Below are 1,153,433 nucleotides of genomic sequence, written 5' to 3' on the forward strand. Positions count from 1 at the left end.
AGTTAGGGGGAGAATGGGGAGAGAGGGACCTGGGAAGAGAAGCAGGGGTGATATAAGATGTTTGGATTTTACTAAAATATGATGGAAAACTCCAGGAGGAGTTTTGAGCAAGGCAGTGTGATACGATACATGTTACAAAACACAGACTATGACTGCTGAAGGTGGAGGTGACTGAATTATACGGGGCAAGAATGGAGGCAGAGAGAAGCATTGAGAGTCTATAGCTGTAGCCTATGGGAGAGATAATGATGGGTTGGAGGAAGGTGGGAGGAGACCTGGTGAGAAGAGAAATTTGACTGGGGATTTTTCTTTAAGGTATACTGACAGGGCTTGATGCCTTGTGTGTGGGGGCTAAGGGAAAGCAAGTCAAGGATGACCCTGGGTTATACAGTTGGAGCACTTGGTGAAGGCTCATGCCATGTCCTTAGAAGTCAGCAGTGAGAAATTTAAGAGAAGGGAAAAGTCAAAAGTCCCCATTTGGCCATATTACAATTTTTTGTCATGATTAAAATATTTTAAAAAACAGCTTGAGATATAATTCACATATCATACAATCCACCCATTTAAAGTATACAATTCAATGGTTTTTAATATATGGTGAATGTCTGTGAGAGTTTTACATCCATCATCACAATCAAATTTAGAGCCTTTTGATTACCTCAAAAATAGCCCCTACACTTTTTAGCCATTACCCCCTAATCCTACCTCCTTAACCCCAAGCCCTAGACAACAACTAATCAGATGTTTTGTCTCTATAGATTTGCCTATTCCTGACTTTTCATAGAAATGAAATTGTATAATATATGGTCCTTTGTGACAGGCTTTTTTCACTTCATATGAGGTTTTCAAGGTCAGTGTTGTAGTATTGTGCCAATGCTTCATGTCTTTTTATTGCTGAATAATATTCCATTATATAGGCATACTACATTTTATTTATCCACTTATTTGTCAGTGGACATTTAGGTTGTTTCTACTTTTTGGCTATTTTGAATAATGCTCTAAATATTTATGTACAAGGTAGTATATGGACATATGTTTTCATTTACCTTGTGTGGATATTAGGGATAGAGCTGCTGTACAGCAACTCTATGTTTAACTGTTTAAATAACACTTTACATTCTAACTAGCAGTATACGAGTTCCAATTTCTCCACATCCTCACCAACATTTATTATCTATTTTATTCTGGCCATCCTAGTGGATGTGAAGTGATATCTCACTGTAGTTTTGACTTGCATTTCCCAGATGGCTAATGATGTTGAACATCTTCTCATGTCTTTATTGGCCGCTTGTATATATACTTTGGAGTAATATCTATTCAGATACTTTGCCCATTTGCAAATTGGACCTTTTATTGTCTTGTATCATCTAGTTGTAATAGTTTTTTAGTAGATACAAGTTCCAATCAGATATGTCTTGCAAAGATACTTTTTCATCCGTTGTTTTTTTACTTCATTGATAGTGTACTTTGAAGTGCAAATGTTTTTAATTTTGATGATGTGGCCATATTATATTCAAGATGTCTAATAGGTAGTTAGATATGTAGGCCTGGGGTTCAAAATAGAGGCTGGGGATAGAGATGCGTATTTGAGAGTCATCCCTGTATAGATATTATTTAAATCCATGAGGTGGGATGAGCTTAATAGGGAGGGAGTGTGGCTGGAAGGGAAGGGTTGAGGAGTGAGTCCTGGGGCTCTCCAACATTTAGGGGTCAGGAAGAAGAGGCAGAGGGATAATGAAAGACAACTACTGGCTCCTGAAGAACCCATGGAGGTAGGCCATCCTGAAGGGGAGGGTGGGCTCGGGATCTGGCATCAGGTAAGATGTTTCAGTGTGGCTTCCACTGAACACAGGTCTCACTGTAACATTCCACCATCAAGTACATACATAGCCATGTGTCCCCTCATTGTCACCACAGAAACTTGCTGAGCCCATTCTATGAAGGTCACCTTAGCTTAACAGGCCTACACACTCAAAATCCCCACTCAAGGGTTGCACTTATAGGAGGAGATTGCAGTACTTAGTTATCTAGAAAAGATTTATGACCTTGTTGAGATTAACTCTTGTTACTGTTAATGGAAGTTATGCTGCAAAGCTATGACAGAACATATGTCTTGCTTTATTTTTTTAATGGAACAAGCTAAAAGTCCTATCCCACAGGACCAGGTAATTACACAGAGACTTTAAAGATAGAGAGCTCTGCAGATCTTACCCAGACCACCTTTTCCCCTTGCTGGGGTCACTGTACTTTTAAGGATTCTGGGCTTTCTGAAATCAATAAAAGGGCCTTGGAAACAACAGTCCAAAGCAACTCAAGGCTGTTCCTGCTGAGGTGTACTTAAAGACTGCAGAGGAGAGACAGGAAACGGCTCTTATAATACAACACGGTGTATGGTGTCCTTGTCCACAAGGCCCATCAAGACTCGGGAAATCCTGTTCTCTTGCAAGATGTGATTTTAACGTTAGCTTTAAATGCAACACGCTCCAGGTGGAAGGAAAAACACGTGGACTCTGTTAGTGAAAATACAGAGTCAAGGCAGACAGATTTCCTTTGGGCCTTAGCCGAATCTGAGTTGGAGTCAGCTGACATCAGTTTACCTCTTAATCATTCAGCTCAACTTCTGGATTGCACAGTAAACTTCTTGAGCTGGAATTTACCTGCTTGTTCACTTTCTTTTCCATCTGCCAAAGGACCACAACATAAAGGGCCAAATGGGACAATGGCTTGCACACAGAAATATCCAGAAAAATAGGGCAGAGACCAGAAGAGCATGCTAGTAAAGCCTTCTCTCTTAATAAGCTGCGCTAAGTTGGTGAACTTCACTGGGGTTCCTGGGGTCAAAGTTGTGTAGGGGTTAAGGATATAGGAAGTGAAAGTGGGTGCAAGAAGTGAGAAGGGCACGTTCTTATTAGTGAAGAGGATTCTGAAACGTTGGAATTGGTTTCCAGGAAATGAGGGACGGCTGTTGTGAGGTTTCCTTGGACTCCTCTGGGATCCCTGTTGTGAGTATCAAAGGGGTACTGGCGGTGAGGGGCAGCGGGGGGTTCAGAGAGAGTGGGAAGACTGAGCAAGCTAGGTGGAGTTCATTTGGTATAAATCAGAGGCTGTCATTTCAGATTTCATGACTGTACATATCCAGTTATAAATAATATTCGTAGGTGTTAGTAGGACAAATAGGAAGTGGGACAGAAGTCTCAAATTTGGGGGATCTTCACAGGGAAGGTCAGGTCCTGAAAGGGTCGCATAGAGGGGAGAGAACCCATTCTCTTCTTGCCGGCAAGTAGAAAACAAAGCCCAGCCCAGCTTTTCTCTCCAGAGAATGTTGTGGTGGTGGGGGAGGGAAAAGAAGGTGGAGGTCCCGGAGGAATTGCAAATGGGGCCAAAATGTGACTATGAAAGAAAAGTGGGCTTTTGATAATACCATTAAGAAAATCACGCAAGAAAAAAAAAGATGGTTAGGAATTACCCCTATGTGGCAGCATCTGCCCTGCAGAATGAGAAGGTTTGCAAATAGACTTCCCAAAGCCCAACCACAGCTCGCTCCGCGTCGAGGACCCCTTTTCTGCACCCCCCCCACCTCAGCGCTCTCTTTCTGCACCCACAAAGAGCGTACTCAGTCATAGGGGTTCACCAGGAGAGAGGAGACAGAAGGTACAGGCGGTGAGCAGGGACTCAGCCATCAGCCCCCTCAAGTCCCTCCCCACCTAGTTGACAGAGCGAATCCCGAGTAATTGTTTTCCGAGGGGGTCCGTGCGCGCTCGGTGGCGCCGCCTTGGTCTGGGTTCCCCCGAGGAAAAATACCCACCAGCGAGGGCTCGGAGGCTTTTCGACTCGGCGGTGATGAACTGTGGCAACTTCGGCAGCCCCCACCGCGGTGCGGAAGCAGAGAGGGCAGCATTGGCGACTGCGGCTCGGAGGGGCTAGAGCGCGTGAAGCCGTGGGGGCGCCGTGCACCTCCCGCTCTCTGGTTTCGGCCGCGGGTCCTGGGACTCCGACTTCGGTGCTCCGGGTGGTAGCGGCGCCTGCAGTCCAGATCCTCGCAGTTCTGCGGGCGAAGGAGGCGAACGGAATCGGCCCCCAGTGGGGAGCGCAACAAGCCACAGCAGCCAAGCCCCGCGCTCCTGCCCGGGCTCCCAGGCGAACGCAGCCGCAGCGGGGGCCAGGCCCCGAGCCCCACGCCGCCGCCCGCGGTGGGGGTGGGCTGGGGGCGGGGCGGCCGGGGCTGCCTTCCCTGGCGCATATCCCAGCGCAGCACCCGGCGCTGCCGAGCCACCTCCCCCGCCACCCGCTAGCAAGTTTGGCGGCTCCAAGCCAGGCGCGCCTCAGGATCCAGGCTCATTTGCTTCCACCTAGCTTCGGTGCGCCCTGCTAGGCGGGGACCCTCGGGAGCGATGCCGATGGATGTGATTTTAGTTGTGTGGTTCTGTGTGTGCACTGCCAGGACAGGTAAGCATGACTGGCGGTTAGAGGGATCTGGAAATGGGGGTGCCCACAGCCCACGGCGGCGTGGGGAGACCTGGAGCCGAGCTTTGCGCTGGTCTGGGGGACGGCGGTAGCGTGGATCGGTTCCTGGGATCTCTTTGCCCTGCTCGGAGTGACAGGGTGAAAAGAGAGACTCACGGGCTTGAAGATGTCCCCGTTGAGTGCCCCCTTCTCAGGGGACCCGGCCTCAGGGGCGCAGGAGTGAGGGGCGCGGCCGAGCGGGCGCACCCTCTTGCTGCTAGTAACCAGCTTTCGGTCCCAGGGAGTCGAAACCCGCAGCAGGGCGGGCCCGCGTGCCCCGTGTTCCCGAACTTGAAAGGTGTTGTGGAAACCACTCTCGCCGACCCCCGCCAGGCTGGGAAGGGGTAGCTGCGGGAGTCGCACCCGCAGAGGGAGCGCTTCCGGCTGGCGGGCGCCGCCGGGGCCCGGGAGGGCCAGGTGCGGCGAGGTGAGAGAGCTGCGGGAGAAGCCTGGGATCCCGCGATCTCCTCCTGTCCCTTCCTGACTACCCAGGAGAACTCCAGGAGTATTCGCCGCCCGTCTTTGCTCCCAAGGGCTGGGCGAACAATTATCTGAGGGAAATATAGCAGTGGAGACAATCTGGGGAAATTTTCTCAGGCTCAAACCAGTTTTCTCTTGCCATAATCGCAGGGTTCGGGGTGGAGAGGGGGAGCAAGGATGACGCGTGATTGTCTGAAGTCCCCACTTCGTTCTGCCTCCGGAGACGCAGTTGTGAGGACTCTCAGCGCATCTTCTTCCTTCTGCTTCCACCGGCTCCCTTGCCCAAAAGTCCCCTGGGGTTCGGAGACTGGCTTGCAGCCTCCTTCTTCAAAGAGCTAGCAGTGGATGCGGGGAGACTGGGGTGAGGTGAGGTGGGATGAGATGTAGGAAACTGGCAAAAATAGGGCCTGCCAGCTGGGGGGAGTGTCGGAGGTTTGCAATCCTACCCAGCCATCCTCCGTACGCGCTGCACCCCAGAATCTGTGTGGTCATTCCCTTTCCCTTTATTCTCCCCCCTTTACCATCCTTATTTCCTTCTCTAGAGGCGTGGCCTTCTCTCTAGGCCAAAGAGCAAGTTCATCTGGAGAGGGCTAAGAAGGGGCGTCTGCCCTTGGTTGGCTCAAAAGTTCCTTCCGCTTACGCCCAGGCGCCCCTCTTTGGCAGTTAGCCCGCTAGAAGAGCTAGCGTCTAGGAGCTTTCAGAGCGCCCTTCCTACTTCCTCAGGACTGAGCAGGCAGCGGCTTTCGTCTGGTTAAGAACGTTGAGTATGGATTTCTCCAGGGACAATAGAAACCTCCCATTCCGTTCCTTGCCTCTATCCGAGCTTCCCAGGCTGCGGAGACGCCAAGGCTCAGTCTAGCTTAGAATAGTTGCTTCTTGAATTCAGCATCCGGATGGGTTAGTCTTTTAAAACCAGAACACGCTGAAGGAGTGCGCGCATCCTAGGAAGATCAGGACAGGCAAGACTAGTGCAGAGCGTGGGCTACGGGCTCTGAGCGCGAGAGTCTGGTGCTCGTGGACATCTTTCAGAGGAACCGCAGACAGGAAGAAGCTAGATAGGGAGGGGGCAACCCGTTAGTGAGTTCACATCCCTAAGTGCACATCACTACGGAATATGCCTAAATCCTTTGTTCTCATTACTCCTTTGAAAAGTCGCCAAAGTACCCTTATCACGGAATGGAAGGTGTTTCGGTGTTCATTGCTTGTGGAGGGGATCTTTAAGAACAGGTATTTTCCCTCTTTCCACTTCCAATCCCCTTTAAATCTTGTAAAAATTTCGTTGTAGGGGAAGATTCATTCATGTATTTATTCATTCAACAAACGATGTCTTGCTGGGTGCCAGGATTTCTTATGAAAAGAGGAAATGACTTAGTCCTTGACTTCTAGGAACTTACAGCTTAGCTGGGAATCTAGATAGAAACTGGCAGGCATTTTAATTTTACAGATTGATGGGGGGTGGTGGAGAGGTAGGAGTATAAGTTTGTATTAAGGAAATGTGGAGGAGGGACAGTTTGAATTAGTTCTAGGGAGGAGTGGTGGTCAGGGATTTGAGAGTTGTGCCTTCAAGGCTTTCTGGGGAGTTTTCCAGGTGGACAAAGTGGGAAGTCATTCTTGGCAGAGGGAGCAGATTGAGCAAAGACAGGGAAGCATGGGAGGATCTGACCCATTGGTTGTGGCTGTTGCCTAGGGAGCTTGGGTTCTCAATGTCACTTGGCACTATTTGAACACTAGAGGCCACATATTTCTTCTACACACATTATCAGAAGAATCAGAGAGACGGGGGGGAATTACCTCTCAATTTGTACACTTAAAATATCTTGTAGCTTGAGAGGGTATACGAGTAGCTTTCTGGAGGCAGCCCTCTGATTCTGTGCAGGAATCACCATTTCCACATCATCCATCCACCCTCTTCTTAGTAACAAAGGCTGGCTTGTGATTAGTTTATCAGCATCCAAACAGCTGCGTTGAAAGTTTCTTTGTCAAGGGGGAGAATTGTTGTCTGGGCTGTTAACAGTCCTAAATGAAATAAACATGTGGTTCACTTAGTGAGCTGCTCAGATATCACCGGCTTTCAATGGAACTGAGTAGATGATATCAGGCACATTTTAATTAAAGCAAGACTGTAGTGCAGACACAGTAGCATATGAAAAGATCTAATGATAGGTGTCATGAGGAGCTGCTTAAATCTGCCTTGTTCAGAGAACTTGTTTTAGAGTGCAAAGTGGAGTCAAGACGGGAGGTGCCATTCTCCAGTTCTTATTATTTCTGGTTGAGAAATAATTCGGAGATTTTCAGGTACATCACTAATAATGAAAATTTAGAAGGCTACAATAATAGCAGTAATAACACACTGTCTCTATGAGTTTTCACCAATGCTTAGGCAGTGTGAATAATTGAAAACTCAATAATTATTCCCACATTGCTTTCCAGTTTGTTTTGGTCACCAAGGTAGAAGGTGAAGGGAGTACCTATACCTTCAAGCCCTACTTGCTAAGTGAGTGAATGTCTTTTGCTGCCACCTGCTGGAAAGGAGAGATTTTTTTTTTTTTTTTGAGATGGAGTTTTGCTCTTGTTGCCCAGGCTGGAGTGCAACGACATGGTCTCGGCTCACCACAACCTCCGCCTCCTGGGTTTAAGTGATTCTCCTGCCTCAGCCTCTCCCCCCACCCCGAGTAGCTGGGATTACAGGCATGCACCACTACGCCTGGCTAATTTTGTATTTTTAGTAGAGATGGAGTTTCTTCCTGTCGGTCAGGCTGGTCTCGAACTCCTGACCTCAGGTGATCTGTCCGCCTCGGCTTCCCAAAGTGCTGAGATTACAGGTGTGAGCCACTGCGTCTGGCCGATAGATTTTCTTTTGGAAAGAACTCTCAGGTGGATCATTAATTATGAATTGAATAATGGAACTGTGAACATGAGCCCCCAGCCTCCAAGGATCATGGAAAATACTGGCCAGCTTGGAACAGGCGTAGAGCATCTTCTTCAAGAAAATTGCTTTTGGGGTATTAAGGACCTTTGTAGGGGCCCAGGGGCCCAAACCTGATTAAGTGGTTGTGAAATTCTGTGGTTAAATGAGCTCTTGGAGCATCATTCTAGCATTATTTTAGTCTGCATGGTCCAGAGGAAAACAGCTTCCACCATGGACAATGCGCAGGAGTGAATTTGAAGTCAGCAAGACCCAGGAGGATTTGCTGGAAAGCCTATGTCTGGGACCCCAAAGGTGAATTGAGTGGGCTGTGGGCCCGAGCATTCCCTGGGTGGGGGTGAGGCACAGCCAATAGCAGCAGCAGGTATCTTTGTTAGGGTGGAGGTTCTGAATCCTAGTCAGGCCTCAAGTGCCTCTGTGACATTGACATGCTGCCTTCCAGGTTTTTAAAATATTTCTTCCCCAGGAGCTTTTTATCTTGCTTAATTGTAATTCCCAATTTCAGTCATTTGTAGAGCCGTTATGTCCAAAGTAGAGAACTTTAATAGAGTTTCCTAGGAAAGGGCAAGAGCTCCATGCTTGGACAAGAAGCAGAAATGTTAATTTTTTTTTTATGAGACCACACTCACACTACATAAGGTTCAAGAGAGCCCATGTAAATGCTGCCTTATTAATAGGTTTTCTGATTCCCTAGGCAGTATGCAAAGTGCTATCGTTTACACATCCTGCTATGGGCAGGAGGCATTTTCATCCTGGTGGGGACCAATTAAAGGGAGAGAAGAAAACTATCCAGAAGCCTAACTGATTTCTGTTTTTTGGCTCTGTTTTTATGAGGTGTTTTCATAATAAAAAGCAATACATTTATCTTAAAGCCAGAGAAGCTCCTTCTGAGTTGTGGGCAGGGAGTTGGGGAGTGAATATAGATTTCATATATGGATTTTACAAGCAAACCCAGGGTGAGAGGCCCTTCTAGGTCAACTGGGCAACTGGGCATGGAGAGGGGCTGGGAGGAAAGGGGCCATCTGTACCTTTTGTATGATTCCAGTGGAGTTGAGGACCAGGGAGCTGGAGTGGTTTGGAGAACTGGTCTTATTAAAGACAGATGAAACAACCCCCAGCTGGGTACCACCTATGTGCCAGATTGAGCTGTTGAAGTGTGAATATAGTTTCCCCTGAGGCCTCATGAGTCTGGTGTAACAGGTACCAGTATCTTTTTACACATGGTAACCCAAAACATGAAATTTCCTGTAGCAGAAGATATGAAGCCACCTGTGTTATCGCTGATATGGAGTACTAGAGTTCTGAAGTCTCTGCTTCAGCAATCCCTTCAGGGAGGCAGGTATTAACATTCCTATTTTATGGATGAGGAAACTGAAGCTTAATAAATGAATGCTTTTTTTAAGGGTACAGAGTTAGTAGAGGGAAGAGACTGGACTGAAACTGGCTCTCAGTTTAGTGTTGCTTCCACAGTACTTTCTGGATTGAGGGCACTGTGTTCTCATTTGGGGGTGGGGATTCAAGGACACCACTGGGGTATTCTGCTAGTACTACAGAGTTTGTTTGGGTATTTGAAGGCTTGCCCAATTAATTGCAGGGCTCTTAGTCTGGGAGATTTGAGCATCTTAAGGATGCCATTATAGAAGATCTTTAGTCCCTGCATCGGTCAATATTGTCATAATACTTTAGTATAACAAATAACCCCAAACTCAGTGGCTTGAAGCAAACCATTGATTTTGGTTCACATATCTGTGAATTGTGTTTGGGGTTGGCTTATCTAGGCTGCATTTGGCTGGGCTTGGTTTCAAACTCAGGTAGGCTGCCCACTCCACACATCTAGGTCTCCTTGGACCAGTGGACCAGCAGGGACATGTTCTTATCATGATGTGGAAGTAGATGAGAACAAACCCCACTGCACAAGTCTCTGCCTGCCTAATGTTACTAACATCCCAGTGGCCAAAACAAGTTACATGGCTGGCCTCAAAGTCAAGAAATGGGGAGGTTTACTCCCATTGTAGTGGAAGGAACTGCAAAGCCACACAGTAAAGGCTGTGGATATGAGAGGGGTAAATATTTGAGGCCAATGTTCAGTCAACCACTGTCCTTTTAGAAAGTTTCCTTGGCTTGCATGTCATCCATCATCTCATACTATCCCCAGATATGCGTATTGCTCAGAGGTCATTGCACCCAAAGTATTGATCATGTATCAACTCATTAGATAATTAATCAGGTCTTAAGTTGAGACCCTGTCTGCCATCTGTCCAGGCTTGTGAAAGGCACTTGGGCAACAGGGGTGCTTCCTTCTTCTTGCGTCTGGTGAAGGGCACATTCCCCAGACCACTTTCCAAATTCCTGGCCAGAGAAACACCAACTTGGAGGTCCCCTGAAATTTAATTTCTGCCCTTAAACATAAACCTTAGAACCCTCCAATTACATCTCAGAAATAGAATAACATCCAAGCTCCTTTTGGGTCACAGGGCTTATATGATCTGGCCCTTCTCTCTCTCCCCCTTTGGCCTCTCTTCTTTTTTCTTTTCTTTTCTTTTCTTTTTTTTTGATACAGAGTTTCACTCTGGCACCCAGGCTGGAGTGCAGTGGTGCTGCAGAATCTGCTTCCTGGGTGCAGGCGATCCTCCTAAGTAGCTGGGACCATAGGTGTATGCCACCATGCCCGGCTAATTTTTTGATCTTTTTGTAGAGACATGGTCTCCCTATGTTGCCCAGGCTGGCCTCAGACTCCTGAGCTCAAACAATCCTCCTGCCTCAGCCTCCCAAAGTGTTAGAATTACAGGTGTGAGCCACCATGCCTGGTTGGCCTCATTTTCTACTTCTCTACCCCTGGCCCATTCAGTTTCAGCCATGCTGGCCTTTCTTCTGTTCTTAGGACACTCCCAGTTTGTTCCTCGTTTGCATGCACCCTTCTCTGCATGTGGAAAGCTTCGTCCCATCTTGCCTTTTCTAGTCATTCAAGTTTCAGCTCAAAAGAACCTTTTCAACCCCCCTTTCTAACTTAGGACCCCCATCCAAGTTGCTTTCTATCCCATTACTCTATTTTCTTCATGGCATTTATTGCCATCTCAGATTATCTTATTCATTTGTTTATTTTTTGCCCTCCCCCACCTAACCCACAGGAATGCCAGCTCCATGAGCACATCACCAGTGCCTAGCAATGTGTGTGCTATATAGTAAGCACTCAGTAATACCTGTTGAAAAAATTATGAAATGAATGAATGCAGAGTGAATGGAAGGAAGACATCTTTGGGTCAACTGGAAGGGGAAAACTTAAATCTTCAGTCCAGGGGACAAGGGGAAGCCTGATAGAAACTGAGAAGGCAGTTATAGACACTTTGTCTGCCTTGGCAATAACAGGTTTCAGCTCTAAAGAGGCCTTCCTGACCAACCGTCTGTTGACAGAAGCCTAGCAGGTCCTGTTTCCTAACAGGAAAAGAGTAAGGAAAGAGTAGATTTCCTTCTCCAAGGCTGTAGGACCAGGGGTTAAGGTGGGAGGACAGGTGAGGTGGTGATAGCTTATGATGTCCCAGTGAACACTCACGCAGTGGGTGCAAGCCCTCCAAATCTTGTCTCAGTGACTGCATTACCATCAGATGAGAGTTGACAGCTGTTGCTGATTAAAACATTTCCAACAGCACAGTCAAAATTGCACTGTTGAGATGATAAGTGTAGATAGACACAGCCTTTATGAATGGCTTAAACACAGCCCCTTAAAGTGATCACTATCCTTATTAATACATATATTTGGAAATCACTTTGCAATCATGAATGAATCATTGCTCAGAGCACCCCCTGGGTGAGAGGCATCTTTAGGGATTTGTCTTTCTCAGACAAGGGAAGAGGAGGCTCAGGGCTGTATTTCTCTGCATTAAGGTTCTCTAAAAAGAGTTATCAGGGTATCTGGCTTTCCATCCAGGAATCCCCTTGGATGGAAATATATATCCATTATTCCGGGGATTCTCCTTCCTGGCCAGTCCCTCTGCCACCCTTCTTCAACAGAGACAGGGTCCTTTTCCACTTTTTTCCTCCTTAGCACAGGTGATTGTGCCTGATTAATTAGGGAACACTTTATGGAGGTGTTTACTCGTGGTGGTGGGTCAGATTTTGCTACTGCATCTGTCTCTGAGGCAGGTGGATCAGGGCCACAATCTTGTATCCGCAGTCACCACCTCTATAAAGCTTGGAAACCCCGTTTCTTCATAACTCACCTGACAGCAAAACCTATCCTGAGTTGAACTCATTTCATGGCAAGACTTTATCTAAACTGATATCAACCTATTTATAATCTTTATTTATTCCAATTAGAGAAGTATGTCATACTTTTTGCTTCAGAAATGTTGTATTTGATTATGGGGTTCTGAGTTAGACTTTGCTAAAAACGTTACATAAAATGTAGTATATAGGCCATATTACCTTTCTAACATATGGCACCTTCTGAATTCTGAACTATATTTAACCCCAGGAGTTTTGGATAAGAAATTCTCACTCTATAACTGGGGGTGGGGTTGGGGGAAGGAATAAAGAAACTACAGTATTAGCGGGGTAAGGGAGCAAAGATTTGCTTTTCTTTTCCCTCCATAGACAAAGACTCTCCAAGCACTCATCATTGGCTTCCTTGTATTCCCTGCCACTCCCTGACTCTAACCTCTGCTCTATAATGCTACTCACACTCTGCATTTTAAGCCCAAACAACTCTTTGTTCCTTTCCAGTGGTGGGCTTTGGGATGGACCCTGACCTTCAGATGGATATCATCACCGAGCTTGACCTTGTGAACACTACCCTTGGAGTTGCTCAGGTGTCTGGAATGCACAATGCCAGCAAAGCATTTTTATTTCAAGGTAAAGGTACCTCCTTTCTTGCACGGTGGCAGAGGTGGGGGAGGAGGGTCTGTCTGGGGAGTGCTCATTTGTTGTGTGTTTGTCTGGAGATCGCCTTTGCTATTTCTCTTGTGTTGCTGTCCTGAGTGTTTAGATATGCAGGGGATATTATTATGAGGGCAGGAGGGAGGCATTAGAGATCATGATGGTGAAATATTTGGTTTGGCAGTAAAATATTTCCTTGATATTGGTGAGGATCTAAAGTGGGATGAATTCATAAAATACTTGAAAGACATTGACCAGCCATATTATTGTTACAGGATATTTCTCTAGCTGTTATCAATATCTTTGCCTGTACTTATACCTACACCTATATTTACATCTTTCATCTAGTGGATAGGCCATAAGAACAGAGGAAAACTTATGGCTGCATTCTCCTTGGGGTAGAGCTTACTCACTTCTGCCCACTATAAGCTGGACTACAATTCATTAAAACATTCAGCAAGTATTTATAGAGAAAACATGGTGTGGTTCTTAGAAGCATGGTGTTTTTCACAATTTTGGAGGCTGTGAAGTCCAAGAATAAGGCATCAGCAGATTTGGTACTTAGTGGGGGCTGGCTCTGTCTGCTTCCAAGATGATGCCTTGTTACTGTGTCCTGTGGAGTGCTGTGTCCTCAAATGGTGGAAGGGATGGCAAGGCAGAAAAATAACTAGCTAGTTTCCTTCCCAAAGACACTAATCCGTTCATGAGGGCAAAGACCTCATAATTTAATCACTGCCTGAAGGCCCCACCTCTTAATACTAATGCACTAGGGATTAAATTTTAATATGAATTTTGGTGGGACACAAATATTCAAATCAGCAAAGTGATATGTCAACAGATACTTAAAAAATGGATAGAAAGCCTGGTAGAAGAAGGGGTGGGGTCTCAGAGCATTCTGAATAGAGGAAATAGTATGTATAAAGGTAAGGCAAAAGCCAACAAAAAGACTTTTGCATGGTGGAAGGGTGGTGAATGTCTGGAGGGTTAGACAGAGACTAGGTTACATGGGACCCTGTTGGCAGAGCTGATATTCTGCTGATATGTGTGGGTTTGGGTGTACTGATGATTTATGGCTGGTGTCCATTTTGATAGGTGGGACGCCATGTACTTTTTGTTACCTGTTTTAAGTATTACCCTTGCCCGTAGGCCAGTTAACAGCTTTGTGCTTTACTTTCAGAGAAGTGGGGCCTTTGTAGAGGTTTAAACAGGGAAATGAACTGACCAGGTACCATAGTAAGGCAGCCTGGATATTGCTCTACGAATATGTCTGGCAGGGTTCTTTTAACTCGGCCTTTTATGATGATAACAAAAGGATTGTTATAGCATGGCTGAACCAACATAATAGAATGAGATTTACATATTTACAGTGCAGATAACTTAAGACTTGTTAATGATATATAGCAAATCTACAGTTATTATGTAATGATATATAACAAGACTATGGACATACTAATTTTCACTTACTCCTTACTAATGAATTGGTGAAGCATGTAAGCCGGGTATGGTTAAAAGACTAGACTGAATTACTTTGTTGTTGCATTTTGTGAGATCTGCCCAGTTACTGTTGAGAGTCCATACCTTTCTTGATCTGAGCAAGGCTGTTGACACTTTATAAACAAAGTTGCTATGAAAACCTGGCTGGTCTGTAAGCTTCAAGAGGGCAGGAGTCCTGCTGATCTAGATACTCCTAGATCCTCAGGGCCAACTATTGTGCATTAAACATAGTAGGTGATTAATAAACATTTTGAAGGAATTAAAATTTCTTTTGTACTATGTACCTTATAGAAAGCTTACTGCTTGCTTTAGTCACTACTATTCATTCCACAAGCGTAGGTCCCCTGGGCTGGGGCTCTACTCTCTAATCTGTGTATTCTCTGTTTTGGCAACCGTCTCTGTGATGTCTGCCCAGCCACAACAACTGGGAGGGATTTTCAGCTTCTTTGGTGGGAAGAGTAACTTCTTTATGGAACTTTGACTGAGAAGGCCTTTCTCTTATAGCCCCTGTGATTATATTCGGCTTACCTAGAAAATTCAGGATAGTCTCCCCCATCTCAAGATCAGTAACTTAATCACATTTGCAAATCCCTTCTGTCATGTCAGGTAACATAATCATAGATTCTGTCAATTAGCACCTGGACATTTTTGGGGAGCCATTATTTTGTTTACCACAAAGTCTGCCCTCTAGATCCCAAAGATTCATGTCTGTCCCACATGCAAAATACATTCACCCCATCCCAGTATCTCAAAAAGTCTTAATCCATCTTAGCAACAACTCAAAGATTGAAATCTCCCCTAATCTCAGCTGAAAAATTCTACATCTCATTAAGTAATCTAAATCAGATATGGGTGAGAAAGTTGGTATAATCCATTTTGGGGGAAAAATTTCTCTCTATTGTGGTCTTATGAAACTGGAAAACAGGTAATCTGCTTCCAAAATACAATGGCGGGACAGGCATAAGATACCAGTTATAGATATTTCTGTTCCAAAGGAAGGAAATGGAAAGAAGAAAGGAGTCACTGGTCCCAGACAATTGTGAAATTCAGCATTGCAAACTTCATTGGGTTCAAGTCTTAGAAATAATCCTCTTTGGTTTTCGCTCTGTCTTCTGGCTTGTGGCTCATTCCTCTGAGACATCGTTCATTTTTCATGAAGGATAGCATTTGTTTGCAGTTGAGTAGTTTTATCAGCTTGTTTCCTGCCTGTAAAGTTTTGGGGGTTTGTCAGACATCTTTCATTGTGTCCTCTCTCAGTCTTCTTCAGTCCAAATTGGCAGGGTTTCTGTTGGTATAATATTCTCAAGAACCTTGAAGGTCTCCTGTCCACTAGACAAGCAGCTTATCCACAGATCTGTCCTAGATAATGCTGTCTCTATTCCTGACTACTTCTGAGATGGCTGAAGGGAATCCTTGACTCACATACTGATCTCTACAAAGAGGCCTGTAGGTGATTGAATACTTTGATCTTTTGATCCTTCCAAGGCACTATCAAAAAGTTGTTTAGCCACAAATTGGCTCTAGAGCAGAATTTCCTGATAGTGTGTCTCCTTTTATCGTGTTTTGCAATCTGGATAGGCTGAGAACTCCCTGAATTATCAAGTCCTGACTCCTTTTTGTTTAATGGCTCTTCTCTCAATCCCTTACTTTTCTCTCACATTTTGCCATAAACAGCAAGAAGAAATCAGACTGTATCTTCAACACTTTGCTTGGAAATCTCCTTACCTAAATATCCAAGTTTATTTTACTTTCCACATAACTACAGGACAAAATGCAGATAAGCTTTCTGGCATCATGTAACAAGGATCCCCCATCTTTGGGTATTCATTCAGTAATATGTCCCGCATTTCCTTTTAAGCCTTCGCTGGGATCACTTTTAACATCTATAGTTATTTTTAACTCCCTGTTGAAGGCAATTGGCCTTTTCTACCACGCTCCTTAAAAATTTTCCAAGCTCTACCTATTACCTAATGCCAAAGCCTCTTCCACATTTTTAGGTATTTGTTACAGCAGCACCCCACTTCCAGTTACCTAACGTTTGCAGTGGTTTCTTACTGGTGCTATAACAAATTACTACAAATTTAGTGACTTAAAATAAATTTATTATCTTATACTTCTAGAGGTCATAAGTTCACAAAGAGATTTATGGGGCTAAAACCAAGGTGTTAGTAGAGCTGTGTTCTTTCTGGAAGCTCTACTGAATATTCATTCAGTTCATTGCCTGTTGCAGTTTCCAGAAATTGCCACATTCCTTGGCTCACGGCTGCATCAGTCCAAGGTTGACTTCTGTTGTCACATTTCCTTCTCTCTGATTCTGTCATCATATTTTCTTCTCTGATACTGACCTTCTGCCTTCCATTTTCCCTTCTAAGAAATCTTGTGATTATGTTGGAACCACCCAGGTAATCTAAGTATTCTCATCTCAAGATTCGTAATTTAATCACATCTGCAAAATCTTTTTTTGCCATGAAAGATGACATATTTACAGGTTCTGGGTATTAAAATATGAATATCTTTTGGGGCCCATTATTCTGTCATAGAATGGCTAAGCATTGTTGGGCATAAATGTGAACATAATGATGTTTCCTGAGTACTACAATTAAATCTTCCTTTTTCTAGTGCAGTACTGTCCAATCAAAATGTATTGTGAGCTGCATCTTTAATTTTAAAATCTGTAAAAGCCACATTAAAAAAGTAAAAAGAAACAGGTAAAATTAATTATATATTTTATTTAGCCCAACATATAAAAAATATTATTTCAACATATGGTCCACCCAAAAATATATTAATAAGATATTTTACTTTTTTTTTAAAAAACAAAGCCTTCAAAATTAATTGGTATTTTACACTTAAAACACATTCTGATTTGCATGCTAAATTTTTAATCTGTAGTAATTGATATGTATTTTGATTTCATAAAATTTAAAGTTAAAAAAGTAGATTCATCAAATTATTCTGTACAGACAATTATTAGATTAAAAAATTAAGCAGGTTTATTGAGGTATAATTATATTATAATAAACTGTATATTCAAAACATACAACTCGGTAATTTTAATATACAAATATAACTGTGCAACCATCAGCACAATCAAGAAAAATGAACATAGTTATCACCCAAAAAGTTTACCTTTTTTCTTTTATAATTCCTCCCACCTACCTCTCCCAACCTCCACTTCTAGACAATTATTGATCTGATTTCTGTCACTATACACTAATTTGCATTTTCTAGAATTTTATATAAATCGAATCATACAATATGTGCTTTTTTGGTCTGGATTCTTTTACTCATTATGGGTATTTTGAGATTTATACATATTGCAATGTGTAAAGTGCTTTTCTTACAGGCAATATCTAGTTGGGGGCTTAACTTTTTTTTTAAACCAATAAAATAATTTGTGTTTTTTCATCAGGGCATTTAGACTATTTACATTTAATGTGATTATTGACATGATTATATTTAAATTTATCTTCTCGTTATTTGTTTCCTACCTGTTCCATGTATTCTTTGTTCCCTTTCCCCTCTTTATGTCTTCTTTCAGATTAATTGAATATTTTTTACAACTTTGTTTTATCTTCTTTGTTGGCTTATTAGCTATAACTCGTTGTTTTGCTATGTAGTTTATAAACTCCTGAGTACGTTGTTATTTTTATTTAATGAGTCAATTATCTTTTAAACAGATTTAGATAATAGAATCAATTATACATTTAACTCACGTAGTTTCTTTTTTTCCCCAACTTTTGTTTTAGGTTCAGGGGGTACCTGCCCAGATTTGTTATATGGGTAAATTACGTGTTGCTGAGGGGTTTGGTATACAAATGATCCCATCACCCAGGTAGTGAGCGTAATTCCCTATACGTAGTGTTTCAGCCCACAAACTCCCTCCCACTGTCTCACTCAAAGTAGTCCCCAGTTTCTATTTTTCCCATCTGTGTCTGTACTCTTGCAGTTTCTGTTTTCTGTGTTCTTCATTCTTTTGTATAACTTTATATTTCCACCTGATATTATTTTTATCCTGCCTGAAGGACTTTCTTTAACATTTAACATTTCCTTCTTCACTAATATTTCTTATAGTGCAGGTCTGCTGGTGATGAATTCTTTTAGATTTTGTATGTCTGCAAAAGTCTTTATTTTGCTTTTATATTTGAAATATGTCTTTGCTAAGTATAAAATTCTGGGTCGATAGGTTTTTGTCCCCATTCTTTAAAGATGTCTTTTCACTTATATTGTTTCCAATGAGAAGTCTGTTGTTATCATATTTTTGTTCCTCTGGAGACAAGTATTCCCTGCTTTTAAGACTTTCTCTTTGTCACTGATTTTGAGCAATTTTATTATGATGTCCCTGATGTGGTTTTTGTCATGTTTCTTGCATATGAGATCTATTTTTTTTTTTTTTTTTTTTTTTGAGACGGAGTCTCACTTTGTCACCCAGGCTGGAGTGCAGTGGTGCAATCTCAGCTCACTGCAAGCTCCGCCTCCCGGGTTCACGCCATTCTCCTGTCTCAGCCTCCCGAGTAGCTGAGACTACAGGCGCCTGCCACCATGCCTGGCTAATTTTTTTGTATTTTTAGTAGAGACGGGGTTTCACCATGTTAGCTGGGATGGTCTCGATTTCCTGACCTCATGATCCGCCCGCCTTGGCCTCCCAATGTGCTGGGATTACAGGCGTGAGCCACCGTGCCCTGCCGCATATGAGATCTATTGAACTTGGGAAAAATTTGGCCATTATGTCTTCAAATATTTTTTCTGTTCCTTTTTTTTTTTCTGTAGGGACTACAATTACATGTATATATCTGACCGCTTAAAGTTGTTCCATAACTAATTGATATTATATTTATTTAAAATATTTACTTAAGCCAGGTATGAGGGCTCACACCTGTAGTCCCAACACTTCGGGAGGTTGAGGCAGGAGGATTGCTTAAGCCCAGGAATTCAAGACCAGCCTGGGCAACATAGTGAGACCCCCATCTCTACAAAAAATAAAACAAAAATTATTTTAAAAAGACTATAAATTAAAAAATTTAAAACATTATTTTTTCTCTCTGTGTATAATTTTTGATCATTTCCATTGTTATGCCTTCAAGGTTACTAAACTTCTGTATTATCTGTCATTAGTATCACTCAGTGTATTTTTTACCTCATATATTGTAGTTTTAACTCTAAGTTCAGTTTGACTGTGTAAAAAATCTTCCATGTCTCTACCTAACTCTTTGAATATATGAAATACAGTTGTAATAACTGTTTTAATGTTGTTAATTGAAAATTCTAATAATTGTATCAGTGCTGGGCCAATTTTGATTGACTGATTTTTCTCCTCATTACTTCTTCCTTGCATGCCTCTTAATTTTTGATTAACGGCCAGTCATTGTGAATTTTACCTTCTTTGGTACTGAGCTTTTGTGTATTCTTATAAATACCTTTGAGTTTTGTTCTAGTTACTGGGAAACAATTCAATTCTTTTAGATCCTACTTTAAAAGTTTGTTAGATGGGCCCAGAGAAGTGCTAGTGCTAATAGCTGGGGTAGAACTAATTATTTACCATCACTGAGGCAAGATCCTTCAGCGTACTCTACCCAATGACTCATAAGTCATGGGATTTTCCAGTTTGACGGCTGGAAATAGGTACTATTTCTGTCCCTTGTGTATGCTGGATACTGTTGCCTTTTGGTTGGGTCTTTACTGTCCTTGGGTAATTTTCTAACATGCATGAACAGGTTAGTACTCAGCTGAGTGCTGATTTTGGGTAGATCTGTGTTTCTGTCTTTGTGCTGCTATCTTCTCTTGTGTATACTGTCCTGTGAAATCTAGGTGTCTCGGTCTCCCCAGACTCTCAGCTTTCTCTCCTCAACTCAAAGATTGCCTGAGTTCTGCCTTCCTATGCTCCGCCTGGAAACTCCCTCAGAGCAGTCAGCTATGGTAATTATAGGGCTCATCTCTTTTGTATCCCGTCTCTGAAGGATCACTGCCCTTCATTGACTGATGGCTAGTGTCTTGAAAAGTGTAGTTTCATCAAATATTCACTATAAATCTAAATTAAAATTAATTAAAATTATGCAAAATTGAAAATTCATTTCCTCAGCCACACTAGCCATATTTCGTGTGCTCAATTGCTTTTTGTGGCTAGGGGTTACCATATTAGACACTACAGATCTGGAGATGCTCAGAAATTTTACTGTTTCACCACAGCTCTGTTAATATAGGTAGGCTTCAAAAATCCTGTATTTTAAGGTTAATGTATAATAGCAACTATCAAGCTACTTAAGTTCTCTATCTCAAAATACTTCCATTTACTCACTGATAACGTGGAGGTAATAATAGCACCTACTATATATGGCTGTAGTGAGGGTGAAATAATACATATAAGGGGCTCGAACAGTACTTGGTGGTGAGCTCTCATTAAACTTGAGTCTATACATTTTAAAGTAATAGGGTATAGCTTTGGCTTTTTTTCCTTCATGTGTATCATCTGCCTTATGTGTTATTGATGTCAGATTTTAACCCAGAGGTAGATTAGGATAGTGGAAAAAGCAGAAGATTGGGGAAGGGCAGAAGATTAAAATTAGCATTTTTTGTTTTAATTTATTTCATCCTCACTACGATGATATAAAATAGTTACTATTATTACCCCCTTTTATCAGTGAGTAAATGGAAGTATTTTGGGGCAGTATTTAAAGGTGCCAGTGGATATGTCTTGTCTTCAAGCCTCAGTTTCCTTGTCTGGAAATGGGATGAATAAAGAGACTGATAAGAATTTAATGACTGCATATGGGAAAGCACTTTCAAAAGTGCAAAAGTGTAAAAAAAAACAGTTCATTATCCTTTCCTTCATTTATTTTTATTTCTCCTAATATTTCGCCATCTAATGTCCAGCTGTGAATTGTGTGTTCAGAGAATGAAAACCTTCATTTCAATGCTAGCCTATTAATAATATCGATACATTTAAATAGAAACCTCACTTAACTGGGAACATTTCTACAGTACCAATTCCAAAGCCTGGTAGGATTTATTTTGGGGCTAGCCAGCTTTTGTGTTATCTTTGTTACTGCTGTCTTTGTAGAGCGCAAAGAATTGAGTAAGTTTTTTATTTTCTTCTTGCTTGAAATAAAATTTTTTTAGGGTGTTAAAAGAAAAACTTAAGACGAATTAAATTTAACAGAATTTAATTGAGCAAAGAATGATTCGTGAATCAGGCAGCCCCCGGAACCAGAATAGGTTCAGAGAGACTGTCACTGCCGCGTGGTTGGAGAGGATTTATGGACAGAAAAGGGAAAGTGATGTACAAAAAAATGGAAGGAAGTGTGGTACAGAAACAACTGAATTTGTTATAGCTTGGCATTTGCCTTGTTCGAACATTTGGCCACTGTGGCTGAAACTCAGTGATCAATATGAGTAGGTTACAGTCTGTTTACACACCCAGTTAGGTTACAGTTCACTATGTATGGAGAAACTTTCAGGTGGAATTTACAAGGAGGAAGCTTTAGGCTAAACTTAATTTAACAATTCTCCCCTTTCAGTGCCCTCTCCAAATTGAGAAGCTGACCAAAACTCTAGGCATTGAAGTGACTGTCATTATTGTAAATATATTTAGTTGGTCTCAAATATCACTGGGAAATAGTAGAACATGTGGGCGTAGGGGCTTCAGTTTTTTTTTTTTTTTTTTTTTTAATAGAGGTTAGAGTACAGGGGTCCCTTTTATGTTGGAATCTCTTGTTTTCAGGAGAGAAAAAAACACCTGGTCTGTTTTGGGATCTCTCTCTCTCCCTCTCTCTTTTTTTTTTTTTTTTAAATTTTTAGCTTGATTATGTTATATTTAGTATGAGTGACTTCATTTTGGTTTGATCTGATCTGGTCTGTTGGGGACTAGTATATGAGTTTTGTCTAAAAGAAGGGCTCTCATAATTTTGTTTAATTCTTTTAGTAAGATTTTTTCTTACTATTTAATTCTTATGAGTACATTATTACATATGGTATTGAATATTTTGATACAGGCATACAATGTGTAATAATCGTCAGATATTAATGTAGATGAGTGTGACCGAAACTTAAGACTTTAGTGCTATTTTTAGTTATTATTTTGAATTTTTGGTCTCAGTATGTCATTTGTAGGTTATGGTGTCTTTATGACTGTATTTTTGTTTTTTGATTTTTTGTAGTTTCAGTAGAAGACAGACTATTTGACATTTTATGAATGGCTATGTATAAATATTTACAATTTTTGGGAGAATGTAGTATGCCAGGGAGACTAGTATTATGAATATTAGGAAGATAATGTTAAGAATATGGAGTATGTTTTTTAGTTAGGGTCTTTATGAACTAAATTTTATTTTATTTTATTTTTTTGAGACAGTCTCGCTCTGTCATCCAGGTTGTAGTGCAGTGGCACAGTCTCTGCTAACTGCAACCTCCGCCTCCTGGGTTCAAGCGATTCTCCCACCTCAGCCTCTCACCACGCCCAGCTAATTTTTTGTGTTTTTAGTAGGGACGGGGTTTCACCATGTTGGCCAGGCTGGTCTCGAACTCCTCACCTCAACTGATCTGTCCACTTTGGCCTCCCAAAGTGCTGGGATTACAGGCATGAGCCACCATGCCTGACCTACTGTAACTAAAAGTTAAATAGGTCAAAGAATGAGTTAGACAGACTATTTGTTTTAACTAAGTAGTCTATTAATCTCGTATAATTGAATCTCTATAATGCTCAATGTATTTTTTGATGTGTAACAAGAAGTGTCACTAACCATATAGATTTTTTCCTGTTTAATTAGTATGCAATTTAAAGTAAATTATTTGTTTTATTTAGTATACTTTTAGTAAGAGAATTTAAAGAAGTCTGTTGCATAACCATAGTTTTCATAGTAGAATTTGTTATAGAGGCTATTATGAGAGACAACATTTTTTAATTTTTTAAATTAAAAAAGTTTTGTCTTTGCTTTTAAAAATAATTTCAACTTTTAGTTTAGATTCAGAGGGTACATGTGCAAATTTGTTACTTGGGTATATTGTGTGATGCCGAGGTTTGGTGTATAATTGATCTGGTTACCTGGGTAGTAAGCATAGTACCCAGTGGTTTTTCAACCCTTACCCATCAGTCGCTTCCCCCTCTAGTAGTCCCCAGTGTCTGTAGCTGCCATCCTTATGTTCATGTTTATCCAATGTTTAGCTCCCACTTATAAGTGAGAACAAGCAGTATTTGATTTTGTTTCTGCATTAATTTGTTTAGGATAATGGCCTCCAGCTGCATCTACGTTGCTGCAAAGAACATGATTTCATTCTTTTTTATGGCTGTGTGATATTCCATGGTATATACACGTATACCACATTTTCTTTATCCAATCCAACATTAATGGGCACCTAGATTGATTCCATGTCTTTGCTATTGTGAATAGTGCTGCAACAAACATATGAGTGCATGTGCTTTTTGGTAGAATGATTTATTTGCTTTTGGATATATATGTTATATACCCAGTGATGGGATTGGTGAGTCAATGGTAGTTCTGTTTCAGTTCTTTGAGAAATCTCCAAACTGCTTTCCAGAGCTGCACTCATTTACATTCCCACCAACAGTGTATAAGTGTTTCCTTTTCTCTGCAGCCTCACGAACATCTGTTGTATTTTGACTGTTTTGAACATCTGTTGTATTTTGACTCTTTAGTAGTAGCCTTTCTGACAGGTGTGGGATGGTATCTCTTTGTGGTTTGGATTTGCATCTCTCTAATGATGAGTGATGTGGAGTGTTTTTTCATATGCTTATTGGCTGCTTATGTGTCTTCTTTCTTTTTTTGAAAAGTGTTTGTTCATGTCCTTTGCTCACTTTTTAATATTGTTATTTGGTTTTTGCTTGTTCAGTTGTTTAAGTTCCTTATAGATTCTGGATCTTAGACCTTTGTTGGATGCATAGTTTGCAAATATTTTCTCTCATTGTATATGCTGTCTGTTTACTCTGTTGATAGTTTTTTTTTTGCTATGCAGAAGCTCTTTAATTAAGTCCCACTTATTAATTTTTGTTTTTGTTGTGATTGCTTTTGAAGTATTAGCCATAAATTCTTTGTCAAGGCTGATGTCCAGAATGGTATTTTCTAGGTTTTCTTCTAGGATTTTTATAGTTCGAGGTCTTAAATTTAAATCTTTAATCCATCTTGAGTTAATTTTTGTATATGGTGAAAGATAGGAGTCTATTTTCATTTTTCTATATATGGCTAATCAGTTATCCCAGCACCATTTATTGAATAGGGAGTCCTTTCCCCATCACTTATCTTTGTCCACTTAGTAAAGATCAGATGGTTGTAGGTGTGTGGTTTTATTTCTGGATTCTCTATTCTGTTCTATTGATCTATGTGCTTGTTTTTGTACTAATACCATGCTGTTTACTGTAGGTTACTGTAGTCTTATAGTATAGTTTGGTAACAGAAAATATAGAAGTGGGGTAATGTGATGTTTCTGTGGGGTAATGCTCTTTCTGCTTAAGATTGTTTTGGTTATGTCAGCTCTTTTTTGGATCCATACACATTTTAGTGTAGGTTTTTTTAAATTCTGTGAAAAATGATCTTGGTGGTTTTATAGGAATTTTATTGAATCCACAGATTGCTTTGGATTGTGTGGTCATTTTAATGATAGTGATTCTTCTAATCCATGAACATGGAATGTTTTTTCATTTGTTTGTGTCACCTATAATTTCTTTAGCAGTGTTTTATAGTTCTTGTGGAGAGCTTTCACCTCCATTGTTAGGTGTATTTCTAGGTATTTTATTTTTGTGTGTGTATATTATAAATGAGAATGTGTTCTTGACTTGGCTCTCAGCTTGAACGTTATTGTTATATAAAAATGTTACTGATTTTTATACATTGATTTTCTATCCTGAAAGTTTACTGAAGTCGTTTATCAGTTCCAGGAACCTTTTGGCATAGTCTTCAGGGTTTTCTAGGTATAGAATCATATCATCAGTGAAGAGGGATATTTTGACTTTTTCTTTTCCTGTTTGGATGCCTTTAATGTCTTTCTCTTGCCTAATTGGTCTGACTAGCACTTCCAGTACCGTGTTGAATAGGAGTGGTGAAAGTAGACATCTTTGCCTGTTCCAGTGCTCAAGGGGAATGCTCCCAGCTTTTGCCTGTCCAGTATGATGGTGGCTGTGGGTTTGCATAGATGGCGTTTATTATTTTGAGGTATGGTCCTTTGATGTCTAGTTTCTTGAGGGTTTTTATCATAAAGAGATGTTGGATTTTATCAAGCTTTTTCTGTGCCTATTTGGATGATCATATGGTTTCTGTTTTAGTTTATGTGGTGAATCACATTTATTGATTTGTGTATGTTGATTGCATCCCTACTTGATCATGAGGAATTAACTTTTTGATGTGCTACTGGATTCTGTTTGCCAGTATTTTGTGGAAGAATTTTGTGTCTATGTTCATTAGGGTAGGGATATTAGCCTATAGTTTCAGTTTTTCATTGTGTCTGTTTTTGATAACAGAGTGATGCTGACTTCATAGAATGAGTTAGGAAGGAGTCCTCCCTCGATTTTTTGGAATAGTTTCAGTGGAATTGGTACCAGCTTTTCTTTGTACATGCGGTAGAATTTGGCTGTGAATCCATCTGGCCTGGGCTTTTTTGTGGTAGACAGGATTTTTTAAAATCACTTATTCAATCTCAGAACTTGATATTGGTTTGTTCAGGGGTTCAATTCCTTCTTGGTTCAATCATGAGAAGTTACGTGTTTCCAGGAATTGATCCATTTCTGGATAGATTTTCTGGTTGGTGTGTATAGAGATGCGTATAGTAGTCTCTGAGGATCTTTTGTATTTCTGGGGGATTTGTTGAAATGTCACCTTTGTTTTTTCTGATTGTGCTTTTTTGGATATTCTTTTTTCTTTGTTAATCTAGCTAGTACTCTATTGATCTTGTTTATACTTTCAAATACCCAACTTCTGGTTTCATTGATTCTTTGGGTGGACTTTTGGGTCTTAATTTCTTTCAGTTCTGCTCTTATTTTAGTTATTTATTTTCTTCTGCTAGCTTTGGGGTTAGTTTTTTCTTGTTTTTCTAGGTGTGAAAAACACTAGCTTTGGGGTCATTTTTTTTCTTGTTTCTCTGGGTGTGATGTTAGATCATTGATGTGAGATCTTTCTAACTTTTTGAGGTAGGCCTTTAGTGCTATAAACCTTCCTCTTAACACTGCTTTTGCTGCAGAGGGATATATTTAACATTATTGCCATATTTATTTTAAGCTATGCCAAAAGGGACCTAATAAATGATGTCTATCTAGAAGAGGGAAAGCCTTTGGTAACGTTTTTCATTTTTTAACCTATTATAGGTTGTAAAGAGTGGACTAATGTTTTGTTTGTGCCTGATTATGAAGTAATAAAAACACTATTCAGTTTTTTTGGTCCACATCTCACCATTTATTTTTTATTGTCTGACACTGTCACAATAACTTCAGAAAAACTACATTTAACAAAGTTTAAGCAAAGAATAATTTGTGAATTGAACAGCCACCCTCCCCAACTCCAAACAACCAGAATAAGTGTAGTACTGTCACGTGGTTGGAGAGGATTTACAGACAGAAAAAAGAAAGTGACCAACATAAAACAAAAGTGTGGTATGGAAATATCTGAATTGTTTATAGCTTGGCATTTGCTTTATTTAAACACTGTTTAAACAGTTGACTGCCTTTGGTTGGCTAAAACTCAATGATTGGTGTAAGAGTATGTTACAGTCTGTTTACACATCCAGTTAGGTTTCAGTTCACTATGTATAGAAAATCCTCTAGGCCAAACTTACAAGGAGGCAACTTTAGACCAAATTTAGCAACAAATTGGCGATGGTGCCGGGAAAAGAATGAGTGTCTATGGGTAAGGCTGGCACAGATATTTAAGCTGAAAACCATCCTAAATACCAGCATTAGATTTTCAAAAATCATTTTGTAATACCTCTGCTTTGCTTTGAGTGGTACTCGGAGGAGATCTGAGAGTTTGAAACTATTCTTCTCCTTGACTGACAGTGTCTTAGTGTTAAGTAGTTGGGAGGATGTGTCATTGGTGGTTCATTTATAAAAGTGAATTAGAATATGCATGAGTGCAAATTCTTTAATATGTTGCTTTTTTTTTTTTTCTGCCAGGAAAGTGCTACCTTTCAGGAGTTCTGCTTCAAAAGAGTTTCTAAAGGAAGAATAGATTGTATCTTTCAAGTAGCTTGTTTTATGTGACAAGATGGAACAAAGGCTAATGTAGCTGCTTCCAGGGGAAGATTCAGGAATTTAGCACCTATTTGCATTCTGGGCTTTGAGCTACATGTTGTGGAAGACCTAGATGAATAAGGTAAAGATCTCAGCCTCAACTAGGTTACAGTTGAGAAGGGCAAATATGACCTCTGGCACCCTAATTCAGAATAAAAGAGAACTGGCTTGCCATCAAGTGTGGATAAAGTCTTAAGAATGTTCAAGAAAGAAACTTCTTACTGGATAACCTGGGAAATGGTCTTTGGGGGAGGTGGCACCTGAACAGACCTTGGAAGATGAACAGGAGTTAAATATGTGGTTTCTTTTTCATAGGAACATTGCCCATGTGTAATCATTTTCACAAAACGGTGCTTGATGCTTGAGCTATAGCTGTTAATGCTCAGAAAATCTGAGTAAGATGGAATTACCCAAAGGGTTTGTTTAATACCCATCTCCAGATTTCCTCCCACCCACTGTTGCCCAAATCTGAATTGTTTTTTCTGTTGATTGGATGAGCCTAGTCACTAATTACCTCAGGGAGCATTTACTAGTCAACCTCACTTTGAGTGGAGTGATTTAGTATAAGTTTGCATTTAATCAATTAGCCGAGTGATTCAATTCACATACCAGTGTCTCCCAAATATAGGTGTTTTTGCTCTTGCCAAATAAAAGCTCAAGCTAGCTGTGAGAGTGGAGTGGTTTTTCAAATCCCTCTCTGGGGCAAATTAACACCTGCACTGGCTTATTCTGGAAGATCATTAAATGGCTTTGTGATTATCGTAGAGCAAATAAACTGTGTTTATTCTCCAAATCTGTCCACTTCTACCGTCTGCACTAAAATCTATTCTCTCAGTCATGCTCCTTCTGCCATCAAATAGTACATTAAGGAAAGCAAAGATGGAGAGAGACAGCAGAGAATGCAAAATCATAAGAATTAGTTTAGAAACTATTTAGCTATATGGGCCAATTTCATCTGAACAAATTAACCTTGGGCAAATTGCTTTATCTCTTAAATGTGTTGCCTCTTCAGACATTGAATAATAATGATAATGTCCAAGGTAGAAGATATTTTTAAGGATTAATTTAGATAACTTAAATTCATGGTGTGAGAAAAAGACATTTATATTAAAATTTCTTTCAATAGTTTTTGGGGAACAGGTGGTTTTTGGTTACATCAATAAGTTATTTAGTGGTGCTTTCTGAGATTTTGGTGCACTCATGACCTGGGCAGTGCACACTGTACCTAATGTGTAGTTTTTTTATCCCTCACCCCATTCCTACCCTTCCCCACAAGTCTCCAAAGTCCATTATATTATTCTTTTCCTTTGCATTCTCATAGCGTAGCTCCCACTTATAAGTTATACAATATTTGGTTTTCCATTCCTGAGTTACTTCATTTAGAATAATGGTTTCCAAGCTGGGCGTGGTGGCTAATGCCTGTAATCCCAGTACTTTGGGAGGCCAAGGTGGGCAGATCACCTGAGGTCAGGAGTTTGAGACCAGCCTGGCCAACATGGTGAAACCCTGTCTCTACTAAAAATACAAAAATTAGCTGGGCATGGTGGTGCACATCTGTAGCCCTAGCTACTCGGGAGGTTGAGGCAGGAGAATTGCTTGAAACCAGGAGGTGGAGGTTGTAGTTAGTGGAGATCGTACCACTGTACTCCAGCCTGGGAAACAGAGCAAGACTCTGTCTCAAAAACAAAACAAAACAAAAAACAAAAAAGAATAATGGTCTCCAACTCCATCCATGTTGCTGTGAATGCCATTATTTCTTTCTTCTTTATGGTTGAGAAATATTCCGTGGTATGTATATATGTATATATATATATATATATACCACATTTTCTTTTTCTTTTTTTTTAAATTTTATTATTATTATACTTTAAGTTTTAGGGTACATGTGCACAACATGCAGGTTTGTTACATATGTATACACTTGCCACGTTGGTGTGCTGCACCCATTAACTTGTCATTTAGCATTAGGTATATCTCCTAATGCTATCCCTCCCCACTCCCCCCACCCCACAACAGTCCCCAGTGTGTGATATTCCCCTTCCTGTGTCCATGTGTTCTCATTGTTCAGTTCCCACCTCTGAGAACATGTGCTGTTTGGTTTTTTGTCCTTGTGATAGTTTGCTAAGAATGATGGTTTTCAGTTTCATCCATGTCCCTACAAAGGACATGAACTCACCATTTTTTATGGCTGCATAGTATTCCATGGTATATATGTGCCACATTTTCTTAATCCAGTCTATCGTTGTTGGACATTTAGGTCACTTCCAAGTCTTTGCTATTGTGAATAGTGCCGCTATAAACATGTGTGTGCATGTGTCTTTATAGCAGCATGATTTATAATCCTTTGGGTATATACCCAGTAATGGGATGGCTGGGTCAAATGGTATTTCTAGTTCTAGATCCCTGAGGAATCACCACACTGACTTCCACAATGGTTGAACTAGTTGACAGTCCCACCAACAGTGTAAAAGTGTTCCTATTTCTCCACATCCTCTCCAGCATCTGTTGTTTCCTGACTTTTTAATGATGGCCATTCTAACTGGTGTGAGATGGTATCTCATTGTGATTTTGATTTGCATTTCTCTGGCCAGTGATGATAAGCATTTTTTCATGTGTCTTTTGGCTGCATACATGTCTTCTTTTGAGAAGTGTCTGTTCATATCCTTTGCCCACTTTTTGATGGGGTTGTTTGTTTTTTTCTTGTAAATTTGTTTGCGTTCATTGTAGATTCTGGATATTAGCCCTTTGTCAGATGAGTAGGTTGCAAAAATTTTCTGCCATTCTGTAGGTTGCCTGCTCACTCTGATGGTAGTTTCTTTTGCTGTGCAGAAGCTCTTTAGTTTAATTAGATCCCATTTGTCAATTTTGGCTTTTGTTGCCATTGCTTTTGGTGTTTTAGTCATGAAGTCCTTGCCCATGCGTATGTCCTTAATGGTATTGCCTAGGTTTTCTTCTAGGGTTTTTATGGTTTTAGGTCTAACATTTAAGTCTTTAATCCATCTTGAATTAATTTTTGTATAAGGTGTAAGGAAGGGATCCAGTTTGAGCTTTCTACATATGGCTAGCCAGTTTTCCCAGCACCATTTATTAAATAGGGAATCTTTTCCCCATTTCTTGTTTCTGTCAGGTTTGTCAAAGATCAGATGGTTGTAGATGTGTGGTATTATTTCTGAGGGCTCTGTTCTGTTCCATTTGTCTATATCTCTGTTTTGGTACCAGTACCATGCTGTTTTGGTTACTGTAGCCTTGTAGTATAGTTTGAAGTGAAGTAGTGTGATGCCTCCAGTTTTGTTCTTTTGGCTTAGAATTGTCTTGGCAATGCGGGCTCTATTTTGGTTCCATATGAACTCGAAAGTAGTTTTTTCCAATTCTGTGAAGAAAGTCATTGGTAGCTTGATGGGGATGGCACTGAATCTATAAATTACCTTGGGCAATATGGCCATTTTCATATTATTGAGTTTCCTATCCATGAGCATGGAATGTTCTTCCATTTGTTTGTGTCCTCTTTTGTTTCATTGAGCAGTGGTTTGTAGTTCTCCTTGAAGAGGTCCTTCACATCTCTTGTAGGTTGGATTCTTAGGTATTTTATTCTCTTTGAAGCAATTGTGAATGGGAGTTCACTCATGATTTGGCTGTCTGTTTGTCTGTTATTGGTGTATAAGAATGCTTGTGATTTTTGTACATTGATTTTGTATCCTGAGACTTTGCTGAAGTTGCTTATCAGCTTAAGGAGATTTTGGGCTGAGATGATGGGGTTTTCTAGATATACAATCATGTCATCTGCAAACAGGGACAATTTGACTTCCTCTTTTCCTAATTGAATACCCTTTATTTCTTTCTCCTGCCTGATTGCCCTGGCCAGAACTTCCAACACTATGTTGAATAGGAATGGTGAGAGAGGGCATCCCTGTCTTGTGCCAGTTTTCAGAGGGAATGCTTCCAGTTTTTGCCCATTCAGTATGATATTGGTTGTGGGTTTGTCATAAATACCTCTTATTATTTTGAGATACATCCCATCAATACCTAGTTTATTAAGAGTTTTTAGTATGAAGGGCTGTTGAATTTTGTCAAAGGCCTCTTCTGCATCTATTGAGAAATCATGTGGTTTTTGTCTTTCGTTCTGTTTATATGATGGATGACGTTTATTGATTTGTGTATGTTGAACCAGCCTTGCATCCCAGGGATGAAGCCCACTTGATTGTGGTGGATAAGCTTTTTGATGTGCTGCTGGATTTGGTTTGCCAGCATTTTATTGAGGATTTTTGCATCGATGTTCATCAGGGATATTGGTCTAAAATTCTCTTTTTTGGTTGTGTCTCTGCCAGGCTTTGGTATCAGGATGATGCTGGCCTCATAAAATGAGTTAGGGAGGATTCCCTCTTTTTCTATTGATTGGAATAGTTTCAGAAGGAATGGTACTAGCTCTTCCTTGTACCTCTGGTAGAATTCGGCTGTGAATCTGTCTGGTCCTGGACTTTTTTTGGCTGGTAGGCTATTACTTATTGCCTCAAGTTCAGAGCCTGATATTGGTCTCTTCAGGGGTTCAGCTTCTTCCTGGTTTAGTCTTGGGAGGGTGTATGTGTCAAGGAATTTATCCATTTCTTCTAGATTTTCTAGTTTATTTGCTTAGAGGTGTTTATAGTATTCTCTGATGGTAGTTTGTATTTCTGTGGGATTGGTGGTGATATCCCCTTTATCATTTTTTATTGTGTCTATTTGATTCTTCTCTCTTTTCTTCTTAGTCTTGCTAGTGGTCTGTCGATTTTGTTGATCTTTTCAAAAAACCAGCTCCTGGATTCATTGATTTTTTGAAGGGTTTTTTGTGTCTCTATCTCCTTCAGTTGTGCTCTGAGCTTAGTTATTTCTTGTTTTCTGCTAGCTTTTGAATGTGTTTGCTCTTGCTTCTCTAGTTCTTTTAATTGTGATGTTAGGGTGTCAATTTTGGATCTTTCCTGCTTTCTCTTATAGGTATTTAGTGCTATAAATTTCTCTCTACACGCTGCTTTAAATGTTTCCCAGAGATTCTGGTATGTTGCGTCTTTGTTCTCATTGGTTTCAAAGAACATCTTTATTTCTGCCTTCATTTCATTATGTACCCAAAAGTCATTCAGGAGCAAGTTGTTCAGTTTCCATGTAGTTGAGCGGTTTTGAGTGAGTTTCTAAATCCTGAGTTCTAGTTTGATTGCACTGTGGTCTGAGAGACAGTTTGTTATAATTTCTGTTCTTTTACATTTGCCAAGGAGTGCTTTACTTCCAACTATGTGGTCAATTTTGGAATAAGTGCGGTGTGGTGCTGAGAAGCATGTATATTCTGTTGATTTGGTGTGGTGAGTTCTGTAGATGCCTATTAGGTCTGCTTGGTGCAGAGCTGAGTTCAAGTCCTGGATATCCTTTTTAACCTTCTGTCTCATTGATCTGTCTAATATTGACAGTGGGGTGTTAAAGTCTCCCATTATTATTAAGCGAGAGTCTAAGTCTCTTTGTAGGTCTCTAAGGACTTGCTTTATGAATCTGGATGCTTTTGTATTGGGTGCATATGTATTTAGGATCATTAGCTCTTCTTGTTGAATTGATCCCTTTACTATTATGTAATGGCCTTCTTTGTCTTTTTTGATCTTTGCTGGTTTAAAGTCTGTTTTATCAGAGACTAGGATTGTAACCCCTTCTTTTTTTTTTGTTTTCCATTTGCTTGGTAGATCTTCCTCCATCCCTTTATTTTGAGCCTATGTGTTTCTCTGCTGGTGAGATGGGTCTCCTGAATACAGCACACTGATGGGTCTTGACTCTTTGTCTAATTGCTGGTCTGTGCCTTTTAACTGGAGCATTTAGCCCATTTAGATTTAAGGTTAATATTGTTATGTGTGAATTTCATCCTGTCATTATGATGTTAGCTGGCTGTTTTGCTTGTTAGTTGATGCAGTTTCTTCCTAGCATCGATGGTCTTTACAATTTGGCATGTTTTTGCAGTGGCTGGTACCAGTTATTCCTTTCCATGTTTAGTGCTTCCTTCAGGAGCTCTTGTAAGGCAGGCCTGGTGGTGACAAAATTTCTCAGCATTTACTTGTCTGTAAAGGATTTTATTTCTCCTTCACTTATGAAGCTTAGTTTGGCTGGATATGAAATTCTGGGTTGAAAATTCTTTTCTTTAAGAATGTCGAGATACAAAACCAATGTGCAAAAATCACAAGCATTCTTATACGCCAATAACAGACAAACAGCCAAATCATGAGTGAACTCCCATTCACAACTGATTCAAAGAGAATAAAATACCTAGGAATCCAACTTACAAGGGATGTGAAGGACCTCTTCAAGGAGAACTACAAACCACTGCTCAATGTAATAAAAGAGGATACAAACAAATGGAAGAACATTCCATGCTCATGGGTAGGAAGAATCAATATCATGAAAATGGCCATACTGCCCAAGGTAATTTATAGATTCAATGCCATCCCCATCAAGCTACCAATGACTTTCTTCACAGAATTGGAAAAAACTACTTTCAAGTTCATATGGAACCAAAAAAGAGCCTGCATCACCAAGTCAATCCTAAGCAAAAAGAACAAAGCTGGAGGCATCACACTACCTGACTTCAAACTATACTACAAGGCTACAGTAACCAAAACAGCATGGTACTGGTACCAAAACAGAGATATAGATCAATGGAACAGAACAAAGCCCTCAGAAATAATGCCGCATATCTACAACTATCTGATCTTTGACAAACCTCACAGAAACAAGCAATGGGGAAAAGATTTCCTATTTAATAAATGGTGCTGGGAAAACTGGCTAGCCATATGTAGAAAGCTGAAACTGGATCCCTTCCTTATACCTTATACAAAAATTAATTCAAGATGGATTAAAGACTTAAATGTTAGACCTAAAACCATTAAAACGCTAGAAGAAAACCTAGGCAATACCATTCAGGACATATGTATGGGCAAGGACTTCATGTTTAAAACACCAAAAGCAATGGCAACAAAAGCCAAAATTGACAAATGGGATCTAATTAAACTAAAGAGCTTCTGCACAGCAAAAGAAACTACCATCAGAGTGAGCAGGCAACCTACAGAATGGCAGTAAATGTTTACAATCTACCCATCTGACAAAGGGATAATATGCAGAATCTACAAATAACTTAAACAAATTTACAAGAAAAAATCAAACAACCCCATCAAAAAGTGGGCCAAGGATACGAACAGACACTTCTCAAAAGAAGACATGTATGCAGCCAAAAGACACATGAAAAAATGCTTATCATCACTGGCCATCAGAGAAATGCAAATCAAAACCACAATGAGATACCATCTCACACCAGTTAGAATGGCCATCATTAAAAAGTCAGGAAACAACAGGTGCTGGAGAGGATGTGGAGAAATAGGAACACTTTTACACTGTTGGTGGGACTGTCAACTAGTTCAACCATTGTAGAAGTCAGTGTGGCGATTCCTTAGGGATCTAGAACTAGAAATACCATTTGACCCAGCCATCCCATTACTGGGTATATACCCAAAGGATTATAAATCATGCTGCTATAAAGACACATGCAGACACATGTTTATAGCGGCACTATTCACAACAGCAAAGACTTGGAACCAATCCAAATGTCCAACAACGATAGACTGGATTAAGAAAATGTGGCACATATACACCATGGAATACTATGCAGCCATAAAAATGATGAGTTCATGTCCTTTGTAGGGACATGGATGAAGCTGAAAACCATCATTCTTAGCAAACTATCACAAGGACAAAAAAACCAAACACCGCATGTTCTCACTCATAGGTGGGAATTGAACAATGAGAACACATGAACACAGGAAGGGGAACATCACACACCAGGGACTGTTGTGGGGTGTGGGGAGGGGAGAGGCATAGCATTAGGAGATATACCTAGCATTAGGTATAACTCCTAATGCTAAATGACGAGTTAATGGGTACAGCACACCAATATGGCACATGTATACATATGTAACAAACCTGCACGTTGTGCACATGTACCCTAAAACTTAAAGTATAGTAATAATAAAATAAAAAAAAAAGAATGTCGAATATTGGCCCCCACTCTCTTCTGGCTTGTAGAGTTTCTGCCGAGAGAGATCCGCTCTTAGTCTGATGGGCTTCCCTTTGTGGGTAACCCAACCTTTCTCTCTGGCTGCCCTTAGTATTTTTTCCTTCATTTCTACTTCGGTGAATCTGACAATTATGTGTCTTGGAGTTGCTCTTCTCGAGGAGTATCTTTGTGGCGTTCTCTGTATTTCCTGAATTTGAATGTTGGCCTGCCTTGCTAGGTTGGGGAAGTTCTCCTGGATAATATCCTGAAGAGTATTTTCCAACTTGGTTCCATTCTCCCTGTCATTTTCAGGTACACCAATCAGATGTAGACTTGGTCTTTTCTCATAATCCCATATTTCTTGGAGGCTTTGTTCATTTCTTTTTACTCTTTTTTTCTCTAAACTTTTCTTCTTGCTTCATTTCATTCATATGATCTTCAATCACTGATACTCTTTCTTCCACTTGGTCGAATCGGCTACTGAAACTTGTGCGTTTGTCATGTAGTTCTCGTGCCATGGTTTTCAGCTCCATCAGGTCATTTAAGGTCTTCTCTGTGCTGTTTATTCTAGTTAGCCATTTGTCTAATCTTTTTTCAAGGTTTTTAGCTTCTTTGTGATGGGTTCAAACTTCCTCCTTTAGCTTGGATAAGTTTGTTATTACCAATCGTCTGAAGTCTTCTTCCCTCAACTCGTCAAAGTCATTCTCTGTCCAGTTTTGTTCCATTGCCATTGAGGAGCTGCATTCCTTTGGAGGAGAAGAGGCGCTCTGATTTTGAGAATTTTCAGCTTTTCTGCTCTGGTTTCTCCCCATCTTTGTGGTTTTATCTACCTTTGGTCTTTGATGATGGTGATGTACAGATTGGGTTTTGGTGTGGATGTCCTTTCTCTTTGTTAGTTTTCCTTCTAACAATCAGGACCCTCAGCTGCAGGTCTGTTGGAGTTTGCTGGAGGTCCACTCCATACCCTTTTTCCCTGGGTATCACCAGTAGAGGCTGCAGAATAGCAAATATTGCAGAACGGCAGATGTTGCTGCCTGATCCTTCCTCTGGAAGCTTTGTCTCAGGGGCACCTGGCTGTATGAGGTGTCAGTTGGTTAGGCTACTCAGGGGTCAGGGACCCACTTGAGGAGGCAGTCTGTCCGTTCTCAGATCTCAAACTCCATGCTGGGAGAACCAATGCTTTCTTCAAAGCTGTCAGGGACATTTAAGTCTGCAGAACTTTCTGCTGCCTTTTGTTCAGCTATGCCCTGCCCCCAGAGGTGGAGTATACGGAGGCAGGCAGGCCTCCCTGAGCCGCAGTGGGCTCCACTCAGTTTGAGCTTCCCAGCTGCTTTGTTTACCTACTCAAGCCTCAGCAATGGTGGGCGCCCTTTCTCAGCCTTGCTGCCACCTTGCAGTTCGATCTCAGACTGCTGCCCTAGCAGTGAGTAAGGCTGTGTGGGCATGGGACCCTGCAAGCCAGGCACAGGATGTAATCTCCTAGTGCGCCATTTGCTAAGATCGTTGGAAAGCACAGTATTAGGGTGGGAGTGTCCTGATTTTCCAGGTACCATCTGTCACGTCTTCCCTTGGCTAGGAAAGGGAATTCCCTGATCCCTTGTGCTTCCTGGGTGAGGCAATACCCCGCCCTGCTTTGGCTCATGCTCCATGGGTTACACCCACTGTCTGACAAGCCCCAGTGAGATGAACCTGGTACCACAGTTGGAAATGCAGAATTCACCTGTCTTCTGTGTCGCTCATGCTGGGAGCTGTGGATTGGAGCTCTTCCTATTCAGCCGTCTTGGAACCTCCCGGAACATTTTTTTTTATGTTTGTTGGCCATTTGTATATCTTCTTTTGAGAATTGTCTATTCATGTCCTTTGCTTACTTTTTGATGGTATTATTTGCTTTCTTTCTTGCTGATTTGCTTGAGTTCCTTGTAGAGTCTGGATATTAGTCCTTTGTCAGATGCATAATTTGTGAATATTTTCTCCCACTCTTTTGGTTGTCTGTTTACTCTGCTGGTTATTTCTTTTGCTGTGCAGAAGTTTTTTAGTTTAATTAGGTCCCATCCATTTATTTTTTGTTGCATTTGCTTTCAGGTTCTTGGTCATGAAGTCTATGTCTAAGTGAATGTCTAGAACAGTGGTCCCCAGACTTTTTGGCCCCAGGGACCAGTTGCATGTAAGACGATATTTCCACGGACTGTGGTGGGGGCAGGCGATGGTTTCAGGATGAAGCTGTTTCACCTCAGATCATCAGGCATTAGAGTCTCATAAGGAGCATGTAACCTAGATTCCTTGCATGCACAGTTCACAATAGGGGTCATGCTCCTATGAGAATCTAATGCTGCTGGTGATCTGATAGGTGGCAGAACTCAGGTGGTAATGCTTGCTTCTTCACTGCTCACCTGCTGCTGTGTGGCCCCGTTCCTGACAAGGGGTTGGAGACCCCTTATCTAGAAGAGTTTTTCTGATGTTATCTTCTAGAATTTTTATGGTTTCTGGTCTTAGATTTAAGTCTGACCCATCTTGAGTTGATATTTGTATAAGGAGAGAGATGAGGATCCAGTTTCATTATTCAACATGGGGCTTGCCAATTATCCCAGCACCATTTATTTAATAGGGTGTCTTTTCCCTACTTTGTATTTTTGTTTGCTTTGTTGAAGATTAGTTGGCTGTAAGTATTTGGCTTTAATTTCTGGGTTCTCTATTCTGTTCCATTGGTCTATGTGACTATTTTTATACCAGTACCATGCTGTTTTGTTAACTATAGCCTTGTAGTACAATTTTAAGTTGGGTAATGTGATGCGTCCAAATTTGTTCTTTTTGTTTAGCCTTGCTCTGGCTGCATGGAGTATTTCTTGGTTCCATAGGAATTTTAGGATTCTTTTTTCTAGTTCTGTGAAGAATTATGATGGTATTTTGATGGGAATTGCATTGAATCTGTAGATTGCTTTTGGCACCATGGTCATTTTCACAATATTGATTCTACCCATCCATAAGTCTGGGATGTATTTCCACTTGTTTGTGTCATCAATAATTTCTTTCAATAGTGTTTTCTAGTTTTCCACATATAGATCTTTCATGCCCTTGGTTAGGTATATTAAGTATTTTATTATTATTATTTTTTCAGCTGATGTAAAAGGGATTGAGTTCTTGATTTGATTCTTGGCTTTGTCATTGTTGGTGTATGTCAGTGCTACTGATTTGTGTACATTGATTTTGTATCCTGAATCTTTACTGAATTCATTTGTCAGATTTAGGAGCTTTTTGGATGAGTATTTAGGGTTCCCTAGATATATGATCATATCGTCAGTGAACAGCAACAGTTTGTCTTCCTCTTTACAGATTTGGGTGCCCTTTATTTCTTTCTCTTGTCTGATTGCTCTGGCTAGGTCTTCCAGTACTATGTTGCATAGACATGGTGAAAGTGAGTATCTTTGTCTTGTTCCAGATCTTAGGGGAAATGCTTTCAACTTTTCCCCCATTCAGCATAATGTAGGTGGTGGGTTTGTCATAGAAGGCTTTTATTACCTTGAGGTATATCCCTTCTATGCCAATTTCACTGAGGGTTTTTAATCATAAAGAGATGCTAGATTTTGTCAAATGCTTTTTCTGCATGTATTCAGATGATCATATATTTGTTTTTAATTGTCTATGTGATGTAGCACATTTGTTGACTTGCGTATGTTAAACCATCCCTCCATCCCTGGTATGAAACCCACTTGAACATGGTGCGATATCTTTTTGATATGCTGTTGGATTCAGTTAGCTAGTATTTTGTTGAGGATTTTTGCATCTGTGTTCATCAGGGATATTGGTCTGTAGTTTTCTTTTTTGTTATGTCCTTTCCTGGTTTTGGTGTTAGGGTGACACTGGTTTCACAGAATGATTTAGGGAGAATGCCCTCCTTTGGAATAGTTTTAGTAAGATTAATATTAATTCTTCTTTGAATGTTTGATAGAATTTAGCTGTGAATACATCTGGTCCTGGAGTGTTTTTTGTTGGCAGTTTTTTTTAAATTACTGTTTCAATCTTGCTACTTGTTATTGGTCTCTTCAGAGTTTCTATTTCTTCCTGATTTAATCTAGCAGGGTTGGATTTCATCCATCTCCTCTAGATTTTCTAGTTTGTGTGAGCAAAGGTGTTCACAGTAGCCTTGAATGATCTTTTGAATTTCTTTGGTATCAGTTGTAATATCTCCTGTTTCATTTCTAATTGAGCTTATTTGGATCTTCTCCCTTCTTTTCTTGGTTAACCTTACTAATGGTTTATTTATTGTGTTTATCTTCTCAAATAATCAGATTTTTGTTTTATTTATTTTTTTTGTATTTTTTTGTTTCAATTTCTTTCAGTTCTACTCTGATCTTTGTTATTTATTTTGTTTTTCTGAGTTTAGGTTTGGTTTGTTCTTGTTTCTCTAGTTCCTTGGGGTGTGACCTTAGATAATCTATTTGTGCTCTTTCAGACTTTTTGTTGTAGGCATTTAATGCTATGAACTTTCCTCCTAGCACCACTTTTGCAGTATCCCAGAGGTTTTGATAAGTTGTGTCCCTATTATGAGCTTTTCCCACCCCTTTACCTTAAATTAATGTGAGTCCTTAGGTGTTAGATGAGTCTCTCAAACAGTGGATACTTGATAGGTGGATACTTGGATAGGTTACTTGATGCTTTTGTCTCACAGCTCTTAAGATTCTTTCCTTCATCTTGACTTTAGATAACCTGATGACTGTGTGCCTAGGTGAAGATCTTTTTGCAATAAATTTCCCAAGTGTTCTTTGAGCTTCTTGTCTAGATGTCTAGATCTTTAGTACGATGCCTAGATCTAGATGTCTAGATCTTTAGTTCTTTGAGCTTCTTGTCTAGCTGTCTAGATCTTTAGTAAGGCCAGTGAGGTTTTCCTCAATTATTCCCTCAAATATGTTTTCCAAACTTTTAGATTTTTCTTCTTCCTCTGGAGCACCAATTATTCTTAGATTTGGTCATATAACATATTCTCACATATTTTGGAGGCTTTGTTAATTTTTAAAAAATTCTTTTTTCTTTGTTTTTGTCTGATTGAGTTAATTCAAAAGCCTTGTCTTTGAGCTCTGAAGTTCTTTCTTTTACTTGTTCTAGTCTATTGTTGAAACTTTCTCGTGTGTTTTGTATTTCTTTAAGTGTGTCTTTCATTTCCAGAAATTATTATTTTTTTTGTGGCATCTATTTCTCTGGATAATTTTTCATCCATAGCCTGCATTGTTTTTTAAACTTTCTTTAACTTGGTTTTCACCTTTCTCTGGCATCTCCTTGAGTAGCTTAATAATCAACGTTTTGAACTTTCAGTAGCTTAATAATCAACCTTCTGAATTTATCTGACAATTCAGATTTCTTCTTGGTTTGGATCCATTGCTGGGGAGCTAGTGTGATCTTTTGGGGCTGTTATAGAACCTGTTTTGTCATGTTATCAGAATTACTTTGTTGGTTCCTTCTCTTTTGGATAGAGTAATCCAGTGGAGAAGTCTGCAACTAAAGACCTGCTGTTCAGATTCTCTTGTCCCATGGGGTGATCCCTTGATGTGGTGCTCTCCCACTTTCACTACGGATGGGGCTTACTGAGAGCTAGACTACAGGGATTGTTATTGCTCTTCGGGATTTAGCCACCCAATGGGGCTACCAGGCTCTAAGCTGGTGCTGGAGAATGTTTGCAACGAGTCCTGTGATGTGATCCGTCTTCAGGTCTCCCAGCTGTGGATACCAGCACCTGCTCTGGTGGAGGTGGCAGGGGAGTAAAATAGACTCTATGAGAGTCCTTGGTTGTAGATATGTTTAGTGTGCTTACTTTCTTGAATGCTAGTTATGTTAACAGTGAAGCCGTCACATGGACAGACAGGACCTCTGGTTAGCTAGGATGTTGCAGGCAGTGGAATTACCTGTTGTTTTCTCTTTCCTGGGAGCAGGATTATTCCATCATGAGTTGCTTTAATGGCCTGAGTTGGTTGGCCTCTGGCCAGGAGGTGGCGCTTTCAAGAGAGCATCAGCTGTGGTAGTAGGGGGATCTGAGCTTGCCCTAAGTTGGCCAGGGAAAGTATTCTGGTTTCTCAGGTGATGGGTGGGTCTACAAAGCTCCAGAGTTTCTGTCTTTTGTGTTCAGCTACCAGGGTTGTTAGAGAAATACCATCAGGTGGGGGAAGATTTAGGCAGGTCTGGGCTCAGACTCTCCTTGGGTGGGGCTTGCTGCAGCCACTGTGAGGGCTGGTAGAGGGGCGGTGGTTCTCAGGCCAATGGGGTTATGTTTCAGAGGGGATTATGGCTGCCTCTTCTGTGTCATATGGGAGTTCGCCAGGGAAGTGGGGGATAGCTGGTAGTGAAAGGTCTCACCCAGCTCCCATGCAGTTGGTGAGGCTGGCCTTGCTCCTGCAGTGCTCCCTGTTCAGATCTTGCCCAGGTCATAAACTTCCCACTGAGAAAGAAAACATGGCTTTCAGGCCTCGCCCTCTCCCTATCTGTCCACATTGTGGTCAGCAGCTCCTGTGCTCCTATCTGCAGCAGTTCCTGGCCACCCCCCAGATTTTACTCAAGAAAATTTGTGTCCAGTTGAAATTATTACAGATTTCATTTGGAGGCTTGGTTCACCTTGTGACCCCTCCTCAGTTCTACTCATTGCCTTCTTTGAGGATGCCTATGAGTATAGTAAGGGATGGCTTCCCTGTACTGGAGCTGGAGATTGGGAGTGCCTAGAAGGCTCTCCCCACTGCTGCTTCTATTTTTTATTTTGTGCAGCTCCCTAAATTTGTTTCAGCTCTAGGTAAGGTTAAATCTTTCTGCTGAGATCTGGATATTCAGATTCCTCAGTTTGCATGTGTATTTGGAGGCCAGTTTTTCCCCTCTCACCCTTTGGGAACTCAGTTTTTTGTCTGTCTCCCAGAGTTTGCTTCAGTGTGCCACTTCTTTAAAAAGATAAATGAATTCTTTTGTTTTTTTCTGGTATGTTTCTGTGGCAGTTCTTCAAGCAAAAGTTCATGGTGTGAGTCTCCACACACTGTTCTGTCAGTCGAAGTGGGAGCTACCTCCCCTATCTCCTATCTGCTATCTCCCCGATTTTTTTTTTTTTTTTTTGAGATGGAGTTTTGCTCTTGTCACCCAGGCTGGAGTTCAGTGGTGCCTTCTCAGCTCACTGCAACCTCTACCTCCCAGGCTCGAGCAGTTCTCCTGCCTCAGCCTCCTGAGTAGCTGGAACTACAGGATCACACCACTATGCCCAGCTTTTTTTTTTTTTTTGTAGTTTTAGTAGAGACAGAGTTTCACCATGTTGGACAGGCTGGTCTCAAACTCCTGACCTCAGGTGACCTGCCCGCCTCAGCCTCCCTAAGTGCTGGGATTACAGGCGTGAACCATCATGCCTGGCCCTGATGTGTTTTTTTTATTTATTATTATTATTTTTTTGAGGCAGAGTCTCACTCTCTCACCCAGGCTGGAGTGCCGTGGCATGTTCCCAGCTCACTGCAGCCTTGACCTCCCAGGCTCAGGTGATCCTTCCACGTCAGTCTCCTGAGTAGTTAGGACCCACAGGCGTGTGCCACCACACCTGGCTAATGAGAAAAAGAAAATTAAATGTTAATTAATGTTGTTATTAAGATTATTTGTTAGAAAATATACTTTTTAAATTAAATAAATACCTAGCAATTTCCTACCATGTGCTAGGCACTTTTTAAAGCATTAGGGATATAACAGTGAACAAATCAAAGACAAAAGGCAAATAAGTAAGTGTAGAGTATGTTCACCTTATATAACTTAAGAAAATTCGTGCATTTAAATCAGGAAAATATTTCCACTTTGTTTTCTCTCAGAAGTATATATTTGAAATTATAGGCCAGGCGCGGTGGCTCACGCCTGTAATCCCAGTACTTTGGGAGGCCGAGGCGGGCGGATCACAAGGTCAGGAGATCGAGACCATCCTGGCTAACATGGTGAAACCCCGTCTCTACGAAAAATACAAAAAAAATTAGCTGGGCGTGGTGGCGGGTGCCTGTAGTCCCAGCTACTCGGGAGGCTGAGGCAGCAGAATGGCGTGAACCCAGGAAGCGGAGCTTGCAGTGAGTCGAGATCATGCCAGTACACGCCAGCCTGGGGACAGAGTGAGACTCTGTCTTAAAAAAAAAAAAAAAAAAAAAATCATGCTTAATTCCTAGTGAGGATGGATAAGTGTCATTTGAGCTGAGTTTTTTTTTTTTTTTCAAAGAATGATTTCAAATACCTAAAATTTATAATTTAATCCTTCTGTCAGCCTTCCTATACAGGTACTATTTTTATATTTTTTATCCAGATGAGGAAATTGAGACCCAGGAGGTTCTAGTAACTCATTTGTGATCACAGATTAGCTGTTATGGCAGACATAGGATTTGAACTCAGGGGACTATGCCTGCGGAGCCTGTGGCTTAGACTCACTCCACCTTATGCATGTTTCCCCTACTTCATGAAAGTGGAAAGGAATAAATAAGTGCAACCTGATAGAAATACAGCTTCTCTTAAGAGACACCAAAGGACATCTAGCCAATGTGTCTTTTGACAGGTATTTTAAATTAACCAGGACAGATGGTTGTCTTGTCAGCTGGTGAATTCCATTTAATGGAATTTTGATGATCCTTTCACTCAGAGGAGCCTGCTGAATACCTAGAGTTGAGTATCTGGTAGTCTTTTTGGCTGCTTAAAGAGAATGTTCAAGAACATCTGAATTAACCATGGGGCCACAATTTAATAGGCAGCTATTTCAATGTAGCCTTTGTGGATATTTGACATGGGCTTTCTTGAGAAAGCATTGTGGGAGAATTAGATCTCTATTGACTACACTGTCTTTTCATGAATGTTCTGATTCTAATTAAGATTTATTTTTACATATTGGGGCTAAATTATTTTCTGTGGGAACACATCTCTAAAATTAAAATGTAAGTGAAAAAAAGATTCGATATGCAAATATTTTACTTAAATACAACTTTCTGTGAATGCAGCCAATGTATGAAATAAAGCACATGTAGTGATAAGCTAGGCTGGCTCCAGTCTCATGCTTACAGTCTGTTAAAAAATAAGGCACACAAACTGCTTAGCAGCATGGGCTAGCAGAGCAAGTATGGGTCCACGTGCCTGGGGACCCAAGCTCCAGCCTTCACTATTGACCCCTGGGTATATCACTTAACTTTTCCTGGCCTTAGCTCTCAGTCAAATGGCTATATAGCTTGACAAGGAACTAGTTTACAAAACAAAATAAAAATACACACAAGCACAAAGGATGCTGTTAGCAACAACCCTGTAGCTGTCTCTCAGAATCAACACATCTTCACATTTTGTCATATTTGCCTCGATCTTTAACAAAAAATAATTGCAAAATAAATGGAAGTTCCCCTCCTGGTTCCTTTCCTTTATCAACCTTGCCAGAGGTCACTACTAATGTGATTGAAAGCATTCAATCCATGTCCATGTACATGTGCCTGTATGTGTGCATGCTTACATATTACTACGTTTACATGTGTCCATATACAAGATAGACAGTAGAGCGGGCTTATGTCTAGTGGCAAAATGTGATTCCTTTGGGGACAGACTGCCTAAATTCAAATCCTAGCTATGACTCTTACTAGCTGGGTAATCTTGGGCAATTTCCTTAACTTCTTCACTTCATTTTTACCGTTTGTAAATAGAGTGTCTATTTCATAATATTGTTCTGTGGATTAAGTAAATTAGTTAATATAATGTATTAGAACATCTGGGTATGTAGCAAACATTCAGTGAGTGTTAACTGTTGCCTTATGCGGTTTACAAAATTATCTAAATGGCATAATACAATATGGATTCCTCTGAAACTTATCATTTCGCTCTCCATTATTCTTTTGAACACATTTAGATCTAGTTCATTAGTTTGAACTACTGCATAATACCACAATGTATTCATCCATTTGCTATTGATGAAAACTTGGCTTCGTTCAGATTTTTGACAAACAGTGCTGCAACATACATCTTCATGCATACCTGCTTGTTCATGGCTTTTAAATTCTCATGGCACATACGTCACCATAGAGAGAATTCTTTAGGAAATCCTTAATTATCCAACAACTTACTAGTCCAATCCTATGCGTGGTCATTCCAATGATGGAGTTAATACTACATTGTGAGGCAGCAAATAATGTTTTTGGACTACTCTGTTAGAAGTAATTTGAAGGAAGACTAAATTTGGTTTAATGCAGTGGTCTTACGTTTGTCCCCCCTAAATCACTTCAGTCATGCTGGTCACATTTTGGTTCCTTGAATACTCCAAGATTTTCCCTGACTCATGCCACCATTTCTACTTGCCTTTTGCCTGGAAGACCTCTTTGTCTTTACACAGTTGCTTTACACAAGGAACTTTACAACAATAGTTTCTGTTCCTTGTCAACAGAGGTTCTATTTACAAATGGGAAAAATGAAGTGAGGAAGTTAAACACCTTGCCCAAGATTACACAGCTAGTCAGAGTCTTAACTGGGGTTTGAACTTAGGCAGCTTGGTTGTTTTTCTGTATCTGGCTCTTACTCATCGTCTCTTTTTAACTTAAATGTTACTTTCTTAAGGACTGTCTTACCTTTGAGGGTTCCCCATTTTGTTATCAATCACTACTTCCTGTTTAGTCCTTCAGACTTGTTTTCATAAATTGAAATTACATATTTTTTTGGTCTCCTTTAATTTTCGTCCCCCAGTAAATAATAAATAACTCCATAAACTCTACTTGTTTTGTTTTCCATCATAAATCAGTACCCAGCACAATGTGTGACACTCAGTGCAATTGCATATGTTGGTGTTAGTGTAGCCCCTGTCACAATATTAATTTGTAGTAAACATATTGTGGGCCCAAACCCCAAAGAGGTTTGTTTGTTTTTCACTTGCTCCTGCTAATCTCTGACTTCTCCCTTCTTGAGCTCATGCAGTTAGTTTTTTGGACTCACATTTATATCCTTATGTTCATTACCATTAAATTTCATTACTATCTATAAAAGGAGAGGGTTGAATTAAATAACCAAGGTCACTTTCTGCTTCTAAAAATGAAATTGGTTGTTCCAAAGCAGTATTATCCAATAGAACTTTCTGTGATGATGGAAAAGATCTATAGCTACACTACTCAATCCTATAGTCACAAGCCACACGTGGCTATTGAATAGTTAAAATGTGACTAGTGCAACTGAGAAGCTGGATTTTAAATTTAAATTTAAGTAGCCACATGTGGCCAGTGGCTGCTCTATTGGGCAGTGCCATTCTAGAAAAACAGTATCAGAATTTTAAAAGATGAAGTGGCATGTATAGCATATGTGGAGAAACCAGCAAGCAGATAGGATGGCCTGTTTAGGGTCAGGGTTTGTTTATTCATTGTTCTTTTATTTATTTAATAGATTAAAATATTTTTTCTTTCACTGAGCATCTGCTATGTGCTAGGCACAGTACTGGGTACTGGGATATAGCTTTGAAGAAGGCAGTCATGACCCTTGCTCTCAAGGGTCTTTCTGTTTTGGGTGTCAAACCTAAAGCATTTCTTCAAGGTAAGCTATGAGCTCCTGGCTGTTCTTCAGACTGGATTTCTGTGCATAGTGTTTTCATATCTGTAATCTTGGTTAGTCTGGATTCTAGAACTTAAAGCTCTAGAACTCAGCCCCAGTACTATGAGGGGAATGAGGAGCCAAATGTTTATGAGGCAGAAGGAATATCGGCTTGGATCTTTCAAAGAGGAGGGAATTTATGGTTGTATCATTCAATATAGGCTGGATTGCACTGTAGCTAGTACCAAGGGCTGATTTCTTGACATGTTCATTATGGGACATCTGGGACTCCTGGAGCAAGCTGACAGGGTAGCCTTTATGTAGAACCTTGCTGGTGTTCTGACAGAAGGAAAAGAGAGCATGATGAAGCAGGAGCCGGCCTCGAAAGCATCTTTTAGAAGTGTATCCCTTTTGCTCAAAGCAAATTCCATGGCTAAGCAAGGAAGTGGCCTCCCCTAGGAAAAGGCAACAAATGTTTGTGAATGATAATAAAGTTTATTGTAGTCTTTTCTTCTCATCACAAGTATTTGGTTCAATCTCTTTTTGATTGAAAAAATACACTCTTCCAGCCTTTCTCTAGGGAGGCCAAACAAATGTCCCATCTAATCATGGCAATAGGATCATAGCCCAGGATCTTGTTGATGTGTCTTTCTCTAGGTATTTATTTGATTCTCTTGCTTCAGGTATCCATGTGAAGGAGAAAAGCAAATTATCTGCTTCTCATATTAAATACTCATTGTTAGAACAAGGCCAGAATATTTAAATATACTGTTACACACACACACACACACACACACACACACCCACACACAGTTTTGGAAAAAGGAAGAATGGAGGATACACAATAGTTACTTCTAGAAAAAATTTGGGATTTAATGGAACAGACATTACAAGGATCCTTACCTTAGAAGTTGAGCATGTTCTTTAGCTCCCTGGAAACAGATCTCTAGTTCCTTGTTTTCCACGGCTTATGGTTTCACTTTCTTGGGGTCCTTCTTTTTCCATTATAGTCTTGAAAAACTCTGTCAGTCCACTCTTTACCCATAGAGGTTGGAAGCATGAGGATTATTTTATTTCCTAAACAATCATAGACTCTTTTAGTCTAAGATAGTGTGACTCTTTGGCTATGAAATAAGAGTGAAACTTGGTCATTTTTATCATCTATTTAATTCCAATCAGCCACGGTATGTACCAGGAACCATACTCACAATTAATTTTGAGTACCACAAACCTATCAGGATTTCATGGAAAAACCAGACTGTTAGTCACTTTTCTTTATCTCATCCAACTGAAAAGATTCACTGGTACTACCTTAATTTGTTCAGATGCTTTAACAATGGGTGGGACATCTATTTTCTTGACTTAATCCTTGCCTCAAGGCTGAGTTTTTTTGTTTTCTTTTCAAGGCTGAGATTTAATTGGCCTGCCCAAAGCCTTTTTCAGGTTTATCTTTTATTGTTGGAGATAAGAAAAAGTTGTTGCTTTCAATACTACAAGCTCTGGAATTTCTGGACTCTATTTCCTTTCATTCTCATTTATAAGGTGGCCAGTTCGTTCCTGTTTTTTTTTTCTTTTTCCTTTTGAGATGGAGTCTTGCTCTGTCATCCAGGCTGGAGTGAGTGCAGTGGTGTGATCTCAGCTCACTGCAATCTCCGCCTGCAGGGTTCAAGCGATTCTCCTGCCTCAGCCTCCCGAGTAGCTGGGACTACAGGCGTGCACCACCATACACGTCAATTTTTTTGTATTTTTAGTAAAGACGGGGTTTCACCATGCTGGCCAGGCTGGTCTCGAACTCCTGACCTTGTGATCTGCCTGCCTCAGCCTCCCAAAGTGCTGGGATTACAGGCATGACCCACCGCGCCCAGCCTCTTTTCTGTTCTTATCTTGTATTAGTTTGCAAGGGCTGCTGTAGCAAAGTACTATTGACTAGGTGGCTTAGAAAACAGAATTTTTTCTCTTCATTTTTGGATGCTAGAAGTCCAAAATCAAGGTATTGGTAGAGTTGGTTCCTTCTGAGAGCTGTGAGGGAAGGATCTGTTATGGGGCTGTCTCCCTGACTTGTAGATGGCTATCTTCTCTCTATGTCTCTTCAAATCATTTTCCCTCTAAGTGGATCTCTATGTTCAAATTTCTTCTTTTTATAAGGATACCAGTCATACTGGATTAGAGCTCATCCTACCAACCTCATTTTAGCTTCATTACCTCTGTAAGGCCCTACCTCTAAACAAAGTAACATTCTGAGGAATTGGAGATTAGGACTTCAACATATGAATTTTGGGGGGGACACAGTTCAATGCGTAACACATCTTTTTCTTCTGGTCTTTGTCTGATGCAGCCAATAGTAACCAAGACACACTACTGACTTTCTGTTTTCCAAGCTCATCAGGTACATTTTTCTCTTCCAATTTATTTTGGATGACAGCTTTAGCAAACGTTTCATCCTTGTAAAGTATGAATCAAAATCAGTCTATCTTCCAACAATACAGTCTCCTTTCTGCCCACTGCATGGCTCCAGAAACCAAAGATATATATATATATATGTATTTGTTTATTTGTTGTTGTTGTGTTGTTAGGGTAGCACCTCGCACTTCCTGTACCAATTTTGTATCAACAGGAAGACTGGATGTTGTTGCAACAACCCTCAAATCCTGGTGACATACAATATCAAGAGTTTATTTCTTGCTTGTAATACATGTTCATCATGAATTGCCTACCTTTCTCCTTCACATTTTTCACCCCCTGGGATTCATGCAACTGCTATTAGGAGGCTTGCTGTTGCTGTGGCCAATTGTGGGAAAATAAGAAAGGTGAAGCATCCACTGGCATTTAAAGCTACTGCTCAGAAATGATGTGTCAATTCTGCTCAAATTTCATTGGCTAAAGTAAGTCTTATCGCCAAGGCTTAAGTTAAAGGAGATGGAAAGTACAATTCTCCTCTAGGGAGGGGCAGCAAATATTTGTGAGCACTGTTGGTCACAGTCTAGCATAATATAATATTTTAATGTTTTTAGAAAAGCTCAGGGAGATAGTAGACAGAGTTTAACGACTTGACTCTAGGTGAGTGGGAAGACCAGGGCAAAGGGTAAAGAGAAGGACTTTGGCTTTGGTACAGAGATCTAACTGTAGTTAACACCAGAAGAATATATCCTTTATCAGATGCTTAATGGGTTAATATGTCAGGGCTTGAAGAGTTCTTGGCAGTGGGGGAGGGCAGATAGTTGGTGCAGGCTTTGTATTCCAGGACTTCAAGTTGCAGCTCTGCCACTTAGTAGCTGTGTAAATTTTGTCATGTTACTTGACCTTTCTGAGTCTCTTTTTTTTTTTTTTTTTTTGAGACAAAGTCTTGCTCCATCACCCAGGCTGGAGTGCAGTGGTGTGGATCTCAACTCACTGCACCTGCATCTCCCAGGTTGAAGCTATCCTTCTGCCTCAGCCTCCCAAGTAGCTGAGATTACAGGTGTGTGCCAGGACACCCAACTAATTTTTGTATTTTTAGTAGAGATGTGATTTTGCCGTGTTGGCCAGGCTGGTCTTGAAGTCCTGACCTCAAGTGATCTGCTTGCCTCAGCCTTCCAAAGTGCTGGGATTACAGGCATGAGCCACTGTGCCCAGCCCTGAGTCTCCATTCCTCACCTCTCAAAGGGAACAGCAGTATCATCCACCTTACAGTAATATTTTGAGTAATACCTCTTTACACAGTAGTTGTATGACCTTGGGCAAGTTGGTTAATGTATACTTCAGTTTCCTCATCTGTCACATTGAGATAATACTAGTACACATTTCGTAGGGTTATTACAGGATTTAGTGATTTAAAACATTTAAGCCAGTGCTTGTGGTAAATCCTCAATAAATGGTAATTATTCTCATTGTAGTTAGCTAAGGTGATATATATATAAAGCTTTTAGTACAGTGCTAGGCTCACAGTGAGAACACAATAAATATGAGACAATCATTTTCTGTACTAACCCTTATTAAGAAGTGCAAGCCTAAGTAGCCAGAGTCAGAGAAATGAAGCAGGGAAGGAGGGAGAACAAATACAAGAGAGTTCATTACCAAGCAAGCCATAGTTGCCTGGCAAGTTGATTACTCACTCTCTGTATCGGTCTGTTCTCACACTGCTGTAAAGATACTACCTGAGACTGGGTAATTTATAAAGAAAGGAGGTTTAATTGACTCACAGTTTTGCATGGCTGGGGTGGCCTCAGGAAACTTACAATTATGGTGGAAGGTGAAGGGGAAGCAAGGCACATCTTACATGACAGCAGGAGAGAGAGAGAATGAGGAAATGCCACACTTTAAAACTATCAGCTCTCATAAGAACTCACTCATTATCATGAGAACAGCATGAGGGAAACTGCCCCCATGATCCAATCACCTCCCCTGACATGTGGGGATTACAATTCAAGATGAGATTTGGGTGGAAAACAGAACCAAACCATATCATTCTGCCCCTGCTCCCTCCCAAATCTCATGTCCTTTTCACATTTCAAAATCATCCCTTCCCAACTGTTCTGTAAAGTCTTAACTCAGTCCAGCATTAACTCAAAATTCTAAGTCCAAAGTATTATCTGAGATAAGGCAAGTCCCTTCTCCCTATGAGCCTATAAAATAAAAAATTAGTTACTTCCAAGATACAGTGGGGGTGCAGGCATTGGGTAAATGTTCCCATTCCAAATGGGAGAAATTGGCCAAAACACAGGGGCCACAGGCCTCCTCCAAGTCCAGAATCCTAAAGGGCACTCAGTAAATCTTAAAGCTCCAAAGTAATCTCCTTTGACTTCATGTCTCACATTCAGGGCATGCTGATGCAAGAGGTGGGTTCCCAAGGCCTTAGGCAGCTGCACCCCTGAAGCTCTGGAGGGTACAGCCCCCAGAGCTGCTTTCATAGGTTGGTGTTGAGCACCTGTGGCTTTTCCAAGCACACAGTAGTAAGCTGTTGCTGGATCTATCATTCTGGGGTCTACAGAATGGTGGCCCTTTTCTCATAGCTCTGTTAGGCAGTGCCCCAGTGGGGACTCTGCGGGGGGCTCCAACCCCACATTTTCCTTTCACACTGGCCTAGCAGAGGTTTTCCATGAGGGCTCTGCCCCTGCAGTAGAATTCTACCTGGATAGCTAGGCATTTCCATACATCCCCTGAAATCTAGGTGGAGGTTCCCAAGCCTCAGCTCTTGACTTCTGCACACCCACATGCCCAACACCACATGGAAACTGCCAAGGCTTGGGGCTTGCACCCTCTGAAGTCACAGCCCAAGCTGTACCTTGGTCCCTTTTAGCCATTGCTGGAGCTGGAGCAGCTGGAAGACAGGGTGCCGTGTCCTGAGGCTGCACAGAGCAGCTGGGCCCTGGGCCTGGCCAATGAAGCCATTTTTCCCTCCTAGGCCTTGGGCCTGTGATGGGAGGGGTTGCCTTGAAGATCTCTGAAATGCCATGGAGATGTTTTCCCCATTGTCTTGACAGTTAACATTCAGCTCCTTGTAACTTATGCAAATTTCTGCAGCCAGCTTGAACTTCTCCCCAGAAAATGGGTTTTTCTTTTCTACCACATGGTCAGGCTGCAAATTTTCCAAACTTATATAGTCTGCTTCCCTTTTAAACCTAAGTTCCAATTTCAGACCATCTCTTTGTGAACATATATAACTGAATGCTTTCAGAATAAGCCAGGTCACCTCTTAAGTGCTTTGCTGGTTAGAAATTTCTTCCACCAGGTACCCTAAATCATCTCTCTCAAGCTGAAAGTCCCGCAGATTCCTAGGGCAGGGGAAAATGCCACCAGTCTCTTTGCTAAAGCATAGCATGAGTGACCTTTATTCCAGTTCACAGCAAGTTCTTCATCTCCATCTGAGACCACCTTGGCCTGGACTTCATTGTCCATATCATTATCAGCATTTTGGTCAAAACCATTCAATGAGTCTCTAGGGTATTCCAAACTTTCCCACATCGTCTTTTTTTCTTCTGAACCTTCTAAACTGTTTTAACCTCTTCCCATTCCCCAGTTCCAAAGTCACTTCCACATTTTCAGTTTATCTTTATAGCAGTACCCCACTCTGCCGGTACCAATTATTTGTATTAGTCCATTCTCACACTGTTACAAAGATACTACCTGACACTGGGTAATTTATAAAGAAAGGTTTAATTGGCTCACAGTTCTGAATGGCTGGGGAAGACTCAGGAAACTTACAATCATGGCAGAAGGCAAAGGGGAAGCAAGGCACGTCTTACATGGTGGAAGGAGAGAGAGAGAATGAGGAAGTGCCATACTTTAAAACCATCATCTCTCATAAGAACTCACTCACTCTCATGAGAACAGCATGGGGAAACTGCCCACATGATCCAATCACTTCCCTCAGCATGTGGGGATTATAATTTGAGATGAGATTTGGGTGGGGACACAGAGCCAAATTATATCTGTCTCCAGGATGTTTTTAAAGACACCATATATAGTCACAGCATCTCCAACCAGTTCATGCAGTAAGGGAGGAAGGGAAAAAAATTCATCTGTTGACTCCCAACTACTGTTGTTCCAAATTCCCTACATGAAACATCCACTTCCCCAGACTTCCAGGTTGCATGTGCCTGGATGCCGTATGAGTTCTGAGATATTTCCTGTGTCAGTGGCATCATGGAAGCCCCAGAGATGGCATGAAGGTAGGTAAGGAACCATTGCAGCAGGTATGTGAGCAACAGGAGTATCTGAGTACAGTCTCCAAGGCAGGCTGTAAGTCTGTGGTGATGTGGTGGCAGCAGCAATCTGCTGGATCACCGTGGGAATTGTGTGAGCTAATGAGAGGGTCCTCTCTGGCTTGAAAGCAAAGAAAATGCATGAATCTGGGGTTTTATAGAAACATACTCACCTTTTAAGCCCCATTTTCTCATTTTATATGTGAGGAAATAGGTGCTAATTTGGAAAAAGATTCATTTAGATTTATACAGCTTGTTAATTGCAGAATAAAAATTAGAATCCAGGTCGTACTAAGAGTTAGTTTTGATGTTTTCTGATCTCTAGGTTGCTAGTTTTTATTTAGTTTTCAACTTTTATTTTAGATTCAGGGGGTACATGTGCAGGTTTGTTACCTGGGTATATTGTGTGATGTTGAGGTTTGGAGTATGAATGATCCCATCATCCAAGTAGTGAGCATAGTACCCAAAAGTTAGTTTTTCAACTCTTTCTTCCTCCTTCCCCACTCTAGTAGTCCTCAGTGTCTATTGTTGCCATCTTTATGTCCATATTTCCCAATGTTTAGCTCCCAGTTGTGAGAACATGCAGTATTTTGTTTTCTGTTCCTTTGTTAATACACATAGGATAGTGGCCTCTAGCTGCATCCATGTTGCTGCAAAGGACATGATTTCAGTCTTTTTTATGACTACATGATATTCCATGGCACAAACATACCACACTTTCCTTATCTAATTCACCATTGATGGGCACCTAGGTTTAGTCCATGTTTTTGCCATTGGGAATAGCACTGTGATGAATATGCGAGCACATGTGCCTTTTGGTAGAATGATTTTTTTTGGGAAATATACCTAGCAATGGGATTGTTGCATCAAATGGTAGTTTTTTTATTAAAAATATTTTACTGAGGCATAATCATAAAGAAATGTGTACAAATTATAACTTTACAACTTGCTGGGTTTTTGCAAAGTGAATACACCTGTATAGTCAGTCTCAGGACTAAGAAATAGAATATACCAGCACCCTAGTCACTTGCACCTGAAAAAAGATAACCACAATCTGACTTCTATCATCATTGATTAGATTAGTTTTGCATAGTATTGAACTTTACATAAGTTGAACCCCACAGTAGAAAAATATTTGTTCCTGCTTTAAAAAAAAACCACTCAATATTATGTTAATACATAAACCAATATTTTTTTCTTTTTTTAAAAATTATAGTTTAAGTTCTAGGGTACATGTGCACAATGTGCAGGTTTGTTACATAGGTATACATGTGCCATGTTGGTTAGCTGCACCTATTAACTCGTCATTTACATTAGGTATTTCTCCTAATGCTATCCCTCCCCCCTCCCCCCACCCCATGACAGGCCCCCACGTATGATGTTCCCTGTCCCGTGTCCAAGTGTTCTCATTCTTCAGTTCCCACCTATGAGTGAGAACATGCAGTGTTTGGTTTTCTGTCCTTGTGATAGTTTGCTCAGAATGATGGTTTCCAGCTTCATCCATGTCCCTGCAAAGGACATGAACTCATCTTTTTTTTATGGCTGCGTAGTATTCCATGGTGTATATGTGCCACATTTTCTTAATCCAGTCTATCATTGATGGACATTTGGGTCAGTTCCAAGTTTTTGCTATTGTGAATAGTGCTGCAATAAACATACGTGTGCATGTGTCTTTATAGTAGAATGATTTATAATCCTTTGGGTATATACCCAGTAATGGGATCGCTGGGTCAAATGGTACTTCTAGTTCTAGATCCTTGAGGAATCCCCACACTGTCTTCCACAATGGTTGAACTAGTTTACACTCCCAACAGTGTAAAAGTGTTCTTATTTCTCCACATCCTCTCCAGCACCTCTTGTTTCCTGACTTTTTAATGATCGCTATTCTAACTGGTGCGAGATGGTATCTCACTGTGGTTTTGATCTGCATTTCTCTGATGGCCAGTGATGATGAGCATTTTTTTCATGTGTCTGTTGGCTGCATAAATGTCTTCTTTTGAGAAGTGTCTGTTCATATCCTTTGCCCACTTTTTGATGGGGTTGTTTGATTTTTTCTTGTAAATTTGTTTAAGTTATTTGTAGATTCTGGGTATTATCCCTTTGTCAGATGGGTAGATTGTAAAAATTTTCTCCCATTCTGTAGGTTGCCTGCTCACTCTGATGGTAGTTTCTTTTGCTGTGCAGAAGCTCTTTAGCTTAATTAGATCACCGGGCGTGGTGGCTCACGCTTGTAATCCCAGCATTTTGGGAGGCCCAGGCGGGCGGATCACGAGGTCAGGAGATTGAGACCACAGTGAACCCCGTCTCTACTAAAAAATACAAAAAATTAGCTGGGCGTGGTGGCGGGCGCCTGTAGTCCCAGCTACTCGGAGAGGCTGAGGCAGGAGAATGGCGTGAACCCGGGAGGCGGAGCTTGCAGTGAGCCGAGATTGCGCCACTGCACTCCAGCCTGGGCGACAGAGCGAGACTCTGTCTCACAAAAAAAAAAAAAAAAAAAAAAAAAAAAGTTTAATTAGATCCCATTTGTCAATTTTGGCTTTTGTTGCCATTGCTTTTGGTGTTTTAGTCATGAAGTCCTTGCCCATGCCTATGTCCTGAATGGTGTTACCTAGGTTTTCTTCTAGGGTTTTTATGGTTTTAGGTCTAACATGTAAGTATTTAATCCATCTTGAATTAATTTCTGTATAAGGTGTAAGGAAGGGATCCAGTTTCAGCTTTCTACATATGGCTAGCCAGTTTTCCCAGCACCTGAAATGGTAGTTTTGTTTTAAGTTCTTTGAGAAATCTCCTAACTGCTTTCCACAGTGGTTGTACTAATTTACATTCCCACCAACAGTGTGTAAGTGTTCCGTTTTTCTCCACAGCCTAACTAGCATCCTTTGTTGTTTTTTGGCTGTTTAGTAATAGTTATTCTAACTGGTATGAGGTGGTATTTTATTGTGGTTTTGATTTGCGTTTCTTTAATGATTAGTCATGCTGAGCATTTTTTCATATGTTTGTTGGCCGCTTGTATGTATCTTTTCGAGGAGTGTTTGTTCACGTCTTTTATGCATTTTTTAATGGGGTTATTTGTTTTTTGCCTGTTCAGTTGTTTAAGTTCTTTATAGATTCTGGATCTTAGACCTTTGTTGGATGCATATGTTGTGAATATTGTCTCCTATTCTATACATTGTCTATTTACTCTGTTGATAGTTTCTTTTGCTGTGCAGAAGCTCTTTAGTTTAATTAGGTTCTACTTGTCAATTTTTGTTTTTATCATAATTGCATTTTAGGACTTAGTCATAAATTCTTTTTCAAGGTCAATGTCAAGAATGGTGTTTCCTAGGTTTTCTTCTATGATTCGTGTAGTTTGAGGTCTTACATTTAAATCTTTAATCAATATTGAGTTAATTTTTGTAAATGGTGAAAGGTAGGTGTCTAATTTCATTCTGCATATGGCTAGTCAGCTATCTCAGCATCATTTATTGAATAGGAAATCCTTTCTTCATTGCTTATTTTTTTTTCAACTTTGTTAATGATTAGATGGCTGTAGATTTCTCTATTCTGTTCTCTTGGTCTATGTGTCTGTTTTTGTACCAGTATCATGCTGTTTTGGTTACTGTAGTCTTATGGTTTGAAGTGAGGTAATGTGATATTTCTGGCTTTGTTCTTTTTGCTTAGGATTGCTTTGACTATTGGGCTCTATTTTTGGTTCCATGTGAATTTTATCATAGTTTTTACTAATTCTTTGAGAAATGACATTGGTTATTTGATATGAATAGTGTTGAATCTGTAGATTGCTCTGGGCAGTATGGCCATGTTAATGATGTTGATTCTTCCAATCCAAAAGTAGGGAATGCTTTTTCAAATCTTTGTGTCATCTATGATTTCCTTTAACTGTTTTGCAGTTGTCCTTGTAGAAATCTTTCACCTCTTTGGCTAGCTGTATTCCTAGGTATTTTATTTTTTTATGGCTATTATAAGTGGGATTATATTCTTGAATTGGCTCTCAGCTTGAACGTTGTTGGTATATAAAAATGCTACTGATTTTTTTAAACATTGATTTTGTGTCATGAAACCTTGCTGAAATAGTTTATTAGCTCTCATATCCTTTTGGCAGTGTTCTTAGAGTTTCCAAGATATAGAATTGTATTGTCAGTGACGAGATAGTTTAACTTCTTTTTTGACCTATTTAGATGCCTCTTATTTTTTTCTCTTGTCTGATTGCTCTGGCTAGCACTTCCAGTACTATGTTGAATAGGAGTGGTGAGAGTGAGCATCATTATCTTGTGACAGTTCTCAAGGGGAATGCTTCTAGTTTTTGTCCATTCAGTATGATGTTGGCTATGGGTTTGTCATAGATGGCTCTTATTATTTTGAGGTATGTCCCTTTGATGCCTAGTTTCTTGAGGGTTTTTATCATAAAGCGATGTTGGATTTTATGGAAAGCTTTTTCTGTATATATTGAGATGATATTATGGTTTTAAAAATTCTGTTTATGTGGTGAATTACATTTATTGATTTGAATATGTTGATAGATTGCTAGTTTAATTGTATCTCATCTTCATCCATCCATCCTTTCATCTATCCATTCATTCATCCACTCACCTATTTCCATGCTTAAAGACCTCTCTTATATCTAGTGCTGGGCAGGTATTTCCCACACAGTAATGGAGCACTAGAAGAGAATAACTGTGAGTCACTTTGCCTGACTTTATGCTCTCTTCTGCTGTGGCGGTTGGGAAGGCAAGCTGTCTGTGGAGCTGAGCCAATGGGGAGGAAATTGGATGCACTCAGGATGTCTGATAGATGGAATGACTGAGTTTGTCTGGGCCAAGGGAAAGGGAAAGCAGCTGTTCCATCTCTGGCTTGAGCTCCAGTGGATTGGCTGTAGCTTCAAAATGTAGAGAGAAGATGAATTTCCAAGGAGGACACTTGGCTTTGCTTAATCATATAGGACCTTAGACACAGCTTCCCCATTGAAACAAATCATCAGAGAGGACTGGTGGCTCACTAACTGCAAGGTACCGTGTAGGAACTGTGAATTACAGGCAGATCCAAGTTTGATTCCTGTCCTTTAAGAAATGAAAGTATAGTTGGAAGATAAGCAAATATGTAAAAGATTATTAATATTATACCATTAAATTAGCAGCTAACAGTATTGTGTTTGTCTAAGAGAGACCTGTTGTATCTTAGAGATCTTAACAGTCCATGGAGAAGCACCAGTGAGCCTGCGAACTGCCTGAAATTGCATGTAAATTTTGTGTGTGTATGCATTTTACTGGGGAAAGGGTCTATTTTTGCATCATATTCCCAAAGATGTGTGCAGTCTGTCACAAATTTAAGTCCATTGTATTTCATTCTCATAGCAGTCTTCTTTTTCACATGAGAAAGCCAATAGCTAGAGAGGTTAAATGGCAGAATCGGTACTTGAACCTAGACTTCTTTGACACCACAGTTTGGGCTTGGCTCATCTTGCTATGGTGCACTCCTACCATAGTAGAGGAAACAGAGGCAAGCAGTGATTGGTCCATTCCCCCAGCTTTGATTTGTACCTGTGAATGGTGTATGGCTGTGACTGCTGCTTTGAACAGAAGTCTGTGCTTCAGGGTGAAAGCCAGCAAGGTTTGGGATCATTTAACCTTGAGAGCAGCAGACTGAGGATGGCATGCTTCCTAGTGGATACTTGAATGTGTAAGATGAAGATGATGGCAGGCAGTTTTCCCTGACCTCACAGAGGCTGGATGAGGAGTATAGTTTATACCCAAGGAAGAACTTCCTGACTTCAAAGTGGCTACTGAGGGAGGAATTACATTTTCAAAGCAGCCAGATTTGGATATGTCTTGAATAGTTTTGTCTAAGATTAGGGGATGGATACATAGATCTCTGAAGATTTCCTTTGGTCATTGTTCTTTTCTGTGATTCTAAATGCACTTTATTTTCCTGGTGTCCAGAAGCCAGTGGAGAGTTAATCAGTATATGTGAGTTGGGAATCTATGATAACTCCAGCTGCAGCCTCAGAAGGGGCATTTGACATCTACACTACTTAACATTGCTGTTCACCTTGAGAAACAGTTCTGCAGAAACCTGAGGAGATCTGCAGTTACATGAGGCACCCAGGGCTTCAGATACTCTGTGAATGCCTTGACACCTTGACAAGCTGCAAGGCTTTAATGGGCTTAAAGCACTTTGGAAATTACCTGCTGAGGTTCTGTTGCACAAATTAAGACCACATGGGAAATTATTATGTTGGGTTTACTTGGCTGATGCCTGTGGCTGAATGAAAGAAGGGGAGAGAGTAGGAAGCTTTGTTTCTAGCAATACAGAACTTGGAGCTAGGTTAGGTAGGTTAGGTTAGAGGGGGCGTCACTGTGAGTGTGTGCATAAAAGGTGGAATTGTGTGTGTGAGTGCATGCCTGTGGCTCTGTGAGTGTGAATGTGCAGATACCCAATACCCATGTGTCTGCATGGGCATGAGTGTGGGGATGTGCCCAAGTATGAGGCTGTTGGGATATGTGTGGATAGTAATTAAGACCTGGGTTTGAATTCCAGACAGCATTTACAAGCCGGGTAGGTTAGGTAACTTACCTCTCTGCATATCAGTTTTCTTATCTGTCAAGTAAGAATAATAATAACCATCTCACAGGGTTACTATAAGGATGAAAATAAAAACCATGTATAAAAAAATGCTAAGCATATGTCCAGGATTAGCAAGTGTTGAGTAAATGGCAGCTGTTGTCATTTGTAGTGGGAGCAGGTGTGCACAGATACATGTGGTAAGGATGTGCATATGTGTGTGTACACACGTTGGCTTTGTCCTCAGCTGTCTTAGAAGACTCTCTGGGTAAAGGGCTTCCCTTCATGCAAAATCGCTGGTGTGCTCTCTAAACCAACTTTTCTAGAGAAGCATTTCACAGTGAGGCTCCTTTAATGGAGTCCTCTGGGACCCATCCCTTCTAGGACTTGCCTAGCTTTCTGCTGGGCTTGTTCACAGTTTTGGAGTCTTTTTTTCTCACTAGTCATCATTTTCTGAGTCCTTCCCCTCGGTGGAAGGAGGAGGTATCCTGGAGGAATGGGTGATCTGATTTACACTGGGCCCACTTGCTACCACCTGAGACCTAGATAGAACTTTGCCCTTTCTTCCTGCCCATTCCCTCTTTGTTCTTATGCTTCATGAATCTGAATAAATGGGAGAGAATATTTGAATTCCTCCTGTGTTAAGCTCCATCTTTAATCCTCACTTCAGCTTTTCATGGCCTCAGTTGCCTCTTTTACTGCATGGATTTTTGTCTTTTTGTTCTGCACTAATAGTTTGGGGTCTTACTGTTGTTTTTAGATAAGGTAACTACCAGCAGAGTCTAGCTGGGAAGGAAATACAGATATATGTGTAAAGATAATGAGCATTAATGGTGTACCTGAATGACTCCCAGGTGGTGAGTGCTGTTGGAGGTCTGAGGATTCGGAGATCATTTGGGGCTGGCAGGATCCTGGAGGATTTGCAGCAAGAGGGGAAAAGTGAGTATGGCTGGGAAAGGCTGTGAAGTGGGGGAAGGCATATGAGGCAGCAGGGGATATACTGTCAAGGGACAGTGTAGATGCCAGTTTGACATGAGTAATGAGTTCATGTGGCAAGACAGAGAAAATCCTGGAAAGTTAGGTTAGAGCTTAGCTGTACAAAGTTTTAAGTACCCAGCTTTGGAGCTTATTGTCCTGGGAAGGCATGGGCTTTTGTATCATTTAGACTTGAGTTCATTCATTAATTCTTTTGTAAGTCATTTATTGAAATGCCAGGTACCATTCCAGGTTCTGGTGATACAGTGGGGAACACAAAGGCCAGTCTCTACATTTACAGAACTTACATTCTAGTGTATTCAAACCCTTGCTTTGTTATTTTCCAGCTGGGTAAACTTAAACAGGATATTTAAACTTTCTAAGTCTCAGTTTCTTCAATTGTAAAATAGGGATAGTTGGACCTAAATGAAATAATGTAAATCAAAGGGACTGATATATGGCTGCTATCCAAGTGTGTTAGCTCCCCCGTTCCTCTTCCTCCCTGCCATCTCTCTTCCTCTACCTCCCTTCCATAGATTTTGAGAGTCTTGGCTCTCTTCTACATCTGTTGCTCTGACAGAAGAGCACTGCACCTTCTAACATTCAGTTACAATTTAGCAGTCTCCTAAGGTACTTGGCCTAATGTATTTGCTTCCTAGAAGTGACATCAAATTGATGTAGATCAAGGTAGTTCATCAGTAGTAGAAATTAACCTGTAAGTGCTTGGAAAGTTCTCCAGGACAACTGCAAATTCAGAGGATAGTCTGAGCTCAAGCTGGACCATGCCTAAAGAGAACCTAGATTAGGAGCCTAGGCTGGGAGAAGCAGGAACAGATGAGGATAGGAGGCAGAATCAGAAGAGGAGAGGATGGGGACAAGAAGAAATAAAAAAGGCCCCAGGTCTAGTGGGAAATTCTAATGGGTAAGAGTGGTCCCTATGTAGAGGTTTATTTTTTCCTTATGTATTTGTTGAGTACCTACCACTGTGCATTTTTTGAGGCTACAGCAATGACCAAGAGAACAAATTCTCTTATGAAGGTTATATAAAATCAGAAGAGAGAGAAAACAAACACATGAACAAATAAATTACAAGATAATGTTGAATAGAGACAAAGGCTATTCATTCATTTATTCAATCAACAAAATTTTGAGTGTCTACTCTTTACTAGTTATTGTTTTAGGTAATGGTACTATAACAAGAAAAGGGACAGTCTTTACCCTCATGGACTTTGCATTCTAGCATAGACACAGTCAATTAACCAGTAGACAAATAAATATATAATAAGACTCTGTTAGTGACAAGTGCTATGAAGTAAAATAAAGGAAAGCAACAGAGTACAGGTGATAGGGATGTTTTTAGATGAAATGCTTAGAAAAGTCCTCGAGAAGGAGTTAATATTAGGGGAGAGACCTACCTGAGGTGATGGAAGAAGCCATTTCCTACCCCAGGGGAAGGACATCCTGGGTAGATGGAACAGCAAGTATGAAGGCTCCAAGCTTGATGAGTTTGAGGAAAATGTAGAAGATCACGGTGACTAAAGTAGGGAAGGTGAGAAGGGGGAGTAGCAGGAGTTAATGTCAGAGAGGTAAGCAGGAGACAGATCATATTGGGCCTTGGAGGATATGGAGAGAAGTTTAGATTTTGTTTTCCATGGGTGGGAAGCAGTTGGAGGATTTTGAGCAGGGCAATGATCTATGATTAGTGTTTTTGAAATATGACTGGCTGCTTTTGTGTAGAGGATGAAGAATGTAACTAGAGAGACTGGATAGGAGGAGAGGTGCAGGAATCCAGGTGAGATGATAGCTCTGATGAGGATCATCATGAAGGTTATGGTGAGAAGCATTCAGATTTGGGATATATATATATTTTGGAGGTAGAGACAACAGGATTTATGATGGATTGGATATGGTGTATGAGGGATCCTGAGGAATCAAGGCTGCATTTGTGGTATTACCATTGGAAAGACTAGGGGAGGTGCTGATATCATTAAGTCATCTAAGGTCATGTTAGATTTGAGAAATCCATTAGATGTCCACAGGGAGATGTCAGGAAGGCATTAGGTCAAACAAATCCAGGGTTCAGAGGAGAGATTGGGCTGGAGGTGTATTTCTGGAGTTCATCAGCACAAGTGTGATATTTGAGGCCAAGGTGTTGATGAGATTATTTACGGCAGCATCTCTCAAAGTGTGGTTCTTCAAGCAACAACAGCAGCAGTGGCCCCTGGGGATTTGTTAGAAATCCAATTTCTCAGGCTTCTCCCTAGAATTGCTGAATTAGAAACTTTGGGGGTGGGGTCTAGATAAGTTTTAATAATTCCTCCAACCAATTCTGGTACTAACTCAAATTAAGTATTGGGGAGTGAGATAGAGAGGAGGCCTAGACTGATCCCAGGATCTCTAGCAATTAGTATCAGGAAGAGAAGAAGGAGCCAGCAAAGGTTACTAAGAAGAACCAACTTGGAATTTCAAAGTAAAACTCAGAAAGTGTTTTGCAATGGATGCTAAGAGTTTAAGGTGGTGAGCAGTCGGGTCAAATGCTGCTGAGGGTTGAGGGAGATAAGGACTAAAAATTGTCCAATGGCTTTGGAAAGATGAGGATTTTATTAGTCCATTCTCATGCTACTATAAAGAACTACCCAAGACTGGGTAATTTATAAAGGAAAGAGGTTTAATTGACTCATGGTTTTGCATGGCTGGGAGGCCTCAGGAAACTTACAGTCATGACAGAAGGAGAAGCAAACATGTCCTTCTTCACATGATGGCAGGAAGGAGAAGTGCCAAGCAGAGGGGGTAAAGCCCCTTATAAAACCATCAGGTCTTGTGAGAAGTTACTATCATGAGAACAGCAGCATGGGGATAACTGCCCCCATGATTAAATTACCTCCAACTAGGTCCCTCCTACAATATGTGAGGATTATGGGAACTACAATTCAACATGAGATTTGGGTGGGGACACAGCCAAACCATATCAAGGATCTTTTTGTAGCCTTGACTGGAACAGTTTCAATGGAGTGGCCAGCATGAAAGCTTGTTTGAAGTAGGGTTAAAAGAGAAAGGATGGTAAAGAAACAGAGACAAGTATAGCCAGCTGTTTATGGGGTTAGATAAAAAGGTATGGTGACAAAGAGCAGTAGCTGAATGTTGACTTTGGGTCTAAGGAGTTTTTGTTTTGGAAGGGGAGTTTTTTTCTTAAGGTCAGAGATATTATAACATATTTGAAAGTGGGCAGGGATCCTGTAGTAGAGTCTGTAAAGTATGATGCAGTAGAGGGGTTGCTAATTGCAGGAAGGAAATCCTTGAATAGGAGAGAGGGGCTGGGATGCCATATGTGAGTGAGGGGACTCATCTTAGGAGCAGGGTAAGCTGATCTTTGGCATCAGGAGGAAAGGGAGAGGATAATGAATGTGGATTTATGAGGTTAGTATACTTGAAGATGCAAAGATGAGCTAGTTCTGCCTCTATTCTCAGTGAAATAAGAAGTGAGGTCATCCACTGAAGGCAAGTGAGGGGTGAAGGTTTGAGTGAGAAGAATGTGTGAAAAGAGGAAAATAAATGAGGCCGTGTGATTTGCTAGAGCATGCCTCCTCACATGCTCTCCAAACACTCACGGTGGGCAGGTGAGAGGGCAGGGCAGGAGGCAGTTAGAGCTTCTCCTATATGGGCTACTCCTCTTGCCCCAGCAGCCCCAGGAAGCCCCTGGCTGAGCGGAGCAACCTGTCAGTGCACAAGTGGGGCAAGCAGAGATGCCCACACTACCCTCACTGGGGTAAAAATTTAGGCACTTAGCCCACCGTCAAAACTGGCCCCTTCATCAAGGTTTAGGATAATCTGTAAGTTCAAGAATCATCTTGGAGTTTCTCGTTCAGAGAAGATTGTGGTTTGCTTCGTCTCTGGAATTTCTCAGGCCTGCTCTTGATTGTCCATTGTCTAAAATACGGCATCACTTTATTTACTTCATCAAACATTCTGTGCTTATTTTTTAAATCATGAAGTTATTTTCACCATAACAAGGGATATATTTCTAAAATGTTTAAAGGAAAAGTTGATAATTTCTGGACCCCTTCTCTCCTCCCCTCCCCTCCCTTCCTCTCTCCTTTCCTTTCATTTTTTTGAGACAGAGTCTTGCTCTGTCACTCAGGCTGGAGTGCAGTGGTGTGATCTCGGCTCACTGCAACCTCTGCCTCTCTGGTTCATGCAATTCTCCTGCCTCAGCCTCCCAAGTAGCTGGGGATTACAGGCATGTGCCACCATGCCCGGCTAATTTTTGTGTTTTTAATAGAGACGGGGTTTTACCATGTTGTCCAGGCTGGTCTCAAACTCCTGACCTCATGATCTGCCTGCCTTGGCCTCCCAAAGTGCTGGGATTACAGATGTGAGCCACCATGCCTGCCCCGCTTTCCCCTTTTCTACACCTCTACTATCCAGTCCTGTACAGCCTTCTTCCCTACAGTTTTTTTGTTTTGTTTTTTTTTTTACTTTTCTGCTCTTATTTTTATCATTTCTCCTCATTCTAGAACTCACATAGGCTCTGGAGTCTGATAGCCTGGTGTGAATCCTGGCCCCCAGTTTGTTATTGTTATTCTCCTTTAAAAAGAAGTAGAGCTCCCTGGATAGAACTGATTACAAAATTTGGGACAGGGTACATCAAGATGGCTCTGGGGTGTCTGTTTTCAGATATATCTGAGTTAGAGCAAAAAAGGGCCAAGAGGTAAACCGAAGGGGCTCCCATTGGTCAATGTGGAGCAATTTAATTATAAGAAAGCAACAATTATTGTAATTGATAAAAATAACTAGCTACAAAAAAATCCAGGAATACATGATAATGCTCAAAAAGAATGTGACCCTGAGTCAGTTTTTTAATGTGTTGTGCCTCAGTTTACATGTGTAAAACAGGTAGATAATAGTAGTGTGTGCCTCATAGTACTGTGGTAAGGATTAAGGAATACAGTGCCTGCAGAGAGATTAGCAAGCGATTGAAACATCATGCTTAAGTGTCAGCCATAGTTAGCATTATTATTATTATACATCTTCTACTACTAGCGTTATTATTAGTAATATTATTCCATAATGGTAATATTATTGGTTACAGTCTCTACTATTAACATTATTATTATTTCCAAGGAATATTTTACAAGATTCTATGATAAATATTCCAAGTACAAAAATTTAAAGTGGAGAAAAAATCAAATTTACTGAGAGCTACTATTACCTAGGCACTGTGCAATGCTCAGAGTTGGAACGATCAGGAATTATAGTTCATGTTTATATGTGGATTTGTTTAATGTTGTTCTTCCATACTAGATATAAGTGCCCTGAGTTTAGCTTCCTTTAAGTTGTGGTGTTCACTGCTATATCCCAGTTATTGGTATAGTGTTCGTTAAGTAAATGAAGTAGTGAAAAGCACCCACAATCATCTATGACGCAGTGTGAGAAAATGTAGTATAGAAAATTGTAAGATCACAGCAAATATTTCTGCTGAGAGTTAGAGGGTGTGTGCGTGTGCATATCTGTGCATGTGTGTTTTCCAGGCAAGTGTCCCAGAAGAGGATGCCCCAAGCCCTGGTGGGTGGGGGCATTTTCATCAGGTTGAGAGGCAGGCAGGAGGCATTCTGAGCAGAGATGCAGTGCTTTACAGAGAGCCTGGCACACAGGAGTGCTCAGTGCTGAGGGACTGAGTGGATGAATGGAACAGGCATTGAGGTGCTGTCAGGTCACTGGGTTTGCTGGCTTGCTGGGGCACAGGGAGTGCAGATGATGGGGAATCACTGATGGTTTTAAGCAGGAGTGCTTCAGCTTAGATGCAGGGTCCTGGGAGAGACTGGTTTGAGCTACTGTGGATCAAAATCTGGGTCACTTTGCTGTTTGTGTTCATGCTAGAAAATTTGATGTTTTCAAAAAGACTTTTTCTTTCTTTTCTTCATTCTTTTCCGATGAAATTGAATAATAGCCCAGGCTGTGGACTTGGACCTGGATTCAAGTCCCAGCTTAGGCAGGACTAGCTTCATGACCTTGGATCATGTCCCCACATGTAAAGTGTGAGGGGAAATACCTATTTCCCAGGGTATTGTGAATCACCAATGAGGTAATGCCTGGGGAAGAACTTTTACTGCTAGAGGATGAGAAGCCGGATTTGAAAGATGGGACCTATTTCTTTATTCCTCAGAAGTGGCAGTGTACTTGGTCTTTAACCCCAGGAAGTAGAGGCAGACTTTGCTTAATGTATTTCTTAAAGGTGTGTTTCCTATTGGAGGAGCAAGCATGTCACTGAGGTATTAGAACTGGGAGCAGAGATACAAGTAGGGCTCTTTTAGCACCTTAGAGCTGAGTTGTCCTATGTGATCGCCACAAGCTACATGTGGCTATTTAAATTTATTTATTTTTATTTTTATTTTTTATTTTTTTGAGACGGAGTCTCGCTCTGTCACCTAGGCTGGAGTGCAGTGGCGCAATCTCGGCTCACTGCAAGCTCCGCCTCCCAGGTTCACGCCATTCTCCTGCCTCAGCCTCTCCGAGTAGCTGGGACTACAGGTGCCCGCCACCATGCCTGGCTAATTTTTTGTATTTTTAGTAGAGACGGGGTTTCACCGTGGTCTCAATCTCCTGACCTCGTGATTGAAATTGATTAAAATAAAAGTTAAAAATTCAGGTCCTCATTTGCAGTAGCTACATTTCAAGTGCTCAGTAATCATGCTGTATTGGCTACTGTGTTGGACAGCACAGCTGTCCTTGTAGAAAGCTCTGTTGGACCCACTGCCTGACAAAGAGCAGGGAACACGGCAACGTTGATCAGCAGAGCTCTGCCAAAATCATGATGCTTTGGCAGCACCTTCCAGGGCCCGTTGACGTTGTCCAGTGAGGCCTACAGAGAACAGAGCCCTTGAGTGAAAGTGAAATGATGAACCGACAATGTTACTATGTTCTTTGTGCTGTATTTGCAGATGGGCAGGATGCACACCACGTTGTCAAGTTGCATCTTGGGAGCCAAATGCTCAACAGAAATGAATACTGTCTCTTGCTTTCCTGCTGTGCTTTGTTGCTCTTTAAATGTTCCCAGCAGACAATAATCCAGCCTCTGTCTGCCTGTATTTACATTTTCTGTCACGATAGAGAGAGTGGGAGCTGTGGCATGGTAAAAGCACTTCACCATTTCTGTCATTTCCTTGACAGTGTCTTCTGAGAAACCCCGGAAAGTGAAAGGGATGGAGGTCCTTGCTCAAGTGACTGCAATGGGATTTGGGTGGGATTCAGCTGGATAAATTGCCAGTCATGTTAATGAACATGTTCCCGCACTGCCATTCCCTGGGCACAGAGAGAAAGAGACCTCTTCTCACTTTCTGCAGGGTTCACAAGAGGGTGTGCTTAATATACTGTAGGGGGTAGCATGAGAAAGGAAGGAGTGACATGGCCTAGAAAACTCAAGTGCTCTGGAAGCCCGGTTTTTAAAGGAGTCACTCAGAGACATGCAACAAAACAAAGAGACAATAACCGAGAAACTTTACCCTCAAGTGCCATCATTATACCAGGAGGAAGATTCAGAGAGGGAACTATTTATTCACTCAACAAATATTTATTGAGTCACCGCCATTTGCCATGTACTATTCTTGTGCCTAAGTTACAGCAGTAACAAATAATCAGTCTCTGTTCTGGTGGAATTTACATTTCAGTGAGGGAAGAATAGCCAACACTTACTGAGTGCAGACCACATGCTGGGCCCTTTTCTAGCCCACTCAATCTTCATAACAACCCCCTGAGATGTACACTATTACTGTCCTCATTTTTCAAAGGGTCACTTGCTTGGAATTGGCAGAACTGGTCGTGGCTACCTGGCTTCCTAGTCCACACTCTTGATCGTACCCTGCCCTTTGCTGTCACTCCTCAAACTGGAAAAGGAGAAGGTCTTCCTGGATGAAGACAGACTGAGCAGTCCCTGCCATCTCTGGGAGCAGGAACCCCATGTTTAGGACAGGGGACTTTGTAATTGGCCTTGCATTTCCCTGGTCCCAGGCTCTTGCTCCTCTCCTTTGGGGCATTTTCCAGACCCGAAGAATCCTGAAGCTTTCTCAGCCTTGTAATACCATTGAGGGCACTGCAACTTCCATGGTTGCCCCTGGCCCTGGAGTCCCTTAGATCTAGGAATCCTTCCCTCCTTGATCCTCAGTGGAGAATCCCCTTAACAGATTCCTGCTGATGCTGATGTCCCAAGTTGCAGCATTTGATTTCTTTAGCCTTAAATAACTTTTCTTAATGTCGTCATGATGACAGGAATATCAGTGATGTCAGAAATATTCTTTTTCTAGTACCTGCTTGGTTGCAAAAAAGAAATTCAAATCTACTTTTTCTAATATTTTATTTTCATTTTATTTTATCTTAATTTTATTTTTTGTAGAGACAGGATCTTGCTATGTTGGCTAGGCTGGATTCAAACTCCTGGGTCCAAGTGATCCTCCTGCCTCAGCCTCCTGAGTAGCTGGTACTACAGCTGTGCACCACCGTGTCCAGCTCTAATGTTTTATTTTCTGTTCCTTCTGATGTTCCCTTCCTGCTTTCTGCAGATTTAACTTTTTTAAAAGGGCTTGAAACCTGCTGCTTCAGTTCCTTCTCTGAATTGACACGTTTTCTGGTTCTGAGTTCTCTCCTTTACTTCTTTCTTGCCCCCACCCCCCCACTGCCGTTTTAACTTTAAGAACAAAACCAATTTTTAAGCTGATTCTAATCCTCCCTGGGTTTCTGATGTTCTCATTCTAAAGTTCAAATAGTAGCTTTCTGTGCACATGTGAATTCCTGGAGCCTTCTTGCCCCTCATGGTGTTTTTCTCTCTGCCTTGATGCATGTCTGATTCTTAATCCATGTTCCAAATACAGACCTTTTAGCTTTCCCTCCTAGACCCTGGGCTTATGCTATTGCCATTTGTCTTTTCTCCTATCTCAACTTAAGAAAGTGTCATATTGTGTCACCTGGCAGAAGGGCTTCTATTCATCCCTAACTGCTCACAGATGATAACATTTTTCCATTGTGATTAAACTGACCTCCAGGTCTCTGAAGCCTACAAGCATAATCAGGACTTATTTAATATTCCTGATTAGGATAAAAAGGGCAGAGACATTTTAGAATCTTCCCTGTCAAGCCACCAAGAACATAACGGTGTTTCTTTTCATCTCTGTGAATAATCCTAAGAACTTTTCAGAGATTAGAGCTTCCTTCCTTAAAGAGGGATTGCTAGTGGTAGTGGGTACTTCAAAGAAAATGTAGATGAGTTGCCCAAACCCACCAAGGTTAATTCTACAGTGGAACACTCCAAGTCTTTATAAATTTCTCTCAATTTTCAGAATTCTGGTACCGTGTTTCCACAGAGATTAGATGGTGTATTTGTCAGGGGAACTGATGAATATGTAATTCTTTGCTCAGTCAGCCACCCCTTCCTGCAAAGTCCTAAGGGAAATACATGACAGAGTCATGCTTCTTAAACTTTAATGTGTATATGAACCTTCTGGGGATCTTGATAACACATGGATTCTAATTCAGGAGATTAGGCATTCTGCATTTCTAACAAGTTCCCAGAAGACACTGATGCTGCAGGTCTGTGGACCATACTTTGAGCAACAAAGCGCTAGAGGACGAGAAACCAGGAAAGGAGCATTGTTATTACTAGCTGGGGCTTTTCTCCATGCTTTGGTGCATTCCTCTATTGAGGGGGACTTTGCAGTAAGAAGGACTTCTTTTTCCAAGAGGAGACTGTTGTTTACACCTAGGCATCAGCCAGGCTCTTGCTTGGCTCTGTTGGGAATGAAGTGCTGTGGTGGACACATCCTCCCAAGCTGGAGAAAGTGCTGGGCTATGTCTTACTTTAACGGTTATAGGTAAGGAGGAGAGTTCAAAGAGGTAGTAGGGGGAAACCAAGAAGAAAATGACTGAAATCTTTCCAAGCAAGAGCAAAAACTATAATACCTTTCCTCCAGACTCAGGGATCTTGGCTCCCATGGGTCTACTCATTACCTCCCCTTATGGCACACTGAAAACTCCATCTGTAGTAGTCTGTTCTCAGACTGCTAATAAACACACATATGAGACTGGGTAATTTATAATGAAAAGGGGTTTAATGGACTCACAGTTCCACGTTGCTGGGAGGCCTCACAATCATGGCGGAAGGTGAATGAGAAGCAAAGTCATGTCTTACGTGACAGCAGGCAAGAGAGTGTGTGCAGGGGAACTCCTCTTTGTAAAACCATCAGATCTCATGAGACTTATTCACTATCACAAGAACAGCATGGGAAAGACCCAGCCCCATGATTCAATGACCTCCTACTGGGTCCCTCCCATGACGTGTGGGAATTATGGGAGCTACAATTCAAGATGAGATTTGAGTGAGGACACAGCCAAACCATATCACCACCTTCTGCCCCTTGATATCCCTAACCCATAGCAGTGCTTTTTGGAGGTGGAAGAGCTGTGGCAGGTGGGGGAGGGAAGAGCTCTTCCTTTGTATTGTATTCTTTTCACCTAGAATGTCTCTGTGTGCACATTTTCAATAGATATATACATCAGGTAATCTACACTGAGCTAATGTAGCTTCTAACCAATCTATATTCAAAAATTCTAGAAAGCTCAAAGGGCTTGTAGAAACTATTAAATCCAGTGACTCTGGCTGGGCATGGGAGCTCATACCTGTAATCCCAGCACTTTGGGAGGCCTAGGCAGGTGTATCACTTAAGGTCAGGGGTTCGAGATCATCCTGGCCAACATGGTGATCTCATCATCTCCACTAAAAATACAAAGATTAGCCAGGTGTGATGGCACACACCTGTAATCCTAGCTACTCAGGAGACTGACGTGGGAGAATCCTTGAACCCCAGGGGCAGTGGCTGCAGTGAGCCAAGATCGTGCCACTGTACTCTAGCCTGTGTGATAGAGTGAGACTCTGTCTTAAAAAAAAAAATCCAGTGACTCTGAAACTTTTCTGACTAAAACCTATTTGTGCAGGGAACAAGACTCATGGCTTATCTGCCAAACCCAACCCTACTTTCTAGACATGAGTTGTTGTAACAATGAGATTACTGTTTACTTTTCCTGGTCTTTTCTTTATTTTCTTTTGTAATTAGTTGTATATCTTCTTTAGCCATCACCTAAAGCTAGGAATGAATCAAATTTGAGCCTTGAATCTTCTCTAGGTATCCTGCTTCAGTCCTTGCCTGCTTTCCTCTTACCCCACAGACCCTTATTTCCCTGTAACCTTTGCTGGCTTATCCTCAGCTTCTATATCTTCAAATATTGTGCTGAGCTCTGTCTCATCTTCTCCACCTCTTCAGGTGCTCTCTGGTCACATGGCTCCAAATATCATCTGTACACTGATGACACTCAGATTTATATTTCTAACTCATACCACTTCCCTGAAAGGCAGAGTTAAATATCTAACTGCCAAACTAGCATCTCAAACATGGTATGCCAAAACTATCCACTCTCCTCACCACTCTGGACATCTTCTTTCCCCAATCCCAAGCCTTTTCTATCTCACTAAACAGCTCCATCATCTACTCAGTTACTCAGGCCCAAGATTTAGGGGGCATTCTTGAACACGGTTATCTTTATGTTCCTCATCTAGTCTATTGATTAGTACCATCTCCTCTACCTCCAAAAATATATCTTCAATTAGATCACATCTCACCATGTCCATAGCCACAATCTTATTCCAAGCTACTATTGTTTCTTGCTTAGAAAAATCACAATAGCCTCCTAACTGGTATCCTGTCCTCTACTTACGCTCTGCTGTAGTCCATCCTACAGGCACTCTTATGCTGAAAACTCTCCAGTGACTTACTGCTATGATTAAAATGAAGCCCAAACTAAAGACTTCTCTTGTAAAGTTTTACCTTATCTGACTCCTTTCTATCTTATCCATATTATTATACTATTTATCCTCCTTGCTTGTCATAATCAGACCAATCTTCTCATTGTCTAAACATGCTGTATCAGTTGGCTCTTGCTGTATAACAAACTACTCTAAAACTCAGGAGCATACATTGGTAAGCATTTATTCTCTCTTTTATAGGACTGCAAGTTGATGGAATCAGCTAATCTAGGCTGAGTTTGATTGGGATTTCAGCTTCAAGTTGAAAATACAGTTGGGCTTGGCTCTTTACAGTAGTTTAAGCTCAAATCTGCTCCATAGGTGGTCCTTCTGGAGCCCAGAATGATGGGGCAGCACATACTCAGGGCAGACTCTTTTCTTTGCAAGGCAGTAGCCCAGGAGGGCAAGCCTATTGCAAAGCATGTTTTAAGCCTTTGCATATATCACATCTATTTATGCTCCATTGGCCACAGCAAATTCATATGGTCAAACTCAACATCAGGGGCCATGGTAATATGTTCTGTCCACAGTGGGAGTAGGGAGGGAATATATTTGCTGAATGACAGTCCAGACCATGATACTCCAAGCTTGTTCCTGCCTCAGAAGCTCTTTTCCTTACTGTTCCCTCTCCCTGGAATACAGTTGCCCAGATCTTCACAAGTCTGCCACTCATTATTTAGTTTATGACTTATGTGTTACCTCCTCAGAGACATCTTTGAGGACCTTTGCCTTGGCTAAAGAAGCCTTCTCACTACCACATTACCCTGTTTTATCTTTTCCATCACACTTTTTTGAAACCAGGTATCACTTCATTTACTTGTTTTGTTCATGTGTTTATTGTCTGTAACCTTCTGCTAGAATGTACAATTTTGAACGACAGGACATTATCTTGTTCACAGAAGTGTTCCAGTGCCTAGAACAGAACTTGTCACATAATAGGTGATCAGTAAATATTTGTCTTTTGGCCAGCCATCTAATTTTTATATGCCTTAAAGCCCAACTATTGAAAATTATAGGTCCCACACATTGATCCAAGTATGTATCACCACACATGGTAGAATTAACCAAATGACCCATTATAATCTAAATGGATAATTATGGAGCTTATTAACATCAATTTATAAGCAGTCATAACAGCAATTGAAAGCCATGATCAACTGAAGATAGCAGTGACATTAGTGTGTTCTTCCTCAAAATTGCGGGCTTTACAACCATTTGCACATGTTCGTACACAGTATGAACTTTGAATGTTGCTAAGTAGTTGAGTCCTGAATAAACTGAAAGCACATTAATTTTAGTTGACTGTTAACAAATTACAGTAACCTACTTAGTAGGTTACTAGTAAGTAATCTTTGGCTGTATACAAAATAACACCTTGAAATGGGATGCCATTTACTCATGCAATTAATAAAAGAAGCTTTGTTTTTCCATCCAGTTTAGACCCATCAAGGCAACCCTTATGGTCTACCACTGGGTGTGGGCCACATTTGAAGGGTGATTGATCTGGTGCAATGCCATAATCTTCTAGATGAGGACATTGAGGCTCAAAGCAGGGAAATGGCTTGTCCAAGAACACATGGGAAGTAATGGCTGAACTATGAAATATTTTATTCTTGTCCTCTGACTCTGAGCTTAGTGTTCCTTCTGCTTCTCTGTGCTGGACCTCCATGTAAAGTGAAAATATCTTTGCAAGGAAAAAGAATTTCTTACCTGTCTAAAGTCTGTTACCTCTAATTATTTAACTAATAAAGAGATTGTGAGGTGAGCAAGGAGAGAAATTATCCTATTTAAAAGGGAGGAAACTGAGACACTGAGGAGCCAGTCAGTGACAGAGCCCCACTAGAATCCATGTCTTTTGGGTGAGGGAACACTTCTGTAGTCACCTGGACTGTGGTTACAGGTAGGGAGTATCTTTTGACGGTGTCTGTTGGCAGAGGGAGAAGCACAGGGTCTGCTGGACCTTTGACCTTACTTCTTACTATAGTTCATAGAATGAAGTTCTATGGAATCATTACACAAAAATCTCCAAGTTTTTCAAGAACTCTAAGGTGACATGGACGAGTGGAAATATGTGATTTGGAGTCAGACAGATTTGGGTTCAAATCCTTCTCCCCACTTACTAGGTCAGTAATCTTAGGCAAGTAACTTAACTGCTCTAACGTCAGACTTCTAATCTGTAAGACTGAGATATTAGTATTGTCCTCCCTTCACATATGTAGAAAAGCACTGAAGTATGTGGCATACAGAGGCACTTAATAGATAGTGGTTATGATTATTTAAAAGCGGAATAGTGACAGATTTCACACACACACACAGACACACACACACACACACACACACACACGGAATTGAACATTGCCCTTTTCTCATCCTATCGTTTTTGCCAAGTGTGATTTTCAGATAAAGGACATTGAAGGTGAAATCTTATTTACAAGACATATTCTAGATCATTTTTAGACTGTTTTCTCAGTACACTCACCAGTTTTGACATTGTTTATTTCTCTGTAGTGGTTTTGGTAAGTGGAAATCCAGGATGTGTACAATACACAGCTTGCCAGGTAGTTTGTTCCTGGTTCTACACCATTATATCCTGAAGGCTGGAAACAACCTTGAAAAGACTTTTGTGCCATCCCCATGGCTGAAGTTAACACCTTGTGCACACTATTCCAGGCTGATAAAACCCTTTCATTTTCTTTGCCCTCAAAATGAGAAGTCTCCGGTGGTGACTCCAGTTAGCTGATTATTGATCTGCTACCCTGGCTTACGGATATGTCTTGTTCACAATTACATGCCTGACTTCCTTTTTATAGAACACCTGGCACATATAATAATTTTTGAGTATTGCCTCAGAGTGATGGATTGTGCTGACCAGGAAGGCAATTGAATGTATTTAAATAGTGAGAAAATGTTAAGTAGTCTGTGTGGGCAATGTATCTGTGTATAAAGATATATCAATGTATGGTTTTGCATGTTTGGGAATATTTTGTATGATACATTTTATTAGTGGAAACAGAATGTGCTGAATCTTTTGAAATATGCATCTAAACATGATTTCTTCAGCAAGAGGAACATGTCTTGGTCAGCAAGATACTAGGTCATCTAGGCGTGATGAAAAGGAAGAGCTATTCAGTTTGGCACCCTTTCATTCAAAAGAGAGAAGGAACTGAGATGGAATTCAGATGTCTTAGTCCATTTTCTGTTGATTATAACAGAATTTCTGAAACTGAGTAAATTATAAAGACAAATAATTTATTTCTTCAATCATGGAGGCTGAGAAGTCCAAGGTTGAAGGCTGCGTCTATACACCCATAAATGGATTAATCTATTCATGAAAGCAGAACCCTCATCACCCAGTCACTTCCTAAAGGCCCCACCTCTCAATATGTCAATCTTGGAAACTAAATTTCAACATGTGTTTTGGAGGTGACAAATGTTCACATCATAGCAGAAGGCATTTATTGCAGAGGGTAGCACTTGAGGTCATGGGATTATATGGGGATATAAGTGATCTGAGTATCGGAAGGAAAACCTGAGTTTGTGAGTTTTAGGCCTTCTTGAGCATGGCAGCTGTGTATGGTTTCCCTTGCTTGAGCTATAGTTGGGAACTGCATGTCCTCAAGTGATGTGTCTTCATTTGTTCTGTCTGTTGGCATCACTGCATGAATGAAAAGCTGGCTGGGGAGGTGGGGAAATTTGTATTCTTAGTGGCTTTCTGATGGGTTGGATTGCAAAGCTCCAATTACTTTCCTTACCCTTGCCATAGCTAAAGAGAGTTGAGCTTCTACTCAGAGTTAGCCCTCCAACATGTCAGTTCAGATGCAAAACTTTCATTCTATAGCCAACATTTTTGTCCTCTTGCTCCATCTGCAGTGGATTTAGGAAACCCAGTATTCCCTCAGTGACTTAGTGTTGCCCCTAGGATAGAATCACTGATGACTTACTGTTGCACCTAGGATAGACCGCCTAAAAATCATTAGGTGGTCTTCGTGGTATGGTTTCTGTCTACATGTCCAACAGTGTCTTACCACTTACCTCCCTGCTCCCTGTACTCCAGCCACATTGAGGTCCTTTTGATTCCTTGAATACCTCGTATTTCCTCAGGCCTCTTGGGTACATTTTAGATATTTTGTCTGCAAGTAACTGCCAACACTCAATTAGCTTAAATATATATAAAATTTATTTATTTCAGTAGCTTTTGGGATACAAAGTAGTTTTTGGTTACGTGACTTAATTGTACAGTGGTAAAGTCTGAGATTTTAGTGTACCCATTGTCTTAGTAGTGTACATTGTACCCAGTATGTAGTTTTTTTTATTCCTTATTCCCCTTCCTACCCTCCTGCCTTCTCAGTCTCCAAAATTTATTATAAATTTTGTATGCCTTTGCATACCCATAGCTCATCTCTCACTTATAAGTAAGAATTCATGGTATTTGATTTTCCATTCTTGAGTTACTTCACTTAGAACACCGGCCTCCAGCTCCATTCAAGTTGCTGTAGAAGACATTATTTTGTTCTTTTTATGGCTAAATAGTATTCCATAGTATATGTGTATATATATAATTTTCTTTATCCACTCATCAGTTGATGGGCACTTAGGTTGGTTCCATGTCTTTGCAATTGCGTATTGGAGCATATTCTATCATCCATCCATCCATCTATCCACCCATCCACCCAGCCACCCACCCATCCACCTACCCATCCACCCACCCATCCATCTATCCATCCATCCATATTTTGACATATATTTACTGAGGGGCTGTTATACCCCAGGAATTGTTCTAGGCAATAGGGTTAGAATAGAGAACAAAGCAGACAAAACCTCTACTCTCATGGGATTTATAATCCAGTGATAGAGATAGACGTTGAATAATTATAAGTAATGCAGCTATTCTAGGGCTGTTTGGTCTTGGTTGAGTGGTGATTCTTTGTACAGTTAGCTTTTAGGGCAGGGATGGAAGAAAGCAGGGGATGTCACACACTATAGTGAACAGCTGGGACTATGGCAGGTGAGAGATTACTAGCATGTTTTGTAAAAGAGCAAAAACGTTCAATGTTTTCATATTTTTTCTCTTTTAAAAATTAAGGTATAGGTTGTGTACTGTGTCTCACGCCTATAATCCCAGCACTTTGGGGGGTCAAGGTGGGTGGATGCTTGAGCCCAGGAATTCAAGACAAGCCTGGGTAACACAATGAGACCTCATCTCTACAAAACATTAAAAAATTTATCCAGGCATAGTGGCACATGCTTGTGGACCAAGCTACTCGGGAGGCTGAGGTAGGAGGAATGCTTGAGCCTAGGAGGTTGAGGCTGCAGTAAGCTGTGTTCATGCCACCACGCTTCAGCTTGGGTGACAGAGCAAGACCCTTTCTCAAAAATAACTAACTGAATAAATAAAATACATAAAATTAAGTTGTAATTAACATACAATAAAACAAGTAGATATTAACTGTTATTGATGAGTTTTTATAACTTTATACTCCCATAAAACCATCACCCTCTAAATAAAAGTATTTTTATTATCCCTTCCTGACACCTCATCTACCCCCAGCTATTTAGCTTTGCCTGTCCTTGAACTTCAGATGAATAGAATACTACTATTCACTATACTTTTTGTATTTGGCTTCATTTTTCTCAACATAAAATTTTTAGATTTAGCCATGTTGCATGTATCAGTGGCTTATTTTTATTGTCAGCTAGTTTTCCATTGTATGAAAATATTATTTATTTTGGGTAAATATCTAGGAGTGGAATTGCTGGGACAGAGAGTAGATGTAACTTTACAAGAAACTGCCAACGAGTTCTCCAAAGTGGTTATTTATTTTACAATCCTATCATTAATGTATGAGAGTTGCAGTTGCTATACATTCTCCAACATTCAGTATTGTCAGTCCCTTTGATTTTAGCCATTCAAATGTATATTTAGTATTATCTCATTGTGGTTTAAATTTGTATTTCCCTGATGACTAATGATGTTTAGCATCTTTTCACGTGTGTTTTGTTTTTATCCCTATGTCTCTGTGCAGGGTCCATTAAAGTCTTTTCTTCATTATTATTATTTAAAAAATTGACTTGTAGGAGTAATTGACTTGTAAGGGTTCTTTATTCTGGCTACAAGTTCTTTTTCAGATAGATGCATGCAGGTACTTTTCTTACAGTCTCTGGCTTATCTATTCATAGTCTTGCTGGTGTTTCTCATGAACAGAAATGTTAAATTTTGATGAAGCCCAGTATATATACTTTTTCTTTTGTGGATTTTTTTTTTGACATTCTCTTTTTTTCTTTTTTTATTTTTATTATTATTATTTTTTATTATTATACTTTAGGTTTTAGGGTACATGTGCACAATGTGCAGGTTTGTTACATATGTATCCATGTGCCATGTTGTTTTGCTGCACCCATTAACTCATCATTTAGCATTAGGTATATCTCCCAATGCTGTCCCTCCCCCCCCCTCCCCCCACCCCACAACAGTCCCCAGAGTGTGATGTTCCCCTTCCTGTGTCCATGAGTTCTCATTGTCCAGTTCCCACCTATGAGTGAGAACATGCGGTGTTTGGTTTTTTGTCCTTGCGATAGTTTACTGAGAATGATGATTTCCAGTTTCATCCATGTCCCTACAAAGGACATGAACTCATCCTTTTTTATGGCTGCATAGTATTCCATGGTGTATATGTGCCACATTTTCTTAATCCAGTCTATCGCTGTTGGACATTTGGGTTGGTTCCAAGTCTTTACTATTGTGAGTAGTGCTGCAATAAACATATGTGTGCATGTGTCTTTATAGCAGCATGATTTATAGTCCTTTGGGTATATACCCAGTAATGGGATGGCTGGGTCAAATGGTATTTCTAGTTCTAGATCCCTGAGGAATCGCCACACTGACTTCCACAATGGTTGAACTAGTTTACAGTCCCACCAACAGTGTAAAAGTGTTCCTATTTCTCCACATCCTCTCCAGCACCTGTTGTTTCCTGACTTTTTAATGATGGCCATTCTAGCTGGTGTGAGATGGTATCTCATTGTGGTTTTGATTTGCATTTCTCTGATGGCCAGTGATGATGAGCATTTTTTCATGTGTTTTTTGGCTGCATAAATGTCTTCTTTTGAGAAGTGTCTGTTCATGTCCTTCGCCCACTTTTTGATGGGGTTGTTTGTTTTTTTCTTGTAAATTTGTTTGAGTTCATTGTAGATTCTGGATATTAGCCCTTTGTCAGATGAGTAGGTTGCAAAAATTTTCTCCCATTCTGTAGGTTGTCTGTTCACTCTGATGGTAGTTTCTTTTGCTGTGCAGAAGCTCTTTAGTTTAATTAGATCTCATTTGTCAATTTTGGCTTTTGTTGCCATTGCTTTTGGTGTTTTAGACATGAAGTCCTTGCCCACGCCTATGTCCTGAATGGTATTGCCTAGGTTTTCTTGTAGGATTTTAATGGTTTTAGGTCTAACATTTAAGTCTTTAATCCATCTTGAATTAATTTTTGTATAAGGTGTAAGGAAGGGATCCAGTTTCAGCTTTCTACATAGGGCTAGCCAGTTTTCCCTGCACCATTTATTAAATAGGGAATCCTTTCCCCATTTCTTGTTTTTGTCAGGTTTGTCAAAGATCAGATAGTTGTAGATATGCGGCATGATTTCTGAGGGCTCTGTTCTGTTCCATTAATCTATGTCTCTGTTGTGGTACCAGTACCATGCTGTTTTGGTTACTGTAGCCTTGTAGTATAGTTTGAAGTCAGGTAGCGTGATGCCTCCAGCTTTGTTCTTGTGGCTTAGGATTGACTTGGTGATGCGGGCTCTTTTTTGGTTCCATATGAACTTGAAAGTAGTTTTTTCCAATTCTGTGAAGAAAGTCATTGGTAGCTTGATGGGGATGGCATTGAATCTATAAATTGTCTTGGGCAGTATGGTCATTTTCACGATATTGATTCTTCCTACCCATGAGCATGGAATGTTCTTCCATTTGTTTGTATCCTCTTTTATTTCATTGAGCAGTGGTTTGTAGTTCTCCTTGAAGAGGTCCTTCACATCCCTTGTAAGTTGGATTCCTAGGTATTTTATTGTCTTGGAAGCAATTGTGAATGGGAGTTCACTCATGATTTGGCTCTCTGTTTGTCTGTTATTGGTGTATAAGAATGCTTGTGATTTTTGTACATTGATTTTGTATCCTGAGACTTTGCTGAAGTTGCTAATCAGCTTAAGGAGATTTTGGGCTGAGACAGTGGGGTTTTCTAGATATACAATCATGTCATCTGCCAACAGGGACCATTTGACTTCCTCTTTTCCTAATTGAATACCCTTTATTTCCTTCTCCTGCCTGATTGCCCTGGCCAGAACTTCCAACACTATGTCGAATAGGAATGGTGAGAGAGGGCATACCTGTCTTGTGCCAGTTTTCAAAGGGAATGCTTCCAGTTTTTGCCCATTCAGTATGCTATCATACTTTCGTGGATTTTTGTGTCTTTTCTAAGAAATCGTTTCCTGCTTTAAAGCCATGAAGAAATTTTATCATGTAGAAATGTATGGCTTTTATGTTTAGTATATAATGTACCTTGGAATTAGTATTATTATTTTATCATTTTGAGACAGGGTTCTCATTCTGTCACTCAGACTGGTTGCAGTGGCATGATCATTGCTCACTGTACCCTTGAATTCTTGGGATCAGGTGATCCTCCTGTCTCAACCTCCCCAGTAGCTAGGAATACAGGTGCACGCCACCACACCTGGCTAATTTTTTGTATTTTTTGTAGAGATGGGGTTTCACAATGTTGCTCAGGCTGGTCTTTAACTCCTGATCTCAAGGAATCCACCTACTTCAGCCTCCCAAAGTGTTGGGATTACAGGCGTGAGACACCATGCCCAGCCTGGAATTAATTTTTGCGTGTGATATAAAATAATGGTTGGGGTTCAGTTTTTAAAACACAGCTCCCCAGATGTTCTGGCACTATGTGTTGAAAAGACTTTTCCTATTTCATTGACTTTGTCAAAAATTGTTTGTCTATATATATGTGTGTGTGTATATATATGTGTGTGTGTGTGTATATATATATATATATATATATGAGTCTATTTCTGTTCCACTGATCTATAGCTTATCCTTATGCTAATACCACACTTTGCTGATTACTGCAGTTTTATGGCAAATATTGAAATCAGGCAGTATAAGAATTCCAAATTTTTTTTTTTTATGATTGCTTTTCTGTTCTAGGTTCTTTTCATTTTAATTTACATTTTAGAATAAGTTGTCAATTTATTAAAAAAAATCCTGCTGGTATTTTGATTTGGATTGCATTAAATCTATGCATCAATTTTGGATAATGCACATCTTAAAAATATTTTTAATATTAATAAAATATTGAGTTTTCCATGACTCAATCCATCAACATTGCCTATCACTCCATCAGTTTAGGTTTCTTTAATATCTCTCAGCATTGTCTTGTAGTTTTTAGTATACAGATGTTGCATATTTTCTGTTGGATTTATTCTTTTTCTTTTGGAGTTGGGGTCTCACTCTGTTTCCCAGGCTGGAGTGTGATGACATGACCATGGCTTACTGCAGCCTTGAACTCCTAGGCTCAAGTGATTCTACCACTCCAGCCTTCTTAGTAGCCGGGACTACAGACACATGCCACCATACCTGGCTAAGTTAAAAAAAAACTTTTTTTAGAGATGAAGTCTTGCTGTGTTGCTCAGGCTGGTTTTGAGCTCCTGGCCTCAAGCATTCCTCCTGCCTCAGCCTCCTGAGTCATTGGGATTACAGACGTTAATCACCATGGCCAGCTTTTTGTTGGATTTATTTTTTAATATTAGATTTTTAATGGTAATTTAAATGGTATTATACTTTCATTTTTATTGTTTATTACTATTTCATAGAATTGTAATTAACTTTTATATAGTGGCCATTCATCTTGAGATTTTGCTAAATCCACTGATTTTGGTATTTTTTTTTTAAAATGTGGCAGATTCCGTAAGCTTTTCTCCATTTACAATGTTGTCATCTGTATACAATGGCAGTCTTACTTTTCTCATCTTTTATCTTTTATTTCTTTTCTTGCCTTATTGCATTGATTAGTACTTATAGTACAATGGTGAATAGAAATGATGCTGAATATTTCTGTTCCAATTTTAGTTGAAAGCATTCAATATTTCATCATTAAGTCTGATGTTACCTGTAGATTTTTTTTGTAGATGCCCTGTATCAGAATGAGTTGTCATGTATTCCTAGTTTGCTGAGAGATTTAAAAAATAAAATCCTTGGCTGTGTGTGGTGGCTCACACCTATAATCCCAGCAGTTTGGGAGGCCGAGGCAGGCGCATCACCTGAGGTTGGGAGTTCAAGACCAGCCTGACCAACATGGAGAAACCCCATCTCTACTAAAAATACAAAATTAGCTGGGCGTGGTGGTGCATGCCTGTAATCCAAGCTACTTGGGAGGCTGAGGCAGGAGAATCACTTGAACCCAGGAGGCGGAGGTTGCAGTGAGCCAAGATCACACCATTGCACTCCAGCCTTGGCAACAAAAGTGAAACTCCATCTCTAAATAAATAAATAAATAAAATCCTTAAGAATGATGCATTTTGTCAAGTACCTTTTTTGCATCTGTTGAGAAAACCTGGCACCAACTCTAGTTTAAGTCAGCTTTGGAAGTAGTCATTTCAACAGTAGGAGCTGTAAGAGGGCAAAAATTTATAAACATCTTTTGTAAAGATGGCAAAGAAAAACTGACTTTTCTTTGAGAATTTTCTCGGTTAAATAAAGTTATAACTGGGGAGACGACAACATTACTTTTCACTCAAATTATTGTCCTTGAAGCAGAAAATTTTGTATATGGCCCATGTACCAGAAATTACCATAATTTTAAGATCTTATCATTAACTATGTCTGGGTGAAGTAGAAGAAAAAGGAAAAAATGGGCACCATGCTTGAAATAGAAGCTATAACATTAACAGATGACACACACACACACACACACACACACACACACACACACACACACTTTTTCTCATTTGATTCCATTTTTCCTTCCAGAAGAATGATCTTAATACAGTACGGTATAAAGCAAGCAGGAGAAAGAAAAAATTCAGCCCTAATTTGGTTATAACAGGAAGAGGGCCTCAATGTGCTTTAAACAGCTTCTAATCCTGAGCCCAGATGAATCTCATCCAAAGAAATAGAACAAATTTAGTTTTGGTCATCCAACTTCTATGCTATAATCTTAGAAAAATCAAGGAGAGTGAGGGATGTGCTAATGGCTCCTACGCTATCTGTCCTTATTATTTTTAATGGAGAAATTTTGTATTCCAAAAAGCATAGGATAGCAGAGCCTAGTGATATTAATATATCTTCTTGGTAAAATTCTGAATTAAAGAAATTAAACAGTTGGGAACATTAGAAATGACTGACTCTGCTGGAGCAAGTTCAAGCATACACTCATATGTCACTTTTTTTCTCATCGCTTCTTCAACCCTGGAAGGTAGAATCAGTTCAGTTTGGTCTTTGTGCCTCTACATTAATCATATTTTACTCTAGCTCTAACTACTTATTTTCTTGTAATTTGTATTTTTAGATGCCAGTCTCCTTCATTAGGCCACCATCTCTTTAAAAACCAGGGCCAAGTCTAAAAGATCAATAGCCAATTCAAAATGGCTTAAGTAAAAAGGAGAAATTAATTAGCTTTTGTAGCCAAAGTTAGTATTGGATGTAACCTGTGTCCTCCTGGAATAAGGTGCTCCAATGATGTCATCATGGCTTAATCTCACTTTCTCTCCATCTTTTTGCTCCACTCTGTTTTGGGCTGGTTATTGTCCTCACTGAAGCAGAAAATTTTGTATATGGCCCATGTACCAGAAATTACCATAATTTTAAGATCTTATCATTAACTATGTCTGGGTGAAGTAGGCTGTCCCCATAGGAGCAAAGTGGTCTCTTGGATCCCAGGCTAATATCATATTTTCTCAGGAATCCCAGTTGGAAGATGCCACTCAAATTGTTTTGTTTTGTTTTCATCAATAAGCAGAACAAAACTTCTGGAACTGTGTCTCATTGGTTTGTCATGGGGCATATACACATCCTTAAGCCAAATATACGATCAAGAGGATGGACGGTGTTGATGGACCAGACCTGGACCTCATGCCTACCCATAGAGTTGCAGGGTGGAGTGAACACCTGCATCATATGGGCTGGAAGTGGGTGAGTGGTAGATCTCCAGAGGAAAATCACTGTGTAGCTACTGAAAAAGAGGGGGTACATGACAAGCAGGAAAAATAAATTCAAGTACCTCCAGGTTCTGGACCAGGTTATCTGTTGCTATCTCACAGACAAGTTGACTTTGATTTCAGTAGGGCCTTTAACAGTCTCTCAGAAATAAGATGGTTAAATGTGAGCGTGTTGATAATATAGTTAGGCAGATCTATAGTTTACTGAACAAACATATCCTAAGAGTGTTGATTCATGAATTGATGTTGACCTGAAGGATGAACCCTAGGGCCATGCTGTGTGGTTTTGTATATAATAACTTCTGGGCTGACATTTCTCATCAGCAACTTGCACGAACACATCACAGGTGTATTTGTTAAATGTTTAGGTCACCTGCTCCTAGAATTTTGGGTTTCGCAGTCTCGGAATGTTGTAGAAAAAATTATTTAGGAAATGATGCAGAGTCTCCAAATTTTATTTTTGCAAAGGAAGGATGTACATATATTAACTGTCATCTCTTCATTTCACTAACATTTTACTAAGATATGACATTTTAATATTTAAAAAAGGATATGATGTCATAAGAAAAGACAGTGAGTTCCAAGAAAGGAAAATTGGCTGCCTTATACTGACATTAAAATAAAATAATGTAATGGATATAACACAAACAATCGTAACATAATTCAATTTTCAAAATTACAATGAATCTAATTTCTGTAATTTTCTCTCTGAAGATTTGTCATTTGGAGATCGTAGACTGGAGCCTTAATGTTAGCCTGTGGATTTGATTGTCTTTTAGACTTAGTGAAAAGTTCAGGTCCATATAGCTCTGCTGACAAAAATAGGAGAACCATACTCTTAATGCTGTTTTATTCAATTCAAATATTTTGCATTATACAGAGAGTGGTTGAGAAACAACTCCCTCAACCCCAAGCCACATACACGTACATCTCTGGCCTGACTCATCTCAGCCATTTCTGCTCCCTACAGGGGAGGGAAGAGCTGTGGTACCTGGCAGTGAGATGTGCAGGAAGTATGATAGGGGGCGCTGTTACTTAGAGGGCTGCTCTCACCTGAGTGCTCAGGTAAAAAGCCAGCTCATTTTGACTGAAGCAGGCAGAAAACTAGCTGAGAGAATGCTGCCAATCACCAGCATCCTGGAACCAGTTTGTAGTCCCCTATTTGGGAGCTGCTGCTGGAAGTGATGAAGTGCTGAGAGAAACTGCTCCTTCACTGAATGTTAGAACCAAGCCTCTCATTTCATTATCTCCATGGACTGTAACCAGAAACCAAAACTGAAAGGATAGAATTTCATAGGGGTTAATATAAAGTTCTTCCAAGGGTTCTAGCACCTCAGCTGTACAAGAAGTCTGACTTGAGAGCATTTCATGTAAAAAAGACCTGCGTGTTTTGTTTTTGCTTTTGTTTTTTTTTGGGACAGAGTCTGGCTCTGTTACCCAGGCTGGAGTGCAGTGGTGAGATCTCAGCTCACTGCAACCTCTGCCTCCTGGGTTCAAGCAATTCTCCTGCCTCAGCCTCCTGAGTAGCCGAGATTACAGGCATGAGCCACCATGCCTGGCTAATTTTTCTATTTTTAGTAGAGACGGGGTTTCACCATGTTGGCCAGGCTGGTCTTGAACTCCTGACCTCAGGTGATCCACCCACCTTGGCATCCCAAAGTGCTAGAATTATAGGCATTAGGCATGAGCCACCATGCCCAGCCAGACCTGCGTTTTTTGTTTTTTGTTTTTTGTTTTTTTTTTGAAATGGAGTCTCTCTGTGTCGCCCAGGCTGGAGTGCGGTGGCGTGATCTCAGCTCAGTGCAAGCTCCGCCTCCCGGGTTCACACCATTCTCCTGCCTCAGCCTCCCAAGTAGCTGGGACTACAGGCGCCCACCACCATGCCTGGCTAATTTTTTGTATTTTTAGTAGAGACGAGATTTCACCGTGGTCTCGATCTCCTGACATCGTGATCGGCCTGCCTCGGCCTCCCAAAGTGCTGGGATTACAAGCGTGAGCCACCGTGCCCAGACAGACCTGCATTTTTTAATTGAGTCAAGTTCAATATGATCCAGAAGAGCCTATGTCATCTATCTTAGGCCACCTTAATAGGGACATAATGTCCAGATCATAGGAGATGATAGTTGCACTAGAGCAGAGTTATTGACATTTTAGGTCAGATAATTCTTTTTTGATGCGGTCTTTTTTTTTTTTTTTTTTTTTTTGAGACGGAGTCTCGCTCTGTCGCCCAGGCTGGAGTGCAGTGGCGCGATCTCGGCTCACTGCAAGCTCCGCCTCCCGGGTTCATGCCATTCTCCTGCCTCAGCCTCCCGAGTAGCTGGGACTACAGGCGCCCACCATGACGCCCGGCTTATTTTTTTTATTTTTATTTATTTATTTTTTTGTATTTTTAGTAGAGACAGGATTTCACCATGTTAGCCAGAATGGTCTCCATCTCCTGACCTCGTGATCCGCCTGCCTTGGCCTCCCAAGGTGCTGGGATTACAGGCGTGAGCCACCGTGCCCAGCATTGATGAGGTCTTCTTATGCTTTGGGCATTAGCAGCATCCCGGGCTTCCACCCACTCACTGCCGGTAGGTTCCTCCAGATGTGGAAACCAAAATATCTCCAGATACTGCCAAATATCCCTGAGTCGGGGGGAAATGCCTCTAGTTAAGAACCATTGCACTAGACTCCATAGTGGAGCTCGTATTCAGTTCTGGGCAATGCATTTTACGAGGAAAATTCACAAACTGGTAAAGCCCAGAGAAATTGCATGGACCAGGGTGAGATGTGTGAACACCGTATCACTAGTATATTGGAGGAACTAAGACTGTTCAGACTGGAAGAGAACAGACTCTGGTGGTGGTGATAAAGCTAGATGTTGGGGAAGGATATCCAAGCTTTACATCCATCCTTCCTTCTCTTTCTTCTTTCTCTCCCAACATTTTTTCTCTATAACTCTTTCCTTTGTTTCTTTCTTCCCCTTTCTCTTCTCTCTGGCTTCATTTTCCTTTACACTTAGTTTTGTTTAAATATAATTTTAAAATTGTGATACTATATATATATATGTACAATTCAGTGACATTAATTACAGTCACAATGTTGTGCCATCATCACCACTATTTCCAAAATTTTTTATTACCCCTAAGGGAATTCACTCAGTTTTATCTTCCCACCCCATCACTGGGTATAGAGAGACTTCTCCTGGCTGCCTTTCTATAATCCCCCACCTTGGGTAAATTCCACCATCCATGCTCAGTAGGAGTGGTGAGACTCGGCTGCTTACAGCCTTTCAAATTTCTATTAGCTGGACTCTTATTACCTTCCTTTGGTGCTTATATATCCCAAATGCTTTCTGACCCTATATACATACCAGAGCAGCTGTTTCAAACCTTTCCATTTTTGTTATCTGGCTCACTCTTACACTACCCATAACCTTGCCTTTATCTCACTAAAAACTTAGATTACGTGAAATGAGTTTCCTTAACTCTTTTTTCCTCTGGAATTCCGCCCTGTCATCACCTCTCTTCTCATCCTTTAGGCTCAGCCTCTGAGAGCCATGTGATTGTCTTTCTTTCTAAACCGATTTTACCTGAGCCGGTGGAATCTCCTGCCTCCAAAACCTGATTTGAGAGCCATGTTCTCCTTCTTTTGCAATTTTGGTATGTTCCTTCTATTTCCTCTTAACATGCCGTCTTAGTCAGCTCAGGCTGCCATAACAAATCGTAGAACTTGATGGCTTAAACCACAGAAATTTAACAGTTTTGGAGGCTGAGAAGTCCCAGATCAGGGTTTCAGCATGGTCAGGTTCTGGTGAGAACCTTGCCCCTGGTTTGTGGATATCCTCCTCCTTGCTCTATCTTCACATGGCAGAGAGAGAGGGGCCAAGCTCTCTGGTCTCTTCTTGTAAGAGCACTTATTCCATGATAAGGTCCTTGTCTAACCTAATTACCTTCCAAAGGCCTCGTCTCCAAATACCATCACATTGAGGGCTTCAACATACGAATTTTGGGGTGATGGAATTCTGTCTCTAGCACATACTCATGTTTCTGCCTCCTAAAATTGAAAACATCCCTTCACCCTGACATCCCCTTATACTGTCACTAATCTCCCTCTTCTCCGGTTGATACTCTAAACTGTGGCAGGCATTGTCCTCCCATGAGACCCATCATGGTGTTGCCCGACTCAGAATGTGGCCTGTAGCCTAATAAATCCAAACTTCTCAGCATGACATTTCAGACCTTCCAAGAATCTGGCTCCAAACCACTTTTCTCATTTTCCACTACATCACCCTCCTGATTCTAAGCTCTTCCTATCCTACTGACCCTTAGTGTATGCTGCACTTTTATGATGGCAGTCTTCGCTTTCAGTGTCTTGTCATCCAAAGATGTCTTTGTTTCCATATCAATCCCTTTAACTTTCTTCATATGTATCGCATTTTTTCTTGACCCACCCTGGATGACTTCAGTTAGAATTAAATGGGTTTTTTCTCTTGGAGGATGCAGCATATTTTTAAAAATTCTATTTGATGTACATTTATTCTGCTTTGTTTTGCAGTTTCTTTTTCTCTTTCTTGTTTCTGTTAGAGTGTAAGCTTCCTGAGGGCAGGAATTCTTTTTATGTTTGATTCTCCTCTAGGGCCTTGAACATGCAAGAATCTATGATGCGTCTGCTGCTTGATGAACTCAGGTGGTTTTATATTTATTTTGTGGAGACGAAGAGGGCAAAAGTAGGACCAACAGCTTAAAGTTCTTGATTTTGATTTAAGCTAAGGAGAGGCATTTTGAGTTAGAACCAATTGACAATAGAGAGAGGGTGTATCGGGTAGTGAGTGCCTGTCCCTGAAAATGTTCAAACCAAAGCCAGGAAAACAATTCCTCAGAGTTATTATAGAGAGAATTCCCAAAGTAATGGGAAGATGGTTAGCGGTCCTCTCAGGCCAGATTTCTTAGTGTTCGTACTTGACATTTGGGGCTAGATAATTCTTTGTTGTGGGGAGATATCCTGTGCATTGCAGATGTTTAGCAGTATTCTTTACCACTACTCACTAGATTACAGTGTGCCCCTAAGTGGTGGGAATGATAAATGTCTCAAGACATTGCCAAATGTCCCCTGGGGGCAAAACCCAGTTGAGGATGACTGTTTTAGGGTCTCTTCTATTAATAAGAATATGTAACATTTTGTTCTTCTATTTTCTAAGTAATAAGTACTTAAAAAATCAGTGGAAGTACCTAAGGTTGGGAGAATGAAGGGAAGGATGGGAAGGAACTGATCTTCATTGAGCCTACCATATACCACAAAAATCTGTGAGACAGAGAATTTTATCCCATCTTACAGATGAGGAACTTGAGGCTCAGAAAAATTATGCAGCTGGTAAGTAGTGTAGCTAAGTCCCAAATGTGGACCTGCCTGACAAACTGTCTTCCTCTACTTTCCTCTTGCTTTTATCTAAATGTATCTCCATTGCTTTTAACTCAACTCTTACATTAACCTGCCTCCCTTTATGAACTACACATTTAAAATTTGGGAGTATTCTGTTATTTGCTTCTTGTAATTAACTTTTCCATAGAGCCTTGGCTCAACACTCTCCTATAGGGCTGACCTGGAGTCTCAGACATTGAAAGGATCCATGGTCCACGTGGAGGAAGATCACATTGAAATGCTGTACACTTCTACTTAATGCTGCTAATGGCTTGTTGTGAGACTCAGTGTCACCAGGATTCACAAACCTGTGAATACCAATGGAACTACAGTATTGCTAATAACCATAAAACATCTATTCTTGCATCATTCTGTCCAAGCATAACCTCTCGTGTTTTGTGCATCATCTCAGGAATCTGTCTTTCTGAGGTTCCTTCTGGGGCACCTCACCACTCAGTCCGACAGCTTCATCTACCACTGGGCAGGTTGTTCTCTTTTCTCAACTCTGGCCAGTTCAAAAAGCTGCTGGAGGAGGTTTGTCATTGCCAGGGCTGATAGAATCCCCTCTAAATCACCACCTCTGTCCAGGGTGCCGTGCCTGATTGGCCTCCAGAGATGCAGGTCTTTAGAGATACAGCTGGAGACAGAAGTGTCCTCCCCACTTTGACCAGAATCCAGCCCTCTGGGGGAGCAGAGTATTCCTGGGTCCAGAAGGACTCTTACTCCAATTACACCACACTTTGTTTCCTGGACTCTATCCCTGCTTTGCCCAGAATCCACAGAATCTCTTAAGGAACTCTCCTGTCTCCTGTGTGTTCTTATACCTCTAAACACAGTGGCTCCAACCCTGCCCAAAGGCCTGGGGAGGAGAGAGAGATACTTCATTCTCTCCCTACAGGCTACCATCATAATGAAAAAAGAGAAACACTCCCTTTCCTCTCCCCAGATGCCAAACAAAGGTCTCAGAACATATAGCGGCTATATGGTGTGGGGTGGGAGGTAGGTTGCTTACAGCTATAGCACCGGGCCTCAACTTAGCTGGCCACTATGCCCTCTTAGACAAATGAAAAGAGGAGATTGACACGTGATTGGAGAAATGCCAACATTTTTGCACCATCAGTGAAAGATTTCAGCTGGAGTGTATGTAGCCGTAATGTTGTTGTCAAGTGTGTTTAACTCATCCTTTTGGTTGACTTAACTAGTGTGGCTGGTCCAATTCCCTGCTACTCAGTCTGTGTCCAGGATGCCACTGATCAGCCAGCTTTAGAGTTGTGAAAAGAGAGCCCCAGAGACATTTGGGTACACATTGGTACTGGCACAAATGCAGATTACTAATAGTTTTATGTTCCACACCATGAGTCCCTAGACTTTTTCTGGGAAAAGTGAATCTAATGACTGTTGTAGTTTCTCTGTCCTCAAGGGCATGGGTAGAAGAAGGCACATGGAGTGCGTCCAGCCAGTGGAGGACAGAGAGGGAATGATTGATTAGGGCTTATGGTGATGGATGTCAGCTCCTAGATCTATTAGGCAAGACCTTGAGATTTCTATCTGGGATTCTTTGAAAGAAAAACAAGATTTCTTAGGATTTCAAGCAAGATTGGTATAGGCGTATATTCAGCTAGTTTGGAAATCTTTTTATCTTTCTACTTTATTTTTACCACTAAATCTGAAGTATGGTGCCAAATCCCATTTGACCGTGTCTGTTAAAGATTTAAATGCCACTGCCAAATTCCCAGGTCTCATTTGGACCCTTTGGAAAATCGGGTCTGATGGAAGTAAAACTCGGCCCAACATCTCTAAATGCGCAGCTCCTCAGAGTGCCAAAAGCTGCTATTGTGTGCTGTCCTGCAGGTATAAAAATTAGCTCTTTTTCATGAGTCTTCAAGCTGCTGCCTTATTTATCTGCCAAAGATTCAGACTCATCTTGCTGTCCAAACTGCAGGCATGTCTGGCATGAGAATGTGTTTGAGGGTGTGAGGTGGTAGAGGAGGAAGAATTTTATTTTGCATCTGCACATAACCACTGTTGGGTTGCCTGGTGTCATGAGGTGTCAGTGGTAAGGTGCAGTTTAACATAACATGACATTAGGTTAGACAATGTGACTAAACTCACCCCCTCAGGAGCTATAGCCTCAATATAGTAGCCATTTACTTGGGCTTAAGACTTGTTTTAGTGGATAGAAGCAGTTACAGTTCAAGGCTACCTGGCTTCTTGGAGCACCTGCAGTACCTGGGTGAAGAGAAAAAAAATGTGGAGTTGCAGTCTTCAAAAATAGTTATCACCGTGCCTCTGCATAGTAAACATATGAAAATACAACATACGCTTCAAGCTTTTTGCATTCTGCTTTTCCTGAGAATACCAGGGTTCATTTTCTTGAGGAATGTCAGAAATATTTTGTAGTCTCAGCTTAATCTTAGATTTGTTTGTAAAGCTCCACAAACAAACCCACAACTTTGGAAGTTTGGCAAATGCTCAGTCCAGGAGATCTAAATCTTGACTCAGTTCTTCAAGTTTTAGGCAAGGAATGACTTTAAAATATCTTCTTGCTTTTACATACTTTGAAACAAACTCTGGGAGAAAGTGTATTTGGAAGGAATCTTGGAAGCTGGCTGGTTTTGTATGTGTGATAGAACAAGATGCTTATAGGTTTGCTTTAAAAAAATAAAACCTCAAAACTTGAAGTCTGATATCCCTGGGGCCATTTGATAAATGTTGACGGTTTTGCAGAGCCACACATTACTTCCCTTTCCTTTTCACATTTATTTCTTTGAAAGACATACCAGAGTCTGAACTTTGAAGGGACCTGGCAGCCTTTGCTAAGAAAAGGAAACTTCTCAGAAGAAAACCTTGTGAGTGCCTTAAATATCTTTCCAGGTGGGCACCATCACACGAGTGATTTTTCCGATGTAAAGTTGCCCACTTTGTGGATTAGTCTGTGGTCTGACCATGTCTTTTAGAGTCAATTGTTTGATGTGTTGTTTCAAGCCAGGTTCATATGGAGCAGAGTGCCCTTTGATTTTTTATTTGTTCCCTAATTGTTTAGAAATGTGCTCATTAAAAGACAAAGTAAACACGGTTCAGGTGTTGTGCTGAAGGCAGGGATTGTGGGGTATTGGGAGGGAGACAGGAGAGATGAGAGAACACACGTGGTCCTTCTTTTCGATAAAAGCCTGTCCCAGAAACAAAGGCTGTTGGAATACAAAAGCTCTTTGTACACTGAGCACGTCTGCGGTTACGGATGAACCCTCTCCAATGGCTGCTATCAAACTTGTCATATTTTATTCATGAGTTGTGGTGTGCCTGGATGAAATAAGAAAAGCAGAGCTTCAAATCATAATTAGGGCATAAAAAAGATAAAATAGTTATTATTTTGACATTTTTGAAGAATTTTTAAATCTCCCCGATAATTCATTTGAAAAAGTTGCATGGAACGACTGGGTGTGTGGCATGTATTTATGCTGGTTGGAGTCTCAGTTACACCCAGACCCACAGTGACAGACTCCATGTGTACGGTGAATAAGAGCGTAATTAAGGAGAGGGCTACAGCCATCGTTACCCATAAATAGAAACGTTGACAGGCATCTTTGCATTTCTCATGCTCACATTATTATTCTGTGGTTGATCAAAATATTGCTTTCCTGTTTACGTTTTTGTCTTTTTTATAGAACATGGGGTCTGGATCATTTGGTATGCCCGGTATGGGGGGACTTGAGGGAATAGTGGCAGGAAAAACTTAAAAGGATAGCTGCACCTACAGATGTTGTGGGACAGCAGCACGGGGTTGAAGAAAGATACTTGTCCTGTTGGTTTACATCATGAATTTGAAAAAGTAAGCCGAAACACTTTAAAAAAAGATATGCTAACCTTACTGGAAAGACAAAAAAGGCCAACTGTTGTTCCATGGCTTTCTCTGTGGATGCAGGGCTTAGTGACTCCTCATTTATTGACTAACTTACCCAGAGACATCTATCACCCACACCATCCGTATGCTCATGGCCTCTCTCCTCCCTGGGGATTCAGCGTGAGGTATTTATTTACTCAGGGTTTATCTTTGTCATGCTGGGGTCTATCCACCCATTCTCACTGCTGGGTTGTAAGCTATTTGAGAAGGGTAGTAAGAGCAAGCCCTCCCACTGTAGCCACCACATGTACCCAGCCTGCATAGGGTTGTCCTACCCTGGCACTCAGGCATGGAGGAAAGTGAGAGTGGCATTTTCAAAACTGGTCATGTGCATGATCACATGTATTAATGTTTGTTGTGTGGATTCTTGGATAGAAGAATTATACTCATTAGTCACCGTTCTATGAAGGAGACACCAAGATTCAGAGGGATTAAATGACCGCCCAGATATTAGTGTTGGAGTATTAAATATCACCCAGATACTAAGTGGCAGGACTGATGGTGCATCCCAGATCCTCTGATCCCCAAACACTGGGCCGCATTCTGTGACCTTTTTCATATCACGGCACATAAGGAAAATGGCTGTATTTGTACATTACACGCAAGGAAAGAGAAGGGACTATTTTTATGCCAAAAGTACTCTGCCGAGCCACCATGAGGGCTGAGGGACTCATACTACAGTGACATCTGTAACTCAGGCCCTGGCAGGCCAGCTGAGAAGCACCAGAGTGAGGCTGGAGAACCTAGAGGGACTGGGAAGAACCTGGAAGGGCAGGAATGGAGGGGGTTTGTGTGGGGCCTGGGTGAGTGTGTGTAGTATTAGCATAAGTTAGAGATGTGCTGGGGAGGGGCTTCAATTCCAGGTGCATAAGGGGCCAGCCAGGTAACAGCTGAGTGATGTGCACTGGCAAGGGAATGCAGCCATCTGGCAACATTGTGCCATGAGCTGCATTTCTTCAACTTTGCATTCACTGCACTGTTGCCTGTGGGAATGTGGGCTCTGTGTTGCCAGGTCATCTAATTTTTTAATGGAGATTTGAATTTTTATATGAAATGTTTCAATTTTAATACTGTATTTCACTGATTCCAAGGCACACACACTTATTCACATAACAGCTATCCAGAACTTTTTTATTTTGCAAATTGAAATGCTATATCCATTAAATAATAACTCTATATTTTAGGGTAGGATTGGATTTTGCCTTACAGGCAATTGGTATAATTATGTAATAAATTACATATGTGTTACAATTATGGTGTCTGTTATAATCAACAGCTTTTTGTTTATTTCTTAGGGTATGTCAAATGATGGTGTATTTTATAATCTGTGGCACCATGGACTTGATGAAATATGGTGGGTTGGGTGAGTAACACTGGGAGCTACACCAACATGCTGAGGCTGCATCTGGTCGGAGGCTGGTCAGTATGCTACTTTTGACCTGGAGCCAGGACAGTCACCAAGACACCAAGACCTGAGGCTGGGACACCAGTTCTCAGCTGTGACTGCCCATCATGTTTATTTGAAACAAATAAATATTGACACCTGGCCTACACTCCAGACCTTTTTTTTTTTTTTTTTTTTTTTTTTTTTTTTTGAGTCTCTCAGGGTGCAGACTGGAAATCACATTTAAAAAATGTTACCCAGGTGATTCTGATGCACAGTGAGTGCTGAGAACTGCTCAGCTGGAGGGAGTTGGGAGGAGGAAAAGGTGAGATGTTGAGTCTGTGTTCACAAAAAGCTGAGGGGAAGGAAACTACACATGAGAGTCAGATATTTGTTGATCTTGTTGACCAAAATCTCCAATCAAGGAATGAGAACTGGGGGCTGCTGTTTAAATTGGAATGAGGGCTGGGAAGGATGACTCACGCCTATAATCCCAGCTCTTTGGGAAGCCAAGGCTGGAGGATCACTTGAGGCCAGGGGTTCAACACCAGACTAAGCAACATAGCAAGATATCTCTACAAAATTTAAAAAATTAGCCAGGCAGGATGACAGATGACTGTAGTCCCAGCTACTTCAGAGGCTGAGGTAGGAGGATTGCTTGAGCCCAGGAGGTCAAGGCTGCAGTGAGCTATGATCATGCTATTGCACTCTAGCCTGGGTGACAGAGCAAGACCCTGTCTCTGTTAAAAAAAAAAAAATAGGCAGATACAGGGGAAATTCTAATGCTACTGTATACTGTAGGCATTGTACTTGCATGGTGGGTTTAGGGACAACGTACAGATAGCTTCAGAAAGGCTTAACTTTCTAGGTTCATACAGGTTCAGAAGGGATTACCAAGGATTACCAATGGATTACCAGTCATCCATCCATCCATTTGTCCAATGTCCTTCAGTACCTGATCTTTGTGCTATGTGTGGCACCAGACACCACAGCACAGTGGTGAGCTTCCATGCAGCCTCACACTAGGATGAGCACAAAGAAGGAAAAGCTATGGTATGGTAATTAACGTAGATGAGGAGGCCTACTTTAGCTGGGGGCTGGGGTCTAGGGAAATGATGTTTCAGCGAAGCCTGAATGATGAATGGCAGGTAACCAGGTATGGAGTGGGCCAAAGTGTGTTTCAGGCAAAATAATGGCCTGACTGGAGACCCTAAGGTGGGACGGAGCTTGTGTATTAGTTGGTGGAACCTGAAGAAGGAGGCCAAGAAGGAGGGAAGAGGTGGGAGTTGGGCCTGGTGAGGTCTATAGGAGTCCACTGTGTAGAGTTTTGTTGGTCATATTAAGGAGATTCAATTTTTATTAAATTTGCATTTTTAATTGTGGATAAAAAAACACACAACATAAAATTGACCACAGTTACCATTTCCAAGTGTGCATTCCAGCAGTGTTAAGTATATTCATGGTGTATAACAGCTCTCCAGAACTTTTTTATTTTGCAAAACTGAAATGCTATATCCATTAAATAATAACTCCATATTTTAGGAGGATTGGATTTTGTCTTAGAGGCAATTAGAGTCATTGAAGGGCTTTGAGCAAGGCAGTGGCATATGTAATCAGTTGTGACACAAGTATGTACCAGGAGCAGTAAGCACAGGGAAGCTGCACCTAAGCTATTCAAGGGAGTGAGGAAGGTGTAGGTAGACATCTCCATACTTCAGGATTGATGTTAAGAATGACCCTTTCCTGGGCCCCCTGTCAAAGCCCAAACACTGGGCTAGATGGCAGTAATAGCACAGCACTTTATGGCAGTGAGAGGAGCAACCGTTTTCATGTGAAGTCATGTCATTTCTACTCTAAACTGCAGGCAGTGCGAAAGCAGGGAGTGCAACCAGGTGGTCCCTCAAAGAGGAAGGTCCTCATCTGACTGGGCGTGAGCTGCTTGTTTTATTGGAAAGAAGAGACGCAAGGTGGTTGGCATTCAGGGCATGGCAAGGTTTTCCCCACCAACTGGCTTTTAGCCACATATTTTATGTATAATTTAGCCACAGCATCCTTTTTGGTATTTCATTTAAACAGAAGATCTCACCATGATTAAAGAACTATCTAAACACTCTAGTGTGTATTGGGGACAGGGCAAGGTTGAGAGGGCAACTTCCTGGGGTCCTGCTTGAATCTCTCTTTTGTCAACATGTGACTTTGGCATCCCTTCTCTCTCAATCTTTGACTGGATGGAGAAAAATCATTTCTTATTTTGAGCACTTACCTTTAAAGGAGGCTTTAAATCCTGTTTCCTATTGACATGTTTATTTTTTTTTTTTGTTTCAGACAGAGCCTCATTCTGTTGCCCAGGCTGAAGTGCAGTGGCATGATTTTGACTTACTGCTGCCTCTGCCTCCTGGGTTCAAGTGATTCTCCTGCCTCAGCCTCCCAAGTAGCTGGGATTACAGGCATGCACCACCATGCCCAGTTAATTTTTTGTATTTTTAGTAAAGATGGGGTTTCACTATGTTGGTCAGGCTGCTCTTGAACTCCTGGCCTCAATTGATCTGCCTGCCTTGGCCTCCCAGACTGTTGGGATTACAGGTGTGAGCCACTGGGCATGGCCGCTATTGACATATTGATCAATCACGATAGTCTGTTATGCTGCTGTGTGCCAGCCACTGTCCTGGTGTGTCCGGAGTTGGTTACTTCCAGTGGGTTCTTGGTCTTGCTGACTTCAAGAATGAAGCTGTGGACCTTCGCAGTGAGTGTTACAGCTCTTAAAGGTGGCACGGACCCAAAGAGTGAGCAGCAGCAAGATTTATTGTGAAGAGCGAAAGAACAAAGCTTCCACAGCGTGGAAGGGGACCCAAGCAGGTTGCTGCTGCTGGCTGGGGTGGCCAGCTTTTATTTCCTTATTTGTCCCCACCCATGTCCTGCTGATTAGTTCATTTTACAGAGTGCTCATTGGTCCATTTTACAGAGTGCTGATTGGTGTGTTTACAATCCTTTAGCTGGACACAGAGCGCTGATTGGGACGTTTTTACAGGGTGCTGATTGGTGCATTTACAATCCTTTAGCTAGACACAGAGTGCTGATTGGTGCATTTTTACAGAGTGCTGATTGGTGCATTCACAATCCTTTAGCTAGACAGAAAAATTCTCCAAGTCCCCACTCGACCCAGGAAGTCTAGCTGGCTTCACCTCTCACTGGGTCTTGATTATATAAGAGTATGACAGACACCCTGTCCTTGAGGGGCTATTGGCCTAGGTACAGTGAAGAGAGAACCAGCAATATATCATATTCATTCATTCATTCATTCATTCACTCAACAAATATTTATTGTACATCACGTGACAGGCACTGTTTTGAGTGTTAAGGATGCAGCAGAGAAAAGACAGTCCCTGTCTACATGAAGCCTATATTCTAGCAAAGATGGCCAATGGCCAATCACAGTAAACAAGTATAGTAATAAATGAGTAACTTTAGATTGTAATATATACTATGAAGGAAAATATAAGAGCTATACTGGAGAAAGAAAGAGAGAGAGAGAGACTTAGGGGGAGAGTTGACTTTACATTGGGGAAGGCTTCCCCGCAGAGGTGACGTTTGAGCTGATGCCTAAATGAAGAAGCCAGCCATGCAAAGGTAATATTATTATTAATAATCACTCACATTATTAATGATGAACACTTCATATGCTAGATACTATTCTAAATTCTTTATATTCATGAGCTCATTTAATCCTTATAACAATTGTACGAAGGAGATAGGTATTATGAGCCACAGAAAGGAAAACAGAGGCAGAGAAAGGAAAATTTGAGGTTAAATCACTTGGCCAAGGTTATGTATAGGTCCAGTAAGCTGAGAGTTGAATCCACGCTGTTGTGCTCCAGAGCCTTTGTTCTTGAAACAGCTAGCCAAAAGGCCCCTTGGATCAAATAAGTTTAAAGGGCACAAGGATGGCACATGTAGGTGAAGGTACCAAAGGAGGCTAGAGAGCATAGCCAGGGCCTTTCAGGCCATGGCAAGGAGTTAGGGTTTTATTCAAATCATAATGGGCAGTGTCGAGAGCTGGATAACGCTGCCCTCCTCCCCAGTGATGGCCACGTTCTCATCTCCATAACCTGTGACTATATTACTTCAAATGGTAAAAGGGACTTTGCAGATGTGATTAAGTTAAGGGTCTTGAGGTGAGAAGATTATCCTGGATTCCAGGTGGGGCCTGTGTAATCACAAGTGTTCTCATAAGAGAAAGGCATGAGGATCGGATAGAAAAGTGATGTGAAGATGGAAGCAGAGAGAGATCATAAGATTCTATGCTGCTTGTGTTGAAGATGGGGGAAGACACGACCCAAGGGAAGCTGAAAAAGGCAAGGAAACAGTCTCCCCTAGAGCTTCCAGAGGGATTATGGCCATGCCCCCGTCTTGGTTTTGTCCTGTGAAACCTGTTTCAGACATCTGACCTCCAGAACTATAATATAATAAAACTGTGTTGCCTTAAGCCTCTAGGTTTGCTGTAATTTGTTACAATAGCCATAAGAAACTAATAAAGCAGCTCTTTGAGGACTTTAAGTAAGGGATTGAGGTAATGTGATTTAAGTTTCAAAAGGATCTTCCTGATTTCCTGATTGCTACATGGGATAGAGAGAAACTGACAAGGAGTAAGAGGAAAGGGGAAATGAGGAGAGGGGACGGGACGGGAGGGGAGGGGAGGAGAGACAAGTGGAGGCAAGCTGACAGCGAGGGGCTGATGCAATATTCTAGTCAAGAGGATTGGGGGTCATAGCGGAAATGGAGCTCAGGGCTTGCTGATGGATGAATGTTCTTTGAGGCATTCTGACAAATAAGACAGCAGGCAGAGGAGTGCACAATGAAGAAGCCTCTAGACAGCCCTGGAGGTAGGAGGACAACAAGAAGAATGCAGTGTCAAAAGGGCAGAATGTTTCAAAAGGAGGGAGAGCACGACTGTTTGGGAGGTTGTCAAGGGTTCACTTAGTGGTCAGGCCACCGTCTGGCCATTGACTTTGGCACAATGTAGAGAATAAGATTTGTAAGAGTGTGTGGTATTGGTCGGTGTAGCTAAAAATACTGGCCAGATGTTTCTCTCCAGACTGAGTCCATCTTAATCACCACAGTACGGAGCCTGGCACAGAGAACGTACTCCACAAATTCATCTTTGAATGGGTGAGTGATTGAATTTTGGATTAGAGGAGGAAAATCACCCTCAGCTGGGGTGCTAGAGCTTCATGGAGTTAGAGGAATTGGGTTGGGCCTTGAGAGATGCGCAGGGCTTGGATAGGCACGGAGGTGGCTGGAACTCTGGGAGGGAGAAGGGTTGAGATGTTGTCCCCATGCAGCCCCCCACTTGTGCCTGGCTGTGCTTCAGACCCTTCCCATGTCTTGTGCTCTGAGATCTGACAAGTACTCTAATTGGGGATGCACAAGGATGAACTTACAACTACTCTTGGTATGGGTAGTTCAGGGAGCTGAAAAGAATATCTGTTGTCTAAGTTAGATGATACCCAAGTAGAAAGACTGCTTGGGAGCCTACCAGGCATCCTTTGAAATGAATTATCACAAAGGCTCTATTTAATACACTGAAGGAATAATTTATTGAAACAGATTCAATGTTCTTACCCTAGGACACGCAAGAGCCAAATTATTTGCAACAATGATCAAAGACCAATTTTCCCCCAAATTGACATTTTCATTTCTTTTAAAAAAGCTTCAGTAAATGAGGATTATAATTTTAGCCCTCAGTTATAGCTCTTGTTTGGAAGGGTTTGAGGTGGGAAATTGGTTGAGAAAGATCCTGCAGCCAGATAGCAACAGGCCGTGACCTCAAGGAGCAAGTGGCATTTCCAGTGATTCATTTTAAGGGGGGACATTAATGTTTAATACAGTCAGAATAACATCTCTAAAGAGGAGGTCCGTTTTCAAAGAAAAACAGCAAGTCTGCCAAAGGAAAAAAATCCACCACATCCATAGCCCCTTTTCTGGACAGATACACACATTTCTTGGAGCTTCTGTTCAAAGCCTGGAGTTTCAGGTGACCCGTTTCCTGTCCAGAAAGCCTCACTGTCCTTCCTGAGCACAAGGTTGAAGGCTGATAATTGCATAATTTCCCCAGGAACCTGAATGCACAAACACCCTGTGGCCAACACAGATAGATAAATAGTGAGGGAGACCTCCTCAGCAGTGACTCTGGAACTAATTAGCTAACAAGTCATGTAATTAGATTAATGCATGTGATCTAAGAGCTGATGATGTGCTTTTTAGGACGGTGGAAATAAAGGAGCTGAAAAGAAAGCATTATATTGAGCTCCGAATTATTATTCCTGTCAGAAATACCAGCTGGGAGGGTGGGGTGGTGGTGAGCATGAGGGTACATATTCATCACTTAGTTCCTGCTGGTTCACCAGGGACTGACATTGCTTCATGACTCCTGGTTGCTGTGGAAAAGAATTTTTCCCCTCCTTCTGATAGCAAGGTGAGAGGCTCCTGTACTATTTATTTGGCACACATTGTAGCCAGATCTGCACTGGACAGAGGGGTCTTTCCAGAAAGAACCTGCACAGTTGTTTCTGGAAAGACCCCTCTAGCTTGCCCCGGCTCTCTCCTTTGGTTCAATTGGAGAGAAGAAATTACATATTTGAAGCTTACTAAGGCCCCTCCATCTCCCCAAGTGCAGGCTTCTGCAATGCAGAGGGTTCCCCTCCCCAAGTACTGAGTCATGTCCCTCACCACTGACCTCTAGGACCCCAATAAAGCCAACTTTACCTCTCACTCTCCACTCCTTTCCTACTTCTCATTAATTCCTTTGCCTCCATCTGAGGTAATGCTGCCCTGTTGGTCCCTGAGTGTCAAATCTGTGCAGTTTCCGGGGTGAAATATTGCTGAGGCCACCAAAGTCATTTCTCATTAAGCCTCTGACGGTTTGCTAATTAATAAGATTTTGGTCATTGCATCCTATGCTGAAGTTGGACCAATTTCCCAGGGGTGGGAAGTCAGACATTAATCCACTAAACCAACTAAATTACTTGTGTGTGAGAGAGAAGACAATTTCGTCAGGAGTATTTTCCTGTGGTTTGACATATCGCTTTGCAGGCTATGGACTTTTAAGAGCACTTTCTAGTCTGATGACAGGGAAGCGTAGATTCCTGATAGAAAAGTCATATGATTAAGATACCCCAAGATACCTCTAAGTTCTAAAGATACTCTTAGAGCTGTTTGCGCATCACAGAGAGGGGATGCCAGCTGTATTTTGAAGCTGGGGAAAAATCTATCCGGTGCTGTTTTCTGTCAGGCTGAATACAAGCTTATTCAGAAGAGTGTGTCTTTCTGCTTCTCTATGCCACAACTGTCTTTTTGCCCACGGAGCCACAGGAGCTTACCTTTGAAACATGAGCTGTTCACCCTAGTAATTGCTCCATCCTCTAATTTAATGAAAACCCATTAAACCGAAACAATAATTAAAATGAGACATCATCTCTGTAGGAGGTTTGCATATTAAAATCACTGTGCATTTCAATGCGGGCAGATTTTTATTCTTGAAAAACAGCATTTGAAGTAACATGTAAAAGTGATCTATAATGAATAATCATAAATTACAGAGCTTGGCAGTTGAACATGATGCCCTACTGTTTACTATTGAATCTGAGTAGATGTGGCAAGGTCAGGGCCAATACGGCATTTAAAAATGTCTCTTTCATGCCTGAGAATTAGGACTGTGCACAAAAGGGAATGAATTATAATTAGATCAGCCCACCAAACTTTTAAAGCAGGCTAGAGATGACACCCTTAATATACGGAGTAGTTTAGGCTGTGGGAGGAGGAGTGCTGCTACGTAGGGGAGGCATAGCATTGGAGTAGAGAAGTGTAATGATGCTCTCATGTTGGGGACTAGGGAAGCCAAACAAATACACACAATAAGCTACAAAGTGGGAGTCACAGACACATCTCTGCTACTTGCTAGAGGTGAGATCTTGGATAAGTCACTTATTTTCTATAAACCACAGATTCTTCATCTTTAAAGTGAGGCTATTAATGCCCATTTAATTGGTTTTATGAATTTGAAATATTATCATGTATATGAATATGCTTAGAAAATGTTAAAGCCCTGACTTTAGTGTCTAGATATCTGAGCATTTTTTTAAAGCATCTCAGAAATGTCATAAGGTGCCTATTACCTAAATATTAGGGACTTTTCATTCATTCATTCGTTCATTCATTCATTCATTCTTCATTCATTCCTGAACCCTGGAAGGTGAGTGTTACAGATGAGGCAACTCAAGGATGAAGGAAGGAAAACAGCTACCTAAGGTCTTACAGCAGGTACTTGGCAGAGCTGGGATTCAAACACTGGTTTGTCTGAGCCAATAGATGGTGCTGAGGGACAGTGGTGCCTTATGATTGGCTTTAGACAGATCTGGGTTTGAATTCCAGCTAGACTACTTAGTAGAACACGTTTTAACTTTTCGTATTTCATCTGTAAAATGGAGATAGCAATGCTGACACCACTAGGCTGCTATGAGGATTAAATTAGCATATATAAAGTTCTTAGCTTGACATCTAGTAAAAATAAAAAATTCAGAACTGTTTGGAAATTGGCTGGCTGGACTTAGATTGGAGTGGTTGGAAGTCCCATAGTCTCTGCCCAATTTTCAATTTTTGTTTTAACAGAAGAGTTAGAACTGACCACTAACCACGCCTCCAACCCTGGCTGGCAACCCCTGCTCACCTGCTCAATGCTCTCCTGCTGGGCCACAGCCATAACCAACCATCAGTGTGACCTTTACTTCAGCCCAGCTGCAGCACCAAGGCTCTTTTGGCATGGTGGCTGCTGCCATAGCTTGGTACCCCACCCATCCTACAGGACCCAGGGCCTGTCCTGGCTGTATACCAAATAAGCTAACAGTTGTCATGTGCTTCTTATGTGGAAGACAGTTTTGAGAGTTTAACATGTACTTATTGATTTAATCTTTATACTATCCCCATGGGTAGATGTGCTTTTATTCTCATTTGTAAAAATGAGGAAGCTGAGGCACAGAGAGATTAACTTATCCAAGGTTACATACGTGATAAGATGTGAAATTGGATTTTTTTTTTTTCTTTTTTTTTTTAAGATGGAGTCTGGCTCTCTGTCGCCCAGGCTGGAGTGCAGTGGCGCCATCTTGGCTCACTACAACTTCCTCCTCCCAGGTTCAAGCGATTCTCCTGCCTTAGCCTCCCAAGTTGCTGGGATTACAGGCACATGCCACCAGGCCTGACTAATTTTTGTATTTTTAGTAGAGATGGGGTTTTGCCATGTGGGCCAGGCTGGTCTTGAACTCCTGACCTTAAGTGATCTGCCTGCCTCAGCCTCCCAAAGTGCTGGGATTACATGTGTGAGCCACCATGCCTGGCTTGAAACTGGAATCTTAACCAAACAGTGAGGCTTCAGAGCCTGAGCTCTTAACCACTACCCTACATTGCCTCTTACCTGGAAGATTAAGTCCCTGATGAGGGACTCACGCTCTGGTCCTGCTCCAGATGATTTCAGACCTATGATGACATGACCCAAACATGACCTTTTTTTCCCCTCTCTCTTTCTTCTCTTCTGTCTCTCCTTTCTTTCCCTCCGTTCCTTTTTTCCTCCCTCCCTTCCCCTCCCGTCCCCTTCCCTCCCTCCCTCCCTCCCTCCCTCCCTCCCTCCCTCCCTCCCTTCCTTCCTTCCTTCCTTCCTCCCTCCCTCCCTTCCTTTTTCCCTCCCTCCCTTCCTCCCTCCCTCCTTCCCTCCCCCTCCCCTCCCATCCCCTCCCCTCCCATCCAGTCTACTTACCTTCCCTCCCTCCCTCCTTCCCTTCCTTCCTTCCCTCCCCCTCTCCCCTCTTCTCTCCCTCCTTTCTTTCTTTCCCTCCCTTCCTTTTTTCCTCCCTCCCTTCCTCTCCTTTTTTTCTTTCCTTCTCTCCTCTCTCTCCTTTCTTTCTCTTTCTTCCTTCCTCCTCCTCTTTCTTTTTTTTTTTTTCTTTCTTTCTTCTTAGAGATAGGGTCTTCTCACTATGTTCCTCAGGATAGACTAGAATCCCTGGGCTCAATTTATCCTCCGTCTCAGCTTCCTGAGTAGCTGAGATTACAGGCATATGCTACCGTGCTTGGCTCTACTTTTCTTATATCCCTGAACTGAAAAGCTGAGCAGGATCCATTCACTTTTGTTTGTGTCTTTATTACTAGACTTTCAGCTCCTCATGAATAGAAGGTGTGTCTTAGTTTTTTGTCCACAGTGCTGGTTCAGGGAGTGCTCAGTAAAGGTTTTTAAAGTTAAGGATGAATGAACAAATGAATAAATAAGTGGATGGGTAGGTAGCAGAGGGCAGGGCAAGGACTGCCCTCATGTCTTTATAAGAACATCAAGAGCATCTCTTGCTGGAACTGATGTTCTTGCTTGCACCCAGCAACCTTTGGTGCTTAGAGTTTTGTACACTATGTGATGAGTACACCCTTGGGGTTCTCAGACTCTCGACAATCAGTGTGTATTAAAATGGCATCTGAGGAGGGTTGCTGGTCAGTTATTGCCAAAAAAAAAAAAAAAAAAAAAAAAAACAAACCCTGTTGTCTTCACTGATTTAAGGATACACAATTGTGGGACTGAAAGCAAGGTGATTGGTGCTTATTTTCTTCTTTTGTAGGATGTCCTTCTTGATTCTCCCATTTCTATGATGAGCTCATATATTTTAGCATAAACGTTGTTTTTCTTGCAATAACTCTCAGAGAAGATTTGGAAAGTTCAGACATGTGGAAAGAAGAAAAATTTCACCCATGTTAGCTCCCAATTGCTGACAAAATTGAAGGTCATGCCTATCTATCTGCTATGCATCACAAAATAAATTTTATGTTACCATAGACTTGATATGACGCTGTATGTACTATTGTATACCTGTTTCAGAGTATTGGCTGGACATTTCCTATGTTATTTCAACGCCTTTCATATCATTATATTACCATACATAATTTTCCATGGGGTGTGTGTATATATCCTAACTTACTTAGCCATTCTCTACTGTTGGATAGCTTCTTGACTATATAATGCACTCTTAATCGTATTATAAAAGTCTTTTCACCACTCTTTTGCTTTTTGTTCTCCTGTCTTGTGATTCAGATGGAGCTGGCATTCATACTTTAACTCTCTCTTTATTCCTCTGTTTCTCACTGAGATGCGGTGGGAGGTATGGGGATGAGGGGGATGGATAAGGGGACTTGATTGCTGGTGGGTGGCAGTGTGGAGAGGCAGCCTAAAGAGGAGTGGCTACATGTTGTTAATTTCTTAGCAACAGGGGATGCATTGATTTTCCTTAGTAGTATTGTCAAATGTTTTTAAGAAGAGCTCATCTGCCTTATAGTACCTATCTAATTAGCAAAATTAGGGGGGTACCAGAATCTCTTTTGATCGAATGGCACAGTAATTACAAAAAATTGGTTAATACCGTGTGTCACAAGATGCCTTAGGTTTAGTGCCCTAATGGAAGAGTTGGGGACATTGAACTGGCTTAATTATTCCTTAGGCAGCTCATTACTTGAATGTACTTTTTCTCAACAGGTTTGGGTTATATTTGCGTGTATTTGGTAAGCCTTTTTTCTTATGTTGTGTTCCAGACTTTGGAGCCAAGATATAATTTATTAATGTGACAAAGATTTGAGGCTTAACCATGTACCAGGTACTGTGCTAGGTGTAGTGTACATATTGGTAGGCAATTCTTCATGGGACTTACAGTCTATTGGGGAATAAATATAGCACTTGGCCGGGGGCCGTGGCTCATGCTTGCAATCCTGGCACTTTGGGAGGCCAAGGTGGGTGGATCACTTGAGCCCACGAGTTTGAGACCAGCCTGAGCAACATGGCGAAACCCCATCTTCTACCAAAAATACAGAAATTAGCCGGGCGTGGTGGCAGGTGCCTGTAGTCCCAGCTACTCAGGAGGCTGAGGCAGGAGAATCGCTTGAACCCGGGAGGTGGAGGTTGCAGTGAGCCAAGATCGCACCATGATCCAGCCTGGGCAACAGCCTGGGTGACAGAGTGAGATCCTGTCTCAAAAAAATAAATAAAAATAAAATAAAATAAAATATATATGTATATATTGCACTTAATAAAATGATTACACATGTAAATGATTATATGCATAATCTCTGACAATTGTGATAAGTACAATGAAGATAAATAAAGACAGGAACCTGAGCTGGCCTGGGGTGGTCAGAGAAAGCTGGCCTGAGGAGTAACAATTAACCTGTTATCAGAAAAGGAGGGAGAGAAGACAGAGGTTGCTGCAGATGGGAGTGTACCAAAATGGGGAGGAACATGGCCCTGGGAAGAAGGGATGTGAGGCTTGTGGTGCTGGAATGTGGGAGTGTGGGCTGTGGGGGAGAGGAAAGGGAGGAGGATGAAAAATAAGCAGAAGCATCAGTTGAATGCCATGGAATATCACAGTTGACTCTGCTGGGGCAAGAGTCAGCTTTGTCTCCACTCGTCGTGTGACCGTGGGCAAGTCATGAAACCTCTCTGTGCCTTAGTTCCTTCACCTGTAAAATGGAGATGTGTTGGTATTTACCTCATAAGGGATGTACAAATAGACTGTTCGTTCATTTATTCAATGAATATTTCCTGAGTGAACACAAAAGTGCCAGGCACTGGATGTATCGTGGTGATTTACCCTTGATTAATATCAAGCACTGAGATCACACATATTGGCGAATAGCAGGTATAGCACAGTTAAGAGTGTAGCTCATGGAACCAGCCTGCCGGGTTGAAATCTCAGCACCAAGCCTTCCTAGCCCAGTGTCCTTTAGAACATTATTTAAATTCTGTAAGCTTTAGTTTGGTCATCTGTAAAGTAGGAATGATAACAATGTCTTCTCCTAAAGTTACTGTGAGATGACGTGTGCAGAACATTAGCCCTGCCCTTGGCACAGTAATAAGACATACACGTTTGATTTTTCTCATTCCAGCTTCTGGAACAAATGGAGGTTTAATGCAATATTATTGTGAACTTGTTAGTGGAGATGAACATCCCTTACACGTTAACTGGGAGTCTTCTAGTGATTTCTGTTTTTTTGAAAGTTGCTTGGATGAATAACATCTGACATCCTTAAGGGTCACAAGACCAAGTAGTGGGACACATGCCTCCTATCCTCTAAAACCAGAAATTGCCTCACTGATGGTTGGCAGTTCTGAATTGACAAATTTCCTCTATATTCAGAAATGAAAAGCCAATTGTCATTTCAAATTAAGAAACGTTGCTTTACCTTTTGGGGCCATTCTTACCATGAGCCTATGTGGCACTCAGGCTAGAAGGATGTGGCCTGTCTACATCAGGAGTTTGCTATATTTTGAGGTTCTCAGTGTAGTTACTGAAATGTTGCTTGCATTCTCTACCATCAAGGCTGAGGCGGGCTGCCTTGGTGCATTTGTGTTTATGTGTTTCTGGCTGCTGCTGCTTTTCCCACCTTGATTTGCTGATTCTTAGCTGTGCACTGGTGGGGATTTTGCCTCTTGGTCTGCTTTGTGCTAATATGGTACCGGTTGGCCAATCAGGGGCCTGAGAATTTGCTCCAATATTAGGTTAAGTAGCTGCTTTCTCTTCTGAACTTGTAGTAAGAGATACACTTGCAAAAAAAGAAAAATGCCAGGATAATGTAAAACACGTGAGTTCACAGCCATACAATGCTGCTGCAGTGAGTGCCCTCTTCTCCCTCTCTCCTGTCTAGTCAATGCTTATTCGTGTTTCTAGAGTCACGTTCAATGATATCTCCTCCATGATGTCATCCCCAATCTCTATGGGCCTCCTCTGTTTTTTTTGTGTACTGTCCTATTCTGTAACTATTGTCATAAGGAAACTGTCTTTCTTATGTGTCTATCCTCCAGGGCAGAAACTGTATTTTTACTTTTATTCCCCCAGTGCCAACCACAGTGCGTGGCACAGGGGAAGCAAGGTATATGTTTGTTGACAATGAAATTCACCACCATCCTCACTCTATACATCAGGGAAGAGGGAAATGAAGTTGCTTCTATTTGAGGCAGAGAAGAGTGTGTGAATAACTCATTTAATTTCTTTCCTTCTCCCATCTCCTCCCTTCACCCAGCACTTTTTTTTTTTTTTTTGCTGATGTTTAATCATCATATTAGCATTTTTAGTCTTTCTTTAAAAATGACTAGGTATAGCCGTTTTATCCTGGGAAAGAAAAAGCACTTAACTCTTGCTGCTGAGTTAGCACTTGTTAACTAGGACATGTAAAACCTGAGTATTCGGAACGCCATTTTCCCCCATTTTAGAAATGTGAAATATTCACTTTAAGTGGTTGTTGTATGCAAAACTACCTTTATGCAATGGTAGCCTCCAAGGACACCCCCAGAGGTTACAAAATGGAAAGCCTCACGGAGAGACTAAATTCAAATACTTGAATCATGTTTAAAATATCTAGGAGGAAGCAGGGGAAAGAGATGGAGTAGGTTAACACATGTAGGATTGAATGTGAGCAGCGGGAAGCACCAGCCCACCCAGTTCCTGTGTTATTCATTGCTCATATATTCTGGTTTTTTTTTTTTCCCTCTCTCTCTCTGCTGCATCAGCTTCTTTGATGATGGTGTGATTATGAGGACTGGAGCTGAGGTTAACGAAAAGGGAGGGGGCTCAGCAAATGGGAGGTTTCCGGAGCCCACATGCTTCCTCTATTGGAAATACTCAGGAGCAAGTAATCCTGGCTACAACTGTAATTCACCAGTTAATTTGGTGAGCAGTGATGGGTTTTATTAGCATTTCTCAAGGATAGTACATGTCGGGCCAGAATGGAAATGAAATGGATGTCAATGATGGGTGTTGTTTTAGGGATGACATGACTGTCATTCTGAAGGTGGCATGATATGCACATTATGACTTGGTCCTCCCATCCCATTGTACTTGTAAGTAACACTCTTATTCAATCCTTTTTATCTGTGTTCAACACACTTATGTTCCACGTATTCAATCTATGTTTAGCATGTTTCACAGGTTTCTAACTTGCTCTCTATATTTAGCACTTCTTATGGGCTTTATCTGTCCCATTTGTTTTTCTTGTTATCTCTAGCAGAATTGAATATTCTTAAGTAATATAGCAAACACATATTGTAGTGGTTGAGTATGGAAGTACAATATTCACTATAGGTTCCCATTAATTGGGTTTCATTCATTGCTCTTTTAACTCCAGGAAAAAAGCAGGCTGCTGCAAAGTAGGTGACATATCACTATTTTTAATAGTTGACAACTTTATGTTTTATGTTAATTTGGAAAATCAGCAGAGGAGAAAAATTGTAGTAGAATCTAGGTTTCTTAATAGATGGAATTTGCTCTCAGTGCTCTCTTTTGCTATGCAGCTATGAGCAGGATCAAGTGATTAACTGAAATGAAATGTCAAGACTAAGAAAGAACTTGGAGATCATGGAATTTAGTGGTCTTAATTTTCAGATGTAGAGTGTGAAGTTCAGAGAGGTAAGGTACTTTATCCAAAGTCACACAGCTAGTCATCTGCAAAACTCAGAGTGATCTCAGTCCTTTGAATCCTGTCCAGTGTTTCTGCCTGCATATTGTAAGAAATAGAATTACTCTTGTTGGTGTTTTTTTAACATCTGAATCATGGTCAAAATTTACTTGAAAGGGCTTCTCTGAAAGTGAGAATGCACATAAAACCTCAATGTATCAAAACAGATGTTTCTTACATTTCACTCTAGTGAGTGCTAATGGGGGTCTCTTTACTTCCGTGTGCCAATCATTTATAAAAAGAAATAAGAAAAGTCAGCATAAGAAATGTTCCATTTTCTTGGAGGATTGAGTGAGCAGAAGGTTGGCAGGACTAGATCAGACTATTAAGTGGGGGTGTTCTGAAAAGACATGGGGCTTATTTAGCACCAAACATGATTAAAATAAATTTTCATGGCCATGAGCATTTGAGAAGGACCCATTTATCTCCTGGTTTTCCAAAAGATACATTATTTTCTGACCATAATATATGTGGTTACTTGAAGTAACAATATAAATGAGAAAAATAAATGGAAAATACATTAATTAATTCAGTAAACCTTTATTGGATGCCTGTTTTGTGTCAGGCACTAAGAACTGTGGATAAAACACTGGATAAATAAGTATGCCTGCCCTCGTGGAACTTACAGTCTAGTGGGAAAAGAAAGGAAATAATATGAGGTAACAAACTTGAAACAAGACTGTGATAAATGATATCAGCAAATAATACATGGATTGCAATACATATATTATGACAAGTCAAATGAAGAAAATACCCAGACTGGAGCATTAGAGGGACATTAATGCAGAACCTGCCTTGGAGAGGCCAGAAGATTGCATTTACAGTGAAAGCTGAAGGAGAAGGAGTCAGGGACGTGAAAAGGAGAGAGAAGAGCACTGTGGGCAGAGGGACAGGCATGAAGATCTGAGGTGGGAGTGGGCCTGGTGTGCTCCTCTAGCAACCAAGGAGAAGAGTGTGAATGGGGTAGGAGAGGCAGGCAAGAATCAGTTTGTGTGCAACTTTGCAGGCATGCTGAAGGGACTGGATTTTATCCTATGAGCAATCCTATGAGCAATGGGAAGCCATTGGAGGATTTTAAGCAGGAGGCTGAAATGACTCGGACTTAGGGTTTAAAAAGAGCATGTTAACGACACAGTGTGAAGAATGATGAAAAGAAGGCAGTATGGAAGCGGGAAGGAGATCATTGGAAGTGCCCTAGGGAGCAATGATAGTGGCTTGGGCAAGAGTTTTAAGAGTGAAGTTGGGAAGAAGTGGACAGATTCCAGACATGGGAGCCCACTTGATTTGTTTTTAGATTGGATATGGAGAGCGGAGAAAAGGGAAAAATCAAGGGCAATTTCTAGTTTTTTGACTTGAGGAACAGGGTGTGAGCGTTTACTAAGACTGGGACCTCTGTGAGAAAATTGAGAGTGGAGGGAAGAGAACAGGCTTCACTGTAGGTACATTACAATTTGAAATGCTTGAAGGTGAACATTTGAATTTTCTGCTTAAGGGAGAGGTTAGGGCTGCAGATATAAAGTGGGAGGCCATTGGCCATGGGGTTGGATCATATCACTCAGGGAGAACTGAGTGAGAGATGACGATACCCATAGCTGATAGGATATTCATATCCATTTCCTCCAGCAGGCATTGCTGATCGCTTATGGCTCTCTTTTCTTCGGGCCCAAGCTTTACAATCCTGAAATTCAGGCATCTGCTACCAATCAGTTGATTTCTAATTGATGAGTAAAGAAGAAAAAAGTAAAAAGTAAACATATAACTTAATTGTAAGAGTTGAATTTTTTTTTGACATTACTTGTAGATGAATTTATTAAGATGATCTTTGCTTAGAAGTAATGATAATAGGGTGCAGTGGCTCACATTTGTAATCCCAGCACTTCGGAAGGCCAAGGTGGGTGGATCCCCTGAGCTCAGGAGTTCAAGACCAGCCTGGGCGACATGGGGAAATCCTGTCTCTACCAAAAATACAAAAAAAAAACAAAAAAAAACAAAGGTGGGCATGGTGGCACACACCTGTGGTCCCAACTACTTGGGAGGCTGAAGTGGGAGATTGCTTGAGCCTGGGAGGTGGAGGCTGCAGTGAGCCAAGATCATGCCACTGCACTTCAACCTGGTGACAGAGTAAGACCCTCATCTCAAAAAAAAAAAAGATAATAAAAATAATATTAGCAAACATTTTCTAATACTCTCTAGTTTACAGAGTGATTTGCTCACACATTTAATAGGTTTTAAATGTCATCTGGAATGTCTTTGGCTGGGATTTTGTAGAAGGTATAGAAGCATTTTTCAAGTGGCTATCTCTTATCTCAATGCTTGATAAAAGCTGACAGCATGCCACTTAAGAATTAAGTAGTGAAGGCTTTGCTACTATTGTGCAGGTAGGTTTTATACTGGTAGACTGGTCTGCCTGGTTTGGGTGTCTCCATGGTGGAGGACAAACATTGCTTTCTGCCATTCATAGCCTAGATACTTACAGGTGGGAAAGACTGTGTTGTTCTTTTCTGTGTTATAAAATTGAAGCAGCAATTCAAAAAATTATAGAAGGCTAAGGTGGGAAGGCTCTAAGGGATCACCTAATCCACCCCCTCATTTTGCAGATGAGAGGACTGAGGCCCGAGGTCAAGAATTGAAGGATATCTTATTCAGAAGCCATTCTTTAGGATGAGATTCTTCAAGGTCCATATACCAGTCTGTGATATTGCTTGGGCAGTGCAGCCTTTGAAGTTCTAGGTTTTTCAAGGGCTTCCCATGTAGTCCTGGAGAAATAACCAAGTAGTTATCTTGCAGTCAGAGGAGATGGTCAGGATGTGAGAGGAGGCCACCAAACACACTTCTAATGTTCATTTATCATCCTCTGAATAATCTTCTCTAACTTTGCTCCCTTAGTGCCCCTTTCTGATGCCAGAAAAATGTAGTGTAAAATAATGAGTAACACCCAGTTTATCATGACAAGGGTGAGTCTGGGTATGAAGTGATGGATGTCTCTCATTATGCTGATGTTGGAGAAAGAAACATTCTTGTCTAGGAGCAGGATTAGCTGGAATCACACACCTCTAGGCCTGCTGAATCGGCCTCAACTTCAATAAATATTTCATGAGGAAAGTCATCCATTGCATGCTTATGGAGAAATTCCAGGCATGGGCGTGGAGCATGAGCATGCCTTGTATTTATTCTTTAAGCAAAGGCAGAGTTGTCTGACATTATTAGTGCTAGTAAATATCTGCTAGGTACAAGGCAAGGACAGGTTTCCTATACACATTGTGGGGAGAAGGAAGCTGTGTCCATGGAAAAAGTGAAATTGGAGGATGCTAAGTGGCATTTGGGTCTTATTATCCCAAGATGCTCTGAATTTAGGACCACATTTATCTGACTACCTCTCACCTTATTTACAGCAACCTAATCTGTTTGCAGCAAACTGAATTGCTCAGTGTCCCATCAAAATTCCTGCCAGAAAATCACTGTCTGGCCAATTGTGAACTTGTCAAAGTGACAAGTGGGCATGGTGACAGAGATAGCATTTCTGGGATTTGTATTGAATGAATGCAGCTGTAGGGAGTGGGGAATGGTGCCTGAAAATGAAAACTATTGACAGGAGAGGAAAATGAAAAATGCAATCTGGATTCTTTGGACATGACATTTTTAACCATGGATCTTTCTCCTCTTCCTTCTCATCTCCCCTCTCCTCTTTCTCCTGTATTTCTTCTCTATCCTTCTCCTTCTCCTTCCTCTTCTCCTCTCCTTCTTCACTCTTGTTTCCTCTTGCTTTTCTTCTTGATTCCTAGACATAGAAAGAGAGATCCATGCAGCTCCTCATGTGAGTGAGAAATTAATTCAGCTGTTCCGGAACAAGAGTGAATTCACCTTTTTGGCCACTGTACAGCAGAAGCCATCCACTTCAGGAGTGATACTGTCCATTCGAGAACTGGAGCACAGGTAAGAAAGCTCTTTCTGCTTTTGAAAATCTCCTTAGAGTTAATGGGTTATGTTCCAACCCCTTACCTATCCATGCGTTGCTTCTTAAAATCACAGCAACCTCTTTCTGAAATGTTATTCTTCCATCCCTTACTCCTTCCCAAGACAAAATGTCTTGGGATTTAGAGTTTGTAGCCCCATGAAAACTTTCATCTAACTGAGGCTTTGTTTCTGTTGAACACATTCATGAATTTACTTTGCATTAAGAATTTACTTTGGTCAAAGTGGCTTTCTTGTTTGCTCTCCAAGGACTAATCATGAGTATCTTTCTCGCCTGTCTTCTGGTAGACTTTGAATAAAATCACATTCTATCGTATTTAGTCATCAGGCGAGTTAATTAGTTATGTTTAACAACCTTCAATAAACATTTACAGTGTGTTTATGCAGGGATTATACTTGACACTGGGAATATTAAGGTGAATAGTGTGTGATTTTCATCTCAAAGATCACATAAGCTAGTAGGGAAGATAGACAAATAAATATAATAAAGTATTGAAGATGCAGTGCCAGAAGGTTGTAATCAGGAAATAAAGGTAAGAGTAGTCATTTTGCTAAATGTTGTGGCAGCCAAGAAAGGCTTTGGAAAAGATGATAACTGTATAAGGAAAAAAATATGAGTATTTTACATGCTGAATGCGAAGGAGTAAGGGATGGAAGAATAACATTTCAGAAAGAGGTTGCTGTGATTTTAAGAAGCAACACATGGGTAGGTAAGTGGTTAGAACATAAAATGTGTGTGGGGAAGGGATGAGAGTTTGGAGTGGGTGATGAGGGCTGGTGTTATAGAGGTAGGTAGAAGCCAGATCATTGTAAAGCTTCAATGCCATGTTAAAAACTTGGAGTAAAGTCCCCTAGGCAATGGGTTTTAAGTTTAAGAGAGATCACTCTATCATTGAATTCAAATTAATAATCATCAGGTAACCTAAACAATTTTAATTTTTAATACTGGGTTCCTCAGTATTAGTCCACTGAAAATATTTATGAAGCACCTACTCTGTTCTAGGTGCCATGCAAGGTTTTGTGGAGAAATCAAAGGAACAAAATCTTCTAAGCATGTATGGTGGAGTTTGGCAATGCAGGAAACAAGTCATAACCACACAAAAAGAATAAAAAAGAGCCAATAATAAAGAAATAGTGGATTGGTGTTACAATGAAGTATGGAGCTAATTTCAAAATTATGTAAATGTGTTAAGTTCACCGAATTAAATGCATTAGGTTAGTGGTTGAGGAAGACCACATAGAGAGAGTGCTCTTGAAGCACAGGCAGAATTCCAGCAGGTAAGGGAAGAAGGGTGTTATATCAAACAGAAGGAACAGTGTGCACAGTCACAGAGGTGAAGAAATATAGAGAAATGCAATTTTCGGAGTGGGAGCAGTGAACAGACCAATTTGGCTGGAACAGAGACTCTTTCTATGCAGACTTTTGGCAGTTGTAAGGATCAACAGTTCTGTCTTTAATGGTTGTTTGCTTTCAGCCTCAAAGCGTGGTGATGGACCCTGATCATATTGTGGGGGTGTTGTCATTACAGTCTGGCTGTTCTGGGTCAGCCCAGAGAAAGCAAGGTAATATACATGTCTGTGAGAGATATGGGTTTGTTCAAAGGTGTTCTGTATGCTGGAGAAAGGTATAGGTTCTCATTTTCCAAGGATTGAGTGTCAAGGCAAGTCTCAGCTTCACAACCCTACTTTGCCCTATTGGCCTTGTGCGGTTGGGTGTGAATGCCTCTTTGGTATGATGAGGATTATACAAATGCCCAAAGTAGGAGGTAGATCTTGAGATATTTCTCAATGAATGCAGAGGAGAGCTTCCCAAAGCAGATGAGAAGCATGCAAAACAGTTGCTATTACATTAGAAAGAGCACAGGTTTCAGAGTCAGACTGATGGAGATCTGGAGTTCCAGTTCTAGCTTTGTGACACCAGCTCTTCAATGTCTTGGAACCTCAATTTCCTTGTCTATAAAATGTGTGTAATCTATTTTCATGGGCTGCTGTAAGGAAGAAAAAGGATTGTGCATGGTGACTGGCCATCCCTTAACACATACACATTTATTCTCCTGGTCAAAGTGTGTTTTGAAACTGTATTTGCTGGGTTTCTCTTTTGGATTTTTTTTTCAATAGGAAAGGTTTTAAAAAAACTTTTTTGTTGCCATGTGAGGCTGTCTTCTTTTATATCCCTAGTAGGTTTCTAATAGAGCCTGAGGATGATTGATAGGAGAGTCATTTGATCATTTTTCATTGTAATAGAAAAACTTCAGATTTTTTTTTTTTTTTTTTTTTTTTTGAGAAAGGGAGGAGAGGCTGGGCACCGTGGCTCACGCCTGTAACCCCAGCACTTTGGGAGGCCAAGAAGGGCGGATCACCTGAGGTCAGGAGTTCAAGACCAGCTGACCAACATGGTGAAACCCTGTCTCCACTAAAAATACAAAAATTAGCCGGGTGTGGTGGTGCATGCCTGTAATCCCAGCTACTCAGGAGGCTGAGGCAGGAGAATCGCTTGAACTTGGGAGGCTGAGGTTGCAGTGAGCCAAGATTGCACCATTGCGCACCAGCCTGGGCAACAAGAGCGAAACCCCATCTCAAAAAAAAAAAAAGGTGGGAGAAGAAAACCGTGTACGGGGGTTGAATGCCTTTAGCCAAAGAAGGTGAGGCATAGAGGTCTCTTACCACTAGGGAACATATCTGAGTCACACAGCACCAAAGTATATTAGCAGTAGAAATTATCTGAGTCACAAGGCACCAAAGTATGTTGGCAGTGGAGGGTATCTAAGTTACATGCCACCAAAATATGTTACTGGCGGCAAATCCATATGGGTCTACAGCAACCTCAATTCTTGTGTCCTCAGAAGAAAAATTTATCTGAGGGGCATAAGGCAGAAGGAGAGACTGAGGCAAGTTTTAAAGCAGGAGTGAAAGTTTATTAAAAAGCTTTAGAGGCCGGGTGCGGTGGCTCACGCCTGTAATCCCAGCACTTTGGGAGGCCAAGGCAGGTGTATCACGAGGTCAGGAGATCGAGACTATCCTGGCTAACACGGTGAAACCCCGTCTCTACTAAAAATACAAAAAATTAGCCGGGAATGGTGGCAGGTGCCTGTAGTCCCAGCTACTTGGGAGGCTGAGGCAGGAGAATGGTATGAACCCGGGAGGTGGAGCTTGCAGTGAGCCGAGATAGCGCCACTGCACTCCAGCCTAGGCGAAAGAGCGAGACTCCGTTTCAAAATAAAAAAAAAGAAATGAAAGGAAGGAAAGTACACTTGCAAGAGAGCCAAGCAGGCACCATGAAAGACAAGTGTGAAAAATCTCAAACCTCAGATCTTGACTGCTAAACAAAATAAATATGAAGAAGTAGATACTAGATCCCCTCTCCCTCTGGACTTTATGATGCCCTGTTCTGTGTGTGTGGTCTGACAAGGCAAGGTATGAAAGACTGTGAATTTGTAATACATTGGCTGTGGGTAATACAGAAAACCTGGTTTCTACTCTAGTAGAGAAGATCTAGTTAAGGAGACCTGGAATGCAAGAAAATAGAGAAGAATATATAATGGCATATATTTAGAAATTAGTCTATTCATTATAACCCTCCTCCCCTGGCCAAATGTTCCCATCTGCAATAAGTGAGAATCTTTCATAATTTTCAGGTTACTTTTATTATTTATCAGGATAATAGTATCTAGAGGAGCAAATTATCCTGTAGAAATTTGGCATGGACATTTGACCAGGTATGTAAGTTGACCAAGGATTTGGGGCTTTTCTTTATTCAATAGCAGAAGATCCAGGTATGTGGTAGATAGATTGTTGGCTTAAAAGTCAGATGCCCAGGTTCTTTTTGTGATTCTCCCTTATGTGATTCTGATTGTATTACTAATGATGAAGACAAATAAGTATTTGAAACAATTGGGATATGATGGGCATTGTTAGATTCCTAGATAATTTTTTGTTTTTATAATTCAGTAGCTTTTAGTATAATCACAGAATTGTGCATTCATCACCACAATCAATTTTAGATTTAGAAATGCTCATTACCTCAAAAGAAATTCCATACCTTTTAGCTGTCACCCATAATTTCCCCGTAAGCTCCCAAGCCTTAGGCAACCACTAATCTACTTTCTCTCTGTAGATTTGCCTATTTTGGTTATTTCATATAAGTGAAATCATATACTTTGTATCCCTTTTTGACTGGCTTCTCTAACTTAGAATAACGCTTTCAAGGTTCATTCATATTGTAGCTTATGTCAGTAGTTCACTTCTTTTTATTGCAGAATAATGTTACATTGTGTGGATATAATACATTATAGATATCCATTTATCAGTTGGTGGACATTTGAATTGTTTCCACTCTTGGCTATTATGAATAATGCTGCTATGAACATTCATGTACAAGCTATTGTGTGGACATGTTTTTATTTCCTTGGGTATATGACTAGGAGTGGAATTGCTGGATCAGATGGAAACTCTGTTTAACTGTCTGAGGAACTGCCAGACTTGTCCAAAGTGACTACACTGTTTTATATTCCCCGAAGCAGTGTTTGAGGGTTTCAATTTTTCCACATCCTTGTCAACACTAGTTATTATCCTTCTTTTTGATGGTAGACGTTCTAATGGGTATGGAGTGATACCTCATTGTGGTTTTGAGTTGCATTTGCTTGATGGTTAAATGATGTTGAGTATATTTTCATAAGCTTATTGACCATTTGTGTATCTTTGGAGAAATGTGTATTCAGATAATTTGCCTACATTTAATTGGATTCTTTGTCTTTCTATCATTGATTTGTAATAATCATGTATGTTTTAGATGCAGTCACTTATCAGAGGTATAATTTACAGTTTTTTCCCCCATTCTGTGGGTGATCTTTTCATTTTCTTGGTGGTGTCCTTTAAGCACAAAGGCTTTAAACTTTGATGATGTCCAATTTTTTTTATTTTTATTTTTTTGTGATTCTGATGTCATATTTTTGCCTAATTCAAAGTAATGAAGATTTACTCCTATGTTTTCTTCTGAAAGTTTTATAGATTTAGCTCTTACATTTATCTCTTAGATATATTTTGAGTTATTTTCTTCTAAAAGTTTTATAGGCTTAGCTCTCACATTTATCTCTTAGATATATTTTGAGTTAATTTTTATATATCATGTGAGGTAGGGGTCCAACTTTATTCTTTTGCATATGAATATCCAATTGTTTCTTCACCATTTGTTGAAGACTGCTTTTCTTCCAGTGAATTGTATTGGCACCCTGTTGAAGATCAATTGACCATAAATGTAAGGGCTTATTTCTGGTCTTTTACTGTTACAGAATCTTTGGGGTGTCGCTTTTCTGACCAGAAACCTGTGGCTGGTGATGCCTTTGCCTGAGTTTTGCTAGGGTCCACTGGGCTTGTTCCACCCACTCGGCCTGGCAGGCTGCACTCAGCTCATGGTACTGGCCTAGGTGCCATGCCTCCAAGGGAGATGGGAGTCAGGCATGGAGCAGCAAGGGGTGTGTGAGTGAGCATGGGGTCTGGCCACTGCACAGTCAGATACGCTGGCTGCTGCCACGGGGTGGGCAGCTCCAGGTACCAGCAGGGTTACCGAATCTCTGTGAGGTTGTGGCTGGACCAGGTACATGGCAAGCAGCTTCCACCAGCACCGGGGAACACGGTGGCACCTGGAAGCTTGCAGACACCAGGAACTGCAAGGCCCCAAAGAGGGAGTCACAGTCCTGGCTTGGGGAGCCCAGGTCTGAGCTCCCCAAAGAGCTGTAGCTCTTCTCTTCTCTCCTCTTTGCCCCCAACGTGGCAAGCAAGGGGAATGTTTCAGATGTGTTTGTGTTACATCTTTTTTAGCCTCATTCAGTGAGTCCCAAGTTCTTGTCCTGCAACCAGGAAGAATGAGGTACACAGACAAGTGGAGAGTGAGCAAGATGAAGAGAAGCTTTATTGAGCAATAGAACAGTTCAGTCTTCCACAGGGGTAGCTCCTTTCCTCAGCCAGGGTGTCCTGACAAGTGTTCAGCTCCTAATAGAGAGAAGACCCTGGAGTGGGAATTTCCTCTCTGAAGGCAGGTCCTGCTGTCGTCTCTGCAGCTCTCAGCAGAGAGGAGGCCCTAGAGTGGGTGGCTTCTCTCTGCAGCTGGTTATCCTGATGTCTGCTTGAGTTGCAGCAGAGAGGAGGCCCTGGATTGGGTAGCTCCTCTCTGCAGCTGGTTCTCCTGATGTCTGCTCAGCTCTGGCTGAGCCTGGGGCTTGTATGGGCCTCAGAGGGGAGGAAGGGCATGCCAGATGGCCCATGGGCAGCCATGGATAGGCCTGGAAAAGGCACTACAAGTTCCCACTCCAGTCTGTGGAACTGGCAGCCATCAGGCCCTCCCTGGCCTGAAAGTGAAGCCTCACTGGGGACCCACCCACTTCCACCCAGGAACCTGTCTGCCTCCTGCTGACATTCATGGAGTCCAGACTGCAGGTACCAAGGGATACCTGCGGGCCAATGCTGAGCTGACTTCAGCCCCACCTCAGGTTCCCTCCTATGCTCATTGGTGCCCAAAATCCAGGGAGGGCTAAGGTGGCAGAGGGCTGGTGTGTTAGCACTGCCCTGAGCATGTGCACACCCGGCCAGGCTGTGACAGTGCCGGAACTCGGCCCCGACTTTGCTCAAAGATTGGAGCAGGTGCTTATATCAGAGAGAAGCCAGGCAGTGGGAGCAGGCATTTCTGAGCTTACAAGTGCAGTGGGGTCCTTCCCAGGTCTCCAAGAGTGCAGGGATGCCTGGGCCCACAGCTGCAGCTGTGAAGGGAAGGGCTGGGCCTCCTTCCTGCTTGGTGAAACAGGAAGCCTGGGTCTGCAGCCACAGTTTGGGCAGCTGCAGCTGAGCCCAGCGGGGCAGGCCTCCTGCCTGCTCTGTGGAGTGGGAGGTCTAGATCTACAGCCATGACTTGGGCACCACTCCTGCCTGTTCTACGGAGCAGGAGGCCTGGGTCTGTAGCTGCAGTTGTGCCTGGGGTACTTCTACCCCAACTTGGAAGGGGCAGGGCTCCTGCTTTTTCACGGCTCCCAGTGGCTCCACGGAGCCTGCAGGCCTGGCCACGCCTCCCTGCTGCACCTGGTGTGATGGTAGCGGCTGCTCCAGACAGCCTGCCACTACCATCATTACTTCTATTTCATTGATCTATATGGAAGTGTTCTTTGATTATTGCAGTTTTGTAGTAAGTTTGGAAATTGGGAAATATGAATCTTCCAAGTTTGTTCTTCTTTTCAAGATTGTTTTGGTTATTCTAGTTCCCTTGGATTTTCATATGAATTTTAGGACCAGCTTGTCAGTTTCCACAAATAAGTCAGTTGAGATTTTAATGGAGATTGCATTGAATCTGTAGGTAGCCAGTCTGAGGAAGTATTGCCATCAAAACAATGTCAAATAATTTGATTCATGAACATGGGGTGTCTTTCTGCTTTCTCAGGTCATCTTTCATTTCAATTTTTTTTTATTTGTTTTTCAAAATCTAAGATTTTTGTGGCTTTTGTTAATTTATTCCTAGGTGTATTTTTTTATGCTATCATACATGAAATAATTTTCTTAATTTCAATTTTTGGTTGCTCATTGCTACTGTATAGAAAGGAGATTAATTTTTGCATATTACTTTGCATCCTGCAGCCTTGGCAAACTTATTGATTAGTTCTTTTTTTTTTTTGAGATGGAGTCTCGCTCTGTCACCCAGGCTGGAGTGCAGTGGCGCAATCTCGGCTCACTGCAAGCTCCGCCTCCCCGGTTCACGCCATTCTCCTGCCTCAGCCTCTCCGAGTAGCTGGGACTACAGGCGCCTGCCACCATGCCCGGCTAATTTTTTTTGGTATTTTTAGTAGAGACGGGGTTTCACCGTGGTCTCGATTTCCTGACCTCGTGATCGGCCCGCCTCGGCCTCCCAAAGTGCTGGGATTATAAGCGTGAGCCACCGCGCCCGGCCTATTGATTAGTTCTAATAGTTTCTAGTGAATTCCTTAGAATTTTTCCATATAAGATTATGTCATCTCCAAATAGAAATAGTTTTATTTCTTCCTGTCCTACCTGGCTTCCTGTTTTAACATCTTTGTACTGAATTTCCCTGGCCAGAACTTCCACTACAATGTTGAATAGAAATGGTGGGCAGATATCTTTGTATTGTTTCTGATTTTAAAGGGAAAGCTTTCAGTTTTCACCTTGAAGTATGTTAGCTGTGGATTTTCACAGATACTCTTCACCAGTCTGGAGGTTTTTTTTTTTTTTCTATTTGTAGGTGTTCTTTGTCATATTGGAGAAGTTTCTATTTCTAGTTTGGTTAGTGTTTCTATTATGAAGGGTGTTGAATTTCTTCACATGCTATTTCTATATCTACTGAGATGATAACATAGTTTTATCTTTTATTCTATTGATGTAGTATATTATACTAACTAATTTTCAGAAGCTATACCAAACTTCCATTCCTGGGATAAATTCTACTTGGTTATGTTCTATAATCCTTTTTCTATTTTATGGATTTGATTTGATAGTATATTGTTGAGGACTTTTGTATCTATATCCATAAGTGAGATATTGATCTGCAGCTTGCTTTCTTTTGATGTTTTAATATGGTTCTGATATCTTTCTTTTAAGTTTTAGCTAATTTTTAAGCTATATTGAATAGTTTTTTAAGCTAACATTTGCTGATTGCATACCACGTGCCAAACATTAATTTTTTTTAGATGATCTCCTTTGACTTGTTAGGTATATAATTTTGTAATTTGAAAATATTGAAAATTTTTCTTCCTTAAATTTCAATATTTATATTAGCTATTTCTTTTTCTTGTTTTATGATATCGGCTAGAATCTCCATGATAGTGGTAAATAATATATGAAGAAATCAAAGGTGTTCATTAAAGTCAGGAGGAGGGCAACAGATAATCCTTTTTTCTTTCCAACTTTAATAAGGTCCTCTGTTTAATAAACTGTCTAGTAGTACTTTCTAATATCTATCTCTATTTCTATCTGTTTTTATCTATCTAGTCATCATGTAAAAGAAATCTAATTTTATTCCTATTTTACTGAAAGATTAAAAGAGAATAGCTGTTATATTTTATTAAATCTTTTAAGTGTGCATTTTGAGATACTTTTGTGTCTGTCCCCTTTTATCTATTAACATAAGTAATTACATTAATAGAATCCATAAAGTTGAGCTATTTCTGAAATCCTTGAATAAACTTACATTAACTAATGCTTTAGTTAGGATTTTTTGCATCATTAAATAATGATAGCAATAGCAATATTAATAAAAGCAGTAGTAGTAACTACATTAGTTTAAGCACTGAAGAATTATAGGCATTGTTTTAAATACTTTAAACTTATTAAACATTTAAATGTTTTAATTCATTAATAAGTGAGATGCCATAGATTTTTTGTGTATTTGAATACACAGAAAACTGTGTGTATTTGAGTTAATTCAAGGCTTTTTGAATTTTTTTATGCTCTAGACTAGTTTAAAAATATACATTGTATCTTTTCTACAAGTGTTTCTGATAGAATGAGCCTGAAAATAGATGCAAATGTAATTAGATGTAAATAATTACATGTAAATATAATTAGAAAAGGACAGAAAATATTTTGTATAGAAAATATTTGGGCTGAAAAGTACAAAAAATGTTTAGGCTGATAATTTGGTTTTGGGGAAGCTGGAAAATCTTTTATTATTGAAATGTTCATTTCCCACTTTTTTTTTTATTGTTGTTGTTGTTGTTTTTTTGAGACGGAGTCTCGCTCTGTCGCCCAGGCTGGAGTGCAGTGGCGGGCTAATTTTTTTGTATTTTTAGTAGAGACGGGGTTTCACCGTGGTCTCGATCTCCTGACCTTGTGATCCACCCGCCTCGGCCTCCCAAAGTGCTGGGATTACAAGCATGAGCCACCGCGCCCGGCCTCCACTTCTTTTATGGTATGGTTTCTATCTAATTACTTTTGAGCTCTTCTTGGTATCAATTTATGTTCTTAAGAAAATCCTATATTTCATTGAGATTGGGATTTTTTTAGCAAATAGTTGGACATTATAGTCTCTTTTACTTAATAAAATTTTTATATTTATGATTTTTATCTCCTTTTATTTCTAATGTGTGAAATGTGTGTTTTCTTCTTCTTTTCTTGGCCAGGCTCATCATGGGATTGTGTAACTTACTGATCTTTTAAATGAAACAGTTCTTAGTTTTATTGATCAAGTCGACTGTTTTTCATTTCAAATTCATTGATTCCTACTTCTTACCTTATTTTGGATCATCTTGTTCGTATTTTTACTAGCTTCTTCAATGTTTAGTTCATTTGTCTTCAGTATTTTCTATTTGCTGGTAAAATCACTGATGGTTTTATCTTTTCTTGTGAATATTACTTTGAATACAGCCCATTGATATTGCTATATAGTGTTTTTATTTTCTATTCTTTTCTATAATTCTTAATTTCAGTTTGAATTCCTCTTTAACTCTGGTTAAAGGGGTGTTTAAATATTCCAAAGTGATTAAATTAAAAAATGTTTAATGGGTAATTTCTGGCTTTATTGTTAATTGAGGGCATAAAATATGTGCTGTCAGATTTTTAGATTTTTGAGTTTGCAGATTTTTTTTTTTCCTGGTGATCTTTTACATACTCAATATTTTTGATTTGCGGGGTACATTTAAAAATAATGGGTAGTTTTTGAAAATGTGTAGATATATACAGACATATGACTTTATATGTAGCACCTTTGAGTTTTGCTTTTTAACTTCTATGTGTATTGATTAACTGATTGATTGCTCAATCCACGACACTCTGAGAGAAGTAGGTTAATGGCTCCTATTGTAATTATGTAAGCATTGTAGGTATTGTAATTATCATTTTTTCATAGTCTCCTTGGATAGGTTTAAGGGTCAGGCTGAAAATGTCATGTATAATCTGTATCCCATTTCATTGACCAGTACTGGGAAATTCAGCCTAGCATTGTGCCAAGGATGAGAGAACAAGGGTATTGGAAACACTAGGCAGTCTCTGTCTTGATTGGTTGGGGTGTTTCCTATTGAGTCTGCACCCAGATACATGGAAGTAGCATAGGTAACAGACGGCCTCACATAGGGGTTTCTCCAAGTAATAATCTCAAGCACATAGTATGCACTCAATAAATACATTTTTAAATGAAAAAAGGATTTGTCTTCTTCATCTCCAGTTAGAGCTGCTCAGAATTTTCATGACTAGTTTCAAAGGTTCACGTGGAATACATTGTACCAGACACAGGTATTGCCCTGGGTGTGCTACATGTGGGAGGCTGTGCAGGATAGTGAAGGGGGCAAAGGTTTTGGTATCTGGAGGCTAAATTGATAATACCTGGTGATTTTTCTGTGGATTAGTATTTGTAAGATACCTAGCATAGTGCTTGGCATGCAAAAGAAACTCAATAAAGAAGCCATAATGATGATGATGTTGATGATACTGATAATGACGATGTTATCGAGATGGAAATTTGATGCTGAGGGGAGACGGGGTGCTGAGGAGTGGCCAGATGAGAAAATAGTCATCCCACCCACCCCCAGTTCAATGATTAAAGGAAAATAATGACTATCACCCAAACCTTCTGTTAATGTTCAATTTCCAGTTAAAAGTCATCTTTGCTGATGAAGCACAATGGGGGAACAGCATTCTGGATCTGATCACCTTCCCTAGTCATCATGAGCACCACAGGAAGTAATCATGCCCCTGCCTTTTCGAAAGCTGTCAACCAGAGAAACTTCATTTACTGTTTTGGAAATCACTGTTTCCAATTTCTGCTAGGCTTCCGGCTACTCTCAGGCATGGCCATTATTGAATTAGAAGACTTCATTCAGTGGCTGAGTTCCCTTCTGGCCAAAGGCAGGCATCTCTCTCACCTGGTGGGAACCCAGTAGCCAGAGTTAGAACTCTTGGGGATTTGTGTTTCTTTAAACGAGGAGTGAACTTCTTGGCAAAGCAGTATCTGGAAACTCCTTAGGTAACTGAGCCAATTGAGTTCCCATGGATATCTTAAGTGGGCAGATAAAATGAAACAGAAAACTGAAATATAAAGACTATTAAAAATGTACCTGGAGGTAGTAATTGAAATAGCTTTTTTATGTAATGGAATGGGTACTCTGTTATTAATTCCAATATATATTTCTAATGTGATAAAGTTATTTTTTACAGTAGCAATAGAGTGCATTAGCAGAGCAACAAAGATGAATCTGTCTTGCTGAACTATTGTAATGACATTGCAGATTTAATGTTTATTTTTTCGGATTCAAATGTGTTAATATAGAGCTTTGTTAAAATGGAAAGCTTAATTAATGCAGATGAAATCTAATTGAATACTCTGCCAGTATATGTAACTCTATAAGATATAATGGTAAATCTTGTTTTTTTTAAAATTTTATTTCTAAATTATAGATAAAATTAAGTTGAAGCATAATTAGATGGGAAGCTGAAAGCTAGGGCTCTAAGAAAAAGCTTCCTCCTTCTCTGAGGAGATGAAGAAGACATTTTTGGCTTCCTAAGAAGACATCTCCTTTTTTTTTTTCTTAAACAAAAATATTGTATTTCAAAAGATATTCTTCAGTTTTCTGAGCTCTCATGGTGGAAAGAACTTTCTACTGTGATGCCAAGTAGACTTGGGTTCATTTCCTGGATCTGTCAATTGCTAGATGTTTGAGCTTTTTCAGTTATCTTTAATTTACCTCAGACTCAGGGTTCTCCTAGGTAAAGTGAAGGTATCGATTGATTACCACATCATAGAGTTATTGGGAGGATTAAACAAGAGCAGTTCCTCATACATCTCATATATCAAGGCTCTCCGTAAATGTTATTTTTCTTCCTGTCCTCGTGGCTGCTTTAGATATTTCCTAATTCTTCCTAAAATTCTTCATAAGGGAAGAAGGTAGATGTTGGGACCTTCCCACCATTTGAAATAGTAATTAGCTTTTCACATCAAGAGATTGTTATAGATAATCTAAAACAATGAATTGCCCAAATGGAATGCATTCTGTAATTCCTAAAAAAGCATGTTTACCTTGTTAATTATAGATGACTTAAGCTCATATTTAAATTATTTTGCACTTTTATAAAATTGATTGAAGAATATCAGAATGTAGGGTAGGAGGAAAGGGGAGAAAATTCCAGAAGTATGTTACATGGTTTGTTGAAGCCAACCCAAGAACCCAAGAAAAAACTTTCTCCTTGGGTAATTCTTTCCTCAATGAGATACAACATTGGTTTATATTATTACAAAGTAGATATTTTCAATTATTAAATTACTTTCATTTGGGAAGGAAGGGAGCAAATTGGAGTCTTGCCCTAAAAAAATCTATCTATATTGCTTTTGAAGTGTGCAAGCAAGTCTCCACACTTCAAACAAATATTGGGTGTCTGTAATTAGAGAGTCTTTAGAGGTAGGACTATGATCCAAGTAGACTGTAAGCTGTCTTTTCAGCAGCATTCAGGAAATAACAATGCAAACCTATCAAATACCATGTGGTCATAGATGCTGGGCTACGGCTGTGAGGCATACAGGAGTGGAGACAGTCAAAGAAATGCTGCCAAGTATTGTTAGTGACCTGATAGGAGGAATACAGGGAGCAAGGCACCCTACCTCGACCAAAAGGAGTCAGAAATTCTTTCCACCGAGAGTTATGCTTAATATGTTAAATAGAAGGATAAGCAGATATCAGCCAAGATGAATGGAAGAGGGTTCTGAATGCAGCATGAGCAAAGAGGTGCGAGATGAGGGATCACAGTGCATTAAAAGAACTGAAGAAAAATTTATTGTTGAAGAGTGGCGAAAGCATAGGTAAGGAAGAGGCAAGGTGTGTCAAGAAATAAACCTGGGGAGGCAGACAAGAGGCCACATTGTGAATAGGTTTGTAAGCAATGCATAATGGTTTAGCCTTTAGGCCCAGGGCATTGGGAGCCATGGAAAGGATGTAAGTGCAGGTTTGGTGGCATGATTAGGTTGGTGCTTTAGAAAGACCACACTGGCTGCTTAGTGGAGAATGGCATGGAGGGGGCAAAATTGGAGACATAAAGACAGGAGATTGCTGGCTGGGTGCGGTGGCTCACGCCTGTAATCCCAGCACTTTGGGAGGCCAAGGTGGGTGGATCACGAGATCAGGAGATCGAGACCATCCTGGCTAACACGGTGACATCCGATCTCTACTAAAAATACAAAAAAAATTAGCCGGGCGTGGTGGCGGGCACCTGTAGTCCCAGCTACTCGGGAGGCTGAGGCAGAAGAATGGTGTGAACCTGGGAGGCAGAGCTTACAGTGAGCCCAGATCATACCACTGCACTCCAGCCTGGGCGACAGAGCGAGACTCTGTCTCAAAAAAAAAAAAAAAAAAAAAAAAAAACAGACAGAAGGTTGCTGCAGTATTCTAGAATCAAGATCCTAGATAAGAGGACAGAATCCTGGACTATTTCAGATAATGGTGGTGCCAATTGAGGGAAGTTAATTCTGGAGTAGACTGGATGTAGTTCTATGTTAGGGGATAGAGAAAGAGGAGTCAAGGGTGATGCCCAGGGTTCTGGCTTGTACTACTGCAAGTTAGTGTGCCCTGGGCAGATAGAGTGGGGTGGTGAATAGCTTTTTTCTTTAATCATTGTGCTGTGGGTCATCTGGCCCAATTCCTTGCATTTACTTTGTCCAAGTTTTCAGTTGAATAAATTAACACAAATATAGAAAAGTAGAAAAGAGTAATAATGGATGGGATGTATTTTCCAGTAAATGGTTAAAAGCTGAAAATGTGGGCCATCTAGAGATGCTGCCAAATGCTAGGAGACAAGACATCTGGATTCTGAGATTCCATCATTTTTATCTTTATGCCTAGCACAGCGTAGACAGAGCTTCAAGGGAAGGTTTAAAGGATGTATACTTGAGGACGGACAGTTAGGATGTGGTGTGCACTGGGAAGTAGTAATTTTCAGGCAAAAATGAAAATGAGCGGAAGGATCTGATGTCAAGAAAATGAGGATGTTTTCAGGAACACACTAATTAAGTAAAATTTAAATCTTTGTCAGAAGAAATGAAGCTGTTCAGATGACTTTTGACCTTAATTGAAGACAAGAAGTATCATAGCAATAGAGTATAATACTTTGGGCAAATTGCTCATGCTTGTATATGTGCATATTAGATTTTGGATTGCCTAGTGTTTGAGAAATGAAAAAACAGATAATGTAGCCATTAACCTTTACTTTTTTAGTATAAAAGTCACAATTTCATTAATATTTATGCATAAAGTCATTTAAGTTCAATGGAATTCTCCTAGAGAATTTAAAAAAACTGTCTTCTTTGGCATCCTTTGGAATTAGTTGTGAAACACTTGCATTTCTGGGTAACATGCATTCATTCATTTGGTTCTGTGGTGAGAAATGTGGACAGAATCTTGTTGCTGATGAAAGATAGATTTAACTCTTGACTTGCTGATTTCTGGGTGAAAGGCACCTCAGGCTGTCAGAACACTGATGAGGGTGGTGCAATGACAGTGATGCTGGGCCAGGAGTCAGAAGACCTGGACTCAAGGCTCTGCTTTGCCAATGAATTTCCATGAGACCAGACAGGTCCTCCCTGGACCTCAGTTTACTTCTCTGTCAAATTATAGTTCATTCATTATTCATCAGATACTAATCTGCTTTGGGCACTTATCTGTGGGCTAGGAGCATTGGTGGATTCTTCAGTGGTGAAGGTGTGTAAGCGGCCTGTCCTCAGGGAGCTTTTATTCTAGTGGGATGAGTCAGATGATAAATATGGGCAAAATTAAACCTAATGATAAATGTCACAGAAGAAAATAAAACAGAGGGATGAGAGATATGTTAGTAGAGAGGAGAAGCTGGAGAGGGCTTTATGAAGATAGGACATTTGTGCTGAATCTAAAAAAGAGGCAGCTATGAAAAAATCAGAAAGATGAGTGTCCCAGATAGCTGAGACAGTAAGTACAAAGACTCTGTGAAGGAGCCAGTTTGGTATGTTTAGGGGACAGAGAAAGAGCTAGTGCATTTAAAACTTTGTTAGTTGAGGGTGATGAAAGGGAGTGGTTTTAGATGAGGAGATGCTGACAGCAATAGCTTCCTTGATGATTTCACAGTGTTAGAGAGAGCATATCATGACAAAGTGTGATATTTATACGAGGCCATATTATTTCAGGACAATAGTCCTCATTAAGTGCAGGCAATGTGCAAGGGAAGTCTACCCATCCATCCATAGTGTTCTTTGGAAATCCAAATTTCATAATTTATAAAACTACAACAATTACATCTTTTAGAGCAAATGCACACACTTTTTTTCTAAAGGACATTTTAGCTCTCCTTTCTCGCTTCTTATCGATTGACTTGATTACAAATAATAATAATACTTTGGTAGGAGTGAACTGGTAGTTCACCATTTGAAGCATTATCAGTTCATCTGGAGACAGCCAGAAGTATGTACGTGTGTATGTATGTATCATTACTATTATTTTTAGATTCAGGGGGTACATGCACAGAGTTGTTACATTGGTATACTGCATGATGCTGAAGGATATGGAGATATGAATGACTTTGGGATACGGATGGTCCCATCACCCATGTGGTGAGCATACGATCCAATACGTAGTATTTTTAGCCCATGTCCCCCTCTCTCCCTCCTCCTTCTAGTAGTCCCCAGTGTCTATTACGCTCATCTTTATGTCTGTGTATTCAATGTTTAGTTCTCACTTATAAGTAAGAATATGCAATGTTTGGTTTTCTGTTCTTGTGTTAATTCACTTAGGATCATGGCCCCCAGCTGTATTCATGGTGCTGCCAAGGACATGATTTTGTTCTTTTCTGTGGCTGCGTAGTATCCCGTGGTGTATATGTACTACATTTTCTTTATCCAATCCACCATTGATGGGGACCTAGGTTGATTCCATGTCTTTGTTATTGTGAATGGCACTGTGATGAACATACTAGAGTATGTGTCCTTTCGATAGAATGAATTCTTTTCCTTTGAGTAGTAGTGGGATTGCTGGGTCAAATGGTAGTTCTGTTTTAAGTTCTTTGAGAAATCTCCAAAATGCTTTCCAAAGTGATTAAACTAATGTACATTCCCACTAACAGCATATAAACATGTCCTTTTCTCCACAGTCTCACCAGCATCTATTATTTTTGACGTTTAAAAAATAATAGGCATTCTGAAGGATATGAGAAGGTATTTCATTGTGGTTTTGATTTTTACTTCTCTGATGATTAGTGATGTTGAGTTTTTTTAAAAATATGTATTTGTTGGCTGCTTGTATGTCTTCTTTTGGGATTGTCTATTCCTGTCCTTTGTCAATTTTTTAATTGGATTATTTGTTTTTTGCTTGTTGATGTATTTAAGTTCCTTGTAGATTCTGGATATTAGACCTCTGTTAGATGCAGAGTTTGTGAATATTTTCTCCTGTTTTGTAGGCTGTCTAGCCAATAATAGCCTATCCTGAGAGGTGGAAAGCCTCATCTCTAAGAAGATGGGTACAGCACAAAAGTGGGGGAAGTAGGTGGTGTGTGGGAATGGGAAACAATGAGGATGTGCCCGTGGCTAGAAAATGCAGCCTGCAGGGCAGGAACTGCAAAGAGATGGGGCTGATGATATTGAGAGTGATAGGCATCCTGTCTGGATTTGTTAATAAGCAGTGACTAAATGTTGAAACTGTAGGCTATAGTTGGCTTGTAGAAAGGCTTTCCTTGTTTCTGATGGCTTCTGCAGTATCCTTCCATAATTAAAAAAAAAAAAACAAAAAACCATGAGTTAGTTTCCAACATTTGAAAATTGAGTGATTTGGTCTAAAAAATCCAGCTTTCTACCTTCTCATCAAAAATCAGTATGTATTTTTCAGATTACCACAGTCCCTAGTTCTCTCAGTTGTCTTCCCATCACCATAAGGTCATGTGCCAATTGCTGCTGTGTGGTTTCCTTTTTAATGAATGTAAAGTTAGGAGAAAAGTGAAATTCTTAAACTCATTTCTTTATTCAAAGAAGAAAACTAAAGGGACTTTGGAAGGAGCTTGTTTTTTAAAAATACATTAGACCTCTAGCCTACTTCTGTCAGGTAAGTTGCTGCCCTGTAGCCACTGAAGATTTTGACTCTCTCTCAAGGTTATACAGATACCAAATGGCAGAGCCAGAATGCAAAGCCCCCTCTGAAGATTTTGCCCTTTCAGACCTTTTGCCCATTTTTAAATCAAATTATTAGATTTTTTCCCCATAGAGTTGTTGAGCTCCTTACATATTCTGGTTATTCATTCTTTGTCAGATGGGTAGTTTGCAAATATTTTCTCCCTTTATGTGGGTTGTCTCTTCACTTTGTTGATTGTTTCCCTTTTCTGTAAAGAAGCTTTTTAACTTTATGTAATCCCATTTATCCGTTTTTACTTTGGTTGCCTATGCTTGTGGGGTAGTACTCAAGAAATCTTTGCTCAGTCTAATGTCCCTAGAGAGTTTCCCCAATGTTTTCTTTTAGTAGTTTAATAGTTTGAGGTTTTAGGCTTAAGTCTTTAATGCATTTTGATTTGATTCTTGTATATGGCAAGAGATAGAGGTCTAGTTTCATTCTTCTGCATCTGCTGGTCCAGTTTTCCCAGCACCATTTATTGAAGAAACTGTCCTTTCTTTCCCAAATGCATGTTTCTGGCACCTCCATAGAAAATGAGTTTCCTATAGATGTATGAATTTGTTTTTGTGTTCTCTATTCTGTTCCATTGGTCTATGTGTCTGTTTTTATGCCAGTGCCATGCTGTTTGGGTTACTATAGCTCTGTAGTATAATTTGAAGTCAGGTAATGTGATTCCTCCAGTTTTCTTCTTTTTGCTCAGGATAGCTTTGGCTATTCTGGGTCTTTTGTAATTCCATATAAATTTTAGGATTTTTTTTCTATTTCTGTGAAGAGTGGTATTTTTATAGGAATTACATTGAATTTGCAGATTGCTTTGGGAAGTCTGGACATTTTAACAGTATTAATTCTTCCAATCCATCAATGTGGAAAGTCTTTCCATTTTTGTGTGTGTGTCCTCTTCACATTCTTTCATCAATGTTTTCAAGTTTTCTGTATAGAGATCTTTCACATTTTGGGTTAATTCCTAAGTATTTTCTTTTTGTATCTAATGTAAATGAAATTATTTTTTTTAAGAGTTATGTACATGATTAACATCCAGTGGTCTCAAAACTCTGCTGTGCTCTTTTCTTTTTTTTTTAATTTAATTATATTATTATTTTACTTTAAGTTTTAGGGTACATGTGCACAATGTGCAGGTTTGTTACATATGTATCCATGTGCGATGTTGGTGTGGTGTGCTGCACCCAATAAGTCATCATTTAGCATTAGGTATATCTCCAAATGCTATCCCTCCCCCCACCCCACAACAGTCCCCGGAGTGTGATGTTCCCCTTCCTGTGTCCATGTGTTCTCATTGTTCAATTCTCACCTATGAGTGAGAACATGCAGTGTTTGGTTGGTTGTCCTTGCGATAGTTTGCTGAGAATGATGGTTTCCAGCTTCATCCATGTCCCTACAAAGGACATGAACTCATCCTTTTTTATGGCTGCATAGTATTCCATGGTGTATATGTGCCACATTTTCTTAATCCAGTCTATCGTTGTTGGACATTTGGGTTGGTTCCAAGTCTTTGCTATTGTGAATAGTGCCGCAATAAACATACGTGTGCATGTGTCTTTATAGCAGCATGATTTATAGTCCTTTGGGTATATACCCAGTAATGGGATGGCTGGGTCAAATGGTATTTCTAGTTCTAGATCCCTGAGGAATCACCACACTGACTTCCACAATGGTTGAACTAGTTTATGGTCCCACCAACAGTGTAAAAGTGTTCCTGTTTCTCCACACCCTCTCCAGCACCTGTTGTTTCCTGACTTTTTAATGATCGCCATTCTAACTGGTGTGAGATGGTATCTCATTGTGGTTTTGATTTGCATTTCTCTGATGGCCAGTGATGATGAGCATTTTTTCATGTGTTTTTTGGCTGCATAAATGTCTTCTTTTGAGAAGTGTCTGTTCATGTCCTTCGCCCACTTTTTGATGGGGTTGTTTGTTTTTTTCTTGTAAATTTGTTTGAGTTCATTGTAGATTCTGGATATTAACCCTTTGTCAGATGAGTAGGTTGCAAAAATTTTCTCCCGTTTTGTAGGTTGCTGTTCACTCTGATGGTAGTTTCTTTTGCTGTGCAGAAGCTCTTTAGTTTAATTAGATCCCATTTGTCAATTCTGGCTTTTGTTGCCATTGCTTTTGGTGTTTTAGACATGAAGTCCTTGCCCATGCCTATGTCCTGAATGGTAATGCCTAGGTTTTCTTCTAGGGTTTTTATGGTTTTAGGTCTAACATTTAAGTCTTTAATCCATCTTGAATTAATTTTTGTATAAGCTGTAAGGAAGGGATCCAGTTTCAGCTTTCTACATATGGCTAGCCAGTTTTCCCAGCACCATTTATTTAATAGGGAATCCTTTCCCCATTGCTTGTTTTTGTGAGGTTTGTCAAAGATCAGATAGTTGTAGATATGTGGCATTATTTCTGAGGGCTCTGTTCTGTTCCATTGCTCTATATCTCTGTTTTGGTACCAGTATCAAAACTAGTTACTGTAGCCTTGTAGTATAGTTCGAAGTCAGGTAGCGTGATGCCTCCAGCTTTGTTCTTTTGGCTTAGGATTGACTTGGTGATGCGGGCTCTTTTTTGGTTCCATATGAACTTTAAAGTAGTTTTTTCCAATTCTGTGAAGAAAGTCATTGGTAGCTTGATGGGGTTGGCATTGAATCTATAAATTACCTTGGGCAGTATGGCTTCCAGTTTTTGCCCATTCAGTATGATATTGGCTGTGGGTTTGTCATAGATAGCTCTTATTATTTTGAGATACATCCCATCAATACCTAATTTATTGAGAGTTTTTAGCATGAAGGGTTGTTGAATTTTGTCAAAGGCCTTTTCTGCATCTATTGAGATAATCATGTGGTTTTTGTCTTTGGTTCTGTTTATATGCTGGATTACATTTATTGATTTGCATATGTTGAACCAGCCTTGCATCCCAGGAATGAAGCCCACTTGATCATGGTGGATAAGCTTTTTGATGTGCTGCTGGGTTCGGTATGCCAGTATTTTATTGAGGATTTTTGCATCAATGTTCAGCAAGGATATTGGTGGAAAATTCTCTTTTTTGGTTATGTCTCTGCCAGGCTTTGGTATGAGGATGATGCTGGCCTCATAAAATGTTTAGGGAGGATTCCCTCTTTTTCTATTGATTGGAATAGTTTCAGAAGGAATGGTATCAGCTCCTCCTTGTACCTCTGGTAGAATTCGGCTGTGAATCCATCTGGTCCTGGACTCTTTTTGGTTGGTAAGCTATGGATTATTGCCACAATTTCAGAGCCTGTTATTGGTCTATTCAGAGATTCAACTTCTTCCTGGTTTAGTCTTGGGAGGATGTATGTGTCGAGGAATTTTTCCATTTCTTCTAGATTTTCTAGTTTATTTGCATAGAGGTGTTTGTAGTATTCTCTGATGGTAGTTTGTATTTCTGTGGGATCGGTGGTGATATCATTTTTTATTGCATCTATTTGATTCTTCTCTCTTTTCTTCTTTATTAGTCTTGCTAGTGGTCTATCGATTTTGTTGATCTTTTCAAAAAACCAGCTCCTGGATTCATTAATTTTTTGAAGGGTTTTTTGTGTCTCTATTTCCTTCAGTTCTGCCCTGATTTTAGTTATTTCTTGCCTTCTGCTAGCTTTTGAATGTATTTGCTCTTGCTTTTCTAGTTCTTTTAATTGTGATGTTAGGGTGTCAATTTTAGATCTTTCCTGCTTTCTCTTGTGGGCATTTAGTGCTATAAATTTCCCTCTACACACTGCTTTGAATGTGTCCCAGAGATTCTGGTATGTTGTGTCTTTGTTCTCATTGATTTCAAAGAACATCTTTATTTCTGCCTTCATTTCATTATGTACCCAGTAGTAATTCAGGAGCGGGTTGTTCAGTTTCCATGTGGTTGAGTGGTTTTGAGTGAGTTTCTTAATCCTGAGGTCTATTTGATTGCACTGTGGTCTGAGAGACAGTTTATTATAATTTCTGTCCTTTTACATTTGCTGAGGAGTGCTTTACTTCCAACTACTTAGAATAGGTGTGGTGTGGTGCTGAAAAAAAATGTATATTCTGTTGATTTGGGGTGGAGAGCTCTGTAGACGTCTATTAGGTCTGCTTGGTGCAGAGCTGAGTTCAATTCCTGGATATCCTTGTTAACTTTCTGTCTCGTTGATCTGTCTAATGTTGACAGTGGGGTGTTAAAGTCTCCCATTATTATTGTGTGGGAGTCTAAGTCTCTTTGTAGGTCACTCAGAACTTGCTTTATGAATCTGGGTGCTCCTGTGTTGGGTGCATATATATTTAGGATAGTTAGCTCTTCTTGTTGAATTGATCCCTTTACCATTATGTAATGGCCTTCTTTGTCTCTTTTGATCTTTGTTGGTTTAAAGTCTGTTTTATCAGGGACTAGGATTGCAACCCCTGCCTTTTTTTGTTTTCCATTTGCTTGGTACATCTTCCTCCATCCTTTTATTTTGAGCCTATGTGTGTCTCTGCACGTGAGATGGGTTTCCTGAATACAGCACACTGATGGGTCTTGACTCTTTATCCAATTTGCCAGTCTGTGTCTTTTAATTGGAGCATTTAGTCCATTTACATTTAAAGGTAATATTGTTATGTGTGAATTTGGCCGTGTCATTATGATGTTAGCTGGTTGTTTTGCTCCTTAGTTGATGTAGTTTCTTCCTAGCCTTGATGGTCTTTACATTTTGGCTTGTTTTTGCAGTGGCTGGTGCCAGCCGTTCCTTTCCATGTTTAGTACTTCCTTCAGGAGCTCTTGTAGGGCAGGCCTGGTGGTGACAAAATATCTCAGCATTTGCTTGTCTGTAATGTATTTTATTTCTCCTTCACTTATGAAGCTTAGTTTGGCTGGATATGAAATTCTGGGTTGACAATTCTTTTCTTTAAGAATGTTGAATATTGGCCCCCACTCTCTTGTGGCTTGTAAAGTTTCTGCCGAGAGATCCGCTGTTAGTCTGATGGGTTTCCCTTTGTTAGTAACCCAACCTTTGTCTCTGGCTGCCGTTAACATTTTTTCCTTCATTTCCACTTTGGTGAATCTGACAGTTATGTGTCTTGGAGTTGCTCTTCTCGAGGAGTATCTTTGTGGTGTTCTCTGTATTTCCTGAATTTGAATGTTGGCCTGTCTTGCTAGATTGGGGAAGTTCTCCTGGATAATATCCTGCAGAGTGTTTTTGAACTTGGTTCCATTCTCCCCGTCACTTTCAGGTACATCAATCAGATGTGTATTTGGTCTTTTCACATAGTGCCGTATTTCTTGGAGGCTTTGTTCGTTTCTTTTTATTCTTTATTCTCTAAACTTCCCTTCTTGCTTCATGTCATTCATTTTGTCTTCCATCACTGATACCCTTTCTTCCAGTTGATCGCATCGGCTCCTGAGGCTTCTGTATTCTTCATGTAGTTCTCGCGCCTTGGCTTTCAGCTCCATCTTCTCCTTTACTGACTTCTCTGCGTTGGTTATTCTAGTTATCCATTTGTCTAATTTTTTTTCACAGTTTTTAACTTCTTTGCCATTGGTTTGAATTTCTTCCTGTAGCTCAGAGTAGTTTGATTGTCTGAAGCCTTCTTCTCTCAACTTGTCAAAGTCATTCTCCGTCCAGCTTTGTTACATTGCTGGTGAGGAGCTGCATTCCTTTGGAGGAGGAGAGGTGCTCTGCTTTTTAGAGTTTCCAGTTTTTCTGCTCTCTTTTCTCCCCATCTTTGTGGTTTTATCTACTTTTGGTCTTTGACTATGGTATCGTACAGAAGGGTTTTTGGTGTGGATGTCCCTTCTGTTTGTTAGTTTTCCTTCTAACAGACAGGACCCTCAGCTGCAGGTCTGTTGGAGTTTGCTAGAGGTCCACTCCAGACCCTGTTTGCCTGGGTATCAGCAGCAGTGGCTGCAGAACAGCGGTGGCTGTAGAACTGCGGATCTTGGTGAACTACAAATGCTGCTGTCTGATCATTCCTCTGAAAGTTTTGTCTCAGAGGAGTACCCGGCAGTGTGAGGTGTCAGTCTGCCCCTACTGGGGGTGCCTCCCAGTTAGGCTGCTTGGGTGTCAGGGACCCAATTGAGGAGGCAATCTGCCCGTTCTTAGATCTCCATCTGCATGCTGGGAGAACCACTGCTCTCTTCAAAGCTGTCAGACAGGGACATTTAAGTCTGCAGAGGTTACTGCTGTCTTTTTGTTTGTCTGTGCCCTGCCCCCAGAGGTGGAGCCTACAGAGGCAGGCAGGCCTCCTTGAGTTGAGGTGGGCTCCAGCCAGTTCAAGCTTCCCGGCTGCTTTGTTTACCTAAGCAAGCCTGGGCAAAGGTGGGCGCCCCTCCCTCAGCCTTGCTGCCACCTTGCAGTTTGATCTCAGACTGCTGTGCTAGCAATCAGCGAGACTCTTTGGGTGTAGGACCCTCCGAGCCAGGTGCAGGATATAATCTCCTGGTGTGCCGTTTTTTAATCCTGTTGGAAAAGCGCAGCATTAGGGTGGGAGTGACCCAATTTTCCCGGTGCTATCTCTCACCCCTTTCTTTGACTAGGAAAGGGAACTACCTGACCCCTTGCATTTCCCGAGTGAGGCAATGCCTCACCCTACTTTGGCTCGCACGTGGTGCGCTGCACCCACTGACCTGCGCCCACTATCTGGCACTCCCTAGTGAGATGAACCCGGTACCTCAGATGGAAATGCAGAAATCACTCGTCTTCGTTGTCACTCACGCTGGGGGCTTTAGACTGCAGCTGCTCCTATTGGGCCATCTTGGCTCCCTCTCAACGTTTATAATTTCTTTGTGATGAGAACATTCAAGAGCCTCTTCTAGCTATTTTGAAATATACAATACATTGTTGTTAAGTGTAGTTATCCAACTGTACAATAGAACACCAGAACTTGTTCTTCGTATCTAGTTGTAGCTTTGTAAAAGTTGACCAATCTCTTTCCCCCTCTCCTTGCTTCCTCCTTTTCCCATAATCTGGTAACCACTCTTCTACTCTCTACTTCTCTGTGAACAGCTTTTTAGATTCTACATGTAAGTGAGATTATGCTGTATTTGTCTCTGTCTATCAGGCTTATTTCACTTAATGTCTTTCAGGTTCATCTAAGTTGCCACAAATGACAGAATTTTATTCTTTTTTTATGGTTGAATAGTATTCCATTGTGTATATATACCACATATTTTAAACACATGTATTCATTGATGGACATTTACAGTGATTCAATATCTTGGCTATTGTGAATAATGCTGCAATAACATGGGAGTGCATATATCTCTTTGACATACTGATTTCATTTCCTTTGTATATGTACTCAGTAGTGGGATTGCTGGATCATATGGTAGTTCTATTTTTAGTTTTTTGAGGAACCTCCATACTGTGTTCCATGATGGCTGTACTAATTTGCATTCCCACCAGCAGTGTGTGAGGATTCCTTTTTCTCCACATCCTTGCCAGCACTTGCTATCTTTTAATTTTTTGAGAGTATCCATTGTAGCTCATTGTAGTTTTAATTTGTGTTTCCCTGATGATTAGTGATGTCAAGCTTTTTTTTTCTCATATATCTGTTAGCCATTTGTATGCAAATTTGAGAAATGTCTACTCAGGTCTTTTGCCTATTTGTTAATTGGGCTTTAAAACGTTTTTCATTTATTTTATTTATTTTTATTTTTCCATAAGTTATTGGGGTACAGGTGGTATTTGGTTACATGAGTAAGTTCTTTAGTGGTGATTTGTGAGATTTTGGTGCACCCATTACCTAAGCAATATACACTGCACCATATTTGCAGTCTTTTATCCCTCACCCCCTCTCACTCATCTTCCCAAGTCTGCAAAGTCCATTGTATTATTCTTATGCCTTTGCATCCTCATACCTTAGCTCCCACATATCAGTGAGAACGTATGATGTTTGGTTTTCCATTCTGAGTTACTTTACTTAGAATAATAGTCTCCAGTCTCATCCAGATCACTGCAAATGCTGTTAATTCATTCCTTTTTATGGCTGAGTAATATTCCATAATATATATACCATAGTTTCTTTATCCATTTGTTGATTGATGTGCATTTGGGTTGGTTCCATGATTTTGCAATTGCTAATTGTGCTGCTATAAACATGCATGTGCAAGTTTCTTTTTTGTATAATGACCTCTTTTCCTCTGGGTAGATACCTAGTAGTGGGATTGCTGGATCAAATGGTAGTTCTACTTTTAGTTCTTTAAGGAATCTTCACACTCTTTTCCATAGTAGCGTTTCTAGTTTCCATTCCCACCAACACTGTAGAAGTAACTGTGTTTTTTTTTTTAAATGAGTTTTTTTAGTTTCTTATATATTTTTTGTATTAACCCCTTATCAGATGTATAGTTTGCAAATATATTCTTTCATTTTATAGGCTGTCTCTTTGCTCTGTTGACTGTTTCCTTTGATGTACAGAAGCCTTTAGTTTGATACAATCCTATTTGTCTATGTTTGCTTTTATTGATTATGCTTTTGAGCTTTTATCCAAAAAATCCTTGCCTTGACCACCATCATGGAGCTTTCGCACATGTTTTCTTTTGGTAGTTTCATAGTTTTGGGTCTTATGTCTTTGGCCCATTTTGAGTTAATTATTATATATGTTAAGAAATAAGGGTCTAATTTTATTATTTTGCATTTGGGTATCCAGTTTTTCCAGCATCATTTATTGAAGAGACTGTCCTGTCTCCATTGTGTTTACTCAACACCTTTGTTTCAAATCCCTTTCCATTGTTGCATGTCTGTTTTTATGCCAGTATCATGTTGTTTTGGTTATCATATCTTTGTAGTATGTTTTGAAGTGAGGTAGTGTGATGCCTCTAGCTTTCTTTTTGCTCAAGGTTGTTTTGGCTATTTGAGACTCTTTGAGGTTCCATATTAATTTTAGGATTTTTTTTTCTATGTCTATGAAGAATGTCCTTAGTATTTTGATAGGGATTGCATGGAATCTGTAGATTAAGTAGTATGGACATTTAAACAATATTAAGTCTTCCAATTAATGAAATTTGACTGTCTTTCCATTTTTTGTGTCCTCTTCAATTTCTGTCATCAATGTTTTATAGTTTTCATTGTAGAGGTCTTTCACCCCCTTGGTTAACTTTTCTCCTGGGTAATATTTTTGATAGTTACTGTAAATTGGATTGCTTTCTTGATTTTTTTCAAATAATCAATTATTGGCATATGGAAATGTTACTAATTTTGCCTGTTGATTTTGTAGCCTGAGACCTTATCAAATTTATTAGTTCTTACAGTTTTTGTGGTGATGTCTCTGAGGTTTTATATAATATATATAAAATTTTGTTGTCTGCAAACAAGGACAATTTAATTTTCTCTGTTTTAGCTTGGATGCTCTTTATTTCTTTATTTTGCCTTATTATTTAGGCTAGGACTTCCAGTAATATGTTCAACAAAAGTGGTGATAGATTGTCCAGATTATCTTTTTCCAGATTGTAGAGAGAAAGCGTTCTGCTTTTCCTCATTGTGTATGATATTAGCTGTGAATTTGTTATATATGACCTTTATTATGTTGAAGTATGTACCTTCTATACCTAATTTGTTGAGAATTTTCAACATAAAGGAGTGTTAAATGTTATAAAACACTTTTTCTGCATCTATTGAGATGATCATATTTTTTTTCCTCCATTCTGTTCATGTGCTGCATCATGCTTATTGTGTTGCATATGGTGAACCATCCTTGCATCCCTGGGATGAATCCTACTTGATAATGGTGAAGGATCTTTTTTGATGTACTCTTGCACTCACTTTGATAGTATTTTCTTGAGAATTTTTGCATCTATATTCATCAGGGATATGGGTCTGTAGTTTATGTTATTGTTTTTGCTTTTGTTATTTTGTATATGTGTATCCTTTTCTGGCTTTGTCAGTGTGATGCTGGCCTTATAGAATGAGTTTGGAAGAATTCCGTCTAATTCAGTTTTTTTTTTAATATTTTGACATGAATTAGTATTAATTCTTCTTTATACAGTAAAGCAACAAGCTAAGATGGTTATTTTTAGAGAGAGCTCTTAGGTAGTTGTGCAAAGAGTTTATTTAGTATGCTGGCATTTATGTTGTTAAAGGAGGAGGTCAGTTCAGAAATCCTGGTTTGGATTAGGTACTCTTCAGATTGAGAAAGGATGAAAGAACTAGAGGAAAGAGATGGAACTAGCTGAAAGCTAAATTGATTCCATATATCATACCTTCAAAACAGAGCTTATTTTTGAAGCTTCATTATATTGTTTCCCACAGGTTACTCCAAGGACATTTCATTTTTCTTATGACCATGGGTGACCATATTTTCTAAAGTCAGAGTCTAGGGAACATATACTCTGATAAATAATTTTAGGCTGACTTTAGAGATAATTCTTAATCCAGAAGATTGGGTTTAGTTTCTGAAATCATGGAATCCTTGGAATGTGTTGTTGACTAACTGGGAAATAGGACAATAAATTATCCTAGAATAACTTTCCTTGAAAGTCTGTATAGTCATTGTAGGTTTAGCAGAATTGGCTCTATAGAAGTAGTTAGTAGATATACATGGTGAGTTTGAAGAGGATATGATAAAAAAAACCATTGCTGGCTCATTTGTCTCTTTTAGTTCTGCTCTGATTTGATTCTGGGTACTCAGCTCTCAGCTTTGGGAATATGGAATAATTTATTTATTTCTGAATATTATATATTCAGTGTCTTGAGTTTATCTTGATTCAAACCAACAAGAGGTGGGGATGCTCCGTAGCTATTTCCAGCATTCAAAACATGATTATGTATTTGTTAAAAAGAGAAAATGAATTCATTTTGTGCTTTTTTACTCCAGCATTGTTCACAGATGAATCTTGAGCTAAAAACTGGAGCTGTTGGTCTGTCTACCCTTAAGTGGTATCAGCTTTCAGGCTGAATTTGCACTTCTCTTGAGACATAATGAAAAGGGAAGTGAATTTGATTGATCCTTAGTATATATTAATTATTTTACCTTCATTATCTAATTTTGTCTTTATCACAACTAAGATATGATAGGTATTTTTTTAATCTCAATTTTTATTTTTTATTTATTATTATTATTTTTTTGTAGAGACAGTGTCTTGCTCTGTCGCCCAGGCTGGAGTGCAGTGGCACAATCTTGGCTCACTGCAAGCTCTGCCTCCCCAGTTCACGCCGTTCTCCTGCCTCAGCCTCCGAGTAGTTGGGACTACAAGTGCCTGCCACCACTCCTGGCTAATTTTTGTATTTTTAGTAGAGACGGGGTTTCACTGTGTTAGCCAGGATGGTCTCAATCTCCTGACCTCGTGATCTGCCCGTCTTGGCCTCCCAAAGTGCTGGGATTACAGGCGTGAACCACCACGCCCGGCCTAAAATTTTCAACTTTTATTTTAGGTTTATGTTGTATATGTGCAGGTGTGCTACAGCGGCATATTGTGTGATGCTGAGGTTTGGAGTACAACTGATCCTGTCACCCAGGTGCTGAGCACAGTACCTACTAGGAAGTTTTTCAGCTCTTGCCTCCACCCTCCCACCACTCTAAATAGTCGCCCCTGTCTATTTTTCTCATCTTTGTGTCCATATGTACCCAATGTTCAGCTCCCACTTATAAGTGAGAACATGTGACGTTTGGTTTTCTGTTCTTGTGTTAATTCACTTAGGATAATGTCCTTCAGCTACATCCATGTTGCTATAACGGATATAATTTCATTCTTTTTTTTTTTTATGTCTGCATAGTATTCCGTGGCGTTTATGTACCACATTTTCTTTATCTAGTCCACTGTTTGTGGGCACCTAGATTGATTCTATGTCTTTGCTCTTGTGACTAGTGCTGTAATAAACGTGCGAGCTCATGTGTCTTTTTGTTAGAAAGATTTGTTTTCATTTGGATATATACCTAGTAAAGGGATTGCTGAGTCAAATGGTAGTTCTGTTTTAGGTTTTTGGAGAAATTGCCAAACTGCTTTACACAGTGGCTGAACTAATTTACATTCTTTAAATTCTTACCAACAGTGTGTAAATGTTCTCTTTTCTCTACAACCTTGCCAGCATCTATTATTTTTTTGACTTTTTAATAGTGGCCATTCTGATTAGTGTGAGACGGGCCCGTTGTGGTTTTGGTTTGCATTTCCCTGTTTTTTTTTGTTTGTTTGTTTGTTTGTTTGTTTGAGACAAAGTCTCTCTCTGTTGTCCAGGCTGGAGTGCAGTGGCGTAATCTCGGCTCACTGCAACCCCCACCTCCAAGGTTCAAATGATTCTCCTGCCTCAGCCTCCTGAGTAGCTGAAAATTAGCCTGCCACCACACCTGGCTAATTTTTGTATTTTTAGTAGAGACAGGGTTTTGTATTTTTAGTAGAGACAGATTTGATGTTGGTCAGGCTGGCCTCAAACTCCTGACCTCAGGTGATCCACCCGTCTCAGCCTCCCAAAGTGCTGGGATTACAAGCATGAGCCACCGTGCCTGGCTGTGGTTTGCATTTCTCTAATGATTAGTGATGTGGAGCACTTTTTCTTATGTTTTTTGGCCACTCGCATGTCTTCTTTTAAGAAGTATCTGTACATGTCCTTTGCCCATTTTTTAAATGGGGCTGTTTTTGGCTTGTTGATTTAAGTCCCTTGTAGATTGTAGTTATTAGACCATTGTTAGATACATAGCTTGCAAATATTTTCTCCTATTCTGTAGGTTGTCTTTTACTCTGTTAATAGTTTCTCTTGCTGTGCAGATGCTCTTTAGTTTAATCAGGTCCCACTTGTTAATTTTTGTTTTTGTTACAATTGCATTTGGGGTCTTAGCCATAAGTTATTTGCCAAATTCGATGTCCAGAATGGTATTTCCTAGATTTTCTTCTAGGAATTTTATAATTTGAGGTCCTACATTTAAGTCCTTAATCCATCTTAAGTTAATTTTTATATATGGTAAAAGGTAGGGGTCCTGTGTCATTCTTCAGCATATGCCTAGTCAGTTATCCTGGCAACATTTATTGAATGGGGATCCCTTTCCCCATTGCTTATTTTTGTCAACTTTATCAAAGATCAGATGATCGTAGGTGTGTAATTTTATTTTCAGGGTCTCCATTCTATTCCATTAGTTTATGTGTCTGTTTTTGTACCAGTACCTTGTTGTTTTTATTACTATAGTGTTATAGCATAGTTTGAAGTCACGTAATGTGATGCCTTCAGCTTTGTTCTTTTTGCTTAGTATTGTTTTGGCTATTTGGGCTCTTTTTGGTTCCATATGAATTTTAGTAATTTTTTACAATTCTGTGAAACATGACATTGGTAGTTTGTCAGGAATAGCATTGAATCTATAGATTGCTTTGGGCAATGTGGCCATTTAAACAATGTTGATTCTTCCAATCCATGAGCATGGAATGTTTTTCCATTTGTTTGTGTCATCTGTAATTTCTTTTAACAGTGTTTTATAGTTGTCCATGTAGAGATCTTTCATTTTGGTTAGATTTGTTCCTAGGTATTTTATTTTTTTTGTGGCTATTGTAAATGAGATTTAGTTCTTGATTTGGCTCTCAGTTTGAACATTATTGGTATATAGAAATGCTGCTGATTTTTGTACATTGATTTTATATCCTGAAAGTTTACTGAAGTCATTTGTCAGTTACAGGAGTCTTTTAGTGGAGTCTTTAGGGTTTTCTAGGTATGGAATCATGTTGTCAACAAAGAATTTAAATCCTTTTCATATTTGGATGCCTTTTATTTATTTCTGTTGCTACATTGCTCTGGCTAGAACTTCCAGTCTTATGTTGAATAGGAGTGGTGAGCATGGGCATCCTTGTCTTATTCCAATTCTTAAAGGGAATACCTCCAGTGTTTACCGGTTAAGAATGTTGTTGGCTGTTGGTTTGTCATAGATGGCTCTTATTACTTTGATGTTTCTCCATGTCTAGCTTGTTAAAGGTTTTTATCATGAAGGGATATTGGAGTTTACCAAAAGCCTTTTCTACATCTATTGAGATGATCATATGATTTTTGTTTTTAGTTTTGTTTATTGTAGATTTGCATACATTGAAACAACTGCATCTCAGGATTAAAGCTCACTCAATCATGAAGAATCAAGTTTTTGATGTGCTTCTCGTTTCAGTTTGCTAGTTTTTTGTTGAGAATTTTTACATCTATGTTCATCAGTGATATTGGCCTGTAGTTTTCATTTTTTGTTGTGTCTTTGCCAGATGTTGGTATCAGGGTGATGTTGGCTTCTTAGAATGAAATAGGGAGGAGTCCTTCCTACTCTAGTTTTTGGAATAGTTTCAGTAGAATTGGTACCAACTCTTCTTTGTATGTTTGGTAGAATTTGGCAGTAAGTCTGTCTGGTCTAGGGCTTTTTTTTTGCTTGGTAATTTTTTTAGTGACTAAATTTCAGATCTTGATGTTGGTCTGTTCAGGATTTCAATTTCTTCCTAATTCAATCTTGGGAAGTTGTGTGTGTCCAGGAATTTATCCATTTCCTCTAGATTTTCGAGTTTGTGTGCATAAAGGTGTTCATAATAGTCTCTGAGGATCTTTTGTATTTCTTTGATATCAGTTGTAATGTCACCCTTGTGAGTTCTGTTTGTGCTTATTTGGATCTTCTCTTTGTTTTCTTTGTTAGTGTAGCTAGCAGTCTATCAATCTTCTTTATCCTTTCAAAAATCCAATCTTTGCTTTTGTTGATCCTTTGTATGGATTCCTGGATCTCAATTTCCTTTAGTTTTCTCCTGATTTTAGTTACTTATTTCCTTCTGCTTACTTTGGGGTTAGTTTGTTGTTGGCCTTTCTATTCCTCTAGCTGTTATGTTAATTGTTGATTTGAGATCTTTCTAACTTCTTGATGTAGGCATTTCCTCTTTATACTGCTTTTGCTTCCTCCCAGATATTTTGATATGTTGTGTCTCTGTTTTAAAGATTTTTTTTTCTGCCTTATTTTCATTGTTTATTCAAAAGTCATTCAGGAACTAGTTCTTTAATTTCCATGTAGTTGTGTGATTTTTAGAGATCTTCTTGGTATTGAGTTCCATTTTTATTCCACTGTGGTCTGAGAGTATCATTGGTATGACTTGCTTTATGGAAAAACAGGTGGTTGATCTTAGAGAATGTCTCACGTTCAGATGAGAAAAATGTATATGCTGTGTTTGATGGATGGAGTATTCTATAGATGTGTATTAGCTTCAAATAGTCAAGTGTTGAATTTAAGTCTAGAATTTCTTTGTTAGTTTTCTTTTTCAGTGATCTAATACTATCAGTGGGGTGCTGAAGTCCCCAACTATTATGTGTGGCTTTCTACATCTTTTTGTCGATCTAAAAGCACTTGTTTTATGAATCTGGGTGCTCCATTTTTGGGTGCATATCTATTTATGATAAGTAAGTCTTCCTGTTGAATTGAACTTTTCAGCATATGTAATGTCTTTCTTTGTCCTTTTTTAATGTCGTTGGTTTGAAGTCTGTTTCATCCCATATAAGAGAAGCAACCTCTGCTATTATTTTTTTTTTGTCTTTGGAATTGGGAAACTGCTGTTCAGAGAAATTGAGTAATGTGTCCAAAGTCGTACATATAGAAAATGGCAGAGCCACAATGCAAAACCAAATTTGAAGAATTTGAAATCAGATTGGGAAGACATCTAATGATTTTAACTGGTGAGTTATCTTTAAATATCCTTTCTCATCTCTTACCTTTAGTATTACTTCATGGTAGTAATTACAGTTTTGCTGAGCTGGATATGTTGAGATTGATGTAATTCTAGCCTGACTTAGGGCACATATCATTGTCTGGCTTGGGGAGTTTCCCAAATGGGTCCCAAGGGCCACTGGGCATGTAAGTCGCCCTTAGAAAAGAAGAGTTACAAGATTAAATACATTTGGGAAGCATGACTCTCTTTCTTGGAAAATCACAATAAATATTAGCATATTGAGAGCTCTTCAAATCATGTCATAAAGTACTAGGCCCTGTGCTAGGTACTTCAAATGTGTGGTGGCATTTAATCTGTACAAAACGGTAAGGTATTATTACCCTTGCATCACAGATGAGGAAACTGAAGCATAGATTGTTGGCTGCTTTGCCAAGAGTCACTCAGCTAGTAAAGTGATGGATCTCAGAGTCAAACCCAGGTATCTGGCTCCTCAGCATATTTGCTTAACCAGCATATTTTACTGGCTCTTTAAACTTACTTACCCAGCATTTCCCAACTTACTTTTATCATGCAGTGCTTTGGAGGTATTTTTAATGCCATTTAGTTGACGTAGTGTGCTAACAAACATTGGAAAATGCTGCATGTACAGCATTGATTCAAGGCCATGATGGACTTTCAGTCTAGATAAAAGCAGCAGAGTCTTGGACCCCTGAACATAGTGGAACAGGTGAGGTTGTCAGAGAACAGGCAGTGAGAGGAAAGGCTTGGCGGGGTTTAACCCAATTACAGTGTTGCATTCATGATTGGTACCTGTAGTTTGTCTTTCTGAGGTCAGTCATAAAACAGCTCCTGAAAAAGGCCATTGTTTAAATGCTGCAAAGATGTCCAGTGCCCACTTGGGCCTGTGGTCCACTGAGGGCAATGTGTAGGAGCTCTCTACTTGTCACGATTCAGAGGCAGAAAGGGGGGCTGGACAATTGCAATGTCTGTTTCTAAATTGTTACATGAGACTTTTAAAATTGTCTGAAAGTTTCAGATGAGGGTAAGATAAATAACCTCTGAGCTGTCCAGTAAATGAAAAATATAACATTAAGCCTTTAATGATAAGTTCCCCTTCTTTAAGCCAGTGTAGACCCCAGAAGTGGGTGGGCTATATCTGGTTGAAATTCAGACACCTTAAAACTTGAAGAAAGCTGTGAGAATTTGTCAATATCTTTTCCCACTTTTTTTGCAAAGGATTTGAAATACAGTAAGTACAGCAACTCCAGGGGTTAAAAATAGTTTCATTTTTCATCTTTCAGAGGACTCTGGGGACATAAAGAGTTATTAACTATAGTTGTGTGGTGCCTAAGGGACAAAGAGATGATCTGCTTGATTCCTTGAGCTCCTTTCAGGCAGACTTCAAGAGGATCTTTAGTAAGTCTTACTGGAGAGTGACATAAGGTTCTCAATCTAGACTGTAGTGACAATGGAACTTGGACCCTATATCAGTTTTGAAGGCTGATTTTATGGCCCCAAATTTCTGGTTACAGGAACATTGAGCAACCTTTTTCAGTGACATCTCTTAATGCATTGTTGTTTCTGGGAGACTAGAATAGTTGCTTATTCTCGTGCTTGGAGAACAGTGATGTTTTGAAAGCCTGACATGAGGTAACCACAGGTATATACGGAATTTATGAGGCTAATCCTTCCCTGACAAATATTAGTGGAAGGCAGACAGTCCTGTATGCTCTGGAGGCCTGTGGCAGTTTACGGTCTTTTATTCATTCTGCTCTTTTCTTCTCTAAAATGTTATTAAATACCTATTATAAACTAGGTGCTGTGCTAGGAGCTGGGGAGATTGAGATGTACCCTTGTGAGAGGCAGATCACTCAACAGTTACAGCACACCATAATATGTATTACAAAAGAAACGAGTGATATCATGTCACTCCTTTGGTTAGCACTCTTAAATTTCTTCTCCACTAATTCATAATAAAATCCAAAGTCCTTACCAAGGCTGTGTTTCTGTGGGATCTGGCTCCTTCCTGCCCTTCTGACTTCATCTCCTGCCCCTACTACATTGTCACTCAGCTCAGCCACAGTGGCCTCCCTGTTGTTCACAGGCATGTCCAGCTTCCTCTTACCCCTGCCCCAAGCCCTTTGTACCTATTTCTCTTGTCAAAGAATAGAATACCCTTTTCCTCATAGGACTCTCCGATTACTTATTCGGATCTCCTTTCACAGATTTACACCTTATTAGAGAAGCCTTCCTTGATAGCTGTCTCTAGCATAGCCCCTTCTCTGCCCCTGCCATGCTGTATCCCCATTATTCTGATTTATGTTTTATAAACTTGTCACCTAACACAATATATATTTATTTTGTTTCTCTCTCTTTTCTGTTAGATAAACAACTTGAGTGCAGAAATTCTATTTGGTTTGTTCACTGCTATATCCCAAGCACTTTGAACAATGCATGGCACCTTGTAGATGCCCCATCAATATTTGCCCTATTGAGAAGCAGGAAGAGAAGGGAGACATTAACCCTTCCAGGGAAAGTCAAGGGAGGCTTTATAGAGGAGATGGCATTTAAACTGGGACTTGAAGCATGAGTCAGAGTTTACCAGGTGGAGAAGTTGTGGGTTGCAGAGGTAGGTGGAGGAAGGGAATGATTATGGGCATGACATCAAAGACAAAGGCATGATGCATTACTCCTTTCCCTCCTCCACCCTTCTCCTTCCTCCACCTGTCTCTAGAATACAAATTACTAGCCAGCCTCATTTCTGGGAGAGTTTACCACTGAGCAACTTGCTCTCAGGCTCCCACACTACAGTAAGATGTGTCAAGTGCCTGACTGAGCTTAAGTATGATTATGATGAGGTTGGGGAAGGTGAGGATGTATTCATTCTTCTGCAGTGAGTATTATCAACTCATAACCAGCTCCTTATATGAAGTACATAAGGGTTTCACATGCTGGCAGAGGGATTGTAAAACATCTTGAATTGATTGTAGGGTAATAATGTCCGTCTCCAAAAGGACTTGTTATGATTATAAAATGTCCAGCTGTTTTCATATGTTTAAAACTCAGGATGAAGTTACATCTCCACTTGGGGCTTTTTCTCACTCTGACACGTTGGAATTTTAATTGAGCCTCAGCAGCTAGATCTTTAAAGTGAGATAACCTTCAAACACTTTAATGAAATTTTTAAAAAGGGCAGCAATAACTTACATACCAACAGGCTCAGCCTGGGTTGTGTAGTGATTCACATATTGCTTAATCTGAATACCAGGGCTGCTGTCTTGTTCATTTGTATGTTACTGGGGAACGCTTGCTTAGCAAATGAAGAAGAGCCATCAGAAAGCTCTTATTTAATACCCTCAAAGAGATTAGCTGAGGGCCTCTCTCTAGTTCCCACTGGGTAGGCAGTAGTACTATGTCCAGTTCTTTTCCATTTTTCCCTTTTCTTCTAAGAGGCTTCTACCAAGGATATTAAAGTGCTTAATCAGGCCACTGTGTTTAGTTAAGTTCATACTGGGTCCCTGAGTGTCCCCAAGTCAGTCTAGGAGTGGACGGGAGCAGATGATAACTAGCAGTGAAGAGTAGACTGAGGGTCAGGGAGCATATACGAGAATGACTCATGGGCAAAATAGTAGGTTGGAAACCAGGCAGACAGACTCCAGGAGACATGCAGAAGTTGAAGAGGTAAGCTCAAGGGAATGGCTTGGTAAACTGGCATAGTCAGAACTCAGAGAGCACTTGAGTAACAGACATTAAGTCCTCACAGAAAGAAATCAAATCGATGGTATAGCAGATGGAAGCCATTAGCAATCAGATGATTAAATTTTCTACCTTCATTCCCTGGCAGGGCATGATATAGCATAAATGCCTAGTGTATTTTGGTTGAATGACTGCAACAAACTTTTTTTTCTTCTGAGACAGGAAGCCTTTGAGCAAGAGTCATTCTTGGGGCAGGTATGCCCAGGGCCTACAGGTGTGGCCCACTGTGAAACACCTCAGATATATTTTAATAGATTCATCTGTTTAAAATGAAAATTGTGGAGCTTGATTTTTGGCAGATTTTGACAGTTCACCAGTGTCAGGAGTAGCAAGGTAGTTCTTACAGTCCTTCATGTGGATGATGTAGGTGAGTCTTGAAGACTGGGTATGATTTGCCAGGTATCCAGGAGTAGAAGAACATTCCAGTCACCAGGAACAGTGGTTACCAGTGCAGGGTGGGAAGATAAAGATTGGAGATGAAGCTGGAAAATTGGAAGTGGTAAGATCATTGGAAGTCTTCTGTGCTCAGCTTTGCTTAAAGACCTTGGTCTTGTAGTAATATAGACTGAATGAATGAATGATGCAGTGGGGAGTAAAGAGGTCTAAAGTAGGTCCAGTTTGCAGTGGGGAGCATGAGCTCTGGTCATACACCTAAGAGCTTGGCCTGGAAAGCTGAAGAGAACAGTTCTGCCAGTGACAGGGTCATAAACGAACCATGAAGGAAAATAGTACAGTAAACAGCAGAAAATACAAGGTCTGTGTATTAGTCTGTTTTCAAGCTGCTGATAAAGGCATACCTGAGACTGGGCAATTTACAAAAGAAAGAAGTTTAATTGGACTTGCAGTTCCACATGGCTGGGGAAGCCTCTCATCATGGTGGAAGGCAAGGAGGATCGAGTTGCGTCTTACATGAACGGCAGCAGGCAAAGAGAGAATGGGGAAGATGCAAAAGCATAAACCCCTGATAAAACCATCAGATCTCGTGAGACTTATATTTACTACTACTAGAACAATATGGTTCAATTATCTCCCACTGGGTCCTTCCCACAACATGTGGTAAATATGGGAGTACAATTCAAGGTGAAGTTTGGGTGGGGACACAGGGTCAAACCATATCAGTCTGGAAAGGGCAGCAGTAGTAGGACTGCAGGGAGGGTCACATGGAAACATTGAGTCTTTTTCCACACGTACAGCCAAATCCCCTTGGATTTCAGAAGGCACAGAAGACATGGCTGAATATTTTAATTGCTTGGAGAGCTTTTAAATATATAATTTGGAAATTGTTATAAATCTCCTGAATCTGAGTGCCTGGGAATTTGGTCTGGGAATGTCAGTTTTAAATAAATTTCCAGGTGATTCTAATGCAAATACTCTGCCAAGTATGTGGGAATCACTGGAGGCCAGCTATACTGTATGCCCTCTCTCAAAAAAGCCATAGAGAGAAGACAGCCGCACAACCAGAGGTGGAAGTCAAGCCAAGGCTCATGGAAATCCTTCAGAAATGTCCCTGCACCTGCCCCTAAGAAAGCCTCACACAATCTATATTGGTTAGGATACAGGAGTGACTACTGAAGCAAGTACTCAAACAACAATGATTTAAACAAGATGGAAGGGTAATACTCTTTCATGCAGCAGTTTGAATGTAGGTAGTTAATATGGCCTGGCTCTGCATCCTCACCCAAATCTCATCCTGAGCTGTAATACAAATTGTAATCCCATGTGTTGGGAGAGGGACCTCGTGGGAGGTGATTAGATCATGGAGGTGATTCCCCCCATGCTGTTCTCATGATAGTGAATGTGTTCTCATGAGATCTGATGGCTTTATAAGGGGCTTTCCTCTGCTTTGCTCTGCACTTCTTCTTCCTGCTGCCATGTGAAGAAGGACATATTTGCTTCTCCTTCTGCCATGAATGCAAGTTTCCTGGGGACTCCCCAGCCAAGCTGAACTGTGAATTAATTAAACCTCTTCCCTTTATAAATTACGCAGTCTCAAGTATGTCTTCATTAGCAGTGTGAGAACAAACTACTACAGTAAATTGGTGCCAGGAGTGGGTTGCTGCCATAAGGATACCTGAAAATGTGGAAGCAACTTTGAAACTGAGTAACAGGCAGGGGTTGGAACAGTTTGGAGGGCTCAGAAGAAGGTAGGAAAATGTGGTAAAGTTTGGAACTTCCTGGTCACTTGGAGGGCCCAGAAGACGGGAAGATGTAGGAAAGTTTAGAACTTCCTAGAGAATTGTTGAATGGCTTTGCCCAAAATGCTGATAGTAATATGGACAATGAAGTCCAGGCTGGGATGGTCTCAAATGGAGATGAGGAACTTGTTGGGAAATAGAGCAAACATGACTCTTGTTATGCTTTAGCAAGTAGACTGTTGGTATTTTGCCTCTGCCCTAGAGATCTGTGAAACTTTGAATTTGAAAGAGATAATTTAGGATATCTGGCAGAAGAAATTTCTAAGCAGCAAAGAATTCAAGAGGAAGCAGAGCATAAAAGTTTGGAAAGTTTGTAGACTGACAATGCGATAGAAAAAATCCATTTTGGGGAGAAATTCAAACCAGCTGCAGAAATTTGCATAACTAACAAGCAGCCCAATGTTAATCACTAAGACAATATGGAAAATGTCTCCAGGGCATGTCAGAGACCTCAGTGGCAGCCACTCCCATCACACGTCCAGAGGCCTAGGAAAGAAAAATGGTTTCCTGAGCCAGGCCATTGCTTCAGAGGGTGCAAGCCCCAAGTCTTGGCAGCCTTTATGTGGTGTTGAGCCTGCAGGTCCACAGAGGTCAAAAATTGAGGTTTGGGAACCTCTGCCTAGATTTCAGAGGCTGTATGGCAATGCCTGCATATCCAAGCAAAGTTTGCTTTAGGGACAGAGCCCTCATGGAGAACCTCTGCTAGGGCAGTACAGAAGGGAAATGTAGAGTCAGAGCCCCCACACACAGTCCCCACTGGGTCACTGCCTAGTAGAGCTGTGAGAAGAGGGCAACTGTCCTTCAGACCCCAGAATGGTAGATCTACCGACAGCTTGCGCCATGAACCTGGAAAAGTTGCAGACACTCAGTGCCAGCCCATTGAAGCAGCTGGGAAGGGAACTGTACCCTGAAAAGCCACAGGGGCAGAGTTGCCCAAGGCCATGGGAGTCCACCTCTTGTATCTGCGTGACCTGGTTGTAAGACATGGGGTCAAAGGAGATTATTTTGCAGCTTTAAGATTTAATTATTGCCTCACTGGATTTCGAACTTGCATGGGCCTGCAGCCTCTTTGTTTTTGCTAATTTCTTCCATTTGGAATGGGTGTATTAAGCCAATACCTGTACGGCCATTGTATCTAGGAAGTAACTAACTTGCTTTTCATTTTACAGGCTCATAGGTGGAAGGAACTTGCATTATCTCAGATAAGAATATGGACTTGGACTTTTGGGCAAATGCTGAAATAAGTTAAGACTTTGGGGAACTGTTGGGAAGGCATATTTATGTTTTGAAATGTGAGAAAGACAAAACTTGGGAGGGGCCAGGGGTGGAATGATATGGTCCGGCTCTATGTCCTCACCCAAATCTCATCTTGAATTGTAATTCCCATGTGTTTGGAGAGGGACCTTGTGGGAGGTGATTAGATAATGGAGGTGGTCCCCCATGCTGTTCTTGTGATAGTGAGTGAGTCCTCACAAGATCTGATGGTTTTATAAGGGGCTTTCCCCACTTTGCTCTGCACTTCTTCTTCCTACCACCATGTGAAGAAGGATGTGTTGGCTTCTTTTTCCATCATGATCATAAGTTTCCTGATTCCTCCCAGCCATGCTGAACTGTGTGTCAATTAAACCTCTTTCCTTTATAAATTACCCAGTCTCGGGTATGTCTTTATTAGCAGCATGAGAATGGACTAATATAGTAGTCCAGGGTTTATGTGACAACTTTACAGGGTTGAGAAACTAGTTTCTTCTATATTATGGCCCTCTGCCTGTGGTTCTTGACAGTTCAGTCCCATTCCCTCACTATGCCAGCATGAAAAACAAGAAGTTGAGAGCATTCTCCTTACACACATTACTTTCACTCGTGTCCCACTGGTGAGAGCTTGATCACGTGACCACACCTAGCTGTAAGGAAGGTGGTGAATGTAGCCTTTATTCTAGATGGCCGTGTGCTTCACTAAGATTCAGTTACTAAAGGAAAGGGGAGAGTGCACACCAGGGGACAGCTGGCGTTCTCTGCCTCCAACATTCTTCAGATTTTCACTGACAGGGTCCTGGACTCCTCTCTGGGCACTCCTCTCTGGTTAATTATTTTTTATTGCACAATTCTGGATTAGGAACTGGTTGGGGGATTGACACCCCTTCAGGAAAATCACCCAAAGGCTGACCTATAGAAGCTGGCCTTCCCTGAAGTTATTGCCATAAAAACCCCTCCAAGCAAGAATGAGCTTTGGTGGAACCAATCTGGGTATTTGCCTGATACATCTTAAATTTGCTTGTTCATGTGAACAAGACCTTTGCATGGAAGAGTGAGACAGACTGGATGTCAGTAGAGAGATTATATTTAGCTGAGTTGAAGGGAACTAACATTTGCTGAAGGTATACTTTTGTGTGTTAAATGTTTTTGATATGCGATAACACATTCACCCAGAAGACCTGAGTGTCAGATCTGGCTCTATTACTCACTGGCAGTTAGTTTAACTATAATACCTTTGAGAGATTTATGCTGGAATTGCCAAGACACAGCCCTGGTTTTGCAATGGGAGTGCAGAAAGAACCATGGCTTGGTTTATCTGAGTCTAAATGTTTTCATGTGTTAAGATGGGGATTCTAATAGTGCCTGCCAAGACAAGGACATTAATGTCTAATTTCCAATTCCATGGACCCCCCTGTACTATGATCAGAAAAGCCTGGGTGACCAGTGTCAAAATAAACTTATGTTTTTATTCTTGTGCCAAAGCTCTGTAGATACTGTCAGTGCTCATTATTGTGTTATCAAATGAAGCAGGAGAAAGTAAGTCTTTCTTTTTCCATATGGCTTGGAGGGATTTTTGAGGCTTATAATTAGGAAGTATTTCTCATTGATGGTTTTAGCTAGGGATGTACCATATTTATATGTTGCTCACATGAAAGACCAATTCAGGTATTTCTGGCTAGGTGTCTGTCCTGGGAAGCTCTTCTTCTAGTGGAAAGTTAGAGGCCCAGACTCTGTCCACTTTGTCATTCTTCCGTCTTCAACATGTGGTATTCCAGGTGTTTCTGAGGGTTGTCTTTATTCCAGCAACCAGAAAGAGGATTGCATGTAGGAGGTTTAGGGTCAGCCTTGGAAGCAGTACACACGTATCAATTACTTCTGCTGACATTTCATTGTCCGGAACTCAAGCATATGGCCACACCTAGTATGATTAGCAAGAAAGGCTGGGAAATGAGTCTTAGCTCTGTGCCAAGAAGAAAAGTAAATTGGTTATGATTTTCTTCCATCCTAAGTTAATATGTACTGTCTTTCTTATTTTTAACAACACAATATTCTCTGTGGGGAGTGATGAGGTTGTGCAAAACTGTTTAAGTGACTTCCCTCTGTTGTGATGGGCACCATAGATTAAAAATATCTTAGTCCCAAAGGGAGACTGCTAACTGCTCTTGCCTCTATGCTACCTACTCTCAAGAGCTTCAGCATCTCTTTATTGGTGCTAGAAACTTCATTTCCTTTACAATATCCTAGACATAGTGTCATGGAGCAGAAAGGGCATCTTTAGTGTTATATAAACTTGGGTTTCTATCTTGGATCTACCACTTACTGGTTGTGTTTTCTTGGATAACTTTATATCTTTGAACTTCAGCTTCTTCATCTGTAAACTAGGTATAATCATATCTGCCCAATGGGCATATTTTAAGGATTTAAGACAATGTCTGGCACGTAGACACTCAATAATTGTCAAATGTTATTATTGTTTAGATCCCACGCTTTCTGTCCTAAGTTTAAAGGGCATGATTTAAACGAGATATTCTGAATATCTTGTTTATCTTGCATGTTCTACTCTTGGAATAGCTATTAAAATCAGCCATATTTGAAATGTAGTCTCCACATATAACTTGCAAACACTAGAAACCCAGAAGAGAGTTAATAATTGAAAAAACCCTCAAGTTTGTCATTACCTTAATGACTGGTATGAGGAGCCATTTTCCTAGCACTTTTCTAAAATTTAACCTAGGGACCTTGTTCATGCTCAATTCTTGTTTGGGATCGCTGCAGGTAAGGGCTTTGTGGAACTGCCTTGGGGTTCCTCTTACCCAGTAATTCATGATCATCTATATTCTCACTTCTGCCTGCCTTCTGGCCTTCCCACTCTGAGATGTCCACCCAATGTCATGTAGGACAGGAGAACTCTTAATATTTTTAATGCTGTTTTATGCTCATCATTTTTTTTCTTTCCAGTCAGTTTCTTTGAGTCAGTTTTAGTGTCTCACTTTCTATTTGTTCTTAAGGTTTCATTTTTCTTCAACTGTGACAGGTAGAATGTGGATTTCACAATTCTAACCTGGGTGAATGGATGGCTTCTGTTGATTTATTATAAGAATAACTCAATCCCTGAGGAAGATGAGAAGGAGAACCATGAGCCAAGATTTTATTGGGAAAAAACTATGATTCAAAAGAGAATGTCCAGAGGATCTAGTCTTTCCTTTTTTGCAAGTACAAAAGATAAAATACCCTTTCCCATTGGGATGTCAATCACTGGTTTGGCTTCCTTGGCTAGGCCTCTTAGGAGAGAAGACAGTGATTTATTTTTTAACTTTTTCTTTGACATTAATTTTAGGAAGTTGCAAAAATGATACAGCAAGTCTTGTGTATCTCTCACCCAGTTTCCTCTAATATTAACATCTTACATAACCATGATAAAATTTATGGAAATGAGGAAATTAACATTGCTGCAGGACTATTTTTTTTGAGAGAGAGTCTCGTTCTGTCACCCATGCTAGGGAACAGTGGTGCAATCACGGCTCACTGCAACCTCCGCCTCTTGGGTTCAAGCAATTCAGCTTCAGCCTCCTGAGTAGCTGAGATTACAGGCGCCCGCCACCACACCCGGCTAATTTTTGTATTTTTAGTAGAGACAAGGTTTCACTATCTTGGCCAGGCTGGTCTCCAACTCCTGACCTCATGATCTACCTGCCTAGGCCTCTCAAAGTGTTTGGATTACAGATGTGAGCCACCGCGCCTGGCCTGCTGCAGGACTATTAATCAAATTCCACACCTTGTTTGAAGTTTACCAGGTTTTTTTTTTTTAAATGAATATAGGACTTTTTCTGTTTCAGAATCTCATCCAGCCCACATTTCATTTAGTTGCTATTTCTTCTTAATCTCAAAAATGTTACAATTTGTCAGACTTTCCTATCTTCATGACTTTGACACTTTTGAAGAGTATGGCCAGTTATTTTGTACAATGGCCCTTAGTTTGAGTTTCTGACATTTACTCATGATTATTATTATTTTTTTTGGCAAGGATACGATAGAAATGATGTTGCCTTTTCTTTGTGCATCATGTCAAAGGATTCCTTATATTGATATATCTTATTACTGGTGATGTTATCCTTGATTGCTTGGTTAAGGTGGAGCCTGCCAGGATTCTTCACTGTGAAGTTTTTATTTTTCATTTTGTAATTAAAGTAATAATAAAGGATTTTGGCTGGGCGCAGTGGCTCACGCCTGTAATCCCCCCACTTTGGGAGGCTAAGGCAGGTGGATCACGAGGTCAAGAGATCGACACCATCCTGGGGAACATGGTGAAACCCTGTCTCTACTAAAAATACAAAAATTAGCTGGGTATGGTGGCGCGTGCCTGTAATCTCAGCTACTCGGGAGGCTGAGGCAGGAGAATTGCTCGAACTTCGGAGGTGGAGGTTGTAGTGAGCCAAGACCCAGCCTGGTGACAGAGTGAGACTCCGTCTCAAAAAAAAAAAAAAAATTTTTTTTTTCCAGCCCTCAGCTGAGAAACTGCTTTTGAATCACTGAAGTGAGAAGGTGTGTTCCTGTGGGTCTATTTATGGAAAAAGGAGAAAGAATGGAGAGGAACACCTCAGTAATACCTGCTCTTCTTTTTGCTCTCTCTTCCGCTCTCTGCCTCCTGGGTTCAAGCAACTCTCGTGCCTCAACCTCCCAAGTAGCTGGGATTACAGGTGTGTGCCAACACGCCTGGCTAACTTTTTGTATTTTTAGTAGAGACAGGGTTTCACCATGTTGGCCAGGCTGGTCTTGAAGTCGTGACCTCAGGTGATCTGCCTGCCTCAGACTCCCAAACTGCTGGGATTACAGGCATGAGCCACCACACTTGACTCCTGAAATAGCTTTTGTGTAGACTCTTGGTGTAATCAAAGGGGAGAACTCTTTTCTTAAGAATGCATTTCCAAGGTAGGCAGGGATATATTTTATGTGATTTGTAAAATTCCTTATGTGGAAAACAATTATTCTATCACAAATCCATCACTAATCTGTTCCTGTGAGAACTTTTCCAGTCTCAGGATAGCGAGAACTCACTACTGTGTGAAAGGTACCCATTCATTTATGAGAGATACACCCATGTGATCCAAACACTTCCCACTAGGCCCCACCCCCCAAAAACCACCACACTGGGGATCAAATTTCAACATGAGTTTTGGTGGGGACAAACCATATCCAATCATAGCAATCACCTTTTTTAGGGAACTTGACTTTTGAAGCTTTCTTAATGTTTGAGAGTCATTGTTTGGCAAACTCAGAGAAAGTTTGCCTCACTGTTTCAAACTCCACGAACATGTGAGTAAGTTTCTGAATCTTCTTGCATTCTTATGTCCAAGATCAGAGAAGAATGCCTTCTAATATCTAGAAAATTTCATCTCCAGTTCAACCTGCACATCTTAACAATCATACTCATCTTGTAAGACGTTGCTGCTCATAGTGTGGCCTGCAAACCAGCAGCAAAACCATCACCTGGGGCTTATTAGAAATGCCATATCTCAGACCCCAGCAGACTTTCTGAATCAGAGCCTGCATTTTGACAAGTTGACTCATGTGCACCTTCACGTTTGAGGAACACTTTTAAAGTGTTTACAGTGGCTCTGCCTCCTTGATACCTGAATGAATTGAGCTTATCAAAAATTTGATAAAGGCAGCTTCATGGTGATGGTGGCCAGTAAGCTCTTTCAGCCCTTAGTGGGCATTGTGGAGATGAAGAACATTACAGGAATTATGGTAGCACAGGATAAGTTGATTAATTTTGAAGCCCACTAGTTGTTTTGGAAGGTGGGGGGGACCCTGGGTATATTAGCTTTCTAGGGTTTTATTGACAGTGAGAGAAAGCCCTATGACACAGCCATCTCATCTACCTTTTTGAACTGCTGCAGATTGGGCTTAGGTGTTTCAAGTTTGCCCAAAATAAATGATTCTAAAATCAATTTACCTAATGGCCAGTTTACTTAATGGTAATTTCCCCTAATAGTACCATTAATATAAAAATTCATGTTTGTGAAATTTATAAGAATTCACATGTGATAGGAAGGTAAATTGGTTTTTGTCAAATTTGGTTTCAGATAGAGCTGCTTTAGGCAAATGTTAACTTACATATATTAGCTCTAGGCAAATAGATTTTATAGATGAATTCACCTGATCCAGGTGTCCTCTCCTGAGGAGGGAACAGGGAATTCAGGGTAGGGGGTGGGAATGTTTAGTCATTATTTCCACTAGTGGTACTGGGTGTGGAGGAGGCTCCTGTAATAGCAAGTGGGCTGGGTGGGAGCTTGCTACACTGGTCTTACTAATGGCCCTCTGAGAGATTTACTACATAGCCCTCATCTGTTTCAGTGTCTCACTATGAATGACTGCTACCACTTAGGCCCATCTGGGCTCCATCTTCTAAGCTCATTCCTAAGCACTGTTCTTCTTAGTGACCATACACTTTTATGAGACTCTTCACAATGCTCATGTTTAGCCTGGGCTTTTCATGCTGGGTGGCTTTATCCCATTGTGACTTAAACTGATCCAGGCTTTGTCACAGAACCATGTTCTCTTGCAGTACTTATCCGTTTTCAATTTTACATTTATTAGTGTGATTATTTTGTTAACATCTGTCTCCCACTGGATTGTAAGCTCTGTGAACACAGGGATCATATCTGTTTTTGTTCATCATTGTGTCTTTAGAACCTAGCAAAGCACCTAGCAAATTGTAGAGACTTAATATTTTTGAAATAAATGAATGAATACCTTAATGAACCTCTGGCTTTTATTAGCAGTAATAAATTACATATGGCACATCTCAAAGATGATGGTGATACATCCAACTGCCTTGACATTGAAGCTGAGAATCACTGTAGAAAATAAAAGGTTCTTATCAAGTAGGCAATTCAGGAAAATTAACATTTAAATAATGATGAGAATAATAATAGCTGACATTTATTGAGTTCTTATAGCATGCCAGTTATGATAAGTACTTTACCATAAAATTTATCTCACTATATTTATTGAGAGCTCATCTTCCTAACAGAAGCAGCCACTAGAACATGTTTCCTACAACCCCCACTCATCCTCCAGTACTGTGGAGCCATCAGCACCAGGAACAGAGGAGGGTTCCACGTTGGTTCTGTTAAGGGTAGTTCATTTCCAGCTTATGGTGGCTGGCCTCATATCCCACTGAACGCTCTGCTCATGATGTCAGCCTTCCCAGTGACTCTTATGGATAGTGGAAATTTCAATTATGGGCCAGATTGGTCTGTGTTGATTCTCATAGTTCTTTCTTTCAAGAGGGCCTGGCTTAGGCATCATTTTCCTAGTTTTGTGTCTTTGGTCATCATTTCACTTCTCTCTGACTTGCTTTCTTCACTATTTAAATGAAGATGATAATAGTACCTCCTTCTAGAGGGTTGTTCCAAGAATTTACTTCAATATTGTATATAAAGTAATTACTAAAGTGGTATGTGGTAAGACTTGATAAATGTTAGCCATTATTATTATTATTATTTAAATGGTGCTTTTACTGAATTACCTCCTTGATGAGTAACTTATTTTCTGTAACGGTGATTGTCAACTGCAGTGTCACAACCCTTTGTTGTATCACAGTCAGCACTAAGGCATGCCACCTGTAATTTGTTACTGTTACTACAAACCAGATATTTATTACTGTATTTATTCATTTAATCCAAAAATATTTATTAAGTCACTACAATTATGCTAAGTGTTATGCTAGGCTCTGAAGAGACCATGGTGAGAAAAACAGATATAGTCCATGTGTTCATAAAGCTTATCCAGTGGGAGACAGATGTTAACAAAATAATGAGAAAAATATGTAAGTACAAACAGAGATAGCTGTGAAGGAAAGGAGCATATTCTCATTAAAAAAAACCCTAGGTGGTGGTGGGGAGTGCATGTCAGTGGACTTCCTGGGGAGGTGACATTAAAAGCGAGAGCTGAATGAGTAGAAGTTAGCTAGAGAAAGAATGGCATAAGACCCTTCCAGGTAGTTGGAGCAAGTACATTGTAGTGGGAGGGATCATGATATGTCTGAAGACTTGAAAGAACGTTGGTGTGTAGAGGGCAAGATAGAGAGTGAGAAAGCTGACACTGGAAAGATAGGCAGGGGCTAGAGCATGTAGGTTCCTGAAGCCCATGCCTAAGACTTCTAGGCTTGAGCCCAATAGGAATGAGAAGACATTTATGGATTTTAAGCTTGGAAGTGGGGGTGCTTGGAAGAAGTTGATAATATGATTGGATTCTTGTTTTAAAAAGATAACTTTGGCTGTAGAATAGATTGGAATGGGCCGGCGTGGATTCAGTGAGACCTGATAGGAATCTATATAGTTGCTAGTAGTAGATGTTAGTGGATAAGATAAGGATGATAGCTGTGAAGGAGATTTGGAATGGATAAATGTGGTAGATACTTTGGAACAGAAGCGATAGAACTTGCTGATGGTGTGCACATCAGGTTCTGCGGAGAGAAAGGTGTCAAAGACAATGCTTAGGTTTTTAGCTTCTGTTCTGGTATAAGATATAACGGATGAGGCCCAGGTTTTGGGGAAAGAATTAGGAGTTATGTCTTGTGAGTACTGAGTCTGGGGTATTCAGGGAGAGATGTTGAGTAGGTAGTTGTTTATGCAAGTAAGCAGTTCAGAAGACAGGTCTAGAATGGAGATATAAATTTGTGATTTATTTATGTAAAAAAGCACTCTCCTGGCTAACACAGTGAAACCCCATCTCTACTAAAAATACAAAAAAATTAGCTGGATGTGGTGGCAGGCACCTGTAGTCCCAGCTACTAGGGAGGCTGAGGCAGGAGAATGGTGTGAACCTCGGAGGCAGAGCTTGCAGTGAGCCGAGACCATGCCACTGAACTCCAGCCTGGGCAACAGAGAGACTCCGTCTCAAAAAAAAAGGACCCTAACTTATTAGAGTGGAGTCAGGGTCCATAGAGCCACTGATATGATGCACTTTCTGAGAGGTGGAGAAAGGACTGGAGTTAGAGGTAAGAAAACAAATTTTGCATAACTGGTGACACCCGTGGGAGTGTTTGAACAATACCTGCCTATCAGTCCTAACATAAAATGGTTTGAGAACTGCTAGGCTGTAGGAAAAGGGCCATATGTCAGTGGTTGGTTCTATGAATCTAGCCCCAACTTACCTTTCTGTTGCTTCACACCTCCTCTGATCTGTTTGTGTACATTGTCAGTGCTGTTCATACCTCTTCTTTCTTTGTTGCCTGAGCATGCCAGACACATTTCTTTCTCCATGTTTTTACATTTTCCCCACTCCTGAAGCACTTCTCTTACCCATCTCACTCCATTCTAGGTCATTCTTCTACATCTAGCTTCTTTTTGAAATGTTCTCACATCACCATTCAAGAGTGGATCTCCTCTCCTTGTTTTAAAGGTCAAGGTTGTATTGTTGTCTATCTTTCTATAAGTTTTTATTTTATCGAGTGACATGTAAATTCTTTGACAAGAGGCATACTTTGTATTAAGTAAGCGCTTGTTACTTACTTATCTTTACACTTAGTGCCTTCTTTGCATATATGATTTTCAATCTTGCTTTCACACTATGTAAGCCCGGCTTAGCCTTGAGAAAATGGGCCTTTACCTAGTTGTAATTTGAAATTGTGTTGTAGATAAGTGAGTGATTTTAATTTTGAGTGGGAGAATATGTATCAAATTGAAAACAGTAAAAATAAAGAAAATGCTCTGTGTATAAGAAAGCTTTCTTATTACATTAATTGAAAAAAGTATAGAACAGTGAGAATACCATGCTACCATTTGTGTTAAAGAGGTGGGACAAAATAGTATATTTATACTTGCTTTCATAGCACAAGGAACCTTTGGAAAAAATGTTCTTTTCTTCCTAGCAAATGATGCTTGCACAATGGGACATTTGTATTCAAAAGAATTAACTGGACAAAGACCCTATGCCTTTTACAAAAATTAACTCAAAATAGATTATGTACTTTAATGTAAAATGCAAAACTATAAAACTCCTAAAAGAAAACATAGGAGAAAATCTGCATAACCTTCGGTTCAGTGATGAGCTTTTAGGTACAACATGAATAGCATGAGCCATGAAAGAAAAAGTTGTTAAGTTAGATTTTTATTAAACCTTAAGCCTTCTGCTCTACCAGAAAGATTATTAAGAGATTAAAAAAACAAGTTATAGATTGGGAGAAATATTTGAAAAACACACATTTGAGGAAGGATTTATATCCAACATATATAAAGAACACTTGAAACTCAACAATAAGTAAACTCAACAATAAGTAAACCAATTTTTTAAAATAGGCAAAATATCTGAATAGATATCTTACTAAAGAAGATATGTAAATGGGAAATAAGCATATTACAGTGCTCAATATCATTTATCATTAGAGAAATGCTAATTAAAACAATGAGATACCATTACACACCAATTAGAATGGGTAAAATCCAAAAAAAAAAAAAAAACCCCAACAATACCAATTGCTGGTGGGAATGAATAGCAACAGGAATTCTTGTTTATTGCTGGTCTGAGTGTAATGTAGTACAGCCACTTTGGAAGACAGTTTGGCAGTTTCTTACAAAGCTAAACATAGTCTTATCACAAAAGCCAGGAATTGCACTTCTAGGTATTTACTGAATTGATTTGAAAACTTATTTTCACAAAATATCCTGCATACAAACAGGAAGCAACCAAGTCCTTCAATAAGTAAATGGATAAATAAACTGTGGTACATCTATATGATGGAGTATTACTTAGCTATAAAAAGAAATGCATGATTAAGCCATGCAAAGACACAGGTGAAACTTTTTTTTTTATGGTTGATCCTATTTGGATGGATCTTTAATGCATATTACTAAGTGAAAGAACCCAATTTGAAAAGGCTGAATACTGTATCATTCCATTTATATGACATTCTGGAAAAAGCCAAAAAAAAAAAAAAAAAGATAAGAAAAAGATAACAGGCTGGGCACGGTGGCTCACACTTGTAATCCCAGTACTTTGGGAGGCCGAAGCGGGTGGATCACGAGGTCAGGAGATCGAGACCACGGTGAAAGCCCATATCTACTAAAAAAAAAAAAAAAAAAAAGAAAAAAAAAATTAGCCGGGTGTGGTGGCGGGCGCCTGTAGTCCCAGCTACTTGGAGAGGCTGAGGCAGGAGAATGGTGGAACCCGGGAGGCGGAGCTTGCAGTGAGCCGAGATTGCGCCACTGCACTCCAGCCTGGGCGACAGAGTGAGACTCCGTCTCAAAAAAAAAAAAGATAACAAACAGATTAATGATTTCCAGGGCTTTGGGAGTTGGGGGAGTGTTAAATAGGTGAAGAGCAGAGGAATTTTTTAGGCAGTGGAACTATTGGGTGTAATTCTGTAATGGTGGACACAGGACACTATGCATATGTCAAAAGCCACAGAACCTTACAGCACTGAGAGTAAACCTCAATGTGTGCATATTTAAAAAAATCATTTAGGAAGTTAAGAGATCCCAGCATGGAATTCAGAATGTAACCGAATTATCTGACTGTATTACAAATGTGTGAAATAACCTTAACAATGGGGATTGGGGAAATAGGAGCTGACTTCTGGAACTTTGGAAATGAATGGAGTATGCAGGGCTAAAGGCTGAAGGAACTGTATATAGACACTTCATTTGAGTTGATACAGTTGTTTACCTGAGGGTATTGGTTAATGATATTAAAACCATTATACATGTATACAGAAAGTGAATAATTATGTAAATGGATAGTAGATTATGGGAGATTACAGATAAGCATGGGACAGAGACTAGAATTATCTATGTGATAACGGATTAGAGTTTAAGACATCAGTATGAATTCATGCTTAACTTACTTTAGATACAAATGGATACATATAGAAATATTTATAGATATGTGTATATATGCTGATTGTTATACACACACATATATTTCTTTGCTCTGTTGGCTGAGAGAGCTCAGAAGCAACAATACCTTGTAGCCATGAGCACACATAGTGGGCAAATCTTGATTTCGAATACCATTCTCCAGTAAAAGGAACAAGGCTTCCTTGGAGAGACGGTTGATTTTAGGATTGGGTAGGGAAATATATAAGATGAGCCTTGAGCATCTTGAACTACTAGAAAGTAAGGAAATGATCAAAACAAAATAAAACAAAACAAGAAACACGATGGGAGTAAGTCAAAGAAACCAGCTGAAAAACGTCCAACAGCTAAAGCTGGAACAATTTGAGCAACAAAATAAACAGTGTTGGATTATAACCCAAAGTAAAACATGGTAACCTAGGAGTCCACACTGATATAATAAGTGTTTGAATAAATAAATAAATGAGAATAGATAAATCTCCCATGCAGTAAAATTCTAAGTAATTTATGTAAAATGAATATTTGCATTTCAATATTCCATCCTCAAGGAGGTGGAATATAACTCCTCACTCCTTAAGTGTGAGCTCCACAGAATGTCTTCCTTCCAAAGAGGACAGTATAAAACTGGGAGGGGGAAGAGTATTTTTATAATGGAGAAAACTGACAAACATTTATCCAGGGAGATGAACCCTGACGGTAACATCAATAGTGATGTCATGTAGTAGAATGCGTTCTTAGATATGATACTGTGAAAATTGCACATTACTTCTATGGTATTCCTCCCCAAAAGTCACAACCCTAGTATAATTATGAGAAAAGTTAGACAAATCCCGATTGTCAGATATTTTACCAAATACCTGGCCAGTACTCCTCAAAAGTGTCAAGGTCATAAAAAAAGGCAAGTCTGAACTGGCACAGCTCTAAGGTGCCTGAGGAGGCATGACAAACAAATGTATTATAGCATCCTAGATAGGAATGTGGAACCTAGAAAGGGTACTAGGTAAAAACTAAGAAAATCTAAATAAAATATAGGCTTGGCTAATAATCTATTAATATTGGTTCATTAATAGGGCAGACTGGGTGTGGGCTATGTGGAAACTCTATTTTTGTAATTTTCTGCAAATATAAAACTATTCTAAAAGAGTTTATCATAAAAAACTTTGTACAAATACATGGGACATGAACACTAGTTGCCTATGAGGGTTGTTGGATACTGGGAAGACTGGGTACAGGATGGGAGGGAAATTTTTCACTGAGTACCTTTATAGATGTATCAGTTTATTTCTGAACAACGGAAATAAAAAAATTTAGAAAACTGAAGATTATATTTCTCGTTTGGGAACAATAATATTTCTTCTTTAAGCATTTTAGATAAAATTTAGAAACAAGTATAGAAAGTGCTACATATGTTTTGGTCGTTAGTACAATTACCATTACCACTACAACTACAACCACCATACTACATTTAGTGCCTATTTCCTAAATCTTGCTATTCATAAACATCTTAATTTTGAGTTCCTGGAGATCCGAAGTTATACCTTAGTCTTAAGATGCAGTTGTGCAATTCCAAGCTTAGTGCCTTCGGCTTGGTTGCTTAATAAATGTTTTCATTTGACTTTATTCGCAGGCCTTGACAATCAAAACCAAATGATTCCTCTCCCCTTGTCCTGCTAAATTAGCTAATTTTTTTTAAGTGTATTCTGCCACTAATTTTATTTTTCTATCTTAACTTGCCTGAAGTTTCATGTATTTTTCCTGGTTCTCTAGGGAAGTTAGAAGCCAGCCTTTACTTTGTTAAATACAGCATGGCTAATTCCATGTGGATTTTTAAAGAGTGTAATAGAACAGTTTTGAATGGGCATAAAGAGCCTGAGTTTTACATTTCATTTAACAGTGAGTGTTTTATTTTCAATAACAAAGGCAGTTTGTAATTGCTGTCACGATTAATCTCTTGCTATATGTTTGCTAAGAGGATTGAGTACAGAACTAATATGTAACCTTACAACTACAAGTAAAAATCACCAGATCTAGTCTAAACAAGAGAAAGGGGGAGGCAGAAAAGCACTTCTTTATGAGAAAAGGCAGAATGAGTATGCTTTCAGCAGCATCACACCTTTGTAAGGCTGTTTATTTTCATGTATATAGAAAGATGAAGGGAAATCATAATCAGTATTGGATACTAGGCAGTTTACAAGGCGATTTACAAACATATGTCATTTTATTCTCAAAATAAATCTGTGAAGTAGATGTTTATTTTCAACTAGATGAAGAAAAGAAGGCTTAGGGAAATGGTGTGTCCTGCCCACATTCACACATGGATTGAATGGCAGAGGGGAGGGATTGATCACAAGATGTCTGGGTTCGGAAGCCTCTTTACACCTGGCATATTTTTTTCTGGTATATATTCTGTTTCCATATTGCTCTGAATAAAGGAAACAGAAGTTGAGAGTACCAGAAGTTTGTCTGGGAAAATCAGGACTTTAGTTTAGTCAAATAGCTCTGTAGCCTTAAAGGGCACATGGACCTGGAACCCAAAGATACCTGATTCGCGAAAGAACCACCAATGGAGCCACTTCCATTTGTGTAAACAAGAAACTTGAGGCCAAAATGTTTGGGTTTGATATAAGAAAAATAATAGATTAATGAGAAAGATATTGAAGTAGTCCTAAGGTATTTATTTCTTTAAGTAGCCTCTGAAAACCATGTATTTTAAAACATGTAATGGTTTATATTAAATTACATTTTTGGTAGAATTCCATTTTTATAAATTAAAAGAAAATGTATAGCTATATATCTGTGGTGCTATTTATAAGCAGAAAATCAACATTTTGAGATTTGGTTATCTGGCCAATGACCCAGGCATTTAGTAGAAACATACTTAAGTGAATAGTTTTAATTTTTAAAGGTATAATAAAAATCTGTATACCTGAAGTTAGAGTGTTCCAGTTTCTATTGATGTATAAAAAAACTACCCCAAAACTTTTGCTAATAGTTTCTGTGGATCAGGAATTTGGACAGAGCCCAGAAAGGATGGCTTATCTCTATTCCACCACTTTTGTGGCTTCAGTGAGAAGAGTGGACAGCTGGGCAGGCCAGCTGGAGGTGTCTTCACTCATAAAGCTGGTGTTTATAATGGCTTTTGGCTGGGATCCCAGTTGGGATGGTCAACTAGAGCACCTACATGCCACCTCCCCAGTACGGTCTGGACTTCCTCACAGCAAGGTGGCCTCAGGGTAGTTGGACTTCTTACAAGGTGACTTAGGGATTAAAGCACAAGTGTTCTGGTAAACAAGATAGAAACTGCGTTTTGACATTTATGGAAGTCACCAAGCATTACTTTTGCCCTTAAAATACTTACAAGTCCATCCAGGTTCAAGGGGAGGAGACACAGTTCCCACCTTTCAAGGTAAGGAATGTGAAGTTCACATTGTAGAAGAGTATGCAAGATGGGAGATGCTGTGACTGAAAATACAGTTTTCCCAACAGAATATTAAGCCATTTAATTCAGGTTGTCTGTGATATACAGGACAGGAGATGACTGTGTTCACGCCTGCTGCCATTTCTTTTTACTTATAGACTAGCAATAACTTGTGCCCGTTGTTACTTTTCAGCGTTTTTTCTTTTTGCCTTTCTTCGGTTTCATGTTTCTGTACCTCTCTTTACTGACTCAAGGTAGACTAGTAATCTCTAAATTTCGTTGGTTATTATCAGTAAAAGTTTATTTTTGTTTACTTCCCAGTTCAATGTTAATCTGCATGAGGAAAGGTATCTCTGCTCCATGAAGTCATTTATAGACCCAGACTTTTTCCACCATATGGTGCCACCACCCAATAAGGCCTCAGAATTCTCCACTGGATGTCCGCTACTGGTGTGGATAAGGCACATCCTCTGTTAACTCTTTTGGCCTGGACATAATACACAGCACCTCTGCTCATGTTTTTTTTTTTTTTTTTTTTTTTTTTGGTGACAGCTACTCATGTGGTCCCTCCTAGATTCAAGGGAACTGGGGAATATACTTTAGTGTGTGCCCAGTGTGCAGGGAGAAGGCGGGGTATAGATATTGGCTACATCTGCTACACTTACCTCTCCTTCCTCTCTCCTCCAGGCTGATAAGGAGTCAGGAGCCTGAATGTTGACATAATATCAAGAATAGAATGAGACTAATTGACCAACCAATCAGATGCAAATTAGCATAAGAATTCTAGTAATTTAGACCTGAGCTGGACTTTAAAAACTATTTAGTTCAATAGTTTAAAACTATTTTTGGAGGTGGATCTCTTTTATCCAGATGAAATCTTACGGGAAACTCCAATTTATGTAATAGATGGCAGTGAAGTTGCTCTGGTTAAAAAAGTTTATAGGCCTCGTCTTTTCCCTCTGCCATAGACTCTAAGAGCATTTTGAGGAATCCTAGGGCTTTGCGGATCAGATATAATTACTTTATTTAAGACACATTAAAAAAACTGAGGCACAGAGGGGCGGGGACGTGATATGCCAAAAATTACATGGTTTGTCTGGCAGGTTTAAGGTTGCAACTCAAGCTTCAGTAGTCCCACTCTATTTACTTAAAAATGGTGGTACTGCCTCTTTTTCAGGACACATAGTCATTGAGACCCCTGGTCTAAGGGGGAGCACGGTATACCTGCCTTGTGTTGTTGGCTTAATCTCTTTATTAGCCAAATAGTGGACTTAGGACCAGGAAAGAGACAGGAGCTTCAGCATGGGCTGGGCGCTGTGGCTCACGCCTCTAATCCCAGCAGTTTGGGAGGCCGAGGTGGGAGGATCACTTGAGATTAGAAGTTCGAGACCAGCCTGGCCAACATGGTGAAACCCTGTCTCTACTAAAAATACAAAAATTAACCAGGCATGGTGGCGGGGTGCCTGTAGTCCCAGCTACTCAGGAGGCTGAGCCAGAAGAATGGCTTGAATGTGGGAGGTGGAGGTTGCAGTGAGCCAAGATCGTGCCACTGCAGCCTGGGCAACAGAGTGAGACTCTGTTTAAAAAAAAAAAGAGCTTCAGCATGAACAGCTGTGGCATTTTTTTCCAGAGTGATAAGATAGCATAAAGAATGAGGGCTGGCACCTGGGTCTGCAATAGTCTGACTTGGCAGCATACCTTGACTGAGGGCATCATGAGAACCATGGATGGAGGCTGCCTGAGTTCACTTGAACTGTTTTGTCCTCTGACCCTGATGTGATCATGCCACTGTACCCAGTGAGCCTGGAACTAGATTGCTTTTGTTTAAATCCCAGATCTGTTCTTATCTACCCATACAGACTTGGGCAAGTTATTTAATCTTTCTGTACTTTGGTTTCATCTTCTATAAAATAGGGATGATAATAGTTGGTAATTTTTAAGGTTGTTATGAGGATTACATGAGGAAATATTTGCAGACTAGTGCCTGGCCCATAATCACTACTATAGAAATATTTGTTAAAACAAGTAAAATATCTTAAAGGTTTGTGGTAGGAATTATTTTGATATGAAAAAGACAGACCTAAAGGCAGTTCTCCTAGTAATGATTAGTACTCAGTAGGTATTGGCTATTATTACATAAATAATGTTAGCTATATTGTTTTTGTTATCATTGTTATTATTATTGCCCATAAAAATAGAGTTACCCTTTATTGAGGTCCTACAAAATTGTAGGCACTATGCTGGGAAACTTATTTTTTTCATCATCTTTAGGATTTTCCAGGATTTGTGGAAATGATCTACCCAGGTACTCTCTCTCTGTATGTAGTGGCTTATTCCTTTTATAGAAAGTAGCTGGACACCTGCCTGGGTTTCTGTCTATCTGGAGAGTCCTGCTAGGGGTATACACACTGGGAAAGGGTGTCATCTTGTTTCCCAAATCCATTTTGCTTTGACCTCCCCACCCAGACTCCTAGGAAGCAATGGTTTATTCAGGGCCACAGAAAAATCATTGTTGGAATGTAAGCAGGTACTGCACTAACTCTGGAGCCCTTTGGGTGTGATATATTTCTCTAAATAGCTAGTATATATCCTTGTAGAATAACTGGAAAAGAGACCTTTTCTAAGAAATATTTTACCTTTACTTGTGATTTAGTGCTGGATGCCATCTAAAATTAACTTTCACTGTTTTCACTCTTGTACACAGAAGCCACATAATTCATACAGCAATAATCACTTTAACATTTTGAATATATCTAGCCCTTCTATTATATATATAAAATATATTTTATATATTATATAAATATAAAATTTTATATAAATATATGAAGATAAAATTTTATTATAAATATATCAATATAAAATTATATTATATTATATATTATATATTTTAATATTATGTATGTAATCAAAATAGGATACCTTTGGTATCAATTTTGGGGAAAGTGATAAAAATTTTAATAAAAATAACTTGATTGATCTTTTAGAATTATTGTTCCTGAATTTATTTCCAGATCTACTAAGGAATTCAGATAGTCTTATGAAAATTGACTTCAGTTCATGGTAATACTGACTGTACCTGATACCCAAGGGTGGACCTTTGGGGAATTATGCATGTTGATTCTGGGTAGGGTCTACCTTGCACTTAAGCAAAGGCCTGGGCTTAAAAAATTCAGCTAAGTAAATACAGGTTGGAAAAGATTTGCCTTCATAACATTTTGTGTGAAAGGTCTTGGGGTGTTAGTTGATGGGAAAGTCAGTGTAGGCATAGTTGTGCACAGCTCAGAGCAAAGCAGGTGACAGTGTCACTGTACTTTGCATTAGACCACATCTGTACGAGTGCCTTTATTCCTGAATGCTGTATTTAAGTGGAAAATTGATTCATTTGACCATGCCTAGTGCATGGTGACCAACATGGGGAAGGCTGCAAAGAGGACGAAGGCAGAATCCTTGTCCAGGAGGGGCTCATAGTTCAGATGGAGATGGGAGTATAAAGGAAGGAGCCAGGGATGCTTGGCTTGAAAAAGAAGAGGGAGTATCACTGATGTTTTCAAATATTTGCAGGATGAGCAGACTTTTCTGGGAGCGAAGGCAGTTTGTTGGAACAACACACTTGGCTGAGGTCCAAGGCTAAGGGCTCGCAAAATCTTTTGCTTACAAAATCTGGCTTATAGTTTTATCATTTATACGGCTGCCCTCCCCAGAGACTCTTGAAAAGACCCCAATACACCTGAGTCCTGAAGAATGAAGACTGGTGAGGGGTAGATTGCTCACTAGATACCAGCCTACTGTCACTTCCAGTGTCCTCCTTCTACGTGGCAGCACCACATGGCTCCTATTCACTTGCTCGTAGCGTCAAACTTCTGCTCCCCTCATCATGACCAGCTGGCCAGGAAGTAAGGCAACACCTGGCGTACTACTATAGTGCTTCTTAAACACAGATGTAAACATAGAACATGAATCATCTGGGAGTTTTGTTGAAATGCAGATTCTGCTGCAGTAGACCTTGGGGTTATCCCAAGAATCTGAATTTCCACAGGCGATACTACTATTGGTGGTCTATAGACCACCCTGAGTCACAAGATTCTACTAGAAAACATGAGTCTTCCCTCCAGGCCACAGCCAAATTCCAACAGGCCAAATGACTTTCTGCTCAGAGTTGCCTCACATCTTTATTTGTAGAGCATTACTGCCTGGAAATATTGCCTTATTTTCCTCCCAGCCCTCATGAAAGAATTTTATCCAGATGTCGCTTAGCCATACAGTGTTTTTATTATTGCTAAGGCCGCTTCAGCAGTTATCTGACATGTTTTTTCAAAAATATATCATCTTGACTTTCATCCAAGTTGCATGAGATGCAGCACTTTTTGAATATGTGCAGGATGTGGCCAGAAACTTTAGTCTAAAATACAAGTATCATTTGCCTGACATTAGGACAGACTTCTTTTCTCATAGCTATATATTTGTGATTACCCCAACGTAATCACTGATACCAGTGCTTTACAAAGTGATCTTTAAGAGATCCGTTTATAATACACTGAACACTTGCTCAATGAGGCCACAACCCCAAGAATAATGATGAAATCTGGTTAAATGTGTTTGCCTCCCTGTTTAATGATTCCATCAGGTGACTTCTGTGAGTATTTCTAATTGTCATTGATTGAAGCCCTTTCAAGTTCATGTCCCTTCCCCCAGTAGTTGATTATTGGTCAAAGTAAAGTAATTGAGAGATTTCTCATGATGTGTGAATCCTGGTAAGATCTCAAATGTAAGCTCGTGGTGCATTTCTATACAGGTGCTAAAGGGTCTTAGGCAAGATACTTAATATCTTTGATCATCTATAAAATAGGGATAGTGAAATCTACCTTAAAGAAATTAAAAAGATGATGTCTATGAAAGCACTTGCTGTATTCCTGGCACATGACAATCATTCATTAAATGACTTTTCTTGCCTCCTCGTTTGTTCCTTTTAGGCCATTTTCCACCTTTTTTGGGGGGGTGGGGGAGGGACATATTTTACTTCCTTCTTCACTAGTCACAAAGCACCTTCAGAAGTGGGATATATATTTTAAACCCCTTTTTAGTTTTTCATTATGTGTTCAGTAAAGACATGTTGAATGAATTAATGAATGGCCCATAGTCTGTAACATCTTCTTGACCTCGAAGTTCTCTGATTGTTTGATTCTTCAGTGTTCTAACAACTTAGAAGAAACTGGAGAATTCCCTTAAAATAAATGTCTTCTTTGTTAAAGCATTTCCTTTTGTGCAGTCTTATAAAGTACGTATTACATAAATTATTACTAATAAGTATGAACCTGGGCCTAGAAGCTGGCTGCTATGGTATAAATAATCTCGTTTAGTTTATGACCTTGGGCATGATTCTTTGTACTGGTGCAAATGAGGTGGGTCAGAGGCTGGTCTTGACTCTCTGCTTGCCCTTCACTGTTTACTTTGGAAAGATCTGTGAAAGGTGAGCAAGAAATATGTATTTGTTCTTTGGCACGACTTTTGGGATTCAGGCACAACAGAGGCTGAGTTTCCTGATATATTCATTTTAGAATGAATGGTCTTATGAGTAGAATATACTCATAGAAGATGCATTTTGTCTTTTAGATTAAATACAGTTTGGCTCGTGGGGTTAGCCAGCTCAGTGGATTAGAATAGAAGCAGCAGGCCCTTCCAAATCTAGGGATTAAGCCTAGTTACCTGTCTAGGCGAATCGCTCTGGAGTTGCCCGTATGAATGAGTTGTTGGAGTTAGTGCCTGGTGAGGCTATCCTCACCACTTTGTCATCATGCCTCTGGGATGGGCAACAAACTGGCAGAAAGTGCACACATTGTCAAATTTAGATCTAAGTTTAAATCTGGTTTGGGTATGTTTAATCCTTAATCTCAGTTTTTAAGTTTTTTAAAAAAGATAACACCAGTCTCATAGGTTTTCTGAGTGATAAATTAGTATATGTGAAATACCTAGTGCAAGCTCTGGCAGTGAGATCAGGCCCAATGTTGATGACAATGACACATTTCAGAAGAGAGGCATAGGAAACAAAATAGTTTTGGCACCTGTGAAAGTACCAGCCCTGTTGTGTGCCTGAGGAGTGTCCCAAAATTGCTTATGGCATTTTATGACTGAAGTGCAGACCACAGTGGTAAGGCTAAGAATTTCTTATGGGTTTGAAAAACAGGATCATAATCTTGGAAAAGAAAAAACTTAATTGCATATTTCATTCTCTGATAATTTGAAACACTAATTCTTATGTGACTAGCTTCAACATTTTCTCCCCTACTGATTATCTAGGAATTGTTATTCAATTATATCTTTTTGTTTACAGAGAAGAAAAAAGACTAATCTTTTCATTCTGACAACGTATTTCAATCTCTGATGTCCAACATGACTTCTATTTCCCTTTAATTATTGAAAAAGTAAAGATAATAGTTCTAAAAATAACCATCAATAGATCCATTCCACATGAATGGCCTGTTTTAGACATTCATGGAATGAGGGTTCTGATTTGTACTTTGAAGTATTTAAGAAACACTGCACTGAGTTTTGCTAATTAGCTGTGGCTTGTTACCTCACGGTGGATCAATTGATCTCTGTTTCAGAGGCTCAAGATGTTGCCATGAGGGTTCTCAGATAATAGATTCATTGGGTGTCCTACAGTGAATTGATTTTAGGTCTTGGCTCTTTGTGCCATGTTTAGCTAATTTTAGATTGTGAGAGACCTGGTAGTAAGGGGTTGAGGGATTGATGATGGCTGTGATATCCAGAACTAAAATAAAACAAATGTTTGTTCCTTTACATACAGCTATTTTGAACTGGAGAGCAGCGGCCTGAGGGATGAGATTCGGTATCATTACATACACAATGGGAAGCCAAGGACAGAGGCACTTCCTTACCGGATGGCAGATGGACGATGGCACAAGGTTGCACTGTCAGTTAGCGCCTCTCATCTCCTGCTCCATGTCGACTGTAACAGGTATTTTTTTGTCTTTGAGCATTGCTGATTCTGCCCTTGAAATCAAGCAATGGAAAAGGGGAAAAAATATCAAATTCCTTCAAGACTTGCCAGGAAACAAACACCAAGGGACCCTAATTGTAATTTAACCTACCAAATAGGGACATTAGGCATGCTGAAATGACCAACTGTGATATGATAAGAAAACAGTTCATTAAGATGAAACTGTATCCCGTGATTAGGAGCAAATGTACAAAAGGTTGATTGCAGATTGGGGAATAGTAAGTGCACCTCAGTGTGCTCCAGGCACTGGCTGGAATTTCATGGAGCTGTGATCACAGTTAACGGTGATATATTGTTGTTGCGTTCATTCCACTTGGAAGCGAATAGGCTTGTCTACCTTGGAATGAATCTGAGAAGCCTGTGCCACTGAAGCAGCTAATTCTATTTCACTTCATCAAGCTCACCTTTGCTTAAATATCTTTTCCAAATGGAGGCTTCTTAAAGAGGCTGTTCTTTGAGCCTTTTGGAATTGATGCCATGTATTTTCTCCAGAGGAATGAGCCTTCCAGCTTGTCAGGGGATGGTGGGACTAGGGGGTTTCACAGGAGGTTTTGGGTTGGGGTGGGATGGAAATGTTGTCTCCCTTGTCTGTCACTGGAGCCAGGTTTAATGAAAATTGAAGAATGAGGGAGACCACTGGTTTCTATTGGATCATTTATGGCTGGACAGCTGGATAATGGTGTTCAAGGGGAACGTTTCTATCTCTCCATAACCCACTGAAAATCCTTATGGATGGTGACCCAAGTCCAATTACAGAGATTTTTTTGCATTCTGAGCAGTGCCCATGCATTGTTGATTCTCAGTAATGATGCCATCAAAGTTAAAATGACTTTTCAGCCACACAAGGCTTGCTCCCTTGAACCCAGGATAAAGAACAGGCATATTGGGGATAGCCTCCCTTCCAAAAACCATCAAGAGGAGAGATGTTCCAAGGTCAGTAAGCTTCAGACCGCATTTCTCCATGAGGAGATGCTTGAATGTGCCTGCCACTCTGGCTCTGCAGTCTCTTTTAGAAGAGTTGGAAGGGCAGGGAACTGTTGTCAGGCTCAAGGGAGGGTTTGCCATCTTGAGGTGAGTCTTGGTCCATTTTGATGTGACCTATTTAAGGTGCTTTTTAGACTTCTGAAGAATTGTGGTTTCCACCAGATATAATAAGTATGTCTGGACAGAGTTTCCATAGAAACCACTAGCTCCTTTGTACCCTGCAGACTGGGGCTCGGCAGCCTGGATAAAGCCAATGCTTAGCTGCTATATCCATTTTCACTTTCAAGAGCTCATTGCCCCCTTCAATTCTCTAGAATTAAAGTGGCCTGTCAGGCAGCACTCCTATGACCCACTGTGACCTACCACCCACATGCTGTCCAAATGGGATTGCAGAGGAAGAGCCCTGCTTGTCCTTCTAAGCCACAGGACAGAAAGAGGCCACAAAACCCTAGTTTAGTAATTTCCAACTTAAGAGTCCTGGAGATACTGCTGTTTTCTTGCTATGCAGTTTTTTGTTTCTTCCTTCCAAAAATTTTACTCTGTTTTCTGACATTCTTCTCTCTGGAGAAGTTCTTAGGTGGTGCTTGGCCTTTAGTGCTCAGTCCATATTTGTGGTGGTGGTTGTTATTTACGCTGCATATCAATGGCACCTCTTTGACCCTGCCTTCAGACTTTCATACTCTGTACGTCCTTCATGGCAACCATGACCTCTCTACCAGGAGAGTGAGAAGAGGATGGGAGATCTGTAGTTCACAGTATTCTTTAGAGTCATTGCCATTTATAAAGAATTGACTGAGGGTATTCCAAATATTCCTTCTGTTTTCTTAATATTTTTCATACTTTGGCTTGTGGCATAACATGTCCCTTATGTAAGATCTTGGAGGGAAAACTTACGAAGTTGCTGCTAGTTAATGATTCTTAGACTCTAAACACAAATGCATTTTTCAGGTAGGTCAGGAGAAAAAATGGCCCCAAAAGACTGAGTCATAAGAAAAGTAAATTTTGATTTTCATGTAGGAAAAGTCTAGAAACATGGTTCCAAAATCTGACTATACCTAAGAATTACCTGGGGAACATATTAAAAAAATGGATAACCAGGCTTTGCCTCTGACCTACTGGATTAGATTCCATGAGGGTGGAACCTGAGAAGCAATATTTTTAATAAGCCCTCCATATAGGTTCCATGCGGGCAGTCTACCCTTGGTGCATGGCCTGGCATTTCAAAACCACTGGTTTAGAAAGAGGGGAAGGAATTTGGTGGAGAGGCTGGGCTACAACAAATAAATGAAGTCTTGGAAGACCAGTTACCTGAAGGAGGGTAAGAAGGAGAAAAGGATTAAGGAGAGGGTAGTGTCTAATGCATGAAACAAACTTTACCTTCTTCACAAGTTTCTTCCCAGCCAGAACTTGCCAACTTTACAGTAGCAGAAGCTCTGTCCCATATATCAAGATGCTGGTTCTATCATTTTTCGTCTCAGCCACCCTCATAGAGAGTGAATTTCAGCTATCCATTACTACTTTGTGATTCTTATTTTTTGATCCCTGTTACTCTTAGAGTTTTTCTCAACCTTTCACCCAGTAGTGTTCTGCTGATTAGAGCATGAAAGGAGATGATGTTAGATAACAATTGAATGTTGATTGTGCTAGGCACAGTGCTGTGTACTTTACATAGATTAACTTATTCCATATTCATTCTATTAGTTTTTCCTCTAAGATGAGGAAACTGAGGTTATATATTTGTCTGTAATCCTGCTACTAATAAATGGCAGCACCAGGATTTGAACCCAAGTTTGACCTATGAGAGTCTGCATCTAGCTACTATTAAGCTATTTAGCCCAATAGTGGGGACCATCGAGACACTTTATTTGGTACATGAGGGAAGGCCAAGATTCAATGTGAGTTTGTTCCTTTCTAGTATTTCTCTGTCACATGTCTTATATTGCTAATCCTGGGAGCTGCTTGGAAAGATGTGAAATCTAATTGATGGAACCCTTTGCATTGGTGCTGGAGAAGAGATATACATTTATTGAGCCTCTACTATAGGCCAGGTAATGTTCTAGTAATAGTATTCCTTAGGATAACCCTATGGGGACAGTTTTACTAGACCCATTTTCATATTTGCAAATAGAAAAGCTCAAGATAAATAACTAGGTGTCAATCACATAATACAATAAGCATATAACCAAAACTTTGAGTCTGAATCTATCTCCAAAACCTTAGTCTAACCCACCCTCCAGGTCACCTCCATAGTGTGCTAATGACATGTACTGCCAAAGACAAGGTCACAACCACACCAGGGAGTCTTCCCACGGGAGAGATATTACGGAAGGTTCAGGGACCATGAAAACATCTAAAATCAAGAAGAGATTTCCCAGATAATTCCATTGCTCTGAGGAATATTAATGTGGCAGGATTTTGCACATTATTTTTTAAGGTCAGAATTGAGAAACAGCTTTTTCAGACCTAATTGTACAAATTGTCACAAGAAAAGCAACTGCTATTTTAGTTGGTAGTTCAACACTTTCTGCTTGCTACTGAGACACTTTTCTCCTTGCTTCAGCTGTTTAGCTGGGCCTAGTTAGAAGTTCCTGATGTGTGGATAGCAGATTACCTGAAGCTAGAAACATAAAAGGAACCATTCAGTTGGGTGGGCAGACTGATTATCTCCATTGCCTTGGGTTTTTCTCTGGCTGACTTTTATAATAAGAGTTGCCAACAAAGCCTAGAATGAAACCTGAACAAACCTTTCTTAGATTCACCCTCTCCCTTCTCAGCTCACTTTACAGCCTGTCTCTATTACTCAAAGGACAGAATCCACCGACATCTGGGATTCAGTGCATAAGCAACCTTTCCCTTTCACAACAAAATGAATTTTATTTCCTTCTCTTTATTTGTAACTTTTAATTTTCATTCAGCCCATCAAATTTATTTATTGGGCACACTATCTCTGCCAGGCTGTGTAGGATACAAGGAAATAAGAGTCCTTGCCGTCAGGAAGTTCTTGTCTTATTCATTTAGTCATTTTAAATTCGTTCTGAAACCACCAGAGCCCCTCACAGTGATTGGGCCTAGTCCTTGGGTATCAGAGGAAGCCTGGATGCAGACAAGAGCCCTGTAAGCAGGCTGATTTGGTAACTCGCAATGGCAGCTGAACAATGGAAAGAACTGGAAACAGTGAACTCCCAGGATCTTGATCTTGAAGTGACAGTGGAGCTGAGCTCCTCAGCAGCTAAGAGATGGATGGCTTTTAATTCACCCAGCCTTTGGCCACCACTTTGTGTAATATGCAGGCATCCCTACCCTGTGTTAACCTCCTTATGCCTCATTGCTGGAAAAATTCAGCTCTTAAGTGCAGTCTATCACATTTCAACTTAGCTCTTATATTTTCAGACTTGTTCAAATGTGTATGGCACATACACACACATCTGCAGCCCGATTGTCACCTTGACAGGGAGTTAACAAGTGATTAGACTAGACTAAACATATTTAGCTTTTACTTTTTAACACATGCTATTTATTATCCACAGAGCACATCCAATTTTTGCATACAACTGATCTTGAAAAGCATGCAGAATCCAACACTAAACTTGCTACAAATCACTGAATGAGTCAGTAATTCAAGGTTTCTATCTAAAATTTCAGAGTAATTTCAGAATGTGAGCATCTGTTTATATGTGTAGACTTTTCATAATGAAATCTGTTGATATGGCATCTTCCTTCCAGAAAGCTCTGCAACTACTTACCAACATATTATTTAACCTTGTACTTTTTGAGGTGGTTAAATCACAAGTGTAATGCATGACATTGGTTTTATACAAGCATTTCTGCTGTAGTATGCAGAGGGAAATTAAGAGATGACTATCAAAGGTCTCGGCTTTCAAGAGAGCCAGGCTGAGACTCTCAATCTCCTGGTTCTCCAATTGATGTGCTCTTCACTTCATAAACAGAAATACAAGAGCACAGGTCATTATCAAAATTAATTAAAATAAAATTGGAAGCTAGCATATGCCTCATGTCAAACTAACAAAGCAGCTTCAGGTTGTCTAGGAAGAGATGGGAAGCAAGCTAGGAAGATAGGACATACTCCTGTGTAAATTTAAGTAACAGTACAAGGCAAGAGATGTGGTAAGGCAGTCAGTATATGATGTATTGCTGGATTCCTGGTAGAGGCAATCAGTTCTGGGAGATCACAGTAGGGGAAGCTCCTGGGGGGGACTTGGAGTAACCTCTCAATTTCTTACCAGCCTAGGTGAAAATGCATGACAATCTCTACAGCTTTATCGTTTCACCATTATGTGATCTGATTCTGTACCAGTCACCATGAGTCAGGCTTAGAACAAGGTTTATCTCACAGGCGTAACAGTGCTAAATCTAGTGTGGTGAGAGAAAAGCATGTATGGGTAAGTAGTATTGAGTTGGTAGTGAGGGAAGGTCTGTAGGGAGAGACAGAGAAGGAAGTGTGGGGGAGGGGAGGAAAAGGAAAGATTTGTCTTCCATGTTTCATATTTGAGGCATTTGCGCCCCGTAGTTTAATCTAAATGGAAACACATTTTGGACCCTAGTCTTGGTTTTGCCATTTATAAAATGTGATTTTTATGTAATGATGCAGGAGTGTGAAAGCAAGAAATCTATGTCTAATTTTCTCATTCATTCATTCATTCACTCATTTATATGTCAGAAACTGCGCTTGCATCTGTAAAATGGCGGTAATATGAATTCTTCTACCATAGGGTTGTGGTAGGAATTTCGCTAGAGGGTATATGCCAAATCCTCTGAAAATGTTAAGCTTCTGTATGAACATATAACATCATTAAGCACAACAAACATGTAGCATCATATAGAGAAGGTTTTAATATGTTGTACTGAAAATGAGTAACATTTAGTCAAATTTTTACCTCTGTAAAAATAGTGGCTTATATCCCATGGATTCAGGACATAATGTGTAATGTAGATTCACTGAAAAATGTGAGGTTTCTGAGGTTATTCTGCTTTCCAGATCCTAAGCAAGGTTCGCCAGTAGTTTGTCTTTGAGTTCTCTGGTCTGTAGTGCAGCACAGTATTGCATGCTTTTTACACCAATAGAATCACTTTAAAAATTTGTAACTGAGGCAGAGTGGGGAAGGAAATACCTCCTCCTATGTAAAAATTTTTTGTTGATCCTGGCAGGGCTTTGAGAAAGTGACATGCCCTCTTTCCCTTTTTATTCCCGTGAGGAGTGGTTCAGAAATTTACTCCCCACCACTCATGAGGCAAAATTATCATGGCTTTTATGAAAGGATGTAAAGTTTTGACTTTACAAATGAGGGAACTCATTTGCTCTAATTTTCTGGATGTTCTAAAGCCCACATGGGTGAACAAAATGTGTACTATTTGCTTCTCCACTTTGAAAGTCTGGCTTTTTAGCACAAAAATGCTCTTGACTGAAAACTTGAACTGAAAGAAATTGGTATCACCCTGGGCAAGTCCAAGTCCTTTACTGTCTCTGGGCTTTAGCTCCCTAAGTATATAATGTGGGGCTAGGACTAGGTGACTTTTAAGTCTTCTTCCAACTCTAGACTTCTGGGTGTATCTCCTTCTGATTCTATCTCATCACAAGTCTTATTTCAGGGCTTGCATTCCCCTCCCCCTTTAGCACCATGGAGAACAACTTAGCTTGTCCATTTCAAAGTGCCACTTCTGTAGTGGACCTGCAGGGGTTTGCAATCATCTGAATTTATATGTGAGTCGGCAGTGCAACATGCTGCTGATGAGCAAAGACCAAAGCCCACTTCTCCTGGATGCTCACTCTCTCTTTTTTTAATCACTTGCTGGAGTAGATACTGAATATGTACTTTTGGATGCCAATGGATGCTGGCCCTTTCTTCTCTGCACCTTGTGCTCTTTCTTCCTGAGTTCTCTGCCTCAGACATGTGACAGTGCACAGCCTGTGTGGGATGCAGGCTTTTCTGGCCATGGAGGCCTTGGTAGCTCGGTGACCTACAAGACAGAGGGCAGTGCACAGTAGCAAGCAGATGATGGATAGTTGTGCTGTGAAAGACATACATCCTCTGAATGCTGAAGTAAAAGAAGCCTTGGATGCTGCTAAGTCACAGAGATTTAAATAACAGGAAATAGAGCTAATGTTAAAGATATAGATGGCCAATATAATACTTTCAAAATGAGATTTTCAGGCAAAATAGAGAGTGTCTGCTTAATTGCTAAGGCAGCCTGACCATTACAGTGTTGGATATCTCATTCTGACTGAGGCCCCACATTTCTACTCATGCTATGTACCGTGTGGTGTATTCATGTCAACCTCATTAGGTGGATTCCAAGTTTAACCTTGCCCTATGTTCTATGAACATCAGTAGCAGACCTATTTCTAATTTTAAGAACCTTCAACTTTTTCTTTTTTTTTTTTCTGGTAGGTTTAAATATGCCTTTCGTTAATGATTGCCTCAATGGCAAAGAGAGTTAGGAGGTGAAAGGATTAATTGAAGCGGAAGATGAGAGAGTGACCTGCATTTTTCTCCATCCACTTGCACTCCTGGGCTTTCAAGTTTGCAAATAGAAAGAACTGGGAAAAAATACAATAGACTCTTTCCTTTACCTGATGGTTTGTTGGCTACCTGAGGCAACAAGTGGATTAAAAAGAAAGCATCTTGTTGCATACATGAGGCCTGAGATGTAGTAGAATAGAGGAAAATAAGACTTCATTTCCAGCTCATAGTGATTTCATCTACCTGCCTTCAGTCACATCTCACATTGTCATTGTATTACATGGACATGGGTCTATATAGATGAATGGAGGGGGAAAATAGGCTGCAAGAGAAAAATATATTTTCTGATAGGAAAAAATATTGATGCTTGCGTCTTTATTGTTGTAATTTTGCTCTATTTTTGACGGATATGCATGGTTATTTTTTAAAAAGAAAAGCAAGGAAAGAAAATAAACCAGAACAATACACCTGGTGAAACTCTGTTTGAAAAAACATATACACATTCATATATTAGTTTTCTCTGTTCCTTTTATGCTTCACTTGTTTGAAAAGAGCATTGGGGATAAAAAGTGCATGATCCATGAGGACGTTTTAATTGAAAAAACAAAAACAAAAAGAATTCCAAACAGTGCATTAGTTTTCCAGGTAGATCAGGGATGCTGATGTCGTTGAAAAGAACTGATTTTCTGTACTACTGTAACAAGATTCATCTATCTCCTTGGAAACTTTAATTAAACTAATATTATAAATAATAGCAGCCAGAGCTGTTGGACACAAGAAAACAGATTTATAGCTGCATCTGCTCAGCTATTCCTCTTTTAGGTAGTATATTGGGGTTAGAATGTGAGGATGAAGAGGCTTGCACAGAAAATGTTTCTGTGCACTGTTTTTCCTGCACAAACCCCAAATCCAGGTGACTTTTCTCTCCAGATTATCCTTTTTAGTTTGTTGTGAGTGTTTCTCCCAGCAAGGGTCCTAGAGTTGCAGAGCCAGCCAGCTAATGTGCCTGGACCCACACCTGAGGGTTTTCATTGGCAATTAGAGTGGAAATAATTTCTCTTCTCCTTTAAAGGGCTTGTGTGATGGTGTCTCTAACTCTCCCTCAGGAATGCCATGTCGCGTCCCTACTCATTAGAGTCTATTAGTCTGAGGATATCACTTTTCTGACAGCAAATTTCACACAGTTGAACTTACAGGCTTCAAGTTGTGGCCATCAGCTGGCTTCTTTGGGACACTTAGAACGCCTGTATTACCCAGAATGGAATTTTATTTTCATTGGAGGTAAACAGCCCCAGGCTGTGATTAGTCCTGGTATATCCTCAGCAAAGCAGTTGACTAATCCTTCAATGTACTTTTGCTAATATCTGCTTTCCAGGTCTGATGCTGTTTTTGGCTGAAGTGCAAGCAAGAAAGGGGCTGGGGAAATGCTGATTCAAGTTTCTTGTATTCTTTGGCATTTTAGCCTCAGCGGCATAACACCACGCTGAGGAAAATGTAGAATTTTTGCTTAATCATTAGTGAGTTGAGGTTAGTGTCTTATATTTCTCTAGAGATGATTAATACATTCACTTGATCTTCTTTATAGCACTGTGAGATGGATGTGATTGCATCTTATAGATGGGAGGTTTTGAGATGCTAAGTGTAAGGTACATGGATGTGCTTTGGTCAAGAATAGGCTGAGGCAGACATCTGGGCCAGAGTGACTCAGTGAGTTTGGAGTGCTGGTGTGTAACTCCACTTGTTATATAATCGCAGCTATAACATGGGAGGGCTCATCACCTGGCTCAGAGCCACTATTGTTTGTAAAAGGTATAACTGCCCTGCCAATGCTGTGCATATAGCATGCATCCAGAGGTAGAGAGGGAAGCTGTTGACCCTGTAAGGGAGAGCCAGCCTTGCAGGCCAGGGAATGCAGCTGTAAGCATGGGAGCGGCAGGAGCCGCACAGCCAGAGCAGGCAGCCAAGATAAAGGCAAACTGTGTGAAAGAGCTGCTGATGAGAGAGTTGCTGAATAAAACCATGTTTCACCTGCCTATAGCCCCCCGAGTGTTCTTTCAGCCATTCGCCACCCATCCACTCACTCCCCTCGAACCGCAGCATGGGCTGCAACCTAGTATCTGGCGTGACATTTGGCATAGCTGGCAGGAGAAGGTGAGTGGTTCTTCAGCCACGAGGCTCCCAGCTCGGCTATGTGACCTCAGCATGGGCTGTGGTACCCAGTGGCAGTGGTGCTGCTTTGATTAGCCCCAGTGGGAATGCGAGAGGCAGTGGACGGGTCTCCTGTGTGTGTGGAGAAAGCACTGAAGCAGCTGAAAGCGCACAGCACCAAGAAGGAACACATCTTCACCGGCAGAGTTGGATGGGTGTTTCTGACTGCACTGTGGGAAGTACATGCTCAGTCCCTGCAGGACGCCGCCCAGGTTTAGAAATGACAGTGCTCCTTATGCCTGGGATTGAGATGGTGCTGTTGAGAGAGTCTTTCTGGCAGCCAGCAGGCAATTCAGCAGACACAAGCCCTACGGGGTAGTTAGCCAGGGGTGTCCATTTAAACTTGGGGTGTCCATTTAAACTTGATGTGCATGTGACCACAGATAGTTTCAGATAGGGCCTATAGCAGTGCATGGAGCACTGAATGTAGCAGTAGACTTTGGGTCTCAACTATGGAAGGGAGCTGAGCTCCAGTATTCCTTGATAAAGATGCAGTTAGTAACTGCATATGCTGCCCTTCAGGCTCATAAGAAAGTAACAGGACGGGCTACAGTTGTCATGTGCACAGCTTGCCCAATAGCAGCGTGGGTGCGTTCATGGTTAATGACCCCACAGACTTGGACAGCACAGACATCCACTTTAGCAAAGTGGAACACCTACTTAGAGCAGTGGAGTACTCTACAGGTTCCTTAGCAGCCGAGTTACAAGAGTTATTGAAGCCTATAGTCCTAATGCAAGATAAAGCCACGGGGCCTGAAGTACCCCTAGACCTGGAGCAATCACTGTTTAAGGAAGGGCACCCCCCTATTTCTGATGAGGCATTGTATACAGATAGGTCTGGCCAGAGTACTGCTGCTACCTGGACTGCTGTCACAGTCCAGCCTAGTACTGACACTATAAAGTTTGATACCAAGTGTGGGCAAAGTAGCTAATGAGCTGAACTCAGGGCAATATGGATGATGATCAGCAAGGAAGTAAAACCTATGGTAATCTGCACCAATAGCTCAGCAGTTTATCAAGGCTTAACCTTTTGGTTAATCACCTAAGAGTTACAGAATTAGCTAGTTAGTCACCAACCCATGTAGGACCAGGCCATATGGCTGGATCTATGAGAGGAAGGATGACCTTCTCCAACCAGGTATGAGGACAATGATAACCTGTTGTTGCCTGCTCCAACACCCCTGAAGGCAGGGGGAACAGAAAACCTAGTGTTAGCCATAAACTCTCCAAGCCGCCGTTTGCAGATGGTTGGCTATCGTAGCCCCCCTGGGGGTGGGGAGGGACTGCAGTATAACTTACATGGTATTCTTTGGGTATTTAATGTGTGGCCTCCACAATTAACCGTTTGTAGGGGAATGGCCAAGGAAGGGATCCTCCTCCAGGGGACATGTGTACTGTTTGGGTGGCCTATTAGAAGCTCCCCTTTGACTTTGGCACAGGTACAGGATCCAAAAGAACCATGGGGAATTGGTAAGGTGTGGTACCACTGCCCAGGGCAGAAGCCCTTGGCGGCTGCATTGTTATCCAGAGATGAAAAATTAGCCTGCTTTTTGCCTGAGGGACGTGATTTACCCCTGTTAGTACCTGTGCCTGCTTCGTCATTTCGGCTGTAGGTTGACATGCTCTAACAGCATTGTGGACTAGGCCCACACCTACACTGAGGTGACCAATGTCTCAAGCTATTGGATCTGCACCACCCTTCCAACAGCAGCTGTGGACAGCTTGCCCTGGCATCCACATCCAGCTTCCGTGAAGAACTGGACATAGCTAGAGACTTGGGGTTCCATGGACATTGGTTGAGATACAACACAGGAGCTTTTAAGGGGTGTCATGGGAGATTAAGCCGATTGAATGCCTTACTGATGACCCCCTACGGAGGTGGTCGGCATCTCTGGGCTCTACCCTACGTTGGGCCCTAATAATCATAGGTAGTATAGTGGGGATATTAGGAATAGGTTGTTACTCCCTATATTGTTGCTGTAACCTGTAGGTTCAGGGGGCTGCCGTATGGGGTCCCCACTAAGAAAACGCCCTCAGCCTAGGGGGTGGAATGTAAGACCTGTGTGCCAAGGCTGTATATCAAACCTATGTTCCCCAAACTTATATATAAAGCTTGTATGTGTATATTGAGCCTGTGTACCCAAAGCTTATGTGTATAACCTGTATATCCAAAGCCTATGTTTCCCTCAGCCTAGGGGGTGGATTGCAAGGTACATGGATGTGCTTTGGTCAAAAATAGGCTGAGGCAGACATCCGGTTCAGAGTGACTCAGTGAGTTTGGAGTACAGGTGCATAACTGCACTTGTTATATAATCACAGCTATGTAGCCATAACACGGGAAGCTGGCTCAGAGCCACTATTGTTTGTAAAAGGTATAACTGCCCTGCTGACGCTGTACATATGGCATGTGCCCACAGGGAGAGAGGGAAGCTGTTGACCTTGTAAGGGAGAGCCAGCCTTGCAGGCCGGGGAATGCAGCTGTAAGTGAGGAATGGAAGGAGCTACAGAGCTGGAGCAGGCAGCCGAGACAAAGGCAAACAGTGTGAGAGAGCTGCTGCTGAGAGAGCAGCTGAATAAAACCATATTTCACCTGCCTACGGTGCTCTCCCCCAACCCTGCCGTGTTCTTTCAGCCATTCGCCACCCATCCACTCACTCCCTTCAAACCTTAGCATGGGCTGGAACCTAATATTTGGCATGACACTAAGAAAAGAGGTAACTTGTCCAGGGATACAACATAAGTCAGTGGCACACTAGAGCCAGTGCCCAGGGGTCCTTCTTTATTCCTTTTTTTTGGGGGAGCTTATTCTTTACCACTCCCTCCACCCCTTGCTCCATCTGTAGCCACTCAAGAGAGTCAAATAGCGTTCTCTGGGCTAGCACCCAGGGCTTGGATTTTCTTATTCTCTGCCTCCTTCCGTCTGTTTGGTGACAGAATACTTTTATCATGCAAGAAGTACAAAGTATCCAACTTAAAAACTGAAGAAAAACACACAGGCTAAGTTTTATATATCACTTTCTGAGACTGGGTATGCTGGTCGCCTCACAAGGCCACTTCCCTGTTGGGCCAAAATCCACCTTGTTATAAATTCCAAGTATAGCTGATCAGTTGGTCTTTAGACGCTAGAAGGCTTATGTGTATTAGTTTTAGATTCAAAGACTCCCTCTTTCCTGGAATTTGAAGTATTGATAGGTTCACGACTTCAACACCACAGAGATATGGCCCATTGTCCTTGTAAGATTTGTATGCCTTGCGTGTGTCTTGGTGCTGATGTAGTAATGGCCAGGGACATAATCTTACATCATGACTGACTGCAAATGAGCCATTCGGCCATTTCTTCAAATGTGGAGTAGACGTTACACTAATCTCCAGTGTTACGTATGTGGTTTTACACTGCTCCAATATAAATTTTGATATTTGCTGCCTCAAGGTGACAAATTCTCCGTATTCTTTAAGGGGACTTTGCAATTGAAGGTCTCATTATAAACTACTAGTGGTGAAATCAAGGGTTGGGCAGTAGGAGACCCCCATTTAGGAGGGCATTTGTCGTTATTGTTTCCTTTATTGGCACCTAATTAGATATGTACTAGAGCCTGCAGGGACTAATAAGAGAGCACAGGAGGTAGGCGAACACATTGAATTCTGAGTAATTTTCATGGATGGCAATTTTTCATGGACATTCGGTTGATACATAATGACTTAACACTGCAAACCTGGTCATCCTATTCCCTACCCACTCCAACACACAATTACGCTTGTTTAATAGCCTCTGATAAGCTTTAGGATAAAGGTCACAATCCTTAATATAGCTTACAAAAATTGTGTATTAGTCTAGTCCATGTTTCCTTCTGTAGTTTCTCCTTGCATTGGTTTCTGCCTTTTTCTGATTTTGAGTTCTTTAGAGGTATCATATTCACTTAAGCCACAGAACCTCTCTGCACAATGCTGTTTCTAGGATGTCAAGTTCACTCCTACACATCCTTAATTTTCAGGCCAGAAGAAAGGGCCTCTTGTGTTTTACACTTTTACCATAAGATAGTGTTTGCTTTTCAACACAGTAATTTTTGATCATTTGATTGATGTCTGCCTTTCCTATGGGCTGTAAGCACCCTATGAGCTCACCATTGTTTCACAAATGCGGATCATAGAGCTGCCACCTAATAGGTAATCAGCAAATATTTGCAAACACCTGAATGAATGAATAAATGGCAAAACTTCTCTAGGAGTCTGGATTCCTAGCTTGTGGCCACTGATCCTCGCATTTTCGATGGCTTCATTAGTGAATTGTTTTTTCTTTGCCTCAGTCTCCTCATCTGTGTAGGCATCATTTCTACTCAGTCCACGTGTACAGGGGGTATCCTGAGGTTCAAATGAGGGCCTGCACGTGAATGTGTGCTGTAACTTTCAGTGTGCTTTGTGAATATCAGGCATGAGGAAAGGTGAAGATGAAGTAATCCTAGCAGTTTTTGCTTTGAACTTTTGAGTATTGTTCTCTTTCTCAGGGAGGCAGTTAATTTATATAAGGCTTTTGGTGATTTCCTGGTCTGATTAACAGCACAAGGTGAACTGTGCCTTGCTCTCAAGTTGAATTTACATGTGGCCTGTGTCAGCGGGAGCTCTGGCAGGCACGAAGGAGAGGAGGAGAAGGTGATTTACAGATAGAGTATGAACATAAACTGATCACAGGTGGGGTAAAGGGATGTGTGCCCCTGCTGGATAACAAACACAGTTGGGTACTTGTATTTTGCCTGCACAGGACATATCTCCATCTTTAAATTCTGTGGATCTGTTTCATAAAATTTGAAGCTTACAGTAAGGGCCTCATTCAAGCCCATTAGACTAGCCTCTTTGGGCAAAGTTTCATGACTCCCAGGCTATATTGGTGTAGCCTTAGTGTGAAGATCAACGGATATGTTTTTCTTTTTTTTTGAGACGGAGTGTCACTCTGTCGCCCAGGTTGGAGTGCAGTGGCGCGATCTTGGCTCACTGCAAGCTCCGCCTCCCGGGTTCACGCCATTCTCCTGCCTCAGCCTCTCCGAGTAGCTGGGACTACAGGCGCCCGCCACCACGCCCGGCTAATTTTTTTTTGTTGTTTTTTTAGTAGAGACGGGGTTTCACCGTGGTCTCGATCTCCTGACCTTGTGATCTGCCCGCCTCGGCCTCCCAAAGTGCTGGGATTACAAGCGTGAGCCACCGCGCCCGGCCGTATTTTTCTTTAGTTATTAAAAATTATGTAAGGTGCAAAGTATTTAAAGATATACAATACCCATTGCCCTGCCCTCAATCCTATTGCGCAGAAGTGGTCATTATTAGCAGTTTTATTTCTGTTCTTCAGATTTTTTCTTTGCATACACAAACGTTTTTTTTTCTCCATAATGATATAGCATTATACATATTATTCTTCAACTTGCGTTTTCATTTAACAGAATATCAGCCTGATCCACTATTGATCTGCAGCGGGAACATATTCAGGAGGAATGAGGGCTGCTTGTTTCTTGCAGGGTAGCCTGGGACTGCTTTGCCCCTTGGTAATGTGTGGGTGGAGCAGTACTCACCTGCAAGCCTCTAGCCTCCTGCTTTGGGCTACAATACATCTCTCTTTCCTGTCACACACAGCAGTGACTATAGAAACAGGGCAGGGAGCCAAGAGCCCCTGCCCTTGGATCAGCATGTCCTGTCTCAGCTGCATAGCTAGGTGAGACCATGGCAACTATCCTGCACTGAGATGGGAGTAACAAGATTGAACTGGGTTTGTGATGAGGGTCAGGTGCTCCGAGCAGGGTCATAATGCTAAATCTTATTTTGTGTGGCTGAAATGGAGCTAGTGCTGGCCAGGGTCAGACATCAGGTGAGCACAATGAGAGACAGTGTAGTTTAGTGGTTACGAGCATGAGCGTTTGGAGTTGGACAGAACTGAATTTCAAGTCTGGCTCTGCCACTAGATGTGCTACCTTTGCCAAGTTACTTAGCTTTTCTAAGTCTCAATCATAAGATGGGGACAGAGTACCTCCCTCAAGTGATTGTGAGAATTAAATGTGACAGTGCATTTAGATCAAATAGGACACTCCTGGTTGCTAATAACAGTGGCTGAAACTATAAGGATATATAATGTTTACTTTAGAAGTTTAGATAAAGCCGTGCTTGGGATGAGTCAGTAGCTCAGAAGTGACATGCAGGAGGGACACCCTATGTGTCCTTTGAGTCTGCCTTCCTTGGCATTGTTTCTAGATGCTTTTCTCTGGAAAATTAGCACTGTGTCTGGTATGTAAGTGTTTAATACGTGCCATCATGATGATTCGGATGCTAAATCTGACTATGATTCATTCTCATCTGAGAAAAGCAGAAGTGAACCGAAGGACAAAATACAGGAGCTAATACCAGTATCTGGTTATTCAAGAGTCATTTTTTAACAATTAAAAACATTTTTTAAATCGACAGAAAATTGTATGTATTTATTGTGTAGAGCAGGCTGTTTGAAATATACATACATTGTGGAATCGTTAGAACTAGCTAATTAACAGATGCATTCTCTCACATAGTAATAAATTTTATGGTAAGAACACAACATCTCTTCTCTTTGCATTTTTCGAAGACTACAAGATACTTCATTAATTCTAGTCAACATGCCATATTATAGATCTTGTGAACTTATTCCTGTGGTCTAACTGTAATTATATATCCTCTGACCAACATCTCCTTATCATTTTGATACATGGCTGTTCCTGCCATCAGGGCATCTTGAAAAGACCCAGGGCCATGATCAAAGAGGGGAAAGAATATGAGTGGGTCTGAGAGGCCAGAGTGCCTCCTGCCTCCAGAGGCCATCGTCCCAGTTGGCAGGGGTCAGTCTTGTTGGCCTTCACTTTGGGACACCTGGCCTCTACCTGTCTGCCTGTTGCTGCTGCCTTCTCAAAGGCCCTTTCAACACAGGTGTTTCTTATGCATAAAGGGCCATGGCAGGCCCAGCTAAGCCAGTGCCTGATTGCAGCTTTTACCCACGCCTGACTTCACACTTACTTTTATCTCCTGATCCTGTCAGCTCTTGCCTTTTTAGTTCACCAATCCCTAGATTTTGATACTTACTCAGTTTGGCAACTTGCTTGGATTCTTTCCCTGTTTACTGACTTCAGAACTTCCTGGCTCCTCCTGCCAGTCCTCCTGTACAACATCCTCATTGGCAGGAAAGCCCTTCCTGACCTCAGGGGAGATTCTGACCTTTGCTTTACTAGTCTCCCTGACCTTGACTTTTTGATACACACTGATATTTTTATTTTCCTGCCCTCCTTTAACTGCAAGTTGGATCCATGACAGTTTGGGAGGTTGCTCTGGACCTCTCTGGAGTTAGAGCTATGCAGCAGTGGAAATCTCTATCTGCAGTTGAGCTTAAGGCTTCACTTGGAGGAGCTCTGAAATCTAGATTTCAGATTCTAGAGATGAAAACGAATACAACTTTTATAGGATCCATGAAGCTGTTAAATGCACAAATTATATGACTGAGGCTTGCTCTAAAGCTCATCCCTGCTAAACACCACGTGAAAAAGTGACCCAGTATTTGTAAGATGAAGAATCACTAGGATTAACCAAAATGTCTCCTCCTTCATAAGAGGGTATGCTCAGGTATCACCTGCAATAATCCCTCAAGTGGGAGGCCGGGTGGAATGCTGGAAAGGCCTTGGAGTCTGAGCTGAGTATCTTCTGTTGCCTTCTCGGGAAACATTCTCTCCCCTCCCTTCACTCTACTGTGTCTGAGCAGGCTGACCTGCATGGGCTGCATCTGTGGGCTTCTTTGCCATCTGGATTTTTTTGAATTTTATTAGCAGGAAGAACAGGCAGGGGAAGGGAGGAGGAGAAGCTATCTATTCCCCTGTCTTCTTCACTGTGGGGTCACCTTGGGCTGGCTGTGACCTTTGACTGAAAGCCACAGGCCCTATTAGGTGGTCCTTTTTGGCTTCCTTGCCCTTTTATGCCAGAAAGGGTAGAGCTTTTCCCATCTTCTTTTTACAAACTGTGAGGTGCCACCACCCCTCACAGTTTATGTACTCCTTGCCTGTACTTCTGTAAACAATCCCTTTTAATCTATTCTTCTCTTTGCAAATGACCAAAGTACAGTATACTGACTTTCCCACCAGGACCCTGACTGTTACAGATCCTAAGTCAGAAACCTGGCTCACTCTCTGGCTTCACCACTTCCTAGCTGTGTGCTCTTGGTGTATTTCTTAACTCCCTTGAATCTTGGGTTTCTTTTCAGCAAAATGGGGATGGCAGTCACTCTTGCTTCTGTCTATACCACCCTCCCACCCCCTGCCTTCAAGGAAGAAGACAAAGAGTGTACAAATGTTACGTAAACTGTAATGTACTGTGCACAAAGGAGGAGTTACCATCTCTGTGATGCGTGAGGAGCTTGAAGTGGGAATTGGGGAAAGCAGAAGGCTTTGAGGCTAGAGCATTCAGGTCTCCAGATGGGATTCTGCATCCTCACCTGCTCCTCAGCACAGCCAACGAGAAGCACATCCGGCAGGAGAACAGGACCTAACAAAATACCCTCCAAAGCTGAGGCCACAGGACCGCCTGTTCCATTCACCTTAGCCGACAGGTCCAACTCATCTGGAATACAGAAGAGAGCTCCTCTAATTACAGACAAATTATGTAGGGATGACATTAGCCTCTGGTAAGATGGACTCTATGGTAAGGCCTTTGGAAAATATAGTTATGTGGTTCAAAGGAGGAAGCTGTCAAAATGGTGCTGAGAAACAGATGGAAAGGCCAATTTCTGGCCTTTTGTTTTTCAACATTCAGAGAATACAGTATTGGCAAGAGTAAATCCTGTTATTTGTGTCTGGATAATCTGACACTTGTTGCTAAAAGGAAATGGCCATGGCATTTATATTGGAAATTTCCTTGGACAGCCTTGTGCATGAGCTTCTGGAGGGAGCTGGCACCCCCTCTAGCAGATCACTCTTTGTCATGTCAATCACCTCATCTTCTTTTATTGTCTTTGAAAGACTATTCATTGTGTAAAATTATCTTGATCAGTTATCTGTTTACAATTTTATGATGTCTCTCATTCTTTCCTACCTGTAACCCTTGTCTCCAATAAGGAAATCGGCTCCTTGAACTTATTTTAATGCTGAGTTCCAAGCACTTGGCTAAATGCCTGGCACAGAGTGGACATTGAACGATATTTGTTGAATGAATAAATGAGGGAAGGATTACTATGCATAGCTGGCTATGTTGGGCACAAGACAGAATTCTGGGTCTTTAAGGAGCTCACATCTAATGTCTGATATCTTTCCACAACTTTGAGGCAATGGGCTTAAACCCACAACTCCAAGACATTAAATACTCAGGGCCCTAAAAGAAGCAAAGGCACAGATTAACTGTTACTGGATTAGAAAATGGGAGACTTGACTTCCAGTGGAAATGAGGGGAAAGTAGAATGAACAGAGGTTTAAAAGAAAGGCAGGCTGTGTTTATATTCAGATCCCTAATTTCTCAATGGTTTCCTTTTGCCTAAGTTATTTGGGCCACAGTTTTCTCATTAAAAAAAGATGATGATTGACTCTACGTCATGGGTTTAACTGAAGTAATGCATGGAAAGCAGTTGGGCACATAGTAAGCAGTCAGCAAATGTTAATTATTATTATTGTTAGCAGCAGTAGTAGGATAAGGAGGAGGAGAAAGAGGAGGAAACATTTATGAATGAAAATTCAGTGAATCCTGGCCAGTGGATGAGAAGACTTGGGTTCCAGCTTTTGTCTTGCTAGTCAACTCTGTGGTGATGTTTGAAAGAACTTCCCTTTTCTGGGCATCATTTGCAAAATGAGAAGTTTGAACTTGCTGATCTCTGGGTATCCTCAAATTATTATTAGTTTGCATAGAGTTGGGCTTGAAGGATGCATAGTATTTGTGTTTAAGAGAGTACGGTGTGCATATGGAGGAATAACTCTCCTTCTTATTTTTATTTTTTTCTGCCTATGCCAAAAGGTTAATTAAGAGAAAATAATCACGTGTCTCTTGAGATCCTTCTACCCCACTACCTGCACACTTTGGATACAGAGGAGCAACCAATCAAATATTCGTTGGTTGCTTGGCTGACTTATTTTGTTGGATATTAGAATTAGAAAGAGTCCCAAAATTCCATTTTTAAAATTTCTAAATTGTGAATGAGACGTTTATTTTACTCTCACTCATATATACTTCAGTAAACACAGAGAAATAGAGGGAGGGTGGAAGAGAAGAAAGAGAATGTCGAAAAGGACCGAATAATATTTATCAGTTGTTTACAGTGTGTCAGGGGTTTACATATAGCATCTCATTTGACCTTCAGAACAATCCTGTGTGATGTGACAGCAGATGTTTTTAAGGCATCTTCATTTCCATTTTGACTTTGAGACAGTAGGATCAGGGAGGTTTAACCTGTTTAAGGTCCCAGAAGCAGGAGGCACATTAGAGGTGGGATTGAAACCCAGACCTCCATGACTATCAAGACATCATATTCTCATACTTCTCCAGTATGACTATTACACGCTGCCTCCTCTCTTCTCACACCCTCAACAATCCTCCCCTCTCCTCACACTCAGTTTATAAACTTGTTTCCTGCCTCACCCAGAAAATAGAAACAATTAGAAAAGTAGCTTACTGGCTTCTGTCACCATCTCCATGCACCTGTCTGCTTCTGTACTCTGCATTTTCCGTCACTATAGGCACTGTCCATGCTCCAGTTCAGGCCACCCCTTTCCCTTGTGCCCTCTTTCCAGTATCATCAGTTTTCACTCATCAGAACCATCTCAAGCAGTATTATATACATTATATAAATCCATCCGATGTAAATAAAAATCTTTCTTCAATCCCATATTTCTCTCTAGCCAATACTCCCATTTCTCTGCTTCTCTTTATAGTAAAAGTCCCCAGAAGAGCCGGTAAATGCTCTGCCTTCACTTCTGCACATTCCATTTTCTCTTGAATTAACCCTAATCAGGTTTTGATCCCTATCATACCAAAGCAACTTTATTAAGGTCACCAGAAACCTCCATAGTACCATTTCCAGGGGTTAATTCTCCATCTTCATCTTATTTGACCTGTCGGCTGCATTTGACGTAATGAATCACCCCATCCTTGAAAACTATTCTTCACTGGATTACTGGGCCACCCAAAACTTGCAGTAGTTCTTTTCACTCTTTACTTTTTCTCACATGCTAAATATAATTATCAGTAAATTCTATTAATTCTATCTTCATAATATATCAAGAATCTGACTACTTTTCACTACTTCTACAACCACTAGCCTGGTCCACAGCTAATAAACTTGTTGTAGACTATTGCAACAAGTTTCCCTGCTTTCACCTTTGCTGTGTCCCAACCTGTTCTTAACCCATCAACCAGAGTAATGTATTTAAATTAGATAATGTCAGTTCTCTACTCAAAACTCTTGAAACTTTGTATCTCAAAATAAAAGATGGAGCCATTGGATGACGTATAAGTCTAAAGTGATCTAGCCCCTTGCTGTTTACCCAACTTCATCTCCCGTGACTCTCTTTCCTGCTTACTCTGCTCCAGCCACATCTGATTCCTTGAACTTTGTTGTTCCTTGAACATTCCCTACTCACTCCTTCCTTATGTCTTTTGCATTTGCTGTTTGTTCTGCCTCTAATACTTTTCTTTTAGATATTCTCATATCTTGCTTCCTTTCTTCTATGAAGTCTCTTTTCAAATGCCATCTCATCCATAAAACTTTCTAAAGTAGAAACTCCCGTTCCGTGTAGCTCACCATTCCACTTATTCTGTTTTATTTTCTTCTTCGCATTTTTTGATTCCTGTATTTATTTGATTATTTTGTATTTTCACCTTCTCCTTTTATACCTTCCCAAAAGAGGGCAAAGATTCTTCAGAATTTAGCACAATGCATAAACCATAGTGGGTAATAAATAGCTGTTGAAGGAAAGAATTAATGGCAACGCTATGTTGCTTCCTTTGTGTCTTATATTACTAATTATTGAGCACTTTGAATTATATATGCTATTGGTACAAAACCAAACAAGACCAAATCCAAATAAAAAATGAAGCAGATGGCCTTGATTTTCTGAGAGTCACCAAGGGGCCAAGCAGTGGAGTCACTTGTTCAGACAAGTTTACAGGCTTGAAGAATATGTGTGAGATTGTTTTCAATAGGCAGATAACAGGGATATCTGCTGGGCCTTTTTCTCATTTGGGATCTGGTCAATGATGTAGACTCAGTCAGATGAAGCAAGTGGGATGAAGTGGAAGGCAGAGTTGAGGAAAAGGACTAAGAGCTACCATTTCTTGAGCAGCTACTACAAGCTAGGCTTCCTGATTTACAAACATTATTTTATATCTGTATTTCGTAAGACCTGGGAGGCATCGATCACCTCCCAATTTCATAAAGAGGTTAAATGACTATGTCAAACTCTCTTAGCTTGGAAGAGTTAGACTTGGATGTTGTTGTACTGAAATCTTATTGATGGGGAGGAGATGGTGAGGCATAAGAAAGTAGCGATAGGTTTCCCTCTAGGTCTTATGTTCTAACACATAAGAGATCTGTCCAGAATGTAAGTGAGGATCCAAATACTATGTCTTTCTTTTTTTTTTTAAATTAATACTGTATCTTTCAAGAAAGCATTTGTTTGTCAGGTTTTTTTTTTTTCCAGTGGAATGCTATAGGGCATATAGAATTAATATATATTCTTATATCTTCTAATAAGCTGTGGTCTTATTTGGAACATAAAAGCAATGCATTGATTAGTAGATTGTAATATACAATACTGCCTGGTGCAATGCTAAATTGTATATCAGCTGTATTGTAATTGCTATTACAATTGAGAAGACACAAAAATCTATACCATTTTTCAGTTAAACATTTATTGAGTTTTTTTTATGTGTTAGTCCTTTACTAGTTCCTGAGAATAAAGGGATGATGATGTTAAATACTATATGCTGAACGCTGGTCTATGCACTTTAAATGTGCCCTCTCTCTTAATTCTCAAAAGAACTATATAAGGTAGGTACTACTATTGTTCATGTTTTCCAGATGAGAAAACTAGAAAAAAATGGTGAAATAGCTCATTTCCCCAAGGTTATTGTTGCTAGTCAGTGGCAGAGTAATGATATAAAGCCAGTTGAGCGTCCAGTCCTAACCACATATACTGAAGAAAAGGTCCAAGTTTTTTTTTTTTTTCTCCAACTTTTATTTTCAGTTCCAGGGTACATGTGCAGGATGCACAGGTTTGTTACATAAGTAGAGGTGTGCCATGGTGGTTTGCTGCCCAGATCATCCCATTACCTAGGTGTTAAGCCCAGCACCCATTATCTATTCTTCCTGACACCCTCTTCTCCCATGCCCACCCCTTGATAGGCCCCAGTGTGGGTCGTTCCCCTGCCATTTTTCCATGTATTCTCATCTTTCAGCTCCCACTTATAAATGAGAATATGTGGTGGTTGGTGTTTTGTTCCTGCATTCATTTGCTGAGGATAACAGCTTCCAGATGCACACATGTCCCTGCAAAGGACATGATCTCGTTCCTTTTTATGGCTGCATAGTATTCCATGGTATATATGTACCACATTTTCTTTATCCAGTCTATCATTGATAGGCATTTGGGTTGACTCCATGTCTTTGCTATTGTGAATAGTGCCAAGTTTTTAAGGAGTCCAGGATGTAGATAAATAAAAAAAGATTTCTGTATCAGTGCAGTAGGTGCTACCCATAGTGTGATAGGAATGCTATAAGAATACAGAGGTGCTGCTATTCACCTAGCTTGGAGTATCATGAAGGATGATAAAGGAAAGTTTCCCTTATGTCCAGATTGTTCTATGAAAATGCCATTTGCCTGCATCTGAATCACTCCACAATATTTCCAAAACACTTATAGATCAACAAGGATAACAAATAAAAGTATACATACCCACATTTTCAGCATAACTGGAGGCAGACAATACTGTACACTTTAATGTACCTGAAAATGAAACTTTATGAAATGAAAATAAAAGAGCAGAAACATGTATAGTAAACTACTATAAAATAAAATGAGAAAATATTTCAGCTGTTACAAATTCTTTAAAAAATAAAACCCAAAGTAGAAAACGACTGTGATAAGATGTTATCAATCTGAATGAAACATCATTTAACAAACCTTTAGAGATAAGAAAACCCATCCTTTATCAAAAATTAAGAAACTCGGAGGAAGAGTGTATATAAAATAGTAATATGTAAAATGTGAATTGATTGAATAGAAATTTTAAAATTTTAAAAAGAAATTTAAAAAAAGAAATTTAAAAAAAACACAAAATCATTTTAGGAATGAAGAAAAAAAATCATAAAACCCCCAAAGGAGAATACGCTCAACTGAAAGAATTATAGGGGACATTAAAAAAGAGGCATTAAAATAACCAGGAGAATGAAAATAAAGAAAAAGAATCAGAAAGAAAATAGGCAGCAAAGAAGATAGATAAAGATTATCCAAAATACATATAATTGAAGTCCCTGAAGAAGCAAAATGAAATAACTGAATAGAACTTATATTTAAAATTTTAATGGAAGATAGACAAAACAATCTTGAAAAAGAGGAATACATTTGAAGAACTCACATTTCCCAATTTCAAAATGTACTACACAGCTATAACAATTACTGTGATACTGGCATAAAGATAGACATGTAGACCAATAGAACAGAATAGAGAACACAGAACCTTCAAATATAGGGTCAATTGACTTTAGGAAGGATGTCAATATTGTTAAATGGGAAAAAGACAGTCTTTTCAACAAATGATGGTGGGAAACTGGATATCCACTTGCAAACAGATGAAATTGGAGCTTTACTTGACACCATGTACAAGAATTAACTCAAAAATCTATCAAGGTAAGTGCCAAAACTATCAAACTCTTCAAAGAAAACATAAAGTCTTCATGACATTGAATTTGGCAATGATTTCTTAAATATGACACCAAAATCAAAGGCAATAAAGTAAAAAAAATTAGACATCATCAAAATTAAATATTTTATGCATTAAAGGACACTATTCATGAGAGTAAAAAGATGTCCCACAAAATGAGAGAAAATATTTGCAGATTGTATATCTGATAAGGTATTAATATCCAGAATATGTAAAGAATTCACACAACTCAATAACAAACAACCCAATTCAAAAATGGGTAAAGGACTTGCAAAGACATTTCTCCAAAAAAGATATACAAATGGCCAATAAGTACATGAAAAGATGTTCAACATCCTTAGTCACTAAGAAAATGATAATCAAAATTACAATGAGATAGACATCCACTAAGATGTCTATAATTTTTTTAAAAAGAGGAAGATAACAATTGTTGATAATGATGTGGAAAAATGAGCTCCCTTGTGTATTGCTAGTGGAAATGAAAAATGGTACAGCTGTCATGAAAAACAGTTTGGTAGTTCCTCCGAAAGCTAAACAAATTATCATATGACCCAGCACTTCCATTCCCCAGTATATACCAAAAGAAATTGAAAGCATAGGCTTGAACAGATACTTGCATGCCAATGTTCATTGCAGCATTATTTATAGTAGCCAAAAAGTGGAATCAAGAACCATGTAAGGTAGGTACTATTATTGTACCTACCAAGTGTCTGTCCATGAATGAATGAACAAAATGTGGTATATACATACAATGGAATATTATTTAACCATAAAAAAGAATGAAGTTCCGATACATATTACAACATGGGTGAGCCTTGAAAACATTATACTAAGTGAAATAAGCCAGACACAAAAGGACAAATATTACAAGATTTCACCTATATGAAATATCTAGAATAGGAACATTCATAGAGACAGAAAGTAAATTAGAGGTTTTCAAGTGCTGGGGAGAGGGTGAATGGAGAGCTATTGCTTATTGGTTACAGAGTTTCTGTTTGGGATGATAAAAAGTTAAGGAAATAGATAGTGGCGATAATTGCATAACATTGTGAATGTAATTAATGTTACTGAATTGTACAATTAAAAATGGTTAAATGGTAATTTTTTGTTATAAACATCACAATTTAAAAAATTAATGTTATATATCAAAAATATTGAAATATGTAGCTTAAATGGGTGAACTGTATGTGAATTATATGAATGAGTAAATGAAAGAATTGTATTTCAATAAAGCTATTAAAAATTGCAATGCAAGAAAATAAAAGAAAACCCAAATGTACATATTGAGCAGGTCCATTATAAATCTGGGAAAATCGATCTGTAAAATAAACTCTGAGATATATCCTAGTAAAAGTTTTAAATTTTATACAAAAGAGAAGAAATTTCATGATCTTAAGGCAAAAAGACCTCACAAAAGAAAAAAATTCAGGTTGCCATCAGACATTTTGATAGCAATGTACGAAACACGGCAAAAGTAGCATTTTCAAGAAAACTTGAGGAAAGATTGAGTGGGAAACACTTCCCAGTTTGGCAGCTGAGTTAACTGTTGGTGTATTATATAGCCAGTGAAGTGCTAGGAAGGTGTCTGGAACCAAGGGTCCAGCGGGTGGAAGCAAAAGAGTATATGAAACTTTTGGGAATTGCAAATAATTAACAATTCAGTCTCTGTAAAGTGAAGCGGAGAGGCTCATAAGGCCTTAGATTTCGAGTAGTTCATTTATTCATTCATTTACTTAATTGATGTTTCCTGAGTGTTAGTATTAAGTGCCTAGTAATTCCCAGTCAGTTACATGTTACTGAGAGAGACAGAACATTGTTTATGAGATCTATATAAAGGGATGAGGAGAGGTTAAAGAGACTAGGGGAATGTGCATAGAAATTTTCATTTATGCATGGAAATGTAGTATGGCATTTACTTGAGTAAGTCTTCAGCTATTCCAAACATCCTTTTTCAAATGAAAATTTGCATTTCAACCTTTTCATCAACCTAGTATTGAAAGTGCTGATGGACAATCTATGTAAGAAGCAGAGAGAACTGAACCAGTTCATCCATTTGATCAACATTATACAGTTGTAGGGAGATGGCTGTGTACAGGAACTGATCAGATGGATACAATTTGAGTGCATAAGTGCAAAAATACGTGAAAGGAAAACCACTATTCTTGAGCATATGTTTTGTGCCATGAACTGCTTTAGGTACTGGGGATGCCAAGGCAAATAAGAGCTGGTTTCTGCTTTTCAGTTGCCCTAAATCTATAAAATGCTGATTACATCACAGGGTGTAAGTAAGGTAAGTACCAGGTATGGTGAGAAGAACAGAATTCTTATCTTTATGTGTATGGGTGGGTCGTCATGCCAAGACTTATCATAGAGCTTCATCTGAGTTTAGAATTGCTTGCCTTACAGCATATCTTCCTGCATACTTTTGTGTTAGTTAGGATGCTCTAGTTGTAAGTAACAGAAATCAACTTGAATACCTAGAGCAAAGAAGGTGAGGTTATTAAAAGCTTACCAGATTATCTCATGGAATGGACATAAGGAAAAGGATGTAGCTGGATCAATGGTAGGATGTGGAAAATCAGTAAGCATTCAGGTGACTCAGTATCACTTCACTTATGCCCCTTTACATTTGCATAGGTGACATTTTCGAAGCAATTACTGTTCATGGCCTCATTGAGCCTCAACATAAATAGGTAAGTAGGGCAGGCAACATTTTCTTTATGTAAGAGGTAAGGAAATAATCCAGGAAATGGAAATGATTTGTCTAAGGCTACATCCCAAGTTTAGTGGTTAAGTCCAGAATTTAGAATAGAGGCCTGTAATTCTTGGGTTTATTCTTTTTTTTTTTTCTTTTTCTTTATTATTATACTTTAGGTTTTAGGGTACATGTGCACAATGTGCAGGTTTGTTACCTATGTATCCATGTGCCATGTTGATTTCCTGCACCCATTAACTCGTCATTTAGCATTAGGTATATCTCCTAATGCTGTCCCTCCCCCATCCCTCCACCCCACAACAGTCCCTGGAGTGTGATGTTCCCCTTCCTGTGTCCATGAGTTTTCATTGTTCAATTCCCACCTATGATTGACAACATGCGGTGTTTGTTTTTTTGTCCTTGCGATAGTTTACTGAGAATGATGTTTTCCAGTTTCATCCATGTCCCTACAAAGGACATGAACTCATCAGTTTTTATGGCTGCATAGTATTCCATGGTGTATATGTGCCATATTTTCTTAATCCAGTCTATCGTTGTTGGACATTTGGGTTGGTTCCAACTCTTTGCTATTGTGAATAGTGCCACAATAAACATACGTGTGCATGTGTCTTTATAGCAGCATGATTTATAGTCCTTTGGGTATATACCCAGTAATGAGATGGCTGGGTCAAATGGTATTTCTAGTTCTAGATCCCTGAGGAATTGCCACACTGACTTCCACAATGGTTGAACTAGTTGACAGTCCCACCAACAGTGTAAAAGTGTTCCTATTTCTCCACATCCTCTCCAGCACCTGTTGTTTCCTGATTTTTTAATGATGGCCATTCTAACTGGTGTGAGATGGTATCTCACTGTGGTTTTGATTTGCATTTCTCTGATGGCCAGTGATGATGAGCATTTCTTCATGTGTTTTCTGGCTGCATAAATGTCTTCTTTTGAGAAGTGTCTGTTCATGTCCTTTGCCCACTTTTTGATGGGGTTGTTTGTTTTTTTCTTGTAAATTTGTTTGAGTTCATTGTAGATTCTGGATATTAGCCCTTTGTCAGATGAGTAGGTTGCAAAAATTTTCTCCCATTCTGTAGGTTGCCTGTTCACTCTGATGGTAGTTTCTTTTGCTGTGCAGAAGCTCTTGAGTTTAATTAGATCCCATTTGTCAATTTTGGCTTTTGTTGCCATTGCTTTTGGTGTTTTAGACATGAAGTCCTTGCCTATGCCTATGTCCTGAATGGTATTGCCTAGGTTTTCTTGTAGGATTTTAATGGTTTTAGGTCTAACATGTAAGTCTTTAATCCATCTTGAATTAATTTTTGTATAAGGTGTAAGGAAGGGATCCAGTTTCAGCTTTCTACATATGGCTAGCCAGTTTTCCCAGCACCATTGATTAAATAGGGAATCCTTTCCCCATTTCTTGTTTTTGTCAGGTTTATCAAAGATCAGATAGTTGTAGATATGTGGCATCATTTCTGAGGGCTCTGTTCTGATCCATTGATCTATGTCTCTGTTGTGGTACAAGTACCATGCTGTTTTGGTTACTGTAGCCTTGTAGTATAGTTTGAAGTCAGGTAGCGTGATGCCTCCAGCTTTGTTCTTGTGGCTTAGGATTGACTTGGCGATGCGGGCTCTTTTTTGGTTCCATATGAACTTTAAAGTAGTTTTTTCCAATTCTGTGAAGAAAGTCATTGGTAGCTTGATGGGGATGGCATTGAATCTATAAATTAGCTTGGGCAGTATGGCCATTTTCACGATATTGATTCTTCTAACCCATGAGCATGGAATGTTCTTCCATTTGTTTGTATCCTCTTTTATTTCATTGAGCAGTGGTTTGTAGTTCTCCTTGAAGAGGTCCTTCACATCCCTTGTAAGTTGGATTCCTAGGTATTTGATTCTCTTTGAAGCAATTGTGAATGGGAGTTCACTCATGATTTGGCTCTCTGTTTGTCTGTGATTGGTGTACAAGAATGCTTGTGATTTTTGTACATTGATTTTGTATCCTGAGACTTTGCTGAAGTTGCTGATCAGCTTAAGGAGATTTTGGGCTGAGACAATGGGTTTTCTAGATATACAATCATGTCATCTGCAAACAGGGACAATTTGACTTCCTCTTTCCCTAATTGAATACTCTTTATTTCCTTCTCCTGCCTGATTGCTCTGGCCAGAACTTCCAGCACTATGTTGAATAGGAGTGGTGAGAGAGGGCATCCCTGTCTTGTGCCAGTTTTCAGAGGGAATGCTTCCAGTTTTTGCCCATTCAGTATGATATTGGCTGTGGGTTTGTCATAGATAGCTCTTATTATTTTGAGATACGTCCCATCAATACCTAATTTATTGAGAGTTTTTAGCATGAAGGGTTGTTGAATTTTGTCAAAGGCCTTTTCTGCATCTATTGAGATAATCATGTGGTTTTTGTCTTTGGTTCTGTTTATATGCTGGATTACATTTATTGATTTCTGTATGTTGAACCAGCCTTGCATCCCAGGGATGAAGCCCACTTGATTATGGTGGATAAGCTTTTTGATGTGCTGCTGGGTTCGGTATGCCAGTATTTTATTGAGGATTTTTGCATCAATGTTCATCAAGGATATTGGTCTGAAATTCTCTTTTTTGGTTATGTCTCTGCCAGGCTTTGGTATCACGACGATGCTGGCTTCATAAAATGTGTTAGGGAGGATTCCCTCTTTTTCTATCGATTGGAATAGTTTCAGAAGGAATGGTACTAGTTCCTCCTTATACCTCTGGTAGCATTCGGCTGTGAATCCATCAGGTCCTGGACTCTTTTTGGTTGGTAAGCTATTGATTATTGCCACAATTTCAGAACCTGTTATTGGTCTATTCAGAGATTCAACTTCTTCCTGGTTTAGTCTTGGGAGGGTGTATTTGTCGAGGAATTTATCCATTTCTTCTAGATTTTCTAGTTTATTTGCATAGAGGTGTTTGTAGTATTCTCTGATGGTAGATTGTATTTCTGTGGGATCGGTGGTGATATCCCCTTTTTCATTTTTTATTGCATCTATTTGATTCTTCTCTCTTTTTTTCTTTATTAGTCTTGCTAGTGGTCTATCAATTTTGTTGATCTTTTCAAAAAACCAGCTTCTGGATTCATTAATTTTTTGAAGGGTTTTTTGTGTCTCTATTTCCTTCAGTTCTGCTCTGATTTTAGTTATTTCTTGCCTTCTGCTAGCTTTTGAATGTGTTTGCTCTTGCTTCTCTAGTTCTTTTAATTGTGATGTTAGCATGTCAATTTTAGATCTTTCCTGCTTTCTCTTGTGGGCATTTAGTGCTATAAATTTCCCTCTACACACTACTTTGAATGTGTCCCAGAGATTCTGGTATGTTGTGTCTTTGTTCTCATTGGTTTCAAAGAACATATTTATTTCTGCCTTCATTTTGTTATGTACCCAGCAGTCATTCAGGAGCAGGTTGTTCAGTTTCCCTGTAGTTGAGCGTTTTTGAGTGAGTTTCTTAATCCTGAGTTCTAGTTTGATTGCACTGTGGTCTGAGAGACAGTTTGTTATAATTTCTGTTCTTTTACATTTGCCGAGGAGTGCTTTACTTCCAACTATGTGGTCAATTTTGGAATAAGTGCGGTGCGGTGTGGTGCTGAGAAGAATGTATATTCTGTTGATTTGGGGTGGAGAGTTCTGTAGATGTCTATTAGGTCCGCTTGGTGCAGAGCTGAGTTCAATTCCTGGATATGCTTGTTAACTTTCTGACTCATTGATCTGTCTAATGTTGACAGTGGGGTGTTAAAGTCTCTCATTATTATTGTGTGGGAGTCTGTCTCTTTCTAGGTCTCTAAGGACTTGCTTTATGAATCTGGGTGCTCCCATATTGGGTGCATATGTATTTAGGATAGTTAGCTCTTCTTGTTGAATTGATCCCTTTACCATTATGTAATGGCCTTCTTTGTCTCTTTTGATCTTTGTTAGTTTAAAGACTGTTTTATCAGAGACTGTGATTGCAACCCCTGCCTTTTTTTGTTTTCCATTTGCTTGGTAGATCTTCCTCCATCCCTTTATATTGAGTCTATGTGTGTCTCTGCACATGAGATGGGTTTCCTGAATAGAGCACACTGATGGTTCTTGAGTCTTTATCCAACTTGCCAGTCTGTGTCTTTTAATTGGAGCATTTAGCCCATTTACATTTAAGGTTAATATTATGTGTGAATTTGATCCTGTCATTATGATGTTAGCTGGCTATTTTGCTCGTTAGTTGATGCAGTTTTTTCCTAGCCTCGATGGTCTTTACAATTTGTCATGTTTTTGCAGTGGCTGGTACTGGTTGTTCCTTTCTATGTTTAGTACTTCCTTCAGGAGCTCTTTTAGGGCAGGCCTGGTGATGACAAAATCTCTCAGCATTTGCTTGTCTGTAAAGTATTTTATTTCTCCTTCACTTATGAAGCTTAGTTTGGCGGGATATGAAATTCTGGGTTGAAAATTCTTTTCTTTAAGAATGTTCAATATTGTCCCCCACTCTCTTCTGGCTTGTAGAGTTTCTGCTGAGAGATCAGCTGTTCGTCTGATGGGCTTCCCTTTGTGGGTAACCCGACCTTTCTCTCTGGCTGCCCTTAACATTTTTTCCTTCATTTCCACTTTGGCGAATCTGACAATTACGTGTCTTGGAGTTGCTCTTCTCGAGGAGTATCTTTGTGGTGTTCTCTGTATTTCCTGAATCTGAATGTTGGCCTGCCTTGCTAGATTGGGGAAGTTCTCCTGGATAATATCCCACAGAGTGTTTTCCAACTTGGTTCCTTTCTCCCGGTCACTTTCAGGTACACCAGTCAGACGTAGATTTGGTCTTTTCACGTAGTCCCATGTTTCTTGGAGGCTTTGTTTCTTTCTTTTCTTTTTTCTCTAAACTTCTCTTCTGGCTTCATTTCATTCATTTGATCTTCCATCACTGATATCCTTTCTTCCAGTCGATCGAATCAGCTACTGAGGCATGTGCATTTGTCATGTAGTTCTCGTGCCTTGGTTTTCAGCTCCATCAGGTCCTTTAAGGACTTCTGTGCATTGGTTATTCTAGTTAGCCATTTGTCTAATTTTTTTCAAGGTTTTTAACTTTGCCGTGGGCTTGAACTTCCTCCTTTAGCTCAGAGTGGTTTGATCATCTGAAGCCTTCTTTTCTCAACTTGTCAAAGTCATTCTCCATCCAGCTTTGTTCCATTGCTGGTGAGGAGCTGTGTTCCTTTGGAGGAGGAGAGGCACTCTGAATTTTTAGTTTCCAGTTTTTCTGCTCTATTTTTTCCCCCATCTTTGTGGTTTTATCTACCTTTGGTCTTTGATGATGGTGACGTACAGATGGGGTTTTGGTGTGGATGTCCTTTCTGTTTGTTAGTTTTCCTTCTAACAGTCAGGACCCTCAGCTGCAGGTCTGTTGGAGTTTGCTGGAGGTCCACTCCAGACCCTGTTTGCCTGGGTATCAGCAGGGGAGGCTGCAGAACAGCGGATGTTGGTGAACAGCAAATGGTGCTGCCTGTCATTCCTCTGGAAGTTTTGTCTCAGAGGAGTACCTGGCCGTGTCAGGTGTCAGTCTGCCCCTACTTAGGGGTGACTCCCAGTTAGGCTACTTGGGTGTCTGGGACCCACTTGAGGAGGCAGTCTGTCCGTTGTCAGATCTCCAGCTGTGTGCTGGGAGAACCACTACTCTCTTCAAAGCTGTCAGACAGGGACATTTAAGTCTGCAGAGGATTCTGCTGCCTTTTGTTTGGCAATGCCCTGCCCCCGGAGGTGGAGTTTACAGAGGCAGGCAGGCCTCCTTGAGCTGTGGTGGGCTCTACCCAGTTCGAGCTTCCCGGCCACTTTGTTTACCTACTCAAGCCTGGGCAGTGGTGGGGGCCCCTCCCCCAGCCTCGCCACCACCTTGCAGTTTGATCTCAGACTGCTGTGCTAGCAATGAATGAGGCTCCATGGGTGTAGGACCCTGCGAGCCAGGCATGGGATATAATCTCCTGGTGTGCCGTTTGCTAAGACCGTTGGAAAAGTGCATTATTGGGGTGGGAATGATCTGATTTTCCAGGTGCCGTCTGTCACCCCTTTCTTTGACTAGGAAAGGGAATTCCCTGACCCCTTGCACTTCCCAGGTGAGGCAGTGCCTTGCCCTGCTTTGGCTCATGCTCGGTGCACTGCACCCACTGTCCTGCACCCACTTTCCAGCACTCCCCAGTGAGATGAACCCAGTACCTCAGTTGGAAATGCAGAAATCACCCATCTTCTGCATTGCTCATGCTGAGAGCTGTAGACTGGAGCCGTTCCTGTTTGGCCATCTTGGCTCCACCCCCTCTCTCACCTTTTTAATTTTTATTTTATCATTCATTTGGTCTTTGAAATTAAAGGAGTCACTTGTGTGTCCTTAATAATAGGCTTATTTGAGACATCTCTGGCTACTATCTTTAATTTATATCCTGTAACCTGAACATGAAGGGGCCACCAAGAAAGGAGATAATTAAAGAGATGACTGGAGATCTCAGTTGTCTCAGTGATTTTATTATCATCCATGAAGTACCGTACCAGACATGGGCCATTATAGTTTAAATGATGAGTTGGAGTTTGAAAAGAATTTGGAACTTCATCAGATACTTTCCGAGCTTGTAGCCCATTGTTTTCCAAACTTCAATTTTTCTTCCACAATGAACAATAACTTTTTGATTAAACAGCTGGCAGTTACTATTAAATGCCTCACATTTAATAACAAAAGTCTTCCTTCAGAACAGGAAATTTTATCTAAATTGCTTTGCTCTTCTTCCATGATTGTGAACTTCTAAAGTCTGACAGGACTGATAGCCTGAAAAAATAAAAATTTCTTTACAAGAAGATGATGATTACTTTTTAAAAGAAAGAGCTCCAAACTAAATGAATAATTCAGTGTGCTTGCTACAAAGCAGAAGTCAAGGCACACAAGTTGTCCTCTCTGTAAACATTATTAAAAAACAATCAAGTTTGTATTGGCACATTTATATTGGGAAGATTGTAGACAGCAGCTGAGAGAAAGAGGAAAAGAATTAAAGCCCCGCTTGGTAGTTAGGGACCTTCTTCACTTTTTGTTTTTGTTCTTAATAGAAGTAACTACCATTATTCAGGTAATACTGTGCTATGCCCTTAATATATTAATTTATTAGTACTCCAACCTCAATCCCTTCCTGCCCTCCTGCTAGTACTTCCCTTTGACTGAAACCAAGTGGAACCAAAAGGAGAGGAACTTTTGATACAGGTCAGTCTCCTGTGGCCCAAAGCCAGGCAAAGAGGGGTGGAGGGTGTATCTGGCTGGGACACATGGAGAATATTCAGCTCGCCTTAATTTTATAATAAATAAAGTTATTTATTTGTTTTGCTATTCATCTGCCCTATAATACAGTCTCTAAGAGGACAGGAATATAATATTATTGTTAAATTAAATTTACTGGTGCCTGCCTATATATTATCTACCTATGTATCTATCTGTCTAATCTATCTAATCTGTCTATTCATCCATCATCCAAACAACTATTATTAATGGGCATAGTCAGGAGAACTCTTTCTTTATAATGCTTCGCAAAATGGTGGGAATTTTTCTTTTCTTTGTACTACTTTCCCATTTTTTTTTTTATTCATGTAGAAAAACCTCTAGAAATGGTCCTGCAGAGGAAAATCCCCTCCCTATGCCTCTTACTTTGCCTCGGAGATGGTTTAAGAAGAGGCCTGGCTGGGCGTGGTGGCTAACACCTGTAATCCCAGCACTTTGGGAGGCCGAGGCGGGCAGATCATGAGGTCAGGAGATCAAAACCATCCTGGCTAACGTGGTGAAACCCCGTCTCTACTAAAAATACAAAAAATTAGCCAGGCTTGGTGGCAGGCGCCTGTAGTCCCAGCTACTCAGGAGGCTGAGGCGGGAGAATGGCATGAACCCGGGAGGCGGAGCTTGCAGTGAGCTGAGATCGTGCCACTGCATTCCAGCCTGGGTGACAGAGCAGTACTCTGTCTCAAAAAAAAAAAAAAAAAAGAAGAGGCCCAAGTACTTCCATCATAAGCTTGCTTGGCTGTAGTGGAGCTATATCCTGTGGCTGGGGCAGGAGCTCCCAGCCAAGCCTGACTGCTGCTCAAGGGCAGATAATGCCAAATGAGGCCTCTATCAGAGATTTTTTTTTTTTTTTTTTTGAGACATGGTCTCACTCTGCTGCCTAGGCTGGAGTGCAGTGGCACAATCTGTGCTCACTGAAGCCTCATCCTCCCTGGGCTCAGGTGATTCTCCCGCTGCCACCTCAGCCTCCTGGGTTACTGGGACCACAGGTCCCTGCCACCGTGCCTAGCTAATTTTTATATTTCTTATAGAGATGGTGTTTTGCCATGTTGCTCAGGCTGGTCTGGAATGCCTGGGCTCAAGTGATCTGCCCACCTTGGCTTCCCAAAGTGCTGGGATTATAGGTATGAGCCACATGGGGCCAGGCTGGCACCTATAAGTCTGATTTTGTGAGGGGCCTATGAATTTGTATTTTTGAAAAGCTTATGAGGCTATCCTACTGCCTAGTAAAGTTTGGGAATTGCCAAGGGACCTTTGGTGGTTTTCAAAGTCCTGAAAAAGTCAGAAAGTCAAAGAGTACTAATCCCTGCTTGAATGTGGAGATGCCAGTGTTTGAGGGGTGTGTGTGTGTGTGTGTGTGTGTGTGTGTGTGTGTGTGTGTAGTCTATGCTGTACAAAGACTTCATGGAGAGGGAGCAAAATAATTCCCAAGTTCCTTACCATAACTGCTAGTCCCTGATATATTTTGTATGGGTTGTTTGGGAATGGTCAATCATCAGGCCTTTAGGGAGACATTCATTTGCTCTGGGAAGCTTTAAACTATTACATGAGGATGTCACACATACTCACTGAATGACAGATGGCTTTTGGATTCTTATATATTAATATAACAAGTAGCAGATAGAGGTTGGATCCGAAGACCTTCAATGTTCTTTCCAACCGTGAGAGTCCTGGTTACCAATGTCTGCTTTATGTGAGCAGTAGGCTTTTGATTTATTATCACTGGAACCTAACACCTAAGTCTTCATCTAGGTGAATAATAATATGGGTTTGCACTAAATTATCACCCACTTGTGAGCATCAGCAAATATTTTGGAGGCAGCTAGCCTGGGGTATAATTGAGCACTAGAACAGCACATTTTGCTCTGAACCCCTGGAAAAGATGGAACCGATAACTGTGGTCTTGATGTACCCTCAATGGCACCATCTAGGGAGTGATTTCAGAGGTTAATGCTCCCTTCTTTTTCCTATCAGATTGTAGCTTTTAAGCTCCTCTTTTATAGAAATTGTGAAGCTAACACTAGATACTATGTTCTAACCGGTTGAGCCAAGTGGCTTCAATGAGGTTTTTGGTATTTTGTCTGAAAATATTTCAAACTAAAATATCTTTTAGATTATTCCATGAAGATAAAGGCATTGATCTCACCTAAAAACATTAATAATGTTCCATTTGTGAAAAGCATTTTAGACTTTACAAAGTACTTTTACAGAGCAAATGATCTGTTTTGTGCTTACGGAAAATCCTCTGTGGTAGATGTTGTTATTAAAGGTTTATGGATGAAGAGACCAAGGACTCAGAGAGGTTTAGTAACTTGTCCCAAGTCACAAAACATGAAAGTAAAGGTAAGACCCAGGTCACAAAACATGAAAGTAAAGGTAAGACGCAAATGAGAATTTTCTGGCTCTTGTCTAATGATCTTTCCCTGGCTAATGCTGTTTGTGTAACCCACTGGTTGAATATTTGACTTTTTTTTTTTTTTTGAGACAGGGTCTCACTCTGTTGCCCAGGCTGGAGTGCAGTGGTGCAATCACAGCTCACTGCAGCCTCGACCTCCCAGGCTCAAGGGATCTTCCTGCTTCAGCCTCCCGAGTAGCTTGGACTACAGGCACATACCACCATGCCCGGCTAACTTTTTTATTTTTTGTAGAGATGAGGGTCTTGCTATGTTACCCAGGCTGATCTTGAACTCCTGGGTTCGAGCAATCCTCCCCACTTGGCCTCCCAAAGTGCTGGGACTGCAGGCATGAGCCATTGTACCTGGCCTGAGTTTAGACTAGACTTTTTTTTTTTTTTGAGACAGAGTTTTGCTCTTGTTGCCCAGGCTGGAGTGCAGTGGCACGATCGCAGCTCACTGCAATCTCCGTCTCCCAGGTTCAAGTGATTCTCCTGCCTCAGACTCCTGAGTAGCTGGGATTACAGGCGTGTGCCAACACACCCAGCTAATTTTTGTATTTTTATTAGAGACGAGGTTTCATCATATTGGTCAGGCTGGTCTTCAACTCCTGACCTCAGGTGACCCACCCACCTCAGCCTCCCAAAGTGGTGGGATTACAGGTGTGAGCCACCTTGCCCGGCCTAGACTTTTTAATAGCAGAATTGATTGAGGGTTTTAAGCCAGTATGGCGTGGAAGAAGTTTACACCTGGATTTGAATTTAGAATTCACTATTTACTGAATAGTATTAGGCAAGTCATTTAATCTCTGTGAACATCTGTCAATTGAGTATAGCAATGCTTGTCTTTTAGGGTTATTGAAAGGCTGATAAAGTCTGTAAACTTTTGGCCTATAGGAGGTGCTCATTCAAAGGCAGCTCTTACAAATTTTGAGGCAGTGCCTCTCCATCTCTCTGAGTTTGAGGCTTGCTAATTGTCCTTCATCATCTGCTGAAACACCCTTCAGAGACTGGAATTTCACTGCCTTCCAGGAATGCCCATTCCCTCTGTATACTATAGCTCTGACTGCTAGAAAATTTTCTCTATCTTGAGCTCAAAGTGCCTCCTTATAGCTTCCACCTGTTGGTATCAATTTTCCCTCTTGGTGCTACACAGAGCAAGTTCAATTCCTCTTCTACAGGACGGTCCTCCAAATATTTGAAGACCTTATTATGGCCTCCTTAATCTTTACTTCTTTGGACAGAACATCTCTGTTCCTTCACCTGTTCATCATTTGATTTGGCTCACAATGCCCTCACAATCTTTTCTGATTCCTTCTGAAGTATATCTGTTTATTATCTGAGAAGTTCCTAGAACTAAATATAATTATCTCCGGACAGATTGACTCAGAATAAAATGAGATGATTACTTTCTTCTCATGGTACACTTTAAGATCACAACATCCTTTTTGACAGCTGATCTTAGCTCACTATTGACCAAAAAGGTGGGGTTTTTTTTTTGTTTTTAATATGTATTTCTGTTTACTCTTAGATCTCACATTCTGTCTTTAAGCAGCATATTTACCCTAAGTTTGGACCGTTTTCATTTTTCCATGTGAAATTTCATCTGATTTGGCCTTAATTCCTGCCTATTAATATCTCTTTTAATCCTGAGGGTGTTGTGCTAAATCTGTCATGATTGAAACCATCACACCAGCTTCAAATTTTCCAGCATGTTTAAAAAGCCTATATTCTAGCCAGTTATAGTAGCATGCACCTATAGTCCCAGCTACTTTGGAGGCTGAGGTGGGAGCATTGCTTGAACCCAAGAATTTGAGACCCTGTCTCTTTGCATGCCTATATCAAAACATCTCATGTATCCCACAGATATATACACCTACTATGTACTCACAAAAATTTTAAAAAATTAAAAATAAACAATGAAGCATACTTTCTATTATTTTGTCAAATCACAGATACAAATACTAGTTAGGACAGACTTATATGATCTGGTTATTTTACCCTGGTACATAATCACAATCATCTCAGAATGATATCTGGATCATGAATTTTAAGCAGAGAGAAGGGTTGGTAAGAAGTAGTGAAAGAGTGATATTAGGGACATAAAATATGGTTAAGAAGAGAAAGCACCCTTATTATCATTAGCGATCCAGATGAGGAGAGAAAAAGAAAACAGTGAAATTCAGTTGCCAGGCAAGAAAAAGCATGAACATGACAAGGGTTTCCTAAGGGGATGAAGCAGGTCACACGCAGGCTTGATCTCTGAGAAGACCTCTCTCCACTCTGTGGAGGGTGTCCACACCCTGCTCTCAAACTCCCTCCCACGGTGTTTGCTGATCTCATTTGAACACTTCTGCCTTCTCATTTAACACAGCAAAGGCATCTCCTTGCAGATTTCAACTTTGTGTGTTCTCTTTTTTGTTTGCATTTGTATTTACAGACAGCTGTTAAGGAATCTGCTGGGCCTTGTTATAGCCCTTCTTCCCATGCTCTGTGTGGATTTAGCTTGGAATTCAATCCTTACCTGTTAGGGGCATACTATATTCATCCCTGTAGTCCCTCTTCCCATTACAGTCTGTGTTTTCTGATGTAATGCCTGAGGTGCATTTTTTAATTTTGTCATTTTTTGAGTGTCATCTGGATTTGTTAAACAGATTGGCAGGAGGAGACTACAGAGTTCCTCTTTGGGCCATTCCTTTCATGTCCTTCTGCTTTCAGCCCTGTGTGCTGTGTGTTCCATGTGAGCAGATAATTAACAACATCCAGGCAGCCTGATATGGAATTCAACAGATAGCTCATCGCCGGGCACGGTGGCTCACGCCTGTAATCCCAGCACTTTGGGAGGCTGAGGCCGGCGGATCACGAGGTCAGGAGATCGAGACCATCCTGGCTAACACGGTGAAACCCCGTCTCTACTAAAAATACAAAAAATTAGCTGCGCTCAGTGGCGGGTGCCTGTAGTCCCAGCTACTCGGGAGGCTGAGGCAGGAGAATGGCGTGAACCCGGAAGACGGAGCTTGTAGAGAGCCGAGATCGGGCCACTGCACTCCAGCCTGGGGGACAGAGGGAGACTCTGTCTCAAAAAACAAATGAACAAGAAAAACAGATAGCTCATCAGTGTACACAATTGGTAAAACCCCCTGTCACAGTGAGTAAGCTTTGAGGACCTGCTCTGAAGAGTATAACAACCTATGGACTGAATGCTCAATATTTGTTGGTGCCAAAAATAATGCTGATGACATCATGACTTTTGCTTTTCTAGTAGGGCTCAAGAAAGTTATAATTCTCACATTTTTCTTATGAGGCTAAGAGGGGAAAGGGTCTGTTGTGTCCCTTTAGCATAAGGCCAAAAAGAGGGGCTTAGCTTCATGTGCAAGGTCACCCATTACCATATTGGGGAGGGAAAATTGGATTGGAATGAACTTATGTTCTGTTTAGGAAAATTTCTCCAAGGAGCACCTTGATATTCACTAATGCCAGCTAAAAGGCAGTAAAGATGAGGCTCTATGTAACTAAGGAAGGTCATTCCAACTTTTCTCTTCAGCAAGAGCATGAGAGCTTCTCTTCAATTCTTGGCAAAGCCCAAGATAAATCTCTTCATTTACTGTCTCATTTGGGCTTCATATTGTCTTATTGAACAGTGGCGTAATACATGTCAACTCACATGATTTACATTGGAAATTTGTTCTTTTATATAATTAGGAAAGGTACTGTGGAGTCCCTTCAAAAACCTTCCTTCATCCAGGTAAATAAAAATCCAATATTTCTTCATAAGTAGTGTTGTTGAACCACCACATTGCTTTGTGTTCAGCTCTGAGGGTTTTATATGTTAATGAGAAAATCAAGTTCTTCACAGAATATCGACTAGTCTTTTAAGTAGACAGTACACTTGTTAGGGAGAGTGTTTTAAACCAAAGTCATGAATTAAGAGAGGTTGCACCTTGGGAAGAAAATTCCTAATGTGAGCCCTTGATTCAATGACTGACTTTGACAAGGAGTGTGGCAGTTCCTCTTTGCCTTGTCCTCTCAAGCAGGTTTTATGTTTGACTAGATGTTTAATTTTACATGGTATTATATTAGAAATGAGATACTTACACTTTAAAATATTGATCGATACTAATGGCATGCAAAATTTCTATAATTCTCCCCATACAGCTTAATAGGCAGCACCTTGTAAAGACTCAAGTGAATACAAAGCCTGAGACTCATGTGTAATGGGAAGTGGGTGTTCTTCAGCCCAAAGAAAGGGTAAATTTTTGATGGTTGGAGAGTAAATGCATTGTTTGCATCTGATAGCCTATAGGAATGTGATACATTTAGACTAATTACAATGTAATCAGATTAAGCAGTAAATCATGTGCTTTTCAAAAAAGATGCCATTTGGGCGAAGCGCAGTGGCTCACCCCTGTAATCCCAGCCCTTTGGGAGGCCGAGGCGGGTGGATCACGAGGTCAGGAGATCGAGACCATCCTGGCTAACACGGTGAAATCCCGTCTCTACTAAAAATACAAAAAATTTGCAGGGCGCAGTGATGGGCACCTGTAGTCCCAGCTACTCGGGAGGCTGAGGCAGGAAAATGGCGTGAACCCGGGAGGCCGAGTTTGCAGTGAGCCGAGATCGCGCCACTGCACTTCAGCCTGGGGGACAGAGAGAGACCCCGTCTCAAAAAAAAAAAAAAAAAAAAGATGCCATTTGATCTAATTAATTTTCAAGTTGCCGACTGCTTTTCCTGTTCTTTCTGAAATACATCTCTCTGATTTCTCTGTTAGTGAGTTGTCTGCCTGATAGATTCAAATTTGCTATCTCTATCTCTTTTCTGGATGAGAAACAGTGAGAGGAGTTTATCTTGTTCTTTCTTTTGTGCTTCTTGTATAAATCTCAAAAGGTATTGATGGTGGAGGAGGACACTTGAAAAGGATTATTACATTTCACTCGTCTTCACTGAATTAATGGATCTCATGATTATCAGCATAATGTAAAGTGTCACGTTTGACTATTTTTCTCAGTCTGGATTATTAGTTTTTGCAAATTGCTCCTCATAAAGCTTTGCCATAGTAGGACTTTTATAGCTATCTGACTGTAGTTCTCCTATTCTGAATATAGTCAGGGAACTTTCATTCATTTATTCATTCAGTATGTGAATTTGGCTAGGTTCTTTTCCAGATACTAGAAATGCTGACTTGAAAAAGACAGACGAGGCTCCTTATCTTAAGGTGCTTACAGTGTGCTGGGTAAAACAAGCTAAGTGATGGAGACTGACCAGGTGGTTAGGAGTTACTTTATATAGGGTGCTTAGGGAAGGTGTCTAGTGCAGGAGATATCTAAGCAGGTACAGGAATGCTGTGGTCAGTGTTCCATTTCCTCCAGACCCAGAAGATAATTGGTCTTGGTAGCAGTCAGGAAGTACACACACAACTTCAGGATGGATATGATGGGCCCAAGGGTACCAGGAAGGCTATTTCCTATTTCCTTAGCCAGGTGGTCTAGGAAGGCAGGCCCAGCCACGACCAGAGTCTTAGAGACCCCTTTGGGTCATGGAAGCTACCGTGTCACATGCTGAAGAGCAGGAGAATGCATCTGAATGGATCATCCAAATGGGGAGGTTCTGAGAGATCAGGAAATAATCAACATATAGAGTGGTTAGAATGCATAAAAATAATATATAAAGAAAGAATGTGTAATGTAAGGGTAGTCCTGGATGAGAACTTAAAAATAGGGCCTCTGCTTACTGCTGTTTTCATTTTCCCAGAAACATTTTTCATAAATTGGCCAAATCCAATTAAATGTCCCAAATTGACTAGGGAAAATGCTTACTACTGGACTGGGTGAAAGTGTTAAGAATAGTGTGCTGCCGTATTTTACTCAGAAAAGCTAATCGATGCCCAGGTGTGTGTGTGGGTGTCAGGTGGGACGGGGGTTTGGTGATAGTGTGTTTAAGCACACAATCTTATAAAATGTTTCTTCCATCTCTTCCTGTTGCCTGAGCCTATTTCCAATCTTCTGTGAGTTTATGATTAACTTTCCACAAAAATAAAACTTTTATAAATGTCAAAGAATTACATTTTTGGAAGAATGTAAAAGAAATAAGATATTTGCTTAGAATTTTGAGTAATTTACATAGAAAAGTTTACAACTTATGGCCAAAAGAGTTGAAGAAAGCTGAAAAAAATGATACTTTAAAACAACAGTAATAAAAATACTGTGGTTTTAGGATTCATAGAAAGTATACTTTATCAAAAAATTCTGTTTTAATGCAAAGTTTAGTATCTAAATAGATCATCAGTTTTCTCCATAATATCAGATTAAACAGCAACAGAAATGAATGGTTTTTTTTCTGTTACGTATTAGCTTGTTCTAGCTTTAAAGTTTATAAAGGGAAAAAAGAAACCTAAGACTTAAATTTTGATGATTGTGGAAATGTATGGCAAAATAGACAATGAGTTCTTGCATTTTAACGTTGAAATATCAAACCCTTAATTCCCTGTGACGGTGATGTCATTTCTTTTAACTGTAAATTCAAAGCATAAGTAAGCATCTAAGATATTGAGACTTCCCATCTCAGTGGGTCCATTTGGTGAGAGCTACAGCAAGTAGGCTGGACTGGGTCACATGACCTGTGCAGCTCCACATTCTTAGGTACTCATGAGACTTACACAATGTCAGTACAGACTAAGTGCCAAGGCCATGTAATGTATTTTGTTTAATCCTCATGACAATCCATACAGTCAACAGTAATATCCTTATTTTTTAAATGAGGAAATTGGAGTAGAGAGAAATTAAATTACTTGATTAAAGTCATGCATTTAGTAGACTGTGGAACTGCAATACGAACCCAAACATGTTTAATCCCAAATTTATGTTATTTTTGCTACACCAGACTATCTAAGATACTTCTTGGCTTTGTGGGCGTGAAAAAGGCAACAGTAACCTTTTTATTTTTCAGTGTGGTATATTTTTTAGGGTAAATTATACTAGCCACAACTTCAGAATATCCTCTGCATTTCGGTGGCTTAAGATAGCAGAATTTTATTTCTCATTTAAATAGAGTCCAGTTGGGTGTGTCTAGTTGACAGGTAGCCTTTTATGTCATCCTTTAGGGATTCAAGATTCTCTTTCTTGTAGCTCTGTCCACCCCTTAGCCCTCAGAGTTTTCTCCAGGCAGCTGAAAGGGTGCAAGAGAAAAGAGATAAAGGGAAAGAGACAGCATGGAAGATACCTGAGGGAGTTTTTAAATTATTTTTTGGTGGGGTGGAGGGGCAGGCTTAGAAGTGGGGCACAACCTTTCCACTCCCATTCCATAGCCACACTCAACTTCAAGGGAGGCTGGGAAGTGTAGTAGAGCTGTGAATCTAGGAGGAAAACAAAGTGGGTTCCAGGAGAGCTGACCAGTCTTGCCTTCAAGCTTTGACACATGAACTTGTTTCCCCTTTTCCTTCTGATAAGTAAGCCTAGTTAGGAATTTTACTTTATTTGAATGAGTTAGGTTTTCATGTTGCTCTATTAGGAAATAAAAAACCTGTCTGTGACAGCAGGACATTCCAGGATATATTAATCATGTCCTCTCTTGCTCAGAGTTGATTTAAAAGTTCTACCAAATTATTTACTGTTTTTGTTTTCCTGTATTTTAACTCTTTGATAAATAGTACCTTGGATGGGGCTTTTGTGGCTGAAACTGCCCTTCATTGCTTGTCTAGAGAGGCAGTAGAGCAAGGTGGTCAATAGTACAGACTATAGGATCTGATTTCAAATCCCAGCTGTGTCACTCACAAGCCGCTTAACCAAGGACGAGTTATTTGACCTTGCTAAGCCAAGAACACCGACCTGAGGGTGTTGTTATGAGGATTTAGTAAATTAACATATTGAAAGACCTCAATACACAATGTCGGCACACATTAAGTGTTGTATAAGTGCTGGCTGTTATGTCTGCTCTTTCAGCTCCACTTTATTCTTCATTCAAAACTCAGTGTAGTGTCTCCTTTGGAAAGTTTTCTCTGACTATGGCAGGCAGAATTCTGGTTTTTGTTTTTTTTTTTCCCTTTCTGCTTCCAGGAAACATTGAATTTAATGCATTGAATTATAAGACGTGTCCATGCATGTGTCTGTCTCAGGCATTAGATCTAAAGACAAGAAATTGGCCATTCTAAATTTGCCTGTATGTATCCCCATAGCCAGCATAGCACAGTGTCATACACGCTGTAGGCAATCAGCTAGTTGCTGATGTGAAGGAAACCTCATTAACCAGAATACCCTATATATCAGAAAGCTCCGTTTCCTTACTACACTGGAGAGCAAGGAGTTCACTATATTAGCTTTGACTTTCATTTTAGTTGACTTGAGTGACACCAGATTTAAGTGACAGATCATTGTGCCCTACCTGCCTTTTTACATGATCCAGTCCACCCAAACTGTCCCTCAGGGACCAGCAGCCTTTGTGCTAAGATTCTGATTTTACTTTGGCTGGCATGTATACTCCCCTTCTATCGGGGTACATGTAGGAATGTGATAATTCAATTTCTTAGTTTGTGTTATCAGCATTAGTCTGTGCCGCGTACCTTTCTTGTTTCATTCATTCACTTTTTTTCTTGCCTCACCATTCCCACCAGGCCTGTGATAGGAAAATTCTGTGCGTATCCTTAGCTAATCGATAATATTGTTTCGCATGTGTGAATTTTTAGTTTACATACATTATGGACCTTGTTGGTTTTTTCTCTTTTTTTTAAACTGTTAATGTTAACATAACTTTAAGCTCACAGAAAACTTATAGGAGTGATATAAGGAACCATCATATTTGTCCAGATTCTGTATTATTTGGAAGGAAGAGAAAATGTGTATTCATAGATGCGTATACTTATATATACAAACAGTATTGTTATTTTGAACCCTTTGAGAGTTAAGTTGTAAACATCATGACCCTCTACCCCTAAATACTTCAGTGCCTATTTCCTAAGAACAAGACATTCACTTAAGTATATACTGCCCAGTTAGCAAAATCAGGAAATTGAGTATCAATAAAATACTATTACATAATTTACAGATCTTTTTCAAATTTTCCCAGTTTTCCCACTAATGTCCTTTATGGGAATTTTTCCCCCTGCCCTAGCATCTAATCCAGGATCTCATCTTGCATATAGCTTTTATGTCTTTTTAAAATCTCTCTTTTAATCTCCAACTGTTGTTTAGCCTTTCTTTATTTTTCATGACATTGACATTTTAAAGACCACAAGCAGTTATTTTGTGGACTGTCTTTCAACTGAGGTTTATCTGATGTTTCTTCATGATTAGATTTCCTCCTCCCTCCTCAGCAAGTTTTCTTTAAAAAAAAAAATGCTGGTTTTAAACTCTCTTCATGTTGATACATCTGTATCCAGTTTGTTGATTCTACCTGCTGCACAGAATTCCCTAATGCAGACTGCCTCTTGGAAGAGACTGGCAGGGCTGCCAGGATGGCAGCATCTGGCAGACCTTCCTTGGCATCGGGATGGTGTCTTTGCAGGGGCTGTATGACATGGGAAATGAGAACACCACTTTGACACATGTGCCCTGGGTCACCCTGCTTTAGCTGATGGTAGTGGGCCTCAGATGTTTGCTTCTTCAACTCTTTCTAAGTCACACAGAGCTATTATGCTTTGCAAGATAAGGTAGGATAGGAAGTTGATCTGTTTGATTGTTTCTTCCTTCATTAATTCATGCATTTAATAAATATTGATTAAGGGCCTACTCTGCTCATTGGAGCTTGTCTTCTAGCATATTGAATACATAAAAGAAACTTTTGAATCGAAAGCTCGTCTAACTGTGACAGAGGCAAAGTTTTTAAAATTGAGGTTGAGGTAAATGGTTCAACATTTTCAATTTATTAGTAAAATAGCCTTATAGAAATCGTGCTTCTGCCTCGTCACCCAAATACAGTGATTTCCATTTCTCTCTGGCCTCTTCTGGTATTTACCAACATTGAACATTGTTTGTGCCTCATTATCTTTATAGGGCATAAATAATTTTGCATTCCCTTTTTTCCAGTGAAAAATATTTTGTATATACTTTCCCTTGTTTCATAACTTGCATATTCATCACACTTAGTGACTGCAGTAAATTCTTTCACTCTGATCTATAACTTATACATATCTCTTATGTTGTAAATTTGCCTTGTTTCTAGTTTTTCCACTAATTTTAGGAGAAAAAATTTTAAAGAAATTGTGTATCATGCTCCTGTGTTAAGGCAGTTTTGACAAATGGTTTCATCTAAAATCATTCATTCTAAGATACAAAAAAGGTTAGATTCCTGTGAAGAAAACACATTCTGTCGTTTTTTTAGGAAAACTTATTTTTTCCTGATTATGTTTTGAGCATCCACTTACAATGGAAAGATAATTAGTAGAGAAAGACCTGATGTGCCTGGAGCTTTGCCAGCTGAAAACCTTGTATGTATTAGGAAACAGCAGGTTTCCAGTGGGGAATAGTAGAGTAATGGACTGTGCAGCTAAGATATAAGACTGCAGCGTGACAGCTCCCAACTGCAGCAGCCTCACAATCACTCACTTTCCTTGACACAAGTGGGCAGTCTTTCAGTTCTTCTGCACTTTCCTTGTGAGAACCACCGGAGGAATACATCACCCTCTGGCAGGAGGCAGTCAGCTCCATCACAGCAGGGAGGACTGATGAGCTGTCCATACCTCTGGACACACCTAGGAATGATTCCGCAGCAGTTGCTCAGTCCTCAGCAAGGACTCAGGAAAGCAAGAAATGGACATAGTTCTCATTTACAGATCGCTGTGTTTCACCCTACCCAGAATCTTCTGAGCATCCGGTGCTGAGAGGTACTTGCCTGGGGATGAGGTGGAAGCTCACGATCAGCAGGTGGTTGCAGGGACTATTTCTAAAGAGGGCACGAATAAAAAGATTTGTGACCAACTAACCGGACCTTGGTAGGGTGGAATAACTGAGACATTAATTGTTCAGTAGGCTTCGTTAGAAACTTCAAAGATCCTAGATAGGGCCCTGACCTCTTCTGTATTAGTTATGTGCCTATATGGATCAGATGAGGATTTTCTTCATATATAGAATTTTTATCTTACTTTTCATCCGTGAGAGTGGGACCTTGTGTGTTTGGTTTCTTGCTCTATTTTCTGTTGCTCAGTGTGGAACTTAGAGCATAAAAAGTGTTCAATAAATATTTGTTGGTTGGACAATGACTTAAGCTGCGTAGTTCTGTGGACTAAAAACATGATTGTCTAGGCAGCTACAATCTACTTGTTTAAAGGGTTCTCTCAGGTTACCGCAGAAATGAGTAGGAGCTAAAGAAACCAAAGTCGGAGAATAGCAGGGTGCAAAGGAAAGTACGGTGGCTTTAGAGCCAGGCAGATAAGAGTTCTTAACCCAACTCTACTACTCACTGCTGTCTTCACTTGTTTGACACATTTATGATTCCTAAATCTGAGCTTTCGCACCTATAACATGTGTATCAAACCACTTTCCCCACAGAGTTTGTGGGCAGTTCATTGCTCAGAGTGGACACTCAAAAATGTCACCTTCTTCCTCCCTCCCCTGCCAAAAGGGAGACAAAAGCAGGAGGGGCCCAGATGATGTGTCCAAGTGTTAGATCTCTACATTCATGTTATCTGTCATTTAAAGTGTGCCACATATTGGCTTCTCTTCATACAGCAGCTAATGGCACACATACTTCAAACAGCATATGTACCTTTTGGTTCTGCTTTGAGCCTCTCTATTAGTAACTGTGTTCTTTGCCTTTACAGGATTTATGAGCGTGTGATAGACCCTCCAGATACCAACCTTCCCCCAGGAATCAATTTATGGCTTGGCCAGCGCAACCAAAAGCATGGCTTATTCAAAGTAAGCACTAACATTCTTTTTATTGAAGTATATATATAGGCAATGCTTAATTTTCTGTGTTATTGGAGATGTGTTTATAATTACATTAGTGGGAAGGGCATGGCATAATAACTACTAATGTTTATTGAACGCTTACTTTGTGACACATGCTTTTCTATGTGCTTGACATGAATAAACTGGTTTACTTGTCACAGTAATTTGTGAAGTAGGTGCTTTGAAACCAGGTAGAGAGTTAAGTGACTTGCCCAAGGTTATCCAGTTCACTCTGCTACGAGGGATGGATGATCCAGAATGCAAATGATCCTCAAAATGTTGACCTCCCAATTGTGAAGGATTTAGGATAATCTTCAAACTGGTTTCCCTTCTCAGATTATATATTAATTCAGTTTAGAGTAGATATCTAGATATGAAAAATACATCTCTGCTTCCTTGAGCTTTGGTTTAATTGCATTACTGGGAACAGAAAACCAAATACTGCATATTCTCACTTATAAGTGGGAGCTAAACATTGAATACACATGGACACAAAGATGGGAGCAGTAAACACTGTGGACTACTAGAGGTGGGAGGGAGAGAGGGAGCCATGGGCTGAAAAACTATTTGGTACCATGCTCACTACCTGAGTGACTGGACCATCCATACCCTAAACCTCAGCATCATGCAGTATACCCATGTAATAAACCTGCATGTGTACCCTCTACATCCAAAATTTAAAAAAAAAACCGCATTATTATACTTCACGGAAACATACGGATACAGTGATAAAATGAATTAAAAGACTTAAAAATACCATGAAATTTTAAGACAATCTTGTTCTTTGAAAGAATGACACACTTTTGCTTCTGGCAATATGGCAGACTAGATATTCTAAAAATCCTTCTGCTTCAAAATGCCTATAATGCTTGATAAAATACCACAAAAATATTTTAAAATTCAGTGTTGTAATTGTATGAAAAGAATTCCTTGGGGACCAAATATATGGAGGGGAGAGAAGGCCAGAGGGGTATCAGTACCAGGAACTTAGAGCCTTAGATTCCTTCCTTTTTATTTTTAAAAAATTAAGGTGTAATTCCACATGTTCTCACTCACAGGTGGGAGTTGAACAATGAGAACACATGGACACAGGGTGGGGAACATCATACACAGGGGCTGGGGGAGAGATAGCATTAGGAGAAATAACTAATGTAAATGATGGCTTGATGGGTGCAGCAAACCAATATGGCACATACCAAGGTAATAAACCTGCACGTTGTGCACATGTACCCTAGAACTTAAAATATAATAAAAAAGTAAGAGGTAATTTACATGCAGGAAAATTCATTCCATTTTATGTACAGTGTTACAAGTTTTGGAAAATCTACACTATATTATAATCATCATTATAATTGAGACAAAGAACCATTTCTTTATCTCCAAAAATTTCCATCCCCCTTTGTATTAAACCCTTCTCCTCACCCGAAGCCTTTAGCAACCACTGGTCTGTTTTCTGACCCTGTAGTTTTGTCTTTACCAGAATGTTATATAAATGGAATCATTTGTGTGTGTGTGTGTGTGTGTGTGTGTTTACATAAGTTTGTATGTTGAGATTCACCAGGTTGTTGTGTGTTTCAGTGTTTCATTGTTTTCTATTGCCGAGTAGTATTCCAGTTCTGTTGTATGAATGTATCATACTTTGTTTATCCATTCTTCAGTTGATGGACATCTGGGTTTTTTCCAGTTTGGAACAGTTATGAATAGAACCACTATAAACATTTGCATACAGGTTTTTGTGTGAACAGCGGTTTTGATTTCACTTAGGTAAGTGTGTAGGTATGGAATTACTGGGTTGTATATTAAGTGTATGTTTAAATTCACAGGCAACTGCTAAACCGTTTTTCAAAGTAGCTGTGCCGGTTTTTGCATTCCTACCAGCAATCTATGAAAATTTCAGTTAGAGCCTTGAATTTCAACCGTCTGTATAGGATGGGAGGAATTACTTAGATCCCATGTGTGACTGAGTGTTGGAATGGAAATTTTTAAAGTAAAGCCAGTCCACTATCTAGCAGAGGGAGGCAATCCAGAAACTATCCTGTCTGCATCTCATCTCCAGATGAGAAAAAATAATACTTCCCAGAGAACTAGTAAACCACAGCACTTGGAGGGTTGCAGACTTGACACCCAGATTTACTTTACCCATGAAACTCAATAAAGTATATTAAAGTGGCCCTGGATTAGGTACCATGGGAGTCCTGATGAAGAAAATACAAATTATCTTTGGAGAAACTCAATTTTGATGTAGACCTCAAAGGATGCCCGCAGATTAAGTCCATAAAATAGGAGCTCTAAAGCCATCATGAATGACAGTGGAAAGAAACAAAAAAATGCTCAGTTAGTCCTCACAGGGCTACAGAAAATGAAATTAGCAGATAAATAATGTTTTTTTTTAATTTTTTTAAAAAAACTTCTGTTTAAAATGTTTGAAGAATCAAAATAATAAAGAATGTATGATGACTAGAGATAATAAATAGGCCCAGAGATAGCTGAACTATAAAAAGCACTTCCAAAAATGAAAGATATAGTTGTTGAAGTTAAAAAAAAAAAACAAAAAAACCTCAGTGAACCTGCTAAACAGATTAGACACAGGTAGGAAGAGCATTTGTGAAATGGAAAATATTGTTAAAGTAATTAAACTAATTGTAGTGCTTCAGAGATAAAGAGAAGAAAATAGGAAAGAGGTTAAAATATAGAAAAGATACATGTATATAAAAAAAGTTTACATATCTATTTAATATGTGTGTATATGTATGCATATCTGTATAAAACGGCTGTTCTGATGCCTCTATGTTTTCTAAGTGGCTTCTTAGATAGCTTAGATAGATAGCTTCTAAGATATGTATATTATTATAATATACATATATTTAAAAATTAAGGAAGATAATAAAGAATATATATATATGCATATATATTTGAAAATTCCAGATAATAAACAGAGATAAAGGTTATGGGCACTATTACAAGTATAACGGGTAAGAATTTTCTAAACTCGATAAGAGACATTAATTCTCATTACTGAAAGAACAATGAAATAAAAGTATATGTTGTTGATTGCTATCTAAGAAGCCACTTAGAAAACATAGAGGCATCCTAACAGCCATTTTATTTAGCTCAAAAACCAATTTTTTTCTGCTTTGACCTGGCTAAGCTGATACTTGCTAGGCTCTCTCCCATGTCTGTGGTTAATTGGCATGCTAGCAGATGGCAGGATGATCTGAGAGCCTCTTCACCTCTCTGGGGGTTGGCTGGCTGTTGACTCTTGTTCCTCAGTTGTCCTCCACATGGTCTCTCATCTCCAATGGCCTAGCTCAGCTTATTTACATGTCAGCCCTGGGATTCCAAGTATAGGAAGAGTGCAATCCCTAGAGTACTAATATTTTCAAGGCTTTGCTTGATCACATTTGCTAATGTTTTATTGCCCAAAGCAAGTCATATGGCCAAATCCAGAGTCAAAATGTAAATAAATAGACTTCATCTCTCGCAGGGCTGCTCCATGATATCACATTGGAAAGATATGGATGCAAGGAGGGAAGAATTTTTTTTGGCCACATCAACAACCTATTATACAAATCAAGATAAATAGACAGTCACACTTAGGTATATCAGCAGAATAGCAGAACTTCAAAGACACAGAGAAGATCTTAAAAATAGCCAGTGACAAAACACAAATTTTTTACAAAAGGATAGCAAATTGAACAGCTGGCTTTTAAACAGTAAAAGCAGAAGTCAAAAGACAATAGAAGTGTTTTCCAAGTTTTGAGAGAAAATAACTCTCAAATATAGTAGCATATACCAAGCTTAATTGTCATTTGAGAATGTGTGTGACAAAGACATTAGTAGAGAAATAAAACTCTCAGTTTGTAACCAATAGATCTTCATTTAAAAAAATTTCCTGGAAGGAAGACATACAGTGCAAGAAGAATTGGAGAGCAAACAAATGTTGACAGTATGCACAAATCTCAGTGATTATTATTCTGAATGATTGCCATTATCCTTGTTTGATTGAAATATAATAGTAATGCTTAATTTTAGAAAAATAAAATTAAAAATATTGACAGTGGAATCCTTCACCATCAACCAAGATATCCAGGTTCTCTCATCAAAATTGACTAGAAGGCTGGCGTGACTCGTGGAAAGAAGGAAGAACAGTGCGGTGCGATGGCCCATCTGAGAGCCACACGGGAAAGGGGAGCCCCCTCTCTGCAGCCAAGGGAGGCAGATTTCCAGTAACTCCAGCCAGAGACTCAGGGACAGAATTTGGATTTCCCTGGGCCTGAGCCCCTAGGGGGAGAGGTGGCCACAGTCTGTGTGGACCAGCAGACTTAGCCTCTTCTCTTGGTAATTCTGAAGAATCCGAGCAGCCTAGATGAGTAGGTTTCCCCCCAGCAAAGCACACCCGCTCTACCAATGGACAAAATGCCTCATTAAACAGGTCCTGGTCCCTGTGCCACCCAACTGAGTGAGACCCTTCAACAGGGGTTGTCAGACACCCTATACAGGAGCGATCCTACTGGTATCAGTTTGGTGTCTTTCGAGGTCAGAGGTCCCAGAAGGAGCAGGAATCCATCTTTGCTGTTCTCCAGCCTCCTTAAGTGACATCTCCAGGCATGGGAGTGAATCAGGTGAACAGGGCCTGAAGTGAATCCCTAGCAAACTGCAGCAGCCCTACAGAAGAGGGACCTGACTATTGAAATAAAAACAAGCAGAAAGTGACAGCAACAGCATCGTCAACGACAACAAAAGACCCCCACAAAAACCCCATCCAAAGGTCAGCAGCCTCAAAGACTGAAACTAGACAAACTCACGAAGATGAGAAAGAATCAAAGAAAAAATTCTGAAAACCCAAAAGGCCAGAGGGCCTCTTCTCCAAATGATTTCAGTGTCTCTCCAGCAAGGGCACATAACTGGATGGAGAATCAGATGGACAAATTGACAGAAGCAGGCTTCAGAAGGTGGGTAATAACAAACTCCTCTGAGTTAAAGGAGCATGTTCTAACCCAATGCAAGGAAGCTAAGGTTAAAGGAACTGCTAACTAGAATAACCAGCTTAGAGAGGAATATGAACAACCTGATGGAACTGAAAAACACGGCACAAGCTTTGTGAAGCATATGCAAGTATCAATAGCTGAATTGACCAAGCAGAGAAAAGGACATTAGAGTTTGAAGACCACCTTACTGAAAAAAGCCATGCAGAAAAGAATAAAGAAAAAAGAATGAAAAGGAATGAACAAAGCCTCCAAGAAATATGGAACTTCATAAAAAGACCGAACCTACCATTGACTGGAGTACCAGAAGGAGACAGGGAGAATGGAAACAAGCTGGAAAACACACTTCAGGATATTATCCAGGAGAACCTCCCCAACCTAGCAAGACAGGCCAACATGCAAATTCAGGAAATACAAAGAACACCATTAAGATACTCTATGAGAATATCAACCCCAAGACACATAATCATCAGCTTCACGAAGGTTGAAATGCAGGAAAAAACTGTTAAGGGCAGTCAGAGAGAAAGACCAAGTCACCTACAAAGGGAAGCCCATCAGACTAACAGTGGACCTCTTAGCAGAAACTCTGTAAGCCAGAAGAGATTGGGGGCCAATATTCAACATTCTTAAAGAAAAGAATTTTCAACCCAGAATTTCACATCCAGCCAAAGTAAGCTTCATAAGCGAAGGAGAAATAAAATTCTTTCCAGACAAGCAAATGCTGAGGGATTTTGTTACCACCAGGCCTGCCCTGCAAGAGCTGCTGAAAGAAACACTAAATATGGAAAGGAAAAACTGGTACCAGCCACTGCAAAAACACCAAAATATAAAGACCAATGACACTACAAAGAAACTGCATCAACTAGTGTGTAAAATAACCAAATAACATCATGATGACAGGATCAAATTCACACATAACAATACTAACCTTAAATGTAAATGAGCTAAGTGCCCCAATTAAAAGACACAGACTGGCAAATTGGATAAGGAGTCAAGACCAACTGGTATGCTGTATTCAGGAGATCCATCTTACATACAAAGACGCACACAGGCTCAAAATAAAGGGATGGAGGAAAATTTACCAAGCAAATGGAAGGCAAAAAAAGGCAGAGGTTGGAATCCTAGTCTCTGACAAAACAGACTTTAAACCAACAAAGATAAAAAAAGACAAAGAAGGGCATTACATAATGGTAAAGGGATAAATTCAACAAGAAGAGCTAACTATCCTAAATATATATATGCACCCGATACAGGAGCACCCAGATTCATAAAGCAAGTTCTTAGAGACCTACAAAGAGACTTAGACTCCCACATAATAATAGTGAGAGACTTTAACACCCCACTGTCAATATTAGACAGATCAACACGACAGAAAATTAACAAGGGTATTCAGGACTTGAACTCCGCTTTGCATCAAGTGGACCTAGTAGATATCTACAGAACTCTTCACCCAAATCAACAGAATATACATTCTTCTCAGTGCCACGTGACACTTATTCTAAAATCAACCACATAATTGGACATAAAACACTCCTCAGCAAATGCAAAAGAACTGAAATCATAACAAACAGTCTCTCAGACCACGGTGCAATCAAATTAGAACTCAGGATTAAGAAACTCGCTCAAACCCGTACAATTTCATGAAATCTGAACAATATGCTCCTGAATGACTCCTGAGTAAATAATGAAATTAAGGCAGAAATCAAGAAGTTCTTTGAGACCAATGAGAACAAGGAGACAATGTACCAGAACTGATTATCAGAGAAATGCAAACCAAAACCACAATGAGATACCATCTCATACAAGTCAGAATGGTGATTATTGAAAAGGCAAAAAACAATAGATCCTATGTGAGGCTGTGGAGAAATAGGAATGCTTTTACACGTCGGTGGGAATGCAAATTAGTTCAACCATTGTGGAAGACAGTATGGTGATTCCTTAAGGATCTGTGACCAGAAATACCATTTGACCCAGCAGTCCCATTACTGAGTGTATACACAAAGGAATATAAATCATTCTACTGTGAAGACACATGTGGCCGGGCGCAGTGGCTCAGGCCGGGCACGGTGGCTCACACCTGTAATCTCAGCACTTTGGGAGGCCCAGGTGGGTGGATCACGAGGTCAGGAGTTCGAGACCAGCCTGACCAACATGGTGAAAGCCCGTCTCTACTAAAAATACAAAACTTAGCCGGGTGTGGCAGCACGCGCCAGTAATCTCAGCTACTTAGGAGACTGAGGCAGGAGAATCGCTTGAACCCATGAGGTGGAGATTGCAGTGAGCTGAGATTGTACCATTGTACTCCAGCCTGGGTGACAGAGCGAGACTGTTTCAAAAAAAAAAAAAAATAGACACATGCACATGTATGTTTATTGCAGCACTATTCACAATAGCAAAGACATGGAACCAATCCAAATGCTCATCAATGTTAGACTAAAGAAAATGTGGTACATATACACCATGGCATACTACGCAGCCATAAAAAGGAATGAGTTAATGTCCTTTGCAGAGACATGGGTGAAGCTGGAAGCCATCGTCCTCAGCAAACTAACACAGGAACAGAAAACCAAACAACAATGCATGTTCTTACTCATAAGTGGGAGTTTAACATTAAGAACACATGGATACAGAGAGAGGAACAACACACCCCAGGGCCTGTTGGGGGGTGAGGGGTGAGGGGAGGGAATTTAGAGGATAGATCAATAGGTGCAGCAAACCACTGTGGCACATGTCCTATGTCACAAACCTGCACAATCTGCACATGTATCCAGTGTTTTTTTTTTTAGAATAAATAAAAAAATAAATCAATTAAAATTAAAATTAAAAAAATATTGACAGCAATAAAATGATAGTAAAGGTGATCTGATTTAAAGTGTTCTAAGGCCTGATTTAAATCAAGTGTTCTAAGTGGTCAGAAAAAGAATGGAGAAACTGATTAGACTTTAAGTCTGCATGTTAGAATTAAAACAATATCAAAATAATAGAAATCATGTTTAACTCCCAAACTCTGAGATTTAAGTATGAGAGAAAAGGGGATTTTTTTAAGCCTTGTCAACCCAAAATAAGGTAAGAAGAGAAATATTTAATATAAGATACCAGATATAATTCCACTTCACAATTGTTATTACTAATTTAAGTGATTTACAGTTAGAATGAAAAATAAGAGTATTATATTGAATTCATAAAACCCAAAGCCTGTTGTATATTGCTTACAGTGAAACAATAAAAAATATGGACTCATAAATGTTGATAGTGAGGTAGTTAAAAAAAAAAAAAAGAAAAGAAAAATAGGCCCAACTAAACATGAGAATGCTGGAGAAACTGCTGATATCAAACTGCAAGGCCAAAAAGGTCACCACATAATAATAAGCTATTTTAAAGATGTATGTACTGAATAACATCTCAAACTGTATGTTGTAGCCTGGCAGGATAGCAGGGATGGATGGCCTACTCACTACAGTGTGCTGGGGTCAACTGAATATCCCCATGGGGAAAGCACTAATCTTGACCCTGTTTCACACAACTGATAATGCAAAATCAATTCCAAGTGGGCTATAGATCAAAATCTAAAAGTTAAACTGACAAAGCTTATAAAACATAACATAGGAGAATACTTTATGACCTTGATGTAGGAAAAATACTTTTTAAATAAGACATAAGAAATAATAGCTATAAAGGAAAAGACTGATCCATTGGAATAAATTAAAATTTGGAACTTTTCTCATCATAGATGACTAAGAGAGTAAAAAGGCATGTCAAGGAATAGGACGAGCTATTCAAAGTAGTTGTGTCCCACAAAGGCCTTTTATCCAAGCTGTATAAAGGACCCCTTCACATCAATAACAAAAAGCTATCCAATAAAAACATTTGAGAAAAATGCTACCAGGCACTTCACAAAAGGGAATGTCCAAAAGGCCAGTAAACATAGGGGATGGTATCAATATGATTAGTCATCAGGGAAAGTAAAGCCAAACTGAGATGCTACTGAATATCCATCAGAATGGATCAAATTAAAAACACAGACCATACCATGTATTTGCAAGGATGTGGAACAATTAGAGCCTTCATTCACTGCTGGTGGGAATGAAATTGATTTAAGTACTAAGGAAAGCTGTTTGTTACTATAGTTAATAAAATGGACATATGTATGCCCTATGACCAAGAAAGAATACTCTAGGTACCTAATGTCTAATACAGATATGCATTTGTATACGTTAAAAGGCATGCACAGAATTTTTAAGATTTGCATAAATCTGTGGGTTACATGTAAATGTTGTTATATGTGTATAACGTACAGTGATCAAGTCAAGGTATTTAGGGTGTCCATTGCCTAAGTATAATACTTTTTTGTTAAGCATAGTCAACCTACTCTGCTACCAAACATTGAAATTATTCCTTCTATCTTACTGTGTGTATGTACCCTTTAACCAGCTTCTCTTCATTCTTGCTCCATGTACCCCATTCACCCTTCCCAGTCTCTGTTATCTGTCATTCCAATCTCTTTCTTTCCACACTCTAGCTGCATATTCAAATTTATTAGCTCCCACTTAAAAGTGAGAACATGTAATATTTGCCTTTTTTTTTTTTTTTTTTTTTTTTGAGATGGAGTCTCGCTCTGTCGCCCAGGCTGGAGTGCAGTGGCATGATCTTGGCTCACTGCAACCTCCGCCTCTCCAGGTTTAAGCAGTTCTCTGCCTCAGCCTCCAGAGTAGCTGGGATTACGGGTGTGTGCCACCACGCCCGGCTAATTTTTTGGTATTTTTTAGTAGAGACAGGGTTTCATCGTTTTGGCCAGGCTGGTCTTGAACTCCTGACCTCATGATCCACCCGCCTCGGCCTCCCAAAGTGCTGGGATTACAGGCGTGAGCCACCGCACCCGGCCAGTACTTGCCTTTTTTATGCCTGGCTTATTTCACTTAAGATAATGACCTCCGGTTTCATCCATGTTGCTGAAAATGACATGACTTCATTTTCTTTTTTTGGCTGAATAGTATTTCATTGTGTATATAGGCCACATTTTCTTTTTTAAAAATTCTATGATTTGGTGTTTTTTTATATATATTTTTTAATTTCACTAGTTTTTGGGGAACAGGTGGTTTTTTGTTATATAGATAAGTTCTTTAGTGGTGATTTCTGAGATTTTTGGTGCACCCATCACCTGAGCATTGTACACAGTACCCAACGTGTAGTCTTTTATCCCTCACCCTCTCTCACCCTTTCCCCTAAGTCCCCAGAATCCATTCTGCCATTCTTATGCCTTTGTGCCCTCATAGCTTAGCTCCCACTTATAAGAGAGAACATACGATATTTGGTTTTCCATTCCTGAGTTACTTCACTTAGAATAATGGTCTCCAGTTTCATTCAGGTTGCTGTGAATGCTATTATTTCACTTCCTTTTATGGCTGAGTAGTATTTATATCTATATGCCACAATTTCTTTATCCATTCATTGGTTGATGGACATTTAGGCTGGTTCCATGTCTTTGCAATTGTGAATTGTGCTGCTATAACCGTGTGTACAAGTGTCTTTTTCATATAATGACTTCTTTTCTTCTGGGTAGATAGCCAGTAGTGGGATTGCTGGATCAAATGGTATTTCCACTTTTGATTCTTTAAAGAATCTCCATACTGTTTTCCATAGTGGTTAATGGTGTACATTCACACCAGCAGTGTAAAAGTTTTCCCTTTTCACCACATCCATGCCAACATCTATTTTTTTTTATTTTTAAATTATGACCATTCTTGCAGGGCTAAGGTGGTATTTCACTGTGGTTTTAATTTTCATTTCCCTGATAATTAGTGATGTGAGCATTTTTTCATATGTTTGTCGACTATTTGTATATACCACATTTTCTTTATTCATTCATTCATTGATGAACACTTAGGGTGATTCCATATTTTTGCTTTCACAAATAAATAATATTTGCTTTTACAAATCTATAAATAAAACTAGGGAAGTCTCCTAGTTTTATTTATAGATCTAGGTGGCAATTGCACAAAGTGTTTACATCAAGTTAATTCATCAATATGTACTTTTATGATTTGTGTAACTCTGTATATCTTATTGTTTAATAAAAATGTTTACTAAACATATATGCATATATGCATAGTATGTAATTAGAGGGAAAATGGATACATTTGCCATCAGACTGAGTGATATTTAACATACTTCTTGCAGTAACTTATAGATCAAGCAAGTAGAAAAGTTAGTAAGCATATGGATTCAAACATACTTAACAAGTTTAATGGCTATATATATATATATATATACACATACACACACACATACACACTCTACCAACAACGAACACATCTAGCACATGGAATCTTTGTGAAAATTAACTACATAAAAGGCCATAAAAAGGAAGTCTCCACAAATTACAAAAAAGATACATAGACCATATTCTCTGATGAAAATGCAGTTACGTTAGAAATAGTGAAAAGATAACTAAACTCCCACCTTTATATGTTTGGAAATATAAACAGTATCATTTAAAGTAACTAATTAGTCTGGGGGAAAATAATAGTATAAATTAATAACTAACTCAGAAAGATAATATCACAATTTGTGAGATGCAGCTAAAGCAATTCTTAGCAGTATTTATCTTTAAATGCTTGTATTAGAAAAGGTAGATATTTAACGAGTTAAACATCCAAATAGGGAAGTTAGAAAAAGAACAACAGAATGTATACAAAATAAGTAAAAGGAATGAAATAGTAAGCATTTAGAACAGAAATTCATAAAATAATGAATAGGGTACAATAGGCAAGATCAAGAAAGCCAAAATTTGGTCATTTGAAAATACACTGGGAAGTTTGAGCAAGAAGAAGATGAGAGAAGGCATAAATGTAGTAGAAATAAAAAAAGCATATAACAATAAATGCTGCAAAAATTAAAACAGTAGTAACCATTTATTAATAACTTTTTGCCAATAAAATGGAAAATTAGAGAAAAATGGACAATTTTCTAAAGCTACATGAATGACCAAAATGGACTTGAAATAAACAACTATGGTAGTCTTACCTTCATTAAAGTAATTGAGTTTATGATTCAAAGTCTATTGTACCAGTTAGCTTTTGATATACAGCAAATCAAAACAAAGCTTGATGGCTTAAAACAACAGCCTTTATTTACCTCACAATTTTGTGGGTTAGCAATTTGAGCTGGGCTTACTTTGCTGGATTTTATTCTCAATGGGTTCATTTGTGCATCTTTGATCAGCTGCTGGGGTTTCTGGGGCCTGGCTGTACTAGAATGGCCTTAGCTGGTATGGCTCATCTCTGCTTCATGTGGCCTCTCGATTTCCAGAAGTCTAGCTCAAACTAGTTTACATGATCATGGAACAAAGTTTCAAGAGTCAGAGCAGAAATGCACATGGTCTTTTGAGGCTTAGGCTTGAAACTTGCACTAGATTACTTTGCTGCATTATATTGGCCAAAGCAAGTTACAAGCCCAGCTTAGATTCAAGTGTATTGGAAATAGATTTGACCTTTTGATGGGATATGCTACAAATGTACATTGCACAAGGTATGGACACAGTGAGGATCAAAGGACTGAGACCATTCTGGCAGTCTACCATGTCCCTCTACCAAATAACCACGAGGCTCACACAGTTTTACAGGGGAGTTCTAGCACACATTCAAGGAAATAATTCCAATCTTATATACACTCTTCCAGAGAGGAGAATAAATGAGAATACCACTCATCTAATTTTATGAGGATAGTGTCACCTTGATTTGCAGACTAGACAAGGACTGTATGAGAAGGGAATTGCTTAAGCCAATTTACTTTTGAACAGATTAGATTAAAAAATTTAAACAAAATATTATTAGCAAACTGTTTATTAGCGGTGCGTATGTATGCATGTGTGTCTGGGTGTGTGAGAGAGAACAAATTGATTATTTCAACAGTGAAAATTTGTTTTTATCTTCAGAAAATTTCTTAATGAAATTCATTATGTTGAACAGACAAAATGAGAAAAAAATCCAATGGTCTTCTCAAGAGGCAGAAAAGGCACTAGAAGAAATTCAATACTGACTCATTAAAAATTCTCAGCAAACTAGAAATAGAAGGAAACTTCATTAAATTGATAAAAGTACATAAACATACATCAAATATAATACTTATGGTTTAAATATTAAGAGAATTCCTGTTAAAATCAGGAACCACACAAGAATGACTATTATCAATGTTTCTATTCAACATTGTAGTGGAGGTTCTTACCAGCAAAATAAGTAAAAATCTTAAGGATTATAATAAAGAAAAATGTAGTTATTAACTTACATAGATGCCTATATAGAAAAAATGATCACCAAATTATTAGAATTAGCAAGAGAGTTCAGAAAGAGTGCTAGACGTAAAGCCAAAGATAAGATCAATTGCATTGCTGAACAAAAGCAGCACAGTAGCAGCTGCAACAGCAATAATAACAAAAACTGTAATTAAATATTTTATTTATAATATTAAAAGGTGAATAAAATACTTAGGAACAAATCAAATAAAATATATACATGACACCTATAAAGAAAATTATAAAATTTTATTAAAAACCACTAAAGAAGACCTAATTGGGGAGAAGTACACTATGTTCTTGGAGAAGAAGGCATAAAATAATAAAAACATCTGATTCTTCCACATTGGTCTCTAGGGTTAATGAGCTTGTAATCAGTTCCAAAGAGGATTTTTTTTTTTTTTTTCCTGATGGACTCTGTAAACTGATGCTAAAATTTTTAGGGAAGACCAGAGGCCAAGAATAACTAAGACATTTTCTGAGGGAGAAAAAGGAAGGGACTTAGCTATCCAGATGTGAAGGCTTATTGTAAAGTTATAGCAATCAACAGAGTGTGATATCACTACACTGATCAGCACATGAACCAAGAGATCAGAATGGAGAGGCCAGAAATGATCCTTTCGTCTTATGTGGAAACTTGGAAACTTGATACATAACTGATGTGGCATTCCTGACCAATGAGGAAAGGATGGATTCATCAATACATGGTTAGGAAAATCAGTTATTTAAAAACATTATATATATATTATAGACACAGACATTGAGTGATGTAATTGATTTTTGTGTACAGTATAAGGAAAAGCTTCAAATATATACCTGGACCCCATACATAAAAATCATTTACAAGTACAATTGAATTAAATACCTAACTGTGAAAGCTCCATGTTGAAAGGTTTAGAAGACAACATAAGAACATATCTTCACGATCTCAGTCAGGATAGAGAAGTTCTTAGACAAGATAAAAAAAATGCACAAGTCCTTAAAGAAAATATTGATGGGTTTACTGCATACAATTCTAAAAATTGTGACAATACATCAAAGAAGATCTTGACAACAATTAGCAAAAAAAAGTATTCATTGAAGGAATGCTTTAAATCAATAAGAAAGCTTTTTTAACTCAATAGGAAGTCAGGCAAAAGATATAGAAGGATGGTTTTGCAAAGTAGAAAACATAAATAGCCAGTGAACATATTGAAAGTAATTCAAGTTCACTAGTTATCTTGGAAATGCAAATTAAAACCACTATGGGAAACCATTTCTTCACCCATTAGCCTGGCAAAAGTGAAAAACCATCTGACAATGCTGTGTGTAGGGGAAGTCATTGAGCAATGGATTCTTACCCATTGTGCTGGAAACTTGAATTGGTGGAATAAATAGAGAGGGAAATTTGGGGATCCTTGTAATGTGCATACATTTTGACATAGGAGCCCAACTCTTTGGTATAAACATTGAAGAAACTCTTGGTCATATACCCAGGTATATATGTATAAGCATCATCACAGGAGTTTTTTTTTTTTTTTTTTTTTTTTTTGGTAATTTCAAAAACTTGGAAAAAACCTAATTGTCCATCAATAGGAGAATGTTTAAATGCATTGTAGTAGAGACATAGAAACATAAAAATCAGTGAAATTGAACAAAACTTGATGAATTGCTGAAGTACTTTTAAATGAAAAAACTAGTAGCAGGAGAAAATTACAGTATTAAATCATTTATATATTTCAAAATGCAAGATAATTCAATATACAGCTTATTAATACATCCCTATATATACAAAGACAAATGCATAGGAATGATAAACATTAAATTTAGAAGTTTACTTCTGAGAGGAGGAAATGGGAGTTTTATTAGGGTTGTGAACCCAGAAGTCTTCAACTATATTGAGGATATTTCATTTCTCAAGTGTTTGCTATATTTTGTTTTGTACATCATAAATATTCAAAATGTTTAAAATGGCATACTTTTTAAGGGTGATAATCCACATATATATGTGAATATATGTATATATGTGTGTGTGTATATATGTATATGTATATAATTTTGCCATGTTTCCAAGAATGAACAGAAATTCATCCAAGTGTCTCAGTTTAAAACTGAACTCACATTCAATGCAATGGTGTTTCTTGTTCTGTAGCTAGTTACTTCCTGGCGAAGCTCTCCTTTTCTTGTGGGCCCTGGATCTGTAATGAAGGGCAATGACTGGTTCTCAATCCTGAAAAGACATTAAAATCACATTAGAAGACTTTACAAATCAAATTATTGTGTATACTTAGACCTCCTCATTGAGAATCTGAACAGTAGGGTCTAAGAACTGACATATTTTTTTCACAACCTTCTTATTGGTTTTGATTTATTCAGTTTGAAGGCTCAAATTTGAGTGCACTGACATATGGGAAATATGTGTTGATGGCCTAGATTATGGTTTTGCCTTATCTCTATAAGGACTCCACAAATCTAACATATGGTCAGTAATTAGCTTCTAATTAGTGACTTTTTAGATTAGTGGTTCTCTAACTTTAGATTGCATACAAATATCCTGGAAGGCTTGTTAAAACACAAGTAGCTGGATGTCAACAAAATGTTAGAGTAGAAAACCCGAAGCTGCTGTTTCTCGACAGAAATGCTGAAAAACAAGCAGAAATTGTCAGAACCAACTTTGTTGGAACTTAGGAAAATAATCAGAGGTTTATAGCAACTGAGTGAATGCTGAATTAAGAAAAAGGCAACCTTAAAGGAGTAGGAAAGCTGTGAGGCATGTTTACTTGCCTTTTGCACCATACCATTTATAACCCAGTGGCAGTCTTGAAAGATTTCAGCCCATGTTCCTAGTGTAGGACAACTGTCTCTGGTTGTGGAGTGAGCAGAGCAGACCTTATTCACAAATTATTTCGCATATCTATTCTAACTATCTGAGACTATGTGAAAAACTGATAAAAGGTACTTGTAACTCAGAACTCTTCCATGCTAGAAAAAAGTGGCAGGCATTGATTTATTGCATATTTCAAAATAGCTACAAGAGAAGATTTGGAATGTTCCCAACATGAATAAATAACTAATGTTCGAAGTGATAGTTATCCCAATTATCCTGATTTGATCATTATATATTGTATGCATGTACCAAATATCAAATGTACCCAGTACATAGGTACAATTATTATGTGTTAATTTAGGAAAACATTTCAAATCTAACAAACACCATGTGGCTGCCTGGGGCCAAAGAGTATGGTTGAGACATATAGTAGATCACGTAAAGCAAAGAGAAAATGCTGGAAAGAGTGTTTCTTTGGACAATTAGGACATTCAAAATCACCTGTGTGTTCAAGGAATTTAGAAAGCCATATGCATGCCTAGGGCAAGAGGTAAGGTCAGAAAAGACTTGAGAACACCCAAGGCTTTCATCTTGGGCTGATCCCTAGGATCAGTGCAAGCCTGGCTAAGTGTTGAAGGAGGGTCCCAGCATGGAGATAATCTGCAAAGGTTGGAGGAGTGTCTCTCTCTTTCTTGTTTTTGGCTGCTGACATTCAAGGAAATCCCTGTCAAAATAATTTTTTTCTTTTAAGTTTTTTTTTCTTTTTTCTTCTTTTGAGACAGGGTCTCATTCTGTTGCCCAAGCTGGAGGGCAATGATATGATCAGGGCTCACTGCAGCCTTGACCTCCTGGGCTCATGTGATCATCCCATTTTAGCTTCCTAAGAAGCTAGGACTACAGGCACATGTGACCATGCCTGGCCAATTTTTAATTTTTTTTTTTCACAGAGACAAGGTCTCACTATGTTGCCCAGGCAGGTCTCAAACTCCTGGCCTCCAGCAATCCTCTTTCCACAGCCTATCAGAGTATTGGGATTACAGGTGTGAGCCACCTTGCCTGGCCCAAAATACTTTATAACGTAAGATTAGGAACAGAAATTTCAGTTACTACACATGACTAGAAATACAGTCTCTGCAAAAATAGTTTGGTAAGCCACTAAAGAAATGGACTGCTGTAGTATTCAACAATCAAAAACAAAGAAAAACAAAACTCAGCAAACCCCAGTAAAGGGGCAGATCTGTTCTCCAATGTTAATACATTATAACATCCAAATGTTCAGTGTTCAAATAAAGTCACAGGCAAACAAAGAAAGAGGAAAGTATTGTCATTCAAAGGAACAAAATAAATGAACGGAAACCATTCCTGAGGAAGCACAGATGTTGAGCTTACTGTACAGACTTTAAAATAACTGTCTTTAATGTGCTTAAAGAGCTAGATGAAAACATGGATAAAGAAGTAAGTCAGGAAAATGACATATAAACAAAATATCAACGAAGAGATATAAAGTATTAAAAGGAACCAAACAGATACTCTGCAGCTGAGAAGTGCAACTGGAATAAAACACTTACTAGAGGGATGCAAGAGAAGATTTGAGCAGGCTGAAAAATGAGTAATGGAACTTAAAGATAAGATCATTGAAGTCAACAAGGCTGTGGAGCAAAAAGAAAAATGAATAAAGAAAAATGAACAAGGCCTGAGGGATCTATCTGTAGGACATTATCAAATAGACTAATGTTTGCACCAGGGGTGTCTCAGATGGAGAAGATAGAAAGTACTGGAAAGAAAATTTGGAACAATAATGGTTAAAACTTTTCACATTTGATGAAATATATGAATCTACATATCCAAGAAGTTTAGCAAACTGTAAGTAAGATAAACTCAAAGGTATCCACACTGAGACACATTATGATAAAACCATCAAAAGACAAACACAAAGAGAATCTTGAGAGCAGAAAGCAAGACATGACTGTCAAATACAAGGACTTCTTCATCAAATTAGCAGCCAATTTATCATCAGAAACCATGGAGACCAGAAGGCAATGGGTTGTCATATTTAAAGTAGGGTCATTACTACTGACCTTACAGAAATTAAAAGGATTAAAATAGAAGACTATGAATAATTATATGAAAACAAATTAGATAACCTAGATGAAATGGACAAATTCCTAGAAACACATAACCAACCAGGACTGGATCATGAAGAAGACTGGATCATGAAGAATGAGAAAATCTGAAGAGACTTATAAGAAGTAAAGTGTCTGAACTGGTAACAAAAATCTCTCAACCAAGTAAAGTCTGGGACCACATGGCTTCACTGGTGAATTGCAACAAACATTTAAAGAAGAATGAACATCAATCCTTCTCAAACTCTTCCAAAAAATTAAAGTGGAGAAACATTTCCTAACTCATTCTATGAGGTCAGAATTACTATAATACCAAAGCCAGATAAGGACATCATAAGCAAAGAAAATTACAGACCAATATCTCTTATGAATGTAGATGCAACATTTCTCAACAAAATACAAATGAATTGAATCCAACAGTGTATTAAAAGGATTATACACTATGCCCAAGTGGGATTTATCCCAGGAGAATGGTTTAACATAAGAAAAATCAATCAATATTATATGCCACATTAATAGAATAAAGGAAAAAAAAACCCCACAGGATTATCTCAATTGACACAGAAAATGCATCTGACGAAATCCAATATCTTGTCATGATAAAAACACTCAGAAAATGAGCAACATATGGGAACTTTCTTAACACAATAAAGGGCATTAATGAAAAAACTCAGAGCTAGCATTATACTCAATAGTGAAAGACTCAAAGTTTTCCTTTCAAGATCAGGAACAAGGCAAAGATATCACCACTGCTATTTAACACTGTACTGGAATTTCTAGCCAGTGCAAATGGGCAAGAAAAATAAGTAAATGCATTCAAATTGGAAAAGAAGTAAAACTAAATCTACTCACAGTTGCCATGATTCTATGTATAGAAGTTAGACCCCCTACTTCACACCATATATAAAAATGATCTCAAAATCAACTAACATTCTAAATATAGCTACAACCATTAAATCTTAGAATAAAAACTAGAGGTAAATCTCTATGGCCTTGCATTTCACAATGGATTCTGTTGGTCACAAAAAGCATGACCAACAAAAGAAAAAATAGATAAATTGGATTTCAAAATTTTAAAAAATTTCTTCATCAACCAGGTGTGGTGGCTCACACCTGTAATCCCAGCACTTTGGGAGGCCGAAGTGGGCAGATTACGAGGTCAGGAGATCGAGACCATCCTGGCTAACACGGTGAAACCCCGTCTCTACTGAAAAATACAAAAAATTAGCCAGGCATGGTGGCGGGTGCCTGTAGTCCCAGCTGCTTGGGAGGCGGAGGCAGGAGAATGGCGTGAACCCGGGATGCAAAGCTTGCAGTGAGCCGAGATTGCACCACTGTACCCTAGCCTGGGCAACAGAGCGAGACTCCATCTCAAAAAAAAAAAAGAAAAATTTCTTCATCAAAAGAGATTATTAAAGATGTGAAAACAAAACCATAAAAAGGAAGAAAATATTTTTAAATTATGTATCTTGTAAAAATTTAATGTCCAGAGTATACAAAGTACTCCTATAACTGAACAAAATGACAACCCAACTGAAAAATGGGCAAATGATCTTAATACACATTTCTCCAAAGAAGATATACAAATGGCCAATAAACACATGAAAAGATACTCAACATCTTTAGTCATTAGGAAAATTCAAATTAAACCTCCAATAATATATCACTTCATACCCCACTGGTTATAATTTTTAAATAAAATTCCCATCCTATTAGAAAATAAGGGGAAAATAAGTGTTGGTGAGGTTGTGGAAAATTTGGAACTCTTGTATATTGCTGGTGGAAATATAAAATCATTCAGCTTGACGAAAATGCCAAAAGCAATTGCAACAGAAGCCAAAATTGACAAAAGGGATCTAATTAAACTAAAGAGCTTCTGTATAGCAAAAGAAATTATCATCAGAGTGAACAGGCATCCAACAGAGTGGGAGAAAATGTTTGCAATCTACTTATCTGACAAAGGTCTAATATCCAGAATTTACAAGAAACTTAAACATATTTATGAGAAAAAACTTCATCAAAAAGTGGGCAAAAGAGATGAACAGACACTTCTCAAAGGAAGACATTTACACAACCAAAAAACATATGAAAAAAAGTTAAACATCACTGATCATCAGAGAAATGCAAATCAAAATGATAATGAGATACCATCTTACGCCAGTCAGAATGGCGATTATTAAAAAGGCAACAAACAATAGATCCTGGTGAGGCTGTGGAGAAATACGAACATTTTTACACTATTGGTGGAAATGTGAATTAGTTCAACCATTGTGGAAGACAGTATGGCAATTCCTCGAAGATCTAAAACCAGAAATATCATTTGACCCAGGAATCCCATTGCTGGGTATATAGCCAAAGGAATGTAAGTCATTCTACTGAAAAGACACATGCACATGTATGTTTATTACAGCACTATTCACAATAGCAAAGACATGGAACTAACCCAAATTCCCAACAATGACAGACTATTTGATAAAGAAAATGTACATATACACCAGGGAGTACTACACAGCCATAAAAAGGGACATGATCATGTTTTTTGCAGGGACGTGGATGAAGCTGGAAGCCATCATCTTCAGCAAACTAACACAGGAAGAGAAAACCAAACACCACATGTTCTCACTCATAAGTGGGAGCTGAACAATGAGAACACATGGGCACAGAGAGGGGAACATCACACACTGGGGCCTGTTGGGGGGGTGAGGGCAAGGGGAGGGAATTTAGAGGACAGGTCAATAGTACATCAAGCCCCCATGGCACATGTATACCTATGTAACAAACCTGTACATTCTGCACATGTATCCCGGAACTTAAAGTAAAATTTAAAACTGAAATTTTGATTAAAAAAATTAAAAAATAAAATCATGCAGCTGCTGTGGAAAACAGTTTGTTGGTTCCTCAAAAATTTAAACACAGAATTACATGTAATCCAGCAATTCCTCTCCTTGGTTTATAGATAACAGAATTGAAAACAGGGACTCAAACAGACACTTGTATGTCAGTGTTCACTGCAGCCTTATTCAAAATACCCAAAAGATGGAATGAAGCCAAATGTCTACTCATGTATGAATGGATAAAGAAAAGTTGGTATATGTATCTAGTGGGATATTATTCATCCATAAGAAAGGAATGAAGTTCTGATACATATTACAATGTGGATGAGCCCTAAAAACATATGCTATGTGAAGGAACCATGCACAAAAGGACAACTATTCTATAATTCCACTCATATGAAATATCAAAAATAGACAAATTTATTGAGACAGAAAGTAAATCAATGGTTAACAGGGGATGGCGGCAGGAGTCATGGGAGTTATTGCTTAATGGTTACAGAGTTTTTGTTGAGGCAATAGAAAAGTTTGATTAATAGCAGTGATGGTTGCATAACACTGTGAATGTATTTAATGCCACTGAATTGTGCACTTAAAATGTTTATAATGGAAAATTTTAAAAAACAAAACAAACCTGGTAGCTTGGTCCTATTTCCAAAGTCTGATTCAGTGGGCCTAGGTTGGGACCCAAATCTTTTCGTTTCTAACAAGCTGCCAGGTGATGGTGATGCTGCTGGTTCTGGGACATGCTTTAGATAGAAACATAACAAGAACTCCAGGGCCGGGAAGAATCTTGGTCTCAAGGGATGGAGATCTGAGTTTGAATCCTGAACATATCTCTTTATTATAGCTGTTGAACTTGTGTTACTTTGCTTTTTGAAGCTCATGAAGTTACTCTCTTGCTTAAACTCTTTCAGTGACTCTCTACTGCGTGTCAAACCAGTGTAAGATCTGGTCCTTGCTGTCCTCTGCAACCTTCTCTCATGCCATTTTCTCTTCTGCCCACCATGCCTCAGCCACACTACTCTTTTTGTAGTTCCTTGAACATAGCAGGGCCTTTTCACCTGCTTGTGCCCAGGACAGTTTTCATTCGGTTGCTTGAAATGCTGTCTTTTTTTTTTTAATTAATTATAATTTGTATTTTAAGTTCTAGGGTACATATGCAGGATATTTTCCTGGAGCACCCTCCCTTTGCAGGTCCTTCACCATTACTGCATGTATTGGTTAACTATTGCTGCACAACAAACCCCTAAAACTCAGGGGCTTATGTCAATAAGCTCACAGGTCTGCTGAAAAATTGTGTTGATAAGGATCAGTCTTGGTTGATCCCCTCTAGATTTACTCATATGCCTGTAGCTGGCTGGTGGAGTTGGCCAAAGGCTGGCTTAACTGGGATAGTCTCGGTGCCATGGTGATTAACTCCTGGCTGGGGCAATGTTGGTGACTGGACCATGTGTCTTTCATTATCTAACAGGCCAGCCCGTGGTGCTCGGCAATGTTTCAAGGTAGAGTAGATGCTCACAAGGCCCTTGAGGCCTAGGCTGGGAACTGGCACACCATCACTTCCACAGTGCTTTACTGATCAAAGCAAGTCACAAGACTAGCCCCAGGCTTACGGGGTGGGGAAACAGACTCCCCGTCTCGATGTGAGGGTGTACAAAGTCACTGTTCAAGATATGTGAGTACAAATGGGGAATCAGTTTGCAATCATTCTATCACATACTTTCCAACTGAAACATCTCCATTTCCTTCCTCACACTCACCACAGTTTGAGAGTATAGGCAGGGCTGGCTTCATAGGTCATCAACCTGTGCAGTCCCACGGGGGCCGTGCTTAGAAAGGTCCTGTGATTAGATTAATGTCCTGCTGTTGCCCTCTTCAATTGTTTAGTAAATTTTGAACAAGGGACTCTGCAAATTATGTAGCAGGTTCTGAGTACAGTTTATGTGGGTGTTTATTTGTTCATCATTGGTCTTTCTAGATTATAAGCTTCACCAGGGTTAGAACTAGCTCTCATTCAGCAAGTGCTTAGAAGTACCAGGTACATAACTGGCAGACAATATACTATTAATGAATGAGTGTACCAGTTATGAATCTATCTTCTTATTTGTAAAGTTCCAGGGATGTCTTTCCTGAAGGTAATGCAGATTATATAAGAATATGTATTAAAAGCAACTTGCACATAGTACGTTTGCAACACATGTCCCCATCCCTTTTTAGTATTTAAGCACATAAAAATGCATTTCTAGGCATTTAATGCTCCCTGTATGTTTAACTGTATAGTGTAGAAATGAAGGCACTCTTCCTGTCTTTTAGGAATTTCTGTTTTAGTTATGAGGATATGATTAAGAGAGACAGAACAGTTCTTCCTATTATCTATTCCAGCTTGATGAGTGTATAATTCTCTGTAGATATAAAAAACCTTGTGCTTGAGCTCAAATACCTGGTACAGACAGATAACACAAAGAGCGTTCAGAGACTTGGACAATCATTTTACTGCACAGGTGGGTTATGGGAACGTAGAGGACAGAACCAACAGTTATTGAATGCTTCCTATGTTACAGACTTTGGCCCTGCATATATTATCTCAGTTAATTACATTTCACCTTCAGAGAAATCCTACTAAGTTAGTGATTTTTATCCCCATTGTATAGGTCAGGCAATTGGACTCAGAGATTAAGGAAGTTGCCAACCTTATATAGCCCAGAAGTGATGGAAATGGGATTTAGACTCAGGTCTTTATGATTTCAAAGTCTTTGCTCATTCATTCAACAAATATTTATTAAGGGCGTACCCTGTGTTTCCACAGTTACCAGTGTTGATTAAGGAGACATGATATTTAACTACACCAGGTACCACCAGGAGACAGAATTTGTCTTTTTCTGGGTTTCCAGCTTCAAAGAATAGGTGATCCCAGTGGAAATGTCAGAAGGCGATGGCAATTTCACACAGCCCATCTTCCTAGAGAGCAAGGTGGTTCTTCTTGCTTTCTAATAGGAGTGGCCTCATGGAATGGCTTATTACAAAGATACTTCCATGGGGCAGCTTTCAAAACTCATCTTCTCCTTAGAATCCTGGATGCCAGGCAGTGCTTCTGGCCATCCTTTTATGAAAAGAAATGGCTGGAGTAGGGGAAATGTCAGTGTCTCATTACAAAAATTACCTCTTGATCAATTCAACACTACAAAAATCGCCCTAAAAAAGAGGCAGCCACTTCTCAGGTGAGAGTCAGCATAGCTCCAGGCTTTTAATATTTATCTTGTAGATGCTGCCTCATGGATTCAACAACCACATCTGCTGAATTGCCCCAGAACTAAAAATGCTTATGATGTGCTTTCAGGTTGAAATAACATGATTCTCTATTTTAAATATTATTATGTTGCTTTATAGGCAAAGTAAAAGCAAAAGCTCCTCACTCGTCAAACCTAATTTCTGGACCCTGGTGGATCCTTGTGGATAGTGCAAAAAAAAGTGCTGCTGATTAAATAGCAGAGGATGGAATCACTCGCTTGGTGCCTGGTACATAAGCCTCTAGCATTAGGTAATTCCTGTCTGAGACACAGAACACAAGCTGGGAATTTCTTCACTTTAAAACAGCATCCAGTTGAGAAAAGCTGGCCAGTAGTGAATCTTCTGATTGTCATAGATTTTCATTATCAAGATGGTTGACTACCCACTCAATTTCCCTTTGATGCATTCTAAGCTGATTATGCTGTTACAATTTCAGAGGGTGAAAAATAAAAAAATGAGCCCACGTGAACCGAAATAAGTTATAAGGATGCTTCAGGGGTTGAGTGTTCTGACAGTTTCTAAATAGTTGAGGCCTCAGGGAGACTTTTCATTCCAAAGCCTTTCACAGAGGCCAAGGCTTTCCTGTCTTTGTTTCTCTGTGTCTGTGTCTGTCTGGTGAACTTGGGTCTGAAACCTTTCCCTTACCTGGACATCACTGTCTCCCCTAACAGCTGAGGTGTCACTGGGAAGTGAAATTGATTACAACGTTTTAAAAATTCCACAGCTGTTGTTTTTACCTCAGCTGCTTCCCATAATTCCACAGATGGTAAACATATGTTTATAGACACATTGAAAAAGAAGCTATATTGGATTCCTCCCATCTTTAATTCCTATTTTTCCTTTCATGCAGAAAGTCAAAGTCACAGAACCGGGGAATCTTACACATTTGAAGATTAATATTTCTGTGCATTAAGACTTTGGAAACAGCAGGACAGCTAATGATATGCTAATGAGCTGACAGTTTTTATTGATCATAATGAAAGTCGACAAGTGTCTTTCTTGGCTGTTTTGCATGCTGGAATATTTTATTAACGTCTTCAGGGCAGAAGTACATGATTGGTTGCATTTTGAAAACCCTCCTGTGAGTTTCCCAGGTCCTACTTTTTGTTAGCCTGTTTCCAAAGCTTGAGTCCCTGCCCGTTTATAAACAGAACACATCTTCATCCATATATTTACATGCCCAGCAGGAAACTCTCCCACCCCTTTTTCCTCTCTCTTTCAAAGCAATTTGTTTCAGTATTTTAGCATACAAAAAAATAGAACCATTTTCTTCAGTGTAAACAGAGATCTGCAGGGAAATAAGAGCGTTAAAAAAGAATTAGCATTTGTTTGGTGGTGAAGCTGCTTTCATTTGTATCAGAAAGCTCTGCATGTTTAGAAGAGTTTGCTTAATCTTAGTTATTCCATACACAAGAGGGGCCTAATTGGATAATTTTCTAATTTTTTAATTGCATCTTTCTATATTTCTTAATGCAAAATAAGAAACATTCTAGGAATAATAGAAATAATGGGCATTAGTTCCCTAAACATTAAAAATCTATAATATACAATGTAGCTGGTGCAAATTTATTTTTCAGTGCATGGTGAGCTGACAGCAGGAGGTACAGGGTGGCAACAGGTGGATTAAACAAAAGGAAAAAAAATCAATTTTTCTGCCGTCCATCCGTTCTAATAGTAAAAGCTTATTAATTTTGGGCTCTGCACCTTAGGGATTTATTTAGGGCCTCAGATCAGCTGAGGTTCATCATTACACTAACAATAAGAAAATGGATTGTTTAGCAAATTAATAGTATAAATAAGATTATGGGGGCTGGGGGCGGGGGAGGAATATTAGGCTACCTAAAAAGAGTTCTGTTTTCTAGCACTGAAAAACTGTCTTAACAAATTATTAGCATCTAATACAAATAGTTTTACATGTTTGATTAGTATCTATCTATTAAGGCAATTAAGATAAAATCTCATTTTGATAACAAGACCTCTTTGTAGCAACATGTTGTTAGTTCATGTTAAGGGGATCCCTTAAATGGTATATTTTTACCTACAGCATATTGTAGTGACCCAGCACGGGTTTTAGAGTGTTAATGAAAAAGTGTCTGGATCTGTCTCTAGCTATTGATAAACAAGTCTCAATCAATTTAGAAAAGTTTATTTTGCCAAGGTTAAGGATGCTCCCATGACACAACTTCAGGAGGTCCTGAGGACATGTGCCCAAGGTGGTCCTCATGTATACCTTACTTTATACATCTTAGGGAGACATAATACATCCATCAGCACATGTAAGATTTACATTGGTTTGATCTGGAAGGGGAGGACAACCAGAAGGGTGGGGGCTTCCAGGTCATAGGTAGATTTAAAATTTTTCTGATCGGCTATTGGTTGAAAGCATTATCAGTAGTAAGGAATGTCTGAGTTCTGAAAAGGGGTTGTGGAGAAGAAGCTTTTATCATGCAGATGAAGCCTCTAAGTAGCAGGCTTCAGGGAGAATATATTATAAATGTGTATCATTAGACCTAAGGTCTGTGTTGATGTAAATGCTGGAGGGGTATAATGAAGCATGTTCAATTCCTTTTCCATCATGGCCTGAACTAGATTTCCGGGTTAACTCTGGAATGCCCTTGGCGGAGAGAAGGGGGTTCATTCAGATGGCTGGGGGCCTTAGAACTTTATTTTTGGTTTTCAAAAGTTAGTAGCCCTGTAGTATATAGCCTAGGATTAAGGTATCCTTTAGAAAAGCTACTTAGAATATCAAAGCCTTAAATTTCTCATAGGTCATATGACCTGGTGATCTGGTCCTAGAGAAGTAATTCTTAAGGAAAGTATCAAAATAACCTCAGACAGTTTTCAAAATAGTCAGGACTGTTCTTTCAACCTCTTCCAAAATTCTGATATATACCCTAAATTAAAAACTAATGCCCTACGTGATCTTCATAGATCCTAACTGTGCTCAAAATTATGTGATTCAGTATTGTGTAATTCATAGTTTTCAATAATTGGATGCTTTAGAATATTTATTGTGTTTACTATGTGAAATCTACTACAGTAGGAACTTCAGGGGATACTAAGATGAAAATCTATTATCTTTGCATTCATGGTGTTTATAATACAATCTAGTAATTCTGTTGGGTTTTATTCAGTTCCAAATCAGTGAGATTTTACTCTATTTATATATGAGTTGGATGCAATAATTTTAACCTTTGTGAACTTTTAATGAGTAAACCCTCTTGCTCCAAAAGAAGCAAATGGTTGACAATAGAGCAGAATTTTTCAAAGTGAGGTCCTTTTACCACTCATCAGAATCATCTGGAAGAGGTTTTTTTTAAAAAATGAATATTCCTGGGCCCACTCCAATCCTACTGAAACAGGATCCTTTGGGTTGACACAAGAATCTGAATGTTAAGCGGATACTCAAGGTGATTCTCAGGAACTTGAAGTTTGAGACACATTGCCAAAATGAATAATATGAAATAAAGCGTAGGTCTGAAAAAAGGAGATCAAATGAGGTCAGCTAATACAGGCCTAGATAGAGTTGCATTTTTCAGTTAAATGTAGATACATTTAGAGTTAAATGAGGAGAAATAATAAAAATTTTGTCTTTTTATCTCTTATCTCCTTTGGGAGAAGTTGTAGTGCTGAAAGGCACATTTTCATCTGTGGAAATCCTCATAGATGATATATATATATATATATATTTTTTTTGAGAGGAATAAGGCTGATTGAGCTCCTTTGTAGTTTTATACATTATAAAATCCCTTTTGTAGTTTTATGAAGAAAACTACATGCTTAGCAAATGCTTCTTTTATCAGCAAATGTCCTGGCAGTAAATTGTCCATATAGCAATTTAATACCAGACCTTCTGATTTTTATTCTGGGGAAGGTGCTGGGATATACATAAATGTGTGTAGTCACATGCATACACACACATGCACTCAGACATCTTTAGATTATAAGTGGTATCTGTAGGGTATCGCCACTTTTCTTTTAATCCAGCATTGACTTACAACCATTCAAATAAATTAACTTTCCCATCTTGATTCATTTGGTAAGAACAAATTTTCATGCCAGTATGTGGGCTCACCTCTATGACCTTTCCTCATAAAAAATACCAAGTGCTTTGGGTTTTTGTGTTAATGAGCATTGGGAAGCTGTCAGCTTTTATTTCTGTTTTTTGTTCAAGTCAACATCATTGACCTTCACCTAATGGTCTATGTAACATACACACACAGGTACCAGCGATTAAAAGTGGAAAGACAGGGAAGTAAGGAGAGACGCACACAGAGGAAAGGTGTGAGGGCAGGCGATTTGTAATTCATAATGTCACCAAAATGAGTAAAGTCACTTGAAAAGGAAAAGGAAAACTGCTGTGTGCTGTATTTTCTTGCTTTAGGATTAGTGGGATGGGGTATTATTTTAAAATGAGTTTTCAATTTGGTTTTGGAAAGGTATTTAAAACCATGACACGTGCTCCAGGATTCTGAGTACCCTTTTCCATGGATGATAAAAATAAAAATAATCTAGGGTCTTCTGATGAACAGGTATGGATCCGATCCTTTTCTGTACATATACTTCCACCAATTTCGCATCACCTTGGGTAACCAGCTGTCCTGGTTTGCCTAGGAGCCTCTGTTTTAGTGCTGAATTTTTCCATGTTCCAGGAAATACATAAGATGGAAATCAATAGTTTTGTCTGTTCACATTCTTTTATTATTATTATTATGTGAAAAGTAATGAAAGCATAGATGTCTAAAATGTGACAATTTCAGTTTGGAGGCCTGTTTCATTGACCTAGAACATGAGTGCTGGGTGGATCTTTTTTCATCTAGCACTTCTTTTCCAGATGAAGCAACTGGGGCTCAAAGAAGGTGGCTAACTTATTGCCTAAGTCTGCACAGTTAGCTAGAGACAGATCCAGAACTTGAACCCAGGTTCTCTGACTTCTAATCCATGCTTGTCTCAAATTGTCACATATGCTTGAAAGTGTGATAGCCTCTCAAAGGAGTTAATTTGCTTTGAAAGACTGAGTAATTTCATCCCAGAGAGAAGTTAATTCATTTAGATTGTGCTCCATTAATTGCTCCCTGGTATTCCTCTGCAAGAGATTATGAATTAATACTGAGGAGCAGTGGCAGAAACTTCTTCCCCATGGGTAGGCTGTCTTCTCTTGTAATCACAAACAATGCATCATCCTTGAAGAGGAAGAGGTTAATCAACATATAATTCTGTGGAAGAGGTGCTGTGATCCTGTTATTTCTATTAATATTTCTAATTAATATTTTTTCTTGAAATAATAAGCCAAAAACAGCATTTGCTAATTGCCTTCTGCTATTTAGAAGATGAGCACATATATGTTAAATGTTAATCCCTCTGAAAGACTTGCAGCACTCTCTTAAGCATTATTTTATTTATAGAATAAGCTCAGTATTCTGAACCAGCTTCTACATCTTCCATCTGTTCTGTAATATCTCTGCCATCAAATCAGAAAAAAACCCTAACAACAGAATTTTGAAATTCAACTTGAAAAATTCAAAAGCCAAGTCAATATTTTCATTGAGAGATGACAGCCCTGATGACTTTCTTAAATTTGAGCTATTCTTCCAGATTGAATTACAGAATTAAAAGACCACCTTTTACTCTTAAGACTCATCAACAAAGACTCATGTTACTCAATTAGTTGAGGAGCAAGTATTGTTATGGAATTTTCCCAGTGTCTAATTTTATTTCCATGGCTAAATGAATCAGTAGAAAAATTTTAGCCTAATATGTTTCTATTATATTTCTTCCCACTTTAAAAAAATCCTGTAAATCAGCAATATTTAATATTCCAGGATGATTAGGGCATTAAGGAGAATTTTTATTGAATGAATGCTTTTTACTGATGTATCTTTGCTGTTATAATCTATAATTGGCATTGACTAGTGGTAACTAATTGTAGCTTTCTCTACATAAATGTACAATTCAAGATTCCTAAAGTAGGATGCTTTAGAATAATTCAGTATATACTAAGGCCAGCTCACCCTTTGAATGAATCAATTTTGTTGAAAAATAATCTGACCTGCCAAGAGTATGTGATTGCATAGGGGCCATTTGAGCTGGTGACTGTAATCTTGATTGCCACCTGTCTCTTCTATTATCAAGGGGATCATCCAAGATGGGAAGATCATCTTTATGCCGAATGGATATATAACACAGTGTCCAAATCTAAATCGCAGTAAGTAGCCACTTAAAGCATTGTGATGTATTATATAACTTGTTGATCGTATCAGAGAAACACATCTGGAAAGATAGACCCAAATTGTTTACAGCGTTGACTTCTGAGGTGCTGGGGATAATGAAAGAGAACTTATTTTCTACATTATATAATTCTGTGTCTTTAAAAAAATATGTATCATTTATTGTATAAATCTGTTTTCTTACTGCTGATAAAGACATACCCGAGACTGGGTAATTTATAAAGGAAAGAGGTTTAATTGACTCACAGTTCCACATGGCTGGGGAGGCCTCACAATCATAGTGGAAGGCAAAACAGGAGCAAAGTCACATCTTACATGGTGGCAGGCAAAGAGAACGAGAGCCAAGTGAAAGGCGAAACCCCTTATAAAACCATCAGATCTCCTGAGACTTATTCACTACCATGAGAATAGTATGGGAGTAGCTGCCTTCATGATTCAATTATTTCCACCCGGGTCCCTCCCACATGTGGGAATTATAGGAGCTACAATTCAAGATGAGATTTGAGTGGGGATGCAGCCAACCCATATCATTTGTTGAATTGAAATTTGAAAAGGAGAGGGTTACATTAGCAGGTTCTATAGGTGGATATAGAAAGATATGTTTAATATATATTTTTAAAAACTATTCCTTAAGATTCTTGACCTGGATGAGAGTTTACTTTTTCTTCTTCTATGATACTTCACATTTTTTAAGTTACCTCCCTATAAAAATGAGAGTTTAATTTTAACTTTAAAATGTCATGTTGCCTTTCCTTTTAGTTAACAGTGCCTTTCTCCTGTTCCTTTCTTTTTGCTTATTAAAATAGGAAAAGATCCAGACTTGAAATCCTCTGTGATTTCACTCAAATTTCAAAGCAGTATTAACCAAAAAAACCCCCAAAACTCTTCTACATAGTCACATATCTACTGTTTTAAAATTTTATTTCTTATATTAGCACAGTATAAATATATATATTTTATATTTTCTTTATTGAGCTTGCCCAACCTGCAGTGATTTCTTAAGCCTGGTGCAAGGAATAATGGATTTACAAGAGCTTTTGGCCAAGATGACTGCAAAAGTAGGTATCTAAATTTCATTTGTGATGTTTCATTTCTTTTTCTGTCCTATCTGGAATTTGCAGTGATATGTTATAATGGAAACATTTTTAGCCTTGGCATCTGCTATATGTTACTACAAAAATATTTTATTCTTACTCAGAATAGGACTAACAATAGTAAACATAACCATTTCTGTCTTTGCTGCTATTAAGCTGTATCATAATGTTTACTTGAAAAATGTTTGGAAGCAAGAGGCAATATGTATCACTGTAGATTCTGTGGGAGTGGGAAAGGAATTTGCCTATTGGCTATTAAAGTAGTAACACTGTAAGATGATCTATGGTCAGAGTCACTGCTCTTATCAGCTAATGCATTTTGGATGTAAGAATAATTGCCAGTAATCAGAAGGGGCAAAATAGCTATTGTTAGGAACAGATTACTTTCAAAGGAAGGCATTATATTACATTTTTAATGTATAATTTATTTCAAGGCTGGTCCTGAGTTAAATAGCAAAGGAGGCAAAGTTTGCCTTTCAACACCTTCAGTTTTATAATTCTGCACCTTTTCCTCCTTTCCATTCCATCATCCACTTAACAAGCATCTTTTGAGGACCTGCCATTTGCTGGGCACTGTGTTAGGCACAAAGAGGCAATAGTGAAAAAGACATACTTTCTACCCTAGATGTGTTCATACTGAGTGGCAGAGCCAAATGTGTAAACAACTAAGGGCTTTAATATATATTCATAAAGTGTATATTCATAATGAAAAGCCCTGAGCCTTGTTGAAAAAGACACTGAAAAAATAGAAAATGTGGCTAATGCTGTTGTTATGATACCAATCAGTCGTGGACATGAGTTCCAGCCTAGGGCGAAGAAAGAATTAGGTTGGGCCTAAGAGACATTATACTCTGCAAAAGGAAGAATTTTAATAACAGTGAAAATGATACATTAATCCTATTGTACCTGCAGCTAAGACTGCTCCCTACCATCAGCCATGGCACGTGCAAAAAAATTGGTGGGTAGGTAGTGTTTGCGAGATAAGGCTATAGTTTGGACCCATGGATTGTGCTGCTGAAGACAATGTTTCTATTTCAAACTGGGTTTTTGGCTAAGCCAAGCCCCTTTTTGTCCGGAAAGGAGAGATGGAAAACTTTTGTAAGAAAATGATTGAGACTGAGGCTCAGATCTGAAGCATTAGCTTTTCATTTCAGAGTATAGTGGGAATGTGAAATGCAGGTGATTATTTACCTTCCCAGCTTGTGTTATAGAGAGGCTTTTATTTCATATTGTCTGGAGCAGCTTGATCTCAATACTGTTAATTATATTTTAGCATGCTACCAAATTTCTGGAATAAGAAACACGCCACTCTGTCTCAGGTGATTGTGGTTCTTCATTCTCCAGCTTCGAGGACGTCGTTTGCTTTCTCATTCTTTCCCATTGCAGAGAATGTCATTTTTCTCTTTTTAGCCACACATCATCTAGGAGCCACACTGAGCTCTATTCTCAAAACATTATTATGTAAAATGGCATTTGTGAGGCAGGTATTTAATTGTGTGCAATTGCAAGCAGCAAATGGTTTAATCCACCTTCTAAACCTCCCTTTGGCACTTTGGCAGATTTTTAAGTCTGTTCCTTCCAAACCGTATATAGAATTACAATTTGAAAACTGAGTACTTCCATCTTTGCTGCGTAATTTGAAATCTATGATCATCTAGAATAAGCATTGGCAAAGTTTTTCTGTAGAGGACCAGCTAGTAAATTTTGGGCCTTGCAAGCCACGAGGCAAAATCAAGGATATTATGTGTAGACTTAGTTCATTTAGGTATAATAATTTAAATTATAACTATTGAAAATTATAAGAACCATTCTTAGCTTATAGGACATACAAAAGTAAGTAGAGCGCCAGATTTGGTCCACTGGCCTTAGTTTGTCAACCGTTGATCTAAAAGAAATGGAAAAGTCAGTAATACAAGCATTTACTATGTATTAGTTAAAATGCTTAAGCTTTTATATCCACTGTCACCTTAATCTTTACCACAATCCTTTGAGCTTACTTTATTAGTCTGCTTTACAGATGAGATGACTGAGGTTCAGGAAGGTCTGATAACTTTTCCTAAGAGAGTAGATGGCAGAGCAGGGACCTAAACTCAGGTAGTTAGATCCTGAAAGTTGAATCATGGTGAGAAACTTTATGGTTTGACAAGAGAGGGTTAAGAAGAGAGATAAAAGATATAAATAGGGAGTAATATTACTCTTTCTAACCCTCACCATCCACTGGCAGGAAGATGGAGATATTACCAAGAAAGAGCAAATAAAAAGAAAGGAAAAGAGAAACGAATGTTTGATCATTTTATTGAGCTGAACTAAAGTTTTCAGATCATACCTGTTTGGAATGAAATGTGTGAACATAGAGCTTGTAGTAACTTTTCAAAGAAGAAGGTTATGGAAAGAGCAAGGTCTCTTTTTTATTGTGTTATTTTATTATATTTTTAAGAACAATGTCTCTTAATGCACACTTTTGGCTATGAGCTGCTTGTTTTCCTTGGAAATAGTGAAAATTATTTGACATTATTTACTTAAGTATTTTCAATCCAGATTGCTCAGAATCAGACTGCTACACCTAGGATAGGCCAGGTGAAGTCTCAGGAAAGGATTCTTTAAGGATTTTCAAGGAAGATTTTTTTTTCCTTCTAGCTGGTGCCAAGGTCTGAACATGAAAGTTTTCTTTCTGTGCCTTGAGCAAGCCTCCTTCTTTTTGTTCACTCTAACACTGAGGGTATCACATATTAGGCCAAATCTTTATATAGGGGTTTGCTTTAATGTACCCATCTTGGGAAGATACTTTTCCTCAACTCTGTCCCCCCTATACCCTGTGCAACCATCAGGGTGGAAGCTCAAGGGCTCTGCATTTCATCAGAAATCTTCAGGATGTTGTTGTCTTTGGTGCTCACTTATTTCCTGGGATCCCTGCAGTCATTTTGTTTTGGCCTCTGTGACTTTCTTTCTTCCTTTTGTATTAGCTCTGTGACAATTTTCAAAAGTTTTTATTTATATATTGAATACAGCAGTTTAGTTGGCTCAGTTGGTGAAGTCCTTCAGGGTATGTAGTCTGCCATCTTGGTGGAGGCGGAAATGTAACTCGCTCTTTTGGCAGATGGAAGGAGATGGAGTCTGGAGATGTCAGGCAAACTTGAAGTTGAATGTGGTTCCCAGATGCAAAAAGAATTCTATGGCACTAAATTTATCTGGGCCCAGTCTTTATTTTTAATTAAATAGGCCGATTGTGGCAGAATTTAGTTAACAGGGCTGGAGGTAATTTTTGGAGTTTTGATTTGAGTTGTCCAGCAGTTCTGATTAAGATGAGTAGACAGTCATATAGGTCATAGTGGAGATAGAGAATGGGCTTTAAAGTCAGGCTGATATGATTCTGAGTCTCTATTTTATAATTTCCTTGGATATTTGTAGCTTTGAATAAGTTATTCGACTTGTTTCAGCATCTGTTTCCCCATATGTAAAATGGTGACAATTATTCCTGCTCTTGTAAAGATTCAGTGAGCCCAGGCAAATGAGGTTTGTTGCATGGCCCACAAATGTCATTCAATAGGTGGTGGCTGCTGCTATTTATACTCTTAAACCTAGAAAATATAGACAACCATGGTGGGATGATGGTTCCTTAGAGAAAATGGTCCTTAAGAAAATGCACATCTTCCCCAGTGACTTGAAATCACAAAGTCTGGTAGAGCCTGTGCATTGCTATCAAGACCCTAGTCTAGGAGTCCTGGAAAACAGCAGGAAGTCCTTCCTCTTGGGTCAAGGTGGAAACCCTGGAGCCCTTCCAGAGAGGAAGCTCCGTGTATAAGCTGGAGAGGAATTGGTAGTCAAAGTCAGAACCAAACAGATGTAGATACCAGATCAGCCCAGAGGTCTGTGTGGGAGAGCTCATTGTTCCTTTTCTCCTTTTAGGGTTAAGCATGCTGGCAAATGACTGTGCCCTTGCTTGATACAGGACAGATCGTGGGAGCAGCCTGCACTCACATTCAGGTGACAGAGGTCAGGGTAGATAAGAGCTCTCTTGAGGAATTCTGGCATTTTGGCAAAACTATACTTTTTTTAAGGCAGAGAAGAGATGGGGCTGCTACCTCAAGTAATAACCCTTTTTTGTCCTCCTACATTTCCCTTAGTGATCTACGAGCATCAGCCACTCCCCTGGCTTACTCTGAAGGTTCTCTCAGGTGGTTTTGACATTGTGGGAACTACCTACCTGCTGGGAACATTGTGATAGGGTCAGGCTCTGTCCTGCTATCAGATCCCAACTGCACTGTAATCCCATTCTGACTTCAAGCTCAGAAAGAGGAGATACGGAAGACTGGGACTTTCTTGATTACTTCTGTTTAAATATTTGACAAATCTATGCATGCAAATCAAGCAACACTTGGAGTGGCATTTAAGCTTGTGACATCTTTAATTTTGAGACTTTCGTTGTTTTGAGGAATTCAATAATGATTTTTCAATTAAGCTTGAATATTTAACAATAGAAGCTTCTTTTTTCCTTTCATATAGCAAATGCCAAATAATTGGTATTTCGAAGAAAAGAAGCAATCCACCACACAACTAATGTACTTAGATCTGTTCATTGACCTCCGACGATAAAAAAGGCCTCTGTTGTCAATCTTTCATTGTGTAGAGTTCAGAATAAATGATTTGGTCCATGGTTGCTTAGATAAATGCATAAACAAAAGGAAGACAGAATAGAAATGTAGATGTGATACCATATCTATTTTGAATCTGCAGACAATCTTAGAGAAAGTGGCAGGTAGTATAGAAATAGCTTTCGAAAACGAATGTGTATAAATTCAGCCTGCTAATACCAATGACAGAAAATGTAATTCATTTTTTGATTCACAGTTGTTTGTCTCCTTTATTGCTGTTTTAGGATTTAGCAGGAGTAAAAGGGAAGGCAAGAGGTTACATGAAGTATCTTTGAAAAATTAGCTTTTTGCCTTAACATCCCTTTGCCTTTGGGTCTATTTGATATGCTCTTATTATTACAGATAATAGGACTTTTCAATGTTGTCAGAAAAGGCTACAAATATTAAAAATAAAAACCACATTCAGAAGGGAAACAAAATCAGCCTTGAGAATAGCATTCATTATATTAAAACTGACATTTTCTTTGGAATTGAGTTTTATAGGTGAGCGTAGCTCAGCTTTGTGGGACAGTGCTAGAAATCGCCACTATTACCCTTAGGCAAGCTCCTGGATTTTAAGAAAGCTCAGATAGATATAGAGTTGCCTTTTGGGCCATTTAGTCTTTAAGAAGTTCCCTTCTTGGAGTGATATAGACACCAGAATTGTTCCAGATTTTCAGAGTAAGGCAGGTATGGGTCCTCTCACAAAGGTACACAATCCTGAGACCCTTTTAGGAGGAATGCAGATCTGGTTCAACTCTGTTGTTCAATCCAAGGTCGTATATCTGTTACTGCCTTGTGTAGGAACTACTGGGGCTATAGAAATGAAGTAAAGATAAGTGATAAGTTGTTACTTTCTTTTTATTGAGGTTCCACATCTGTAGATTCAACCAACCATGGACCAACAGTATTCAGAGAAAAATTCCAAAAAGTTACAGAGAGTAAAGCTTGAATTTTCCATGTACCGAGTACTGCATTGAATCCATGTGAATGAATTGATGTTTAGACATTGTATTAGTTATTATAAGTTATCTGGAGATGACTTAAAGTATATACGAGGATGTGCATATGTTATATGCAAACTATACTATTTTATATAAAGGACTTGAACGTTTTCAGATTTTGGTATCTGCAAGTGGCCAAACCATATGCCATCATCCCTCAGTGTCCAAGAGTATCACCAAACTCAGAAGTGTATTTTATCTGTTTCCTAAAGCATTGCCAAATAACTTAATTATCATAGATTCTATAAACTCTATGATTAGGCTGGAGTTTTCTTGTATTAATTTATTTATTTACTGAGATGGAGTATCGCTCTGTTGCCCAGGCTGGAGTGCACTGGCATGATCTTGGCCTGCTGCAACCTCTGCCTCCCAGGTTCAAGAGATTCTCATGTCTCAGCCTCCAGAGTAGCTGGTGGTGCCCGCCACCACACCCGGCTTTTTTTTTTTTTTGCATTTGTAGTAGAGACAGGGTTTCGCCATGTTGGCCGGGCTCGTCTCAAACTCCTAAACTTGGGTCATCTGCTCGTCTTGGCCTCCCAAAGTGCTGGGATTGTAGGTGTGAGTCACTGCACCTGACCTAGGCTGGAGTTTTAAATGAAACATAGATTTTTAGAAGATCATGCATATTAGAAGGAGTGACAGGAAGCTAATATTTCAGGCAGCGTCAACTCTTAGTTCTTTAGGGGCTGCTCATGGTGCATGATGGTTGGTCTAAGATCCTATTTGTTGTTTTTTCTACCCTTTGCTACCACCCACAAAAGGCAGACAAGGGGTAAGTTTTCTTGAGAAATTCCAAAAGCTTGGAGGAAGAGGATGAAATAAATGACAAAAACAAAGGTTAGAATTACATGTGGATTCCATTTCCAGAGAGTAGTTCTGGTATGAGTAAGTCAGAGGAATGTGTATGAAATGGAACCATAGTTAATGTAGAAAGATGGTGGAAGTCATTCCCTAGGTTTATCTATTATATCTAAAATAGTGGCTCAAGATAATCTTAGTTAGATCAAAGGTTGAATTGATCTCCTGTATGGGGAAAAGACATGAAAGGATAAACATGATTGAGAAGGAAAAGAGAAACTCAGATAATTTTCCAGGAAATGATACTTGTTTTTCAATCATGGTGGTCTGTATGTAAGGGAAAGGAAAGGGAGAGTAATATCACTACTAGGTTGAGTTACTCTTTCATGTGGATGTGACAGTAGACAGATCATATCAAAGTGCTGTATTTAAGGTTTTTTTGCACCATATTTTTGAAGGTAAACTGGAGTAGGCTGTATGAAAATTGATCAGAAGAGAGGCTTGGAATCATATCATGAGAAGCCGTTAAGGGAACCCGGTGGTGCCAAGTGTGGTCAAGATGGCAGGATAACCTCAAATGCATGAAGCTTAGGTTTGCTCAGGATGGATTACAATGAAAACCTAGGTATGGCAGGAAAAAAAGAAAAGATTTCACAGCCAAAACCATGAAAAATGTTTCAAACATTGAGAGCTAACTGAGAAAAGTGGCTTTCCTTGGAAGATAACACATGTTTCTCCACTGGAGATGAGCAAAGGCTAGATAATCACTTGAGGTTTCTTGTGAGGATATTCAAGCTTTATAATCCCTTTCCAGCGGGACAGTCTAAGACTCTGTGATTATTGGCAATGACTGGGTGGCCTAGAAAAATAAAAAAGGTTATTTTACAAAATTCTGATCTTACCTGGGGGTTTGGTTACTTTTCCTGACCTTCTTCTAAGCACAAAAGTGAATTTCTGGGGCATTCTGTTTGGGGGATCCACTTATGACTTTTCTTTTTCTCTGGCCCCAGCTCTCCAGAATTTTTCATCAGACAGAAGGCAGTGACTTCGTAGTTTGTAAACCACGACATTCTAGTTAGTGTGTGAAGAACATAGAGGGGATAGTGGGAGATAAATGTAAGTGCCTCAGAGTTCCTAATTAGATCGCCTGTAAACATCATAATGAGTCCTTGAGAACACATTCATTACGAGTGTTTTTGTGTGGGCTTGAATGGAAAGCACACACATTTATAAACACCCATGAGGTTCCTGAGATACAGTTTAATGTCTCATTTGGTATTCATTAGACCATGATAGCCAATATGTCTTCAGTTTAGAGTGATTCCACCTTGTGTAAAAAAAATTTAAAAAGACAAAAAACAGATAATGCTAAGAATCAATGAACTGCTCTGAGCATTTTTTTCTCTTCTCAGAAGGATTTTTTTTTTCTTGTTGCTATCAGCTTTGTTAGGATGATGCAATTGAATTACAGAAATTACGTTCAGTAACTCTTGTTTGCAGCTAAATTATGCAGAGACAAGACTTAGTCAATTGGAAAACTGTCACTGTGAGAAGACCTGTCAAGTGAGTGGACTGCTCTATCGAGACCAAGACTCTTGGGTAGATGGTGACCATTGCAGGAACTGCACTTGCAAAGTAAGCCTCTTCGTAAATAAATACAGTAAAAACAGTTTTAAGGGGACAGGTTTGATAATTAGAGTGTAACCTGGTTCTTTAATAAATAATGTTAACTCTAAGAATTGTTAGGTTTTTACCTAGCACCCACTAGCCATACGAGCAATTGTGAAGCAATGCTGGAAAAGTGTCATGTCTTATATGAATACTTGGAAATTAAAATCTGCTTTGCCTTGCCAACACACTCTAATTTGATTTACTATGCAATGTTTGGAGTTCGAAGGTTGGGATATAGTGGAAAGAAGGGACTCATTTGATTTTCAAACAACCTAATGGTTATCCTTATTCACAACCAGAATAACTTAAAAAGGGGAGTTTAATTATTCTCTACATGTTTTTATTGTCTTTTACAAAGTGTATCCATCACCTGTTTCAAATAATTGCAAGGCATTTCCTCCCTGACTCACTGTCACTGTCAGGATATCCATTATTTGTATATCCTTTCATCTGTTTCAGTGAATTATAACGTCCCCCTCCAAAAATTAGTATGTAAACCCTATCCAGTTGAAATTACTTGATAAATATCTGAGAATGCCATTGTTTGTCTAGGAAAATACAAAACAGATTGTTAGAGCCTCAGAAATGATTGACAGGGTCTGCAAATGTGTTATTTATGTTCTTATAAAAATAGACTTTTTGTTTTTCTGCATAATCTGGTTAGCACACATGGGCAGGTAGGATGAAACCAGTGATGTATTTCAGAAAAGTAATTGAGGTGGTACGGGTCATTCGGGCTGGAGAAAACACTTTATTTGTGGTCCTGGAGTGGACTGGGAATTCTAATACTGTTTCTGTTTCCCTGATGAGGTTTCTGGGATGAGATTTGAATGATCTCCACAACAGGAGCTATCAAAGGATACTTCTGAGATTATGTTCCCTGTCCTTCCTTCCTCAGAGTGGTGCTGTGGAATGCCGAAGGATGTCCTGTCCCCCTCTCAGTTGCTCCCCAGACTCCCTCCCAGTGCACATTGCTGGCCAGTGCTGTAAGGTCTGCCGACGTAAGTACTGACTGAGGGTGAGACTGGCTCTCTGTGTTTTGAGATTTATTTATTTTCCCTGTTTTTCTGGACTCAACTGATTGACATTGATGAAATGAAACATTGGCAGTTGATGTAACATTAAATATACGGTAAGAAGAGCCACAATATTTTAATCACTTGCAATGTGGCAGACACAACGTGGGCTATTTTTTTTTTTTTAACTCCTCACATCAACTGTAATTACTATTCTTCTTTCATTCTATGTGGAAGGAACGTGTGTTCACAGGGATTAAGTCACTTGTCCAACAAGTGGGTGAGGCTGATCTGTGAATTCATAACTCCAAAGCTCCATGGGCTTTAGTCCCCTCATTCTAAATGATCAAGTTAAAGGCCAAATTCTCTGTTTTGGCTTTCTGAGGTTTTGGCTAGATTCTCCTCTTGTTAAGGGGCCTTTGTTAGGAACTTCAGGATGAAATTCAGGTAAAATACTGAAGCCGTCATTTAGAACACGTGGTATGTGCCATATACGGTGCTGGATGCTTTAAATCTACTAGCTTAGTGAATTCTCACAGCAACTCTTCAGGGAGGTATTATTATTATCCCTATTTTACAGGAAGCTGAGGCTTAGGGATGTTAGCTTACCAAGATCATGAGGCTGGTGAGTGGCGGAGGTGAGACAGAAAACTAGTTCTGTTGACTACAAAGCCCATAGCCTTTTTATCAATCCATATGGTCCTCTACAGAAAAGGAGAGTTCTGGTCAGAAATGTATGCTATGGATAATTTTCAGGGTCATTTATTTACCAAAAGAAACACACCAATGTCAGTAACCTTCAAAGCACAGTGGTCTATTATTCTGTCGGGAACAGCATGTCACCTATTATGACACTGAAAGTGGGAATAGCAGTGAAAGTGGGTTGCAGCAACCAACTAACTGTTGAACTTTTCAAAAAGGAATTTTGTAATCTTCCTTTTTTTAATGGTGGGCACACTGCACCCATTGCTCTGGGGGATGTACTTGGAGTTGCTCTAAAGAGGAGAACTTTCTTATTTCTGTTCCAAGAGCTTTTGGAAGTCATGTCTGGCAATATAGGCAGCTCAAGTGTCTGGATGTTGAATTATGGTTTGATCCTATGATGGAGAGAGTTGTTAGTAGGTACAGATTATTTGTTTTCATTCTTGATATTCTTCAGCAGAAGAAGTTGAAAAACTATTAGGGGCCAAGCACGGTGGCTCACGCTTCTAATCCCAGCACTTTGGGAGGCCAAGGCGGTTGGATCACCTGAGGTCAGGAGTTTGAGGCCAGCCTGGCCAACATGGTGAAATCCCGTCTCTACTAAAAATACAAAAATTAGCTGGGTGTGGTGGTGGGCACCTGTAATTCCAGCTGTTCTGGTGGCTGAGGCGGGAGAATTGCTTGAACCCGGGAGGCGGAGGTTGCAGTGAGCTGAGATCACACCACTGCACTCCAGCCTGGGCAACAGAGTGAGTCTGTCTCCAAAAAAAAAATAAATAAATAAAATAAAATAAAAGGGAAAGGCTATTAGAGATGTATTAGAAAACGTGAGATGTTTTAGTCTATTGTTTAGAGTTCTTGCTCAGATCTCTGAATACCATCTCTTGAAAGTTGTTGTTTAAACATCGAAGTAATGAGCCCTTCAGCAGGTTTGTGTCTTAACTTTTTGACATTTTTTTAAAATTATAAAAGTACTGTGCTTTTGGCTTAACATTTTGAAAACACAGAGAATGATAAAGATCAAGATGGAAAATTCACCCATAATACCTCTACTTAGAAACACTCTTGAAATTTTAGTGGATGTGTCTTTTTTTTAAAAAAAAAAACTAATTATATTTTGTGTGCAGTTGAGGTTGTACTGTGCGGGCAATTTTATATTCTGGTCTGTTAACTTGCCATTATCACTTAAATATATTATTATGTTTTAAAAACTGCATAAATGTCATTTTCGTGAGCTTCATTGTTTCCCATTGTTTGGCTGTTGTATAACTTTTTTTTAACCAGTCCCAGGTCATTGATATCTAGATTGTTTCCCACTTTTCACTATTATAAAGTACTCCTAAATACCATGTTTTGTATAGAAAACACATTTTTGTATATTTTTGTATTTTATATTTCCTGAAGATAGAATTCTTCAGGCTAGAATTACTAGGCCAAAGATGAACATTTTCAAGGCCCTGGATACATATAGTTAAATTGCCCTCTCACTAGATGTGTGTGAGACAGTCATTTTTCTTTATGCTAATTTGTTTGATAGTTTTAAGTTTTTAAAATTATTTCAGAAAATAACTCAATTTTATTAAAATGTTGATACACACACTAAAACATCGGTGTTTTTTGTTTTTTTTCCTTTGCATGAAATTCATAGCAATTTAGTTAGGTAGCACTAATTTTCTCACAGCTCTGATTGGTAGTTTGATGTGTTCAGAGTTTAATAAAGTGGGAATACAAATAAATTATTAAAACACTATTCTAGACAAACAAAAAGAAATGATACAAGGCACCTCTGGTAATTAAAAGGTTGAGAACCTCTGGGCTGGAGGGCTTTCACTTCTTACTAGTTTTTAATAGAAATATAGAAATATGCATTAGGTGATTACTGAGTACTGGTGCCTGGAATAATGATGAGGGATCCTTCCCTGCTTTAGGGGAGCTCACTTTCAAGGTAGAGACGTGGTTTACAGTGTCTGGAACTGTAAGTGCACTAACATTAGGCATGTATATGGGGCACTGTTGGAGTACAGAAGAATGGCCTGGGAGGGAGGGGTAGAATACTGGGGGAAGGCCTGGCATGCTTCTTGGAGGACATGGAGCCAAGTTAAATATTTTGAACCTTCTAGAAGTTGACTTTTGTGGGTTAAGCAGTGGGGTGGAGAAGAAGAGAATGAGGATTGCTAGAGCAGAGTTCTAACACGAATCAGTGGAATTTCTAGATGTTTTCAATGTCTTCATATCAGAAACATGATAGAGAATATTTACTTTGGTTGTACCTTTTAAATATAAGTATGTGAGGTAATGCATATGTTAGTTCTTAGCCATACCACAGTGCCTACGTATTTCAAAACATCATGCCGTAGACCATAAATATGCATACCTTTTGTCAGTTAAAAAATAATAATAAAATATAAAAAAAGACAAAGAAAAAATAAAGTGTATCTTGTCTGAATAACTCATAGTCAAATCTTGTTTTTTAATCCAGTCTGACAGTCTGGATTGTATTGTTTGGACTGGATCATTTAATCCATTCACATTTAATGTTGTGAGGGATATAATTGAAACTACTGTTTCCTGAATACCATGTTTTACCTTGGTGTGGTTCCTTATTTTGATTTTTTTCATTTTTCTGTGGAGCTGCCTGAAGTAAATTTCTTATATGTGAGTTTAAAGAAAAATGCCCAAGCTTCTCTCTGACTTTAGGTGGGGTAGTATTCTAGGGACACCAGGTAAAGGTAGGGATATGACAAAGGCAAAATGAGCCAATATATAAAAGCAGACTGTGTTGTCTCCTCACTCACTGAGTGTTCACAGACTTCTCTTGGCCTTGGGAACTGCAGCACTTACAGATGAGGGCATCTGTTTGGAAACAGGAAAGAAGTTTGTCTAAGCATCCATGGCGGTACCGAAAATAGTGAGGAGTTTCATTCCTCAAACACTTGTTGGGTGTCTGTGCTATTCAAGGCATATTTAATATACCTGTTTGCACATTCAAATCCTTTGGTGAACTTCTTAAACTTGGAGGTTTCCAGGGCTCCACCTAGACCTACATAATCACAATCTCCAGGCATCAACGTTCTGAAATCTGTATTATTTTGGTAGACAGATTTGAGATCTACCAGAGATAGGAAGGAGGGAGGAAGATGGAGAAAAAATATTTCTTCTATGCAAAACAGTATGTGTGAAGGAATAAGAGTGAAAGAGGGAAAGGGAAATAGTGTGTTTGATGATAACACAGGATTTATGTAGGTGAGAGGTTGAAATAGAGCTGCAAACGTGAGTTGCGGATAGATGATGAAGATTGTATGCCAGTGAAGCCTCAGTAATCCTTACTGAGGTCCTTCTGCCAAACACTGTTGTCAGTTCTGGGGGCAACAGTGGACACATATGGATCATTTACTCTGACTGGCATATATATAAAATGTTTAACCATTTTATATATATTAATTCATTTAATTCTTCCAATAACTCTAAGTAGTAGGCTCCACAATAATCCCCATTTTACACACGAGGAGGTGAAACACAGAGAGGAGAAGTAACTTGTCCAAGGTCTCTCAGTTTTGGGGGAGCCAAAATAAAGCCCTGGCAGTCTGGCTTCAGAACCCAGTGGGATGCTCTTGACCTGTTGGCTCTACCCATTGTTCTCCAGAGAGATCTCTGTTACAATAAAGAGTATTATTTCACATGAACACTATGGAAGACACAGAAGTCACACAGAGAAGGGAGTGATTAACTCCATCTGAAACGTACATATGTATGTGTGTGTTAGGAAAATATCATAGGTAACAGCTGAGCAGAGTATTGACAAATGAAGAGGAGTTTTCCAGGTGTACAAAGTAGGTAAGAACATAACTGCCAGAGGGAATTGCACACAGAAAATCATGGAAATAAACCAATGTTGGTTTTGGTACTCCAATCAAGGTTTTAATGCAGAGTTGTGGCATAATCAAAGATGTGCTTTTAAAAAGGCTACTGCATCAAGAGAGCTGGAGGTGGTGTGGGATATGGAACTTGGGCATATTCCAGGTGGAGGTGTTGAGGCTGGCAGGCAGGCACAGCCTGGGAAGATGCAAAGGAAGGGAAGGATGTGAGTGACAGCCAAAGGAACTGGCACATTAGAGATACTCCACAGGTATTGTTTTGCATGAGACAAATGGATCAGGGACAGAGTGTCTGTGAGGGAGAGATTGCCAGGTTTTGAACAAGAGCCTGTGGGAGACTCATGGTGTGATTAACAGAAATAAGACAGGTGGAGGAAGCAGTTTGGGGAACAATACATTCCGTTTGACATGTTTGAGTTAGAGATGCCTGAGGGACAACTAGTTTGATGTGGGTTTCTTGCTCATAGAGGTTGTATCTGAAGCCAAGGCTGTGAATTAGCTCACTGAGGGAGGAAGGATCCTTGGGTGTTCAGTCTCTCTGATCTGCCACTCTCCTTTAAAGTGTAAAACAGTGTGCTGATTTTGACATTCTAGGCCGCTGAGTACCAAGGGATGGCTGGAGTGTGTGCAGGGTACAAATACCTAAATAAAGATAGGGAAACCTTACATCCACATCTGACAGGGATGTCAAGCTGTACCTGTCAATTGTTTATTCAGTGTGCACCCGAATGGCAAAATTGTCCAATCATTGCACCAGAAAAATCAAGGTCAAAATTGAAGGGCCAGGTGTCTGTCGGTGCAAAAAGACACACTGCATAACTCTTTATATCCTCAGTACATTTGTTTCTGACATAATGGAGAAGTGTGTGTCGGTGCTAGGTTTCAATTTTGTGTTTGGGCACTGCGAAATATTCTAGTTTGCATGTCAACAGTGTGATATAAAGAGCTTTAGGTATCCATTTACATTTCTAATCACACTGAAAGCTGTTGGAATGGAGTCCCAAATGCCCCAGCCAAACGCACCAGAGCCTGACTCACCTTATGCTTGAATTTCCTCAGACATAAAAAATAAGCCTTTTGGCTATAGATCAAGAGGTTGGACAATAAGGGCTGATGTTAGGCATAAGGAATGCAGTGGCAGAGAAGGAGGGCTGTTGTCAGAGAAGTGAGGATGAGTATGAGAAAGCAGGAGAAATTCTTGTGACCTCCAGTGGTGATCCTGAAAGTCGTCCTAAGATAATTTCATAGATACATACATTCTGCACCAGTGCCAAATTGCAGATGGTTGAGGCCTGCAGTAATATGTTGATCTCATTCACCAGCACCAAAGCAGCCTGCTATGTGAGGACATAAAGTTCAGTGGACATTTAATTTTTATAAGAGACTGGTGGATTCAAGGGGTGGATGTGTCTCCATGTGTGGTGTGAATGTAAACAATGGGGCATTTTTATCTCCAGATTAGGAGTTCTGGGATGAGCCTGTCAAAGGGGAAGAGAGGATTTGGACAAGTGCCCTAAGGCAGGGGATCAAATGTGTTAATACCAATGGTATTGTTAATACCATTGTGTTAATACCAAATGTGTTAATACCATTGAGTGGCAAGGGGCAAAGGAAGAAAAAATGTCTATTTCTTTGCTTCACAGCTTGGGCCAAGAAGCAGATGGCAGATTTGACAACAGTGCACTTAGCAGAACTGTCACTCTGGAACAAGCTGCCTTGCCAAGTTGGCGGCAGCCACATTTGGAAGTGTGAGAATTTATTAGATCGGAATTCCAGACCTTGGAGGTGTGGTCTCCCCATTCAAGTACAATGGGAAATCCAGCTCTCATTAGGACCAACGAGTCATGGTCAACTGATTTATCTACAAAATTGAGGCATAAAAGATGATCAGGGATAGATTTTTGTTTAGTGAAGGGAGGAAAGGTCCTATCCAGACAATTATATTCTCCATTTTTTTGGTATCTACTTTTAATGTTTGAAGTTGTGTTGAATGCCAGAAATAACTCTTATCTGGGATTCAAGAAATTTGACTGTTTTTTGCTACCTACTAGAGGCTCATTAATATGAAAATGATTTATTATTACTCACAATAAGTCCTGAGGCATGGGGCTTGCGGCTGGAGATAAAATTATAGACATCGTTCCTACCCTCATGGGGGTTGCAATTATTAGCAGGGACATGGTGGGGTGTACAATTAAATGGGAAATTAGGATGTCATGTGATATATATTCTGTTGGGATTAGGTCCAAAGTACAATAGAATAAAAAAGTGAGGACAATTAACCAGTGTTAAAGGGTAAGAACAAGTTCTGAGGGAAGTCAGCCCTAAGCGGAAGCTCATGGGTGTACAGGGTGGGAGGTTGCCAGTGGAAGGTGGATGGGGTGCTCTGCAGGTGTTTCCGGAAGTGAGAAAGAAAGCGTGGCTAGAACATATGTGGAGGTGTGAATGTTTGGGAGGGTGAATGAAATCACAGGAGATGGTGGGCTATGAACCTTGGGAGATAAGAAGCCTCATGAATGGCCTCGTTTGCTAAACTAAGGATTTTGGACTTTATTCTGAGAGCTTTAGGGACCCTGATTTTAGGCAGGGCCTCATGTTTGCACTTAAAAAATACGTGTCTGACTGTTATATGGGGAGGGACTGGTGAAGACTGAGACTAGAACATGGGAGAACTAGGAGGTTGTGCTGGTACTGAAGAAGAGGGATGATGACAGCCTGAACAAAGACAGTGTCTGGGGGCAGAGGGTGAGGAATGGAGAGGAGGAGGGTGACTTGAGAAACTTAAAAAGGGGACATTGATAGGATTTGGACACTGATTGGACATGGAGTTGTGTAAGAGGGAGAGGTTAGAAGGATGCCAGGCACTGGGGTGTGGGAGCTGGGATGGATACCCATGCCATTGCCATTCACTGAGAGGAGAATACAGGAGTGGAACATATTTGGATGGGCAGTGAGGTTGCTGCAGGTCAGGTTCTGAGGGGAAACAGACTCTGAAATAGAGATTTACATGTACTTTATTAGGAAGTGCTCTCAGGATCAATTCTGGGACAGGAGTGAAGTGGTGAAGGAAGAAGAATTGGGCAGAAGGAGAAGTTGAGCTGCAGTGGTTACAACAAATACCGAACTCATTCCTACAGGGAGCTTTGGAGCTGGAATGGCCCTTCAGAATTGTCCTCAGTTGGAGAAACGGGGCCAGGACTGTGTACCATGTTCATCCACCAAGGGAACTTCACCTTGGGCAAGGTGGCTCTCTACAGCCCTATACAAGTCTTAGATCTCCATTCAGGGGAGAGCTGTTAGTTGCCAACTGTCACGGCAGTTGTAAGAATGCATCCTTTGCTCATGGAAGTAGATCTCCGTATACCACAGCATCCACTACAGGGTATGATGTTAAGTAAAGCATGTCCCTGGACTTTCTTCTTCCTGTGGCTAAAATGGACTAGATGACTATTATTTTTTTTTTAATTTATTGGAAGGGAGGAATGAAAGCCCCATTTCTCACCTGGTCGTCCTCTTTGCCTTTCAGATCTTGCCCCTCAACATCGAAAGGGGTCTAGGTTCTTTATCTGCAAACATAGCACTTGCCTCACTTAGTAATTATACATTCACTGATGTCATTACATAATTACTCTCTATTTCCCTGATTGTAAGCTCCATGAGAGAAGAGCTTTGGTTCTCGCAACATTATATTACCAGTTAGCATGTTGCCTGCCCTTTAGTAACACTAAAATATTATTTGAATGAAGAATAACTGAGCATCCCATGAGAATCAGAGGATTTTACAACTAGGAAACCACCAGATTTAATCAGCCCGTTTTTAGCAGATACAGATATAGAGGCTCTGAAAGGTGAGCTGGTTCTATAAGACCAACACTGAATTAGTGGGAGAGAGCTCTTAGAGTGCATATCATTGCTTCTGTTCCTCCTAGAGCTGGGGCTAGAAGGGTCCTCATCAGGGCAGGAGAGGGAGTTACCAGATACTTGCTTCTTTTTTCCTGTTGAAGTGGATGGAGAATTTGGTGGTGTTATATTAGGATCATATCAAATTGACATATGCTGTACTTGCTTAAAAGTGAGTCAGCCAGTTAAGTCAAGAAATGAGTTTCAGTGCAATCTAAATTGAGTGGTAGGAGCTCCATTTATGTTTCTCTTTGAAATTTTCTACAAGTTCACCCCCCTGCCCTTCCTGGCAGCCTTTTAAACTCACCTTTCCAAAGGCATTCTCTCTAGTGCATTGATCTAGCACTTTACAGGCTTTCCTTGTATTTCTGACTTGTCTCACATGTATATTTCTCACGCCCACTCCCATGATCACAAGGAAGGAGAAATGGTGTCCTCCTTCATTGTGGCTGAGGTTCTGAGGAATGGAATATATGTGAGTCCCCTTTCACCCAGTTGTTTGTTTTAGCTGGAGTGTCTGAATCAAAGCTACTGCTAATTGTACTCCACAGCGACTGCCACCAGTTCTTTCTTGTTTTAGCTTCTTACTACATCAATTCATTCTCTAGTTCCTTTGGCAACTGTAACTTTGAAATAATTGTATATCCTGGCTGTAAAGGCCAGGCAAACACAATCATGATGAGGCCTGCTTGGGAGATTTAAGGGTTATCCTCCACATAATTCCTTTCACTTTAGACAAAGAGATTTGTATTGCTCAGAAGCAGAGAATCTAGGTTTCTGTGGAATCTGTTGGAGTTGGAAGGTACTTCTGAGGTCATTTTGTGACACAGCAGGACTGTCTGACCCATTTTTATGTTTTATTACAGCAAAATGTATCTATGGAGGAAAAGTTCTTGCGGAAGGCCAGCGGATCTTAACCAAGAGCTGTCGGGAATGCCGAGTAAGTGTTAATTTTGTGGTCCCTGTCACTTCTGGAAAATGAATAAATAGATGTGTGGGCTTTAGATAAGGTTCTTGAGTGGAGAATATTGGCCTGGATAGGGCCCTGAGGGGTGGAACTCTGTGCAGTGGGCTGGAGTACAGGATGGGGAGGATCCAGCCAGGTCATTTATGTGGTTTGCTTGTGGTCAGCTGTGGATCAGGTAGCCTTGGAAGAAGCTGTTAAGGCAAGGATGTGAGAGGAGAAAGAACTAACAGCTACTATTGGTTAGGGAGGCTGGTGGGTGGCCCTGGGAAAGGGTTTTGAGTAGGTATTAGGGGAATCAATCTGTAATGCTAGTTGTGATAATACTAACACTACTCCCAGAGGGCTGATATACTGTTAAAAATGCCTCTTTCTCCTGCCTGCCCCTCCCATGCATTACTTGAAATAAGATGTATAAAATCATAGGTCTCATTCAATAATCATTTGACAAATATGCATTAAGCAAATGCTATATGACAGCATTATAGTAGGTTCTGGATATACAACAGTGAACAAAACAAAGTCACTGTCTTTACAGAACTTGCAGTCTAGTGAGGGAGATAGACAGTAAGAATTAAACAAACATATAATATAATGCCAAATTCTATAAAAGTATGAAGTAGGCTGAAGGAACAGAGAGGTCTGAGGTGGGGGTGGGTGGACTGAGGAGACCGCTCTGAGATGCAATTTTGGAACAAAGCCCTGGGTAAGGTGTGGGAACCAGCCATTCAGGTATCCCTAGGTAGATGAAGGAGAAGGCACGTTCCAAACAGAAGGAATTGCACTTATAAATGACTAAAGCAATAAAGGGAGCAGGTTTTACTTAGGGACCTGCAAATAATTTGACTTGGGTGAAGTTCTAGAGCTCATGTGGGAGGGTGATGAGAGATGAACCTGGACAGTTAGACAGAACAGGTGAGAGTGGACCTAGTTTGGACTTGATCTTAATGGAGATGAGAGTTCATTGAAGCTCTCTCCTCTCTCTCTGCCTCTCTGTCTCTCTGTGTGTGTGTGTGTGTGCGCACACGTGTGTGTGTCATGAGCAGCTGTGCATTTCCAAAGGTCACTGTGATTGCAATGGGAGGAGTGATTGGAGGAGCACCAGATTAATTTGAATAATTGTAAGAAATGACCTAAGGTTATGATTGAAGGCAGTGATAGTGAAGATGTACAGGAAAAGAGATTCGAGAGCTATTGGAAAAATGCAATTGAAAGGACTCGAGTGATTGGGTTTGGGGAAGGCTAATATGATGGGGAGGAGAAACCCAGATGATGTCCAGGTTCCTGGTAGAGTTGCAGGGAATACCAGTTTCTGTTTTCCTAAGTAGCCAAAACCTCCCCTGGCTAACGTAGGTAAAAATGACAATGTTATTGAAATGATATTGGGGGACTTGCAGAATCCCCAAAAGGCCAGACCAGGCTTGATACTAGATAGAGACCAAAGAGTCCCAGAAGTTAGAAAGCAGAAACCGTAGCAATGGCCTAGTAGCCAGGATCCTGGCAAGCACATTGCTGCTGTGATGAGTGACTTTCAATCATTTCTACTGTCCTGGGGTCACTTATACAAGATTTAAAGTCCGGAGAAAGGACATATGATTAGCAAAGTTTGGATCATATGTCCAAGCTCTGATTGTTCAGGATGGGGAAGAATTTGACCCCTTTATCCTCTGTGTAAGGAGCCAGTTACCTGGAATTATCACCCCATTAAGACAGCACGCAATGGAGAAAACATCCCCCAAGAGAACACTGTGGTACTCGTGGGAAGGGAGACTGGATCAGAAGAAGCCAAAATATGATAAATGCTGTCTTCATTAGGTGATGATGAGATACTGATGCAGGAAGAGGAACATTTAGGAGGAGGAACATGTTTTGTGGGTGAGGAGGGAGTGAAGAGCAAATGGGGCCAGGTTTAGGCACGTTGAGTTTGATTGTATTTTGGCTATCTACACAAACTCTCTAAAACTTAGTATTTTAGGATTATTTCTGTATTTTATGATTATTTCTCATGGTTGCATGGGTTGAATGGGCTCAGCTTAATGATTCTCACTTGGGTTCTCACATGCAATTGCAATCTGGTGGCTGCTGGAGCTAGAATCCTATGAAGACTTGACATGGCTGGCTATCAAGGATGGCTTCTTTACTTTTGTGTCTAGCACCTCAACAAAGATGAATAGAAAGAGACTTCTCTCTGTGTCTGTGTCTGGTGTGCTTACTCTCTCTCCCTCCCTTCCTCCCTCCCTCCCTCCCTCTCTCTCTCTCTCTCTGTATGTGTGTGAGTGTACCTTGTTCTCTGCATGTTCTCTGCAGCCCCTAGACATGGCTACCTTGGGCTTCTTTTTTTTTTTTTTGAGACTGGGTCTTGCTCTGTCTCCCAGGCTGGAGTGCAGTAGCACAATCTTGGCTCACTGCAACCTCTGCCTCCCAGATTCAAGCAATTCTTCTGCCTTAGCCTCCTGAGTAGCTGAATTACAGCTGCGCCACCACACCCAGCTAATTTTTGTATTTTTAGTAGAGACGGGTTGTTGGCCAGGCTGGTCTTGAACTCCTAATCTCGTGATCCACCTGCCTCGGCCTCCCAAAGTGGTGGGATTACAGGTGCGAGCCACTGTACCTGGCCCCTTGGGCTTTTTTATACCATGGTGGTCTCAGGGATTTCTCACATGCTGGCCAGCTTCTCCCAGAATAAGCTTTCCAAATACCAAGGTGAAAGCGCCAGTATTTCTTATAACCTGGTCTCCAAAACTGGAACATCATTTCTTCTACATTCTAAAGGCTATATAGGCCCAGGCCAGATTTATTGTAGAGGCAGACAATACAAGGGCATGAATACCAGGAGGCATGATTCATTAGGTAGACAGGCATCTTTGGAGACCAGCTGTCATAATAAGACTTTGTGATATAATTTTCTACTTAAAAATACCCACCTCCAGCCAGGCGTGGTGGCTTATGCCTGTAATCCCAGCACTTTGAGAGGCTGAGGTGGGCAGATCACCTGAGGTCAGGAGTTCAAGACCATTCTGGGCAACATGGTGAAACTCTGTCTCTCCCAAAAATACAAAAATTAGCTGGGCATGGTGGTGCATGCCTGTAATCCCAGCTACTCGGGAGGCAGAGGCAGGAGAATTGCTTGAACCCGGGAGGCGGGGGTTGCAGTAAGCTGAGATTGTGCCACTGTGCTACAGCCTGGGCGACAGAGTGAGACGCCATCTCAAAAAACAGTAAAACAAAACAAAACAAAACCTACCTCCAACATATCATAATGGGAAATTACTAAGCTAATAGGTTAGTAGATTTCCATGGCTGGAAAACATTAGGAATCAGAGAATTCCTTTAATTGGGTGAAAATCTAACCCCCTGTAACTTCTGTCCAGTGGCTTTACTTCTTTCCTGTGGAGGATAAGAGGGTGAGTCTAATTACTCTTACAATATAGCATTGTGGTTGAAAGGTCAAAATCTGCAGTCAGGTGGATCTCGGTTTAAATCCTGAAATTTGACCTAGTTGTTAGTGAAGTTCAGAGTTCCTTGTGTTCTTTTCCCCCATTGGGTTCTAGTAAGAGCTGAGTTGGAGAACATAACTTTAGATTATTACTTCCTCCTGCATGATATTTTTTCTCTCCTCACCATTCCCACTGCAACATAACGGAAGACAATTACAGGCATAATCACCAGCCCTGGAGGAATGTGGAATATTTTGCCTAGTGCCTTGTGCTGAACTGTCAAACCTATTCCTTTTCTGCCTAACATTAGCTGGGACACACTAGTCAGAATAGTAACACTTCTTACCTATCTGATCCTGATTTCTAGAAAATAGAACGCGAGGCCTAGGTATTTGTGTTGATGCTTTATTTATTTATTCTTTTGTGGTCATGGGAGTGGACAGAGGAAGGGGAAGGGTATAGTCCTAGGAATGCAAGAGTGAGGCACAGACAGAAGGAAGTATGGAAGGAAAGGCAGGAGAGTAAGTGCAAGACGGTGCATCACAGAAAAGTCAGAACCCCACAACAAAGCACAGCTGGCTTTGTGAGGCATCTCCTGAGAAGGTGACAGAAATCAGTGTGTCTCAGAAAAGACCATCCTCGCAAGTGCTCTTACTTACATTGTTTCATTTTCTTTTCATCACACCTCTGGGAAAAAAGGCAGGAATGTGTTTTAAAGATTGAAAAGAATGAGGCATTTAGAGACTTGCAGAAGCACTCAAGGAGATACTAATAAACGAAGAGCTTGAATTTTGTTCTTTACGGAGAGCTGGGAAGGAAAGACATTCCCTATATTCTGTCTGTCATTGGCCAGACTGTACGCTAAAGGTTAGCTTCCTTGAACCTCCCTACTTTGATTCCCATTCTTGCCCTCTTGGCTGCTGCTGGGAATGCCAGATATTCCATGAGTCCAGGTGGTCTGGTGGGCATGCAGGTGTGGTGGTCTCTCTGCATCAGTGGGTACTGGGTGTAGGGGCTCTCCACTCTGTGGCAGGGGCAAGGATGGTGTGATAACAAGGGCTTTAATGATCTCTTGACTGACAAGGAAGCTCCCAGCGTTGGGAGTAGGGGAGTAGGGGAGTAGGGGAGCAGGTGGGGTGGTCAATAACCTATAGCAGGCACATTATCACACAAGGATGTTGTGTGTATTAAATGAGATAAAACACATGGACAACTTAGTAGAGTGCATACCACAAAGACCATCCTCAATAAATGTGAGCTATTTTTGTTATTCCATATGACGATACATGTCCTTCTTGAATTTAAGACAGATACCATGCTCTCTGAACATTGTTTTACTTCTAGGAAGGGAAAACAGTTGGATTCTAAAATCGTTGCTTTTGTCTTCGACTTCAGGGAAAGCTGGGATGATTAAAGGCAAATTTTGCTCACTGTGGTGATGGTCCCAGAATCAGCCATAACACTTAAAATTAGCAAATCCTTTTCCATTTTGAATGGAAGCTGTGGGTGACTCTAGCAAGGGTCACTGTAATGATTCAATGTCCATTATCAAAGAGGAGCCAGGCAGACACCATTTGAGACCTTTAGAAGATATGGGCATGGATTTGAATGCCAGCTTATTTAAGTATCACTTACTACTATTACTGGCACGTTGCAGTTGCTCTACATACTTGAGTTCATCTTTTACTGTTTTTTTTTAATAATTTAGAAAGAAGTTGGGGCAGACAGATTATTCTCTTGCACAAGTAGTGTGTGTGTGCATGTGTGAGTGTATGTGAATAATTTTATTCTGTGCAAAAAAGTTATTTTTCCATTTATTGTCTTTCTATAGTTATTTACTAGTTACTTTGTATATAAGAGTTATTGACAATAATTTTTAATATTTCTTGAGCACTTACTATTTTCCAGGCACAATTTAAAGCATCTGAAACGTATTTATCTCGGCCAGGCACGGGGGTCAGCACTTTGGGAGGCCGAGGCGGGTGGATCACGAGGTCAGGAGATTGAGACCAACTTGGCCAACATGGTGAAACTCTGTCTCTACTAAAATACAAAAAATTAGCCGGGCATGGTGGCACATGCCTGTAATCCCAGCTACCTGGGAGGCTGAGGCAGGGGAATTGCTTGAACCTGGGAGGCAGAGGTGGCAGTGAGCTGAGATCGCACCACTGCACTCCAGCCTAGTGACACAACAAGACCCCATTTCAAAAAAAAAAACCCAAAAAACAAAAAAACATATTTATTTCACTGAAACCTCATAATAATTCTGTGCAGAAGGTAATACCCAGATGTGAAAATCGAGGCACAGAAGAACAAGGCCACATAGGTAGTGAGTGAGCCAGCTGGGATCAGAACCTGTGTGGTTTGGCCCCACAGCCTCCTCTCTTCGCCTCTCTACTGTGACTCCTGATATTGTTAGACTGACTTGGAAATAATTCTCAATTCTGAATTTTAGAGGGGTAGATTGAGAAGGATTGATTGATCACTTTTCAGTCTATCTGAGAATATCAGATTGGTCAGGCTATGGCCCATCGATTCCCTTGATAAAAGTAGCATTTATAAAAGGCCATGGAAGAGCTTTGGGACATATTTAATGGATATTGTTAGCAGAGTGAGGGTAATGGGTAGGATCAAAGGGCCTCTTATTTCTCCTAGGCAGCTTTTCTCAAGATGTAAGCACTAATGCTCTATGGAATCTGTTGTATGCAATGAATTAAACTTTCTCTTAGGCATCTAAAATGGTATTATGAAAGTATTATCCTTGGGAGGATTGAGGAAATAATTGCTAAAATTTTTGATATTCTGTCATTCAGTTGACAAAAGGATGCCTGGAGATCCATCCATTTTCATTTTCCTGGGATCATTTTAAAGCTTCAGCAACACCAATTAGTCAAAAAACAAACTCTTGTTTCAAATATTTTCACCAAGTGTTTCCAGGAGTTAACATAATTTTTTTAAAAAATCAACATGAATAAACTCTCCTAGCAGTCTTATTAATTTTGCCCAATTATTGCTTTTCTGCAGAATTTCTTTATCCTAGCAACAATTTTTGACTTGAAGTTGTAAGTTTTATATGTTGTTAGAAATTCAGGTTAGTGCACAATGATTAGTACAGAACTTGAAAGTGTATATATTTGGCCAATGACATGGAGACAGCCACTCTAAATGAGAAAGAAAAAAGGAATTGTATTTTTCCACCAACGCAGAACTCCAGGGGTCATAAAATAACATACCATAATCAGAAAGACTTAAAATGTTAATTATCAGGTACTTCTTACTAGAGATAGTTTTGAAAATAAAGCTATAAAAGGTTTGTGCCTAATTATGTAGCTGGCCTAAATGGATTTGGTGGCACTTATGCAATGGTAATCACAGTTCATATTATTTTCAAATTCATGCAAAAAGGTTTGTCTCTATTTAAATATTTGGGATTATGATCTTACTCATTAAATATGTTAAAGGTTGATTAGAATTGTTGACTGATTTAAGCAGCGAAGCAAACCCTTTTTATAAAAATAGAAGATTTGTGAATGATTATTTTTAAAAAATCTTCTGTAGCATTTTTAATATTTTGTTTTTACAAAAATATGTACTTAACACAATTTGGAATATAGAGGGAAAAATGTAAGGGAGAAAATGGGAATCACTCCCGAATCTCACCACCTAGAGATAATCTTTTGACAGTTTGATTTTTGACAGCAAGAGTGAAATTTATTTTAATTGTCTTAGTTTGGGTTCTCCCAGAAGCAGACCCTGAGCTAAGGATTTCAGTACAAGCGATTTATTAAGGTAGTGCCCCCAGGAGAAACCAGTGAGGGTGTGGGGGATGCCAGATGGAGAAGGGGAAGAAACTGAGCAGAGGTACAATTTTAGATGAAAGGTCAGACATATTGTGATCCCATCATGGGCTCTGGAGCAAACATTCTACCCTAGAGATTGTCTCTCTTCGAGGTAAAGAATATCCCATACCATTCATTCACTGGCTTTGGGTCATGTGCATGGGAGTTGTAGAACTTGCATGTAACTTCTGGCTCTCTGCATGGGCAAAATGGCTCCAGTGCCCAAGGGCAGCGCTCTGAGAGTGACAGAGGTGAGCCAGTTGCAGCAAAGCATTGATAAATCTAGAGGTGTGTACATAGAACTGACAAAAGAGTTCAACAGTGTCAGCTACTCTTATTTATGCCAGGAGGCAGCAGATTGTGAATAAATATATTAATATTGAAGAATAGACTTAGAGGCAATAATGGTAAGTAATTCAGCATTGTGATTTCCTCTACATTTAGCTGCTGATAGTAAGGTTACTAACTTCCATTGATTGGTAATAACTGGTTTGATTCCCATTGTAGAAAGTAAGGCACATCAGGTGGGGGACACTTGCCTTAGGACTGGAGCTAATTTTTGAGGTTAGATACCACCCATCATGGTCTGGATTGAGGAGTAAAAATGAAGTGCAGTTGCAAAGTGGGGCAGAGTGAGTAGCAGGATCAATTCTCAGGCCTTAGGGACAATTCTAAGATAGTCAGGAGAAAATTAAGAGTTACCTTGGGAAAGATTGGGAATAAAGATAAAAGGAGAAGACAAGACAAGACTAAGAATGCCAGAGGCTGGCCTGTCTGGACTAGAAATTCTGAGAAAGGAGAGGAAGCCATGGTGCATGTAATCCAAAAGATGAGCAGTTGGAAATTTATATTTGATGTATACAATTGTGTTACTGTTCCAATTTAAGAATGAGTATTCCTGATATAGTGGGAGTTCTTGCCAAACCAGAGAAATGTGGAACCACTGGGATGACGGTCTCATGAAGATGGAAAACCCAGTCTCTCCTGCACCCTTCCTGACTATACACCTTCATCCTATTCTTCCACTTGTGTTGGGAACTACCTTTTGGCCTTAAATGAGACGCTTTTTCTTGAGCTTGCTTCTTGGTTGATTTAAGCATCCCCTTAAAAATGGGAAAGAAAAAGTAAATGTTTTAGATAAAATAAGGAACTCTCAGCATTTTTTAAAAAAATAGTAATTAACGGAATAATTTTTACAAATTGGCATCAAACTAAATACAGATGTTAGTAATGTCAACCAAAAAGACCTTGGATGAAGTCAGGTCATAAAGATTCACCTTCTGAATATTACACACGTTATTGTAAGTGATTTTATATCTAGGGAAAATCTAATGCTCAGCTAACTGATCCTTTTTCAGTTCATTCCTGCCTACATGCCTTGGCTCTTTTCTGCTCTTTGCCAGGAAAGTCCCTTCTTTATTCCACTAATCAAGTTCCCCCAAATGTGGCATCTTCATAATTTCTCCCCACCTAAGCAGAATTAATTATTATTCTATGACACATTATAATACTTTTATTAGAGCACATTTTTAGACTTACTGTGCTGTATGTTTTATGGTTTCTAGTTTATGAGGCTTTATTCCCCCCTCCATCCAAACTGAGAACTCATTAAGAGCAAGGAAGATATGCTCTCTATCATTGGGTTCACAATGCCTGTTATCCAGGGGCATGCCAGAGCTCACGTAAGCTCAATTGTACATAACTTCCCAACATTGCTTTCAGTGATATCATGTTAGTAGCTCAAAATGAGCCATCACTGGAGTATTTACATCATAGAAGTTAGGAAATGTTATAAATTAGGCCCCACCTGAGCAAGAGTTGATTGTTAAACTTTTATCAGTGCATTTCTGTTAGAATCCTTCTGCTCCATAGAAGATACTTCAAAAGTGTTGAATTTGAGGCTTTTAGGATATAGAAAGGGAAATTTACCTTATATTCCAGGGGTCTCATTAATTTAATTTGTGGCATTATCATTTTTAGTGGAATCCCTGGGAGTATTAATTATTGTATGTTGTTATCACCACAGGCCATTAACAAAGAACATTACAAGTTTGTTCCATTGACTAAAAATGTGAACATCTTTTTCTTTCCTTAATATTTGGCTTTCAGGGTGGAGTTTTAGTAAAAATTACAGAAATGTGTCCTCCTTTGAACTGCTCAGAAAAGGATCACATTCTTCCTGAGAATCAGTGCTGCCGTGTCTGTAGAGGTAAGTGGGCTTGGTGGTGGGCCAGGCTTGGGGTGAGGCTGGGGCTGGCCTTGGGGGGCATGAGAGTTTAATGAATAGTATGATGGTAATAACATGGGTCCAAAATTCTGTGCACTGCTCCTTAAAAAGTTGCATATCCTATTTACCTCTCAGTCATAGTCTCATTTGTAAAATGAGGATAATAATAGTATCTGCTTTGTAAGACTGCTGTGAAGATTGAATGGGATAATGCGTAAGCACCTACCATCATGCCTAGTATGTGACAAATGTTCCATAAATGATAGTTCCTATAATAATGCTAATGATAGTTCTTATAATAACCATTATCATCATTATTACATTTTTCTCATGAGTGAGATTAGGAAGCATTCTTTTCAGCTCCATCTGTTGGGCCAGTTCCCATACTCTGGTAGAGAATGACGTATGGTGAATCCTTACTCATAGGTTAGATTGTTATGCAACATTTTTACTCCCTGCAAGGAAAAATACATAGGATAAATAACACTTGGTTGCTAATTAATTATTGGGCAGAAATGGTTTTGCTTCATCTTTCTGGAATTTCCTTCATCCCTAAATTTATTCCTTGTTTAAATTTTTTTTATTATTGTTATTAGTTTAGAGTTAGAGTCTCACTCTGTCACTCAGGCTGGAGTGCAGTGGTATGATCATAGCTCACTGTAACCTTGAACTCCTGGGCCCAAGCAATCCTCCTGCCTAAGCCTCCCAAGTAGCTGGGACTACAGGCATGCACCATCACACCCAACTAATTTTTATTTTTATTTTTATTTTTAGATACTGGGTCTTGCTATGTTGCCCAGGCTGGCCTTGAACTCCTGGCCTCAAGCAATTCTCCTGTCTTGGCCTCCCAAGGTGTTGGGAGTACAGGCATGAGCCACCATGCCCAGCCTATTTTTATTTTTCAATTGTTATATAATAGTTATGCATATTTTGGGTGTACATGTGATCTTTTGATACATTTATACAATGTGTAATAATCAAATCAGGGTAATTGAGATATCCATCACCTCAAAATTGATCTTTGTGTTGGGAACATTACAATTCTTCTATTTTGAAAATGACAATAGTTTATTGTTAAGTATAATTACCTTACTGTACTATCCAATAAATTCCATTTATCTAACTGCATTTTTGTACCCATTAACCAAATTATCTTCATGTTCCCTCCCCCTTTCCCTTCACGGCCTCTTAAATTGATTCTTATGTCTTAAAACCCAGCTCAAGTATCACTTCCTCTCTGCAGCTTCTCACCCAAGCAGAATTAGATGAATTACGAGAACCTAGGATTTGTTCAAAATCTTAAAAAAAAAAAAAGCAGTTAAACTAATAGGTATTATTTTAAAACTATACCTACCATAAATACTTCAGATTCTCAAATACCCAGTAAGTGATATCCTTTTAATCTGAGCTTTGAAGCTTCCAAAGTTAAGGAGGTCCTGGCAGCATAGCAGTTTAGCTCAGGTAACCTCATATTTTCCTTTTTTTTCCTATCTTTTCTGTAGCAGAGGGGTGGCAAAAATTCTTTATAAAGGGTTACAAAATAAATATTTTTGGCTTTGTTGACAAGAGGTTTCTGTTACAACTAACAGAAGAAAGTAAGCAAGAAAGCGACACAGATCATAGGTATATAAATGGGTGTGACCATGTTCCAATGAAACTTTATTTACAAAAACAGGTGGCAGCCTGTAATTGTTGACCCCTCCCTTAGTACCTTCTGGTATATGAAAATGTTGTATGTTTCACCATTGCATGTTTTCAGCTTAGGCTTTCTGTGTTTGGTCATGAGAGCTCTGGGCTTTGATAAAATTCTTAGGAAAATTTAGTATGTTGATAGCCAGAAATGGCCACTAGAATTAGTGATTGGTTAACTATGACATCAGAATATCTTCCTTGATTTATCTGCTTTCATGGCTATAAGATTATCTGCAGCTGGTATGCTTTAGAAATACCCAAAGATTGAGTGGAATTTTCAGAGTGACGCATTTATTGGTTAGATAGAATGGTTAGGTAGGTCTTATAATTTAATGCAAAATCCATCACTTGCTATTTGTTGGGGTGCCAAGTGAGACTCAGTTTATGTAAATCCTTTCTGGTTTATGGTTTCATTAGAGCAGAATCATTGATTAGGCCACAGAAAATCCGGAGGGATTTCATTGCCCTGACCCAATTTGCAATAGAACAGGTGCCACTGCTTCTGTTAGCACTTGTCTGGAATGTTTCCATTACCAATGAAGATGCTGAGAGATGTGACATCTTATTGACAAGAAGCAGACATACAAGGTTCCTGTTGCTAGCAAGCAATGGCATTTACCAAACCTGACTCAGCTTTGAAGGAAGAGTGGGAGGCAGGAGGAAGACTTCACAGATTTGATCTTAGGTAGGGCCCATCTATGAAATCAAGGGCTTTCTTTTTTCATACCGAGTTCCTTCTCAGCCAGGAAACAGCCAGCTCTTTTACTTGGAAGCTAATTGTTTTCTTCGGAGGTATGTGTGTGTGAGAAAGTTATTTTATGCTCTTTGACTGCTCTACATTTGGACAGGAACTAGAGCATGTCTTCAGAAAAGAGGTGGTGGGAGGGTCTTTTCCCGGGAGGTAGGTGAATTAACCATTTGTATTTCTTCTGTACTACTCCCATCTCAGAATCAGACCCTGAAATAAAGGAGGCAGCCTTGTTGACTGAGGCCCTTTTCAGACACAGCTACTATCATAACCTTCTTCCTTCTTGCTAACCCATAGCAGAGAGAATCCCAGAACATCCAGCCCACTTGTCCACATGCTGGGGCCTGCTCTTCCCATCAGGCAATCAGGAAATGAAAGGCATATTTATCTGGATAGTGAGATGTCTCTTTTTCATGAAACCCTACAATTTAAATGACAATTAACGAAGAGCAATACAGATGAGTTCAAAAGTCTGTCATCTTGAACTAAGCCCCCCATGAATTTTGCTCCATATCTCTTAATTCCATCTTTAAAAGTAACATATTTGTTTCTCACAATTTTGTGAGAAATACTTTTCCTCTTTTTCTTCTGTTTGATTTTTGCCTTTTCCTCTGCATTTCTGAGCGGACTCACAAGAGGAGAAGGGGGTTGGACAGTTACTATTCTGACAAGACCTGGAAAGCCCAGTGGACTTCTAAAGCAAATTATTCAGTTCTTCTTGCCTCCTCCCCTTCTCCCCTTCTCTGAAACAGAAAGTAATGAAAAGGTGAGAAACACTCAATTTCTATGTAAAGTAATTTGTATCCTGCATATGGAAAGGCAGCATCGTTTGCTTTGTGGACTGATTGTCCACAGACTGGCTGGCAGCAAGGAAGCAGAGAGGTGGGACCGAGAGGAGCTGAAGTGCGTATTTGAGGGAATGAGCACTGTGGTATGCTATAGCTGTACTGCTTCTGCCACCCTGATGTTATTGATTACAAAAACCAAAGCGGCTGTGGCCTTTCAATACCTGCACTGAAGGCCTTTCGATTAGCATATTTATCATCTGTCTCTTACTGTGACCATCCGGTCATTAGTCTGAGAGAAATTACCCTATGACAGTATCATTCCTCAGAAGTCTAAGTCAAAACCTTTCTCATGTCTGCCTGGAGAATTTGAAGTTTTCCAAGGTTTATTTTCTTTAGGACTCTGATGAGCCACCTTACCTGGGGAGGCCTAGACTGGGACTTTGAGAAAACTTCCAGAGTGTGGATTTTGCTTCTGATCTCAACTGCTTAATTATGTAATATCCATAGGGCTCTCCAGTCTTTTTAAAAATAACATTTATTTTAATGATCACATTTTGTGAATTGGTTATTTAAATACAGGAGACAAGGTAGGGGTGAAGATATGTTCCAACCACATAGAATGTTTCTGTCATTGTCATTTTAATGAATGAATGACATTATTTCCAGCACTAGCTGATAGGCTTTATATATTTTACATATGAAATAAGGTTAAAACCCATTTTTCTGAGTTATAACTTATTTCCTCAAGTTATAGCTTGCTAGCTTGATTATGAAGTTAATTTTTTTTTTAACTGAGTCTTACCCAATTTTCTTATATGGTTACTGTCCCCCTCCCCACCCTTTATTGACTAATCAAGATGAAAGATACAGGCTACATCTTTACATTTGATTTTTTCTTTGTTTGAATTAAACCTAAGACTTTAAAGTTAATAAGAACAGGTTCTGACTGACTTATGGTGTTCACTGTATCAACAAACTGGTCTCCAAGCTAGGGGCTCAGATACCTTGTCTCTTCAAATTTTGTGTCATGTCAAATGTTGTAACTAATTCCCTTGTCCTTTAGGGAAAAATGAACATAACCAAGTAAACAGGCGGTTTAATCCACAGGGCTGTTGGAGCAGCTGGGACACCCATAGGAGAAGAACTATAGAATTGCTAGGGAAGAAACATGCAAAGGGAATCAAGGTGATAGATACTGGCAGGGAGAGGCCACTTTGTGGTTCGGGGGGCTCACGGTCTCAGTCACACAACAGCACCACCCAGAACAGCCTTAATCACCACTGCATCTTTTCTCTGATACCTCAGGATAGTTTGTGCTGGCAACATGAAATTCGTTTACCCTCCTCTTTACCTTGAGGTAATGGCCGTAGCAGGAGCCTGCCCACTTGAAGTGTGAGGCCATTAGGTGGAGAAGGGGAGTGTGCACTGGAATAACATCTGGGCTCCTGCCTGGGAAGAAGTAATAAAAACATCCATATAGACCCAGCAGAAAAAGATTGCTCATGAATTTCTGGTGCTCTCAGTTAAAGGATGAAAAAAAAAAAAGTCAACAATATTGACCATGCATTCTCAGGACCACTCTGGGAAAACAGACCCATCATTTGACCCATCCTGAAATTCTTAACATATTCCTCAGGGTTTTATTCCCCTCGTAATCAGCTCTAATTGTATCTTCAATGTCGCCAATGACGTTGGAGGATTTTGCTGCATGTTTATGACTTCTAGTGTTGGGAAAAATTTCCTTCCGACATCTGTTCCAAACGCGTTTATCTGTAATTTTAATTCAGGCTCACTTGCCTTGTCATCTGGCCTGGACGGAAATTAGTTGAGATTATTTGTACTGTTTAAGATTTTATGCCCTTCGATTAAACCGTCCCTAAGAGTCTTGGCATCAAATGATTTTCCCCCCACCCAGTCTTCCTCATTGTTTTGGGTGAATTTATAATTGAAATGGTTTTAGAGAAAGGATTTCAGGGAATTTGAGAAGAAAAGAGACCTGAGAAAAAAGCACTTAATGAGAGTGTAAACTAGTGCCTAAATAGAGGAACTGGCAGTTCACAGATAGACCAGTTCCTCTGCATATTGATAGATGAGATCTGATCAAAATCCCAGCCACCGTGAGCTAAAGCGGACTGGAAAGACAGGGCCGTATGCTCAACTGTTGGGGCTGGGAACAGAGGACAGTCTTAGTGAGTACATGAATTCATGGCCCTAAAAGTGCTACAGTGGATCGAGGTCTATGAAGCTTACAGAAGGAAGCACATTTTCCCAGAGAGGAAACCTGACACTAAGGCTAGGCTGCCTCAGACCTTAAGGGAAGACCCTTAAATGTTGACTACTGTAGAAGAAACCAATTGCTTTCTAAGCTAGAACCTGTGAGAGTTGGGAGTTCAGTCTCTATTAGGCCTGTCCTGATGGCCCTACCTTCTGTCCACAAAAGCTTAAGGAATGCTCTCACTTTCAAGGGCCCAGGCTTCTCCTGTGTTATGTGTATTGGTTGTGGAGTACATAAAGGCATCCAGCTCTCATAAAAGACCTTTTGGCCATATCCTTCTTAACCAGTCCATGGGTGGACCTGACTGTACATCTGAGGCACATGGAATATTCTGCCCTCACTATACCATTGCTCCTTATATGAATTTCAAGGTTGGGTAAGCAGTAGTGAATATGAGAGGTATTGACATTCTAAGATTTTAGAATAGAGGACTCTGGAGTGCACTTTTAGATTGTCCAGGTATATAATTTCAAAGGTAACCTGCCTGACCTGCTGGGGTATACTTTAGGGGCAGGAGATTGAGGAACTATTAGTGACCCATTTATTCCTTGCTGTGGAAGAAGTTACAGGAGTGAATCATAACGATGTATGTCTATCATTGGCTGCAATACCAAGAGATTAAGCAGAATCAGTGATGATTCCTCGATAATTATAAACAACATAGAGTGGGATTTGGAGAGTGGCAGTGTGGGGGGCCTCAGTGTAATAGGCAGAGCTTATTATGTACAGATTAGGCTAATGAATTTAATGAAAGTAAATCATTTTACTAGTGTTACTGGTCATTCATGGCAACAGAATTCGATACAAGACCACCATGGCATCCAAATGTTAGGCTGCTTCCAACCAGAGGAGAAAGTGTGACCCCAAAATTTACATTTTCTTTCATTAATTTCTTTGTACATATCATGAGCTCATGTTGCTCTAAGCATTTGGAACTCTTATTCTTTGTCCAGCTAACCTCAATCATCTTTCAAATGTCTTCCTTTTTTTTTTTTTTTTTTGAGACAGGGTCTCGCTCTGTCACCCAGGCTGGAGTGCAGTGGTGCGATCTCGGCTCACTGCAAGCTCCGCCTCCTGGGTTCACGCCATTCTCCTGCCTCAGCCTCTCCAAGTAGCTGGGACTACAGGCGCCCGCCACCACACCCGGCTAATTTTTTGTATTTTTAGTAGAGACGGGGTTTCACCGTGGTCTCGATCTCCTGACCTCGTGATCCGCCCGCCTCGGCCTCCCAAAGTGCTAGGATTACAAGCGTGAGCCACCGCGTCCGGCCTCAAATCTCTTCTTTAAAACATTGTGTTAGGTTTCTTCTCTGCATACATTCCTAGAGCACCTTGCCACTCTCCGTCATGATATCCCCTTGTAACCCAATGCTCAAAGACAGTCACCCCTGCTAGAATGTAGGATGAAGGAGGACATGTTTATGGTATTTTTTGCTATATTCCTATTGTCTGGTATAATGCCTGCACATGTGCTAGGTGCTTAAAATTTGTTGTTCTTAGGAGGACAGTGAAAGAGGACAGTGATTAAAAACTCCAGCCTCAGTCGGACTATGGCTCCGTGTACCTTCCACAAGTTCACTACCTTCCTGTAACTTCAGTTGCCACATCTGTAAAATGGGGATAATAATTCAGCTTCATATAATTGTTATAAGATTAAATGGGATAATGCATGTAAAACACTTAGCCAAGTGCCTAGCTCATAGTATGTGTTCAATAAATGTTAATTATTGCTGTTATTACATCTGTAGCAGATTATTTGGGGTTCTCCAAACTTACTCCTTCTTCTTCTTCTTTGATTGGCATTCCATTTCTCCCACTAGGATCTGTGTCCTGCTCCTCTCAAGTTTCTACCTATTATAGTTTTTTGTTATCTTGAAATGATTTATCCTTCTTTGAAACACTATAACATTTTTTCCTGCTCACATCTGACTTAACAAAGATTGCCTTGATTGAGGCGATATGTGGTTTATTGCCCCTTAGGGATTGTAATTTCCCTGTGGGCACAGACTATTTTAAACATCTTTGAAGTGTCTCCAGATAATTATGTGGTGCTGCAGCCCACAGAGTAGAGGCCCCATAAATATTGAGTGAATGATTATTCACTCACTTGTGTAGAAAGGTAAGTGGGCACGGAATGAATATTGCTTGAATAAAGGCCTCCATTAATTTAAAAAACACATTTTTGAGAAGAATGGTTAGGCATAATCAAAGTGGATTTGACATGAAGGTCAGTTTGTTTCACTGGCCCTTCACTGTCCTTGAAATACAATTTACTCAACTCCTGGCATCGTGATTTGACATGGTACATGCTTAATAGAAACATATGCACTGGAAAATCAACACTGTGTTTGAAGGGCTTTGTTCTAGGCTGTCAGATGCATGTGGAAAGAAAAGGACAGTTAAAGTCTCCTGGAAAGAAAGAGAAAAGAAACACAGACAAGGAATACATGTGATAAAGGATGCACATGTGCCATCGAGTCAGGCTTCCTAATGAAGGAAAATGTGACCATTTAATCTAATTAGTGATCAATTCAGACATGGGAAGTGAAGTCCAGGCTCTTCCGTTGGAAGAGAGACACGTGATGCCTAAAATCACCCCTTTGGTAGGAAAAATGTCAGGCACTGCTAGTTTTAATGATTATTGTAAGCCTCTCAAGCCCTTATAGAAGGGTTGTCAACTGTCAGAGGTTTCAGATTTCCAGCCAGTTAGACTCTTGCTCTGAATTTTTACTGAGGCAATCACCAGTTAATAGGTCATAAGTAGTGAGGTTGGATTTAACTCAACTAGTTATGATGCATCTACTCTCTAATGTCCCAAGGAGTGGCTACCTCTTTCACTTTTCATCACCAGGTTTTGCTGTCTGAGAGGATATGTGACATAGGGAGAAGCACATGGGCTTTGGAGTTAGCCAGACCTAATTTAGAACCCTGGCATCTCCACTTACTACCTAGAGGTTTGTGAATTTGTACTTTTTGTCTTGAAGTTGAGGATAACAGCATTAAGTTATTTTGAACTTTAGTCATCATTGCTGAAAATATCATCATCATTATTAGTGGCCACCATTGATTGACCTCTTTAATAGGTCTAAGGAACTGTTTCAAGTGCCTTACATGGATTAGCCCATTTAACTTTCTCAACAACATATTAAAAGGTATATATTATTATTCCCATTTAAAATATCTAGCATGCCAGGCATATTATAGGTGCATGAAATTTATCATTGTTACTTAATAACAATATTATTATCTTTCAGAATAAGAATTCTCCAAGTATTGTTGGTTTTAAATTTTATTTCAAAGAAAAATAGTTCTAGAATGTTATCACTGAAAGGAATTAACTTGACTTTATCTAGTGGAGTGATTTCCATATTTTTAAGCCAGAAACTGTAATTAACATGATCAATATGGGCCAGGCGCAGTGACTCATTCTTATAATCCCAGCACTTTGGGAGGCCCAGGCGGGTGGATCATGAGGTCAGGAGTTAGAGACCAGCCTGGCCAACATAGTGAAACCCCGTCTCTACTAAAAAATACAAAAGTTAGCCGGGCATGGTGGTACACGCCTGTAGTCCCAGCTACTTGGGAGGCTGAGGCAGGAGAATTGCTTGAACCCGGGAGGTGGGATTTGCAGTGAGCTGAGATCACGCCACTGCACTCCAGCTTGGATGACAGAGTGAGACTTTGTCTCAAAACAAAACAACCATGATCAATATGTCAAAAATATAAAAGCATAACTATTCTATTTGAATCAGAGGCAGAGGACTTGAACCCTGTATAACAACTCATCTGTGCCTAGGGCCCTGATGAACACAGTTTAAAAATTACTAATTTCAGGCTGGGTGCGGTGGCTCACACCTGTAATCCCAGCACTTTGGGAGGTGAGGCGGGTGGATCATGAGGTCAGGAGATTGAGACCATCCTGGCTAACATGGTGAAACCCCGTCTTTACTAAAAATACAAAAATTTAGCCGGGTGTCGTGGCAGGTACCTGTAGTCCCGGCTACTTGGGAGGCTGAGGCAGGAGAATGGCGTGAATCCAGGAGGCGGAGCTTGCAGTGAGTTGAGATCTAGCCACTGCACTCCAACCTGGGCAACAGAACGAGACTCTGTCTCAAAAAAAAAAAAAAAAAAAAAAAAATTACTAATTTCATCCGTTCCCCATATACATACCTAGAAAACAAAGTGATTTATACTGTTTGTTAGCTGCAGACCCTAAATTATAAATTAGATCTCCTGACTTCTAGATCCATTGTTTTCTATGTGATCACAGTATGTGATATAGCATAATTATTGTTTACTAAAATTACTGATTTAAAGATGATAAAGCATCTTTATATACTTTATCATATTTGAACTTCGCAAATTTTATGGTAGATGTTACTATTCCTTCTAGTTCACCTAAAATGCTGCATAATATAGAAACAACTTTCTGGAATATTTGGTGGAGATGGCAGTAAGGGGGGGGCGTAAAAAAACAACTGGAGACCAGAATATAGAAAGAGGGTGATTCATTGAAATAAGCAAGTACAGTGGAGTTGGCATTTGCCCTGAGTGCAATCTCTAGTCTCTGGTGGTTTAAAATATGGCTTCTAATGGACATTGTGTAAGCAGACAGGAGACAGCCTGGGGCTAGTATGAGAAACATAAATCAAGAACCTTAAAGGGTGAATCCCTCCATGGGTGAACTAGGAAAAATCCACTCTGCCCAAGGAGACTTGCCTGTCGGTCTTGACTCTAGATGGAGGTCTAGAGGAGGAAATCTTGCATTCCTAAAAGCTTAGGGCTAGACTTTATTCCACCTGTGTGGCTCAACCTTCAAGCACTAAGACAAAAATGTAGTTGAAAGTCATCTTGGGTTGATAATTCCCTCAGACCGCTGACAGAAGGAAACACAAATCCTCTCTGAAGAAATGCAGTTTAAAAACCAAAACCTCAAATCTCACACATTAAATTCCAAAAAATATGAGCTTACAGATAAAAGAATAACTCAAAACACAAGAGAATAAGCTATCATGCATGCTACTCAGCATAAACAACAAATGGCAAATTAGATGTGCAAAGCCTGAAGATATTAGAATTATCAATATAAAATATTTATATGTAACATGTTTAAAGAAATTTTTTAAAAAGGAAATTTAAAAATGAAAGAATAAGAGACTATCAAATTTGACTAAGCAGATTGAAAAAGAATCAAATAGGATTCTAAAAATAAAAATACAGTAAGTGAAATTAAAAATGATGTGGGTGACTGAAAGAGAATATAACACAGCTCAAGACAGAATTAATAAACTGAAAGATACATCTTGAAATGATACAGAATTCACCATAAAGGAAAATAAACAGAAGATATGAAAGCAAGTCTAAATAACACAGATGAGTGTTGAGAAGAAAGAACATTTATCTAATTGGAATTTCACAAAGACAAAATAGAGAAAAATGTGGAAATGAAATGTTTGAAGAGAGAATATCTAAGAATTTTCCAAAATGATGAAAGATTTCATCATCTTTCAGATTCAAGAATCCCCCCAAATCCTAAATACAAATACATTTATACCTACACATCTTAGATTAAAACTGAAAAATATAAAACAAACAAACCCCAACCAGGTTGGGTGTGGTGGCTCATGCCTGTAATCCCAGGACTTTGGGAGGCCGAGGTGGTGGGGAAATCGCTTGAACTTAGGAGTTTGAGACAAGCCTGGGCAACATAGTGAGACTTCATCTCTCCAAAAAAAAAAGAAAAAAAGAAAAAGATAAAAAGAAAGAAAATTAGCTGGGCCTTGTGGCACACACCTGTAATCCCAGCTACTCAGTTGCTGAGGTGGGAGGATCACTTTAGCCCATGAGGCCAAGGCTGCAAAGAGCAATGGTTGTGCCACTGCACTCCATCCTGGGCGACAGAGTGAGACTCTGTCTCAAAATAACAACCAAACCCAACCTAACACACAAATAAAAAAGATCTTGAAAGCATCCACAGAGAAAGGGGTTCCACATATAAAGGAATGACTATTAGATTAATAAGTGACTCAGCAGCAATAATAGAAGCCAGAAAACATGGAATGACATTTTCAAAATATTGAGATAAAATAACTGTATGCCCAGTAAAACTATTTTTTAAGTATGAAGATAGTCTAAAGACACATTTAGACAAATTGAAATTGAGCACAGTCACTATCAAAAGATACTGAAGGAACTTCTAAAGGCTATATTAGGAAGAAAAATTTCTTGGAAGAAGTAGCAGGGAACAAGAATGTTAAGCAAAGAAAATTTTGAACATGTGGCTAAAGAATATGCCCCAGGAAGCATGTTTAAGAATGTTTTTTAGCAGCTTTGTTTGTCACTGAAAACCTGCAAATAGCTCAAATGTCCATCCATGGTATAGGCACACCCTGGAGATATTGTGGGTTCAGTTCCAGATTATGGCCATTAAGCGAATATTGCAATAAGTGAGTCACGCAAATTATTTTTGTTTCCCAGTATGTTTAAAAGCACAGTCCGATGGCATTTTACTCACTGGAATGTCTTTCAAAATTGGTGCTGATCCTCCTACTTTGTCAACTAAGTTTATATAATATTCTAAATCCTTTGTTGAATGAATGAACCCATAGCTAAAGGCATTCACATGGATGAATAGAGAAAAGCACACCATAGTATACTAAAAATAAAATGGATGTTGGCGTGGATGTGGTGAACAGGGAGCACTTCTACACTGCTGGTGGGAATGTAAACTAGCACAACCACCATGGAAAACAGTGTGGAGATTCCTGAAAGAAGTAAAAGTAGAACTAAAAGTAGAATTTGATCCAGCATTCCCACTACCGGGTATCTACCCAGAGGAAAAGAACTCATTATACGAAAAAGACACTTGCACATGCATGTTGATAGCAGCACAATTCACAATTGCAAAAATGTGGAACCAACCCAAATGCCCATCAATGAGTGAGTGGATAAAGAAACTGTGATATAGATGATGAAATACTACTCAGCAATAAAAAGGAATGAATTAATGGCATTCACAGCAACCTGGATGAGATTGGAGACTATTATTCTAAGTGAAGTAACCCAGAAATAGAAAACCAACCATCATATGTTCACATTCATAAGTGGGAGTTAGGCTATGAGGATGCAAAGGCATAAGAATGACATAATGGACTTTAGTAATTTAGGGGGAAAGGGGCACGGGGTTGAGAGCTAAAAGACTACAAATTGGATGCAGAGTATACTACTTGGGTGATGTGTGCACCAAAATCTCACAAATCACCACTAAAGAACTTATGTAATAAGACAGCACCTGTTCCCCAAAAACCTATGGATATAAAATATTTTAAAAAAAGCATACCATGGAAGATATGTACAGTATGATTTCCCTCATATGAAATTTAAAATGGGCAAAGCTAAATGGTATATTGTTTAGGCATAAACACAAATATGCAGTAAAGCTATAAAAAGCTGCAAGGGAGTGATTAACTCAAAATTGAGGATAGTTTTCTCTAGTGGCTGGGAGGGAGATTCATTGGGGAGGTACAATTAAGGAGTTTTGATAATCTGGTTGCATTCATTTTATTTTATATATTCATATATATTAATTTTGTGTACTCTTTGTATTATAAATTTTACAAGAAAACAATTATAAAAAGAGTAGTCATGTAAGAATGTAGTGAGAAGAGGATGCAGGATCAGCATGGATAAAAGCATTCAGGTAGGAACAGCCTCAGCCAATTTGAGTTTGGATGGGGGAAAGCCTCTTGCGCCTGGGACAGCCCAAAGTTTCCTATATCTATTCTGCCACTTTCCTATCCAGTTTATCCTTGCATACTGCCAAAGTGTATTTTCCTGCATAGTGACATATAATAAAAAATGTTATATACTTTATTTTGGGGAGTTACTTTATTTCCTCCTTTTCTGATGTACAATTTTATTTGTTTTTTCTAGGTCATAACTTTTGTGCAGAAGGACCTAAATGTGGTGAAAACTCAGAGTGCAAAAACTGGAATACAAAAGCTACTTGTGAGTGCAAGAGTGGTTACATCTCTGTCCAGGGAGACTCTGCCTACTGTGAAGGTAAGTAAGCTGTTTAATGAAGTCACTTGTGAGAGGTTGACTGAGAAGTGTATTCCTGGTAGATGTGGTTAAAGAGTGAAAACTATCGCTTGGCTGTGGTCCTATGCAATCCCATAAGAAATCATATCAGTTGCTGAGAGTTCTCTGTTCTCCTGGTTTATCCATGCTGCTCAGTAGAATGAGAAAGCAAGACCTTTGAAGGTCGTTATGAAGCACGGCAAAGAAACAAAGGCAACAGGGACATATCAAATCCCATGTTCTGCTGCCGTGCACAAAACAATCACTAGATCAACCATAGACACATCATATTCTGTTTTCTTATTTGATGAGATTGCCATCTTCATATTTAATTAAATGTACATGGTGGATTCTGTTTTCAAATGATACTTTGACATTAACTCATACTAGGCTGCTATCTCCTTGACCTGACAAGATCAGGTTTTTATTCTTTTTAGTGGGTTTCTTAGTGACTGATTCATGTCAATTCCCAATCTCTACTAAAAGTCACAGTAATGGAGGGACTCATAACTTTGGCACATGGACTGATGCCATTACAGTGGGATGGTGGCCTCAGGCATCAATGACCCACATTTCTGCTCTAGAGAAAACAACTCCTCTGTCTTAAGAGAGCACCATTTTTTCAGGTTCAGTACTGCAACCTACTAGTGGTGAGTATTGCACATCTCTATTACCTTAACATGCCAGAGGAGTGGGAGGTAGTTTGACCTGGTCTATATGTATATTACCATAATATCTGAGCCCATCCATTTCCAACATGCTCATGGCTCCCTTCCATCAGTTTGCAAAAGCTTTAATAAGCAAAGTGATGGCTGGGCTTTTTTTCTGTTTGTTCTGATTCCAATTATTCCTGCTGTCTTCATTAATAATATATTGCACCATGATGATTTGGGTAGTTGTCTTCAATGAGTGCTGCAAAATCCTGGTCACTTTCCTCTAAGTGGTCTGGCTCTCAAATAGGTCAGGTATTCTAAATATTCTAAAGGTAAAGACAGTATTAACTGATGATAGTAATGGTAAATTCTTTCTATTCTCTGTCTCATAGTTGACCCTCGAACAACACGGGTTTAAACTTTGCATGCTGACTTATACATGGATTTTTTTTCAACCAGACACAAGTCAAAAATACAGAATTCATGGGATGCAAAACCTGCCTATATGGGAGGGCCAACTTTTCCTATAGAGTGGATTCTGCAGAGCCTACTTTGGGATTTGAGTGTGTGTAGATTTGGGTATACACAGGGGCCTAGAACCAATTCCCTGCATATACCCAGGAATGACTATATATTGTTAATCCCTGCTTAATTTTTTGGCTTTGACTAAAGACCTCTAGTTGTCAAGAGGTTAAGATATATTTGCCTAGTAATATGTCTTATTACTACTAGAGACCAGTACCTTGTAGGAACCCTCTGTTTTTTTCATTTCTTCTGAAAGACTTTCTTTGTTACTACTATAATTTTTATTAACAATATATTCTAATAATATATAATAATTTTGTCTTCTTATTTTTCACTGTTTTTTTGGCTGGTTTTATGGATTTGAAGTTTTAAGTAGACATGCCACTTGGGAGAATGAAACTGCCCCTTTGCTTATGAACCTTTTCATCTGCCCTTTAATACATCTTAGTTATTTGTTAATTTGGGGTGATGGGAGTATCAATTTCAATACTTCATATTAATATTTATGTTAGATCTTCCCTTATGCTATTTTCTATCAGAAAATTTAAGTAATTTTAAAAATTAAAAATGTGAATATTCCCACTATTTACCATGGAAAAATCCTGTAAGCCACATAATGGTCTAAAATATTTACCTTCTTACCTTTTCCTATATGCAGGAATAGACTTCGAACAATTATAAAAATGATAGAAGAAACCTCAAAAACAATGTGAATCCTGATTACGCCACTGGCAGACCTTTTAGTTGTTTGTTGAAATCAGCATAGCCACCATTCCTGGCCCCACTTCCCTATTGAGACCCGGCAGAATATGGGAGAAAACTGCTGGTGCTAATGCTGGTTGGGACTCTTTGATTCATTTCTCATTGGTATCATTTTTTATTACAAAAGATTGGCTCCATGAGGAGCTATCTGCAATATCAACCTGCTCTTTCTCTGTGAGGCCTTATTTTATAATGTTGAGTGGTTTTTAGGTCTGAATCACTGTTTTCTTGGACATGCTCCTGTTTAGCTCAATGTACGAGCCTGGCCTTAGGCCAGTTTGCATTGTGGTGCTATTGCTGTTGGGTAATGGCAATGTGACTGGGCTTCAGTCATTTCCCTGGTGTATGGAGACTTTCCATAAGCTCCAGGGGATGTGTTCTTGGAGAGAAGGATAGCACCTAAGGAGAAATGGCTAAACATTGGACCCCTCCTAGCATGTAGGAACAGAGCTCATGGGTTAAAGCAGGGGTCAAATACTGGGCATCCGCCTGGGAGGCACAGAGAACCCAGTAGAGTGAATGCCAACATTTAGAGCAGATGCCTTGCTCTCATTCCTTCTGCCATCTTCAGCATTTGAACTTTGATCTTTGGGCTTATGTTTCCGTGATTGCATGATGACTTCCATAGCTCTAAGCATGGTACACTCACAGCAGCATCCTAAGCAAGGAAGAGAGAAAGGGACAGGGCGTAAAAACCTTGTCTGTGTGAGGTTCTGTCATTTTATGCTCAAAGAAAGTCCTTCGTAGAAAGTCATTCCCCCACTCTACCCCTATTAACACCATAACCACATGCAGACGACTTCCCCTGTGTTATTTTTCAGACCCAGGTTACACCACTTCTATCCTTACCACAAACACACTTCTGGACCAATGTTTGAGAAAAGAGAATGAGATGGCCGTCACTGGTTTGGGCTAATTGTGTTTATTCCCTGGAGCTGGAGGAGAGGTTTGTCTTCCTGAAACCAAATGAGCTTTGCCGGTTACCTCAACAAAATAGGGTTTTAGCAACCATTCTTTTATGATTACATTTAGATGAATTAAACGAGATAAATGGTCATGGAGGCGATTTCCCCAGTTCTCTCCTAAGAATTGCCCTTTGAAGTGATTGGATAGACAAGCTTACAGGTGGCCAAGTGCCCTCCGAGGAACAGAGACTCTCTGAGGCTGCATTCATTGTCTCTCCACAGCCTAGAAAGAAGTAAATACTTATGAGCTGCCTGAAGCAACTTATTTTTACTCTGAGTAAATGGGATGAAAATGACTCATACGATAAAAGTCACAGTGAACAAGACTGGCTTGCAAATTAAAACAAAATATTACACACATTGTCCAGGCCATCTTGAAAAGCCTATTCAGCCTCTCAGTGGAAAAGGAAGCACAAAAGGCTTTCAATTTCCTTAACTTCCTAAGGTAGAAGCAGAGAGGTGGTGTATTAGGGGCTCCTGCTCTGTAGAGATTGTCGTAGAAACTGCCATAGAGAAGATAGCTGAACTCCTGGCCAATCAATAGAAGATTATAAGGACTTTTGTCAGGTATGATACGATTCACAGGAAGCTGTTTCATTTTGTCTTTTCTGACTCCAGCAGGAACATTCCCCATTTTGAAAACTGCTCTAGTTGGATTTTAATGTTTTAGGAATCTTTTCGGCTGAGGCTTTTTCCTTTTGTAATGACATTTTCAACAGGTTGGTCTTAAGTAGTTTCTGATGCATTAGGAGTAGTGTCTGAGGAAAGTATAGCAATAGGGGTCCTACTCATAATCTTAATTCTTGAATTTGGAGTCTACCTAGATAGAGTCTCATAAACTTTTTCTTCCTGTAATAAAAAGTTACTTAGAAGCATAAAGAACAATGTAATATCATACACATCATGCCATCTGTCAGGTGTGGAAAGCACTACAATTAACATTAAATGATAATACCTTTTACTTGCAGAGTGTTTTGAATTTTTCAGACTCCTTTTATATATGTTACACTTTTTGAATGTTATAATAAATCTGTGAGAAAGTTGCAGCATTGCCCACATTAACTCTGTCTTATGAGTACAGACACGAGGACTCAGAGAAATGAAGTAAAAAGATCATCCTCAACTCATTTCTACTCCAGAGCTTTCTGTCTGACTTACGCTGCTCCCTCTCCTTCCACTACCCACACTGTTCCAATACTGTGCTAGTGTTCAAAATGTTGGTTGCCCTCCCGATTTTGCCAACATCAGTTTTGGCTAATGAAATGTGAGTGGACATGACATGTAGTTTCACAGTAGAACCTCAAGGAGCTTTTGCAGAATTCCACATCATTCTCTTTTCGCTCTGAAACAAAAACTGGCAACGTTCCAGGTCAGGGCTTCTCCTTTAGCTGATGTCCCAGAATGAAGATGACATGGAACTGTGTGACAACTGACAGTTGATGGATATGTGGCATGAGTGAGAAATAATCTTGTATGCCACTGACATTTGTAGGATTTGGGGGTGGGGAGTCATATTACCTTGTGCATAATAGCATAAGCCTACTGATATGTCTCCCTGAATTAACGAATCCAACTCTTGTGGGTTCAGAAGGATACCAAAAGTTCAGAGCTCACAACTGAAAGCAGTTTTTAATAGAGCAAGCATTGAGATTTACCAAAGTACAAATTGTTGAGTCATCAAGAGTTTGCTCTGGCACTGCTGCCAAGCAACAGATTTTTTACAGACCACAAGTTATAAAGTAGTGTTTTGTCATGCCAAATTCAACATGGTAAATGGATTTCCCAATTAAGATGATAATGAAACAGTGCATGTCAAAAATTTAGCAAATTGTCTGGTATTCACTAAATATTGAATAGACCACAGTTATTATTACCATTACTATTTACTTAAATCATTAATGTTTATGAGGCTCTTTCCTGGAATTGCAGGTGTGCTCACTGAGACCAATACTTTGAGAAAGAGAAAGAGACCAAATTGGCAGGTAGCAGGGGAGAATACATTTAGATGAAAGGACTAGGGTTCATCAATTCTTCCAGGTGCATATTGTTAGCAGTGGGGCACCAAGCATAATAATGTATAGGTGAACTCATTCCTTCCTTGGAAAAACACAAGTGGAATTGCGTTCAAGGAAATATTTTGGAAAAAAATGACCTGAATTGGTATGAATTTAATAATTTCATGTAACAAAACTGACATGTCTGAAACAGAGCAGCTGATTAGCAAGGTGATTTATAACTTCTTTCAGATGACTAGAGGTGGTGGTGAAGAGTCTGACCCTTAGAATGGTAAGAGGGTGGAAAGTGGTAGATCAGAGTTCAAACAGAATGCAGCCCACAGAATAGCTAAGTGGGTAGATATTTACTAGACACAGAGACTAATGTGAATGCACTTCTATAGAAACAAGATTCTGCAAATTCTTAATTAAGAGATTGTGTAGCGGAAATGGGCTAGTTAATTATACTTCTAATTATCCAATAGTTAGGTAATTTTTTTACATTTAAATATTTTGCATTTTATAAAATGTGTGAACATCATGATCTACATAGCCCAGTTTCTTCTCAAGTGTGGGCTTCAGTCTCCTAAAGCTCCACTTTGAACAACAAAGCATTGCTTTAGTTCGTTCGTGCCACTGTAACAGAACACCTGAGGCTGGGTAATTTACGAAGAATGGAAATTTATTTTCTCATGGTGCTAGAGGCTAAGAAGTCCAAAATCAAGGCACTGGCATCTGGTGAGGGCCCTTTTGATTCATCATCAGGTGGAAGGCAGAAGAGCAAGAAGTGGGCAAGAGGGGGCCAGAACTGGCCTTTTTATATGAGGGCAGAGCCATCATGGCCTAATCACCTCTTAAAAGTTCCACTTCTTAATAGTGATACAGTGGTGACTAAATTTCAACATGAAATTTGGAGGGGACAAACATTCAAACCACAGTAGAGATCAAAAGCCTCTTCTGATTGGTCATTGTCGGCAAAACCTTAATTCTTAGCTCCTGCTCCCATTTATTTCCAGGTATTCAGAGTGTTTGAGATAAGAATACCTTGAGGTATCTTTTTTTTCTGTTTTCTCATTAGCCTGCCTCACTAATGGAGAGATCTTCCAGTACCCAGGTATCTGTCAATCCCCACCTCTCCTTTCCAAGGCACAGAGGTTCCTAGCCTTTGCTTTGTTCAGGATAACTAACATGTCACCTTCCTCCCAGCAGCGGATACAGCTGAGCCTTGTTCCTGGGCCTGGCTTTTCTTTGCCTCGGCTTTGTTATTTCCTAGGCTACTTAGCCAAAGTGCATCTATTCCTGCTCTCCCACCCACTTCAAATCTTCTTAACCACCACCTCCCCACCCCCTGCTGCCCCCCTGCCCTGATACACACACGATTTTCTTCTTGAAAGTATATCACAAGAAAAATAAAGTTCAAATTCAAATCCTGGTTATTCCACCTAGGTTAAAAGAAGGGGAAAATTCCTAAGCTCTTTCCTTAGGAATGAACCCCAGTCAAACCAGCTGGGGCAATGGTCAGGATGGAAGTTCAAATAGCACTGTTTTGTTTTTATTTTGTTTTATTTATTTATTTTTTACCATGCTTCATGCTTCAAAAATTTATTTGCAAGATATGTGCAGAATTTTTAGTTATTTCTTTGTGACAGAAGTGGTATAGGCATTGATTAGGTTTTCCGGCCAGTTCATAGAAGCCCAGGGGGTAGATATTTACTAGACGCAGAGACTCATGTGAATGAACTTCTACGGAAATAAGACCCTGCAAATTCTTAATTAAGAAATTGTATAGGGGAAATGGGCTAGTTTCCTTAATTATGCTTCTAATTATCCAATATTTAGGTAACTTTTTTTTTTTTACATTTTTTGCATTTAAATATTTTGCATTTTATAAAATGTGTGAACATCATGATCTATGTAGCATCATGATCTTCATGTAGCTGAAGTATTGTACTACAAAGATATCCTGAGTTCCAGGGTCTTGAAAACAGAGAACCAGGTGCTTTTCTCCCAATTTTGGATAAGGGTACATCCACTTAGTTGCTCAGGTCATAAGACATAGACATCATCCTGATTCCACTCTTTTCTTTATCCCCAACATGTGCTACATCAGAAAGTCTTGTTAGCTTTACCTCCAAAATTAATCACAAATTCACTCATGTCTTGCTCTCTTCACCACTACCACCCTAGACCAAGCTTTCTTTATCTTTTGGCTAGTGATCCCAGTAGCATCCACTCTTGCCCACCATAGTCCATCTTCAGACATATTTAAAGTGAGCTTTTTAAGGTGTAAGCAGATTATGCTATTCTCCTGTTGAAATTTGTCTCATAGCTCCCATGCCTCTCAGAATAATACCCAAACTTGGTCCTGTGTCAGGCCCTATGTGACCTGGAACCTGCCTACTTCTCCAAATTCATCTTGTTTCACTCTCTGCAGTGTTCACTCTTTTCCCATCACTGGAATTCTTTGCGTCCCTCCAATAGGCCTGTGCAGTAGTTCTTTCCTCAACCTGGGAGGCCCTTCACTCAGATCTTTCCATATCTGCTTTCTAGGCTTTGTTCAATATATAGTTCAAATGTCACTTCTTTAGAAAGATCTCTCCTAACCACGCTGGCTAAATTAGCTCTGCTGCTATCATCAGTTACTCCCTATACCATTTGAATTTGATTAAATGTATTTTTTTTGTAGTACTTATTCTCTGAAATTGTGTTGTTTTCTTATTTGTGTTTTTTTGTTTAAAGGTTTATTATCTGACCCTTTGGAATACAAACTGCGTGAGGGCAGCAATTTTATTTTATTTACTATCTCTAGCACCTAAAATAGTGCATGGTACATTATAGACACACAAACGTATTTGCTTAAAGAAAGAAAGGAAGGAAGGAAGGAAGGAAGAAAGTGCTTTTCTGTATCTGACACTGTTTTCTTATGTCAGGTTCATCTTACTAGCATTGCTCAAGGGCTGCTTTTTAAAGTGCAGAGTCTGTAGGTCAGGGGCTACTTCTGCTCACTTTTGCTAATACTCAGTTCATGTAATGCTGAAACACTGCCTATTAACTTTATTCCATATGAACGTCACTGCCTTTATTTGCTATGGAATGCCTTTCCTTCACTACATGACAAGAGGGTAGCTGTCCTTTCATTTTGATAAAAAGATAATGGTTTTCCAAAAAATCATTTTATCAGCTGCTTATAGAAAATAGGTTTTCTATAGATTTTCAAATGGATGTTCCTGCTTAACACGTGGCTCCCCTCAAAACCGTGATGCAGGGACCCTGGCTCCTTTCCTCCTGTGGTTCTAGCATTGGCAGTATGTGCCTCCCAAGGTCACCAGGGAAGGGGAAAAGAATGGAAAGTTACCAGTGGGAGTTTTTTATGGGCCAGGGCTGATTACATTTCACTGGCCAGAACTCAGATGGTGGCTATATCTAACTGCAAGAGAGGTTGGTAAATTTCATCTAGCTGTGTGCCCAGGAGGAAAGAAAAATCTGTTTTGGTGAGTGGCTTTTTGATCTTGCCAGCTTCTCCAGTTATTTAATGAAAAAAATCTCCTCATTAATTATAAGCTTTTTACTTTTTATTTATTTCCTTTTTCCCATAAATGAGTTCTGACTTCAGTTGATGGTACTGAAGCTTGCTCACTTGGAGATCAGACAGGATTTAACTACTTAACCATGCCCCTTTCGCTTTGCCGTTGCGTTATCTCCAGGCTTCCCTGTGGCACCCACTGTATGACCTCATTCGGGTTTGTTCTATCCTCAGTATTCCTCATGTCTCAAGGTTACCCATCTCCTTTCTTTCCAAGCAAAATTCACAGTTTCCCATGTGCTACAGTTCTGAGTTTTATGCTCGAAAGAAAGCAATTCATGGAACAAGCTTACACACATTTGTAAATGATTGATAGCCAGCTAACATTACCAGAGGTAAATGTATTCTTTAAAGAGGATGCTTGTTAATTAAGAAAGTCTTCAAACCATTAAATTCCAAGCAACAAAGCAAAAGAAAGTAAAAATTAAAGTAATGTGAACATGGAAGAGAGAACTGCTTAGAGGACTAAGCAGATTGTCTCTGCCTGGGAGTTTGTCTTGGTGGTCAGCTATCCTCAAATATTTCTGCTTTCTAACATTTTTCTTCCCTCTATTTTTTTTCCCTGACAACTCCCAGGGGAGTGATGTAGTAAAAAGCAAAGCAAAAAACACTGAAATAGGGACAAGAATATCTTGATGGATCCTGACTCTATCATTTAGCAGCCGGGTAACATTGGAGAGTCACCCAATTCTTGTGTGTTTTGGTTTCTTTCATGATCTAAACAGGACTTTTCAACAAGGCCAAAATAAAGGCCTTACTTTACCAATTGGTTGTGGAAGCTAAATACGATATCGAACGTGAAAGCATTTTGCAAAGGCTAAAGCAGCATAGCTATGTACTGTAACATTATTTATAATTATATTATCATGCATTATTATACCAACAATAAATATTATTTTAATCATTGGCAGTATTTGTCCTAGAACACTAGAACACAGGTCTTTAGATCTTCATGGTGTCTATAAATATCTAATCTATCTCTCTGTCCGTCCGTCCGTCCATCCATCCATCCATCCATCCATCCATCCATCCATCCGTACTCTGAACATAGAGATGTATCTACCAACCTGTATATTGAGCTGTAGTTTGTGTAAAGCCATTGTGGGCTTTATAAAAGTGGGGCTTCTGTGTTGTACAACTCCACGGGGCATCATTTTTGTAGTTGTCTAGGCGAGTGGCAGCTGCTGGAATTATGCAGTATAAAGTCTGCAAGGTTGTACACTGCAGCCCTGCCAAAGGCATAAAGGAAAGGGTCAGGCCCAGAGTCTTGTCTCAATCTTTAAGTGAAAATTAATTGACCATCTATTGTGGCTGGGTCTTGTGTTGGCTTCCAGGAATCCAAAGATGATTCAGCCATAGATCATATCCTCAAGGAGCTTAACAGTTTAAAGGGAGGAAAAGAGCCTTGTGTCAGATAAGAAAATTACAATAGGATTTGTTCCATCCTAGGATTTAAATAGTGTTGTAGGAATACGATGGTGAGAGCAATACATTCTGCCAATGGAAGTCAGCACAGGCTGCCCAGAGGAAGTGACATTTGAACTGAGTCCTTAAGAATAAGATGTTCTGCAAGAAGAGGTATGCAGGAAGGCCATTCTCAGTAGGGGGATCAGCAGATACAAAAGCTCAAAGTGAGAAGTTTGACATGGCTGGACCAAAGGATTTTGTTGGGAGATGAGAGTAAAGATATGGTTGATAGTTGGATGGGGAAAAGCATTGTGAATGTGCTAAGAAGTTTCAATTTTTGTTTTGTAGGCCAATATATACGCATATTGGATGCTGGTATCACAGTGGGTGCAAAACTGGATCCACTGGGTTATGGAAAAAAAATCAGAACTTTTATTTATGCTTTTTTTTTTTTTTTTTTTTTTTTTTTTGTATTTTTAGTAGAGATGGGGTTTCACCATGGTCTCGATCTCCTGACCTCGTGATCCGCCCGCCTCGGCCTCCCAAAGTGCTGGGATTACAAGCGTGAGCCACCGCGCCCGGCCTATGCTTATTTTCATCTCATCCTCTTAATGAAATAGTTGTTGTCTCGATGAGTTTTCAAACATGGCTATGATGGGTAAGAAGGAGATAAAGCATCATTGAGGTCATAAGGATGAACTTGCATGGCCTTGCTTGGTGTCTGTCCCCAAACTCTCGCAGTCAGGCTGCATCTGATTCTTGATCATGACTTCCCTCTGATAACTCAGATACCTGGCATTTTTCCAGGTGAATCTATCTTGCTCTGCTTGTGGCTGGGTGGTGCCCAGAAGCCACGCCTCTGTGTATGGCCTTACATTATTTTTTAGTGATGTACCTTCACCTTAAGAAATCACGCTGAGACATTTTTTGGCCCACTTAATAACATTTTAGGACTTTAGCGTATCTCCTTGAAAGACATTATGCATAAATTATGTTATTTATAGTACTTAGAATTTTTATGTAGCAAAAAGAAGGAAGAGAAGAAGAAAAAAACAGAAGGGAAAAACGTCCCTGCTTTTCAGGGACAAGTCCAAGTTTTAGAGCTTTAAATGGAAATAGAAATGTAGTCGCTTTAAACTTTTTTGGTTATTTAAAAATAATACCTTCCAACTATCTCCAAGAAACCTAATATCCAGACAGAAATGAGAATTGAACTCACTCAGTTTTTATTGTACTCTTGTTATTGCAGCTGGTATGTTAGTGCCTGCTATGACTCAGCTTCCTGGTGAAGCTTGCCTGGATAAACAATTAGAGAAGAATAACACAGGTTTAGTGGAAAGTTTAGATTTAGATTTGGGGTACCTGGCTTAGAAATCCTGGCTTTATCATTGTTCTGTGAACTTAAGCAGGGAACTTCATCTCTCATCATTTTCCCTTTGTAAAATTAGTGTGCTAATACTTATCTCAGTTGTCTTTTTAAAGAATTGCTATGAAGAAAATGTAGCACATATACCCCATGGAATACTATGCAGCCATATAAAAGAATGAGAGCATGTCCTTTGCAGGGACATGGATGAAGCTGGAAGCCATCATCCTCAACAAACTAACACAGGGACAGAAAACCAAACACCACATGTTCTCACTCATAAGTGGGAGTTGAACAATGAGAACACATGGACACAGGGAGGGGAACAACACACACTGGGGCCTATTTGGGGGTGCGGGGGGCAAGGAGAGGGAGAGCATTAGGACAAATACCTAATGCATGCAGGGCTTAAAACCTAGATGATGGGTTGATAGGTGCAGCAAACCACCATGGCATATGTATACCTATGTAACCAACCTGCACGACCTGTACATATATCCCAGAACTTACAGTAAAATAAAAAATTAAAATAAAAATAAATTGCTATAAGAACTAAGGGGAATGAAAAGATTTAAGGCAGAATCCAGCACACAATAGGTGTTAGTTAAATTTGAATATAATAAAGTTCAATAAGATATAAGTAAGTCCTAAAATATACGGTTCAGGGTGTGTGTCAACGAGTAGTGAGGAAGAGGAAGGCTAATTCTTGGAGTTAGCAGGAAAGATACCAGTCAAGAGGGGGTAGGTTGAAAGATCAGGACTATAGTGACTATGATGAATGCTGAATGTCTGATGGAGAAGTGTGGGGTGGTATAGGAAATTCACACTGAGACCGTAGGATAAGATAGAATTAGAAACTAGAGGGAGGCTGAGAAGAGAGGAGGTTGATGTACGAGTTTGGAGCAGTGTGACTGAAAACCTGGAGGTACCAAAAAGCAAAAGAGCATTTAGTGTGTTTGGAGCTCAGTGTGGGAGATTGAGAGTGTTGAGTGCAGAGAGAAAAAGAATTGGGAGGCATTGTAGGCCTTGTGAAATCTGGATTCAGTAGGAAATGAAACGTTGATGAGATTTTAAAAGAGGTGATAAGATCCAGTTTGTATTTCTGAAAAATCATTCTGGCTTCAGTGGAGGACAGAAGGTAGCAGCAAATCAGGGACATCAGTTGTTAGTCTGCTGCTGTAGTCCAGACAAGATGCAATGGTGGACATGGAGAATGTGGACAGGAGGTGAAACTCACAGGATCCATTGATTGGGTGTGAGGAGTAGATTAGATGTTGTATGAAAAGTGAATTTAGAATCAATTCTCTGGCTGCTTCATCTTTATTAAATCAAACTCTAATGGCTTATTTTGAGGCTTCTTCCTCTGGGTTCTAGTAGCACTTTGTCAAAACTTATTAGAGTGCCTATCAAACAGGATCTTCATTACTGTTTTTTTTTTTTTTTTTGAGACGGAGTTTTGCTCTTGTTGCCCAGGCTGGAGTGCAATGGCACGATCTCGGCTCACTGCAACCTCCGCCTCCCGAGTTCAAATGATTCTCCTGCCTCAGCCTCCTGAGTAGCTGGGATTACAGGCATGCACCACCACCCCTGGCTAATTTTGTATTTTTAGGAGAGATGGGGTTTCTCCATTTTGGCCAGGCTGGTCTCAAACTCCTGACCTCAAGTGATCTGCCCGTCTCGACCTCCCAAAGTGTTGGGATTACAGGCATGAGCCACCACGCCCAGCCTCTTCATTACTTTTTCTTAACATGTTTTTTAGGTTAAGAGCTATTCAAAGGCCAGAGCTGTTTCTGATTCATTTTTATATCCCCAGCCTAGCACCTGGAATATACTAGTTACTTTCTGAATGAACTGATGAATAAATGAAGGTAGAAGAATGTGATTCCATGGATAAACTTTAGTGCTCTATGGATTCTTTCCACTGACATTTGGCATCTCATAGATAGATCTTGTTAATTTCTTTCCAATTTTAAGGTGGAAAAAGCCACCTTGAAATGTGTTCCGGTTACAGCTTGCACGTCTTTATAAGAAACCTCTTGTCCTCCTTTTAGGATTGAAAGGATTTACAGAAAGCCCAGTGCTAGCTAACAGTTTCTAAGGAGCTGCTATAGAGATTCAGGGACTTTTTCCCATTCATTTCTGGATGTTTATCACTTTTCCTGCTACTGCTGAATGCTGAATTTTGTCTTTTGATGCTGACACCTGGCTCTCAAAACTCTAATGGGAACTTTCTGAGCCCAGCTAAAGAAACTTGGTTTGTCAGATAGATTATAGTTCACATGTTGATGCTTCCAGCATTGTGTGAAGTCATGTGTTGCATTTGACTGAAAAAGGAATAAGTTTACTTGTTTAGGCTCGGGAGGAAGGAATGGAAATGAGCATTCTCTTTACAAGTGCCAGAATGTAAGCCTTATGAAGACTGGGATTGTTGCCTGTTTTGCAGATTGTTTTTCCCTAGCACCTCGGACAGTTCCTGGAACAGAGTGGGTGCTCAGTAAGTATTCGTTGAATAAATGAACAGCTGGTGGTATGATGTGGGACATTCCCAGGTGTTTGATAAGTTTTTCTCGGTAAAAAAGGAAAACTAACATTTGTGTCAGGCATTGTGCTAATCAGGTCTTAACACCTGTCATCTTGCTCAGTCCTGTCTATAATTGGTCAGTAAATAAACCAAGGCTTGTCACACAGCATATGACCGAGTCAGGATTTAATCTCAGACCCATCTGACATCAGAAATAATTCATGGCCCTATATAATGATCCAGAGGAAAAATAACTCCAATTGATTCCTGTTATCCTTTTTTTTTCCCCAGGATACATTTGGTTAGTTGTCCATTTTCTCCAGTTCTAGACTTTTGCAAATTTCTTTCACAGAAATAATATTTTCTCTGAATTTGTTTTTCTGATACACCAACTCAGCATTTTTTGGTGAGGACGGTAAACTGAGCATCCTTTCACAATTTCTCACAAGCTATGATGAATAGCAATTCTCAGGATTGTCAAAAATCTTTAGTTAGCTCTCCCTTCTGGGCTGCTCTTCTGGGAATCTATAGCAGACTGGGCAATTTCTCTTACATCAAAGGCTTCAGTATCTCTATTAGTCTGGGGTATAGGCAGTCAAAGGGAATCTGCTTAATGTAAAGTTGGAAATGCTTACATTTTAAAAAGATATATGGTTTTAATACTTTCTACTACCTGATGCCTCAATCTACTTTCAGAAAGTGGATTTTTTTCCTAAATCAACTTTGACAAATTGCAACTCATTTTTAGTGAATGGTTATTCACTGTTATTCATTAACATTACTTCCATAGATGATAAAAGTCAGGGCCTTTTTTTTTTTCTCTTTTCAGATGGAGTCTTGCTCTGTCACTCATGCTGGAGTGCAGTGGTGTGCTCTCAGCTCACTGCAAACTCCACCTCCCAGGTTCAAGCGATTCTCCTGCCGCAGCTTCCGAAGTAGCTGGGATTATAGGTGCCCGCCACCATGCCTGGCTAATTTTTTTTTTAGTAGAGATGGGGTTTCACCATGTTGACCAGGCTGGTCTCACACTCCTGACCTCAAGTGATCCACCCTCCTCGGCCTCCCAAAGTGCTGGGATTACAGGCATGAACCACCGCACCTGGCTGGGGCTTCCTTTTTGTGTTCTTGAACACATCTAAATGTATATCATCCATTCTTCTCCAGTCCAGTGGTAACAGCTTGCCCCTCACGGAGAATGCCATTGAAATCCACTGTTTATTGTATGATTAGTTCTGGTATAGCTTCAAAATAGATATTTCTTATTCTTCATGGATATAGCTATATATTCAATATATTATTATTATATACACATATATGTACAGATATATGTGTATTATATACACATATATGTACATATGTGTATTATATGTATATTACATAGTACATATATGTGTATTATATATACGTTGTACATATACATATACACATCTGAACATATATATGTATAGATAAGTACATATATATGTACAGATATAATGTGTGTATATATGTACATGTAATATTCAGATTGATTTTTTACTTTGACTTTTGAACATAATTTGTAATTTTAGTATAGACAATGAATGCCCATGACATGTAGTAATTGGCCAAAACACAATCAGAATTTAACTGGCTGCCGAGTGACAAGCAGACAATTTGATATCTAGATCCCAACCCAACTTTGGGCTTTGTGGTTCTCCACTGTCAGTGAGTATTGAATGCCTCTTGTTGAAAATTCAAAGGGGTAACTTAAATGTTTCAGCCGTGTTTACTTAAAGTTTCTTAAAGTTTATTCCATTTTTCCTAAGAAGAGAGGGAAAATGTTTCCTTGTTCAAATATGTTTAGAACATTTTACATACCAGATATCAAACTTGCATATAATGGTTTTGAAAAGCTCACTGCAAACTGTGTTTAACATAGCATCTGTTTAACTTACTTGTACATGGAATTATTGTAATTCACACATGAAACTTATTATCGTTCCATAAAACCAGAATTCTGTGGATCATATTTTCAAAAATGCTCCTTAATGGCTTTTACTACATAATTATAAGCTTTAGTAATATTTACAAATCTGGGAATTCCTAAAAATCTCTGTATATTTATAAGTGGCAGGATTTTTTTATGGTAACTATAGGGAGTTATAAAGGTTTGTTTTCTTTAACGCAAACTCCTACAAAACCTGTTGTTTCTCTTCCGTAATTTACTGAACCTATGCACAAATTTATTTTTTTTTGAATCATAATTAAGAAGAGAATGGTTCGTCATTTTGCTTTCCTCTTTGGGTAAAGTTTGGGTATGATGTTCCTGAATATGTGGCCATTAAGCACGTGTATAGCTAGAATAAATATGACAATAACAAATATTTGTATAAGGCATTTTAATTTATGAAGTGCTTTAATATATATTTTCTTAGTATCCTATAAACTGTCATGATTTAGGGATTTTTTTTTCTTGGGGTATTTTATAGTTGAGGAAACTAAGGTCCAGAGAGGTGAAGTGACATGTCCAAGAGTCAGGCAAATTACATCTTTTTTTTTTTTCTTTTTTTGAGATGGAGTCTCGCTCTGTCACCCAGGCTGGAGGGAAGTGGCGCCATCTCAGCTCACTGCAAGCTCCGCCTCTCGGTTTCATGCGATTCTCCTGCCTCAGTCTCCCAAGTAGCTGGGACTACAGGCACCTGCCACCACGCCCTGCTAATTTTTTTGTATTTTACTAGAAACAGGGTATCACTGTGTTAGCCAGGATGGTCTCTATCTCCTGACCTCGTGATCCACTCGCCTGGGCCTCCCAAAATGCTGGGATTACAGGCATGAGCCACTGCGCCCGGCTAGCAGATTAAATCTTAATCCAGGTTAGGACTTTTTTCATGCTGTCCTTTCTTAAAAAATACTCAAATTATTAAATAAATACTTAAGTGCACCAGACACTCTTATTAGCATGGAGAGCAGGCTCCAAGATGTCAGAGATTTTTGTCTGCTTCATTCACTGTTGACTCTCTAATAACCAGCCTTGCCTGGCACATAGCAGCTGCTTGGTAAATAATTGTTGAGTGCATAAATGAATAAATAAATCCTAGTTGTTGTTGCTGCTAATATTTATTAGTACATTTTCTATGTTTATATTCTAAGTACCTTACACGGTTTTTCCTATTATACTCCAGTAAAATATTGTTATTCTCATTCTACATGTGAGGAAACTGAGACTAAGAAAAGTTGAGAGACTTGCCTGAGGTCATCTAGCTAGTTAAGTAGTGGAGTTAGAGCTCCGATTCTGCGATCCTATTTCTCATCTTTGTAAGAGGGAATTGAGACTCACCCTAAGGTTACCTAGGAAGTTAAGTAGTGGAGTTAGAGCTTTGATTCCACAATCCTACTTCGCATCTTTGTAAGAGGGAATTGAGGCTCACACGTACTTAAACTTGTATCTTTTTATACTGAATACAGTTGTTTCTGTACGAAACCATCTCATTTCTCTTGTTCTGATTCAGTCGTAGTTGACGAAAGATGACAAGGTTGCTGCTGTTGTTGACAGCGAATATTTCCTCAGCATGTACTCTATGATAGTCACTGTGAAGCTAGGTATTACTGTTATCCTCATAAAACCAAAGATCCAAGAGAATTAATGATTTACTCAAGTTTATGCTGTTAATAAATAAATGACATGCCTTCAATCCTAATCCAATATTATATTTGTCTTCATGAAAAAAACACAACAACGAAGACCAAATATCAGAGTCTAAATGAGGGATTTTGCCTGTTTATATTTACTCTATGGGTCCTGAGGGAACATAATTTGTGTATCTTAGATAGAAGACAGTTTGGGCAACTCTTATTTTACAGTTTTAGGTCAGCATAGATAAGGAATTAGTCTCCCATAGATTCAGGCATGCTTCCACAATCCCATTCCAAATTTCTCCCCTATGGAGAACTTCAGGATAGAATTTAGCAGAATACTTGACCCGGCCCTTTCTATAATAAATCTGTCCTTAGCAACCTTCAGATTCTCATCCCCTTCCTTCTCCCTTCAAGATGCAGGAGTCCTCTCCCTCAGCCTCTTTTCTTTCTTTTTAGGTTATCCTGCAAAATCAGCTTCTCCCACATAACTGCTCTAGTTCTCCTCTCTTTCTAATCGCCCAATTCCCTCCTTTTCCAATTATTAACATTATTGATGCTTACTGCTTAATGTGATGGGACAGGCTGCTTGCAATGGCCACAGGTAGTTACACTTGAAAATGAGTGGATAGGATTTTGCAGGCCCCCCAGCATATTTACTGGAGAAAGGCAAAGGGTTTAAATTAAAGGATTAATTGGAAAGCTCTTAGGTGCCCTTAGTTTTTGGTCGACTGAACCAAGTTCTTCTCTTGAAAGGTCAATGAGCTTTTCCATAATTTTTAGCTGCTGTGAGGAAGAAACTGTAAATCTTTCAATTTATTTGCTTTATAAATCTCCCTTCAGCTCATTTAGTAAAGAGCTGAACATAATAAATCTGTGGCTTTCTTTTAGAAATGAAAAAACAAAGCATATTGGGTAACCATGCTACCATAAAAGGAAACCTGAACTGCTAAAACCTTAAAAAACTATAAATTAAACTTTCAGTGAATGGAAGATGTGTCAGTGTGTGTGTGTTTGTGTGTGCACACGTGTGTGTTTTATGTTAGAACAAATCATGCTACTGGGCCTACCCATGTTATCTTCCATGTAAATAGCATGTTTTATGATGTTCCCAAAAGAATGAAATAATCTTTGCTCTGAAATAATACCTGCTTTAAACCAGGCACCGTAAACTTGGAAATAATGGAAAACACTTTCAAACTGATTAATAATGTACTCAGAGAATGGCGTGTTCTGGCTAATTGTAATTTTTGAGTATCTGAGGAGAAAATCTTGGAACTCTTAAATTCCCCCTTTGTTGTTGACATCTTTAAATTCTTGAATCCTCTTTCTGGTCTTAGAGTGATAGGCCGTGTTCATTGTTGAATTTCTTCTTGGTGACTAAGAATACTCATGGGGCCACCAGGCTAACAGTAGGCATTGCTTCTGAGCCTCTTCATTTACGATGTTAGATTTGCATGGCCGGGTTGAGGCTTCTTGCCTGTAGTTGTGTGTGCTCCAGGGCACAGTTTTGGAGGTTATTTCTGTACCCCATTTATCATTTTGGCTTTTTTTGTTGAAGTGACACACAACAAAGGAAGAATGGGATCTTCTTAAGGTCAGGGATGAAATCTTATTCACTGTTGCATCTCTAGCAGTTAGTATTGTACATGGTACATTGGTCAGAATGCATTTTTCTAAATATTCAGTGACTTAAAGTAGACATATTTGAATCACTAAAGTTTTTTAAAGTTTGAAAAATTGATTTTTCTTCCCTTTTCCTTTTATTCTCTGAATTTGTTGATCATCTCTTGTTCTCAGATACTGTGCTAGGTACTAAGACTACAAAGGAGGAAGTAGGTTAATGTTTCCTGAATCCCTCTTACACAGCAGACACTGTGTTGGGTGCGTTTACTTATATCATTTTATTTAACGGTCATAGTGGACTATACAGTAGATTTCACAGTCTTTCAGTTTTAAAGATGAAGCTATAGTTTCCAGAAGAATTAGGACTGAGATTGGAATTTAGATTGGCCCATTATACCTATTCTTTTGTCCCTGTGGTTCTTGAATGTGGTGACCTGCAGTTTCCTGATAAATTCTGCAAAGATTCGCTCTTCCCTAAGACCTTTCCTGGACCTAGAGTCAGAGTTGAATCTTTAGAGACCTGAACCACTGAAAGGTTTGTGGTGTATCTCTCCCATAGGTAATTCAACATTTTTGAAAATAAAATGTAGAAATAAGCCTAAAGAAGTCCTATACAGTTCTGAATTTTTTAAGGTGAGAACTCGACAATATTGCATATCAATTTATCTCTAAAATTCTGTCTGTTTCCTCTCTCTCTCTCTCTCTCTTTGCTTTGCTAATGCCCTATCCCATACTCTGACCATTGGGTAACCCAGTGAGTCCAAGGCCCTGGGATTCTGATGTGCAGCTATTAAGCAGTGCACCAAATATTTTTGATTCTACCCCCTTCTGGGCGCTAATGTGTTTGCCAGGGGACTTGTAGTTCTGGCCAAGGAGTTGTGAACAGAAGCAATGTGTGTTGCTTCCAAGCCAGAGCACTGAATTAGTGAGCAACACCTCCAAAATTCCTTCCAGCCAGCAATCTGAGAAAAGGACTGTTTTGTCAGCCTAGGTTCCTGAGGCTTTCAGTAATCTGAGCCCACCTGCTGACCTGTAATCATCATATAACATGAATTAAATGGACTTTTGTTGTTTTAAACTACTGAAATGTTGAGATTGTTTGTTATCACAGCTAAACTGTGATAGCTGTATGTGGAATCCACCATGCAAGGCACTTAAAACTGAATTTTAATGAATTTTGCCAGACAGATAGGGAGAAAAAAGGATGCCAGACAGAAGGAAAGGCATATGTATTTTGACAACTTTATTTATCAAATTCTTAATTTTTTTCATTTTAAAAGTGCTTTTAGAAGAGTTTGTAGAAGTTGGCTAAATAATTTTAGTAGGAATCATAAGTCTGTTGGTATCTCAGGGCCCATCAAAGTCATGTGGGTATGACAGAAAACAGTTTCTAGACTGAGCAGGAGATGATATGATGGCAAAATACAGTTGAAAAGTTGACTATATCTAGAACATAAATTACATGTGGGACAGTGGTAGGATACGAAGTGATGTAAAGTTCTTACTTTAACTATGATTATTAACAGTGCCCACTACGCACTCCTAATCTTCTGAGCAGAGCAGAGCCATATTGGGGGTTGTTTTCTCAATTTTGTGAATAGTTTGCAAAAATCATTAGATCTTTGACAAGTGCAGTTAAGCCTAAAACATTTGCCTTGGCCCTATTTCTATTTGTCACCTTCTGATTTCTCTTATATCAATAAGCTAAGAAAGTGTAGATGTGTGGTAGATTCATTAAAATAAGGAACTCGTGTTGGTATATTAAAGGGCCAATTGTGCTGATCAGGATTCTTTGATATGCAAATGGTAGAAAATCAAACTCAACATGGCTTAAGCAGAGAAAATGTATGGCTTCAAGTAACTGAAAGTTCAGGAGTAGCCTTCAGGAAAAGCTGGATTCAGGGCTCAAACAATGTCACCAGGGCTCTCTCTCTTTGTCTCTCTCTCTCTCTTTCTCTTTCTCTCTCTCTCTCTCTTTCTCTCTTTCTGTCTCTTTCTCCTCCTGACTTTTGTTGATTTTATTCACAGGCAGATTGGTTCAACTGCTACCATCATCTTCAAGCTTGTCTTCTTAACTAAGTAATCCCAGTGGTTCTAGCAAGTGTCAGAGAATTGATGAGTCCATGGGGGTCCAAGGCTTGGCCCCAAACAACTTAGGTATCCAAGAATCTGTAACATAGTGAGTAGCTAGTCCTGAAACACAGTCCCATGCCTGGAAAGTGAGGATGAGAATTCACCTTCACTCAAACAATGTGGCTGAGAGCAGGGCAGAGATGCCCGCTCAAAGGAAACTGAGGGTATTGTATTAGAAGTGAGGGGATAGTTTCTGGATAGGAAAAACCAATTGCTATTTTTTACTCTGATGTCTTTCAATTTTGCAGATGAGGGACCTGCAAAATGATGATATGATTGAGAATGATTATGTGGAGCAAACACTGAACTGAGATTTAGGAGACCCAATTTAAGTCCCTATTTGCTGCTATCTGGCTATGTGATCAAAACCCCAGGTACCTTAGTTGCCTCACCTGTTTAATGGTAGTAATGATACTCATTTGCTATGAGATGCCACAGTGCTTGTAGTGAGATATAGGATGTTATTCATATGATGTCTTCAGTATTATTTAGCCCCTTCATTTTGTAGAAGAGGAGGGTCAAGTGACTTGGCCAAGGCCATATAGTCAGTAAATGTAGAACCGTCAGCAAAGTCTCTCTCTCCTCATATTAAAGACATAATTTTAATAGCAGTTGAAAAAGTGCCCTGGGAGAGTTTAAGAATTATGCCAATGTGATTTACAATTTCTAAAAAGTTGTTTGTGTAGGGAATTTTTGTTAAATAATCTTAAAAGGGCAGAGCTTACTACTTGAAGGATTTCTATGGTTAATCACTCGGAATCTTTAAGTGAAAAACCTCCAACAAATTTGTTTTGGTAAATATTTTTCAGATATCTCTTTTACTTAGAGTATGGTCACATCTGTTTATTATGTTATTTTAAAATCTGATTTTCATTGTTTTCAGCATAATACAGTGGAAAGAGACCTTTGGATCAGTAAGACTTGGGTTCCAATCTTGGTTTGGCTCCTGTTAAGTTTTGTGACTGTCGCAAGTTATTGAGCCTCTGGGGACCTGCAAGTATTCACTGTTTATAGTTCTGTATCAGTGTCCTCAGTAGCATTCTAAACTTACTCAATTCACACTCCATTTGCACCTTCTTAAAACACACTTTATTTTGATATGTCACTCTGGAATTTGTGCCACCTCTTGGCTCACTTTCCTTTCCTCAGACAATAGATGATGGAGTTCCTTAAGGCTTGATCCCAGACATTGGCCTCTGCTCACTCTCCATCCCCCATACCCAACCCATCTATACCAGTGCCATAACTCTGATAAGTGGTTTACTAACACAGTTATATATTACACCCCCAGATCAGACCACTTGTCTAAACTTCATGTTTTAAAGAGGTATGATCTCTGCCCTGAACACCTGCTCTTCTTTCAGTGTTTCCTCTATCTGTGAGTGATAGCACCAACCCTCCCATTACATAGTCACATATTTAGGAGACATTCTTAATGCTTTCCTCTTTTTCACCCTAAAGTCCAGTCGATTACCAGACTCACTTGTTTTTATCTACTGAGTATCTTTTCAAATCATCAACTTCCCTCCACATGTTTTGACACCCTTCAGACCCAGCTTTTCTTGTCTCTCATCTCAGCTGTGGCAGTGGCCTCTTCATTTCCTTCATTCTAGCTCTCTTTAATTGGTTTTGGATGTTGCACACAGAGTAATCTTTTCACAATGCAAAACTGAGCATTTTGCCCTCTTGGCCTTGATGCACAGTTTCTCATTGCTATAAGGAACAAGATGGATCCTTATCACAGGCCACAGGAACCTTCAGGATCTCTCTGCCTTCTGATCTCATTTTGCACCATGCTCCCTCTTTGTCTCCATTCACATTAGCCGTCCCTCAGTAACATATCTGCTAGTCCCTCTTCCTGCAGCATTCTTCCCCTACTCCTTACTAGCTTCACTTAGTTATCGTCCATCTTTTTTTTCAGATCTCAGGTTAGTTACCACCTTCTCAGTTGACTTCCCTGCCCAGTTCCAATGTAATTTCCAATATGCATTCTCCTAGGATCATATATCTCTCCTTTTTTGTACGCTTACAATGCTAATTTTATATTTGTTTATAGGATTTCTCAATAATTCTGGACCTTTTCCCCATGAGCATTGTATCCCTAGCACCTAATAAACTGTTTGATACATATATTATGTAAGTAATAAATATTTGAATCTCGGCTGTTATTTTACTGAAAATGGAAGATCACTGAAGCCAAACAGATCTGAGTCCATATCTTGGCTTTACTTCTTAATTGCTACCTGACTTTGAGTCAGTTACTTGAATTGTCTTGATTCTCAGTTCTCTGATCTGCAAAAAGGGTTAGTAATTCTACTGCATAGGTTGGAATCAAATGAGATAATGTAGTTTACCAGTATGGGCTTGTCTGATGTAATTCATTCCCTTTCTTCTTTCCTCCCATCCTTCCAATCACCACTTAGAATAGAATAGGTTATGTTTCACAAATGTTGGGAAGCTCTTTCTTTACATTTTTCCTAGCCTTTACGGTCATCTCCTCCTTTAGCCTGGCCTGGCATCTGCATGACTCCTACTGGATGCTGTTCAGTTCATTAGTGATGAGTCATCACCATCCTGTGTCCTCTTGGTGGTCTCTGCAGAATCATATGACACCTTAATGACCAACATTTATGATGATGGGTCATTTGCAGAGAGAAGGGAGTAATTTGCTTATTTTGAAGGTACATTAACTCGCTTTGGTCGCTAAGACTAGATGATTAAATTTCTTCTTAGAGTCCCCAAACAGCATTTCTACTTGGACCCTCTTTGATTTAAACCAGGTTTCATTGAATTTTAAAAATCCACATTGGTCTGACCAAGTTAGTGGTTTCCTCTCAGTTACATTGATTCCCAAAAGGTTTCAGGTTGATTGGGTCAACTTTGTTTGCTGAAAAATACGTAAAATAATTTTTTTTGGATGTGATTCACCTGGTCAACTTACAGAATGATTAAACTGGGTCAAGTTAATTTACCTGTTGTTAGATATATCTTGCTTCATTTCATGGAATTTGAAGTGGTTACTATTCTTTGAATAGTAGAAAATTCATTTCTACTATTTTACTGTATTTACAAGAATATGCAAGTACAGTAAAATAGTAGAAATGAATTTTAAAGTAAAGTCCCAGTAGTCAGTGAAATCATGGCTAGCTAGAAAGATAAAACTTTATATATGTTTTCTTAGTTTATCTGCACAAACCCCAACCCATAGTAAGTACTCAATAAAATATAGCTATCGTTTTTATTTTTGAATAGCTGTCTATATTCAACTTTGCTGAGTGGTAAGTAGAACTAGGGAGATTTTAGAAATGACATACAGTTATAGAAAATCTATGACTGCTGCTCTCAGCTTGGGGGAGTGGACAGCTAATTAAATGAGTCATAGAGCTGTGCGGTGAGGGCAATGTGCAGAGATGGGTATGGTTCCATAAGAACCCACAAGATGAGGGACTGAGGGCATCTCTCAGAGAATGCCGAGCCCTTTTGAATCTCTAATTTTTCAGTTTCCTATATTTTGGGAAGTGGGGGGAAGAAGATTAGAGTCTTTTCCTTTATCTGAAGAATAAACCCATGCTAGTTTAGATAAACTGGCCAAAAGTCAAAGCAGGGGGACAATTTATATCTGAATTCTTGGCCACAAGTCTTATATAATTAGTGAAATTGTGCTGTACTTTTTTTTATGGAGCAGAAGAACCTTGGTTAGTTGCAAGATTCACATTATCCATGCACAAAAATTATGACATTTCCTTGGAAGAAGGAAGCTTTTGGATTCAGAGCTAGGCTACTGCTGTCACTGTCTTGTGAGGCTTTACTAATGGACTTCACCTCATTGACCAGTTTCTATCTTTGCAACGAAGAAGTTAGAATTAGAAGCCCAAAGTTGGCATGCTATGAGCTACACTTGATATGAAGATTTTTTTTTTTTTTTCTGGCTCACAGGCACTTTGGAGACTTTAATTTGATGCCTCTTGGCAGAGTCTGCAGCCTCCAGTCTGCCACGCTCCCCTCCGCTCCCTTTTGTGATACAGCCAGCCCTCTTCTCTACAAGCCAGGGAGCCTTCAGCAGAGCAGACTAGGCAATACTTCAAGTTAGTCTCGAAAGAGAATATGTTAGATCAGGACTTGTCAGAGTCCCAGGACCCTCCTTTCACATTTGCAGTTGTATTCCAGGTCCCTTTCTCTCCCGTGACAGATCTGCCCATGTTCCAGATGTGGAGTGAAAGGCATTGTTAAGAAAGATTGCATTTTTTAGCTGGCCATTGTCACCTTCACCTCCAATTTGGAGATGCTTGTCTTATTGACCTTTCCCTTGTGCACCTTTGGCAACTGAAATCTTTACCACTTGCACAAGGCCCTAGAGGATCAGTTTTACCAGATGCTGGTGGTTCACAAACTTCTATGTGCATCAAAATCACTTGGACCCAGGTGTCTGGGCCCCACCCTTAGAGTTTCTGATTCATTAGGTCTCAGGTAGGGCTTGATAATTTGGCATTTCTAACAAGTTCCCAGAAGACACAGCATCCTTCCCTTATTTCTGAGGTCAGGAACATTCTTTTAGAATCACTGTTCTAGACATTTGGGCACCTTTTCTTTCTTACCTTTCTTAAGCCCACATCAGTAAAACAAGCAACTGTATCATCGTACATGCTTTCAACTACAATGAGAAAATATAGCACTCTTTAAGAAAATTAGGGAATGCAGTTATCACCAGGTAGCTCCCCTACACCAATTTTATAATCTTCACTTACATAATATGTAAGAAAGCATTTTCTATGTAAATAAACGTCAACAGTCATAATATTTGTTATTATTTAACTGGGTTGAAGAATTAAATATTTTAAAGAATTAATTCAGGAGAAAACTGAAAACTGCAGAATATATAATGCAATTTTGCCTGGTACACCCCTGGCATATGGGAGGCAATAATCAAAATGGCTTTTTTTAATAGATAAGAAGGAAACCCCATAAGGCTAAAACATTGCCTAATTCTAATGAAAAAGGCCAAAGCCATTTTAACTTGGGTAGATTTTACTCTACAGTGATCCTATTTTATTTCTTATTCCCCCTTTGAAACCATCTTTAACTAACTTAACCTTGGATGTACTTATTCTTATCTAATCAAAACCTATGCATCATGGGCTCTGGAGAGATATTGCTTAGGTTAAAATCCCTGCTCTACAAGTTACTAGCTATGGATGTTGGGGAACTTTATTAGTCTGTTTTCATGCTGCTATGAAGAAATACCTGAGACTGAGTAATTTATAAAGGAAAGAGGTTTTAATTGACTCACAGTTCTGCTCCGCTGGGGAGGCCTCAGGAAACTTACAGTCATGATGGAAGGGGAAGCAAACATGTCCTTCTTCACATGGTGGCAGCAAGGAGAAGTGCAGAGCGAAGTGGAGGCAAAAACCCCTTATAAAACCATCATATTTTGTGAGAACTCACTATCACGAGAACAGCATGGAGGTAACCACTCCAGTGATTCAATTACCTCCCACCAGGTCCCTCCCAGAACACCTGGAAATTGTGGGAACTACAATTCAAGATGAGATTTGGGTGGGGACATAGCCAAACCATATCAGCAACTTAAATTTCTTTGTACCTCATTTTTTTTCTATCAGTATAATGAGGATAACAATAGTACTTACATCATACCATTGCTCTGAGAGCAAATTAATTAATATGCATAAAGGATTGAAACAATGCTTAACACATTTTAATATTATAATGAAATTCTTACCTTCTTCAGCTCACAGAGTATTTTGTGGAAATAATTTGTTGGTTCTTAAAACCGTGATATATTGATTCCTAGTTAATAGAAAGAAAACTAACACAAAAAATTGAGATTTTCCTGTGTTTACAACTAAACCATCCCTGTGCTCAGCATTCTGAGTCATGCTGCACTTACAACTTCTACTTCAGAACTTAAATATGTTGTGGTATCTTCAATCTGCCATTTGGTAGTTGAAATTTCATGTCGTTTAAAGAAATAGTGTTTCCTTAATGTAATAAACTCCCCTTTGCCTTTTCTGCTATTTTATCACATAGGGATGGACTGTACTTCATCTATTAAGAGCGCTTCTTCTGGGTAGAAGTTCATCATCTGAATCAGAATTGAATGACCTATCATGGTGAATAATAACTGTAAATTTAATTCCACAAGACCTATTATATATATATATACACATGTACATATATATGTGTATATACATATCTATATATACACAGGTACATATATATGTGTATATATATACATATCTATACACATGTACATATATATCTGTGTATATATACATATCTATATACATATATGTATGTATATATTTGAAAGTATTTTCTTTTTCTTTTTTTTTTTTTTTTTTTTTTTTTTTTGAGACGCTCTGTTGCCCAGGCTGGAGTGCAGTGGCGTGATCTTGACTCACTGCAAGCTCCGCCTCCTGGGTTCACACCATTCTCCTGCCTCAGCCTCTGGAGTAGCTGGGACTACAGGCGCCCACCACCGCGCCTATTTTTTTTTTATTTTTAGTAGAGATGGGGTTTCACCATGTTAGCCAGGATGGTCTCGATCTCCTGACCTCGAGATCCGCCCACCTCAGCCTCTCAAAGTGCTGGGATTATAGGTGTGAGCCACCGCACCCGGCCAAGATTTGTTATTTTCTCACCTTGGTACCAAATACAGCTTTAGAGTTGGACATATCTGAGTTCTCCACTTGACTCCTCCACTAGCTAACTATTTGGTGCTAATTGTTGCAAGGTGCTTAACCTCTCTTGACTTCAGTTTTCCCATCTGTAACAATAGTGTCTCTTGGTGGTAATGGTGAAAGATAGCAAGGTTAAGCCACTTGCCTATACTCATATACCCAACAAGTGCAGAGCTGGGTACAAGTCCAAGTCTTCGTGATGCAGAATGCTCTCTCTTCATTGTTTTCCTCAGTTTCTGAAGAGGAAGAGTTTGTGATCTCTGGTCCTAAGCCCCTGCGGAACACGTGAGGCCTGGGGTTCTCTGAATAGGGGCTTCTATCCCAGCAGTTTGTTTGTAGTGGGTAAGGCAGATGGGCTCCATTCCTGGGTATTAGCATCTTCCCAGTTCTGGGCTGAAAAATCAGGCCTGTCTATTCACTCAGAAAGGTTATCAATACAAAAAGGGTGATCATTACATAAAAGGCCAGGGTATTGAGACTGCTTTGACTTCTCCAGGTCCTTCTCCCATCCTCTTGTTACCCTTTCTGTTCCATTACCTTATCTTCTTGACTTTGAGTTTCTTTTCAGATCTTGACCTCATTTTGTACTTGACAGCAGAATTTGGCATAACTGATCAATTGAACAGTCTGAAATTAGCTGGGGTATAAAGCATGAAGCAGTTTTATTTTCTTCAATAACTGCCCTCAACTATTCCCTTGACAACATCATAGGCAGATTCCATAGCTTTTTAGTGACTTCTGTTTATAGAAATTCCAGTCTAGGCTGGGTGAGGTGGCTCACGCCTGTAATCCCAGCACTTTGGGAGGCCGAGGTGGGCGGATCACGAGGTCAGGAGATCGAGACCATCCTGGCTAACACGGTGAAACCCTGACTCTACTAAAAATATTTTTTAAAAAATTAGCCAGGCGTGGTGGCGGGTGCCTGTAGTCCCAGCTACTCAGGAGGCTGAGGCAGGAGAATGGCATGAACCCGGGAGGTGGAGCTTGCAGTGAGCCAAGATGGTGCCACTGCACTCCAGCTTGGGAGACAGAGTGAGACTCCGTCTCAAAAAAAAACAAAACAAAAAAAAGAAATTCCAGTCTAGTTTGCGACTTAAGTTTCATACCCAATTTAAAGCTCTTCTTTTTCCTCCTTTTAGCACTGTCCAAGCTTTGGCCTGAGGGCTTGCAATATGGAGGGAGTACAGTTTGGTTTTTCAGTTTTGCCTTGCCTTGGGCCTGCAAATATTTGCCCTTTCATGGGTCAGTAAGGTCTGTGGCAGGTCCTGTATGACCATCCCTTTGCACGTGTCCCTAACAGGGAGATTCATTCTGGCCTGGCTTCATATCTAACCACTCCTCCTTTTTAGATCCTTTTCTTAATAGCATGCCTCTGTAGCCTCTTACTGCTGAAGTCTCACCCAACCAGTAATTATTTTGGATGTGGCCTTGGCAAAGTGGCTCAAGGCTAGTTACCTTTCACAGTGCCCACTTGACCATAGAAAACATACATTCTTGACGTGACAGTACTAGGACATGCCAGTACCAAGAGATTATTCTGCTGTTGAACTCTTTTTGTCATTTTTCTGCCATTTTTCTCCAGCATTTTTCTCTCCATGCTCAGACACAGACATCGGTAGTTTCATTGCATAAATAGATACCCAGCTGAGGAATGGCATCTCAGGCTGTTCTTCTTGCTGGCACCTCCAATATCTTAGAAGGTCAAAGCATTCCTTCTGAGCTAGTGACTCATACCACATTATCCTTTCTCCCTGAGCTGTCATTTTTGCTTCTATGGATAGGCGAGGGGATGGAGTTGTAATGATTTAGATAGCAACACTTGGAGATGGTGTCTGGCACCTAATTGTTTTTTTAACTTTCTTTAGGATTTGAGTACTTGGCTTCATTTCATCCTCAGCTTTGATACTAATTCTGGCTCTGGGGAGAAGTCCTGCTCAACATCCAATTATATTGGCTTCTCTGGCTCTTGACCCCAGGTGCTTCCTTAGCCATGCTCTGTGGGTATCTTCTGGTGGTTTCCACTCCTGGATTCCACAGCTCACTATTCTCCCAACTCAGTCCTGATCTTGAAAACCAACTCCGGTGTTTGCCCAACAGGTCCAGCTTTTTCAGATGGCCTCTGATTCCTGGGATGGGGATTATCCTAAGGAAGTATTCAGACACCATGATCTGATGAGAGCCTAGAGCCATGTGCCATCACAAGGGGAGCAAAGTCTTGCCTACTAAGGGAACACATGCCCTGGACTGCATTTCCCTGTCTCATTATTCCTGCCTCTGACACCAACATTTCTGGAGACTAAGATTTTTGTTGTAACGCATTGGCTTTGTTCCAGCAGATCAGGGACTGCACAGAGTTGTAGAAGTCCACTGTTTTACTGCCACTGAGATTTCTAAGGTGGATTTTCAAAAAGGGAAAGACAACATATGTAAACCCTTATCGAGTGCCTTCTAAAATTAATAATATGCTCTTATTTAATTTTTGTACCAATTATGTGTGATAGGTGACCTTGTTCCCATTTTAAGGAGCAGTAAATGGAGGCCCTGACATAGGCAAGTCACGTGCTCAGTTCAGCTAGATCTTGGGCTAGAATTAAAATCCAGATTGGTCTGATTCCAAAATTCATTGCTCTTTCCCCTACATAACAATAAAACAACAATGGAGAAGGCATGTCTGGCCAGGCCTGCACACTGGGACATGCCTAGGAGTGGTCATTTGTTTGCATCAAATGGCACATGCCTCAGTCAATGCCTCCTGGCGCTGATCCTGCTTGCCTTGAGGTGTGGCTGCTTTTGAACTGGAACCTGCTCTGGGAATGATACTCACTAGTCCACACTGACTTTCCATTCTCCAGGCTTATCGTTATGCATGTTACTTGCAGCAGCAGAGGAAGTTAATTTGGCAGAAGGAAATTAAACTCATCTCTTATTCTCCATTCTCCCAGAAGTGTTGTACTTGAGGAGAATCACATTCCCAAGGTGACAGGTATTGTACAGAAAGGGCATAACAACCCCTCTCCTTCTTTGGTTCTTTCAAAGCCAGTGTAGAATGCAACAAAAAAAAAAAAAAAAAAAAAAAAAAAAAGTTGAAAATATTTGTATTTAACTCAGTAATGTTTTTATGAAGACAAAGATATTTACATGCAAGGTTATTAATTCAGAGATACAGGCTGCTTAATATGTAAGTAAGAACAATTTCTGGGGCAGCTCTGTAAACAGGGCTTCTAAGATGGGGAGGCTAGGCCAGGAGACTGTTTCAATTTAAATGTGATCTCAATTACTGAATACATACCTGACAAGTAGGACTGGGTTTCTAGGTTTCTTGCTTAATCCATGCTTTTAATTTCTGTGCAGTCCTTCAAAATGAATTCGTTACATATTTCACTGCTGTCCAGGATGCTGGATGCCAGGATTTGCAGTCTGCCAGAGGATTGAATGTTTTTGGGTGTTTTTTTGTTGTTGTTGGTTCTGTTTTCAATTTTAGCTTGTGGAAATTTAGCCTGAAGGGACCTTTGGAAATTATTTCAAACCTGCTCATTTTGTAGATTAGGAAAGGAGATCCAGAGAAGTTAAGAACGTAGGTTCTAGTTCTGTTCATAGTTTTTTGTCATTTATAAGTCTGTAGCCTTGGGAGAATCTTTTCCCTTCTCTGGCTTTGAATGGGTCAAGGTTAGCTGAAGAGTAATTGGTACTGCCTAGAGCATAAACTTTGTCTTCTAACCGATGTCCAGGGCTGTTGCCATTGGATTGGAATGACTGCTACCTCCCTAGGCAAAAGTGGAATTTTTTTTTTTTTTTTGAAACAGAGTTCCTCTCTTGTTGCCCAGACTGGAGTGCAATGGCACGATCTTGGCTCACTGCAACCTCCGCCTCCTGGGATCAAGCCATTCTCCTGCCTCAGCCTCCTGAGTAGCTGGGATTACAGGCATGCGCCACCACACCTGGCTAATTTTGTATTTTTAAGTAGAGATGGGGTTTCACCAAGTTGGCCAGGATGGTCTCAATCTCTTGACCTCATGATCCACCCACCTTGGCCTCCCAAAGTGCAAAAGTGGCATTTTTGACCACCTTCTAGAAGCTTTGTGTTAGGAGGTTTGTGGCAATCATTGCCATGTCATACTTTCCTCTTTTAATGAAGTGAGTTTCCATCTGTCTAGAATGCCATCCTTACTTTGTATGCCTGGCAAACTCTTACATGATATTCATGGCTCGATTTAGAAGCTATCTCATTGAAATTTTCCTTGACTCCCCAGGCAGACTTAGATTTTCTCTAGTAAGTTCATTTTATATCATCTACTCATTATAATTCCACCTAACATAATCATGATGTCATGATTGCTGAGTGACACATCATTCACCACAATGGGTTCCTTGTGGGCAGGGGATACTATAACTAGTTTATCACTGGTGCTCAATACTTGTTTGTTGACTGACTACATGAACACACAGAAATGGGCTGTGGCAAATTTGATGGTAAGGCTTTTTTTGGAAGCATCCCGTCACTTCTTAATTAGACATGATGGCCATGGAATGATTTGGGCTAGTGTCCATTAGCTTGGTCAGTGAACAGAGTCTTAATGAATATAGTAAAATGTACATTCATCCCTCAGTATCTGTGGGGGATTGGTTTCTGGATCCCCTCAAGCACACCGAAATCCATGGATGTTCAAGTCTTGGACATAAAATCGATAGTATTTGCATATAACTTATGCATATCCTCCTGTGTACTTTAAATCATCTCTCTAGATTACTGATAATATTTAATAAAATGTAAATACTATGTAAATAGTTATTATACTGTGTTGTTTCAGGAGTAATGACAAGAAAAATGTCTGTACATATTCAATACAGACACAAACATCCATTTTTTTCCCCAATATTTTTGACCTGCAGTTGGTTGAATCCATGGATGGGGGGATGGGGGACCCATGGATACAGAGCTGACTGCATTGTCTTGTTGCCCCCCGCCCCAAAAAAAATCAGTATGAACCAGGCATTACCATTTTATGCATCCTCAATAATATTCGATTACAAATGTGATTCTAATATTCCTTTATATCTTCAAAGATAGAAATGCAAAGATAAACTGTGGTAATCATGTAATCCCTATCTAGCTTACAAAATAATGTTCTAGCTAATTAGGACAACTTTTAAGAAATCTAATTTACTTTTGTGTATTTTTGTAGCATATACAGGTTCGGGGCCTTATATTAGCTTTTAAGCCATTATTAGTTAGGATTTGAATGCCGGATTTGAAGACGCATACACCCATTTCCTCCCCATACAGCACACTATCAAAAAACAATCATGATACAAACTCAGCAGGCCAGTTTTGAAAATAAGCACTGAGTATTGTCATGAAAAAACATGAAGATTCTCTGAGCAGTCAGAGCTGCGGTAAAAGAAATTTGATGAAACTTATGTTAGACATAACAGTTAGAAATATCTGTAGTGCATCAGTGCTTCTACTGGCTCACGATAGCATGCCGATTTTTATAATCTGATGTATTGTTTACTATGATTGAAAGAGCAGAAAGTCAATCAGCTAAAAGCTATGCTTTGACATCCACAATTAAAAACAAGAAAGAACAACAAATGCATTGCTAATGAATAAAAAGTTTTTTTTAAGTTGGAAAATGTAAAACCAAGGAGTGGAAATTTGTAGGGAAAATGTAAATTACATATGTCCCCAAAGTGGCAAATATATAATATTTATCCTCATGCTTGCAGTAGATAGATTGCTTACATTTTCCAAATATGCCATTGTACTTACAAGTGAATTAGTTTACATTTTATATTACAAGTGCCAGGCCTTAGAAGAGCTAAACTAGAATTATTTGTTGTTCCCCTGGAGTTACTCTAGTTATTTTAGTGTAATATCCTGCTGAGATTTATATGAAAATGAATTTTAATTGCTAATAAGGTAACCATATGCTTTGGAGGGTGTTGCAATAAAGTGTCATAAATAATTATTGTTTCTAACAAATTCCACCTTGAGACAATCAGATCTTGTTTTAGCAGCCCATGTTAGACATGGATTTTAGCCATTTTCATATTTCCACCACCCTTACCTTGAAGTCTTCAAGTGGCAAAGGAGAGATATCCTGGTGGAAACTTTTTTTGTCTTTTTACTCCTCACTTACGTGATGTTATTTTGTTTTAGAATTGCAAGCAGGCTTCAAAAGGAGGCAGATATCTAACAGACTTAATTTTTTTTTTTTCCTAATTGCTGCAGAGAAAATTGATCGCATTAGGTATAGTGTGTGTGACTTGTCCAGAGGAATTAACTTTGCTCATCCTTTTCTTGTGATTAATAGTTAACTAATTTTAGTAGCTGTAAATAACTAAGAGTCAGAGGGAGCAATAAAAAAAAATCAGCTTCTGGCTGGGCGCGGTGGCTCTGCCTGTAATCCCAGCACTTTGGGAGGCCGAGGCGGGCGGATCACGAGGTCAGGAGTTTGAGACCAGCCTTGCCAGCATGGTGAAACCCCGTCTCTACTAAAAATATAAAAAATTAGTCGCACATGGTGGCGCATGCCTGTAATCCCAGCCACTCCAGAGGCTGAGGCAGGAGAATTGCTTGACCCCAGGAAACAGAGGTTGCAGTGAGCAGAGATCGCAGCACTGCACTCCAGCCCGAGCAACAGAGCAAGACTCCGTCAAAAAAAAAAAAAAAAAAAAAATCAGCTTCTATAAATTGTTTCACATTTCTACATCCCAGAACAGCAGAGTGGCTCCAATTCTTAACTCAGTTCTTCCCCTTTGTTATATCCCTTCAACCAGCTTTCTTTGCCTTACTGTGCATCAATCAATAAGTCAATCAACACATATTTATGTGCTGCCCTGTTTCATGCTGGGCAGTGTGGGATATCAAAAAAGAGTAAGACGTGATCTCTGTCTTCTGTAAATCACCTCCTTAGAGCTAATCTGACTCACTGGAATGCTACAGAATTTAAGTAAAGGAGGAATTCAGAGAAAATTTAGGTCACTGGGCACTGAACTAGATGGAAGTTTCATGAAGGAGGCGAGGACTGAAGAATGAACAAGATTTGGATTAAAGGACAAAAGAAGAGAAACATTTTATGCTCATTCTGCAAGGGTTTATTTTTACTTAATATATTAGTCTTCAGCTATCAGGGTTGAAATTATTACCCTGCCATTTAATGTGTAAGAATTTATTTTCTTCAGTATGATCTCATTCCCATGCCCTGTTCTTAATAAAAGGAGGACATGTGTGGTTATGGGTCCTTGGATCTCACTTAAAACTCAGTGAGGTAAGCTCATTTAGGTAAGCTAAGTATTCAGCTTACTCAAAGTTTAAAGCTTCCTCACAGCTTTTGGAGACCTCCTCTTTCCCTTATGCTCAAGATAGTACTTGCATGTACTGTCAGAGGACTGGAGTGACAGATGTAATTCCTCTTACCCAGTCTTTGGGTGGTAGTCTCTGTTCTTGCTGTAGCCTAGCATGGGTTTCCATGCATGATGAGTGCTGCCAGGAAGCCTTTCTATCTTAACCGCTGTGCTCCCACCTCTGCCGTCACTGGGGCTACTGATTCTCCAGGACCTAATTTCAGCTTCCATTTGCTCACCTGCCTGGGCGGTCCACCTTGAAATCACCTGTATCTCAACCTGTGGCTCTTCCCTGGTGACCTCACCAGCTGGATACTCAGTAAGCTTCTCATGGTGGAGATAGGAAACTGTGGATCCCTTCCTTCCCATATCAGGAGTTCAGGGACCCTGGATATGCCACATCCCCATTTCTGTTAAGTTACAACTTTTTCCTGTGGGCATGGGAGTCCATCTTTAGAGGCTCTCCTTCTAGACTTCCAGACAGCAAATTGAGTAGCAAATTCTTTGTTCTTTAATCCTCCTCTACCCTCTCTAGGGTTTTTATCTTCCTGATTTACCCTCCTCCATAAGACTGAACAGTTGGAGATAGTAGGTCCTTAACACCTTTGTTCTCCTTGCATCCTCTCTGAATCTCCCCCACCTCCATATCCTCCACTGGAATGGCTTCAACTTCCTTTTCCTATATTTTAGGAACTTCTCCTACATCACATTTCTTCTTTTTCCCGCTTTTGCAAAAAAACTTTATCCTAAAGATGAGAGAAGCTATAAGGGAAGGAAAAAACAACACTGTAACAACTAGATGATTAAGAGGAAAAACACATCAAGGTATATTTCACAAAATTTGTCTACTAATAAATACAATGTATGACTATAACCAGATGGGTACAATAATATTTTTTGGTTTCCAATTCAATGATTATTGAAAGGTGGTGAGTGCTTTGGATTTAAGATTTCAAGTTTCCTATCACCATGTCAGTAGTATGGGTGAGACATGACAAGAGTAAACATTAGGCATCATCAAAAAGCTAAAGGACAAGACACAGCGACTCTCAGTGGTTTGTCTGTACATTACAGCCAATCCAGAGCACTGGGATCAGATTCTATTGCCCCAAGTCAGCCTGAAAAAGAGAATGATGCTAAATGTAGCATGTTATCATTGGTGGGGATTGTGGAACAGAATAAGGGCATTAGTGAAAAAAATCTGTGGAATATGAATATAATTTGGAGTTTAGGTAATAGTGATGTGCCAATCAATGTTGGTTTCTTAGTTTTGACAAATGCACCATGGTATATAAGATGTTAACATAAGGGGAAACTGAGGTAGAGGTATTCAGGAGCTATCTGTACTATCTTTATAACTTTTTGTGTGTGTGTAAAATTATTCCCAAATAGAAAGTTTATTTAAAATACATTGTTTGGGATCAGGCATGGTGGCTTACACCTGTAATCCCAGCATTTTGAGGATTGCTTGAGCCCAGGAGTTCAAGAGCAGCCTGGGTAACATAGCGAGACCCTGTCTCTACAGGAAATTAACAAATTAGCTGGGTGTGATGGTGTGCCTGTAGTCTTAGCTGCTCAGGAGGCTGAAGTAGGAGAATCACTTGAGCCCAGGAGTTCTAGGTTTCAGTGAGCTATGATCACACCATTGCATTCCAGCCTGGGTGATAGACCAAGACCCGGTCTCTAAACAAACAAACAATAAATAAATAAAAATAAAAAATTAAATTATTTGTATCTATGGACAAGCCCAGAAGCAACATGCAAAATGCAAACTATTATATTTCTTGTTACAATCTTCTTAAAATTGTTAACATTTTCCATATTCCGAGATTTTTAGAATATTTTAAAAATTATAAGAATATTAAGAAATGAAAAACTCATATTTCTTTGTGTATATATGTATATTTTCATTGTTTTACTTATAGCCCTGTTTTCAATAAATAGCTATTTAGTAAATAGCCATGCAGATATTACAAAAGAGAGAGAAAATCACTCCTGATAGATTAATTTTCCCTCAGAGTGCAAGATATTCTGCATTTAGTTTAGATAACATAAGCTTTTTTTCATTTTGTTTTAGCCATAGCTGAATTTTGTTTGTTACCCCTTCTGAAGTTTCTTTTGCTAAGATATATTTTTGTACTCTCAGTTTACAATTTTTTTTCATAGTGAGGATGATGACAATTTTCATTAAACACCTTACAAATAGTCCTACACCATGTCTATATACCTCCAGTTCTGTTATTACCCAAATTTATCGTCTCTCCTAGGTGTGTAAGTACCTCGACACAAAATGCATCTTGAGAACTATTAAGCCAAAGCAGCAGCTAATTTAACAGCTTTGGCTTGGTCAATAATGTTGACCAGTAGGAAAACATTGGCTGTCTTCCATCTTCCTGCTGGTCAGCATTATTAACTCCACAGTTTAATGAGTGAGCTTGAGAACTGCTGCCTGTGTATGCTTCTCTAGAAGATGAGATTGGATTAAATTAAATATATATAATGCCAGGGATGATGAAAATTGCATGTCTTCTTACATTCATGTAAAAATTGCTTTTATGGAGCTCTTCCTTCTTTCTGTAAACTCAGCTTTTCTTAAAATGAAATATACATTTTCAATAGGAATCAGACAAAGGGTGACTTCTACCATTACTTGAAAAGCAGCAAATGCAACTAGGACAAAATTAAATGAGAGTTCTATCACATATTTGGCTAAGTTCAGGTTTGCAAAAAAGACTCGTAGAGTCCAAGTTTGGTGTATATGGTGGTTTGTGATGTTTTACATTATTTGCCACTTCCCCATGCTAAGTCAATGATGGATGTCAAATGCTGGGGTTAAGGTTCCAAGCCTGTAAGACTCTCAGTAACCCTGTCATGGCAGAATTCTGTACATAAAAGAGATACCACAACCTTCTGTTTAGTTCCTTTGCTTCTTTGTTTGCCACATTGCCCGTCACTCTTGGCTCCTATCTAAGATTTGGGACTCCATTAAGCTTTAATGTGATGCTACTGTCTCATCCTCACCTCAGTCTGTTCATAGCTTTGCTTTTGTTCTACATGCTAGTTCTTAGGACCCTGGCTGCACTCTATGTGGTGTATGACGTTTTAAATGGTGACAACCACCTGTTGTTCTGTTCTGTGAATGTGGGCTTCCACCCATTGGGCAGAAAGAGTCCTACCTAAGAGACTCAACTGATTCCTTAGACTTTCCTACTAAAAATGTGTGACCAGTTTGAATTTCCTTTGATTACATGCTATTTTTTATTTCCAAAGCATGAGTATGAGTCTTTAGGGGAAGTTGAGGAGCATCCATTGAATTCACCCTGAAAATTAGTAGCCTCTCCCCTCATATGCATCTTCCAGACCTTGTTTTCTAAAAAGTTCATTATATAAAACTTTTGATACCCTTGCAAAAAAAAAAAAAAAAAAAAAAAAAAAAGCCCCAACTTCGCTTGGGTCTTCCAACTTTAAAAGGCATGGACTTTTCTTGATTTGAGTTTTCAGCTGTTTTAACTGGAAATGTCTCTCAGCTTCAATCAAATAAGGTAACTTCTGTTGTTCTTTTCTTCATTATGGTATTAAAGTTTTAGCTCTAATCTGCCACCTGCCCTGTAAAGGACATCTATACTCCAGAACATGTTTGCTAATTATATTTGATTTGTTGAAAGGTCATATGAAGGTTGTGTCTGTGTGTGTCTTTGGATGGGGATGTTTCAGTTAGAGCACTGATAGATGATGTTTCTTAGATCCACCAAGGGTAAATAAATGGAGTTGAATAAAAGGTGTTGGCAATGATTGACTAAATCACAGTGAAAGATGTGGATCTGGCCTTGGGAAACTTTTCTACTTAGCTGACATTCTTAGCTACTGTTTGACCTTGAATAAGAATCTTAATCCAGTTTACTGTGTCAGAGGGTGATGAGATTCAAGATCACTATAAAATGTTTGTGTATTATCTACTTAAGGGAACCTTTATGAACTTTGTCATTCAAATAATCTTTTCGGAACCCAGAGTTAAAATTTCCCAGAGCTATTGTTGGCTTTGATCTTTAGCCAGAATCCTCTGATGGAATTAGATTCCCAATCTAGCAGTTAGGACATGACATAATGCACTTTTAAAAAGGCAAAAGGAAAACCTAGGAAAGACAAAGCCAGCTTTAAGTCACTTTCAAAATCTCATGATTTTCCTGAAGTGAGGAGACTCCATGGAAGAGAGTGATATAATGCCTCCAATTCATCTCAATGGAGTACATTTGACTGGGATTTACATAGATCAAATTGATTGCTTTTCTGCAAGATACAGCAGAAGATGAGGCTTTTGATAGACATTATTTCTGAAGTTAAATATTCTTTATGTGGCAGGATGTTAAAATAGAACTCTTTCTGCCCCATGGGTGGAAGCCCACACACGTAGAACAGAATAGCAGGTGGCCACTCTACTCCCCCATTCCAGACAAGATCGGGTGCGTTCAGGGTGTTATGGCCATAGACAGCCTACAGCACCCGGTGTTCCCAGGTGGTCTCCCATGGAAGTACTAACCAGGCCTGACCCTGCTTAGCTTCCAAGATCAGATGATACTCCCCTATTCCAAACTGGAGATGCTGAGCCACATAAAGCAGGGCTGACAAAGAACTCTCTTTTCTTAAACTAAAGTGTGATTGAAATGTAAAACTGCCCATATTTTGGGGATGAGTATACACCCATGAAAACAGAACCATCTTCAAGGCCATAGATATATTGATCACCTTCCAAAGTTTTCTCCTATCCCATCATTATTATTGTTTTTATTATTATCCTGTGGTAAGAACTCTTGATTTCTCACTTTATTCTGTTAAGTGGTTGGAAAGGTATGAGGGGAGCTGAGGATTAAATAAAACATTTATTTGGACAAAGTTGTTAAGTTGTTCCTACTTTCTCCCACATTGGAAAGGGGAGGGGTGGATTCTGTCTTCCGCTGAAGCCTAGTGAGAACAGCCTCAAGGATGCGCTGGAGAAGTTGTGCATTTCCTGGAGCTACGGGAAGACCATTCACTGATGTCTGACTCACCACTTGCCAACCTGAAGAGTGACAGCTGATGGAAGCAGCCCTGGGCAGCAGGCTAAGGGGCACAAATGGAAAGGACCTGCACCCCCACTGGAGTTACATTCCAGATATCCCTGCTGTGTTATTTGGGTTCTCTGGGAAGCAGATGCTAAGACCGAGCTAGAAGCGCAGATGGTTTATTAAGAAAGAGGGGAATGCCTATGAAAAATGAAGAGGAAAGAAGCAGAATAGGGAAAATAAGAGAGCCTCAGACCAGATGTGAATCTTACAAAGTCTTGGCCAATCAACGGGGAGCTCCCACATTAGAACAGGGAAAGGTGGATTCTGTCTTCCTCTTAAGCCTAGTGAGAACAACCTCAAGGATGCTCTGGAGAAATTGCGCATTTCCTGGAGCTAGGGGAAGACTGTTCACTATCTGACTCACCGCTTGCCAATCTGAAGAGTCAGAGCTGATGGAAGCAGCCCTAGGCAGCAGGCTAAGGGGCCATTTGAATGAAGAGTGTCTGTTAGAGTCCCACGTTGGGCAAAACTGGCCAGCCTTAGTACCCCTGTGATACTCAGTCATTGGTTGAAGAAACCTCAGCTCTGATGCCGCTGTAGTGGATTCCAGGGCTAATGCACATGAAGTCTGTTGGCTAACTGTACTTTTCACAACTGAGTAGCAAGGTCGTTCTTGAAGAGAGATTCAAGCAGTGCACCTCTATGGGTACTGGGAATGGCAAACTGCCTCTCCATATACTTCACAGCCATTTCAGCATCTCTACAGCTAGGATTTCAGAGGACAATCTACATATCAGGGCCATAAAAGGCTTTAGACTAGAAGAACATCAAAGCTGATCAAGAATATATTATAACAGTTACCTACATTAATGAATGTACAAAAGGAAAGTCTGTGCAGATATTTGGACATTCTGACTATTCTGTCTTTGATAAATATTATGCCTATAGCAGGGAAATGCTGTTAGTGGGGTTAGGGTTGGGTAGGTGGATGGTAGATTGGAAAGTCTTTCTGTTTGTTTGGACAGGTTACTACTTTCTGTTTTGTTAGAAAGCTTTAATCAGAACAATAAAGATAGACAGGATACTACAGAGCAAAGATTAGCTACACTTAGGGACTTTCTCAGCCAGAAAAGTCTCCATGGGCCTGCATTAAACCTGCCTCTACATTCCATCCAACAATAGTCTCCCCTGCTCCATCCAAAGACTATGGCAGAAAGAGGTTCTCTTGTCTAGGGTTCTGCTTTACTGAGAGAATTGCCTCATGTATTGTGGATCTAAGCCAGTGGAAAATTTTCCTCTTCTTATAAGTCACCTTGGTGAGGCACAGTGTCCTTAAACTTGTTCTTCTGCCAATCCTATTTCCACCTGCAGTTGTCACACTCTGTCTCCTGCCAGTTTCACTTGCAGTGAATTATTTTCAGCAAACTTTGGCTATTCTAGGAGTATCCATGAATGCTAAGAATTTATCTTAATTCCCCCAATTCCTCTTATTCTTGGGTTTTGCACTGAATCCTTAACATGATTATATTTTTTAACTACTAATAGAATTAATATTAAATTAATATTTCATTCATTAGTGGAATTGATTTCTCTTCTGTGTTTTTAAATGTGCCATCGCTTTTCATCTAATTGATAATTAATTGAATAAACATTTTCTATTGAATAAGCATTTGCTGAGCATTTCCTATGTTCCAGGCTCTGTGCTGGAATAAATTTGTGAATAAACTAATTTAGACATAGTCTCCAACTTCAGGATGCTCAGTCTTTAGATTTTCCTACAAATCATGCCTATAAACATAAAACTTCCTTTCTGAAAAATGTGTTGTTTTTCCCATTTAGCTTGATGATTAGATCTCTGGTTTCTTGACAGAGTGGGGAAATAATTGGTGAACAGCTACCTCTGAATCAAGATACACTATGCAAAGAACAAACTCAAAGTGCATCAACAATGCAATGGTTACTAAAATGCCAGTTTTTGCTAGGTCACATAAATCTTGTGCTTTGGACAGCCTGAAAAGTTTAGGCTTGCAGAAGTATTAGAGGTCATCTAGTGCAAACTCTTTATTTTGTAGTACAGAGACAAAAGCTTGAAGCGAAAAAAAATGTCTGCCCATAGTCATGGGGCCTGTAAATGAAAGAGCTGGGACTCTGTCTCCTTCCCTATACTCTGCTTTGCCCTGCTCTTTTTGGTACAGAGACCTATGGACCTGTGTCAGGGAAGCTGGAAGAGATTTTGTCACTTGGTAAGCTGCAGGATGAGTTGGAGCCAAGGTCCTCCTCTCTGAGGGTCTCTCACTCCAAGAAACAAACTGTGAGCACTAATGCTAGATTACCTTTTGCATTATCCATAAATTATTAAAGTTCAGTACCTCTAAACTTTGTAGATTCAAATTTCTCCAAGTTGAGAAGTACTAAATATAATATACAGATGAATATTCTCCTAGATAATTGTGGAGTGATGAACGTGAGGAAAATAGAGGACTCATACAGATTTTCTTGCGATTTCCACTGCCTTTGAATCTCTTCCTCAACTTCTCTGCCTGGGAAACTTTTATTCATCTATGCATCACTAATGCCCTTTGATCCATCTTGCAGAATAGATTGTTGTCCCATCTGTGTTCCTATGCACTTTATAGTACTTGTGGTACTAAGGTTTAGTTATTTTGGTTATTTCTGTGACTCTCCCTGGCTGTGCTGTGAGTTTTGAGTGGTGGGGAATAGCTATATTCATCTTTATATCCCTAATGCTTATTATGTGTGCTGGCATGCAGTAGATTTCAAAATACAGTAATTGAAATGGTTAATAAAATCTAATTAATTAGAGTCAGTCTAGTTTAGCTAATATTATACATTATAATAAACAGTTTTACAAATATTTTAAATTATAAAGTATTTTTGTTTATTGTCTTGCTTGATTATGATTCTAATATCAACACCATGAGGGAGTTATTATTATCCCTGTTTCTATAGGAAGGCACAGAATCAGAGAACCCATATTTAACGTTATCTAATGAGAGACTGAGTTTTCCATCCATCCTGGCATCAATCCACATGCGCTGGTCTCTACAGGGAGGTTTTCAGATACCAAGTATGGATTGCTAGTAGTTGGATAATTTTCATATGTCCATGATTAAGTGAGATAAAAGTAATAAAAATGAGTTTTTTTAATAATGCTAAGATAGATTAATGTATAATGCTAAGATTATGTTAAGATGAAGGACCATCCGTGTGTGTGTGTGCTAAAATGTCCCCTTTTAAAATAAAATGAGAGTGGCAGCATATAGTATATTAAAAAATTGTAAATGTCTAAAGGAACATTGGCTGCAATTTGTAAGACATATATTATTAAAAATAATTTTTTTGAAGCATTACTAGTCTGCTAAACCTCAAAGCCTAGGAACCATAGCTACCTTTGTGGAACACCTCAACTAGTTAATTTTTTCTATACCTGTCTTTTGGAAGCAAATAATGAGAAAACAAGCTTATATCAGGAATTTAATTAAGATAACATCCATCCAAAAACCATTTAGGGTGTGTCCTGGAATAAGAATGTACCAAATCTAATTTCTTATATTTGTTTTATCTATAGCCCTGAAAAGGGAGAGCTCATATTCAGAATAATAACTCTGTAGGCGTGTCATTCTTATCAACTTGTGTTTCATTATTATATTTACTGACATGAATGGCTAAAAACATCGATATGATGATTTTCCACAATATGGTTTAAAGTGAGGTTTACTTCTACTTCTCATTTAAGCCACTTAAAATTAATATTGTATTATGTCCAGAGCATTGTAGACAATTACATGTTTTGTTTCTGTGTTTATAAATTAGGTAACATCACAGATTTCACTCTTTTTGACCTAGAGGCTAATGCAACAGAGTGAATGTGGTTTTATCTCAGGCTGCATTTCCACCCTGTGGGTGTTCAGACTGGACTGTGGCAGGGTTTTTGCCGGGGAAGGAACATTGTTGGTTCACCAGACTGGTGGCATTTAGAGCCCAGCTCACAGCACAGGGGTGCTGCTGCTTGATTGCTGGCATTTTGCTACCTTCTGGCTCTTGTCTTTATAAATGGGTAGCATGTATTTCCAATCTCTTCTCTTCTTGATAAAGACTGTGTTCATGAGCATTGGCATTAACAACACAGTTTTGCAGCCTGAGGTTAAAAGCTTTCTGATGTCTCATTAACTCACAATGGCATTTCATTTTTAATACTGTCTGTGCACCATTGCTTGAATCATCACAGTTCAAATGACTTTAATTTGCAGTGGCAAATGTAACCGTGATGGATTCTTTAGAAATACTAACCAGAGTGGTGGGTGCCACCACAGTATACTTATTCTTGGTTAATGCCTTTTCAAAATATTAGGAACATCTCTTCTGTCACTGGTATGGCAAAGTAGCAATCACATAGGCTTTGGACTTAGACCAACTGAGGTTTGAATCCCACCTGTGTCAGTTATTAGTGGCCTTGAGCAACTCACTTCATCTCCTTTAATCACAGTTTCTTATCCATTAAATAGATATAATTGATAATTTCATAGATTGGGGGGTGGGAAATTAAATGAGGAAAAAATATATACTTACCATCTAGTGAAGTTCCAGGATGGGATGTGCTATGGTTTGAATGTGTGGGTCTGCTATGATTTGAATGTGTCCCCCAAATTTTATGTGTTGAAAGCTTAATCCCCAAATTTAGATGTTGATGATATTTAGAGGTGGAGGCTTTGGAAGGTATTAGTATTAGGGTGGGGGCTCCCATGATGGGAGTGGTGGCTCTATAAGAAGAGGAAGAGGAACCTGAGCTGATATGCTCTTGCCCTCTCACCATGCGATGCCTTCTGCCACGTTATAATGCAGTAATGCTGTCTTCCCCAGATAGAGCCCCTTAACCTTGGACTTTCCAGACTCCAGAACTATAAAAAATAAATTTCTTTTTCTTATTAATTACCCAGTCTGTGGCATTCTGTTATAGCAACAGAAAACATATTAAGACAGGATTTCTTCTGTATGTTATTTTCCTGGTGGTACCCAAAAAACATTTTTATCAAATGCTTTGCCTGGAATCTCTAAGACTCAGAATGGCAGCATTCATAGTCAATCTCTCGAATCCCTTTTTGTTTTTTCTTTTCCCCTTGGTGGTTATAAGTTTCAGTGACACGGTCTCTTTTCGCAGCTGGCTGAAGAGGGATAAGACCCCCGACGCCTCTCAGGGTTGAAAGCCTCAACTGCACCGTGTTTATCTGAGAGCTTGGCGTTGGAGTTTTGGCCACTGTGGTACAATACATTCCACTTGGTATTACCCTTTACAAGACTGTCGTCTCTGACAACCCCACAGGGAAGTGGGCAGGCTGGGTCAAAGGAAATTCCTTGGTCTTGGAGTGAAATAAATATCATCTCTAGCAACCTTTAACATGGTGAATACCTTAGAATGCAAAGCACAAAATAAAGATCGAAGTTAACTTTGTATGGATATCTACGTGTTGGAGGGGTAGCTGGTGATATATTGATATATTTATATAATCTAGAAGCAAATGTTGGCTGACCCTGCTTTATTCTTATGATGAGAACAGAGTCACAAGAATAGGCCTGTTCTCTTGAGCAAGGAAGGATTCTATTCCAGACTTAATCTTCCATCCTGTCTCATAAGTAGGGAGACAAGAGAAAGCAGTCAACTGCACCTCGCATCTTTCCCTTATCCTCTTATTGTCTGGTTATACATTTTGTTTTCAGTGTTGAGGGTAGGCATTTCTGAAATCACTACAACCTTTAAACTTGTTACAAATGTCAGTTTTTAGTCATCCGTCCGCTGCAGAAGACATAATAACATGTGACATCGATAGGATTGGGGCATTCACAACCAATGTGTATGTGTATGTACACACACACACACACACACACGCACATCAGGCATGCAGTGAGAAACTGCAGAAATAATTGGGATGAAAGTTAGTGTTAGCCTGGGGCCGCTGTCTATAGGAACTGCTGAAACTCTTGCTTGGAGCTTTTTGCATGCATATCTTACACTCCCTGTTAGCCTTCCTCACTGGCATTCTCTTCCCACTCTAAGATTTCATTTTTTGTTAGAAACAAGGCAGCCAGATTCCATCCTTTTGGTGTCTCAGTGATGGGTTTGTGTAGGAGGGACACCTGTACATTCACACTTACTTGCAGTTGTAGGTGCTATGCAATTATAACTTAACAGTGAGTAATTTTAACACATCTTTCCATTCTCAAATTAAAGAACAATGATAATCGGATTTAGATGCCCACTTACAAACAAGAAATTTTGAAGTTAAGGTATGGCCCACTTATATAAGATGATTTCTGTAACACCTCAGATACATAGCTAAAGATGTCAATATGAATAGAAATATCCACATTTGTTTATCTGCAAAGGCTCAGATTTAGTTAATGCCTCAACCTGAAGCTTTCTGTGATTTGTTCTAGAGACATATCAAGGAATTCAGAGCTCAAGGTGATTTTATAAATCACTTAATTCAGATCCTCAATTTATGGTAGGGAAAATGGATGCTTAGAGAAGTGAAGTAACTTGCCTTTAACTACCTGGTAAAAGAGATTGGACTCGCCAGCTCTCATCTCCTACAATAATTATAGCTCTGAATCCCCAAATAATTACAGACTGATCACACATTTTGGAACTTCTTATATTACTCTTTATTGTTTCATATATGCAGACTTGTCTAACCTACTTCATTGAAGATATTTAACGTATTTTTAGCTATACCTTTAATGTAGCTGAATGCAAACTACATCTTAAATCCTTTCTATCATGAAGGCTAAATTGATGCTAATTATTTAGTAGAAAGATTCAATTAATATTTATTTATTGACTAAAGTATCTAAGTATTTTGTCTGCGTGATTCTAAGCAAAGGGATACTAGGACATTTTTTCTTAATGTCTGAATGTTTCAGATTTCTTTCTAATATATGGGATCTAGCCAGACTGGGACAGGGGCTGTATTACAGTAATTTTTAGAATCATAGTAGGTGCTGAAAAACATGTTTACTGAGTCAATGAATGAATGGGCGAGTAATGAAAAATGTATATAAAGAACTAATAAGGAGAAAAGCTATGGACAGAAGTGTGGTGTGGGGGAGATAATTATAGGGAAAGGTTAGCTTGTTAGGAGACCTATACCCATCCTCACATGTATCCCAGGCAAGAATGAGGGGCAGGTGAAGTCCAGAGGTTTCCCTGTGGGGTCTGAGGCAGAGATAACTTTCTTTTGTATCATAGTACTAGCTCTTCTAGTAACTCATTAACATGCAATTATGGTTTAACAGTGAGTAATTTAACAAAAGTAATTTAACAGGTAAGGGAAAATAAAATTTAACGTGGAGGAGAAGAAGAAGCTTCTAAAATACGTTGGTTTCGAGGTTCCATCAAGTGCAGCATTCAATGTGTCAAGTAAGGTAGAGTCTCCAACGGGATCCAATCAGGTTCATCAGGGAGAGCGCAACTGTGGCAATTTGATTGGTGGGACATGAATGTTTCTAAACACCTTGATGTCCATGGACCTGTGTTTATTTGGTATGTGTGAAACTGTTGTGCTGCAATTTACTGTTGGAATCATGACAGCCACTTTTCATGGGGCCCAAGGGTGCTCATCTCTGACTCACGGCTGCCTCCAGCATAATCCCTGGAACATTAATTCACCTGACTGAGCATTCTCCTCGGCATTGATCCATCCCTATGTTGTTTCACATCAACTTCTATGTAGCCTCATGGCAATTAGTATCACTTGTTCATTTATTCATTCATCCCTTCAGCTAACAGTAATTGAAGGTCTTCTGTTTGTTAGATGGCATGCAAAGTGCTGAAGATATGAAGCTGAAAACATGTATTGCTTGTGTTCATGGTGCTCACTGTTGATGAGGAGAGTAATAAAACCCAAGTCCAAATTTGACCCCGTAAGTTCTCATAGGACACATCTGTGGCTCACAGTGAGGCAGAGGGTATCACAGGCACAAGGGTGCATAATTGGTTACCCAGAGCTCACATGCAACGTGGCATTTCTTCTGCTCGAAATCACGACTACCCAGGGTCTGTGTCTTGCTGCCTCAGAAATCTGATTTTGCCAGTTTGCTGAGAAGAGTTCTGTCTCTTAGGGACAGGCTTATATTTGACATGCTCATAGAACTTGATTATATATGATATCTCAGAATGTCAATTCAGTAATTTACAGTAACTGTCAGGCAGGTCAGACATTTATCTCAGACTAGGATATTCTCACCTTGAAGGGAAGGAAAAAATGGTCAGAGGCTTCCTTAACGAGCATGTGCTCAGAGGAAGGTTTAACAGCAGTGGGTTCTGGTAGGCTGGTTAGTACATCGCAACAACACACAAACAAAGTCAAGGGGTGGCAGTTTTTGAGCAACTATCAGCACTCCCACCCCTCCCCCTACCTACTGTTCCGGGCCCTGCCAACTTGCTAATCTTCTCCCTGTGCTGTGGGATGTGGCTGTTTGCTATTCTGGCTTAACCCAGGAATGGTAGTGTGAAGGATTTATAGGAATGGATTGACTGCATCTCTTTCAGACTGTACCACACAAACATTTTTCTCTTAGTGGAGCATTGTTTAATTCATATAATTCATGTATTAATATTATATGTGTTACATGGCTTATGATGAAAAACAGCAGTCTACTGCTCACTCCTCCCTATTCCTCCCCTAAGAAGTTTCTTCTTAAGTTTCTTCTACTGTTTACTTCCATTCTTTTCTTCTAATAATGTGCTCGTATTACTACATTGTAACAATTTTATTTATTATCTATTGCCTTTCTCTTATAGTGAGGATTCAGCTTGCTAACTACCCCTTGCTCCACCCTGCCTGCCTGTCTCCTTCTCTTTCCAAGTTCCAATACAATAGAGCTAGGATCAACTGGAAGCTTCAGGTGAGGTTTGAAAGGAATGAGTTTGCAGTTACAAACCCCAATGCCTGGGGCATAATAGACCAGTGTGCAAAATCTCCATTCTTTGACCTAACAGCTGACTGCCGACACGTTATTTACAGTTTAGGACCCTGGTTTCCTTCTTCCTCAAAATCAAAGTGGTAATACTTGCTGTCTAGAAAGTGAGGGTGAACAATAAAATATGTTTAAAGTGCCTAGAACTATACACCTTAAAAATAGGCTAAATAGGGAGTAAAGCTGAGGGGCTCTTTTGAAAAGTGAGGTGCCATATAGCTTGACTAGGAACATTTTTTACTAGGGAATTTTTAAGGCAGGCAAAAATACTCCCTTTCCCTGCCCCAGATAATTAGAAAAACAAAAAAAAATTCAGCAAACCGCCCTCAGCTTCCCCAGTCTTGAGCTGTGTCACCTTGTAAAGTACTGTTCTACCTTGGGCTGCCCAGCCCCCTTTCTGTTCAGTCTGTCTCTAAACAGAGTACAATGCCATTGATTAGACTTCCTTCTGCTTAGTAAATTACAATCACACTGCACTTCTCCTTCCTTGAAATTACTCCCAAATCACCTTGATTGGGGGTTTCAATGTTCCTGGTTTCCTCAGTCACACATTTGCAGACATTTTCTAGCTTTATTTCCCCAGATGGTTAATCTCACAAATTGTATGTGGATTTTATGCATTTAATTCCCAGCCAGCAATTTTATTTCCCCTATCTTTGCTTCCTTAAAATCTAATCAAATGCAGAAATCAACGCAAGAATATCCTCTATGATGAAGTCTTTCTGGATCTCCTGGTCTAGCCCAGAGTCATTTGTTATTCATTTTCATTGACCAGTCCCTTTCTTCCTGTTACAAGTTGGGTTCTCTGGAAGCAGATACTGCTGAGATGGCATCGGGGGTACAAAATATTTATTAGTGATCAACACCTATGAAAGGAAAGGGGAGGAAGCAGGATTAAGCAGAGAGAGAAGAGGAAGAAATTATAATTCTGGCATGACAAAGATCAGGAACAAATACTGTACCTGAGTTTCCTATGTCGGACCAAAATGACCAGACCCTTATACCTTTATACCTCCACCTGGCTCCCCTTGCCAGATGCAGACTGCCCTGGGGAGATTGTGTCCTGAGACCAGGCATCTCTCTGGAGCTGAAATGGTCCCTCAAAGAATTGACAGCTGGAGAATGTCTGCTGATTACACTCTCTGCAGTTGGGCAGCAAGTCCTTCCATGAATGGAGATCTTAGGTTTCCATCTTTGTGCCTACTGCACATGCAGAGTATTTCTTTTAGGTTCTTAGTGAACACACTCATGTGTATAGTTAATTGGTTGTTGTCTACCTTTTCCACAGGCCTGTGAGCTCCCTCTCACTGATTTTGTTTCTCGCCTCTACCACTTAGCGCATAATGAACATCCAATAAACTATTCAATAAGCATTCCACAAATAGGCATAAAACCAGTGTTTATTTTCATGTTCGGCTTCCAGAGTTATTTCTATCACTGCATTCATCACCATAATGTGAAGTGTAGTAAACTATTTTCTGTGCCCCTCTTGGGTGCAAACCACTGTGCTAAGTGCTTCTGGGCACCGTGCTGAGAGCACTTCTTGGGTTAAGACCTGTGTTTTCTCTGGCTTCCGTATTAAGAGTCCAACCCAATGTCGAATAACATAGGCCACCCCCAAGTTGAGCCCCACAGCAGCCACTCTACTTTTCAGTTGCTGCTGCACTACAGTAAGGAGAGTTCTCTGCTCCATCCAGAATGCTCTGTTTTTTTTTACAGCATCCTGGCCCCGCACATCTTCATATGGTTTGCTTTGTTTATTCCAACCTTGAGAGCATATCTTAGATATTGTCTGTGTTCAACATTCAGAGTTGTTCTCCCCACCAGCCTTCCATTCAAGACCACACAGTTTTCTTCTTTCATGACCTCCCTTTCTCCCCAGTTAGGGCCATTGTGTTGAAATTAGGGTCATCAGAAACCTGCTCACCCACATCCTGCATGGGAGTCTTGGCTGGCATCTATTAGGACAAGCTATGATCCTTGGTCTCTCCCATTGTAACTGCCTGATGAGAACCTCTTGCCCACTGTCCAGATATGCCAATTTATCGAGACAGGGGAATTACAATAGAGAAAGAGTTTGATACACATACAGTTTGCTAAAAAGGAGGCTGGAGTTTTATTATTACTCAAATTAACCTCCCTGAAAATTTAGAGGCTAGAGTTTTTAAAGATAGTCTGGTGGGCAGAGAGGTTGGGAATGGTGAATGCTAATTGGTTGGGTCAGGGATGAAATCATAGGGAGTTGAGGCTGTCATCTTGTACAGTCAGTTCCTGGGTAGGGGCCACAAGATCAGATGAGCCCATTTACCAGTCTGAATGATGCCATCTGATCCATCAGAATGCAGGGTCTGAAAAATACCTCAAACACCAATCTCAGGCTTTATAGTAGTGATGTTATCTATAGGAGCAATTCGGGGGGTTAGTAATCCTGTGCCCTCTGGCTGCATGAATCCTGACCCATAATTTCTAATCTTGTGGCTGTTTTGTTTGTTAGTTTTTACAAAGGTGGTCTGGTCTCCAAGAAAAGAAAGGATTTGTTTTGGAGAAAGGCTGTTATCATCTTTGTTTCAAAGTTAACTTATAAATTAAATTTCTGCCCAAGTTACTTTGGCCTAAGCCCAAGAATGAACAAAGGGAAGCTTGGAGGTTAAAGGCAAGATTGAGTCAGTTAGGTCAGATCTCTTTTACTGTCACAATTTTATCACTGTTTAATTTTTGCAAAAGCAATTTCATCGTGGCCCTCTTTATGACCTCATAAGCAGAACTTTGGCCACCCGCTGGAACCAGCTGGCTTATGCCCCATGTTGGAATGGACACTTGAGTCAGGCCCTCATTCTGGCCACAGGGTATAGGCAACAGTGCCCCAGGAAGATTAGAGCTGCTTGGAGATGGTTGAGAGGGGCCAATTTGGCTCCAAATATTGAGGCAAGTGGTGAAAATGGAGAGTTGCAGCACTGGGCTGTGGACAAGGCATCCAGGGAAGTAACCAGCCAGGAGAAGATATCACCTACCTATGGCAGCTGCCTAAATGGATTGCTGAGTCCTACGTTATCTGCCAAGGATGTATTTCCCCTCTTTCTCTCTTTTTTAATGAGCTTTTTATTTTAGAACAGTTTTAGAGTCACAGAAAAATTGTGAAGATGTGTACAGAGCTTGTAGTCTTCCTTACTACTAACATTTTACATAAGCTTAGTACAGTGCTTAGTTACAATTAATGAACCAATGTTAATACACTGTGTTTAACTTTTATTCAGATTTCCTTAGTTTTTGCCTAATGTCCTTTATCTGTTCTGGTATCTCATTCAGGCTACCGCTTATATTTAGTCATTATGTTTCCTTAGGCTTTCCTTGCCTGTGACAGTGTCTTTGCTTTTGATGGTTTTGACAATATTGAAGAGTACTGGTCAGGTATTTTTTTTAGAATATCCCTCAATTTGGATTTGTCTGATTTTTTTCTTATGATTAGGCTGGGGTTATGTGTATTGAGGACGAAGAATCATTGATTTATTTTACACTTAGGATTATAATACAATAGTGCTTTATTTTGTTTCTCTAATTGTTCCAGCTTTGGCAAATGGTGGCTGTTTCAGTTGACTCTTCTGACAGGGGTTTTAAGTTTGACTCGACTGAGTCGACTCAATGATTCAGTTGGATTTGATGTAATAGGCAACTGGGATTCTGAGCAGGGGTGGCCTGCACTCTCACTGCCTTTGACTATGACTCGATGCTTCCACTTGGCAGATTGCATCAAGCCATGTGCCCTGCAGGTCTGTTCTAAAATAGAAATTCTTAGGGTAGAGCCAAGCTTGCTCTCTTTTCCTTTTCTTTTCTCCCTGTTCACACTGTAAATTCTGTTTGAACACTAACTGGGAAAGATCCTTTCTAAGACAGATTAATGAAGAAATGTAGTTGAATGTACCACTTTCTCAGCCCAGTAATGCTGGCATTTCTCAGAGAGTCTGAACTTTTCCTAACCAAAACTAGGTTACAAAACGAATATAGGTTTTATATTCACAGGGTTGATAAACCCATAACTCAATGCCTGCTTACCTCCTGGTTTCAGCACTTATATTTCTGTAATTATTTGCCTGCAAATTGCTCTAATCTGAGGGTACTGTGAACTCTTGGAGGGCAGGCACTATGTTTCATACATATTTGTAAACCCAGTCTCTAACACGGTGCTATGTTAGCTGCCCAATAATGTTGATTGAATAAATGAAGAATATTGGATGGGGAATGTAATTAGTTTGTTTATCCAATTTAATTAACTCGAAATCTTATAAGCAACATATATGATGAAATTCATATTCAAGCAAAGTTATAGTCTCCCTGCCCTTGTTGTGGTTATTTCATTATGATGAACCTCTTAAAGTACTTCTGAGAAAAATAGTCTTGATTTTGGCTCTTGTTTTCGTCAGCTGAACTTCCCCATTGTATTTATCAGATATTTTCTTTTTCTTGATTTTCACTTATCACTGAACATACTTGTTCACTGACTTGAACTTTGTCCATTTTTTTAGATCTCTGGATCTTTTCTTGTCATGTCAATTCTCTTAAAGTATCTGTCTTTTGACAAGTCTTCTTTCTGTTTACCAGTTTTCTTTCTTCTTCCTTTTCCCCTTATTCTGTGAGTGTACTGCTCAATTTTCTTGCAGCTTTAACATCAGGAGTTTGATGAATATATTAGTTTTATATATGACTGGGATGCCTGTACAAAGAATGAACAAGCCCCTAGAGAACCAAGTGTGAATGAAGCAAGGTTGTCAATGAAAAGCCCAGAAGAGGGAGGAAAAGCAGAGATTCATCTTCGCCGTTGAAATTACTGCTGTGATTACTTGATATGTGGGCTCATGACTTGCTCTGTAAATCAGTACCCTTTTCCCTGTGCTCATAGTGGTTCCTACCTTAGAGTGACCTTGGTGAAAAACGCCTGTCCAGGTGGTGTTGGCCTGACAACGTATTTGCCTTTCAAGGTCAACTTCTTTCTTCTTTTCACAATTTGCTTTAATCTGTTATACTGAGGTGACTTTATTTTATTTGCAGCTTTGTTTCCCCCTGTGGCTGGATCGATGCCTTTGTGAAAAGGTCAGCAGCTTCTGAAACACCTTTGGTTGGTAATGGAGTGTAGGGCCCATTTTTAAGATTTTTTTTTCCCTCCTCTAGTTCTTTCTTCTTTCCCTCCCACTAAGAATCAATTCTAGAGTCCCATCTGTACTTCCCCTCTAAATGGCTCTCCTTTATAGGTGTTAACATTGCATTTAAGTTAAAACATGCCATTGCCCCTCTTAAGCCAGGCACGTCCTGTTGTCAACACAGTATATTCTCCATTCCCACAAACCTCCTGCTAATCATCCTTGCACTGTGACCGTTTCTGGGGGAATGTTTTGCTTTATAAATGACCATTTAGTCCTGGTTTGTGTGAATGCAATGTGTAGAGCTTTTGCATCCGAGGGCTAAGCTGTAGGGTCTTGTAGCGTTAGCCTTTTGTGCATCTGGTACTGGTGGAAAGTAACTGAGCCTGCAGGTCCTGCAATGAGAAGCGACTGCCATTGTGGTGCTTATAGGCATTATTGGACACTAACGGATGGATAGCAGATAACAAATATATCAGAAGCCTAACTTTTCATCCTCTCTTGTGTGTTAAGACAGACAGGATCATTCAGGGCAAGGTGAGTGTAATAACATGCTTTGTTTTAAATGACAAATCAGCTTTGGCTTAATTCGTTCACTTTCTCCCTTTCAATAGGTGAAGATAAATTAACTAGAGAAGCTTTGGGATAAATCAAATAAGTGAACATACTACTTACTTTTTCTTAGGCCTCTGATGCATTTGGCTGAGTGATTTTTGTAAATATGAACTTTTCATGCTTCCTACAGTCAGTAGCTCCCCAAACTCCTAAGCAGGGCACCTCAGGTTTGCCATGATTTAGTTCCACCACCTTTCTAGTCTCTTTCTCCATTCTTACCCACACGTACCCTTTGTTCTAGCCATAGTGAAGAAATCACAGTTCCTGTAACAAATCATGCCCAGTCACCTCTTGGTGCTTTTATACACAATGTGCTCCTACCTCAAATTACCTTTCCCTACTATAGTCTCCCACTCTGCACCCACCAGCAGATAAACTCATATGCTACATGCAGGATACTGCCACATTTCCTATCCTTGTTAAACCTCTGGTGACCCCTTTCCCATCTGTATATTGATCATTTCCACCTTCAGGCCACATCTCTACTTGGTACATCATTGTACCTATTCTAAACTTAACAGCACCTAAGGTAATTTTCCAACTTGAAACCTTTCAGTAGCTTACTCTCTCTTTCCCCCCAACATCCCATATCAACATAGTGGTAAAATTGGTAAGCATTGTAGTATGACTGCATAAGTCCAAAATCCTGGCTCTACTTTTTATGAGCTATGTTACCCTGGGCAAATTATTTAATTGCTCTGGTTTCAATTCCTAGGTGCTCTTGGGAAAGTCATCTAAATTTCCTGTGCCTCAATTTTTATGCTGGATTCCATGTTATCCACCTGGCATCATCACCACCATTCCCTTCTAAAGGTCCCTTCTGCATCGTATTGCAGAAAAACAAGAACACTTTCCCAGCATTTCTTTCCCTGTATAATTTTGTGTTAGAGATAGCCAATGACGGGCACTGGCACAAATGTTGGGAGACAGGAAAGGAGGAGCCACCATTCTCCAGAAGCTGTTGCAGCCAGACACCTGGGCAAATGTGAGGGCCACAGTCATTTCCCAGGGAACTCTTGGGAATGACTTGTTTGCTGCTGTAGCTCCAAACAGTGGTAGAAGCTTCCTGGAGATTCTTAAAACTTTTAGAGGCTTGCTAATGAGTTCTTAAAATAAGTGACTTTGTTGCTGCCTACAGCCTAAGATTGCTGGTGGCTGCTTCCCAGCTTTTGCTTTCCTAGTTCTTCCCAATGTTACGATTATCTCTAATTACCTATTTTTTATACCTGGAATACATGGAGTGGCTTCTGTTTTTCTAGCCACACCCTGAGCGGTGCAATGTTCTCACCAGTTTAATGCAGAGAATTATGGTACCGGCTTCAGAGAATTAACTGAAAAACAAATATACCTGAAGCTCTTTGAACATATTATATACTTCTTTCTTAATGTTTTGTGTCCACTACTGGAATATGAGCTCCATTCTATTCTATACACCCTTATTGGAAGCCTTCTCTACTCTCAGTCTTGCTTGCATGATATATCCATTCCTTCTTTTATTAGAGGAATACTATTTCTAAATGCAAACTTGATCATGTCTCTCTTCTTGTTATCGTGAGCAGCTCCCCACCTTTCTATCATCCTTATCTATGAGGGGAAGTGGAAATCAGCTTGTTGGAATAAAGAATGAAGTCTACCATGATTGATGACTTATCTACTCATAGCCTCTGCTGTAGCCCTACTGAACTTCAAAAGGAACCCAAAACTTGCTCTAGTATTTCATACTTCTGTGTCTTTGCTGTTGCTATTCCATCTGCTGGGGAGATCTTTCTTTCATCCATGCCTCTGAGATCCTAGGCACAATTTGTCACAGTTGGAGAGTCCTCTTTGATCCTGCTGCATTTCAGCCTTATTTATCAGGCTCGATTGACATATTCAATTATATATTTGTGTATTTGTATTTTCTTTAATTATGCAAGATATCTGGGAAGAGAATCCTTTCTTATTTCTCTTGGCATTTCTAGCCCAGAAACTAGGATAGAATAGGTTTCAATAATACATGTTCAATGAATGAATGATCAAACACTTTAACACTAACATAGGCCTTATAACTTCCAAAGGAGTACACTTGGCCATGGGAATCAGAGGCCATGCTGTTACAGATTCTGTCATCCTGTAAGAGCTGTGCTGGGGTTTATGGAACTATAAGCAACATTTTGGCCAGTGGGCACAAAGAGTGATCTGTTAGACTGATAGTGACTGGGAACAAACTTACTGCTGTTGTGGCTACAGCAGTGTCAGATGTTTGGGTTTGATCATCCTGATTAGGAGAATATCTAATTCTTCAGAGAGAGAGAGAGAGAGAGAGAGAGCTATTTTCCTCTCTGTCAGTCTGGCTGTTGTCACTGCTGTTTCAACATGGTAGGCACATTAGGTTATGACCCCCTGCTGGCAAAAGAGGTCCTGAGTGCCCATGTCAACATGAGGCCAGTGGGTAATGTGCTGTTGTTTCCCCACAAGCTGGTGCAAGAGAAGATGTATATTTCAGTGATTGTTCAGCTGCACGTGGAAATTTTTAGCGAGTGGGTTTACTGCGGGAATGCTTAGATCTATTATTTACTGAATGGTATGAGTTAGAGATGGATGCTATGTGGCAGGATCCTTATTCATTTCTCATCTGCAGAGGCTGCTTCCTATTCAGCTCTGTGTTCTACTTCATTTTAAGTATTCCTAATGTTTGGACATCTCCCACTCTACTCAAGATGATTTAGTCATCAGAGTGCGGTTGGGAAGTTTTTGCCTATCTTTCTGCTTTAATTGGTCTTTTGAAAGCTCTACTCCCCTGCGGGTGGCAGGGAGATATAATAAAGTTTGAGATAAAAGGGTCTGGGCTTGAGCTGTAGCTCTAACATGAACTAGCTTTGTGATTTTGGACAAATCACTTAACCTTTCTGAGCCGCATGTTCATGCTCTTTTAATGGAAATGATTATAATTGTTCTTCTCACCTCCTAGGATGTGTTAGTCTGATTAAATTTTCTAATTCTAGGGCAAACCTAGAAGTAGTATTTCTTTTTCTCTAAATGAGTGAGCTTTTACATAGGAACACTGGATCCCAAGCAGTGAATACAACACAACTGAACTTTAATACCATATCTTATCCTGCTGACATCCAGTCGGGGAAGAATGCACAAGTATATGTGGCCCAAGAAGGGTCATTCCAGGCACAGTATGGTATACTCTGATGGTAGAAAAGAGTAGAGTCATTCTGCACCCTGCGAGGCATTCTTGTCGAATTAGGGGCTATGTGTATCTTAGTGGTTCTCAACTAGGGGAAATTTTACCTTTCAGGGGACATATGAAAATGTCTGAAGATATTTTTTCCTGTTTCAACCACAGGGGAAGGAGCGAGTGCTCCTGGCATCTGGTGGGTAGAGGCCACCAATGCTGCTAAACATTCTACAAGTGCAAGACAAGCTCCCAGCAACAACAAATGATCTGATCCCAAATGCCAATACTGCTGTGGTTGAGACACAAAGATGTATCTTATTTAACCCTGTCCCAGAGTTCCAGGGCCAAGCAGGATGAGCTGCATTAGGATACAGAGAATTCTGAGGAGGTGATGCGCACCCTGAATGGCTTAGCTTAGCCCCTGGGCCCACCTGAATTCTGCTCCAGGTTTCTAGCCTAATAAGCCCTGCACTTACAATATCAACCACCATTAGATTCTTCTCTGTTCAGTTTCCTTGGAAATCTCTTGCATCAATATTTGCTAATAGTTAAGAATTTAGACTTTGCAGCTAGAATGTCTACTTTGAATCCTTACCTGTCATTTACTAGCCATGTGACCATAGGCAATTCTCTATGCCTTAGCTAACTAAACTATACAATGGAGATATGAGTATTCATCTTATATGGTTATACGTCAATTAATATGCACAAATAGAAATACTATATGCCAATTAATAAGCACCTTGAATGGTACTTGGCACTTAGTAAGTGCTTGGTAGCTGTTAACCATTGTGTAATTGACTATGCTTCAGAATGATAACATACCAATACAACATTATTGTGTGGTTCTCATATCATTTTAATTTAATTGGTCAAAGCTTTATTTCATGCCTTGCTTTATGCCAGATACAGCGTTGAGCAGTGAGAAATCAAAAGTGCTCTAAGTGAACTCATAGGCAATAAGTAAATTTGTTACTATATAGTCCAACGAGTGTAATAGAACTGTATATGCTCTACTATGGTGGCACCAGATTGGAATGATAAATTCTATCTGAAGCCATCTGAGAAGAAAGTTAGTTTTGTTTTTTTTTTCTTTTTTTGGAAGGTTAGTTTTTAAAAGATGACAAAGCAGATCAGGAAAAGGGCTTCCCACATTGAAAGTAGAAACTTCTCCTTATTAGCCTAACCCAAGATGTGCTGTTTCTTAAAGCTTCTGCACATCTAAGCTGCTCTGTCTCCCCAGTTGGTATCACTTTGTATTCCTCTCCCTCATCTGTAGTAGCTGGAAGACATCACTCCTTCTTGCCCCTCTCCACTTTTTCTGCGTGGATACATAGATTTATGTCAGAAAATACATCTTTGTGTGGGAGGGCCTCTGAACAGGTGCCTTTCATTCCCTTTCCTGCTCAGAAGAGACACCACTGTAGGAAGCCCATAAACAACGACTAATCCTAAGAGCTCATGCAGTTGGCCAGCTGGACATTGTATTGTACCAAATAGCAGTGATCTGTGGAGCTGTTTGAACTGGTTCACTCTCATGATAATCAGGAAAAAATTCCTTCCTGGTAAGGAGGGGCCAGCTGATAGAGCAGAAGGAAACTTAGAACACACACACACAGACACACACACGGAGTTAAAATCTCTTTACTGTAGTTTTTAGACTTTCACAACTACCGAATGTTCTTTCCACAGAGAAACAGATAATGTTTTGCTTGCAACTGTATTTTAATGAACTATATTTGCCTTAAGAGTTGAGATAAATATGAGTTTACATATTCAGTCTTACAGCCAGTCTCCTGAGCCAAGCTGCATACTCTGAATGCAACACTGAATACTGAAGCTTGGCTTGATGGGGCTGGGGGTGGGGGCAGGGTGTGAATATGAAGAGAGCTTTAAAACTTTAATATCTCTTTCATGTTTATCTGCGAGTGTGAAAATGCCATGAATGATCAATTAATTATGTCCGATAGAGTTGTGGATAATTGCTCATTCTCTTTCAAAGAACTTTGGTTCCCCCAAATAGTTGCTTTATTTTAGGCATGGGGCTTAAAACATTAAACTTATTTTCATTATCAGAGCATGTCTTAGGGAAGGCAGGTCAGATGAAAGCTTTATTATTGCTAATTATAGTTTCATATCTTTAGAGAAGCACCTGTGTAAATTGCACACGAACTGCTGTTCTTTGAATGCATGCAAATTGCATTATGTACATGGTACTTGGCCTCTTGTTTTCTTGCAGAGCAAGTTGTCTCTGAGATGTGAGATGATTTCACGGTGGTGATAGGCCCGTTTGCAAATCTGTTTATAGTAATTAAACTATCAAAATAATGTTCCATTTCTCTTGAATTCCAAATGGGCTGATTTCATTAGCTTCATGTTTGGGCTGACCATTAATTAAACTGTGAGAAGGAAACTGAACTTGTGTCCTTGGCAGCAGACTTTCTCTACCGTGTCTTCTACTCTGGTGTTGAAGAATACAATTTCAGAGTGTCTGTACCTTGGCATTGTTGCCATTGGGCATTAATAATTCTTGTTGTGGGGGCTTGTTCTGTACATTGTAGGATGTTTAGCATCATCTTTGACCTCTTTCCGCTAGATGCCAGTAACATCCCCTGCCCCAGCTGTGACAACCAAAAATATCTCCACATATTTCCAAATATTCCCTGGGAAGTAAAATTTCCCCTGGTTGGCAAAATTGTTCCTGGTTGAAAACCACTATGCTATTTGATGCTTCATGTACATGGAAAAGAAAGGAATCTAAAATGTTGAAACCCTAAAATTGTATGCTGGACCATGTGGCAGGTTCTTTGACGTTACCTTTAAAGGACCGTAGGTACTGATTTGCTCAGGCAACTCCTGTTTCACACCTGTTGTACCACTAAAATTATTAATAGAACCCCCTTTCACTTTCAAACTATACTGATTCTAATGGTAAATTGTATAGGTACTCTAGTTTTGGGGAAGATGCTCAAAACTTCATAATTGCATAAAAGGAAATTAGGCTCAGAAATTCAAATAATTTGCCAAAGGTCAGGTTACACAGCTACTAAATTGGGTTGCTAAACCTTGAAAACGGGACTAAGTCCAAAGTTGTATCAGTTGCTTTAATTTTCTCTTTCCAATTTCCCCATAGTGATCTACGGTAAAACTCTTGACACTAAAAGGATTTCAAGAAACAGCCATGATGGCAAGAACTTGGAAGAGTTCATCTTTCTCAGTATCCAGACAGGAGAAGAGAGAGTTGAGAGTTGGACAATCCTAGTTTCAAGTCTGAGTTCAGCATTTACTTTTCTGTGACCTTGGGAACATGCCTCCTGTATTTCTATCTCTAGAAAATAGAGATAATAAACTGAACACAAAGCTATCATAAGGGTTAAATTAGATTATGTATGTATAGTATGGCACCTGGCATATATTAGGCAGTCAATCAATTGTTGATATGATGATTACTAACTCCAAAAGAAAGGGGATGGTGGCAGAGTTCAAGATATTAAAGGGAAATAGGCAGGACCCTAGGGGCTGTGAGAGGAAAGAAGGGCAACACGAGGAGTGGGGCTGAACTGAGGACTAGGGTGAGATCTTACTCATCAGTGCTCTATGGTTCCCTCGAGGGGCCTGCATCTGGGAAGAATACTCACTGAAATTTTCCAACCCAAAGCTTAACTAGGGTATTTCAAATTTATAGGGAAATTTGAAAAGCAAAACACTATAAAGACACAAAGACATAGATATAGAACAGTGGGATATTGCCTTGGAAGGTTAGCACAGGAGTTAAAATATCAGCGGTTAAGTTCTGTCCAGAGCCAAGCAGTTGTGTGCTCTTCAGCCAGCCATTCTTCTCCTTTGAACCTTAGTTTTCTCGTTGTAAAATGAAGAATTGTGACTAAGCCTTAGTACCTTAAAAAAAGATTCACAAAATGACTTTATAGTAATGTGAAAAGCGTACCAACAGAAACAATACAGCCAGCCACAGCTCTAGTATCTCTCCCAATGACTTGTATTTTGATTTAAAAATTATGTGAATCTGAGGGGTTATCACTGGGTAGTGGCAATATGACTTTGATTTTAATTTGTGCGTGTGTGTTTACTTGTATTTTCTAAATATTTTAATATGCATATTTATTATTCAAATCAGAAACTATTCCGTGCTGCTAAATTTTTTTTTAATCTATGAAACTGCAAATTTAATAGACTGGTGGGGGAATACTCCCTACCTAGAAAACAACCTCCTACGTGTCTTACCACTCAGAAAGTAGGCAGTGTGCAACCCTGCTTGGCTTGTGGAGTAATGTAGTGTGGAACATGCTCATAAAGACAATGTATGACATCTACTGGCTCCAGCCCCCACCTGCATGTGCACAGGTGCCTGGTGTGGTGTCGTTGTCCTGGTCTTTCATTTTGGGGAAAACAAATGCATATGTCTTTTGGCTCATTTGAGTCAATGTGTTTTAGTGTACCGTATTTTATTTTTTCGTTTTTTACATATATTAATAATCACTAAGCATTGCTCTAAGGCAACGCAGTGTAGCATAGAAACTATTCTACCAAAACAGATGCAAATGTTTCTTAGAAATCCTTCCAAAATCCTTCCTTTTGTAAGAAAGCTTCTTACAAAAGCCTTGTTACAAAAAACATAGCTATTTACTTCTCAAAAGTAATAACAATTCCTATTCTTTATGGAGAAGAAAAGAAAACCTAGATAAGTTTTGATGTTCCAGAATGTGGAAACACCAGGTCATTCAGAAATTGAGGAAATTTTAGGAATGCACTGGTTTCATTCATTTATTTACTTCATTCACAAATATCTGAACTACCAAACCAACTTAGAAAATACCTTCTACACTGATTTACTTAAAATCAAGTAAGCCAGAGGAGTGATCTTGACTATCATTTTTATCATTAATTTGACTACATTCTGTTTTATGGCTTTGTTTACCCAAAAGAGTCTTTGAAAATCTGTCAGTATTTTGGCTCCTGGACTCATATGGTCCCCATAGGAAGCACCGAAATAGTTATGGTCTCACATATGTATCAGTTCCAATTCTACCACTCAGAAGTGTTAGTTAAAATTGTATTCTTCAAACTTCATCTATCAAGCGGGAGTAATATCTATCTTATAGGATTATTTTGAGGAGTAACTGGATATAAATTGCTTATAAGAATGCCTGGCATAGTAAGAGCTGAGTGACATTTAGCTTTTATTTCTGTTATCTCTCATGAAAAGGCTTGCATTCTATCAGTGAAAAACATGAAACAAAATAAACTTCTCTAAAACAAGACACAGCAGCAAAAATGATCTTCCTTCTATCTATTTAGTTTCCAGGGTTTATTCAATAATTTCCAAGGCTATAGTTTCTTATAATTCAGAGTATTCTTCCACCTTTTCTATTTATGTACATTGTGGTTCATTGCATGAAAAAGAATCACCTAAAACTTTTCTTCCTGTCTCATGAACGAAATGTCCTCTGTCCCTTTCAACTCCCCAGTAATCTCTTTCTGCTACAAACTGAAAGTGTTTTTTCATCTCAATCTCATTCATTCATTCATGAAACACTTGCGAGCCAGCTCTGTGCCATGTCCCACTCACTAAGGATATTGTATAAACCACACAGAAAATGTCACTGTCCTCAAAGAGCTTGTCTTGGGGGCCATGGTCTGTATAATGTTTTTTGAAATTTTTATGTATCTTTTATTGTTGGTTAGATTGTTATCCTTCTGAGGTAGAATCCGCTTCCCTGTACCTGACATGGTTATTTGTGCGTCCATTATAGGTGCTCAAAAAGTACTTGATGAATAACAATTATAGAAACCATAGCCATTCTTTATTGATTTTTTGGTATACCAAGCCCTATGCTTTAGACACAAAGCTTCGCTTAATTCTCACAGTTCTGTAAGGTTGGTGCTATTCTCCTTATTTCATAGTTCAAGAAAGCAGGGACAGCAAGGTTAAGTAACTTCCCAGGGTCTCAGAGCTGGTGAGTGAGGGAGTCTGGATTTGAATTTAGGTTAATCTCATTCTAGAGCTCATTTTCTTAACTTGTTTTGCTATGCTAGATGAATAGATGCATGGCTACCTGCATAATTAGGTGAACAAATTTAATGTATAGGAAGTATACATTATGTATATATCCCCTGGATTTCCTCTAATTCTCTCTTTGCTGGTTTCTCCTCACTTTCCTGAGTTCTAAACAGTAAAGTGTCCCAGGATTCTCTTCATGGACTTTTCTTTCTGTTTATACCCACTCCCTTAGTGATCTGATCTCATTCTGTGGTTTTAGATAGCATCTATGTAGAAGTGATGCCCATGTTTACATCTGATTTCAGCCTAGATTAATATTTTACTGATTGCTTTATATCTCCACTTGATGTTGAAAATGAATGCAAAATTTAACATGTCCCAAATGAGCTCCAGTTATTCCCCAACAACTTGCCCTCCCCAAACCTGTATCTTCTTTAGTCTTTCCCATCAATTAAAGGCAATTATTCCAGTTGCTTAGGCTAAAACCTCTGGAGTCATTCTTAATTTCTGTTTCTTTCATTGCAATTTCAATTCATTAGTAAATCCTGTTGACTCCCTTCAAAATACATTTAGACTCTATCTGGTCACATCTTCCCATTTTTATTGTCATCATCTTGTTTAAGCCACCATAAACTTTCACCTCTATTATTGCATTAGTCTCTTAACTCTTCTCTCTGTCTCCACCCAATGTCTTTCGCAAACCACTCCTAATATGATCCTGTTAAATTGTAAATCATATCATGTCATTCCTCTTCCTAGACCTTTTCAGCTGCTTCCCAGTTCACTCAGTGTAAAAGCAACGCTTGGAAGCCCTACTTAGTGAGCTATGCCCTTACCTCCCTGATCCTGTCTCCTCCTGATTCTCTCCATTCTTAGCCTCCATGCTGGCCTCCGTGCTGACCTGCCAACACAGCAGACAAGCTTCTCCATTTGGGCCTTTGCAATTACTCTGCATGGCTCATTCCCTCATCTCTTCAGTTTTTTACTCACATTTCACTGAATCAGTATGGTCTTTGCTGGCTACTCTGTTTAAATAGCATATGATTCCCATTCCCCATCCCCCTTCTCTCATATAGTCTCCACAGCAATCATCACTATCTAAAATACTATCCGGTTTGTGAACAATAGATGGCAAGTAGTATAAAAGCAGGGATTTTTGCCTGTTGTGTTGGTTGCCCCAGTCACTACAGAACATTACCTGGAACATTCTATGCACTCATTCAATGTTTGTTGAATGAATGAATAAATTGTGTATTTACATTTTCTAAGGCATTGGGTTGAGCAGTCTACATTCATTATTAAATTGTAAAATATTCACCGTGATCATTTGAGTTAAATAATCTTACTGAACATCCTTTATAGATGAGAAACACGAGCTTGAGAGATTAAATATTTTGCTCAAGGTCACACAGCTAAGTATGACATAGTCTGCATAACCTTACAAACAATTACGTTCTGCTGGCTTTTGTGTCCAGCCCAGATTTTCCACCCCAGCCCCTCTTAGAAATACAGGCAATTTTAGCCTTCTTGGGCTTTTCCTTCCTGTGGGCTATGACATGGCATTTCCCAGCATCCTGGGAGGGATTAACAAGCGTTCTTTGGGAGAAGGGGTAGAGTCAATGCTAGCATTTATTTTCCTCTCACTGAGCATTAAAGGAAGTAGATAAAGGAAGGTTTAGGACAAAAATTCATTTTAAATGCAATTTATATGAAAAGTGCTAAACACTTTGTTCTAGTTCTGGCAAGGCAATAACTCTGCCATGAGACAGAATGCCAGTCTGTCTCACAGGGCACCTCTACTTAGATCATCAAAAAGGAAGTTCCTGTGGTTAATCTGGGAAAAGCCTAGTTTAATTTAGTTTAGTTTAGTTTATAGTTTAGTTGTTTCATCTCTATTTCTGGTTTTCTATCTAGGTTTTATACTCCTGGATGTTTTTTATTATCAGCTAGTGATACGCTAGTGATTATTAACAAAGGTAAATGAAACAAGATTCCAAGCTGCCAGAATAAACAAATCCATAATTACATGAAGTCCATTCCTAGAGATCCTCTTTGTGAATCTTCACATTAGGCCATAGTTGACACTGATCTTCATACTTGTTTTTCCTCCACTGCAGGTAACTCTCAAGGATGTTGATGGGATTATTTACAAATAATGCTTTGGCTCTCTCAGAGTTGGCAGATCTCAGCAATAACCACCTTTTAGGTTCTGGGATTCTTCAGATAATACCAGCGGGGAAGGGCCATTTTAAAAATAATTTCTGACTGTTTACAGTTCCTGAAGGACTTTTTTTTTCCTGTTTTGATTTTTAGCAAAATGCAGTTTAGTTTCCCTGAAACCTTAACAATCTAGAACAGTTCATTGTTGAACAAAAATGTTCAGTTAAAAAGCACTACAAGGAGTTGTATTGCTGGGTGGGCCTGGCAGTGGAGAAGAGAGTGAAGCTGAGCTGTGCTTCATGCAATGCTGAATTGCTGCTGCTGCAGTGTGTGTTTTTTTCTGGAGTCTAACTCATGCACACATTTTACAAAAAGTTAGGTGTATTCAAGTCTGCAGCAAGAATATGTCTCCATACTCAGTTCTCAGAAACTTTGTTCCCTGAACAAGCTGAAAATAGAGTAAAAACAAAATGTAACCATGTAAAAATCTTGTGTACCCACACCCTAGAAGCCATTCTATATTTCTGAAGGGATGTAAGAGTGTCACCTAGCACATAAGATGTCCTTGTTTGGGGCTGTTCCTCGGATATTTTAATTTAATTAGTCAAGAGAAACTAGCACATCAGTATTTTATTTTAATGCTCTCCCGGTGATTCTAACATGCAGCCAGGATTGAGAACCTCTGCTTTAAGCCATCTCTGGGCTGGGTGTGAAGAGAATAATTACCTCTTGCAGGCTTAATGCACTTTGGCCAGAGAAAATCTGACCCATTCAGAGCTAAGAAAACATTTCCAAAACAGGGGCTTTAAATCAGTGACTCCATGCCGAAGACCTAAATTGGCATTTCAAAGCGCAGTGATAACAGGTAATGCCCACTAATGAAATGAAAAGCTAGGATTGCCAGAGCAGTTTAATTAATATATTTCCCCAAGAATCTACTGCAACTGTCCCAGTCTGATTTTATTCTCTTTTGCTGCACTTCTCTCCCATTTTCCCCTATCAGTTGTATCCATGCTCTCTCTACCTCTTTCTTTTTTACGTTACCTTTCTTCTTTGATTTATATTTCTCTACTTTTTTCTTTCCCTTTTCTTATTTCTCCCTTTCACCAAAGTAAGAGATAAGGTTTATTTTGTGCTGTTTGCAGTGTTTCTTGAGGAATTGTGTGTCTCTAATGATTTATTTTAAAAGCAAATTAGCTGGGCAGTTTTTATTTCTCTTAATTTAAAAAGCTCTCAAGTTATTATTATTTTATTTGTATATTGCCCTTAAAAGTTTATAACTCCTAACTCTGCTCTTTCCTTCTGGTGGTTTCTGGAATTTAATAGAAACAGATTCCCTGCCTAAGCTGTTACAACATAAGTGAAATTGGAATCACCTGAGCCAGTTAATGCTCCTTTCCAATTTTCTGTATTGTAGATTTGTAAGTGTTGACTTTAGTGTTTCTGAAACCAAGCAGAGAAGTACACAGATTTTGTTTGTATTTGGAAATACAGGAATTAAGTGAATCATAAAACTTTTTGCTTCTTTGTAAACATCTTGTTTGGGTGGCAAGGATGTGCTTGTTCTGCTATACTTTAACCGTATTCATTAAAGGGGGAAGAGAAAGGGGTTTTGTCTTCAACAAATGACACAAGGACTCAAATGCAGAAGTATGGAGTTCTTCTTAGGCCATATTTAGTTCACTTTAACAAGCTTAGATTTCCTATCATAAAGTTCAATTTATGAAGTTAATTTAAACTTCACATTACAACGTCTATACTGTCTTTCTTTGATTTTTATCTTTCGTCAATTTGGTGTCTGTGTAACACACTTGTTTTGTCGTGTCATAGGTTTATGTTTGCTGAGTCTTCCAACTCATAATTTCTTCCTCAACATCTCCTCCTCTCCCTCACAATCCTGTTATCATCACCACCACCACCATCACCATCACTGTGATCACCCAAAGGCACTATGAAAACGTAATTGAGGTGTGAATCCCTGTGCAAATGCCTGACGTGCTAGGGTTGTCTCTGAAAACTCCGTTTTAGTGACTTCAACTAGATTAATCTGATTTTCCAAACATTTTTTCCTTGACCAATTTGCTGCCATAAGTCTTGGATTTGGGTTCATAGTCCCAAGTAGAAGCAGGAGAAGAAGAGAACAGGAGAGGGGTTGAATAAAGCGCATGGAGGAGCATTTGATTCAAATAAAGGCAAGAACCACCTACTGTACTAGCGTCCAGCTTTCAATCCTCTTCAATTCTCTTTCAATCCTCTCTCCATTCATCTATTTCTCTAATGGAAAAGAAATGGAAAAACCATTAACCACTTTTATTTTGATGGCAGGCGCGTTATACCTGAAAACAAGATTGAAGATCTTAAAATTTCTCCATCCTCAGCAAGACCTCTAGAGTGACCTGCTGAATGGGTACTTGAGAGATTGCCAGTACATAAGTAAATGAAGTGATTGGAAGCTCATCACCATATATTAGATGATAGATCCGCACAAGTTTGGGAAAGTGACAGCCTGTGGTATTGGATGTTAGCTTGTGAATTGAACTTTAAAATTACATTAGATATTTCTTTAGGGGTCAGCAGAAAAGACTTGGTGAAGCAGGTATCTTGTATAAGAAAATTATTACTGCCCTTGCATGTCGGATTTAGGAACTGTAGATGGCCAGGAAGGGTCCCTAATTCTTCCTGGTTCAGGTTAAAGCCTTGTCACATTGAGAAGATATGATATATCTCTGTATGGGTAGTTTGCACTTTTTGAGAGCCATTTGACCTTTTAGTCGTACAGACAACAGTTATACATGAAATGTCTTGGCTGAGGTGCCTTCCTTGGGCAGCCTTTTTGATATTCAGCTAATGCTGTTAAACCAGAAACTTGGGTAACTGGAGTCTTGTATTTGGTTTTCAGTTACGTATTGGAGGCCAGTTAACTTATTTGATTAGGACCCAGTGACAATGAGAACTAACTAGCCCATGGCCTCATATAATTCAATTTCAGAGATGTTTTATTTTCATCTTTGATTTATTTTCTTATGTTATTTTCTTCTAGTATGTTTTGTTTTTTTACTTATTTAACCTTGTAGGGGAGGGAGATATTTAGCAAAAAAGATGTTCTAAAACTTATTTGTTAATTTTCTTCTGTTTAGATTGCAGTAGCAATGTGTTCATTTAGAGAATAAAGACAAAAATCAGAAATAATTTGAACTCTTCCATCGTAGCTATAATTACTATTGATATTTGGCATATTTCCTTCTAGGGTTTTACTATGCATGTATTCTACTATCATTCTTAATTTTAAAAAAAGGTTTTATTTCTGGTTTAGGAACAGGGTTCTGCTGTGTTGCCCAGGCTGGATTCTAACTCCTAGGCTCAGGCAATTCTCCAGCCCCAGCCTCCTAAGTAGCTGGGACTGTGCCATTGTGCATGGCTTTTCTTAATTTTTACATTACTATCTATATTTGAATAAAATGGGTATTATACTTTCAATATAATATACTTCCTTAATAGTCTATCATTAGAATACTTCTCAGCTATTTCATATTCTTTTAGAAAATTAATTATAATGACTAGGTAACATTGCACTGTACAGATAGACCGTTCTGCGCACTTCCCTACTGTTAGATATTTAGATCATTTTCAATTTCCATTCTTATAAATAATGTTTCAGTGAACATCCTTGTATATAAATCTTGTTTAAATCCCTGACTGTTCCCTTTGAGTAATTCTTATGTTAATGCTCAGAATTCTTTTCAGGTATAATGCCATTTCTATGAGACTTGCTAATTCTGTAATTTATTCTTTGGATTTGTTGACAGATGCAAGGTAGCAGCATTGTGCGCTGTAAGAAATTGTATCAGAGTTTAGAAGACAGATTGAGAACACATTCTGATACTTCTTGGTTGTGTGATATTAAGGAAGGTGGTTCACCACTCTGCCTGTTTTCCCTTCCCCATTTGCAAAAGGAAGAATATGGAACTTGTCTGTCTTTCTTTTTCCAGTTGTGAGGCAGTGAAAATAATAGCACTTTGTAAATTTTAAGACACTTTACTCTTTTAAGATTTTTCTTAATATTTCTTAGTATAGCAAATTTTTTTTCAAGTGGGGCATATTACTTTTTGTTTTAATTTATTATTTTAAACACATGGTAAGATACAAAAAATAAAATTTGGCGAGTCGTGGTGGCTCACGCCTGTAATCCCAGCGCTTTGGGAGGGCGAGGCGGGCAGATCACCTCAGGTCAGGAGTTTGAGATCAGCCTGAACAACATGAAGAAACCCCCGTCTCTACTAAAAATACAAAAATTAGCTGAGCATTGTGTTGCATGCCTGTAGTTCCAGCTACTTGGGACGCTGAGGTGGGAGAATCGCTCGAACCTGGGAGGCGGAGGTTGCATGAGCTGAGACTGCGCTTCTGCACTCCAGCCTGGGTGACAGAGTGAGACTCCATATCAAAATAATAATAATGATAAAATAAATAGAATTGAAAAAAATCCGTGTGGCTACCATCTATTTTAAGAAATACCTCTTTATGTGTTAATTATTAATCTAGTTGAGGCATTGTACTTCGGCTCCAATGCATTGCTCCTACTACCCCCAGGAGTCTTTGTCATTCTCAGCATGTCTTTATAACTTCACTGGCTTTGAAGTTGTATCCTTTATTTCTTTATTGTGGGTTGCTACCCTTCGAGTTTTAACATTCAGACTTACCTTAACGAAATATAAATATATTTTTGTTTTCCTTACAGGCTTTATGTAGAATTTTTGTTGTGTTTTTTTTTGAGACAGAGTCTCGCTCTGTTGCCCAGGCTGGAGTGCAGTGGCACATCTCAGCTCAGTGCAACTTCCACCTCCCAGGTTCAAGTGATTCTCTTGCCTCAGCCTCCCAGGTAGCTGGGATTATAGGTGCCTGGCACCAAGCCTGGCTAATTTTTTTGTATTTTTAGTAGAGACAGGGTTTCACCATGTTGGCCAGGCTGATCTTGAACTCCTGACCTTGTGATTCACCCGCCCCGGCCTCTCAAAGTGCTTGGATACAGGCATGAGCCACTGCACCTGGCTGATGTAGGATGTTTTAAGTCCAAACATCTCTTTGTCTTTCTTGGTACTTTTTCCAGATTTTTAGTTCTAATTTGTTTTGTTACTACCCAAATCAATTGTTATTTATATTATTATACTGCACAGTCATGTTGATGTGATTTATCCACGTAGCCTTTGCTCATCATTCTTTCCTAATCTCAGTCTTTCTTCCTGGCTTACTTTCCTTTGATATAACTGTTGCATCTGTGAGAAGTTTCTTTAGTGAGAACTATTAGTGGTGAACACATTTGTTTTTTGTTTATTTGAAAATGACTATTTCACTTTTATTTTTAAATAATAATTTATCTTAGTGTTTAATTCTAGATTACAGGCATAATCCCATGGTCTTCTGACTCTCTTGGTGTGAAGTCTGCTAATGTGGACATTGATATTCCTTTGTAGATGATGCCTTTTACCCTGATTACCTTGATAATCATCTCTTTTGCTTTGGTGATCTGCTGCTTTATTATGATTTATCCAGGTGTGGGTTACTTTATATTAATTCTGCCTGATAATAATTTCTTGAATTTGAGGATTTGTGATTGTTGTAAAATCTGGAAAATTTTTAGCTATTCTCCAAGTATTTTTTTAAATTTAACTTCTATTTTAAGTTTAGGGGTACATGTGCAAGTTTGATATATAGTACTCAATAGTTATTTTTCCTGATCCTTTCCCTCCTCCCACCCTCCACCTCCAGGTAGGTTCTAGTGTCTGTCATTACCCTCTATGTGTCCATTTGTTGTCATCATTTAGCTCTCACTTATAAATGAAAATATGTGGTATTTGATTTTATGTTTCTTCATTAGTTTGCTAAGGATAATGGCCTCCAGCTGTATCCATGTCTTTGCCAAGGACATGATATCATTCTTTTTTATGGCTGCATAGCATTCCATAGTGTATATGTACCATATATTTTTTTAATCCAGTCTACCATCGATGGGCATTTTGGTTGATTCCATGTCTTTTGCTATTGAAAATAGTGCTGCAATGAGTATACACATGCATGTGTCTTTAATATAGAACAATTTATATTCCTTTGGGTATATTCCCAGTAATAGAATTGCTGGGTCGAATGATATTTCTGTTTTTTGTCTTTGAGGAATCATCATACTGTCTTCCACAATGGTTAAACTAATTTAACTTCTACTAACCCTGTATAAGCGTTCCTTTTTCTCCACAACCTCACCAGCATCTGTTGTTTTTTGGACTTTTTAATGATAGCCATTTTGACTGACATGAGATGGTATCTCATTGTGGTTTTGATTTGTATTTCTTTAATGATTAGTGATGTTGAGCGCTTTAGTTTTATTAGATTCAATTTGTCAATTTTTGTTTTTATTGCAGTTGCTTTTGGTGTCTTCATTATGAAACCTTTGCCCGTTCCTATGTCCAGAATGGTGTTGCCTACATTGCCTTGTGGGTTTTTATAGATTTGGGTTTTACATTTGTCTTTAATTAATCTTGAGTTAATTTTTATATATGGTGTAAGGAGGGGATCCAGAAAATACCACTGACCCCACAGAAATACAAACAACGATTAGAGGAGTCTATGTATATACATTGGAAAATCTAGAAGAACTGGATACATTCCTGGACACATACACTCTCCCAAGACTGAACCAGGAAGAAATTGAATCCCCAAATAGACTAATACTGAACTCTGAAATTGAGTCAGTAATAAATAGCCTACCAACCAGAAACAAGCCTAGGATCAGACGGATTCACAGCTAAATTCTACCAGATGTACAAAGAAGAGCTGGTACTATTCCCACTGAAACTATTCCAAAAATTGAGGAGGAAGGACTCTTCTCTAACATGCTATGAGGCAGCATCATCCTAATACCAAAACCTGGTAGAGACACAACAAAAAAAATAAAACTTCAGGCCAATATCCTTGATGAACATCAATGCAAAAATCCTAAAAATAAATAAATAAATAAAACTGGCAAATGAATCCAGCAGCACATCAGAAATCTTATTCACCACGATCAAGTAGGCTTTATTCCTAGAACGCAAGCTTGGTTCAACATATGTAAATCAATAAATGTGATTCATCACATAAACAGAACCAAAGACAAAAACCACATGATTATCTCAATAGATGCAGAAAAAGCTTTCAATAAAATTCAACACCCCTCATGTTAAATAGTCTCTATAAACTGGGTATTGAAGGAACATACTTCAAAATGATAAGAGCCATCTATGACAAACCCACAGCGAACATCATACTGAATGGGCAAAAGCTGGAAGCATTTGCCTTGAAAACTGGCACAAGACAAGGGATGCCCTCTCTCACCACTCCTATTCAACATAGTATTAGAAGTCTTGGCCAGAGTAATCGGGCAAGAGAAAGATATAAAAGGGCATTCAAATAGGAAGGGAGGAAGTCAAACTATCCTTGTTTGCAAACTACATGATCTTATAAGTAGAAAACCCCATAGTCTCAGCCCAAAAGCTTCTTAAGCTGATAAACAGCTTCAGCAAAGTCTCAGGATACAAAATAAATGTGCAAAAAAAATTAACGTTACTATGCACCAGCAACAGTCAAGCTGACAGCCAAATCAGGAATGCAGTCTTATTCACAATCACCACACAAAAATTAAAATACCTAGGAGTACAGCTAACTAGGGAGGTGAAAGAGCTCTACGAGCTCAAGTAAATCAAACACTGCTCAAGTAAATCAAAGATGACATAAACAAATGGAAAAACATCTCACGCTCATAAATAGGAAGAATTAATATCATTAAAATGGTCATACTGCCCAAAGCAGTTTATAGATTCAGTGCTACTCCTATCAAACTACCAATGACATTCTTCACACAGCTAGAGAAAACTATTTTAAAATTTATATGGAACCAAAAAAGAGCCAAATAGCCAAGGCAATCCTAAGCAAAAAGGACAAAGCTGGAGGCATCACACTGACTGCAAAGTATATTACGGGGCTACAGTAACCAAAACAGCATGGTGTTCTTCAAATGTTATCTCTCCCATATTCTCTATTTTCTCTTCCTTGGAACTCCAATTAGACTTTTGCGTTCTGCCTTTCAAGTCTCTCATTCCTGATTTCCACACTTTCCATTTTCCTCTGCTGCACTCTTGGTAATTTATTTAGATCTCTCTGCCAGTTAATGAAGTCTTCCTTTAGTCACTGAATTCGTAATTTCAGTGATCTCTGTCTCTCTCTCTCACACACACACACTCACACACACAAACACACACACTTCTAGAAATTCTGTTTAAAATTTTGTTTTCTGATTTCCTTTGATAGGATCTTTTTCCTTTGTTGTATTTTTAGTCCATCTTAAATTTTTAAAAACATGAAAAACGTTTATTTTTATGACATGTATTAGATAATACTATTATCTAATGTTATTATTAGTCTTATTTCACTGTTTGCTCATGTTCTACTTACTTTCACTCACAGTGTCTTATTTTCTTATTCATCTAGTAGTAATTTTGGATTGTGAACTTATTTTCAGCAGCAATTATTATAGGGATCTTGTGAAGCCTGGATTAAGGATGTACCTGCAAGGACCAGTACTGTTCAATAGAAATTTCCACGGTGATGAAAATGTTTTATATCATCAGGGTTCATTAATAATAGCCACTAGCCACACGTGATTATTGAGCTCTTGAAATGTGGCTAATGTGAGAAGACGATTTTGTAACTTAATTTAATTTTAATTAATTAAAAATGTGAATTTACCCACCTTACTGGATAGTGCAGGTCTAGAGAGCTTTGTCTGGCTTCTTCTAAGTGCATTTGGGAACTGCTAACCTTGGGCCACTCTATGTTAATTTTTTGGAAATGGCTATGTCACGCTACACAAATAAATAAATTTGACCTTGAAACTGTCAGTATAGGCTGGCGCTTATACAATTCTAGGGGATATTTTTATATATACAAGGAATACATATTCCTCATTATCCATCTCCCTTTTCTGGTGGGCAGATAAATTTTTAGTCCACATGTTCCCCAATGTATGCATAGTTTTTTATATGCATACATTGCATATGCATAGAGCCCCAGCTTTATTTAAGGATTTAATTTTCCATTTTGAGAAAATCTAAATCCTTCTCTGCTTTCCCAGTCATTGAAACCTGGTTATAGAGATTGGTAAACAGCTCCTAACAGTTATTTGGGCAGCAACCACTTATATCTCTCTTTTCAGTCCCTCCCTCCTTTTTTTGACCCCTGCAAACTTCTCTTAAATTCTTACGAGCTCAGAGAGTCATCTGAAGAAGGGTTTGCTATATTTTATCCAACATTACTGTTTTGTAATATGCAGTTTTCAGGACATTTACTCTGCCTTATTGCTGGAAATGGAAGTGTCCCCAGTTCTTTTTGACTAATTAATTTCTTTATTGTGGACAGGTATTGGTAGATTTTCTTGCTGGGCATAAAGAGAGGTGTTTGTTGGTTGTTAAATAACAGAACAGGAATGTAAAAATGTTCCTTTCGTGGGCCATTAAATTCAGGGAAAAAATAGATGAAACATGATACTTTGTATTGGCAACTGAATGCTGTTTATGTATTTACAGTTAGGGTTTAACATACCTGGCTTATAAGCGAACTGCAAGCATCCATTCTCCCAGCTGCATCAGGGCACACAGGATTATTGATATATGAGCCACGAGTCCATGTTGTGAAGGTCAAATTGCCTTATTGCAACTGTACAAAAGGCCTGGAAGATAATAATGAGATTCAATCAGTGAGGCAATGGATCTTAAATGCTTTTGTTGTTTTATGTGTTTTTGGTTGTATTTGGAAAGATAATCTTGGTTTGATGAGTCTATTGGTTATAACTAGTCAATATGTTTTCTATGACTCTCCATTTAGAAATGCACATATAAATTAGATGCTAACACAAGAAAAACAACTATATGATACAGAAAAAGAAGGCCAAGGGTAACTTATACTAGAAAGAGAAGTATGTGACTATATTTGGACTGAGGTAAACAGGGAAGGATTAGCACTGCTGGCTCATTTTCTGATATTTGCTTGGCTAAGTTTTTCTTACCAACTCAAATGCCACTGCCAATAGAAATCTTTCCTGACCGTCCTGGTCTCTTACTGCTCTCTCTGTGCTGTGGCCCTGTTTTATTTTCTCCATTGCATTTATCATGATCTGAACACACTGAGATATAATTTTGGAGAGAGTGGGGAGGGGTAGATTAGCTCAACTCAAGGTGTGGCCTGTGGACCAATGCTGGCCTGCAAATCTGTGTTACTAGTTCATGACAAGAAAAAGACTTTGCTCTAGACTGTAAATCAACTATGTCACTAAGCATGCTGTTTATTTCAGGTGATTTTTTTGTTCATTTGTCTGTTTGCATTGTGTTCTTTCTAGCAAGACGGTCTCTGAAGGAAGCAGTGAGTGCTGACTTACATTCTGATGTGAACTCCTTATCCTGTGGACTGTAACGAAAAGTACTCAGACTAACCATTTTGAGTAACACTGGGTTAGAGGATGAAGAAGGATCAGAAAGATCAAGGGGGTGATAAGGGGTTGAAGTGACACTAGTGGGAGATAAATGGAAGGTCAGAGGTGAATTTGAAAGAGCTATGTTTAAGGGAAAGGGGGAGAGTTCGAGATAAGAATGACTCCAGGAATTTTTCTTTTCTTTTTTTTTTCTTCTCCGAGGCAGAGTCTTGCTCTGCTGTCTCCCAGGCTGGAGTGCAGTGGCGCAGTCTTGGCACACTGCAACCTCTGCCTCCCGGGTTCAAGTGATTCTCCTTTCTCAGCCTCCCAAGTAGCTGGGATTACAAGCACGCATCGCAACGCCTGGCTAATTTTCGTATTTTTAGTAGAAACGGGGTTTCACCATGTTGGCTAGGCTGGTCTCAAACTCCTGACCTCAGGTGATCCACCTGTCTCAGCCTCCCAAAGTGCTGGGATTACAGGCATGAGCCACCACACCTGGCCAGGAATTTTTCTTTTTAAAGTTTATGTTTACTGTACCATAGAAAAGTTTTATATGAGACCCCTAAAGAAAAAGTTACCACTGCTCACTGATTTTCTAGATGGAGCAAAATTCAGTATTCTGGGGAAGATGCATACCAAGGTTTCTGGTAAACATCTTCAATATTATTATTGCCAACTGGTACAATTTTCACTGCATAAAACAAAAAGGTGCAATAATGTGGCACATTTGCCTTTATTGAATCCCCATTTGGGAACTAACAGAGACAAAAATTCTTATCTAAAATGCATAAAATTGGAGGGTAGGGATTCCTAAAGGCAGTTTGAGGTCATTTTGGAGCTGATTGAGATCTCTAATGCCCTTATTCTATTAACCCACACCTTTCTTTGGCTTTTGGTGTCACAAAGGCCTCTTTTGAAGGAGCTCAATTTTGTTGCAATGGATGCAATAAATCTTAATAGCTTTGTAGAAATTGTATAATTTAACTTTTTTACTGTTACAAAAGTAACATGATTATTTCGAACATGGTGGAAAATACAGATAAAATATAAATAAAAATATATTTCCTCCTAATCTCACCAGCCTAAAATTATCACTAATATTGGTATTTTTTCCCAGCTTTTTTTTTCTTGTGCCCTCATATAATTTTTTTTACAGCTTGAAATTATTACACACACACCATATATGTGTGTATGTGTAAATTTAATACTAGGCATCATGTGAAAAAACTATTTCATTAGAATTATTTGTAAACATCAATTGAATGGTTGAACAATATCTTATCACGAAGAGAATAAATTATATAAATATTCTACTTCTTTGAGCATTTACTTTGCTTTACATTTTTTCCTATTATATGTATGAGTTGATAAACATCTTTTTACTCATCTTTGTATACATTTTGAGGAAATTGTATTAATTAAGTAGATGTATGCAAATGTATTATCATGCATCAAAGCCTTGTATCTCTCTAATATTTATACCTGTGCCTATATTCTTGCCTCTATCATCTTGTGCTCTTTAAGTTATGGATTTGTTGGTAGTCCTGGCTTGGACCCTTCCTGATATGAGCACAGAGAAGGAGCTGGTTTACTCTTAAAAGAGATTTTTTATGTCTGCTTGGACACTGGATTTTCTCTATCAGTATCATTAGCCAGTCTTTGACTTCTTTGGTCCTCATAGCCAATCTTAGATTAAAAAGACCAGAATGAGAAGTTCATCCAATTTCAGTAGAAATTCAGTTGTACTATATTTTCATGGAAAATGTTTAAACCACTTATTACTCATATTATCTTGGATCGTTAGAAAAAAATAACTGTTCGCTGACCTAATGTAATTTATAAAGCTATTACACATCCTCTTTGTAGCATGAATCATAATATACCTTAAAATTCTAAAAGGATACCATTGTACGAGGAATGATTAAGGGAGAGCCGAGCAAAAAATGAGATTGTCAAGGTCAGTAATCAGTGTCCTTGCTTTAAAAGCAGGGTCACCTGCTGTGGCTTTCCAGCTTTCCTTTGTCAACTTTCTCCTATTTTATAAATATCTTTAATACATTATTTATGAAATAAGCCCTTTCTTACATCTATAAGCAAGCCACAATATACGATTATGTTGAAAGAATTTAGAGAATGATTCCTTTGATCATAATTTGACATAGTACAGTGAAGAGAACAGTGGCACTTGACTGAGAAGGCTTGGTGGAAAGTCCAAGCCACACTATCAATCATGTATCACTGCATGACTCGCAGCAAGTCTCTCTACTGCTTTAAAACTAATTTTCCATGTCAACAAGGTAATGCATTACCTTGCATAGTCGCTTTGAGTTAACACAACATAGTTAATTGTTAATAAAAATAGTTAATATAAATATAATATCATGGCATTAATGGATGAACATTCCATGGATATTGAGTTCAATTTTTAGGCTACTTTTTTATAGCAAAAAGTCAGAGAGTCAGGTGAAAGGTAACTGAGTTTTATTTCTCACCAGCTATAGGTTGCGTGGTTAGTATATATTACCTTATCACCTTTCATGATGCTCACAACCACTCTGGAGAAAATGTGGTTCCAAGAGAATGTGTAAGTTGCTCTGTAAGACCATAGTCGCTTGCAGAAGGGGGATTTGAGCTCAGGTGGGTCTGATTAAAAAATTCAGCGTTTTTATGCTAGATCATTATTCACAAAGTTTTAAAAGGGGAAAATGGACAAGAAAACATAGACCTTGATTTAGTTATGTTTATTCTAATAGTCCTTAAATATGTACAAACAAAATCAGGTGTATTGTGCTAATAATTATGGGTCTTATACAACTACAAAGAAAATTTACTAGGTAACTGTAAACAAAACTACAGTCTAATACAATTCAAATGAATTACATTGATTTAACATGACCAAGGATGGTGTTTTGCTGAAGTGAAATCAGCACTGGCAATGTGTATGAGGCGCGGATTCTAAGGTACAGGTTCTTTGGGGCTGGTGTGTGCACCGCCACATGTGTCATGGTGATTCATGTTTCTCTTCTTGCTATATTTAAACCATCACTAAGTCTTCTTCTGAGAAGCATGCTGTAAATAACATCTTGCCTTCATTTAGCTTGAACACATCATTTGTGAATCGAGTATACTTTTACTTTTTTTCTCATTTGCTAACAATACTTAAAAGATAACCTCTTAATGTATTATAAATGAAAAACAAAAATGGGCATAAAAATTGCATGGCAGTATTCAATTACACAGAATTCATCAAAACAATACAGAATATGCTTAAATGAAAATGTTAAGACTATTGTCAAAATATATTGTTGTATGGGATTCATAGATCCTGGAGACATCTATGTGTTATTAATGTCCTACGGAACCATTTTCAGGGCAGTGGGCCATACTGCTATGGGCCATACTGCTATGCTCATGAGCCAGCAGCCCACAGGGAAGATAAGGTTTGAGAGGCAGCAGGACAAGGAGCTGAGAAAATGAATATTCACAGGTATTATGCAGCACAGTATTGCTGTGGAGCAGTATCCATTGAAAGAGTCAATTATGGTGCTAGTCCAAACAGCACCTACATCACCCAGCCAAAAGCTGGGGCCTCAGATGACAGAGAAGGCAGAAGTTGTCTCAGCACCAGGTACCTGAAATGGAAACCCATTCTGGAGACAGTGGCTTCCTTACTGTAGCTGCCTTCTTGTCATCTCTTGGTGGTGAGAGCCAGTCCTTTGCCATACTGATCTGAGGACTTGCAGGTGATGACATTTGAAAACATCTGAGGTAAATGGGAGGTCAGGAAGCTGTTTCCAACATAAATTCCAAGCCATGTGTTCCAGCTCTGTTGGAAACTGAATTTTACAGTATTTGGCTTATTACCATGACAGTAGCTGCATGATGCAGAATATGCTTTGTGAGATTTCATTTCATTTGAAATGCCTATTTTTTTATTTTTAGTGAATCAACATGTCTTTTCGTAAATTGAGGACATAGAATGAATAGCAATTGCAGATCTGTACATTGAAGCATCTTTTGGAATTGCCATAAGCACATTGAGAATTGCTTATTGTGCTATTAATAACTCATAGTGGAGGAAAAAGAGGCATGGTTACAAAAAAATATATTTTTAAAACAACTGAAGATGGATGCAAGAAAAGTTGCTAGTCCCATTTGGGGAGAAAGAGCTGGTGTGGGCAATGAGAGTACTTCTATTCATTCACTAACTTTACAAGTATTTATTATGCACCTACTATGACCAAGCCCAGGTATCTGTGTTCATTGCAGGGGATATAACAGTAAAGAGATTGAAAAGCCCTGGCCCTGAACTTGTGAAAGTCATATTCTGGGTGGCAGATGGATATTAAATGAGAAAAGAAACAAATAAAATGGGTACAGATTTTAATACATGCTAGACGTAAAGTTCCTAAGGTTAGAACATGGTGTGTTCTAGGGAGTGTGGCTTTTGCTTGGAGAGAAAGGGAGACAGGCGGGTCATGATGTGCCTCCACCATGATGTCCATGTGAGGGTCCACATTACGAAAGGTCCATGGGCTATGTTAAGGAATATTCAATTTTTCTAAGTGTAAGGACTTAATACTAAAGGATTCTAAGCAGAGGTGTAACATGGGATTTAGATTTTTACATGATCCAGTGACTGGTTTTTGGTGAATCTATTGGAGGAGGCAATAGCGAAAGCAGGAATGCCAGGGAGGCTTCTCCAGTGAGAGAGGATGGAGATTGGGTGGTTGCTGTGAAGATAAAGGAAAATGAATGAGTTTGAGATACATTTATTGAAGTTAAATGCACGATACTCGTTTCTGAATTGAATATAGTAGGGTAAAGGAGAGGGAGGAGTCAGGGATCACTCCAGGGTTTCTGGCTTTAGTTACAGCAGATAATGGAGTCACTTTGAGAAGGAAAAATGCAAGATTTCTATTTGGACTATGTCCTTTTTCAGGTATCTGTGAAATATGTAAGTGGAGATAAGCAGTAGGAGGTTGGACACATAAGTCTTAAGTTCAGAGATATGTTACTGGAGATATATCCTGGGAGTTATCAGGACATAAATGACATTTGAAACCATAAAAATGCTTGAGATTGGCAGAGAGAATGATATGGGCTTAGAGCAAATCCTAAGGATGCTTGAAGTTTAGAGTTTTGATGCAGATGGAGAAGCCAACAAAGAGGATGTATACGCTGTGCCCAGGGTGATAGAAGGTGCCTTTAGCAAGAAAGCAGCAGCAGGAAGGGGTTTTAAGAAGAAGGAGTTAATTTTGTCAAATGCTGCTGAGATATGTTAGGAGATCAGAAAGATGTCTACTGTATTTTATTTATCAAGAGGTCTGTTGTTGGGTGACCTTGTTGAAGCAGTTTTCATAGGAGTGGTGTGGGCAGAAAGCTGCCAGAAAGGAAGAGTGAATTAAAAGTAGAATGTGGAGAAAGCATGTTAAGCAACTCATTTGAGAAGTTTGGCGTGGTAGCAGAAAAATGGATCAAAAAGAGCAGATCAGGGGACAAATGGAAATTTGCTTTTGCTGTTGTTTGGTTATGTGTATGCATGTTGATGTTTTAAGATGAGCAATACCAGACCACGTATATATGTGAATAGGAAAGATCCAATAGAGAGGTTTGAAGTAGGAAGGAGGGGACCTTTTAGGAGCAGGTGGCTTAACATCTAGGGGTCAAGTGGGGAAACTGCCCACTGATAGGGGAATGGACATGCCTTTTTTTCTTAACAAGAAGTAAAAGATGGATGCAGGTAGGAGTGTTGATTTGATGGTTGGAGGACGAGAGTGTTCCTATATTAGACTGTTTGGTTTCTCTGTGAAGTGGGATTGTCAGATGAGAGCTGTGAAGTATACACATGTGGGCCTCTGAAGGTGAGAGGAGAAGGTTTGACTAGTCTCAGAGATGCGGAAGAGGGGCTAAAAGGAATGTGTAGTAATGTCCATCTGATACTCCACACAGCTGGTTGTGTGAACTTGCTTCAGCTGGTTGTGTGAAGGCACAGAAAAGTAGAAAGTTGAGTTAGAAAAAGTTTAGAGTTTAGCCTGGACAAGTATGTCGGAAAACAGATGGCCAAGGGAGTTGAGCTTAGGGAAATGATTAAAAAGAAAGATTATCCAGGGCAAGTAAAGACAGGAAGGCAGGCTGATGAATAGTGAGAAAGTAAATAGACTAATGGATTGGTATCCTCTATGAGTGAGAAATGTGGCAGAGGCTAATCAATGAAAGTGAGTTGAGAGCCTAAGAGGTAGTATTTTGAATTGTAAAAGGTTTAAGGTGAGATTGTTGGAGCTAGCACAGTTTCTGATGATGATGAGGCGAGGGTATGAATAAAGTTGTGAATGTCTGAAGTAGTTTGAGGGAAGAGAGTGTTGAAGGTGACAAGGTCAAGAAACTGAGAGTCCAGGGAGACTTTTTCATAGTAGTATTTTGAGTGTTTTTCAAACTGTTCTGTGGCGTACAGAAATTATATAGATATAGGAAACGTTTTATAGAGAAGAGTTTCATGTTCAAATACACTTGGTAAACACTGCAAACTATTCTATCACCTTTTTCCTCACAATCTATGTTAACATAATAGTTTATATTAGCATATAGAAAGCTCCAAGAAGCTCTGCTAGAAAGATACCTGTTTAGTGTACTTAATTAATTTATGTTAATTTTATTTTAGAACTTTTCTGTTCCTGACCACCTCCTCATTTCTTACCTTTGCTAAATTTTCTTGGCTATTTTCACCATTGCATTCTTCCAGACTAACATAGCCACATTTCAGTAATAATCCTACATGGGCTTTAATTGAAATTAAATTAAACATATAATTAAATTTCAGAATAACTGCCTTTTAAACATTCTTTTCTTTAGTCATAAATGTCTTTCCATGTATTCAAGTACTCTTGAGTCTCTAGGTAAAGTTTTATAATCCCCCCAACTCACACATATGTGCTCTCTGAATATTTCTTGTTAATGTTATTTCTGGTTATTGTTTGTTGTGCTGCTAATATGGTGATTATCTTTTTCCATTATATTTTGTACCATTTTATTGCAGGCATTTAAGGATGCTATTGATTTCTGTATATTTAATTTATATCTGTCTTTATTACTGAACTCTTTTGTGAATGTTAATGGCATTTTAATTGATTCTCTAAGGCAGTGTTTTTAAGTCTCTGTAAGGTATAGACCAATTTTTAAAGAGAAAAAACGTTTTGAGCAACCTGACAATTTAAATTATTTTTGAGATAATAAGAATATTTCTAAAATGTAAAACTTATAACTAAGAGTACACTTCTTATTCTGGTGGCTTTTAATTATAAACCACAAAACTAATCAACATCGAGTTAACAGCACTTATCATGTATGTTCTTACTACCATTATTTGGCTGAATTCAAACCAGTGCTTTTGGTGTGGCTGTGTACTGACTGTTTCAGCCTAGATTGGGTTTAGCATGCCTCAACTATAATGTGTTCTGTGCAGACTCAATTCTCTCCCTGGTTTCCTCTTTTCCTATCACTGCAAGACCTTCGTTTATATCATCACTTGATGAAAATGCAAAATTTATGTTATGTCCAACTTTGTTCTTTTCTTATCAATACTCAATGATTAAAACAGTAATACTTAGGAGCAATTCTGTCCCAATCAAGTGACATTCACAACTATAATTATTCTTGGCCTGCAGGCCAAATGCAGCTTTGCCCATTTATTTACTCAATTATTTATTTATTTATTTTGAGGCAGGGTCTCACTCTGCCACCCAGTCTGGAGTGCAATGGTGTGGTGTGAATACAGCTCACTACAGCTTTGACTTCCTAGGCTCAAGGGATTCTCCCACCTCAGCCTCCCAAGCAGCTGGGAGTATAGCCATGTACCACCATGCCTGGCTAATTTTTAAACTTTTTTTTTTTTTTTTTTTTGTAGAGATGGGGTTTCCTTCTGTTGCCCAGGCTGGTCTTGAATACTTGGGCTCAAGTGATACTCTCACCTTGGCCCCTCAAAGTGTTGGGATTACAGGCGTGAGCCCCAGCACCTGGGCTATTTACTCTAGATTTGTTAAAAGCTTATATTTGTTTTTCAGATGATCAGAGGAATAAAGATACAATAGAATCACTGTTGGAGACTGGAGGATCCCTGATAATATACCCATGAACTTTTAGGCTTCCATGAATTTAAGTATGAGAAATGTTGCTCTTGGGAAGTCTAGATAAAACAAACAAACCACCTACTTTCTGCAAAAAATTACCAATTATATCCTTTTCTTTTCATTTGCTGTATATGTTTGTCAGCCAGAACTTTCTGATGGTAGCTAATGTTTGAAAAAATGATAGTATGCATCTCCCCGTTTTTTTTGTTTACAATTTAATGGAAATACTTTTTTATAATACAATTTTATAATAATTGGTGTCAAATTTTACCACATTTTAGGCATGTATTAGATGAACCTAATGGCTATTAATAAATGACTTCTTGATGTCATGTAATATGCTAATAGCTTTTCTAACGTCAAGCCATTTTGCATTACTGAACAAATGCCTACTTAGTTAGTAGTAGTATACGATTTATTTAACATTACAGATGTAAAATTTCTAGAATTTCTAAATTTCTTAAATACTATTTCCTAGTATTTTACACCAGAACTGGCTTTTATCTTGGAGCTATCTTTCTGATTCTTTTGTGTTATTGTATTAGATTTTAGTACCAAGTTTATGCTAACATATAAAACGGGCCAGGAAAAGTTTAGCCAGACTTCAGAGGGCTAGTTTAGGTTCAAGAATGATAACTCACAATCAGTTTAATGTTGTTTCTACTTGGTTTGTCTAGTGAACCAGCTAACATGCAGTCTAAAGGGTGTACAGCAGCTGAGGATGTGAGCAAATGGACACTGCTCCCCAGTGTCTCTAATTCTTCAGAGAAGTGTGCCAAAAACTAGGTAACCAGCGCATCAGGTAGAAGGTGAATGCTTTAGGTCAGGGAGGCCCAGAGCTGGGGTCTTTTGCCTTTACACCCTTATGCTGATGGCAGTTCCACACTGAATTGCCCTATAAGGCATTTCTTGTACAGTTGGGTACTACTTTCTGTGTTCTGTTTTTGACTCTTTTACCCACCCTAGAGTAGACTCAGTTATGTCTTATTAGGAAACATCTATTTTTTTTTCCTTAACTCAGGATACTAATAGAGTATAGGAGCTATTGGTAATTTTGAAGTTTGAAGCAACTTTCTGGTGAAAAGAGATCTGGAGCTTTTTTTGAAAATAATTGCTAGATGTCTTTTCATTTATTGTACACTTTTTGATCTACTCACGTTTTATACTTCTGGGTCAATCTATGGTCATGTTTCCTAGAAAGTTGTCTGTTTCCTCAGAATTTTCATATTCATTTAAAAAAGTGAAAGTGTTTTTCACACCTTTGGGTCTTTTGTGAAATCCTCATTTGTATTCCTAATTATGATGATCCGTCTCTTTGCTTCCTTCACTCTGTTGATGTCTTCTTTCCTTTTACAATCCTCTCTTGGATAACGTAACCATGTTCCCTTGCTTCTCATCCTCCCTCTTACAGGAGAGGAGTTTTTAACCTGCTGGGATCCTTTTAATTTTCTGGCACCAGTGACTTAGGCTTGACCTTTTTCGTGTTGTAAACAAAGATGATTCTTGCTTTCCGGGGCTATGCAAACCACAGGGAGACAGCCACAAGCATGTTTAGCACTATTTACCAGCTACCTTAGGATTCTTAGGCTCTGCCTTCCCTTCCATGCACATGGAATGTCCATGCCTCCACTGGCTTCTCTCATTTTCCTCTATTGGCATTGTCCTGTTATGCCATGGCTTCCCTCCATGCTTGCAGCCCTTTATTGTTCCAGCTGGCAAGACAGAGTTCAGTGCTGCTGAGAGTCTCTAAGATGTGCTTCCCCAGAAAGCACACTCTGACTTGGAGACTAGCATGCAGGAATTTATTGGGGGTCTTCTCAAGATTGATATCTGTGAAAAAATGGAAGAAACAGAGCAGGAAAATGGAGAAGTTGAACTGCCATGCAGTCACAATAAAAGCTTCAGCCAGTTCCACGGGAAGCTCTGACGCTGGGATGTCTCAGCTGAGTTGTCCTGCATTGAAATAAATGGATTACATCAACCTGGCAGACGCTAGTCATTGGATGTGCCCCCTAGGAAGGAGACATAATTCTGGTAATCCTATTCTGACAAAGGCAGCTCTTCTCCGCTAAGGGAAATTCCCAGAAAGAGACTCAGCTGAAAGCTGTCAGTTACCCACACTTCCAGAATCCGAAGGAATAACTGTTTCAGGCCTTTATAAGGGAGCTAGGCCACAAAGCCCCTGCAGTTATTAAAGGAAGCTTTACTGTTACCCTTTTCAACGTGCTTTTGATTTTGTTTTTGAAACTGCTCCTGAGCAGCCACCCCATTGCAAGAGTTTTCAAATTTTTCTCCCTCCCAAAGAAATTACATCTCTTTTAGCCAACTTTATTTGTTTTGGCTTCTAGATGATGCCAGAAACTTGTAAGGTCTGTCATTAAGGAACATAGAGCAAATTCCCCCCAAGATGAGAGCTAGATTGCATTTGATTAAATGTGTGGAACTGCACATCAACACCTTCTTTGCTAACCAGGGCCACTGCCACAGGGTGTATCTTTAGAGTCTGCTGCCTCAGAGTGAGATATTGACTCAATAACTTTTTTTTTTTTTTGAGATGAAGTCTCGCTCTGTCACCCAGGCTGGAGTGCTGTGGTGTCATCTCGGCTCCCTGCAACCTCCATCTCCCGGGTTCAAGCGATTCTCCTGTCTCAGCCTCCTGAGTAGCTGGGACTACAGGTGCATGCCACCACTCCTGGCTAATTTTTGTATTTTTAGTCGAGATGGTGTTTCACCATATTGGTCAGTCTGGTCCCGAATTCTTGACTTCAGGTTAATTAATTTGTGCCATTAATTCGCGGCAACTCCCTATTGCAGGCCTGAATTCAATGCTTTAAAAGTTAAATTGGAAAACATATATATGTTAATCAAACGTTAGTTTGACAACTGATGCCACAAGCAAACGCAGATGTAGATGTCAATCACTGGTGATGGCTAATGCTGCACCTTAAATGCTTTCAGAGGCGATGAATAAAAAATATAAGATATAATTATCTGCCTTTGTCAGCAGTATTGTTAACTTGGCTTGCCCCACTCCTTCTTAGCACATGAGATAATATGTATGGTTTTATTTAGCATTGCGATATTAGGGGTATGTGGAGAAACTGAAAAAAGAAAACTTGCAAAGCCACCCCTCCCTTTTTTTTTTTAACAGCTTCAATCTTTCTTCAGTAAACTAATAATTTTAATCAGATTCCTGGAAGTGACAATCTGAATAGAGATTACATAAAACTCATAAATTATATAAATGTAATTTTTGAGACAGTCTATTTTAAATTGGCTTTTTTTTAAGGAAGTTGATTTAATAAGGTGTCATATGAATGTTAGATAGCACAGGCTCTGAAATGACTGGAAGAATTAAAATATGCAGTGTTATCTGACTCAGAAGAGAAATTACTTCTAAATCTTCTATGACACATAAATATTCAGACCTATATCCTGGATCAGCCTACAAGGCTTGGGTCAGGGTCAGTAAGAACCGCTTCTAAAGATAAATGATTTTTAAAAATGTTTTCTCTGTTAATATCTGTCATCTTCTTTAACTAGGATGAAGAAATACCAGGGTCACCTCATAGCCTCCTAAACTCTCTGGGACTTAGTTTTCTCATCTGTAAAGTAAGGAGGTTAGACTCTAGGACCACAAAGATTCCACCTGATTCTGATACTCTGTAATTCTAAGATCTATTGTAGATAGCCAAGTGGCTGCGTCTCTATAGATCTGGGGTTCAGGAGGCTACTTCTTACAATTCCTCACCACCTTACTGGCTCCCCAAGGTTTTCCTAGCTGCTGAGGTTGATGTCGTTCCAATGGAAACAGATCCCAGAATCAGGAGCCTCATATAGACACCTTTCTCACTTCCTGGACTCTGTACCCAATACTGGAAATCTGGTGGTTGTCTACTCAGAGGAAAGAAAGTCCTAATACAAAAAGCATACTTGACATACATGTTCATAGCAACTCAATTCACAATTACAAAATATGGAACCAGCCCAAATGCCCCTCAATCAACTAGTAGATAAAGAAAATGTGGCACACATATATCATGGAATACTACTCAGCCATAAAAAGGAATGAAATAATAGCATTCACAGCAACCTGGATGGAGTTGGAGACCATTATTCTTAAGTGAAGTAACTCAGGAATGGAAAACCAAACATTGTATGTTCTCACTTGTAAATGGGAGCTAAGCTATGAGGACACAAAGGCATAAGAAGTATACAATGGACTTTTGGAACTCAGGAGAAATGGTGGGAAGGGGCTGTGGGATAAAAGACTATACATTGGGTACAGTGTACACTGCTCGGGTGATGTGTGCACCAAAATCTCAGAAACTACCATTAAAGAACTTATTAATGTAACTAAACACCACCTGTTCCCCAAAAACCTATTGAGAAAAGTAATAAAACCTGAGAAAACTGAGAAAAAGAATAATAATAAAAGAAATCCAGTGGTTGGATTGTTATTAGCATCCATGTAACTATGGCCTCCCATCTATGGGACACGACACATTTCATTTGTAGATTCCAGGGCTAGGAGTGGTGGGGGATAAGGAAGTGATCTTCACCACATGTCTAGCACCAGTGCTGCCAAAATAAATACTTGTTTCGTCTCTTCTCCTGGCACATTATTTCATTCATTCAACAAAAATTGAGAACCTACAATGCATCAGGCATTGTTCTAGGGGCCAGGGAGGGGGCTATAACAGTGACAAAAAACTGAGAAAAATCCCTGCTTTTATGGGGCTTACATTCTAGCAAGAGTAAATAGAAAATAAACATAATAGGTAAGTACATTGTATAGTATATTGGAAGATGACAAGTGTGGAGGAGAAAAATATAGCAGAGTCAGGGAGATGGGAAATGCTGGTAGTGGGAAGGATACAATTTTTAACAGGGTGTTCCTCACTGAGAAGGTAGCCAAAAACAGACCTGCGTAGAGTGAGTGAGCTGTATAGGTATCTGGAGAAGACTGTTTCAGGCTGAAGAAATAGCCAGTACAAATGCCCCCAAGACAGGAATGAACAACCAGGAGAACATTATGGCTGGAGTGTGGTGGGATGGGAGAAAGTGGGATGTGAAGTAGAGATTAGAGTAGGCAGGATCTCCAAGGCCTTGCACATCATTGTAAGACCCTTTGCTTTTGCTTTGGGTGAAGTTGGGACCACAGAAGAGTCTGAACTGAACAGTCACATGATCTCACTTACATTTAAACAGGATCAGTGTGGCAAGGGGGGAGGCAGGCAGACCACTTAGGAGGCTCCTAGAAAAATCCAAGAAGAGATGATGGTATCTTGGACCACATGGTAGCAGCAGAGGTGGTAAGAGTGGTAACATTCTTCATATATATTGGGAGTATAGCCAATAATTTATGAATATAGTGAGTCAATAAACATTTATCGAGTAGTCTTCTATATGCCAGCTACATTCCAGGTATGAAGAAATAGCGAGGAAGGAAATCTCCAGCTGTGCTGTGAAGGAAATAAAGTGGGTTGTATTTGGGACTCTGGAGAGTGAGTGGGCGAGAGGACTGGTGCATTTAGTTTGGTCACTGAGGAGGTCGCTGAGGTCTGAGTGAGGAGAAGCCCCCACATCAAACCTTGCAGTAGAGCAATCCACTGCTGAGGGGATACGGGTGCAAAGGCCCCAAGACAGGTACACGCTTGGCCTGTTTGAAGAAACAAGGAATCCAGTGTCTGTGGGTGAGTCGAGGGAGTGGGAGGTGGAGATAAAAGATGAAGTTGGAATGGCAGGCAGGACCAAATCAGGTGAGGGATTTGTCGATAAGGGAAGAGAGTCTGGGTCACTGAGGCTTGTTGTGGCAGAGACACCAGGCAGCTTGAAGGGAGAGAGCAGACACTCTGTGTTTGATATTAGAGCACCCACTGAAGTGGAATGTCAGCTGTCTGGACCCCATGTGCAGCAGGGCTCCCATCCCAACCTGAACAGTGGGTAAAGCTGGAACTGGTCTGTGTTAGGATGACTCATTTTTTTTTTTATTATACTTTAAGTTCTGGGGTACATGTACAGAATGTGCAGGTTTGTTACATAGGTATACATGTGCCATGGTGGTTTGTTGCACCCATCAACCTGTCATCTACATTAGGTATTTCTCCTAATGCTATCCCTCCCCTAGCCCCCCACCCCGTGACAGGCCCCAGTGTGTGATGTTCCCCTCCCTGTGTTCATGTGTTTTCATTGTTCAACTCCCACTTATAAGTGAGAACATGTGGTGTTTGGTTTTCTGTTCTTGTGTTAGTTTGCTGAGAATGATGGTTTACAGCTTCGTCCATGTCCCTGAAAAGGACATGAACTCAGGATGACCCATTTTGAACTTAATTTCACTCTTGCAGCTTTGAGCTTTCTTCAAGAGCCTTGAAGACTTCAGGGCGGGAGCCCTCCTCAGGGAACACAGAGGTATACACTCAGTACTGCATCCTCAGTGTTAGCTTAGAAGCAGCAGATGGTGCTAGGAAAACCTTCCTGAGTCCCATACAGTGAAGGGAAAAAACCCATCAGCTTTTCTTTCAGTCTTTTCTGTCACTTTCAAGAGCATCCTGCCACAGTCTCCATCAGTCAAAAACAGATGGAGCTGGAGAAATTGTCAGGCCCGGGAAGGTTTCCCTAAAACATAATTGTTTGGCATAATTGCTTTCCTTTGTATATGTGTCCATGTTTACAATAGGTCTCCTTCAGGCTGCAGGGTGCCTTTCTTGAGTGAATGTGTCTCTCTGATAAACCAGATTCTTGGTCAAAATCAATTTCTGCTTATATGAAATCTAAACAATAAGAATAACAACAGCAATAAAGAACTTAGTTTTTTTCCCCATTCACTATTTTGTAGGTTTTTCCTATGTATCTTTCAAAACATGATTGCTTTCCCTGATTTCAGAAGCAATACATTTTCATTACAGAAAAGTTGAATGTAGAAAAATCTTAAAAATGAAATAAAATCATCCATAATCCTATTACCTAGAGATAAACCGTAGTTAACATTTTGATTTGAACTCTTCCAATTTCTGCCTGTGTGTTTCCCTCTCTTTTTTTCTCTCTCTCTTACCCTTTCTCTGTAATATAAATATTTTTCTTTTTATAAAGTTAGGATAACAGCATAGTTACTCTTTGCCAACATTCTTTTTCAAATAATAATAATATATTCTTCAACCTGAAATATTCAAACCAGAATTTTTAATGATTTCTTGCATTGTATCTTTTATGTACTATAGTTATCTAATGTTTAATATTGTTTAAACACAGTGTTGTGATTACCTTGTATATATATTTTTGTGAGTATATTTATTATTTTTCTTACGGTATTTGGAATGGCTTAAGAAAATGGATTCTATCATTTTAAGGTTCTTCTTAAACCTCAGCTGTTAAACCTAATTTGTCCTCAAGAAAGTGTGTAGCCATTTATATTCCACAGTATAGATAAGTGCTGTTAGCTCTACCAGATTGTCTTCACTAATATTATAGTTTTTGATTTTGTTAATTTGGTAGGTAAACAAGTGACGGACCATTTTTGTTTTAACTTACATTATTTTTATTGCTAATATATTAAACATTTTTGTATGCATATTATGCATTTTATTTCTTTTGTGAATTGCAAATTGATGTCCTTTGCTCACTTTTCTATTTGTATATTCACCTTGTCTTTTTTATTTTTATGACTTAAAAGATGGTCAGTTATTTCCTAAGTTTATAATTTGCCTTTTAATTTTCTTTAATGGTGTTCCTGAATTGTCAGACATTTTTGATTTACGTCAAACCCTTAAAATCTTTATCATCTTGCTTCTTTCCTTGCTTTTATAATTTGAAAGTCAGTCCTCACCGGTAGACTAATTTCTTTTTTTAAAAGTTATGCTTTAAGTTTTAGGGTACGTGTGCACAACATGCAGGTTAGTTACATATGTATACATATGCCGTGTTGGTGTGCTGCACCCACTAACTCATCATTTAACATTAGGTGTATCTCCTAATGCTATCCCTCCCCCTTCCCCCACCCCAAAACAGGCCCCGGTGTGTGATGTTCCCCTTCCTGTGTCCATGTGTTCTCATTGTTCAATTCCCACCTATGAGTGAGAACATGCAGTGTTTGGTTGGTTGTCCTTGCGATAGTTTGCTGAGAATGATGGTTTCCAACTTCATCCATGTCCCTACAAAGGACATGAACTCATCATTTTTTATGGCTGCATAGTATTCCATGGTGTATATGTGCCACATTTTCTTAATCCAGTCTATCATTGTTGACATTTGGGTTGGTTCCAAGTCTTTGCTATTGTGAATAGTGCTGCAATAAACATAAGTGTGCCTGTGTCTTTATAGCAGCATGATTTATAATCCTTTGGGTATATACCCAGTAATGGGATGGCTGGGTCAAATGGTATTTCTAGTTCTAGATCCCTGAGGAATCGCCACACTGACTTCCACAATGGTTGAACTAGTTGACAGTCCCACCAACAGTGTAAAAGTGTTCCTGTGTCTCCACATCTTCTCCAGCACCTGTTGTTTCCTGACTTTTTAATGATGGCCATTCTAGCTGGTGTGAGATGGTATCTCATTGTGGTTTTGATTTGCATTTTTCTGATGGCCAGTGATGATGAGCATTTTTTCATGTGTCTTTTGGCTGCATAAATGTCTTCTTTTGAGAAGTGTCTGTTCATATCCTTGATTTTATAGTTTAATTTTAAAGAATTAATTGTTTAGTTGTGGCTTACCTTGCCTTATGGTGTGAGGTAGGTGTCTTATGTTATTATTTTTTTCTCAAATAGTTGATCAAATGTACCAGAACTACTTATTAAATAATCCTAATTTTATTGCCAATTTAAAATGTCTTTTATTATATGAAAAAATTGTGTATACCTAAGTCAGCATTTTAGTTTTTGTAGCTTTGTGCTGTGTTTTTAATATCAGGTTATACATATTTTTAGCTCAGCTTATTTTCAATTTTAATTTTTCACTCTTTTTCCTTTAAAAATTGTTTTATTCTTCTTTTTTTACTGATTTTTCTAGGTGTTTCTAATAGTTGTATCAAATTTCAAATAGACATTTTAATTGGAATTGCGTTACATTTATAGTTTTGAGAGTGCTAACACTTTTATGTGAATACAGTATCCGTCTTTTGCAAGTCAACTTCTATATCCCTTAATAAGATTTTAAAGTTTATTTTCTTTTTATAGGCCTTATATAATTCTTTATAAATCTATTACTGTGTCTTTGAGCATCTGGTTCACTAACACGAATAGAAACCTTCTTTCTTCTGTTATCTTTTCTAATTGATTGTGGTTTTATTTTTTGACTGGTCTCATGCTGAATGGAAGGAGTACCCAGGAGGGATTGGTTAAACATGGCCAAGGTGGGAGAGGTGGGTCAGGGATGCCTCTCAAGGCAAAACACTGGGACATGGACTGTTCCTTTCATTTTCTGTTCCTATACAGTTAAGGATTGCGTTGAACATACCACAGAAGCTCAGTAAAAATCATTAAAAAATACTTTTTGGTTATTCAAATGACTCTTTTTTCTGGTAATAATGAGGATGGGAAAGGAGGGCTAGACGGGAATATTGACTTCCACTCTATATACTTTGGAGTATTATAATATCTAGGTCAATGTATTACCAACTGCTAACAGTTACTGAGCGCTATCAGCGGTCTAGGCTCTGGACCAGACACTCATCATGGATTAAAGCATTTAATCTTCACAACATGCTTATGAGGATATCCTCTATTTGAAGATAGAAAAGCTGAAGTGAGAGAGGTCCAGTAATTTGCCCAGATCACAGAGACAGTAGGGATAGAGTCAGACTGAATGAAGCAGGGCAGCAGTTCAATAGCCCTGGCTCCTAAAGGCTGAGCTACATTGCTTCTTGGGCATTCCCCTCATGAAAGTCCCTTCCGAGAATAATGTGACATCGTATTATCCATGGCATTATGATATTGGCAAACAATAATGCCTTATTTGCTACCTTTTAGAAGTCAAACTGTTTATAGTTTGTATCTCAGGGTAAAGATGTACTGTAGCAGAAAAATTTCCCCTCAAAAGTGAGGAGGTTTGGGTCCCTGTTGTGCTCTTCATCTAACTCCTTATTAAGTTACCTTCCCTTTCTGACCTCAGTGTTATCATCTAAAAAAATGAGGGAGGATTATGTAAATTTCAGGGAACTTTTTAGGAACACTAACAAACTGTGGTGGTTATACTACAGTCTTCTGGAAAATCTACCTTTTAAAGGAACATTCATTTGAGACATCTATTTTCTCGCTGGACAGAAAGCTTATTATTTTAACAGATCAGTTACTTCAGTGAGCTCTTTTCTCCATTACATTCCATTTTATTTTTTATTAAAGCTTAAAATAAATGTTCCTGTAAACATAAACACACATCAAATGAAAACTTCCATATTTGCCAATTCATAGAAGCACTGAATTTTAGAACATGAAAGTATATTAGGGATTATCTAGCACAGATAAGGAAATTGAAGCTCTGGGATCCTGAATTACTTCCTGAAATTACACAGGGAGTAAGTGGCAGAAATATGATTGAAAACCATGTTTGGCTTCTAACTACAGCCTATATTATGACAGTTATTTCCACTGTAAAAATATTTGGGTAGCAAAAACCAAAAAAAATGAAGAAATTTCTAGGAGAAAAAGGATAAGAAAAGGGGTTTATGAGTCTTCAAGTTTGAAGGCTTGAAAAATAAAAGATAAAAAACTTGCCATATATATGAGTAAGCGTATCCTTAATATATTAAGAACTTTGTCAAATCAATAAGAAAAAAGATAAACATGAAAATTTTAAAAATGGGGCAAAACAAAACACATAAGAAGGCATTTCATAAGACGTAAATGGCCCATTGAAAACTGTTAAATTTCTCTGCTAATCAAATATATGCAAATTAAAATGATTAGATGCATTTTCATCTATCAAATAAGACAAGATTAGGTAAAGATCACACCAGCAGGATAAAGGACACCCTCTCACTTTTCTTTTGGGAAGTGGATGGGAACTACTTTTTTTAGCAGAGAAATTTGTCAGTTTCATCAAATGTCTTAAATGTTGCATATCCTCTGAGCCAGCAATTTTACTCTTAGGAATTTATCTTTAGGAAGTGATTATGGTTGTTTGTAAATATATCAATGTATTTATCTACCTATTATTTAAAATAGAAAAAGTCTTGAAACAATGTTTAACAACAAGAAACTGGTCAAATGTATTAGTCTATATCCATACAATTAAAAAGTAGTATTTAAAATAATAATATAGAAAATATGCAATGAAAAGAAATGAACATTTGGTATATTATTATGTATACAAAACACAAGCTGCAGATGGGTGTTTAATTAAATAGGAATATTTTAAAAAATTATACCAGTATTTAAAAATGTATCCCCAAAATATAAAAACTGACTATAGATTATGGATAATTTTTAAAATTTTGCCTATCTGTGTTTTTTAGCTTTTCTATAATGACCATAAATTATTTTTATGCTAGGAAAAAATTAATACTAGAATTATTTCCAAACATGCTTACATGGTTTAAAGAAACTGTTATTATTTTTTTCTTACACTTTCTCCTATAGGCAGAGTTTGTTGATTAAAACCTGCTATGTCAATTGTTTGCCATCTTTCAGAAGAGGAGGTTGAGTTTGAACTTGAAATCTAGACCATAGAAAGTCCCAGAAATACAAACACTGTCACTGTGTACAAGGCTAAGGAGATTTTAATACTCACCGGTGGGCAGAGCTCTCATAATATATAAGTGATAGACTGATGGATAGAAAGACAATTGTATGGGTATGGGACAATGGAAGGCATATGAAACAAATCTGTACAAATTTGCTTTCTGGCTTAGGCGTACAGATTCATAAGTTCATTACCATTTTTTAAAATTAGAATACATTTTGAGTTACTTTGCCTAAAAATGTATTGTCTTTATATCCTCCTTCAATTATAATAAAATAGTTTGGGTCTGACAGTCATCTTCTGAAATGAAAACATTATTTAATGAAATGACATATTCCAAGCTTTAAGTGAAGCAAATGTTTGGTTTAGCTCGTTTAAATTAAATCGTTGTTTTTCTTTGCTGTTATTAGTAAGCACACTTAATGTCATTTCTTGTTTCACACTGTGCGTTTAGATGTATTATGGAAATGGGGTGGGAGACTTTGTAGCATTTTATCCTGCTTGCATAGTGATACTTAAGCCCCTGATTGGCAAAACTCTAATGGTGGTGATATTTGTGTCTATCCTCTGCTAGTAAAGAAGGGTGATCTTCTATATCTAATATGAACTTTTTCTTTCTGCACAGTGCCAAGTACATTTTCTGTGGGTTTTGGGGGAGATATAGTTAACTGATATGTAGGTATGTATTATTTATATAAACAGGGCTTTAGAACTGTAGAATATCTTATGGAAATGTGACATCTAATTTTGATGAGGGCACTTGGTCTTGCCCTGAGTGTCAGAGGGACTAGCTTAGCTATGGGGCTTCCCACAGACTTATAGAACCTAATTTCTTTCATCTTTTTATTGTTATCTTTTTGGTTTTGTGTCAAGTTCCAGGAAGAGATTAATGATTTCTGTGCAAGTGGAAAATAACATTGCATCGAACATGGACTCAGAGCCACCTTTGGTGGCCAATCAATCATCATTTTTTTCTGATCTTCGCTGTTTGAGTACCATTGGCCTTTACATTCTCAACACTTAATAATATACTGGGCACAGGATGAATTGTGAAATCCTGCTTATCCTTCAGGGCTCAGCACAAATGGTACCCTTCTTTATGGTAGAACAGAGGTTTACATATGTTTCACCTTTTTTATGGCAGTTGCATTTTCTTAACTCTCCATCTCTACATCTACACTTTGAGTTTCCAAGCTTCCCGAGGGCACAGAACAAGTTTTTTTTTTTTTTTTTTTTTTTTTTTTTTTTCAAATTTTTATCTGCAGATAAAAAATGTACCTAACTCATAGTCAATACTCAGTGAACATTTGCTGCCTTTGCTGACTGGAACCTTGGGATTTTTCCAGCTGCTTTTCGTACTTCGTTCTGAATCCATTCTAAGAAAGCCTTTCTTAAATGCAGCCTTCGCCCTTACTCCCCAAGAAGAACCTTTCCTCTTCTCTTGGATTTTAGTCCTGATGATACCAAAGGGCATCCCAATAAGAAAGTATTAATTACCCTGGTATAATATTTTATTTCACCAAGCCATAGAAAAATTGGTATTTTACCAACTCAGAGAAATTAAGAGCTTTTTACTTTCTGACATACACCAGGGTCTGAAAGTGATTAACATAATATGACTTAATTCCTCTACTCTGTAGGACAGTTGTCATCTCTTCTATGTCCTATAGGACCCAAGGAATAACAGAACATGGGGATGAATAAATAGGTTTGCCTTTCGCTACTGCGTCTTCCTTGGCTGCTACTGGAACTAAGTAGAATCGGTTTTTGCTGAGTCAGAGGTTGGAGCTATGTCCTTAAATTAAAAAAATCAGTTCATCTTATGACATCTTGTGATTATGGTTGTGCATAAATATGCCAATATATTTCTCTATCTATTAAAATAGAAAAAGTCTTGAAACAATGTCTAGTAACAAGAAACTGGTCAAATTTATTAAAAAGCTCTTATTTTCTCAAGAGCCCATCTGCCTGGACGCAGCACACTAGCCATAGTAGCGTGCCTTATGCTAATGAACCACATGGGGTTAGGCACATTAATTAGGTAAATAGGACCTTGGTGTCACTCTCTGCTTCTGCTAGGAAGACCATGCTGTCACCGTTCATTTCTACAAGCCGTATCTGTAGCTGTAGCCTCACTTGGCACAGCTATGGATCTGAACTCCCACAGCCTGGTCTTGAATCTTGACTCTGCTACTTATTATCTTTGGGACACTGGGCAAGTCACTTAACCTCTATGAGTCTCAATTTCTCCTTCTGTATTATGAAAATTTTATTTCCTTCATAGGATTGTTGTGATTATTAAATCAAACTATACATGTTAATAGCCTGTAAACACTTAAAAACATTAGCTGTTGTTAATTAATAAGTTCAGTCATTTGCTTCCTGTGAATATGTGCCTTAGCTATGCCATCATTATTATGGGGGATTGTCTTTGTGTGTGTGTATGTTTCTATATAACATTGCAACCTAGTTCTCATGATACTTGCTGACATCTGGTAAATGTTATATTATTGATTTCGGCATTCCACTATGTACCAAATAATGAACCAGAGTGTTGGGAGAAGTAGAGTACAAAAGAAGAAAATTCTTGAATTGTCTAGAACTAGCTCCATTATCTCTGAAAGCACTTGTGTTTGTGGACATCCCCCACCTTTGTTTTTTTTTTTTTTTTTTTTTTTTTTTTTTTTTGAGACAGTCTGACTTTGTCACCCAGGCCGGAGTGCAATGGCATGGTCTCCACTCACTGCAACCTTCGCCTCCTGGGTTCAAGTGATTCTCCTGCCTCAGCCTCCTGAGTAGCTGGGATTACAGGCGTGCACCACTACGCCCGGCTAATTTTTGTATTTTTTAGTAGAGACGGGGTTTCACCCTGTTGGTCAGGCAGGACTTGAACTCCTGACCCGGTGATCCTCCTGCCTCGGCCTCCCAAAGTGCTGGGATTACAGGCATGAGCCACCACGCCCGGCCCCACCCTTTCTTTTTTATGCCTAAAGGGACTTTGATATTGCAAAGCCTAACAAGCAGCCTAAGTCTGCTGGTAGATGTGTTAGTTCTTCCTACTACGCATTAACCACAGATTTAAATCCTGGGGATACAACAGTAAACAAGACAGATAAAGCCTGAGTTCACATGGGGCTTATATTCTGGTGGACCCAGACAGTAGGCAAACACATAAGTAAAGAGTGTATGTGTGTGTGTAGAATGATTTCAAGTCATGATAAAACACTAAAGCAACCAGAATAATGAAATAGAATTGATTGGAGTGGAGTGACAGTAGGATTGGCTTTATCAAAGAGATCAGGGGAGACTTCACTGAAGAAGTGATATTTCAGTAGAACTTTGAAGGGTACACAGGAGTTGGCCAGATAAAAAAGAAGGGGAAAGCTGTTCCACTGTAGAGTTTTAGTTAAGAAGTTAGAATTTGGGCCAGATCCACTTTTGACTAGCTAGCCTTGGACAAGGTATTTAACCTCATTATACTTTTGTCTACCCATCTGGAAAAGGGATTTGCTAAAAGGATTAGATTAAAATATATTTCTTACATTGCTCGATTTGGTGCCTTGCTCAAGAAACATGAACTGTCATTAACATTTGCAAAGGTCTTAGAGTGAGAGAAAGGGAGATAGTCTTCACTTATACTTCGGATTTTGCTGTCGATGGTAGGGAAGCAAAAGTCCGTTTTTGCTTCTCCTCCAGAGAACTGGAGGTGGGGGCACTTATGCTCCTTTCTCACTCACCTCTCCAGCTGGACTGGTAAGAGTCTGAGACATTAACTGAGCCATGTTTTATTAGATGAGGTAAATCTCTTTAGGAATGGTCTGTGTTCTTTTCAATTAGCTGAACTCTCATTCTTCCTCCAACTCAGCCTTACTCTTTCTATTCTCTCTCCTTGAAGGGAGTGAGTTAGGCCGGACTTGCCTGAGACCATGCATTCTCCAGATTGTCTACTTGTAACTGGTTGGTCTGTTTTTCCCCAAGGTAGTTTCAAATGTTTAGAACTATGCATCCAATATGGTGGCCACCAACCACTGTGGTTATTGATAGCACTTGAAATTTGGTTAGTCGAATTTGAGATGTGTTATAAGTGTAAAATGCACACTACATTTTCATAAATTAATGTGAAAAAGTAAAATAAATCATTAATAACTTTTTGGGATTAATTACAACTTAGGTTAATATCTAAGACATAGTTGGTTACATAAAATATATAATGAACATTAGCTTTACCCTTTTGAATTTGTTAATGGTGATTACTGAAAAACTTAAAATTACACAGGTGGTTCAGATTTGAGGCTTATATTTCTTTTGAGTAGTGCTGATCTAGAAGTATGAGAAGACTAGAAGGTTCCATTCTCCCTTAGATCTAAGCCACAGTTGTCAATCCAGTTACTAATAAATCTATTAATTAGAAAGCTTTTGGCTAAACTTTCTTTTCTGTTTCATGAACTAGTTATAAACCAAAAGGTAGAAGGAGTGAACTTTGGTTCACTTGCCTTTAGTGTTTGAGGGACTATATTCCAACATCAATTGGTATACTGCAGTTCAGTTCTGGCACTAACCCCCTGGAATAACCATTGACCCTTCAAGCTAAAGGGCACATTACACAGCAAGACTGCCCTCATTTCAGACTAATTGACTATAAATCTGGGGATTCTTAGGGCCTTCCCTGGGCTTGATAATTCATGGGAACAAATCACAGAATTCAGGCAAGTTCTACAGTTATGATTATAGTTTTCCTTTTTTGTTTGTTTATTTATTTATTTATGTATTTTTTAGACAGAGTCTCACTCTGTCACCCAGGCTGGGATGTATTGGCACAATCTTGGCTCACTGCAACCTCCGCCTCCCAGGTTCAAGCAATTCTCATCCCTTAGCCTCCCAAGTAGCTGGGATTACAGGCGTATGCCACCAGGCCCAGCTAATTGTGTGTGTGTGTGTGTGTGTGTGTGGTGTGTGTGTATTTTTAGTAGAGATGGGGTTTCACCATGTTGGCCAGGCTGGTCTTGAACTCCTGAGCTCCAGTGATCCCCCTGCCTCTGACTCCTAAAGTGCTAGGATTACAGATGTGAGCCACTGGGCCCAGCCAATTATAGTTTTGTTAAGAAGAATACAAATCAGGAACAGTTAAATGATGAGACATAGAAGGTGAGTTCTGGGAGAGGCCCTAGCACAGAGCTTCCATGGCTTCTTCCCCTGGAATCAGGGAGCATCAACCTCCTGGTACACTGAGGTGTTCACCAACCAGGAAGCTCCACTGAGCTTCAGTGTCCAGAGGTTTTATTGGAGTTTTATTACACAGGCATGGTTGATTGAATCACTGACCATTTGATTGAACTCAATCCCTAGCCCCTCTTCTTTCCCTGGAGATCAAATTGCTTCAAAATCCCAACCCTCTAATTACGTGCTTCTTCTTTTTGGTGACCAGCCCCAACCCTGAAGTTATCTAGGGGTCCACCATGAGTTATCTCATTAGCATACACACATGTGTGATACAGGAGGCTCATAAATAACAAAGACACACTTCTATTACTTGAGAAATTTCAAGGATTTTAGAAGCTCTGTGCCAGGAGCCTGAAACAAAGACCAGACAAATTCTTTGTAACACAACAGACTGAACAGTGCAGTGTGAGAAGAGCAAAAAGACTAATTCACCATTTAACTAATGTTTATTGAGCTGCGTTTTTCTAGACACTTCAGATATATTAGTGAATATCAAACATTCCTGTTCTTGAACCTTACATTCCAGCAGGTGAGACAGACAACAATAAACAAACTAACTAATGAATCAATTATAGAAACTATTTGAATGTGGTGCTATGGGAGAAAGCAAAAATAAAACAGATTGTCAGTGTTGGTGTGGTGTGATTGGCAAACTGTGGGTTGTAATTTATAATACACTGGTCAGTGTAGATCTTGTAGGAGAGTGGCACTGAAGCAAAGACTTGAAGGAAGTGATGGAGTTAGCCTTGCAGCAATCATGGAGAAGAATGTTTTAGTCAAGGAAACAGCTAGTGCAAAGGGCTGAAGGCAGATGTGTTTCTGTCATAGTCAGGAAACAGCTAGAAGGGCCTTGTAACCAGAGCCAAGGAAGACAGTGGGAGAGGAGAGAAATAGAGGCAGCAAGGGGCCAGATGGTGTAGGGCCTCATAGACCATTGTGTAGTCTTTGGCTTTTTTCTGAGTGGATTCTTCCATTTGGAAAATGGCACTAACTTCCTCTTTAATAAATTTACACAGGCTGCTGTGATAGAAACGGACTGTAACAAACAAGAATAGAAGGAAGACTAGTTTTGAGGCAGTTGTCATTTTCCAGGCACGAGATGATAGTAGTTCAGAACAGGGTGTTAAGAGAGGAGGGGGTGACACTCGGTCAGCTTTTGGATATGTTTTGAAGCTAGAGCCAATAGGATTTCCTCCGAAATTGAAAAGTGAGAGGTTGAGTAGTCCAAGGTAAGACTGGGCACTGGGTGTCTTCTAGGCTATGGTAAAAAGTTCAGATTTTATCCTGTGTGCAATGGAAAGCTACCGAAGAGTGTAAGCTGAGTGGCCTGATTATATTAGCATACTATAAAAGTCACTCTGGAGGTTCTATGGAGGAAGGATGGAAAAGCGGGGAAGAGTGGAGAGTGGGGAGTGGAGAGGTATAGCATTTAAACTCCTTGTAGGTATTAAGTGATCTTACGTTAGAGGACCCATCTCATTTCATATTACACATTAAAACACACCCACATCTCCTATTAAATAGCAATTTTGCTATAAAAATTTTAAAGCAGTTTAATAATTTTGCTTGTGAAATTATTTGACCTGGATTACCCATTTAATTCACAAATCACCTTAATTCTTCAGCAATCATTTTGCCTACTTGAGAAAATCTGACCTACAAGTTGATTTCAGATGTAAACATATTTTTTAGAATTTGTAATTTTTAACAGTGTAGAATTTAATGATACAGTGGTACATTTTGTAGACAAATCAACACATCTTAATATTGATTATGTCTGATGATGTCGTTTTCTTTTTGTGTTTTTGAGCACATACCTTCTTTTATACAGGTCTCTAAGGTTTTTATAGGCTCCTAAAAACCTTATAGGCTCATGAGCCTAATGGATTAAATGACTCTGGATACCCCGAGAACAGTTAGAAAGCTGTGTTGTCTGAGAGGGACCTTTAAAAGGATCTGGTTTTCACTAGCTTCATAAAGGCAGGATTTTAGAGAAATCCAAGTGTTTACCATGTCCTAGGGTTTATTATATAATTTCTACATTCATTTTTCAGAAGTTACCTTCTGTTTCTTGTACAACTTATCTTGAACTTGCTTGATTTTGCTCCTTGACTGGATTTGCTATAATATGGTCTGTTCATGTCATCGTGGAACTATTTTCCACCCTGATTCAGTGAGGATGCCTATAGAATTATTAAGAGGCTGAAAAAAAGACACAAAACATTGATTTTGTTTTTACCACCCTTGATAATGGATTCTCCTTTTATTTTCCTGATAACCTGGCATTGGATTGCATGCACTGAATTCAAAGAGAAATCTAGTCCTAGCTGTATTACACAGGGCTAGATGGTAACTGTGGAGTAAATAATTCTAAGGGGATACTGCTCATTTTAACTCCGAATTCACTTTCGGTTACTATAAAATGGCAAAAGATTTTGCAATGAATCTGCAAAGAAATGTCTTTTCTGCATTCAATTGAATAAGTGCTTTTGTGATTAAATGTTCTGATATTGTATGTGCTACACAAGAAAGAGGAAGTAGTTAAGAAAAATCAAACTAGAATTTTTAAAGATCAAGTTATTTTCCCCTTGTTCGTCAGAATGGACTTGCTAGGACCATTTATAAATACTTGTTCCTTTGTAGGGGAACTCACCCATGTCTACTCTACATGTTCCTAATTCAGTTGTAATTTTGAATATTACAATTTATCTGATTTGCAGCCTATTCCTGAGTGGTATTCTTAGTTTCACTTTTAAATGAATATGGTTCATCAGATTTGATTGTTCTTTTGTGCCCATTTGCTTTGGAGTCCTTGCTAGTAATGAAACAAAAGGCTTTTCAGATGGATATTTGAGTGATGAATGATGACACTTTTTCTCTTTACCTTACTTCAAGCTGCCGATCTCTTCACAAAGACATTGTGTCTCCCTGTTCTCTTAGTACACCGCTTTCATTGCTGTGATAGAAAATCTTAACAGTCAGCACTGAAATTGCATTCCTCACATGATCATCTCACACTTTGCATGGATAGTTGCCTATAATAAGTATTTTACTTTCTTCTCTTACGGTATTAGTGGAGTTGGTAGCAGGATGATTTTTTGGCCTTTATTTTTGTTTTAAATATAACATAAAAAAGTACAAAAGCAAATAATCAAAAATATGGGCTAGGGATTTAGACTTTTCAATCCACAGCTTTTCCTTTCTCTGGGTACTTTGGGCAAGTTAATTTATTTCTCTCTGTGTTCATCAGCTCACTAATCTGTAAAATAAAGGTTGCTATCATTCATTCAATGCATATTTATTAGAATACCTATCTTTCAGGAAGTATTCTAAGCACTGAGTATATATAACACTGAATAAAAGAGTTCCAGGTCCAGTGTGGTGGCTCATGACTGTAATCCCAGCACTTTGGGATGCCAAGGTGGGCAGCTCACTTGAGGGCAGGAATTAGAAACCAGCCTGCTCAGCAACATGGTGAAACCTTGTCTCTACTAAAAATACGAAAGTTAGCTGGGTGTGATGGTACACGCTTGTAATCCCAGCTACTTGGGAGGCTGAGGCAGGAGGGTCACTTGAACCCAGGAGGCAGGGGTTGTAGTGAGCCAAGATTGCACCACTGCATTCCAGCCTGAGCGACAGAGTGAGACTCCGTTGCAAAAAAATAAAAAAAAGTAAATAAATAAAGAGAGTTCCTACCCTCTTGGAGTTACCTTTTATTAAGGCGTGAAGGAGACAGCAAGTGAGACCATCTGACACATACATTCCTTCATATAATGCTATTTCTTTTTACCTTTTCTCCCTTCACAGTAAGGAATTAGCTTCATGAAAGTATATTTATAATTATTATTTTTATGCTTCATTTTTGTTGCTTTGCTTTCAAATCTGAAAGGGGAATTTGTGGTGAAGTTGTAACTTTTAAACATAAGCGTTCTTAACAAGTACAAGGAAAGGAAATGATTAGGAGAAATTTCTGGACAGCACTTAAGTCAAATGTCCTAGATTCTGACTGCCTGGGAGAGTTAAAACCTTCTAATTTTGCAGACATGATATTTTTTTAAATTCTTGCATTTTAAAGTAATGTTCAAAAATCTCACTGGCCCAGTCTGGGATGTAACACTACTGTCTCTAATTAGGGTAAGGCTTGCTCTTCCGAGAGCTTCTGTATGCTGGGAGGAAGACAATTCACAGTGCTCAGAGGAATATCTTCAGAAATGTTTTTGACCAAAGGAAAAACTGATGAAGAAATTTTACAGAGAGGAATTTCTCTTTCCTTGGAGAAAAAGATGTGTTAACAAAGGAGTCTGAAAACTAACTGCAGGTGAATTGCAAAATGCTTTGGAGAGCATTGGCTTAGTATATACCATGAATAAAATATATTTCTAAAATAGTATAATCTATATTCTTTAACAGATTTGTCACTTTGTTTAGAACTCTATTCTAGGCCGGGCATGGTGGCTCACGCCTGTAATCCCAGCACTTTGGGAGGCCAAAGTGGATGGATCACTTGAGGTCAGGAGTTCAAGACCAGCCTGGCCAACATGGTGAAACCTGGTCTCTACTAAAAATATAAAAATTAGCCGGGTGTGGTGGCACACACCTGCAATCCCAGCTACTTGGGAGGCCAAGGCAGGAGAATCACTTGAACCCGGGAGGTGGAGGTTGTAGTGAGCCGTGATCACATCACTGCACTCCAGCCTGGGCAACAGAGTGAGATGCCATCTCAAAAAAAAAAAAAAAAAAAAAAAAAGACCTCTATTCTAGAACTATATTCTTGAACAGATTTGTTGCTTTAAGTAAATTTTTCTCATAGATGGAGATGTATTCATTCTGGTGTCTAGTGGCCTTTGGATGTATCCTAGACCCTGTGCCTGGATGAACGGAAGTCTTTGTGTAAGAAGGGCCCTATTGATATAAATGATGGCTAACATTTCTGGAGTGCATATCATGTGGTATGTTCAGTTTTATACCTGTTACATATATTACCTCATTTAATCATCACAACATTTTTTCCATTTTAGAAATAAACATAAAAAGCTTAACTAATTTGCCCAAGACCATGGAGTTAATAAATAGTAGAGTCAGAATTTAAAGTAGGACCATCTGAGTCAAGTCTACTCTTTCCACTTCATTAGATAAACAATGGATAATTCTATAAGGATTAGAATCCACTGAGTGGCCTGGAATAAATGTAGACATTGAATAGGAACTTGCTATATTGGTCTGATTCTTACTCTCTTCTCACTTCTCTTTGCCCTTCAACACACATATACACACTGAAAACACACATAATACTTGAAAACACATTTGTATGCAGAGATAAATGGGTGCAGCCAGTGGGCGGGGCTGCTGAGCAAAAAGGCCAGTCCACCAATAATGCAGATTATTTGCTATTGACGATTAGATTCAGGAACCTAAGTGCCTCCAATAGCTGTACAGTGTGGCTAGAGGTGCATTGAATAAATACTTGGGGCTGAATTAATTGAGCAGAACTACATTTTGAATACCTTAAGTTTGCCTGAAGGAAATCTTCAGGGCCTTGGAGAATGCTTAATATTTATTAAATAAACGAGGCTTTCAGGTCCTGGGGAGCCCCTAAATTAAGGCAGTGACAAAGGGAATGGATTAGCTCTAAACATGCGTGTCTATGTAAATGTACACATTCCTTTGGAGTCCACATTTCTTTGGACTAAAATCCTACAGAATACAGCCAGACACTGCTTTTCATTCAGAATTTTCTTTCTTGTGGAAACACTCCATTTGGCTCTTGCAATTTGGATTTGAAAGTAGTGAATGTCTGTGTCCATTTGGCACGAACAGTAGGCCTTAGAATTTGGACACAGGAAGAATAGCTAATGGATGCTGGGCTTAACACCTTGGTGATGGGATGATCTGTGCAGCAAACCACCAGGACACACGTTTACGTATGTAACAAACCTGCACGTCCTGCACATGTACCTTGAACTTAAAATAAAAGTTAGAAAAAATAGAAAACAGATGTGTTTGTTCTTCAACTCTTTTGAATGGTTTATTGCATGGAAAGTTGTTACTCACAGTATCATCCATTTACAGTGAGAACTTCGATAAGTTGTCAACACCATTTAAAGACATCAATAAGTGGAGTCTTTGGATATTACTGATGGCTGGCACCTGACTTAATAGAGGGACTGGCACTCTGGAGGGAGGGAGAATGGAAGGGAAGCAACATGGGGAGTAAAATCTATGCATTTAGTCCAGTAAGTCTCACCCTTTTGTGAAGTTGTTTGACCTGATGTTATCTAATTTAAGCTACTCTTCCACACAAAGCATTGTGTGACATATATATTTAAAATTATTTTTTAAATTAACTTGATTTTTGGTTTGAAATATTATTTGTAGAATTTTAGTATCTTTCTTGACTGAAATGATTGTGATACTGTAGGGCGGGAATCACTGATTAAGGGCCAGTGGTGTAGACTAGAAAAATACGGATTTTGCAGGCAGGAGGCCAGGCTCCCCTCTCAATTTCACCACTTGCTGTCTGTGTGACCCTGTTTGGGAAAGCCATGTAACCTTTCTGAGCTTCTTTAAGCTTTAAAAAAGTTGAAGTGTGTGGGCACAAAGCCCAACGCACAGTAAGTGCCCTATAAATCCTTACTTTCATTCCTTCCTTTCTTTCAAATAGATAGATACAGATAATAATGATGCTGTCAGGAACCACATGATAACGTATATTGGAGGGACAAAATAGTTTCCTTGCCTGAAATGACAGGTTTGCTCATCTCACACCTCAACTACTTACTGAGTCACTCCAAGGCTGTTTTGTTTTTTTTTTTGAAGTAGCCTGATGCCAAACATATGCTGACAGTGATTTCAATATGGAGCATTGTACTAAATTAAATGGAAGAAAACTCAAAGGCAGCTGGATGTACACTAGTATCTATACATATCTTGTCTCCTTGGAGGTTTTCTCATTTAATAGAGATAGAAAATTTCAGGAGTTAAACTGCCCTTATAAAGAAACGAAGGTTTTAAAATTGGTAGACTTGGTGTTTGAGGATCCTGGCTGAACTTTAATCCGGAGTTTTTTATGCTCTCCAAATGGTATTGTAAGGTTGGCTTCTCAGAGACTAAAGTTAGAGCCAAAAGGAATTAGAAAACCAGATGATGGGGCTGATTCAATAACAGTAAATCTTATTGCTGTTCCAGGGGCTCCATGAGGATTCTGCTACTAAAATTGAACAATATTTTTCCTAGTTTGTAAAAAAATACATTAATACACAGAATGTGCTTATTTTCTAGGTTTGTATCCATGCTTTTTCTTAATTTTGGCACCTGCTGTTTCTTGCCTTTTCCAGAGTCTTGTGTGAGCCGAACATATACCATTCAGCACAATATTATTTGAGTATAATGTTCCACTAGTTCATGATGAGTTGCAGAGCAACCATGACATTCAAGTTAGCATCTCATAAAACCTGAGAATCATTGTCTGAGATTTGAGCCTAAATATGCCTTAAAAAGCATCTTTAAGTAGGAGTGACCTTAGCCAGGTCAACTATCCCTCTTGCCAGATGGAAAATATCAGAAAAATGTTTTTTCTCTCCCTTATTCTGACAACAGGGAGCTCTACTTAGCATGCTTACTTAAAAACTGACAAACACATCTTCCATTGTAAAGACGCTAAGCATTTTAAGTGCTAACCTTGTTTTTAGCCCTCCTACTTCACATAGTCCAGGTTTGCTTCAGAATCTCAGAACATCAGCATAGCTATGAGGTTAAGAGTGTAGTTTTGCAGTCAGGGTGACTTGGTTTTAAATCCTGCCCCATTCGCTGTGTAATCCTGGGCAAATCTGGGGCCTCAGTTTTATTATTTGCAAAATATAAATAGTAGCACCTCACTAGTAAGTTTGTTGTGACGATAAATAAATTAATAAGCCAGAATTGCATACTTTCTTTGGAAAAGGGATCACCTCTGGTTTGAACATTGCAGTAACTCCAGTGCCCATAGCATATACTCAGTAAATATTACGTAAGAAAATTAATGGATAATGCATCTTAAGCAGTTAGCAACATGTCTGGTACATATTGGCCTCTCGATAAATAGTAAAGATGGCAATAATAATAATGGTAGTTGTTGTATCATTATCATTAAGTTACTACATCTTTTGAAATACATTTTGAAAAACTACAAAGAATATTTTGTGGCTGGAAGGAAGATTGGATATGTTTAAAATGACTTCTCCCAAGGCAGCCTCCTGAACTTCAATGCCCTTTTCATATCATCAGTGTAGCTTTGGACAAAACAGTCTCTGGCCATCTCTTATTTCATAAGGCCAGACTTTGAGAATAATCTGACTTCCAGTCTCCCTCTCTTGCAAGCCATGTTTCCAGACTGTTGAGCGGCTCCTGGAAGCAGCAGGTGGTTCATGGATGCAGACATCAGGAATCAAATCTCGGCTCTAAGAGGGGAGAAGATGGAAAGTTCTTTGAGTCATTTTGGCTGAATAGGTGTCTTAATGAGATGATCACTCCAGGAAGCATTTCTATTTCCTTCCCTTAAATAATGAGAGTATGTTTGAGTATTTACCTTCCTTCAGGCTTAGTTTCTTTGATGTCTGTAGAGGGTTTCTTTTATCTCTGATGACTCACTTTGTCTCACAACAATGATCAGGGTCTTCATTATGCTGCCCAATTTGGTAGCAGAAGCCCATAAGAAGCAAAAATTTGGAAGCCACAATCTTCTCATTATCATGGGGATTAGGTTGCCTTGTCAACAATACACGCAGAAGAGAATAAATTTAAACTAGCAACTAAGATATATTTATCAAGACCTGGTCTATTAACTTGTTTAGCTTTGTTGTGCAAGCCATTCAAGTTTCTAATGTGGCAGGTGAACTTTTGGGTAGCTTATGTTGCTAATAGCCAAATGGCATACAATAATCAAAGCAATAAATGTGGGTATTAATAAGCACAAGCACAGTGGCCTGAAATAGAATTGCTGAGTGCTTATAAATTACTCTATTATGATTTGAAGGAAAGAACAATCCAAGTTGAAATATAGAAGCTATACACCACACGGTTCTGTCACTATTATTGTCCTGTATAAGGTGATCTCTGGGTTTTATTTATAATTCTCAGGTAAGTTGATTTTTCTCCCCATCTGCAGAACTCAGTCTTGAATTCCGTTTTCATTTTAAACATCAATAGTTCATTGTATAAGAGCATTCTTCATGCTGCAAGTTCTTGGCATTTTCTATGAGGAATATAGCACAGTAACAATTCTTTATAGGGATGGGAGAAATAAAACATGACAGACTAAAGATAGGTGGTTAAGTTGTAACAAAACCCAGCATATAAAGCTTGGCGAAGATTTATACAGAGAAACAAAACTACTGTTCATGCCAGAGAAATCAGTAAAGAGGAACTGAAAAAGAAGTGAAGAACGTATGCTTCAAAGCTATAATGAGACTTGGCTGCCTCAGGCAATATCAGTAAGGAATAACATGCCCTAATTTTGTTGTCTTAGCACCAAAACATTTCTTTTTCTGTTGATTATTCAGAATATGTGCCATTAGCCATATGTGTACATTTTAGTCAGCAATACAGCTGTAGCCCACATTTCATTAACATGTGTTAATGAACACACAACATGCAGAAATGTGTCCCTGACCTTTTAATCTAGCTTGCTCTTTCTTCCTTCATTTCCCCATCGTTTAAAATAGCAAACTCCTTGAACCCTCTCCTTCTAGACCACCTCCCACCTTTTTCTCTGTTGCTGACATTGTAGGTGTCTCATTGCCAATTTGGTAGAAGATGTCTTGGAATAGAACCTCTCAAAACCTGGAAATTATATTGAGTCTGTTTGATCCGATTACCTTGGAGGCAGATGACAAACTTTCATCAGCTCTAGCATTTTGTAAATAATTTTTGGTAACCATCGTGGGTCATCTTTGAGTAGATTACTTGGGATTCATCTAGAGCCTCAGTGCCTGGAGATTTTATAGAAAAAATCAGAGGGTACACATTCCAGGATGGCTTGGGTCAGTTTGCTGAATGTAAGAAGGAAATATACAGATATACACCAATTTTGGGTCCATGGAGGTCTGACAATTTTGGAAATCTATGGTTGGATATATATGGATGTCAGCAAGTACAACTTACCTAATGAATGAGTTGATTTTCAAGTTGAGTCCTTGTGTAATGGCTTAGTGTTGAGCCAAGGAAATGCCAGACCTTTGAATCTGCATGTCTTCATGGATAGGGCAAGACCTTGATGCTTAAAGCCCATGTACGGCATCACAGCTGTATGTAATCAAAAACTACTTGGTGGGGTCTGAAGGTAATACAAGCTCACAGAACCAAATGTTATTATGAACAAGCACATTCAGGGAAGGCTTCCTGGAGGAAGTAGCATTTGCAATGAGGTTTGAAGGAAGTAAAATGAAAACATTAAAAGTAGTTGAGTTGTTTCATTATTTTACATTTTAGTAATATATTTCTAAACATTACTTTGGTTGCTAGATTCAACCAATTAATTCGAGTGCTATAAATAGAAAATGAATAAATTTTTCAATTACCTGTTAAGAAATGTACAAAGAGAATGGAGGTAGTTTTAAAGAGGCTTCTTTTAGGCAAAGGGAAAAAAAGATTTAAGTTAAAGAATATAGGAAACTACCTCATTCCAATAGGTGTTGAATGTCAAGTAGTCAGAAATTTTTTAAAAATTGGAATTTTATACTGGAAAACTAGAGGAAGGCTGGAAAAGTCAGTCTTTAAGCCTTATTAGTTGAGGATGAGTTTTTGTGTCAAATTACATTTCTAAGAGAATAAGATTCTTGCGACTCAAGATGTGGTTCTGGGACCAGAAACATCAGCATAAACTGGGATTCTATTGAAAATACGTAATCTGAGTACCCTCCCAGACCTACTGAATCAGATTCTGCATATTAACGAGACTCCTGGATCATTTGTACACACTTTAACATTTGAGAAGCAGCAGCATTCTTAGGTGGACAGCCTGTTGTAATGCTGTGGTACCCAGCTGATAATCAGCAGAATCATCTAGGTGGTATTTGTTAAATTTAATTAAAAATTTTTTTTAACAGTAACTCAGATCTAATGAGTCAGAAGTTGGGGGCTGTGGTGCACAGAGGTTGTAGAAATTGTATTATATATAATATATAGGTTTCTACATTTCAAAGAGCTCCACAGGCAATTCTGGTAATCCAGGTTTGGAAGCTGCTGATGTATGAGACTAGAGTAGTGATTCATAACTCTAACTGCTCTCTAGAATCATTTTTGATGTTTAAAAAAATTATAATGCTAGGGTCAGTCCTCCAGAGATACTGGTTTAATTAGCCTTGGGTGGAATTTACACGTGTTTTTTTTTTTTTTTAAAGCAGACTTACTTAGATATAATTTATATACCACAAAGTTCATCCATACAGCAACTTTTTTAAAAAAGCTTTCTGGATGATTCTGATGTGCAGTCAAGCTTGAGAACCTCTGGAGAAAGACTAGCAGGAGGCTCTTATATACTCCCATTGGGAAACAAAGAGATCTGATTTTCGGTAGTGTCAATGAATGAAGTCTGTACAGATGTGTGAGGCTGAGATGTAGAGAGAAATTAAGAGAATTCTCTGAGGTTGAATTAACAGATTTTAAAATTTAATTTTGCATGAGTAGAGAACTAATTCAATAGTCTAGGATTATGTCAGTTTCATTTGACCGACTGGATGGATAGTGACACCTGTGGACTCACTTCCCTCTTTCCTAGGTAGGGCTCATTTTTATTCAGAGATTAGGGAGATGGCATGAGGCATAAAATATTTAGACTTTCAGATTATTTATGAAATTTAACATAGCCAAATTCAGCAGGAGCAACAATAGGTATACTATACCCAAGAAACTCCTGAATACCAGAACTTAGTACCTTCTAATTCTGCAATTAAAGACAATCTGTGTTGTGATCTATCCCTTGTTTGTTGGATAGACCCTTCCTCATATCTCCATGTATCTTCCTGGAAGGTGGGTTGATAAGAAGTACATATATTGCTACACTCTGAATACTCTTTATTTACACATGCCTGTTTTTACTATAATATCACAAGGAAGAAGCAGGAGCTTCATGCTTGAGGTAACCATGAATGGCTCATTCTCAGATCAGTCTTCGTTTGTTTGTTTGTTTTTTGAGACAGGGTCTCACTCTGTCACCCAGGCTGGAGTGCAGTGATACACTACAATGGTACAATAATGGCTCACTACCACCTTGAACTCCTGGGCTCAAGTGATTCTCCCACCTCAACCTGGATAATTTTTAATTGTTTTTTTTTTTTTGCACAGATGGGGTTCCGTTATGTTTGCTCAGGCTTGTCTCAAACACGTATGCTCAAGTGATCCTCCCAAAGTGCTGGGATTATAGGCGTGAGTCACCAAACCTGGCCTAAGATCAGTCTTTGACAAGATCTCAGCACTACAGTGTTTTCAACTCACTTTACTCTTGAATTCATAAGAATGTAAATTTCTAGCAATATTCTCCTTATCTTTTATTTTTCTATAATGGGTCCTGGGGTACAGAGTTCAGAAGAAGTATAGTTAATTGAGCATGGTCAGGAGATAAGCCTGGTCCTAGAACAGTAAGAATAATTGTTGGAATCGATTAGAACCTCTAATTATGAATCTCTTGGAATTTTATTGACTCTGAGAAAATTTTTATGAACACATACAAACACATACATAACTGGACGCTTTAACCGTTAGCTAAGGATGACTAAAACAGTTTTCCAGAGTCTGAGGGAAGTTTTACTGAGTTGGATTGAGAAACAGCTGTGGAAATGGTCTTTTATTCTCTGTATGTGATTGGCACAGTTAATAGAAAAGGATTGGAAGCAGGCTGAAGCCAACCCATTCAGTGTTTAGGATGAATGAGATTCTACATCAACCAGAAATGGGGCTGACCCTGTGTAACACGGATACCACATTCTAAGGTGGACGGAATCAGGGCTTCCCCTCAGCTCCTCTTCGGTGGCCCCTCACTTTCATCCACTAGAGCCTGTAACTGTAAACAAGGTTTGGGACGTTGTTGGGATCTGTGGTTATTTCACACACAGTGGTGGAGGCAGGGCTGATGGAGAAAGTGACCTGGAAATAGTACATGTGTTAGGAATTATGGCTTTTCACTGGCTGAATTTGGTTAAAGAAGGACTTTAAATTCTCTCAGTTTCCTAGGACAAAAATCCTTCTCAGACTCACAGAGCCAGGCAGTGGAGGTAAGAGAATACATTATCTCTGGCCAGCAGAGCTGTATTTGATGACTAAGCAAAGGTTTATTCATGTTGCTATAATTTGGATGCTTGTGCCCTGAAAACTCATGTTGAAATTTGATCCCCAATGTTGGAGGTAGGGTCTAATCGGAGATGTTTGGGTAAAGGGGGCAGATCTCCCATTAATGCCTTGGTGCTGTTCTCTTGGTAATGAGTGAGTTCTTGCTTTATTAGTTTCCATGAGAGCTGGTTGTTAGAAAGAGCCTGGCACCTCCCCATCTTTCCCTCTCTCTGCTTGCTTCTTTCTCTCTCGCTGTGTGATCTCTGTACACGCTGACTCCCCTTCCCCTCCTGCCATGAGTGGGAGCAGTCTGAGATCCTCACCAGTTGCAGATGCCAGCCTATGCTTCTGTATAGCCTGCAGAACCACGAGCCAAATAAACCTCTTTTCTTTATAAATTACCGAGTCTCAGGTATTTCTTTATAGCAACACAATGAACTAAGACACATGTCAACCCACCTTCCCATTTTAAGTATGGAAAGGGCAAATAATAGCATGCAAGGGAATAAAAGTAGTGATAAAAAGGGTCATTCACACCCAGTTGCTCTCTGTTCCTTTAAAGATGCATAAAAAGGAAAATAAATGAACTAATTTAAAAATTCACCTGAATAACATGACTATATTATTCTAAAGACATAGAGGAAGTGCACACTCTTGTAAATTATGCTTTACAGGCAACAAAAGACAATTTAAGATGCTATCTCATTATGATAGGAAATAAAGATATATGATCACAAAGAGATATCAGAATGCTATAAAAAGCCAATAAGCCATAAAAAGTCAATAATCTGAGATGATAGTCATCTTGACTGAGAGGAAGAAACCACCGCAAGAATATTGAAAATTCAAGAGCAGAATTAGGGCTAGGAATGGTGGCTCATGCCTGTAATCACAGCACTTTGGTAGGGTGAGGCAGGTGGATCACTTGAGGTCAGGAGTTCGAGACCAGCCTGGTCAACATGGTGAAACCCTGTCTCTACTAAAAATACAAAAATTACCCTTGCGTGGTGGCACATGCCTGTAATCCCAGCTACTCGGGAGGCTGAAGCACAAGAATCACTTGAACCTGGGAGGCGGAGGTTGCAGTGAGCCAAGATTGCATCACCACACTCCAGCCTGGGTGACAGAGCGAGACTCTGTCTCAGGAAAAAAAAAAGAAGAATTAAATTTCCCATACTGTAACATAAATAAATAACATATTACAAAATAGAACTAATGGTAAATAATTCAAAATTAAGAAGTTGTCTTAGAAAGCAGAGGGAAGGAAAGACAGAAAAGATGAGTCTGAAGGTAGCAGGTAAGATACAACCACAGCAGTGTTTCGCAAATGAAACATACCAAAATATAGATTAGTAAATTACATGATAATATTTTATAAAGCAGAACCATACATTCATCTGTAGAACACAAGGCTCCAGGTAACAATAATAGAGTGTTACACCTAATTACGTCCTTACGATTTTTTCAAAGATAATTTTTTTCAAGGATACAAAATTCCATAGAGGAGGATATAAGAATGAAAAGTATAACCTCAAAGAAACAAAAATCTAGTGCATCCCAGAGCTTTTCTCTGCAAAAGAAATCAAAAGATAAAAGATAAATGCTACTACATTTTGATGGAGAAAATTATGATTCAATAAATACTTATCCAGCCAAATTTTTCTTTCTATATGCTGATAATAAAAAGTTTAAGAGTTCAAAAACACACATTGAATAAGGCACTCCACATACGAGCAGGTAATTTAAAATAAAGACCCCAAGAATAATCACTTCATTAAAGACACAGAAAAGAATATCAGAGCCAGTGGCTCATAGAAGAGAATTAAAATAATTGTTTTACATAAATTAACTGCTAAGGCAGAACACATTAAAAAGAAAATATAAATCTAAAGAGAAGAATATTCCATAGGAAATAGGCAGTCATGTTGTAATCGCAAGGGAAAATGAATGCATATTAAATTTCATATTTCACATGTGAATCTAAAGTGATATATTGCTCTACAACTATCTATATGTCTCTATATTCTCACATACCAACATACACACAGAGATACACACATATATACATACGTACTGCATGGATATGTGTGTATGTATATATTATGTCATACATGCAATATATGAGAGAAGGTGAGGAGGAAGATAAGATTTAGGTGTTGAAAATCTTAAAAGGAAATTCTAGTAGAATTAAAGATAGATTAGTTTTCCAAATCACCACATCAGGTACAAGCAAACTAATCATAGTCCTCTTAATAAAACATAATAGATTTTTAAAAAATAGCAGGGCAGCCTACAATGTAGAATGTCAAATATAAAATAACAAAATATTAACTATATGGTATAATTAAAGATAAATGGTTTAGCTTCCCACTTATAAGGCAAAAACTATGCATTTGTATTTTAAAAATCAACAACATTAAGTTATAAGACTGATAACAAAAAAAAAAAATCCAGAATTGGGCAAATGTAAAGCAATTCTGAACAGAAAGAATGCAGTGGAGGTAATGTTAATATCTATAAAAATAGAATTCAAAGGAAAAAAACATTAAAAGAATTGTGAATAGACACTTAATATTGATGAAAGATAAATATCATATAGACATCATAGATATGAATCTGTGTTTACTAATAAAACATGAAAACACACAAAGCAAATATCTTAAGCAAGGAAGATTGGCAGAGACAGACTTGCAGTAGCAGATTTTAATGCACCATTCTCAGTTTGTAACAAGCGACACAGAAAATAAATACAAGCATAAGGATTAAATAATTCATAAAGGTGAATTACCAGATATATCTCAAAATTTGTACCCTATAGAGAATATTCCTATTTTTCAAGTGTTCATGGAGTATTACCAACAATGATAATAGAAAACACTAGTCACGTTTGTAAACCAGGAATTATTCGGCTATACACAGTAAAACTCTGAAAGAATGACAAAAGTTTCCACAAACCAAGAAACCACAACTACTGAGAAACGTCTAGTAAAGTAAATCTAAATAACAAATTGTTCAAAGAAAGAATAAAACATGAGTAACAAATTATTTAGAATTACTAGAATATATGGGAATAAACACAGCACTATATGCCAAGCTTCTACATGGCCAAAACTATATTTTGAAATAAATTCATATCTTTGCATATCTTGTCATTCTAGGAAGTGTACTCTATAGCACTGTCTAGAACAGAAGGTAAGTTATTGGAAATAAAGTTAAGGAAAATTGAAAGGGGCAGTTGTCAGTTGCTAAAGTGCTATGAATGCCACTTACAGTAGAAGATAATAAAGTTTCTTAGTGATGTGGGTGGTACTTTTTGAAAGTGATTTCTGGATGAGGAGGGGAATAGAGAATTGGTAGCGAAAATGATGACCTTGGTTTTGAACATACTGATGTCTGATTCATTACTACATTAAAACAAGGTAATGATGATAATCATAATGACAGTAAATATTTTTATTAAGGGCTTGAAATGTCCTAGGCACTGTGCTAAGTGCTTTATAAGTATTACCTCAGTGAATTCTCATTATATTCCTATACCTTTAAAATATTTGTCTATGTCTTATTTTCTCATTTCAATTAAGTGTAATGGCTTTATTTTTAAAAAGCAATACAGCACATCATAAAAATTTAACTTGTAAAAGAGATTATTGAATGAAATGTGTTAATATATCTATCTCTTGCTATCTCAGCCCCCAGCAGCCCTGTGTAGAAATAATTACTTTTCTTGTTTCTTGGATGTCCTTTTCATGATCTGACATGAATATTTGGAAAATATGTACATATACATTTATGCATATAACTCTTTATAAACTAGAGGCATTTTTTATATTGTTAAATACCTCCTTTTTCACTTAGTATGTTGGATATAGTCTCATGTGTGCAACATATAGAATCATATTATATTTTTCTATGCCTATATTGTATTCTTTGTGTGGCTGTGGCATGATTTATTTAAACAGATCACTGTTGGTAAATCTTTTAGTTTTTTTCCAGGTTTACTTCTAAAAAGAACATTTCAATGAATAAACTTGTACCTATCTCTTTGTGCACATGGTGCATGTATATGTTTATCTGTAGAAAAATAATCTTGTAAGTGGATTACTGTGTCAAAGGTATGTACATTTGAAATTTTGTTAGATATTTCCAACTTGCCTTCCAAAGAATTTGTAACAATTTACATTTCTAACAGTAACATATGATAGTACATCTTTCTTTACATCCTCACCAACAAAGTAGTGTTGGATTATATGATCTTTGCCAATCTGATATATATTATACACACACACACACAAACACTCGTGCGCACACACACACACACACTCGCGCACACACACACACACACGGAGATAAAATGTTACCTTATTATTTTAACTTGTTCTTCTTTGAGCATTTTTTTTTAAACAGGATCTTGCTCTGTCACCCACATCCTCCTCCCATCCATATGCCCTTTCAAGTCAATTTCTTAGAATTGGCTCTGTAGATTGTTGTCAATTCTTTATCCACATCCACTCCATAAACCGTTCCAATTCCATTTCCAGCCTTATCACTCTTCTCTGACTTACATGTTGACAGCTCCAGGAGACATATCACTGCTGTCACCTTATTTGATGTCTCAGTAGCATTTGACCTTAGTCAATCACCAACCCTCTTCTTGAGACACTTTCTTCTCTTTTCTGTGATACATTCTATTGTTTCCCTTGCCACCTTTCTACTTACCCTTTTTTAATCATCTTTGCAGGTTCCTGTTCTATCTAAACTAAATATGTTGAAGTTTTCTAGGCTTCAAACCTGGTTTCTCTTTTCCTTTTCTTCCCCCCTATAAACGAAGGTGATCACAGATCAATATCTCCAGCCCATATCTTTTCTTTGAGGTCTGAATTTGTATCCAAATGCCCAATTACTATTTCATCTCACAAAATAGTGTGTCTTAAACTCAACTTCTAACTTTCTACTCTAAATATATCTCTGGCAGTCTTTATTATCTCAGCTTATTATAGCACCGTCCCTCCAATTTGAACACTGGAAGCATGAGAGTCATTCTTGACTTCATCTAGCAAGTCTTGTCTAGTTTATCTGGAAAATGTATCTCAAATCCATATAATTTTACCCGTGTTCAAGCTACTGTGATCTCTTTTGTGAACTGGTTAAATAGCCTCCTTTCTGCTCTCCATATCTCTTCTTTCTACTCATCCAGTCTAATGCCACCAGAGTGATCTTCATAAAAAATATAAATTAAATCATATGAATACTAACTGTGTGTTCAGTGACTTACGTAGGTTATCTCATTTATTTTTCAAATGATCTTATGAGACAGGTACCACTATAGCCCTTAAAGAAGTTAAATAATTTACTCAGATGGGGGAACTGAGATTTAGACCCAGGCCACTTGGCTTTAGAGCCTATACTCTGAAACACTACGCAATACTCTCTCACAAAAATGTACCATTTTCTTCCTAACAGCAACTTGAACTATTGTAGCTTAATACTTCACCTGTATTGCCTCTGGGGACCTTGAAAATTACAGCTGAATTCTTTACAATGGTGATCATTTCTTTTCCTGGCACTCAGCATCAAAGAGAGTCTTGGTTTAGGCAGCTAAATTAGGACATGCTTATTGGGGCTGCATCCTGAACTCCTAGAGGGCTCCATTCAGGTGAACAGGATTTTATACACACTATTTTATGATGCTGTTGATGGGGATACACTATGGGAAAAAATCATTTTCTCTGAAAGTACAGATTAATTTAGAAAAGCACCAAGGTGATTCTATGGAAATAGCATATTTACATACATTTCTCAGCAACTGCCGAATACCTACTAGTCTCTTATCAGTTAATCATAGTAATCAAAGATGCAGAGACAGACCGTGTCATTATATGACAATTTTCCCATGAAGATCTGCATAAAAACAAGCACTGTTAGTTCTTTCTCTCCAATCCATCCTCTCTATACTGTTAAATTCATTTTTCTGAAATACAGCCCAAATCCGGGAAGTTCGTGGTTTAAACTTCAAAGTCTTCTCTGCCCAACAAAGGCCAGATCTTGCTCTAGCATTTGAAAGCCTCTAGGATCTGGTTCCTATGCTATTTTTTCTTAGACTTATTTCTGTCTATTCCATTTATGTACATGATTCCCCTCCCCTCAAAAAAACAGTTTATTTTCCCTACACGAGCTCTATATTCTCACTCTGTGTCTTAGTCTTCTTTGTTCTCATATCTTCTTCAACTGAAATGCTTCACCCTACCCAATGTCTGCATTTAAAAATCCTTATTTAAGGCATGAAAATGTGTAGCATAGTGCTAGGTAGAAATTAAATTATTGTTACTATTTGCTACTCTTTATTTTTCTTATAGCACGACTTTTAGTAGAGAAGTGGCTCAGGAAATTGGATTAATGAGAATGCAGAGTACAGTGGATAGACTATGTTGGTCAGCTAGAGCCTGCGGCTTGAGTAATGAATATTCAGATAGAGGTCTCTCAATCTCCAGGCTAGTCAACAAGAATAGGCATGTGGCCAGCTCTTGGCTGAAGTAGGGAGAAAGGAGCAAGTCCATACATAAGAATTAAGTCAGTATGTGTTTTTATGGGGCCATCGGTAGGTAAAAAATATCAAAGGCGTCAACCATGGGGGCATTGGAGGAAAATGATCAGAAGTGTGGTAGACAAAAGATAGCCCGTAGCAGATTGCTGGGTGTGTGTTACTCATATGGCATCAAATGGTCTGAGGTCAGAGGGCATACGGGTGTTTTGCCCAGTCAAGGACCAGTCTTCCCAAACTTTACTGCTAAATTTCCTTTTATAAGAGCCTTACGGAAGAAAAGGAGGCTTGGAGAAACAAGTGACTTGCTCGAGGTCACACTGCTAGTTGTATTCCTATGGTGCCAGTGTTAACAGGTTACACACTGCTCCTCAGAACAATTCTTGTTGGCAGTTACAATATGACTTGTGATAGGATTCAAGCCCTATCACAGGGTGAGTGGAAGGACCATTCACACAGATCTTGAATGCTAAAATAACATCTAGCCTTTGCTTGTCAGCCACTGGGAAGACATTGAAGTTTAAAAAATAAACTAGATCTGGGCTGTATCTTAGTTTAGAGTATATATATCTCCCTGTGAGCTTATACCTGAACTACAGAGACATTCTGAGAGTATTGAAATCGTGCATCTGTCATTCAGCTTTAAACTTGGGTCCTATTACTGTCCCTCACTGCATGTAGTATCATATAAATTAAAACACATTAAATACTTTTATTATTGTCTTGCCAATGACAAAATGAAAATGCACTATTATGTTGAAAGTGTTAATTTATATAAAGCAAACATTATTACCATTTTTGTAATTGTATTTTGGAATTTTATTTAAAAAATATACAAGGAGCCTTATAAAATAGAAATGACTTGGCAGGGACATGATCATGATGGTGTAGGCTGCACTTGGCACTACCCCAGGGAGCTCTTGTGGATGACGACAGTGAGCATTCTCATTGTAGTTACTGCAGGTTTGTATTGTTATTATGGTGATTTTCAGGCAGATGACATTGAAATATTGTAAGTAAGAGATGCTTTGTTTCCCTTGTTTGTCCACGATTGCATTTGCAGCTAATAGTGGTGCTGTGTCCTGAGCTTCTCCTGAACACTGAGGTCCTGGGTATATATGCATCGATGTTAGTGTCAAAGATAGTTTATGTATGCATCATCTCCATTTTTCTAGTTTTTCTGGCTGTTTAATTGCTGTAAAATAGACCAATATGCCATTCAACCAGCAATTTCTTCATCTAATAATAGAGTGATTATAATAGCACCTACTGCATATGATTGCTGGTAGCATAAAGTAAGATAATGAATACTTTCTAAACATGGTATTTTGTCCAATAGATGTTAACTCTTATAGTGATTGCTTGATTTATTGATTTATGAAGTTGGCTCTGGGCTCAGTAAGTCAGAGATGAGAGTCTCGCTCTCCACATTACGATCAAGGACTTCTCCGGCCCTGGGTGAAATGGTGCTTTGCAAGGCTAACTCTAGGGGCATACCAAGAGAATAGAGGGACCAGGGACATTTCTGGATGAGTGCCATTTGTTAGTCTGTGGTTTATCAGTAGTGGAATTGCCAATCATCTTACTGTGTTTAGTTCCCTTTGTCTTGATGGCACAACCACTGTGCATTTGTGTCTTATGTTTCTACTCCCTCTCACAATACTATAGTTGGGAGAACTTAGTGGCAAGCTGTCCATAGACCCAGAGACATTAACAATACACTATCCAGGATTTTCTTTTTTCAGTGTGATAATGGTTAAGCGCACATCCTCCAGAATTAGACTACCTGGTATTGAATCCTAGCTTTGCCATTTATTAGCAGAGTGACCCTGGACAAGAACTTGACCACATAGTATGTAGTTTCCTCAGTTATGCAATGGGAGTAAGACATACTTATCTTTTATGGCATAGGAATTAAGGGTGATAATTCATATAATATATTTATAACAATATCTAGCACCTAAGATTAAATAAATGTTAACTATTATTTCTGTGTTTATATGTTTAGTTATTCATCTAAATATTTATTGAGTACCTATAATATGTTCAACATTATTCTGAGTTTTGGGGGGTACAATGAGCCACACTGTCATGGAACCCACATGCTAATGGAAGAAATAGGTGACAAATAAAAAGCGAATAAATGAACTCCATACTTTCAGGATGATGTAAAAGGTAGAGGTGACTTTTGAGTTGAGACATAAAAGGGACTAGCTTTGGTCAAAGGTTATTTTAGTCTGGGCACAGTGCCTCACACCTGTAATACCAGTACTTTGGGAGGCTAAGTTGGGAGGATCACTTGAGGCCCCAAGTTTGAGATCAGCGTGAGCAACTAATGAGGCCCCACCTTTACAGAAAAGTTTTTAAAGATTAGCCAGTTTTGGTGGCCTATATTTGTAGACTCAGCTACTCAGAAGGCTGAGGTAGGAAGATCACTTGAACCCAGGAGTTCAACATTACAGTGAACCATGATCACACCGCTGCACTGCAGCCTGGGTGAGACTTTATTAAAAACAAACAAACAAAAAAACGATTTTCTAGTCAGGGGGTAACAACAAATGCCCCAATGCAAGAAGGAGCTTGAAACATTCAAAGAACAGATAGAAATTTGGCATTGTTAGAGTAGAATAGGGGACAGGCAAGGTGATAGGAAAGATGGGACAGGTCATAGAAGGACCAGAAGAAAAAAATGGATTTTATTCTAAATGTTAACGGGAAAGCAAAGGAGAGTTTTAAGGAAGAGAGGGATATGACCTGATTTATGTATTTCACAAAAGTGGCTCAGGCTGTGGGAAGAGTGAACTTTGAAGGATGAGTTGAAGCAGGAACACCATCAAGCTGTTGCAGTTTATGTTTTCATACCCGTGAGCTTCTGAAGGGCTCATCTCTCCATTCTCCATTTTTCAGAATGCAATAGGTACTTAGTAAATGTCTACTGGATGAATAAATAAATTGAATGAACCAGAAAACTCTGTAAATTCCACTATGACAGGTACTTTGCCCTCATCCCTTGTAGGCAGGGGCTGTGTCATACCCTAACACCTGACCAGATCTGTTTTGTTCTCAGTAATTGGAGTGAATATTCCTAAGGAAAGGAAAATGGCAAATGATTTAGAAAGAAAGGAAAGAGTGTTCTGTATCTTTTTTTTTTTCAGCCTCTCGATTTTTCAAGCATTGAACCTAGTGACATTAAACAAAATTTTTACTTTCTCTTTGGGCACATGAACTATTTTAGAATAAGAAGATTTTGTTTTTGCAGGATACTAAAAGCACTAGTATTTTCATTTACTAAATATTATCTTTACGTGTGGGGTAGGTAGCATTGGTAGAAGTCTTTTCAGGTCATCAATGTAGTAGCTAAAAGATAAAATTTGGGCTGAGTCTGATACCGGAATCTTCACCCACCACCAGCAACTATCACCTATTGGCTTCTGTCGTTGGATTAACTTAAACGGAAAGCTTGATGTACCCAGTTACACGTGGGAACTTCTTACTTCATCATTGTTGATCCTAGAAGCTTTCATTTCCTTTCATAATAATTCATTAACCCTTTATCAACTTTTACCCTAAAATAGGTTCTAACTGAAGATAAAACTCAGTGTGACTTTCAGATAAAGAGCTTCTGATTTGAAAGGCACATAGAAAAAACCTTGAATAGAAGACAAAAAGAATGAATAACAAGTAGACTATTGAGTCTTAATGGATTATTTATTTATTTTTATTTTTATTTTATTTTATTTTTTTTGAGACGGAATCTCACTCTGTCGCCCAGGCTGGAGTGCAGTGGAGCGATCTTGGCTCATTGCAACCTCCCCCTCCCCGGTTCAAGGTTCAAGTGATTCTCCTGCCTCAGCCTCCAGAGTAGCTGGGACTACAGGCGTGTGCCACCATGCCTGGCTAATTTTTCATATTTTTTAGTAGAGACAGGGTTTCACCGTATTAGCCAGGATGGTCTCAATCTCCTGACCTCGTGATCCGCCCACCTCGGCCTCCCAAAGTGCTGGGATTACAGGTGTGAGCCCCCGCTCCTAGCCCAGTGGAATGGTTTTAACTACATATAAAACTTATCTTTGACATTGGAGGTAGCAGAATTAAAATGTTCCTTTTATTTCATTGCCAAGAGCAAAACAAGTAGAATCAAAATTTTCACCAAACTTCAAGTGAAGAACAACATAGGAAGAGGAAATTTTATGTTCATATCCTGGAACTTTTTAAGAAAAGTTTTTGTTTGAGTCACCTTAGGTTTTGACTAAGGAATTTAATGCTGGTGTGATCTGAAAAGAAAAAAAAGAAAATATTTTGCTAGTTACTAGTGTTACAAATTATAGCAGAATGCCAAAATTTATGGAAAGAGATCTTTATTCTCTATTTTTCTATTATCATACTGACAAATATTATTACATGTGAATGAGAAATTATTATTTTAAGGCCAGCAAGAACTTCTTTGCTTTGCTCTAATATCATTTAGGAATATTCAAAACCTGATGTCCTGGGAGGTTATTTGGGACATAAGGTGCTTTAAACACCAGGGTCAGCTGAAATGCAGCAGGAAGGAGGGAGTATGAGATATTGGGTCCAGGCAAATTGTTTTCCTTTAGATTAGGTGTCAGCAAATTATGGCCCATGTACCAAACCTGGCCTGCTGACTGTTTTTTAAAAAGTTGATGCATATTAGTTATATAGCTGATTGTTTTTGTAAATCAGGTTTGATTGGAAGATAGCCACACTTACTTATGCATTACCTATGGCTGTTTTTATGCTACAGTGGCATAATTGGGCAGTTGTGTCAGAGACGTGTTCCAGAAAGGCTATTACTATCTGGCCCTTTATAAGAAAACTGCTAATCCCTGTCATAGTGCAGATTTTACAGTTCGCCATCCCTAATTCCCCAAAGCAAATTGTCTGTCAGTCTTCTATGATGACAGCTTGTTTTCTGTGAGTCCCAGTGACTCTGTGTGTGTGTGTGTGTGTGTGTCTGTGTGTGTATCACTGAATAAATTTTGTAGCTTCAATAAAAGCTATTGTTTTAGATTTTTTGTACCTGGCCATAGGAGTTTATAGATGACCATGACCATACCCTCAGGGACATAGAGAATGCGCTTCAAAAGATATGTAGCAGCAGTTTGGGCAAAATAATAATCTTGATAGAAGTAAACTGATGTTGACAGAGTGCCTCTGTATTGCTGGATCTGTGTTTCACAATGGTTTTTTCTCATTATCATAATTACTACGCAAAGTACAGTTAGGGTTTCACATAAGGAACATAAGGAACTGAGGCTCTGAGAAGTTATTTTCTTAAAACGACGAATCTAGTGAGTCCAGACTCAAACCTGCCTTTGGCTCCAAAACCCATATATGTCCTTTCTGTCCCCACATTTGGGCTCTTCCTGGGTAAATTATACACATAAATCAGACAAATTCAACAGATTTGTATTGATAGCAACAAATCATTTTTTTCTTAACTTTACACACCATCTTATACTGCATGTAATCTTATGCTGATGGCCAGTGATGATGAGCATTTCTTCATGTGTTTTCTGGCTGCATAAATGTCTTCTTTTGAGAAGTGTCTGTTCATGTCCTCTGCCCACTTTTTGATGGGGTTGTTTGTTTTTTTCTTGTAAATTTGTTTGAGTTCATTGTAAATTCTGGATATTAGCCCTTTGTCAGATGAGTAGGTTGCAAAAATTTTCTCCCATTCTGTAGGTTGCCTGTTCATTCTGATGATAGTTTCTTTTGCTGTGCAGAAGCTCTTTAGTTTAATGAGATCCCATTTGTCGATTTTGGCTTTTGTTGCCATTGCTTTTGGTGTTTTAGACATGAAGTCCTTGCCCACGCCTATGTCCTGAATGGTATTGCCTAGGTTTTCTTGTAGGATTTTAATGGTTTTAGGTCTAACATATAAGTCTTTAATCCATCTTGAATTAATTTTTGTATAAGGTGTAAGGAAGGGATCCAGTTGCAGCTTTCTACATATGGCTAGCCAGTTTTCCCAGCACCATTTATTAAATAGGGAATCCTTTCCCCATTTCTTGTTTTTGTCAGGTTTGTCAAAGATCAGATAGTTGTAGCTATGCGGCATCATTTCTGAGGGCTCTGTTCTGAAATGCTCATCATCACTGGCCATCAGAGAAATGCAAATCAAAACCACAGTGAGATACCATCTCACACCAGTTAGAATGGCCATCATTAAAAAATCAGGAAACAACAGGTGCTGGAGAGGATGTGGAGAAATAGGAACACTTTTACACTGTTGGTGGGACTGTAAACTAGTTCAACCATTGTGGAAGTCAGTGTGGCGATTCCTCAGGGATCTCGAACTAGAAATACCATTTGACCCAGCCATCCCATTACTGGGTATATACCCAAAGGACTATAAATCATGCTGCTATAAAGACACATGCACCCATATGTTTATTGCGGCACTATTCACAATAGCAAAGAGTTGGAACCAACCCAAATGTCCAACAACGATAGACTGGATTAAGAAAATGTGGTACATATACACCATGGAATACTATGCAGCCATAAAAAATGATGAGTTCGTGTCCTTTGTAGGGACATGGATGAAACTGGAAAACATCATTCTCAGTAAACTATCGCAAGGACAAAAAACCAAACACCGCATGTTCTCTCTCATAGGTGGGAATTGAACAATGAGAACTCATGGACACAGGAAGGGGAACATCACACTCCGGGGACTGTTGTGGGGTGGGGGGAGGGGGGAGGGACAGCATTAGGAGATACACCTAATGCTAAATGACGAGTTAATGGGTGCAGGAAATCAACATGGCACATGGATACATATGTAACAAACCTGCACATTGTGCACATGTACCCTAAAACCCTAAAGTATAATAAAAAAAAAAAAAAGGAAAAAAAAAAAATCTTATGCTGCATGTATAAGTCAAGTAACTTTTTTTTAGCTGCGAAGTGAGAGAGTATTAGTTGCTTACCACGGACTGTTATTCATAGCTCATGTCTAATTTTTTTTAAGTGTATCTTCAAAATGGTTATAGAGGGCTATGTTTATACTCCTTGGGAGATTTGAAACATTTTTTAGGTAGAGTGAGACATCCCCCATCAGAATTTTCATCAGCATTTAATTTTTCAAAGAGGTACAAAGTCCTTCAAAATGCCACAGCTAAAGGTTGTTGGGGTCATGGGGAATTTGAGATCAATTATATGGGTAGCCTGCTACGATTTATCATTTGAAGATAGCATCTATGTGAATTTAAAGAGAGGCTAGTCAATATCACAGCACAGAGGTAGGACACAGCCAGTATAAGAGTATTAGACATAAAAAAAGAGAAAAGTGAAGCCTCCCTACTATGGCCCCTCATGAATGGGGGATGGGACATAGATAAAAATGCTGAGTGCTATTTTAGCATAATTGCTTAGAGTAAAGCAAGGCTAAGGCAAGAATTACTTATTTTTCAGTATAATAATTCAGTGTCTATCCTGAGCCAATAGAGGAATCAGATGTAATGGCTTACAAAAGTAAATCATGTAGTAGCCAAATGGAAATTGGTTTAGTTACATTAATTTGTCTCATTTTTCATTCTCCAAGGTGAGTGAAAAGCTTTTATGAAAACTAACCAAAGTGCTAATCCCTTGAAATTCATCCAAACATTTAAATAGCATTACATAAGATTATCAATTAGATTAAAAGGAAAAATAATTGTGGACGAATGTCTTCTCCCCCCTGTGGTGCATGTCTTCTCTCTTTGAGTGGTTTCTTACGGACAGCAATGGCGGGCTATATATAATGGAACAAACCCCTCAGTAGGATGCATATTTGTACAGCTAACTATATAAATTTTGTCAGAAACAAATCAAAGACTAAGATAAAATTAACAAAGGCTGTTTAGTCATAAACTCGTGGCAAGGTAATCTACCTGCCGTTGTTTCTGCAAGCCGCAAAGCTATCAGAAAGGAGAGTAAGTTTTATAGAATTAAAAGAGGAAAGATTGAGGCAGCCTCTGATTGGCAATCATTCTATAGGGTGCGATTTTAGGAAGCAGAGGAGACTTTCTCTTTCATCTTTAGGAATATTGGTAGTCCTTGGTTGATGGCTAGGGAGCAAGCTAGCCATTTAGGGATATTTCAAAGGAGGAAGGATTGTTCAGTCTTAGGGATGGAGGGCTTTCTGTGGTTGGCCATTTCCTGGAACAAGTGTGGGCAAACGAGGTGATTTTATTGTGGTCAGGCTTTCATATGGTGCTTATTTGAAAGTGAGGGTCTGCCACGGAAGGCAGTTTCTCCATGATTTCTTACTAGCTATAGTGGAGGAGAGAGGCAGGGCTTCCTATTGACCATGGTGTATTTGTGAGCTATCTTCATCTCTTATTGGAGATTGGTTTCCATTTTGCCGCTTCCTGTAGTTTGAGGTGTACGATAATACAGAAAATAAATAGAGTCCACAAAGAAGAGGAATGGCCAAAGAATGGGTGTTAAATGGCCCAGAAACATTGGTCTCAGCTGGGTTTATAAAGGCTAGTTCATCTTTCCAGTACTCAACGACATCGTTTGTTGTTGTTGATGGCGAGGGTGTTAGCCACAAAATTGTGGTTAACACTCCTCTCTAGGAGGGTAAGCAAAATATAGTACAGCCATGATGTGGATCATAAATAATAGAAAAAGGCATTGGGGTTCTCCCTATTTGCCTGTTCAGTGTTTATTTCTGTAGTTCTAACAGAGGTATTTTTACTCTATTAAAAAGAGCATTTATGTTCATGGTGTGGCCATGTATTTCTGACAAGCAGCAGTGATCTTGGGGTCAGGGAGTTTGAGATTTGGGCTCAGCTCTGTCACTTTGCAGCTGTGTGACATTGAGCTCATGGAAAGACCTGGTATATTGAGCAAGACAAATTAGGAGGGATGAGAACAATGCCATAAATGCAGAGAGGTCTGCTTAAACTTTGGCTATCTCGACCTGCTTACTTTTTACTTATTTTTATGTGGATCTTAACAAATACCTTCATGAGTGAGGCTGATGGGGAATTCTTTCTATTAGGTGAGATTTGAGTTGAGGCAAAACCTCCAGCTCCTTGGGAGGCAAATGAGAGCTTTACCCAGATATAGGACATATATGATTTTTCTTAATCAACTGTCCTATTATTAGATATAATCTCTTTATGGATATTATATAATTGAAAGAGCCTGGAGCGTCAAAACGAAATAGACTTGGATTTCAACCCTGGCTCTGCCATGTGGTAAGCATAAGAGCCTAGGAAACTTAACTTTTCAAACCTTAGTTTCCTTTTCTGAAAAATGAAAAATGCCTTGCAGAATCATGTAGATTAAAGATGATGAATACACATTTTCTGGCACATAATAGGTGTTTAATAAACTGTAGCTATTTTTATATGACATAGATTTTGCCTCAGTCAACATCAGGAGGTCCATTTCTGGCTCAATGTCTCCTCAATGAGAAATATCCCCTTCTCTGAAGATCTTTTCTGGAGATGGGAAATATATAACATTATCTGGTAGATTTTACCCTCTCTATTTAAACAGCCTAGATAAAGACCTCAGAACATTTTTTGAGCATTATAAAGAAAGCCTTGAGGAATCTCCAGCTAGTTAAAAACTGGCCTTTGTGTAACTCTGGTTTAAATAACTCAGTTATGTGAGAACAGGGACTCAGCAAATAAAGTTATTTCTAAGCCAATAGCAAATGCATGGAAACATGGATAAAATGGGTGATAATCCGTGAAAATTCATTTTCAATTTTAGAGGGCAAATATTTTTAAATTTTTAATGCATTTTCAACTAACAGACTAGGCAAATAGGGAAAATGGTCATTCTAGGGTCTTCTGTTATCTGACTATGCTTCTAATTTTGATTTTGATTTTAATATGTAACATATTCACCATAGATCTTATCCATTGCTGTGTTTATTGTTTATCCAGCTATCCATCCATTCATCCAATTATTTGTCCTTAGTCATTTGTTTTTAAATGTTATTCAGCCCATATTTGATACTAGATTCCATGTGTGCTGAGGGTTAAAGATACAGAAATATAAGACATCCCCTGTGTTTAAAATAAATTCAGGCCATTGAGGTAGATGCATGCACAATGACAATGACAATATAATTCAACTTTACAGAATTTAATTTCATAAAAACTGAGAAGGGATGGTGATTCTTCTCTCAGGGCGGGCCCTAAGTCAAGGATGTGTACAAGGTACCATAGGGGGCCTAGTGGAAGGATGGAGGATGGGAAGGCAGAACTTTTTTGTGGAGTGAATCTCAAGATTTTGAATCTCAAGGTTTTGAAGGATGAGAATATATTTGCTCAAGGAACAGGTGAGTAGAGCATCCCAGATGGAAGGAACAGGATGAGAAATGGCACCAAGTATTCCAAGGTGATGTGATTTTTTTTAAACACATATCTACTAGATGGCTTTTTCATTTTCTTGGTTCAAATCTGTCAATAGGACTCAGTAAGTAGTTTAGGATTTTGGTCAATAGCAGCTTGGATTAGAAGGGCAAGTTAAGTAGACTGAAAATATTCATGGGTAGTAGAAGGACAGTGGGAACAGTGTCTATAAGGACGATAGCTCAGTGGTTAAGGGTCAGCACTCTGTAGCTGGCTGACTAGCATTAGACCTGGCTCTAGTAGGTCTTGGCTGTACAGTCTTAAGCAAGTTACTTAACTATTCTGTGCCTTAGTTTTTCCCACCTGTAAAATGGAATGAATAAAGATACTATCACATGATGTTCTAGTGAGAATTAAATGAGTTAATACACGTAAAGAGTGTAGAACAATGTCTGGCACATGGGAAATGTGCAGAAAGAAACTGTGTATTTCCTAAAATGATAATGATGATGATGATAATATATGCCCCCTAGAGAGGAGAAAAATTGAGGCCCATCTGCATTTTAGGCACAGCTCTAGGAAATTTACATACTTGATCAATTTGCTGTCAAACAAATCCAGTGAGGGTATTTCTGCAAAATAGCCATTTGTAGAAAAGGAAACAGACAAAATGAATGTGTCCAATGTTATTACATAGCAAGGTACAGAAGCTGAATCTACATCAAAATCCACTCATCTATGGTTAATATTATGCGGAGACGTGAGAGCTAGAGAACTTGCTGATGGGAGGTAGTTGGGAGGCTTTGGGACCTAGAAGGCCTAGGGATAGCTCTAGGATGATAGCATCTAAAGGAGAATCTACATGCAGATGAAAGCAGAAATCTAGGTGAACAGACAATTCTCTTCTAGGTGGTCTGGCGGGATCAGAGCAGAGAAGAGTCAGCCTGGAGTCTGGTAGATAAGTCTTGTTTCCTGTGAGCAACAGGAACAGGGCTAGGCAGGCAGTGGGGAGCTACTGAATGTTTACCATTGGTTCAGGGGTGGGAGAAGGAAAGGCCCAATTTGTAGTTGATTGATTTCTTTGGTGTAAATATTTCCACCAACAGGCCAATGTGAAATCACTGACTGTGGATTTGGGAAGACATGTGCAGAGTCAACTCTCATAAGCCTGTGTGAACTTGAGGAAACATACCACTGAAGCCAGGGCCCTAGACTGAGATGTAAGATGACAAACCATAGGGTTTATTCTGGTAACCCACAAATTCCATCTTTTGCCATTTGGGCAGAGTCCTATTGATTGATTGATTTTTTTTTATTTTTATTTTTTTGTTATCATGATGCAGTCACTACTAGTTGTACCTCTTCTTTGGCCAACTCTCTAGCATTCAATTTGGTCCCCAACAAAGATTGTACTTGTCAACTGAACTATACACTGCCAGGTTCGTCAGGCCTTTCATATTGCCTCAGATCCTCTCCTGGGCCTCCTGTGGCCATACAGCCATCTCTGTTATTGTATTAGTTTGTTTCCATGCTGCTGATAAAGACATACCAGAGACTGGGCAATTTACAAAAGAAAGAGGTTTAATTTGAATCACAGTTCCATGTAGCTGGAGAAGCCTCATAATCACAGTGGAAGGCAATGAGGAGCAAGTCACGTCTTACATGGATGGCAGCAGGCAAAAAGAGAGAGCTTGTGCAGTGGAACTTCTCTTTTTAAAACCATCAGATCTCATGAGACTTACTCGCTATCATGAGAACTGCATGGGAAAGACTTGCCCCCATGATTCAGTTACTCCCACTGGGTCCCTCACACAACACATGGGAATTCGAGATGAGATTTGGCTGGGGAAACAGCCAAATCATATCATTCCACCCTTGTACCCTCCCAAATCCCATGTTCTTATATTTCAAAACCAGTCATGCATTCCCAACAGTCCCCCGAAGTCTTAACTCATTTTAGCATTAACTCAAGTCCACAGTCCAAAGTCCCATCCGAGACAAGGCAAGTCCTTTCACTAATGAGTCTGTAAAATCAAAAGCAGGTTAGTTACTTCCTAGATTCAATGGGGGTACAGGATTGGGTAAATACAGCCACTCCAAATGGGAGAGATTAGCCAAAGCAAAGGGCTACAGGCCCCATGGAAGTCTGAAATTCATCAGGGCAGTCAAACCTTAAAATTCCAAAGTGATCTCCTTGGACTCCATGTCTCACATCCAGGTCATGCAGATGAAAGAGGTGGGTTCCCATGTTTTTGGGCAGCTCTGACCCTGTGGCTTTGCAGGGTACAGCCTCCCTCCAGGCTGCTTTCACAGGCTGACATTGAGTGTCTGCATCTTTTCCAGGCACATAGTGCAAGCTGTTGGTGGATTTACTGTTCTGGGGTCTGGAGGATGGTGTGGCGCTCTTCTCATAGCCCCACTAGGCAGTACCCCAGTAGGGTCTCTGTGTGGGGGCTCCAACCCCATATTTCCCTTCCACACTGCCCTAGCAGAGGCTCTCCATGAGTGTCCTGTCCCTGCAGCAAACTTCTGCATGGGCATCTAGGCGTTTCCATACATCTTCTGAAATCTAGGTGGAGTTTCCCAAACCTGAATTCTCGCAAGCTTAACACCATGTGGAAGATATCAAGGCTTGGAGCTTGCACCCTCTGAAACCGTGGCCTGAACTCTATGTTGGCTCCTTTCAACCATGGCTGAAGAAGGCTGGGACACAGGTCACCAAGTCCCTAGGCTGCACATAGCACGAAGACCCTGGGCCTGGCCCAGGAAACCATTTTCTTCTAGGCCACTGGGCCTGTGATGGGAGGGGTTGCTGTGAAGACTTCTGACATGCCCTGGAGACATTTTCACCATTGTTTTGGGGATTAACATTTGGCTCCTCATTACTTATGCAAATTTCTGCAGCTGGCTTGAATTTCTCTTCAGAAAATAGGTTTTTCTTTTCTATCACATTTTCGGGCCGCAAATTTTCTGAACGTTTGTGCTCTGCTTCCCTTATAAAACTCAATACCTTTAGCAGCAGCCAAGTCACCTCTTGAATGCTTTGCTGCTTAGAAATTTCTCCCACCGGATACCCTAAATCATCTCTGTCAGGTTCAAAGTTCCACACATCTCTAGGGCAGGGGCAAAATGCTGCCAATCTCTTTGCTAAAACATAACAAGAGTCACCTTTGCTCCAATTCCCAACAAGTTCCTCATCTCCATCTGAGACCACCTCAGCCTGAACCTTATTGTCCATATCACTATCAGGCTTTTTGTCAAAGCCATTCAGCAAGTCCCTAGGAAGTTCTGACCTTTCTACATTTTTCTGTCTTCTTCCGAGCCCTGCAAATTGTTCCAACCTCTGCCTGTAACCCAATTCCAAAGTCGCTTCCACATTTTTGGGTATCTTTTCAGCAGTGCCCCAGTCTACTGGTACCAATTTACTGTACTAGTTTGTTTTCATGCTGCTAATAAAGACATACCAGAGAGTGGGCAATTTAAAAAAGAAAGAGGTTTAATTGGACCTACAGTTCCACATGGCTGGGGAGGCCTCACAATCATGGCGGAAGGCAATGAGGAGTAAGTCACATCTCTTTTTTTTTTTTCAAGACAGAGTTTTGTTCTTGTTGCCCAGCCTGGAGTGCAATGGCACAGTCTCAGCTCACTACAGCCTCCACCTCCTGGGTTCAAGTGATTCTCCTGCCTCAGCCTCCCAGGTGGCTGGGATTACAGGCATGCACCACCATGCCCAACTACTTTTGTATTTTTGGTAGAGATGAGGTTTCAGCATGTTGGTCTTGAACTCCTGACCTCAGGTAATCCACCCACCTTGGCCTCCCAAATTGCTGGGATTATAGATGTGAGCCACTGCGCCCTGGCAGTCACATCTTACATGGATGGCAACAGGCAAAGAGAGAGCTTGTGTAGGGAAACTCCTCTTTAAAACCATCAGATCTCATAAGACTTATTCACTGTCATGAGAACAGCAAGGGAAAGACTTGCCCCCATGTTTCAATTACCTCCCAACAGTGTCTCCCACAACATGTGAGAATTGAGGATGCAATTTAGGTGGGGACATAGCCAAACCATATCAGTTGCCTTTGCCCACTACCTAGATCACCAGACCTTTTTATGACTTATCTTCTTCTAGCGCCAATGCTGGGTTCTATTTTTGTGTGTCCTAGGAGCTGATTCTTCTCTCTGCCTGTTCTTTTCCCACCCACTGCACTGTGTTCTTTGGAAACCTTATTGCATTGTAAAAAAAGTCTCCTATATCCTCATTGAACTCTTCACAGGATGTCCCTCTGTCTCTCAGCCTTTCTGAATTCCTCTGGGGATACAGCTCTCCTACAGCTCTCTGAGTGGAGGTTGTATTTTCTCCCAGAAGCAGCATCAATTTTTCCAAAGACAGCTTTGCTGCATCTAGAGTAATTTCTTCCTTCCTCATACAAAACCCTTTCTCTTTTGAAGCCCCAGCCATCTGCTTATAACACCTGTTATCCCTTCTAGTTGCTGTCAGTGACAAATCTCCTGGCCACTCCCCCTCATTTGTTGAGGTCTTTGGCACCTACCTGCTCAGGCTTTATCTCTATCATAAACTGTACCATCATTCTAGGCAGAAGTCCAGCCTTGAAGATTTCTGTTTTGGGGACTACAATCATCTTCACTCCATACCACTTCCATATGCTCTTTTGTTTGTTTTATCTCTTTTTTGATACGGGGTCTCACTCTGTTACCCAGTGGCACAATCATGGCTCACTATAACCTTGACCTCCTGTAAGTGATTCTCCCACCTCAGCCTCCTAGGTAGCTGGGACTACAGGCACACGCCACCACACCTGGCTAATTTTTTGTATTATTATTATTATTTGTAGAGATGGGGTTTTGTCATGTTGTCCTGGCTGGTCTTCAATTCCTGGGCTTAAGTAATCCTCCTGCCTTGGCCTCCCAAAGTGCTGGGATTACAGGCACAAGCCACCACCCCTGGCCTTCCTAATGCTCTTGACCTTGCCGTTGCTTAACTACTCTACTCCTAAAATCATAAATTCAGACTAACCTCCAGGTAGAATCTTTCAGCCCAAAGTTTTTGCACACTCTGACTCCACTCATCGACTCGCTGCAGCCAGATTTCTACGTTCATTCTACTTGTACTGTTCTTAGCGTAGTCACCGATGCTCTGCTGACTGTCAGAGCTTTTATCCTGCTTTCAAAATGATATTGTTGGATATAAAATGCTCCAGGAATAAATGCTTGGTGCCATGAAGTAAAACCAGCACTCAGGCAAAAGTTTAATTCTCTCACAAGGCAGTTTACTTGTGCAGAAGGGTGCCACTCGCGTCAATCAAGATTACAAGAGCACAGAGAACAAAGGAGACCAGGGGGTTTTTATATCCTGGATGCTATCCTTATCTCTGTGTCCCTCCCTGTGGGCTGGGGTTGGACCGCACAATCTGAGCTGACCCAATTGGCTACTTGTACAGATTTTCCTAAATATAGTAGGGGAGGGGGACGTGAGGTACAGAGGTGGAGTGTGTGAAACGTGCAGTTTCAGGGGAACAATGGGTACAGGTAGCCGAGGGAACAGATGTGAGTTATTGATTAGAGCTGATGGGAAGCAGGGTAGGCTGTTTACAGCAACTGGGGGCAAGGAAGAATAAGAAATTTGAGTTTGAGAACAAAGGATAGGGAAGTTAACAGGCTAAATCCTTTGAAGAGAAACTCAGAAAGATTTATTTTATCTTACAATGTGTTAAAAATGCTTGAGTTATCATGTCATTTCCTAGCTTAAAAACTTAAATAATTGTATATTAGTTTATGCATTTATTTGGAGACATACAACAATGAACTAAGCAGTCAAAAAACACTGCTCTCAAATGCACATATCTCATTTGTGTTTTTTAAGAAAGAAAAACATTTTTAAAAATCTCCCTCCCAACTCCAAAAAAAAAAAAAATGCTACCCTGATCAGCTTGTATTTTCATGCAGAGCATATATCCCCATTGTCCTCAGGATGAAGTTTACACTCTTAAGCATGACATTCAAGGTCTGCCTGGATCTGACCTTCCTTATGCCACAACTAAGTTCTGGTTTCTAACACCAGCTTTCAATTCTGTGAAGTCACATTCATGGATGGGGCTTCTTCATGCCCTGTGTCTTTTCTATGGTAATTATTTTTCCAGGTATTCTTTTCTTTTCCATTTCTTACCTTCTCCTTTATCCATCTTTTATGACATCTTATGTCACGACCTTTTCTAGATAGGATTACCTATCACCTTCTTGTGACAGTTCCATGCATATTTCCTACATGTCAATGTCCTTTATTTTTTCCACTGTCTTTTCTTATTAACGATGAAAGGCATGGCCAAGCCTGCCTAATCTCTGTAACCTCATCGCCCAGCATAGCTCCTGGGCAGCTGAGCTCCTAAGAGCAGGTGAATATCTAAGGGCTTGTGTAGGACTCAGGTAAACACTCTCACCTTCAGAAACTTATAGTGAAAACACCTACCTGGCTCTGCCCTACCCTACCCCAAACAGTAGAGTAGTATTTGGAAAGACCAATGGAAATTTCCAGTGGGACTTTTTAGAGAGCCCTGATGGTACCTCTTTGTTGAAGGTCTTCATGTTGAAGCAGGTGCTTCAGGGTCACAGGTATGTGGGGAAGAAGAAGCTGTCATTGATTGAACTCTGGCGCATTTTTTTACGCCAGGTTTTTCTGCCAGTAAAACTTTTCAGATCAGCATTTGATAATAAATATCTCCCAATTCCAATGCTACCCTCTACCCTTCTCTCTCTCTCTCTCTCTCTGATGTGTGTGTTTGTGTATTCTAAAATTCTAAAATGTGTTTGTAACTCTCAGGCATGTCTCTGAGTTAGTCATCAACATATATCTAAAAGGAATGATCTCAGCATTTTTTAACCTTCAGAAAATTATTGTTAAATCTTGGATATTTTAAATTTATTTTTCCAAAAACTCGTTTCCTTTACCTAATGTAGGATGACCAATTCTTCTTTGTTATCAGCCTTTTATTTTTTCAAGTCTCTTTTATTTTGCTACTCCTAAAGAAGGTTTCCACTCAAAAGGCATAAATTCTGAGTTTTTTTTTAAATTTAGGAGTTTTAATTTCTTTCACAATTTATTGGAAAAAGACATTAAACAACACACACACACACACACAAACACACACACAGATCAGCTGTCATCCCATGGCATAGTCCGAAGAATAGCAGCTGGGCTCAGGCAGGGAAAAGGAAAAGCCAGTTTGCCTGAGCAGGAGGCAGCAGCCCTGGGGTTGTCAGCAGGGAGCGGCAGGGCATGGAGGAAGAGAAAGCCTCTCTCATCTCATCTTGTGAAGGGACAGTCGAGGGGCATTGGCTGGCTTGGTGGATGAGGCAGGGTAATCACTGACGGGCGGCAACAACAACTTGAGGAGACGCTGGCTTTCGCTTAGGTCCCCAAGGCTGGCTAGCAAAGCCCAGCAACCTGTCAAGCATGGCTTCCTTTGAACCAAAAAAATGAGAGGCAGCAGCTTGAGACATGTACTGAGGCCTAAGACACTGTGCAAGGTACATTATGTGCACCAGCTCACTGGATCTTCACAACAACCCTGTGTTCCTCAGATGTGGAAACCCAAGTTCAGAAATCTTAGGGAACTTTCCCACAGTAACACTGACAGGTAGAAAATCTGGCATTTGAACTATTTGTCACATTTTTTTCTTTCCAGCTATGTGACACTCAGCTACTCAGGGGCATGCCTGTTTTCTTGTCCTTTGAGTGAAAAGAAATACAGGCCTGGGATTGGTACCCTTTTTATTTTTCAACAGCTTTACTGAGATATAACTCACATACCAGGCAATTTACCCATTTAAAGGGTACAAATCAATGGGATTTCAGTATATTACAGTATTTTACAAATGGTGCTAAAATGTATAGAACATAAAATTTGCCATTGTAGCTTTTTTTTTTTTTTTTTTGGAGACACAGAGTTTTGCTGTGTTGCCCAGGCTGGAGTACAATGTCACAATCTTGACTCACTGCAACCTCCACTTCCCAGGTTCAATCGATTCTCATGCCTCAGTCTCCTGAGTAGCTGGGATTAGGGACATGCACCACCACGCCTGGAGAATTTTTTGTATTTTTAGTAGAGACAGGGTTTCGCCACGTTGCCCAGGCTGGTGTCTAGTTCCTGAGCTCATGCAATCCTCCCGCCCAGGCTGCCCAAAGTGCTAGGATTACAGACATGATCCACCGTGCTCAGCCTCCATTTTAGCCATTTTAAGTGTACAATTCAGTGGCATTAATTACATTCACAATGTTGTGCAACAATCATTGCTATTTTCAAAGCTTTTTAATCACTGGATACAGAAACTCTCTGCTCATTAAGCATCGACTGTCCAGTCTTTTCTCCCTTCAGCTCTTGAAATCTCCCAGCCCCTGGAAACCTCAAATTTATGGTGGAACCACAATTGAAAACAGCTTAGCGGTTTCTCAAAAGCCTAAACATGGAATTACCATATGATCCAACCATTCTATTTGTAGACATATACTCCAAGGAATTGAAAGCAGAGACTTGAGCAGATACTTGTACACCAATGTTGCAGCATTATTCACAATAGCTAAAAGGTGGCTTGTTCTAATCCCAACCACATATAGGGGGCCCAAGACTCTGCTATACCATAGCAGCTTTGCTTAATTCTATTTTATATATTGTTCTTCCAAGTTAGGTATTATTCCAGATAGAGACAGTTTAGCAAAGTACAATGTTTCTCTTTCTGTCTTTTCTTTTCTTTCTTTCTTTCTTTCTTTCTTTCTTTCTTTCTTTCTTTCTTTCTTTCTTTTTTTAAAATTATACTTTGTTTTAGGGTACATGTGCACAACATGCAGGTTAGTTACATATGTATACATGTGCCATGTTGGTGTGCTGCACCCAGTAACTTGTCATTTAACATTAGGTATATCTCCAAATGCTATCCCTCCCCTCTCCCCCTACCCCACAACAGGCCTGAGTGTGTGATGTTCTCCTTCCTGTGTCCATGTGTTCTCACTGTTCAATTCCCACCTATGAGTGAGAACATGCGGTGTTTGGTTTTTTGTCTTTGCGATAGTTTGCTGAGAATGATGGTTTCCAGCTTCATCCATGTCCCTACAAAGGACATGAACTCATCGTTTTTTATGGCTGCATAGTATTCCATGGTGTATATGTGCCACATTTTCTTAATCCAGTCTGTCGTTGTTGGACATTTGGGTTGGTTCCAAGTCTTTGCTATTGTGAATAGTGCGGCAATAAACATACGTGTGCATGTGTCTTTACAGCAGCATGATTTATAGTCCTTTGGGTATATACCCAGTAATGGGATGGCTGGGTCAAATGGTATTTCTAGTTCTAGATCCCTGAGGAATCGCCACACTGACTTCCACAATGGTTAAACTAGTTGACAGTCCCACCAACAGTGTAAAAGTGTTCCTATTTCTCCATATCCTCTCCAGCACCTGTTGTTTCCTGACTTTTTAATGATGGCCATTCTAACTGGTGTGAGATGGTATCTTATTGTGGTTTTTATTTGCGTTTTTCTGATGGTCAGTGATGATGAGCATTTTTTCATGTGTCTTTTGGCTGCATAAATGTCTTCTTTTGAGAAGTATCTGTTCATATCCTTAGTCCACTTTTGGGTGGGGTTGTTTTTTTCTTGTAAATTTGTTTGAGTTCATTGTAGATTCTGGATATTAGCCCTTTGTCAGATGAGTAGATTGCAAAAATTTTCTCCCATTTTGTAGGCTGCCTGTTCACTCTGATGGTAGTTTCTTTTGCTGTGCAGAAGCTCTTTTGTTTAATTAGATGTCTTTCTTTCTTTCTTCTTCTTTTTTTTTTTTTTGAGATGGGGTTTTGCTCTTGTCGCCCAGGCTGTAGTGCACAGCAGTGGCGTGATCTTGGCCTCCTGAGTTCAAGCGATTATCCTGCCTCAGCCTCCTGAGTAGCTGGGATTACAGGTGCTTGCCACTGTGACCAGCTAATTTTTGTGTTTTTAGTAGAGACGGGGTTTCACCATGTTGTCCAGGCTAGTCTCGAACTCCTGACCTCTGGTGATCCACCCACCTCAGCCTCCCAAAGTGCTGGGATTACAGGCATGAGCCACCACACCCGGCCAAAGTACAATGTTTCTTAACCTTTTTGTTAAAAAATTATTGCTTCCGTAAGGAGTCTTTTAAATATTTTTACCTTATCCCTGTCCCATGAAATTTTATTACCAGAGATACACTATCTGTTCATGAGTGTGGCTCTTTGGGGAACCACAGACCTTTATAATATCTAATATCACCACCATTACCACCATCTCAGACCCAGTTTTTCACCCCCTTAGAGGTAATGTCACTTTAGTTGAGAGTACATGGAGCAGAGGTTAAAAGCACCACATTAGGAGCCAGGTCTGCCTAGATTTTTGTCTGGCTCTGCCCCTTACCTGCTGTATGATCTTAGACTAGTTGCTTAGTCTCCATGTCTCAATTTCCTTATGTGTAGACTTGGGATGCTAAAAAACAATACCTACTTCAAAGGGTTATTATGAGGATTAAATGAGTTAATAATATAGGACAGCACCTGGCACTTGCAAACTGTTATACAAATGTTATCTGTTGTTATTTTTAACAGAGGTCTTTCACTTTAAAAAATGACTTAAAATACCCTGGACATTATGGGCACCAGCTTCTCTCCTACTTCCCACCTTTTGTGTGGTGTTTTCCGTTCCACCTTTGGGTTGTGTTTTCAGTGATAATATGAATAATTATTATGCATTTAAAATTGCTTTCTCTTCTTTCCCCATCCATTCATTTTTGTTTTGTCTCAACAATCACATTGCATAGGAGTCTGGACTTAGTGATTTTTAAGAACCAGCTTGAGTACTTTATGGTTTTCATAATAAGGTCATAGATATAGTCACATATATAAGAATTTGGAATTGGGAATAAGGTTGATTTCAGTTAAAGAAGCTTATTTCATCTAAGGACTCTTTCTATATGGGGAAATACGTGAAAAAGTAACGTAACTAGTCTTCTTGAGTACATTCAGCTGATCATCATTCATCATACAGGTAGTAGAAGAGAAAATATTTTTATTGAACCCAGGTTGTGTTCATTAACTACCTGCTCATAGGTCCACAGGCCCTTGTTTGTTTGTGTAATTCAGTCTGGTGTTTAATCACTGGTTAATTTGATCCTGTAGTGAATCAGATCTAAACCTCTGGCACCAAATCATTTATTTTTAAAGGCCTGAAGCCTGTTCACTCTATTTTGACTGCTTAAGGAGAGAGGTGAATGAATAATTTGACCAAGTAACTATGGGAAATTGCTATCAAATTAACGAAGAAATGTGAATACTTTTAAAGGGGAAGCTAAGTGTGCCTTGCAGAGAGGCACAATAGAGTAGATGCCAGGGGCTACAATTCCCAAGAGGTCACCTTCCTGCTGGTTAATCTCTTGTGCCTCCATAAGGTAAAAATGTTAATAATACCTACCTGTGTGGTATTTGTAAAGGTGAAATGAATTGATACATGCAAAATGCTTAAAACTATGCTTGGCATAAAGTGGTGGTTAATAAATGGTACCTAGTATTATATAAAAAGATACAATCAGAGATAAAGAGAATATAGACTGCTTTGCTGGTAGTATTGCACTCTTACATCTTGTTTACTCTTGACTGAATTTTCTTTATCTTTGCAAAACAAGAGTAGCTAGCTAATGGAATCAAAGAGATAGGAAAGACCATCAATGTTTTATGAAGGCGTCTTTCTTGCATTTTCAAAATTCAAAACAATTAATGAGTTAATGGGTGCAGGAAATCAACATGGCACATGGATACATATGTAACAAACCTGCACATTGTGCACATGTACCCTAAAACCTAAAGTATAATAATAAAAAAAAAAGAAAAAAAATTTCAAAACAATTATTATTTTCTGGGGGATTCCTTCCCCAGTCTCTTTCAACGGAAGTAGCCTCTTCTTTTTCTTGTAGAAATTTTATTGTTTTTACAAAGTTCATGTTCTTGTGACTGCCTCTCTGCTGCATTGGTACATGTTCTGTGAAGGCAGAGACCACATCCCACTGACATTTGGAAACTTTACTGCCTATAGCATTCAATAGCCTCTCAATATTTTTTGAATTTCCTTTTCCAATTTCGGGGAAGCCAAAAGACCATTGTAGCTTTTCCATTTCTAGGGTGTTCTTTGATTAGCCCAGTGGTGTCAAAAGTCATGAGTCCATTGGACCTTTTTGGAAGCACTCACTGGGTTTGTTGTTACCATCAGTTGAAGCAGAGTTCACACCCTGACATCCTGAGGCCAAGACTGAATTGATCACCCTTCACGCAATGTGTTTCTTTCCTTGTGGACGTTTAGCATCAGTTTTATGGACACCCTCAAAAGTCAGAAATACCAGGTTGGGAAGAAAGTCATGGGGTGTTGTTGTCTTATGATGCCTTTCCAGCGCCAGCTAGAAATTTGTATGCTGTGATTCCCAGGGACACAAAAAGATGTATTACTTTATGACAGTGTTTGATTCTGAAATTGAGCCTAGCAAGGGGAAATAAAAATGACTTAGCATGAATTCCCAAATATTTAACATAGCTACGTGTGGAAAATACTTGAAAAATGTCAGCAATCCAACAATCTAATTTGTATTTCATGGTGTATATAACCTTGTTGAAGAAGACTTCTTTACCATACGTGGGATGACCAAAAGGTCGTTTGAATTTTTAATCTGAAAATATTTGATCTGGTAATCAACACGTCTGTTTGACACGTATGTTAGAAGATGATGTTAAAATTCATTTCTCTGGGCACCAGAGAAATGTAAAGTGTTACGTTATCATGAGTAGTCAGCTCAAGCTGCCATAACAAAATACCATAGACTAGACGGCTTGCACAACAAATACTGTTTTCTCACATCTCTGGAGGCTGATAGTCTGGGCACCAGCATGGTCAGGGTCTCGTGAATGCTCCCTCTCTGACTTGCCTTTTCCTTGTGTCTTCAGAAAGAGAGCACTATATTTCTGTTCTTATAAGGGCACTAATCCCATCCTGAAGGCCTCACCCTCATGACCTCATCTAACCCTAATTATCTCCTAAGGGCACCATCTCTAAATACCGACATATTGTGAGGTAGGGCTTCCACATATGAGTTTGTGGGGGATACAATTCAGTTCATAGCAGTTATCTAGGCATCTCCCTAGATTGTCTTACTGAAGCAGCATCATTGTCTGGGGTAAATACCCAAGGTTTGTTGCCTCATGCCAAGGAAATCAAGGACATAGACACATGTGGAGTGGAGTTAAGAGTGGAGGTTTAATAGGCAAAAGAAAGAGAAAAGAGAAATAGCTCTCTCTCCTGCAGAGACAGAGAGGGGCACCAGAGTTGGAATTTCTGCCCGAGGCAAAGTGCACAGTGTTTTATAGATAGGCTTGATGAGACAGTTACTGACTTACATAGGGCCAAAAGACTAGTTGAACCAGGTGTGGTGTTTGCATCACACTCAAGGAAGCTGGCCACCCCACCTTAATCTTTTATTATGCAAATAGGGTCTCTACCTGGCCATTGCCATGTTGCCTGCTCCCTACTGTGCATGTGGTTGACAAGGAAAGGAGAAGATGGAGCCGCCATGTTGGACATGCCTAGGGCCCGGGTAGCCTTTTCCTATTGGCACAGCTGCCAGCATTCACCCGTGCAAGCTTCCAGCTTGCTTATCTGTGTCTGCAGCTTGATTATATGGGCTGCTCTTTGTTAGAAAAGAAATTGATTTTGGGGCTGCTTTTCATTAAAGGAAAATCTTACCAAGGACTTCCTTACCCTCACTATCTGCCTAAATATTTTCTTCTTAACTCCTATATCATTACCTCTCCCCTCCCCTCTCCTCCCCTCTCCTCCCTCTCCTCCCCTCTCCTCTTTATTCTTTCCCTTCCCTCCCTCCCTCATTCCCTCCCTCCCTCCCTTCTTTCCTCTCTCCCTCTCTTTCTTCCTTTCATCTTTCTTCTTTCTCTGTTTCTCTCTCCTCTTGGCTCACTAATGCTCCTTGTGATAACATGCCTTAAGGCACAGACCTCCATGGATTAAATCTGATAGATAGCTATGTTTTGCTTCGTTCAAAATGTTTGGAGAAAAATATGAAGCCAATATTTAAACAATAATGCTAAGATTTTCACCTTCTCTAAAAAGATCGGAGACCTAGCCCACAATTCCTGAGAGGCAATACAGACTGCGAGTTGTGCTGCCTGAACTCCTCTCCTGGCAGTCCAGGTCTACTTCCTAGCTACGTGACCTTAGACAATTTACTGCATGTTTCTATGCCTCTAATTCCTCATCTGTAACATGAGGATGATTCTAATATGCACCTCATAGAGTGTGAATATTAAATGAGTTAATCCATGTAAAGCACTTAAAACTGCCTGGTACACAGAAAGTACTATACAAGCACTGTTTCTTATCACACCTTCCTGGTACTATTTCACTAGAACTCCAGTTTTCTACAGTCCACACTCTTCCTATTGTTTTTCTGCCACTGGGGTTAAGTGTCACTTTTTATTACCGTTGGCCTTGCATCGTGTTTTTTCTCTTATAAAAGAGATCCATTCCGTTGTTCTTGGAGTAGGAAAATGAGAAAGAGGAAAAGAAAGAGAGAGAGAGAGAGATAGCTGGCTTTATGCGTTAATAAAAGTAAGAAAGACTTGACTTCTTTGTGGAAAGGACATGGTTTGCATATATATTTTTTTACCTGACTTCTGTAGGTATTTGATTTATATTCCTAGGTTCTATAGGCATTTGGTTTCCCCCCCTTGCTTTAGGGAGGATGCTATAATTATAGAAAACCATGGAACATTGGATAAAGCAGTAATTTCAGAATCAGAAGACTTTGATTCTATTCCCAGTGCAATTATTATCTGTGTTCCTTTGGGCAAGTTGGAAATTTTCTCTGGGTCTTTACTTTCTCATCTGGAAAAGGGAAGAATAATTTATGTCTTGTGTGCCTCAATGTTTTTATTGTTTTTAATTTTAAAAGTATTTTTAGAGCAGTTTTACTCTCATAGCAAAACTGAAAGCACAGAGATTGCCCATATACCTCCTGCTGTTATCCTTTATCAATATACCTCACCTGAGTGGAACATTTGTTACAATTGAGGAACCTTCACTGACATGTTATAATTACACAAAGTCCGTAATATACATTTAGGGTTCACTCTTGGTGTTGTATATTTTATGGGTTTGGACAAATATATAATAGCCTGAATCCACCATCATAGTATCATAAAGAGTATTTTCACTGCCCTAAAACCTCACTGGATTTTTATAAGTTCAAATCAGAGATAATAGGCCCAATTAAAAAAAATATCAGTATGACACAAAGGGAAAGCAGTGATTTTTCTAATATACCAACCAGTTAGCCAACACCACTGTGTTTTTATAGCTCATGATCTCTGCAAAGTCAGTAAGTTCAAGTCTGATAAAACTGCTCTGCAAGTTATCTAACCAGTCCATGAAGAACTTGCCAAGAGCTATGCTTTTGTGTGGATATCTACTTGTTCACCTTAGTTGCTCTTAGTTTTCAGGGGAGATGTCAACACAGTTGACACAGCTATCAAGGAACAGTGTGGGGGCTCGGGTCATCTGGATAGTATTTTCCCAGACCTGTTTCTTGGGAAAGGCATCTGGAACATCTGCAAGCTCCTCTTGCAAAAAGAGGGGGTGGCCCAAGAGTAGCTGCTCCAGAAGCAGGCTTTTATGATGTGGACAAAGTACCTGAATGTGTCAAGAACTTTAGAAGTGATGGTTGGCTAAATGGTTTCTGGTCCAACTCTCGGAATGTATACATGGGAAAAACCAAGGTCTTGAGAAGAAAAGTGACTTGCCTAGTGCCACAGTTAGCTAAATGAAAAAGCAAGAATAGAACTTGACTCTTAACTGTCAATCCAGTGTTCTTTGTCCAATAGTTAGCATGGAATAAGTATCCTCTTTGGAGTCATAAGAACCTTGGTTGAAATTTTAGGTACTCTACACGTAGTATCTGATGTCATTCCCTGGGATGGTTAGGAGTAATGAGATGAGAGGCACACAGTGCTTGACCAAAAACACGTTCCCAAGAGCTGTTGATTTTCTTTCCTTTTTAAATGTACACAAGGAGTGGGGAATGCCTTTTCCCCTCCTGAGTATATCCCTCCCTGCATTCTTTTTCTAGGAAATGTCTATGGAAGAAGTCTGAGTAGATCATATTATTTTATTAAGAGAATTCTTTGCATCTGCTTCTATCGGCTGTCCAGGCCCTGCACTCTAATTTAATGATGACGATGCCAAATTTGAGTCTGTGTTGGTTCTGACCTCTTATGCAGATGGAGCCTGGTGATATGTGAAGAATCATTATGCCACATCAAGTTTCATTTTACAGTCCATAAATATACCTTTTAAAACAAAAACAAACTATTTCACCATCCTGGGGAGGGATTTAAATCATGTATTTTTATTACCTCAAAAGACCACCAGAAAATGAGCTCTAATATTTCAAAAGCGACAAGCAATTTATAAGAATGAATCGCAATTTAAGCCCCATTATACTCAAGATGATATATGCTGCAATGGGGTTTATAGATGTTTCTCTAACAATACTTAATGATAAAAAACCTTAGGATGCTTTGTTACTCTTTTGTAATTCCATAGTCTCAAGCAATATGGGTAGAGGTTGTGTCAATCTGTGAGTTCCAGCTGGGAGCCAAATGCTTCTGCCTGTTTTGGGGCCTTGGGTCACTGGAGCCTAAAGTGTGAAAGTATAAGGATTTGATTTAAAAGAGCCAAGGAAGCAGTGATGCACAGAGCAGAATTGCCATTTTAACGGAGGATGTAATGCCAGAACAAATGTCATGAATGGCCTTGCACATGGATATAGAATTTAGAGATCTATTTGTTTCTATACACATCATGATGCATCCAACATAATCATAGTCATAAACATCAGCTACAGCTAACATAATCATAGCATCAAAATGTTATTGAGCGCTAAAACTGGCGCAGTGAGAACAATGACAACTTTGTGGTCATATTGTTTGGATCCAGACCCAGGTTTCTATGCTTACTGATTTTGTACTTGGGCAAGTGAAGTCACCTATAATCTCCAAGCCTCAGTTTCGTGGCATGGAGATACCTACCACGAGGAGTCAAGATAAATGGAATGATGAGATGCTCCATATGAAGTATCTAGCATAGTGTCTGATACCTAAAAAACAGCATATATTTGTTGGGTATTTACCAGTTGCCAGGGGCTGTTCCTAGTTTTCCTTTATAAGGTACGTACTATTAGACTCTTAGAATATGGGTATCAGCCTGTGCCCAACAATGTGCTTTTAAAATAATTCGTCCTTCCAGTAGATGTCAGGTTAACTGTGGTTCTTCCCAGTAAAGCTTTCTGGACTGATTCACATATTTAGCGTGAACCTGGATTTGTGTATGTTCAACTTCCACTGAGATTCAGCCTCAGGCTTAGCCTCTTCTTGTCTCCTGGCTTCTGGATGAATATGACCATTGCTCAAGATATCTGCTTCAGGCAGAGCACTGTCACCACCTGGGCAAAGGTCAGACTGCATTTCAAGTCTGTGGTTAGCATACTAATTGCTTTGGTCCAACTCAATTTCTCACTTTAAATGTCAATTTGTTCTTTCATTAGGGAGTTGTGATTTTTGTTTGGTAATTATTCAGTACCCTTCAGAGCCTTTTTTCTGTGAACAAAAAGCAGCCTTTGTCCTAGGCTCATTTATAAAATTTATAAAATCTCAATTGTTCGCTATTTCTGAAGATTGTTTTCTCAGGCTAGCCCAGCTCTCCAAAGATGTTAATTTTTTTGACTCTGTTTATAATCAGATTTGCTTTTGAAACACCCTTAAATTCTATTGAAACTGTCTTCTTGGTTGTATGTTTCCCTGAGGGTGGAGAGGCAATCTTTGGCAAACGTGTTGCCATTCCATCCTCTGTTCCCATCCCAAAACCATGAGAGCTGCCAATTGCTTTCTTTCTTTTATCTTCTTGTCTCAAGAGAATCAGCTGGATTACTCCACTTCACTTTCTCTCTCTTCTCCCCACCATTTTTACCACAGGATAGCTTTTATATCTGGTGGTTACATGACGAAGAATAAGCAACGAAGGCAAGATTGTGACATTTTAATTTTCTGGTACATTCATCAACTTTTCATCTTTATTTCAGTCCTTTCTCTGGACTAGTACCAGGAAATCATTAGATATGCAAGAGCTGAAATTAATAATGGTATAAACTGAAAACCTACTCAAAAACACATCAGCAGAGCAGCAGGGACATGTGGGCACGGGGTCTCAATGACATGTAGAGAGCAAGGGTTGGATTAAATCCATGTGAAAAATTCTCACTGGGGTTTTCTAACCATCCCTTGTTTGATTTTTGAAAATATTTTTATTCAGGGCCTTGGAATCTTATGAAACAAAGAAATAGCTTGGCTGGCTTGATTCAAAATAAGCTTGTTATAGCCAAGTAACTCCTTCAAATCTAGATGAGGCGGAGGCCTCTCATCAGCTTGGTGATGGCCTAAGGAAAATGAGCCAGGAGATTTCTCTGGAAGGTGTTGACAAGGGTCCCTGACAGGGAAACATTCATTGCAGTCAGCAGGCTGGTTGGCAGCTGTGGCCCATGGGCTGAAGACTGAATTGCCTCTAAGGCAAGTCCTGACTAGTTTCTCATCTTAAAGGATGGCTGGGCATCCCAGCAGAGTGAGATGGAGTTCAGTGTGGCTGTATCTCTGTGAGTAAAATACCAACGTGATTTAGCCTTCAGCGTGCCCTGCTCCAATCAATTCTCTTCACTACAGCCAGAGTGATATTTTTAAAACAGAGAAATTGAATTGTGTTACTACCCTGATGAAAGTTCGAGCTCCTTCACATGGCCCTCAAGGCCTGCCGGAATCTAAAACTGGTAATATTTTATGAACAGCACACTAATGTCCACACAGGATCTGGCCCAAGCTTATTTTTCCAGTTTCATTTCAAATAAGCAAAGCTCCTTTTTGTAACTAAGTCGCCTCAAACATTCTTTTCTATGTGGTAGGTTATTGCTCTTCCCTTGGCCTATTTCACTTCTGTTTCATGTCTCAGACGAACCTTCACTACCATAGAGAATCCTTCTCTGACTCTCTCAGAGTAGGTCAAATTCCTCTTGTTGAAAGATCTCACATCCTTGGTAGAATTTATTACACATTTTGCTCAATGCCTTGCCTGTCTGTGAGGTCTATGTGGCATTTTGTTCATCAGTCCGCCTCTGGGCTTAGTAGAAAGCTAACTAATGTTCTTTGAATGTACGTGACTAAATGATTCTTTCCATTTCTAACTCGACAGACTTTAGCCTCTATAGTTTCCCTACCTTCATTCTCTACCTGATGAATTCTTGCTCGTCTTTCAAGATGAAGCTTAATGATATCCTTTTTTGTGATAACTTTTATAGTCATTCTCTGCACCAATCAGGGAAGGCATGGTGGCTTAAGTCAACAAAGGCATATTTTTAGCTCATGCAACAGGTATATGGTGCCTGCCTGGTGGCTTGCTCCTCTCTTGGGGGCCCAGGTCGAAAGAGTCTCCATGTCTTTGCTTCCATGGGTTGCAAGGCAGAAACAAGAAAATGTGGTAAGCTGGATGCTGGCTCTTAATCTTTCCACTTAGAAGTGATATGCTTCCACTCAGATTTCATGATCAATCATGAGATTAATTTAAACCATGCTTAAATTTGAAAAGGATGGGAAAATACAATTGTGCTTTGTGCCCAGAGAAAGGAAAACTGGTAATATTTTATGAACAACACACTAATGTCAAGCACCCCTCTCTAATACCTGGCGTCTCTTCTTGTTTCCAGCCTCTCACTTGTTATGCCTATTTTCACCCAGCCTTTCATCATCCTACCAAAGACCTTATAAGCAACAATAACTAAATCACTTCCAAAATCTTAATGTCACCATACTATTCTATGACTCCTTCTTTTAGTTTTCTAGCTCTTGGATTCCAGTGGTCTGACTGTAGTAATTCCTTGCCTTCATCAGGATTCTTGGTGCAAGTTGAGTTCCCCCAGGAAGCAACCTCTGTGATTGACCTGCAGGAAGTTGATTGCCTTAGTTATTTCACTAATTTCTGGTGTTTTGTTCTTATTTCATAGTTATGAAAGTCTTGCTAACTGTGGGTCTCCTTCTTGGAGCTCAATGACCTCACAATAACTTTTATTTATAGGCTGTCAGATCTTTAGCTCTGAAAAGAATCTGATGTTATTTCAATGTATTTTATTAGGAAATAAATCAACTTACTTTTCTTTTAAAATAAATAGATTAATGAGTTTCCTAGTGACTCAGTGTAGCCATTTTTATCCTCAGTTTCTGTACATTAATAATATTAAAGCTCTAATGATTATTGTAATAGAAATACTGTATTTGACTAATCACCATTTTTCAAGAAGCTTTCATGAAGTAAATAATAGTGAATAACTTCTGAATTCAAATCCCAGGTCTAGCATGTTCCAAATGGATGACTTTGTGCCAGATATTTAACTTCTCTAAGCCCCAGTTTTCTAGACTATAAAACAGGAGTAGTGTTTGTATTTTGCTCATGGGATTGCATATGGATTGCATTAGATAATATCTTTACAGATACAAAATACTGGGTTCAGAATTGACCACTGGGACAAAATGATGAGGATACTGGGACCCAGAGTAGTTAAATGCAAGTCATAGGCTATTAATCAGCAGAACCAGAACTAGAGCTCACAATTTTTATCTTGGATTCCCATGATGTACTCATGTCCTTCTTTCTCTAACCATCACACACAAGCAATCTGAGTAAAAGGAACTTAAATCTATTTTTGAAAACAATCTCCAGAAAAGGCTAAACTCTGTGCTTAAGGTTATAGGTTATTTTAATCCCTATCACGAAATTTTATGAGAAAGCAGGTGATGCTCTGAACTGCATCCCAAAAAGAACAAGACTTTTTGTTGAATCAACCCATTATTCTATCACATGGGAAGGAGCCCCAGGTCAAAGGATAAGAGACATTAACTTGCATCAGGCAACAGCAGTTGTCTATATTCATAGTACAACATGGGAGAAACTGGCTACACCATCATTTTGTAGCATATGGATTGAAGCATGTCTTAGTAAGACATACAAGCAGAGAGGGGCTGGATTCCCTTGATCCCTCTGATAAAAGCTATACCATGTACTGTGGACACTTAATAAATATTCATTGATATCAACTTGGTGGACACAGAACTCCTTGAATTTGGACATTTAAAAAGAGTATTCTCCTTGGTAAGAAACTAATAGTTGTAAATTCAGTCTTCATACTTCTTGGGCTCTTACCTGTTTTGTCTCACCATGCATCGTTCTAGAAACACTTTCAGCTCAGGATGGGATCTAATGTACCAAGCTGAATTTTCACCTAAGCTTTTGTGTTTAATGCATGTTACTTTGTCTCTTGGCTTCTATGGACATTTACCTTTTGTAATTTATCTGCAAAATGATTACACTCTTTTTCCATTATTTTGCTAACCATGATCTTACTTATTTTTTTTCCTTCAGATATTGATGAGTGTGCAGCTAAGATGCATTACTGTCATGCCAATACTGTGTGTGTCAACCTTCCTGGGTTATATCGCTGTGACTGTGTCCCAGGATACATTCGTGTGGATGACTTCTCTTGTACAGGTGAGCTTTAAGAAGCAGTGTTGTTTTTTTAATTCATCCATTCTCTGCACCATGTCTGTGTTGTTACATTTAATTCCTAGTGCACAAAGTACTATTTTTTATCTAAATAGTTCTTCTCTTTATTACTTCACCCCCACCTTTTGAGAAAAAAGCAATAATAAAAAAATTATCTGTATAATTGATTTCCATTCCCACTATTTCTGCCGCTGTGTGTGTGCTTGCATACATGGGTGTGTGATTTGAAACTGAAGTCCCAGTTGCCTATAGTAACACTGAGGGAGTTAGATATACTAGTTCTAAAAATAGAAAGTATCACTTATTTTCATTTCATCATGATGAGATGTTTTTGTAGATAAGAAAATGTACTTTGTTCCCACTGGGAAAGACAAGGATTAAATTTAAAGAGATGACAGGGAGTACTTGGTGGTCAAAGTTTGGGTATATAGGAGCCAGTCAAAACTATATTTAATTAATATATGCGTGTTGTCTGTGTCCCACCTCTTCCTATATCCCTTAGCACTAAAGTGGTCACTGACTCTGTTGGAGTAGCGCTGGTTTTATGGCGCATTTGGTTTGGCTTTCCAGTATATTTTCAATTATGTACATAAAGACATGAATAGTAAATTGGATAAGGGTGATAGAAGATTCCAAGTTTTTCTTCTCTTGGACCAAATGTGTTTAAATACCCAATCTGCAAGTTATAAGAAAAGGGTCCCTTGAACCCAAGATTTCAATCATGTTGTAACTTTTCCCGATGCCTGTATCTTTCTGTTTGTTCCAATCACGTTGGCATATAAAAACTGGATTCTTTACTCAGAATATAATACTGCTTTTTTTTAATGTACTTTTTTTTTCTGAATGACCTTTTCAGAAGTGCAAAAAGTTGCAAAAGTTAAGGGCACATGTTAGCATGTCCAAATTTCTTTGCCAGTGATGTCTATTTATAAGTTACCATTCTTTCGGTGAAGGGCTGGAGAGTTCAGATTGATGCAGGTTTCTGAGGACCACATAAGGTCACATCTCACTTATCTGTCTTTTACATATTATAATTAATATTCTTAGGAAAAGAAGAGATAGACTGCATAAACATAGTGTGCTAGGATTTCAATGTTTTAAAGGGTCAAAACTTTTTTGGACCAATAAACAAACACTTTCTAAAAAGCTGTAAAGTTACAGGGCCTATCACTCTGTTCTTAATAGTAAATGCAGCTCTTAACTTCCTTTAACCCTAAGATTAGAAGAAGCCAGTGAATATCCTCCTAGCCCAAGAGCACCATATTATGCAACTTAATAAACATTAATTAAGGCCCTGCTGTGTGGAAGACGTTGAAATTCTATCAGAACGCTTGCCTTTGCTCGGATTTCCTCACTGAGAAAGGAAGGCAAGAGCTGGCGCTTGTCAAATGCCTTAATAGGATAGGTGCTCTGTCTGGTGGTTTACATATGGAACAAGAATGTATTATCTTAAGAACTGGCTCCAGAATTACTTTTAGAAAGGGAACTATCTTGTTTGGAATAAAAGGTAACAGTGTGGGTATCAGTGGGCACCCAAGTGTCCTTCTCTCCCCTACACAGAAAAGAGTAAATAGCTCTGCAGGAAAAGTCTGCATCAAACACACACACACACACACACACACACACACACACACACACACACACACTTTTTTTTGTTTTGTTGTGTGTGCCTAAGAGGGAACACAAAAGACAGAACAAAAGAGAGAAAGGAAGGAGGGGAGAGGAACCAGTCAGAGAACAGAAGGCTGGGTGCTGTGGAGGACAGAGGGCTGGTGAAACCACGCAATAGTAGGATAGCTGAAAGGATTTTCAAGAGAAGAAATATTTTATGTGAGTTTTTTTTTTTTTTTATTGTTTTGCCATACAGTATGCTATGTGAGTTTTCCTCATTACCCTCAAATCTTCAGTAAAGTCTTCCCACCCTGAATGCCTCATGAGAACCGCCCTCCCTCCCTTGTTAGAATGTGGGTTAACATGGTGGACAACAGAAAGGATACCAGTGCAATTAGGATATGGGGACCACAGAGGTAACCATTATCAAGTAACCATTGTTACAGTTCTTTCTGCTGCCCCCACCAACATACACTTACTAACATACACACACATCATTATCATCACTGCCTCCTCTCAGGAATTTCAGAAATCTTGATGAGGACTGTGGATTTTCATAGGTCATAAAATAGGGGAGGTTTTTTTTCTTTAAAAAGCCTTCCTTTGATCCCAGATTTCTTTCAACCTGCTGTCCTGTTTTTCTGCTTTTCCTCACAACAAAACCTCTTAATTTGCCTGTGGTTATTGTCCTCACCTTACATTTATTCAGCTCACATATGCTCCTCACCACTCTCCGGTCAGACTTTCATACTCACCATTCTGCAGAGGCTGCATTTATCAAGGTCATTTATGAACTCTGTTTTGCTAAAGCCAGTGTTCTTATCTCAGAAGCATTTAGCAGGGCTGACCACACCTTCCTCTTTAAAGCACTTTTTTTTCTTGGCTTTTGTGCCATCCTATCTCCTGGTTTTCCCTCTGTCACTTGTCACTCCTGCCCAATGTCCCCAGCTATTCTTCTGCTGCTGACTTCTGAAAAGTTAGAGCACCCTCGGGTTCTACCCTGGTCCCCTTCCCCTTTTTACCTATAGGTTCTTTTTAGATGCCTTCATTAATCTTAGAGCTTTAATTGTATCTTTATGTCAACAACTCCTAAACGTATGGCTCCAGTTCCAATCTTTTTTCTGAACTTCTGAATTATATATTCAACTTGACATGTGCACATAGATGCTTAGTAGGAATTTCATGCTTAACATGGATAAGACAGAACTTGATTTCTTTCCACTTCGGCAAACCTCCTTCTCTCCCAACTTCTCCCATTCCAGCAAAAGCACCATTTATCCAATTTTTCTAGCCAAAAATTTAGAGATAACTCCTTCCTCTCCCCAGGGGTTGCACTTGATCACCCCTCCAATTTCAATCTATGCATTTGTCTTGTTGATGCTACCCTTTACATCTTGTCCTAAGTCTGTCCACTTCTGTCTGTATCACCTATTAACATCTTAGTGGACTTCAGCCATGGCCATCACATTGGACTTCCTGCTCCAGTCTTGTTCCATCATAACCCATTCTTCACATAGCAGACAGAGCAATTTTTTTAAAAAGAGAAATCATACAACTCTACTTAAAACTTTGATCTCGTGTCTCATTACATGGAAAATCAAATCCCTGTTTCTTATTTCAATATATAACCCTATGTGGTTTTCCTTCTTTCCCTTCCATCTTGTACTGTTTCTTTCCTTGCCCATTTTGACATGGCCATGCTGACCTTTGTCTTTTTCTCCATGTAACAAGCTTGTTTCTGTTTGTTAATACCTTTGCATGAGCTATTGCCCTTTTATGGAAGTCTTTTTTCTCTTGATATTTGTGTATTGAGCTCTCTTCTCATTTACCTCTTAGCCTAAGCCTCAGAGAGGCTTTCCATGATCAATATAAATAGCCACTCTGTTGTTTTCTGTCATACCACCTGATTTTAGTCTCTGAGTAATACATATTATTATCTGGAATTCTCTTACTTATAAATGATTCTTTTATCTGTCTCCACTAAAATGTAAACTCTGAGAGCAGGGACCTTTTTCCTTTTGTTCTCTACTATACCTTGACTACTTAGAACATTACCTGGCACAAAGCAGTGCTCAACAAATATTTGTTGAATGAAATAATGCATAAAGCTACTTGACTTTGGGCAAATTTTTCACTTTTGAAAACCTCATTTATAAAATATTGCTCACATCTGTCATACCCACAGGTTATACTGAATGTCAACTAATATATGTGAAAGTATTTATCACAGCACTTTTATCAGTAAGGATAGGATGTTCTGTAGGATGTTCTAAATATAAGTGACTTAAGATAAATTTTATTTTTTGCTTATGCTATTTGTCTATCCCTGATCAACAGAGCCGTTCTGCATACCATATTCACTTTGGGATGCAAGCTGTTGGAATGGTCACTATGGTGAACATTTCCAGTCACCAAGACAGGGGAAAGAGATCCTGGAGGCGCTCCATCAGCCATTAAATGTTCTGACCAGGAAGTGACACAAATCACATCTACTTATAACTCATTGGCTAGAACTAATCACTAGTTCCATCCAACCACACAGGGATGAGAAAATACTGTCCTACCTCATGCCTGGAATGGTAGAGAACCAGAAATATTTGGCAAATGGTACCCATGCCTACTATAGTGAGTGATACTAACAGGTTGCCAACAAATATAGTTTATTTTGACATGAGTAGCTGTTGATTAGGATAACCTTTTTTCAACAGCAGTTTATAAGCTATGTAGGTATTCTCAAAAATTAATTACAATATTAGGGACATTGTATTAAGTGCTATGATAGAAATGCAAGCAAAATAAAATGAAAAATGGCCCTTGATTGCCAAGATGAAGTGTTTGAAATGTTTTCTGAAAGCTGTGGGGGGCTGTGGGAATTGACTGAGGCATGCTAGCATGCAATGACTGTATTATGTTAGAGATTTACAATGGGGAATATGGATGGGAGACAGGAGACAGGAGGAGAGCCTCTAGGCCAGATTCAAGGACCTTCATTAGACCCTTTCATAGTAAGCTTGAGTCTTTGGAATGCTGACATTTATTTTGTGTCTTGAAAATAAGCTTGTTAGACCAAATGTGCTCTGTACTCTCCAAGATATATTATGTCCCCACCCATAATCTCTGCCATTTTTTATAGGCAAAGAAGACTTCTTTCCCTTAGTGGTCATTTGCCTATGTAATAGATGAGGTATATAATAGATATCTGCCACTATAAAATGTCTTTTCAAATGTTTCATTGCCAGATGATAATTTGCTGGGAGAAATTGACAGGCCTAAAGGCATTCCTTTATTTGACTCGGGATCCTGATATAGCATTTCTGTTATTGACATTCCTTATTTCCAAAGACCATTCTAGTCTCTTCTCAAATCAATCAGTACCTGCTGACACTGTTCAGTTGGTTTTATAACCATGTCAAGGTCATATTTTTTTCCTTTCTTTTGCTGTTTTATGTCATTTAGCTTTGCTACTCACTTTTTAGAAGTCAGTAGTCATACTGAAAAATTCTACTCAACCAAAAATAGGGAGCCTAAAGTTAAAGAAGATATATCAGCTTTGGTGATTCATTGATCTATTGGATGATTAATTAATTAATTATTTTACTATGTATGAAATATTCAGTTAGTGTCTGTCACAAGTATTATAAAAGCTAGCCACCAAGATTATTAAAAAATAATGTCTGTGCCAAGGGAATTCATGGTTCATTAATTAGGCAATATCTTCAAATGAGAAAACTGAAATGTTCATTCACCATCAAAAATATCACTTGCCAAATCAATCTTTCTTTGAAATCTTAGTAGTTTAGTTCAGTATTGGATGTTTCACCCTGTGGTAGTTATTACTACCTGACAAGTTTTAAAGAAGGAAAACCAAAATAGTCTTTTCCAATTCCGTGCTGACAGCCATGGTCCTTTCAGAAGACTACACCTGAGACAGGGGATGCTAAGCATGATGGAGGAGAAAGGCAATGCATTACACAGAACAGGAAACTTTAGCTCTTACCCAACCTTTTTCTTGCTAGAAATTGAAAAAAAAAAAAAAGGATTATATGTATGGGATAATAAAGCTCCAAGAGTTCGACATTGAGAATAATTATCTAGAGCTTAAAAGTGTGCTGTAACTTAATCATTACCTCCCTGGGGACTGGGGTTTCCCTGACATGAGTATGTGTTATATATAGAGCTCTGTACTTTTTTGGAGGAAAGTCTCCCTTGGCCTTTGAAAGGGTGATATCTAAAACATTTGGCCTCTGACCCTTGGGGGAATTTTTAGCCTTGGAATTTTCATGTGAATTGAAATTGCATTGTTTCTTGTAAGAGATCCCTGAGTTGCTCTTGCTCTTTTATGAATTTTGAAACTGGAAGAGGTCCCTGAAATGGAGGTGTCACAGGGAGGAGGGGTTTTTCTCTTCCCCATATGCTTTTGGTTTTTGGAATAGTCAACCCGCTTGATTTATTGGCCTCTGACTTTCATTTATCCCCAGCTAAACTCCCCGTGTTTTTGGCTGTTTGATAAGACATTATCATTAGATACGCAGGCAGTTTTAAAGGAAGATATTTGTGATTTACAACAAAAGCATGCAGCGATAAGACAGATACTTGACAGTAATGGGTAAGCATTCATTTTTATGCCAAAAGCTTCCCATGAAGGTAAGAAATAAAGGGAACAAGTGAGATAACAAATATCCCATGTGATCTCTGTTACGTTGCTAAAAGGACTTTTATTTTCTTGATATTGGCATGAAAGAAACCTTAAAGGAAGTTTATGTTTGAAATAGAGAAAACTTAAAGACTTAGATATAATAGCCTATTAATTTAATGGTTTGAATTAAGTACCCTATAATGAAAAGAGGTTAGACAACAGTTTAAATGCCTTAAAAGTAATAGTTGTTAGAAATGTCAGGCTGGTTCTCTGGAATATGCTTTACTCCCATGATGAACTATACAAATATTTTTAATGAAATTTTATTATAATTTTGATCAATTATATTGATGAAATAGAGAATATTTTCAAATATGATATATCTGATATTTTCTCATTTAGCAGAGCCACATGAAATGGAACTAAAACAGAACATTCTGCAACCTGATTGAGCAAAATGGTAAATTTTCCACTGATCATCATTATCTTTCAGGCCCATACCATGTACTTGTGTCAGAATGCTTGTCCTTGTTTACCGTTGGCTGTCTGGCAGCATTAAGGGACAAGTTACAGGACAATTGCTTGGCTTTCAGTCTCAGAAGAGGTGATACATTTACAAGAATGAAACAGGTCACAGGCCTCTAGAGTATTTTACTTTAGTAAAAATATGCTATATGAAATCCTTTATAGAATGCAAAGCCACCTTTTGCTTGTTAAAGATAACCAGAAACTATTTATTGATATATTGAACAAGAAAAGTCAAAATAAAGCATGTGCTGCTACTTTTGCATATTTCAAAACCAACCTAGAAGGTCTGATGATAGTTATTTATCTGTTGTTTTGATTTGTATGGCTGGAATTTCTCTCTTTTTTTCTCCTTTCATATAAATAGATAATTGGCTCTGTTACCCTCCCTCCCTATGCCCTCAGAGGAGGAATGCTACTGTACCAAAAGCAGGATTCCAAAATCCTAATTCTTTATGGCAGAGATTCTCAATTCTCACCTCAGGGTAGAATCACTTGGAATCTGGGATCTATCCCTAGAGATTTTGATTTTTGGCTGGTCCGGGGTTGGGACCCAGCTTTGGTGAGCTTGTTTAAAAGTAATTCTAATGTCCAGTCAAGGTCAAGAGCCACTGCTTTAGCACAGAACAGAAGAACAGAGAGGGTTGGAGTATGGAGAGAATATCAGAGGGAAACGGGAAGGGAGATGAATTGCCCACTGTATTTTGTAGATGAGAAAAAAGATTCCCTTGAACTGGTGGTGAGAAATGTGGAGTTCAGGAAGTCATGAAGCAGGGACTTGGATGGCTCCTGGAGGAGGGGTCCTGCTTCCAAAGCTGCACTCTGAGATGTATAAGATGCTGGATAGACAATGACTGTGAGGTATCTCTATAGATGGGGCCTCATGGGAAGATGTTGAATCTTTAACTATGACATTGCTGCTGCATTGCCTGAAAGAGCCCTAAAGACAGATGGAGCGTATCTATGGTGACTTTGTGTTCCATGGGCTGAGGACTAGGCTGCTTCTTCTGTGCCAATGCCCTGGTTATTGGGGGTCCTCTAGAGACATGATAGAGCCTAATGGAAGTGGGGAACACTTAAAATGACTGAGACATTTCAGTGACCCCACTGTCTCAGAAGAATAGGAGCTCACAACCATTCAAGTTGAATTGAAGAAATTATAGAAACTTTCATCACTTATACAAACACTTTTGTGACTGGACTTCTCTACCTATCACGCATACAAAAAATGAAGTCAATAAAAGAACAAAACAGAAAAAAATTAAGAGGTCCCTCTAAAGAGGGATTATAGTATAAAAATTCATGGAAAGTTTGTTTTTCCAGACCAATTTTAGTTTTCCATATGTAGTACTGGAAAAGCCAAAGACCACATATTTATTTCATTTAGTGATAGTAGTGTTAAAATAATGTTAGGGTTTATTAAATCCAGCACATATATCTTAGGGAGACTATCAAAGCTCATTTACCTTGAAATTTCATGATGAAAATAAGTCTGAAAGACATGTCTAGTGTTTGATTGTTTTGTTGGGTTTCAGTGGGAGTTCCTTTTTATTCCTACATGTGTTATAAAGGAACGGAACCACTTTGGCTGTTACAGAACAACCAGGATCAATGATGGAGCTTGCCCCTAGGGTGTTTGTGAACAAACCTATTAAGTACTGTGTTGCCCTTGACCCAAATTCATCATAAAAGCCTTGTTAATATTTCTGTACATTCTATTGTTAGATTTGTGCATTCAGAATCACAATAAGCCTTTCTCATAAAGGAGTTTCATTAAGGATGCTTTAGCGCTTGCAAAACTGTTGAGGCTGGTCTTGCAGCTCCACTCTATCCACATCCAGGTCATACAATGAATGGACATTTCTCTTTAACAACCAGTGTTTTATCTTATATTCTTTATTTCTATCTTAAAGACATGGTACATGCATATCTATCTATCTACCTATCTGTCTATCTACCTGTCTATCTATTTAATCTATCTGTCTATTGTTATTTCCATACTTCTTAGAAGTATAGTGAAGTGTCTTAAGATTTTGTTTTCTTTTGCTAAGATAATTGAGAATATATACCAACTATTCTTTGGCCAAAATGAAAGCTATAAATTCTCACAGTTAAAGTCTAGTGTATAAATTCTACTGGTTGCAAGCTTTGATTATGTCACTTATTTACTCTGTGAATCAGAAAGCTATTTAAATTCTCGGCTTCTTCATCAGTATTCACTGTACATCCTCACAGAGTTGTTAAAGGATAAAGTGACACAGTGTATATATATCGGTTTGAGTGCGTTTAGCTGAAAGAATAAAAAAAAAACAGAATAACATCAAATAACTGGCTTAAATGACAAATTCTCACATAACACAATGACTGTGGGGACAGTTTTTTCAGAAATAGTTAATTCAGCTGCTCCATGAAATCCTCAGTGAAACAGATTCTTTCTAACTTTTTACTTGGTTATTTTAAGCATGATAGTTTTGGAACTGGATCTAGCTCCCCTCAAGATCTCAAAACGGTGAAGTTACTCCAAGCATCAAATCCTGACTTAACCATGTCCCAAAGTCAGAAGGGAAAAGAGATTTCCCTTTTCACAGTCCCTTTTTAAAAATAAGAGTAACTTTATTAAAAACCTCAACAGATTTATTGTCATGTCTCATTAACAAAAATGGTTTGACCTACCTATTCATAAAATATACCTTAGAAAGATAAATAGAATCAAGATTTATCCCCTGAGGCTTGGGCAGATCCCAACTTCTTTTGTAGTACCTGGATAACTTACATCTAAACAAAATGTGGGTTTCTTTGTCAAGGAAGATGTGTGTGCCTGCATGTGTGTGTGTGTTTATGTTTCCATGTGTGTATAGATCCACAATTGTTAGAGGATATTAACAGCTTTGAAAACGTTTCAAGCTTAAGATTAATCAAAAGAAATGCAAATTAAAATGAAAATTAGATAGCAGTTATACTAAATTTATGTATGTGACTATCTGTGTGTAGATAGATAGATACACATATATAGATAGACATATATGTCAATCACCCTTTTCTGGAGATGGTTCAGGAATTCGGCACTTTCATACATCACTGATGGGAATGTAAACTGACACAACCTTTCTTGAGGCTAACTTGACAGTGTATAGCCAAAGGCCTAGAAATGTTTATTTATAGTAACTTATCCTAAGAAAACAATCTGTCACAATTATTTATGTAAGAAGACTTTCATTGTGGCCCTTTATTCCATTTATTATTTGTAAGAAAAAAACTGGAAGCAGCCTAAATATAAAGTCATGGAAATTCGATTAAATAAATGAAATAAATCCATATAGTGGAACATAATGCACATTAAAATAATGTTTAAAAGAATATTATGTGTCAATGGAAAAGTCTCATCATCTAACATGATTTAAGCAAGTATGTCTTCTATTTTTCATTTCAAATAATAAAAATTATGTATGAATACATACACACATACACATGCAAGCACAGACACATAGAAACACAGACAGGAAATATCCTCATACCCCTTCCCAAATAAACAGAGAACAGAGGGTATCTCTGAGTGAATGATTAAACATGATACTTTTTCTTTATACTCTATATATTTTCTAAATTTTCTGTAGAAAGAAATACAAGGCAATGAACCTATATACATATTATTATGAGAAAAGTGTTATTAAATTATTAGAAAGCAGAAAATGCTAGACAATGGTGACATTGAGTTTTTTTTCCCCAAAGTCTCCTAAATGTTACGTCACTAAATTAAAAAAATATATATTTATGAGCTGGTAGGGATAATGTCTTTCATCTTTTGTGACATAGATTATAGTTCTGCACTAAAGCGATTAAAAGCAATGGCTTTGCTTCATATTCCTGGAGAATCTACATGGCCAATATGGCAACTGAAGGCCACTTGCAATTATGGTGCTGTCTTAATTCAGGCTGCTGTAATGAAATACCTGACACTGGGTGGCTTATAAACAATAGGAATTTCTTTCTCACAGTTCTGGAGGCTAAGAATTTCAAGATCAAGGTGCCTGCAGATTAGGTGTCTGGTGAGGGCCTGTTCCTCACAGATAATTTTTTTTTTTTTTGAGACAGATTTTGCTCTTGATGCCTAGGCTAGAGTGCAATGGTGCGATCTCGGCTCACTGCAACCTCCACCTTCCAGGTTCAAGTGATTCTCCTTCCTCAGCCTCCTGAGTAGCTGGGATTACAGGCATGTGCCACCACACCCCGCTGACTTTGTATTTTTAGTAGAGACGGGGTTTCTCCATGTTGGTCAGGTTGGTCTTGAACTCCCAACGTCAGGTGATCTGCCTGCCTCGGCCTCCCAAAATGCTGGGATTACAGGCGTGAGCCACTGCGCCTAGCCAGATAATGTTTTCTTACTGTGTGCTCACATGATGAAAGGGGTGAGAGATCTCCCTGGGGTCTCCTTTATAAGGGCACTAATAACCTAATCACTCCCAAGGCCCCACTTCCTAATACCATCACCCTAGGGGTTAGGATTTTAACATGAGTTTTGGGGGAATAAAAACATTCAGACAGATTTCAGATGCTGTTTTCTTCCTGGCAGCTGATCTGATAAGTGGAGTCCTACCACACTACCTCTCATAAGCTTTTTATGAAGGGTTTTCAGAAACAAGGCAGTTGGTCCAGATTTTTCTGGATCAGGGCCAAGACAAAGAGAGATACTGAGGGGAGCATGAAAAGACCCAGTATTTCCATAGGAAAGCAACAACTGAATGAGAATCAGGGAACATACATTCCAGTCTTCCCCCCTACCACCAGCTCACTGAATGTCATCATCTCAACATTTTTCTTGGACTTTGAAAGATTAAGGTTTAACTAGCTCAATGGTTTTCAGTCAGAGTAACTTGGATTCTAAATAATGTTTCTTTTGAAGACAGTTCAGCTTCTTAAAAAAAAAGGATTATTTTACAAACTATTACTTTTCTAATTTTATGATTCTGTAAGATATGGTTTCTGACCTCTAGGAGATTATGGTCTCTTTGGGAGACATAAAATTTACATTTAAGTAGAATAATTTTATCAGGCATGTAACTGAGCTCTAAATTGTGAGTTACAGGCATTAAATGCTATGGGAAAGAGCATCGGTACTGGGAGAAAGGACATTTATTACTAACTGGTAGAGAGGAAATGTTTTCTATCCTTCCACGGGTGTCTGAAAGGGTTTGAATTTGATGTTAGGTGGGAGTTCATTGAGAAGTAATTGTGCCTGTTGCTTGAGAAATAGATCCATCTCTATTTTTATTGATCTACAATGTGAACTGGAGGTTACCTGTGTAGAAATGGAAAGAACACAGGGCTCTGAATCAGCCAGGCGTGGGTTTCTGCCCCAAGTGGGGCATTTATTCATAGCACTAACTCAAATCATCTTCAGGGAAATGGACACATCTTCTTTCTAGAATCTTACAAGGAGTGAATGAGAGAATATTTGTAAAGTGCTTGGAAGAGAGCTCAGCACAGAGTAAACGCTCGATAACTGTTAGCCGTTACTACCTCTACACATGAGGAATCCATGTTGAGGTGCGGGAGGTTAAGGAACTTGTCTACATCTGTAGGCTAGATGGTGGTGAAGCAGAGATAGGAAAGCCGACATTGTAACTCCATAAGCTCAAAGATAGGATAGGATAGCAGGCCTTGTAACTCCAGAAGCTCAAATATAACCTCCGTTAGGGCTCTTTTGAAAATGTCTTTAAAATGCGAATGCAGATGAGATTGGCTGCATTCAGACCAAAAATCTCAGAAATCACCACTGAAGAACTTATTCACGTAAGCAAGCACCAACTGTTGTCCAAAAACCTATTGAAATAATAAATAAATAAATAAATAAATAAATAAATAAATAAATAAAAATGCTAATGCAATGTGTTCAGCAAGCAATAGTCATTGTTAGAAAGAAAGAAATAGCTTGGGCTTGTGACCAAGTAAATCCATATTTAACCCACAGCTCTGCCTCTTACAAGCTTTGGAGTCTTGGGCAGATTCTTTAAGTGCTCCATGCCTCAGTTTATAACACCAAGAAAGACGATTGGGTTTTAAGGTTTGATCATGTGAAAGAAAGCCCAACACAATGACTGAGTCCTAGGTGTTACTCAATATTGAAGCCCTAAGACCTGTTCACCGTATTTCCTTTTTCTCCCTCTCCTTACTAAGTAGCTCTTAAAGCACTTAAAAGGACAACAGGGAACCTTAAGATACGTTTGGAAAGCCGCTTGCCTTGAGAAGCCCAGGCTATGTAGACAGTGTTCAGGTTCTCTGGGAAGATGAGACTTGAGTCAGATGCTTTAGGCTCATGAGTTAAGAAGGAGATGATGTAGTGTAAAGTGGACTTCAAAACAGAGTTTATAACTACCAAGGAATACATTCCTTTAATTCAAGAGAAACATCACCTTCCTAGAGTCATTAGTTTGTGAGTTGCTGTAGACCAGAGCTTTGGAATGTGCTCTGTTAGCTCCCTTTAAAAATTTAACTTTGTTCCCTAAGAAGGGAATCCCATTAAACTGCAAACACTTTTTTGCATTTATCAGCTGTGCTGGCTGGCATCTAGTTATTCCTTAAGGGTAGTCATAGGACAAATTGTTTTCAAGAGAAGCCTGGTCTAGGTTGAACACCAGGATGAAGTCTTTGGCACTCAGGCAATTTCCTTAGAGGGAATTCACAACACACAGAGAGACATATAAAGAAAATAGCAAGTTTAATAAAATTATAAAAAGGGTTTTTCTAGTTATAAAAATAGTATATTAATACTATAGCAACATTAAGAAATTTAGAAGAATAAGAAGAAAATAGGCTGGGCATGGTGGCTCACACCTGTAATCTCAGCACTTTGGGTGGCCTAAGTGGAAGAATCATTGAGGCTAGGAGTTCAAAACCAGCCTGGTCAACATAGCAGCAATCTGTTTCTACAAAAGAAAAAATTTAAAAAATTAGCCAGGTGTATTTAGCCAGGCATTATGACATGGGCCTGTAGTCCCAGCTACTCAGGAAGCTGAGGAAGAGGATTGCTTGAGCCTAGTAGTTCAAGGATTCAGTGAGCTATGATCCAAGAAGAGGAAGAGGAAGAAGAAGAGGAGGAAGAGGAGGAAGGGGACGAGGGGGAAGAGGGGGAGGAGGAGGAAAATGACGACAACCTCTATTAACATTTTGCGTTTGGGAGTATTTATCTTATGTCTGTTTTCAATGCCTGCATTTGTAGTCTACATTGTGGAAATCACAGTCACTAATGGTCAATATTCAATTTTTTCTTTTTACTTATTTCATAAGCATTGCCCAAATTAATAAGATTATTTGAAAAATAGACTTGTTTATGGTTGAAAATATTCTCTCATATGGACATCTCATCATAGCTGTTACTACGTTAGAGAAGTATTAACATCCAGTTGCCTCTCTGTCTTCATTTGTTTTTAACAGATGCATGCATTTTTTTTTCTTTCTGTATTATGATGATGATCATTGTTTTCCCTCAGTTTGGACAAAGAGTGAGTCACAGAACAAAAACTCAACGAGCCCAACACAGGGACTATGCGTGCTTAGGGACTCGTGGAGGGGAGCATCTTAGTTTATCTGATGTTTTTTATTTAGGGACATTTTAGGGAAAAATAGGAGGTTAAAGAGCTCTGTAATCTTAATAAATATCATGATGTCTTAAGGACCCCACATAATTATTTTACAGAAAAGCACATTGTAACTAGACAGTGGTGCTCTAAAGTGAGTCTTTGCCTCATTTATGAGATGTGGCTTTCATATTTGTATTTTCTTATTGAATTATTTGTCCTTTAAAATTTGAAGAGTATTCCCTAGATGAACTAGCATTTTTTCCCCCTTTTGGCGTTTGTTTTCCCATTCTGGTTGATAAGCAGACTGTAGGGAAAGTATTAAAGTATTAGGAGTTTCAAATAGCTGGGATATTAGAGACATATAAGGCATCAGAAATATCTTCAGATTAAAGCCATTTGATTCTGAATTTTGATGAAGTGTTGAAGAAATGTGCCTGGAGAAATCTTACTTGTGAATTATCAAAATCTTTAGTATTTTTTCTCATTAGGAGAGCTATGTCCCCCTCAAGCAGATCGTCCATTTAATTGGTTATAATAAAAATGCAGCATTGATCAGAAGAGGCAGACCTTACCCCTTACTATCAGTGCGAGATGGGGATGAGGGAACAATTATTGTCCCAGCCAGGGGAGTGTGGTAGTTAACGACTGTTACATCACGGCCACCCAGGCTGAGTGGTATACAGTACAGGGGAGGGAATCAAGTCAAGATTTACCCTGTAATGCTTTTCTTGGCCTCAAGCAAACTGTTTATTTTTAGGACAGGTTGGAACAGCTCACAGCTTTGGAGCCAAGCCCAGGAGGAATACCAGAGAATAGTGCCCTCTATCTATTTTTAGGATTTAGAAAACTGACAAGTTACAAAGTAGCACTCACATGTTGTCATGCTTACCTCTCAAACCAGCTGGAGTTCTGAATTTATTCAACCTCTACTTGGACAAGATTTATTTTATTTTGACTTTTCTTCCAGCTCTCTTTTCCTCTTGACTCTACTCTTTGGTGGATTATTATAGCTTTTCTCCTTGAATCTTGTTTTCTTTACGTTTTACATTTGTTTCATTAGTGTGTGTATGTGTGTGTGTTGTTATTTATGGGTGAATCTAATAATGGTCTTAATGAGAGACTTAATGCCATAAAACAGAAAATAACAGGTATTGGTGAGGATGCGGAGGAATTGGAACCCTCGTCTACTGTTGGCAAGCACGTAAGCATGGTGTAGCCACCATGGAAAATAGTTTGGTGGTTCATCAAAAAATTAAAAATAGAAAAAAATAGAAAATAGAATTAAATGATCTGGCAATTCCACTTATGGGTATATACCCAAAAGAATTGAAAGTAGGGTCTTGAAGAGATATTTTCACACTCATATTCATGGCAGCATTATTCACAATAAAGTGTGGAAGTAACTCAAGTATCCATCAATGAATGAACGGATATGCAAAATGTGATACGACATATAATGGAATATTATTCAGTTTTAAAAAGGTAGGAAATTCTGATACATGCTATAATGTGGATGAGACTAGAGAACATTATTCTAAGTAAGATACGCCAGTCACAAATAGACAAATACTGCATGATTCCACTTATATGAAGTACCTGGAGTAAAATCAAATTCATAGAGACAAAATGTAGAATGGTGGTTGCCACAGGCTGGAGCAATGGGGGCATAGAAAGTTATTGTTAATGGGTATGGGGTTTAGTTTTACAAGATGAAAAGAGTTTTGGAGATGGATGGTGGTGATGGTTGTACAATATAAATGTGCTTAATACCACTGAGTTGTGCACTGAAAAATGGTTAAGATAGTAACCATTATGTTATGTTTATATTATGTATATTTTACTTCAACTAAAACATTGGGAAAAAAATGCCACCAAGGGAAAGATCTCTTCTCATTAGTAAGTTATGTAAATGCAGTAGGTCTAATTTCTTTACTACCATAGGTATATGAAAGGATCCACAGAGGAGAGTTTTTCAGATAATGTCAAGCATCCACCTTTTTATTTTGATTTAATTTTTTTAAGTTTATGGAATAAAATTTCAAATAGTCATCTGCTCAATGACTTAGGATTAGATAAGGATGCTTGTTAAATCAGTAAACTCCAATCAGCCCTTCTCTATCCTGTGAGTATCTCTAGTACTCTCTTGTGGAATAAAGTGCATGGGTTTTATAGCCTCAGAGACTCCTTTCACAGATTCTGGGCCATGGCTGTCTTCCTAAGAGATGGGGATGATAGAAGTCTGGCTACGGGATCCAATAAGGTTTTACTAATTTTTTTCTATAAATGGAAAGCAAGGACTTAATAGTGATTACGTGGACAGTTTCCCTTCTAGAAGAGGGACAGAGTTTTGGGAGGGGCACTTCACACACAGCGTTTAGGAAATTCAGTACCCATGTCCCATGTCTGATAACAAGGCCTCCACATCTAAATCTACAGGGTGAACATGGCAACTCTAGAGTCAGGGACAGAAATATCTCTAAGCAACCAGGGAGTTGTAAGAGTCTTGCTTTTTTTCTTTCTTGTTACATCTATGGTATTACATTTTCCCTGCTGTTGATAAATAATTCAGATAAGAAAAGAATATTAGAGCCATGACCCTTTGGAGGACAAATACATTTGCAATTGGTCCCCAAACACCCACAGGCTCTTGTGTGAAGGTCAGTATTTTGTATTTGTTAGTTGCCAGTATGTTCTTTGGGGCTTTGCAATCCATGGGCTTTGTTTCTGTAGCTAGAAGGAGAGTGAGGACTGCATGTATGAAATGCACAGACCTAATGATGTCATCTTGTCACGGTCCCTAATTGGGCTGCTGAGCAACAGGTAATAGACTGGTGGGCATTAGTGGGCTGTGCAGCTTTGTTCAGAAGATGAGATTATCTGAGGATATTTTATGACATCATATAATTAATTTGCAACCTAAATGGATGTGGACTAGACTACCACACTGAGTATCTGGGGACATGTATGCTGATGTGGTGGGGGAGATGTCAGGATGCTTAATGCTGGAACTTTTGCCTCTTGCAACTAGGATGTGCATGCTCACCTAACAATGCCACCTACCCATTTGTTCACTTCTGAAAATCATCTCTAATATGAGGATAATAATAATAATGATTTAATGTACATTATCTGTAATAATAAGTAAGAAGGTGGACTCTGGATATAATTGTTTGGATTATTAATGTTTAGAAACAATGTTATTATTCACCTATTAAGCAAATCATTTGTGTCAGCATTCACCATGAATGCTGAATATTTGGCAAGGAAATGGGGTAGAGAGGAAAGCATTTGGTATGGGGTATTAGAGAGACTTATTTTAATCCAGACTAACATACTGCATAGCCTTAGGCAAGTCATTTTAACTCTCTGGGCCTCAGTCATCTGCAGCAGGAGATTTTTGGATTATAAATGGACTTTTAGAAGTCCCATTAAGTGCTGACGTCTTTGAAGCCAAGATTCAGGGCCTTTCAGCTCTTCATCCACAGTGCTTGCTGTAATGATATCTACTTACTTGTTCCTTTTTGGTTTTTCGTTTTTTTTTTGTTTTTGGGGAGGGAGGCTTAAATATATATCTATAATCATTTGGAGCATTGCAATTTTGTTTGATTCATAAAACTTTATTGTAAGTGTCCCTTTTAGTTTTACACTTAAAACTTTTGAACAGATGTTTTAAAAGAATGTGCGAACATCATTCTGACATACTATTTCTTTGGTGGTGTTTGTTTTGCTGAATATTGCATGTAACTTTTGCATACTGACTCAGGCCATAATGATGTTTTATTAACCACTGTTGACTTGTGATTTGGAATTGCCACACAAGTGATCAAAGAACCTTCCTTTGCACATCAGGAGATTTCTGAGGGAAAACTGGAGACACAGGTACAGGATGGACAGCTGGTCTCCCCTTTGAAGTTCTTGTCATGCTGAGTTTCATACATGCTTTTGAACACTTGTTGGCAAATATCACCCCTCTGGCATTGACTATGCTGTTTGTTTAAACTGGTGCCCACAGAGCCAAGGCAGTAACATAGAGGCTCATGGTGCAATGATAACAGGTTCCAGTTGTGCCTTTCCTCAAGGATTAGCCTGTATTTTGTGTGTGTGTGTGTCTGTGTGTGTATGTGTGTGCATGTCTTTGTGTGTGTTTGTATATGCACATGTGCACACACACAGGGCAATGTGGAGGGTAATGTGGGATTGTCACGGGATCCTTGGGGTGTTGCCTCACTAGCTGGAAACCTCTGTGGCTGATGGAGTCTTCTGTCTAAGTATTGCTCAAGCCCATTGGGCTCGTTCCATCCACTTGGCCCAGCAGGCTGTGCTTGGCTTATACTACTGGCTTGGATCCCACACCTGTCAAGGGTGAGCCAGGTGCAGAGCGGTGAGGGATGTGTGAGCAAGTGAGCGCATAGTCCAGGCACTGCACACAGCCAGGCACGCTGGCTGCTGCAGTGGGGCAAGCAGCTGCTGGCACAGGTGCTAGCTCCGTGTGAGGCTGCAGCTGGACCAGATGTACCACAAGTGGCTTCCACTGCAGGCACCTGATACGTTGGTGCCCAAAAGCTTGGAAATGCCAGGAACCACAGATCCCCAAAGAAGGTGCTACAGCCCTGGCTTGGGGAGCCCCTAGATCTGGGCTCCCTGACGGGTCGAAGCTCTTCTTTCCTTCTTAATGTGGTGAGCAGTGGGGTGGGGGAGGGGAGTGTTGGAGGGGGTTCAGTGCATGTTTAAACCCTGTTTGTGTTGCTGCTCTTTCAGTCCTGCCATTTGATGGGTCCCAAATTCTTGTCCCGCATCCAGGATGAATGAAGTATGCAGACAAGTGGAGGGTGAGCAAGGTGAAGAGGAGCTTTATTGAGTGACAGAACAGCTCTCAGGAGACCCGAAGTAGGTAGATCCTTTCTGCAGGCGGGTCATCCCAATGAGAATCTGGCCCTCAGTGGAGAGGAGACCCGTAGTGCGGGTCTTAGACCAAAGTGAGGATAGATGGAAGATGACCTTTCCACAGTCAGGTCATCCCAACAAGTGTCCAGCTCAAGAGAAGACCTGTGGTGGGTAGCTCCTTTCCTCAGGCAGGTCATCTTGATGAAGAGACCCAAAGTGAGTAGCTCCTTCCCACAGTTAGTAGTCCTGACCTCTCTTTGAGTCTGGGTGAGTTTGAATTTTTATGGGCTCCAGAAGGGAGGAAGTACATGCTGATAGGTCCATGGATGGGCCAAGAAAAAGCACCAAAAGTTTTTATTCCAGTTGGCAGAACTGACAGCCCAGTCCCCAGGCTTCAGACTGTCCTGGTTTGAAGGTGAGGCTTCACCAGGGACCCACCTCTTCCCACCCAGGAGCCTGTCTGCCTCTTGCCACCATCAACCTGCTGTCTCTGGCACCCAAGCTGTTCCGGTTGAGGGGTGCCTGCAGGCCCCCACCCAGCCATCCTCAGCATCCCTCTGGCCTCCCTCCCATGCTCACCAGTGCCCAAAGTCCAGAAGGGGCCCCAAGGTAGCATGAGACTGGTGTGTCAGTGCTGCCCTGAGCCCTCGCTCACCTGGTCAGGATGCAAAAGCACCCAGGTTCGGCCTTAACTTTGCTCCAAAATCGGGAGCAGGGGTGGGGTGGGGGAGTTGTTGGGGGATGGGGCTTGGTGGGGGGCGGTGGGGGATGGGCTTTGAGAGCAAGCACTTCCAAGCCTTCAGGGCTACAGGGGCTTCCTAGGCCCTGAGAGCAAACGGAGGCCCAGGTTCACAGCTGTGGCTGGGTGGCTGCAGCTGCACCCAGAGGGTGGGGCTTCTACCCCACCAGCTCAGAAGTGGGCAGGGCTTCTGCCTGTTCCCAACTCCTGTAGGATCCATGGGGCATGCAGCCCCAGCCACGCCTCCTCCACTGCAGCTGACGTCTTTGCAGCGACCACTTTCAGACAGGCTGCTGCTGCCATCAGGATCATAAAAAGAGTGCGAACTAAATACAGAAGACCTGCATTCAAGTCTCCACTTTGATATGGCAACTTTTATGACTTTGGGAAAGATACTTTACATGACTACTGTCATTCTTCTTTGGCAAAGTGAGTGTGGAGACTTCTGTTTTAATGGTTCTGAAAGTCTATGATTCTAAGTGGTGTGAATGACCAAGGAGGTCAGAAGAAAGGGAGCACTCAGGCTAGGATGACCAAAGAAACTTCTTTGATTTGGTATCTCTGGAGCTGTGAAATAGGGCTTTGTCCTTATTGTTGTTGTTGTTTTTGTTGGGACTATAAGGAGAGGAGAGTCTTCCTCAGTGGAAGAACAGGAAGGAGTCAAATCATAGAAAAAGAAAGGTCCAAGGCCTGTTTAGGCATCTCCTCTTTGGTATGATGGCCTTTAGCCTTCACTGGGGATGAGAGCTCTTGAAAGGATGAGACACTCTTAACCAAACTCGTCTATGCTCCTTTGGCATCTTTGCTTTCAAATTCCTGATTTTAACAATTCTGATAATCACTTATTCCACAGCAAATATTTTTGAATTTACTGTGCTTCAGATTCTCTTTTGTGCACTGAGGGTAGATGAAAGAGACAGAATCTCTGTCCTTTGTGCTTGGTTAGGACATCTGATCTATGCAGTTGGCATGGGTAGAGGAAGCATTTTAGCATAGTTTTAAGTATCATTTGAGAGAGGTGTATATGCAACCCACAGTAATCTATTAAATAGAGCATGCTTTGAAATGTAAAGTCCAAACAAATGAGTATTGGAGGTATGACTGAATAGCATTTGGGAGCCAGCAGAACTATGTTTACTAGTTTAATGCACTTGTGTGAATTACTTAACTTTGCTAAAGTTTAATCTCTCATTTGTGTAATGTGCATAATATTAGTATTTATAACATAGGGTGGTTTTAAGTATTAAATAAAATAATCAGTGTAAAAGACCGAATGCCTATCATATAATATGTGTGCAAAACATGCTAGAGTCACTGTTACTATTATTATAATTTCAATTATTTTTGTTTTTCACTTAATGTTGAACATGGAATCATTTTTCCCCACTTTTAAGCAATACTTTAAGTATTGCTTAAAAGTGGGGAAAAACACGCTATCACCTTTATCATTGTCATATTTATTGCTTTCTCTTAAATTCACATAGTTCCTTGGTTGTTGGGAACATGTAGATCATATGAGCAATCTATTTGTAGCTTTTATGAAAGCATCCATTTGTGGCTTCCTTGCATTTTAGGAAGGAAAAAATATATATCCTCTTAGGTATGATGGTGATTGTATTTCTTAGGTATAGATAGACATGTCCTATGGATGTTAACTCATGAAGAACTCAGGCAGAGAAGTGTGTAATTGTCTGGTGCAGTACAGATATCCAGAAAGCTGAGGAAGATGATTCAGGAGGCGTTTTGTTTATATAACCAGATTTACCAACTAATTGGAGGATGCAATTCATGATGCAGTTGAGCTCAAGCTTTGGAACCAAAGAGACCTGAATTTGTGTCTTAGTTCTACAACTCATGCAACTTATAGCAAGTCACTTTAACCCATCTGAGCGTGTTTCCTTATTTGAAAAATAGGAATGTTAACAATAGCTGTTCCTTTATCATGACATAATATGAGGGATATGTGAGCTAAGAAATATAAAATATTTAATGGAATTATAGCATATAGAATCAGCAAATAAAACATATAACTACATTCTATATATCTAGTAATACCTACAACATATTAGTTGCTCAATAAATATTAGATCCTTTTTGTCTCTCATGTAACTTTATGTATTTTCATATGATTATGTAGATTTGAAGTAAAATATTAAAAATATTCTTTTGAGAATATTTATCAATTTTTGGTCCCTAAACTTGGTGTTTCACTTTCATATCTGAAACTGTTTCCATATTCTAACACCTGAGCCCCCAGGATTTGGTCTCTGCCATTGTGGAGTTTATATTCTACATGGGGAAATAGCTATTTAAAAATACTTATTATTTCAGTTGTTGTAAGTGCTGCGAAGAAAACCAAAACAGGGTAAAGGATTAGGAAATGATTGGTGTGATCCAGAGGGCTAAATTACATAGGGCCGTAGGGGAAGATCTAGTGAGCCACTAGCCTATTTGAGTGAAAATCTGAATAAGGGAATAGTATGAGCCCTGAAAAGTTCTGTGAGAAAATTTCAGTCAGAGGGAACACCAAATGCTATGTTCCCAAAGAAGGACCGAGCTTGGTACGTGTGAGGAAAAGATAGAAGGCAGCCATGCCTGTTGTGAGGGGGGTGGGTAAAGAGGTTGGAGTAATAACGGGAGACCGGGTCATGTAGGGCCATGTGGACCATGGTAAGGGGTTTAGATATAATTCTGAATGTTATGAGAAGCCATTAAAAGCTTATTCAACTATAGCAGTGGTAGGATAGTCACTATTGGTGACATCAGTAGTTCAGTAATCTATGTATTTAGTAGCATTTCCTATATTTCCAATATAGAAATTGTTGAGGTAGAGTAAGGGTAGTTGGGTATTGTTGAGTTCAAAGTGATGGTACAGGAAATGACTCTGTCTATAATGTACTTAATATTTAAGTGAGGAGACAAATCTGTTACAAACTGAGTCATTTGCAAATAATTTGCTACACTGTATTACTATCTCTAAGTGCAAAAGAAGTTAAAAGTAGGAACCGTCCCCTGTGGTTTGGAGCAATTTAAAAAGACTGTCATTGTTACTATTATCATCATCATCATCATCATCATTTGGGTTGGTGTCCCTTTTTTTTAGAGTACAAGACTATTGTAAAAAATGGTCTGCAATAAGCAATTTAGTTACAAGTTTAAGTGGACCTTTTCTTCACCAGTCAAATCAAATTGTATGGATTTGGACCAAAATACCCAGTCTCACCAGTAAAGAAGAGAAGAGAAGGTGAGTTGGCTGGGCGTATCCTTAAAGGCAGTCATTCTACCTGTATTAATGTAGACCAATTACTGTTATGGAATCTGACTCAATCTGATTGGTATGCCCAACTCTTACAGAAGAGAGAAGGAGGAGGCATGTGGTAAAGAAAGCAGTGGAGATTTTCTCTTCCCTCCTTTAAATTCATGGTGAATTCATCTTATAAGTGAATGGAAATACCGAACTGGATTACATGGAAGAGTTAGATATTTGAAATAGAGATGTGAATCATCCTGATACAGATATGTAAATAAGGATGAAAAAGTGTTTAGAGAAAAGGGTATATGACCAGTGTCCTGGAGGAGAACCCCATGTAGAGATCTGGAGGTAGAAGAAGCAGTAGTAAAAGTGAAAATAAAATTAAGAGATTATAAAATGGAAATAAGAGGCAGAAAGAGTTGGTGGTTGGCGGTACTGCTAGAGGATCATACAGGCTTGGGAGGGTGAAGGCACTGAAAATTCCATTGTATTTGGCAAGAAGAGAGTCATTGGCAGTATTCCAAAGAGGAGAATCATTGCTGTCTCTAATAACAGGATTTTAAAAGAGACATTTTGATAGAAAGTTGGATAGTGCGTAGAATTTGGAGGGTTTTGGCAGTCAAAGGATTAGAAAGAATTGGAGAAAAACCTGATGAAGACAGCAAGGTCAGGTGAAAGATATTTTGTCCTCCTCGGGCCAACTGTTAGGATGAAGAATACATGAAGGCTAGATGGGGAAGTAGAATAAAGATGCTTAAGGCATCATTTCAGGCAGGCTGCATACAGGTGGAGGAGTGGGCTTTGTGAGAGAAGAGGAAACATTTTCTTCTTAGGCTAGAAGGAAGGGTTAAAAGGTCCAAGCAGGAAGAGGGGGTCTATTGTCCAGTTAAATATACTTGGAGAGATCCATGCCTGTGAATGCACTGGCTCGATCTTTTCATTCAGTACATTTTCTGTAACATAATTTCTTTCTCCATCTTTCAGAAACCACGAAAACCAGTGCTACCCTATGTAAATAGAAATGTAAGGTTTCTCCCTGGAGGGACCTTTGAAATGTAGTGTACACTTTATTGCTCTCTCACATTCTCAGTACTTTGTTTTGCAAAGGCATTTGCTGAGGGTGGAGAGAACCCGATGGCATTATTTGTGCAGCTAAATCTGGGTTTGAGAGCTCTGCACAAATGGCATTTAATTCTTATTCCCTCGGTGCTCTTGGGGAAATCTCATAATTGCTCTCTCAGTCTCTCCATCTGCAAAACTGGTATAAAATCCCTCTTTTCCTTCGTAGGGCATTGTGGGGATTACTAAGTTAATGTTTTATAAATCTCTGGAAAGACTCTAAATGTGAAGTTCCATCATTACCCACCTACTAGATATGATGACACTCATAATGATGTATTTATTACCTCATGTTCATTTCCACAGCAATAGCCTGTGCATTTGTAGAGATATCATGCTTTCTGTGCCAGGGCACAAACTGAGACAAACCATCTATCACTCAGAGGCACATCAACAAGAAAATAGGAAGTGAGTATATGGTTTGTTTTGACCTAAATATTGTTTTGGGTGCAGAGCCTGTTGTGAATTTTTCTCCTGAAAACAAACTCTGCCCCCTACCTTGCTGGAAAAATATTTAAAAGGAGACCTGAAGGCTTCTTGGGTCATGCTGGGTTTGAGATGTCAATAAACAAAGTATGAAATCCAACTGTGAATAGGTGTGATTTATCAGTGACAGCAATTTAAAAAGTTATTTTTAATTTTTAAAACTTTTAAAAATTAAATTTTTAAAATTAAAGTTATTTTAATCAAATAACTTGATTGTTCAAACAACAATCAAGTCAAGAATCTCTGAATTTTAATTGGGAAGATATGATTTCTGTTTGAAACCGTGACCCATAGAGGGGTCCTTCCTCTTTGCGAAGTGTTAGTGCAAGGAATTTCTGTTTGTCTGCTCTTGTGCCAAAGCTCTGGATTACAGTGGCTCTAGCATCTAGCTTGTCATAGTCTATAAAATATCGGACTCTATTTTAGTTAATTCAACTAATGAAGATGGAGTTTGTCATGCAGTGTCCTCACTGGAGTACTTTTGTAAGAATAATACAAGTGGAAAGTATTGAGGGCTCATGCTTCTAAAAAAAGTCTGGTGTGTGCAGAGATGGCTTGTGAAGAATCAAAGAGAACAGGTCCATCTTACTTCTGCCACCCAAAATACCATCTTGAAGTAGGGAAGAGGACCTTCTTTGGAAAGTCAGAGTGTGGTCTTTTTCTTTTCCTGCCCATTTTTTCACTTGTCTTTGCTGTTTTCTAAATGTGCTGTCATGACTGGTGAAGCCTAAAATAGTACCATCAATTCAGTCTCTAGTCATCCATCCTAACTCAGGGACACTTGCTTTTCCCTGTGCCTGGAATGCACTTCCCCTCACATCTGCATAGCTGGCTCCCTTACTTCCTTCAGGCCTCTGGCAAGGTCTCTATTTTAGTGGAACTTCCCTGGCCATCTTTCCAAATGTTCAGTCCCTACTGTCACTTCCTTTTTCCTTTCTCTGTTAGTTTTCCCTTCTTACAACTTATCACTATCCACCACATTATATACTTTACACATTTACGTTAATCATGATCTGTCTCTTCCACTAGAAAATTTGTAAGCTCTGTGAGGGCATGAACGTTTGTTGCTTTTCTTCAATGCCATATCCTAGACACTAGAATGGTGCCTGGTACATGGTAGGCACTTGATAAACATTTGTTCACATTGTAGGTGATCAGTAAATATGACCAGCAAATATTCAATGTCCTGGGTACTGTGGTAGATGCTAAAGATATATTCAGTTGCAAGTAACCAAAAATCCAGCTCAAAATAAACAATAAGGAAGCTTTATTGGCCCATGTGCTCATAAGTCTGGAGGTCAGGCAGTTTGGGGACTGGGTTGGCACAGCAGCACAAGGATGTCATCAAGGGCCTGAGGCCTTTCCTTTGTTCTCATTTTTTTCCTATGATTCAGCTTTATGCTAAGCCTCCTGGGATCTCTCTGTGGTTTTGAGATGAGTGTCAACAACATTATCTTTCACATCTGGGGAAACAGAGGATGATCTCTGAGAAACTCTATCAGAAGTGCTAGAAAGCTCCTTTTCCAGGAGCTCCCCAGCTTGTATACTCACTTCTGAACCAAACACTGTGACTGGCAGATACACTGATTCGCTGAAGCTTAATCACATGCTCCATCCCAAGAGCCCGGGTTGGACTTGAAACCTCTCGAAGCACTTGGGCTAAGTGTATGGGCACCCTAATGAAAATCAGGGTATTTATAAAACGAAAAGCAAATGGATAACAGGGAGAGAACAACAAAACTCTTTTAAACCAGTAAGATCATGTGTTTTACAAAGCCTAATACCTACTGAGGGAAATTAATTATGTATATTACAATCATGTGCTGTGTGCTATAGGATGGGAACACAAATGTGAGAGTTTAATGAGATCACATATGCAATTGTATTGGAACTGTTAGATGCACTGGAGTTTAATAATTGCTTTTAAAATTGCTCTTATTATTACTTCAATACACAGAAGCTTTGGAAGAGTATTCTGAAGGTCATCTCTCTTGACCATCACTAGCTTTGGATGAGGCTTTGGTCACAGTTCTGAAAGTCTGCAATGAATTAACTCTAAGGCAATTTGTTTTATCTTCTAAGGTCTGACATGGTAAAAGTTATCCAATTATATATTTTTTGTTTAGGTCATATTATAAAAAAGAGAAATGGGAATTAAAATTGTTTAGATTCTGATTTTTAATATATTGCTAGCTCTTTATAGAAAACCTTTCTTCAATTGAAGGTTTTAAAGTTAGGAAATTGATGGTCATCTAGCTGTCATCCTTATTTTAATGAATAATAAACAGGCCCATGGGGTTAACTTGCTCCAAGGTTATGAAGTTAGTGACAGAACTGGGAATTAAACCCTGATCATCAGACTCTGGTTGAGTTTCTTCCAGATTATGTGTCAGAATTATCTTGGTTATTGACATTGTAGAAAATACCTGAATGATTATTTTTATAGACCCTGCAAAGTAGTCTGCCTGTGTCCCAGGATAGCGAGAAATGAAGTGCTCTGGAAGATTTAGTTTTTACAGATGAAAAATGATCAATTTTATGGTTTTGAGAAATTGGAGACTCAATTTTATTCCAGCTTGTACCCATATGCACATCCATTGCACACATAATGTATTTGCAGAGAGAAATCTTGCTTGATTAAACTAAGTGATCTTGAAAATCAAATTTGAGATCTCAAGTGCAAAAGAAATAGAACATTAAAAGAAAGAATCTCACTAGAAAACTTTTAGTCTTTGATATTCAGTTAATTGTTCCTTCAGGACACAATCTGAAGCAAGCCACCTTCCCTCAGCTCTGTAGGTTTTCTCTAAGCATCTAGAACTGGAAGATTTCTTTGGCAATCACATACCATGAATTGGCGTTTCCTATTAGTTTTTTTTATCCTTCTGTTTAATTGTGTGATCTTGGGTGAGCCAGTTAACCTCTGTGTGCCTCACATAATAAAAACCAGTTCCTCCCTACCCTAGTAGTCCCATCTCTACTAGAGATGTGGTCAAGATAAATTATGCTTCAGTGGATTTTAAGTAAGAAATCTGAAGATAAATTGATGGTAGTATTTGAGCCTTATAAATCCAAGAGGAATGATAAAAGGAGGTGATTAAGGAAACAGCAGTAGCTTAAAGCACAGGGCAAACTTCAAGCAATTAGGAATGCAGAGAACAGTGGTATTACCATTGTATGCCCTCCTCCTCTCTCCTATTTATTTATTTATTTATTTGAGATGGAGTTTTGCTCCTGTCGCCCAGGCTGGAGTGCAATGGCGTGATCTCGGCTCACTGTAACCTCTGCCTCCTGAGTTCAAGCAATTCTCCTTCCTAAGCCTCCGGAGTAGCTGGGATTACAGGTGCTTGCCACCGTGCTCAGCTAATTTTGGTATTTTTAGTAGAGATGGTGTTTTGCCTTGTTGGCCAGGCTGGTCTCGAACTCCTGACCTCAGGTGATCCACCTGCTTCGGCCTCCCAAAGTGCTGGGATTATAGGCATGAGCCACCACGCCTGGCCTCTCCTTTTTATTTCTATCTCTCTCTCCTATCAATCTTGAATAAAGTCATGAGTCAAAAGTCAAATGCTCTGAAACCAAATTTCAGACCTGTCTCTTCCATCCCTATAAAATTCTACCAGCTGAGGGCGTCTGCTGATCAACAGAAATTTCCTGTTAGGATGAGCCTTTCTGTTCATCTCAAGAAACATGCCTTGGTGGTAATGAAATATCCACAGCATTATCCTGGGAAGGCAGGCACTGTGGACTGGCCCATTCAATACTGATTCCAGCACCTGCAGGCATGCCTTCCCGTTGTTCTACAGAGTCTGGGATGACTAAATCCACATTTCTCAAATTCCCTTGCTATCTGGGTCCCAAGTATGACTTAGGGTCTGCTAAATAGATAAATTCTTGGTGGCTTTGACAAGGAACTGAGTTATATATAAAAATAGGGAGGGACAGAGGTTTCCATTTTGTTGACTTAAATCACGGCAGAGGCACGGTGCCAACTTCCTGCTTTATTTGCAGGCCTTGTGACTTGACACCTTCCAGATCATGGCAGAGGTGGTGTGGTTCTGCAGTAATAGAAGCTTTGTGATTCTACAGCCTTCTGATGGTGGCAGAAGCTGAGTTTTCCTTGTTATCCCAATACTGTGGTGTGATTTGGGGGATTGTTCCTGAAAGTTCACCCTGGAGTCTCTTTGTCATCCTTCCTCTGTTGCCTCCGTCTTCTCATCTGCAAAAGGCACAATGATCAAAGCCCAGCAGCCATCTTGAATCATGAGATAACTAAGAGGATAACTGTTTTGTGTTGCTGAACCTAATCCTAACGGATACATAGGCCCTATGAAACAGACGCACGGTATGGCACAATGAAGACTATTTCTAGGCAGGTGGGAACTGAGTGTAGCTCCTCCTTCTATGTCCCAACTTCTATGTAAGTAAAATGAAGTAGAAATATATGCTGATGAACAAATATTCTCAAAAGGGCAACCCAAGTGGGATGTAGGGAGAAGTGCATCTGGGTAAGGATTTAAGGAATGGCTGTATGCACGTGAGTCTCCAGGCCAAACTCCCATTTTATACCTTTACTAGTTGCCTTTATGTGTTTGTGTTCACCATGAAAGGCAAGAGGCAAAGATTACTTTGCTGTAACTCGCTGGAATTCATGAACAGTTTTGGCTAAACTGTGTGCAGCAGGATAAACTTTTTATTATCATAATAGCTTGTAGGAGAATTCTTCTTAGGAATTTTTGCTTGGGACAATAATAAGCCAAATGAATGAAACTGAGAGAATCAAGGTATAGTTAGAGTACTCTGTCATAGAAATCAATAGGAGTTTGTAGGTGATGGAAAAGGAGGAAAGAAAGGGGAAAGGAGAGGGTAGTCAAGGAGATGATGTGAAGCTGGGGCATTATATGGGGTGAAATAGCTAGGGAAAAGTGCTTGGTGGAGTAGCCAAAGGACTTGTAGGAACAAGGATGTCCATGTTCAATTTGTTAAGTTGGCATAGTGGGGCTGTAAGGCCCTCTTCTACAAACATGAATATATCACTTCATTAAACAGTAGAACTATCCATTGGCTGAATGAATTCATTCAAATTATATGCCTGAGCCCTAACTCACTGGAATTTATGTAAATCTTACACAGGGCATTGGATTTCTATGGTTGTGCAGTAGTAAGTCAGGAAATCTCATGGTGACCATTGGTTATTTTTCTTTCCAAGAAGCTCCCTGTAGACAGATTCTCCATTATAAAGTCCCAACAAGATGAACACCCATCAATGTTTCAACATAGAGCAGAAGATGAGACTTGAAAGATAAAAGACCTGCTTTATTAACTAGGCAAAAGAAGTCTGTGTCAAGACTAATGTAAGAACATGGAGCTGGGAGATGGACCATGGGGCACCAGTAACAGGAGATGAAGGAAGGGAAGCTAAAATGAGGAACAGAACCAGAAAAACAGGAATGGGTTAAGTATAAAGTCTGATTTGGAAGGAAAAACACACATAACATCTCAAAATGATATCTAAAAACAAGTGAGAAAAGGAACGATGGTGGAGCATTAGATTCTGGAGAGCTTTCTGGGGAGAAGGTGTTAGTTTAGAAATGGTGACTGTATAAGGGAAACAGCAAGTCAAGTGCATTGCAGTGTAATTGTCTGCAGGAAACCTCAGGTGGGCCAAGTGATGGGCTGAGGGGATGATGCTATGGAACACCTTAGGACAAGCTCCTGCTAAATGGAAGTTAGAAGTAACCCACTGTTTTTCTTACACATTTATATCTAAGGACAGTTGCATTCTGATTGAGTCAACTAATTTGAGGTATGTGAAATATGCATGCATGCTTACATCCCTGCATCTGTTTTTGTGTTGGAGGCTAAACCTGGATTAATAAGCTCTTACAAAACAATGCATGTAAAGCTTTAGGTTTTCAAATTTGTCGGTAATAGAGAGAGAGAGAGGAAGAGACAGGAGATAAAGGTTTTGTTAGCAGGAGCACCCTATCTTTTATGTGGCAGTTTTTCCTTTCTACTCTGTCACTGGGGCCTCATCCCCAGGGAAACGTTCCTAGGAATGGAGACAAGTGGATATTTTTGCACTAGAGTCTGCTGCTTTTAGCGTGACTGTCTCAAGAGCGTGATAGGAAATGAAGGTAGTAGTTACTGCAGGTGGAAGACACTAATGTACGTTTCAAGAGCTAAACTTTCTTCAGAGGCTGAGAGAGAGTTACTGAATAACAGGGATGAATAGAATGCTAAGCATGAACAGTAGTTTGAGTGGCAGGATATGCTGTAATTGGAGAGTCAGGGAGAGAAAGGCTGACAGACTCTGAAACCCAGAGATGAGGTAGGGTTTCCCATGACAAGGAAGTTCTAAAATGCTGTTTCATGGTGCTCTTTATCTCAGGTTCTGGAATCAGGCAGATCTGATGGGAATCATCACATATTGGCATGTACCTTGGGGCAAATCATTTTAATCTCTTTGCACCTCAGTTTCCTCAGTCACAAAACTTAAAAGTAACAATACTACCACATAGGGTTGTTGTGATGATTAAATAAGTTAGTGCATGTAAAGCGCTTGGAAAAATGCCAGGTACATAGTCAGTGCTATATAGCTATATGTGTTGTTTATTATTATTACTACTATTATCATTTCTTGTGTGCCAAGCACACAAGGCAGTGTTTCGTATAGAATATCTAATTTAATTGTCATAACAACTCTGTGAGTGGGTATTATTATTCCCATTTTACAAATGGAGAAATTAAGACTTAGGTTAAATAATTTATCCAACTTATAAGTGGTAGAATTGGTTTATAAACCTAGACAGGCCACATCTAGAGCCCCAGTTCTTAGCAATGTAAACTGATTAGGTACCTGACATTTGCTAATGGCTTGGCAAATAATAGCTACTAATATAATCATTTAAAATGGAATTGGTATGTGGTAGAAGGAAAGAGTTGATTCAAATAATTGAGATAGAAAGATGTGGGTTGGTATTGTTTAAATTAACCAGATATCAGATGCAGAAAGAAAATGTCAAAATTAACCTTTGGATTTAGGATACATAGACTGATGGTGCTGCTGCTGCTATCTCTTGATTATCCAATTTTATGATTTACAATGAAAGAGTCAAATAAGCTTGATCTCTGCCACATGTCTTAGACATGTTTTAGTAAGACACGCCCAAGAAAAAAAAGACTGGGTTCTGGGGGCCCATCCTTAACCTTTATAGTGAAACCTGCCCTCTGTTAATTTAGTCCTCAGAAGCAAAGTCAGTATCAGGGTCCTGGGCCGGAAGTAGCAGGAGTAGCACATGTGTTAATTTTTATATTCCAACATTAAATGTCAAGGGTGAAGGAATTTTCTTTCACAACCTGAGGGGTCTACTTCTGTTTCTTCTCTACTTCTTTTATGTCTTTCCCTCACTCTATCTTCAGGGTTTAGCCCAGGGCCTAGAACAAAGTAGGTTTGCAAAACGTATTGGTTGAGAGACTGTGTACCCTCAGACTGAATCTGCTTCTGCCTGCCTTGGACAGTATAAGTGAAGGAAGCTATTTCATGCCTCTAAGTTTCATCCTACTCATTGGTAAAATGGTGATAATAATATTTATCATCAAAGGCTGTTGTGAGGATTAAATTATGTAATGTGTATAAAATCTTCTGTGTAGTGTCTGGTGCACAGAAAGCACTAGTGTCGTGCCATTCTCTGCTCTACCAATCAGAATCTGACAGAAGAAAAAAGCATTTTATTCCTGAATAGTTTAAAAAAATGACCGATGATAAGGGTCACTCACAGAGGCATAAGTGGGATTAAGGATATAAAAAAGGAGGATGAGATAAACAGTGCTAATGTCATCAGGAAGCCTTTCCCATCTTTAGGTCTGAAGGGATGAGGGGAAGAAATAGTGGTGCCAGAGGCCAGAGGGAGCTGGGATCATGGAGCTGAGGTGGCCTGGTGAGAGCTGTCATTATAGTCGCCTTTATCGCTGCATAGCTGTGGTCATAAAAGTGACACCACACTAGGAGGGAAGAAACTGGGAAGAACTACTCCTACTTCTCTCTCCTCCTGCCCTTTATCTGGAAGCCAGCCAACAGGGCCCTCCAGGGATACAGTGCAGGACAGAAAAGGTGGAGTATAGCTATGAGAGTGAGGTGGGTAGATGGCAAATAAATGGAGAACGACCAGTTCCCATACCAAACCGGGGAAGAAAATGTAATTCACTTTTATCATCTAGATAAGTATCACTTCGGCTGGGCGCGGTGACTCACGCCTATAATCCCAGCACTTTTGGAGGCCGAGGTCGGGGGGATCATCTGAGGTCAGGAGTTCAAGACCAGCCTGACCAATATAGTGAAACCCTGTCTCTACTAAAAATACAAAAATTAGCCATGTACGGTGGCCTGTGACTGTAGTCCCAGCCACTTAAGTGGCTGAGACAGGAGAATTGCTTGAACCCAGGAGGCAGAGGTTGCAGTGAGCCAAGATCACACCACTGCACTCCAGTCTGGGCAACAGAGCCAGACTCCTTCTCAAAAAAAGAGTAAAGTATCACTTCTCACATCATGGCACTGAGAGATTCCGATGCATTAGGCTTCTAAAAGTGGTACTGAAGAAATTTCCTTAGGACCCCTTTTAGTGAGAGTGATAGTAGTTCTGTGGGGGCTTTAATAGCTGTTATTTGAAAAATAGTTCTCATGCTTAAATTAATGGGGAAATGCCGAGCTGAACAAAATTAAATAGATTTATTTGCTGAGAGTTTTCTCAGAGCCTTTGCTAACTAAGGAGCATTTTGAATCTCTCTGTGGGAGATGTAATGTGCCTCATTCCCCAAATTTGTTTTCTTGGAGAATTTTACAAATAAATACTTCTGGGAATATACTGAAGGAATTGTGTTTAGGGATTATAGCATAGGAGAAATACACAGCTGTCTTAGCTCTGCTTCGAAGACGCAAGCTGGGGCCCAGATTTCCTGAGCCAGAACCCTCTGCTGTCATAAGTGGCTCTGCATTTGGTGGTAAATACCTTTGTTTAAGATATAGGCCGGGCATGGTGGCTCCTGCCTGTAATCCCAGCATTTTGGGAGGCTGAGGTGGGTGGATCACCTGAGGTCAGGAGTTTGAGACCAGCCTGACCAATATGGAGAAACCCCATCTCTACTAAAAATACAAAATTAGCCGGGTGTGGTGGCACATGCCTGTAATCCCAGATACTCAGGAGGCTGAGGCAGGAGAATCACTTGAACCCGGGAGGTGGAGGTTGTGGTGAGCTGAGATCGCGCCATTGCACCCCAGCCTGGGCAACAAGAGTGAAACTCCATCTCAAAAAAAAAAAAAAAAGATATCCTTTTATTTTTTAGGTATCTTAGAAAACTAGTTGCTTTGGATGAGTTTGGCATTAGCAGAGGTACCCTAATGGAAAGTTAAGCTACACAAACAGTAGTCTTCAAGTTAAGGCCTCTGCTGACAAGGATTTATCCCTCTTGGGCCTCCCTGGGGCAGGCCAGCTATGTTAGCATTCCTGGTACCATTTGACGAGTATCTTAAGTGTGTATGCCACAGAGGAACACAGAAAGAGCTTGACAGCATCTCTGTTGTCAAAGAACCTGAAATATTGTTGTAAAGGGATAAAGATATGAACACATAAACCATTCAGAAAAAATAATTCCAGATAGCTCTTGATCAAATACCAAAACCCATTATAGAACCAAGGCATATTCAATATTTGGTTGTGGTTGTGCATATGAATAAAGAAGGCTTCTCAGAAATTGCACAAGTTCACCTGGCCCTGCAGTGATCTTCATAGATCATGAGAGGTCGCAGTGGGGAGGGTGGATACTGGGAGAGATTGGCATTTCAGTCAGAAGAATGGGAATAGCAGGGTTTTATCAGGAAAAACATGTGTTCCTTCAGGTGATAGATTCATGGAAGAAAAGGACGAGACTGATGGTTTTACTTTTGAAGTCAAGCTGCCTCTGCTTTTGGTGGATATCACTTAACAGGGGTTTATGAGCCTTACTTCAATCAGTTCCTTGAGTTCCTGATGAACAGTGTGGGCTCAACTTCTCCCTGTGGGCTATTAGTGTACTTTTCACCCACTGAAAGTTAATTAGAGGAAACAACCGCCCTGCACACCTTTCACACTGATTCATCTGTAAGGAGCCAGTAATTGGATTGGGGACCAGGGTGAATTTTGCTTGGGATATTTTCTTTCTGCCGAGAAATTGCCAAAATAGAAGACCTTGAGTTTCTGAGTTGTAGCAGTAAGATTTACTTTTTAAAATTTGTATGCAGGATAGACCCAGTGATAACATAATTCATTATATTACATTACCTTAGGGGCCACATTGTGGTCTTGGAACATAAATTCTGCATATGGAAAACTAAGGGCTCATTGATACTTGGTTTATCTATTGGGTTTTGCTAGGGTTTTTTCTTCCCTACCCCATCTCTTTCTACCATCACTCACAGCATGCAGAAAAGAGTATCAGGGAAAATTATAGGCTTTTTGTTGCAGTTCTGGTCTTTGACTTCAGTTTTATTTATGAAGGGAGACCACGAAATATAATCACATAATTGTTAAAAGCCCAGGCTTTGCCATGCCATGGATGTGAGTTTGACTCTGCTCTGTTGGTGGCCTGGCTGCTGAAGAATCTTAAATCTACATCTTAGTATTAGATACATCCCCTCTAACTGTATCATGTGGGTTTATAAGTCCTTTATTGGATTTCCTAAAATCTGAAGGAATGGTGTATTAGTCTGGGCTCATGCTGCTAATAAAGACATACCCAGGACTGGGTTATTTATAAAGGAAAGATGTTTAATTGGCTCACAGTTCCATGTGGCTGGGGAGGCCTCACAATCATGGCGGAAGGCAAAGGAGGAGCAAAGTCACATTTTACATGGTGGCAGGCAAGAGAGTGCTTGTGAAGGGGAGCTCCCATTTATAAAACCATCAGATGTTGTGAGACTTATTCACTACCGTGGAAGAGTATGGGGGAATCCCCTTCCCTGCCCCACATGATTCATTTATCTCTACCTGGCCCCACCCTTGACACATGGGGATTATTATAATTCAAGGTGAGATTTGGATGGGGACACAGCCAAACCATATCAAACAGTCTTCATTTGTTTTTTCACATAGTCAAACATTTACTGAATACCTGCTGTATACCAGGTGTTGTCACTGGCCCAATAGACATAAATAAATGGCATGCACAGAATTTCTGTTCTCATGGAGCTTACATTCTAGGTAGTGAAAAGAGGAGATAAATAGATTTACTTGTTTACTACATATGTGGCAGTTTCAGGTAGGAATAATAACCATAATAATTTAAAAAGTACTGGTTAATGACAAACACTATGATGGAAACGAAACAGAGTGAAGCTGTAGATAACTAGGGTTAGGGAGGGACCATATTAAATTAGTTGGTTAGGGAAGGCTCTTTGAAGTGGGTGGCTTTTGGGTTGATGTCTGGAGAACTGGAAAGAACCAGCTGTGCAAAAACCGAGGAGGAGAGTATTTCAAACAGAGGGAACAACAATTGCAAAAGTCCTGTGGCAGTGGGAATGAGTTTCACTAGAGCATAGTGAGGCCTAATGGTGGAAGCTTAGGCTACAGAGATGTCACAGGAGTTCCTTGAACTAAAAGGAGGAAAGCTTGTAATCAGCACATGTGGGTCTGCACAGTCAAGATCTGGTCTTGCCTTGCTTTCTTCTATCTATGGTCGCACAGTTGTCAAGCATCCACTGTATGTTACTCAAAGTGCTGCTAAGAAAAGGGCTTCACAGACTGGCAGGGGGGCAGAGGGTCTTCAGGTTCTGACCTGATGACTGAAATGGATTCCTTGTTTGCTTCAGTTTTATGGCTTTAGCTGTGCTGGGAGGCCACCATGCAGAGTGTCCCTTGGCCAAGTTCTCATTAATCCTCTCCAATTGCTAAAAGCCATAAGAAGGGCACGAGGGACTGGTAATGTGAAGGCAGTGGGGATGGGTGCCGCACTGGTTGGTTAATGCCATTCATGGCCTGGGCAGTAGGACACTGAGATAAAAGTATGCCTGGAAAGCAGATGGCATCGTTCTCAATCTTGTCTGTACATTTGAATCATCTGGGGTGGGCAATTTTTTAATTGCTGAGGCACAGCACACTACTCTCTCACCCAAATATTCCAATTTAATTTGTCTGGAGTGAGACCCAGAATTAGGTATTGTATTAGTTCATTCTCACACTGCTATAAAGAACTACCTGATATTGGGTAATTTATGAAGAAAGGAGGTTTAATCAACTTACATTTCCACAGGCTGTACAAGAAGCATGGTGGGGGAGGCCTCAGGAAACTTATAATCATGGTGGAAGGGCAAAGGGGAAATAAGCACCTTCTTCACATGGTGAAGCTAGAGAGAGAGAGGGCAAAGGGGGAAGTGTTACACACTTTTAAACAATCAGATCTCATGAGAACTCACTCACTGTCATGAAATCAGCAAGGGGGAAATCTACCCCTGTGATCCAATCACCTCCCAAAAGGCCCCTCCTCCAAGACTGAAGATCATAATTTGACATGAGATTTGGATGGGGACACAGTGCCAAACCATATCAGGTATTTTTCCCAAAGCACCCAGGTTGAATACCCTGTGGCCTAGCTGTGTAGCTAGGCTGTGTTTCACTGGTCTAGAGCAACACACATTGCGGCTTCATTTGTTGTTTGTTTATTTTCCCTACATCATTTCTGCATGTCTTTGGTTTGAAAACCAGGATCCTTTACCAAATTACAAAGACTTACTCTTCATAAAGCAGCATGAAGGTGGCATCCCAGGGACTTCTGATAGCAACTTACAAATAGGTAGGTACATGTATGTATGGAGTGTGTGTGGTATGAGTGATGTGTGTATTTGTGTATGCAAGCTGTGTGTTGATGGTGCGTGTGGTGATGTGTGTAAATTTGAAGTGTATCTTGTGGACTACTTCAGCCATTCATCCTATGTAATGACCTTGGTTAAATTACTTCTCTTCTGTGAGCCTCAGTTTCCACATCTGAAATTTGGAATGCCAATAGTGTTTCTGCCTCATGTGTTTGCTTTAAAGATTAAATGGGATAATGCATATAAAATATCTTAGCACAGTTCCTAGCATAGAGTAAGCTCTCAATAAAAGTTATTGGTTAAAGATGAAATCTTGATGAATTTGCTTAACCTTTCTAAGCTCTGCTTTCTGTATCAGTTGATTTAGAATTACTATTACTATTACTAATGCACAATGTTTTGGCAAAAGTCAAATGAATAGCGCCAAGCATTCAGTCCATGTTGAAGTATTACACAAAGTAAGATATGTCTGGAGGTATCACTTTATTGAAACATCTACCTCCATCCATTTGGCCTGTCTTATTTCTTTGTCCCAAACAGAGATCTGTTGCCCCTTCCAATCTTGACTGTAACATTGGCTGACAATATAGAGGTAAGTATGGACACTAATCCTCCCTGAAGGTGAAGTACTAGATTTAATAGTCCTGGAATATCAGAGTGTTTAGGCTACTCCTGAAGGACATGGACAAATCAACTTCTAATGTCTTGCTATACAGTGTCACAGTTCGGTATGTTTTCCAGCAATGGAATGCAAGGGGTGGAGGGGCTGATGGCTTTTTGTTTGTACAAAGCATTTGTTGTCCAGCAATGGTAGCATCAGTGTGATTGAGTGTGAAAAGTGTGTACTTTTAATCTATTTCCTGATCCCAATTCTCTCCTTGCCACCTTCATGTCTGCCAACCTTTCCCAGCGTAGTATTTTGACAGGTGATATGTTTTTGCTTGACATTGATTAAAGTTCCAACTCCATTGCTTAAAATGAGGTGCATACTAAATGTTGAACCAGCAAAGACAGCTTCAATTTTGACCAAAAGACATCATTTCAAATATGTTTTTGAAAAATTCAGTCTGCATTTATTTTCTTGTCAATAAGGTTTTGGGGGTTTTGGGGATTGGTGGAAGGAAAGAGCAAAGCTGAGGCCTGTAATAGTGTTGACCTTGATGAATCCTGATAATACAGCAGACTGTTAGATGTCAAGTTATTAGCATTTTCATTTTATCATACTCAGCTCTTTTCTCTGCAATTGACAATTGTATAGCTGGTCTTTAAAATGAGAATTCCTTCATATGAGTTTCTTTTTAATTAAACAAAAATATGCATATAGAAAATTATGGATTTTTTTTCTTTCTAAGAATGATCATGAAAATGAAATATTCCAGGATGAAGATACTTCATCTTTGTATTCTTTTCTTGTGAGCTATTTCCAGAGGCTTTTTCCTAATTATATCCTGAATGATTTCAGAAATTTGGTCTCAACTGTTTTCCTGTGTTTCTGCATTTACATTGACTTTCTCACAGAAGAGTCTGATTTTATTCTAGATTTGTTTTCTATAATTTTCATTTGCATCACCTCTTAGCACCTAAGAATAACCTTTTAAAATTATTCTTCTGGAATTCATGAGATGTTTCCTTCCTGTTTATGCAGATGGCATATAGCTGGTTGGGTCTTTTTATGTCCCTCTTAACCTTCTTAGAGTAGATGGATTTTAGTCTAGGCATTTAAAATGCAATTGTGTTTTCATCAGGTATTTTATAAATCATAAAATTGCTAGTGTGTTAAATAGACATTTTTGATTTAACCAGATGGACCATTCATTAAGTCTATCTGAGGTCGGCAGACAGCCTTTCGGAAATGAGAAGCTCAGTTTGGGGCCTTGTGTCTGAGTTAATGGTCTGTATGTGCGTGCATGTGTGAGTGTGTATTTGTGTATGTGAGATGACATCAGTGTGGCTGGGAGTAAACTAAGATTTCTTTTATGGGGGTGGGTAGAACAGAGTTGTAAGAAAAATCATTTATTTCATTAAATAAATTATTTATTAAGCACTTGCTTGTAACAGGCACTGTACTAGGCACTGGGGATGCAGCATGAATAAAGCAGACACAGAATGTTTGCCATGATGGAGCCCATCATCAAGAGGGTGTTGGGGAAATGGAACTAAGGGAAAGGAAGGGCACTTATAGTTCCCAGTACTCTGCTAAATAATTTAATACATTATATCTCTTTATTTATCACACTTACTATCACTCTCAGCCTTTTGGCTAAGATCAAGTGTATTTATCACACTTATAAGAAGTCAATGAGGTAGATATTATTCTCCTTTTACCAGTGAGGAAAATTGAAGCTCAGAGGTTAATGTCAGTTACCAAAGATTATACACTAATAAGAAGGATATCTAGGAGTGTCTGACTTCCAAGTCATGCCCTTTCTACCACACTGTGCTAGTTATTTCTCTTTAGAAGTGGAGAACATGTTCTTACCCATGAGAAATCCTATTCCCAAACCCTGGAGACAGCCATTGATTAACTGAGGTTGTTAAAATCCACTAAAATTAAGAACCATTCACTGGGCAGCATTAAAGAGCCCATGTGTGGCAAAAACTCATGTTTTATTTCTCTCTTCCCATTTAATGGACAAGATGAAAAGAGATGTGAAAATGGGGTTAGACTGCCCAAGAAACAGGCCTTGTGGCTCTGTGGCTTGTGCTGAAAGGTTCGATTGAGCTGAGACCAGTTATGGATAAAATGTTGATGTTTTGTGAAGTTTGTATAATGAATTGCTACCTCTCTTAATGGTGGCAGTGGGGTAGATTATTTTCAAGACCCCATTTATAGATCTACTGAAATATTTGATGATCAAAAGTAAATACACGCATCTCAGAGAATATTTTCTTACCCTGGAGGATGGTGATATTAAATCTGGGTTGAAAAATGATTGGTCTGGGACTTGACATGGCAGGGGAAATCTATCTATGCAACTATCTCTGAAAAGCAAAACTGAACTGTGAAATCCCATTCCATTCAATCCATTAAACATTTATTGATTGATTATTATCTGCCAGACTTTATGCTAAGTTATGAGAATCCAGAGATGAATAAACCACAGTCTTTTTCCCTTAAGGAGCAGAAGTCCAATGGGTGAGGTATACATGTTAAATTATAAATTCTCTTTTAATATGATAAGGGCAAAAATATAAAAATAGATAAGTTTCTTAAGTAGTCATGAAGGAGGAGAAATTAATGTAGAAAGAAAGAAGGAGCAAAGCAAGCCTTCCTGGAAGGAGGAGATATTAAGCTGGATTATGTAGGATGACAGCAAATAAACCAGGCAATCATGAGATGGTTATCCCAAGCAGTGAAGATGGAATTTATGATGTGGGCCTTTAAAAAATAATTTTGGAAAAATATGTAGAATTCTATGTTGTTAGTACATAAAATGTGAAAGAAGGAAGTGATGAGCATAGATAATAAGAGTTAACATAGGCCATGGCATAAACAAGCTTGTATTGCATGGTGTACCATTTATAGGACTGGGTTGTAAGCAAGTTGGTCTAGGGTTTTTTGTGGGTGAGGTTAGGTGCAGAAAACTCACATGAAAGGTGAATGCATTACTTCTGGTAAGAGACAGTGGTCTGTAGACAATGAAGAAAGAGAGGGTGGATTTGATCTAAGGTAGAGGATGCAATTCCTAGAGATTATTGGATTTGGGAGCATATGAGTGAAAACCATCAGAAAATCATTTTCAGGCTCTGACTCAGGGGGCTGGGTGGATGATGGTATTACTAACCAAGAGGTTTCTAAGCAAAGGAGAATCTGGTCATGGGAGTGGTAGAAGTCATTTGTTCAGTTTGGACAGATCGGGTCCAAACTTTAGAAACCCTAATGGAAATGTGTAAGGATTGGGTAAATGGATGTGTCTGAAACTCTGAGGCACTGAGTGTAGAGATGCATATTTGGGTGTTGTGAAGATAAGAGTGTCATTTATAAATTTGGAAATATATGAATTTACCTTTGAAGAGAAGAGAGAATAGAACTCTAGGTAAATCATCGTTTAAGGAAAAGTATGTAGCCAAGGAAACTGAGAAGTAGTTAAGAGGTAGGAAAAACAACAGAAACATTATTTTCTTGAAATGAAGGAGACAAGTTTTCAAAGAGAGAGGGAGAGAACAGAACTGAGAGATCAAGTAACAGTGTTGTAAAATCCCCCTTGGTTTGGTATTTAGGAGTGCATTGTGACCCTTGCCAAGAAACTGCTGGGGAGAGGGGACAGAAGTCAGAGGGCTTTATATTAAATGGTGAATGAGTGATTAGGAAGTGAAGATAGCAAGTGTAAATCAATTTTTCAAAATGCTTGGGTGGAAGGAAATGAGGGAATAGATGGTAGCAAGGGAAGGATATGGAGTTGGGGAGAGGGAGGAGAGGTTGTGACTTATTGGAAAGGGACAGACTTGAGAATACCTTTAGGTGAAGACAAGATTTTATTGACAGCGCAGAGGCTGAAGATCAAGGAAAGACTTGAATAGCATATAGATTACTTAGCCCACATGGAGAGCACAGGTCTTGAATAAAACAAGACTTTTTCACCCTGGGAGTCATAATGAAGTAGGAGATGATGGGTATCCCAGTGAGATGGAAGTTTGTAGTTGGGACAGGGGGCAGGATGCTGATGGTGTTTATGCTATGAGCCACTTATTAATGGGTCCCAGTGGAACTGAGGGCATCTGTTAAAAATGAAGGAGGATGAAGATTTAAAGAGAGTGAACATGTGACTAAAGCTATAGAAAACGGAGCATCCCAGAAGGAAGGAAATTTTTTTTTAAAGATTAATTTGAAGTTTTGAAGATCCAGATGGAATTGGAAAGCATACATTTTAAGCAAAGCCAGTCTGCCTGAGGAAGTGATTTTGCTCCAGCAGGGCACAGTTGCCTCTGCCAGAGTAGAGAAGGTTAACAACAGAACTGGGCTTTGGCTGGGCAAAGGGAGGTGTGTCAGTTAGGGAGACAAGAGTTTAAGTGATGGACAGTGGAGCTCATCTAGGCTAAATAGCTAGAAACAAGGAAAAAGGAGATGAGAGAGGAGTCTGGAGTTTGAAGAGCAGATGTAGTTTGAGAAAGGGAGGTAGACACCTGGAAGGGGAGAAAATTGTAGTCAGGGACCAGGGTACTGGATTGAAGATTCCTGATGTGGATTACTTCAAAGAGATGGCAGTACCCAGCAGGTGATTATGAGAGGATGACACTGAATCAGAAAGAAGGTGAAGATTGTTATTTTTGTCGAGGTCAAAACTTTGAAAGTACACTAGTCAGCAGGTCATTCATAGGGACATTGAAATCATTTAGTATAATGCTGAGAGTTGAGGGTAAAATCATTAGAGCAGCTATTAATATATACCAAATTAGGCCAGATGCAGCGGCTCATGCCTGTAACCCCAGCAATTTGAGAGGCTGAGGCAAGTGGATCACTTGAGGCAAGGAGTTTGAGACTAGCCTGGCCAACATGGTGAAACCCTGCCTCTACTAAAAATACAAAAAAAAAAAAAAATTAGCCGGATGTGGTGGCAGGCACCTGTAATCTCAGCTACTCGGGAGGCTGAGGCATGAGAATCGCTTCAACCCAGGAGGCGGAGGCTGCAGTGAGCTGAGATTGTGCCACTGCAACTTTAACCTGGGCAACAGAGTGAGAGTCCAACTCAAAAATATGTGTATATATATACACATACATATATATAAATGTGTATGTGTATATATATGTGTGTGTGTATATATATGTATACACACACCAAATTAAAGAAATGAAAAATCCCAATGTCTTTTTAAGTATTTGCCTTAGAATGGTATTATGCTTGTCCTTGCTGACTCACTCAATCTGATTATCTCTACAGTATTTCATGTTCTTCCTCACATAAATAGAACATGTAGTATTAGATATATTTATTTGTAATGGAAAATTATACAAGCATATTACAACAAGCATTGTGTATGAAAGCAAGTATTCAATATTTGTTGAATGAATTAAAATGTGTACCATCAACTTCTATGCATTTTTGAGAATTACACCCTGATGACTGACACAGTACACGTACTTATCTTTATAATTCTTGGTATAGCAGTTCTGGCTGAGCCATGAGAAAGCAAATTGTCTCTGCCTCAAATGAAAACTGCAATCTTAAATTGATTATATATGTTAGTTGTTCAATTTTGAATTCATATTTCTGGCATCTCTTCAATAATATTTTTTCTTCTTTGAGAAGCAATATGACATAGTAGTTTAGAACATAAACTCTGGAGTCAGGCTGCCAGGGTATAGATCTTCCATGCAATATCTTGCCTTTGGTAATTAGTTTAACCTCTCCGTGCCTCAGTTTTCTTATCCGTAAAATGAGTATAACACTAGTCTCACCATACAGCATAGTTGTAAAGATTGAATATAGCTTATATGAGTTGTGTAATGGTTAATATTAGGTATCAACTTGATTGGATTGAAGGATGCAAAGTATTGTTCCTGAGTGTGTCTGTGACGGTGTTTCCAAAGGAAATTAGCATTTGAGTCAGTGGACTGGGAGATGCAGACCCATCTTCTATCTGGGTGGGCACCATCTAATTGGCTGCCAATGTGGCTAGGATAAAAGCAGGCAGAGGAACATGGAAGGACTAGACTCGCTAAGTCTTCTGGCCTCCATCTTTCTCCCACACTGGATGCTTCCTGCCCTTGAACATCGGACTCCTAGTTCTTCAGCTCTGGACTCTTTAACTTACACTAGTGTTTCGCCAGGGCCTCTTGGGCCTTTGGCCAGAGACTGAAGGCTTCACTTCCCTACTTTTGAGATTTTGGGGCTCGGACTGGCTTCCTTGCTCCTCAGCTTGCAGATGGTCTGTTGTGGGACTTCACTTTGTGATCGTGTGAGTCAGTACTCCTCAATAAACTCCCTTTCAAATATACATCTATTCTATTAGTCCTGTCTCTCTAGAGAACCCTAATACAAGTTGTGAGGCTTAAATGAGAAGATTAAATTCGTACTTAAAATGGTACCTTGCTATTGTATATGACAGTGTTATCTACTATTGTTTTCCAATTTTACTTTACATAAATACAGAATCATTTGAATGTTAGATGTGATCTTTCCACTTTTACATTCTATATTTTTACCCTTTGATTCTTCATCTTACCTTGTGAAGTCTTAGAGTCTCCAACTTGGGAACACATCCTACTGTGGCATAGTTTTCGTCTGTATTTGGGAAATAATTTTTCAGCCTTCACATCATATCTACATTTCATTCAAAATTTCTCTAAGTATGGACTTCCTTTAAGTAGGACTGAGTGGGCAAGCAGGTTTTTTTTGTTCAGCTGCCTTTATTAAATTCATATTCAGTTATTTATTATAGAGTAATAAAATCTTACCTTTCTGTCATGTTTTTTTCTCTTTTCAAGATGCTTAGTTTTTTTTATATATTATCTCCTTTGTTTTCTGAATTCAGACATATTGTAGGAGCATTTTTGAGGAATTGAGAGGTTGCCTGACTTGTCTAAGGTCACATAATGACTGGCCTGTTTTTCTGCTGTTCAATATAGCATGCATAATGCTGCCGATCTGCTTTTGATCTCGTGTTTCAGTTCTAATGACTTTCTTATTATTGAGACCAAGATCCTAACTCAATCTCAGCTCTGCTGGGTCCTTGTTTCTCTGCCAGAGTGTCCATATGGATAATTTATCAATTACTCCATGTTCTCCGGAACTGAGCTCCAGCCTTATTCTAACCAGTCAATCATAGGACTTAGATCTTAGACTTGGAACTAGGTCTTGGATCCCTGAGCCTGTTGACCAGATTCTGTGAAGCTGCCTGCTTGGATCTTTAAGTCATACATCCTCCTCAGTTCTCCAATGGGGTTAGCTTAGTATGCCTGATCATGATAAATTTAAGCAGAAAATAGATGCATTGGAAGATACTGATATAGGTATGATAGGAGGTATGCAACAAGGAAATAAATGCACATCTAAGATCCCGCCTTAGGAATGATCTCATTAGGAGTCCATAAATGCTGCTGCTGCACTTGAATACTTGCCACTGTGCATCTGATTTTGCCAACTCTGGGAAATCAGCATCTGTCACCAAAGTTGCAAATATAGATGTCTATTGCAGCGGATAATGTCTGATTGACCAATGCCTTCACACCACTTCCCAGGAGCTAAAGATCCTGGGAGAAGGCATCTGATTTTGTGTGCTGAGGTCACATATCCATGTTCTAGCTGTCTGGGTGTAGGGAGAGGAAATATTTGTTCTCTTTGGAATCTGCAATGCAAAGTGGGGCTATACTGCTAACAAATCTTGAGATAAATGTCAAAAAGTGAGGATGTGTAGTGGCTGACTGGTTGAAACACAGAAGTCAAGCACACCACCAACTATCTGTTCTCCCCTTGCTTGTAATAGGGTCCATATCCCTCTTAGCTGAGCCACCTACTATGTCCAGTTTTAGGATTCAGACCTTCTTAATCTGTTCTATTTAGCTGTGACCAACTCTCAGGACCAGATGTGTCCCAAGACCTAACAACCAGAATGTCTGTTCGTGATTCCTAAAGGTTTTAACAGTTTCCCCAGGCACCTCTCATCCCAATAGCTAATCTGCATGTAACTCAAAGAGCAACCACGTTTCTTTTCTGTTTTTAGAGAAAACTGCATTTGGATTTTATTAAGGATAAGCACATTTATCTACTCAAGGAATACAAAGAAAGCATATGTAGGTCTGCCTCCCTGCCTTTTTAAAATTGAGGACAAGTGAAAGCTTCAGGGGGTAATTTAAAGTATCAAAAACTGCAGCGTTGTACCATGTGGGAAACACCGAGGTTTCCTCCTCTGGGGACTATATTCTATTCATCATTTGAAGACATTTTTCTTAGCTAATATTTTTTTTTAGAACCTGTCAAAATGCCTGGGTATTGTTTGAAATGTCTACTATTTGTAAAGATACCATCTGACATGGCGTTCTCTAGGTTAATTATTCAGAATAGAAAGGAGTTTTTATTTTAAATCCCTGTTCAATGTGGGGTATGTTTTAATTTCATTGTATGCCCTTTTGTTCCTGCATAATAGTAAAAAGGAGACAAGATTTTCCCAGCTACATTAGACTCTGGAATCCATTAGCATTTTGTATTTTTCTGATATTCTACAACTGGTGCTTACATCTGCATGTGTGTAATCATAACATTTGAAATTTCCTTTTGTTTAAAGGAAACAAATGGAGCTTTCAGAAAAAATAATTTATTTTTGAATATTTTAGAAAGTTTTAAGCAATGGATATTCTATTTCAAGGCAAAAGAACCTAGGCTAATAGCGTGTTTCATGGAAACAAAGGAAACTTATACATTACTATTTCCACGGTATTTGTTACCTAATTCATGTTCTGTTTTAGCTCAGCTACAAATGGTAAGGTCATCTTTTTTTACCCCCTGCATGTAATACTGTAATCTCTTTAAGACATAGGTCTTTTTACTCCTAACATTCTGATTATAAATAACTTATTTAATTTAAACATGTAGAGTTCTTATGGACTTGCTACCTTAACTATGATTTTAACCCCTTGCTAGCCTTTACACACACACACACACACACACACACACACACACACACACACACACGCGCGCACATATTTATTAGCATTAGTAACATTTTAAAAATTCATTTAGAAACATTTAAGATAAACTAAAGAGTATCAGGCACAATACCACGAAGAGCTCATCTCAAAGCATCTTCCACTCTGCTTTCTGACCCTCTGTGATCAAAGAATCTTTTCCCTTGCATCTGGGCTATTATTTCTTTTGCTTATCATTTCTCTGCCATTTAGAACTGCCACCATCAGCTGGGCATGGTGGCTCATGTCCATAATACCAGCACCTTGGGAGGCTGAGACAGGCAGATCAGTTGAGGCCAGGAGTTCAAGACTAGCCTGGCCAACATGGCAAAATCTGTCTCTACTAAAAATACAAAACTTAGCTGGGTGTAGTGGTGCACACCGGTAATCCCAGCTACTCGGGAGGCTGAGGCAGGAGAACTGCTTGAGCCTGGGAGGAGGAGGTTGCAGTGAGCTGAGATCGTGCCACTGCATTCCTGCCTGGGCGACAGAATAAGATTCTGTCTCAAAAAATAAATAAAAAAATAGAACTGTTGCCATCTCTTCTTTCCTCTGTCCCATCAGGTTCTATAAGACAGGACTGTCCAAATATAATTATATGTGTGTGTTTAATTTAAAAATTTCATTAACCAAATTTTTTAAAGTAAGAAAAGGTAAAATTAATTTTAATAATACATTTTATTTAATCTACTGTATCCTAAATATCATTTCAACTTTTTATTAATATAGAATTATTGAGATATTATATAATTTTTTCGCCAAGTCTGAAAGTCGGTATGTATTTTATACTTATAACACATCTTAAATTTGGATTAACCCCATTTCACATGACTAATTTCACATGTGGCTAATGGCTGCCATGTTGGATAGCACAGTAAAAGTTCCCTCTCCAATCTTTTCTCTGGGAACATAATCTTTTTTTTTTTTTTTTTTTTTTTTTTTGAGACAGAGCCTTGCTCTGTTGCCCAGGCTGGAGTGCAGTGGTGCAATCTCAGCTCACTTCACCCTCCGCCTCCCTGGTTCAAGCGATTCTCCTGCCTCAGCCTCCTGAGTAGATGGGACTACAGGCATGCACCACCATGCCCAGCTAATTTTTGTATGTTTAGTAGAGACGGGATTTCACCATGTTGACCAGGATCGTCTCAATCTCCTGACCTCATGATCTGTCCGACTTGGCCTCTCAAAGTGCTGGGATTACAGGCATGAGCCACCACTCCCTGCCTGGGAACATAATCTTTATGTTGACATTTAACTCAGCATTTTTCTTTGTTTTGTTGTTGTTGTTTGACTTTACTGTAATGTAAGTTGGGTGGAGAGAGGATGCAGCTAAGTGGAGCAAGGATTGGGATTGAGATGCCTCTCCGTATAAGTGGGAGAAGCAAGAGGTCAGGAAATCTACTGGATTAGTTAACTAGATTAACGTACTTGAAGATACATCCCTGCAAAATGGATTTTACTGGTCAGTTTGTTTGTCTTAGAGTGGTATAGTGTGTGTATTCGTTTATCTTGTTCCAGATGTGACCAGGTGCCCACCACAACACCCAGCTAATTTTTGTAATTTTATTAGAAACAGGGTTTCACCATATTGGTCAGGCTAGTGTTGAATTCCTGACCTCAAGTAATCCACCTGCCTTGGCCTCCCAAAGTGCTGGGATTACAGGGGTGAGCCACCGTGCCTGGCCTGAGATCTTGTTATTTGCAACAACATGGGCGGAACTGGAGGTCATTATGTTAAGTGAAATAAGTCAGGCACAGAAAGACAAACATGACATATTCTCACTAATCGGCGGAAGCTAAACATTAAAACAAGTGAGCCCATGAAGATAGGGAGTAAAAGGATGGATACCAGGGGCTGGGAAGGGTATTTGGAGGAATGGGGGTGAGAAAAGGGGATGGTTAATTAATGGGTACAAAAATGTAGTTAGAAAGAATAAATAAGATGTAGTATTTGCTTACGCAACAGAGTGACTATAGTAAAAAATAACTTACATTTACATTTAAAAATCACTTTTAAAAAGTTAATCACATTTACAAATTAATTTAAAATGACTAAATTTAAAAATTTAAAAATGACTAAAAAAGCATAATTGGATTGTTTGAAACACAAAGAATAAACACTTGGATACCCTATTTACCCTGATGTGATTAGTACACGTTGCTTGTCTATGTCAAAATATCTCATGTAACCCATAAATATATACACCTACAGCGTACCCACAAAAATAAAAAATAAAATAATAAAAAAGAGACTTAGAAGTGCACAAAAAATCTGTCTTTTCTCTAGTATTTCCTGTTTCTGTAGTACCATAATCCATGTAGAGGCTTAGGCTGAAACTTTTGATTAAATGAAAGAAAATGAAAGGAAAAAAGAGCATGTGACAATCTAAAACAATAAATGTACAGATGAAGAAACAAATAAAATGCTAGTTGACAACTCACTAAATGTAAAAAGATGGCCTTTTGTTATTAAAAGACAATGACATTTAGAGTAATTTAAAAAACAAAAATGCCAGTAAGATAACTTCTTCCCAAGCTTAAAAGTCCCTACTAGCTTTCTTTGTTCATAGGATAAAGTTGAAACACCCTACACTATATATTTATTAGGGTTCTTTATATACTGAGTAGCAGGTCATAGGATAAAGTTGAAACACCCTACACTATATATTTATTAGGGTTCTTTATATACTGAGTAGCAGGAAAGAACTCAAGTTCCTTAAACAATGGAGGAAAAACATTGACTCAAGCAACTGAAAAGTCCAGACACAAGGCTCATTTTCAGAGCGGATTGACCTAGTGAATCAATATTATCAGGACCAGCATTATTTTTCTCCATGTATTGGCTTTCATTATATAGTGTTGCCCCAGTCTCAGGCATAACCTCCCTTTGTGGTCTGAGAATGTCTGTGAGAAGCCACATACTTTTCAGTTTTAAGTCCTAAGAGACAAGAGAGATTCTTCTCCTGGAACAATTCAAACAACAGTGCCAGGATCGTGTTCTTAGCCTATATAGACCTGACTTGGGTACTGTTCTTTTTGGTAATAACTTTAGACAACGGAATGGAACATTGTGGTTGGCTTGAGCCCTGGTTGGCTTAAGCAGTTAAGGCTCACTCTGATGGAGATTGGGTCAGTTCTTCCCAAATACCAAGGATGAAAAATTTGAGATATGTTAAGAAATAGGGACCTTTTCCTGCCTTACTTTAGATACTGCAGTCTCTTAATCCTCCTAATCATGAGGCTCAGTCATGAGGTTGGCAGCTGACAAATACCTTATTATAGTTGCACTCAAGAATACCAGGTGTCTCTTCCTGCCACTGACCTTCTAGAGTATGAGTCTCCTCCCTTGTTCAGTATTCTCCGGTTACGTTGGTCTTCTTTTCATTCCTTGGACACCCTGAGCTCTTTCTTGATTCAGGCCACATTTTCACTAGCTATTCCCTCTGCTTGGAAGTCTCTTCCCCCATTGTTTCACATGGCTAGCTCTTTCTTTTTCTTTAGATCACAGCTTAAAATCACCATTTTAATGTGCTCTTCTTTTGACCACTTACCTACAGAAGACCAAATATGCCTCCATGCACCCTTTTTCTCACCTTAGGTACTTTTCATTGTTCTATTTATTTCCTTTAGAGTACTCACCAACATCTGTTAATAGTTTGCTCATTGACTTGCATGTTTATTTATTATTTTCTCAAGGATTTTAAGCTTTGTGAATGGTGGGGGGAGATCATGTCAATCTTATTCCATACTTGATTCTCACTATATAAGAAAATATCTAGAACACAATTGGTGTTTAAGTATTTGTAAAGTAATAAGTGAATGGTCTCTTTAAGCCATAAAAATCACTGTGTTGGAAGGAAATTAAAAGGTCATCTCTGATAAATGGGCATCCAATTTCTGCCTTAACAACCCAGGTGACATGGAATTTACTATCTTACCCAGGCATTCCATTCCACCTTTGGGTATCCGTGACTATTAGAATGCTCTTCCTTTTTTTATTGAGTTAAAAAATATCATCTCACTGTAATTCAGATATGCTGATGCTAGGTGTATTCCTTGGAATCCAATTTGTGTATAACATTCTTTCAAGTTGTTGAAGTCAGCTATCACATCCTCCTCCCTTTCTGTGTCACCTCTTTTCTTTACATTTCCCTCACTTCTTCATCTATTTTTTATCTAACAAGATTTTATCTAATACTTCCTCACCATCCTAGTGACTCATCCATTAACATGGTCCAGTTTGTCTGTTTTCAGTTGTGTTCGGTGATACACACAATATCATTCATTGTTCATTGGGTGAGACCTTCCCTGCCTTATTTTAGAGACTGCAATTTTCTTAATCCTCCTAAAATTTCTGAGTTACTGATTCAGATTAAACCTATGGCCAGTTAAAGCTCGTAAGTTTTTTTTTCCCCAGGTGCTGTTGTTGAGCTGCATGGCCGTCAACTTGTAAAATTATGCATATTTTCAATGCCTCATCTTTCTCTGTTGTAACAGGCACAGAATTGTTTCTCTGAAGAAGATTTTGTGAGATCAGGTGGCCATTTAAGTATTTGCATTGGTTAAACTTCTTGAGTCCTACGAGAGGACTTTATTGCTACCTTCTTCCTAATTATTTGTCAGTGCATATGACTCAATTCTGTATTGGTGATGCAGTATATCTGCTGTCTGAACCCTAAGGAGAGATAAAAGCTTGATGCTACTATTGCATAATTCTTATCAGAAACCCGGGATTGCCTGAAGGATATTCAGTCTACCCATCATTCCAAATACTGTAAATTATACCTTTTAATCTTGCCAGATAACTGGAGTAATGTCTATAGGGATCTTGGTGACCAACACGGAGGGATGTAAGAGGGAACAACCAAGTGAAATTTGTTTGTAGATATATGTTTAAGGATGGATGTTGTTTAGGGTTCCACAAAGAGTATTCTCCTATTTTATTCTAAAGACCTAAGGGAGAAATATTTCCCATGTTTCAGTATAAAATAAAAGCTGGAACTTACTAGAAAGAACAGCATGTTCTTATTTTATGATGTTGTGTATCTGGTAACCATGTTTCTCATTTTCATTTGACTCTTAGGAAGCTTAGATCTATTTTTTGGTTCACATATAATACCTATGCAGAACCGTAGGGTATGCATTTCTGTTGCTAATGTTACTGTTGGCTTGACTATTCTCCTGCCCATATTTTCCTTTTGACATTAAAATATAAGATTTGATTTGTGATTTTCTATTCTATGATGAGCTATGCTAATTGGAGCTTTAATTTGCATGCATTCTTTCCCATATCCTTTCTCTTAGTATGTTTAGGCAAACCCCTTCCTTACTCCATGTGTACCTAATGGAACTGTAAATCATAATTCCTTGGTCATCTTTTGGCACAGAAGTAGTCATGTGACCAGTCTGACTCCTAGGCATTGAGGTGGCCGTGGAGTCCCTCCTGCCGGGCACCTGGAGAGTGGGACAGAACCAGCTGCTGAGCCCGATGCAAGTGCTTGCACCCCAGAGTCCCCCCAGGAAGAGTTGCCATGTTGCCCAACACTGGCAGATGTCCCCAGGGTGTCCACCGATGCCTTTTTATGGCAGGAGGAAGTGCGGCTGGACCAAGAGCCCTCTCTTTGTAGGGGACAGGTACAGTGCCAGGCGGGCTCCTCAGGCTTTTGAGCACTCAGATGTGGACAGGGTTGTCACCAGCACAGACCACATCCCTGAGCCTGAGCCCAGCCTCTTGGAGTCCAAGTTCTTTGAACAAAAGGATGTGGAGGCAAAATCACCCTTCAGGTCCACTTTGTTCCATGACTCCTTCAATACATGACTGGGATGTGATCTAAGCAGGTGAATTAGAATAATCCCAAAACTCATCTGTCGAACATGTTGGGAAAATTTCTTGTCCTCTCGGTTCATAACTACAAGGGTATGGGCCTTGGACTGCATATTTTCTTTCATGTAGCTCTCTCTTACATTGCTTGTCTATGAGGCTGTGATGAGAGAATTTGGCTGATGTACAACTAGAAGCAGTGGCAAGTAGAGACAAGACAGAGATACAGGGATGCACACATCTTGAAGACATAATTTAAAATCCAACCAGGAGTGAAGGCTGATCCACTTTACCTATCACAGTTTTACACCACAATATATTCCCATTTTTCTTCCAAACAAATTTAAGCATGTTTTCTGTCACATTTACCTAATATATAATATTGCCTTTTAAAAAACTATATGCACTTTTGTAAGCTTCCTTAAATACTTTGTTGAATGAGTGTCAGTATCTATCTATCTATCCATCCATCTATGTAAACATACAAATATGTCTTTCCAGTATATATGTATATACTGTATTTTATATATATACTGTATTTTATATATATATATCTGTCACTCTATATAAAGTATATGTACAATTGTTTTTGTAAAACAAGTGGAAAAATTTACATTTATCTATGTATGACTGCATTTCATGGCACTTGACTCCATTTTCTTGGCTTGCTATAATCCTTCCTGATTTATGTTCTATTAACTTACCCTTTTTCTTTTTACTAACATGTTATCTATCATTTGTAGATCTGATCATTATAAAATAGGTATCTTCATATAAATTATTGATTCTGTGATAAACATGGCAAGCTTTGGGCACATACCTGTTTTTAGAGACCATCCTACAAGCAGGTACAGCCTATTAATGAAGCTTTAGGTTAGGTTGTTTTTCATCAGTGAATACATACATATCCAGCCTTCGCCTTATGGCTGTCCTCTAGAATGTTTCCCTAATATTCTGAAACATCATGTTTTCTACATTTTCTCATCTGCTGATATAATGATTTCACTAAACTTTGATATCAGTTCCTGTAGAACTCCTAACAAAGGGTACCCATTTTAGCCCCATTGTTTTAGATATTTTTTCTTATCTCAAAAAATGAGTTTACTGTGGAACTTGTGTACTATATATAATTATACACACACACACAAAGAAGAAGAAGAAAGCAAAATTCATCTATAATCTCACCACAAGAAATAATAATTGTTAACATTTTGGTACATATACTTTTATCCCTGTCTATGCACAAAATAAACATATCTTTATATTTTTTAATGAAACTGTGATACACCCTTTTGTAAATTATTTGCTGTTTCACTTAACAAACTGTGTTTCTATGTTATTAGCATTTTAATACCATATGGATTTTCTCTATTTTTGGATATTTATATAAGCTGCTTACAACTCTCAGACAACTAGTTTTCTTATTCTAACTTTCATCTTATAATCTAAAGCCACTGAAGCTTGGGCTCCTTTGCATTTCTGAATTAGGATATAGATGCTGTCGTACTTTGTCCTCAAGAAACCCTCTTTATTACTGTAAGGCATTTCTTAGGGTCCAGAATGGAAATTCCCTATACTAAATTCAATGCTACACTGCTCTTCTGGGGCTGTAGGGTGTGAATTTGGGTTTCTGATGCTTCTCCCTTAGTCTCTTCTCCCATTTTTTAACCAAATTAAATCAGTTGCCCTTAATTCTTTGTTATTATTTCATTTGCACTGATCTTTTTTTAGTAAGATGTTTTTATTGTAATGAAAATAAAGTATTCTTCTTATGACTTTTGCAATTGAAATTACATTTTCATGTTTCTGAACTTTCTTTGAACCTGGTGAAATGTACTTATGATTATCTGGTTTTCAAAGGCCCAAACAATTGTGTTTCAGATTTGTCTCTAACATTCAGCTGCTGTGAAAATCCAAGAAGGGTGTTTTAAAACTGCACCCCAAAGGGTATTTTTGGATCTACCTATTGAACACCACAGGGTCATTAATATCTCATCTGGCCTATATGTCTCCTCAGCTCCTTCCAAATCTAAAATTCTAGTCTCCTTGTTTAGATTCTAACTACTAGTAATTCTTCAGGAGAAAACCACATCAGTAGACCAAGGAATTGCTACGTTTTAGCTCAAGCTTATTAGCACAGAGTGGTTTTCTCTATGATTTCTGGCTTCGTGTATCAGCCCGTGGGCTGGTTGGGTTAAAGCCACATTTAACCAGCCAGGCCCAAGGTCTAGTGAAATGTGACTTTGCAGGGCTGAATTTCTGTTTATAGCACGCTCCTTCTTCATGATCATGCAGTTGATCCCAACTTTAAATCACTCTCTATTCCCCTTTCCTGACTTTGAGAAAATAGCCATTATTACAGGTATTATCCCCAAAATAGTTTTGTTTACATATCTAGTCCTGAGTGTATACCATTATCTTATCTGAGGGATTAATCCCATGGGCTATTTTTAATTCTTTTTTCCTCTATTCTCTGTATTTAACAATGATACTGCTACAAATAAGACTATTTATGGAGTATTTACTATATGCCACGCACCATGCCAAATACTCTACCTGCACGTTCAGGACTGAGACATTTTGCGCACATTTTCAGATGTAACTCTTATATAATTCCTTTTTAAATGCAGTTTAGCTTAACCTAGATATTTTGGGTAAAGAAGTGGAGGAAAATGGGTATTTTTTAAATGTAGGTCTTTCATGGATCTTATAAGACTTGACTCTTTGGCAGGTGTGTGTGTGTGTGTGTGTGTGTGTGTGTGATGCTACTTTGATTTATAGAACTTTATCTCTGAAAACCCAGGTTTAGAAACAGTAGGAATAAAAGAGTTTGAGTTGCTCTATTAATATATTGAATTCACTTTACAATAGATCTCACTGTGGGATATCCCGAAATAGCTAGCTCTCCCTACACATTTCAATTTCGATTGGACTTCCAAAAATTTAATTTACCTACAACTTCTCAGAAATATATGTACAGAACAGGTCTTTGGTATGAGACACACACTGCTCCAGGCATCCTCATTTAAAAGAGTTATGTGACAGTAGGAGGCAAAGGGGGTAAATTTCAAGGTTGACTGTAGAGGCCAGTGAGGGAAGAGGCAAATTTTAGACTGGCAGATTTTCTGGCAATATCAATCGAACTCCTGGTTCTCTGCTTTGCTTATAATTAGGAATGCACAGGGTTATCAGATTTACAAAGCATTTTCACATTCTTTTTATCTATTTTAACAGCTTATGTACTTTGCCACATGGAGAATGATACTTTTTCTTTCCTATCAGAACACTCTTACACTTTAATACCCACCTTTTTCATGAAGACTTCCCTCACTACTCCGGGGAAAGGCAGTGATAGCCTTCTTTCTTGCCTTCAGTTTAGTTCAACAGATATTTGAGAGCAAACTAGGTACTAAATGAAATGATAGGACACAATCGTTGTCTTCGAGAAGAGGCAAGCACATGAACAGATGGGGACAGTGCTTGGCATTGTGCCTGACATATGGTGGGTGGCGTTTCATAAGTATGAATTGACTTGATTATTGCTTGATATGTAGAGATGTGTGTGTGTGTGTCTGTGTGTGTCTGTGACTGTCTGTGTATTGCTATAGGAATTCAGTGGAAGACCTGACCTAGTGTGGAGGTCTTTGGGTTGAGGACAGATTTCAGGAGATTTCTTAGATTAGATGATACCTAATCTCTGTCTTAAATGATAATAATAATTATGGCAGTTGCTATATGCCAGCTACTTTTCTAAATGCTTTATATGCATTAATTTATTTAATCCTTACAAACAATTCCAGTAGCAACTGCATACTATTGTTCTCCCTGCTTTATAGACAAGGAAACTGAAGCTTTGAGAGGGTCCAGGGTTACCTGGCCAAGAGGAACTGGAGCCAATATTTTAATCCAAGAGACATAACCTTCACCGCTGTATAGAGTGGTCATATATTTTTCATCCAAACGGAGTCACTCCTGAAAGTGAGAGATACTGCTATTAGATAACTAATACACAAGTAACTGATTCTGTCCCAGGCAAACTGGGATGTATGGCAACCTTACCAAACTCTCTCTGCTTACTAAATTCTATATTTCCCACAAAATATATGTGGTAGCTTACAAAAAACTATGTCTTCTAACATTTAAAGTTTTTTCCTCCATTCTCCATAGCACCTAGTACCATTTTTAGTGGTGAGTGGGTACATAGTAAATAACTAAAAAGGAGCTATTGACCTTGTTATATAAAATTGAAGTAATCAGATGGTCTAGACCACTATTTTTCATCTCAAATGATAAGGTAGTTGGTTAAATATGTCCTCTATCTTAAACAGTAGAAGTGAGGAACAGACAATGAGGATGGTGGAAAAAAGAAAAACTGCTACAGTTATGGAAGGACATGTGGGAGTGTGGGACATTGTGAAGGAGGGAAGGAGGAAGAAGCAGTGATAATTCGTCCTGGTTAGAGACTGCTTTAGACCCACTGTTCTTAGTCATTTTTTTGTCACAATTCACATGATGCATTAATTCCCTGGGAATGCTCAGATTAGCTATAATATGGCTGCAGAAGAGATAAGAAAGGCAGCAGGTTTTGTGTAATTAATTCCTATAATCTAACTCCACTTCTGTCATTCCCTCTCCGTAACTGAAATCTGAGCGAATGAGAGGGACTTTATGACTGGGATAACGTTGAGTTCATTCTTATTGACATTCAATAAGTAAATCACTCTAAATTTCTGTACCTTAATTATGAGTAGTCACGAATCACATGTTGCTCATCTCCCATACAAACAAGGCAGGCCAGGACAAACATGTCCTAAAACAATGTTGAAAACTGGCTCCAGTAGAAATAATTCTACTCCAGGCTAAAATATAATATCTTGCATGAGACTTAAATTTACTGAATTGTGTCTAAAATTAGTAGTAGTGTAACTCTGGCCTTCTTTCATTTCCAGAAGAAATATCCTATTTTCTTAGCTGTTTCCCATCAATTCTGCATTCTGTGTGGGTTTGTGAGCCAGTAACCACATTAACACCAATAGATGGGATCTTCTTGTTTGTTTGGTTTCTGGGCCTTTCTGCATGGCTGAATTTTCAATTCTAACCATTCTTCAGTTTCATGTTTGCTCTGTCTCTCTTTTTTTCTAACTCAAGAGTCAGTGTTAGAGCTTGATTTTATTGTGAATGCACATATGTTATATCTTAATACTAAGTAATATGAGAAGGGATTTTTGGCAAAGCATACTTAATCACTGTAAATATTTCCTGTTGTTATTCAAATTCATGATGAATTTTAATCAGGTAGAAAATATCCTTAATTGGTCCAATTTAGAATTTAATAGTAATCCACTGGAATAATGTGTGACAGTGCTGGGTTTAAATCTATGAATTTATCATCTTTAAGGTACAAATGGGTTGCTAGATAGATATCAATCTTTCTGTTTCATGACTCTACAAACAGAATGATTAAATGATAATTGGCAGCTCTGATGCTACAGTATAGAAGAAGCTTCAGATCATCATGACAATGGGACTGTCACTTTTTATCAAAACAATAATGTTTTGTCTTTGAGCACATTTAAATTTTGGAGCCTAATTTTAAAATACTTCCTACCTGGCATGAGTGCTGTCATAGTCAATGAAAAAGTTGAGGCTTTGTGCCATCTAATTTTGCCTTACAATGTGGGCATTTAAGATCTTTAGTTGACCAATCCTTCTTGCTTATCTAACCTAGATGTCTGTGTTTTCCTTCATGGCAAACAATCTTTACTTTGTCTGCCATGTTTACTCCAGGTTCAGGGGCTTTGCTGCTAAAGTCCTCCTTTTCCCATGTTAGAACACCCTACTATTTCCTTCCTGCAAACTCTGGGCCTAAATATTTAGAGAGTAGACTCTGGATTTCTTTGTCTTCTTCATGCGTTGCTGTGAGGATTACATAAGCGAATGCATATAAAACAGTGCAATACCTGGTATGTAGAAATTGCTTCCTAAGTGGAGATGTCATGAATGTTTCTGTCTCTATCAACTTTCTGAACCATCCTGCTCAAAGTACCAAGAACCTCACTTTGTTTTGAATTCCACCTTAGTGAAGTAAAATTTGTCTCTCCAATGAAGAGAGCTGAAATTGTTCCCATGGTAGTGAGATTGTAATGACTGAGGAGACATTTATCTCCAGAGTCCTCTTGTCTTCCTCACATGGGATTCTTGAAATGTGATGGCAGTTATATTTCTAAGTCATCGGGTGGGAGGGAGTACGGAAAGCTGCCTATGAGCCCAGTCTGGCCCACCTGAGGTTTATTGTGTGACAGTTTCCTACTAAGGCCATACTGGCAGGCTTGAACCAATTAGTGATTGCTATTGGATAGTTACTATAGCATTTTTAGGCCTTGAAATTTGATTCCATTGAAATTATTCCACAAAATTGAGGAAAAAACTGAAGGATTCTTTACAAAAGAGAAGGAGATGAGCCAAGTGTCCTTGTGCACTCTGCCTACATTTGCATCACATTCAATAGATGCAGAGTGAGCATGGGTCCTCTCTTCTCTATGTTGTCATCAATCAAAGTTTAGGTGGTGACACGAATGTGAATTTCTGATAATATTGGTTCTTGATGAAACTTGATGTCTGTTATTTAAACCATTCAGTCTATGGTATTTTGTATTTTGTTACTGCAGCCCAGACTCATGTTAAGGGGTGTTAATGCACTCCTGTTTTAAGGAGTGATAACATGTTATTTGGTCAAGTCAAGTTCTTTAGTTTTTTTAATTTTTATTTTTAATTTACAAATAATTGTGTATATTTATGGATTACAATGATGTCTCAGTACATGTATACATTATGGAATGATCAAATCAGGCTAATTAACATATCTATCATCTCACATACGTATCCCTTTTTTGTGGTGAGAACATTTAAAATCTACTATTTTGAGCAATTTAGAAATATACATTATTATTAACTGTAGTCACCATGCTATGCAATAGATGATCAGAACTGATTTTTTTTTGTCTAACTGAAACTTTGTACATTTTGACCAACATCTCCCCTTTTTCTATCTACCCCCGCCATCTTTCAGCCCCTGGTAACCACCATTCTGCTCTCTACATCTATGAGTTTGACTTTTTTAGATCCCACATAGATGTGAGATCATGCAGTATTTGCCTTTAGGTGCCTGGCTTATTTCACTTAGCATAATGTCATCTAGCTTCATCCATGTTGTCGCAAATGACAACATTTCTTACTTAAGGCCGAAAAGTATTCTATTGTGTATATGTACTACATTTTCTTTATCTAGTCATCTGTTGATGGGCACACTGGTTGTTTCCATAGCTTGGAAATAATAAACTGTGAATAATACTGAAATGCACATGAAAGTGTAGACATCTTTGACATAATGATTTCAATTCCTTTGGGTATATATTCAGTAGTGAGATTGCTGAATCACATGGTAATTTTATTCTTAGTTTTTGGAGGGACCTCCATACTGTCTTTTTATAATGGCTGTACTAATTTACATTCCTACCAACAGTGTGCACCCATTCCCTTTTCTTCACATCCTCATCAATACATGTTACCTTTCATCTTTTTTATAATCATTCTAACAGATGTGAGGTAATATCTCATTGTGATTTTAATTTATATTTCTCTGGTGATTCATGATGTTGAACTTTTAAAAATGTATCTCTTGGCCATTTGTATGTCTTTTTTGAAACATTTCTATGCAGGTGCTTTGCTCATTTTAAAAGTCAGGTAATTTGTTTTCTTTTTATGGAGTACTTTGAGTTTCTTATATACTTTGAATATTACTCTCAAATCTGATGTACAATTTGTACATATTTTTCTCCAAATTTGTCGGTTGTCTCTTCACTCTGTTAATTGTTTTCTTTGCTTTGCAATGTTATTTCTTTCTCAGACACTAATATGAATTACTAAAATTAGTGATCTAGTAAAAGAAGTACTACTAGATTTTTATGGCCCTATTTTTCTAATAGAGACTTCTTTGCTTTTTCCACAATGTTTCTGTTTTCTTGGCCTCACCTGAGGCTACTAATCACTAAATATTTAATGACACTTGATCCTCATCTTCAAGGAATTTGTTATCTAATTGAACAGATGAAATTAACTGTAGAATCCCCCAGAACACTCTTCCCTTCTCCAAAAAGTGCAGGTAGTGTGCTGGATTATTTTAAGGACACTTTGCTAGGGGTTTATTTAATAGTTTTACAACAGTCATAATGAGAAATTTATTTCTTTTTCAATTATAAAATTCTTTGGGTGGGGGTGGTGGCTCACACCTGTAATCTCAGCACTTTGGGAGGCTGATGCTGGAGGATTGCTTGAGCCTAGGAGTTTGAGACTAGCCTGGGCAATATAGGGAAACCTCATCTCTACAAAAATTTTAAAAATTAGCTAGGTATGGCTTCTGCCTATAGCCCCAGCTACTCAGGAGGCTGAGATGAGAGGATGGCCTGAGCCCAAGAGATCAAGGTTGCAGTGAGCCGAGACCACGCCACTGCACTCCAGCCTTGGGGACAGAGTGAGAACTTGTCTTAAAACAGAAAAACAAACGTTTTTCTGTTAGGTGCATTTAGTTAAATAAAATTTAAAAAAGATTCAACTTAAAGGATATCTGTGAGTAAATGAAAATGGAGGTTTTTATGATTAGACAAAAACTGGAAGGTAACCCATGTGGTTCTCAGAGATGGGAAAGAATGGCTTTGATATTATTATGCATGGCTGAGGTTTGTGAATGCTGAGAATCTGTATTCTGACTGAACAGGGGATAGGAAAGGGGCATAGTATTACTGGCACTTAAAAACTTTTTCAAATGACCTAGGTTCTTCCAAACTGGCAACCACTGATTTATAGAACTATTAATTTATTGTCCATGAGTTCTAACCTTCAAGAAATATAGGAGTTCAGTAATAGTCTTGCTCATTATTAGATAAACAGCTGACAGCTTCTCCATGGAAAAGTTGGGCTGGAGCTAGATTCTGAAAACATAAAATATTTTGAATAGAAACTAGTGAAGAGAGAATGTTTTAGGCAAGTGGTCTAGCAGAAATTTCGTGTAGAGGAAATAATATATTTGGAAGGTTTTGAAATACAATGAGAGAGTGGTTTGATTATGTACTAGTTAGTTATTGCCACAATAATCATATGTAATAAATCATCTCAAAACTCAATGGCTTAAAAGAAACTAATTTATTCTCAAGGATTTGCAGGTTGGCAGAGGTGGCTCTGCTTCATGATGTGAGTTGGCTAGTGTATTCTCATCCAATTTGCGATGGCAGGTGAGCGCAGGCGTGCTTTTAGTATGGCAAAGAAAAGTGCAAGACAAGCTCCAAAATATATAAAAACACATTTTAAGTCTTTGCTTATGTCAAATCTATTAACATCTATTGGCTAAATCAAGTCACTTGGCTAAGAACAAATCAAAGAGCAAGAAAAATATACTCCATCCAAATTTTTAGACACCACGTGACAATACTGAAACTTGACATAAAGAGAATACTCAGTGAATAGTCTTTTGTTTGCTTCCTGGAGCTACATTTTGCACATAGTTTGAGTTAGGAGTAGTCTTACCTTGTTTATCTTTTCAACCAAAATATAGGGAAGTATTTGTGCAAAGGTTTAGGACAGGAATCAACATACTTTTTTTTTTTTGTAAAGGTCCAGAAAGTAAATATTTTAGGTTTCATAGGTCATACTGTCTGAGTAGCAACTACTCAAGTGTGTTAGCAGCGGGAAGGCAGCCATAGAATATATGTAAACAAATGGGTCTGGCTGTAATTCAATAAGACTTTAATTGCAGAAGACTGAATTTAGTTGGGGGCAGGGTGGGTGGGGGGCTCTGGATTTGGCCCCCATGCCATAGTTTGCAGACAAATTATTTAGGAGACAACCTAGTATAAATATACATTAGGCAATGTCATTTTGCTGTTCTTATATAATTAAATTAACCTGTATTACATGATCTTTTATTTTTATCTTATCATCTGGAAGAAAAACAAAATATGTGGTTGCTTTCAAAGCTGAGATTACAGTTGATGCTTCCTTTTGGTTGTGCAAATCAGCGGGTGTTAATTGGAAAACAAATTTTTTACATGACTGAAATTTGTTTTGATGTGGAATTACTAATTTGTGCCTGATTCTGTTTGGCATGCTGCTGCTCATGATTTTTATCAGATAATTTACACAGAGATTCTCTTTTGGCCTGTGACATGAATTCCGAACAATCAGAAAATGCTTTAAGATCAAGAGTAGACAATTTTTCTTTCTGTGAAAGAGAAATGAGTTGGCAAATAATGTAGAAATAAATCATCTATTTCTATTTATTTACAGCTGGAAGCCATTTGGGGTTCAATTTGAAGGGAGATTTTTGTTCTTCCTTTAGCTGAGCAGCAAGCACACTGGCCTCGTACTTTCTCTAAATTTTATCATAGAAGCTCCTTAGCTATGTATTCTGTACTGCGTTCTTGTTTCTGGTGAGTTTCCCTGTTCCTTTACTGGGGCAAGGTTTAGGGGCTCTCTGGCTTGGTCAGGTCATCTAGAAGCAACCCAGCAAACTTTTTGTCTGAACATCCAACTCTTTTAAAGAAATCTATCTCCATGGATTTCCTTAATATCTTGTTTCAAAAAAAATGTTCTCTGCCTAGAAAACTACATTTTTCTAGGTGAATCCTGAATCCTGTTTCTGTTTTTCCCCATATCACCATTGATATACTAGGTAAAGTAAGCACCATGTCAAAGAATTTTTTTTTCTAAAAATGAGGATGCTCGAAGTGCTTATACTTCCCTATTAAAGTTCACATTTCTTTGGTGAACTGGATACTCTCGCTGTCTCTCTGCAAGGTAACATAGCAGGAGCTGGAACACTTTTTAGACCTTTGAAACCTAATTTATTTGTCATCATTGAGATTTTGCTGGCTTTCATTTGGCTGACATGTGAAGATGAGTAATACATTTATATTGTGTTTATGGGGGAAAAGCAGATGAAATATTTAGGTTTAGGTTGATGCAAAAGTAATTGCAGTTTTTGCCACTACTCATGGTGAAAACCGCTACTCATGGTAAAAACCGCTATTACTTTTGCACCAACCTATACTACAAAGTGCTACGAGGCAAGTGAATTTACTCAGGGGATATTTATTGAAAGGAGAAAAAAAAGCTGCTGTTTATTGAATGCCTACTTCATAAGGGCTATGTTGCTTTAAAGAGTTAGTAATTTGTCACAGTCTCAGAGGTGGGGCATGACAGAAATGAGATTGGAATCCCATTTCAACTGCGAAGCTCCTCTTTTCCTTACATCACTGTTTCACATTAGCAGTATGTACTGATTTAAGGAAACAGCTGGGAAATTATTCTTCTTGTTTGCTGTCTCTGAACTATACATTCAGTAAGAAGTTTGAATTTTTATGATATTAGCGATGGGAAATGTCCACACTTAATTTTGTTAACATTTCTTTCTTTTCTCTCTATTATGGCAGGCTACATTTTTCCACTTTCTTAAATGGACTGCAGAAAAATTGCAGAAACCTTAAATCCTCATTTAATTAATAGAAAATACAACACCTTAATTGTCATTATTATCATTTTTTTCTACTAGTGTACTGAAGAAGACATGCTGGTTTCTGAGTATATGTGGTTCACTCTGTGAGAACAGTAGCCGAATTTTTGATAATGTTTCTATAGATTTGGCATTATTCTAAGACTTTACGTATATTGACTTATTTAATTCTCACAACTATCTAATAAAGTAAATACTGTTATTATCCCAATGTAATAGATAAGAATACAGAGACACAGAGAGGCGAGCTAACTTCCCTTTTAACTTTATCACAGCTACCAGATGGTGGAGCTGAGATTCAAATTCTAGCAGACCCCAGCCAGAGCCTGTGCTCTTAAGAAACTGGGCTCCAGCTGGGCACGGTGGTTCATGTCTGTAATCCCAGCACTTTGGGAGGCCAAGGCGGGTGGATCACTTGAGGTCATGAGTTCGAGAGCAGCCTGGCCAACATGGCGAAACCCCATCTCTACTAAAAATACAAAAATTAGCCGGATGTGGTGTCAGGTGTCTGTAATCTCAGCTGCTCAGGGAGGCTGAGGCAGGAGAATCACTTGAGCCTGGGAGGCGGAGGTTGCAGTGAACCGAGATCACGCCACTGCACTCCAGCCTGGGTGACAGAGTGAGACTCCGTCTCAAAAAAGAAAAAAAGTAAAAAGAAAATGGGCTCCATTGAACTTTGTAATCAGTCAGGGTTCAGTGAGGAGACAGTAACCACACAAATTATTTTAAAAGAGAGAATTTAATATAACTACATATTAAAGAACTTATAATACAAAAAGAGCATTAAGTTATCACAGAAGTAGACTTTTCAGGTATCACAGAAATAGCCTTTTCAGGAAGCAGCTACCTAGGGCTAGGGAAATAGGAGGAAGAGGTTGGAATTATTAATATTTAGAAGCTTGGAAAAGAGGCTTCCCAGGTGCTAGAGTCTCTGAGCAAAATGGTATAATAGGATGGGGGCTACCGGAGGAGGGTAAGGAGAGGCTGGCCAGCTGATAGTGTTATCTCAGGGTGCCATAAACATTGCTCTTCAAATGTTGGGAAGACGGCAAATGGGAACCAAGTACTGCTACTGGAAAGAAAATTGTTGCTGTTGGACTGAAGAATCATTACTAGGATGATACTTACAAGAAGAAGCTAAAAGGGAACAAACAAGAAGGATGAAGTCCTGTCATCATTCTGAAGCCTTGCAGTTCTCCTCTTGCACCCCTATGGGCAGAGCCTGAGAGGCAACAGCTCACAAGATAAAGATGTGGTTTTTACAGTTCTAGTCCCAACACCACAAAGCAGAGCTGGGATTGACTTTAAACAAAATTTCCAAATAGAAAAGTATGTTCAAGATTTACGAAAAAAAAATGTGCTATTGGAGAATTTTATTACCTCGGTATAGTATAATCTTATACATTTTTTATGAACATGATCTGTCTCTCCCAATAAATTATGGACTCTCTCAAACCGATTCTGACTTAAGCCTTTTTCAAGGGCCAGCTTAGTGCAAGGCACATAGGAGGTGCATAATAAATGATTGTTGCTGAAGTGATATTAGAAACATTTAAATATGGATTTTCTTTTAAAATTATTTTTACAGGTTTCAGAACATCTATTCATAGGGTCAGCTGAACAAATAAAGCTTGTGAATGAGTATATTATTCAGGAGAAGGGCTTGCTCTATCCCTGTGAATGCTCAAGAGAGCTCCAGTGTTTGCTAAAAAGTTTTACAAAGATAAAAACAATATGTACTCCCTCTCCCCTGGTGAGATTATCATTAATTAAGGAAATGCAGGCATCGATCTGTTTGATAGCATTCCATCAGCAGAGCTGTGGCCTATAAAAAGCAGGTTGAGATTTTCACTCATATTTCAAGGATGTTTCCCAGTTGGATGGCAGCATTCTGATCCCCTATGTTACCTGTCAAAGGATAATGAATACAAATAGTGGGAACCATGCTGACCCAACAGCTATTACTTTATTTTAATAGCGTAATTGGAATCAGGTGATTGGAATGTGGTGTTGAGTTGAACAGGTTTAGAAAATGAGTCACATCTCTGAACAAGTGAGATTGAAGGAGGGTAAAGGGAAATAGCTTCACTAGTCTGAAACAAAAGAAAAAAAATCTGCATTTCTGTTACTATGATCATTTTTGGGGGCTCATAGGTGGAAAGAATAAATTTGCCTATTTTCTTACATGTTGGCCCATAGTATGTTTTCTAGGTGTAGTGAAGGGCAATGTGACATAAAGGCAGTAGCACCATTCCTAAACCAGGAACGTATGAGTGGGAACCCCAAGTTGGCTAGCAACTGGTGTGTGAGCTTGGAGAAGTCACTTAACTTCATTGGCCTTCAGTTTTCTCTTTTGTAAAATGAAGTGATTGGTTATAATCAATATCCCACATTCCCCCAACCCCATTCTATGTCCTCTTCTTTTTTCTTAGTTCATTGGCATGCAAATTATTATTATTTTTTATTGTTTGTTTTGTTTTGTTTTTGAGATGGAGTCTTGCTTTTTCACCCAGGCTGGAGTGCAGTGGCACCATCTCAGCTCACTGCAACCCCCGCCTTCTGGGTTCAAGTGATTCTCCTGTCTCAACCTCCCGAGTAGCTGAGATTACAGGAAGGTGCCCACCATGACCAGCTAAATTCTGTATTTTTAGTAGAGATAGGGTTTTGCAGTGTTGGCCAGGCTGGTCTCAAACGTCTGACCCCAAGTGATCCGCCCGCCTTGGCCTCCCAAAGTGCTGGGATTACAGGCGTGAGCCATCGCCCCCCGGCCAGGCATGCTAAATTGTGTTTCCAATGTGTCAGTTGAAAACAGACTCATTTTTCAAGATGTAAGTCAATGTCTCTGAAGAAAAGCACATACTATAAAAGAATACTAGTTTTCCTACAAAAGCATTTAATTTATGATATGTTTTACTATAATAAAATGAGTGTTCTCTGTTTTATTAACGAGTGAGTTTTGATTGAAGTGAAATCATGTGTTTTCTAGAAAATGTGGATTTTTGCCTTAAGTTCTAATTGTCGAAATAGAAAGTTTGAAGCTATCAAATAGTGAAGCAACTTGTGAATTTCCTCATCCTTCTAAATATAATATTGAAAAAAATTGATATGCAACATAAATATGTGTTACATTTTCAAATGGCAACTTCAGATACAGTATTTTGTTGTTAACACCAATAATTACTGATGCTATAACAGCTAATCACATAAGAATTGCCCTTCCTTGAGCTCAACAAATTGTCTGTCATCTTTTAGTGTGTTTTCCACCCATCTCTTCACTTGTCCATCTTCCCAGCCAGCCATCCATCCATCCATCCATCCACCCATCCATCCTTCCTTCCATAAACCTATCCATCCATCCTTAGGGCTGAGAGGATAATTCAAACATATTATAAAAGAATGTTTTCTCTCTTGATGTCTGCTACTAATGTTATAAATAAACAGCCCAAATCACATTTGTTTCTATTTTGAATTCTTTATAATTTGACTAGGAACATACTTGTATTTAATTCCAGTATCTATCTTTTTTTTTTTTTTTTTGAGGTGAAATTTCGCTCTTGTTGCCCAGGCGTGGAGCACAATGGTGCGAGCTCAGCTCACTGCAACCTCCGCCTCCCGAGTTCAAGCGATTCTTCTGCCTCAGCCTCTCGAATAGCTGGAATTACAGGCACCTGCCACCACACCCAGCTAATTTTTGTATATTTAGTAGAGACAGAGTTACACCATGTTGACCAGGCTGGTCTCGAACTTCTAACCTCAGGTGATCCACCTGCCTCGGCCTCCCAAAGTGCTGGGATTACAAAGATTATAGACTTTTAGAGCAGCATGTAGTTAACAAAAATAAACAAACAAGGATTTTAGGTAGATATCATGCACTTTAGTAGATGTGTAAACTTGGATATCTTATCTGACTTTTAGAACCTCAATTTCTTTTCTGTATAATAGGCAGGTAATTGATGATACCTGTTTCAAAGGGTGTCTATGAGACTGAAATAAGGAAACATCTGTTGAACATTTGAAAGGAGAGCTCAATACGTGTTAGTTTCCTTCCCCTTACTTTTAGACCTGATTTAGGTTCTGGACTATAAAAAAGAATTGCATCATCCCTTTGGGGAAGAAGATGAAGGGGAAAGGTAAAAATCACTGAAGAAATCTAATGGTAAATGAATACATTTTTTACTTCTGTTCTTTTCCTACAGTCAGTATCATCTTGGGGAAGCAGGTGAACCAGCTTTTTCTCCTCAGTCACTGTGCCTGGGGCTGGGACAGTTCTCATGATTCTGGTTGCAATTTAGGCTGACATTTGAGGGGTGAGACAGATGGCCATCATCTCCATTAAGAATAACTGCACCCCAGCCCTTTATCCACAACTCTGCAAATGTGTTTGGCTCCCACAGCAGGTTTATGTGTTGGCAATATCAATGAAATGATTCCTTCCAGCTTGGACATGTAAAGACTTTCAGATGGCCCTATGGCTTTTTTCTCTCACTTTTCTTTACTTGTTCTCACAGTCTTGAAATTTACAACCCTTAAGGCCACAAGGCTGTTAGTTAGAAGTGAAGGAATTGTTGTACTGACATTTTTCTAATTAAATAAAAAAAATTATTTAAAAAGAACCAAAAATAAAAGCAATGCAAAATATACAGTGAGGCACAGTGGATAAAGAACAGATGTGCAAATTAGAGAAACTTGGTTTTAGCATCAGAGTTTCCATTTACCTGCTCTGAAGTGTCTGGCTGTGTAACCTAGGCCACTTCATTTTGAATATTTTTAGAATTATTTCCAGTATAAATCTTTGTGACACTATAAGCATTTTCCTTTTAATGATATTCACAAACTTACAAACATATAGGAAAATTTAAAGTATAATGTGACAATATTGGACCCATCATTGAATCCTATCAAATCTTAACATGTTGTCATATATACCTTATTCCTATCTTTGCATTTGATACTTATCATTTTCATGCATGTTTTATGCTACTACTCTATTTCCTTATATTTATAACCAATTTGTATAGTATTGTTTGAAATGCTTTTAACTTTATAAAATTACATCATAATGTATATATTCAACTGCGACTTGCATTTGTCACTCAGTGTCATTGAGATTTATCCCTGCTCACATATGTAGCTCTTCATTTTAATTACGATATAGTAATCCATTGTATGAATAGTTCACAACTTACTTATCCTTTTTCCTGATGACTAGTTTTTACAATTACAAAGAACGTTGGAATTAATGTACTGGCATAAGTCTCCTTCTGTTATGTGCATCTTTAATTTGCCTTGATATTGTCAAATTGCTTCTAAAGTTTGGAACATTATTGTTCAAATTGTTTATTCCTAGGTTTTTTTTTTTTATAATTACCTAGTAGCTCTAGAAACTAAGACTCCTACATTTACATATCTTTGTTCATTTAAGACACATTGCACACTGTCTTTCACAATGCACTGTACTAAATATAAAAATCAAAAAGACATGGCAGCCTGCTCTCAAGGTTACCTATGCTTTAGACAAGCCGCGTTCATGTATAATTATTATCATATATTATAGAGAGAATATCTACTCAGTTTGTTGAGCAAGAGTAATTTACTTGTATCACTTTTCTTAAGATTAGTGGGTGCCAGTTACCCAGAAATATTTTAGTTGTCTGTTGTTTCTTCATTTTTTTTTTACTTAATGTACTCTGGTACTATAAGAATTAAATATTACTTGGGATACAGAAATATTTTAGTTTTTATAAGTTTGCCTCAGTTAAGGTCTAAGTCCTTTGGTTTTATTATTGATCTACAAAGGATGTTGTAACTATTGAAATGTAAGAAAAAAGATATTTTGTTGCTGAGTTTAATACAGATGTTTGCTTATCACATTTAGCAGTATTGAAACTGGAGCCCTAAGCATGGCTTTTCTGTGGATTATGGAAAGACATTCAGTCATTGGATGAACAAGACAACACATCTTGGTGTCTAGTTTGTTTTGTCAATTCAATTCACAAGACACAAGTTTCACCCAGTGAGTTTACTTAGATTTAAGAAAAGATGCAGGCAGGGTGCGGTGGCTCATGCCTGTAATCCCAGCACTTTGGGAGGCCGAGGTGAGTGGATCACCTGAGGTCAGGAGTTTGAGACCAGCCTGACCAACATGGTGAAACCCTGTCTCGTCTAAAAATAAAAAAATTAGCTGGGCATGCTGGTGGATGCCTGTAATCCCAGCTACTAGGGAGGCTGAAGCAGGAGAATTGCTTGAATCCAGGAGGTGGAGGTAATAGTGAGCAGAGATCGCACCACTGCACTCCAGCCTGGGCGTTAGAGTGAGACTCTGTCTCCAAAACAAACAAACAAAAAAGAACGTAAAACAGGAATACTGGAATTCACAACCAAGAGCATCATAAAGGCCTTAGTCATCCAGACACTGGTGTCCTCTCATAGTCTGGTATTTGTTTTAGTTCCAAGGGATAGGAACTGACCCTGGATTGGGTCACATCAGCCCAAGGAAGCTGCAGTGTCTATGCTCCTTCATCTTAAAATCCTTGAGAATTTCCTAGCATGTGGTGGGAGAGTATGCTCAGTTCCCATTCTTAAGTGTCGCTGCAGGCATGCGTGATCAGATATTCTGACAACTAAATACAGGATGCTCAGGGACAGCCCTGGAAATGTAATCAGTATATGACAACCCTAATAAGACCCTCATTTATCTCTAAAGATTGTATTTTCTCACTTGATATTGCAAAAAGTGCAACTGGGTGTCAGATTTTCCTCAAACATTCCCAGAAGCTGTTGAAAGAGATATCCCAGTCGTTAACTCTTATCTATTATGTTGCCTCAGTTTATTCAGCCTTGCCAATTCGCGTAGACAATGGGAGAGGTCATACAGTTCTGAGATGGTACTTTCTGCCTCCATAGCAGGGAAGACTTTGTATATAATGTTGGGCATATTGCAAGGTGGCAGTATAATAGGGTGGTTTGAGAGCATGGGTGGGCTTTGGAGTCAGACAAGGCCATGTTCAAGTCTTAGCTGTGCTGCCTTCTAGCTATGTGTTACTGTGGTGGGCAAAATAATGCCTCCTTTCCATATATGAATCCGTAAAACCTGTTAATATATTAGGTTGAAAAGGAGAATGAAAGTTTCAGATGGAATTAAGGTTACTAATCAGCTGACCCTGAGATAGTTACATTATCCTGGATTTCTGGGTGGGATCAATTTAATCACAGGAGTCCTTACAAGTGAAAGGTGAAAGCAAGAAAGAGAGAACCAGGCATATAGCAGCATGAGAAGGACGCATGGCTCAGTGTTGCTGGCTTTGAAAAGGCAGACATTAAGTCACAAGCCAAGGAATGCAGGCAGCCTCTAGAGGCTGGGGAAGTCAAAAAACAAAACAAAAGACATCATTCCCTAGAAGTCCCCCAAAAGAAAACAACACTGCCAGTACCTTTTTAGCCCAGTGAGACCCATTTTGGACTTCAGACCTCCAAAAGTGGAAGACAATGAATTCATGTTGCTTTAAGGCACTATTTTTGGTAATTTGTTACAGCAGCAATAGGAAACTAAAATAGTGATGTTTATGTCTTGATGCTTCAGTTTTCTCATTTTGTAAAATAAGGATTATAACAGCACTTTCCTCCTATGGAGATTGTTTTAAGATATCCATTTTTGTGCAGAGCACTCGGCTTACTCTTGGTAAGACTCAATCTTTGGATGCGACACCTAGATATTTGAACAAGAAGTTAGGAAACTTGGATTATGGTTTCAGACAAAATGAGGACAAGAGTAACTTCCTGCCTTTCTTATAAAGTTGATGTGAAAAGCAAATGAAATTATGTTTTAACTTTTATATTTTAACTAAAGTATTATTCAAATGTAACTTAATTTGAATAATAGCTAATAATTTAGCTAATAATTAACTAATAATAATTAATTTAGTTATATTTTAAATATATATTTAATATATATTATATATTTAAAATAATAGTTAATTTAGTTATATTTTAACTAAAGTATTATTAGTTATATTTATTAGTTATATTATTAGTATATTAATTTAGTTATATTTTAACTAAAGTATTATTAGTTATATTTATTAGTTATATTATTAGTTAGTATATTAATTTAGTTATATTTTAACTAAAGTATTATTCAAATGTAACTTAATTGGAATAATAGCTAATAATGTAGCTAATAATTTAGCTTACACATTCCAAATGGACTTATTAGATAATATGTGAAAGATACAAAAATTAAACACTTGAATCATCACCTGATTGTAGAAAATAGTGTGGAGCAATAGATAATATTAATTCCAATGACTGGTATTGAGTAGTAAGTTCCTTCTTTTAAGATATTCTATTTTTATAGCATTTATATTTCCTACTTATGTGGTAATAACTATGGTTCTTTATTTCTATGGCAGGGATGTGTGTTATCTTTTAATTGCAACCTTTGCTTATAATGTCTGAATGTAAGCACAATAATATTTATTTAATTGAACTAAAGATAAAGTGGAAGAATCACATATTTGGCCAGGATATAATTATCAGAGCTCCTCTAAAACACATTTTGAATATTTTAAAAGGTGTATTAATTTTTAGTAAGTGGGATGGCAAAGTTCTTATTGTTCTGTATGCTAATGATTAAGCATTTCAAATATTTATCATTACTTTTGATTGATTATACATTTAAATAAGTAAATTCAGGCAGATAAAATTAAGATTTATTTGTCTCACTGTTTGAAGTATTCATTTACTGAGGTCAGTGAGTGCGTGTGTATGCAATGAAAAGTGAGCATTAGGCTATTACTATAATTGCTTATCACTATTTTCATTTTCATAAACATATGGCAATATGCACTGTTATATTAATAGATATATGTTTTCATCATCTTATTTTTCAGTTGGCTCTTGGGCACAGTCAAAGTGTACATTTTGTAGTGGCAGATTTTTCAGATTCATGCTTCCTATGGAAATTTTAAGAAGTAGAAGTTTGTTTAAATTCTATACCAGGGCATAGAGGAAACTTAAACAGAATGCTAAAGGAAGGAGTGTGGCCACTTTTTTCTGGGCATACAATTAGTCTAGTCAATAGAGGTCACATTGGACCAAGCATTTGAGATGTTTCAACTTCCCATTGGGGCAAACTTACCACAAAATGTGCTCATCCATTTTCCAGTGTCTAGAGAAAGAGGAAGGTGGACATCGTGGAGTCTTTAATGACTGGGGTTTTTGTAGGACTTTTAATGATTGTTTTAAAGCCATTTATCACTGAGAAGTGAAAACCATTTACAAAATGTAATGGTTAAAATGAATGTGACTCTAATCCATAACTTGACAGTTTACTTTTTGTTATTTCTTCTATTCTTTTAAACATGAGGTATTGCAGGATAGGTGAGGGGGGAAATCTGGTTATTTGACTACTAATAGGCGAAAATACAAAAATTTAGACTGAATAGGTAAATGGGGTAAGTTTTAATGTTGCAAATAGTTGATCTGTTTTGCCCAAGAATGGGGTTCCTGTCAAAGAGGTTGGAATAGGACAGAAAACTTTACATTTCTAATGTTCAGCAGTTTTGATGCTCTTAGGTCAATCAGAAATAAAGCATGCAAGAACCTCCTGAGATGATACAGCAAATGTGTGGGAACTGGGTAATTTTTCAAGAATTGGATAAGGACTGTGTCTGAATGCAGACCATGCAAAGAGAACAGCATATATATAAGGCATTTTGTCATTGGCATCTTGAAAAATAAAATCAATAAATATTTAAAATTTATTTGCATTTTAGAACCAGTCAACATCTTCACATAGCCATCAGACAATAAAGAAGCTTTGAAAAAGAGGATAAAATGTATTTATAGAGGAAAAATATCATTTTATAAGTACATTTAAAGTGGAAATGCTTAGGGAAGTTTGTGACTAGGAGATGCTGGGAAGTTTTGATTTGTGCTTCTGCAAAGTTACCAAACACCAAAAAATTTCACAGATAAGTCATTTGATTTGATGTTCTTGATTTTTCCTTTTGAGTGACAGGGATGAAAAGAAAGTTTTAGAGATTGTCTGCTGGTTTCATTGTTGACACTGCAAAGGGAGAAGTCAGTATCTGATTTTTAGATTCCTAGGATTTGTCTCACTTTGATGGAAAAAAATATTTCACAATGTTTACACTTGAAATTCTTATCTTTGTAGATTTCAGAGGATTTGATGCTAGTTGCAATGGGTTTCATCTTTGAGGAGTCTCACAGATGTGGATCATCCTTACTCCATCAAATTTTATTCCTGTTGAGCCAGATAATGATTATAATGTTAGTGTCCTTCACATTGGAAGATTCTCCAGCTATGAAGGAAATGACAGTCATGAAACACATATTGACCTTTAGTCGCTGTTAAAATATCTCTAAAGGATAGACTCGTGGATTCTCATAATATCAGTTACCAGATGGCATTTCTAGGGACTCTGTCTCTGCCTTCTGGAGGCCTACTCTGTAGCCTCCAGACTCTCTAGCACCCATGCTGACATCTACCCCTTCACCTCCAGGTTCTAACACAGCCCTAAAGTTGGCGCATATCCACAATGAATCAATCAAGGCTTGGCTTCTGACTGGAATGGGCTTGGTTATTTTTTCCCAATTTTATCTTTTGGAACAGCTAGAAAGGAGGACCAGGTTGCTCAGTGGTCCTCAACCTTCATTTCTTTCTGGAAGAGATTTTTTAAATGCATATGTCTGGACCCCACCATAGAGATTCTGATTTAGTTGATCTGGTCTGGTCTAGGGCTGGGCATTGGTTCATTTAAAAAAAATTCCCCAGATGATTTAATATATGGCCAAGAAGATTGGGGTGCTAGTCCACGCTCTGGATTCTCAAAGTGTGGCTCCTAGATCAGCAATACCAGCATCGCTTGGGAACTTATTAGAAATCCAAATCCTCAGGCCCTAAGCAAGACCTACCGAATCTGCAACTTTTTAGGGGTAAGGCCCAGAAATTCTCATTTTAATAAGCCTTCCATATGATGCTCATGCATATCAAAGTTTGAGAGCCACTGATTTGATCAACTTTCTAAGATGGGGTAAACTGTTGAGGATGCACTCCATGGATACAACTGTATCATATGCAAAAGGTGCTCAGCACAGACCCGAGTCTAGAACGAGGGCATACACCAACCACTGGGGAGTAAGCAGATTACAGAGGTCCATGCTAGCGATGAGCATCCCAGCCAACAATTTTTGTTATCTAGAGGTAATGTCTGTTCATAGCAGGTTAGGACTAGAGTGCGAGCATCAGGGAGATGTTATGTTGGGTTTAATTCTTGGACTTTTCTTTATTAATTTAGGAAACTAAGGTCTCTGAGCTTCATTTTTCACTGGGAAAAAAATTATTACCTTTCAAGGTTGTTGTGAAAAATAAAATTGTCCATGGGAAAGATCCAGCAAGAAGAAATGTTTAGCACATGCCCAGTAAAAAATGCATGCTTAAGAAATTATTGCTACTGTTATTATTCCCATATAAGAATAAGCAATACATTGTATGAAGGCTGTCATGGTTGCCTCTGGTGTCCAATGTCAAACCTTATAAATTATAATCATAAAGGAGTCTCCTCACTGAACCTGAGTTTAGTCTCAAGTCCTTTCTAATATAGTAGGCTGGGGCAACCACTATTAGACAATTGGATCTGACTTGCAAGATAAACCCCATTTTCCACCTCTAATTAAGATTGCAAAAATCTTAGAGATATTCCTATTCCTTCATTTTCTTCCTTCCCCCATTTACTTCACACCTGCTCTGCAGAGTCCAATAGATATATAATGCAAGATACAGATATAATTTTCCGTTAGCCACATTAAGAAAAGCAAAAAAAAGGGCAGTTAAATTTTAAAGTATTTTTAACCTAATGTAATATATCCAAATATTATTTCAATATGTAGCTAGTATAAATATTATTAATGAGATATTTTACATTCTTCTTTTTGGAACTAAGTCTTTGAAATTCAGAGTATATCTTATACCTATAGCACATCTCAATCCATGCAAGCCATATTTGAAGGGCTCAATGGCCGCCTGGGCCTAGTGGCTGCCATGCTGGACAACAGAGCTCTAGGTCCTGGGGCCGAGCACCGAAGCAAGGGCTGGTAATTGCCTCAACAAGCTCACAGTTTATTCAGTGGCTCGGCTATATGCAAGTAATACTATTTTTCAGCATGAAGTGTTATTACCTCCCACCTTGGGTTTTCCTGAAGAACAAAGTCATGTAGTCTGAGTCAAAACAGAATACTTGACATTTCTTTAGGGTTATTTGGTTTTCTTGTTTCTACATCTTGTGTGCATGATCTGAATTGTCAGCCCCGCTTGTAGCCTGCAAGTTGTACACTCTGACCTTAACATTTGCTACATAAGTGGAGGTTGGACTCAGTGTTGCTGGGAAGAATGTGTTTCTGCTGTCCTGCTTTGGCCCTAGTCCATAATAATGTGACAGCCCAGCCACTTGCTGAACATGTGCTGTGATATGCCAGGCACTGCGCTAAGCAATTCTTATAGAGGTTGATGGAAAGCCCACCAGTGGCTTCCTACCATACTTAGAATATAATCCAGATGGCTTAAAAGGACCTACCCGATTTCACCTATGGCCACCTTGGAGATACCATTTCCTACCTTAATCCCATTTTCTCACTCCACTCCTGCTACCCAGGCCTTCTTGCTCTTCTTTTCCCCACCTTAAGTCTTTGTCTTGGCATTCCTCTGGCTAGAATGCTAGAGGGATGCTAGAATTATCCTGGGAACACCCCAGGATAATTGTATGGTTTATTTCTGCATTTCATCTACGTCTTCATTTGTGTCCTCAGAAAACCTTCCCCAGACCTCTCCATCTACTTTAGCAACCTCATCACTCTCCATCCCCTTTCTCTGCTTTATTTTTCCATGTTAATGATCACTACCCTTAATTATATTACATGTTACTTTACGTATTTATTTATTGTTTGTCTCTCCTGCTAGAATGTGAGCTGTATTACAGCAGGAGATTTGTTTCATTTGTTGTTCACCATTTTGTTTTCTGGGCTTAGAATAGCACAGGCACTTAAGAGGTACATCACAAATATTTGAATAACTTCATATACCCCTGGTGTTATTTAATTCTTTTTCTTTCTTTCTTTTCTTTTCTTTTTTTTTTGAGATGGAGTCTCACTCTGTTGCCCAAGCTGGAGTGTAGTGGTGCCATCTTGGCTCACTGCAACATCCACCACCCAGGTTCAAGCAATTCTCCAGCCTCAGCCTCCCAAGTAGCTGGGACTACAGGCGCCTGCCACCATGCCTGGCTAATTTTTGTATTTTTGGTAGAAATGGGGTTTCACCATACACCATATTGGCTAGGGTGGTCTCAAACTCCTGACCACCTGTGATCCGCCTGCCTCAGCCTCCCAAAGTGCTGGGATTACAGGCGTGAGCCACCTCACCCGACCAGTCTTATTTAATTCTTATGCCAGCCTTTTTTTTTTTTTTAAGCTAAAGGAGAACCAGTGTGACAGATAACATATAAAAACATGAGTAAGTTCACAGTCATTAAGTAGCAGAGCTGAGATTTTAATTCAGGATTATATGTCCAGAGCTCAGATTTGTAATCACTGTACTTTCTCTAGCGAGAACAAAATCTTGTTTTCTATGCTTCTGGGTTCCTGTAAATTCTCCAGAAAAAAACAAACAACCAAAACAAAAAAAAAAAACTGTGGCTTTCTTGGTACGATTTTCTATTTCCTCTGTTGTTAATAGGCTGTTAGACAGCCTCAGCCAGAGGAACTGGATGTAGAATTTGGTGACAGCTTTTGACAGTGCTATCAACAGATGCATTGAAGTTCCCAGGGCAATTACTGAGTTGATGTTGATGAAAATATATTTTGAATACTGCAAAATTGCCCCTTCTTTGGATTTATTTTAGTGTCTATATTAAGTGATAACTGAAGACTACTGAGTAAAGGCAGTGTGAGGCAACTGATAAATAGTGAGGCATCCTTTAATACACCTCACTTTAACAATGGGAGACTGTCTCCGAAGAACAAACAGAGAGTCTTTCTAGGTGCTTTAATTTTCATTTCAACCCAGTCTCACAAAATCTTATCAAACTTCTGTTTCATATCATACCCTGAGCTTGGAGCTAGGGATATCATCCTGAAAGTATCAATTGCATCTATTGCTATGTAATGACTACCTCAAACTTATTGGTATCAAACAACTGCCATTTTACTCTGCTCATAAATTCTGTCGGTCAATAATTCAGATAGAGCCCAGCAGGGATGGCTTGTATCTCTTTGATATCCGGGCCTCAGTGGAGAAAACTTCAAGTGCTGAGGGCACTTTTAAAGCTGGGAAATGGAATCAACTGAAGGTTTCTTTCCGCATATGTCGGGCGCCTTGAGCTGACTCAGCTGAGGCTATCAACTAGAGCAGTTACATGTGCCTCTCCACATGTTCTTGGCTTTTTACAGTGTGGAAGCTGGGTTCTGCGAAGCAGTGTCCCGAGGTGAAGCATCCAGACAATGAGCGTTCCAGAAGCTACCAGACTTCTCACCTAGCCTTGGAAGTAACACAGCCACATTCTGTCGGTTACAAACACATTTCTAAGGCCAGTCCAGATTCAAAAGGAGGGCAATTAGATTTGACCCCTTGATGGAGGAGGGCAAGTTTACACTGAAAAACAGCGTAGGGAGTGGGAGATATTATTATGTCCATTTTTGGAAAATCTGCCACAAACACAGTGAAGAAAATGATATTTGTTACTACCTGTGAACATCAGGAGCTCAATCACTGGTAGAGAGACAGGTGCATCAGACTGCTGTCAGGAAGCTTAATTTTCCTTTGAAAAGCAACATTGGCCCATAGTGTGCACGTTTTGTGTATAAACAGGGGGTTATTTGCTCTGCCCTGCATTTCCATCCCATATTTCACTGGAGCAATTTTCATAGATTTATCATCTTAGTGCAATGACTCACTGTGTGAGATCTGGTGGTGCTTTGGGATTTGGAAATCAGCATTTATTTTCAAAGTATATCCTCTGCCTCATTTTGCTTGGCTAACTCCTATCCAATTCTTTCATGAAGGGTCACTTCCTCCAGAAAGTCCCTTCTGACCCTTCACCTGGATTATGTTCTTCTGCTGGGTATTATTATGGCACCATGCACCATGCCTACCTCTTGTCCTAGCATTTGTTATCTGGGGTTAGAATGGCCTATTTTTGTCTCTAGATTGTAGGATCTAGCAAGGCAGGGCCAATGTCTGTCTTCACCATTGTATTTCTTGTACTAGTACATGGTTAAAGTCAGTTTTGTATCTATTCTTTTTACATCTGGTCTGGGAAAAAAATAGGCAAACTCAAGGGCAGAGAGAGGGCCATACAATTATCATGATATATTTATCTTCTTGTTCTTACTACCTGTCTTCTTATTCTTTCTTTTATTCTCCCTCTTCATTTATGGAAGAAATCAATCATGGACATCTCCTAACACACTTACCTTAAATCCACTGGGCTCCCAGCCAGCTCTGTAGGTAGACTCTGTTAGCAACAAAGAGGAAAAAGGGCAACAACAACTTTTGGGTAGTCCACCAAGACAGAGTACCCTCCAGGACATGTGCCTGGGAAAACCTAATAACTTCCTAAGCTCCAGGGGCTTTATTTTTAACACATATTCCTAGGAAAACTCATCAGATGGTTGAGGCAGCAAAAACAGATTCTTTTAAGACTCTTGTAATCTCAGTAAGTACATAGTTTTATATTTCCAGGGTGGCATTCCCATTGGTAGTTGGCTTGTCGTATCTTTTCTAGTTTTCTATCTTTTGTAGTTTGAGTCTGGCTAGTTAAAAAAAAAAGCTATCAGTTATGAAGAATCTGTGATACATTGGGTACTGTGCAAAGCTTGAAAACTATATTTTTATTGTTTTTAATAATACTTCAAGTTTTGGGGTAAATGTGCAGAACGTGCAGGTTTGTTACATAGGTATACACGTGCCGTGGTGGTTTGCTGCACCCATCAACCTGTCATCTACATTAGGTATTTCTCCTAACGCTATCCCTCCCCTAGCTCCCCACCCCCCAACAGGTCCTGGTGTGTGATGTTCCCGTCCCTGTGTCCATGTGTTCTCATTATTCAACTCCCGCTTATGAGTGAGAACATGCAGTGTTTGGTTTTCTGTTCTTGTGTTAGTTTGCTGAGAATGATGGTTTCCAGCTTCATCCATGTCCCTGCAAAGGACGTGAACCCATCCTTTTTTATGGCTGCATAGTATTCCATGGTGTATATGTGCCACATTTTCTTAATCCAGTCTATCATTGATGGGCATTTGGGTTGGCTCCAAGTCTTTGCTGTTGTGAACAGTGCTGCAATGAACATACGTGTGCATGTATCTTTATAGTAGAATGATTTACAATCCTTTGGGTATATACCCAGTAATGGGATGGCTGGGTCAAATGGTATTTCTAGTTCTAGATCCTTGAGGAATCGCCACACTGTCTTCCATAATGGTTGAACTAATTTATACTCCCATCAACAATGTAAAAGCATTCCTATTTTTCCACATCCTCTCCAGCACCTGTTGTTTCCTGACTTTTTTAATGATCGTCATTTTAACTGGCATGAGATGGTATCTCATTGTGGTTTTGATTTGCGTTTCTCTAATAACCAGTGATGATGAGCTTTTTTTCATTTTTGTTGGCCACATAAATGTCTTCTTTTGAGAAGTGTCTGTCCATATCCTTCGTTCACTTGTTGATTCCTTTTTTTTTCTTGTAAATTTGTTGAAGTTCTTTGTAGATTCTAGATATTAGCCCCTTGTCAGATGGGTAGATTGCAAAAATTTTCTCCCATTCTGTAGGTTGCCTGTTCACTCTGATGATAGTTTCTTTTGCTGTGCAGAAGCAATTTAGTTTAATTAGATCCCATTTGTCAACTTTTGCTTTTGTTGCCATTGCTTTTGGTATTTTAGTTATGAAGTCTTTGCCCATGCCTGTGTCTTGAATGGTATTGCCTAGGTTTTCTTCTAGGGTTTTTATGGTTTTAGGTCTTATGTTTAAGTCTTTAATCCATCTTGAGTTAATTGTTGTTTAAGGTGTAAGGAAGGGGTCCAGTTTTAGTTTTCAGCATATGGCTAGCCAGTTTACCCAACACCATTTATTAAATAGAGTACTCTTTCCCCATTGCTTTTGTCAGGTTTATCAGAGACCGGATGGTTGTAGATGTGTGGCATTATTTCTGAGGCCTCTGTTCTGTTCCATTGGTCTATATATCTGTTTTGGTACCAGTACCATGCTGTTTTGGTTACTGTAGCCTTGTAATATAGTTTGAAGTCAGGTAGTGTGATGCCTCCAGCTTTGTTCTTTTTGCTTAGGATTGTCTTGTCTATGCGGGCTGTTTTTTGGTTCCATATGAAATTTAAAGTAGTTTTTTCTAATTCTGTGAAGAAAGTCAATGATAGCTTGATGGGGATAGCATTGAATCTTTAAATTACTGTGGGCAGTGTGGCCATTTTCAGGATATTGATTTTTCCTATTCATGACCATGAAATGTTTTCCATTTGTTTGTGTCCTCTCATATTTCCTTGAGTAGTGGTTTGTAGTTCTCCTTGAAGAGGTCCTTCACATCTCTTGTAAGTTGTATTCCTAGGTATTTTATTCTCTTTCTAGCAATTGTGAATGGTAATTCACTCATGATTTGGCTCTCTGTTTGTCTATTATTGGTGTATAGTAATGCTTATTATTGGTGTATAGTAATGCTTGTGATTTTTGCACATTGATTTTGCATCCTGAGACTTTGCTGAAGTTGTTTATCAGCTTAAGGGCATTTTGGGCTGAGATGTTGGGGTTTTCTAAATATACAGTCATGTCATCTGTAAACTGAGATAATTTGACTTCCTCTCTTCCTATTTGAATACCTTTTATTTCTTTCTCTTGCCTGATTGCCCTGGCCAGAACTTCCAATACTATGTTGAATAGGAGTGGTGAGAGAGGGCATCCTTATCTTGTGCTGGTTTTCAAAGGGAATGCTTCCAGCTTTTTCCCATTCAGTATGATATTGGCTGTAGGTTTGTCATAAATAGCTCTTACTGTTTTGAGATACATTCTGTCAATACCTAGTTTATTGAGAGTTTTTAGCATGAAGCGATGTTGAATTTTGTCGAAGGCCTTTTCTGAATCTATTGAGATAATCACGTGGTTTTTGTCATTGGTTCTGTTTATGTGATGGATTACGTTTACTGATTTGTGTATGTTGAACCAGCCTTGTATCCCAGGGATGAAGCTGACTTGATCGTGGTGGATAAACTTTTTGATGCGCTGCCAGATTCGGTTTGCCAGTATTTTCTTGAGGATTTTCTCACTGATGTTTGTCAGAGATATTGGCCTGAAATTTTCTTTTTTTTGTTGTATCTCTGCCAGGTTTTGGTGTCAGGAGGACACTGGCCTCATAAAATGAGTTAGAGAGGATTCCCTCTTTTTCTGTTTGGAACAGTTCCAGAAGGAATGGTACCAGCTCCTCTTTGTACCTCTGGTAGAATTTGGCTGTGAATCCATCTGGTCCTGGACTTTGTTTGGTTGGTAGGCTATTAATTACTGCTTCAATATCAGAACTTGTTATTGGTTTATTCAGGGATTAAACTTCTTCCTCATTTAGACTTAGGAGGTGTATGTGTCCAGGAATTTATCTATTTCTTCTAGATTTTCTAGTTTATTTGCATAGAGGTATTTATAGTATTCTCTGATAGTAGATTGTATTTCTGTGGGATCAGTGGTGATATCCCCTTTATCATTTCTTATTGTATCTATTTAATTCTTCTCTGATTTCTTCTTTATTAGTCTGGCTAGTGGTGTATCTATTTTGTTGATCTTTTCAAAAAACCACCTCCTGGATTCATTGATTTTTTGAAGAGTTTTTCCTGTCTCTAACTCCTTCAGTTCTGCTCTGATCTTAGTTATTTCTCATCTTCTGCTAGCTTTGGAATTTGTTTGCTCTTGCTTCTCTAGTTCTTTTAATTGTGATGTTAGAGTGTCATTTTAGATCTTTCCTGCTTTACCTTGTGGGCATTTAGTGGTATAAATTTCCCTCTAAACACTGTTTTAGCTGTGTCCCAGAGATTCTGGTATGTTGTGTCTTTGTTCTTTTTGGTTTCAAAGAACTTATTTATTTCTGCCTTAATTTCATTATTTACCCAGTAGTCATTCAGTAGCAGGTTGTTCAATTTCCATGTAGTTGTGCGTTTTTGAGTGAGTTTCTTAATCCTGAGTTCTAGTTTGATTGCACTGTGGTCTGAGAGACTGTTATGACTTCCGTTCTTTTGCATTTGCTGAGGAGTGTTTTACTTCCAGTTATGTGGTCAATTTTAGAATAAGTGTGATGTAGTGCTGAGAAAAATGTATATTCTGTTGATTTGAGGTGGAGAGTTCTATAGATGTCTGTTAGGTCCCCTTGGTCCAGAGCTCAGTTCAAGTCCTAAATATCGTTGTTAATTTTCTGTCTCATTGATCTGTCTAATATTGAAAGTGGGGTGTTAAAGTTTCCCACTATTATTGTGTGGGAGTCTAAGTCTCTTTATAGGTCTCAAAGAACTTGCTTTTTGAATCTGGGTGCTCCTGTATTGGGTGCATATATATTTAGGAAAGTTAGCTCTTCTTGTTGCATTGATCCCATTACTATTATGTAATGCCCTTCTGTGTCTCTTTTGATCTTGGTTATCAGAGTCTAGAATTGCAACCCTTGCTTTTTTTTTTTTTTTTTTGGCTTTCAATTTGCATGGTAAATATTCCTCCATCCCTTTATTTTGAGCCTATGTGTGTCTTTGCACGTGTGATGGGTCTCCTGAATACAGCACACTGATGGGTCTTGACTGTTTATCCAATTTGCCAGTCTGTGTCTTTTAATTGGAGCATTTAGCCCATTTACATTTAAGGATAATACTGTTATGTGTGAATTTGATCCTGTTATTATGATGCTAGCTGGGTATTTTTCCTGTTAGGTGATGCAGTCACTTCATAGTGTTGATGGCCTTTACAATTTTGTATATTTTTGCAGTGGCTGCTACTTGTTCCTTTTCGTGTTTAGTGCTTCCTTCAGGAACTCTTGTAAGGTAGGCCTGGTGGTGACAAAATCTCTCAGCATTTGCTTGTCTTTGAAGTATTTTATTTCTCCTTTGCTTATGAAGCTTAGTTTGGCTGGAGATGATATTCTGGTTTGAAAATGCGTTTCTCTAGGAATGTTGAATATTGGCCCCCACTCTCTTCTAGCTTTTAGGGTTTCTGTAGAGAGATCCACAGTTAGTCTGATGGGCTTCCCTTTGTGGGTAACCCAACCTTACTCTCTGGCTGCCCTTAACATTTTTTGCTTCATTTCAACCTTGGTGAATCTGACAATTATGTGTCTTGGGGTTGCTCTTCTCGAGGAGTATTTTTGGTGGTGTCTGTATTTCCTGAATTTGAATGTTGGTTTGTCTTGCTAGGTTGCAGAAGTTCTCCTGGATAATATCCTGCAGAGTGTTTTCCAACTTGGTTCCATTCCCCTGTCACTTTCAGGTATAGCAATCAAACGGAGATTTAGTTTTGTCACACAGCCCAATATTTCTTGGAGGCTTTATTCATTCCTTTTCATTCTTTTTTCTCTAATCTTGTCTTCACGCTTATTTCATTAAGTTGATCTTCAATCTCTGATATCCTTTCTTTTCAGCTATTGATACCAATATATGATATCTATTCAGCTATTGATACCAATGTATGCTTCAGGATGTTCTCATGCTGTGTTTTTTCAGCTCCATCAGGTCATTTATGTTCTTCTCTAAACTGGTTGTTCTAGTTAGTAATTCCTCTAACCTTTTTTCAAGATTCTTAGCTTCCTTGCATTGGGGTAGAACATGCTCCTTTAGCTTGGAGGAGTTTATTATTATCCACCTTCTGAAGCCTACTTCTCTGAATTAGTCAAACTCATTCTCTGTCCAGTTTTGTTCCCTTGCTGGTGAGGAGTTGTGATGCTTTGGAGAAGAAGAAGAGTTATTTTTTTCTGGAATTTTCAGTGTTTTTGCGCTGGTTTCTCCCCCATCTTTGTGTGTTTATCCACCTTTGTTCTTTGATGTTGGAGACCTTCAGATGGGGTTTCTGAGCGGACGTCATTTTTGTTGATTTTATGCTAATCCTTTCTGTTTGTTAATTTTCCTTCTAACAGTCAGGCCCCTCTGCTGCAGGTTTGCTAGAGTTTGCTGGAGGTCCACTCCAGACCCTGTTTGCCTGGGTATCACCAGTGGAGGCTGCAGAAGAGCACAGATTGCTGCCTGTTCCTCCCTCTGGAAGCTTCGTCTCAGAGGGGCACCCACCATATGCCAGCCGGAGATCTCCTGTATGAGGTGTCTTTCAGCCCCTGCTGGGATGTTTCTCCCAGTCAGGAGACATGGGGGTCAGGGACCCACTTGAGGAGGCAGTCTGACCCTTAGCAGAGCTCGAACGCTGTGCTGGGAGATTTGCTGCTCTCTTCAGCAGCCATCAGGCAGGCACATTTAAGTCTGTTGAAGATGCGCCCCCAGCCGCCCCTTCCCCCAGGGGCTCTGTCCCAGGGAGATGGGGGTTTTATCTATAAGCCCCTGACTGGGGCTGCTGCCTTTTTTTCAGAGATGCCCTGCCCAGAGAGGAGGAATCTAAAGAGGCAGTCTGGCTACAGTGGCTTTGCTGAGCTGCAGAGGGCTCCACCCAGTTGGAACTTCCCTGAGGTTTTGTTTACACTGTGAGGGTAAAACCTAAAACCGTTTACCAAAGCCTCAGTAATGGCAGACATCATTACCCCCACCAAGCTTGAGCATCCCAGGTGGACTTCAGACTGCTGCGCTGGCAGTGAGAATTTCAAGCCAGTTGCCCTTAGCTTGCTGGGCTCTGTGTGGGTGGGATCCACTGAGCTAAACCACTTGGCTCCCTGGCTTCAGCCCCCTTTCCAGGGGAGTCAATAGTTCTGTCTTGCTGGTGTTCCAGGTGCCACTGGGATATGAAAAAAGCAACTCCTGCAGCGAGCTCGCTGTCTGCCCAAATGGCCGTCCAGTTTATATTTTTCTTAGTACGACTCCTCAACAAAGTAGATGGTTGTCTCTGTGCTTTAAATACAGGGAAATGGGGGCTCAGATGTGAGAAATGTACTGATACCTTACTGCTGTCTCATGTAGGAGCTCTGATTTAAATGCAGTGTGTCTGTCTCTAAAACCCTTATTCTTCCCCTTACCTGCCAAACATAGTTAAATAATTTCATTATGGACATATATGCCCAGGCCTCTTCCCTCCATCTTTTAGGGTATCTTTTTTAGAAAACAGTAAAAGTCATTAGGACTTGGGTCCTCACTGTCCTCTCAGCACTTCATTGTGTGAAAAATTATACAAAAATTTGATTATAATGTTTTCCTAGGACCTCTATAACAAATTGTCATACACTCCATGGGTTAAAAAAACAGAATCTTTTTCTCTCACAATTTTGGAGATCAGAATAAAAAATTAAGGAGTCAACAGGTCATACTCTCTCCAAAGGCTCTAGGGGAAAATACTTCCTTGCCTCTTCCACCTTCTGGTGGCTCCTGGTATGCCTTGACTTGTGGTAGCATCATTCCAGTCTCTGCCTATGTCCTGACATGGCCTGCTCCACTCTGTGTATCACAGTGTGCCTTCTGCTCTTATAAAGACACCAGTCATTGGATTTAGGGCCCATAGTAATCCCATATGGCCTCATTTTAACAAATTATATTGGTGAGACTATTCACAAATAAGGTCACATTCTGAGGTTCTTGGTGTATATAAATTTGGGGGTGGCACTGTTCAACCAAATATGGGTGGGAATGAATAATTCAATAGGAATATAAAGCCACATTGAAAAGCAGGATAATAGGGATAGCACATTTTCAGAGTTCTGTGTTTCTCTTTGATTCTACCCACCCCTCCCCACTGCCTTTTCTTTGGAATCTCATAGTTGACTGAGCCTCAAAGCATCTGGACAGGGAGCCACAATCACTGATGAAGGGGGAGGAAAAGAGATTTTTCCCCTTTGTCAGTCTTTCTCTCAGATTCCTTTTGCTTTTTTTGTCCCTCATCTTATTTCAGAAAGGGAAAGAACATGTTCATACTGAGACTCCCTGAAGGAGAAGGCAAACTTCTGGGATAAAGAAAAAGATTAACCCAGCATTATTTTTCCCACCATGTTTCATCTTTAGACACTTGTCTTCAGAACTCCTCTAGGTATCTGTGAAACCAAAAGAATCACAAGCCAGTCTCTTCACAGTAGAGAGACAAAGGGCCTCAGCAAAAAGGACACTGTGGGGATGCCTTCATGATCATTACATAAAACCAAAGTTAAAACAAACAGCTTCACTTCTTTCTTTTATTCTAGCTGTGGATATTCCTATTGGACTAGGTGACTTAAAAGAAACCTTGAAACATTGGACCACAGTTAAGCTCTTCATTAATTTTGTAGTTTAATAATGCATTTCTGAATGATCTCTCTGGAACAAAACTAACATTCACTGAATCTGTATTACTTGCCTGGTGTGCTACTGGACACTTTTTTGCATAGTCTCTTTGCTAATCTTCTCAGCAGCTCTGTGTGGTGGATCTTATTGCTCACATTTTCAGGTGACAACTCAGAGGCTCAGAGACATCAAGTATGCTTTCTAAGGTCACAAAGTGAGCAGGTGACAAAGCTGGATTTGAACGGAGGTTCTTCCTCTTTCAGGATGCCATGAACTCTATATTCCTAAGGCACATAGAGGAGAGTAATGAATCTAATAAAATCTTCCTGGAAGTTTTAGGGAAGGCTTCATTAGAAACAGACCCACATCATACTGTGATGATGCTGATAATGGTAATAGTGTCAGTGGGATAGTCTCTGCCATTTTTGGAGTTCCTACTACTTTATGTACAAATAATGAAACTAGATGTTGTACAAAGTTTCTTCCTATGAACATTCATTATATCAATGGTCTTGAGAATCTCCTCTTTAGCAGAATCTGTTCAGATCTGAGGAACAAAAGACTAAGCCAACTAAGCCAAGTTTTTACTCTTTAGTCATGTATTTTACTCACACACACAAACTGGACCACAAAGAGTTTGCCAAACCTCTCCTAAGTGACAGTGCTGGGATTTGTATCTAGGTCTATCTGCTGCCAAAGCTTTGTCTTTTTCATTCAGTCTTAGATACATCTGGAATCCATTTTCTTTCTTTTTTAAAAAATAAATTTTGTTGTGTATAAGTTATACAACATGATGTTATGGGATACACATAGATCATAAAAAGGTTACAATAGTGAAGCATTTAACATGTCCATCATCTCATATACTTACCCATTCTTTTTTTTGTTTTTGTGGCAAGAAGAGCTAAAATCTATTTATTTAGCAGGAATCTCAAATACAGTACCATCTTATTTGATTACCTATAGTCCGCCTCATGTTGTACATTAGATCTCTAGACTTGTTCATCTTACATGTTTGTTACTTTGTATCCTCTGACCTACATCTACCTTTTTATTTTCTTTCTTCTTAAAACAAAACACAATAAAAACCATCTATTCTTTAATAATAAAAGATACATATTATAAAACATTCAAAAGTGCAAAATGAGTAAGATAAATAGTATACATAACTCCCATTTATCTTCTATTCAACACTAGTGTAAATTACTGTCAATATTTTAACATGCATTTTATAGACTTTTTCTATTTATGCACAATTGTATATAAATGATGGATATACATTATATATAATATGCCATATTTAATATATAATTTATATATCCAAATAGAAAAGCACTTGATTGAATTACTACTTCGTGTTTTATTTATTGCTACTGTAGAGTTACTAGAAAGGAGGAAGCTATTTCCCCTCTACCCCTCCTCCCCACTTTCCTCTCTTCACCACTACTGACATATCCTTTCTTCCCATATCCTTATTCAGGGTTTTGAGTCAAGAACAGCTTCCAGTCCTGGAAAATCAATCCCTCTGTTACTGGGGCAGAGTTAATACACACTTTCCAGGAGACCGAATTCATCTAGAGGGAGTTGGGATTACAGAGGTTGATGTCTGGGGATGTAAAAGTGGTCTAAGTTGAAGTAGTTATAGCCCAAAGGAAGATTTAAGAATCTATAAGCTCTTAAAGTGGTTTACAGCCAGAGCGGGGATAGTTCCACCAAGGGTAATAGAATTTTCTGTATACCCAAAGACTCAGATCTCCAATACTAAAGTTTCTGCCCTTGGCAAAGATCTCAGCACCTGAGCTTAGCAGAGAATCAGCAGGGCTTTTGACCTCCAATAACTTTTTGGGCTAGATAGTAACCATTGTGAAGACCAGATAGCCCTCCCCAAAACTTTTGTCTAATACCCCCAGAACTGTAGTGGGATCCTACTGGGCACAAAGGAGTCCAATAATGAATGAGATTTAGTCATCAATTCTGGCACAGAACGGGTTTAGATTTATATTTATTTTGACTTAGAAAAATGCTGTTTGAACTCAAGAACTGTGTTGTATTATAAATAACATGTCTTTCAGCCTAAAGCACAGATTTTCAGATTTTACATTCTAGGAACCATCTTGTTCGTAGATATGTGTTATACATAATTACTTCTTAACCCCATATTACTATAAAATAAATGGTATATATGTATATTATATATATATATAAAATACATAATTCTTACCCCCATATTACTATCAAATAAATGGTTTTTTTCAATTAAGGAAATATGGCATATACCTGGGATTTTTATCAAAATAACTAACATTTCTAATTCCCATTCTTGGAAGAATATTTTGTCTAAGTATAACTTTTGATGAGTCTTTACATCCCCTTCTTAACATATGGACAGAGAACAAATGTGTTAACTTATTTCAGAACTTTCTCCTTAATAATTTTTAACAGTTTGTTAAGATATAATTTACATAGTATAAGTTTTACCCCATTAAAGTATGGAATTTGATAATTTGATTATCTTAAGCGTATTTTCAGAGTTGCACAGCAATTATCATAATCTAGTTTTAGAACATTTCTTAACTGTGGTCCAATGTTTCAAGGTTTCTTTTAAGTCACCTAGTCCAATAGGAATATCCACAACTAGAATAAAAGAAAGAAGTGAAGGTGTTTATTTTAACTTTGGTTTTACGTATTGGTCATGTAGAATATTTCTATCACCTCAAAGAAACTGATACTCATTAATAATCATTACCCATTCTGCTGAGCTTAGCCCTTGATAACTACTAATTTACATTCTGCTTCTATACATATGCTTATTCTGGACATTTTATATAAATAGGATTATATAATTATATCTTTTTTCACTGGTTTCTTTTGTTCAGCATAGTGATTTTGAGGTTCATCTATGAAACCTGTTGAAGTATCTGTCAGTATTTTGTTTTACTGGTGAATAGTATTCAATTGCATGGATATGCCACATTTTCTTCATGCATTGATTAGTTCATGGACATTTAGGTTGTTTTAATCTTTTGGATATTATGAATAATACTGCTATGAGTATCTGTGTGCAGGTCTTTGTGTGGGTTTATATTTTCACTTCTCTTGAGTGTATACCTACAAGTGGAATTGCTGGATGATGTGGTAACCCTGTGTTTGTTTGAGGAACTGCCAAACTAATTTCCATAGAGACAGAAATATTTTGCACTTCCACGAGCAATATCCAAGGGCTCCAATTCCTCTATTTCTTGCCAACTTATTATTATCGATCCTTTTTATTATAGGCATTCTAGCGGGTGTGAAGTGGTATCTCATGGTGTCTTTGCTTTGGATTTCCCTAATTGTTAATGATGTTGAGAATCTTTTCATGTGCCTCTTAGCCATTTCTATATCTTCTTTGGGGAAAAGACTGTTTAAATACTTTTCCTCCTTTCTAATTGGTTATATTTTAATTATTGCATTCTAAAGGTTCTTTATATATTCTAGATTCAAGTCCCTTTTAAGGTATGTGATTTGCAAATGTTTTCTCTTACTGTGTGTCTTCAGCAATTGTTTGCAAAAGAAATGCCCTGCTTCAAAGAAAGCTTCTGAAGCCTCAGTGTTATTTTCTCCACCCACAAAATCACTGTGATAAAGAAATGGGGATAGCAACATGTCATTACCTGGTTGTATTTCATTTTTAAGCTCTTCTCTTTAGCGTTCCTTCCAGATCTCCAATTCAGTTACCTTTCTGGGGGGTCTTAGTTCTTCTTGACCTGTCTACAGCTTTTGATACCAAAGCTTTTTATCTCTGTCCTAACTTCTTTTCTGCCTTCCATCATTTCTTCCTTCTTTCCTTTCTTTCTTTTATAAAGGGTTATTTGTATTAGGCACTTATTAAATTTTAGAAGCCCAGCTATGGGCTGGAGATAAAGAAAAGAAATATATGGTTTCTATTAAGAGATTTGTGCCCTAGTGACAAGAAAGACTTTCATAATAAACTAATAAATGTAAATTATAAATGTGATTAGTCCTATGAAGGAAATATATTGGATATTATATAAGAATGTTACAGGGGAAATTGCTTCACTCAAGGAAATTAAAAGTTCTTTCTCTGAGAAGGTGAAGACATACTTGAGATCTCAAGGATAAGCGGATATTACGTAGGATGAAGAGGGACGAGCATATGAAAATGCTTATCATGAGAGGTAAAAAGGAACTTCTGAGGCAGGAGACAAAGCCATTGTGCTTGCAGCTTAGCAGACAAGAAGGGGAATGGAGCAAAATCATGCTGGGCATGTAGGTAAAGGCAAGAGCATACTGGGCTGAGAGTAATGTTAATAATGTTTGTCTGAATTTTAAGACCAATGGGAAGTATGTGAAGAGCTTTGGCCAGGTGTGGCAAAATGATAAGAATTGAATTCCTAAAAGATTGCTGTAAGTGCAGTATGAAAAATAAATTGCAGGTGGGCAATGGGGAATGTGAGGAGATGCATTGGGAAGCTATAGCAATAGCCCAAGTGAGAGATGTTGATAACTTGGATAAGCAGAGTGACAATGGAAATGGAAATGTGGGAATGAGTTTGAGAGATACTTAGGAAGAAAAATTAGCAAGACTTGGTGATGGATTGATTACAAGAGATTAAGGGAGAGGGAGGTATCAAGAATGAATAATAACTGCATGGTTCTGCTGCTTCTTGTTTTTTGTTTGTTTGTTTGTTTGTTTGTTTTTCTTTTTTGAGATGGAGTCTCTCTCTGTCGCCTAGGCTGGAGTGTAGTGGTGTGATCCCAGCTCACTACAACCTCTGCCTCCTGGGTTCAAACAATTCTCCTGCCTCAGCCTCCTGAGTAGCTGAGATTACAAGAGTATGCCACCACACCTGGCTAATTTTTGTATTTTTAGTAGAGATGGGGTTTCACCATGTTGGCCAGGCTGGTCTCGAACTCCTGACCTCAAGTTATCCACCCACCTTGGCCTCCCAAAGTGTTGGGATTACAGGCATGAACCATGGTTCTTCTTCTTCTGACATAGTTTGATAGTGGCTACACTGATTTGAATCTACCATCATATTAATATAATATTAGGCCCCATACAACCTCTCTGTCCTCATTTATTCATTTAGAAAATAGGGATGACAATAATACTTAATTGATATGGATGATGTAATGTACTTCAACAGTATCTGGCTCATATAGTATGAGCATAATAAATTTTACTTATGAAAAATTCAAATTATTATTGCTGTTTAGAAAAGAAGCAAAGGAGAAAAGTGACTAATTTCTGAAAAATTAAATACACTAGAGTCTCTTGGTTCCAGCCCAGATAGAGCAGTCACAGTCCTTCTAGGTTCTTCCTCTTACAGCTAAAAATCGCCCGGACATAACCCTACTCCAAACCTGTGGCAATACAAATCTGCTTAGTAGAAGCAGTTGGTGCTGAGATTCCTCTACTGAAGTAAAGTCACTGGAGTTCAGCAGGGAGCTGAGGCACCACTTCCATGCAACAACATGGAGACTGAATAAGGCAGTGCAAGGCAGGGCTATTTGGCCCTCGCTTTCTCCCAAATCCATCATTAGTGCAGCCCATCAGGGAACTGGAGCTCTACCTCCACCCGGCATTGACAAGGTGGTATAAGGTGGGGCTAACATTATACTTCATGGTGAAAGACTGAATGCTTTTCTCCTAAATTTAGCAACAAAGCAGTGATGTCTGCTCTTACCACTCTTGGGCAACATAGCACTGGAAGTTTTAGCCAAGACAATAAGGCAACAAAAAGAAATAAGCTTGGAGATTGGAAAAGAACAAATCAAGCTGTATCTATTTACAGAAGGCATAATTTTCTATGTAGAAAATGTCAAGAAATTATAAAAATGTTGTAGAACTAACAAATGAGTTCATCAAAGTCTCAAGTTACAAGATCAATACAGAAAATTAATTTTATTCCTATATATTAGTAACTGATGTGTAGAAACTAGAATTAAGCACCTACTATCATATATAATTGCTCCAAAGTAAAATGAAATGCCTAAGAAAATGAAATACCTAGTTAAAAGTCTAACAAAACATTTATAGGATCTGTATGCTTAACATTTAAAAAAACACTAATGGAAGGAATAAAATATTATATAAGTAAATGGAGAGGCATACTGTATCCATGGATTAGATGACTCAATATAGTAAAGATGTCAATTCTCTATAAGTTGATCTGTAAAGTTTAACCTAATTCCTAAAAAAATTCCAACAAGCTTAATCTAAAATTTAGATAGAAATGCAAAAGAACTAGAATAGCTAAAATAATTTTGAATTGAATAATTTCGAATTGAATATTAAGGATTTCTTTATAGATACTATAATCAATTGAATCAATTGAATTGAATCGACTGAATCAATTGAATTGAATTGAATCAGTTGAATTGAATTTTGAATTGAAATTTAAATTGAATAATTTTGAATTGAATATTAAGGATTTCTTTATAGATACTATATTCAAGACAGTGTAGTATTGGCAGGGGAATAGACACAAAGATCAATAGAACAGAATAGAGGCTCCAGAAACAGACAAATACAAATATAACAAATTGGTTTTGACAAAGTTATTAACACAATTCAATGGAGAAAAAGTAGCCTTTTGAACACATGGCACTGGAGTCACTGGATGTGCATAGACAAAAAAATTAACCCCAACCCAAACCTTATACCTTATCAAAAATTAACTCAAATGTATCATGGGCTTAAATGTAAAAATGTAAAAATATAAAACTATTGGAAAAATTAGGAGAATATCTTTGGAACCTAAGGTTAGAAAAGGGTTCTTGGACATTACATTAAAAGCACTATATATAAACTAAGAAATGATTAATTCATTGTCATGAAATTTAAACCTTTTGCATTGTGAAAGACTGCGATAGAATGAAAATACAAACTGCAAGCTGTGAGAAAATATTGGCAAATCCCATATCCAATAAAGGCCTTATACAGGGTATCTTTTATCTGAAATTCTTGGACCAGAAGAGTTTCAGATTTCAGACTTTTTCAGAATTTGGAATATTTTCATTATACTTACCAGTTAAACATCCTAAATTCAAAAATTTGAAATCCGAAATGCTCCAGGGAGCATACTTTGACAATCGTGTCAGCACTCAAAATGTTTTGAATTTTGGAGCAATTCAGATTTTCGATTTCCAGATTTAAGATGCCCAACCTATATGTAGCAAATATGAAGAATTCTCAAAACTTAACAGTAAAAAATCAATCCAGTTATAAAATGGGCAAAAGACATGAACAAATATTAAAGTGTAGATACAGATGGCAAGTGAAAATTTACTCAACACCATTGGCAGTTAGTAAAATATAAATTAAAAACATAATGCATTATTGCTATACACCTATCAGAATAGCTAAAACAAAAAATAGTGGCAACATCAGGTGTTGGGATATGGAGAGACGATCACTCAGACATTGCTGATGAGAATGTAAAATTACAGTCATTCTAGAAAATCATTTGGCAGTTTTCTTGGAAACTAAACATGTTCTTACCAGATGACCCTGCAATCACACTTTTGGATATTTATCCTAGAAATGTAAAAATGTATGTTCACAAAATACTTGTACATTCTTTAAATGACAAACTATAGATATGGAGAACAGGTTAGTGGTTGACAGTATTAGGGTAGGTGAGTGGGAAAGGTCGAGTGGGTGCAAATGCAAAGAGATGGTGATGATGGTTTTGTGAATTTTACATGAGATAATATTGCATAGAACTATACCCATACATAATACATACATGCATAAATGAATATAGATTAAAATGGTATAAACTAAATTATATTTGTAGACTAGTAACAGTAACATGCTAATGTCAATCTTCTGATTTTGATATTGTACTGTAGGTATATAGGATGCTGATATGGTTTGGCTGTGTCCCCACCCAAATCTCATCTTGAATTGTCATTCCCATAATCTCCACATGTCATGGGAGGGACCCAGTGTGAGGTAATTGAATCATGAGGGTGGTTATCTCTATGCTGTTCTCATGATAGTGAGTGCATTCTCATGAGATCTGATGGTTTTATAAGGGACTAGTTCCCCACCCTTTTCTCTCACTTCTCCTTGCGGCCACCACGTAAAGAAGGAAATGTTTGCTTCTTCTTCTGCCATGATTATAAGTTTCCTGAGTCCTTCTCAGCCATACTGAACTGTGAGTGAATTAAACCTCTTTCCTTTATAAATTACCTAGTCCCAGCTAGTTCTTTATTAGCAGTGTGAGACTGAACTAATCCACTAAATTGGTGTAGGGAGTGAGGTGCTGATATAAGGATACCCAAAAATGTGGAAGTGACTTTGGAACTAGGTAACAGGCAGAGATTGGAACAGTTTGGATGGCTTAGAAGTTTGGAAAATATGGGAAAGTTTGGAACTTCCTAGAGACTTGTTGAATGACTTTGACCAAATGCTGATAGGGATATAGAAAATGAAGTCCAGGTTGAGGTGGTCTCAGATGGAAATTAGGAACTGGTTGGCAGCTGGAGTAAAGGTGATTCTTGTTATGCTTCAGCAAAGAGACTGGCAGCATTTTGCCTCTTCCCTAGAGATCTTTGGAACTTTGAACTTGAGAGAGATGATTTAGGGTGTCTTGTGGAAGGAATTTCTAAATAGCAAAGCATTCAAGAGAAAGCAGAGCATGAAAGTTTGGATAATTTGCAGCCTGACAATGTAATAGAAAAGAAAACTGATTTTCTGGGGAGAAATTCAAGCCCACTGCAGAAATTTGCATAAGTAATAAAGGGCTGAGTGTTAATCACCAAGGCAATGGGAAAAATGTCTCCAGGGCATGTCAGAGACTTTCATTGCAACCCCTCTTATCACAGGCCCAGAGGCTTAGGAGGGAAAAATGGTTTCCTGGGCCAGGTCCAGGGCCCCCCTTCTGTGTACAGCCTCAGGACTTTGTTCCTGATGCTCCAACTGTGGCTAAAAGAGGCCAGGGTACAGCTTGGCCCATTACTTCTGAGGGTGCAAGCCCCTAACTTTGACAGCTTCCATGTAGTGTTAAGCCCGCAGGTGCACAGAAGTCAAGAATTGAGGTTTGGGAACCTCCACCTAGATTTCAGAGGATATATGGAAATGCTTGGTTGTCCAGGCAGAAGTCTGCTGCAGGGGCAGAGGCCTCATGGAGAATCTCCGCTAGGGAAGTGCAGAAGGGAAATGTGGGGTTGGAGCCCCCACACAGATTCCTCACTGGGGCACTGCTTAGTGGAGCTGCGAGAAGTGGGCCACCATCCTTCAGATCCCAGAATGGGAGATCCACTGACAGCTTACACTGTGTGCCTGGAAAAGTTGCAGACACTCAAAGCCAGCTCATGAAAGCAGCTGGGAGGTGGTGCTGTACCTTGCAAAGCCACGGGGCCGGAGCTGCTCAACACCATGGCAGCCCACCTCTTGCATCAGCTTGTCCTGGGTGTGAGACATGGAGTCAAGGGAGATCATTTTGGAACTTAAAGGTTTTAGTGACTGCCCTATTGGATTTTGGACTTGCATAGGGCCTGTGGCCCCTTTGTTTTCGCCAATTTCTTCCATTTGGAGCAAGTATATTTGCCCAATGCCTGTATCCCCATTGTATCTAAGAAGTAAATAACTCGCTTTTGATTTTGCAGGCTTATAGGCAGAAGGGGCTTGCCTTGTCTCAGATGATACCTTGGACTTTGGGTTTGGGATTAATGCTAGAATGAGTTAGGACTTTGGGGAACTGTTGGCAAGGCATGACTGTATTTTGAAATGAGAAGGTATGAGATTTGGGAGAGGTCAGGGGCAGAATGATATGGTTTGGCTGTTTTCCCACCCAAATCTCACCCTGAATTGTAGTTTCCATAATGCCTATGTGTTGTAGGAGGAACCCAGTGGGAAGTAATTTAGTCATGAGGGTAGTTACCTCCATGCTGCTCTTGTGATAGTGAGTGAGTTCCCACGAGATCTGATGGTTTCATAAGGGGCTATTCCCCCCTCCTTCACCCTGTACTTCTTACAACCACCATATAGAGAAGGACATGTTTGCTTCCCCTTCTCCATGACTGTAAGTTTCCTGAGGCCTCCCAAGCCATGTTTAGCTGTGAGTCAATAAAACTACTTTATCAGTTATGCAGTCTCAGATATGTCTTTATTACCAGTGTGAGAACGAGTTAATACATTGGGGAAAGCTAGGTGAAGGGTACATTGGGGGAAGCTAGGGGAAAGGTACATTGTGGGAAGCTGAGTGAAAGGTACATTGGGGGAATCTGGGTGAAGGGTACATAGGAGTCTTCTTTCTTCTTTGCAACTTCCTGTGAATCTGTAATTTTTTTTAAGTAAAAAATTACCTACACTGTGACCAACATTGTAGCAAGCAATTCTTTTGGATGACATAGTAAAGTGGACTTTTAGAAAGAATGTAGGAGATGGAATGAGGAGATGGTAGTTTGAGTTTCAGAAGTACAACTTATTATTGATATTTATGTGCTTATAGGAAAAGTGCCTTACATGCTCCAAATCCTAATTTCTTCATCTATAAAATGTTACTGATAGATAAAATCTGCTTGTCATGTCCTAGTCCAGTCATTGTTACAATTTTTTAAGATACATAAAAGATTACTTTGAACAAAATAAAGCCACAAGCCAGCAGACCCCCAAACGGGGCATTTGTAGCCACAGTAGAAATGTCTATCAGGTAGTTGTTTGGGTCCTGATTGGTTTACTAAGGAAAGCAATGTGTCAATTGATCATGGCTACTGATGCCAGAGTCACTGTTACAGGGTTGGACTTATTAGAGCCTTCCTGAGACTTTCCATGGACAGGAAATGAGAAGGAAGAAGAAAGGAACTATGAGATAATGACTGTTTAATTAGTGCTTGAATATTAGTTTAAAAATAGTATTGTTATGATCATTATTATTATAATTAGTGAAGAAATAGCTTGCTGTGACAATCATCATTTTTTGTCCTGATAAGTTGGATATTGCAAATATACTATAGCCAAACTTAGGTTATACATCATCCTAAATGTGTATTTTTCACCTTTCTAATCCATAGTCTTATTTCCTGGGGACTATAATTATTTCTAAGTAAATATTTCTTTGGACCTACAAAGAGGCATTCTAATTTAATTTGCTTCAAATGCGTATCTGTTCACAACCATTCTGCCTAAACTATTAGCTGTAAAAGAAAGAGAAAGATTTCTCGATCAATTTTTAAATTTTTTGAAAAATTGACATGTAGTAAGTGTACATATTTATAAGATACAGAATGACATTTAAATACGTGAATACAATGAGTAGTGATCAAATCAGAGTAATTAGCATATCCATCGCCTCAAATATTTATCATTTCTTTGTGTTAGGAAAATTAAAAATTCTATTTTCTAGTATTTAAAAATATGCAATAAGTTACCCTAGGGGTAACCATAGTTACCCCAAAGTGTTATAGAACACTACAACTTATTCTTTAGCTAAAATTTTCTGTCTCCTAATCAATCTCTCTTTATCCTCCTTTCTCTACTATCTTTTCCAGCTTCTCTTAACCACAAGTGTACACTATACTTTTGTGAACTCAAATTTTTAAAGTCCCAAGTATGAGTGAGAATACATGGTATTCATCTTCCTGTGCATGACTTATTTTATGTAACATAATGTCTTCAAAGCTCATCAATGTTGCCACTAATGGCAGGATTTTATTCTTTTTATTACTTAGTAGTATTCCATTGTGTATACATGACACATTTTGAATCCATTCTTCTATTGATGGACACTTAGGTTGATTCCATATGGCTATTGTGAATAATGCTGCAGTAAATATGGGGGTGCAAATATCTCTTCAATATATAGATTTTTATTCCTTTAGATAAACACAGTAGTGAGATTGCTGGATCACACAGTGGTTCTATTTTTAGTTTAAGAGACACCCATACTGTTCTTGATAAGGGTTGTACTAATTTATATTCCACCAACATTTTATGAGTTCTTTTTTCTCTCCATCCTCACTGGCGTCTGTTAGTGCCTATCTTTTTGATATAAGACATTTTAACTGGGGTGAAATAATATCTCACTGTACTTTTGATTTTCATTTCCTTGATGATTAATGATGTTGAGCATTTAAAAAATATCTTTGTTGTCCATATTGCTGCCTGCTTTTAAAAAGTGAGTGTTCAGATTATTTGCCAATTTTTATTTTGGGTTATTTGTGTTTGTACTGTTAAATTATTTGAGTTCCTTGTATATTCTGGATATTAATCCCTTGTCACATGATAGCTTGAAAACCTATTGCCCCATTTCGTGCCTCCTTTACTCTGTCGTTTCTTTCGCTGTGCAGAAGCACTTTAATATAATTCCACTTATCTATTTTTAGTTTTGTTGCCAGTACTTTTGAAGTCTTACCTTAAAATGTCTGCTCATATCAATATCCTAAAGCAGTTTCCCTATGTTTTCTTCTAGTAGTTTTATTAATTTAGGTCTCACATTTAAGTATTTAATCTACTTTGAGTTGATTTTTGTATATGGTGAGAAATAGGGGTCTAATTTCATTTTTCTGCATTACGAATACCCAGTTTTCCCAGCACCATTTAAGGAAGAGGTTGTCCTTTCTCCAATGTATGTTGCTGGCACTTTTGTCAAAAATCAGTTGGCTGTTTTATTAGTCTGTTCTCACATTGCTATTAAGAACTACCTGAGACTGGTAATTTATAAAGAAAAGAGGTTTAATTGACTCTCAGTTCTGCAGGCTGTACAAGAAGCATGGCTTCAGAAACCTTAGGAAACTTATGGTCATAGTGGAAAGTGAAGAGATGGAGGCACGACTTGCATGACAGGAACAGGAGGAAGAGAGCAAAGAGGAGGTGCTACACACTTTTAAACAACCAGATGTCATGAGAACTCACTATCATGAGAACAGCAATTGGGAAATCTGTCCCCATGATTGAGTCACCTCCCACCAGGTTCTGCCTCCAACACTGAGGTTTACAATTCGACATGAGATTTGGGCAGGGACACAAATCCAAGCCATATCAGCTGTAAATACATGAATTTATTATTGGGTTCTCTATTATGTTCAATCAGCCTGTGTATCAGTTTTTATTCCAGTATCATGCTGTTTGGGTTACCATAGCTTTGTAGTATATTTTGAAGTCAGGTAGTGTGATGTCTTCAGCTTTATCATTTTTGCTCAGTTCTGCTTTTTAGCTATTTGGGATCTTTTATGGTTCCTCAAGTTTTAGGGTTTTTTTCTATTTCTGCGAAGAACGTCATTGATATTGGTATCGACATGTCATTAATAGGGATTGCATTGAATCGGTAGATCACTTTGAATAGTATGGTTTGTTTAACATTATTAATTCTTTCAATTCATGAACATGGAATACTTTTACATTTTTATGTGTCCTCTTTAGTTTCTTTTATCAATGTTTTGTAGTCTTCATTATAGAGATCTCTCACCTCCTTGGTTAAATTTATTCCTAGATTTTTTTTTGTAGCTATTGTAAATGCATTTGCATTCTTGATTTCTTTTTCAGCTAGTTTGTTGCTGATGTATAGAAATGTACCAATTTTTATGTGTTAATTTTGTATCCTGCAACTTTACTGAATTTGTTTATTAGTTCTGAGATTTCTTTTTGGTGGAGCTTTTGGGTTTTTCAGTATATAATATTATATCATCTGCAAAGAGGGCAATTTGATTTCCTCTTTTCCTATGTGGATTCCCTTTATTTATTTCCCTTGTCTAATTGCTCTGGCTAGAACTTTGAGTACTATGTTGACTAGCAGTGCTAAAAGTTGTTATCTTTGTCTTGTTCTAGTTCTTAGAGAAAATATATTTTGGCTTTTCCTGATTCAGTATGATGTTAGCTATGGGCTTGCATATATGGTCTTTACTGTGTCTGAGTATACTGATTCTATACCTAATTCATTGAGAGTTTTTATCATGAAGTGATGTTGAATTTTACCAAATGCTCTCTCTGCATCTATTGAGATGATAATATGGTTTTTGTCCATTCTGTTGATTGGACAATGCTGTGATATATCTCACATTTATTGATTTGAGTATGCTGAAGCATCCTTGCATCTCCAAGCTAAATACTACTTGATCATGGTGTATAATCTTTGTGTTGTACTGTTGTATTCAGTTTGCTAGTATTTGGTCGAGGATTTTTGCATCTGTGTTAATCCGGGATATTGGCCTTTAATTTGCTGTATTTGTAATGTTTTTGTCTGATTTTAGTATCAGGGTAATACTGGCCTTGTACAATAAGTTAGGAAGAATTACCACCTCTTCAGTTTTTGTAATAATTTAGAAGAATTGGTAGTTAATTATTTTCTAAAGGTTTGATAGAATTCAGCAGTGAAGGCATCCATTCTCAGGGTTTTCTTTGCTGGGAGATTTTTTGTTACTGTTTCAATCTCTTTACTTGTTATTGGTCTCTCCAGTTTTCCTATTTCTTTCTGGTTTAAAATTGATAGGTTACCTGTGTCCAGAAATTTATCTATTTGCTCTAGGTTTTCCAGTTTGTTGGCATATAGCTGTCATAATAGTGTCTAATGATTTTTTTGTTGTTGTTCAGACAAGGTCTCGCTCTGTTGCCCAGGGTGGAGTGAAGTGGCATGATCATGGCTCACTGCAGCCTTGACCTCCCAGGCTCAAGAAATCCTCCCACCTCAGCCTCCCAAGTAGTTGGAACTGCTGGTGTGGACCACCATACCTGGATAATTTTTGTAGTTTTTACAGAGATGGGATTTCACCATGTTTCTCAGGCTGGTCTCTAACTCCTGGGCTCAAGCAATCTACCTGCCTCAGCCTCCCAAAGTGCTGGGATTACAGACATGAACCACTGTATCCGGCCTAGTTGAATTATTCTTTGTATTTCTGTAGTATTAGTTGTAATGTCTCATTTTCAATTTCTTGATTTTATTTATCTAGGTCTTTTCTCATTTTTCCTTAGTCTAGCCAAAGGTTTGTTGATTTTGTTTATCTTTTCAAAAAACAAGCTTTTTGTTTCTTTGATCTTTTGTATTTTGTTTGTTTGTTTGTTTTGTTTTTGTTTGTTTTTTGAGCGAGTCTTGCTCTGTTGCCCAGGCTGGATGGCAGTGATGTGATCTTGGCTCACTGCAAGCTCTGCCTCCTGGGTTCACACCATTCTCCTGCCTCAGCCTCCCGAGTAGCAGGGACTACAGGCACCTGCCACCATGCCTGGCTAATTTTTGTATTTTTTTGTATTTTTTTGTTTAGTAGAGACGAGGTTTCACCCTGTTAGCCAGGATGGTCTCCATCTCCTGACCTCGTGATCTGCCCCCCTTGGCCTCCCAAAGTGCTGGGATTACAGGCATGAGCCACCGCACCTCGCTGATTTTTTGTATTGTTTAAGTCTCCATTCAGTTTAGTTCTGCTCTGATCTTTATTATTTCTTTCCCTCTACTAATTTTGGGTTTGGTTGGCTCTTGCTTTTGAAATTTCTTGAAGTACATCATTAGATTGCTTATTTGAAATCTTTCTGTTATTTTTATGTCAGCTTTTATTGCTATAAACTTGCCTTTTAATACTGGTTTTACTTTGCCCCAGAGGTTTTGGTATATTGTGTTTCTGTTTTCCTTTGTTTCAAGAATTTTTATGATTTCCATCTTAACTTCTTAATTGACCCAGTGGTCATTCAGGAACGTGTTTATATTCCAAGTTTTTATATAAGTTTCAAAGTTCCTCTTGGTATTGATTTCTAGTTTTATTCCATTGTGGTCTGCGAAGAAACTTGATATGATTTTAATTTTTAGAAATTTGTTTAGACTTTTGTGGTCTAACATATGTTCTATCCTGGAGAATGTTCTATGTGCTGATGAGAAGAATGTATGCTTTGTCGTTGGATATATTGTTCTGGAAATGTCTTTTATGTCTATTTGGCCTAAAGTCCAGTTCAAATCCAATCTTTTTTTGTTGATGTTCTGTCTAGATGATCTATCTAATGCTGAGAGTGGGTTGTTCAAGCCCCCTATCATTATTGTATTGGAATCTCTTCTCTCTCTCTCTCTCTCTTTCTCTTTCTCTCTTCAGATGTAGTAACATTTGCTTTATGAATTTGGGTCCTCCAGTGCTGGATGCATGTGTATTCACAATTGTTATATATACTTGCTGAATAGATTCCCTTATCATTATATAATGACATTCTTTGTCTTTCTTTTTTCTTTTTTTACTTAATATCTATTTCATCTGAAATAAACATAGCTACTTCTGCTCACTTTTGATTTCTATTTGTGTGGAATATATTTTTTATCCCTTTACTTTTAGATGGTGTGTGTTTTTACAGAATCGTTGGGTCTTACAAAAAATCCATTCAGCCAGTCCATATATTTTAATTGGGAAATCAAAACCATTTATATTTGAGGTTTTTATTGATAGATGAGTACTTACTTCTGTTATTTTGTTAATTGTTTTCTGGTTGTTTTTTATACCCTTTGTTCCTTTCTTCTTCTCTTATTGTTTATTTTTGTGGTTTGGTGGTTTTCTGTAATAGTAATGTGTGATCTCATTCTCTTTGTATTTGTTTATCTGCTCTACCGGTGAGTTATACATGAGTACTGCTTTCATGAAAGTATGTGACTCAAAAAAAAGTATATATTGCCCTTCACTTCCTGATGTAGGACTTTGTTAAGCTTTTCTTGTAGGTCAGGTCTACTGGTGATGAATTTCCTCAGTTTTTGCTTGTCTGAGATAGACTTTAGTTCTCCGTCATTTCTGAAGGTTAGTTTTTCTGTGTATAGGGTTCTTTGGTGGCATTTGTTTTTTCTTTCAGCACTTTGAATGTATCATCCCATTCTTTCCTGGCCTGCAGGTTTCTGCTGGAAAATGTACTGTTAGTCTGATGGCATATCCTTATATGTGATTTGATGTTTTCCTCTCAGTTTTTAGCATTCCATCTTTACCTTTGCCTTTTGAAAGTTTGACTATAATGTCCCTTGGCAAGGACCTTTTTGGGTTAAATTTATTTGGGGGCTCTTAGCTTTCTAAATCTGGATGGTCGTGTCTCTCCTAAGTATTGGGAAGTTTTTGGCTAATATTTTGTTATTATTATTTTTTGAGACAAGGTCTCTGTCTATCGCCCAAGCTGGAATACAGTGGCATGAACATGGTTCACTGCAACCTCAACCTCCTGGGCTCAAGTGATCCTCCTGCGAAGTTATGACCACAGTTGTATGCCACCATACCCAGATTTTTTTTTTTTTTTTTGGTAGATATGGCACATCACCATCTTCCTCACTCTGGTCTCAAACTCCAGGCTATCCGCCTGTCTCAGCCTCCCAAAGTGCTTGGATTATAGGTATGTGCCACCATGCCCAGCCTATGGCTATTTTTTTAAAATAGGTTTTCTATGCCATTTTCCATCTTTTCTTCTTAGAACTTCCAAAATTCACATATTTGTTTACTTAATGGTGGCCTATATGTCCTTTTATTTTAAAATGTCTTCTTATTTTTGTCTGACTGAGTTTCTTCAAAAGAGCTGTCTTCAAGTTTAGAAATTATTCTGCTTGAACTAGCCTATTATTGACATTCTCAATTAAAGTTTTATTTCATTCATTGAATTGTTCTGTTTCAAGATTTCTCTGGTTTTGTTTTGTGATATCTATCTCTTTGTTGAATTTCTCATTCAGATCAGGCACTGTTTTTCTGATTTTGTTGAAATGTCTGTGTTCTCTTGTATCTTGCTGAATCTCCTTAAGATCATTATTTTGAATTCCTTTTCAGTCATTTCATAGACTCCATTTGCTTTTGTGTGTTGGCGCTCTCTGTCCTGGGGTAAGCCTCTTTGCTGTGCTGAACTGCCTGTCCCATGGGATATAGGGTGCTACACGGGCTCAGACGCTATGGTCATGGTATCATTTCTGTGTCCATCTCATGTCATGAAGCTAAAGCCTTCTGGGTGTATGTGGTGGGATGGCAGCAGGACCCCAGGAATATGGACATGCAGGGACTATTGGATCCTATGAATGGATACATTCTGGTGGCAGCTCTGCTCTTAAAATGGTATTGTGCTTCAGCATCCTGGATCCAGGGGAGTGCAAAGGACTCAGCGTGTTTTCCCTCTCAGGAAATATGAAGTTGCTTGGACTCCAAATGCTCCCTATGCTGGGATCAGGGCCTGTAAGGGCTGTGAGGCTCTTCTGTACCTAGAATTGCTGGTGTCCATGGTGGGAATATGGCTGCTGGCAATCTCCCACTTTCTTTTTTCCCACAATGGGAGTTCTTCTTGGCTTGAAACAAACTGATACTGGGTGCTTTGCTTTTCTCTCTATAATGCCTTCTTAAGTTTCCGCACCCTAAAAGGTCTTCATAACTTCTCTACTGAATCCCAGTATTCTTCCTTAAATACTCTGTTTGATTTGTGGTTATCTACTGGTTGTTGTGGTCCTTTGTCAGGGAGGTGAGTGCTGGACACCTCTATTTAATCATCTTGATAACATCTGTCTCAATTCAGTTGTAACCACCATCCTATGATTAAGTCTGCCCACAAGTAATTGTCGCAGCAATATTAGTAGAATTAGTAGTAGTAGTAGTAGTAGTAGTAGCAGCAGCAGCAGCAGCAATGACAATCAAATACCTAACACTTGTGGAGCACTTACCAGCTGTAACATGCTGTCATAAATTTTCTACCTATATTAATTAATTTAATTCTCAAAACAACCCCAAGTGATAGGTTCTATCATTGTCCACATTTTACAATAAGGAATCTAAGACAGAGAGGTTGGGTAACTTACTTAAGTAGACATAGCTTGTAATTGGCAAACCAGGATCTTCTTTTTTTTTTTGAGACGGAGTCTCGCTCTGTCGCCCAGGCTGGAGTGCAGTGGCTCAATCTCGGCTCACTGCAAGCTCCGCCTCCCGGGTTCACGCCATTCTCCTGCCTCAGCCTCTCCAAGTAGCTGGGACTACAGGCGCCCGCCACCACGCCCGGCTAGTTTTTTTGTATTTTTAGTAGAGACGGGGTTTCACCGTGGTCTCGATCTCCTGACCTCGTGATCCACCCGCCTCGGCCTCCCAAAGTGCTGGGATTACAAGCGTGAGCCACCGCACCCAGCCACCAGGATCTTCTAAACTAGGCCGGTGGCTTTGGAGTTCATACTCTTAACCTCTATGCCAGTCCGTCTTTTGCAATCACTTGTCATATCTTTTGCAGCGTCCTTGGCAACTGGAGAGGAATGCGATATTTATAGAAGAAAATGGTATTTTCTTTGGCTGTCTCTATTAAACACAGTTTTGAAGAATGCTGGTCATTTTGAAAACTTGGGCATGACTAAAGAAAATGAAATGTGGAAGTTCTATGGCTTTTGTTCTTTGGGAATAGGTCATCTATTCTCAGTAAGTATGTAGGAGATCTCAGTAGGAATTGGGGGCTAGAATACAGGAAGACAGTTCATTGTTGGCATTATGGTATCATTTCCACATGTCATGGTTTAGTTTCGGCCACATCCAAATTAGCTTCCAACTGCTCAGTGACATGTTTGTTCATCTAGTGTCTACATTCACAGTCTGAGTTTCTCTACTTACCAGTTCTATGATCTTAGGAAAGTTATATAAAGTACTTTTGTCTAAGTTTCTTCTTTGTAAAATGAGCAAACTTACTTCATTTAATTGCTGGGAGAATTAAATGGTATAATATGCGTAAAATATTGACTTCAGTGCTTGGCATTCTCTAGGTTCAATAACACTATGTAAGGTATTAATAGATAAAGTGAAGGTTGTGGAAAATATGCTACAATTCCTCTTCTCAAAGTCAATTATGGCATTAATGACAAAACTTGCAAATATCATCACAGTATATTATGATATCATTGCCTCCAAAGAGGTAAAGACATTAAATTTTATAAAAGTTCTAAGATAGATGAAATTCATGGTCTAGAGAAAAAGTGTGTAAGGCTTCATGAACATGGTAAAAGTATGGGTTTGAAGTGGTGTCTGAAGCCAGGCAAAGGCAGATAAACCAACTACATTGTGAGAGAGTATTGTGGGTCAAGGAAACAACGTGAAAAACTAGAGAGGTAGGAGCAAACTCCTACATTTGCAGGACAGCAATGATGCCACCTCATTAGTGAAGAAGATTTACTTCAAGAATATTGGAAGATAAGACCTGGTAGGTAAGGATGGACCAGGCTTTTGGAATGCTGCACAGAACCATACCTTTCTCCATACTTAAGCCTGCATGAGCAACTCTAATTGAGAAACCTTGACCATTTGTGAAAGATTATTTAAAATACTACCTTTTGCAAGAGGACTTTTCTCTTCTCTCCATTAGAAGGAATTTCTTCCTTCCAATGAACTCTCAGTCTAGCTTATCTTTATTCCGCTTATCTAGCATGACCACACATGCTAGTTTGCCTGGGTCATTCTGAGTTATGCTTGTTACCCCAGTGTAATTATTAGCAGAGCACCCTTTCATTCTAAAATATGTTCCTTTTATATGATAAAATATAAGGTCAACTACTTATAACTCTTTTCACTTATCTTCTATGTTCCAGTTAGTTACCCCTATTAAAATGTTCAGGCTAGCAAAGACCATTATCTACTCATCTTTGTATTCCCAGTACAGACCATAATAATTCTTTATTCAATGAATTTAAAGAAGGAGACTGAAAACTCTTGGAGTATAAGTCTGAATTCTTAGACTTTTTTATGTTTCTAACCTTGTCTAGTATTGCACCTGCACATACTAGGTACTTGATAGGTTTGTAAATTCGAGTGGACATGCACAAGGGTATACCGTTTCTGGAGTGTGCTAGAGATGACTTAAGCACAGACTTGAAGTGTGTCCTCAGAAATCTTGTCTTCTTTTCTCACTGTTTGCTAACCTGTGCACATTTCTTGCTGACAGTTTGGGTTGGTCTTAAGGCCTAAATAAAAATTTTATTTGGAAAATTTCAAGTATTAAATCAACAATCGGATGCATGTGTGTGCCCTACCTCTGTTGTGTGTGTGCGATAAAAACAGTCCTATTTTGCAGGATTTAACCTTTCTCATTACTGAGCCCCCATTAGGAAATTTAAAATAAAAATAAATGAAGATTGATGATATTTCAAATGATTGGTACATTGGTTGAACAATTCACTTAACAAACTGTACTGAATTTTTTGTTTTGTTCCAATTAGTGTTATTTCCTTGAGGTTTCTAGCTGGAATTTCTATTCTGGTTTTATAACTATTTATGATTTGAATGGCCCTACTGGATTTTTCTTCTTAAAATTTGTGAGAAGTTATACTAGCAGATGTTAAAAAGGAATAAAGGATATAAGCTTTGCCATATTGTTTATTTATAGAGGAGTCATTTGGGTAACTCCATTAACTTGCTGAGTATGAGAGGAAATTATAGTTATCTATGAAACCTTAGTTTCTAACTTGGAGTCTTTTCATCTGTTATGGCTAGGGTTAGATCGGTTTCCCTCCATGTCCTGTGGATCAAGGATGCCACAGCTATCTGAATATATATAACCCATATCACTACACGGCAGGCAGATACCCAGAGGTTAGATTCTGAACCCTATGAAAGTGGGCTATATGGAAAATTAAACCACTGAAGGCCCTTAAACAGAGGCCTTAGAGTAAATCCTTTTCCTACTCTCAGCACAATCCTGTGCTCACCAGCCTTCCCTGTGACCAGTGGTACTCCTTTGAAAATTTTGTTGGGAAATTCTCCTTTGCTAGGCTATATTCACCAGCCTTCCTCTGCAGTTTTATCCTCTTTGTTCTAAAGAAGCCATGGAATCTCTCATATAGGTTTGTTTCTTTTCCCCTCTCCCCTCCCCTCCCTCCCCTCCCCTCCCCTGCCCTCCCCTCCTCTCCTCTCCTCTTTTTTGTAACCTGAGGGGAAGGTTTCCAATTGTGGACATTTTTCAGCATTGTGGACATTTTAGGCTAGCTAGTTCTTGGTTGTTTTGAGCTCTTCTGCACATTGCACAATGCTTAGCAGCATTCCTGGCCTTTATTCCCTAGATTTCAGTATCACTTCCTGTTCCCAATCATGGCAACCAAAAATACCCTCTGACATAGCAAATATTTGCAGGGTGAGGCAGTGCAAAATTCCCCCTACTGAGAACCGTTACCTTGGAATCTCTGTGAAAACCTTTTTAGAATGTGGAAGAAACAATGGCCTTCGTGCAGCACTTACCAATTGTGGATGGACAGGAGTTGTTTGACTTTTCTGATACTGTTTCTTTACCTGCAAAGTAGGGATAATAACATCTTTCTTTCAGAGTTGAGATTTCAACAGGAACTTTTAGGCACATAGTAAGGTACTGACAAGTGGTAGTCACTGTCATTCTTATTTGGTGAATTCCAGCTACATTTCCCAATACCAGTAATTCCAACTTAAGAAAAAGTGTTTCTCTTTTTCTCTCACCCTGGAAACAGAACACGATGAATGTGGCAGCGGCCAGCACAACTGTGACGAGAATGCCATCTGCACCAACACTGTCCAGGGACACAGCTGCACCTGCAAACCGGGCTATGTGGGGAACGGGACCATCTGCAGAGGTAGGCTTGCCGCCTTAGGGGTGAGTTGTGAGCAGCCATTCTGCCTGGGCTCTTGGCACTCGTGTGTCGGACCTTCTTGGCAACTCTTGGTAGAACACAGCAAGGGTTCCTGCTCCTGGTTTATCAACTGGCAAGGGTACTGTGCATCAGGGAAAAAGAAAAATGCTTCAGGTTTAGCTTTTGAGTTGAAAGAAAAAGGTAGAGGTGTGGGTCAGGGGCACAGTTACATAACTTGATGACTCTGTTCAGCTTTGCCTGTTGGCGTGAGTTTGTGAGGGAAGCTTCGATTGTGGATGTTGGCTTTTCTTTCCTGTGAGATTTCCCCTAAGGGCAAGTGGACACTGTTTCTGTCCACACTTGAGGTATCTGCGTGGGTAGGAAACTTAGAGTTTTAGCCTCGCTCAGTGTCTGGGAGCAGTTTATCAATTCAGAGGCCAGTGCCCTGGCTTCCCTTAGCATTTAGAGTAAAAATAAAATTCCTCCTTCTGGCTTATGAGGGCATTCAACATCTGGTCCCTGGCTTCTCACAGCTGACACCTCTCTTTCCTCTCACCCTCAATCCCTTTACCTCAGCCTACTGGGTCCCTGTTATTCCTTCAGCATTGCTGTTGCCTCAGCCACAATGCTTATCTCTTTCATGTCTCTACTCAAATGTCCCCTCATCACAGAAATGTTCTTTGACCACGCTATCTAAAATAACACCCTTAGTACTTCTTAGCCCACACCAGGCTTGATTTTTTTCTTCAAAAGCACAACCTGACAGAACATCACAGGTTTATGTGTTTGCTTATCTCTGTGTTATCTGCCTCCCCACTAGGACGTAAGCTCCATGACAGTGAACACTTGGTCTTGTCCCCCCACTGTCCCTGGTGTTTATATGTTATCTGCCTCCCCACTAGAATGTAAGCTCCATGACAGTGAACACTTGATCTTGTCCCCTCATTGTCCCTGGTGTTTAGAGTGGTGACTTGCACACAGTAGGTCCTTGTTTACTATGTGTTAACTCACCAAATCACCAAAGAGGAAAGGCACAATCATAATGAAAAAATAGGCAACATGAGCAAGAAAACAAAAGACATCCTATGAGGTAGGTATTATTATCTTTATTTTAGAAGTGTTAAGATTGAGACACAGAGAGGTTAAGTAACTTGTCCAAAGATACATGGTAAACACATTGTCAGTATTCCTCTGCAGGGATGAAATGCTGGTAATGAGTGAAAAATACTTTACAATGACTAAGCCACTATATTTATGGATTGGATTGGGGAATAATTTTAAAAGATTGATTTTATTCTGTGTTGGTTAAGGTGGGGTAAGCAGAAAGCCTAATACATGACTATGAGTGTAAATTGGTAAAACTCTTTTTTTTAACAGCAATTTGACAAAATTTATCAACATTCAAAGTACGTATTCTATTGATTCCATCAATTTTACCTCTTGAAATTTATTCTAAAAAAGCACAGGTTCATGAAGAGGGGAAAATTTATGTAGAATTTTTTTTTTGCAGCACTGTTTATATTCACTGAAAACTGGAAACAACCATAATATCCATCAGTGCTGGAATGATTAAATTTATCTTGGCATATGCATTTTATAGAGTAGAATGCTGTGGTTTAAAACTCTAAACATTTGTATGTACACACACGCGCACACAAACACATACATACATATACACATCACATTGAAAGATACCCTACATATTTTTGAGAAAATAAAATCAAGTTCAGAACAATATAGTGTCACCAAATATCTAAGTTAATATTTAGAAGTATCTATATACATATTTATGTAAATACATAAAGACTGGAAACATGCAAACTAGTCACCTTATTACCCATGGGTGTGTGAAAAAAGAAAATTCACTAATTACTATGAATTCCATATTATTTGCATTTCTTCCAATGGTCTTTTATATGGGAATATTTGTGCATATTTTTTCTAAAGTACCCTGAAGCAAATAAACTAGTGCTCAGCTTTTTTACAAGGCTAAGGAAATTTCCAAAACAAAACAAGGAAACAAAAACGTTAATGTAATTCCATGGATTGTCAAGCCCACTGCTGGAACCTGCATGCTAGTGCTATAAATCTGAGGAGGAACATAGGGATTTTAATGCACTTTTTTCAGAATTATGTTACCTCATAAAATAATATTAATTGCCCTTGTCCAGTGAGTTTGTATTTGCCAAGTCCTCTCTTGCCATTGTGATAAGTGGTGGTTTCACCTTCGTAGAATTTTGTAAGTCCAGCTGTGAAAAAATATGAGTTCAAATAATGTTCCCGGTGTCCGCAGACTGTGAGGGGAAACATATCTTCCCTTGAAAGTTATGAATTAGGGAAAATAATTTTCTTAAAATGATTCTCATAATCAGTTGTGTCAACCTCAGTAAGGAAAAGTCTTGTGTTTTATAAATGCTGCATGGGAAAGCAATGTGATATAGTTGAACAATTGGATAAAGAGCTTGTACTCTTCACACCTGCTTTCACTATTGGTTCTTTACACTGGCTTTCATTACTGGTGAATTGTAACTTCTATATTTTTACATATTAAAATTTGGTTAAGGCCAGGCACAGTGGTTCACACCTGATCCCAGCGCTTTGGGAGGCTGAGGCAGGTGGATCAGCTGAGGTCAGGAATTCCAGACCAGCCTGGCCAACATGATGAAATTCCATCTCTACTGAAAAAAAAAAAAAATACAAAAATTAGCTGGGTGTGGTGGTGTCCACCTGTAATCCCAGCTATTTGGAAGGCTGAGGCAGGAGAATTTCTCCAACCTGGGAGGCAGAGGTTGCAGTGAGCTGAGATCACGCTACTGCATTCCAGCCTGGGGGACAGAGCAAGACTCCATCTCAAAAAAAAAAAAAAATTATTAGTATTACTTTCCCTGTTTATCTAACAGTATTATTGCATAGAATCACTAAGGGAATTTATATTTGGTGTTTTAAACTATAAAATGCTATACAAACTAAAGACTAGTAGTAGTCTTATCATAAAGAAGAAGAAAGAAGAGGAGGAGGATGGCAGTTTATGGCCTTCTGCCTGAAATAACCAAATTTGTGTCTCAATTTCAGGGCATACATTTTATAGTTAACTTTGCCACCTGTAACTGAAACATTCACAGTGGGAGTTGGACAAGCAGACAACTTGAACTAAGTCTTTTTTATTTTCACTTTTTATTTTTTTGAGACAGGGTCTTGCTCTGTCACCCAGACTGGAGTGCAGTGGCTTGATCTCAGCTCATTGTAACCTCCGCCTCCTGGCTTGAAGTGATTATCCTGCCTCAGCTACTGAGTAGCTGGGATTGCAGACGTGCCCCACCGTGCCCAGCTAATTTTTGTATTTTTAATAGAGATAGGGTTTCACCATGTTGGCCAGGCTGGTTTCCAACTCCTGACCTCAAGTGATTTGCCTGCCTCAGCCTCCCAAAGGTCTGGGATTCCAGGCATGAGGCACTGCTCTCAGCGAAACCAAGTCTTTTTAAGTGTTAAATATAGAAAAGCTTTTCTAGATAGACATGGTATTGCTCATAGACTTGACTAAATCTGGTTAGAAGTGAATAGTTAACATGACTTTTAATAAGCATTACATAAGACAGCAGTTTCTGAAACAATACTAATTGGTGTGAATTCTCTCAGATGGGTTTCTGTGGTGGTTGATGCCCACGTAAGGCATCTTTTCTTCTTTTGGATGGAAAATACTTGTTCAACTACAAAAACTCTCATTAAGTATGTGCAAGACACCTTGATGTGTGTATTCATATATATGTTATCTCATTTAGTTCCCACCATAATCTTGAGAAGTTGATGCCATTATTCTATTTCACAAGTAAATTTTAAGTAGGACATAGTTGAATCTGATTTAACTCAACTAGTGGAACTGCTTTTAGTTTTTTCCCTCCCTTCCCTCCCCCTTTTCCTTCTCTATTTCCTCCTCCTCTCTTGGCTGTTTATCATTTAACTCTCTCCCTCACACATTGTATTCTAACTAGAAACTAAAGAGAAAATAGAAAGGGAAGAGAGCGTACAATGATAACCTAGAATTTTTTAAAATATTGCTCACATATTTAATAGACTAGAGTCATTCTGAAACTATGCAATATGTTTTGCTTAATATTTTGGCATTTGAGTTTAAATGGACAAAATGCTTGCAAACAGTTTCAAGTCAGATTTGCATTACCTGACATGAAGGTTAGGCTTATCAGCAGCAGAGTGTTTATCTGCTTTCCCAGTCCTGCATTAATGCCAAAACAGAAAGTGAGCTTTAACTAGGCAGTTGTCAATATGCAGCTGATAGACTAAGTCTTCTCTCTTATCTGTCATTAGCTCTGAATAGGATGTGGTGATCTTTGAAAGCATTCTTGTCTTAATGACTGCTAATATTAACATTTATTTATAAAACATACAGCGAGTGTGAATTCTGTGTCTGGGCACCAAAAGAGCAAAAATAAATAAGACAAGTCCCCAGGGATTTCACCATTTAGTGTTGGAGAAAGATTTTAACAAATTCTTCCAACCCAACAGAACATTTACAAAATGGTTTTATCTCGTGTGGAAGAGGCTTATAAAGAATTACCCGAGATACAGAGCTATGCATAAAGCATATGCATTAGTTAGGATTCCTTTAGTTACAAGTAATAGAAATCCACTGGCAAACTGGCTGTGTAACTTGCAGAACCCAGAGAAAAATGCAAGCATGGGCTCCTTGTTTGAAAAGCAGGAAAAACTTGCTGATTAAAGATACTGAAATACAAAGCTTTAAAATTTTCCCATGATCTCTCTCTTCTCCTGTTGTGGAGTTTTGTATTTGCTATTTAATATTGCTCCTTTAGGCTTGGGGATATTTTTGATGTGAACGTTAACCCTATAGGAGCTTCAGGCCCATCTTGCCACTTGGTATATTCATGTGGCCCACCCACTTTGGTGTTTCTCACTCCCTGACCAGTGCACCATGATTGGGCCTGGGACAGGGAAGTTGAATCAAGTATCTCCCCTTCTCTCAAGAAATCTTCAAACCAACTTTAACGTTGACTGCCTTTCAAAGAAAATCACTGCAGTAAAATTCAGGTCACTGTAAAAAATCCGGGAACATAGGTGAAATCTTTATTTTAAGGCTCTTCAGAATCCTTTAGTGCTCTGAAACCATTCATTATGAGTATGTTTGCATTGAGTGCGTGTGCAGACAAGCTGCTTCCTGGAAATTTCTGTTTGATGAGTTGCTGGATAAACTGTGTACAAGGAAAACACAGGCAGAAACAGAAGGCTAGAGGTTTGATATAGACAGAAATATTAATGTGACACATCATGCTAAAGATGTAAACAATCCTGAATTAAATAAGTCAAATAGCCATCTCACATGTACAAAGGTGTTTTTCAGAGGCTCACAGGCAATATGAGAGAAAGGGAGAGGGAGAGGGAGAATAGAAAGGTAAGTTGTTATAGTAAGGTATCAGCAAGGATAATAAACTTTATAAACTACTGGGCTGTGAATCAGAGAGGAGGAAATTTGGGGAGTTTGAAGAAGCAAGTGGAATAGGAAGCCTTTGGCAAAAGTACTTACAGCACTCTAGACATAGTTTTGAAACATGGTTAATGTAATGGGGAAGAATTCAGGACGGTGCCAATCTAAAATTCTGCCCTTAGGTGCCTTTATTTAGACAAAATATTGGAAAGAATGATGAGGGGCAAGACTGTGTGATATCAGGAGACGGTTTGGCTCAATTAGGGCCAGGTCCATTTGTAAAAACACATTCATACTGAAAAACAAGGGAGGATTGTAAGCATATTTCTAAGGGTGCTCCTCTGGTTATAGAGCGATTTCATAACAATTTAAGAAAGGATTTGAGACTGTACCCCACATAGGATTGATTTATAAAGTCAGAAAACAGGTAGATTAGAGGTGGCTTAGGGACAGACTCAATCAATCAGAAGAATCTTTGCAGCAAGTGTGGACTATGCTCATTATAATTAGAGCCAGTTAAAATTTCCCACCTATAGAGACTGATGGAGCAGGGAGGTATACCTTTGGTAGTGTTTAAGCTTCTGTTAAGGGTCATAGTGAAATAATTGGACCAGGTGATGTTACTATAAGAAATTTGACTTTCAAATTTCTTTAGAACTATTAGATGATTTGACCATAAATCATAAGCATAAAGACAAGATTGATGTGAATGTGGATGACAAAAATCCCTTTTAGTTAAGCTTAATGAGTTATCACAAAGTGCTCTTAACACAGGGATACAAATTTTTAACATACAATGGTAAGAATTAGTTTGTCAAGAGTATGCAGAACCTTAATGTCATGCTTAAATGGGCATAGACTGAAGGAGTGGGCTACAGAATGATGGAAAAAACATACAATTTTTTTTCTCTCAATCTATTTTCTTTTGAATGAAGTCTAAACCTATTAGCAAGGCACTGAAGGCCCTGTGACATGTAGTCCCATATGAATAGTTTGAACCTCATCTCTTATGATATCATGTTTCCCCACTACCTTGCCAGTCACACCTGAGAGTTAACTAATCATTCTCCCAACAGACCAGGCCAGATGGATGATTTCATGGGCCCTTTCCCTCTCCTTGGGATCATTTATTATACTGGAGTGCTTAATTCTATCCTCTCTTCTTCCAGTTGAAATCTTATTCATCCCTCACAGTCCAGCTCAAATCCCATTTTTCCTTGATCTTCTGAGTCAGAATAAATTGTTTGTCCTCTGAATTTTGCTTGTAGTATTCAATGTATTATGTCTTGTTAAACTTAGCTGTTTATATTTCAGCCTTTACCACATAAAACCTTGCGTATAATGGGTGCTCAGTAAATACACAGATGCAAAATGAGAATTGACCAGTTGATTTAATGCAAATCAAGCTGCTCTTGTAGCTTGGTGTATTAATTACTGCAGAATCTACACCATTATTCTGAAAAATCGAAGTCAGATTAAAATTGTGAAGCAAATTTTTATGTATTACATATTTTAATGTTTTGGAAAATCATCAGTGGACCTGCTATTTAAGTTCAAAGACATTGTCTGTTGCATACAGAAAATTTATTCTATTTTATGTTTAATGCCTATAGATACTGAACCTATAGACACTAAATATAGTTATATCAGAAATGATAAAATCCTTTGGCCTAATTTGAGAGGCAATAATTAGGCTAAGTCTAGCTTCCTTTTTGCATAACGTCTATTTTAAAATCTTCTTTATTGACCCTTTTTAGACTCATTCAGTTATTCTGCAATTATAGTATGAGCTGGGTTTAGAGCTGGGAGGCACTGAACATGCTGGACAGTCAAGACAACAAGGGGGACATGACAAGTTACTAAACACACGTTAAGAAATAAAAGAAGGCCGGGCGCGGTGGCTCACGCTTGTAATCCCAGCACTTTGGGAGGCCGAGGCGGGCGGATCACGAGGTCAGGAGATCGAGACCACGGTGAAACCCCGTCTCTACTAAAAATACAAAAAAATTAGCCGGGCGTGGTGGCGGGTGCCTGTAGTCCCAGCTACTCGGAGAGGCTGAGGCAGGAGAATGGCGTGAACCCGGGAGGCAGAGCTTGCAGTGAGCTGAGATCGCGCCACTGCACTCCAGCCTGGGCGACAGAGCGAGACTCCGTCTCAAAAAAAAAAAAAAAAGAAATAAGGCCTGCTAGCCACCTGGCAGAAACATACTTTTGCCTATAGTTTGCCTTTTGAAGAAAGGCTAGTGTAAACAAAGTTTTACTACATGACTTAGGGAGTGCAGATTGGCCATTTCACATCCTTCAAATCTGTAAAACGTCTACAGGCTGATCTTTACTGATATATTGGCCAAATATTTTATTATAGGTTTTTACCCCTTTTCCTGAGATCTGTTATGATACAGCCTTCAGCTATTAATATATTGCTTGTCCATGGGAACCTGGAATTAGTTCCCCGGAGGGCAAGGCACAGGACTATGGCTGAGCCACCCTGCTCATTCTCCAGAACATTCAAATTGGGCAACTACCTGTACCTTGAGACTATAGGATCTGCAATAATGTTATCAAGTTAGTAAGAAACAACATACATTTTCTGTTATTCTTCTTGTTACTTAGTTCTGTATAGTACCCCGGGCATTTAATTTTCTGATTAAGTCTCTTTGGGATGATCAACATTCCAAGATATTCAAGGCTCTTTAAAAGAAGGACTCTAAAACATGGTTCTAGATTTATTTTCAAGTATCCCCTTTCCACAAAACTGAATGAGTCTTTCTTTCTTACATGTGCCTCTTCTCTTTAGTTTTATAATTCTTTTTTTCTCTTCTTAGAATGCCCATCTGTAATATCATGAAATATTTTTTACTTGCTGGAATGAATTTATAAATCAAGTCAATCATCATAGAAATTATTGAACAAATATTGTGTACTTACGATGGGCCAGGCACTATGCTAGGCTCTGGTTATCTAATTGGAAAAAGACAAAGGTAGTCCAATGATCAGACTATAGTCTGAATGGAACTAAACCTCTCTGAAGCATTTAAAATCATCAATCCTTCCTTTATTCTGTAAACATTTTGTTTCAGAGATGCTTATATTCTCCTGGGTTTCCTTCTGTCTCAGGTACCTCCTCTGATTATTTCGTGGATTCTTCTTTATAGTCAGTAAATGCTGTACTGGCTCAACATTTCCTCTCTCTTTTTCTTTGCCTAGGTAAGTGTGTCCAAATATAACAGCTTTAAATACCATCTATATGCTAATGACTACTAAATTTATTTCTTCAGTCCCAACCTCTTCCCTGATTTCTCCAGAGTTACGTAATCAATCATGTACTCGAAATGTCCACTTGGATCCCTTACCGGTATCTCAAACCTAGCACAACCAAACAGGATCCTTGGTTCCTTCTTCACATAGTAGACTTCTCATTTCTACTTCTTTCCCATCTTAAACAATGGGATTACCATTGACCAGGTTGGTCAGATAAAACAATCTAAGTGTTTTATTTGATTTCTCTCTCTCGGATTTGTTATCAACCCATCAACAAGTCTATCATCTCTCCCTTCAGAATATCACAAATACAACTATTTCTTTTCATTTCCATAACTTTGCTTTAGTTTAACCCATGATCATCTCTCCATGGAGTATTGCCCTAAAAAAAGCTAGATGTAGAATTTTGGGGGCTGTGGATTTGATGGTGAAAAGATGAGATGTTATAATATGATAACTTCTATTTTCTCCATAAAATATTAAATGCAGTCATATATTGAAGAATGACATTAGGATTGATGCTGAAATCACTGAGAAGGATGACCAGAGAAGAGACACTTTAATAAATGAGAAGTTGTAGTGGAGAGGGACAGGTTACGGGATGTGGCAAAATGAGCTTCAAAGGAGAAAGGGGCTTTGCTGGAGAAAAGGGAAGTAGTCTCGAAATGAAAATGGGAAACAAAAAGTATTCACCCTCTTTTTCTGAGGTTCAAAGAATTATAAAGAAAGATATGGTCTCTGCCTTAGTGGGCGGCAGAAGACCCAATTCTTAACTAAGATGGAAAACTGAAGAGGCTGTTGTAAGAGTTGTTGCTGATAGAGAATTCTATTATAACCATTAGGTGCATGGGCTTTGGAGGAAGACACGTTGGGTTCAAATTTTGGTATTTCTGTTTACTAGCTATGTGACTTCAGCAAGTAACTGCATTGTTGAAAAATTCAATTTTCTTCACCTGTGAAAGGTGACGGTAAAAGAACATACCTCAACACAGAAGTTTATTTCTCTAAACCTTAGTTTCTTTATCTTTAAAAGAGAACCATAAGGGTAGTTACTTCACGTGACTGTAAAAATTAAATGAGATAATACACTTATGATACTTAGGTTAGTGTTTGGAACATGGTAGTTGCTCAGTAGACATTAGCAATTGTCAATATTATTATTAGCATGATGAAAAATCCACTGAAATTTTTCTCCTTACCATCTTTCCTGATATCATTACATCTCTCTTAGAACCTATGGTGTTTCTTGCTCTGTGGTACTTCATAAACATTATGTATATAATACACACATATTTATGCATGTGATAGTCATTTTCTGTTCTTATTTAATGCACTGATTGCCTTTTTAACATACGTTGTATATATTACTATATTTCCAATCATACTTATAACAGGGATGGATCATCTCACTATTTGTTGGAAAAAATAAAAATCAATAATTCAAACTTTATGATCCAAGATACTGCCATATACATCTACCCACCCAAGTGTGGCATGTGCTCTTGAGTAGACATTGTCTTTTCATGTGTGTGCTGGTCTAGTTGTGACCAGTGTGAAACATTCATGAGACTCAGTTCAGTATTCTAACATGCAGCCTGAAACAGCATGGAATAAATTTCTCTGTAGGCCATTTAACTTTTAACCATAAATAAACTCAGGATCACTTTGTTCCAGAAAAATGGAATAGTACCCTACCACTGCTTGTTGGAGGTACGAGGTATCATTACTTTTTTCTCCACTTCTACACATTTGAATCAGTAGGGGATAGATATGGGACAGCGTGGAATCACAGTCCCACATCTATCTTTGTTCTCTTGAATCAAGTGAACCAAGATAGACGGTTCTTGGCTCTCTGGGACCATCAGACCCCACTGCAGGGCTGGCATCTTCTCACTTCTCAGTTTTCGGAGGAGAAGGTGGAACGGGTGATGCAGAGACCTGTTGAGATATTTGCTCTACTGACAATGTAGAAATGGGAAGTTTTGGGGATCACATATGAGTGTGGGAGGTCCAAGAAAAGGAATGGCTTGTGCCTTGCTGGAGCCATGGTCTCTAGCAAACATGAACCAATCTTCATCATGCTTGCCACATAGACATTCCTCCTCATAAGGGCAAAAGCTATTACTTGGGTACAAAAGCAAAGAAATTTAAAGCAATCATTCCTCTACCATTCCCTCCTGAAGTCTGGAGAAGATAAATGATAAGGACTTTCTCCCACCCTCACTATTCCACCCCCAGAAATGCTACCTATTTTAGATGTACTGTTCATATTGTTTGTAAAAGTAGATTGGCAGTACTGTTAACATGATTATTAGCTGCAGTGTTAGGCAATGTTAAAATAACTTCAAATTGTTTTGCAAAATCTCTGTCGTAAAAATGCTTACCAACAAACACTGATACTAAATTTAGATGTAGGGGTATTAGTTATAATCCTGAAGGCGGAGGGGGAACTTCATAATTCCAATTTAGTTCTAAGAGAAGGAAGAGTGTTTAGGCCCAGAGAAGGTTATGCTTAAAGTTCTGATAATGTTTTCTTTGAAAAATATGTCTCAGACTAGAAAATAAAACTAATTATCTCATCTAAGTTACCTAGAGACATTTATGCTCATCAGTTTGATAAAGGACTGCAAGTAGACACAGAAGCTGTATTTTCAGTCTTGAACCCTGCAATAGTGCATTAACAAGATTGGGGCAAGGCAAAGGGACTTTTGTGGCACAAGATACAGTATATTGATTGTGTTCTTTTGGCTTAACAAAGTGCACCTTGATGTAGTCTTGTCCTGGCCTTTAATATTCCTTTCCTTCAAGTGCCTTTCTAGTGGGGGGGTGCAGGGGGGAGTCTATTAGATGCACTTAAAACACTTTCCATCACTTACCAAAGTCAGTGCTTACCTTTTAAAGTTTGCAGCCTAGTAGACAGTAACTACATCCCTAGAGGCTTAAGGGAAACATGTTAAATCAGATCAGCTTGTATCTCAGAGGGAGTGGAAATCTGACACTTAAGCGCTGATTCTTTTGAGTGCATTTCCAGGTTGCACTTTGCTGAGTTACACAGATGTTTGTTAACCATAATTGTCACATCTGAAATGACCCATAAGATTAGCAAAGCCGTATAAATATATCTGTCAGTTTTATTTTAAAACGGGCTACCAAACATTGACTTTCTCTCAAGCAGTCAGAATAAGATTGTTTTCCTTTCCTTAGTAACAATTCTCAATGGACCAGGAGACTTTAGGAAACATTATTGAAATATTACATTGTCAATATGTAGGCTATCTACTGAATTATGATCTGTTTTGGGTAGCAGTTATTTGCAAAATATTCACAGTATTCAACAGCTGGTACTATTACAGAATGGCAGCCAGCTCTAGTTGATATGTCCATATCAGCTCAGGTTATGGGCAGAGTATTTACCTTGAATAGAGCCAAAGAACTGTTTCACCTGGTTGGGTGCCATATTGTAAGGCAAGGTTAGCTTAAATAGATCTGTTACCTTTTAATGGCTGTTATGTTATGTAAACTAGCCTAGGCTTACGCCAAGTACTGTTACTGGGTCTGCTTGGTCCAGATACTTCAAGAGGCTTTTCTTGACTCAGGTCTTTTTTAAGGCAACAAAGGATAAATTTAAAAATATTCACAAATAATGTACAAGTGTCAGCATAATTTGGGGATAGTGCTAACTGTAGTCCTTCTGCTGTCAGGTATTGGTGGAATGTTTAACTAGGACTGACCAGTAGAATGTGTGTGGTTCTCACTTGCCTGTTTTCACATTTCTACTTATTTCTACCCCGAACAGAATTATGTGTTTGTTGTTTTCATTTCATCCCTACTCATGCCATTCTGTTTGCTTTCTGCAATGAAGTTAGATATGCTCATAGTAGAGTTCATTCAGCTGTGTTTCATCTTTAAAACACAGCCACCTCCTGGTTCGACTGAATTCAATGTCTGTTTCTATTTTTTTTTTTTGCCTAATTTTCTCATTTACAGCTAGATGTTTACTTCCAAGGACATGTGTGTTACACCTTGTCTTGTGAGAATAAACCAGTCAAATGACCTATTGTTTCACATTTCCTTGTCTGTTAATAGATATGATGGCATTTTCAAATTTTTTTCTCACTCTCAGCTCCTAAGTGAGAAAATGTTTAGGGTAAAATGATGAACACATGAGAAACTGCTTGTTAAAGGTAAGTAAATGATGGTAGCTGCTGTAACAGATAAGCTCCAAAACTTCAGTGGGTCCAACACAATGTTATTTATTTCTCATTAACAGCGGATGGTGAGAGTGGTTGTGCGTCACACAGTGATTCAGGAATATAGTCACTTTCTATCCTGTGCCTCTAACCTCTTGGTTTTCAGAATCCTTACCACTCTGTCAGAAGATGGGAAAAGAATAAAAGGTCAAACATAAGAGGTTTTTAGGGACCATTATGAAAGTAGCACCTATCACTTTTGTCTTGCATTGAATTGGCCAGAACTCAGTCCATGGCCACACCGAACAATAAAACAGAAGCAATGTGTGCCCAGGAAACAGGGGAGAACAAAGATATTGTTTGGTTCCAGCAGCCTCTGCTACACTGCTGTTGTAAATAAAATGCTACATGAATAAAATTAGCTGCATTATTGTTCGTAGAAAATAAACCTCTTATGTATTTCTGAAATGGATTCTGGCTGATACACTGTAAAGATCACTTGTAGGCCTACACATAAAAATTACTGTGAATATCCAGAGTTTAAATAATTCTCTATTTGAGCAAACTCATCCCTTCCAACCATGTCATCACTACTTTTCTCTGGCTTCAATCAAATTAAAGACAGTTGCTTTTTATCTAAGCCTCTGATCCTGCCAGTTTTAAGGAAAATTGAGAAACTGCTTTATGGCTCACTTGAAGTAGTGCAAGGAAGTCAGTCATTAAATACTTTCACTTTTGAGTGAAACTGCTAGTGACATAATAGAATAACACTCCACCTGAGCTCCGGACCTTTCATAATTCTATTACTTACATAACTGATTCCCACTTGTCAATATGACAGTTCCCTTCCTGTTGTTAGTGATCATTTTTCCCCCAACTTGGGAATTTGTCCTTTTTAAATTTGCAACAGAGAATGATATGTGGATTCCCTCAGGCTGTGTTTTTCTATCACCCTACTCATTTGAGGATGATGCCATTTTTTAATGTGGTATATTCTGAAAGATACTAGGCAGGGATATGACAAAAATTTATGTGTTTATTCATATCTATTAGCAGTTTAACTATAATTTATTTTAGATTTTTATTAGGAATAATGAACGAATCTAAGGTATACTTCTTGTAGGTAGAATATTAAAATTCCATAAAATGAATACTTTGCTTAAATAAGAGCATGTGTAGATGAGGAATTTTTCATATCTTTCTGAAGCACAGGCCGTTTTTGCAGTTGTAACTAGGTAAGGTAGAAAATGATTTTGATTCAGCCTCCTAGACTGCTTAAAGCTAGGAAACAATCTTTGGGGTCTAGAGGGCAAACTCTTTGTTTCACAGATAAGAAAACTGAGTCTTGGTATCTTCACCCAAGTTACCTCTTTGAAGACTGTATTTGTAGAAGGAAAGCAAACTGTAATGAATTTCTTGGAAGAGGACTCGCTGTATCTTTACCAAAACAAAGCAAAATGTGCACATGCACATAACATGGGAATGCTATGAGATTAGTAGACGAGGTAAAGGCTCTAGAACAGCACTGTTCAACTGAAAGATAATGTGAACCACATATGTGATTTAAAATTTTTTAGAAGCTGCCGTAAGGAAGATACTAGACACAGGTTAGACACATCTCAGTTCAGACTAGCCACATTTCAAGTGCTTAGCAGCCACCTGTGGTTAGTGAGTACCACAGCCATTGTAAAACTTTCAGTGTAGGTTTAAATTAATAAAAAAAATGGCACACTCTTTAATCTGTACCATTAAGCACACAAAGGGGAGATCTCTGGAGAGGCAGCAGGGCACCCTTAAAATGAAATGATACTTTCCATTTTTTTTTCTTTTTTTGTTATGTTGAGCAGCCCAAGTCTGGCTTTTGGTAGGATGCAACATTGTAGCATTTATTAAGCAGACAGGTAGCTGGAATCCATATACCAGAGGTTATGAATACCTCATTCCTTCTACAGCATAACATTTCCTGTCTCTGGATGGAACTTCACCATAAAGTCAGATATTGAATAGAAATGAGTAGCATTCATTAAACCTCAAGTTATACCAAGATAAGAGAGTAGAAGAAAAAAGAACACAACAAATCTATAGCATTTACTTTTGTTGCATTTCAAGATCAATTTCATATTAAAAACAGTTCATAAGAGAGCAGACATAATGATTTTCATAATGATCTGCTCACTGTGCTGATGCTTATTAACTTTAAATAGTGACATGCTCTTCAGGCTCTCTTACAGCCATTAGACAGAGAAGAGCCCATGCGTTCTTGAGGATAGGGAAACATGGCGATTTGTGGATAATTTTCTGACATGCTTAAGCACAGCACTTAGTGGGATCATACTTGAATGCTGAATGTACAGAGAATAAAATCTCAATGTAGACCAAGATAATTTAGAATTTGGAATAATTTTATAGAAATTGAATTAGCAGTACACATCCCCAAACATTATAAATTTAAGGACTTTTGAATCTGACACTCTTGGATTCAAATCCCAACTCTGGCACATGCTGTCTGATCTGGGGAAAAGTCTCCTCACTTCTCTGAGTTTGCTCTCTTGCCTGAAGAATATTGTCTTCACATGTTGCCTGTCTCTTCCAGGATAGATGCTCTCAAATTCATTCAGCACATAGGTGGAGCCACAGAGATTGTCCGTGTTCTACCTGCAGGCAAGGTGACTGAGTGGTGAAGGTCACGGTTTCTGGAGCTAGACTGCTTGGTTGGAAGTTTGGCTCTTCTACTTAGCTAGTGTGCCATCTTGGGCTAGTCACTTAACTTCTCTGTGCCTCACTTTTACAACTAGGGATAATAATTGTGTCTATCTCCATGGATTGTTTTTGAGATTAAATGGAGTGTACTGCTTCAGGCACATCCTGGCATATAAATTGTTGCCATTAAGTATCTATCTATCTACCTTATGACTCCATGCTTAAGGTCCTGCCATGCATCCTTCTTACGTGTTACGCTGAGGATGGAATTAGCACTTCTTAGTGGGATACACAGGCCATTCCTAATTTAGTTCTCGCCTGCCTCTGTAGCCTCATTTCCTTTTCCCCCACACAAAACCTGTATTTTAGTCAAACTAAAACTACTCTTAGTTTTCCAAGTCTTCCCTGCTGTGAAATAGCTTGGTGGGTAAATGCATGGGGCTTTAGAGTCAGTTGCCTGTATTCAAAGCTGGGCTCTAGCTCTTGGCAATTTCTGTGGCCTTGGAAGTTACACAAGCTTCTGTGAACCTGCTTCCTCAGGTTATAAGAATGAGATGAGGAATAAATAAAGTGCTTGGCACAGTGCTTGTACACAGTAAATTCTTAGCTGTTGTGTCCTCAGTTGGAAGGAAATATCTTTTCTCTCATTTTTATTTGGCTTTTCCTTGTCATTCAAAATGAAGTTCAAGTTTTACCTCCTTAAGGCAATTTGTTTTCACCGCTACTCTGTGTCCAGAATATCACTCTCTGTCCTGGCATTTATTCACACTGCACTGTACTTGTTAATTTGCTTAATCTGTTTCCCTCACCGGCATAGGCAGGCGGGCAACGTATCCTTGTCATCTTTGTGTCTCAAAGCTTATCATGTATGGGTTATTTAATAAATGTTCATTGAGGAAAACATGCAATAAAATAGTTGTGAGGATTGAGTGAAATTACCTATTTTGGCTGCTTGGCACGTAGTAGGAACTCAGTAATTACAAAATTCCTTTCTCTTAGACTTACCTTTAGGTATTTATGTTATGAAGGGGAAGGTTTTAAGCTGTACTAAGAAAATTAAGAGTCAATAAATAAGGATCCTGGTCAAAGCACAGGCACTTTAGATTCAGTCTCTGGATGTGTCTTTGGGCACCAGAATAGTGACAGCAATCATCTGGTCCACCAGATTCAAATTATTCCATTTAATACAAATTGTTTTTTTTTTTGACTCAAAGAATGTCGAAATAATACAAATATAGTAAAGTATGACCATATACCTGCAAGCCCACCCATATGACAGTAATAACAGCTAATATATATTGAGCATCTGTAAGTCAGGCACTGGTCTAAGAACTTTACAGCATCTATCTGATTTAAATCATACCAGTTTCCTATGAAGAAGGCAGAAGTATTGTCTCCATATTATATGTGAGCAAACTGAGGTGCAGAAAGGATGTCTGAGGCAATCAGCTATGTAGTTGAGGCTAGAGTGGAGGTTAGATGTCAAGAAAAGGTTTATGTAACACTGAAATTGTCATGTGTGTAGATATCAGCATTAGCAAGCTTGGAGAATGCCAAAGCTTTCCATGGAATGCAAAGAGCTGTAAAGGATACAGACATTTTGAGCATGGACATGGATCTAATTATAGTCATGTATTACTTAATGATGGAGATACGTTCTGAGAAATGTGTCCGTAGGCGATTTTGTTGTTATATGTACATAATACAGTGTACTTACACAAACCTAGATGGTATAGCTTACTACATACCTAGACTCCAGGATATGGCCTATTTTTTCTAGGCTACAAGCCTATATAGCATGTTACTGTACTGAATATTTGAGGCAATTATAACACAATGGTAATATTTGTCTATCTAAACATATTTGTATTAGTCTGTTTTCATGCTGCTGATAGAGACATACCCGAGACTGGGTAATTTATAAAGAAAAAGAGGTTTAATGGACTCACAATTCCACGTGGCTGAGGAGGCCTCACAATCATGGCAAAAGGCAAAAGGCACACCTTGCATGGTGGCAAGCCAGAGAGGAGAAACCTTTTATAAAATCATCAGCTCTTGCGAGATTTATTCACTATCACGAGAACAGTATGGGGGAACCACCCCCATGATTCAATTATCTCCCACTGGGTCCCTCCCACAACATGTGGGAATTATGGGAGCTACAATTCAAAATGAGATTTGGGTGGGGACACAGCCAAACCATATCAATATCTAAACACAGTAAAAATGTGGTATAAAAGATAAAGAGTGGTACACCTACATAGGGCACTTACTATGACTGGAGCTGGCAGGACTGGAAGGTGCCCTGGGTGAGTCAGTGAGTGAGTGGTTGAGGGAATGTGAAGGCCTAGGACATTGCTGTACACTCTGGTAGGCTGTATATACACTGTACACTTTGGCAACACTACATTTATTAAAATATTTTTCTTTCTTCAAAAATTAATTAACCTTAGCTTATTATACCTTTTTTACTTTATAAACCTTTATATTTTAAAATCTTTTTGACTCATTTGCAATAACACTTAGCTTAAAAAACGCATTGTACAGCTGTATAAACTCGTTTCTTTATATCCTTATTCTATAAGCTTTTGTCTACTTTTAATTTTTTTAACCTTTTAAGGTTTTTTTGTTTAAAATGAAGACAAAAACACACACATCACACAGGATCAGCATCATCAATATCACTGTCTTCCACCTCCAACTCTTGTCCCATTAAAGGGTCTTCAGTGACAATAGCACGCAAGGAGCTGTCATCTCCAGTGGTAACAGTGCCTTATTCTGGAATATCTCCTGAAGGACCTACATGGGGTTTTTCATGGTTAACTTACATAGTTACATAACCATCCTATGTAAGTCCTATGTAAGTAGGACTATACAATAATGATTAAAAACTATAGCACAGTAAAGACATAAACCAGTAACATAGCCATTTATCACTATCAACTATTATGTACTGTATATAATTGTATGTGCTATACCGTTATATGATTGGCAGCACAGTAGGTTTGTTTACACCAGCATCACCACAAACATGTGATTGATGCACTGGGCTACAACATTATGATAACCAATAGGAATTTTCCGGCTCCATTATAATTTTTCAGCTTCTTTATCATCTTATGGGACCACCATTTTATATGCAATCCATCATATGGATGGTGGAGGAAGCATTCTCTGAAGAGATGGAGGTATATGGAAATTTCATTCCCATTGGCAGAAGTTTTAAAAGTTATAGCCAAAATCTTTGGTACAAAAAGGAGCAGGAGGCCGGGTGCAGTGGCTCACGCCTATAATTCTAGCCCTTTGGGAGGCCAGGGCTGGTGGATGGCTTGAGCTCAGGAGTTCAAGACCAACCCGAGCAACATAACAAAGCTCCATCTCTACCAAAATACAAAAAATTAGCTGGATGTGGTGGCACGCACCCTGTGGTCCCAGCTACTCAGGAGGCTGACGTGGGAGGATGGCTTGAGCCAGGAGGTCGAAGCTGCAGTGAGCCGAGATCATGCCACTGCACTCCAGCCTGAGTGACAGTGAGAACCTGTCAAAAAGAAAAGAAACAACATAACATAACAAAACAAAAAAAAAAGCATGAGAGAGGAAGCGCAGTATCTGATTGTACGTTTGAATTGAGGTCGATATAGGGATGGACTGCATTTTGGGTGATGGCAAGAAATCAGAGGTTTGTGGCCACTGTTTAGAATTGTGGTTCCTGAGGTAGAGTCTGGGGAATGATAGCTGTAGAAACTGGATTACAGAGAATTGAAGAGAAAGTAGGTGGTGAGGAAACAAGGACAGCTAAAGTGGAGAATAGGACATCTGTTACTTTTTTCCACCCAGCATTCTTTTACCCTGCTGCTAAATATTTCTCGATTTCCTTCTGGGAACCACCCCTGCCTGCTTTCAGTCCATATGGATTTAGCATTGGAACTCATAACTTTTCTTTAAGACCATTATAACAGTGCATTTTCCTGGCCACAAGGACTGGCTCAGGATTTGTCCTGTTATACAAGCCAATCAAAGTAGTTTTGTTTTCGTTTTTTATCCTGGTAATATTGGACAATGAGTCTCATTTTTCTACTGTGGGAGAGAATCTGGAAGAACATGATGACAGGGAAGAGGCTGTTTGAGGATGAAGCCAACAAAGAGAACTGCATAGAGGGATAAGGTTGAACCAGATCCTGATAATACTGTTGCTGGGGGGCCTCTATACCCAGCCCTGCCTGAAGTCAGGACCACCGCCTAGTTTTGCTTAACCCCATTTAATCAGCTTCTGCCGTTTTTTAACAAAGCACTAACTGCTTGTAGGGTAACTCAGCTTCTATGTGAAGAAAAGCAGTAAGAATCCTTCATATCCTAATGGGAAAATCATTATATTTTTATAAGGGTGAGATATATTTCGTGTAGAGATTATGCAAATCTGGTGATCAAGGTTCTTACTATTAAGCCAAAGGGAAGACAGTGTTTTACATGGAAAAATAATTAGTAGGTTTGACTACAAAACCTATGCATTTTTCCCTCAGGCATGACCACATTATTATCAATTTCAACAGATACATTCTTGAATGAAGTTTTTTTTTTCTTGTTCACTAAAACAGTTACTTATTGTATGAATGCATATGTGGGCTTTTTAGGTGCTTTTCTCCTCTCCACTCCACTCGGGGGCCTTTCAATTTAGGGCTATGAAACAGCCACCACTTTGCATCATTTACACTGTCCTGAAAACCTGCAGGGCTCTTCCTTGCTCCTGGCTGTTGGAATTGAAATATCTTTTTCTTCTTCTTCAGAATGGTGTTTTGATTTATCAGCTGCCAGCTGGATTTGAAGGCCTATAGCCTAATCACCTAGATAGATAAGGAAAGTTGTCGGATTTTGTCTTTGGCTGATAGGAATTTAGAACACAAACAAACTCAAAAGAGTCACCCTTTGGGTAAGATTAAACCAGTGACTCTAATTCAGATCATTCCATAAATTGTATTATCTTGAGCAAAACACTCTATTCCTTAACATTGCAGATCATAAATGTTGGGAATAAAGAGAAATAAGTGAATCCTAAACCTTTTTATATTATGATACACATAGAAATTATAATGTTTGATAGGCACATGGAAATAAATAGATGAGGCTTCTCACTGCTAAAGGTGGCCAGGCTGGTTTGAGGGGATCAGTAGCTCAGCATACCTTACCCTCTTCTTGGCACTCTGGTTGGGAAGCTCTTGAATTTGTAAACCATATGGACTGGGTTTTGGTCCTGGCTCAGTCACTAAGCCCCATTATGTTCTTGGGGCATTCTCTTTTCCTTTTGAGTCCTCAGTTCTGAATGCTTAAATGAGGAATCTGAGGTCTAGTTCAAACGTAAATGCCATTTATCAGGCAAATATAAAAAAGCATTATCGGATATAAAAATGGAGGTTTTTGAGATATACTGAGACTTTAAGCGTGAAAGCATCTATAAGAGTTTACTACTTAGATCTGTTTAATTACAGCTAAGGACACTTACTTTTTAAAAAACAGCATGCCTACATTATCTAGATACCTGTATGACAGTATGTGATGGACAGTGTCAGGGTCTGACCTCAGTACCCAGAGATTAGTCACAGAATTTCTGAGATGAGGGCATTCAGATCCTCTATTCCCTCAATATAAAAGGAGACTCTTTAAAAAACATCATTGTATAGTTGCATAGAACATCATGCAAATACACAATTGAAGATCCAAGCATATAAATCCATAATCTTATACATTATTAACTAGCCTAACCCTCCTTAGTCAAATATAATCACATGAAGTTAGAGAAAATTTAGTTCCAGTAACATACTACACTCTCTCCCAGCCCCCCACCTCCACCGGCCATCAACAGCAAGTGCTGACCACTTTCATGGGACAGGGAAGCACTAGATCCACCAGGTAGTAATATTTAGGGACAAATGATCAGGATGTAAGGAAGCTGAAGTTGCCACCAGGCAGTGCTCATTCTGGTGGGCAAATCCAGGGTCCAAGGGAATCAATAATTAATTATCATAGTCCAGGTAAACTTTGGCAATGACCCGAGAAGGTTCAAGGTGATGGCATGGATCACCATGAAGAAGACTTTGGAGCTGGAAATATTCAGTGAACCAAGCAGATTTTGGCTTTAAGATGGTCTCTAAGTGAGTAGTTATGTTACATACACTAAGATGAAATTCTGGAACAACTTCAAGGATAGAGCTTCCGACTACTGGAAAATCAAGGGCAAGAACAAGATTAATGTTTATGAAAGAACAGGGTTGTGTTCATTGAATGCACACAGGTACACACAGAAATTAATGGACATATATGGAGTGTTTACGTGCAAGGCTCTTTATCATATGTTTACACACACTACTCCATTTAATTCTTGCTAAATCTCCAAAGGACATTCATTATTCTATTTATAGATGAGACAACAGAGACTTAGTAGCTACCAGTAGTCACACAGTTAGTAAATGGCAGAAACAAGATTTGAACTCAGGTCTGACTTCAAAGTTCATTTTCTTTTTTTTTTTTTTTATTATTATACTTTAAGTTTTAGGGTACATGTGCACAATGTGCAGGTTTGTTACATATGTATCCATGTGCCATGTTGGTGTGCTACACCCATTAACTCCTCATTTAGCATTAGGTATATCTCCTAATGCTATCCCTCCCCCCTCCCCACAACCCACAACAGTCCCTGGAGTGTGATGTTCCCCTTCCTGTGTCCATGTGTTCTCATTGTTCAGTTCCCACCTATGAGTGAGAACATGCGGTGTTTGGTTTTTTGTCCTTGCAATAGTTTGCTGAGAATGATGGTTTCCAGCTTCATCCATGTCCCTACAAAGGACATGAACTCATCATTTTTTATGGCTGCATAGTATTCCATGGTGTATATGTGCCATATTTTCTTAATCTAGTCTATCGTTGTTGGACATTTGGGTTGGTTCCAAGTCTTTGCCATTGTGAATAGTGCTGCAGTAAACGTACGTGTTCATGTGTCTTTATAGCAGCATGATTTATAATCCTTTGGGTATATACTCAGTAATGGGATGGCTGGGTCAAATGGTATTTCTAGTTCTAGATCCCTGAGGAATCGCCACACTGACTTCCACAATGGTTGAACTAGTTTACAGTCCCACCAACAGTGTAAAAGTGTTCCTATTTCTCCACATCCTCTCCAGCACCTGTTGTTTCCTGACTTTTTAATGATGGCCATTCTAACTGGTGTGAGATGGTATCTCATTGTGGTTTTGATTTGCTTTTCTCTGATGGCCAGTGATGATGAGCATTTTTTCATGTGTTTTTTGGCTGCATAAATGTCTTCTTTTGAGAAGTGTCTGTTCATGTCCTTCACCCACTTTTTGATGGGGTTGTTTGTTTTTTTCTTGTAAATTTGTTGAGTTCATTGTAGATTCTGGATATTAGCCCTTTGTCAGATGAGTAGGTTGCGAAAATTTTCTCCCATTTTGTAGGTTGCCTGTTCACTCTGATGGTAGTTTTTTTTTGCTGTGCAGAAGCTCTTTAGTTTAATTAGATCCCATTTGTCAATTTTGGCTTTTGTTGCCATTGCTTTTGGTGTTTTAGACATGAAGTCCTTGCCCGTGCCTATGTCCTGAATGGTATTGCCTAGGTTTTCTTCTAGGGTTTTTATGGTTTTAGGTCTAACATGTAAGTCTTTAATCCATCTTGTATAAGGTGTAAGGAAGGGATCCAGTTTCAGCTTTCTACATATGGCTAGCCAGTTTTCCCAGCACCATTTATTAAATAGGGAATCCTTTCCCCATTGCTTGTTTTTGTCAGGTTTGTCAAAGATCCCCATTGCTTGTTTTTGTCAGGTTTGTCAAAGATCAGATGTTTGTAGATATGTGGCATTATTTCTGAGGGCTCTGTTCTGTTCCATTGGTCTATATCTCTGTTTTGGTACCAGTACCATGCTGTTTTGGTTACTGTAGCCTTGTAGTATAGTTTGAAGTCAGGTAGCGTGATGCCTCCAGCTTTGTTCTTTTGGCTTAGGATTGACTTGGCGACGCGGGCTCTTTTTTGGTTCCATATGAACTTGAAAGTAGTTTTTTCCAATTCTGTGAAGAAAGTCCTTGGTAGCTTGATGGGGATTTGAACTGGTGTGTTACAGAGGCTAAGTAACTAGGACCTTGGGAATAGGGACCAAGGAAGAAACACTGAGTAAGGTGGGTAGATCCAACTGATTTTTCTACTGTAACATTGGTTTTGAGGGCAGGTATACCTGTGCCTTAGGTCAGGTTTGATCCATGGAATGGGATAAAAAATGGAACTAGACCAGGGATCCAGAAGCACAGACCAGAGACTTGACACCAAGTTGTGCCCGACACTCCCGTTTGACCATGCACGATTTTCTTTCAAATCTGATGCAGCTAAAGGAAGGTATTTTCATCTGAAAAATTATGGCATGTTATACTTTTTAGGATAGCAGTTTGAACCTCAAAATGAGCTCAGATATATTTTGATATCCCTTGCTAAATTTAGTCAAAAGCGATCAAGTCCTTCTGTAATGAATTTATAATTGGGAATTAATCAGAAATGGAACTAAAATGGAAGCTTCTCATACCCTGATCAAACGTGGAGTTTGAGGTTTTGCTTTCATTTATATGTTTAATCTTTTAGTAGAGCTATCGAAAGAAGGAAAACACTCAGGATAAGTAAGAAGGTCATTAAGAATGACACAAAAGTCTTGAATATTAGATTCTAATCTTTTCGAAGGCAGCTTTCTATTACTTAAACTTAATGTGGTTTTGCATTCTGTGGCCTCTCAACACCTACCCCTGATTAATAACTTTACAACTTAGTAATTCACGGTCTTGGAGTGTACAACTGCTAATAGTTGAAGTAGCCTAGTCTATACTTTACTTTGAAGTATTTATAGTTGAGTAAATTTATAAAATTTACATTGTTGTAAGTAATTAAATGTCTCTGTGGTTAAGGGTTATCAAGAAATGGTGTAAAACACCTCATTTGTAGACAAGCAGGCATTTTAGGGCTACAATGACCTTTGGGGATCACCTCTCCTATTTAAAGGCCAGGATGCCCTGGGGGAAGGACATACCTGTAACCTCTTAATGAAAGAATGAGGCCGAGAACCCAAGTTCTTTAATTTTTGGAAGTCTTTTCTTTATTCCATGATGTCTTTCTAGACTATTTTGTTGGTTTCATGGCTATTTTTATCTGTCTCTATATACTGCTGTATATACTAACACTATAGTGATAGAGTGGTAATTATGATTTACATAGCAACTTGCCTGTTCTCAAAGTAATTTCCACTGTGTCATTTTCCAGTGTTTCTAAGAATAACCCTTTAGGTAAATACTGTCTTCAACCTTGTTTTATAGATGATGAAACTGGGATTAAAGAAGGGAAGTAACTTGCTCAAGGTCATACTACAAAGACATACTAGAGCTCAGATTCAAATGCAGATTCTCTGAATATGGAATATATTCTTCTTCCAATGTATTGCTCATAAAGGCGACCATATATATTAATCCAACTTGTGATACTTTTGGGAATGAGCTATTACTGGTTTCATTGGCAAAACAGCCAGTTCCATATTAGACAAATTGCGATAGAACATGCGATCATTCTATAATTCACTCTATAATGTTTAGTCAGCCAAGAATATATTAGATGTCTAAAGGCAGGGATGTGATGGTTAAAACAAAACAAAAAAACACAGCTTCTGCCATTGAAGAGATTGTAATTTTGTGAGGGCTATAAACAAGCAAATCCAGGCAATTAAACAATGTAGTGTGGATATACTCCAACGGAGAAAGGAGGAACCTCAACCTCTTAGTTTAAATTTGAAGGACTAGGAAGGTTTGAAGAAGTTATTTTTAAGTTGACAACTGAGGGGATGCAGATATGAGACAGATAAACAAAGTCAGAGGTTTGTAGAGGGCGATGTGGTGAAAAAGAGGAAGAAAATCCATGTAAAGGAACAATGTGGATCATTTGCCGGGAAGAGCATAGCATGTATATGGAGCTTACTCCTTCTCCATATGCCTGGTCATTCAATTATCAAAATTGCCTGAGAAATATAGGCTACTGATCTACACCAAGAATTTCTTTTCATAGGATTAGGCAATGAAAATAATAAATGTGTCTCTGTGAAGTCAGCATATGTTAAGTATAAGACTAATTGCAAGACTAAATTGAACATTCATAATGGTACCTGAAGACAATATAATGATAGAAAAAAGCCATTTCCTCTCTACCAAAGAAATAACATTATGGAAATTGCACCATCAGAATGAATTAATAGATGGCTTAAAAATTCAATGCCCAGCAAACAAAGGCATAAATTAAGTATCATGAGAAAGGTTAATGTTAAGGTAACATTTCCCCAATTTATACGAAAAAAGGACTGCATGGAGAAAAGGGGATGGGTCAAAAAGGAGATTTGAAATTGTACGGCAGGAGAGTTAACCTACACGTACCCGAGGGAGCTGAGGTCTGTGGAACTGCCTGGAAATTCGTGTTTGTCTACCAGCCATTTTCAAAAATCTCTGGCCAGGCTTTTGTTTGTTAGTAAGTCCTTGGCGGTTCAGGTGGCAGATACACTGGTGAACATTGATGAAAAGACCAAGCTGAACTGATCTAGTGGGTGAGCTTTCTATTTGCTATTAAATAGAGTTTTGCTCTCTCTTCTTTTCACAGTACATTTCACAGCCATTTCTGAAAAAGCCCAGCTGTGCTGAGATGGCCACTGAGGGGATACAGTGTGGTTGCATGGAGTTCAGAGACATTTGAGAGCAGCTGAGCAAGCCCCACAGCCTTCAAACACTCATTGAATTGCCTTCCAGAATCATATTCTTTCACCTTTGTGTGACATGAAAGGGAGCAGAGGGAATGGTAATGATCTGAAATGACAGACATGCTGGGCTAGGGTGAGCTAATTTACAGGGTAGAATGCAGTCTCCAAATTAACAACAAAGAGATTAAGTGTCCCATGCCCTGTCCTGAGGCCTTTAATGGAGCCAAGTGAGAATATCCTTAACCCTGGGTGGAGTGGTCTTAAAAGAACTATTCGGGTGACAACATTTTCCCCCACGGAGGTTAGCTGAGGTTAACATTTATCTTGTCTGTCCACAGAAGCTGAACTTCTGAATCTGACATCTCAGCTTTCTTAAGATTGTTGATCACCTGTGTTCTTTAAATTTCTGTTTCCCAGGAAAGTAATTGTGTTGTTCTTTTAGTGATGGAAAAGCAGAGAAGCTCTCCTTAAGAAACCCCCAGGATATCTTGTAAGGCAAATAGGGTTTTCTGCTTGAATCATCTACTACAGAGCTAACCCTTAAACTCAGAAGTTTCTTAGAAAAATACCTTGTGTGCACTAGCTTTGGAGGAAGAATTAGAATGCAATTTGACAAGACTGCATTCAGGCAAACATCTGGGGGAGAAAAAAGCAACTTCAGTATAGCTCGAAAGCTGGAAATGAAGATGTACTGCTAAAGAAGTTACATCTCATACATTTCTACAGTAATCAGCCTGTGTCTCCTCTTCCTTTCCATTTCCTAACACAATTTAATTATTATATTTCCTGATTGCAGATTATATTTCTTCTATTTTTATATTTGATTACAGAAATATGCTAGAAAAAATAAAGTTTAAGACATACCCAATTCATTTAGGTCTCATTAGCTTGTGCCTACCTGTCCAGATTCACTTTTTACTCTTCTCACTTCCACTTCTAATGGGGAACACCTCTTGCTTTCTCTATTTTCATACTTTTGTACTTGCTGGTATTTCTGCTTGAAATTTTCTCTAGGTTTCAACTTTTGAAGAAAATGTTTCTTTTTAAATTCCTTTAGCGCTCAAACATGTTTCTTCCTTTCTCCTCCCATTGCAGACAATTCTTACCGTCATTCTAACACTCGGTATATATATCATATTGTGTCTTTATGTAGCTGTCTGCCCTCCCAGGCTGTGATTCTCTTGAGAACAGACCTAATATCTTTCTAGCACACCACCTAGTCCATAAAGAGCAATCAGTGAATGGATGTCCAACACGACCATTCATGTTTGTGACATTTATTTTTCCAAGGTTCTTTCACTTTGTACCTATACGATATGTAATTTTTGCCTCTACTGAGCAATCTTTATATAATGTATATTTGCGCTCTCTGAGAACTAAAGATAGACATAAAGATTGGTGCAACTTGTCTTGAGCACATAAATGCTACATTTAGTGGATTTATTTCTGCACTGTGTAGTTAACAGAACTGAAGAGCTATTGATCTGAGTCTGAAGCCAGGTAGAAAACAAATCAAGTGGCAACAATTAAGATATGGAAGGCAGATCTACTCTTGGATCTACTAGCACTGGCATTTTTCTTTGGCCTCAGGTCATAAGTAGCTTAAGGTCATCACTGTGCTTTGACTGCTTCTTTACCTGGAATTATATAGCAGGTCTCATCCTGACTTCTTGGGGTCAGGTGTGTTCATGTTGTCAAACTGCCAGTGACCTAAAAATGCTCACTTTTGTTAAGATGTGGAGGCTGTTGCCATCACAGTAGGTATTTGACTACTCACATAGTGTCTGTCTTTCAAAGTTCTTGCTCTGGGTGCAACTGTGGAGGCAAGGACAATGGCAATGCAGAAGAATGATTAAGAGTGTGAGTGTCTGGCTTTCCCAGAAGACTGTGAGAAAAGGATTCGAGCTCATAGATTGTATCTGGGAGGTGAGCACTGGAAACACGGGTAGGGCAATGGGCAAGTGAGACAGGAAAGGTAAGACATCCAGTGTTGGGTACTTCATTCAAGTGAAGTGGGTTACAGCTGTGCACAGCAGGAACCCAATCCAGGTGGGAAATTTTGGGAAAATGTGACCCAAATTTATCTCACTCGGGGGTCTGTCACTGCTATGTAGCTGCTCTGCAGGAAAATTAATTTCCTAGCACTAGTTCCTGGAGCTTCCCCTCAGTCTCAGAGATGCAGTTGGTGGCAATGGGAAGTCAGGCAGGTGTGTGTCAAAATGGTAAGACCCAAGGAGATGTGGGGGAGGGACCAACAGTGTCAACTGTTAAGAATATATTATAATAGAACTGCTCATGTTCCAATGTGGCCCTAGGATACAATTGATGTGCAGTTTCAATGTGAGGTGCCACACCACTAAGTGGGCATTGTAAAGTAGATATTTTAAAGCTAGTTTCATGATGTTGAGCTCCTTATCTATTTCAAGGATTTGGAAATTTCAAGGGAATGTAGTCAGGATTTTATGATAATAATTTATCTAGAGGAATCTGTCCTGTGAGCCTCACATTTTCATCTGCAAGTGGGCTTGCACCTTCCCTTTGATCAGGCCTGGGAGCTCTTCAATCAGATCACTTGGAGAGCCTCACATACGTTGTATGAAGTTTGGTGACACAATAAACTGGAATCTGAGCCCCACTTGGGACAATCTAGTATGTCAGAGAGACACACTGGTGAACTGCTTTGGAGGGGAAGTAAAGGTGAACTCCTGAACATTCTGACAAACTGTTAGAGGAGTCATCAGTGTTTCCCCATGGCCAGTATGCTGGACTGGACATTCTTGACAACATTCTTTGTCAAGAATGTTGCTCGAAAGAAGCAATAGTACAGTGAGAATAAAAATGGATTGAAAGAGAACCAGGAGTTGTGGCTAAAGTGGCCACCTGAATGAGAGCTATTGCTCATGCCAGTTTAATGGTAGGAGGTGATTATCCATGACAGTGTCCACAACGGTTCATCTGCCACCAGAGCATCCTACCCTAAGTGACAAATGTACCAACCAGCAAGATACATCCCTTTCTCCTAGTCTCTTTTCCTCAATCTGATCCTGGCAGAAGAAAAAAAAAAAAAGCAATGTGGGGAAGAGGGAGACACATTGGTGGGAAGAGAGAAAGGACCATGACTGTTTCTCTCACTGTAAGTGCTCAACTACAGGAGACACCCAAAGTGGAGAAGAAGTTAACTTCAGATGTTGAAGAAAGTTTAAGATTTGGATTCTTATCTGGGGCTGGACAATTGTCCACAGGATTTGCTGTTATCTGAGAGTGAGAAAAAAATGTTATGAGACTTGCTGAAGGCCAAGATTTCATTTGAGGACAAGGGAAAATCTTTTCCTCCAATGTCAGAGCCAGAAGAAAAGCTGTTTCTTGATAACATCCTATGGATGGTGTTTGCTGAGGCATGGACTGTGGAAACAGACCTCAATTGGAATTCTAGTTCTGTGGTTAATTAGCATTGTTGTCTTGGTAAAGTATTAATTAGGACTCTCTAGAGAAACAGAAGTAATAGAATGTATATAAAATATACATATTATATAATTAATAATTATGATATTATATATTTATTACATAATATAGAATAAGAAATTGGCTCATGCAATTATGAAGGCTGGCAAGTCTTAAATTTGCAGAGCTATTGTACTAGTTTGAAGACAGGCAGGCAGGAGAATTTTCTCATTTGTAGGTAGCTTTTTGCTTATTCAGCCCTTCAACTGATTAGATATGGCCCACCTAGGTAAAGGAGGGCAATCTGCTTTACTCAGTCTACTGATTCAAAATGTTATTCTCATAAAAAAAAAACACCCTCACAGAAACACTCAGAATAATGTTTGACCAAATATCTGGGCACCTCATGACCTAGTCAATCTGACACATAAAATTAACCATCATATTTACACTTTATGAATCCATTTTTATAATCTCATGAGTTGCTTAGAGATTAAATGAGAAAATTTTTGAAGCATAGGCAGAGATAGAGGTTCAGAAAATGGTAGCCATAATTATTACTAATGGAAGTGTTCAGAGAAGCAAGAGTTGGATCCAAGCTTAGGAAATAGAGAACCAGGAACGGTATAGTCACAGGGTCAAATGTAGGCCAGTAGTCAGACCAGCAAAAATAGAATGTCCCTAAGACAAGAAGACTATAAACCTAAGGTAGATTTTGTCTTGGACAAAGAACGCTTTATATTGTTCCTATAGAAGCGGGAGGGGGGCAGTGCAAAAATGGCTGAGTTAACACCTGAAAACACTGTTGGGCACTTATTGTACAAGAAATACTGTACTAGATTTTGGAGACTCAGGGATGAATAAGACAGCATCTCTGCCCTTGAAGATGTTATAATCTGTGATGGAGAAACGTTCGATAACTTTACAATTCTATTGTGCTTTAAGGGAGCCGTTATTTTAAAGCATAATAGGAATGATTTGCTATAATTAGGGGGTCAGGGAAGGCTTTAGAGAAGTGGCCTTATTTCCTTGGCAATTTCAAAGGACAAGTGGGACTTTGCCAAATGGATATGAGGGGTAGACTTTTGGGGCAGAGGAATAGCATGAGTAAAGTTGTGGAAATACAATTTTTCGGCCTTTTGGGGAACAGGATATCATGTGATGGTGCTGAGTTGCAATGTGAGTGGACAGCAGATGAAAAGAGTTCCAAGAAGAGTGCAATAGACAGACTGGGGTCGGTAGCCAGGAAGCCTTGAATACCCTACTAAGAATTTTGGACTTAAATCCATCTAAAACACAAAAGTGACATGCTCACACTGGTGTTTTACAGAGAAAAAAAAGAAGATGCAAAATACTAAGTAGGAGTTTCTCTAGACCACTATATTACATAGACCTTTTTCTTTTTTATTCTGTGTTTTCAAAAATGACTTTTTTTCAAGAATTAGCTTGCATAGCTTTTGGGAACCCAGTCTTTATGACTGAAGCAATTCACCCTGTTTAGCAGATTTGCATGTAAGTCGAATTTAAATAGAGTTGTTCTAATCATGTTTTAGAGTAGGGTCATATGTAAGCAATAAATTTGAGATGCGATTTATGTACACTCAAAATTACCATCAAATATTTTATTAATTAATCACCTTTAAAGTACAACTCAGCATAGTTCTCAATTCATTAAGTGAACAGATATTTATTGAGTACCAAATACTGTTCTAGACATGGTGGATATAGCAGGAAACCAAACAGAAAACCTGGCCCATTATATTTGCATCTTAAAATAGTTGGTCTTATCACGTAATATTCTTTCTGACATTCAGACCTTGGTGAGCACTATAAACCATGTCTCTCAGGCTTTTCCCCACCAATGACACCATTATTATGTTCATTTCATATTAGCTCATTGTGGACATGATAACAAGGTAATAGGTAAGTGTCAGTTTTCTGTTCTTCTGCTGGTTTTGACAGGCAGTATTGTGGCTGCCTAAGGATATAGAAAGTTTACTGTCCATGAGACTGCTTTTATATCGTGAGAATATCTTCATTAGGGGTCCCTTTGTATAACCAGAGAAGCCCAGTGTAATGTGACTGGCAAACATGGCTCTTCAGTGGCTTAGAGCATCCTGATGTATTTAGTTTTTAACACAGTCTTGGACAGTATGGGGCAAAAGCCATATAGAACATTCATCTTCATTTGACCACTTAGGTATGCACGTTCTTATCCTTTGACGTCTCATACCAAACTGCAGTTCAGTGAAGAAGAGTGTTTGAATTTGCTGGAGAATTGTCTGTTTTCTAGCAGGTGACCCAGCAGACTAACAAATATTCAGCAGATAGAGAGTCTTCATCCACAGGAGAGAAAATGACATTATGTCTTGAGGATTATTGAGGAGCCTCTCCTTTTTTCTTGGCGTACTAAAGAAGAATAAATTTTAACTTATACCCATATTGGCTTTACAAATATTAAAAAATTAGCCAGAGCTCACAAAATATGAAGACAGCTTTTTAAATATTTTTTTTGGTAAGGAGAGAATTATAAATGGAAGTTAATTCATTTTTCCTTTAAAAGACATATTAATACTTTCTATCAATTTCTGAAATTATTAAGTGGAGAGAGGTTAGAATATTAAGGGCTGTAAATATTCTTTAAGTGGAGGTAATATTAAAGAACCCTCTCTACCTTATTGAATAGAAATTCAGTAAGTGATCATAGTTAGCAACTGTATTCAGTTATCAAAGGGTCGCTTAATAAATCATTGCTACTTAGAATGTTAGTCTGCTGGTTCCTGGACATTTTTAGAGCATAATTTTGGGCCAATATAGATAATTTGGGTCAAAATAAAATGAAATGGCCTTTTTTATTTTACTTTTATTTCAAGGTCGGGCTACAAGTGCAGGTTTGTTGCATAGGTAAACTTGTGTCATGGAGGTTTGTTGTACAGATTGTTTCATCACTCAGGTATTAAGCCTAGTACCCATTAAGTATTTTTCCTGATCCTCTCCCTCCTTCCCCTTTCCATCCTTTGAAAGGTTCCAGTGTGTTGTTCCCCTCTATGTGTCCTGTTGCTTTAGTTTTATTTCTTTTATTATTTAGATTGACCTAAAATACCCTCAAATATTCCATTTGTACTGCTAATCATGATCATAAACTTTATGTTGAGCTAGGCACTGTTCGAATTGCATATGTTTAGCCCTCACAAAACTCTATGAGGAAGATACTATTACCTACCTGCATTTACACAAGAGGAAACTAAGGCAGAGAGAGATTAAAGAACTTGCCCGAGGTCAAATAGCTATTAATGAAAGAGCCAGGATTAAACCCAAGCAATCTGCTGATTTTTAACCTTTATGCAGTACTGCCTCAACGAAAAAATCTGTTTATGAACACTGAGAAATTATTTTGTAATTTCAAGTCTACATACACGTAGTTTAAAGAACTAAACAGTTCTAGAAAGCTTTATAAGGAAGATTAATCCCTTGGAAACAGTTCCCCATTTCCCATCCCTAGAGGCAACCACTTTCAATGCTTTTAACAGATTCGCTTGGTGTTTTCGTTCATATCTTTAAATAGCACATTTCTTTGCTACTTTGTGATATTTTTAAGTTTTCATTTTTTTACACACCTCTCCACACATCTTCTCGTTAGATTAATATTGTTTATGTTATTATGATTGTGCATGTGCTATTGATAATCTAATCATGGAATATACTTGATTTTCTTTCTTGAATAGCTCTTCATTCCTCTTGTCATTAAGAATCATCTAATTTATTAATCTTATTATTTAGTTTACTATGGTATTATCATAATTAATCCTCAAACTCCCCCTAGTTGTATAAATACCCTCTAAGACATTAACTCTTTTATGTTCTGGAGTAAATCTCCCCCACAGTTTGGTTGATTTCCAGGTTGACTGTGTAGTGAATGTCCTGGGAATATATCTGTACCATGACTCTGGGGTCCTCTTTGCCTCTCTGTCAGGTGAGAGCCCCTGTTCCCATGTACTGTACTTACTTCTCTTAGTTGACCACTCTGCCTTGGTTCTCCATTAATTACATGAGAAAGACTACATGAGAGATGAGGTTTTGAGAACTTTCTGCTCTGAAAACTGTCTTATGAAGTGAGTTAATATTTACAAATTGCTAAGAAAACTACCTGGCACATGGCAAACAAAACATATACATTTGAAAAACAATTATACCTTCACTCTTGACTGGCAATTTGAAAAGGTATTGTATTTCTGTTTGTAAATCATTGTTCCTTCCTCAGGATTCTGAAAGCATTGTTCCATTGTATCCTAGGTTCCAGTATGGAATTCGAGAAGCCCAATGCTATTCTGACTTTTTATCTTTGGTTTTGAAATCCATTGTTTTAAATTTCATGATGATATTGGTGTACATTTTCTTCATCCTGCTGGTCACTCAGTAGACTTTTTCAATCTAGATATTCACAACGTTTAAGTCTGTAAATGTTCTGACATGATGTCTTTGGTGACTTCTGTACTCTTACTCCTTTTTCCTTGGTCTTCTCTTTCTCTTTCTAGCTTTCCTGTTATTTTGATGCTGGACTTTCTGATTTTTCAATTTTTATACTTGTCTTCTTTCTTATTTTACATATATTTGTCATTTTCTTCTAATATCTGGAGACTTTGTTCACTTTATCTTGTAACCCTTTTCATTCTGTTGTCCTCTTTTATGTTTCAAGACTGCTTTTTCTCTTCCTGTGTTTTCTCATAGCATACTCTCTTTGTTTCATGAACATGGTGTCCTTTCACTCTTAGGACATTAATCATGGTGAGTAATCAAGGGATAGTGATAATGAAGTGTTCTGTTAATGGAGTTCTCACATCCTTCTTCTTGGGTTTGTCTACAAATTTGCTGTGGCTTTTGTCTTTTGTGTTAGAAGCCTCCCTCAAATGTTTAACCTGGCTCTCCACTCATACTTAAGAGCTCTGCAATAAAACACTAATCGAAAGCTCTGTGCGACTGGAGATGTGATTTTTAACGATTAAATTCAGCGTGGGGTAATGGCGAGCCATTCATTCTCTCAGGAAACACCTGACTGTCAATTTCTTTAAGTATTTTTAGTTTGTTTGTTTCTTTAGAAAATATTCTTCAAAATTCCTGCCCAGGCAATAAAAGCCATCTTTCGGCATTCTGATTGCCGTATAAACTTTCACTGATTTCCTGGTATTCAATATGGAATCTGCATTCAGTTGTGTGTGGTGTTCCATAGTGCAGAAAATAAATCTCCCATCTTTTTCTAGGCTGGTGGAGAGGCAGTCATCTAACTGGGCAGAATGGGAAGAGGAACCAGGTGTATACCTAGTTTTTAAGGAGACTTTCATCCCACATTTAGCTGCCATTGTCAGAAGTATCTGGTGGTGTTAATTCCTGAGCCTCTTAAATCCTATGGTGCAAAACAAATTGTTTCTTGGCTTTTCCCACTGAGTGAATTCAGCTTTTTCAGATCTGAGAAAGCAGTCATCACTCCTTCATCTGCTTCTAAGTTTTCAAAATTTGTTGTCCTAGTTACAATTCTCACAGCCTTTATAGGTATATAATCCTTAAAAAAATGGGAAAAAAGCTCTTAAATATATAACTTTAATGACATTTCAAGAAGGAGCAGATGAAATTATGTGCATTTAGCCAACCATGTTTATTTGGAAACTTGTTTATAGAGAATTTTTTTGTTTTGCCTAATTACCAGTTTCTCTGTTAGATGTCTGAAAGTCTACAATGGGGTGTGTGTGCGTGCGTGCGTGCGTGTGTGTGTGTGTGTGTGTGTGTGTGTCTGTCTCATCCTTCCCTCCTCAGGAATAGGGGTGGGAGGGGGAAGGTAGCACATAGAGACATATAAAAGCACAGGAGAAGAAAAGCAGCATGATGTAGGGAAAAAGAGCACAGGCTTAGGAGGAAGAGACCGAGATTGAATCTTCTGTTGACTTTGAGTTATTAATCTTTTTGGCATCTCACTTTCCTTATCTATGAAGTGATTAGAATAACAGCTGTCTTGTAGTTGCATTTTGCAGATGGAGATAAAGTGTCATGCTGCACAAGCCTTGAATATGGTGCCCAGTGGAGGCCGTGTTGTATCTCGAATGAAGGGAGAACATTTGCCAGCAGGAGATGGGAAGGCTGGAGGGAATCTTTTTGAGAATATTTTCAGATATGTGTAATTTGTATAATTATATCTACTTTGTAATATTGACCAAGGCTAAACTACTTGGCTAACATATCTGGCTTCTGAAAGCCCCCACTAATTTCCAGATCTTTTAGTTATTATAATAACCTTATTATAGGAATTGAGTCACAGTGGTTTAACAAATGTGGAGTGTACTTTATAGCAGACTATGAATTTGGGGCTAATTGAAATAGAGACTTTTGGGGAAAATTCAGTGTATGGTTGCCTGAGCTGGTGACAACAATTGTGGAGTGTGTGTGTGTGTGTGTGTGTGTGTGTGTGTGTTGAACTATAACAGATACTTTTACCAGAGAGCACTTCATTGACTCATGCATCCATTCATTATTAGCACAAAGAGATTCTCTTGCTTTATCCTATTTAAAAAGAAAGCCTCCAAAATAGAGAGCAGTTGAAGAAAAATAATAATAAAACATATGAATAGTTCTTGGAAGGACACAATCCTCCTAGATAGGGAGAAAGAGAATTTAGAGTGGCATAGTAAAGGCCTTAGGTAATAGAAAAGTATTTAATAGAGTTGTTCATGTGGCTCTAATGTTTAGTTAGAAGGGAAGATAAAAGATAAGCTGTTTCCAATTTCCAATTTACCTGTAATCTTGAGTCTTCACCTGTCATCTTTTCAAGAAAGGCTAACTTTTGCTGCTTAAACATCACTTTCGTGAGTAGACTATAAACACTTCTATTTCAGCCAAAAACCAAAAAAATTGAGCATGAATAATGTGAACTATTCACCCCCTCCTTAATACTTTCTTTGTAAAAGAAGATGTTTTTCTTTTACTAAATGAAAACTATATTCAGCAGGCTCTTCTTAGTGTAAAAATAGGGGTATCACTTCCTCAAACAAGGGCTACAGTGGATTTGGTATTATATAATGTGTATTCTCTTTTGGAAAACAGCAAGGACATTTCTAGAATCCTTTAAATCTGGCTCTCCACAGTTTTCTGCCATCTGTCAGCTCTTCTGTGGTTATTAAATAGTGATGGCATGACAGGTGAGAAATTGCATTAATTGTGCAATAGAGAAAATGGAATAAATTAAGTATCTCTGTATTGATTCTTTTTAGAAAAAAAGTAAAACAATATTTATAATCATTGGTTCTCTAGGACAACATCCAATAAGTCTCAAGAGCTTTCTTAAAGAGTATATGTGTCTGTGTGCATGTTTTAAAATTTCTGTTTGCATTAAGGCAAATCTTTGGTATAAAATAGTCTTGGGTTCTTAAAACTTTACTGTCTCTCTCTCTTTTCTGAAGTCCATATTTTCCTTTCTAAGGTAGTATCTTTCCGAGCCTTATATTTTTATTTCAGAAATTCTTTAATGTCTTTGTGCCACCCTAAGGGTATTCTACAAATTCTTAGTTTTTCATTCAAGGCCCTATACCCTCTGATCCCAATTTACTTTCCCTATTTTTTGGTTAATATTTTTCTACATAAATCCTTTCAGCCAAACAGGAACGCTTAGTGTACCCCACAGACCTTTCACTTTTGCCTCTGTGTCAAAAATCCTCTCCCTTCCCCTGCACTTACCTGCTACTAGCCCCTCCTTAAGATTGGATGATTCCCTAACCCTCCTAGTCCAGATACGCAGTCAGTTCATCTATGTACTTCCACAACCCAGTGAGGTCACTCCGGAACCATTTAGCATGAACTGGCAGTTCACATTCCATTTAGGTATGTTTTTTTTAACTCTGCTTAGAATGTAACCTCTGTTAAGGCAGTAGGTTTTATATTTGTTTCATAGTATTTTTTTCGCTGACATTAAAAGGTTCACTTGTGTGTTACTTGTCTGTCCATCAATCAATCATCTGTCTACCTATTTTTACTCTGTGCTGTTTGTTCCCACTTGAATATAAGCTCCAAAAGATATCAGGAAGCTTGCACAGGCTACAGAGGTTGTACATGGCACACATTTGGCTCTGCAGCTCATGCTTTTAACCAGTAATCTACATGGGCCCATGAAGGTTATCAATGACTCCATCATTGCCATTTCTAACTTTACTTACCTTTCAACAGGATTTTGACACATTGACCCTTTATTCTTTGAATGTTGCACTTCTCTTGGCTTCTATGGCACCCTTCTCTCTCTGTTTTTCTACGTTCTAGCTAATTATCTTGTCATCCTCTTTTGACAGTTTAAATATTGGTGGTCCCCGGTTTTGTCATCATCGTTTTTCTGTGCGTTCTCTACAGTCCTCTTCCTAGCCTAGTCCTCTTGATGTTAGTGGCATGACACATTACAGGATCACGATCAGTTATAGCACATGTCAAGACTACTCACTCATAAGAATTGTTATAAGCATTTGTGAAAAATTAAAATTTTTAATTAATTAGACTCACCTCAAATTTACCATTATAAGAATGTCACATTTACGCATCTATTTTTCAATAGTGTGTACCTACTTGTGTGTGAAAACGTGGAATTAGTGTTAGCTGTAAGTTAATTTCTCATAATTCTTAGCCTATTTTATATTTGCTGAAAACATCCATGACTTATGATTATTGATGTGTCATTAAGAGTTATAACCATTTTGAAATATTATAGTCTATAAACTGTGGATTTATAGTTATGTTTCTTTTCTTGATTTATCCATGGGCACATTTTTAATAACAAAGAGAGATGAAGAAAATGCATACGAATCTACATCTTCACGGTATAGAAATGAGAATGAGGCTGTCCTTACAATCTCCAAATCAAAGACAAAATGATCATTCAAATAGTGTGTGCAATAATGTTACTTATACTAATATCACGAATAAATAGAAATACTACTCACTATACTTTTTAATGATAAAATGATAATTTAAAAATTACTAGTAATACATTTTTATTTCCTTGTATTACCTGTAGGGGTTTGAATTTGATCTTCAAAATATAGTTCAAAATAGTTTTTATGTTAGATTAACCATATATGCATTTTTTCTCTCCAAGAAATGACGTTTTAAGATAATTAAATATGTGACTTTACTGATCCTTTCGTAGTAAAATGCTTTTGCGAGTATGATCTATAAAAACAGTTTGGGATTTCTTTGCTTTATTTGGCCAACTACTTTTGTTTGTAAGTGTGTGTGTTTGGTTTTCATTACAGTCTGAGTATGTTCCTGGGAGTGTGTCTCATATGAATGTCATTCATCATCTGTCATAGCAGAAGAAAAGTTGAAAACCTCTGCTCTAGGCTATTTTATATACTCTTTTGTATTTAACTCTTGCCCATATGTTGATGACTCTTGAATCAATATCATCACCCACAATAACTTATCCAGGGCTGCAGTCATTTATTAAGCCACCTACTGGGCATCTTTATGTGGATGTCCTACCAGTTTTTGACTTAAAGTTTATTTTATCTGATATAAATGTAGCTCCTCCTGCTCTGTTTTGGTTTTCATTTGCATGAAATGATTTTCTCCATTCCTTCACTTTCAGTAAATGTGTGTCATTATAGGTGAAGTGAGTTTCTCATAGACAGCATATAGTTAGGTCTTGTTTTTAATCTATTTAGCCATCTTTTGTCTTTTAGTTAGAAAATTTAGTGAAGTTGGGTCACAGGGAAAACTGCTGCCCCCCAAACTGGAAAGACAGACAGGCAGAAACAAAGAACTTAAGGAAGCAAAAACTCCAAACTGAAACTTGTGTGGGAACCAGGACCAGGGTAGGGAAACCTGAAATATAACTGATAAATTGCTTTAGGCTTATAGACTAATGTGAGTGTTTAAAACTCCATAGGGTCGGGGGATAGCGATAGAGAGACCCTCACACTTTTGTGAGCTTTACATCCAGGAGCTTGACCAGCTTCTAAGAATGAAAAATTCCCTTTTGCTTCTGGCAGGAGGAGGAGAGAAGAAACCATGTGGACACATGCCAGAGCATTCTGTTCTTAACAAAACCTGCCTTTAAGAGGAACTATTTTATTTAGCACAGCCTGAACTGCAGGGGTTTTATCAGAGCCTGCCCGATCTAGGGGAAAGGAAATACCCAACTCCAGCCACCTCCTATCCTTCCACATGGGGGAAGAAAAATTCACAACTCCCGCCCACTCTAACCATCCTGTCCCACCTGAGTTTTGTGGGGTGGAGACCGAGAAGCACTTGTGAAATTCGTAGTTCAGAGGCACAGTCTTAATGAGAGAATGAGACCTAATCATATAGAATGCTAACCCCTCAACAACTTCCCACCACATTACAAAAGGTCTATTTATTACAGTCCCTTTTACATAACACATCATGTCATGTCTGGTTATCAAGAAAAAATGGCAAGGGATACTGAAAGGAGAAAGCACAGTTTTAAAACACAGAGCAAGTATAAAAACCAGACCCAGATGTGGCAGGAATATTGGGAGTAGACCTAGAATTTAAAACAGGTATGGTTAACATGAAAAGGATTCTAATGGATAAAGTAGACAGAATGTAAGAACAGATGGGCAATGTAATCAGAGAGATGGAAATTCTAAGAAAGGATTGAAAAGAAATGCTACAGAAGAAAAAATCTGTAGCAGACATGAACAATGCCTTTTTTGTGCTAATTAGTAAACTGCACATGGCTGAGGAAAAAAAATCTCTGAGCTTGAAGATATGTTAATAGAAACTTCTAAAATGGAAAAACAAAGAAAAAGAAAACTGGGAAACAAAACAAAACAAAATAAAAAGCCAAAGAACTGTGGGCCACGATAGAATGTGTAAATGCGTATAGTGGGAATATCAGAAGAAGAAAACAGAAAGAAACAAAAGAAATATGGGAAGCAATAATGACTGAGAATTTTCTAAAATTAATGTCAGACAACAAACCATGTATTCAGGAAGCTCAGAGAAAACCAAGCAGGATAAATGCCAGATTGCCAAATCTCTCTCTCTCTCTCTCTCTCTCATGCACACACACACACACACACACACTCACACACACACAGACATATCATATTCGAACTGCAGAAAACCAAAGATAAAAATTCTTGAAGAAATTCAGGAGAAAAAAAAAATCTTACCTAGAAGACCAAACAGAATTACCACTGATTTCTTAGAAATCATGCAAACAGGAAGAGAAAGGTATGAAATATGTAAGTGTTGAGGGAAAAAACGCAACTTAGAATGCTGCACCCAGTGAAATTATCCTTCAAAAGTAGAGGAGACATAAAGCCATTTTCAGACAACAAAAATTGAGGGATTTTGTGCCAAGTAGACCTACCTTACAAGAAATGTTGAAGGTCTTCACAGAAGAGGAAAATCATATAGTTCAAATCATGGATCTACATAAAGAAAGAAAGAGCATCAGCGAAAGAATTAGCAAAATTAAAATTAAAGCTTTTCCCTTATTGATTGATCTAACAGATAACAGTTTGTTCAAAATCATAGCAACAATGTATTTGATTATATATTCTCACATAAAAGTGAAATGAATGACAGCAATGATACAGTGATGGGAGAGAGAATTAGGCTTACTTTGTTATTATAAGGTTCTTGTACTCTCTATGAAGTAGTATAGTATTATCTAAGGGTGTGCTGGGATTAATTCTAAATGTATATTGCAAACTCTATGGCAATCACTTTTTGTTTAAAAAAAGTATATTGCTATGATAAGAAAAAAGAGAAAAATAGAATATCATAAAATGATTAATGAAAACCTCAAAAAGAAGACAAAGATTGGAAGACAAAAATAGAAGCAAGGACACAGGTAGTGAAAGGAAAGCAGTAATAAATATAGTACATACTAATTCACTTGTGTCAACAACCAATGGTCTAAATATACCAATTAAAAGATATAGAATATCAGAGTGGATCAAAAGACAAGACCCAACTATGTGCTGTCTACAAGACACCCACTTTGTTAAAAAATATACAGATTAAAAGCAAATGGAAGAAGAAATATATATCATGCTAATACCAAAATAAAATCAGAATAGCTATATTCTAAGCTATAACTAAGCTTCATAAGTGAAGGAGAAATAGAATACTTTACAGACAAGCAAATGCTGAGAGATTTTGTCACCACCAGGCCTGCCCTACAAGAGCTCCTGAAGGAAGCACTAAACATGGAAAGGAACAACCAGTACCAGCCACTGCAAAAACATACCAAATTGTAAAGACCATCAAGGCTAGGAAGAAACGGCATCAACTAACGAGCAAAATAACCAGCTAACATCATAGTGACAGGATCAAATTCACACATAATGATATTAACCTTAAATGTAAGTGGACTAAATGCTCCAATTAAAAGACACAGACTGGCAAATTGGATAAAGAGTCAAGACCCATCAGTGTGCTGTATTCAGGAAACCCATCTCACATGCAGAGACACACATAGGCTCAAAATAAAGGGATGGAGGAAGATCTACCAAGCAAATGGAAAACAAAAAAAGGCAGGTTGTTGCAATCCTAGTCTCTGATAAAACAGGCTTTAAACCAACAAAGATCAAAAGAGACAAAGAAGGCCATTACATAATGGTAAAGGGATCAATTCAACAAGAAGAGCTAACTATCCTAAATATATATGCACCCAATACAGGAGCACCCAGATTCATAAAGCAAGTCCTTAGAGACCTAGAAAGAGACTTAGACTCCCACACAATAACAATGGGAGACTTTAACCCCCTACTGTCAACATTAGACAAATGAACAAGACAGAAAGTTAACAAGGATACCCAGGAATTGAACTCAGCTCTACACCAAGTGGACCTAATAGACATCTACAGAACTCTCCACCCCAAATCAACAGAATGTACATTCTTCTCAGCACCAGACCGCACTTATTCCAAATTCGACCACTTAGTTAGAAGTAACTCCTCAGCAAATGTAAAAGAACAAAACTTATAACAAACTGTCTCTCAGGCCACAGTGCAATCAAACTACAACGCAGGATTAAGAAACTCACTCAAAACCGCTCAACTACATGGAAACTGAACAACCTGCTCCTGAATGACTACTGGGTACATAATGAAATGAAGGCAGAAATAAAGATGTTCTTTGAAACCAATGAGAACAAAGACACAACATACCAGAATCTCTGGGACACATTCAAAGCCGTGTGTAGGGGGAAATTTATAGCACTAAATGCCCACAAGAGAAAGCAGGAAAGATCTAAAATTGACACCCTAACATCACAATGAAAAGAACTAGAGAAGCAAGAGCAAACACATTCGAAAGCTAGCAGAAGGCAAGAAATAACTAAGATCAGAGCAGAACTGAAGGAACTAGAGACACAAAAAACCCTTCAAAAAATCAATGAACCCAGGAGGTGTTTTTTTGAAAAGATCAACAAAATTGATAGATCGCTAGCAAGACTAACAAAGAAGAAAAGAGAGAATCAAATAGATGCAATAAAAAATGATAAAGGAGGGCCAGGCGCGGTGGCTCACGCTTGTAATCCCAGCACTTTGGGACGCCGAGGTGGGCAGATCACGAGGTCAGGAGATCAAGACCACAGTGAAACCCTGTCTCTACTAAAAATACAAAAAATTAGCCGGGCATGGTGGCGGGCGCCTGTAGTCCCAGCTACTCGGAGAGGCTGAGGCAGGAGAAGGGCGTGAACCTGGGAGGCAGAGCTTGCAGTGAGCCGAGATTGCACCACTGCACTCCAGCCTGGGTGACAGAGCGAGACTCCGTCTCAAAAAAAAAAAAAAAAAAAAGATAAAGGAGATATCACCACCGATCCCACAGAAATACAAACTACCATCAGAGAATACTATAAACACCTCTATGCAAATAAACTAGAAAATCTAGAAGAAATGGATAAATTCCTCGACACATACACCCTCCTAAGACTAAACCAGGAAGAAGTTGAATCTCTGAACAGACCAATAACAGGCTCTGAAATTGAGGCAATAATTAATAGCTTACCAGCCAAAGAAAAGTCCAGGACCAGATGGATTCACAGCTGAATTCTACCAGAGATACAAGGAGGAGCTGGTACCATTCCTTCTGAAACTATTCCAACCAATAGAAAAAGAGGGAATCCTCCCTAACTCATTTTATGAGGCCAGCATCATCCTGATATCAAAGCCTGGCAGAGATACAACAAAAAAGGAGAATTTTAGACCAATATCCCTGATGAACATCAATGCAAAAATCCCCAATAAAATATTGGCAAACTGAATCCAGCAGCACATCAAGAAGCTTATCCACCATGATCAAGTGGGCTTCATCCCCGGGATGCAAGGCTGGTTCAACATATGCAAATCAATAAACGTAATCCAGCATATAAACAGAACCAAAGACAAAAACCACATGATTATCTCAATAGATTCAGAAAAGGCCTTTGACAAAATTCAACAGCCCTTCATGCTAAAAACTCTCAATAAATTAGGTATTGATGGGATGTATCTCAAAATAATAACAGCTGTCTATGACAAACCCACAGCCAATATCATACTGCATGGGCAAAAACTAGAAGCATTCCCTTTGAAAACTGGCACAAGACAGGGATGCCCTCTCTCACCGCTCCTATTCAACATAGTGTTGGAAGTTCTGGCCAGGGCAATCAGGCAGAAGAAGGAAATAAAGGGTATTCAATTAGGAAAAGAGGAAGTCAAATTGTCCCTGTTTGCAGATGACATGATTGTATACCTAGGGAACCCCATAGTCTCAGCCCAAAATCTCCTTAAGCTGATAGGCAACTTCAGCAAAGTCTCAGGATACAAAATCAGTGTGCAAAAATCACAAGCATTCTTATACACCAATAACAGACAAACAGAGAGCCAAATCATGAGTGAACTCCCATTCACAATTGCTTCAAAGAGAATAAAATACCTAGGAATCCAACTTACAAGGGATGTGAAGGACATCTTCAAGGAGAACTGCAAACTACTGCTCAGTGAAATAAAAGAGGATACAAACAAATGGAAGAACAGTTCATGCTCATGGGTTGGAAGAATCAATATTGTGAAAATGGCCATACTGCCCAAGGTAATTTATAGATTCAGTGCCATCCCCATCAAGCTACCAATGACTTTCTTCACAGAATTGGAAAAAACTACTTTAAAGTTCATATGAAACCAAAAAAAGAGCCCGCATCGCCAAGTCAATCCTAAGCCAAAAGAACAAAGCTGGAGGCATCACACTACCTGACTTCAAACTATACTACAAGGCTACAGTAACCAAAACAGCATGGTACTGGTACCGAAACAGAGATACAGACCAATGGAACAGAACAGAGCCCTCAGAAATAATGCCACATATCTGCAACCATCTGATCTTTGACAAACCTGAGAAAAACAAGAAATGGGGAAAGGATTCCCTATTTAATAAATGGTGCTGGGAAAACTGGCTAGCCATATGTAGAAAGCTGAAACTGGATCCCTTCCTTACACCTCATACAAAAATTAATTCAAGATGGATTAAAGACTTAAATGTTAGACCTAAAACCATTAAAACCCTAGAAGAAAACCTAGGCATTACCATTCAGGACATAGGCATGGGCAAGGACTTCATGTCTAAAACACCAAAAGCAATGGCAACAAAAGCCAAAATTGACAAATGGGATCTAATTAAACTACAGAGCTTCTGCACAGCAAAAGAAACTACCATCAGAGTGAACAGGCAACCTACAGAATGGGAGAAAATTATTGCAATCTACTCATCTGACAAAGGGCTAATATCCAGAATCTACAATGAACTCAAACAAATCTACAAGAAAAAAAACCAAACAACCCCATCAAAAAGTGGGTGAAGGATATGAACAGACGCTTCTCAAAAGAAGACATTTTTGCAGCCAAAAGACATATGAAAAAATGCTCATCATCACTGGCCATCAGACAAATGCAAATCAAAACCACAATGAGATACCATCTCATACCAGCTTGAATGGCAATCATTAAAAAGTCAGGAAACAACAGGTGCTGGAGAGGATGTGGAGAAATAGGAACACTTTTACACTGTTGGTGGGACTGTAAACTAGTTCAACCATTGTGGAAGTCAGTGTGGCGATTCCTCAGGGATCTAGAACTAGAAATACCGTTTGACCCAGCCATCCCATTACTTGGTATATACCCAAAGGATTATAAATCTTGCTGCTATAAAGACACATGCACATGTATGTTTATTGCAGCACTATTCACAATAGCAAAGACTTAGAACCAACCCAAATGTCCAACAACGATAGACTGGATTAAGAAAATGTGGCACATATACACCATGGAATACTATGCAGTCATAACAAAGGATGAGTTCTTGTCCTTTGTAGGGACATGGATGAAGCTGGAAACCATCATACTCAGCAAACTATCTCAAGGACAAAAAACCAAACACCGCATGTTCTCACTCATAGGTGGGAATTGAACAATGGGAACACATGGACACAGGAAGAGGAACATCACACACTGGGGCCTGTTGTGGCGTGACGGCAAGGGGGAGGGATAGCATTAGGAGATATACGTAATGTTAAATGACGAGTTGCTGGGTGCAGCACACCACCATGACACATGTGTGCATACGTAACTAACCTGCACATTGTGCACATGTACCCTAAAACTTAAGGTATAATAAAAAAAAAAAAAGAAAAAGCATTTGACAATATCCAACACCTATCATTGATAAAAACCGTCAGTAAACTAGGAATAATAGAAGCGAACTTCCTCAACTTGATAAAGAACATACACAAGAACCCTACAACAATGTCACACAATAATGAGAAAGTAGAAGATTGGCTGCCAAATTAGGAAGAAGGCAAGTATATCCCCTCTCACCACTGTTTTTTTCTTAACATAGTATTCTAAATCATAGCTAATGTATTAAGAAAATAAAATAAAAGGTGTACTTACTGGAAAGAAAGAAATAAAACTGCATTTGCTTTTACATACCATGATTATCTAAGTAGAATTTTTTTAAAAAATCAATTTAAAAATCCCTTCTGAAACTAGCAAGTGACTATAGCATAGTTGCAGAATATAAGGTACAAAAGTCGATAGTTTTTTCTGTATACTGGCAATGAACAAGTGAAATTTAAAATTCAAAACAATGCCAGTTATATTAACAACCCCAAAATGATATACTTAGATTTAAATCTAACAAAACATGGACAAGATCTGTAAGAGGAAAACTATAAAACTCAGTTTAAAAAAATCAAAGAACTAAATAAATAGGTAATCCATGTTTATGGGTAGGAAGACTCAATATTGTTAGGATATCAGTTCTACCCAATTTGATTGAAGATTTTATGCAATCCCAATAAAAATCATAGGGAGTTACTTTGTGGATATTGAAAAACTGATTCCAAAGTTTATATGGACAGACAAAAGACTCAGAATAGCCAACGGAGTACTAAAGGAGAACAAAGTTGAAGAATTGACACTACCAGATGTGAAGACTTACTATAAAGCTACAGTAATCAAAACAGTGTAGTACTGGTGAAAGAATAGACAAACAAGTCAATGCAAGAGACTAGAGAGCCAGAAAGAGATCTACAGTAATATAATCAACTGATCTTAGACAAAGGAGCAAACACAATATCATGGAGGAAAATTGTCATCTCAACAAATGGTGCTAGAAAAACGACATCCACATGCCAAAATACATTGATAAATGTACACACAGATCTTAAAACTCTAGTAAAAATAAATCAAAATGGATCATAAATGGTAATGAAAATGAAAAACTCGAACTCCTAGAAGATAACAGGAGAAATTCTCGGTGACCTATAGTATGGCAATTATTTTTTAGATACAATCAAGGGAACAGGTCATGAAAGAAATAATAATATGAAATTCATTAAAATTATAAACGTTTGTTCTAGAAAAGACACTGTCAAGAAAGTGAGAAGGCAAGTCATAGAGTGGGAGGAAATAGTTGCAAAAGACACATCTGATAAAGGACTGTTGTCCAAAATATACAGAGAACTCTTTAAACTGAACAATAAGCAAATGAACAACCTGATGAAAAAATGGGCAAAGACCTAACAGACACCTCACTAGGTAGCTAATAAACATATGAGAAGATGCTCAACATTTTATGTTATTGGGGAACTACAAACTAAAACAGCAATGACATACACTACACACCTATTGGAATGGCCAAAATTTGACACACTGACAGCACCAACTCCTCACAAGGTTATGAAGCACCAGGAACTCTGCGGTCACTTCGGAAAAAAGCAGTTTCTCACAAAGCTAAGCATGTTCTTACGATGCGATACAGCAACTGTGCTTCTTGGTATTTATCCAAATGAGTTGTAAACTCTGTCCTCACCAAAACCTGCAAACAGATTGTTTAGAGCAGCTTTATTCATAACCACCCAAACTTGGAAGCAATAAAAATGTCTTCCAGGAGTTGAAAGGATAAACTTTGTTACTTCTAGACAATGGAATATTGTTCTATGCCAAAAAGAAATAAACTATCAAGCCATGAAAAGAAATGGAGGAAACGTAAATTCACAATACTAGGTGACAGAAGCTGATCTGCAAATGTCACATGTGAATTCAATTATATGATGTGATAAAAAAGGCAAAACTATGAAGACAGTAAAATCTTCAGGGGATTCCAGAGGTTGGGGGAAGGGAGAGATAAAAGGTACTCAAACAGAGGATTTTTAAGGCAGTGAAACTACTCCGTAATGATACTTCAGTGGTGGATACCTATCATTATACATTGGTCCAAACCTGTACAATGTATAATACCAAGAGTGAAACCTAATGTAAACTATGGACTTTGGTTGATACTGATGCATCAATGTTGGTTCATTGGTTATAATAAATGGAGAATTGCAGAGCAAGGTGGCCAAATAGAAGGCTGTACCAATCGTTTCACCTACATGGTCAACAATTTAACATTTAACAATTATCGGTGCAAAAATACACTTTCATAAGAACCAAAAATCAGGTGAGCATTCACAGTACCTGATTTTAACTTCATACCACTGAAAGAGGTATTGAAGAGTGTAGGAAAGACAGTGTTGAATCACTGATGCCACCTTTTCCCCCATCACTCAGCAGGAGCCATGTGACATGAAGAGAGAATCTGTGCATTTGTGGGAGGGGGAGAGCACAGTGATTCTGAGATATTGCATTGAACTCAATTCTGCCTTGCCGCAGCAGAAAACAAAACTGGACTAACTTTAGTAACAGCAGCCCATGGAGGGAGTATTTAAACCAGCCCTAGCCAGAGGAGAGTCACCCATCCCATCCCAGCAGTCAGAACTTGAGTTACTGTAAGCCTCAGCGAAGTAGGTTAAAATGCTATAGGGCCTTAAATAATGTTTATTTAAGTTTAATAAACTTAAATTAACAATTTAAGTTCCAATTAAGTAACAATTTTAAGTTTAATAAATAACAATTTAAGTTAATAATAAACATTATTTAAGGTTCCAAAGCCTAGGCTCTAAACAGTCTAGGCCACAAGGATTACAACTCCTAGGTGTGTCCTAGTCCTGAACTGGACTCAGAGCCAGTGGACCTGGAGAACATGCAACCTGTTGAGACACCAGCCAGGCCAGCTAAGGGAGTGCTTGCATGACCGCTCCTCCAACCCCAGGCTGCACAGCTCACAGTTCCCAAGGAGACCCCTTTCTTCTGCTTGAGGAGAGGGAAGAGTGGGGAGGACTTTGTCTTCCATCTTGGATACCAGCTCAGTCACAGTAGGATAGGCACCAGTCACAGTCAGAGTCATAAGGCCTCCCTGCCATGCCCCAGATCCTGAACATCATTTCTAGACACCCCCTGAGCCAGAAGGGAACCTGCTGTCATGAAGGTAAGGATCCAGTCTTGGAAAGATCCATCACCTGCTGACTAAAGAGGCTTATGGTGATAGTGCCTATGAGGTGAGGCTCCTCTGCCTGTGGAAATGGGAGAGAAGGGTGGGAGGGACTGTGTCTTATGATTTGAGTGCCAGTTCAGCTGCAATACAATAGAATACCAGGTAGACTTGTAAGGTTTTTGAGTCCAGTCCCTGGCTCCTGGATGGCACCTCTGTACCCAACCAGGGCCTGGAGGAACTTGCTTCCCTGAAGAGAAGGATGCAAGCCTGGCTGCCTTCACTATCCACAAATTGTAGACCCAGGGCCTTGAGTGAACTTAGGGGGTAGCCAGGTAGTGGTTACAGCAGAACTTGGACAAGACCCAGTGCTTTGATGGCTTAAAGACTGACCCAGCACGGTTCCAGTGGTGGTAGCCACAGGGGTACTTGTGTCACTCCACCCCCAGATCCAGACAGAGAGAGAGACTCCATTTGTTTGGGAGAAAGTAAGGAAAGAGAAGAAGAGTCTCTGCATGGTAATCCAGATAATTCTTCCGGATCTTATCTAAGACCATTAAGGTGCTACATCTAGGAGATGCCTATCTCTCATCGTATACAAAAATAAATAAAAATGGATTAGACTTTAAGACCTCAAACTATGAAACTACTACACGAAAACAGTGGAGGAAGTCTCCTGGACATTTGCCTGGGCAAAAATTCTTCTTGTGTAATAACTGACAAGCATAGACAACAAAAGCAAAAGTGGGCAAATGGGATCACATTAAGTTTAAAAGCTTCTTCACAGCAAAGGAAATAGTCCGCAAAGTGAAAGACAACCTACAGATGGGAGAAAATATTTTGCCAGCTATCCATCTGACAAGGGATTAATAACCAGAATATATAAGGAGCTCAAACAACTATAGGAAAAAAAATCTAACAATCTAATTAAAAATGAGCAAAAGATCTGAATAGACATTTCTCAAAGGAAGGCATACACATGGCAAGCAAGCATATGAAAAGGTGTTCAACGTCATTGATCATCAGAGAAATGCAAATCAAAACTACAATAAGATATAATCTCAGGCCAGTTAAAATGACTTATATACCACCACACCTGGCTAATTTTTGTGTTTTTAATAGAAACAGCGTTTAGGCTGAGGCACGGGAATCGCTTGAGCTTGAGAGGTGGAGGTTGTAGTGAGCTGAGATCACACCACTGCGCTCCAGCAGGGGCAACACAGTGAGACTCTGTCTCAAAAAAAAAAAAAAAAAAAAAAAAAGGCTTATATGCAAGAGATCAGCAATAAGATGCCAGCAAGGGTGTGGAGAAAAGGGAACCCCCAACACTGTTGGTGGGAATGTAAATTAGTACGACCACTGTGGGGAACAGTTTGGAAGTTCCTCAGAAAACTAAAAATAGAGCCATAGGATCTAGCAATCCCACTGCTGGGTATATACCTGAAAGAAAAGAAATCAGTGCACAGAAAATATATGTGTACTCTCATGTTTGTTGCAGCACTAGTCACAATAGCCAAGATACTGAAGCAATGTAAGTGTACATAAAGAAATGAATAGACAAAGAAAATGAGGTACTTATACACAATGGAGTACTATTCAGCCATAAAAAAGAATGAGATCCTATCATTTGCAACAACATGGATAAAGCTGGAGGTCGTTATGTTAACTGAAATAAGCCAGGCACAGAAAGACAAATTGTGTATGTTCTTACTTATTTGTGGGAGCTAACAATTGAAATAATTGGACTCATGGAGATAGAAAGTAGAGGATGGTTAAAGAAGCTGGGAAGTATAGTGGGGGAGTGTGGGGGAGGTGGGGATGGTTAATGGGTACAAAAATTAGAAAGAATAAGACCTAGTATTCACTAGCACAGCAGAGTGACTATAGTCAATAGTAATTTGTGTACATTTTTAAATAACTAAATGAGTATAGTTGGATTATATATAAAAGATAAATGTTTGAGATGATGGATATCCCATTTACCCTGATGTGATTATTATGCATTGCATGCCTGTATCGAAGTATCTCATAGCAATCTATAAATACATACACACACTATTGTACCCACAAAAATTAAAAATAAATATTTTTTAAAAAATTAAAAAATAAGAGAGAACAAATTGTGCACTCTCGTGTGGGATTTTGGTAGTAGAAGAGGTTGTGCTTATTTTGGATCAAGAGAAAACAGGATATGTTTATACCCTCCACTCAATTTTTCTGTGACCCTAAAACTGCTCTAAAAATAAAGTCTGTGTTTTTAAAAGCTTATGATACCGAGTTTCACACACTGAATTTGTCTAGTGAATTATTTTCTAGATCCAAAATAATTGCATTTTCTACTATATAACACATTCCATCATCTGTCTAGCTATCTCTCTCACAAAGTAGAATGTCTATGAACTAGAACATAAGGAAGCAGAGAGAATTGTGACCCAAGCAAGAATCGTGGGTCCAGAATTCCACCCAAGGAAGCTAGTTCAAAGCAAGAGAAAGAGGACAGCTTTTCACACAATTGAATAGATCTCAACTTCATGATTGTGGTATTGAAGATGCTGACAGTAGCCGGTGGCTCTGTGAAGGCAATTTTCCAACCTACCATTCTTGGCTACTCCTGGGATATTTTACTTGGCTGTGAGATCCCCCTGAGAAGCTTCTCTTTTTCTCACACAATTCCTCCATCAGCAAAGTGTGGTGGGCAGCACACAGTGACTATGATTCCTGGAGATGGCACTGGGACTGAACTTATGCTGCCTGTCAAGATTATGTTCAGACGTGTGTGTGCCTGTGGACTTTGAGGGAGTGTCAGTGACCTCTACCTCTGCCTCACACGAAGAGGAAATTCACAATGCCATCATGGCAGTTCGTTGGAACCATGTGGCTTTGAAGAGTAGTATTAAAACTGACGACACCCTGCCACCATCATACAAATCTTTCAACAACATGTTGCACATCACTCTAGATCTCTGTGCCAACGTCATTCATTTGAAAAATTTGCCAAATGTGGAGACCTGGCACAAGGACGTAGACATCCTAGTTGTTTGGGAAAACACAGAGGGTGAGTATAGCAATCTGGAGCATGAGAGTGTGAAAGGAGTGACAGAGAGCCTAAAGATCATGACTAAGGCCAAGTCTTTGCGCATTGCTGAATATGCCTTCCAGCTGGCCCAGAAGATGGGATGCAAAAAAGTGATGGCTGTGCACAAGGTCAACATCGTGAAACTGGGAGATGGTCTCTTCCTCCAGTGCTGTGGGGAAGTGGCATCCCACTATCCTCAGCTCACCTTAGAAGACATGATTGTGGAGAATGCCACAATGCAGTGAGTATCCCAGCCCCAACATTTTGATGTCATGGTAATGCTCAGTCTTTATGGCAATATTATCAACAGTGTCTTCACAGGTTTGATTGGTGGGGCAGGCCTTGTGCCTAGAGCCAACTATGTCTATATGTATGCAGTGTTTGAGACAGCTTCAAGGCAATCTGACAATTTAGTCAATACAAATCTGGTAAACCCTACTGCCATGCTGCTGGCAATTTGCATCATGCTGGATTACCTCAAACTCCACTCCTATGCCACCCACATTCATACTGCAGTCTTGGCATCTTTGGACAACAAAAGTATCCACACCGCAGACCTTGGAGGCCAGGATACCACATTGGGCATCATTCAAAACATCATAGACCACATTCGAAATGTCAATTAATGGTTCTGTGCCTTGGAGGCTAAGCTATCCCTCAAAGTCCATCCTGTCCTACTTGTTACCTCCACTCTCTCTGCTTTAAAAACCCTAGCCAGCTTAGCTACTGCAGACTCCAGAATAAACCAGCGTATGCTTTAATTCACAAGCAGGGCAGGGTGGGGGGCCTGCATGAACCAAAACTGATTTTTTTCCCATTAAATCGAAATGCCATAAAAATTGCTTGTTTAAATTAGCCAAACCTAAATGAATTGAGGACATTCTTATCTATTTTAATCCACAATTCTCCCTTCTCTATGATATTATATACTGAATAAATCAGAGCTGTTTGTGGAGTCATGGGGCTTTCCCAGAACTTGGCACACTGATTTTCTCTTTATCTTGGCCATTAAAATTCAGCAAACCAGCCTGCAGAGAAGCCTGGCTTCTCTCTAGAGGTCGTTAATAGTTAATTAGTGCAATAAACTTTGCCTTAAAAATATACATTGTAACTTTTCTAATAAATAGGACAACATACAGCAGAGCTGGCATAGAATGCTTCCACTCCTTCCTAAATAGCCCATCTTTCCTATGGTCTTATTTATGACCTTTATGTTAGGAATTTTCTCCAGTGTTCTTTTTCACACATGAACATTTTTGGGCACTGCAGCTCTTCTGGAAAGGGGATTCTTGAATTCTTGGAGCTAGGCTCAAGAGTGTAGAGGTCAAAACACCAGTTAACAGGCACTAGGCCCACAGCATTTTGCGAAACAGAGAACTATCGATTGTAAACTCTTTGCTGAGTGTTTCACAGTCTTTTACAGTTTACTTTCAATCTTTCTTTCAAAGAAAGAATGTGTATATAAAACAAAACAAAAGAAAGCAAAAAGCACGGAGCTAAATGTTTACTGTCATTTTATCCTATTTTATTTATAGTGTTTTTTAAAGTTATAGTTGGGAGACAAACAAACTAAAATAACTTTATTGGTGCTTGGAAATTGTTACTTAATTAGGAAATTAAAAACACAATGATTGTAAAAACTTACAGTACTTTTATCAGTAGGAAAGGCCTGTAGATAGAAATGAGACAGAGAAAAATAATGAATTCTACATTGTGGAAATGTGTGTCTTGCCTGTTACCTTTGGATCTCTGCCTGGTTAATAGGTCCCAAGTTAAAGACACTTAGACCATAGAAAGTTTCTTACAGTTTCCAACAGGCTCTGCCCTAATCATATTACCTTGGTCTAACCTTTCCTAATTGGGCATAAAGTCAGGGCCAGGATTTGGACAACTGAAAGCTAGTTTGAGAGGATTTAGTCTGAAAGAAACTGACTACCTGCAACCATATCTAGAAGTCTTTCTTGAAGAATAAGGCAAACAGGGAAGAGTCTATGTATAAAATGACCCTGATAGTCACTTTACTGGCCATTAGACATGTCACTGTCCAGGGCTGCCACTAGCCCAAATGGTGCCCACCTCTGGGCTGATCTAGACCTGCACCAAAGGCATATTTTTTTCAAGTGGAGCAAGGGGCGGATTTTAGCCAGATGGCCCCCTGCACCTCTAATGCCACACTAACTGATATTACTTTAACCCATATTATCCACTCATACCACTCTTTTTTATGATGACAAGGATTTATTTATGGCACAATCAGCTTAACAACAGACAGTGGCCCAGTTGTTGGCTTCTATTTAGCAATGGGGGTTTATGATACACTCAGTTAAAATTTCCCTGTCTGCTGAAGATGGTCATTTTCAGAATCCCATTACAATTCTTGGACCAGACTGCTGCAGTGACACCTAGTGCACCATAGTAAAATTTTTCATTTCCACTGTTAGATGTTCTCACTTAGATACGAACATCTCTAGGGTAAGCCCCATGTGTTTTCTTCCCTTGTCCTTTGTAGTCTGTAACATAGTGGCTGGTACATAATACATGGAATACATGTTTGTTGAAACAACCAAAATATGAATGTTATTGTTGATATTGCTACACTTTTTTATCTGTAAAGTGTGATAACTGTACCTGCCTTACAGGGTTGTTGGAAAGATTGAGAAAATTCACATAAAACCTATGTTGTTGTGCCTATAAGTGCTTAGTGTATTTTAGAAATTATTATATTCATTATTACACAGAATATACCATTCTAAAAGATAATTCTTAATAGAACTGAGTGAATTTTATTAATTCATTATAGATTTTTGGTTTGTGGCCAACTTTCAAATAGAAGAGCAAATCATATCTGCTGATTCATCAAGTCTCCTTATTCTAGCTCCTTTTTATTTCTTGAATCTGGCAACCCCTCATTTTTTTCACCAACACCTTCTTCCTCATTAGCTTTTCTTATCATTGGTAACTTCCCAATTTCTCTTACTGCAAGTATATCTTCCTAACTGATGTCTTGCCTGTAGTTTAGCCCTGTTCAATCTATTTTCACAATGCATCCAGCATGATCTTTCTGAAAGGCAAAGAGATCATGTCCCTTTCTTACATAAAACCTTTATTCAAAGGCTTCGTTTTGTCTGTAAAAGAAAGGCAATGGAGCATAGCATGAAAACCATCTAATGTTCTGGCCTCATCTTCCCTTCCTCAGGTTCACCATGTCTGTCCCCCCACCCTCATTCCAATATCAATGCAATGTGGCATTCCAATAAGAGTACGACAGAGTTTACTGTTAAAGGACCATCTATTCTCTCTAGATCAGGCCTTTGTATACAGTCTTTGTTCCTTTCCTCTTCATTAGATGAATTTCTCCTCATGCTTCAGGACTCAACTAATCATCACCTTTTTTGGGGAGTCTTATCTTTTTACCCCCTTCCCATTTATTGCTGAGATTGAGGGGGTAACTCTCAGTGTCCCCCGCCACAGCTCTCTATATACACTATCTAGTATTTATTTCTCTGATTGCCATTACATGCCTTATCCCCACCATCCCTCATTAACCTTACTGTACAATGCATCCCTTGGCAATAGGAGTGACAGTCATTCATCACTATAGCATCAGAACTTAGGATAGGGACAGGCTGTTAGGTTCATGCTCACTCTAAAGAAAAGAAAAGAAGGAAGGAAGGAAAGAAATAAGGGAAGGAAAGAAGGAAGGAAAGAAAGAAGGGAAGGAAGGAAGGAAGGAAAGAAAGGGAAGGAAGGAAGAAAGGAAGGAAAGAAGGAAATAAGGAAGGGAGAAGGAAAAAAGGGAAGGAAAGAGGAAGGAAGGAGAGAAGGAAGGAAAGGAAGGAAGGGCTTACTCCTAATGGCTTAGGAGTGGGGAACTGGAAGAGCTAATCTATTGCAAAATGCTCTTGTCTGACTTCAGTCTATGAACCTATCTTACAAAATTACTCCTCTCTAAAGAAGACTAAAGCTCTCAAGTCAGTAAAACAGTTGGTTGGCAGGCTGCCTCTGTTTCCTGAGAAAATGTCTGTACTGCATTTGTGGGATAAATTTCATCTTAGCCTTTATCAGTTTACCCTGCTTTGTTTACAATTCTGGTGTTATAAAAAATAGCATCAACAAGTTGTCTGATTTTTCTCTAAATTACTCCTTCTCTTTACAGATTTGTTTTGGTTACTGGTCTTACAAATTACTCAAGTCATTCAGATTTCATAGCTGACTGACATTCATCCCAACTCTGCCACACAGGAGCAGTGTGACATTTGATAAGTTGCTTAACCTCTCTGATCTCTAGTTGTTTATCTGTGCAATAAAGGTAAATGTGTACCTTCATGGGATTGTTGTCAAAATTAAGTAAGATTGTTTTGGTTGTCTATTGCTGTAAAACAAACTACCCAAACCTTAGTGAGTTAAAATGACCAGCGATTATTTGTCATGATTATGTGGATTAGCCGGGGGGTGGGGGGGTTCTTCTTATCAGCAGTAGGATGGCTAAGAGCTCCAGAATCACCTCATTCACATGGCTGGCAGTTGCTACTAATGATTGTAGTTAGGGGGCCTCCATTTTTCTCCACCTGGTTGTCGAATGTGGTATTTTGATCTCCTCACAGCATGGCACCTGGGTTCTAAGAAGGACTGTTCTAAGAAGCAAAGACCAAGGCTGTAGACCTCTTAAGGCTCAGCCATGAAAGTTGCTTAATACCTTTTCTACTATATTCCATTGATCAAATTAGGCAATAATAGGGTAGACCAGATTTAAGAATAGAGGGAGTAAATTCTGATTCTTGAAGAGAGAATGACAAGGTCACATTACAAAGGGGCACATGGGTGAGGAGCACTATTATGTGACCATTTTTGGAAACGTGCTCTACCACCATGAAAATGTATTTAAAACTCCTGGGCAAGATGGCCCAGTAAAAACAGCTCCAATGTGTGGCTCCCAGCAAGATCAATGCAGATGGTGGGTATTTCTGCATTTCCAACTAAGGTACCTGGCTCACCTCATTGGGACCGGTTAGACAGTGGGTGCAGCCCACGGAGGGTGAGCCAAAGCAGGGTGGGGTGTTGCCTCACCTGGGAAGTGTAAGGAGTCAGGGAACTCCCTCCCCTAGCCAAGGGAAGCCATGAGGGACTGTGCCATGAGGAACGGTGCATTGTGGCCCAGATAGTATGCTTTTCCCATGGTCTTTACAACTTGCAGACCAGGAGATTCCCTCGGGTGCCTATACTACCAGGGCCCTGGGTTTCAACCACAAAACTGGGCGGCAGTTTGGGCAGACAGGGAGCTAACTGAAGCAGTTTTTTTCATACACCAGTGGTACCTGGAATGCCAGCAAGACAGAACCATTCACTCCCCTGGAAAAGGGGCTGAAGCCAGGGAGCCAGGTGGTCTAGCTTATTGGATTCCACCCCCAAGGAGCCCAACAAGCTAAGATCCACTGGCTTGAAATTCTCACAGCCAGCACAGCAGCCTGAAGTCAACCTGGTAGGCTTAAGTTTGGTGGAAGGAGGGGCGTCCGCCATTACTGAGGCTTGAGTAGGCAGTTTTCCCCTCACAGTATAAACAAAGCTGCTAGGAAGTTCAAACAGGGTGGAGCCTACCACAGCTCCGAAAAGCCACTTAGCCAGACTGCCTCTCTAGATTCCTCCTCTCTGGGAATAGCATCTCTAAAAGAAAGGAAGCAGCCCCAGTCAGAGGCTTATAGATAAAATTCCCATCTCCCTCGGACAGAGCACCTGGGGGAAGGGGCATCTGTGGGTGCAGCTTAAGCAGATTTAAATATTCCTGGCTGGGTGCGGTGGCTCACGCCTGTAATCCCAACACTTTGGGAGGCTGAGATGGGTGGATCACGAGGTCAGGAGATCGAGACCATCCTGGCTAACATGGTGAAACCCTGTCTGTACTAAAAATACAAAAAATTAGCCAGGCGTGGTGGCTGGCGCCTGTAGTCCCAGCTATTCGGGAGGCTGAGGCAGGAGAATGGCGTGAATCCAGGAGGTGGAGCTTGCAGTGAGCCGAGATTGCACCACTGCACTCCAGCCAGGGTGACAGAGCGAGATGCTGTCTCAAAATACATAAATACATAAATAAATAAATAAATATATAAATAAATAAATAAATAAATAAATAAATAAATAAATAAAATATTTATTTTATTTATGCTGGCTGTGAAGAGAGCAGTGGTTCTCCCAGCACAGTTCTCGACCCCTGCTAAGGGACAGACTGCCTTCTCAAGTGGGTCCCTGACCCCTGTGCCTCCTGACTGGGAGGAGTGGTTGAGAGTCACCTCATACAGGAAAGCTCTGGCTGGCATATGGCAGGTGCCCCTCTGGGACAAAGCTTCCAGAGGAAGGAACAGGCAGCAATCTTTGCTATTCTGCAGCCTCTGCTGGTGATATCCAGGGAAAGAGGGTCTGGAGTGGACCTCCAGCAAAATCTAGCAGACCTGCAGCAGAGGGGCCTGACTGTTACAAGGAAAACTAACAACTAGAAAGGAATAGCATCAACATCAACCAAAAGGACATCCACACAGAAACCCCATCCAAAGATCACCAACATCAAAGACCAAAGGTAGATAAATCCATGAAGATGAGGAAAAACCAGTGCAAAAAGGCTGAAAATTCCAAAAACAAGAATGCCTCTTCTCCCCCAAAGCATCACAGCTCCTCTCCAGTAAGGGAACGAAACTGGACAGAGAATGAGTTTGATAAATTGACAGAAGTATTCTTCAGAAGGTGGGTAATAGCGAACTCTTCTGAGCTAAAGGAGCATGTTCTAACCCAATGCAAGGAAGCTAAGAACGTTGAAAAATGGCTAGAGGAATTGCTAACTAGAATAACCAGTTTAGAGAACAACATAAATGACCTGATGGAGCTGAAGAATATAGCAGGAGAACTTTGTGAAGCATACACAAGTATCAATAACTGAATCGGTCAAGGGGAAGACAGGATATCATCATTAATGATATAATGAAATTAAGGCAGAAATAAATAAGTTTTTTGAAACCAATGAGAACAAAGACACAATGTACCAGAATCTCTGAGACACAGCTAAAGCGGTGTTTAGAGGGAAATTTATAGCACTAAATGCCCACAGAAGAAAGCAGAATAGACCAATAACAAGTTCTGAAATTGAGGCAGTAATTAATAGACTACCAGCCATAAAAAGCCCAGGACCAGATAGATTCACAGCCCAATTCTGCCAGAGGGACAAAGAGTAGCTAGTACCATTCCTTCTGAAACTTTTCCAAACAATAGAAAAATAGGAACTCCTCCCTAACTCATTTTATGGGGCCAGCATCATCCTGATACCAAAACCTGGCAGAGATACAACAACAACAAAAAAAGAAAATTTCATGCCAATATCCCTGATGAACATCAATGCAAAAATCCTCTATAAAATACTGGCAAACCAAATCCAGCAGCACATCAAAAAGTTTATCCACCACGATCAAGTCAGCTTCATCCCTGGGATGCAAGCCTAGTTCAACATACACAAATCAAAAAACGTAATCCATCAGATAAACAGAACCAGTGGCAAAAACCACATGATTATCTCAATAGATGCAGAAAAGGCCTTTGACAAAATGCAACAACTCTTCATGCTAAAAACTCTCAATAAACTAGGTATTGATGGAGCGTGTCTCTAAATAATAAGAGCTATTTATGACAGACCCACAGCCAATATCATACTGAATGGGTAAAAGCTGGAAGCATTCCCTTTGAAAACTAGCACAAGACAAGGATGCCCTCTCTCAACATTCCTATTCAACACAGTATTGGAAGTTCTGGCCAGGGCAACGAGGCAAGAGAAAGAAATAAAGCATATTCAAATAGGAAGAGAGGAAGTCAAATTGTCCTGTTTGCAGATGACATGATTGTATATTTAGAAAACCCCATCCTCTCAGCCCAAAATCTCCTTAACCTGATAAGCAGCTTCAGCAAAGTCTCAGGATACAAAATCAATGTGCAAAAATCACAAGCATTACTATACACCAATAATAGACAGAGCAAAATCATGAGTCAACTCCTATTCACAATTGCTACCAAGAGAATAAAATACCTAGGAATACAACTTATGAGGGATGTGAAGAACTTCTTCAAGGAGAGCTACCAACCACTGCTCAAAGAAACAAGAGAGGACACAAACAAATGCAAAATATTCCATGCTCATGGATAGGAAGAATCAATATTGTGAAAATGGCCATACTGCCCAAAGTAATTTATAGATTCAATGCTCTCCCCATCAAGCTACCATTGACTTTCTTCACAGAATTAGAAAAAACTACTTTAAATTTTATATGGAACCAAAAATGAGCCCGCATAGACAAGACAATCCTAAGCAAAAAGAACAAAGCTGGAGGCATCATGCTACCTGGCTTCAAACTATACTGAAAGCCTACAGTAACCAAAACAGCATGGTACTGATACCAAAACAGATATATAGACCAATGGAACAGAACAGAAGCCTCAGAAATAATGCCACACATCTACAACCATCTGATCTTTGACAAACCTGACATAAGCCATGGGGAAAGGATTCCCTATTTAATAAATGCTACTGGGAAAACTGGCTAGCCACATGCAGAAAACTGCAACTGGACCCCTTCCTTACACCTTATACAAAAATTAACTCAAGATGGATTAAAGACTTAAATATAAGACCTAAAACCATAAAAATCCTAGAAGGAAACCTAGGCAATACCATTCAGGACATAGGCATGGGCAAAGATTTCATGACTCAAACACCAAAAGCAATGGCAGCAAAAGCCCAAATAGACAAATGGGATCTAAATAAACTAAAGAGCTTCTGCACAGCATAAGAAACTATCATCATAGTGAACAAGCAGCCTACAGAATGGTAGAAAATTTTTGCAATCTATCCATCTGACATAGGGCTAATATCCAGAATCTACAAGGAACTTAAATAAATTTACAAGGAAAAAACCAAACAACAAAAAACCCCATCAAAAAGTGGGTGAAGGATATCAATAGACACTTCTCAAAAGAAGGCATTTATGCAGCCAACAAACATATGAAAAAAAACTCATCATCACTGGTCATTAGAGAAATGCAAATCAAGACCACAATGAGATACTATCTCATGCCAGTTACAGTGACGATCATTAAAAAGTCAGCAAACAAGAGATGCTGGAGAGGATGTGGAGAAATAGAATGCTTTTATACTGTTGGTGGGAGTGTAAATTAGTTCAACCATTGTGGAAGACAGTGTGGCGATTCCTCAAGGATCTAGAACCAGAAATACCATTTGACCCAGCAATGCCATTACTGGGTATATACTTAAAGGTTTATAAATCATTCTACTATAAAGACACATGCACATGTATGTTTACTGCAGCACTGTTCACAATAGCAAAGACTTGGAACCAACCCAATTTTGCATCAGTGATAGACTGGGTAAAGAAAATGTGGCACATATACACCATGGAATGCTATGCAGTCGTAAAAAAGGATGGGTTCATGTCCTTTGCTGGGACATGCATAATGCTGGAAACCATCATTCCCAGCAAACTAACACAAGACCAGAAAACCAAACACCACATGTTCTCACTCATAATTGGAAGTTGAACAATGAAAACACATGGAAACAGGGAGGGCAACATCACACATTGAGACCTCTTGGAGAGTGGGGGACTAGGGGAGGGATAGCAATAGGAGAAATAACTAATGTAGATGACGAGTTGATGAGTGCAGCAAACCACCATTCCATGTGTATACTTATGTAACAAACTGGCATGTTCTGCACCTGTATCCCAGCACTTAAAGTATAATTAAAAAATAATAAAGTATATAAAAATGGCAAAAAACACTGTTAATACAGTGTCAGTCACATGGGCATTGCTTAATCAATGGCAACTGTTATCAGTCTTGACTGTTTCCCTCGTACATCTTCTTTAGCTTCACTAGCTGCCCCTTTTGTCCCGATAGTGTACCCTTTGTTGGTTCCCTTCATTCATCTAGTTTATTCTGTGCTTATACCATCTCAAGGACTATTTAAAAAGTTGTTGAACTAGTCTCAAATTTGAACTTCTTTGTTTCACATTTTGTCTCGTATTAATTGGACATCTACTTGAGTTTAGCCTTAATAAATCATATGTACCTTGAGAGTAGGAAACATATTCAATCAACCTTCTGGACCTTGTATTACCCAGCACAGTGCCTTATATATGGTTGGTACAATCTGGTAATTAATTACATGGCAAATTGGATTGAAGATAATAGCGATTATAGTTATTATGCATTATTGAGTTTATGATGTCATATGTTGTTCTACATGCTTTGTATTTATTTATTTTCGTATCGACCTAATCTGATCATTATTGTTGTAATCCTGATTTTATGGTTGAGAAAAACTGAGGAACAAAGGTGTTAAGAAATTTACCTGAGGTCACACAACTAACAGGAGTTGAGGCCACCTTTAAAAGTCAAGGGGTTTGGCTCTAGAACCCAAGTATTTAAATGGTCATGAGTGTTTGTACATTGTGAATTTTCACACATTTATGTGAAAGTGGACTAGGTTTCAGCGACAGATCAATATCTCCTTTTGAAAAAAATACTATAGACTCACAGAATTTAAGAAATGTAAAGAGAGCTCAGTTCTGCAAAAGCTAAAGCCCAAGAAGGCAAAGTCAGTTGCTTCAATCTCACAACTACTACATAGCTGAGACAGAATGAGAATCAACATCTTCTGATTTCAGATGAAGTTCTTGTTCTGTTATTCCACAGCTGTCTCCTGATGTGACCTGTAGGGAATGCCATTTCTGACTTTTAAAAATACTTACCATATGTCAGGTATGGCTTTAATTGGTTTACAAATATTAATAAATTTAATTCTCACATTCATCCATTATGTTGATAAAGAACCTGAAGCACAGACCAGCTCACTGACTTGCTCAAGGTCAATTACAGATAGTAAGTAGGAAACCAGGATTAAAACCCAGCCCAGGGCACCGGAGTCTAACCATACTACTAAAGCTGTCTCTCAAAATGTCGAATTAACTAGATATTTGTGAACGAAAAAGGGAGACTATCCAGACAAATGAGATCATTTGGTACCAGAACCAAGCCATCAAGTATTGAAGACAGATGACATTTCAAGAATGGTAAATCAAATAGTCAACTTATTTCCTTAGAGTAATGACAGACAAAGAGAAAGAACACTTAAAACAGGAATGATGTGCTATTGAAACAAAAGAATTACTAAAATAATGATATGGAGTAGACACAAAGAATTTTGCAAGTAAGAGGACGATTTTTAAGAAACAAAGCCAGTTCTGGGTCATTACAGCAGTTGCGAAAAGGTGACATCACTAAAGGCTCAGTTGGGAATATGCATAATATCTGCAGAAAGCTGATTAAAGAGCTAGACATTTTTTGAAGGGAGGCACTTGGTCCTTGGAGTTTCCCTGACAACTTGCATAACATTGGAACTCAGTGTGGTAAATTGTTCTTCACATCAAAATGAATTTGCTTACACTGATATGGGAAGCTACATATTCTACATTTGTGATTGCTCCAGGAAATGCAAAGAAAAGAGAAAAGAGACATATTTGAAGTGGAAAAAAATGGTGCAAATTCACAAAGGCAGTTAAAAAAATTGGAATGTCTTGTTACCAAATTTGCAAATACTTAAAAACCAACTCAGCCTAAGTAAAAACAGTCTACTGATGAAGACTCTCATATGGGCTCTGATCAGTTTAAGCATCTGGTTTGCTACAGTTAATGCCAAATTTAGTGCATACACAATAGATGTAAATGAATAAATGTTGCCACAAAAGGGAAAATATTGTATATGTCTAAATACAAGGTTACTACTTTTTTCCTTTCTATCCCTCACAAAAAGGAAATGCCTTAAATTCAAATCCTTATAAATGTTCTCATAATACCAGGTATCCTCCCAGTTCTGTTATTTTGAACACAAGAAACTATTTTGGGGAGAAAAAATGGCATTAACTATGCTGGCTTGTGATTTTAATTGAAATTATCTGGAGAATAAATTTTAAAAATAGGCCAAAAAACCCCCTCTCAACAAATAATTAGTTATTATTCCTGGGAGCGTAGTCTCACAATTGCAAATATTGAATGTCATTATTTAATTAGCTTGATTGTGATGACAATTCTGAATTTTATATATATATATATATATCTCTAATCATCAAGTTGTATACTTTAAATATATGGAATTTAAAATTATCAATTATATTTCAGTAAATCTTGAAAAAATACAAATGTAAATACTGATAACCATACAAAACACTTAATAACACAGTTCAGTGTTTGGTTACATTGTAAAGATCACAAATACAGACCTATTAGACAAATGTGGAAAGAAGAAGCGCTGATACTATGCAGTTGGATTCGTGTGACTTTGCTGGAAAAGGCATCAAATACAGATTCAAAAAGTGCTTTATCTCAAACAATTTAGACAGATGGAATGATGATGAATTTGGAAAATTTGAGAGAACTTGAAAAGTGGCTCTGGGTTGGGGAAAACCTTTAGATCAAGATTCACGGGAAGAAATTGAATAAAATTATTTAATGTTTTTATAGTAAAGATAATATTTCTATACTAATATATAATATAGTCCATGAAATGATATACTTAATATAGCTATGCCTAATAACTGAATCCATAAATCAAATATTATACAAAGATATTTATTTAATATATTCCTTAAAGTTATTCAATTTGGTCTAGAATTTTTTTTTCATTCTTTAGATGTTGTCGTTAATTTAAAAAAAATTATTTTAATTATACTTGGGATTTATTTCTATGTAGGCATTTACATTGCCTCCTATCTGCAGCATTCTGTGGGAAAAGGGATCAAAGGAGATTTCAAAGTTATTGCGAATAAATCTATAATAGCAAAGGAAGAAGCCAGGGTTTCTGGACATATCGATAGTATTATGGAAAGAAATGCAAAGGAATTTAAGACAAGATAGGCTACATTCAGGGTGATATGGTCATTGACAAGGAATTTCAAATGAAGTTCTATTTAATTACTTAAGGCTGGTACTAGAGCACACCTATGGTACTTCATCTAGTTTTGATATTTTAAATTTATAAAACATGTAATTTCTGTTGAAGGTGTACAGTGTCACTTTATGATAAGCTTCAGAAAAAGATGTTGAAAAACCTCATGATTAAATGAACTGTTTTCTCCAAGGTAAGAAAAGCCTCTGGATTCATCCTTTTCCAGTATGCAGGTTGTGATAGAATTAAGTTATTTTGATCTGTTTTATTCTTACCAGCAGCAAGATCTGTGTATACTCAGTAACCTCATCCATTCATTCTTTGACTCCTTTACTTGTCTCTCAATGTTCTTTGTCTTCCTTTGAATACTTGCTTTGAGCCATAAACTGTGCAAGCACTGAGATTGCAGCTCTGAGAATTGATGTGCTTTCTCTCAAGGAGCCCACGGGGCTGAGAGAATCAACAGTAATCAGGCAATTATAATGGAGCATAATAAGTATTGTAATGGAGGTATAAGCAGGATCTATGAGAGGACAGAGGTGGGGAAGGGAAATCATAGTAACCTCTCCAGAGTAACTCCTCTCTCAGATGAGCCTTGACAAAGTTTAGGATGAGGGAGAGAAGGAGGGAGGGAGTAGAGAAAGAGAAAGAGAGAGGAGAGAAGACGAGAGCAAAATAGGGCTGAGAGGGCTGCCGTCACCTGCCCATTACTTGACGTGCAAACCTTTTACTTTTTCCATCATTTTTTATTTTGTACACTATAATTATTGTTGAACTCATTTTACCCAAAAAAGTCTGCCCTGATTATGTTTTTAATCTATATGGAAAGATTTTCAAGACTTAAGGTGAACAGCTGATTTTTCTATGAAATGTTTTTGTTTCAATGATACTCTTTACATTGATTAATTAACCTGATTCAAAATCTCACTGTGGTTGGCTCTAATTCTTGTGATTAGGATTTATTATTTTCCTTAAGCTAGTTCTCAGCACCATCAATAGCTCTGCAAACCTTTTCTATTCTTTGTCATGTTTCTATCTCAATGTCAGTTTCTCTGAGCTCATGTTTTATCAATTTGTTATTTTCAGTTCGCTTCTTATCTATTTCTTCTCTTCTCAGATGTCTCCTTAGTAGTGAAATGGATCTCATCTTCCCTTCTTTGGTGCTCAGCTCCAGAGTGAGCTCACCTCTCTGGTACTGTTTTGATCTCTTACTCTTTCTGGAAGTAGTAGGTCTGAGAATTGATGTGCTTTCTTTCAAGGAGCCCGCAGGGGTTTCCGCTGAAATCTTATCCATCACCCTCCTTAGTCAGCCTCCCTAGAGCAGGTGGCATAATCTACTCTTGCTGAGAGCTCTGAGAAGCCACCAATAGGCCAATTTCTGCCCAGGGTCTATGATAATTCCCATTACCACTTTTCTGCAGTGGTAGCAGGATGTATACCATCTGGACCATTCGGCGCCATCAGGAAATGGCCAAAACATTCACATGCCCCTCAGGTTCAAGTAAATAAATAGCAGCAGCAGCAACAACATTTCCAGTGAAAACGACCCTGTCACTCTTCTACCTGATACTTCCCTCATCTTTTCCCAAGAAATCACCTTTCCCCACGAAAAAGATCATCTGCTCTCCATCTTCTCTCTCCTGTGAGGCTATTTTGTATTTGTCTAGAGCACTCCAGAAGTGGGCAACTGAAGGTATTAGCATTACTTGACCATGGTTATAGTTTTTATCCAGATTGGCAGATGCTTTTTACAGTCTCTGGCTGGATTTCATTGGAAAAAGCTTAAAATTCACAGGAGGAGGAAAGTACTTCTTTCCCAGGATCCCCACTGAGTTGATAATAGTCTATGGGAAGTCATCTATTTAAACAGAAATAAATATGCCTTGGGATGCCAGGAGACTATTTTCAGTTTTATTAAGCTATTTTCAGCTTTATTAAGAAATCTGTGTTTAATTTTTGCAGCATTTTCAGTCCTGTTCATTTAGCTTTTCTCTGTGTGTGGATCAATTAGAACACTTGATGAGAATGCAGATGTTGCATTCTGCTCCTTCCAGGATCACAGTGCTTTTGGAGGAGAGTAAAGAACCTGGAACACCTTCAACACCAGCCAGAAACTTGTACTTAATTGACTTTTCATGGGAAAAAGTAGTTCTGATTAGATATTGCCTGTGTCTGGGTCCTGGGAAATTTCAACATTTTATTGTCTTTTATGTGTGTGTGTGTGTGTGTGTGTGTGTGTGGTTTATTTTTTGGACCCATATAAATTGGTAGATTGGTCGCCTGTAATAAGTTAGACACTGTTTTAGGTCAGGGTGAGCAATCTGTGCTATGCAAAGGGTCAGATAGTAAACATTTTAGGCACTGTAGACCTTATGGTCTTCATTGCAACTATTTAACTTTGACATCTGAAAGCAGTAGGAGCCATAGATAATATGTAGACTAATAAGCGGCTGTCCTCTAAGAAAACTTTATTTATGGACATTGTAATTTATATTTTGAATACTTTTATATAACATGTAATATTTTCTTTAATTTGTTTTTCAACTATACAAAAATATGAGCCATTGTTTGCTCCCATGCTGTACTAAATAAGCCTGCAGGTCATAATTTCTGAACCTCTGCTCTAGGCAAAGCAGCTTAAGTAATAAACAGTACAGAAACCCTGACCTCTTGTGACTTTCGTAGGGAAATTAGACAATGAGCATGTGAACATACAAATAACGAATATTATTTCAAATTCTAAGTGCTAGGAAGAAAGGAAAACAAAACAAAACAGCTGCTGTGACTGAAAACCCCTGGTGGTAAGAGGACTGAGGGCATGGGCTGCATTAGCTGCTGAGAGAAGACTTCTCTAAGATAGCATCTGAGGTGTTCTCTGAATGATGCCAGGGAGACATGTGAATGTTGACAGAACAGCAAAAGCAAAGCTGTGAGTCAGGGATGAGCTCAGGATGTTTAAAGAAGCAAGAATACTTTTCTGGCTTGAGAGAATATTACAGAGGAGAAGGAGGAGGGTAATGAAATGAAAAAGGAAGGCAGGAACAAGTGAGGTAGGACCCGGAGGCCAGAAGAAGGGCTTTAGGTTTATTCACATTTCTGGGCTAGGTCATGGGTTTTTTTATAAGCTGAAGAGTGATGAGAAGTGGTTTATACATTTAGACAGATCATTTTAGCTGCTGTGTGGATGAGGGACTATCATTGGAAAATGAGAGTAGAGGTTAGGAGGAGGGCAGTCAGGAGGCTATAGTGGGCTCTAACAGTCCAAAATAGAGGCTTTTCCATTTGCTCTTCTTCTAGCACTTTTCTCATGTGTGAATCTGGTAGAAGCTTGGGGGAAGGTGAGAAATAATGACACAATGCAGTTCAGGTAGGACTACTGAATGAGATTTGCACCAATAACATTTTCAAATTAACTCCATATTATTTCTTTTTTTTATTATTATACTTTAAGTTCTAGGTTACATGTGCACAATGTGCAGGTTTGTTACATATGCCATGTTGGTGTGCTGCACCCATTAACTCGTCTTAACATTAGGTATATCTCCTACTGCTATCCCTCCCCCCTCCCCCCACCCCACAACAGGCCCCGATGTGTGCTCTTCCCCATCCTGTGTCCAAGTGTTCTCATTGTTCAATTCCCACCTATGAGTGAGAACATGCAGTGTTTGGTTTTCTGTCCTTGCGATAGTTTGCTCAGAATGATGGTTTCCAGCTTCATCCATCTCCCTATAAAGAACATGAACTCATCTTTTTTATGGCTGCATAGTATTCCATAGTGTATATGTGCCACATTTTCTTAATGCAGTCTTGTCATTGATGGACATTTGGGTTGGTTCCAAGTCTTTGCTATTGTGAATAGTGCCGCAATAAACATACGTGTGCATGTGTCTTTATGTCAGCATGATTTATAATCCTTTGGGTATATACCCAGTAATGAGATAGCTGGATCAAATAGTATTTCCAGTTCTAGATCCTCAAGGAATTGCCACACTGTCTTCCACAATGGTTTAACTAGTTTATAGTCCCACAAACAGTGTAAAAGTGTTCCTATTTCTCCACATCCTCTCCAGCTCCTGTTGTTTTGGACTTTTTAATGATCACCATCCTAACTGGTGTGAGATGGTATCTCATTGTGGTTTTGATTTGCATTTCTCTGATGCCCAGTGATGATGAGCATTTTTTCATGTGTCTGTTGGCTGCATAAATGTCTTCTTTTGAGAAGTGTCTGTTCATATCCTTTGCCCACTTTTTGACAGGGTTATTTGATTTTTTCTTATAAATTTAAGTTCTTTGTAGATTCTGGATATTATCCCTTTGTCAGATGGGTAGATTGTAAAAATTTTCTCTCATTCTGTAGGTTGCCTGTTCACTCTGATGGTAGTTTCTTTAGTTTAATTAGATCCCATTTGTCAATTTTCGCATTTGTACAAAAGCCAACAAAAGGCAACAAAACTCCATATTATTTCTAATGCTCACAATGATAGCTAAGGATTTAGGGGATATTTACTAAATGTAGCATTATTTCATTTAATCCTCACAGCAATTCTGTAAGGCAGGTGTCATTATTTACTCCATCGATGAAGAAATTGAGATATTAATAGGCTCCGCAATGGGTGAAGATATCTCAAAACTGGCAAGTGGCAGAGGCAGTATAGGTTCCATTCTTGGCTCTTAAGCCCATGATCTGTTCACTTGCTCATCTTCTCCTCTATTTTATTTATCTACTGCTACGTATAAAACCAACCCAAAGTGTTGAGGCTTTAAACAACAAAAATTTATGATTTCTCATGATTCATGGGTTGACTGGGCTCAGCTGGGTGGTTCTTCTATTCCATATGTTGTTGACTGGAATTATATGTGAAGTTACAGTCAGATAGAAGCCCATCACAGCCTGAGACTTCCCCGATTGCTTCACTGTCATGGCTAGTAGTTGGTGCTAGTTGGCTGAGGTGTCTCTGTTTTCCTCCATGTGACTTCTAAGCCACCATTATGTTAGACAGAATTTCTTACTGAATGATAGATGGATCCTAACAAGGAAGCTTCCAGAAAACCATGTTCCAATGTGCAAATGGTTATCAAGCTTCGCATGAATTACATTTGATGATGTTATTACCTCAGAGTAATTCATATGGCCAATTACAAAATTAAACTTGAAAAAGTATCTACATGAAAGGTGGGCTCATTTATGGAACCAACCCATACCTATGATATTATTATTTTGGTTTCTGCCTTTAGATAGAAATTTAGGGGAATGGTTTCCTCTTTTGTAGAATATCAGGGCCCTCTTCTCAGTAATTAAAGATAGATTAAGGCACCAGATATTTATTAATTCATGTGTTGATTAGACATTTGTTGGTTTTTTCCTATAAGTGAAACACTGCTCTAGGTTCTGTGGGAGAAAACAAAAAGGAGAATGGGGGCTAGGCACAGTGATTCATGCCTGTGATCTGAGCATTTTGGAAGACTTAGGTGGGAGGATCACTTGAAGTGAGGAGTTTGAGATCAGCCCGGGCAGTATAGTGAAACCCTATCTCTACAAAAAAATTCAAAAAAAATGAGCCAGGCATGGCAGCACATGCCTGTGGTCCTAGGAACTCAAGAGAGTGAGGCAGGAGGATCACTGGAGCCCTGCTGCTTGAGAATAGAGCAAGCCATGATGCTGCTGCTGCACGACAACCTGGGCAACAGAGCAAGACCCCATATCTCTCTCTTGCTCTATATCTATATCATCTATATCTATATCTATATATCTGTATCTATATCTATCTTCTGTCTATCTATACACATACATACATACATATATAGATAGATAAATAGAAATAAATAAAAGAGTAAGACATGGGCATTCCCTCAAGATGCTTAGTGTCTAGGAGAAAATATGCTATCAGATGGTTATCAAAAACATATGAATGCATGTTTGTAGCTAAAATGTATACCTTAAGATATACTGCAAATTGTTTTTATTAGAAGGCTGATGTTTTTTAAAAGAAGACATACAAATGGCTAACAGGTATGTGAAAAAATGGTCATCACTAATCATCAGAGTAATGCAAATTATAACCACAATGAGATATTATCTCACCCTAGTCAGAATTGCTATTATTAAAAAGTCTAAAAGCCTGATGGGTTTCCATCTGACTATAGCCTTATGTATGATTCCCTCTCCATGAGAATGTGGAAAAAATATAACTCTTATACACTGTTGGTGGGAATGTAAATTAGTACAACCTCTATAGAAAACAGACTGGAGATTTCTCAAAGATCTAAAACTAGAGCTACCATTCTATTCAGCAATCTCACTTCTGGGTAGCTACCCAAAGGAAAAGATATCAATATACCAAAAAGATACATGCACTTGTATGTTTATCACAGCACTATTCACAATAGCAAAGATGTGGAATCAACCTAATCGTCCATCACTCAGGTTGAAACTGTAAGAAAACCGAAATGTGTTTCTTACAGTTTAGGAGGCTGGGAAACCCAAGTTCAAGGTGCTGGAGAACGCTTGATCTCTGCCTCCAAGGTGGTGCCTCATTGCTGAGTCCACTGGAGGGAATAATCACTGCATCCTCACATGGTGGAAGGCAAAAGGGCAAAAGAGTCCTCTCTTTAACCTTGAGCCCTTTTTTTTTTTTTCTCATAGTTTTTTTTTTTTATTATTATACTTTAGGTTTTAGGGTACATGTGCACAATGTGCAGGTTTGTTACATATGTATCCATGTGCCATGTTGATTTCCTGCACCCATTAACTCGTCATTTAGCATTAGGTATATCTCCTAATGCTGTCCCTCCCCCTTCCCCCCACCCCACAACAGTCCCCGGAGTGTGATGTTTCCCTTCCTGTGTCCATGAGTTCTCATTGTTCAATTCCCACCTATGAGTGAGAACATGCAGTGTTTGGTTTTTTGTCCTTGCGATAGTTTACTGAGAATGATGTTTTCCAGTTTCATCCATGTCCCTACAAAGGACAGGAACTCATCATTTTTTTATGGCTGCATAGTATTCCATGGTGTATATGTGCCACATTTTCTTAATCCAGTCTATCGTTGTTGGGCATTTGGGTTGGTTCCAACTCTTTGCTATTGTGAATAGTGCTGCAATAAACATACGTGTGCATGTGTCTTTATAGCAGCATGATTTATAGTCCTTTGGGTATATACCCAGTAATGGGATGGCTGGGTCAAATGGTATTTCTAGTTCTAGATCCCTGAGGAATCGCCACACTGACTTCCACAATGGTTGAATTAGTTTACAGTCCCACCAACAGTGTAAAAGCGTTCCTATTTCTCCACATCCTCTCCAGCACCTGTTGTTTCCTGATTTTTTAATGATGGCCATTCTAACTGGTGTGAGATGGTATCTCACTGTGGTTTTGATTTGAGCCCTTTTTTAAGTGTGTTAATCCCATTCATGGGGCAGAGCCCTCAAGAATTAATCACCTCCCAGGGGCCACACCTCTTAATACTCTTGCACTGGGGATTAATTTGCAACATGAATTTCGGAGAAACCATCATTCAAACCATTTTGAATGGTCACATGCTCATTTAATTTTAATTTCTAAGCGGAACTTACTGATCATTGTTATAATACAAGTGTCAGGTATTCTAATGAGACACAAAGCCAAAGAAAAGCCACCATACCATTAAACATGTACTTAGATTATTCCACACACTGTCTAAATGCTTTCTATGTATTATTTCCTTTTATCTCTGTAGATGCCTTTGTACATGTACTGTAATTATCTTCATTACCTAGATAACAAAGTCTTAGGAATTGTTACTTTCTCAGGAGTCAGAGACAGGGCTTGAACCCTGGTCCCTTTGACTCCTAAGTCTATTCTTTCTACCACTGTGTGACACAGAAGTGATGCAGTGGGAAAAGGATTGCAGTGGGAAAGGGATTGGAATAGTGTTCAGGACACTTGAGTTCCAGTCCTTAGGGCTGAACCAACTAATATGTTATCCTGTACAAATCAGCTTCTTTTGTCTGTTTTTTTTTTCTCTCTCTCCTTTAAAGCATAGAAGTCTACAGCCTACATTTCTATGGTAATTTAGAGCTTACATTTTCCTGACAGCTTACATTGTAAATCTTCTGCACTCCTATTTCGTCTTGCCCTGCTCTATTTTTTTAAACAGTATATATCACCTTCTAATATTCTGTATCATCGACTTAATTATTCTGTATTGTTTCTTCCATTTCCCCTGCAGTAGGGTGCAAATCCCAGTGCCACCAAAATTCCAGGCACATGGGAGACTCCTAATAAATAATATGATGCACACTTTTTAAAGGAAGATGGGAGTGGGAAGAGAAGATAGGAAGTGAGGATAGAAAATATGATGTAACAAGAAACAAGAAGACATTGGTGTACTGGTATTAGAATGATTTTTATTTCTGTGGGGAAACAATGAAAGAAGATGGGACTGTGGGCAGGATGCACAATTAAGAGGGTCTTCAATGTTATATGAAAGAGTCCAGATTTTGTTAGGTGATAGAAAGCTAGTTTTATCTCCAGGACTTGTTAGTGAACCAGAATTCTAGGAGTGCAATGGTTGATTCTAAGAAACAACCCTTGAGGCTTAATTGTATTTGAAAGTATCATTTAACTTTATGCTCAAATGTATGGTCAATCTTTCTTGGGAAATGACAAGAGCCATCAAAGAAATAAGAAGGGATATTGTACTCTGAGCTCAGTGAGAAAAATGTGCAGATGCAGATGTGTTAGTCCTTATTTATGGTAACTGAATTTTAAATTTAATTTAGCAGTAAAAATCTGCTATTTAGAGGATTGTTACACTATAAAAGACTTGAGAAGCACATAGATTCTAAGGGTTCTTAGAATATCGTTTGATGCCTGATAGGTGACAAGCATAAATGCATCCAAATTAATCATAATTGCCATTCTAGCAAGTGAAATGCAGCAGTGTGTTTTTCAAAAGTGTGCTTCCAAAACATAAAAAGAATATGATAAATAGCAAGTCAAAAGACTGATGCTACAAGGCTATGTTGTGAGTGAACAGAGGCTACCAAACTGTGTACACTACATGTCTAGACAGTATAGATTCTATGTATATATTACATTTGTTACAAGCATTTCATAATCATCCTTTTAAAATAGCTGCATATTATTCTATTTTGAACAATTACAAAACTATACTGTATAAAAGCTTTATACACTTTTGGACATTTAAGCTTTCAAATTTTGATAATCATAATTACCACTATAATCAATATCTTAGTGCACTGTTTGTTTTTTCTCTGTATTAAGGATCGTTCTCCAGAGAGCCCATACTTGCAGTGAAATTACTGGATCAAACGATATAAATTATTTTTGCATCAATTCTATATGCCAATTTGGTTAAAATCGGCACTTGTTAGTGTTTTTATAGATTACTATTACTGAGGTTGAGATTATATTTCTTAGCCAGTTGTTTGCTCTTCTCTGAAATGCCCGCTCATGCCTTTGGATATTTTATCTTTTGGAGCCTGGTGTTTTTCATTTGGATATCACACTCAGAATTCTGCATATGCAAAAAGCCAAGTCTCAGTCAAGCCAAATTATCGATATACTGAAACAATTCATCAATTTATTGGAACAGTTGGTCAATCTACTGACATGACGGGTCATTTCATCTATAAGAGCAGATCAATTAAATGGAACATCTGGTAGAGTAAAGGTGCTCCCAATAAATCATGTTAGAAAGTAGAGCTGAAAATAAAAGAATAAACTGTATAAGCTAGTTCACAACTTGCTCATGAGTTAACAAGCACCTCCTTTCTGATTCTTACTGAAATATAATAATAATGATGATGGAAATTTCAAGAAACATCTGTTTTCCACATACACTAGGAACCTCTGCATTAATTGCAGTATGTCGATGTTTTTATTTTCTTTCTCATTGGGTGTTCTAAGAGCAATTATCTCTTTAAAATTAACAGCCTCATTTCTCTCTTTTCAGTGACCTTTACTCAGATGAAACTCTCATCAACTTCACCTAATAAATGAGAAAGCTCATTCCCTCATTTATCATAGGTTCTACTCTGCAGTTGGATTCGTGCCAGATCAAGGTACAAGGAAACTATCCAAAATTATGAGCACAAGGTTACTACACTGTATGTGAAAGAGAAGAATATTTTTTTCCACCTGAGTCTATGAAAGTTTTTCATTAGCAGGGATGCTGTCTCCCAACTTTGCCATCATGACCATAGAATGTAATAACATTTAAGATGCAATAGGAGCTAAGGTCAGCAGGCATAAAAGGGGTCTGAATTCTTTCAGTCTTACCCCATGCCATTAATTGGAATTAGATTCTTGAATTATACCTTTGTTCTATGAAGAATTAGGGTATTGAGTCAACAGTGTGCCTTTTTCTATGATTTCCTGTTCATTTAAGTAATTTATTTATGTCTGGATATTCGCTCTAAAAATAGACACTGTTAATTCTGGCCTGCATTATTGCTCTGCCATAATGAGCCTTGGTGACCCTGCATCAGGGGACACCATTTTCTTCCGGCAGGTGTCATGGCTGTCAACATCGACAGCTCTTTGGCTAATTAAAATTTAGAAGATGGTAGTATTCATTGCAGCTGTAATAAGATTATATCTGATTTATTATAGATGAAATAGTCCAATAATTTAATCCATTTGCAGCTAGCCATGGACGTGTGTGTGTGTGTGTGTGTGTGTATGTTTTTGTACATGTGTATTGATAAGATGAAAGTAAATTTATGTAACAGAAAAAAAAAGGGCAATTTCTTCTTTCTTTATTCTACACCTATTCCCAAACACACACCTACATATTTACCGTTACACTCACACACAAGAAAATACCTCTCCGAAGAGCAATGGCTCATAATAAATGTATTAACATTTTTAAACTCAGCCAAGCATGGTTTCTTTCTGGATTTTGTTCTGAATATCCAGGATGTTAAGGATATTCTGGATATTCTGCCCAACGGAGTAGAGATCTAACCAGATCCTTAAAAATGGACCCAGGACACAAACTGGTTGCACGGTCTTTACCTTGACAAAATATAGTAGTGACACATCTCCCTAGCTTTATTCTAAGCTAACAGGCAAAATTTATTTATACCCTTTCAAAAGAGATGCCTATATGAACCCTTACTGTAAGCAAGCAGGTTGAGCCACAGTTCAATATGAACCCAAGGTCAAATTTTAATTAGCCAGTAATAAAAACAAGTAAACCTTGTACTCAGAATTAATTTTTAAAAAATTATTGAGGAAAGTTCTTTGTTTTTATTGCACCTCAGAAAGATTTAGGGCCATTTGTCATGAATAGGAGCCAAACTAAATAGGTCATATGAAACAAAATGCTAAGTATGATTACTTACATGCAGGAAAAAGCCTGGCTCATGTGGAATCACATAGCTCTAGGTTGGAACGCAGGCTTTGCCGCTTCTCACTGGGTAACCTTTAGCAAGTTACTCAACTGCTCTGAATCTCAGTGTCTTTATCAATAAGGATAGTAATAATAAATACCTCGCGGGGTTGTTGTGAACCTTAAGAGAGATAATGTATGCAAAGGAGGCTATAGTGTATCATAGTAGAAAGCTATTAAAGATAACAATGTTGCTAAATGTAGAAACTATTAAAGAAAACTCACCAGATTTGAAAATCTCGTTTCTGAGCTAAGACATCAAGGAAGCAATCTGCTGAGAACAAGAGCATATTTAGCCTCTCCACTCCCTCTGAGAAGGCTGGATAATAGGTCATAAGAGGGGACTCCTCTGGACTGTAAGACCCTGCATTTCTTTCTCAATTCAAATAAATATGTTTAAGGAGTATATAGGAATGAAAATGTGATGAAAGCAGCATAATCTATAAGGAATAATCAATAAGTGTCTTATTATTTTATCATAGAGCTTATGGTTTAATTTTCAAGATTGCTGTCTGTTCTAGGGAGAAAGATGTTTTTGAAGGGACGATCAGGATCTCATTTTTTAAATTTCATTCCTCCAAAATTCTACTTTCATCTTCTCTCTCTCCTCCCCCAATTCACTATCAATTCTTCAACTTTACTTTGAAGTTTATCTAGCTGTGGGAAACCATTTTCTTATTACATTATCTTGTGATAGGATCATAAGCCACTGACATTATTTCTAATTATACACACAGTAAAGGGTTTAATTTCCTCCTTGAACCACTTGCATACAGTATGTCAAGCATGTTCCTTTTGATCATCCCATGGGGTTGCTGTTACATTATAGGAATTTTATCAAAAGAAAAAGAGTTTAGGAGCAAGAAGGCTCTAAAATGCCTTGAAAAAAAGCAAAGTTCCTGGGTGGTTTTAACTTTCAGGTAAACCCAAGTAGTTACCATTTTTGGGAAACACTCATTTGAGCCAGACATCATTTTAGACATTTAGCATATGCTTTCATTTAAGTTTTACATTCATTTTGTATGGTAAGGGTATTGTCCCTATTTTATTAAAGAATCAGTTGAACAGAGAAAGTTAATGTTATTAAGGTCACATAACAAGCAGTTTGATTCAGGTCAAACTCCAAAGCTGGTTTTATTACTCTATGTATGCCTCTTAAAGCCTATTAAAAAACCCACTCTAAACATATATATATATATTTTTCCTGAATATGAATAAACTTTCTATCATTTCTTAGAATGATTTTTAAAATGCTTGACTTTCTTGCTTTTTATTATTCAAACTCTACTTCCACAATAAGAAATGATGTGAAAACAAATATTCCTTAAAATGAGTTTACCTTACCCCTTCCAAATTGAATGAGTGCATGGGAACTTTTAGAAATTATAAGTTATTTTTAATCTTTCACTTTAAAAATACTAACTTATTCTTCATTTCAGTCGGTATTCTAATGTTGCTTATTGTATTAGTCCATTTTCATGCTACTGATAAAGACATACCTGAGACTGGGAAGGAAAAGAGGTTTAATGGACTTACAGTCCCACATGGCTGGGGAGGCCTCACAATCGTGGCAGAAGGCAATGAGGAGTAAGTCACATCTTAAATGGATGGCGTCAGGCAAAGAGAGAGCTTGTGCAGGGGAAGTCCTGGTTTTAAAACCATCAGATCTTGTGAGACTCATTCACTGTCATGAGAACAGTGCAGGAAAGACGCACCCCCTTAATTCAATCACCTGCCCCTGGGTTCCTCCCATGATGTGTGAATTGTGGGAGTTACAATTCCAGGTGAGATTTTGGTGGGGACACAGCTAAACCATATGACTTATGATCTTAATGATGTAGTTTATTTTAGATAGGATAGGCATAGCAGATGCAACTTCTTAGTCTTCACATAAAGGCATTTCTACTTAATAGAATATGTAGGGAGTTCTGATAAGTACATTATATGGATTTTTTTAACATCAAAAGAACTACATGAGAAAACAGCTATTTAATTTAATTTAATAGATAAGAAGAATGAGGTTTAAAGTAACTATTTACTTGTTAAGCCTATGTAGAACTAGTATGTGGCAGAACTCAGATTTGAAAGCAGATCTACCTGGCCCTGAAACATGTGTGCTTTCTTTTACATCAATCCTAATAAATAATACTAACATTGACTATCACTGTGATTAATATCTGGACATGCTGATAATTATGGTATTTCCTTGACATTTAGTGCTATGCAAGGAGTAATATAAACTTCACTCAGCAAATATTCACTGAATGGCTACTATGTGTCAAGCTTCATGGTTGTCAATGTAAAGCAAAAACAAACATGGTTTCGGTCCTCCTGATATTGGTAATCTAGTCAGAAGATGTAGCATTTCACATAATAAGACAATTGTGGTACATACTGTGAAGTAATATTGAGTGTATGATTATAAACTTGACTTAGCTCCTGGGTAAAGGAAGGCCATCATAAGGAAATCATAGGTTGAACTAAGAAGGTATCAAAATTTGCTGACATTCGTTTTGATTATCTGTGAGGTTGATGTTACATTATAGAAATTTAACACAGGATGTGATTTGGAAGGATGGTGTCCAAGCAGAGAATGTTGTTATAGGCTATGTGTAGAATGGAATCAGCTTATTGATGCTATGCAGGTTCAGAGATGGGAGGAACTTTCCATGTTGGAGTGGAAGGGGAGGAGTCTGAGGAGGTAGTGTGGGCTAGATCCTGCAGAGACCTGAGTGCATGTTAGATATATTCATCTGTATCTGATGGGTGCTGAGAATTCATTGAAAGGTTTTAATTTGAATATAATCTGTCATTCAAGTTGACTGAGCTTTCATTTCAAACTTCAGTATGTGGGCAGCAGACACCAAACAAGTAACCCGTGTACTGGCTTTATGAGCTGAAAATTAATCTGTGCATTTCAGTAACAAAATCTGTAGCTTTACTGGCTTCTCATAGTGTTTAATGACTCTGAAGCAGCTTTTTGATGCTATCAGGAAACTGATACATTTGTAAAAAGAAATGCATTACCCATGCTATAAAATTAAATGTTGCATTGCAAAGCAATATATTAAATATCTCTTTAGTCAATTTTTGTAAACTAAATGTTATAAAATTATATTGGAACAGAAAGACAGCGTAAATCCTTGTGGAATATATCTCTTTAAGACGATTATTTTGTTACTCTGTATTGATAGGCAGGTTTAATTACCTTTTTACTAAAGTGTGTATTTCACATGCCTGGGAAAATAAGTGCATTATTTTGCCCAATTTGTCCTTCTTGTTTACATATGCATATTTGGGGCTTTGAAGGCATATGCATTTTGGGAACTGCTTTTTTTATATTTGCATAAAATCAAATACATAATTTTTATCTCTTTTTACACAAATATTAACAACATGCCACTGTGTAGCCGGGATCCTGTTTTAAGAACCTCTAAAATAAAGTGTGACTATTAATGCCTCAATTAACTTTTAACGAAAGAATTGGGACTGTCTCTAGAGCATGTTGAACCTATCCTTTATAATGGATAATGCTAGACATTTTCATAAAAAGAGGTCACATAATTTCTTCTAATGCCCATGAAAATATCAGCTAGCATTTACTGAGCACCTACTATATGTGCCAGCTACTTTACATATTGTCTCAGTTAATTCTCTCAAACTCAGAGGTATTATTATTATTATTTCACTTTATACATGATGCTATTGTCTGAATGTTTGTGCCTGTCTCCTCTCAAAATAAATATGTTGAAACATAATCACAAATACTATTGTATTAGAAGGTAGGATCTTTGGGATGTGATTAGGTTATAAACATGGTGCCTTTTCCACAGTGGGATTAGTGCCTTCATAAAAGAGAACTAGTTAGGTCCTTCCACCATGCAAGGACACATCAAGAAAGCACCATCTATGAACCAAAAAAGTAGGCCCTTACCAGACACTGAATCTGCCAGCACCTTGATTTTGGATTTCCCAGCCTTCAGAGAATTCAATTTTTATTGTTTGTAAGTTACCCTGTGTATGGTATTTTGTTATAACAATGTGAATGAATTAAGGCAGTAAGTAAACTGAGGTGTAGATTGGTTCAGTAACTTGCTTAGTCCACACAACTAATGAGAGTTAGAGCGTGGGTATGAATCCAGCTAGTTTGACTGGTGAATCCCTACTCTTAGCTACTACCCGGAAGAGCTCTATTCCTTTGTATGATGGCTCTTTTAGAAAGGATTTTTTTTTTGTATGATAGTTTTTTCTTTATTTTTGGAATAATTACTTTGTCCAACTTTAAGTTAACACATTGCTTTCCAAATAAATTAACTATCCAGAAAAATAATTTAATAATAACATTGATTAGAAGGAGGAAAATCACAACTGCCATCAATCATACCCTGATTACCTGCCAGACACTGGGTTCAGTACCTTACATTTTCTCATTTCATTCTTACATCTTTGAGGGAGGTATGAGTATTCTCTTTTCTCAGACTAGGACAAAGAAGATTAGTGGATTGAAGTAAACTGTCCCTTCAGTGGCAAAGGTAAGTCTGCAGATTAAGTCTCAGCAATGCGCAAGTCCATGTTCTTGCCCAGTACACAGAATTGCCACAACTACACATAGCTTTGCATGCAATGAAAATATGGATAAATGAAATAGCTAGGAATGGATAAAAAACATTTTATAGTTTATTAAAATATAAAGTATGGCACTGCAGTTTTATAAAACCTAAATGTCACTGCATTTAATGAAGCCATCTCCTCTTACTCACCTCTCAGAGGAGTGGGAGATCAGGGGATGTCTTTCCTCCACATAAGTAACCCTTTTATAGCAGTAGTCTCCCACCTGTAATCCCAGCTACTTGGGAGGCTGAGGTGCAAGAATCACTTGAACCTGAGAGGAAGAGGTTGCAATGAGCCAAGATCATGCCACTGCACTCCAGCCTGGGTGATAGAGGGAGACCCCGTCTCAAAATAACATAATAAAATAAAATAAAATAAAATAAAATAAAATAAAATAAAATAAAATAAAATAAATACATAAATAAAGTAATCATGGGACAGATCCCTTGTCAGCTGTCATTTAGGATTTATAAAGGTGAATGAGGCATGATCTCTTCTCTTAAAAAGCATCAAATTCAATGAGAAAGATAGAAGAGCTTAGAGTGAGTGTGATCTGTTGAATCTATCAGCAAGATGACCTTAGATTCTCTGTAATACATGTTTTGTTTCCATAACTTTAACTTTTTTGGCTTTGTCTATTTTTAGGCAAATCCAAAGACCATTGACATGGGATAATTCTCAATTTTGATGATACACTGATTGGGATCTTTTATGCTTGAGAATCAAGTCACTAGCACTCTGAAAATAGGGAGTTATCCAATTAGGCATTCAACAAACACTTCTAGAGCACCTGTTAGAGTGACTGAGGCACAAGCTCCAGAGTCTGCTTTCCAAGGTTTAAATCACCCCTGTCACCTACTGTCTTAGTCCATTTTCTCTTTCTATGACTGGATACCTGATACTAGGTAGTTTATAAAGGAAACCAATATACTTCTTATAGTTCTAGAGGCTGGGAAGTCTAAGGTCAAAGGGCTGCATCTGGTGAGGGCCTTCTTGCTGGTGGGGGCTCACAGCAGCAGCTCAAGTTAGTGCAGGGCATCACATGGTAAGAGGCTTTTGAGAAACAGCCAACCTGGCTTTTATAAGACTCACTCCTGTGATAACCCATTAATCCATTACTTCATTAACCCTTGAATGGTGATATAGTTTGGATATATTCCCATCAAATCTCACGTTGAATTGTAATCCCTAGTATTGGAGGAGGGGCCTGGTGGGAGGTGATTGCATCATGACGTTGGATTTCTTGTGAGCAGTTTAGCGCCATCCACTTCGTGCTGTTCTTGTGATAGTAAGTTCTTGCGAGATCTGGTTGTTTAAAAGTGTATGGAACCTACCCTCTGCTCCCCTCACCACCCCGACCCCCACTTGCTCCTGCTTTTGCCATGTGAAATGCCTATTCTGGCTTTGCCTCCACCATGATTAATAGCTCCCTGAGGCCTCCCCCGGAGCAGATGCTGCTGTGCTTCCTATACAGCCTACAGAACCAAGACCCAATTAAACCTCTTTTCTTATAAATTACCCAGTGTCAGGTATTTATAGCAATGCAAGAATGACCTAACACAAATGGGTTGATCCATTCATGGCCCAATCACTTTTAAAGACCCCACTTCCAATACTGTTACATTGGGGATTAAGTTTCAAAATGAGTTTCAGAGGAGACAAATATTTAAACCATAGCTTTTAATAACTCTGCAATGTTGAGCAAGTTTCTTGATCTTTTTAGACTTCTTGCTCTTCATTTGTGAAACGTGAATACTAATAGTATTGATGCCACAGAATTGTGGTGAGAGTATAATGAGATAGTAGAAATAAGGCACTTTAGCATAACATCTGAGACACAGTAAAGGCTTAATAAATGTTAGCTGTTATTACCAATAGCAGCATTTTTAGGTACTCTACAGGATGCTAGACATAAAATGATGAGCAAACCTAGACATGGTTCCTGTCCTTATGCAGCCAGTATTTGAAGATCTGAAAGAATACTCAGCATGCCTGGAGTACGAAAAGCAGAAGTTATTATGGCCTGTGAAACAACCAGAGGACAAGTACTTTGTATATATAAAATTTAGCCTTATACTTAAGGGCAATGGGAAGCCATTGAAGTGGTTAAGGTGAGGTGACATTTTAAATTTACCTTTGGAAAGATTATTGGCCAATGGATGGATGGACTGGAAGAAAGTGCAGTGGATACAGCAAGAGGGCTTTTTTTTTTTTTTTTTTTTTTTTTTTTGAGACAAATCTCACTCTGACACCCAGGCTGGAGTGCAATGGTGCAATGTCAGCTCACTGCAACCTCCGCCTCCTGGGTTCAAGTGATTCTTCTGCCTCAGTCTCCCAAATAGCTGGGATTACAGGAGTCCACCACCACACCCAGCTAATTTTTGTATTTTTAGTAGAGATGGCATGTCTCCATGTTGGCCATGCAGGTCTTGAACTCCTGACCTTGGGTGATCCGTCTGCCTTGGCCTCGCAAAGTGCTGAGATTACAGGCATGAGCCACCGTGCCTGGCTGAGGGCTGTTAACCAGCACACAAACTGCCTTAGTTATAAACACTTTTGTATATAGTGCAAACAGAAACAGGTGGAAAAGCCAGAAATAGATAAGAGAAACCTTTTATAGTTTATTAAACTACGTGTCACACAAGTGTAAGTGATGAACTGAGATTGAAACCAGAATCTCTGCTCCTAGCTACATGATCTTGCTTAGTTCAGTGATCCAGTCAAGACACAAGGGTCGATTGGAATAGTATAGAGACAGTGGCCAAGGAAAGCAATGCACCAGATTCAGGATGGGTTTAGGTTAAAGAATGGACAGAACTTGGTGAAAGATTGGATGTGGCAAACAAGCCAGGCTTTGTCTCTCAGTCACTCTGCTTCAGGTAATGCTTAACAAATGTCTGATGAAGGTCACTGAAATTTCTCAGATCACTGCATTAGTAAGCTCAGTTATGTTTTTTTCAAAAGTATTCTTAAATCTTGAAGATTTGCTAAGGTCTTGATACATCCTCTCTGAATGATTGCCGCATTTTTGGAGAATATTTTAAACCTTGTGATTGTTTCCCCTGCAGAGTTAGTCACTTTCAAACTAGGATATAATCAACAGCATTTTCCCCCAATGTGTTTGGTGCTGGATTTATTTTCCCTCCAAACGTATTGCAGAGCTTTAAAACGTTGTCCAGTGAGTCAGTGAAAGGAATGACTTTATTTGAATGTGTTGGTGGTGGTGGTGGTGGTGTGAGAGTGTGTGTGTGTGTGTGTGTTTGCTTTGTTTTTTGGCTATAGAGTGTTTTAAAAGCTAAGATTTAGTTACAAATATTACTTTTTACCTATTACTTTATATTCTTTCCGTAAGTTTTCTTCTCCTTCTCTAAGGTTTAGTGTTTCTCAGAACGTATTTTTGGGACAGTTTGTGAATATAAATTTGTCAAAAATATGTTGACTTATAGTAATATCCTCAATATGCCAGCTTTCTCTCCCCTTTGTGTCATCCACAGCTTGAATCCCTTCCATTACCACAGCTAAATCCCTGATTTTTAAAGCTGCTAATACCCAGGGGACTTTTTAAAGAAAATTTATAACATAAAAACACTGTCAAATTGTGACTTTTATTTGACATCACACCATCAAAGCTTTTTTAAAACACTTGACGATAGGCTTGGTTTTTACACATTTAAAAAGTTAATTTTTCTCCCATTATTAAAATTAAAATGTAGTCAGTTGAACAATTTTTGAAAACTTAAAAAGAAGGAAGCCAAATCACTCAAAGGATAATATCACTGCTTACGTGTTGGTATATTTCCTTCCAATCTTTTCTTCACATTTAGTGTCACAGTTATGGTGGGGTTCCAGTCACAGGGGTGCCATGCTCTGTCTTAGTATGAAATCTCAAACTGACTTCATCTCGTCTCAACATGGTCAGGTGTCCCCACCTCCAATCATACTTCTATGGTGTCCAGAGTGCCCCCTCTGATCCTGGGGACTCAAGAATATCCTAGATTACTGAATAGAGAATCGTCTCCATAAAAATGCGTCAGATGTAAATGGGGAAATTTAAGACTCTAGCAAGTGGCATTTCTGCTGGGTCATTCTCAGGAAAAATACTGGCAGCTGCTCCTCACTGACAGCAAAGAGAATGACACTCAGAGTCTCTGGTGGGTAGGGCTTCCTCCTGGAGGTAGAGCTGAGGAAGAGGCAGGGAAAGGGGTGGGCCTTCAGACTATAATGAAAACGATTCATAAGCACAAAGGCTGGAGTGGGAACACATACATTATTATCCTGATATGTTGAGTTTTTATATTATGTAGGTATGATTATGATCATAATGTAATTATCATTTGCTTACATAACACTTTATCGTGGTTAATGTATTTCATCTAATGTAAACATTTTATTGTCCTAGGTTAGTATAAATACTAGAATTGATAATAAGAATCATAATAATTAACACATATATAGTGTTTATTGTAAGTAGAGAAGCTGAGACTAGAGCAAGAATTTATGCTCTTAGCCACTACATTACTATTGCCAAAACTCTTTGTAAACATAACTGTAGTAGCTATATACTATTCCATTGATTGCATCAATTAAAATTTACTTAATCTTTCTCTTACTGAAGTAAAGGACTGTTTCTAGGGTTTTTTTCTCCTTGCACTTATTAATAATGCTGCTCTGATCATCCTGGCACATAAAGCTTCATTGTTGTTTCATTGCTACAGATTTTTTCCTTAGGATATATTCATCAAGGTGGGATTATTAGTACAAATTTTGCTATTTTGGTAAATAGCACTTTGGCAATATATGCTATTTACTTTTCAGGTTTCTGTAATTCACACTGCCATCAGGGAATGGTGAGAGTTTCTGCCTTACATATTTTATCTCTCTGTGGCACTCACACTAAGCATTCTAGGTGGAAGGCGCTCTTCTGGCTGCCAAGGAGGATATTTTATATGTTCCTCAGGATGGCAGACACTTCCTTGTGGCATTTGGCAGCATATAGATAAGTATGGACATGGAAAGTGAGTGGTATAGGAAAGAAGGCATTTCAGGCAGAGGAAACATTAGCAAAACCAGATGTCAAAAAGTAAAGGCCTTGATTTTTGAGCACAGGGTTTACTTTTTCTAAATGTTTGTGAGTTGCGTGACTGTAACAATGAGTTCTGGCCCTGGACAAGGCATTTATGGTCTCTGGGCATCTGCTGAATAGATTATAAATCCAAAAGATTAGATCATTTGACTATAAACTTCCTCAGAATTCTAATACTATTATTATATAACCATGTAAGTTAAGTAAAAATTATCCATATCTTGAAAGAAAAATCATATGTGTTGCTTGAATTCTAAAATATGTATTTCTTATGGGATAAGACATGGTGGCTCTATGTGCTTTCAAATGAAGGCTATTATTTCCAGAAGATAGCTATTAATCCTGGAAGATTTATGGTGGTATATGTCAATTATGAACAATTTAAGACTTCAAAGTTCTTGTTACCCTCTACAGCCTATAAGGATATTAATTTGTTTCCCTGACCTTGACTAGATTCTATAGCATAGCATGTTCTTTCTCCTGTACTGTAGAGAGAATTTCTTATAAAATTAAGGAAACATAAATCAAGTCAAACCTGACATTGGTGTACAGAGATAGGGCAGTATGAAATTCATGTTCTTAATCCAGTAGACACCATCTGCCCTTTGAGGTCAGGGAAGCAGTGATTTAGGATGGGGCCATGGCCAGTTATTTCCAGAAGTTGTGTGTTTGAAGGACACAGAATAGTCTACCTCTTCCCAGAAAATCATTTCTAGGGGCTTCTCCATCTTACCAAAGTTACTACCTTTGTAACTTCTTTGAAACAAAGTTATTATGGCCCTATCAGACTATATATGTCTTATTCATACTTCCGGCCCCACTGGAGGACTCCTTCTTTCAGGAAGGACCTTACCCTCATAATACCTCTATTTTTAATATAACCAGTTTATCAATTAATCATTTATTTATCTTCTTCACTAGTGTGCAAACTCCAGAGCAGAATGCTTGTAATATATGCCTTCCCAACTTTCAACATGTAGTAGGTATTCAATAAATGTTTATTAAATAGATATAGAAATAAGCGATGGGTTAATTTTCCTAATAAGACATTTTTTCTTTCCATTGTCTTCCTACTTTGCTTTATTTCTGCTAGGAGTAAATCAAAATCGTTAAGAGTACTTGCCCTAGAGTCAGATGGGGTGAGTTAAAATCCCGACTCTAGTTCTTCCGAGCTGTGTGACTAACCATGGTAAATGGCTAGCCTTTTTGTCCCTCAGTGTATTCATCTGTGAAATGGAATTACTTTATGAGGCTGTTCTTTGGATTAAATGAGGTAATACTTGTAATGAGCTTGCTTAGAACATTGTGTTACTTGTTTCTTCATTATTACTTATATGCATGTAAATATGATTCCTCAAATTAGAATATTCTAAGTAGAGCGTCGTTTAACTATTAAGAGTGACGTCTCAGCAATCTGTGTGTGTGTGTGTGTGTGTGTGTGTGTATACATATGTATATATATTATTTTATTTTGTGTTTTTGAGACAGAGTCTCGCTCTGTCACCCAGGCTGGAGTGCAGTGACATGATCTCGGCTCACTGCAACCTCTACCTTCTGGGTTCAAACAATTTGCGTGCCTCAGCCTCCCAAGTAGCTGGAATTAGAGGTGTGTACCACTATGCCCGGCTAATTTTTATTTTATTATTTTTTATTTTTCAGTACAGACAGGTTTTCACCATGTTGGCCAGGTTGGTCTCAAACTCCTGGCCTCAAATGATCCACCCACCTTGACCTTCCAAAGTGCTGGGATTACAGGCATGAGCCACCATGCCTGGCTAAATTTTTAATTTTTTTATATGTATTTTTAGTAGACACAGGTTTTCAACATGTTGATCAGGCTGGTCTTGAACTCCTGGACTCAAGTGATCTGCCCGCCTCTGCCTTTCAAAGTGCTGGGATTACAAGCGTGTGTCACCGTGCCCAGCCAGAAACTATTTAAAAGCAAACTCTTGGGCTAGGTGCGGTGGCTCATGCCTGTAATCTCAGCACTTTGGGAGGCCGAGGTGGGTGGATCACGAGGTCGGGAGATTGAGATCATCCTGGCTAACACAGTGAAACCCTGTCTCTACTAAAAATACATTTACTGAACATAATTGATATAGGTAATGTGGAAGATTCAGCTCATCAAAGCACTGATAACTGTTAAATCTGTCAGCCTTATGACCTGCTTTAGACTCTAAACTCCATGAGAGCTAGGATTGTACCTTTTTATTTGTGCCGGCTTATGAAATTCAACAAGAAGCAGAGAGTATAGGAGAGTATGAAGGCTGATGGGTGGAGGGAGAGTATAGGAATTTGGGATACACCTCAAAATCCCTGCAAAAGTGTTTATCCAGTAGATCACGGGACTTCATACCTTCTACATCACTCCACCTGCTTCTATGCCTGCCAGAGCCTTGCCACCATGTTTCAGTGGGATGGTTCATCCCTTTTTCTTCTTCTCCTGCCAATAACAGTTATATGGTTGCTCAAAACACTGGCTCAGGTCCTGTTCAAAGCAGATCTACTTGAATGTGAGCCTGTGTCACTGGTATTGTTTATAATACTAATAAAAATTTTTGTTTTTCTTCTGGAAACCAAACGCTAAACTCTTCAGAAAACTGCTCGAGAGATCATAGGAAGAGATGGAAGCCTTTAATCTTTTATTAAAATATTTTAAACATAACATTGTGCATTTATGTCACTGTGTAGAGGGGCACTAACAGCTTCACTGAGATAGTGATGAAGTATCAGAATAAATATTAATATTTGGTGTGAATATGGTGCTGTCCTGGCAAGGAACTCAATGTACTTTCTTATACATTATCTTGTCCTCACAATGTCCCTGAAAAGTGGATGATGTGATTCCTATTTGACAGATGAAGACACTGTACTAAAGTGGTTGGCTGGAATTGCTGTTTATTCCATCAGGGCTGAGGATCTTAATTGCTCTCTTAGAATCTCTGACTCTTCCAAACAGTGAAAGCCCCCACATTTGGTTCCATTTGGTCTAATTGCCAGCTAGACAGCAGCTCCAAAACCCTTATTTCCTTTACCTCACAGGGAGCTCTGATTTTCCATTCCACTTGCTGCTGTCCAGGATGAGCCCCCTGAAATATGCTTTCTATGCCCATTTAAATATTTTATGTTAATAGTGATTGAAGTCAAATTTCAAGTAATACTTCCTGCGGTTTATTGACTCAGTTAATTTAACATTAAGAAAGAAACGAGAATGAATAAAAAGCATTGCACGTTTCCATATGCAAATGTGTGCCTGGAGGAAGCTGTTAAATGTGGGGCAATCAATACGTTCTAGAAATTTAGTAGATTTGCACATGACTTTGGCATTAATTTCCACAGGTTCTAGGGTTTGTTTTAGAACTCTTTCTTCATCCATTGTCTTCCATCACAGGACATGATATTTTCCGCAACTCTGAAATTCCCTGGCTCTGAAAATGCACCTTTGGTGCTGTACATGAGCAATGGGATGCTGTCTCCCAGGAGATTTGTAATTGCTTGGCACTGACAGGTGCTCATTGTGGGCCTTCATTTCCTACCCAGCATCAGCAATCCATCTCACCCTCAGCAGTAATCCTGCCAGGAAGAGGGAAAGGTCATGGCCCAGGGGAGTGATTTTCATGCAGAATTCTGATCAACCCTGAGATCCCTCAAAGGTGATTGAAGTGGGGGCATTGCTAGAGGGCGGGGGGCGGGGCAGTGTGGTGGGCAGGGGAGGAGGTCAACCAGCAGCATGCCAGACAAGTTTTTTCTTTTTATCTCATATAAATGTTATCTTAAAAAATAAGAGTTCTGCTGGTTGAAAGTAAAAAATAACTGATATGGAATAGGAGAGAGCTTATTATAATAACAGACACTGGTATTTGCTACGTGCTGAAAATTGTACTAAATTCCAGCTCTCTCACTTGATCCTATAAATAACTCTATGAGTATTTCCATTACTTTCATTTTATAGATAAGAAAGCTGCGGTTGGAGATGTGAAGTCACTTGTCCAGGCCACACAGCTGATAAGTGGCAGAACCAGGACTCCTTTTCTTTCTCTTCTTTCTTTGAACAAACATACATCAATCTCCTGCACAATCCCACACATGGTGTAAGGTATTAAGAATACAGCAGTCAACAAAGTGGACGGGGCTCTGCCTTCCTAGGGTTTATAGTCCAGCAGGATTTGAATCTAGATTTATGTCACTGTAATTTCTGAACTGTTAACTTTTATACCCTATTGTTTCTAAACACCAGCTCCTGGAGCCTCATCTTGAAGTAGTCTCTGGGAAAGATAGGAGAGATTGAAAGAAATAGATGAATTCCAAATAAATCAGACTGTGCTTACTTTCTGGGAGATGTGTGGGCCAGGATGATCCCAAGAAATGATGGATTCTATGCTCCTAGAGTCTAAGACAACTCTCCCGTTTTGCAATGACAGGAAAATGCATGGACAACTCAGAGCAATCCCTTTCCAATTTTAAGCTCTGACTTTATAGTGTAATGCAGAGCACTAGACTATGAGTTAAAAGACCCTGCTTCATATCTTGGGCCCCTGGTCATTTGGGGAACGTAATTTTGCTTCTTTAGCTTATTTCCCCATCTGTGAGATGACAAAATTAAATAGCATCTATGGTTCCTTCTAACTCAGATGCTCTGTGATTCTGAGTTTGTGAGTTTAGTTGGTGTATGCCCTGGGATTGGAGGGCATACACCCATTTGTCCTCTTCAAGATGGGGTATCTCCTACAAGAGTAGATTTTAATTTTTTTGACTATAACCAATAATAAGAAATAAATTTTACATTGTGAGTCAGTACACAAGCACACACACATACACACACATCAGAAAATGGTATAAAATGCTATTACTTATATGATACACTCTGAAATACTCTATGGTATTCCATTCTAGTCTGGTCTAGTCTATTATGTTTCATTTTTGTACAAGTGTTGACTGTGATCCAATAAATTGATTTCATATACATTTCATAACCCACTAGCTGAGCCTGGTTCCATGAAACCAGACTGCCAGGGAGAGTTTCTCAAGGTCAAACCATGTCTGCCTCCTGCTTGCTTTAGAAGATTAACAAAAATATACGTATTTATTCCTCAGACTTCTGAGCAAATGCCCCATTGCCCTCTGGGATGTTCATTCCTCACTCTTTGACTAGGCAAGCCATTTCTCCCAATTTCCTGTTTTGCCTCCATGATGCCATTAGACCCTCTGCTATCCTTTAAGTGAATTGAAAGTGCCCCCTTAGGATACAAGCACAAGCCATTGTTGTATAAAGAAGTGATCGGCCAATTCAGCCTGGAATAAAACTGCTTTACTCAGTCATCAAAGGGCTCTTTAAAATTCTCTAATGCATGGAGTTTAACTGGAGAGAAAAAATAATCACCCATATTCGTCAGTACAAAACAATGAAATAGAGTACTTGCAGCTTTTGAAGTGGCTTTATTATTATCAGGTTGGTCTCTCTTTCACTTGATGGAGAAATTATTGTGGAAATGTAACAGATTTTTAAACTGAGGCTGAAAGCTCTAAACACTAGGGAATCTCAGACAGTGACTACATCACATTGTGAGACAGAACAGTGTGTTTAAAGCTCACTGATGGTTCTCTTCATGAAGTATTTCCACACAGGAACTCTAATTTGTTGCTTGGGAAGCTAATAACAAGGACAGGGAGAAGAAAGTGGTCATTTAGCCAAATCTACATGAATACTTAATTTCTGGTGTTCTCTTCTGTTTCCATTAGTGACGGGCATCATTTAATTTTTGCCCCATTTCTTAGTGACCTAGGAAACACCTATAAATGTAGTAAAAGATTTAGTTCTATTGGGTTTTCCACTCTAACCAGAGTTATTTACTTCTGATAACACCTTCCATTTTACCTCTGACATGTCTCCAAGATGGCTGCCCTCTTCATCTAGCTCTTAACTGAAATGTCACCTCAAAAAAAGCCTTTTCTGAAACACTTCACTGAACTAGCCTCCCCTCTTTGTCATATTACCCTCTTTTATTTTACAACACTTTTTACCATCTGAATTTTTCTTATTTATTTTTATCTGTGTTTATTATCTGATACCTTCCAGTGACATACAGGTTCCACTGAAGATAAAGACTCTATCTGCCCCCTACTGTGCCCTAGAAGGCATAATGCTGCCTCACAGAATCAGGGTTGAGCAAAAATATGTTGAATGATATTAGGTGTTTACTGTCCACCCCCTAACTCCAAGCTAAAAATAATCTCTCCTTTCTTTAATTCTCAAACAACTTGCTCTTACCTCACTTCCTGCTTTGGATGGCCGTTTCTTATGTAAATGTTGACATCTTTTGCCAAATAGTAAGCTCCTAAGGGGAAGGATTAACATTTCATTAATTTAGGAGTGTAACATTTATTAACTACCCATGTGCCAGTCATGGTGCTGGATCCTTTGCTAGCATTTTTTTTATTTTTTCCTCACTCCAACCCTATGAGACAGTCATTATTATCCCATTTTGAAGATGAGGATTCCAGACTTAAAAGCTCAAGAAATTTTTTTCCCAATGCATTTAGCTAGTAAATGGCAGAGCTGGGATTTGGACAAAAGAGCTTTTGACTCTTTTATTTTTCCTTATATTTACATCCCTTTGGGGCTTTCATGGAGAATTATCGTATTAAGTGTTTCAAAAATTAATGGATAAAAATTGAAAATAAAGTTAGTAAATTCTATCTTGATTCTCATAAAAGGAGTACTATTGATTTTCCTCAAGAGATTTTACATTTTCTTCTAATATTTGTTCTACGTTTTCTTCAGATACTGTGATACCGATACAAATACCTGCTTCCTAAAGAAACCCTAGTGGCAACTTCCTTGAAACGGATTAATGATTTTCAGTCAATGTTGATGTTTTGTAAGTGCCTATAGGTTCCAGGCAGTATGATGGGAATCTTAGGAGAAAGGATGTAGCAAGTACAAAGTCTGCTCTCAAGCACCTTACCGTTCAATGGAAGTATTGAATTGGTACTTCCTTGCCAAGGTGCTAGAGAACAGAGATCACTCAAAATATGATTGTTCTGTCTTCATACCACAAGTAACAGAAGAGGGAAGAGAGAATAGGTGAGGCCCAGAAGGAAGAGGAAAGAGGACTGATGTTATAGAGTAAGGTCTTGAAAACACTGACTCTTCACTGAGAAATGCATTTCTTTCTCCTTGTTTAAAAAGAGAGTTATGTATTTGTGCTTCCCCTTTCTTGTCTCCTGAGTGTTTTAGAATCATCCTTACTTTCCAACCTCCCCCCACCTTTGTTTTATAGCATATTTGTATTTTATTTTTTGCAAGTTGACTCTGACTTTCTCCTTATTAGTCTTTCTGTGTGTCTTAAATAGGGGTTTCCTTTTCTTCTTGGAATAAAACACCTTGGAGGAAATTCTTAAAATACAAAAAAGTACAAATGCACCGGTAATTCCATCACTCAGATAAAGTACTGTTGTTGATTCCCTTCTAGTCTGACTACTTTATTCTCTCTTATATCATGTTTTGTCAGACTGAATATATAATTCTGTTTTCTGACTTGTTTTTGTTAGAATTTTTTAAACATTTAGGTTGTTTCTGACGTTACCTGATTATAAATAATGCTTCAGAGGATTTTTTACCTTAAGCTTTGTCAACATCTCTGATTTATTTCCTCTAAATAGATAATTGGAAACAAGAATTTAGACCAAAGGATTTCCACTGAGGCTACAACAGTTTAGTTTCTTACCAGTGTGGCATGAGAATTCTTGTTTTGCCACCCTTTTTCCAGCATTAAATATTATCTTCTAAATTTGTGTGCCTATTTTGGGGTACAAAAATAATATTCAATTTTTTAAGGTGAACCTTTTCATTGCTAATAAGATTGATTTTTTTCCCATTTCTATACTGGTCCTTTGCATTTTTTTTATGTTAACTTATTTTGCTCATTTAATTTTTTGAGGTAAAATTGCATACAGTGAAATATGTAAGTCACAAGTATACTTTTAAACAAGCTATGAAAAGTGTATTCAATTGTTTAATCTCATCACTATAAAGATATGAATTATTACTATTATCTCAGAAAATTCCCTTGTGCTGCTTTTCAGTCAATCACTGTCCATCAATTCTCAGCCACAGGCAATCACTGATCTTATCTCTTTCACAATAGTTTTTCCTGTCCTAGAACTTCATATAAATGTAATAACATAATATAAAACTCTTTTTGACAAGTTTCTTTCCTTCAATATGTTTTTGAGGTTTATTCTCATGGTTAGGTATATCAGTAGTTTATCCCATTTTATTGCTGATTAGTATTTAATTATATGAATAGACCCACAATTTGTTTATCCACCACGGATATTTGTGTTAATCCTAGTTTTTTTTTTTTTTTTTGGCTATTTTGAGTAAAGCTTAAATGAACACTCTTACACTAATTCTCTTTTTGGCTTTAAATCTACCATTTTGCTATTTTTTTTTTTCTATTTGTTCCACTTGTTCCTCGTTCCTTTTGTTACTCATTTTTTTGCCTTCTTTTCAGATGAACAGAATAGTTTTTACTATTCCACTTTATCTACACTATTGGCTTCTTGGCTGTATGTCTTCTTTTTTTTTTTTTTTTTCCCCAATGGTTGCTCTACGATTTGCGGTATTTCACTTAAACTCATCAAAGACAAACTTCAAATAATATGATTTTCGTTCATGTTTAAACTAAAATATTTAAAAGGGTAAATTTTAATTTCCCTGGTCCAATATCTGTGTCTTCATTGTTACACATTTTAAATTTATGTATATTATAAACTCTCAAATACATGATTTAAAAAATTTTAATAGTCAATTTTTAAAAAAGTTAAAAATATCTTCTACATTTGGTCACATATTTACCATCCCTAGCGATCTTTATTTTTTTGTTTGGATCCAAATTTCTATCTGATATCATTTTCCTTCTACCTGAAGAACTTCATTTAATAGGGTGCAAATTTGCTGGTGGTAATATCCCTCAGTTTTTACTGTCTGAAAAATTCTTTTGCCTACATTTTTAAATACTTTCACTGATTATAGAATTATAGACTATTTTTTTTCTTAAGACTTAAAACACGTCATTCTTTGTCTTCTGGCTTTGAAAAAGAAGTCCAGATTGAATATCTCTGTCTTATGATTGGATGGTTAATCTATTTGCATTTAATGTTATTTAAATAGTTGGATTAGATTTATGCCCGCCATTTTACTTTTTGTTTTCTATGTCTTGTGTCCTTTTGTTTTTAAATGAGTTTCATTGTGTATATTAAAGTATAGGACATGATATTATGGATATCTATATGATATGGTTTGGCTGTGTCCCCATCCAAATCTCATCTTGAATTGTGGTTCCCATAATCCCAGCATGTTGTGGGAGGGACCTGGTGGGAGGTTATTTAATCATAGAGGCAGTTACCCTCATGCTGTTCTTGTGATAGTGAGTTCTCATGAGATCTGATGGGTTTGTGTTTTTTTTTGGGGGGGCGCTGTTGTGGGGTGGCGGAAGGGGGGAGGGATAGCATTTGGAGATATACCTAATGTTAAATGACTAGTTACTGGGTGCAGCACACCAACATGGCACATGTATACATATGTAACTAACCTGCACGTTGTGGATATGTACCCTAAAACTTAAAGTATAGTGATTAAAAAAATGATCTGATGGTTTTATAAGGGGCTTTTCCCCATTTTGCTTGGCACTTCTTGCTGCTGCCATGTGAAGAAGGATGTGTTTGCTTCCCCTTCCACCATGATTGTAAGTTTCCTGAGGCCTCCCCAGTCATACTGAACTGTGAGTCAATTAAACCTCTTTCCTTTATAAATTACCTAGTCTCCAGTATGTGTTTATTAGCAGCATGAGAACAGACTAATACAGCAAATTTGTACTGTGTAGTGGGGTACTGCTGGAAAGATATCCAAAAATGTGGAAGCAACTTTGGAACTGGGTAACAGGAAGGGGTTGGAACAGTTTGGAGGTCTCAGAAGAAGATAGAAAGATGTGCGAAAGTTTGGAACTTCCTAGAGATTTGCTTTGACCAAAATGCTAGTAATGATATGGACAATGAAGTCTATACTGAGGTGGTCTCAGATGGAGATGAGGAACTTGTTGGGAACTGGAGTAAAGGTTACTCTTGCTATGCAAAGAGACTGGTGGCATTTTGCATCTGCCCTGGAGATCTGTGGAACTTTGAACTTGAGAGAGATGATTTAGGGTATCTGGGGAAGAAATTTCTAAGCAGCAAAGTGTTCAAGAGGAAGCAGAGCATAAAAGTTTGGATGATTTACAACGTGATGATGTGTTAGAAAAGAAAACCACATTTTCTGTGGAGAAATTCAAGCTGGCTGCAGAAATTTGCATAAGTAATGAGGGGCCAAATGTTAATTACCAAGGCAATGGGGAAAATGAGTCCAGGACTTATCAGAGATCTTCATGGCAGCCCCTCCCATCACAGGCCTGGAGGCCTAGGAGGAAAAAATTGTTTTATGGGCTGGACCTACGGCCTCACTGCTCTATGCAGCTTGGGACATGTTGTCTTATGTCCTAGATGTTTCAGCTGTAGCCAGGGCTAAAAGGGGCCAATGTACAGTTTAGGCTGTTGCTTCAGAGGGTGCAAGCCTTCAGCCTTGGCAGCTTACATGTAGGGTTGAGCCTCTGGGTGCACGGAAGTCAAGAATTGAGGTCTGGGAACTTCCGCCTAGATTTCAGAGGATGTATGGAAACACCTGGATTTCCAGGCAGAAGTGTGCTGTAGGGGCAGAACCCTAATGGAGAACCTCTCCTATGGCAGTGTGGATGAGAAATGTGGGGTTGCAGCCTCCACACAGAATTCCCACTGGGGCAGTGCTTGGTGGAGCTGTGAGAAGAGGGCCACTGTTCTCCTGACTCCAGAATGGTATATCCACCAACAGCTTGCCCCATACCCCTGGAAAAACTGCAGACACTCAACACCAGCTCAGGAAGGCATCCAGGAGGGGAGCTATACCCTGCAAAGCCACAGAGGCATTGCTGCCCAAGTCTGTGGGAGCCCACCTCTTGAATCAGCATGACCTGGATGTGAGACATGGAGTCAAAAGACATCATTTTGAAACTTTAAGGTTTAATGACTGCCCTATTGGATTTCAAACTTGCATGGGGCCTGTGGCCCCTTTGTTTTGGCTAATTTCTCCCATTTGTAGTGGGTGTATTTACCCAATGCCCATACCTCTATTATATCTAGGAAGTAACTATCTTACTTTTGATTTTACAGGCTCATTGGCAGAATAGACTTGCCTTGTATCAGATAAGACTATGGACTTGGACCTTTGGGTTAATGGGTTAATGCTGAAATGAGTTAAGACTTTGGAGAACTATTGGTAAGGGCATGATTATGCTATGAAGCATGAGAACATGAGATTTGGGAGGGTCCAGAGGCAGAATGATATGGTTCATCTGTGTCCTCACCCAAATCTCATCTTGTAGTTTCCATAATCTCCACATGTTGTAAGAGGGACCCAGTAGGAGGTAATTTAATCACGAGGGCAGTTACCCTCATGCTGTTCTCATGACAGTTAGTGAGTTCTCACAAGAATGTTTTATAAGGGGCTTTTCCCCCTTTTGCTCAGTATTTCTCCTTGCTGCTGCCATGTGAAGAAGGATTGCTTGTTTCCCCTTCCACCATGGTTGTAAGTTTCCTGAGACCTCCCTAATCATGCTGAACTGTGAGTCAATTAAACTTCTTTCCACTATAAATTACCCAGTCTTGGGTATGCTTTTATTAGCAGTGTGAGAATGGACTAAAACACTATAGATGTGAAAAGGTGATTATAGTGGAGCAGATTAACATACTCATCATCTCATATAGTTAAATATTGTATTAGCAGCTAGAATCTACCCACTTAGCATGAATTCTATATACAGTATAAATTATTATCCTTCTTTTTAAACCCTACTTTTTAAAGTATACTGTATAAGCCTTTTTAAAGTATACTGTATACTTTGGCATTAGGTAAATGCTTTTTTGTGTAATGTTTTAATTACTTTAATGATTCTTTTTTACTAGATGTCTTGGGTAGTTTTTGTAAATCATTCCTCTAGGGCTTACCATGCGTACCTAATGAGAATCTATGTCAGATTAATAGTAATTTAATACCAGTGATCTATAGAATTGTTATTCTCACATAGTTCTGTTCTCTCTTCTTTTTTGTGCCACTGTTGTTATACTGTACATGTTACATCTATATGTTATAAACCCAATAATGAATTACAATAATATTTCTATATATAGTTTAATGTCTTTTAAAGTAGCTGAGAGAAGAAAAGAAATTATATGTTTGTAAATTTTGTCATAGTAAACTTCTTATTTACCATTGTTGGTTCTCTTCCTTTTTTCCTGTGGATCTCAGTAACCAACTAATATATTCTCCATACTTCAATATAGCTTTGCTCCTAAGTACCTTCTTTGTGTGGCAAATATAAATATTTACATATGTTGTCAAGTATAGATATTTACATATATTATAGGCTTAACAATACGATTGCATACACATCGTATTATGCAATTTCATTTTAAACATGTTAAGAGAAAAAAGGAAAATAAATATGCATTTATACTGTCTTTAAAAATTGCTTAATTACCTTTACTTGTGCTTCTCCTCCCTCACACCATGTGGAATAGAATTCCATTTGGGGGTCAGTTGGTCTTAGCCTGAAGAAATTCTTTTAATAGTTATTGCAAGTGTCTTTACTAGCAACAAATTCTGTCAACTTTGTTCCTCTGAAAATGGCTTTATTTTTTTCTTCATTTTTGAAAGATAGTTTTTCTGGGAATGAGAAATTTGTTAGTTTTATTCTTTCAGCACTTTGAATATGCATGTCATCTCACTATATGCTGGCCTCCACTGTTTCTGATGAGATGTCAGTTGTTAATCTTCCTGGGATTATTTTACATATAATAAGTCATTTTTCCTTTTCTGTTTTCCCGATTTTCTCTTTCTATTTTACTTTCAACATTTTTACTATGATGTGTCTGGGTGTATATCTGTGTTTATCTTATACTTGGAATTTTTTTGAGCTTCTTGGATGTGTCAATTAATTTTTTCTGTGAAATTTGCAAAGTATTAACCATTATTTTTTTAAAAATATTTTTGTTCTTTTCTGTTTTTTTCTCTTCTTTTGGCACCCCAATTTTGCATGTTTTGGTACAATTAATAGTGGTCTCCATATCTCTGAAACGTTTTAAATTTTTCTTCATTGCTTTTCTGTTGTTCAGATTGCATAATCTTTATTTGTCTGTCTCCAAGTTAGCTGATTCTTCTACCCACTCAAGTCAGTTTTTGAGACCCCCTAGTAAATTTTTCATTTCAGTTATATTAGTTTCCTACTACAGAATTTCCATTAGATTCTTGTAAAAATAATTCTTATTTTTTATTTGATGAGATATTGCCCTCATATCTTCCTTAACTTCTCTAAGCGTATTTTTCTTTAGCACTTTGAACATATTTATTGTAGTTGCTTTAGAGTCTTTGTCATGTTCATATGTAGTCCTTCTCACAGCAGCTCTTGTTGTCTGCTTTTTATTTTTATTTTTCTGTGCATGAGTCACACTTTCCTGTTTATTTGCATGTTTCCCTTTTTTTTTAGAACAGTAGGCATTTTAGATAATATAATGTAGCAATGTCCCCTGCCCTAAAACTGCTTTTTCTTATCTTTTATTTGCATGCTTATTTGTTTAGTGACTTCGCTGAACAAATTTAATGACACTGGCAATGTAAAGCAGTGTAAAGCCTCTGATGTTGTTCCTCAGAGGATGCAGACTTTGGTGTGCTCACAGTCACTCTGGGAGACAGTAGTTTTCTCAGAACTATCCTTGACTCTTCCCTTCTTTGGTCTTTCTGGTAAACTGCCTGCCTCTACTGGTAATACACTCAGGTATTAGTGTTCGCTAATTTTCAGCCAGTCACTTTATTGTTTTGGACAATGCTATGGGAAATAAATTACCCTACAATCTGATCTAATTAATTTCAGACCTCTTTGCAGAAGTTTTTTGAGGCCAGGCTTTGAAGTATGTTCTAACCACAGGAGGTCTCTTTATTGCTGTCTCTTTCCCAGTTCACTCTGATAAACTAGCTGACTTGTGGTTTAGTTTATTGCTCTTATGGAGGTATCAGCCTTCTCTCAATTGCTTATTGTTGAAATCTTCCTGGTTTTTGAGAATGCCCTAAAGTTTGAACTTCCCCACTCTCTTTTCTAAATAAAATCAGTGATTTTGAGGAGCGCTTTGGAGCTCTTTCCCCTTGTGGCGTGTTGAGGCTTCTTTCTAAGTTTGGTTCGAGTCAGTCTAATATAGCCTTTACCCTAGGGCTCAATTAGTTCTAGAACTATTTCTATAGATGGTCTTTCTGAGGTCTCTATTGAATTACTCAAGTATTCAGCTGGACTCTCAGCTCTTACTGATCAGAACTTCAATGTCTCCCAGACCTGTTAAGCTTCCATACGTTCTTGTCACAATGCCCCATTAGTTATTCTTTGACTGGCTTTTCTGTGTATTATTCTAAGGATGCACTGCTTTGCATTCAAAGGTCCAAGGGGGCTCCTATGGAGATCTCCAAAGTGTTCTCTGTACAGTTTCCTCCTCTTAGGTACTCTGCCCCCTTAATTCCAGTCACCTTGGCTTCTTCACACTCTAATCATTGTCTCCTGATTGCAGCAAGGGTACTGTGCCCTGTTTAGAGTTGCTTATCCTATGCCATTTTTCTAGAATATACCTCTAGACACAAAGCTGAAGCAATCTTGGGGATCCCCTTATTTGTATCCCTTCTATGTGTCATTATATCCTTTGCTACTCCTTGTTTGAGGTCTGAAAAGAGTTGTTTTATATATTTTATAAATTATGATTGTTTATGGTGGAAGGTATAGTCTCATACAAACTAAATCTTCATGGGAAGAAGTGGAAGTTCTGTCTTTGATTTTTGTTGCTTTATGTTTTTCTTATTTGACCAAGCTCCTTAAAAATTCAAAATTTTGATTTTTGTCTGTTGTATTAGCCAGCAATATTTTCCTTTGTGTCATTTACTTTTAAATTATTTCACAGTTTTATGATTTCCATATTTTAATTTTTATGTAACTGAAATTATTTTTTAATAATTTCTTCCAACTAGAGAACAAACATTTTCCTAGAATTTCTTTCATGGGTGTTTGAGGGGCTTCACTTTTTGTAATTAATATTCAGTCTACTGAGATTATTTTTGGTATATGTTATAAGATGGTTTTGTGTGTCCTTTATTCTAAATTTCTTTAAACAACTTGTAGAAAACGATGTGGTATAAATAAACCAATAAGTGCATATCACAGGAAAGTGGTTGAATGTCATTTTTCATTATTGTAGAATTCATGCATATCAATTTTGTTTCATGGATTTAAGGTTATTCTTGGGTGATATAAGATTAAGACAGATAATACTGTGTACTTCCTTTTAAAAGGTAAAATTTGCTTAAAACCAATAAAAATGAAAATGAGGACATAAGGACTAGGATGCAAAGACTAAAGGGCAAAGCAGCAGCCAAGGTGGGTGTTTCTCATTTAAGACAATGGATACCATGGCCAGACTTGCAGTCAGAAAGACCTCGTTTTGAATTCTAACTCTATCATTTACTTCCTTTCTTCCTAGGTTATGGTTAAGGTGAAATCAGACAATGTAGGTAAACCATTCTTGCCATGTCATCACTACAGCCACCATCATTATTGTGATTATAGTAATAGAAATAGAAAGATTAAAAGATGAAGATGCAGTTTGAGTAGACAAGGATGAAGTCATATGATCTAGCCTTTGCTTTCTTTGTAATAAATTAAATAGCATAATGTGGATTATGTGCTTTCAAACTTTCTTCCATATGTATGTATACACATATGTGTGTATTTAGTTTCATCATATGGTTCCCATTGACACATCTCTTTCCATTTACTATCACCATGGGTTGTCATCTATATTCAGTTCCTGGACTTTGTAAAGAGATTCACTAAAGCATTGAAGCATTGGGCTGGGGAAAGGGATGAGGAGGAAAAGGAGACCTAGTAGTGATTGTGTCACTTTTCCTGGTCCAGTAAGTGACTGCTCTCCCTGGCTTATCTATTCTCCATGCACATATGTTTAAACCAGGTCACACGAAATTGGTTCTTTTCTTGTTTGCTCAAAGGAAGTCTGTGGTAGAATTTTACTGGAATTGGAGTCGGTATCACTGAATTGAAGTTCCTTTTTCTCCACTGCTGAGTCGTGAGATTTGGGGCAGGTCCCTTCTTCCTTAATGTCCATTTTGGGGTTGGAACACACAATTACTTAAGGGCCATAGAAATTTCTGCATGTGCATTGGAGTTTATTCTTTTATCAATTTTTAAATTAAATCATTGTTGAGTGATTTCTATGTCTTAAGCACTGTGTTTGGTACTGAGGACATTGATATGTAAAAACCATAGAACTTATTCCTACCTTCAAGAAACATGTATAGAAGAATAGACAAACATTAGAGCATAGAAAGAACATAGGTATAATGAATGCTACAAAGGAGAAGTGCAGATATTATGGGCGGTAAATAGTGGAGGCCAGGAGTCTAAAACTATTTTGGTAAAGAGAAAGACAGTAATATTTTAGGCTTTTTGAGCCAATAGGCAAAATGGAACAATTCTTCTTACCAAAATGCCTTGTTGGTAAGTTTTAAAAATATTTTATATCTAAAAAAAATTAAGTCACAAGGGCCTTATGAAAACAGGCCACAGGCTGCAGTTTGTCTGATTAGACAAACATTATATTCATAATAGAGTATGCTAAGATAATACCCCCATCTAGAGAATTTCTATGGTCACTATTCTCCTAAAGGACTGTGTAAGAGACCTGTCTCTGTCTCTCTGTTTTCCCCTATTTCTAAATCCATCTCTCTTTCTTTCTATTTCTATTATATCTTTGTAGAATTCAAAAATATGTATGGAATACATACCCTCACGCCTACAATTTTCTGGTGTCTTAATTTGGCTGCCTAATTGTGTCCTCTGAGAAAGAATTTTAACCATTTTATTAGTTTTCATACAATGTTCTGTGACTGTGTTGTTGAGTAACTGCAATTGTGTAGATGCTTTACCAGGAGCTGGGTTAATCCATCAATATACTGTATGTCAATATGCTGTATCTGCTGAGGCAGCTGGAGAAGGAGATTGAGAGCAGGTACTGAGGGAGCAGAAAGAGGAAGAGAAAAGAACAGTTAAAATACCTAGCTGTCGTAGAGCAGGATTAGCAAACATGTTGTTTTGGTTATCCATTGTTTCACAGGTTAAAAAAAAATCTCTTTGGGTCAACAGAATTAGAGGCATGGTGTCCTCTCTAAACACGTTAAGCCATTTGAAGAGGCTCCAAAAGTGGAATCAAATTCAATTAAGGAAAAAAAGACCACTTATTACCCTTTAAAACTCATAATATGAAAGATATTTCAAAACATAAAAGTTGAAATGTTTTAAAATAGCATTTTAAATGCCTGAATCACTTAAAAGTATTCTGAATTTTATTCATTCTATTTTAATTCTATCCTGAGGTAGCAATTCAAACATTCCTATAGATATTTCTAAATATTTTTTGCAGTTACATCAAGAACTAGAAAAGGACAAATATCCTTATGCAATCAATTTGACTTTAACTATTTCCTCTCTCTCTCTCTCTCTCCTCTCTCTCTCTCTCTATTTTTGTCACTTTCCTATTATTTATGTCAGTACCTGAGTTTTTCTTATCCCATTTTATTTAGAGTGAGAAAAAGTTATGACTGAGGAAAATGCCAAAGATCTAATCAAGGAATTGTCAATAATAATCGTGTGGCTCAAGCTATAAATCACTTTGGATTAAGCATCACCCTTCTTCTGGGTATGAAATTTCCAATGCCTTTTATTTGTTATCTGCCAATGGAGATTAAAGAATTCCCTTCCCAGGGAATCTTTCAGAAGCAGATGGATCCCCACTTTTGGGCGTCTGGGAAGTTGTCTGCCTGAAGACAGTCAAATGAAGCTTATGACATTATTAGGTCCTTTCCCCACCCTCTAAAAACTCGAATCCATTTATACACAACATTCAGTTAGCAAGTAAAATTTTGGTCAAGCCATTATGTTTTGTATATGATGCCAAGTACATCTTAATGGATGAGAGGGCCAATTGACTGATGGCCTTAATGTGTTTTATAAATCATCTCTGTTTGCATGTGCAGTCCAGCCCAAAAGACAGAGGCAATAGACACCAAAGCCTGCCATTAAGCAAAGTTTGCTTTAGTTCTGTATAAATATTAAGACTTAACATAGTTTACTACAAATCTGTTTTAGTCTTAATTTCATGCAAAATCGACAATGGACATTTATATAGCATTAATTAAGGCACACTATTCAATACATATAAAATTTTTCAACATTATTTAGATATGACCTTAGTTTATTATAAAAACTGTTATTGAGATGTCAAAGCCTCAGTGTTTTTTTTGTAAACTTTCTCAGGCTATGACATTAAACCTGCCCTTAGACATTAACTAGGACCTTTTTATGTATATATGAGTAATAAGAACAACATCTTGCCTCTATGTAGAACTTACGGAAACACAAATACTTAGTGTTTACTGTTAGCCAGGCACTGTGCTAAGCCTTTTTATATATAGTATCTTATTGAAGCTCACAACTCTCTATATGTTTATACACATTGTTAACAGTGAATCACTTGAGGTTTGTAGAAATTTGTGGCTTTCCCAAGACAAAGTCAACAAGTGGGCAATTTAGGTTTTATACCTGAAGGGCGACAGGCTAGTCAGAGACGACACCGGTGGCAGCCAAGAGATCTTTATTGGAGGCTCAGCGTGCGAGAAGACGAAGAGAAGGGGAGAGAGAGAGAGAGCTTCTGGGGCTGAGTATTTATGTCCTTTAGGGTGATGTGGTGATTGGTGATTGGTGATTGGACAGAGGGTGGGACCTAGGGGCTAGCAGGAGGTGTTTCCTTTTGATTGGGTGCTTATTTGGCGGGCTGTGCTTGGCGGGTTTAGGGGGCGCCAAGTGGAGGGGGAAGAACCAGGAACTGATGCCTAAGATGGCGTCTTTGATTTATCCAACATTCCTCCCTTTTTATTGGTTTAAAATGGAAAGTGGGCGTCGTCGTCTATCTGGCTGCTTCCTGCTGAGAAGGGGCATTGTGAGGGGGAAAGTGGAAGGGAGTTTGGCTTGGGAGGGTTGGGGTATAGTAGGAGTATGATTCTGAGCAGTAGGCATAAAATTTCTTGGGGTGCGAAATCTTGAAATGTTCCTTGTAGGTAGAGGTCATTGAGTGCGGTGAGCCGCCCTAGAGGTAAGGTTGGATCATCGATGAGCCAGCTGTCGGTGTGGAGATTGGTTAGGAACTGATGGAACCGGTTAGTGTCCATCTTTAACAGCCTGGGGGTGGGCTATGGAGCTGCAGGAAAATAAAATGACAGTTTAATTTAGGGTGTGGGTTGTAGGAGGCTTTAAGCAGGCATACCCTTGTAGAGGCAACTTGTGAAGGCAAGCTGTTGATGGACAGGGTGTCAGCACTCTGTGAGGTTTTCTCTAGAGCCAGTTGTGTCTTCATACGTTGCTAGAAGTTGGTAGTTTCTAAGGAGACGCTGGTTAAACGTTTGGTTAGATATTGAACCTAGTAAGGCAAGGGAGTAGAGCACAGAATGCTAGGGCCCCCAGTAGTGGGCCTAGGAAGGAAAGAAGCCAAGCCATGAGAGGGGGTTTAAGAGTGTCCCAGAGGGAGGAACAGGCATGGTGGTGGGACTTTAGGCTTCTGGAATGGGCGGAAGGGATGGCACTTTGGAAATGCGGAGTTTGAGAGGGCTGTGAGGTTTGGGTGTGCAAGTGTATTTTGTGGAATGTGAGGAGGTGGCTAGACTTCTTGTTTGATCTGGGTTCGTGGCTGGTTTCAACCTGGAAATGTGAAACCAAGGAGTTAGACGCCCTGGTGATTCTTGGAGCTTAGCGGCAGTAGGGGTGCAAAGCACAATTTGGAGGGGCCCTTTCCACTTTGGGGTTAGTGGGGCTACTTGTGTGTGGCTTGGTAGGGAGTAGAAAACCCATTCTCCTGGCTTGAGGGGAAATGGAGGTTGTGGGTTGGTGGCATCGGGAAGGAGGCAGTCTTGCCTTTTCCATAGCTCACAATGGATGAAGGACTGGAGGGGGTAGCTGATGCCTCCTGGGACTATTTTTGAAGTGGGCTTAATGCCAGGTGGGAGTGCTGGGCGACCGTACATGATTTCAAAAGGGGACATAAGGGAAGGCTTTTTTGGCAGAACTCGGAGTCGGAACAAAGCTGTAGGCAATAGCTTAACCCAGTCTAGATGTAATTCTAAGGAGAGTTTGGTAAGGGTCTCTTTGAGTGTGCGATTAGTTCATTCAACTTTCCCTGAGGACTGGGGGTGATATGGGATATGGAAATGCCAGGGGATATTAAGTGTAGTTATTATGTCTTGTGAAATGTGGGAAGTGAATTCAGGGCATTGTCAGTTTGGAGAGAGGTTGGGATTCCAAATCTTGGGATAATTTCTGATAAAAGGATAGAGGCAACTGTGCTGGCTCTTTTGTTTGTGGTCGGGAATGCTTCAACCCACCCAGAAAAGGTATCTATGAGGACTAAGAGATAGCTAAGTTTTTTTACAGGGGGCATATGAGTGAAATCTAGTTGCCAATCACTTCCCGGAATATGTCCTCTGGATTGGTGAGTTGGGAAAGGTCCTGGCCTTAGTGGGGTTTGTGGGTTTGTACGTTGACAAATGGAGCAGGTAGATGTGAGCTGTTGGAGGAACTGTAGGTCTGAAGAATCGAGGGTGAAGAAGGAGCTTAGAAATGTTTTTAATGATTGGGAGCTTGTATGGAAGATAGAGTGGAGGTATGAAAAGAGGGTGTGCTTTGGGAGGTTAGGTGGCTGAGTGTTGTGGAGGGTCTTGTGTGTACTGTGAAGGGTTTGGAAGTCTGTTTGTTGTTATCATGATTATGTGGGGCAGAGACGACAGCGCTGCCTGTTTTGCCTCTTGGTCAGCTTTATTATTGCCTTACGTTATTGGGGACGAGTCGGCTTGGTGGTACTTGCAGTGGACTATTCCTATTTTGGCAGGAAGTAGAGAGGCTTGGAGAAGGCATGTGATGAAGGTAGCATTGGTGATAGATGTTCCTTTTGTTGTGAGTAGTCCTCTCTCTTTCCAAATAGCAGAGTGGGAGAGTAAGATGTGGAAAACATATTTGGAGTCTGTGTATAGTGTGAGTGAGGAGTCTGCTGCCAGTTGGAATGCTCGAGTGGCTGCAATGAGTTCAGCTTGTTGGTTGGTAGTTTGGGAGGGCAGGGGCTTCGCTTTGATGGTCTGGGTAAGGGAGACTATAGCGTACCTGCTAGGTACTATCTGTTTAATGAGAAGGAGCTACCGTCGGTAAACCACGTGTGATCTGGGCTATCTAAAGGTCCTTCAGAGATGTGGCTTGGACACGGTAGGAGGGACTCTAAAGTCTCGATACACTTATGTAAAGGGGGGGGTTGTGAAAGAGGTAAGAGGGTGGCGGGATTGAGGGGTGCACATGTCTGGAAGGATACAGTAGGATCGTGTAAGAAGGAGACTAAGAGGGAAAGTATACGGCAAGGAGGGAGGGTTTGGAGACTTTTGTATGTGAGGAGGTCTTTAAGTTGATGAGGGGACGTGATAACGACAGATGCCCCGAATGTGAGCTTCTTTGACTCCAGAAGGAGTAAATAAGCTGCTGCCAGGGCTTGAAGGCAAGGGGGCCATCCCCGTACGGTGGGGTCAAGCTGTTTGGACAAGTATGCGACTGCAGCAAAAGTGGGACCTTGCATTTGACCCAAGACTCCTAGGGCTAAGCGCTTTTATGAGGGCCTGCTGAAGTAGTAGGAAGGGCCGTTTTACTGTGGCGTCTAAAGGCTCAGACAGAGCTCCTCGGGAGAGGTCATAAAGAGGCTTTGCTAATAGGGAATAATTGGGGATCCAGGTTCTAAAATATCCGGCAAGTCCTAAGAATAAGAGTACTTCTTGTTTTGTTTTAGGGACGGGAACACCCCTAATGAAGCACTTTCAGTCTAGGGTGATGGCCTTTGAGTTATGGGAGGGAAGGACTCCTAGATAGGTGACTTACGTTAATGAGAGTTGGACCTTTTGAGGGGATACTCGGTAGCCTTTGTCTGCGAGGAAATTGAGAAGGGAAGTAGTGGGAGACGGCTAGAGAAGGACTGCACAAAAGGAAATCATCTACATATTGCAGGAGGATGGATTGGGGAAGTCTCAGTGTTTTTAGGTCTGAAGCTAGGGTTTGGCTAAAAATGTGAGGGCTATCTCTGAACCCTTGGGGAAGAACAGTCCATGTTAGTTGTTGTGACTGTTTGGTGTCTGGGTCAGTCCAGGTGAAAGCAAAGAGATCTTGTGATTGTGGCGAGAGAGGAATGCTGAAGAAAGCATAGTATAGGGGTTGGGGACTAGGGGGTGAATGGGTTTAACAGCTTCATTAATGAGCCTGAGGTCCTGAACGAGGCGGAATGTGCCATTGGATTTTTTTGCTGCAAGAATGGGGGTGTTGAATGGCGAGTGGGTTGGTCTAAGGAACCCCTTCCTGAGGAGATCGGAGATAACTGGTTGTAATCCCCTCAGACTAGAGGTGGGGAGAGGATATTGGGGTTGGCTGGGAAAGTGATGTGGATTTTTGAGGGAGATTTGTATGGGGGTGCATAGTGCTAAGGAAGGGGTGGTAGTATCCCAAACTACAGGATTGATGCCTGTTGGGAGCGAAGGCGGAGGAGGAGCAGGAATCTGGTATATGGAATCAGAAACTAGGGCAATGAGTGAGGTGGATTTTTTGGGGGGGGGGTGGCTGGATTAAAGGTGATAGAGGTTTTGAATTTTGAGAGGATGTCCCTTCCTAATAGGGGGAGAGGGCATTGGGGCATGACTAGGAACCGATGAGAGAACATGTGACCAGAGAAGGTGCAGGAGAGGGGAGGGGTGGCTCTTGGACGTATGGTTTGGCCTCCAACCCCGACTACAGGAGATCCAAAAGGGGAAGTGGCACCCCAGAATTCCCTTAAAACCGGGAAGGTAGCTCCGGTGTCAAGGAGAAATGTGATAGAGCATCCGTCTACTCTTAACGAGACCCTGGGCTCCTGAGCAGTGATGATTTGTGTCGGGAAAGGAGTCCCAAGACCCTGTCAATCTTCGATGGCCAGACCTAAGAGGTCGGGTGTAGAGCTGGAGGCTGGCCTGGCTCCCCTTCGGGGGCCGGGGCAGTCTACGGCCCAGTGGCCAGACAGGTGGCATTTGGGGCATGGCTTGTTGGGGGGTCTGGGATTTGGGCACTGCTGGGTCCAATGTCCTTCCTTTCCACATTTAAAGCAGGGCCCAGGGGGCTCGTGTGTGGGCCAATGACCAGACGACGCCTTGTGGCTGTGTGATTTTATTATGGGCTGAGAAGGGGCCTGGAGGGCCTGTGCTAGTAATTGGTATTTTTGTTTTCTTGCCTTCTCATCCGGGTTATGATAAACCTTGAACACCGTTGCTAGTATCTTGGATTGGGGAGTGAAGGGGCCTCTGTCTAGCTTTTTAAATTTGTTTTGGATATCAGGGAAGCTTTGGGGGAAGAAGTGGGACACGAGGAGTTGTCTACCGTCGGGGGTTTCGGGATCTATAGTGGTATATTGTTGAAGTGCCTTTGTATGGCAGTCAAGGAAGGCCGAGAGGTTTTCATGTTTTTCTTGTAGCTTTTCAAAATTGACAGCCTTTTTTGCTGCCCTACGTAACCTGGCTACTAGGCAGGTGGCAAAATGGTCTCGGGAGACAATTCCGTTTTGGGTGTTATGGTCCCAATTAGGTTCTTGCTCGGGCACCGCCTGCACCCCCAATGGTAGGACTAGGGTTGTTTGATGGACCTTATCTGCATATGTGCGAGCCTGTTCCCAGACCCACTGGCATTCTTCAGGGAGAAGGGAATTAAAATCATATATATGTCATGGAAAGTGAGACTATAGGCTTGAAGGATGTATTGGAATTCTTTGATATAGGAGGCAGAGTTGGAAGTGTAGGAGCCTAAGCTCTTTCTATTTGGGATAGATCAGCCATGGAAAAGGGAACGTGTACTCGGACGATGCCTTCAACTCCTGCTACTTCTTGAAGTGGGGCGAGGATGGGGTGGTGGGATCTCGAACAAGTGGTGGGAGGGCTGAGCAGCAGAGGAGAGGGAGCTGGAGAGCTTGCAGAAGAAGGGAAGAAAGAGAGAAGTCGGGGGAAGTGGTAAGGGGCAGGGCCGCCGCTGGCTGGGTGGCGGCCGGAGGGTGGGGCTGAGGGTGGTGATATGGCGGAGGTTCGTCAGCGGGGTCAAAGTCTGGGGCGGAAGGAGGCACTGCAGCAAGGAGGTGTTGGAGCTTGCAGTGGAGGCAGAGGTTAGGCTTGTCCCATAAGAGGAAGAAGCCATGAACATGTGGGATCTCTACCCATTTTCCTGTTTGCTCGCAATAGTTGTAGAGATAGAGCCATAAGGAGGCCATTTGTTTTGGTTGTCTAGGGGATAGGTGGGCCAACAAAATTTAATTAGGCATTTTGGTTTGATGTCTGAGGCAAGGCCAACGGCTGACAAATTATTTAAGAGGCATTGTAGGGGGGAGTCGGCCGGCAGGGATGCAGAGCCTCCCATAATGAGAGGAAGGAATAGACGGTGACAAGCTAGGCAGGGGTCCCCTGCTAGCCGCTTGCCGTGGAGTGAGTCAGAGTCTCCGGATCTATCATCACTGAAATGGAAGGACTGAGGAGCCTCTGAGAGGCGGGAGGCCATGGGTCACCTGGTACCAGGATTTTAATGAAGGAAGGAGAGGGGCCCAGGCTGGAGATGCGAGGAGGAGAGGGAGAAAACTCCGTTCCCTGCAGGCCAAGGCGGAAGTGAATGATAGGGGCCTACCACTGCCATAAGGGCGTCGGGCAAAATGTGTCCGTCACGGGAGCGGCTAGGGTCTGGCGATTTGCCCGAGAGGTAGGCCCAGGAGGGAAAAACTTACTGAGATGAGGCCGGTGGTGGGCAAAGAGCTCAGTGAACAGGAAAATGGGTAAAGGCTGGCTGGAGGTCTAGACTGAGCCTGGGAAGGGGATCGGGGTCCCACCTAAAGGTAAGGAATCCCGATCTGAGTCATGGCACGAAAATGAAGGGCGACAGGCTAGTCAGAGATGACACCGGTGGCAGCCAAGAGATCTTTATTGGAGGCTCAGTGTGCAAGAAGATGAAGAGAAGGGGAGAGAGAGAGAGAGAGAGAGCTGCTGGGGCTGAGTATTTATGTCCTTTAGGGTGATGTGGTGATTGGTGATTGGTCAGAGGGTGGGACCTCAGGGCTAGTAGGAGGTGTTTCCTTTTGATTGGGTGCTTATTTGGCGGGCTGTGCTTGGCAGATTTAGGGGGCGCCAAGTGGAGGGGGAAGAACCTGGAACCGATGCCTAAGATGGCGTCTTTGATTTATCCAACAATACCCAGTACTGTTCTATTCAGAATCTAGGTTGTTTCCACCTTGCTTTCCAGTCTAACTTGGTTTTCTCCAAATTATCTGCCCCTACAAAAAAAAGAAGGACCAAACAGTGGATTTGCTCAAGATCATAAAGTTAATTGGACAGACAAAGGCAACACCAGAATTCAGGTCTTTTTCTTCTAACATGTTGCCCTTGGCATGACACTTACTGCTTCTCATATATATATATATATATACACACACACACGCACATATTAAACAGAAATCAGAATGAAATGCTTTGTATTTGAACTCTTCTTTTTTTAGTTTTACTGTCTGTTTTTCACTGCTGTACTCAATTGGCCCTTTAAAAATTCTAATTACTGAAGTTATTACATTAAAGAAGTATTGCAAGAACAACAACTTAAATTCTAGAAATCACAGGAAATAAAAGTTATTCCCTTTGAGAATCTTATTGAGATGCTGAGAGGATAATGCTTAAAAAAAGAGATACCTGGGTTGAATTTGAGACCAATTTTGCATGTGAAATCTCAGCAAATATTATGCTCAGTTAAACAATTTGTGATCATTTGAACAGATGATGTTGTAAGAAAGAACTTTTCTATAAATTGTTGAAATGGAAAGAATTCTTCATGCAAGTAGAAATAGGCAGCTAGTTAGGCTTTCTTAATGAAATGACAGTTTTCAAGATACTTAGCTTGAGAGTACAGAGTGGAGTATTTCCTGAAAATGGAACCAAAATGGAGGGGCCTGGGGTGTACTAGTCAGTCTATATAATTTACTATCATAATAAACTGGGTTCTTTTTGTTTTTTCTTCTATGATGAAAAATAATGTAGGAACAAAAATCCACATAATTCCATCCATCACATTTGATATGTCCTTGTATTAATCAGGATAGAAAAACTATGTTGTTCTAGTGGTAAATCACCCAATCTCGGCAGCTTATACTAGAAAAGTGTATTTCTTGCTCACATAAAGTCTGATATGCTTTGGGTCATGCTCTTCCATTTTATAGCTATGCCAAATGGAAAATATGTCTTCCAAGATCACTGCAACAACAGAAAAGAAGGATAGAGAGCATATAGGAGCTCCTACATGGCCCCTGTCACTTCTGCTCATGGCCCATTGGCTAGAATTATTAGTCACATGGCTCAGGCCAGCTACAAGGGAAACTGAGAGCTATGTAAAAGAACAAATGGTTAGAGAATGATGTCTCTGACCCACTAATTATTTCTACCCTCCTTCCTGCTGCCACCCTGCTTTTCCCTTTCCCACTTTTCATTCTTCTCATTCTATCTTTCTTTCAATGCTGGTCTTTCTTCATCTTTTTGTATTTATTTTGCATTTAGCCACTATTTAACAAATTATACATCTATCCTATAGAATACTTGCATGACCCTAAGAGTGAATGCCTCCTAAACTGTGTGCCCTAGGTGCTTTTCTTGCCCTAGTCCTGCTATTCTGTGACAGGTCATTTCTAAGTTGAGCAATATGTAAGAGTCAAACATGATTCCTAACTTCAAGTTGCCTTCTGTCCTGTGAGAGTGATGTGATGTACAGATATAATGACAATGCAATGTAAAAATAAAATGCTGGTGTCATGCAATTTCGACAGGTGTTGTGCTGTGGGAATTGTTTCAATATTGTTCTACACTCAACAGTGTTTGCTAAATGCAAATCAGAGCACTTTGAGCACATGTTAAAGAGGTAAAGAAAGTGTAATCCTTCTGCTTTAGAGAGGACTATCACAAATGGAGAACCTTGGAGAAAATACATATGGTTACCCATCACACACACTTTAACTGGGTATGTGCATCGTGTCAGAGGTTCTCAGACTTTCCTGGATAGACATGGGATTCTCTGTATAGCCTAAAATGTGTGAGATTATCTATTCTAGAGAAGGCCCAGATCTATAAATATTCCTGAAAAGGTTATTGACCCCAGAGTTTCCAGGGTGGGTACAGATGATGACTACTCTTTGGTTTCATGAGGATTTACCCCAGACTTATAGGAACAGAGACACTCTGAATCCTCATAAAATAGCCAACGTCATTCATCCCTTGAAACTACTGGCATGGATTGTCTTGCACGGAGGAAACAAACATTTCCTTTCTTTTTGTTCAATGTCTGAAGGGAGCTATCCCTGCAGCAGGACTTGGAAAGGCTCATAAAACTTGAGCAAAATGTTTATAAAGCATGGAAGTAAATGACAAAACTGTAACTTGGCAAAGTTTCAAGAGGCTTTGATCAACTGGAGCAGAGATTGGTCTCAGCGATCCAGGGATGGGCTTTAGGAAGCCTGTGAATCCCCGGAAACATTTGTGTGTATTTCGTTCTATGCATTTTTATGGAGGAGGGTCCACCTATAAACATTAAGAGCCACTAATCTCATTTTAAAAAGATGGAATCTGCAGTCTAAATAGATTTAAATACATACCTAAGATCAAATAATTAATCAGGGCTAAATCCAGTTCTGAAGCCCTATTCTTATAATCCCCACTGTTCTGGGATAAATTGTGTCCCCTCAAAAATATTGTCAAAGTCCTAACATTTGGTACGTAAGAATGTGACTGTATGTGGAATAGGGATGTAATTGCAGATGTAATTAAGATGAAATCATGAAGATGACCCTAATCCATTATAAGAAGAAGAATTCTCCCTGTGAAGGCAGATACAGATAGCAAGACAACCATATACAGGTAAAGGCAGAGATTGGAGTTACACAACTGAAAGCCACAGGATACTGATGGCTTACCACCACTAGAAGCTAGAAAGAGGCAAGGGAAGTTTCTCCCTTAGAGCCTTCAAAGGGAACAGAGCACTGACAATGGCTTGATTTCGGACTTCAGCCTATAAAACTGTGAGACAGTGAATTTCTGTTGTTTAAGCTGTTAAGTTTCTTATGGTAGCCCAAGGAAACACATACACTCACTACAGCTAACTCTCCAAACTGGTACATTTCTTTTCATCATATCAGTGCCAATAATGATAATTATGTTTCCTTGTTTTTAAAATTCATGTTTACCCGACCTAGTTTAGGCATCTCTCCAGGCAATGTGGGCCTGCTGGTCCTTGGTGACTTGCTCTGTTTCCTGGCTGGAACTGTTGAACAATGGCTTCTGCCATTCCCACAATCAAAATTGTAGCTACCAATAAGAATGTACTAATTCTACCACCTTTTTGGGCTCAAGTGCCAGGCTTTAGGGCCACCTTCATCATGCTGGCTCTGGCAGAAGCTGCAGCAGTTTCCATGTCCAAGTCCAACCTGACCAGACCCATGGAGGCCCCAGCTTCCCCAAAAGCTCCACAGGGGCTGGCCACCATCAACTGGAGTTGCAGGGCAGTATATGCTCCGTGAGGCAAACTTTAAGGGAATACAGGAGTCATAAGGAGACAGACCATGAATTGTTCTCTCTTCCTCCCATCTTAGAAACTGTTCAGAGATGCAGCGGTTCTACAGTGGCTTTCCTGAGTTACCCTATTTAACCAAGAAACCATTGCTACTTTCTTGGAAAGCTTTAGCCAGCTCATCATGCACAAGGTTATTATTTTTGCTTTACCTACTTTTTGTTTTTGTTTTTGTTTTTGAGACGGAGTCTCACTCTGTTGCCCAGGCTGGAGTGCAGTGGTGTGATCTTGGCTCACTGCAAGCTCTGCCTCCCAGGTTCACGCCATTCTCCTGCCTCAGCCTCCCAAGTAGCTGGGACTACAGGCGCCTGCCACCATGCCTGGCTAATTTTTTTGTATTTTTAGTAGAGACGGGGTTTCACAGTGTTAGCCAAGATGGTCTTGATCTCCTGACCTTGTGATTCACCTGCCTTGGCCTCCCAAAGTGCTGGGATTACAGGCATGAGCCACCGCGCCCAGCCAGCTTTACCTACTTTTATGAGTTGAATTAAATTTATGTGTTGAATTCGTATACCAATGTGTATCAGAATGGGACTTTACTTGGAAATAAGGTCATTGCAGATATAATTAGTTAAGATGAGGGCATAGTGGAGTATGGTAGTGTGGGCACCTAACCCTTTATGACAAGTTACACACACACACACACACACACACACACACACAGAGAGAGAAAGAGAGAATGAGAGAGAGAGAGAGAGAACACTCCATGTGAAGATGAAGGCAAATAGTGGGGTGATATTTCTACAAGCTAAGGAATGCCAAAGATTGTGAAGATGGGAGAGATGCATGAAAAAAGATCTCCTTTGTAGCCTTCAGAAGGAACCAACCCTGCTGACACCTTGGTCTTAGACTTCTAGCCTCTAGAACTGTGAGAGAGTAAATTTATGCTGTTTATCACCAAATTTGTGGTACTTTGTTATGGCAACACTAGTAAATCAATGTACCTATTTCTCTACCATACTTCTCACATTCTCTTATTCTTGCTGTCATTGGATTGTGACAACTCCATCTCTGCCCCTCTCTAATGAGTAAGCATTCAAAATTGTCCTCAGCTCTGTTTCCCTAGAAATATAAGCTAATATAGCCTTTATTCCTATTTAAAAATAAGTGTATAGTTAGACCTGGGTTGGGCACTGACTGATAAAAAGAAATATGGTATGTATTCTTCTTGAAAAAGCTTACAGTTTTCAGCAAGACTAATCTAATTTGTAAGACCACTAGAAATCAGCAAAGGCAGAATGTTGCAGGTTTGACATCTACATTGTGATAGAGTTCAGGAAAGGGAGAGTTACACCATAAGCCTCCAGAACTACAAAACAAACTATTGACTATGAGAAATTCTATTCCATCTCTGTGTTTTCCTCATAGCGCCAAAAAGCAAGAGTTCATACTTGGCGTATTCTGTACATATTTTTTAATTCTTACACATGAGTGTGTGGCAGCCAAAGGGGAATCATTCCAAATAGGAAACTCAGGCATTCATAAACAAAGCCTCATGTTGGTAATTCAGACAAAGTAATTAGTGTTTATGACTGTAGGAGTCTGGAGTATATGTGATGAATTATATTAATCAGGAGTGAATTGATACTGGAGGGTAAGAAGGATAATTTCTCCAGCTAAAAGCGCATGGCCAGTAGCTGAAACTGTTCCCCAGACCAAGCCATTACATCTATCAAAAGGTGTTTATTAACTGCTTATTCGCACATCACACTATGCTAAATGTGGAACCAAGTCTTAAAACTCACTTTCTTAACTTGTGTATAATCTATACTGGTTTCAAAGAAAGAGCAAGCAAACTTCACTTGAAATTTAGAGGCTTAGAGCCTTTAGAGTTCCTTTAAAGAAATCTTTAGATGTAATAATACATTTTTTTTTGGAGAAGAAATCAATTGAGATCTCATTTTTCTTGTTCAGGTTTTCTAAATATTTCCACCGTTAGTGGTTCACATAAACTTGTTTATGTATATAAGTTATTAATATATGATTGACTCAAACTCTGTAAATGATTTTTGCTTCCAAAATATAGCTTCACTAACCTAAATGAGTTGTTTATAGCAATACCATGGACCGTATAACTTCTGTAATACCATGGTCTTCACTGTATGAAGGATTGCCTACAAAAAGCCTGGGTGAGAGAAGGTATATAAAAAACACCTGTTGAAAGAGAAAGCCCTCATTCCTGGTTGGATCTAGGAAGGATAATTTTTTCAAACATTCCTGTAAGGAAAGATGCCAAAACTTTTTGAGCACCTGTCATGTCCCAGGCTCCCTACTAAGCACTTTACATAATCTCAAGGGATATCCCTTCTTTCACTTTAACATGGGTGCAATAGCATTTACTTATTTGTTTATAGCAATAGAAAGCATTAAATACTGCTGGGGATGGTGGCTCGTGCCTGTAATCCCGGCGCTTTGAGAGGCTTAAATAGGGGAGTCACTTGAGGCCAGGAGTTCGAGACCAGCCTGGGCAACATAGCAAGACCACATTTCTACACATTATAATCAAATTAGCCAGGCATGGTGACATGTGCCTGTAGTTACAGCTACCTGGGAGACTAAGGAGGGAGAATCACTTGAGCCCAGTTAGTCGAGGCTGCAGTGAGCCATGATCATGTCACTGCACTGCAGCCTGGATGACACAGACAGACTGTCTTTAAAAAAAAAAAAAAAGAAAAAGAAAAGAAAGAGTTAGGAAAGGAAGGAAGAGAGAGAGAGAGAGAGAAAGAAAGAAAGAGAATAGTATGCATGTGAGGAACTTAGCACTGTGTCTGGTGCCAAACAGATACCGAGCTACTGGTTACCTTTCTCTTCTTTTTCTTATTACATTCAGTATCCACTGAACATTCCTTACAGTGATTTTCCATTACTCTTTATACCAGATGCAGAAATGTTGACTGTGTTTTTTGTTAGCATCATTTATAAGGAAATTCCTCCAGGAAGCACATCTTCCTCTTTGTTGTTGTTCTTTTAATATTATTGAATGGAAAGCTCACCACAACCACAGCCTAGGCCCCAGTGACCTGTAACTTGGACTATTCCACTGCCTCCTAAGTCTAACAGCTTTTGGTTTTGTCTCTTGCAATAGATACTGCTCTTTGCACCAAGAAAGCTCTATTTAAAATACAAATTTGACTATATTATTCCTTTGTTTACTCTAATTGCCATTCCGTACAAATAAAAGTCCAGACTCCCCAGCATAACATACAAGACTCTTCATGTCCAAAGCCTTATCTTCCTCTTAAGACTTATATAGTTCAGCTGCTTCTATGCAGGATGCATTTTCACAAATGTTTGTGATTCATGATCTCGTTGTTCAACGAGTCTGCACTTTGGCTTGTGCAGGATCATCTGCTTTGCAGCCTCCCTCTGTTTCCTTATCTTTCTTCACCTAGCCTACTCTGCTCAATCTCTTAGACACAGCTCATGCATCACTTCCACTTGGCAGCCTTTGGAAAGCTTAGGTACCCTTCCTTAATGTTTTTTTAATTACTGTGTGTTCTGATTATCAGGAATTTAGGACATTGCCTTCAAATCATCCATTAGTGCCTGTTGCTGCCACAACAGTCTAGGTCATGGGTGGGCAAACTTCTTCTGTAAAGAACCAGGTATTAGATATTTTAGCTTTGTGCAGCATATAGTCTTCATCAAAATTACCCAGTTTTGTCTTTGTAACACAAAAACAGCCAAAGACAATATGTAAATTAATGAGCTTGGCTGTGGTTCCAATAGTTTACTTACAAAAAAATAGATGGCAGGCTGGATTTCTCCAGTGGGTTGTAGGTTGCCAACCCCTAATCTAAGCCTCTTGAGGATGGGAATCAACTCATCTTTCTTAGATTCTGTAGCACCTAGCTCAGTGCCTGAGTTAAAGGAGGGACTCAATCAATGTTAATTGAGCTGGGAGTGTACTATCCCCGCCAAATCATCATGTACCAGGTGCTGATTCTTGTTTTTATTCTTGCTTTTATTTGAAGTATAATCAGGTTGCTGTTGAACATTTTTAATTTTGTACCAAGCAGATGTGCCCCATTTGAAGAACAGAAGCAAATCAGTACATACTAAATTACCAGGTCACGTTCTAACACAGAGATCTGTGCATTCTGCCTGAGCATCTAAGGCTTCTAATTTTCTCAGGTATCGTATTGCCCTCAAGTGTTGCAGCTCTCCTTGAAACCAGCCAGTGTTGTCTGTGACCTGTTTATTGAAAGCTGTGTAACTAAGTACAGTAATAGAATTTTTCAATCAATACTCAATTGTAGCAAGAGCTGGTGGAGAGATTTCAGCAGCCATAACACATGCTGAGATAACTTTGTGTCATTAAGAAATCAGGCAGCAGAGAGCAGTACTAATTGAGTTCTGTCAGTCATACATGTGGGCACTGGGCTTGAAATTTTGTGTAGAAGCTATAGTATTGTTTGATGTGTATTTGGTTGTGTAAACCCAGACAGCGAACTCATTTGAACTCAGCTGAATAACATTCAGCTGTTCTAGGCCTCTCATAACAATTTTCTTTTTTTTTTCTCTGTTTAAAAACTCAGCAGTATCCTCTATGTGCGTAACATAAAAGGAATAGCAGTGGTATTTAATTGTAAGTCTGGGATAGATGGTATAAAGAGGAAATATAACCTAATAGAAAGAGAATTGGAAGTCAAAAGACTCAACCTTCAAATTCCAGCTGTTCTACCCATTAACTCTGTGTTTTGGCTGTGAATCAAGTGATAGCCAACGCATCAGTTTTTCTATCTTTACAATGGGGATTATACCTGCCTGCCTTATTAGTGTTTCAGTGAACTTCAAAGCAATTTTTGGCTGTGAAAATGCTCTGCAATGATAGTTGTTGTTTTATGAGCACCCTAATTATTCTGCTTCTCCAGGAAAAAAATGTGTCAACACTAAGTGATTTTTCCTTGTAATTTAATCCTTTAATTTTAATAATTTTTATGGAAGTCTTTCCCAAAGAATGCACAATAAACTAACTGCTTCATTAAACTGAATAGTTTATGCAAATTTAACCCATTTATGGCTTAGAGTTAACACTGGGATTTCTGCTCCTGGGATTCATGTTGTAGCTGTAGGTGCTGCTGACTGTGGGACTTACCTGTGATTGAGCCCAGAAGTAGCTTGGCTTAGCCTTCTGGAAAAATTCCAATTAGTCACTTTGTTAATTTGGGCTATTTGCCTCTTCTGCAAAGGAAGATTTAGGGAATGACTGAAATAATGTTATAGTTTGCAGGAACACTCAACACCATTAAGTCCAATCCCTTCTTAGAAAGAAACTGAAATCCCAAGGGTTTAATGAATTGCTCAATGTCACACAGAAAATGAGTGTTTAAGTGTACCCTATCCACACCTTCTGAAAACATTAACATTAATGAACATTTTCTCAAAGCTTTACTATTTTCAAAGCATTTGCACATCCATATCTTATTTAGACCTCTCCAAAGCTGTCAAGTTGACAGAGCAGGGGCCATTCTCTCCATTTCCTGAGTGTTAAGTGACTTTTCCTCAGTCACTTAGTGGGTGTATGCTCAGGGAAAGACGCTGGCACATGAAAACAGATCTTTTGACCACAGGTCCTAGTTTCATCCCAAGACATTATGTTTCATGCTATTGGACTATGTCTTGTCTACTATAACATGCAGTATTGATGCTGCATAACCTTTGCAGTAGCATGATTTTGCTGACTGCTGTAAAATAAATCATCCTCCTAAAGATAGAAGATATCTTTTCCCAAATGAGTTTTTCATGTTCCAGAGCAGTTTCTTCAGTATCACTGTTTGTGTGCTTTGAATTTTTCATAGAACTTACAGCCTTATGTATGAGATCTGCACGACCAGCAATAGGAATAACTGGCACCTTCATATCAGCTTTTACCTACTCGCATTCACAGTGTGCTTCTGCCTCAAACCTCATGTCCTGTAACTTTTTCTTAGCACTTTAGATTCCACCAATACTATTAGTTGAAGTTCCCAAATACATGATAGCCTGCTTTTGTGCCATATTAGTAAAACGTGCTTCTCTGAGAACTGTTGCAAATCTAACTCAAACTGGCTTAAGAACACCTGGGATTTTTTGGTTCCTGAAACTAAAAATCCAGGGATAGAGCAAGCATGGCTGGACTCAAGACTTCCAAATTAGTGTGAGGAAACATCTCTCTTTTCTTCTCTCTCTCTCCTCTTTCCTTCTATCTGAATTTTTCTGCATTAGACTTTGTTCTCAGGCAGGTTCTAACAAGTAGAAGAAAAGATGGCCACTGGTAGTTCCAGAATTATACTAGCTAGTCAATTCCATTGAATCAAGAGTGCTTCCCACCAGCCCCAACCCCACAATAGCATCAAGAAAAAATTCTCTTTGAATTGATTGAGTTATATACTTCCATTCTTGGAACTGGGACATGCAGCCAACTGTACCCAAGCCATATAAATGGAAAGAAGGGGTAAGAGGAATTCCTGAAATAAATTGTATCAATATAATGCAATTATTAAATTTAATATATTAAATAAATGATATATAATAAATAATATTTGGCATTTGATATAATATTAATACATGTTATATGATAAATATAGTATATAATAATGTATGATATTTCATATATATGATGTATCAAATATATATTAATTATATGATATATCAAATTATAATATCAAATTAAATATATAATATACATGATATATAATGTGTGACTATTAATGAAGCATAGATGCTTAATGGGAAAAAATCACAAAATATTCACTACACACACTAAAATGCCTATGCCACGTTCACTCTGCTAAAATGCCTTTGCTCTCTCACTTACTTGAAAAACTCCTACTTCACCTTCTAACTCTACTCAAAAGCCATTTACTATGTAGATGATCTTGGGGTAACTTACAGAACCTCTGTAACTTCTTATTATAACATGGCATACAATAAGAATAACCAACTGTTAAGCTAGTTTAGGAGATTATATGCCTGATCCATATAAAGTGCTTAGGACAATCTTTGGCAGAAGTTATGTGCTCTATAAATGTTAACAATGCTGCTGCTGCTGCTGTTGCTGACACTTGAACATCATGGAGAGACAAGTGCTGTGAAGGAAGACAAAGCAGAGTAAAGGCTCAGAGTGGCAGTGGTGTTGTTTAAGAAATCCTAGGTCATGCAAGGCATTTCTGAGGAGATGACATTTGAGTGGAGAAGAAAATGAAGTGATGCTATGAGCTATGTGAACAACTTGGAGGTGAGTGTTCTAGGCAAAGGGAACAACAAGTGTAACGGCCCTAAGGTAGAAAAGAGCTTGGCTTGTTTGAAGAATACAATCATAACAGGGCTGGTCTTGGTGGCTCATGCCTGTAATCCCAGCACTTTGGGAGGCTGAGGCAGGTGGATCACCTGAGGTCGGGAGTTTGAGACCAGCCTGACCAACATGGTGAAACCCCGTCTCTACTAAATACAAAAAATTAGCCGGGTGTGGTGGCACATGCCTGTAATCCCAGCTACCTGGGAGGCTGAGGCAGGAGAATCGCTTGAACCTGGGAGGCAGAGGTTGCAGTGAGCCAAGACTGTGCCATTGTACTCCAGGCTGGGCAACAAGAGCGAAACTCTGTCTAAAAACAACAACAACAACAAAAAACTGTAACAGGACATTTACTAGAGGTGTCATTTTTCTTAAGATCTTCAATTTTATCTTTTAACAAATTATGGACGTATATAAAATTAAACATTGAGTCATTATTATTAGTAAGAATTTCTATCCATTTAATCACCCTTCTTGAAAGTTTGGAGCTGAGTCAAGTGCAGGTTTTTCCAGGCAGAGTCCTGGGAGCCAGTGGAAAGTAACCACCGGTGCCTTATATTGGCATTGGTAGTATGTGGAACCAATGGACCAAATTGTGTCCAGAAAAGGGGCGCATGTCTGATTTGAAGTAAGGAGTTCAAAAGAAGGTTGCCCATCTCAGGAGCTGGAAAGAGAATGGAGGATAAAGCTTTGGAATTGAAAAGGCTGAGCTAACAAGGATGTGACAGGACAAGGAGTATTGTGACCTGATGTGGCTAGAAGCTCCAAGACAGGGTTGCAACTTGGGTTGCAATGTCTTCCAGAATAATTTTTTTCTATTTAATATAAGATATGGCTTTCTAGATAGAATCATTAAGATAACATTAGGAGGTAGAGGCATTCTCAGGCTATTTCCCAAACCTTAGCTCTATTTCCTCAGTAGAGTGAAGACTTTGGATATAAGATGAAATGTAAAAATATGGTAGAATATATCAGAACAAAGAATGTTCTTTGAATTTGGCACCCTTTTAGTTAGTCATTGAACACATGGTATTCACTTACTTATGTGTACCGGACCCTGTGCTGAGCTCTGGGGGAGATACAGAAATGAGAATTTTAGGGCTCTTTCTCTTTTGTAAGCTGGAGTAAAAATTGAGCACATGTAAACCAAAAATTTTAATATAATGTGCCTGGTGCTTTACCATTCATGAGCTATACAAATTTGATAAGATATTTAAGCATTTATTTCTTGATTTATAATGTTTGAATAAAAATAGCACCTACCTTATGGCATTTTAGGGTGGGGTTAAAAGAAAAGAAAAAAAAACAGTGTTAAAATGTTTAATACATTACCTGGCACATACTACATGCTAAATGCATTTTTAAAGGGCTATGATACCAGCAAGGGGTTGTGGTAGCACGGAGAAAAAAATGATTTATTTTATCTGGGCCTGGAAAAATCCCCATAGGACTACTAAGTCTTGAAGGCTGAATTGAAAAATGGGGAAGGAATTATGGAGTAAAGAGTCAAGTGAAATACTAGGAAACTTTCTGGAGGAGAATTTTGTTTATCAAATAATTAGGTAACATATGGAGAAACATTGAGAGAAACTTTAGGAAAGTTGGGCTGGGGTCAGATTGTGAATGGCTTCATATATCATGTCAAGAAACACTTCTTTAAGTAATTATGAAGAGCCTTCACAGGTCTTTATGCAGAGGAGTGAAATAACAGGAAATCATGTGTGTCTGAACCTGTACTAATGAGATGTAGAGGAAAGCACAAAAGGGCATTTGGTGACCATGGACCTGGGTAGAATCATAGAGGATAATTCTGTATTAGAGCTACAACTCTTGGGTGAATGGAAAGGGAAAATAACAAGAGGAAAAAAATTCTTTCTTTTAAGGCAACTGGTATATGTGTGATGCCTTAGACAACTTTAGGAGTTGAAACGTGCCACTCACCAGTGATATTATTTCATGGAAGCTGGAAAAACATTAACACGTATGACAATAGTTAGCCTATCCATGGTCTATATAGTTGCAGGGAAATGTAATTCACAAACACCTGCCTGAGTCTATTTGGCAAGTATTGGGAGCATCAACCTTAGTTTTATGAGCACGAAAAACTGCTCAGGGAATGTACTGCATTCAAAAAAGACTTTGCTGAAAACCCCAGAAAATGGTTTTGAAATTTCATGGGGTTATGGTTATTGGTTTTAATTTTAAATCCACAATGCTTTCTGTCACTTACCTTTATTTTGAAAAAAAAAAACAAACCTCAGTCTATTGTGTTTTCCTAGTAAAATAGTGTCCTTTTTTTTTTAAAGCAGTGAATCAGAGGAAGAGACTGATTTTGATCATTTGATTTGGGGAATGTATATGTTATATTGTCTGTGGATAGAGAGACCTTTATGTCTTTGCTTCTTGTGCAAATGCTACAGTGTAGGTAGCAGTACATTGCTGCATTATAGTTTAGCTCGGTGACCTACTGTAGTGAATATCAATCTGAGATCCTAGATTGGTCCATGTGTCCTCAATATGGCTGTATCTTATTACAGTAATGCCCTATGGAGCCAATATAATGAACATAAATTGATATGGCCTTTTATTAAATGTTTCACAATCTACTATATTGTAATCATTTCAATTAACTATGCGCCTCTTAAGATAATTAAGACTTAGACCTTTTACTTGCTGTCCGACATAGCCAATAGTTTTTAAAAATCTGATAGATGATAGGACACCTCAGCAGTCATGCTTGGGAAGCTTCAAACTTTTATATCCAGTAATCATCAAGTCCATTTTTTTCTGATTTGAGACAGAATTAAAACATTTTTGGATGATATTTTGATTCACTTTATTTAATTATTTAGACATTTTATCTCATGCTCACTGCTTTGATATTCTTTCTTAATGCCAATAATTCTTGGGTATAACTGGGTATAACTATTGGATATGGTATTATTCTGGGTGTTGGAAGTTCCTGATCCCAATTTTGAGAATCATCAAATGGAAACTAACAGCACTATTAATGGCTAATAAAAGAGAAAAATGATTTAACTACTGAGCAAGATCTTTTTAAAAAAAAAACTTTAATAACCACTAATATTTAACAAACACCATTGTCCATATGGTTAAGAATCCAAAAGGAAAACTTCATTGCCCTATGCATATGTTTATAATTTTATTCATCCTGTATGTTCCATTCTGTTGAAGAACAAAATAGAAGCCAAACCATTTATAAATGGCCAACATTAGATGAAAACATCTGAGTGACTCTTCTGGCAGATTTAAACGGCCTGGTGAGACTCAGCTAACTCTGCTGGTTTTGTAAGTTTACTCTGGGATTTGTAATTAATTTATTCAATAAGGAGTGATTGATTATGTATTATGTGCAGGAATTTTGCTTGGAACTGGAGACAGAGAGATGAAAGATACTATCTGTATGTTTCAGAAGCTCAAGAATCTATTAGGCTAAACAGATCAGTGGGAAGACAATTATAGGACAGTATGATAAATGTTATATGAGTACAACAAAGATTCCCTGGAGGAATACAGGAGGGACTCAGTACTGGGTTGAATAGTGGACCTAAAAAAATATGTCCAAGTCCTAACCCTCATTACTTATTAATGTGACCTTATTTGGGGAATAGGACCTTTACAGGTGTAGTTAAGTTAAAGATCTTAAGATGGTATCATCTTGGATTTAGCATGGGTCCTAAATCCAATTACTGGTATCATTGGATTGGTATAAATGATACCAGTAATAAGGAAAAAGAGGACAATTTGACACAGAGCACCTAGAGGAAAGCCACATAAAGATGAAGGCAGAGATTAGAGTTATAATGCTACAAGCCAAGGAATGCCAAGAACTGCTAGCAGCCACCAGAAGCTGGGACAGAGCACATGGAACAGATTTTCCTTCAGATCCTCCAATACGAACCTATCCAGCTGACACCTTGATTTCAAACTGAGTGAATTTTTTTTGTTGTTTTAAGTCACCAAGTCTGTGGTAATTTGGATATGGCAACTCTGGGAAGCTAATACAGGTCTTTAAGCTAGACCGGAGGTCTGGGACTGGAGATGGTCATCAGGTAATTACAAGGCCTCCCAGTTCAGGGAGCATTTCAGCTGAGATTTGGAGGTCAAGTAAGAGTTACCCGATTTACTAATGGGAAAAATAATTCCAGGCAGAACAAAATAAGTGTAAATTCAGTCCATATTATTTCCAGTAAAAAAAAAAAAGAAACTTCTTTAATTTCTAATTCTATAGGAGGAAGGAAAGAGACATGCTGCTCACCCAGTTTTGTCTACTCTGGACAAAGATCTGATCTCTACTACGTGGTCTACCTGGTCTGTGAATCTCTGTAGTACATAGATTATTGACTTCTCTCACATCTCCACTTCCATCACACACTGATTGAGGGGACCATAAATTTCTCTCCTGAATTATTGTAATAGCTTTTAACTAGTTTATCTGCTTTCACCATTGCTTATCCCACCCCAAGTTCTATTTTTCTTAACACGTTAGTCAGAGAGAGTGTCTGTTGAAACCTAAGTAACATAACATCATTCTGTAGCACAAAATCTTCCAGTGCTTGATTGCATTCAGAACAATCAAATAAAGTTTTAAACATCCTAATGACCGTAGGAGAACTGATGCTTTATGAATTTTCTGTTACCGTCTCCTACAACTCAGCCTCTGACTCACTTGGCCTTTTTGCAATTCCTGGACATACTAAATATGGTCCTACATGAAGCCTTTACGCTAAGCTATTCTCTTTGTCTAGAGTACTCATCACCACACTATCTGCCTGGCCTGTTCTTGGTCTTCTTTTATGTTTGTGCCAAAATGTCAATTTATTAGGCCTTCTGTGATCATCCTAAATAAATAGTAACCCCTCTACCAATATTTCTTATCTCCTTTACCCTGCTTTAGTTTTTCCCGTATCACTTACTATAATTTGGATTATTGTATATTTATTTGTTTAGTTTATATTTTTCTCCACTAGAGGATAAGTTGCATATGACCAGGAACATTATCTGTTTTGATCATTGTTATTGTTATGTGCTTAGGAGAGTACTTGGCACACAGTAGTATTTTGATTGACAGTTTTTGAATGGATGGATGAACAATACTTAGAAGATTTTTTTAACTGAGAAATTCATAGAAGCATTCAAAATGTTTGATGAGAATTTCTGGGTCCATGCTTTATTAGGAAAAACTCAATAAATTTTAAGTGTAATATTACTTAAAACAGATTACAAAGGCCTGCAGTGGGGTCTGATATTAATTCCTCATTTATTCTCATGAAAAATACACACAAATAAATTGGGGATGGCCCTTAATTGGTGTGGCTTTAATAACAGGTTTGATCAATTTTGGATCCTGTTCAGTGATGTTCTTATCTCCCATAGGCTAGTTTCTATTGCAAACTGCTTTTCTTACCTGAGCTTTCTTGTCCTTAATTCTTACTACTCTTACAGAAAGAAAGAATATAGTCCTTGAGGCCCAAATGTTATTAAATGATTTCTCTGGGAAACTTTGCTTCTCTCCTGTGTACTCTGCAAATGCTGGATGAAGCTGTGAGATGCCACCTCTTTTTGTCCCTCTTACCTGGGTACTCTGTGCCTGTCCTTTCTTTGTTTTGATCATAATACACTAATGAGATTCCATATTCTCTGCATACTGTGGATATGGGAGAAGCATTTTAAAGATCTCGACATGAGGACATGAGTAGATTCCTTTCCAGCTGAGAGTCTGAGTTGGGAATAGCTCTCCAGTTGGGCAGAAAGATGAATATTATGGAAACTTCATTATAGCACCCTCAGGAAATAGTCAGACAAGGCATCTTGCTTGATCCCTTCATGGCCAGTATCATGTGGGCTAAACAGGTGGATTAAAAAAGCAAACTCAGCATGATTGAGGAACTATACCTAGTTGGATAAGGCTATAGAACTTGCTACTGGCGAACAGTGGCAAGGTAAAAAATCTTTGAGATATGAGGCACTTACTTTCATATTTCCCTTGTCATTTAAACTTCATCCCAACTTGAAGAAGAGCTATTCATTTCACAAGTGAGGAAACTGAGGTACAGAGGAGATAACTTGCTGAAGGTCACACAGGTGGTGATTAAATCCAGATTTGTCTGTTTTTCCACAGACTATGCTCTTTTACCTCCACCATGCTGCCTATAAATTAGAAATACATTTTGAGGGATTTGAGCTTAAACCTTTTAAAAATAACATTAGCGCAAGAACAAGGGCAGCCCATGTTGTAGATGAGATATAGCTAAACATCTAGAAAGGCAGATCACTGGGCAGTGGTGATGGCTCCAGTGCCAGCGGCTGTGTGCAGCATGAAAGCAGCTGTTAATCAGACATGCTCACTTAAGAGGACCCTGGGTTTTGACTTTGAAGGCAGCCAAAGAAAGGTTGAATATATGTTTTTGAATTCTACAGCAAGCAGAGCTCTTTTGAATTCTTTATTTTCTAAAAATGATAATTAATAATTCTAATGCTTACTTCCTTGGTTGAGCTCTTCAAACATGGAATTAAAAGTAGTAAATTTTCAACAAAATACATATGACAGACTGTTAACCCCGTAAATTAGGGTTTCATTTGCCTTAATTTCTCACATCAGTGTATTTTTCCCAAGATGGCTTTCCCCACGTGTGTGTCTAATAAACCAGTGATGTCAACAATAATTAGTACCTTTGAAGCAGCTGAAACTTAACGCTGGACCTGCAGTTACATTATTCCTCACAACAACTATATAAAGAAGGTGCTGTTTTAACATTTTATTTTGTCAAAAAGAAGATAAGGCTTACCGCAGTTTCTAGATGAGCCCAATGTCACATAGCTAGAGAATGGCATGTCTGAGATTTGTGTGAGGCTCCCCACATCCAGGAGCCCATTGTCTGAAAGACCAAGTCTCTGCATGGGTTAAGTATTTGAAGGGGTGGGGTTAGAGGCAGGGACAGTATTGTCTGCAGGATATGATGGCTAAGTTGCGAGATATGATGGTTTTTTTTCTTTATTTATTGTCTTCTTCCTCTTTTCCTCCCTCCTTCTTTCTACTCTCCTCTCCTTCCCTCTTCACTTATTTAAAACTTCAAACCAGTTTCTCTCATTGGGTGAAATTGGTATTGCTTCTCAGGCCCCTGATGTCCTGCTGAATCCTGGGTGTGATGAGAATCCCAGCACCTGGAATTTAGTCTCAGCCTCATAATTAACTTTCTCCGGGCTAGCCATCTAACTTTTCTCCTTTCAGCTTCCCCAACTCCAGAATCCAGATATAATTACAAATTACCTTTTAAGATTATTGTGAAATGCTTTTTAAACAAAAGCAGAAAGTGCTTTACAAATCTGAGAAGTTGTTCAGGTTTCAGGATGGAGGTGGGAAACAAAGAAGCTCTCCTGAGAACTCTGGTCCACCCAAATTACCCAGCTACTATCACTGCAGGTTGGATTCGTATTTATTTCAAGATTTAACATGTAATTCCATGCAGTTATATAAAGTTGCAGAATGCCTTTACCTGGGAGAGTCTGCTGGAATTTGTCTCTTTAAAAGTCTCTAGACTGTGACCTCCAGGGGTAATATAAGCGTTGGCTCTGATATGGCAGTGCAATAGGAAACCTTCTGACCTTCTTACCCGGGGCTTTCTCTTCAACTGCTTTTCACAGATACCCCTTTCAGGCTCCCATTTCCTAGTGCTCCTGTAAATGCTGAATGCCAAATTTTGAATTGCTTTCAGAGTTTTTACTGCAAAGATATAATTTGATATTGCTTTAGTGTCCTAGGGAGTCCTGAATTAATTTCTTGAATTTTGCATTTTAAAATGTGAACATCATCTTTTATTCTATTCCTCCTCATACGTTTTTGTCTTAATCTCCCATCATTTTCCTTGCTGTTGATTCCAGTGCCCAACAAGCTCTCAAACCCTGGCACTGATGTGTGCACCAGTTAGTGAGAGGCAGACTGCAAAGAGATTTTGATATTTGAGAAGAAAATTCTCTATTATATGAATTAACCTAGAGAAAAGGGGGCTGATGTATCTAAAAAGTGCTCACCGTTTTGAGCACTCACTATGGGGTGGGTACTATGCCAAGTGCTTTACATGTACTACCTCATTTAATTCCAGTTTTACCAGTATGATACAGGTTCCCTGAGTGACCCGATTATACAGATAAGGAAGGAGATACTTACAGAGATTAAGCAATTTGTCAAAATCAGTCAGCAAATAAGTGAAACCAGGACTAGAAGATAGATCTGTTTCTAGAATCATGCTTTTACTAAGCCAAAGGCTGTATGGAAGAAATACTCAGGTACTTGAGTTGTTTGGAAAATGTGTCCATGATTGACCACAAGGTTAGGGTTAAATATTCCTCACTTCTAAGTTCTTGGTGATTATCTGTTGAATTGCCCTTCCTTTTTAATGAGTCTTTCATTTCTACATTCTGGAGAGTTTAAATTCACAAAAACTTTTTCAAATTCAGCATCAGTTCTATGGAGCCATTCTTGACCTTCTGGTCAGAAGAGTTTTCCGTCTTGGCACCTCCTCTTGACCTTGTACAGGCAGTATTGCTTGGATCTCTAAGGCACTACATGATCTGCACACTTCATTCCTTGGGGCCTTTGCACTTGCTATAACCTTTGCCTGGCACATTCTTTGCTTGATAATTTCATGGCTCACTCTTTTCCCCTTTAGGTCTCTATTCAAATGATCTCTTTTCAGTGATCACCCATTATATGTCACCCTATTTAATTGCAACCTTCCCCACTGACACACTTCCCACACTGTGTCTGCTTTATTTTTCTCCTATCACTTGCCATCATCTAATATCCTATGTCTCACATTTATTTTACCTGTCTCTTCTCCATAAGAATATAAACATTTATTTATTCTGTCTCTTCTCCATAAGAATACAAACCCATCAGAAATATTTTTATCTGTTCTGTTAACAAATAAACAGAACTTGAGCCCTGGTTCTGAGCAATCCCTTGTACAGAGAGGGTGCACAATAAGTTTTTATTGAATGACTGAATGAAGGACTGTCTGCCTTTTTTCACCTTTGACAGTGTTGAGATAGGGAGCTAGATGATTCCTTGTTGCGGGGCTGTTCTGTACTGCTAACCTGTAAGATATTTAGCAACATCTCTGGTTTCTACTCACCAGTAGACCCACTAGTAGCAGTTGTGACATCCAACTGGGATAACTGAGAGTGTCACCAGACATTACTAAATATATCCTGCAAGTAGGGGGCATTGTCCTCAGTGAAAACACTGTTTGAGACTCAAAGATCCTGGAGAACAGGGATCGTATATTACTAGAGCATATAATAATACTGTAGCACATCGTAGATGCTTGATAATATTTTAAAATTAATTTGTTTATTAAAATAGTTTTTGGGGAACAGGGTTCTTGGTTACATGTAAAATATCTTTAGTGGTAATTACTGAGATTCTGGTTCACCCATCACCCAAGCAGTGTACACTGTACCCAATGTGTAGTCTTTTATCCCTTGACCCCCACCCTCCTCCCCCCTGCATTCCCAAAGTCCATTGTATTATTCTTAGGCCTTTCTGTCCTCATAGCTTAGCTCCCACTTATAAGTGGGAACATATGATATTTGGTTTTCCATTCCTGAGTTACTTCACTTAGAATAATGGTCTCCAACTCCATGTAGGTTGCTGCAAATGCCATTACTTCATTTCTTTTTATGGCTGAGTATTATTCCATGCTGTATATATACCACATTTTCTTTATTCACGCATTGGTTGATGGGCATTTAGGCTGGTTACATATTTTTGCAATTGTGAATTGTGCTGCTCTAAACATGTGTGTGCAAGTGTCTTTTTCATAAAGTGACTTCTTTTCCTCCAGGTAGATACTCTGTAGTGGGATTGCTGGGTCAAATGTAGTTCTACTTTTAGTTCTGTAAGGAATCTCCGTACTGTTTTCTATAGTGGTTGTAATAGTTTGTATTCTCACCAGCAGTGTAAAAGTATTCCCTTTCACCACATCCATGCCAACATCTTTTTTGTTTTTTACTTTTTAATTATGGCCACTCTTGCAGGAGTGAGGTTTCTTATTGTGGTTTTAATTTGCATTTCCCTGATAATTAGTGATGTTGAGAATTTTTTTGTATATTTGTTGGCCATTTGTATATCTTATTTTGAGAATTGTCCATTCATGTCCTTAGCCCACTTTTTAAAGGATTATTTGTTTTTTTCTTGCTGACTTACTTGAGCTCCTTAAAGAGTCTGGATAGTAGTCCTTGGTTGTCCATAGTTAGTGAATATTTTCTCCTATGCTGTGGGTTGTCTGTTTGCTGATTATTTCTTTTGCTGTGCAGAAGCTTTTTAGTTTAATTAAGTCTTATCTATTTATGTTTGTTATTGTTGCATTTGCTTTCGGGCTCTTCGTAATTAACTCTTTGCCTAAGCCAACAACTAAAAGAGTTTTACTGATGTTATCTTCTAGAATTTTTATGGTTTCAAGTCTTAGCTTTAAGTCTTTGATCCATCTTGAGTTGATTTTTGTGTAAGGTGAGAGATAAGGATCCAGTTTTATTCTTCTGCACGTGGCCTGCCAGTTATCCCAGCACCATTTGTTGAATAGGGTGTCGTTTCCCCACTTTATGTTTTTGTTTGCTTTGTATAAGATCACTTGACTATAAGTATTTGGTGTTATTTCTGCTTTCTCTATTCTGTTCCATTGGTCTACATGCCTATTTTTATACTAGTATCATGCTGTTTTGATAACTATAGCCTTGTAGTATAGTTTGAAGTTGGGTAGTGTGATGTCTCTAGATTTGTTATTTTTGCTTAGTATTGCTTTGACTATGTGGGGTCTTTTTTGGTTCTATATGAATTTTAGGATTGCTTTTTCTAGCTGTGTGAAGAATGATGATGGTCCTTCGATGGGAATCACATTGAATCTGTAGATTGCTTTTGGCAGTATGTCATTTTCACAATATTGATTCTACTCATCCATGAGCATAGGATGTGTTTCCATTTGTTTGTGTCATCTGTGATTTCTCTCAGCAATGTTTTGTAGATTTTTTTGTAGAGGTCTTTCACCTCCTTGGCTAGGTGGTATATTATTTCTAAGATTTTTTTTTTTTTTTTTTTTTTTTTGAGGCAGAGTCTTGCACTATCTCTCAGGCTGGAGTGCAGTGGCACAATCTCAGCTCATTGCAACCTCTGCCTCCCAGGTTCAAGTGATTCTCCTGCCTCAGCCTCCTGAGTAGCTGAGATTACAGACACCTGCCACCATGCCCGGCTAATTTTTTTTTTTTTTTTTTTGTATTTTTAGTAGAGATGGGGTTTTGCCATGTTTGTCAGGCTGGTCTTGAACTCCTGACCTCGGGTGATCCGCCTGCCTCAGCCTCCCAAAGTGGTGGGATTACAGGCGTGAGCCACCGTGCCTGGACTTTTTGTTGTTGTTGTGGTTGTTGCAGCTGTTGTAAAGGGGATTGAGTTCTTGATTTGTTTCTCAGCTTGGGCATCGTTGATATGTACCAGTGCTACTGATTTGTGTACATTGATTTTTGTATCTTTAAACTTGACTGAACTCATTTATCAGATCTAGGAGCTTTTTGGATGAGTTTTTAAGGTTTTCTAGGTATACAATTGTCAAACAGCAACAATTTGACTTCCTCTTTACTGATTTGGATGCCCTTTATTTCTTTCTCTTGTCTGATTGGTCTGGCTAGGACTTCCAGCACTATGTTGAATAAAAGTGGTAAAACTGGGCATTCTTGTCGTGTTCCAGTTCTCAAGGGGAATGCCTTCAACATTTCCCTTTTGAGTGTAATGTTGGGTATGGGTTTGTCATAGATTGATTTTTTATTATCTTGAGGTATGTTCCTTCTATGTAAATTTTGCTGAAGGTTTTAATCATAAAGTGATACTGAATTTTGTCAGATAATTTTTCTGCATCTATTGCGATGATCCTATGATTTTTGCTTTCAAAAATTCTGTTTATGTGGTATATCACATTTATTGACTTGTGTTTGTTAAACCATCCCTACATCCTTGGTATGATAATGGTCTATTATCTTTTTGATATGCTGTTGGATTCTGTTAGCTAGTATTTTGTTGAAGATATATGCTAGTATTTTGTTGAAGATGTATGCATCTATGTTCATCAGGGATATTGTTCTGCAGTTTTGTTTTTTTGTTATGTCCTTTACTGGTTTTGGAATTAGGGTAATACTGGCTTCATAAAATGATTTAGGGAGGATTCCCTCTTTCTCTGTCTTTTGGAATAGTTTCAGTGAGATTGGTACCAATTCTTCTTTCAATGTCTGATAGAAGTCAGCTGTGAATCCAACTGGTCCTGGACTTTTTTTGTTGGCAATTTTAAAATTACTGTTTCAATCTCACTACTTGTTACTGGTTTGTTCTATTTCATCCTGATTTATTCTGAGAGGGGTGTATATTTCCAGGAACTTATCCATCTCCTCTAGATTTTTTAGTTTGTGTGCATTAGGTGTTCAGGTAACCTTGAATGATCTTTTGTATTTCTGTGGTATCGGTTGTAATATTTCTTGTTTCATTTCTAATTGAGCTTATTTGGACCTTCTGTCTTCTTTCTTGGTTAATATCACTAATGTTCTATCAATTTTGTCTATCTTTTCAAGAACCAGCATTTTATTTTATTTATCTTTTGTATTGATTTCTTTGTTTCAATTTCATTTAGTTCTGCTCTGATCTTTGTTATTTCTTTTCTGCTGCTGCATTTTGGCTTGGTTTTCTTCTTGTTTCTCTAGTTCCTTGAAGTGTGATCTTAGATTATCTACTTGTGCTCTTTCAGACTTTTTGATGTAGGCATTTAATGCTGTGAACTTTACTCTTAGCATTGCTTTTGCTATATCCTAGAGATTCTGTTATGTTGTGTCACTATTATCATTCAACTCAAAAAAAATTTAAATTTCCATCTTGATTTCTTTGTTGACTCAAAGATAATTCAAGAGCAGATTATTTAATTTCTATGTATTTGTATAGTTTTGGGGCTTCCTTTGGAGTTGACTTCCAGTTTTATTCCACTGTGGTCTGAGAGGATACTTGATATAATTTCAATTTTTAAAAATGTATTGAAACTTGTTTTGTGGTCTATCATATGGTCTATCTTAGACAATGTTTCATGTATTGAAGAAAAGAATGTATATTATACAGTTGTTGGGTAGAATGCTCTGTAAATATCTGTTAAGTCCATTTGTTCTAGGGTATAGTTTAAGTCTATTTTCTCTTTGTTGACTTTCCATCTTGATAATCTGTCTAGTGCTGTTAGTGGGGTATTAAAGTTTCCCACTATTATTAAGTTGCCACCTACCTTATTTCTTAGGTCTAGTAGTAATTGTTTTGTAAATTTGGGAGCTCCAGTATTAGGTGCATATATATTTCCCTGTTTGATCCTTTTATCTTTATGTAATGTTCCTCTTTGTTTTAATTGTTATTGCTTTAAAGTCTGTTTTGTCTGACATAAGAATAGCTACTCCTGCTCACTTTTGGTGTCCATTTGCACAGAATATCTTTATCTGCTCCATTCCCTTAAGTCTTTATGTGTTAGGTGAGTCTCTTGAAGACAGCAGATACTTGTTTGGTGGACTTCTATCCATTCTGCCATTCTGCATTTTTTTAAGTGGGGCGTTTACGCCATTTACATTCAATGTTAATATTGAGATGTGAGGTACTGTTCTATTCCTCATGCTAGTTGTTGCCTTTATACCTTGTTCTTTTTCCCCCACTGTGTTATTCTTTTACAAGTCCTGTGAAATGTATGCTTTAAGGAGTTTCTTTTTTTGTATATTTTGAAGTTTTTTTTCAAGATTTAGAACTCCTTTTACCATTTCTTGTAGTGCTGGCTTGGTAGTGGTGAATTCTGTCAGCCTTTGTTTGTCTTAAAAATGCTTTATCTCTCCTTCATTTATGAAACTTAGCTTTGCTAGATACTTTTTTTTTTTTTTTTTTTTTTTTTTAGTTTTAGGAAACTGAAGGTGAGACCCCAATCCCTTCTTGCTTGTGAGGTTTCTGCTGAGACATCTGCTATGAATCTGATAGATTTTCCTTTATAGGTTAACTGATACTTTTGTCTCACAGCTCTTAAGATTCTTTCCTTTGTCTTGACATTAGATAACCTAATGACTGCATGCCTAGGTGATGGCCTTTTTGTGATGAATTTTCCAGGTTGTTCTTTGAGCTTATCATATTTGGATGTCTAGATCTCTAGTAAGACCAGGGAAGTTTTCCTCTATTATTCTCTCAAATAAGTTTTCCAAACTTTTAGATTTCTCTTCTTTTTCAGGAACACCGACTATCCTTATGTTTGGCCATTTAACATAATCCCACATTTCTTGGAGGCTTCGTTCATGTTTTTGATTCTTTTTTCTTTGTCTTTGTCTTAGTGGGTTAATTTGAAAGCCTTGCCTTTTAGCTCTGAAGCTCTTTCTTCTACTTGTTCTAGTCTATTGTTGAATGTTTCCACTGCATTTTGTATTTCTCTAAGTATGCCTTTCATTTCCAGAAGTTGTGATTGTTTTTCCTTTATGATATCTATTTATCTGGGGAATTTTTCACCCATATCCTGTACTGTTTTTTAATTTCTTTAAGTTGGTTTTCACCTTTCTCTGGTATTTCTCTGAGTACCTTAATAATCAACCTTTCAAATTCTTTATCTAGGAATTCAGAGATTTCTTCTGGGTTTGGCTCCATTGCTAGGAACTGGTGTGATTTTGGAGAACTGTTATAGAACCCTGTTTTGTCATATTACCAGAATTATTTTCCTTTTCTTTTTTTTTTTTCATTTGAGTGGACTAATTCAGTGGAGAGGTCTGAAACTCAAGGCCTGCTGTTCACATTCTCTTGTCCCACAGGATGATCCCCTGATATAATGCTCTCCCACTTTCCCCAGAGATGGGACTTCCTTAGAGCTGGACTACAGTAATTGTTATGGCTCTTTTGGGTCTAACCACCCAGCAGAGCTACCATGCTCCAGGCTGGTGCTAGAAGGGGTCTGCAAAAGTCCTGTGACATAATCTGTCTTCAAATCTTCCAGCCATGGATACCAGCACCTACTCTGTTAGATGTAACAGGGAAGTGAAGTAGACTCTATGAGGGTCCTTGGTTGTGGATATGTTTAGTGTGCTGGCTTTCTTGAATGCTGGTTATACTAGCAGTGAAGTTGTCACATAGACACCCTTATGACTTCTGGTTAGCCAAGATGTTGTGGGCAGTGGAATTAGGTGTTGTCTTTTTCTTTCTGAGATCAGTTATTCTGTCCTGAATTGCTATAATGGAGTTGGTTGGCCTCCAGCCAAGAGGTGGTACTTTCAAGAGAGAATTAGCTGCAGTAGTAGTAGGGGGCTCTAAGCTTGCCCTAAGATGGCCAGGGTAAGTATTTTGGTTTCTCAGGCAATGGGATGGGCCATAAAACTCCCAAGAGATTGTCTTTTGTGTTAGGCTAACAGGGTGGGTAGATAAATATTATCAGGTGGGGGCAGGCTGAGGCAAGTCTGGGCTCAGACTTTCCTTGGGTGGGGCTTGCTGCAGCCACAGTGGGGAATGGGGGAGTGGTCCTCAGGCCAATGGGATTATGTTTCAGAGGGGATCTTGGCCACCTCTGCTGTGTTATATGGTTCATCAGGGAAGTGGGGGATAGAGAGAGGCCTTACCCAGCTCCCATACAGTTGGCGAGGTCAGTCTCACTCCCACAGTGCTCTGCTCAGGCTTTGCCCCAGGCCATGAGCTACTCTTCTGAGAAAGCTCCTATCTACAGATGCTCCCACCCATCTCCCAGACTTCACTCAAGAAAATTTGTACCCAGTGAAAACCACTTCCAATTTCAGGTGGGAGCTTCCTTTGCCCCAAAACCCTTTCCCAATTCCACTGGCTGCCTGCCCCAAGGTCCCCTGTGAGATATAGTCAAGGGATGGCTTCCTGGGGCTCAAGGTGGAGGCTGGGAGTATGTTCAAGGTATTTCTTGTGCTACTTGTACTTTCAAATTTCTTGCGACTCCCTAAACCCATTTAATCTCTAGGTAAGGTTAAATCCTTCTTTGGTGATCTGGATTTTCAGATTGCCAAGTGGAGATGTGTGTTCAGAGGTAGGTTTTTCCCCCTTTCACATTTTGGGCACTCACAGTTTTTCACCTGTTTCACAGAATTTGCTTCTTTCAAAGGATTAGTGAATTCCTTCAGTTTTCCTGGTATGTTCCTGCAGTGGTTCGTGGAAGAAAAAGATCACGGTGTGAGTCTCCAAATGCTGTTCTGTCCATCCATATGGGAGCTACATGTTAGATTTGTCTCCTATCTGCCATCTTCCCCAGAATCTCTTGATAAATTTTTTTAAGCTGGATTGATCTGACTTTAAATGTTTATCTCAAATATTATGATATAGTTACTATAAGACTATCCTCTCAAAATTTTTATTTTCTCTTATATAATAAATTTACTTCAATAACAAATATGTGTTTATTATCACACAGGTTCAAGATGATATACAGGAATTCAGAATTGCAAAAAATGTGATCTTAGTCCCTAAGAATCTCACAGTCTGGTTAGAGAAGCATATACACTGGCCAAAAATGAAATGCAGAGGAATGTAGTATCTGTCTCCTCAACCCATGCCTCTCCCATCTAATTTATCCTCTGTAGTAGAGATTTTCTGCAGAGGCCTGGATAATAAATATTTTCACCCATAGAAGCCATATTGTCTCTGTTATACCTACATTCATGGAAGATAGCACTTGTAGACATTTTCTTATATAAATATTTCTAGAACTAAGAGCAACATCTCAATTTGAAGATTTCAGGAGTAATGTAAAAGACTTCAGGCCAGGCATGGTGGCTCATGCCTGTAATCCCAGCACTTTGGGAGGCCGAGGTGGGTGGATCATGAGGGCAGGAGATCGAGACCATCCTGGCTAACATGGTGAAACCCCATCTCTACTAAAAATACAAAAAAATTAGCCAGGCGTGGTGGCGGGTGCCTGTAATCCTAGCTACTCAGGAGGCTGAAGCAGAAGAATGGCGTGAACCTGTGAGGCAGAGGTTGCAGTGAGCCTGGATCGCACCACTGCACTCCAGCCTGGGTGACACAGCGAGACTCTGTCTCAAAAAAAAAAAAAAAAAAAAAAAAAAATTAATTCCCCTGTCCTGTCATAAAATGCTATGGACTAAAAGGGTAAACAAGTGGTTTTTAAACTTCAGTTTTAGTGGATTGCAAAAACAAGTCATTGGATCGTAGCTGCACTTTATAAATGATATAGAATAGAGTAGAGTAGAAAATATCAGAATGCATTATATATACTAAGAATACATTTTATGTTTCTGTGTATATGTGCATATAAAGGTCTTTAATAAAAATTTTATTTCATATTCTTTTATTGTAAAGTTAGCAATGCATAGTCTTAAACTGACTAACTCAAATAATAGACAGGGCAAAAGTGCATATGCAGATATGTAGGTGGTAAATGATTGTGCCTTAAGGTAACCAACAAATCCAAGAGGTAGCAGGGAGATGAGAAGTTGAAGGGGATGGTTCACAGATTCTAAAATGCCCCTGCTTCTCTGAATGGCTTACTGCATTCTTTTTAAATATTCAGCCTCTCACCTCAGTGTGAGTTATAAACACCTTTTCATTTTCTTCTATTAAGTGCCTTTCCTCAGGACAAAACTTTGACCTGAAATGTCCCTTTTCCTGTACTTCTCCACCTGGCGAAAAGCCCATTCATTCTTCCAGGCCCATCTCAAATGCTAGCTGTGTTGCGCAGCTTTGCATCAGTCCACCAGGCATAGTTAATCATTTTCTCCTCTTTGTTCTTTCAACACTGTGTTCGTGCTACTGCAGTAGCATTTATCACATTTTATTATGCTTGGTTTTATATGCCTTTCTCTCTGCTATTCCACTATGAGATTCTTGGGGATGGGGACAATTTTCATGACTAATTGTAGACTTCCCAATGCCTAGTACGTTATCTGCACATAGTAGGTGGTAGAGCCCTAAATGGAGAAAGCTTAGTGATGTGGTTAAGACTCTGGGCTCAAAACCCAGGATGCCACTGTGCAGTGGTGCAAACCTCGATAACTTGTTTAGCTTATCTAAGCCAGCTTTGTCATCTGACAATGAGTATAATATGATTAATCGACAGTGTTACTGTAAGGATGAAATGGAATTACGATATCAGGCTTTACTGCAGTGCCTGGCATTTAATAAGTTTTCAATTTACCATTAGTATTGTTGTCATTATTATTATGATTACTGTTGAAAGGAGAGTGGAAATGGCTACTGGAACTGCTGATACAAACGTATATAGTAACTGATAGTGTGGAAAGTGATTTTTGAAGTAAATAATTAGATTTCGTAATATACTCTGTGCTTTAGAACATGATGATAATATGAAAAGCAAGTATTGTAGACATCTGGATGTTTGTTTTTATATTCAACTGGCCATGTTACTGATTTTTACTCTTATCTTTCCTCAATATTTTAAACTATTTTGGGGGAGAGGTAGAGGGGGGAAGAACGGAAAACAGGATTAAAATAATAAAATTTTGCTCCTGAAGACACTTCATAAACTTAATTGTGTAAAGTTGGGGCAGAATTTCTCAACCTCACCACTATTGACATTTTGGGCCAGATCATTCTTTTTCATATAGGGCTGTCCCGTGCATTGTAGGATGTTTAAACATTCGTGGTCTCGACTCACCAAGTAATAGGACCACATTGTTCCTCTCTCCATCTTGTGACAACCAAAAATGTTTGAGGGACTTTTGATAAATATGCTCTGAACAAGGTGAGGAATGAAACCAAAAAGCAAATGTAAAGGTGATGATATCACCTTTATTATTAACAGAGCTGGGTGGGAGAAATGAGTTTCTGTCTGTAAACTGAGCTGGCTTGCTAAAAATGAACACAGAAGAAGGCCGACTTATCCACTGAGTGCCAGAGAGGAAAGAGTCATTATAGAAGTAAGGAAAACTGATCATGTCTGAAGTCAGCTCATTCTCAAGAAAGAAGAATGGCGGGCATGGTCCTTTGCCAAACATGACCAGATTTTAATGATTTCCTTCCCATTTTGGATCTTAGGCAGACATGGTCAAATTAATTATAATCTTTGGTTCCTGACACCTTGTAATCACTGTCTATAGTGGCCAGCTTTTATTTATTTAAACAGTTATTTTTAATAATATAATTCATACCTACTAACATGCTACCCAAAATAAAGCTGGAAATGCAACAATTGTCTGCTTCGAGTCACACAGAGCTTCCCAGCCCATCCTCCTGCCTCTCCCACTTGAGCAGCATCATCCTGATATCTATCTTTCCCAAATTTACCAACAAAATAAATCCCTCCACCTCCACAGGGTAGAATGAGCAAAGTCAGCAGGCAGAGGTCAGAAATTAGCTTCAGGAAAATGCTGCCTCAAGGAAAATTCTTCCTCAAGGAAACTAGGAAGGAAGAAAAGGTTTACCTTTTAACAGATGGTGTTGAAATTTGTATGTTTACTTACTGTTTCAGGATTTCAGGGTGTCCCTAGGAACTAAATATATGCCATTAAACTTTAAGAAGATTATGAGAACACGTTTAGAAAGTGAAGGGCTATTACTTTTTATTAGTGTAGAACTGCTTTTGTTGAAATGAGTACATGTTGATGGTACTGGATATCCACAAACCTGGCATCTGCAAACCCACCTTCTCGTTTTGTTCCCCTTAATACCCATATTTTATTTTACATGCTGAGAATATTTTATATTTTAATATAAAAAAGTACTTTTTCTGTGGATTGAACCTCTCTCAAATATGAGTTTTGTGATTTTATTTTCTTGCACAATGAAAAGAGTTCTTTCAATATTAGAAGCATACCATTTTACAGTTGATCCAATCTAACATCTCCTCCAGGGCAGTAAGTTAATAACAAATGGCACTATATAATAACAGTTCAGGTTTATCTTACTACACGCACACACACACCCACCCACACCCACACCCACACACACACAATCTATTTTTGCCACACCAGAATCTGGGTAGCAGTTCAAGAAGAACCAACATACGAAGTCACATATCCATGGTACCTGAGTTTCTCTGAGTTTTCAAAGGAGCTATGATTCTAAGTTTCATTGCAAACCACGTGATGTTACAAAGGGCACTAAGTTAAAGAAGGAGTGACGAGGAGTCCTCACTAAAGAATAAGCTCCGTGACACAGGGATCTTTGCCTTCTTACTGCTGCATCTTTAGAATCTAGAACATAAACTGGTTCATAACTGTATCGTTATCTGGAAAAGCAGAGTCCTGGTGATAAATAACAACAATCACATCCAGTTCGTGAGCACAATCCATTGGCTGTGCCTTATGCTGGGTGGGTCTACATTGGTAACTTAATTTAATCCCCCCAGCATGAGTGTTGTTATTATCCTCAGCTGCTTTTTTCTTGAGAAAACTGAAGCACAGATGAGTGGAATGACTTGCTGTAGTTCATACAGTTAATAAATATAGAGCCAGAATTAGGACCATATAATTTCTGCCAGCCCATCTCCTCACAAACTGGAAAGACAATGTAGCGGTGACCCAGCTCCTTGTTTTGCTTAGGCCATCAACTAAATAATGCTGTGCAAATTACCAGTCCTCTGCATATCAGAGTCCTTTTCATTGAAATGCTGAGTTCATAGTCAATCAAGAAGAGCCTGTCCATATATGAATAATCCATGCACAATCTTTAGACTAAGATACATCAGTATCTTCTGATATTTTATTACATGTTCAAAGAAAGCTTGAATTTCCACAAAGTATTTTATGTTTTTGATGACATATCCCTTCTTTATTTGCTTTGTTTTGAAATTACTTTGGTATATTGTCTAAGGTTCAACTAGGGAATGATTTCTTGGTTATTTCAGATAAATATCATTAAAAATAATGTGTGCCTAGATTGGGAGAAATGTGACTAGTCTCAGGCAAAAATAGAAATTAGATATAGGTACATAAACTTAAATAGCACTTCATCCCTATCCTTTAATGCAACATGTGCAATTTAGGCATTTTTTTTTTCTTTAAATTTTTAGTCAGTTCCCTTAGCCCTTATGGAACTATTTTAAAAATAAAATAAACCTGCCTTTGTGAACACCGGGTTGTAGATTAACCCACACTGTAACAAATAAGGAAGGGGTAAGATTTCGAAGGCAAAGATGTCTTTACTTGAATCTTGTCTCTGCTACTTTCTACCTATGCAGCCTTAGGACACTTGATTTCAGAGCCTCAAGTTCACCATTTCTGTAATAAGAACAATACACCTATCAGATACCTCCATGAAAAGAATGAAAACTACCCTTGTTAGGAAGCAAATCAAGCATAAATAAAAAGGGATGTCTTAAGCCCATCTTGGTGAAGCTGAACACCTTGTATGATGATGATTAGATTGTATTCTAACATTGGGTTTATATTGTCTGGATATTAGACAATTTGTTCCTGGTCCATGACCGTGTTTCACAGTCATAACAATTCTGTTATCAGCTAATTGTATTTAACAGGATACTTATATAACACTATGTGCCGAACACCATTTTAAGTTCTTTGTAAATGTTAACTCATTTAATCATCATACTACTCTGTTTATTCTAATATCTGCACATCCTTAGAACATCACAGACATCTCGTGCTCTCCTCATAAAACCCTCCACTGTATCATCATTTCTACTTAAGGACTGAGTAAATCAAACGCATATACCTACCATGAAACAGCATCAAGTCTGCTAACCAGGTCTGCAAAACTTAGATGAAGTGCTGTTTCAACTCTGCACTAAAGAAACCCAAGCTGAGCCTTCTCTTTTCAAGCCCCTGCCTTCTTTTGGTGCTACTTAAAACTTTTTCTTACTGGCTTTCCATCTGTTATTTTTAGCTTGCAAAAACACTTTACTGTTCTTTGAAATGTCAGTTACCAGAGTCCACGGGGTATAATTTTTGGGACAAGAGGTTTTGCATACATCTGTCCATGTGTATTTTATATATTTCGGTTTCTGTGATGAACTTACCATGGCAGGTACTGTCTTTTTTTTTTCTTTTGCATAGGCGAACTGTTCTAAGATGCTAGAAATAGGAGATGATATTTGAATTCTAAGGTACACACTATCCTTTGGCAGAGGCAAAGGAAGTTGAAATTAATTGCTGAAGCTATGAAATGTTAAATTCAAGGGGTATTAAATGATGTGGAAGACAACAATATTGTGAGGGGTTCTACATATTTGGAATAGTGTTCAACTTTCTGAACACATCATGTGGGTTTTGAAGTTAAACTCGTATTAATTTTGAGTGATCATGGCAAAATATAACCATGACATTTTTCTAGGGTGGCTTTTTCAAACTACAATTAAAATTTCAAACATTTGCTCACCTATCTTTCTTGTGAATAAAATAAACTCAGGGTTAACAGTTGCAATATCTTCATTAATGAGAAATTTTGCACTTTTAGTACACTAAATTCTTGGTTATCCAGCAAGGTTTGATATTAAATTAACTGGATGGAAGAGTTGCAGAATTGTTAGAACTGGAGTTTTACTATCAGAACAACCTGTAAAATGTAGATTAATTCATTTAACAAATCAGTTTTGAGCATCTGCTATGTGAATAGATACTGAGGCTACAATACAGTGGTGAGTAAAAACAATTATGCTACTTATTCTTATGGGTCTTACAGTTCAGTTGATAAAGCAGGAGATGGTAATAAATTATATGTAAATTTACAATTGTATTTACTATTGCAATGGAGAGGTTCATGGAGCTATTTTATGCTGTGCAAGTATGTACTAAGGGGAACTAACCTGGTATGGGAAGGCTGACAGGATAGCGCTGTGAAGGAGTAAGAATAGCTCTGCAATGCTTATCAAGAAAACCTAAAAATCCATACTCTTGGGACCAGCATTTCCACATTGAGGCATTTTTCATAAAGGAATGATTTAGGTTGTGCTAAGCATTTTAGCTATCAGGACAAGGCATTGCTTTCATTACCAAAATATTGGAAACAGCTTATATATTCAAATTTAAATGATTAGTTACATTTATATTATAAATATTAAACTATATCGACTATCAGAAATCTTTTTTAAAGAACATAAAAGTTTTTATTGTCATAAGAGATGTTTAGTGAAAAAGATTAGGTTACAAAATAGTGAACATTAAAAAGGCCTTTACCTTCATCCTGACCCTACCCTTCCTAGTTACTCAATTTATTCTATTCGATTTCAAATGTATAAATGAGAGTAAGAGTTATAGCGGTTACTACTAGCTACCATTTAGCACATGCCAGCCCTGTGATAAACATTTTACATCCGTTATTTCAGTTGATTTGATATAAACCAGTGAAATAGGTATTATTACGTTTATTTCTTTTTCTGTATGGAATTTTTAAATATATCAATACAGATGTGTGTTCCCTATGCAACAAAGAAAGAATTGCTTCAATGCTCCTGCTGTTTACTATGAATTTATTTATTGCATTTTATCTAAGATAAATACTTTGTTCTCTTGCAACAGCTTTCTGTGAAGAGGGCTGCAGATACGGTGGAACGTGTGTGGCTCCTAACAAATGTGTCTGTCCATCTGGATTCACAGGAAGCCACTGCGAGAAAGGTAATCTAGCTTGTTTTATGGGGGATAGGGAGAAAGATTGGTAGAAAGATTGATTCAGAAAGAATAACAGTTCTTTCTTTAGGAATAATACTGTGGGTTGACTTGATACATTGTATTGTGATGGTGGATGTGGCTCTCCCAAAGTGGGTACCTTTCTGTCATTGCTTAAAAGGCTACCTCTCTCTGAAAACAGAGCTTCATTTGCCTTCTCTCCAACGCGTTTAATTTAGCAAGGTCAAGTCTTTTCTCGGCTATAGCTCAGTGTGCATTTTTAGTGCTAATTAGAGATAAAGCCTGATGAACTGACCTGCCTCACTTATCATCTATTGGGTAGCATCACACACAGTTATTAGAATTATAACAATCTGCTGTGTCAATGGAATCTAAATTAGCAGCACATGCTCCTTGCGTAAAACCACATTAAATAACTCCAGCAGCAGGTTTATTGGTGTGCTTGAGATTTTATTCTAATATTGGTTTGTTAGGAACATTATCATTCATAGACCTGATATTATAAGCCAATTAGTGTAAGTAAGATTACATTATGTGCAACTTTCTATTTGCAATAAATGTTGTGTTTACATTTGGCACTATTTGGCAAAATCCAACTCTCTTATTGATTGGAGAAGTCCTTCTATTTTTGTATAAGTGAAATTTGATGTTCAATGCCAATGTATGTGTCAGTGCAAACAAGGGGTTTATGACACGTAAAAGTGAATATTTCAGTTTGTTTTTCCATGTGTTTTGTTAGGGTAAAATCACTGCATTGTGTTTTTTTTCTGGCTCTGGAATGTCACACTTACTGCGTTTCATATCATAGCATAGAAAAATGGAAATAGGATGTCGTATTTATTATCCTTATTATTACATGATGGGGGAGGTGTCTTCATCTGGTGCCAGAGATATAAGCAAAGTTCTTGTTTCCTTTCCTTCATGTTTAGAAGCTTCTGAATTTAGATAACATTTTTTAATGTGCCCATTTATTATTTCTCACCCTGACCAACCTATTACATTGCACTGCCTGTATATTTATGAGGCAGTCTAATCCTTTTAAAAACATGTCAGAAGGTAACTAAAATTGTTCATTAAGGAAGTCAGTGAACAATATTTGCACCACTGTTTCTATATTTTGTGACATTATCAACAAATAAAAATATATCAAATAATAACTGTTTTTTCTTAAAAAAAACATATGAAAGAGTCATGTACTACCTTTGAGCAGCACAAGAGAATTACCACATAGAGCTAAAGAATTCTTGCTAAAAGCAAAGAAACTTAAGGGTAGCTTAGGACACATGTCTTTACTGCACTACATTTAATTTTAAGTAGGTTTTTTAAAATGAAAAAAACAAAGAAACAAACTAAAGATTCTTAATGCTTCCTGTAGAACTGCTGTATTTCCCTAAACTGAATACACAGAATTAATGCGGACAGAATGGTAATAATGATAATGTCAATAATCATGGATACTACTACTAATGATATGTAATTTATTATGCAGTAATTGTGAGGATTTTTAAATGAATATTTTAAGATTAAACAAAAGAGTTAGATATTATTACTCTTATATGTAACCAAACTAAAATTTAGCTAGTGTAAGTAACTTATGCAATTATTAGAACTGAGAAAAAACACAGTTGTATCCCACAAAGCCTGTGTTATCAAACCTTGCATGGGTTTTTCAAGGATACTACATGGATTTTTTATTAAAATATATATTCTTGGGCCACCTCTCCAAACTAGATGGAATATCAGGGGGTGGTTTCACCAATCTGCATTTTCACCAAGCACCTGAGGATATTTAACCATAGCAACTACTGGAACATTCTTATTTTTTTACATTAGAAATAGCTGGAGGGAAACATTACCTTAGACCAGGGCCTGTGATCAGTGGCAGACCAGGAAGAATTGATTATGGTGTCTCATGCCTTCTTGATTTGTCCTTTGTCCTTTTCTCTGCTCAGTAAGTGGGTGATTGCATCAGTGCTTACAGTCTGGTTTGTAATGTGAAGTCAGAAAAATATAAAGGAGAAAATCAAGACCAGGGAAAAAGTTAGACAGAGATAGGCAAGCATGGGTCCCTATGTAAATATTAAAGTTGACATGGAGAATTGCATATTCTTGAACTCTTGCACAATCATCATAAAGGGAAAAAATACAATAAAATAAAACAAGATTTCTCTGCATTTAATGCTATACTTCATCTGTAGCAAAGTCATTCCACTTAATATTGGCCAATACTCAAATTCTATCAGATTGTTCATGGAATGAATAAAGTACATATTTTTCAGTCAGTTTTGTACAAGGGATCTAAATAAATTATAGGCTACACACTGAAAATCTGTGCCATTATCTTGTCTGAGTTATTTTGTCATGTTGATCATTAGCAATAAACATTAAGTAAGTCTATTTGCCTTAGAATAGTTTTGCTAGATGCCTTGAGACTCATAGTGCCACAGGAAAAATGCAAATGAATTGTGAATGTCTTGTGGCATGATTACACTAAATCTTTCATTTGATTTGTTTTAATTTTAAGTCTAAGTAAATGGTCCCATTTGAGCTATATAGAATCCACTTATGTTTAGTCTGAAGCATGTTCTCTTATCCCCCTAGTTATTGGTTTTATTCATTGCTTGCAATATTCAGCCTTTCAAAATTCAAGTACACTTAGTAAAATCATTTAAATAATTTGTTAAAGAAAATTCCTATCTGATGTTAATAATCCCACTTGTGTTTGGTATGTCACACACAGATGAACAACTCTACATTTACTTTCCATTGATGACATTTCAGTAACCTTAAACTCTTCATAACCCCCCTGAAGCAAACATGTTGCCTCCTTTGGTTTCTAAACAACGTATAATTCTAGTTCTTCTCCTACCCTTCAACTTCCTCGTCTGTGTGCTTAGTTTGATTTGGTTTTACAATTAGCATGGAGATGAGTAAAGAGAAAGATGAGTGAAGAATCAGTAAGAGGAGTAGTTTTGCCACTCTTAGGATGGAAAAGGGCTGCTGGTAAATGCTCTCTTCTCAACCTGGCTAAGAACTAAAAGGACAGAATGCCACATGGATGTAATGTAGCCACCTACAAAACAGCATGAAACAACACAAAGTCCTCACAGAGAATTTTCACATGTAAAATCAAAGAGCTACACTAAATCCAGAGATATGTTAACTGCCACAAAACAGCAGAAAATCACCCTCTAAGAAGTATGTGAGACTAAGTTTTCTATTTGGTATTTTTACGTGCAAATTTGCAAGCAACAAGAAGGATAGATTAAATACGAAATAGGGAGCTATGTCTAGATCAGGATTTCTATTTTTTTTTTTTTTTAGTGGCTTTAAACAACAAATGTTTATTATCTCATAGTTTCTATGGTTTGAAATTTGAGAGCAGCTTAGCTGAGTGGGTCTAGCTCAGGGACTTTTATGAGATTGCAGTCAAGATGTTGACTGGGCCAGTAATTGTCTGAAGGTTGGGGAGTCTCTTTCCAAGATGGCTCACTCATGTGGCGATTGGCAGGAGGCCTCAGTTTCTCATTTTGTGGGCCTCTCCACAGGCTACACGAGAGGCCTTATAACATGGCCACTGGAATCCTCCACGTCAGGTGATGGGAAAGAGAGTGAAAGCAAGGAGGAAGCTGTAATGCTTTTTGTGACTTGATCAAATGCTGTTCACATTGGCCATATTCTGTTCCTTAGAGGAGACTCACTCCAGCCCACACTCAAGGGGAGAGGAATTAGGCACCACTTCTTAAAAAAAGGATTGTCAGTATCTGTGGGCATATTTTAAAACCACCACACTGTGAACCCTGTTATTTATTTTCAAACCTTGGCTCTGATTTTAAACTCCTTGCTTTGGAACCTTTTCCATACCTCTCAAACTTCCCTTGAAATTTTCTGGTTTTAGTCTTTGACTCCCTACAGCTTGTGCTCTTGATCATGGAACAAGATATATTGCTTACTTATCTGACGTTGAACAGCCACAAACTGGGATTCGGCTACCAGGCTGTGTGGAACTGACTGTGTGTGTCTGTGTGTGCGTGTGTGTGTGTGTACGGGCACTTGTGTGTGCACATGCAGGTGTGGACTTGCTCATCCAAACAGAGAAGAAGGAAGAAGGCAGGAGTTTATGGATGTGAATGTAGGTGGATCCTAATGTGTGTTCTTAATCCTTTTTTTTTATTATTATACTTTTAAGTTTTAGGGTACATGTGCGCAATGTGCAGGTTTGTTACATATGTATCCATGTGCCATGTTGGTGTGCTGCACCCATTAACTCGTCATTTAGCATTAGGTATATCTCCTAATGCTGTCCCTCCCCCCTCCCCTCACCCCACAACAGTCCCCAGAGTGTGATGTTCCCCTTCCTGTGTCCATGTGTTCTCATTGTTCAATTCCCACCTATGAGTGAGAACATGAGGTGTTTGGTTGTTTGTCCTTGCGATAGTTTGCTGAGAATGATGGTTTCCAGTTTCATCCATGTCCCTACAAAGGACATGAACTCATCATTTTTTATGGCTGCATAGTATTCCATGGTGTATATGTGCCACATTTTCTTAACCCAGTCTATCGTTGTTGGACATTTGGGTTGGTTCCAAGTCTTTGCTATTGTGAATAGTGCTGCAATAAACATACGTGTGCATGTGTCTTTATAGCAGCATGATTTATAGTCCTTATTTTTCAACTTTTATTTTAAATTCAGGAGTTACATGAACAGGTTTCTTGCCTGTGTATACTGCATGATGCAATAAAATCCTAGACATAGGATGAGTAATCCTGTCACTTAGGAACTGAGAACGATACTCAATAGTTAGTTTTTCAGCCCTTGCCCCCTCTCTTTCCGACTCTAGTAGTTCCCAGTTTCTATCATTGCCATCTTTATGTCCATATTTACCTAAATGTTTCGCTCCCACTTATTAGTGAGAACATGAGGTACTTGATTTTCTGTTCCTGTGTTAATTCACTTAAAATAATGGCTTCCAATTTCATCCGTGTTTCTGCAAAGGACATGATTTCATTCTTTTTATTACTGTTTAGTATTCCATGTACCATATTTTCTTTATCCACTCCACTATTGAGCACTTAGATTGATTCTATGTATTTGTGAATGTCTACTGTGAATAGTGCTGCAATGAACATGTGAGTACATGTGTCTTTTGGTAGAAAGATTTGCTTTATTTTGGATATAAATACAGTAATGGGATTGCTGGATCAAATGATAGTTTTAAGTTCTTTGAGATATCTCCAAACTGCTTTACACAGTAGCTAAACTAATTTACATTCCCACCAACAATGTATAAGTGTTCCCTTTTCTCTGCAGCCTCACCAGCATCTGTTGTTTTTTGACTTTTTAATAATAGCCATTCTGACTGGTGTGAGATGGTATTTCACTGTGGTTTTGATTTTTATTTCTCCAATGATTAGCAATGTTGAGCATTATTTTATATATTTGTTGGCTGCTTGTATGTCTGTCATCTTTTGAGAAGTGTTTATTCATGTCTTTTGTCAGTTTTTTATTGGAGTTATTTGTTTTTGCTTGTTGAATTGCTTATGTTCCTTATATATTCTGAATATTAGACCTTTGTCGGATGCATAGTTTGTGAAGATTTTCTCCCATTCTGTAGGTTGTCTGCTTACTCTGTTGGTAGTTTATTTTGCTGTGCAGAAGCTCTTGAGTTGAATTAAGTCCTATTCATCAATTTTTGTTTTTGTTGCAATTGCTTATGAAGAGTTAGTCATAAATTCTTTCCTAAGGCTGATGTCCATAGTGGTGTTTTCTAGATTTTTTATAGGATTCTACAGTTTGAGGTCTTATATTTAATTCTTTAATCCATCTTGAGTTAATTTTTTGTATATGGTGAAAGGTAGCAGTCCAGTTTTATTCTTCTGCATATGGCTAGCCAGCTATCTCAGCACCATTTATTGAATAGGGAGTCTTTTTCCCACTGCTTATTTTTGTCAGCTTTATTGAAGATCAGATGGCTGTGGGTGTGCAGCTTTATTTCTGGGTTCTCTGTTCTGTTCCATTGGTCTCTGTGTCTTTTTTTACCAGTACCATGCTGTTTCGGTTATTGTAGCCATATAATATAGTTTGCTGTCAGGTAGTGTGTGATGCCTCTAGCTTTGTTCCTTATGCTTAGCATTGCTTTGCTATGCAGTCTTTTTGTTTTGGTTCCAAATGAATTTTAGAATAGTTTTTTCTAGTTCAGTGAAAAACTACATCAGTAGTTTGATAGGAAAAACATTGAATTTTGTAGGTCACTTTGGGCAGTATGGCCATTTTAATGATATTGATTCTTCCAATCCATGAGCATGGAATGTTTTTCCATTTGTTTGTGTCATCTATGATTTATTATACCAGTGCTTTGTAGTTCTCCTTGCAGAATTATTTCACCTCCTTGGTTAGATATATTTCAAGGTATATTTTTGTGTGGCTATTGTAAATGGAATTGTGTTCTTGATTTGGCTGTCAGTTTGAAAGTTATTGGTGTATAGAAATGATACTAATTTTTATACATTGATTTTCTATCCTGAAACTTTACTGAAGTCATTTATCAATTCCAGGAGCCTTTTGGCAGTCTTTAGGGCTTTCTAGATATAGGATTGTATTGTGCATGGAGAGAGACAGTTTGACTTCTTTTCCTAATAGGCTGCCTTTTATTTCTTCCTCTTGCCATATTGCTCTGGTTAGCACCTCCAATACTATGTTGAATAGGAGTGGTGAGAGTGAATATCTTTGTCTTGTTCCAGTTCTCAAGGGGAATGCTTCCAGTTTTTGCCCATTCAGTATGATGTTGGCTGTGGGTTTGTCATAGATGGCTCCTATTATTTTGAGGTGTGTTCCTACAGTGGCTAGTCTGTTGAGAGTTTTCATCATGAAGAGATATTGGATTTTATCAAAAGCATTTTCTGTATCTATGGAGATAATCATATGGTTTTTATTTTTAATTCTGTTTATGTAGTGAATAACATTTATTGATTTGTATATGTCGAACCAACTTCACGTCCCAGGAATTAAGCTTATCTGATCATGGTGAGTTAACTTTTTCATATCCTGTTGAATGCAGTTTGCTAGTATTTTGTTGAGAATTTTTGCAGCTATGTTCATCAGGCACAATGGCCTTTAGTTTTCTTTTATCATTGTACCTTTGTCAGGTTTTGCTATTAGGGTGATGCTGTCTTTGTAGAATGAGTTAGGGAAGAGTCCCTTTCTTTGATTTTTTTTGGAATAGTTTTAATAGAATTGGTCAGCTCTTTGTATGTCTGGTAGAATTTGACTGTGAATCCATCTGGTCCAGGGCATTTTTGCATGGTAGAATTTTATTATAAATTCAGTTTTGGAACTTGATATTGGTCTATTCAGCATTTCAGTTTCTCTCTGATTCAGTATTGGGAGATAATTGTTTCCAGGAATTCATCCATTTCCTCTAGATTTTCTAGTTTGTGTGTGTAGTGGTGTTCATAATAGCCTGTGCGGATCTTTTGTATTTCTGTGGGATCTGGTTGTAATGTCATAGATCAGGATTTCTTAACCTAGAAGACACTATTGACATTTTAGTTCAGATAATTCTTTGTTGTGGAGGGCTGTCTTATGCATTGTAGGATGTTTAGCATCATCCCTGGACTTTATTCATGAAATGTAATTAGTAGTACACCTCCAGTTGTGACCATCAAAAATGTTTTCATACCTATCACCTCAAACACTTGTCATTTCTTTGTGGTGAGAGCATTCAAAATTAAATAAAGCTTTTAAAAAGTCTCTAGTAAAATTAAAGAAAAATTCTCCAGACATTGCCAAATATCCCCTGGGAGACAAAATCTCATCCCATTAAGAACTCATGGTCTAGATGTAGCATTTTAAAAAGTCTTTTTAAAAAATATGTATATATATGTATATATATTATAGATTATCATGTCTCAGTGTTATTTGATAATATGAAAATTATAAGCTTTTTTGACAAGAAAAACACTTAATAATCTCTTGAACATTTTTAAAGTACTTAGGGTTTACTGTGATTAGAAAATACTTAACCATTCAAAAGCCGGAGACTGGATGACATCCATCATGTGCTATGAGAGGCACACCTTCTTACAGTCTTAGGAACCAGGTTGGTATGGAAACTCAGTCTACTCTATATTCACCCTCTCTCAATGGTGGAATAAACATGATGCTCCAACTCCACCCAAGGAACATGTGACTCCAAACCTTGTGTTCTCCTAAAGGAAGATAGTATACTTATCCTCTTTCTTAGAAGAAAAATTTAAATGTATGTAATAATGAAAGAATTTCTCTTATGGTGTAAGACTTAGACACACACACTTGAACTTTTTTTTTTCTTTTTTTTTGAGATTGAGTCTCACTTCATCGCCCTGGCTGGAGTGCAGTGATGCGATCTTGGCTCACTGCATCCTCCACCTCCTGGGTTCAAGTGATTCTTGTGCCTCAGCCTCCTGAGTAGCTGGGATTACAGATGTTCTCCACCACACCTGGCTAATTTTTGTATTTTTAGTGGAGATGGGGTTTTGCCATGTTGGTCAGGAGGGTCTCAAACTCCTGGCCTAATGAGATCCACCTGCCTCAGCCTCCCAAAATGTACCCAGCCAATGTACATTTTAAGGAGAATTTGCACTGAAATGCTTTCTGTATTACATAAGCCACTCAATTAATCATTTTTTTTTGGTGGGAAATTGGACTGTGCTGTAAATCAAGTTATTTATTTATAGTGGTACAGACAAACCTGCCAATTATACTACATTTCCCCATTGTATATTATATGAATTATAGAGTGTATAAATACAATTGTGTAGATATCAGGTATCTATCACCAGTGATTTGTGAATCAGACTGTGAGAACTGGACACAACTACCCAAGGTGTAGGCTAGAACACAGTCTAGTATAAAATAATTGGAAAAAATATGCTGATATTATAAAAATAGCAGACCTTGACTTTTTCCTCCACATTTGTTCAGAAATAGGTTCATTTACTGTAACTATTATTAAATCAACTCTCATAAGCTTTGAACCTCTCACAGTATCCAAGTGTTTTTGAAATATAGTAAGTATCTGACCAAGAATATTTAGGGATATCAGTAAAAAGCAAACAACTTTGAACAGCTTTGTTCATTCACAATATAATTTTGAGTGGTTATTTTTTTCCTGTTTTGCTTATATGATTTTCCAATTTTCAAAATAATACATTTAAATTATGTTTGTAATAACAAATGATTTTTAAAAGCTTAAAATAAAGAGAACATAATGGTCAAAATTTTTCTTAGTTACTTGGGATTTTTTTGACCTTTTCTAAAGGAAAAATTTTGCGGAAAAGTTTATTCTACTATCTTTTCTGTGCCCAACGGACTTGCAGATATGTAGACAGAGAGTAATAGTTTGCCTGAAGTATATTGTCAATTTACCAGGTAAAAAGAATGATCAGAAACAAAGACTTCTGTGCTCTTTCATATTTTATATCTTGCCTGTATTTTGAGAGATCCCTGTCAGCATCCATCTACTGGTAATTGCTTTACCCATCCCTGTTACTGGGGGAGATTTTAAGAATTTTTAAGAAGGTGAATACTTATTCCCTTCCCATAACAGAGAATAAAATACTTATTCTATTTCCTCTCCCGTTATCACAGGACTGTGGCAAGGGCATCTGGGGGGAGAATGAATGCAAAAGTACATCTTTACATCCATAGCAGACAGGAAAATTATTTAACTTTTCTCAATTTGAGCTTTCTCAGGTTGTCTGGCACATGATTACTTGCTCAGTAAATGGCAACTTCTATCATCAACGTTGCTTCTTTTCTTGTGCCTGATGCTCAGAAAGGAGTAAGCAGGGCTTCTATGGCATCATTGAAAAAGAGAAATATGAGGATTTGAGGTTTCTCTGCATTGCCCATCTAGTTGAACCCACTAGGAAAAGGAGGGTTGCAAATGCTCTTTTAAAATTCTATTAAAGTCAGGTAAATGTGAATATGGTTTGAAGAATTTCCTGTCCTGGATGTTTCCAGAAATTAAGAATGGCAGAAGAGAGGCATCAAACTAGAAGATGAGAGGAGCTTAAGCGTGCTAAGACTGAGAGAATGTGATCATGTTTAGAGCAGCTGAGAAGTCTTGCCCTGTTCAGTACCCCTTTCGTCTCTTCAGTTCTACCCACTCAACATTTTTCTTCTTTCTTGAATGACATCTCTGCTAAAGATCTGGCATACTTTCCTTGGATAAAAAATGGGGTTGACACGCAATTCTTAGAGCCACTCGGAGCTATTTGACAACCCTGTCCTTGATCCTGTGAGGATTTTCATTTTTCCAGGTTGCAGCCATATGGAAAAATATCTCCAGCAATTTTTACTCTCATTGTCCAGACAAAGAGCACATTTTCAAGTCATTTCAATTAGCTGGAAACATCAATGTCTTTTTTTCATAAACAAGAATTTGGATGAGAAAATAAAGATGCAGCCTGGTATACTGAAAATAGTACTGTATTGATGATCAGAGGCCTGAGTTTTGATACTAAATCTGCCTCTGTGAAGTGAAATTTACATTAATCTACTATACGTGTATTGTAAGCCCCAAACTTTTGCATTTATTATTTCCTGTGAGGGAGTTACTTTTATCCTTTTGGACATATATGAGGACATGTATAAGTGTCATTCAGCCAGTCAGTAGTCAAGTTGGGATTCTAACCCGTGCATTACTGAATCCAAATTTCATACACTTTGCTTTATAATCTGCTACCTCTTGATCATTTTGTCTGTGCCCAAGGGCAATTAACCTAACAGATTATACAGGAGGTAAAATAAATTATGTTTTCCTGTGAGTAATGAGCCATAATCTCTTATTTGATCATGTGCATTGTTTTACATATTCCTTTCAACATTTTTGTGCCTAAGACAGGAAAAGAGTAAACAAAAAAGTGGTGAAGAGCATAATCTCTGAAGTCACACTAGCTTAGTTTTAGTTAAGCTGCCACTGTTTACCCAGCTCTGTAACATTGGATCAGATATACTTAACATTTCTAAGTGTCAGTTTGCCACTAAAAAAAGAAAAGAGATGTTGATATTACTTACTTCATAATTTTGTTGTGAGATTAAATGAGATATTGTACCTAAAACACCTGGTAGAAAGCCTGGAACACAGTCAGTGTTTAGAAATTGTAGCTAGTGATAACTTTAATTAACCAGGGGATAAAATTGAGACTCAGAAATAATAGGCTGCTTGCCCAAGTATACTCAGCAGGTAAACAGTAAAGCCATGTCTTATATTTATCTTTTGCTACTGAAGTCTCTCTCATACTTCTATCACTTCTTACAACCTCTCACTGTACAATTCAAGTGTAAAGTGATTTTATTTGTATCATCTTTCCAGCTCATATTCTCTCTGTTCCCACAAACATTTTATGTAACATCAAGCTAACAAAAATTAATTTATGCAACAGAGTTCTGCTCTGGGGAAAGAGTGAGCTGATTCAGCACCTGGAATAGTGGCATGTTGAACTTGGGTATGGTCCCTGGAAGGGTTTTTTTTTTTTTTTTTTTTTTTTTTTGGCTATTGTTTACTTCTCACCTCTTGGAGTTAAAATTGAAGGTTTAATAGCAAGTTCTCACTGTATTATTGATAGCATGGGTGACTTTGTACATAGGAAGAGTTGAGATCTCATTCAAAAGGCTACCCCACTTATCCTTCTACAAATATTTTCTTAGTTCTTCGTTGATTCCTCAAATTGAAGAAAGACAAACATTCTAATTCTCAGTTTGGCACCAGGAAACCTGGATTCTATTCTCAGATTCCACTACTCATCAGCTATGTAAACAGGGACAACCTCAGCTTTTCTATGTAAAATGGGAGTAATCATCCAAATATGTGGAAGGTGACTAATGGTTAATGCAGGCACAACTGATTTTTACAAGTGTTGCAAACACAGTTTTGCACCCAACTTTGGGACTTAGAAATCCTTAACAACTATTACATTATTGTCTATCAAAACTCTGGCATGGGAAAAATCAGATTTTTATATCTTGTTACATTACATTTGAATTCAGTAAACATTTGATAAATGAATAAATGAATAAGTATAGACAAGGACCCTCAGTTTCACATAGTCCAGTCTTTTCATTTTATAGACCTCAAGTCGTAATCACTTCAATTCAAACCTTATTGAAAAGACACCTAAGTTAAAGTATATTATATCAAGAATGGAGGAAGAAATGTCATTAACAAGAATAGAATAGAAATTTTGATCTATTTCTAATAGCTTTGTCAGTCCACCTTTCTATAGGGCCCTTTGTATCTTTACCATTAATGAAGGGAGCCAATCTTTTAAATAGATTGGCATTCTCTGTCAAATAAATAAAAACTGTTAGAGATTACCTTGTCTATTTAGTAATGCAGAAAATAATTCTTGACTAGATGACAAGCAGATCTTGCTTCTCACCAAGCAAGCACACACTACTGAACAGTGAAAGTCAAGAGTTTGGTTATATCCTCATTTTTAATCCTATATCCTGGGAAATACAAACACCACTGTAACTTTAAACACAAATGATAAATAGGAAGAAAATCTAGCTTTCCGTGAAACTGTGAGCAACTGGAGCCCAGAAGTTACAAACTTTCCCTAGTAACTAGCCATAAGTCTTTGTATCCAAGAATATGCACTGCACTGTAAATCATGTGGAAAAAGCTAATTGAAGCCAATAGCCTAACTCAGAAGGAATATAACTTATGATTTGCATCATTTGCTCCTAGTAGGACTCACTGAATGACCAGAAAAAGTCGTTCCTGAAAATATTCACTTAGATACAAAGTACGATGAATTGATTAATCAAACAGCAAGATCTATGCATTTATTATGGTAGTGTCTGAAATGATAAGCAGTTTTTGGTTTTTTGGGCTGATGTGGTTTTAAAGCATTTTCCAGTTTAACAGAGACCTTGAAGTTATCTATGGGTGGCAGCAATTTTAGCTAAATAGATTGAGTCCATGAGGGGAGATCCTGGAAGATTATTTTATTAAAGAATATCTTACTAAGAAAAACACTTCAGTACCTCCTCAGTGCTTAAAAGATAAAGTCCAACTTCCATAGCACAATATCTAAAGACTTCCATAATTGGGCCTCTTCCTACCTTTCCAGCTTTATCTCTTACTTCTCCTTAAAGAAATCTTAAGCTGCAGCCCATTCTAAACTACTTCAAGTCACTGAAATGCACCTTAAATTTTCAAATCTTTGAGCTTTTGTTTGGAATACTCTCTCTGCCTGTTACACACCTACAGATTTATATATTCATCATAAGTATGATATTAATAAAAATAATAGAAAAATTAGTTATTGAGTGTTTCCAATAATCCAGAATAGTCCTGATTTTCCCCCTCAAATTGCTTTTTTTTTCAAGCCTACAATACCCAATATTACTAACTAACCAGTACCAACCAGGCCCGACCCTTGGCTTCTCAAGGTCAGACAAGGTTGGGCATGTTAAGGGTGGTATGACCATAGACTCATATTGCTTATTCTAAGTCTTCTTTCATTACATGTGATGGCAAACTATTATCTTTCACATTCTCTGGGCTGAGGTCTTGAAATCATCTGTGATTTCTTTATTTTGCACTGCATATTCAAACTCTTTGGCTTAACTTTTAAAATATATCTTAAATCCCAACTTCATATGATCACCACTGCTATCACCCTTTTACATGACAACATCATCGTCTCTAATCTAGATGATGGCCAAAAACCTCCTAACTCATCTTCCTTCCACTGTCATGCACCTATAGTCTCTTTTTAAGATAGTAGCCAAGGGGACATTATTGACACCTAAGTTATATCTTGTCATTCCTCTGCTTCACATTCTTTATAGCTCCCCATTTTCACTGCATAAAAGGCAAAATTATTACAATGGCCTATAAGGCCCTAGTTACTCTGGGCCCACCTATCTAGTAAATTTGTTTGTCTTCACCATTCAGTGTGCTCTCCCTCACTTTTTATCCTCTTTTTCTGGCCATAATTGTATTCTTGATTTTCCTAAAACATGTCAGTTATGTTTTCCTTACTTTTAAAAAATTATTTTATGTTATTAAAATTTTTAAATTTATTTATCTTCAACTAACTCACACCGTATTTTCCTTACTGCTTTGTTTGCTTCGAATGTTCTTCCCTCAGATATTTTCACTGTCACCTCCCTCCTATGAAAAAGGTTTCTGCACAAGCATTACCTCCTCAGACAGGCCCTGACCCTCATCTAAAATAATACATTTCCTCCTCCCCATTGCTGTGTTATTGTTCTTCGGAGCCTTTATCACTCTCTGACACAACAGTACTTTTCATATGGTTTCACTGCCAAGCCAGAATACAAACTCCAGGAGGGCAGAGGTTCTGTCTTCGCCATTGTATTTCCGGAGACCAGGGTAGTACCTAGCACATAAGAACTGTGTGAAACATTTACTGAAAAAGCAGACAATTTAACAAGAAGAAACTCTTTTAGTTTTGTATTAGTCTTCAAAGCCACAATACTGTTATGATACATCTTGGGAAGGATAAAAAAAATATTGTCGTCAATCACATGCCTGCATTCCTGATATTTTTGGATTATATGTAGCTGGAGTTATCCTTGATGTCTCTTTCTCCCTCACATTTCCATTCAATCAATCACTACAGTGCATCTTTTTTTTTTCCTCCATCCTACCTCCTAGTATAAACCACTTATATTTGTTTTATGCCTGAAATGATTTCAGAACACAAGTCTTCAAGTCCCCAGTATTACTCCTCCCTCACAAAAATGTTCTTCCTGCATTGCAGCTGGTATAATCCTTATAAAATATATATATATAAACAAATATTTTCCCTGCTGTAAAAACTTAAATGGTTGGCCGGGCGTGGTGGCTCACGCTTGTAATCCCAGCACTTTGGGAGGCTGAGGCGGGCGGATCACGAGGTCAGGAGATCGAGACCACGGTGAAACCCTGTTTCTACTAAAAATACAAAAAAATTAGCCGGGCGTGGTGGCGGGCGCCTGTAGTCCCAGTTACTCGGAGAGGCTGAGGCAGGAGAATGGTGTGAACCCGGGAGGCGGAGCTTGCAGTGAGCCGAGATTGCGCCACTGCACCCCAGGCTGGGCGACAGAGCGAGACTCCATCTCAAAAAAAAAAAAAAAAAAAACTTAAATGGTTTCCAGTGCTTTCGTTATAAAAACCAACCTTCTTACAGTAGCATCAATGACTCGCTCTGAGTAGCTTTTCCATTTTAACTTTAAATCAATATTCCTCCTGCACTAAACATTGTCAGATTTTATCAAACCAACAATCTGCCTCTGTCCATGGTATTGCTCTAGCTGGAACTCTTTGGATTTTCTTTCTCTAGTTTCCTTCTTCTTCCCATAATATCCAGTCCCCATCTTCTCCTATTTTTTCACATAGATTGTAAGCTTTTCTTCCAAGATATTTTTCAGACTCCTTGCTCAAGATTATGTTCCCTCCAGCGCACTCCATATCAACTTGGTTTTCCCTTCATAAAATGTATTACATTTAATTGCATGTTTACTTGTTTTCTTTTTTTATTATTATTATACTTTAGGTTTTAGGGTACATGTGCACAATGTGCAGGTTTGTTACATATGTATCCATGTGCCATGTTGTTTTGCTGCACCCATTAACTCATCAGTTAGCATTAGGTATATCTCCTAATGCTGTCCCTCCCCCCTCCCCCCACCCCACAACAGTCACCAGAGTGTGATGTTCCCCTTCCTGTGTCCATGAGTTCTCATTGTTCAATTCCCACCTATGAGTGAGAACATGCGGTGTTTGGTTTTTTGTCCTTGCGATAGTTTACTGAGAGTGATGGTTTCCAGTTTCATCCATGTCCCTACAAAGGACATGAACTCAACATTTTTTATGGCTGCATAGTATTCCATGGTGTATATGTGCCACATTTTCTTAATCCAGTCTATCGTTGTTGGACATTTGGGTTGGTTCCAACTCTTTGCTATTGTGAATAGTGCCGCAATAAACATACGTGTGCATGTGTCTTTATAGCAGCATGATTTATAGTCCTTTGGGTATATACCAAGTAATGGGATGGCTGGGTCAAATGGTATTTCTAGTTCTAGATCCCTGAGGAATCGCCACACTGACTTCCACAATGGTTGAACTAGTCTACAGTCCCACCAACAGTGTAAAAGTGTTCCTATTTCTCCACATCCTCTCCAGCACCTGTTGTTTCCTGACTTTTAATGATGTCCATTCTAACTGGTGTGAGATGGTATCTCATTGTGGTTTTGATTTGCATTTCTCTGATGGCCAGTGATGATGAGCATTTTTTCATGTGTTTTTTGGCTGCATAAATGTCTTCTTTTGAGAAGTGTCTGTTCATGTCCTTTGCCCACTTTTTGATGGGGTTGTTTGTTTTTTTCTTGTAAATTTGTTTGAGTTCATGGTAGATTCTGGATATTAGCCCTTTGTCAGATGAGTAGGTTGCAAAAATTTTCTCCCATTCTGTAGGTTGCCTGTTCACTCTGATGGTAGTTTCTTTTGCTGTGCAGAAGCTCTTTAGTTTAATTAGATCCCATTTGTCAATTTTGGCTTTTGTTGCCATTGCTTTTGGTGTTTTAGACATGAAGACCTTGCCCACGCTTATGTCCTGAATGGTATTGCCTAGGTTTTCTTGTAGGATTTTAATGGTTTTAGGTCTAACATGTAAGTCTTTAATCCATCTTGAATTAATTTTTGTATAAGGTGTAATGAAGGGATCCAGTTTCAGCTTTCTACATATGGCTAGCCAGTTTTCCCAGCACCATTTATTAAATAGGGAATCCTTTCCCCATTTCTTGTTTTTGTCAGGTTTATCAAAGATCAGATAGTTGTAGATATGTGGCATCATTTCTGAGGGCTCTATTCTGTTCCATTGATCTATGTCTCTGTTGTGGTACCAGTACCATGCTGTTTTGGTTACTGTAGCCTTGTAGTATAGTTTGAAGTCAGGTAGCATGATGCCTCCAGCTTTGTTCTTTTGCTTAGGATTGACTTGGCGATGCGGGCTCTTTTTTTGGTTTCATATGAACTTTAAAGTAGTTTTTTCCAATTCTGTGAAGAAAGTCATTGGTAGCTTGATGGGGATGGCATTGAATCTATAAATTAGCTTGGGCAGTATGGCCATTTTCACGGTATTGATTCTTCCAACCCATGAGCATGGAATGTTCTTCCATTTGTTTGTATCCTCTTTTATTTCATTGATCAGTGGTTTGTAGTTCTCCTTGAAGAGGTCCTTCACATCCCTTGTAAGTTGGATTCCTAGGTATTTTATTCTCTTTGAAGCAATTGTGAATGGGAGTTCACTCATGATTTGGCTCTCTGTCTGTCTGTTATTGGTGTACAAGAATGCTTGTGATTTTTGTACATTGAATTAATGAATCCAGGAGCTGGTTTTTTGAAAAGATCAACAAAATTGATAGACCGCTAGCAAGACTAATAAAGAAGAAAAGAGAGAACAATCAAATAGATGCAATAAAAAATGAAAAAGGGGATATCACCACCAATCCCGCAGAAATACAATCTACCATCAGAGAATACTACAAACACCTCTATGCAAATAAACTAGAAAATCTAGAAGAAATGGATAAATTCCTCGACAAATACACCCTCCCAAGATTAAACCAGGAATAAGTTGAATCTCTGAATAGACCAATAACAGGCTCTGAAATTGTGGCAATAATCAATAGCTTACCAACCAAAAAGAGTCCAGGACCTGATGGATTCACAGCCGAATTCTACCAGAGGTACAAGGAGGAACTGCTACCATTCCTTCTGAAACTATTCCAATCGATAGAAAAAGAGGGAATCCTCCCTAACACATTTTATGAAGCCAGCATCGTCCTGATACCAAAGCCTGGCAGAGACATAACCAAAAAAAGAGAATTTCAGACCAATATCCTTGATGAACATTGATGCAAAAATCCTCAATAAAATACTGGCAAACCGAATCCAGCAGCACATCAAAAAGCTTATACACCATGATCAAGTGGGCTTCATCTCTCGGATGCAAGGCTGGTTCAACATACGCAAATCAATAAATGTAATCCAGCATATAAACAGAACCAAAGACAAAAACCACTTGATTATCTCAATAGATGCAGAAAAGGCCTTTGACAATATTCAACAACCCTTCATGCTAAAAACTCTCAATAAATTAGGTATTGATGGGACGTATCTCAAAATAATAAGAGCTATCTATGACAAACCCACAGCCAGTATCATACTGAATGGGCAGAAACTGGAGGCATTCCCTTTGAAAACTGGCACAAGACAGGGATGCCCTCTCTCACCACTCCTATTCAACATAGTGCTGGAAGTTCTGGCCAGAGCAATCAGGCAGGAGAAGGAAATAAAGGGTATTCAATTAGGAAAAGAGGAAGTCAAATTGTCCCTGTTTGCAGATGCCGTGATTGTATATCTAGAAAACCCCATTGTCTCAGCCCAAAATCTCCTTAAGCTGATTAGCAACTTCAGCAAAGTCTCAGGATACAAAATCAATGTTTATTTGTTTTCTTTTCCGTTTCTTCTTACCACCCATCCCTGTAGCACAACCAACATTTGTTTAACTTCCCTTTCTAATCACCCCCACCCCTGCCAAAAAAAAACCCTTCAAAGTATTGCTAAATCTGTATAGTAATTATTAACCCAGAGTGTCTCCAAACTGAAACTATTTTTCTTTTATTCCTTTCCTGCTGGTGCCATTCTTCCCATTCCAAGGTGTTAATTATAGGAAACATAAATGAGGACATGTTGGATTTGCATATCATGTTCTGAATGACAGAAGCATTAACATCTTTTTAAACAAAACCTTGATATTCATAAACTAGATGGTTCATTTCAGGAAGATAAGTGAGTCCTCACTTCCTTCCACAGACAAAGCTGCAGCCTTTCATAGAACATTCGTGATCAGATAAGCATGGCCAGATATAGTATTTTCCTGGTTCTTAAATTGCCCAGCAGTTTCTTTTGGAGCAGACCATCTGATTGGAATGGTTAAAGAACTGCAAACTGCACTATTAAGCACTTTTAAATTTACTGTCAGCAAATTATTATGGTACTCTGTTTCAGTAAAATGATGCTAACAGTGAAGGGCAAGGCTAACATTTTTCCTGATGCTTGGTCTCCAGCTATGTGGAAATACTGCATTCACTTGTATGTTCTTCATAAATTCTGTGCCTTAGCCTTTTGGAGATGTTTACATTTATTTTTGTACATATATTTTTCCCAGTGTCTTTCACAGTAGCAATACTTCCCTAGTCTCTGAAAATTAGTCAGAATGGTGAAGGAACCATTTAAACGACATAGCTCTTATTTAATGTTTAGGCTAGACCTTCATTTAAGCTAGACTTTGTGCTACAGGATTGATGTATGCCACTTTATCTTCATAATCCAGAAGGTAAGCACTGACCAACATCCTTCACCCCACATTGCTTTTCTAATTTCACCACATATTTTTACATCCCTTCCCCCTGGCCATGTTTTAAACGTATCAGCAACACCTCAGAGCCTTTGCACCTAGTGTTCTCTCTTTCTGGGGTGTTTTTCCTCCATATAGATCCAGGATTCATTTCTTAACCTGCTTTTAGGTGTCTATTTAAATGTCACTCAGTAGTAAGGCGTTTTCTACCATTCCATTAAAATTGCAATACTGAATCTTGCCCCAGATAATAGCACCTAATTTCCCTGCTGTTCATTTTTTCTATTGCACCTTTCACCATTAAAGATGCTAAATGTATCACTAATCTATCTTGTGTATTGTCTCTTCCTCCCACTTGATGGTTACCCACCATGAATGCAGAGATTTTTTTGTCAGTGTTTGCTGCTACAGCCCAGCTCTCGGAACAGTCCCTGGAACTCAGTTTGCACTCAAGAAATACTTATTGAATGAATGAATCAATGATTATCCTAATTTATCGGGTAAACTGAGATTACGTACTGGTAAGGTAGTACGCACAAGATTATAGGACTAGGAGGTGTCAGAGCTGTGATTTGAACAGCTCTTTGTGCCTCAAAGCCCAGGCTTTTAAAAACTTCCTTTGCCACTCTTCTCACAAAAGCAAGGCTGAATACAAAAGTTTTGACAACTGCAAGAGTTCATATCTTCTGTGTTTTTTCTCAGTTCAACTCTGAATTCTGAGTGTGTTACTATGGTAACCCTATATACCATCTACACTGCATTGATGTTCTGAGAGACTTTCTTCATCATTCTTAAGTTAATACACTCTTCCTTGTAAGGGATTGCTATAATAGTAATATTTTATATTAGTGCAGATCTTTAAAGTGTCTAGTGCATTTTTCCAGGCACTATATTATCTTTTTTAAAAATCTCATAATAATTTAATGAGGATTATATTACTATCATCATCCTGATTTTACAGATGAGAAAATCGAGGCTAAGTGGTTAAAGAAATTGCTTATGTTTGTAAAGCTAAGAACGAGGGGACAGCTGGAATTAAAATTCTTGTCTGGTGTTTAAAATTCTATGTTTTTTTTTTTGTTGTTTTTGTTTTTCTGGTATGCCATACTGCCTTCAGCCTTCCTTCTACAGAGGTGTTCATTTTTCTTGGGCCAAATCATTAATATGGAGGTTTTATATTGAAAGTGTCGGAAGGATGACATTGTAATACCTGTAGCCACAGGGCATTTCTACATCAGGGCAGTGGGGTCACAGTATGCCTTTTTGAGCTGGGCATTTTTTGCCACTCACCATGTGACCTTGATCAAGTTATATAACTTCTCAATCTGTATCTCCCAATATTATTATAAAAATTAGAGAAAGTCTAATTAGCAAACAGTAGGTAATATAAATTAGTAGGTAGTGAAGAGTCATAGGGTACAAACTGTTATCTAGAGCTTCTGTATTTGAGAACAATTTTATCAGTTGTAGCTAATATTTATATAGTTCTTGATAGTCACAGACACTTCCAAAGACATTTTCTTTTTAGAGCATCTCAACAAAACAGTGTCAAGTAAGTTTAATTCCCGTATTACCCACAAAGAAATATATTCATATAGGTTGAATAATTCATCTAAGTTCATTCTAATATGAATCATTCAGTTCCACTGCTCCAAGCTTTGAAATTGAAGTAGAATGAAAGCAACATGAGCCTCTCAGTGATGCCTCTTTCTTCAACAGGGATGAATAATTATGCATTATCCTAAAAAATCCCCACATGTTAAGGTATGGCATAACACATCCCCAGAGAAATACAATTTTAAAAACCAGAGGGAAATAACATTTCCGAAAAGATGTTCTCAGGTATCTACTGTACCAACAATTTGGAAATTTCTGAATAGGCATCTAAAATTAGTTTCATATATACCTATAGATCCTTCCCTGGTTGAACGCTGTCATCTTTCTTTTTTTCAAGGAAAACTTATTTTTAAGTCGAGTAAGTACATTCTAATAACAGGAACACCATGCTTATATTTGCATGTTTTAATAGTTACTAGCCCCCCAGTTGCTGGTTATCTAAGCAGAGAACCTTATTGTACTCTTCAGTCTATCAATATATCAATAGCTAGTATTTTTCAGATGGGTCTGTGCCAGCCACCATTGCAGTACTTAAATGGATTATAGGATCTATGCCTTTATTATTCTCTCTTATAGGTGAGGAAACTGAGGCTTGAAAGAGTTAGGTGACATGTTAATAATCACACAGCTGTTTGTTAGGTTTGAGACTGGGATGTCCATCTATGGCAAAATAGGCAGTTTCTGGTTTTCTAAGTTCTTAAATATCTGCATTGTTGAAAGTATTCCTGAAAAATAATTTATGCTTTTAAATTTGTCACTCTGTCTTTGTCTCCTCAATTCTTACAACTTTTAGCAGAATTATTATTCAGTAAAAATTTGGATTAGTAAATGTCACATTCTGCTCTCCCTTCCTTAAGGCTGCTCTCCAGCCTTGAAATAATTCTAAGAGTACAGAAAGAGGGAAAAGCAGGTCTGGAAAACTCACAAAAAGTTAGGAAACTTTTAAAAACTATAATATGTATATAGAAAAGCACACCAAGAGGAACCACTCTCCTGGCTTCCAACACTCCAGGTCAGCTTTCCTGTTTTTAAATATTGTACAAATTGAATCAGACTATAAGGCCTGTTTGTGTCCAGATCCTTTTGTTCAACATTAAATTTGTAAGATTTATTCATGCTATGAATTAGTTGTAATTTGTTATTTCTCACTGTGGAATGGTATTTTATTTTGTGGATATCCCAAAATGTATTAGTCCATTTCATTGTTGGACATATGGGTTGTTTCCAGTTTGGGCTATTTTGCTGCAATAACTATTCTTGTATATGTCCTTGGGTGACCATATGTATGTATTTCTCTACACCTATATATCTAGGAATAGAATTGCTGAGTATGCTTAGGTGTAGTTTTAGTAGATACTGCCCAATTTCCCAAAGTTGTTATACCCATTTATATTCCTAATAACAATAAATGAGAATTCCAATTGCATTGTAATTTTGTCAATACTTACTTATTACCTGCCTTTTTCATTTTAGCTGTACTGGTAGTGTGGTAATTACATTATAGTTTTAACTTGTAATTCACTGAATGACTCATATAGTGGAACATACATGCTTATTGATCATCTGGTTATACTGGTTTGTAAAGTACCTATTGAAGTATTTGGCCCTTTTATTTATTGTGTTACCTGTTCTTTTTGAAAGCACAAAGTTTTAAAAAGTCAAATACTTCTATAAGATTGGCTATAACTCCTTGCTCCTACTCTATTCTAGAGTCAAACATTTTCTTTCCCATCTCTATAATAATAATAATAATAAATATATTTACATTACTATTTCTAGAGTTTTTCAGTTTTAGATGTTACCTATTGACTTCCTACCATGGAAGATGAGGAGTTAATTCTTTTTTCGACCGCTCAACACAAACACACACCCAAACACTTCCCATTTCTCTATTCTACATATTAGATCAGTATTCAGTGTTTACCTTGTTATGTATATGTAAGCAATATTTATAGGTGAGCTATGAAGTTGGCTATCATTACTTCTTTATTACACAAATGTTTGCTTTCTCTGGATTTAATGATTACCTAATTTTGTTATTGCTGTTTGTTCAGTTTTTTCATTCACTCAATGTTGAGTCAACCTCAGATTCTCTGCTAATAATAATATCCTCCCAATACATTTACATGTATTTGGTATTTTATAATGTTAATTCCATGAAATAAATTTTTCCAGAACATTCTGCCCACTTCATTCTATACTGGAAGCTCTTTCTGTCTACAACACAACTGTTTCCATCAGGTTTTTTTTCAACATCATCTCTTTTCTGTTGTTGAGTCTCCTGTTCCTGAATCCTTTGTATTTATCCTTTTCTGGATTATACTCCTATCTTTATAAAACAGTTTTTTAATTAACTTCTTGAGGAAGGGTGCATAGGAGCTAAGTTGTTCAAATGTTCCACATCTGAAAATGTTTTTATTCTTCCTTTCTACTTAGTTGATAATTTGAATGGGTATAGAATTCTAGGTTATATAAAACATTTTTCATTAGAATATTGTAGGATTAAGTGTACTGTCACATTTTTCAGTATAACTTTTGAGAAACATAATATTGTCCTATTCTTGTTATTCTTGTTAATTTATATAAACTCTCCCTTTCTCTCTCTGAGAAATTGTGGCCTGTTTTTTCATCCTCAGGAAATTTGATGATGATGTGGCTTTGTGAGCATCTATTGTTAAATCAGTGGGCTGGAGACTTTGAAAAACCTTTCAACTTAAAAATCCCCGGTTTCATTTCTAGGATTTTAAAAAATGTCCCTTACATTTTCTCTGTTCTTTATTTTTGGAACTCTTATTATTTGGGTATCAAACCTTTCAGATTTGTTTTCTAGTTGTGTTATTACTTCTGCCTTACTTTTCATATGTTTCTTTTTATGATTATTTTTTTCTTTTTGTGGGGTGATGGAGGAGACATTTCATCAACATTATCTTCCAAATTAATTGAGTTATTCATTCAATGTAGCTACCCTGTTTCATTATTGCTTTCTGAATGTTTTTGAGACAGGGTCTCACCCCACCCAGTCTGGAGTGCAGTAATGTAGTAATGGCTCACTGCAGCCGGGCTCACGTGATCTTCTCACCTCAACCTCTGGAGAAACTGGGGCTATATACAGGTGCATGCGTTTTTCCCTTATCTTCACCTTTCCTTAAACATTCAGTAGTCCTTGGTTATCTGCTGACTTTTAAGAGTGCCACTTATAAAAAGTTGATTTAAAGCTCAGTTTACCTATGTGGGATGCTGATGTCAATGATTTTAGGTTCATTCTTTTGAACCATTCAGATCTTGTAGGGAAGAGTCTTTCTATTTCCTAGAAATCAATTCCTATAAATTAATTAAATTTCTGGAGCAATTAAACTTGATTGCTAGCATTCTGCGAGTCAGGTTGGAAGAATAAGGCAAAGGATTGTAAAATTCAGTTTGTAAATTTTTAATTAATACCCCTGTCTCAGTATGGTATTTCTGCTCTCAACTGTGTTCCAATCTTTGTGGTACCCTCTGCTGAGACTAACTCTCTAGTGTTTGCTGGGGCAAAAGAAAGGCACTAGCCTGGCTGAGGTAAGGAAACAGCTCTGAGGAATCTAACTGCTTTTTAATCTAACTTCCAATTAATTTTCGTATTTTAGCTTCACTGTTCCCCATAGTTTCAGAGATAGTTGATGCCACCAATTACTAAGTCCTATGCAGTAAGTTGCTTCTTGGCTTTCTCCACTCCAAGCTATGAGTCATTTTCTCCTGTCTTCCAAGTGAGTTATCATTCATCCACCTCTTTTCTAGATTCCAAAATTATGTTACTTTTATCATTTCTCCTGTGTGCTTTACCCAAGAGGGTTTGTATCCTTTATAATTTGTCTTTAGTATTATCTCGTTAGAGTTTGAGGGGAAAAGTAGGGGTAAATATGATTATTTAAGCCACTATCTTTAACCAAAAGCTAGCCCCTTAGTTCTAAAACTGTTTCTTTCCCATAGATAAAAAGTCATAAGAAGTCCTGATCAATGTGATAATTTATATACAATAATAATATAACTGACCATGAAGATAGTCATATGATATAAAATGTCATCCACTTTCAAAGAAAAAGAGGTTAATGGAATGAATACAATTTTATTTTATACTGCATGACAATTAATCTTTACAAAAATTTATTAACAGAGACTTTCTGCAAAGATAGACATTTCCGCTTTGGAAGTAGAGTATTTATCTAATTTCAAAGACCAATAGAGCATTATTTAAGATGTTAAATGTTTGAATTATTCTTTTAAATTTGCAGGATGTTATGGGAAATTGGGACTATAAATTGCCATTCCACTAAGGATAGTTAAGTCAGAATTTTTTTTTTTAAGCAAGAGCTATTTCACATGAAATTTTATGTGAAATATAATTTCAAGTGATTTGGATGTGAGCTTTCAATGGTTTAAAACAGGAACAATGGAATGTAAATAAGGGGAAATGGGAAATGGTGAAGGGAAATATAGTGCATAATTGGGGTTGAAGGACCATCAAGATACCACAGAGATGAGCTCTGAGATCAGTCTTACTTAACAACTTCATTAATGATCTGGAAGGAGAATTCAACAAGTTAATTAAATCTGCAGATGGTCCTTCGTGGAAGTTACAAATACCAGGGAGAACTGAGAAATAATGTAGAAAGACCAGGGGGTCAAAAGCTTTGATAGCTGTGGGCACAGAAGAGCAAAATTAAATTTGGGAAGGATAATTACAATTAAATACACTTTGTTCAATGAAAAAAGTAGTTAAACTGCATACAATGCCGAATAGAAAACAGTGAAGCTAAAAAAATTCTGTGGCTGATGAGCAATTTATTTAGATAAGAACAAAGCTTTCTGACTATAGAAATAAAGTTATTTTTAAATAAAATGTACTTTACAATGTATTTGTTCTGTGCCTAATAGTCATAAAACAAGGATTTAGTGACCTGCATTTGGCTAGTGTTAAAAAGACAGGAAAGCATTGCTCTAACTCTCAGATGTACTTATTTTCTAGTAGAGTAGATAGAAACTCATGAAAATACTCTAATATATCCTGAGATTAAGATTGGGAAATGATGGGTAGAGCAGTAGAGCCCGGGGGGAACTTTTGAATGATGACTGACTATGAAATAGTTGACTTCCACTTTTAAATATGGGTGGTTAGTGTTAATGTGCTAGGTGGTTGAGAAGATTGGCAGGTACTTTTATATCCTTTTCTGGTAGTACCTTTGACTATGGGAAGTCCTCTCAGGTCTGGGTATTGGAAGAGCTTCTTTAATTTTGAAAATGTGATCAATAGTTAGAATTCTACCAAGGCCTGGGGGCAGTAGAGCAGACTGGATGAAGTTATAATGGTAATTATTAGAAATGGAAATCAGATATACGCAAGGGCACACATAGGCAAAAGGTCAATCACTTATTGAGTATATTGCCTGTGCCAGGATGGCTCCAAGTACTTTATATAAGTTAACTCCTTTAATACTTACACTCATTCTTTAGGATTGGACATTATTCTTATCTCTGATTTGCTATTAAAGTAACCTGAAACCTAGAAAATGTAAGAAAATTACATAAGTTTAAGTGCTAATAAGCACAGGACAGTAGGATTCAAACCCAGGGAGGCCTGCTTCTAAGATTTATATGTTTATTTTCCCCAGCTATGTTATAGTATCTCTCATAGAATATTACCATAAATAATATATACAGAACTCATGTAAGATATATATACACATAAATGTATACATATATATGTATGTATATAGCCCTTTATATGTGTGTATATATATGGCCGTGTGTGTGTGTGTGTGTGTGTGTGTGTGTGTTCCATTCTTTAGAGTTCTAGGGGCTTGTCCTAGACAGACTGGACCCAGGAGCATTTTTTATATGAGACTCTTATTAGCAGAATTGTCCTTGTATATAAAGTATGTGAACAGAATTTGTTGTCTACAGTTTCCAACAAAAAACATTATCTTAAGGTGGTGTGTATTGTATCTGGGTTATTTGACTTTGGGTCTCCAGAAGGGAGACACATTAGCTAATAAACACATAGCTGAAATTACATAATTTCATAATGTCAGTCTCTACTAGTGTCACTAAGGGTAGAATCCTGAGTCATCATGTTTTAAAATTTAAATATTAACATCTTCAAGAGTTAACACTTATGCATGCTAGAATATTCAGATATTCTATAAGCTTAGTTAAGGATATACATTGAAAATCTTTATATTTGTCCACCAGCTACAAGTTCTCCTACCCAGAAGGAGCCAGAATCACTAGTTTCTTATATGTAGGTTAATAGGCTACCAATTGTAGTGGGACTCAGATAGTATGTGATTGTTTAGATTGATGAGGATATCTTGGAGAGGTATTAAATGGATTTGAGAGAATGAAAGTAAATTTCACAGTTTTATTTGTTAATAGCTAGCATGGACAAATTACCCATGAAAAGTGTACAGAAAACCATTAAGAAATAGAAAAATGATTAAAAAGGACAGCTGTATTGGAAAGCAACAAGTTATGAAGGAGAAATCTAGAAGATTAATACTGAGAAGAGCTGCCTGGGTGACTGACAGCTTTAGCCTCACCATATCTGCCCTCTCTTTGAAAGTAGTCAGAATTTCTCAAGCTTCTCCAAATGAGATCCTGAGTTAAGAAGAATTCTGTGTTTGTAATAAGGTGAGGTGGTTTCAACTGAAACTTAATCACATTTAGGAAAGTCAAGTATCCCTTCTGGGAGAGATCAAGCAGATTATGAAATGATTTTAGAGAACTCGTAACAAGTTTCTTCTAAGTTTTACATCTATATTTGGCCAAATAAAACGCATGGAAAGAAAGTTCTGTTTTGGTCCCTGGGGCAAGAGACTTAAGAAATATTTCTAACTTCTACTTAAATGACTCAGTTTCTAAGGCTCACTTCACCCACTAAAATGGCATTGGTGATCATAAAGAAATTTCTTCATGATACAGTGGAATCGCTTCTATTATTCTAGTAATAGTAATTTCTCTATTATTTACTAGTATACAGGAAATAACACAAGTTATGCCGCAGAGTGTAGGACCTTGAGAAACATTAAATATTAAAAGCATAATTCTACTTTTTGACACCAGTGGAAATTACATTGGCCTCTCTGAAAATAACTCCTCGATTGTGTCTCAGAGATGGAGCCTGAAAAAAATAACAAAAAAGCAACATCAATCCTAAAAAAATCAACCAAGTGTGAGGATTTATTGATTAGAAAAATAAAACAAATAAACAAACAAAAAAAGATCAACATTAGCTGAGATGACATGTAACGTAGAGAGACCAAGTCAATTCATGCAGACTTAAAATGTCAATTCCTTCTTCAATTCTAATAGCAAGTGGTTGCAACTTCTGGCTGAGGCAGTTTTCACTTGTATATACCTGGCGATGAAACTTCCTTCATCAAATAAATGAATTTTTGCCCCAATGCCTTGTCATCAAAGCATCAACAATTGAGTAAACCATACCCTGTGAACTTGCTCATTACTTACATCGTTACCTTTCTCCCAAAGTAAAAAATCTACAGGGCACTAATCTTGTAGGACAGGAGCTTTGAAGGCAAGCATTTTCTAATTTTCCAGTGGCAGCAACTGAATTCACCCACGTTTATAGGATTTCTTAATTCATTCACATATAAAATAACATGTTGAAGCTCAGGAAACTCATGGCAAAAAAATATAAACAAATCTATGGTTAATTTAGTGAATAACAAATGGTTTCAGAATGCTAGACACAAGAGCAGACACAGGTTTCATCTCAGCAAGACAGAAGATTGATAAAGGAAGGACTAAGGAAGTATAAGACCTGGCCACAGGGCCATTTATGAATTGCAGAACCCCCATGTATTCGTTTGCCGCGTCAATGGTTTCTGAGTACTTGCCAAGTACAAAGATAATTTAAAACAAGTGCAGATTAGGAGCATTAGGGGAGATAAGGGAAGCACATAAATAATTATGAATGCATGATTTAAAAGTGATAAACTCTGTATGAGAGGTTTAGAGCTGTGGTAGGCTTTTAGAAAAAGTATTGCTTCTGTTTCTGAGGATTGGAGAAAGGATCAGGGAAATTGCCATGAATGAAAGGCATGCGTACGGAACATTAAGGAATGATTTAGACACATCTAACTCAAACTGGACAAGTGACATTCCAGACAGAGAGAATGCCGTGAAAAAAAATAATTGCAGCATGAGATTGTAGGTAATGCTGTGGTAAAGCTGACTAATTTGGTTTGAAAGCTAGGTGGGATTGTACTTATTTGTATTAACATCAGATGTAGAGGAATGAGTTCCTATCTTTTCCTTGATGATTTTAAGGAGTATATATGAGAAAAATATTAAATAGTAGCAGAGTTGAGGACATTATCATCTTTCTATCACGAAATAATGTGTCAAAAGTTTCTTCTTTACAGTAAGTTTTTAATATATCACTTTCTTTACAAAAAGTGCTCTTCTTTCCAGGGCTATAGCATTTTATAACACACACTAGGAATCATATAGCTGTAAACACTATGCTAAATTTTTATTGCTATGCAAAGTACATCAATGATTTATCATTCTTTAAATAATTAGCATATTAATATATAACGTGAAGACTGGGCATCGGGCATGAATAGATTCATAATTTTTTGGTACCTCTTAAAGGTTCCATTGATTTTTGTCATTTAAAAAATTAATTTAAAAAGTACTACATTTTTATTGTAAAAAATGGGAAAATATGGAAAAGCAAAAAAGAAAATTAAAATTACTGAGTCTTTATGCTAAAAGAGGAAATATGTATATTACTCTATTTACTTCCACCTAGCATTTCCATGTATGTACACTTCTAAATTTTTGTCAATGAAAAATACATATTGTATTATTTTAAGTCATATAAAACACATATAAATTATATCACAAATATATATATTAAATAGTTTATAATTACACAAATAGGTTTTATAGTCATGTGTGCTCTACCACATTTTAAATCATTTAAAATTATACCTTGATATGGTTTGAGTGTTTATGTTTCCTTAAAATGTATGTGTTTAAATTTTCATCCTCAAAGGGATGGTACTAGAAGATAAGGCCTCTGGGAAGTGAATAGGTCACTTTTGGATATGATTAGTGCCTTTCTAAAAAGACCTTTGACATTGTGACAACTGCCCTTATATTAGAGGCCCTAGGGAGACTTCTTTTCCTTCCACCACGTGAGGTTAGAGTGAGAAGACAAAGCTCTCACCAGATACCGAATCTACTTGAACCTTGATCTTGGACTCCTCTGTCGCCAGAATTGTGAGAAATAAGCTGCCTAGTCTATGATATTTTGTTATATCAGCCTAAATGAACTAAGATCTACATATTAAAAATAGTATATTTATATATTATATAAATTTAAAATACGTATTTGTAATTAGCAAGAATCAACCTGTATTTTTTAATTTTGTTAATGAATCATAAACCATATTTAATCTATGAAGGAGATTATACTAGTGAAAATAAAGGACTTTTTGGCTTACTCACCTGAGGATGGTGTCCTCCACTGGCAATGCCCATAGGTGGCTTTACAGATGGGCACCATAGTTCCAAGCATCATTCTCTGAACGTTGCTACAAACTGTGTCCCCTGAGGCTCTCTGTATCTTTAAATGTTCATTTAAAAATATGACACATATTGTTCCTCCCATTCTGGCAATCTGAAAACCTTGTGTGATTCACTCCATCAGCTCTTCTATTGGGTGATTCATAAACATGCATGAGTCCAGCTTTATAGAAAGTTTCTGGAGCCATGGGAGTAGACATTTTTGTCTTGGTGAGAAAAAAGATCCAAGAGGGAGCATAAATTGGTTTTGGAAAGAATGAAATCAGGAGGAGGATCAAAGTAGACTCTTCCCAGGCAAAAAAGCAAGGGCCCAGATAAGGCCTCAGAGAGTTCGAGTGAGGAGGGCAGATAGAAGGAGCACAAGATTTCATTAGAACAGAGATGCTGTTCCTACCAATGATCAGCTGGCCTTTACAATGTCTGGCAGCTGCTCAGTAAATGGCCTCTGAACAGAATTGAATTTTAAGTTCCTTTGTATAATGCTTAAAAGTCTACTTTTGTTTTTACTTCATGTTAATATCTTCCTGGTTTAAAAGGTTATTTCTATTCCATTCCTGCCTCACGTGGCCATTTCCCTATTTCTCTTTGCTTCCAGTTCTTTACATTTTTAAGTGAACTTTTTAAAGCCAGTCAATGATTTTCATAGAACTAATTGAAACTAATAATTCCCAGGTAATCCAGTTATTCAGTAGTAGATAGTGACAGTACTCAGAATGGTCGTTACAATATTCGGATTTGTCTTTTGGTGGTAAGAACAGCCATGTCTCTTCTGAAGAAAGAAAAAAAATATATTGATGAGCTCAGCAGATGTAACCCACTGTATCTCCAAACACTTCTCTTGACATTTAGCTACAAAGGGCCAAGGAAAATAAAGCATTAGAAGGGTGGTAATGGAATATGAAACCTATCAATTTAAGGTCAGTTGTATATCTACAAGTAGATTCAACTTTGTGACTGATGAGTAGGGAGGAAGCAATGAATTGGGTGTTTGGCCTCATTATTAGTGTCTAGGCATTTTGTCAAGTTATGTCTGTGGTTGACAATCTCTTCAGTTGGTATTTAGGTATTGCAATGTGTTACCTTAAATTAAGTAGCCAAGAAATGCATAAGTTTTAGGACCAGACATAGGCACACCTTTAAACTGTTATTTCAACATTAATGTGTATCATTAAGCAACTTTCATAACATCTTTGGTTCTTAGCTTCTTCATCTGTCAAGTTAGGGAATAATTGCTAAATAATTTTTAAAAATATAAATAAAATAATAGCCAAAATGTATTGAACATTATATACCAGATGCAGATTTAAGTGCTTTTACATGTATTTGCTGATTTAAGCATATATTACTAATTTCTCCATTTTACAGATAAGGGAACTAAAACAAAGGGAGACTAAGTAATTTAACCCAAGTTTATATAGGTGGAATATGGCAGATCTAGAGTTTGAATTTAAGCAATCTAGCTCCAGAGCCTGTACTCTACTGTCTTTTACTGTGCAATACATCTCTCATTTGTGAAAGCTATGATGCTGATGATGGAAAATAATGGTGATGCTGCTGATGGAAGATGATGATGTTGATAATGGAAGTTGATAAGAATGCTAATGTTAACTCAAGAAAAAGACATTACTGACACCCTTACCTGGGAAAGTCAATTTTTCCTCATAGTTACTTTAATGTAGCATTACTAACTAGTTTAGAATCTATAGATGGGATGTGTATGCAAATATAAAAAATTATTTCTGTACACTCTACATTATTGGTGAACTACTCTATGATTGTATACCACTTTAAAATAACTTTTAATTCTGTTTTTTCTCTTAATTTTCACTCTTCAAGAAAGTCAACCATCACAAAACCATAGTTTGTGTCACAGAATCCTTCCCAGAATCTCAGAATTGAAGATGAATATTAGATCTTCTCTTATGCATTTCCTACCCCATCCCCACTCTCCCCAAAAGCTTGTTTTCTTATCAATTCATTTTAGTTTGTTGTTGTTGTTGTTGTTGTTTGTATTCTATGAAAACAATTAACTGTCACAGAAGCATCCAATTTTATTAAATGTTTATAATCATTTCTTATTTTCTGATGAAATCTGCCTTTTTGTAATTCAGCTATTGGTCCTAGGTCTCTAATTCCTAGAGCCAATTAGGAAACTCTATGTGACAGCTCCTCAGGAAGTGAGGAACATTACATTTATTCCCATTTAACCTCCCCTTTTGAATTTGACCCACAACTCCAGGCTGCCAGGGTCATAATTCTACCATCTTGTATATTCACGTTCTCCTACCTGTTTAATGTCATCTTGAAAGTTGATAAACATGTGATGTTCCCAATGTCTTTACCCATTTCTTGAGTCTAGAGAAACTTTGATTTCTGCTCTGCCCAAGCCAGACTACATTAAAAAGATAAATCAGCATGCACTTATGTCTTGTCTGTGCCACAAATAAAAGAGGATTTCAGTTTCACGAATATGTCACCCTTTGGCATAATTCATCCTGTATGATTGTACTGAATTTGGCTCTTCTCCCTCTGTATGCACACCTGCTTCATAGTTAGTGATCCTTGTCCACAGCCCATTGCCAGGGTGCCAGGGCACAGCACTAGGCTTAGAAGGCATAGGAGGACAGGGAATGGAAGAGGGGAGCCAGGGAAGGGGGATACTCTGATCTGGCCTGTGTCAGTTACACAGAAAATAACACATTTCAGACACCAGTGATGGCAGCAAAGACAAATTTCACAGTATGTCTTTGAATGTCACAGAGCTATAGAAAGAATATGGCAAAGAGAAGCACCCCATTTAGGCTCTATTCCTTTCTTGCTACTTTAAATTATACAACCCTTTCTGTAATGTTGGCTGTTAAAGCTGAAATACCGCGTGCTGTAAAGCAATCTTGATAGAACATACAAAGTGTCTTTTCTATGAAAATATAAAATTTTTTTATTGAATTATGGTATAAGTTCTTCAGCCTGAGTTCCTTGGGAAGAAAAATATATATCTTGGTGATGCAAGTCACCTGGAAACCATAAAGCTGTCCAGGTACAATGTAAGAAACAGATAATTAAAAGGAGCAATTGGGAAGAATTTATTTGTTACTTTGACAAATATGAAATGGCATTTTTCTCTAAATTCTTAAATGAAATTTGCTTACTTGATAAACTAAAGCCCAGGTGAGAACTGTGAAGGGCATTTGGTATTTGTCCTGCATCCTACTAACATCAGCAATTTAGTTAAGTTATAACACGTGTCCTGTAGTGACACTAGCCAAAAAGTGCAAACTGACATAAAAATGAGGCAGGGTTGGTTCATCATCCCAGATCTGCTCCAAGGATCAGTGAGACTGTATCTGGCAGGTGGAAATGTGTATCACTGAAACTTAGTGGTTAGAGAAAGTAAGGCAGACTCATTAGCATTTCTGACTTAAGCCATTTATAGGATATGAAAGCATGTTTGACCTTGCAGTAGGTAACATGAGGAAGCACAAGGAATATGAGTTTCAAGCCAGGCATCCTGGATATGAATCCTGTCTCTGCCTGCCAATGACGGTGATATTTGCAAACTCATGTGATTTTTCTGAGCCTAAGGTATGAAATGAGATAATAACCTCTACTTCACAAAATTGTAGTGAGGAGTAAATGCAACAATGTAGATATAGAACTATGCTTGAACAAAGAATATTTTTAAATACAGTTTCTACCCGTCTCCTTTGATTTCATTTATTAAAAACAGGAAAAGACATTGTCATTTAAATCTTAGAAAAAGTCTTCAAATCTGGATATCAGCATGAAATATTTATATCTGGAGTCTCAAAGAACAGATGCAGACTTAGATAATTCAACTGGCCTTCTAGTCAGTCCTTCCAGTTGTCAAGAAGCAGCCATTGTAACTCCTGGTTTCGCATCTAACTTTCCTGGTGTTAACCCATTTTATAATTTTTATCCAGATGAAGTTTGACAATTATGCTCTAGGATGATTCTATTTTGATCTCTTTCTATACTCTGAGTACACCCTTTTCCTCACACTCTTCTCACTTGGGAAAGAAAGTAACCTGAAATTATCATCTATAGGAAAACATTGAAGATTTAAAGCAAGAGATCCACTCATAATATTTGCATTTTACAGAGGAAATTTAGAGATGACAATTTTGGCATGAAATGCTAGTTTTCCAATGGTGAAATTTCAGGCAGTTTCACACATTTATGCTGTGTTAGCCATGGCTTGAGTAGCCAGGTATTTTTATTAAATGGCCATTCATCATCACTCCATAACCAGATTGCCAAGTATGATCATAAGGAAAGAAAAGCAGAGTTAAGAAAGACAGTTAGAACTGTGGAGTATTCTAACTAATGCTTGGTAGAAATCTAGATCCTTTTCTTTCTTTCTTTTTTTTTTTTTTTTTTAACAAATTCACCTTTTGTTGAAGAACAAGGCCTTGGTTCCTTAGTCTCTACCATTCTATTTGAGTAAATAAGCTTTATCTCCCATGATGTGAAAGGTAGTTTGAAGTACAGTCCTTAACCTACGAGAAAGAAAGATCTTAGTCTTCTATTAGGAGCATATGAAGCCTATTGAAGTGTCTGAACACTTCCCATTTGCTGCTAAAGTAGCCCTGAAACAGCTGAATATTGCCATTCTCTTTTAATTGGGTAACCTTGCAAAGGTGAGAGCAGCTAAGAGCTAGCTGACCTCCTTGATACTGGTCAATACCTGAAGAACTGGGCCGTGACTCTTGTCAATAACTGTAGGCAAGCCACAAAAATGATCAAGTAAAAGGTAGCTGACCTCCGATGGAGGGCACTCTTTGCCGCTGAGGTGGATGTTACATTGTATAAAATTGTTTTGAATGTACGGGAAAAGCCACATACTCTATTTTCATTATCTTAGATTATAACCCTATGCAGAGCCCCTATTTTAGAGACTGGTAGGAATTCAATCTTTACTGTATTGAAGGGGGTTCTTTTCTGGAGTTTTATTAATATCTGAGGTCTCATGGGGCACAAAGCAATTAAGCATGTCATATAGTCTACCTGTGTCAGTGCTGGGAGGCTCATAGACCAAACCTTCAGGGACTCTTAAATCTGAAGCCTTTACAAGTGACAGAAATCCAATCCAACCTGTCTTAAACAAAAAATAGTAACTGTTTTTCACATTATTGAAAAGTCCTGGATAGTAGCCAGATCTCAGGACACAGCTAGATAAAGGTGCTCAAACAACGTTACGACTCTATCTTTCATATCTGGATGAGTTTCATTAACAGCAAGCTCTTGCCCCATGGGGAAATGTTGGCTGCCTGCCATCCCAGGCACCCATCCTTACATCCTGGTTCTTCTAGTGAAAATAAAAGACCTCTGTAGCTCTTCCAAAACAAAAATATGCCTTTAATTGGCTCTCACTGCACTAATTGGATTAAACAGTAGTAATAGATAATTCTGTATGAACCACAGGAAGTGAAGGAGAGAGCAGTCTTCAATGGAAAGTCAAGAATGTTATCAGAAAAAATGAAGAATGGATGTTGGGCATGTAGCAACAACAGTATCTACCTGGACACAGAAAGTGGGAGTCTTTACAAAGCTGGGAGCCCCATTTCTGAGTCCTGTCTCCTGAAGCACACTATTTAGCTGTCTCCATCAATTCCAGCTCTGTCCTTTTTTGGGTTGTTAAGAATGAGCAGCTACAGCGTTCCGTGACTTATGGACTATATCCTCCTATAACCCTTGATCAATGTGGCAGAAAGGATCTCTCTCATTCCTGAACCCCCCTCTGCAATCAAAACCACTGAACATTCCCCCCGCCACCACGCACACCGATTCATAAATTCAATCTCATTGTTGAACTTCGGTCTCACAAAACACATGTGACAGTCAAGCAACTTTGTGTCTTAGGCTTGCACTTTATAAACAGCCTGGCTGTTTTTTGGAAGAAGTAAAGGGGGAAAATAAAGGAAGATTGCAAACAATATCTCAGTACATTCATTTTCCTACCACATTGGCCTATATTTATATTTTTCTTTTACTTGACCCACAGTAGGTCACACACTCAAAATGAACTGGCTGAGTGATTTTATTCTTGCTGTCCTTCAGTCAGTTGATTTTATATGGAATTTAGGGGCAGACTAGTAAAGTTCAAAGGCATTAGAAGGAACTTTAGAGTATGTGGCCCATAAGAAAGCAATTAAAGTAAGACTGAATTTTCTGATTTACCTTCTCCAGTTTTGCTTCAAAGATTTCTAGATTTTGATTTGGGTTCACCTAATCCTAATTTCTCAAAATACAAGAAAACTGAAGCCTAAAGATACTGTGACTTGCTCAAGGAGTAAGAGGAATTATAACTTCCCCTTTCCAAAGGGCTTACTGTGATGCTAGGCACTGTAAAATGATACTTTTTGCTATTGAATCATCATAATAATCCCATGTAACATAGAAATAATAATCATGAAAATTAGAAATTTTAGGCACTCAACATGTAACTGATATGGTCCAGAGCTGGGATTAAAATTTGTTTTACTTGTACAACAAATCAAAGCTGGTTATCTGAAGCTCAGCATTACTGCTAGGATCTGTACCTAGGTCTCCTGAATATCAGCCCTGAGGGCTTTCCTCAGTGGTCCCAAGGGGATCAGATTCTCAATGTTTTTAAATTCTGCTTCTCAGAGAAGTCCCCTTACTATTCCCTTAGGGTGAGATACTAGGACAGATTACCTATTCTAGGTCCTCCACTCCCACTTCAGCATAGCTGCTCTGCCTTTTCATGTCTGTAATAAAGGCAAGGCAAGTAAGCCTGTGTTTATAGAAAGGTTTGGGGTTAAAATTCTATGAAGATTCCTAGCTTTATGAACTCTAAGGGCACTTTTGGTTATGGCTTCCGATGGCTGGGTGGTTTCGCTTGCAGACCACCTGGGCCCACCAAGCTGTTTTTCAATCACATAAGCCAATTTGATGCACTAGGTTTTGTTGCTCCTTGGATTCATTCTTTCCTCTTAGCTTTGACACTGCATTTCAATGATGGCTTGTTCAGCATCCCAGCAATGACAAAAATGCATGACTCCACCAATTTTGTAAAGAATGTAAGAGTATTTTGGCTTTGGTTCATCTATTTTGCAGTTTTGTTTTACCTGTTGTAAAAAGAAACAGGATTCCAATTTTTCCTGTTGTGTTTATTATTTCAGATTTGTCACTGTGTTCTGTGCTAACAGAATACAAATGGCTGTGCCCTGAGGTAACTGAGGTCAATGGAAATGTTTCCTATGAAGTTAATACAAGAAATCAGATTCTGGGCCATAAGAAAGTTGGCCAAAACAAACAGTTCTGTTCTTGTACTATTTCCTTCTGTAGCATTTTCATTAGCTCCTCTGCAGCATCAATTATCACCTCCTAAGCAGATGACTCACCAGTCTATATTCTTGGAACTAATCCTTTCCAAACTCTAGCTCCACATGCTGCTTTGAAATTGATTTCTCAATGTGTTGAAAGACCCTTGACCTGGTGAAAGATGGACACATCATCTTTCCTCATCCTACATTAATTCCTTCTGCAAAAATGGCCATTATTTTCCTTCCCCCAACCTCTCTTTTCTTTGCAAGCCTGCCCCTTGCAACATCTAGGAATGGTAAACTTTTAGCTGCACTAGTCCTGATACCTGGGAAGATGCTTGCTGGGCCAGAATGGACACTGGACACATGTTGGGGAAACTGAATTCTGACTTCCAGGGATTTAAAACCACAATTCATAGACTGAGCCAATAAGGTTTTATAGGCCCCTCGATTTGTGAGTCCATACACAGACAGGAACAGAGTGGATTCCAGACAAACAAAAGTCATAGAGAAACAGAAATAAAAACTTTGCAAAGGAAGCTAATCTTCAACAGGCAAAGGGAGAAGACAATGAAAGAGAGAGAAAAAATTTCTTCATGATTGTGTAGTTCCTAGGCAGATTAGCAATACTTGGCTGAATGATTTTATTCTTGCTGTTCTTCAGTCAGTTGCTTTTATATAGAATTTAGGGGGCAGTCACTGGGCTTATTGAAAGTTCTCTACGTGTTTTTGATTAATCATACTGTCTCTTGAATTTTTAAGTGGTATTTTATTCTTTACAGCCAAATTATCCCCAATTGAGGGATTGCTTTTCCTGAATTTTCCAATAATAATAATTACCAGAAGAAGTAGATTACTGAATGATTATTCTCTCCCAGCTATGATACTACCTAGTGCTTTACCTTAACTTTTAATCCCAAAACATCAAATAAGGATTATACCCTTTGTACAGGTGATATAATGCAGTTAAGATAAATTAGGCTTTTTGTCCAAGGTAATTTAGAACTACATCTAACTTCAGAATTAGGCATTTAGCCATCCTGCAAATGTATCTCCTATTTCTGTTAGTGCTACTTTTTATCATTCAGGCTCAAAAGCTGAGTCTCTATTCCTATTTATTTTTATTGATACGTAATAAAGATTTCTGGAGTACATGTGATATTTTGACACATGCATATAGTGTGTAATAATCACATCAGAGTATTTAGGGTATCCCTCACCTCAAATATGTATCCTATCTTTGTGTTGAGAACATTTCAAATCTTCTAGTTATTTTGAAATATACAATAAACTATTGTTAACTATAGTCACTCTACTGTGCTATGAAACACCAGAACTTATTCCTTCTACCTAACTGTATGTTTATATGCATTAATCAACCTCTCTTCACCCTCCTACCCTTCCTAGCCTCTGAAAACTAGTTTCATGAAATCAACCTTTTTAGCTTCCACATATGAGTGAGAACTTGAGTGAAGCTGTAGTTTAACTTATTTATGTTTGATTGTTAGTATCCAATAAATTATCTGAATTCTGTCTTGAAATATTATCTTTCTGGCAGGGCATGGTGGCTGATACCTGTAATCCCAGCACTTTGGGAAGCCAAAGTGGGCAGATCACTTGAGCCCAGGAGCTCAAGACCAGCCTGGGCAACATGGTGAAACCCTGTCTCTACCAAAAATACCAAAGTTAGCCAGGCATGATGGTGCATGCCTGTAGTCCTAACTACTCAGGAGGCTGAGGTGGAAGGATCACTTGAGCCTGGGAGGTTGAGGCTTCAGTAAGCTTTGATTGCACAACTGCACTCCAGCCTGGGCACCAGAGTGAGACCCTGTCTCAAAAAACAAGCAAAAAAAAAAAAAGAAATGTTATCTTTCTAACATTAGCTCAGCCTCTGAGTACCCCTAGGTTATAGTCAAGTGGCAAGTCTCCCTATTGCCAGTAAACACAACTCCTTCAAATTTAGTAGATGAATTATTTACCAAGTTTATTCCACAGCCCAACTCTAGTTACTTAACTCTACTCCTTATAATTATTCAATGTCTCTCTATTACCTACCAGTAATATGTTTATATACAAACTGTCAATACCTTATCTAGTATCTCTCCAAATTACTTTTTTTTTTTTTTTTTACCTCATCTCTCATCCCTCTCATGCACTTGCCTTGCCCTCTGGTGAAACAAAGTTACTAATTATTTCTTCGAATAGTCCTCAAACATTGCTGCTTCTATGGTTTTGTTTCTACAGTATCCTTTATCTAAAAAAAATTTTCCTTTTCTTTGCCAACTGAGATCCTATCAACTCTCTATGGTCCATTTCAAATACTCTCATACTCTATAAAGTATTTCCTGATTCTTCCAGCTGAATGGCATCTCTTTCTCCTTGGAACCCCTATAATATGCTTCTTATATGTTTCTAATAGAGCTTCCCTTTCTTTTATTGTGATATGGAGATTTGTCAGTTGCACATAGAGGGGTGGCAAGTGCTTGGCGTGTATATGATTACTGTGCTCATGGAGAGCAGCATGAGTTCATCATAGCTCTCTTTCTTGAGACCCCAGGTACTTGCCCAGAATGCTTTCTCACTTAATGTGAAGTCAAGGAAGCCACTCCCAACTGATTGGAGTTACCATGCAAAATGAAATTCAACTGGCGTTCTCACTATAGTAGCTCCCATCTGATAGGAGCTTCTAACTACTCCCACTCTTCCTACCAGATACCTGGCCTAGGACTCAGCATAACTCTTCCATTACAGCTGTACAGAGAGTTCCAGAGTTTTTGCTGAAGTCTCCCTGTCTCCCGATTCTCCATTTTCTTAGGCCAGGGCACTGCTTCAGACTAAAAAGAAAAGGAGGCCTGTAGATGTCTATTAGGTCCACTTGGTGCAGAGCTGAGTTCAATTCCTGGGTATCTTTGTTAACTTTCTGTCTCATTGATCTGTCTAATGTTGACAGTGGGGTGTTAAAATCTCCCATTATTATTGTGTAGGAGTCTAAGTCTCTTTGTAGGTCACTCAGGACTTGCTTTATGAATCTGGGTGCTCCTGTATTGGGTGCTCATATATTTAGGATAGTTAGCTCTTCTTGTTGAATTGATCCCTTTACCATTATGTAATAGCCTTCTTTGTTTCTTTTGATCTTTGTTGGTTTAAAGTCTATTTTATCAGAGACTAGGATTGCAACCCCTGCCTTTTTTTGTTTTCCATTTGCTTGGTAGATCTTCCTCCATCCCTTTATTTTGAGCCTATGTGTGTCTCTGCACGTGAGATGGGTTTCCTGAATACAGCACACTGATGGGTCTTGACTCCTTATCCAGTTTGCCAGTCTGTGTCTTTTAATTGGAGCATTTAGCCCATTTACATTGAAAGTTAATATTGTTGTGTGTGAATTTGATCCTGTCATTATGATGTTAGCTGGTTATTTTGCTCGTTAGTTGATGCAGTTTCTTCCTAGCCTTGATGGTCTTTACAATTTGGCATGTTTTTGCAGTGGCTGGTACCGGTTGTTCCATTCCATGTTTAGTGCTTCCTTCAGGAGCTCTTTTTTCTCAAAAGAAGACATTTATGCAGCCAAAAAACACATGAAAAAATGCTCATCATCACTGGCCATCAGAGAAATGCAAATCAAAACCACAATGAGATACCATCTCACACCAGTTAGAATGGCCATCATTAAAAAGTCAGGAAGCAACAGGTGCTGGAGAGGATGTGGAGAAATAGGAACACTTTTACACTGTCGGTGGGACTGTAAATAAACTAGTTCAACCATTGTAGAAGTCAGTGTGGCGATTCCTCAGGGATCTAGAACTAGAAATGCCATTTGACCCAGCCATCCCATTACTGGGTATATACCCAAAGGACTATAAATCATGGTGCTATAAAGACACATGCACACGTATGTTTATTGCGGCACTATTCACAATAGCAAAGACTTGGCACCAACCCAAATGTCCCACAACGATAGACTGGATTAAGAAAATGTGGCACATATATACCATGGAATACTATGCAGCCATAAAAAATGATGAGCCCATGTCCTTTGTAGGGACATGGATGAAACTGGAAACCATCATTCTCAGTAAACTATCACAAGTACAAAAAACCAAACACCGCATGTTCTCACTCATAGGTGGGAATTGAACAATGAGAACACATGGACACAGGAAGGGGAACATCACACACCGGGGACTGTTGTGGGGTGGCGGGAAGGGGGAGGGACAACATTAGGAGATATACCTAATGCTAAATGAGGAGTTAATGGGTGCAGCACACCAACATTGCACATGGATACATATGTAACAAACCTGCACATTGTGCACATGTACCTTAAAACTTAAAGTATAATAATAATAATAATAAATAAATAAAAATAAAAATCGGAGAATTTCACAGAAAAAAAAAGAAAGAAAATGAGGCCAATTGCTCCAGGGCTTTGAGATCTTTTGCTCTAGTTTTCCTAGAAGCTCTGCTTATAGAGATATAGATACTGGATCATTAAAAATTACAATTACCCTGTTAAAGAACCTAAAATTCGGGCTATTGCACCTGTTTTAACATGAGTATAGATTTTCCATCTCGAAATTATAAGGCTATTACATTGACATGACATTTATTCCCCATGTAACTGGTCAGATTTTACCTTGGGTGAGCAGACACTGGTCTGGATGCAATCTGTCACCTTCTTACAGGTCATAGCTTGATATTTGAAAGACTGTATTGTTTGCCACTCTCTCACACACAAACATATATGCATGACGATGAGAAAACAAAACATGAAAGAATGCAAGAAATAATTAATGAAAGGCAGGAAAAAAAGAGAAACAATACAAAAATGAGTTTAAATTTTTTTAATTTAGGATATTAAATTGTTTTAAGATTTTATTTATGTTAAAAATAATTTTCATAATAATCACACATTTCAGAAGAATATTTTAAAAACAAAACAATCTTGCCTTTTCAATGTTCTTAACTATTTTCTGCACTGCAGTGTTTTCCCCCTTCTTTTTTAAGTGAGACATTGTTTTTCCTGACACAGTGGAAATGTAAATTACTTTCCCTTTTTCACTGTTCCGTCATGTAGACACAAAAAAACATACCTGTTTGAGAGACCAAGATGATTAATGTCTACAGTGCATCAAGTATTCACTACCTGTGCCATTCATTTCATTTCCACTGTACTGTAAACTGAGAAACCTTTAGTTATTTTGAAAGTGCATTGCCAACTGAGGGAATACATTCTGAGTAAATTTCAAGTTCCATCAGGTTTTGCTTAAAACTCTCTGAGGAGGAAGGCGAGTAGGGAAAGGAGAGGAGAGAAGAGAAAAAGATGGAGAGGAGAGGATTGTTTTCCCCCATCTTTTATATTTTTTATTCTTTTTAACATTTCCTTTTCTGGGCTCCTTTCCAGCACCATATTCACACAATTCAATAATTTATAACCTAACATAAATCAGATACCAACCACAGTTAAGTGTGATTTGTTATATGTGTGGATTTCTGTTTATGGTATCTTTATTGAGATTTTCAGCAATAAGATGTAATATGTAATCTCTATCTATTTAAAAGCTTCATGCTGTTTGATCACAAAAAATGATTTGCGTCTCCTTATCTCAGTGGAGAGAATATTTGATACAAGGTTGCCTGCCATGAAATCTCTGTGGTGCAGTGTGCTTGGTGAACTGCCTACTCTGCACTGGAGCATACGGTGTGTGCCGTTTCTGTGGAATTAGACACTATGGCTGGTGGCTGATAAATGGCAATTTAAGTGTGAAGGGAATTAGCTTAATATAAACTCAGAATTTCTTCCCCTACCCCTAACAGATGGTTCATATGGTGATATCTTCTGAAGAGAATATAGGCTGGCCAGTTTGTTTCCCTTAATATACCAGATGTGATAGAAGTAGCACCAATTTGGGAGTCAGATTCCACAAGTTCAAATACTGGTAACTACACAATTTAGAATCATAACCTCAAGGGAGATATAGCACTTTCGACTCCTCATTTTCCTCATCTGGAACTAAAGAAGTAGTATCTAATTTTCAAGGTTGAGAGAATTAAATGAGATACTTATAAAGTTCTCTAACGTAATGTCCATCATAAAGTAGGCATTCAAGAAAAAGGAAGTGTTGAAATCCTGCCATATATAGAAAGAGTATGAGAGAAAACACTACTTTGTGGTTTCACTGGGGCTCTGCAAACATGCCTGTGGGTTTTACTTTGTTGTACAGTTCTCTGGAAATCCTGTGTTGAAACGACAACCTGGAGGAGTGTTTGTTTTCATGCAATGGCTTAAGTGGTCACACCTCTATATTAATGTATGTCTATCAATAACAATAATGGCAATAATAAATAATAAACAAATAAACTCTAACGAAAGGCTGGAGGAGTAAAAATATTTAGTGGGGGTTTGTGTGAAAAAGTTATTTGAGATCTGCAGTTGCACTGAAACTAAGTGAGATGAGTGAGGCCCTTACCTCAGGTAAACTGTAAGAGGTTGCCAGAAAAACTCAGTGATCAAGATAAATGATTTTCTAATGCAATATTTTTCAAAAGAGAAAATTAATACAAGCATATCTGCAATGGACAAATATTACTTTTTTTAAAAAAGACAAGATTCAATGAGGTATGATTCAGGTGAGGTGAATGATTCAGTAGATTTGATTCAGTAGATCAAATCATGGCACAACTATGAAGTTCAATGAAGGTATGAATAAGTCAGACAGTGCCTTGTTAGGACTTCAAGTGTTGACTGTGAGATTTTTACTGAAAAGCAGTTTGATAGACCTTGCTGAATGATTTGGAGGTTTATACTGATGACCTTTCTCATCCTGTTGCTTTGTCAAGAATATATGGTATCCTAGATTTTTGTGTGTGAGTTCTGTTTACCCCAGGCCATAGTAGGAGACGTAAATTTATGATGACAGCGTTTGAAGTACAGTGTTGGCAAGTTTGCAATAAAGTATCAAATGTTTAGGCTTTCTCAAATTCAAGGAAAATATCACTCTTTATTTTCAAAACAGATTAATTGATGGAAAAATAATAGGATATTTTCTTCATTTAGTTATTTTCTCTGAAATTATAGTTATAAAAAATTCTGTTAGAGATATCTTTTCCTGTTTTTAACTCAGTCTAGAAATTAGAAACATGATAATGATTTTGTTTGGGGTGAATTTAGCAAATTTATAGATAAGACATAAATGATTTTGTAATTAAATAATAGGAGCTATAATTTATGAATGCTACTAAATGCCAGGCACTGAACCAAGAGTTTTCATCACTATCTGCTTCAATACTCAGATGAGTTTCCTAGGATTGGTCATTTTATAGGCAAAGAAACTGAAACTTACAGAAACTGAGTTATGCAAAATCGCCCAGTCAATAAATGACAGAGCCAAGATTTGAACCCATGTTTTTCTAATCATGATGTCCATGCTTAGTGCATTAAGACCAGAGTTAGATGTTGAACATTTGTCCTTTTTGTTTAGAGGGAAGTGTGTTTATGGAACATGAAGTATCAGGAAGAAAATTTACATCAGTCTCAGAGAAGTTTACCTCCTTTGAAGTTTTGGGCTGTGAAAATTCCAGAAATAGAGAAATGAGAATAACCTTCTTTAAACTCAGTGGATAGAATCTAACCCCTTAAGTATAACTTCTGGCCTGGGGAAGGGAGGGTGACATGGTGGCAGTTGGGTAAGGCAGAGACCTGCAGCTTGCCAGCCGCAGAACCTCTCATGAGTCTCACTTACAACTCTCACATTGCAACCCTTAGCCAACCAGAGGTATCCCAGGGTATCTGAAGAAAGCCTCCAGTTCTGCAGGCATCCTGGGAAGTAATTCTGGCCCCTGATTGTGGCACACTCTGTAGTCTCAACGACATGTATGGAATGTGGTGTTGGGTATTCCAACACTTTGGCTAACAGGAAATTCATACAGTAGCAAAACATGAGAAACTTTATTAAACAACAACAACAACAAAAAAAAACCCTTGATTGCCAGTTCAGAAGGCACCTGATACCTTTTCTGTGGCTCACTGCCACTGTTCTCAGTATCAGTATCACGATGTGACAGATGTTCAGCCCTGCTGAGTCATCCAGAATTCTGAGGGATGATGGAGATGTGAGATGAACCATAACCCAGGATGTCAAATCTGGATGGACGATCTGGACCTCCTCTTATGGTAGTTTTGAAACTGTATCATGGAAAAATGACACTCAAGGGTGCTGGGGGTGGAGAGAAGATATAGTAAATGTGGGCTTCAGCATCTACCCCATTATCTATCTTAGATGCTTCACTTTCATGGTTCTAGAAATAATTTTGAAAAAAAAGTGTGGCTGCTTTGAAAGACGAGCTTAAAGAAATCTCTAATCAAATCCTATTCCCTCATCTTCCTTTCACAAAATCTGACTTCCACAAAGGTTGTGTGCCTTGCCTAAGGCCTCACCTGGGTTACTAAGAATACAGAAATAGGAACCTAGACCTTCTGACACCTGGCTTCAGGTTCTGTCCTTATTTTAGCCTCCATCTGTTTGCACACCAGTTCCAAGGTGGCCCAACTGCATGGTCACACCTTCTCCTCAAATCTTACTTGTATGTCATCTGCGTGGAATAGCAAAGCAATTTCTCTGATGTAGAAAAATATTTTTGAGGGTGTGGCAAGATCTCAACATTAATTTCACCCCATGACCTGTCACAGTTTGAATCAGTCCTTTCAGAGGTAAAATGCAGGACATATTTCATCAGCTGTCAGGAGGTAGGGGGCATCAGTGGAAGCATGTAAAGAACATTCTGGTTTATATTCCTCATATAGAGGAAATAACAGAATGATCAAGATTTTTTTGTTGTTCACAATGGTAGTAAAATCTTTACAGCCTTGCATTTAATGACAGGCCGGTCTTTCTGAAGCCTTACAACACAAACTCACCTAGAATTAAAGATTAGGGAGAAAGGAATTCATGAACTTGAGCTACTGTGATTATTACCCAGAAAGGCTAATTACATGTCTAATAAGCTTGATACAGGTGAAAGATGTAGGAGAGGTTCTCTGCTGCTGGGCCTGGTAAGAGGTCTTTGAAATTGAAGGTAATTCTAATATTTTTATGGAAGAAGAGTTGGGGAGAGTGTGGGTCAAGAAAGAAAGAACTGATGGAACTGGTGGTACCCATAGCAACATGATGTGCTATGCAGGGTGTTTTGGTTTTACTCTTTTTTATTCAAACATACAGCATTTTTGGAAGTTAATGGAAGTTGTGAATATCTTCAAAAATATTTCCATATGCATATATATATATATATACATATATATATATATATATATAAAAAATGAACATTTTGAGAATGAGAAAGGGATTTTTAGTGACCATAGAAAGTCTCTTCATTGACTTGTGGGCATTCCTGGATCACAGCCTAAGAGTCATTGATACGGCAGATGGACTCTCCAGTGTACTACCTGTATTCATGTGAGGGTTTATATTATACCTGCTAAACCATTCTCTTCTCTTAAGTTCTTCTTGTTTTAATAAAAAGAAATCTTCGGATCATTCATAATTATACTTTTAAAGTATAATGTTTTCTTCTGATTATGATTTTCACTGCATCGTTTGGATTTCAAAGGACATTTTAGGAAATGGGAATGAGGCTATGTGCAATGGGCATTTGATAATCAAATCTCCTAATGTCAGTTACTTTGGGTAAGGGGAACCCACAGATAATCCTGGAATAGTTTCAACCTGTTTCAGTGCAGGACTTCCCCTCTTCCCACCTTCCCTCCTCAAGCTTCTAATAGACAACTACACTTACTAGGACAATTTCTATCTCCTTTACTTTGTTCAACATTAGAATGAGGCATTAAAGAATAAAGAGATGCACCCCCTCCCTCCCAGAAAAAGCATAAGCGGGAAATGAAGACAACTAAAGAGCCAAGATAATCCCTGAAGCACCTCTTGAATTACTCAGTTGACCATACCAAGTTTATGCTATTCACTCCTGCAGGGCTGTTAAACTACCTGAAACTAGAGTGAGTTGGAGCTTTGACTGAGGAAGCTGAACTTGCCTGAGAAACTCTTATCTCTGAAAGCACAAATCGAGCATCATTTCCTTCACCTTCCCCTGCTCTTGCATTTAGCAACTTATAGAAGGAAGACCAGGGCCATTAGAGAAAGTTGGGTAACTGTGCCTTTGCTTGTCAGCTGTGTACAGAGGTGCACAGCCTGTGGTGACTACCTGGAAGCCAGTTGCCTTGGAGGAAAACTAGTGATTTAGGCAGGGTGGGGTTAAGTGCCTCTTTTTCAGACTTAAAAGGATTGAATTTCTCAGTATGAGGTTGATAACACCAGACCATCTCATTTTTGGCAGTTTGATTGACAACTTTCTCTTCTTGCTGATCTGTATGCATCTAGATTAAAAATGTAGTGATGATGCCAGGTTATAGATCATTGTTTCTTGTGTTTGTTTTGCTTATCATCCCTTTGCTTTCATTTCCCCCCTATTTTTTCTATTTTTACAGGAATTGTCCTGGATAGTAACTGTGTCACTGTGGCGTCTCTTTTATTGATGACAACTGAGTACCCAGGCTGGGGTTTTTAATCACTTAATTTGCAAGAGAGGATTACACCATGTTTCCCTTCCTTTTGCTTAAACTTAAGAGGTTAAGCAAAAGGAGAAGGGCTGGGGGTTTTCCATTCTCTGGCACTGGTGCTAGAAAGCAGAAGCAGGAACCAGGTGTTTGAAACTCAGGGATGTATGCCAAGTGACACTTTAGTTGTCACTAATTAGGTTCCATTCATCAGGGACTGTTACTTCCATAGTCCTTAAAATTCAGCATGTTCTCCATCTTCAAGAGGGGTTGGGAGAGGATGGAGGGAAGCTTCTTGATAAAACAACTTTTAATGCTGTGTGCCTGCAAAGAAATGATGTCTTTTGCAACAATTGAAGTATGCATTGTTTTGGTCTCCTGGAGGCCCTGCTGCTGTAACACTCCAGGAAGCAGATATCTTTCTTCAGAGAGAAAATAGAACTCTACATAAGGTGTTTTCAAGTGCTTGCTGATTCTATGCTGAGAACAAAGATTGTTGTCTGTTTTCCTACCCACCTCTTGACTGTAATTGATCTACTTTGCTCAGACTTGGGAGTAATTTAAGAAAAGACAGAGTTTTTAAAAATGATATTCATAGAACGGTGATGTGCTAAATTAAATACTACCTTGGATGGGATAATTTAATGCTGTAACTTTGGGTGAGGCTGCCTCCTTAATAATTAGTGAGGAGACTGGTTTCATAAATAGTAGCCTGTAAGGGCATTCATTTCCCCTTCAAAGACATTTAGCTCCTGAACCTGTGCTTCCTGCATTAATTAGTCATCAACTAAGGAAAATGAGGAGAAAGAAATGGGGAAATGTTGGCCTTTGGTTGCAAATACCTTTTCCAAATTCTATATAACAAGACCAGAATTCTTTGAAGAAAGTTGAGATGACGGATAAATAGATTCTCTATTTTCACTACTTCCTTTTTATGTTTAATCTGGAAGATGTTTCCAACCACTGCTAAAACACATGCAAAAACACATATAACAGCAATTGGATCTTCAGAGTCATACATCTAATATGATGGAGCTGGTGACAAGTTATTCTAACAGGGAATGGCGCTAGAAGCAACTTATGGGCAGCTTGACCCATCTTCACTGGCAGTGACACATATGGAAAAATTCTAGGTCCTTTGTTTTCCTTTAATATTTAGTTGAGTCAGGACAACAATTGGGTAAATTGAATTTTATTTAATTTATATCCTGTCTCATAGTTCATGATGATGATTTATCTAATCTATGTAATCCTCACAAATATAAATTTATTTTTTTAATGGATAAGAAAACTGGAGGAGTACAAAATTAAGTAATTTGCCCAAAGTCCACAACTGGTGTCAGTGGGGACACAAACCAGGGCAGCATGGCTACAACTTCATGCACCTAAACAGTATAATATATACTGTTAAATGTGTGGACATGTATAAAGGACTTAGCATAGGACCTAGAATGTATTCTGTGTTATCCGAGTGTTTGCTGCTGCTTCTTATTCTTGCTCTTGTTTGTCTACCTCTTCTCCTCTCCTTTTTCTTTCTACCTTCTTCTTTACTTTATAATAATAATTATTGTCATTTTAATTTTGATAGTGCAGTATACCATATCCTAGTTTCCATTAATGAGTTGCTGCATTTCTTACCTTTTTGGTGGTATTTACTCAGAAGTTACTAGGAATGTTTTTATTCATTATTCAAAGTTGTTTATATTTTTCATGTATTTACAGATTTATGTATTAAAAATGTTTCTGATTTTTCAATTCAGATGCATCCTTTAAGGAGTTTCCAGATTTAAAGAAGGATAGCTTGTTTGTCTCTCAAACATGACCCTGTGGGTTTTTTTCCTTTTTACTAGAAAATCATCTGTGATGTACCTAATAGAGATGTTATGAATCAGAATGATTTTACTACATAAAGTTGATATGGTCAACATTTAAAATGCAGGAAAGTACTTGATAGATTAGAAAAGCTTGATTAGTGATCTTCAGCAGTAGGTGATTGTCAAAAGCAACTTCCTTCTCATCCCCATTACGTGACCCTATTCTAACTCTTATATTTGATTTTTTACTAGGGTCAGGCCTCCCTATGAGTCCCACTTCTAGGGTAGGTCCCACTTCACTCCCTTATTAGTCCCACCTCACATCCTTTACCCGTGATGTTTTCTTTGAAAAACACAAAATGAAACAAAACAAAACAAGTCTGTCTTCTCCAAATCCCATCCAGCTTAACAGTATCTGCACCTAGGGACTTTTCTTCTTTTTAGTCACCATTAATTTGGAGGCTCACCATGTCCTGAGCACTATGCAAATTCTTTACATACACTGGCTAAATGAATCCTCAAAATAGTCCTATAAGCTAGGCTTTATTATTTTTATATATATGAGAAATGCTTTTTTCAGCTTTAATTAGTCAGTCGATCTTTCATTTATTCAACAGGGGTTTACTGAACACTGGCTTATGTTACACTCTGTGGGATGGGTTGCTAGAAATATAGTACTGAGAAAAATAGGGTGTCTGCTTCTGGGGACGGTGGTAGAAGACATGAAGCTATCGTGCAAATTAATATGTTTATGCTTCAGTAAGATATATGGATAGAAGCTACGGGAGCTGTGGAAGAATGGCTTTTGAAACCAGGTAGGCAAAATTTCAGATCTTGATGGCTATATGATCTTGGTCCACTTATCTACTGATTTGCCTTAGTGGTAGTAGCTATAGTAGTATCTACTACTTTGCCTGTGTAGTTACAGTAACAATTGAGGGATTAATTAAAATAAATAAATCAAAATAGTATGTGTAGATGTAAATGGAATTTGGGGTGGCAGAATTCCATTCATCAGACTGCACACATGTACTGAACACATATCAGGAGAGTGCTAATTGCTGTTCAAAATTTTTGCCTTCTCTTTTTTATGGGTCTTTTCCTTTCAGGTCTCTAAACCACCCCTTATTAATTTTTTTCCCATAGAAGAAATATACTTCCCACTCTGATAACATCAAGCTTTCCTAATGACTTGCTTTGGCCAATAACATATAAGTAGAAGTAACTTGTGTAACTTCTGATAAGAAGCTTTAAAGCCATTGCATAGTTCAGCTACCTCCTTTTTAAAAATCTGTGCCTTTAAGATAGCGTGTCCAAAATATAGACCATTCCTAATGTGTGGATTTCAGAGTGAAGAGGATTAGAGCACACTTGCATCCAATCTTCACGAGCATGTAAAGTAAATGAGAATTAAATTATCATTGTAAAAACAGAGATATTGAGGTTGTTTATTACTACAGCATGACTAGCCTAAAATTATTGATGCATATCACAAGAGCAGAGAGGGAGGGTCTCTATGCTCACCCACTTCTGCCACCCACTTAATGACACTTGTTCACATTTGCCTGTTTCAGGAAGTCTGGATGAGTGAAGAAGAAAACTGGGGGGCTGTGTTCCATTGGTTACTTATACTGCTCTGTAATGCACTGCTTTTGACCAAGTCTCTTATACTTGAGAGCTGGCATTTCACCCCAAAGCATAAAACAGTGGCATCAGATCCTGGTAAAGGTAAAAATTAGTGAGAGAAGTGGGTAGCTATGATGAAAAATCCCAAAATGATCTTGTATCCTTTAAGAAACCTTTGAAAGTTCTGAAATTGCCATATTAAATTGAAAAAATAATTCCATCAACTGTTTCCTCATCAGGTATTATGTAAACCATGACATTTTTGTGTAATAATGCTAGCCTGCACATTTGGAAAAAGAAACTTCTAAATAGAGGCTCTGTAGATAGAAGAGCCTTGTAGGGGTCAAGGAAATAGAATCCAATCAGTCATAAATTCAGCTTTTCTCATAAATCTTTACAGCAACTGTTGTAATCAAAGGCATGTACCAAAATTCTCTGAGGAACATGACACTCTTCTTTGAATATTTCTCATTACTGGTCCCAAGGAGAAACAGTTTCCACTGTAGCTATTAGCTTAACGCACATATTTATAATATGACTTCAAAATATAATCTTTCCCAAGCCATCAGTTGTCACTTTGATGAAGAGAAAGGTGCAATATTCAAGTACAAGTACACATAGAAGAGATCAAGTATATAAATTTGAAATATGATACAGAAATTAATTCATACAGTTTAGGAGAAATTTGTCTTTCATCAAGTACAGACCCTATCATGATAAAAAAAAAATTCTGTCTTTTATTCCTGATCCTTATAAAAAGCTCTTTTCCGCTGCCATGCATTTGCCATGCTGTTCTAATTATTTTTAATTTCTGGCCACTTATTGACAATTTGTTATACTCCTACTTTTTTTTATTGCTTGCTGAGTTCATCTTATCTGCCTCTGTGTTCCCATATTACACTGGCCATATTAATACAATACTTAGAGGTGCATGTGTATGTGTGTATGTATGTGTGTGTACGTGTGTTTGAATGGATACAAAAACATGCTGTATACTTGGTCCGTTCAAGTGTATGTTGAATAAATGAATGAAATGCATGCAATTGAAAATGTAGTTATTAACCTTAACTTTGTTGCGTAATAAGTCATTAAGCCTCATAGTCTTCTACAAATGAAGGTATATTTGCAATATTGCTCTACTCACTTAATAGTACATTAAATGAGAGCAGACTTAAGTTAAACATGGTAGATTAAACAAATGTACTTACTTTTGCTAAGTCCCCAGAAAAGGAACAAAAATGATATAAATAATAGTAAAGGAGTTGTTAAAATGATGTAAATATACAACTATGAAAAGAGGAAAGGAGGTGATAGTGGCTGAAAATGGAAAATGTAAAACGTGAATAAATGGAAACTGACAGTAGATTAGAGAAAAATAAAAGTTAAGTATCTGCAGTTACTGAGAAAGAAACTTGGAAAGACCTAGGAATTGGCACCATAAAATACCTCCAAAAATGAGATCAAGTATAGGAATGAAAAGAGGAAGACTGTATGAAAATTTTTCTGAAGAGTAATTAGACTCCCAGGTCCGCTTTCAGACAGAAGCTACATCTTCCCTTTCATCAGAAGACTGGAGATTTGCTCTTATAAAAAATTGTATTAGAGTGGATCCAGATATGGAAGCACCAGACACAACAAAAAGCTGGGTGAGAGTGTATAAGGAAGTGTAAGTATAAGACAATCTTCAAAATGGCAGTATCCCATTCCCCTCCTTTACTTGGCAGTCTGGCACTTTTCAAGAGGGTGACTGGAAAATTCCTCCCTGAGGAAATTGATGACTTCAAAATAAAAGACCCTTAGGTATTAGAATTTGAATATTCACCAACAAAATAATCAGTAAAGGCTACAAGATAAATGAGATAAAGCGATCAAAATGGATAAAAGAAACTCACAGAAAAAGAGAGACAATGTAGACAGAAGAAAATGCCAAGGAAAAGGCTGTAATATTTGCAGAAATGAAAAGACATTGTTTTATGAAACAATAACAGGATGTCATTAAAAAAGCGCTCAAAAATATGGAGGAAGGTTTGAAAATTAGAAAAATATGGTATACATTAGCATGGTATAAGGTAGTGGAACAGGTAGCACCAGGAATCCACCTCTTCACCCAAACAATGATTACACTGGTCAAATCTTTCCAATGTAACTATTTTGAAACTCTGGAGTCTATTCCAAGGCTTGCAATGTCCAGGGGAAGCCTTGAACAATAAACCATACTTAATTTTAGCCAATTTCAGCTCTTTTCTGGAGGTAGCAACCCATCCCCTACCCACCTCAACTCTGTGGCACATGCACGTGTTCCTAGAGCATCCTGGATGCAGCTTGCAGGAGCCATGCTGGGCAATAAAGATCCTGTCCTCCAGATATCAGAGATCTGTGTTCAGATTACTGTTGCTGCTTCTGATTTTGCAGGTAGAGATACAAAGGCAGGAAGCCACTGTTGTAAGCCCTTCCCCAGCACCTCCTCACCTCCCCACCCCACAGCATTATTGTAAGCTACTCCTTCTCCCACTAAAACAACTTCCAGGAGATTTAAAGAGCCAGTTTTCACATTGTGGGAGCCCCACAAGCAGACGAGAGAGAGAGAAAGGAGCAGAGAGATTATTTAAAGAAATAATGGCCAAAAACTCCCCAAGTTTGATAAAAGACATGAATCAAACTATATCCACGAAGCTTAATGACCTCTAAGTAAGATGACCTGACATACCCAAACTGAGATACATTATAATCAAACTGTCAAAACCCCAAAACAAAGATAATCTGGAAAGCGGCAAGAGAGAAGTGACTCATCACATGCGAGGAATCCTCAACAAGATTATCAGCAGATTTTTCACCAAAACTTTGATTGTGTAGGGGCCTGATATATTCAAAGTGCTAAAAGAAAAAAAAACTGTCAACCAAGAATTCACTATATGGAAAAACCATCCTTCAAAAGTGAGGAGGAAATTAAGACATTTACACGTGTGTGTGTGTGTGTGTGTGTGTACGTGTGCACATGTATGTACACGTGCAAGAGAGAAGGAGAGAGACAAAGAGAGTTCAGTACCACTAGGCCTGCCCTGCCCTGCAGGAAATCTTAAAGGAAGTCTTACATGATGAAATAAAAATATACTAGAATATAATGCAAAACTCCATGAAGAAATAAAGATCTCAATAAAGGTAAATATATGGGCAATTACAAAAGCTAGTATTACTGTAACAATTTGTAACTCCATTTTTTAATTTTACATGATTTAAGAGACTAATACATAAAAGAAAAACTATTATACGCTAAAAGGTAGTATTATTATAACTTTGGTTTTAGACATAATACATAATTTTATTTTACATAATTTAAGAGACTAATGAATTTAACAAGAACAATTATTAGTATATTTATTAACACAATGCACAAAGATGTAATTGAAAAAAGTGAGGAGGACGCTGTAAATAAAAGAGTTTTTTAATGTTATTGGAGTTAAGCTGGTGTAAATTTAACTCAGAGTGCTAAAAGTTTAGGATGTTAAATGTAATACTTATAGTAACCACAAAGTTGTTATAGCATATACACAAAAAGAAATGAGGAGGGAATTAAAACCCTAAACTACAAAAGATTAACTAAAACAAAAGACAGTAATATAGAATATCAGGGACAAAAAAATAAAAGTCATATAGAAACAAATAAGAGAATGAAAGAAATAAGTCCCTTCTTAGCAGTAATTACTTTGAATGTAACAGATTAATCTCTCCAATCAAGAGATAGAGATAGGCAGAATGGGTTTTTTAAAGAAAACATGATCCAGCTATGCACCGTCTATAAGAGACTCATTATAGATTCAAAGACATAAGTAGGTTAAAAGTGAAAATATGGAAAAAGATATTCCATGCTCATAGTAAAAAAAGTGAGCATGGGTTGCTATACTAATATAAAAAATAGACTTTAAAAATTTTATAAAAGGTGCTCAGATGCGGTGGCTCACACCTGTAATCCCAGCACTTTGGGAGGCCAAGGTGGGCGGTTCACGAGGTCAAGAGATCGAGACCATCCTGGCCAACATGGTGAAACCCGTGAATCTCCACTAAAACTCCAAAAAAAAAATTAGCTGGGTGTGGTGGTGTGCAGCTGTAGTCCCAACTACTCGGGAGGCTGAGGCAGGAGAATCGCTTGAACCCGGAAGGTGGAGGTTGCAGTGAGCTGAGATTGCACCACTGCACTCCAGCCTGGTTACAGAGAGAGACTTCATAAAAAAAATTATAAAAGGTAAAGAAAGATATTATATATTAATGAAAGTTTTAATATAACATGAATATATAACAATTAAAAACATTTAGACACTAATAAAAAACAATAAAAATGTATAAAGCAAAAGTGACAGAATTATAAGAAGAAATAGGTATTTCTAAAATCATGATTGGAGACTTTCATACCCCACTCTCAGTAAAGGATAATACAACCAGAATGAAGATAAGTAAGGAGATAGACTTGAATAACACAATAAACACAATAGACTTAAAAGACATGTGTGTGACACTTTACTCAACAACAAAAGGATACACATTTTTCTCAAGTGCAAATGAGACATTCTCTAAGATAGACCATATATTATGCCCAAATTAAGTCTCAACATTTAAAGAGATAAATGCTACACAACGTATTTTTCCCCTCCACAACAGGATGAAGTCGGAAATGAATACCAGAAGGAAAACGGGAAAAATTACAGATTGGTAGAAGATAAACAGGACATTTTAAAATAATCACTGGATCAAAGAAGAAATCACAAAGGAGATTAGAAAATGCTTAGAGATGAACGAAAACAAAAGCGTAACACACCCAACGTTACAGCATGTGGTGAAAACTAGGGGGAAAATTTAGAGCTATAAATGGTTACACAGAAAAGTGTGAAAGATCTCAAACCAACAACCTAACTTTATAACTTAAGGAGCTAGAAAAAGAGTAACTAAACCAAAGGCTAGCAAAAGGATGAAAATAATAAAGATTAGAGCAAAAATAAACAAAGAATAGAAAAACAGTAGAACAAATCAATGAAATCAAAAGTTGATTTTTCAGAAAGATCAATGAAATTGACAAACATTTATTAAATTGACTAAGAGAAAGAGTAATCAAATTACTAAAATCAGAATTGGAAGTAGGGACGTTACTACCAATTTAATAGAAATAAAGAGGATTATAGGAGAGTACTGTATGCCAGGAGGCCAGGCACGGTGTCTCACGCTTGTAATCCCAGCACATTGGGAGGCTGAGGCCGGCGGATCACTTGAGGTCAGGAGTTCAAGACCAGCCTGGCCAACAGGGTGAAACCCCATCTCCATTAAAAATACAAGAATTAGCCAGATGTGGTGGCAGGTACCTGTTATTACAGCTATTTGGGAGGCTGAGGCAGAAGAATTGCTTGAACCTGGGAGACAGAGGTTGCAGTAAGCTGAGACCTCACCACTGAACTCCAGCCTGGGCAACAGAGCAAGACTCCATCTCAAAAACAAACAAACTAACAAATAAAAAACAGAAAACAAAAAAACAAAAAAATGAGTACAGTATGCTATCTAATTGGGTAATGAGGACAAAATGGACAATTGCTAGAAACACAAAACTTTTGCAAAGACTAAATCATGAAGAATTAGAAAATCTGAATAAACCTATAACAAAAGAGATAGACTCAGTAATCAAAAATCTCCCAACAAAGTAAAGCCTTGGACCTGATGGCTCCTCTGTTGAATTCTACCAAACATTTACAGGAATAACATGACAAAATGAAGCTTTTCCAAAAAATTGAAAAGAAGGGATAACTTCTTAACTTGTTCTATGAGGCCAGGAGAACTCTGATACCAAAGCCAGACCAAGCCATTACAAGACAACTACAAACCAGTATCACTTATGAATGTTAATGCAAACAAAATACTAGCAAAATTAATTCAAAAGCCTATTAAAAGGATTATATAACTTGACCAAGTGGGATGTATTCCTGGAATACAAGCATACTACCCAAAGCAATCTACGGATTCAAAGCAAACTCAATGACTCAATAAAATCCCAATCTACAGATTCAAAGCAATCCCAATGACTCAATAGAATCTCAAAGACTTTTGTTTGCAGAAAGAAAAGCCTCTCCTAAAATTCATATAGAGTTTCAAGGTACCGTGAATAGCCAAAAATGATCTTGAAAAAGAACAAAGTTGGAGGACACACTCCCTTTAATTTCAAAACTAACTACAAAGCTAAAATAATCAAAACAGTATTTTACTAGCAAAAAGACAAACACATACACAAATGGAATAGAATACAGAGCCCAGAGATAGGCTCTCACGTGTATGGTCAAATGATTTTTGACAAGGGCATCAAGACCATTCAATGGAGGAAAGACCATCTTTTCCAAAAGTGATGCTGAAGGAACTGGGTATCTACACGGAAAAGAATAAAGTTAGATCATTAGTTACACCATATACAAAAATTAACTACAAAATGGGTAAGAAACCTAACATAAAAATGAAAACTCAACATCTTTGAAGAAAATATAGGGAATAAACTAAAGATACTAGATTTGGCAATTATTTATTTGATATAATACCAAAGGTACAGGCAGCAAAATTTAAAATAGGCAAATTGGACTTCATGAAAATTAAAAACTTTGTGCACCAATGGACATTATCAACAAAGTTCAAAGGCCACCTACTGAATGAGAAAAAAGATTTGCCAATTATATCTCTGAGAAGAGATTAATATTAAGAATACACAGAAAATTTCTAAACTCACCAGGAAAAAAACAACCCAATTCAAAAGTTGGCAAAGAACTCGAATAGACATCTATCCAAAGAAGATATATAAATAGCCAGTAAGCACATGAAAAGATGCTTAACCTCACTAATCATTAGGAAAATACAAATTAAACCCACAGTGAGATGCCACTTCACACCCATTAGGATAGCTACTTTCAAAATAAACAAAAAACAAAACAGAAAACAAGTGTTGGTGAGGATGTTGAGAAATTGAAACCTTTATGTACTGTTGGTGGGAATGTAAAATGGTATAGCTGTTGTAGAAAAGAGTATGGTGGTTCTTCAGAAACATTGAAAATAGAATTACCATATATACAAGCCAGCAATTTCTTATCTAAGTTTATACTCAAAAGAATTGAAAGCAGGTTCTCGAAGAGACATTGTAAACCTAGATTTGTAACAGTATTATTCACTGTAGCTAAAATGTGAAAGTGTGTCAAATCCCTAGAGAGGTGAATGAATAAGCAAAATGTGGTATATACATACTACAGACTATTATTCAGCCTTAAAATGGAAGATAATTCTGCAATATGCTACAACATAGATGAATCTTGAAGAAATTATACTAAGTAAAATAAGGCAGACATAAGAAGACGAATACTGTTGATTCCACCAAAGTAAGCTATCTTACAGTGGTCAAAATCTTAAAGACAGAAAGTAGAATGGTGATTCCTAGGGGTAGGGGAAGAGGAAAATGGGAAATTATTGTTAATGTATATAGTTTCAGTTTTGCAAGATGAAATGAATTCTGGAGATGGCTGATGGAGATTGTTACCAAACAATATGAATGTACTAAATATCACAGACTTATAAACTTAAAAATGGTTAAGATGGTATATTTTATGTTATGTGTTTGTTATTACATTAATACATTGAAGAAAAAAGCTTATTGGATTGGTTTAAAGGTCAAGTTGGGGATATTGCCAATGAAAGAAAAAAAGAAGACCCCTCAAAAACATCAACCAAACAAAAGGAAAATAAAAGAATACAAATAAGAACATTAGAGGAAAATTTCTTCTGAATAATAAAATTTCCATTAGGTGAAGGCAGTAAACATTAGAAGAAAACTATTAAAGATTTAATGAATAAAATTTCCTATGAATAAAGGTCATAAGCTGTTAGACATAAAAAGCTCACATATCTTGGTACAATTTTTTTAAAAATCATATCATTGTAAAATTTCTAACCTCCAGAAGAAAAATGAGGATTCTAAATGCTTCCAGAAAGAAAAGGGAACACAGGTATATATCAACGATATAGATCTAAATGGCATAGACTTCCTACCTGTGGTACTGGAAGCTAGATGACAATGGAAGATGTTCAAAATATTGAGGAATATTAGATAATGCAGTTCCATACCTAGGTAGGTATCAATCAGTTCTGAAAATGGTTGGAGGCTAATGTTCTTCCCCAAATGTCCTCAAACTTGTGACTATATTACCTTCCTTAGCAAAAATAACTTTGAATTAGTTCAGGACCTTGAGATGAGACAGTTTTTCTGAATTATCAGGGTGGACCTAATGTAATTTTAGGGTCATTATAAGTGAGACACAAGAGCCCTGGAGTCAGAGAAAATGTGAACACAGAAGCAAAAGTCTGAGTGATGCCTTTGCTAGAAAGGGTAGTGAACCAAGGAATGCAGGCAGCCTTTCAAAGCTGGAAAAAGCAAGGAAACCAATTGTGCTATAGAGCCTCAAGAAGTATCACAGGCCTGCCAACCTATTTTAGAATTCTGACCTACTGTAAGGTGATAGATTTGTGTTGTATTAAGTTTGTAGTAATTTGCTACAAAACAATAGAAAACTAATACAAAGATAAAGATATTTTTGAGGGACATTATTTAGAGTTTGTGATAATGTTGAGACATACTAATAGCAGAGAATTTAAAAAGAAGTATCTTCATTTTCCAAACAAGGAAGAGAATAGAAAATGTTAAAAAATTAGAAAAATCAAGAAACGAGCAGTATAAGAAAGCTGTTTATAAATGTGGAGGTAAATGCCAAGAAAATGTAGCTAAAAGAGTGTCCTTTGTAGGGACATGGATGAAACTGGAAAACATCATTCTCAGTAAACTATCGCAAGGACAAAAAACCAAACACCGCATGTTCTCTCTCATAGGTGGGAATTGAACAATGAGAACTCATGGACACAGGAAGGGGAACATCACACTCTGGGACTGTTGTGGGGTGGGGGGAGGGGGGAGGGACAGCATTAGGGATACACCTAATGCTAAATGAGAGTTAATGGGTGCAGGAAATCAACATGGCACATGGATACATATGTAACAAACCTGCACATTGTGCACATGTACCCTAAAACCTAAAGTATAATAAAAAAAAAAAAAAATTAAAAAAAAAAAAAAAAAAAAAAGAGTGAAATATGCTGGCTTTTAGGGACTGGAAGTCAGAAGTGGGAGGATTTGACATTTTTAAACTCTGTTTATCTATTGTGTAGGATTAGAAATACACAAAAAGAAACAATGAGATTGGAGAGGAGAAAACCCTTTCGTTTACTGGTGGAGTTCATTCTTCCTTTTTTAAATGATTCTAGTCTGTAAGTTTTTCATCAGACTTCTCACATATTAATGTTAAATATCTGCTTATGATACTGTTTCCTGCACTAGTCCCTTAGCTTGACATTCACAGTACATGCTCAGTAGCATGTGGTTGGCACATAATCTACTGGAGTTCGTTCTGTGTCTCATTCATCATTATATCCCAGAACCTGGTACAATACTTAACATACGATATATAGTGGTTGAATAGATGAACTTCTGGCTGAAAAATGAATGAATGCATAATCATTATTAGGACTTTTATTAGCATCATAAATCACAGATTAATTTGAGAAAGAAGATACTTTTAAAGATTTTCATGAAAAGTGGGTATTTGAAATATTCTTGAGGAGACATACTATGACAAATTGCATATCTCTGCATAGGCACATACATTCTCTTACCTTCAAAGCTTCATTGTATATTATGTAATTATGCACACTTTTAAGCAAGCTCCTTCCTATTGCATTAAGTAGGTTGATTCTACAGCTGAATCACTGAATTGGTTATCTCAGTCACAAGCACAACGTGGTCAAGCCAAACACCAATAGGGTGTGTATCAGGCAGGGTGCAGTCAGAAAAAAAATGAGCTATCATAAATATTATGGTAATAAGGATTTTATTATAGGAAATTGATCTTGTGCACGTATGGGAGGGGCTTGGTCAATGAAGATCTGGAAGAGTGATGTCAGAAGAGAATTATGACAGTCCATCTGGAGCACTGGCATGGGGTGAATAATTTGGAGGTTATGGGAGAATCTGAAATTGCAAGCACACAAGGCATCAGGAGTGGAACTATGAAGGCGAAGCCTCTAGTGAGTTCCCGTGAAAGCTGTTGCCTCCATGTAATTACCACTTCAGTCAGTCCACAGCCAGGCAGCTGGTGGTGCATGGGTCTGGAGGTGCTGTTGGGCAGTAGGGCCAGCAGGTGGAAAACAAAGTCAACATGAAACAGGGGAGAGTGAGTACAAGCTGTTAGGCATCTCTGCATTTTTTCATGTTGCTATGTCTCATCACAACAGCCTTCCAAGAACAAGGGTTCTGCATTTCTCCACCTTCCAAATCTTGCAAAACTTCATTTTTGTTTTGGCAACTGTAACATAAAACCTAACAGTAAAGGGGATTCTGGACTATGTAATTCTCAATCTCCATCAAGTTGATGTAACAAAATGTAGCACAGATGAGGACAGATACACTTCTAACAGGGAAAGGGGAAAATATTTATTGTGTAATTACTGAACAATAATCCAGATTTTTTACAGTGAATTTCAACTTTGAAAACTTGGGATATTGCTATCTCCCTCTAAACTTCAATCATGAAAGCCTCAGAACTATTTCACTCTAAGTGAATATAACAATTAAACATACATGAAGATATTCAGCTTTGTCTGATATGTATAGTAAGTGCTTAAAAACGTTAAGGCTGGGCATGGTGGCTCAAACCTGTAATCCTCCAACACTTAGGGAGGGAGAGGTGGTAAGATAGCTTGAACCCAGGAGTTTGAGACACCTTGGGCAACATAGTGAGACCCCATTCTCCACACACACAAACATGCACACAAAAATGTTGGTTTCTTTTCCTGCTGAATGGCTTAATTTTATAGGTAAAAGAAACCCAAGAAGTAAAATAGGTCAGTTTCTGACTACTGATCTCAGCCACTCCTAACCTAATAGACTTTCAGTCACACCCAAAAACTAGTGCCTTGAAGAAATATAAAAGCCACTGTAACTTCCCAGTAATGTTCTGAATACCTAGTTTGCACAATACTTTGTGTGAGGTGCTCTGTGAGGGGATGGGAGGTTTCACTGATGAGTCTAACCTGGTTTGTGCTCCCAAGCAGCTGATCCTGAAGCTGAATGGACAAGGCTAGTGTGTTTGTGCCTATGATCAAAGGCACATTAAAAAAAACTGTCCCAAAGTTAAAATAATATGGATTTCCAGAGAATGTGTAGGGAATGTCCATCAGCTGGCTGTGGACAGATTTTCTAGTTGAAACATATTTAAGAAGGAAGGAAGGGAGGGTTAATATAGAGCTATTAATTATGTTCTGAGGTGGAGAGGGAACACACCAAGGCTAACATCTGATGGCCTCCATTTTCTTAGAGTTCTTAAGCAGAATAAGCAGAGCGTGGTCATCTATGAAAAATAAAATTAATCATCATTAGTACAAATAATTTTCTGGAAAGGGAGTAAAACAAAAGGGTTTTCTGGTAGCCTTCATAACTCTGAAATCATAAATTTATTTGAGATAGTGTCGATAAAGTTATTATTGTTACTTTTATTTGAGTAAAAGGTTTGGATTTGGTTATTGACTGATACACATTCCAGGGATATTCATTTCTTCCACTTCCCTGCAACTCTCAATTTATTTTTTATAAAATGTTTCAGATTAATTTGAAATTATTGTCTTGCTTTACTCAAAAGAAAAACCTCAACAAGGTTTTCATTTTTATAGCTTATGACTTAGAATTTGTTTGCTTTTCTACAGGAACTATAATGACCACCTTTCACAGGTGACGTGCTGTTTAGGAGAGGCTTGGTGACTATCATGAGAAAAGAGCCAAAGAAGGAAGAAAGAGAATTAGATGTGTCTAATTCTCAAATGATAAAATATAGCCCTAAAGCTATGAAAGCAGACGCGTTGTTAGGTGACCTAGGAGTTCTGGAAAGTGTGAAAGGCAGCAACATCAAGTGACTTTCTTGGTTGTAGTAATCTATGGATAATCTAAGAATTATCACATCAAGGTGTGCAGGATCCATTTAGCATTGCTAATGGCATTTTGTATGTGGGCAGTAATGCCCCGATAGTCACTTTCCTTGTGAGCCTCCATATTGCAGTGTATGATTCATAGCCAACACTTGAGGCTTTAAATAATAGACCTTTTCATTTTGATTCTCTGATCCTACAATTCCTAATGACATAGCATTTTTAAGGCACTAATATGAATTCCACATTTACATTCACAGGAAATGTTTTTAATTTATTCATGTAAAAAATGGTTTAATAGTTTGATTGCTTTGTTCACTGAAATAATAATTTTAAGACACTTGAAATTAAACTGAAAAGTCAAAAGTGTTTTAAAACATCTTTAAGACAATTATGTAAAACTCATGGGCTTAAGTATTAAAGTAACATTGACAAGTTGGGAGGAATGAAATATGATTCAAATATTTTAACTGATTTTCAATCAATCAAGGGCTTGAACCTGAATTTCCTATTTTAGCTTTTAAACTCATTAGGGGGCAAAGTTTGACTTTATTAAAATTTGTGTATGAATTTGGAAGATATTCTATTATAGACACAGAAGCTATGTTGGGCAAAGGGGCTTCAATCCTGTCTTGGCTGTAAACACCCCACCTTCAATGCAGTGCATGACAAAAATATGACTTGGTATTTCAAGCAAGTTTGCTATTCCAAACCCACACATTCTGAGCTGCATCAGCTTTGAAATTCAAATGCCAGATGATTTGGAAATCACTTTTGAGAAGAAAAATATATTATGATGCATTCTCCCTTGCCTGGCTGGATTGATGACAAAGCCTTTGCATATTTACAGGTTAAAAGAGGCAATGAGCAGGAAAGTCCCTTGTCTATAAGATAAATTGACAACCTTAGTCTCTTTGAGATGTGGGTTCACAAGAGTTCAGAGAGCATTTTTGCCAGGAACACTAAAACCTCAGAGGGACATCAGCTCTTTAAAGGCAGGAAAGGACCCTAGCACTTATCTACTTTAATCCTTTGGTTTCTATATGTAAAATGGTATAAGAATAGCCTCAAACTATCTTAGAGGGTTGTGGTGAAGATTAAATAACAAACACAATTTCTATACAGAACTTGAAACATCTCAGATACTTGTTATATGTTCACCTCTTTCATTCATTTCCACAGATATTAGTCTTCCTTTGTGTTTACTGGCAAATAATGTGAATCCATAAGCAAGTACATGGAAGGCCAAAGATATTAAGCTATTGGTATTGCAAATAAATGTTAACACCTGTCTACTACTCTGTCTGTTAATCTGACAACACTCAATTTACCTTTCTAATTAAAAGCTTACTTAAAATCTACCTTTTTGGTCATTTTTGCATCCCTTTGGTTATTTTATATTTTGACATTTTGAATGTATTTTAAGTTTTATTTATTTTGGCTAAAGACTCTATATGATTGTATAATATACGTAAAATTTGTAGCATCTTCTGAATAACAAGGATACGTTGAAATCTTATAAGCATCTTTTTTCTAGTTTATGTAAATTGGAAAGCTGAGACACTTTAGCCGTTTTATCTAAAAATCTCTATACCAAATCTTTAATTTGTTAGTTTAGTTTAATTTTTATAATTCAGCACTAAGCAAACTGGATTTAGGGAACTATCGTTTGTTTGATGAAGTGCTCTTGTACCACCTCAGATACGCATTTAATCCCCTCAGATAGAATCCTGGCCTTCGGAGATGTGGTGCAGGGCCTCTTAGATCATAGGAAATGATTCGCAGGGTGAGATGGATTCACCACTCAGGCTTCAAGCACTTTGGACAGCCAGAAATGGTAAAATAGAAAACACCTTGACCTGCAGCATAATGCAACAGGAATGTTGCCTAACTCCAGGAGTATGTTTGTCCCAGCTGCAGTAATGTGATCACATTTGTGTTTTACTGACTGTCACACTATGTTTTTATGACCAGCCCTCCCCTACCAGACCAAGCAACTTTAGTATAGCTCTCAAATTCTTTTCATTTCTGCATTCTTTATAATTATGATCTAGAATATAGTAGATATTTAATAAATTTTAAAACAAGCAAATGATTAGGGGAAGACTGTACAAAGAAAAAATCTTTGGGTGACTTCCCAATTTGAAACACGTCTAACCTAATTTTTTTGACATTATGGAGCAAACTATATCATAATTTATGATGATATTGATTCAGAAGGATGTTTGAGATACCTGCTTTATTTCTGCTGACATCTACTTGGCTGATTTACTCACTTCCTCCCTTCTCTCACTTCATTTATGCTCCCATTTCACCTTCTCAAAGAGGTCTGCACTGATTACGTATTTAATAACTGTCCCCCTACCTCATCCCAGACACCCCCGATCTCCAAGACCTTTCCTTACTTTTCTTTTTTACAAAAAACCTTCCCTTTCCGAAGTTCTATATCATCTATTTATTGTCATTATTGTATACTGATTCTCTCTTGCTGCCAGCTTGTAAATTTCACTAAGGTAGATCTGTTAATTTGTTTTGTTCACTGATATTTCCCAAGTACCTTGAATAATGTCTAGCACTTAGTAGGAGCTCAATAAATGTTTATTGACTATATAAATAGAAGACGCTCAAAAGTCAGCTCTAATTCTTATGTTTCTAAGATAGGAGTTAAAATTCTGACACTTTATGTAGATTTGCCATGATAAGGTGGGAAACTAAGGGGTCCAGTTTTCACAAAATTAATGTATCCATACACTACCATTCTGATTTGCTGCAGTTTTCACAGAGTTGGAAATAGTCTCCGTTTGTGTTGGCCCCTGTGGTTCATCCCATTCCTTGAGTGGCCACAATTGTTTTGCTCTTTCTCCTTTCTGCCTTTGCCATTTTGCTTAACCTGCTTCTACACTTTGTTTTATGCTCAACTCTGTTGTGCCTTGTGCTGTTAGCTGTTTCTCAACATGAGTAAAGTTAAGCATGTATGTGGGCTCTGAATTCAAACTACTTGAGTTTTCATGTTGAACTCATCTTTACTAGCTGGATGTGTGATTCAGGGCTATTTTCCTTACTGCTCTGCAAGTCAGTGTACTCATCTACAAAATTGGGATAATCTTGCTTCTTCTGTGTAGAGATGTATGAATGAATAAGATCTTATATGAGGCACTTATAACAGTGTATAGCATATAGCAAACTCTCAAGATTAAAATGAAAGTCATTTTAGTTCTGGCTCGAGTGGACCATAAATTTCTTTAATGTAAGAACCATCCAGGATTCCTTTTTTTTCTGTATCTCCTAGAGAATACAATAGCAAATACTATACATATTTACGGACTGATTTTTTTGACTTTTCAGCTTACTGTTTGGTTTGTTTTAATGACAATGAAGACATGGTTTTTATAATGTCCCTAAAGATAGCTATGCAAATATAAAGGAAAATGAATATCACATACTAAGATAATATTAGTTCTTATTATACTAGCTTTTATTTGTGAAACCTGTAGTGAAAATATTTGTCATTATTGGGTCTTCAAGCCATTAATTTATTGATTCTCGACCCTAAATCTCACAAAATTTGACTGAAATCCTAACAAATGTTAATGCTCACCAGCTAGAGGACCCCAGGATACACTTATAGTCAAATAAAGTTGAGTTTATTACTTCCTGCAAGAAGGGATATTGTACATTTTTGATAATAGTAGGTACTTCTATAAGAAAGTTTTGGGGTATAGATTGTCATGGGATTGAGTTGTGTGTTAAGTGACCTGGGGAGATTGGAAGGAAATAGGGATCTATTCTGAATTTGGTAATTTTATGAGGAAGGGATAAATTTATGAAGTATCTTAATATTTGTTTAGTTCACACATAATTATACTTATTTATGATATATATAGAGATATTTTGATACATGTATACAATGTATAATGATCAAATCAGGGTAATTAGCATATCCATGATTTCAAACATTAATCATTTGTGTTGTGAGCATTCAAAATTCTCTCTTCTGGCTTTTTGAAAATATACACTAAACAATTGCTAACTGTATTCAGCCTACAATGGTACAAAACACTAGAAGTTATTTCCCCCATCTAGCTGTAACTTTGCATTCATTAACCAACCTCTGCCTATCCTTCCCTCCTTCTTCCCCTTCCCGGCCTATAATGACCATAATTCTACTCTCTGCTTCTATGAGCTCATTTTTTTAGCTCCCATATATGAGTGAGAACATGTGATATTTATCTTTCCATGCCTGAATTATTTCACTTCATATAATATTCTCTAGGCTCATTCATATTGCCACAAATGACAGGATTTCATTCTTTGTTATGGCTAAATAGTATTCCATTGTGTATATATACCACATTTTCTGTATCCATTTATCTGCTGATGGGCATGTGGGGTTATTATGTAATGGTGGCTATTGTAAATAGTGCTGCAATAAACATGGGGTTGTTGGTATATTTTTGTTATAATGATTCTATTCCTTTGGATAAATACCCAGTATTGGGAATGCTGGGTCATAGGTAGTTTTATTTTTAGTTTTTTGAGAAATCTACATGCTGTTTTCAATAATGGCTGTATTAATCTACATTTGCACCAACAGTGTGTATGAGTTCCCTTTTCTCTGCATCATCAACAGTATATGTTATTTTTTGTGTTTTTGATAACAGCCATTCTAACTGGGGTATGATGAGAACTTATGGTTTTTGTTTTTATTTTGGTGATGATTAGTGATGTTGAGCATGTTTTTATATACCTGATGGCATTTGTTTTTGTTTTTTGTTGTTGTTGTTGTTTTTGAGACAGAGTTTCACTCTTGTTGCCCAGGCTGAAGTGCAATGGCTTGATCTCGGCTCACCACAACCTCCATCTCCCAGGTTCAAGCGATTCTCCTGCCTCAGCCTCCCGAGTAGTTGGGATTACAGGCATGGGCTACCATGCCTGGCTAATTTTGAATTTTTAGTAGAGATGGGGTTTCTCCATGTTTATCAGGCTGGTCTCGAACTCCCAGCCTCAGATGACCCGCCCGCCTTGGCCTCCCAAAGTGCTGGGATTACAGGTGTGAGCCACTGCGCCCAGCAGGCCATTTGTATGTCTTATTTTGAAACATGTTTACTCAGATCATTTGCCCATTTTTTAATGGGATTATATGGTTTTTGCTGTTCAGACGTTTGTGGTCCTTGTATATTCTAGATATTAATCTCTTGTCAGGTTAAGTGTTCAAATATTTTCTTTTATTCTGCAGGTTGTGTCTTCACTCTGGTGATTGTTCCTTTGCTATACAGGAGATTTTTTTGATTGATATAGCCCCATTTGCCTATTTTTGTTTTTGTTACCTGTACTTCTAAAATCTTACCCATAAAATCTTTACCAAGACCAATGTTCTGAAGCATTTCCTTATAATTCTTCCAGTAGGTTTTATAGTTTCAGGTTTTACATTTAAGTCTTTAATTCATTTTTAGTTGATTTTTGCATATGGTGAGATATGGGGTTCTAGTTTCATTGTTCTTGATGTGGATATTCAGTTTTCCTAGCTGCATTTATTGAACAGGGTTCCCTTTACCCAATATATATTCTTGGTTTCTTTGTCCAAAATCAAATGGTTGTTAATGCTTGGATTTATTTCTGGGTTCTTTATTCTGTTTCATTGATCTATTTTTCTATTTTTATAATAATACCACACTGTTTTGTTTACTATAGCTTTGTAATATACTTTGAAGTCAGGTAGAGTGATGCCTCCAACTTTGTTCTTTTTGCTCAGCATTGCTTTGACTATTTGGGGTTTTTTGGTCCCATATGAATTTTAGGATTTTTTTTTTCTGCTTTTGTAAAGAATGTTATTGGTATTTTGATGGGGATTGCATTGAATTTGTAGATTGCTTTGTGGAATATGGTTATTTTAATAATATTAACTCTCCTAATTAATTCCATTTTTTGTGTCCTCTTCAATTTATTTCATCAACATTTTGTAGTTTTTATTGCAGAAGTCTTTTACTTCCTTGGTTACATTCATTCTTAGTTATTTTAATTTTTGTAGTTGTATATTTTTGTACGGAATTTTTTAAAATTACTCTTTTAGCTAGTTCATTATTGGTGTATATAAATACTACTGAGATTTGTGTGTTGATTTTCTACTCTGTAACTTTACCAAATTTGTTGATTAGTTCTAAGAGGGTTTTTTTGTGGGTTTGTAGGGTTTTCTGTGTATAAATAAGATTATGTCATCAGTAAAGAGGGAATTCTGCTTTTCCTGTTTGCATGCCCTGTATTTTTTTCTCTAGGCTAATTTCTCTGGATAGGACTTCTGGTCCTATCTTATTCTTATGATGAATAAGAGTGGTGAAAGTGGGCATTCTATCTTCTTCCAGCTCTTAGAGGAAAGGTTTTTTAGCATTTCCACACTCAGGATGACACTAGTTGTGGGTTTGTCATATATGGATTTTACTGTGTTTGTGCACATTCCTTCAGTAGCACTTTGTTTAGTTTTTTTTGTTGTTGTTGTTGCCATGAAGAGATGTTAGCTTTTATCGTATGCTTTTTCTGTATTAATTGAGATGATTATATGATTTTTGTTCTTCATTCTGTTGATGCAATGTATCACATTGATTTGCATAAGTTGAACCCTTCTTGTATTCCTGGGATAAACCCCATTTGATCATGGTGTATTATATGTTGGTGTATTGCTTGGTTTGATTTGCTAGTAATTTGTTGCATGTTTTGCATGTGTGTTCATCAGAAATATTGGCCTGTACTTTGTGTGTGTGTGTGTGTTTGTGTGTGTACATGTGTCCATGCCTGATGTTGGTATAATGGTAATGCTGGCTTCATAGAACGAGTTAAAAAGAATTCCCTTCTCTTCAATCTTTAGAATAGCATAAGAAAAATTGTGTTAATTCATTTTTTAAATTTTAATAGAATTCATAGTAAAGCAATCAGTGCCAGGCATTTCTTTTTTTAGGAGACTTTTATTACTGATTCAATCTCATTATGTGTTATTGGTAAGTTCAGGATTTTTCTTTCTTTCTTTTCTTTCTTTCTTTCTTATTGATTTATTTATTTATGTAGAGACGGAGTCTCACTCTGTTGCCAGGCTAGAGTACAGTGGCATGATCCCGGCTCACTGCAACCTCTGCCTCCTGGGTTCAAGCGATTCTGCTGCCTCAGCATCCCAAGTAGGTGGGACTACAGGTGCACGCCACCACGCCCAGCTAATTTTTGTATTTTTGGTAGAGATGGAGTTTGACCATGTTGGTCAGGATGGTCTCAAAATCTTGACTTTGTGATCTGCCTACCTCAGCCTCCCAAAGTGCTGAGATTACAGGCATCAACCACTGTGCCCAGCCTTCTTCCTTATTTAATCTTGTTCAGTTACACGTCCAGGAATATATCTATTCCCTATAGGTTTTCTAATTTGTTGGCATGTAGGTGTTCCTAATAGTCTCTAATGATCATTTGTTTTTCTGTAGTATCATTTGTAATGTCTCTTATTTCATTTCTGATTTTATTTATTCGGGTCTTCTCTCTTTTTTTCTTAGCTTAACTAGTGATTTGTCAGATTTATCTTTTCAAAAACACAAATTTTTATTTTGTTGATTTTTAAATATATTTTTAAGTATCTATTTAGTTTATTTCTGCTCTGATGTTCAGTATTTTTCTTCTACCTATTTTGGGTCAGATTTCTTCTTGCTTTTCTAGTTCCTTGAGGTGCATTTCTAGGTTATTTGAAATCTTTCAACTTTTATGAAATAGGCAGTTATTGCTATTAGTGCTGATTTTTCTGTGTCCCATTGGTTTTGGTATGTTATGTTTCCATTTTTGTTGATTTCAAGAATTTTTTTTGGCTTCTTCATTTTTTCACTGAGCCACTAGTTGTTTGGAAGCATATTATTTAATTTCCCTTTATTTGCACAGTTTTCAGAGTTACTCTTTTATTGATTTCTAGTTTTATTCCATGATGATCTGAGAAGGTACTTGATATGATTTAAATTTTTAAAAAATTTTAAGTCTTGATTTATGACCTAATATATGGTCTATCATGCCTAATATTCCATGTACTGATGGAAACAATGTGTATTCTGTAGCTTTTGGGTAAAATGTTTGGCAAATGTCTGTTAAGGCCATTCGATCTATAGTGAAGTTTTAATTCAATATTTCTTGGATGATTTTTCATCTAGATGGTCTGCCCAACAATCAAGGTGGAATGTTGAAATTTCTAACTATTGTATTGGGTGCTATCTTTCTCTTTAGTTCTAATAATATTTTATTTATTTACTTGCATGCTCCATTCTTCAGTTCATATATATTTACAATAGTTATATTCTCCTGCTGAATTGATCACATTTTCATTGTATAATGACTTTTTTTTTTTTTTTTTTTAGATGAAGTTTTGCTCTTGTTACCCAGGCTGGAGTGCAATGGTGCAATCTCGGCTCACCGCAACCTCCGCCTCCTGGGTTCAAGTGATTCTCCTGCCTCAGCCTCCTGAATAGCTGGGATTACAGGCATGCGCCACCATGCCTGGCTAATTTTGTATTTTTAGTAAAGATGGGGTTTCTCCATGTTGGTCAGTCTTGTCTTGAACTCCCGACCTCAGGTGATCCCCTCACCTTGGCCTCCCAAAATGCTGGGATTACAGGCGTGGGCCACTGTGCCTGGCTGACCTTCATCTCTTTTCATGTTTATTGACATCCGGTTTATTTTGTCTGATAAAATTGTTTTTATGCATGATTTTGTTTTCCATTTATATGGTATATCTTTTTCTGTTTCTTCCTTTTCAGTCTATACTCGCAAGTGAAGTGAGTTTCTTGTAGGCAGCATATAGTTGGGTCTTTCTTTTTTAATCAATTTAGCAAGTCTATATCTTTTAGTTGGAAAACTTAAATTATTTGCATTCAAAGTTGTTATTGATAGGTGAAAAGTTACTTCAGTCCTTTCATTAGTTGTTTTCTGAAGTGTTGTGTATATGTTTTGTTGCTTTATCTCTTAATGTTTATTTTTCTGATTTGAGTAGTGATCAAAATTTATAAAGTTTGATTCCTTTCTCTTTCCCATTTGTGTATTTAACAGTGAGTTTTATACTTTCTGTGTGATTTACAATGGAAAATATCATCCTTTCAATTCCAGATGTAGATTTTTCTTTGGCATTTTTCTGTAGGGCTGCTCTATTGGTAATAATTTCCCTCAGTTTTGCTCATCTGGAATATAGTTTCTTTTTTATTTCTGAAGGATAACTTTACTGGTGCACTATTCTTATATGACAGGTTTTTTTTTCTTTCAGCACTTTGAATCTATTATACCATTCTCTCCTGATTTCTGCTGAAAAATACATCGTTAGTCTGATAGGTATTGTTTTCTATGTGACTTGATAGCCCTCAGTTGCTACTTTTCTCTCTTTGAATGTTACAGTTTGACCAAAATGTGCCTCAGAGAGAACTTTTTGTTTTGAAACTACTTGGGGATTGTTGAGCTTTCTGTATCTGAATGTCTATATCTCTTACAGGAATTGGGAAATTTTCAACTCTTATTTCATTAATAGGTTTTTTTATGCCTGTTCACATTTCTTCTCCATCAGGAACTCTCAAAATTTGAATATTTCTTCACTTGATCATATTGCATATGTCATGCAGGCTTTCTTCATTCCTTTATATTTATATAGTTATTTTTTGTCTGACTGGGTTATTTTAAAATTCCTGGCTCAAGTTCAGAAATTCTTTCTTCTGCTTGTTTTAGACTACTGGTAAGGCTGTCAACTGTATTTTTATTTTCAGACATTGAATTTTACAGTTCTGGGATTTCTGTTTTTTTCTATGCCTCGATAATTTTGTGTGAGAAAGTTATGACTGGTTCAGCTTCCTTTTACTTGTTCCACTCAAATTTTTGTTGGTAACATCAGTGATAATGACTGGATTCAAAGAAGTCAAAAACACATTTTTTTTTTGTCCTAACATATCATAGGCATGTGAGGTTGGCTCATGAGAGGCAAACCACAATGGGTGAAATTAAAACTTAGAGGCAATCCCATCAGGTAAAGCTCAGAGTTGAGGTAGGACACAGACAAAACTGCAGGTAATAGGTAGAGGTGTGACTTAAAAGGTGAAGGTGGGTGTTTGAGAAAACAGGAACAATCCACAAGCAGAATACTAGGCTATAGACAAGTCAACTAAAAATAACTAGACCTAAGAGTCAGAGAAATACTAGGACAAAGAAACAGAAAGTCATTGAATATTTACACAGGTAGTAAGATGCTAACCAAACTTCAAGTCTTCAGTTATACAGATAGAATCTAAATCTTGGATATTATAAAGCACAGAGAAGGAACAGGCCACAAGGACAAGACAGATTTTAATCTAGCCTGTACCCAGAGAACAAGGAAAATGCAGGGCCAAGATCTGGGTGAGTTGGTTCTCGGCATTATAAAATATTTAATATCTTCTGATTATGCAGAAGCAGATTAATCTCGGATCACTGACTGGAACAGTGTCTACAGATGGGAGTCAGATGGCAAGAGCAAAGGCAGGTGGACTGGCTTAGAAGGTCAAGAATAATAGGTCAAGCTGTCACTGTGATGACTTGATCAGTGTTAAATGGATTAAGGCATACAAAGTTAATTCATGACTTTAGAGCCTAGGCTCCTGCTTTGGGGATCATTTCTTACTAATACAGTGCCTTCCTGTATTAGTTAGTAATACAGCCAAGTAAATGAGCATCCTGGCTTCATGCCATGTTTCAAGTTTAGGGTTTTAGATGTTAAGTGTGATCTGCATAGAGTTTTCATCTATTTAATTCTTTAAGGAAGTACAAATTTTACTAGATCTTATCTTCTTCTGGAATTATTTCCTGAGAACACTCATTCATGGCCATTTCTAGCACCAGACACTACCCATTTTCTTCCAAACTCTTACTATATTACATTGCTTAGCTGCCTCGCTATCTATCAATTAATATAATATTTAGTTCACAAAGCCAGACATTCTTGCAGATAAAGAAAACAATGAGAAATGTTACCTGCCTTTTGGAAGCTTTTATTCTACCAAGCAAAGGCATGACTAAAATAAAAGAGAATACCATAAACCGTATTATCTACTGTTACATACAGACAAACCAATATTTAGCCAAGGTTAATACAAAGTTCATTCATAGAATTCCAGGATCAGGGTTCTGAATCACAATCTTAGGCAACTGAAAAAAAGCTTCTTATAGTAGATTTACCTAAACTAACAGCTGAGGAATGAATAGGCATTAACTGAGTAAAGAAGGTGATTGGGTCAATGCTCTAAGTTATTTTAAATGTCAGTCTACTTTCTGTCTTTTATTGTAGTAAGTAAACAAAAGTAAGTTTCTTTTTGATGACTTAGGATCAGAGCAAATAACTCAAAGGTGGACTTACATCATAGGAACCTAAAGGTATTTTTATTTTAGTTAGTTATTTTAATTAAAGTATTTATCTGCATTTAAAATTATTTAGGGGATGATAAAAGTAACACAGCAATATTTTCTGGGTAAATTTATATTCCATGAAGTCAGGCTCTTGTTAATTAAATTTTCACTGTATCCAAGAAAGAAACAAGGTCAAAATAAATTTAGTACAGGATTATCAGCTTAGCCAAGGCATTAATATAACATCATAGTGAAGGTGTACTACCTATTGAAGGAGCGTTGTTAGTGTCTGGAAAAGAATGAGTATGAAAACATTTATTCACTGGTGAGATGTCTTAGAAGCTGAAGAATTCGTGTGCTAAGAAGGAGGCAGTGACAATCAGCACCCAGTGCCATATAGTCAAGGTGAATGGGGAGGAATAAAAGGCCTTGGTATTGAGTAGGAACAAAGATATTAATTCCATTTGTGAGAGTACTTTTTGCAGAGTGCTAGAATGCCATGATTGCAAACCTGCCTGAGAAAAGTCTGCAACTTTTATTTATTGCTTATAGACCAGAATTATATTAAAGACTTTTACCTCTAACAACTACATTTACCTGAGTATATTATTGAATATCTGTAAAACTTATGAAAAGAAAGAAATGTAGGTGCTATTTATACTTAGTTCACAATTCTACAGAGCCTGCTGTGTTTTTGCAAATGTTTGAAACTCCTTTATTATTAAATCTCTTTAATTTTACCTCCTACATCTCAACTACTGGGATTATTTCTGACACCAACACAGAACTGGGGCTATTCTCCAGAACACAGTTTGATTCTCCATTCCAAACTTTGGCTGTCTTTATTTCTTCTATCTCAAATGTCCTCCTTGTTTTGCCTTTTTAAAAAGTGTCAACGTTTGACATCATTTCTATTGATAATATTTTTTCAGGATAATTCTGAACAACCATATCTTCTTTACTCTGAGGCTGTGACTTGTGTGTGTGTGTGTGTGTGTGTGTGTGTATGTGTGTGTGTGTCTGTGTGTTCCATGATACGGTATGTTCTGAACTGTCTTTTGATGGGTTTTATCTTCCCACTTGTATTGCACAGTTCTATTGTGTAGGGATCATGGCTTGTACTTCTTTCTACAATATTTTCATAATATTCTGTGCTAATATTATATGCATAATCATTAAAGGCTGTATGATATTGTAACACTTTCATTAGAAAGATCTAGATTTAAAACAAAATTCTCAAGCTATGGTTTTCTAGCTCTAAAATGAGGATAAAGGTACCTGCTTCTTAGGGTGGCAATGAAAAATTGAAAAAAGTGTATGTTGAGAGTTTGACACTTTAATTTATTTATAAATGTTAATTATCTTAATTTATAAATTGTTGGGTTGATAAGTATAAATTATTGGGTTGATAGGTAGTATATCTTCACTATGGTGTTATATTAAATGCCTTGGCTAAACTGATAATCCTGCACCAAATTTATTTTGACCTTGTTTCTTTCATGGATAAGGTAAAAATTTGATTAACGAGAGCCTAACTTCATGGAATATATATTTACCCAAGAAATATTGATATGTTACTTTTATCATTCTCCAGATAGATACTTTTAAACGCAGAGAAATAACTTAATCAAAATAACTAACTAAAATAAAAATACTTATAGGTTCCTATGATGTAAGTCCACCTTTGAGTTCTTTACTCTGATCCTAAGTCTTCAAAAAACATTTACTTTTGTTTATTTAGTACAATAGAGAAATAAAGTAGACTGATGTTTAAAATAATTTACAGCATTTACCTAATCACCTTCTTTACTCAGTTAATGCCTATTCATTTCTCAGGTGTCAGTTTAGGTAAATCTACTGTAAGAAGTAGATTTACCTAAGATTAGGCAATCTCAGTTGGATTTTCTCCATGTTGAGGCTGGTCTCGAACTCCTGACCTCAGGTGATCCGCCTTCCTTGGCCTCCCAAAGCACTGGGATTATAGGCATGAGCCACTGCGCCCGGCCTATACCAGTGAGTTTTGTACCTTTAGGTGATTTCATATTGCTTATTAATATCCTTTTCTTTCAGACTGAAGTACTCCCTTTAGCGTTTCTTGTAGGACAGGTCTGGTGTTGCTGGTGTTTTCAGCTTTTGCTTTCTGGAAAAGTCTTTATTTTTCCTTCATGTTTGAAGGATATTTTTGCAGGGTATACTATTCTAAGATAAAAGTGTCTTGTTGTTTTCTTGAGCACTTTAAATACGTTATGATACTTTCTCCTGAATAGATTTGGGAATTTCTCTGTTATTATCTCTTTGAATAAACATTCTACTCCTATTAATCTCTCTACTTCATCTTTATGTCCAATAATTCCTAGATTTGCCCTTTTGAGACTATTTTCTAGATCTTGTAGGTATATTTTTTTCTTTTAATTTTTTTTCTTTAGTCTCCTCTGAGTGTGTATTTTCAAACAGCCTGACTTCAAGCTAATTCTTCCTTCTGCTTGACCAATTCTGCTATTAAGAGACTCTGATGCATTCTTCAGTATGTTAATTGCATTTTTTGACTCCAGAATTTCTGCTTGATCTTTAAAAATTATTTCAATTTATTTGTTTACTTTATATGATTCTTAATACTTTCTCTGTGTTATCCCGAATTTCTTTGAATTTCCTCAAAACAGCTATTTTGAATTTTCTGTCAGAAAGTTCACATATCTCTGTCTCTCTGGGATTTTTCCCTGGTGCCTTATTCAGTTCTTTTGGTGAAGTTATGTTTTCCTGGACCATTTTATGCTGTGTATGTTCATCAGTGTCTAGTCATAGAAGAGTTAGGTACTTACTGTAGTCTTCACAGTCTGGGGTTGTTAAAGGATGGGTAGGCTTTTGAAGTATTCACAAGGCCTTGGGTATTGTAATCTAAGTTTTTTGTCAATGTAGCCATACCCGCATTAGGGATCACCCCAAGTCCAGTAATGCTGTAGTTCTTGTAGACTCACAAAGGAACCACTTAGTTCTCTTCCCTTACTTTCTCCCTGCAAAACAGGGTCTGCCGAGCTGACTGGAGCTAAGGTAGGGGTAGCCAGTACCACTGGGACTTTACTGGGTCATACCTGAAGCCAGCACAACACTGGGTCTTGCCCAAGGCTCACTGTAACCACTACTGGGCTACCACCTATGTTGGTTCAAGGCCTTGGGGCTCTACAGTCAGCACATTGTGAGGCCAGCCAGTCTTGTTCCTTCCTCAGGGTGATGAGTTCTGCCATGTCTCAGCTTGGTCCAGAGATGCCATCTGGGAGCCAGGGCCCAGAGTCAGAAACCCCAGAATTCTACTTGGTGCTCTATTCTACTGCGTTTAAGCTGGCCCTGAAACCACAAGACAAAGTTTTTCCTATTCTTTCCTCCTGTTTCCCCAGGCAGAAGTGTCTCTTCCCGTGTCCGCCACCAATACAGGTCCACAAGTAGTACTGCCTGAGTACTGCTGATGCTCACTTAAGGCCCAAGGGCTCTTCAGTCAGCTTATGGTGAATACTGATATGCCTGGGACTCACCCTTCAGAGCAGTGGCCTCCCCTCTGGCCCAGGGAATGTCTGGAAATGTCATCCCAGAGCCAAGGCCTGGAATTGGGGAACCCTAGAGCCCCCTTTGTTCTTTTCCACTGTGGCTAAGCTGTTTCCTAAGCTTCAAGACAAAGTCCCCTTTATTCTTGCCTCACCTTTTCTCAAGCAGAAAGGGTTTCTCTCTGTAGCCACTGTAGCTGTGTATGTGCTGAGTCATACCTGAAGCCAGCATGTCTCAGAATCTCACTCAAGGCCCATAGAAGTACTACCTGGTTACTGCTGCTGATTATTCAGGGCCATGGGCTCTTAAATCAGCAGGTGATGAATAATGCCAGGACTGGGTCCACCTGGAATAGGGCCTACACAACTCTGCCCAATGCCCTATCCTACTGAGGCTGAGCTGGTATCCAAATTACAGGACAAAATCCACTTTTCTCTTCCCTCTCCTCTCCTCTACTAGAAGGAAGAGAATTCTTTCAGAGCTATGAGTTACATTGCCTGTGGTTGGGGGAAGGGTGATGCAAGAAAATCCCTTAGCCACCCTGGCTTGTGTCTTACTTGGCTGGCTTGTGTCTTACTTGGGAGGTTGCATACCCACCAAGTCCTCTGGCTGTAAGTCCCTTACAACACTAGGACTTGCCCAGGAGTTTCAGTCCTTGTGGCCTAGACAGCACATCAAGCATATTTAGGACTCCAGAGCACTGTAGCCTGCAGTGCCAATGCTTGCCAGTTCTGACTGCTGCAGTGAGCATTTCCTCTTTGGCTGGGCTGATCTAAATGCTCTCTCCATGGGTGCCATATGAGTTCTGCCTAGTGTTGGCAGCACTGATTTCTCACAATCACTTTGCTCTCCTTCTCCCAAACACACGGATTCTCTCTGCACCATGTAGCCACTGCCAGGGAGTTGAAGAGTAGTGGCATTAGCAATTCAAAACTGTCTTTCCTACCCTCTTCAGTGCCTCTTTCAAGAGTATTAAGTTAAAATGAGGTACTGTGATTTCTCACTTGTTTTTGGTTCTTATGCAGGTGCTGTTTTTGTGTATAGGTAGTTGTCAAATTTGGTGTTCCTGTGGGGAGGACTATCAGTGGAGACTTCTATTCAGCCTTCTTACTGCAACCCTCTCCTAATATCTTACTGATATTACAATTTTTTTATGCTACCGCTGAATACTTTTCCTCATATTTTCTTTGTGTTTTCTTCGCATTTTATTCTACCTAGTGATTCTGTATATTTTCAAGTTGCTAACTATGTTAAAATTATACCTTAAGAGTTTTCTCGTTAATAAAATTAATTTTTAATTATTAAGTGCTGCATAATATAGATCAAATACAGGTACAAAGTTCACCTAAGTAAACACACATGTAGTGTACATATGTAATATTTTTAGCACTTTGGTTAGGTCTAACTGACGTAGAAAAACTGTACCCATTTCAGGTTTACAATTTGATAAGTTTTTATACAGGTATGCACCCATGAAACCATCAGCACAATCAGGATGATGAAAATATCAAGCAATCCTAAAATTTCCTCATCCATTTTTATAATTTGCTCACCCACTCTACCCTGTCACTTCCAAACGACAAACACTGATTTCCTTTTTCTCACTATGCTACTTTTTCTCATTATACATTAGTTTGCATTTTATAGTATTATATAAATGGACTCTTACAAAGTATATTCCTATTTTGTCAGACATTTTTCATGTAGAATAATTATTTTAGATTGTGTATATTTTGTTTCTATCAATAGCTTATTACTTTTTAATACCAAATAGTATTCCATTGTATGGCTGTATCAATTTGTCAAAATATTCACCTCTAAAAAGACATTTGTTGTTTCCAGTTTTTGTCTATTACTAATAAATCTGCTATGAGTATTAGTAACTGTTCATATTGACATGTGCTTTTATTCCCTCTCTTGGGTAAATACCTAGTAGTGAAATGGCTAGCTCATGCATATGGCAGGTGAATATTTAACTTTTAAAGGAGCTTCCAAACTGTTTTCCAAATTGATTATACTATTTTTGCATTCCCACCAGCAGTGTATGAGTTCAATTTCCTCCTTATCTATGTCAACCTGGGATACAGTCAGTCGTTGTAATTTTAGCTGTTCTAAGAGATATCTAGTAAGATCTCATTTTTTGTTTGTGGCTGAAATCTACATTTTTCTAATGGCCAATAATGTTTGACATTTTTCCATATGCTTATTTGCCATCCATGTCTAATATTTAAAGTTTCTATGCAACTCTTCTCATTGTTATAAAAATGGAGTTCTTTTTATTGACTTTTGAGAGGTTCTTATAGATTTTGATAAAATTATGATATTTGACATATGAAAATATCTGCAGAACTTCTCGTAGCTTTGTGGCTTGTCTTTTTATTTTTAACAGTTTCTTTGAAGAGCAGAAGTTTTAATTTTGATAAAGCTATTTTTATTTTTTTATAGATTGTGTTTTTGTGTTGTATCTAAGAAATGTTTGACTAATCCACAATCGTGATGAGTTTCTCCAATGTTTTGCCTTAGAAATTTTAGTTTTAGGTTTAATGTTTAGGTCTATGATTCATTTCGAGTTCATTTTTGCAGGTGGGGAAAGATATAGATCAATGATGTTTTATTGTTCTGTTGCATGTGGCTGCCACTTGTTCTATCAAGATTTGTTGAGAAGACCAACCTTTTTCTATTGCACTGCCTTTGCACCCTTGTCAAACATCACTTGTCCCTATATAAGTGAATCTATTCCTAGATTATCTATTATTTTCTGTTGATCGCTTGTTCATCTTTAAACTAGTACCACATGAGTGTATCATAGTAGGTTGATAACCTTGGAATAAGGTAGAGTTAGCCCTCTTTCTTTGTTTTTCTGTTTTTAAAATTATTTCATTCTTTTTAAAGTTATCAAAACAAATTCCTAGTTTGCCTGTTTGGTGACCTGTTAACACTAATGAAAATGGCTAGTAATGATGCAACTTTGGGTTACTTCTGAAAAATTAGTAGAAAAGTAGAAATTTATTGTCATTTTATTATTGTTCATTAATTTTTACAAAATAAAATCCATCCCCCCAAATAAACTCTTTTAATCTGATAGCAAAACTCAAAAAGAACTGAGCCATCTGTGTCATTCTCTTTTTTATTATAATTTCATTGTAATCACTCCGGAAATATGTGTGGGGGATTTTCAATAAATTTTCAGCAAAGTCTTAAAAAGCAGAAAACAGACAAAAAAATTTAATTTAAAAGAAAAGCCTTCTAGAATCAGGCTGCTGTGTGTATTTTGAAAATGTACACACAGTTTGAAGACTGATATTTATAGCTGCAGCTAGAGTTGTGATTTATGCTACTGAGGTATAACGTTGTATAATTGATATGCCATATGATGATACTAATTGCAATCTGGATGAAAATCAGAAATGATGGAGTCATGTCTTAGAAATCTTAACAACTTTGCAAGTACAATTTAAAAATAGAAAATATACTGTTGCACAAAGTTACTGTACATACAGATTTCTTCCTGAAACATCACCACGTTCATTTGAAATGTACATGATGAATTTGGAAGAAAGCAGAATCTGGACAGACAGGAAAGGAAGGGTGGAACTGCATACAATATGACTTATTTCTACATCTATTATTGCTAATAACATATTTTGAATAGTCCCTTTCTTAACATTAATATTATAATACTTTTTCTAATTTTTTTAATGAGTATATATTGCTTACTGAAATGCATACATTTTATTAAATAACTGCACATATATTTTTAGAAAGAAATGGAGGGGCAGGCCGGGTGCGGTGGCTCACGCCTGTAATCCCAGCACTTTGGGAGGTCGAGGCGGGCGGATCATGATCAGGAGATGAAGACCATCCTGGCTAACAGGGTGAAACCCCGTCTCTACTAAAAATACAAAAAAGCCGGGTGTGGTGGCGGGGGCCTGTAGTTCCAGCTACTCAGGAGGCTGAGGCAGGAGAATGGCGTGAACCCGGCAGGCTGAATTTGCAGTAAGCCGAGATCGCGCCACTGCACTCCAGCCTGGGCGACAGAGCTAGACTCCGTCTAAAAACAAAAAAAAAGGAAAAGAAAAGAAAGAAAAACGAAATTGAGAGGCAAAGACAGAGGACAGGTTTTGTGCCACACATTGTGTTAAGCACTTCATTAGGCTCTTCTGATTTAATCTTTTGAATAACATAGCAGGGCTGATGTGTTGTTTGCAGATTATGGACCTGAGGCTGGGAGTGGTTCAGCAATTCAAAAAACTATTAAGTGTTAGATTTAGTTTCAGAACTTTACAATTCCAAAACCTGGGTTTTTTCCTGGAGACAATTATCCAAATATATGGAATATTATAAAATACCTGGAGCCAGATTACAAGGAGGTTTTTTTTCTGAGGCTGCATTCAAATAATTAATTTCACAATTTCGTTTATGTTCAGTCCCAGAAAGAAATGAAAAAGGTTCTTGAGAAATAGAATCAGGAATTAACATTTTAAATTATATTTATTAAATGTAGACTGATTAATGTAATATAATGATTAAATGTAGACTGAAAGAGAATGACACATATTTTGATTTAACCTGACAAGTGCTAAAATGTTTGGAACCAATGGAGGCTTCAGAGACTGCTTTTCTTCCCTATGAAATAAAATTATTTTTAAAAGTTCCTTAATTACCCAAGTTTGGTTGGTCATGGCGAGACAATGATCAAAGATCTTTGACTTACTTAGCTTAAAGAGGAGGGAGGGAGGAAGAGATGGAAGGATGAACCTGGGAATCTAGTACATCATTAAAATTGGAATGGTTTTGTGGTGTCTATGTGTGTTTAAGAAATAAGGCAACACAATCAAAATATTGTTTTAAATTTCGTTCAGTACTAGTTTTAGACCTGAACTATTCTGGGGAACACTTTCACAGTCTCACAGATAATTTAGTGCCTTTAAATTATTTTGGCATATGAAAGTTAATTATTGTCAGAAAAGAAAAAAGAGAAGGAGAGAGGAAGGAAACATTGATTGTGGTACCTGTTATCTTAGAGATTTTCACATATAAAATTTCTTTTGCCCCTCACAATATCTCTCAGGTGGGAAATTTCTTCATTTGAAAGATGAAAAATATCAAAGCATACAAACTCGTTATCATTCACTTTCTGGTGTCTAATATCTTGAAAAGCATCCTTTCATGTATTTTGCCCAGGTGTTTTGGTTGTGTTAGGTGGGTAAAACATGTCCCATTACTTTTTTTGACGAGAAGTTGAAGTTTTCTATTTTTTCCCTGAATGACTTTAGTAGCTATATTCTTTCAAGGAGTTTGTTCATTTGATCAATGTTGTTTAATTTATTGACATACAGTTTTTTATTATATTCCCTGATTATTCATTTTATGTGTCTGAAATATGTAGTTGTAATCTGTGTGCTCTTTCTTTTCTTCTGATAATTCTGTCTAGAAGTTTATTAATTTTATGGACATTTTCAAGGGAGTAGATTTTGAAATCATTGATTTTTCTCTATTGGTTATTCATTTCCTATATTATTGACTGCTAATCTTATCTTTACTATTTCCTTCCTACAGTGTACTTTGTGTATAAGTTTTTCTTATTATTTTTAAAGCTCCTTAAGGTGGAAGCTTTGATCATTGATTGAAATATTTCTTTTTTACTATATTAGCACTCAGTACTATAAATTACCTTTTAATCACTGCTCTCACAATATCCCACAGATGTTTATATTTTATATCTTTATTTTTATTTAATTTGAACAAATTTTATAATTTTACTTGTAGCTTTCTCTTTTATTAGTGAATTATATTGTAGGATTTGAAAATTTCTTAATATTTGGAAATATTCTAGTTATATTTCTATTTTTTATTTTCATTTTAATTTGCTTTTGTCATAGAACATTCTCTGTGTGATTTAAATCATTTAATATTTACTGAAAATTGTTTATGTGCACTTCAAGAAAATTTTTGGAGGAAGATTTTCTAAATGTCAATAAGGATATTTTGGTCAATAGTGTTGTTCAAGCCTTCCATATTATTGCTCATTTATTTTCTACTTGCTCTAACAACTCCTGATAGAACAGTCTTAAAATATCCAACTATAATTGTAGATTTATCCATTTCTTCTTTAGGTTTTATCAGTTATTGCTTCACATACTTTGAATCTTTGTTATGTACATATGCATTTAGGATTTTTATGACTTCTTTATTAATTGACCTCTGATAATTATCTAATACCCATCCCTATTCCTTGTCCTGAAGTCTACTTTGATATTACTAAAGTTATTCTAGCCTTACTTTCATTATTGTATGCATGGTATATCTTTTCACATCTAGCCTCTCTGCTATTTTTATCATACATTTTATGTCTCCATATCTTTAAAGTTTGTGTCTTTGTATTTACATGGCTTACTTAAATGGCATATAATTAGGTCTTTTTTTTATTCCATCTCACAATCTAGGCCTTTTAATTGGAATGGTTAGGCTATTTGCACTTAATAACATTGTTTGTATAGTTGGGTTTAAATCTACCTTATTGCTGCTTAAATTTTATTTACACCATCTGTTCTTCATTTCTTTTTCCCTTTTTTTCCCGCCTTCTTTAGGGTTGTATTTTACGATTCCATTTTATCTTCACTATTAGCTTGTTAGCTATAACTCTTTTGTGTTTTCTTTCCCTTTTTTTTCAGATTTTGTGCCAGAGTTTACAATACACATCTTTAGCTACCTACAAATAATATTAAACTGTTTTAGATTTAGTGTAAGAACCTGATCATAGGTTCTTTATAAAACAGTAAATTTCTATTTCCCCCATCCTAGCCTCTCTGCTATTTTTCTCATATATTTCATTTCTCCATATCTTATAAACTCTAACATATAGTATTAGTTTTATTTTAAATATAAGAATATCTTTTAAAAGTTAAAAATGAAAAAGAATATGTCTCTTAGCCAGGGCTGCTGTAACAAAATACCATAGACTGAGTGGTTTAAATGACAGACATTTATTTGTCACAGTTCTAGAGGCTGGGAAGTCCAAGATCAAGTTTAAGGCAGGTTTGATTACTGTAAAGGCCCCGTTCCTCACTTGCAGCGGGTTTCCTTCTTTCTGTGTCCTCATATGATAGAGAAATAGCTCTGGTCATTGTTCCTCTTCTTAAAGGGACACTAATTTCACCATGGGGTCTCCACCTTCATGACGTCATCTAAACCTAGTTACTTCCCAACAGCCCAATCTTCTAATACTACCACAATGGGAGTTAAGGCTTCAACACATGAATTTGGGAGAACACAGATATTTAGTCCATAACAGCATGTTTTGTATTTACTCACATATTTACTATTTCTAGAACTCTAATCTTTTTGTCATAGATCCAAATTTATTCTGTGTGAAGAACTTCCATAAACTTTCAGTGTTCTTTAAGTATGTTGATGACTAATTTGCTCGGCTTTTGTTTGCTTGCAAAGGTCTTTATTACACATTTCTTATGAAAATATATTCTCACTGGATGTCAAATTATAGTTTTACAGTTTTTCTTTCAGTAGTTTAAAATTTTCTCTCACCTTTCTTGTTTAAATATTTTCTATGGAGAATATCATAGTCATTTGATCACATTTTACATACTGTGACTTTTTTTATCTGGTGGCTATCTCCTTTATTTTTTCTTTTATTCTTTTTTTTTTTTTTAATGAGAGAGAGAGACCTGTCATCTAAGCTGGAGTGTATTGGCATGATCATGACTCACTGCATCCTTGAACTCCTGGGAGCAAGTGATCCTCCTGCCTCAGCCTCCCAAGTAGCTGGGACTACAGGTGCATGTCACCACACTTGGTTAATTTTTAAAATGTTTTTGTATAGACAGAGTCTATCTATGTTTCTCAGGCTGGTCTTGAACTCCTGGGCTTAAGCAACCCTCCCACCTTGGCTTCCCAAAGTTTGGAATTACAGGCGAGAACAACCATGCCCAGCAAACTTTTTGAGATTATTTTGTTAATCCCTGGTTTTCATCCATTTTGATTAAGATGTGCTTTGTTAGGGTTTTCTTTATGTTCTTCTTCTTGGAAGTTGTTGAGTTTCTTAGGTATATGATGTTATGGTTTTGCTCATCTTTGGAAAGATGGCAGCCATAATTTAGCTATTGTTTCTTCAAATGAGTTGTTTTTTGACCCCCTTTTACTTTTTCTTTTCTTTTCTTTCTTTCTTTTTTTTTAAGTTTAGTTTAGTTTAGTTTTGTTTTGTTTTGTTTTTGAGATGGAGTCTCGCTCTGTCACCCATGCTGGAGTGCAGTGGCATGATCTCGGCTCACTGCAACCTCTGCCTCCCAGGTTCAAGCATTTCTCCTGTCTCAGCCTCCTGAGTGAGTAGCTGGACTACAGGCATGTGCCACCAAGCCTGGCTAATTATTTGTATTTTTTATACAGACAGGGTTTTGCCATGTTGGCGAGGCTGGTCTCGAACTCCTGGCCTCAGGTGATCCACCTGCCTCAGCCTCCCAAAGTGCTGGGATTACAGGCGATGCCTGGCCCTTTTACTCTTTTTTCTTTTGCTTGGGACTCAAATTATTTGTATGTTATATTGCTTGATATTATTCTATATGTTTCTGAGACTTCATTTTTCCCTCTCTTTGCTTCATTATGGTCAGATTCTATTGCTGTGTCTGCACTTTCACTGATCTGTCATCTGAACTGCCGAATTTCCTGCTTGGGTTTTCATCCATTGCAGAGAATATAAGCAATATGCTGGGCAAAATTGCACAATGTACTTCCTCATTTCTTATCTCTTAGGGATCACTGTCTTACACTGTCTGTTTTCTATAGTCTAAAATAGTTATTTTATAAATTGTTGGGAATTTTATTTTTTTTTTTGTTTAGTGCAAAAATATATTTATTTTTTGGATGGAGTGGAAATATTTCCTCAGTAGATTTTGATAATACTTTCATTATATAGATCTTATGTTGTAATTTCTAACATTCATCTTTCTCAACAAATATTTATTGGGAATCTATCATGCGAGGCTTTAAAGAACTTATCGTCAAGGAGACAGCCTACTATACAGATTAAAAAATACTATGAAATAAGGCAGGGCTTGTAGCAGAAATGTTGAAAGGGTGCAGGTGGAGACCAAAGAGAAACGTGGTAATTTCAACAGAAATATATGTGGTGCAGACAGAGATGAACGACTATTTTCCATGAGATGGTGTAACCAGACCAAAGAAGAAAAGTTTATAAATGAGGTGGTTTTTTTTTCCTAAGATACAAACTCTTTTAATTTGATATGTTGATTTCAGAAAGCTGAGATAAATTCTATATCCCTTAAGAAATTCCCTGGAAATACAAACACACACACACATACACACACACCACCCAGAAATAATACTTCCATTAAAGGTTTGGCAATATAGCTGAGGAAAATGTGTAAATAAATAAATTTAAAGTAGTCTTCTAGAACTGAGTAGGAAGAGATACGGAAGTGTTGAATTTCAAGCACAGCAGAAAGAATGGCCAGTTCTACCTGAGCAAGCAGGAAGTCTTGATTAGAATATTGTTCATGTTTCTGATTCTAAAAATTTAATAGTTCTTGGCTGGGTGGTTTGGTGAAATGTGTGGTGTTGATGAAATATTAAGGGAAAACAAGATGAAAAGTCATAGAGACATGAGTCAGGTTTCTGTGCTCTGTAATCTAGAAGAAAAGTTAAATGGAAAGAATTCAGAGTGTTGTGGAGATAAGAGGTGTTGTTAGAGATAGGACTGAAAAGTTTGCAAGAACTATTTGTGAGGGATTAAACATTATTTTGTGAGATTTTATTGACTGTTCATTAAGAACAGTGAGGTAAATGCATTACTTCTAGATTTCTTTCTTAAACACAGGCAGAGATAGCAGTGCTCTTCACTAAAATTGTCAATACTAGAGTAGAAGGCTTGGTGGGTATGGATTAAATTTAATTTCAGAATTTTTAGGCCTGTAATTCCTGAGAATATCCACTTAGAGAAATCCAGTGGACATTTTACATAATTTGCTATGGTTTATGGAAGAAGTTGTACTAAAATATAGTTTTGAGATTTATCAACCACAGGTTGTTGCCAAAGTCATTAATGCAGATTAAATAATCCAGAAGAAATGTGAGAAGGAATAAAAAATGAAATACTAAGTAGCCTTGGGAAAAAAATAAAGAACGAGAAAAACAAAAAGAAAATTGTCATAGAAGCCAAAGAAAGTGACAATTTCTAGAAATATTTAACAGTGATACATACATAAAGGTAATGTGTGGTAAATGACAAGAAGAATCTGCTGGGCTTTGTAGTTAGAAGGTCATAGGTAACATTTGATAAGTGGCGAGGTAAAAGACTAATTGAGATGATAGTAGGAAGATCAAGTGATAGAGACCAAGGCCAAAGACTAATCACTCTCCAGGAAATCTGGCTGTGAAGGGAAGAAGGGTAAGATGGTATCCAAAGAGAGACACTGGGAGAAAATTACTGTTTTTAGTAGGTAAAACACTTAAATATATTTTTAGCCTCTCTTGTAAGAACCAGTAGAGAGGGAGAAGTTGAAAATTTAGCAGGAAATATTCTTAATGACAGTGTAGATATGGTAAGACTATCTCTTTCATACACAGCTAGTGGGTGTATAAATTGGTATAATCTTTCTGAAAAGCAATTTGATAATGTGTGTAAAGAGCCTTAAAAATATAGTGTTTGACCCTGTAAGTCTACATATAGAATTCCACCCTGTAGATATAATCAGAGATGTAGATAAAGATTTAGGTACAAGGATAATAATCACAGAATCATTTATAATAAGGAGGAAAGGAAACAATCATTATGCCGAACAAAGAAGGCACAATTAAATAAATTATGGTGTATCCACAGAGTAGTCACAACCATTGTAAATGTTATTTTCAAAGACTTTCAAATTATTGGAGAAAATGTTCTTGTAATATATTTTGAGTGAAAAAATGAGAAACAAAAAAGCTGAATGCAGAGTGTAATCTAAATGTTGAAAACTAAAAAAATAAAAATTTAAAGAAAAGATACAGAAATTAGTAGAAGAACATTAGAAAGTTGAGCAATGCCTCAGCCTTGACTTAAGGGTTCTAGATAACTACAGTGATCGAAGGGTTAGTTTTAGGTGCAGTATCATCTCTACCTAAATGAATGAAGAGATAGAAGGATATTTATAGACATGGGGAAAGGAATGAAGAGAATTTTTTCTGTTAAGTGAACAGCAAATCCTTCATCACCATCACCATCATCATTATCAGGAACTCAAAATATTAATATTAATATTTAGAGATAATTTTGTTTCAGTTTTTTTATTCCATGTTTTTAATAATCACAGTATTTTAGATAAGCAAACCAGGGCACAGCAAAGAAGAACCATACCCAAAGTTTTACACACTCTAGAAAATGGTGGATGTGAGATTCATACCCAGTTCACAGTCCAGTTGTGAGCCTTCTGCTGAGAGAGGAGTGGAGCAACATTGGGAAGGAGGGACTTAAAATGTATCGGGTAGTCACTGTGGGGACATTGAGGGGACTTGACCAGCAACAAGATGAAAGAGTTGGTTGAATGGTACTGGGGGTCTTATTAACATTATTTACTTGTAGGGCCACCAATTCACAAAACTATATGCTATAAATGATGTAATCTGCCATGGTTCAGGAGAAAAAAAGAGAGAGGGTTAGATTAATCAAAAGTTACAGTGTGTTGACTAGCAAAAAAAAAAAAAAAAGTAGGATTTGAAAACTTTGAAGGTGTTGGCAACAAATGAAGCTGAATGGATATAAGTTGAATATGGAACACTGGGTTTTTGTTTTATAGGGAGGTGAAGTAAATGATTAAAAAAAAGAATGGAGGGAGGAACTGCAGTACTTGCTGGGTCAGGGGCATAGTGAGAAGAACTGAATTGGAAAGTTGATACAATTTGTTGTCCTCGAGGAGATTGAGGACTTTGATGTTATATGGTTAGATAGTAAGATGAGCTATCTAAACATCTGTGAAAAAATGAATGACTAAATCATTCATATGATGACAGAAATCAGAAACAGAGGAAGACTGTGAAGCATGTTTCAAATTGCTTAGTAGATGAAAATGAAGATCTTCACCTAGAAAATTTCTAAATGATGAAAATGTAAGGTAGAGGAGAGGTGGTAAAGTGGGATGACTTCAACTTCAAAGGATGAAAGGGCTTTGCTTGCAGACTAATGAACTAAAGATCTACAATCAGCAAAGGGCACAGGGAGAATGGCCATGGACTTTATGACATTGGAGTATAGAGAGAAGGATTTTCTTGGAGAAGAAGCAGGTTATATTCTTATGTTTAGAACATTGTCTGATGCACAGTTAATGCTGAATGCCCTCTTATCTAACCTCATAGACAAATAAAAGGCTGTATAATTAATGTGGCCAGAGCAGGAGATAGAGGGATTCAGTGAAGAGGTGGAGGATGTGATGGGACACGGGTTGTTTACTTTGGAACATAGGTTGCAGAGAGTATAATGCAAAGTATTTATAAAGAAGACCAGAAATGGACAAAAGAACATGATGGGAAAATGCACAGAAAAAAAAATAAATGGATAAGCATCAGGTAAATGTTGATTGGAAGAACTAGTGTTCAGTCCAGTGAATGAGAATGACAGGAATAAAGGATATGACTCATAATGACTATCCTAAGGTGCCCTGGGACAGAGCTAACTAAGCCCTAAGCAGTCTGAGAACCCTAGGATTGTTAAGAGCCTGCAGCCTTTTCTCAGCACTCAAATTACAAAACATGGAAAAAGCTTTATGATGACTTTTGAAGCTAATTCTGCCTTGGTGATTGGAGATGATTAGCTGCCACTTGCCAAAGAATCATTGGCTTGAGGTAGCTATGGTGCCAGGTTTTTTTCTGACATGAATTAGGTATAATAAAGCAGATGGGGGTGGGGGAACTACTCTTAAATAGTACTCCTTATAAATGCAAGAGCATTGATTTTAAGAATAAACTGGGGATAAATTTGGCTATTTTCTCCAATTCTTAGCCCTCCATGGTGTAGAGGTAGGCATCTGGTTGCTAGAATCCTAAAGTCTCAAGTTCTGTAACTAGCCTATTTCTATTTTCTGCTCCAATAACTTAGTAAGGCAATTGAGGTGGTACACCGTCTCTTCATTAGCTTGCATGTCAGTAAGATGTATATAAAAATCTGATAATATATATTAGTTCTGAGGCAAATAGGTGAACGAGTTAAATCACTGGGGAAAGGAAACACCCCTAGCTCCCTCACATTGTGATTGGGGTAATATAATTTTCTACAGGAAGAATTATTGACATGTAGTGAAATGTGAGATCAATATCTGTGTTATTTACTGAATAAATTTACTAGAATCATTGGTAAACATCTTCAATAATAAATTCCCCAAATTATTGGATGGATCTGTGTTTTAATTAACATTCTTAGCTGGAAATTAGAGGCAGATGGGAAGGGGTGCTAATAATTCTATAATTGATAACAATCACTTATGAAACAGAGAAGCAACTCATAGCTCACTAATTATTTCAGAGAGTAAAACACTCCAAATTGTTAGGAGAAGTGCTCAGTGATACAAGAAGTCAGTGAATGAGGACTGGGTAGAGGCAACAGCCCTGGGTTTGAATTTTGGACCCACCACTTATTAGCTGTTTCTACCTTGTTTCTACCTCAAGGAGCAGGGACAACCTGTTTTATAAGAAAGATTCTGAGCAGTTCGATATTAATAAATCATTTTGATTGACTTTAACCTAGCATTTCCTAACTTGCTTTATGCCAGGTCTTTCTCCCCTATAAAAACTATTAATCCCTTAAGAAATTAGAGTGCTTTAGAAAACTTTAGGAAACATTGACAGAAGGTCTCCAAATTCCCCTCCCGTTGTTGGTGGGTCAGAATTAGCAATGGCAGCTGATTTTTACTAAGTGCTCACTATGAGTTTGGTTCTGTACTATAGACTTTAACTATAAAATCTCCCTTAATTCTTACATCAACCTTTGAAGGCCAGTATTATCATCAACACCATTTTGAAGTTAAGGAAATGAAGGCACAGAGAGTTTAAGCATCTTGCCCTAAGCTCACAACACTAAGAAGCAGTGGAAGATGCTATAAAGACAGGCAGTCTGGCTCCACAGCCAGTTTCTGTAGTCACAATGCTAACTATTCTAGGGTTTAATCAGCTAGTGTGGTTCAGTGAATACCAAGTGGAAAGTAAAGACCTAGAAACTACAAAACAAGCCCCATGGAGTGGCATATTCCAAAGGTCCAGGAGCAAATGTGGAAGCCAGGGAATAGAGTTAGGAAACCAAAGAAGCAGAGCCAAATCCAAGAGCAGTGATCCGAGAATAAACTGGAAGAGGTCTGAAGCATTTTTCTAGACTGCTGGATACTGTCTGTGGCTTGCTTTTATCTGTCATTCATGGTCTTGTGTGTAGGTAAGCCTGCTGAGTTTAAAAGACCAATAATAGGATGGACCTCTTGGTTTAAATGGGAAATTTTCCTTAAATCAAGACATGGAAATCTATTCAAACTATAGTCTCATACAACTAGAATTAAATAAAAGAAGAGCATATTAGGCAAATAAATATAACTAGGAAGGCAGCAGACATTGCTACATTTAGTTTGAAATTTTAAAATTCTTATATGTCAAGGGATATACTAACTACTTCATCATGGATACCAATGGGCAGTGCTTGCTCCTTAGCTTAGCCCAAATAGCTTTTAAATGCAATGTTGTATTTTAGCAGGATTTATGGTTTTGGGAATTTAAGGTAGAATGGTTAAAATGGATTTTTTTCTTTCCCTCTATAATGTGGCATTTTCTTTAAGGTTAAGAAGGCTCCCCTATTGGGAGATGGGAACCATATGATGTTAAGCAACAGGTTTATATTTTATTAAACAGAGGAAACTGTATTATCTAGAGAGGATATTTGGATGTGAGGGCAAGCCGCTGTGAAATCCATCACCCCATTTTTCTCCAGGGTTGATTCACTGGCCTCGTACAGGTTTCTCTTTGAACCTTTGTTCATCCTGCAGCTCCAGGAGCTGGGTTTCTCAGTCGGAGGTGATGACTTCTGAGAGTCCAGGAGGTCCATTTTGCTCACAGGTTTCCAACAGTCTAACGTAGAAAAATAGGCAATTGTGCATATTTCCTGAGACCCAAAACTTGTTCAAATTTTGAGTAGTCTGCTGGATGCCTCTCCTCTTATCCCATCTTCATAGAAAAATAAATTCTCAAAAGTTGCCAGAAGCACCTGTGTTTGACTGTAATGGCAGTTTGGATACCATTTAAGCAGGACTTGTAGAGGCAAAAGGAACACCAAGAAAAGTGTGGCCAGGAATGCATCATAGTCTCAAAACAGGTTCTTTGAAATATTCATTAAGAATAAATTTGCTGAATCATTCTCTAAAACCTATCAAAAATACCTAAATTTTACCACAGAGACTGGATCCAGGAGCCCCTCCTCTGTCTTCTGAGTTATGGTGTCTCTATCCAGGGGTGAGAATAGATTAACAATATGCCAAACAAGGGAAATTTGTTCTCTTGTTTGGGTGATGGTTGGCTCCCACCTCCAGCACTTTGTAAAATTAGAGAGGTGAGCTGTCTTAGATCTAGTTTAAAGTATCTGGTGGTGTTTGGAGAATTGGCCATCTGACGGTTTCAATTTAAATGAATTTATTTGTGCAAATTAATATTCGACCATATTGAACTATAGCCTCAGCTCAGGCTGCCTCATCAATTAGGGTCACAGAATAGTGCAGATGATTGTGGGACCACTCAATCTGTGTTTCTCAGCTCTAGACTCCTTCTTTAAACCTGAAAGTATATTCGCTGTTCTTCAGGGACTGAATTTCTAGATCATGGACAACTTTGCAAAGGTTCCTTGTTTCCAAACCAGATTTGTCTTCTCTCTGTAGTTTGACAGAGTATCACCTAATAAGATTTCCGCATTCCTAGGCTAAAGGATAAGAACTACATCTGTCACTGAGAGGATACCTAATTAAGACCTCATCTGGTGTATCTGGTTATCTGTTTTATCTATTGCTGCATAACAAACCACTCACTGCTTAGTGGCATAAGACAATGACCCTAGAATTATGTTCACAGCTCTTCGGGTAAAGAATTCAGACAAGGCCAACTGGAGGTGGCTTGTCTCTTTTCCATGAGATCTAGGGACTCAGCTGGAAAGACTCCAGCTGGAAGACTCTAACCTGGATGTGACTTGAATGGCCGAAGCTGGAATCCTCTGAAGACTTTTTTACTAACGCATCTGGAAACTGGGCTGGGATGACTTAAGGGCTGGGCTCAGCTGACACTCTGGAACAAAGCAAATATCCATGGTATCCTCATGTCATTTGGGCTTCCTCAAAGCATGGTAGCCTAAGGGTATTTGAATTTATTACCTGGTGGGCAGGGCTCCAAATTCAAATGTTCCAGTGAACAATGTGGAAGCTGTGTGGCCTTTATGACCTAGCTTTGGAAATCAAATATACTCACTTCTAACCATACTTAAAAGGTCAATGTGCTCACAGCCTGCCCAGACTCAATAGTGGATAAAATATACTCCCCTCTCTTTCTGGAAAGTGTCAAAAAATTGTGGCTATGTTCTTAAACTGCCACATTTACTAACACATTTCACAAAGTAATTAAACTACCTTTTTAACAGGTCCCAATATGTTTCCAAATACGTATTGCTTCTTTAGTACAATCTACTTTTTACTTAGACAACTATTCTATGAATATGTCCGTGGCAAAAAAAAAAAAAAAATTCAGAGTAATAGCATAGAGCCAGTTGAGGAGGGTCAAGAAGTACCAGTCTGTAGTCATTCTTTTCTTTGAACACAAAATGACATTACTGAGTTTCATTATCTATCTTGATCACTTAAATTCTGTGGGAAATAAATTTCATGAGAAAAAAATAGGAGTTTTTTTGTATCTGAAAATGTTCACCACAAAATGTTGGGGACCACTGCACCACTTTATAAAAGAAGATTATTAAATATGGATGTTGAGGCTGGCTGCATTGAGACCTTGCCAAGTCCCATGTTAAGCTAGTTATGTCCCTTTAACTACTAGAGTGGTTTTACCATGACCTAAGTTCTTCATAGACTTGCAAAATCTGAAATTCATTATTAGTCACCATACTCTTCTAGTGATGAGATCACATTAGTATCAGGAGACTAATGTATAAACCAGACACCAGTTTAATAATTTATATGAAGAAATATGACATTTTAGAAATACTGCCATTCACTGGCCTTCACAGTCATTTTCTGGAAGCACTCTGCTGAAAAAGCAGGTAATAATTAGAAAACCATTTGGTAAATATTGCACAAAACTTTGAAAGGCAGGTATGATGTTATCTTGTATACCCAATACCTAGTAGAAAGTCTGATACAATGAGGCTCCCAGTAAATGTTTGGTGAGTACACGAAGGAATACTTTGGAAAGAGACCTTAGGGAGGATGTAATCTGATGGTATTCAAATGTCCCTAAGATTCTTGAGGTGATACAGGGGCCATCATAGAGAGCAGTGGGCAGGAAGGAGCAGGGGCCCTAGAGTTGCTCTCCTTTAATCTATTTCAGATATTAGACTCTTAATAATACTTAAATTGGGAAAGGAATTATGATACAAAGTATCAGCAGCTAAAAATAAATGATGAGCTTTGCACAAAGTCACCCAATTAGTAAGAGATTAGTAAGAGACTAACCTAGAACTCAAATAGGAAGCTTCTCGTTTTCAGCTCTGGGCTCTTTCTACTATTCAACCTGCTGATAATTCACTGGGAGCTTGGTCCCCTAATTTGGTGTGAAGTTCTCTAATCTATCTCCTGACAATAGCATTTGGCATCTTTCCAGAATTTACTGTAGCATTTTCATTTTCTTTCTGAGAAGCAACACATGGCGTATCGATCATCACATTATAAAACTCTTTATGCCCTAGTTTTTTTCTCTTTCTCTCAGACCCTCATTCATTCACCTTTTTAAAAATTATTATTCCTTGGGCAACCTCACAGACAAGTTATTTTCTGAAGAGAAAAAGAGCAAGGAGTCTGTAGTGGATAAGTACACAATAAAATCCAGGCAAAAGCTCATTCTAAAACACATTTTCCTGAAAGCATTGTTATCACTGCTATTGTTCATACCATTCCATTCATTCCCTTGAGCTGTCATCTCCTGCTGATGCTTTAAAGAGGTCAAAATAACCCTGGTAACTTACTTGAACATTGAAAAAATCTAAGCCGTAGCACCAGAGAAGTATTTCTTATTCATCTTCAGCTGGCTGTGCAATTGACCTTGCCTTGAAGCTATACACACTACCTTTCTAACTGCAGTCAACTGTAGGGATCCAAGAAATGGAGAGGGCCAGAGATGCAAAGCGCTCTTAGAATCCTGAAATACAGTCTTCTCATTTTATACAAGAAGGAACTGAAACCTAGAGAGGGGGAGGAATTTGCTGAAGGCCACATAGCTAATTAGTGGCAGAGAACTGTGTCTCCTGACTCCAAGTTTAAGACTCTATTAGCAATAGCCGACTTATTTTTCCTTCCAGCACAATGCATTGCCCTCTACCTGAAGCCCTGGTGACAGAGCAGTCTTTCAGCATTGCAGAGGACTAGTGAGGTCTGGCTACTAGACATGGCACCCAACTAGCTGGATTCACAAGGGATAGGCAGGTCTAGAGGGACATACAGGTCCAGTGGGCATCAGTCAGGACAAGGAAACAGCTAGCAGCACAAGGAGCTGAGTTCTCTGGCTAAGCCAGCAGTCTGTCACTCCAGCTCTTTCTTGTAACAGATGACTGGGGCATTAGCAGTGTGCTCACCCAGAGAGAAACAAGGTGGGAGCAGATGGTAGGAAGTGCAAACAGGTATTTCCATTGTGCTCAGTGGAAAGAGATGAGCAATGAATCCTACTCTGGAGCAATAGTTTTAAAACTTTTTTTGGCCGGGCGCGGTGGCTCACGTTTGTAATCCCAGCACTTTGGGATGCCGAGGAAGGCGGATCACAAGGTCAGGAGATCGAGACCACGGTGAAACCCCGTCTCTACTAAAAATACAAAAAATTAGCCGGGCGTGGTGGTGGGCGCCTGTAGTCCCAGCTAGTCGGAGAGGCTGAGGCAGGAGAATGGCGTGAACCCGGGAGGCGGAGCTTTCAGTGAACCGAGATTGCGCCCCTGCACTCCAGCCTGGGCGACACAGCAAGACTCCGTCTCAAAAAAAAAAAAACAAAAAAAACAAAAAAAAAAAAAACTTTTTTTTTTTAAATAGCAAAAGCTTTTATTTTACCAGACAAAATCTTGCCTGGGACCTCAGTGCATAAAATGGGTGAAAGCAGAGTGCCTCTTGTTGAATTTGGGTATAGAATAAAATGTTCTCTGAGGCTCCAATCAACAGAGTTTGGATACTAATGACAGCAGGAGAACCTCGCACTAGAAGTTTTGGAAAGCTATGGTTGTAGTGACTAGTGGAGGTATTATTGTCATTTAGTGGACAGTGGCCAGGGATGTCAGGTATGCTGCAATGTGAAGGATGGTTCTAGATGCCTAGATGTTGAAGTCTTGTCCCGTATCTCATATGACAGATACGAATATCTCCCCAGACATTCATGTCGGTGAAAAAGAAATTTGTAAAAATCTGAGTCTAGAACCCAACACTATTGTACAGGTGACATGGAGTGTTAATTTCACAGGTTTGATATACACTGTATTTTCCAGACCTGAAACAACTGGGATAATTGAAGGAAGAGTAGATTTTGGTTGTTGTTGTTAGGAGCTTCATCAGGAATTGTTTACCAAGAGAGAGAACACAAGTGTTAAAAACAAGGATTCTGGAGTCAGGCAGCCTGGCTGTGAATTGCAGATCCCATACTTACTAACTGTGTATGACTTAAGACAAGGTACTCAGCCACTGTGTGTCTCAGTTTCCTCAGCTGTAAATTGGAGATAGCAATAGTACCTATCTCAAAATTTTATGGGAACTCAATGAGTCAATAATGTTTCACCTAGGAAAATTATACACTGCTGACAGTGCTACTTATGTTATTTGTGGCTCTAATACAATTATATATTTATAGTCCTGCAGTTGCAGGAGTTGCATTCCTGGTCATTACAATATAGACATGGAAGTGCATATTTATGTCTTTAAAAATATCAACTGTAAGAAAAAGTGTTGACAATATATCAGTTTAATGGTGTCCTATTGACTTAAATCTAAACTTGCCAAGGGTAAGAATCTAACTGCTTTATTATGTTTTATTAAGGTAGCCATGCTCAGCCTTTTACATACTGAGTATGCATTATTTTAATATAAGTTCATTTCCTTATATAGTTTATATTTAAGGTTTATGATCATTTTTCAAAATTATGTATATAGGAAGTTTATATTAAAATGTCGTCTCAGGGTGCTAAAGAAGGTATTACAAAGTGCTCGTAACAGGGAGCATGGGGTGTGATTAGATGGAGAACCGCTGCAATAGGTGAATGAGAATCCCTTGGAACTCCTGAACTTGTGGGTGATGAAAGCACAGTCGCTCTGGGAAAAGCTGAGAAGAAACAAGAATTTTCTACAACCTACTCTATTTTTCTCTAAGACCCCTTGCAAGCTTTAGGGCTCCAGGAAATACGGCTTTGGGACTGAGATTCTCAAAATATATCTGAACCCCCTCAGTGAGCTTCTTAGTAGACTAAGAATAAAATGACTAACAATGGAAATATTCTCAGTTGCATAAAAGGCCATTTGTAATTAATGTACTAAAATATTAAGGATTACTAATATCTGGCATTTTAATTGTAAAATTCACCAATTCTCCTCAAGTTTATTGAAGATTCAGTTTATTATTCCACAGGATATTTTGCTACCATCAATGGTCTGGCCATGTTGAAAAACTCAACTGACACAGACAAAATTCTTAGAATTTATTCTTAGAATTTGAGGAAAGGATCCTTTGTTACCCAAACATTTAAAATGTTTTAAGTTGCTTATGGCTATTAATTACTGTTATTTTCGATTCTTAATTATGCATCCTTAGTTATATTAATATCAGTTTTGTTTCTTGTGAGATTTTTTCTGCCTAAATTTATGTACTGATTCTCATTTTTAATAGTATTATTTTGAGCCAGTAAGTTGGCAATAAAAAGACTTTAAAATTATTGCATTCCCATTACAGTGTGAATTATCTATACCTCTATTGTTAAAAGAAGGTATGAGCATGCCTTGCCCAATCTCCAGTTTGCTTCTACACTGGCAAATTTTTGTTTGCCATTTCAATAACAAGTTATTATCTGACTGGAAAGTGAAAAAAGATGAAGTGGGTTAGGTAGAACCTACGACCATATCTAAAGGGATCAAGATTGATAAAATTCGAGAGCCCTCTTTAGCTCAGAAGTTACACCTGGGAAGTGGATGAGGTGTAGAGGAGCCAGGAGCCATGATGCGTTGTGGGTAAAATAAAAAAGGCATATGTTCACCCACAGACAGGTTCTTTATTGCTTTTCATCTGAAAGCAGGATTACAGAACACAGTAGACAGGCCACACTTAAGAATGAGCCAAGGTTCTCCTGAGGAACTCTGCCTAGCACGACAGGGAAGAGGCAAGGCAGATCTGAAATAGTGCTACTCTGCTTTTAGACACTTGACATATTTTTCTGTTGGAAATTCTGGGTGCTTTTCTTTTTTTTTTATTTTTTTGCCAGATTCAATTTATCCATGAGCAAGAACAGAAGACATATCCCTGAAACGCCAACGAACTCTATTCTAATAGAGATAGGAAGACAGATCCATCAGATTATTTTTTTAATTTTTTTTTATTATTGTACATTAAGTTTTAGGGTACATGTGCACAATGTGCAGGTTTGTTACATATATATCCATGTGCCATGTTGGTGTGCTACACCCATTAACTCCTCATTTAGCATTAGGTGTATCTCCTAATGCTATCCCTCCCCCCTCCCCCCACCCCACAACAGTCCCCGGAGTGTGATGTTCCCCTTCCTGTGTCCATGTGTTCTCATTGTTCAATTCCCACCTATGAGTGAGAACATGCGGTGTTTGGGTTTTTGTCCTTGCGATAGTTTACTGAGAATGATGGTTTCCAGTTTCATCCATATCCCTACAAAGGACATGAATTCATCATTTTTATGGCTGCATAGTATTCTATGGTGTATATGTGCCACATTTTCTTAATCCAGTCTATCGTTGTTGGACATTTGGGTCGGTTCCAAGTTTTTGCTATTGTGAATAGTGCTGCAATAAACATATGTGTGCATGTGTCTTTATAGCAGCATGATTTATAGTCCTTTGGGTATATACCCAGTAATGGGATGGCTGGGTCAAATGGTGTTTCTAGTTCTAGATCCCTGAGGAATTGCCACACTGACTTCCACAATGGTTGAACTAGTTTACAGTCCCATCAACAGTGTAAAAGTGTTCCTATTTCTCCACATCCTCTCCAGCACCTGTTGTTTCCTGACTTTTTAATGATGGCCTTTCTAACTGGTGTGAGATGGTATCTCATTGTGGTTTTGATTTGCATTTCTCTGATGGCCAGTGGTGATGAGCATTGTTGCATGTGTTTTTTGGCTGCATAAATGTCTTCTTTTGAGAAGTGTCTGTTCATGTCCTTCACCCACTTTTTGATGGGGTTGTTTGTTTTTTTCTTGTAAATTTGTTTAGTTCATTGTAGATTCTGGATATTAGCCCTTTGTCAGATGAGTAGGTTGCAAAAATTTTCTCCCATTTTGTAGGTTGCCTGTTCACTCTGATGGTAGTTTCTTTGGCTGTGCAAAAGCTCTTTAGTTTAATTAGATCCCATTTGTCAATTTTGGCTTCTGTTGCCATTGCTTTTGGTGTTTTAGACATGAAGTCCTTGCCCATGCCTTGTCCTGAATGGCAATGCCTAGGTTTTCTTCTAGGGTTTTTATGGTTTCAGGTCTAACATGTAAGTCTTTAATCCATCTTGAATTAATTTTTTTATAAGGTGTAAGGAAGGGATCCAGTTTCAGCTTTCTACATATGGCTAGCCAGTTTTCCCAGCACCATTTATTAAATAGGGAATCCTTTCCCCATTGCTTGTTTTTGTCAGGTTTATCAAAGATCAGATAGTTGTAGATATGTGGCATTATTTCTGAGGGCTCTGTTCTGTTCCATTGGTCTATATCTCTGTTTTGGTACCAGTACCATGCTGTTTTGGTTACTGTTGCCTTGTAGTATAGTTTGAAGTCAGGTAGTGTGATGCCTCCAGCTTTGTTCTTTTGGCTTAGGATTGACTTGGCAATGCGGGCTCCTTTTTGGTTCCACATGAACTTTAAAGTAGTTTTTTCCAATTCTGTGAAGAAAGTCATTGGTAGCTTCATGGGGATGGCATTGAATCTATAAATTACCTTGAGCAGTATGGCCATTTTCACGATATTGATTCTTCCAACCCATGAGCATGAAATGTTCTTCCATTTGTTTGTATCCTCTTTTATTTCATTGAGCACTGGTTTGTAGTTCTCCTTGAAGAGGTCCTTCCCGTCCCTTGTAAGTTGGATTCCTAAGTATTTTATTCTCTTTGAAGCAATTGTGAATGGGAGTTCACTCATGATTTGGCTCTCTGTTTGTCTGTTATTGGTGTATAAGAATGCTTGTGATTTTTGTACATTGATTTTGTATCCTGAGACTTTGCTGAAGTTGCTTATCAGCTTAAGGAGATTTTGGGCTGAGACAATGGGGTTTTCTAGATATACAATCATGTCATCTGCAAACAGGGACAATTTGACTTCCTCTTTTCCTAATTGAATACCCTTTATTTCCTTCTCCTGCCTAATTGCCCTGGCCAGAACTTCCAACACTATGTTGAATAGGAGTGGTGAGAGAGGGCATCTCTGTCTTGTGCCACTTTTCAAAGGGAATGCTTCAGTTTTTGCCCATTCAGTATGATATTGGCTGTGGGTTTGTCATAGATAGCTCTTACTATTTTGAGATACATCCCATCAATAGCTAATTTATTGAGAGTTTTTAGCATGAAGGTTGTTGAATTTTGTCAAAGGCCTTTTCTGCATCTATTGAGATAATCATGTGGTTTTTGTCGTTGGTTCTGTTTATATGCTGGATTACATTTATTGATTTGCATATGTTGAACCAGCCTGGCATCCCAGGGATGAAGCCCACTTGATCATGGTGGATAAGCTTTTTGATGTGCTGCTGGATTCGGTTTGCCAGTATTTTATTGAGGATTTTTGCATCAATGTTCATCAAGGATATTGGTCTAAAATTCTCTTTTTTGGTTGTGTCTCTGCCAGGCTTTGGTATCAGGATGATGCTGGCCTTATAAATGAGTTAGGGAGGATTCCCTCTTTTTCTATTGACTGGAATAGTTTCAGAAGGAATGGTACCAGTTCCTCCTTATACCTCTGGTAGAATTTGGCTGTGAATCCATCTTGACCTGGACTCTTTTTGGTTGGTAAGCTATTGATTATTGCCACAATTTCAGAGCCTGTTATTGGTCTATTCAGAGATTCAACTTCTTCCTGGTTTAGTCTTGGGAGGGTGTATTTGTCGAGGAATTTATCCATTTCTTCTAGATTTTCTAGTTTATTTGCGTAGGGGTGTTTGTAGTATTCTCTGATGGTAGTTTGTATTTCTGTGGGATCGGTGGTGATATCCCCTTTATCATTTTTTATTGCATCTATTTGATTCTTCTCTCTTTTCTTCTTTATTAGTCTTGCTAGCGGTCTATCAATTTTGTTGATCTTTTCAAAAAACCAGCTCCTGGATTCATTAATTTTTTGAAGGGTTTTTTGTGTCTCTATTTCCTTCAGTTCTGCTCTGATTTTAGTTATTTCTTGCCTTCTGCTAGCTTTTGAATGTGTTTGCTCTTGCTTTTCTAGTTCTTTTAATTGTGATGTTAGGGTGTCAGTTTTGGATCTTTCCTGCTTTCTCTTGTGGGCATTTAGTGCTATAAATTTCCCTCTACACACTGCTTTGAATGTGTCCCAGAGATTCTCGTATGTTGTGTCTTTGTTCTCGTTGGTTTCAAAGAACATCTTTATTTCTGCCTTCATTTTGTTATGTACCCAGTAGTCATTCAGGAGCAGGTTGTTCAGTTTCCATGTAGTTGAGCGGTTTTGAGTGAGTTTCTTAATCCTCAGTTCTAGTTTGATTGCACTGTGGTCTGAGAGACAGTTTGTTATACTTTCTGTTCTTTTACATTTTCTAAGGAGAGCTTTACTTCCAACTATGTGGTCAATTTTGGAATAGGTGTGGTGTGGTGCTGAAAAAAATGTATATTCTGTTGATTTGGTGTGGAGAGTTCTGTAGATGTCTGTTAGGTCCGCTTGGTGCAGAGCTGAGTTCAATTCCTGGGCATCTTTGTTAACTTTCTGTCTCGTTGATCTGTCTAATGTTGACAGTGGGGTGTTAAAATCTCCCATTATTATTGTGTGGGAGTCTAAGTCTCTTTGTAGGTCACTCAGGACTTGCTTTATGAATCTGGCTGCTCCTGTATTGGGTGCATATATATTTAGGATAGTTAGCTCTTCTTGTTGAATTGATCCCTTTACCATTATGTAATGGCCTTCTTTGTCTCTTTTGATCTTTGTTGGTTTAAAGTCTGTTTTATCAGAGACTAGGATTGCAACCCCTGCCTTTTTTTGTTTTCCATTTGCTTGGTAGATCTTCCTCCATTCTTTTATTTTGAGCCTATGTGTGTCTCTGCAGGTGAGATGGGTTTTGTGAATACAGCACACTGATGGGTCTTGACTCTTTATCTAATTTGCCAGTCTGTGTCTTTTAATTGGAGCATTTATCCAATTGACATTTAAAGTTAATATTGTTATGTGTGAATTTGATCATGTCATTATGATGTTAGCTGGTTATTTTGCTCATTAGTTGATGCAGTTTCTTCCTAGCCTCGATGGTCTTTACAATTTGGCATGATTTTGCAGTGGCTGGTACCGGTTGTTCCTTTCCATGTTTAGCGCTTCCTTCAGGAGCTCTTGTAGGGCAGGCCTTGTGGTGACAAAATCTCTCAGCATTTGCTTGTCTGTAAAGTATTTTATTTCTCCTTCACTTATGAAGCTTAGTTTGGCTGGAAGATTATTTTTAAAAATATGCAAATTTCAGGGGCCTGCCTACTTTCTATAAAAACACATGCATTTGTTTTTCAGGACTAACATAACATCTAAGTAGAGTAGGATGACTAGAAAACCAAATCCCATGCAATTACAAGACCATTCTAGTTTTGAGGGACTTTTTTGTTTTATTTTGCTTTTCTGGTGGATTTTGTATGAGCCCTAGAAGTGAATAGAAGTGAATATGACTGGGTTGATCTCCACTTGCAAGAAAAAGTCTTGCAGGAGTACCCATCCCCACCTAAACAGAAAGTTGTATAGCCTCAGTGGAAAATTGCTCTTGGGTTTTCTTCCAGCCTTAGAATTTCATAATTTCAGGGGAAGTCAGAGAGATTTTTACTAGCCAAATTCTGCTCTCTGTAATTGTCTTTGCCATAGCTCTTTTCAGTTTTGGACATAGCCTAGCAAAATGGACTTCTTTTTTTCTTCTCCTTCACTTGCATTTAATTAAACTCATTGAATTAATAGGAATTAAAGACCATCTATATGCCACAAATTTTGCTAAGTTTAGGGAGTCAAAGATAAAGAATGTGATTTCAAATTGCTCAAAGTCCAGGAAAAGGTACAGGCAAATGAAACAATGGTGATAATGCAATAGAAGGGTATTGTGTTTGTTTGAGATAAGCAAGGGATGCTATGGGAGTCGAGGGTAGGGGGTTGTAGTATCTTGAATCCAAAACATTGTACAAGTATAAGTAGCACTACCTGTTTAGAAAGAGATTAAATCTCTATTTGTGCACTTGCAGATTGCTAGCTTTTTCCCCTTGTTAAATTGGATTGAGACACACCAAATGCAAATGTTACTGCTGATGACACTATTTTTTCTTTGGATTCTTTCTCTGAAAAGTATAATGAAGAATGAAACTTGATTAATGATATCCATGCTTCAATAGTAATTGACAATTACTCTATGCCAGGTACTTATATATGTAGTTTTCTTTACTAATTCATTTAATTCTTACCACTACCTTACGAGGTGTAGGTATTCTTAAGGAAATGAGGTAAAGATATATGCAGAAACATGATTAAGGTTGCAAAATTGGTGCAAAGTAATCATGCTAAGAGCTCAAACTTTCTTCAGAAAATGTATCTAAAATTCAAATACAGTCCAATCACTTTTCTAATTAAAAGCATCAATGGCTCCCTTTGCTTAGACTTGAGAGAGCAAAGTCTGATGTCCTTACTGTAACATCTTAGGTTCTCTATGATCTGGTCCTTACCTCTTATCCAATATCATTTCTTGCCTTCTCTTGCCTTAAATTTGTATTTCACCATTCAAACATGTTTCCCAATATACTTTTTCAAAACATTTTTGTCTTCATCATTTTAAATGCCTGATATGTACGTGTTCCCCTGCTCTTTGCAAACTTAGCTCCAACATCAATCACCTCTTCTAGAACATTTCCCTGATAGCTCCAAGCCACTGATGGTGCCTCTTCTGTACGTTCACTTGGTAGTCTGTGCATATCTGCAACCAGAGCTTACCACATTGCACTGACATTCATGTGTTTCTCTCCTTTATTAAGCTGTGAACACCTCAAGGACAGAAGCCATGGCTTAGTCATCTTGATATTCCCAGCATCTAGCAGAGTAGAACCTCAGTACATATTGGCTGAAAGTTCCTGATCCATAGGATGCACTGTGCAGCAGTTTGGAACTCAACTCTAGAGCTCAGGTCCTGCACTAGCATTTACTGCCATGTCCTCTGGACAAAGGATTTAAACTCTCTGAGAATCAACTTTCTCATTTGTAAAATGGTAAAAATAGTGGTATCTTCACCATGGTTTGTGGGTAAACACAACAATGGATATAAAATAGTTAATAAGTTATTTTTTTTACATAATATTCAGTTATAAATATTGTCATCAGTCCTTATCATCATATTTTGAAAGCATTATACTCAAACCTTTTAAGACCACAGCATGTCTGCTTAAGGCTACAAAAGCCTTCAGAGGAATTCTTTCCAGATTTATCTCTTTGCCATTTGCTAAAGTTTGTCAATCCTTGTGGTCATAAAACGACAAGAAGAAATGACCCCATACATGAATCATATTGTCTTTCACTCACTCTTTTGCCCTCTTTTCAGTAGTCTTTCTCTATTTGGAAAAAAAAAATAGGCTTGGAAATAAAGTGAGGAGGTTAAGAAAAAGTAGCTTGGAGGATGGGAATAAAATTTAGCCCAAGATAAAATCATTAGGCTTGCCATATTTTCTGTCTTGACCACTAGAACATGCTTTAATAAAACTATTTAGAAATATGTTATTTTCTGATTTATCCTAACGAGCCATCTTTTTTTAGCTGGTGAACTGGAAATTTTTGTAAATAAATGTCAGCAGCATGATATTTTCTTTAAATGATAGAGAATTTAAATAACTGAAAATAGTTTCAAAGATTAAGTGAATTATATAACAATATAATTATAAAAGCTAACCTGTATTGTTTGTTTACTGTGATAAGCACTTTACATTTCTTATCCCATTTAGTAATTATAACAATTCAGTGATGAAGTAGTGCCACTTCTATTTCCATTAAAGAAACGAAGAAAGTAAGGCTTGGAGAGTTTAGGACTTGTCCAAGGTCAAAAGATATAAAGATGCAAATGTGAGATACTAAATAAGTTCTGTTGACTCCTAAGTTCATGCTGTTTATCAATTCGCTGAAGAAATACATGCACATACATACATGCATACACATGTGAAAAGCCAGTATATTTAGGCTTCTAATTGTGTACAGAAAGCTGCAACTGATATATAAAAATGAAATTATTTGTTTCACATTACATATTGACTCTGATCAACAAATAAAAAAGAAACAAGGCTCAATACATTATTTTAGCCTCTTTCTGAAGATCATGAAGTTCAATTGAGTTCAATTTCAGGAGGGACTTTAGTATTAGAGTCAATATGGAGCAAGAATGGCATTTTTCTTTTTCCTGATGACCTTTGAGCTGTCTAAGCTCCCAGAAGAAAGACACAAGATTCACTTTCTGTTTTGTTTGTTTTTTTTTGTTTGTTTGTTTTAAACTTCTCTACCCAGCTGTGGCTCACTGTTCAGCAAATACCTCCAGTCTCTGGAAAACTTCAATTCATTCTTCTTTTCTAATGAGCAAACCCTCCTCTACCTCCAGCTCAGTTCATCATTAGTTTGATTGTACATCTAGATACCTGAGATGCTGTTTGCTTATCAAGTGCAGCTTGCTTTGTCTTAACCCGAATTGTTGAACTTTAAAGATTTGGAGCACTACAACATTATTTTAACTTGTGCCACTAAGCACATTACTCTTTCGATTGTTATTGAGTCATAAATCACTCCCTGGCCTTTACCCGCTGCCAGGTTTGCAGTTAACTACTGAGAGCATGTTCTAAGATGCCTCTTGGAAAAAAAAACCTTTTTCTACTTGTTACATGTCTTGTTATCTCATTATACTGAGGGAGAAAGAAGGATTAGTCTAATATTTGAATCAAATCAAGTAGGTTAGTATGAAAATACTAATTAGGGAGCAGTTCCTAGAAAAAAACTACATACTTACTTTTTTCTTTTCTTTTCTTGGCCAGTCTGGGAAATCTATGCTGTTGATATCTGCTGAGATGACACCAGTGTCTAGGTAGAAACAATCAAGTAGGAAATGTTCCTAATAAATAATTCACTCACTCGTCCCCTTCCCTTCCCTTCCTCTTCTTTCCTTCCTTCTTTCCTTCTATTTAAGCCATCTATGTGATTACCAGTTATTGGATGCCTACCATAGGTAAAGCATTATTTAAAGTGCCCAGATTTAGAGAATGGAGACACAAAGATTAATCAGAACTAGTCTCTGCCTCAAGCTATTTTTATAATACTGGGGGAGAGAAAACATGTAGGAAAGTAGGAACTAAAATCCAAGGTGGGAAGTGCTCAGTGCTATAAAAGATGCACAGATAAGCCTATAGAAGATCAGAAAATATATTCTTCCTGCTAGAGAATCAGGGAAGCTTCATGATTGTAGCAGCATTTGAACTCCACCTTTAAAAAGATAGGAGTGCTGGAGGGGTGAGGGCAACATTCCAGGTGGAAGCATGCAGAGGCAAATAAAGATGAGAAATCTTGTGTTTCTGTCATTTCCTTTATTTCCTCTACAAGCCTCTGGATCTCTAGGCCAGCAACCCTTAAATCTCAACCTCTTGAGATTCTTTTTTCATCTATTTTCCCAAATCAAACTCATTTGTTCTGTACTGAATGGATCTTAACCACCATCTAGGTGAAAAACTGGCCAATCTATTGATTTGTCCACACAAAAAATATCATTCTTATATTATTTCATTCCTTCAGGATTACCTGTGCATATTTTAACAAGGAGTTTCTAAGAAGTGACCCTAATTCTACACAGACAATTTCAATTATCAGGGCACCTGTTTTTGTTTGTTTGAGGGAAGGAAGGGATACTTTAAATATTCCCTCAGAATAGAGATAACTGTCCCCATAGCTAACTCGGCATTCCCTTAGTGAAATGTTACTGGGCACAATAAAATCTAAGCAGGATTAAGTTATTGTGGGCAAGATAATTTGCATGCGATCAATTCAGTTTTTTGGAAGATGAATAATATACGAGGAAATTATAAGGCTTACGTGGGACACCCTGTAGTATATTGCAATATTGGAGTCACACCAGGGAATTGCATAACTCCACTACCTCTCTGTGTTAAAGAGAACAAAATATCCGTTAAAATTTCCACAAGTCTTTGGGTTCCAACAGATTCATGCTTCAAAGTGTCCAGATAATCTAAAATAATGTACTACTTTACCATAAGAGGAATAAGAGAAGGAAAATTTAATATTTCCTAAGTACTGTTATGTACCAGGTACTATTTCTAAGATATTTCTCCTGCACAAAACTGTCTTCTGGTTTATAATTTCACTGACGCTAAGATGTGATCTCAATCTGGGCCTATGAGATTCCGCATAATCTGACCTCTGCTTGCTTTCCTCTTTCCCCTCATCTCCTGTGACTATCCTCATTCCTTAAATTATTTTACTCACATTAACTTTCTTTACATAAAATAACACCTTTATTCCTTCCTCAAAGTTTTTCGATTTCCTATATTTTCTAATTGGGGAATTCATCCCCCAGAGAGCCCCGTTGTTCTCACTCTCTTTTAATAGAGTCTTTACTCAGAGAGCCCTTCCCTTATTACCTGGTTTAATGTAGATCTCCCACCACTGATTTTAGCTGTTCTCTCTCCAATTTATTTTTCTTCATCCCATTTAATACCATCTTATATTATCATATATATTAATTTTTAATTTATTGCCTGTGTTCCCTTTATAAGATAAAAATCAAGAGAACAGGGACTTTTATCTTGCTTGCTGCTGAATTCCCAAAGCCAAGAACAATATTCAGCACATAGTAGGCATTTAATAAATATTTATTAAAATAGAGGAAAATATTGTTATCTCCGTTTCACAGAGGAGCATATTATATTCAAGAGAGGTTGAAAATTTATGCAAGGTTACCTTGCACCCCTGTCCCTTTCACTGCACCAAATTTACTTTGAAGAACATGCTCTAGTAAATGCTTACCTTGTATTGCAGAGTTTTACATAAGCAAAATCTTTTTTTCCACAATGCGTCTGTTATAATTAGGTATTTGTTTTTCTCACTTCCCATTTCAATAAAACCTAATCTGTGTTGTCATCTTCTGTAGACTAGTTGCAGAGAGTCTGCTACACATAGTAATCATTAATGCACAAAATATACTAACTTTAACTGGTATAAATAATACTAGCAATGGTTCTCTGTCTTTCTGTCTGTCTCTCTCTTCCTAGTTATTTGACAAAGCTTTTGTTGTATCGCTTATCTTAGTTCAATGCTTATCAGAACTAGAAGGTATCTTAGAGAGAGACCCAGAGTGGAAAGGGATCCTTTCAATGTCACATAAATCCCTGTAGTGAGTGAGTCTCCATGCTCTTTCTGATATTTTCATCAGCCTTATATCCTGCATATGAGAAAAACAAAAGGAAAAAAAAGCTAAAAGCAAAATCTAACTTAATGCCCTAAATTTTTCCTTTGCCTTATGTTAACATTTGTTATAACACAACTTCCATGAAAGCACTTTTATTTATTTTATCTATGCTTTTTTTAATTATGTGGAGACATGACAGAGCTTTATCTATCTCAGTGTCATTTTAATTGGAAGTATTGATGTCTGCAGTTGCACGCTGCTGAGAAAATTTTATGTATGTGCCACATGTCCCCAGCCTAAACAGTTCTGTAGTATATTGTAATGTTGTTCATAGCTCTTGTTTTCCTTTCCACTCCTATGGGAGGATTAAACAGCCACATTCCTTGTCACATAACTTATAGTACCCCCTGTAGGCACCATTGGCAGGACTGGCCATGTGACTTGCTCTGGCCAATCCCCTGTGAGTGAACAAGATGTAGGTTGCATCCAAAAAGGAGCTTTGAGTTTGATTCCTCCCTGCTTCAAGAAGCAGTGCATTGTACAAAGGGGCTGCTCTCTCATCACGAGGTTAAGAATGGGTCATGTAGAGCAGATTTACAGTGGATCTGGTGCAAAGAATGAGATTACTTGCAGCCTTCACGTAATATGTGCAAGAACAAATGTTTTGTTGTTACTGGTGAAATCCATTGAAATATGTTGGATTTGTTTGTTAGCGTAGCAAAAGTTGAGTAGTTGATAAGACAGCTTTTTGTAAGTGGAGAGATGTCTAAGCTGTGGCTTGTAGCTATTTGGTATGATTTTGGGTAGAATCCAGAATATCATACTGGATAGAAGCCAGGATTCAGTGACCTCTTATGGATCTTCAACTTTGAGATTTTATGATTCTTTGCTTTACTTTCTTAGTACTTCTATTACTCAAGTATTTACGAAATTTATTCAAATGATACCTTAAAATCCTGATACATTCATGACATCATCTGAGTTGTACAATTAATTACTCATAATTTTTCTTCAATTGAACTCTACCTTTTTACTTAAATTAACTTACTTAACCAGGATACTTGTTATCATTACCAAAAAATAGAAAACCAATATCATTTGCATTAAACAGAAGGTTATTCTGTAAAAATATATATACTATAGAAAATAAACTATTATTAATTTTAGCTGTGCCTGATTGATTCCTATTAATATGGGCCTTTCTCATTGTCTTTCTTAACAAGGATTATTAAGAAGTGTTTGTTAGAGAACTGAGATCTTCACTTCATTACCAGAAAGATGAAAAGGGAAATGAATAAAGGGTAACATACTCACTGGATGATTTGGGGCTGCTCAATCTGTGCCTGTCCTTTCATGGACCTCTAGAAAGACACACCAGAAAATAGACTGGATGGAGTACAAGGAACGTCACTTCTCTAAAAGATCATTATCTTTTTATTATAATATGTTGATATCATGGGTACTGACTTTGATTTAAAAAATGATAGAGAGGCCGGGCGCGGTGGCTCACACTTGTAATCTCAGCACTTTGGGAAGCCGAGGCGGACGGATCACGAGGTCAGGAGATCGAGACCACGGTGAAACCCCGTCTCTACTAAAAATACAAAAACTTAGCCGGGCGTGGTGGCGGGCGCCTGTAGTCCCAGCTACTCAGAGAGGCTGCGGCAGGAGAATGGCGTGAACCCGGGAGGCGGAGCTTGCAGTGAGCCGAGATTGCGCCACTGCACTCCAGCCTGGGCGACAGAGCGAGACTCCGTCTCAAAAAAAAAAAAAAAAAAGAGAGAAACGGAGCAAGATAGCTGAATAGAAGCCTCCACCAATAATCATCCCTGCAAGAACAGCAAATTGAACAACTATCCAAACAAAGAGGAACCTTCATAAGACCCAAAAATCACTGTGAGTGATCACAGTGCCTAGTTTTAACTTCATATTACTGAAAAAGGCACTGAAAGAGGAAGAGTGTAGGAAAGACAGTCTTGAATTGCTAATGCCACAACTCCCTCATCCCCAGGTGGTAGCGGCACAGTGCAGAGAGAGAATTTGAATGTACTTGGGGAAGGGAGAGCACAATGATTGTGGGACTTTGCACTGAAGCACAGTGCTGCCCTTTCACAGCAGCAAGCAACACTAGGCAGAACACAGCTGGTGTTCATGGAGGGAACACTCGGTCCAGCTCTAGCCAGAGGGGAAATGTCCATCCCAGCAGTCAGAACCTGAGTTCTGGCAAGGCTCCCCACCACAGGCTAAAGATCTCTGGTGTCCTAAATAAACTTGAAATGCAATCTAGGCTACAATGACTGCAATTCCAGGGCAACTTCTTGTGCTTTGCTAGGCTCAGAGCAAGTGGACTAGTGGGGCATGTGATGTAGTGAGACACCAGCTTGGTGGCCAAGGGAGTGCTTGCACCACCCCTCCCCCAAGCCCAGGCAGTACAACTCACAGCCCCAGGAGAGACTCTTTACCTTTGCTTGAGGAAAGGAGAGGGAAAAGTAAAGAGGACTTTGCCTCGTAATGTGGATACTGGCTCAGCCACAGTAAGATAGATAGGGCACCAAGCAGAGTCCTGATGCCCACATTCCAGCTCCTGGGAGCTTAGCACACAGAGAGAGAGACTCAGTTTATTTGGGACAAAGTAAGGGAAGAGAATAAGAGTCTCTGCCTTATAATTCAGGAAATTTTTTCAGGTCTTATCCAAGACAAGCAAGGTGGTACCTCTATGAATCCACAAGAGCCACAGCATTACTGGGTTTAGAGTGCCTACCATTGCAAATACAGGTGCAGTTACCAAAACCTTAGACCACAACACCCCAGTCCCTTCAAATACCTGGAAAGCCTTCTCAAGAAGGGTGGGTACAAATAAGCCTAAACTATGAAGACTATAATAAATACCTAACTCTACCCAAAACTAATGAACATCCACAAGCATCAAAACCATCCAGGAAAACATGACCTCACCACACAAACTAAGTAAGACACCAGGAACAAATCCTGAGATACGTGACCTTTCAGATAGAAATTTCAAAATAGCTGTTTTGAGGAAACTCAGTGAAATTCAAGATAATACAGAAAATAAATTAAGATTCCTATCAATCAGATGAATTATATAAATAAAAATTATAATAAATTATAAAAATTATAAGAAATTATAATAAGAATCAAGCAGAAATTCTGGAGTTGAAAAATGTAATTGACATACAGAAAAATGCATCTGTATTAGTCCATTTTCACACTGCTATAAAGATACTACCGAAAATGGGTACCTTATAAAAGAAAGAGGTTTAATTGACTCACAGTTCCTCATTGTTGGGGAGGCCCCAGGAAAATTCTAATCATGGTGGAAGGTGAAGGAAAGCAAGCACTTTCTTCACAAGGTGGCAGGAGAAAGAGTGCGGGGAAAACTGCCACTTTTAAACTATCAGATCTCCTGATGACTCCCTCACTATCAAGAGAACAGCATGGGGAAAATGGTCCCTATGATCTAATAACCTCTCACCAGGTCCCTCCCTCAACACATGCGGATTAAAATTCAAGATGAGATTTGGTGGGGGACAGAAGGCCAAACCATATCATTCTGCCCCTGGCCTCTCCCAAATCTCATGTCCTTTTCACATTTCAAAACCAATCATGCCTTCTCAACAGTCCCACAAAGTCTTAACTTATTCCAGCATTAACTCAAAAGTTTAAGTACAAAGTCTCATCAGAGACAAGCCAAGTCCCTTCCGCCTGGGAGCCTGTAAAATCAAATGCAGGTAATAAAATCAACATGGATTGAAGGCTTACATCTAAGACCTCAAATTATGAAACTCCTAAAAGAAAACATTGGGGAAGCTTTCCAGGACTTTGGCCTGGGCAAAGATTTCTTGAGTAATACCCCACAAGCACAGACAATCAAAGTAAAATTAGAGAAATGGGGTCACACCAAGTTAAAAGAAAAAAAAAAGAATTTTTGCACAGCAAAGGAAACAGTCAACAAAGTGAATAGGCAACATACAGAATTGGAGAACGTATTTACAAACTATCCATCTGACAAAGGATTAATAAATAGAATATATAAGGAGCTCAAACAACCCTATAGGAAAAAAAAATCTTGATAATCTGATTTAAAAATGGCCAAAAAATCTGAATAGGTATTTCTCAAAAGAATACATATAAATAGCAAATAGGCATGTAAAAAGGTGCTCAATATTCATCATCAGAATAATGCAAATCAAAACTATAATGATATATCATCTCACCCCATTTAAATGGCTTTTATCCAAAAGACAGGCTGTAACAACTCCTGGCAAGGATGTGGAGAAAGGAGAACCCTCGTACTCCATTAGTGGGAATGTAAAGTAGTGCAACCACTATGGAGAACAGTTTGGAAGTTTGTCCAAAAAGTAAAATTGAGCTACCATATGGTCTAGCAATCCCACTTCTGGGCATATACTCAAAAGGAAGGAAATCTGTCCATCAAAGAGATATCTGCACTCCTATGTTTATTGTACACTATTCACAATAGCCAAGATTTGGAAGCAACTTAAAATGTTCATCAACAGATGAATGGATAAAGAAAATGTGGTACCTATATATACTGAAATAGCATTCAGCCATAAAAAAGAATGACATCCCGTCACTTGCAACAACGTGGACAGAACTAGAGGTCATTATGTTAAATGAAATAAGCCAGGTACACAAAGACAAACTTCTCATATTCTCACTTATTTTGAGGAACTAAAAATTTAAACAATTAACTCATAGAGATGAAAAGTGGAAGGATGGTTACCAGGTGCTGGGAAAGGTAGTGGGTAGGAGGGAAGTGGTGATGGTTAATGGGTACAAAAATACATTTAGATAGAATTAATAAGATCTATAATTTGATAGCACAAAAGGGTGACTAAAGTCAACAGTAATTCACAGTACATTAAAAAATAACTAAAAGTGTATATTTGGATTGTTAGTAACATAAAGAAAGGAGAAATGCTTGGGATGATGAATATCCCATTTGTCCTGTTGTGATTATTATACATTGTATGTCTGTATCAAAATATCTCATGTACCATATAAATACACAAAACTACTATGTACCCATAAAAATTAAAAATTTACAAAGTGATAAACTTCAAATTCTCCTTCCGGTTTTGCACCATCACCAGTATCCACAGTCTTGTCTTTTTTCCTCCAGATAAACAGCTCTAAGTCATTCATCTTTTCCTTATCTGATATGGTTTCTGTGACTCTCCTCTACTTTCCATTCCCTGACTAGTAGTCTTCTTATCAAGCTCTCTTTCTCTTGCTCAGAAGTAAACAGAATTTATATTTGAACAATATAATCGATCTGAAGACTTCTTATATAAAATTCTCTATTATTTTCATGTCTCCCAAACTTAACTAGGACATCATAGGAGACTTTGGAATACAGGAAATGTCTAATGATTGACTCTCTGTTTAAGTATAATGAGAAGTTTTCCTGATGCTTTTACTATTAGCTTTGGAATCAGCGAAGCTTTGACCTGTAATCCCCGGGGCTAGTTTTGTTTTCAGTCTTATCAAGTTGGGGATAAGGGCGGATTATCCCACAAACTGCCTCTCTGTTCTTATTCAGGTAGAAATGCAAATCAGCCAAGTGAGAAGTTACAGCAGCAGGACCTGGTCAAAGTGGATAGGGAAGAAGGGCAATTTCCCTGTCTGAAAAGAACCTGACTGTCTCACAACCTGGCAGATCCTTTCAGAAGTGAAGCTATTAGGCTGTTCATTCAGCTTCACAGTGTCGGCCACGGACATGCTAAATTGTCACACTTAGCTGACCAAAAAAATCCTGGGCAGTAATTTCTGCTTTAAGCTAAAATAGCTTTCAGATCTCTTTGGCTGGTGAAAACGAACAGGATTTTTCTTCAATGAATGTTTGATTTAAGCTCCTCTGTGTGTGTGATGGGAAAGCCACTGCTCTTCCCACCACCAGAAACTGCTCATTAGTAAGTAGATGTGCCTAACCAGTTGTACCAGAGAGGGGCAAAGAAGCCTTTCAGGCAGTTATGATGTTATGGCATCCTGTTTCCCTCAGAATGCTTCATTTTAATTTTGTCCTTAATATGTCCCTAATAAAGCAAGTGGGGTGATCTGAATGGTTGGGGAAATACCCCTGAACTAGTTTTTACTGTTTTGCCTTTTATCTCTTTCTCACAACTTCTTTTCTGGTTTATGACTATATATATATAGTCTTGGCTAAATCACTAGTCACTTAACCAGATTACTAGTCACTTTACCTCAGTTTATTCCTCAGTAAAATGGAGGGCTTTACAATGCCTTTCTCCAAAGGCCATTGTACATATTTAATGACAGGACATGTGAAAGTTTCCTAGAATACTGTGTAGCACATAATAAGTGCTCAATAAATGATGTTTAACTCAGAATCAAACTGTATTAAATATTAAATAATGTTCCTCTAATGTGAATGACCCACAGGTAAAGTCTCTCTCAATTCAAAGAGCTTATAGGGCAAGCCTACAAAGACAGCTTCATAAAGGGCTCGTAAAATTATTCATCATTTCTATTCATACAAAACTTAATGACTGTGGAGAGCTCAGAAAAGAGCAGTGAAATGATGAAAGTTCCATGAGGTCATTCCTCTGAGAAAGGGTTAGAGGAGATGGATTCTTTAATCTGAGCAAGTGAAGATTGCAACATGACTTAATAATGGTCTTGAAGCATGATTGATGTTAGTAACAGAGAGAGTAATGTAAGGGTTGCATTAAAGTGGAAACACATCCTTATAATTCTCCCAAGACCTGCTAGATATTTCCTAAGAGCACAAGTAAATGAAACAGATTCCTATTGCTGATGAGAATAGATATTAAAGCTGGAGTAAAGAAGAAAATGCCCCTGCATGTTTACTTGTCAGAGACAGCATCTGGATGGCTGATGGCTGGACATTGTTGAGACTGCTGTGCCTCGTGGACTTTAGGCAATTTCACAGCATCTGCTGCTGACTGTAAGATTGCCTGGCAATCTGGGCTAGCGCCACAATGCCCAAAACAGAAATGACTCCCATTGAATGTGTGACAAGTATCTGAAAAAAAGAACTTATTTACACAAAGAGTATGCCATAGCTCCGCTGGTAGAGGTAAGCATTTTAGGCATGTTGCCTTAGTTATCCTGATTGGAGGCAAAACAGGCCCTGCTTTTAGGTTCTTATAGGAATCAGAACCAGGTTTGAATTCAATCTACCACTTACTAGATGGGTGACCTTGAGCTTAGTTTATAATTCCCCTCCCTGTTCTTTGTATACTAGTCAGAGTTCATTTTGATAAATAATAGAAATCTACTTTGGATAAATTTAAGCAAAAAGGAATTAACAAGTGAGATGACTAATTTATAGAATTGACAGAAAGATTAAAAATTAAGCTGTAGCAGAAACCAGAGTAAGCAAGGCCAAGGAATGCTTTGCATAAGGCATCACACCAATTTTGCTGCAATTAAACACTTATTGCTCTAATGGACTGTGGACTCCACTGTGGTGTTGAGTAATCTCCAACAGACCCCATGCTTTTATGTCATTCCCCAAAAGTTCTGGGTAGGAGTATCTGATTAGTTGTTCTTAAGTCATATGCCCTACACTCTAGGTGCCATGGTACTAGAGAGGGAATATCTGTTCTCAACAGGCTGTTAGCATGCCCTACCTCTACTTATCGTAGGATTTTTCCCAAATTTGGATGCTGGTCATCCAGAATTACATATGTCAACTACATTTCACTCTTATCTTTTGCAAAAGAGAGGTAATATTCTACTGCTAGAGTTGATATACATGACATATACTAATAGATGACAAATGCTAGCTATCTTAATAAAAATTACAGTAGTGGTGATAGTTGTTGGAGAAATTTCCCAGTGGGAACTGGGTAACTTCTGTTTACTAGACACTGAACTCTTTGAGGGCAGATTACTCACTCTCCAGTGGTGGAACTCAGTGGCCCTCAATCATGGCCGTATATTAGAATTTCCTGGAGAGCTTAAAAAAAACAAAACAACAACAACAAAAAAAACAAAAAAACTGTGTCAGTGCCTTTCCTTCTTTGTTTTTTTTTCCCCCCCCAAGGAACATGGTATTTGTAAATGATTATCATTAAAATTGAAACAAAACAAAATAACTGTCATAGAACACTTATACACCTGAAAATTGATTTTATGGATTTATGGGGCACGTTTGATTAATAGTGGTTTACTCTACTATTATACTATTATTACCATTAGGCCTCTATAATCTTTTTTTTTTTTTTTTTTTTTGAGACATAGTCTTGCTCTGTCACCCAGGCTGGAGTGCAGTGGAGTGATCCATTAGGCCTCCATAATCTTAATAGTATAAGAGTGCCTGGCACTGCCTTTCCAACATTAAGTATGTTAGGCAATTCCAACAGGTACCTATAGTATAGCTGCTCTGTATTGATGGTGCAAGTCAAGGCCAGATTATTTAAGTGTCTGAAAATAAGATAAAATTATCCTTTTGTTAATGCTTAAGGACTTCAATTGCTCAACTACCTAGAGACCGAATCACTTTACCATGAATGTGGTCAACAGAGCTGCTTCCAGGTAAAGCTAATGTGTTCTGTACACATACAACATACTCCCCCAAAAGGATACATTTTCTTGTTTGCAGTACCTGTCAATATATGCTTCCTGCAAAGTACAACTTTAACAAGCTAACAAAATGAACTGCTACACAGGGTTAAATGTAGGTCTAGATCTCCCAAATCCAATGATTTTAATATTGTCATTGTCTGAATCAAGAATGATGTTATCTGCAGTAATTATCCTGTTTGTTTAGCAATTAAAAATGCTAGTAAAACAGTTTTGCAATATGTATCAAGATTTTTGAAAATCTTTACACCTTTGGAGTCAGTGTAAAAGCTTAATTTAAAGAGGATGCCTAGAAAATAGTGTAAAATATAAACAAATATTTTTATATAAAATATGAATTGTGCTATTAGTAATTAGTTCAGAGAGTTAACAAATAGAAGTAAACAAGTATTTAGCATAAGATGTAATTAAGTAAAATAGGACACCCAAAAAATGGAATATTGTGTGGTTATTATAACCATCCAAAAGAAAAATGAAATTTTATACACACACACACACAAATATATATAATATATATTATATTATATTATATATATATAAAATATTCCATTATTTGGGTAGTTATAACCACACAATATTCCATTATTTGGGTATCCTATTTTACTATATATATATATATATATATATATATATATAAAATATGACCTCATTATATAAAATACCCTAAGTATTTAGCCAGCATTAATAGCGGTTGTCTTGGGTAGCAGAACTTAAGGAATTTTTCCCATGCTATTTTTTTTGTATAAATTTCCAAACTGTCCATAGTTTTTGTTTTATGATGAAATGCCCCATTGCTGTTTTTCCTAAAACAAACAAAAAAATTGCTGACACAATAAATTTAAGCAACATAAACACCTAAGGAAAACAGTGAAATTCATCTCCTTATGCCCTGAGAAACCACCACCATTTTGGTGACCATTCTTATATGCATCATCTTTGTAAAAAATATTGACACATATGATATACTTTTACAATAAAGGCATTTACATTGCCTTATGGTACTCAACTTTATTCAATTTTTTTCTCCTTACCTCTCCCCTTACATTTATTCTTCCACATCTTCATATAATTTAACCAACTCCCCATGTAACCACCTAATATATAAATTTACAAATGCACACTCATAAGAATATATATGTAGGTTTGTGTTTATGTATGTGTACCTATATGGATATGTATATTTGTGTATAGTAGATGATATGCATACATATCCATATATACATATATGTGCTATACATAAATATAAATATGTATACTACATACGTACATGTATGTATGAATAAATATAAAATTATAGAAATCATATGAAATTGTCAATTTTCAACTGCTTTGACTTACAAACATCTCAGTTTCATAGAATATATTCTCCAAATCAACAGGCTCATTTTTTTGATGGTATTAAATGATTTCAGGAATATGACTCCTTACATGCAGCTAGTACACATGTCTTCCATGGAGAGGAAACAAAAAAGCAAGTAGATAGTCACAGTTCAAACAGATTTTCTAGGAGAGAACACTGGAATATAACAAAGAAGTGACCAGAAACACTGAAAGCAAAGGAGAGGGAAATAGGCAGGCTGGCTGGCCAGGATTGGCTGGGAATTGGGAGAAGCTCCTGGACATGAGGAAAGGGTGAGTGAGTGACGTCAGGGTTTCATATGGTTACCATGTATAATCCTAGCCATGGAAAAGTTCCTCAAGCCTCACAGTCTTGAGACTAATGTAGGCAGCTGCCTAGTGACTGTGCTGAGCTTCAGAAAGGGAATTCACACTGAGTCCCACGGATTTCCAAACCCTGAGCAGCTGCAACATAGTGCCATTCTGAGAGCTCAGCCCTCAAAGACTACCAAGGAGAAAGAGAGGAAGCCAGGCACTTTCATCCACCCTAAAGGCAAATCTCACCTCTCCCACTGCTGTGAGCTGTTGTGGGACCAAGATGTGAGGAAATCACAGGCCTATAGCTGTCTGCCTGTTCTCCTCCCACTGAGAGTGGCCGCCATCCTCCTCAGTGGCAGGCCTTCAATCCTGTCCAAGTGCACAGCCCTTAGAGGACTGTATCCTCCACTGGGTTCAACACTGCTGTTGCCACTGCCAGACCAGGAAGGGAGAAGGGAAGCTAGGCAATGTCATACATTCCAAGGACAAATACTACCGCCTCTGCTTGCGAGCTGCTGTAGGACCGAGGTGGGAGAAAACCACAAGTTCCACAGACGCCTGCGTAAGCTGCTCCCACTGAGAGGGGCCCTGCCCTCCCTGGAGACCAGTCTGTAGCGCAGTCACCACTGCACCCACCTGAACATTCTGCCAATAATCTGGGGACCACCCCACCTCTGCCTATCACAGATAGTGCTAGAACATCCTACCAGAAGGCCTGAGGATAAGCCTGCTGGCCTAGTCCCACCCCCACAATACTTAAGCATGACATCCAGGGGCCTGCAGATTGCCCAGCCCAATCCACATATGTTGGCACCTGAACACTTATCCCAGGGTTTGAGGTTATGCCAACCAACTGCTGATACTGCCATGGCTAGTACCTACCTGTACAAGCCACTTGCAGGCCACAGGGATGCCCTGACCAGCCCATCACAGCCACTGCCAACATCACCGTGGACCACTGGGGTTCTGGTGGGTTGCCTCACCACTACTTCTGCCATTGCCCATAAAATACCCATGGACCAGGGGCCTGAAAACCCACCCAAATTTCTGGACCATTCCTGACACTACCAGCATCCAAGCAAACTATCTGGAAGCCCAAGAATCAACCTGCCTGGACTTGTGAACACTAGAGCCAGCATATACCACTCTGGAGGTCAAAGACAGGCATGCTCAGCTGACTGCTGCCACCACTGGGGCCCGAAGACTGGCCCACCTGGTATACTAGTCCTCAGCAAAACTTCACCACAGCCTCCACTAATAACCATACCCTAAGCCACTGAGGAAATTGCAGATATCACCAATGCTGCTTATAGGCCAGGAAATCATACAAAGACTGAACTACTGCACAAATCCACAATAAAAGCTGAAGGCCCCATCCACCAACAACATATCTACATCGTCAGCAAAAAGCCTTCTCCTATGAAAGCAAATTCAAAAAAATAGAAGTAGTGACTGTTATACCAGCTATGCAGATATCAGCATAAGGAAACCAAAAACATGGAAAAGCAAGGAAATATGACACTTGCAAAGAGACACAGTAATTCTCCAGCAATGGATCCCAATCAGAAATTCATAAAATTTTGGATAAAGAATTCAAAATACTGATTTTCAAGAAGCCCAAATGAGACACAAGAGAATTCTGAAAAATGATACAGAGAAATATAAAAAACAATTCAGGATATGAATTAAAAAATTACCAAAGGGATGGATATTTTTTAAAAGAACCAGAAATCTTGGAACTGAAGAAATCGTTGAATGAAATAAATATATTTGGAAGCTTCGATAATAGTCTAGATCATGCAGAAGAAAGAATCTCAACAGTTGAAGATAAGTCTTTTGAAATAATCTAGTCAGACAAAAATAAAAAGGCATAGAAAAGAATGAACAAAGACTTTGTGGTGTTTGGGACACCATAAAGCAACTGAATATTGAAATTATCAACGTCTCCATGGACAAAGAGATAATGAAGGGGTTCCAAAACCTATTTGTGAAATAATGGATGGAAACCACAAGTCAGACAAAAGATTTAGATATCCAGATACAGGAAGCTCAAAGATCGCCAAACAGATTAAAAATTCATGAAGGTCTTCTCTGTGACACATTATAGTCAAACTGTCTAAAGTCAAAGAAAAAGAGAGTTCTAAAACCAGCAAGAGAAAAGCATCTAGTCACCTATAAAGGAACCACCATCAGACTAACTGGGGATTTCTCAGCAGAAACCAGGAGAGAATGAGATGACATATTCAATGTGCTGAAAGAAAAAACTGACAGAGAAGGATAATATATCCAGTAAAATTACCCTTCATAAGTGACTGATAAAGTCTTTCCCAGAGAAGCTAATGCTTAGGGAATTTATCACCACAAGATGAGCCCTACTAAAATTGATTAAGGGAGCCCTACACCTGGAAGCAAAAAAACAATATTTACCAACATGAAAACTCATAAAACTGTAATACTGACAGGTAAACCATACACCCAAATGAGAAAGAGAAAGGGCTCAAGTGGTTCCACTACAGAAAATCACCAAATCACAATGACAAATAATAAGATAAAAAGGAATGAACAAAGAACACACCAAACAACCCGAAAACAATAAACAATATGACAAAAAAACCTGACAGATCATTAATAACCTTAAATTTAAATGGATTAAATTCTGCACTTAAAATCTATAGATTGGCTGGATGGATTTTAAAAACTATAATCCAACTGTATGCTACCTATTAGAAATGCACTTTACCTGTAAAGACACATGCAAACTGAAAGTAAAAGGATCGAAAAAGATATTCCACTCAAACAGAAGCTAACAACCGGGAGGAGTAGCTATACTTATGTCAGATAAAACAGACTTTACATCAAAAACAATGTAAAAAAGACAGAAAATATCATTACATAATGACAAAAGAATCAATGCAAAAATAGAACATAACAATTCTAAATATATATACATACAACACTGGAACACCCAGATTCATAAAGCAAATATTACTAGATCTAAAGAGAGAAACTGACTTCAACCCAGAAATACTGGGGGACTTTAAAAGCCCACTCTCACCATTAGACAGATTCTCTAGATAGAAAATTGACAAAGAAATCGTGGATTTAAATTGGACTTTAGACCAAGTGGATCTGACAGACATTTACAGAACATTTTATTGAACAACTACAGAGTATACATTCATCTCGTCAACAAATAGAACATTCTCCAGGATAGACCATATGTTAGGCCACACAAAAATTCTCAACCAATTAAAAAAAAAAGAAATAAAATCAAGTGTCTTCTCAGACCACAGTGGAAGAAAACTGGAAATCAATACCAAGAGGAACTTTGAAAACTATACGAATACAAAGAAATTAAACAACATATTCCTAAACAACCATTGGGTCAATGAAGAAATTAAGATGGAAATCAAAAAATGCCTTTAAAAAGTGACAATGGGAAAATAACATACCAAAACCTGTGGCATACAGCAAAGGCAGTGCTAAGAGAAAATTATATAGCAATAAATGCTTACATCAGAAAAAGAAAGATTTCAAATAATAACCTAATGATGCACCTTAAGGAACTAGAAAAGCAAGAACACACCAAGCACAAAATTAGCAGAAGGAAATTAGATCATTTAAATAATAAAGATCAGAGAATAACTAAATGAAATACAGACTTAAATATAAAGAATCAATGAATAGCTTGTTCTTTAAAAAGAAACAAAATTGAAAAACCACTCACTAGACTAACCAAGAGAAGAGAAAATCCAAATAAAAAAAAATCAGAAATGAAAAAGGAGACATTACAAGTGATAGCACAGAAATACAAAAGATCATCAAAGACTATTGTGAACAGTTATACACTAACAAACCCCAAAACACAGAGGAAATGGACAAATTCCTGGAAACATACAACCTACCAAGACTGAATGAGGAAGAAACAGAAACCTGAACAGACCAATAATGAGCAGTGAGATTGAATCAGTAATATAAAGTCTCCTAACAAAGAAAAGCCCAGGACCCAGTGAATTCACAGCTGAAATCTGCTAAATGTGTAGAGAACTAACACCAATCTTCCTGAAAGTATTTCAAAAAAAAAAAAAACAGAAGAAAGAGGAGCTATCCCTAACTCGTTATCTGAGGCCAACATTACCCTGATATCAAAACCAGACAAGGATACATCCAAAAAAGAAAACTATAGGCCAATATCCCTGATGGAATTAGATGTAAAAGTCTTCCACAGAATAATACTAGCAAGCTGAATCCAACAGTACATGAAAAGGAAAATACACCATGACCAAGGGGATGTTACACCAGGACTGGAAGGATGATTCCACATATGCAAATCAATAAACATGATACATCACATTAGCCGAATGAAGGACAAAAACCAAATGATCATCTCAATAGACACAGAAAGATCATTTGATAAAATGTAACATCTCTTTGTGATAAAAACTCTCAACATCTAGGAATAGAAGGAACATACCTCAAAATAATCATGGCCATATATGACAAACCGACAGCTGACATACATCATAGTGAGTGGGGAAAGACTGAAAATTTTTCTTCCAAGATCTGGAACAAGACAAAGATGCCCACTTACATCAATCCTATTTATCATAGCACTGGGAGCCCTCACCGAAATAATCAGACAAGAAAAAGAAAAAAAAATCCACATCAGAAGAGAGGAAGTCAGATTTTCTCTGTCTGCTGATAAGATCTAACATCTAGAAAAACCTAAACACGCCACAAAAAAATCTCCTACATTTGATATATTCAATAAAGCTGCAGGAGACAAAATTAATGTACAAAAATCAGTAGTGTTTCTATACAACAATAATGAACTAGCAGAGGAAAAAAAAATCAAGAAAGCAATTGTATTTACAATAGCTCCAAAAAATATACACTCAGGAATTAATTTTACTGATGAGGAAAAGATCTCTGTAAGGAAAACTGTGAAACACTGATGAAAGAAATTGAAGAGGACACAAACAAATTGAAGGACATTACATGCTCATAGATCAGAAGAATTAATATTATTATAATGGCCATATTGTCCAAAGAAATATACAGATTCAATTCAATCCCTATCGAAATACCAGTATCATTTTTCACAGAATTCAAAAAATCAATTCTAAAATGTGTATGGAACCAAAAAAAAAAAAAAGCCAGAATAGCCAAAGCAATCTTGAACAAAAAGAACAAAGCTAGAAGCATCACACTACCTGACTTCAAAATATATTACAAGGCTATAGTAACTAAAACAGCACGGTGTTGTAAACACAGACACATAGGACAATGGAACAGAATAGAAAGCCCAGAAATAAATCCATGTATTTACAGCCAACTGATTTTTAATAAAGGCACCAAGAATATATACTGAGAAAAGAACACCATCTTCAATAAATGGTGCTGGGAAAATTGGATATCCATATGCAAAAGAATGAAACTAGATACCCATCTCACCCCACATACAAAAAAAAACTCAAGATCAATTAAGGACTTAAATATAAGACCTGAAACTATAAAACTGCTATAAAAAACATAAGGAAAGCACATCAAAATATCAGTCTAAGAAAAGATTTCATGGCTAAGACCTCAACAGCACAGACAACTATAACAAAAATAGACAAATGGGACTATGTTAAACTAAAAAGCTTCTGTACAGCAAAAGAAACAATCAACAGAGTGAAAGATAATCTGTTGAATGGGAGAAACTATTTGCACACTATCTATCCAAGGGACTAACATTCAGAATATTCAAGGATCTCAAACAACTCAACAATAAAATAACAAATAGTCCCATTAAAAAGTTGGCTAAGCACATAATAGACATTTCTTAAAAGAAGACATACAAATGGCCAAGAGATGTATGAAAAAATGCTCAATATCACTAAGCATCGTGAAATGAAAATCAAAATCACAATAAAGTGTCATCTTACTCCAGTTAGAATGGCTATTATTAAAAAGACAAAAAGCAACAGATGATAGTGAGGATGCAGAGAAAAGGGAACTCATACACTACGGGTGGAAATGTAAATTAGTAAAACCACTATGGAGAACAGTACAGTTTCCTCAAAAAACTAAAAATAGAACCACCATATGATACAGCCATCCCACTACTGGGTATTCATCCAAAAGAAAAAGAAATCAGGATATCAAAAAGATAAGTACGTGTGCATATTTAGCACTTAACTATTCACAATAGCAAAGAAAGGGAATCAACCTAAGTGTCCATTGACAGACAAATGAATAAAGTAAATGTGGCATATATACACCATGAAGTACTATTTCTCCATAGAAAAGAATTAAATCATGTAATTTGAAACAACATAGATGGGACTGGAGGTCATTATGTTAAGTGAGACAAGCCAGGCACAGAAAATTAGATACCACATATTCTCACTTAAGTGTAGGCGCTAAAAAAATTGATCTTCTGGAGATAGAGTGTAGAATAATAGATACTAGAGGATGTGAAGTGTCTATGGATGGGATGGGGAGCAGATTAAGAAAGGTTGATTAGTGAATACAAACATATAGTTAGGGAGAAGAAATATGCCCCAATATTTGACAGCAGATAGGGTGACTATAGTTAGCAAGAATGTATTATATATTTAAAAGAAGTTTGAAGAGAGGACTTGAAATGTTACCAACATAAATAAATGACAAATAGTATATGTGATAGATACCACAAATATTCTAACTTGATCATTATGCATTCTATGCATGTAACAAATATCATACCCTATAAATATGTAAAATATTTTGTATCAATAAAACATTGCTATGCCATGGTGTGGATCTATCACAATTTACTCCTTTCCCTTATTAGTAGGCATTCACTTTTCATTGTTATTCTCAGCACAAACAATACCCCAATAATCAATATTGTACATATATTTTGCATAACCAGTGTTTCTATATCTAGGCAATATATTTTCAGGTGTGTGATACTGATTTTTACCAAAGCCATTTACGTATACTATTAACAAAAATATATTTAATAATTTTTAGTAGACAGGTCTTGGCACATTGAGTAGTGATCTAATGTTTCTATTTTACAAAAATTTTTGTTTGGAAGAATTGACAAATTTTATCAAGTGTCTTGTAAACATCTATTGTTTTCAAAACTGTTTAATGTATTATTCTTACAAAAGAGCAGTTGTAACACATAAACACATATTAGGAGACATAAAAATGACCACTCACTAACAAGTCATCCAATTTCAAAATAAAATAAATTAGTCATAATATTGAAGTTATCCTAGTGCTACTCCCTTATTTCATCCCCTTTTGTCACTTATCCTTGGATGCAAAATCTTTCCAGAATTACATATTTATTATTCCTTCACATTTTAAAATATGTAATTTTAGCAAACACATACGTGTATTTCAACAAATATGTTATAATACATTTTACTATTTTTTGAGATTTACGAACATGGTATTATGCTATATATTTTGGGAAATAAATATGTGCATGACTTATCAACTTATTCTACTCCTAAATATATACTCAAAAGATATTCATAAATATGTGAACCAAGAGACGTGAGTATGACATGTATCAACAGTAATTTTTATAACTGCAATAATTTGAAAATAACAAATTGTGAAATATTCATGCAATGCAATATACAGTATTGTAAACAAATCAACAGTTCAAACAACATAGATAAATCTTATAAACATCGTTTTCATTGAAAAAAGTCATAAAAGGTGTTCCTATTGGCTTTTTTCCCATCATACATCAATATTTCTTGTTTTTTTAAAAAAATTAGTGATGTAGAGCCATGTTTTTCATCACTGGGACATCCTACTTGGTTACAGTGTAGTTTTTCTCTTGGTATTCTTCTGTTTAAAAACTCTCATGAATAGCTTTATTGAGATATATTTCAAATATCATACATTTAACCCATATAAAGCATATAAGTAAATCAGTTTTTCAAAGATCTTTGCAACCATTGCCAATAGCTAATTTTAAAACATTTCATCACCCCCCAAAGAAACTCCATACTCATTAAGCAATCACTCCACATAATCCCTTTCCCCTAACCACAAGCAACACTAAGCTACTTTCTGTCAGCATGGATTTGCCTATTTTGAATATTTATATTAATGAAACAATACAATCTATGGCCGTTTGTGTCTGATATCTTTCACTAAGCATAATGCTTTTCAGGTTCACTCATGTTATAGCATGTATCAGTACCTGATTCCTTTTTATGGCTGAATAATATTCTATTTTACAGGTACTCCACATTTGTTTAAACAGTCATCAGTTTATAGACATTAGCGTTGTTTCTACTTTTTGACTATTATGAGTAAAGCCACTACTTATATTACTGTACCAGTATTTGTTTGAATATATATTTTTAATTCTCTTGGGTGTGTATACTTACGAGGGTGATTGATGGATCATAAGGTAATTCTATGTTTAACTTTCTAAGAAAGTACCAAAGAGTTTTGCACAGTGGCTGCATAATTTTACATTCCCACCAGCAATGGATGAGTATTCAAGTTTCTCTACATCCTCACCTATACTTGTTATTATCTCACTTTTTGATTCAAGTTATCGTGGTGTGTATGCTGTGGTATCTCCTTATATTTTTGATTTGCATTTTCCTGATGACTAATTAAGTTGAATATCTTTGTATATGCTTATTGGCCATTTGTACATCTTCTTTGGAGAAATGCCTGTTAGATTCTCTGCACATTAAAAAAAAGGGTTGTCTCTTTTCTTGATGTTTCTGCATACTATATTAATATTTTATTTAGAATTATAAATATATTGTCATACATGAGCTGGTCTGTGATTTTGTTGTCTATTATCTGCACCAAGTGGATCCGCTTTAAAAATAACTTAGAACTTGTTATTGCTTTCTATTTTGAAAATGTATAAATTATATTAAGATTAACTGCTTTTCAAAATTTAGATAGACTTGGCTATAAGGTCATGTGACCCTGAAGACCTTGAAAATTATAGATTAATTTTTCACTTTTTTGATCTTTTTTATGATTATGTGTCCTTCTCAAAATTTGTGCTTCTTATATGCACAGTTGTAGTAATTTATGTTTTTTGAAAAGATATACATTTCTCTTAGGTTTAGAAGCCAGTTACCACATACTATCATTGCATTCCCATATAATTATTTTAATCTTTTAATGTCTAATTATGTTTCTTTTTCTATTTCTTGTTTAATAGATTTTTGCTCCTTCTTTGCATTTCTTAATTAGTCTTACAGGAGTTTTTTTAATAGGTACAATTTAAACATATTTGTATTCTTTTCTTGTTTTTTTTTTTTTTTTTTTTTTTTTTTTTTTTTTTTTTTTTTGAGAGTAGTCTCACTCTGTTGCCCAGGCTGGAGTGCAGTGGCATGGTTTCAGCTCATTGCAATCTCCACCTCTTGGGTTGAAGTGATTCTCCCGCCTCAGCCTCCCAAGTAGCTGACACTACAGGCGCGTGCCACCACGCCCAGCTAATTTTTTGTATTTTCAGTAGAGATGGGGTTTCACCATGTTAGCCAGGATGGTCTTGTTCTCCTGACCTTGTGATCCACCTGCCTCAGCCTCCCAAAGTGCTGGGTTACAGGCGTGAGCCACCGTGCCTGGCCTGTTCTTTTCTTTGTACTTCTACTTTATACATTTTAGCTTTCAAATTTATTCTCTCCCTACTTTCTTGTTCCATTTCAAATTGTTTTTAACTTATTAAGAAGTAGACCATTCCTGTGTCCAAGTGTTCTCTTTGTTCAATTCCCACCTATGAGTGAGAACATGCAGTGTTTGGTTTTTTGTCCTTGCGATAGTTTGCTGAGAATGATGGTTTCCAGCTTCATCCATGTCCCTACAAAGGACATGAACTCATCATTTTTTATGGCTGCATAGTATTCTATGGTGTATATGTGCCACATTTTCTTAATCCAGTCTATCATTGTTGGACATTTGGCTTGGTTCCAAGTCTTTGCTATTGTGAATAGTGCCACAATAAACATATGTGTGCATGTGTCTAACAGCATGATTTATAATCCTTTGGGTATATACCCAGTAATGGGATGGCTGGGGTGGGGGGAGGGGGGAGGGATAGCATTAGGAGATACACCTAATGTAAATGACGAGTTAATGGGTGCAGCACACCAACATGGCAGATGTATACATATGTAACAAATCTGCATGTTGTGCACATGTACCCTAGAACTTAAAGTATAATTAAAAAAAAAAAGAAAAGTAGACCAAATTTTGTCATTTCAGCGCAGATCTTTTCCTCTGGTCATATCCCAGTTTTTGTTATAAGGTCTTCAACTTTTTGCTATTTTCTGGATAGCATATTATTTGTGTTTGACTCGCTTATGATCCAGAACTTGATTAAGAAAGTCTTAATTTCAGGTGAATAATGGTTATTAAATAATTATGAAGTTATTTATCATTTAATTGCATTAGTTAATGTAAATTATGAAATATCTATTTTAAAATATTTTAATATTTTTTTTGTGAGCAAAGGCAGAATCAATTTCCTACTCATCAAAGAAAAAATACATGCTTGGTTTATAGGTTACAAATATAGATCAAATATCATATATTATACATAAACTCCAGTTTTTGTATTTTTTTCTTCTTATACATTTAGATCTATCCAGTTCTGTAGGCAGTTAACATTTTCAACAATAATTTATATCAGATTCTACTTGAATTCATGAGTATTCACTCTTTGTAATTAGCTGCTTTGCTGTATATTGTATCCAAGTTTATACCTGTGATATATTTGTTTCAGGTCTTGACATATTATTTCCATTTTATTATATCCTATGTCTTTTTTCCTAAATTTCAGCTGATCTGATGTCAATATTACTATTCCTTCTTTGTCTGTTACTTTGCATTCCCTGATACATTTTGGCTCTTTGTTTTCAATTTTTCTTATTTCACAGTTCAATGAAATAATACAGCCAGACAGAAAAGTACACAGAAAAATATTACACATGCCTTTACAGTAGAATTATTTTAGTAAATATTCAATATTTCTGAACATTTGCACCAAAATTATTTTTGCTAATAATTGAAATATTATGGATTTGAATAAAATTTAAATTCTTTTTATATTCTTTCTTGACTCTATTCCTTCTACATTTTCCTCCCTGGTGATAATTACATAAATTTTAATAATTATAAAAATTGACATGCCTCTATTTCACCCATGTTTTAATTATTTTGCTGCACATCCATAAACATATTATATATATATGTATACATAGACACACATATAATTTTTGTTTGTATTTAAATTTTATAAATAAGTAATCATGTACTTTTCTACAATTGGTTTTTCACTCAGTTGTGTTTCTTAGACAGACACATATTGATACATACATAGTTCTGATAATTTTTTTTTAAGTACTATATGGTATTTGAAGAAGACAAGATTGATTTAATTTTCATTCTTCTAGTGATCAACGTTTAAGTTGTTTCCATTTTTAATACAAATAATGTCTGAATTAATATTCTTACAGAAGTTTCCTTGTGCATATTTGCAGGAATTTCTTTAGGGTATATATCAAGAGGTGAAATTATTTCATCACAGGATAGGACTATATTCAATTTTATTAGATATCAAAAAATTATTCCGTGAAGAGATTTACCCATTTATACCACTGTAGGAGAGTTGCTTTTCTACATATTTTCACTGCTACTTGGTTCAGGCTGACGTTTTACACCTTTCAACCTGACCTATGTGAACTGGCTTATTTCGTGTTTATTTGCCTTTCCCTGATTAGTAGAGGTTGAATATCTTTTAATTTATTTATTGATCATTCTCTTTACTTCTAATGCATATTTTCTGCCCATATTTATACTGTATCATTAACATTTTTCCTGTAGAATTACGGAGTTTCTAATTAGACACTGAATATTCATTTTTTTATCATTCATGCAAATATCTTTGTTACATATTTGTTACACTATTAATGCTTTTTTTCCTCTTTTGGTTAATTTTTGTGTCTGCCTCATATTTCAGACACCTTTATTACATGGATCATTAAGACATTATTTCACCTTTTTTCCTGAGTTTTATACAATTTTGCATATGTTATTAAAGTCTATAATACATTGTAAAATTTACTTCTATATATTGTGTGAAATAAGAATCTATTTTTGTTATTGTTCTATCAGAGGAGCTATTTGTTCAATCTATTTAACTAGTACATCTTTACTCCACTGATAATACTTCTATTATTTTCACACTCATATATATGACTATTTTTCAGATTTTCCACATTGCTTTGTTGGTTTATTTGCTATTCATGCATCAGTAACACATTATTTTATTTACTATATTTTTGAAAAACTTTGTCATTTGGTGTTTGGTAAAATTGTCAATATTATTTTTCCTCCAAAGTTTCTTCTTGCCCTTTTCACAGAATTAAAATTCATCAACTGGGATGTCCAGCTGTCTCTGCTTCTATAACCAGAGATACTATGAGTTGTGGCAAGTTGTAAGTTTCCTTTCCAGGAGGAAGTCTCTCTGTATTGGTCAATTCTATTATAAAGATAAGAATTCTTCTACCCCTGGGGAGAGAGGCCTTAATCCAATTCAGTTTCGTCATGACTCTCTGGGAAAGGAATAGCAAGTGTGCACAAGGTCGTTCGCACAGGTTTAGTAAAGGCCTTCTTCTGAATCCAAAAATTTTTGAGTGCCAAGGTTTCCAGTAATCACTGTATTGGCATCCTTAGCCCAGGGCTATCTAACACCAGTCTTATTACATTTCAAACCCAGGATAAGAGTATATGTCAACAATTTAAACTTCAGCTTTAGATACTGGCATAGCTTGCTGACATCTTCTAGGACCTGTGAAGTTGCCATAGCCAGCCTTCCTCAAGAGAAGGAATAGAGAGTTGGATTGGAGTGGAAAGAGGCAGGAAAAAGGATATGTTTAAGCTTTATCTTTCTGGAATCTTCTATTCCAAATTTTATAGAATGAGAATTTATTATTTTGATCATCTGAAAAATATTAAGTGAATCAATTTTTTAAAAAAACTACCATGTCAGCATGACAGAAAAATCTTGTCTTCCTTTTGTAGCCTCTAGTTCACCAGATAATTTCACTAGCTTGATTATCTGTAACTACTTAGTAAAAACATAACACTTTCAACACTTCATAGAATTAGGAATTTCATCTGTCATGAGAGTTCTTATTTATGCCACAATGGATTTTACTGTTTGGCCCAAAAAATATTTTCTGTAATGAATTTTATAAATAACCTTAGATTATTTCTAAATTCTCTGTAAGTACTAAATCAGTTTATGGCATCTAATGATTCTGTACCTCCAGGTTGTTCGCTCTCCATGCAAGGTGTGAGCTTGTATTTAAAAACATCTGATTTATTATTTGTCCTTTATGACTTTAATATTTTATTTCACCACAATATTTATAATCAGTTTGACCTACAGTTCCCAACAACTCAATTTGCTTGTCTTTGAGATCTGTATACTTTTTATTTTCAATACCCAGAGCATTATACCTAACATGGCTTTTTATCCAGGTTGTCTCTGTTATAATTTATCCTTATTATTAGCAGTGACGTAATACTGTGCTTTTTAGTATTGATGGAAGGTGTAGTTGAGAGATTATATTTACAAACCCTTTGTAAAATTTGTTTTACAGTCTGTTTTCAGACATGTTATCTCATTTGAACTTTATTCCTACTCTGCAAATAAGTCATTGTTTTCTCCATTGTAAGAGGAAGGAAACTGACATCCAACATCATACTTTCAGTTGTTAAGTGTAAGACTCAAACTCATATTTTCCAACTTTTATTTCAGAATTGTTGTTTCCCCTATGCTGTGTTCTGATATCCAGAGTATTTAGGTATTTTACTGATTGTAGGGGGCTACCATTGCCAGTGACTATCCTGATGGTGGTAGAGTGTGTAGTTTTGTAGTACTTACTGTCTATGAATATTATCACATAATAATATCTTAATGTAAATTGTCCCTGAAAGTATGACTTTGCCAACATTCATAATCTACAGGTCTTTAAATGTGTGTGTATGTGTGTATGCACCCATAACCATGTTAATTCAGTGAACTTTATTACTGCTAAAGGTATCTCAAAAACTTTTCCATGGGATGCAAATCTTGTCTTTTCTGAACAAGTAATATATATTTGTTCTCTCACCCTATCCTTTTTGTTCTTATTCAATCTGAAAAGCAATTGAAGATGTATGAGTTCATACTGGTGAATTGCTGGGGTAGGTGTTTCACATGTGACCCAGTGTTTGTCATCTGAAGCTTAGCTCACACTCCTTGGATACTGTGTTTAAGATTTCACATTAGCATGTTTTTTCTTGGTATTGATGGGGAGAACATTGTGACAACTGTTATTCCATCTCATCTGCATGTCTTACCATATTATGCAGTGAGGCAAAGTAGCAGGAGACCTCATTATTTGAGTCATCAACAATGAACTGGACAAAGAAATGTATAATCAACTGTGGGCAATAATATGTGCATTATTGGGATTTAAATTGGTTTATCCCATCTGTTCTAATTACTACAAATATGTCATGAATGACAAAAACGCTTTACAGCTTATTACTTTGCAGCTGATAATGCAATGGAGTAGGTTTTCTTCTATATGGGCTTCATTCACTATTCACAGGAGTGATCTGTTTATGATGGGGTAAATGGAGGAACTAGAATAAGCATTATTTCCAAAAAAGTATCTGGGAGCCAATGTATTTGTTTATGTTTTCTAGTTCCTTTTGCTGGCCTTGCCCCTTCTCCGGCATTTTGCACTTTTCTCCCAAGTTCTCAAAGTTTAATCTGTTCTATTACCACCCCTGGCCAAAGCTCGTCTATACTCCTGTCTCTGTCTTTGGCAAGTAGTTACCATAGCTTTGAAATCCTCTGTCCTTGCTCATATGTATTGTCAGGAACAGAATTTGCTGAAGGCTTAGAAGGCAAATCCTACTGGCCTCTGATGATTTATGGTTGACTCATTTCCTACAGGTGCCACTCTCTTGATAATATTATAAATAATGGAGGTAAAAGATTGTATGATTAAAATCCATACAGAATAGACAAATGAATGAGTTAGCGGTATAGGGTAGTAGACTCCTAACCTGGATAAGTAAATAGTCTTGATTGAGAGACTTCTGTTGAGTGCCTGGCACTGGTTTATGTGGGAAAACTAAGGATTTGTTGCCACAAGACAAGGTAGCAACAGAGTTCAAGTAAGATTTTCTGGCTCCAAAACCCATGATCTTTTCATTGCAAAATGCTGCAGAAAGTAAAAATTTGTTTTACAATTTTGGTGTTTGCATTTATTACACTCCTGATTGTTAGGAACTTTCTCTGCATGACTCAGACAACTCATTACCATCAACATTTACCCACGACCCTGAGGAAGCTAAGCACTCTAGGTATTTCTGATTTTATCAGAATCTTTTTCAACTTTATTCAACTTTATATTGAAAGAAGTTGTGCCAAAAATATATCTATTGGACTTTTAGTATGTTGTTCTTCACAATTGTCATTGTGGTTGTCCTACTACCTGCCTTTCAGACAGTTTTTAGCTTTAGGATTCATGTGGCAAGTAGATGTATCACAGTGGCCCATTCTGATTATACACACATCATTGTGATTACTCAGAAAGATAGATAAAACAAATGCAGCAATTGTGAATGGTTTTCATCCTCAAGCAGATCCATGGAAAGCTAACTACTGTACATAGAGTTTATAGAGAATAATAATTTCCTTTCTTATTTTTTTAAAAATTTTTATTTATTTATTTACTTTTTTGAGATGGAATTTTGCTCTTGTTGCCCAGGCTGGAGTGCAATGGCATGATCTAGGCTCACCGCAACTTCCGCCTTCCGGGTTCAAGTGATTCTCCTGCCTCAGCCTCCCAAGTAGCTGGGATACAGGCATGTGCCACCATGCCTGGCTAATTTTGTATTTTTAATAGAGATGGGGTTTCTCCATGTTGGTCAGGCTGGTCTCGAACTCCTGACCTCAGGTAATCTGCCTGCCTTGACCTCCCAAAGTGCCGGGATTACAAGCGTGAGCCACTGTACCCAGCCTAATAATTTCCTTTCTATACTTTGTTCTCAAAGACAGAACATACACAGCAAATCTTGATAAGTAATTCGGATATTGAAAGAGGCAGGCATAAGTATGAAGAGAAGTTCAGTGTTATGCTATCTGTTAAAAGAGTAAATTGAATCTACACATATCAACCAGTCCAGTTGTAAGATATAAATTATGTGACTATACCAATGTTAAGACGCACTGGGACAAAATCAAATAAGCTAAATGTGTTTCTGATTAAATAAAAGAACCAAGAATTCTGGGTTTGAGTCTTGTTCTGTCTCACTTTTGCTATTTTTCTTGGGCAAGTCCTCCTATCTATGTGAGCCTCAATTTCCTCATCTTTGAAGTGGTAATACTAATCCTTCTTGGGGTTGCTATTAAAGTACAATGATATAGCATATACTAAGTACAGAGAATAATATTTGTCCTGTGTCTCTCAGAGCAGCTCTAGGTAACAGGTAATTATTTACATTGCTTCCCAGTTTGAGTTGCTGGGTCGCTGGGTATAAATCCAGTCATTTAGAGGCTGTTCTCAGTCAGCAAGACCCTGCAAATAATGGCTGCATCAGACTGTGCTGCAGTGTACCTGAGTCTCCATATACTATTCTTTGCTTGCCTAGCCTAGTCCCAAATTATGAACTGTTTCGTAGCTGCAACACTCGGCTTTTTTTTAAAATACAGTAATTGATCCTCAAACCCTCTTCACACACAATGTTTCGTTAATTCCAACCTTGATCTAATAATTACCATGACATCACTGGGAAAAACCTATTGCATCCCTTGTCCAGTGCTAGATCCAGGAACTATTGAGCTGATTCTCAACAGAGATTTTTCTCTTCCCCAAACCATACAAATTAGTGAATAACTTTTGATTTTCTTTCTCTCTCTCTCTAGTGGTGAGAATGCTGGCCCCATGAAAGAGGTCTGTGAGAGCAGGGACCTTGTTTGCTCTCAAGGGCTTACTGCAACAGACTGGCACATAAGTGTCTAATAACTATTCCGACAGAATAATTGGAAGCTAGGGTGCTTTTTCTGAGTGCATTTAATTTTTATTGTGACAATACCATCATGATAATACCTTATATTTGTCAAGGGCTTTGTAATTTACAAATCCATTCACATTCATTATCTCATTTGATCCTCACATTAGCACCATGCAGAGATTATTATTTGATGTTCTTGGATGTACATGTGGAAGCTCAGAAAGGTTAGTAAACAGTGGAGGAGGAGTTGGAACTTAAGTCTTTTGATTCCAAGATCTATTTACTCCCCTCTACTCACACAGCTTTTCCTATGATCTGACTCCTTTTTGTGTACGTAATTGAATAAACTCACAGGGTGCCTTTGTAATTTTGTCTTAATTAACTTGATGCTTACCACAATTTACCTATAATAGGCTTTGGGAAACTTGGTTTTTAAAATTTCTTAAGGTCTTCATTCCTATCTTGCTCCTGATTACATACATTTGATAATTTTCCTGCTTTTCCTGTGGCTTCCAGGGAGAATGTATACTACTCTAAATTTGATTTCAGTGTATTTATTTTAAAATCATCCATTCACTAGCTCGAAGCAGAGAATTTGAAGGCATGCTCAGATTCTCAGTCTTGTCTCTTCCCCAGGCTGTCACTAGATCCTTGCTGCCACTCTAACCCCTCTTCTCCTGCACTCAATGGATATCACCTTTGGTATCTCTTCCTGTGATTTTGTCAGTATGGTGGATTCAGAGTTAAGGGTATTCTAGCTAAAAGCCATGTTTAAAGCTCATTGCAACACATCCTACACAATAAATACCCCAAACATTTTCCCCCTTTTTTTATTGTTTAGTTTGAATGAAGAGAAATATTTGTTTTAAATCATCCCCTAGAAAAGTTATGTTTACTTCTTCATTGCTGTGGGTATCACATGAAGCCTGGAACGGCATATATCTTTCACAAGCCGTGCTGCTACCACAATAAATTATGAATCCAATTTGGCATTTATTTTCTGTTAATTCCTGATTCGGTCTCAGAATGTTCCCAAGATAGTGTCTCAGAAAACCATTACTTATCTATGCAGTAATCTTACCTATAGGAGTTAACCTAAATATAATACAAGCTACTAATCTATAAATTTATCAAAACTACACAGAATAGAGGAACGCATGGACTCTTGTCTCCAGAGTGATCTTTTCAAAACAGAAATGTAATTATGCCTTACTGCTTCTGAAACAAATTGATTTCCCATTATCTACTGGATGGTGACTAAACTCTAGGAGGACTTAACTCTTAAGTCCTTTCATTGAGTGGTCCCACTGTACTTTAGAAACTCATCTCTTCCTCACCCCACTCCTCCATAAGCCCTGCGCTACAGCTACACCAAATACTTCAATGTTTCCTGAACACTGTATTTTATCCTGCATCAAGGTTTTTTGCAAGTGATGTTTCCTATACCTAGAGTCCTCTTTTAGCTTTGTCTGATAAAATTCGACTTGCTTTTCAAGGCTCAATTGAGCTATCTTTCCTATGGAATTTCCTTGATTCTCATCTTTATCTAATAGTAGCTCCCTTCTCTTCTAAAGCAACTTTAATCATCCTCTCTGCTATAACACTTGGAATATTGTTGTAATTATTTGTCTACATTTTCTCCAGTAGACTACAGAGTCTCAGTTGTAGGCCCATGCTTTTTCTTCATACATCTTCTGTGCCCAGTTTTTGTTTATAGGAGCCTCTCACTAAATGATTGATGAATGAATGGAAGTTGGAATTCTGAGTTTTCTCCTGGGTGCATACACCAAAACCCAAAACATCTGTTTAGTTCAGAGCCACCAGCATGTCAGAGTCTCATAATATGGATATCCTAATGTTGTAAAACAGGCTGAAAACTGATTTAAAAAATCATGCTAGTGTGTTTGTTAAAAATGCATTTTCACAATTTAAGTATCCTATCTTAAAATAATGATATTGTTAAAAAGCCAGCATCCAATGTGGGTTTTATTACTATCCTTTAAAGAATTGTCAATTTGACTGCCATTTCCTGAATTTATTAGTTTATTCTGACATTGTCAAGAAACTTAAGGCAACCGATCTTGGTGATACAGACCTGCAGAGTCACAGTTCAGCTGCTGTTCAGCACGATAATATCCCAGACCTACCCAACAATTTACAGGCTTACCACTGCCCCAAGTCATGGTGCTCATTCATGGCTGTAATGATGTGTTTATGACTTTATGGCCTAATAGGTCCCAAAGGCACTTAAGAAAATAATACGGTATAATGACTCTGCGCTCTTTAGTTGGAGCTGTCTTTTAAGAATATCAAAGTAGAATCTGGAATAAAATGGCCTTCATTCAGCTTTGATATATTCTCACTGTGTGACTTGGGGCTTCAGTTTCCTCATCTGAAAATGGGACATGGGGCCAACAATTTATGTGTTTTATGGTGGGAATAAATAAGATATGTGCAAAGCACATATAATAGTTATTATTACTATTATTATCTCAAAATACCTACCAGCCTAAATCCACTATGTTCTCAACTCCTAGAGAGCTATTAGGCCCACTCTAATGTGTCTGAGCATTAGCATGGAGAAGATAGTATTGGTTGAATAAATGTCATGGTTTTCGGGCCATAGCCAGAGAGACAATAGACCTTCTGGGCCTTTCCTCCTAGAAGGGACCTAGGAGTCCTTTCATTTCTCGTCTGTCATTGTATCTTGCCTAAGGAAAAAGTAGAAAAATAAAGGACAGGACTTATTACATCATATGTTGAATGCATATTATTTCAAGGAACTCTGTGGGCTCATACTTGTATATTTAATCATCACTCTATCCATGTAATGTGTTCTCCAAACTTTTAGACACAAACAATAAGGCTCAGAGTAAAACAAGTATTAGAAACTTGCTCAAGATCACACTTTGGAAGAAGGAATGTCAGAATTCAAACTCAAGACTGCTGAACTCCTTCAATCAAATCACAATGCCTGAGACATCCTGAACATACTTTGTTTCACAGTTTTTTCTTCTTCATTGAATGTCTTCCTTTCATGTAAAAATCATATAAAGAAAATATAATCTTTGGATTTATCTTGCTTTTGTGACGTGGAAGAACCTAAATATGAAAATAAGCGACTTTAAGGTTTTAGCCTCTTGTGACATTTGGCAGCAACAAAAGCTTATTCTTTTACCAACTCAGGTCTCACCAGGATCCTACAGATGTAGCCCCATGGAAAACAATCTTTCATTTAAAGTCTCTAAATAATATGAGTGGAAGAAATATAATAAATGACAATAACATGTCCAAGGCTTTAGAAAATGGAAATGTCGGATCCAAATAGATAATTCAGTAATCAAAATCTGTTGAATAGAGCCTACATTGCTTTTTTGAGGTACCTTAAATATTTTGTGAGCATAGAAGAAAGACTTTATTTAATGAGCAAAGCATAGAATGTATGAAGTTAGGAAAAGAACCACTGAATAAAACAAACTGAATAAAAAAGAAAAAAATAAAGACGATAATGAAAGTAAAGAAAATGAGAAATACAAATATACCAGAGAGTTATTAAAAGCAAAAGTTTTTTCTTTTCTTTTCTCTTTTTTTTTTTGAGACAGAGTCTCACTGTCACCAGGCTGGAGTGAGGCAGTGTGATCTCGGCCCACTGCAACCTCTGCCTGCCGGGTTCCAGTGATTCTCCTGCCTCAGCCTCCCGAGTAGCTGGGACTACAGGCGTGCGCCACCATGCCTGGCTAATTTTTGTATCTTTAGTAGAGGTGGGGGTTTCACCATATTGGCCAGGCTGGTCTTGAAATCCTGACCTCGTGATCCACCTGCCTGCCTCAGCCTCCCAAAGTGCTGGGATTACAGGCGTGAGCTACCACACCTGGCCTGCAGAAGTTAGTTCTTTGAAAATATTTATAATATTAACAAAATCCTGGTGGCACTAACTGAGGAGAAAGAGACAAGGCACAAATTATCATTATTAGTAGTAACAAGGGGGACTAAAGTACAGATACAACAAATATTTCTGAAAATAAAATAAATGTATGTTAAATTTTGAAAATTTAAGGAAATAGACAAATAACTAGAAAAATATAATTATCAAAAATGAGTCAAAAAGAAATAAAAAATTGTGTAGATACACAACAATTAAATTTTTCAGGTAGTTAAAAATCAGTACTCACCTACACATAGCTACTCAAAACTGATGCGCAGATAGGTATGAGCAAGGTCAGTGAAACACTGAGAAAATGTATATTGATATTTACAGAACATTCCAGAAAATAAAAAGGGGACATATTTCTCAATTTCACTCAATGTAGTTAATATAAACAGCTACGAAACTAGTCAAAGTCTATCGGAAAATTACAGTTCAATATATGTTATTTAAAAACTTATCTGAACAAATACTAGCAAAACAACCTAAAATGATTATTTAAAAAAAAATTGTGAACATGTTGCTTTTATCTAAGGAATTCCTAGAATGTCTTAAGAGTAGCTAATGTATCAATGTAATTCCTTATGTTTAATGATATAACAACAAAATAGGAAGAATCATCTCAAATAGAAAAATATTTCCAAAAAAATCAACTATGTTAAAGAAAAAAAATGTTAGATATAGGACTTCTACCAAACACCTATATCAAGCATCATATTTAGTTAAATAAAGGCTTAATCTATAACTCTTTTAAAAAACATGTACAACAAAAAATGATGAAAATTATTCAACATTAGCAGAGATTACCTTATGTTCCTCAAAGAAAACTGCTGCCTTCCAACAAAAGTGAAAATAGAAGCTACATAATTGGAGAGTATATAAAATATACAAATACATTTTAAAAATCTACATAAATAGTAAAACAAATTAAGTGGGTAAAATTACAAACATAATTACAGAAACAAGAAAATCAATATATAGAAAGATATTTTACTAGTGATCAGGAATATCTGAATAAAACTACACAGGGATACAATCTTACACCCACTGTAGTGGCAAAAACTAAAATTTCTGACAATAGCAACTATTGACAAAGCATGAAGCAACAGAAAAAAAGGTATATTTTTTCGTTGGGGCATAAATTATAGGTATTTTGAAGAATTATTTTCTAGTTTGGTAGTGTTGACTGTGCACATAATCTCTGACCCAACAGTTCTACTTCTAGGAATATACTTGGGAAACTCTTGTGCATGTATAAAAGAACATATGAGCAGAATTGTTCATAGCTTTGTTGATTGTGATTGCAAATATCAGAAAGCTAAATTTCCATCAAAGGTAGGATAAAATAATAAACAGCACTGGAAATGAACAAATTAGGCTTACTTTTTTCAAGATGAGTAAATATCAAAATAACAAATGAAATAAGAAAGTTACAAAGTTTTGTGTGCAGCTTGATGCTATTTATATCATTTTAAAAGCTAAAATTACTCTATATGTTATTTAGGGATTCATACATAAAGAAGTATATAGGAATGATAAAACTACAGTCAAAATACTGGCTAATTCTAGGAAGATGTCATCAGATAGACATGAAAAGAAGTCTTCGATTGCTTAGTAATTGTGTATCTATTTAACTAGATGACAGATATTGTTGCTTATATTGTATTATCTTTACACTTTTTTGGATTACTTTAACATTTCATAAAAATGACAAATATATGGGTAGGTGAGCAATAAAGAATTACTAGTATTATCATTGCCCTGATGATGATTAAAATTAATCCCAAACTGCAGAGGATTCCAACTATTTCCATTTATATTTTTAATCCTTGAGTTTTATCTGTTAGGAGAGGCAGTAGGTGCATGTACATGGTGATAACCCACAAACTGAAAAGCTCGCTGAAATATCTGGGGGCTAAGGCCTAATTAACATCTTCGGCACTTGAGTTGAATGGCAAGACTTCTTCAGGCCTCTAGGGTAGGCGGGGAGGACTTTACATGATTCTGTAATGTTGGTGAATGCACGATTGGCCAGCCACATCTTGTTTCCAAGTATAGATCATAATCCATAATGGATGCCTTTTAGAAATCGTATTTATGAATGTGCAGAGAGGCAGAGAATAGTGGCTGTATTCAACAAACATCATACATAATCATGCTGGAGTGGAGCACAGAATTCAAATGCAATTTAGAAGTGCTCTATGGAGTTTGTAGAGCATTTTCTTAAAGCAGAACTAGGCAAATTTTTATTTCTGTTCACTACTTGAATTCTGTGGAAGCACGAAGGAAAGTTCAGTCTAGTCCTTTTTCTTGGTATCAGTCTTTCCTTTCTCATGCATTCTCTGGTTGGGCTGAAAAATGAGCATTTGTTGAGAGCTGAACCTAGATACAATGTGGGGGAACAAATGGTAATGTATTTGCTCCTACCCGAATCTGCCAAAATGTTATAATCTGGCCTGGCAGCATATGTTTACACTGTGGTATGAATTCCTGTAGCATGAAAAGGTATACCTGTGGCTGAAGTCCTTTTTTTCCCAGATTGAGGTTTTGAACTCTATTAAGAGTTCCTTATCCACCACTCATATCTACTCTATATTTACTGTCCTTTGGACCACTCTGTGCATGATCTTCTACAATATGTGACCCATCCTCTTCTTTAGTGTTCACTCGTACTTATCTCTTTTAGCTAAGACCACCTTGGCTATTCTTTATCTCTCCTTTTTAAAAGAATAACTTTTGTATGTGTGTTATTTCAATGATTTAATTTGAAGTAGTAGTTTTATTTAAGATAATGGAGACAGATTATCGATGTTAAAATCTCATCTCCTTCAATTTCCAGCTGTATGATTTTGGTCAGGTTCAAACTTCTCTGAGACTGTCTCTTCATCTGTAAAATAAGGCTAATAATAGTAGCTATTTCATCAGGTTGTTGAGAGGATTAAGTAAGCTAATTCTTGTAAAGCACTTAGAATAGTCCTTGGCAGAGTGTGTGCTAGGTGTTGTGTTGTTATTGTTAATCATTATTATTATTGAGATGTTATCTCCAATATATTCTAGCAAATATATAATGTAATAATACATTTGTAATAATCTGTTTATTTCCTGTAATAATCTCACGTTTACTTCCTCTAACCCATCCTAGTTTCCTACAACTTTCTTATTTGTACTTTTCCTCGAGAAAGAGTTACGATTTGGCTTACTTTATTTGCTTCAGCAAGGGGCAAGTAATGCTCCGAAGAAGCGCCCTCCGCTAAGCCTGCCATTCTCACCAACAGCAATCTGTAGTGTTATGGAGACATGAGGTTGGATGAGAAAGATAAGGTCCCTGGCCTCCTGGGTTTACAGTGCAGTGAAGGAAGAGAGACAATAAACACAGATATATGCTGGATCATCTCAAATGCTGATTAATGCTAGGAAGAAAAGAAAGCAAGGTAATGGATTAGGGAGGCTGAAAAGATAAAGCTACCTCAAAAAATGGTGGTCAAAGAAGGATTTTTTCAGACTGTGGCATTTGAACTAAGAGCTAAATAAAAGAAGGATTATATATTAAGAACACAACACAGGTAGAGGCAAAGGCTCCAACACAGATGATGGATTTGAGAAGGCCAGAATGTCTGGAGTGTAGTGAGCTCAGGGGAGAATGGTATGGGATGAGAAAAAGCATGAGGACAGTCCAGATCTTGTAGGGAGTCGTAATATTGTTCAAAGCTCCTACTAAAATCTAAACACAATAGAACCCATATATTGTACAATACGGGCCTAAAATACTGTATTGTGTAAGATGCAAGCTGACGGCATAACAAAGAGGACGTAGCTGGAATGAGCCTGCCTACTTGAGTCAGCTCCAGGGCCCTGATCCATCCCATTCTTGCTGCCCATTTGGTGCCACCTGGTGGCGATTGTCCTCAAGCCTCACTGGCACATTGAGAACACTTCTTGTTCCTGTCTTAGCTGGAACCTGGCAGCTGTTCCAGAAATACCCTTGTGAGTTGGTGCCTCTTTAGTTGAAATTATCCCAGAAGAGTGAGCTAAGAGAATATTGAGCACATGGGGCCCATTCTCTTTCCTGAAGCAGGCCAGCCTCCTATTTAATGCTGGCTTTGCCTTCTCTTCTCTATCTCCTCCAAAGATAAGCACCTTATCCCACCTCTGTTAGAGAATTAGGACAAGACAGAGCATGAGACTAACTGACACTCAGAAATCACATTATAATGAAATCATGTTATCAGGGAGAATGTCATCCAAGGATTTTATTGCATATTTTATTATTAGGGAGAATGACAATGTAGCTTTGATTTTATACTTACTGTGCTTGATATATAGTGATATTATAATATTTTCTTATATTTTAATTATATATGTGCTTGTCTCCCTCAAGGAAAATGTACTACTCAGAGCCAGGAGAGGGTCTAATTCAACTTTGTGCCCCTAGTAAGAAAGGGAGAAATGAAAACCAACGTGTATATTCACCTACTTCAAATAGTAGTAGAATAAGTCTTATTTAATAGTCTCAGATAGTCTACAAGGCAAGATTGATTATTTTAAAGACAAGGGAGACAAGGATGAAGAATGACAAGCCACATAGGCAGTAAAGAACAGGTCTATAAAATGCCATCCCAAATTGTCTGAAAATAAAAGCTACATGATTAGAAAAAAAAAAAGAAATATGCAACAGATATAAACTAACAAAGCCTGTTGACATTCCACCTAACCAAACCCATTACCTCCAACACTTGAACATGTTTCCTGGCAGGTAGCTAATGCTCAACAGATAATTGATGGTTTAAAAATGAAAAATACATTTGACCATTTTGGAGTTTAAGAGTGGGGTTAATGGCACCTATTTCCCTAATCAAAGCAAGTAGTCAAGGTGATTGGACATCAAGTTTATTCTTAAGCAGCAAGGCCACGGTCAGCTATGGTTTGGGACCCCAGGCAGCCCTACTGAAGTTGCACGGCTAGAGGTACTTGTCAATGCCAATCAGTCTATTCCTACTGTTCAATTAGGTTCTGATTTGTAATTCGCTACCCTCCGGCACCATTTTACTCAGTGAATTGTAGTCAACACCACAGGAAAAATTAATGACTGTGAAATAATACCTGAGTAAGGGGAAGAAAGGCCAAATGCAAACTGTTCTCCTCTTATAAGTGTATTTATTTTTTCCAAAAATAATATGGATTTGCTCTTTTGCAAAGAAGTCATTCCTCAGTGAATGTGTGTATGTGTACATCTGTGTGTGTGAGAGAGACACATTGGTGGCTTGATATCAGAAAAAAATACTTTTGCCAGACTATAATAACTATTATTTGTGATTCCGTTAACGAAAAGGTATCTTTTTCAAATTAAAGTATATATATTTACATACAGATGGAAAAGGAGGAACTACAAAATAGGCCTCGTTTTCTCAAAGACATGCTTGAAACTGAGTCAGTCAGAGATTGTTGTTTTGTTAACTGAGCTAAAATAGAATGAAAGTAATAATATTTAGGATAATAAAAGTTGTCAAGTATTGAGCATGGACTCTGAAATCTGAAACCAATAATCAACTTCCAGGCATTATCTAATTTAAGTATCATGGAGATATAGCGATTATTTCTCTTATTTTAGTGATGAAGAAACTGAAACTGAAATATAAAATACATGGTTCCATAGCCAATTAAGGAACAGAGCCAGAACTTGAGTTTGGTTCAATTTGACTCAAAATATGTGTCTTAGAGACTGAGCCCCCCTGGTGAGTATGTTAGAGTGATGATGGGACACCCACTCCTGCCTGGGATTCCAGGCATTGTGCCCAGACTGAGCATACCAATCCTGGTATTGAAATATTAGCATTTCCAGCTATCTTATCAAAAGCAAAAACATAAAACTTGATTAATCTTTAATTCAAAACAACTCGATTGCAAATGATTGAGCTGGCAGTGTCATTTAGTTAGCACAGAAAATGTTACACAATTCAAAGTGAGATTTTCAGAATCTAACATATTCCATCACTTCGCAAATATCAAAATAATACATTAGTTTTGTAAAATTAACAAATAACAATTTAACATTGTCAATTTAAATTGTTGATTTAAAATATTTGCCTTATAATTTTTAATTCCAAATTTTGTGTGTATTTGGCATATAAAAATGAAGACATTGGAGTTCCATGCTAAACATAATTATAATGTTACAGGTGTGCCAACCAAAGACTTTAGAAATTTTGTTGCCCTTGTCAATATGAGGGCGGATGTCACAGACTCAGAATTCTAAATCTGTCAAGTATGAGTAAAGTGAGCCAGACATGGACTGCTCTGCAGCGGAGGGTCCATGCGCCACCTAAAGGCAGCAGCTGCTCCTCACGTTCTGCCAGTTGTACCCATGTGGCAACATGAATTGAAGGTTGCCAGATTAGTCTCTTTTTTGTTTTTTTTTAGAGATGCCAGGCATCCAGATTCTTAACGTTGGCATCTGATTCAATATTTAAATATAGCTCTCCCTGTGCCAAACAAAATCACATAATGTGTGTGGGCTGTTTCTGGCCAGGGGGCAGACTGTTTGGGTCATCTATGCTAAGGCTGTGGGAATACATCTGTCACAGGGGTTTGGACAGTTTTCTTTGTGACAAGAAAGCCCTGCCTTATGGATTGAGAAACTATTCTTTTAGAGTGTACAGTCCTGTCCTATTTTATTGAAGACTGGTTTCCAATGTATTTGTTCCTTTGCCAATGTCATTATTGAGAAGCCCGGAGTTGGGTGGGGTAGGTGATACTAATGGTCACAGCGATGGCAATGGGTGATAGAATCCTTCTTAGAGGGGTTTCTTATATCTTGCAGGTAGGGCGGGTAGGTGGTAAAATTGAGGGTAAAGCAATGAAGAAATGGCGAAAGTCTCTGAAAATGACTTTCCTATTTCTTGGCACTTTTGTGTTGACACAAAGTACTTAATAATTCCCTTTTACTATTTGCTTTTAATTATATGTAAACATGTGCATGATTTTTACAGTACTGACCTTCATGTGGTCCTCAATAGACACAATCTATGGACTTCTCGGACTGTTGTGTTTCTACTTCTTTCTGAAAATCTCAGTCTTTGGCATAAGCCATGGGAAAATGATAGGAGGGGACAGATGGGAGTAGCTTATTGAAAATTACTGAAAGAAAAAAGACATAGGAAAAGTGAAGGTTCAGCAGATGAAGAGGAAGCAGATATCATCAACTAGAATCAAATCCCACTGCAACATGTTTAACTAATTCTCTCTGGGGAAACTTCCTCTTGCTACCTGCCACTAACTTTCTTCTCCATCCCCCAGTGCCTGAATACCTATCATATTATGTTATGAAGAACACAGAGCTCAGAGGCAGAAGACCCCATCTGGACTTCTCCACTTTGAGCCATTTTCTCTTTGGGCCTCAGTTTCATAACGTTTGAAGGGAGAATTTGAACCTTAAAGTGGCTAATTCACTGTGGAATGTGAGGATCAATAAAGATATTGTATATGATAGCACATCCATTGTGGTTCTGTGCTGCACCTGCCCTAAGGGATAGTTGTTATTACTAAGCCTCCAAGGCACAGCATTTCACATCAAAAAGACTCTCTTAAGGACTCCATGATCTGACTTTGATTTTGAAGCCAGAGCATTGTCTAGAGATTGCACGAAGGAAGTTGGCAGCTGAACTTTGCTCACAAGTTGAGGAGGTAGAGCAAATGAAGCTCTAATGAGCTGAACGAGTAGCTTCATGCAGAGCCTGCCCTGGGTGTCTTCTCAGCAATGCTGTTGCTTCTCAGGGTTATTCACACTGCATTTCCCCTGGAGACATACTTGTTTCTACATCTGCCTCCCACAGCAGACTGTGAGATCCCTGAGGGCAGAAGCCATGTGTGGTTACTTATGGTCTCACAGAAGAAGGTGGAAGAAAGGGGCAACTTTGCTTATAGAAGAACAGAGTGTTTGGCATTAGACAGACCTGAACCTGAATCCCAGGTCCATCGTGGACCATTCTGTGGCCTTGGGAAGGTGACATATACTCCTAGTGTTCTAATCTATAAAATGGAGAAAGTAAGTTGTACTTATCAGAGTTGCCATGGTGACTAAAATATAGTATCTGAGTACTTAATAGGCATTGAAAAAACTATTCATCCTCTTCCTTATTTATAATTTTAGCATCTAGCACAATATTTGAGTGGGCATATGTTAGGTGATAGAAGCCTGTACACGTGTGTGTATCTTGTGTGTGTGTGTATGTGTAGTTACCCATTGCTTAACAACAGGAATACATTTTAAGAAATGCATCATTAGGCCATTTCATCCTTTTGCAAACATCAGAGCATACACTTACACAAACCTAGATGGTCTAGCCTACTACACACGTAGGCTATGTGGTACAGCCTATTGGTCCTAAGCTACACACCTATACAGCATGTTACTGTACTGAATACTATAGGCAATTGTAACATGATTGTGAGTATCTGTATACCTAAAAATATCTAAAGATAGAAAAGGTACAATAAAAATATGTTATACTCTTATAGGATCACTGTTGTATACATGGTCTGTCAATCACACACACACACACACACACACACACACACACAATTCTTTTAAATGTATCTAGCAATTTGGCATTGGTATTCTTTTTTTTTTTTTTTTTTTTTTTTGAGACGGAGTCTTACTCTGTTGCCCAGGCTGAAGTGCAGTGGCATGATCTCAGCCCACTGCAACCTCCACCTCCCAGGGTCAAGCAATTCTCCTACCTCAGCCTCCCAGGGCGCCTGCCACCACATCCGGCTAATTTTTGTATTTTTAGTAGAGACGGGGTTTCACCACGTTGGCCAGGCTGGTTTTGAACTCCTGACCTCAAGTGATCCACCTGCCTCGGCCCCCAAAGTGCTGGGATTACAGGCATGAGCTACCGCGCCCAGCCGGCATTGGTATTCTTTAAACAGCTGTTGAATTATTTCGTGGTATATGCTGTTAAGTATTTGTCCCGTTACCTAGGAAACCTTAGGCAAATCACCTCTCTCATGGGGACCTCAACTTTTCTACATGTAGAAGAATTTGGGCTCAGAATTTGCAACTGAAAGCTCAAGTTCAATGAAAACTGTGTTTTATGTGTCCTGCCCTGCACAGTGTTGGTCTAAATGACATTTTCAAACAAATAAATAAAACCAACCTTGTAACCAATTAGACAGAAGGTGAATAAACCTTTGACTGGGTACAGTAATGATCTTTTCTGGGATTCCAGCAAGGCATGGTAACATTTTTGGAGCTACATAATAGCTGCTCCCCTTGGGCAGAACATGTACGCTCTCTAGTTTACCAACACCTGGGCTATATCACTCATTTAGATGGCTTGCCTGGATTCTGTAATCTTTGGAATGTATGACCTTGAATATGGTAGCGTACAGACATGTCAATCCTCTGTGCCTCTATGATTCAATGATTTCTAAGCATGTGGGATTTAGACGTTCTTAGTCATAACCAGTATCACTATGGCTAACCCATACCATAGAAAAGAGTTGTTGTTTTTCCATGGGCACTAAAAAGGGATATACAGCAAATGGTCATGGGCAATGACATTATCCTTCAAGTCATTTCTGATCGATCTCCATCACATAATCTACCCTCTCAACAGTCTTTCTTCTCTACATACTAAAGTGGTTTTTCAAGATGTATGGTTAGGTTTATTCAGTGAGAAACGATTCAGCCCCTTTGTTTCCACTTGTTAATTGGTCCCGGCTCCAACCTTTTCAAGTCGCAGATGCTTCTTCATGGGACCAGCTCTGACTCTGGATCCATGGTGAGCAGCATGAGTTCTGCAAAGACATTTTCAAGCCAAGTGCATCCAGGATGCTATGGAGCCACAAGCAGACAAAACAGCATAAATGCTCTTTGGGAATCATAAACCCTAGTGCTTCTATCTGTTAAGAGTTCTTGAATTTTCTCATCTTAATTTCTTCTCCAACTCACTGAAGAAAAAATAAAAGATGCTAATTTTCCCCCTTTCAGAAGCACAATGATAAAACTTTGTGAATTTGACAAAAGCTTTTTTTTTTTTTTTTCAAAATAACTTTTTAATTATGATGGTTACTTGTCTGCTCTTTACACAACATGAAAGAATTTTTCTCTGGGTGTAATTAGATGATGACAGAAATATGGTGAAGCTCTCCAAAGGACTGCCTTACTTAAGTTCTTCAGTTCTCATTCAGGGCTGAAGCCTCCTTGTTTCATTTGGAGGTGAATTATCTTATTGATCACGTCTGCATAAATACCTCTAATATGAATAATGCAGACTATTGGAATACTCAGAGTAAAAAATGTGGACCGGTCTTTAAAGAGATAGGTTTAACATCATGAAGAATAAAATAAAAATCAAATTGTATTCCTCCTTTTAAGCCAGAAAATAAAGCATCATTCAGAATAGAATTCTTAAGTTCATAAAGCAACTAAGGATTAGATATAATGGCATAAGGGAAGAAGTGAAACATAGTCCCTTTTGCTCCCTGGCCATCACCAGGCTTGTAGTTTGGGGGGAGTGACAGTGTGATCTACTGAGAGGGAGAGTAGCCTCATGAAGTTTTGTATTCAGAGAAAAGCCTTAAACTTAGAGTACCATGTAACTAGATATGTTGCCTTATGGAAATTATTCAGTATCTTTCAGACTTGTTTCCTTTATCTGTAAAATAGAGATAAAAATATTCCATTGGTTGAATTTATTTTGGCTGGAAGTAATAGAAAACTCAAGTAATTGTGACTTAATAATAAAGTCTTTAATTCTCTCTCATGACATGAAATCTGGCAATATGTAGTTCCAGGGTTGGTTCAGCAGCTCAATGACATCAAAGGCCTAGTTTGGTATTTCTGTGATTTAATTGGAATTTTTCCCATAAACTAAAGAAGGCTGTATCTCTCTAGTCCTCACATCCTCCAGCCAGCTGACTACACAGAAGGAACATAGTAGGAATTCTGTCATTTAACCATGAAAGTCAACCCCACTGCCACTCCATCTCCAGCAGGCTTCTCCTTACTTCTCATTAGCAAGAACTTGGTCACATGCCCTTATCTAGACAAATCACTGGGAAAAAGTATGAAAATTCCATTATTATTATAGATATGTGGTTCTCAAAGTACAGTCCTCAGATGATTCTGGCAAGCTTGTTTAAATACAGACTACTGGGTTCTATCCCCAGAATTTCTAATTTAGTACGTTGTGTGGGACCAGATAATTTTCATTTATAATATGTTTCCTGCTGATGTTAATGGTGCTAGTCTGAGGACCACTGTTTGAGAACTACTGATTGAGACCAAGAGTGATTTACCCCTTGGGCTAGGAGATAGGCTTCCTGTTTTTTTTTTTGTTTTTTTTTTAGATTAAGAGGACAATACTCTTTATGCAAGCAAGTCAAAGTTCTTCTAATTGAAAGTGATTGGGTGGGAGGTGGAGGGTGTATCACTCAGGATAGAGCAGAAAGCCAAAATCTGTATGGTGCCTGCCCCCAGGATGGAGGATGGGGAATGCACAGCCGCTACCACTCTACCAGCTAAAATTGACCAAAACGTACCTGGAAGCCTCCCCTGGAAGTTGCAAGCCTTCAGATAGACTCCAGAGTCCTAAAATTGTTATATCAGGCAGATTCTGCCAGTGTAATTATAGTCTATGTTTGGAGAGAGATTCCTGGTGCTGACTACTCTGCTATTTTCCCAGAATCCTCAGAGGAATCTTTCATACATAGTTCATAAGGTGACATTGACATCTTTTTAATTTACCTTCTTGACAATAATAAATACCCATATCAATCGCTTTGGGAAAAACAACAACAACAACAACTTTGATCTGGCACTAATAGGAGAAGAGAGATATGGAAGGTACCCTTTAGACAGAGGAGCATTCCAAAGGAACACACGACGCTGTCAAAGTAGCATGATTTCTTCCGCCAATACATCCATCTCACAATATGCTGTAGGACTGACATAAAAAGAGGCCTAAGGGACATCTGTGGATTTTGTCTCACCAGAATTCAGTTCCTATCCTAGTAAGGGCATTCCAATAGTTTCTGAGGAACAACCCCTTCTAAGTTCTCAGTTTAAGATATCTGAAGTAGTGCTGATTTTACCTCTTGCTGTAGGGGTGGGCTGGTAACCAGACATGATCCCAGTAACTACTTCAGGACTCAGCATGTAACCAAATCAAGATGAATGCGGCTCAAATCCTAGATTTGTGCCAATACTATTGATAAGAATCTCTCCCTCTGACAGATTTAAAATGATGTTTGCCTAGAACATCTGGAGGCCATTACATGAAGAGGTTCTGGCTTATAGGGGTGGTAATATGATGAGAAGAGTGGAGATACAGAGGGAGTCTAAATCCTGATAATATTGCTTAGTTGCACGGATCCCATAGAGTCTAGAGCCCCAACACTTGTACATTTTGTGAGCCAGTATGTTTCCTTTGCGAGAGGAGAGGTAAGCAGGGTTAAGGTGTCACTTACAACAGAGGGCCCAGTGTCTAAAGGTGCATCAGCACCCACTTAACATTCAAGTGCTCAGCCCCGGCCCCTTCCCATGCACCTGCTCCTTACCCCATGCTGACCTCCTTTCCATTCTCCCAGATCTGTATTCCCTGACCACTCCTCCAACCTTTGTCCTTGACTCCTTCCTTTGGTTTTGATGTGCAGAAACATTTTTTGGTCTCTCATTTGGTTCTAATTTAAAAATAAATGCATCTGGCTATTCTGCCTCAGGGCAAATTTAGAAATATTTCTTTCAGTTCAATAGAGTCCTATGGTTACCCTTATGTTGGTACTAATCCTATCTCACATACTCTACTCTGTGGGTAGGACCATATGTAGGGTAAAAATCGATGTGCCTGACTTTTACTGGTTTCTTACAGATCTAAAGTTATGGCTTTATACTTTTCTCTCTTTTGAGTATAAGTATTACAGCTACACATTTGTTTCTAGGCACTGCTTTAACTGGTTCCCACAGATTGTAACCTGTTGTTTAATAATATCATTCAGTCCCAAATATTTTGTTTTCCTTGGAGTTTCTTCTTTAATTCATTGGCTTTTGGGACTGGTGTAATTTCCAAATATTTGTACCTTTTCTAAATATCTTATTTTGATTTGATATCTGTTTAATTCTGTTGGGACCAGACAACACACTCTGTAAGATTTCAAGCTTTTGAATTTTGGGGGGATTGTTTTATGAACGAGGATTTTTTAAATCTTGGTCAACATTCCACACGCACTTGTAAAAGCTGTTTATGCTACAAGTGATTGGGTATAATGTTCAAGAAATGCCAATTAGTATTGTTCGTGTCTTCTATATTGGTGATTTTTTTTGGTGTATCAATTACTGAAAGAGAAGTTAAAATCTCTAGATTTGTATTTTTTTCCTTTTGGTTCTTTTCTTATTGTTTCATGTGTTTTGAAGTTTTGCCATTAAAAATTATATATCAATTGCTAGATCAAATTGTTTTATTTTTAGTTCTAGTGTTTTTCATAGAGGTTGTTCTAATTTACATTCCCATCAACAGTGTATAAGTGTTCCTTTTCTCTGAATCCTTGCCAACATTTGTTAATTTTTGTCTTTTTAATAGTAGTCATTCTGATTGGTGTAAAATGATATCTTCTGGTTTAATTTGAATTTCTCTGATGATTAATAGCCATGAGCATTTTTTCATATACTTTTGGTCATTCATATGTCTACTTTTGAAAAATGTATATTCATATCTTTTGCCTACTTATTAGTGAGATTGTTTGATTAGTTGTTGGGTTGTTTGTGTTCCTTGTAAATTCTGGATATCCGTTTCCTGTCAGATCCATGGCTTGCAAATATTTTCCTCCATTCTGCCGACTGTCTCTTCACTGCTGTGGCCAAAGGAAAAAAGTCATTATATCAAAAAGATACCTGCCTGTAGTCCCAGCTGCTGGGGAGGCTGAGGCAGGAGAATGGCATGAACCCAGGAGGCGGAGCTTGCAGTGAGCCGAGATCGCACCACTGCACTCCAGCCTGGGTGACAGAGAGAGACTCCATCTCAAAAAAAAAAAAAAACAAAAAAAACCTGCAATCATCTTTTAATTTAAGTACTATTCGCAATAATAATAATAGGGAATCAACCTAACTGTCCATCAACAGGTAATTAAAGAAAATGTGTTAGATATACACAATGGAATACTATTCAGCCATAAAAAATGAAGTCATATCTTTTGCAGCAACATAGATGAAACTGGAGGCCATTGTCCTAAGTTAAACAAGTTAGACATAGAAAGACAAATATCACATGTTCTCACTTGTAAGTGGGAGCTAAATAATGTGTACACATGAACATACAATATGAAATGATAGTAAATGGAGACTCTGAAGGTGTGGGGGGTGGGGGGGAGGTGGATGATGAGAAATTACTTACTGGGTACATGTACATCCCGTGATGGACACACTAGAAGCCCTGACTTCTCCACTATGCAATATAGCCAGGTAACAAAGTTATACTTGTACCCCATAAATTTATACAAAGAAAATTTTCAAATCTATATATTTAAGAGTGTTATATCTTCTTGGCCAATTCATTCTTTTTATGAAATGCCTTTTTTATCTTTGCACATTTTCTTTATCTTGAATCCCGTTTTTTTCTTTTCTTTTTTTTTTTTTTGAGACGGAGTCTCACTGTGTCACCCAGGCTGGAGTGCAATGGCTTAATCTCGGCTCACTGCATGCAAGCTCTGCCTCCCGGGTTCACACTGTTCTCCTACCTCAGGCTCCCAAGTAGCTGGGACTACAGGCGCCCACCACCACGCCTGGCTAATTTTTTGGTATATTTTTAGTAGACAGGGGGTTTCACCATGTTAGCCAGGATGGTCTCAATCTCCTGACCTCCTGATCCGCCCGCCTTAGCCTCCCAAAGTGCTGGGATTACAAGCCTGAGCTACTGCACCCGGCCGAATCCTATTTTTTTCTGAAACCAATATAGCTATTCTAGTTTTCTTATCATTCATGTCTGCATGGAATATCTTTCCCCATACTTCGTTTAACCTGTTTGTGCTTTTGTATCTAAAATACATCGCTTGTATACAGCAAAAATTGGGTATTGCTTTTTACTAGTCTGATAATCTTTGCCTTTAAGTGTTTAATAAATATACATTTATTGTAAATATTGATATGGTTGGGTTTGGGTCTACTATTTTGCATTATTTTTTTTGTGTGTATTGTAGATCCAATATTATCCAATGCCTTATGAGATTCCCCAGTCTGCTTTTTGGAAGTATGCACTGTTCATCTTCCTGTGTAAGCACCAGGCTGTATTACCTCTAATACATTTTTGTGGTCTTTCTTCAGCTTTGGATAATTTCATCACACTTATTTTCTGATTAGCACTTTGCTAATTACCTGACTAGTATTCTCTGCAGAACTTCAAAATTACCTCTCTGTTCAGCTATCTCCTCTCCAATACTCTGCTTTATAACCTCTGTTTGCGTTGGTCTTCCTATATTTCCTTCTTTGTATCCTCAAACCAGGTAGTTCACTAGGCTCCTCATGCATTTTCTTCCTTCTACCATGGCCTAGACCTCTCTCAAGGTAGTAAACTAGGATACTTGTAGCACTCTTATCATTTGTTTTATGTCTCTTGGGGATCACTTTCTTAGTTACCTAATTTCCAGTATCTTGAAAACTCTTTTTTCATATGTGTGTGTGTGTGTGTATATATATATGAAAACATATATACATACATGTATGTATATGTATGCATTTGTTCCTGTTTGTTTCAGATGAGACAACAAATTCAGTCCCTGCTACTCTACCTTGGTTGGTAGCAGAAATCTGTCCACTATTCAACTCAGTATGTTTTTTCTTTACATTTTGAACATATTTTTAATAGTTTCTTCAAAGTCCTATGTATTCCCCCAAGTGTACAAGAGGCTGTATAGTATAATGATTAAATGTATGTATTTGGGAGTTAAGTAGACCTTGGTTTAAATCCCTACTCTGTCACTTTCCAGATGTTTTACCATGGGTATATTATTTAAACATGTACGCCTCCATTTTCAGTAAAATTAGAGCAATTCAAATGATCTCAGAGGCATTCTGAAGATCAAATGGAGTTGTGAATATAAAGCTCTTGTCAGAGAATCTGACACATAGTAAATTATTGATAGATGGAAGTTCAAAAATTCTTCCTGTTTAATAGAGAGAGAAACTGTAAGAACCATAGAATATTCTAAAATAGAATGTATGTCAGAATTAAATGGGGTGTTAGAACTGTTAAACACTACAGGAATTTAGAGAAAAGAAAGAGGACTTCTTGGTGGAATTAAGATTTATGCTTGGATTTTAATTTTAAAACAATCACTTGCAGGGTGGGAAGTCTCAAATTCAATGGAGTATGGAATAGGTGGGTACGTAAAGCAACCACTCCAGAGAGTGCATAGGTTTTATGATGAAGAATTTTGAGAAATAAGGGCAAATTGATAGTCAAAGTGAGGTCAATTATTTATGCTTTGAATGCCCGGTAGGAGATTTTTACAATAAGAATCATTTGTAATTACTAGAGGAGCAGGATATTTTTAAAAATCACAGAATCATAGGATTTTCAGGCTTGGAGTGAATAAGATTTAGTTCCATGTTTTTAAAACCTTCAAGGTTCATAGCAGTCAAATTTCAATAGTTTTGTTCATTGGTTATGAGGAATGACAGTGAGGAAGGAGTGCTGGGGAGGAAAATGAATTTGGTACATAGAAACACATATGTCATGTAAAGCTTTGGACAGAATAAGTTTGAAATGAAGAGACATCTGAGATTTGCAAATCCATAGTTAATAGTAAATGCATTTCTGAATTTGTGTTAGAGGTCAGCTTAGAGATATAGATCAGAGAGTTTCCAGAATAAAGGTGAGAGTTGAAATGTTAACAGATGGGTTCTTTTAGGAAGAATTTGAGCACAGTTTGTTAGAGAAAAGACAGAAAGGCTTCAGAGATAAAATTAGATGGCCATATCCAGGAAGAAATGGATTATTTTGTGCAAAGTCACTGAAGAAAGTCAGAGAGTTATATTGTCAATACTATTGACATCATTGTTAATAGCAGGTACCTTTCAGATTAATACATAAAAACTAGTTACTAATAAGGACTTACAAAGAAGAAACTGCAATAATCACATCACCAGATATTTTATGAGACAATCAACTGACTTTGCAGAGATTGTTCATACCTTATTGGAGCTTGTTTGTGAGGCAGACAAAATTCGTATTTTTTAAATTGCCATTTGCCTAATGAAGAACGTGAGGTACAAAGAGGTTACTTAAACCTTTTAGCAGTCATTCAGCTGGTTAGCAGCAGAAGAATCTATGAGCCCAAAGCTAAGATTTCCCGTATTCTAGAGTATTAAAAGTAGCTGTTTTTGTTTCTTCTCATGCTGCTAATAAAGACATACCTGAGACTGGGTAATTTAGAAAGGAAAGAGGTTTAATTGACTCACAGTTCCACATGGCTGGGGAGGCCTCACAATCATGGCAGAAGGTGAATGAGAAGAAAAGTCAAGTCTCACATGGTGAAGACAAGAGAGCTTGTGCAGGGGAACTCCCATTTATAAAACCATCAGATCTCATGAGACTTATTCACTACCACAAGAACAATATGGTAAAACTGACTCCGTGATTCTATTATCTCCACCTGGCCCCACCCTTGATACGTGGGGATTATTACAATGCAAGGTGAGATTTCTGCCCCTATCATTCTGCCCTGACCCCTCCCAAATCTCATGTTCTCACATTTCAAAACCAATCATGCCTTTCCAACAGTCCCCCAAAGTCTTAACTCATTTCAGCATTAACTCAGAAGTCTAAAGTCCAAAGTCTCATCTGACACAAGGCATGCCTCTTCCACCTATGAGTCGGTAAAATCCAAAGCAAGTTACTTACTTCCTAGATACAGTGGGGGTACAGGTAGTGGGTGAATACACTAATATAGGAGAAATGGCCAAAACAAAGAGACTACAGGCCCCAAGCAAGTCTGAAATCCAATGAGGCAGTAATTAAATCTTAAAGGTCCAAAATAATCTCCTTTGACTCTATGTCTCACATCCAGGTCACACTGATGGAAGAAATGGGTTCCCACAGCCTTGGACAACTCCGCCACTGTGGCTTTGCAGGGTACACCCCTCTCCACTGGTTGCTTTCAAGGGCTGTTATTGAGTGTCTGCAACTTTTGCAGGTGTGCAGTGCAAGCTGTCAGTGGATCTACCATTCTGGGGTCTGGAGGATGGTGGCCCTCTTCTCACAGCTAGCTCTACTAGGCAGTGCCACAGTGGGGACTGTGTAGGGGCTCCAATCCCACATTTTCCTTCTGTACTGCCCTAGCAGAGGTTCTCCATGAAGGCTCTGCCCCTGTAGCAAATTTCTACTTGGACATCCAGGCATTTCCATACATCCTCTGAAATCTAAGCGATGGTTCCCAAACCTCAATTCTTGACTTCTGGGCACCCACGGGCTCAACACCACGTTGAAGCTGTTAAGGCTTAGAGCTTGCCCCCTCTGAAACCACAGCCTCAGCTATACATTGGCCCCTTTTAGCCTGGGATACAGCAGCTGGGACGCAGGGCACCAAGTCCCGAAGCTGCACACAGCAGAGGGGCCCTGGACTCAGCCCCAAAAACCACTTTTCCCTCCTAGGCCTCCAGGCCTGTGATGGGAGGAGCTGCTGGGAAGGTCTCTGACATGCCCCAGAAACATTTTCCTCATTCTCTTGGTGATTAGCATTTAGCTTCTCATTACTTATGCAAATTTCTGCTGCCTGCTTGAATTTCTCCCCAGAAAATGGGGTCTTCTTTTCTACTGCACCATTAGGCTGCAAATTTTTCAAGCTTTTATGCTCTGCTTCCTCTTGAATACTTTGTTGCTGAGAAATTTCTTCCACCAGATACCCTAAATCACCTCTCTCAAGTTCAAAGTTCCACAGATCTCTAGGGCAGGGGCAAAAATGCGCCAGTCTCTTTGTATAGCAAAAGTGACCTTTAATCCAGTTCCCAAAAGTTCCTAATCTGCATCTGAGACCACCTCAGCCTGGACTTTAGTGTCCATATCACTATCAGCATTTTGGTCAAAGCCCTTTAATCAGTCTCTAGGAAGTGTCGAACTTTCCCATATCTTCCTGTCTTCTGAGCACTCCAAGTCTCTAGCAAGTTCCAAACTTTCCCACATTTTCCTATCTTCTTTTGAGCCCTCCAAAGTGTTACAACATCTGCCTGTTACCAGTTCCAAAATAATTTCCACATTTCTGGGCACTTTTAGAGCAGCACCCTACTCTCAGTACCAAAATCTGTATTAGTCAGGGTTCTCTAAAGGGACAGAACTAATAGGATAGATGAATATATGAATGGGAGTTTATTAGGAGAATTGACTCACATGATCACAAGCTAAAGTCCCACAATAGGCCATCTGCAAGCTGAGGAGCCAGGAAGCCAGTCCAAGTCTCAAAACCTCAAAAGTAGGGAAGTTAATAGTATAGCCTGAGAGTCCCTGGCAAATCTCTGGTGTAAGTCCAAGAGTCCAAAAGCTGAAAAGCTTGGAGTCTGATATTCGAGGGCAGGAAGCATCCAGCACAGGAGAAAGATGGAGGCCAGAAGACTCAGGCCAGTCTAGTCCTTCCAGGTTCCTCTGCCTGCTTTTATCCTAGCTGCTCTGAAAGCTGATTAGATGGTGCTCACCCAGATTGAGGGTGGGTCTGCCTCTCCCAGTCTATTGACTCAAATGTTAATCTCCTTTGGCAACACCCTCACAGACACATCCAGGAACAATACTTTGCATCTTTCAATCTAATCAAATTGACACTCAATATTAACCATCACACTAATAGAGGCCACAAATGTACAGTCCTTTCATTTTACATATAAGGAATTGAAGCCTGGAGATTTGGACTGTCTTGGAATGTGGAGATTATAACTTACATAACAATTAATGAATGTCTACCTGGATTTGTAGTTTTTAGATTGATCTCATTCAATCTTTAAAACAACAGCATTATGAGATAGGTAATTGCTGTGATTTAGATGTGATTTGTTCCCACCAAAATTCATGTTCATTTTGATCTCCAGGAGTGTGGAGTGTTAGAGGTGGGGCCGAGTAGAAGATGTTTGGGTCATGGAGGCATAGCCCTCATGCACAGAGTAATGCCCTCCCGTGACGGTGAATGAGTTCTCTCTGGCAGGAATCGATTAGCTCCTATGGAGTCTGGTTCGTCAGTTTCTCTCTCTTGTTTCCTCTTTTGCCATGTGATCTCTTTGCACATACCCACCCCACCCCCCTTTTTTTTTTCCACCATGACTTGAAGCAGCCTGAGACCCCCACCAAATGCAGCTACCTAATCTTGGACTTTTCAGTCACTAGAATCATGAGCAAAATAAACCTTTTTTCTTTATAAATTACTCAATCTCAGGTATTCTGTTATAGCAACACAGAATGGACTAAGACAGTGATGTTATCATTTAAAAGCCAAAGAAAGTGAAGCTCAAAAAAGATAAATAACTAGCTCAAAGTCAAAGTCATATAGCTGGGAAGTAACAGAACCAGAATTCAAACTCAAATATATCTAACTACAAAGCTTTGTCTTGTTTTATGTGTTATCTTGACTCTTGACTTTCAGCATAAAACTTCTTCCACTCCTTTAGCTGCCTACATAATCTGTGATTAGTGCTGGGTTTTTTCCTTTTTTGCTTGTTTCTGTTTTCATTTTTAGATATTGCATCAGTATGAGTTCTAACCTGAGCACAGTCTTTTCCCTGAATATGGAAAAGGGTCTCTCATAATAATTAGGAAATGCTGGCTAGCAAGAAAAAGCAATTCCAAACAGTAATGGCTCAATAAAATGGAAATATCTAAATAGCCCATGACAGTTTCAGGTCTGTGGAAGGGCCCTGGTCTACATAGCCTTTGCAGGAAGCCAGTAAGAAAAATGTTGTACTATTTTCAATACGTGATTTCCAAGGTTTTCCTGGAAATTGGCCTGTAGTGAGCAGGTAGAAATATTCTGGAGGATCATGTTAGGCATTTTTATGAACCATATTGAAATTATGTCACTTCTAACTCTGTAACTAGAGCTCAGCCACATGGCCTTACATATCTCCGAAGGAAGCATGCTCCAGGCACATCCCTAAGAACCCAAGAAAAACAAGAGATAGAAGAACTAGCCTGTTTCTGCCTCAGGGTCTTTGAATGTTATGTTCAGTACAATTCTGGCATTCAGCAAATAGCAGAAAATAAGCAGGTTTGTGTTTGCTGTACTTGTGACAATTTGGGTTGCTGATTCTACTTCCTTAAACTTATGTGAAGTTTTTTGGTGACCAAGAGAATCTAAGTCTTTATGAGGCATGTATTATAGATTTATAGATTCTATTCCTGAATGCTTAACAAGGTTATACTTGTCTCAAAATCCAAATGAATATTTTTAAAGATCCAGAAGTAATCTCTTAGTCCTAACCAGTTTCCTGATTGCAAGTTGATATTATTATATATAGTTTTATTTTCAGAATCAACTTATTCTATCTTCTGTTTTATAGCAGTAATATTTAGTCCAAAGTTAATATCCAGACTGTGCTTAAGAGTCTTTTTTTTTTTTTTTTTTTGAGACGGAGTCTTGCTCTGTCGCCCAGGCTGGAGTGCAGTGGCGCAATCTCGGCTCACTGCAAGCTTCGCCTCCCGGGTTCACGCCATTCTCCTGCCTCAGCCTCTCCGAGTAGCTGGGACTACAGGCACCCGCCACCACGCCCGGCTAATTTTTTGTATTTTTTAATAGAGACGGGGTTTCACCGTGGTCTCGATCTCCTGACCTTGTGATCCGCCTGCCTCGGCCTCCCAAAGTGCTGGGATTACAAGCGTGAGCCACCGCGCCCGGCTTTTTTTAACAGTCACATGATGTTTGATTTTATCATTCTCAACCTACAGATGAGAAAACAAAGACTTGCAAAATCTAAATAATTAGTGCATTATTGAGGAGGACTTTGAAGTCATGTTTGTCTCTAAAGTCTATATTTATAACAACAGTTTATTTTTCTTTTACGTTCTATTTGCCCCCTAGACTCTATGTATCTGGAGGGCAGAGGCCTTATCTCTCTATCTCTGTATCAGAGGATATGATACAGTGCTTAGTATATGGGACAAATGTACTAGCGCATGGTGGGTGCTCAATAAACTTTTGTTGAATGAGAATATCAAAAGTTTTTCTCATGACTCAATATCACCCTAAAAATTCTTAGAAAAGGCATAATCCATCCACAACCTGAGCAACTACTTCACTGCAAGCTTTAACTATTAGTATGAAATATGGAAGTACCTCTTTGAAAATAAGCTTTGAGAAAACCTTTATTGGTTTTATAAATTGTCAAATTGCAAATCCAGTAGGAAAGAGATTAGATGCAGGAAGAGCTCCATCCAGCTCAAGGGATGGATTTTACAGGAATTCAAGGATTTGTTTGCAAATTGCTTTCTATAGAAAATTCACCATATGCCCCAAATCGGATTAAATTTATTGCTTAGGATACATTTTATGAAAAGAAACCTTGGGTATTTGTCTGTTTCTCATTGTAAATGAAAGATTCATGGCACAGGTAGGACTTTTCACTGCAACAATTATAGAAATTGTTATTATTACAATTATAATCATGATTAAAATTACTCCTTATAACACCATTGCAATTATAACTTGTTACCTATTTTGCTCACTTAAAATATCTAAAGATTAGAGGTAGAAGCAAAGTATTAAATAGAAACTACATGATGTCTTTTAGAGGAAAATAACATATAAATATTAAATTTACTTTTTGTTTAGTTTTATGAATTGACATTGTAGTTTTGTGATTTGCGAACACCAGGAAATCTTGGGGTATTTCAAATCTCCATTATAGCCTTTGTTAATTTTTCCTTTCATTCAATCTACCAGTCATTTATTTTTTCATACATTCATTCCCATGGACTTGTATTGGGCACTTTCAAATTGCTTGGTATTCCCACTTCTAGGTATCACTAGCAAGGTAAACCTGCATAAAATATTGTCTGTTTTCTTGGAAAATTTGCATTTGAGTGATAGACACAAAAAGGAAAAACTGTGATAAGACAAGATAAGTACTAAAATGGATGTGTGTACAGATACCGAGTTACTAGGGGAGGGAGCTGGTGATACTGGTGGTTGTTTGAAACTGTAACTATTAGTATGAAATACGAAACACAAACACACTCACACATATACGTATATAGTTCTTCTCTTTGATTATGAGCTCCTGGATTCTTGGAGTCATATTTCATCCATCTTTGCATTGAACACAACACTAAAATAATCCTTGTGCATATTTTTAACTCAACAGATATTTAAAGAGTTGAATAAATGTATTATCTTTGTGTAAATAATCCTTTCCTGATTTGTCAACAAGATACGATAGTTGTGACAAATACTAGTTCTAGCTAGTTTTGAACTACATTTCACCATTTGTAAGCTATTGGACCCAGGCAATATGTTAGTTATTGTGTTGTTGACATTTTACTCTGAGGATACAGAAATGAATACTCCATAGTATCTCACTCAACAATCCCCCAGCTTCTCTTGTTTCCTTGTTCACATTTTCAGCTCTATGCTGGATTAAACTGAGATTTAAACAAGATTTTAGGACTTTCTGTAGGAGGAAAGGTGACTTTTTGTTTGTTTCCTTTGGGATGGTTGACACATTGTGAGTGCAGCCAGGCTCACTGTAATTTATCAGAATTTCTTGAATGAGAGTTGATTCCGTACTGAACTCAGAGAGACCCCATTCCCAGAGCTTCTGTCTTGTTTGTTTGCCTGTAGGGAGTGCTGACTGGGAGAAGCAAATCTTTGCCTCTGAGGACAAAGGCAGCCACAACCTAGCTTGGGAAGAAACCATCATTTATAATTTGTAAATTCCCTGAAGTGTTGCTGAAAAGCCTCCAAGTGTTTTCTATATTTGGGTCTGTGATGGTTGCTTTATATACTACTGTGACTACCTATACAGAAGAAAGCCAGTTTTAGGAACACAGTGAAAACGTGAGCCCCTCTCAAGTACGATATGGTACATAAAAATGAATTTTCTGGCTTTAATTATAGACCTTGCACAGAGAACAGAAATGTGCAGCCTAGGCACCAGCATGTGATGTGAACCTGATTATTTCCAGTGAGTTTCTGGAATCGTCTGTGAAAAGTACAGTTGTCAGGCAAAATGGGCTTCTCCACTACTTCCTCATTTCCCATGCAAGCCAGGGATTCCCTAGTGTCCCTGGGAAAGTTGTAGATGTGTAACTGTCTGATTGTCTTCACTGCTTTTGAAAGACTCCTGTGCTATACAGATAACTTCTGCCCTGCTGAATCATGGAAACTCCTTATTGTTTCATTTTGGGAATAGAAATATCTGTGAATTGAAAAAAGTATTTGCACATCATTCACCACTTCTGTTCTTCCTAGAAATGTTCTATTGAATTGAGGGCTGAAGGAGTTACTTTATTTGATCAGATAATTTATCCTCCAAACTCAGGTGTTTTGAGAGTAAAAGGGAAGTAGATGTAAACTAGGACTTTTCCAGGCAAACTAGGACATATGATTGCTTTGGTTGAGATGCTTCTATTTGTGTATCTCCTGATTTCCCAAAACACTAACCATGGCTATTACCTAAAGTATTGTCCACAGCCTGTCAGCAACAGGGTCTGTGTTAATCATGACTGGTTTTTCTGAGAGCTTTGGAAATAAATGTCAGAGGTAGAATTGGTTGCTGCTTTGTTAGAGAGTTGTCCTTCAGCCTAACATAGAGAAGTCATCTCTATAACAAGCCTTCTGTTTATACGTGTGTCTCTTGTTGCCTGGTATTCAAAAAGCAGTGGGCTGATTCTGTCATTTAGAATAAGCCCTTTCCCTCCAGGAGCCACAGCCCTTAGTCATTTCTCTACTTGAAGTTTTCAAGTTTTTAGTGATCCAACATATGTCTCAGAGAACCTGGACCTGTAAAATTTGAGGTATGACAATCTACATGGTGGTTGGAAATTTATTTTCTGGGAATTTGTAATAAACACATACACAGCCTAACTGCAATATGTGAAGATCCTATACAAATATTAGGCCCTAGGGACAGAGGGCATTTAGAAGTCTAAGGGATGATGTATGTGAAAAGATTTTATGAGCTGAACAATATGTGCTACAGAAGAAGAAGGTGATCGTTGAGTTGGAGTTGCACAGTATGAGGAACCATACCTTTTCTCTCTTTACTTGGCCAGAATGCCTTGAGATGAGAGTATCCAGTTTCAAACTAAATTAACAGCCTGGTGCACAACACAGGACTTGTCAAGATAATAGAACCAATGGTAGCTGATTGCCCTGATGCCTCTAACAGGGCCCTGTTAAAAGAAATTGCAAAGTACATTTTGTTCATGACGGGTTCGATTCCAATGTTAATTAAATTTCTATTCACCCAAGTCCCATATTTCAGATATTTCCAAGAGAAGTCAAAGAAGATTCCCAGGCAGCAGTAGCTACATTCTAAGAAATAATTACTTGGAGAAATTCTGTAAGAATGAACTGAACCTGGTTTAACAATTGGCAACTCTGTTTTCTGCAATGGTGTCAATCTCCTTCAGGGCAGAGGCAAGCCTTTGTGCTAGAAAATCTATACATGAACCAGGTATTTGGTGATTCTAAAAAGCCAGAGCCTAGAGAAAAACAAACAAATAAATAAACAAAAAAATCCTAGGAGACTTCCTTTCCTCAAGAATGAATGAAGAATGAGAATCTCTGATGGACTAGTATAATCAATTCATAGTTTTAAGAGAAATAGAACAATAGTTCCCAAACTGTGTTCCCCACAACACTAGTTTTGCAAGATATTAAGGGTATCTCAAGAAAAGGTAATTATTAGCTAAATAAATTTGGGAAACAGCGCATTTTATCAATCTTATCTCAAAGTTTTGCAGGGCATTTAATTATGACAAGTCTCTGGGGCTGTCATTTAAAAAATCAGTCTAATAATATTTAATCCAGAGTGTCCTGAACTTATTTGTTCATAAACATTTTCAAAGGACACACAATAAAATCTGGAATTGCCAATTTAGAAATTTTTAATCCAAAAAAGTCATATACAGCCAATACCAAAACTGTGCAAAACACCCTCAACTTAGTTCTTAGTTATTCAGAGACAACACAGCTTTTGAGTTAGGATTTTTTTGTGACCATAAGCTCTCATTCATTGTTCAAGATGAGAGAAAACATCCAAGAATGAAGCTTTCAATTCGTTTGAATTCTGGAAAACATGGGATTTGGTTCTTCCAGTGACTTTCGTTGTAGGTGACTAAAGAGTTTTAATTGATATGTTGACATGAGCATGTTTTAGGCATTTCCTGAAGGTTAGTGTCAAAAGAAATTAATATCCTGGTGGGCTTGTGTTTTTCTCTGAGGCAGATATTGATGAATGTTCAGAGGGAATCATTGAGTGCCACAACCATTCCCGCTGCGTTAACCTGCCAGGGTGGTACCACTGTGAGTGCAGAAGCGGTTTTCATGACGATGGGACCTATTCACTGTCCGGGGAGTCCTGTATTGGTAAGCAGCTTTCAGGCATGCCCTCCAAACACTCGGACCTTTGCAGGAGGTGCAGCTTGCTTTGGTACTCTGTTCAGTTCCCAGTGTTAAAATATGACCATTCATTGGTTAAATGCATCAGTTTTCAAATTTTCTCCCTTTACAATTCAGGGATTAGGCCAGGGATCATGCAAGGTGGGGTGCTAGAATTTTTATATAGGAACTGTGACAGAAGAACAAAACCTGGGTCTGTATGTTAAGGCTTTATTCTTTCAAAGGAAAACCTTAGTCTTCTTAATTCTTTCTAAGGAAAACCGTGATGACTTGCTGAAATTTTTGACAGTTTGGGAGGCAACTGTAGAGATGAGGAAATATTAAATAATACTGGATACTGGATTTAGATTAAGAAAGTTTAGTTTGAATCTCATCTCTTATACTGCAAGAGTCACTATAGTCTCTAATCCTTCATCTTTGTATATGTAAAAATGAGGATAACAATATACATATATTAAGATTAAACAAGAATACCACCTATTTAAAAATTGCAAGATTTGAATTGATGCACATATATGACATAGTTGCATTAACATTATTGTTGCTATTACCACTACCATCATCTCTTGAAAAGTCTGCTTTATTGGGTCTCTCCTTGTGGTTCTGTTAAATACTGAACACGGGAAATTAGCAGATGGAGTTATTCACCTTCAAGACCTTACAACTTTCAAGAAATCCAAACAACTGATCAAAAACATAATTGTTTCCATGAGAACCTTAGCCAATCCAATTCTTTCATGTTGTGTCACCTCAGTTGAATTCTTAATGCTGATTTGGACCAACCTAGGGGGCAAGCATTCTGACCTTGGGTTCCCAAAGTTCAGCTTGCTGAATTAGAAAGTGGGAATTTGATTTTGAAAATTTGTTTTCCCTGCTTAGGGTATTTTTTTTTTTTCTAAAGGCTGCTGCTGAGATATAGTCAGTATTTTTTCAACTTCTCCACTGATGTTGATGTAAAGCAAAGATGAATTACAGAACAATGGCCACGTGGCATGAATTATCCCCCATAGTCTTGACATTATTGCTGAGAGGCATGCAGTATAGTTACTAAAATTATAGACTTTTGGGCCAGATGTTGGCAGTCAAATTCTAGCTCTGCTGCTTCTACGTCATTTACCATGGGTACATTTTTATCCAGTCTGTATTTCAGCTATCTCATCTGTAAAATAGAAATAATGTTTATATCTTATTGAGATGAGTGTTGTGATAATTGAGTTAATATCTGTTAAGTGTTCAAGAAATGTTAGATATTATTTTAAATGTCACTGTGTATTCAGCATTCTACCCCATACTCTGTTCATATTTCTTTTCCTTTACATACAGCCAGGTACTTGTGTACATATGCAGCTCATTTTAAATCAAAGTTATATGAATAGGAACAGGTCAAATGGCTATTGTTGAGGAATGAAGATAGAATATTAACATATGACATTAAGCATGGTGGCTAAAAGAAAATTTTAATTTTTACAGATAATATCTGACATCATTAAAAGGGGAGACTCTTCGATTTTTTGGTGCACAAAGGACCTTAGAGACCAGCTAGTTAAATCAATTTTATTTTTTTATTTTTTCTACTTTTAAGTTCAAGGGATTCATGTGCAGGTTTCCTCCATAGGTAAACTGCACATTGCTGAGGCTTGGCGTACAGATGATCCTGTCACCAAGGTAGTGAGCATAGTACACAATAGGTAGCCTTCTAAACCATACCCTTCCCCTTTCTTCCCTCCTCAGGCAGTCCTCAGTATCTTTTGTTCCTATCTTGTGTCTATGTGTATTCAATATAGCTAAACCAATTTTATAATTGGCACACTTCTCTGCCTTTATATACGCTGTCCCTCTGGCTGGGATGAAACATGATGATTCACATATGAATTTCGTTTTCCTAAATTTAGCTCATGTTTCACCAAGTCCCCATGAAGTATTATTTGATGCCTTCCAAAGACTTGTCACTCCTCTCTTCTGCTAACTCTAGATCTTTTTTCTTGGTGTATGTTTCAGTAGCTTCACTTGTGCAATATATTTGCTCTCTGACTAGACTATTAGCAGCAAATGGGCTTTTTTCTTCTGTTTCTTCAGTGAGGCCCTTTGGTGGTTGTTTAATAAATGTGAAAATTCAATCATATCGTGTGATCAATAAAGAAACTCACTCTCAGAAAGGTGACACCTCATTCCCAGCCACATAACTGGTTTGGATACAAGTTGAGGATCAGACCTAGGTCAAGAGAACATCTAGGAACAGTTTCAGTTTATGCCTCTTGTTTTGATGTTACCTGTAGAGCCCTATCACCCTCATAAATGTCCCTGGCACCTGTCCTGGTGTTCATTTCTAACATGCTGAGTGACATGTCTGAAGGAGGCGGTAAAATTCCTGCACTCTCAAGGAGCCTCTTTCTTCATCTACAACCTGATCCCTGTTTTGCAAAGGAAAATGTCAGTGAACTGGGCTCCTTGGAGTTGGAGTCGTTTGGATTAGTGGCATTTTTAATTTGGGTAATAGTCTGAATTTCTTTTCATTTCCACACTTTTGGGAAAATATTTGTAAATGATCCTTCATCAGGACAGAAATCTGACCCTCACTTAGTTATTTCTGTGGTAGTTGGGAGTACTCTGTTGGTTCAGAATATTTCTTGGACAAACAAATATGTAAGTCAGATACACTTTCTTATTATGGCCTTCTAATGCCTTCCCAATGAGTGTAAAATAAATTTCTAACTTTATACGGCCTTTATGGTTTTAGATGATATTGTTCCTTCCTGCTTCTTGGACTCATTTCCTATATATATAAGGCTTTTTGATCTTTTCATGCCTTGAACATGACAAAAAGCTCATTCCAATTTCAGGGCCTTTGCCTTTACTGTTTTCTGTCTGTAGCTCTCAACACCTCTCTTGTGTGGCTGCCATGCTATTAGGTCTCAGACAAATGTTGCTTCTTCATGGAGACCCTCCCTGACTTTTCTCTGAAATAATCCTTCCCTACTCACTTTGTTATAATACTCTCTTTTATATCTTTTTAGCATTTGTATTCACATGCACGTGTGTGTAATATTCTCTTGCCTCAAACAAGTTGTTTGAGGGCAGAGACCTTGTTTGCCTTTTACTACTGTACTCGCAGCCCATAAGATAATATAGTCAAAGAGAAGGCATTCAATGCATATGTCAAATGATTGAGGGCATGGATGTTCAAAACTGTATCAAGTCAGATTTATTTTCTATTTTGTTTGATATAACTAGTTGTGTTGTGTAGATTGTGGTGCATGACTTGAGATGTTAAATATCACAAAACCATGAGTCTTTTATTTAAAAAAATGTTTATTGAGAACAACCATCATACCAGCACTGCCTTGAGTCTTCTGGGAATATGGTTATGAACAAGTTAAGATGTCTGTTCTTGAGGGATTAATGACCTGACATATTCTGGATCTTAATAACATAGCTTAATGGCACTGAAAATGAGCACATCTGAATAAACCCTAAATAATACCAACCGCTAATGCTTACATTTAAAAGAAATATCAGCATCTAAAATAACCCTTACAATTTTTTTCAAAAGTGCCTTGTAACATGTACTCAGCTATGTTTTTTTCTTCAGACAATGGCATATGTTATCATCTAAAATGTATCAGTTTAGGCTTTTAGAAGAATAGTCTCATGTCACTCTATGTCACTTTTTGTCAGATGAGGATAATAGCACCTTCACTACTGATTTTATCCATTACTGTAAGCCTTGAATAATATTGATATCATAAAGAACAGCATGCTTGCAAGATTTCTTATTTTATGAGAAAAAATGTTGAAGATTTGCCTTTTTCTCTTAAAGTGTAACATATGACTGAAGAAATGACCAGTCTTAGTATTGCAGAGGCAGATAGAATCACTATTCTTGAAGAGCTTATCAGAGTTAGTCTCTTCTGTCTGTCTCTCCCTCTTTGTCTGTCTGTCTTTAGCTTGTATATCTTTGTAATGCCAGGAGAAAATAGTACACAAAAATTTGTAAATTAATATTTGCAGAAGAAGATAATGACAGTGATTTGTTGGCACTGTAGGGTACAATGCACTCTGTGTTTTGATGCAGTGGTAGGAGTCAGTGATTCTCAGTTTTAATATAGAAGTTGTGAGCAATTGCTCTTTTATCTAGGCATAGTTATCTGGGTCATTTAGAAATGAGAAGAACTAATATATAATTAACAATGGCATGTATAAACAGCAGTACTTTGCATATTTTAAAAATAAGATTCAGACTCCTTGGAATGTCAATCAGTTTCCACAATATTGCTCCCACAAATGAAACTTTATTTTCCTTTGTTCTCTCATATACTTTGCATGGATACTGGAGCCTATTCAAATCCTTATTCTGCTCTTCCTAAATCCTACATTCTCTTTCCTCTACTCCGTTTCTTGTGTGCATTTCCCTGACTATCCCCATAGCCCCATTTCCATTAGTTAAAATCCTGATGAAGTCTTACTCTGTAAAGCAGGGATTCTCAAAACTGTGTCATAGTAGATTCATTGGAGTAGTGAAACGGGAGAGTTCCCTGACCCCCTTAGTAGGACTTGTGACAAAGATGTGGCTTGTCTGATCACCTGCCATGTGCTCCCAAACCCCTTACGGGAGGGGGAGTACACAGATGTGCAGGAGCTGAGGCAAGCACATTTGGGCTCTGGCCCCAAAATAATATCTAGGGATGGGTGCCTGAAATTCCTAAAGCCCAAGTAGGTGTGTGTTACAGTATGTTCTGTTAGCTTTGCTGTCCACAGGCAGTAAATGGCTCATTGGACCCTCTGCCTTTTCACAAGGACAGAGGGCCAGTGTGACAGCTTTCTGTATCTCAAGCTCTTGTCTGGTGTCCAGGAAAAATCAGATCACACATGGACTTGAAAGATGGTGAACGTGGGATTTTATTGAGTGGTGGAGGTGGCTTTTAGTGGGATGGATGGGGAGCTGGAAAGGGGATGGACCGGGAAGATGATCTGCCCCTGGAGTTTAACTGTCCAGCAGCCAGACAATCCTCTCTGAGTGTCCCCAGCCAAACTCCTCTTGATATTCAGATGCTCCTTCTCTTCTCTCCTCTGCTGCTCTTCTGTTTGCTCATCTGCTTGTGGAGCCTGGGGTTTGGGGTTTCTATGGGTACAGGATACCCATAGATACCCCATAGGGTGTACAGGATCCTGGATACAGGATACCAATAGGGTGTGGTGGGCCAAAAGGCAACTTTTGGGTGCAAAAACAGGAATGCCTGTTCCCATTTAGGGCCATGGGTTTCCAGACTTCAGGGTGGGGCCTTTGCCAGGGAGCTGCCCTCTTCTACCCAGTATTTCCCTGTCTCCTGTCCATATCAGTAGCTTTTTAAAAATACCTGTGATGGGACATCACACATCCTGAAGATTCATATTCAGTTCGTCTGGTGTGGGACCTAGATTGATACCATTTTCTAAAATTTGTTTAAGTGTATTTTTTATAAATTCATATTTTTGCATATTTATGGGGTACATGTGATATTTTGTTACAACCACAGAATGTGTAGTGATCAAGTCAGGGTATTTGAGGTGTCTATCACCTTGAGTATGTATCATTTCTATGTGTTGGAAACAATACGAGTCCTGTCTTCCAGCTATTTTGAAATATATAGTACATTGTTGTTAACTATAATCACCCTACTCTGCTATCAAACATTGTAACTTACTCCTTCTATCTAACTGTATGTTTGTACCCATTGACCAACCTCTCTTTAACACCCATTCCCCAACCTGCACACCCTTCCCAGTCTCTGGTATTGATCATTTTCCCTACCTCCATCAAATCAATTTTTTTTAGCTCCTACACATGAGTGAGAACATGAAATATTTACCTTTCGGTGCCTGGCTCTATTAGTCTGTTCTCGCACTACTATAAATAACTTCCTGAGACTGGGTAATTTATAAAGAAAAGAGGTTTAACTGGTTCATGGTTCTACAGGCTGTACAGGAAGCATGGCTGGGGAGGCCTCAGGAAACTTACAATCATGGTGGAAGGTAAAGGGGAACCAGGCATGTCCTACATGGCTGGAGCTGGAGGAAGAGAGTGAAGGGGGGAGGTGCTATGTACTTTTCAACAACCAGATCTCATGAGAACTCACTCACTATCATGAGAACAGCCAGGGGAACATCTACTCCCATGATTGAATCACATCCCACCAGGCCCCTCCTCCAACACTGGAGATTACAATTTTACATGAGCTTTGGGTGGAGACACAAATCCAAACCATATCACTGGCTTATTTCATGAAGTCATTTAAAAAAAGACTACGAGTGATTATTAGAGAGACGATTTGGCCAATGTAGAGAACTACTGCCATTCAGTTCTTCTAATAATAACAATAAAAATTCCTCCCCTCTTGTCTTCATAGCCATTTATTTGCCATTCTTTTATAGAATTTAGCAGATTAGACTTGTGTTCTTAATTACATCTTTATCACCTACAGTACAATTTAGGTCTTTTTTGATACATTGCTATCAATTAATATTGAATTAAATTGTATTGGTTGTGTTATTTTTACCTATCATATAAAATGTTTCATTCACAAGAAAGGCCATGTTGCTGCTGGAGACACACTCCAAGATGACGACATACAGCTATTCTTATGGGACTGAATACCTGTTGGCCTCCCATTATTATCTCCTTTATAGCACTTAATTTGGTGAAGCAGTTTCCTAGACTCTGGAGCCTGCTCTAAGGCCACTGTAAATGACACAGTGAGGATTTACTTCTCAGAGTACTGTTGAAAGAAACCATGGTCACCATGCAAAGCAATATGAAACGAACAACCGAAAATGTTCCACTGAAATCCCTTGGGAAAGAAATTTCCATTTTATCTGTGGATGTGTCAGGAATAATTGAAATGGCCTAAGAATGATTTTGCTTTGACTGCTTCTGCTCAGTGCCTGTTTTTCATAGGAGTGGAGGTAAAAAGGGGTAGAACCTGGAGGTGCTCTGTCTGTAAAAATGCTCTCAGTGACAAACCTCACTGAAGAGGAGGGGAGCTATGAAGCCTTAGCAGGCAATACTGTGATATAATGGAGGGGCAGGTTTTAAGGACATTAAGCCTAGATTCAGTCCGAAATTGGCCTATTTCTAGCTGAGCAGCATTTAGAAAGATATTTAACCTTTCAAAGCCTTAGTTTTCTTAGTGTGCATTGATTAAAATAATACTTACACTGGAACTTTTCCTAATATGTGTTTTTATATGCAAATTTCCTGACAAGTATTATATAATAGTCAACATTTAACCTCCCTCCACCTCAGTTCCCTCACCTGTCACATGAAAACAATAACAGTAATACTAATAAGAGATAACATTTATTGAGAGTTTTACTCTGTGCCAGACACTGCTCTCAGCAATTTACAAAAGCATCAACCTCATCGGGGTTGCTGTGGAGTAATCGTGACAATTAAGTGAGCAAACAAGGGAAAGAAGCATTCAGCCCTTAGGTTTTAAGCAGTCAATAGATGTTATTTTCATTAAGTGAACAACTACATGATGTGCTAGACACAGAACCAGGAAATTTCATGTATTTTCTAATTTAATTTCACAATGACCATAGGAGGAAAGCCCTCTTACTATCCCCATTGTAAAGGTGAAGAAAATGTGAGCTCGAGGATAAAGAGAACTTGTCCCAAATTCCACAGCTGATAAATGGCACACAGAAGCCATAATCCAGGTGTGTTTGATCCCAAAGCTTCTGTTCTTAATATGTTCACACTGTACTGCTTTCTGTAAGGGAGGGGAACAGTGATGGACTCATAGGTAGAGGAGATGTTAGCCAGAGCAGTTGGAGATGGAAAATACAAAAAAAAAGGGAGCATGAGAGAAAACAGGTGAGACCCAGATGGACAGTTACAATATTCCCTCTGTGTGATGAGCACTACAGACTTATTTAATTCACTGGACTCAAGGGATGTGTTCTGGGGCCATCCTTCTGAGCCATGGGCAGGATAACTAAGCGACATGTTTTTGACGGTTAATCTGAAAGCACCTCAGCCTTGATAATACTACTACTAGGATATCCACTGATGTCATTACCTTCTTTGCATTTCTGGTGATGTAAATCCAGAGAAGAAAAAGGAAAGAAAGGGTGGGGGATAAAGAGAATGAGAAAATGATAGGCATATTTTTAAACCACTTTTTTAAATGTACTTATTTATTTACTATGCACTGCCTCTTAAAAGCAGTTAGAATAATATATACAAAGATCACATGTTCAAGAGTCATTTAAAATACAAATATTTGAAAAATAAGGAAATTATATTAACCAATGATGGTTATCAAAGATGTTCATAAATATCCTGGCAGTCAGAGCAAAATGGGAAACATGAGTATATAAATTATTCTAATTTAAAAGGAGGTTGCATTCGTAATCGTCAAGAAGTAAAGTCTCAAGTGTGCCGTTTTTTCTATTCCAGGGAAGAGACATGTCAGGGTGGAAAAGCACCTTAGTGGACCAGGGTATTTCAGACTAAGAAAGTTTAAGAGACAAGGCATAGACACTAATCCCAGGACACTCATGGATTTTCTCTCTATGCTAAACAATAAGACCCACCCTACACATAAGATAATTTTTGGTTAAATAGCATGCCACCTTTCTTTGATAATATTTAGTGTGGTCTCATTACTTCAAAATTGTTGTTTCCAAAGAGCTGTACACACAGTTTTATCAAAGTACTAAATTCTATGTTATTGAAGAACCTTGCTTAAGGCAGATGCCACTTAACCATGGAACCATAAGGAATCAATATGAAGTAAATGCAAGCATGATTTTGGGAATCAGAGGGCCTCAGTTGCATGACACAAAATCGCTACATGTAATTAAAAGTTTCAGATGGACAGAGAGACCAAGACCCAGACACAACCTCAGTATGGAATGGATATGGAAAAGGTTCAGCATTATCAGGGTACAGAATGGAGAGGTTAAGAACATCTTGCAATATCTAATAGAAAGGACCTTACGGTGGACACACAGTTGCAGATGATAAATCAGATGAGAAATGAATCTCATCAGACCCTCTGGAAGCTTGCCTGCTCCTTTTCGAGTCCTGCCATACATAGATAAGCCTGGAGCTATTTAGCATGTGGGCTGAATTGGATACATTTTAGAGACTTCTCTGGGAAGTGCACCTCCTCCATTTTGATGATAATCACTTCACAAAGTAACATCAGAATTGAGTGCGTTACACTAGACTCAGGCATGAACCCAAGGTTCATTCGTTACCCACAGCCTAGCTGGGCTGACAGAGCAAGCCTGTAAATTGTTTTCTATATGTACTTTCTAGGAGTTTCTAAACATTACTGGGAGTTAGTCTAACAGAACCTCAGACTAGCAGTAGGGTCTGTCCTGTAAGCCATTCCGAGCCTGTTTATTATCTTTTCATTCACCATCTTTTGAATATCTTCCTAATCATAAAGAAAAAGAAAAAAACTACAACTTTGGACCATGACGTGAAGCATTGCAGGCATATGGGGAGCCGGGGGAATTGCAATTCTAGTTCAGGTGAAGTTCACATGGGCAATAATGATAAGGAGAAAAATTAGAAACTACTTACAAAAACCTTCACAAGTATTGGGGTGTTATTATAAGTATTATATCCTTAAAAATATCCTACAGTGGTTTTAGCACTAAGCTAGGTGGTAGGTAGGATGCAGAGAATTTATACCATAGGGACTTTTAAATTCCATGTTGAAGACAAAAATAATCAGCATACATAAAACAACCAATAGCCTTCTGATATAGGTTATACTTTAAAATATGGGGTCAATGCTATAAAATATATAGGTAATTAGGGGAGAAAGTGATTAGAGAATATCAAAGAACAGTCATAACAGAATTCTTGGGGCTGATTCGACTTGAAGGATGGAAGGGTTTAGGTATTTTATAGGTATAATAATAAATAAAAGTAAATATTAATGTCTAAGATTAATTGCTTCATGTTCTAGGTACTCTTCTAAGAGCTTGACATTTCTTTACTCACTTTATCCTCAAAACAACTCCACCAGGTAGAAATATTTATGATCTCTATTTAATGGACAAAGAGCCTGTATTTTATATTATGAATGCTCTAAATGTATTTGGTCATATAACCCTTTCCTCTCCTGGGCATCTTATGGATTTGGTTTCTATTATTATAAAACACACTAATTGAAAACTTGAGAATGAATATAAATTCCTATTCTAGGAATTTATAGAAAACCTTATTTACTCAGTGTCATTGAATAATGAGCTGTTTCAGATGAGTTTTTTTTTTTTCAGTTCTGTGGCAAAAAATGATTGCATACACTACTTGGTCTATAACTCAGAATGTTTCTACTATCTTAACTTTGGTGTAAGGATATCCTTCCAATATATGTCTATTTGTCTATTACTTTTTTAAAATATGGTCATTAAAAATGTGAATTACTCAAAACAACTGTTGACTATTGAGTGACATTCTAGTGGTTTATTGAGGTATAGCTGGTTGGTCCCTAAGTTAAATGTTCCCAGTCATAATGTTTTTGACAAACATATTTCTTTTTTACATAAACATTTTGTCTTCTTTCCACATTGTCAAGCTAATCTCTATTTTTTAAAATGACATTTACGAGGTTGCTTTCCACTCTGCTAAACTAAAGAGTTGGTTATGTGATGTCTCAGACGACAGGACCTCAAAGTCCCAGAAGCCCTTGGGGATAAAAAAGGATTGTGAAGCAGGATTTCACAAGTGCTGGATGATAATTTTGTATTCTGTGAATTGGCCTGGTGGGAGTGCTGAGAAAGGAAGACATGGGTTGGGGACTTTGAGGCTTTACTGGAGAGCTGGAACTTTAAGAGTGACAGTTGGGTAATACACAAGGAAAAGATTAGTATGTTCCCCTAAAAAGGTGCTTTGTAGTGTGATTATGGTTTTAGGGTCGGTTCTTCACTGTGAACCTGACATTTTTTGGAAAACAAGCAACAGGAGAAGCTTTTTAGTTTTCTGAACAAGACCTTGAAGTTTGTATGCAAATTGTTCTTCGTAAGTTTTAAATGTCTTTTTTCTTTCTTCCTGAATAGCTGGCAGTCTCAACTGAGTGAAAACAGAATGAGAGGGGGCATTTCTAAAAAATAGGTTTTCCTCAGATCATATTACTTCCTGTGAACTCAGTGCCCCTTGTAGCTTCAGGCAGTAATTTTAGAAGTATGATCCTCAGACCAGCATCATGGGAGTTGCCTGGGAACTTGTTAGAATTGCAAATTCTATACCACACTCTCTAGACCTTCTGAATCAGCAGCTCTGTGGGGAAGGGCCTAGTTATCTGTGTTTTAATGAGCGCTCTCATTGGTTGATTCTGAAGTTCACTGAATTTCGAAAACACTGCCTTGGGGTTTTCACTGAAAGCCCTCAGAACACTCTGAAACTGTATGCAAGCTTGTGTATACATCTGTGCCTTACATCTTCTGGAGGAAATGGAACCATAGTTTTTCCTGGGATCTTGGCCACTGACAATGTGAGAACCACTGCTGAAATACCAGGATCCAGCCTCAATGTTTCCAATTACCATTCTGACTCTGATTTAACTTGTAAGTATTTTCTTCTTGAAGATTTATAATTCAGTCTCAGGGGAGATTCATTGCTTTCCTTTCTCAGTTTCTGAGCACTCCTTGATATTGAATTCCATGTAGTTTCAGCTTCCTGCCTTTTTGAGGCTCAGTGTGAGCAATTGTTTCATTACAGAAACTCCTGGCTTGAATGTGTTAGAGCCAAAGATCATGTTTAAGCAGCAGTTCAGAGATCATCATTGATATGATTTGGCAATGTCCCCACCCAAATCTCATCTTGAATTGTAGCTTCCATAATCCCCATGTGTCATGGGAGGGAACCAGTGGGAGGTAACTGAATCATGGGGGAGGGTTTTCTCGGCTGCTCTCATGATATAGAATCAGTCTCACAAGATCTGATGGTTTTATAAAGGGCAGTTCCCCTGCACACACTCTATTGCCTGCCACCATGTAAGCGTTGCCTTGGCTCTTCTTTTGCCTTCGCCATGATTTTGAGGCCTCCCCAGCCATGTGGAACTGCGAGCCAATTAAACCTCTTTTCCTTGTAAATTACCCAGTTTCAGGTATTTCTTTATTAGTGGCATGAAAATGAACTAATACAATTATCTACAATTTCTTTGAAATGAATATTGAATAGTTTTTTGTTCTTACCCTGAGATTACTCAAGCTGCTGTGAAATATTTACCTGTGGGTTTATGATCAGGGAATATTAAACTGTAGTACTCAGACCAATTAAAGCAGCGTCAGCATAAAATCACTAGTCATTTGTTAAAGGAGCATTCATTGAGAGGGTCTGGTCAGTGTTAGTTCCTGTACTAAGTCTTACGCATACAGAGAGGAATATGACACAGTCTTTCCAGTCTGGAGTGGGGACAGTGGAAGTGGACAAGGATTTGGGGAGGTTGTATTGTGGACCAGCTAGATCATAAATCAGTAAAAAATAAAAGACTCTAAGAAAAAAGCGACTAACTTCTCATGGAGTGGGGATATTTGGGGATGGCAATGTATACGGTAATCTTTCACAGAAAATATATTTGCACGAGGTCTATTGAATGAGAAGGATTTTGTCCAGGCGAAAAACTCATTAAGGGATGTATTCCAGGACGTGATAGCAGCCTAATTATAGATGTGGTCATGAATGGAATCTAATTGTGTTCCAAGGATGGCGAGATTTCCAGTGTAGATGAAGCACGTGCTTCATCTACAGTGGAATAATTAGACCACAGCCTTGCAATAGAGGTGGAGACGAGATTGTGAAGGGTAGTGTGTTCTAAGCTGAGGAGTTGCAAGTTTTGAGTTTTATTTCATAGTATCAGTGTTATGTAATATTGTTGTGAAAATTTGAGCATTTGTAAAGAAGTCACAATTTTTAATATGACATATAATTATACAAATGTAGTAGTACTTCCCATAAAATTTCAGATACTCTATCATAAATGTATCAGTGTGATTTTCTGCACCTGTTTCTGCTGTTCCTTTTGCTTCAAAATGACTTTCTTCTGAAAAAGTGAGGTCCTCAGAATTAGCCAGCTATTGAACATTATCATTATCAAGCAACTACTATGTGTTAAATTTGTCCTAAAATTCTCATAATGAACCTTCAAGTTTGGTATGACTTGCTGCTTTATAGACAAACTGAAGAACAGTGAGGTCTGAATTTTCTCATTGCCACGTAGTGAGTAACAATTTCTCAGCTGAGAAATTGTAAAACTGACTGCCTAAAACTGTTTGGGGACACATGTAAGTAAGAGATGGATTCAAATACAAGTTTCTACCAATTCCTAAATATAAAATCATGGTGCAATAGAAACTGGATCATTTTCCTGCTAAAAAAAATCCTCAAGATAATGAGAGTAGTATTATCAAACTATTCATTTAGCTTCTCTTTGAGGAAGGGACCATGGCAGAGCAAACAGTATGATGCCATTGTAATAAACGGTCCAGGTAGTGGAAATGCAGAGGAGTGAATATGTGGCATTATGGGGTAAATGGCAAAGAGTCTATCTACTCCAACAAATTGTAATGGTTTTTAGATAGAGGCATGATTTAATCATTTTATCATTGCCTTTTATAAATATTAAGTATCATTAATATTTGGAGAATCAATGTATAGGTTGTCATGTTGGAGATTGTATTAGTTTGTTTTCACACTGCTGATAAAGACATACCCGAGACTGGGGCAATTCCAAAAGACAGAGGTTTAATGGAGAACTCACAGTTCCACATGGCTGGGGAGGCCTCAAATCATGGTGGAAGGCAGAAGGCACATCTTACTTCTCAATAGGTGAGAGAGAGAATGAGAGAGAAGTGAAAGCAGAAACCCCTTATAAAACCATCAATTCTTGTGAGACCTATTCACTACCATGAGAACAGTATGGGGGAAACCACCCCCAGGATTCATTTATCTCCCACAACATGTGGGAATTATGGGAGCTACAAGGCCAGATTTGGGTAGGGACACAGAGCCAAACCATATCAGAGATTTACCAATCTAGTCTGCATAAGGTTACTGTGTTTGTATTCTACAGAACTGGGAGTCAACCATTGGTTATGAGGTGGGACAAGCCTGGCTTTAAGTTAGGATGCCTGCATTTGTGTCCTGACAAAAACTTTCTCGTTGTGTGGCCGGCCCTGGGCAAGTTACTAGACGCTTTGTTATTCTTTCTATACCTCTTACACTGGGGTCTGAGCATTGCTAAAAGCATGCTGCTGCATACAAGATAACACAAAAGCAGGAGAGGAATTTTATTATACTCCATGGTTTCAGGAAAATATGATTTCTATATAAACAATCCTGACTATATTATTAACTGGAAGACAAATAATTTTTAAAATAGAAATATAAAACTTCAAATATATTTTATACTAATACATAACAGGGTTTATGAATATCCAAGATTCCAAGTGAGCGTTCACTCTTTTTGCCATGGAGATAACTTTGGTAGAAATGTTTGACAAGCAGTGATCATTTAAGTGACCCTCAGTTTGGTTAAGTGGCAATGATGTTGATACAAACATTCTGAATATTTTGCAAGGACAAATTAGATCTTGAATTTGAAATGATTTTGAAAACTCTGAAGAGTATAATGTATAAGAGTTTACTAAGGTATTGTTATGCATAACAAAAAGATAAATCTCTGTTATATCAAAATGTGTTAATTAATCATAACTCAATAAAAGTACCTAGGGTGGCCAGGATAGCAAACCAACTGCAGGTTCTTGAGGAAGATACATGAAAGATACATGAATCTGTTGTTTGTTTCCCCCATTGTCTTAACCTTCCAAGAGCATGAATTGTGTCTGTTTTACTTGCTGTCATATTCCCAATTCCTAGAACGGCGTCTGACACAGCAAATCAACATTTGCTGAAAAGTGAATTTATAAAGAGACTCTCAGAGCAATCATTTTTCTTATTAATGAGTACATTGGCCCCCATCTGCAATTTATCCTAATAAGCTGGGCTCAACCAGGGTTGAACTGCCAGAATCTTTTTATTTGTAATCTGGCACCCTGAGTGGCATTAAAGATACCAGCAGTATTAAAGATTTTGAAAATGTAATATGAAAGATTTCCATGTAAACAGAAGTGAACTTCAATTTGTGCAGAAATGACTGGGTGTTTTAGAGGGTGAATAAAAGAGTAGAAAAAGAGTGAGGCAGGGGCTTGAACGTGAGTCAGGAAAGTGGAACTTACAAAAAGCTGAAAGGGTAGGTTTTTCCCGTGAAACCCATCTGGATTTGTTAAGTGGCACTTAGGGAAGTTAGACTCAACTCCTCCACAGAGACTAGGAAAGGGGTCCTATTTTCAAGTGTTGGCTGAAACGAACAGTAAATTATTTTGGCAGCCTTTACCTTTTCCAGGCAGAAGCTTATGGGGTTTGGAATTCCCATCCTAGTGATGTGACCTTGAGTCATTAGAAAAAATGTTAGTGTTTGTTTGAGTCTTTTAATGAAGGTTGGTGAATGGGGTGGACAAAATCATTTGTCAGAGAGTCTGCTCAGAGGAGTCTGACTAGTGTTCAGTCATGGATAGGATCTTTGTTAGTGGCCTACTTTGATTTTCCTTGGAAACCAACTTAGTTTTGGCTTATATGATTTTACCTCCCTTAGGGTAAGAAACACAGAAAAAAAGACAAATTTAAAATAAAGAGAATTTGATCCTCCAAAGTCTAGAGCAATGGACTCAAGTCTCCCACTCTGTGCTTCCTTTTCCCTTGTCCCCACAAAAGCCTTATAGATCTTTTCAGAGAATCTTCCTTTCAAATTAGGGGGCAGCCCCAGAGCTGTTTTACCGAACCAGTTGTTTGTTTAGTATTTTATAGAAGAAATATGAAGAGAGGATCAAGATTCAAAGGGATAAAATCTTCCAAGAAAAGACACCATGAGATCAAATAAAGCTTCATTAATTAGCTTGTTTTTCTTCTCTGCAGATGCTGCCCTTCTTGGAATGGTGGTTCAAATTACTGTCCTTGATCAATGTCTTAACTCCCCTACTAGGGCATAGTTTTTGGAAAAGCTTTGACTTCCCCTTAGAAGTTTGGAACTACAATACACAGGGCGGTGAAAGGAAATAATAAATAATATGCATGAAAGGACCTGGAATTCTTAGCTCCTGTAATCTGACCCTCCTTTGTTTAACATTAAGACCTGGTTTGAGAATTGCTGTATTGACAATGTTTTTAGACCTTTGACTTCTGTGTAAATTGCAGGATGCTTCTTGTAATGAATGAAATTACTTTGTAACCTCCCTGTGCCTAAGACCTTCCCTTGGCACAGAAGAGAGAAGAAATAATTCCTCATCTGACAACTTGCTTGAGAGAATGATCTGTCAAAATAGAGAGTGAGTTTTGGTTTTCACCTTGGCTGGATTCCCCATGTGTATTTGTCACCGAGGATTACATTGCCAAGGCTTCAGTGCAGACAGGAAAAACATACTTCTTCCTTTGTTGCTTCCTCTCATTGGCACTTGGTTGCAAATACTCATTAAGGGAGAGCAAAAATGTTTCAATGATTATGGAATGTCCAAGAGAACTGTTTAATTCTAAGAAATGCATTTGTTATCCCAAGGCTGGTTCTTTCCTTCACCTCTAACCTGCTCTTCTTCTGTCACCACTCATATTCTAACACTTGAATTACAAGCTCAGCCTTACAGAGGTGAAAAGTAATCATATCAAATTGGAAATGGACAAGATCTTAGAAAACATTTTATATAGCTCCTAAATTTTACCGAAGAGAAGCCTGGGGCCATCCAAAAGCAAGGGTTCTTTTTCAAACACAGCTCCACCAAATCTAAAGTTAACAAATGTTTATGCATTTCTTATTAGGTGAAAGACACTGTAAAAGCTGCTATGAGAGACACAAAGATAAGACCAGAATCTTACAAATGTGAATGGGTAAGGAAGATAGAAAAGATAGAATGCTTACAGCTAAGCATACAAGAAAACTAAAAGCCGACATAGGCAGCATAAAATTAAAATGCAGGGAAAGTAATTCTTTTCAGCAAAGGATGAAATTTTGTTAAAGACATTAAACATTATAATGGCTGTAACAATACAATGTGTATAGCCGGGTATTAGTCATTTAGTAGACTGCAGCAATAATACAAACCACCCTCCTACTCATAAGCAGATATATAAAAACATATAAATCGTGGGTTGTTGACATCAATACTGTAGCCTCTGTGCAGTAAAACTCTGTTTAAACAATATTTATGGATTTTTTTATTTATTCTCTCTGCTGGTCAGAACTGTATTGATTTTAAGCAGATTTAATCACTGGTTAAAGAAGTATGACTTGTTCATAGCAGAAAGTAAACCAACTTGATTAATTTAGAAGAAACTTTTCTTCATCTACAGTAAAACACCTAAATTTGTACATCCTATGAATAAAATGAAATTAGTGACCAAAGCAAGTTCATGGAGTGTAAGAAAATTATGTTTTTCAACATGTTTCACTTAGCATCAGATTAAGGCTCAGAGAAAGCTTTTAATGTTAACATTTCTGGGTATGGCTAGCCAATGTACTAATGAAAACCATGTGAATTCATGTGAGAATTCAGAATTCACATGGAAATCCTTGGCAAATCGATGAATGTGTGGGCTGGCTGCATCATAAGAGATCAGGAGTGGTGGTGCAGATTTGAGTATGTTTGAGTATCTGTCCTGAAGAGATGGGAGAGTGAAATTCATTAAATGAGATTAAATGTATGAGAGAAAAATTATAGAAACAATAGGAACAAGACCAACAATAATAGTGACTAATCATTTTTGAGCAATTGTTACATGACAAGCGTATCATTATATATTTACCCAAATGATTCTATGGGGTATATTTTTATCTACATTTTTCTACATAATGTGATGAAGACTCAGAGATGTTAGGTAAATTTTTAGAGTCATATAACTAATAAATTGCAGGGATGAACTGGGACAGAGTTGACTCACTTGTCCCTATGTGGCTGGAACTTTCTCAGTTTTAGCGCTAAAAGTCAGCTATCTCAGGAACTCCCTCAGTGCCAGGCAAACTGGTATCCAGTTTCTGGATTACAAAGGTTAAGCTTTCAATTGGTATGCTATACTTCTTCCACTAAGGAAAAAGAGAAACAAGGACCAGACATGGAAACTTAGGATATACAAATAATTTTTTTAAATGAGAGATAATTATAAAGTCAATACTTACAGGACCACATCTGGCTTATTTGCCCATTGTATCCCCAGCACTTAGCAATGTATCTGGCATAGAGTAGATGTTAAATAAATATGCAGGGAATTCATTTATTCACTGATGAGTACTAGTGACTAAATAATGAAGAGGTAATAGAAGAGGGCAATATTATATTCCAGAAGGGTCACAGAGAGAGCTCTTAGACTGAAATAATCAATAACAATATTTGTTATAATACTCTTTAAGCAAGGGTGATGATTTTGCAAACTAGTGGTTATGAGAGACTTCAAGATTTAGCCTTCGAGAAGAGGGTCCCACAGAAGCTTGCACACATTCAGGGGAGAATGAAAATGAGTAAATGGGGATAGTTGCTAATTGTAGATACTAGGAAATAAAATCTGGATCAAGGAAATAGTGAGCCAAAACTGTTATATTTTTCCTTTGTCAAAAGAGAGTCTCCTTAATTAAAAGAAAGGGGAAGATTCATTGCAGAGTAAGAAAATTATACACCAAACAAGGGAACACCATAGGAAAGGGTTTCTTCCTGACTCAGGAAAGGTTTGGGGCTGGAATAGTTAATGCTAAAGGGGTATTGAAAATTCTTCCTAAAAGATACATAGTAGCATCTCAAATAGATGAAGCTATCGCTCACTTATCTCTTCCTTTAGTCTTTGTCTTTTCAGGCTGAACATCTTCTGTTTTGCCAAAGTGAGATGAGTTTGAGCCCCTCATCACGCTAATGGATCTCTTCTGATGTGTTCTGTGTTAACTTCATTCTTCACAGTCTTTGTGCTAAAGGGAACACAATATCCAAGTGTAGTATGGCCAGCACATGATAGAGCATGGCTGCGACCTCTTAGCCTGGATTTGAAATTTATTGTGCAGGTTAAAGTTTCATTAGCCTTTTATTTTGCAAGTTACATCAGACTTCAGATTCGCTACTTGATTATTTTACTTATTTTGCTAATGTGTAGTGTGTATATTTCCCCCCATAATTTTGTCTCTGCCACTGTAAAAAAAAAAAAAAGCAATACTGCTTTAGCTATTGGAGAGGGATCTGTGCTCTAGTTTGTCTGTCATTAATAAACCCCCAAGCTCTGTTCTCATTTCTGAGCCACTCATAATGATTTCCAGGTAGGAACACATACACACAGCTGTATATTCAAACCCTAGGTAAACTTTTGTTTTCTGACACATCACCTGTTTTGAGTTTGAAAATAGATGTGCTGTAAAAGTTATTCAAGAAAGAGGAATATGGAGTAATGAAAAAGTTCACTCCTTTGACCTGTTACCAAACTGTTGGTAAAATGTTTCCTTTGATTTCTGAAATCAACTTGTAGAAGTATTAGCTCCTGAGGCAAGTACTAATACAGTGGTTATGCTATTAAAACTTCTGCAGAGCCATTTGGCTTGAAGGGTAGGAAAATTGTTTGCGGCTAGGTTGGGATTGGTTTGATTGCTGCTGATATAAATATCTCTGAATTATATTTTCTTACATGCCCAAGTAACCTAAAAACCTCACATCAAAGATGAAAGCAGATTGACTTGGCACAACTAGATTGTTTAAAAGAGCAAAACTGAGTACAATAATAACAGCTTTCAGAAATTGTGAAAATGTTAATGCAAGAAAATTAGTTCTAATGCAAGCTTAGCCATGGAATTTCATTGAAAAAAAATTTCATTCGAGCATGAAGCATTTAAATAATGAATTTATAAGAAGAAACACAGAAAGATCACAGCCAGCCATTATTTACAATAAGAAAAACAAGTACATTCTAATGATAATAGATTTGAGTACGAAATACTCAAATACTTCGTCTAATTTTTCTTTCATTGCCTGTTTGTCATTGGGAGGCCTGTCTGATGATTTGGGTAAGTCTCATGGGTGAACAACTTTGTGTTTGCTCAGCAGAAAACAACAGTTGCAATATGTAAATAGGGTGCCTCTTCCTGTTGGATGCCTTGGGATATGTATAATAGATTAAGTTGGCTTTGTGCAGAGCAAACAGGTCTGTATTACTAAGAATATGAATAATGTTGGTTTCCATAATTGCTAACATCTGGCTTTCCATAAATCTGTTAAATTGCATGGAAGCAGAATTAGATTTCTGTGTCATAAGTAAAGCAATTACATGGAACTCTGTAGGCAATATGGTCCTATATTCAGCTGTGAAATCTTTTCATTCTGGAGAAGTGAAAGCAAATCCTGGTTTTGTGCCTTCCTTTGTTGTGCACAATAGGTATGTTTATCTTTATGCTCAGCCTTCTTAATTTATGAGAGAAAATCACTACCAATGTATTTGCAACTTTGTAAATGCAAAATAACCAAATATTTTAAAAGCATAATATAGCTGGGCATTAGTTGTCAATTTAGATTTTTTTTTAGAGAAAGCCATAAATTACAGACCCTTTTGTAGCCACTGGTGGTGGATGGGTTGAAATTATACTTCCAGACAATTTCTGGAGCCATTTGTTAATGCTTCCTCTGCCCTTGTTCGCAAGCATTTAACAGAAAATCAAAGTTTTTTCCTGGGGAAGGGGCAGGGCATTGCCCCTTTTTCAATGTGGTTACTAATTTGCTGTATTTTTTCTACTTTAAATTAGACCCAAGGGTCTTCACCGATGAGAACTCAACAACAAAATGTGTTCCCTGAAGGGCAGGGTTGTGATCATGCCTTATGCTTGTTGAACACTCTAGAGACCGAGTTTTCGCAAAGTAGGCATTATAATAGTCTCAGTCTGTGGATTTCCTGAGAAAGTTAAAAGGAATAAATACATTGAACATCCATATAGTATTCTGTTATACTCAGCACTGGGAAGAGAAAGATAAATAAAATTTAGTGTCTGCCCTCAATGAGCTCACTATCTCTGGAGGTAGACATATTAAACATGTAACTCCTGAGAGAGGAATGCAGGATAGAACTGTGTATAAGTTACAGAGAAAGCAAATAATCTGTAGTGACTGTCTTACCATATAAGAGATGGTGAGGCTTAACCAGAATTTTTAAGACTGAATAGTAGTGAAAGTAGTACAGGAAGGAAAGTGCTTATCAATTAATTAATTAATTGATACCTCACCTCATTCCCTATAGGCCAAGAAAAAGTAGAGAGAGAGAGAGTACTCTCATAATAAGAAAAAGCATGTTCTTAGACACAGTTTTTTCATAGGAAGCAATATGGCCTCTTTGTGGATCTCTCATTGCTTTTTAAAAAAGAAAAATCAGTTGAAAAATACATTTTATATATATTTATGGTGTACAACATGATGTTTTGAAATAGGAATACATTCTGGAATGGCTAAATAATCCAGCTACATAATATATATATATTACCTTACACACTTATTTTTTTGTGACAAAAATATTCTCAATTTTCAAGAATACAATATCTTGTTATTAACTACAGTCGTCATGTTTGACAATAGATCTTCTTGAATTTATTCCCTCTATTTAACTGAAATTTTGTATTCACTGCTTTTGAATGAAAAGGGAGGGGACAAGAGATAACAATTGCAGTGTTAGATGACATTTATATGCTATGCTGGGTTTAAAATTTTTGGAAGACCATACATTGGGTGGGTATAGTATATACAGAAGATAAATGAGAGAAAAACAAAGTAATATGTCAAAGAATATGTAACTGTTACGTGTAAAATGACTAATACATGGTAAGCACTCAACTAAAAAGTAAGAACTTGGTTTCAAACATTGGTCACCAGATTCCCACATTTAAAACTCCTTTTAATTGAGAAGAATAAGAGAATTGAAAGAAGACTGAAGAGATAAGAGAGGCTATATGAAAGGAGCACCATATGTTCAAATAGAAATACACTGAGAATGGGATGGGCATGATTAGTAACAGTGAGCAGATATAGTGAGGCTTGATTTTAGTTGACTTGCCATACAGGCATCATAATTTGGGATCTTTTCTATAATTTTCAAAGGAGAAATCATTGTTCACTAATGAAATGTCTTGACTAAAGCTAAAATTGGTAAGACAAAGCCAAAAAGTAGATCTTGGAAAAAAGTAACTTCTAGAAATATTGTTAGAATTTCTTAATGTCATCTGCTTTGTACTGCACCATGTGCAAAGAAACTTGTGCATAGCAGGTAAACCAAAACCAAGTAGACTAGTAGACACTTCTTGAATGGCCTCAGACATTAAGTATCAGTACTTCTACCAATAAGTAGAAGTTACTCAGTAATGTATTTCATCTCAATTTAAGGGAGGCATTTCCAAAAGAGTTATCCAAAGGTGGAGTCAGGTATTTTGTAAGGTAATGGATCACCTTTTGGGGAAGGACTTAAGCCAGGGTTGGACAGGTTTGTGTTTGAGATGTTGTTAATGTCGCTCAAGCTTTAAATGTCAGAATCAGCTGACTGGATTTATGTTTTTATTCCATACTTGGCTGTCAATAAAGAGCAGGACAATATATTTGTCTTTCATCAGCATCCATCCACGTAGCTATTATTTTTTATGCATGGGCAAATATTCTGCTGGCCATAAGGATAGTAAGACTTTGACTATAAAAGGCACCTATCAAGAATTGTTCCCACTTCCTTCAACCTTGGTGGTAGGATCTAGGAGCAGTCTAATTGTCTCAAGGTTGCCCAAATTGCCCACTTGTTCCTATTTGGTGGCTAATACATTCACATCTTTTCTAAAAAACTCAGATCTCCATGGTGGTATATGCATACTGTTAATGAATTAACTGTTTATGGCCTCTGGATGAAATCATTCTTAAGAATATCCTAAAAGAACTTGCTAACTGCTACTGGATGTTTTAGTAATTAGAGTCTGGCAGCTAGCTGTAGGTTTGGGTCTCAGATCAGCCACTTACTAGCTGTGTGAGAGTGGTCATGTTATTTAAGTTATGAACCTCAGCTCCATTATTTGCAGAATAGGAATAAGGACAGATCTCCCACACAGAGCAGAACTGACTTGCAGTGTAAATGAGATAATACATGTGAACAGCTTGGCAGTACCTAGCACAAGGTAAATGTCCAATGATGTTAGTTAATGCTACTGTAAATGATGGTTGTTTGTTCTCTAAGTTCCCTTGGCTAGATTCTAAGCTTCTGTGCTTCCTATATTGCAGACATTGATGAATGTGCCTTAAGAACTCACACCTGCTGGAATGATTCTGCCTGCATCAACCTGGCAGGGGGCTTTGACTGTCTCTGCCCCTCTGGGCCCTCCTGCTCTGGTGACTGTCCTCATGAAGGGGGGCTGAAGCGCAATGGCCAGGTGTGGACCTTGAAAGAAGACAGGTGTTCTGTCTGCTCCTGCAAGGTGAGGCTGATGTGGTGCAGCAGAAATTGAAACTGTTCTTTCTCTTCTTCCCTCACTTTTCTGCCTCCCCACCTCTCTCCCTCTTGCTGTTGACTATTTCTGAACAGGCTTCTCCTGTTCTTATCTACACTACAGCTAATGATGATGCTAAGGGGCAGGGAAACCTGCTTTGAATTGCTTGTGTTCTTAGTGGAAAGTGGGGTACAAGATTGAGAAGGAACTGCAGGGAAGGGGAAGCAGGGTAGAAAAGCCAATGATAGACCTCCCACTGAAAGCCTACAGTGCCTTTAAGGTTGGTTGGGTGAGAGTTTTAATGAGCCCTCATCCCACACTTATACAAACTTGCTGATTAAAACCAATCTTTGCCTAAAATAACCACCTGCATGAACTTGCTCACTTTATGACATCATCTAGAAAAGCAAGGCCAACAGACTTGCATCCAGTGCTGAGACAGGTGGATTTTCATTTTGAACAAATGATAATGATAGTATGAGGCCTCTTAGAAATTGATGTCTTCTTTGTTATTCTCAGTGCTGGGCCATTCCTTATATTAAGTTGTTTGGAAGTGAGCTTAATGCTTATGAAAATAAAATTCTGTCATCATTTGGTTTTGCTTTATGCTTTGCAAAATGGGTCTATTAAAGTGTTTGATCTCTTTGTGCTTTATTTCTTCTTTTATTGATCTTGCCTATTTATTTTCCTTTGTTATTGCTCTACTGTAGTTCTTGCCTTGTGTGTCTATGTCTGTTGGGATGGGACTATTTAATCTTGAGCTTTATGGGCATGGGAACCAAGAGAAATTACTTGCTTAGTAGCCTCTTAGCCAAGTCTCCTGATAAATTCCCAGTGTTCTCCCAAGAAACAGAGCTGAAATGAGACTTAAGAAATCATCCAGTTCATCCACTTGCCTTCATCTGCCACACATCCACAGAACTGGGGCCACCTAGTTAGGAGGGCCACATTATCAAGTGCTAGATAACTACCCCCAACACCTATTTTTTCCCCTTTCACATAAACGTAGTTTCCTAACCCTCCAATCTAGGTTTGTTTTCCCTTATTGGAGCACCTGCTATGTTTCAGCCACCCTGTAATTCAAAAAAGCAGCATCATGTTTTACTTCTTACAGCACTACTTTGAAAGACAATGAAACTGAATTTCCATGGGATAAAGTAACTTGCCCTAAATATTTATTAAAGATATAAATGTCTAAGCTGTGACTTGAACTCCACTTGCTTGGCTCAAAGTTCATAGTTTTTCCATCTTGTCAGATGTCTTGTAACACTCTACGATATTTATTGGTATATTTAAAACCAATTAGGTAACTGGTAATCTAACTTGACTGAGCTCAGACTTTCAACTCAGACTCTTGACTTTCAACTAGATTCCATGTACTTCCTTGTATGTAAGTTACTGGTGAGACATTCCCTCAAGGGGTTTTGAAGTTATTAAGTATAATATTTAACCACATGGTGCTGACTCAAAGGGCAAAATTTTTAAAGAGAAGACAAATCTCATTGTGGGTTAGAATATTTCCATAATTCCTTATGGAAGAGGATGGCAATTAGGTCTCCCATTCAGCCAGCAGAATGGGGGTGAATTCTTTGCTAGGTCATTTCGAGAAACTGTTGTGTTATTAAACTTTTGAGGATGATCATTACATGTCCTCACATCCTTTTTGGGCTTTCTAGGTCACCAGTCCCTGGACTAGCAAAGGACATTAGTAGAGTCTTGACTAGTATGAGAATAAAATTCTTCTTTCAGTTTTTGTTTAAGCCATGACGAAGCAGGGAACTTACTAATCATTGAAAATTTCCCAGAGCTTCTTTAATTAACTGTGTTAATAATCCAAGCAACCTAAATTGATTTCTTCTGTTTTGAATCATAAAGTGTTTCCAAAGTCTTATGAGAATTAGACTGAAATTTCCACAGGGGATGAACAATTCTTGCTAATTTTGTTAACATGATGCACCTTCACTGCAAAGCACTGCAATTTCTGAATAAAGTACAGGCAGATTTCTGTACATAAATCTTTTGTTTGTTTGTGTTCTACATGTACTCACTGCCCATTTATAGCACAGTTTCCCAGAGGTTGTGGAGGGGGAAGAGAGCCTGGTTTAGGAGCTGAAATAAGAATCCTAAATCAGATTCTGTAAGTCACCATTATAAAATGAACTGTTTGTGGCCCTCCTTGTTTCTATTATTTGAAGTTGAAAGTGCTCTATTTCAATTTGTTAAGAAATATCTCCAATACTTACACATCCAAACGGGTGACTATAATGGCATCATCTTGGAAGCTAAGAAATAAAATCAAGGTTGGGATATAAAGTACTATCTTTTCAATCATATCCTTGATGTTTCAGATTTAAATGCCATCAAACTATGCAACAGCAGAATTACGCAAACCAACAAAAGGTCAAGACTTACTGCTGAAAGACGTAGAGTTAAAATTCTTTTAAAAGGCTATTTTCCCCTTTGAGAGTCAGTACACCAGCTTAGCTGCTAGTGTTTCATGGTAATTGGAAAAAAAGGCCTTGAAACATGTCCACAGATGAATAGAGTTCAATGATGAAGCTAGGCTTGCATAAATGGATTTGAGCTTTTGTTTAGATTCTATGTACTTCCTTGGCAGTGACAATGTTTTTGTGCATCTTTAGACACCTAGTTAATTAGGTACAGAAAGATTGCTGCACAGCTTAAAACTTATGTCCTTCCAGCATTATTTAGACCACAGGAACCCAGATGAAAAGTGGTTGTCTCTCTGGGATTCATCTCTAAATCTTGGTTACAGCCCAGTGTCTTTTCATAGATACCCATCTGTGGCTCTTCCATTCATAAATTTGTCCAGGACTTTAGGAAGACATCTTTATTTTCTGTCTGTGCTACATGGGAAGGTAGAGAGGTCCCCAGCTTATTCGTTTCTAGGAAATGTAGTATTTCAGTATGAGTAATTGTGTTTATGTTGCAGATCATGGAGATGAAGACGAAAATGGACACACAAACAACTAACCACTTGTCATATATGGTAGAGCTATGAACAATTTGCTGTGGGAACACAGAAAGGGGAAGCATAGTCAGCCCTCTGTATTTGTTGGTTCTACCTTCTTGGATTCAACCAACCCCAGATCAAAAGTATTTAAAAAACAAAGATAATGCAAATTTAAATTAATATAAATATTTCATTTATACCCTATTAGGTATTTTTAGTAATCTAGAGATGATTTAAAGTATATGGGAGGATATGCATAGTTGGTTTGCAATACTATGCAGTTATATGCAAATACTATGCCATTTTATATAAGGGACTCGAACATCTGCAGATTCTGGTATCTGTGCAGAGGTCCTTGAACAAATCCCCCAGAGATACTGAGGGATGACTGAATGCTCTACTCTGGGAAGATGCAGAAGCAAATAGGGAAAGCCTTTCACAGAGGAGGTGATCTTTGAAGGGGCCCTTAAAGGATGAGGAATTTAATCAAGTCGAGATGTAGGGGAAGGTGAATCCCAAACAAGAGGGAACTGTAAGAGCAAAGATGAGGAAGTGTAGGAATATATGTTGTGTTAGAAATATGAAGTGAATGATGAGCTTAAAATATCAGGAACGAAAAGAGTATAAGAAGGGCATAGTCACTGATGAGCCAGGAGATTAAGGCTGAAGACAGAGCCAGGCCATGGGATTTAGACTTTATCCTGTGGGCAGCAAATGATCGTAAGAGATTTTATGTTTGGAATTGGCAGGGCCCAATCAAGGTCTGATTGACAGCATGATGGATGACCTGAGCAGATAGAAGCTAACTAGAAAGAAATCACTTAGGCTGAGGTAAAGGTTCAGAGGAGTAAAGATGAAAACCTGAAAGAGGGATAGAGAAGTAACATCTAATGGGAGAAAATGCAGAAGTGAAAACTGGGTCCTGATGACTGATGATGCTAGAGACTTAGTGTCTGTGGTAATGTCTTCCCTATTCTCTGGGCGAAAAGATGCTCCTGAGTAGCATGTTTGAGACATAGCTGCCCATTTTCTCAGGTGAACAGAATTCAGGTGCCATTACATAAGAGTAAGAACCAGGGTCTGCAAGTTGGGCTTGTATGCTACTACATCTATACCTACACGTACACTTAATACCTGTACCTATACTATTATGAGTAGTAACTGGATAATCTAGTGGGAGGAAGAGAACAAACTATGAAGGCCAGATATTGTTTTTATGACTTCATACAGTTAAAAAATGTGAGTAGCATTCATCTTGAAAACAAAGTAATATTAAAGACTTGAGCAGTGTTAGTTCTTGAGTTTTTCTGGGGTTTAGAGATGAGTAGGGAAAGGGATACCATAAATAGCCAGTAAACTTCCATGTTATAATAAAGTCAGGGACTAATTACTGTGGAAAGGAAAGGCAAAGTGGAGAAGACCTTTTTCATGAGATTGTCTGGAATCATGGCCATCTGACCTGGTTTATATAAACCTGTTCCCAGAAACTGAAGATGGTCATGCCAGGGACACTCTCAAGCACTCATGTATCTCTTTCTGGCAAGGAGGAAAGAATCTGATCTACAAGGAGCAGTCAGCATACTGGTTCTGCCTTTCTAAGAATAGGACTTACTCACAGGAAGAAGCCAGGGAAGAGTCTGGTCTGTGCCTGGGGCCAGGATAGAAGTAAACTTTCTGAATTCCAGCAAACTGCTCATAAAAATGCTTTGCCTTGCTCTTTGAACCCAACTAGCAGCATTATAAATATTTTCCTGTCTATGGTGGTTTTGATGGTTGGAGTTAGCTGTGCAAGCTGTAAGATTGTGTTTCTTTTCCTTGGAAAGAGGAATTTGTTGGTAGGTTTCATTTGGCACTCAAAACTCTAGGGGTCCTGTAAAGGAACAGGGCGTCTCTTTCTATTTCCCTGACTCTTTCTCCTGTGGTAGTGTTCAAAACCCTGCTTTGTCCTTGCAGGAGCTTGAAAGTTACACCATGCTACCTCCCCATCTGACTGGGTGATGTTTTTTCTCCATCAATGATTTTGAAGCTTTGCACCAGAATCACCTTCAGGGCTTGTGAAACTTTGATCACTGGCTCTACCCTCAGTATTTTCTGGTTCAGTAGATGTAGGGTGGGGTGAAATAATTTGCATTTTTCAGTAGTTCCCAGGAGATGGTAATGCTGCTGGTTTGAGGACTGCCACTTTGAAAACTTTTGCCCTAAGAATCCTTCTGATATCACTTTATCTAAAACTAGTTTTTCCTATCCCCTAGCCTCCTCACGATAAAAAAGGTGCATCATAGTGGAAAATCTGTGTTATGAAAGTTCAGGTTGGGGATAAGTTTATGTTTTGTTATTAGTTTTCTGCATGGAAAAGGCACTTCCCTCTCTGGGCTTGGTTTCCTCTTCATTAAAATGAGGTAACTGGATAAAATGACTGCTAAATGTGTTTCTACCCCAGGTGTTAAGACTAAGGGACTAGTTTGTGGGCTGTGACCTGAAGGCAAAATTAACACTTTGTAAAAAGATTGGAAATCACAGCTCAATTTGTGTGTGAGAAAGTAGAATAGGCGCATCTAGATTACCAGCCCTAATTTCATGTTTTGTAGACCATAAAACTTCTGTCCCAAATACTCAATTCTGCCAATGCAGTGTGAAAAAGACCCACAGAGAAAATGTAAATGAACAAGGGACTTGTGTTCCAATAACACTTCATTTACAAAAACAGGCATCAGGTTGAATTTGTACCGTGGGCATCAGTTTTCCAACCCAAAGTTTATATTACTGTTTTACAGAAATAATCTGACCTATGTCCACCTTCTTGATTTAAAAGTTTCAAAACGCTATGGCAGAAAAGAAATGAGTGATATTATGTAATCTGGAGTAAATATATCAGCGTGTTGACTAATAGCAAAAAACCTATAATTTTTCCATGGCATAAGAAAAAATACATTTTTTATTTGATAGGAAAGTCTATTTCCCTGCTTTTTAAAATTTGAAGCAATTTAAATATTACAATAGTTGTTAATTGCTTATCATTGAACTTGCAGTATAAAATTGTATCAAAACAGCTTCTGTGGCAGAAGATTGCGAAAATACATCTTTGGCATATAAATAAGGATTGTTCAAACCACCCAAGTTGGGATAGAGATCAAGCTCTGGAAAGAGCCTCAAAGATCTCTGACAAAAGGATTGCTTATCATCGGTGGGCTCCATACTCTCCCCAAATTTAGTTTCTAGTGTGATTGTGCTCTGTGAGTTGATGTTTAATAATGGCATTCTCATTGTATTAATGGAGCCACCTGTGACATTTTCATTATTAAAAATGATTTTCTTGACAGTTACCCTGTAATTCAAAGGCAAAGTGAACATTGCCATTGTTCTGAAACACGTTAGAAGCTAAGGGGGCCTATTTGGCATTTTCACATAATTGACGAGATGTGAAATTGCTTTATTTTGCACTAACCCTGGAGGCTATCCATTTATTCTTATTCATTCTTTTAATCAGCACGTGGGAAGAAAACACATTCTTATTGAGTCTCATAGCCTGTTGTGCAGTAACCTTTTCTGAAAGAATTTATCCTTTTGTTTGATGCCAGCCACAGACACAGCCATGCTGGTTCCTGAGGCATGATCCTTCTATACTTGGGAAGAGTGATAGTGTGCCATTGGAAGCTGAGATGATCAAATGGTTTTATGTTGTAGCTATCATTACTTTGCTTAGTTTTTGTTGGTTAAAGTAAGTCTTCAGGGAGTCATTTGGGGCCATAGTGACACAAGCGAAATATATTAGTGAGTTAAAATAATGGTATATGAGCTGTAAGCCTATTGTTAGGAAATTCCTAGGATCAGGACACTTCCTTGTCCTTACTAGCTGGATTCTCTGATTCAATTCACTTGCTAAAATATAGAGTCTCTTGCTTTCTCTATATATACACATGTTTGCATACACATGCAAATGTATATGTGTGTGTATAATCTTTCATCTCTTGATATTTTTGGAACACCATGATTTCTTGTTATTTGTATAGTAAAAGAGCCAATGCACACAATACATTTTTCAACCTGTTGTTATATATGTAGCTGGCATGTCTCCTTTCCATTCTCCTTAAAGAATATAAAGCTCTTAAGGTTTCCACTTTAGCTGACACAAAACACCTCAGCAAGCCCTGTCTGATTATTCAGCGTTTTTGTGGATAAAGTAGATAAAGACCCTGAGGGCAAGTCCATCAAGTTTTCAGATGTCACTAAGCTGTGAAGGAGGGTGAGCTATAGTAAATGACAGAAATAGCATTTACAAAGCATTGTGACAGGAAGAAGAGATGAAGTAGATCTAACAATATGAAATGCAACAGAGATAAACATCGAGTTGTATACTTGCTGCCCCTAAACAGCCAACTGCACAAGATGAGATAGGGCTTAATGAGGTTTTAGTCTTCATTGAGCTCAATATTAGCCAACATGATGGCGTAGTCAAAGAAAGTAAATACAGTCATGCATCACTTAATGACAGGGATACATTCTAAGAAATGAGTCATTAGGCTTTTTCATCACTGTGTCAACATCATAGAGTATATTTAAACAAACCTAGATGGAATAACTTACTACACACCTAGGCTATTTGGTATAGTCTATTGCTTCTAGGCTATAAACCTGGACAGCATGATACTATACTTAGTATTGTAGGCAATTGTAACACAGTGATAAGTATTTGTATGTCTAAACATAGAAAAGGTACAATAACAATACATATAAAAGACAAAAAATGGTATACCTGTATAGAACACTTACCATGAATGGAGCTTACGGGACTAGAAGTTGCGGTAGGTGAGTCAGTGAGTGAATGTTGGGTGCATGTGAAGGCCTAGGATATTACTGTTCACTTCTGTACACTTTATGAACCTTCTATACTTAGGCTACACTAAATTTTGAAAAAGAATTTTTTTCTTCAACAAATTAACCTTAGCTTATTGTAACTTTTTTACTCTATAAGCTTTTTGATTTTTGTAACTTTCTGACTCTTGTGTAATAACATTTAGTTTAAAACACAAACACATTGTACAGCCATACAAAATATTTTCTTTATGTTATTATTCTATAAGCTTTTTCTAAATTTTTAAAACTTATTAAACATTTTTTTCAAACTAGCACACAAAAACACACCTTAACCTAGGTCTCCAGAGGGTCAGGACTATCAATATCACTGTCTTTCACCTTCATATTCTCCTCCATGTCTTGTCCCACTGGAAGGTCTTCAGGGACAATAACACGCACAGAGCTATCATCTCTTATGATAACAATGCCTTCTTCTGGAATACCTCCTGAGGACTTGCCTGAGGCCGTTTTAGTTATCTCTCTTTTTTTTTATAAGTAGGAAGAATACATTCTAAAATAATGATTAAAAAAGATAGTATACTAAATACATAAACCAGTAACCTAGCCATTTATTATCATTATCAAGCAGTATGTACTGTAAATGACTGTAGGTATATATTTTTATACAACTGGCAGCTCAGTAGGCTTGTTTACACAGGCATCATTACAAACACATGCATGAGTAATACAGTGCATTACATAATGGCTGCGATGTCACTAGGTGTCAGGAATTTTTCAGCTTCATTCAAATTCTATATGACAACCTTTGTATGTGTAGTATGTCAGTGACCAAAATTTCATTGTGTGGCACATGACTTTATTGAAAAAAGCCTGCATTAAAGAAAGTACAACACTTAGAACAAGGTAAGCACGAAACTCAATTCACTCTCTCTTCAAAGACTATTGCTGAATAATTCTATTTAGTTCTCTCTCAGCTACCTCATTTGGGAAATACAGATATACATTCGTATTCCACAAATTATCAGGATTAAATGTGATCATGCATGTAAATGCCTCTGCACAATGTATGACACAAGTTAAGTATTAAATGTATGGAAGGAGGAGGAGGAGGAGGAGGAGGAGGAAGAGGAGGAGGAGGAGGAAGAGGAGGAGGAGGAGGAAGAGGAGGAGGAGGAGGAAGAGGAGGAGGAGGAGGAAGAGGAGGAGGAGGAGGAAGAGGAAGAAGAGGAGGAGGAGAAGAAGGAGAAGGAGAAGGAGAAGAAGGAGAAGGAGAAGGAGAAGGAGAAGAAGAAGAAGAAGAAGAAGAAGAAGAAGAAGAAGAAGAAGAAGAAGAAGAAGAAGAAGAAGAAAAAGAAGAAGAAGAAGAAGAAGAAAAAGAAGAAGAAGAAGAAGAAGAAATTAAAACTGTTGAAAGAGAAGGCAACTATGACAGTGAAAGGATTATAAATGATGGGGACTGGTCAAGAAGTTAGAGGTGTTTACCCAGAGATGAAACATGTCAGTGAATACATAAGAGCTGTCTTCTAAAAACTGAAGAATTGAAACATGACAAAGTGTTTGGAGTTCTGTTATTACTGAAGGTATGGATTCAGGTCAATGGATAGAAGTAATGAAAAGTCTGATTTTTTACATTATAACATGTACAGAGATGCACACTGAATTCTCTCCATAGTGGTGAATTCAAGACTGGAGAGCCTCAAGCACTTCAACTTTTGAATATGGCTGCTATAAAGAGGATTCAACTATAGGTCAGGAGGCTTGGTTATATATTCTTTAAGGTAAATTCCAGCGCTGAGACTCTTTGGTTTTTTAAAATATCCAGCAAATTAGTTATAAGCATGAATGGTGATGACAGGTCTTACCTTAAATTTTCAGCAATGAAGAACACTGCTTAAGAAATTACTGTAAGCAACAAACATATAAAAAAAGACATGCTGCAAAATGTTTAGTCTTACTGCTTAAGTGCTGCTGACTTTCAATTTTTTTTTATAACTATGAGTCCTCAGAGGCAATACTTCAAAAATTGTACTGTGCTTATAATATGGGGAACTGCCATAAGGTGGAAAGAGACACCTGTAGTACACAACTTTAAGGCGATCTTGCCGAAGAAGAATATTTTGAGACCATAACAATTGGTGGTGCTGTTTGGAGAACCACTACCTAACTGTGTCATCTTGGATAAGTGGTTTAGCCTCTCCGGGTCTAAGGGTCTAAGTTAATTCTTCTGTATAAAGGGCATAATCAGACTTCCTTTCACAGTTGGGACAGGGATATAGTTAGATGAATGTATTTGAATATGTTAAATGGTAGTATGGAAATACAGAAGCATGATTTTCCACTCAAATGACTTATTGATCATATATGCATTTTTGGCTGCTTATAATTCTTACTTAGAAATATGATTTTTAAGAACCCCTTTGAAAAAGATTTTCAAAAAACATGTTGACTTTTCGTTAAACTTAAAAATGTTCCTATTTTTATTTTTTCTGCTCTGCAAGCAAAATCAGAGAAAGAAAGTGTGTGTTTGTGTGAACACACCTGTGCGCTTCAGTTTGGAACAGAATGAGAGGTGGCCAGGGGATGACTAAAAATCCAAGAAGTTCATTTCTCATAGTGTAGCTGTCCGTCATGTCCTAAATGATGAAACCTCCTTAACTTCATTTCTAAACAGGATGGCAAGATATTCTGCCGACGGACAGCTTGTGATTGCCAGAATCCAAGTGCTGACCTTTTCTGTTGCCCAGAATGTGACATGAGAGTCACAAGTCAATGTTTAGACCAAAATGGTCACAAGCTGTATCGAAGTGGAGACAATTGGACCCATAGCTGTCAGCAGTGTCGGTGTCTGGTATGTTGGCTTCCTTTACAGGTTGTTGAGCCTTTACTCTGAAAGAGGTTACAAATTCAGTTGTCTGTGGGACCTAGTTCCCAATTTTTCATAATACTATACAGGGAGCTCTGTGGGGCCTGTGGCTAAGGGTCATGTTCGCTGCCTAAAGATATTCAGGTTGTATTTGAAATACTGTACAAAGTAAAAAGCACATATTTATGGGACAGATTTGACCCAAACAATGACAGTTTACAGCTATTACTAATAAGAAATCAAGATCAAGAAAAATCTCTGCAAGAAAGGAAGCTTTCAAAATCTTGACTAGTACTTGTAGTCCTGACAGAGCTAAATCTTTCATTTCTGTGCCATAATCCTTAAAGATTTCAATATAAGAGGTAACAAAATATAGTCGAAATATAAGAGATTTAATCATAGAGACCTAGAATCTAAATGTGGTCCTCCCACATGCTAGCTTAAAATGATTACCTTGGGCAAGTCCTAGCATTTTACTGACTATTCTGTCCCCCAGGTGGACACAGGTGTGTGAGTACATCTGAGGGAAAGAATGGGCTGTTACGAAGATTACAAGATATGTAAGAAGGACAAATACGGTACTTGCCTCAGAGAAGGTACTTAGTGTATGGTAGTGACTATTGTTAATACTTCCTACCTTGAAAAATCTTTTCAGATACTACATGTTTAAAAAGAAAAAAATGAAGGTTGTTATAAGTATTAATTTAGGGCTACTAATGGTATAATTAGATTTGAGAAAGTCCAGAGAAAAGGCTTAATTTCTTGACCTGGTTCTTAAGTTTCAAATTATATCACAAAGATTTCTAGCAATGGGAAGACTTCTAGGACACATTGTCATGGAATGTGATGTCCCATATGTAAAGCCACAACTATGGGACATTCTGAGTTGATTCGTAATGGAAACTATTAGCTGCGTGTCTGTAATTTAACATTTGCTGACATGAATGATTCTCATTTTATGGGTAGTGTATGAAAACAAGTATTCAGATAAATTATGCTCTAAATTTCCATCAGATTTTTTTTTAAATCTTCAGGTGAATGTGCAGATAATCTTAACAGAATATGTCTTTCTTAATCACTCCTACAACTGAGAAGTATGACTCAGATAAATAAAAATTGTAGTCATTTTTTAAAACTCCCACCCAAGGACAAAAAAGTCAATACAATTGTAGAATTAGTTTCCCTATGAGACTGGCAATTTGCATTTCTTTTCCAAGAAGCTAATCATCAGGCATCCAGAAGAATTCGTATTAATTTGATGCACGAAATTTTCATAGATAGAATTTCAAAAGTATATCCTCTTCCATCCTAGCCCCTAAGATGAATATTTCTCAGGAAAACTGAAGCTGTTAAACACATAACTTATGAATTACTTGAGAATACTGTGGGTCATACTTAATAAATATTCAAGACTTTTCATGTGCCAGACTGTGTATGATGTAACAGTGAGCAAGATAGACATGGCCTATACCTACACAAAGCCCATAGTCTTATGGAGATGACTGAATAATTAAACAAGTTACCATATATTATAAGGTATTATGCCATAGATTATAATTCATGATAGCAGAGGAAGAGGATGCATAGTGAAATAGTTTTATTGTGGGCAGCTCAGTGAAGCCACAGATGTCAGATGCTGAGACACACAAAAGCTCCATTTGAACTGCAATCTAGAAAGTTCAGTTATATTCAAAACCATGCAAATCAAAACCACAATGAGATACCATCTCACACCAGTTAGAATGGCCATCATTAAAAAGTCAGGAAACAACAGTTGCTGGAGAGGATGTGGAGAAATAGGAACACTTTTACACTGTTGGTGGGACTGTAAACTAGTTCAACAATTGTGGAAGTCAGTGTGGCGATTCCTCAGGGATCTAGAACTAGAAATACCATTTGACCCAGCCATCCCATTACTGGGTATATACCCAAAGGACTATAAATCATGCTGCTATAAAGACACATGCACACGTATGTTTATTGCGGCACTATTCACAATAGCAAAGACTTGGAACCAACCCAAATGTCCAACAACAATAGACTGGATTAAGAAAATGTGGCACATAAACACCATGGAATACTATGCAGCCATAAAAAATGATGAGTTCATGTCCTTTGTAGGGACATGGATGAAACTGGAAAACATCATTCTCAGTAAACTATCACAAACACCAAACACCGCATGTTCTCACTCATAGGTGGGAATTGAGAACTCATGGACACAGGAAGGGGAACATCACACTCTGGGGACTGTTGTGGGGCGGGGGGAGGGGGGAGGGACAGCATTAGGAGATATACCTAATGCTAAATGACGAGTTAATGGGTGCAGGACACCAACATGGCACATGGATACATATGTAACAAACCTGCACATTGTACACATGTAGTCTAAAACCTAAAGTATAATAATAAAATAAAAAGAAGTTAAAAAAAAGAAAAAGAAAAAAAATCCCACTTCTCTAACACACACACAACACAAAAAAAAAACCATTCTGAAATGGTTCTCTTGACATTGCCCAATCTTAACTTTAAATTTGATTGAAATATTACAGTGCTTCAGGTTCTGCTTTTGACCTTAAGAGAAATTAATTGCTCTTTATATACTAGACAGTACCTTATAATTTATTTATTAGCCTTTATTGACCAAAACTGTGCTAAACATGATGGAGAGAAAGTAACAAGCCCAAAGCCTGAAAGCTCAAAACTTAATGTGGAATTGTACTAATTATGATATGATTATAAGTATCATGTTAAAATAATTATAGGCTGTGATTGGCACACAAAGAAGCTCACCTAGTTCTTTCTGTGTCCTGCAGTATAGATGGTCAGCAAAAGCATTCTGAAAGAAGTGAGACCTGTAGTAGGTCTTCAAGGAGGAAGTGTATTATATCCTCAATGGTGTAAACTAGAAACATTCAGTGATAAGAATTACTGTGCTCTCTTTCCCCTTCTATGACTTTGGGAATAAAGTTATGCATAGGAACAATAATGAGACATTTTTTGCTTTTCCTCTGCAGGAAGGAGAGGTAGACTGCTGGCCACTCACTTGCCCCAACTTGAGCTGTGAGTATACAGCTATCTTAGAAGGGGAATGTTGTCCCCGCTGTGTCAGTGACCCCTGCCTAGCTGATAACATAGCCTATGACATCAGAAAAACTTGCCTGGACAGCTATGGTGTTTCAAGGCTTAGTGGCTCAGTGTGGACGATGGCTGGATCTCCCTGCACAACCTGTAAATGCAAGGTAATTGGATGTTCTGTGGCTATTGAAGCCTTGAACAATTGCCAGAGAACACTTGCAGGAGGTCCACTCCTGATGTTTCTGAATGCACAGGTTCAATGGACATGGTGGAAACTCTGGCATACATTTACTTCTCATAGGAATTTAATATGTATGAATATTATCATAGCTGCACCCTGTAAAAAGGCAAATTCCAAATGAGGATGAAATAAAAGTATTGCTCTTGCCTTTGAACTACATAATTTTGACAATTGATTCTTGGCTGAATTATGACCAATTTAGGCTCTTTTGACCTGCATATTAAATAAAAAGAAAAGAAAGAAAGGGAAAGGACAAGGAAGGGAAGGAGAAAGAAAAGAAAGAAGGGAGGGAGGGAAGGAGGGAGGAAGGAAGGAAACCAGTCAACTTCCTTGCATCCTGGAAAAGTTTCTAAGTTCTTTTATTAAACTGTCAATGTTAGGGGAAAAAAGTCCTCTCAAGTTGTCTTGCTTCATTTAATTATCAGAGTGCCTAAGGTGGGGACCTGCAGCTCTTGCTACAGCATTTCATTAACAGTGATTATTTCCCTGTCTTTTTGGAGAAGTTTTTATGAGACATCCTCATGTGTTATTAAGATTAAAAAACTGACCATTCTCTCCCTTCAAAGCTCATGAAGAGCTGGAGTGGTAGCTGATTTGGAACAATCATTTGTTAATGTCAAATCTCTGCCAAAACATCTGTTTAAGCTTCCCATGATTAAACATGTTAAAACTAGGAGTCTACTTGGTCCCGTCAAACCCTGGCTCAGCTTCAAGCATCAGTGGAAGCTTCCCAAGTTGCCTCTTTATGCTGTTATAAATGTAAATTTTTTGTTTGTTTGTTTTTCTGGGAAAGTATCATCTTAAGATGTAGCCCCAACAGAAAAAGGATACTATCAGACTTCATTTAGAAAAAGGTCCATGGTCCCATCTGTACCTTCAGTCCCAGAGAACTAAATGACCAGGACACATGGAGATCTCTGTTACTTATTCGATAATTATGTGGAATTATAAAGATATATTTATATTAGTACATAAAATTTTTAATGAATTTATAAGTATTTATATACCTAAATATGCACTATCCCCTTCGTAGTCACCATGAGAGATTTTATGCAAACCTTACTGGACCCCATCTTGGACTTGCCTGCACATGGTTGGGGGTACTTTCAAATAGCTTCTTAAATGACACATTGCTATCTTTTAGGGATTTATTTTTGGAAAGAATCTCGCTTGGAATAAGTACAGCAAACAGGTCGTGTGAAAAGTTGGAAATCCCAGGGAGGCGTCCCAAGCAGGGATTGAGTGCAGGTGATGCGTGAAATTGAACTACTAGCAGAATCCCAGTGAGCAGTACCCTGGAGGGTCTGCCAGTCCTTCCTTTCTTTCTGCTCTTTCTCTAGTTTTTTTTCCTAACATTGTTTTCTGGTCATTTTTTATAGCCTTCTTGAAGTTTGTCTCAAAATGCAGAAGCTTGTTTTGAGTATAAAAATTGCAGCCTGCTAATTTATATTCCATGTCTCGACTGGCTAACACATGTTTCTTTGATGTACAGAATGGAAGAGTCTGTTGTTCTGTGGATTTTGAGTGTCTTCAAAATAATTGAAGTATTTAAAATGGACTCATCGCAGAAGAATGGACAAAATGACCATCCAACGTGACTAACAAGAAGAATCGGTGGTTTGGTTTTTTTGTTTGTTTTGTTTTTTTAACCACAGATAATTGCCAAAGTTTCCATCTGAGGAAGGTGTTTGGAGGTTGCCTTTTGGACCTACCACTTTGCTCATTCTTGCTGACCTAGTCTAGGTGACCTACAGTCCAGTGCATTTAAGTCAATGGTTGTTAAAAGAAGTTTCCCGTGTTGTAAATCATATTTCCCTTATCAGATCATTTGCAAATACATTTAAATGATCTCATGGTAAATGTTGATGTATTTTTTGGTTTATTTTGTGTACTAACATGATAGAGACTCAGCTCCTTTTATTTATTTTGTTGATTTATGGATCAAATTCTAAAATAAAGTTGGCTGTTGTGATTTTTGTCCCATCTACTGCATACTTAGTGCTGAGATCCCTGTAAAATGTTTTGATGAAAATATGTATATAGAGTCCAATCGCATTATACATACATTTCAAAGTGCTGAACCTTCTTAAATGCCTACTCATTCAGCTTAAACAGGCTGAAGCCAAGTATGACAAAGAAGGGAAGGACCAAAAACATAATCAAAGAATTATTTTAAAGAGAACTCTTGTCTCTCAACATAATCAAAGAATTATTTTAAAGAGAACTCGTCTCTCTTGCAAAAATAAAAAAACAATAAATGTAACCCGCAATTTAGAAGCAGCAATGCTTAAAGCTTTTCCTGGCTTTGAAAGCAAAATTACCTTTGTGTCAGATTTATGTAGTACTTGATCATTTATAAAGCGTCACAGTTAGTTATTAATAAAGTTATAATCATAGTACATGTCAGAAGTGTTGTCCTTATATTACAGAAGTGTGAATTAAGGAGTTCCAGTCAACTAATTTGTTTAGAACTAGTTGATTTACAGTGTGTTGGGCTTGGTAATCAAGTCTCCTAATTCCTGTTCAGTGCTTTTTTCTACTAAACTACATTGCCTCTCATATACATGAAGGAGACACCTTTAAAAAAAATCTAATTGTATACTCAGAAGTTATTTTAGAACAGTGAATGTTTCCACTTGAGCCAATATCATATTTTTAAGAATTGGCAGTTATTGTTTTACAAAATGAATAAAATGAGCAAATGACATTATATCTGAGCTGAGAATTCAAGCTTGGTTGTAGTTTCAGGTAAATCACATCTCAGTGGTTTGTGATACCTACAGCTCTTGAATTCGTCATTACTCTGAATTAAGTTGGTTTTTGGATTCTCATTCACTCCCCAACTTAAAAGAAGACCTGACTTGTTAAGTCAGTCATGCTAAAAAAATTTAAGTATCAAATATTAGCCAAATTATTAATTTAAAATTACACACTTACACAACTATTATTCATTGGTATTTGTCCAGTGGAAATGATACCCAATATTTTTTTGTGAAGATGAAGTTCATTACATAAAATCAATTTTATGTATTGAATTATGATGATAACAGTTTAAATACTACATTTGACAAAGACTGATATAATATCTAATTTCTAATAAAAATTAGAACACATCTCTGTTTTAATTCCCTAAATGGAACCTTGAAGATAATTTTAATATCATTTTTTGAAAAATTTACAACAATTAAAAAAATCTTTTCAATTTTTGTTGAAAAAAACAAAGACATAAGAATTATTTGTGACTGAATATGTCAGGGATTGGCAAACTATGATCTCGTGTTAAATCTCATTATTAATAGCATAAAAGCATTGTGATTCAGTGGAATATGAGGGAAGATGAAAGTTCCACACATTAACTAGACACATATCTAATGAACACAATTTTGCCCCATTTGTTACACCCAGGTTGCATATGAATATATATGTGTATATATGTTATATATATTGTATATTTGTTATATATGCTACATATAAATATATATTCATGCATCCTACATTTATATTTAAATCTACTCATATGTAACATATATATGTAAATACACACACACACACACACACACACACACACACATATACACACATTCCCAGAACTTCCCCTACTCTGAACTTTATAGATCTGTGCTTATGTACTGGTATGAACTTTTAAAATGCATTTTCTTTGAACTGTGGTTACAAACATATGGCTACAGGCTATAGGTTAGATTATATACTAATTGGGTACAGTCTTCATCTACCAGTATTTAGCATAGTGCCTTCCATACAGTGGGTTTTCAATTAAGTCTTTCAAATATTGAATTCATAATTTTTCATAGTATCAAAAAGTTATCTTGAGATATTGGAAACCCACTCTAGTGGTTTTAAAATATTCTTAAGCATGAGACTCATTTTAAAAATTAAAATGTATTCAGTCCTTCAATGTGGAAATTGGCTAAAAGCAGAGTTTTTCTGATTGGTATGGGTGTTGGAACTGGAACACCTTCACACACTCCACCACAGCTCACGACTTTCAACAACACACAGCTGGAAAGCCACTGACCTATTTCTTCACCTTCACTTCTACAAAAAAGGAAACCAGCACTCAGAGTGGTTAAGTGACTTGCTCAGAGTTAACAACTAATTAGTCATAGACCTATAACTACCACCCAACCCACACCATTTTTCTCTGTGCCATTCTGCTAAGGATTCCAAATGTGTTTCCACATTTCAATTCCAAGTGAGCTTTTTAAACTCCTTTTGAATGGATGACATTAAAAGACAATCTTGGATGAGGTGTAGTATTTCTTATTGTCTTTGTTCTATGTCCCTTCTGACTGTGACTTTGCTTTATTAAAATTCTGGTAATGGGTTATGTGAAACATGTGTATTTAAAGACCATATAGCATATCTAAACCCATAATAGCAATGAGCCATCTACCCAATCACCCAACTTTATGCTTTATAGGAAAATAACTGAGGGAAAATAAAAACATTTTCCAAAGGCAACTACTTCTTTTCTTAGGATTAGAAAACACACACACACACACACACACACACACACTCCTCAGAATACAATAGAATCTGGCATTAAGAGGTAATATGTATAGCCTGTTTTATGATTTTGTTATTCATTCACCTTTCACTATTTTATTAATTCAGTGGTAGTGTGGCAGGCTCTGCAAATTCAGAGATGAATAAGACAAAAATTACTCTTTATGGCTTTTGCAGCCTCATATGTAAAAGACTGACAATAAACTAGAAAGTAATTGAGAAATATAACTACTGGCTACGTTAATAATAGGAAAAAAATTGTGAAGTGATAAATTGGTGAGGAACTGGATAATCTCACTAGATACAGGGTGAGGTGATCAAGGAAGAGCTCTCTAAGGGGGTAATAGGCAAGCTGAGACCAGGAGAATGGGAAAGAGCCATACATACAAAGAGCTATGGAAATACTTTTCCAGGCAAAAGAAATAAGCGCAAAGGACTGCAAGGTGGAAAGAAGTATGGTGTGTTGAAGGTCATCAGTGGAGCCAGAAGCCAGTAAGTGAAGGGACAAATGATACAAGGCTGAAGGGGAAGGCTGGAGCAGATGCTGCAGCCCATAGTCCTGAGATGGCCAGTCCCATGTTCATTCTGAGATCAATGGGAACCTATTAAACAATTATACATTTATTTACCCACTCTTTCAGGGACTTACATGTTTATACAATCTATTTTTTAGCTTTGAATTAATTCATATTTAATTATTATTCAGTAAACATTACAGAATTCCTGTTACGTACCTAGGAAGAATATAAGAATAAAAATACATCATCTTTTCCATTAGAAATTTAATATCTAGATTGAGTTATCGTAAAGCAATAAAAAGATGACATAACATGCCCATGAATAAATTCAAAGAATGCTTACCAAAAAATAGAGCCTTTACACTTATTTGCTGCCTCTTCAGTACCCTCATTTGATTTCTTAGTTCTTGCCCTTTGCAATCATAATCAGTTGTCTAGTTCAATACTGTGATGCCATCCTATACTATAGTTTCAAACTGGGATAATGAAACAGAGAGGAAGAGGAGAATCTGTTTGATTAATCTAGAAACAGTAACAACTACCCCCACTACTACAACAGCACTAGAATGTAGTAGTCAACTCTCCAAGTTGGGGTTCACCATATAATGCAAAGCTTTTGGGTAGAAATGACTTAGGTTACCAGAGAAAAAAAGATATTTATATAATTTCCAGCAACCTTTCAATACATGGAGTTATTAAATTTTTAAAAAATAAAAGGTTTATTTTTGAGGCAGCAAATCAATATTTTAGGAACTGAGAAGCCAAATATCAGAAACATTTAAACACATGGAAATGAACATTTATCTAGATTAAATGGCAGTTGATATGCCAATCTCATATGATAAAAAAAATGCACAACGTTAAAAGGGACATTTACATACTTTTATAATATTTTAGCACTGTTGTTTCAATAATGTAATGAGCAAAATGAATTTAAGTATGGGAAATGGTAATGTTTCTTTTACATGCAAAATCAAATCACCTTCAATAATATTGGAAAAAGAACTGATTCCTTGTGTACAAGGCATTCCTAGGGATTTTTTAACCTAATTTCATATATGACATTTGAAAATGACTTATTTAATGAATAGGCAACTAAACTAGAAATCAGAGTTACAGAGGCATTGAACAGATTTTAACATATCAAATTATAAGGGACAATGCGATTTAAAGAAGTCCCTAATGGGGGGAGTGATGAAAACTGCAACATCAATAAGAATGCATACCTCAAAGGTCTCCATTGATTGATTGTTAGCTGATTATTGCCAGTTGAGAATGTGGGCTCAGTATTCCTGCACTTTTTAATTTTTCCAAAAAGCCATAAATTTGAATTTTAATGTGTGATATCAGTTTTACATTTTTCATCCAGGTTTGAAAGAATAAATTCATACCATACAAAACACATCTATGGACTGATATGACCCATGGGATCAATTTGTCACAGACCTGGTTTAGGGCCACTGGGAAGTCTAGAAGATAGCTAATACTCCAAATTTTATAGGTCAATAAATCAATTGCTCTGCTCCTTATCCTGACTGCACTCTTCCCCCATTTTTCATTCGCTGTAATTATATGGCACTTATTGGTACCTAATCCCCAGAATTTATTCAGTGTTTTGTGTTTTCAGCAAAGTATGAATGTGGGTATTTCTAGTAATTAGTTCATTTCTACCAGAAGGAGAACACTTGCTTCTCAAGTGAGTGGAACATCGGCATCCTACCTTACTGTTAGAAGGCATCATCAGCCACCATAAATATTTCTATTTCTGAAACAAATGATGTGTTTGTAGGATGTACTCATTCAAAAGGTTTAAGATTGAAATGTCTTATTTGTTATCTGAACTGTGCATTGTCCAGACAACAACTATGGATTAATTCTCATAAGTGTACTGATGATGATTAAATTTTATGCCAGTTTGTTGAAAGAACAAGACAGTTGGACCCAAGATCTTCCCCATTCCAGCCTCACTCTGATTCACAACCAGACAAAGCAAAGCAGACCGGGGAAGTCCAGGTAGACAAAGTCAATGGAAAGCATAAGGAGCTGCTGGCAGGCTCTTGGGGCATCACCTGGAGAGGTGAAGAAAGAAAAGCCCAGAATACCCTCTTCATAACCATAACAGAGCATCTTGGTAGCTGCAGTCCAACTGAGAAAGGAGTGCTCATCATTCCTTTTTGTTATTCAGCATATAAGAAAAGATGCAAAGAATAAATACAGGTACAGCAGACCTAAAAATATTTATAATTAAAGAGAGTGAAAAGGGACTCCCTCTGTAATGTGGAGAGCATCAAAATTAAGAGTAGCTTGTGTTTCCTGTGGCTGCTGTAACATATTATCATATACCCGGTGTCTTAAAACAATAGAGATTTATTCTTTCATAGTTCTGGAGTCTGGAAGTCTGAAATCAAGGTGTTAGCAGGGCCATGATCCCTCCAAGAGGCTCTAGGGAAAAATACTTCCTTACGTCTTTCAGCTTCAGATGGCTCCAGGTAATCCTTGGCTTGTGGCCTCATTACTCTGATTTCTGCCACTGTGGTCACATTGTCTCCTTCTCTTCTCTGTGTGTCTCCTATAAGGACAATTGCTATGGGATTTGGGGCCCACTAAATAATCCAATATTATCTCCTCATTTCAATGTGCTTAATTATATCTGTAAAGATACTTTTTCCAAATAAGGTAACATTCACAGGTTCTGGGGATTAGGACATGGACTTATAAATTTAGGTCTGGGGGCATGATTTAGCTGACAAAACATTGATTGATCAAGAAAGCCTAAAAAATCTTAATTTAATGCAATTATGTATTAAAGAGTTCTAATTCTTCTTTTCTCTATAGTATAAGCCTTACTTATACATTGGACTAGATACATGTCTATATAATTCTGATTCTCATATAGAAAAGATGCCCTGATATTCAAAGTGTACAAAACACACATATACAAGAACTTCTAAATACTGAATTTTTCTCTAGAAAAAAAATTGAATTGAGGGTCTCAAAGGATTAAAACCCTGGATGGAGTTAGGAGGGAATTATAAAAAATTAAGAAGTGAATACCACTTCATTTCAAACAAGGTGTTTTTTACTTCGGAAGGCTGAGGCTGGAGGATCTTTTGAGACCAGGAGGTGGAGACCAGCCTGGGCAACATAGTGAGAACTCGTCTTTACCAAAGAATGAATGAATGAATAACTAACTAACTAAATAAATAACCGGTGGTGGTGGCGCACACCTGTGCTCCAGCTACTCTGAAGGCTAAGGTGGGAAGATCTCTGGGGCTAGGAATTGGAGGTTACAGTGAGCAGTGAGCAGTGATCGTGCCACCACACCCCAGCCTGAGTGACAGAACGAGACTCTGTCTTAAACACATATACACACAGCAAAAATAAAATAAAATAAAAACAGCTTCTGACTACACGACAGAAAAATAGTCAATCAAATATTTATCTGGAATTTCAATGAGACCCATACAACTTTATAAATTCTACTTTGAAAGTCAATTTCAAGCTGGCCTCATACTTAACAGTATTCCAAATAAAGCTTGAGATGGATGCTCTTTTAGCATTATGTATGAGTATATGTTGCAAATATCTCCTTTTGCCTGCCAAGATAAGAATAAATTTCCCAGAGCATACCTGATGGTATTATACCATATCAGTTGTCATCTCTTAATTGTACAATTAGATTTATTACTATAGTTTATCATTTAGATTTACTCATGACTCCCTTCATTTCATGCAAAAAGAGTTGCAAATAATTCATCTCTGGGCATTTTGAAGAAATGTGGTGATTTTGTATTCAGGAAACAGACTCTAGGCTAACAACTACATTTCAATTAATTATCAAATCAACGTTTAATGGGCAACTCACCCTGGTTCTGTGTTCTCAGAGCTGAGGGAAGAAAGCTAATATAGAACTACTCTACTACTTGACAGAAATTGTACTTAACATTACACAAATGTTGCATCAATTCATGCTTACAACAATTCTAAAAGTTGGAGACAACAGTCCACATTTTACTGATGAGGAAATGGGCAAATGACCATGCCTTATACAGCTGCAGGCAGAGGTTTTGCGATTCTGAAGCTAAAGCTATATGGAATAGCCAGAAAAGATTTCAAGAGGAAGACTTGAGGTTGCCTTAAAAGACTACAAACAAGAAGACTTTCCTTGAAATAAGAAGGCAGAGAAATGGAAGTACTAGGCTGAAAAAGAGAATACACGTGGTGAATAAGGTAGCATGAGTGAAGATTAGAGCAGGTCTTTTTGTCAAGATAAATGGTCTGGACTGGGTTGCAGAAGATCTGAGATACATTCTGGTTCTTGAGGGGCCACCATTTTTACTATAATTCTAGATAGGACTTTGCTATGTTGCATTTGATGAAATAGTATGTGCCTGGCACATGTATGGCTAGAAGGGTTCTCTTAGTTCATGATTCAACAGCTGTTAATTTTCACTTTTACATTCTGGATAAGATGGGTAATTATATTCAGCTGTCTGCAACCATCCTGCTACTGCTGTCTCACAGACCTGTGCCTCTTCCTTTGTTTTCAGGAACAGGGTTGCACTGTGAGCTGTGAAATGCATCCAGCTGTCCAGTGCCTGGCAGAAGCTTGTTCATCATCTGCCTCCCTACTCTGGATCTAGATGGTTCAATTACACTGCTTTTCAATGGAGAGATTTATCTTTCCAGTCACTTTACATAGCAATCTTAGAAAATATGAGAAATCACTCCGACTCCACAATGGACAAAACTACTAAAAATGTCCACAGTTTAGAGCATGAAAAAATTATGTATTATAAAAAAGACAAAATTTAGGAGTGAATCTACAGAACTAGGATCAAGAAAAAGAGCCTTACTGGCCTTTGTGAACAGCCCACGTGATGTGAAATAGCAAAGGTGAGGAACAGACAGTATGCAGTGGCTTCAAGCTAGTAAAACAAACCCCTGTATTTAGTTCAAGCTTTGGAGCACAACACCAAAAGATGGTTGGATTTGTGGAGACTGTCCTGAGAACTTCCTGTCTAAGCACCTGCGCATTTCTTTTTCAATGAACTTTCTTCAATGTAAAGAAACCAACTGCCTACGGATCGTGCCTATTTCTTCAATAACTTACTAACTCGTCTTTATGCTAGACATTGAATGCTTATTTTACTGAGCATTTCTTTTTGACAATGTCATTTAAGAGCACCAAGGTACATAAAACAATTTTCCAGGCATTTGGAGGAATGACATTCTTTCCATATGAAAGGATACAATACACAGCATTGCACTGATTTAATAAAACACATTTCCATTTTAAAAGCAACTCTGAAGGCTAGGGATTCATGTTGCTAATTTTTGGGACAAAGACTCTATAAGCTACTTTGAAGATCTCTGTGAAGAAGCATATGAACAGTGACTGATTGTGGTATCAATGCAATTGGAAGCAGACTCGCTCAACAGTCCTGGAGATCTAGCAGCATAGTCAGGGGCAGTCAGCAGGTCTGTAGGAGGTTAGGGGTCCTCAATCTCAGAAATGAATAAATGACATTGGTTGTGATTTGACTGTTGGTGCTGAGTTAACTGTTTTGCACAGTTTCAATGTAATAGGTGTGTAATAGGAGAGTTTGGAGCATGGGATGAGGTCACAGGATATTATTTTGATGCCACTGTGTGGCATATGAATAAAGCTACTTGTATCATATGAATAAAGCCACCTGTACCATAGAGGCTGGAGAATACAGTGGCAAACAGAAGAAGAATGAGAACAAACTTAAAGTGGAAAGAGCACAAGTCTTGGAGCCAGACAGACCTGGGTTTGAATCTCAGTTACATTACCTCTTAGTTGGGTCAACTGTGAACAAGTTACTAACCTGCTAGAGTGTCAAAATTTTTGTTTATTAAAACAAATAGTAAAAGCTACGTATCTTGAGGGGCTTTTACAAAATTAAGAGATACTTTATGAAATGAGAATAGTAGGCACTGGCGACTCCAAATGGAGGGAGGGAGGGAGGCAAGGGCTGAAAAGCTTCCCACTGGGTACTATGTTCACTATCTGAGTAATCAGATCAATAGAAGCCCCAAACCTCAGCACCATGCAATACATCTTTATCAAAAACCTGCACACGTACCATTTTTTAAAATGGAATTTTTTAAAAAAGAGATACTTTATTAAGTACATAAGCCATACAGATGCTAAATGAACAGGTTGTTATTAGGAGTCTTTTTTGATGTTTTTACCTCTTAAGATGCTCTACTCCCTCTTGTCTCATTTCCTAAAGCAACTACATAAGTAGCTGGCAAAGGATTGGGCTCTGCTCTTCTTCAGAATCCAAAATATCTTAATATCTTAGCTGTATTGATGAGCCATCAAACAAACACACATCTTATGCTTTTGTTTCCCTCCAAGGAGATGAATGAGCAACTTCAACATATGAGGGCACTTAAGGCGCAGCAGGTAGTTTTAAAAAGATAAAAGAACTTCTAACAAGCTGGGTAAATTATGTAATTGTTCAGCACTTGAATTCTGCTGTCAGGCTGTATAGACAAGTGGGATGATCATAAAAAGGCATATTATAGGTACGTAGTTGCATGCAAGTAGATAATTATTATCTACTGGCCAAAAGACTGAAATTCAATGGCAAATACAAGTCAGGTAATTTGAAGTCATTTGCTCTAATAAATAAAATATTAGGTGGCTAAAAAGGCTGGGTATTGTTTCCCCTGGAAAACCTGCAAGAGAAGAAACACTTTACCATAAAATGTACATGCAGAATACCCTATTCCTCTGCAGAGTTAAGAAATGGAGGGAATGTCTGGAGAAACAATATATTTGGTGGCACTATTAAAATAATAAAAGGCAAATAACTTGATTTAAAAATGGGCAGAGGACATGAACAGACATTTCTCCAAAGAATACATAAAAATGGCCAACAGATACATGTAAAAGTGATCAACATCACTAATCATCAGGTAAATACAAATTAAAACCACTCTGAAATATCACCTCACACCCATTTGAATGACTATTACATACAAGACAAGAGTTAACAAATGTTGGCACGGGAGTGGAGAAAAGGGAAAGTTAGTATATTGTTGGTGGGAATGTAGACTAGTACAGAATTGTGGAAAATAGTATGCAGTTACTTAAAGAAATTAAAAATAGAACTACTAATGACTCAGCAGTCCTACTTCTGGATTTATATCCAAAGGATATAAAAATCATTATTTTGTAAAGGTATCTGCACTCCCATGCTCACAGCGGCATTTTCACAATAGCCAAGATATGAAAACAACCTAAGTGCCCATCAATAGATGAATGAATAAAGAAAATATATTTAGGTATTATATATATATATAATATAATAAAATATTATTCAGCCTTAAAAAAAAGCAGATCTTGCCATTTGCCACCACATGAATGGACCTAGAGGACATTATGTTAAGTGAAATAAACTAGTCTAGAAGAAATATATTGCATGATCTCACTTATATGTGGAATGTGTTTTAAAGAAGATCGAATACACACAAAGCATAAAACAGTGGTTGCAAAGTGGGGGTGGGCATGAAATGGCGAGATGTAGGTCAAAGGAAACAGACAGATATGTAGGGTGAACAGGTCTAGAGATCTAATGCACAACATGAGAACTGTGGTTAAAAAATTGTATTACATTAGAAATTTTTGTTAGATAAGTAGATTTTAGCTGCTCTTTCACCAAAAAAACTGTGTGAGATGATAGATTTGTTAATCTGCTTCAATATAGTAACCATTTTGCAATCTATATGTGCTCTATAATATCATGTTGTAAACCTCAACTACACACAATAAAACTCACTTAAAAAAAGAGAGGGAGACAAAACGAACTTTTCAAACCATAGAGAAGACTTGGAGTAAAGTGGCTCACATGTCCCCTTCTTTCATGGCTTCCCCAAATCTACAACTGGTCCCCGCCATGTGAGCTGTCAAGTGGTCTTTTTTGTAGTTGCCCAGTCAAGACAGTCAATCAGTATTTACTGACTGCCCATGACTGAACTATATCTCATAAATACTAAAAGAAAAAAAAAACCAAAAAAACAAATCCAGGTGTTCAGAATGAAATCTTACTAAAAAAGATCCCTGTGAGTGACTGAAACAGGTGGGCCATCTCTTCTTCACCCGGATACTAACACTTACTGTCTTATGCCAAAGAATAGACCAATGATTCTTCTGCCTATTCCCAGGGAAGGGAAACATCAAGAATCCAATTAGATAAAGTATAGACATTATAATTTGATTTTTAGGGAGAGGAAGGAACTAACATGGCATTAAAACAGCAGGTATGAGATGCTGCAATTATCCTTTCCAGATACAATTATCTAGATAATTTATACCAAAACTAATGTGGAATAAAAACAAAAACAATTGTTTAAATTATACATATTATAAGAAAATAATTCTAGAATGAATCTGTGAGTTTAAATTATGTGGCATACATGTTGAATTGGTTTCAGGACAAAAGTATTTCTTATGTGCCCACTGTGTGTCAGTCAGGGAACAGAATATCAAATACCAAATACCACATGTTCTCACTTGTAAGTGGGAGCTAAATGATGAGAACGCATGGACACATAGAGGGGAACATACACAGGGGCCTTTCAGAGGAGGGAGAGGATCAGAAAAAATAACTAATGGGTACTAGTCTTCATACCTAGGTGATGAAATAATCTGTACCACAAATCCCCATGACACAAGTTTTCTTGTGTAACAAACCTGCAATTGTACCCCTAAACTTAAAAGTTAAAAAATGAGAATGAAATAATACTAGTCCTTGTCCTTGAGGAGCTTAACATTTATAAGGGATTATAGACTATGAATTTAGAATAATGTGTTAAAATTTGTGATAGAGTTCACTATAAGATGCTAAGAAAGTAAAAAGGAAAAGCACCTGACCCACACTTTGAAGGAAAAAGTTGTTAGAGAAACCCTCGGGAGGCCTAAATTGAGATGGAAATATTTAAAGGAAGACTATGGTAAATAGTGTTCCAGAAAATGAGAAAAGCTTAAGGAAATTCAGGGAGGAGTGATACGGTATGATGCCTGTAGGTAATTTCATACTGATATCCTGATGAAATAAGAGCTAGGGGAAAATAGTAAGAAGTAGCTTAATGAGGGAGTTGGGGCCAAGTTTTAAAGGGTCCTGTAGGGCAAAGCATGAAACAATGAAATAATGAGCAGGGAAAATATTATGATAATCCAATTCTGAAGTTAAACATAGGAAAAAAATATTTCAGCATTGACAACTCCCTGATCCTTTAGCACCTGCCACAAAGGTTTTAGAAACTCTGCAATTTTGTGTTAGGACTTCTGGAATAAAGGAGCCAAGACATCTACAGAGTGGCGAGTCAAACATACTTGGAGAAATAGCAGCATTATTGGGGGTGGGGTGGGGGTGGCACAGAGAACAGGTGATCCCAGAAAAAACATTGACCAAGAACTTTTCTGGTTACAATCCTTACAATACATTTTTCCTACATTGGCTTCTATCCTCCTGTTCTTGCTACTTTTGGTTTTGAAAGCTATTAAGGCTGCAATAGAATGGTGTCAGTGAATTTAGAGGGTGTATCTTTAAGGGAGTGGAATAACTGGAAAAAGGTAGAGCAAAAGTTTAAATATCCAAAAAAAGTGTGAGTAGATTGGGTGCATATAATCCTCTTTCCAGTCTCCCTCTGAGGATTAAGAAAAAGAGTGAATTGTAAGAAATGATTGGACTCTTAAGATAGTCTCTGTGGACAGGGAATTCATTCATTTATTTTACCTTTGATGTGTAAGTTTTAGGCATTCATTTATTCATTCTTTTCTGCATTGTTCTATTCATTCATATAATTAATTTACTCATCCATATCTTCATCTATCCATTCAGTAGAACTTCCTTACTTTAGAAAATAACTTTTAAGTCTGTAAACAGCTTAAATAACCCTAGAATGGTCAAGAAAACTCTAAGTATTACCAAGACACTAAAGAAGTAGAGGGGTTATTATAACACTTATTACTTTCTGTGATCTAGGCATTACTGATAATTTCCTTTATGATAGTTATAATTTCCTTAATGTGCAGAATAAGCATATGACAATGTTACTATTTTAAATACCATTCTTCTAATGAGGAAACTGAAGCAGAGAGTTTAACTATTGATAATCTGCCTAAGGTTGCAGAGTTCTTAAGAGGCAGTGCTGGGATTTGACCCTGCTAGGTAAGTTAACCTCCAACTCGCCAACTGAGCTAATCATGCATTTCCTGTTTGTACTAGAATATAATTTTGAAATTATGGGTTTTTTTTCTGTTCACCTGTTTGTTTGTTTACTAAGTTACTCAACTATACTTCTGCCTTTTATTCTCATCACTGAATATTTGGGGTTGGGTCTAGTGAGAAAAAACAGGAACAATGTTAGATATAATCAAGCAGAGGGAATTTAATACAAGGGATTAGTACCACATGTGTTGGAAGAGCTCTGATGCTAAACAGAAGGAGCCAATCCAGAGATAAGCTGCAGCTGGAAGCTTGGAGAGGGATGACAAGGAGGTAGTGTTATCAAAGCACAGAAACCAGAGTCATGGCCAAGGCTGAAGCAGGGTGGGAGCTTGAGCCACAGGGGAAGCACAACCATTATTAAGAACATTGCTCAAGGCAAAGGGACAATAATTTCTACTCTCCCTCTACTTTTCAATCTTCTACTAACTTCTCCCTTTATTTCAACCTTCCTGGGAGCCAGGAGAAAAAGCATTCTTGGAAAATTCAAGAACTGGTTTTACAAATAGCTCATAGGTCAGTTTGCCCCAGAAGCTCATTCTCTGATTGATCTGTAATTCCATTTTCTATTCTTAGACTGATTTGTAATTAAACTGCAGATATTGCCCACAACTTGTAAAAATCAAGCATCTATTTTAGGAGATCTGATTGGTGACAGAATACAGATATGCATACTCTTGAAAGAGATAGGATCACCTGTCCCTTGGATAACAGCCAGTAACATGTGGCATTGATGTAAGTTAAAAAAAAAAAAAAAAGAGAAAAGGGAAATGGTACCTGCTAAGGTCTGAATGTTTGTTTCCCCGTAAAATTCATATGTTGAAGCCCTAACCCCCAAGGTGATGGGACTAGGAGATGAGGCCTTTTGAGAGGTCATTAGGCCAAGAGAGCAGAGCCCTCATAAATTGGATAGTGTCCTATAGTCCTTATAAAATATGCTCAAGGGAGCTTGTTTGCCCCTTCCACCAAATGAGAACGCAGCAAGAAGGTGCCACCCATGAACCAGGAGCCAGGCCCTCACTGGACACTGAGTTGGACAGTGCCCTGATTTTGGACTTCCCAGATTCTACATCTGTGAGAAATAAATGTCTGTGGTTTATAAGCCACCCAGTTTATGATATTTTCTTATAGAAGCTCTAATGGACAAAGTACCTTTGCTAGAACTTAATGACCTAAGGAAGTTAAATCTCACTTTTAATACCACAGTTATATACTGTGTCCATAAGGTCTTTATGTATTTTCCCTCAATAACTTCTAAATTAGACTCCCCCAAAGTATCATTATTTATTGTAGAATTGATTTCTTTTATCTTATTGAAAAAAAAGACAATCCATGCAACATTTCAGTTAAGCATATATTAAGAAAACTATGGCACGCAGTAAGAGTTAGAAGTGTCTGTTATTGGATGATTGATGATTTATTTACATATTTAGACACAGGGTTTGCTACCCCTTCAACAATTTCTGCTGTATTTGAAAGACCCCAGAACGTCTAAGATAATATTCCATAAAGGGAACCCATCTTATCCCTGCAAAAAAAAAATAGTGTTTGGCTACTTTTACACTTTTGATTGTCACCTTTGGTGTTGTCATGAATTGTCTCAATTCAAAAAATCTGCATGAAGTAGACTTTCTACCCAATTTCCTCATTAGCATTGCATTACCCTGGACCATGACCTGATGTCCTTTCTCATTTTACTTTCAGGATCTTTCAATTCTAGTTGTGTTCATCTAAACTGTTATAGATCAGCCTGTCTTTAATGGCTCTGAGTTCACTAGGGTCTTCTCCAGTGCAGCTGGTCATAAGCTTCTCTGAAGGATATCACACTTACTTAAGAATATAGGCTATCTCTGAAGACAACTTTGAGCTCAAGCCTCAGCAGTAATTTGTTCCAGTAAATCCTTCTGATGTCTTTAGCATGACATCTTTTTCCCTTTCAGTCAAAATTTGCTGAGCAATTGCTGCATCTCTACATTTCCTTTTGCCTGTCTAGAAAACTTGAGGACATCTGACATAATTGAATAATGGAATGACAAAAATCTTACATGGCAAATTGGATGAATTTCTAAACTTTCTTTTTTCCCTTAGTTTCCTCAGCCTGGTTTTCTTTCTATAAAAACCCATAGTTTCTGTCATTGTAAAAGTCTTGCTTGAAAGAAATACCTTATATTAGTGAAACTATGTTATATGTATCTGTAATAATTGGACATATCTCTTCCGTGCCCAATTTTAGAAGCAACTAAGAGACAGCAAAGAAAGTAGAGATTTTTAAAAAAGTTATATTATTATAGATAGAGCTATGTAGAGGATGTGACTTGGGCATGCAGCAACAATGGACTTCATAAAATAGATCTCCAGAATTAAATAGATTTATCCACCTAGGATTGGACAATAGCAGGTCTCCTCCCACAAAAGTAGTGCCTGCCACTGTGAAATGTAACACATAGAGGAGTAGGGTAAGATGCACATTCTCTGTGGGAAGACCGATGTCAAAATTCAAGGAGGAAAGAAGGAGCTAAGTTCTGCAAGCACCCAGCTCTTTTTCTGTATTGGCTAATGATAAGTAATTTATTCTTACTTGGGATGTAGCAGGTAAATCGGAAGAAATAATTCAGGTTCCTCCAACAAAAAATAAAAAGCAAAAATAAAAATAACATGCCTGTGGTCCTAGCTACCCAGAAGGCTGAGGTGGGAGCATTCCTTGAGCCCATGAGTTCAAGGGTACAGTAAGTATGATTGCACCACTGTACTCCAGTCTGAGTGACAGAGACAGGCCTGAGAAAAAAAAGGTGGGGGAGTAGAGACACATGTTCTCTATCAGTCACCTCCTGTTCAATTTACAGCTTAATCTTTCCTGTTGTTCTCCCTTTCTTTCCTTCTGGTTTTATACTTATTTTTTTCCCCAATTTTGTTTAATTCAGACAGCAACTATTGATTGAATACCTGCTTTAAGCAGGTTTCTACAGGGGTCTTCTTATTTTCCAGTTCTTGCTCCATTCTTATCCATTCTCTAGGCCTACCAGTGGCCTACATGGGCACTGCTGAATTTATTGGAAGAGAACAACAATGAGGGTAAGGCTCCTACATATATATTTGCTGAGTTCTCTTTTGAGTATTATTTTTAAATAATTGGTTTAATAATTTAACCCATATTTATTGGGCACTGTAATAATATGTGACATTCTTCTAAGTGCTAAGGATAGCATAGTAAGCAAGACAAGTTCTTACCTCTAGATGGTTACATTTCAGGAAAATTAACAAAATAAACAAATAGATATATAATGTAATGTCAGGTATAAATAAGTGCATTCAGGAAAATAACACAGGGTAAAGGGAAATGAGAGAGGAGATGTATCTTTGGATGGGATGGTAAGGTATGATCTTTCTAAGGTGACCATCTTTGAGGAGAGGTCAGAGTGAAGTGAGGTAGTCAGTGATGCAAATGTGTGAGGGAAGGATATTTAAAGTAGATGCAGCAACAGGTACAAAAGGCTTAGGTTAGACAAAAAAATGACCTAAATGAAGGGCATAAAACATCATTCCCCAAAAACATCTAACCCAAAACCTCAGATTACATATTTTTTAAGAACACAAAAAGTATTTATGAAAATAGACCATAGTCTGATATGTAAATCGAGTGACAACAAGTTTTGAAAAGATTAGATGCATACATGGTATATTATCTGAACACCATGTAATTAAACTAAAAATCAACTTATAAAGCAGTCCTATGTGTTGGTAAATTAAATACTTCTAGGCCAGGTGCAGTGGCTCCTGCCTGTAATTCCAGCACTCTGGGAGGCCAAGGTGGGCGGATCACAAGGTCCGGAGACTGAGATCATCCTGGCCAACTTAGTGAAACCCTGTCTCTACTAAAAATACACAAATTAGCTGGGCATAGTGGCACGTGCCTGTAATCTCAGCTACTCAGGAGTCTGAGGCAGGAGAATGGCTTGAACCTGGGAGGCGGAGAGTGCAGTGAGCCGAGATAGTGCCACTGCACTCCAGCCTAGTGACAGAGTGAGACTCCATCTCAAAAAAAAAAAAAAAAAAAGAGAAATATTTCTAAGTAGCACATAAGTTAAAATATTATTTAAAAAAATTGAACTTAAAGAAACACTGCAACTTAAGATGTGTGGGATGTAGCAATTATAGTAGAGAAAAAATTGTAACCACACCACACTTTTATACATTAAAAGGAAAAGTACTAAATTTAACAAGTGATATGGATTGGTGGTGTCTCCATCTCACCTTGAATTGTAATAATCCCCATGTGTCAAGGGTGGGGCAAGGTGGAGATAAATGAATCATGGGGGTGGTTTCCCCATACTGTTCTCATGGTAGTGAATAAGTTTCATGAGATCTGATGGTTTTATAAATGGGAGTACCCTTGCACAAGCTTTCTCTTGCCTGCTGCCATGTAAAACATGCCTTTGTTCCTCCTGCACTTTCCACCATGATTGTGAAGCCTCCCCAGACATGTGAAACTGTGAGTCCATTAAACCTCTTTTTCTTTATAAATTACCCAGGCTTGGGTATGCCTACTGGGCAGCATGAAAACAGATTATTAATACAGAAAATTGGTACCAGGTACTGGAGTGCTGCTGGTAAACATACCTGAAAATGTGGAAGCAAATATGGAACTGCATAAAAGGCAGACATTGGAACAGTTTGGAGGGCTCAGACAAGACAGAAAAATGTGGAAAAGTGTGCAAGTTCCTAGAGACTTGGAGGGCTCAGAAGACAGGAAGATGTGAAAGAGTTTGGAATTTCCTAGAGATTTGTTGAATGGCTTTAACCAAAATGCCGATAGTGATATGAACAACAAAATCCAGGCTGAGGTGGTCTCAGGTGGAGATGAGGAACTTGTTGGGAACTGGAGTAAAGGTCACTCTTGCTGTGCAAAGAGACTGGTGGCATTTTGCCCCTGGCCTAGAGATCTGTGGAACTTTGAACTTGAGAGAGATGATTTGGAGTATCTGGTGGAAGAAATTTCTAAGCGGCAAAGCATTCAAGATGGGACAGAGTGTAAAAGTTTGAAAAATTTGCAGCCTGACAATGCAGTAGAAAAGAAAACCCATTTTCTAGGGAAGAATTCAAGCTAGCTACAGAAACTGGCATAAGTAATGAGGAGCCAAATGCTAATCACCAAGACAATGGGGAAAATGTTTCCAGGGCATGTCAGAGACCTTCCCGGCAGCTGATCCCATCATAGGCCTGGAGGCCTAGAGGGGAAAAATGGGTTTCCAGGCTGGATCCAGGTCCCCCCTGCTGTTTGCAACTTTTGGATTTGGTGCCCTGCATCCCACATGCTCCAGCCATGGCTAAAATGGGCCAAAGTACAGCTCAGGTCATTGCTTCAGAAAGTACAAGCCTCAAGCCTTGGACATTTACATGTTTACATGTGGTGTTGGGACTGTGGGTGCACAGAAGTCAAGAATTGAGGTTTGAGAACCTCCACCTAGATTTCAGAGGATGTATGAAAACTCCTAGATGTCCAGGCAAAAGTCTGCTGCAGGGGCACAGCCCTCATGGAGAACCTCTGCTAGGGCGGTGCAGAAGGGAAATGTGGGGTTGGAGTCCCCACACAGTCCCTACTACGGAACTGCCTGGTGGAGTTGTGAGAAGAGGCCCCCCATCCTCCAGACTCCAGAATAGCAGATCCACCAACAGCTTGCACCATGTGCCTGGAAAAGCTGGAAAGACTTGACACCAGCCTGGGAAAGCAGCCAGGAGGGGCATTGTACCCTGCAAAGCCACAGAGGCAGAGCTTTGCAAAACCATAGGAACCTACCTTTCACATCAGCATGACCTGGATGTGAGACTTGGAGTCAAAGGAGATCATTTTGGAACTTTAAAGTTTAATGACTGCCCTATTGGATTTCAGAATTGCATGGGACCTGTAGCCCCTTCATTTTGGCAAATTTCTCCCATTTGGAATGGGTATATTTACCCAATGCCTGTATCCCCATGGTATCTAGGAAGTAACTAACTTGCTTTTGATTTTAAAGGCGCAAAAGTGGAAGTGATTTGCCTGGTCTCAGATGAGACTTTGAACTGTGGACTTTTGAGTTAATGCTGAAGTGAGTTAAGACTTTGGGGGACTGTTGAGAAGGCATGATTGGAGGCATGTGAGGACATGAGATTTGGGAGCGGTCAGGTGCAGAATGATATGGTTTGGCTCTGTCCCCACCCAAATCTCAACTTGAATTGTAATAATCCCTGTGTGTCAAGGGAGGGGCCAGGTGGAGATAATTGAATCATGGGGACAGTTCCCCCATATTGTTCTTGTGGTAGTGAATAAGTCTCATGAGATCTGATGGTTTTATAAATGGGAGTTTCCTTGCTTAGCTCTCTCTTTTCTGCTGCCATGTAAGACATGCCTTTGTTCCTCCTTCATTTTCTGCCATGATTGTGAGGCTTCCCCAGCCATATGAAACTGTGAGTCCATCAAACCACTTTTTCTTTATAAATTACCCAGTCTTGGGTATGTCTTTATTGGCAGCATGAAAACAGACTAATACAACAAGATAAGACCCCATCTCAAGAAGTTAGAAAGAAATAATATCAAAGCAAACTTGTGAAAATCAGAAGGAAGTAATATTAGTCATATTGAAAACAAGCAAATAAAAATAAAATAAACATTTAATTGAAAGGATCAGTGCAGTGAACAGCTATTTTAAAAGGCTAATTAAATGTTAAATCTCTGATTAGATTGACTATGGTAGTGACAGGAAAGAGTTGAGAAGGCACATGTAGTTGTCATCAGAAAAGAAAAAGAAATGACATCAGAAAAGATGCTGCAGTAAAAAAACAGTCTACTACAAAGTTCTATAAACTATTAAATTAAAAATTTAGATAAAATGAGCCTACATTAAAAATATTATCTAAGTATTTTATATTTTCTTAAAATGTAGAATTCATGTTAAAATTATGTTAAAAACTAAAACTAACTCTAGGCCTGCTTGGTTTCATTAGGAAACTCTCCCAAGCATTCAAGAGAGAAACAATTTTAATCATATATAAATTCTTTAAAAAAATCCCAGAAAATGTGTGAGACTAGTAAGGACATTGAAATTCAACATTGACATTACAAAAATTTAAAGAGACATGCTCACTTGTAAACAATTGTAAATATAACATTAGCAAACTGAATCCAGAAATATGTGAAATAATAATACATCATATCTAAGATTAATTACTCAACAGTGAAACACATTTAACTGCAACAGATAGATATACATAATTATATTTACAGATTACAGGAGAAAAACTTAGGTACAGAAAGAACATTTGATAAATCCAGCATCCCTTTATAATAAAAACCCTCAATAAAATAGGCATAGTAGTGACTTAGCTCAAAGTAATAAAAGCCATGCCACAGCCAACATTATATTGAATGGGGAAAAGTTGAAAGCATTCTCCCTGATAACTGGAACAAGCTAAGATGCCCACTTTCACTACTTTTGTTCAAAATAGTACTGGATGTCCTGGCCAGAGCAATCAGACAAGAGAAAGAAATAATGGGCATCCAAACTGGAAAAGAGGAAGTCAAACTATCACTGTTCATTGATGATATGATCATATGCCTAGAAAACCCTAAAGACTCATCCATATAGCTCCTAGATCTGAAAAATTGAATTCAGTAAAGTCTCAGGATACAAAATCAAGGTACAAAAATCAGTATCATTGCTATACACCAACAATGACCAAGCTGTGAAAAAAATCAAGAATTCAATCCCTTTGACAACAGCTGCAAAAATAAAAGAAAAAGAAAACTCAGGAATATACTCAACCAAAACTGTGAAAGAACTCTACAAGAGAAACTATAAAACACTGTTAAAATAAACCATAGATGACACAAACAAATGGAAACACACCCTATGCTCATGGATGGGAAGAATCAGTATTGTGAAAATGACGATACTGCCAAAAGCAATCTACATTTTCAATGCAATTCCCACCAAAATACCACCATTATTCTTCACAGAACTAGAAAAAGCAATCATAAAATTCATATGGAATCAAAAAAGAGCCCACATACCCAAAGAAATACTAAAGCAAAAATAACAAATCTGGAGGCATCACATTACATGACTTAGTATTATACTACAAGGCTGTAGTTACCATAACAGCATGGCACTGGTATAAAAATAGGCATGTAGACCAAGGGAACAGAATAGAGAACCCACACCTAAAGCCAAATACTTACAGCCAACTTGGACAAAGGACACACAAACATAAACTGGGGAGGGGACACATTATTCAATAAATGGTGCTGGGATAACTGGCAAGTTAGATATAGAAGAATGAAACTGGATCCTCATATCTCACCCTATACAAAAATCAAGTCAAGATGGATAAAAGACTTAAAGCTAAGACCTGGACCATAAAAGTCCTAGAAGATAACATCTGAAAAACTCTTCTAGACGTTGGCTGAAGCAAATAATTCATGACTAAGACCCCCAAAGCAAATGCAACAAAAACAAAAATTAAAAAATGAGACCTAACTAAAAAGTTTTTGCACAGCAAAAGAAATAATCAACAAACAGACAACTCACAGAATAGGAGAAAATATTTGCAAACTATGCATCCAACAAAGGGCTAATATCCAGAATCTACAAGGAACGCAAATAAATCATCAAGATAAAAACAAATAATCCCATCAAAAAGTGGACTAAGGACACGAATAGGCAATTCTCAAAAGAAGATATACAAATAGCCAACAAACATATGAAAAAAATGCTCAATATCACTAATTATCAGGGAGATAATTAAAACCACAATGAGATTACTACCTTACTCCTGCAAGAATGACCATAATTAAAATATCAAAAATCAACAGATGTTGGTGTAGATGTGGTGAGAAGGGAACATTGCCATTGCTGGTGGGAATGTAAATTAGTACAACTGCTATGGAAAATAGTATAGAGATGCCTTAAAGAACTAAAAGTAGAACTACTATTCAATCTAGCAATCCCACTACAGGGTATCTACCCAAAGGCAAAGAAGTCACTATATGAAAAAGACACATGCATGGGCATGTTTAAAGCAGCACAATTGGCAAATAGCAAAGATATGAAACCAACCTAAGTGCACATCAACCAATAAGTGGATAAAGAAATTGTGGTGTATTATAAACCATGGACTACTATTCAGCCATAAAAAGAAACAAAATAATGTTTTTTTTACAGCAACTTGGATGGAGTTGGAGGCCATTATTCTCAGTGAAGTAACTCAGGAATGGAAAACCAAATATCATAGGTTCTCATTCATGAGTGGTAGCTAAGCTATGAGGATGCAAAGGCATAAGAATGATATAATGGACTTTAGGGACCTGGAGGAGAAGGTTGGGAGAGGGGCGAGGAATAAAAAGCTACACATTGGGTACAGTGTACACTGCTTGGGTGAGGGGTGCACCAAAATCTCAGAAATCACCAAAAAAGAACTTATCTATGTAACTATAAACCACCTGTACCTCAAAAACTGTTGAAATAAAAATAAAAAACAAAGAAAATAAAAATAAAAATAAAGGAGAAAAACTATCTTAATAGAGGGAGAAAAATTGCTTGAAAACAGTAAAGATTCCTTCATATCAAAAGAAAGTACGAAACTAAGAATAAAAAGGAATTTCACTAATCTGATAAAGATTTTTGGTAAAAGAAGTACAGCAGACATAATATTAAAAGGTGAAACATTGAAATTTGTTTCCCTTTGGGACAAGGAACATGACAATGATATCTACCATTATCACTTCTATTTAGTTTTCTATCTAAAGTCTTAGACTCAAACTAGGGAGAAAATAATATTAAAGTATAAGAATTAGAAAAAACATACACAAAATTATCATAATTTTTGATACGATTGTGTTCATAGAAAATCCAAAAGGATCTGAAGATAAACTGTTAGAAGATATAAATCATTAAGATGATATTAAAGTATAAAAATTAGAAAAAAATACACAAAATTATTATCAGGCCAAGCATAGTGCCTCATGCCTGTAATCCCAGCACTTTGGGAGACCGAGGTGGAGGGATCCCTTGATGCCAGGAGTTCGACACCAGACTGGTCAACATGGTGAAACCTTACCTCTACTAAAAATACAAAAATTATCCAGGCATGGTGGTACACTTCTGTAATCCCAGCTACTCAGGAGGTTGAGGTAGGAGAATCGCTTGAACCTGGGAGGCAGAGGTTGCAGTGAGTTGAGATCACACCACTGCACTCCAGCCTGGGTGACAGAGTGAGACTCTGTCTCAAAGAAATAAAAATAAATAAATAAATTATAATTTTAGTTGATATGATTGTGGTCATGGAAAATCCTAAAGAATCTATAAATTATTGAAAGAGATAAATCATTAAATAAATTGTTACTTTTTTGGAAATAATGTCACCCAGGCTGAAATGCAGTGGCCTAATCATGGCTCACTGAAGCCTCAAGTAGTCCTCCCACCTAAGCCTCCCTGTAGCTGGGACTGCAGATGCACACCACTGCACCTGGTGAATTTTTGTAGAGAAGGGGTTTTGCTATGTTGCCCAGGCTGGTTTTGAACTCCTAGGCTCAAGTAACTTGCCAACTTCAGTCTTCCAAAGCACTGGGATGACAGGTGTGAGCCACCACGCCCAGCCAAGTTGTTATAAATTATTAGATTAGTGAAATTATTGATTGACAGTTATTCACAGTTGCTGAATATTAAATCAAACTAAAAATAAATTTTAATCCTACTCTCCAGCCACAAATACATAATAAATAAATAAAAACAACTTATTGCACCATCAAAACTTATGAATTAGCTAGTAATAAGGACAACAAAAGTTGTGAAAATTTTCCAGGGGTAATAATACAATTTTACTGAAAAAACAGACCCAAAGTTAGAGATATACTATGTTCACAGATATAAAGAGGCAATATTTTCATGTCATTGACTTTGCCCAAATTAGTATAAGAGTTCTATGTTATCCCATTCAGACTCTGCAAATATTTTAGTATATTGGCAAGATAATTCTAGTTTTTTTGAGTGTGATTCAAAAAATAATAAAGTATATGACTCAAGAATAATTATAGCTAATAAAAATAATAAAGTGAGAGACTTGCTTTCTCAGATGCCATTATTTATTATAAAGCAATAGTAATAAAGACAATGTGATACTGATAAATAAGCTAATAGAAAATAGCAAGCCCAGAAATTGATGCACTTATATATGGATCCAAATTTTCACAAAGATGACATTACATAGAAATGGCAGACATGAACTCTCAACATACAGTGTTGAAGAAATTGGAATTTGTATGAAAAAAAGACAAAATTGATCTACTGCCATACATCATAAACAAAGGTAAATTCCAGATAGATCAAAAAGCAAATGTGACTATATGAGAATATCTTAATATCTTAGAAGACAAGCTATAAAAACACCACCCATAGAAAAAGAAATGAATACACATGGCCATATTACAATTAAAATTTTCCTCATTGTAAGACATGATAACAATGTGAAAAGACAGGTAGCAATATGTATAATCAGCAAAAGGGCCTGTACTCAAAATTCATAGACATTAAGAAAAGGAAACCCAAAAGAAAAAGTAAGAACACCGAACAGGGATTTTACTTACGATGAAAGTCAATGACCTTTACACATATAAAAGGGGACTCAACCTGATTAGTAATCAGAAAATTTCAGATTAAAGCCACATAAAGTGATAACTTTGCCCCACCAGATTGGCAAAACTTTACAACCTGACAAATACCAAGAGATGTTTGAGGTTATAGAAACAATCACACACTCCTGTTGGGAGTCTAAATTTTTACAACTTCATAAAAATTCATTTGGCATTATCTTGTGGTATTCACAATCTATATACTCAATGATCAAGACATTTTAGTGTATTTATCCTAGAGAAATGTGTGCTTATGTAGACCAAAGTGTCTGTACAGGAATATTAATAGCAGCATTGCTGGAAATGCAATGAAGGTCCATCAAGACTAGAGTGGATAAAAAACAATGTAATATGGTTTTATAAAGTGAAATTCTACACATCAACAAAAATGAATGAATGCAACTGCACACAACAGTTATGCTTAAGAACATAAATTTGAACAAAAGACTTAAAATGAAACATACAGAATTATGCCATCCACATAAGGTTCAAAATATGCAAAACTGAAATTACTGTGTGTGTACTGAAATAAAATTATCTTTAAAATCAATACGCATATATGAATGCATGTATATAAAATCAATATGGGTATATAAATTTAATATATATATATGTATATTAAAAAACAGGGTCTCACTCTGTTGCACAGGCTGGAGTGCATTGCCTGCTTTAACGGCTCACTGCAGCCTCGACCTTCCTGGTCTAAGGTGATTCTCCTATGTTAGCCTCCCAAGTAGCTGGGACTACGGGCACACACCACCATGCCTGGCTAATTTTCGTATTTTTTGTAGAGATGAGGTCTCCCTATGTTGCCCAGGCTGGTCTCGAACTCCTGGGCTCAAGTGATCCATCTGCCTCAGTCTCCCAAAGTGCTGAGATTATAGGAATTAGCCACCGTGCCTGACCCTAATATGCTTATAAATTGAGGGAGGTGATTGTGTTCAGGAAGGGGACTCAGGGACATTAGGGTCTCTAGGATAATTGTGTCATTCTAATCTTGATTTGGCAGTGGTTATTAAAGATATTAATTCTATAATCATTCAACTATACATTTTTATGTTATGATCTCAGTGTATATTTTTATTGTAAATAAAGATTATATTTTATCCTCCCCCAAAATAAATGATGGCTTTGGAGTAATTTATATGTAAATTAAATGTATGCATTACTGTAGTAAAAAATACAGTTACAATCTCATCAGGGACAAAATTGAAAGAAAAAATATTTGGTTCTGATTGAGTACAATAAACACTGTAAGACAGGTCTATTCATTGTCCTGCGAAGTCACACAGAAGTGACCAATTATATCTTAACTCTCCCTGCGGCAGCAATCTAAGTATCAAATACCTTTCTCTTTCTCACATTCCCTATATACCAAGTGCCTCTCTGACCCTTTCATGCAACAAGGTAGGAGAGCACCTAGTATCTAAATATTATTAGTTTTAGAATAAATATTGCAACTTCTTGATTTCCAAGACAAAAGCCTTGGGCCAGTTATAAATCAGGAAATATGAAGAAGGACACATGGTCATACAAACTTAGGTTTTGTCCTTTTTTTCCTGCTCCATACATAACCAGGAATAGATTCCATGAGCTAGAAATAGAAAAGCAATTGGATAAGAGGCAAGTGCTAGTTGGTCTGTCTATATTCCAAAGATATCTTGTGAATCTTAGTAAAAAGAGTACTTGTGCCTCCCTGGTCATGTCTGGAACTCTGGCAGTCAGAAGCTTTTCCAAAGTCTCTTGTGTCACACTAATGTGAAAGCAATAGAGCAGAGATGGCTGCAAGGGCTGATAAAGACAGTGTGAATGTTTGCTCTGTTCTGGATCCACCTGCAGTCCCAAAGCAACACAAAATAGCAACCAATTCTTCCCTTGCCGATGGAAGGGGGCACAGAACTTAGCTGAAAGAGGAACCCTGCAGGCCAGAAAGAGAACCTGAAATAAAATATGGAACTTTAAAAGAAATAACAAAGGTTGGCCCATTCTGTGCCTCTGTATCTTCATCTTTGAGCATTGCCTGCTTAAAGGGAACACACTTGAAACAAAATAAGGGCAAATAAAAATCTCAAAAGATCCTAGCATAAAACAGAAATAGATAAGATTGGAGTAGACATCATCCTTCAACATTTGTGCTCGCCTCTCCAGAACTTACTATACAATGCTGGGAGAAAAGGGGGAAGATTGGGCTTGGGGAGAGAGAGTGACAAAATTTAAATGTAAATTAAGAAAATAGAATTTTAGTGAATCTACTTGGAAGTTAATATTTGACATTTCTATATCAGGTGCAATGGAGGCTTGGAATTAACAATTAAACTGGCATTTAAAACAAAGAGAGTTATACTGCATACACTTGAGCTGGGGGCCATTGAATTTTTAACCTGTAATATGTCCACAATTTCCATCTCACTTTTCAGGATTTTGCAGTGGATCTCAATGGTTGCTCTGAAAGCAATGTTTTTTGAAGGCTTTGATGAAATATCTAACTCAGGTTTCCTAGATAGAGCCAATGTTTACCTGAGCAATCTTAATTCAAAAAAAGCTGTGCAAGATGGACTCTGTAATTTAACAATTTAGACAAAGTCTTTCACTTGGTTGATACATTTACAGTATCTTGCAATTTTGGTTTCTCCCATTGCAAAGAAATTCCCTGCACTTAACCATTTAAATGTTAGAGAAAGGTAATTAAGGGATAATTTTCCTGTGGTGATGCTTGTGGTCTTGTCAAATGAATCAGCTGCTAGCATGGCAGTAAAGGTTGTATCCAAACTGAGCATGGTTTACCATAATGGAAGCAGATGGTTTACTGAGTTAGGGAATGAGAACTGATTATTGATTTGCTATCCTTGTAACGACATCAGTGGAGAGTGATAATGGACTGTACCACTTGGAACAGAGTAAATAGCCGTTTTTGTATTACTTGCTTTCTTGCAAATTGGCTACTAGCAGTGAGAGTAAAATATATGGCTGTCTCATATCTCGAAGCACCAAACAAATTGCACTAGAGGAACGCTGTGAAACATGGTAGAACATTTGCTGATATTTACAACTTGAGCTCAGGCTACAAACTCCACATTAAAAAGTTCTCAATTCTCTCCGTTTATTTTCCGCAGTCATTTGGGTATTGCGTCCCCAATTTTTAGCTGCTGCAGTTATTTTGGAATAATGCATAATTGTTTTTTACCTCACAACATTGAAGAATACTCTGGGGTTCTTATCAATTTGTCATTTCAGTGAAAACATATAAGCTATTTTCTGGGCCTGTATTTCTTGAAAAAGGAAAATTATCCATAGAAAAATAATAGAAAGAAGTATCAAGATACAAGAATGTTACTTTAAAATGGTTCTTGAATAAAGACAGTGCTGATTTTGGAGCAAAACTTCAATTTTCACTTTGTCTCTCTTCTTTAATTATGATTTTCCTCCCACCCCTTCCTTTCATACAGTTGACATTCTGTCAGGAGAAGCTACCTAGACGTATTCATGTCTGAGTCACTCCTCCAACAGCATTTTTCTTTATTCCTTTGGGAGGTGCTCTGAGTCTGCATATTTTGCTGTTGATTCTATTTATAAAATGGATTATTTTGTGTGATCTGGACTCCACAATCCACTTGTGCCAAGATAAACAGGTGTCTCCATGGCTGGCATCCACAACTGCAACAGCTAGGAAGGTTATTTTAGATTTTGGAAATATTTTAGCCTCTCACCAGGAGAGTGGATAGTTTGCTCCCCAGTTGTGGTAGCTGTATGTTCAGAACAGAGTTCCTAAACACAGTCATACCAACCTGGAGGTCCACTTTGTGTCTTCACGTAGATAATCCATGTGGCTGAAAAGAGTAAAGAGATGCCCTTCCTTTCTCCTTGATTCCTCTTGAATACCACTGGTTAAATGACTAAAGGTAAAATATGAAGAGAAGAATCCAAAGGCTTTATGCAGGGATTTATGAAGGGCAAATTTTCTTATTCTGATTTACTGGCGGTGGCTTCCTGAATTCTCCCATGGAAAAATATTCTGAAGATACATCTAGGTTCAGTGGGAAAGCAGTGCCATATTGAACAGTGATATCTGCATTGGCATAGAATATGGAATAGTACATATCACATGGTTCCCACTCATGACACAAGAATTTCTTATATTTGTTTGAAGTATCATAGCTATTGGAGCATTTTCAAATGTATATCATCTAATCAGCATTTGAATATAAATCAGATGTTTTCTTTTTTTTTAACATTGGACCACAAGAAGGAGGCTTAGACATATTACCAAAGTGATACAGATATTGCTTAGTAGCTTAGAGATTGCTTATATTCCTTGCAACTCAATATATGCTAGTACAATCAGGCTTTTAATTTGTTCATAAATTTACTATGAATGTTTTGCTTACAGAGGGCCAAATCCCTCAGGCAAACTTGAAATACAGAAATGCACAGCACGTTCAGGTTTATTCTAATGTTTGGTTCCAACAAAGTCCTGTTTCTCTCTCTCGGGAGTCTTATCTTATAGCATTTTTATTTGGAGATCAAGGGCTATTCCTCTGAAACTTTTTACTTTATTTTGAATTCGAAATAAAGCTTGTTTATGATGAAAAATGCTTTTAATTAATGTTTATTTTGTTTATTACTTTGCCTCATCATGCAAATATTGTAAATGTCTTCAGCCAGAAACAGTATTCAGCCATACTTGTACAATGAAACCAAAACTATTTTATAATAAATATATACCTGAATAGGTACACTGGTTTTATAAATGAATATGTTTCTTTTTATAGCTCAGTGGTCTCAGATGGAGGTGATTTCATTCCTTGGGGAATATTTGCCAATATCTGAAGACAGTTTTAGTTTATACACTAGCACCCAGGGGACTGCCACTGCCCCTTAATGGGTAGAGGCAAAGAATGGCCTCTAAAAACACAGGACAACACCGACAACAAAGAATTATTCAAGATTGAGAGAACTGCTGTAACTCTTGGGATAAAGACTCATCTTGTAAGTTACAGTGCTACACATTTTGACTGGTTTTCTGCTTAATAACCTAATTGAAGAGCACAATAGTCTGAAACAGCCATATATCACTTATGAAATTTATCATTATAGTGAATATTTATTAAAATAGGCTAAAATGTGACAAATAAACCCTTAAGAAATTTTCAGGATGAAATAATAGAATATGTTTTCTGATCACAGTGAAATGAAACTAGAAATTAATGAGAAAGAAAAAAGTTTCAAAACTTTAAAATTAAAGCAAAAATACTTTTAAATTGCCCAAGAAGCAACAAAATGGAAGAAAATAATAAAGCATTGTAAAATACTTTGAAAGAAACAATGATGAAAATATGACATATCATCATGAACCTATACTACTGGGATATCCCTGATGAACATCGATGCAAAAATCCTCAATAAAATACTGGCAAACCAAATCCAGCAGCACATCAAAAAACTTATCCACCATGATCAAGTGGGCTTCATCCCTGAGATGCAAGGCTGGTTCAACATATGCAAATCAAAAAATGTAATCCGGAGGGTGGAGCCAAGATGGCCAAATAGGAACAGCTCTGGTCTACAGCTCCCAGCGTGAGCGACGCAAAAGACGGGTGATTTCTGCATTTCCATCTGATGTACCGGGTTCATCTCACTAGGGAGTGCCAAACAGTGGGTGCAGGACAGTCGGTGCAGCGCACCGTGTGCGAGCCGAAGCAGGACGAGGCATTGCCTCACTCGGGAAGCGCAAGGGGTCAGGGAGTTCCCTTTCCTAGTCAAAGAAAGGGGTAACAGATGGCATCTGGAAAATCGGGTCAGTCCCACCCTAATACTGCGCTTTTCCAACAGGCTTGGAAAACGGCACACCAGGAGATTGTGTCCCGCACCTGGCTCGGAGGGTCCTATGCCCACGGAGTCTCGCTGATTGCTAGCACAGCAGTCTGAGATCAAACTGCAAGGCGGCAGTGAGGCTGGGGGAGGTGTGTCTGCCACTGCCCACGCTTGCTTAGGTAAACAAAGCAGCCAGGAAGCTCGAACTGGGTGGAGCCCACCACAGCTCAAGGAGGCCTGCCTGCCTCTTGTAGGCTCCACCTCTGGGGGCAGGGCACAGACAAACAAAAATTCAGCAGGAACCTCTGCAGTCTTAAATGTCTCTGTCTGACATCTTTGAAGATAATAGTGGTTCTCCTAGCACGCAGCTGGAGATCTGAGAATGGGCAGACAGCCTCCTCAAGTGGGTCCCTGACCCCCGAGCAGCCTAACTGGGAGGCACCCCCCAGTAGGGACAGACTGACACCTCACTCAGCCAGGTACTCCTCTGAGACAAAACTTCCAGAAGAACAATGAGACAGCTGAATTTGCAGTCCATGAAAATCCGCTGTTCTGCAGCCACCGCTGCTGACACCCAACAAAACAGGGTCTGGAGTGGACCTCTAGCAAACTCCAACAGACCTGCAGCTGAGGATCCTGTCTGGTAGAAGGAAAACTAACAAACAGAAAGGACACCCACACCAAAAACCCATCTGTACATCACCATCATCAAAGACCAAAAGTAGATAAAACCACAAAGATGGGGAAAAAAACAGAGCAGAAAAACTGGAAATTCTAAAAAGCAGAGCACCTCTCCTCCTCCAAAGGAACGCAGTTCCTCACCAGCAACGGAACAAAGCTGGACGGAGAATGACTTTGACGAGCTGAGAGAAGAAGGCTTCAGACGATCCAGCTACTCTGAGCTATGGGAGGAAATTCACACCAATGGCAAAGAAGTTAAAAACTTTGAAAAAAAAAATAGATAAATGTATAACTAACATAACCAATGCAGAGAAGGGCTTAAAGGAGCTGATGGAGCTGAAAGCCAAGTTTCGAGAACTACGTGAAGATTGCAGAAGCCTCGGTAGCTGATGTGATCAACTGGAAGAAAGGGTTTCAGCGATGGAAGATGAAATAAATGAAATGAAGCAAGAAGAGAAGTTTAGAGAAAAAAGAATAAAAAGAAACGAACAAAGCCTCCAAGAAATATGGGACTATGTGAAAAGACAAAACCTACGTCTGACTGGTGTACCTGAAAGTGACGGGGAGAATGGAACCAAGTTGGAAAACACTCTGCAAGATATTATCCAGGAGAACTTCCCCAATCTAGCAAGGCAGGCCAACATTCAGATTCAGGAAATCCAGAGAATGCCACAAAGATACTCCTCGAGAAGAGCAACTCCAAGACACATAATTGTCAGATTCACCAAAGTTGAAATGAAGGAAGAAATGTTAAGGGTGGCCAGAGAGAAAGGTCGGGTTACCCACAAAGGGAAGCCCATCAGACTAACAGCAGATCTCTTGGCAGAAACTCTACAAGCCAGAAGAGAGTGGGGGCTGATATTCAACATTCTTAAAGAAAAGCATTTTCAACCCAGAATCTCATATCCAGCCAAACTAAGCTTCATAAGTAAAGGAGAAATAAAATACTTCACAGACAAGCAAATGCTGAGAGATTTTGTCACCACCAGGCCTGCCCTAAAAGAGCTCCTGAAGGAAGCACTAAACATGGAAAGGAACAACCGGTACCAGCCACTGCAAAAACATGCCAAATTGTAAAGACCATCGAGGCTAGGAAAAAACTGCATCAACTAACAAGCAAAATAACCAACTAACATCATAATGACAGGATCAAATTCACACATAACAATATTAACTTTAAATGTAAATGGGCTAAATATTCCAGTTAAAAGACACAAACTGGCAAATTGGATAAGGAAACAAGACCCATCAGTGTGCTGTATTCAGGAAACCCATCTCACGTGCAGAGACACACATAGACTCAAAATAAAGGGATGGAGGAAGATCTATCAAGCAAATGGAAAACAAAAAAAGGCAGGGGTTGCAATCCTACTCTCTGATAAATTAGACTTTAAACCAACAAAGATTAAAAGAGACAAAGAAGGCCATTACATAATGGTAAAGGGATCAATTCAACAAGAAGAGCTAACTATCCTAAATATATATGCACCCAACATAGGAGCACCCAGATTCATAAAGCAAGTCCTGAGTGACCTACAAAGAGACTTAAACTCCCACACAATAATAAAGGGAGATTTTAACACCCCACTGTCAACATTAGACAGATCAACAAGACAGAAAGTTAACAAGGATACCCAGGAAATGAACTCAGCTCTGCACCAAGAAGATCTAATACACATCTACAGAACTCTCCACACCAAATCAACAGAATATACATTTTATTCAGCACCACACCACACCTATTCCAAAACTGACCACACAGTTGGAAGTAAAGCTCTCCTCAGCAAATGTAAAAGAACAGAAATTATAACAGTCTCTCAGACCACAGTGCAATCAAACTAGAACTCAGGATCAAGAAACTCACTCAAAACCGCTCAACTACATGAAAACTGAACAACCTGCTCCTGAATGACTAATGGGTACATAACGAAATTAAGGTGGAAATAAAGATGTTCTTTGAAACCAACGAGAACAAAGACACAACATACCAGAATCTCTGGGACACATTCAAAGCAGTGTGTAGAGGGAAATTTATAGCACTAAATGCCCACAAGAGAAAGCAGGAAAGATCCAAAATTGACACTCTAACATCACAATTAAAAGAACTAGAAAATCAAGAGCAAACACATTCAAAAGCTAGCAGAAGGCCAGAAATAACTAAAATCAGAGCAGAACTGAAGGAAATAGAGACACAAAAAACCCTTCAAAAAATTAATGAATCCAGGAGCTGGTTTTTTGAAAAGATCAACAAAATTGATACACTGCTAGCAAGACTAATAAAGAGGAAAAGAGAGAAGAATCAGATAGATGCAATAAAAAAAGATAAAGGGGATATCACCACCGATCCCACAGAAATACAATCTACCATCAGAAAATACTACAAACACCTCTACGCAAATAAACTAGAAAATCTAGAAGAAATGGATAAATTCCTTGACAAATACACCTTCCCAAGACTAAACCAGGAATAAGTTGAATCTCTGAATAGACCAACAACAGGTTCTGAAATTGTGGCAATAATCAATAGCTTACCAACCAAAAAGAGTCCAGGACCTGATGGATTCACAGCCGAATTCTACCAGAGGTACAAGGAGGAACTGGTACCATTCCTTCTGAAACTATTCCAATCAATAGAAAAAGAAGGAATCCTCCCTAACACATTTTATGAGGCCAGCATCATCCTGATACCAAAGCCCAGCAGAGACACAACCAAAAAAGAGAATTTCAGACCAATATCCTTGATGAACATTGATGCAAAAATCCTCAATAAAATACTGGCAAACCAAATCCAGCAGCACATCAAAAAGCTTATCCACCATGATCAAGTGGGCTTCATCCCTGGGATGCAAGGCTGGTTCAACATATGCAAATCAATAAATGTAATCCAGCATATAAACAGAACCAAAGACAAAAACCACATGATTATCTCAATAGATGAAGAAAAGGCCTTTGACAAAATTCAACAACCCTTCATGCTAAAAACTCTCAATAAATTAGGTATTGATGGGACGTATCTCAAAATCATAAGAGCTATCTATGACAAACCCACAGCCAATATCATACTGAATGGGCAAAAACTGGAGGCATTCCCTTTGAAAACTGGCACAAGACAGGGAAGCCCTCTCTCACCACTCCTATTCAACATAGTGTTGGAAGTTCTGGCCAGGGCAATCAGACAGGAGAAGGAAATAAAAGGTATTCAATTAGGAAAAGAGGAAGTCAAATTGTCCCTGTTTGCAGATGATATGATTGTATATCCAGAAAACCCCACTGTCTCAGCCCAAAATCTTAAGCTGATAAGCAACTTCAGCAAAGTCTCAGGATACAAAATCAATGTACAAAAATCACAAGCATTCTTGTACACCAATAACAGACAAACAGAGAGCCAAATCATGAGTGAACTCCCATTCACAATTGCTTCAAAGAGAATCAAATACCTGGGAATCCAACTTACAAGGGGTGTGAAGGACCTCTTCAAGGAGAACTACAAACCACTGCTCAATGAAATAAAAGAGGATACAAACAAATGGAAGAACATTCCATGCTCATGGGTTGGAAGAATCAATATCATGAAAATGGCCATACTGCCCAAGGTAATTTATAGATCCAATGCCATCCTCATCAAGCTACCAATGACTTTCTCCACAGAATTGGAAAAAAACACTTTAAAGTTCATATGGAACCAAAAAAGAGCCTGCATCGCCAAGTCAATCCTAAGCCAAAAGAACAAAGCTGGAGGCATCACGCTACCTGACTTCAAACTATACTACAAGGCTACAGTAACCAAAACAGCATGGTGCTGGTACCATAACAGAGACATAGATCAATGGATCAGAACAGAGCCCTAAGAAATAATGCCGCATATCTACAATTATCTGATCTTTGGCAAACCTGACAAAAACAAGCAATGGGAAAAGGATTCCGTATTTATTCAACGGTGCTGGGAAAACTGGCTATCCTTATGTAGAAAGCTGAAACTGGATCCCTTCCTTACATCTTATACAAAAATTAATTCAAGATGGATTAAAGACTTACATGTTAGACCTAAAACCATAAAAACCCTAGAAGAAAACCTAGGCAATATCATTCAGGACATAGGCATGGGCAAGGACTTCATGTCTAAAACACCAAAAGCAAAGGCAACAAAAGCCAAAATTGACAAATGGGATCTAATTAAACTAAAGAGCTTCTGCACAGCAAAAGAAACTACCATCAGAGTGAACAGGCAACCTACAAAATGGGAGAAAATTTTTGCAACCTACTCATCTGACAAAGGGCTGATATCCAGAATCTACAATAAACTCAAACAAATTTACAAGAAAAAAACAAACAACCCCATCAAAAAGTGGGTGAAGTACATGAACAGACACTTCTCAAAAGAAGACCTTTATGCAGCCAAAAAACACATGAAAAAATGCTCATCATCACTGGCCATCAGAGAAATGCAAATCAAAACCACAGTGAGATACCATCTCACACCAGTTAGAATGGCCATCATTAAAAAGTCAGGAAATAACAGGTGCTGGAGAGGATGTGGAGAAATAGGAACACTTTTACACTGTTGGTGGGACTGTAAACTAGTTCAACCATTGTGGAAGTCAGTGTGGCGATTCCTCAGAGATCTAGAACTAGAAATACCATTTGACCCAGCCATCCCATTACTGGGTATATACCCAAAGGACCATAAACCATGCTGCTATAAAGACACATGCCCACCTATATTTATTGCAGCACTATTCACAATAGCAAAGACTTAGAACCAACCCAAATGTCCAACAACGATAGACTGGATTAAGGAAATGTGGCACATATATACCATGGAATACTATGCAGCCATAAAAAATGATGAGTTCATGTCCTTTGTAGGGACATGGATGAAACTGGAAACCATCATTCTCAGTAAACTATCGCAAGGACAAAAAACCAAACACCGCATGTTCTCACTCATAGGTGGGAATTGAACAATGACAACACATGGACACAGGAAGGGGAACATCACACTCCGGGTACTGTTGTGGGGTTGGGGGAGGGGGGAGGGACAGCATCAGGAGATATATCTAATGCTAAATGAGGAGTTGGTGGGTGCAGCAAACCAACATGGCACATGGATACATATGTAACAAACCTGCATATTGTGCACATGTACCCTAAAACTTAAAGTATAATAATAATAATAAAACAAACAAACAAATGATAAATAAATAAATGTAATCCATCATATAAACAGAACCAAAGACAAAAACCACGTGATTATCTCAATAGATGCAGAAAAGGCCTTGGAGAAAATTCAATAGCACTTCATGGTAAATACTCTCAATAAATTATGTATCAGTGGGACGTATCTCAAAATAATAAGAACTATTTATGACAAACCCACAGCCAATATAATACTTATTAGGCAAAAACTGGAAGCATGCCTTTTGAAAACTGGCACAAGATAGGGATGCCCTCTCTTACCACTCCTATACAACATAGTGTTGGAAGTTCTGGCCAGAGCAATCAGGCAGGAGAAAGAAATAAAGGTTATTCGATTAGGAAAAGAGGAAGTCAAATTGACCCTGTTTGCAGATGACATGATTGTATATTTAGAAAACCCCATCATCTCAGCCCAAAATATACTTAAGCTGATAAGCAACTTCAGCAAAGTCTCAGGATACAAAATCAGTGTGCAAAAATCACAAGCAGTCTTATACACCAATAACAGACAAACAGAGAGCCAAATCATGACTGAACTCCCATTCACAATTGCTTGAAAGAAAATAAAATACCTAGGAATCCAACTTACAAGGGATGTGAAGGACCTCTTCAAGGAGAATTACAAACCACTGCTCAATGAAATAAAAGAGGATACAAACAAATGGAAGAACATTCCATGCCCATGCATAGACAGAATCAGTATCATGAAAATGGCCATACTGCCCAAGGTAATTTATAGATTCAATGCCATCCCCATCAAGCTACCAATGACTTTCTTCACAGAATTGGAAAAAACTACTTTAAAGTTCACATGGAACCAAAAAAGAGCCTGCGTTGCCAAGACAATCCTAAGCCAAAAGAACAAAGCTGGAGGCATCACGCTACCTTACTTTAAACTATGCTGCAAGGTTATAGTAACCAAAACAGCATGGTACTGGTACCAAAACAGAGATATAGACCAATGGAACAGAACAGAGCCTTCAGAAATAATACCACACATCTACAACCATCTGATCTTTGACAAACCTGACAAAAACAAGAAATGGGGAAAGGATTCCCTCTTTAATAAATGGTGCTGGGAAAACTGGCTAGCCATAGGTAGAAAGCTGAAAGTGGATCCCTTCCTTATACCTTATACAAAAATTAATTCAAAATGGATTAAAGACTTACATGTTAGACCTAAAACCATAAAAACCCTAGAAGAAAACCTAGGCAATACCATTCAGGACATAGGCATGAGCAAGGACTTCATTCATGTCTAAAACACCAAAAGCAAAGGCAACAAAAGTCAAAATTGACAAATGGGATCTAATTAAACTAAAGAGCTTCTGCACAGCAAAAGAAACTACCATCAGAGTGAAAAGGCAACCTACAGAATCGGAGAAAATTTTTGCAATCTACCCATCTGACAAAGGGCTAATACCCAGAATCTACAAAGAACTTAAACAAATTTACAAGAAAAAAAGCAAACAACCCCATCAAAAAGTGGGCAAAGGATATGAATAGACACTTCTCAAAAGAAGACATTTATGCAGCCAACAGACACATGAAAAAATGCTCATCATCACTGGCCATCAGAGAAATGCAAATCAAAAGCACAATGAGATACCATCTCACACCAGTTAGAATGGCAATCATTAAAAAGTCGGGAAACAACAGGTGCTGGAGAGGATGTGGAGAAATAGGAACACTTTTACACTGTTGGTGGGACAGTAAACTAGTTCAACCATTGTGGAAGACAGTGTGGCGATTCCTCAAGGATCTAGAACTAGAAATACCATTTGATCCAGCCATCCCATTATTGGGTATATACCCAAAGGATTATAAATCATGCTGCTATAAAGACACATGCATGTATGTTTATTGCAGCACTATTCACAATAGCAAAGACTTGGAACCAACCCAAATGTCCATCAATGATAGATTGGATTAAGAAAATGTGGAACATATACACCATGGAATACTATGCAGCCATAAAAAAGGATGAGTTCGTGTCCTTTGTAGAGACATGGATGAAGCTGGAAACCATCATTCTCAGCAAACTCTCACAAGGACAGAAAACCAAACACCACATGTTCTCACTCACAGGTGGGAATTGAACAATGAGAATACTGGACACGAGGTGGGGAACATCACACCCTGGGGCCTGCCTTGGGGTGGGGGGAGGGGGGAGGGATAGCATTAGGAGATATACCCAATGTAAATGACGAGTTAATGGGTGCAGCACACCAACATGGCACATTTATACATATGTAGCAAACCTGAATGTTGTGCACTTGTATGCTAGAATGTAAAGTATAAAACATAAAAATAAAAAAATTATTTATCTAAGTAAGTTAAAACATAGACAAAAATCTTAAAATATTACATAAGAAATTCTAGAATATGTAAAAGGTCTTATACATAATGACTAAGAGTGGTTTATTCCCAGAATGTAAGATTAGTGTAACATTTTAAAATAGCATAATTTACTATATTAATAGCAAAATAAATGGGAAAATGTATATTGTCATCTCGGTCTACTCAGAAGTAACTTTGAACATAAAATTCAATACCCGTTCATAACTAAAAACAAACAAACAAACAAAAAAAACAAACCAACTCTCAGGAAGCTTGGACTAAATGGGAAGTTCTTTAATCTGATTAAAAATACGTATTTTAAAAACCTACAGTGAGGCCGGGTGTGGTGGCTCACGCCTGTAATCCTAGCACTTTGGAAGGTGGAGGCGGGTGGATTGCCGAGCTCAGCAATTCGGGACCAGCCTGGGCAACAGAGTGAAACTCCATCTCTACTAAAATAGACACACAAAAATTTAGCCAGGAGTGGCGGCATGCTCTTGCAGTCCCAGCTACTCAGAGGCTGAGGCAGGAGAATTGCTAGAACCCGGGATGCAGAGGTTGCAGTGAGCTGAGATAGTGCCACTTCACTCCAGCCTGGGCAACAGAGTGAGGAGTGAGACTCTGTCTCTAAAAAAACTACAGTTAATATCACACTTAATGGAGAAATAGTATATACACTTTCCTCCTGAATTTGGGAATAAGTCAGTGGTGTCCATTCTCGTAACTTAATCATTTCCAATGTACTGGAGTACACAGGGCAACGTGTATTATTTTGTTTCTTTGTTTTTTGGAGTGATGCTCTCTTTCTCTTTCTCTAAAGGTAGTTTTTAGTTATTATTCAGGCAGGCTCTGTGGAGTAAGTGAAAAAAATGACATAGAAATGTGTCCTGTCTTTTCAAACTCAATGAGTTCTAAAAATTTCTAAAAATCATTTATAAATGAGTTGAATGTGAATATGTTTCTTCTCTTTAGCATTAGTGAATATCCAATCTGTCTACCCTAGTATTGGGAATAAAAGGGTATATATGTATTGGCTTTAAAAATACTTATCTAGATTGCTAATGCTTTATGAATGTATTTCTGGAAAGTTATTTTAATTAAAGAGACCCAATATTTCTTTGTGTTATGTACCTGCTCAGAAAATAGAGAAACGTTGAAGTATTAATTTGCAAATGCGTACAGAAGTAGCAAATGACCTCTGCAGTGGTGAGACATCAGCCTTGTCCCATCAGTTCCATCGATCCAGCTATTGACCTAAGAATGCACAAACTAAAGAAAAAAAGTCTCTTGGTCAAGAACCATTAAAAATTTCATTCCTCATGTTGGAATTTTTCCTTTATCTAATTTTTGTGAGACATGTAAGACACTTGATATTAATAATAATATTGCTTTACATGGGTGAAAACTAAGACCCTGAAAAATTAAGGAAATTGAGGAATCTTACAAGCAACTGGTACTTAATGAATACCATCCAGCCTAGGCCTTAGGAATACAGACTTAGAACCTGAATTCTGTTTTAAGTACTTTGATTGATGATGGGCAGTTGTGAACTTACCTGAGCCAATTGTCTTTCCCTCACCAGAAAGCTTTGCAGAGATGCTGATTATTTTTAGTTACACTTTTTTCTAAAGACTGAGATACAGTCCCTCTCTCTTAAATATATGTATTGATGTGATCATGACCACAGCTGAGATAACTGGATGACAACCAATTCCAAAAATGGATGTCTGAAGAAGGAGCTGAGGGACACCTGACCACAGTGGCACACCAAAGGGAGGTGGGAAAGTGTTGCACCCCAGTGCAATAAGAGGATGCTTTGTTTATAGATCATTTACAAATGACAATAAAATTGACTAAAAGTACTTTTTATTATCACAATATGCCAGACATCCTAAGCAAATTCAAAGTCAGAAAACTGTTTCCACCAAATCCCCCATTCCTACTTTTGGTACACCACTGCCCCATAGTCATGTACATATTTACATTTCTTGTTGGTATCTTTTGGATTGTGTGTATTAACAGTACATAGGCAACATATGAAGCATATTCAAACAGAGATACTTATGATCACTACCCTCACTGTCTGATGCCAAACTCTATTTCTTTTCTTTTTTTTTCCGAGATGGAGTCTTGCACTGTCGCTCAGGTTGGAGTGCAGTGGCGCTATCTCAGCTCACTGCAGTCTCCGCCTCCCAGGTTCAACCAATTCTCCTGCCTCAGCCTCCCGAGTAGTTGGGATTACAGGCACACACCACCATGTCCGGCTAATTTTTGTATTTTTAGTAGAGACACGGTTTCACCAATTTGGCCAGACTGGTCTTGAACTCCTGACCTTGTGGTCTGCCTACCTTGGCCTCCCAAAGTGCTGGGGTTGCAGACGTGAGCCACCACACACAGCCCAAACTCTATTTCTTTTACCACTGTTCTGTAAAAATAAGCCTCTCTGCTTCAAGAGCTTTCTGGTTCCAGCTCTGCATTGCCATGTTTTAACCAGTTTTCTTTTGTATGTTCTTGTAACTAAGCAACCCTATATGTATATAGTGTTGTAAAGCTTAAATGAGGCCCTATAGAAAGTACTTTGAATAATCCTTTGCTTGTGAGCTCTGAACACCTTATAGCTATTGATGTAATGATGTTTTTGATGACAATAAATATTTTTCACCTTCAGGAAGCTTAGCAAAAGGGAAAAGCCATGGGTCAGGGGTTCTGGATTCAACTTAGCTTTGCCATTGAATAGATCTGCTCTAGTCATAATCTGTGAATTTTATGTTTTTTTTAATCTATAGATGATGATAATCATCTATTCTCTGACTACGTCTCAAGATTTCTGTGAAGATCAAATAAAATCATATATCTGAAGGTTTTATTTTTAAAATAGTTAAGATATTTAGAAAACACAAGAAGCTGTGTCTCCTGATCCCTGGGTTTGAGCTCTGTCGGTTATCCCACACTGCTTTTGAGAGCAGTTTGGGTTCCTGTTTTCCACAGTTAAGTCTCTAACTGTAATAATCTCCAAAATACAGGGAGATTTTGAAGGAGACACAAGAAAAATGTGTGCAAAACATAATTTGCAAACAAAAATGAAGCTTTGTTATTCTATCACTTCATGTTTAGTGGTTTCCTTTTGCAAACATTGAAAAAGTAAGCTTGTTGTTACGTCCACCTACCCCCACTCTATGTCCACCCCTATCCTGATGAAAGCTTTGGGCTGGGCTTACCTTTGCAAATCCTCGGAAAGCTTGTTGATCTCTTGGCACCTTGTGCAGAGGGAGATTTCAGGGTGGTTATCTTTTGAGTTCCCCAATCCTTTAAAGAAGCTGTATTTCTAATCTGTGGCATGAAGACCTTTTGCTTATCCGGTTAGATTAAATCACAGGCCTCCTTATCAGTGCAGAGCTGAGAGAAGGCTTGCAAATTGAATATAGAGTTTACCTGTGAGCAGCATGGAATATCAGCTGAAACTAGTGCATCATTGCAAGTAACAGGCATTGTTGGTCCAGGTGTTTCTCCAACCACAGCTCACACCTGCATTCAGAATGCAATTGTGCCTCCTTTAAATTAAGAATTTAGCAACATATCAGGTTGAAATAACTAACAGAGGAAAATCACTTATAGTGAAAGTTCTGTTTTGGTTCAAAAAAATAACAAAGAAAATAGGTAAACTACTGAGTCATCTCACACATAGCCAAGGACTTTTATCTGGTCTGCTGGGTTTTTTTTCCTTAAAAAGTTGTTGAGGTCTGAAGAAAAATAATACCCAAGACAAGTGTCCACACTGTGTGTGATATCTCTTAACGATTTGTACGCCCATGCTCACCTCACCATTCAGGGTAGGTGGCGTGATGTTGTAAACAAAACTAAACTGTGAGATTCTTTGGTCAGTCGAACTTGAATTCCTGGCTCCACGCATCTTTTCTGGGTAAATCTAAGGGTAAACTAACTTAAGCTTTTCTTTTGAAAAACATTGCCTATTTTTGAGTTTCTTTAAAGATAAAAAACATATGTAAAATAACAGGCTTATATTCTGATAAAGAGTAAGGGCCCTGTATATGTTTGCCTCCTCTCTTTTATTTCCTCTTAGGAAGCTGTACATAGATATGCCAGTTTTGTAAATCAGTAATTGGCTTGTACTTTATAATGCCACAGGGACCTCTGAGAAATTTCTTAAGGACACTGTTGCACCTGATCCTCTGGCCCCTCAAGACAAAGTCAATCTAGGTTTAGAACAGTTAGAGCTCTTATAGCTGTATCCATGTGTGATGATATTGAATGTCAACCAAAGACAGAGCAGGTTGTGCTAATTATAATACATGCACCTATAAGCATGCAAATTGGCTTTGGTCAGAACTGAAATTCCCAGCAGCCCCCAGGCATCCTGTAAGGAAACGTGTATTATCAGATTTTCTTCAAAGGTAAAGAAGAGTCAGGTGTTAGGTGCCTGAGTTAATTACAGAAAAATACCACCTGAGGCTTACTCAAGTATTTTCTGATTAGCAGTCAGTACAACAGCTCTAATCTAATAAACTGAGAATCAGGGGTAATGGGAGCTGTTAGATAGGAGGGAAGACCCTTCTTTGGTGTTAGGGCCACTCTGTGACCAGTCACTGCTCAGGCTTTCTTTGTCTGGATGACCTGGTTTCCATAGTGCTGGGAGAAAGCTCAGCATAAGTAGAAATGCCTTCGAAAAATATATGAATTGTTGGGGTGGGTCAATCCATAACTCTGAAGTCTCTGGGGCTTGGGGAGGCTTAAAAGGACAGTAGTCAAGTAATGTGGGGTGAGATATCTAGACTCTTAGCTTCGGCAGCGAAGGACCACAGTGGACATCTCTCATCTGCTGCACTGATTTGTCCTGCATTGCACTCCTGGGGCAGTTAATACATTTCTGTCATTCAGCACCTTCTGTACTCTGCTTTGTGATCGTGGAACTTAGACCCTGCAAACCACATTTCTGCAGGAGAGATACTGCAAAGCTGAAGGAAGAATAGATTTGCTCCTGTCTGTTCGTTTCCTGCAGGGTTTCTTTCTGCTTTCTGTTTTTGTGGTCATCACCCCATCAATGCTTCTTCACCTGCGCAGCAGCAGTTGTTTCTCATAGGAGTCACTGAAACCAGTTTGTGGTCTTTCCAACACTCACAGAAATCACCTTAGCAATTCTTTTCAAAAACATCCATACCATATATCTGGACTTCCATCCTCAGGGGTCACGGTTTCAGGCCCACAGAGCCCCTCTTGAAATCACTCTTCTGCCAGCACCAGTCATGCTATAGAGCCTCCTCAGAGTTCTGAGTTTCAGCTCCAAGTGGTCCCTCTTCTAGGCTTTAAAAAGTGCAACCTTTGGCCTTCCTTCCTCAGTCCAATTAGGATAGCTTCTTCCTGTAATTATTGCCTTAAAATTCACTTTTTACATTAGTCATCTAGTTAATGTTATAACTAGTTAACAATTCTTTGTAGTAAATCATTTTCATTAAAATTGTTGGTGTGATATCTATCTCCCCTCACAGCTATAGAAATTTGTACCAATAAATAGATAATGCAAGACCAGACCTGCAGATTTCTTTGGGAATATTTTTTAATTTGAATGTAGAGCTGAGCCTTTGCCAATGGAAAATGGGTGCTAGTAATGCATGGCATGCAGTGGCATCACAATGAACAAAACTGTCACTGGAGCTAAATGGTGATGATATACTTACTTAATATTTCTGTCTTCTGACGGGACTCTAAATAATGGAGTTCATGTTTTGAGTCTCTTGGAGAGAAAATCGTAACTGCCTGTGGCTTTCCTTGGCTAGTAGGATAAAATAAAAACTTATTCCCATGGCCTTTACTTCTCTATAACATCTGGTCCCATTCCAATGTCATCTACCCATCTGTCCTTGTTTGCAAACTTCCAATCTTCCTCCCAGACCACCTGGAAGAAAACTCTGACCCATCTAATGGCCTTTGTCATAATGGTTCCATCCAGTTGGAATGCTCTTTACCCAGATTTTGTATGGCTGGCTTCTGTCCATTATTCAGGATGTGGGTCAAATGCTGCCTTAGTAAAAAGTCATTCCCTGACCAAAAAATTACCATGTCTATCTGGGAAAGTTGGTCATTACCTTGACACTTGAATATCATTCAAATTAACTGAGAAAATAAATAGAAAAACATTAATTCTATTTCCAGTGAGTTATATTCAAGGGACCATACATTTGTACATCGTTGTTTAAGTAATCAAAACTCTACTACTTAGTTCCACATGTGTCCTTTAACTTTATTTTTTGCAAATATAAAATACTTCTTAAGGGGGAAAGGAAATTAATAGACAGTCATTATAAGATGAGACATGATTATAAGATCATCACCAACTTAACATGTATCTACTGATTTTTGCCCTGGACATTTTTCCAAAATGGAATTATGCTCATTGGGAATGTTAATTGCATATAAAATGTGTAAAAGTAGAATTGGTTATAACTATAAAATAATTGTACAATTTCAAAAGTAAATTGAAAAAGTATACATAATTAATAAACACATAAAATGTATGGAAAATGAGACATTTGGATAGGCAAAGTTTAAATGGGCATTAAAATGGTAAATGGTTAACAAAAAACACAGGGAACTAACTACTCCTCTTTGTTACAGGACAAATATGAAAACATAGATAAGCTTGTGGATGTCATTTTAATATTAATAGAAGAAATTTGCCCACTCCTGGATAAGATAGAGGATGAAATTTTGAGTTACAGTGTCTCCTTGCTTCATAGTTCTGGCAGCTTCTGACACCCTCTGGAAGCTCTCAGCATTCTCCAGAAGTACTTGGCAGCCTTTATAAATGTTCATCACACACCAAATATCACAATGGTTGAGAGCACTTGGAAACTTGCAATAGGCACAGCTGGGGAAAGCTGGGAGCAACAAAAGCAGGGAGAAACAAGAAAAGGTTGGCAATTAGAAAAGGAAAACACAGCTTTCTTGGCAGGTACTAGTCAGATGATACATGGTAAGAGGTTCCCTCCTCATTCACTAAACTCAACTGCTCAGCCAGGCAACCGTCGATTCTGCCAAAAAGCCAGAATGGAATTCAGGGTGAGAAATTTGTTCCTCAATTCTGGAAGATTTTTAGGACATAAGACTGTGGCTTACTTTTCCCATAACTCCTTATATTCAACTAGGCATATCTCAGAGACATGTTGTATAAACACAGATGTTAAAACTTCCTGGAATACAATGTCATTTTGTTTACTTTGAGAGTGTAGATTTTTTCAGTGATCCGTGTTAACATACTGTCAGAACATAGAAAATGCTGACCTAAGTGCTCCACCAGCCACTCCCCACTACCACGTACATACACACTCGCTATGCTTTATAATTAAATTATCTAAAGCAACTCAGTGCTCTCCATCCATACTGGCTACTTTGCTTGGAAATCTGATGATAAGCCAGTTATTTCATCACATTAATATGAAACAGATTTAAACCAAAGTCTTCATTCCAGATAGTCTAATTAAATTGGATTAGGATCAGATTAAAAAATTAGCTTCTGATAGAAAACTCCCCTGAGCAAAAGGAAACAGCAGATATGTTAAGCGTTCATAAAATAGAAAAGATTTATATCTCTGTTAGGCTTATTTCTTGCTTACAGTATTCCATCCTATTACAGATGGAAAATAGATTTTCTAAAGTAGAAACATCCATGGAATGGCATAAAGGAAAGATAAGGGTAAAAAAGATTTTGAAGTAGACTATCTTTGGGTCACATATTTTCTCTTTTTTCTGCAATGTTGGTGTAGTTGAGCTTTCAAAGCAACGAGAGACTTGAAAATTTAGAGACACCTAAGTCATCCAAGTTTCTTTCTGAGGTCAAAGGATAGCTCTTATTCATATGAAAAGAAGAATATCATATCAGATAGTTTAACTCATAATGCCCCAAATAGAACCTTCTATTTAGATTAATATGCCTTTAGTTCATTTATCAATTTGTTTGAATTATAATCAAGCAATAGCCCACCTTGTTCTCAAAGGACTTAAGATAGGTAAAATAGTGCAAGCACTTTAGTGGATGCAGGAACTTTCAAATAGAAAAATGAAATGAAACAAGGAAATGGAAGATGAAAAATTATGGTGGGATCAAAAATGAATTTAATGCAGTAATAGTTTACTCTTCACTTGCATTAGATGGATAGCAAAGTTGGCTCCAAGCTTTCTAGCAAGTAGTCGTCATAAAGAAACATTATTATTCACATGGCTCACAGTGGCCAAAATAGAATATGAACCAGTTAGGCCAGTAAAGCAACTTTTACCTGATATCAAAAGAGGACATAATTTCTCCCATGGGGTTTTTATTTTTTGGTTATTTTTTTTTTAGGTTTGGAGGTAGATGTGAAGGTTTGTTACATAGATAAACATTGTCATGGGGGTTTGTTGTACATATTATTACATCATCCAGGTATTAAGCTCAGTACTCAACAGTTATCTTTTCTGAATACAAAAGGAATGTCTATTCTAATCACAGGATAAGTTTCAAAGGATTGTTTCACATAATACTTCTCACTGTAGGCTATCAGCTATCATGCTAGTTATAAATACATTAAAACACATAGCTTTAATCCAAGAAAAATTGGGGTTGAATGATATGATGCAGCAAAAGAATGAGACTGTGAGGATTCATCTCAGAACAGAGGTAGATAATACATGATTTAGACCAGTGGTTATTGCTCTGAATGAATATTAGAAAGATTTGAGGTGTTTTTAAAAATACTGATGAGCACGCAGGATCCTAGACAAGTTAAATCATAACCTCTATGGGTGAATCCCACAAAAAAGATGTTTTTAAAAGCTTTTCAGATGAGTTTAATGTGTTTCTATCAATGATTGAAGAAAATGGATGAACTGCATAGCATTTTATCAACACATCATAAATTGTGCTTTTTGTCACATTTTGGAAACTGAGCCATAGTAGGTCTGAAACATACTTATGAAAAACATTGGAAGATAAATAAGTGGGAGGTTGTATTGCAAGATAAATAAAAAGCCATGTGCTATGGCAATTAATACTGCTGAGGGTACGATTAATGTTCTCATCTAAAACTGATGATCATGGCAAGGCTATGCCTGCCCAGACAGACGTAGATCTTCTGTACAGAAGCAGCATCTATGGACAAAACTAAATTTTTTCTTTGGGAATGAATAATAGTAAAACCTAATGGATGAAAAGCTGCTGATTTCCCTCACATTGGAAAAGCACTTTTATGTCCAAATCCAGCACTCTCTGAAACATCTATTCATTCATCGAATTTCAAACCTCCAAAATTTGCTCTACAGCATAAATACCACTAAGGACATTAAAGAAAGAGAAAACATATCCCCCTTGATTCCATGTCCTCTTTTAGCTACTATCCTGTATTCCACTTCCCTGTTCTGTAGAACTTCATAAGATTTATTTATTATAAGATTCATATTATTTATCTCTACTGCCTCACTTCTCATTCTCTATTCATCATAACCTAGTTAGGTTTTAGTACCCAATATCACACCAAAGAGGTCTGGGAAAGTCACTGCGGTAGCCAGTAGCCTGCACAATGGTACTTCGTGATCCCTACATCCTGCTATTGTGTATCCCCATGTTCTCTTCTGTACTGTACTAAGGTTGTTCTGTGTGACTAACAGCACATGGTGGAAGTGATGGCATGCCGCCTCTGAGATTGGATTATAAAGACTGCAGTTTTCATTTTGGGCATGTGTGTTCTCCCTTTCTCTCTTGGATTTTCTCATTCTGAGATACCACACTGAGAGAACACTCAGACAGCCCACGGAAAGCTACTCGTATAGTGAGAAACGGAAGATTCAGGTCCACAGGCAGCAAGGAACAAAGGCTTGCCAATAGCCATGCAAGTAAGCATGATATCAGGCCCTCCTTGGAGAAACTTCACATGGCTACAGCTCCAGCCAATAACTAAATTGCAACGTTATGACAGACCCTGAGTCAGAGGCACCCAACTGAACTTCTCCCAGGTGTCTGACCCTCAGAAACTGTGCAAAATAATAAATGCTTCTTGTTTTAGACAAGTCGATTTTAAGGTACTTTGTAGGCAGTAATAAATAACTAATGTGATCAGCAACATCTTCAGTCTTGCCAAATGCAACGATCATTTGTCTTCAGCAGTATTTGAGACAGTGGATCACACCTTACTTGAAATGCTTCCATGGTCTTAGATTTCAGGACACCACAACAAATCTCTTAGTTTTCCTTCATTCTCATTGATCTGTTCTTATTCTTCATTGCTGCCACCTCCTCCTCTCCTCGCTCTGTAAAAGTCAGAGTGCCTACGCTGTTAATTTTCAAACCCCTTCTTAATCTACCCTCTATTCATAGTTGATATCCAGAACTATGGTTTAATATAATCTTAAGGCCATTGACTTTTGAATAAGTAGCTCCAGTCTTAGTCTCACTGGACTACGTCCTATATCTAACCACTACCACAAAGTCTCCTGTGGGTATCTAAGGCTCAAAGTCAATATGCTTAAAGTAAAGCTGTTTCTCCCCTCATACCTGTATCTCAATTAAAACTTTCCATCTCAGTAAACGGCACCAACATTGGCCCAATTGGGAGAGATCTTTGATTCTCTTTCTGTCTTCTTCGGCTATTCAGAGGGCTAATTGACTCTTTGAGCATAACAGCATTTGCATAACTGAAGAAGTTGTTAGACATGAAGAATTTTAGGTCTCACACCAGACCTACTTAACCAGAGTCTGCATTTTAACAAAATTCCTAGTTGATTCATACAAAATTATGCATGGGAAGCACTGATCTAGAGGACAAAATTCCATGGACATAAGCGTTTGTGTTTTGTAGATCAATATCCCCTTAAGCTTGCTCTTTAAAATAGGGTTTGTTTGTTTAATAAGTTTTCAAAACACCGTGTAAAGCATAATTTAGATTTTCAAATTTTCCTACAATAAAAAATGTATTGAACTCTGTTTAATCCAGTTTTTTTTTCTTCCCCAAACCAGCTAATTCATAGGACCATGAAGCTGAGTTTCTCTTTCTTAGCGCCCCTCCACCCTACCTGGCATTTCTCTCCTAGCCAGCATTTATTAACATCTATTGGGAATGCCATTCCATTTCACTGAGAAACACAGTGCCTGATAATTTTTCAGTCATTATTGTTTGGTATCAGCCTTATAATTCATTTGTTCAGTCACCCATTTATTTACCAAACGTGTACTACTCTGCATAGAACCTACCCTGTGCAAGACAGCCTCCTATATATGAGAGATAAAGCAAAGTGACTCAAAGCTCTTCCTACTTTGGAACTTTTTCTCAAGGCTGCAGTGTCCAGTATGATCATAACTTGGTGGAGCCACCTTCAGGTATGTGAAACTGGGGTTTAATTACATATCCCATCATTGATGATTCTGCAAACCTCAGAAAATAGTGGATAGAAATAACCTGGGTGGCATCAGTAACTAATGCTCTTATCTCACTTCTATGTGGGGAAGTCTGGCTCTGAGATGACAACACCCCATCTTCTTTCTCACATAGACTGTCTTGTGGCTGTCTGTATCTTCATTCTGCATTCTGTGGCTGATCCTGATACTTCACATTAAATTGGAATAAAACATTAATGGGTCAGGAGTCTCACAAATTTTAGTTTTTCCTCCTAAACCACACGCCTGCCGTGGGATGGTTGTTTATGTTGAATAATACATTTTGAAGCCCTCTTGGTTGCAAAATGTTTTCCCACTTATTTTCACTTGGTTATATATGATTATTCAAGATTTAACTTCAGCATCTTCTCTTTTAGGAAGACTATTTTGAATCCCTACCATGGACTTCTGCTATGTTTGTATAGCATCTTGTGTACCCTAATTTCATTCACTTATCACATTAAATTAAAATAACTTATATGTCTTTTTATCTCTTTGATTAGATCTTAAGTCTCTCAAAGGTAGAAGTCTTCATTTATTCACCATAGCAATGCCCTCTAGTTCACTACTTAGCTCATAGTAGCCATTCATTAAGTATTTAATAACCTAATCCAAGTAGCATATTTGTAAGCTGAAATACTATTTTTTGTTGTTGCTGTAGATAAATTTGAACTGCAGGATTCAAATAGCATAATTCCTGGATCTCAGAATAGTTATTGAAGGTCAGTGGGGGTCATGACCTATAGGTGCCAGACAAATAAGGTAAAGGAGCTGGCTTAAGGCAGTGAAGAGCGATACAGAGGGTGGTAAAATAGGTCCAATGTTGTCATATCTTATGCCTTAAAAAGAAAAGTTTCATAATGTGTACATATACCAAAATGTCATGTTGTACACCATAAATATATACAATTTTTTTCTGTCAACTTTATCTCAATAAACCTGGGAGGAAAGTCCATAAATACGTTTTATGATGTAAAGTTAAGCCATTTTTTAATGCTTTATAAAATACGGTGTAGAATAAACAAGCTGGTGGGAGCTTTCAGTGGATTTTTTTTGAAGGTACCCTTTTTTATATAAAAACTGCAATTTTTCTTTATATCAAATATAAATATGCATGGTAGGAAAATTAAAAATCTGCAAAGCCCAAATAAAGATATAAAAGCACCCATAATACTACCACCTAGACTGATATACACCTGCATATTATAGTATATATATACACAGACACATTATACAATATATAATGTAAAATAAATTTCAGTTTTAGATAGTTCTGTTTTCCTTTAAAAATTCAGACATGAGTCTGGGCACAGTGGCTTACACCTGTAATTCCAGCATTTTGGGAGGCCAAAACAGGCGCATCATTTGAGGTCAGGAGTTTGAAACCAGCCTGGCCAACATGGTGAAACTTCATCTCCACTAAAAATACAAAAAATTAGCCAGGCATAGTGGTGGGTGCCTGTAATTGCAGCTACTCGGGAGGCTGAGGCCGGAGAATCGCTTGAACCTGGAAGGCAGAGGTTTCAGTGAGCCCAGATCAGGCCACTGCGTTCCAGCCTGGGAGACAGAGCGAGACTCCGTCCTGAAAGAAAGAAAAAAAAATCAGACATGAAAGGCAACTTTTGTGTGTGTTTAAATATTTATATGTTTATTCAATTAATATTTAGTGATTATCTTTAATGTACCAGGAGCATAATAAAACATCCCATTATTTAATTAATCCTTTATTGTTGGACACATAAATTATTCCAGTGCTTTGCCATTATCAATGCAGATGTGATGAACATTTCTTTGCACAAAATGTTATGAAAGGCTTCATTTTCACATACTGTATCACTCTTTGTTTAGAGATATACAGTTTTTGAAAAGGGAAAAATAAACCGAGTGGAATCTTAAGTTATAAAATTTTGCCATCTACCTAAAAAAAATCTGACAATTATTTTAGAAAAATTCCATTGGGTCATTTTATATAAAATTCACATTGAAGCATAATCCTCTATGTTTTTTAACTAAGCAGAATAATGACCAATGAAAAAGTTTCCTTCTAATTAGGACTCCGGGAACATTCTGATATAAATGCAGTCCAGAGCCTGAAGTTTAGAAATCTGCCACCTGATTTTCCACTGCATAGGGTCTTTTAACCATAAGACACTTAAAAACCTCACATCCCTGCTGCAATTTAGAGGATTGTTCCAATGAAGGGGAGGAGAAGAAACTTTATTAACTAGCTACTATTTGGCAGGCACAGTGGCTGATGCCTACCAGGTATTCAATAAATATTTTCTAAAGAACTGTTGTTTTACAAGCTCTCTAATCTTGGAAGACTAATAAACCTCTTGTTATCTCAGTTTTCTTGTGTTTAATAATTACTACCTGTAAATTCCTATAAAAGCCCTGTGGAGTTTTGATATATCTTACCTTACATACGAGAAAACGGAATCTGATATTTGCTAAAGATTTTCTCAGTCTCACCAACTAAACACTGTAGTGGCTGAACTTGCACTTGGATCACATAATCAAGTCTAAAAATAGCTCACATCTCTTAACATTGCCTGATGGATCCAGTTCATTCTTGTGCTGCTGGAACTGTCTAACATTCAGCAAGACTAGAGGACACGGAATACTGCACAATTTGCATCAAGTGTCACTAATGGCTGAGGATGCCGGTGGACATTGGGCCAGTTAAGTAATCACTGATTTACTGATACCTTCAGAGTCTCTAGTCCAGATCCACCCTCACCTAATGCTTGAATTCACCAAAAATAGCTTATCGTGTAGCTGTGCAATCTGTGCTTCAAAACATGTTAGAGCAGATCCCAAGGTAGCCCCTTCTATCTTTAGCCTTGTCTAATCTCAGAATTGCCTGTTGTAATTAGTTAAATCAAGATCATGTCACATAAAGGTAAAAAAGAATATAAAATCCATTCCTATTTTAAAGAATTAATGTAGCTGAGGTTTTCTACTAGATTTTTAAACTGCATTATTTTATTTAATTATCTTAAACCTATGGGCTAAATTCTCATGAATGTGTGACTTAACAATGAATGTCTTAAGGTCATAGAAATATGGCATAGTTAAATGGGTAACATACATGAGATCTGTATTATTCTGAAGCTGAACTTCTGAAATATAAGGCAAGAATTTTATAAACTTCAAGTGTCCACTCATTTGTGCCAGGGTCACTGCAGTGCACTGCACAATTCCAGAGAGCACTATTCATTTGCATTCATTGTACAGGGAACTTGATTGGTTATGAAATTAATTCAGTGCATTTCAATTTGCATTAAAACATTCTAAGTAGAAAATATCAAATATCAAATGCATTACATGTAGTAGTATAAGTTGTTTTCTATAAAATTTAGTGTATGTAGAGAGGGTAGGGTGGGTAACAACATCACATAAATGCTGAGAACACACACTTTGGAGCCAGATTAAATGGTTTCTAATGCTGCATCTGCCACTAGCCATCTGCTTGTGCTTTTGTAACTTACTTTACTTCTCCGTGGCTCAAATATGTTCATTATCTGTAAATTAGAGTTAACAGTAGTGACCAACCACATGAAGTTATCGAGAAAATTTAAGGAGTTGATGTACACAAAGCACTTAGTATGGTGCCTGGCACATAAGTACTCACATGTTTTTCTACATATAAGTTACCATTATCATTACTATTTTTCATTTTTTCTGCTACTACTACTATTACTACTAGCATTATAATTATGTGTGTCTATTGGATTTAAGATAACTTTCTTACTATAAATCATAGACAAAAATTTGAAGGCCACTCTCCTTGACTGTTCTGCCTGCCTTCTAAGTAGGTCTCACTGAATTTGCAAATAGCTGATGACTCTTTGATAACACACTATTAATTTTAACTCTATTATTGTAGACAGAGAGGTTAAGTAATCACGCTGTAGCAGCCCAGCTATTGGGGAAGAGGAAGTGTAAGCAGTACTCAGGTAATCAAGTCTATTCCTAATAGTCCAGTGGGAACTCCTGAGATTTTGCAAAAATGTACAAGAGAATGTAACCAACTGTGGCACTGGACATGAGATGGGATGACTGAGACTTTGAGTATGTCTTATCTACCCTCATCAGAAGATAATCCACAATTTTCATAATAGTTTTGCGTTTCCTTTGGAATTAGTGACATTAAATGAATCTAGCAAAATTTTCCTTTTCTCTCAGAAATCAGAGGATCTCCCCAGGTTGGTATCAGACTTCGGGAACTCAACCTAATGTAAATCAGTTGATAAAAACTAGCTTTGAAATATGGAGTTTTGAGCTGGATTCCCAGCTCAAATATTTACAAGTTGTGTGACTGTGGGTAGGGCATGTAGGTCAAGCATTTTCTTGGATCCCTAATTTTTTCTCTCTGTAAGAATGTGTCACACAATTTCCTATATTATCATTCTTTAAAAGAAGTTGTGAGGCTCAAATAAGATAACATATTCTAAAATATTTAGTATCTTTGATTCTGTGGCTTTGTGACAGTAGGGATTGAAAAATCACACTAAAATCTTGAATTCTGTTTAATGTTTCCTCATATAGACCCTAACTATCTCTTCATATTCAGTTCTTTTAGCTTTCATTGATTTCTTTCTTGTATTTTGTGTTCCAGCTATACACATTAAGATAAAAGGATATTTTATAATAAATACAATCAACAAAGATACAAAACATATATTTTAGTTCTATAAAATGTCATGTTTTCATGTCTCACTTTACACACCCACTTTTCTCCCTGCCCAGAAAACTAATCGTCTTCTTGCTATGCCACCCTACCTCCCTCTTCTCTCAGCTTTAAGCAGATATTACTTTATCCTGGAAGCATTTTTATCCCCCAAGTCCATTTTGTATCCCACTGCAGAGTCCCTATTTTTCTTGCCAGATGGCATATTTGCTTCGGTTATAATTGACTCTTTCCTTGTCTTGTATCACTCTGGTAATGTCTAATTTGTCACTGATAAATTCACAGTATTTTTTAGTGTCTGGACAATTACAATTACTCAATAAATTTTTGTTTATTTATGAAAATTGTTTACATTTATCCCTTCAAATAAAATACTTTCTCATCTTGACTAGTAGGGGCTGTAAACCAGGAACAAATTGTTTTGCAATCAGGTGTATTGTGGTGGTAAATTAGAACAAGCCAAATTGAGTAACAATCATGCCTTTACTCACATCTACAGTGTAGGCGAGAGGCAAAAGAAAAAGAACACTTGCTCCTCAAAACACTTTTTCCCACAGAACAACACTGAGAGGGGGTCAGATGACATGAAGCACAGACTGGTGTGGGATGGGGATGGTATCACTGTTGAGGAGCACCAAAAAAGCTCTTGTCTTTTCATGAACCTAGAATCGCGGTAGAGGGAAGATGGGGAAGGGGTAGGACTGAAAAAGTACTTAGTCAGAGTGAGAAAAGTGTCTCAGCGAAGGCCTCTGATGAGCAGCGCTGCAAAAGGAAGTGCCCAGGCTAGAGTGTGAATGTGCAAATGAACACAGCTGGCTTGGAGAGATGAGTCTTAACCACAACTTCCTCCAGAAAGCTGTGATCATTGGCTGTGTACACGTCTAGGGTGAGGAGGCAGCTTCCTCCCATGAGGCCTGCCAGGGCAAAGCTTTGTATTGTTTATGGTGAGGACTGAAGGACCTTCATCTCTATACCGTGATACTTTAGAGATGGTCCAAGTGAGATGCATGGGCTACGCCTTCATAGACTCACATGAGTTGAACATTAGGGTATTGACCTGTTGGCTCAAGGGATCTAACCATAGGCAGTATTTTTCACTTCGGCAAGGGTCTGGCAAATAGGATAGCTTTCCCATGCTGTTTTGACATTTTCTGATGACAATGACAGTCTGTGGATGTAGGTCCAGTCTAGGACAGTGTCTGTATTTCCATGGCCCATCCTCTTGTGTATCTAGGAGGCAACTGTTTTCAAATCTACTTGCTCAGCCATGGAAAACAATTCAGTCTCTAAGCTTTACTGACACACACAATCTGCTCAGTGGTTATATTCCCCTTAGCATAGGAACCTTCATATTGAGCATCCACATATGCAACAATAAGCCTATTAGGAGTAGAGCCCATTTTCATCCAAATGTCTTATCCCCACAGAGAGGTTTATTATTATTTTTTTCCAATCCATTAGCCACAGACTATGAGTCAGGTAGGTTCATGGTTTTCCACATGCCCTAGCAAAATGGCCCTAACAACAGCCACTTCTATCAGGGCTTAGAGGTGAAGGCAAACAAGAATGCACATAGACAATACATCTGAACCAATAATCCATTCAGCAAAGGGGACCACAATGGAGGTTTATAGGGGCTGAAAGAAACTCATGCATAGCTGAGCCTGGGCAAGGGTCCTGGTGGTGGTGATCTCAGATCCAACACCCAAGAACACTTTTTCCTCTCATCCTAGTGCCAGTGGATGTGGCAATTACAGTAAACCTGAGCACCAGCATCCCAAAGGCTAAAGAAGTGCATTCTCCTCCACCTCCCCATTGAACTCTGACCCTGGCATAGGGCATGTGGTTTCCCATCTGGGGACAGAGGGACCTCAGCCTAACCCCTAGCCTTGTTTATTTGTGGAGGCTGAGAAGTCCTTTTCAAGGTTGGCAGACTCTTTGACTTATCTCCAGGCTCATTTGGTGGAACAAAAGGACTAGAACTTGTGTCAATCACAGAGGCCATCACCATGCAGACTCTGACATGGCTGCCCATTGGAACTCCCACACCTAAGGCCCAGTGTCTGACCATTAATTTTCTGGAATGAGGGGAATGAAGAACTAGGAGGACCCGTAGGCTTGAGGCAGACAGCTGTTTGTCAGGTGAAACTCCCAGGGTAGTTCAGGGTGGGCTGGTTTGGGTGTAGCTCCAGCTTCCACAAGGGGTGGTGGCACCCAGGAGCCTGTGGCTGGACAGTGGAAATTTCCTGCCCAAAACTAGCACTGCTGGCACTATGACTAGGGTGAATTGGAATTTGGGTGGGGAAAGCCCAGTTGTCTCTCTTACATCTCTCTCTCTCTCTCTCTCTCTCCCCTCTCTCTGCTGGTCAATCTTTGAGGAGAAAGGCACTGGGAGCCTCAAGGGAAGCATCCTCTCCATGGTACCATGGAGCTTGAGTGAGCACACCAAGGGTCCTTCCAGTTGCTGGACAACACAGAGATTGTGCTACCCTGGTCACTGCCACTGCTGCTGCTGCTCAAATTTTGCTGTCTTGATGGTGGCTGCTATCAAGGCACTCTGAGGAGGGGATATGTACAAACATAACACACAAAGTGCCACTTTCTTTCACTAAATTTAATAAGGTATCTCCGTAGGTGAACTAACCACATTTCCAAGGTCTCTGGGACACTGAGCAAAGCAATTCTAAAGCTCTCTTTTATTTATTTATCTATTTTTCACTGAAGGCATGAGTCTTGACAACCTTCTGAGCTGCAGGGCATTGTTATCAGCACCAGGCACTGGCTTAGAGTTAACAATAGTTACTGTGCACAACTCAGCGTAACAGTTTCTGGTCTCTGTCTGAGAACCATGAGCAGTAATGATGGATCTGCTTCCCTAGTTTTCTTAGAGCTCCTTTGTTGGATTTCTAATTTGACTCACTGAAGGACCACTGGTTCCCTCTGAACTGAAAAGTGTCTGTCAACAATTTGCTAGCACTCCCCAAGACCCATTGGCATGGCTGGCATGGTGGCCATGGAATTCACTAGCACTCCCAAGACCCATTGGTGAAATGTTTTGTGGATTACTGTGGCATTTTTCTCTTTCAAAATGACATGAAACTGGGCATAGTAGCACACTCCTGTAGTCCCAGCTACTCAGGAGGCTGAGGTAGGAGGATTGCTTGAGCCCAGGAGTTTGAGGCTGCAGTGACCCATGATCACACCTGTGAATAACCACTGCACTCCAGGCTGGGTGACATAGCAAGATCCTGTCTCTTAACAAACAAAGACATGGTGGTCAATTACCATCTTGCTTACTGTGCTAATTTGTCACGGTGTAAAGGTGGTTAATTAGGACAAGAATCCAACAGAACGTAACAATTAAGCTTTATTTACTTACTGTGAATAAAGGCAAAAGACAAAGAAAAACTTACTGACTCTTCAGCATTCAATTTTTCCCCATGAAAAGGAACTGAGTAACGGTCAGACGACTTGAAGTGTGTGGGGGGCTGGAAGGGACTCATCTCACTGCCAAGGGCAGCAAACAAAAGGCTTCTGTTTTTCTAGAGACTCAGGAGGCCAGGGGAAGGACAGCGTAAAGGTCTAGGAGCAGGAGTGAGTCAGAGTGAAGAAAAATGTCTAGATCAAGGCCCCTGATACCGTGATCTTGGTGGAGATGCCTTGGAAGCACCATAGCCAAGACCCCCAGTGAGGAGACCTCAAAATGAAGGCACCTGGCTTAGAAAGGTAGCTATTTATACCAGCAGAGCTGGCCTGGGGGCCTGAGAAACTCCCTGCAGAAAACTGCAATGCACTGGCTGTGTGGTATGGAGTTTGGTGTGGGGAGGGCAGCTTCCCCTCATGAGGCCTGCCAGGCAAAGTCTTTCTGATCACCTGTGGTCAGCCCTGAAGGATGGCACATAAGATTCTGGCCTGGAGCTGGGCTCCTCACAGATAATATGAATAGGTGTAGAAGAATGCTGAGGCAAGGATGAAGAGGTGAGGGAGAATTAATCTTTGCACACAGATCCAAGGCCAAAGAAAAGTGAGGTTTAATCCCTACCTGGTAAATAATTTCCTCTGTTCAACATCAGTGTATAATTCCTATGAATCTAATTTTTCTGTTTTATTCCTGTGAAAGGAAAACTTCTGTTTTCTCTCTATAACTATTCTCAATACTTCACTTCTGACACCGGGTTTTTCCCACACTGAGGGATACTCCATTTCTTGAAGACAGAGAGTGTCCTGCAATTTAAATCAATTCTGACTGACACTAGCTACCTGACAAGAACATTGGATCACACAGGTGAAAGACTCGATCCCACAAAGCTGCTTCTACATCAGATGCCAGTTCCAAGTGCAGATTGCCATCTGTACTTCTGACTGATGGGCTGTAAATCAGAGGTTCCCATGACCTTCTTCTCAGGTTTGATAATTGGCTAGAATTGCTCAAGGAAATGAAGGAAACACTTTTCTCATATTTATTTACCTGATTTTTATAAAAGAATATAGCTCAGGAACAGCAAGATGGAACAGGCAAAGTATACGGGACAAGGTGCAGAGTTTCCATGCCCTCTCCAGGCTCGTCACTCTTCCAGCGTCTCCACATGTTTACCATCAACTCAGAAGCTCTCCAAACCCTGCCATTTGGGGTTTCTAAAGAGGCTTTATAATGTAGACATGATTGATAAATCAGTAGCCAGTAATAACTAAGTCAATGTCCCATCCCTCTCGCTTCCTTGGTAGGAGGAGATTGGGGGATAATAGTTCCAACTCTCTAATCACATTGTTGGTTTCCCTGGCAACCCGCCCACATTTTGTGGTTGTCTAGGGACTTTCCAATAGTCAACACATTAACATTAATTCTAATGTGATTGAAAATGGCTTGTTATAAATAACAAAAGATGCTGCTTTCGCTTTTGTTGTGTTATCACATTGGAAATTTCAAGGATTTTAGAAGCTCTGTGGAGAAGGAAGGTTGGATAGCTAAGAAGGGCTAATTTCCAAGACGAGGACCAAGGGAGCCCCAAGGAGGCCCAGACCGAACTGAAAGATCCAATGGGAAGTGAGACAAATGTGTACCAGGAAGCCCAGGCGAGGCTACTGCAGTTGTCTTTTACAGCTCTCTAAGGCCATTCCCATCACTGACTCCTGAAGAGTGTGGCTCCTGACTCCTAACCCACTTCGCTCTTCTATCAAAAACATGAAAGTATGCACTTGTAGGATGTCATGCCAAGTGTCACTGAGAAGCTGACAATCTTTTTTCTTTTACAGTGATGCCCAGATCCTATACTAGACATCCTAGAAGAAGAACATGTGCCAGTGATTACGAATTCAGCAGAAAAATGGGGATGGCCAAGGAAGAGAGGAAAAGTGAAAGATGTATTTTACAATTTACTGAGCTATGAGATCTGGCATTTTAGTTTTTTTTTTATTATTATTATTGAGACGGAGTCTCGCTCTGTCGCCCCAGGCTGGAGTGCAGTAGCTCAATCGCAGCTCACTGCAAGCTCCGCCTCCCGGGTTCACGCCATTCTCCTGCCTCAGCCTCTCCGAGTAGCTGGGACTACAGGCGCCCGCCACCACGCCCGGCTAATTTTTTTGTATTTTTAGTAGAGACGGGGTTTCACTGTGGTCTCGATCTCCTGACCTGGTGATCCGCCTGCCTCGGCCTCCCAAAGTGCTGGGATTACAAGCGTGAGCCACCGTGCCCGGCCAGGCATTTTAGTTTTTAATTTTAAAAGCTCTGTGTAATATGTTATATACAAGTAAGTTGTTTTTCCTTTCTTAGATTTCTCCTAACTCATTTGTCACTGGTCTCAGCATCCCAGGAGGATAGAAATAACTTTATTTCTGCTGCCTCAGGTTTTCTTCCTATAAATGGAGAAAAATGGAGAAAGTAGTGTTTTCTTTTCTTTATGAAGTGATCACAGGATTTGTAGCCTTATAACCAAAGAACTAAGTGACAAGAAGTTGGGGAATACAAAACATCTGCAACCAAATGAAGGTTCTCAGAGGGGATTTCAAAATGAGTGCAACTGAGAAGATGAGAGTTGACAGAAAAAATATCAGCTCTTGACTTGGTACTGCTCTGATCATCTTTCTCATCTATTATTTACAGAAGGAAGTTCTACATTAAAATTAATCATGAAATTCTGAGCTGCTCCTTTACATTAATAATGAAACAACCGCACCAAATGCAAACAGACACTGATAATAGAATATGAAATAATGCTTAACACACAAAGAGAAAGGGCCTACTTAAGCGAAACACCAAGAGGCTAATTATTATACCATTGTGAGGGTTATGATACATGACCCAGATTGGCAGATTTTGCCTGCCGAAAAATGTTGCTGCCTGTTTCATCTGCAGTTGCCACATTTACAGCCACATACAGAGCTGCCTCAGTTTTTGAGACCAAGAAGTGTGAGGGTGATTTGAACCACATTGAGTATTCCAGTTACAAGACTGGGAGGACACATGGCCAAGACATCATGGTCTGGAATCCCAGCATGAGGAGTATAAGCTCTCATATAGAATGCTTCACTCTTCTTCCTTTTGTTTTGCCACCCAGGATGAGCATTATACACCATTCTGTGTCTCCCATATAAAGTCATCATTGGTCATCTCTCAGCATGGCTGAGGCCGGCCCATACTTTTCCTGCCCAGCTGTCCCTCTCCTGCAGAGTGGCTGTCAGGCAGCAAGGAACAAGGGGAGTCTAGGACCCAGGAATGTGGTGGAGGCTCCAGACTATTCCTCTCATATGGTTAGGCTGTGACTCTCGGGAGTAATTTAATGCAACATTTTCCAAAATGTGTGTTTCAGGGTAATATTAGATGTTGTGTAAATGCTTTTCACAGTCCAGTAGTCCTATAAGTTTGGAAAATTCTGGGTTATACAAGATTAAAGAAGTCTTACAATGGTGGAATTCCTCAGAGCCTGTCATGCATTGACATGTGTTATACTTCAGTACTCTCAGAAAATCAGCTGGTTTCTTGGCCAGTGCCTATATCCAGGTCATATGGAATGATTTCTGGACTGTTGTGCTGAGAAACTGCTTCAAAACAGGTCATTAGAGGCAGGAAGAGATAGAGAGTGTATCTTTCTGGATTCCTCCCATCTGCTGTCTCCCGTTGATCAAAATACTTATCCCAGGGAGTTGTTTGTCCTGCCTTCCAGCCAGATGGTAAGTGGCAGCCAGATCCTATACCCTGTGGTATAGTATGATGGCTCTACTGGAGTTGCTATTCTGCAGCTGTTGGCTAAGGATAACTGAAGAGCATGGCCAGTGTGCAGCCTTCACTACTGATGCACAGCAGCAGCCACAACGCCAAGCCAAGAACTGAGAGAGAGAAGCATGATGAGAGGCCAGATAATTGGAGAAAGCGGTGTCCTATTTGACTCCCTTTTCCTTTGTGATATATGCTACATGCCTGGTATAAAACAAAACCATTGACAAGAGGACTGCAAGGGGACACCAAAAAGTTGGAAAAGATATGGAATACATACTCTGGCTCTCAAGAAGCCTTAGGTCAGAGGGTAATATTGGATACAAGAAATTACTAGTGAAGGCTCTAAGAAAATAAATACTAGCAAAGAATTAAATCAATTTCTGGATTATGTGTTCTAGGAGTGCAGAGTGAAGGGCAATTGTGTAGGAATTTAGAAAAAGAGGAGATATAGGATGGCTTTATGCTGAAGACTTTGAATTAAATGTAAGGTCAGATTGGCTGGGAGGTGGGGCTCTAAAAGAAAAAGAATATGTTTGACGAAATTTAAAACTAAGAGTGGATTTAATTTAGAGTGACTTTCATTAAGACAACTACTCAATAAAAGTTTGCTTTTTCTGACCCCCAAAATTTACTTTTTTTTTTGCTTGCATCCTTATACATCCTACACATATCATTATATATATATATATATATTTTTTAACATTAGTTAACAGGTTAAAAACTGAACTCATCATAGTCACCCTCTTTTTGTTTTTACCCATTTTCCCTACAGTCTTCCCCATTTCAATCAATGACAATCCAATGTTTAAAAGTTGTTTAGACCAAAGCATTTAAATTCTTCCTCAATTCTCCCACTCTCCACATTAATTTCATCTGTAATCTAACCAAACCTTTCAATCTCATGATACTGATGCGTTTAAGCCACCACCAGAATTAGTGCAACAGCCTCCTAACTGGTCTCCCTGTTTTAATCCTGGTTTATTTATAGTCTGTTTGTCACACAACAGCCAGAATGAGACTGTTAAAACATAAGTTAGACATTTTTATCCTGAAAATTCTTCAGTGGGTCACCATTTCACTCAAAGTAGCAGCCAAACCCCCAATAATGGTCTTTAAGGCTGTAGATATTCTGGACCCCAGTCATGGCTCAGGTGTTTTCTCCTATTATTCCTCCACTCTAAACCCTGTATATTCTGCTCCAGCCACACTGAACTCCTGCTATTCCTAGAATGCTTCAGGCACATTTCTACTCAAGGTTCTTCTATAGGTTTATCCCTCTGCCTGGAATGCTTCTCCTCAGGTCAGCATGACCTGTCTCCTCACCTCCTTTAATTCTCCTTAAGTCTCAATGCTTCAAGGTGGCCTTCCTTGACTATTTAAAAACTGTCTTTATTTCCCTTCCCTGCCTTATCCTTCCTTCTCCCTAGCATTTGTCACCTTCTGTATATTATTTACTTATGTATTTTGGTTTTTGTCTGTCCCCAAGTTAGAATGTAAACTCCATGAAGGCAGGGTCGTTGGGCTGTTTGCTCACTGCTCGATCTTTAATGCTTAGAAAAGTGACTGATATATAGCAGCAACTCTATAAATTCTAAATGAATGATGAATTAAATGAAATTTGGTTGCCAGTATATCTGTCTACAATTACATGTGCTTCTAACGCATGATATATTTTATTTTATTCTTTTAAACAGCACTGAGCACAGGGACTCACTCTCAGTGGGCCCTTTATAATATTTTGGGTATAAATGAAGGAGAGAATGCTGTGTTGACCTGAAGAAGTTGCTGTATTTTCTTTGGGGAAGATTGGTCTTGAAGGATGTTAATGAGACAAGATGGAAGAAGCAAACATTTGTTGAAGACTTGCTGTCTTAATTGTGCAGGTCTCAAAAATAATCACTTGAGCTCGGAATTATTTGAGTCCAGGTAAAACATGAGACAGCTCAGTCTCAGAGGGTTCAGGGAACTTGTCTGGCAGTGACATAGCCAGAACTGTGACAGTGGCAAAGCCCTTAACCTTTCCCCTAGGTCGCAGATGCGGCTGTGAATTGATGCTTATTCTAAGTCAGCTATCGCTTTGAACAAAATGTTCCCAAAGATAAAACATTTTTGCATTTGCTTTTGAACCTTTCTTTGTGGATTTTCTTGCCTTTTCTTTGTGGATTTTATCTCTCCAGTGAAGGAAGTCAATTGTGTGTTCAGTCAAATTTTAAATTTTGCTAGATAAAGGTTTAATTCTCTTAAAACTCTCAGTTATTACCAAGTCTTTCCTGCTTCTCTGGTGATTTTACCTCCATTACCATCAAGAATCCTTCCTCAATTATTTACATATTTAGCTATTTATGATTAAAGTAAATCATCATCTTTATTTAATTTGGAAAGGCTTGTGAGATCCGGTAGCAAACCAGATGTGTGCAATTAAGTTGATACTGCATGATATCTCAATCAGCAGCATGTGGGCTTCAGGCCTGCTCATTAATGTTTCTCTTTGCTTTCTACAACTTGATGTCTGGAAGTCACTTTCTGGGAAACCTGACCCGGCAAAATGAAGTGTTTTTTTTTTTTTTTTTTTTTTTTTTTTCAACTTCGACTGATCTTTGAAGTTTTCTGTATCAGTTCACCTAGTCAGGAATGGAACAGTTCTGAATTAGAGACCACGTTTCTTGAGTTTTATTTTAAAATTTTACATATATATAGATGTATATATAATTTGAGCATAAATTTTAATACATAATTTAAAACCAAATTTTAGTATATGTGTGTGTGTGTGTATATATATATATATATATATATATTCATCTCCAGCATACCCCAACTTCAATAACCACAGCCAAAAAAGGAAGCCCTGAGCAAGCAAGTCTGTAAGCCTGAGAATTACATCACCCCTCAATGCAATGCAGGTGAAGTGTTAGACAGAATGACCCTTGATCATGATCAAGGCAGTTATGCAAAAGAGAGGCATGAAAAAGATAGAGGTTCTTTTAATGACACAGGAAACAGCTGAGATCTAACCGGACCATCTCCCTGGAAAAAAAATAATTGGAATTAAATAACCATCTGTACCATCGCTGATTGAAGAAAAGGAGTAAAATTCAATTTATTTTTACAAGATTACCATGGAACCAAAAGCATTGTGAAGAACCACCTTTATTAATAACATGAATAGAGACCACCCAATGATATAATTATCTTTCTTTTCATAGACTTAGCCGAGGTAAAACAAATGTGCTTAATTTTGTGATTGGTGTCTTACTTTCTCCATGACATTGTCATTTTACTATAAAATGCTGAAAGTGCTTAGTAAAGCACTAGTCAGTTGGTCATCTCACAGTGTGAATCATCTTAGGGAGGTTGGAAGATTAACAAGAGTGAAGACAGTAGAAAAAGTGAAGCTTCCCCAAAATTTTGAAGGAAAGTTGAGAAATTGAGAGGGGAGATTAATAGCAAGTACTGTGTCTAAAAGGCAGATTGGGATTGTAAAAAAAAAAGGACTATGAAACAAAACAACAACAAAAAAAGAGATAGATTAAAAATAGCAAATGTAGGAATAGATTAAAAAATAGCAAAAGTAACAAAACAAAAAGCAATTTTTTCATGTTAGTCATTGTGTTACTTATATTAGTATGTGTTAATCCTCTGAGGAAATATTTTAGGAACATATATATTAGGGTTTACTAATTTATAGCTGATGAAATCAGGAATTAGAGAAGCTAAATTGCTAAAATGTCATACAGTTCTTACGTATGACAAAACCAGGCTTCCTGTCTAGATTTATTTCATAAGAAAGCATGTATTTTCTAATATCTGTCAAGCCAGGAGACCCTAAGAAATTTCCAACAACACTGCTTAAGTAATTATGATTTATTTTAATTTATTAATGAGTGTATTAAAATTAGGAAGGATAGTTTGGCTTAAGATACACAATTAGAGACCACAGATATAAAGATATTAATAAACGGGGCATCCCAAAAGTCAAAGACTGTGAATTTTTATCCCAGCTCTGTGACAATCTTGTGTTATTTGGGGCATATCATTTCCTGTTTTTAGGCCTCAGTCTCCTCATATTTATTATAATGGGATTGAATTTGCCCAACTACAAGGACCCTTTCTGGATACATATTCCATAATTCTTCCATGTACTTCCAAATCTGCCAAATCTAGTTCCCAGGTTATTTGAGATTAAAAGGTCACAAGTGATCCAGGTAGTTTGACTTGGGTCATAATATGCACTAGCAGTTATTAAATTCTTAACATACATGGCACTGTTCTTAAAAGTTTAATTCTTTTCAACAAAATGAATTGAGTTTAATTATTATCCTCAGATTACAAGTGACGAAACTGAAAACTTAAAGGCTGAGTAAATTTCCCAGTGTTACATAACTATTAGTTATAAACTCCAGGATTCTAATCTAGATGTTTTGGTCAAAGAGTTTGTACTTTTAATTATTTTCCTTCTCTGTCTTTGTCATCACCAGATGGCTATATCCCATTTCTATCTGCAGAGTAGTTTCTCATTCTAAAGAATCCTAAAACACAGGCCATGGGGCTGGGGTGCAATTTAGTTAATTATCTTAGAAAAAGTCCCTTCTAAATCACTCTTGAGGACTAGCTTTATGAAGTGACTTGAGTTTCATTTGTATAAACTGAATCAGCTTGGACCATATGCCAAAGATTTTAATATGATAATTTTCCATCTATAATTTTCTTCAGTGTCAAAATGTGTATTATAAGTTTACTCTTATGAATACAGATGCAAAAACCCTCAAAAATGCCAGAAAATTGAACCTAGCAATATATAAAAAGGATTTTTTTTTCATTATTATTATACTTTTAAGTTTTAGGGTACATGTGCACAATGTGCAGGTTTGTTACATATGTATCCATGTGCCATGTTGGTGTGCTGCACCCATTAACTTGTCATTTAGCATTAGGTATATCTCCTAATGCTGTCCCTCCCCCCTCCCCCCACCCCACAACAGTCCCTGGAGTGTGAAGTTCCCCTTCCTGTGTCCATGTATTCTCATTGTTCTATTCCCACCTATGAGTGAGAACATGCGGTGTTTGGTTTTTTGTTCTTGGGATAGTTTACTGAGAATGATGGTTTCCAATTTCATCCATGTCCCTACAAAGGACATGAACTCATCATTTTTTATGGCTGCATAGTATTCCATGGTGTATATGTGCCACATTTTCTTAATCCAGTCTATCGTTGTTGGACATTTGGGTTGGTTCCAAATCTTTGCTATTGTGAATAGTGCCACAATAAACATACGTGTGCATGTGTCTTTACAGCAGCATGATTTATAAAAAGGATTATACACCATGATCATGTGAGTTCTATCTTAGGAATGCAAGGTTGATGTAATATCACAAAATAAATCAATGTAACACACCACGTCAGTAGAATAAAGGACAAGAACTACATGGTCATCTCAAAAGATACAGAATAAGTATCTGACAAAATTTAGCCTAATAAAAACACTTAACAATCTTGGAACAGAAAAAAAAAAATTCCCCAATCTGATAAAAGGTATCTACAAGAAAACAAGAGCTAACAACATACTTAATAGTAAAAGGCTGCTTTTTCCCTGAGATCAGGAACAAGATAAGGATATCTACTCACCATTTCTATTACATTGTATTGTAGGTTCAAGCCAGGGGAGATAAGCAATAAAATGGAATAAAAGGCATCAAGGTTAGAAAGAAATTAATAAAACTATCTGTATTTTAAAATAGCAAATATTGTATATAGAAAATTATTAAACTTCCCTGAAAAAAGTAGAATAAAGGAGTTCAGCAAGATTGCAGGATAAAAGTTAAATATACAAAATCATTTACACTTTTATACATTGGCAAAAAGCAGCAGACCATAATTGAAATTAAGAAAAGAAATTCCATTTAGAATTGTGTTAAAAAGAATAAAATACTTAGAAACAAGATTAACAAAAAAAGTGTGGACATTGTTGAAAGAAATGAAGGAAGACCTAAAGAAATGGAAAGACACCCTCTGTACGTGGACTAGAAGACTCAGTCTTGCTATGACAGCAATACTCCCTAAAATTGATCTAAAGATTCAATTTAATTCCTGTCAAAGTCCCAGATGACTTCTTTACAAGAATTGACAAGCTGATTCTAAAATTAATATGGGAATTCAAAGGACCCAGAATAGCCAAACAATCTTGAAAAAGAAGAAACAAAAATGTAGCACTACACTTTCTGTTTTCAAAACTTACTACAAAACTACAGTAATCAAGACAGTGTGGCACTGGCATAAGGACAGAGAATTCAGAACCAAAAAGTAAACTCTAACATTTACAATCAATTGATTTTCCTTCCCTTTCCTTTCCTTTCCTTTCCTTTCCTTTCCTTTCCTTTCCTTTCCTTTCCTTTCCTTTCCTTTCCTTTCCCTCTCTTTCTTTCTCTCCTTTCTTCCTTCCTCTCTCTTCTCCCTTCCTTTCTTATTTCTTCTTCTTTTTTTTTTTTTTATACAGGACTTACTCTGTTGTCCAGGCTGGAGTGCAGTGCCATGGTCATAGCTAACTGCAACCTTGATCTCCCCAGCTCAAGTGATCCTGCCTCAGACTCCTGAGTAGCTGAGACTACAGTTGTGCATCACCATACCTGAATAATTTTTTTAAAAATTTATTAGTAGAGATGAGGCCTCGCTACGTTGGCCAGGCTAGTTTTAAATGATTGAGCTGAAGTGATCCTCTCGCCTCAGCCTCCCAAAATGCTGAGATTATATGCATGAGCCACAGTGCCTGAACTCAATTTATTTTTAATAAAGGTGCCAAGAAAATTTAATGAGAAAAGAACATTCGTTTCAACAAAAGATGCTGGGACAATGCCTATTTGCAAAAGAATGAACTTAAGTCTATATACCACTACACATACAAAAATTAACTAAAAATGAATCAAATGCCTAGGTTTAATATCTAAAACTATACAACTCTTAGAAAACATCATAGATATAAATCTTTGTGACTCTAGAGTAAGTAAAGATTTCTTGATATTACCAAAAGCACAAGCAACAAAAGGATTAGATAAACTTGACAGTGCTAAATTAAAAACTTCTATGCCCTAAAGGACACCATTAATAAAGGAAAAAAACAATTCACAGAATGGATGAAATTGGTTGTCATGTATTTTATAAGGGTTTGGATCTAGAATATATAAAGAACTATTATAATTCAATAATCAAAAGACAACCCAATTAAAAATGAACAAAGGGCTTGAATAAATATTTCTCCAAAGAAGATACAGAAGTAGCCAATATATGCATAAAAATATGTGCGTAAAAATATGTGCATAAAAATATGCTCAACAGGATCACTTGAGGCCAGCAGCTCAAGACCAGCATGGCCAACATGGTGAAACCTGGCCTCTATTAAAAATACAAAAACTAGCCAGGCTTGGTGGCGAGCACCTGTAATCCCAGCTACTCAAGGGGCTGATGCAGGAGAATTGCTTGAACCCAGGAGGCAGAGGTTGCAGTGAGCTGAGGTTGCACCACTGCACTCCAGCAAGACTCTATCTCAAAAGAAAAAAAAATGCTCAACATCATTAGCCATCAGGGAAATATAAATCCAAACTGTGAGATGCCACTTCCCACTCACTAGCATAGCCATAATAAAAAAGACTGATAATAACATGTGTTGTTGAGAACATGAAGGAACTGAAATCCTCAAACATTGTTGGTGGAATGTAAAATGAAGCAGCTTCTTTGGAAAACTGGGAGTTCCTCAAGTGGTTAAACATAGAGCTACTGTATGGACAGTGAATCCACTCATATAAATATACAAAAGATAAATGAAGGTACATGTTCATACAAAAACCTGGGCACAAATGTTTATGGCAGCATTATTCATAATGACCAAAATCTGAAAACAAATCAATTGTGTCAATTGATGAATGGATAAATAACATGTAATTCCATACAATGGAATTTTACTCAGCAATAAAAAAGAAATGAAGCACTGATGCATGCTACAACATGGATAAACTAAAAAGAATAGGCTAAGTGAAAAAAACCAGTCACAAAGGACTACCTATTTTGCTGATTTCATTTCTATGAAATGTCCAGAATAGGCAAATCTGTAAAGATAGAAAGTAGACTATGTATTGTCTAGGTTTGCTGGGATGAAGGAATTCATGGGTGATGGCTAATGACTGCAGGGTTCTTCTTGAGGTAATGAAATGTTCTAAATTGATTGTGATGATAGATGAACAATTCTTGTGAATATACTAAAAGGCACTGAAGTGTTTCCTTTAAATGGATGAATTGTCATGATAAGTGTATTATATGTCAATGCAGTTATTTTAAAAATGATAAGTCCAGCCAATTTGAAAGAAATAGTAATACTCTGCGGATTTCATCATTATTGGTTTGCTTTACTTTTTAAGACCAATTGTCCCTCAGAAATAATACCACTTCTTCATTGCTCAGCCTCCAAAGCGTGGGACTATACCTGCATTTCCATATCTTAAGGATGAATCCTGTTTTTCCCAAATAATTCAGAACAAAAAGAGAGGACATTAATAGAATATGAGCAGAAGGAGTAAAAAAAATATTTCATGGAAAAATCTGCTTTTTTTTAGAAATAAAATATCTGAATTAGAAGCTTTTTAAAAAGTACATTATTTTTCCCATTTATTCTCTCCTGACGCATTATGAGAAGGTGTTAATTTATATCCCTGTCACCAGTGGACTATTCAGTGGCTCATGTTTACCTCTTAAAATGTTCCATTCTATTTTTGACTAGTCTATGAGAAAGCTCTTCCTTATATTAAGTAGAAATCTCTTTCTCAATATGTTGAAACTTGAGTGCTTCAGTTTTTCATCCCTTAAGGCCAACAGATGAATCATATTTCTCCTTTCATCGTGACTACCCTTCACTGATTTGCAAGTATCTATCATGCCCAGAAGCAAAGAGGTAAGATGGAATAAGCGCAAAAATATAATCCAGAAAGGCTGTCTCTGGGGTCTTGGGCAAATTACTTAACATCTCTGAGTTTCACTTTCACATCTGCAATTTGACAAAAATAAAATCTACCTTGCAGAATTCTGAATGAAATTTGTTGGGTAGCTTCTTTTTTTAAAAAAGTGCCTAATGGAAGATAGGTGTTCTAAAACATTAGTTCCCTCCTCTTCACTATCATTTGCTTCTCCTTGTATCCCGGAAACTTTCCAGTTAGTCCAGTGATCTGTAATTTAACATGATTATAAATAAAATGTGTAAACAATGCATGATCTATAAGCATAGACCCAACTAAGAAGTAAGCAGAGGGGATTGCTCTGACCTCATAGAGATTTAGGAAGCCTGATTTGCAGGGAATTCATAATATTTGTCTCCCATATAAGCTGAACATACACCCTTCCCTCCTCTGGCTATACATAAGAAATTCTCATTTTGCAAACAAACTGTAACTCACTTATGTGCCTCAGGAACAGAGACAACTTCTCTCTGAATTCCTTTCAACCCTACAGAGAACTTGTGTTTTGAATTTGTTTTCTTGATTGCTCTGGCTTCTATTTTGTCATGGACATGAATTTATTCTAGATACATAATTATACTAATGAGCTTGGCTACATAATTCAGGATATTCAGACATGATAGTATTAAATTTTTAGGGCTAGGAAGAAAATAATATTTTAAAGCAGGTTCAATGAATATGACCATTGTGCTCAGTACTTTCCTCATAACAATCCTAAGCATTTACTATTATTATCTGCATCTTAAATATGAAAAAAGAGGGTCTGAGAAGTAGAGAGGCTCTAATAAATTATGCCATTCTATCTCCAGAGGTTTCCCCTCCATTACATGCTGCAGTAGCAATTATTCCAACTTTATGTAACAATTAAGATTGGGCTCAGGAAAACTCCTAAACATGATTGTTGTGGTTCGATTGCCTTTACAGGAAAGAAAAATAAAATAAATAAATGAGTGCTTGTTTAGCCAATCAGGAAATCTAAGTTCTAATTCTGGCCATGCCACTAAATGACTGTGGGATCCTGATCAAGTCACTACTTTTGTAAAATAATACTAACAGTTATATAGAAAGCATTCACTATGTAGAATTTTAAGTGAAACTATTTTTAAAAAAAACCTTCAAATATTCTATATCTTTCCAGCTCTATCTCTACCTATATGTTTTTGTAATGGGTGACATTGAAAAACCATACATCTGCATAATGGTTATCTGATAAGGTTTGGCTGTGTCCCCACTCAAATCTCATCTTGAATTGTAGCTCCCATAATTCTTATGTGCTGGGGGAGAAACCTGGTGGGAGATAAGTGAATCATGATGGCAGGTCTTTTCTATGCTGTTGTTGTGATAATGAATAAGTCTCATGGGATCTGATGGTTTTATAAGGGGAGTTCTCCTACAGAAGCTCTCTTGCCTGCTACTGTGTAAGATGTGTCCTTGCTCCTCCTTTGCCTTTCACCGTCATTGTCAGGCCTCTCAGACATGTAGAATTATGAGTCAATTATACCACCTTTCCTTTATAAATTACCCAATCCCAGGTATGTCTTTATTAACAGTGTGAGAACAGACTAATACAACAAATTGGTACCAGTAGAGTGTGGCTGCTGTAAAGATACCTGAAAATATGGAAGTGACTTTGGAACTCAGTAACAGGCAGAGGTTGGACCAGTTTGGAGGGCTCAGAAGAAGACAGAAAGATGTGGGAAAGTTTGGAACTTCCTAGAGACTTGTCGAATGACTTTGACCAAAATGCTGATAGTGATATGGATAATAAAGTCCAAACTGAGGTGGTCTCAGATGGAGATGAGATGAGGAACTTGTTGAAAACTGCAGGAAAGGTGACTCTTGCTATGTTTTAAAAAAGAGACTGGTGCATTTTGCCCCTGCCCTAGAGATTTGTGGAATGTTGAACTTGAAAGAGATGATTTAGGAAATCTGGCAAAAGAAATTTCTAAGCAGCAAAGCATTCAAGAGGTAACTTGGGTACTGTTAAGAGTATTCAGTTTTATGTACTCACAAAGATATGGTTTGGAATTGGAATTTGTGTTTAAAAGGGGAGCAAAGCCTAAAAGTTCAGAAAATTTTCAGCCTGACAATGCAATAGAAAAGAAAAGCCCATTTTCTGAGAAGAAATTCCAGCCCACTGTAGAAATTTGCATAAGTAATGAGGAACCAAATGTTAATTGCCAAGACAATGGGGAAAATTTCTCCACGACACGTAATAGGCCTTCACAGCAGCCCCTCCCATCACAAGCCAGGAGGCCTAGGAGGAAAAAACAGTTTTGTGGGCCAGGCCCAGGGAGTTGCTGCTTTGTACCAACTTGGGACTTGGTTCCCTGCATTCCAGCTGTGGCTAAAAGGGCCAACATAGAGTTCAGGCCATTGCTTCAGAGGGTGCAAACCCCAAGCCTTGGTGGCTTATAAATGTTGGGCCTGTGGGTACACAGAAATCAAGAACTGAGATTTGGGAATCTCTGCCCAAATTTCAGAGGATGTATGAAATGCCTGGATGTCCAGGCAGATGTGTGCTACAGGGTTGAGTCCTCACAGAGAACCTGTGCTAGGGCAGTGAGGAAGGAAAATGTGGGTGCGAGCCCCCACACAGAGTCCCCACTGGGGCACTGCCTAGTGGAGCTGTGAGAAGAGGGCCATCGTCCTCCAGACCAAAAAATGGTAGGTCCACCAACAGCTTGCACCGTGCCCCTGGAAAAGCCACAGATACTTAATGGCAGCCCATGAAAGCAGCCAGGAGGGAGGCTGTACCCTGCAAAGCCGCAGGTGTGGAGGTGCCCAAGACCATGAGAACCCACCTTTTGCATCAGTGTGCCCTGCATGTGAGACACAGAGCCAATGGAGATCATTTTGGAGCTTAAAGGTTTGACTTCCCTGCTAGATTTTGGACTTTTATGGGGTCTGTACCCCCTTTGTTTTGGCCAATTTCTCCCATTTGGAAAGGGTTTATTTACCCAATGTCTGTACCCCTATTGTATCTAGAAAATAACTAACTTGCTTTTGATTTTTCAGTCTCATAGGCAGAAAGGACTTGCCTTATCTTAGATGAGACTGGACTGTGGACTTTTGAGTTAATGCTGAAATGAGTTAAGACTTTGGGGGACTGTTGGGAAGGCATGGTTGGTTTTGAAATGTGAGGAAATGAGATTTGGGAGGGGCCGGGGGCAGAATGATATGATTCAGCTATATCTCCACCCAAATCTCATCTTGAATTGTAGCTTCTATAATTCCCACATGTCATGGAAGGGACCCAGTGGGAGGTAATTGAATCATGGGGTGGGTCTTTACCATGCTGCTCTTGTGATAGTGAATAAGTCTTACAAGATCTGCTGGTTTCATAAAGTAGAGTTCCCCTACTCAAGCCTTCTTGCCTGCCACCATGTAAGATGTGTCGTTGCTCCTCCTTTGCCTTCTGCCATCACTGTGAGGCCTCTCAGCCATGTGGAACTATGAGTCAATTCAACCATCTTTCCTTTATAAATTACCTACTCTTGGGTATGTCTTTATTAGCAGCTTGAGAACAGACTAATACACTAGCCTTTCTTCTATTCAGGATTAATTTGTCCAAGACTGATCTCAGGCAGCCTTTCTGGAGAAAAAGAAGTTAGCCTCCTACAGAGTTCCTTGGAAACCTGCCACACATCCATAGTGTGCAAAGTGTGGTCCTGGAACCCTGGGTGTCTCAAATCTTCTCAAGGGGTCTGCATCATCAATATTATTTTCACAATAATGTTCATATGTTATTTGCCTTGTTTACTTTCATCCTCTTACAAGTACACAGTGGAATTTTCCAGATACTGCATGGGAAGTGATATCACAACAGATGGAATACAGAAGCAGATATGAGAATCTAGGTCTTCCAATAAGTCAGACATTAAAGATATTTGCAAAAATGTAAAACAATGCCACTAATTTTTGCTAACTTTTCTAGTTTTGGAAAATATATTTTAATAAAAATGTTTGATATTGTTTATGTTAACATGTAAAGGTTTTAAAATTTTTTAAATGAATTAATAAATATTTTAAAAGTATCCATTTTAATTATTTCAAGTATAGTATAAACATTTATTTTTATGATTTTTAATAACTTTTAAGAATTTCAAGGAGTCCAGTTACCAAAAAATTTGAGAACCACTGGTCAAAGACAATCAATCCAGATATAGTCCTGAAATGATCATTCAGGGCTGGGGGTCAATGGGTTAGTGCCTTCTGAAACCACAAACCTTGGGCTACAGCTCTTGCCTATGTCAGTGAAGGGATTGATACTTATTCCAGACTCACTACATCTATATATGTTGACCCAATATGCAATGAACAGCATAAAAATCCTTTTATCTGCTACTGCTCCTATGTCACTTAATCTCCAACAATAAAACCATTCTGGACAGAGTGTTTACTCTCTAGTCACTCACACATACTTAATCAGCATGATTGATTTAAAGTCTCTGTTAAGCAAACATGCATTCAAACATAAAATCAATGAAAGTTTCTGAAAAGTAGGTGAATTGAAAATGTGAACACATATCTCCACTATTTTTATTACATAATTTTAGATATTTCTGATTTTATATATGGAGCCAAGAGGAATAATCATTGGCTGTATGAAGGTGTAAGATTCCAAGCCCCTTTGACAATGTTGTCACTACCCATGGCCCTGGGATGGGTACTGTTATGTTGGTAAGAGCAAGAATGGGAGGGTTGCTTGGAAAATATGATACTTTGTTGTATGTCAGCCTCTAATTTGTTAATTCCTGCTAATACCCATGACCTTACAGAATTCACAGATATGCCAGCTCTGGTTTGGCCACGTGACTTGTTTAGTGCAATGAGACAATAGCAAATAGGATGCAAGTGGCGGTTTAGCAAATAAGATGCAAGCAGATATTTGACGTTTTTACACTTAGGCTTTTCCTCTTTTGCTGTCCTTTGAGCTTCATGCCACCATGTAAACAAGTATGGGCTAGCTGGTGAGATGATGAGAGTCATGTGATCTGTGACCCAGTTACACCCATCATCTCTGCTGAGAGCAAGTCAACTGTCAGATGTGCGAGTGGGGACGTTTGGAACCAGCCAGCTTCTATCTATCCCATAAGTTGACCAGTCACATGAGCAAGCCCAGATTCAGTCCTTGGCCACACCAGATGTGCCTAGCAGAATTAAAAGTCAAATAACTGGCTGTAGTTGTATGCTTCTAAGTTTTGAGTTTGCTGATTGTACAGCTGTAAATGTTTGATACTGAAATTCACTGTAATTTTAATACTTACTAAAATCCTTGTGAAACTTCAATACAAGTTTAGTTTGTCACTTTACCTTTTTTCTATCAAGGAAGCAAAAAAACCAGTAAAATGTCTCTCAAGCTTTCTCTCTTAATTTGTGTTACCCTAGAACCTTAGAAGCTGGTGGTAAGGATGTGTTGGGGGGGAAGGTTGTGGGAAGGCTGGGTAAGTAAAGATAGAGAGTTTGGAATAGGTGAGTTTGATTAATTATAACAATGTTCACTCTGAGCTTCAGTTTTCTTCAACAAATAGGATGAAGGACTGAAACTTTCATTTTGGTTCTTTCAGAAAGTTAGAAAGAAACTCTTTGCTACAGTACAATAAATAATAATGAATTCATCAAATGAACATTTTCTAATAATATAGAGATAAAGGGCTTTTTGGGGACATCAAACTGGAAGCAGAAGCTAAAGTATTAAAAGGCAAAACGCAGCTGTTAGGAGCAAGTTGGTGGCAGATTCAGGCCAGAGATTAAGCTAGAAGAACCACAAATCCACTTAATTAAGTCCTTCTTAGGAGCATTTGACAAGGGTCAGGAGCAGCTGGCAGCTGTATGCAGATGTTCAAAGTGATGCACATAATTAGTGTCAGTTACCTTACCCCAGGCCTGACAGAAGCCTCTCAGGAACAAGAGGTTTCTCTCTGTGCATCTGTGCTTAGGCTTAGTTGTAGAGAATCAGAACCAAATCTTAGCTTCACAACTTACTGGATGTATGACCCTTTCCAAGACATGATTTATAAAATGGGGTAGTAAAATAATACTTTTGCAAATTCTGAGAATGACATGAACCATTTCTCCATTACCACCCACTTTTTGTCACATTCCAACCTATGTACATAAAGACAATGTAACTTCTTTGAGGGCCACACTGTGACTTTTGTATGCTCTAGGTGCCTTTGCCTTTGTTACCCCCTTCTTCTATAAACACATATTGAAAATTATATTTTATAACTTCATTAGTATAAAGAAAAATGTAATCTTTGACCTTACAGGTTAATTGTTTTCTTATTATTAAAAATAAACATTTTTGTGAGACTCAGTGTCCTCTGGGTCCCAGGCACTATGTCCATGATGCCTAATGAACATATCAGCCCTGACTTCTTCATTTTCTGCAGCTGATCTAATGGTCCTTATCATCAGCCCTGCCCACTTGCAAACACACATATACAGGCTGCTGAGTAGCAGTGAGAATACTCGAACTTTAAACCTACCAATGATCTTATTTTACAGGGGAGTCTCTTTTTCATAAATACTCAATGACAAAATTTTTCTCAAATGGGCTGTTCCCCACCCTTATTCTCTCTGACATCTTGAGATATTTCTTGAGAAATTCTATTATTATTGTTGCATTTTTCTGAAGCCAGAAGATGATGGCAGTTTTGGTCCATTCTCTCTTCTAGGATAAGCACACCTTGGATGCTCCACCATCTCTCCTTCATGGCCCGCCTCCCCTCAGGATTCACTGGCAATTCAGACTCTGGAAGTTTGCCGGTGACTCTCATTTGGTTTCTAACTTGAAGGGCACAACTGGTAGCTCTCAGCCTTGGCTCATTTCACTCTCACTGTGGCCACCAAGAAGGAAGGTTGTCCCACCCAGGCCCTCAGCTGTCTTTGACTTCCACCATGAGGGATACAGGAATGTTGAAATCACATCTATGTGGGCTATGGCTTGAATGTTTGTGTCCCTTCCAAAATCCATGATGAAACTTAATCCCTAATGCATCAGTATTAAAAGATGGGACCTTTTGGAGGTGATTAATCCATTAGAGCTTCACCTTCGTGGTTGTGATTATGCCCTATAAAAGGCCTGAAGGGAACCAGCTAGGTCCCCTTTTCACTCTTCCATCTTCTTTGCCATGTGAGGACACAGAATTCAAAGCACCATTTTGGAAATGGAGACAGGGCCTTCACCAGATGTTGAACTTGCTGGTGGCTTGATCTTGGATTTCCCAGTCTCCAGAATTGTGAAAAATAATTTATTTATATATTACATAGTCTCAGATATTTTGTTATAGCAGCACAAATACACTAAGATAATGCCCTTTGAGTTACCCTTGCAACTCAAAAATGTGTGCTTCCAGATTCACTCACATCATGTAGGAACTTGTGTGAAATGTAGAAATTGAAGCTCCCTACCTGGAACAACTGAATCAGAACTTGCATTTTAACAAGAGGCTAAGGTGATTTGTATACACATTAAAGTCTGAGAAGCCACACATTAAAATTTATGCCATATGGAAGCAAATAAAAGTATTAATACTGTTTCTTTCTGTGTCTAATGACTTTGTATTTATTCTGAAGCAGTTGCCCCCAAATATTCAAAGGAAAAAAAATTATCAACCTTCGGAGTCCCAAAGAGGAAAGAAGGTAGAAGCCTCTCTACTCCAAATTTCTCCACATAGCACCACATCAGAATTCAGTGCTGCAGATAGGGCTTTAGGATACCCACCTTACTAGCTGCTGCCTTAGCCTCCTGTAATAAGTTTCCCCAGATTCTGCCTGCACCCCTAGAATTGGTACCTATTTCTGGGTACTGGCTTTAATTGTCCAAATACAGCTTTCTATCTCAGTTTTTTTCTTCAGCTTGGTTCTTTTACAAATACTAGTTCAACACAAGTCTGCTCAGGTCCACTATTCACATGATCTTGGTCTAGTTTGCCAATATTAAATAAAAGGAAATAAAGACAAAAGGAGAACTATATTCATTATAAAACAGACCACTAAAATAGCTGAACTGTTAAACATATTTGAGATCTGGCTCTTTGGAGAACAATATTCAAATATATACACTTCTGGCGAATCTAAAAAAGAAAAGAAAAAATAATACACAAATAAAAATAAATCACTGATGGGGGAATGAAGCTATAAAAAGGAGGTAAAATTATTTAATCTGTACATTATGATTGAATGAACCTCAACTAAGTGATGTTTTTCCCATTAATCTATTCATATAAATTAACAAAATAGGGTCAAGTTGAAAACTGAATCTTTGAATACTCATGCACAATATTTTGAAGGTTATCAAAGAATTATTTCTAAAAGCCTTTTGGGGTAAGATGTTTCTATTTTGCAGTCTTTCAGACTTGTGATAGCCAATTTCCATGCTATATAAATCTATTTTTTTTCCAGAAAATATGAAAGATGTAAAGCCACTCAATTCACTTCATGAAGCAAGTATAATTTCAAAACATTATAAAGATGGCACATAAAAGAAAACTGTGGATCAAAGAGACTTATGAGTATTCAAAATAAAATGCTAGTGGATCAAATCCAACAGTGCATCAAGAGAATAATTTACCAAAAAAAGTAGGATTAACCACTGAATTGCAAATATGACTTATTATTTTGGAATCTAAATCATGAAAATAGGTCAAGCAATAAATATCCCAATTGATTATTAAAAAATAATTTGGTAAGTTTTAACTCTTGTTCTTGTTCTGATTTTTTAAAAGTTAAAAGTATAAAAAACTACTCTAAAATATTTTATTTATAACATCTGTTTGAAAAAGCTCACATCAAAGTTAAATAAAATATACTCAAGGCATAATCACTAAAAAGACTAAAACAAGCACCATTTTTAATAATAAAATATTCTATAGGTAACTATTCATAATGTTGTATAAATAAGGTACAAAGAATGATAAACACTGTGCACACAATACAGAATAAGAAAAAGAAAACTATTTACATTGAGTATCCTTTTCTGACTTGATTTCCCTTTTTGATCACCCTTTCTTATCAAGTTATGAGACACTATGCTGGGTTTTGTATTTATTATTCCCTTGAGAAATCACTGAACTATGTGCTGGTTAGTTTTGTATGCGTTCTAGCTTTACATAAATTATGTCATACTGTATATATTATTTGCAATGCACTTTTTAACTCAATATTATCATGGGAGTCTCTCATACTGATACTTGTAGCTGATTATCTTTCATTTTCAATATTTGTTTACTATTATATTGTTTGTATCATCCACAATATATATCCCTTCTGTAGATGGATATTTGAGGTTATTTGCTTCTGATGTATGTTTGATAGCTTTACTACAAACAATTTTGTGTAAACTTCTTGGTACACATACTTGGTACAGCAAGTATTTCTGACTAGACACAGTGCTGTCCAATAAAATTTTCTGACATGATGAAATGTTCTATCAATCCGCACTGTCTAAGAAAAGTTAGAGCAATTATATATTATCATTATATGCATATCTGGATGATTTTTCTCTGTCTTTTAATTCTAGGACTGTAATTAGATTTGTATTAAGTCTTCTCATTTGAGTTCCCATGTCTTAACCTCTAATTCATAGATAGCATTTTGACTATTTTTTTGTCTTGCCTTTTCTGTGTTTTTTTTTTCTATTTCTTGCTATGTATTGTTTTAATAGGACTTTTGTTTATTTATTTTTCTTTCCTGTCTTCCTACTATCTCTGTTTTTTGTTTTAAGAAGTTATCCTTGAAATTATACTTGATTTTACAGCCTAAAATTAATATCTTTTCTATACATCTAAGCATTAAATGATGTAAGAGTGTTTTAACTCTGATTACCCTATTCCAGCTTTACGTTTTTTTCATTTGGTATTTTTGTATTCAATTTAGTGTTTTAGTATGCCTTCACAAATTGGCATTAATTTTGTCGAACTGAGTTAAACTAATGAAATAAATATAGTTGTATTATTAATTTTGCATATGGTTTGTAGTGTAGTATGGTTCTATTGTTTGATAGACCTAAGGGAAAAATCTCTTTTTATTCATCTTTACTTATCTTTGAACCTCAATATAGCTGAATATACTTGTGCAAACAAATAAAATTCCTTGAAATTTATTTCAACGGATCCCTCACAATTCAGAAAAAAATGTTCTATTGGGAATTGTAATGCGTATTCTCAGCTAATTAATTTAAGAGAACTTCAGAATGATAATTCTGTAGAAAATAAAAGCACATTTTGATTGGCCCTGTCTACAAAACTATCTGGGCCTTTATTAAATCCCTTTACTTTCCATAATAATGTGGTTATTTGCAAAGTTTCAATTAAAAAAATCTATCTTCATTTTCACCAAGATGTAACTGGATAATCCAATTTAATAGCCATGACCATGCCAGAAATGTCACATTTGAGAGTAAATTGCATTTAATTAGATTGGACAATCCTGTTATTCCTGAATGAGGACTGAGCTTCTGTGGAAAGAATGCTTACAAAGCCCATTCAGAAAACTGGTCCAGTATCTATCCTGTGCTTTGGAGTTACAGTTGGTAAAGAATGTCAGTTCTGATAGACCAAAAATTTTGGTAAATCTGAGGAACATCTAAAAAACGTGTATCCATTCAGTTATAGATTTTGTAGTTGAAAGCTGGTAGAGGCAAATTAGATGATGATGATGATTATTATTTTGCTTTTTAGCCTCAATATTTTGATAAACAGATGGGGCACTTTTATTCTAGTTAGATAAAAATGATAAAACACATGACCTAATTGTTTTACAAAGCCTTCACATAGAAGTTTACTCTCTTCTTTAGTGCTGTTAAATATGCAACGAGGGGTTATGTATTAATCATCACTTCTTGTTGCCTCTGTGTAAATAAAGTGCAATTAATAGAAGAAAGCGTGAAGTTAATGATAAGCAGAACACTGTGAGACAAATTTATTTGGTCAAATCTGCACCTTAGGTGTGCTGATTAACCATGGGAGTGGGGCCAGGTTGGGGATGAGTTGGGGTGAGGAGAGGTGTGAAAATAAAAAGTGAACTCACTTTTTTTCCATTGAGCACAGACTAGGCTAGTCTGAGTGAGGCACAATACTTTCCCTGGACTTCCCACCAAACACCATAACCATAATGGGAAAAGGGAGAATCTTCACAATGGCACTTGCCCTGGGATGTTCTTGATTTTTTTCTTATTCCTGTGTGCACATGTTTTTTATGTCTTCAGCATCTGGACATAATTAGTAATATCTTGGACTTAACGAGGTGTTTAACACTCCATGAGAATCTGAAATTTATAAAATAGGTAAGAAAAAACAGACTAATTTCCTCTTTTCTACTTATGAGCTTTTTTTATGGAATGAAGGATATAGATCTGTGGAACTGAGAAAAAATTACAAACACGTAGTGATCACTGTGCCAGGCACTGTTCAAAACATTTTACATAAATTCTGTCATTTGTGACAAAATGGATAAACCTGGAGGGAATTATGTTAAGTGAAATAAGCCAGGCACAGAAAGACAAATATTTCCTCATCTTACATATATATATATGGAATCTAAAAGTCTAACTCATAGCAGTAGAAAGTAGAATAGTGGTTGCCAGGGTCTGGGGAAAGGGGAGGTTGAGGATGCGTTGGTCAAACGGTACACAAAGTTTCAGTTAGAATAAATTCTGGACATTTATTGTACAGTATGGTGACTGTAGTTAATAATAATGTATTCTATATTTGAAATTCGTTAAAAGATTATATCATAAACGTTCTCACCACACACACATACACACACACAAACACTCTCTATGTAAGGTGATATGTTGGATATGTTAAATAGGTTTATTGTGGTAATCACAGTGTATACATATATCAAAATATCATGTTGTACATCATAACAATATACTATTTTTATTTGTCAATTATGCCAAATAAACCTGGGGGGAAAAAGAATAAATAGCATCAGCTCTTTTTTTCAAGCAAAAGTTTTTCAAAAAAATAATTTATATGTATTTGATTCCTCAACAACCCTGTAAGATTTCAGAGGCAAATTTAATCTAGAATTAATAAAACTGAAATGTCAAAATAAAAGACCTGTTTTCATAGTTGTAATTTTGTATTCATTTTCTTAAAAGATACCTTCCAAATTTTTTAAGCTTTAGGCCCTCAACACCCATACGTACCCTTCAGGGTAAGAAAACCCACAGAGAATTTAAATAACTTGCCTGAGTTCATACAGCTCGTAAAGGTAACAGAGCAGAGATTCAATCTTGGGTGGTTTGAATCCAGAGAACACACTCTTTAACTTCTGTGCTGTGTGGTCTAGTAAAGCTATGAAGGAAAGCCTGCATGTTCAGGCTGGGGCTCCGCCATTATTCTGCTTGAAGTCATTTACCTTATTTATATTGAGGTAAGAGCTAAATTTGAAAAAATGTCTATGTCATTTAAATTTACTACCAATAAAATCTTAATACTAAACATCTATGTGATTATTAGTAAAGTGCATGAGCAAATACTATCATTTCTCCATGTTTCAGGTGAGAAATCTTTATCATGTTAAATAGTTTTCTGAAAATGATACAAATTATATATCTAGGAAATAGAGAATCTGTGATTTAACTTTAGGTGTATCTGACCCCAAAGTTCATATACTTAATTGTTACTTAATATTGCCTAACTTTGAGATCTCAGAATTTGATTTGCTCTTAATGTTTTTATTTTACATTTACTTGCCACTTATTGAAAATATTAAAACCATATATATTTTTTAATTGTTGTGACAACCTTTTAAGGTAGTTGTGACAATCCTTCTTTCAGGAGAGTTAGTTGAGATCTAGAGGAGTTCAGTAACTTTGTTTTTCTGGAGCTAGTAAGTGAATCTTGTAAGTAAGTCTTGATTCCCAAAGAAACCTGAATCTGAAGTCTAGATTTTCTACCCTGTTGCAGGGAACTGGTATCAGTGACACTTCATGATCCATTCAGAGAGACAAGACTGATTTCTCCCCAAAGTTGTCTCTTGTGTGCCAAATCAGGACTTCCTGCCCTTGAAAGCTCACATAATTCTGTGAATTTTGGATTTGACATTTTCTAAAAAAACAGAAAAATTCACCCCTAAACTTTAGAAATTTACTCAAAGATTTGAGGACCTACATCTGAACCAGGGTTACAAAAACATTTTGAGCATTCGCAGTAAATGTGAAGGTTCAGTGTGTACAAATATTAAGTCATGACACACGCATTAACAATTACATTGCTGTCTAAATTTACCTTGTGTAAGTATTTGCATCTCCATGGGACTATTCTATTGAGTAATATGTCACCAGAAAGAACAGAAGGATTTTTCTTTGTTGTTAAGTGTGGCTTGAATTGATTTTTCTAAATGGCTCCGAAGTGTGTGCTTTCATTCTATAATCCATTCTAAGTGTTTTAAAATAAAAGAACTATCAAATTACTTGGCAGAAGGAGGCCTATTGATGCCCAGAAAGGCCAATTTATATTCAATTCGTGCCCTGGCAAGCAGGATGACTGATATCATTCAGATTTGAGACCTGGAGTGATAAAGAGTTACACATGGCCAAGCACTACACTTCAGGGCTCACAGCCCCCTGGTGAGTTATTGTTTCGTTTTGCCCCTGGTTCTTGTAGGCTGAAAACTTCGTTTTCATAAATTAATCAGTGATGGCATTTTGCATTTCTGATTTGTTGCCTTTCTCAAAAGGCCTTTACTTGCAGTTTATAATGCTGAGTGGCACAGTTTCAAGCTGCCCAAAGAGATATGAAACAAGCGGATAATCAAACGGCGTTTTGTTTGTTAGCATGACAAATACATATAGGATTCTGAAAAAGCTTCATTGCAAAGATATTTTTAAATATTTTTATTAAATGTTAAGTAGATATGAAAGAATATTTATAAAACATATATGTATATTCTAGAAAGTAACAACAAAATGCCCATATACCAGCCACATATTTTAAGGAAAGAAAAAACCACAGAAACAAAAACAGTTATCTTGAAATTTCCTGTCTGCTCCTCCCATATTTTGTCCTATTTTCTCTCCCATCAGAAGTAATCAGTATACTCAGTTTTGTGTTTAAACAATGTATTGTTTACTTTAAATGTTTTTATATCATGTGTAAATGAAATAATACTATGTGGATTTTTAGTGATTTATGTACTTTCCTCTATAGCATATTTGTAATATTTATCCATGTTGATACTTATAGCTATAATTTATTTATTTTCATTACTGTGTATGATTCTGTTACGTAAACATGCCACAATTTATTTATCATTTCCAGTCAATGGACATTTGGATTGTTCCTATTTCTTTACAGTTTTGTTGTGAATAATCTATTATACATAAACTTCTACATAGAGCTCTATATATGAGTTTACCTATTAATGTAGATAGAGATATTGATAGATATTTGTTATATTTATATATTTATGTAAAATATATTAATATATCATCTGTTACATAGGTGGAATTGTGGGATCATAGGGTATTTACATCTAACTTTTCTAGATATTGCCAAATTATTTTTAAAGGGCACACTATTTCAAGTTTTCTACACTTTTACTGATGCTTCATATTGTCAGATATTGACATTTTGTTCATCTAGATATGTAAAAGAGAATAATACTGTGGCTTTAATTTGCATTTGCCTGATTACTTATGAAGAGGAAGAGTACACCTTTGCATGTTATTTATTTGTGTTTCCACTTTATCGAAGTGCCTACTATTTAACTATTTTTCTACTAAGTTGTTCATATTATTCTTATTAGTTTAACATTATAATGACAAAATTCTTTCTTTCTATTTTTCACTTGTCTTCTTATGTTTTGTGTGGTATTATATTTGACAGAGGACTTTTTGTCATAAATACATTTTTCAGTAATTTATTTATGCTTTGTTCTTTGTCATGTATATAAAATATTTCCCTGGCCCATAAAATGTCTTTGATGCTGATTTCTAAAATTGAATACTTTTGCCTTTCAGATTTAATTTTTTATCTGCTTAGCAGTGATTTTGCATGTCATATGAAGTATGGGTCCAATTTCATTTTCTAGTTCATATGCACAATCATTTGACCTAGCATCATTCATTATAAATGCATATTTCTTCCCTTACCTACAGGGCCACCTATGCCATTCATTCATTCAGCTAATATTTACTGAGTGGCTAATATGTAGCTGGCACCATGAAATGGGCTAGGGATCTGGAGGAAACAAACTAGATTAAAATTTCTACTCTAATAGATCATTCATTCACTTTCGTTGCGGGAGAAAGATAACACTAAAAAAAATACAAACAAAATTGAAATGTCAAATGGGGATCAGAAAACAAAAGGAGAAGCAGAATATGAAATGTGGGGTTGGGGTGGCATTTTTAAAAATAGTATTATTAGGAAAAGCCTTACCAAGAAGGTATCTACCATTAGAGCAAAAATTTGAAGCAAGTTAATTATTATTATATTCATTATGTGAATATCTGGGAAAAAAAAATTCAGCTAGAGGGAAGAGTAACAGCAAAATCGCTGAGTCAGAAATGTGCCTGAGGTGTTGAGAAGGCTAGCCTATCTGGAGAGGGTGAACAAACAGCAGATAGAAGGTGAGTTCAGAAAGGGAATATGGGGCCAAACATATTGGACAGAAGGCATCCAAAGTATGACATAATATGAATTACATTTTCAAAGGATCACTCTATTGATCAATTTGTATCAATCAAGTATGTTATAATTTAGCAGTAAATAATCACGAAGTCTCTGTGGCCTAACCATGAAGGTTATTTTTCCTGATGTTACACATTCATTGCAAGTCAGCTGGGGACTCTGCTCCACATTCTCTTTACTTCATAATCCAGTGACAGAGTAGATACCGTTGGGAATGCTACTTGTTCCCATGACAGGCAGAAAAAAGAAAGACTGGTCAAACCTGTGCCAGCCATTAGCGCTTCCATCCATCTAGAATGATCGTATCTCTTCCATTCACATTCCGTTGGTCAACATAAATGACTGACTATGCAGGCTTCAATGGGGCAGGACAAACAATCCCACCATATGCTGGAGGGAGAACTGAAAATATTGAGTAGATAGCATTAATGTCTACGCTACCCAGTCTCTCTGGGTGCAGTGTGGGGAACACAGCATAGGTGGGCGGGGCAGAGGCAGGGAATACAGTGAGGGAGGTAGCAGAGGACATGGGGAGAATTGTGTGAATTCTGTAAAAATTTTGTAGGTACTTCAACAGGTGTCTGCCAATGGATGCGATGTGAGGTATAAAAGAACAAGACGAGGCAAGGATGACTCAGGATTTTGGCCTCAGCAGCTGGATGATCAGGTGCTATTTACTATGATGGACAATGTTTCAGGACCTGCAAACCTTTTTGACGTTGTTTTGTTTTTGTTGTTGCTATTGTGGAGAAATTATAGTTTGAGATTTGGACTCTTTCAGTCCTTCTAATGTCTTTGTAAGCACTTCTGTTAAATTTCCTCTTTTTAAACATCTAGGGAGGTTTGGTCTTACTGACTGGTGCCTGATTGATACTTAGGGCATAAGTACTGGGGAGTGGAGGTGGAATTGTCTTCCCAGGAGCACCCAAAATTCTATGGCCTCATTTTCGGTCCAACCAATGGAGAGGTGGAGGCCTGAGGACTGTTACGCTCAGAGCACCTGGGTTTCTTAAGCCCTTAGGGCAAGCAAATCTACTGCTGTGGCTTGATGGCTGCAAATTGCAAATCAAGTTTCCATGCATGGTGGATCTGCTATCAGACTTTACTGGTAGTGTTTTATGGCTTATCTTTGTCAAGCCATGTTGGCATAATTACTAATGTTTTATAGGTTGTGATATTTGGAAGAATAACTTTCTGAACCATAACCTTTTCCTTCTTTTTCAGAAGTCTTTTGGTTATTCCTGGCCTTTTAATTTTTTACTTACATTTTAGGATTGCCTGGAAAGTTAAACAAATAAGCAAACAAGAACAAATGTCTTGGAATTTTTATTGGGATATATTGAATCAATTCGGGAGAATTGTACATTCAAAATTTTGAGATTTACATTTTAACAACATAATAAACTCTCCAATTATTTAGGTCTTCTTTAAAGTCTTTAACTGAAAATTTATAGTGGACCCCTGGTAAATATTTTACACACCTTTTGTTAGGCTTATTCCTAAAATGCTTATATATTTATTGTTAGTATAAATTGTATCTTTTTGGAAAGTATATTTTTCTATCTGTATGTTGCAATTACAAGGAAATGAAATTGCTATTTGTCTTTATTTTACAACTTTTATTATGTTTTATTTGTGTTTCTTACAAACAATGTGTAGTTAGATTTTGGAAAGTAACGTAACTAGTTAATTTACATTCATTGTAATTATTAATATGGTTGAATTTATTTTTTTCATCTTACTTTCTGCTATTTGTCCCGTCTTTACTATTTCCTCTTTTTTCTTCCTTTCTTTTGAAGTCTTCTTATTCCTTTTCTTTTCCAATCTACTCATTGGAAACTATACAAACTGTTTTTTTAAATTTTAGGAGTTACTCTGATATCTTTAATATACATACTTCACTTACAAAAACCTCCAGTTAATCTGAATTTTTTCTTTCTTTTGAATAAAACAGAATACTCCAAAATATTTTAAGTCTTTTCATCTCTTCCCTAGTTATATAGTCTTTTGTTACATATTTTAGTTTTCTTTCTTTTTCTACATGCATAACAACACTATCATTGTTTCATATTATTGTTATACCTATAGACTTATCCAGTTATCAGGTTTTTTGTTCATGATTTCTTTTCACAGTTTTGACTTTCCATCCGGAATCAAATTACTTTTGCTTGATGAAGTCTGTGGTAGAATGAAGATGGCTGCAAATTCTTTCATATTCATTCTATGGAGAAGTAAATTTTATTTTTCTTTTTGAATGTGTGCTGGTCTGTGCATGGCTCTGTTCAGTAGAGTATGGTAGAAGTGACATTCCAATTCTGAGCATTTAATAAAACTGGAGGCTCTGTCATGGTCTCTGAGCCCTGGGCTTATGTGAGGACATATTCTGTCCCTGCCAGAAAGACCACATGGAAAGAGTCGAGGACCACATGGAGTGAGATATGGTCTGGATGAGCTCAGCTTTCCAGTTCTACCTCCGCTCAAAAAAATATATATATATATATCAAGAATGTGAGAGAAGTCATCTGGACCATAAAGAGCAAAGACTCACTATTGCTAACCCACAAACTTCCTATTCCTAAGCCACAACAACTATGTGCTATAATCAAATGGTGGTTGTTTCTCAAATCACTATGTTTGGGGATAGTTTATTATGAAGGAAGAGTTAAATGAAAATTAAAAATGTAGAATTCATAGAAGTAGAGAGTAAGTGGTTTCTAGGGACTGGAGGGTGGGGAAATGGAGAGATGTTGGTCAAAGGGTAAAAATATTCAATAATAAGATGAATACGTTCTGGAGATCTAATGTACAGCATAGTGGCTATAGTTAATAATACTGTACTGTTTACTTGAAACTGAATAAGAGCAGATTTTAAGTGTCCTCACTACAAAGACAAAAATGATAACTGGATGGTGATAGATGTGTTAATTAACTTGATTGTGGTTATCGTTATATAAAGTATATCAAATGATTATATGTATAATGATATAATGTATATCAAATGATTATATTATACACCTTAAATGTATCAAAGAATTGTATGTTGAAAACTACAGCTACTTATTAAAAGGTATAATGATAGACTTATACAAAGGGAAAGCAATCATCCTAGGGAAGAACCAAGTATTACAACATTTCAAATTAATGTCAAGCTAATTTTTAAGTTTATTTATACTTAATTAATAAAAACTATACCTATGGGAAACTATAAGGATGAAATATTTTCTTATGCAAAAATCAATTTAACTCAATTTGAATTGTTTTGTGGGCATTAAAAAACTTTGAAATTTTCTTGGGTGATTAAGCATGAGAAACCACTTTTGGCATTTTTTAAAATAAAAATTATTAATAAATTCTTGCCTCACTAGATTTTAAGACATATTAATAGGTAAATAATCAAAAGTGTAATACTGGTAGTAGAATAGTGAGCAAATCAATTAGTGATGAATAAGAAAACTCTCTAACTCCCTCTCTGTATATATATTTAATAAATTACTTGTAATGCACAAAAAACTGGTAAAGTATTCAAAAAAAAAAAGAAAAAAATTGCACTCTTCCAAGAAAATAATAGAATAAAAAATTCAAGTAGTTTAAAGCAGCAGTTCTCAAATTGTGGTTATTTGAAACCTGGAGGTCTCTAAAACTCTTCTGAGGAGTCAATGAGATTAGATTGTTGTAGAATTTTTCCCACTAAGTTGACATTTGTGCTGATGGTGCAAAAACAGTAGCAGGCAAAAATGCTGGTGTGCTACACTAGTATTCATTGTGTTCATTACTGCCATGTGTCATCAGGAAAATAAAACCAGCTTTACCTAAGAACGTCCTTGACAAAACCATAAAAATTGTCAATTTTCTTTGATAGTGACCTTTTAATAAGACTTTCTAATATCCTGTGTGACAAAATGGAAAATATGCAGAAAACATTCTGTCCCATGTAGAAGTATAATGTTGATTTTGAAGCAAATTGCATATCTGATTGAGTTGGAGGTGGAACTACCTGCTTTTTTCACAAAACACCATTTTTACTTCTAAGAAAAACTGGCAGACAAACTATAGCTAAGGAATAAATTAAGCCTGTCACATCAAGGAAAACAACTGGCCATGTGTGTTGCCAATTAAAAAATCTGAGCTTTCAAGCAAAAATTAGAATTTTGGAAAACTTGTTATCTACCAACATAAGCCTGATAGTGCCCAGATACCTAAAGATTTTTCTGGGATCCATGATAATATAGTGATTGTGATTTTTTAATATTGTATAATTAATGGTGTCAAAACTTGGAAGATCTGTATATTTCAGTGATCAATATTTTTCCAAGTAATGCATTATGTTCCCAAATCATGCGTGAGTAAATAATTCATTAAAGTGCAAGAAAAACTAATAGCTTTTAATGTAACAATATGGAAAGTTAATTGATATGGCTTCAGATTCTGGCCAGGTGTGGTTGCTCACGCCTGTAATCCCAGCACTTTGAGAGGCTGAGACAGGCAGATCACGAGGTCAGGAGTTCGAGACCAGCCTGGCTAACATGGTGAAACCCTGTCTCTACTAAAAATACAAAAATTAGCCAGGCATGGTGGTGCATGCCTGTAATCCCAGCTACTCGGGAGGCTGAGGCAGGAGAATAGCTTGAACCTGGGAGGCGGAGATTGCAGTGAGCCAAGATCACGCCACTGCACTCCAGCCTAGGTGACAGAGCAGAGCGAGACTCCATCTCAAAAAAAAAAAAAAAAAAAAAAAAAAAGAAAAGAAAAAAGAAAAAGAAAAACTGACTTGCCAAGTTTTGCTGTAGCATCAAAGAAAAATATGCAACATTTTCTGAAAAGGCCATACAAATACTGTACACTTTTCCAACTACATATATTTGTGAAACCAGATATGTTTCACTGACTTTGATCAAAACAAGCTATCATAACAAATTGAATGCAGAAACAGAGTATGAAAATCCAGCTGTTTTCTATTAAGCTAGATATTGAAGAAATTTGCAAAAAGGTAAAGTAATATTACCTGTCTCAAAAATTGTTTTTGTTTTAAAAATGTAGCTATTTTTCCTTACAAATACATCAATTATGTTAACATAGTAAGTTATTGTTATTTAGCAATACTTTTAAAACAGTTTAACAACAAAATTATTTTAAAAGTATTGCCAAAATGTAATTGTAAAATGTCTCACCTTTAATTTCTAATATAATATACATGGCAAGGTATAACTCATATAAACAGAGGCTCTCTGAAGTCCTCAATAACTTTTAAAGGGCAAAATGATCCTAGTAACAAAACATTTGAAATTCATTACTTCAAAATTTTCATTAAAAAAATCATTAAACATTTGAAAAAATTAAAAAAGATTTAGTTTTTTTTTCCATATGGAGAATTCTGCATGCAGACAAGCAATGGAAGAACTACCAAAGAAAAAAAACAATGAGTCTTTCAAAACACAAAAGTGAAATGTCCATGAATAGGAAAATATCTTTAAAAGTTTGAGTCTCACTAAAAACCAAATCATAAGAGATACAATTTGCCAAAATCTAAGATTAATATTTAATAGAAAAAGTTCCTGTATATATCAAACAAAAAAAATCACAACATGAAAATATGTAAAGAACAGCTCAGAGAAGTAGAAATAAGATAAAAGGAACACACACGCACACACACACAATCATATTCTCCCACTCTCACAGTCTTGCTTATAATTTAATAAATGCCACACAGATAAGACACATTTGCTTTTTGCCTAACAAATTAGCTATTTTTTTTTAAATGACAACATTCATTTTTGGTAAAAAATATAGCTTAAACATGCTGTCAGATGCTATTTGTGAGAATATAGAATGGTGGAATGTTTATGAAATATAATTTGGCAAACATGAAAAATCATGACAAAGTTCCTACTCTTTGACCCAGTAATTCCACTTCCAAACAATTATCATAAAGTATTCCCAAATTGGGGAAAAATATATAGTTATTAGAATGTTTATTATAGTATTATAAACAATACACAAATCTAATAACTATATTAATAATAGAATATATAAAATTAATGTACTTGTACATTAAAATATTATGTACCTATTAAAATTATGTTATAAAGAGTTTTATTGATGTAGAAAAATATGTGCTATAATGGTATGTGAAAAAGGAGAACATGATATTGAATCAATAATATCATCTTAGTTATATGTAGGGTACTGACAATGGGAAGGCATTTATTTCCTTCTGCATAAGAGGCAAATCTTTTCTTCTTTTCCTTTTCTCCTACTTCTCTCACCATATATCAGTTTTCAATTGTGTTAGTACAGAGATGCAGACAGTGATTGGACTACACTTGTTAGTTGGGTGTTATCCTAGTGTGCGACTCTGTTGCTCTAAATATTTGGGGCACTGTAATGCTGCATTAATATTAAAGTGTCATCAGTTTCTTAATAATATGTGAAAACAAATGTATACAAACAGGAACAGGCAGAAAAGATATAATGGAAGTGTTGTATATTGTCTATGAATGGTGGGACTATAAATTAATTTTTAAATATATTGCATACAATCATTTCTTTTTTCAACCATTTGTATGCATTATATTTTAAAACCTAGGAAAAAGCAATATATACCCTTAAAATAACAAAATCTATGGCCTCAGCCCAATGAGCAAAAGCTGAGTGAAGAGTATAGACTTCCAACTTTGCTAACGTGTCATGAAATGCCCCCTTCCCACTGCTAGGATGGCCTCAGGGAAGGCCAGTGAGAATGGACTTTCATCCCTGATGGTCAACAAGGAGGCCACCTTTGTCCTATAGTATTAGTGGAAATGGTGTGGGGAGCCTGGACTTCCATACCCTCTCTGGACCGCTGGGGTGGTGTAAGAAGATACAATGGAAAATCAAAATTTTTCGCAATGCTTGGTGGTAACAAAGTCACTCCCACTGTGTTGTCAGAAGATGAGATTTGAGAAGGAGTAATGAGGCACTTCTACTTCTCACAGCCAGGGTGAGATCAGCAAAGGCATAGCGATGAGCTGGAGCTCCCGTCCCTGCCCAGTAGTACTGAGGAGCTCCAACTCTCCTTAGGTGTTCGTAAAGGCCAGGTGAAGAACTTGTACTTTAACCCCACCTGGCAGTAAGAAAGTGGTACTTTATTCCTATGGTGAAGCAGGGCAAAAGAGACCAGCTAAAGCAGAATGTTTAAATAATATACAAAGCCTCATAACATAATACCCCAATGCCCATGTTTTAATTTAAAAAATGTCTTATACCAAGAACTAGAAAAATCTCAATCTGAATGAAAAAAGATAAACAATAGATGCCAACACGAAGATGTTAGAATTGTCTGACAAATATTTTAAATATACCAAAATAAAATATATTTTAATAAGCTTTACAAATATGTTTGAAGCAAGTAAAAAGAAACAAGATAAACAGAAAACCTTAGCGAAGAAATAGAAAGTCTAACAAGTATATAGAAATCATATATTTTTAAAAATTATGAAATACTAGAACAGAAAAATATAATTACCAAGATAAAAAAATTCAATGGATGGGCTCAATAGCAGTAGAGAGAAGACAGAGAAAGTAATAAGCAAATTTAAAAACAGAGTAAAAATTAGCCAATCTGAGCATACAAAGAGAAGAGAAAAAAATAAATAAAAAACTAAACTAAAACAACAATGTAAAAAAGGCTCAGATACTAAAAAACTGACAAATCCAAATTAGATAAGCCAAAGAAACCTACACCAAGATACAGTAAGACAAACTTCTGAAAACTAAACACAAAGAAAATATTTTGAAATCAGTAATAGAATAATGAAGTATTATGGGGAAAAAGCAAACATATTGACAGTTGTGGAGCTTGTCTAAAACAATGGCAAGAAGGAAAATTATAACACCAAAGGCTTACATTAGAAAAAAAGAGAAAAGTCTCAAACGAATAATCAGAATTTCTACCTATAGAACCTAGAAATAAAGAACAAACCTAAAGCGAGCAGACAGCAGAATTCAATGAAATTTAAAACAAAAACATAGAGAAAATAAGTGAAATGAGAAGCTGTTAATTTGAAAATATCAATAAAATTGGCAAACCTCCAGCAAGACTCGTAAAAGAAAAAGAGAGAAGATACAAATTTCCAATATCAGGATTGAAATAGGTGATATTACTACAGGCCTTGCCAAGATCTAAAGGGTGACAAGAATCAAAAAGAATAAAAAATACATTTGAAAACTTGCATGAAACTGATCAAACCTTGGAAAGCACAAATTACCCATAACTGAACTAAAATGACAGTTTTTTTTGGTTCTTGTCGTTATTAATTATCTCTAGCCTTGAACTGAAATTTATTGTTTTCTTGAATGAACAATGTAGGCCCCAAGCCAATGTCTTCTATATTTATTTATTTTAATTGTTTTTATTATTATACTTTAAGTTCTGGGGTACACGTGCAGAATGTGCAGGTTTGTTACATAGGTATACATGTGCCATGGTGGTTTGCTGCACTCATCAACCTGTCATCTACATTAGGTATTTCTCCTAATGCTATCCCTCCCCTAGACCCCACCCCCTGACAGGCCCCAGTGAATGACGTTCCCCTCCCTGTGTCCATGTATTCTCATTGTTCGACTCCCACTTATGAGTGAGAACATGTGGTGTTTGGTTTTCTGTCGTGATACTTTGCTGAGAATGATGGTTTTCAGCTTCATCCATGTCCCTGCAAAGGACATGAACTCATCCTTTATATGGCTGCATAGTATACTATGGTGTATATGTGCCACATTTTCTTTATCCAGTCTATCATTGCTGGGCATTTTGGTTGGTTCCAAGTCTTTGCTATTGTGAACAGTGCCCCAATAAACATAAATTTGCATGTGTCTTTATAGGAGAATGATTTATAATCCTTTGGGTACATACCCAGTAATGGGATTGCTGGGTCAAATGGTATTTCTGGTTCTAGATCATTGAGGAATTGCCACACTGTCTTTCACAATGGTTGAACTAATTTACACTCCCACCAACAGTATAAAAGCATTCCTATTTCTCCACAACCTCTCCAGCATCTGTTGTTTCCTGACTTTTTAATGATCGCCATTCTAACTGGCTTGAGATAGTACCTCATTGCGGTTTTGACTTCCATTTCTCTAATGACCAGTAATGATGAGCTTTTTTCATGTTTGTTGGCTCCATAAAGATACACTTTTGAGAAGTGTCTGATCATATACTTCATCCACTTTTTGATGGGGTTGTTGGTTTTTTTCTTGTAAATTTAAGTTCTTTGTAGATTCTGGATATTAGCCTTTCGTCAGATGGATAGATTGCAAAAATTTTCTCCCATTCTTTAGGTTGCCTGTTCACTCTGATGGTAGTTTCTTTCGCTGTGCAGAAGCTCTTTAGTTGATTTAGATCCCACTGGTCAATTTTGGCTTTTGTTCCCATTGCTTTTTGTGTTTTAGTCATGAAGTCTTTGCCCATGCTTATGTCCTGAACAGTATTGCCTAGGTTTTCTTCCACGTTTTTTCAGGTCTCACATTTAAGTCTTTAATCCATCTAGAGGTGATTTTTGTATAAGATGTAAGGAAGTGGTCCAGTTTCAGTTTTCTGCCTATGGGTAGCCAGTTTTCCCAACGCCATTTATTAAATAGGGAATCCTTTCCCCATTTCTTGTTTTTGTCAGGTTTGTCAAAGATCAGGTGGTTATAGATGTGTGGTGTTATTTCTGAGGCCTCTGTTCTGTTCCATTGATCTATGTATCTGTTTTGATACCAGTACCATGCTGTTTTGGTTACTGTAGCCTTGTAGTGTAATTTGAAGTCAGGTAGCATGATGCCTCCAGCTTTGTTCTTTTTGCTTAGGATTGCAGGCCCTTTTTTGTTTCCATAGGAAATTTAAAGTAGTTTTTTCTAATTCTGTGAAGAGAGTCAATGATAGCTTGATAGGAACATCACTGAATCTATAAATTACTTTGGGCAGTATGGCCATTTTCATGATATTGATTCTTCCTATCCATGAGCATGGAATGTTTTTTCATTTGTTTGTGTCCTTTCTTATTTCCTTGAGCAGTGGTTTGTAGTTCTCCTTGAAGAGGTCCTTCACATCCCTTTTAAGTTGTATCCCTAGGTATTTTATTCTCTTTGTAGCAATTGTGAATGGGAGTTCACTCATGCTTTGTTTGGCTCTCTGTTTGTCTGTTACTGGTGTATAGGAATGCTTGTGATTTTTGCACATTGATTTTGTATCCTGAGACTATGCTGAAGTTGCTTATCAGCTTAAGGAGATTTTGGGCTGAGACAATGGGGTTTTCTAAATCTACAATCATGTCATCTGCAAACAGAGACAATTTGACTTCCTCCTTTCCTAATTGAATACCCTTTATTTCTTTCTCCTGCCTGATTGTCCTGGCCAGAACTTCCAATACTATGTTGAATAGGAGTGGTGAGAGAGGGCATGCTTGTCTTGTGCCAATTTTCAAAGGGAATGCTTCCATTTTTGCCCATTCAGTATGATATTGGCTGTGGGTCTGTCATAAATAGCTCTTATTATTTTGAAATACATTCCATCAATGCCTAGTTTATTGAGAATTTTTAGCATGAAGGGGAGTTGAATTTTGTTGAAGGCCTTTTCTGCATGTGCTGAGATAGTCATGTGGTTTTGTCATTGATTCTGTTTATGTGATGGATTACGATTATTGATTTGCATATGTTGAGCCAGCCTTGCATCCCAGGGATGAAGCCAACTTGATGGTGGTGGATAAGATTTTGATGTGCTGCTGGATTCAGTTTGCCAGTATTTTATTGAGGCTTTTCACATTGGTGTTCATCAGGGATATTGGCCTGAAATTTTCTTTTTTTATTGTGTCTCTGCCAGGTTTGGTATCAGGATGATGCAGCCCTCATAAAATGAATTAGGAAGGATTCCTTCTTTCTCTACTGTTTAGAATAGTTTCAGAAGGAATGGTACCAGCTCCTCTTTGTACCTCTGGTGGAATTCAGCCTTGAATTCATCTGGTCCTGGATTTTTTTGTTTGGTAGGCTATTAATTGCTGCCCTGCCTCAATTTAAGAACTTGTTATTGGTTTATTCAGGGATTCAACTTCTTCCTAGTTTAGTCTTGGGAGGGGGTATTTGTCCAGGAATTTATCCATTTCCTCTAGATTTTTCTAGTTTATTTGTGTAGAGGTGTTCATAGAATTCTCTGATTATAGTTTGTATTTCTGTGGGATCGGTGGTGTTATCCCCTTTATCATTTTTCATTGTGTCTATTTGATTCTTCTCTCTTTTCTTCTTTATTAATTTGGCTAGTGGTCTATGTATTCTGTTGATCTTTTCAAAAAAAACCAGCTCCTGGATTAATTGATTTTTTGAAGGGTTTTTCATGTCTCTATTTCCTTCAGTTCTGCTCTAATCTTAGTCATTTCTTTCCCTCTGCTAGCTTTTGAATTTGTTTGCTCTTGCTTCTGTAGTTCTTTAAATTGTGATGTTAGCGTGTCGATTTTTTTTTTTTTTTTTTTTGAGACAGTCTCGCTCTGTCGCCCAGGCTGGAGTACAGTGGCATAATCTCGGCTCACTGCAAGCTCCACCTTCCGGGTTCACGCCATTCTCCTGCCTCAGCCTCTCCGAGTAGCTGGGACTACAGGCACCCACCACCACGCCCGGCTAATTTTTTGTATTTTTTAGTAGAGACGGGGTTTCACCGTGGTCTCGATCTCCTGACCTCGTGATCCGCCCGCCTCGGCCTCCCAATACAAGTGTGAGCCACCACGCCCGGCCAGCGTGTCGATTTTATATCTTTCCTGCTTTCTCTTGTGGGCATTTAGTGCTATAAATTTCCCTCTCCACACTGCTTTAAATGTGTCCCAGAGATTCTGGTATGTGTCTTTCTTTTCACTGGTTTCAAAGAACATCTTCATTTCTACCTTCATTTCATTATTTACCCTGTAGTCATTAAGGACCAGGTTGTTCAGTTTCCATGTACTTGTGAGGTTTTGAGTGAGTTTCTTAATCCTGAGTTCTAATTTGATTGCACTGTAGTCTGAGAGACAGTTTGTTAAGATTTCCGTTCTTTAGCATTTGCTGAGGAGTGTTTTACTTCCAATTATGTGGTCAATTTTAGAATAAGTGCAATGTGGTATTGAGAAGAATGCATATTCTGTTGATTTAGGGTGGAGAGTTCTGTAGATGTCTATTAGGTCTGCTTGGTCTAGAGCTGAGTATGACCTGAAGGAACTGAAAAACACAGCACAAGAACTTTGTGAAGCGTACACAAGTATCAATAGCTGAATCAATTGAGCGGAAGAAAGGATGTCAGAGATTGAACATCAACTTAATGAAATAAAGCAAGAAGACAAGATTAGAGGAAAAAGAATGAAAAGGAATGAAGAAAGCCTCCAAGAAATATGAGACTATGCAAAAAGAACAAATCTATGTTTGACTGGTGTACCTGAAAGTGACAGGGAGAAAGGAACCAAGCTGGAAAGACTCTTCAGGATATTATCCAGGAGAACTTCCCCAACCTAGCAAGGTAGGCCAACATTCAAATTCAGGAAATACAGAGACCACACATGTACTCCTTGAGAAGAGCAACCCCAAGACACATAATCATCAGATTCACTAAGGTTGAAATGAAGGAAAAAATGTTAAAGGCAGCCAGAGAGAAAGGTTGGGTTACCCACAAAAGGAAGCCCATCAGATTAACAGATCTCTCTGCAAAAACTCTACAAGCCAGAAGAGAGTTGGCACCAATATTCAACATTCTTAAAGAAAAGAATTTTCAACCCAGAATTTCATATCCAGCCAAACTAAGCTTCACAAGCGAAGGAGAAATAAAATCCTTTACAGACAAGCAAATGCTGAGAGATTTTGTCACCACCGGGCCTGCCTTACAAGAGCTCCTGAAGGAAGCACTAAACATAGAAAGGAACAACTGGTACCAGCCACTGCAAAAACATACCAAATTGTAAGGACCATCAATGCTAGGAAGAATTGCATCAACTAACAGGCAAAATAACCACCTAGCATCATAATGACAGGATCTAATTCACACATAACAATATTAACCTTAAATGTAAATGGGCTAAATGCCCCAAATAAAAGACACAGACTGGCAAATTGGATAAGGAGTCAAGACATATCGGTGTGCTGTACTCAGGAGACCCATCTCACATGCAAAGACACACATAGGCACAAAGTAAAGGGATAGAGGAATATTTACCAAGAAAATGGAAAGCAAAAAAAAAAAAAAAAAAAGCAGGGGTTGCAATCCTAGTCTCTGATAAAACAAACTTTAAACCAACAAAGATCAAAATATATAAAGAAGGGCTTTACATAATGGTAAAGGGATCAATGCAAGAAGAGCTAACTATCCTAAATATATATGCACCCAATACAGGAGCATCCAGATTCATAAAACAAGTTCTTAGAGACCTACAAAGAGACGTAGACTCCCACACAACAATAGTGGGAGACTTTAACACCCCACTGTCAATATTAGACAGACCAATGAGACAGAAAATACAGATAGTTTTCTTTTTTAAAAAAAGATAACTCTCCAGGCCCAGATGGTTACACTCACAAACTTTATAAAGGAGGAAATCATGCCACTGCACCCCAGCCTGGGCAACAGAGTGAGACCATGTCTCAAAAAAAAAAAAAAAAAAAAAAAAGAGGAAAACACAAATTCTACACTTTCTTCCAGTTCTATCGTATGAAGCTATTATTAGCCCGACACCAAAAACAGCGGCAGTACAACAAAATAAAATGAAAGAAAAGTATGTAACAATGTTCCTCTCAAATATAGATTCAAAAATTATAAAAATATTAGTAGGCGGGGCACGGTGGGTCACGCCTGTAATCCCAGCAGTTTGGGAGGCAGAGGCGGGCGGATCACGAGTTCAGGAGATCAAGAGCATCCTGGCTAACACAGGTGAAACCCCGTCTCTACTAAAAATATTTTAAAAAATTAGCCGGGCGTAGTGGCAGGTGCCTGTAGACCCAGCTACTTGGGAGGCTGAGGCAGGAGAAATGGCGGGAACCTGGGAGGTGGAGCTTACAGTGAGCCGAGATTGCACCACTGTGCTCCAGCCTGGGCGACAGAGCTAGACTCCGTCTCAAAAAAAAAAAAAAAAAAAAAAAAAAATTAGCAAACAGTATTTATCAATATATAAAGAAAATGTATATTATGATGGAGTAGTGTTTATTACAGAGATACAAGTGTGGTAACATTTGAAAATCAATCAGAGTAATCCACCATATTAATAGGCATGATTATATCAATCAATGCAGTAAAAGCATTAGATGAAATTCAATGCACATTCATGATTTAAAAAAAAATCCCTGGAAACTAGAAACAGGGAAATTTTTCAGTGTGATAATGAGTAGCTAAAGCTAAATTGTACTAAATGGCAAAAGACTGAATGATTTCTCTCTAATATCTGGAAAAGGCAAGGATGTCCACTCAAACCACTGTTATTCTGCAAAGTGCTGAAACTTCTAACCACTGCAAAAGGGTAAGAACAGAGGGGGAAAAAGGTATTCATTTTAAAAAGGAGGAAATAAACTGTCATTATTTGCAGATGACAAGATTGTCGACTTGTAAAATCCCAAGGAATCTCCAAAATTCCCCAAGATCCATGGATACAAGATAAAATCAATTGTATTTCCATATACTGGCAATGAACATGTGCACACAAAAATTAAAAATACAATTGCTAAAAATCAGAGAGAAATACTTAGATGTAAAACTAACAAAACATATGTAGGACTTTGATGCTGAAAACTACTAAATGCTGATGAGAGAAATCAAATGAGTTATAAAAAAAATTTAGGTGTAGACCATGTTCATGGATTTGAAGACTCAACATAGTATAGACATCAAGTCACCCCAAACTGATATACAGATGTAGGTCAAATCCTATTGAAATCCCGGGAAGACTGTTGTGACTATGAATATTATTTTAAAATTTATATGAAAATTAAGTAAACTAGAATAGCTACATTAATTTTGAAAAAGGAATAAAGTAGAAGAGATCAGCCTAAGCGATTTCAAGAATTATTTTATATAGCTATAATAATCAAGACTGTGTGTTCAACCTTGACTTAAGTCATACATACTGTAAAACTTAAAAAAAAAAGCAGAAAATTGTCAGGAACTAAGGTTATGCAAGGATTGCTAAGACTTGAGACCAAAATTGCAATCCATAATAGACAAAAATGGATAAATTTGACTCCAGAAATATTAAAAAGATTTGCTATATGAAAGACCCAATTTTAAGATACAAACTACGTAGTTGAGGAGAAAATATTCCTAAATCACACACTTGACAATGAACTGGAATCTTGAATATATATACTTAGGCTCAACTATAGAAAAAGCAAACAAATCATAAAAAATGGGCAAGCAACTTGAAGAGTTCATAGATTTATAGATGGAAACACACACACACACACACATGCATTTATCTTAATTAGCCATTAGAGAAATGTAAAGTAAAACAGTAATAAGATATCACTACATACATATCAGAATGATGAAAAAGTTTTTTAGAATAATGATAACACCAAATGCTTGTGATGATGAAGAGAAACTGGATAACTTATATATTCCTGATGGAAATGTAAAAATGATGCAACCACTCTGAAAAACAGTTCGGCAGTTTCTTAAAAAACTAAATACATAACTTCCATACAATCCAGTGATTATGATTCTGGGCACTTATCCAGATAAATGTAATCTTATGTAAATAAAATGTGTACAATTATTCATAGCAGATTTATTCATCATAGCCCCAAACTGAAAACAATCCAGATGTTCTTCACAGATGAGTGGTTTAAAAAAAAAAAAAAAAAAAAAAAAAAACCTGGTATCTATACCATGCAATACTACATAGCAATTTAGGGCAGTGAAACTACTCCAAATGATACTCTAATGGTGGATAAATGTCAAAATATATTTGTCACAATACATAGACTGTAAAACACCAAGCGTGAACCCTAATGTAAACTATTGACTTTGGGCAATAATTTGTCAATTTAGATTCCTAGATTGTAACAGATAAAACCCCCTCATCTGGGAGGCAGTTCCTATGAGAGAAGGAGTACATGGGAAATCTCTGTGCCATCTGATCAATTATTCTGTAAACCTAAAACTGCTTTTAAAAATAAAGTATATTAAAATTAACTAAAAGTATTTTTAGAAAGTAATGATCAAATGCATGATAAAATGTTAAAAAATGTATGAGCAGAATTTCTTTTAACAGTAAAGGAAAAGATTAAGAAAATATGCCTAAATATGTACAATGGCTTCTTTGAATTTATGATTGTATGAATTTTTTTGTCTTTCCTTACAAGTTTATGTATTTTCTGAATTTTCTGAAATGAGTCTGTTCACTCAAAAAGATACAAGATGCTATTTATTAAGTAGTTTCTGTCATGCACTATTGTACGTGCTTTATAAGCAGTATGAGGATGATATAAGTTCATATTTGTAAAGTGCATAAAACACCTTTTAGTACATAATAGGCATAAAAGTGTTTGTTAAATAAAATAATAGGGTCATGTCACTTAATTTTCACAAAACCTTTATAAGGTAGGAAATATTAACATCATTTAAAAATGAGAAAATTAAGAAAATAGAAGGCTCAGTAACTTCTCAAAGCTTACACTGCTAATACATACTAATATCAGGATTCAAATCCAGGCAGTTATCTTTAATTCTGTATTCTTCACCACCACAAATTTAATTGATCTAAGTTGTGCCCTCCAATTCACTCCTGGTGGTTGTATCTGAACTGATCGTCTAGTTCCACAACATTTTATGTTTGCTTTAGCATAATTTATTCTCTTTCTTGGAGGAATGGGATTAAAAGTATTTGCATTTTTCTCACCAGGTGAGATCCCACATATGATGGGATCAAGAGCCAACAAAAAGTTAACACGCTGAAGTAAGCAAAAAATAAACACACCCCACCACAATCCAGCTGCTGCCTTCTTTAAAGAAACAGGACAATGAAGGAAAGACTGAAAAAGTTGTACTGCAGTGTTTTACATTTCAGCTTTATGTTAATATAAGGGTCCTTGCCTTTGGAATTTAATCTCATTATATTTTTTAGTTTGCAAAATTTAGTAACTAAAAACTTTACTATACATCAGAAAGTATTAACACCCTTCTATTATTATTTAAAGATCCTAACTTTTACTGTTTAAATGCTGTTAGCCCAAGAATCTGTTACTTACTGCTATGGTTTGTATGTATTCCCAAAATTAATGTGTTGGAAACTGAATCCCCAGTGCAACAGTGTTACGAGGTGAGGCTTAATAGGAGGTGCTTAAGAATGAATTAATTAGGGTATAAAAGGGACTTGAGGGCGTGTATTCTCTCTTCTGTTCGTTTACTGCCTGACTACACAGAGTTTGACACCTTTCGTCCCTTCTGCCTTCCACCATGTGAGGACACAGCAAGATCAAGGCATCTTGATGAGATGCTAGTGACTTGGTCTTGGAGTTCCAGTCTCCAGAACTGTGAGAAAAAAAAGAATCCTATACTTTATAAATTAACCAGTCTGTGATATTCTGTTATAGCAGCACAAAATGGACCAACACTTTAGTGTTAATTTCTACTCTTTTTACTCTTAATTACTGTAGACAAATGAATCTATATCCTTATTAATGCAAAGTAAATTATAACATATTTTACAATCTCGAATAAATTAATACTTATTAGAGTAATAAATCTGATTTTATTTTCCTCTAACACATTGTAAAGAAACATATCTAAGATTATGAACAAAGATATTTTAGTATTTCTATATAGGGATATCAGAACAAACTAATCAGAAGTATTGTAAAAATTTTAAAATAGGTAGAGACCTGACATTTCAGTCACTAAGAGGTTATAATAGCCATAGTCTTATAGCAGGAATAGATACAATTGCCAGTATTTACTGAGGTACTACATGCCCTGACAATCAAAGCAGCATGTAAGTTGAGCAAACACAACTCTTTTGAACATCAGAGGGACAATAGATCAAACTCCTAGTATTCATAAGAAGCAGTGGTAAATAACGTATTTATTACTTAACGTATTTTTTCCTTTAATTTGTTTCCTGTTATTTGTATTTTCTAACACCTTCAATGAAGTATAATTGACATAAAATAAACTGTAAATATTTAGTGTCCAATTTGATGTTTTATATATATGTGTGTATCTCCATAAAACCGTCAATACAGTCAAGATAACAAATATATCCATCACTGCACCCCACCCCCATCCCTCCAACAGACCCACCCATGGCTCTTTCTGCCCCTTCCCCCATCTTCAGATAAATACTGATCTTTCTATCACTATAGACTACATTGCATTTTCTAGAGCTTTATAAAAATGAAATTATACAATGCATATTATTTTTGCTGAGCTTTTCTACTCAGCACAATTATTTTGAGATTTGTATTGTGTATCAATAGTTTATTTTTAGCACTCAGTAATAATCCTTTAAATGGATTTATCAGGATTATTGTACTCATTCACCAGTTAGAGGACATTTGATTGTTTCCACTGTTTGATGATTACAAATAAAGTTGATATGGATATTTATGTACATGTTGATCTCTTATAGGTAAATACCTAAAAATGGAATGGCTAAGTCATATGTGTTTAACTTTTTAAGAAATTATCACACCGGTTATGGTGGCTCACGCCTATAATCCCAGCACTTTGGGAGGCCGAGGCGGGCGGATCACGAGGTCAGGAGATGGAGACCATCCTGGCTAACACGGTCAAACCCTGTCTCTACTAAAAATACAAAAAAATTAGCCGGGTGTGGTGTTGGGCGGCTGTAGTCCCAGCTACTCGGGAGGCTGAGGCAGGAGAATGGCGTGAACCCGAGAGGCGGAGCTTGCAGTGAGCCAACATCGTGTCACTGTGCTCCAGCCTGGGTGACAGAGCGAGACTCCGTCTCAAAAAAAAAAAAAAAAGAAAGAAAGAAATTATCAAATAGGTTTTCACATTTTTGTGAGATATGTTAATACCAGTATTGTATGAGAATTCTAATTGTTCTACAGCCTAGTCAATACATGGTATGGTCAATCTTTTTAATTTCAGACAATCTAGTAGTTGTATAATGGCATTTCATTGTGTTTCTGTTTTGCATTATATGACTCAATGATGACGGACCTCTTGTCATGTGCTTGTTTGCTATCCATATATCTTTGAAGAAGTGTCTGTGCAAATTTTGACCATTGTTCATTGGGTCATTTTTTATTTCTTAATTTTAGAAGTTTTTGTATATATATTCTGAATACCAAGCCTTTATCAAGTGATTCTCAAGTAAATTCTCTGATCATTGTCTGATTTTATCATTTTCGTAAGAGAATATTTTGAAGAACAGATGTTCTCAATTGTGAATTTTATTATGTGTAACTAATGCCTTAATAAATGAAAGGGGAGTGAGTTGATTCAATGATATGAAAAATAAAATATTTTGGAAATGAAAACATTATCCTTTACCTTTGTCTTATTCTGCATTCTACCCCCATGTTCTTATTCAAATATTTGTTCTTCTATCTTACTGTTTATGTCACTTACAGGCATTGTCTCACCTATTTTGCTTTCGAAGATTGAATGTCTTTCTCATTATCTTTGACAGGCCCTGAAAATATTCTTTTTTAATCTTAGCAATGACCATGTTCTGCAACCAAATCACTATATTGTAGGCTGCCTTTCTATGTATTGCTACATGCAGCTACTCATCTTGCCTCTTTAAAACCTACTGATTTCTGGGCTTTTCTGACGCTGACTCCAGACCTAGATGTGGTCTAAATTCCCCCTTTCCCTTTCCTTTTCCTTTTCCTTTTCCCTTTCCCTTTTCCTCTTCCTCTTCCTTCCTTCCTTCCTTCCTTCCTCCCTCCCTCCCTCCCTCCCTCCCTTCCTCCCTTCCTCCTTTCCTTCTTTTTTGCCTTTCCTTTCTTCAGTAGTTTTCTGAGTATCTATGAAGGGCAAGAAATTGTGATAAGCACTAGAAATACAAGAGCGGAATACTGTGTATGTAATCCCTACCTTCATTAGAGGAAGTTGAGATAAAATTTTTAAAATAACAAAATAATCTGAGTTATTTTGGAATTACAATTTGCTAAGGTTATACATAGCAAGAACATAATATGTAGCTCAGGTGAGACAGGGAAATTGTCCCCGAGGGACACGTGCAGCAAGAGTTAGGCTCATTGACACTATTTTCATCATTATGTGAGGCTATACGCCTCTCCTCATGTTTGTCCTTACCCTAGGGCTGAATTCTCTTATCATATTCTGGACTGTGATCTCTAGTAGCCCCACAGATTTCTGAACAGCCCACGAGTTCTCCCACATGACACGAAGGACTTTCTGTATCAGAATGTCTTATCAGTACTTAACTTTATGTAACACATAGTTCCCTGAATAAGGGTCCTAAATTAATTCCACAGTTTTTACTGTGCTACTGCAGTTTTAATTTAGTATAAAAAATAGCTAGAGGCGAGAGAACACATTTAATTAAATATTGTATGCAGCTGATGAATGTATACAAAAGCATCACCTAAGGGGTATAGATTTTTATAATGAGCTTTTTCCTTTGACATTCTTGGACTTCCAACCCTATTTGAACTTCTACTCTGAAAGGCTAGAATGCTCTTATCTTGCACTTTCAATTTTACTACAGGCTTTTTGGAAGAGCTGAGTTGGTCCTGCTTGCTGTTTGCACAGCAGGGTCCATCCTCGTGATGCCTCCAATCTCACTGTTATCCTGAACTGCCAGAACAATTCTTGACTATCTTAATGAGACTCAGCACCCAAGTCCTGATGGCAAAGTGAAGCTTTTGCTAAAGAGTTCAAGCAGCGTCTAGTGAAGAACTTATTCTATGCCACATTGTCAGTAAAAAAATTAATATTTCCCATAACCCAAGCAATGACCTTGAATTTACTAAGGGAATTAACTAAAATGCAGTAGAGTCAGCTATGTTTTCATTGACTACCAGGGACAAATTAGGGATTGCGTGGGGTGAGAGATGGTTTTATGATACCCTTTATTCCTTTAGGGGACAAATATTCTCTCTTTATCCCAACCTCAATAAATAACTGACTCCGAGACAGTAAATACTAAACTTCTTCACATACACAGTATTGTACTAGAATATAGATGAGTTAATTTTAGGAAGCCTGAACATATTTCTATTGTCACCATTTTATTCTACCCACATCATCAGGTCCTCTACATGCATTTGTGGCTTATCAAAGCTCTGTACATTGAGGCTTTACTGTGTTGTTTCACAGTTTATACTGTCCCTGACTTGCTACAGGAAGGTGGACCGGCTATAATTTTTACTGATAGGCTTCAGCATTATAACCTAAACTTTATTGCAGTGCTCAAAGCAGTACAGTCTCAAATTTGTATTTCAAAGTATGAAGCACTATAAATTTAATATAGAGAAACTTTGGTGGGAATAGCAGGCCTGTCCTACAGAATTAAGCTTCTTAAAAATGGTGAAAGGGATTGGTAGAGAGTCATTTGAACTGAATCTCCTTTTTCCTGGTGGGGTTTTAGACAGAGTTTCCTGAAACTCCATATATGCAAATTCCCAATGGGAGGACAACTGCTAATGGAATAGTCATTAAAAATTAATTCTTTCTGAATGATAACAGAAGGAATTAAACCAGAAACCCCCCTCCTTTTTCTCTCTTTGTAAATAACAATTTTTATTTACTATTCCAAATGACATACTTACATTCTAATTCTAGGCAACTTAAGCTGAAAAGAAGTTTATTGAAAGGCATGAGATAACACAAAGAACACATGAGAAGACTGGAGAATGAGTTTGGAAAATGGGGCAGCAGCTGAAACAGCTAAAGTCAGCCTGAAACAGCTAAAGTCAGGCCACTGAATCAGTGTTTAGAACTTGTACTGGAGTCATCACCACTGATTTCACTGTAATTCCATGGGATGCCAGCTGTCTGAATATCCTTACCTCGTTTTTATTGGCAATCTCAGGAAGGAACATCTGACTGATTACCCCAACTTAGGTCACATGATGTTGCTCACAGGACTACCTGGCCTTCCATCAACTTCCCCAGTAGGGAGAGGCCCTGAATTCTACCTCTTCAGATTTCACCTGATGTTAATAGATGATCGGATATTAGACATGCAAAAAAAATTAAAAAGAGAGAGATAAACAAATGCAGCTACAGTGGCAAAGCTAGGATGTAGAACCAGGCAGTCTGGCTTAGAACCAACATTTATAAGCATAAAACCATGTTACTGTCTTGGTAGTTGGTTCTCTTTTTCTAAGACAATTAAAATGGTAATTGGAAAACTGCTTGTTGGGGTTCAAGCATTAAGTAAGCAGGAATAACTGGACTGTTGATTTCTAAATATGAACCCATTGTATCAGAGCTCAAAAACCATATTCAGATTCTAAAGTTCCAATTTAATAGTCTATGATTTTGTAGATTGGAATTGTTACTCAGATCTGTATTTTTTCTTAAAAATAGATCTCTTTTCAGTTCATTCTGATGGTATATTTACATTTGGAAATGATAGGACTAGACGACTCCTAGCTTTTTGCAACCCTAAGTATCTCTGTTCCTAATTCCTTCATTGCCCTCTACTCATTGTGTGTCTCTTCGCTCAAAAGCAGGAGGCTGAGGGAAGTCAGGACTGAAAGGGAAAATTAGTGTGATTTCTTCCATTTTACTTGTATCATCTATATGGTCTAGGCTTTCACAGTTATTTTTTGTCTTTATGTTTCTTTATAAGCCAATATAAAGGTCTAAATTACTAGCTGAATAAGTTCACTGGTTTACTACTTTAGAGTTTGAAACAAAATAAAACAAAACAAGATTTTTCCACAAAGTAAGAAAAGAGGAAAAGTGATGTGTGGGTCCGCAGATAAAAAGTCTCATAATCACAGGTGGAAATCCACTATAAATAAGAGTCTGAAATGAGACAAGCCAAAGTACCAGCACTTAACTACTCTGGAGTCTTGACAGTTTTCCAGGATACATTTGATGTCTAACTATCCCTACCTATTTATCATAGGATAAAGTTTCTTTGTTTAGAAAGATTCTGTCGATGTAGTGTGAACTGCATTGAATTGGACTCCTAGAATGCTACAGTTGAACATTTTATTTGACAGAATTATTCTCCTAACAGTAAGCAAATAAGAGGAGGAAATTTTGAAACTTTTCTTCATGGAAATAGAAACAAGGGGCCAAATTGAAAGGATCAATTTATGTTTATTCTTCCTAATGATTTTGTGGTTTATTATAAAGCTGACCTCAAGTTTATCTCATCCAACTTGACCAAGGTTGCATAATTACTGAGTTAAGTAGATGTGTTACAGAGTTTGAATCTCTTTCAAAGTCCATGCTCTTTCGACAACACTAGTGATTCAGTGGTTGAATAAGTACCTGAATTTTCTGGAGAGCTTGTTAAGAAAGATTACTGGGCCCCATCCCCAGAGTTTCTGATTCAGAAGGTCTGGAGTGAAGCCCAGGATTTTGCATTTCTAACAAGTTCTTAAGTAATGCTGTCCCAGGGACCACACTTTGAGAATCACTGTGTATGCAATTTGAAAAGATTTAAGAACTGAAACCAAGTGTTGCTGCAGCTAAAAGGGTCGCATAAACAATTTAGAGCAGACATTGCAAACTGATAACATCAGACATGTTGGTTTAATACTAGTTTACAATTTTTTATTTAGTTCCCAATATTATAAATCCAGATATTTCAGTAAAAATCTTTTCTATTTTGGAAAAAGATTATAAGATCTGATATGGCAAAAATTAATTAAAGCTGAGTATTAGCTCCCCTTTTTAGATAGCTTGTGAACCTTCCTGCCATTTGAAATATTAATTTTACCTGCTTTGCCTTACAATTAATAATAATATAATAGGTGCTATTTATTGAGTTATTAAGCTCAATTATTAAGCAATTTTTGCTATTTGCCAGTGTTCTAAGTGCTTTACCTATACTGTTTAATCATCATAATCTGCTAAGAGAAGTGTGTGTGTATGTGTGTTTATATATGTGTGTGTGTGTGTGTGTGTGTGTGTGTGTGTATATCTAAACAGAAAGTTAGGTTGAGGGGATGAATAAAACAATTAAACCGTCATAAACCATCATGGCTTGGCACAACAGAAATTTATATCCATAGCTTGTGCTTACAAGCTATATATACTACTGGGCAAATGACAAAACCAACACTAGCTAAGCTCTGTTCTGAGTACTTCACATATATCAACTCATTTAACATTCACACTGTGAGGTAGTATAAATATTTCCATTTTATAGAAGTGAAAACTAAGGTGGAAAGAAATTAAGTCACTTGACCAAGCTCATATAGGTAGTAAGTATCAAAGCAAGTAGGCATTTGGATACAGACCACCTAACTCTGAAGCCCATACTCTTAATCTTTGTGTTTTGCTGTCATACTCTGTAAACATTTATCTTTATCTTTCTGATCTAGACCAAAGACTCCTTTTTACGGACAATGAAATTAAGAAGCTTATAGGTAGAATAACTTCCATGAAGTTGCAGAATGAGTTAACAATAAAAGTCCTGTTCCTACTCATGAGTCCTGACTCCAGCAATGACCCCCAGTGGGATTTTTGGTTTACTGTCATTGTAATACAAATGACAAAGAGGTTAAATACTTTTAATAAGATTCCACTCGTTTTTATCTAAAGGTGATTTCAAATGTCTGCTGATTGTTCTCCTTGGTTGCACACGAGAGGGTCTCACTGCGCTCTTTTAAAAAACATGACGCTCTGGCCCTACCTGAGGCCAATTAAATCAGAGTCTTTGAAGGGTGGGCCATGATTGTCTTTCAAGTATTCCAGGTGATTTTAATGTGCAGCCAGAATTGAGAAATGCTGGATTACACTGCTGAGGTATGCAGATTGGATGCAATGGCTGGCAATTAGATACTTATGTTGTCTTCTTTTGGATATTGTATAGGTTCATATAAAGACATCTGCTTTCATGTTCAATGTCAACTGCACCCCTATAACCCAGTGCAATAATTGCTTGTTACTGATGTGTGTCCATGAATAATGGAAGAATCTTGCTTAGCTCTCATTCGCAATTAACTCCTGTGACTGAAGGGACTTGGGCTCCTCCTACATGAAATAAACAGACTTAATCGGTTGAATGGTACAGGCTTTTTTGGTTAATGTCTATGTTTATTACTCTCGCCCCTTGTTGCCATCTAGTCTGACATTCCTTCTGCTGCTTACATGTGATTGACCTGTGTAGCAACACTGCAGAAAGTGTCATTTGCTCTGCTCCCCACAACAACAATTGTGTGACTGGTCATCGTCCGTTCAATAGGGGGAAGAAATTAGGAAATTTGGCACACACAAATTCAGCCAGACTTGTAATTTCAAGTGCCAGGTCAAATAATAGGCTTATAGAAGCAAAATAATGAGAATTATCCAAGCAATATTTTGGCAGCAAAGCAATATTAATTTGAATAAGCATTTATAGAGCACATTTGTTCTCTTCTGCAATATTTATCACACTTTATCATGGTTATCTTGTTAAGGTCTGCCTTTCCTGTGAGAATTTAGGCTCTGAAAGTACAAGAGCATTGTCTGTCTTTTTCATTATCATATCCCCAAGATCTAGCATATTGTAGGGACTAAATAAACATTTTCTTAACTTATAAATAATGAAATGAATAAAAATTTGAGCTACGTACTGAGGACAGAGAGAAAAATAAGACTTATTTCTGCTATTGAAGAGTTTATAAGATACAGAAACATTAAAAAATTACAATTCAGTATGATATGGGCTATTATCAAGTTAGGTATAAAGAAGGAAAGAATTCTTGTATGTTAACAATTTATAGATCAAATCTGCCTCCAGAGTAGGAACAGCCAGAAAAGTTAAAATTCTATGAATGTACTCTGTTTTCTATATTTAAATTTGGGACAGTGTAAATAATTTACATAATTCTGAAACAAAATTTTTAGAACTTGATCTCTAAAATTCAAAAGGATAATGAACAAATGAACCTGTGTGTCAAATTGATGGCATAGCAACACGGAGGAATGACTGTAATAACAATAATAATAATAACAATTATTATTATTATTATTATTATCTGAGACGGAGTTTTGCTCTTGTTGCCCAGGATGGATAATTATTTTAAAACTCAGCAATTTAAATGTACGTTCTTAGTTGTATATACTGGGGATGGTCTTCAATTGTCTTACCTATTTACTCTGTGTGGTTTTTTATTGTGAATTGGTTCCCAATTTTCTTATGCTTTCCTGTATCCATGCCCTTAGATAGTCAACTCCCATCCTGACTCTGGGCTTGGTATGTGACTTGCTGCATTAGTTTTCTAGGACTGTTATCAGAGAGTACCACAAACTGAGTGGTTTAAACACCAGAAATTTATTATCGCACCATTCTGGAGGCTAGAAGTTTGAGATCAAGATGTCAGCAGGGCCGTGCTCTCTCTAAAGGGGCTAGGGAAGGATCTCTTCCAGGCCTGTCTCACAGCTTCAGGTAGTTCCTTGATTCATGGCAGTATTACTATAATTTTAACATAGTATTCTCTGTGTATGCACATATGTCTTCAAATTTCCCCTTTCCATTAGGACACTAATCATATTGGATTAAGGGCCTACCCTATTCCAGTATGACCTCATCTTAATTAATTATATCTTCAATGACCTTACTTCCAAATAAAGTCATATTCTGGAGTACTCAGGCATTAGAACTTCAGCATATGAATTTTGGCAAGGGGGCATAATTCAATCCACAAAACTTGCTTTAACTGATGAGATAATAGCAAATGTGGTGAAGCAGAGGATTTAAAAGTGCATGGACTTTGGTGCTTGTGTTCTCTTGCTGCCTTTAGCAATCTGCCACCACCACCATGTGAACAAGCTTGGACTAGCCTGCTGGATAATGAGAGACACATGGCCTGTTGCTTCCGTGACAAATTGACAGTCAGCCAACTTTCATAAGCAGAGAAACTTAGCTGATTGGCAGCTGACCTTAGCGAGAGAGTCTAATATAAACTAGCTAGGTCCAATTCAAACTGTAGTGTGAGTTAAATACGCCTATTTTTTAAGCCATGAAGTTTTGGGGTGTTTTACTATACAGCAATAGATAGCTTATTGCGTGTTAGGAAGGGCAGTGGAGAGGGCCTAGTTTCCAACTCTAAATTTTTTCTAAATTGTTTTGGTATGAATAACTGGCTGGTAGCAACATAAAAACTTGGTGTGGTAAATTCAGTGACCACTTAGATTTGTCTTCTTCCTTTTCACTGTTTCCAAGGGAGCTTCCAGGAACAAACAAAGGGATTTAAAAATAAAAATAAAAAGTTTCTGAACACATTGCCTTGCTCTGTTACTTAGAAAGGAGGAAAATAAAAACCACTTTTCTCAAAGCTACTCATTTATGCCTATATTCTTTAAAGCCATCATATGAGAAATTATCAATTGTCTATTTATTCCTTAATCAGCAAATCCTTAATTCAGTAACTTACCATCTATATATTATCATCCATATTTTGGATATGCTAGTTACATTTTAGATATCGATATCTTTTTACTATAAATATTTTATTACATAGACTCATAATCCCAGAGCAGAAAGAGCTCTAAATGTCATTTGTTCTAATCTCTTACCAGTGTAGGAATACCGTCTGTATCATTCCCGGCAAGCAATCTTTCCTCCTCTGCCTGCACACATCTTATGAAGAAAGGCTCATTGCCTACTTTATAAAGAAGTCCACTTTATTTTATACTAGTGTTCCTTGTTAGAAAGTACTTTCTTCACTTGACCTGAAATCTGCCTCCACATTGCATAGCCTCACTGCCTGACCTCTTCAGATTCTATTCTCCCACCTATTTTGCTACCAATTTAAGAACTGGTATATGTTTCCTTTTCATATGACAGACCTTCCAATATTGAATGGCAGCAATCACACTCCTCTTTGGTCTTTCCCTAACTGCAATGATAAATATTCTAACATATACAGACATAATAATTTAGGATATACCTGCTCTAAGAAGAAAAGTTACGATAAATACAGAAATTTTACCAGTATTTTTAGTAACTTTCTAGATCAAATTGAGAGACCATAAGAAAGAATGGCTTGGGAAAAACAGAATTAACTACAGAAAGAAATAGAATTAATTAATGTGAAATGATACTGCTATTATTGTGTCTTTTTGGGGCAAATATTACTGAGGGGCTCAGGAGAAGTGATAATTAAATTCCACTGAAAGTCTTTAACAAGCATTGTGCCTTAAAAATTATCAGCAAATCTAGAAAGGTTTTTGTTTCCCCCAATTCCAGCCCCAAACAAAGCTTCAATTAGTTCTCAAAGATGAACCTGTTTGAAAAGCTGTTGGAGATGGTTGGTGACATGACTTTTGTTCCACAAGGGCTTTTGTTGGCCAGTCTGCACCATGTTCCTCCAACTATATCTTTCTAGAGTGCAGATTGGTAGAAGATACTGATTGCATCTTCAGATGAAGAGTATATTAGTCATTGTTTTCCTTGGTCTCTCACTTGACTTAAATTTCTTCTGAGGAGTGCTTCTGTCTTGGAAATTGCTGGAAAATGTGGCCACCTTTTCAGAGAATCAACAAAGTTTAGTTAGTGGTGTTCTTATCTCCAGAGTCCAAGTAAACGTTGGAAGAATGTGAATTTAAAAAATAAGACTGGCCTGGAGTGGTGGCTCACACCTGTAATCTCAGCACTTTGGGAGGCTGAGGCAGGCGGATCACAAGGTCAAGAGATCAAGACCATCCTGGCCAACATGGTGAAACCCAGTCTCTACTAAAAATACAAAAATTAGCTGGTTGTGGTGGTGTGTGCCTGTAGTACCAGCTACTCAGGAGGCTGAGGTAGGAGAATTGCTTGAACCCATGAGGCGGAGGTTGCAGTGAGCCGAGATCGTGCCACTGCACTCCAGCCTGGTGACAGAGTGAGACTGTGTGAAAAAAAAAAAAAATAACAAAAAAACCACAAAAGTAGTAAGGTCACAGTGCTTCAAACAAGCAAATGTGTTCAAATCCTGGCTCCCCTAGTTACTAGTAATATAATTTTGAACAAGTTATTTGTTTTAAGTTTGTTTTTTCTTAAAAAAATTTCTTGATAAAATGTTATTCTAAATAAAATTTATAATAAGATGTTGATAATACTTACCACACAGTCTCTTGTGAGACGTGAATCAAAGAATGTTTCATTCTTTGAGCATGCACACCCATTACTTATTATCAGTCATTAAGTTATAAGACAGAAATTCTCAATATTGAAAGTACAGAACTCCTCATTAGGCCATCAGAAAAGTAGTTATTCTTAACTGATAAAGTTGCATCAGAGTTATGTATTATATAGCTCAAAAATGGAAAGAAGGGAAGAAAACTTGTTAAAGCTTAAGGTACAAATCTTTCCCAAAGAGTGCTTATCATTTGTCACGTGATCAGAATTTGATTTCTGGTTCTTCTTCTAACAGCTGTGGGCTTAAATAAACCTAGCTCTCAATCTCTTTATCTATAGAATGAAAAACTTCATCTGGATACTGTGAAATAGTTCTTTTAACATTCTATGCAAATTAAATCTTGTTCCCCTAGACTATCTTTGATTATTCCCAAATAAGTGTCCTGGCATATATACCTTCATTGTTTTGAGGATGTAAACTGTGTCTCACACAGCACTTTTATTATGTTATGTATTATGTCTCTCTCCCACTGCATATAGTATCAGCATCAAGGCTAAAAAAAAATCCAAGTGTTTTGTAAGCCAGTGAAGATTCAAATTGATTATGCTGAGGAAGAAGACTTAACCATATATTAAATTCTTCATCCCTCAGACTCCTACATGTTACTCAATATACAACTAAAGTGGCACATCTTTGTTGAAGATTTCCTCTATCCCTCTCCTTCACCACCATAGGAGCCTCTATAGAAGAATCAGTTGCTTGACTTTCTGCGTGTCTGTAAATGTTTCAACTTTAGCAAAATACAGTTTGTTACTGAGTTATTTATTCAGGTGTCTGGTTTTTTTCTAGATTTTGAGATATTTAAAACAAAATACATGCAACCTGGGACTCAAGATATGTATTAAGTGAAACGAGTGAATAACAATAAGGACAATGATGATGATAGGGCTCATTTTTCTTGAACATTTCTACGTATTAGGCATTTTCTCTAAGCTCTCTACATGTATTAGTTTATTTTATGGACACAATGAGCCTATGACATAGACACTATTATTGTCACCATTGTATAAATGAGAAAACGGAGGCACAGAGTTGTTATTAAACAGCTTGCTGGGCACTAAGATTCAGTCAGGGATGGAAATCAGACACTTTGTTCTCAGTGAACAGTTGATTGAACACATTTTATGTTCTCTCCCCTGAATAAGGAAATGAAGAATTGTGAAAGAATGAGTTGGGAAGGCTGGGCATGGTGGCTCACGCCTATAATCCCAACACTTTGGGGGGCTAAGGGGGGCACAGATCACATGAAGCCAGGAGGTCAAAACCAGCCCAACCAGCATGGAGAAACCCCGTCTCTACTAAAAATACAAAAATTAGTCAGGCATAGTGGTACACGCCTATAATCCCAGCTACTCTTTGGGAGACTGAGGCTCGAGAATCACTTGGATCCAGGAGAGAGAGGTTGCAGTGAGTCCAGATCATGCCACTGCACTCCAGCCTGGGTGAACGAGTGAGACTTTGTCTCAAAATAAATAAATAAATAAATAACTTGGGCCAAAACACCCATGCAGCACACATATACATACGTAATTATTACCACACTGATCCTATCTGATCCTATCTTAGCACTGAAATCTCCAACTCTGTGGGTCATTATTTGCCTCAATTAGTAACCCTAATGGCCCCTAAAATTTGCACATCACAAACCCTGTGATATGGTTTAGACCTGTGTCACCACCAAATTTCATGTCAAATTGTAATCCCCCATGTTGTAGGTGGGCCTGTGCGTTAGTTCATTTTCACGCTGCTGATAGAGAAATACCCGAAACTGGGAACAAAAAGAAGTTTAATTGGACCTACAGTTCCACATGACTGGAGAGGCCTCAGAATCATGGCAGGAGGTGAAAGGCACTTCTTACATGGTGGTAGCAAGAGAAAAATGAATAAGATTCAAAAGTGGAAACTCCTGATAAAACCATCAGATGTCGTGAGACTTATTCACTACCATGAGAACAATATGGGGGAAACTGCCCTCATGATTCAAATTGTCTCCCACCATGTCCCTCCCACAACAGGTGGGAATTATGGGAGTACAATTCAAGATGAGATATGGGTGGGGACACAGAGCCAAATCATATCAGCCTGGTGGGAGGTGATTGGATCATGGGGGCAGATTTCTCATGAATGGTTTGGTACCATCCTCTCTTGGTACTGTCCTCATGATAGTGAGTGGGTCTCAAAAGATCTGGTTGCTTAAAAGTTTGTGGTGCCTCCCCCCTCACTCTCTTGCTCCTGCTCCAGTCATATGAGATGCTTTGCTCCTCTTTCATCTTCCACCATGATTGTAAGTTTCCTGAGGCCTCCTCAGAAGCTAAGCAGGGGCCAGAATCATGCTTCCTGCATAGACTTGGAACTGTGAACTGATTAAACCTCTTTTTCACATTTTTTAAATTTTTTAAATTTTTATTTTTTAATTATACTTTAAGTTCTAGGGTACATGTGCACAACATGCAGGTTTGTTACATATGTATGCATGTGCCATGTTGGTGTGCTGCACCCATTAACTCGTCATTTACATTAGGTATATCTCCTAATGCTATCCCTCCCTGCTCCTCCCACCCCACACCAGGCCCTGGTGTGTGATGTTCCCCTTCCTGTGTCCAAGTGTTCTCATTGTTCAATTCCCACCTATGAGTGAGAACATGCGGTGTTTGGTCAGGGATCTAGAACTAGAAATACCATTTGACCCAGCCATCCCATTACTGGGTATATACTCAAAGGAATATAAACCATGCTGCTGTAAAGATGCATGCACATGTATGTTTATTGCAGCACTACTCACAATAGCAAAGACTTGGAACCAATCCAAATGTCCAACAATGACAGACTGGATTAAGAAAATGTGGCACATATACACCATGGAATACTATGCAGCCATAAAAAAGATGAGTTCACGTCCTTTGTAGGGACATGGATGAAGCTGGAAACCATCATTCTCAGCAAACTATCGCAAGTACAAAAAACCTCTTTTCTTTGTAAATGACACAGTCTCAGATATTTCTTTATAGCAAAGTAAGAACAGACTAATATACCATGGAACCTGAGAATATGTTATTTTGCATGATAAAAGGGTTATTTAAGATACTGAGGTGGAAAGATTATTCTGCACTATCCAGGTAGGTCCAATTGATTCACAGGGTCCTTTTAAGTAAAAGGAGGCAGGAGAGTCAGAGAGAGATTTGAAGATGCTGCAGAGCTGCCTCTGAACATGAAGCCAGGTAATATGAACCAAGGGACCAGGTAGTCTCTAAAGCTGGGAAAGGAAAGAACATGAATTGTTTTTTTCTAGAGCCTCAAAGGAAAGCAGCCATTTTCGAAACCTTGATTTAAGACTAGTGAAACCCAGTTCAGACGTCTGTCTTCCAGAATTGTGACAGAATACATTTATTTTGTTTTAGGTCACTAAGCCTACAGTTTGTGGAAATTTGTTCAAACAGCAATTGAAAAATAATATGCCAGATATAGCAGCCTCTGATAGCATGTGTAGTGTCAGCCTTGAAGCAGTTTGGTTTGATATGGTAGCAGATAATTGGGAAAGTAGAAAGTGAAGTCTTGCTATAAGGGAATAGAAAATAGAGACACATTTTGATGGATGAAGGGGAAAATAAATAGTCTTGGGTTTCCTTCTGGAGTCAACGGCTGTCTATATTTGTGTTTCTAAGTCTCTGAGTCTGTACGTTGTTTTGGGGGAGTCATTTGGAAGGTGTGACACTACTTCAGAGGCAAACATTGCTGAAAATTAATGGGAGATAGCTGAGAACACACATAACATGGTTGGAACTAAGGAACTGACTCAAGTGGGTTAGGTAGTGAGCAATTCTAATATGCAGGGCCTAAAAGGAAGTGATGACCTCTGATAAAATTCACTTAGGTGGTATTGAGCAGGCTGACTAAGTATATACAGCACTCTGACAGAAGTCTCAGCTCTGGTAATACCTTAAGATATGATAAGATAAACCTTCTGTTGGAGCAATTCTCATTGCATGGAGGAAACATAAATAAATTACCTTCATAATGCATGTATGTATGTGCATGTTTTATGTGTGTGTGTGTATATGTGTGTGTATATTTTTATGGACGTCCAGTCAGTGACAAAGAAAAAAACATTATTCAATAGCTGGTGATAGAGAAGTTGGTTAACATTTATAGGAAAGTTAATCAATTTCAGTTTCCACACCTTATTACAAAATATAAATTTTGAATGGATTAAAGCATTAAATACTTGAAAATAAAGCACATGATCTTTTTAACAATTATCGAGCTTCTGAATATGGGCACTAGCAAAGACTTCCTAAGCTTTAAAACCACAGAATAAGTGACAAAAGAAAAGACTAACATTTATGTACATGGAGGTTAAAGCTTTTCCCAGAAAAAAATAAACAAAAAGAAGACAGTAATTTAGGAATACAAAATATATAAAGTATGACAGTCCATTTCCACTGTAGAGAAGACTCACAAAAAGAAAAGAGTTGAACATCTCTGATAGATACATATACAAAAGATCTGAACAATTCATAAAAGAGGAAACAAAAGTACATTACAAATAAATGAAAAACTACTCCATCTCATAGTAATCAAAGAAATTTAAATTAAATGAGATAATATTTTTGCCTATCAGATTAACAAGTATTTAACAAACCTTGTAATACCCATAATAGCTTTCCTAAACTGCTAATAGGGTGTAAATGAAACCATGCTTGTTAGTATAGAGTCTAAATTTGAAATTTTTTCTGAATAAATAATTGTACTATAAATGACTGTAGAAAATTCTCCATCAGAATATTATTTATAATATCAAAACATTTAGAAATAACCTGAATGTTCAAAAATATAAGGAATGTTTTAAACATTTTGGTAATCAATAAAATATCCAACCATTTAAAAAATTAATTTACAAAGTGTGTTACCAATTAACTACCAAATAAAGCATTCAGCATTGTATCCCCATTGTGATTTTAAAATATTAGATAGTGATTTTAAAACCAGAAAGCTACATCAAAATATTAACATGGACAGATTTCCATAAATTCTTGCCTTTCTGTGTTTTCTTTTTCTTTGTGGTCTCATGTTTATTTAGTAGGCATGCGCTATTTGTATAATAAAAATAAATACAAATTAAATATGTGTTCAGTTCTATTTAAAAAGAGGAACTTCTTGTAAGCTTGGATATGTAATGGAAAAAAGATTTGATTTCATTAAGAAAAGACAGGCTAAAAAATGCAGAGAATCACAGCTTACATTTAATGGAAACATATAAAAATACAAATAAGTTTCAAGAAATATTTAATGAGAAGTATAATCTTACTGTTATTTTGTTGTTTTTTAGGATTTGAATGGTATTTTCTTAAAAGGTCTGGTTTCTTTTACACACACCAGCAGAATTCTGTTAAGCCTCTCTCTCTCTCTCTCTGTCTCTCTCGTTTTGCTTTTGCTTATTCCAATGATGTGCAAAACATCCAGAAGGGAATAAACAGCTTCTTGATTGCCTGTCTTGAAAATTCAAAATTATAAATTGATAATGAATGCCACATTACTGAATAGAACCTGAATGCTTGATTAAGTCTCTATAAGACTCCCAATAAACTGGAAATTGTACAGAGGCATAGTATTTACACGCACCTTGATTTTCATTTACCTGTGGCATTTTATGTATTATATCAATTTCATCTGAAGTTACTGTCTTTGCTAAAATAATTGCAGATGATTTTTACAATGAGTTAGTACATCTAGAAAGCTGTAGAATTAGAGCTATTTCAGCAACTACCTGTTGTCTGATTCTGAAGTGATCTCATTATTCAGAACAAAACCACTTCCATTTATATTTTGTACCAGATACTGCAGATACTGCCTATGGTTGAACTTGCTCCTCCTGGCCTTTCTTGTTTTTTTTTTTTTTTTTTTTTTTTTTTTGGGCGGGGGGGGGATGGAGCCTTGCTCTGTTACCCAGGCTGGAGTGCAGTGGCATAATCTCTGCTCACTGCAGTCTCTGCCTCCCAGGTTCCACGATTCTCATGTCTCAGCCTCCTGGGCAGCTGGGATTACAGGCACATGCCACCATGCCCGGCTAATTTTTGTAATTTAGTACAGATGGAGTTTCACCATGCTGGCCAGGCTGGTCTCAAACTCCTGACCTCAGGTGATCTGCCTGCCTTGGCCTCCCAAAGTGCTGGGATTACAGGTGTGAGCCACCACGCCTGGCAAGGCCTTTCCAAATATGAGGCATATACATAGTTTGCAGTTGTTCTTCTTGGGCTTCAGGCAGGTCCAGAAATAGGGCACTATTTTGGGAAAGGTTAGCCTCATTGGCGAAGCGCCTGAGAGCTTTTTCATGCTAGAGTTGGTGCTAACAACCTAGTCAAATCCACCTGCTCACTTTTATGTCTCCATTTGCTCCTCGGTGAATTGCAACAGGTGTCATTAATTTTACAAAACAACTGCATCTAAGGGCCATAAACCACCCACTCTACCCCCTGCATAATCGTCCATCCCACTGAGCTCATCGTCAGTTTCTGAAAGCAACAGTCCCTTATAATACATCCTTTGCTCATGAACAATCGCTTGGCAGAATGGGCTATCATAATGGGCACAACATATTCAATAAGATTGTCACCATCTGTTCCACCTTCCAATTACCAAAGCAAATGGAAATAAAAAGGCAATGCCATTGGAAACCCCAGATAATATTTTCCATTTATTATGTCTTTTGGTTGACATGGGTTTTTAAAATTCCCTTTGAAACACGTAGGAAGAAGCACACTTCCTATCTGTGAGACACAATCAGAAGATTGGGATCCAGCACTGAGAGAAAATTACTCTCTGTAAGATGCACATGAGCACATTCAGCATCCTCACCTCTACTATGTAGTGGAGATTTCTGCTCAGCCTTGAAAAATTCACATAATCTTAGGCATGAAGTGATTAAGCAGAAACTCCCTGAGCTATTATTGCCCGGGGAAAAGTTAATGAAGTTGTACAAACAGGTATTGTGCATCAATATTTCCGTGTTTCTGTCCAATAGGCAATGGGTTTGCATGAAGACTTGAAGCAAAAAGTGAATATTCACTTTGAAGTTGTGTGCGTATGTGCGTGTGCACACACACATGCAGAGGAAACTGAGGTGAGAGATCATAGAATGTGAAGGTAATTCTAATAGTGAAAGAATTAAGGCATTGAAGTTAGCATGGGTTTAAAATACTCAAATTGAAGAAACAGTGCTGTAACAGCACACAGTCGTTCTGTGAATTAACAGGAAATAACTAAAAACAAATGACCATACTAGAGGTTCTAATGCATAAGCAGACATCATAAAAGGAACTGGGTACCAGGGTATCCAAATGAATGGGACACAAAACATTATTTTATATTGGTCAGACTTATATCATTTGCTATGAGTGTTAATAACCCACTTTTCTATGTGATAAAGAACTGGAATTTGGGGTAGGAACACATAAAGTTGGCTTAAGTTTGTTGTCTGAGGCTCTGTCCCATAAAGAGTGATTCTGAGTACACATGATTCTAAATAGAATATGATTCTAAGTATATATGATTCTAAATATGATTCTAAATAGAATGTCTTCACTTTCAGTAAATGCTTTTGTGTTCCTACCAAAGTCACATGCTAAGGAAACCTTTTAGTTATCTATGTAATCTGCATATTTGACTATTATATTTGAGATACTATGGCTTAGAATAGACAAAACCAGAAAATTTTAGGCCTATGTTTAGTGTTAATTTGTTTTGTCGATCACTTTTCTGTCATTATACATAGAGATTATGCATTTTCTTCCTGGTCAGCCTGTCCATAAAGAATTGGCATTAACTGAGTTGTTGACACCCACATGACTTAGCCAGGTGTGTGACATGTTTAGCAGCGTAACAATAGGACTGCTTCCAGCTTCGGAGTGCTTGCTAGCTTTAATCTGCTTATGAAGTGAATATATACCTATCTGTCTTGCCATTTTTTTCATATCTCTGTGGAGGAACCAAGTGTGTGTATGTTTTTGGTAAGATTATGGTTAAAATTTGAGGGCCAAAACATAGGCTCTTAGTCATTACTAGATGATCCTATTACTAGATTGTGTATAACTGAAACTATTTCCCTCAGCATAGCTAGTAGGATGGAGCCCTGTTGCCAAGTATTAAAAATATTAAATGCTAGCCATCCTGACCCCTTTTATTGCTAATAGTAATAACTTATTTTAATTTTTTCTGCCTGAATGTCATTAGTAGGCATGAATTTGGTATTTGTACTTATTAATTTATACAATCATTTAGTAACGTGCATTTAAAAATAGCCTTATTGAGGTATAATTGAGGTATGATAAACTGTACATATTTAAAATATAACATTTTCTAATTTTGACATATTTATATTTCTGTGAAACTGTTACCACAATCAGGATAGAAAATAGTCATCGCTCCCAAAATTTTCTTGTTCTTTTTAATCCCTCCCTCTTGCTCCTCCTGCCTCCTTAGCAAACAACCACTGATCTACTTTGTGTTACTATAGATTAGCTTGTATTTTCCAGAGTTACGTATGAATGGAATCATATAGTGTGCACTTATCTGACTACTTTTATTCAGCATAATTATTTTGTGATCCATCCATGCTGCTGCATGTCTCAATAGCTTGGGCATTCTTATTGCTGAGTAGTACATTGTATGGACATAGCACAATTCTTTCATTCATTCCCCTGTTGATGAATATTTGGATGGTTTCCAGGTTGGACTATTATGAAGAATGCTGCTATGAACATTCATGTATAAGTAGGATGTCCATTTTAATTTTATATACTTTATATTTCGTATCAGGAATGCAGACTAAATCAGCATTTTTCTGATATCTAGAATGAACATACAAGTCTTTGTCTTTCCTATAATTATTAAAATCTTGTTAGAGATGACAAGAAAGCCAAAACTTATCTCATTTGCTAACTTTTCCCTAAAGTTTTTTTTTTTTTTACACAAAAACAAATACAGTGTTGTTTAACTAATAAACCCAAAACTTATTAGAGGAGCCACTAAGCTTAGTTTCTGATTCAATCCAGTAAAATAACATACAGAAGGACACAGCTCGAACAGAATGTTTTTAGTAAATGGCCCCACTTCTTCAATTTTGAGATTTATGTTTTATCATATTTTAGCCTTTCCAAGAGGTGGATGAATCTTTCAGCTGATATACAAATTTAATGTACAGTTTTTATATTTTCCTTCTTAAATGCCCATCAAATGATAAATGAATGAACAAAATGGTATATCTACACAATGGCGATAATGTTTGAATGCGTACCTCCTCCAAATCTCATGTTGAAATACGATCCCTAGTGTTGGAGGTGTGGCCTAGTGGGAGATGTTGGTTCATGGGGCTGGATCCCTCATGAATGGCTTAGCACCATCCTCTTGGTGATGAGTATGTTCTGCAAGAGGTGGTTGTTTAAAGTGAGTCTGGGACCTTCTCCTCTGCCTCCTGCTCCCTCTCTTGCCATGTGGTACATCAGCTCTCACTTTGCTTTCCAACATGAGTGTAAGTTTCTGAAGGCCTCAGAAGCAGATGCTGGCACCATGCTGCTTATAAAGCCTACAGAACTGTGAGCCAAATAAATGTCTTCTCTTTATAAATCACCCAGTCTCAGTTTTTTTTTTACAGCAATGAAAGCTTACTAATACAAATGGAATACTCTTCACCAATAAAAAAGAATGAAATACCAATACATGGTACAACATGGATAATCCTTGAAAACACCATACCAAGTGAAAGAAGCTAGTCACAAAAGCCATGTTTTCTATGATTTCATTTATATGAAATATCCAGGGTAGGCAAATCAATAGAAACAGAAAGTAGATTAGTGGTTTCCAGGAGCTGAGGAGTTAGAAAAATCGGGAGTGACCGCTTAATGGATGTGGGATTTCTTTTTGGGGAAATGAAGAAGTTCTGGAACCAGACAGTGGTGATGGTTACACACTATTATGAATGTACATAATGCCACTGAATTAAAAACTTTAAATCGTTAAAATAATAAATTGTATATGATATGTATTTTATCACAGCAAAAAATGAGGTAGAAGTGATTTTAAAAAGTGTATTATTAATGGTGTGATATGCAATTGATGAGAATTTAAAACCAGCAAATGATGTGGCTTACCATTGTGTGAGTGGCAGGCTGTTGCCTTAGGATCCCTAAAACAAAAGTATGTATGTGCACGTATGTAATGTGTAGTCTACCTAACTCCTGAGCACATTATAGTTAAACTCATATCTTTCAAACACTAAAAAAAAGTTAGCTCTGTCACAATTGTTCAATATTTTGACTAAAAAAATAAAACTATATACACAAGTCAGAGTGGCAGAGTTATTCTCATGCAGTACAAGAATAATTTATTGGAGCCAGTCTAAGTAGTTCAAAACTCAGGATAAGCAATTTGTTGCTCTGTGTAAATGTTTAACCTCTCTAAATTGACATTAGGCCCATGTTATTTACCTCACAATATTGAAGGAGTCTGTATTTATAAAGTGCCAAGCATGCCTGAGGCATAATGACTGTTTAACAAATGTAATGTTTTGCCTCTTCACCAAGCCTGCCGCCCTCCTGTGATACATAATCTTTAATTGCACATGACAACATAAAATACAAATATCTCTCTTACATTGAGGAAATTAACACATGACTTATAGTGGGGATGTCCTGCTGGATTTCCAGAGTACAATTTATCAGGTATATTGCATGTTCACTATTTGTGGCCATTCTACAATAATTATTTCTTGTAGTGAGAAAACACTAAAGACCTATTACAAATAAGTGAAGAAGGAAAAGTACTTTGATTAAAATGTCTATGGTAAAATAGAGATTCCTAAGAAATCTAATTAAAATCTAAACCAAAATTAAAACTTGGTGCACAAATAGGATCTGGATGTCTCACCTTACAACAAATATTGTTTAATTTGGGAGTTAACTGGTGTGTAATTTAGGTAATAAAGGGTACAATGTAGAGTCATTTGGAGACGGTCACTCTGTCTCGAGTAGAGTACTCAAATGAATCCAATTCCATTTATTAGCTGTGATTTGTATCCCCAGGTGAATAAAGGACTTTATATTTTTATTAGAGAGCTTTTAAAAGAAAGCCATTAGTGCCCAATCTCCCCACACAGTGAGCACACAAGGCATATGTTTCAGATTTCATATAAGCAAACTTCATTTTCTCTGTTGTTCTCTATAGAAATCAAGTTGCACTTTTTCCAAAGGAAAAGGTAGGACACAGTGAAAACTACTGTAAATGGTGGCCATGATAAAACCAGTCCTCCACTGGATGGGCTCTACATTAAAACAAAGCCTAAATTTAGGAATGCAAATTTCTGTGCAAAAGATACACCAGTGCATGGCTTATAAGAAGGGTTCAGCTCATGGATTCCTACTCTTGAGTTTTTGCTGCAAAGTGTCAGGCTCTTGGGGATGGGGTAAGAGTCACAACATGTTCTTTCTGCAAGAGCTTTAACCTGGATTTCAGACTCTAATCCTTTGTCCGGAAGTAGATACATCTTTTCTTTTCATTAGTGTGTAAAGGAAAGTAATATACTCTCATACATGAGACACTGGGCTTTAAATAATAAACCCTAAATTCCCTAAATTTAGAGATCATAAAATATACCATTGTGAGCATCCTACACAAGGTATCATTAAGTGTAGCCAGTGAGAAAGCACTTAATGAGCACTGAGAAAGTCACTTCACATAAATTATCTTATTTAATCCTCTTAGCAACTCCTCATTGTAGATGTTATTATCTCCCTTTATGGATGAAAGAACTGAGGTTCAAAGACTTCCCCAAGGCCTCACACTACAGCAGTTCTGGAGCTAGCACTCAAATTCAAAATCGTTTAATTCTAAATTACAGCTGTAACAGGCAGATAGATATCTTTGCTTCTTCAAATTTTAGATAACTTAACATCATTAATTGGAGCTCTTATTATTTGCCACACAGAAGTTTGAATGAAAAATAAGCTTCATTGAAAAAAAATTATCTTCATCATAGTGTTTTTTTCAGCATTGGAGATGTGTGTATGTGTGTATGTGTGTGTGTCTGTGTGTGTGTGTGTACTTGTTCCAGCCAGCTTTATTGAAGTATAATTGACAAAAATTATATATATGCAAGGTGTACAATTTAGTGATTTTACATAAGTATACACTGTGAAATGTTTACCACAATCAAGTTCATGAATACACCCCTCACCTGATACAGTTTCCAGTGTGTGTGTGTGTGTGTGTGTGTGTGTGTGTGTGTGTGTGTGTGTATTTGGTGAGGACACTTAAGATCTATTCTTTTAGAAAATTTCACATATTCTTAACTATAAACTACAGTATTCTTAACTATAGTTGTCATGCTGTACCTTAGATCCCCAGAACTTATACATCTTATATTATAATGGAAAATTTATATTCTTTAACAAACATCTCCCCATTTCCCTCACCCCAGCTCGTGGCAACCACTATTCCACTCTCTGCTTCTATAAGTTCCATTTTTTAAGATTTCACATATAAGTGAGATCCTACAATATTTGTCTTTCTGCAATTGGCTTACTTCACTTAGTGTAATGTCTTCCGGTTTCATCTATGATGTCCAAAATTACAGGATTTATTTTCTTCTTTATGGCTGAATAATATTCAATATATATGTGTACACACACACACACACACAAACACACCCCTTTTTCTGTATCCATTCATCCATTGATGAACACAGGTCGTTCTCATCTTCTGTCTATTGTGAATAATGCTGCAATGAATGTGGGAGAGCAGACATCTCTTCAAGATACTGATTTAATTTCTTTTGGATATAAACCTGAAATGGAATTGTCCAATTGTGGACAGTTCTAGTTTTAATTTCTTGTGGAACCTCCATACTATTTTCCATAATGGCTGTACAAATTTGCATTCTCACTATCAGTATGCAAGTTTTCCCTTTTTTTCATATCACCCCTGGCATTTGTTATCACTTTTTTGTTGTTTTTTTTTTTTTTTTTTGAGACGGAGTCTTGCTCTGTCTCCCAGGCTGGAGTGATCTCGGCTCACTGCAATCTCTGCCTCCTGGGTTCAAGCAATTTTTTGTTTTTGTATTTTTAACAGAGACAGGAGTTTCACCATATTGGCCAGGCTGGTCTTGAACTCCTGACCTTGTTATCTTCCTGCTTCAGTCTCCCAAAGTGCTGGGATTACAGGAGTGAGCCACCGCACTCGGCCCTTATCTCTTGTCTTTCTGAGAGTAGCCCTGTTAACAGGTATGAGGTTATATCTCATTGAGGTATTGACCTGCATTTCTCTAATGATTAGTGATGTTAGATACCTTTTCTTATATCTGTTGATCATTTGTATGTCTTCCTTGGAAACATGTGTATTCAGGTTCTTTGACCGATTTATTATTGTGTTATTAGGATTTTTGCTGTTGAATTACATGAGTTCTTTATATATTTTGAATATTAACCCCTTATCAGATATCTGGTTTGAAAATATTTTCTATCACTCTGTAGGTTGCCTTTGTATTTTATTGATTATTTCCTTTTCTGTGCAAAAACATTTTAAATTGATGTAGTCTCTTTTTTTTTATTTTTTCTTTTCTTGCCTATGCTTCTGGTGTCATATCCAAAAACTTATTGCCAACACTAATGTCAAAGAATCTTACCCCTATGTTTTATTCTAGGAGGGTTATAATTTCAGATCTTACATTTAAGTCTGTAAGCCATTTCTAGTTATTATTATTATTATTATTTTGTACAGAGTGTAAGACAGAGTCTGCTATAATTTGGATGTGTGTTCCCTTCAAATCTCCTATTGAAATTTGATCTCCACTGTTGGAAGTGAGGCCTAATGGAAGGTGTTTGGGTAATGGGGGTAGATTCTCCATGAATAGATTAATGCCCTCCTTGGGAGGAGGGGGACTCAGTTCTTGCTTTATTAGTTCCCATGGAAATTCCCTAGAGAGCTGAGTTGTTAAAAATAGTCTAGCACCTTCCCTCGCTCTCTGGCTTCTTTTCTCGCCATGTGATCTCTACACAAGCCAGCTCCTCTTCACCTTCTGCCATGAGTGGAACCACCCAAAGGCCCTCACCAGACGCTGAGCAGATGCTGGCACCATGCCTCTTGTGCAGCCTACAGAACTGCGAGCCAAATAAACCTATTTTCTTTATAAATTTTCCAGCCTCAGGTATTCTTTTAATTCCTCAGGCAACACATAATGGAATAAGATAGAATCTGGTTTTATTATTTTGCATGTGAATATTCAGTTTTCCCAGGAGTTTGTATTAAAGAGAATATTCTTTCCCAATTGTGTATTCTGGAGAATTTCATCAGTGCTTAGTTTACTGTATATGTATGGGTTTATTTCTAGGCTCTCTAGTCCGTTCTGTTGGACTATGTGTCTGTCTGTTTCATGCCACTATTATGCTGTTATATAGCTTTGTAAATAAAGTTGGAAAACAGAAAATTTGATGCTTCTAGCTTTGTTGTTTCTCAGGATGGCCTTTCTATTCAGAGTCTTTTGTGGTTCTATATGAATTTTAGAAATGATTTTTCTTTTTCTGTGTAAAATGTCACTGGTATTTTGATAGGGATTGCATTGAATTTGTAGATAGCTTTGGATAGTATGGACATGTTAACAATATTAATTTTTCAAATTCATGAATATAGAATGTCTTTCCATTTATTTGTATCTTCTTTGGTTTCTTTCATTAATGTATTATGGGTTTTAATATACAGATCTTTCATGTCCTTGGTTAAATTTATTCCTAAGAATTGTTGATGCTATTGTAGATTATATCATTTTTAATTAAATTTTCAAATAGCTTATTTTTTAGTATATAAAATATGATTGACTTTTGTATATTGAATTATTTCTGCACTTTACTGATTTTGTCTACTATTTCTAACAGTTTTTAAGCCAATAATAACTTTGATTGCATACAAAAATCTACACTTTTACTTCTCACACCATGTTGTGTTTTTGATGCCACAATATAATTTTTATAGTGTGTATCCATTAACAAATTATTGTAGATAGTTATGTTTAGTACTTTTGTCTTTTGATTTTTAAATTAAAGTTTAAAATAATTTATGTACCACTATTACAGTATTAAAGTATTCTGAATTTGACTACATGTTTACCTTTAGCAGTAAGTTTTATACTTTCATGTTGTTATTTAGTGTCCTTTGATTTTAACTTGAATAACTCTCTTTAGTATTTCTTGTAAGGTTGGTCAAGTGATGATGAACTCTCTCAGCTTTTCTTTTTAAATTTAGGAATGTCTTCACCTCTCCATTTCTGAAGAACAGCTTTGCTGAGTATCTTTGGTTAGAATGGTTTCCTTTTCTTCCAGCACTTTGAATATCTCATTCTACTTCTTTTTGGTCTGCACCGTTTCTATTGAAAAATTCACTGATTGCCTTATGCAGGTTTCCTTATATGTAATAAACCTCTTTTCTTTTGCTGCTTTTAATATTGTTTCTTATACCTTTGAAAATTTGATTATAATGTACCTCAGAGTACCTCCTTTGGGTTAACCTTACTTGAGATACTTGGAGCTTTATGAATCTTGATGTCCATATTCCTCCCTAGATTTGTCACATTTTTTGTCTTCATTTCTTTAAGTAAGCTTTATTACTCATACTCTGTCGTCTCTTTTTGAAATTCTAATAATTCATACTTTTTTTGCTTAATGGTGTCCCACAGCCCCCTTATACTGTCTTCTCTCTTTTCATGTTTTTTTTAGTTTTGCTCTTCTGATTGGCTAATTTCAAATGACCCGTCTTTGGGTTAACTGATTCGTCTGCATGACTGACTCTTCTGTTGAATCTCTCTGTTACATTATTTAGTTTTATTATTGTATTCTTCAGCTCCAGGATTTCTATTTTAGTTATTTTGTATGGTTCCTATATCTTCACTAAACACGTCATTTCATTCATACATTGTTTCCTGATTTTGTTTAGTTGTCTAATACATTGTTTTCTGATTTTGTTTAGTTTTCTGTGTTCGCTTGCATTTCATCGAGCTACTTTAATTTTTTTTTTTATCATTTTGCAGGCAATTTGTAGATCTCCATTTCATTGGGTTTAGTTACTGGAGCTTTACCAGTTTCCTCTGGTAGTATCATTTGTTTTATTCTTCATGATCCATGTATTGATGTCTGTGCATTTTAAAAAACAAATTCCCCTTACAACCTTTACAGACTGGATCTTTATGTGCCAAATCCAGTCTGTAAGAGATTTTTACCTGCCAAAGCCAGTCTGGGGACCTCTTCAGGTCCCCAGGGTGATGGGATTGCCTCTGGATCACAGTCTACTAGGAATGGAGCCAGATGGCTGCTATTGGGTTTGCTGTGGTGTCCATAGTTGGCAGGCCTGTAACTATGAACTCAAGAAAGTGTTGATCCCATCTGGTACCTGGGCAGATTGGACTGCCTCCAGGACCTTGGTTAGTAGGACTAATGGTGGGACAAGGATCTGCTTAAGGGCCCACAATTGGGTCTGCAGAGGGTGAGCCTATCACCATGTGCATGGATGAGTGTGGATCCCTTTATTTTCCCTGGGTAAGCACCTGCTGGGTCACTGGGTGGGTCCCTGAGCAGGAAGGACTGACTTTAGGCCACAGATGAGAGGGGCTAAAGCTGGGTCACAAGATGCTTTAGGGTCCACAGTGGAGATAGAAGTTAGCAGGCCTGTCACTCAAGACAAAGGTGAGCATATATCTTCTTAGAATACTTGGCAGATGATTCTGTTGGAAAAATCAAGGCCAAATGGTGCTGTGGCAAAGTCCACAGGTAGATGAGACCATTTCTGGACCTATAGCCAGAACTATGACTGGTGAGCTCACCACCTAGGTGCAGATCTGCTCTCTCAAAACAGCCCTTTTTGATCTTGGGCTTTGCTGGGTTTTGCAATCTCCTACTTGGATCTTAAACCTCCCACAAAGGCACTTTTACTGATGGATGGCTGTCAAATTATTATTGCAATTTGGGGATATGAGTGGAGGATCAGTTATTCTGCCACCTTTCTGACATTACACTCCTTAATAATGCTATTTAAAAATTGTTAGCTGTACCCTATCCACTCCACACCTAGCTCTACTTTTTTCTATAATTGTCACACTGTTCAATATAATATGTAATTAATTTATTTATTATGATTATTGTTTGCCTTTATCAGGACACTAGCTAGAATATATCACCTTCAAAGGTGAGGAATATTTGTCTCTCTTTTTAAAATGATGTGTCTCCAGTTCCTAGCACATAGCACGTGCTCATTGACATTTGTTGAAAAAATAGTCAGTGAATAGCATAAGGCAAAATAATGGAAATTCTTAAATTTGAAAAATGTTTTTGGATCATTATAGATTTAGTTCTTTGGAATTAGGCTAGGATTTGTCACCATTTTCTATGTGATCACTGGCTAAGTTCAGCATAATTGAAGTTGGTAATGTTTATATATAATGCTTACTATGAACCAGGTACTATTGTAATAACCCTGTGAGATAGGTATCATTATTGTCTTTATTTTCCAGGGGAAGAAATGAAAGCACAATGAGATTAGTTAATGTGCTTAAAGTCATAGCACTAGTAACTATTGGTGGTATGATTCAAGCCCAAGCAGTTTGGCTTCATTGACCAGGCTCTTGACTCCTGACTTCACAGCATTGATGTGAGCATTGAATAGGATGTATAAAGAATCTAGCAGACTTTGTTTTGGATGTGAAAAGTATTCCATATTGATTCTTTCCTAAACCTTCTATGCTTCTATGCTGCATCTACTCTAGTCCTACAATTTCTTATCAATTCTATCTATCTTTCATCTATCTATCCATCTGTTTTTGACATTAAGGCTTATGTACTAAGCAATACACACATAGTGCCAACACAAAAGAAGTTTTTATGTTGATAATCTAATAAATCTAGCAGTAGCACAATTGACTGTTTCTTGTAGTTCTTGGGTCAGCTTCCAAGCCTAGCTGTGGTGGCCATGAGGGGATGAAATGAGAGTCAGGACCTTATTTGAGTGATTATAGGAAATCGCCTAACCAGGTTCATAATCTAATGATTCAATCATCTCAACTCTGGAAATTTGAGTTATGTTCCTTAGGCCAGTAACCAGAATAAAAAGTATGAAAATTTCGAACAATGGAAAGATTTCTGTGAGTAAGGAAATTTCTTTGAACTAGATTGATGAAAACATTAAGAGGTCCATGAAGCTACTCCTTTGAGACAGAGTATAGAGAATAAAACGGCCTGTGTAGAGATTAATCTCTGCACTAACCACGTGCAAAGATTTAAAAATTAGTGATTTTGGCAGTATTTGGGTTTAAAGAAGAGATAGTAACATACGGTATGGGAATAGTGATTCTTCTAGATCCTTCTACCATGCCTGTTAACTGTGATTATGGTAAGCCTCACAAAGATTTTTCCCACTGATGCCAGATGAGGCCACATAACTTTCTGTGTGTAATGATAGCCACTGGACATTCTGTGTAAGTTCATGTGTAAGTTGTATCCATTCTTAAATTAGAATAAAGTTATTGACAGTGCCTACCATATGTTGCATGCTGATGAGAATTATGTAGTTTATGGTGTGATGATATAATCCAGAGCAGTGGTTCCCAACCTTTTTGGCACCAGGGTCCAGTTTTGTGGAAGATGATTTTTCCATGGATGGGGGTGTGTGGGATGGTTTCGGGATGAAAGTGTTCTATCTCAGATCATCAGGCACTAGGTTCTCCTAAAGAGTTCTAGCACAGGGGTGCTAGAGTCCTGTTATGTTTTTAAATTTTGTCCTCTGTTCCTCATAAGATCCATGGAATATAAAGGCTCTTTTCTGTCGTGCTTAGTGCCTGGGACTCCTGAATATTCCTCTGTGTTGGAAGCTAAGTTCTTCCCAAAGGGATGCTCTTCTTGACCTGCACTGGGATCAGAATCATGCATAACTAAGGGCCCCTCTTCTATAAGTTTTTCACTTCATTGGGTCTCAAATCTAATAAATTTGGCATAAAGCCTACAGTGTATATACAATTATGGCCTATTCAATGATGATTAATATTCATAACTGACCATGGGCTCTGGGAATAGATAGCCTGAATACTATTACTATCAGTATATTAAAATGAGTATATTATTTCTATTATTTTTATACCATTAGATTCATCTTTCCATATTTTAGGGGAGAATTAAATCAGTTAATATATATAAAGTGCTTAGAATACAGCATGGCACATAGGAACAGCCTGAGTCATATCTAAGTGTTGGCCATTATAATGTGTAAACTTGGGCAAGTTAACTAGTTTCTCAAAGCTTCAGTTTGCTTAGCTGTTAAATGGTAACAATAACATATGCATTCAAATTATTGGCAAGGATTAAGTTACATATTTGATGAAAAATGCTTTGTACCACTCCAGTCACAAGGTAATTTATTAATATATTATATGTTTGATCACTACCATAATGATAGATTTTGTGATGATAATGTGATTGTGATTATATAAGGGAACTGAATAAACAAAACCTGAAACCCTACCTGCTTTTCCATTAAAAGTGCAAAAGTTGGTTGGGGATTTGGGAAATCAATGAAACATTATTATGGCTTGTGTCTCTATGGGATGATCTTGGATGTGTATGCTATCAGATTCTCATTTTATAAAGAAGAGTATGTGGCTCCAAAATCACCTAAGATTCTTCTATATTTTTTGAAATTGTCCAAGGCTGTTGATAGAAATAAGGCAACTCAGTAAAGGAGGATGGGGCCTTTAAGCTAAATCCTCCATATCTAGAAATGTGAGAAAGTAGAAGAAATCTCTCAGGTACCAAAGAACTCAGCAAGGGAAAAAAGATGTGTTAGTATCATAGATGATGCTTGAGATGATCCTAGAGTATCTCTGTGTCGCTGGATGAGGCTCTGACCTAACAATTTTTCACTTTTCTCCTGGATTGTTCAGAATTTTGCCTTTCCAAATTTTAATAGCACAATTATATTTTGAAAACTATACTTGATTATGTGCTGTTGATTTTTGCTAGTTTTATAATCTTTCTAGATATTAAATCTCATACATATAACTTCATTTTAAAATTGAGGAACATCACACACTGGGGCCTGTCGTGGGGTGGCGGGAGGGAGGAGGGATAGCATTAGGAGATATACCTAATGTAAATGACGAGTTAATGGGTGCAGTGCACCAACATGGCACACGTATACATATGTAACAAACCTGCACATTGTGCACATGTACCCTAGAACTTAAAGTATAATAAAAACAATTATTTACTCCCATATATGTTTACAATATAGTACTTTAAAAAATAAACAATATTTTCAACATTGACAAAAAGTTTATCCAACGGACGCTATCATTGATGCCAATAAGCCAGTTCTCTTATCTTTGCAGATAAAGTGTCTAGTTGGGTTAATGTTCTTATTTCCTCATTATTGAAAGTAACTTGTAAGAACCTCATGAAGATCTGTGCAGATAGTACAGATGCATAACAAAGAGATGATAATTTTTGATTTCACTTTTACAAGGGGTTTCTCCTTCCTACTACACACACACACACACACACACACACACACACACACTAGGACTTTTAGAAAAGATCTATGAAGCAACAGCCATGCCATGATTGTTGGAATAATAAAGAAAAATAAATCATTCTCCCAAAAAGTAATCATTTTGGAAGAAAAAGAAAAGAAGACATTTTGTTAAATAATAGTACCACCATCTCTTGTAACCTTAATTGAATGATTTGACTAAGCTGGAATCTGTTTTATTTTATTACATGACCTTGGATGATGCATTTGGCCTCTTTGTAACTTTGGCTGTAGAAGAGTGACAATAATCTTGGCTTCCTTATTTGAAGGTATATTACAGATTTAATGAGTTAATTTGTATAATATATTTAAACCAGTTAAAAGACTCTAGGTTAATATAAAACTGTTACTACTATATTATTTCTTTTTTTTTACCATCTGTGAAGCACAGATATATACTTATTCTACCTATATAATGATTTGCTTGGGAAAGTTTACTAATACTAGTTTTAAATTTTAGCAGAATATATAGGTTACTATGCAGATAAATAGGTGCTTCTGTGTAATTAAAAATGCCTAAAAATATAAAGTATTTAATCTAATAACAAAAACATTGTTAAATTAAGGAGAAACATCTCTTTTCCTGAAATAGTGGATTAAAAATATGTTGCACTCATACCAAAGACGTGATTACTTTCCACTTACCTTCTGGAGATTTTTCCTTTCAGCAGAACTATGTTTTTCTTAACTATACACTTAGTCTCAGTTGAGTTAGTCACTACTAGCTTCAGCAGTGTATTCTGTGTATTCACTCTCACACTTGTGTTAGACTATTGTTGGGAGGTGATACCTCTGCGCCATTTGAACTTCTGAGTTTTTCTTACCTGAAACCCATAAAGAGTGTCTTATTTCAGATGGCTGTGTTTTGTTTGACCTTAGACCTTTCTCTAAGATTTTCTTCCAGTGGTCTTATTTTAATCTCATATTTTATCCTAAACACTATGTGGCTCCAAATAAACAAAATAAACTGAGCCTCTTCTATGTTCTTTGAAGTTACCCAGGATGCTGATAGAGCAACGGTAGCTTAGAAAAGGAAGATGGGTCTTTTAAGCCAAACACTGTGTATCCAGAACTATGGGAAAACAGAAGCAAGGTCTTGATGGTTAAAGAATTTAAAGCCCTGCCTTGCTCTTCTTCATCCACCATTTAAAAGCTTCAGTGATACCTCTAAACCAAAATCCTACAGCTGAGACCTTACAACACGTTAGAAAAAGGATTATAAAACATGCTGCTTTAAAGACACATGCACACGTATGTTTATTGCAGCACTATTCACAATAGCAAAGACTTGGAACCAACCCAAATGTCCAACAATGATAGAGTGGATTAAGAAAATGTGGCACATATACAACATGGAATACTATGCAGCCATAAAAATGGTGAGTTCATGTCCTTTGTAGGGACATGGATGAAGCTGGAAATCATCATTCTCAGAAAACTATCGCAAGGACAAAAAACCAAACACCGCATGTTCTCACTCATAGGTGGGAATTGAACAGTGAGAAAACTTGGAGGCAGGAAGGGGAACATCACACACCGGGCCTGTTGTGGGGTGGGGGGAGGGGGGAGGGATAGCATTTGGAGATACACCTAATGTTAAATGACGAGTTACTGGGTGCAGCACACCAACATAGCACATGGATACATATGTAACAAACCTGCACGTTGTGCACATGTACCCTAAAACTTAAGGTATAATAATAATAAAAAAAAGAAAAACCTGTCTTCACGGTCTTTCAAATAACTCATGTTCTATTACTTAGTACTGTTCTTCACCCGCCTTCTCAGCTCCCATGTTTTCTCAGATTCCTGGTTTTTGACTATTATATAAGTTAAGATTGTTATTACCCTTGAATGCTATCATTAGCTAATGAGCCTTTCTAGTTAGTAGCAATATCTTACTATTGACAGTAACTGCCTCATCCTAGTGTTGTACCAAACCAGGCCAAATGCAGTAAGTTCCTTAACCACAACTGAAGAGAGGTCGGTATGATTAAGTGCCAGTGTAAAACATCAGTTTAAGCATCAGTGATTTTTGTTTTTCCTATCTAACATCACCTTTCCAAGTACTAATCGTGAACCCTCCAGTGTATTTCTGGCGTCCTCTTCCAATAAGCCACTTCTTAGGCCAAGCATTGCTCTACATGCTTTGCATGTATTTAATCCTCATAAAATTCTGATAATATAGATATTACATTATCCTCTTTTTATTCATAAGGAAACTAGAGTGCATGTGGTTTAAGAAATAATGCCCAAGATTTCAGAGTTACAATGTGGTCTAGTCAGAGATATGGATCAAGCACCTTGATTCTATGATTGAAAGGCAACTAACTCTTAAAGGATCAAAGAGAATGGGTTCCACTGTAAACGTAGTAACTCTATGCTTGTGCTCATAGAGTAGATTCTTGACATCCGCCATTTAGGTAATTAAGATATCATGTCACTTGAAAGCAAAGAAGCAAGCATCTTTTTAAACCCATTTTGTTAGAGTTCTGTCTGTTTAGTTTATTTTGAAAGGAGAATCTTTAAACACAATTAGGGTCAACTCTCCTGGATTTTGAGCTTGAATAGTACGGGATTTCTAACCATTGCCTCTCTACTCTTTCTTGGTAATATAATTACAAATCTGACATTTTCCCCCTAAAACTCAATTTTTTTTGTCATAATGACCATCTTCTGCACTCTAAGTTAAAAAAATACATAATGGAGAGTCCTTATCTCAAGGAGAGAGTCTGAACACATTGTTGTTGAAGAATAGTTATAACCCATTTTGAATAGTAGTGTAGATAAGATAAAGGCAAATAATGCATATGTTCCACCACTGGCATTTTTAATATTTAATTGTTGGACTCTGGAAACATACACATCAGGACATAATTATTCCTGTGAGAGTTACTGGGAATTCTGGAATAGCTAGGGCCACAACACGAGAAATAAACAAATTCCTTGAGGAAAAAATGTCTAAAGCCTTTCTCTCCAGTTCACTGCAGGGTATGGTAAGTCAATTCTCTGCCCTCATCTTTTTTGACATATCATTTTTAACAGAGTGGATTACTCTTTCCTTTTTGATTAAAACTCTTCATTTGAATGTAATGCAAAACATTTCCTTAATTATTCTCCAAAAACAATGATAACCCATCCATAGTCTTTGTTTATTCGTTATTATCTCCCTATTTATGAAACACAGAATGATGTATCACTCAGGCTTAGGGCCTCTCCTTTGTTTGCACCCACACCCTTGGAAATCTCAGTTAGTTACGAAAGCTGAGGATCACCAAATTCTCATCTCTGACATGAGTTTCTTCTCTGAACTCCAGGCTTATATATTCAATCATCTGTTCAAAATCACCACTTTGACCACACAGACTTAGTATGTCCAAAACCAAACTTCAACTTTCCCATATAGAGTGTGTTTTTCCAACATCTTCTCCATTTCTGTATAGAAGCTCCATTTTTTTTTTTAGTTGCTCAGGGCAAAAATTTTAGATTTATTATTATTTTTTAAATCTCAACTTCTATTTCTAATCTCAGCACATCCTGTTGGCTCTATGGTCAAAATATTTCCAAATGTGAATATTCTTTTCATTCCACTGCTCCCACTCTAATTCAGGCAACCATTTTCTGTTACCTGGATTATAGCAATCACCTTCTAAATAATTGTACTTATTCCGTTCTTTGCTTCATTTACTTATTTTTTTGAGATAACGTCTCACTCTGTCACCCAGGCTGGAGTGCAGTGTGCAGTCATGGCTCACTGCAGTCTTGACCTCCTGAGATCAAATGATCCACTCACCTCAGCCTCCCAAGTAGCTGCGACTATAGGCATGTACTAGCATACTCAGCTACATCTTTACATTTTGTGGAGACAGGGTATCACTATGCTGTCCTTCCTGGTTTTGAACTCCTGAGCTCAAGTGATTCTCCCACATAAGCCTCCCAAAGTTTCGTGTTTATAGGCATGAGCCACTGCACCCAGCCCATTCTTTGCTTTATCTGGCAGCCAGAGTAACTGTTATGACATTAAATTCCAATCTTGATGCTAGACATTTACTCAAAAATCTTCCATGACTTTGCATATAAGTTATGAAATCTGAAGCTGAAAGGGTGGTTTCTAAGATCTGTGCAATCTATTCCCCACCCTATATTACTTCTCCGATCTCATCTTCTATATTCTAAGTTTTACTCACTCTGTTCCAGTCACACTAGCCCCCTCTGACATTTTCCCAACCTGGTGCCCTTTCTAATTGTTTTTTTCTTTTCCCTAAAATACACTCTCTCAAGATATCCTCCTTTCCTCTTTGCTTAAATACCATCTTCTTAGTGAAGTTTCTCTGGCATACTTTCTCTCTGGCACTCCTCTATTTTTATCCACAGTACCAACCATAATCTAACAGATTTACAATCGGAGATTCATCTTATTTTCTTTATTTATTGCCTCCTTACTCTCATGAAAATGTAATCTGATTGAAGGAAGGATTCAGTCTCTTATTTACTAATAAATTCCCATCACCTAGAACATTGTGCATATAATAGATACTCAATATGCATTTGCTGGATGAATGAATAAATGAATGATGGTGATGGCAGTAGAGAGATAGAACTGCAAGACAATTTGGAAAGATATTATGGCACTGACATCTTCCTTGAAGCCAATTTGAGAAAAATCCTACCATACAACAGGTTAATAAAAGAAATAACAAACTACAAAGACCTTTATTTTCTTTATATTACTATGGTCATAAGAGGCTCTAAGGATGGGAGAAGAATATCAACACTGGTAATGTCTTCATTTGTAATTTTCAATGCTATCACTTACAAGGTCAAATATCGTAGTTGGAGTGATTCCACTGAATGATACAATTAAAAATGCCAACTTATTCTTCCCTTCCCAGCCAATTTGAACTTTGCAAAATACAAAGTTGATCATATCCCTTTTATGTCCAGCAATTAAAGTTTTTGATGGTATGGTAGTCTGCTTGGGCTGCTATAATAAAATACCATAGACCTGATGGCTTAAACAAAAGACATTTATTTCTCCCAATTCTTGAGGCTGGAAAGTCCAAGATCAAGAAGCCAATCAGTTCAGCTCTTGGTAATAATCTTCTTCCTGGTTTGCAGATAGCTGCCTTCTTGCTACATACAATACAGAAGGAGAGCAATCTCTCTCTCCCTCTTCTTTTTCTTATAAAGCATATAAACTCATCATTAGGGTCTGTATTTGTTCATTCTTGCATTGCTACAAAGAAATACCTGAGACCGGGTAATTTAAAAAGAAAAGAGATTTGATTGGCTCATGGTTCCACAGGCTATATAGGAAGCATGGTGCTGGTATCTGTTTTGTTTCTGGGGAGGCCTCAGGACACTCACATTCAGGGCGGAAGGTAAAGGGGGAGCACACACTTCACATGGCTGGAGCAGGAGCAAGAAATAGAGTGAAGGGGGAGGTGCTACAGGCTCTTAAACAACCAGATTTCATTATGAGAACAGCACTAAGGGAATGGTGATAAACGACTTATAAGAAACACTTCCACCATCCAATCACCTCCCACCAGGCCCCACCTCCAACACTGGGGATTATAATTCAACATAAAATTTGGTAGAGACACAGATCCAAACCATATCATCCCATCCTTGGCCCCTCCCAAATCCCATTTTTCACATTGCAAAACATTATCATGTCTTTCCAATAATCCCCCCAAAGCTTAAATCATTTCAGTATTAACTGAAAAGTCTGAAGTCAAAAATCTCATCTGAGATAAGGCTAGTCTTTTCCACCTATGAGCATGAAAATTAAAAACATTGAGTGCTTGCAGCTTTTCCAGGTGCACAGTGCAAGTTGTCAATGGATTTACCATTCTGGGGTCTGGAGGACAGTGGCCTCTTCTCACAGCTCCACTAGGCAGTTCCCCAGTGGGGACTCTGTGTGGGGGCTCCAACCCCACTGTATTAGTCTATTTTCACACTGTTATAAATAAGTAACTGAGACTGGGTAATTTATGAAGAAAAGAGGATTAATTGACTCACAGTTCTGAAGGATGTACAGGAAGTATATCTGGGAGACCTCAGGAAACTTACAATCACGGTGGAAGTGTGAAGGGGAAGATAGCATGTATTTACACGGTGGCAGGAGAGAGAGAGAGGGACAGCAAAGGGGGAAGGGGGAAGTGCCACACGCTTTTGAACTATCAGATATTATGAGAACTCACTCACTATTATGGGAACAGTAAAGGAGAAATCTGCCCCCATGATCCAATCACCTCACACCAGGTTCCCCTTCTAACCTTGGTAATTACAATGTAACATGAGATTTGGGTGGGGACACAGAGCCAAACCACATCACATACATTTCTCCTCACAACTATCCTGGTAGAGGTTCTTTCTGAGGGCTCTGCCCTTGCAGCAGGCTTCTGTCTGGGCACTCTGGCTTTTCCATAAACCCTCTGAAATCTAGGCAGAAACTCCCAAGTTTCACTTCTTATACTCTGTGCACTCACAAGCTTAACACCATGTGGAAGCTGCCAAAGCTTACTGCTTGCACCCTCTGGAGCAGCAACCCAAGCTGTACCTGGGAACTTTTGAGCCATGGCTGGAGCAAGAGCATCTGGGATGCAAGGAGCCATGTCTTGAAGCTACACAGGACATTGAAGCCCTGGGCCTGGCCCTGGCCCAAGAATCCATTCTTCCCCACTAGGCCTCTTGTCCTGTGATGGGAAGGGCTACCACGAATGTCTCTGAAATGCCTTCAAGGTTTTTTCCCCACTTTTTTACTATCAGCACTTCCCTATCCTTTAGTTATGCAAATTTATCTAGCAAGTGGATGCTCAGCAGCTGGCTTGAGTTGTCCTGAAAATGGGCTTTTCCTTTCTACCACATGACCATGCTGCAAATTTTTCAAACTTTTATACCCTGCTTCCCCTTTAAATATAAGTTCCAACTTCAGATAATTTCTTTGCTCATGCATATGGATATAGGTTGTTAGAAGCAGCCAGGCCAAATCTTGAATGCTTTGCTGCTTAGAAATTTTGGCAAGGTGCAGTGGTTCATGCCTGTAATCCCAGCACTTTGGGAGGCCACGGCAGAGACCAAGATCACGAGGTCAGGAGATTGAGATCATCCTGGCCAACATGGTGAAACCCTGTCTCTACTAAAAATAAAAAAATTAGCTGGGCATGGTGGCATGTACCTGTAGTCCCAGCTACTCGGGAGGCTGAGGCAGGAGAATTGCTTGAACCTGGGAGGTAGATGTTGCAATGAGCCAAGATCATGCCACTGCACTCTATCTAGCCCAGCGACAAAGTGAGACTGTGTCTCAAAAAAAAAAAAAAAAAAAAGATAAAAGATAAAAAGGAATTTCTTCCAACAGATAGCCTAATTCATCATTCTCTAGTTGAAAGTTCCAGAGATTGCTATGGCACAGGCTCAATGACGCCAAGTTCTTTGCTAAGGCATAAGAAAAGTGAACTTTGCTGCAGTTTCCAGTAAGTGTCTCAATTCCATTTGAGACTTAGTCAGCTTGGCCTTTGTTGTCAATATTACTATTAGCATTTTGTTCACAACCATTCAACCAGTCTCTATGAAGTTCCAGACTTTCCCTCATCTTCGATTCTTCTTTTCAGCTGTCCACACTCTTTCTACCTCTGTCCATTACCTAGTTCTAAAATTTCTTCCACATTTTCATGTATCTTTACAGCAATGCCCCACTGCTTGATACCGATTTTCTGCATTATAATAGTTTATTCTCACATTGCTATAAAGAAATACCTGAGCCTGGATAATTTATAAAGAAAATTAGTTTAATTGGTTCATGGATCTGCAGGCTGTAAAGGAAGCATGATGCTAGCATCTGCTTGGCTTCCGGGGAGGCCTCAGGAAATTTACAATTACTGCAGAAGGTGAAAAAGGAGCAGACACTTAACATGCCCAGATCAGGAGTAAGAGAGCTCAGTGGGGGAGGTGCTGTAAGCTTTTAAAAAACCAAAGCTAATGAGAACTTGCTCACAAGTATGAGAAGAGTACCAAGGAAATGGTGTTAAGCCATTCATGAGAAATCCACCTCCATGATCCAATCACCAGGCCCTGCCTCCAAAGTGAAGATTACAAGTCAGCATGAGATTTAATGGGAACACAGATCTAAACCATATCAGGGTCTCACATTCATGACCACATCTAACTCTACCTCCTAAAGGCCCCAAATACCATCACAATAAGGGGTAGGGCTTCAGTATATGAACTGAGGATACACAATTCAGTCCATAGGAGGTGGTTTCTCATTGCTTTTATGTGAAACCCTGGTTTTTAACAAGAGGCATGTATTTTGTACTCTGAATTCCTTTAGGCCCTTTACATTCTCTGTTTCTTTTTGCTTCACTTTGCCCTCTGCCTTCTTGTTCTAGCCATATTTTCCTTTTGCTAGTACACATAATGCTCCCTTCTACTATGTCCTCTCAGCTTGACATAAACAACTCTGCAACTCTCTCTATCAAAGCAGCTCCTATTCATTTTACTGAATTTGGCATCCAATCACCACTTCCTCATGGGAAAATTTCTTCAACTGCTGGCCAAATCCCCTTTGCTTTTGTTAACACAGCATTTCTTGGATCCCAGTTGTAATTTGGAAGTAACCATTTGGCAAATAAATTTCTCCTTCACTAGACTTTCAGCTTAATGGAGGTAGAAAATAGATTTGTTATTGTTAACTATATCTCCACCAGCAGCAGAACACATGGTCCATGCTAGTGTTTATGAATTTGTTGAAGGAGTGATGATAATAATACTCACATGCCTGTAACTACATATGAAACTCTTGTTGTCCAGAGTCTAGAGGTTAATTAGCAAGCTGATTTTGCATCTCAGTAATTGGAGTGTCATATTCTTCCTAAACCTGACTTTTCCTTTTGTCTTCTTATATTTTAGGTGTTTTTAGAGGAGAATTTGTATGATTTTGAAAATGTAGCTTATACTCTGAGTCTAATACTTAATATATATTAAAATTCTACCTCATGAACTTCAGTAAATATAATACATGAAAATTAGATAATGTATGTGGTTTAAAATAATAAAACAATACTAATTCACTAATTTTAGCTCCTGTATTTGAGAGCTTTCTATGCACCAAGCACTGTACTAAGTAGTTTATGTAAATTATCTTATTTCATTCTTCTGAAAAGAATGGCTTTATTTGCTTTATTTGTTTATTTTGCTTTTCCTATGTTCCAGGGCTTGCCTAAATTATTTCCACTGGTCTTTTCATCTCTGACAAGTAGATATTACTATTCTGACTTTGCTAATGAGGGACACAAGGATCTTGAGGGTTAGAAAAAATTTTAAGTTCACACAAGCTTATCAGTTATGAGATTACTGGTGAAAGAAACTTGTGCATTTCTATAATACTTTGTAAACAGTGAAAAATAATAAAATTAAATTGAATAAGTGATGTTCAATATTATTCAACTTGAATACTTGTAAAGCTCAAAGTGACTCTAGGGGGTCATGCAATCTAAAGTCATAGCCCCATTTTACAAATTGTTGAAATGAGATTAACTGAGCTGCCCTACTGCATCATGAATACATTTAAGGCAGGAGATATTTCTTTTTTATTGGTAGTACACATATATTGTTCTACCTAATGTATTGCTCAGTAACATTTATGGAATTGACTTGTTCAAGTTACCAATCAAGACAGAGCCAAGATTAAACCAAATCTGACCTGTAATACAGGAATCATTCTATTAAACATGTTACTAATAAATAACTAAGCTCATTTAAGAGCTTGCTTTATTAAATGGCACAATTATTAATAATAACAATAGGATTAGAACATTTCCTGGGTGATATTACCATCACTACCATTATTGTAAGGGAATCTGCAGATTCTCTTTTGGGGTTTATTGCCAGTAATCTTATTTCTGTTATTGTTTTACTGACAGATGCATCCTAGCATCAAGGATCCAGGTTTCCTTTTCAGGTTTTAAAAGCAAAAAAGAGGAGATGCAGTTATAAATCACTTCAGGGGATGATTTAGATTTTTTTATGGCAGCAGGTTGCTACCAGTCATGAAATCCCAAATGTGAAATGCCACTATAGCCATCAAAATAAATCGATATGGGTTGGTGAGTGGAGGTGGTTGATAAAACCCCACCATGTAATTAGTTGGAAAGAGATTAAAAGATTTAGACAGAGGGAAAGTTGCAAATGAAATTTCTGTGGAAAAGTTGAAGTGATTGAATTTTTTTAAACATGAAAAGGGAAGGGTAGGGGGCAGCTTAATTAATCTTCAAGAAATGGCTTTGCTTTAGGACCACGGATGGTGGTGTCCAGTGCTTGTCAATTCTGCCAATATCAGAAAGCTATGAAATGTAAGATGTAGCAAGACAGACTAAGGTATGATAAAAAAATAACATATTTCTAAAGTTTATAAAGCTTACTACCTGAACTTGAACAAGAGACACTGTTAAATTTTTCCTCTGGAAAATGTTAAAGAAAGACATCCTCCTATGTCTGTAATGATAAAAGCACGGTCCTTTCCAAAGACAGATCTCAGCTCAACTCACCTCAATAACCTAACAACATTCCTTCTAGATCTAATATTAGACCTTTTATATGTTTAAAGCCTTGATGACATTTTCAGTTTATCAGTTCAATCAAAGAAATAATCCATCTATTAAAAGACCACTTTACTTAAGAAATCCCAATAAGATCATCATAAGTATTGAGTTTGGGCTATTATAAATTCAGATCTGGTTTTATGTCAGAAGAAAAATTGGATGGCTTGACTGTCATATGACAATGGCATTAGGATATCTGGATTCAGGACCAAGAGGTCATTGTAATTTTCAGGTTACTAAGAAATTGCATCAGCCTGAAATATTTACATATTGTTCTGCTATGGTCTCTAAAATTTCTATCACTAGCCTTCCACTAATTTTAATTAAGAAATTATTTTTATGAATGTAAACATATGAATGTCTTTCATATAGTTAGTCCATTACAGAATTTTCAAACTTACCTATCACTCAGGACAATGAAAGAACGGGACACTGTCCAAATCAATCTTGATGTACTCAAAGCAGACAGATCAATAGCATGTAACATTGATGTGAACAAACTGAGAGGAAGTGAACTCAGAGAAGCCAAAAGTAGAATGAAGGTATCAAGCGAGGTGCTGGAGAGGTTTTGTGCCAGCTTGTGAGAACCAATTGTTAAATTTTCAGAAGTTTTTTTTTTTTTTTTTTTTTTTTTGAGACAGAGTCTCGCTCTGTCGCCCAGGCTGGAGTGCAGTGGTGCGATCTTGGCTCACTGCAACCTCCGCCTCCCAGGTTCATGCCATTCTCCTGCCTCAGCCTCCTGATAGCTGGGACTACTGGTGCCCACCACCACGCCCAGATAATTTTTTTGTGTTTTTAGTAGAGACAGGCTTTCACTGTGTTAGCCAGGATGGTCTTGATCTCCTGATCTCGTGATCTGCCCCACTCGGCCTCCCAAAGTGCTGGGATTACAGGCATGAGCCACCGTGACCGGCATAAATTTTCAGAAGTTTTGAAAGCAAGTTTTTAAGCATGGCCATTATTAAAAATTAAATTATATAACACAAAAATTGCACTAAAAACAAAGTTAATAAATACTCAGAATTTATCACTTCCTAAGTATTTATGGCATCTTAGTATCTATAATTCTTTAATTATTTGTATGGAAATAATATATAAATAATGCATCCCTTTGTATCTCCATGTTTAGTAATAGTATGTTGATAGCTTGAACTTAGCCATGGTAAGCATATTTTAACTGTGGAAATGGGTAAGTGCTACAAATCAGGGTGCTCTTTTTTTATTTCCCCTATAGAGTTTGTTGTTAAACACTCACCAGCACATCACTGACTGATTCATTTTCAATGGTTTTAAAGGTAATTATCTTTCTACAGGAGTGAAAGTATTTAGCTGCTAGACACAGAGAAAGTCAAATCTTTCAGGCTGAATTTGTTAATTCCAAAACATTCTCAAATCTCCTAACACCAAAGTTGTAAACATTTTTGACAAAAAATATAAAGCAGTTTATAATTTTTGCTGTTTAACAAGACTTTGCCCTATTGTTAACAACTTATCTTTCGTCTTCCACAAAAATGTTGTCTCATGAGCTAAATAGAAAAATGTATTTTTTTGCATGTTTTTCCCCATATTTTCAGTAGTTCCTTCAATTGGGGCTTGCTATGAGTTTCACAGACCCAGTTACTTGATTATGTTTTCTTCACATAGAATATTAAATGTTCAGCACAGAAACATGGGAAGTCAAGTCACCACAGTTCGGAAGCATCTACAGCTAGGTTTGAATTTTGGCCCTGTCACTAACAAGATGAGTTGACCATTGATGACTAAATTTGACTCTCAAACACTCAGATTACTCTATTTTAAACTAGAGCTAGTATAACCTACATGGCAGTGTAAGCATAAATATTTCATGAGATGATGTATTTAAAAGTGAAAGCACAAGAGGGCATGGCTTACAAAAGGTGTTAACAACATGTGATCCCTCTCACTATTCTTTTCTTTCTTTATCTTCTCCACTATGATACAGAATATTTTCAGGGCTAGGATTATCCCAAGGGCAGGAAAACCATAAATTTTCCCAAACCAACCCACTGGAAAAGGACACATGAATTTCAAAGTTTTGTTTGCTGACTCATGAGCTAAAACTTACCTTTGATTTCACAAGGCCCCGGAGACAGCTGGAAGAAACGTTTTTGGAGCAGATTCTCTGGAGTATTCTTTTTATAGTTGAAAGACACTTTTGAATGTGATATAGTTTTTCCACAGTAGCTTGGGGCCTTGAATAGGAGAAAGAAAGGGAAAAGTGAGTTCAAGTTTCTATGACCTATTCTTTCAGAATTAGCAGATTTTAAGTATTTTGAATACATTCTTTTAAAGGATAATATCATGTCAGTAAGGCACAGTGATATTTTTTCCTATCATGATCTTGCCTCAGGCTTTAAATTAGTGAGGTGGGATCCATCCTGAGAGTTGCTGGGAAAGCAAAAGATTCATTCTCATTAAACCCAGAATGTGAATATTTCTCCTCTCCTCCTTCCTGTGCACTTCACTGAAGCATATGTTGTCTTCTTTCCACGAGACAAGACAGGAAAGGAGATCACGCTGAATCAGCTAAGAGTTTTCCATGAGGTTCTCATAACCTTTGGGGTTTATAAGCACATGTATTATTCGTTCTCCCCAGTTATTCAAATCAGCTATTGTTTGGAAGACTGGATGATGTGAAGAGTCTGATAATTTTGTCTATAAAAGGAAAAGAAAAAAAGAAAAGAAATGAGAGAGGTTGGTAAAATTGAAAATAAATAAAGAAAAACAGAGAGAAAGGGACAACAAGGAGAAAGAAAATAAGAGCACAGTTAATAACCAGTCCTTTATACTTTTTAAATGATAAATTGATTATGCATTATCTAAAATGTACTTATACAGTACTCCAGAGTTACGATCTCTTTCACTAAAAAGAAGGACAGAGATAGAGAGTAAGAAGTAGAGAGAGAGAGAAAGTGAAGTGTCTCAACACCCATCCAGTTATCTAAGTCAGAACTTTGGGAGTCATGACAGACTATATTCTCTCTCTTTTCTGCTGCTAATAATAAATCACTAAGACTTTTCATTCTATTTCCTAAATACTCCAATCTACCCTTCAGTACATACACAACTGCTAACCCTCATCACTGTTTTATTTTAGGCAGACATCGCATTTGCCTGTTTCACTGAAATAGATTCCCTACAACGAGTCTCTTCCTTCTTAAAAACTCTCTCATCCACTACCTGAGTGATCTTATTAGAATGTGACTCTGATCATAGCTCTCCTGCTAAAAGTTTTTTACCTAAAGAACAGATTTCAAACTTCTTATCAAGGTATATAAAGCTGCTTTTGATCTGGACTTCTGCTTCCACTCTGGCCTTCTTCCTTCTCTCCTATGTTGTTGAATGAATAAATCAATGAATATTTTCATCTTAATGTATCAACCTATTTTTAGTTTCCAAACTCTTCTATATTCTCTCATACTTCCAAGAATTTGAAAGCACTGTTTTCTCTGCTTGTAAGATCCTTTCTTATTCCCTTCCTTATCTGTTTACTCTTTTCATTTGTATAGGCAGTTGAAGAATTACCTTTTCCATCATTCCTTTCTTAGCCAACCCTAAATTATGCATTTACTTGCTTGGCTGCATTACTAGACCATCTGCTATTTTAACACAGAAAGTTTCTTATGTGTGACTTTTTAACTTTTAACATAAAAGTATACACCTAACAAATAATATATTTCAATTATTAAAGGATTCAAAGTAACATGTTTAAAGTGAATAAATAAAATATAAGGTAATGTTATCATTGGTATTTCAATTTACTTTCCTACATCATTCTTTATTCCTATTCAATCTATCTGCACTTAACAAATGTTTTGATTTTTATTCAAAATAAAAAATACAGTGAATAGCAATAGATCTTTCTATCTTATGAATATTCTCTATATTGATATAAGTACTAATCTCAATTTCGTGAAATAGGAAAACAATTAGAGCAAAATGCAATACAATATTGGAAAGGAAAAAAATACAGAAGGACATGGACAATAACTGTTTCTTAAACTAGCAACAACTAAAGTTATCTGATTTGATTATTATTTGCTAGAAAGCCCCAACAAAAGGCAGAACAGCAATTATAAAGACCCAAACTAGGAAAGAACTAGGAACTGAACTGAACTCAAAAGCAATTTGACAAAAAACTGAAAGGCTAGTTTGGCTGAAATCTACTGAGTTTCTCATTGATATTTAAATACATTTATCTGATAATAAAACTCATAAGAAATCATATCCCCATGATCAAATGCTTTATAATGAAAACCAGGGATTTCAACTTCTCCCCAAATAATGTCTTTTTTTTTTTTTGCTTTGTCTCTCAAACTCCGAAATATTTAAAAATATTTAAATGTGGAATATATAGGATTTCACTAATTCTCAACAATCACAATTTTCATTCTATTTGCTCTACACAGGTAAGTGCATGAACCTACAGGTAAGCAATCTTTTATGCTAGATGATAAACATTTTCTGATACTGGGTCTTGAGAACCACACTGGATGTGGTGAAGTGAAGCATAGTTGGTGAGTGAAAACTGATTAGAAACATTCTTGCAAGATGCAAAATTATATTCACAGTAGCTTAATCAAAAAAGGAAATTCATTGGATACAGAGGGATTACATAAAAAGCAATAGTAGAAAATATATAGTCTGTATTCAGAATGAAGGGAATCATGAAAATAGTAGGAGAGGGGTTACTCTCTCCATCTCTCTGTGGCCATGTGGTCTCTCATTTCTGCACCTCTGACGTCTGTGTCATTTCTTCTTTCTGTTTGCAGACCAGCTTTCTCTATATCTGATTGAACTATGTGATCCACCAGTTCCAGCATTCATTGTGGACTAACTAGAGTTTTGCTTTGTTTTGTTTTATATTTTATGTTCAGAGGTAAAAGTGCAGGTTTGTTACAAAGGTAAACTTGTGTCATGGGGCTTTGCTTATATCCCAATTTCATATTCATAGGGAAGAAAATCTGACTGTTCCATTTTGTGTTAGGTTGGACTTGACAGATACAGCAAATAAGTATATGTGTATCCTATGCAAAATTTGGGATATACTTTAGTAAAAAAATTATACATTCTTTACCTGAAATTCAAATTTAACTGGGTGTCCTGTATTGTTTCTGTCCACGCTATGTTAGGTGTTTTCTACTGGCCCTATCAGTTGTCATTGTGGGTGGGAACACAGCAAATGGAGCAAAGGATGGTGTTATACTTCACTAGATAACTGGGTGATCAACTTTTCTCAGGAAGAGTGATGTGAGCTTAATATGTACATAGAGTAATCTATAAACAAGAGAGAATAATTTGGTTCTCATAGAAGATAAGAGGCCGGAATGTATTACCATTCAGATAACAGGTAAAAGTTTAGCCAGTTGACTCAGAGATAACTAAAATAATTTCAGCAAAGTGAAGTTTTTAAGTGACATATTTTTAAAAAAATTTACAAGATTATTTAAAAAGAAGAAATGTCATCAACGTGATTGATTTAAATTTCATTTCAAAAACACAACCTGTCTACCTACTAGCATTTTAAAATTACATATTTATTCTTTTAATTTAGATAAATATTCTAAGAAATGCCATTGTTATTTCTGCTTTGTAGTTGAAGATGTTGAAGCTTAAAGAGGCTAATTATCTATCTAAGTGAACACAGCTAGAAAGCAACAGAAGCAGAATTTAAAGTCAGGACTGCCTGAAACCAGAACCTTTCCATTGAACTGTGTTGCTTCCAAATGTCATTGTTTTATAATCCTAACATCGGCATTATTCCAAGCTACTACTAACAGTTGCTATAGCTCCTCTGATGGAATCTTAAATCAGCAGCCTCAATTTATGTGATGAAAGACTGAGGGATCACTTCCATATGAAGCACAAACAAGAGTGCTTGGCTCCAACCCAGCATTTTCCCACAATTACTTTCCTTATCGCCGTCTATTTTCTAACCCTAAATGAGGTAGCACTGGTTGAGGTACATTCCACACTGTTGAGAATAACAACGTATAACCTATGCATATTAATGAGTAGAATCATAGTTATGCACAAATGCTCTACATTAGTGCCTAATAATCAACATCTACTTATTTTTCTGTTGTTTAAAATAAAGGGTGGGCATGGAGGGGTATTAGTTAGTTCAGTCACTAATCAAAGATAATTACACCATTGCAATTCCAAATGTTTATCTGGGCTTCTGTGAGGCAAGCATGAAATGAACATTTAATGTACTGGTTTAAGGCAGGCCCTATGAAATGTGTAACAAGGGTGATGGTAGAAACTCTTTGCAAAATTAAAACACCAGAGATACTCCATCTGGAAAGTATAGACAAATTTAATTCAGTGCTTGGCAAGATGTTTTACAGTTAGTGAGGGCTAAATGCATATTTTCAAATGGATAAATAAATTAATGAATTAATTATTGTGAGTAAAAGGTAAATCCCTCTAAAATTAAAATATTTGAATGGCATGGAGGCAAGGTTACAATCTTTTCCATGAATCTTAAAACCTGTATTGCCTACCAGTAGGTCATTTTTTTAATATATACATTAAGTACTCAAACTACACTGTCAATGGAGAAATGATAAACCAAATTATGGCTCTTAACTGTGGCATAAAATGAAGTCAATGTTGATCCTAAGACTAGTCATAACTTTTCAGCAATAATTTTTAGGCATTTTTTTAGGCATTGATGATACAAAGGTGAAAAATACAATGACAGTTCTTGTCCATATGAAGCTTAGGTTTAGTGTGAGGAGACAGACCTTAACAGAAAAATTGAATGAAGATATGTTTAACATAAAACTAAGATACTAACAAATGAAGGAAAGTTACATAGTACAATGAAAGTATAAATTTGGAAGGTTTTAGTTGATCAGAAGTTTTGAGAATGCCCCCCTGTCCCCAACTCTGGGGAAGTGTGGTCTGTCGAGGAAATAGTTCACTAGGTAAAGGGAGTAGAGACTTTTCCAGTCATAATACTCTCTGGAAGGGCAGAGCATCACCTACCCTAGGAACTGAAAAAAAGTTTAGTGTACCTATAACAGAAAATGAGAGAATGAAAGAGGTGAGACTGTAAAAGTAGGCAAGGTCCAGACCATGCAAATTCTTATAGATGATGTTATGCAGGTTGGGTCTTATCCCAATAGCCAATAAAAGTTTTGGGAAAGTCAGTGTTAGATGGTAGAAGACAATGACTTCTACCATCAATGAGAATCAATGAGAAGAAACGCAATTAAGATTTGCACTTTTTAAATATCTCTCTGGTTGCAAATGGTAAACGGACTGGGGCCATGAGAGTGAATATGGCTAGACAGATCAGGAGTCTGTTGGAATATCCCTCATGGGAAGGCACATTACCTAAGTCCAAAATCAAGATTGGGAGTATATGAGTGTATGTGTAAGAGTTAAAACTGAGGGAAATGGCAAACAATTTGATATGAGAGATTAGGGTGAAGGGATTATCAAATGTGATTTTCAAAGTCTCTGGCTTATGGAACTAGATATATGGCATGGGAGAAATGGCCAGCTGCCTCCCACCAACATTTTTTTTACTTTATCTTTCTATAATATAAAATTATTTCTAAGAAATTCCAACCCCATGCATCAAGTTTTTGCCAAGAAATATAGACAAAAGTGATGTGTGTTACGTGCAGTTGAGGTGGTTAAGAAGCAAGCATGCTTTCCTCAGTCTCTGTCTATATTCCATGAGAGCCAAAAGTTGTCTATGTTTGCTATTTCCAAATTGTCAACACTTCAACCCACATACTTCAACTGATTTCAAATGGTATTTTTTTCCTAATGATGAGTAATTGATACTGCTAATATTCAGAAAACGTAAGAAGAGACAGGCTCCCAAGAAGGGTGAAAAGCGAAAGAAAAAAGATAGGTTTTATTTTAACAGGAGATACTAAGGAAATACTGGGTTTCGAAGTAGCTAAGCTGAAATTTGTGATAGCAAGAAATAGAAGTGTGTCCGGAATTGGTGAGTTCTTGGTCTCACTTACTTCAGGAATGAAGCCGCGGACCCTTGCGGTGTTAGTTCTTAAAGGCGGCGTGTCCGGAGTTTGTTCCTTCTGATGTTAGAATGTGTTCAGAGTTTCTTCCTTCTGGCGGGTTCGTGGTCTCGCTGGCTCAGGAGTGAAGCTGCAGACCTTGGCGGTGAGTGTTACAGCTCTTAAGGCGGTGCGTCTGGAGTTGTTCCTTCCTCCCTCCCGGTGGGCTCCTGGTCTCGCTGGCTTCAGAAGTGAAGCTGCAGACCTTCGCAGTGAGTGTTACAGCTTATAAAGGCAGTGTGGACCCAAAGATGAGTAGCAGCAAGATTTATTGCAAAGAGCGAAACAACAAAGCTACCACAGTGTGGAAGGGGACCCGGGCGGGTTGCCACTGCTGGCTCGGGCAGCCTGCTTTTCTTCTCTTATCTGGCCCCACGCACATCCTGCTGATTGGTAGAGCCTAGTGGTCTGTTTTGACAGGGCGTTGATTGGTGCGTTTACAATCCCTGAGCTAGACACAAACGTTCTCCACGTCCCCACCAAATTAGCTAGATACAGAGTGTCTACATAAAGGTTCTCCACGGTCTCACCAGACTCAGGAGCCCAGCTGGCTTCACCAAGTGGATCCCGCACCAGGGCTGCAGGTGGAGCTGCCTGCCAGTCCCGCGCCGTGCGCGCGCACTCCTCAGCCCTTGGGTGGTCGATCGGACTGGGCGCCGAGCGCCGTGGAGCAGGGGGCGGCGCTCGTCGGGGAGGCTCGGGGCCGCACAGGAACCCACGGAGCGGGGGGAGGCAAAGGCATGGCGGGCTGCAGGTCCCGAGCCCTGTCCCGCGGGAAGGCAGCTAAGGCCTTGCGAGAAGTTGAGCACAGCAGCTGCTGGCCCAGGTGCTAAGCCCCTCATTGCGCAGGCGGGCAGAGGCTGCCGGCCGCTCCGAGTGCGGGCCCGCCAAGCCACGCCCACCCGGAACTCCAGCTGGCCCGCAAGCGCCGCGCGCAGCCCCGATTCCCGCCCGCGCCTCTCCCTCCACACATCCTCGCAAGCTGAGGGAGCCGGCTCCGGCCTGGGCCCGCGCAGAAAGGGGCTCCCACAGTGCAGCGGCGGGCTGAAGGGCTCCTCAAGTGCCACCAAAGTGGGAGCCCAGGCAGAGGAGGCCCCGAGAGCGAGCAAGAGCTGTGAGGACTGCCAGCACGCTGTCACCTCTCAGAAGGAGGTCTTACCTGATGACATTTATTTTCTCCATGAAGCCGGTAAAGACATCTGCTGAGGTTAACAACTTGGGAAAGGTAAAGATTTGAGAAGAAATAATTCAAAAAAAGTTATTTCAATGAGGAAAAAACTAGGCTGGCCAGTTTTACCAGGAGTGTTGAAGGTGTATTTGCTTTTGGTGATCATGGAAATATAATGATAATAAGGTGCAATGTTAAGCAGATTTTTCCAGTATCACTTACATACAGACACAGAAAAAGTAAATAGTGGGTTCACAGACAGGGAATGGAATTTTAAAGGGATACAGGAGAGATTTTAAGTTATCAGTAAGACTCTTGCTAAAAAGCCGAACTCTGAGTGTTAAGCTGACTTAAACAACTTCCATTTTACCCTTGTACAAAATTGAAAGGCCAGTAACAAATTCCATTTATGTTGACAAGATTTGTGACATCAAAACTTTACTCCTTTTGTTAGGCATAAGTTTCATTGATAGACAAATCTCTGGTTCCTGCATCTGCATGAATAACCTCTGATTTCGCCCTGTGTCCATATGGAACTACGACTTACCACCTCCTTGTATTTTTTTCCCTTTCAGTTTTTATTTTCAGTTTGGGGGTACATGTGCAGATTTATTACATGGGTGAATTGTGTGTCATTAGAGTTTGGTGTACAAATTATTTTGTTGCCTAGGTAGTAAGCACAGTACCTGATAGGTAGTTTTTTTATCTTCAATCTCCTCTGATGCCCCACCCTCAAGTAGGCCCCAGTGTCTCTCGTTTTTTTGTTTGTGTCTCTGTGTACTCAGTGTTTAGCTCCCACTTATAAGTGAGAACATGCAGTGTTTGATTATCTGTTCCTGTGTTAATTTCTTAGAATAAGTGCCCTCTAACTCCATCCATGTTGCTGCAAAGACATGATTTCATTCTTTTTTTAATGGCCGCATAGTGTTCCATGGTGTATATCTACTGCATTTTCTTTATCCAGTCCGTCATTGATGGGCATCTAGATTGATTCCATGTTTTTGCTATTGTAAATAGTGCTTCAGTGAATATATAAGTACATGTGTCTTTATGGTAGAACGATTTATATTCCTTTGGGTATATATTCAGTGATGGGATAGCTGGGTCAAATGGCAGTTCTGTTTTAAGTTCTTTGAGAAATCTCCAAACTGCTTTCCACAGTGGCTGAACTAAGTTACATTCCCACCAGCAGTGTATCAACATTCCCTTTTCTCCACAACCTTGCCAGCGTCTGTTATTTTTTGACTTTTTAATAACAGTCATTCTGACTGTTGTGAGATCTCATTGTGGTTTTGATTTGCATTTCTCTAATGATTAGTGACATTGAGCACTTTTTTCTATGCTTGCTGGCCATGTGTATGTCTTCTTTTGAGAAGCATCTGTTCATGTCTTTTGTGCATTTTTAATGGAGTTGTTTGTTTTCTGCTTGTTGTTTAATTTCCTTATAGATTTTGGATATTAAACCCTTGTTGAATGCATAGTTCGCAAATATCTTCTCCCGTTCTGTAGGTTGTCTGTTCAGTCTGTTGATAGTTTCTTTTTCTGTGGAGAAGCTCCTTAGTTTACTTAGGTCCCACTTGTCAATTTTTGTTGCAGTTGCAGTTGCTTTTGGAGTCTTCATCATGAAATCTTTGCCTGGGCTTATGTTCAAAATGGTATTTCCTAGGTCTTCTTCCAGGGTTTTTATAGTTTGAGGTCTTACATTTAAGTTTTAATTTATTGTAAGTTTATTTTTGTATATGGTGAAAGGTAAGCATCCAGTTTCAATCTTCTGCATATGGCTGGCCAATTATCCCAGCACACTTTATTGAATAAAGAGTTCTTCCCCCATTACTTATTATTGTTGACTTTGTTGAAGATCAAGTGGTTGTACATGTGCAGCTTTATTTCTGAGTTCTGTAATCTGTTTTTTGGTCTATGTGCCTGTATTTGTATCAGTATCATGTGGTTTTTGTTACCGTAGCCTTGTAGTCTAGTTTAATGTCAGGTAGTGTGATGCCTCTGGCTTTGTTCTTTTTGCTTAAGATTGATTTGGCTATCCATCTCTTTTTTGGTTCCATATTAATTTTAGAAGAGTTTTCTCTAATTGTGAAAAATGACATTGGTAGTTTGATACAAACAGCATTCAAACTGTAAATTGCTTTGGGCAGTATGGGCATTTTAATAATATTGATTGTTTCTATCCAAGAATATGGAATGTTTTTTCCACTTGTTTGTGTCATCTCTGATTTCTTTTACTAGTGTTTTGTAATGTTTGTTGTAAATATCTTTTACTTCCCTAGTTAGCTGTATTCCTAGGTTTGTGTGTGTGTGGCTATTGTGAATGCGATCGCATGTTTTATTTGACTCTTAGCTTGGACATTATTGGTATGTAGAAATAATACTGATTTTTGTGCATCGATTTAGCATCCTGAAACCTTGCTGAAGTTTATCAGATCTAGGAGGCTTTGAGTAGAGACTATGGTGTTTTCTAGGTATAGAATCATATCATCTGCAAAGAGAGATAGTTTAATGATCTGTTTCTATTTGGATGCCTTTTGTTTCTTTCTCTTGCTTGATTGCTTTGGCTAGGACTTCCAGAACAATGTTGAATAGGAGTGGTGAGTGTGGGCATCCTTGTCTTGTTCTGCTTCTCAAGTGGAATGCTTTCAGCTTTTGTTTTTTCAGTTTGATGTTGGATGTGAATTGTTCATAGGTGGTTCTTATTTTGGGAATATTCCTTCTATGCCACATTTCTTGAAGGTTTTTAACATGAAGGAATGTTGAATTTTATTGAAAGACTTTTCTGTATCTATTGAGATAATTATGTTTTTTTTTAATTTTGCTTATGTCATGAATCACATTTGTTGATCTGTGTATGTTGTACCAACCTTGCATCCCAGGAAGAAAGCTTACTTGATCATTGTATTAGTCTGTTCTCATATTGCTGATAAAGACATACCTGAGACTGCATAATTTATAAAGAAAAAGACGTTTAATGGACTCACAGTTCCACACGGCTGGGGAGGTCTCACAATCATGGCAGAAGGTGAAGAAGGAGCAAAGGCACGTCCTACATGGTGGCAGGAAAGAGAGTGTTTGCAGGGGAACTGCCTTTTATAAAACTGTTTGATCTCATGAGACTTACTCACTGTCATGAGAACAGAACTGGAAAAGCCCATCCCCATGATTCAATTACCTCCCATTTGATCCCTCCCATGACATATGGGGAATATGGAAGCTACAATTCAAAATAAGATTTGGGTGGGGACACAGCCAAACCATATCAATCAGGTGAATTAGTTTTTTGATGTGCTGCTCAATTTGATTTACTAGTATTTTGCTGAGGATTTTTGCATCAGTGTTCATCAGGGATATTGGTCAGAATTGCTTTATGGTGGAGCATGTAGTTAATATTGGAGTATGTACCCTGTGCGGATGAGAATAATGTATATTTTGTTGTTGTTGGGTAGAACGCTCTATAGATGTCTGTTAGGTCCACTTGGCCATGTGTCAAGTTTAGGTCTCGAATATCTTTGTTAGTCTTCTGCCTCGATAATCTGTCTAATATCCTGGCTAACACGGTGAAACCCCATCTCTACTAAAAATACAAAAAATTAGTTGGGCGTGGTGGTGGGCACCTGTAGTCCCAGCTACTCGGGAAGCTGAGGCAGAAGAATGGCGTGAACTCAGGAGGCGGAGCTTGCAGTGAGCTGAGATCACGCCACTGCACTCCAGCCTGGGCAACAGAGAGAGAGACTGTGTCTCAAAAAAAAAAAAAAAAAATCTGTCTAATACAGCCAATAAGGTGTTGATGTCTCCCACTATTATTGTGTGATTATCTAAATTTCTTTGTAAGTCTGTAAGAACTTGATTTATGAATCTGGGTGCTCTAGTGGTGGGTGCATATATATTTTCTTATTGAAATGAACCCTTTATCATTATATAATGCCCTTCTTGGTTCTTTTTGATTATTGTTGCTTTAAGGTCTGTTTTGTCTGAAATAAGAATAGCAATCCCCACTCTTCTTTGTTTTCCATTTGCTTCACAGATCTTTCTTTATCCCTTTACTTTGAGCCCATGGTGCATCACTGCATGTGAGATAGATCTCTTAAAGACAGCCTAAAGCTGGATCTTGTGTCTTTATCCAACTTGCCACCCTGCATCTTTTATGTGATGGCATTTATGCTGTTTGCATTCAAGATTAATATTGATTTGTGTGAGGCCGGGCATGATGGCTCATGTCTGTAATCCTAGCACTTTAGGAGGCCAATGTAGGTGGATCACTTCAGGCCACGAGTTCAAGGCCAGCCTGGCCAACATGGCAAAACCTCATCTCTACCCAAAACACAAAAACTAGTCAGGCATAGTGGTGCATGCCTGTGATCCCAGCTACTCAGGAGGCTGAGGCCTGAGAAACATTTGAGCCAGGAGGTGGAGGTTGCAGTGAGCCAAAGTTGCACCACTGCAATCTAGCCTGTGCAACCATGAGACCCTGTCTAGATAGATAGATACATAGATATGAATTTAATCCTGTACTTATGTTGTTCACCAGTTATTATCTAGACTTGATTGAGTAGTTGCTTTAAAGTGTCAATAATTTATATACTTAAGTGTGTTTTTGTGGTAGCCAGTAACTGTCTTTCATTTCCATGTTTTGCACTCCTGTAAGGTCCTCTCATAAAGCAGGTCTGGTTGTAACAAATTCCTTTAGTATTGGCTTTTCTGAAAAGGATTTTATTTCTCCTTTGTTTATAAAGCTTAGTTTGGCTACATATAAAATTCTTGGTTGGAATTTCTTTATTTAAGAATGCTGAATATAGGCCCCCAATCTTTTCTGGATTGTACAATTTGGCTGCTGAAAGGTCTGCTGTTAGTCTGATGGAGTTCTCTTTGTATATGACATGCCACTTATCTCTAGTTGCCTTTACTATATGTATTTTTCACATTAACCTCAGAAAATCTGATGGCTATGATTTAGGATTGTCATCTTTTCTAGCGTCTCACAGGAGTTCTCTGCATTTCTTGAATTTTAGTGTCTACCTCTCTAGTGAGGTTGGGTGGATACTATCCTCAAGCATGTTTTCCAAGTTGCCTCCTCTCTCTCCCTCCCTTTCATGGATGCCAGTAAGTCATAGGTGTGGTCACTTGACATAATTTTGTATTTCTGTGAAGTTTTGTGTATTTTTAAAAATTCTTTATCTTTTTATTTGACTGAGTTCATTTGAAACCAGTCTTCAAGCTCTGAGATTCTTTCCTCAGCTTTGTGTATTCTGCTGTTAATACTTCCAATTGTTTCTTGTAGTGAGTTTTTCAGCTCTATCAGCTCTACTTGTTTTTTTTTTCTTAAAATGTCTAGTTTGTCTTTCAGCTCTTGAATCATTTTAGTTGATTCCTTAGATTCCTTCGATTGGGTTTAAACTTTCTCTGAATCTCAATGATCTTTATTGGCATCAAGATTTTGAATTCTATGTCTGTCATTTCAGACATTTCAGCCTGATTAAGAGTCATTGTTGAGTATCTAGTGTTGCCATTTGGAGGCAAGAAGACACTCTGGCTTTTAGAGTTGCCAGAGTTTTTATGCTGTTTCTTTCTCATTCTGTGTGGGTTGTTGTTCCATTAATCCTTGAAGTTGCTGTCCTTTGGATAGGGCTTTTTGCCTTTGTATTCTTCAATGCTCTTGAGTGTTTGGCTGTGGTATAAGTTAGGTTTAGTTGACTGGCTTTTTTTCTGGATGATTTCAGGGGTCAAGGCTCAGCTTAGCACTTCTGGGCTATGTACTTTATCACTGGGTGGCTGGGACGAGGCTCACAGCTTTGTCCTCTGGCCCTTCAATGTTAGGCAGCTGCTGCACTGGAGGGCCCAAGGTGTTCCTAGTCCACTGGCAACAATACTCTGATGGGGAGTGCCAGAAAACTTGCTTCACTGGGCCAGTGGTATTATGGTCCACAGTCACTCACATGTACCTGTGGCACCAGGGCAGCTGGATCCTCATCTGTGTGTGCTTGCTGGCAGAGGTGGGTTGGTGGTAGGGTAGTGGCATGGTGGGGTCTGCAGCATGTGTGCATGCCAGCAAAGTAATAAAATGAGGCTGTGGGTAGGTAGACACTGGCAGAGGCCCCTCTGCAAAAGCTCTTTGATGGTTAAATGAGGGCTGCTGGTGAAAGAACTATGATAGTATCCGCTGAGATGTACCCTAGTTGGGCATATGAAGCTGTGCTGCAAGCAGATGTGGCCAGGCAGAAACTCTGTAAGAGGCTAGCAGATAAGAGTACCCTTGGGTCAGACATATTGGAGACTGGGTAATTTATAAAGAAAAATGGTTTAATTGACTCACAGTTCTGAATGAATGGGAAGTCCTTAGGAAACTTACAATTGTGCTGAAAGGGGAAGCAAACATGTCCTTCACCTGGCAGCAGCAAGGAGAAGTGCAGAACAAAGAGGGGAAAGCACCCCTTATAAAACATAAGCACCCCTTACAAAATCAGCTCTTGTGAGAACTCACTCACTATCATGAGAACAGCATGGAGGTAACCACCCCCATGATTAAATTACCTCCCACAGTGTCCCTCCCACAACACATAGGGATTATGGGAACTACAGTTAAAGATGAGATTTGGAGGGGGACACACCCAAATCATATTATTCTGCCCCTGGCCCCTCACAAATCTCATATCCTCACAATTCAAAACACAATCATGCCCTTCCAACAGTCTCCCAAAGTGTTAACTCATTTCAGCATTAACTCAAAAGTCTAAGTCCAAAGTCCCATCTGAGACAAGGCAAGTCCTTTCTGCCTTTGAGCCTGTAAAATCAAAAGCAAGTTAGTTACTTCCTATATACAATGGATGTGCAGGCATTGGCTAAATACACCCATTCCAACTGGGAGAAATTGGCCAAAATGAAGGGGCTACAGGCTTTATGCAAATTTGAAATCCAATAGGGCAGCCATTAAACTTTAAAGATCCACAATGATCTCCTTTGACTCCATGGCTCACATCCAGGGCATGCTGTTGCAAGAGGTGGTTCTCCCATGGCCTTGGGCTATTCTGCCTCTGTGGCTTTGAAGGGTACAGCTCCTCTCCCAGCTGCCTTCATTGTTGATGTTAAGTGTCTGTGGCTTTTCCAGGTGCACAGGGCAAGCTGTTGGTGGATCTATTACTCTGGGGTCTGGAGGACAGTGGCCTTCTTGTCACAGCCCCATTAGGCAATGCCCCATGGGGACTCTATGTGGGGACTCCAACTCCACATTTTCCTTCCACACTGCCCTAGCAGAGCTTCTCCATGAGGGCCCAACTCCTGTAGCAAACTTCTTCCTGAACGACTATACATCCTCTGAAATCTACATGGAGGTTCCCAATCCTCAATTCTTGACTTCTGTGCACCTGCAAGCCCAGTACCATGTGGAAGCTGCCAAGACTTGAGGCTTGCACCTTCTGAAGCCCCGGCCTGAGCTGTACCTCAGTGCCTTTTAGCCATGACTGGTGCGGCTGGGATGCAGGGCACCAAGTCCCTAGTCTGCACATGCAGAGGCGCCCTGGGCCTGGCCCAAGAAACCATTTTTTCATCCTAGGCCTCTGGGCCTGTGATGGGAGGAACTGCCACAAAGGTCTCTCATATGCCCTGGAGACATTTTCCCCATTGTCTTGGTAAGTAACATTTGGCTTCTTGTTACTTACGCAAATTTCTGCAGCAGGCTTGAATGCTTTCCTAGAAAAGGAGTTTTTCTTTTCTTTTTTCTTTTTTTTTCTTTCTTTCTTTCTTCTTTTTTTTTTTAGATGGAGTCTTGCTCTGTCGCCCAGCCTGGAGTGCAATGGTGCGATCTCAGCCCACTGCAACCTCCGCCTCCCAGGTTCAAGTGATTCTCCTGCTTCAGCCTCCTGAGTAGCTGAGATTACAGGCATGTGTTACCATGCTCAGCTAATTTTTGTGTTTTTAGTAGAGATGCGATTTCACCATGTTGGCCAGGCTGGTTTTGAACTCCTGAACTCAAGTGATCCATCTGCTTTGGCCTCCCCCATAGTGCCGGGATTACAGGCATGAGCCACTGTACCTGACCTAGAATACCTGATACTGGATAACTTATAATGAACAAAAATTTATTGGCTCATGGTTCTGGAGGCTGAGAATTCTAAGATTGGGGGACTGGCATCCTGTAAGAGCCTTCTTGCTGTGTCATCCTATGGTGAAAGGCAGAATGGCTAGAGAGGGAAAAATAGAAATAAAGTGAGAGGAAGAAAAAGACAAGGAGAAGGGGCAAGGGGTTACAAAGTTTTCCTTTCTTGTGATAATATAATTCTTGTGATGACAGTATTAATCTATTAATGACAGCAGAACCCTAATGGCCTAATCACTTCTTAAATGTCTCACTTCTTAATCCTGTTACATTGGGGATCATGTTTGTAAGACATGAACTTAGGAGGACATCTTCAAACAATACCAGAGGGAATGTAGCCCTATGAACTCATCAACTTCTGACTTCTGGCCTCCAGAACTGTGAGAAAATAAATCTCTCTTGTTTTAAGTCATCATTTCTGTGATAATCTGTTGCAGCAGCCCTAGGAACCTGATGCACATATTTAAGGAAAAAATTTAATGTGACATTCAGGTTTTTCTCTTCTGCCTCATTTACCGGTCTTTTCAGGGAAGGAGAGTAAATTCTGAATGTATAATTGGGAGTAGTATCTAGGCATCAATGGCATCACCTCTTCCTCTTCCCTTTTTCTATGGAAATTGGTTGTCACCGGGAGCCCTGTCTTTTCATCTGCTGTTCTGTGTTAAAAGTTGTCGAGTAGGGAATGTGTGTGGCTGCATCATTTTTCCAGCACATCCTATGACTAGGCATGTAGATATGTGTAATAATTAAGTCTAATATTATGAAGCCAATTGTTGCCACACATACACCTAAGCCACAATCTCCTATTTCTAATTTATCAGTAATTAAAACAATATTTTTTCTACGTTGTTATCTCAGGGTTTATTTACATTTTAGTTAACCAAAATGTTTCCATAACCCCTTCACCTCTATTGAGTCACCCAAGATGATCGAGAAGAAAAGAAAACACAAATTTGTATTAGTGGAAGAATATTTTATAGATTCACAGGACTCCCCCCACCACCGAAAAAAAGAATGATGTCTACATTCTTTATTATTATTATTATTTTTAGACAGGGTCTCATTTTGTCACTCAGGCTGCAGTGCAGTGGCACCATCTTTGTTCACTGTAACCTCCGTCTCCTGGGTTCAAGCGATTCTCCCACCTCAGCCTCCCGAGTAGCTGAGATTACAGGTGATTGCCACCATACCCAACTAATTTTTGTATTTTTTGGTAGAGACAGCGTTTCACCATGTTAGCCAGGCTGGTCTCGGACTCCTGACCTCAAATTATCCACCCCCCATTGGCCTCCTAAAGTGCTGAGATTACAGGTGTGAACCACCACACCTGGCCATGTTTGAATTTTTAATGCAATGATTTATCTAATTAAAGATAATATAGGTATATTTTAAAAATTTGGATAGAAAAGTATTTCTCAACCTAGAATCCAAATGCCCAGCCAAAATATCCTTTAACTATAAAGGTAGAAAAGGTCACTTTTGTAGCAGGGAAATAGAGCAATTGAAGTGTTTTTTTTCCTAGCTGAGCCGCTATTTTATCTGATAACTTTGACACCATGCAGGATTGCATTGAAAGTGTTTTACAGAATCACTGGAAAATATAAAGGTATTTGTCAAGAGATACAAGAAAGTTAAAAGTTATTAATGCCAAAAAATAATCAATGACATTCAAAAAAGGGAAATTGTTTTATGAGCAAAAATATTTATAGTCATAATACTTAAACACTATATTTAATAATTATGGTATGATCATATTGAAAAGGACAAAGAAGAAGAGTGAAAAGTATAAGAAAGGTAAAAGATTTTTACCTTTTACATCATAGTACTGTGTCAATCAATACATTTAAATATTTAAAAGATGAGTGTGTGTGTGTGTGTGTGTGTGTGTGTGTGTGTGTGTGCACTCACAATTTTAAAGGTAAATAAGAGAAGAAATGGATGGGAGGTGAATTTCCAAAGGCGAGAGTAGTAGAGTGACAGGAACAGCTATATTTTTTATAAGCTTATGTTTATTTAACTTTTTAAACTATCTGCATGGAATATTTTAAGAAAAAAGTTGATTTAAAATGGATAAACATAAAAGTCCATAAATTTAGCATATAAACTTGATTTATTCACATATAGTCATGAAATAAATCTACAAACTATATAGTGAAAACAAAATAAATCTCACCCAGTAGTTATATATTGATTTACATTTGTGTACAATTTGGTGATGAGAAACAAACAAGCATAAAATAAAAATTGGAGCCTTGGGCTTTAATAAAAGAGTGAAAATTAAATATACACATAAATAAAAATATAAAGTAAAAATAAAGTTGAACTAAAGTACTAGGCAACTATAAAATGAAAGCAGGAAAATGTAAGTAAAGTTTTGGGTGCTTATATTTTTGGGGCAGGAGGAAAAAGTATTGATGAACTTTACACTTTTAAAATATATCATAATAAATGTATACATGTAGCAATTAGTGAATTTATTAGAGTTATGTATATTTTAAAAGCCTTGTGTATCTGAGGCACTTTATGGTTGTGAATAAAACAAAGATCTTTCTCATGAACACTATCATCTGTACAAACACGTTTTAAGTTCATATGGAACATTTTCAAAATTTATCACGTATTAGAGCCTAGTAGTGACACATGTATCATGTATTAGAGCCTAGAGACTTCCTAAAAGGAAGTCTCAAGACAAACTAAAAAATCAATATTATTATTAACTAAGTGCTGTGACCAAAAAAATGCTATTCAAGTGAAAATCAATTCGAAAAAAACATATTTAGAAATGTAAAGAAAAATGTCACATACACTTCTAAGTAATTCATAGTCCCCAAAATATAATGAAAATTATAAAAAATTGAGATCATTGAAACAGTAAATACATTCTGTACAAAAATTTTGGAATGTAACCAAAGCAATATTTATAAGAAAAGCATATAATCTTAAATTCACATATTAGAAAACAAGTCACGCTGGGTGCGGTGGCTCACACCTGTAATCTCAGCACTTTGGGAGGCTGAGGTGGGCGGATCACGAGGTCAGAAGATCAAGACCATCCTGGCTAACATGGTGAAACCCCGTCTCTACTAAAAATACAAAAAAATTAGCCAGGCGTGGTGGCGGGCGCCTGTACTCCCAGCTACTCCGGAGGCTGAGGCAGGAGAATGGTGCGAACCCGGGAGGCGGACCTTGCAGTGAGCCGAGATCACGCCACTGCACTCCAGCCTGGGCAACAGAGCGAGATTCCATCTCAAAAAAAAAAAAGTCGCTAATCTTTTAAACTAAAAAGGGACAAGAACAGCATATTAAGTTTAAATAAATAGAAGAAAAAGATAATGAACAAAAAGTAGAATTTAAAAAACAGGCAAAAACACAGCAGAAGACAATACAATCAAACATTATAATTAGTTCTTTAGAAAAATGCTAAATGAAATAACTAAAATGGACAAAAATAAATTTATAAATCAACAATATTAAGAATGAAAAGATAAATTTAATTTCTTTAGCTAATTTCAGAGATTGTTGTATAGATTATATGAGATTAATTCAAGTAAAGCATTTAGACTTGATTAATAGTAAAAGTACATCAAATCATAACTATTATTATGGCATCTAGTAGTGAGTTAATTGTTAACTATTAATATTTCCCCTTCTGTGCTCACATTGTATGTTGTCCATTTTGCATTTAAAATAGTTAATTGCATTTTATCTCTTTCTACATTTACCTGTTCCACTATATAGGGAGCTCTTTAAAGGCAAGGCAGAGGCTCTATTATTTTTAATTTTTCTAAATGTAAAAATGAATATTCAATATTTGTTGTATTAATTACTAAATGAATAAAACAATTAGTCCATCATTCCATCTATCCATCCATCCATCATCTGTCAGTTTATCCACTAAGTGGAAAATCTTGGATCCTTTGGCTTTGCTATGCAGATTAGTAGAAACATGGGTACAAGAATATTTTTGAGGATTTAAGTAAAATCTTATTTGATAAAAACTTCTAATTTTTTTCAAAAACAGTCTTGGCATGAGGCTTAAAACCTTTTAAAGTGTTTAAGCCAAATTTTATTAATTTGAATTATCTGTCTTAGAGAATATATATATACACACACGTATACATGTATTTATATAAGATTTATATACATAATTTCACATGTAACTTTATATATAATTATACACATATATACAAACACATATACATACAGTTGTTCCACAGTATGTATGAGGGACTGGTTCTGTGATCCCTGTAAATACCAAAATTTGAGGATGCGCAAGTCACATATAAAATGATGTAATATTTGCATATAGTCTAGCATATAAAATATACAATCATCTGTAGATTTCTTATAATACCTAATACAATGTAAATGCTGTGTAAATAGTTGTTATGCCATATTTTTAAGTTTATATTGCTTTTTATGGTTACATTATTATTTTAAAAATATTATTGATATGTGGTTGGTTGAATCCACAGATTCCAAACATGAGGATGTGGAGAGCTGACTGTGTACTTATATAATATATTCATATATAAACATATGTAACATATGATATGTATTTAAAGAGAATATACATACAACTTTTTTGTTATTAGGCTCTGCCTACATCAGAAGATTTGAAGCAATTAACACAACACAGATATTGTCTGGTGCCATTAAAAAGAATTATGTTGTGATGAGGTTATTTTTCTATGTGTAATGAGAACAAGTTGAGTTTTAATAAAAGTGTATCTTTAAGCTTCCGGGTAACCAAGGCAAAAGGGTAATATACTTCTTTGTGTCTGACAGTGAGAAGTTCCTCTCTTAATCTGTTGATAAACTCATTAGTAGCATTAAAATAAAAGAGTTTCTTCATACGTTTTAGGGTAAGAGATACTGAATAATAATTTGAAAAATGTCTTCACGAGCAAAGTTACAAAAGGAGACAAGAGAATGATTTTAAATAACTTTTGCTTCACGTTATATAAACTATTTGATTAAAAAGATGACTAGTCAATAAATCCTGCTTTAGGACTAGACTAGAAAGATGCACAATTTAGCACATTAATTTGTAATAAATAAACTCTAAAATATTTGAAATCTTTGTAGAATAATTTGGTAATCTTCTTCCGATATTAACAATTGTACCTGGGTTTTCTAGGTTACTAGGAAACCTCCTATTTAGCACTTTCTACACAAAATAGCCCTTCTTTCTATTCCCAGCCTGAATCAGGTATACCTCTCCTATGGCCACAAATCTCTTATAGCACCTGTCACTTTGGGTCTAAGTAATTTGGGCACATAATTATCTTCCTCTTAATTGAGAAACCTTTATGACAGGAAGCATATATTAGCCATATTTGTGTTCTCAAGCAGCATAGTTGGTCCTCAGCAGATGTTCTATGTATAAATGGATGGAACTATGAAATAATCAATTAATTAATGAGCTGGCTTCTTGACCTTGTCTTCACAAACAGGTAAAAAAAAGATTTGCATCTTCCAAATCATACCTTACTTAGAAATGAGAATTTTCAAATGAATTGCTGTTAGTTTCCTTTCTTGGCATGAAAATTTAATTCATTCTCAGTTAAATGCACACTCTCAAGCAGGATTGTTAGGCATCTCTCTATTTTCACCCTGGTAAAGGAAGTCGGGAGGACTACTCTGCCAAAAGCAGCACTAAACTATAGAATAATTACCATAAGTTACTGCAACTTTGGGATTTGGAAATTAATGGTGTTGGGGAGAACGTTAAATATGCATTGCTCCCATTAGTGCAGGATTGGATTTTACTGCCATTTTCTACCCTTCTTTCAAGAATGCCTGTCATTCATGGGCATCATAATTAGAGTCCACTGCAAATAAGGAGAGTTAAAAAATGAGTTTCAGACATTAGAGCAGCATCCTCTGCATATGACTCCTTATAACATTTAGTTATTTTTCTATGGCAGTGCTTTTTAAATATTATATATATTATGTATATAATATATATATGTATTTTTTCTGTTGCGTCAGATTCTGTTGCATTTGAGCTTTCAATGTGACCCTGAAAGGTAAAGAAACAATCAATTACTTTTGACATTTCAAACCAATAATGAATTTATTGGATAAAATCCCAAAAGTTGGAACCCAACTGTACTTTTTCTAAATTGAAATGTGGTATAACTGATTTCTGCTGTAATCAAAGTAAAGCCCAGAAGAGGAGCTTCTAATAGTCCTGATGTCTGTGGACCTGAATTTTAAAGCCTCTCTTCTATACTGTAAAGCCAATGTTTCAAATAAGAGCTGGGAAAATGGAACTCTGCATCCTTAGCATGTATTTAGCTCTTTTTGGGCCCTACCTTCATTGTTGACTTCTTATATTGTTTAATTCCTGAATATGTCTCTCTTACCCACTAAAATGTTAGCTTTTTTCAGGGAAGCAGCTAAGCTTGTTTCACATTCATGCATGTTTTTGAGGTCCTGGCTTATTAACTGCACAAGAGATTCATTATGTTCTAACTCAAAATGTACAATGTGCATAAAAATGCTCAGTTGTGTCACATTTGAACCTATTCATGTCTTTAAACATGAAATTCAAGATAGAACATCTGCAGTTCTTTGTCTTAGGCTTTGTATTAATTTTCTATTGCTGCATAACATATTATTAAAATCTTAGTGGCTTAGAACAATACAAAATTATTATCTCACATTTTCTGCAAATTAAGTCTGCAACGGTTTCACTAGCTTCTCTGCTCAGGACCTGCATGGCTGAAATCAGGTGCTGGCTAGGGCTACTATTTTGTTTGAGGGTCAGGGTCAGCTTCCAATTTTATTTAGGTTCTTGGCAGAATTCTTACCTCCGGTCAGGGGTTTTTCTTAGTTTCTAGAGGCTGCTGCCATTCCTTGCCATGTGGCCCTCCCCACAACATGACAGTTACTCCTTCAAAGCCAGCGAGAGAATATCTCTGCTGCTTTGAATCTCTGATCTTCTCTATTTCTGACCGTAGACCCAGATTTAAAGGGCTCATGTGATTAGGTCAGGCTTGCCTGGATAATCATCCTTTCAGTGAATTCTAGTAACGGGGAAACTTGATTACATCAGAAAAATCCCTTTGCCATATAAAGTGAAATAATAATGGGAGGGCTATTTAATCATATTCACAGATCCCACCCACACTCATTGGGAGGGGATTATACAAGGGTGAGGATCATCATGGGTCATCTTAGAATTCTGCCTACCACAAGTTTACAAATTAAATGGTTGAGTTTGTAATTTCATATCTGAGATATTAAAATATATATATTTGTATATAAATATATATGTGTATGTGTGTTTCTGTGTATGTGAGTATGCATCTGTATATGTATGCGATAAACATTTCTGGATAGAATCTTCTAGGTCAATCAAAATTTATCTGAAAAAGGCACAATGCAATATGAACACATAACACTGTGAAATTACAATTTTACAGTTTCTCAATTAAGAAACTTCAACCTTCCACATACTGGCCTACCCTGGGGAATTTGAGAGCAAATACGGGCTTTTTCTTCAGCTCTTCCTGAAGCTGGGTAGTGTTACTCAATAGAAAATCTGTGCTCCATTCACTGCTGGACATTCTTGGGTCTTATTATTCGCGTTTTACAGTGACCACGGGTAATTCATGTGACTTTTATAGTGACATGAAACACAGCATGAAAATTAACTGCAGCTTCTTTCCAGTGTGGAATCTTCCCTAACTACTTCTGTGGGTAATTTCATGAGAGCATCCTTTTTAGCAAACAATCTAGTTTTCTATAACAATCTATCGGTGACCTGAGCTCCTCAACATATTAGACCCAACAATTTCTTTGTACTGATGCTTCATGGTCAGAAATGCAAACCAAATCTTAATTCAATTCATACTTTAAAAAATAGCTAAAAGAATAATAACTTCATTTTTCTTGAGCAATTACTCTCGCAGGTTATGTGATAACCAATTTTACACACAATATATCCTTTTTAAGATGAAAAAGCTGAGGAAGAAATGTTTCATTATTTGCCATCACACAGCTAAAAAGAATCAGAGTGTAAGTCGGAGCTCTCTGAAACCAAACCTCTTTTCTAGGGCCATTGGTTACCACTTCCTATGATTTTCCATCTTTGTGAATAGCAGGAGACCTACCCCACTCTTTTCCATTTTCATTCCTCAAACTCTCAGGTATGCAATTAGGTTAATTTCTGGTTAACTGAGTAAATTAAAGTTGGAGGTATTGATTTACACCCCAGCCAGATTTTTTATTCAGGAATATTATTGGGTTTTTTTTTGGCAAGTTAAACATATTAAAGCTTATGGTTAATATTTTTAAGCATAAATATATTTAAATACTCAAACCTGAAATTAGCTTTTGTTTTGACGCAGCCATTGAAAATATGTGGTATTTTCTTTTTATGTGTGTGTGTGTGTGTGTTTATTCACCATCATAAACATTCCTAGCATGTATAAACACTACTCTGTTTGATATTGTGCTGGCTTTTACATAAATTATCTCATGTAAGCCTCATAAAAATTTTCAAAACAAATATTATGAACCTCACTTTATTGATTAATAAACTGAGGCTCAGGTTAAATAATGTAGAAAGTCATATCACTAGTACTAGAGCTGGAAGTGAACTTTTTCTACTTCTTTCAAATACATCAGGTAATCTTCCCTGGCGTACATTAGTGATCTAAAGGGAAGGGACTATGTTTTATAACTTTACATTTTTTTTTTGAGTGCTTAGCATGGTGTCCTATAAACCCTAGGTTACCCTGAAATGTTAGTTGAAATTCGAAGGCTAAAACGATGTTCTTTCATAGAAATTAATCTTAAGGAGAAAGGAAACTAGCAAAGACTACAGAATATTCATATTATTAATGTCCACAAGGTGTATCTTAAAGTCGGGAAATTTATCCCAGCAAAGATTGTAAATATTATTTTAACAGCACCAACTATTGGTATTGTTTTTGAAGAATAATAAAAACTTGCATTTGGAAAACTTCCTAGTTTATGACATACTTTTACTTTCTACTGTTGTCCTCAATCGATGAGTGATTTTCATTAATAAACTTATAAATGCACCCCCAAAATATTATGCCAATGAACAGGAAGGAATAATTGCCTTAACCTGAAAAGTTTAAAATAAATTACTAGTTTAAAAAAAATCAGCCAGCAACAGGATATACTTCATCTGGCTGTAGCATTTTGTAAAGAATGGACTTGGAAGTCCTCCTACTTAGCTAAGAAGGCTTTTCTGGGTGTAGTGAGCTGTTTCAAGCAAGCCATTTCAATAATGCAAGAGTATAAACTACTTTAGAATTACATTGTAAACAGAATTTTCAATCTTGTATTGCAATTATACATTAAATGCAGAATCAACTTAGAATATAGAAATCCCCAAAACTGTTGACAGGAATAAAAAAGGGACTTGATTCTGTTAACAAGGGCACAATTTCCCAGCAGCTGGCTTGGGTTGCCCAGCAGCCACTCAATTAAGTTTTTGCTACATAGGCAAGTTCCACAGACGTTTATTGTGAGCAACCCATTCATGGAAAAAACTGGGCACTGAATACCTACATTAGTTACGTCTTTTTTTCCTCATTCTTAAAATTGCCTCAATGCAGAATCAGGAAGCATGAGAGCCAGGCATGACGATGTGGCCAAAATCATGGATGTTAGAATTGATTTGTCTGGGTTCAAATAGGAGACCTGGCACCTAAAGGAACATGGGCAATTAACATTTTAATGATAACTTAGCTTTCTCATCTATACATTGGGGATAAAATTTCTACCTACCTCTTAGGCTTATTGTAAATTTTAAAAGATATGGTACATGGAAAAATATTATCTCAGAGCTTGAAAGTGTAATTCCTAAAAAAAAGTATATATTTTTTCTTTTCTTTTTCATTGACACATAATAATTGCATGTTTGTAGGAGACACAGTAATATTTCTATACATGTACACAATGAATAATGATAAAATCAGGGTAATTAGAATATCCATCAACTGAAATATTTATCATTTCTTTTTGTCATAAACATTCAAAATCTTGTCTTCTAGCTATTGAAAATATATAATAAATTATTATGAACCATATTTACTCTACAGTACTGTCACTAGAACTTATTATTTCTATTTAACTGTAATTCCGTGCCCATCAACCAATCTCTCCCTCTTTTTCTTCCCCACTACCTCACAGCCTGTAATAACCAGAATTCTATTCTCTACTTCTATGAACTCATTTTTTTAAGCTCCCACATATGAGTGAAAGTGGATGGTATTTGTCTTTCCATGCCTGACTTATTTCGCTTAACATCATGTCCTCCAGGCTCATCCATGTTGCTGTGAATGACAGGGCTTCATATTTTAATGGCTCAGTAGCATTCTATTGTGTACATATACCACATTTTCTATATCCATTCAGCTGGCGGTGGACATTTAGGTTGATTGTATATCTAGGCTATTGTGACTAGTGCTGCAATAAACACTGCAGTGGAGTGCAGGCATCTCTTCAATATACTGATTTCCTTTGTATAAATACCCGGTAGCAAAATGGCTGGATCATGTAGTTCTATTTGATGTTTTTAGAGAAATCTCCGTACTGCTTTCCATAGAGGCTGTACTAATTTACATTCTCACCAACAATGTATAAGAATTTCGTTTTGTCTGCATCCTAGCAAGGGCTTGTTATTTTTTATCTCTTATAATAGCCATCATAACGAGGATGAGATGATATATCATAGTGATTTTGATTTGCATTTCTCTGATGATTTGTGATGTTCAGCATTGTTTCTCATATACTTCTTGGTCACCTGTATGACCTCTTTTGACTTCATCCACTTTTTAATCAGATTATCTATTATTAATGTTGAGTTATTTGAGTTTCTTGTATATTCTGAATATTAGTCCTTTGTCATACGAATAGTTTGGAAATATTTTCTCCCATTTTACAGGTCGTCTTCCCACTGTTGATTGTTTCATTTTCTGGGCAGAAACTTTGTAGTTTGATATATTTCTATTTGTCTATTTTTGTAATTTTCACTTGTGCTTTTTAAATCTTACTCATCAAATCTTTGCCTAGACAAATGTCCTGAAACATTTTCCCTGTGTTTCCTCCTAGTAGTTTTATAGTTTCAGGTCAAACATTAAAGTCCTTAAACCACTTTTAGTTTATTTCATATACAATGAGAGATGGAGGTCTAATTTTATTCTTCTACATGTGAATGTCCTGTTTGTCCAGCACCATTTGTTGAAGAGAGTGTTCTTTCCCCAATGTATGTTCTTGGCATGTTTGTTGAAAATCAGTTGGCTGTAAATACATGGATTTATTTATAGGTTGTTTGTTTGTTTGTTTTTGAGATGCAGTCTTGCTGTGTCACCCAGGCTGAAGTGCAATGGCATAATCTTGGCTCACTGCAACCTCCACCTCCTGGGTTCAAGCAATTCTCCTGCCTCAGCCTCCCAAGTAGCTGGGATTACAGGTGCCCACCCCCGCACCTGGCTAATTTTTGTATTTTTAGTAGAGGCAGGGTTTCACCATGTTGGCTAGTCTGGTTTCAAACGCCTGACCATAGGTGATCCGCCCACCCTGGCCTCCCAAAATGCTGGGATTACAGGTGTGAGCAACTGCACCTGGCCTATTTATGAGTTCCATATGCCATTGCATTGACTCATGCATCTCTTTTTATACTAATACCATGCTGTTTTGGTTATTATAACTTTGTATTATTTTTGAAGTCAGCAAGTGTGATTCCTCAGGCTTTGTTCTTTTTGTCCAGTATTGCTTTAACTACTCAGGGTCTTTTGTGGTTTATCGTGAAGTTTAGGATTCTTTTTCCACTTCTGTGAATAATGTAATTGGTACTTTGATTCTCTAGATTGGGTGGCATTGTCATTTTAACAATATTAATTTTTTTCAATCTAGGAGGTTCAAATGTCTTTTCATATTTTGTGGCCTCTAATTTTTTTTCATCAGTGTTTTGTAGTTTTCATTGTAGAGATCTTTAACCTCCTTTGTAAATTTATTTCTAGATTTTTTTAGTAGCAATTATAAATGGGATTGTTTCTTTGATTTCTTTTTCAGCTAGTTTATTATTACTGTATAGAAATGCTATTGAGTTTTGTATATTGATTTTGTATACTGCAATCTTAATGAACTTATTTATCAGTTCTAAGAGGTTTTTGGTGGAGTCTTTAGGTTTTTCTTTATGTAAGATTATGTCATCTACAAAGAGGAAAAACATGATGTCCTCTTTATCTATCTGGATGCCTTTATTGCTTTATCTTGCCTAATTGCTCTAACTAGGATTTCCAGTACTTTGAAGAATAAGAGTGGAGAAAGTGGGCATTCTTTTCTTGTTTCAGTTCTTAGAGGAAAGGCTTTTAATTTTTCACTGTTCAGTATAAGATTAGTGGTGAGTTTGTTCATTTTTTTTCCTCACTTGCCTCTTTTCCAAGGTGGTGACTATATAAAGGTTACCTCTCCAGTGTATGTTCACAGTCACAAAGGGAGGCCTACGAGGAAATGCTCTGGTTTACTCTAATGTGGAGAGGTGTAATCTCGTCCCTGGAGAACTCCTGTTGTTGTTTGCCAAGGAATGACTAATTCCCTATTTTTGGAGTTGACAACCACTGCCAAAATTCCTGCCATGGACCCTGCTCTGTGGCCAACTCATGCTGCTTCAATTCCTCTGATAAGTTCCACTGGCAGCCCTCTTTGCAGCTCTATACCCTGCTGACAGGGCCCACAGGACTCCTGGGGCTACTGTACACGGCATGTTGACCATGGCCAAAGAGGGAGTAGCCCCGAGTACTTATTTCTAGACCCTTTCCTCTGCCCCTGCTTCTTTACTGCTCCTAAGCCTTGCTGCATGTGGTCAGGAGCAGCAGACTAGATATTATTAGATTTTCCTGTTTCTTTCAAGGAGTTTTATCACTCCAATTTCCACTTTCATCAATACCTAGGGTGTTGGAAATTGTGGGTTCCTTTTAGGAACTCATGTAATATTCTCTCCATGGATTCATCTGCTGTAAATCATCCTTCTGCTTTAGCAATGAGGAGCTTCTACTTGCTTTTCCTACCTGGGAGGAACTTTCTTTGGTTAATGCTCTGTCACCACTACATAATGGTTCAATGAAAAAAATATATGGTTCAAATTATCCAGAACTAGATTTATATTTTAAAGGGATGCTTTAAAATTAATAAAATTCTTATCACTATAAAATGGGGTGTTCATTACTAATGTCTTATAACAAACTTTGACCATCCAAAGCACCCACAATTACACTCATTTTAGCATTTATCACATTGTTTTATAACTGTGTACTTATCTATCTCCCCCTCTAAACTACCTGCTCTTTGGGGCATAGACAGAGTCATTAATGCATGAACAGATGAACTTGAGCAGGAGGAAAGGGACCAGGCCTGAACCACTTCATCAATGTAAAGATGAAAAAACACTTATGAATCAGTAAAACATGTATGAGCCAATAAGATGGTTTCCATTTTGTTCCCAGAAATGTTTAGTATGTTAATGCCAATAGAAACCTCAGCAAATTCCGGACTTTAGAAATAAATTTTTATGACCTGTTGTACCACTTTATTTTTTGTGTTTCTTAGAAGCCTAAAAAGGAAACCAGTATACTTAAATATATTAGTAAAATATTTGTAGTTTTACACATAATTGGGAAAAGGTAGCATGATGTGACTGGATCATTCTTGACTAAGAGGTACATATTCTGTGTTCTAGTCGTGCCATAGTTCCTTAATAGCTCCATGATGCTGGGCAAGTCACGTAAAGCTTAGTCCTCAGTTCTATGGCCTGTGCACATGAAAACACTAACTATTAAGTTGCTACAACATTTAATTTCTGTAAGCTTCATATTCAGAAGATGTAAAGTAAGATGAGAAAAACACTGCTTGAAAAGAATGTTATAAGAACTAAATGAGACTATATTTAGAAAAATATGTTGTGAAGTGATAAGAATATAATAAAATATTAGATTTATATTTAAGATTTATTAGGCACTTACTATGAGCTTACAAGAATTTCCTATATATTAACTTACTTAATTCTTACAACAACTTTCACAGAAATCCACATAGTAGTTGTTATTATACTAACCTGATCCTCTATTGGCAGTATCAGATAAAGCTTTTCAGTTCTTTCAGCATCTAGGCTGTGTCTTGAATCATCATGTTTGCTCCATCTCACCTGCCACCAGGGCTAATTCTGTCCATGCTCACATGGTTCTGCTTCCTGAAGCTGATCAGCTATGTGCTCTAACAGAATTTGGATTCAGTTGAAGGGCCATACCACAAGGTATAGGACCTTGCTCCCAAGGTAGTTACCAAATGGGTCAAGTGATGTAAACCAGAAGTGCAAAGGACTTAGCTTCCTCTGGGGGGAAATTTTGATCACTGTGCATCAGAGGATAGGAGAAAGTAAGTAGTCTTTTTTTTTTTCTTCTCCCTTCAATAACAGTTCTGTCTATTCATCCTATCTGGAAACACACTAGGAACCTAAGCCAGTGTACTGACTGTGTGAACTAAGTGTATTGCCCTCGTTCAAATCATGATACAATAACCAGTATAACAATACATTGCTTCTCATCCTTCTCTGCCTTATTTCCCTTTTCATTCACTTTTAATGTCCTAGGATTGCATGTCCCAAATCAGCATTGGCATCTAAATATTGCAACAGGCTCTGCTTTCCTGGGAATCAGGGTTAAGATAAATTCCTCCCTGACCATGATACTGATGATAAACATATTAATGACAGCCTCTTGTATTTACAGAATGCAATGCAGTTGTAGAGCTCTTCATCACTTTATTTTTCTCATTAGTGTCATTCTACTCCAGTTAACAAAAACTATTGTAAACAGAGCATTATAATCTCAAACTTTACATAACATTTCTTTAAAAAATATTTCCGTACTGAAGTAATATTTATGTACAATAAAATAAATGCTCAAATCATAATTGTTTATGGTTGTTTAAACAATCTTAATCGTTTGATGAGCTTTAACAAATAAAATTTCCTGAATTGTCATCACCCAAATCAAGATATAGAACATATTTATCATCCCAAAAAGTGTCATGATGACTCTTTCTAGTCAATCATTTCACTTCCAGAGGCAACCACTCTTCTGATTTATATAACCATATACTAATTTTGTCAGCCCTTGAATTTTATATAATTAAATTATAGCTTTTTATGTCTGGCTTCTTTCTCTTAGAATAATATTTTGAAGATTCAGCTATGCCCTTTTGGGTTTCGGTATTCCATTCCTTTTTAATGCCAAGTGGTATTCCATTTAATGATCGTACTGTAATTTGTTTACCTAGTTATTTGTTTACTTTGAATGACATTTCTTGTTCACATCATTTTTTTATTAACTAACAGCCAACTGATAATCTGAGCACAAGAACAATTTGTCTCTATTGATAGTATATACAGAGTAACTCTCTGTATCTGGATCAAAAGTGATAATTAATAATGGAGTCTAGAAAATAAGCCTTTTACAACTAAATTTGCAAATGTGTGCTCTGCAAAACATAAAATTCTAAGAACTGATTTTTTATAACAAAAGTTTTTGTAATCAAATAAAATTTGAAAACTCTGTAACTCTCCCACAAACACACTAGCTTCTTACAAGCTCTGAGATTTCCTGCAGTTAAAGAACCTTGTTTATTTTTTGAACCCAGATTTCCGGTGTTTCTTAACCTTAGAACTCCCCCTATTTGGAGTTTTCTTATTTATTTTAAAATCGTTGGTCTACATACAATTTTTTATCTATCTATCTATCTATCTATCCATCCATCTGTATCTGTCTACATATGTATACACATACACTAATGCATAACATTGTACTGCTACTAACACACGTACATACACATTTTTTAATGATATGTACCTAAGTGGATTATTGAGGCGATTATCAGATTAATTTAATGGAACAATATTCTGCCCAAGTCTAATGCTCTATAAGAACAAATTCCCATGTATTTAAGGAGCAAAAACTCATGAAATATGCAGATCATATAAAATCTCTAACTTTTGGTATGAGGAACAGAGAAAGATAGAGAGTTTTCCCAAAGCCACATAAAAGTTCATGGAAGAGTGTTAAAAATTTTTCCAATGATCGTCTCTAGTTTGCCTCTTTATATATATCAAATATTTTTGAAAATAAATATACACATGCAGATGAGGGATCACAGAAAGCGGGACAGGCTGCATGCCCACTGGGGAGTGATGTGGTATGTATGTGTGTGAGGGCTAAAATGAGGGTAAAGGTGGATGGAGGAAGGGGATGATAGAGAGTGACTGAATGTCCATGAGAAAGAGTATAGAAATGGCAGAGTGGGGGTGTATGGAAGGCCAATGTCATATCCTCTCAATAGAACAGGACTGTGTGTGCTATGACTATGGATTCTTGGTAAAGGTATCAGACTTTTCAGTTCAAACAATTATACAACTGAGACTCTCATGAGAATGTTTCCTTTTAGATTTTTATATGAAGACATTTTACACAGGTCAATAGTAAGATTCCTCTACAAGAACATGTGAAAAATTATGACTCATAATTAAAATATAGAATGAATGTATAATGCCAAAGATCCAAGATAAGCAAAAACATCTTAAAGAGACGGAAAGAAAACTCTAAGCGCTTGAACCAAGGGATTAACTTCTCTATAGAGAAATGTGCCCATTAGGAAGCAGCTCATCAGTCAGGAAGTGCAGAAAGGAAGAGCTAGGAATTCCAGTCCTGTCAGTTTCTATTCTCCCAGCATGAAGGGGAGTCCTCATACAAATCCTCAATATCCCAGTCCCTGTGGCCAAGTGATTTATGCTGTGTAGATTGTCTCATTGAGACATCAGAGACTATGCCTAGTGATACTCAACACACTCACAACCAGAGTGACCTGACGTATTTCCATGTTCAGCAAGCAAATTTAGGTCGTAATTTGGCTTCCCATGAAGATTTGCTTAGCGGGAGAATGAACTGGTCATATTGATGCAAATGTACTCAGCCTTTTGACAGTTATGCTTCTCATTGTAAATCAATAAGATAGGCTCTGCTTTTTACATCACTCATCCTAAGTTTCATTTGTGAGAATTCAAAAGAGCACCTCTTAATATGCTAACCAGTTATATGCTTAATATTCTAACCAGTCTTTGAGCTGGTGAGGCTGAAGGCCAGCCTGTAGACCATGTCAAATTCTCTAAGACAAAGACAGCCAGCTGGCTTTTCCCTTGAAACCCTCAACTCTTCTGTGTTTTTAGCTTCAAATCTTTACTATTCCTATCTAGAAATGAAACATATGCCTAAAGCAAACTAAAGATTGCATTCAATGAAAAAATTCCTTTAGTAGGTGGGTTTTTCCCAAGCCCAGGAAAATAATATAGTTATTATTAAAGAATACTGGAAAAACAATTGAATTTTTCCTGTCTTCAAACCTTCAGTTACATTTACTAAGATGTCAAGTTAGCTTTTTATTTCTGTGGCATATTATGTAGAACGGAGTTGAGATGCAAAAATGTATATTTTAAATGATGTGCACTAATGATTTTAGCAAATTGCCATATTGTTATTGCCCTGTTTTAATAAACATTGTATCTAAGGTATTCTCTGTGCTTCAACACAGATAAGATAAGCTAATTTATTCTAATACCTATCTTCTTGACACTGAGTAAATTCTTCATAATGCATTAATTATGACTCCAGATAGACCAATGATTATTTCATATATGCTAATTAGGAATCACTTTATTCAGTCAGCCATACACATCAGTAAACAAGTGTAATGAATTCCCCAGGGAGGTGATAAAAAGACAATGATTTGCTTTTCACTACAGCTTGGAGAATTTACCCTACAATCAAGGAGTAATTAGAGAAGAAAATGAAGACTTAGAAAACATATTTGCAGGTGTGAGCACTTGGCAAAGTATGTTTCTTTGCAAAGATGAAAATGAAATGGACATCTTCATTACTAAACATATATGGAGAAATACATTAGTTATTATGCTCTCCTTTCAGAAGTAAGCAAAAAAAGATAAAATCAAATGTAATCATCTCATTTAAATGCTAGATTTCCACAAGGGCAAAAAATGAAATCAACTCAGTACGTTCCTAATTATTATTTTATTATAGAGATTTACCCCCTCAATATCAAGCTTATTGATATTAATTTTTGATGCTACCATTTGCAATAGATCTCTCATTCTAACTTTGAGTTCATTGTTGAGTGATTAAAATAAGGAACAGAGGTGGTGGTTAGGAGAAGAGTCATTAAACTAACTGATTTAACTGCTATCTGTATTGGACTTTCCGTTTACCATCCTAATTTTTGCCTCCAAAGACATTTTCAAAAACTGTCATGTTGAGGGAAGAGGTATGGCTTTAAAATACATCATTTGTTATACATCTATTTTTTCTTATCAAGTCAGATGTCACAAGTCCAAGCTGTATTCTTCCGGTATAGCTTTTAGACTTAGTTTGACTCTAGTTAATTTGCTTGCTTGCCAATTATTGTTACATGGCACCAGTAAATACAATCTTATAACTAATAATGATCCATGTTAGTTATGGTAAAATTCTCAGAGGTTCTATAGTTCACATTAGGGGTTGGAAGAAGAACATTTTAATTATCTGGAAAGCAGTCAAACAACAAATCAAACATTAACAGACTAAAAGCTTCTTTATAAAATTACAATTTAGCTTCTGGGCTTTAATAATAACTTGTTTTTCTGACCATGGAAAGACTTTAGAAAAAGTAAGCAAGCCATTCTATTAGTCGTAATACAGGATTAAAGTCTTGAACTCTTGAACAACAGCCTGAAATAAGGGAGAAAGGTCCTAGCTTATTAAAATTAATGTCAATCAGTTTAGACAGGAAATCAATAATTGTCCACTTACGTTGTCCATTCTGCCATAATAGTGAGAAATAAGCTTCCTATCTATTTTAGTTCCACTGAGACTTTACTAGGAACTTATTGTGGATGGGTAAGTTCAGTCATTTTGGAAAACACCTTGGAATAATTTGCCAAAATAATCGTAAGCTTCATGCATTTAGCTGTGGTTCCTCTGTTAGTCTAACTGGGACTGATCATCAGAGGAAAACATGAAAAAAGATTTTGAAAGAAGAATGTACAAGAACATAAACATTGGTAATGTCTTTTGAAATCTTAAAAATAATCTTTTTTATTTAAATATGTTTGCTAATAAATAATGGGTTTATGACACTATATAACATGCGTTTCAAAATCAGAGATTATCTCAAAAGTATCATAATTCTAGTTCTAAAAAAGGAGCACATTTAGGCATAGGGCAATCATTTACTATCTTCATTTAATAAAGTTATGAAAATAGAAGTTATAGTAGCTCATGGATGATGAATTGAACGGTTATGACAAATGATGGGTTCCATAGAGAGGTAAGACTATTGTATGGTTCACTTCCTTCTAAATACTAAGTCCTAATTTTCAGATACATGTCCCACAAAAACCATTAGAGGAAACCATCTGGAAACTAAAACTCTCATTTACTCTTGAAAGGTTTACAGACAAATGAGACGTTTTTTAAAAAAGAGGAAGAAAGTGAGAGAGCAATGATATTTTATTGTGCACTGAGTATTAGTGGAAAGGAAATATTAGAATAGGTGTTGGAAAGGACAGTGGAGCATCTAGCTAAAATATCTTACTTTATAAGAAAAAAGACAGAGTTCCCCAAGAGCATTAGCTGATCAAAGGCAGGAATTTGCTTTAAGAGCATTAGCTTTAAGGCAGGAATTTGCTTTAAGAGCATTAGCTAATCAAAAGCAGGAATTTGGAAGAATATTTTGGGGTTTCTAATTGAGTGTTCATCCCACTGTATCCAGCAACCTTATTTTTTCTGGCCCCAAAAGGGAAATTTTAATTTTACTTTTCCTTTAATCATTTTTGAAATAAAATAAATTAATAAAATGGGGAAGCATTTAATCCTAGGTGATACCATGTTTTGCATTACCCTGAAACAATTGCTGACTTTAGGTGTGTAGGTATTTCTTCTCTCAGATTACTTATGTCATAATAACAAATATCGTAACATATCTCCATGAAACAAAATGCACTTATATTCAATGATATTCTGTCACAACCACACTTAAGAAATTACTCCATGAAGCTTTTAGCTTTAATCATTCAACAACTCTACTAGAAAGAAATAATTAACGACCCCGTTAGAAGGTGTTAAGTCTCTGTCAAAAATGTTAAGCTCTGATTAATTGCTTTTTTATTTGAGTAGACATGAGATGCTCTTATGCTTTCCCAGCATGTAAAATGTCTCCTCAGAAGTAAAATAAAGCCATCATAAAAATAAACACGTTCTTATATGTCCAAGGCCTTTTAAAAGTAAACACATAAGAGATGCTAAATACTGAAAGATGGCTATCACCTAAGAAGAGGGTGGAGGCCATTCCTATATCAAAGAAGTGGTAGTGGGTAGTGTCAAAGCATTGAAGTGGTGATTTAAAATGTAGCCACTTGAATCGTATTACAAACCCATACTATTTATGTTTGACTCTTGGCTCTCTACTTATGATCTGGATGATTCTGTGTTACTGGTGGAAGGTATCCAAGTTACCGTGTGTTACTGGTGGCATATCCATGTGGGTGTGCAGCAACTTCAGTTCTTGCCTCCTCAGAAGACAGAATTTGACTGAGGGGTATAAGGCAGAGAAAGACACCAAGACACTAAAGCAAGTTTCAGAGCAGGAGCAGAAGTTTATTTTAAAAGGCTTTCGAACAGGAAAGAAAGGAAAGTTCACTTAAGAGATCCAAGTGGGCTCCTGAAGATCAAAGAGAGCCTTTGACCTTGATCCTAGGGCTTTATAGGCTTGGGTCTTTCCCATGATTCTTCCCTTAGCTTGGGCTTCCCGCAGGCGCAGTGCCCTCCTTACCCTTGGGAAGTGAGCACGCGCAGTGCGTTTAAGAAGTTGTATGCATACCCAACTGAAGCTTTCTTCCCTTCTCCAGTGGAGTGCACCTGGTAGGTCATTTTTTGCCATTTCATCTCTAACACACATTCCCAGGAAGTTTATTCTCACTGGCATCTGCAATTCAATTAGTTCTTTAATGTTGATAGCTGTGGACTTGATAGCTGTGGATCATCAGGAGATTGTCTTCTCCCTGGCGCCCAGGCACTGGCTGCCAAATTATTATTTTTAGAGAGCAATGTGATAATCGTCAAACCATCACCTGACATTCCGAGTGAGTAGGGGGAGAAGAGGCCTCTCCTGCCCCACTCATGCCAATCTAACTACCTGTAACATTTGCACAGGTGAAATAATCTCTCTCTATTTAAGTTGTCCCATCTGTATAATGTGACTAATAATGGCATCAGTTACTGTTAGGGCTTCTGTGAGAGCTAAATATGCTTGCTAAAAAATGAAAGAATAGCATAAAGCAAGCAATCAATAAGTTTGACTTATGCTGCAATGACAATTATAAACTCCCTTTCCTCTCTGATCCATTCCTCTGTAGATTACCTAGAGAGGTCTGATCTTGGCAACAGATGAATGGGACATTGGCCAAAACCAATTTTCATACTTTAAAAGTCAATTATGGATTGTTTTATGTAAAAATATAGCAAGGCATTTGATTAAGTTGGAAGTGAAGGTTTTAATCCATTTTCAAGTCACATTTGCACCCTTAAATTCCATGTTTCTGAGACACTTTCAACCATTGACAAATTAAAAATATTACAATAAAAGACACAATTCTAATTCAAATATAAAATGCCTTGCCTAAAATATCTATTCCAGAGTTAAAACTGTTGGCTAGCTTTGGGTTTAAATAGAAAAATCACAATTCATGATGCATCTTGAATTAAATAGAATATAGTTTAAATTTGGCAACAGTTTAATTCTATTTGCAAATATTTACTGTATCATTATACTCATTTAACAGCCACTCCAAAGCATAGGTCAAGATTAGTGTTTTCAGCCAACTAACGAAGCATTTATTGACCTGCTGCCGAGTACTGATGAATGCCCTAGGAGCTAAGGTGTATCTTTAAGTTTCTCATTTACTTCTATTTTTTAAAATATACTGTCTGAAGTAGAAAATTAGTAAGTCATATAAATTCAATTGAACAAACATATATAATACCTAGCACTATGCTAGATGGGTAAGGGGAAAGTAAGATGATTGAAATGGGATGTCTTTCCTTAAAAATAATACAAATTTGCAGGGGAGATATTTATAATCATAGTAATTGATAGATGTTACATGTTGTAGTAAGTACTTTATATGTGTTGTCTCGATTCATTTTCACAACCACCCTATAGCTAGGTACTAACCTAACTCATAGTAAGAAAATTGTATCTTAAAGAGGTTGAGGGACTTTCTCAAGGTTACTTGATAAAGGCTGGGAGAGGTTAATCACTTATTTGCATCACCACGGGTGGAGCCTCATTGTTTTACCTCTGGGTAGGTCTCTGAAATCTCCAACAAAATAGCTCTAGGCTTCTGCAGTTAGACACAATATTCCTTCAAGAGCTTCACACATTCTCTCCTTCCTTACAAATTTTAGTATATATAGCCAGGCACAGTGGCTACTCCAGAGCCTGAAGAGCAGGCTTTCGAGGCCAGCCTAGGGAAAATAGCAAGATCCATCTGTACAAAAGAAAAGAAAAGAAAATTAGCTGGGCATGGTCATGGTGGTGTGTGCCTGTAGTCCTAGCTACTATGGAGGCTGAGGCAAGAGGATAGCTTAAGCCCAAGAGTTCAAGAATTCAAGTTCGAGAGTTCAAGTTCACTGTACTTGAACTCTTGAACTCTTGGCCTTAACCTATCCTCTTGCCTCAGTGATCATGCCACTGCACTCCACCTTGAGTGACAGAGTGAGACACTGTTTCTGAAAAAAAAAAAAAAAAAAAAAAAGACAAAAAATCAAATCCATTATATTTTAATAAAAATATTCTATGAATAATAGCTCTACTTTCTAAATAAAAATAATTGATAAAAAAGATATCATAATTTTTAAACACCATCTAAATTTATATCATTTTGAGAGGTTATTTGTCTATCTTCTAAGTTTTTAAAAAACTAACAGATACAGTTGTATATATTTAGATGTAAAACTAGATGTTTTGTAGTATATATACATTGTGAAATGACTAAATGTAGCTATTATAATTAACATTTGTATTGCCTCACATAGTTATCATTTTTGTGATTAAAAAAACTTAGTATCCACTCAGCACTTTTTAATTTTTAGTTTTTAATTTTTATGGGTACATAGTAGTTGTACATGAGATGTTTTGATGCAGGCATGCAATACATAATAATCACATTATGGACAATGAGGTATTCATCCCCTCAAGCATTTATCCTTTGTGCTACAAATAATTCAACTTTATACTTTTAGTTATTTTTAAATGTACGATTAAATTACTGTTGACTCTAATCATTCCATCCTACTATCAAACAGTAGACCTTTCTCATTCTTTCTATTTTTTTTGTTGTACCCATTAACCATTTCCACCTTTCACCCCACATGCACTAGCCTTCCAAACCTCTGTTAACCATCCTTCTACTCTTTATTTCCATAAATTCGGTTGTTTTGATTTTTAGATTCTACAAATAAGTGAGAACATGCAATATTTGTCTTTCTGTGCCTGTTCTATTTCAGTTGACAGAATGATCTTTAGTTCCATCTATGTTGTTGCAAATGACAGGATCTCATTTTTCTTTATGGTTGAATGGTACTCCATTATGTATATGTACCACATTTTCTTTATTCATTCATCTGTTGGATGTACTTTAGGTTGTTTCCAAATATTGGCCATTATCAACAGTGCTGCAACAAATGTGGGAGTACAGATATATCTTCTATATACTGGTTTCCTTTCTTTTGAGCATATATACAGCAGTAGGATTGCTGGATCATGTGGTAGCTCTTTATTTAGTTTTTTGAAGAACTTTCAAACAGTTCTTTACAGTTTGTACTAATTTTTACATTTCCACCAACAGTGTACAAGGGTTCCCTTTTCTCCACATCCTCGGCAGCATTTTTTATGGTCTGGCTTTTGGATATAAGCCATTTTAACTATGGGGAGGTGATAGCTCATTGTAGTTTTGATTTGCATTTATCTGAAGATCCGTGATGTTGAGCACCTTTTCATATTCCTGTTTGCCATTTGTATGTCTTCTTTTGAGAAATGTCTAATCAAATATTTTACCTATTTTTTAATTGGATTATTATATGTTTTTCATATAGAGTTGTTTGAGCTCCTTGTGTATTCTGGTTATTAATACCTTGTCAGATGGGTAGATTGCAAATATTTTCTTCCATTTTGTGGGTTGTCTCTTCACTTTGTGGATTATACCCTCTTCTGTGCAGAAGCTTTTTAACTTGGTGTGATTCCATTTGTCCACTTTTGCTTTGGTTGCCTGTGCTTGTAGGGTATTACTTAAAAAATGCTGGTCCAGAGCAATGTCCTAGAGAGTCTCCCCAAAGTTTTATTATAGTAGTTTTATAGTTTGAGGTCTTAAATTTAAGTCGTTAATCTATTTTGATTTGATTTTTGTATATGGTGAGAGATAGACATCTAGTTTCATTTTTCCGCATATGGATCTCCAGTTTTCCCAATACCGTTTGTTACAGAGACTGTCTTTTTTTCCCGTATATAAACTTCACACCTTTGTCAAAAATTAGTTCACTGTAGGTGTGTTGATTTGTTTCTTGGTTCTCTATTCTGTTCCATTGGTCTATGTGTCTGTTTTTATGCCAGTACCATTCTTTTTTGGTCACTATATCTCTGAGGTGTAACTTGAAGTTAGGTAATGTGATTTCTCCAGTTTTGTTCTTTTTGCCTAGGATAGCTTTGGCTATTCTGGGTCATTTGTGGTTCTATATGAATTTTATGGCTTTTTTTCTATTTCTGTGAGAACTATCATCAGTATTTTGATAGAGATTGCACTGAATCTATAGAATTCTTTGGGTAGTATGAACATTTTAACAATAATGATTCTTCCAATCCATGAACATTGAGTATCTTTTTTATTTTTGGTGTCCTCTTCCACTTATTTCATTAATGTTTTATGGTGTCATTATATTTTACTTCTTTGGTCAATTTAAGTCCTAAGTATTAAATTTTATTGATGGCTATTGTAAATGGGATTACTTTTTTAAAAAATTCTTTTTCAGATTGTTAAATGTTAACATTTAGAAATGCTATGGATTTTTGTATATTGGTTTTGTATCTTGAAACTTTACTCAATTTGTTTGTCAGTTCAAATAGCTTTTTTGGGTGGAGTCTCTAGGTTTTTCCAAATATGAAGTCATATTATCTGTAAACTAGGCTAATTTGACTTCTTCATTCCAATTTGGATGCCCTTTACTTCTTTCTCTTGTCTGATTGCTCCGAGCATCTTTGTGGTGTTCCAGACCTTAGAGGAAGTTTTTTAGTTTTTCCCCACTGAGTATATTAACAGGCCTGGTGGCTCACGCTTGTAATCCCAGCACTTTGGGAGGCCAAGGTGGGCGGATCACAAGGTCAGGAATTTGAGACCAGCCTGACCAACATGGTGAAACCCTGCCCCTACTAAAAATACAAAAATTAGCCAGGCATGGTGGTACACACCTGTAATCCCAGCTACTCAGGAGGCTGAGACAGGAGAATCACTTGAACCCGGGAAGTAGAGGTTGCAGTGAGCTGAGACTGCACCACTGCACTCCAGCCTAGGCAACAGAGCGAGACTCTGTCTCAAAAACAAAGCAAAACAGTGGGTCCACTGTATATGGCTTTTAGTATGTTGAAGTATGTTACTTCCATACCCAGTTTTTTGAGGGTTTTCATCATGAAGGGATGTCGAATTTTATCAAATGCTTTTTCAACATCAATTGAGATGATCCTATAGATTTTGTTCTTCATTCTGTTCAGTATGATGTATCACATTGGTTAAACTACAAATGTTGAACCATCCTTGCATCCCAAGGATAAATTCCACTTGGTCAGAATGAATGATCTTTTTATCATGTCATTGAATTTGGTTTGCTAATATTTTCTTGAGGATTTTTGCATTGATGTTCATGAGAGATACTAGCCTATAGTTTTCTTTTTTTGGTGGGTATTTTTGCATCAAGGTAATACTGACCTCAAAGAATGAGTTTGAAAGTTCTCCCTTCTCCTCTATTTCTTGAAATAGCTTCAGTGGGATTGGTATTAAATCTTTAAATGTTTAGTAGAATTTAGCAGCAAAGCCATTGGAATCTGGGCTTTTCTTCACTTTGAGAATTTTTATTATGGCTTCTATCTTGCCATTGTTATTGATCTGTTCAGGTTTTGAATTTCTTCATGGATCAATCCTGGTAGATAGTATGTGTCTTGGAATTTGTTTATGTCTCCTAGATTTTTCAGTTTATTGGCATATGGTTTCTCATAGTAGTCACTAACAATCCTTTGAATTTCTGCATTATCAGTTGTAATGGCTCCTTTTTCATCTCTGATTTTCTTTGTTTGGGTTTTATGTCTTTCTTTTTAGTGTTGCTAAAGTTTTGTCAATGTCGTTCAACTTTTCAGAAAACCAAGTTTTTGTTTCCTTTATCTTTTGTATTGTTTCCTTCATTTCACTTTTATTTATTTCTGTTCTGATCTTTATTATTTATTTTCTACCAGTAATTTGGAGTTTGGCTCACTCTTGACTGTGTGTTTGCAAATAGCCTGTCTTCATGCTTACCAGTCTGTTCTTCTCCTTTATCAATTCTGCTATTAAAAGATTCTGATGCATTCTTTCCAGGATGTCAGTTGCATTTTTCTTTTATTATTATTATTATTATTATACTTTAAGTTCTAGGGTACATGTGCACAATGTGCAGGTTTCTTACATATGTATACATGTGCCATGTTGGTTTGCTGCACCCATCAACTTGTCATTTACATTAGGTAATTCTCCTAATGCTATCCCTCCCCTAGGCCCCAACCCCTGGTAGGCCCCAGTGTGTGATGTTCCCTGCCCTGTGTCCAAGTGTTCTCATTGTTCAGTTCCCACCTATGAGTAAGAACATGCGGTGTTTGGTTTTCTGTCCTTGCGATAGTTTGCTGAGAATGATGGTTTCTAGCTTCATCCATGTCCCTGCAAAGGACGTGAACTCATCCTTTTTTATGGCTGCATAGTGCTCCATGGTATATATGTACCACATTTTCTTAATCCAGTCTATCATTGATGGACATGTGGGATGGTTCCAAGTCTTTGCTATTGTGAATAGTACCACAATAAACATATGTGTGCATGTGTCTTTATAGCAGCATGATTTATAATCCTGTGGGTATATACCCAGTAATGTGATGGCTGGGTCAAATGGTATTTCTAGTTCTAGATCCTTGAGGAATTGTCACACTGTCTTCCACAATGGTTGAACTAATTTACACTCTCACCAACAGTGTAAAAGTGTTCCTATTTCTCCACATCCTCTTCAGCATCTGTTGTTTCCTGACCTTTTAATGATTGCCATTCTAACTGGCATGAGATGGTATCTCATTGTGGTTTTGGTTTGCATTTCTCTGATGACCAGTGATGATGGGCATTTTTTCATGTGTCTGTTGGATGCATAAATGCCTTCTTTTGAGAAGTATCTGTTCATATCCTTTGCCCACTTTTTGATGGGGTTGTTTGTTTTTTTCTTGTAAATTTGTTTAAGTTCATTGTAGATTCTGGATATTAGTCCTTTGCAGATGGGTAGATTGCAAAAATTTTCTCCCATTCTATAGGTTGCCTGTTCACTCTGATGGTAGTTTCTTTTGCTGTGCAGAAGCGCTGTAGTTTAATTAGATTCCATTTGTCTATTTTGGCTTTTGTTGCCATTGCTTTTCGTGGTTTAGTCATGAAGCCCTTGTCCATGCCTATATCCTGAATGATATTGCCTAGGTTTTCTTCTGGGCTTTTTAAGGTTTTGGTCTAACATTTAAGTCATTAATCCATCTTGAATTAATTTTGGTATAAGGTGTAAGGAAGGGATCCAGTTTCAACTTTGTATATATGGCTAGCCAGTTTTCCCAGCACCACTTATTAAACAGGGAATCCTTTCGCAATTCCTTGTATTTGTCAGGTTTGTCAAATATCAGATGGTTGTAGATGTGTGGTGTTATTTCCGAGACCTCTGTTCTGTTCCATTGGTCTATATATCTATTTTGGTACCAGTAACATGCTGTTTGGATTACTGTAGCCTGTAGTATAGTTTGAAGTCAGGTAGCGTGATGCCTCCAGCTTTGTTCTTTTTGCTTAGGATTGGCTTGGCAATATGGGCTCCTTTTTGGTTCCATATGAAGTTTAAGGTAGTTTTTTCCAATTCTGTGAAGAAAGTCATTGGTAGCTTGATGGAGATGGCCTTGAATCTATAAATTAACATAGGCAGTATGGCCATTTTCACGATATTGATTCTTCCTATCCATGAGCATGGAATATTCTTCCATTTGTTTGTGTCCTCTTTTATTTTGTTAAGCAGTGGTTTGTAGTTCTACTTGAAGAGGTCCTTCACATCCCTTGTAAGTTGGATTCCTAGGTATTTTATTGTCTTTGAAGCAATTGTGAATGGGAGTTCACTCATGATTTGGCTCTGTTTGTCTGTTATGGGTGTATTGTCTGTTATTGGTGTATAGGAATGCTTGTGTTTTTTGCACATTGATTTTATATCCTGAGACTTTGCTGAAGTTGCTTATCAGCTTAAGGAAATTTTGGGCTGAGATGATGTGGTTTGCTAAATATACAGTCATGTCATCTGCAAACAGGGACAATTTGACTTCCTCTTTTCCTAATTGAATACCCTGTATTTCTTTCTGCTGCCTGAATGCCCTGGCCAGAACTTCCAACACTGTTGAATAGGAGTGGTGAGAGAGGGCATCCTTGTCTTGTGCCAGTTTTCAAAGAAAATGCTTCCAGTTTTTGCCCATTCAGTATGATATTGGCTGTGGGTTTGTCATAAATAGCTCTTATTATTTTGAGACACGTTCCATCAATACCTAATTTATTGAGAGTTTTTAGCATGAAGAGAGGTGTTGAATTTTGTCAAAGGCCTTTTCTGCATCTATTGAGATAATCATGTGGTTTATGTGATTAATTACATTTATTGATTTCCATATGTTGAACCAGCCTTGCATCCCAGGGATGAAGCCAACTTGATCGTGATGGATAAGCTTTTTGATGTGCTGCTGGATTTGGTTTGCCAGTATTTTATTGAGGATTTTCACATTGATCTTCATCAGAGATATTGGTCTAAAATTCTCTTTTTTTGTTGTGTCTCTGAGAGGCTTTGGTATCAGGATGATGCTAGCCTCATAGAATGAGTTAGGGAGGATTCCCTCTTTTTCTATTCATTGGAATAATTTCAGAAGGAATGGTACCAACTCCTCTTTGTACCTCTGGTAGAATTTGGCTGTGAATCCTTCTGGTCCTGGATATTTTTTGGTTAGTAGGCTATTAATTATTTCCTCAATTTCAGAGCCTGTTATTGGTCCATTCAGAGATTCAACTTCTTCCTGGTTTAGTCTTGGGAGGGTGTGTGTGTCCAGAAATTTATCCATTTCTTCTAGATTCCCTAGTTTATTTGTGTAGAGGTGTTTATCGTATTCTCTGATGGTAGTTTGTATTTCTGTGGCATCAGTGATGATATCCCCTTTATCATTTTTTATTGTGTCTATTTGATTCTTCTCTCTTTTCTTCTTTATTAGTCTTGCTAGCAGTCTATCCATTTTGTTGATCTTTTCAAAAAATCAGCTCCTGAATTCACTGATTTTCTGAAGGGTTTTTTGTGTCTCTATCTTCTTCAGTTCTGCTCTGATCTTAATTATTTCTTGCCTTCTGCTAGCTTTTGAGTTTGTTTGCTCTTGCTTCTCTAGTTCTTTTAATTGTGATGTTAGGGTGTCGATTTTAGATCTTTCCTGCTTTCTCTTGTGGGCAGTTAGTGCTATAAATTTCCCTCTAGTTTAAATGTAGCCTCCACAGCTGGGAATGTGCTGGGTCTCATCTAAAGCCAGCAAGTCTCAGAGTCTCACCCAAGGCACTCAAGAATGTACCTCAGTGTTGCTGTTGGTTATTCAGGACCCAAGGACTTTTCAGTTAGCGGTTGATGAATACTGCCAGATCCGGGTCCTTCTCTTCAAGGCAGCACATTCCTTGCTGGCCTATCATGTGTCTACAATATTCATGAGCTAGGGCCTGGAAAGGAGAATGCACAACTCTGCCTGCTGCTGTGTTATGCTGTGGCTGAGCTAGTATCCAACATGCAAGACAAAGTCCTCTCCACTCTTCCCTCTACTGTTCTCAAGTGAAAGAAAGGGATCCTTTTTGGAGCCATAAGCTCTGCAGCCTGAGTTAGGGTAGGGGTGATGCTAGCACTCCCTTAGCTGTTCCAGCTGGTATCTCAGTAGTTCACCTGTCCCCCCAATTCCAGTGGCTCTGGGCCAAGTTCATCACCATGACTCACCAGAAGTTGCAGTCTTTGTGTCCTAGATTGTCTTTTAAGTTTACTGTGACCCTAGAGCACTTTAGCCAGAGGTGGTGGGGCTTGTAGGACCTCAAATTGTGACCACTGGGATCAGAGATAGCCCTCTGACTTGGGCAGATGGGTTTAAATACTCCTACTGTTGGCAAGTGTTAGCTGAGTTTTGTCTATTTTCCCTACAGGACAGCACTGAGTTCAGTGCCTCACAATTTTTGCCTCTTCCTCTCACCAGTGCACAGAAACTCTCTCTGTACCAAGTACCTGCTGCCAGAAGCTGGGAAGAAGTGGTGCTGGTTTTCCTACCTCTTCGATGCTTCTTCTAGTGACTTACAGTTAAGACCAGGCACTGTGAGTACTCAGCTGATTTTTGGTCTTTATGAAGGTGCTTTGTTATGTGTGTAGATATTTGTTAAATTGGTGTCCTTGCTGGGGGATGATCAGTGTAGCCTTTTTTCCTGCCATCTTGTTCCACCCTTTTCTCTACTCTTTTGGCATTTTTAAAGAATACAGTACATTGTTTTTAACCATAGTCATCATATTGTACAATAGATCTCTTGAACTTACTGTTCCTAATTAACTGAAATTTTGTATCCTTTACCAACATCACCCCATCCCCTTCTCCCAGCTCCTAGTAAGCCCCATCTACTCTCTACCTATATTGGATCAGCTTTTTTATATTCCACATGAGTGTGAGGCCAACCAGTATTTGTCCTTCTGTACCTGACATATTTCCCTACAAATAATGTCCTTTAGGTTCCACATGTTATCACATGGGGGGGGATTTCCTTCTCTTTTAGCAGAATAATATTTTATTGTACATACATGCTGCATTTTCTTTATCCATTCATCCATTGATAGCTACTTAAGTTGATTTCATATACTGACTACTGTGATTAATGCTGCAGTAAAAATGGTAATGCAGATATCTCTTTAAAATAATGATTCATTTCATTTGGATTTAAATGTAGTAGTGAGATCACAGATTCAAATGATTGTTCTATTTTTAATTTGGTGAGGAGTCTCCATACTGTTTTCCATAATAGCTGTACTAATTTACATTTCCACCAAAAGTGTGAAGAATTACCTTTTTTCCACATCCTTGTCTACACTTACTATCTTTTGTTATTTTTTAAACATGAAAGCCATCCTAACAGGTGTGATGTAATATTCTACAGGTTTAATTTTAATTTTGCTGATAATTAATTATGTTGAGCACCTTTTGCTACAGTTAGTGGCCATTCGTGTGTTTTCTTTGGAGAAGAGTTCATTAATTTTATTCATTCCATTTGTTCATTTAAAAAACTGAGTTATTTCCTTTTTTGTCTCCTGTACTGTGAAAGTTTCTTGTTTTGGATATTAACCCTTTATCAGATCAATGGTTTTAAAAAATTTCATTCCATTTCATAGGTTGTCTTTTCACTCTGTTGATTTTTTTTTTTTTTTTTTTTTTTTTTTGTGCAGGAGCTTTCTATTTGATGTAGTCCCACTTGTCTATTTTTGCGTTTATTGCCGGTGGTTTTGGTGTCATATCCAAAAGGTTATTGCCAGGCCAATGCCACAGACCTTTTTTCCTATTTTTTTTCTTGTAGTAGTTTTATACTTTCAGGTTTTACATTTAATTTTATGATCCATTTTTAGTTGATTTTTGTATGTGGTGTGAGATAATGTCTGTTTTTATTCTTCTACATCTAGATATACAGTTTCTCCAACTCCACTTATTGAAGAGACTCTTCTTTCTCCGTTTTTTAATCTTGGCACCTTTGTTTCAAACCAGTTGGCTATAAATATATGGATTTATTCCTGGGCTATCCCTTCTGTTTTCTTGGTCTGTGTTTCAGTTTTGAAGCCAGTATTTGATGATATTCTGGTTATGATAGCTTTGTAGTATATTTTGAAGTCAGGTAGTGTGATGCATCCAGATTTATTCTTTTTGCTCAAGATTACTTTAGCTGTTCAAGGTCTTTGTGGTTCCATAAGAATTTTAGAATGTATTTTTATATTTCTGTGAAGAATGACATTGGCAATTTGATGTAATTGCATTAAATCTGTAGATCACTTTGCGTAATATGGAAATTTTAACAATACTAGTTTTTTTTTTTCAATTTCTGAACATCAAATGTCTTCTCATTCATTTGTGTCTTCTTCAATTTCTTTCATCATAGTTTTATAGTTTTCAGGATAAATATTTTTCACCTTCTCAGTTAAATTTATTCCTAGTTTTTTTTGTAGCTATTTTTAAGGAGATAGTTTTCTTGATTTAGTTTTCAGATAGTTTGCTGTTAGTGTATTAAAACACTGCTGATTTTTTGTGTGTTGATATAGTAGCCTATAACTTTACTGGATTCTTTATTAGTTCTAACAGGTTTTTTTGGTGTGTGTGTGGAGTCCTCAGGATTTTCTATATATAAGATCACATCACCAGTAAACAGAAACAATTCTACTTTTTTTTTCTATTAGAATGTCTCATTTCTTTCTCTTGATTAATTGCTCTGGGCAGAACTTTCAGTATTATGTTGAAAAGAATTGGTAAGAGTGGGTATCCTTATATTGTTCCTGACCTTAAGGAAAAGCTTTCAACTTTTGAGTGTTGAGAATTTTCACTATGGATTTGTTATATATGGCCTTTATTGTGTTTAGTTACATTTCCTCTGTACCTAATCTGTTGAGAGTTTTATTGTGGAAGAATGTTGAATTTTGTCAAATGATTTTTCTGTATTTACTGAAATGATGGTATGGATTTTGTCTTTCATTATGTTAATGTGATGTATTGCATTTATTATTTCGTATATGTTGAACCACCCTTGCATTCCTGGAATGGATTCCACTTGATCATTGTGAATGATATTTTTAAGGTGTTGTTAAATTTGGTTTGCTAGTATTTAGTTGAAAAATTTTGCATTGATGTTCATCAGGGTATTGTCTTATAGTTTTCCTCATTTATAGTATCCTTTTCTGGCTTTCATATTAGGGTGAGACTGGTCTCATAAAATGCCTTTGGAAGTATTCTCTCTCCTTCAATTTTTTTGGAAATGATTTGAAAGTAATTAGCATAAGTTTTTTTTAATGTTTCGTAGAATTCAGCAGTAATGCCATCAGGTTCTGGGCTTTTTTTTATGAGATATATTTTATTACCATTTCAACATACTTATTCATTATTGTTCTGTGCAGACTTTCTATTTCATCATGATTTAATCTTGGTAGGTTGTATATGTCAATAAATGTATCAGTTTCTTCTGGATTATCTGATTTGTTGGTATATACTTTTTTGTAATAGTCTTTTAAGATCCTCTGTATTTTTGTTGTATAAGTTGTCATGTATTCTTGGTAATTTCTGATTTTTTATGTCTTCTCTCCTTTCCTTATTTAGTCTAGCTTTCAGTTTGTTGATTTTATCTTTTTATAAAAACAACTCTCTGTATTTCCATTGCTATTATAATCTCTATTTTATTAATTTCTGTTCTAATTTTTATGATTTCCTTCCTTCCAATAAGTTTGGGCTTAGCTTATTCTTGTTCTTTCTAGTTCCTTGAGGTGCAATATTAGGTTGTTTATTTGAGATGTTTCATTTTTTTGGATGTGTTTATTGCTATAAAGTTCCTTTTTAGAAGATTCGTATGTTTCCATTTTCATTTGTCTCAAGAGTTTTTTAATTTCCCTTTTAATCTCTTTATTGAGTCAGTGGTTGTTCAATAGTTTCCTGTTCATTTTCCATGTATTTGTCAAATTTCTAAAGTGTCTTTTGTTATTGATTTCTAGTTTGATACCATTGTGGTCAGAAAAGATACTTGATAAAATTTCAGGCTCATTAAATTTGTCAAGACTTGCTTTGTGGCCTAACGTCTGATCTGTCCTGGAGAATGTTCCATGAATAATTGAGAAGAATGTGTAATCTGCAGCTGCTAGATGGAATGTTAGATCCATTCAGTCTCGAGTGTAGTTTGTTTGATGTTTCTTTGCTGATGTTCTCTCTGGATGATATATCCATTAATGAAAATGGGTTTTTGAACTCCTCTACTATTATCTCTTCCTTCAATTCTATTAACATTTGCTTTGAACTAGTTTACAGTCCCACCAACAGTGTAAAAGTGTTCCTATTTCTCCACAGCCTCTCCAGCACCTGTTGTTTCCTGATTTTTTAATGATAGCCATTCTAACTGGTGTGAGATGGTATCTCACTGTGGTTTTGATTTGCATTTCTCTGATGGCCAGTGATGATGAGCATTTCTTCATGTGTTTTTGGCTGCATAAATGTCTTCTTTTGAGAAGTGTCTGTTCATGTCCTTTGCCCACTTTTTGATGGGGTTGTTTGTTTTTTTCTTGTAAATTTGTTTGAGTTCATTGTGGATTCTGGATATTAGCCCTTTGTCAGATGAGTAGGTTGCAAAAATTTTCTCCCATTCTGTAGGTTGCCTGTTCACTCTGATGGTAGTTTCTTTTGCTGTGCAGAAGCTCTTTAGTTTAATTAGATCCCATTTGTCAATTTTGGCTTTTGTTGCCATTGCTTTTGGTGTTTTAGACATGAAGTCCTTGCCCACGCCTATGTCCTGAATGGTATTGCCTAGGTTTTCTGGTAGGATTTTAATGGTTTTAGGTCTAACATTTAAGTCTTTAATCCATCTTGAATTAATTTTTGTATAAGGTGTAAGGAAGGGATCCAGTTTCAGCTTTCTACATATGGCTAGCCAGTTTTCCCAGCACCATTTATTAAATACGGAATCCTTTCCCCATTGCTTGTTTTAGTCAGGTTTGTCAAAGATCAGATAGTTGTAGATATGCGGCATCATTTCTGAGGGCTCTGTTCTGTTCCATTGATCTATGTCTCTGTTGTGGTACCAGTACCATGCTGTTTTGGTTACTGTAGCCTTGTAGTATACTTTGAAGTCAGGTAGCGTGATGCCTCCAGCTTTGTTCTTTTGGCTTAGGATTGACTTGGCAGTGCGGGCTCTTGATATACCTAATGCTAAATGACGAGTTAATGGGTGCAGGAAATCAACATGGCACATGGATACATATGTAACAAACCTGCACATTGTGCACATGTACCCTAAAACCTAAAGTATAATAAAAAAAAAATTTGCTTTATATTTGTAGCTGCTCCAGTGTAGGCTTATCTCATTTAGAAAATGCCAACATGCTTTCATTAGCCTACAAAGCCCACACAACCTAGTTTTATGCTGACTCTCTGGACTTATTCTTTCCTAGATTTTCCCTTATTCACTCTGCTCTATCCACGTGGGATTTCTTTCTGGTCCTTGAATGCCATGTTGCATGCTCAGGAGTCTGAACATATTTTATAAGCAATGTGAAACAAAATTTTTGTTTCACTTCATTTCTTCAAACAGGGCAATCCTTGTTTTCTTGGAGTCTGCTCAATCCTGAGAAATTGAGGCAACGTCTAAAATTTGACATAGTGGTTCCAATAATTTAAAACTTTATATTTCCTTCAAAGAACATTTTTATCATTCAGTGGATTTCAATATCAGTTAGAGTCACTGAGCTGAGTTTTGGGTGTTAAAGTTACAATGAGATAATTTTATTGAATACTGTACACCAAAAATATAAAAGTGTTTGAAGAGTAGTACAGAGAATGAAGACTGCAGGAATTAACTTAAAAAACAGAAGTGAATATGTGCTAGACAGGTCAGAAGAGGTTTCGGGGAAAGATAATATTTTTAGCCATGTCTCAAAGAGTAAGCGGCAGCTGGATAAGTGAAAATAATCAGAGGGATAGTTCAAGACGCGGGATTCCCGAAGAGGGCAAAAAGATAAGATTTAAGAGCAGAGCATCAAGAGGATCAAATTGGCTATAAAACCGAGCTTACATTAGAAAGTAAAGTGCGTGAGATATTTATTCTCGGGTTTTCTAAGTTTAACGAGCTTAATCCTTCTAAAATCTGAAGGGTCAGTAAATTCAAATCTATGAAGATTCCATGAGAATATTGTGTTGATTTGTGTGTATTTACAGCATCTTAGCTTGATTATATTTTTATAGTAGAATATATTTATCTTCAAGATATGCAAATATTGGGTTTCGATAGTATTTTTTTTCTCCTTAAGTGACAAAACATTCACAGTCACATTGCTTAGTTTAAAAATCAAGCAAGTCTTCAAGTAGTACTTTTCCTTCAAGGTATCTGATTTGATTTGAAGCATAAATCAAGTCATATCTGATTATTATTTGATGTGTGGTCAGTCCATTGTAGGATAAGGAGCCAGCCAGCAGAGAAATACATGCAAAGCTCAGCTTCTTCCTTAATGCAATCAAAATATTCACTTTCCTCCAATTCATTCTTCCTGACCACACACACACACACACACACACACACACACACACACACACACAAAGGAACAAGCATGCTCATTATGTCAGTGACCCAGTTTCAGCATCTTTCTTCTCCATTTCTTTGCACTATTCCAAATCCTGTTTCCATAGTCGGTCCTTTCCTATTTTTCATTTGGAATGACCACCTTTTGTGCTTCTGAGATGTTGCAAGTGAGTACAAATCAAGGAGAAAATAGATTATCCAGGCACAAGTTTTATTTATGCTTTGACTCTAGTGTCATTGTCTTCATTGTTTTATGTGCATCGTTGTATTTTCCAAAAGATAAAATCTCACTGTCTCAGGTTTTTATTAGTATACTGAAATTGGTTTCAAGAAGCAAACTTGGCACAATTATTTAATTTTAGGCAACTTTTGTTAAAAAAAAAAAAGAATGGTTTTACTTCAGAGCCATTTAAATTATATAGATTTACTTTTTTTTATTTAAGCATGAAAACAAGTTCACTATCAAACTTAGAGACAAAAGTTGGCTTTTATAAATTTTGAGATTAAAATTTAATTCTCTGGCCAAGGACAGTATCAATTAATAGAGAAAAATTCTACCTAATAGAATATACTTTAAATTACTTAACTATATAATTTCTAATTTCCTATTCCCAGATATTATTGTGTTCCTTTATAACTGTAGCAGGCAGTTACAAAAATGAACATTTGAAGATAATTGGTTATTTTTAGTATCTTTGAAAAATGATCCTGTGTATTACCTGATTTTTAAGTAAAAACATTTATGTTCATATTTTTGTCTGTTAATTGCTTTACAAATTTGTATCTTATTCTCATTCAAAATCTATTTTTTTCATGAAGCCATTCTTTTTTCAAAGTATTACTGAGATTTTGAAATTTGATGTTTTATTTTAGGCTTGATTATCTCCTAACTTTAAAACTTTGGGTGAATAATTATAAAGCAGCAAATTGGTGTTGCCAAGAGAAGACATGAAAAGCAGAGTTTAGTAGGTATTTTTTATGATTCACTCTTGAGAGAGATAACAGAAACTGAAGTGAAGTATCCTTGATCTTGGAACTCCATTCCTCCCCTGCTGAGGGAGAGGAGTCTCAGACTGTGGAAAATAAATGGCTGACAGAACAAGATCATAGAGTTTTCCTATATTCTGTAAGTTACTGACAAAAAGCAGGTTGAGTTAAAGCTAAGTCCATGTAACCCAGCATGTTGAGAAAGATCTTTGAGAAAGAGGCCTCAGATTGTTCTTCAGCTTTGCAAGACGGAACAGATCAGACAAGGATAACCAAAACCTAGACCTTGTTGCTTTAGAGGAGTCAGGAATCAGCAAAATAATTTTGAAACATAATAAACATACTTTTTATTGCTTTGTCTTTGTCATTGGTAAAGAGGCACTCAGTTATATAACTCTATGGTAAGCCATCTCTCCAAGCTAACATAAAAGCACAAACAACAGTCAATATCTCTTTGGAAATGATTTTAAACTAGTTGTTGAAATATTTAATAATTGCATGGATAACATACTAAAAAGGGGGAAGACATTTAATTCTGAAAATCAGGTTCTCTCTCAACTAAAAGATTTCTGAAGGAGAGAGGGAGAGAGAGAGTCTGAAAATGTAAGGGTACCAAAAATTCAGTATTCCAACATACTGATCAGCCATTTTCTGTTTCCATTTTGAAGAAATGTTTGATTTTTTTTTTGCTGATTTTTTCTTTTGACATCCATAGTTACATGCTCAGTCACAGAGCTTTTTATAGAAAAATGTATGATACAAAGGCACAGGAGGCATGACTATATTTCTTATCTGTGCTAATATAGCCAAGATGGTCTCAGCTGAGCATTTAGTGGGAAATTGGCTTGGGGTCTACTGAGACGTTCCTCTACTACTCAGGTGATTTTTATAATAATTGATTGCCTAAGAATTTGGGGATGGTTGTTTGGAAGATTTTAGTAATGGCAACACCAGGCTTTTTCTTGTTGTTACTTTGTTGTTGTTGTTGTTGTTGTAGAGAGAGCAGGGGCAGGGGTGGTAATTTGGTACACAGATACCAGGGAGAGATAAGAAACCACTGTGGTCCTGACACAAGCAAAGTTAAAAGGAAACACTAGGGCATCTGGCAGCTTTGCAGAGGGAAAGCAGTAATTTTAATAAAGGCATCAGTAGAACTGGCAGCCCTGATAAAGAGCTCCAATCTAAGGGTTTGTGGGACTAGCCCTTGATGAGATGGCCAAAGTAGAAAAATATGAAATAATATAAAAATATTTTCTTACATAGTACACCACAAAATAATTGTAATGCATAGGCTGGTGAGATTTAGGGAAAATTAAGTTACACAATAACTAGCCATGTAGTCTTGGAAGTATCATTTTATCCATGTCAATTTCAATTACCTTCTTAAAAATTAGGTTGCCTAGGATCAAGAAATAGCAAATATATGGTTTGTCTGATATGTCTCTTGTCCTGGATCATTTATGGACACAATTAATGGATCCCAGCACTCTCTCATGCAAACCTTTTGTATGGTTTCAGTAATACGTATACAGCCATGCACTTCATAATGACGTTTTGGTCAATGATGGACTACATATATTGTGGCTCTATAGGTTATAATATATTTTTACTGTACCTTTTCTATGTTTAGATAGACGAACACTTACCATTGTGTTACAATTGCCTACAGTATTCAGTACACTAACATTGTACAGGTTTGTAACCTAGAAGCAATAGGGTCTACCATATAGCCTAAGTGTGTAATAGGCTATTCCATCTAGGTTTATGTAAGTACACTCTTATGATATTCATACAATGACAAAATTTCTTAATGACACATTTCTTGGAGTATATCCCCATCGTTAAGTGATGCATTACTGTATATTTAATCTCTACATTTGAAGTCTGTGCAAAAACAACCAATTAATCCAGGCTAGCATGCAAGGATTATTTGTATACTAGAGGATCTCTGTATTAGTTCATTTTCATGCTTAAAAGGCATCCCCAAAACTGGGAACAAAAAAATGTTTAATTGGACTTACAGTTCCACATGGCCACATGAGGCTTCAGAATCATGGCATGAGGCAAAAGGCTCCTCTTACATGGTGGCATCAAGAAAAAATGAAGAAGAAGCAAAAGCAGAAACCCCTGATAAACCCATCAGATCTCATGAGACTTATTCACTATTATGAGTCATAGTAATGGGAAAGACTGGCCCCCATGATTCAATTCCCTTCCCTTGGGTCACTCCCACAACACGTGGGAATTCTGGGAGATACAATTCAAGTTGAGATTTGGGTGGAGACACAGCCAAACCATATCATTCCACCCCTGGCCCCTTCAAATTTCATGGCCTCACGTTTCAAAACCAATCATGCCTTCCCAACAGTCCCACAAAATCTTAATTCATTTCAGCATTAACCCAAAGTTTACAGTCAAAAGTCTCATCTGAGACTAAGCAAGTTCCTTCTGCCCTATGAACCTGTAAAATCAAAAGCAAACTAGTAACTTCCTAGATACAATGGGGGTACAGGTATTGGATAAATACAGCCATTCCAAATGGGAGAAATTGTCTAAAACAGAGGAGTTACAGGGCCCAGGGAAGTCCAAAATCTAGAGGGGCAGTCAAATTTTAAAACTCCAAAATAATCTCTTTTGACTCCAGGTCTCACATTCAGGTCATGCTGATGCAAAAGGTGGGTTCCCATGGTCTTGGGCAGCTCTGCCCCTGTGGCTTTGCAGGGTACAGCTTCCTCCAGGCTGCTTTCATGGACTGGCACTGAGTGTCTGTGGCTTTTCCAGGCACACAGTGCAAGCTATCAGGGGATCTACAATTCTGGTGTCTAGAAGACAGTGGCCCTCTTCCTACAGCTTCACAAGGTGATGCCCCAGTTGGGACTCCGTGTGGGGGCACCGACCCCACATTTCCCTTCTGTACTTCCCTAGCAGAGGTTCTCCATGAGGGCCCCACTCCTGCAGCAAACTTTTGCCTGGGCATCCAGGCATTTCCATACATCTTCTGAAATCTAGGTGGAGGTTCCCAAACCTTAATTCTTGACTTCTGTGCACTCACAGGCTCAACATCACGTAGAAACTGCCAAGGCTTGGGGATTCCAACCTCTGAAGCCACAGCGCAAGCTGTATGTTGGCCTCTTTCAGCCACAGCTGGAGCAGCTGGGACACAGAGCACCAAGTCCCTAGGCTGCACACAGCACGGAGACCCTGGGCCGGACTCAGGAAACCAGTTTTTTTTCCTGATCCTCCAGGCCTATGATGGGAGGGGCAGCCATGAAGGTCTCTGACATGGCCTGGAGTAATTTTCTCCATTGTCTTGGGGATTAACATTAGGCTCCTTGCTACTTATGCAAAATTTCTGCAGCCAGCTTGAATTTCCCCCTAGAAAATGGGTTTTTCTTTGTTTATCACATAGTCAGGTGGCAAATTTTCCAAACTTTTATGCTCTGCCACCCTTTTATAAACTGAATGCATTTAATAGTGCCCAAGTCACCTCTTGAATGCTTTCCTGCTTAGAAAGTTCTTCTGCCAGATACCCTAAATCATCTCTCTCAAGGTCAAAGTTCCACAAATTTCTAGGGTAGGGGCAAAATGCCCCCACTCTCTTTGCCAAAACATAACAAGAGAGAGTCACCTTTGCTCCAGTTCCCAACAAGTTCCTCATCTCCATCTAAGACCACCTTGGCCTGGATTTTATTGCCCATATCACTATTAGGATTTTGGACAATGCCATTCAACAAGTCTCTAGGAAGTTCCAAACTTTCCCACATTTTCCTGTATTCTTCTGGGCCCTTCAAACTGTTCCAATCTCTGCCTGTTACCCAATTCCAAAGTTGCTTTCACATGTTTTGGGTATCTTTTCAGCAACACCCCACTCCTGGTACCAATTTACTGTATTAGTTTGTTTTCACATTGCTGATAAAAACATACCCAAAACTGGAAATAAAACAAAGTTTAATTGGACTTGCAGTTCCACATGGCTGGGGAGGCCTCAGAATCATGGCAAGAGGTGAAAGGCTCTTCTTACATGGTAGCAGCAAGAGAAAATGAGGAAGAAGCATAAGCAGAAACCCCTGATAAACCTGTCAGATCTCATGAGATTTATTTACTATTATGAGAATAGCACAAGAAAGAACAGCCTCCTTGGTTCAATTACCTATCCTTGGGTCCATCCCTGAACACGTGGGAATTTTGGGAGATACAATTCAAGTTGAGATTTGGGTGGAGACACAGCCAAACCATATCAGTCTGCAAAATAATGCTTTTCAGCTTTAAAGCTCTATTGTTTTACCCTTGTTACTTAAGTCACATGTTATAAAAATAGCCTAGATTCTCTTTGAATGACTAGATTGGGACAATGAAGCTGAGACAACATTTCTGGCATCCAAGGAGGCTATTCAGCAAGCACAGACCCTACAAATCATTGACCAGGAGCACCCATTTGAACTTGATGTGCAAGTGACAACAGATGGGTTTGGATGGGGCCCATAGCAGCACATGGAGCACTTTAGAACAGAAGTAGGCTTTTAATCCCAACTTTGAAAGGGAGCTGAGCTCCAGTACGCATTAATAGAAAAGCAGTTAGCAGCTTCATGTGCTGCCCTTCAGGCTCATGAGAGTGTAATGGGACAGGCTATGGTCAACATGTAGACAACTTACCCAATAGCGACGTGGGTATGTTCATGGGTAACAACCCCCAGGAATGGGATGGCACAGTCATCCACTTTAGCAAAGTGGAGTGCCTACTTAGAACAGAGGAGTCCTCTGAGTGTGAGACTCTTAATAGAATTGCAAGAAGTCTTGGGACCTGTAGTCCTGATTCAAGATAAGGCCATGGGTCAGCCTGAGGCACCCTTAGACCCCGAGTCATAACTGTTTAAAGGGGGCCACTCCCCACCCCCATCCATGATGGAGCATGATATATGGATGGATCCAGCCAGGATACTACTTCTACCTGGGCCACTGTTGTGGTCCAGCCTTATATTGGTAGCATATGGTTTGATACTGGGTGTGGACAAAGTAGCAATGGGCTGAACTCAGAGCAGTGTGGATGGTGATCACCAAGGAGGTGACACCTATGGTAATCTGCACCAATAGTTGGGCAGTTTTTTGAGGCTTAACCTTGTGGTTAACTACCTGGAAGATACAGAATTGGCTAGTTGGTCACTGGCCCATTTGGGGCCAAGACATGTGGCAAGACCTAAGGGAGGAAGGATGATCTCCTCCAACCAGGTATGGGAATGAATGGAACCTGTTGTTGTCTGCCCCAACACCCCTAAAGGAAGGGAACAAAAACCTGGCTTTGGCCATGGACCCTCCAAGCCCCCCACTGCAGATGGCTGGCTATCGTAGCCCCCTGATGGGAGAGTCTACAGTATGATTTATAAGTCACTCCTTGGGTATTTAATACATGGCCTCCATGATTGACCATTCCTTGGGGGACTGGCCTGGGGGTTCTGCCCTGTAAGTGCGTCTCCCTACTAGAAGAACTCCCTTGGCCTAGCAGATAGAGTGTAAGGAAAATGGCTGTACTTCAGTCAAGAATAGGTTGAGGTAAACATCTGATGCAAGATGACACAGCAGGATTGGAGAGCAGGCACACAATCTCATGCATTATATAACCACAGTTATGTAACCATGTTATGGGTGGGCTCATCACCTGGCTCTGAGCCACTATTGTCTGTAAGTAACATAACTGAACTGCGCTGCTGACTCTAAGAGACAGAGCTCCTGACTGCCTTGCAAGTGGTCAATGGAGAGACAGGAAGTGGCGAGCACACCAGGGAGTGCAGCTGCAGGCGTTGGGGTGGCAGGAGCCATGGAGCCAGCACTGAGAGGGGCTGCGGCTGAAGATGGTGGCCGAGACAAAAGCTGATGGAGAGAGAGGGAGTAAAGCCATATCTATCTACCTATGGTCCTGCAAGTGTTCTTTCAGCTACCCGCCACCTTCCAACCCCTCCTCTTGAACCCCAGCTTGGGTTGGAACCTGACAGCAGGGGTTAACAGTTTGGTCCAAAATTGAAAAGCATTAAATATTAACATATCTTTTTAGCCTTTAACTTACATAGAGTTTTATGAAAATATGCACAAAGAAGGGGGAATTATGACTCTGGGCCAAATTTGTAATTGAAACAATGGCTGAATTTCAAGCCTTCTAAGCCCTGGCTTCTCATGCTCATGTATTTGTTTCACCTGCAATTTTCCCTCAGACTCTTCATTTATATTAACATCACAAGGAAAGTTAAAGTTTTAAAGCTGGTTCTCTCAAGGACATCTACCTTTTGATCTCCCAGAGAGATCAGAGCTTTAATCTGAAAAGGAATGATTATGATGGGACATTTGACTATTGTGCCGAGAAAGCCCTCCAGGGAAACACACCAGAAGTAACTATTGCTTTATGGGTAAGCATGAGGAGTGTCATGGCTAAACTGGAGGTGACAGGCAGGGAATCAAGAGTTAGGAGACAGGCTCTGCTTATTCCTGTAGACATTCAACCATGTCACAACTTCATGCTCAACTTCTTTATCTATGAATGGGAGACTTTACAAGGCCATTACCAGTATTATATGAGACAATGTGGGTGAAATATTTTAAAATTTCTAAAAATACATATGAATGTAAATGTCAATAGATTTTTATATTGATTTTCTTCAGATACAGAGATGCAAGATAAAAGCAATTAAAATATGAGGCAGCAGCAGCCAAGTTGTTATGTGGTCTCAGGTTATTGCAGAGTCCTTCCTTCCACAGAAAGTAGGAAACTAGCAAAAGATTAGCAATAGTGCCACTGAAAAATCTTTCAGGAATTTGTAAGTTCTCAAGGCATGAGACTGCAGCAATGGATAGCACTAAGCGGGAAAGAATGTCCTCTTGATACCTTTTTCTCATATTCTGCACAATGTTTAAACACAAACTTGAAAATTTATTCTTAATCCTGCATTCTTTAGAAAGATATTCTATTCTATTATTAAACAAGTCTTCACTGAGCACCTACTGTGTGCCAAGATGTTGATTTCCACGTAAGGAGAGATATTTATGTGCCAGGGATCATGTTAAACACTTTAAATAATTATCTTATTCAATTTTTATTACAATTTATAAGGTTCATGTTGATATACCCTCTTTAATATATCAAGAAATAGACTCAGAAAGATAATGTAACTAATATAATATAGATATGAGGAAGATTTGGGCAGAATTGAGGTTTAAATCCAGTTCTGCACCATTCCAGAGGCTGTGCACTCAGACACAATGCTCTATTGACAGTTGAGTCTTTGGAAGTCTTTACTCTTCTTCAACTGATTTAATTAAATTTCACTAATGTCTATAAAAGAGACACAAAATGAAATTTAATTTATGTCAATTTTTAGAATAAACTTGCTTCATCCAGCAATTTATGGGCCAGGATAATAATGAAAATACTCTGAATAAACATTTGAATGTTCTCATGCAGGAGGATTTTAAGCAATTTTATTTCATATTTAGTCCTAAACAATAGAAATTTAAACTTTGCTTTACATCCGCAACTTTTGGATTCAGACGTCAGATATTCACAGTGTTTTATTTGTCTTTCAAGACAGGAAAACAGAGATTCTTTACCTTGTAGTAGAGATGTATTTGTTGTAGTCCACCTTATTCCATTGAAATACTATAAAATATGTCTCTAATTAATTTATTTTTCTTTCTAATTTTTATTTTAGGTTTAAGGGGTACATGTGTAGGTTGGTTACATGGGTAAATTGTGTGTCACGGGGATTTGGTGTCACCCAGGTAATCAGCATAATACCTAATAAGTAGTCTTTTCAATCCTCACCTTCCTCAAATTATCCAGCTTCAAATAGGTCTCAGTGTCTATTGTTCACTTCTTTGTGTCCATGTGTATTCAGTGTGTTGCTTCCACTTATAAGAGAGAACACATGGTATTTGGTTCTCTGTTCTTGCATTAATTCACTTAGGATTATGGCCTTCAGCTCCATCCAGGTTGTTGTAAAAGCCATTATCTCATTTTTTATAGCGCATAGTATTCTATGATAAACAGGTACCACCTTTTCTTTCTCCAGTCTGACATCAGTGGGCAACTATGTTAATTCCATGTCTTTGCTATTGTGAATAGTACTGTGATATACATACACATGCATGTGTCTTCTGGCAAAATGATTTATATTCTTTTGGATATATACCCAATAATAGAATTGTTGGGTTGAATGGTGAGTCTTTTTTAAGTTTTTTGAGGAATAGTCACACTGCCTTTTACAATTGCTAAACTAACTTACATTCCCGCCAGCACTGTAATGGACAAGGGTATCATTTTTATCTACAATCTCACCACAATCTGTTATTTTTTGACTTTTTAATAATAGCCATTCTGACTGGTATGGGATGGTGTCTTGTTATGATTTTGATTCACATGTCTCTGATGATCAGTGATATTGAGCATCTTTTCATGTTTGTTGGCTACATACATGTCTTCTTTTGAGAAGTGTCTGTTCACGTCCTTTGCCCATTTTTAAAATTTTTTTTCTTGTTGATTTGTTTGAGTTTGTTATAGATTCTGGATATTAGACCTTTGTTGAATTCAGAGTTTACAAATATTTTCTCCAATTCTATAGGTTGTCTATTTACTCTGTTGCTAGTTTTTTTATTATTATTATTATGCAGAGCTCCTTAGTTTAACTAGGTCCCATTTGTCAATTTTTGTTTTTGTTGCAATTGCTTTCAGAGTTTTGTCATGAAGGCTTTGCCTGGGCCAGTGTTCAGAATGGTATTTCCTAGAATTTTTTTTCTAGTCTTTATAGTTTTAGGTTTTACAGTTAAGTCTTTAATTCATTTTGAGTTGATTTTTGTGTATAGTGAAAGGGGTCTATTTTGAATCTTCTGCATATGTCTAGCCAGTTATCCAAATAACATTTATTGAATAGGGATATCATTCAGAGTTACCAAAAAAAATGCCATAAGTCACGTAAGATGGAATGCCTGAGAACGCCAGAAAGTAGTTGCAAGTGTGAGAGTAAAAGAGAAAGAGATAAAAATAAGTAAAATCTATTTTCAAAACTTTCTCAACAGCAATACCGATGCACTCAAATGCAGAAATGAAAACCCATAAACTGAAAATATTCAAGTCCAGAAACTGCAATGTGCAGTGTCATCAGAAGGCTTCATTTTGTGTCCAGCTCCACACAGAAAGGAAACCACAAATCACTTCAAATATGAATAACTATAAATCATAAACTTGGTTGCTTACAATTCTTCAAGATGAGTATTGCATGGGAAAAGATTTTGTATCTTGGACCAAAAAAATAGTTTTGGAGGCATACAAATGTTTCCCATTGATATCAACATATCACACAGGCAGGTAACCAAATCCCAATCTGGACTTTCCATTTATCTGACAACGTTTCTGTCACAGCAGAGGATCTGAGATGGTATAGAAGTGTTTGTATCCCAGCAGCAGGTGGAAGCCAGGGTATGTCTGTGAAAGTTGTAAATGCATGTATTCTGTAGTGTAGCTGAGAGATAGCTGCCTCACAGAGTATGTCATGGAAAATTCTAAGGATGATGAGGCCAGACCACTCTGTGTGGCTCCACAGCAGGTAAGCAATGGAATGAATGTGGCTGGCTGCCATTATTAAGAGGCTTTCTCTTTTTTTGCAATTGGAGCTAGGCTTTTTACTAGTACTAAAGGTGCAGAAGTGCAGCTACAGAAGTTTATGCATCATATATCTATCATATATCTATAGTAAGAGAAACACATAATATGTTTAATTATGATGGCCAGTTTTTTTCACTAGTTTATGACCACAGACACCATAGACCATTTTTAGTCTATAAAATCAGCTAATTTGTAGGATTCTCTGGTAACAGAGCTAATACACCCATTGTAGAGGATAATTTAGCAATACATACCAAAAGCCTTAAAATGTGCATATGCTTTCTGTAGGCAATTTCAATCATAGAAATTAGTTTTTTTTTTTTTTTTTTTTTTTTTTTTTGAGACGGAGTCTCGCTGTCGCCCAGGCTGGAGTGCAGTGGTGCGATCTCGGCTCACTGCAGGCTCCGCCCCCCGGGGTTCACGCCATTCTCCTGCCTCAGCCTCCCGAGTAGCTGGGACTACAGGTGTCCGCCACCTCGCCTGGCTAATTTTTTGTATTTTTAGTAGACACGGGTTTTCACTGTGTTAGCCAGGATGGTCTCGATCTCCTGACCTCGTGATCTGCCCGCCTCGGCCTCCCAAAGAAATTAGTTTTAGGAAGGATTCATTCAAATATCTAGCTAAAGAATGGTTACTCATGACAACATTACTCATAAGAATAAAAATTAGAATGAATCTAGTTCCTGTATACAGAAACGGTTAAATAAATTGCCATGTATCAATAACTGAAATGCTATTCAGTTATTTTAATGGTCACTGTCACTGTGCATTATGATTCTTAGAAATTTGAGAGTCACAGACCATTGTAAAAATAGGATAAACATTATGGGCATTCTCCTTTTCTAAAATGTACATGGACTTACCTAAATCATATCCAGAGATCAGAACAAAATGCAAAAATGTTCATGATTTCCCAAGTGCATTTAGGAATTTGAAGTTAAAAATTTAACATTAATGACTATTGAATTATAAAACATTCACAATATATTAGCTGAAAAAAGTCAGAATATGTATCATATATACAGAATTATTCCATCTTATATGACATCTGCATCAGTGGAAAGAAACTACATCTTGAAGTTCACTTTTGTCTTTTTAGAAGTTTGCTGAACCAGGCCAGGCATAGTGGCTCATGCCTGTAATCCCAGCACTTTGGGAGGGTGAGGCAGGTGTATCACCTGAGGTTAGGAGTTCAAGACCAGCCTGGTCAACATGATGAAACTCCGTTTCTACTAAACATACAAAAAAATTAGCCAGGCATGGCAGTGGGCACCTATAATCCCAGCTACTTTGGAGGCTGAGGCAGGAGAATCACTTGAACCCAGGAGGTGGAGCTTGCAGTGAGCCAAGATTGCGCCACTGCACTCCAGCCTGGGCGACAGAGTGAGACTCCATCTCAAAAAAAAAAAAAAAAAAAAAAAAGTTTGCTGAAACAAAAAATACTCAACTGCATAATATTAAAGAGAATTTATAACTTAAGCAAAGGTTGCATATTTCAACAAAAATACTTTATACATAAAATAATGATAGATCTCAATTTGGCAATTTTCTGTGTTTCTGTGTAAGTGTTTGGTGCAGGTGGTAGGGGGCATGACTGAAAGTATTATAGTTAGCTGCAATTATTATAATAGAAACCAATTCTAGCTAATTTAAGCAAAATGACCGTTTATCAAAAGGACACGAGCTAGATGACAACTTCTAGAATGGTGAAGACCCATATGTATTTCTCTGCAGTGAACCAACTATAATGTAAAACATCCAACTAATTAATCTTTGGAAATTTTCATAAGGACGTAAAACAAATGGATAAACATTTATTCAAGAAAATCTGTTGAATTTCATCAGAATTCTGTGGCACTTGAGTTATGACTCACTCTTCCTATCTCAATTCACAATGGTGTAAATTTCACTCCAGGTAGGTGAGGCCAAAAAACAGGGCTCCTTCTGTCCCCAACACCTGCATTTCATTTAAGGACTATAGCATTTCCCTGGGAGAGGCGATTTGCCATATTTCCTTATCTTTCCAAGCTTCATGTTGGAGAGGCTAAAATGAAACTTTCTGCAGCTGGGAGGTCAAGAACACTCCTTTTCCACACAGTCCTGAAAAACTTAGAGCAATAAGCCAGTAATTAGTTAGCCTAATAGCTGAGTGTTATACCAACAGAAGCACACAGATTAAAAGAGAGATCAAAAATAGAGGTAACAAGAACCTTGCTAACACCACTGTAATCTCAAAAACACTAGACACATGCCCCACACTCTACTTTTTGAGGAGTGAAGATAAGGTCTACGCCTTGTGAGAGATATAGGCTTTATCCGAATAGCCTAACCAAAGAACTAAACAAATAGATAAGCAAATAACAATAAGCCTTGGATGTGTTCAGTAGGAAGTTAGCAAAATACATTATCTAAAACGTGCATATTAAATAAAAATTACGATACATGAACAGGCAATAGAAACTGCCTGTCAGAGGGGCCAGATGTCAAACTTAGCAGACAGAAACTTCCAAGAAGCCATTATAAACATGCTCAAAGAAATAAAGTTATAAAGGTAAACCATAATTACACAAGAAAAGATAAAAATTTCCAAACATAGAATGTAAAGTGATAAATGTCTTAGAAGGTCTGAATAAAAATTCTATATTTGAAAAGTAAAATCATAAAAGAGAAATTCACTGGAGGGTCCCAACAATAGATTTGAATATAGTTTAATAGAGATTAAGACATCCACAGAAAAGAGGGAGAAAAAAAGATTTGAGAAAAATGAATATAATCCCAAAGAAATACAGGCAAATATTAAGCAGAAAAAAAATACATATAATTGAAATACTAGAAAAAGATAGGGAGAAAAAGAACAAAATAAATATTCAAAGAAATAATACCTTAAAATGTCCCAAGTTTGATGAAATTATAAAGCTAACATCAAAGAAGTTCAAGAAACTTCACCTAAAATAAGCCAAAAAGATTGGGTCAGGCGTGGTGGCTAATTTCTGTAATCCCACCACTTTGGGAGGCAGGGGCAGGAGGATTTCTTGAAGCCAGGAGTTAGAGACCAGCCTGGGCAACATAACAAAAACCCACCTGTATAAAAAATTAAAAATTTAGCCAGGCACAGGTACACATCTGTGGTCCTAGCTACTCTGGAGGCTGAGGAGGGAGGATTACTTGAGCTCAGGGGTTCAAGGTTACAGTCACCTACGATTATACCACTGTACTCCAGCCTGAGCAGGGTGAAAGAGCAAGATCCCGTCTCAAAAAGAGATTCAATCCAGACGCTTTGCAGTAAAAATATTGAGAGGAAGAGAGAAAAAATCTTGACAGTACCAAGAGCAAAAATAACATCAGATAAAAAGAAACCCCAATAATATTAATAGTTAATTTCTCAGCAGAAATAATAGATACCAGAAGGCACTGGGGTGACATATTCAAAGTACTGAAAAATACACTTTTAAGCAAGAATGTTATATTAAGCAAAAGCAAAACAAGGTTTTAAAATTAAGGCAAATAAAAACATCCCCAGATAAAGAAACACTAAAAGAAGTTGTTGCTCACAAATCCACCTTACAAAAAATACTAAAGAGGCCAGGCATGGTGGCCCTCGCTTGTGATCCCAGCACTTTGGGAGGCCGAGGCAGGTGGATCATGGGTCAGGAGTTCGAGACCAGCCTGACCAACGTGGTGAAACCCTGTCTCTACTAAAAATACAAAAATTAGCCGGGCACAATGGTGCACACCTGTAATCCCAGCTACTCAGGAGGCTGAGGTAGGAGTGAGCTGAGATCACGCCACTGCACTCCAGCCTGGGTGACACAGCGAGACTCTGTCTCAAAAAAAAAAAAAAAAAAAGGAAAAAAATACTAAAGAAAGTTCTTCAGAAAGCAACTGATCCTAAAAAGAAATGTTCAAATCCATGCGTGTGCACACATATGCAATGAAGAGTACTGGTAAAGGTAATTATGCAGACAATTAGACTGTATAATTACATTTCATCTCCTTTCATCTCTTTTTTTTTGTCACTAATATTGTACTTCAAGTTTTAGGATACATGTGCACAACGTGCAGGTTTGTTACATATGTGTACATGTGCCATTGTTGGTGTGCTGCACCCACTAACTCATCATTTAACATTAGGTATATCTCCTAATGCTATCCCTCCCCCCTCCCCCCACCCCACAACAGGCCCCAGTGTGTGATGTTCCCCTTCCCGTGTCCATGTGTTCTCATTGTTCAGTTCTCAACTATGAGTGAGAACATGCGGTGTTTGGTTTTTTCTCCTTGCGATAGTTTGCTGAGAATGATGGTTTCCAGCTTCATCCATGTCCCTACAAAGGACATGAACTCATCATTTTTTATGGCTGCATAGTATTCCCTGGTGTATTTGTGCCACATTTTCTTAATCCAGTCTATGGTTGTTGGACATTTGGGTTGGTTCCCAGTCTTTGCTATTGTGAATAGTGCCGCAATAAACATACTTGTGCATGTGTCTTTATAGCAGCATGATTTATAATCCTTTGGGTATATACCCAGTAACAGGATGGCTGGGTCAAATGGTATTTCTAGTTCTAGATCCCTGAGGAATAGCCACACCGACTTCCACAATGGTTGAACTAGTTTACAGTCCCACCAACAGTGTAAAAGTGTTCCTATTTCTCCACATCCTCTCCAGCAACTGTTGTTTCCTGACTTTTTAATGATGGCCATTCTAACTGGTGTGAGATGGTATCTCATTGTGGTTTTGATTTGCATTTCTCTGATGGCCAGTAATGATGAGCATTTTTTCATGTGTTTTTTGGCTGCATAAATGTCTTCTTTTGAGAAGTGTCTGTTCATATCCTTTGCCCACCTTTTGATGGGGTTGTTTTTTTCTTGTAAATTTGTTGGGGTTCATTGTAGATTCTGGATATTAGCCCTTTGTCAGATGAGTAGGTTGCAATAATTTTCTCCCATTCTGTAGGTTGCCTGTTCACTCTGATGGTGGTCTCTTTTGCTGTGAAGAAGCTGTTTAGTTTAATTAGATCCCATTTGTCAATTTTGGCTTTTGTTGCCATTGCTTTTGGTGTTTTAGACATGAAGTCCTTGCCCACACCTATGTCCTGAATGGTATTGCCTAGGTTTTCTTCTAGGGTTTTTATGGTTTTAGGTCTAACATGTAAGTCTTTAATCCATCTTGAGTTAAATTTTGTATAAGGTGTAAGGAAGGGATCCAGTTTCAGCTTTCTACATAGGGCTAGCCAGTTTTTGCAGCACCATTTATTAATTAGGGAATCCTTTCCCCATTTCTTGTTTTTGTCAGGTTTGTCAAAGATCAGGTAGTTGTAGATATGTGGCATTATTTCTGAGGGCTCTGTTCTGTTCCATTGATCTATATCTCTGTTGTGGTACCAGTACCACACTGTTTTGGTTACTGTAGCCTTGTAGTATAGTTTGAAGTCAGGTAGCGTGATGCCTCCAGCTTTGTTCTTTTGGCTTAGGATTGACTTGGTGATGCGGGCTCTTTTTTGGTTCCATATGAACTTTAAAGTAGTTTTTTCCAATTCTGTAAAGAAAGTCAGTGGTAGCTTCATGGGGGTAGCATTGAATCTATAAATTACCTTGGGCAGTATGGCCATTTTCATGATATTGATTCTTCCTAGCCATGAGCATGGAATGTTCTTCCATTTGTTTGTATCCTCTTTTATTTCATTGAGCAGTGGTTTGTAATTCTCCTTGAAGAGAGGTCTTTCACATCCCTTGTAAGTTGGATTCCTAGGTATTTTATTCTCTTTGAAGCAATTGTGAATGGTAATTCACTCATGATTTGGCTCTCTGTTTGTCTGTTATTGGTGTATAAGAATGCTTGTGATTTTTGCACATTGATTTTGTATCCTGAGACTTTGCTGAAGTTGCTTATCAGCTTAAGGAGATTTTGGGCTGAGACTTTGGGGTTTTCTAGATATACAATCATGTCATCTGCAAACAGGGACAATTTGACTTCCTCTTTTCCTAATTGAATGCCCTTTATTTCCTTATCCTGCCTAATTGCCCTGGCCAGAACTTCCACCACTATGTTGAATAGGAGTAGTGAGAGAGGGCATCCCTGTCTTGTGCCAGTTTTCAAAGGGAATGCTTCCAGTTTTTGTCCATTCAGTATGATATTGGCTGTGGGTTTGTTATAGATAGCTCTTATTATTTTGAGATATGTGCCATCAATACCTAATTTATTGAGAGTTTTTAGCATGAAGGCTTGTTGAATTTTGTTAAAGGCCTTTTCTGCATCTATTGAGATAATCATGTGGTTTTTGTCTTTGGTTCTGTTTATGTGCTGGATTCCGTTTATTGATTTTCATATGTTGAACCAGCCTTGCATCCCAGGGATGAAGCCCACTTGATCGTGGTTGATAAGCTTTTTGATGTGTTACTGGATTTGTTTTGCCACTATTTTATTGAGGATTTCTGCATCAATGTTCATCAAGGATATTGGTCTAAAATTCTCTTTTTTGGTTGTGTCTCTGCCCGGCTTTGGTATCAGGATGATGCTGGCCTCATAAAATGAGTTAGGGAGGATTCCTTCTTTTTCTATTGATTGGAATAGTTTCAGAAGGAATGGTACCATTTCCTCCTTGTATGTCTGGTAGAATTCGGCTGTGAATCCATCTCGTCCTGGACTCTTTTTGGTTAGTAAGCTATTGATTATTGCTACAATTTCAGAGCCTGTTATTGGTCTATTCAGAGATTCAACTTCTTCCTGGTTTAGTCTTGGGAGGGTGTAGGTGTCCAGGAATTTATCCATTTCTTCTAGATTTTCTAGTTTATTTTCGTAGAGGTGTTTATAGTATTCTCTGATGGTAGTTTCTATTTCTGTGGGATTGGTGGTGATGTCCCCTTTATCATTTTTTATTGCATCTATTTGATTCTTCTCTCTTTTCTTCTTTATTAGTCTTGCTAGTGGTCTGTCAATTTTGTTGATCCTTTCAAAAAATCAGCTCCTGGATTCACTGATTTTTTGAAATGGTTTTTGTGTCTCTATTTCCTTCAGTTCTGCTCTGATCTTAGTTATTTCTTGCCTTCTGCTAGCTTTTGAATGTGTTTGCTCTTGCTTCTCTAGTTCTTTTAATTGTGATGTTAGGGTGTCAATTTTAGATCTTTCTTGCTTTCTCTTGTGGGCATTTAGTGCTATAAATTTCCCTTTACACACTGCTTTGAATGTGTCCCAGAGATTCTGGTATGTTGTGTCTTTGTTCTCATTGGTTTCAAAGAACATCTTTATTTCTCCCTTCATTTTGTTGTGCACCCAGTAGTCATTCAGGAGCAGGTTGTTCAGTTTCCATGTAGTTGAGCGGTTTTGAGTGAGTTTCTTAATCCTGAGTTCTAGTTTGATTGCACTATGGTCTGAGAGACAGTTTGTTATAATTTCTGTTCTTTTACATTTGCTGAGGAGTGCTTTACTTCTAACTATGTGGTCAATTTTGGAATAGGTGTGGTGTGGTGCTGAAAAGAATGTATATTCTGTTGATTTGGGGTGGAGAGTTCTGTAGATGTATATTGGGTATGCTTGGTGCAGAGCTGAGTTGAATTCCTGGATATCCTTGTTAACTTTCTGTCTCGGTCTGTCTAATGTTGACAATGGGGTGTTAAAGTCTCACATTATTATTTTGTGGGAGTCTAAGTCTCTTTGTAGGTCACTAAGGACTTGCTTTATGAATCTGGGTCCTCCTGTATTGGGTGCATATATATTTATGATAATTAGGTCTTCTTGTTGAATTGATCCCTTCACCATTATGTAATGGCCTTCTTTGTCTCTTTTGGTCTTTGTTGGTTTAAAGTCTGTTTTATTAGACATTAAGATTGCAACCACTGCCGATTTTTGTTTTCCATTTGCTTGGTAGATCTTCCTCCATCCCTTTATTTTGAGCCTATGTGTGTCTCTGCACGTGAGATGGGTCTCCTGAATACAGCACACTGATGGGTCTTGACTCTTTATCCAATTTGCAAGTCTGTGTCTTTTAATTGGAGAATTTAACCCATTTATAATTAAGGTTAGTATTGTTATGTATGTATTTGATCCTGTCATTATGAAGATAGCTGGTTATTTTGCTCGTTAGTTGATGCAGTTTCTTCCTAGCATCGATGGCCTTTACAATTTGGCATGTTTTTGCAGTAGCTGGTACCTGTTGTTCCTTTCCATGTTTCGTGCTTCCTTCAGGAGCTCTTTTAGGGCAGGCTTGGTGGTGACAAAATCTCTCAGCATTTGCTTGTCTGTAAAGTATTTTATTTCTCCTTCACTTATGAGGCTTATTTTGGCTGGATATGAAATTCTGGGTTGAAAATTCTTTTCTTTAAGAATGTTGAATATTGGCCCCCACTCTCTTCTGGCTTGTAGAGTTTCTGCCGAGAGATCAGCTGTTAGTGTGATGGGCTTCCCTTCGTGGGTAACCTGACCTTTCTCTCTGGCTGCCCTTAAGATTTTTTCCTTCATTTCAACTTTGGTGAATCTGACAATTATGTGTCTTGGAGTTGCTCTTCTCGAGGAGTATCTTTGTGGCGTTCTCTGTATTTCCTGAATCTGAATGTTGGCCTGCCTTGCTAGATTGGGGAAGTTCTGCTGGATAATATTCTGCAGAATGTTTTCCAACTTGGTTCCATTCTCCCCATCACTTTCAGGTACACCAATCAGACGTAGATTTCATCTTTTCACATAGTCCCATATTTCTTGGAGGCTTTGTTCGTTTCTTTTTATTCTTTTTTCTCTAAACTTCTCTTCATGCTTCATTTCATTCGTTTCATCTTCCATTGCTGATACCCTTTCTTCTAGTTGATCGCATCGGTTACTGAGGCTTGTGCATTTGTCATGTAGTTCTCGTGCTGTGGTTTTCAATGCCATCAGGTCCTTTAAGGACTTCTCTGCATTAGTTATTCTAGTTATCCATTCGTCTAATTTTTTTTTTTCAAAGTTTTTAACTTCTTTGCCATTGGTTCGAACTTCCTCCTTTAGCTCGGAGTAGTTTGTTCTTCTGAAGCCTTCCTCACTCAACTCGTCAAAGTCATTCTCCGTCCAGCTTTGTTCCGTTGCTGGTGAGGAGCTGCGTTTCTTTGGAGGAGGAGAGGCGCTCTGATTTTTAGAGTTTCCGGTTTTTCTGCTCTGTTTTTTCCTCATCTTTGTGGTCTGTTGGAGTTTTCTGTAGGTCCACTCCAGACCCTGTTTGCCTGGGTATCAGCAGTGGTGGCGACAGAACAGCGGATATTGGTGAACCGCAAATGCTGCTGCCTGATCGTTCTACTGGAAGTTTTGTCTCAGAGGAGTACCTGGCCGTGTGAGGTGTCAGTCCTCCCCTACTGGGGGGTGCCTCCCAGTTAGGCTACTCGGGGGTCAGGGACCCACTTGAGGAGGCAGTCTGCCTGCTCTCAGATCTCAAGCTGCGTGCTGGGAGAACCACTAGTCTCTTCAAAGCTGTCAGACAGGGACATTTAAGACTGCAGAGGTTATTGCTGTCTTTTTGTTTGTCTGTGCCCTGCCGCCAGAGATGGAGCCTACAGAGGCATGCAGGCCTCCTTGAGCTGTGGTGGGCTCCACCCAGTTCGAGCTTCCCAGCAGCTTTGTTTACCTACTCAAGCCTGAGCAATGATGGGTGCCCCTCCCCCAGCCTCGCTGCCACCTTGCAATTTGATCTCAAACTGCTGTGCTAGCAATGAGCGATGCTCCATGGGCATAGGACCCTCCGAGCCAGGTGCGGGATATAATCTCCTGGTGTGCCCTTCAGCCCGTTGGAAGAGCGCAGTATTAGGGTGGGAGTGACCCAATTTTCCAGGTGCCATCTGTCACCCCTTTCTTTGACTAGGAAAGGGAATTCCCTGACCCCTTGCACTTCCCGGGTGTGGCACCCCTTGCGCTTCCCGGGTGAGACGATGCCTTGCCCCGCTTTGGCTCACAAACGGTGCACTGCACCCACTGTCCTGCACCCACTGTCCAGCACTCCCCAGTGAGATGAACCCGGTACCTCCATTGGAAATGCAGAAATCTCCTGTCTTCTGCATTGGTCACACTGGGAGCTGTAGACTGGAGCTGTTCCTATTCAGCCATCTTGGCTCCACCCCCCTCATATCCTTTCATCTCTTAATTTATTTAATTATCAATTATATAAAGTGTATATAATTGTATTGTTAAGCCTGTGACATATAGAAATGTAAAATATTTGGCAATAAAAGCAAAAGGGGGTGGGTGATAGCAAAGCTATATTGGAAAAAGGAAATGACACCAGAGAGTAACTAGAATTCACAGGAACAAGTAAAGAAAACCAGACATGGTAAATAAGAAAGTTATTATTACAAACTCTACAATTATATGCTTGATGTTATTTCTTCTCTCAGCTTTATAAAAAATTAAAATTATGTAAAATAATAATTGTTACAACAGCATTTTGGATGTGTAACACATACTGATGTAGCATGTATACCAATAATATTACATAAAGGAGGAAGAAGAAATAGACCTATATAGTAACAATGTTTTGTATCTCGTTGGAATTAAATTAGTAAAAATTTGTAGAGGATTGGGGTAAGATAAGATATATATGGTAACCCCCAAAGGAAACACTAAAAATTTTTAATAAATAAAAAATTATAAAAGGAATAAAAATATTGTACAAGAAAATGTTCACTTATCCTAAAAGAAAACCATGAAGAGGGAATAGAAGAACAAAGAAGACATGAATAAAATAGAAAATAAAACCAAAAGAGAAGATCGTGTTCTAACTTATGAGAAATTATCCTAAATGCATATGAATTAAACACTTCAATCAAAAGGCAATGGGATGCAGTGAAAGTAGCCATGCTTGCAGGGAAATGTATAACTCTATTGGCTATATTTAATAAGTAGAAAGATATCACATAGAAAACTTTACCTTTAATGTTAAGGCACCAAACACCAAAAAGAAAAAAAAAAGAGCATATTAATGCTAGAGCAAGCAGGTGGAAAGAAATAATAAGGATTAAAGAAGAAATTAGTGAACTGTGGAATAGTAAAACAAAAGAGAAAATCAATAAAACTGAACATCAGTTATTTGACTATATCAATGAAATTGATGAAATGTAAGCTAAACTAACCAAGAAAATAAAGGTAGAAGACTAAGTCTGAGAGGAAAGAGGGCACTATTGACCTTCCACAAGTAAAAGGGATCATAAGGGAATATGACAAACCATTGTATACCCACAAACTAGATAACTTAGAAGAAATGGACAAGTTTCTAAGGAGACAAAACAACCACAACTTATTTGAGAAGAAATGGAAAATGCGAACAGACCTATAACTAATAAATCAAGAGATTCAATTGGTACTTTAAACATTTCCCAGAAAAAAAAAAAGCACAGGCTTGTTGTATAAGGCCAGTATTATCCTAAACCAGATAAAGATATCATAAGAAAAATAGCAGACCAAATCCAGGGAACATGTAAATAGAATGATGTACCATGATCAAGTGGGAATTACCCTAGGAACACAAGTTTGTTTTAACATCTGAAAATCAATGTAATACACTGTATCAAAAGACAAAAACTACATGAGTATCTCAATAAATACAGGAAAACATTTAACAAAATCTAACAGATTTTTAATAAAAAATACTTAGTGATCTTGGAATTGAAGGAAACTTCCTCAGCCTCATAAAAGGCATCTACAAAAATCTAGGACTAAGATCATACTTAATGGGGAATGACTGAGTGATCAGAAAAAATAAAAGGATATTGACTCTTGCTATTTCTGTTTAACATTGTGATGGAAGTTCTAGGCAAAATAATTAAGCAAGAAAAGGAAATAAAAGGTAGTCATCTTAACAAGAAAGAAATAAAACTATTTTCAGATGACATGATCTTATATTTAGAAATTTCAAAGGAAACTAGTAAAAAGTAGAATAAATGAGTTTAACAAGGTTGCAGAACAAAATATTGATATACAAAAATCAATTATCAGTATGTATATTAGCAGTGAACAATCTGCAACGATTCTGTGTACAATAGCATTAAAAATAATATAACACTTAAAAATATATTTAACAAAGCCAGTGAAAAAATTATATGCTGTGAACTATAAACCATTGTTGAAAGAAATTAAGGAAAAACTAGATAAGTGGAACAAACCTTGTTTCTGGATCAGAACGTACAGTTATTATTAAGATAGCAATACTCCCCAAGTTCACCTACAGATTCAGAACAAACATTATCAAAATTTCAGCTGAATTTTTTTTGAAGAATTTGACAAGCTAATACTAAAATTTATATGAAAATAGAAGGGATTAAGAACAGCCAAAACAATCTTGAGAAAGGAAAACAAGATTTTGGGACTCACACATCCTCATTTTAAAACACTGCAGCTTGAATTGCCACCATTTTAATCAGTAGAAAAGTGAAGGACCTGCTGCCTTTATTGTTATTGCAAGAAAGAACTTCCTTTTATGCCAGTAGCTCTAGGATGAACTATGATGATTAGCTAAGCTTAGGAACTCCTTTCTAAACATGTTGGTCAAAAATCTGGGAAAGTGAGGAGAGTGTCTCCAACCAAATAATCGCAGGCAAGATCAGCCTTTAGTTCTTACAAGGTCAGGAATCCCCCACATATAGAAAAAAATGTGCTGATACTGGGCAGTCAAAACATGAAAAATGTCCACCCTGATATGAATATGGATGTGGGTACTCTAATTTAAAACAAACTATGAAGGCCCCTACATATATATTTATTAAAAAGTTCTACAAGTTTTTAATACCAAAATCTTAAACAGCTGAGATGTTTTCTTCTTTTTCTGTCAATCAGTATTTTCTAAATATTTTAAACAATGAAATAATGTTTATTTTTAACAGCAAAATTATTTTAATTATTTTTAAAAATGATAACCTAAATAGTTTTCAGTCACTACTTTATTTTTTATAACTTTTAATTCCTCTAAGTATTCATAGGAACACCCAACTTGAATACTATAGCAATTCCTTCACAAGCATGTTTTTTAATTTTAATTAAATTCATGATATATGCATGGCACATTGAAAATAAAAATCATGCTTTTCACTTATGCATTTTGGAAAGCTGCACATATTATCATCATATCTATCATTAATGATTCAATCATATACTCATAAATCTTCCATGGACGGTGTAGTCTATTTCTAATGAAAGTTTTCAGTTTAGAATAAGAAGCATTTGACTGAGGCATTTTCCAAGTCTTCTTTCATTCAAATTGCTGAGGAAGCTTTAAGTGCCCTGCTGTCCAAATGACTTAGTGAAATTAATGATGCAAATTCAAATTTAAAACCTCTGTATTCTTTCTGGAAACTAAATCAGAACACCTGAAACTGGGAGAAAGCATGCCAGGGAGTTGCACTAATAAGCCTGTGATACCAGTGCTTTTCTAAGGTGCCAATAAATCAACATTATTTCAAATTCCCTTGGTTCCCTAAAAAGAGCAATTATGCTAGTCAATATAGTAGGGTTGGGCCTGGAATCTGAATCGTATGCCAAGTGTGGTAGAAATGTTTTTATTGAAGCTCTCAGGCAACAGTTTAAGTAGTTTTTCAAATGAGATATGATTTTGGGATAAAGTTAAAAACACAAAGTGCAGTTTAATAAGCTGGACTGTTCATAGCTGGACAGGTACTAGGTGTCTGACCTTAGAAACCATTGCAGATAGAAAATATTACATGAAAACAGGATGCATTAAAACAATTAGACTATATTCCACCCAAACCAGAAAAATAAATACATTGTATATATCTATAACTTTACTCCACAGGCAATTGGAGGGATGAATGCACATAATTTAATAAATATACTTTTAAGAGGGCTCTTCCTCTGGGTTATTTATGTATTTATTAATACAGCAAATATTTACTGACCACCTATCACGTGCCTGGCATTCTAGTGATGTTTGTATGCACGTGGCAGCAGAATGAGGAATAATGAGGTGGAGGTTGTACATAAAAGCCAAGTAGCTCATATTATTGAGGGGTGTGTGTGTGTGTGTGTCTGTGTGTGTGTGTGTGTAGAGTAGCTCAAAAGATGCATATGAAAATGTCATACACACAGACACACATACATAGAAACACACACAGATACACACAAACACAAACACACACACACACACTTACCAAAACATAAGGGGTTCTATCATCCTTATTTAGAATTTTGGGAGTCCAGAGAGAGTCTGATTCAATTTCTGCACTTATTTTAATGTAACATACTAAAACTTCTAGTAGGCCTTTTAGCTATATGATCACTAAGGTATTTTTTAACTTGAAAATTTTAAAATAATTCTATATATCAGTTATATCAGTAAATATGAATAGGCTGAAGTCACCTATTAAAAAGAAAATTATTTTCAAATTTGTCTAGCAAAGAAATACCCAACTATAATCTGTATACCAGAGACATGTCTAAAGAATAATACAAAAAGGCTAACAAATTAAGCCATGGAAAATATATATAGTAGGCAAATAGAAACAATAAAGTAGACATTGTTTTGCTGATTTCAAAGTGTAATTTGCATTAAGAAGTATCAAATTCAACAAAGGACGCTTTTACTAATGCTAAAGCCAATAATTTAGAATAATTATATAAAAGTTATAAATATGTACACAAAATGATAGTAATTATCTTCATAAAGAAAAAATTACAGGAAATACATGAATACATAGATAAAAATACACTAATATAAGAACAATTTTAAATTCCACTTTCTGTACAAGACAGATCAGTGGCCAAAAAAGCAAGTAAGAATACTGAGGACCTGATGAACATAATCAATAAGGACAACCTTATGGCTACATATTGAAGTGACATCCTGATAATAGCAAACACACATTCATCTTAAGAATATTGGAACGGTCACAAAATATAATCGTATGTGGGGAATTTAAGAAAAGTAGTAAGTTCTATAAAGTAGAAATATTACAACAGCACACACTGATCACAATAGAATAGAACTAGGAACTGTTAAAGTAAAATTAAAATGAAGACCAAGCCTGAAAAATTCCTGGCAAACAAAACCAAATAGATCTTAAAAATAGCCTGAACCTTGCTTAAACTGCAAGCGTAAGTGGAACTTTCCATGGGACATTTCTGATAAATGCTTACGTTAGACAGAAACAAAATCCTGCTAATGATGAGCAGCCAGCTAACGTGGTTATGTGACTAGAGACTTTTCAATAAGGGAAACCAAAAAAGGGCAATTTTGTAACTACAACCAACCATTCACCCCATAAATACTTGTCTATGACACCTTGTCATTGGAACAATAAACCTCTTTCAGTTTGGCATTTCCTGATTCAAGAATTGCTTCTTACTTAAACTCTTTAAAATTGTATTATGCCTAAGAGTTTTCTTTTACAGTTTGGTGGCAGAAGTGAGATATGAAGGCAATCCCCAGTGACTCCTGGGAGTATCATGGAGCCCAGTGAAAGGTCCACACGGAGCTCATTGTGCCCACTGCTTTCTTGCTGCAACTGGAGTTCCTGAATAAGTGTCTGTCTTATTCTGTGCTCCATATTTTACATCCTGAGCTTTCTGAGTTTGAGTAAATTTGTTCCAATTTGGTGTGGAGATTGAACTGAGTATTCAACAGGAACTAAACTGGTTCCAGTTGGAGGCATTGGGTAGGTAAAAGCTTAGAAGGACTGAGTGTGATGGGTTTATAAGCATTAAGGAGTCAGGGACTTCTCTATCTGGAATGCTAGCTAATTTTATGTTCAAAAATTATGGACTCAAAACCTGCGCCTTTCTAGAGACGTGATTGTACATACCTTGCCAGAGATGATTTAGAGTTGCAGTGGAGAAGTTTTATTTGAGATAAAAGTATTCATTTATTGAATCCATTGGCAAGGAAGCAATCTTGAACACCCCAGTATCAATGGGATGCATTTTGTAATGGATATAGAGTCTTCTAAAAGACTTACTGATTACAAAATTGACTCTCTAAAAAGACCCTTTACGAAAGACAAATAAGGCATCTAAAGCTTAAACAACAAATTGAGGGTGAAAACAAATAAAGTTGTATGGTAACTGATGTATCTATGAGCATTTTTCTCCCTTTATCCTCCTTTACCTTCTCTAAAGTTTATTTTGAACCTTTAACCCATTTATTCAACTATCTTCTTGCCCTGAACTTGCTAACTCTTTTGCTCAACTACCCTTTTGCCCTGAGAATAATGAGAAAAGGACAGTTAGCTTAATGTCTTATAAAGCTAGATCTTCAGAACAGCCGGATCTGGCTCTTGTAACTACTTTTACTCTGGTCAAAAACTAAACTCAGAGCTATAACAAAAGATATTTCAAATATTAGAGAAAATCTGTTAAAGAATTACTGAGGACTTTAGAATCTTCATAGGGGCCTATGTCCTGGTGATCCCTGATTTGAATCAGTTTATGCACATGATATTATAACCTGGGGAAGAAAATAGATAGGTAACTACAGGGAGATGGGATAAGCCTCAGGAAAGTGTTGATGACCTTTCAAGAGACACTTCTAGAAATGGCTCATAAGATGCCTAAAAAACTTATAGAAGATATTCCCATTGTCTTCCCAGAAAAGATTGACTGGTACATTATAAATAGAAAAAAGAGATACATTTCTTTCTGATTTCAGGGCTAAATTGGAAGTCTTAGTTGTTAAACACTCTGGTCTTAAAATATAACAGCATGTATTTCCTGGTAGAACTGAAATGGTTCTTATGGCTCTGTTTGTTAATTGGCTTTGACCAGAGCTGCATGACATGATAAAAACAAAATAAAAAAAAAAAACCCATAAGATTGAATGGGAAGTCACTGATATGACTGAAGCAGTCCCCATAGCTGAATATTTTGAGAGCACTTTAGAACAAGAAAAGAAACAAATGCTGAAATAAAACAATGAAAAGATTGTTTCTGCATTAGATGAAATTCCTGAGAGCTTGACTCTTGAAACAATAATCAACACGGATGGGGCTACAAGAGATTTTCCAGTAAGTTATTCTCATAATATCCTTAAATAAACATAGGGAAACTAAGATCTCAATCAACAGGGAACTATGTATGGTGTTGCTGGATGCCAAAGCCACCTTATCCACTTTAAACCCCAGCCTACTAAATCAACAAATCTCTTGGAGTAAAGAAAATATTTCTGTGGTAGCGTTTTCAAATTAAGTTCAGAGAATCCCTGTGGCTAAATTAGTCCAAATGACTCTTAGGCCGGTCTCAGAAAGGCATGCCTTCCTACTATGTAATACCATTCCAGTAAATTTATTGGGATGAGCTATGCTTTCCTAATTGAGAGGACTCCTAACATTCTCTTCAGAAGGATAATTATTCCTAGAGTTTCCTGGCCCTCCTGAACCTGAATTGTTCTGTTCCCTACAAACAGGAGTTTATAATGTTGAAACCAAAACTTACGGGAAAACCAGATCTCTCTGAAGTACCAAAATATGTGTGGGCTGCTTCTTCAGCTGACATAGAAAAAATTAAATCTGCTAAACATACAAAAGTTCAAATAGACTATTCTAAGCTATTGCCTAAATTGCCCCAATACCTACTAAAGTCAGAGGCAATTTAGGGACTTTCACCTATTGTGGAAGATTTAATAAAACAAGGACTTACAATTCCTTCTGTTATTCCCTGTAAGACTTCAGTTTTACTAGTTAAAAAATCGAATGGGGCCTGGCACGGTGGCTCACGCCTGCAATCCCAGCACTTTGGGAGGCCGAGGTGGGTGGATCATGAGGTCAGGAGATCAAGACCATCCTGGCTAACACGGTGAAATCCTGTCTCTACTAAAAAAAACACAAAAGAATTAGCCGGTCGTGGTGGCAGTTGCCTATAGTCCCAGCTACTCGGGAGGCTGAGGCAGGAGAATGGTGTGAACCTGGGAGGCGGAGCTTGCAGTGAGCTGAGATCGCGCCACTGCACTCCAGCCTGGGTGACAGAGCGAGACTCTGTCTCAAAAAAACAAAAACAAACAAAAAAAACAATCAAATGGATGGGGTTAGAGATCTGTTCAAGACATATGTACAATACATAAAATTAGGGTATGCATATTTTCTGTGGTCGCAAATCCTAACACTTTGTTACTAATGTGCCTACACATTCTAAATGGTTCATTTTAATACAACTCTGCTCCATCTTCTTTAGTATTCCAGTTGTTGGGAGAGCCAACACTTGTTAGCCTTTACCTGGAAAAGTCAGCAATGTACCTGGACTGTAATGCCACAGGGGTTCACTGAAACCCCATCTTATTTCTTTCAGGCATTACACTAAGACCTGTCAATTGTAAAATTTTCTAAAAATTCCACTCTAATTCAATTTGTTCATGATCTACTGTTATCTTCTTTTATCAAGATTCAATTTATCTTTTACAGCAGTTAGCTTACAAGGGTCATATGGCCTTTATGGAAAAACTTCAGTTCTCTTCATAAAAGGTCCACTACTGAAGACATAGTCTGACAACAGAATGAATTTCCCTCTCACCTGAAAAAGTGAAGATAATTGAAGGGTTCCGTAGTCTGACAACTCAAAGACAATTAAAAGATTTTGAGCTTTGCTACAACCTCTAACATTAGGGCTCCCAAGTAATAAATAACTTTTCATTCAATAACTTTTAATAAATAACTCCTAAGTAATAACTTTTTCCTTGTTCACAAATGTGATCATCAAGACTTGGAAGTCCTTACTCCGGAACAATGACATTAACCTATTGGTTATTATGTTCTACAGATAGATGCAGTGGCCAGAGCATATCCAATTTGTCTAAAAGCAGTGGCCACAGCAACTAGATTGTTAGAAACCTAATCTCACTTAGTATAAGAGAATGAGCTACAAGTTCCACGTGCAGTCAAAAACTTACTAAATTGCAATTACACCTAACATTTTTCCTCAAGTAGACTAACAATATATGAAATCCATCTCTTTTTATCTTCTAATCTCCATCTCAAATGTTATATTCTGTTTAACCCTACCACTGTGCTGCCTTCAATTGAAGATGGAGAAGACTATAAGTGTGATATTATAACTATTGACTCTCCACATTGACTTACAGGAAACTCTACTAGGTAATACTGAATTAATACTTTATGTTGATGGATCTTATGCAAAAATTATAGAAGAGAAATATAAAGAAGGACATGCTATAACTAATTAACATGAACTAATAGAAAAGGAAACACTCTCATAATATTATTTAGCACAACTTGCAGAGTTATATGCTCTTACTAGGCTTGTTGTAGATAAATCGATTAATATGTATGCAGATATTACATATGCCTTTGGAGTTGTCTGTGATTTTGGAATATTACAGAAACAAAGAGAATTTCTCACTTCCAGTGGAACCCCACCAAAAATGGGGTTCAATAGGATAAACTTCTTTCAGCTATTCTGCTGCATTCATAGGTTGCTATTATTGACATTGAAGCTCATACTTGTAAGACAACCTGAACATGAAAGAAATGCATTAGTAGGCTTTCATGTCAGGTCAGAGAGCACTAAAATTGTTAAAATATTCGATTTTAATGAACTTCATAAAATTTATCCAAATCAAATTACTTATGATAATTTGTTCGATAAAAAATGCTGTGCACCTGAATTGGAAAAACAAAAATAGCATGTAAAATGATGCAAATGTAAATGTTAAATGGGACTTACTAAAGGCCTAGACAACCATTTCATGTTTCCTGAGTTCCTAAAATTGCTACTGTTAAAGGTTCTTTACTCCACAACCCATCATGAAGTAGACAAAACGGTTCAAATTATGAAAAAGAACTTATGGGGTAGTTGTTCTGAAGCAGTCAAAATGGTTTATAATCAATGTCTGACTGGTTAAACTCATAATACTAACAAAAACCCTGAAGGTTTCCAGTGGCATATTTCTACCATGTGCTGGACAATTTGAACATCTGCAGATGGATTTCATTCAATTGCCAACTTCAATTGGGTATCAATATATTCTTGTGATTGAGTGCCTTTTTTTGAAGAGGGATTGATGCTTTTCCTTGCAGAAAGAATGATGTCACAACAGTAGCAAAACTATTAAAATATTTGTTTCCTTTGTGGGGCACCCCTTGAGAAATTTCTGGCAACAGGGCCTACCATTTTACTGGACAGATTATCAAAAAATTAAATAAGATTTTACAAACCCAATCACACTAACATTGCCTTCATTATCCTCAATTTTCTGGAAAGACTGAAAGAGCAAATGGTATCTTAAACCTAAAATCTTAAAACTAAAATTAGCTAAACTAACAGAGTTGACTGAATTACCCAAGCCAAAAGTTTTACCACTGACCTTAGTGGCAATTAGATCAATTCCTATGGGTACAACAAACTGACTCCTTATAAAATAATTAATGAAATACCTATGCCATTTATAATAGAACACCATGTTTTTCCTGCACTTGTTAAATCTGACTCAATACTGCAAGACCTTGATGCATTATTCCAAAGTATATTTTCGCCAAATGAAAGATTTACCAATGGTGATCAGACCTTTCATTATTTAGAATCTGGAGATTGGGTCTTTTTGGATATAACGCCACAGAAAAACTGCCTTTGAGCCTCACTGGAAGATACTATATTTGGTTCTTTTTACCATACACACTGCAGCAAAACCTCAGGGTCTTGAGCCTTGGGTCAATGTCTTTCAAATAAAGAGAATTCCCTTAGACTTTTGTACTTGTTAAATACAGATGACTTAAAATTAAGGCTATGCAAAAGAAAGCCTTCCCTAGAAGCAAATGACATCATGAAGTAGACAACTTTACCAATATGGGGAACAAGAGTCCATTTGACTCCACTCCATTGACTAAAACTTGTTTCTGTTTTACATTAACAAAAAATGTTCAAACTCTTATTTTTTAGGAAATTTTACTATTTATACTGCATATCTTCTATAGTCTACTGTTGAAACTATAGCTACTTTCATTACTCAAAGCAACTGCTGGTTATGTAGTCATCTAGATGAATGGGCACAACCACCATGAATACTAGAACCTGCACCAGTACACACTTGGGTGAGCAATTTAGGAAGCTGGATTTATAAAAAGTTTTGTATCCTTACGTTGGCAGGCATATTTATGCTCACGTGACTTGGCACTGGGAAAAAGCAATAGAAACAAGGGATACCCTATAGCTATTGATTTTATTGCTCGTAATTTACCTTCATGCATAGAAAACCTTAATGGAACTGGACCTAATCTAGGCTGTATTACACACTCCTTCTGTAATGAAACACTTTGATTTTACATAGATAATGAAGACTAGACTTTTATATATAATGACACAGATATAAAATCAGAACACGACCATGATACCCTCAACCGTATTATCAGACAACTCCTCAAAACTAGACATGGGTTTAATGGCAACTCTAAAGGCAAATGGA

At 38.1% G+C, this 1,153,433-nt stretch overlaps 1 protein-coding gene and 1 pseudogene across 2 annotated transcripts; both read left to right on the forward strand.

The window, feature by feature from the left end:
• Positions 1 to 4,194: 4,194 nt before the first annotated feature.
• On the forward strand, positions 4,195 to 919,914 carry NELL1 (neural EGFL like 1). Of its 2 annotated transcripts, XM_030829406.1 has the most exons (20): positions 4,195 to 4,446; positions 12,629 to 12,757; positions 115,319 to 115,469; positions 178,440 to 178,610; positions 227,358 to 227,454; positions 257,946 to 258,018; positions 259,016 to 259,098; positions 267,068 to 267,202; positions 268,137 to 268,239; positions 277,598 to 277,671; positions 287,081 to 287,180; positions 300,634 to 300,762; positions 454,341 to 454,466; positions 564,951 to 565,073; positions 711,591 to 711,686; positions 880,268 to 880,408; positions 903,746 to 903,939; positions 914,412 to 914,588; positions 917,621 to 917,845; positions 919,415 to 919,914. In XM_030829406.1, exons 1-20 carry the CDS (start codon positions 4,392 to 4,394, stop codon positions 919,463 to 919,465), a joined length of 2,433 nt encoding a protein of 810 aa, XP_030685266.1. In that variant the 5' UTR covers positions 4,195 to 4,391; the 3' UTR covers positions 919,466 to 919,914. The 2 variants fall into 2 exon arrangements, with proteins under 2 accessions (XP_030685266.1, XP_030685267.1); XM_030829407.1 differs by lacking the exon at positions 880,268 to 880,408.
• On the forward strand, positions 617,277 to 618,447 carry LOC115838607 (annotated as a pseudogene).
• Positions 919,915 to 1,153,433: the final 233,519 nt, after the last annotated feature.

Source organism: Nomascus leucogenys, chromosome 15 (genome assembly GCF_006542625.1).
Source record: "Nomascus leucogenys isolate Asia chromosome 15, Asia_NLE_v1, whole genome shotgun sequence".
Taxonomy (NCBI): Eukaryota; Metazoa; Chordata; class Mammalia; order Primates; family Hylobatidae; genus Nomascus; species Nomascus leucogenys.

Excerpts from the sequence above, each read along its gene's own strand:
- NELL1 (XM_030829406.1), top strand. The coding sequence starts at position 4,392 with ATGCCGATGGATGTGATTTTAGTTGTGTGGTTCTGTGTGTGCACTGCC. Across the intron at positions 454,467-564,950 it reads GGATGACTTCTCTTGTACAG|AACACGATGAATGTGGCAGC; the intron begins GTGAGCTTTAAG and ends CCCTGGAAACAG. Across the intron at positions 565,074-711,590 it reads GAACGGGACCATCTGCAGAG|CTTTCTGTGAAGAGGGCTGC; the intron begins GTAGGCTTGCCG and ends CTCTTGCAACAG.